We start from the raw sequence: 1,153,433 nt of genomic DNA on the forward strand, positions 1-1,153,433 counted from the left end.
CATTTGAAGGGCTTGTGAAAGCGGGTTGCTGGGTTCTACCTCCAGAGTTTTTGATTCAGGGACCTGAGAATTTGCATTTCTAACAAGTTCCCAAGGAATGCTGGTCCATGAACCACGCTTTGAAGAGACTCATGGAACAGTGTTCTCAATCACTGTCGTTCACTTCTATCTCCTAAATAGGTATTAAATCTCTCCTTTCCTCTCCATCACGTCTATTCGATGAAAAGATTTTTCAGAAATGCACATCTGTCTGTAACATGACAAGTTCTTAGAGCCGTCTGCCTACCTACAGATATGTTTCATCAACTTGAGTAAGTTATGGGTCCCAAGAAAATGACAACGATGACGACCACATAACATCAGTATGAGCTATTTCTATTTTGTGCCAAGCACTTCAGCATGAACTCACTGAATTCTCACAATGACCCAGTGTGGTAGGAACTTTGATGGTCCCCATTTTTCCAGATGAGCAAACTGAGTTTCGATGACAATGTCATACAGCAGGAAGGTGGTAGAATGAGAATTTGAACCCAAGCAGTCTGTCTGCAGAGCCCATGCTACACTGGGGCTCTCATAGCCCTACTCTCTCCACCACCCCCTCGCTGGTTGATTTTATTTTTATCATACATTACGTTAATACATACAATTGTAAACCTAGATATATTCTCCTGTGCAACTATAAAACCAAACCAGAGTGAATACAAAGATACAATTCTGATAAAATCTAAGTTCACATAAAATTGGTATGACACATGATTATACTAGGTATTAAATTGTCTCTTGCAACATGAATTGGTATTGGTTTGCCTTCTTTTGAGGTTCTTGTGAGTTTGGTCTGACTTGTGTAGCCTGAGGCAGTTTCTAGCTATTACACTTCTCTTTTTGAAACTCCTGTGAAACCTTCCTTTTTATACCTGAATGGGCCATACAAATATTAAGATGACCTCTTTTCCCCTCCTTAAACTCTTTCTAGATAGGATAACTTGCTACTAACACACTCGAAAGAAAAACATTGGTCCTGAGTTCCATAGGGACTCTGGGTTTTCAGGTGGTTAGCAGACCCCAACTGGAGGAACACTGTCCCCTAGGATGAAGTCTTATTCCTGTGCTGATGTTCAAGACCCTTCATGCCAGATCCCCACCTACCTCTCCTCTTTTCATCCCCTTCTATTTTCTCATACTTCACATTTCATCAATACTCAACTGCCTGTAAGTCCAGGTACTCAGTGAACTGTTTCGTTCCTTAGGCCTTTGTATGAAATTTTCCACCGAATGACTCACTCTTCCAATTCTCAAGTCCACCCCTCAAACCCACTCTACCCCAACTCCTATTCATCCTTTAAAACCCACTCCAGCATAGCCACCTCGTAAACCATCAATCTGATGTGTGTATAGGGAAACCAGCTCATGACTCATTGTGATGGCGGTCAAGGCCCTTGTGAGCTGCCTCTTCTCCTTCATCGTGCTTCAAGATGAATTCCACAATGTCCCCCAGTGTGGCTTCAGAAATAGACATTGTGGGGAAAGGTAGGACTTACGGAGTCGCAAGAGGAGGGGCCACATGGGATCCCGACCTCCCTCACCCACCCAGATGTGCTGTGGGTCACAGTTCTGTTCCAAATGCAGAGTGTTCTTCCCTGTTGTACTTCCTTTTCCAGAGGAAGCTGACAGACAACCTTCTCAGTGAAGAATAACCAGAAGAGCTGAGCACCAGGCAGACTGGATTTGGGGGCAGCAGCTATTCAGAGTGGTCTTGGAAAGCCAGCTGCCCACAGCCTGAAAACCCTAAAGCCCCAGGGAAGCTGCTTATCCCTCCTGTGTACAAGGAAGGGATGACAAGGTCAGGCCAGTGGTCTCACTGGAAGCTGATTTGGGGTGCACTCCCCTTCCTGGCACCAGGGGAGCTGGCTCAAGTTTCCAGGCAACTCAGAACAGGGCCTCAGGGTCCTTTTCAGATGTGTTTGCTCACAGTGTTTGGGTCCTGCTATGTCTTTAGGGGTTCATTAAGTTGAAAAATCAACTTTGGGAATTCTCTCAAGAAAAATGTACAAAAAGATCAAGTGAATGAGTATAGACTTGGGACACTTCCATTGACTGCCATTACAATCAACTCTACCACTGGGCAAATTTCCAAGTCAAGTGTCAAATAGGGATTCCCACTGGGATCAAAGTACTCACTGTGAGAGTACATACAGGTGCCTATTAAAGTGATCTGTGTTTGAGACAATTCATCCCTACTGAGTAAAATGCAATTCCCTATCTCTGGATAGGTTGCAGAGAAAATGGGGCTATGTATCTGTGTTGTAAGAACTATCAAATTACAATAATTTTGATGTGCTGCGTTAGCACTCAAAATCCAATCTCTTCAATGATGATTCACTGAAACAGTATAAAATGCATGTGTTACATGTGGGTGTTAGCCTTTTTTAAGATATAGCCTGATGATATTGTCTAGATGTGGAAAATCTAGGTTTTTGAGATCAAAAGAATTCATTTAATACACAACAAGAACAGAAGACACTTCAGAAACACATCTATAACAAATGATGCTAAACTTAGTTTAATCCATTTATAAGTCTGATAAGGCTTTTAACAAGTGAATCATTGTCAAAATACTTCCTATGTTAACTCCATTTGTGGCTACTTTCCATTTCTATGAAGCAAGAAATCAACACTTCATATTATATTTCCCTTTTGTCCAAGAAACGGAATGATTCTTAATAAGGATAGCCCTTTATTCACTCATGTAAATTTTGTTTTAAATGTCTTACATTAAATATACAATTAAAAGTGCAAATTTTTGCAATTTGCATATGTGAGTTTTTTAATAATATTATTTCCTGGGTTGTTTTAGAAATCTGATGAACTTTGTCATCTGTGTGAAGTATTGGAAAAGTGAAAATGTTGGAAAAATATGCTGATCTTAACAGGAGGTGCAAAGTACATGTTTAGAGGTTAGAATACATGATTTTTGCACAAATAAGAAATTTACTTAAACCAACTAAAATCATGCTTCACAATACTTAGAAATTTGAGTTTAACCCTTATTTTCTTTTGATTAAGTAATTATAATGTGTTCAAATGTTAAACATTTAGAGGATAGAGAAAAAAATATAAAGGAGAAGACAAATCACTCACAAAACATTCCAGCTTTCTAAAATATACACATACTTGTTAATGTATTCCTTCCTCTAAATTAGAATCATACTGCAAGTCAACAGTTCTCTAAGCAAGAACGTTGCCTGTCATTGAATATTCTTTGAAATTGTGATTTTAAAAAAATGTCTGCATAATATTCTATCATATAGAAGTAGAGTAACACAGAGGCTTTCCAGGCAGGGTGGGTGGGAACTACTCTCAGCCTCGGCTCTGAATTAATTCCTCCCACCTGGTCGGTAGCACAGGAACCCTCCACATGGTTCTGGCTTTTCTCAGGAAGCTGTCAGCCCTGCCCGCCCACCTCTCAGCTCCTGTGCTGTTGGCCACGCAGCTTCCAGGTGTCAGCTCCTCTGGTGAGATGGGGCTGGGAGATACTGTCCTCAGCTCCCTGCCTGGGTGGACAAGTCAGGCTCTAGGGCTGGCAGAAATCCTCGTTTGAGGGTCCCACCGAGTTCCCCGGTCAGAGTGCTGCAGCTGAGCGGAGCAGCTGCTTGGGACTACTGCTCAGGTGCTGCAGAAAGCCTTCTTGGAATATGACATGTTATCACTTTGGGACCATTGGCCAGCTGCTCCTGACTGGCCACATGAAGGCTCAGACTGTCCCAGTCTCTGAACTGAAGAGAACCAACACTATTAGCATATCTCTTACCACCATGAATGCAAGGTATTTCAATGAAGAGTATCAGGAGGACATCTACAAATCCCAGACTAGCATGTGCAAGTTCTGAGAAATGGAGGAATAACCTCATGTATCTGGGTGACCTTTGGAGACAGCTGAGACAGAGCTACAACAGGGCAGTGGCTGACACCCAACCCATAGACCATCTTCTCCAGCCATGTGGCTGACAGGGTCTTGGTGCTCTGGCCGGCTCTCAGGCCTGAGCCTCTGAGGTGCAAGAGCCAAATTCAGGACATTGGTAGACCAGAGACCTCCCAGACCCACGTTATGTCAATCGGTGAGAGCTCTCCGCGAGATCTCTATCTCAATGCTAAGACCCAGCTCCACTCAATGACAAGCAAGCTCCAGTACTGGACACCGCATGCCAAACAACTAGCAAGACAGGAACACAACCACAGCCATTAGCAGAGAGGCTGCCTAAAATCATACTAAGTTCACAGACACCCCAAAACACACCACCAGACATGGTCCTGCTCGCCAGAAAGACAAGATCCAGCCTCATCCAGCAGAACACAGGCACCAGTTTCCTCTACCAGGAAGCATACACAGCCAACTGAACCAACCTTACCCATGGGGGCAGACACCAAAAACAACGGAAACTATGAGCCTGCAGCCTGCAAAGAGGAGACCCTAAACACAGTAAGGTAAGCAAAAGGAGAAGACAGAGAAAAACACAGCAGATGAAGGAGCAAGGTAAAAACCCACCAGACCAAACAAATGAAGAGGAAATAGGCAGTCTACCTGAAAAAGAATTCAGAGTAATGATAGTAAAGATGATCCAAAATCTCGGAAATAGAATGGAGAAAATACAAGAAACGTTTAACAAGGTCCTAGAAGAACTAAAGAGCAAACAAAGAATGATGAACAACACAGTAAATGAAATTATAAATTCTCTAGAAGGAATCAATAGCAGTATAACTGAGGCAGAAGAATGGATAAATGACCTGGAAGATAAAATAGTGGAAATAACTACCACAGAGCAAATAAAGAAAAAAGAATGAAAAGAATTGAGCACAGTCTCAGAGACCTCTGGGACAACATTAAATGCACCAACATTCGAATTATAGGGGTCCCAGAAGAAGAAGAGAAAAAGAAAGGGACTGAGAAAATATCTGAAGAGATTATAGTTGAAAACTTCCCTAATATGGGAGAGGAAACAATCAATCAAGTCCAGGAAGCACAGAGAGTCCCATACAGGATAAATTCAAGGCGATACATGCCAAGACACATATTAATCAAACTATCAAAAATTAAATACAAAGAAAAAATATTAAAAGCAGCAAGGGAAAAGCAACAAATAGCATACAAGGGAATCCCCATAAGGTTAACAGCTGATCTTTCAGCAGAAACTCTGCAAGCCAGAAGGGAGTGGCAGAACATATTTAAAGTGATGAGAGGGAAAAAACTACAACCAAGATTACTGTACCCAGCAAGGATCTCATTTAGATTTGATGGAGAAATTAAAACCTTTACAGACAAGCAAAAGCTGAGATAATTCAGCACCACCAAACCAGCTTTACAACAAATGCTAAAGGAACTTCTCTAGGCATGAAACACAAGAGAAGGAAAAGACATACATTAACAAACCCAAAACAATTAAGGAAACGGTAATAGGAACATACATATCAATAATCACCTTACATGTAAATGGATTAAATACTCCAACCAAAAGACATAGATTGGCTGAATGGATACAAAAACAAAACCTGTATATATGCTGTCTGCAAGAGACCCACTTCAGATCTAGGGACACATACTGAAAGTGAGGGGATGGAAAAAGACATTCCATGCAAATGGATATCAAAAGAAAGCTGGAGTAGCAATTCCCATATCAAACAAAATAGACTTTAAAATAAAGACTATTACAGGAGACGAAAAAGGACACTATATAATGATCAAGGGATCAATCCAAGAAGATCTAACAATTAAATATTTAAGCACCCAACACAGGAGCACCTCAATACATAAGGCAAATGGTAAGAGCCATAAAAGGGGAAAAAGACAGTAACACAATAGTAGTAGGGGATTCTAACACCCCATTTTCACCAATGGACAGAACATCCAAAATGAAAATAAATAAGGAAACACAAGCTTTAAAAGACACATTGAACAAGATGGACTTAATTGATATTTATAGGACATTTCATCCCAAAACAACAGAATAAAGTTTCTTCTCAAGTGCTCATGGAACATTCTCCAAGATAGATCATATCTTGTGTCACAAATCAAGCCTTCGTAAATTTAAGAAAATTAAAATCGTACCAAGTATCTCTTCTGACCACAATGTTATAAGACTAGATATCGATTACAGGAAAAAAACTGCAAAAAATACAAACATATGGAGGTTAAACAATACACTACTAAATAACCAAGAAATCACTGAAGAAATCAAAGAGGAAATAAAAAATACCTAGAAATGAATGACAATGAAAACACAATGACCTAAAGCATATGGGATGCAGCAAAAGCCGTTCTAAGAGGGAACTTTATAGCAGTACAATCCTAATTCAATAAATAAGAAAAGTCTCAAATAAACAACCTAACCTTACACCTAAAGCAATTAGAGAAAGACAAACCAGAAAAACCCCAAAGTTAGCAGAAGGAAAGAAATCTTAAAGATCAGATCAGTAATAAATGAAAAAGAAATGAAAGAAACAATAGCAAAGATCAATAAAACTAAAAGCTGGTTCTTTGAGAAGATAAATAAAATTGATAAACCATTAGCCAGACTCATCAAGAAAAAAAGGGAGAAGACTCAAGTCAATAGAATTAGAAATGAAAAAGCAGAAGTAACAACTGACACTGCAGAAATGCAAAGGATCATGAGAGATTACTACAAACAACTATATGCCAATAAAATGGACAACCTGGAAGAAATGGACAAATTCTTAGAAAAACGCACCTTCTGAGACTGAACCAGGAAGAAATAGAAAATATAAACAGACCTATCACAAGCACTGAAATTGAAACTGTGATTAAAAATTTTCAAACAAACAAAAGCCCGGGACCAGATGGCTTCACAGGTGAATTCTACCAAACATTTAGAGAAGAGCTAATACCTATCCTTCTCAACTCTTCCAAAAGATACCAGAGGGAGGAACAACCCAAACTCATTCTATGAGGCCACCATCACCCTGATATCAAAACCAGACAGAGATGTCACAAGAAAAGAAAACTGCAGGCCAGTATCACTGATGAACATAGATGCAAAAATCCTCAACAAAATACTAGCAAACAATCCAACAGCACATTAAAAGGATCATACTCCGTGATCAAGTGGGATTTATCCCAGGGATGCAAGGATTCTTCAATATATGCAAATCAATCAATGTGATACACCATATTAACAAATTGAAGGATAAAAACCATATGATAATCTCAATAGATGCAGAATAAGCTTTTGACAAAATTCAACACCCGTTTATGATAAAAAACCTCCAGAAAGTAGGCATAGAGGTAACTTATCTCAACATAATAAAGGCTCTATGTATGGCAAACCCACAGGAAATATCAATCTCAATGGTGAAAAACTGAAAGCGTTTCGTCTAAGATCAGGAACAAGACAAGGATGTTCACTCTTGCCTCTATTATTCAACATAGTTTTGGAAGTTTTAGCCACAGCAGTCAGAGAAGAAAAAGAAAAGGAATTCTAATCGGAAAAGAATAAGTAAAAGTGTCACTGTTTGCAGGTGACATGATACTATACATAGAGAATCCTAAAGATGCTGCAGGAAAACTACTAGAGCTAATCCATGAATTTGGTAAAGTAGCAGGATACAAAATTAATGCACAGAAATCTCTTGCATTCTTATACACTAACGATGAAAAATCTGAAAGAGAAATTAAGGAAACACACCCATTTACCATTGCAACAAAAGGAATAAAACTACCTAAGGAAACAAAAGACCTGTATGCAGAAAACTATAAGACACTGATGAAAGAAATTGAAGATGATACAAACAGAAGGAGAGATATATCATGTTCTTGGATTGGAAGAATCAACATTGTGAAAATGACTATACAACCCAAAGCAATCTACAGATTCAATGCAATCCCTATCAAACTATCAATGGCATTTTTTACAGAACTAGAGCAAAAAATTTCACAATTTGTATGGAATCACAAAAGACCCTGAATAGCCAAAGCAATCTTGAGAACGAAAAATGGAGCTGGAGGAATCAGGCTTCCTGACTTCAGGCTATACTACAAAGCTACAGTAATCAAGACAGTATGTTACTGGCACAAAAACAGAAATATAGATCAATGGAACAGGATAGAAAGCCCACAGATAAACCCATGCACGTATAGTCACCTTATCTTTGATAAAGGAGGCAGGAATACACAATGGAGAAAAGACAGTCTTTTCAGTAAGTGGTGCTGGGAAAACTGGACAGCTACATGTAAAAGAATGAAATTAGAACACTTCCTAACACCATCCACAAAAATAAACTCAAAATGGATTAAAGACCTAAATGTAAAGCCAGACACTATCAAACTCTTAGAGGAAAACATAGGCAGAACACTCCATGACTTAAATCACAGCAAGATCATTTTTGACCTACCTCCTAGAGAAATGGAAATAAAAACCAAAATAAACAAATGGGACCTAATGTAACTTAAAACCTTTTGCACAGCAAAGGAAACCATAAACAAGACAAAAAGACAACCATCCGAATGGGAGAAAATATTTGCAAATGAAGCAACTGACAAAGGATTAATGTCCAAAGTATACAAGCAGCTCAGGCAGCCCAATATCCAAAAAACAAACAACCCAATCCAAAAATGGGCAGAAGATCTAAATAGGCATTTCTCCAAAGAAGATATACAGATTGCCAACAAACACATGAAAGGATTCTCACCATCACTAATCATTAGAGAAATGCCACTCCAAACTACAATGAGGTATCATCTCACACTGGTCAGAATGGCCATCATCAAAAAGTCTACAAACAGTGAGTGCTGGAGAGGGTGTGGAGAAAAGGGATTCCTCTTGCACTGTTAGTGGGAATGTTAGTTGATACAGCCACTATGGAGAACAGTATGGAGGTTCCTTTAAAAACGAAAAATAGAACTACCATACGACGCAGCAATCCCATACTCAGCATATATCCTGAGAAAATCATAATTCAGAAAGAGTCATGTAGCACAATGTTCATTGCAGCACTATTTACAATAGCCAGGACATGGAAGCAACTGAAGTGTCCATCGACAGATGAATGGATAAAGAGGATATGGCACATATATACAATGGAATATTACTCAGCCATAGAAAGAAATGAAATTGAGTTATTTGTAGTGAGGTGGATGGATCTAGAGTCTGTCATACAGTGTGAAGTAACTCAGAAAGAGAAAAACAAGTACCATGTGCTAACACATATATATGGAATCTAAAGAAAAAAAAAGGTTCTGAAGAACCTAAGAGCAGGACAAGAATAAAGACGCGGACATGGAAAGTGGACTTGAGGACACGGGGGGGGGGAGGGGTGGGCTGGGATGAGGTGAGAGAGTGGCATGGACATATATACACTACCAAATGTAAAATAGCTAGTGGGTAGCAGCTGCATAGCACAGGGAGATCAGCTCAGTGCTTTGTGTCCACCTAGAGGGGTGGGATAGGAAGGGTGGGAGGGAGATGCAAGAGGGAGGAGATATGGGGATATATGTATACATATGGCTGATTCACTTTGTTATCCAGCAGAAGCTAACGCACCATTGTAGAGCAAGTTTATGCCAATAAAAATGTCGGGAAAAAAAAGATGTACAGTAGCACATATTAACCATTCCTTTCTGTGGGCATAAAAATATTTCTAATTTTCATATTTCATAAATAAACAAGAAGCATAGGTGTGTTTATAGTGATTATTCCTTTAGGATGTCTTCTTAAAAATTGAACCCCTGGATCACTAAGTCAAAAAAGGAGCTTCCTTCATACTGATAGAATATTTTCCAGATAAGGTAGACAAATTTACATTGCTATCAGTGATGTACGGAAGAAGTACTTCTTTTACTTCTTCTTTGCCAGTATAAAATCTTTCATTTGGCAAACCATCTTTTGCCAACTGTTGTGAGATACTGTAATCCAGCAGTCCCCAACCTTTTTTGGCACCAGGAACCGTTTTTTTTGAAGACAATTTTTCCACGGACAGTGGGGGCAGGGGGGCAGGGGGGCAGGGGGAATGGTTCAGGCGGTAATATCAGCAATGGGGAGCAGCAGATGAAGCTTCGCTTGCTTGCCTGCCACTCAGATCCTGCTGTGTGGCCCGGTTCCTAGCAGCCCATGGACAGGTACCAGTCGACGGCCCGGGGGTTGGGGACCCCTGCTCTTATCTATTTCTGGTTTCTCTAATTGGTTCCATAGGTGTGTCTGTTGATTCATTAATTACTAAAACTTTATAATAATACTTTAATAATTGAGATTATCAGTCCCTCTTATTACTTTTTGTTGGTTTCAGCATTTTCCTGGCTATTCACACCTGCCTATTTTTTTCCTTATTTGAAAATCTGAATCAAATTTGAGTTACAATTATAGTTCAGGAAGAATTGTCATCATTGCAGTAATTAAATTTCCAACCCAGAATATATTTGTCTTTATATTCATCCCTGTGGTGGCCTATCAGTTTTTTGTTTTTCCTTTGAAACCTGTTGACTTTACCAAGAGAGCGATAGTGTTGATTATTTATTCCATATCACTCCCCCTGCCCCCCCCCACTATACCCTTTTCATTTCTTGGTTCAGACCTTCCCTTATTTCAGAAAAAAATTCCTTTGACTATTCCTCACTTTATTAAGGATATAATGTATGCATTTTTTATATAAACTTGATCTGACTTAGACATCAGTAATCTTTTTCTCCATTTTAATACCTTAATTTTATTTTGCTCAGTTTCTCTCAGCCTGTTTTTCAAGTTGCTGACTATTTTTTACTCTGCCTGTCTGGTTGATTTAGTGTGATTTCATTTCTGTAATAGTTTTATCTTTCACTTCCATTCTTTTCAGAGCTAGGCTAGCTAAATTTTCATCTCTTTCTATTGCCTCATGTTTTTTTTTGAAATCTTGCATTCCATCTCTGTATTCTTGTTTCAGAGAGTTCATTTGTTCTTTAACTGCTTTGAGATAATGAAGAGTTTTAGCTGAGATTTTCATTCTGCTTTGTGGGTTAAATTTCCATTGTTTACTTTTTCAGGGCAATTTATAGTCATGAAGCTTAATATATGGAAGAATATATATAAAAGATAATAAAATAGTGAATAAAATATTTGAAAATAGACCAAATAACAAATACAAATAAGTATTTCTTTACTATAGAAATATAAAAATTATACTCAATGACAAAATAATGAAGCAAACAATATAATGAAGTAATCAGCAATAAAGTAAAATTAAAATAATAAAATAATAAAAACTAGAGTAATCAATAATAAAATAATCCAAGAGCAAAATATATAATACATACAATAAAACCTCCATTATCCACACTCAGTTTAAGAAACAAAATGTTGTCATCACCTTTGAAGCCCTAGTGTACCTTTTTACTATCTCTGCCACTTTTTGTAACACAGCCTTAGCACTCCCTGAGATTTGTTAATTATTCCCTTGTTTTTTTGTATGTCAAAATAGTATATTGTGTATATGAGTATTTCACTTGTTTTATATATTCATCAACACTTTGTATTGCTAAACTTTATTTTACCACATTTACTTGGTGTGGAAAAATACCTCATGGCTTTAGTTGGCATTTACCTAGTTTACTAATGAGGTTGTGTATCTTTTCATGTTCAATGAACATTTGTGCTTTACCTTTTATGAAACACCTGTGATATTTTCTATTGATTTCTAAAATTTCTTCTATATCCTGTAGACTAATTCCTTATTAATGATATGTTTTATAAATATATACTCTCAGTTTTAAACATATCTTACTATCTTTGTGGTGTCTTTTGGTAACACAGCTTATTAATTTTAATACATTCTAATTTTATTTTATTTTATGACCTAACTCAAAGAAATGAAAGTATTTTATTTTCTTATAAACATCCTAGTTTTGCCTTTCACATCATTCATTTGGAACTGATTTCCCTAACCGGTGTGAGGTAGGGATCTATTTTATTTCCTAATATGGAAACCACTTGCTCCAACACTGTTTATTTCATAGTGTATCCTTATCTTAGTGATTAATATATTTTCTGTCATAAATAGAATTTCCATGCATGTGTGTCTTTCTGGGTCCTTACTTTTGTCTCTTTGTTTATAAGTTTATATCAGTACTGCTTTAATTACTATTCTTTTACACTGAATCTTGATTTCTTATAGGTTAAGCCTTCTACCTTGTACTTCTTTATTTATTTTTTCTTTTCTTTTTCTACTTTGTACTTTTTAGGAACATTTTGATTTCTCTTTCTCTGCTTTTCCTAATAATTTTCTGAAATAGCTCATCAAATTCTATGAAAAACTCCATAGGGATTTTGGTTGGAATAGTTTTGCCTATATGGATCAATCTTGAAAGACATAATTCATGAATATTGGTATTACTCATTTATTTGACTTCTTAATGTATTTCAAAAACGTTTATATTCTTCCTCATGGAAGTGACATAAATTCTGCTTGGCTTACTGTAGATACATTATTTTTATTAATGTTTTAGCAACAGTTTTTAAAAATATCACATTTTCTGCTTGTTCAGAGCATATAAATATGATTGATTTTTTTATATCCAGAGAAGTTTAGAAACTCATATTAATTTTAATAATTTTCAGCTTGGGATAATATTATATGTGATTCTTGTTCTTCTTCCATCATTTTTCCCTGCATGAATATGTTGGAAGAGGTGGAGAAGGGTGGATGAGTGCATCTTACTGCACTAAGACCTCTAGTAACATTTTCAACAGAACTCTGTTGTGTTTCTAACTTTAAAGGGAACATTTTAAATCAGTGAGTCAGAATTTTTTTATAAAAAAACCCTTATTAGGTTAAGGAAATTTGCTTATATTGTTCACTTTCTAAGGATTCTTATTATGGTAGCTGATTTTTATTCAATGTTTCTTTTCTTTTTTTTTAACATCTGTTAGGACAATAATGTAGTTTTCTTTTAAAATCTTTTGGTGTTGAACCAAATGGTCAATGTTCACCCTTTGCATTATTTTATCTATCAGCCTGTAAGTCGTTCAGGCTCTCTTTCTTGATACACTTCTCGTGTTTGGCTTTTTAGGCCCCCCTCACCACCACCTCTCTCCTGGGTTTCATCCTTACTCCATTTCAGGTAGCTTTCTAGTTCTTCTCTTTTATCTTTATCTCTATGTTTGTTCTTCTCAAAATTTATTTTCTTGGTGATCTCTGGGTTTATATGCCTACATCTCTAAATTTATATTTTCTGCCCTGACCCCTCTCGTAAAGGCCATATTTGGATATCCAGCTGCAACTTAGCCCCTCTACCTGGATGCCTAGCAGATATCTCAAATCTAACAGGTCTAAAACTGAGTTCTGATCTCTCTCCCCCACTCACCAGAGCTACTCCACACATGCATGGCTTCTTCACTTCTGCTGTTGGTGACTTTGTTCCTTGAAACAATCAAACAAAACCCTGGGAATTTTCTATTTACAGGAAGTTTGCAAAGATATTTCAGGGAGTTCCTATATATCTTTACAACAACTTGCCCTAATATTAATACTTTACATAACCATAGCACAGTTACCAAAACCAGGTAAATAACATTAAGCAGTACTATTAAGTAAATTTCAGACCTTGCTCAGATTCTATCAGTTGTCCTTTTGCTGTTACAGAGCACAACCCAGGATCCCACACTTCAATTCTGTTGACATGTGGACTTAGTCTCCTCCCATCTGTGACAGTCCTCAATCTTCCCTTAACACTTTTGAAGAGTACTAGTCAGTTATTTTCTAGAACATCTTTCAATCTGGAGCTGACAACTTGAGATTGGATTGAGGTTACCTATTTTGACTAGAATACCATAGAAGTGATGTGCCCGTTTTAGTGCATCATATCAGAGGTACATGATGCCAGTATATCTTATTACTGATGATGATGATGTTAACTTGGAGCATTAGGTTAGGTGGTGTCTGATGTGTTTCTCCATTATAAAGTTACACTTTTCCCTTTGTGATTAATGAGTAGCTTGGACTATGCAAATATCCTGTTTCTCCTCAAACTTTCAACCACTAATTTTAGCATCCATTTATTGATGGATCTTGCCTGAAAACCCTCATTATTAGAGTGTTTGCTTAATGGTGATTTTTCTATGTTTAGTAATTCAAAATTTTTCCTATAAGGAAGACCTGTCTTTCTGATTTATTTAATTCAATTATTATGGATTATATTCCAATCAAAATAAATTACAGTAACAATGTGACTGTTGTGAAGGAGAGAACCACAAACAGCTCAGAATCATGAAGTATATCCAACATTAATCAAATCTGAAATGTTTGAATCTGTGAACATATTACTTAGCAAGCATTTAACATTTAATTTTTAAACCCATAATACACTGGAGCTGCAGATCTTCTGAACTATACAAGCCTTATTTCTCAAACATCTCATGTAGTATAAACCAAAGTCTTAATTCTATTGCAATTTTTAAAATGTGTATCTTTAAGAATCCACTGCTGGAAGTTTTTAGCTTTGGGAAACATAAAACTAGCCAAGTTATATTTTATCAAAACACATTACTCATGAGAAAACAACATTTTCTCATGAATAGAAACAGTGCCAATTAGAAAAATGAAATTTAGAGAGTAGTATTTTATTTATCAAGTATTTATTGCTATGGGTTGATGTAAGAATTACAATGTATAATCTAATTCCCTGTCATAAGCATATTCAGAAGGAAAATTTACATAAATTTATCATAAAATAGTAAGTAGCAAGAGAAATATAATTTTATTAACCCTGAGGCTATCTGGGAATATTAATAAGAATATTTAGGGGGGCTTCCCTGGTGGCACAGTGGTTGAGAGTTTGCCTGCCAATGCAGGGGACACAGGTATGTGTCCCGGTCCAGGAGGATCCCACATGCCGTAGAGCGGCTGGGCCCGTGAAGCCGTGGCCACTGAGCCTGCGCTCCACAACGGGAGAGGCCACAACAGTGAGAGGACCGTGTACAGCCAAAAAAAAGCAATATTTAGGACTGAGAGCTAATTGTACAAATTGGAATGACAATATATGTCTCTACTAAATGCAAGTGCATTTGTTCTATCATATACCTTTCCTCTAATTTTATTAGCAGTGCCCTGAGTTGGAAGAATGTTTAATAGTTAGATGTGCTATGTAAAAGTAACACCTATACAATTTTTTGAAAGATGTTTGTTTCAGTTTAAAAGGAAACATTCCTTAGCTGCACAGTGATTCTTAGCACCCTCCTTTTAACCATTTATCTCAAAAAAGGATAAATACATTAAACTGGAAAGTTTTGATACATTTCCTTGCAATATCTGAAATTAGTCATAATAAATTTTATCTGATTTAGTCATTTTTTTCAAAGAAAGTAACTTTACTTTTTAAATATATAAATTCACATAATCTTTCTAAAATTCTAGAAAGACACAGAAAGTCCCAGGAACCTTTAAAAAGTGGAGTGCAGGGCTTCCCTAGTGGCGCAGTGGTTGAGAGTCCGCCTGCCGATGCAGGGGACAAGGGTTCGTGTCCTGGTCTGGGAAGATTCCACATGCGGTGGAACGGCTGGGCCCGTGAGCCATGGCCGCTGAGCCTGCGCATCCGGAGCCTGTGCTCCGCAACGGGAGAGGCCACAACAGTGAGAGGCTCGCATACCTCCCCCCACAAAAAAAAGTGGAGTGCAGATGTGGCTGAAATAAGATTTATTGAAAGTCTGTAAAAGGAACAATTACAATGACTTCAACCTCCCCTGCAATGACTTCAACCTCCCCTACAAAATCCTAAAGGTCCACTGGTAAAGATGTTGATCCAATGAGACCACAAGACTGCAGCCAAAATGCCAAGTACAGCTAGGGTTGAAAGAAGACTTATAGGTAGTGATGATTGAAGGCCTGTTAATGGGAAATCTACCTTTCTACAGGCCTCCAAGATGCATGTGGACTCTCTAATCAGCTTTTAAAGATATCATCAGTTTTTTCTTTTTATTTAATTTTCAAAATATATCATATACTAGGTATTTTTACAACACAGACACACATTCAGAATGAGAGGGAAAATGGCCCAATTTACCACCCAGACAGCCCCCTGCTGACATTAAAGGAAAATAAAAGTAGTATATGTGCAAGGTTTCAGAATGAGAACAGTAAAGAAAGGCACAAAATGAGTGCTTTGAGGCTATGTTGTGAGCTGCATACGCGTTTCGAATTGTTATTTTGTCCTGGTGAATGAAGTCTTTTATCATTTCGTAATAACTGCTCAAGTCAAACTTTTGTCTTTATGTCTCCCTTTGTCTATATTAATATAGCTAGACCAATTTTCTTTTTTTTCTGGTAGTTTCCTGGTATGTCTTTTCCCACCATTTTTAAAATGTTTAAGTGCTTTATGTGTGTCCCTCATAAATAGCACATAGTTGGATTTTGTTTTCAAAATTTTCTTCTTCCTGCCTGACATATTTCCTGCACGTTGCCCTTTTTGTTCTCTCTGTTTGCTTTCTTCTCTACTTTCCATTTTCAGTGCTTTCCTTGCATACATGGTAAAAGCCTTGACTGACTGTTTTATGAGTTATAGTGGGAAATAGGCAGACTGGAAGCTCTGAAAGCGTAGTTGGGCATATCAATAGGAAGGATTGCTTTAAGTCAGAAGTTCTCAATGCCAGCACTATTACATTTGGGGCCACATAATTCTTTGTCATCAGGCACTATCCTGTGTTTTGTAGGATGTTGAGCAGCATCCTTAGCCTCTACCCATCAAATGCCATTAGTATTCTCCGGTTGTGATAACCAGAAATACCTCCAGACTTGCCAAGTGTTCCCTGGAATGAAGGGTAGGGTGCAAAATCAACCTGGTTGAGAACCACTGCTGTAAGGTGATCTGCATGTACTGTTTATTGGGGAGCTCCTGGTGTCAGAATACTTGTGGTTCCTCTTTTTTTTTTTTTTTTTTTTTTTGCGGTATGCGGGCCTCTCACTGTTGTGGCCTCTCCCGTTGCAGAGCACAGGCTTCGGACACGCAGGCTCAGTAGTTGTGGCTCACGGGCCCAGTTGCTCTGTGGCATGTGGGATCCTCCCAGACCAGGGCTCGAACCCATGTCCCCTGCATTGGCAGGCAGACTCTCAACCACTGCGCCACCAGGGAAGCCCCTGCAAACAGACTTTTAAATATTATAAAGTGAAGTAATCAAGAAAGAGGGCAGAGCAGGAACACTATTGTTTTGACATTCTAATTATAAATACATTAGACGGTGAAGAAAATTATCAAACCATCAGTCTTGGCGATGGTTAAGTTAATTCACTTTTTGAATTTCAGTATTTCACCTGCGAAGTGTCAGCCACTGAGTCTTGTTAATTGTAAGCCTTTCATTCCTGTTAAATCAATTGTAAATAATAGAATCCCTCAGAGAAAAATGATGAAATAAATATTGATTTCCAAACTGGATGTCAGATATAGAGCATTAATAAAACACATCGCAAGCAAACAAGTACCTAATATACTCAGATCACTGAAATTGTAATCAGAGGGGAAAAAAATCAATGATCTTTGTGTAAGTTGCTAGTATTTTTACATTTCATTTATATCTGTATATCATCATATCAAATTTCTCATTTCAGGCCCTATGTGGCTATTTTTTATTATCCTTACCAGCAAAACCAGGCAGTTTTGTGTCCTGTTAGATTTGTTTCTCCCTTCTAAATAGGTGACAAGTGTCTGGTCACATAGTTTTTTAGTTGCCTGACACCAATGACTTTGTTGTGTTTAATGCGATACAATAATCATTTATAGCAAGTCACATAAAACACTGCAGAAAAATGTAACAGCTTTAATAAAACTTTTAAGGAAAATAAAGCTCTCTAGCAGGTGTCCATAAAAGTGCTTTATGCCCGCAAACTCTATTAAATGTTAGTGCTAGTGTCCTGTGAATACCACATATGGGGTCGGCTGAAAAGAAAATGTGTCCATGAGACAGTGTTGATTCTCCAGGAAAGGCGGGGGTGGAAGGGCAGTGCTGTGCTCTCCATCAGACTGAAATATGAACATGATCAGGGGCTCTACTCAGTGTACATTTTGTGAAGGACTAGTTTGAAGGAAAGTATGTAGATTTATTTTTTAAAGCCATACATGGACAAGGATGGAAATACCAAGGGCACAAATTTCAAAAGAGCATTCCCGGGCTTCCCTGGTGGCGCAGTGGTTGAGAGTCCGCCTGCCGATGCAGGGGACACGGGTTTGTGCCCCGGTTCAGGAAGATCCCACATGCCGCGGAGCGGCTGGGCCCGTGAGCCATGGCCGCTGAGCCTGCGCGTCCGGAGCCTGTGCTCCGCAACGGGAGAAGCCCGCGTACCACAAAAAAAAAAAAAAAAAAAAAAAAAAAAAGCATTCCCAAACTCTCCTAAATAATATAGCACAGTTCCCCCCCCTCCCCGCCCCCCGGGATGGTCTCTAAAGATAAAATAGCAGCAACATAGTGATAGTAGATTTGGCCTTGATTTTTCTGGTGTAGTGCTGGTTCCTCACATTTCATGACGAACTGCATTCTGACTCTCAGTCTCTATTGTGCTGTCATTTTTATTTCTATATTTCTTTATGAAGCCCCCTTGTGACGTTATTCAAATAGTTTGAACTGTTGTCAATGGTTATATACCATTGAGTGGGGTCTAACGTTGCCTTTGACCTCAATGACAGTCTGACTCTTTGTGGGAATCCCATTCTGAAGAGTAGATAGACCCAAATGGTCTATCTCTATTTCCGTGACCAAATGGTCACGGAAACGGAAGCTATTGCTCACAAGAAAGAAAATATTACAAGCTGAATGCAAGATGTTAAGTGTCTGTCAATGTAAAACAACACATTTACAGAGTACAGGAAACTTTGAGATCTGTCATCTTTTCCCCAAACCCACATAGAGACCAACTGCTTGTATTCAAAAGAGGAAAACAGGAAGGTTATAGAACTTATGCCGGGTGGACTATTTGAAGGACCTGGAAAAGTTTAGCTGGGAGGAAAGGAGACTCAGGTAGTCTACCAACTGGTCAAGACCTGTTATATTAGGATGACCATATAATTGATCTTCCAGGAGAGCACCTTTGTGAGTAAAAGGAAGGAAGTACTAATGATTGAGTGGGGACAGCCATCGTATACAAGGACTGCACTGAGCAAACAGACCATGCACTCATCCTAATTTTCAAAAAGAAGACTTTGACTGCTGGCCTCAAAGGGTTCAAGTAGGAGAGGGACAGACAGACCTTGGCTTGCTAGATAAGGAAGAAATTTGTAAGGAACTCTGTGTGCCTGAAAGGGGATGCCTGCCTTTGGGAACTGTCAGTTGGTCAATGGAGTTGCTCAAATAAGATTGTGAGGCCTTAGATCAGGGTCATTTTAGTGGGGATTTGAGGGTCAGAATTATGGTTGGACTGTATGAGCTTACTGTTGTTGCAAACCTTGAGTGGCTGTGGTTCTATTAAATGAAGAAGTTCCATGGAGAGCTGTGGATTCTAATGCAAGTTGTTTTAAAGATCTGGTCCTACAGTCGTACTCTAGAATGAATGCAGTCTTGCATGGCTTAGTGTAGTCTAAATCACTGACCTCAGAATGAGCTGGGCAGAAACCTCAGGATCCTAAATTTGGGTGACAGGACCTAGTGTTAGGACCACTAAACTAGAATTGGGCAAAATACCAAATTAAGATATAGGGAATTCCCTGGCAGTCCAGTGGTTAGGACGGCATGCTTTTGCTGCCGTGGCCCAGGTTTGATCCCTGGTCAGGGAACCAAGATCCCACAAGCCAAGCAGCCTAAATAAATAAATAAATAAATAAATAAGATGAAGGTATAGATTTGGAGACCTTGGGACATGGAGAAAAATTCTCTTTGAAGCCAAGTCGTCAATGCCTAGAATGCTCTTCTACTTGGACTTCTGAGAAGCCAGAACGATGTTGCAAATAACCAGTCTGAAATTCCTTACAGTGACGTTGTATCATGTGTACATTTAATGTAAGCAATTTGAGCTATATAGGTATACATTAAGTAGTGCTATAAAACTGTCCTCTATATTTGTACTTTATCGAGTGGTTTAGGGGCTTTTCAAGAGTGATCTTAGGGCTTCCCTGGTGGCGCAGTGGTTGAGAGTCCGCCTGCCGATGCAGGGGACACGGGTTCGTGCCCCGGTCCGGGAAGATCACATGCCGCGGAGCAACTAAGCCCGTGAGCCATGGCCGCTGAGCCTGTGCGTCCGGAGCGCCTGTGCTCTGCAACGGGAGAGGCCACAACAGTGAGAGGCCCGCGTATCGCAAAAAAAAAAAAAAAAAAAAAAAAAAAGAGTGATCTTAACTTCATGATTTTAGCCTCCTTTGCTGACATAGATTTGAGCTCCTGTGCTAGGGTACTGATGACTTTTATCTGGCCAGCAACTCCTTTTCTTCACAGTCAACTCAAGTCCCATGTTCTCTGTGAACCTTCCCTGCTAGCCACAGCTAAGGCGGGGCCACCCTATCTTAGCCTCTGGTGGGATTTCTTGTCTGCAAGGCAAATTTTAGCATCGAAATATCCCTAGCTTTATTGTCTTCTATTTGTAGCTTGGGTCCATCTGGCCTCTCTAATTAACACTGCTCATCCCTTGCCCAAGGGACTGAGTCACTCATCTCATTGGAGTCTTCTGAGTGTGGTACATCCCATGGATGGTTGTTTAGTTGAGATGGGCTCACCTGATCCTTAATTGAGAAGAGGGGCTTGCAGGAGCTTCATGTGATCTCCCAGGTAAGAGTGTCTGTAGATGAGTGTCCAGTCTTACATTTAGGTCTCTTGTCCATTTTGAGTTTATTTTTGTGTACGGTGTCAGGGAGTGTTCTAATTTCATTCTTTTACACATAGTTGCCCAGTTTTCCCAGCACCACTTATTGAAGAGACTGTCTTTTCTCCATTGTCTATCTTTGCCTCCTCTGTCATAGATTAGTTGACCATAGGTGCGTGGGTTTATCTCTGGGCTTTCTACCTTGTTCCATTGGTTTATATTTCTGTTTTTGTGCCAGTACCGTATTGTCTTGATTACTGTAGCTTTGTAGTATAGTCTGAAGTCAGGGAGTCTGATTCCTCCAGCTCCAATTTCTTTCCCTCAAGACTGCTTTGGATATTCAGGGTCTTTTGTGTCTTCATACAAATTTTAATATTTTTTGTCCTAGTTCTGTAAAAAATGCCATTGGTAGTTTGATAGGAATTGCATTGAATCTGTAGATTGCTTTGGGTAGTATAGTCATTTTCACAATGTTGATTCTTCCAATCCAAGAACATGATATATCTCTCCTTCTGTTTGTATCATCTTTAATTTCTTTCATCAGTGTCTTATAGTTTTCTGCATACAGGTCTTTTGTTTCCTTAGGTAGTTTTATTCCTAGGTATTTTATTTTTTGTTGCAATGGTAAATGGGAGTGTTTCCTTAATTTCTCTTTCAGATTTTTCATCATTAGTGTATAGGAATGCAAGAGATTTCTGTGTGTTAACTTTGTATCCTGCTACTTTACCAAATTCATTGATTAGCTCTAGTAGTTTTCTGGTGGTAACTTTAGGATTCTGTATGTATAGTATCATGTCATCTGCAAATATTGACAGCTTTACTTCTTCTTTCCCAATTTGTATTCCTTTTATTTATTTTTCTTCTCTGATTGCCGTGGCTAGGACTTCCAAAACTATGTTGAATAATAGTGGCAAGAGTGGACATCCTTGTCTTGTTCCTGATTTTAGAGGAAATGCTTTCAGTTTTTCACCATTGAGAATGATGTTTGCTGTGGGCTTGTCATATATGGCCTTTATTATGTTAAGGTAGGTTCCCTCTATGCCTACTTTCTGGAGAGTTTTTTATCATAAATGGGTGTTGAATTTTGTCAAAAGCTTTTTCTGCATCTATTGAGATGATCATATGGTTTTTCTTCTTCAGTTTGTTAATATGGTGTATGTATCACATTGATTGATTTGCGTATATTGAAGAATCCTTGCATCCCTGGGATAAATCCCACTTGATCACGGTGTATGATCCCTTTAATGTGCTGTTGGATTCTGTTTGCTAGTATTTTGTTGAGGATTTTTGCATCTGTATTCCATCAGTGGTATTGGTCTGTAATTTTATTTTTTTTGTAGTATCTTTGTCTGGTTTTGATATCAGGGTGATGGTGTCCTCATAGAATGAGTTTGGGAGTGTTCCTTCCTCTGCAATTTTTTGGAAGAGTTTGAGAGGATGGGTGTCAGCTCTTCTCTAAATGTTTGGTAGAATTCACCTGTGAAGCCCTCTGGTCCTGGACTTTTGTTTGTTGCAAGGTTTTTAATAACAGTTTCAATTTCATTACTTGTGATTGTTCATATTTTCTATTTCTTCCTGATTCAGTCTTGGAAGATTTTATGCAATGTTTTCCTTTGAGTCTTTGCCCTGTGACAGACCCCTGCTGCTTCCTGGGAGGAGGATGTCACTGACTTGTGCAACTGGGCAGGGTTTGTTCCTGCCAGCAGTGGACTGACCGTGGTGTTAGCCTAGCCCTCTTGGCCTGTAAGAGAATTCTGACTGCCTCGGGGGAGAGGGCAGTGCAGTGGGGAGTGAGGCAGCGTAACTCAGTGGGCTTATCTGGACTTTGACCCCTCGGTACTGTGTCACTGCCTGGCCCATCTTCATTGCTTGAGTGCCCATGGCATACAGGCATGTGCTGGATACTGTTATAATTATGTGACACTCAGCGACTAACCTGCCGTTGGTCTTCATTTTTGCGGATAAGAAATGTTTCCACCCTTGTTGCGTAGAAATACTAGAATAGTCAGGTATGACCCTTTCCACACATCCTGAAACCTGAAACATAGGCTGTTCTACATAAAATAAGAATTTCTTTTTTAAAGTATAATAACAATAACAAGGATAGCAAATACTTGGTAGTTTTCAGTACGTACTAAGCGAATGGTTCATATATATTAATTTGATAAACACTCACCACAACCCTATGAGGACTGAGGACAGAAAAGTAAAGTAACTTAAAACAGGTACTAGTGGTAGAGCTGGAATCTGAACCCAGGTAATCCCAACCTTTTTTTTTTTTTTTAACAACCATGCCTAGTGGCTAAAAGCTAAGGCCCTATGATCAAAGTTGGATTTAAGTTCTGGCAATCTAATACTTAACATGCATGCTTTTTAAAAAAAATTAATCTGTAAAATAAGGACAGTAATTAATAGGACCTAACCCGAACATTGTTTGGGAACTGTGGTATCTCTGGCATATACTAAGTGCTCAGTAGATGTTAGCCTCGTGTTATTTCTAACGATGGGAATAGCAGGGCTACCAACTGATGGGTAGAAAACAGTCTGGTATTTTGTATATTATGGGCACAGATGAGAGAGGGTTGTAGAATAAGAGAGGTGGAAGGTGCCCATATTCTTGTTTCAGCTTTTGTAGTTGAATCTGCTGTGTAGGGTTACTGTAGGAGGCCTGAAGTTCAACTTTCATTCCTAGCAAGTTCACCTCACTTTTCAGCTGACAGTCCTGGATCTTATTTAACTGGAAAACAGCAACTGTCAGACTAATTTCCTCTTGATAATATTGTGTATTTCCTTCTCTAATTGGATAATAGAATTATTGAGAATTTTGCAAATAGAAGCGGGGGATGATCTGCTGAGGGCAGGCTACAACAGCCACGTGCCGGATTCCGTGAGAGCTCACTGCACACGATCCAACCCACAAAATGTGGATTCATCACAATCCTCGGGCTGACATCCCTTTTTCTTTGTTTCTACTTCCTTTCTTTTTGCTGCTGATGTATGTGCTATCACCACAAACCATCATCACCTCTTTTAGGAGCCTTGCTTCCTTTGAGTAATTCTTCCTGGGCAGTTGAATCTCACTCATAGGAGAGTCAACTGCATGCATTCAAATCTAGGTTTTTTATTGGTGAAACAAAGCAGGAGAGACCGTCAAGATTTTTGGAAAAGCCATGTTTTTTCAACCTCCAATTACTGCAGTGTTTACATTTTTTATTACCTTATGTTTGTTAAAGGGGTGAAAATCAGTTCAAGAAATAACAGGAGCAAATCATAATTTTTACTATTTCCGAAGAAATTTTTATGTTGATGAAATTATATGGTACAGTTTGCAATTTTGGTGCTCCTGAAATCTTCATAGGAAACATTTGCTAAGAATATTTTTAAATTTTCAATATCTACTACTAGTGTTTGGGTTGTGTGTGTGTCTCTCTCTCCCCTCTCCAAATGCATTTAGTTACCTCTTAATATATATATGTATGTGTGTGTGTGTGTGTTTCTGCAATAAGGATACAAATTCTGATTTTTTGAGGGTTTTTTTTAAACATGTGGTCCAAGATATAAATGGATTCTGGAAATAGGAAAAGCTTCATATTATTAAAAGGGTTGTTGAGAATTTGGGGATACCATTCAAAGACATTACCTTCAGACTAAGAATGTAAGAAAAGAAGTATCTGAACTCAAAAGTGTATCTTGGATTGTTGTAAAAAAACCTTTAATAATAAATGTTTGTGTAGCCAATTCAATATTATTGTGTGATCAGTAGTACACACAGTAATTACGTTTATAACAATTCTGCATTACTAGATGACAGTAGTGAAGAATTAGGGTAACCTAGGTGTGATTATCATTTACCTCTGTCTTAACATGGATGCACTCTTTTCATTCCCGAGAGGTTATTATTCTTTTTTTGATGGGTGGAACTTATCTTTCAAAAAAATTTTTCTATTGAAGTATAGTTGATTTACAGTGTTGTGGTAGATTCAGGTGTAGAGCAAAGTGATTCAGTTACATATATGTGTGTGTGTATATATATATATATATATATATATAATTTTTCAGATTATTTTCCATCATAGGTTATTACAAAATAATGAGTATAGTTCCCTGTGCTATACAGTAGGTCCTTGTTGATTATCTATTTTATATATAGTGGTGTGTGTATGTCAATCTCAAATTCCTAATTTATCCCTCCTTCCCGCCTTTCCCCTTTGGTAACCATAAGTTTGTTTTTTATGTCTGTGAGTCTGTTTCTGTTACATAGATAAGTTCATTTGTGTCCTATTTTAGATTACACATATAAGTGATATCATATGATATTTGTGTTTCTCTGTCTGACTTCACTTAGCATGACAATCTCTAGGTCCATCCATGTTGCTGCAAATGGCATTATTTCATTCTTTTTTTATGGCTGGGTACTATTCCATTGTACATACGTACCACATCTTCTGTATCCATTCCTGTGGGTGGACTCTTAGGTTGTCATCACTCTTCTGTGGTCTACAGCACTGGCCTTGGCAGTGGCCTTGCGGGCGCTGAGCACAGCGGTTCAAGCAGAGAGTTGGTGACGCTTCCCTCTTCCCAGTTGGTGCTGAGCCTCTGCCTGCTCACGTTTCTCCCTTGTCAAATCCCTGACCGTGGCTGATGTTGAAGTTCCTTAGCTTAGTCTCTCACAGTTACGGAAGGGGAATTCCAGGAAACTCAAGACCCACTTTCGTTTCTTCCAGAAGCAAGGGAAAGCTTTATCCTTTGCTCAGAGCATGGAGAGGTGGCAGCCACGCTCTGGAGCACAGGCTCTCGCTGACAGGCCGTGGGCGGGGCTGCTTTCCAGGGATCTCGTCAGTGGGGAGGGGGGGACGGAGTTCTCGTGGGGCGTCGCGAGGCTGGCGCAGAGTCTCTGCACACGGCCCGCCGCCGCCATCTTGAATTGAGTGTGCTGCGCGGCTTCTGCACACAGTCCGGAGCTGAGGTGTCTGCACCGCTGTTTCGCAGTGGGAACGTTGGTCTGAAGGGCCGGGGGTGAGGCCTCTGCATGTGACCTCCTGTGAGCAAGTGAAAGTAAACTAAGCACCAAGGGAAAAAGAAGGTGAGACTTTACTGTATTACCCACATGCCCCTGGAATCGCTAGTGGGCTTTGCCGGTGAAAAATCCCTCCTGTGACTTTCGTCCAGCTCCTCATTCTTGAGGGTCGAAGGTCCGTCTTCCGAACTGCTTCCCGCCGATTTTGGTGTTCTTACCGCGGGGACAGGAGTGGAACTTCCCTCCAGCTGCCCTTAGATGTGCTTGACGGTCACCAGGCCTCAGCATTGACTGCTAGTGTCCCTGAGTGCCCACCATTTGTCTGAACTTTTAGAGACAAAGGACACCAGATAATTTAGGATGCATGGACCCAGTGTTAGCAAGAGTCATGGCCACATGTCAGATTTCTCCTAAAACTGAACGTATCTTTTGCCTGCGGGGAAGGGTGCCCTGACGCCGAGGCTCACTGCTGCGGCTTGAATGTTGCCAGTCACGTTTTGGTGGTTTTTTGGAAGAGAAGCTTCAGGTCAGAGAGGGGTTTGTGCGAATGGTCCAGGGGGCCATTGCCCAAGGTTGCATCTCTGGAAGTTGGGGCTCTGGGGCCTCTTCCCTCGAGTGTGCTGTCCCCACGGAGTGATCCCTGCAGCTTCATGGAAGGTGGATGGTTAGGGTCACCAGGTGGCGTCGGTCACACTCAGCAGTGAGCTGACCTTGCGGCTGCCATTTTCCAGGTTTTTAGGTTCACCTGGTCTCCTGGCCCAAAGAATGGGAAGAGCCAGGTGGGTGGATGCAGGTGGCAGCTGGTCACCGTATTCCATGAGGGCTCTCATGGTTTCTCCCACCTGGAGGGCACTCTTGAATTGTTCCATTTCAAGGGAGCTAAGGTGTCCCTTCTCTCGGGCTTGGGGAATGCGTTTACCATCCACGAGTTCAAACGCACTGAACTTCACATACCTCTTGGGGCTACTACATGTGGAGCAGGGCAATCCGAAGCAACATAACTTAGAGACCCAATGATGGGCCAACTTTCCCCATCTCCCAGGGCCAGGCTGTGTTACACAGGAAGATTACATGTTTGGGGGGTCAGGGAGCAGTACCCTAGAAACTTCCAGTGCTGCCGGATGCATCCTAATGAGCTGTCCTTCAGTATGGTGGACGTTTGGTTCTCAGTACCTTATACGTTCTGCTTTCAGGGTGTAGGGATTTGTTTCCAACTACTGAGGGGGTAGTTGTTGTGATTTGTTGGCACGCAGATGCCAAAAGATATGAGCCAAATAAGATTTCTGGTTCTGGAAATTTGGAACCATCACGAATCTCTTAATGAATTCCTCAAAAGACTCAAAAAGGAGGTGTCCAATGGGCTTAGACTCATATAACTGGGGGTCCCCCTTGAATTTGTAGTGACCCATGCTTTAGATAGTCCCTCCTGCATCAGAATATTCCACAGGAGATTGGAGGGGATGCCTCTGGGCCAGAGCAGCTTAGCAACGTTAGTTCTTGACTACTCTGGTCCTTTGGGGAGTGGCAGGATCTTCTCTTTCCTCCTTTCAACCAAAAAGGAGGAGTTTTCGGACATCCCACCAGGTGAGGGCTAAAAGTACGAGAGATCCCCATGGGGTACTCTCCAGATCACCACGGTGGCTGGTGTTCTGTGCTGATACCAGGAGGAGAGCCCCTGGGACCTTGGTCGAGGTCGATAGAGAATCACCCAGGATTCGCCTCACCAGTGGAGAGGGGCGGAGCAATAATGGGGTTCCTAGTCTCGCAAGCGGCTTGCAGGATCCCTCAGCCCACTTCAGAGAAGCCAGTGCTGACCGCAAGAGGTCAAGTCACCAGTCAAGTACCTACTCTGGGACTCTTTCACACTTGGGCATCCCTGGTGCCTGTTCTTGAACTCGGATCGATTTGTCAGTGGTCCTCGTTATCCACGGCTTTTCCCAGTCTTGCCTCTTGGCTCAAGGGTCTGGCCACTTTCCTTGACCAAATGGAAAATGACGATGGAGAATGCTGCTGTTGACCACTGGAGATTGGTGAGGAGGGGAGAAAGCCCTGGTGAGGCCGCTCTTGATTTGTACCAGGGTCAAGCGGTCAGCTCTACTGGTGAGACAGTGGGCAAGACTGCGTGGCTCCCTCTCGTCCACAGACCTGTCCCCAGGTGTCCAGTTCTGCAAGAAGGTCAGCCAGAGGCACACACAGGCGAGTTTCAGTCTCTGATCCCCAGCGATGCTGCCATGTGATCCCCTCATGGGGGCGTGGTCCACATTACCCCGGAGGCTATGTTGTATGTGCACCGCACCTGGGTATCAGTTGCTGGGCAGAGTTGCTCTTGTTATTGAACAAAAGTTCAGTTGTTTGTGTAGGTGCTTCCATACGCCTCTGTACTATTGCATGACAGATGCTGGGGCCTCTGGAGTTTGACAGATGTAGCTTGAGTTTGGGTTCACTTACAGCTGTGTGACCTTGGACACATTACTGAACCCTGCTGAGCCTCCATTTCTTCATCTGTAACATGGGGATAACAAGGGGGGTTTTGGGATGGAGGCCTATCAGCAGCCTTGGTAAACTATGGCTTAACCCTTGTGAGTAAAGTAGCACCAAGGTTAAAATGAACATGGAAAAACTCCGTGCATTTGAATCTGTTGGCAAAGTTGTGACCAATATAGCCTATAAAATTTGATTTTAAGCAAATGAAGTACTGCATGGAAAAAAGTAACCCTACCAAGGACTGTACGTTTTAATTTTCGATGATATTGCATGACATTTTACCTTTTAAGTCTCTGCATGTTTCTATCTTTGATTTTGACTGTCCTCAAAGCAAGGCTATGTTTCAGTCATGCTAGAGGTGGTCTGTGGTATGTATCTGTTCACACCATGGGTTCTGGAGCTTAGATGGCCTGCACTTAAATCTTGTCTGTCCACTTGCTGGCCGAGTGGTCTTGGGCGAGGTACTTAGCCTGGTTGTGCTTCAGTTTTCCCATCTGCCTGGTGAGAATTATAATATCACCTCCCTTATGGGTTAGTTGTGGGTATTATGAGATACCATTTTAAATGCTTTATATGCCTTTCTCAGCGTATGGTAAACATCCAGTAAATATTACCCACTCCTTTCCCATCCCCATTCCCATAAGCATATAGTTAATGCTAATGATCATTTGCCTTTATTAGAATTTCTCTTTATGGCTAATTAAACATTGGCTTTAATAGTGAAAAAAAGTCAGGCAACAGGAACAGATACAGGGGTATTAAAGAAAAGTCTAACCATTTTCTGGCCTATGAGAAATGCGGAAAAAACAGTCAAACATTCTAGAATAGGTGAGTAGAGAATAAGTAAAGACAGAGCCAGAGCTTCCACCTGTTGACCTACAGAGGATGGAGGGGAGCACCACCTACCAGACTGCTCACAGCTGGGTGCACACCTCTAGGGCTCAGGTTTCTTGAGTCACCCTTGATTCTGGAGATGTACTCATAGAAGTGGGTGTGATGGTGGCTGAGAGCTTGTCAGAGGGCATCACTAGCATGAGGGGGTAGAGACCTTCTGAGAAGACTGGTCCAGGCCCAGTGGCTGCCCAGCTAGACCTCTGAGGGAGTAAGAACTTGTGGGGAGACAGGTGGTGGGTTAAGCCATTCCCTGCACATCAGCAGGGGATGTTCCAGGGCCAGAAGTAGCCAGGTGGACTAGGACATGGTCCCCAAGGAGCTTGACTCATCCACACTGAGATAGGTAGAAAGTGACATACCTTCTCTAATTCACTTGAATGTCATCTTAGGAAAAAGAGGAATGTGGATGGCCTTCCCTAATCTTGCACCTGATGCTCTCCTAGGGAGAAAATAGGCTGGAGGTGGAAGACTGAGGATTCTCTTGAGAGATGGTATATTGTTATAAAGTGAAGCTGAATACGATCGCTAGGGACTGGTTAAAGATTACTCCAATTGGTGGTATAAACTGGTCAACTATTTCCCTCCACCAACCAAATGGAGGGGACTGACAGGAGGCTAGCTTAATTGAGGTTTAAGATATGTTCTCTGCATTTTTTTCAAGTTATACTTTGAATTAAACTTTGCAACATAAGCCAATAGGCAAAATGTGTGTTTTTCGTGAGTTTTTCAGTAAGCATTTTCCAGGGAGAATAACCAAAACACATTCATTGCCTTCTCAAAGAAATTGGTGACTCCCCAGATCAAGGGATTATGGCTTTGCCAAAGATTTAGAGAGAAAATTGCTGAAAGTGCTTTCTTATCTGTAAAAGGCAAGGGGCAATAGTACCTCTGTATTTTTTTTCCAGCATGGATTCATGTGTAATATATTCCATTAAAGAAATATAAAAGATGCACATCCAAAGCATGATGTTAAATTCAGTCGATGATCTAACATGATATGTAGTCAGATGTTAGAGATCGGAGACTTTCTCCAGATACTATGTTGTCAGTGATCTTGTGACGACTGCTTTTCATTCAGGATGCTGTTCTCTGAGTCTTCAGAGGGGCCACATTCATAGTAGCTTGATTCAACAGAGTTTTGTCTGTTTCCTGTACCACACACATACAGCACCAGGGTGACATTTAGTTATCAAGCCAGATTCCCTTCCACATCTGCCTAAACGGAGAGCCTTTGAGCTCCAGTAGTGGGACACCTGCTTACTGACAACTTGACAAAAGTTTCTCACCAATCACATGGGATTAATGTGCACCTGAATCATGTTAATTCATTTGCTGTCTTAACCTTGACCAACATTGGGGTGGTCCCTGGGAGAGTTTCGTTTCAGGAAGGACAACATTTACATATCGTTGGCCAGATTTGTTAAGTAAACACAATCTCAAAATAGAGGAATAAAAGAATGTTTAGAATAGATTGCCTAATATTCACCTAAACGTTCAAGAAATTATTCATAGCTTTAATTTTTTGACCACCCACTCTGTGCAAGGGATTATAAGACAGAGATGAATACAATAGGCCTTTTTACCCCAAATATCTTCCCCTAATGTAATAAAAATACCTGCGCACAAAAAATTGCTTTTATGCATGTAGTCATGTGCATTTTCTAGGAAGAATGTTTATAACACTTTCATTTGCTTTTCAAATAAACCAGTGACTTCAAAAGGGCAAGAACAAAGGTAGCTTTAGTCTACTAAATGTAAACCTGTGCTTTTCGGTGATAATTATTCAGAAAGTTCTATGTCTTAGCTAGTCAGTCTGCTTTTGGTTAGCAATGATAAAATTATATCAATAAGAAAGAGGATTCAATTATTTAGCATATTTGTAGAGTAACCACAATATATTGAGTGTGTCAGATGCTAGAGAAACGAAAATAAGGAAGATGTAGTCCTTGCCATTATGGAGGCCAGTAGCCAATGAGAACAAAACAAAATGGTACAAATTATAGGAGAGGTTTGAGCTAAGTGTGTGTGGGTTAAAGAGGAGAGTTGGTGAAGTTTCTCAAAGGACTGTCATTTAGACTGAGCTGAAGAACATATATAGAGAGGCTTTTCCTTCTGCCAGTGAGACATACAGGTATACCTTGCTTAATTGCCCTTTGCACATATTGTATTTTTCACAGATTGAAAGTTTGTGGAAATCCTGAGTCTTACCAGCACAGTTTTTCCAACAACATTTGCTCACTTGGTGTCTGTCACATTTTGATAATTCTTGTGATATTTCAAACCTTTCCATTATTATTGTATTTGTTATAGTGATCTATGATCAATGATCTTTGATGTTACTATTGTAATTGTTTTGAGGTGCCACAAACTGTACCCATGTAAGACAGCTAACTTAGTCATATGTTCTGTGTGTTCTGATTGCTCCACCGATGGGCCATTCTCCCATCTCTCTTCCTCCCTTCGGGCCTCCCTGTTCCCTGAGACACAACCATATTGAAATTAGGCCAATTAATAACCTTACAATGGCCTCTAAGCCAAGTGAAAGGAAGAGTTGTGTAATTCTCACTTTAAATCAGAAGCTAGAAATAATTACACGTAGTGTGAGGAAGGCATGTCAAAAGCTGAGACAGACTGAAAGCTAGGCCTCTTGCACCAAACAGTTAGCCATGTTGTGAATGCAAAGAATTATTTGATTTACCCAACCATTTATTTTTTTAATTAAAAAATTATTTTATTGAAGTATAGTTGATTTACAATGTTGTGTTAATTTCTGCTGTACAGCAAAATGATTCAGGTATTCATATATTGATATATACCTTTTTTTGGTATTCTTTTCCATTGTGGTTTATTACAGGATAGTGAATATAGTTCCCTGTGCTATACAGTAGGGTTATCCATTCTATATATAATAGTTTGCATCTGCTAATCCCAAACTCCAAATCCATCCCTCCCCCACCCCATCCCCCTTGGAAACCACAAGTCTGGTCTCTATGTCTGTGAGTTTGTTTCTCTTTCATAGATAAGTTTATTTGTGTCATATTTTAGGTTGTACATATAAGTGATATCATATGGTATTTGTATGTTTCTTTCTGACTTATTTCACTTAGTATGATAATCTCTAGTTGCATCCATATTGCTGCAAATGGTATTATTTCATTCTTTTTTATGGCTGAGTAATATTCCATTGTATATATGTACCACATCTTCTTTATCAGTTCATCTGTCCATGGACATTTAGGTTGTTTCCATGTCTTGGCTATTGTGAATAGTGCTGCTATGAACATAGGGGTGCATGTATCTTTTTGAATTATAGTTTTGTCTGGATATATGCCCAGGAATAGGATTGCTGGACCGTATACTCAATGATTTATGATAAAGGAACTGAGGCTCAGAATCTTGTGGACTAATATTACACAGCTAATTCATTAAATAGGTAGATTAAAAATTGATTTTATCAGTCTATTTAGATTATAGGCAGCTCCAAGTTACACTTGGATTGCATTTTTTACAAGCCGCTTCTTAGTAATCCTGAGCTCTAGATTAGTGGCTCCTAAGCTTTTGCACATCAGAATCACCTGGATGGCTCATATAAACAGACTGCTGGGTTCTACCCCCAAAGCTTCTGATTTACTAGGTCTGGGGTGGAGTCCTAGAACATGCATCCACAGACCACGCTTTGAGAACCAGTGCTACAGATTAAAAAAAGGCTTATTTATCTAAGTGTTAATGTTTAAAATGTGCTTATGGATTAATGGAAATTTACGTCTTTTTCTTTTTCCATATACCAATTATCTCTCTCCCATTTGCTCCCTACAATTGGGTCTTTTAAAGGAAACAGTGAAGCCTTTAGGATGACTATTGTAAAATACAGGTGTTGGTGAGAATGCAGAGAAATTGGTATCCTTGTTCGTTGCTGATGGGAGTATAAAATTGTGCATCTGCAGTGAAAGCCAGTCTGGTAGTTCAGCAAAAAATTTAAATATAGAATGAACATGTGATCCAACATTTCAACTCCTAGGTATATGCCCTAAATAAGTGAAATCAGGGATTCAAACAGATATTTGTTCATAAGAGCAATATTCACAATGGCCAAAAGGTGGAAACGATTAAAATATCCATGGATGGAAGAATGGCTGAACAAAATGTGTCATATAGATACAATGGAATATTATTCAGCCTTAAATGGGAATGAAATTCTGTAACACGCTACAGTGTGGATGTACCTGGAGAACATTATGCTAAGTGAAATAAGCCAGACTCAAGAGGAAAAATATTGTATGATTCTACTTATATGAGGTACCTAGGACAGTCAGATTCACAGAGACAGAGAGTAGAATAGTGGTTGCCAGGGCTGAGGGGAGGGACAAGTGGGGAGTTATAATTTAATGGGTAGAATTTAAGTTTAGGATGATAAAGTTCTGCAGATGGGTGGTAGCTATGGTTGTACAGCATGGTGAATGTGCTTAAGGTCACTGAAATGTACACTAAAAATCGTTAAAGTTATATATTTTGTTATGCACATTTTATTATAATAAAAAAGGACTTTAAAGAGTATAGTCCATACCCTCCCTCTTGCTTATCTCAGTATTTCTCCAAATCTTGCTAGAATAACCTAGACTTCTTTGAATGACTGATGAATTTAAAATGGGGCAATATTTACTCCTAGAGTGGAAAGATAAACCTCTATTTTAGATATGTCTCATGCCAGAATTTGAGCTGTTATAGAAACTGACCCAGAAAAATAACACATACGTTGAACTCACCCAGAAGTTAACACTTCACATCCAACCACTGTCCAGACTTCGAGGAAAATAACACGTCTCAATTTGTCTGAATGGGAAGCTGTTGTCTGTAAGTTGAGCTCGTGGAAAATGGCTGGGAGTCAGAGGCTGTCTGATTTGGCATCCCTGATGTCTGTCTCTGACACTTACGTCTAAATTAGACTGCTGCTAATTAAATAAACGTGTAAAGCCAGCATCATGCCCTATCTCTCCTCCTTCATAAAGCAGGGCATTGCCATTTGGGGTAGTTATTCTTATCCATCATTTCATAATTTCTAACCTTAGGCATAACTGTTTAACTCAGTTAAATGGGACCAAAGTGAACTTTGTTGAAAAACCTAATAGTAAAATAAATATATGGAGTAAAATGCTCAGGGTGATTTCTGCAACTCAAGTTAAGGCTGTTAATTTTGGGTAACATGTGTAGTTCTTGATCATGGCATTTTTCAAAAGAAATTTCTTTTGTCTGGAATTATGCTTTTGTAAAGGGGAAGAGTGCTCCTGGATTTAATACCCCACTTTTCTTTTTTTTTTTTTAAACATCTTTATTGGAGTATAATTGCTTTACAATGGTGTGTTAGTTTCTGCTTTATAACAAAGTGAATCAGTTATACATATACATATGTTCCCATATCTCTTCCCTTTTGCGTCTCCCTCCCTCCCACCCTCTCTATTCCACCCCTCTAGGTGGTCACAAACCACCTAGCTGATCTCCCTGTGCTATGCGGCTGCTTCCCACTATCTATTTTGAGTTTGGTAGTGTATATATGTCCATACCACTCTCTCACTTTGTCACAGCTTACCCTTCCCGCTCCCCATATCCTCAAGCCCATGCTCTAGTAGGTCTGTGTCTTTATTCCCGTCTTACCCTTAGGTTCTTCATGACCTTTTTTTTTTCTTAGATTCCATATATATGTGTTAGCATACGGTATTCATTTTTCTCTTTCTGACTTACTTCACTCTGTATGACAGACTCCAAGTCCATCCACCTCACTACAAATAACTCAATTTTGTTTCTTTTTATGGCTGAGTAATATTCCATTGTATATATGTGCCACATCTTCTTTATCCAGTCATCTGTTGATGGAAACTTAGGTTGCTTCCATGTCCTGGCTATTGTAAATAGAGCTGCAGTGAACATTGTGGTACATGACTCTTTTTGAATTATGGTTTTCTCAGAGTATATGCCCAGTAGTGGGATTGCTGGGTCGTATGGTAGTTCTGTTTGTAGTTTTTTAAGGAACCTCCATACTGTTCTCCATAGTGGCTGTATCAATTTACATTCCCACCAACAATACCAGAGGGTTCCCTTTTCTCCACACCCTCTCCAGCATTTATTGTTTCTAGATTTTTTGATGATGGCCATTCTGACTGCTGTGAGATGATATCTCATTGTAGTTTTGATTTGCATTTCTCTAATGATTAGTGATGTTGAGCATTCTTTCATGTGTTTGTTGGCAATCTGTATATCTTCTTTGGAGAAATGTCTATTTAGGTCTTCTGCCCAGTTTTGGATTGGGTTGTTTGTTTTTATGTTATTGAGCTGCATGAGTTGCTTGTAAATTTTGGAGATTAATCCTTTGTCAGTTGCTTCATTTGCAAATATTTTCTCCCATTCTGAGGGTTGTGTTTTGGTCTTGTTTATGGTATATTTTGCTGTGCAAAAGCTTTTAAGTTTCATTAGGTCCCATTTGTTTATTTTTGTTTTTATTTCCATTTCTCTAGGAGGTGGGTCAAAAAGGATCTTGCTGTGATTTATGTCATAGAGTGTTCTGCCTATATTTTCCTCTAAGAGTTTGATAGTGTCTGGCCTTACATGTAGGTCTTTAATCCATTTTGAGTTTATTTTTGTGTATGGTGTTAGGGAATGTTCCAATTTCATGCTTTTACATGTACCTGTCCAGTTTTCCCAGCACCACTTATTGAAGAGGCTGTCTTTTCTCCACTGTATATTCTTGCCTCCTTTATCAAAGATAAGGTGACCATATGTGCATGGGTTTATCTCTGGGCTTTCTATCCCACTTTTATTTTCATAAAAATTTCATGACATTGAGTGACCAAGTTTCTTAATCCTTACAAAGGCCATAATTATACAGTATAAAAGTATATTAAAAATATAAAACTATATTTAAAAACTATAAATTATATTTATTTTGATAAAATGTTTTGGGTACAAAATTAATACTTGATAACTTGATGTGGTCATTCCTTTTCTGGGTCTTCCATTTCTTTTACTCAATAAAATCTTAAAACCAGAAGGGGCTTCTATCCAGAAAATACCACAGCAGGTTCCATAGAACACCATGTGCTGAGAAATTTTGATGAGTTTTTTCCTTGAAGAAAGTCTTCTATGGTCAAATAACTTTGACTAATTTTGGTTTAAACAAAACTTAAAAAGAAAATAACTACAGGGCTTTTAAGAACCTTTACTTTATAATTTGCATTGTGAATTGCCAAGAAGAAATTTTGTAGAATTCAGACTTTCAGCACATACTCATTATGGAATCTCTTTATTTTCCCAGAGGCGTCTCTTAGAACTAGGGGAAAATGAAAAGTTAGTACAACTTCCTTCATTGGACAAATAGAGGAAATAAAGACTTTAGACCTCGTGTCTTATTTGGTGTTGTATGGCCTTGAAAAGAGATTATTTTTCCCTTTGGAGTGGACAGGTATGGGGTTAGGAGTCAAGCCCAGAGTTTGGGCACCTGCTCTGGTAGCTGGTGGGCTGGGCGCCCTTGGACGTTTCTGTAGCCTGATGCTTCATCACTGCACTGGGGCCTTGCTCCCTCTCATGCCCAACTCATAGAATTGTTGTCAGCAAGTGAGAAAGTGCTTGTGAAATAGCCTTGCAAATGGTGTAGCACAAACAATTTCAGAGCATTTTTATCATGAGAATGGTAAGTACAATTAGACAACAGCCTTGGTAATTACTATTTCTATGATTACATTAAGATACAAAATCTGGGGCTTCCCTGGTGGCGCAGTGGTTGAGAATCCACTTGCCGATGCAGGGGACACGGGTTTGTGCCCCGGTCCGGGAAGATCCCACATGCCGCGTAGTAGCTGGGCCCGTGAGCCATTTCCGCTGAGCCTGTGTGTCCGGAGCCTTTGCTCAGCAACGGGAAAGGCCACAACAGTGAGAGGCCCGCGTACCACAAAAAAAAAAAAAAAAAAAAAAAAAGATACAAAATCTCATATACAGTGGGATTATACAGTATATCACAGCAAGGTCCAAAAATAACCCTTTGTATAGAATGAAAGTATCAGAAGGCACAATGCACAATTGTTGACAGTGTTTTGTTTTGGTAAGGTTTGGGTTGAGTACTTTTTTACACGTTTGCGTTTTACATAATAATTGTAGTACACAGATTTCTTTTTCTGGTCAGCTCTATTTCCTAGGAATTCCTCCTTTCCCTAGGATAGAAATCTGCTCCAACATGTTCAGCTTTAACTGTTGTTGCAAGATGGCTGCTGTGCTACCAGGCCCTACCACTGCATTCCAAGCAGGAAGGACAGGGGGAACAGTGGAGAATCTATTTTTTGGAAGGGTTATGTGGGTGCAGGAAGGGAGGCCCTCCTTAGTAGAATTCTATTCACAATTCATTGGCCAGAATTATGTTTCATGACCATCTCTTTCTTGAGATGGCTTGGAAAATCAAATATTTAGCAATCTGACTTCTAGCAGTGGTTCTCAAAGTATAGTCCCCAGACCAGCAGCAGCAGCATCACCTGGATCTTGTTAGAAATGTCAGTTCTGCTGTACCTGTGAACTTCTGTCAGGACCAGGACTTAATTTGTAGGACTCATTGAAAAATGAAAATGTGGTGCCCTTAGTTCCAAACTTATTTAAAATTTCAAGACAAGAACAGAAGAGCCTTAAACCAAGCAGGAGGCCCTGTGTCAAAAGTTCCCATGACCATGAAGCTGGCCTTACCTACTGAAATGGAAAGAGTAACAAGCTTTCCAGATGCTTAGGTTTGAGAACCACTGAAGAAGATTTTGCAGCCTAGAATAGGTACTTTATTTCCCAGACCTTCCAGCCTCTTGAGAAACCTGCTGGGCTGTTTGTCGAAAGATCCAGTCACTGGTCAGTCATGTGAGAGGCAGAACATTGCCTGATTTTCTTTGTCATTGGTGAAAAGCATCTCTTGACATCTTCCTCTCCCCTTAATGGGGACAGAAGCCCAGTGGGATCTGAGTAGGACCCAGAGGAGCTTCTGCCAGCCAACAGCTGTGGCCGGGGATAAATTCCAGACTAATAGCCTGGGTAGTGTTGCTTCCTGATGAATGGTTGTTTCAAGGGGTAAAAAAAAATTGCAGATGAGCCTTAAATGAAAGTGAAATTAAAGTCATTTATCGCAGATCATTTGGAAATATCAACTCTTTTCTTAAAGAAGGAAAATATAATAAAGCTCCTTCATAAAGATATAAAATATTCAACGTGTGACTTCTGCTTTGTACAAACATTACCTCTTAATGGTTCCATTATTTTGTTATGTTTAACCTCAATGAAAAATTTAGGAGGAAGGGTGGGCAAATATTGAACCCAAATCAGGATTTTTTTTTTCCCTTAATCCTGTGATTACATCATTAGCACATTTATATTGCAAGACATTTTTACAATATAAGCATTTTTTCATTTGGACAGCAACCATAATAAATTGAGATAAAATTCAGTCTTGATTGATGTTGTAAGTGTCATGTACAGGGCAAGTACCATCTGTTAAGTGTGGCTTGCCAGGGCAGCAATAATAGTAGCATTTGAATGTTTTTCTTATTAAGGAGAAAAATGGACATGAACATTGGTTTGGTGGACTCCAAGGACGGCACTGAATGGAAAATGCCTGCAGCATGTGTGACTCCTTCCCTGGGTTTAGGGTGAAGGTGGTCCAAAGGCTGCAAGAATTGTTTTTCTTTTTTTAAAAATTAGGATTAACTATGACAGTTTGTGGAATGAAAGAGAGGGGCTGATTACAACATAATGGAGTGTACCATATTCATCTCTTTGAAATATGACCTCACCCGGCCTTTTCCATTTTACAATCGATTCTCTCATTCCCTTAATGAACCTTTGCATTCATGAGTCTTCCTTGGAAGTATGCACATGAAGTATTGCTGGAGCAAAGAATAATTGTCTGCCAAGTAAGTAAGAACAAAGTGCCTCTCTTGTCGTTCAGTTCAATAACATTAGAAACTGTTAATGCATCATGTTGAGCCCCATATTGTTTTGCTTAATAATTATCTAATTTGCCAAAGCTTGCTATAAAAAATATTTTTTGAAAACTGGTACAATAGAGTTGTTTGCCTGTTTCTCTAAAGATGAGATGAGAGGGCTGATGTAGATGCATTTCAGCACAATTTTAGTTCTTAAAAATGTTGCTAAGTGGGTCTAATTTGAGCGAAGTAGCACATGCAGTTTGAACAGCCATACTGTGAAAGTGATGGTGTAATAAAATTATAGGGAAAAGTTGAATGCTGATAACAGAAAGAATGCAAAACAATAAATAATATAACTCTCGAGTTTTAAAATAATAACCCATTTACATAATTTGGAATACATACATACAAGGTTCATTGATCCAATATTGGAAGACTAAAATATGATAGATTTCTCCATAATCCAAGACTTAAAATATTCATCTTATCTTTTGCTTTCTTCCCTCTACCAGTAGGAATTTATGTTCTGTTAAATATCTTAGGGATAAGACTCAGTGTAAATTGGTAAAAATCTTGGTGTGAATTGATGGCAGATGGCATGAAAAAGGAAAGAACAGGATCGTACCATGATTGTACATGTCATCCACAGAACAGTTTGAAAGGCCATGCCCTTTCCTGGTATGCTGGGGACTAGGATTGCCCATGTGTGATGGGATATTCAATTGAGCCCAGGAGCATGATGGGTAGACACAAACCAATGAAATTAAGAATATCTTCAGGGGACTTCCGTCATAGTCCAGTGGTTAAGACTTTGCCCTTCCAGTGCAAGGGGCACGGGTTGGATCCCTGGTTGGGGAACTAAGATCTCACGTGCCATGCAGTGCAGCCAAAAAAAGTATTTTGAAAGGCAATAAAAAGGATTGGGAAGTAGTGGGCATTATCATTGGGCCCTTATCTGAAAGAAAAAGAACAGAATGAGAAGAGAACAAAATCCAAAGTTATGGGGATTAAAAAAATAATAATAAAAGTAAGCACAATGTCACCAAAGCCTGTGGTAACCACCTCCTAAGACCATACATAAGAGATTTCAAATGCTTGCCCAGCATGTCTTTCAGCTCCTCTCTCTTGTCCTAAGTCTTCTGATGATGCCCAGGTCACCTTCCTTTGGGGAACCTCTTCTGACTGGCAGTGGGAGGGAGCAGTTCCTCTCCAAGTTGTCCCTTCTCTGGCAGCACTTTTAAACTGTATAGTCATTAGGTGTTTATGTGTGCCTTGCTGCTATTTTGTTGAGCATTTACCAGGTGCTAAGTGTTTATACATAAATCTTCATGTAACCCCTTAACTGTCCACATGAGATTGATGCTGTTCCTGAGATTCAGGAAAGTTAACACACCTCGTCCAAGTTCCTACAGCTGGCAAGTAGCCGATCTAGAATTTGATCAGATTTACCGGTTGGTCCCCAGAGACGATGAACACTGCTTCCAAAACACATCTTCTTTCTGTTAGGCTTTTTTTTTTTTTTTTTTTTTTTTAAATTTAGGCTGTGCTGGGTCTCAGTTGTGGCACTTGGGATCTTTGTTGTGGCATGCGGGCTTCTTAGTTGCGGCATGCATGTGGGATCTAGTTCCCCGACCAGGGATTGAACCCAGACCCCCTACATTGGGAGGGCAGAGTCTTACTCACTGGACCACCAGGGAAGCCCCTTTGTTAGGTTTTATGTGTGGGGTGTGCCTCTCTACCTAACCTGTAAACCCTCTGGAGAAAGTAAATGAATGGAGCAAAAGTGTGAGTTTCCAGGGAATTGTTTTCTAACCTCACATCCATCCTTAGTTGAAACCAGTTCTTCCCCAACTTTTTCCACTTTACAAAAGAAAGGAACACATCGCACCCTCCAGAATCCTGCCCGGGCTCATTGGTAGAGCTTTGAGATTCAGCCATATTCTGTTGAGGACAATCTGAGATGATAGAAATGGGTAAATGGGTTTGTGTCAAGAACTTCTGAATTTAAATATTTGTAGAGTCAAATGAGAATGAAGAGACTGTTCCGCAACCTCCCCTTTTCATCTGCTGACTTTCCGAGATGGCTTAACTCCCTGCCCATCCGCCTCTCTCTCAGAAATAGGGAGGGTTCTGGTCACATGAGGAATGTTTCTTGCTATGTTTATTTGAAATGAAAAATGATAAAGTAAGTCAGTCTCATCTGGCTGATTGGTTTGACAGTGACTTTGCCATTCTAGTTATATGGTAGCCATTTTACATACATTACAAGCACTAAATCTGTAGTTTAAAGGTTGGTTAGCACAAATACAAAGCACTTGATAAGATCAAAGTATTTTATCATCTTTATATTGGGAAAGGTGTTTTTAAGTTAATACTTGATTTTTCCAAATCTTTCAAAGTATGTTGATAAAAATGAGGTATCCCTGAGCAAAAGAGTAAGAGGCATAATTCATAGTCATTTGATAAGTCTTAGAAAAACCATCTGAGATGCTTCCAAAGTTGACTAAAAAGCTTAAAGCTCCATCTCACTAAAATAAAATTTTAATACAGTTTCTCCTTATGTATAATAGCTATAAGAATTTTTTTCTTTTTGGCCTTACAGCTTTCAGGATCTTAGTTCCCTGACCAGGGGTTGAACCCCGGCCCACTGCAGTGGAAGCACAGAGTCCTAACCACTGGACTGCCAGGGAATTTCCAAGAGTTTTTAATATTTAATTTCAAAAATACGATAATAACTAATGATAATTCAACCCAAAAGAATTTTTGTTTTCACAATAGGATAGCCTGTGGACCACAGGAAATAAAATTAAAATGCACTGTGGTGGAGAAGTAGCATAAGACCACAAACATAAAAATATATTAAGACAAAATTCTATGTGAACCAGGTTGCAGGAATGCAGTAGTCCAGGTCCGATGACCAAGAGCTTCTCTAAAATACTCAGTGTTTTGTGTAAATGATACATATGTCTAAAAGCATTCAGATGATGTGACATATAGTATAACTGTAAAGTTATAGGCAGATTTTCAACTGCGGGGTGGTGTGGGGGGTTGGTTGGCTCCTTAATCCCCGCATTGTTCCAGGGCCAGCTGTGTATGCTTCATCTTTGTTCAAAATCCTTCCGACGTTCTGGACAAGTGATATGATCAGGCTTTTCAGAAGGGGCCACCAAGGCCCAGGAACGCCCTGATTGACCGGAGGGATTTGCCCTGGGACTGAGCCCCAGACTGGAGGCAAAGGCTTAAACTCTGCCGGTCCTTCTCCAAGCCAAGATACCTTTGCTTATGAAACAGAAAAATAAAGGGGAAACTGAACCCAGAGTGACTTTTTAAAATGACATAGATTAAGTAACCATGAAAATTACCAATAATGACAAACACTTGAAAAAAAAAGTCAATATACTAATAAAATGTTAACAATGCAACTCTTAAGATGACAGAATTCTCTCTGTTCAGGGCCTTGATCTTCAAGTGGAATACATCATGTTTTCTGGTGAATTTTCAAGTCAGGGCCAGTGAAGGGAGCATATTTTGAGAAACATTTATATTTTGTGTCTGGTAACACGGAGGAACCATGCATTTTAAAAGGCTATTTTAACTTAATTGGAAAAAACATACATTTAACTGCTACATGTCAAATAGTGTTCGGGAGATGTCATGTTTTATAGTCTCTGTGGTACAAAGTTACTGGTCCTGGAAGTGAGAAGAGTGTTTCTGAAGGAATGCTACCACTCTGTCATTTGTTCCCCAGACCACAGTTGCAGTCTGATTGTGAAGCTGGCCTTGGTTTCCATGTGTGTCTCGTGGACTCTGTCTTTTTCCTTAAGGTGGAGAAAAATCAAATGTTAATTCAAAAAAAATACAGCAAGTCCACTACCTAGGAATGAGTTCGTAAATCCAATTTGTTCATAAATTCAACAAAGTTAGCCTAGGTACCCAACTAACAATCGGCTATATAGTACTGTACTGTAATAGATTTATAATACTTTTCACACAAATAATACATAAAAAACAAACAAATGCAAAAAATAAAGGAAACATTTTTAATCTTATAGTACAGTACCTTGAAGAGTACAGTAGTGCAGTACAACAGTTGGTACTTCTTAGCAGTACCAGCTACATCACTGCTGCTTTTACACTTGCTTCCAGACATCCTGGGCTTAAGATAAACATACTGTACTACTGTACTCTATACAGTACTGTACAGTAAAGTACACAAAAGCACAACCACTTGTAGAGGATGCACACACATGACAGTGTACGCCAGATACAGGAACTAACTTACCTGATTGGACATGCGAATCCACGTTCACATCTTTGAAAGTTCACAACTTGAAGGTTCATATGTAGGGACTTACTGTCATAAAAATAGTTGAACGCTTTACTCTGGCCCTAACTAGCTGAACGGGGGCCTATGGTTGAGCAAGTTCTTTAACTTTTCCTCGTCCCTGAAGTGCGAAAGGTGGCATTGACCTCCTAGGACTGTCTGAGGATTAAATAATGTAACGTGTGTTCTTCTGAGCCCTCTGAGAAGCAGACGCCAAGATGAGATTAAATGTGCAAGGATGTCATTGGGGAAAAAGCCTGTGAGAGACGGTGGGGAGGGAGCTTGGGAAGACGAAGAGGGCCAGAGACCAGGGGAGGACGGAGGGGACAAGACTGGGGAAGCGGTACCTCCAGGCCGTCTAAGAAAATCTCCACACAGCTGCGAGGTCCTGGCACCGGAACTGTCCCCATTGTTGGAGGTTGTGAGGTGAATCTGTGGCTGCCACAGTATGTGAAGATGTCTGGCACACAGCAGGTACTCTGCTCCAGTTTGTTTTTTGTACTTTTAGAGTCATGGCTCATTCTTTCTTGGCTACAGTTAATTTTCTTAAGCCATATTTCCCTTTACTTCTCTCTTTCTCTCTCTCCTTTTTTAAAAAAATTTAACCGAAGCTTCTACCACAGTGCTAACTTAGAGAACGGTGACTCTGTGATTTACTCATTTCACAAATGATAGCGTGAAAAGCTATCTCTTCCTACCCCGGACCCTTGGAAGTTCCCGATTTGGTAGTTTTGGATGTGATTAGAATTGTAGTGAAAATGAGCTTTCTAAAACACAAATCCAATTGTATATCTTCTTGTTTTTCTCATTGTCTAAGGCTGGGTTTAGCACAGTCTGAAAAACTCTCTGCTTACTTTATGCCTCTGAGCACATCTGTTCTCACTCTGCTCATCTTTCTGCTCTGGTGCTTGCAGTGATGGTACCCAGCAGTGACAGGCCGACTCACCTCTGACCACAGCCCCCTGCTCTTTGGGGATGCCCAGGCGACATGGTTCTGGCCAGTGCAACACTGGGTGAGATTACTAGAGTGGGGCTTTTGGACATGCCTTCTTTTCTCCATTTAAAAAGAAAAAAAGAGTTTGGGCTGGCAAGCATTTTGTCCTTTGCCCTTCTTTTCTTCCTCCCACTTGAAAGCTGGAGAAGCAGCAGTCATCTTGCGTGAGACAACAAAAGCAAGGAACAGTCCTGCACCACAAGGATGGTAAATCGTAGACCTTGCTAGAGCCTGGATCCTTGAAAGCATCACTGAGCCGTGGCATTAGCCAACTGATTAACATCTATTGATCAACATCTATTCATACCACTGAGTCATGTTTTCTGTTACAAGTGCACTCAGGACTATTTTACCATAGTTGTATTTCACTTGTCAAAGCACTTAAGGCCCGGTGTTTTAATTGTTGATTTCCTTGTCTTCCCTGGACAAGACAGTGAATGCTCTGGTGACTTTTTGTCTTCACTTAACTAGGCTTAAGTCATTGAGCTGAGCCCTGGGATATAGAAGGAAGCCCCCAGCCCCTCTCAGAGAATACACACATCTCAACAAAACTTAGACTGAAGGAATGAGTGTGGAGACAGCCTATCGAATGAGGATCTAATCTAGGCAGGGAGGAGGTCATGGATACCTGAGTATAAGAGTAGCCAGGTAGAGGGAGGGAGAGATGGTAGTAAAGAATAAGTGCAAAGTTCTGGAAATCACTGTATTCAAAGAATTGAAAGAAGGTCACTGTAGCCAATGGGTAGAGTTGGGAGAAAGCAGTGGTAATTGATGAAGAGGAACAGAAAAAAGGGGGCCTTGAAGCTCATGAGATGGAGTTTGGACCCAGTTTTATGCGCAGTGGTAAGTGTTGGTGAGTGTCCTGCAGAGATGAGATAAAGGAGGGGGTATTGTAGTCCTATCTCTGTGTGTTACAAATCTTGCCATGGCTAGTAGCTGGGCAATGGTGCCAGGGGTGGGTATCCAGTAGAGGGGATTTTGTCAGATTCCAGGGAGAGATACTGGAGTTTGGGGGTACAATTAAAAAAGTGGGTTTGGAGCATGGATGAGTACTAGTGTTTGGATTGACTGGATGTAAAAGATGCAGGCAGAAGGAAAATCTAGAATGTGTTACAGATTTTTGGTGAAAGTGGTATAACAGATAACCAGATTAAGGCATGCCATTGAAGACATTACAGTTCAGATTGTTGGATCAAAGATACCTGAGTGTGTATGGGAGTTCCAGCCTTTATAACCTTGTGATCTTGGTGAGGTTAACTCTCTGATCTTCAAGACTCCTTACCTGTAATGCTGCACTAACCATATACACCTCACAGGTAGTGTTGACAGGACTAAGTGAGACAATTCACAAGAAGCTTGGAGCATAGAAATAACATTTAGTGTTAATTATTATTATTGGGTCGTGTTAAGGGAAGGAAGAAAAAGAGGGCAGTTTTGTACATGGTGAATTTGAGAGGCCAATAGACCATCAAATGTAGATATCTGGTCAGAGTATTCAGGGCTGGCTAGAGGTGTAGACTGGAATTATATGTTCACTTAATCACCCAATATTTATGGAGCACCCACCATGCAATAAGTGTTATACTAGGTACTGGTGTGTTGATGGTATTTGAATCCAGGAGAAAAGGACAATTGGCAAGCCCCAGAAGAACCAGAATGAAGGGTAGAGTAAAAGTTCTCAAACTAGTATCAGAATCACCTGGAGGGCTTGTTAACCAGTTTCCAAGGCTCCAGCCAAGAGATCTGATGCAGTAGGGTCTGAAGTAAGGGCTGAGATTCTGCATTTCTGAAAATCCCCTAGGTTGCGATGCTGATGCTACTGGTCTAGGGCCCACTCTTGGGGGTACCAGACTAGAAAATAGACTTGGCTATAAGAAGACTGAGAGGGAAGAGATAAAGGGATATAAGGAGAGGCCAAGAAAACGAAAGTTTTGGAAAGGAAGCAATAGGTATATCTGCTGCATGTTGCTGAGTGTGCTAAAAAGTCAAACTGAGTCAAAAACATTCCCTGGATTTAGTACAACGGGCAAGAAGAGCTGAGCAGAAGCATGATAGCTGTGACTAGAGGAATAGAGGAATGTGAGTAGTAAGGGTACAGGATGATATGTAGAGTCAGCTTAAGAAATTTGCTTCTTTCCTAAATACACAGAGGCTTTGAACACACTTTTCCCAAAGTGCTTTGCTGGGGTAGAGAAACTATCTGAAAAGAAAGTTTCTTTAGGTAAATATCTGCTTAAACACTGTCTGAAATAAAGCTAAACATATTTGTTTTCAGCAACACTTCTTCATGCCTTTTATATGCAAATGAACTTTGCACATTGCCAGTAGAGGAATCCAGTAAGCAGTGTTTTCCAAAATTATCTTACAATGAAATAATCTTTTCTATGACTGTCTTGGGGACAGGTAGTCCAAGAACACCCCCTGGAAATCATCCCTCTATAATTCTAAACCTTAGGGATGAGTGATCCAAGGAACTCCCTTTGGAATTGGTCTCTGTGCAGTTCTAAACCTGACTGTGGTTTATGGGGGTCACTGGGGAAGAAGGTCTTGTGTCTTTATTAGCCTCCCAGAAAAGCTTGGGAATTGAATGGGATTCTTTTTCTGAACCTAGGACTGTGCATAAGTCCTGTGCAGTATTATAGCATATTCCAAGTCTTTGACTGATGGTCAGCTTGGAGATGAAGTACTGATTCTTGTCCAGGTATTTGGTCAAGTATACTTGGAGGTATACTTGGATTTTTATCAACAGAGTGATTGATACTTATGGTGTTTGCTCCCTTAAATTCTTCCTTTAAAAAATTGTCTAAAGTTAAAGATAACCTCTATGTAACATACAGTAGCTATATATATTAGTGTTACTTTTTTTTTTTTTGCAAACACCTCTTTTCTTTAAAATATGTAGCAGTAAAATCTATACTAGAAGAGACTGCAGTCACCATATGCTCTGCACATTGAAAGCCAATACATGCACAGCTTCAGTCAAGGAAAATCAATGAAGCAAAAACCCTAACAATTTGGATCTTCTCTTTGATAAGACCAATACAAGTGTGCAGCTTAGTTCAACATAATGAACAGAATTTAGCTGCTTTGGTTTGGAAATGCTTTCTTGAGCAGAAATAAGGTCAAATCAGAGACCTTAATGGGAGGAGGATAAATTGACTATATAAACACGAAGCTTTTTCTAGCTCTAAAATTCCGTAATTCTTGAGAAATAGTGAGTTCTGTGTTTTTTGGCTAACATGAAAGTTAATTCACATTGTAGAGAAGATATAGGGAAAAAAATAAAAAAGGAAGTGCATTGATGTGTACTGCCTCTTAGTAGACTAACTCCATCTTATGTTTCTAGTTTTAGGAGCTGTCAGCAGTAACCTACCAGCAGTAACCTACCAGCAGTAACCTGTCAGCAAAAACCTATCAGCAGTAACCTATCAATCTAGTTGACTATTTGGGTAAAATATGAATTTATTTTATTTCCATCTTCTGTAACCTCGACCCACACTCTGCTCTCTCAGATTCCTCAACTGTCCATGTCCAACTCCCCATCATGATTTAGCCGAATCCTCAGTTTTCCATGAAGTGTTCATTTGCTGAGCACTTCAACAGAGAAGCACGCTACTGGTAATAGTGGTAACTGATCATTTGTATAGTCCATCAGACACATCAAAGCGTGTCTACTCTTCAAGAAATCCTTCTTACTCTTCAAGCTAACCCTGGGAAGTAAGTTATTATCATGATGGACTGTTTAAGGAGGAAGAAACCAAGTCTCCAAGAGGTTAAATGCCAATAAGTTGTCGACTTGGACCCAAGTCATGATTTATGCTACAAATTTTATGCTCCATCCTCTTACTACTTGCCTGTCTTTCCCCCCATAGAACTGTTAGGCACTTATTTATCCATTTATTCATTCAATAAATATTCATTGATCCCCTACTCTTTTCTGCTGTAATACATGTTTCTGTAATACACATTGACACATACACAATTGGTAAATAGGAGAGTGATGTCAAAACATGGCGATCATGGTGAGGGGGAGATAAATTAGGAGTTTGGGATTAACATATAAACACTACTATATATAAAATAGGTAAACAGCAAGGATGTACTGTATAGCACAGTGAACTATACTAAACACCTTATAATAACCTATAGTGGAAAAGAATCTGAAAAAATGTATATATATATATATATATATACACATATATATCTGAATTACTATTAACTTTGCTGTATACTTGCTGTATACAGCAAGTATACAGCCGTGTACTTGAAACTAACACGACATTATAAATTAACGATACTTCAATAAAAGAATAGTAAAAAAAAAAAAACCATGGCGATCACATTGGTTTTTCCTGGCACATTAATGTTTAACATACTAAAGTTTACTAACACAGCTGAATGCAGTAAGCTATGAGGGAATGTGTTTGTGTGCATTGGCTCATTTCTACATGTGTTTTCCTGACTTGGTGTACCTACATGTTCCGTCTGGGAAGCATTTATTATGCTAGTCTTCATCTTTTGGCATTTTTACCTGGTCTCCAAGACTCAATTTTTAAAAGATTTTTTTGAAGTATGTTTGATTTACAATGTTGTGTTGATTTCTTCTGTACAACAAAGTGACTCAGTTATACATACGTATATATATATATATTCTTTTTCATATTTTCCATTAAGGTTTGTCACAGGATATTGAATATAGTTCCCTGTGCTATAGTGTAGGACCTTGTTGTTTATCCATCCTATATAAAATAGTTTGCATCAGCTAATCCCAAATTCCCAATCCTCCCCTCCCCCATCCTCCTCCTCCTTGGCAACCACCAGTCTATTCTCTATGTTTGTAATTCGGTTTCTGTTTCATAGATATGTTCATTTGTGTCACTTTCCCTTTCTCACTTACTTTGCTTAGTGTGATAATCTCTGAGTCCATCCATGTTGCTGCAAAATGCAGGAAGAAGACTCACTTTTAACTTTCTCTTAACCTAGTTCCATCAAGCTACCCCACACTTTTTGTTTGTTTGTAAATTAAAATCCTTTTATACACTGTAGTTTTATTTACTAAGGATTCATCATGTCTTTCGACTGTGCCAGAATTTTTATTAGGCTTGTTATTTTGTTTGTACTCTGATCACAAGGTACATACATTTAGAATGGTCTGCCCTGACCTATTTTTGTTCTATCACCTCTGACTTTTAATATGTAATTTTCCAGGGTATAAGGACTTTAATAATGTATATATTGCATGTTTACATAGATGCCTATACTTGCTGAGTAACTATTAATATTCATGTGTGTATATGTGTCTCTGTGTGTATTGTCTACCAAGTTTCTAACTTCAGCATATTTTCCCTGAAATATTTACGTCTAAAAAGTAAAGAAGAATGTCAGCTTTCAGTTATTCTAGGCAGGGATTATGGAAGAGCTACTATGTGCTAGGTGCTTGAATGTTTTATTTAATTCTCACAGCAAATGTAAATCTCTGTCTTCTAGCTGCATTTTTAGCAAAGGATAGGAACCTAGGGCGGTCTTACTCTATAACGCTTCCTGTTTTACTTTTTCATGTTGTTTTCATTTTTTGGAAAGCTAAATATTGAATTTCTTGTTTTAAATATTGTTCTACCTAAGCCTAGAAACTAGGGAGGAGGATGCTGGAAAAAAGTTAAATTGTTGGCCTTTTCTACCTTACCTTCAAAGGCTTTCAAGTAAGTTTTGTAGTTTTCTCCCTCAGGCCTAGTCCTTCTAACATTAATGTTTCACTCTTTTTACGCCGTCTAATAATGAAACTCCTTAGCAAAAACTCATTCAAAGCTAAATAAACACTAGTATAACCAGATGACATGTAATGGTAAATATAAAATATAGAGTAATGGTTTATCAATTTTGTTTGTCTTCTCAAAACACCAGCTTTTAGTTTTATTGATGTTTGCTATTGTGTCTTCATTTCTTTTTCATTTATTTCTAATCTGATTTTCATGATTTCTTTCCTTCTGAAAACTCTGGGGTTTTTTTTTTTTTTGTTCTTCTTTCTCTAATTGCTTTAGGTGTAAGGTTAGGTTGTTTATTTGAGATGTTTCTTGTTTCTTGAGGTAGGATTGTATTGCTATAAACTTCCCTCTTAGAACTGCTTTTGCTTCATCCCATAGGTTTTGGGTCGTCGTGTTTTCATTGTCATTTGTTTCTAGGTATTTTTGATTTCCTCTTTGATTTCTTCAGTGATCTCTTGGTTATTCATCAAGAAAAAAAGGGAAAAGACTCAAACAGAATTAGAAATGAAAAAGGAGAAGTAACAACTGACATGGAGAAATACAAAGGATCATGAGAGATTACTACAAACACCTATATGCCAATAAAATGGACAACCTGGAAGAAATGGACAAATTCTTAGAAAAGCACAATCTTCTGAGACTGAACCAGGAAGAAATAGAGAATATAAACAGACCAATCACAAGCACTGAAATTGAAACTGTGATTAAAAATCTTCCAGCAAACAAAAGCCCAGAACCACATGGCTTCACAGGTGAATTCTACCAAACATTTAGAGAAGAGCTAAGACCTATCCTTCTCAAACTCTTCCAAAATATAGCAGAGGGAGGAACACTCCCAAATTCATTCTCCGAGGCCACCATCACCTTGATACCAAAACCAGACAATGATGTCACAAAGAAAGAAAACTACAGGCCAATATCACTGATGAACATAGATATAAAAATCCTCAACAAAATACTAGCAAACAGAATCCAACAGCACATCAAAAGGATCATACACCATGATCAAGTGGGGTTTATCCCAGGAATGCAAGGATTCTTTAGTATACACAAATCAGTCAGTGTGACACACCATATTAACAAACTGAAGGAGAAAAACCACATGATAATCTCAGTAGATGCAAAGAAAGCTTTCGACAAAATTCAACACCAATTTATGATAAAAACCCTCCAGAAAGTAGGCATAGAGGGAACTTACCTCAACATAATAAAGGCCATATGTGACAAACACACAGCCAACATCGTTCTCAATGGTGAAAAATTGAAACCATTTCCTCTAAGATCAGGAACAAGACAAGGTTTTCCACTCTCACCACTATTATTCAACACAGTTTTGGAAGATTTAGGCACAGCAACAAGAGAAGAAAAAGAAATAAATGGAATTCAAATCGAAAAAGAAGAAGTTAAGGTGTCACTGTTTGCAGATGACATGATACTATACATAGAGAATCCTAAAGATGCTACCAGAAAACTACCATACCTAATCAATGAATTTGGTAAAGTAGCAGGAGACAAAATAAATGCACTGAAATCTCTTGCATTCCTATACCCTAATAATGAAAAATCTGCAAGTGAAATTAAGAAAGCATTCCCATTTAGCACTGCAAACAAAGAATAAAATATCTAGGAATAAACCTACCTAAGGAGACAAAAGACCTGTATGCAGAAAATTATAAGACACTGATGAAAGAATTTAAGATGATACAAACAGAAGGAGAGATATACCATGTTCTTGGATTGGAAGAATCAACATTGTGAAAATGACTCTACTACCCAAAGCAATCTACAGATTCAGTGCAATCCCGATCAAATTACCACTGGCATTTTTCACAGAACTAGAACAAAATATTTCACAATCTGTAGGGAAACACAAAAGGCCCCGAATAGCCAAAACAACCTTGAGAATGAAAAACGGAGCTGGAGGAATCAGGCTCCCTGACTTCAAACTATATTACAAAGCTACAATAATCAAGACAGTATGGGACTGGCACAAAAACAGAAACATAGATCAATGGAACAGGATGGAAAGCCCGGAGATAAACCCACGCACACATGGTCACCTTATCTTTGATAAAGGAGGCAAGAATATACAGTGGAGAAAAGACTGCCTCTTCAGTAAGTGGTGCTGGGAAAACTGGACAGGTACGTGTAAAAGAACGAAACCTAACACCATCCACAAAAATAAACTTAAAATGGATTAAAGACCTAAATGTAAAGCCAGACACTATCAAACTCTTAGAGGAAAACATAGGCAGAACACTCTATGACATAAATGACAGCAAGATCCTTTTTGACCCACCTCCTAGAGAAATGGAAATAAAAACAAAAATAAATAAATGGGACCTAATGAAACTTAAAAGCTTTTGCACAGCAAAGGAAACCATAAGCAATACAAAAAGACAACCCTCAGAATGGGAGAAAATATTTGCAAACGAAGCAACTGACAAAGGATTAATATCCAAAATATACAAGTAACTCATGCAGCTCAATATCAAAAAAGTGAACAACCCAATCCAAAACTGGGCAGAAGACCTAAAGAGACATTTCTCCAAAGAAGATATGCAGATTGCCAACAAACACATGAAAGGATGCTGAACATCACCAATCATTAGAGAAATGCAAATCAAAACTACACCAGTCAGAATGGCCATCATCAAAAAATCTACAAACTCGCCAAAAAAAAAAATCTACAAACAATAAATGCTGGAGAGGGTGTGGAGAAAAGGGAATCCTCTTGCACTTTTGGTGGAAATGTAAATTGATACAGACAGTATGGAGAACAATATGGAGGTTCCTTAGAAAACTAAAAATAGAACTACCATCCAACCCAGCAATCCCACTACTGGGCATATACCCTGAGAAAACCATAATTCAAAAAGTGTCATGTACCACAATTTTCACTGCAGCACTATTTACAATAGCCAGGACATGGAAACAACCTAAGTGTCCATCAACAGATGAATGGATAAAGAAGATATGGCACATATATACAATGGAATATTACTCAACCACAAAAAGAAACGAAACTGTGTTATTTGTAGTGAGGTGGATGGACCTAGAGTCTTTCATACAGAGTGAAGTAAGTCAGAAAGAAGAAAACAAATACCGTACGCTAACACATATATATGGAATCTAAAAAAAAAAAGTTCTGAAGAACCTAGGGGCAGGACAGGAATAAAGACGCAGATGTGGAGAATGGACTTGAGGACACAGGGAGAGGGAGAGGTGGGCTGGGATGAGGTGAGAGAGTGGCATGGACATATATATACTACCAAGTGTAAAATAGATAGCTAGTGGGAAGTAGCCGCATAGTGCGGGGAGATCAGCTTGGTGCTTTGTTACCACCTATATGGGTGGGATAGGGAGGGTGGGAGGGAGACGCAAGAGGGAGGAGATATGGGGATATGTGTATATGTATAGCTGATTCACTTTGTTATAAAGCAGAAACTGACACACCATTGTAAAGCAATTATACTCCAATAAAGATGTTAATTAATTAATAAAATATAGAGTAAATATATTAAGCTTTGTGATTTCTCAGGACCCATGGATATCTATGCTTATTAAAGGGAGCTGTGTTAGTTCAAATAATGCTAACTGCTATGACAGATACAACTTGGACCCCTCAAATCTCATGTAAGAGAGCTTTATTTGTCACTCACCTAAGAGTCTACCTCGAAGTCCTCCTGATCTTGCAGCTCTTCTCCAAGTTTAAATTTAAAGCCTCCATTTCCGTTTTGTAGCCTTACAATTTTCGATGTATGGGTCTCAGACTGGCCTGGGGCTTATCTCCATCACAGCTAACCAGAAGCAGAAAAGACTGGACAGTTACAAGGAAGGATTTTATATGCATACCCCCAAATGGCTGCTCCATTCCATTGGCCAGAACTCACTCATCTGGCTACTGTTAACCACAAAGAATATAGTCCAACTGTGTCCAAAAGGAAAGGAACTGCATTTTGTGAACAGCTAGCCAGTTTCTATCTACCACAGGGTGGACATAAGTTCTGTAACAGCTCAAGTTTTACATCTAAAATTATTGCTTCCAGCAGAGTAAATTTCTCTCGTTCAAGCTGTGATAAATGTTATGACTTTATATTTTATTTTATAGCACCTCTGCTTCATTCCTTCTAAATTGCCTTATTGCCTTTCATTATGGGCCCTAATGATGAATTAAGTTGGACTGCTTAATAATTAAAAGTATCTCTAGGATAAAACCATATTTTCTCTTGGAGGAAATTTTTTTGGCTTTGTTCACAGCTTCAATATATTGTGTAAGAGAATTTGAATTCTTAAGAAATAAATGAACAGACCTCTCAGTAAGTGACATCTTTGGAATTGTGCAGTTTATTCGATTGTAAAAGAAAAGAACTTGTACAAAATATAGAGAGGAACTTTTTACCAAGGTAACGTAAAAAGGAGTGGTACAGACTTCTGAGAATTACTTTGAGAACGCCAGCCCTTGAATGAGCTGATATGTCTGAAAGAAAACACTAGAAACAACCAATTTCTGATGCATATTTGGAGAAAGAGGCTAGGAAGAATAGATCCATGGAGTGGGATCAAGCATACGTGTTAACCTAATGTCAAACAAAGAGTTACTCAATTTTTATTTTTTGTTTTTTTCTGTAAAGTAGTATCATCTTAACACTGCAAAAATTTGAATAAACCTGGATCCTATGCTTCCTCCATGGATGGCAGTAGAGGATCTGTACATGTACCAATTCAGGTTAAAATGTGTGTCTTTGGGTGTCCAGGGTGCGGGTGTTGCCATCAGGCACCAGGGTTCAAAGCCCACTCTGCCACTATCTAGGATGTCTCCGATGGGATAGGGAACCTCACCATAGCTGCATTTGTTCCCCTATGGGAGGAAGATTCATGCACCTATTTCTTTGTATTGCTATGAAGAGTAAATTCATAATACATACAAATACTTAATATGGTGCCCAGTACACAGTAAAATCTCAGCAAGTGGTTAATATTTGGTGTCTTTAAACATGATATTTGTCAGGTGATAAGATGAATGAGGCTTACTATGGGTGGCCCTGTAGGGAGGATGGAAACGGAGTTATAGGAAGACACAGTTCAGCTTAACAGACAGAATCTTTTAATAATTATAGAAACAGATAAAAATAGAACCAGAGCACAGGGCAACAAGGTCTGTCACTGGGAGTATTTAAATAGAAGAAGCCACCACTTCTCTCAGGAAGAGAAAATCTTTCTATATGATTAAACTAAGTTGCATCTGACACCTTTTCTAAAATTAGTATTCCATGAGTATTTTCAATAACTACCCAATAGATTTGGTTGTTAGAAAGAACTTGAATCTAGTGATGATTTTGGTGGTGTTTTTCTACCTCTTGCCCCCAAGAGAACCATGTTTTCAAAGAGTAGCTCATTAAATTTCTCAACAGCAAGAGATTGGAAGATAGGAAAATGATCCCATACAGGTAGGTCTTTCTTCTTTCAAGAAAGCTTGACCCATGAGTATCTGAAGTGACAGTACACATTTAAGGTAGTTATTCTTTGCTTAACACAGGGTTTTTTCCTTTGGCTTTTACTTCAATTTAGGGACAACTCTGTAGGGACACAGCAAATGTAAGACTTTTTTCTTAAGTCAGAGATCATCTATACTACTGAATACAGAAATATAGCTAACACCTGTCTCTTAATGCATGGGAAGAATGAAAAATATACTTGTAGAAAGAATTTATGCATTAATTTCTTTCTAGAACAGCAAGGTTGAAATTAAATGAGGTGGGTGGACCTAGAGTCTGTCATACAGAGTGAAGTAAGTCAGAAAGAGAAAAACAAATACCGCATGCTAACACATATATATGGAATCTTAAAAAAAAAAGGTTCTGAAGAACCTAGGGGCAGGACAGGAATAAAGACACAGATGTAGAGAATGGACTTGAGGACATGGGGAGGGGGAAGGGTAAGCTGGGAGGAAATGAGAGAGTGGCGTGGACATTTATACACTACCAAATGTAAAATAGACAGTTAGTGGGAAGCAGCCACATAGCATAGGGAGACCAGTTCTGTGCTTTGTGTCCACCTCGAGGGGTGGGATAGGGAGGGTGGGAGGGAGATGCAAGAGGGAGGAGATATGTATATGTATAACTGATTCACTTTGTTATAAAGCAGAAACTAACACACCATTGTAAAGCAATTATACTCCAATAAAGATATTTTTTTTAAAAAGGCAAACAGGCAGTGCTCTGAAAAACTAACCCAACCCTAAACACAGGTTATCACTACAGAAATTTAAAGACTGTGGTGCCCTGAGAATAATCATAACAGCAATAAATCTCAAACCCAGCTGATCTCCCCAACCAGTAAGACAATGATTGCCAGACTGAATGAAAATGCAAGAGCCAAAACAATAAAAAAAAAAGAAATTAAATGACATAATATATTAGGAAGTGTTATTTACAGAAAGTATTGTAGCTTTCTACCTATGTCCCTATGTCTGTCACAACTATTGGACAACAATATGCCAGGAATTCCTTACGTCAAAATACAATCATATGCTTTAAAGTAGGATGATTCACAGTCTGGGTTTGTTCATAAGCTCGTCATGGACATTGGTCTTTATGCTCCCGTATTTTCAACTTTTTTTTGAGAAGTATCAACATTAATTTTAATGGTCGGGTCAATAGTTATAAATTTATAAATAAGCCTAGAAGTAATATAAGAGAACATTGGATGTCCAGTCTAACACAGTACTTCATCACTACCCACTAACAATCTGGGTTTACTCACTGTGTCTTAGCAATAGAATAATTTGTTTTGGAAATCAAACCAGCTCTGTAAAGCTCTTTGTAAAGCCAGCTTGTCTATTTCTATGCAGTGGAAATATGTACAAGTCATTCAGACGTGGAAGGTAGCTACAGGCACAGGGAGAAGATGGGTGTGGCTGAGACAGTGCCAACCACACATGAAATTGTGTAGTGCAGGACACTAGTTACGCAGCGTTAGAAAGAGAGGGATCAGAGATGCTATCCTTCCAAGTCCTACACCACCCCTCCCTCTCTATGCCCCAGCATGTTACCACTCAGGGATCAGAGGCAGGGAATGTGTAAATGAAGCAACATCCCTTAATAGCACAGGAAGGATCCAGACATGTGCACATCTCCTGAGCAGTAACCCTTTCCAGGGCTTTCCTGTGGCATCTCAGCGGTGGGGCAGGGGAGAGGTCTTGGATTCCTGGAGTATTGCCACTCTGAAGCTTCGAAGCTTTTCAAGGTCGGAGGGGATGCTCCAGGATTATGGAGGCAAGACATGCATTACTCCTTCTCAGATGGGCCTCACCCTGCTCATAAAAGGAGGCCTCTGTATATGGCACATATGACATCTTAGGCTGATTATGTTTAAAATACAGTGGTCAGGAGGATGTGGTCATCTCAGTACTAAAAGAGATGCTATTAGTGGGTCCTAACCACATGCATGTTACAAATATGCTTCTCTGTGATCTGTTTCTGTGACACTTGTCCTACCTTTGAAAGTGGATATAGCCCCTTGGCTTTGCATGGGAGACCCAGCTACCATGTGTAGCAGATGGAGATCCATACTGTTTGGCCTTAAAAATCAGACTTGAAAGATAGAAGTGATTGTTTAAAACTGTACTTAGTGGAGGAAAAAACCCTTTCTCTAAGAAACATTTCTGAAGCACTTATTCTGTTGACTTTAGATGAGAAATGTTCAAGGTGAAGTAAATAAGAACAAACTTTTGGGAAAGGAAGACCTTCCTTTAAAATGCCCTAGATCCATGCTGTCCGATGAAAATGTGATTAATGTCAAATATGGGATTTTAAGTTTTCTGATAGTCACATTGAGAAAGGTAAAGACACAGGAAAAATTTTAACAATTTTATTTAATTTTAGTATATCCAAAAATATTTCAATGTACAAAAAATGTTTTAAAATAATCAGCATATGGGCTTCCCTGGTGGCGCAGTGGTTGAGAGTCCACCCGCCGATGCAGGGGACACGGGTTCGTGCCCCGGTCCGGGTGGATCCCACATGCCGCGGAGCGGCTGGGCCCGTGAGCCATGGCCGCTGGGCCTGCACGTCTGGAGCCTATGCTCCGCAACGGGAGAGGCCACAACAGTGAGAGGCCCGTGTAACAAAATAAATAAATAAATAAATAAAAATAAAATAATCAGCATATTTTAGCATTGCTGTACTCTCTGTAACATGAGTGTGACTTTTACACTTAGAGCACATCTTCGTAGCACATGTGACTGGTGACTGCCATATTGGGCAGGGCAGCTCTAGACCAAAGTCCACATTCCTCAATTGCTGGGAAATCATGCCTGATCCATTGGAGAAGTTTCTGACTGGAGAATAAATGCCCCAATTTTTTTTTTCATGAAAGAGCTTTTTTTTTTCAATATTTTTTGTTTATTGAAGTATAGTTGATTTACAATGCTGTGTTAATTTCTGCTGCACTGCAAAGTGACTCAGTTTTATATACATACATATATATATATATACGCAATATATATATTCTTGTTTTAATATTCTTTTCCATTGTGGTTTATCACAGGATATTGAATATAATTCCCTGTGCTATACAGTAGGACCTTGTTGTGTATCCATTCTATATATACTAGTTTGCATCTACCAACCCCAAACTCCCACTCTAACCCTCCCCCAACCCCCTTCCCCTCAGCAACCACCAGTCTGTTCTCTATGTCCATGAGTCTGTTTCTGTTTTATAGATAGGTTCATTTGTGTCATATTTTAGATTCCACATATAAGTGATATCATATGGTATTTTTCTTTCTAACTTCACTTAGTATTATAATCTCTAGTTGCATCCATGTTGCTGAAAATGGCATTATTTCATTCTTTTTTGTGGGTGAGTAGTAGTCCATTGTATGTATGTACCACATCTTCTTTATCTTTTCATCTGTCAGCGGACATTTAGGTTGTTTCCATGTCTTGGCTCTTGTGAATAGTGCTGCTATGAACATGGGGGTGCATGTATTTTTTGAATTATAGTTTTGTCAGATATATGCTCGGGTGTAGGATTGCTGGATCATATGGTAACTCTGTTTTTATTTTTCTGAGGAGCCTCCATACTGTTTTCCACAGTGGTTGCACCAACTTTCATTCCCACCAACAGTGTAAGAGGATTCTCTTTTCTCCACACCCTTTCCAGCACTTGTTATTTGTAGACTTTTTGATGATGGCCATTGTGATTGGTGTGAGGTGGTACCTCATTGTAGTTTTGATTTGCATTTCCCTAATAATTAGCGATGTTGAGCATCTTTTCATGTGCCTGTTGGTCACCTGTAATGAAAGAGCTTCTTAAACTTCTCAGAAAAGGAAAAACATCTTCACACATTACATGTGTATTTGCCATGCAGCACTATCTGTGTGACATGTAACTTTGGATCTGCTCCAGCTGCCATGTGAGATGAGGTGACTTTCTCAGCTTCGGTGACTCACCAAACAGTATTCTTCTGGAAATATCATCAGTTGACTCTGGGTCTGTACAAATGCAGGTGAAGAGGTAAAGCATTAAATTGAATGATCAATCTGTAGAGATATCCTCCAGGAGAAGGAATGGGATTTCTGAAGTCAAGAAATTGGGACTTCCCTGGTGGCGCAGTGGTTAAGAATTTGCCTGCCAACACAGAGGACATGGGTCCGAGCCCTGGTCCAGGAAGATCCCACATGCCACGGAGCAACTAAGCCCATGCGCCACAACTACTGAGCCTGCACTCTAGAGCCCGCAAGCCACAACTACTGAGCCCATGTGCTGCAACTACTGAAGCTCGCGCGCCTAGAGCCAGTGCTCCACAACAAGAGAAGCCACCACAATGAGAAGCCCATGCACTGGAACGAAGAGTAGCCTCCTCTCGCCACAAATAGAGAAAGCCCGTGTGCAGCAACAAAGACCCAACACAGCCAAAAATAAATATAAAATAAATAAATTAATTAAAAAATAAAAGAAATGAAGCGCTTGATCAAGCTGGAAAAGCAAGCCCTAGTGCCTCCAGGTTGAGGCTGAAGGAAGCAGGCTTGGAGGAGGGGCAAGGAGAGGACAGCTTTGTGCAAAGGAAGCAGAGTGTTAACTACTGCAGGAGTAGAGAGCATTCAGAGCTTGAAGGATGTTTGTTGGCTAGTGGACATGGAGGATTGATGAAAAAAACCCCAGCCTGACCCTATCCGTTTATTTCCTTGTAAAGAGAGCACAAGTGTTTATGTCTGAGGAAGGAAGGGAGGGAGGGAGGAAGGAAGGGAGGAAGGGAGGAATGGGAGAGAGAGAAAAAAAAGAAAAAGGTGCTTTCACAGAAAGCAGTAGGACACAGTGAAGAGAGAGAGCTGCCTTCATGATTTGCAGGGAAGTGTGACATTCTCCTCCACTCAGTCACAGGGCCAAAGAAGACGAAAGAAAAAGTTGGAAAGACTCATAGGGACCACCAGTCTTGTTTCTCTTCTAACCTTGATTTTCCTAAGGCCCCACAGAAAAGCAGTAGGAGATGAAGACCAACATAGTCTTGTGTCTCTTGATCAGTGATGTTTTACTCCGGGGCTTTTTCTGCTGAATCTTAGTGTCCCCTAGACATCTGCGGCGGTCCTGGTGTCCTGTTTGCAAAATGGAAGCCTGGGCTGGCTGAATTGCTCACTCCCTCTAGAAATATTATAGACTATTCTTTCATCCTCTGTGACACCCATGATGTCTGATGTTCTAGGGAGTAGTATTCACTCCTGGAGAGTGGTATTTCCCAGAAAGTATGTTGGTGGCAATGTGGAACAATTAGTGGGAAATCTCCCATGTTGCTGCTGGGAGTGTAAAATGGTACAAAACCGCTTTGGAAAAAAGTCTTGCACTTTCTCATAAAATTAAATGCACATTTATTTTATGACCCATCGGTCTCATTCCTAAGTGTTTGCTGTGCAAAAAAAAAAGTGTACAAGAAGATACATAGCAGGTTTGTTGTACTGCTGCAAAATGGAAACAGCCCCGGTATCCATCCACAGGAGACTGCTTAAACAACCTTCAGTACATCCATTCAATGGAAGGAACACTTAGCAGCAACATATGTGAATCTCAGAAATACTTTGCTGAGTAAAAGAAGCATTACACAAGAGTTCCTACTATCTAATTCCATTTGTATGAAGTTTTTATGAAGTGGAAGGAGAGACAGAACTAATTTATGATAAAGGAAATCACAACAATGGCTGTTGGAGTTGGGGGCAATTGACTGGGAAGGGACATGAGAAAAATTGGGGGGATGATAAATATATTTTATATCTTGATAGTATTTGGGCTAAAACAGTATGCAAATTTTTCAAAAAGTGAGAAACAGTATGTAAATTTTTCAAATGGTATACCTAAAATTTGTGCATTTCACTATATGTATACTTGCCTTAAAAATAAAATAAAGAATTGAAAAACAATTTTAAACTTTAATAATATACATTTCAATTTATTTTGAAATGCATCAAAAAGTAAGATGATGGATGGATGAATAGATATGTGATAAAGTGAACACATCAAATGTTAACAATTATAGAATCTAACTGATCTATGGGTATTCACTGTGCAATCTTTCCAACTGCTCTGTATTTTGAAAATTTTCATAATAAAGTCTTGGGGGGAGAGGCACATGAAATTACAGGTTTCCCCTGCTCTCTGAAAGTTTGCAATACACCACTTCACTTTTACAAAAGGCCTACATCAGTAAATGTTTTTCCTAACTGAAAGAAACCTGAAGAGGATTTTAGTGTTTACCAAACAAAGCCATCTCATGCTAATGTAGGTCTTACTTAAAAACGAAATGGCATGTGGCAAACTTTCAGAATGTGGGGGTTACTTGTATCTGTAAACTCTGGTCCTTTAGTGGGCACAAATTAGTTTAGACTCTTAACCCATACCTTTCACAAAAATTAATTCAAATGGATCACAACCCTAAATATAAAAATAATACTATAAAATCTATTGAAAAACTTTGTGACCTTGGATTAAGCAGAGTTTTTAGATATAACACCAAAAGTATTCATGGAAAAACAATTGACAAATTGATAAATTGTTGAATTGATAAATTTAGCATTTTTAAAACTTTTGAACTTCATAAAACTTTAAGAAAGTGAAGACAAATCTCAGAGTAGTAGCAAATATTTCCAAATCATGTATTTAATAAAGAACTGTTTCCAGGATATATAAAACACCTCACAACTCAATATTGAGACAACCCAATTAAATATGGGCAAAAGATTTGAATAGTCACTTCACCCTGTGAAGCATACACAAGTATATTCAATGTTATTAGTTATTAGTCTTTAAGGAAGACCACAGATCACTTCACACCCACTCTGATGGTTATAATCAAAAAGACAAAGCAAGTATTGGCTAGGATGTGGAGAATCCAGAATCCTCATATGTTGCGGGTAGTAATGTAAAGGGTTGCAGGTACTTTGGAAAACAATTTGGCGGTTTTCTAAGAGGCTAAACATAAATTTACCATGGAATTCAGCAAGTCCACACGTGGGACATTACACAAGACAAATGAAGCCATAGGTTCATGTACAGGCAGACCTTGGAGATATTACAGGTTAGGTCCAGACCACCACAACAAAGCAAATATTGCAGTAAAGCAAGTCACATGAATTTTTTTATTTCCCAGTGCATATAAAAGTCATGTTACACTATATTGTAATCCATTAAGTGTGCAATAGCATTATGTCTAAAAAAGGTACATACCTTAATTTAAAAAATACTTTATTGCTAAAAAATGCTAACCATCACCCGAGCCTTCAATGAGTCCTAACCTCTTTGCTGGTGGAGGGTCTCGCCTCCATGTTGATGGCTGCTGACTGACCAGGGTCGTGGTTGCTGAAGATTGGGGGTGGGTGTGGCAAGTTCTTAAACTAAGACAGCAGTGAAGTTTGCTGCATTGATTGACTCTTCCTTTCAAGAACGATTGTCTCTGCAGCCCGCAGTGGTGTTTGATAGCATTTTACTTACCCAGGGTAGAGTTCTTTTAAAACTGAAGTCAATTCTCTCAAACCCTACTGTTGCTTTATCAACTAAGTTTATGTAATATTCTAAATCCTTTGTTGTCATTTCAACAATCTTCACACCATCTTCACCAGGAGTAGATTCCATCTCAAGAAATCTCTTTCCCTGCTCATCCATAAGAAGCAACTCCTCATCTGTTAACATTTTTCTCATGAGATTGCGGCAATTCAGTCACGTCCTCAGGCTCCACTGTTTTTTTTTTTTACATCTTTATTTGAGTATAACTGTTTTACAATAGTGTGTTAGTTTCTCCTTTACAACAAAGTGAATCAGTTATACATATGAAGAGATATGTTCCCATATCTCTTCCCTCTTGCATCACCCTCCCTCCCACCCTCCCTATCCCACCCCTCTAGGTGGTCACAAAGCACAGAGGTGAACTCCCTGTGCTATGCGGCAGCTTCCCACTAGCTATCTATTTTACATTTGGTAGTGTATATATGTCCATGCCACTCTCTCACATCGTCACCGCTTACCCTTCCCCCTCCCCCTATCCTCAAGTCCATGCTCTAGTAGGTCTGTGTTTTATTCCCGTCCTACCACTAATCTCTTCATGACATTTTTTTTTCCCTCTAATTCTAGTTCTCTTGCTGTTTCCACCACATCTGCAGTTACTTCCTCCACTGAGGTCTTGAACCCCTCAAAGTCATCCATGAGAGTTGGGATCAACTCCTTCCGAACTCCTATTACTGTTGATATTTTGACCTCTTCCCATGAATCACAAATGTTCTTAACAGCATCTAGAGTGGTAAATCCTTTCCAGAAGTTTTTCAATTTACTTTTCCAGATCCCATCAGAGGAATCACTAATCCTTGGTACCTATAGCCCTATGAAATGTATTTTTTAAAATAATAAGACTTGGAAGTTGAAATTACTTCTTGAACCATGGGCTACAGGATGGATGTTGTGTCAGCAGGCATGAGAACAACGTGAATCTCCTGTAGAACTCCCTCAGAGCTCTTGGGTGACTCAATGAGTAGTCATATTTTGAAATGATTCTTTTTTCTGAGCAGTAGTTCTTAACAGTGGGCTGGAAATACAAACCATGAAAATAAACCATGTTGTAAATAGATGTGCTGTCATCCAGGCTTTATTGTTCCATTTCTAGAGCACAAGCAGAGTAGATTTAGCATCATTCTTAAGGGCCCTAGGATTTCAGATGGTAAATGACCATTGGCTTCAACTTAGTCACCAGCTGCATTAGCCCCTAACAAGAGAGTCAGCCTGTCCTCTGAAGCTTTGAAGCCAGGCACGGACTTTTCCTCTTTAGCTATGAAAATCCTAGATGACATCTGCTTCTAATATAAGGCTGTTTCCTCTACAGTGAAAATCTGTTGTTTAGTGTAGCCACCTTCATGAATGATCTTAGGTCTTCTGGATAACTTGCTGCAGCTTCTCCACCAGCAATTGCTGCTTCACCTTGCACCTTTATGTTATGGAGATGGTTTCTTTAAAAGTTATGAACCAAGCTCTGCTTAAAACTTTTCTTCTGCAGCTTCCTCATCTCTCTCAACCCAGCAGTAAGGCTATTTCACTTTCTTATCATTCATGTTCACTGGAGTAGCACTTTTAATTTCCTTGGAGAGGTTTTCCTTTGCATTCACAGCTTGGCTAAACTGTTTGGTGCAAGAGGCCTAGCTTTCAGCCTATCTAAGCTTTTGACATGCTTTAGTCCTTTCTATCTTTTGATTGAAAGTGAGAGATGTATAACTCTTACTTTCACTTGAACACTTAGAGGTCATTGTAGGATTAGGCCTAATTTCAATATTATTGTATCTCAGGGAATAGGGATGCCCCAGGAGAGGGAGAGAGATGGGGGACTAGCCTGTCAGTGGAGCAGTCAGAACACATGCATTTATCAATTAAGTTTGCCGTTTTATATGGATGCGTTTCATGGCGCCCCAAAACAAATACAATAGTAACTTCAGAGATCACTGATCATAGATCACTATAACAAATGTAATAATAATGAAAAGGTTTGAAATATTGCAAGAGTTACAAAATGTGACACAGAGACACGAAATGAGCAAATGCTGTTGGAAAAACTGGCGCCAATAGACTTGTTGGTCACAGGGTTGCCACAAACCCTCAATGTGTGAAGAACACAGTATCTGTAAAGTGCAATAAAGTGAAGCACAATAAAATGAGGTATGATTGTAAAGACTTAAAAGGGGATGCTCAGTTCCATTTTTCATAGTCGCAAAAACTGGAAATAATCCAAACGTCCAGTTGGTGAAGGGCTAAACAAAATGCGGTTTATTCATACAATGGAATGTAACTCAGCAGTAAAAAGGAACAAACTTTGAATACGTGCCGTGACCTGCTTGAATCTCCTAAGCATTTTGCTAAATGAGTGAGTCCAGTTACCAAAAGATCTCATACTCTACGTTTCCATTTGTATGAAATGTCCAGAAAAGGCAAATCTATAGAGACAGAAAATAGGTAAATGACTGCCTAGGAAGAAACAGGTGTGGACTGCCAGTGACAAGAAGGCTATTTTTGGGGTGATGAAAATGTTCTAAAGCTGGATTATGGCTGTGGTTGCACATGTCTGTAAATTCACTGAAAATCACAGAATTGTACACTTAAAACAGAGGAATGATGTGTTAGTATCTCACATTTATTACAAATAGCGGTGAAACATAAAGACTGGCTGAACTAAAAAAAAACAGGGTTCTCTCTACAGTGATATGATGGTAGAGTTTTGTGGCTATGAGAATGGAATCTGGTATATGATTCCCTTCGTCCTTACTGTGTGACTTTTAGAAGTTAACGTCTCTATGATTTATTTTACTCCTCTGTAATACAGGAATAATAGTAGTATCTACTTCCTACTAATGTTAAGAAAATCAAATGAGATAAACAGTACTTTAGCACAGCATTTAGCACACTGAGAGCTTTAAATGTCAACCCTTATTACCATGATGATGATGATGTAGGGGAATTGGCTAGATTTTCACTGTTTCTTTTTGGCTCAGAGATCTTAATCTTGGATGAAAGTATTTGCTCCCAAGATAGGTACTGGATTTTGTCAATATCCTTCCTGAAAGAGCCTGAATGGTATATGCTTTTCTAGTTCCTTATCTGACTTCTAATTTTACTCTGTCTCCCTCTTGGCTGTGGTGCCTTTAATTTCTTCTCATCAGACTTTCCAGAGCAGTAAGGAGCAACTTCCCATTCTTCCTAGTTTGAGGCTTCCTGTGGTGCCGATGAACTCTGATCCGCTTTGATGCAAGAAGAGAAATCTAGCATAGCTCAAGGAGGGTCTTCAGTCTTTGCCTATGAAGTAAAATGGGTGGGTTTTCATATGTGCATTTTGTGATGACTTTGTTAGACACATATAGGCTTATTTTTGTAATGTAATTTTTGGTTTACATCATTTGAGGGCTAATCCTCAACTGAGAAAAATAGGGTATTCAAGTTTGCTGGGGTCAGTGGGTGTTGAAGAGAAGATAAGAATTAAATTTCTGTTTATAGAAGTTGGGTGAATGCCAGTCATACACAGTGAAGAGACTGAATTTAAGATTATTGGAAAATAAAAAGCAATTTTATTACTTTTCAAGAACACTAACAATGTGAAGTAGCTGTTAACCAGATGTTTCCATGAAGAGGTCCTGCTGGGGCTTCCTTCAGTTTGGCAATTAGCAGCACCATTTACATACAAATCAAGAATGTGCTGAGATCCTTAAACAGTCCCTCCCACCCCAGATTAAGGTCACAGTCCAAAAGAAATCTTATTAATCCTATTAATTTATGGAGCAAAAATTTCCTGCATATATAATAGCCTCACAACCAGCTCAGGAAGGATAATCAGAGATTTAAAATTGGAAAACTTGGAATCAACACGGGGAGGGGGAAGGGTAAGCTGGGACAAAGTGAGGGAGTGGTAGTGTATATATATGGACATATATACGCTACCAAGCGTAAAATAGATAGCTAGTGGGAAGCAGCCGCATTGCACAGGGAGATCAGCTCAGTGCTTTGTGACCACCCAGAGGGGTGGGGTAAGGAGGATAGGAGGGAGGGAGATGCAAGAGGGAAGAGATATGGGAACATATGTATATGTATAACTGATTCACTTTGTTATAAAGCAGAAACTAACACACCATTGTAGAGCAATTATACTCTAATAAAGATGTGGATTTTTTTTAAAAAGGCAGTATTCCCCATAGCCGTTGTCACTCTGATTTTCCAGGTCTCTCAAATATTGCAGCTTCAGCTGTTAGTTTCCATGTCCTTATGAAATTAAGTCAAGAACTAAGGAGAGGACGATGCAGCCGTGGGCAAGGTCACAACCCTTGTTGGCAGATGCACTGGAAGGGAACTCTTCTTTCCTGACTTACAGTTCCATTTTCTGTCCAATCCTTTGTGTTGAATTCTATTTCTGTTTATGCCACAACCTGTGTCCATTCTGTCTTCAACTCTATGGATCATAAACTCCCCCAGACAGCCTGCTCTCTGCCTGTGGCTCAGCGTTTATCAATCCCCATCAGTCTTGCTCACCTTTGCCAATCATCTTTTAACTGGGGGCTGCATTTATAGCACATCCCCAACAGGAGCAGAGTGAGACAGTTACTCCTGCTTAGGTGATACGCTTTGAGTGGCAAGTCAAAGTTTCTTTCACTCCCAAGTAGCTCTCTTAAACCTTCTATGACATCACTTTCCCTCCTGCGGTCTATAATTCCCACTATTATAGCCATGCCTTTAGGTCAGGGTTTGCTAGGACAGATGCCTCCAAACCCAAGCATGTGGAAACAGGTCAAAGGGCACCTGCCTGTTTTCTAAGGGAGCAGTTACTACTCAGCTCCGGCTAAGTGCTGCCAGTGTTGCCAGATTGCTCTGTTTTTCAAAAGAGATGGTAAATCCAGGTTTCTATGTAAAGTCTCTCAACAAATAAATGCTGGAAGATAATTCCCAATTTTTGAAACACTGAGCAATCCTGGCAATTTGTAGCCCATGAACCTATCAGTTCCTTGGGTCCATTATTTCATCCCAAATACAGATACTGAGATTCTGTTGCATGTCCAACTTTGTGCTACATACTTTTATTCTACAGCCAGTGAAAAGCCAAGGGGAAAAATATCGGTTCCCCCATGTAATGAACTTGTCTGCATCCCTCTGCTCCCTGAAGTCCATTCCAGCCTTTCCTCCAGTTTCCAACCTCACATGAGTTCAGCCCAGCTCCATACTCTGGAGCACTTACTGTCTTTGTTTAGATGAACATGAGGCATTCCTGATACTAGCATTTAGGTGACCTTACTGTCAACACAGCATTTCTAGTCCTGATGACCACGTGCCTGTGTTTACCAATGAATTTCCTACTTTGGTCTTCAGCTCAGCCTTTTTCCTCCTAGCACCCAATCATTGAGGAGGTCCATGCAGATCTTGCTCAAATCCCTGACACTAGTCATCCCCTCTTCACCCTTCTATGTAATCTAGCTCAGACTGTATCACCTTTCTCCAAAGAACTGTCCTGTCTTCAGCGATGCCCGCCACTGCCCCCATCCCCAGTTCCTCCTCACACTTTCCCACCCTGATCTCAGAACACTACCGCATATATTTTCGAAAGGAATTTAAGCATGGGCTATTATGGTTTATGGGTTTGGTGTTAACTAGCCCTTGACTTTTTCTGATGCTGAGACTTATTGAAATATTTCTGAACCTAGACCAGGAAGTAAAAATAGCAGAACGGTATTAATTTGTGTAGGATAACTCTGCAATTACTGACCCAGTGTAGCAATTCTTAGACAACAGTTGTAAGAAATGATGCATTTCAGATGCCCTGAGACTGGTGTCGATTGATGCATTTGCTGACTTGGAGATTTCAGATTGGATGCAGTCCTCTGTTTCCTGCCTGGCATTGCTGCTTTCCTCATAGGTCTGTTATCATATGGTATGTATCCCTAGGTCAGGAGATGCAGTTGAATCCCTAGTTCTGCATGCCATGGTCCCATAAGCTAAGGCAAGGTAATTTTGCTAAGATGCCATTTCCTCATAGAAAGTGAAGATACCACCTTCTTCATGAATGTTTTATAACTGAACTTGTAGGCACTAGAGTTCAACCACCTTGGTTCAAATCCTGGTTCTGCCATTGCTGTCTGGTTAAGCCTACGAAATGAAGATCTACATGGGTAAATGAATAGTTTGCTAAGTGCCTAACGTAATACTTGGTATTAGGGGAAGTGACTGCTGATGGTGTTGGTAATACTGGGCTTTTGCTGCTAACTGTCCTTCCTCTGCAGGGAACAGATAACAGTGAAAGCTAACTTGTATCATCAAACATGTACACTTTTCTAGGTACTGTGCCAGGCATTATTAAACCCTTCAATTTTCACACAGTCCTGTCCTGTAGGTATTTATAGGAGGTATTTATTATTCCCATTTCATAGATGAGGAAACTGAGTCTGATAGAAGTATTTTGTCCAGAGTTGCACACGGCTTGGGAGAGCCCAGACATACAGGCAAGGTGCCTACCTTCGATCTATTCTCTTTACTGCTGCACTAGGCTACATCATGGATGTTGGGAAAGGATGTAAAGAAGGTGGGTCACATTTGAAATACAGAGCCTTTCCTTCAGAAGAGAAAGATTAAATGCTCAATGCTGCAGCCAGCTGCTTCCAGCTGTGCTGAGAATCTCCTCCTGAGAGGGGGTGGGGGGCTGCTGTCTCAGGGTGTAAACCCTCAGGGTCTCCCTGGTCAGCTTGACTAGGAACACCCAAATCCTGGGACAACTGGACAAGGCTAAATGTATCAGAAAAATAACTGAGTAATTATAAATTAAAAATTCAACTGGCAAAGAGACTATATTTCTCGTTTGTTCTTGGGTTCTTTGTGGCAGGTTGTAAGAAGACACACAAACAATAGAAATGTTCAGACAAGGGTAAAAGGTCAAGATGCTGAGTATTTGAGCTATTATTCATTTAGCACGTTATTTTCCCAGCTGGGAAATCTACTGCAAAACTGAACTAAGATCAGAAAGGTGCTTCATAAATATATAGGTTCATCTTAGCGATATATTTGAAGTGCTTAGATAGCGGACCTCTCTCTATTTCATTATAATGGCCCAGCTTAATTTGTCATCTTTTTTCCCTCCTTTTAAAGCATTGCTGAGACTCTAAGATACTCATTGTGAATTAATTTGGGATTTGGCATAATAACATTAATCATGCTAAAAGAATTCATTTGACAGTAATGCAGTATAATTAGTGATGTACTAAATCCATTGAGATCTACCAATAATTATAGAATCGTTATTTTAAAACCTTATATAGGCATTCATTTTATCTTCCTTCTTCCTTTTCTATTTTGAATCTGCAGCATGTAGAGGCAAAGTCTCAGCTCTGACAGTTTGCTTTCTGAAATACTGGGCAAAGGTATCAAGAATAAACCCTAGTAGACTTAGCAGTAACCTTAAAGACCCTTCGCTCAGGGTAAGGTGTAAGAATCACCTTAAAGGAGACTGTTTAATCCTGAAGACAGATGGCTGAATCACATGGAATTATTAAGAAGGCTTGAGAAAACAAAGGGGACTGAACAGACCTAGAGTTTAGTAGCTGGCAAAGGTTAAAAATCTGGCAGAGAGTGAGGAAATACCTAGATATTCCTGTTCATAGGTTGTGGTGAATGTTTAATTTTTCTTAAGAGCACTTACAGTCTATTTGGAGTAGGAAGAGGTGAGGGGGGTGGTTTCTGTGTTTGTAGATTTTTAAAAATTTCAACAGAATGAGATCTTAGAAATCAGCATGCCAAGTTGTATCATTTTACATAATAACAACTGAAGCCCACTGAGGCTGTATGGCTTGTCAAGGGTAAAATCTGGTGACTCAGCCGGGTCTGGACTCCAACTGTCAGCATCCAGTAATCACAGTCTTATAGTCATAAACTCTCCATTTTTGTAGGAGTTTAGAATCAGCCGTTTTCAACAGGAGTCCTAGAAAGAACTAAGCCCCAATGTCCTAAGACATCCCCTGCATCTAGAATGGTAGTGACCTTGTAACGTCTTTGAGAACATTGTGAAAATAGTTATTCAGATGGATTTCTGCATCCTTTGGCTCCACTTAAGAAACACGTGAGAAAGCCTTAGACTCTAGAACAGGAGAGTCCAATAGAGCTTTCTGTGGTAACAGAAATGACCTCTGTCTGCACTGTCCAGTACGCCGGCCATATATGGCAACTGAACGCGAGAAATGGGACCAGTATCACTGAGGAAGTGAATTTTTAATTTCATTTAATTTTCATTTGAGACAATGTGGCTGGTGGATTCTGTACTGGGCAGCACACATCTGAATATTTTTGCTCCGTCAACGTATAAAGCTGCGTAACAACCCTGTGTTGTCAGAGATCTCATACTAGTGCATTTGAATATGTTCATGTTTTGGGAGGAACATAGCAGCGTTGTGCTTTATAAGACATGATCTACAGGGCCTGGATTAAGAACCTTGCACTAGCAGCTGGGTGTGATTCAGGCCAGGGTCTTAACTTCTTGCAGAGTAAGTTCCTTACCCCAGGAATGAGGTAAAGAATAAAGGAGTTAATAGTGTGCAAAGTGCTGGTGGAAGTGAATACTCCCTGTGCCAGATCCATGGTGGTGGACGCTACTCCTTGATTCAGGTGCCTCAGATATGGCTTTCTGAGTATTTAGAAAAGAACTGTGGCCTTGAATCGCACAGACTAGCAGTGTACTGAGGAGAAGAGACAGTGGCAAGGAGTATTTTATCACTGAAATTGTTTAGAATCGCTGAAGCTCGGAAATAGTAAAATGCAGACAAGCATTTTTTGGGTATTTTAAAAATATTTAAAAATTCTCTCCAGACAGTGCAATCCCTTCTCACCTGTTCCTGGGCTGAACACTAGCACCCTCCCCTGCACCCCTGCCCCAATATCCTTTTTGCACAGACAAGTACCTGGTAACAAGGGTCTAATCTTGTTATTGTCACCTTTCTTTCCCCAGCCCTCTGAGATGCATTAATTAATGAAACAAAAATTCTATCCCTATAACCTTACACTCTCCCTGGCCTACCCAAGGCATTCAAATACTTGTTAAATGCAAGAATATATTACTCTCACTTACTCATTTTCAATCTATTTTTTATCATAAAATGCTAATAGTCATATAAAAGCACAGAAAACATGGTGGACTCTACTTATAACTAGTTTTAAAAATTGTTAATTTTCTGCCATATTTGTTTTCGATGTCTCCTTTTAGAAAAAATCTCATGATGGTATATAGTTTTGAAAGCCCCCTCTACTCTTTTGGGAATGCAGTGAGTTGTAAATGGGAAGACACATCCTGGCATTTCATGTACTATAGGATCCCAGTCATGTTGAGTCTTTGAACAAAGAGAATGAAGCAAAAGCAGTAGGACATTTGGATATTAGGAATTAGGAGAAGAGGAGGATAATAGTATTGTTGAGCCAGATTGCAGTGAAGGACATATGAAATTGAAGCCTATTTGGGGGTATAGTTTACCCTAAGTGTCGGGAACCAAAGCATTGTTTCCCAGCAGCTCATTGCTCAGATCTGTGGTGCTTCAAATATAAATGCCACAGTCCTTGCCTTCAAATACAGGTTCAACTGGAGAGATAATACTGACCCACAAAAATATCTGAATTGAGAAAAGGAACAATTATCCATGGATCGTGCTAAAATATCACTGGAAAGCTAAGCAAGTCACCAGGACAAGAAGGATGAGTTAATGATGGCTTTAAAGTGTTTGAGCCTGATGGAGAAATGGGGTGGCTAAGGAAAGAGAGATTAAGAGCAATTTTTGTGGTAAAAATAAGGACTTTGTTTTTGGATCTATCAGGATAGAGAAGACAACAGGGCAAGCGTAAGTAAGTTTAAAGCATGCTTTTGAAAACCAAAGCCCCTGGATGCTATGTTCTAGGCTGCTGTAAGAACAAATTATCCTGTTCAAATAGTTTATTGTTAGATCAGCATAAATTACCCAAATGAGGCTTAATATGATACTCCCATCAGTACCCTATTTTCAAGCCAAATGTGCTTGGCTTAAGAAACGAAGTGAAAGGGCCAGTCTTAATGCTTTCTTGCCATAATTCAGCTGAACTTCCAAACAGGAACCATTGAAGGTTGATTCCATTAATTTAGAGTCACAGAAGACCCCTAAAGATGAGAAGAATGCACTTCTTCTGTCATCCTCCCGTTACTGTATCAGCAGGATAGATTGATCAGTGATGTTGTTATCCTAACCGCCCTCATCCTCAAATTACGTTTTTCTTGTAGAGCCATTTTTGTCCTTATATTATCAAATCAAATACTTCATTCAATGACTCTGATATTTAACTAAACTCTTGGATCTGTATAGAAAAAAAAAAATGAAACCTGGAAATTTTCATGAAGGAGCTTAGCTATAATTACATTTATTTATTGTTGTATAGGAATCACTTAACTTGTTCTGAGTTCCCCAGTTCTGAATCCCCAAGTAAGCTATGTACTCCATTGTTCCTAAAAGGATAGTAAAAGAATTGCATGTAATGGGCCTGTTTTTACATGAGGCAGCCCATGTGGCTTCTGCTCAGCAATGGGATACAGTGACCATGATCTTTGTCTTTGGTTGGGGATGTATTGAGTTGAAAACTGTGTAACATCTGCTTATTTATCATGTCTTAAATACTTGAGTGTCTGATATGAGCTGAAGACTATGGTCAAAACTCAGAAACATACAAAGGAACCTGTGGCTTGGAAAGCATTGCTTATACAGTGTTATAAATGAGGGGTTTAATTAACCCCTTACAAAAGTACCCCTGGTCTTAGTGGACAGGTTTCAAAAGAGCAAATGCTTTTTGTACCAAAAGTATAGTCCATCTATTACATATCAAGAGTGTAATACATGGGTTAAACTTTGGTACAAACATATATTTAGTAACTATACTTTAACAACTTTCATTATATCATTGAATATAAAGATGGAAAGACCTGAGGGCAACAGGTAGTCCTTAACTCTTGAAATTTTTTTATACGTAAGAGAATTTCTTCAATTTTAAAGGATTTTTCTTTCAGCCAAGTAATCCTTTTCTTCCCATAGTCTTAATTGTTTTTTAATTTAGACCCAGTCACTGAAAGTTCTTGTTTTGGGGTTCTGGTATTTCAGTGTTAACATTTTTTGCTGAGAAAGAAACATCTCACTGTCTGCTGATGCTTTTCGTGGTCTTTTTAAAATAATTAATTAATTTTTGGCTGCTTTGGGTCTTCGTTGCTGTGCGCAGGCTTTCTCTGTTTGCGGTGAGCAGGGGCTACTCTTCGTTGTGGTGCATGGGCTTCTCATTGCAGTGGCTTCTCTTGTTGCCGGGGCATGGGGTCTAGGCACGCGGGCTTCAGTAGTTGTGGCACGCGGGCTCAGTAGTTGTGGCTCGCGGATTCTGGAGTGCAGGCTCAGTAGTTGTGGTGCATGGGCTTAAGTTGCTCCATGGCGTGTGGGATCTTCCCGGACCAGGGCTTGAACCTGTGTCCCCTGCATTGGCAGGCAGATTCTTAACCACTGCGCCACCAGGGAAGTCCCTTTTTCGTGGTTTTTAGAGCCAAGTGAGATCTAATTGTTCCTCCCCAGATAGATACTTGCTGTTAATACACATTCTCAGCCACCAAATTCTCACTCAAACTCCCCCCAATTATTATAAGAGCACTCTTCTTCCATTTAGAGGTTCTCTCTTCTTATTTCGTAGAACACATGTAGTGCTTCTAAATAATCTGGTATAACAAATCATCTTTATTTTGCATTAGTAATTCCTAGAAACTGGGTTGTTTTTTAATACAGCAAACCTTGAAACAGAAAAAAGAATCTCACTACCCAGAAATGATCACACTATTAGTATATTGATCATGTTTTCTCCTAGTCTTTATTGTAAACAGTGAAATGCCTATTTTGTTTAGAAAAAGGGCTAAAAGCAATGATATGAATATTTTATATCATTGAATATTGAATGATATAATATTGGAAATATGAATGTTTTCCCACCTACTATTATGTCAAATTTACAGTATTCTTTGACAATAAGATACTGAATTTAATTAACAAACACATTTATAAATAGAAAGTATCCAAGAGAAGACAGAGTGAGAACAACAGGTTACTAATGGAATCTCTTAACAGATGAACCTGAGTACTAGCATTACTTAATATTTTAATAAATGATTTGGAAGTTAGAGTGCACAGTGAAATCTCTGCGTTTGCACATTGCACTAGCTATTCTTATGGATAAATTATAGGAAGATCTCACCATGCTCTTGAGAGTAAGCAGAAAAGTGACTGATGATATTCAATAAAAATGCATTTTAAGGGGAAAAATGTCCTGAGCTGTAGTTTATAATATGATGGTTTGGAACTATCACTTACAAAAGAGCAAAGAAGAGCAGTTTTATTCTGCTGTTTGAAAACATGATTTTAGACCAAAAAGCTAAAAAAACACTGGTCATCATTCATTCACTACACAAATAATTGTTGAATCCCCTTACATAATTGTAAACACCATGCTAGATTCTGAAGATGTAGGGTTAAAAAAACAGTAATTTATGGCTCATTTCTAGCAGCTAGATTGCTAAATGCTCCCTCCTTTCTTTCTTTTTATTCCATCTCTCAGCTCTGCTCCTTAGCACTTCTAGACGAACCAAAACTTCCAGACTCTACCTGATACCAATATTAACATAATCAGTATGGCCTACCTGTAATGCCTGGGCAGTGCTGCTACAGGGGTCAATGCTTCTTCTTTGGATTGACTCCTTAAGAAACATTTTCTTAATAAGTATGAAGGAGTAACTGTGAAAAATGTTTCTTAGTAATTATGAAGAATAACGTATATCTCACTCTACCTATTTTACTGTGGTTTTTCTCACCTTTTTTCATTTCTCACTGTGAATAATCTAGCACAGTATGATAGCTCAATAAGTTACAAGTCTAGGTATATTTTAAAAGGGATATTGACAGCATTCTGGAGTCTACTTTGATATAGAATATTTTAATTTGAATGAAAAAAATAGCAACAATTTTTTTTCTTTTTTATAGGTCATACTGCCAAAGAACATTCTAACACACTGAAAACAGAAACGGGTCTATTAAAACACAATATTGAGCTGCATGAACTGTTTGTATATTTTAGAGATTAATCCTTTGTCAGTTGCTTCATTTGCAAATATTTTCTCTCATTCTAAGGGTTGTCTTTTCATCTTGTTTATGGTTTCCTTTGCTGTGCAAAAGCTTTTAAGTTTCATTAGGTCCCATTTGTTTATTTTTATTTCCATTTCTGTAGGAGGTGGGTCAAAAGGATCTTTACAAACAATAAATGCTGGAGAGGGTGTGGAGAAAAGGGAACCCTCTTGCACTGTTGGTGGGAATGTGAATTGATATAGCCACTATGGAGAACAGTATGGAGGTTCCTTAAAAAACTAAAAATAGAACTACCATACGACCCAGCAATCCCACTACTGGACATATACCCTGAGAAAACCATAATTCAAAAAGAGACATGCACCACAATGTTCTTTGCAGCACTATTTACAATGGCCAGGACATGAAAGCAACCTAAGTGTCCAACAACAGATGAATGGGTAAAGAAGATATGGCACATATATACAATGGAATATTACTCAGCCATAAAAAGAAATGAAATTGAATTATTTGTAGTGAGGTGGATGGACCTATAGTCTGTTATACAGAGTGAAGTAAGTCAGAAAGACTTACTGTATGCTAACACAAAAACATGGAATCTAAAAAAAAAAAAAGGTTCTGAGGAACCTAGGGGCAGGACACGAATAAAGATGCAGACCTAGAGAATGGACTTGAGCACACGGGGAGGGGGAAGGGTAAGCTGGGACAAAGTAAGAGAGTGGCATGGACATATATACACTACCAAATGTAAAATAGATAGCTAGTGGGAAGTAGCTGCATAGCACAGGGAGATCAGCTCGGTGCTTTGTGCCCACCTAGAGGGGTGGGATAGGGAGGGTGGGAGGGAGACGCAAGAGGGAGGGGATATGGGGATACATGTATACACATAGCTGATTCACTTTGTTATACAGCAGAAACTAACACACCCTTGTAAAGCAATACTCCAATAAAGATGTTAAAAAAAACCCCCACAATTAATGACATGAGCAAGTATAAAGTACAATTATAACACAACAGTTGTCTGCATTTAGGCAGAGTGCAGAGTTTTCCTGTGAGGGTCGTGTGCTTGGGGGTCTTACCCTTTGTTGGTTTTGAGTGAAAGCGGGGTGGGATGCATTGATGGGCAGAACCTTTACCACCATTAACTTTGTGTCTATGAGTCCTGCTGGAATTGCAAAATATGGTTGTACTTACAGTCTTAAAATTCTCAACAATATTCCCCAAACGGAAGTAATTTTAATTCACAGCCATTAAAGGAGACCAGTGAAAGCCGTTCGATGGGGCATTGAATGTTGCTTTGCTGTAAATTCCATCAGAGCAGGTGCTGCTTTGTCATTTTCATCCTCACATCCCCAATGTCTGGTATCCAAAGTATGGTACATGGTAAGAGTTCAGTTAATACTTATTTATCGGGCTTCCCTGGTGGCTCAGTGGTTGAGAGTCCGCCTGCTGATGCAGGGGACACGGGTTTGTGCCCCGGTTCGGGAAGATCCCGCATGCCGCGGAGCGGCTAGGCCCATGAGCCATGGCCACTGAGCCTGCGCGTCCGGAGCCTGTGCTCCGCAATGGGAGAGGCCACAACAGTGAGAGGTCCGTGTACTGCAAAAAACAAAAACAAAAACTTACTTACCCATCACATGCTTATACACTGCCTACTCTCTGCCAGACATTACTCTAAGTGCACATATTAACTACTTAATCCTTAAGTCAATCCTTTGAGATATGCATCCCCATAAAGGTGAAGAAATACCCACAAGTTAAGTAATTTGCTCAAGATGACACAGTTTGTAGGTTAGAGGAGTTGGGAGTCTAACCCAGACAGTCCAGCTCCACAGTCCATGCTTTTAACCACTCGACTGTGCTTCACTGAACTGAAAGTAATTTGGGGAGAACCACTGATTCTTAGGATATATTTTTGAGCATAGACCCAATTATTCCTCCTTTCCTGCATGAAAATTCCCCCACCTTCTAATCACATAAGGAAGAACCTTACACTTCTTGGCATGTCATTTAAGACTTCTCTTAATTTGACCTTCTTTATTTTCCACCTTATTTATCTGCACTTCCCTTATGGCTAGAATACAAGAAGCGTAAAATATCCCAATGGCCTGACTAGGCTGTTTGGTTTTATACTTCAGTGATCTTGATTTCCCTTTGCCCCACCCCAGTTCTACAGAACTATCAAGGCCAGATTAAATGTCATCTGTTCTATGAAGTTTGCAGGGAGTTGTCTAATTTGTATACATAATCCAGGGTCTAGCACCACATCTGGTGCAAAGGACTGATGGGTACGGTCACAGAAGGATACACTGAAAATCTCCTGTAGGCTTCTCATGTGTCTTTGTAGGCATTCTCACACACATCTGCCTATGGTATTCCCATAGTCTGCAGTGTAAATGGTGACCCCAGGATTTGGGCAGTGCACACTGGCACAACAGTACAGGGCAGCCCTCTGGTAAATAGCAGGAACTCATTAAGGATTTGTTGACTGAGTTAGGCACTTGTTGCTATTGTGAGGCCAGAGAATGTCCAGTCTGGCTCTGTCTTCCTATTAGTTGTTTGGAGAGCAATTACAATTCTGTTGGTACCTGGACTTATGTTTCTAAATTTATATCTCCTTCCACAAAACTTTTGGGTAGAAAAATTGAGGCGATTCCAACTAAATGCCAAGCTATATCTTTGGATACCTTTGATTTCCACAATAAACAAAAATTCCCAAGTTTTGGAGACTGCTTGAAAGAAAAAGTTATTGTTTTTATTTTTTTTACCTATTCCATGTACCATATGCTCTGATGAGAAAGAAGTGATGCACCTTAGAGTGTGGCCCTCACCCAGGGGGATTAAGTGCACTTCTTGATCCACAAGACAAGCAGAGAAAAAGGGAAGGAAGGCAGTGACTCCCAGAAGGTCTCAAAGTCACAATTCTAAAATTGGACCAGCCTCTCCCCCACTCCCAATGCCCCAGCACCAGAATGAGGGCACAGAAACCTCAGCACTGACCCATGCATTTGTCTCATTGTATAGTGACTCCTACCTGCTAGAATTGTTGAAGGTGCTTATATATGTTTTCTTTTATCATTTTAATTGCCATTAAGTTCATATTCACTAGCACCTCTAAAGAGCTCATTAAACGTGCATTTTAATGTGTTCTAAGTAATACATATGCACACATTTTTTATACATATTCATAGATATATCTGTATGTTGAATATCTCTGTTGTAATTTTCCAGCAACCTCAAAGCCTTCTATATGTTTATCATGGGCTGAGTTTATCAGATTGATCTACTTTGTTATTTTTAGTAATTAAAAAAAAGTTATATGGGGACAAATTGTATTGTCTTCAGCAAGTTATTCAGAGAGACTGTTGGAGGTTTTGATACGTGACCAGAAAAATATTATTTACTAATGAAACAAGAAACATCTAGCAGGATCGAATCATAACTAATTGCTACTTCAGTTGGGAAAACTACCACTGGCTGACAGAACTCATAGAGGTGCTGATCTTTCTTCCACTTTTGTTTCTATCCCTGCTCAGAGAAAGTAATTAATCATTATGGAAGAGGGGAAGCCTATATAATTTGTTTACTGATAAAACATCCTTAAATGAGAGAACTAGAGGTGAAGAAATCTATCTTCTTTCAGAAAATTTCAATGAAGTATGATTCAGATTTGTTACTTTTCAAAGTGAAGCCGTAACGTCATAAATAAGGGAAAAATAATTTTTAGGAAGAAAGAAGGAGCATAATTGAAGAGCTAAACAATTTAAGGTTATTTCCCTGTATATGAATCTTTTTTTTTTACAAAGCAAGGGTAAAATATGTAGATTTTTTTTTTTTTTTTTTTTTTTTGTGGTACGCAGGCCTCTCACTGTTGCGGCCTCTCCTGTTGCGGAGCACAGGCTCCAGACGCTTAGGCTCAGTGGCCATGGCTCACGGGCCCAGCTGCTCCGCGGCACGTGGGATCCTCCCAGACCGGGGACCCGTGTCCCCTGCATCGGCAGGCGGACTCTCAACCACTGCACCACCAGGGAAGCCCTAAAATATGTAGAATTTTTGACTTTTGATTGAGGAAGACCAATAACAATAGTATTTCACTTCAGATTTTCTTTACAGATCTTCATGAAAGTAATGAATGTTTAAAATATGAATGTATTAGGAAAGAATATTTTACATGTTTTACATGGTTTTTCTAAGCTTTCAAAAAAAAATTCCTAAATGATGTTTTGAACACTGATAAGGAATTTTTCAGAAGCCAGTTTAAATAAAATTGAGTATTCAATCTTGGTAGTCTTGTTAGTTTCTTAGTGACACTGTCCTTTCACAGTCTTGTCTTTGAGTAGATTACCTCTTCCAGCCAGGAGCAGCAGTGTGGACTGGTGGTTAGAGCTAATTGGGACCACACCTATCATGTGTATCCATAGCCGAGCTTGTCAAGAGCAGGATGGTTCTAGAACACTCAGAGACATGAAAGCTGTAGAAGACGAGAAGCCTTACTTATACAATGGCCAGTTTAACACATTTTAAAATAATTTATTTGAAAAACTAAAACAAAATATCCATAAATAGGTTTATGACCACTTTTTTCACAATCCCTTTATTTTTTTGTTGTAGCATATAAAGACATAATCTAGTAAGAAAGCATCAGATAAAACATTAAAAAACAAAATGTTGCTGTTTTAAACTGAAGTACACATAAACATGTATATATCCATTTATATTTCTTTGTATTATCCAATAAGGTAATAAGCTACATACATTCTAAAGAAGAGACTAGAAAACTTTTTCAGTATCCTTGGAACCTTCAGAGAACGACGTTTTTGTCTTGTTAAGAGACTTCCCTGCTTCTCAGTGAAGTTCCCTTTGAAGGATATAATGATAAATAATGGAGCGATTTCAGTTGTTATTATGCCAAAAGGTATTGTCTGCTTTTTTGTGTTCATCATGACTTGTGAAATTGAGCTGTGTCCTTGGTCTTAGCTAGCCAGAGCAGGGAAAAGGCAAAGCCATTCCATTGTGGCTCTCTCCGGTGTGAAAAATCAGATGCCATGCATTAATGGTTGTCAGTCTGATGACTGCTCGCCTGCCATTCTGGCTGAGGGGTGGAAAAGTTACCCGCACATCTCAGCCTGAATCAACGTAACCCAGAGATAATCTGGAAGACCTTTCTGGTAAGAATAGGTCTTTTTAACATATTGTTTAGATAGACTTTGAAGATTTAAACTGCTTTGTCTTTCTTACTTACATGTCTGCTGAGGGAATATACCGTACACTCTGAATTTCTTACGTTTATTAAGTTGGATTTGATCTTGGTCTATAAACTGTGGTTGAATAAGCCAGACATCTCTGTTAATAGAAACTTCTGTCCTTTTGTACTCTAATGCATGAAACTAACAATTTCACACCTCTTAGGCTCTAGCTATACTGAGTTTTAGTAAGTTCTTTGGTTGCTTCCATAATCAAAATATAAATAATTTTCCTACCATAAATAATTATATCCATTTTAATGTCAAAGAAGAAAATGCCTGGCTGTATTCCTGTATTGTTAGGACCAAATCTCATTGAGGAATTTGCTGCACTGGAAAAAGTTTTTTTTTTTTTTTTTTTTTTTGTGGTACGCGGGCCTCGCACTGTTGTGGCCTCTCCCGTTGCAGAGCACAGGCCCTGGATGCGCAGGCTCAGCGGCCATGGCTCACGGGCCTAGCCGCTCCGCAGCATGTGGGCTCTTCCTGAACCGGGGCACGAACCCGTGTCCCCTTCATCGGCAGGCTGACTCTCAACCACTGCGCCACCAGGGAGGCCCTGGAAAAAGTTTTTAAGTGAGCTATCATAAGGTATAAAATGAATTTAGAGTCTGTGAATGACAAATAAGATTTATCAAGCAGCATAAAGCAAATTGGTACATTTAAAAGTTAATGGTATTTTGGAGTACCAAATTACAGTGGGGAGATGACAAAAATACTTTGCAGTTCCGAAAAGCACCCTAAAGACTTGAAGTGTTTAACAAACCATATCATATGGTATTATAATATTGGTTTCCATTCCTTTTGGTCTGTGACTGCATTAACTTATGTTTTCCAGAGGTAGGTGTTTTTGAAAGGTGGAAGTTTATTAATGTTTGTCATTTTCTTCACAAAGCTCAGTAATGAGCTGTAGCTGGCTAATTTAATCCATAAGGCATTTTCATACCCTGTTGCAGGTTTTAAGCAGAAGTCAAATTGCTTTGTTACATTTAGGTATAGAACAAAGGCATTATGTCATTCTATATGTATACATCCCACTGAGCTCCAATAGTTATCAAGAGAAAACCGCACTTCATTCCTTTCCATCTCTGGAAAGCCATAGGTGTATGACCTCCAAAGCAAACAAACAAAATTACCATGCCTTAAAGAAAAACAAAAACCCAAAACAAAACCTAAGGCAGTATGAAAGCCTGGAACTGACCTGTCCAAGCTCTCTGTGCCTTTTCAATTTTAATCGCCGCAACCTGTAACTCCAGTCTCCTCTGATTTCACAGACGTGAGTTGAGTTTTAAAGATCTGTTGTCAATGTGTGGAAATATCTACACCTCTAACTCTATAGGCAGATATTGGAAAATGACCAGGTTTTTGCTGATTTTTCATAATCCTCAGGAATTGGACTGCGCTGCCATTTGCTAGGGTCAGATGACTGACGATGGGAGATGGGCGGATGTCCTCAGGCAGGCCTGGTGGGATGAGCGGAACTTGTCTAGATTCAGAAACTGGATTGTTTTTACTTTCTTATGTGACGACGCTGATATGGCATAATACTGACTGAGCTGCGATGCAGGGCTGTCTGCTGGCTGATTTTTATTGCAGGCCCATTGACAGAGTCTCATTGTTTCTGCTCGGTGTTAATCTTCTTGATTTCATCACTGATGAATTGGCACAGAGTAGGTGAATTTTGTTCATATTTTAGGGGAATACACCAATTGAATAATTATTTGAGAGGATCTGGACGTCTTCTGGAGCTTAACTGTTTGGAAACAAACAGTGTGGTTTCTAAAGAGCCAAAATGTACCATTGAAAAAAAAATCCTCTTTGGGTCTCTAAATTATATTCTAGAATCACTCTTCTGAATTTTTCATTTCTGAATTGTATCACCCTGTCCATGCTTGTACCAGATATGGCATAGGTGTAAATTCTTCTTATTTAGCATCGTAATTTTGAGATGTGTGATGGTGATTGGGGTACAAAATTATTCTTGAGATTCTGTTTGTTTTATAAATTAATATACTGAGTGAAGACGTTTTCTTAATTTTATGTGTTGGGACCTCAGGTCACACAATAAAATAAAAATATCTCAAGACTGTAATCTACAACATAATATTTAACCTTCTCAGGATGCTCAACTTCAGATAATCTTGGTTAAAAAGTCAGGAAGTACTATCAAGAACAAGTCCAGAAAGGCATTTTTTTCACATCAGCTTAACCAAGACTCTTATCCGAGGCAGCTAACAATCAGCCCAAATGACTAATTTGATTTTCTACTTCTCTTCCTTTCCTTAATCAGAATTCTGATAGAGGGATTAATTAGCAATAAAGCAACATGAGGAAGATGGAAAGAAAATGAGGGCATAGATAATCCACAAACTATATATAATCATCCCTGCGTAATCAGAAGTTAACTATCATTAACATGACATTTGCTTTTAAAGCCAGGAAGAAAATTATGATTTTTGGCACTAACCTAATCTTTAATTATAGCACAGTACCATTCTTTCCTTGTGTTTGTTCAGATAGCTATAAATTATATTAGTCTAGGGCTTTTGTGTCATTTCCTTTCCTTTTCCATGATTTATATAGTCAGAATACTGACCTATAATTAAGTGTACTTGAGAATGGTCTCCAGTTAATTAAATGCTCTGGAGTGTGTAGGGTGTTCTTTGCCAAAATTCCAAGGGAAGAGGCCATCCCTGGGTTAAATATCTACAAGGAGTCTGGGTAAATCTTCAGTGCTAGTCTTCTATGACTGTTGAAGCTGTCATGAGAAGTAAAAATAAATCTTTCTTCACTATTGTCTATAAAAGAATGTAAGATTCATCTTTTCGTATAATTTAAGGATATCATTTTGAAAAGTAATTGTCTCATTTGAGGCATGCCTGGTTTTTAATAACTAGTAAAACAGATATATCATATGGAAATGAAAAATAAACTCTTGTCTTCCTTCCTCTCTTTATTTTTGTTGTTTTATCTTTCTCCATAACAATTCTCCATTCTCTGCCAGAAACAACTAGTGGCCACTCAATTTGATTCAATATATGGATGTGAATTCGCTTCTGTATGCAGTGCAGTAAGCTGAAGAGGGCCTATTAACACAAGTAACTCTTAGCCGAAGAGCCTACCCAGGTGCCAGAACTTGCCCTCACTCCAAGGGTGAGTTGAGACCCTCTCCCTCTTTATCTGGTTTTCCATCCTTACCTCACTTTGCCAGCAACACCTCGCCACCCAAATGCACATATGCCCTGGATGATATGGAACTTGTTTCCATTCCAAGATCCCAAGGCAAATCCTAGGACCCATATCAACTAAAGGGAATGAAGAAGGGAAGGTGGGGGGAGGGAGGGCAGGGGTAATGTGGAGGACGGGAAAGACTCTCATTCCTCTGTGGTTTCACGTAGAAAGGAAACTCTAAATCTGCTCGGGGGCTGCATCAAAACATTTATTCAGGCAATTGCTCACTGTAGTTGGGTCATCTGTATACAGCAGAGGGATATATACTGGCAGCTGGGTGGAGCGAGTTGGGTCTACAGATGTTTTATTTGGCATGCACAGTGTTTTAAAAAAATTGAGCCAACATTTAAAAAATTAACAGATTTCAATCCCAGTCCAGATTTCTGGCTTCTTTTGGGAAAATCAGAAGAGTGGCAACACTGCATCTGTAATCTCCAAACTAAACCTTGAGGTGACCGGAGGTGACAAGTGTGAGCATACTTACTGGTGATCACCGGGATCTGTTACATTACTGCCTGGCCCCTATGTAGATGGAGCTAACCGCCTCCCTCCCACCTTTCCCCTCGCACCCACACAGGCACACCGTTCATGATGTGCAGGTACAGGTGCTGTTTTGGAGGGAGAGGTAGACGGCTTGAGAGGTGATCAGATCAACGTTGGCTGGGCCAATATTAAGGTGAGGATAGGAAGAGAGGCAAGGCAGCCTCCCAGGTTTAATTGGAACCATATGAAATTTACCTTTTTATAGTTCAGAAGCATCCCATTGGCACTTTTATGTCTACAATCCACCTTCCCTCTCATTTTCAAAATTTCTGCTATAGCCCTAGAGTCTTCATTGCTCTATGGAGTTTGTTAAAGAATGGTATATTGTCCTTTTAGATCCCTAGGACTTCAGCGTTCCATGGTTGGATTTTAGGGAACAACTCGCCTTTTCATTCCTCCATAGATTTATTTTTTATTTTCAGCCCAGTAGATACTCTGTTTCTCTCCAATTAAAAGTAATAATTTACAGACAGAATCACTCACTGTCTTGTGATCCTAAGCTTTAATAACTCTGAACTCAGAAAGACTAATATATATATATATATATATATATTTGTGATAAAATACACATAAAATTTACCATTGTAACCATTTTTAGATGTACAACTGATAACACAAAGTGTATTCACAATATTGTACAACCATCACCCCTGTCCATTTCCAGAACTTTTCTATCATCCCAAACAAATTCTGTGCCAATTATATACTAATTCCCCATTCATCTTTCCCCAGCCCCAGGTAACCAACATTCTACTTTTCTTTCTTTGTGAGTTTGCTTGTTCTAGGTACTGCATACAAGTGGAATCACACAATATTTTTCCTTCTGTGTCTGCTTATTACACTAAGCATAATGTTTTCAAGGCTCACTCATGTTGTACTATGTATCAGAATTACATTCCTTTTTAAATTAAGGCTGCATAATATTCCATTGTGTGTATCTATCACATTTTGTTTATCTATTTATCTGTTGATGGACATTTGGCTACTGTAAATAATGCTGCAGTGACCACCGATGTACAAGTGTCTGAGTCCCTGCTTTCAATCCTTTTGGGTATATACCATGAAATGGAATTGCTGGATCATATGTTAATTTTATGTTTAACTTTTTGAAAAACTGCCAAACTGTTCTATAGTTTTACAGGGGTGACAAATGCAAACTGCCTTAAATCGTCCTTTTAAATTATGATAAAGCCAGGCTTTTTTTTCTCTTGCCATAGGAAATATTTATCAGGTCAGAGAAAAGGTAAATTCTTCCTAAATATTCTAATCAAAAAGAGTTTCATTAGGGTCCAATTTTGATGAACACTGTTTCTGGTTTTCAAGCTTATATGCAACTCTGGGTCCCCATTCTTTTAATCCTGGAAGTTAATTTGTTAGCACATTATTATCACACAGATGCCTTTATGTAATCATACATGAACACATGTGGTTTGAGTATGATAGTAACATACATGCACACATGTGCCGAGGAATGTTAAACACAGTGCAGTCTATACCCACCAGTAACAGTTTGTGCCATGCTTTTCCTTATAAGCAAATGGCACTCCTTTTAGATAAATTTTATGATTCTCATCAAAACAATTTTTCTCACTAATTTAAGCTCACTTTAACGTTATTATGTAAATGAACTTTGGGGTTGGCAGTGTAACAGTTAAAGTGAGCTCTGAAACACTCTCTCGCTGACTTCGGGAGACAAGAGAAGTCATCATTGGCAGTAATGTAGACAGACACGGCTCCTTTTAAATGGTGGCAGTGGTCTGTGTCTGCAATCAAAGCTGTAGCATGTGGGTTCATGTTTTCATAGTACAAAGGAGTTTCATTTGACAATTTCATACCAAATAGTCCCTTATGTTCAGCCGTGGAAATAATGGGAGTAGATCTGTGGGTGGGAGTGGCTACATTGGCTCAAAAAACTCTCAGGACTAAGATCCAGGTCTGTGATGTGACAGTGTGGAGAGGATATGCAGTGTGGAAAAGGAGGAGCTATGTCTTTTGTTTAAAGATCTCAATTAATCCCATTTTCCGTTATATTTTACAATGGGATAAGAGGATCAGAAGGATTTTATATTATTTTAGTTTTCAAAATAATCATTGAAATGAACTGCCTGGCTAAGTAACAACTCAGATTTCTTTTCCATCTAATTCCTTTCCTATGTTTTTTTTTTCCTTTTCTTGCTTCTCTATGGCAGTATCCTGCAGGGCACCCTCCTCTAGCTGGACCCAACTGAGTTCCTGCCTATGTGCATTCCCAGTATAAGCAGCCAATCTAACTTACCACATACTGGGGGAAAGGCATGGACCCAGGATTTCATTCTGCCACTCGACAGTGATGGGACCCAGGGACAGCATGGGCTCTGCAGTTACGAGGCTCTGGCTTTGGGGTCTGATTCTGTCCCTTACTGACTTTGTCAACTCTAGCAAGTTAGTCAACCTCTTGGAGCATTTAAGTTTCCTCATCTGATATATTCTTTTTGAGAAATGTAGGAATTTAGAGAGAAAATGAGGACTGGGAACCAGGTAGAGAAGGAGGACGGTGAAGAATGGAGTTGCCCAAAGGACTTTTAAGAACAAAGCCAGGCAACATTAAATTTTAAGTTGCTTATCATCCCATGCTGTAATGGAATCCCCTTCTTTTACTAACACCTTGTTTAAAAAAAAAAAAAAAATATATATATATATATATATATATATATATATATATAATTTATTTATTGCTGATACTTTAGAATGGAGATGAATTTAAGGGGGTTTCACTTCTGAGCTAATAGACCCTGGAAGAGAGAAAATCATAGGTGAAGCATACAGTATCCTATCATAAACAAAACTAGAATAAGTGATTATTAGGGGAAATGGAGCCTTCCTGGGCATTCCTGGAGATATTGGACTAACTTTGGATTGCCAAATTGTTTATTATGTCAAAGGATATTTTCAAAAAACCTCATTATTTCTTCAATGATTTTAATGTGAAAATGAAGAATCATAGAACAAAAGAAGTTCCTTTACGCTGAATATATATGGCCAGATGGAAATTTTGCTATATTGTTTTTATCTTTCCCTAATTTTCCTGTGGACCGTCAAATACTTCATTCCTAGACCATCATGTGAAAATGTTGAATCTAGCTTCCAACTCCTTTCAAAGCTGAGACTGACATTTACGTAAAGTAACTGCCCAGTTTACAGGGTTGGGAGGCCCAAACCTTTGGGGTAATTCCAGGTTTTGCATTTGTGGTTCTTTGTGTATTATCAAACATTCCCATGGGAAGAAAGTGTGGCTAATCAGGATCCCAGGCTGAAGGTTATAAATTTTTTTCCCCAAGGGAAGACAGAGATTTTGTACTACAGGAATGATTTGGTCGTATTGATGTGGAAGCTTTCTTAGATTCTTTTGGTCCTATAGCCTCATTTTACAGATGTTTTCATTTAAGTTTGGAAGCGTTAAGTGATTTATTCAAGCTCACACAGCTGTTTTGTGGTAAAAATGAGATTGAACCCAGGTTTCATAATTCCTGGTTCGCCTAGATATTCATCCATTTTAACACCTCCTGGGGGCCACTATTGCATGAGGTACTGAGAAATAATAATAAACCACACAGTTCTGTAGCTCTGTTTATCAAGTGTTGGGAAGATAACCACCTAGAAAGCAACAAATAGAGGCATCAAACCTTAAATTTGAAATGGATCTTAGTGTTTATTTACTCTAATTTGTATTTAAGATAATGAGGCCCTAATCTAATGAGGTAACTTGGGATGAACAGACAGATCTGAGTAATTCTGGTGTTAAGAGTCAACAAGACTTGATGGCTAGTTAACCATGGAGGCTGAAAGATAGAGAATTCAAAGATATACAAGGAATTAAGAATTTGGTAGCAGAATAGCATAGTCATTGAAAACACAAGCTGTGCATTTCTCTGCCATTACGATTTGAGGGACTTGAGATCAGGCGACCTCAGTTTACCCATCTGTGAAATCAAGATCGTTTCAACTTGAGGGGTTTTGTGAGGATCAAGTGGTATTACATTTGTTGCAGTCTATTGCCTGGCATGGGTAGGTGAGTATTATTATCAAGAGCATAGTAGTATTGATTTATGAGAAAAAATGAGGTGTGTTGGTTTAGGGAAATTCTTTCTTCATTAATTTACAGATTCAATTTTTGATTTATGAAGCCTCTAGAGCCTGGCTACATCAATTAGCCATACTTTTTCTTGTATCCGCCATCATCTCAGAGCTTTTTAACTACTAAAAATATTAAAGGAATGAGAGTAGACTTGGGCTACCAAGCTTTGGAACAAGAATTCAGTGAAACGTGAATAGGAAGACCATTGAGTGCAATCCAGGGAAAGAGTGATTGCTGTAGATCATACAGTGTTGGCTATGAACTCAGTGAATGATGCCAAGAGGATGTCTTGATTCAGATACTGTAAGCCGACTCTACACGGGAGAATTCTGATGAGGTGATCTTAGTTGGTAGCACTGGTTTGTAAAATATTCTGAGTTTAAGGGGAGCAATAGTAACCAAAAGCATCTCATAAAACAAACTTCTATTTCCTTTTATTGCACTTGGTGAAGGTTATTAAGAATGTAATTCTTTCTGCTTGCTATGTGATTAGCAGCCGAACCTTTTGGGGGTACATTTCCATTGCTACGCTCTTGTTATCGCAAATGGAATTTGCATGCCTAATTCCCTTCCCTCCATACTGAATCCATACCCCTTCAGGTCTAATGGCATGCTAAAAATGATTCCAAATCTCCGATGTTTATTGTGGGCCATATGTTAGCACTAATTATATAAATGAGGCTTGGTGGAAATGTGACATGCTAAGCGTTCTGAGCTTAAGGAATTACCAAAATGAATTCTAGCTTGAGTTACTGCTAGGAAGGACAAGGAAATGTGGGTGCAGGTTTTGAGCAGATGTCAACAGGTCTGCACGGCTCTTCACGGTCTTTATTTGTCTGATGATAAGGACTGCTGATGGAACATTGTGTCAGAATATTTTGAGGTGCCATTTTCCTGAAAACTGCATTTTGCACCTACAGATGGATCCATTTTCTGAAAAAGCAGAGTGGAATGACAGAATATCAAAGATCAGAATCTGCAGTCTTGCTGTGAGTTTGAAAACTTAGCATTCACTGGGGCCTGTTGCTGAGATCATTATGGCACTGAAGGATGTCAGTGCCATAATGTCTAGAAGGACATTTCATTTCAGTATCCAACATTCCTGAGTTTTACTTTTCAAAATAAAAGAGAGAGAGGAAAAGAATGGTTCTGGTTCAAAGCAAAAGTGAACTACAAAATTGAGACACATTTTCTCCTTGTGTGTAACAATTGAGGAAGCTCGTACCGTGGCATGTGTTGCTTGCAGAGGTTTGGGGAGTTTTGGGGCCTTAAATCGTGTCAGAGTGGGACTCCAGCTCACTCCCTTTTCCTGGAAATCATGAAGTTCCAAATGTGTCAATGATTAGCTGTTTCAGAACCCGTGGTAAACCTCACTTATATCCTTGTCTCTTTCCCTCACAGACTTCTCGAGATTGGACTGTATTGCCGTTTAAAATTGGCAAGAAAGCAGCTGATTGACAACCAATCCCCAGTCAATAAGTATATTTAGAGCATTTCTTTAGCGTGGCACTTACATCCCACTGTCGTGTCTTCTCATATGTTTTACACAGACTTTGATCCCCTTGAGGATGTAAACTCTGACTTTTCTTTCTGAGCCCCCAGCATAAAGTCTAGTGCTTGCCATGCAACAAATATTTGCTGAATGAGTGTTGCTGAAATCTCGTAGAAATAGCTAACATTATTGAGGACTTATCGTATTAAATATTAGACCAGCATCATCTCATTTTATCCATACTGTTGTATTCTTAGAAGGGCTGCTCTTGTGGCTTTGCAGATGAGGAAACTGAGGCTAAGAAAGAATAAATAGCTTGCCTAAAAATCACAAAAATACAAGTGATAGAGGTGGAATTTGAATCTAGAAATGTCTGACCCTGTGTCTGTCTGTAGGGTATGGATTCTGTCTTTTAGACACCTCTGAGCTAAGTTCATTGTTCTCAGATCTGCATCTCTGAGTATATTCTTGAGGGCTGGTGGGTTTCCTTGAGTGAGATGTTCTATGTTCTGTGTGTTTTTATTGCAGTGGTAATCTAAGTAGAATGGATCTGAGTGTATTCTTGATCATCTGGATGACCATATTGTAATGGTATTTACTATCAAGTTAGTGCTTTTTCAACTAGTATTACTTTAATTGTAGGACATTATTCAGGGAGCAACAGAGATAGACTAAATATGGAGATAATAATGTGTTTGTGCCAGTGACGTGTCTGTAACATTAAGGGTTGTAGAGTGGTTTAAATAGAGAACTAGAGTGAAAATAAATAAATTTCTACAGAGCACAAAGCAGTGGTGATGTGACAATACCATAGAAGCTGTGCCCTTCCAGTCAGACCACATTCACATGGGGAACAGTAATATGGTTTCAATAAACTAATATTAGCCATTATATTGAAGATAAGTGATTTATTAATTTCTTTTATAATCTTACATACTTGTTCTTCTTTATAACCTTATTTTGTTTATGGCTATAGAGCACTTCAGACATAAGGAGTTACAATTTCATGTTTATGCATATTTATGTAATAATAAACTGAATCTGTCAAGACTGGGGAGGGAGCCATAATATTTTTTGTTTTTTGTTTTTGTTTTTTTCCCTTTCAAAGGAATCTGTATACTCTTTGAGGGGTGAGTGCCTACATCAGCCTTTGGGCATCATATGATCCCCAGGGATAAAACTGAAATTAGATCAGGATAGTGTGTGTGTGTGTGTGTGTGTGTGTGTGTGTGTGTGTGTGTGTCACGCGCACTCCCTTATATCCATGAAACATAAGTGGTGGTAGTGGAAGTTTGGGGGGATGGTTGACTAGCATCTCCTGGGGCCCAACTGTTTAGTCTACATAAGCAACAGTTCCTGAAGAAGATTTCCTACCCCATGTGGTTTTCTGTGGGTGTCTTATGTACTCAATTCCTATTGCACTGAAGAAATGTGGCTTCTTTGAACCTGTATATTTCCAGAATCTTATTCTTGGTGACCCTCTTTTGCCAAGAAGTGAAAAGACATTCCTTTGGCACATTTGGCCACTGCAATATCTTTATATGCTGGTCTCCAGCCACCAGACTGCAAACCTACTCCATATAGAATGACGAGTACTGCCTTGTAGATGCATTTACTGTAGTCCAAATCAGACCCTGTGCCTCTTTTAGATCATGACTCAATGCTCATCTCTAGGGCCAGCTGACCTGAGGAATTGTGCTCAGATTATTAGAGATGATTGAAAAGGTCTTTGAGAAGGAAGCGTTAGCATCCCCAGGACTTAAATCTCCACGTACCCATTGGAGTAGCACCAGTTATAGAAGCAGACATCTCTGTCTACAGTGATGGAAAGTAAGGGCAGAAGGGGAATCAGAGGGAGATGGAGAAATAAATGCAGATAACACCAGAATTCTGGGTTCAAATCCTAGCTCCTCTGTCTTTAGCTGGGAGCATTGCATTCTTCATCAGCAGGATGTGGAAAATCAACCACAGGGAGTATAGATGAGAAGCAGCTGAAAAGATGTTTGTTTATTCCCATCCTTTCCATTGGGTCTCTTTTTCTTAGGCTAGGAAACCTCTAGGGCTTCTTTTCTATTTGCTTAATGAAGGCTGAAAAAAATTTAAGAGGAAAAAGTACTCTCGTGCTGTGACTCAGTGCTATTTCATGTTCCATCCATATAACCCCTATGATCACCTCCTTTACCTGTTCCCAGTTGGAAAATACTCTTAGTTGTCCTCAGTTTATAGAACAAGGTCAAGAGATACACGCTGATCCTGCTAAAGGATTGGAACCTTCCCAGACTCTGGTACCACTTGGCCCATGTCATTAGCCACCTACAAACTTTGGGAAGCTTCCCTGCAATTTCTCCACCTGGTCTCAGATCCACAGTTCTCAATGTCAAAGCAACAGAGCAACTCCCATTGGAGCTGCTATTTACCTCATTCTCCCAAAGTTAGGCTGCAGAAGGCACCGCTGAAGGGAGGTGTCACAGAACACACCCAAAGAACTCCCTCTAGGATATGGGGAAAATATAATTCTCTTTCTCCCCCAGAACAGATTGTGCAAATAGGTGGATCCCCAGCTCACCTACTTGGAAGAAGGTGCACAGTACAACTGAGGATCAAATTGGATGAAAGGCAAATTGTCAAAATAACTAATATAATAGCAATTTAAAGTTTGTAAAACAATTTCACATACGTTTATGCTTATGTAAGGAGACACGTTACATGAAAAAATTTAAAACAATATTACTATTAAATTTTAAAATGAGAATATATGCTTTTTGAGTCTTTGCATTTGATCTAAAATTTATTTAGATCTTTGTAAGCATTGCTGGAAATAACCTTTGTGTAGGACATTACACTAGAGTCTCTGGGATGGAATAAAGTGCTCTGCAGTTCCAAAAGCTGGATTATAAATTGCATGCTTTCTGAATGGAATGGATACAAGATGAATTTGATTTGTACCTTTAATTTTTCCACCAATATTCAGCAACTGGTTAGAAAATACCAGGCTTTGTTGGCACAGGTGTAGGGACAAGATTCACCAGCCAGCCATATCCTCCTCCCATTGGGAACCTCTGGAGATTAGAGAGCAGAGGGAAGGGGGACAGATTACTGCAGTCACAACAGTGTGTAACAAAAGTATTGTGCCCTTGAGATGCTAATATGGGTGAGCATCACATTGTGAAATTCACACGGTTAGGAGGCAGCCTAGCCACCTGAATCACATAGACTGATCTTTATGGGAGACCTCTTATTTTATTCTTTGCATATTTCATTTTCATCCTGTGTTTTCTCTGGAATTAATAGAGCCTCTTAAAAACTGCAGTCTATAAATTTTCTCTCCTGCATATGTCTCGAAACAGTTTTATTTCTTCATTTAAAACATTACAGCCATTTCAAAATGCTCTATTTTGTATTTAATTTCACCATCATATAAAATACATGTTCTTCACATAATTATGTAAAAATGGATTTGCAAATGCGTTAGAGATCCGTATGATGGGCACATTATAGGATTCTAAGTAATAATAACCTCCTGTTTACATGAGACCTGATTTTCATGCCAGTTTTTATACTTTAATAGAGCCAGAACACGGCTTTGCTCAAATATGCCAGTTTATTCTGGTCCATGAAATACACTTGAAATATCACAGATTAGTTTGCCTGGGAGAATGTGCAACTACATCCGATACTTTAGAGGTGAGCATAATGGAGCCAGAGATGGGAACCATTGTTGTCCAGTTTGCTGCGAGCAGAGTTAAACCAAGCCCAGCAGGATTACTGGAAGACCCAAGGCGTAGGCAGGAGAGGAGGAAACAGAAAAAGGAAAATATAAATTGAAAAAAGTAGGCAATTAGGCAAAAGGAAAAAAAAAGAAAAGGTATCGTGTTATATAAAGGAGGGCTCGAGCACACCAAGCTCGATTGATACAAAGAAAGCACAGTGGTTTTCAAGTGTGGTCCGGGGAAAGGCAGCATCAGCATCACCTGGAAACTTGTTAGAAATGCAAATGCTCGTGCCCTACCCTGTCCCCGTACTGAATCAATCCATGGGGATGAGACCCAGGAAGCTGAACAGATCTTCCAGGTGATTTTGATGTGCACTCAAGTTTGAGAACTCCCAGTCTCCTGAAAGGTTCCAACAGCCTCAGCACAGTGTGCTGAGTGTTTGAGAGGCTGTGCACCTGTGTGGAGTGACACCAAGCCCAGCTGCAGGAGGGGGAGAGTCAGGGACCCAAAGGACATGGGGATGGAGAGCAGAGCCTAGCTAGTAGAGATATACCGGGTAGTTATTCTCTCCAGAGCAAATGTTTTGAAAGCAGCACCTTTTCAGTGACTTCTAAGGTGACAATGTCATGACAGAGTTTAGACAGTTGGAGGAACCATGTGAAAGGCATGGAGAGAATCTTGTCCAAGGGTGGGGTTATGTGTTTGCTCTACCACTCAGCGGTCTCCTGATGTGTCACTGCCCAGGTTCAAGTGTATGGTGCTGGCCAAAGCTTTAGGAGGGGCAGCAGAAAGCAGGATCCAGGCAGAGGGGGGAAAACATTGTGCCCTGGGGGACTGGGCAGGAGTTAGGGCATCCAGAGCACAAAAGGCTGAGGGGGCGATGGCCAGAGACGTGGCCATCAGTGCAAGGCTTAGGAGTCATTGGACACCCAAGATAGAAAATGAACCCCACACTAAATGGGATCAATACTTTTCTTTTCTTTATAAGTTTATTTATTTATTTGTTTTTATTTTTGGCTGCGTTAGGTCTTCTTTGCTGTGCGTAGGCTTTCTCTAGTTGCGGCGAGTAGAGGCTACTCTTTGTTTTGGTGCATGGGCTTCTCCTTGCGGTGGCTTCTCTTGTTGCAGAGCATGGACTCTAGGTGCGTGGGCTCAGTAGTTGTGGCACATGGGCTCAGTAGTTGCGGCTCGCAGGCTCTAGGCGTGCATGCTCAGTGGTTGTGGCGCACGGGCTTAGCTGCTCCATGGCATGTGGGATCTTCCCGGACCAGGGCTCAAACCCGTGTCCCCTGCATTGGCAGGTGGATTCTTAACTACTGTGCCACCAGGGAAGCCCAGGATCAATACTTTCTTAAAGTCCCCTACTAGAGGCCCATCTCTGGTACACTCACTCTGGGACATCTGACTTCAACCTGGCCCAAAGCACTTGTCTGTGGATATCTGAGGGAACAAAAATCATCTAGTCAATAGGAAACAAATGCCAGTGATCCCCCAAAGAAGAAGAAGATGCAAGAGGAGAGAGGCTCTTCCTTAAGGCATTCCCTCCTCTCATTCACATTCATGAAAATATTCAGGGCAAACAATTTCTTATTTAACCTTAGAGATAAAGCCAAGTGGGATTTGACTCATGTTCGGTTTCCTATAGAGAAAAAATTTGAAATATGGGAAACATGGTGATACACTTTTGCTGTAGGCAGTGCATTGCAATTGACCTTGTATTTAGGGGTGATTATCAAAATATTTTATCATCTGTTTACCTAGACAGAAACAGCTAATTCAGCCTTGTCCATAACTTTCCTTTTAAAAAAGTAGCATTTGCTTCTTTCAGTGGTTTAAACCATGATTAGGGAAATGTACTGTAAATAATATTTTCATTATATATTAATTGGATGAGTTTTCCCCCAAGTTAACAGAATTAAATGCACACACATTTCCTGAGATTTTTAAACTTGTCTTTGAACCTCTTTCGAATGCTTTTCTAGGCTTTCTTTTTCCAAAATGCATCTCTCCTCCACTACCACCCAGTCCTAACTTCACTCTTTGAGTTCAAATGGCTTCCTCTCTAAGTCCCATAAGGGCAGGATGGTGTGGGCTTGGCTCTCCCTTGGCCTCTAGCCCAGTGCCTGGCACATTAGGTGCTCAATAAACATTAATTAAACCAATGAATGGCTACGGAAGACTGCTCTGTGTACCTGCTTTTGAAGAAGGTCTCTCTCCCATTGTCTCCTTTTACCCTCTTTTCTTCCCTCTCTTCCTGATGGGTTCATTACAAAGACATTAAACCCAGTCCTCAATTTCTCTAAATTGTTTATGCAACTCATTAAGTTATGTTAAAAGGTAATAAAGGCGCATAGTAAAACTATTTTGTTTGCATCAGAAGCTGTGTAATTTAGAGACATAACATAGCTCACAGTGCACATTATGGAAGAATATATAATATTGAAACTATGAATGGTGGCCAGAAAAAAAAATCTTTTTGATTGTTTAGTGTCCAGTGGACTCCGTTTTAGGGGTAGTCCCTTCCAGGGAGAGGCTCATAGAAAGGGTGAGTTGGGGTTTGAGAGCATTTAGATGCATGTAGATAAAAGATGTCATGGGCAGGGTTTCATGAAATTTGAATGTGAAGTGGTATTATGCATCTCTTTCATTTAAATAACCTAAAATGAGTAATTCACTCCCCAGAACATTTGATAAAAATCCTTGGAAGTTTGCCAGCAGGCACGGTGGAGGAAGCAATGCGTATTCAAAAGAGAAAACAGAGAGAGAGAGAGAAAATGAGGAAGCCAAACCTGCAGAAGCAATCTATACCTGATTTATTTTCTAAAATAAATGGAAACATCTTAGTAACAATTGCTTTGAAGAGCCAGGGCCTCACTTTACAATGCTAAGCAATACATTCTTTGGAAACGCTACCTTGGAAATGCCAGTGCATTTAAGAAAGGACCCCAGAACACTTCCTTTGCAATGTGTTCACCTCAGGTGACAGATCCCTGCTCTGGAAGCTAGGTTCTGGGGTGTCAAAACACCTCCGTGCAGTGGTGATCGTTGCCATAGAGATAACTAGATGATGGATAGCTAGATGATAGATAGGCACTGAAGAGATAGTAGATAAATGATCTCATATGTCAGAAGAGGCCTTTTGTGCCTAGGAAATTACAGATTTTTTTTTCAAAAACAATTCTTCTGTCAAAATCAAACATAGAACTCACTTTGCTTTACTCCCACTCTGTGCATTCCACTCCTCTTCCAAAGCTTTTTTCTTATTATCACATCTGTGATGTGTTCCGCCCATTCGATTCTTGCTTGACTTCTTGTCGAGGAGATTAACTTTCTTCAGAGGTTAAAAGCACTACCAGTGCTGGGGGAAGGACGTAGACAGCTGACCACTCAGGTTTCTTTATTTTACACTAAATTAGGGCTTCATCGGTTGTTTTGTCCTTTTTTGTACTCAGACCAGTTTCTTCCACTTTTTCTTCTTCCTTTCTTTTCTTTTTTTTTTTTTTTTTTTTTTTTTTTTTTTTTTTTTGTGCCATGGGGCATGCAGCAATGCAGCATCTTAGTTCCCGGACTAGGGCTCAAACCCACGTTTGATCACCTGCATTGGGAGCGACGTCTTAACCACTAAAGCACAGGGACATCCCTATTCTTCCTAACTTTCTACTTCTTTGTTTCTCCCTTTCCTTGTTTCTTCTTATCAACCCCTCCCCCATCTCTTGTTCCCATCTCCACGTACCCCTGACTTTCCTGCCTCACTGCTTTCTGTCCCTACTCTTTTTATATGGGCACCTCTGTGTATTTTTTAAATTCCAGATATTCTAACACACTGAGTCCACTTGATTCTTAAAATGACAATGGGCAATTTCAGCAGATATATCTACATATTTTATAAAATGATAATGAGATGGGACCTTGAAAACTCATCTTAAAATATGGCATGCGCCCACTGGTCTAGATTCCAGAAAGAACTCTGAAGAATAAATAGGTTCGAACGTGGGCTCAGAGCTATTATTTCCTGTGCAGTGTAACCTCTGACAGCCTGAAAACTCAGACCCCATATTATGGGCCATTAAACAGCAACGGAGTCCTAAATTGTGCTAGAAGCCACAGGAAATCACGAAGAAATCAGAAGTCAAGATGTGCTCCTTGGGGCAGCTTTAGAAAGTCATGGAACAAATTCAATTCCTTCATTTCACAGTGTGCAGAGAGGTTGTGATTTGCTCAAAATTTTATACCTATGACAACTCCAAGAATCTAGAACCTGGGGATGCTGACATGTTATCAAGTGACTTTTCCAGTCCACCACATTACAGAAAGGCCGTGTGAGAACGAAAGGAGAGAGAGCTGTTACTGCTAATGGAGCAGAATTTGGGGCCCTTCTCCAAGTCTGGGAGAAGTGGAAAAAGGAAATATTTTTAGGATAAAAGAGAGAGACATGTTTCTTTTGAAGAGGATGAGGGAAGAGGGAGGACGATGAAGATAATAATTAGAAACATCTTTGGATCTCAACTTTCTCATTTGTCAAATGGAGATAACAATATTTTTATCGTAAGTCCGTTTTCCTGATTAAATGGAAAAAAATGTAAAGGGCTTGACATACAGAAGGCACTCAGATAGTAACTGCTGGTGTTTTGGATTTGTGACTGAACCTTCTTTTTTTTGCGGAACGCAGGCCTCTCACTGTCGTGGCCTCTCCCGTTGCGGAGCACAGGCTCCGGACGCACAGGCTCAGCGGCCATGGCTCACGGGCCTAGCCGCTCCGCGGCATGTGGGATCTTCCCGGACTGGGGCACGAGCCCGTGTCCCCTGCATTAGCAGGTGGACTCTCAACCACTGCGCCACCAGGGAAGCCCTGAACCTTCTTTTTAACCACCTTCCTGTGAAGAAGAGTTAGCATTGATGTCTTAATGATCTGGAGTTCCTGAGGGTGCTTTTCAACAAGGTGAACACCAACTGCAAACTAATTCCACCTAGCTCTGAAACTAATCCCACCTAGCAAACTAAGTTGAAGTGCAAACTAATTGAAGCGCAAACAAATTCCACCTAGCTCTGAAACCAGAATCTGAAAACCTGGCGCCAAGCTGTTTGCTTCCCATTTTGTAATCCCAGCTATAATTCTTGGATTGCAACTGTACCCAGGGAAGAACACACAGACAGTACAACTGTTTGTCAAAAATTATTAACTGATGCCACATGCATGAAAATATCTGTAACTTGGTCCCAATTCTGATGAAGGCTGATCTGCTGGCTCTTCTTAACATTATAGTGACTGATCATGGTTACAGGGTCATACAACAATTTAGGAAGTGGACTTAGTCTTCTTCCCCAGGAAACAGACTATCCGCTGGATATTTACACACCGGAAGCTTATTGCAAAGTGCCCTTGGGATCTATACCTGTGACAGAATGAGGAAAGCTGGATCAGATAGGAGAAGGAATTCAATACAGTTGCAACAGCAGATGTGGTTCTCAGCCAAACTCTCAATGAGCTCTGCCATTGGGGTGGTTCTCTTGGCTTACCCAGAATTGAGGCCAAGGGGCTGGATCTTCATCCTCCACACCAATAGGCCGTTAGATGCTGGCTGCCCCTGTGGAGGAGGACCGACACATGAGCAGGTGTTTCTCTTCTGCTGAGAGAGATCGCCAGAGACACCTCAGCCAAGCCGACAGCAGACAGCACTTCAGGCAGCAGGGGTGGTGAGCGCCCCTCCTAAAGTGGGGTCTAGACAGAGCACTACAGAAACCAGCACGGAAGCCCACGCTACCTCCTACGCAGAGCACAGCACCTTTGGGAAGTGTTGGCTTGTGTTCTAGGGGACCCTGAATCATAGTGTTACCGAACACAAGTTTGTGTGTCCGACACACAGTGAGACCAAACAAACTGAAATGTCGGAATTTGGAGCAGAAAAAGGTTAATTGCAGGACAAAGCAAGGAAACAGGTGGCTTATGCTCCCCAAAATCCTGAACTCCCCGAAGGGTTTCAGCAAAGCATTTTAAAGGCCAGGTGAAGGAGGGGTGTGGTTGGTTGTTACCAACTTTTTGGTGCAGGAATCCTTTGTTCTTCAGCTGTCCATGTAGGCCAGGTCACGACGTTCCTGTAAACCTCCAACAAGACAGAAGTTATTCTCTGTTCTGCAACTTTTTATCTCTATATGAATGGAAAAGTGTTATCCCTTTAAAGAAGGGGCTTGAGGGCTCCCTTGGTGACGCAGTGGTTGAGAGTCTGCCTGCTGATGCAGGGGACACGGGTTCGTGCCCTGGTCCGGGAAGACCCCACATGCCGCGGAGCAGTTGGGCCTGTGAGCCATGGCCGCTGAGCCTGTGTGTCTGGAGCCTGTGCTCTGCAATGGGAGGCCACAACAGTGAGAGGCCCACGTACTGCAAAAAAAAAAAGGGGGGGGTGCTTGAGAAGGTGCTCTCCTGTATATTTCAGGTTCTAGGCAACATTCTTAATGGGAAGCAAGAGCAGTAGACTACAAATGCTGAGGTAAAAGAAACAGATCCAATATGGAGTCAGATTTAGTCTTCCCTATGACAATAGGAAAGGGACTCAATGCCCTGGAAACCCAAAGAAACATGTTATTTGCTCCTCCTTAAGAGGTCTAAAACCAGAGCTTCTTCCAGTTTTTACAAAACTGATTGTTTTATTAATATTACTGAGGAATCTTTGGCTGAAAACAGGTCCATCAAAGTTGTCAGCCTGTGGAACCAGAGAGAACACCTCAAATGTTCTCCCAGTTGGCGCCAGCATTCTACTGGAGAGTCAACAAATGGCCAAGAGGAAGGTTCGGTGTACACACCATAACTGTGAAGAAGAAAAGGTTGGTTCTAAGGAAAGCTATGATCACTCACAGGATAAGAGAAAACAGAATTGTTATCCAGATACTATGAGGCTAGAGGCACACCTCACACCTTGATTATTTGGAGCTTTCAAGCAAAACTGTTTGCTAATTGTTAGAATTTTCCAGATAATTTATTCAAATTTGGCCTCATTTTGTACATAGAGATGTAAGACCATCACTCTAGTTTTCTGGCTCTAAACTAAGCTATTTTCTTCTCACATGCTCACCAAAAGTTTATATCCCCTTAGGAGTTCTTTGTGTTTGGTCTCCATTGCTTTGCGTTAGCAATTTTCCCATCAGTTTTATTGGACTTCACCCAGCTCATTCACCCATCACATGAGCAAACTGAAATCAAGGTAAAGCCTTTGGTATGGACAAGTTAAAGCATGTATAAACTAATGTGCTGATCTCCAAACACAATTTGGATAATTCAGCCTTAACCCTGCTCTTGAGACTCAGTGTTGTTTTATTTTTACCAGAAATGTTATTAATAACATTTCTTTGCAATGTGACTGGTTTGCCCAAAACCACTCTCTTAGGAAGCCCCCAAACCACTCTCTTAGGAAGCGAAACTGAAGAGGGCTGAACCAGAGCTAACCTCTTCCTTCCTCTCCTCCCTGTCTGCTCATCTGCTCCTATGGCTGCTTGTGTCTGGCGGAAAGAAAATAGTACCATCTTTCACTCAGTTGCCAAAGCCAGAAATGTGGGAATCATATTAAATGTAATCTTCTCTTGCACCTTGTATATTTAATGTCACCAAGTACTGCCTGTTCTATCTTCTAAATGCCTCATCTGTGTCTTCTTCATAATTTCTGCTTCCACTGCCTCACTCTGGGTTCAGTTATCTCTTACCTGGTTACAATTATAGGGAAATCCCTAAACCTGGCTTGGCTCCTTCCAACCACCTTCCATACCACCGGCATAAGAATGATCTCAAATAAATCCTTCATTCTTTCCGTTTTCACACCCCAGGATAAATTTGAGATCCCTGTAAATGTCAGAGAAGACTCTTCATCTTCATTAGATTTCTCCCACTCTCGTGGAATCCTGTTCAACCTACCCCAAACTATTTCCCCTATTTTCCCATGACACTTTCCATGGCTGGACATGCCCTTCATTCCCAGGCCAACAATATTTATCACCTCCTCCATGAAGTGTTCCTCTAAGGACCCCCAGCCCACGCCCCTTCTGTGCCAGATTGCTTGCCCCCTCTGTGCTTCCATACATCTGTCAAGACATTCAATTTTTTTCAGAATACGATAGTCTGGGGCTTCCCTGGTGGCTCAGTGGTTGAGAGTCCGCCTGCCGATGCAGGGGACACGGGTTCGTGCCCCGGTCCGGAAGGATCCCACATGCCGCAGAGCGGCTGGACCCGTGAGCCATGGCCGCTGAGCCTGCGTGTCCGGAGCCTGTGCTCCGCAATGGGAGAGGCCACAACAGTGAGAGGCCCGTGTACCACAAAAAAAAAAAAAAAAAAGAAAGAAATATGATAGTCTGTATACATGTCTTTATCTCACATTAAAAGGGAAATAACTGGAAGGACAGAATGATCCTTTCCTCTCTACTTACAGTGTCTAGGACAGGGTTTGGCACTTAATATTGGTCCAGAAAGTGTTGTACGTTTAGCCTTTCAGAGGATGAGAATGTTATACATAATGCTTTTAGTTCTTAACAACAGAGAAATTTGGCTTTTAATAATAAAGTAATTCTTGAGTCGAATGAAACAAAGATAAAAATTACTTTTTGATCAGGTTAAGTGCTTGGAGTTCACAGCATTATAGTTTTTCCTTCTATGCCCTGCAGAAAGAATAATCCATCAGAATAATTCCATATTTGGTTCATTCTAGAATTTAATATAATTTAAAAATTTACTCTCTGGATGATTCTGTTAGGTTGGTTTTCCCCAAAAATCTTTTTTTAAATTAAATTTTTAAAAATTTTGTTATAGTTGATTTACAATGTCATGTTAGTTTCAGGTGTACAACAGTGATTCTGTTATACATATACATGTATTCATTCTTCTAGAGATCCTTTTCCCATATAGGTTATTACAGAATATTGAGTAGAGTTCCCTGTGCTCTACAGTAGGTCCTTCTTGGTTATCTATTTTATATACAGTAATATGTGTATGTTAATCCCAACTCCTAATTTATCCCTCTCCCCCCCCACCACCACATTTCCCCTTTGGTAACCATAAATTTGATGTAAATAGGTTCATTTATATCATTTTAAAAACAATTCGATTCGTTATATGAGTGATATCATATGGTATTTTTCTTTCTCTGACTTACTTCAATTAGTATGGTAATCTCTAGGTCCATCCTTGTTACTGCAAATGGCATTATTTCATTCTTTTTAATGGCTCATATTCCATTGTATATATGTACCACATCTTCTTTGTCCAGTCATCTGTTGATGGACATTTAGGTTGCTTCCACATCTTGGCTATCATAAACAACGCTGCAGTGAATGCGTGCATGTATCCTATGTATCCTATGAAACCATGGTTTTCTCCAGGACTGGGATGCTGGATCGTATGGTAGCTCTATTTTTAATTTTGTAAGGAACCTCCGTACTTTTCTCCATAGTGGCCGTACCAATTTACATTCCCACCAACAGTGAAGGAGAGTTCCCTTTTCTCCACACCCTCTCCAGCATTTGTTGTTTGTAGACGTTTTGATGATGGCCATTCTGACTGGTGTGAGGTGATACCTCATTGTAGTTTTGATTTGCATTTCTCTGATAATTAGTGATGTTGAGCATCTTTTCACGTGCTTTTTGTCTATCTGTATATCTTCTTTGGAGAAATGTCTATTTAGATCTTCTGCCCATTTTTTGATTGGGTCATTTGTTTTTTTGACATAGAGCTGCATGAGCTGTTTATATATTTTGGAGACTAATCCCTTGTCAGTCGCTTCATTTGCAAATATTTTCTTGCATTCTGTAGGTTGTCTTTTTGTTTGTTTATGATTTCCTTTGCTGTGCAAAAACTTTTTTTTTTTTTTGCCACACGCGGGCCTCTCACTGTTGTGGCCTCTCCCCGTTGCGGAGCACAGGCTCCAGACGCGCAGGCTCAGCGGCCATGGCTCATGGGCCTAGCTGCTCCGCGACATGTGGGATCTTCCCAGACCAGGGCACGAACCTGTGTCCCCTGCATAGGCAGGCGGGCCCTCAGCCACTGCGCCACCAGGGAAGCCCTGTGCAAAAACTTTTAAGTTTAATTCGGTCCCATTTGTTTATTTTTGGTTTTATTTTCATTACTTTAGGAGGTGGATCCAAAAAAGATATTGGTTTGATTTATGTCTTAGAGTGTTCTGCCTATGTTTTCTTTTAAGAGTTTTATAGTGTCTGGCCTTACATTTAGGTCTTTGATCCATTTTGAGTGTATTTTTGTGTATCATGTTAGAGAATGTTCTAATTTCATTCTTTTACATGTAGCTGGCTGTCCAGTTTTCCCAGCACTATTTATTGAAGAGACTATCTTTTCTTCATTGTATATTCTTGCTTTCTTTGTCATAGATTAATTGACCATAGGTTCATGGGTTTATTTCTGGGCTTTCTATCCTGTTCCATTGATCTATATTTCTGTTTTTGTGTCAGTACCATACTGTTTTGATTACCGTAGCTTTGTAGTATAGTCTGGAGCCAAGAAGCCCAATTCCTCCAGCTCTGCTTATCTTTCTCAGGATTGCTTTGGCTATTCATCCTCCAGAATCTTTACAGTCACTGCTTCAATTTGTATTTGCTTGTATGAAAAGGAAAGCCACTCAGGGTATCTCAGACAAAGGGTAGTTAATCACAGGAGTATGTGTGGGGAAGTTAGGGAGACAGGGACTTCAGAATAAGAGCCACTGTGCATTGCAGACTCAGGGAGTATAAAGCAGAGGACAGTTCTTGACCCAGGAAGCTGTCATGCTCTTCCAATAGCATAGCTCAGGGCTGTGGACCTCAATGGGTTGGCCCTCTGTCATCAGGTGCCCATCTGAAGTTCAATCAGCAATCTGGGGGAGGGTCCAGTTACAAGTAGACAAAACTGTGCTGCTTAGGCCACCCCTGATGTGGGCAGAGCAGACACCCTTAGAAAAGAGTGGGCAGGTAGGCAAGAAGTGACTCATGTCTCCAGCATAATGATAGAGTCTTTATGCCTTCATATACATTCACACCATACAGATAAAATATATGTAAATAAACCCAAGATATAGTAACGTATAACCAAAAGATTATCAAATGATGAATTTCGAGAACTTATTACCTTTGTCTTAATATAATTCTATTGTAAGTTTATATAATTTTTTGTTGGTGCTTGTGTTTAATAGTTGGGCCACCAAAATTCCTGAAAATGTAGCATTCTGCTCTCGTCAGCCAGGACCCTCCAGCTTCAGCATGCCATCAACAGGACTACAGCAGCTCTGGCTCTAAAGCTTTTGATAGTCAGATTTTTGACCTCTGGTGTTCACAGTAAAATGTATCAGGTGTTGGACTCATTAAAAACACACAGAATGGGAGGAGGACTTGTGCCTCCCCCAGACAGTTAGAAAGTTTCCTCAGCCATCAGGAAGCACTCAGTCAACTTGAGAATTAGTAATTTACTCACAACTCATTCTCCTTATATACCCTCTAGTAAAGGCAAAGAGAAAACTGCTCTTTCTGTTCTTAATTAGTTATTTGGTTCCCAGATATCTACCAAAGTGACCATAAAGGCAATTTAATTAAACAAAAAACAAAGTCATTAAAATTCTCTCACACCCTGATTTTTTTAAATGCATGCTGCTCCCTTTAGGTTTTTTTTTTTTTTTTCCATTGGTTGGAAGTTTTCCTGGTGTTTCTTCTAGAATGTCCATACTCAGGGTTATTTGCCGGACACAATGAGGGGTAAACCTCATGGAGACTGCCAGTCTGCAAAGACACCAAGCATGTGTTTAAGTTAAGAGAATTTACAGAGTCCTGAGTTCATAAAATTGAGACTTGTTAGTAACATGTTTCTTAATGCCTGGTGGGATAAGGTCTTTGGGCCATGAACCGCATATCGTCACTTCCTTGGACTTACACCGCAGTTTGCAATGAAGATTTTTCATGTATTTTCTAGGAGTATTTTAAGTCAAAAAGGTGGCTGGGATTAAAAAGAAAAACAGAATAATTTGACACTGAGCTCTTTGGTTTATGCTTATCAGAAAAAGGGAGGTGAGAAGCAAGGAACACGGGGACCAAGGCAGAGAGGAGAATGCACCATTATGTTCCAAGCCCTTTATTTCTATTTGTCTGTTTCATCCCCAGAAAACCCTATAAAATCAACATTATTATCTTTACTTTTACAGTTAAAAAACGGATGTTCAGAGAAGTTAGGACATGTATCCAAGATCAGGCAGTTGATAATTGGATTTGAGGTTTGGGTCATAGTCTGCCCATAGGTCCCAAGATAGTGGCAGAACCTCAAAAGCAGTGGTTCCCACACTGAGTGATCCATGGGTCACAGCAAGAGAAAGGCGGTACTAAGCACATAGAGGCTGTTTTCTCTAATTCATTATCCACCGTTTTTCCCTTTAAGGTTGTTCTGCACCTGAATACCTCCTGGTAGTTATAATGGCATTAGGACTTCCTATTTTGAGGGGAAAAACTCATCTAATACTTAAACTGGAATTTTTAGCACACCAATCTTTGAGCACCTGAAGGTTGCCTTCAAAATGTTATTGAGATGCCTCTTATGAAATTGATCTGTTCTAGGAATCTATCAGTGTTAGTACGATCTGCTAGGGTAAGTTACGCATCACAATGGCTTTCATAAATGTTGAGAGGTGTTCCTGGCAAAAACAGTTTGACTTCCACACACAAAATATTCCACTGAAAAGGTTTTCTCCCAATCTATGAAGCTCCATTCTTTCTTTTCAATTGACTAGACGTCCCATCAGAGAGTGTGTGTGTGCGTGCGTGCGTGCGTGTGTGCGTGTGTGCTCGCGCGCGTGCATGTGATGTGACCCCACACACATTTTATACGCATACTGAGCTCAGGTGCAGAGCAAGTCAGAAGGGGTGAGACAGAAAATTGTGGCTGCATTTTGGGGACGCTAAATTTGAATATGCAACCTCTTGTTCCTTATTGAAACAGACCCAAAATAAAATGCTGTGGATGAAATGATTTTTGACACTGTAGCTATAACCATAGACTGTAGAAAAGAATAGAAAATTGCAGCTTCCTGTTGAGCATTAGAGCTTTGAATTTTTTTTTTCACTTTGGTGTGTCACATAACACTTCTTGTTTCTACATATTTGGAGGCTAATGGTATAAAATTCTTATCAATTTGACTCTAATTTTTTATTAAAACATGGAACAAAATATGATTATAGGAGGAGTCTTCTTGACATCAACATAAAATATGTTGGTGGGATTGGAACGCTGAGCAGAAAAGGCAAAATGGGAAAGAAAGTGGGTTCTGGAATCTTGACAGTAGCAAGCGGAGGACCCTGGAGGGGGCAGGTAAGGGGGTAGGACTTAGCTTCTCTCATGTTTTCAATGCAATACATCTTGTTAAAACTATTAAATGGGGAGGGAACTGAAAAAGCATTTTTGAAGACTGTGAAGCAGTATTCCATGTTTAAAAGCTGCTTTTCTGTTATAAATTTTAATGATAAGTAGGAGCCGAGGGTTGCTGTTAAATAAATAAATATTTATTGAACATCTACTGTGCGAGCCACCCTGCTAGGATAGTTATACAACAGCTCTAATTTCCCCTTCTTTTTCTGGACCAAAAACAAACATTGTGCGGATATTGTGCCATGAATAACTTGGAAGTAATATATTCATGTTCTCGCAGAAATCATCCTAACAGGACTCACAGCTTCATTGCTCAGCTTTGTGGATATTAACTGATGATGAAACTGTTAACTTTGACTTCCACACACAAAATATTCCACTGAAAAGGTTTTCTCCCAATCTATGAAGAGCTCCATTCTTTCTTTTCAATTGACTAGACGTCCCGTCAGAGAGAGAGAGAGAGAGAGAGAGAGAGAGAGAGAGAGAGAGAGAGATAGAGTGTGTGTGTGTGTGTGTGTGTGTGTGTGTGTGTGTGTGTGCGCGCGTGTGCGTGTGTCCATTACAATTGGACATTTTCTGTATCTGAGAGAGTTTGTAAAAGTGGAATTGATTTTTTTAGGTCAAGCAGCCCTCTACTAATAAAGGTAGTAACTCATCATTTCTGTGGGACAAATCATCTGAGATTTTCAGGTCATTTGGAGAGAAGGATTCCGTGCAGCTTGCCACACTATGAGAAGGGGGGTGGGGGCACAGAGTCCCGATGATGCTCCAGGTGTCTCAGAGAGTGGGAAAGGAGGGATTGCCGCAGAGCACGGATGATGGGGGTGGTCAGGAAACTGGTGCTCCCAGAGGCCGTTTGACCACCAGCAAAACACACAACCGTCTCTGTCAAGTTAGAGGTACCTGATCTAGGCTTCAGAACACCATGCACTTACAGTGTCTACAAAAACAAAGAGTTTGGTTTTCTAAAAGTTAAGTGTATGTGTTTGTGAGAGAGAGACCTATAATGGGTTTGTGTTCCACATAGAGTCTTTTTTTTAATTTTTAGTTTTTTATTGATGTATAGTTGATTTATAACATTTCAGGTATACAGCAAAGTGACTCAGTTATACATATATATATATATATTCTTTTTCAGATTCTTTTCCATTATAGGTTATTATAAGATATTGAATATAATTCCCTAGGCGATACAGTAGGTCCTCGTTCATCTGTTTTATATATAGTAGTGTGTACATGTTAATCACCAATTCCAGCTTTATCCCTCGCCCTCCCTTCCCCTTTGGTAACCATAGTTTGTTTTCTATATCTGTGAGTATATTTCTGTTTTGTTAATAAGTTCATTTACATTATTTTTTAGAGTCCACATATAAGTGACATCATACGGTTATCTTTCTTTTCTCTGCCTGACTTACTTCACTTAGTATGATAATCTCTAGGTCCATCCATGTTGCTGCAAATGGCATTATTTCATCTGTAGTCTTTTAAAATATATCCTTAGGTCAGGGTGTTTCCTGACCTTGGCACCACTGACATTTGGGGCCGGATAACTGTTTATTGTCGTGGGGCTGTCCTGTGCATTGTAGGATATTTAACAACATTCCTGGCCTCTGCCCTCTAGACTCCAGTAGCACCCCCAGTCATGACAATCAAAAATGCCTCTAGATGTTGCCCAGTATCTGCTGGGGACAAAACACCCCTGGTTAAAAACCACCACCTTTGATGGTACTACCTGATATAATTGATCACGATTGTGTGTCAGGTACTCTTCTGAGCCCTTTACTTGTGTAACTCATTAATTCTCACAGCTGCTTTGTAAAGTGCATTCTGTTGTCATCCCCATTTCCAGATGAGAAACTGATTCACAGAAGGTTAAATAACGTGCAGTTATAATTTCACCCCCTCAGCCTGGCTGCTGAGCTCTACAACCTTCACCATCTATTCTTTTTTGTTCTGCATAAGTAATTTGTGCCTACTAATGAACCATGCATTTTAACACCCTGTGAATTTCTCTTCTAGGTACCTTAAATTTTGTTTTTTCCATTGTTCTTGTTTTTTTTTTTTTCTTTAATAGAGGCAAGTTATGTATTGTTCCACAGGGCCTAGTGGCTCTCTCCATGACCCCTTGGCTGTTTGAAATGAAGTAAGCTCTAGGCAAGTTCCTTTGCAACATCAAGCAAAGAAGCATGTTAATATAAACGCCAGTGAATTAATTAAGGAGGCTCTCACAGGGGCAAAGCACTGGGAACTCATCTATTTTTGTCCTTGGTCAGCTGTGCTGTATCCAAAGCATTAGGGCCTAATGGCTCCCCCTCCGTGTTGTCACGCTCATGGCTTCTTGATCTCATTTGCCTTCTCAGTGCCTGCTTTAGCCTGACTTTAGCCTCCTCTCAGAATGAGATTATTTTCCATTACACTATGACTATTATTTGCTTAATGAACCAAATTCAGGAAGCAGAATAACTTTTAGAACGAAACCCTCCAAATCCTGGAAAACGTAGTTGCCTTGGAGAATCAAGAAACCTGTCCAAAGCTACTGGTCTCAAGGATGAGAAACACTTCCTAACACCAAAGGAGAGGAGCTAGTCTGTGTGCAGGTGTGCTCCCCACCAGAGTGTGGTTCACAGTCTCAGTTACGGAAATGCACCTGGCAACGGTAGGAGTCTGGAATAAACGACCCTCTTCTTTTCACAAAACAACTTATTGAGGCTCAATCAGTATTTAATTAATCTTTAAAAGAGATTTCAGAGACAAGTCCAACTGCAGTTTTGGAGAAAAAAAAAAAAAATCTTTACTTTCTCTTTAAAAAGTCTTTTCTGGAGTTCTGGTAAAGGGTCTTGTGTACAATCTTGACCAGCAGAGGGCTTCCATACCTGACAAATGATGCCTGAACAGAGCAGAAGGGACCAGGAAAATTTCTTTAATAACATCTTCCTTTCTCCTTTTCGCTTTTGCTCCCACTGTTATCACCACAGTCCTTTCAAACTGAGTTTCTACTCAACTACAAAATGTTGATTTTTTTCCCCTGCATATTTTCTGCTTATTTGGTTAGATAAAGGCTGTGCCTAGAGTGATTGATATTTTAAAGAAATTTACAAATCAAATAGAATCAAGAGACTGTTCATTGCTAAATGTCATTAAGAGAAATAGCCTCTTTTTTCTGCATACGTCACATGAAACATTAGCTTTGGAATAACGTTATTATTTATCTCTTGCAACTGTTCTTGAATCTTCCTTTCGGTACCTGGCTGCCAGAGAAACTCTTTTATCAGACCACTGCTCTCAATCCCCATTTTACATTCTAGTCCTTTTTAACATTTAGAAAACTTTAGATTCTGAAAGCACACCCAAGACTGGTAAGGGCTGGCTTAGAGTATTCTGAACACGTGAAAGAGAGGAGCTGTAGATGGTATGTGCATACGTCGGTGCATGTGGATATGTTGGTGCTTGTGTATGCCCTCCCCACGAGATGGTGCCCACAAGCTGTTGAAGTTGAGAGTGATCACTGGCTAATCTGGTGAATTCTTCAGTGCAAATGTGGGGATGTGTAGAGGGGCACCCTAGCAATCTTCTCTCTGTCAGGTAGCCTGCACATTGTCACTGAAGTCCTCAAAGGTAATGCCGTCCCTTGGTATTCGAGAGAGTTCTGTAACAGCAGTACTTCGGGCACCCTTGGTCTAGTGGGGAAGTGGTGAGCAGTTTCCTTGCTAACAGCACATAGGTAGGTGCTCATTTGTACTGGTCTCACTTCTGAGCTGTTTGTAGTGATAGGAAGTATTACCAAGGAAAGGTATTTGTGAAGGTGCAGCCCTTTGATTCTAAGGGCAGAACTGGAATTAAGTTCTGATTTATAGAAACTGTGTCTCATGTAATGAATTATTCTCCTTTCCATGTTGGCTGCTCAACCTCTCGTGGCCATAATGACTAGACTCACCTCCAGTGAGGGTTCAGGTCTCATAACACCAATAAGTGTGCTCCCCTCATTTTTCCACTTTCATTTATTGAATTTATTTTTGTCAGGTATTTGCATTCTTTGGGGTGCCCAGGAGAATATTAAAATAAATATAGAAATCCCAAATCCTAGAGTAGAGTGGTCATGCCAAAGCATAACACAATTTCATAATGTTTGGAGCCAGAAATATTTTCACTGGAGTCATTTTGAGGAAGGCTAATGACCTATCCTCTCTCAATCTATGGAAAAAGTAGTAGGTTTTGTCTTTCAGGTTTGTGAGTGAAACAATTGGGGCAGAATTTTAAAAGTAGTAGATCTGGAATCAGGAAACTAGAGTTTGCCTTGTGGAGAGAGGCAATATTTTATGGCCATGGGGTGGGTGGGCTTTGGGCCAAATGGTTCACTTGAATTCTACTACCACCCCAAAGGTCACTGGATGACCTTGATTAGTTACTTTATTTCTCTGTACCTCAGTTGTGTCAACTGTGAAAAAGAGGACCATTTAGTCCCTGCCTCACTGGGTCACAAGGATTAATTGAAATAATACATGTCAAATGCTGAGAAGGTACGTGCTACATAGTAAAACCTCAGTAAATCCTTTTGTTACTGTGACAGTTATCTGGTTCTGTCGCTTTTATTGGAGTTGTCATGCCAGCTGAGTCGAGGCTTCCTCACTCTCCCCCCACCAATAATAATATCACCTTATAATCCTCTTGTGAAGATTAAGGAAGATAACTGTGAACGAATCTGTAGTTGCAGAGCCCTGAGGACAAGTAAAGTGATATTAGTGTTGCCTTCTTAGTGCATGTTTTAGTTTTGTGTTACAAAAAAATGCGAGGCTTAGCATTGAAAGACACTTAGGGCTGCTTGGCTTTATTACAGTGGGTGAGTTGGGAAACTTATTCAGAGATGTGAAAAATACAGCTAAAGTGATACCTCTGCCTTTCAATACTTTATTTGTTATTTTGTAATGTTATTCAAGTATTGTTCTTTGGCATTGACCTATGACATTTTTAATACTTCATTGCAGAGAACGGACATATGTCTTTGATCAAATTGGGGGATATCAGAAGGAGGAGGAGAGACTGTGTTAGGTCACCCAGGAGTGAGATTGAAGGTGACTGAGGTGGCGAATCTAACACTTAGGAGAAACAGTTTTGGAAAATGACAAAAAAGGAGGTGGGCGTTAGTTTAAGACTCAGGGATTTCTATTCATATGTGTCAGTATCGCAGGTACAGTATCAGCAGGTGGCTTGCATTTCTAACCAACCCTGCTCTCTCATTTCCCTGGTGATATGTTATGGTTTCCACACCTCGGTGTGTGTTTTTCTTAGCGCACTCCTTGGTCTGATTAAGAACAGGAATGTCAGGGGTCACTTTACCATCCTTTGCGTCTGACCTTGGTTTACGTTCGTCGCCTCTCCTCTCTCTGAAGTCTTAACAAAAAGCAGAGCAGGAAAGATATTGGGCAGATGCTTAACAGACCAGGGATGCTTAAAGTCAGAGCTACACTTTAAAGAACAATAACAACAAAATTCAAACTTAGCTTTTACTGTTTTTGTTATCAATGTTGAAAATATTTCTCAGATGACCTTAATGTGTCAATATAGCTCAGATGCTTGTTCCATTAATTAATCACACCCTGCACCCTTCAACTGTTTTGACCCACACTCTTCCCTGAACTCACTGTACTTTTTCATTCTTCCATACTTTGCTCATGAATTCTTTCTGTCATGAAGTGACAAACCAACTGCCTATTTTCAAGAGTAAATCCACTGATGTGGTTTATTTGCTTTGTGTAGTTTTTAAAAATTGAGTTAGTTGCAAATACTTCAGAAGCAAATGATTTTGCATATAGTTATGGATTTCCACATTATCTTGAAAAGTCAGAAGATCTGGTGATTCAGCTCATGATCCTCCGTAGCAGTGGACAGAACTACGTGGTGGCTGCCACCATTGGCAGGATATAAACCCTGTAGTTGGTCACGGTTGCCACCACGCCCATCTGCTTTTCTTTCCCTTGGCTGGATTCATTCCCTTAAAGTATCTGTCTCTATCCTGTAAGGTCTGATCGTAAGACCTTGGATTAGAGGTTGGATCAGAGGTTGGATCAGCCCTCAGTGCTTCCTGGGTCGGCTCAAGTCCCTATGTTTCCTGTAGTGAGTTGCTAGAACAGTATTTGATTTCCTTCTTGCTCTGAATTGTAAAGAGTTGCTTTGTAAATTTGTCCCTTCAACTCACACCGTCATCTTTTAAGGGCAAAATCTGGTCCCTTCCCATTTATCTCTGATCGCACCAAGTATACGGTTTCCTCCACTTAACACGTGTCTTTCAGCATATTTTCCTGGGTACAGAATGAACGGGCTGAGTGATAGTAGGAGCCTCGGAATGAGTTATTGCCCTATCACTGGCCTTTATGTTGTCCTCTGCAGTCATGTAATTAAGAAGGCATTCACAGTATGCTTTATAGCTCTATCAAAGTTTCCAAAATGAATAAAATAGCATCATCATTAATAATTTGAGTTCATCATCTTTGACTCAAAGGCATCCCATACTAGAGCCTGCAAATATTATTTTAAGCAGTTTAATGGATTACCGGGAGAGTAACTAATGGATTAACAGGTCAAATAAATTAATGGGTAAATTGATGTGAACATGTGGTTGAATGAGTTTCCAGTTGTAATTGTAACTGTAAAAGGCAGACACCCTGAGGGGGAATTAAGCAGTAGCAACAAACACTATTATCATTAGAATTTCCGGAAGCAAGCGTAACAGACAGGATGTTTTCTAATGAAACTGTAAAACAATTAGAATAGCTCTTTGGAGCTTTGGTGGCTTTTTTGTTTGGTTTGGGTTTTTTTCCTAGTGCATCCAAAGGAAGAAGCTGGGTTTAGAGTGTCAGCCAGTTAAAGTATCACAATTATTATAAGTAATCATCTATTTGAGAGGCAAAAAATGGACAGCAAAGTAGACAGTTAAACATGTGCTCCATAAATATGCATAAATCCAATACCATCTGCCACATTATCCAATTTGACTAGTTGTCTTTATATACTAACCACATAAATCAGATTAAAAGGGTTCCCTGAAGCAATGTTCCTGGTAATGACTGGGTAAAAGATCTTAATTCTTTCTCTAAGACTTTAGTTCTCATGTTTCTCGTGACAAAAATAACATATGTTCCTTTTGAGGGTAAAGAATCTGTTAATTTTGTTGTATAATAAACCACCTTAGAATGTAGTAACTTCAACTGGCGACTGTTCATTTAGCTCATGATTCTGCTGGACGAGTTTTTCTGGGCTCGGTTGTATATGGCTGATTTTAGATGGGCTGCCTCCTTCTCTGGTTAACTGACAGGTGGGGTGTGGTGGACAGGGCTGGCTAGGGCCTCACTCATGTATTGGGAGATTGGCTGGCTGTTGGTTTGGGCATGGGTGACGTATTTTCCATCGTTCCACAGGCTAAGCCTGGGCTTATTCACATGGGCTTCTAAGAACAGCAAGAGAGGGCAGGCGGCAGCGTGCAAGCACATTTGAAATTCTGCCTCACAATTACTATTGAACAACTGGCCAAAGCAGGTTTGCGGTTACTTTAAATATATTTGGCCACTTTTTTAAAAAAAATAAGACTTTCTATAATCAATAAATTACCTGTTTAGGCACAAGGAGAGAAAAAGTGGTTTGTAATTTCAATACAATATTCATTTTGAATAATATAGAAAATAATAAATGAACGATAAATAAGTCGTTTGAAGTTGTGTCAATCTATGTATTTTCTTTTTAATTAATTTATTTATTGATTTTTTTGGCTGCATTGGGTCTTCGTTGCTGCATGTGGGCTTTCTTTGGTTGTGGCGAGCGGGGACAACTCTTCGTTGCGGTGCACGGGCTTCTCAATGCGGTGGCTTCTCTTGTTGTGGAGCACAGGCTCTAGCTGTGTGGGCTTCAGTAGTTGCGGCATATGGGCTCAGGAGTGTGTCTCGCGGGCTCTAGAGTGCAGGCTCAGTAGTTGTGGTGCATGGTCTTGGTTGCTCTGAGGCATGTGGGATCTTCCCGGACCAGGGATGAAACCCGTGTCCCCTGCATTGGTAGGTGGATTCTTCACCACTGCACCACCAGGGAAGTCCTGAATTTTTATACATACAAATATTATACAGATATAAAAATGGGTGTCACATTTTTGCATGTTTATTTCCCTTGCATCATCAATTTCTCGTCTATAAAAGGAACGTGCTGAAAAGTACCTACCCCATAGAGCTGTTTGTCTGAATGTTGTCTGTGAGGGGTGATATGGAACAGCCAATGTGCTTCTGCTGCTGTCATTTTGGTTACACAGTAGTGATAACATCAATCACAGTATCTCCCTGAGAAATCAGATTTTCATCATACAAAACTGAACTTTGGAATTTCACAGACCAGTAAATTTAAATAAAAGTATTGAGGCAACACAATTTCTGATTAAAATAAATTCTAGTAAAGTCTTTTAAACACACATGCACATCTTCTTTGTCACCAACTACTTTAACATCTGTAAGAAAGGCATTTCATTTTAGTACTAGAGTAGAGAAGACTTAAAGGATAGTCCTTTGAGGTAGAAAAACAGACTTGTATGTGAAATGTAGTCTATATTTTCCTCATTGCTTATAAATACTTTGTCATGGAACAGTTGTGTTTCACAAGCCTATATTTCAGATGGTTCCATCAAGACTGCCATTTCACCTACTCTGTTTCCAAGTCAGTATAGGAACACTTTTCAGGAGCTTTGTGAGTTTAATGTAAGTTGAACTACTTTCCACTGGATGCCCAAACCATTTTCTCTAATGAGCACCTCCCTTTTCATAGACATGTACGAGAACTGCCCTTCTTTCACCTAACTGCTGGCTGCTTTCTTAAAGATGGTGATCGAATCTTATTAAAAATCCTGTGAGCTGAGCACTCATTAAGCTAAGTGATACAGGAGGAAACTGAGGCTCAGAGCATCTGAGGAATTTGCTTGAATTTTTTGCTTTATGTAACTCCCCAGCCTAAGCTGGGATTTGAACCCATGCCTCTGACACCAAGTGTGTTTCTTCTTTGTCTCCTGATGCTCTTGTTCTGGCAGCCCACAGCTGTGATGTCCCCATCAATGTGAGATTCAGTTCAGCGGGATACCTTCTGTTGTTCACCAGTTCTCCACCTGAGCACTCTCTGTACCCTTGGCTTTAGTGCCTCCTGGACTCTAGTATCTGGTGGTACCCAGTGCAGAGGGTGTCATTTCCAAGATGACAGCAGAACCTAACAGATGAGATTGTATAAATGACATCACTTCTGACATCTGCTGAGAACTTGTGATGTGCTAGGTACCATGCCAGTCATTTTCATGCATGATGTCACTTATTTTTCACAACAAATCTGTGAGGGGGATACAATTATTACTCTAATTCAGCAGATGAGAAAACTGAAGTTAGGAGTTTAGTCATTTAACCTTTATTTTTTTGCGGGGGACGGGCTTATCGTTTGGACTCTAGCCTGCCTTTATTTGAAAACAAAAAGGTGAGAAGCTAAATGTTGTTTGGGATGATAATGATCCTTAGCTTTTAACACATATATAACTCTAATAATAGATTTAGAATAACATTTGTGTTTTGAGTCAGAAATTCACTGATTTAATAATTCTTATGCATCTGATACAGTGGAGTTTTTCTTGTAAGTGATATTCATACATAATTAAAGCTTACTCTTTAAGTGCCAAAACCTAAATTAAAAAAAAAAATTTAAGTGCAGTTTTAGAAAGCTGTCTATGTAAAATTGGTAACACATACCTATCTAGGGAGGTTGCATTGTACATCAGATCTGGGCAGTGGCTTCCACAAGTGGGGAAATAAGGATATTAATCTTCTGACTTTTAATGAACTTTTAAAAACAGCATAAATTGGGCTTGGTACAGTTTGATTTTGGAGGTACAGAATACATTACTTTATCCCGTAAATTCTCTATGCAGAGGATCAAAAAATTTCGGGATTTCAAGTCAAGCATTGACGTATTTTTCAATACCGTGAAAAAATATTAACTTTGAGAAGTCCTGCCTTTGAAGAGAAGCCCACATGTGGAGTAGGAGTTCAGCACAGTGGCTGTTCCATGCATTTGTTTTTCACATCCCATCCTGTGCCCAGTTCTGTGACCTGACCTGACTCAGCACAGGCTCTGAAGGAAAGATGAAGAAATCTCCTTATTTTAGTCACCGTCACTTTCATCATCCCATTAAATAATGATGTTCCCTCCCAATATGACTGTCTGTGGAGTCATTAGGCTCCTGATTTCTGCAAGTTCATATACGCATAAACAACTATACAATATCCCTAAGTCTTCCTATAGAGAGAAACACATAAGAAATTGCAAGTAAGTATCTATCAGCCAATGTAACACTTAAAGCTTTTCTCAGGCACTGAAAGATGTAAGAGGAACACTTTCTCTCAACCATCCATATTTGGAAGAGGAGGAAGCTTTGGAGGGGTCCTTAGAGGCGGCTAGATGTGACTACACTCTAGTCAGCACTGTCTCATAGAGCTTTTTGTGGTGATGGAAATGGTCTATAATGTTTGTCTATCTTCTGGAGCTCACTGCCCACCATGGGAGCCACCAGTCACATATGGCATTGGATGGCCACTTCACATGGGGCTAGTGTGACTGAGGAAGTAAATCTTAAATTTTATTTAATTTTAACTAATCATTTGAGTTGAAATAAACTTCTGAAATGAATTAAGGATGCATTTGTACTTCATTCACAGTGAATAGCTTAAGGATTTGGGGTTAGAGTCTGATGAATATCAGTTGAACTACTGAGGTTAAAATGTGGCTTTCATGGTGAGAAGTGGCATGGGTTGATTATTCCAATTCTATACCCTTCATGTTAATTGCTTAATAAATATGCATTGCTATTATAATAGTATTGTTATTATTAAAATTAATATTTATTCAATAATTTTTGGAGCAGTTTCTACATGCCAGGCTTTGTTCTTGGCGTTGGGGACCCAACAGAGAAAATATCAGGTAAAATCCATACCTTCATGGAGCACACCTTCTAGTGATTAATTATTGAATTAAATTCTTTTTAAAAATAAATTTATTTATTTATTTAAAAAAAATTTTGGCTACATTAGGTCTTTGTTGCTGCGCACAGGCTTCCTCTAGTTGCGGCGAGTGGGGGCTACTCTTTGTTGTGGTGCGGGGGCTTCTCATCGCGGTGGCTTCCCTCGTTGCGGAGCATGGGCTCTAAGCACGCGGGTTCAGTAGTTGTAGCACGCGGGCTCAGTAGTTGTGGATCGTGGGCTCTAGAGCGCAGACTCAGTAGTTGTGGCGCATGGGCTTAGTTGCTCCGCAGCATGTGGGATCTTCCCGGACCAGGGCTCAAACCCATGTCCCCAGCATTGGCAGGCGGATTCTTAACCACTGCCCAGAGGGGAAGCCCTGAATTAAATTCTAACTAGATGATGTAATGAGATGGAAGTTTGCTCATGTTACACTGAAATGTACAAAGAGAATGTTTAAGTTTAATTTTTCTATCATTTGATCTTATGTCCCCCCATCCTACAGGACTTAATACTTAGTTAAATCCTGGGGGATTTAAATACTTAGTTTGGTTCTGTTCAGCAATTTTGTCTTAGTCCAGTGCAATAATGTAAATTTTGAGGGTTTTTGTGAAGGAGGGGGTAACAAACTGAAGCTCTTTAGGTACGAATGTTCAGAGATCTTGTACTTTTGTCCTTTTGCTCCTGAATTCTCTGAGATGGTATCCAGTTGTCTGGAGAGCAGTTTGGCCGATGTGACTTTAAGACACTGGGGAGCAGTAGGGAATCTTGGCTGTACCTTCATCATCCCCATGCTGTTCTCTGGCCCAAGCGGGCCTCTCTTGCAGGGGTGTCTCATGTCTGCCTACTCACTGCATGCCCTGCTGGCATGTGTGGCCAGACGACATCTATAGCTGGTGGGCCTGGTGGCCCGGGTGCTGTCTCAGCTTGGTCAGAGCCCAGCTGCTCTTTCTGCTGACGTGGTTCAACCTCTGCTTTCCCCAGTTTTATAACCTCCCTGAGATGAGCCGGGACTCCCACTCAGGTACACAGGGCCACTTTGTCCTCCTGATGATCCCTTCTTCCAGCCTAATTCTTCTCTTGGCCAATCTGTACATTCCCTCTCAGGCTCTCTTCCAAGCTACAGAGGAACCCAGGTTGCTTAGGAAAGCTCAACTCAGGTTGTTTTTCTGCCCACCCCCCTGAGCTGCTCATTAGCTTCGGGGCTGTCTTTGTCCAGGTGGGAATTGGGATGGGGTGGTCTGGGAGCACACCTCCTTTCATGGTCCTGGGTCCACTGGGTCCCTCTGTCTTTGCTTTCCTTTCTATTTATGTAATACTTTCTCCTCTGGGCAAAAAAGAATAGAAGACAGCTCAGAACACAAATGTTTTAACCCTTTTCTCCTCTTCCTGTAATTCCCTGGAGTTGTAGTAGTAGTTGTTCTTTTTAAAACTCCCTCCCTCTATCCAGCCCCAGCTTCTCCTCTGTCAGTGGCTCTTAATAGTAGTTATACCATCCCAGGGGTGGGAGTGGTTAGAAATGTGTTGGGGTATTTTGTGGTTTGGGCATCATAGTGTTTGGGGGACTCTAGAGCATTTAGTCCAGGGATGCTGAACATCCTTCAAAGCACGAGAGCCTCATCTAGCCACATATACATCCTGCGTCTGCATGGCCTTCAAGTGTTCTTCCAGAAATTGTCATAAGAAGCCTTTTTAAAATTATCTGAGCCTACATTATAACTCTTTCTTACACTTACACACATACACACACGTACGTTAAGTATCGCTATTGAATTGTCCAAGAATGTAACAAATGGAAATAATTTTTCTTTGTTTGTAAATTTGCACACATTGCCAATAGTAATGCCCCTGTTGGCATTTCATTTGCCAGTAAACACACAGGTGCTCATCAGAATTTGTAGCTGTCACCTTCCAGATGATATTGCATATCGATGTACACATCTGCCAACCTTGTTACACCTTCTAGTGGAATTGTATCTGACACTTCCGTATGAAAATGCATATTACATCTTTATCATTTGCTTTTCTTTTGTTTATCCTTTGTCCTACTGTTAGAGAACTATTATTGATTTTTAAACTTATGTTTGTAGATAGGTTATATTTTCTACGAATCTCACTTAAGGATATTTTGTAAATGTTTAAAAGAAAGTGTACCTTCAGTCTGTCCTGCTTCTCCTCCATGACCTCAGCCTCATGGCTAAAGCCTAATGTGTGGAAGAATGTGATTATCTTATGAAATATGGGGAGGGGGGTGGTCTTCACCTAAGTCTTCACATAAGATACTAAGGAACATGAAATATAACTCAAAACAGGATAAATGCAATTATAGGAAAAAAAAGACATGTAGAAATAGCCAGTGCAATAAAATAAACCAAATGAAAAGCACAAGTAATTTCCAATTAATTTTTACTTGGTTTTCATTTTTCATGATTCTCACTAACTCCAATTTAGGTTGTGATGGAACCATTCCGCTACTACTCTATTAGTATCATTATAGATTAATAAACTTATTTGGGAAAGTAATTTGGCTATATAATCCAGAGTCATTACAATGTGCATTCCAATTGATCTGGTAGTTCTTTCCTGAAAAATTAAACTGAGCCAAGCAAAAGGGAAGAAATAAACCAGACAGATGAAGGTGTTCGTTGCAGTGTAAAAGTAACCGGAGTAGCAAAGAACAGGTGGAAATGTTAGTAAATATGAAGCGATAACCACCTGGAAACAAGCATAAAACAATTATATATAGTATAGAAGTATGTTTGTGATCATTCACTCATTTGTTCACTTATTTAGCCAATATTTATTTAGTACATACTAGTGAGACGCATTGTATTAGGTCCTGGGAATATTACAAGGAAAATATAGGAGAAGGGAAAGGAAATAATACATGTGTCGGGGGGAGTGCATTTTTAAAAATTCACCTAACATCTTTAGCTCAGTCAAATGTGAGTTCACAAAGAATAACCTATAACCTGTTCTAATCTGAACTTTTCTGCCAACCACCTGGGCAAATGTTCTCATATGCGAAGTGGAGAGTTTGATTTTCTGAATTCACGGGGTCATCTCGTTCACTGATTCTGTAAATGCCTTAAATACATACTCGATTCTTTCTACTCCTTTACGTTGTAGATGGTCCTATCCAGTTAATCACCAACACTGCTAGTGTGGAAATGGTGAGGATTTTTTTTGGTTTGTTTTCTGTTTTTGTTTTTTTCCCCAAAAATATTAGTTAATATGTCTTCCACTTGCTCACATTCTAATTTAGTAGTTGATATTGATTATTACAGATTATTATATGTTATAACAGATCCTAAGAATTGGCCTTCCTCACCATGGAATTAAATGGGGCATTGAGATTGCAAAAAACCACAACTGGGCTACACTGTTTCCATCACTGCCATCGCATTTTGCTCATGGTTATTTTTGATGAGAATATTTCCCAACTGAACAATATTGTGTTTGTGTTATGCTAAGGAGACAGTTGATGTGACTTCTCTATTAAATCTAAAGGGATAAACAGCAGACAAACCTTTGCTTAGTTTGGGTAGTTTTTACACAGAGCAATTTTACTTTACACGTTTTCCGCATGGGAAAAAAACTAAACAAGGATCATGATTCAAAAACTACACAATACATGGCAAGGACTCTTTGGTTTGAACCTCTAGATTGGCAAAATATAAAGAGTTAATGTTTGCCTTTGGGAGAAGGGGGTGGTGTGGGCCTTTTGTTTCCAGAAATTTTGTTCATTTTTCCTCCATTTTACAAGCCATGCCTTTTCCAGGACAGTTCTACCCTTTTGTACTTCACACAGTAGCTACAGCAGCTGTGTTCATTAAATAGCTACGTCACAGCACTGAGGCCGGTGCTTGCCGCCACACTGACAGCCGGGAGCCTCCATGCATGGCAGTTGCTGCAGACAGAGCCGCACACTAGCGGAAGGGACAGGGCAGATGCAAAGAGGAAGATAAAAGGCTAACAACAGAGACGTAGCGCTCATCTGTGTCCATGTTAAATATACCATACAATATTTATGGGATTAAATACGAGCACACTTTTCTCCCCAGCCTTGGAATATTTGAATATAATTCTAAGAACCCTGGGTAAGATCACTTATAGTGGTGACAAGCTGATTTTAAGTGCTAGCCTATAAATTGTTTGATTCTGAGCCGTGTGCAGAGTACATTGACGCAGGAAATATTTATTGAATGTCTGGGTGTTCCTGCCCCGTGTTGGGTAGAACTTTAAAATTATACAGAGCATGTTCAATTCTAATAAATATTTCCAGTGTAGTAAAAATGCCAAATATATTGTGTGTATGTGAAATTATTCAATATAACTAACCATATGGGCAACTTCTACCTCCTCAACTTCAAGAGAAAATATTTACCATGCAGATAAAATCAAAGATCTAGAATATAAAAATTATTTTTGAAATATTGAAAAAATTCCAGTTCTGCAGTTCATTCTTGTCAGTTTTACTTTTTTTCCAGAATGAGTCTTGGCTGTTTGTTGATTACTTTGGGATTAATGTCCAAATGGTTTTTGTGGTTTTAGTTAAAGAAATATTAATAGTAGTTCAAGTTGTATTGCTGAAATTTAATTTATCTTCTCTGGATTCTGCTTGCATAATGCTATTTTTTGTTCTAATTGATTCATAAAGATCATTAAACAAGAATAAAAACAATGTGTAGTTAATTTCTGAAAGATTGCAGTGTGTGTGTTTTATGGTTTAAATAACAGATGTTATTTCAGAGAAGCTAAGCAGTACTGAAACTTCACTGGAAATCAGCATGGCAAGTCACATGGCAGCCCTCTCCTGGTACCTCCTGATAGCTGTGCTGTGAACTTCTGCCCCTTTGCCGAAAGAGTGGAAATGCACACCTCAACAGTTTCACCTCTCTGTGGGGCTTTATGCTTTAGTCTGGCTGAAGAAACCAAAAGTAGCCTATCAAAATCTCATGACTCTAGAACATTCAGAATTCAGCGGGGGTCATCTTTCCATTTTCAGAAATCTGATACTTATTCAGAAAAATGGAGGTTTGAAAACAAAATGTCTCTCTCCCAAGAAAATTCTAATATAACCCCCCAGCTTCTAGTGCTATAATTCTTATTAGCCTTCAGGGAGTTACTTGACCAAATCTTGGGCAATGAGTGGAATATATATTCATAGCACAAAATTCAGAAGTACTTACTCAAAAAATAACCCTTAGCAATCTGCTCTTTCTGTTGTGCTGCCACCTGTATCTCAAAATCAATCTCTGTTCCTTTAGTCTCCCTCGTTTTTTATTAAAACATTTCAAGGTAAAGACTCACCCCAACTAAAGCATTTCGGAAGGTGAACAGGATGGAAGTGTAACAGAAAAGTGATTTAGTGGCTGTGAAAAGGAGACCAGCAAGGAAGACAGGGTTTCAGAAGGAGAAATAATGCAGTGTGAAAAATGATGATCTTGGAGGGGCACATGGAATCCTTATCTTAAATATACACTGCAGGGGGGTCAGAGAAAGGAGGAGAGGGTTTCTCTGATGCAAAACCATCATAGTAGTCACTTGCCTTGGGGACACATACGAAATATATTCCATTTTTAAGACAAGAGACTTATAGCCCTCCTGAGGAAATGTTCTGCAGAGCTAAAGACCAGGTTTTGAGAGAAAAATATATAGAGAGATTATTTAGGTCTGGTGGAAAATGAGAAAGAATTTTCAAATTTGACTTCACATACTTTTGAGTGGGTGAGTTGAAAGTAAGGTAATAGATTTGAATTTTAGCCACACGGCTCTCTTTCGGTCCCCAATCTGGGCTCTCCTGCCCCCCAAACACATCCAGACCCAAAAGGTCACACACACACACAGACACACACACAGACACACACACAAAACCAAAACAAAATACAAATTACACCAACAAAAAAATATAGCCCTGACTTCTCTCCTTTTAAGAAATTTTGCTCCATTCCCCCCTAATTATCACTCTTACTTGTTATCGGAACATTTTACAGTAAATATTAGAGAACTTGTCTCTGTTTTGGAATGAACTTGGTTGAGATGCTGGTTGTAATTGTTCCGTAGAAAACCTTTAACCAAGACATTTCAAATGTGATACTGATTTCTGGATCACTCATGTCATGGTATTGTCCATGGTTACCATGTAAATATTATCTGTTGTTATATTTTAAGATTGTGATTAATAGGATTCTACTGGTTTACCATTTGGGATGATTGAATTTAAAATCAGTCATCCTTTTTAGCAGATGCAAACTATTTTATACAGAATGGATAAACAACAAGGTCTCACCGTGTAGCACAGGGAACTATATTCAATATCCTGTGATAAACCATCATGGGAAAGAATCTAAAAGGAATGTGTGTGTGTGTATATATATATATATATATATGTATATTGAATATATATATAACTGAATCACTTTGCTGTACAGCAGAAATTAACACAACATTGTAAAACAACTCGACTTGAGTAAAATAAATTTAAAAAATAAAATAAAATCAGCCATCCTTTGAGCTCAGGAGGTGTGACTAGTTATAGACATTGAGGCCCTGAAGTAGATCTCTCTGAGTCAAGGTAAAAAAATGCAAGGTTGCTCAGTCCTCATCTTTTTTTTTTTTTTATAGTTACCATATTTTTTAAATTATAAAATTTTCCAAATATACTAGAAAATATGAAGAAAAATTTAATACCATGTTCCTTTCTATAAGTCTTAATAAATGTTCATTGAAAACGTTAAACATTCCATGTGCACTTGAAGATTTGTTCGATCCCATCTCCTTCCTTTGCTCCAGAAGCAGGTAGTCACATTCCTGAAGTGGGCAAGTGTACTTCTAGCTCATCTGTTAATGCATTTGTACTGTGGTCATATACGGCTTGTTTCCTTAAACAATATGTACTTTTGGTCTTTCTCTTTGGACGTTTTACCTTAATACTGTCACAATGTACTTGCCTTTTACAACTTGATTTTTTAAAGTTTTGTTATATACTTAATATCAAATTATTGTTAGATGTAGATCTTGTCAATCAGTTTAACTGCTATGTAATAGTGATAGTTAAAATATTTAACAGTCTTTGCAGCATGAGTGCCAGCCCATCAGAATGGGATACTGAACGACAAGAGTAGATGCTGTGTCAGATGTGCCAGCTAAACAATAGCCCTGGGTCTAGAGTTCCTCCCAGGTAGATGCGTATAAGCATGAATGGTTGTGTCGTAGGGAAACACTCAGCTACTCAATTATAATTTGCTCTCCAACATTGTAGTATCAGTATTCTCCTACCACTGTTAGAGTTTCCACTTCCCTACATCCTCACCAATTCTTGATACTGCAAGATATTTTAATGGTTACCTGATGATGGGTTTGAAATATCATCTCTCCTTGATGTTTAATAGATAGTTTTCTGATTATCAGTGTGGTTGAACATCATTTCATATATTTATTAACCATTCGGGTTATCCAATCTGTGGCTTATTTTTATTATTTGTTCTTTTTCTATTTAAGCATTATTTTACTGTTGTGTTCAATATTAACTCTTTATGAATTATATGCAAAGCAAATATAGCTGCCCAGTCCACAGTTTGATTTCCAACTTTTATTATGTTGCTTATTGTCATATACAAGTTTTGTATTTCAATATAGTTGATTTTTAATATCCTGTTTTAAAAAATCTTACATAATCCAATATAGTAAATGTACTTAGTTATATGTCTAAAATTTTGAACTTTTGTTTTCATAGTTATTTTTAACCTATTGGAAATTTCAAGTATGATATCAGAGAGGAATCTGATTTGCTCTCTTTATGCAAACATAAGCCAAGTTTAAATACATACAATAGGACTTTTCTGCCCCCTATATTTTGCTCCATTTCATCTATTTGTCTAGCTTTATACTGGTACCACTGTCTTAAGTATTATTGATCTTACATTGCATCTTAATCTTTGTTCAGTTTATTGCCACTTCACTATTAACTCTTTTTTTAAATGAAATATAGTTGATTTACAATATTGTGTTAGCCATATCACTGTTAACTCTAATTCAGAGTTTTCTTACTTTTTCTTGGTACTTAACTCTTCTATATGAGTTTCAAATTAATTTGACAAGCATCCAGGAAATCGCTGATAGGATTTTGGTTTGGAACCATGTTGAATTCTAGACTAAAACTTGTATATAACCCCAGAGCCCTAACTATTCCAGGAGGAATGGAATCTTTGTCAGACAAGTTCAACTGTGCCATGCACTTTCCTACCTGACAAGTTTCTTTATATCCTCCTTTTCTGTTGTATTGATAAACAGCCTCTAATTTGATTTAGAATGGTATACTATATTAGAGATATTATAAGTCCTCTTATGTATTTGGTGAATGTTCATCACATGATGTGTGATTAAAGATATCTTGCATGATTGTGTAACCTCTTGTATACAGCCAGCCATGCTATACAAATTTACCATATGTAGCATGCATAAATGTCTTCCAAAGCCTGTTCTGCCCTATACTTTTGTATAAGTCATCTATTCCCAGGAGCCATCAGATTCTGCTGGTGTGCGTTGTCAAGGTGGAGAATTCTTCAAGTGACTTTTAGGACTGCAGTGAAGGAAACTTCTAATTTCCTGTAACCCCCATCCCATGAGCATGGTGCTGTGAGGCAGGTCCAGCTAAGGCATCAAAACTTACAGGTGTGTACCTAAGTACATGTCTGCTTAAACTTGTTTAAAGTCAGTAGTTGATGACATCAAATGGTCGGATACAGGCAGAGGAGAAAGAAACACGGGTGTTTCTTGGATTGCAGTATGCAAATTAAGGACCACCAAGAAAATGGCAAGACAAAGTTGCTAGTACTCAAGACTCTCTTGGTTATATGAACTCACGATACAGTTTACACTTACTGAAGCACAAAGGATTTTCTTAGCTCCTAGTTGAGCTCTAGAAGAGGTAGATGGGCTTCAGTCATGGCAGTATGCCTCTCTGTCACTCCATCTCTTGGGTCTGTTGTGTGAATTTTAATTTCAGGGAAATTCTCCTCACAAGTAGCAAAGGTGGCCCCAGAGAGCACGAGGATTACTTCTTCTTTAGAGCCTTGGAAGCAAGAAAAAGAGAGAAAGATGGACCCCTTTTCCCCAACAGGCACATTGATCCAAGAAGATATTTTGACTAGCTCTGCTCGGCTTGAATCTTGAACTCACTCCTGAGGTCTTTGGCGAGGGGAGACGGTCACATGGCCGTCAGGGTCGTGCACCCAGTTCAGTGGCAATGGAGATCAGGCTTCAAACACTAGTGACAGATGGGCAATTTATACAAGGAAAAAGGTCTTATATTTCCAGAAAAGAGACAGGATGCTGAGAAGTCAAAACAACAGATGTCAACTACAAAATTTCTACTTTCACATGGGTGCAATGACTTAGGGAGTCTGATAGTTTCATGAATTTAAGGTACTGGTGCTTTACTTATTTCTGGGATGTAAATTTTAGACCAGCCCCATGTAACCTAAATAAAAGTAACACAATTATTTTATAGACTTTGCAAATTCAGGGGAAAATAAAAAGTCAGGTCCAACAATACCATGGGAACTACCCAGATATGTTTATGTATTCACTTAATTATGAGCCATGATGATTTTGGCTCATTTCTTACTTATTTAAAGAGAGAAATCCTCCTTTTTTGCAGTTTCTTTTACCTGGCTTAGGGTTTTTTCTCTTACAGAAACCTTAAGTTCTCTCTTGACCTGCAAGACTGATTTTTAAAATCAAATTTCCCCTGGCTTTTTAAAAAAATCTTTTTGTTTTTCAACTGGCGGATGTAATTTATTTTGTACCCCTGGATTTTATTAAAAACTTACACTCTGGGTGAAATAATCCAACAAATGAAAAGCCACAGACTGGGAGAAAATATTTTCAAAAGAGACATCTGATAAAGGATGTTACTCAAAATATAAAAAGAACACTTAAAACTCAACAATAAGAAAACAAACAACTCAGTTAAAAATTGGCTAAAGACTGTAACAGACAATTCGCCAAAGAATATACACAGATGGCAAATAAGCATATGAAAAAATGCTGCACATTTCATGTCATCAGGAAATTCAAATTATAACAGTGATGCAATACTACTGCATACCTATCAGAATGTTGAAAATTCAAAACACTAATAATACTAGATGCTGGTGAGGGTGAGGGATAACAGGAACTCTTTCATTGCTGGTGGGAACGCAAAATTCTATTCTCATAAATGCTAGAGTTGGCACCACTATATAAAAGTACACCAAGGCTATAGATTTTATATACAGTTGACCCCTGAACAACATGGGTTTGAACTGCACAGGTCCACTTATATGCAGATTTTTTTAATAGTAAATGCTACAGTGCTACATCCTTCCTGGTTGGTTAAACTCATGGATTCCTAACCACAGATACCTCAGATATGGGGGAACCTCAGATATGGGGGAAACGTGTATACAGAGAGCTAGCTATAAAGTATACACAGATTTTCCACTGCGGGGAGGGTCAGCAGCCCTATCCCCTGCATTGTTCAAAGGTCAACTGTATATGTATTTGTTTATTGAAAGTATTTAGAAAAATTAAATTTGTTTTAAAGAGAAGAGCAGTTGTTTGAATTATATTAGTTTTCACATAGAAGCTGAGAGACTTGATTTTGAAATGAGCTTCCCCAAACAAAGTGTGTTTGCGAACAATTTCTAAATTTTCAGTAACAATGCTTTAAAACTTTGTGAGAATGGGGAGAGAAGGAGGTGAATAAGGGTCACATTCATCATCATAAGTAGATGACAGTTTTTCTACTAATACTGCTGAAAATAAACAAAGGCAAGTTGTAAAATGTTTCTAATTGAAGCACATAATACAAAACCAACTGTGGTTTTTATTTCTAAAGAAAAGCACTTGCCAACCACTAGAACTTTTTAGCAGTGGCCATATTTCATGGATGTGAAGACAGTCCACCTAGCTTCTCATTTGTTCAAAGGAACCAATGTCTTTCATAAGAAATTTTGATATGCCCTCAAACCACTCAGCAGAAGAGTAATGTGGATATTTTGGCCTTTATTCTCAACTGTCCCCTCTCCTTCAGGTGGAAAAGAAATAAGAGTTGTGGGAGAGGGCTCCTTCACACACTGATGATGGCAAACACCTCCGTGACGGACAGCAGGCCCAAATCCCCAGAATTAAGTAGAAAGATCAGCTCTTAGGCTCATGTCTCCACTTATGTAGATCCCAACTCGCTTGTGCAACTGGTAAGAAGAGAAATCAGTTCAGAATGTGTGGTCTGAGAAACACTGATAAGTATTGCTCCGTCTCATTTGTGGTAGATACAACTAATCTGAACAATTTCTTTCCTATCTCAAATCCCCTTCTTACTCGTAGCTCTTTTGATCACAAAAGTGTGTTCCCTGGATCCTGTGACTACCATCCATACATGAGATTCATGGGCAGTGGATTTAGGGAGGGAATTTTGGTTTAACTTCTGGCTTGTAAGCATAGAAGTGCTTACAAGTCTCTGGCTTCTGGCAGTAAACCATAGACTTACTGGCTTCTCAAGTTGAAATGTAGACCCTGCTTCATGCATCTCAGCCTTCAACCCAACATTTATCAGATGCCTTCTCCTGACAGTAATTGTGGCCAGGTGGGATAATTTGCATCTCACTGTGAAACTGAACCTTCCCATCATGAAATGTTTACAAATGTCCCTGTGTGCTTAGAATGGTACTTGATACAAAGGAGGTGCTCGTGAAGGAAGGAAAGAAGGAAGGAATCAATTAATGAGCATCATGCAGCCACACACTGAGCGTTGTTCAGACCGGGCTGCTGTGTAGAGTGGAATTCACTAGGTCTAGTGTGCATCCATCTCTTTATTGTTAGGTTAAAAATTAACATTATTTATTTATTTTTAACTATTTTTTAGATTATAAAAGCTTACTACAGAAAGTAGAATATTTTTGTTTTTTAAAAAAACATAGAACAGGAGAAATATTCTTCTCTATTTTAAACCAGTGTCACTTTGTTTCTTTAATAGACAAAAACTCTTTTAAAATAATTAATTAATTAATTTAATTTTGGCTGTGTTGGGTCTTAGTTGCTACACGTGGGCTTTCTCTGGCTGTGTCGAGCAGGGGCTACTCTTCATTGTGGTACACGGGCTTCTCATTGTGGTGGCTTCTCTTGTTGCAGAGCACGGTTTCTAGGTGTACGGGCTTCAGTAGTTGTGGCATGTGGGCTCAGTAGTTGTGGCTCGCGGGCTCTAGAGCGCAGGTCCAGTAATTGTGGCACACGGGCTTAGTTGCTCCATGGCATGTTGGATCTTCCAAGCCCAGGGCTTGAACCCGTGTCCCCTGCATTGGCATGTGGATTCTTAACCACTGCACCACCAGGGAAGTCCCCAATATTTTTTAAAATATAAAAAAGCTGAAAGTTTAGTATTTTGGCATGTTTTCCATCAGCTTTTTCTATGCTACATATATATTTGCAAATATATGTAAATGTAAATATGTACATATGTGCATACATAAAATATCTTTACATATACATATGTATGCATGTATCATATGTACACATTAGAGACAAAATTAGACTGTGTGTATAATACATAGGTAAACAGAGAGATTGAGAGTGTGTATTCTGCGTTTTTGTTTTGCACACTGGTTCCACAGTGTATCACCTCACCGTTGGACAAGTAACTAACCTCTTAATGCCTTGGTGTCATCTATAATATGGGAATAATGAGAATATCTGTCCCACAGCTGTTGGGAAAATCAGTTGAACATAATATTCAGATATATGTGTGTGTGTGTATGTGTATGTATATATACATACACATATACACACAAATACATATATATTGCATATATATATATAAAATGCTTAGGAAAGTATCTGGTAACTGTTATTAATGTTATAGAAGTATTCCTTATGATTATACTGTGATCACTTTAAATCAGTAAAAGATCCTTGTCCATAGACTTACTGGTTTTGCAATATTCTCTGAATTGGTGTAAAGTTCACTTCTCAGCTGTTGGATATTCAGCCATTCTGACCTCTCTGTAATGGTCTGACGGCCATCCTCCATCTCACCCCTCACAGCCTTTGCTTAGCATTGTTCCTTATTGTTTTCTAGCTCTGCTTGAATTGTTCTTCTAATACATGAACAATAAAAACATGCTATTGAGATGAAGTTCATTAGGAATAATTACAGGAAGGAAAAGCAGAACAGACATGAGATATAGTCAGACCAGCTTGGCAGGGAAGGCTCAGCTTATCAGGGCATACCTGAGACCAAAGGCAGGTTATTGTTGTGGCACTAAAGTTACAAAATGAAGTCTATGGTGAAATCAAAAATAACACTGGTACTGATGAGATGGTCTTCCCTCTTGTCTCTACTTTTGTCAGATATAGATTAGCACTGGTATACATTTTTGTCAGTTCCATAGATATTTCATATATTATGACAGAAATAGTACAGCTAAATGGTTTAATGGATAGAAATACAAATACTCATTAAAATGTTCACCAATTTATTTGGTACTCTCTGTGTGTTAGGCACTCACAGAAGCAGAAAATGAAGACAAAATCCTACCTTTAAGGGACTCATAATTAGTTATACCAAAATACGATCTTTCCTAGAATAAGAGTATTTTTTAAACAAAGTTTATGGGTTGAAGGAATAAGGATCCACTCCTTGTTTGGGGAGAGATAAGGAAGGATAGATGGATAAAAGCCAAAGAAAAGGCTCATGAAAGCTACCTTCCGTTTTCACTCATGGGATCTGTACTCCTGTAACCGTACAGTTTATAGAGCATATGGCAGCAGCTTCAGGCTACCTTTTGGCCACAAAATTAATCTGAGAAATCAGATGGGCCTCATCAGAGCCTGACAGTCATGCCTGGTAGCACAGGATATGTTTTGCTGTGATGACAGATAAACCCCAACTCTCAGTAGCTGAGCCTATAGAAAGTCCTCTCTCTCACACAAGGTCTAATACACATTCCTCCACATGGAGCTTCAGGAATCCCAGCTTCCTCTGTTTTAAGATGCTACCATTTCAACACATCACAGCAGTAAGGGAAGAGAGAGCATGAACCTGGCACTTGATGGTTCTAAGTTCAGGGCCATGTATGACTACATCCTTCACAGCCATATCTTATTGGCCAGAATGCAGTCACATACCCCAACCTAATACCTTGAGACCCTGGAAATACATTCTTTCTGTATGCCCCAAAACAGAAAAGTGTAATGGAATTTAGTGAAAACATAGCATTGTCATTAGATCCCCGTGCCATGGTCCAGCCTCCACTCACTCCCAGTAGAGAGCCTTTCTCAAATGTGATGTGTAAGGACTGAGACAGCTGAAAAGTTGAAGTAGTTTAAGTTGCAGTTTTCTGATGTTTATTAGATGTGAAAATCGACTATTCACATCATATTTTTAGAGTTTTATAAAATATAACTCCATCACTATGACTCTTCGAACAGTGATGGAGCAATTCTGTATGCTTGATTATTTTGAATTCTCATTCTCCACTCCTGTTCTTTTTGGCAGTTTTCCCTATTCAGCCAATGGAAATTCCACTCTGCTGATCATTCAGGTAAAAAATCTTAGAGTCATCCATGATTCCTTTCTTTTTTTCTCGTACCCCATATCAAATCTCTAAGCAAATTCTGTTGACCCTACTTTCCTAACATGTTCAGCATCAAACCACTTCTCCCCGCCTCTACTGCTACCAGTTCGTTCAGAACACTGGGTCACCTACATCACTGATACAGTCTACCATCTCCCTGCTTGCATCCTTGCCCTCCCTGTTTCTACCATTGTCTGTGTCGGTTACCTGTTACTGTATAACAAATAACCCCCAGACTTAGTGCTTTGAAACAAACATTTGTCATCTCACTCTCTCTGTGGGTTAGGAATTCGGGAGCAGCTAAGCTGGTGGCTCTGCCCCAGGGGCTGTCATGAGGTCACAGTCAAGTTGTGCACCAGGACTGTAAGGCTTATCTGGAGCTGGAGGATTGGCTTCCAAGGTGACTCACTCAAGTTAGTGCTGGCTGAGAAAGTTCCTGGCTACATGAGCCTCTCTGAAGGGCTAAGTATCCTCACAAGATGGTAGCTGGTTTTCCCAGAGCAAGTGATCCAAGAGAGAAGAAGATGGAAAACCACCGTGTCTTTTATGACCTATCCTTGGAAGTCACACGCCATCACCTCTGCAATATCCTATTGTTCACATGGGTCAGCCCACTTCATCGTGGGAGGGGACTATACAGTCGTCCCTGAGTATCCACTGGGGGAATGGGTTCCAGCACCCCCTCTCCGTACCAAAGTCCACAGATGTTCAAGTCTCACATAAAAAATGGCATAGTACCCTTGGCGTTCCATCTCCCTGGACCAATTTGATCCATGGTTGGTTGAGTCCCCAGATGTGGAACCCGTGGATATGGAGGGGCTGGCTCTGTGTACTTGAGGAGAGGAACACTGGGGCCACTTTGGGGGCTGGCCACTATGCTCCCTGTGGTCTATTCCCTACCTAGCAGTCAGAGCAGCCTTTGAAATATGTAAACCTGATTGTGTCATTTCTCTGTTGAAAACTTTTCAATGGTTTCCCATTTCTTTCAGCATAAAAGTCAAGGTTTGGAAGGCCCATTACCACCTCCCTGACTTCACCTCCCACTCTTTTCCCCTTTCTCATATACTGTAGCCACACTGGCTTCCTTCTTCCTAGAACAGGAAAGTGGCAGTCCCTCTGAAACTACACTCCTTCTGACCCACCCACACCTGAGATTTGGGAGTTGAACCCACAATCCTGACTAGGAGGGGACTCAAACCCACTGTCTTTTTTTAAAAAAATTATTTATTTATTTATTTAATTTATTTTTGACTGTGTTGGGTCTTTGTTGCTGCGCCTGGGCTTTCTCTCGTTGCAGAGAGCGGGGGCTACTCTTCATTGCGGTCCGCGGGCTTCTCACTGCGGTGGCTTCTCTTGTTGTGCAGCACGGGCTCTAGGTGTGCGGACTTCAGTAGCTGCGACATGCAGCCTCAATAGTTGTGGCTCATGGGCTCTAGAGCACAGGCTCAGTAGTTGTGGCACGTGGGCTTATTTGCTCCGCGGCATGTGGGATCTTCCTGGACCAGGGCTCGAACTTGTGTCCCCTGCAGTAGCAGGCACATTCTTAACCACTGCATCACCAGGGAAGTCCCTTCTTCAGTTTCTTGCCCATGGCCACTTAGCAAGTACGAATCAGAGATAGAATTAGAGCCCATTTCTGTTATGAAAAGTGTTCTAGGCAAGTGCAAGGTAAATTTTTTTTTTTTTTTTTTTGTGGTACACGGGCCTCTCACTGTTGTGACCTCTCCTGTTGTGGAGCACAGGCTCCGGACGCACAGGGTCAGTGGCCATGGCTCACGGGCCCAGGCGCTCCGCAGCATGTGGGATCTTCCCGGACTGGGACACGAACCCGTGTCCCCTGCATCGGCAGGCGGACTCTCAACCACTGCGCCACCAGGGCAGCCCGCAAGGTAAATTTAATAAGTAGCTTCAAGAGAAAACAATTACTAGAAAAATTTAAACCGTGCTTTTTTAGTAACATCACTGCACACATCCCTGATTGAGTTAAACATTTCTCTTAAATGATAGCATTGTTAGTTTGATGTTTCATCCCTTGTCGACAGTGAATTATTCTTTTCCCAACATTTTTGTTATGAAAAATTTCAAACACAGAAAAAGTCAAGAGAATTGCACAGCAAACCCTCATCTGTCTGGTTTTTCACTTCTTGGAGAATCCTTTATACTCTGCCTTCCATCTCCCAAATTTGCACACCACCCAAAGCCACCTGTTGAATCTTGAAACATCATACATAGAAACTTTTATTTGTAGCTCTTGTAAGAGGTCATCTAAACACAGATACCTTGGCCTACAGGCTGAAATATGGCTCATAAAATTTTGTTCGGCTAGTACAGAATTTTTAGGAAGTGTAAATTTTGAATGCCTTTGGGCGGACTGTACAAATCTCAGGGCTTGCAATGAACCGTATCATGACCCAAAACTTTGTTACTTTGTGGTAGAAGGCCACCTTAAGCCTGCCCCTGCCCCTTCCCGGTTCCTCCTCCACAGATCACCACCACCCTGAGATGTATCACCGCCGGTTCCTTTTGCCTGCCTTGCTGCAGGAGCTTGGTCTCTCAGGTCCTAGCTGTCTTGGCAGCTCTGAACTCTGGTTCAGTCTTGTGAGATAGGGAAAGCACTCCTCAGGTTGTATCTGTGGGTAGCTGCCGCCTTTTCATCTTTTCAGCTCCTCAAGGGTACTGTTTTAAGAGTCTTCAGATATCTTGAGGGGGAAATTGGTGCAGAATATTGGGCTTGCCTCGGTGCAGGTCCTTCTTTGTTCCTCAGGTCCTGGCTGCTGTGGTACTTCTCTAATGCCTTGTAAGTCTACCACTTCCAAAAGCAGTCCTATCTCTTTAACCCTGTCTGATTCACACAGGCACCAGCAGCCTGACCCTCAAGGCATTTGATACAGACACTCCCAGTTGAGTGTAATAGTTTGGTCATGTGAACAATGACATTGCTGCTTTAAATGCTTTTCAGATTTTATTTATCAAGTTCAGGTTTTCATTATATTGAACTTTTACTAGTAAAAGATATTACTGTTGAATCCTAATTGTAACAAGTAGTATCCTCTTAATTGTGTTTTTTAACTTCTGAAGATCTAATATTTCTAGTAATCTGAATTTGTTTCAGAGTTAAAAGCAATGAAATGAAATCTACTTGCCCAAAGAAGCAATGTGACTGTTAAGAAGTCCCTGATGCAAGGATCAGGAGATGAAATGTAGGCTTTGCCACAATCCGGCAGTGACCTTGAGCAAATCACTTAATTCTGGGTGTGTTTGTCTAACTATAGAATTATAGCTCTAAAATTCTGTGACTCTAAGAAAAAGACCATGGCTATGGGGGTTCGGAGTGGAAAGACTGACAGAAGATACTTATCTATAAGTATAGATACCTGGGTCTATGCTTTTGTGACTGAGTTCATGGAGCATTTTTCTTTTTTAAAATAATCATATATTTCATATTTTCACATTGAAAATATTCCATTCATCCAACATCCACAATCCTACTCAAAACCATTGTGATCTTGAGTCTCTCTCCTCTTACGCTGCAGTCCTCCTCACAAACAAAAGTAAGTAATTATCAGCGTAAAAAAATCAAACAGTGTGGCTCTAGTAAGCAGCTCTAACTTCAGAGGGTTATTTTCAGATCCCTAGCTTCAAGCCATCCCCTTAGGAATAGGAGTCTCCTGATTGGCAGGAGAAATGTCTCCACTCACTTTTCATGGGTTCATTAGAACTGTTAGGCACTCCACTGCTCGAGTCCCCAAGGGGTCCCAGCTCCGGCCCCACTGCAGCCGACCTTTCCTCTCTCTCTTGCCAGCTCTGGCACTGTGAGTTGGGATAAGCCTCATTCCAGAAGTCTTAGAAGGGTGGTGATAAATATGCTCATTGGCCGTGTTCTGTCTGGGAAGGTCAGAGTGGCGTGACCATTCTGTCAGGGTTAGGGGAAGCAGTGGAAGGGGGACAAGCAGGAAGGAAGGGATAATTTAACTGAACCCAATCTGAACCTTTAAGCAGTTCAGTTCAGGGACAGCACTGACGTCAAAGCTGTTTCTTATTTTAAAAAAGCCAGGCTGTCTGATTCAAGTAGCCCCTCTTACCTTCTGCCAGTCCAAAGGGCCAGGCCATGACCCCTTGGCAGATTGTGCTTTATAACCTCAACTCAGGTAGAGGTTTTCCTAGGCTACTCACCCCTTTCTTCCTCTTGTAAGATAGGGTTCCAATGCTGAGGGCCAAAGGACAGAGGAACTAAAGAAAACATTAAGATGCACATTGTAAGTTTTACAGTCTTACTCCATCAGATTCTGGATCTTAAATCACAGCCTCTCCCACAGTGATTCCAAGCCTTCCACAAACTTAAACTTTCCTTTTTCTGCCCTGTTTAAACTAACACAAATAATAAGGATTTTTTAAATTACTTAAATCTGATGTTAAAGAATTGCTGTGACAGTCAGTTTTATAGATGTGTTTGCACAAGATTTTTTTTTTAAAAAAACCTCTATCTATATAATTATAATATCCAGTGAACCTGATATATAAGTATCTCAGCTTTGAGAAGTGTGATCTTTTACTTTGCATGCAGACTTTTTATTGTGTAACATAATATTTCCACCATTTAAAATCTTTGTCCATCACTTCATTTGGCACCTTTGTTTTCAGAGCAACAAATTATTATAGGGATTCAGGTTCAGCTCACACTGGAGCATCTTTCATCTGGTTGCCCTGAGGTGGGCATGTTCATTGAACCCTCACAGTATCCCTGTGAGAAAGTTTGCCATGTTTTGTTCTTCTGGAAGAGCAAAAGGATGCTCAGGAGGTTTCGTGATTTGCCCAGAGTCACAGTTCTTCACGAACGTTCCCTGATCCTTCTCTGGTCAGGATTAAATCACTCCTTCCTTTAAACTCACACAAAATACTGCATGTGGTTCTTCTTGATATATTTGCAATCCTGCCTCATGTTATTTATGGTCTTCCTAACCATCTCACTCTCCAGACTTCTCTTTTTCTTAGCGTGTGACATCAAGACCAAGGCTTTGTACTGTTTCCACGTCCCCCTCAATGCCCAGTGCGCATGACACCTGTTTAGAATTGTGACTCTTTGTTTCTTGCATTGAATCAAGTTAATTTATGTCTATTCTGTTACTTTTTGTTGAGTCTTTCATTCAACAAGTATCTATTGAATGCCTGTAATGCGCCTGCCTAGGTGCTAGGGGTACAGAAGTAAGTCAGACAGAAGTCCCTGCCTGTATGTACGTACATCCTAGTGAAGGGAAAGAAGCAATAAGCACAAGAAACAAATCATAAAGAATCAGATGGGATATTGCTATGGAGAGAATGAGGAGGGAAAGGGGAAAGTTGGTGAGAGGCTACAGTTCTAAATGCGGTAGTCAGAGAAGATCCCACTGAGAAGGTGATGCTTGAACAAAAACTGAAGGAGGTTAGGGACTGGTCCGTGTATATGTACCACTGACATTTAAAAAAATTGACATGAACGTAAAACATATTTTTAACTGTGAAGCGAAACGTTGGGGTATTTCTCCTTCTGGTTTTAGATCCATTTTGTCAATATTAGACTAGAAGGGGCCTTAGAAATTATTTTGTCCTTCATCATTTTTTTCCATTTTGTGATGAGGAAACTGAGGCTCAAAGAGGTCAAGTGTACAACTTTCTTGACTTGGCCTTAGACTGACCAATGAAATTGTAGCAGCTTACTGAAAATCCAGTTGTGTTTTACAATCCAGGTCATTCTTTCATCCATCCATCCACTACCTATTCTGCGGTAGTGCTTCAAGCCTGAAAACAATGTCAAAGAAACAGGTGTGGGGACTTCGCTGGTGGTCCAGTGGTTAGGACTCCGCACTCCCAATGCAGGGGACCTCGGTTCGATCCCTGCTCGGGGAACAGATCCTGCATGCCACAACTAAAGATCCTATACACGCAACGAAGATCCCACATGCCGTAACTATGACCTGGTGCAGCCAAATAAATAATAAATATTTTTTGAAACAGAAAAGAAATGGGTGTGTTCTTTGTGGACTTTATAATCCACCTTGAAGACCAGCCCCACAGCTAGGAATCAGATTCTATCTAAGGCAAAATATAAGTAAGTGTATGAATTCAAATTAATAACATAATCACTAAGGCATGGAGTTGGTCAGGGAGTGGAGTCTTGATCCAATACCTAGAAAATGGTGAACCTCCTCATCATTTTGGGGCGAGAGAAAGTCATCCTTTCTCTCGCAGGAAAGCTACATTCTTTCTCACAGGAAGCTACAACGCTAATAGAGCAGGGAGCACAGACTTCACCCAAGCTGCCTTGGAATTCTCGTGCTGAGAAATAGTGACAAACAATCCCAATATACCATATAAATTTAATATCAGTGGAGAAAGTAGTAATTAAGCTTCATTTAGTTTCCAACTTGGGCAGAGTAAATGTCTGCATGTCTCATGGCTCTGGATTATATCAGCCCAGCTAAGCACTGACAGGAAATCGAAGGCACTTCAAACATGTCCTGACACATATGTTAAATATTCCAAGCTGATATTAGCATCCTAAAAGATTATTAATATGTAGGAAATCTACTTTGATTTTTAAAGCAGTTTCTTATGGATAAGAAAGCAGTTCACAAATCTAGCTGACCAGCTGGGTCACCTGGGAAGTGTTTAAAAAGCTATTCCTTGGTCCCACACGCAGATGTTTTGATTCAGAAGGTCTGGAGAAGGGCAGCAGAATGAATATTTTTAACAAGCTCCACATGAATTTAGATAGTCAGCCAGCTTCAGACATGCCCTGTATGGAGGGCTCAGCATTGCATAGGACTGTTAGCTGCTCTCATCGACATGTTAGAAACTTGCATGATATATGGATTTCAATTTCAACTGTCCTATCACACATAAAAGGCCTGAAGAGGAAAACATCCTGTATCATTGCTTCCACAGGTTGGCATATTTTGACTTTCTAATGAATGAACTTCTAAATGTTGTTTGAGGTGATTTAGATTTCTTTTCCCTTAGGTTTAGGAAAAGTGAGATGCTTTATCTTATTTCTAGGGGAGAAGTAATCTATACAAATAAAGAGATGTATGAAGACCATGCTCTTGAAATGGAATAATTGATTAATTTCTTCTTTGATTTCATTTTTGACCCATTGGTTTTTTAGTAGCATATTGTTTAGTCTCCATGTAATTGTTTTTTTCTTGTTTATTTTTCTGTGGTTGATTTCTAGTTTCATGCCATTGTGGTCAGAAAAGATGCTTGAAATAATTTCTGTCGTCTTCAATTTGTTGAGGCTTGTTTTGTGCCCTAGTATATGGTCAATCCTAGAGAATGTTCCATGGGCACTTGAAAAGAATGTGTTTTCTGCTTTTTTTTGGATGTAATATCCTAAAGATATCAATTAAGTCTAACTGTTCTATTGAATCATTTAGGATCTGTGTTGCATTATTGGTTTTCTGTCTTGAAGATCTGTCCCTTGATGTCAGTGGGGTGTTAAAATCTTCCATTATTGTATTCCTGTCAATTTCTCCATTTATGTCTGTTAGTATTTGTTTTATGTATTTGGGTGCTCCCATTTTGGGTGCATATATTTTGAAAAGTGTAAAATCGTTTTCTTGTATTGATCCTTTTATCATTATATAGTGTCCTTCTTTATCTTTCTTTATAGCTTTTGTTTTGAAGTCTATTTTGTCTGATACAAGTATTGCGACCCTTGCTTTCTTGTCAGAATAATTTGATTATTCCAATTTCGGAATGAACAAAAATGTACATGAACAATATGATGGGCACTCCTGAAAAATGGTGATAATGAGAAGGTCAGTTCCATAGATCAAACTGGTATAGCTTCTGGTATGTAGTAAATATTCCAAAGTAATAATAATAGCTACTATTATTATTTGTTTTATGAATCTCCTTTATGTCTTCCTTAGGTCAAACTATAAGTGGACTAAATACATAAAATAATTGGTATGTATGGAGGAAGCACAAGTGGGTGTGTAAGGGGTCTCAGTAAACTGTATCATCTGCTCAGACCTTTCTATTATTGCAAACCTGATTAGTTCTGCTCAAGTCCTAGTCCACTTGAGTCAACATAGACTCAGGCAGCATGTTGTAAACAGAGTTCCCTTGAGGAAATGACCAAGTGGTTACATTAGATCAAGAATCAAGTCAGGGTTTAAGAAAAACTTTGACATGAAGAGCAGAGTTTCATTCTGCTTAAGAATCTCAGAACTATCTCAGATCCTTAGGTCAATGTGAGAATCACTTTTGTCTCCCTGAAATGACCCAGATGAAATAGTCATCCAGTCCTATGCAGTTCCTTTCACATAGCTGACACACCCCTGGGCTATGTCTGCTGCCATCACATAGGTCTCTAGAACCTGCTTTGGTTTCAATGAATTCATTCTGAGCCATTGTCCTAATGTGTTCTCTTTTCCTCACTATCCCTGACCATCTCATCTTTTTTTTTTTTTTTTTTTGTGGTACACGGGCCTCTCACTGTTGTGGCCTCTCCCATTGCAGAGCACAGGCTCCAGAAGCACAGGCTCAGCGGTCATGGCTCACGGGCCCAGCCGCTCCGTGGCATGTGGGGTCTTCCCGGACCGGGGCACGAACCCGTGTCCCCTGCATCGGCAGGCGGACTCGCGACCACTGCGCCACCAGGGAAGCCCTCATCTCATCTTTTGACTTTTGTGATTAGTTTTCCTGTTTCTGTCCTTGCCCTGCCATGGAGACCATCGTGCTTGGTGTTGCTTCGTGAGCCCTGATCTCTGACTTGGGCCCTTAATCACATTCACCCTCATCTCATGACAAGATCAGAGTCAGCCACTGGGTCAACAAACACTCATCCAGTTCTAGTAGGAGAATCAAGCACTGTACAACCTAGAGCCTGAAGATGGCCTTGCTGAACAGTGCTGATGGAGAAGTAAGGGCTGCAAAAAAGAGGGACCAAGTGCTGGTCAGACAGCTTTCTCTCTTACCCAGAGCCCCAAGGTTCAGGTGGGGGAGCTGAGCTGGTTCCTCCTCTCTGTACAGACAGCCATCTGTGTCATTCAGGATTGTTTCCACTTGTAGTGTGACAACACAACTAAAACTGACAGAAAAGAATTTGTTGACTCTAAAAATTAGAAGGTCCAGGACAGTGTTATATTCAGGAATGGTCTTGTTCAGGTATGTAAATAATATTGTCAGGACTTTGTTGAACTTTCTGCCTCTCTCAGTTATGGGTTCTCTCCATTCTCAGGCAGGTCCCTACTCATGTGACAGATGGCATAGACATATATTTTATGCCATTACCACTTCGAGCAGAAACAGAACACTTTTTTCCTGGTTGCTATGTAGCTTAGGTCTTCATAGGCCATATTCCGTACCCCCCAAAGATGTCTTCTGATTCTAATGCTCTTTGGCATTGTAGCATTCTATAACAATATGACAAAATGTCTCTTCCCTCATCAAGAGATGGGGTCTCTTTCCCCACTCCTGGGGACAGGGCGGGTTGTTTTATTTTTTGGACCAACAGAATGTACCAGAGTTTTGCTGTGCCAGTTTTGGGCCCAGTTCTCAAGAGTCATGGAAGCTTCTGCTTTTATTCATTTTCTTTTTTTTTTAAAATCTTTATTAGAATATAATTGCTTTACAATGGTGTGTTAGTTTCTGCTTTGTAACAAAGTGAATCAGGTATACATACATGTGACCCCATATCTCTTCCCTCTTGAATCTCCCTCCCTCCCACCTTCCCTATCCCACTCCTCTAGGTGGTCACAAAGCACCGAGCTGATCTCCCTGTGCTGTGTTATTTTCTTCTTTGGATCTTCATGTCAGGAAGTTAAGGCTATCCTTGTGGAAAGAGAGGCCACCTAGAAGGAGAGGCCCTGGAGGAAGAGGGAATGCTAACCAAACAGTTTCAAGGAAGAGAACTGAGTTCCTCCAGCTGACAGCTGGCACCAGGGGCCCAGTTATGAGAGTGTCCAGTTAAGCCCAGATGCTAGCATGCAGCTGAATGAGTAAGTCCAGACAATGCCACATTAGTGGAGATGGTCCAACCCCAATGAGCCCCGCCCACATTCCTCATCCACAGGCTTGCAAGTAATAAAATAGTTCTTTTTTTTTTTTTTTTCCAGTACGTGGGCCTCTCACTGCTGTGGCCTCTCCCGTTGCGGAGCACAGGCTCCGGACACACAGGCCCAGCGGCCATGGCTCATGGGCCCAGCCTCTCCGCGGCATGTGGGATCCTCCCGGACCGGGGCATGAACCCGTGTCCCCCGCATCGGCAGGCAGACTCCCAACCATTGCGCCACCAGGGAAGCCCATAGTTATCAGTTTAAGCCACTAAGTTGCGGGGTAGTTTGTTATTCAGTAATAGAAATTGGAAGAGTCTTTTCACTTTTTATTTAAAAAATCTTATTGAGGTATAATTGACATAACATGTTAATTTCAGGTGTACAGTATAATGCTTCCATATTTGTGTACACTGTGAAACCATCTCCACAGTAAGTCTAGGTGCCATCATCACCAAACACGGTTTCAAACTTTGTTTTTGTACAGGGAGAACTTCCAAGATTGACATTCTTAGCAACTTTCAAATATTCAGTGCAATACTATTAACTATGGTCGCCATGATGTATGTCTCATCTGCATGATTGATTTATGTTATAACTGGAAGTTTGTACCTTTAGGCTCCCACACCTCCCCACCTCTGGCAACCACCAACCTGTTCTCTGTATCTATGAGCTTGGCATTTTTGTTTGTTTTTGTTTTTTGTTTTTTAAGATTCCACGTATAGGTGAAATATTGTCACTTATGTTGCTTTCATATCTTGACTATTGTAAATAATGTTGCAATGAACATAGGGGTGCATGCATCTTTTCGAATTAATGTTTTCATTTTCTTCAGATAAATACCCAGAAATGGATTGCTGGGTCATATGGTAGTTCTATTTTTAATTTTTTGAGGAACCTCCATACTGTTCTCCATAGTGGCTGCAGCAATTTACATTCCCACCAACACTGCACAAGGATCCCTTTTCTCCACATCCTTGCCAACACTTATTTCTTATTTTTTGATAATATCCATTGTAACAAGTATGAGGTAATATCTCACTGTGGTTTTGATTTGCATTTCCCTGATGATTAGTTTTATTGAGCATCTTTTCATGTGTCTGTTGGCCATCTCTATGTCTTCTTTGAAAAAACTGCCTGTTAAGTCCTCTGCCATTTTTTAATTTGATCATTTCCTTGCTGTCTGTTGAGTTGCATGAGTTCTTTATGTAGTTTTATATCAACCCCTTATCGGATGTTTGATTTGCAAATATTTTCTCCCATTCAGTAGGTTGCCTTTTCACTTTGTTGATGAATTCTATCGTTATGCAGAAACTTTTTAGTTTAATATAGTCTCATTTGTTTATTTTTGCTTTTGCTGCCTTTGCTTTTGGAGTCAGATCCAAAAATTCATTGCCAAGAGCAATATCAAGAAACTGACTGCCTTGCTTCTCGGCCTTTTGGCTAAGATCAAGAAACTGACTCCCTATATTTTCTTTTTTAAAAAATTAATTCATTTATTTATGGCTGCATTGGGTCTTCATGGCTGCATGTGGGCTTTCTCTAGTTGCAGTGAGCAGGGGCTACTCTTCATTGCAGTACATGGGCTTCTTGTTGCAGTGTCTCCTGTTGTGGAGCATGGGCTTTAGGCATGCGGGCTTCAGTAGTCGTGGCTCATGGACACTAGAGCATAGGCTCAGTAGTTGTGGCACATGGGCCACAGTAGTTGTTGCTCCACAGCATGTGGGATCTTCCCGGACCAGGGCTTGAACCCATGTCCCCTGCATTGGCAGGCGGATTCTTAACCCCTGCACCACCAGGGAAGCCCTGCCTATATTTTCTTATAGGACTTCTGTGGTTTCAAATCTTACATTCAGATCTTTAATCCATTTTGAGTTAATTTTTGTGTATGGTGTAATATGCATTCTAGTTTCAGTCTTTTGCATGTGGCTGTCCAGTTTTCGCAGCAGCATTCATTGAAGAGACTGTCCTTTCCCCGTCATATATTCTTGCCCCCTTTGTTATAGATTAATTGACTATAAATGTGTAGGTCTGTTCTGTTCCATTATTCTGTGTGTGTTTTATGCCAATACCATAATGTTTTGATTACTATAGCTTTGTAACATAGTTTGAAATCAGAGCGTGTGATGCCTCCAGCTCTGTTCTTTCTCAAGATTGCTTTGGCTCTTCATGGTCTTCTGTGATTCCATGAAAATTTTAATATTGTTAGTTCTATTTATGTGAAAACTGCCATTGTAATTTTGATAGGGATTGCACTGAATCTGCAGATTGCTTTGGGCAGCATAGACATTTTAACAATTCTTCTAATCTGTAAACACAGAATATCTTTCCATTTATTTGTGTCTTAATTTCTTTCATCGATATTTTACACTTTGCAGTGTAGTGGTCTTTCACCTCTTTGGAAAAACTTATTCTGAGGCATTTTATTCTTTTTGATGCAATTATAAATGAGAGTGTTTTCTTAATTTCTCTTTTTATAGTTGTTTATTGAATGCAACAGATTTTTGTGTATTGGTTTTTGTATCCTGCAACCTTACTGAATTTGTTTATTAACTCTATTATTTTTGGGTGGAGTCTTTAGGGTTTTCTATATATAAAATCATGTCATCTTCAAACAAGGTTAGTTTTACTTTTTCCTTTCTGATTTGGATTGCTTCTTTTTCTTTTTCTTGCCTTATTGCTGTGACTAGGACTTCCAATGGTATATTGAACAAAAGTGGCAAGAGGAACATCCTTGTCTTCTTCCGATCTTAATGGTGAAAAGCTGAAAGCTTTTCCTCTGAGTATGATGTTAGCTGTGGGCTTGTCATATATGGCCTTTATTATATTGAGGTGTGTTCCCTGTATATTTACTTTTCTGAGAGCTTTTGTCATAAATGGATGCTGAATTTTATCAAATACTTTTTTTGCATCTGTTGAGATCCTACTATTTTTATTCTGAATTTTGTTAATGTGGTGTATTGTGTTGATTGATTTGCAGATGTTAAATCATCCTTGCATCCCTGGAATAAATTCCACTTGGTCTTGGTATATGATCATTTTAATGCATCGCTGAATTCCATTTGCTAACATTTTGTTGAGCAGTTTTGCATCTTTGTTCATCAGGGATATGATGTAATTGGCTTGTAATCTTCTTGTAGCTCCCTTGTCTGCTTTTGGCATGGGGGTAATGCTAGCCTTATAAAATGAGTTTGGAAACATTCTCTTCACTTCATTTTTTGAGAGGAGTTTGAGAAGGATTGTCAGTAATTCTTCTTTGAATGTTTGGTAGAATTCATCAGTGAAACCATTTGTTCCTGTATTTTCCTTTTGTTAGGAGGTTTTTGATTACTGATTGAATCTTCTTACTAGTAATTGGTCTATTCAGGTTTTCTTTTCTTCAGGATTCAGTCTTTTAAGTTTGTATATTTCTAGGAATTTATCCATTTCTTCTAGGTTGTCTAATTTGTCAGTGTATAATTGTTCATAGTAGTCTCTTACGATCCTTTGTATTTCTGTGGTAGCAGTTGTGACTGCTCCTTTTTCATTTATGGTTTTAGTTATTTGAGCCCCCTCTTGTTTTCTTGATGACGCTAGTTAAAGTTTTGTCAATTTCATTGATCTTGTCAAAGAATCAGATCTTAGTTCCCTTGATCTTCTCTAGTCTTTTTAGACTCTATTGCATTTATTTCTGTTTCGATCTCTCTTATTTCCTTCCTTCTACTAACTTTGGGTTTCATTTGGTCTTCTCTTTCTAGTTCCTTTAGGTGTAAAGTTAGATTGTTTACTTGAGATTTTTCTTGTTTCTTTTTTTTTTTTTTTTTTTTTTTTGCGGTACGCGGGCCTCTCGCTGCTGTGGCCTCTCCCGTTGCGGAGCACAGGCTCCGGACGCGCAGGCCCAGCGGCCACGGCTCATGGGCCCAGCCGCTCCGCGGTACATGGGATCTTCCCGGACCGGGGCGCAAACCCGCGTCCCCTGCATCGGCAGGCGGACTCTCAACCACTGCGCCACCAGGGAAGCCCTCTTGTTTCTTGAAATAGGACTGTGTTGCTCTTAACTTCCCTCTTAGAGAACTGCTTTTGCTGCATCCCATACATTTTAGTATGTTGTGTTTCTGTTTTTGTTTGTCTCAAGATATTTTTTGATTTCTTCATTGACCCATTGGTTGTTTTTAGCATGTTATTTACTCTCCACATGTTTGTGTTTTTCCCAGTTTTCTTCTTGTAATTATTTCTAGTTTCAGGCCATTTCTGTAGGAAAAGATTGTTATGATTTCAATCTTAAATTTATTAAGACTTGAATTGTGGCCTAACATATGATCTATCCTGGAGAATGCTGCATGTGCACTTAAGAAGAATGTGTCTTCTGATCCTTTTGGATAGAATGTTTTATATATATATATATATTTTTAACCAGTTTATATATATATAAAACCAGTTCATCTGATATAATATGTCCTTTATGGCAGAGGCTTCCATGTTACTTTTCTTCTGAATGATTTATCCATTGAAGTAAGTGAGGTATTAAATTCCCTAGTATTATTGTATTGCTCTCTATCTCTCCCTTTAGGTCTGTTAGTATTTTCTTTATATATTTAGGTGCTCCTATGTTGGGTTGGATTGACCTTTATCATTATGTAATACCCTTCTTTGTCTTTTAATATGGTCTTTGTTTTTAAGTCTATTTTGTCTGATATGAGTATTGCTAACTCAGCTTTCTTTCAGTTTTCATTTGCATAGAACATCTTTTTTCATCCCTTCACTTTCAGTCTGTGTGTATCCTTACATCTGAAGAGAGTCTCGTGTAGTTAGCATATAGATGGGTCTTGCTTTTTAATCCATTCAGTCACTGAGTCTTTCCATTGAAGAAATTAGCTTGTTTGCATGTAAAGTAATTATTGATAGTTATATATATTGCTATTTTAATTGTTGTCGGGTTGTTTTGTACTTCCTCTCTGTTCCTTTTTTCTCTTTGTGTCTTCCTTTGTGCTTTGATGACTTTGTTATGTTTAGATTACATTTCTCTTTTTCTTTTGTGTATCTACTATAGGTTTTTGCTTTGTGGTTACCATGAAACTTACATATAACAATGTATATTTATAACAGCGTATTTTATGTTGATAACATTTTAAGTTTGAACACATTCTAAAACTCTGTATTTAACATCCTCCACGACCACCACCACATTTTATGTTTTTGACTAGGCTAGAATATTCTTCTACACATTCATAGATTAGGGGGATGAGATTAACCCTACTAGAAACATACTGAATGGGAGTAGGGTCTATGTGGGAAATCAGGATATTATTATAGGAATAATTATGCAGACAAAACTCTTATGTGTTCACCCCCATCTACTTTCGTTATATTTGCCTAACTTTGTCTATACAACTGTTTCCACATGTATTTATGTAGTACCTAAAGAATAAGACCATTTCTACTTCCTTTTTACATTTCCCTATGAGTGTGACACATTCAGGGGAAGAGTTTTGTTTATATACAAACAGATTTGAAGTGCTTATAATCAGGACCTTTCCACATTTTGTGTTCTGTTGTCTAGAAAAATCTGGCTTTGCATGTGTATATATAAGCAGATGGCTTCCTCCTATACATAGCATGCTGAAGAATTGCAGTTCTGCAAAAAAGGAAAAAAAAGCATACATATGAAGATGGGACTTTACCTCAAAAATACCCATTAATACCGATCAAAATAACTTAACATTAAATCACAAAGCACAGGAGAGAATGACAAATGCTTATAGGTTGGAATCTGTTAAACACAAGGAATTTAATATTCATATATTTTTAAGTTCATTCTAAATTTCTTATCATTACAGTGTGTTTCAAGGAGAGGTGTGAGAAATACTTTGTACTTTCCAAAAACTGAATCTTTCATGGGGAGAGAATACTTTCTTTACAATTTGTTAGAGCAACTGTGAAATAAACTGAATCTTTTTGTCTTCAGAGTGGAAGGGCTGGTTGACACCGTCCCTCATTTGTCTTAAGAATTTTTTTCTCCCTGAACCAGGCATATGGAAAATTTCTTAATAAGGTCTGTTGATAATTCCACTGATATGAAGAGTTCATCTACTCTAATCTTTAGACATTGCCAACAAAATGAGCCTGGTTCCCATAGCCTTCCTCTTGATGCAGTCTAAAATTTTTAAAAGCCATTTATTCCTCTGTACACTGTTGGTTATTCCAAGGAGGGAGATGTTTTCTCTTTCTGGTCATAGATGAAATAGACTTCATGCTTGTAGACTAAATGCACATGAATATGAACTGCAAGGCATTTCAAGAAGTCAGTGGACCAACACGTAGAGAGAGTGATAACAAATAGCAGATTGTAAATATTGTAAATGTTGATAAGCCTCTGAGGCTCTCTGACTCCCCATAAGTAAACCCAGCCATACCATGTTGGCTCTCCCACCACAGCTCAAGTGGCCCCAATGGATTATTCTTTCAGATTTTGCCTTAACTCTGTTTCTAGAAAGGCATTCTACCAAAATTCAGAATGTATTCATTTCTTCAATGATCTCCTCATAAAATCTTCAGATCTTTGCTAGAAAAATAGAAGTTTGCTATGTGTTGGTTGAACGAATAAGTGGAGAAGTGTTTGGAGCTGAACAAGGGCAAATTCAGTCTAGATGAGATGGGAGTCACCTACTTGTAGTTTGTAACAGTTTTTGGCAGTGCTAGTATTGTTGAGTAATATGTAGAGCACACTGTACTTACAAATTTGAATATGAAAGAAATGAAGCAGGAGTCTGGGATGAAGCTATTGCTTGGCTGTTTTTACTTGGTGCACGTAAGTCTCTCTTGCATTTTCATGTCCAAGGGTTGCTATTGGGGCATTAGGGTTAGTGCAGGGTTTCTCAACCTCAGTCGTATTGCCACTTTTTAGGCTGGATAATTCTTTGTTGTAGGAGGCTGCCCTGAGGATTGTAGCAGGTTTAGCAGCATCTCTGACCCTTGACCCACTAGGTGCCAGTAGCACCCCCCCATTATAACAGCCAATAATATCTTTGGACATTAACCAATTTCTGCTGGGGCAAGGAGGGAGAGAGGAATCATCACAGGTCAAGAACTGTTGGTTTAGAACATTCACAGATAGCAGGCTTGACGTTTTCAATCACCTGTCATGAAATACTCTAATTAGAACATCAGTAAAACCCATCATTTATTCTACAAGTTTGGGCTCAGAAAAATGTTAGTGTACTGAGCACAGTCATTTGACCATAGACTTAGGTGTGCTGAAAATACAAGTTTATTTGGGGGGACTTTCACTTAATTTCTATTGTGATGCTCCCTCCAATCCCATTCTACTGGAGTGGCAGAAATTTAATTATGGTCTGTATAGCATTTCTTTTCTTCAGAACATGCCAAGCCTCAGGGACCTAGTGCCCAGGAATCAAGCATGGATCCCAGCATCTTTTGCCTACACTTACATCCTCTGAGAGATTCATCATTCATTGCATCTGGACCTCAGCCACTGATGCACATGGCTCGGTGTAAATCGTTCCTCTCCCCATCCTCAAGTGTGCTCAAGATCCGGTAGCTCTCCCTTCTACCTCTGAGCTATTCTAGCTTCAAGGAAGTCTTTCTGCTGCTGCTGCGAGATGGGAAATCCCACAGGCTGTCTAAACAATTGGGAAGGTTGGAATAAAGGTGAACGGCATCTTAGATCATGATCAGGGGCCGTTTTTATCCTAGTACAACCCTTTGGTTCAAATAGATCAACATCATACTCTGTATGATTTTTTTTTTTTTTTCCCACACTGGGTTGTGTGTTGTTTTCACTTTGTGATCAGTTTCCATAGCAAGTGTCTTCAGTAAGTTACTCTCTCTGCTCCCTCTTGAGTGGAGCCTCGTTTAGTAATCCTTAAGTCTCATCTATAGTATTAATATTTGTGCCCCAGTCTTTTCCTCCCCCTTTTCCTTTCCTCTCCTGTCTCTTCCCTCTCCCTCCTCCTCCTACTCCTTCTCCGCCTCCCTTTCTTGAACTCTCTCTCCCTTTTGACATCTTGTCTATATCCTAAATTTCATCATTAGAACTATTCTTGCCACCTCCACTCTCCTTGGTGGCATTTACATGTAATAAATACTGATAATGGCTAGCCAGACACTAGTGTTTTACTATATTATCTCATTATATCCTCTAACATCTCTGGGTTCTGAGAAAGGGTTTCCATTTCAAAAGACCAAGGCAGAGGTTGCAAGGCTTTTCTGACCTAGCCTTAGGAGCCACATAGCATCACTTTCACTGCATTATTTTGGTTACAGGTGAGTCACTAACGCTAGCCAGGTTCAGGGAGAGGAGAGTTAGACTCCATGGCTTGCTGGGGAGTGGCAGGGTCACATTGCAGAAGAGCACATAGGATGATGATTATTGTTGCCACCTTCATTGGAAAATACAATTTACCATGTCCATGTTTAGATGCTGGACCTGTTGTTTACCAGTTGATTGGATTTTTTTTTCCCCTTTCAGGGTCTAAGCTCCCAAATCTCTAAGATGAGAATTAACTTCAGTTATGATTAATTTCTCTTCTGACTGTTAATAAAACGATCTTCTTTCCACATAGACCCCACATAACCCAGGCTATGTCTTCCCAAAGTTTAAACAAGTCATTCATTAGGGGAAAAAAAAAGGAAAGAAAAATTCTGCCATTTTGATAAATCTACCATCAACATTAATTCAAATATAAAATTTAAAAGGAATCTGAAGGTCAGGGTTCCCCTAGGGCATTGGCTTATCTGGAGCACTTTTCATATAATATTCTAAGAAAGCAGTGTACCTAATAACTAGCTTGAGTTCAGCTCTTTGATTGATCAAATACCTTTCTGTTGAAAGATGAGTATCTATGTGACAGGAGGTTAGATAGAAACAGGAAGACAGCTTGTTAATACTGTGTGAACTGTAATTCTTTTTCTGTTAAGGTAGAGTAAGAGGCACTTTTGATAAGTACTACTAAACTTACTGCCTCCGAATCAGGGCCAGTCATTTCCTTTTTAAATGAAAGATCACACAGAATAGTCTCAACCCTTAGTATGTAGGTAGATTTGAAGTTTTAGAAGGTCTGTTCTCCAGTGCCTAACTGGATGGATGACTTAATTACTGCAAGCACAGATGTATTTTAGTAGAACATATATATTGTACACAGAGCAAAGCAAGTACAGTCAAATTATATTTCCTGAACCTGCAGGCCATCAGAGGTAGGTAAGTGCATTGTTATACAAAATTAAGTATAGTAATTCATCCCATTCTGGTTTCTGCCATCCTGGAATTCCAGTTGTTGAACTGGTTATCATAGGCTGGAATCAAATATGGAGTTGCTGGGAAGAAAGACAAGTCAGTTTAGAAAGATTATTTTAGAAAACTGTCAAGAATTTTAATATCCTGACACTATGCCTCAAAGTCTTAATAATTGAAGGGTACCCCCTTTATCACACTGGTTCTGTCTTTGAAGCCCATCACTAATGATAGGCAATTGTGAAGACGAATATTCACTCCTTTATCTTGAAAGCTAGGACATATGAGCAAATCACATTCATTTAAAAAGTTAAGATGATGTTATTCCATGTAGTTAGAAAAGCCACTGTAAGTGAAGTCAGAAATTTTGGAAAGTCTGGCTTTGAGTCATGACTCACTCACCTTGGGTAAGCACCTGTCCTGCCCAGGCAGAAGTTTGCTAACAAGTAAAACCCAGTGATTCCTTCCAGCTCTTGAGTTCTTCTACCCCCATTAAATTGTCCAAATGTAGCAAGTTTTCTTGGTGATTGATGTTATAAGAGACTTTCACCAGTGCTAGAAGTGGGAGCACATATTTTTAAACTCTTGCATTTCAGCCATTTTCCCCTTACCATCCTAGCTCAGGGGTTGATGCACAAACCCATTAAAAAACCTAAAGATTTCAAATTAAACATATTCGCATTGATGACTGGCATAAAAGTACAGCCTATTGAAACCATGAAAAGAAGGAATAACAGAACTTGTTCAAATACAGAGCTACTCTGAAAATTAAATGCCTTCAACTAAGAGATGACTCTTGAGAAATCACCTTTTCATTACAGCCGTGGAGTTCCCGTGTCACACCTCCTTTGAACATTTCACTGTAGCATCCACTGCCCTGTACCGAGCAGAGAGAATTTTATGCCTAGTATTGTTGAGTAATTGTTATTTTTTTAAATGCCCTAAAAATGTTGAATCAGATTTAGAACTGTATTTGAGGTGTAATAGAAATTCAAGAAATAAAAATAAGGCAAAAAAGTCAGCATGATTGTTAGAGAAGCCCAAAAGAAAGAAGGAAAACAGAATGTGCTGTAGTACACAAAGGGTAGTGCAGAGGGAAGGAAGCCATGCAGTTGTGGATGTGCTGGCTAGTAACTGGCACACAAAATCCAGTTTGGATATAGGAGGATGCCAGTGATGCCAAATCCCCATCACTTTTTTCTTCATAGGTTTATAAGCTTCTAAAAATAATTCTTTGCAGCTCAAGGCTCAGAAAGCTTAATTTGCATTAATACTTAATGTGTGGTGAATGTGAATATCAGAGCTTTTTATCTGTGTCTCTGAGAGGGAAGCAGAGACAATAACCAAGCCTTGTAACTAGCTCAAAAGATAGACAGGTAGGGTGTTCATTTCCATTCCCTTTTGCTGCAGGGGAGGGGGCGGGGTGGAGGAGGCTGAGACACAGCATGATTATTCCCTTGCTTTTTAGGAAGATACCCAGCAAGGTACTCAAGGAGAATGACAGGAGAGTTTGGAGGGCAGCCCTATCCAGCCCAGGCCGGCCCATGCCGAATGGTTTGGGCTGCAGTTTGCCTCTGACTTGTGAAGTCTTCTGTGCTTTACAGGCAGCAGGGCAGAACTCAGAATTAGGACTTGGAGATTAAAGAGACTCCAGGTCACTGTAGATTCTGAGCAAGCTGCCCCAAAGGAGCTGTCTACCCATCTCTCAGCCCAACTCTCACCCCCTAAACCTTGGGGAACAGACTACCTTTTCCAACCTCCACAGGGCATGGAAACTTTCATACATGACTGAATAGAAGATGGAAATTTTACTCAAAGCAAGCCCTCAGAATAAAAGGTAGGAATTATACTCGAGTCTCTCTAAAGCATCTCATGTAGGGGACAGTGTCACAGTCCCTTTACTTTGAACAACCAAGAATCCTCCTTGGAGAAATGTATCCTCCATCATTGCTGGTTTTGAATACCTATAGGGTCACATGAAAAGAATCATTCTTTTAAAAAGAGACAAATTTAACATGGGGTTGGATTTCATTAGCTGAAAGGCTTTTGAAGATCCCTTTCAAAAGCAACAGAGCAAGTTCCTATGTTGTGGAGATCACAAACACTTATAGGATGAATAAATAAGTAATGAAACCCAAGGTTGTACAAACCTAAATTTTCCAGTGGCATCATTTTACATGGACTCAAAAAGTCAGCATCTCAAATGGAAATAAAATGATACTCTGGAAAATTCTTAGAAGATGAAACTATGGTTCTCTTGACGGTGAAGACAGATTTAAAAGATGCATGTGGAGTTTTAGTAACATTGTTTGAAACAGTGAGGAGTAGTATTTCTGAAAGTAATATATTACTAGTGTAATATAATTTTACATCCTAAAGTAAGAAATTAAATATCCTCAATCTATATTTAATCACTTAATCACCTTCCCTAAAAGTTTCTGTGTTCAAGTCAGTCAATAATTTTTCTAGACTGGAAAAGTAGCAAATCAACTTATTTATAATCTTGTCATTTGGAAACTGTAGTTTATTACTGATTCCTCCAAAAGTGCCCTAAGATGTCTTCTTTTTTTCTTTTTTTAAAAAAAAAAATTTATTTATTTGGTTGCACTGGGTCTTAGTTGAGGCAGGCAGGCTCCTTAGTTGTGGCATGCGAACTCTTAGTTGCAGCATGCATGTGGGATCTATTTCCCTGACCAGAGATCGAACCTGGGCCCCCTGCATTGGGAGCTCAGAGTCTTAACCACTGAGTCACCAGGGAAGTCCCTAAGATAGCTTCCTGTAAGTGAGCTAAGAACTTAAGCTTATAAGCTGTAAACTCACCAGAACAACCAGATGCTATGGTATCTGGACCCAAGAGGCAAGGAGAAGTGGGAAGTGGGGTCTGGCAGGGCTGTGATCTTAACAGTTTAGAAATGAGCATATACACTTAAGTTATTGCAATCAGGATGAGAGAAGTAAAACAGATTGATTCATCTTGTTGTTTTTTGGATCACTTGAGGGTATTGTACACTGGAAAGATACTAAATCCAATTTAATGTGCATTCAGTCTTCCATTCGCTCAACAAAAACAAGCACAAAAGACTGAGAACCTGTCATGTTCCAAATACTGTGCTAAGTTTCAGAGGAACAGTGGTCAACCAGACAGAGACCAGTCACTCCCTGCCTCAGCCCAATAGATGCCGGTCTTACAGACTGAGTACTGGCGCCCAGGTCCTTGGCTGCCCAGGTCCATGCTTCAGATTACTGAATCAGGATTGTATAATCAAATAATCAGAGATTGGGCTTCCCTGGTGGCTCAGTGGTTGAGAATCTGCCTGCTAATGCAGGGGACACGGGTTCGAGCCCTGGGCTGGGAGGATCCCACATGCCATGGAGCAACTAAGCCCGTGAGCCACGACTACTGAGTCTGCGCATCTGGAGCCTGTGCTCCACAACAGGAGAGGCCGCGACGGTGAGAGGCCCGTGCACCGCGATGAAGAGTGGCCCCGGCTCGCCGCAACTGGAGAAAGCCCTCGCACAGAAACGAAGACCCAACACAGCCAAAAATAAATAAATAAAGTTTTTTTAAAAATCAGAGATTGACATTGGTTTGTGAAAATGGGCATTTCTGCATTTGTCCTTTTTAATTTATCAAATATTTGATAAATAATAAGTGAGGCACTGGAGAGTAGTGATTATTAAAAACACTGGAACTTCAGTCAAGACGAGAGGACAACAGAGGCATTGATCAAGTAATGCCACAAATCAAGGGTAAAATTTTGAGAGACAGGTGCTACAAAGAATGAGTATCTGTTACTTCCGGAACCTAAATGGAGACTTTCTGTTATTTTTTATCAATGTGTATTATACATGCAGAAAATTGAACAAATCATAGATGTTCAGCTCAATGAATTTTCACAAAGAAACAGAATATAACCAGCGTCTCAAAAGCGTCCCTTGCCCCCGTTTGTCACCACTCACCCCAAGGGTGACCGATATCCTGACCTGTGAAACGTGACATATTTCTTCTATTTCTGAACTTTATATAAAAGGAATCACATTGCTTGTTCTTTTTGTGGGTTTCTTGTATCAACTTACTTTACTTAACATTACATATGTGAGATTCATCTATATAGTTGTGTATAAGTCATATAGTATCCCATTCTATGTGTACCCTTCAATGTATCCCTTCTGCTATTAGTGAGCAAAGGGAGCCATTTCTAAGTTTTGTCTGTCAAGAATAGTGCTACGACGGACTTTCTAGTCTGTGTCTTCTAATGAAAATATGTACACATTTTTGGTGGGCATATGAGATTGACAGGAATGGAATTATGGGATCAGAGGGTATATATGTTCATCAGTAGTAGAGGTGCCAAACTATTTTCCAAAGTGGCTGTACAATTTTGCCTTTCTTTTTTTTAAATTTTAGAATGTTTTTAAAAAATTCATTTGTATTGGAGTATAGTTGCTTTACAACGTTGTGTTAGTTTCCACTGTACAGCAAAGTGAATCAGTTATACATGTACATGTATCCCCTCTCTTTTAGATTCTATTCCATAGAGGTCATTACAGAGTATGGAGTAGAGTTCCCTGTGCTGTAGTAGGTCCTTATAAGTTTTCTGTTTTATATATAGTAGTGTGTATATATCAATCCCAATCTCCCAATTTATCCCTACCCTCCCTTTCCCCCTTGGTAATCCTAAGCTTGTTTTCTACATCTGTGACTCTATTTCTGTTTTGTAAATAAGTTCATTTGTATGATTTTTTAGATTCCATATATAGGTGATATCATATATCTGTCTTTGTCCGACTTCCTTCACTCAGTATGACCATCTCTAGGTCCATCCATGTTGCATTTCTAACCACAGTGTACAAGAGTTCCAGTTCTTCCTTATCCTTACTAGCTCTTAGTACTGTCAGTGGTAACACGTTGTCGTTTTGATTGCATTTCTAAAGAGGGAGGGCAGAACAGCTCCCCTGAAGAACTGACAATTGAGCTGAGGCTTGAAATGATGCACTGTGGTTAACTAGGGGAGTAGGGGAACAGATAGCATTCCATGGAAATGCCATGGAATTTCCATGGAAAGGGAACGGCACTGTGCAGAGATCCAGTGGCAGGAGGTGGTGTGGTCAGGAGGAGCTGGGGAAGGGAGTGGGTGTGGCTGGAGCAGAAGGAACAGGCAGTCAGGTGAGGTGAGGATGGCTGTGTCGGGGGCACCTGATGGAGCAGAACCTCGGCGGTTTATCTGTATACTCGAGGCAACAGAAAGTCCTCCTAAGACTCTAAACAGAGGAGATGATCACATTTGCTCAGATCATTCTAGCTGCTTCGTGGAAAACAAATTAGAGGGGCTGGATGAGTGGAGGGAGGGAGTTGGACCTGCAGAGGGGGCTAGTTTGTTGCCCAAGAGTACAGCTCCAGGTCTCCAAGAAAGAGGCTTCTTTCTGTGGCTTTGTGCTTTGTCTGGGTCTAGGAGCCCATAGTAGGCTTAATTTTCATGACAGCCTTCAGACCTTTTGGGATATGTGACCTCTTCCTCAAAACCACAGGTTACTCTCCATAGTAATGTGAGGAAATTCTGGCCACAAGCTTAGCACTGGTCTGGTTAATCAAGAAACCTATTTTGTAATTTCCAAGCACTTGAGTAGACTGATTGACTAACACTGTTAAAATGATAGGCAGTGTTGTCTTTTCTTCATTTACTGAAGCTGAGATGAAAGCTGGCTTTGCCTTTTTATTGATTAAATGAAGGCCTGGGACTCATAGCTCAGTGTGTGTTTATGGGCGATCACAGAATATACCGATTGCAGCCAAGGTTTCCTCCCACATAAAGGAAATGTAGGTGACATGGTTTTGTGACAAAGGGAGCTTATCCTTCTTGGGTTCCAGTCAAACTAGAATCTGGGTTTGCAGGCTCTGGATCGCTATTACTAGGGACTTGGGATGAATTTTTGCCACCCTGATTAGTCCTGAGAGTATGAAATATGAAAATGTGGTACATTGATATTTATATGCAATACAACTGGGAAAGAATAGAGCAGAATTACATGTGAGTTTCTCTAGTGAAGCCTCCGTAGGATAGACTAGCTATCTAAACTGTCATTAACATGGCAACATAATCATCTAGAGAAATTAATTTAGAGTAAATTAAAAAGTAATCTCTGTGGATGTGGATGGGGGGATGGAGAAGACATGAGTGTGACTGTGTGTGTGTGTGTGTGCGTGTGCGCGCGTGCGCGCTTGTATGTGAGTGTGGCATTATCATGGACTGAAGTTTACCATGAACTCATGTAAACAACTCACTACCTCTCTCTAGACATTGGTTTCTATGTCTGTGAAGTGAAGGAATTGGCCTTTGATAATCATTAAGGACTATTAAGCTCTAATGTCTGAATCTTTCATAATTAATCAACCATAGTAACATGCTCTCCAGTGAGCCCTCCTAACAGTCAAAACCCTTACTCTCAAATTAGAAAATTGGGATGATTAAAACAAATAGAAATGTGTAAGATTTTTGTAGATTTTTCATTGTAACCCTGAGCAAACTAGATAGTTCTTTTTTTTTTTATTAGTTATTGAAATGTTTGTGTGATTTAGTGGATACAGCCAAAATGCAACAATTTAGTTGATAATATTTACTGACTATTAGTCAAAAAAACTAGTAGAGAATACTTTGGAAATAGTTCTGAGTGTGAATTGTCCTAACTTTGAGATTCTGGGGATACACTGTGTTGTACTTTTTGATCCATATAAACAGACATGATTAAAAGTAATACCATTTGAGAGTAATTATAGAGACTATCATAAACATTAATTAAGCAACAAGTTGTGCTTTGTGATCAATTTTTATTTATCTTCTTTGCAGATAAGAAAATTCTCTTTGGCCTCTTTTCTTATCAATAAAGCAACCTAAAATAGGCCTTAAATATCAGAAGTGGGCTTCCCTGGTGGCGCAGTGGTTGAGAGTCTGCCTGCTGATGCAGGGGACATGGGTTCGTGCCCCCGTCCGGGAAGATCCCGCATGCCGCGGAGCGGCTGGGCCCGTGAGCTATGGCCGTGGGAAGATCCCACATGCCGCGGAGCGGCTGGGTCCATGAGCCACGGCCGCTGAGCCTGCGTGTCCAGAGCCTGTGCTCTGCAACGGGAGAGGCCACAACAGTGAGAGGCCCACGTACAGCAAAAAAAAAAAAAAGAAAAAAAATATCAGAAGTAACCTAACAGGCTAAAAAGCCATTAGACAGTGATTTCAGCTGCAGCAAGATAAGAAATTAAATGGAATCTTGAAATTAAAGAAACTAAAAATTGGTTAGAGAAAACCATATCTGCCAATAAAAGTTTTAAGCATCATATGAATAAAGACTTGCTATCCCTCCTTTGAGGTTGTCCTGAAATAAAGTAATTTCGGCATTTTCATTTATATGGCATTGCCAAGATGAACTTTTAAGTGCCATTTAATTGTATTCAGATGATAGCAAATACTCATGCGGGTTGTCAGCACATTACTTCATTAATAACTTTGGTACCAATTGGTTTAGGGTGTCAGAGCCCTTCTCCTTTTGACTTGTGCACATATATGAAGACATGTTTGTATCATGTCAAACTTAGCCCCAGAGGGCTGTGCTGAGACCAGGGAGCCTGCCTTTCTGGGCTTCACTCTTGACCCTAGTTGATCCGTTATCTCACTTTGTATGTATTGGACTGGTTGATAAGATGTGAGCCAGCCAAGGAAGTAGAAAGTTAGAGCAGGAACTGTATGTTTCATAGTTACCCACACAGATGTGCCTGAGACCAGGCAGGTGTCACAAATAACAATATGCTTGTGCAAGTGTCTGGAACAATCTCGAGAATATGCTCCACTTTGAGGGACTAGTTGTCAGGAGGGACACAGGTGCAGTTCTGCCTGACCATCCATACAACCAGGAGCCCAGAATCTCAAAATTCTCAGGGCAGTTGCTCAGTTTTTAAATGTTGGGAGTTAATTCAAATTGCAAATAAATACTTAGTGGAACAAACGATATTTGTCTGTGAATCTTATAAATCCTGGTTTAAAAATAAAAAATCTGAAGGCAGTTCCCAAGCTACATAGTCAAATTCTATGAAATTGAACCGTAGGACATTGCTATGTTTATAGCTTAAGAAATGGTCAAACATCAGCAGTTTCATGTAGTTCAGCCTAATAGTTTGCAATTTCAAACTGTTGAGAATGATAGTGTGTGTTTTCAGAACCGATGTGCAAGTTACATGAAATAGAAGAACAGCATAAAGTGAGTTTTAAGTTATTCTATGTAACCATCCCCACTCCCTCCTCTATGATAAATTTCTTTAAATCTTTGGACCTTCTGAGATACCTGAACTTTTGCATCAAGTTGTGAAATATGAGGGAAAGGGAATTATAAAACCTAGAAATCAAGGCTTCAAGTTAAGGCCCTGTGTGTGAGCAGGTCTAAATGCAGTGCTATATTAGTTTGCTCAGGCGACCATAGCAAATGCCAGACTATGTGGCTTAAATAGAAAATTTCTCACAGTCTGAGAGGCTAGAAGTGTAAGATCAAGGTGTTAGTAGATTTGGTTTCTTCTGAGGCTCCTTACCTTGGCTTGCAGACGGCTGCCTTCTTGCTGTGTCCTCACATGGTTTTTTTCTGGTGTGTGTTTGCATGCCCCTGGTGTCCTTTTATACATCCAGATTTCCTCTTATAAGAGCACCAGTCAGATTGATTAGGACCCACAAATACAACTTTTTAAAAAATCTGAATCACCTCTTTAAAGGCCTATTTCCAAATACAGTCACCATCTGAGGTTCTAGGGATTAGGGCTTCAGTTTGGGGCATGAAGGGAGCACAATTCAGCACACAAGTGGTGCGCTCAAAATTTTTTAACAAACATCTCTCTAGGGAGGAAAATCCTTACTTGCAGCATTTGCCAATTTCTGTGGTGTAAATATCCCCATCATGGCTGATTTCAGGTTGCCAACATGATGTCACTGAACACAGACTTCGGCCAATATGGATAAAAGTACATCATTCCATAGCAGTGCCACCATCTGCATCCAGTAGACATGAATAACCTCCAGACCATAAATAATAGTCAATGTAATAAAATAATGAATACGAGATGAGGGTTTAGTCTTTTGTTATCTTTGCTGTTGATATCATTTGCTTTTTGTAAGTTTATGTAATTTCATTCTTACTAACGGCTGTGCGTGTTTAACAGTTCGCCAGCCAAATGGCTGAAAATTTAACACTGGGTCTCAAGAGCCAATACCAACCATCTCCAGCACACCACTGAGTTATGTAGCTCTTAGGTAGAATTCTATAATCAGGAATGGGAAAGTAGGACAGCTTCGTCTGAAATTACAAAGGGAGGACCTATTGGACACAATGACTGACAGGATATGGGTGAAAATAAGAAGGAAAAATCCAAAATGAATGAATGAGTTTGGAAAGAGTTTGAAGGGAGAGCTAGGTTAGGTGGGCAATGAATTAGTGAGGATGATGGAAGAGCCATCTGGGGATTCAGTGACCTGAATTCCTACCCTGATCCCACATGAACAAGCCTGTTGATGGGGGGGGCCCTCTCTGAGCCTCAGTTTCCCCTCTCTAAAATACACCCCCCTCTGGACGACTTCTCAGGAGGCTCTCAACTCTAAAACTGTGGGATCCTATCACTTACTATATAACTGCCAAATCCTATGTCTATGTTTCTACAAGCCGAAAAAAAGAAAAAATCCAAAGGTCATGTGTGTGTCTGTCCCTTAATGATACGATCACCCCAGAAGATACATTTAATGGAAAGAAAGAACATAATTCTGTTGTCTCTAATAATTAGCAAGATTGTTATCAAAAAGATGTTTTTCAAAGACTTATTTCCTTACGAACCTCAGAGGCAATTACAAGTAACCCATTTAAAAGTGCATCTGGCTTAGAAGAGCAGGTATGTGAACTGTATCGGAAACACAAGCAACCTCAGAAGGGTTTTACTTTCAGTTCAGTAGTTAAGCCTCAGTATACACTTTATGTTTTGACTATATCACAGCAGGGCGCCTCGTTGCTGTACTCTTGAAAAAATCGTTTTAAAGAAAAACGGGGGTGGGGGGGTTGTGCATTTAAGACATTGAAAAAAATAGACATCTTCATTGGCTCATGAATTTTTCAAACTCTCCTGCAAATGTGCCTTCATAACCATTTCAGAACTGTCTTATAAATAACTATATGTTGACTTGAAATGAAAATAATCACCTTACAGTATGTCGATCAACCTCACTTACTTCATTTTGAGATGGGATCCTCACTCCAGTGGTTCTCCAAGTGTGGTCCCTGGGCCGGCAGCATCAGCATCACCTGGAAACGGGTTAGAAATGCAAATTCCCAGGCCTTCCCTCAGACCTAATGAACGAAGGTCTCTGAGGACAGCATCTGGCCTTTCCAAGTGCCTCTGACGCAGGCTCATTGATGGGATGCTATGCTATAGCACGCTCCAGGGAGTCAGGCTTTCTCCCCTTTGTTCATCACCAGCTTCATCTCTTTAGGCCAGTGATTCTGAAGGTCAGGTCCCTGAACTAGCAGTATCAACATCACTTGGGAACTTGCTAGAAATGCAAATTCCTGGGCCTCACTCAGACCTGTTCCATTAAGAGCTTGGGCTATGGGGCTCAGCAAGAGGAGGGAGCGTTGTTGCTAAAGTGTAATTTAAAATAATGGACTGGGGTGGCTCCACCGAGACTGCGGAGAGGAAGATATTAGCCTGGTAGAACATCAGTTTGGGAGACACAGTGGATTCAGAAGAGGAAGAAGGAACAGTGAGAAAGAATGCTTCTGTGGTCGGGTGTGTTAGAATAGTGGGTCGTTGGGAGAGAGGGAAGCTGGTTTAAGAGGAGAGCTGTTCACCCGGGAGAGCTGACTGCTCCCCCGCTCCACCTGCCAGACTCTGTTTCTCTGCTAGCTCTAGCCCCTTCCTGTCGCTGGCACAGAGGGGCCCAGACCTGTTCTCACCACCATCCCAGGGTTGTGGGTATTTCTCATTCCCTAAAGGATAGAAAGGCGTATCCTTGGACAGGTTTCCTGGCAAAATCCTAGCTGCTGTGTAGGGTCGTCTGCTTTAGGACTTCACTTCACTTTAGGACCTTTTTTTTTTTTAACATCTTTATTGGAGTATAATTGCTTTACGATGGTGTGTTAGTTTCTGCTTTACAACAAAGTGAATCAGTTACACATATACATATGTTCCCATATCTCTTCCCTCTTGCGTCTCCCTCCCACCCTCCCTGTCCCACCCCTCTAGGTGGTCACAAACTACCGAGCTGATCTCCCTGTGCCATGTGGCTGCTTCCCACTAGCTATCCACCCTACGTTTGGTAGTGTATATATGTCCATGCCACTCTCTCACTTTGTCACAGCTTACCCTTCCCCCTCCCCATATCCTCAAGTCCATGCTCTAGTAGGTCTGTGTTTTATTCCCTATTCCCGTCCTACCCCTAGGGTCTTCATGACATTTTTTTTTCTTAGATTCCATATATATGTGTTAGCATACGGTATTTGTTTTTATCCTTCTGACTTACTTCACTCTGTATGACAGACTCCAGGTCCGTCCACCTCAGTACAAATAACTCAATTTTGTTTCTTTTTTATGGCTGAGTAATATTCCATTGTATATATGTGCCACATCTTCTTTATCCATTCATCTGTCGATGGGCACTTAGGTTGCTTCCATGTCCTGGCTATTGTAAATAGAGCTGCAATGAACATTTTGGTACATTACTCTTTTTGAATTATGGTTTTCTCAGGGTATATGCCCAGTCGTGGGATTGCTGGGTCATATGGGATGATTTTAGTTCTAACTTTAGGACCTTTTTAATCAGACGGAGCTGGTTTGGGTGCTGACCGATTCTATTCTTATAAAGAGGGCATTTTTACAGAAGAGCAAGGCGTCTTGGTGAAGACCTGCTCGCAGTCTGAAAGCTGAGTCTGTCCTCCATGGCTTTTCCCCCTAATATCCCTCCCACCCTCATAAAACCTTAGGTCAGTGCTAAGGAACCCAAAAGTCAAAGGACTTTGTGTTTCCTTTTCTTAGAAAGCAAGAGCCTCTGGCAAAAAAAAAAAAAAAAAAAAAGTAAACTCCAAGGGTAAGAAATAAATTAAATGAATTGGTCTTGAGTTTGGCCCAACTCTGATTTGCGTAACTGCTTCAAAACTAGTGACCTGGGGATAAATTCCAAGTGGAAAGTATTTCCCGCTTCCGTTTATGGATAAATGGCCCAGGAGAGCCTTTTCTTGGTCTTCACTGGTGAGCCTTCTTAGCTTTTAAAAATGTGTGGCCAGTGGGGAGTTTCCTTTTCTCTGTGTGATTCTGACCCATTTCTCAACCACTTCCTCGACACCGCAAAGCACCATTTAGCACTCCAGGACACCTTGTGTGTTAAAGATAACCCTTAGAGAGCTCTGGGTCCATCAACCAGTGTTAAGTCCCTCGTGGCACAGCAGTGCTGCTCTTCATCTCAGGAGTGGGCAATAAGGGTCCTGCTACTTTTCAGCCAAATGGGAAAAGGAAATTAACATGGGATAGAGTAGAAGGCAGAAATCTTTTAGTTGCACTTCGCTGCTGTAGAACGCCAGGTCCAAGAAACCATACCAGAGCAAAAATATCTGCTTGATGATGTATGATAAAGGGCTTCTCTGAATTTGGGGATGCATAGAATATGGTGTCAGGCAAGACAAACCACATCCTTCAGTTATGGTGCAGCTAGAAAGCCCTTTATTCCTCTGAGAGACAGCTATCTCATGCCATTAAATTGAGCTTTCAGCACTAAGAATGGAGTCATGTGGGGTGATCAAGTAGATTGTATTGCTGGTCAATACCTTTTCTATTATTATGTTACTGGAAAATAATTATTATCTTCTGCTTGAGCCTGTGTGAGATTGAGAAAGATCAGGGAGAGGAAAAATATTGCATTGTTCAACTTGTACTTTATATTCAGCCCCTACACACAGCAGTGCTAGCCGAAGATTACTTTGTATTATTTTCTAAATCATCACCCTAGAGTAATTTCTTCTGCCTTTTTCTATGACCATTAAGCTAGGTTGGGAATGTGATTCTGAAATTTTTAATCAATAAAAAAGTGTTGGACAATACTTAATTCCATATTCTTCCACAGATTTGGCTTTGGTTAAAAACTTGATAGCTGTGGCCTTTTAATCAAAATAAAGTCAAATACGTTTAATAAATTTTTGAGGGAGGAAAACAGTATTGAGGTTTAATTTAGTAAATGTTTATAATTTGTATTATCTTATGCCTCCTCCTGAGCACTATTAAAATAAATAAACTGGGGCCTAGAAAAGTTCAGCTTTCTGCACTTGGAATGTCTAAGAGAACATTTGGTATTTTGTCCCATGACTTTGAGGAAGCCCTACAGCTTCCTGGAAAAGCTGTGGAGGAATCATTCCCATCCGAAGAGCTGTTTTTCACTGTGTCATATTCTAGAGCTCCCTTGGGTTTATCAAATATGTCTGTCTGGTCCCTGTAACCCTAAAGGTAAGTTCTTAAAGAGCAGAGGCCCTAGGGTATTTTTTTCTAGTTTGTCCTCAGTGCATTTTAGGTACTCAAATATATGTTGGTTAACTTAAAACAACAAACAAACAAAATTACCCTCTTCCCCCTTCAACAGGGACATACAGCAAAAAATCAGTCTCTGAGTATTCTCATCCCGAGATTTTATATTCTGGGGGTTTTTCCCAGTCTACTTCCATTGTAGGAATATGAAACCTTTGTTCTGATTGCGCTACTTAGGGTTTTTTGATTCAGCACTATTGAACTGGACATGATAATTTCTGTTGTGGGTGGCAGTCCTGTGTGCTATAGGATGTTTACCAGCGTTGCTGACCTCTCCTCACTAGGTGCCAGTCATACCCCCTCCCACCAAGCTGGGACAACCAAAATGTGTCCAGGTGTTGCCAGATGTGCACTGGGGGCTAGAATTTCTTCCCCCCCCCTCCACCACGTGGGGAGCCGCTGGGTACACTGAAGGTCTGTCCTCGAACTGAAACTCTCACGAAACCGACACACATGGGGCAGGTCCTAAGCTAGTTTTGTTGTCCCCTTCCCAGCCCGTAGGCTTTTCCTACAGATTCCCAAGGGAAGAGAGATGGTTGTTTTAATGAACAGGGATGTTATGATCCTCCCTGTCCCCCCCCCCCCGCCCATAGTAGAGACATTGTGCTGATATCTGGGGGAGGAACCTGGGGTGGGGAGCAGAAGGTCGGGAGAAGGTATGAGGGCAGGGAGAACACAGTGGAACCTGAACAGGTTCATGGGCATCCCTGCTCTGTTGGCCCCCAGCTTTCTCTTAGCTAAGGGGTTCTCTCCCACCTGGCTTCACTATGTAGCAAACACTTGGGGTCGAGCCCTGGAAGGAAACTGCCGCTGGACAGACTTGTTTCCATCAGCCATACCTGAGAACATCCAACTTCTTATCCTCTCTCTGTATGAAGTAAGAGCAACTGAAAAGGGCAGTTGTAAATAATTCCATGTCTTTATATACTTGTTCCAAGGTCTCATTCCAGTTTTAGGGAATTACACTAAAAATAAACCAAGAAACCTAAGGCTGGAATGAGTAGTATCCCTATCAGGAAAAATACAGTAAGAGAATTAATAAATTTTACTTTTCTTAACATTCTATTGTTATAGTTAATATTTTATTATTCCTGGGAGATTTTGTCCTGATTAAAGCCATTAGAAGGATTTTTTTCCCACTGAACATCCACACCCATTGACTAACCCTGTAATCAAGGCAGAGTATCAATTAAGCGAAAATTATTTTCTTTCCCAAGAAAACTATTAATGGGGCCATAATTCACAAATTCACTAATTGTTTTTTTCTGCTACCAACACTAGCCAATGTTGGCAACAGTAGCCACCATTGAAACTGCATTGTAAAGACATCCACAATCAGTGAGCTGCCTTATTTATTTTCATTAACCCAAAGTCTACATGATAGAGCCTGCCTGTCCACACCTTCCACTTACCTGGTGCAAGAATGGTAAAACAAAGACAGTAAAAGCTAATGTCCCTGTGGGCTAGGATAATTAGCTGCAACACTTATTTTTTCCCCCTCGAAGCCAGTTCCAGTCATTAGCTGAAGTGCTCCATAAATGCTGAGGATCCCTTATTGCTTTATGAAGTTAATCCATCCCAGGGTGAGCCTGGTTTATTGATGGATTATGTGGAGCTGAAAGGAAGCAGAGGTGAGAACTCCAGGCACCACTCAAATTCAAGAGCAGTATTCACTTTACACAATGAGATGCCGTTGCTGCCCTATCAGATCGGCAGAGGTAGAACAGCTTGATTGTATATCGCAGTGGTCGGGATGTGGGGGAAACAGGCACGTTTATACACTGTTGGTGAAAGTATCCATTGGTAGAACAGAGATGGTAGGTGGAGGGCGCTTCAGCAATGCCAGGCAGGCGGGGTGCCAGGGGCAGGAACTACAACCAAACCCACCCTTTGTTCTAACAACTTCTCACAGCTTCTGTGCATTTATCCTACAAACCTTCTCACAGATAAAAGGGCAAGGTTTGTGTTGTGGTCACATCGTTTACAATCATACAAAAGAAAACAAGTCAGTGATCAATTGTAGGCGACTGTATTACCTTGTGCAATGAATACAGCACTTTGCAACCCATAGGCAGTCAGTGAAACCTGTTAAGTTGAATTGAAAAGTCACTCAGCTTAAGTCATCTTTCTCTTCATACTCAAATAATTGTTAAACGTCTTCTGGTTGCCAGGCATTCACCTAGTCTTTTGCTACTAATAAAACTTGTGCTTCTGTTTTTCAAATAGAGAGACAGTTTGATGGTGTCGGTCCTATGAATGTTCCTATTTCTTTTATTTTGTCAGTATTGATTGAGTGGATATTATTAGGAGGCTCTGGAGCTTTAAGAAAGGAGTTTCGGTGTCCTGGTCCCCCACGGACCTATAGGCAGTGGGGTAGAGACAAAATAGCAATCACACATCTGTAGTAAATGATATCTGTATCAGTCAGGGTTCCATCAGGGAAGCAGAGTTCCATCAGGGAAGCAGAGTTCACCCTGAGTCTTGGGATAAGGAATTCATCATACGAGTCAGACCTTACTCAACTGTGGGAGGAGCTGGGAAGTCAAAGTCCGAAAGGGAGAATCAGAGAAGTCACCAGTCAGTAAATCTGAGACACAGGCACCTCCAGCCTGTGGAGGCACAGGCACCTCCTCCCCAGGCTGCAGCACAGGCTGCAGAGGGAATGGGGGTTGGAGAGTGTTCTTAGGGAGGCTGCATCTACATAGCCACCACTTGTGGGTGCACTGCCTGGCACCAGCCAGGAGCCTGAGGATCACTGGACAGCCAGGTCAGTGGTCAAGAAGAGCTGGACATGGACAGGAGTAAGAACAAGTCAGAACTGCCCCTAGGCACAAGGACACGAGACAGTAATGACCGCTGCTTCCAGACCTCAGGCAGATCACCCTTGACCCGTTCAGAGAAGGGGCTTCTGGGAAACAAATTTCAGCTTAACCAAGTTGGCTCAATGCAAAGCACCACAAGCACTATTTGTTAGCTTAAGCCTTCTATCTGACATCATTGAAAAACATATGTTCCGGAAAAGTACATGGGGGTCTCTCCCAGCCCTCATCTCGTAAGATAGTAAAGAGTAGACAATTTAAATATTGGTAAAATCTATGTCTCCAGATTAAGGATTGTTAAAATCTTCAAGTTGTTCTGAGGCTGTGAGATGCAGTCACCCCAGCAGAATGAGTATTGAACAGAGGGTGTTTCTCAGCCTCTGCTCACTTGCTCACCATGGGGGCCAAAAGTGGATGCTGGGATGTATCTCAAATCTCTTAGGTGTGTGTCAGGAGGACCAGAACATTGTGGTTCGTAGGATGTTCTGCAGCTTAGCTTAAAAACGCAGTGTCTTTCACATAGTAGGTGTAAAATAAATGCTTGAATGGGTGTGGGTAGGAAGTGTATGGACTGTGCTTTCTCTAGGTAGAGGAAGACAGATGCAAATTTTTGTTTGATATAACAAAAGTAGATGTGCTAAGAGCAAACCTTCAACCAAAATTGTTTTTAATGGCAGAACTAAGGTATTCCAGGTCAACTCCAACATGAACATAGGCCGTCTTCTATGCCAGGCACAAAGGTCCTTCCCCTTTGCTCCTCCTCCTCTCTCTTGTATGGAGACAAACGTCAAAAACAAAAACAAGACTACTGGTGGTGTTTTAGGCTTACAAAGTGATTTTAAACATTTTAAATTAGTTAACAGCATTTTAAAATGGGAGATTTTGCGTAAGTATCTCAATCTCCAGTGTCTCTTAGAAATTCTGAAAACCAGGACTTCCCTGGTGGCACAGTGGTTAAGAATCCGCCTGCCACTGCAGGGGACACGGGTTCGATCCCTGGTCCGGGAAGATCTCACATGCCGTGAAGTAGCTAAGCCTGTGTGCCATAGCTACTGAGCCTGCGCTCTAGAGTCCGCGAGCCACAACTACTGAAGCTCGCGTGCCACAACTACTGAAGCCCGTGTGCCTAGAGCCTGTGCTCTGCAACAACAGAAGCCACCGCAATGAGAAGCCCATGCACGAAAATGAAGAGTAGCCCCCGTTCACCGCAACTAGAGAAAGCCCGCGTGCAGCAATGAAGATGCAACACAGCCAAAAATTTAAAATAATAAAAGAAATTTTTTTAAGTTCCATTCCTTTAAAAAAAAAAAAAAAAGAAATTCCCAAAACCTGGAAAACCTGGTCTGACACTCCTAGGTGACATCTGTTGCTGGATCTCAGGGGCCACTGCCCCTTTTAGACAAGGGGCTTTCCTATGGCCATGGCCCCTAGCCCTCTGAATTATTCCCACACAAAGGCTGCTCTCCTTTTGCTTTACCATGTACTATCCCACATGTGATATGATATGCCTTGTAAGTCAGGAAATATTGATAGGTGATAATGATGAAACTGCTACAGCTAATTTAACTCTTAGGTGCCAGGCACTGTGCTAAATGCTTCAACACCTAATCATTATCCAATTCTTTCAGCCATACAGGCTAGCTATTATTTCCATCTTACGGATGAAGAACTGAGATTAAGGTTGTTAAGGACCTGAGCTGAATCAAAGGAAGGGATGTGCCATCATCTGGGTCCCAGAAAACGGAATCTAGCTTCAGAGCCCAGGTTCATAAAGTCAGCAGAAAAGAGCCAGATAGTAAACAGTTTAATTTCAGCTTTGTAGGTCCTACAGTCTCTGTTGTGACAACTCAGCTCTGCTCTGTAGTGTGAAAGTAGCCAGATGATAGGTGAAGGAATGGGTGTGGCGTGCTCTAACAGGACATATTTACAGAGACAGGCAGTGGCTGGATCCCACCCAGAGCCTCAGTGCCTGCATCCGCCAAGGGTGGTTATCCTTCAGGAACTGCCCAGAGGGCGGCGAATGCTGTAACGTGGTGCTTCCCACGGCCCTTCATAGGAGGTGGAACTGTGGGAAAGTGCATGTAGTTCTACTATTGCAATCTGGATGAGAATTGACTAGGGTTCACTTTTGGATTCTCCATTATTTCTGGTTCCAAATTTGAGTTGTTTCTGTCTCCTTTGTTTTTCAAACACTGTAAATGCCAGCCATGGGGACAAAAGAAAGGAGTGAGCTCCAGAGGAGGCCTGGCGTAGAAGGAGAACAGCATCTTTGCAGGACTGCAGGAGATCGACTTCCTGACCACCCCACTCCGTGGAGGGAACTGAGGTCCAGAGACCTTAGGAAACATGTACAGTCACATCACTTCTCCGTCCACAGGGTAGAATTTGAAGCCCCAAGTCTATGGCCCCAAAGCCCAAGGTGTCTCCATCTACTGTGTAAATATCAGGAGTTTCTATTCTGAATTCACCAATATTAAGTATATCCCTGTAAAGAAATGACTAGACTCATAGGTTTTCTTTTCCTTTAAGTATGCATTCCTTCAGCATTATTTATTGAGGGCCTACTGTGCACCAGACACTGAGGTTTTGAGGCTGAATAAGGCAGAAAGCCCAGAATCACATTTCATATGGAGAGAGATAGCAAACATTTCTATGTCACAAATCCACCAGCCGGCCACCTGGACCTCATGTGATGTGCTCACACCTGTACCTGCGTGTGGTACCAACAACATGAACTGTCTTTGTGTGGAGGCTGCTTTGGAGAATGTCAGGATCATGAGGATGTCAAAAAGGCATCACTACAGGCCACGCAGCCAGCTGACTTCCAAGTGTGCTTGTTTGTGTTCAGGCTGGGTTGAGGATATCTGGCCAGATTCTTTGGGGTCTTTGGTGTCTTGTCCAAGAGCTACATTTCTCTGTCTTATAAAACTGAGTATTGTCTTCAAACCTGTGGGACTTTCAAGGTCATATATGAGAGGTGTCGTGTATGCTCCAAGAAGTTGGGGATTTACAAAAGTCTGTGTGTGTCATGGTTTTATTTCCCCCCCTTTCAAAATTACTGCTGGCTCTAAAAGAGTCAAGAACTCAAACTTGCATGAACTCTTCAACACCTCTCCAAATTCAACAAAACTGACATTTATAGCTTTGTTGAAGCGGAGACATGGCATTTGGCTTCAGATTGTTTGGACTGTAGAGTGTCAGTATAAATAGCTTTGATTGACTTTTGTATCGTGCACATCTGGAAGCAATTTATGGCATTCCAGCTAGATTAAAGCGCGTTTTAAAGGAATTTCACCAGCTCTTTTTTTTTTTTTTTTTTTCCTGTTGGCCATGGTGAATAAAGTTTCAAAGAAGGTTTAGCTGTTGTTCTTAATGTAGACTGTGGTGAAGTCAAATTCAGGGCAAATGCTGGGTGGGGGGAGAAGGGAAGAGGGACGTTTGTTTTGCCAAAAGAGCTAAACACAGAACTGACTTTTCCTCAATTGTTTTGTTCACACGAAACGAGAGATAAAGCGTCAGACATCAGGAAGCTGCTATCAATACACAAAAACCGTGGACTAAGCCGTTTTTAGAGAGGAATGGACTGACCTGGGAGAGGTGCAAAGAGCTACATATGTGTCTCTTGGCTCAGCCACCAGAAGGGCTAAGAAGAAACATGAACATTGACTTTCATTTATGGAATATGTGTTTTGATTTTCATTTAGCAAATACTTACTAGTGCATAATAAGAACAGCTACTATGAGGTAGACGACAGAGTATGTGAGAGCAAGCAGAGGTGGAGGCTGACTTGCTGCCTTCATGGAGCTGATAATCTAGTGGAGCAGAGACTGCATAGCAAATTCCCCACACATCATTTAATTACCACTGTGACTAAATTATAATGGAGAAGTAAGTACAGGGTGTCCTGAGTGCCTGTGGACCTGAGGTAGTTGGAAGGATCCGCAAGGGCTTCCTGGGGTGATGTGAAATTTGACACAAGGCAGTAAGGGGAAAGCAAGCCCAAGGAGAGAAGAGGAATAACATTCCCGGAAGGGGGTAGGGGGGATTTTCATTGCAAACCCTTGGAGATGGGAAGGAACAGCCCAGCCAGGTAGGTATTTTCCCATTTAGACATGGGAAAAATGAGCCTCAGATTGGTAATAAACCTCTCCAATTTCACTAAGCTCTCAACTGTATAATCCACCTTAAGAGCTGTTGAATCCTGTAGCCCTGATGGTCTGCATGGGTGAAAGCAAGTCACATCCTATCTCTGGGCCCCAGTTTCCCCGTTTTTATGATGAGAGAATTTGATACATGCTCTGTATCAAATGGAGCTGTGTATAACCTATACATCATCATATATAGCACAATGAATGCAATGGATACACTGTGTATAACACATAGGTCATCATAGACAATGAAGCAATGGAAACATTGCTGTTCACAGCATTGAAAGATGAAAATTCTCTGATGGACAAACTGAGAGGAACAGTAAAATCCTTGGGGTAATGAGAATGTACCCTCTAGTTTCTCCAGCTTAGATAAGAAAATGAAATCTCCATTATTAAATGAGACTCATGCACTGGGAGAGTCCGGGCCCGTGCATTGTTAGAGCTGTAATATATAGGTCATTGTGGCCCTCCTTTTTCTTTTTGTTGCTGAAGGAAAGTGATGAAATGGTGCCAAGAAAGTGGCAAATTGCTCTAAAAATCACATAAAAGAGCAATTTAGTGCACACAGTTCTGCTGAAGAAAACCACCTTTGTTTCATTATTAGCTTCCCAGGGATTTCTTTCCTTGCTTGGCATTTAAGTGTGGAAACTTGTCCTTTTATTCTTAACATAATGAGACAGTTCTTATGTTTTAAGAACAATAGAAGAAAGCATGAAGAGTTATCGATACATTACCTGAGATTTATTAGCTACCGACTGGAGCCATATTGCTAACCTCCGGGTATGATTTGGAAAGGCAGGGAGGCATAAACCTCTGCTGTTTTACGTAAAAATAGAAAGAAATCAATCTCTGAGACCATAGGATGAAAAATGTTCTATTAGGGATTTGCTTTGCCTTTTCTCCCTCATTTCAGGCTTGGGATTTGACCTGCAGACAAAGAGTGGCTACTTTGTCTGCAAGGTTTAAAACTAGTAGGAAGGTAAACTCTGAAGTTATCTGCTGACATCATTTTGGGCAGTGTTTCCCAGCTTCTGTTTCAATTCTCTCCACTTGTCTGTACAGGCTTGACAAAAATACATCAAAATAAAGCTCATGTGCTGGCCTATCAAATTTCATGCACTCTGCCCTTGATTAAAGGGATGCATGTAAGACCAACTGGGGGGAGGCAGGGCAGAAATGACATGCTGAGAGTGTTGAGTCCTGTTGTAGTAGCAGGAATGGTTGGAGTTGAGACCAAACCTCAATGGAAAATGGGCTGTGAATTCAATAAGACGATGGGGAGACCAGCGAAGCCTTTTTATTTTGTTGATGAAAAATATGTTGTTCTGTGTAATCCTGGTTAGAGAGATTTTGCAGTTCAAATGATGTTCAGTGCTTGGCATAGACAATGAACTCAATACGTATCTGTTGAATTTGTGTAATAAAAGAAGTTAAAGGATGAAGGTGGTGGGCAATACAGATTATCGGTCTGTATTGCTATTAGATGTTATAAAACTTAAAAATCTGGGGAGGGCTCCCCTGGTGGCACAGTGGTTGAGAGTCCACCTGCCAATGCAGGGGACACGGGTTAGTGCCCCGGTCTGGGAAGATCCCACATGCCACAGAGCAGCTGGGCCCGTGAGCCATGGCCGCTGAGCCTGCGCGTCTGCCTGTGCTCCGCGACAGGAGAGGCCACAACAGTGAGAGGCCCACGTACCGCGAAAAAAACAAAAAAAAAAAAAAAAAAAAATCTGGGGATATTTAAATCTGAGATTGAGATCTGGCTGTTACTAATTGTCTCTAATTTGTTAATTCCTTTAATTCAACAAATATGTATTAAGTGCCTCCAATGTGGAAAGAATTATATCGGATGTTGGGGAACACGGCCATGAGGAGACAAATATGAATCTGGATATGTTCTAGGTGGAAATGGACATTAATTAACTAAACCCATAGTGGATTATGCTGTTAACAATTGTTTTGTGTATTACTGGATGCTGTGGAAAGCTAGGAGACCGTTTGGGGGTGAAAGCTGAGATCTAAAGGATAAGAAGCTGAATTCTTGGCTTCTGTCCTTATGGTTAATTTGGAGGCAGAACTTTGGACTGTAGGTGATTTTAGCTTCTTGAGTCTTGTCCCTGTTAGAAGTTCACCAGTCTGAAGAAGTGGCAAGAATGGACACAGGGCTGTCTTTGGAGAAAAGTGGAAGTGGAGAATCATTACGAGTTTTTGCAGAAAATTAGATGTGGCTGCTGGACTACTTAATTATATAGCATTTTTAGTTGGATGGTAGACAGACAGTCTGTAGATTGGGATAGAAAGCCAAGGAGAGACAACTCCTCGCGGAAGGGTTTTACTTTGTCTCAGAAAAGAGAAAGATGTTAACTAGAGAAAGTACACTTAATGGTACTTCCCCTGATGTCCTGAAGGCGAGCCCTGCTGGCCAGGCCAGGGGAACTTGGAAATGTGGGCTGCAGGTACATTTTTATTTTCTGGTCTGAAATGTTGTGGAAGCAGTGGAAAAAATTCTGTCAACAGAAACAAAATGAAGTGGAAAAAAGTGAAGCTCTTTGGGAAAGCAAATAATTCAGTTTGGATGTTCTGTAGGATGCAGCTGAGACATGATATTCAGTTCTCTGCATGGCCTTTTTTATAGAGTCAGTGGACTCACCATTCTTTCAACAGATTTGCACCAGGTTTGGGTTAAGGTGAAGCCAGTAGGCGATATTGTGTGGTTTATAGGAGGATGGAATCAATTACTAAGGTTTCTCTTACATCATGACTGGCCAAATGAGCTGAATCCCTCACTGAAGTGTTAGAATTTGCAACAAAAGTTTATAGACCCCTCTGATGTTACACAGCATTTTTGTGGTCGCTGTATCACTGGATAGCTCCAGAAGTCCTAGGAGGTAAATGGGCTATGGGTCTAAGGTCTGCCTAGTGGGCTATAAGCTGGGATTGGGTTCAAAGACAACTCAAGATTGGAATGTGAGCTCCAGGAGGGCTGAAACCTTTGGCTGTTCGGTTCATGGTGTATCACCAGCACCCAGAACAGTGCTTGGCATAGAGAATGAACTCAATACCTGTCTGTTGAATTTATTTAATAAAAGAAGTCAAAGGATGAGGGTGGTGAGCAGTGAGATAATTGGATGGTCTGTATTACTATTAGATAATTAAAAACAAAAAATATCTGGGGATATTTAAATCTGAGATTGAGATTCTGGCTGTTACTAATTGTCTCCAAGGCCTGAGGTATGTCACTTACCCAGTCCTAAGTTCCCCACCTATAAAATACAGTATCTGTTCCAGCTCTAACATTCTATGCTGGATTAATTTTTCTACTGATACATCTTCTCCACAAGTTTTGTTCAAGATCAACATTTAGCGTTTACATATTTAAATTCTTTGACACCATCCTTAAGAGCTTGCATTTGAAAAGTGTGCAGGGAAAGGCCCGTGGGTCTGGCTCTCAAATACATATTCTTTTCTTTGCCCCCCTAGCTCAAGTACCTTGCCCCATATCCTTAAAGAGGGGAAGAATACAGAGAACATAGTTGAGAGGGAAAACACAGGACAAATAAAAGATCTTGCCCTAGTCCTCCTACAAAATGTAGAAGATTAAAATTTATGGTTTTCCACATGACTCTCCAGCTAAGAATTTTTTAAAAAAATATTATTGAAGTATAGTTGATTTACATTGTTGTGTTAATTTCTTCTGTACAGCAAAGTGACTCAGGTATACATATATATATATATTTTTATATATATATACACACACATTCTTTTTCATATTCTTTTCCATTATGGCTTGTCACAGGTTATTGAATATAGTTCGCTGGGCTGTACAGTAGGACCTTGTTGTTTATTCATCCTATATGTAATAGTTTACATCTGCTAATCCCAAATTTCCAGTCCTTTCCCTACTCTCCCCACCTTGGCAACCACAAGTTTATTCTCTATGTCTGTGAGACTGTTTTTGTTTCATAGATATGTTGATTTGTATCAGATTTTAGATTCCACATATAAGTGATATCATATGGTATTTGTCTTTCTCTTTGCTATTTACTTTGCTTAGTATGCTAATCTCTAGGTCCACCCATGTTGCTGCATTATTTCATTATTTTTTATGGCTAAGAAGTATTCCATCGTGTGTGTGTGTGTATATATCTCACACACACACACACACACACACACACACACACACACACACACACCAACCACATCTTCTTTATGTCGATGGACATTTAGGTTGTTTCTGTGTCTTGGCTTTTGTGACTAATGCTGCTGTGAACATAGGCATGAATGTATCTTTTCAAATTATAGTTTTTTCTGGGTATGTGCCCAACAGTGGGATTGCTGGATCATTATGGTAGCTCTATTTTCAGTTTTTTGTTTGTTTGTTTTGCGGTACACGGGCCTCTCACTGCTGTGGCCTCTCCCGTTGTGGAGCACAGGCTCCGGACGCGCAGGCTCAGTGGCCATGGCTCACGGGCCCAGCCACTCCGCGGCATGTGGGATCCTCCCAGACCGGGGCACGAACCCATGTCCCCTGCATTGGCAGGCGGACTCCCAACCACTGCGCCACCAGGGAAGCCCTATTTTCAGTTTTTTGAAGACCCTCCATACTTCTCCATAGTGGCTGCACCAGTTTACATTCTCACCAACAGTATACAGCTAATAGTTTTTTAAATCGCTGCTACTCTCCACTCTGAGCTCCTCTTTTAGATTATGGATTGTGCCTTTTAGAACAGCGATTGTGCCTTATACATCTATTTGCTCACCCACAATCCCCAATCAGTATAAAATAATAGGTAAGTATCTATTGAAATAATAAATGTATAAATAGTTGAGGGTGGAGTTGGAACTGCCACAGAAATGCAGGAATTAATAAATAAAGGAGCTGAGTAAAGTAGAGGTAATAATATAGCATCCATGGAACAGAGGAGGGCAAAATGCTGAAAAGCGTGAATTGTCTAAATTAGTGATGCAGTTAAATCTTGAAATTTATAAAGCAGCTGCCTCCAAAGACAAGGTGTCTAAAGTCCGTGAGGTCCGCCTCCCACATCCCCCAAGGTGTGAAGACATCAGGAATGGAAGAGACTATGGTAAAGTGGGTGGCACATTTCCCGTTCTAGAGAGAAGCTGAAAGCTGCTGTGTTCCTGCTGAGTGAGGCTAAGATGGGAATATTGCCAGACCTTCCCATTCTTCAAAAAAATAGGGCTGGATATGTAGTTGTTTATGGAAAATCTGATTTTTTTTAAAGCTTTGGCAGTGATTTCTAATATTTTTAAAACATCGCATGGCTGAAGAAACCCTCCCAAGCCCTACATGTTTACCAAAAGATCTACTAATTAAAGAGATCTGATACTATAATATTTAGTGAAGGCATTAGGGATTTAGATTAAGTTCTGCAACTGTTTTCAGACCAAGACTAAGTAACTACTGTTTCACTCAAATATTCTAGATTGGTAACAGCATTCCAACACTGAGAATTTTTGGCTGCATCATGCTTTGCTTTGCATGATGCCTTAGTGTCTGCTCTGGACTCTCCCCTCTGCCAGTTGATCTGAGCCCATCCTTGTTATCCGATGCTACCACTCAATAGTCAGGCTAGAGAAATGACATGAAATTAACATCCAGATTTCTGATTGGATGAGACAGCTTGACATGGAAATGTCACTTTAAAAAACTCTGGTTTCAAACACTACCCACCATGATTATAACACTACAATGCACTGTACTGACTGTCCTGTCCCACTCTGAATGTGAGCCCCAAGATTGTGTCTGTCTCCTTCTCTGTCATGTCCCTGTTACCTGACGCCATTTTCTCAACTCCGATGTCAAGTTTTGCTGCCCTCTATAGACACAGCTTCAGGAGCCCTCATCCAATACCCATCCTCACAGACAGAACTGTTGAAAACATAAGAGCAGTTTTGTGAATCGGATGTGTCTTCATACTATAATGATGTGAAGGTACGGGAGTGGCCATCAAAGGTCGTCATGGGACTTCCCTGGTGGCGCAGTGGTTGAGAGTCCGCCTGCCGATGCAGGGGACACGGGTTCGTGCCCCGGTCTAGGAGGATCCCACATGCTGCGGAGTGGCTGGGCCCGTGAGCCATGGCCGCTGAGGCTGCGTGTCCAGAGCCTGTGCTCTGCAACGGGAGAGGCCACAACAGTGAGAGGCCCGCGTACCGCAAAAAAAAAAAAAAGGTCGTCATGGTAAGCTTAAGCTTCCACAGTCTCTTCCTAAAACCGAGACATTTTCTTTGTCCTCTTTTTATGACCTTAATTCACTAAAACCATGTTTTGATTAATACTCATTCTAACATTATTCAAATCCATTTCTTTCTTTAATGTTGAATTCACAAGCTGTATTTCTATGGCATAATTATTTAGCAGTCACATAAAACGTGTATCTGGTCATTCTTAACAGGCTCATTTATACATGGGCCACATAAAATTTGCATTCTTATGCCAGTGACTCATTTATTAATGGTAATAAATACACCCAGCAACAGGCCAAGCACACTTCAGAGGCTTGTAACTTGAGAATGGTCAGAGTAGATGTAAAATGTAATGTGTTTTTTTTCAAATAACTTTAGAAAAGAAAACCACTTTCAACAGAACTTGGAAGTGAAAAGAAAGAAATAGAGGAAGGGAGGGAGGGAAAGAGAGAGAGAGAAAGGAAGGGAGAAAGGGAAGGAAGGAAGGGAAAGAGAGAAAGAGGGAAGGAGGTAGAAAGAAGAGAAAAAAAGGAAAATTTCTAGTGATATGTTAATAGATTCAAAAGGAATGCCTTTCTACAGAAAGAAAGCTTATTCCTACCATTAAGTTCAGCAAGAGGGAAGGAAAAGCAGGCTTGCAGATCTTTCCTTTTCTTAAAAAAAATAAAAATAAAAAAGACTACTTATAATTACATCAGTACGATTTCTCTCTGCATAGCATATTCGACTTTATAACTGAGGCAGTCTTGAATGTTTTTATGACCCCCAGCATGCTCCCTAAGATGCAAAGAGGTCTGCCCATGGGTCAGAAAAGTATAGGAAACCTCGAGACCGTGGCAGGAGGTTAGACATATGCAATAAAAGGCAATCATTTTGTGAATATTGGTGAGAATTAATAGCACTTTATTTTGTGGCTCGCTGAGGAAACGTGTGCTTGATGCTGTACAGAAGTACTTCTCGGTGGTTTTAATAGAAACCATGTGTGTGTGTGTGTCAGGACTTGGAGCGCAAGCCATCCCAACTGGGGGCTGAGGCTCTGCAGACCTCTCAGGCTTTCCCATGTCTTTTAAAAAAATTAAGAGTTTCCATCTACATTCACAGCTTGTAGGGGAGTCATCAACTTCATAATCAAAGTCTCTCAACCATTTTTATTCTAGTTGTAGAATACCCAATGACAACATTCAAAACTCTTTAAGTCTAGTTTGGTGGTACCAAGAGGTCTGAGAAGAGAGGAAGAAAGATGTCAGGTCTGTTTCTAGGAAATCACTGGTGTAAAAGCTGGGATAAGCACAGGTATAGCACCTCTTGCAAAAGCAACTTTCCCAGATGATGGCTGAAAAAAAGACAGTCTTAAACCTCCAGTCTGGAAAGAGAGAGTGAGATGTACATTTATAGATAGGAAGCTTCCTTTTCTTCTCTCCCGTAGTTAACAGAGTTGAGGAAGATTGGGGTCCAGGATGGGGCAGGGGATGTCGATGAGGAGGCCTTTCCCAAAGAGAAAGTGAGGTGTGTTATCTGAGAGGTTTAAGTTAATGCACAGCCTGCTGGCCCCTTCTAGACATTCAAGGCCAGAGCTGCCTCCCCCAGGGAAGTATACTGTTTCTGTGTGTGCATTGTTTGGGGCCTCTGTTTGTGTTCAACTGTCAAAACGACTTCAGTGTAGCTACTTCTACTACACTGTGTGATTTGGTTTATCTATCAGAAGAATCAGACTTGACTGAACAGTTTTTTAAATTTGTTTTTTCTGACACCTGTGAAACTTTTAAGAAATGGGAACTGTGAATCTCTGAAATATAAAATTCATTGTCATGGACTTGAATCAATAATTACTTCAGTAAATTACAAGCTTATGACTAGGTTCGGCTGTATTTGTGAAGCTTCAGAAGTTCTTTAGGTTCAATATTTCTATTAGTCCTAAAATAACATTTTTGTAGCCTTTTTCTTAAAATGAATATGAACTATAGAGGACAGTTCTAGATACAGTTGAATTATGAACATGACTTAGTATTTTATGATACATTGGAAAATGGCTTGATCAGAGTTAATACTGATTAGACCTAGCTGTTCAATAGCTTGGATAAATACATGTTTCTTTTTATTGAAAATCTATCTTACCCAAGGCATAGGCCAACATATTAGCTTTCTAAATCATTTAGTCTGTGCAACCATCTAAACTCTAGACCAGAAAGAGGCTGTCATAAATCTACCACTCCTGGGGTTGGGTGGGAAATTAGGGGAAGAAGAAGGTCAGGAACCACATAGAGAGAAGATTCTTGTGCCTGTTTGTTTCTGACCCTCTCCTAGGAAATATCCTGGGATAGGCTGATGTACTCACAGGCTTTCATGAGTTTTCTTCACATTCCTTTTTAAAAAGGAGAAAAAAAATTAATATAGGCAGTCTACTAATCTATTCCCTAAGTAAATAGAGACTGACTACAAGCCAATCATAAACCAATTCTGGAACATATTGGAGACTTTGGTATTCTAGAAGGCAGCATTTTCCAAAATAGGCTACACTAACATTCCTTTGGGATATGGAAAAATATCATAATTTCTATTATTATTTAGGCTGTATCAAAATATTAAGCTTCACTAATAGTTAATCTATGGGTCAGCCATAGCAGTTGCATATAGTTTATTGATAAGTACACGTGTATCGGGAATGCTTGCTGAATTCTTTTTTAACTGCTCTCAGTCACTGCTGTTCTGTCTCAGAAACACTTACTTCCTAAAACCCAGCAGGGAGAATCTGCCTCATTAACTTATCCCATGCCCAGAGTCTGAACAGTTGTTTTTTCCAGAATTATTTGTGGTGCATCATCTGAACACCCTGGTCCCCGAGAACTCCAGTGTCTCATGCGGTGAATGATAGTCTTATTCTAAGTTCTCCTCCATTTTCAAAGACTTCTGGAGGAATTTCAGCCTTTAGTTTTACAGATTACTTACTGAGAAGAGCCCTGGAGTTACTGCTATCCATTGGGTAATTAGGTAGTTCCAAGGAAAATAATAAAACTGTTTTGTGCCTGGGAGATTAGAATGGCACACGGTGACACATATTAGTCAGCTGAGTAATTATGTAATTACAGAAGAAGGGGAAGAAAACCCTTCAGATTGTTTTTCCTAAGAGGCCCTTTTGGAAGCGCTCCAGCCCATCAGGTACTTATGTAATTAGGTTGGGGGCACAATCCATAGGAAAGGCTAGGGGCGGGGAGTTCATTTAAAGAATGTTTATGTAAAAGATCCTGGTGGAGGAAGAAAAGGGAGTGTTTAAAATATGCACCCAGACTCCACACCTACTAGATAGGACGCCATAAACATTAAGGAAGATGGTGTTTCATGGTAACTTGAGGCCGTGTGTCCATGGGTAGAATAGGACGAAGGGCCATGGCATATTTTGAATAATCATGACCATTTATTAAGCCTACGCTGGGGGCTTTCTTCCAGTCACTCAGTACAGTGGCCCTTGTGTTTCCCCTATTTCTGCAGAGAAATAAACGGAGAGCCTCAAAAAATTTGAACCTAGGTCCTTTGGGCTCCGACACCTGCTCTTCCCACTGCACCATGCTGCTGCCTACCAGCATTTCTGTACTGAATTACGCACGTTGTCCTGCTAGCATAGATTTCACCTCTTCACTTTGTATAAATCTTATCTACACAGTGAAAAGCACTGGATTGAAAAATTGTGAACTCGGTGATTTGGGCCATTCAAATTACCAATCTGTATTTCCTACATGGTTCAACTGAATGGCTCCGCCTTGCAGAATACTTCGTACATAGGAGCTCTACCCCTCAACATACGATATCCCAAATAAATGCATCCAACTTTCCCATGTTAATGTATGTCAGTAAAAACAGAATGTTGATATTTTGAAGTAATGTATTATGATGTTCAAGGGCTTATTTCATTGTCCAGGCTTTGCTTGTATATATTCACTACGGTTAAAAATGTTTATAACTGTATCTCAATTTCTGAGACATTCTGCATGTGTTGATTAAGCTTTATGGTAGCAGAAACCTAGTGGATTGACTGGTGAAAGACACTTGCTCTCAGATTTCTTTACTCTTTATCTGATTGTTTTGCTCTATACAGTGATGCTTTTATAGTTTTAGAGGATGAAAAAGATTTATCTGCAGAGGAAGAAATTAAGGTCACATCTCTCTTTAGTTCAGCAGTGATATAACTGTCCCTGTTACAGAAATGAAACCAGGCATAGTTATCAGCTGATCTGGAGAAGTCTTGTGGATCAGGCCAGGTTGAAGTAGCTCAGAATAAGCAGTGGGACTCTTCAGAGGTGCCTGTGGAAGGACTGACATCCCAGGAACTGGGAGAAAGGAGCCAGGTTTGGAAAGGCAGGCTGAGGCTCATCAGAAAGTTTTCTCTACCAGTTCTAGACAAATTTTGTCCTCTTCCACTACTGACTTTAGCATTCATGTGATTTGACTGAGAATTGTCAAAGGTCCACCAAATACTGATTTAGAGTTTCAAGAATTTCAGCATTGACTTTGGAATACGTATGATCTAGACCAGCAATTTTTCCTTGCTAATTTCCGTCATTCTGGCCATTCTTTTTCCAATTGAGATGCTTGTCGTGAAAAAGTTGGCAGACTTTCTGGGACAGGCTTTGAGGTTCATAAAGGCAAGAGGGCATACTTTGAACATGTAGTTCTGTGACATCTGTCTGTGCAAAATGCCTCTTATGTAGCATTGAGAATTAAAGCATGGGATTTTAGCTCTGCTTCTTCACATTGGTTGGACTTTTAGATATAAGTGGATGGTGGGGCTCTCAGTGATTTCCTGTAGAATTAATGAACATTTCAGGTATTTGATAAGAGCTGCCTAAGTTCCTGAATCTGTTCATTTGATAAATATTTTTGGCACTGTGAATAAGGTACAGTTCCCTCTCCCAAAGATCTCAAAGTCTAGTAAAGGGAAGACATGTAGAGAAGTAACTGGTTGTGAGTGACATGGTAAGTAGTAGAATCAAGCAGACAGGAAGAGGATCCTTAACTATTTGGGGAAGGAAAGCTTCATGGAAGAAAGAATATTTACTCTGGATTTTTAAGGATAATTAAGAGTTTTCTAAGCGGATGAGGAAGGGAATTTCAGAAAGATGGAAAAGCATATGCCAGGCTTACATAAGTGTGTCAAGTTTCTCGACTCATGGAGTTTCATGTGACAACACGCAGATGGTATGATGAGATGGCTGTGCAAGAATCAAACCTAGAAAGCTCTGCCTCAACCCACTCCAGACTGGCTGGGGAAAGGGTCCAGCAGGAGGCATGTTCACCACCACGGAGTTAGCCTTATTTGAGCACACGAGACACATTTCATTACCGTACGACCAAAGTTATCTGAAATGGCCAATATTTTACAAAAGGACCAATCCTAAAGATGAGACCCTTGAGCTAATATTTTTTAAAAATTTTATTGAAGTGTATAGCTGATTTACAATGTTGTGTTAGTTTCTGGTGTACAGCAAAGTGATTCAGTTATATATGTAATGTATTCTTTTTCATATTCTTTTCCATTATGGTTTATCACGGGATATTGAATATAGTTCCCTGTGCTATACAGTAGGACCTTGTTGTTTATCCCTCCTATATATACTAGTTTGCATCTGCTAACCCCAAACTTCCAATCCTTCCTTCTGCCACCCCCCTCCCCCTTGGCAACCACAAGTCTGTTCTCTATATCTGTGAGTCTGTTTCTGTTTCATAGATAAGTTCATTTGTGTCGTATTTTAGATTTCACATGTAAGTGATATCATAGAGTATTTGTCTTTCTCTTTGTGACTTACTTTGCTTAGTATGATAATCTGTAAGTCCATCCATGTTGCTGCAAATGGCATTATTTCATTCTTTTTCATGGCTGAGTAGTATTCCATTGTATATATGGAATGGAATACCATATACCACATCTTTTTTATCCATTCATCTGTCAGTGGACATTTAGGTTGCTTCCAGGTCTTGGCTATTGTGAACAGTGCTGCAGTGAACACAGGGGTGCATGTAACTTTTTGTATTACAGTTTTGTCAGGGTATATGCCCAAGGCTGGGATTGCTGGATCATATGGTAATTCTATTTTTAGTTTTCTGAGGAACCTCCATATCGTCTTCCGTAGCGGCTGCACCAATTTACATTCCCACCAGCAGTGTTCTCCCTTTCTCCATACGTATCTCTCCATCACTTGTTATTTGTCCTTCGAGCTGATACTTTCTAACAGAAGCTTTACTTCTCAGAAGGCTCATGATTTCAGAAATATTAAAATTATGTCCTGTTACACTTGAGTGAAGAGGTCTCTTTTTAGAGGGAAAGTATTACCTGTATTCGGTTTGAGAAGTCAAATAGTTCTACGTGGCTTATGACAAAGCAGCAATGCCCTGTTCCACCATTTTCCAGCAATGATTCCTGCTCCCTTGGGGCAACTGTCTTCAACTTTTTAGAAATTTTCTTTTATTCTATACTAATGTTTCTAATCTACTTTTCCACACTGTTTGTGATTATTCAGCCGTAGAAATGATTTACTGACATCCAATTATAGAAGATCAAAATTTAACTCTTTCATATTTACACTCATGTACTCAGTTCCAATCCCCATTTTCCAACATAGCTCTATCACAATTTTAATTCAGTCAATATTCAATATTATGCATATGATTGTATAAACATTGCTGTTAGACAAAAATGCCATATTCTATGATGACCTTTCCTTTTGTCATATAAACTGGCTTGGTTCTTGCTGACCATCCACTCCTCTTTGACTCAAGCTACAGTGTAAGTTTTAATTCTCTCTGGTCTGCGAAGTTTTCCGTATGCTTTCCAGATACTAAAATTTTGTTGATATCTTTCATCTGCTGTCATCTCCTCTCCCATTCTCTTTAACTTTGTGGATTTATGCCTTTAGGGAAGAAGTAGAGATAAATGTGTATCTTTGATATTCTGTGTTTAACATAGGTAGAATAGGCCTTTCTAGGTGGGACCATAGAAAAGGCAGAAGTGGAATTTTAAGTGAAAATGTTTAATCATCACAGAGGAAAAGCAGGTGTTGAGATAGAGCAGAGTTTCAACTACTTGTCAGGGATATTAAGAAACACAGATAAAGTACATGTACGGAGGAGGAGAATGTTCACAAGTATCATTGTGAGCATTCTATTTGTAAATGTAGGAGAGAGGGAGATTTTGCAGCAAGAAGACAGGTCTTGGCCTGAGGTTTATAAAGAAATGAAAAAAGGAAGCTTGCAAATACTTTTGAAGAACTGTCTAAAGATGCTTTGTACCTAAAAATCAAAGTAGAGTCTACTTAAAACTATGAGAAACATGAGAAGAGGATAGGGTATTTGGAAATATCAAGTCATAAATCTTTGAATTTGTACAGGAAGAAAATATATTGCTAATAGAGCTTTGTTCTGTCACTTACCTGTTTAAAAATAAGACCCCATATTCAATTCAATTGATTTTTGAGGATATGACTATTAATTCATTAGCAACTCTGTGTTATCAGACAACAGATACTTCAAAGAAGTTACAGTTAAGAAAAGTCAATGAGACAAAAGTACAACTAAAATAAGTCAAGGTGAACTAACTCATGGAAGAGAACATGAGTGAGCTGAGAGTTCATGCAGATGAGTAACTACTTTTATCTTGGAGGAGGTAACATCTTAAAAGGGCCCTGAAACAGGATTTTTCAGGCAAAAAAAAATGGTGAGAAATGTGTTCTCTGAAGAGGCAGAATGCACAATGACATAAGGGCATGGGAGGGCTAGGTGCACTTGGAGGACAACCCATAGTGAACTTGGGCAAGAACCTTCAGGTCAACATTTTGAAAGTTGGTTAAGAGACTTAAGATAAATTGATGCCAAGTTATAGAGGACTTTTATTGAGGTTTTTGAGGCATTAGCCATATTCCTTCACCTGTGGGTTCTGAACATTTTGACAGAAAGAAACAGGAGTCAGACACAAATTAAATAACCAGCAGAATTGACAATAAAGTTAGCACTGGGGATGTAGTTTGGAGTAGGAGCTTAGTCAGGCTTTCTAAATTTTGCATGTATTTGTCTACAGAGCATGTCGACAACCACAAGCCTCTAGACTCAAGGGTGGAGTCTGTGGAAAAGAGGGGACCGGGGATGTCTTATAACAGAAATCAGCCAAAGCTCGTCTACATCACGGGTACACAACGATCTTTACCTCAGTCTTACCAGACTGGGCAGAAATGAATGTTCTCTCTAACACTGCTCTCTCTTGAAGGAGGGACCAGAAGTGAAATTCCTTCTATAGAAATGTGGTGTGGAGAATGAGTGTTAGGTGTCTCCACCAACCACCAACAACCTTGACTGCCAGGTAGAAGAAGTTGTGTGGGCTTCAGTAGAGCAAGAGAGCTACTACAAACCTTGGAGTAAGGTGCTAGGGTAGAGCTGCTCTCTAGGAAGAAAAATCAGGCAGCTGTAGGCAAAATATCTTAGAACAGGATGGATATAAAGGTAGGGCAAGAAGGTGGGATGCTGTGATTTCAGGGGTAAGAGGAAGGAAAAAGCTAAAGCTGCTTATGGACAGTGAGTGTGGAAGGATGGGACAACTGTGAGGAAAGGAATGAAAAACACACTCTAGGACAGTCGGAAGAGGAGAGCAAAAGAGGCAAAAGGTCAGTGATTCAAATCTGGATAACTAGATTAATGATAATTCCATTCACAGAACTGGAGAAGTGATTAGAAGCAGAAACTGGAGAGGAATGAGTTGTTTGTGGACATAATGAGTTTGAGTTATCAAACCATAGGAAAATGTCCAAGAGAATACTGGAAATGGGGATAAGAAAAGAGCATCAGGGTCAAAAGAGAGGACCTGCAATGAAAATTAGGAAATCACTAAGTCCCCTGTTTAACTCAACTGACCCCTCCCCCCCCAGTTTAAAATTTTATCAACAAGGGAAGCCATGTGTTGGCTTACGCTGTGGTGATGCTCCCTGTCTCAACATCAGCTGTCCCTTTTAATGTCCTGACACCATTACCAGGCTTTTATAAGGGAGACTGTCAATAAATTCAGGTAAGTCGCTTCATTTCCTGGTGTTTTTCTCCTCATGGATAAAATGGGGTGGTAACAGCACCCATTGCAAAGGGTTGTGAGAACTTGATGAGTTAATATTCGTAAAGTGCTTAGAATAGTGTCTGGCATGTAGTGAGTCCAATAAAAGTGGTGTGGCTCTTAACTGTGTTTTTGTTTTGCTCTTGTTCATGAAGTACCCTGCCTGGAATCTTTTGAAATATAAATTTTGGAAAGGAAATCTAATGGAGCCACAGGGCACCATGACCCCGTTCATCCCACAGATATGGTTGAGCTCCTACTTTGGGCGTGGACCCCACTGTCCTTGCCCTTGAGGGGTCCTCAGTTTAATAGGGGCTGGATGGGGTTCCACAGGGACACAGAACCAGTACAACCCGATCAAGGCTGAGATCTGTGGATAAACAAAGGCTCTGAGGTGAGTTAGTGAAACTTGTGCTGGAGAAACTAAAGTCATTTCCTGGAGCTAAAACACAGAAAGCCTCTCTTAACCCACTGCTCATTAATTCATCCATTGGTTTATTTATTCATTTAGACTTTTTTAATATACAAGTTAAAACTTAATTTTTCTCCAATTTTAATTTTTTAAATTGAAGTAGAGTTGATTTACAATGTTGTATTAATTTCTGCTGTACAGCAAAGTGATTCAGTTATACATATATATACATTATTTTCTTTAATTTTTATTTTATATCGGCATATAGTTGATTAACAATGTTGTCTTAGTTTGTGTACAGCAAAGTGATTCAGTTCTACATACACATGTATCTATTCTTTTTCATATTCTGTTCCCATTCAGGTTATTACAGAATATTGAGCAGAGTTCCCTGTGTTATACAGTAGGTCCTTGTTGGTTATCTATATTATATATAGTGGTGTGTATATGTTAATCCCAAACTCCCGGTCTATCCCTCCCCCACAACCCTTTCCCTCTGGTAACCATAAATTCGTTCTCTAGGTCTGTGAGTCTATTTCTGTTTTGTAAATAAGTTCATTTGTATCATTTTTTTAATCCCACATATAAGCAATATCATGTGATATTTGTCTTTCTCTGAATTCAGGCTTTTTTGGAACAAGGAGCATAGCTAAGCATTACATGAAATATGTAGATAAATGGTTTGTTCTTTGTGACCTTGAGAAGCCAGTTGTCTAGTGGAGGAGAGAGGCGTGTGAAAACCTGTAAGCCAGTGGAGGAGCTGAAGGAGGGTGGGAGGGGTGCAGCGGAGCCCAGGGGGCCACATGTTCCCCCCTACCCCAGGCAGAGCTGCAGGGGCTCTGCGGAGATGGTGGTCTTTGATTTGACCCACCAGCTCACTTCTTGGTGCATTTGGATGTATAGGTAGAGGCACAGGATGAGCAAAGGGGCTCAAGATCCCAGGTGTGTGAATCACTTTTTCTTACCACTTGCCCTTGGCAGGAGAGAGGGGGCAGGGGTGACCACAGTATGAGAAGCCGGGGGACTGTGGATGCTGAACAGGCCATAAAGCAAAGGGCTGGGGCGTGGACAGCAAACCGTGTCTCCTTAGCTCTTTTGCCAAAAGCCAGCTCTGTTTAGGAATCTATAAAGAAAACTGAGATTATTTATGTGCTACCACCAGCAATACATTGGAGGCTAAGAGGAGTGAGAGTTATTGAGCTGGTTCAAAGCAATCTCGACTATTGAAAGTGAATGAAATTGAATTCCACTTCCTACAGAGTCATTTACTGAGAGACAAAAGCAATTAATATTGCAAATAAAATAATTGTGAACTTCTGAACTAAATTACCATGCAGATATAATGTACTGTCTCATCAGCCTTTAAATACTTCATGTATTAGAAAATCATAACACTCGTTTCTGAACCGGAGGCTACATCGTTAACGCTTATTCGTTCTGCTTTTGCCAAAAAGCAATTCTCAAGAGTAACAAATTAAAAGTCAGCGTTTCAGAAATATGATTCCAAAGTTAAAATTCACAACCATATTGAGGTTTGACATTTCAGTTTGTAAATTAATCCTGTCATTTGGTAAATTTAAAAAAAGAGAGAGACGAACTGGTAAGGTGTCCCATAGTTCCTTGACAGCAGCAGGAATTTTTGCACATTATTGCAAATTTAGCATGTCTTGGAAGTACCTGTTGCCAAGTACCAGGCATGCATTTGATGGATGATTCTGCTGTCAGCCTCAAGCATCCCTGTGGTAACTGATTTATGTACTGAGGGCCCTTGAGAATTCAAAGTGCATTGCATGTGCAGAGATAGTACAGAGATTGTAACTCACAGAAGTTCCAACTTGAGTCACCTTGTTTTATGGGAACACTACGGGGTCTCTAGAAGAGTCCTTTCCCATTTAGGTAATGAGCTATCTTAAGTAGATTTCCCAGAAGCAGAGCTTATGGTGAGGATTGGGGGAAAGTAAGAGGAAGAGCTGGGGAGGGGTAGGACAGGAAAGAGAAGGAGGCTAACAAAGGGGTCGTATCAAGAAAAGTGCGCTGGAAAGTAACTTAGGTCCTGTCCTGCTGGGGAGTTCTGGAACTAATGTAGGATGTACCCCGGAGTCACGGAACCATATTTATTACTCCTGTATCTAATGATCAGCCCACAAAGAGTCACAGGTGCTGGCTGTTTGGAATGAACACACCTGGGGAGCTGGTGTGTGCAAAGCTCTGAAAGGGATCTAGGAGGGTGTGGGCAGTGCTATGTCCAGTATTCCATGATTATCATTAAGTGCTATGGGAAGAAAGTTTAATTTTACCAGTCCATGGTGACAGTAAATAATCACTATCATCATCCTGGGAAACATGCCCAACTCTTGGCAGTTTTCTTGATTCAGAGCCCAATGTGCAGGAAGAGGTTTCAAAGGGGCCAAGAGATTTATTTCCTGCTGGCAACAAGCTGGTGGCAGAGGACTGACACATGCTAGGCACACTCCTAAGGTAGGAAAACAAACCATGAGAGGCGGGGTAGGCACTGTCAGTGTGACAAAGCTTCCAAACAGCTGGTATAGGCAGCCTGGGAGAGGGGAGCCTCTGAGAAGGCAAAGAGATAGACCCATCTAAAAGCACTGAAATTCAACCTTAAAGAGTACTGGCTCAAAAACATATCTGTGTGCACAATTTGACCTGTAGCTCACCAGTTTGCAACACCGAATGTCTAAAATAAAGAACCTTAATATGTGCAAAAATATGGTTTGGACATCGATAGAAAACTTTCCAGAATATAGAAAGCAGGTATAAAGGAAGAAGGTTGAACCTACTAGATTCTTGCCACCTGTTTAAAAGTTGGGACTCTGTCTCAGAGCAATAGATGCTCTTAGTAGCAGGGTGTTTTTAAAAAAATTTTATTGGAGCATAGTTGATTTACAATGTTGTATTAGTTTCAGGTGTACAGCAAAGTGAATCAGTTATACATACACCTGAATGCACTCTTTTTTAGATTCTTTTCCCATATGTGTCATTACAGAGTACTGAGAAGAGTTCCCTGTGCTATACAGTAGGTCCTTATTAGTTATCTATTTTATATATAGTAGTGTGTATTAGTTATCTATTTTATATATAGTAGTGTGTATATGTCAATCCCAATCTCCCAATTTATCCCCCCCTTCTCCCCTGGTACCAATAAGATTGTTTACTATCAATACATCTATGACTCTATTTCTGTTTTGTAGATAAGTTCATTTGTACCATTTTTTTAGATTCCACATATAAGTGATATACGATATTTGTCCTTCTCTGTCTGACTTAACTTCACTCAGTATGACAATCTGTAGGTCCATCCATGTTGCTTACTCAGCCGTAAAAAAGGACAAAATAATGCCATTTGTAGTATCGGGTTATATTGTGATGGAATTTCAGTATATGTCTAATACCTGTTGATTTGTTTAATACTTGTGTGCATCTCAGGGAAGATAATTAAACCCTTCTTTTGGCTGAGGATTTTGCCATCACCATTTTAAAAGGATAGAATTCTTGCAATTCTTCAACAAAATATAGTGTTATTTGTCTTTACATACAAAATAAAATACTCTCTCAGTGCAATTCTTCCTTTTGACCCTCCTCAGAATCCTGAGGGGAAAATCTCCTTGATGACCAATAACCAGCTAAAGTCCATGTAAATTGATTGTAGAACAAATTACTAAGCCTTGAAGTAACCATATCGGTAGTATCGGAGCCTTCATTGTTAGCTCTCCATGAAGCAGTATTTCATGGTGGCACTCCCCACCATTTAGCCCAAATACCAGGACATTGTTGCAGTTTCCACAGTGATTCACCACCGATGATCAGGTAGATCACTGAAACGTTAGCTTCTAACCTTGAAGCTTATGGGCTGAGTCGGAATGGTCCCACTGCTACATTTAAGCTTTATAAGACTTTCTGTTTTCCCTTTTCTCCATACCCTCTCCAGCATTTATTGTTTCTAGATTTTTTGATGATGGCCATTCTGACCAGTGTGAGATGATATCTCATTGTAGTTTTGATTTGCATTTCTCTAATGATTAATGATGTTGAGCATTCTTTCATGTGTTTGTTGGCAATCTGTATATCTTCTTTGGAGAAATGTCTGCTTAGGTCTTCTGCCCATTTTTGGATTGGGTTGTTTGTTTTTTTGTTATTGAGCTGCATGAGTTGCTTATAAATTTTGGAGATTAATCCTTTGTCAGTTGCTTCATTTACAACTATTTTCTCCCATTCTGAGGGTTGTCTTTTGGTCTTGTTTATGGTATCCTTTGCTGTGCAAAAGCTTTTAAGTTTCATTAGGTCCCATTTGTTTATTTTTGTTTTTATTTCCTTTTCTCTAGGAGGTGGGTCAAAAAGGATCTTGCTGTGATTTATGTCATAGAGTGTTCTGCCTATGTTTTCCTCTAAGAGTTTGATAGTGTCTGGCCTTACATTTAGGTCTTTAACCCATTTTGAGTTTATTTTTGTGTATGGTGTTAAGGAATGTTCTAATTTCATACTTTTACATGTTAGCTGTCCAGTTTCCCCAGCACCACTTACTGAAGAGGCTGTCTTTTCTCCACTGTATATTCTTGCCTCCTTTATCAAAGATAAGGTGACCATATGTGTGTGAGTTTATCTCTGGGCTTTCTATCCTGTTCCATTGATCTATATTTCTGTTTTTGTGCCAGTACCATACTCTCTTGATAAGGGAACACTCTTGCAGTGTTGGTGGGAATGTAAATTGATACAGCCACTATGGAGAACAGTATGGAGGTTCCTTAAAAAACTACAAATAGAACTACCATATGACCCAGCAATCCCACTACTGGGCATATACCCTGAGAAAACCATAATTCAAAAACAGTCATGTACCAAAATGTTCATTGCAGCTCTATTTACTATAGCCAGGACATGGAAGCAACCTAAGTGTCCATCAACAGATGAATGGATAAAGAAGATGTGGCACTTATATACAATGGAACATTACTCAGCCATAAAAAGAAACGAAATTGAGTTATTTGTAGTGAGGTGGATGGACCTGGAGTCTGTCATACAGAGTGAAGTAAGTCAAAAGGAGTAAAACAAATATCGTATGCTAACACATATATATGGAATCTAAGAAAAAAAAAAATGTCATGAACAGCCTAGGGGTAGGATGGGAATAAAACACAGACCTACTAGAGAATGGACTTGAGGATATGGGGAGGGGGAAGGGTAAGCTGTGACGACGTGAGAGAGTGGCATGGACATACATACACTACCAAACGTAGGGTGGATAGCTAGTGGGAAGCAGCGGCATAGCACAGGGAGATCAGCTCGGTAGTTTGTGACCACCTAGAGGGGTGGGATAGGGAGGGTGGGAGGGAGGGAGATGCAAGAGGGAGGAGATATGGGGATATATGTATATGTATAACTGATTCACTTTGTTGTAAAGCAGAAACTAACACACCATTGTAAAGCAATTATACTCCAATAAAGATGTTAAAAAAAGAAAAAAAAAGACTTTCTGCCGGAAACTTCCATGCTTGTTGCCTTCAACATGCAAACCAGTCCCACTGGCAGTTATAAACCAGTAGGGAAGAGACATTTTAGGGATCTTTTGCAATAAGCACTCTTGTGTACTGATTATGACTTAAAGTAAGATATTCCATTGTTAAGTGACTTGTGGTTGTCTCCGTAATTTTTCAAATTACATTTGAGAATCGGAGTTGGGTTTTGATCTCCTAGTTATTTTATAAGTTATAATTTAAAACAAAAATGCTTACTCTAGAGACTGAATTTTAAATCCCTAATCTCTTAGAAACATCATAAGCAAAAATTGGTACTTAAAATTGAGCCTCAATTAACCTAGGTTGGCTTTCCTCACTGACTGAATTTACCAGATAATTGAGTAACTTTCCCCTTCGATGTTTGTTTTGAACACTTGGTGTAGGAAAGGCTTCCCCATTCGTGGATCCTATGGTATTGAGAGCAGCTTCAAAGGAAAAATGAGAAGAACTTCTTTTGTTTCAGTTTCTTGGCCTTTAAATTATATTTGTGCTTGCTTTTATATTTCAAGAAGATGATGAGCTTTTATTCATTCCTACCTACTGGAGGAAGACTAGCCCAAACAATCGAGAAAGCTCAGCCATCAATTAGTTTTAAAGAAATAGAATATTTTTACTAAAGGCAGTGTATTCAGAGCTTGACAAATAAAGTCCTTTAGAAAAGCTCTCCGTGAAATTGAATTATTGCTTAGAAAAAAATGATTCACAAAGAGTTGTTTGAAAAACGTGTTGCTTACACTATTAATTTGCTGGAAGCCTGTCTTTATAGGTGATGTAAAGACAGTTCTGCAGCATTTTATACACACACACGTGCACGCGCACATAATATTTCCTGAATTAGACTCTCATCTCTAGACATGGCTGACCAATGTCTAATCATGCACTTCTATTCGCTCAGATTGCAACATTCTCAGTGTGAACTTTCTGCACTTTGACTTTCACCTAAATGGTACTGGGGTGCCTCTGGTTAATTATATTTGGAGTTCAAAGTTTTGATTATGACTGATTTATCAGATGTAATCTTTTAAAGGCATAGAATTAAATAATGGGCAGTGCAGGTAAAGAAGATTAACTTTCCCTAGATCATCAAGATTGATGGTCTTGGTGTCCATACATACACTGGAGGTTGATATAGTACACTCTGCTTTCATGTGGTTGGGTTCTGTAAGTTCAAAGAGGTTAATTGTGGGGAACATTTTGCCAAACTTGGGCCATTAGAGATTACAGGAACTGACCAACCAGTCTAATGACTTTTGATTTTAAGATGTTACAAAGCTTTAGTTGTTTTGTTCTTTTACCTAGTCTCGCTGAAGTATTTAATGAGATCATGATTCCTCCCCTCATGGAGCTTACAATTGAATCGGCAGGTGCATCAAAACCAAGTAAAAAGCAAATAAGTACAATGTTACAAGTTATTTTAAAAAGAGCTCAGAAATGAATGACCTACTGCCCTAAGAAAGAGAATGAGAGGGGAGTGAAGGGGTAGATGATCTGATGATCTTACTCTCCTCTTTCTTGCTCATTATCTTAATTTTAATTTTCTTCAATACAAATTTAAAAAATCAGTGATTGTGCATTAGATAAAAACTGTTTACTTAGATTCAGTTAAAATGATATGCTTCCTGAAGATTCTGTAAAGTTCTGATCATATGGGTAGGCATAATCTAGAGACTTTAAAGTTATGTTTATAACTATAATTTGCTGCCCCTAAATAATTCTTATGATAATATAATATGTGGTCAATGCAGAAAGATTGTAAATTTACCAAAAGATCCAAAAATTTACTATAATTCTTTCACCAAGTGGTAGCCAGTATTGACATTCTGGCTGGAATCCTCCCAGTTGCTTTCTGACATACATAAAAATCTTTACACATATACATTTTCACAAGAAATGGAATCCTATTTTATACATTATTTTACAGCCATTTTCTACTTTTTATAACCAACATTTCCCCATGATCTTTTATATTGTTTCTATATTATAATTTTAATGGCTGCATAGTACTTAATAACATTGTTGCATCTCAGTTGCCTTAAGCAAGCCACTGTTTACATATATTTGTTTTCTAGTTCTTCATTTTTATAAATAGTGGGATGCCTACCTTTTCCTTATTTTTAATTATTTGCTTAGGGCCCACTCATAAAAGTGAAATTTCTTGGCTAAACTCCTGAGGCTTTGGATATATGACTGAAAATATCCCCCCAGAAAACCATACTGATGTATTCTCCTCCACTAGCTGGGACTGTGTCCATCCTCTCCATAGGTCACTTTTACTGGGTACTTGTTTTGATTTTAACTTTCGTAATTTCGTCACAAAATGACTACAAAAATGTGTTCTGTACTTTATATTTGATGTAAAATTGGAATATATATTTAATAATGTTTTGAGACGTGTAATGTTGCTTTTAAAATAAAACTAAAAACAAAATCAAATTTAGAGGAAATGGGAACTTCTAGGATATGAGCATTCTGAAGACAAAAGTTCAGTGTCATGTTCTTTACAAAAGCAAGTTAACAAATTACAAATGCAAATGTAAGTCATAGAATGGGAACCAAAAAGATCATGTTTAGAGAAAACAAACTTAAAATAGGGGTAGAGAACCTTTGTCCCCAAGAATCACAATTGGCTGTGCTCTCTGATGAGAAATTAATTTTAGACTGAGTTATAAATACGGTGGTATCTTAGAATTCCTGTGACTATTCTCGTGAAAGAGATTCTAGTGAAATGGTCTGAGAAGAGTGAGTTGTCTGTGAAGGTTACTTCTAATAAAAATGACAAATGGAAAATTTTAAATTATAGGCTTCCCCTGCAAACATCTTTCCCTATGATTGGTAGTTATCAAAATTAAATGATCCTAGGAAATTGGGCGGCTGCATTAAATACAGTGGCGGGGGGTTAGAATTATAAGGAATTTGAAAGATTGCCTAACCCAGCTCCTCATTTTACAGATAAAATAGAGCCCTACAGAGATGAAGGGAACTGCCTGAGGACCCACACCTGGTGAGTAAAGAAAGAAGAAATAAAGAAATTCAGATAAGCAGATATTGAAGTAATTTAAATATTTAAAATATCATGAAAGTTTCCCTATGTAATCTGATGCCTCAGGTATAACCACAGTTTGGCATATGAACTTTGCAAGTATTTATATGTATACATAGAAGCGAATGTTAACTTTTTTCCAAAAACAGAGTCATACTATATGTGTGTGTATATATATATATATATATATATATATATATATATATATATAAGTCTTTCTGCAAATTGTTCTTTTACATACATCTTGTACAGATAGTCTTATTTTCTCTCAGCTAACATGTAGATGGAATAGGGCAGAGGCTGGCAAACCTTTTCTGGAAAGGGCCAAATAATAAACATTTTAGACTCTGTGGACCCACAGTCTCTGTCCCAGCTACTCAGCTTTGCTGTTGTGTCAAAAAAGCAGCCACAGACAATATGTAAACATGTGGGTGTGTATTCCAATAAAACTTTGTAAAGACAACAGCAGGGAACATTTGTGCTACAGGTTATAATTTTCTAACTCCTGAAATACAGAAAGAAGAAGAGTGATTTTTGGAAAACCATGATGTCTGAGGAGGAAGCATGATGAATGGGTATAGAGAGGAAGGTATAGAGGTATAGAGAGGAAGGGGACTGAGGAAGGTATAGCCCTGGGTATAGAGAGGAAGGAGACTGAGCTTGAGTTTCCATTATTAGATGTGATCTTGGGTGATGCATGTAGGCTCACTGGCCTCTTGAGTAAAGTGTGGGTACTAATACCCAGACTGCAGGGTTATTCTGAAAACTAAATGAAATAATCTATGTAATTCAGTGGTTAGTACATGGGAAAATTCTCTTTCCCCCGGGATGGGGATTAATGCAGAATTTTGGTACTCATGTAGGTGAAGCACTTGAGCAAGGAAGAATTGCCCAAATTTACTGATATCTCTGCAAGTCCAAGACTTGTGTAGATCCTCTTAAAAATCATGTTCTCAAACTGTTGGCAAAGTTTGGGTAAACACAACTCTACCAGAATCATCCTGAGATTTCCTGAGAAAGGATTAGCATGCTTTGCTTGGAATTTTGCAATAAAGGAAACACTATAGTTTAATTCACAGTGATTTAAGAAGATGGACGATTTCTGAGAGGGGAAATCTAATTATAGTGAAAATAAAATTTCATTTACCCATCACTTCCCTCATTATTCATTATTTTTTATTGGGAAGATAAGTATGTACAAAGAATAGGAAAGAAAAACATATTAACGTGTACTAGGAAAAAATAAGGAATTAATGTAATGCTACTTAACTATAAATTTCTCATAATCACATTTTAATTTATCTTCAAGTGAACCTATTGGGTAGGTTCAATTGGTTACTTTAAAACAGAATTCCTATAGCCGTTCCAAATAACTCTATTTCTTTTTCTAATTCATTTCCAATTTAATGTATTTTTAATGACATGATAAATTTGTTTTTTTTTCTCTGCTGGGGTAGTTTCATTCAACTGAATATTTTAAGATTGAAGACAACATTCTTCTGCTTTGTGTTTTTGTTGTTGCTTTTTCTTAACTCAGAGCTAGCTCTTTTTGTCCACATTTAAATGTAAACTGGAATAATTCTATTAATTTATTGTTGCAGTTTATATTCTGGAGAACAAAGTATTTTATATTATTAAGTATTACTAATAATGACTATGGCATAAAACTTAGGGGAAAAAAACGTTAAGTGATTCAAGTTGATCTAGTGTTCATTTTTGAGAATAAGCATGTGAATATAGTCAAGATATTTTGACAACTGCAGAATTGCCCAACCTGATCTGGCAGTTGAGTCTGAAATGTAACACAGTCTTTTCATAGTCACAGAAGTTATCCCAGCAATGGGATCTACATCAGTGGTGGTACCAGTGATGATTTAAGTCATATTAAATCTTATAGTGAGGAAAGTATTTTATTCTCCTTTCACGTCTCCTCCAAAACTTTTGATTCTCTTGGCAAGAACGGCTATGTGGTGATATTCCATCTTCTGTAGCTGTTTTTAACAAAGAGATCAGTCCTGAGACTTACAGCTATCCTTAGGCCACAGCGTCTAACCAGGACTCAATTGCACTGGGTTTTTTTTCCCAATCCTTCTTATTTTTACAGCTTACCTTATATTTGTGGTAAGTGAAGCTGATTTATCACTTATAGGAGTGTTATAACTTGTCCATCTTAAACATCTTTATTCAGGTAAAAAACAAACAAACAAAGAAGTGTGCTGACCTAAATAAAACTAATACATGAAGAATGAAAGTTGCTTGCCAAGAAGGCAAAATTCATGCCAGTGGAATCTGAATAACAGAAGTTTAAGAAACAACTTAAAGACTATAGCAGTCATAAAATTTTGGCTCTCAAAGGGATCTATAGACTATGTACTAGTTGAAGACACTTGTTGTGCAAATAAAGAAGCATAGACCCTGTGAGGTTGGGGCCTTGCACAGGGTTACATTCAGGCTCAGTTTCAAGATAAGAGAAGCAGTGGTAAATAAATCTTTTTACTTCACGTGCCTGAGGGGTCTCGGAGGGTGTGGTCTGGGTGATCTGAACCAGAATTAACAACTCCTGTGTGACTTAGTAAGACTCAATTAGCGAAAACAGTGATTACCAAATGTCTGGTTGCAGTTGGGTGTTCTTGAACTTTTGTTGTCAAGGGCATCATCGAGCTAGAGGGAGGGGATTATGAAAAGGCAGGAGGGAAGAGTAGACCCATCTTGCCTTTTTGTAAATGCCAAAGCTAATTTCAATGATTGCTTTAGCGATATAACGGTAACCAAGATTAAAGCAAGCAGGCATCCACTTCAGGATATGAGAGCTGGAATTTTAGATTTCATTATAAGATTGCCATTTCAACACAATAGTAATATAATGGCAATGTATTTCCATTTTTTCTCCATTTCTGTTGAAATATTATCTCATAAATATACTTTGATACAAAAGAGATCTCTCAATTTCACGAGAGCTCCAGAGCTCTGCTTTATTCTTTTACTGACTTATCCCCAAAATATCTTTTTGATGTACAGCTTCAATATTCTTGCCAATGCCCATGACATCAGCAATCAAAAGTGGCATTATTTTTAGGTTTGTTTTTTTTTTCACGTATAGTTGTAGGCTATCCAAAAAAGGGGTCCTGCTTTTAGTGCTTACTGAAATGTTCTTATAGTATCATCAAGGGATGTTTGTGACTCATGCAGCTAATCGTTCCAATACAGGAAACATAGAGCATCTATGAAAGGAGATAACTTTACCCAGTGCTAACCTAAAATGTATGTGAAGCACTTAGGAAGGGAACTAACACCTTTATATATTAGGATTTCTTGTACTAGAAGAAAGCATTGTTTTCCCAAATTATATTTTAGGAAACTGAGTTTCTGAGACCACATAGCTGAAAAGTGTCAGAGCTCTGCATCTCTCTACTCCACTGCACTTGCAGGTCCACGAATTGAACTGCAGATCACTTACATGTGGATCAGTCTTCCCAAAACTCAGAAGTGAAATGTTTCACCCACTGAAGCTCTGAGTTAAAAGTAGTGGTCAAATGTCATAATCAGTGAGGTTCATTTAGTTGAAGAACATAAGAAAAGCATAAATTGGTTAAGTACACTTGATTTTAGGCATTATTCTAGAACCACCTTTTTTTTCAGTTCTGGAGTCACTCCTATGTTATTGTAAAGTCTTTTTTTATTATTTTAGTTATTAAAACCCTTGCAGAGAATCTAAGATTCATTTGGTTTGCATAAAATTTATTTCTACATCATAGAGTGCTTTAGTGAAACTTGAGCTCTCTGAAATATTGGTGTTAAAGAACTAGTTATTGGGTTAATAACTATGTTTTTCCTCTAGATGGTCCATTTAAAAAGAAAACTGAATATATTTTAATATTCAGAAAATGATGTTAAACTGCTGCAATAAAATAAGCAAAACTTTGCAGTACACAAGCGGCATTGACTACGAGTAGTACTGATATTGTTAACCTGACTCAAGCATTATAGAAGTACTTTCACTAGATGTGCCACGTATTGGACTAATTTTTCCGTTATACTCCTAGTGATTTAACAAACATAACCAAGATATAGACATGAGCATGATTGTTCCCCCCAAAGCATGACCAGAATTCATGGCTGCTTTCCTTATCACAGTGGGCAGAGGCTAAAAAGTTCCGCAAATAAATGTGTAGTTAGGTAATACTTGGTACCATATCCGAGAATCTAGGGTGTGAATTCCCTACACGAATCCAGCTCACGGGCCAAACACATGAGGAATAACGTCAGAGGGCTGACTCAGGGCTGGAAGGCATGGGAACCACTGGCTCTGTTGCCTGACATACCTGATGGCTTCACCACTTTGATGGCCCTTGAGATTGCTTCATAGAATCACTCTTTTTTTTTCCTGACACACCTGATGGCTTTAACACTTTGATGGCCCTTGAGATTGCTTTGTAGAATCACTCGTTTTTTTCCTGACACACCTGATGGCTTTACCACTTTGATGGCCCTTGAGACTGCTTCGTAGAACCACTCTTTTTTTTTACCAATGAAGGAAGAATTTTTTTAAAGGAAGAAAGTGGTACTCCTTTCTTCTATGATCCATTAACTAGTGCAGAAATATGCCCTTCCCACCCCACCCCCTAGGGGAACACAGGAGAGAAGAAGTCAGACAGTGCCAGCATATAGAATAAACAGGGTTTTTTTCAATGACCCAAGGTTCCCTTATTACTGTAATGTTTAAAGAAGCTGCTGCCTTTTCATTTTAATGTGAGATGTAATTTTCCTGTTGTTTTCCAAGGCTGTCAGATAACAGACAAATTGCCTTTGATAAAACATGCTTTCAATTTCTCCAATGTAATATTCAATTTTCATTTTCATAAGCGGTTGCTTATTTTGATGGCTTGAAGGGCTTGACTAGGATGTCAGTGTCTACTCATCAAAGATTGTAGTCTGAGTTAGAATGCAGGAGAGCATATGTTACTATCAAATTTATTATCTAAAAATACTCTTTTTGTGTTTAATTCTTGAAAATCAGGAGTGACAGGCCATTTGAGTAAATAATTTCTCTTTGTCCTATTTCTCCCTAAAAGTCACTTAGAAACAAAGGCAGTTTGGGCAACTACTTATTGAAGAATTTGGACAATACTTTTATTGAAGAAAAACATGTTCTAACTCCTTGGATTCCAGCACCTAGGATTTCTGCTAGTAATTCACATTCCTTTTTCATTTCACTACCCTGACTGTGTGTGTGTGTGTATCACACAGACATACTTTTCTCTCTTTTGCCCTATTAATACATAGAGCAGACCTCAAAAGAAATTTTAAAAAATCCCCAATTGGGACTTCTCTGGGCGGGGGAAGGGGCGGCGGTCCAATGATTAAGACTCTATGCCTCCACTACAGGGGGCACAGGTTCAGTCCCTGGTCAGGAAACTAAGATCCCACATGCCGTGTGGTGCAGCCAAAAAAAAAAAAAAATTATAAAAACCAATTATAAAAGTAGTATATATACATTGCAGAAAACTCTGATTATACAAAAATAACAGAAAAAATAAAATAAAAATCAGCCATGTTAAATCCCATGTATACATTTTGTCCTCCTTTTAAGAGATTATAATTAAGATGTTATCGTCTGAAAAGTTGTTCCCGTAGTGAGCTATCTTAGCTCATTTGCCAAGGCAGAATGACCCAGCAGCACCCCAGTATGTGGAATGGTGCAATGCCTTCTGCCCCCAAGCCCTGCCCTAATTCCAGTCAATTCCAGCTGAACAAACTGTGAACCCAAACCATGTGCCAGACACCTTGTCAAACACTGAACGCACACAGCTGAATAACGCACGGGTCCTCACTGGCAGGTACAGACAGACACAGACTTACTGAGGAAGTGCCCAGCAAGGGTGCAGCTAACTCTACACGGGCACCTGGGAGAGGCAAGCATTCCACCTGGGTTGTAGAGGGAGAATTCTGCCTGGAGCGATCATTTGAGTGTTCTTGGCACCCTGAGGGTAACTGAAGGCAGAGGGTGAATGGTATTGCCTAGGAGAGTACAAAGAAGGGAAGTAAGCACAGGACCAAACCTTGGAGAAGTCGCCGCATTTTATGGTTGGCAAGAGGAGATGATGTTGCAAAAGAGATTAAAAAGAAACAGAGATGTAGTTGGAAAACCAAAGAATGTGGTATGCAGTAGACCCAAGAAGAGAGTGTTTCAAGATGGAGGAAGGGGTCCATTGGGTCAAAAAGTATTTGTTACAATAAGATCTGAAAGATACTCATTGGGTTTAACAACACAGATGTTATTGGTGACATTGACTTTTTTGTTCTTTGGTTTTTTTTGTTGTTGTTGTTTTGTTCTTGTTGTTTTGTGATGTGATGTAAGAAAGAAACCAGACAGGGGTGGATACAGAGGTGTTGGCAACATCTCTAAATGCCTTTTATCACATTATAACATTGAATGTAATTATTTGGTTACAGGTCTGACGTTTTCTTTTTCTTTTTTATAAATTTATTTATTTATTTTTGACTGTGTTGGGTCTTTGTTGCTGTGTGGGGGCTTTCTTTAGTTGCAGTAAGGAGGGGCTACTCTTCGTTGTGGTGCACGGGCTTCTCATTGCGGTGGCTTCTCTTGTTGCGGAGCACGGGCTCTAGGCACAGTCTCAGTCATTGCGGCTCACGGGCTTCAGTAGTTGTGGCTCGCAGGCTCTAGAGCACAGGCTCAATAGTTGTGGTACACGGGCTTTGTTGCTCTGTGGCATGTGGGATCTTCCCGGACCAGGTCTCGAACCCGTGTCCCTTGCATTGGCAGGTGGATTCTTAACCACTGCGCCACCAGGGAAGCCCAGTTCATTACTTAAAGTGGGGGGTCCTTATGTGCATTGACTGTCTTAGCTCTGATAACCTGAGTCATAGTGTCATACCTACCCTATAAAGTGTTCAGTGAATATTTGAATGATGGATAATGCTTTTTTGGCAAACCTGCTTCTCCTCCTCTGCTTGCATTGGTCTTTGATTCCTCCCTTCCCCTTGCTCACCACACCTGTTAGGCTGCCAGGTGGTCTCCATCCGCTCTTTTGTGATATCTCTCATGTCTTGGGTTTTGGCAAGTGACAAATTAACTCCCCTTCCTCCAGGAAATTAAGTCTCCAGTTAAGATTTAGGTGTTAGCCTTCCTAAAATCCCTCCTCCTCTCCTCCTTCCCCCTCCCTCCCTCTGTCTCTCCTTCCCCCTCTTCTTTTCAACCTCTCTTCCCCTCCCCTCCCAACCTCCCCTCCACCGGCCATCCTCTCTCCCATTTTTGCCTTTCACTGAGAATTCAAGTGTCATTTTGACCCAGAAATTACAAGTTGTAGAAGTTGGGAAGAATTGCTCATCACCACATTTGTCCCATGAAGAGATGTATGAAAGATAGCTTAAGGAGGATAAAACAGATTGACATGAAACCTAAGAACAAATATTAAAGGGTTAACTCTGAGGAAAACTTCGATTGAATAAAAAGGGCTTGAATTACTGAATGATCAATACGCTGTGAGTCTGACCTCTGGGCAAAAGACGCCAAAAGAGAACGAACACAAGTTAGGAGATGGGGTGCTAGCTACCGCGTTCTCCTTCCCGCCGGTGATGATGTTTGAATCCTCCGACGCCCATTAATGAAAGGACATGGCTGAGCTTGTGTGTCCTGTGGGGCAGTCCCTCAGTGCAGGGCAGTGCCTGGGCCACTGAAGAATGAATCTGATTGAGGCGAGAAGCGCCATCCATAACGGAGGCCTCCTGTAAGGCAGCCGCCCTTCCCTCTTGAGATGCTTGGGGGAGGAGTGGCTTATCTTCGGGATGGCCAATCCTTTATCGTTAGTATCAGAAATGAGCCCATCAGTCAGCCACAGGAGACTTTTAAAGGGGCACCAGGGCCATAAACTTTATGAAAAAGGCTAGAGATTGTATTCAGCCCTCAAGCAGACACACAATTACCCTAAGCCCAGTTCAGGGCAGGGAGACTAAATCTTAAAAAAATAACTAAATGAAGTGAAGACCCCACACTCACCATAGCTGTTAGAAGCTAAGAGATAGGAGATAGCAGCTGTCAGACAAACCTTTCCTCCTATTACCATGCAAAGACTAGGAGAAGAACAAGAAGGGGAAGGAAGAAGGAAAGAAATCATAGAAAGACAGAAAGGAAACAAGAAATTAGGCTGGAATGGGAGGGGGAGAAAAAAGAAATACTGGAGATAATTTTTTAGCGTCTGTAAATACTTGCCTGCTTATCAGATAAACTCATTGATATTGAGGGGACTTGAGAATACCATTGATTTATTCACTGTAGGCAGAAGTTAGAGAAAATCTCCTCTTCATGAACTTTACTTCCTATCACTCGGTTCCCTGGTTACACAAAAGGTAAACCTTTTCTAAGGACTTTCTTAGACAATTTGACATGTTGTTGAATTAACTGGCATATATTGCACCAAATTTTTATGCTGCATCTTTCCACCCAAGCAAGGAATGATTTTATGTTGAATAGAGTTCTTAGGGCACCAAGAGAACCCTGGAAACTTCTTAGGGTAATCTCACTTCTAAAATCTGCCTCGAAAATCTCCCCAAGTCTCCTACCTGGACATAAATGCTAAGGGCATTCTAAATCTCCATGGGATTGTTCTCTGACACCCTTGATCTGTCCCCTGTGGCTTCCTAAGTGTATGCTGTCAGAATGTTTTATCTGGCAGACTTAAAGAACATCTGAACTATTGGGGAAAAGGTATAAGGAGGGAAACTTAGATGAATAAGGCATCCTTCTCCTAGGACAACTGAGTCTGTTTTGACCTGTTAGTGACACATATTCTATGTATAAATGTTGAGCCACAAAATAAACCGTGCGTCTTGTGGTGAGGAAGCCCGTGCCGCACAACTACTGATATGAATGACTCAGGGAGGAGACCCTAGTCTCCTGGGGCTGCTGTAACGAAGTTTCACAAGCTGGGTGGCTTCAAGCAATGTAAATTTATCAGTTCACAGTTCTGGAGGCCAGACATCTGAAATCAGGGTGTCAGCAGGGCCAGGCTGAACCCTGGAGGGTAGAATCCTCCCTTGTGTCTTCCTAGCTTCTGGTCGTTTGCCAGCAATCTTTGGCATTCCTCAGCTTGCAGCTCCCTAAGTCCAGTCTCTGCTTTGACCATCACCTGGTCTTCTCCCTGTGTCTGTCTGTCTCCACATGGCTGTCTTCTTAGAAGACACCAGGCATATGGATTAGGGGCTCATCCTATTCCACTGTGATCTTAACTAATTACATCTGTGGTAACCCTGTTTCCAATTAAGGTCATATTCAGAAATTAAGACTTCAATATATCTTCCTTTTTTTTTTTTTTTTTTTTTTTGAGAGGGCTTGGGGCCACAATTTAACCCATAACAGTGACTCTGGGAGATGTTAGTTTGAAGTCTTAACTGAATAGACCTAAAGACATTTCTTTTCTTTTCTTTTCTTTTCTTTTCTAAAATATGTTTATTTATTTTTGGCTGCGTTGGGTCTTCATTGCTGCACGTGGGCTTTCTCTAGTGCGGGGAGCAGGGGCTACTCTTTGTTGCAGTGCATGGGCTTCTGACTGCAGTGGTTTCTCTTGTTGTGGCTTGCAGGCTCTAGGCGCGCAGGCTTCAGTATTTGTGGCGCACGGGCTTAGTTGCTCCGCAGCATGTGGGATCTTCCTGGACCAGGGATTGAACCCGTGTCCCCTGCATTGGCAGGTGGATTCTTAACCACTGTGCCACCAGGGAGGCCCTAAAGACATTTGTAATTCAATTCAGTACACGCTTAGCTAGAAACCCTTGGTATTAAAGACAGTAGATGCTGTTTGAGTTACATGAGATTACCAGAATAAGACTCAACCTCCAGGTACCTCGAGGTACCTGGATACAACAGTATCCCATTATTAAAGACATTTGAGATAGAGACATAATTGTATAAAATGTTTAGGACTTACAACATACAGGACAAGAGGACACAATGAGGACACAGTGATTAATAATACTAGTAGCACAAAAATATTTGCTGGGCACAATTCTGAGTCCTATACATTCATTTAACCCTCACAGCAGTCCTGTGTGGTAAGCACAAGGGCACAGATCAAGCCCCTTCCTATGGAGGGAAAGGTTTGTTCTTTGAGTCCCTGGGGGCCTGACTTGTTTCTTCTGTAGCACGAGATGCAGGAACTCCATGGTTGTCTCGTACTTTCGAATGTCCAACGCACTAGAACTCTTGTCTCCATTGCCTCGTTGCTATAGTCTGGGGAAGATGCAAGCACCAGGGACTTTTGGCAGTCAGAACATAGCTAGAATAAATTTGTTAAGATCTTCCCTTGCCGTGGGCTGCTGACATTCACCAGTCTCAGTCCACCGTGTTTCCTCCAAGTCTTGAATGCCACTGACAAGTACAAAGTGGAGTCACTAAAATGTAGGAATTGGGCTTCCCTGGTGGCACAGTGGTTAAGAGTCGGCCTGCCAATGCAGGGGACACGGGTTTGAGCCCTGGTCCGAGAAGATCCCACATGCCGCGGAGGAAAGAAGCCCGTGTGCCACAGCTACTGAGCCTGTGCTCTAGAGCCTGCGAGCCACAACTACTGAGCCCGTGCGCCACAACTACTGCCACCCGCGCTCCTAGAGCCTGTGCTCTGCAACAAGAGAAGCCACTACAATGAGAAGCCCATGCAATGCAACAAAGAGTAGCGCCCCCTTGCTGCAGCTGGAGAAAGCCCACACTCAGCAACCAAGACCCAATGCAGCCCAAAATTATTTAGTTAATTTATAAAAGTTTAAAAATAAATAAAAATAAAATGTAGGAGTTATGACTATTCAAAAATAAGCTCCATGCAAGCTAGAATTTTTACCTGGTCACTTCTATTTCTCTAGTACGCAAAAGAGTAGCCAGTCCATTAGGAGAGGCTCATTAAGTATTCGTAGAATGAATGGTTGACAGTAGTTAGCAGGCAGTTCAAACCCAAGGCCTGAATCAAGTCAGGGAAAACAGAGGTTGTTACTGGCTTTTGGTAGTCATAAACAATATATTTTGGCTATAAAATTAAAAATGTATATCTTGTTACTTCAGATACACTGATTTGGGATTTTGCTGAAAGAGACATGCTAGAAGGTCCAGCATTATGCCTTTCCCTCCACACCCAAACCAACATTTACTAAGCCAAATGCATGTCTGCCCCGAGTGGGTGGTTTGTGTTTGTGGCATTCCTGCTTCAAACTCCTTCAGCCAGCGGAGGAAAACACAAACAGGAAGCTCCTTCTCTACAACCTTAATTCTTTCACTTCCTGTCCAGACCCCTCAGGTTACATCCTTTTTGGTGACAGTACAGTCAGTTCACTTAGAAGGATGATAGTAACGAGTTATGAGATGCTGACATATGACATGATTAAAAAGGCAAAAGTTGCAAATTGGAAAATATTTAGAGAAGACAAACCCTGATTTTATAGTCTAGGGAGAGACACTGCCGAAATATACTTTTTAGCCTGAGGTAATGAAAAAGAAACTATATGTGGGACATTTTGGTAAAAACAAAAAGAAACCAAAAAATCACCTTCCTAGCTTGATGTCTCAAAGGCTTTTGGAATCTACTCTCTTTAAGGAAATGGTGGTATGAGTGGCATATGCTACTTGGAGGGCACAAGTAGAGCACAGACAAAACAAGCCATCTCTCACTTTGCCCTGTTGATGCTCGCCTCGCAGAGGTCTGGTTTCTGTGTTGGTCTTCCTTGCTACAAGGCTGTGTCATGGTTATGTACCAAATGCCCCTTGTGGTTTTTGCATCTTCCCCAATATGTTCCCCACCATGGCCTCAAAAGTTTGCAAAGTAAAATATGTTCCCTTTTAAAATTTAGAAAAAATAAATTATTTTCAGTAACTAAGACACTTTTAATCACATATTGGGCAGTTTAGCGTATCACCACAAAAGAGTAAGCAGGATGTTTTTGAAAAGGAGAAATAAGGACCCATTCTGGAGGGCCAAGAGCTTCCTTTGGAAGGCCATCTGCTTGCTGTATAGACCCAGTGCTGTTTGTTGGTAAATATGAGAGTTCAGTCCACAACTCCATGGACCCCAGTAGAGCAGCCAGTCATTGGAGTATGAGCCTAAAAAGATATGAAATGAAATAAGAAATGATCCCATTCATAAATAAGGCTCCATTTCTATGGAGCACAAGTGAAACACTTCATAATGGTGTTTTGTAACATCCCAAGATTCCTGTATTACTTTGAGGGTTATAGATTTGCAGATGCAGGAAATGGGACAAATACCATTTGGAGGCCAAGATGCTGACATATGCTCCTTCTTATTGCTTCCTTGAAGTTCAACAGACATAGCAATTACTACTAGTAGCTTAAAAGGGGATTCATCTTATACTGACTTTCCTCTCTTTTTTTTTTGTGGTACGCGGGCCTCTCACTGTTGTGGCCTTTCCTGTTGCGGAGCACAGGCTCCGGACGTGCAGGCTCAGCGGCCATGGCTCACGGACCCAGCCGCTCCGCTGCATCTGGGATCCTCCCAGACCGGGGCACGAACCCGTGTCCCCTGCATCGGCAGGCGGACTCTCAACCACTGCGCCACCAGGGAAGCCCTCTCTTCTCTTTTTTTTTGGCCTTTGAATACTGGTATTCCTTTTTCTTCTAAGCATAGTAGGAACAACTAAATGATTAAGATACCCCAGGGCAAGAATTACAGAGTCAAATACCTACAGGGACCAGGCAAGTGAAGTACATGCCTGAAATGGTCTGGGAGTAATATGGGAATGCCAGCACCATAATGAATCAGAGAAACTATGCCCACTGAAAAGAGGTGGGGGTGGGAGGCTGATGCTAGGAGGGACTAGGGTCCCAGTGTTGCCAGGTGTGCTGACATCTCTCCTCTCTCTCAGTGTGTACTGTCACTCAAGGATAAAATACCATGGGCTTAGCAGCTTGTAATCTCTACCTTAGGATCTTGTCCCAAGGTTGCACCTCAGAACACTAACTAGTTCTGAAAGAGTGAAAGCCATTCAGAATAGCCTCCATGGTCATAACAGTTAGAAAAACACTAGGTTAAACCAGAGTTCATTGGGCTTCTTTACTGCACGGCTCCTCAGAAACTTAAGTGTGTTATGTACAAAGTGAACCTCCAAGAGTAGGCTCAGGGTATGAAGCATTTCGCAAACTCATCTGACCCTTAGACCCCCTTTCTGTGGATACTTCATCAAAGTACTTTCGAAGACCATGAAGCAATTTACTTTGCAGTGTGATTCCTGTAAGTGAAAATCCAGGGGGAACAGTAGATGCTGAAAACAACCTAAAATAAGGATGCCTGTAAGTGACCTTGGCAAGTTAGAAACCATGATTTCAATATATGGAGTAAAAGTGGGAAACAATTGTGATTTTTTTTATCATCAACTACATGGTGAATTAGACATTCTTATCATTCATGGAGTGTTTAGATTTTCAAGTTTTAAGTTGAGAGTGAAACTAGGTAAAGGAAACCTATTCTACAGAATAATCTATTCTTCAGTACATGACAGTATCTTGACTATTGATATTCATTCAACAAATATTTCTCACATACCTACTATGTGCCAGGCACTATGTCAGGCACTGAGTAGAGTCTAGGATTAAATTACTAGTGTAGCTAATGCCAGTTACAGCCTAAACCCAGGGATCAAATAAAAATGTGTATTTTCAAATCATAAGTTGTCATAATGGAAAATTGCTAATACAACCTTCTCTATGAGGGTTTTTCTGACATTTTGAAAAGGAATATCATGGTCTACAACCATTTACTGAGTCATAATGTGACCTGAGTTGGTTTGTAGTTGCAGAGGTAGCTACACACAGAATTTGCTTTCCCATCAGATACTGAAAGTCAGAATACTAAGAGTGTGTTCATTTCAGCCTGGACAGTAGCTGCTGACTATTAAGAATACCACTGCTATTTCCTGTTCAAGCTAAGAATTCTCCATTTCTCTTGTCATACTGTTCTTTGTTCTTCCTCAGTGTCATTCTGAACCTCCAAACATTTATAAATATTGATGCCCGAATTGCATGCCACCTCTCCATAATGTCATCTTTGACCCTTCCAGCCAGAAGTAAACTTCACCCTTGGAAGCCCACTGCTCACATCTGTAACTTTCTAATGGCTGTTACTACTTCCCCCTTAAATAAGAAATAATTTTTCAGTAATTTATTCAATAAATATATGTTAAGGAGTTATTATGTATACTGACAGTTGGAGATTAAGTAGATGCTTGTAACCTAGTATATATTTGAATGTCTTTCCTCTGCTTAATTTAAGCTATAGGATCATTGAATTCAGGATCCTATCTTATATATATGGAGTGCAGTGGCTTGTACATATTTGCCAAATAGTTCACTAAACATGGGTTGTTTTTCCCCATATTTCACAGTCTTAGTTTTCAATCCTATCTCTTGATGATGCTTCAGCAAAGAGGGTTCATTTTCCTGAAAAGAATATGTCCGTTCCATTCAGAAACACTGTTGACTTCCTCTCTTCATTGCTCTAATTTCAGTTCTATTTACAGGTAAAAAATTTCCTTCATTCTTAACCATTGGGCACAGAAAGCATGTAAGACAGTCTCAGCTGCAGATGTGGGGTTCTTCCAAGAATTCAGCTGGAGCCTGCCACTTGACAAGAAAATTACAACTCAATTAGAGTGTGTCTCCTCACGTTTTCTCCGAAGTTGCTAAGCTTGCTCTCCCGTGCAGATCCAGCTCTCCTCTCCTGTATATATCCCATCTTTCTCTGTTAATGAAAATTGTCCTTCAATCTCTGTTTATCCTTTAGCCAACAAATGAGTTTCAGTGGCAGCATTATGGTTACAGCCCACAGAAACCTTTTCTGTGCAGTAATTTAGCTGTCAGTCTGGAAGTGGTAAAGCAGCAGGAAGATCGATGCTGAGCCCGGGGCATGCCTGAGCAGGTATCCTGCATGTCCTTACTTGGATGTGCACTTACTAAAGTAGATAGAAAAATGTGTGCCCCGATTTCTCTTGGCCATTACTGAATTATAGCTAGGGAAAACTATTTTTATTGGAACTCTGCTAATTGCTAAGAACCCTCTTATTATCTGTAGAGAGGATTGGGATGGAGGGTGAAGAACATTTAGTGAAAGAATTGTCCTCAGATAAAAACTGGAAAAGCAAATGACTGTGACATTTGTTGCAGGTCCCCTGATATGATATTATATCAGCACGCTGTTTTGGAATGATTTGGCAGGGGTGAGAAAGTATGAATGTGGGAGCTTCCTGTTGAAGAGCTGGTATGCAAAATAACAATTTCAGGCCCATCTGCTGACTGATAACCATGAGCAATCAACAAATTGATAAATTACCTCTCCTGACACTTTGGTTTGTAGACCAACAAATTGTTTATTTGACTGTGCCTTTAGATGTGAGAAAGAGGGTACTGGAAAACTCACAGTCAGCATCTGATCATCAAACTCAATTTAAAAAAATTAATTCAGATATAGTTTATTGCTTTGTATTCTCAACAGACTTTGTTAGGATGAAGGAGTCTATTCAAGGATTTAAGTCCTCAGTTAAATTAGCAAGCTCATAAATTGAACATTCAGTAATATACATGATATATATATATATGCCTTATACATTATATATATATTATACATGCCTTATACATTTTCTATATAATGTCAATTTATATATATAGTCAATTTATATGTGTATATATAATGGCTATATATATATATATATATATATATATATATATATATATATATATATAAAATGGCAGTTACTAGAGGTCTGTAACTATTTTAGACATGGATTTGCCCACATGTAGTTTTCTTCTCTTGAGCATTCAAGTGATCACTGGAATTTACTCTGTCCTGATATTCCCAAAGTGTGTGTTCCATGGAACTCCTTATTGCTGAGATTTTCAGTGAATAAATGACTCCATGCTCAAATTGGTTTATAAAGTTTTCTCAGTGTAGTCCCATTCTGAAGAGTCACGCTGAACATTTGCATATTAAGGATTTTGAGGAGGTCTTGCAATAAATTAAAACTTCTAAGGTGTTTTTTAAAAATAAAGCAAAGTATCTCCCAACCTACTTAGCCACTGAAGTCTTTATTCAAATCAATTACATGTAGAAGAACAAGAGATTCTCAATCTGCTTTGACAAACATGGAGTTACCTTAGTTACCTTATGAACCACAGTGCTTCCCATGAGACAGAGGTCCAGAGGGTGGAATTTCCAAGAAAAATTTGGTCCAATGTGATGGGAACTATAAGTGGACTCTTGGTAACCAAGGGCACCAGATCTCTGCTTTTCCTAGTCTTTTAGATCTTTGTTGGCATATAATTGTTCCTAGAAGTCTTTTATGATCCTTTGTGTTTCTGTGATACCAGTTGTAACATTTCTTTCATTTCTGATTTTGAGTCCTCTCTCTGTTTTGCATGGTGAGTCTAGCTGAAGGTTTGTCTGTTTTATTTATCTTTTCAGAAAACTAGCTCTTAGTTTTATTGACATTTTTCATTGTCGTTGTAGTCTCTGTTTCATTTATTTCTGTTCTGATATTTGTTATTTCCATCTTTAGACTAACTTCAGACTTAGTTTGTGCTTCTTTTCGAGTTCCTTGAGGTATAAAGTTAAGTCATTTCAGATCCTTCTTGTTTCTTAATGTAGGTATTTATTGCTATGCATTTCCCTCATAGAACTGATTTTGCTGCATCTCGTAAGTTTTGGTATGTTGTATTTCCACTTTTATTTGTCTCAAAATATTTTGAAAATTTTTATTTCTTCTTTGATGCATTGATTCCTCAGTATCATGTTGTTTCATGTCCACATATTTGTGAATTTTCCAGTTATCTTTTTATTGTGGATTTCTAGTTTCATGTTATTGTGGTTGGAAAAGATGCTTGATATGATTTTAGTCTTCTTAAATTTATTTAGACTTGTCTCGTGGCCTAACATGTGATCTATCCTGGACAATATTCCATGTATGCTTGAGAAGAATGCGTATTCTGTTGCTTTTGAATGGAATGTTCTATAAATGTCTGTTAAGTCCATCTGGTTTAATGTGTCATTTAAGTCTAGTGTTTCCTTATTTTTTGTCTATATGACCTATCCATTATTAAAAGTAGGATATTGAGATCCTATACGATTATTATATTGCTGTCTATTTTTCCCTTTAGATCTGTTAATATTTGCTCTATTTATTTAGGTGTTCCTATATTGGGCTCATAAATATTTACAAATGTTATATTCTCTGGTTGGATTGACCCCATTATCATTACCTAATTACCTTCTTTGTCTTGTATTACAGTCTTTGTCTTAAAGTCTATTTTGTCTGATATAAGTATTGCTGCCCCAGCTTTCTTTTGTTTTCCATTTATGTGGAGTATTTCTATCCTGTTACTTTCAGTCTGTGTGTTTCCTTAAAGCTGAAGTGAGTCTCTTGTAGGCAGTATATAGTTAGATCTTGGGGTTTTTTGTTGTTTGTTTGTTTGTTTGTTTAATATACTCAGCCACTCTGTCTTTTGATTGGAGAACTTAGTCCATTTAACACGTACAGTAATTATTGATTGCTATGGCCTTACTGCCATTTTGTTAATTGTTTTTTCTGTCTGCTTTGTAATTCCTTTGATCCTCTCTTTTCCTTGATTTTTTTTTGTGATTTAATGACTTTCTTGCTTAAATTTCTTTCTCTTTCTTGTTTGTGTATCTACTATAGGCTTGCTTTGTGGTTACCATAAGGCTTACATGAAACATCTTATAACAGTCTGTTTTAAGTTAATAACAACTTAAGTTCAAACATATTAAAGCTCTACATTTTTATCCTGCCCTTCCGTGTTTTACGTTTCTGATGTCACAATTATTTTTGCCTTGTGTATCCATTAAAATATGATACTTACAGTTATTTTTACTACTTTTGTCTTTTAACTTTAAATACTAGATTTATAAGTGATTACCTATCACCATTAGAATATTAAATTATTCTGAATTCAACTGTACATGTTGTATATACTGTATATATACTTTCACCCATGAGATTTATACTTTCAGCTGTATATATACTTTCACCCATGAGATTTATACTTTCAGATGTTATTCTTTTACCAGTTGGTGCCCTTTTGCTTCAGCTTACCAAGTCCCTTTAACATTTCTTGTGAGGCCAGTCTAGTGGTGCTTCAGCTTTTGCTTATCTGGAAAACTCCTTGTCTGTCCTTCAATTCTGAAGGACAACTTCACTGAGTAGAATATTCTTGATTGGCAATTTTTTTCTTTCATCACTTTGAAAATACTGTGCCACTTCCTTCTGGCCTGCACAGTTTCTGCTGAAAAATCTGCTTGTAGTCTTATTGGGGTTCCCTTGTAAGTAGCAAGTTGCTTTTCTCTTGCTGCCTTTAAGGTTCTCTCTTTGTCTTTAACCTAGGACTATTTAATTATAATCTGTACTGTTGTGGGTCTCTTTGGATTATCTAATCTGGATCTTTATGACTTCCTGTACCTGGATGTCTGCTTCCTTCCTCGGGTTAGGGAAGTTTCCAACCTTTATTTCCTCATGTAAGTTTTCTGCCCCTTTTTTTTTCTCTTTTCCTTCTGAGACTCCTCTAATGTGAATCTGCTTGATGTTGTCCCGTACGTTCCTTAAACAATCTTCGCTTTTTATTCTTCTTTTTTTTTTTTTTTCGGCTTCTCTGATTGGATGAATTCCACTGCTCTGTCTTTGAGTTGGCTGATTCTTTCTTCCACGTCATCTAGTCTGCAGTTGAACCCCTTTATTGAACATTTTAATTCAGTTATTGTATTCTTCAGCTCTGTGATTTCTCTTTGATACTTTCTTATATTTTCTATCTTTGTTGATGAAACTTTCACTTTGTTCATGCATTGTTCTCCTGACTTTGGTGAGAATCTTTGTGACTGTTATTTTGAACTCTTTATCAAGTAGGTCATTTACCTCCATTTTATTAAAATAGGTCTTTTTCTGAGGTTTTATCTTGTTCTTTTGTTTGGAACATATTCATCTGTTTCTTTATTTTTCTTGACTCTCTGTGTTGGTTTCCATGTATTAGATAAAACAGCCACCTCTCCCAGTCTTGAAGGAATGTTCTCATGTAGGAGATAAGACTTATCATTCAACCCTGCCCTAACTCTTGATTTTCTTTTTAAACCTTTATGATTGTCCAAGCAGCCTTCTTCGTTCTTAGTGGCTCCCAGAATTTAAGGATGTGCCAACACCTGTCAATATCCCAAAGCAGAAGATCACAACCAGCATCTAGATGCAGGCTGATGGGAAGCTGGACCCTTAAGCAGCAGCTTTCAAAGTGTGCACCTCTTTCAGGGGAAGACTGGGAGGTGGGTGTTTCTGTCTGCTCCCTCTGCTCAGAGCCCTGCAGGCATAGTCACTTAAGAACTGGTTCTTTCTTTGCTACTATCCCATTGAACCTGTGAACACAGGCCCACTGGTCACCAAAGCCAGGCTATCAAGGGATGCATCCTCTGGGCATTAGCCACAAAAGCTTTGGCACCAGATATGTGCACAAGCTCCTTTCTCAGATACAATGGCAGCCTGGGACATGGCAGAGGGTAAATGTGAAGATTGTGCAAGCTGGCATCCCCCATCTCTGAAAATGATTGCAGCTGGCCCCTGGATGTGGGTTAAATTAGAAATCTGCCCCCAGGACACAGCTTTTAAGATAAGCAAATTGGCCTCTTTCAGGGAAAGACAACCAGGCCTTTCTGTCTGCTGTCTCTACACTGTGCCCTAGAGGAATGGTGGTTAGGAACTCTTTCTCTATTTGTTTACAGTTCTGTAGCACCCACAGACATAAGCCCCACAGAGCACCAGAGCCACATGATCAAGGGGGGAGGGGGTCCTATGGGTGGCAGCTGCAAAAACTAGAGCACTGGACATGTGCACAAGCTTCTTTTTGGGAGATATCAACAACCTGGCAGGAGGCCGAGGGAGAACAAGAAGGTGGCATATGCCTGCCTCTGCAGTCTCTGGAGAGAATTGCATTCAGCCTTTAGGTGTGTGTTAAATTAGGAGTCTGCTCCTCAGACCAAAGCTTTTAAGATAAACAAATGGGCCTCTTTTACTGTAAGATTGGGTGTGTTTTAGTCTGCTGCCTCTGCACTGGGTTCTGGGGGCTTTTGAAACTGAGCAGGACCCTGTGGGTCTCCTGGGCATGGAAGCCTTTCTGTGTCCCCTGTTTCTTGCTTGTAGGGAATAGGCCTCAGCCTCCATGACCTTCCCTGAGTTCCAAGGGAAAGTTCAAACAGCTGTTGATCAGGGAAGGCAGGGGATGCAGAGACACGGAGGAGCAGTCAAGAAACAATAGTGCAGCCCTGGGGCAGGACCCTGGTTCCCTCTCAAGGGATACACATAACAATATCTTTGAGTTCTTCTGTAGAACTAAACCCCCAACAAATGGAAGATGTTAACTACTTGATGAAGCATTCTTTATTCCAGCAAGAAGCTCATCAGGAGACCACCTGAGGCCAGATTAAAGGAGTGCAGGCCCTGCACCCAGCAACTCAGGTTGCTGATCCTTATCAGCAACCCTGCCCTTGAACAATTGCTATAAAACTCCTCACCAAATCCTCCTTGGATGGACACACAGGTTTTAAAGGGTGTGAGCCTCCTGTGTCCCCCTTTGCCTGGCAAAGCAATAAAGCTAATCTTTTCTACTTAACCCAAAACTCTGTCTCCAAGATTCGATTTAACACCTGTGCACAGAGGCAGAGTTTCCAGCATCATTTTGCCACAATGAGTCCATGAAAGCCATTTAGGAACTGTTTCTTAGTTCAACTGTAGCCTTGTGGGTGTTGTGGATACAAGTCCTATTGGCTTTTGGGCTTCCCTGGTGGCGCAGTGGTTGGGAGTCCGCCTGCCAATGCAGGGGACACGGGTTCGTGCCCCGGTCTGGGAAGATCCCACATCCCACATGCCACGGAGCGGCTGGGCCCGTGAGCCATGGCCGTTGAGCCTGCGTGTCCGGAGCCTGTGCTCCGCAATGGGAGAGGCCGCAACAGTGAGAGGCCCGCGTACTGCAAAAAAACCAAAAAAAACCAAGTCCTATTGGCTTTCAAAGCTAGGTGTTTTAGGAGCCTGTCTCTCAGGTGAAAGTCTTAAAAGTTGGGCACCAGATATGGAGTACAAACCTTTCATTCCTCAGGGAGAAGCTGGGAGTTGCATGTCACTGCAACTCCCAGGTTTATGAGGTTTATGGCAAGATTATGTCTCAGGCTCTCCTACCTATTTCAATATGGGTTTTTTCTTGTTTTCACAATGCATAGAAGTTACTCCATTTCTGAATTTCTTTCAGAGGGAATTGTCTTGTATGTAGCAGTAGATTTGGTGTGTCTTTGGGAAGTGGTGAGTTCAGGAGCTTCCTACATCTTCATCTTGATCTGGAATCTCATGAATTTACTCTTTATCATTATGAATTATCCCTCTCTACCCCTGGTAATACTCTTTTGTCTTGAAGCTTTACTTTGCTGATATTTATGTACCCACTCCAGCTTTCTTTAGATACCTGTTTCTATGGTATATATTTTTCAATCTTTTTTTTTAATCTATGTCTTTATATTTAAAATGTAAATATAAAGACCATATAAAATATAAAGGTAAGGAGCATAGAAGTGGGAACAGCTTTTTTCTGAATCCAGTCAGACAGTTAATTCTTTTCAGTTATTTAGTCTGTACACATTTAATGTAATTATGATATGGTTGAGTTTATGTATAACATCTTTCTTATATTTCTCCCATTTTATCTTTATAACTATTTTTCTTCCTCTCCTACCTTTTTTTTAGATTATTTGAGAGTTTTTTTTAGCATTCTGTTTTATCTCCTCTATATGTTCATTAGCTATATTTCTTATAATTATATTTTGTATTTGCTTTAGATATTATATGCATCTTTAACTTATTCTAGTCTGCTTTGATTTAATGTTATATCTCTTCAAGTATAATGTCAAAAATCTTACATATCTTTCTACTTATCCCCTCCTGTCCTCTGTGTTACTTCTCTTGTATCTTTTTTATGTATTTTATGAACCCCAAAGCACAAGTCATTATTTTTCTTTAAGCAATCATTTGTCTTTTAACAAATTAAGAAAAAAGATTATTTATGTTTAACATGTAGTCATCTTTTCAAGAGCTCTTCAAGTAGACTTGAATTTTCCCTTATAGTATTTCACTTCAACCTGGAAAACTTTCTATGACATTTATTATAATGCAAGTGCTCTAGTACCAAAGTCTTGAAACTTTTGTTAATCTGAAATGTTTTTGTACTGCCTTTGTTTTTGGAGAATATTTTTGTCAGCTACAGAATTCTAGCTTGTCTAGTTTTGCTTTTTGATTTCAGTACTTTACAGATGTTGCTCCATTGCTTTCTGACCTGCATTGTGTCTGATATAAAAACAGCAGTTACTCTTACTATTGTTTTTCTCTATGTAACGTCTTTTACCCTGTGGCTGCTTTTAAGACTTTTATCTTCTGTTTTCAACATTTTTAATATGATGTGCTTAAGGTTTGCTTTTTCTTATAATTATTTTGTATGGGATTCATTAAGCTCCTGGGATCTTGATAGTTAAAAAATATTTTGGAACAATAATACGGGACATTATTAATCATTTTTGTTCAAATGTATTTCTTTTGCCCCAGTTTGTCTCTTTTCTCTTTTGGGGACTCTGGTTACATGTATTTTATATATATATATGTGTGTGTGTTTTATATATATGTGTGTGTGTTTGTGTGTGTGTGTGTGTGTGTGTGTGTGTGTGTGTATTTATTTATCTATCTATCTATCTGCCTCAGGTCTTAGTTGCAGCTTGAAGGATCTTCGTTGCTGCATGTAGGGTCTTCGTTTCTGAGGGATGGATCTTTAGTTGGGGCATGTGAACTCTTTAGTTGCAGCAGGCATGTGGGATCTAGTTCCCTGACCAGGGATTGAACCTGGGCCCCCTGCATTAGGAGCTCAGAGTCTTAGCCACTGGAATACCAGGGAAGTCCCCATGTATGATAAACCATTTTATGTTGTCCCATAGATCACTGAGGGTCTAGTCATTTTTATCTTTTAATCTTCTCTGTGCTTCACTTTTAGACAGCTTCTATTGACCCTTCTTGAAGTTCACTGGTCTTTTCTCTTGCCATTTCCAATCTGCTATTGATCTCATCAATGAAATTATTTCCTTTCAGACTGTGTTCTTCAACTTTGGAAACTTTACTTGGATCTTTTATAATTTGCATTTCTGTGTTGTGATATGCCTCTTGTTCCCTCATTATGTCCATCTTTTATTTAAATCATTTTAATTTTAACTATAATAACTTTAAAAAATTCTTATTTGCTAATTCTAACATCTGTGTCATATCTGGGTTTCTATATTTTATCTCTCATGGTTATTTCTTTTCCTGCTTCTTTTATTGTCTGTTAATTACTAAATGTATGCTAGACGTGGTAAATTCTGTGTTGTTGGCTGTCTGGGTTAAATTATCATTCTTTAAAGATATCTGAGTTTTGTTTTAGTTGGCTTTTAAGTAGCTAGAGTCTCAGGTTGGTCTTAGGTTTTTTGGGGAAAAATCTAAAATAGCTTTGATTGTAGGCCTAGAGTTGCCATGCTTCTAAGGTATAACGTTTATAAAGTGTCACCTGAATTTTCTGGATATTCCACAAAGTCTGTCCACTTTGAGTAGAATTGAAATGTCTTTCAATGCTGTGTTACCTTTGGAAGCTTCATTCATCTCCCCACTGTCAGTAGCTATTCTCCGCCAGACCTCAGTGAGTTACACCCTCTGGATGAAAATAGCATTTGGCTAATGATTCAATAATTAATCTTCCTGTAGAGAACAAACTATTTCAGAGTTTTTTATGACTAGAAAATTATTGGCATTTGGGGAGGGGTTTATTAAATACTATTTAAAAGAGATGTGTAAGCTGTTCTTTTAGGATTCATCAGAAAATGCAAAGGGACATTTTTGCTATTATTTCCTCTGGTTTTAATTATATTGCTCTTGTATTTCCCTCCTTTTTGTATTCCATCTGTTTGGGTTTTTTAAACATTTCTTTCCAGCTCTTTGAATTTTATCTCTATTTTTAATATGTATATTTATTTTAATCTAAAATTTTAATTAGATTTTAAAGTCAATTTTGAGTACTTTATAAAAAAGAGCATTTGCCAACTTGCATAGACCCCACTATAAATCAATGTAATCTCCTAAATATTTCCATTTTTTCCACCACTTCACTGAATGCTACACTTTTATGCAAGAATCATGACAAACAAGAAATCGTCTGTGTAATATTCTTTCCATGTAAAATTACAAGGCAGAGCTTCCAGTGCTTTTAGTTGAATAAACTACAGATTAATAGAATCCATTATTTTGAAGATATCCTAAGTCATGCATCATTCCAAAAGCAGAATACCAAGAGGTAATCACTTATAGATGTGCCACCTGAAGTTCAAACATACTGGATTATTTTATCATTTGGAATTTATTCTTTGGCAAGCAACAGTGTCATCTGTTCGTGTGAAAGTGAAGCAGAATTTCTTTTAAAAATGTAGCAAAAGCCATAGAAAACAGAATGATCAGGCATCCTACCGAGGAGCATGAGATAATTATTCTCAGGTTAACTTGGTTTCAAATTTTATTATTTTTAAATGATGAATCTACTTTTATCCATCGTGTCACAGAATGGGAAAAATCTGAATAAATCATTCTTCATGGATGTTCCAGATTTTGGTAAGAAGTATGTTTGAGGGGATTATTGGGGTTTTTGTTGTTCATTTTACTGCTTTCACATTTCTGTCTTCTCTCCTTCCCTTCTTCATTCCCATAGATTTTCCTTGTTAGAGTCTCTTTTCTGCCCCCTGCTAAATTTTCTTTACGACTTTTACCGATTTATTGGGTCGGCCAAGAAGTTAGTTTGAGTTTTTCCATAAGAAAGTTCATTAAGAAACCCGAAAGTTCATTCCCAACAGAACTTTTTGTCTAACCCAATAGTTCATTTCCTTTATTCTTTCCTGAACACAAAACTGAAGATAAACACTCTCAATTTAAAGAATCTAATTTCTTAGTCTTAGTCAGGGCCCACTTCCTCCCAGAGGATGAAATTAGGAACTCTTGGCTTCATCATCTTCTTTCTGTCTTGCTTGTTCCTGCCCCAGACCCCTCACAATTGTCCTGATTTGTTCCAAGCTCCTTCTCATGCTCTTCACCTTGACTAGTCTAATGAAATCATCTAAACTGAAAGTAGCTGAATTTGCATTTTTATTGCATGAATCTTGGTAGGCTAAACTGTAACAAATAGACCAAAATCTGTAACACTTAAACGTAGCAAAAGTTTATTTCTTATTTATAAAACAACCTACTGTGGGTGTTTAGGCAGCTCTCCTCTATATAAATGATTCAGGGACTTGGGCTCCTGCTGTCCTGTGGCTTTGCCATCCCCTGCACCCTTGATTAAGAAGCATGGTCATGACAGATTTACCACAGCCAGGGCTCTTGGTGGAAGAGAACAGAATGTAACAGAGGGTCACTCACCTCTTAATGGTCTGGATGCAGAAATGGCCCACATCCTACCCACTCACATTACACTCTAGCTGTGGGAGTGATGGATTCTACTTAGACCTGAATGATACCCACCACTCGTCCAGCTCCTAGCAGAAGAGCATGGAATGGGTGATCCACAGGAAAGAGCAGTTTTGTTATTAAACAAAGCGATAGTGGGCAAGATAACTTTAGATGTTCCATCCATTTTAGAAGAGTTCCTTTCCATATTTGTGTACTATAACATTTGAGTTGATGCTCACGACTTGGTAAGGTAAGCAGATGAGTGGGGCAAGTAAGACATCTGTCTTCAGGAAAATTGTTACCATATTGAAGATTTTGAAACAATTTTGAGTGATGTAAAGAAGACATGTTTTTTAATTTTTTCTCCTCAATGTGAGTTTAGGTGTAGTGGCTAAGGTCATACACTCAAGAAGTCATACTTCCTGGGTTCTAAGCCAGGACCCTCCACATCTTAGCTGTGTAACTTCCTAACCATGCAACCTCAGGCCAGCTGGCCTCTTGATGCGCCAGGGTCTTCTTTTATAAAATGGAGAGGATCATAGTAAATATTTCATAGCTTTGATCTCGAGAATAAATGAGGTAATGCACATACATTGCTTTGAAGAATACCTGGCACATAGTAAATGCTCAGTAAATGTTATACTAGTAATGGCGATTGTTATTAGATTTATTATTCATTCTCTCACCCAAGTACATACATGCCTTCCAGGTGTGGGCAATTTCTAGCTCTGAAAGAGAAAGCGCTTGACAAATGTTAGACCTCAGGATTAAAAAAGAAAGAAAGAAAAAAAAAAAACACCTAGAAAATGAGACCATTATTTATTTAATTTCATGCCTTCTGAGCTGGCTTTGCCTCCTGATGGTATTTCTATTTGTTTTCACAAAAGTCAATATTTTTCTGTTTCTCCAGATATATTTTTATGTGGGGCATGTAAACAGTATATGAAACTACTGAAATTACGTTCTTCCAAGTGTAGGATCAAAACAGAAAGGAAGGTATGAGCCTGCAACCGTGCTTCACAGGAAGGTTGTAAAAGCCGATAATTTTGCTTCCACAGAAACCAAAAATAAGTAGGGACGGAGAGAGGGAGAGCATGTTTGATAATTAGAGATTTCACAGTAGGGATCTCAGGCAGGGGGTCAAATTCATTTGGATAAATGCATTATTTGGCTAAACTTTCTGTGATCAAGGAGGAGCTTCGTCTGATTTTATACCAGTGTATAGTGTATAGAAGTGTATTCACACTTTTCCTTGCTGTTTCTCAATCAATCCTCCAGTGACTTGATTCACCATGTCCAATTCTTCATAAATCAGCTAAACTTTAGAGTGATATTGACAGTGGCTTTGCCGACCCCATTGTTTTCTGTCAAGAGTTTTATTCGGCTTCAAAACAGTTTGCCGTGAACGCCCTTGTTTGCTTGCCACACGGGTCTTTGTTTGGGCTGAATACTGTGATTTATAGCTGCAAATAATTGATGGCTGTGGGGTAGAGGGATCATAGCTCATGCTCCTCCTCTTTTAATCTAACTTTGCCCAGAAATCCATATAGTGGAGCATTCTCAAGGGAACAGGGCTGGGAAGTTTTCCATATACCCAATGGGAGGCCATTCATCATGGTGAGGAGTGTGTTTGTGAAAGTAAAGAAAACAAAAGTCAGACCACCTCAAGATGGCTTATCAAAAGAATAGACGTTAAAGCTGATGTATTCATTGTGGGACATTTATAAAGAAAAACCAAGCTATCTGGTGAACCAGATATACTCGCTACTCCGAAAGTGAAATTTGATATTAATATTTCAAATTATTAATATTGAAAAACCTCTTCAGAGTCCCTGACAAGTTGCTCAGTTGTTGACTGGGGAGCAGTTGAAAGCTCTTTTTAAATGGCACAGTCTTTTTTACTTACAATGAAAAAGGCGAAAAGATACAGATTTTTTGTTTATTTTTGGCAGCCTCATCACAATATAGCTTGGGGTACCTGTCATTCTAGTACATGCTGAATTTAAGACCATGTTCCCTCCTCACGCTTTAGGTTTTACTAACTCGAAAAGAATCAGTGAAATTTTCTAAGTTGCACATTTCTTTAGGGTGCAAAAAAATTGATACTAAGTTTCTGAAAGTAATTCGAGATTCTTCCCAAGGGTTGGAAAGAATAGCATGAGCCAGTTTTCTTTCATATTCATTGTGAAGATATCAGACTTTATAATTTATTTTTAGTTTATTTTGGTTTTTCTCCATAAAAATTACCTTGCCAGCTAAGGATATTTCATGATATTTCAATAGCCTACTCAGAAAAAAAATTACATACACATTTTTACAAGTGAATTATAATGCCAATATTAGAGTATTTCATCACTAGATACAGTAAATTTTAGGTGGTTTATTTACACAAAGTATTTTAGTGATTGAGAATGTTGATCCTTCAGGGAAAAATAAAGGAAGTAACAAAGAAAATCAAATTGTAAGCACTGATGGGAACTGGATCATATCCTACAAAAATATCCCAAATTATGACAAGAGCTATGCTGAAATACTGCTTAATATCAATTCACTCTATTTACTAAGTAAACAGCTCTTACCATTGAAGTGGAAGTTAAAATGGTCTGAGGCAAGCACATCGTGGTTCATTTTTTCATGTACCTATTGATGTAGGCATTATTTGAAGTTATTTGTTTTATTTTGCATTGTTTTATCTCAGTGATATTCAGCAATAGCCTTCCTCTCCTTGGAAGACAAACCAAGAACATTTTCAATTCATTTCCTCCTCTTTAGAGGGGTTTGAACTGATAAATAGTTTCCATGTGAATGATGGTAAAGTCAAAATGGAAATAATGCTTTTCATAGATTGTATTTCTTGTTAAATCAGAACTCTTTGACATGAGGAGAAAGACAGTTCCCAGATGTTGGTACCATGGGACTCAGAGTCCCGATTCAATGACACGAGAATCGATGGGTCTTGGAGAAGAATCCCGTATCATTGACCAGATGTGGGATGTAACTTCAGTCCAGGTCTACCAATGTGACTTATCAGAAACATATTCATTAACCAAATGACAGGAAGCAGTAATTAAAATCCATAGTTAATCTGAATGAAAGCACAAAATAAACACAGACATAGGGCAACTCTGAAGGATTAAAAATCCATTTCCTTGAAAGGGATGAGAAACAAATTCTGCGCTAGCTTATCAGAAAGAACTTCATTCAAAATAAACCCCCTATAGAGATGAGAAGCATGCATGGCAGTGTTTTTTAGTTCTTTCTTGGGAAAAAAATAAGTATTTGAGTAAAGATTCTAATAGAGGATATTTCAAGCCTCCCCAAACTGCTGATATTTGTTCTTGTTCTAATAGCTCTTCATTTCAAAACCAACATCTAGGGCTTCCCTGGTGGCACAGTGGTTGAGAATCCGCCTGCCAGTGCAGGGGACACGGGTTCGAGCCCTGGTCCGGGAAGATCCCACATGCCGCGGAGCAACTGGGCCCGTGAGCCACAGCTGCTGAGCCTGCGCTCTAGAGCCCATGAGCCACAGCTGCTGAATCCCGCGTGCCTGGTGCCCATGCTCTACAACAAGAGAAGCCACCAAAACAACAAAGAGTAGCCCCCCTCGCCACATCTAGAGAAAGCCCATGCACAGCAACGAAGATGCAATGCAGCCAAAAATAATAAAAAAAAAAATTTTTTTTAATTAAAAAAAAAACCAACATTTACTTGTTTTGTACGTGTTCTTTTTTCTTTAATTAAAAAAAATTTTATTGGTGTATAGTTGATTTACAATGTTGGGTTACTCTCTGCTGTACAGCAAAGTGAATTAGTTATACATATACATATATCCACTCTTTTTTTAGATTCTGTTCCCATACAGGTCATTACATAATATTGAGTAGAGTTCCCTGTGCTGTACAGTAGGTCCTTACTGGTTTTCTATTTTATACATAGTAGTGTGTATATGTCAATCCCAATCTCCCAATTTATCCCTCCCCTGCCCTTCTGCCTGGTAACCATAAGTTCATTTTCTACATCTGTGACTATTTTCTGTTTTGTAAAGTTCATTTGTATGTACAAGTGTTCTAATTTTAAGAACTATTTCACTATCTATGTTCAATATGTAACTTCCCTCCTTTAAAAAAAAAAAAGTCCCCTGTCACTTTACTTACAATCCCCTGTGTTTTTAAGAAGTTAAAGCTTCAGACAACATATCATTCTGGACATTTTCCATTCAACCACCTTCCTATTGTCTGATGCTCTCATATAATGCAGATGTTTTTGCCTTGGGGAACAAGATTTTTTGTTGGACTTTGGGGGTACAGCTCCTTAATATAGAGTTGATGAATCTCCTCTCACTTTCTGTATAAACAGTTTAAATTAGGCCAAAATAAAATATTCATGGTACTAAGGAAACAGAAATGCCCCCCAAATAAAGTATAACATTTTAACCATAAGCAGAGAAGGATTTCAGAAACAACCAATATGCACTTAAAAGAATAATTGCTCTATAGTGTAACAAGCATCTCTTGTTCAAACTCACACTCCATTTTTCATGTGGGGGAAAGAGATGAGTTCCTTCAAGAAATGTCTAAAATAATCCATGATCCCGAAAGTACTACATACATATTATTAAAATAAAACATGAAGCCTGTTGGCTGTGTTCCAGAAAAGCAGAACTGGGTTAAAGGACATAATGAACAGTCATAGCTTTGCATGCAATTATTTAATTGGGGAATAGATTTTTCTACTACTGTCCCTAGCAGTAGCAGCCATTTGATCCCGAGGCTTGGATTAGATGTTTCATCAGTAGTGCCTATTTAAGGATCTTTGTGGAACAACAAGTCGGTCCCCTGGGCAAGCCCATGTCAACTGCAATAAAGAGATCCACGCAAGTGAGTGAGAGGTAGTTTTTTGCAAGATGTACAGAGCATTGAACGTGCATGGTGCTTCCCGGATGCTTTCTGAGCTTTGAGGGTGCATGGTCTCTTGATGGCAAAGGCTGGAAGCTGAACTCGGTGTGTCCATGGGTTTTATGGTTTCCTTAGGAAAATGAATTCTCAAGCTCCGGCGTTCTTTCCAAGCACAGGTAAGTCCTTGGAGAGCAGGAAAAGTGCACGGAAACTGTGATGAGCCATTCTTATCTAGGAAATATCTGCTACCAAACCAAACCTTACACTGGACAGCTCGTGGCTTTATGCCTACTACAGAACCCACCATCTGCTTCATATGGGGTAGATATAAATTTTATAGACTTCACAATTATCTGTTAGTTGTTTTTAGTTTGGTTAGGTTTTTTTCCCCTGTGTATTCTCCGAGCGGTTGTAGACAGAATGCCCGTAGCTAAGGATGACTGGAATATTTGGAAAGTGGGCACTAAAAGGCACGTGTCACATTAAAACAGTTGAATACATTTAAAGGCATCCTGGAAATTGAAATCTGAACATCTGTACAAAAAAAGGCAAAAAAATAGAATCTGTTGTTGCTACTCTCAATAGCATGTAAAAAGCCATGTAAAAAGGATTAATTTGGGGTTTATTTTTCCCTTTGTGATACTGTGATCATATTGGTATGGTCTGCATATTCTGCAAGTTATGTCAAAATTGATAAAAATGTGTCCTGCAATGCGGTTGAATCAGAAGTTGTTGTGTGGAGATTTATTTTCAGGATCTGGGGATATGTTTGGGCATGCTGTTTCACTCAAATTAAGAAACCAGTTGCAGCGCAATGTTCTTTTATAGCCTTCTGGTACTTGGATAATTGAATGGCTATGCTGTTTCTCACTGTAGCTTAAGAGGCATCTTTCCGAGATTGAGGAAAAGTAGAAACAAGTGCTTTTACAGCCAGACTCCAGGAATCTGCTGACTAGGCACTTAGGGAAGAGGAGGCGGTCCTGTCGGTTGCTTTAAAATGTTCACGAAGTCTTTCCCCTCTGTTAAGTGGTGGGGAAAAACGTATCCAACCGAAAAGGTTGCAAGCTATGGTGATGTCAGGATCACAAAGCAAGTACTCCAAATGCCTTTTTCTCCTTGTTTCATGTAGGATTTTTTGTTTGTTTGCCCAAGATCTTTTTTTTTTTTTAAAGACTGTTCATCTCTATGTTGCTAATTTGTAAGCAGGCATTCCTCCAGAATTTAGAGAAAATTGAAGTAAAAACTATTTGTCTCACTTTTATTTCGATGTTTCTAATCCCACCTTTCCCCATGTCCTGGGAAGAGATGCAACCTCTGTGCTCTGTAGCCCACCATGCGCCACTAAGAGCAGGGTGTTACCTGGAAATTGGAATCTTTGACTCAGATTACAGGCTTCCTCCTTTTATTTTTCCAGAAAAGAATGCAAGACGACATTTACAATTGTGCAGAAGTTTTGTGAATGTCAGAAACATGCCTCTGAGAAGTTTGTGGTCCTGCTATGTAATTGCTCTTGGTTATCAGGACATGTTTTTCACTGGATGGATTCCCAGACAGTAATGTCACCTGAATATGAGTTCTAGCAAAGGTCATTGTTCCTGGTGCCCCTGCTCAGCCTCTAATGTTAGTTTAGGAGGTAGGGCACGGGGCGGGGGGGACTGAGCCTACAGCTCAGAGCGACTGAGCCATTCCCCAGAGCATTACAGAGGTGAGGCAGAAAGGGGACTTAAAGTGACAGTATTCCACTCACCGTGTTCGTCTAGCTGGCATCCATCCTCGCTGGGAGCACAAGTGTCACTCGCGGTGGCACTGACTCGGGATCAGCGCCCTGTTGCGGTTTCCCTTGCTCTGTTGTAGGTGGTGAATGAGAATTCTCTTGCTCGCGGTGGACGTTCTCTTCTACACGATTTGGCTTCCTTCTCCACTAGAAGATTAGCTTTGAGTTGTTTCATTTTTCGTTACGTGATCCAGCACTACTTAAAGCTCTGGCTTTTCTCCTTTTATACAAGTATCTGGGTTGGGATTGTCCTGTTGTTGTTGTTGCTGACTTTAATTTTTATTGATCAAAGTAAGGAGTGATACTCCTCAGGAACTCTTGTGAACACAGCGCTTGGAATTCAACACCAACATATATATATCATTCCACACTGAAATCTGGGACTTTTCCTGTGACCGGCGTTATGCTGGCACTGCAGCGTCTTCAGAGCGCTGCCCTCCTGCTTGCTAACGTGTGCTGCATCGTTCCCCTCACTCTCGATCTCGCCCGGTGACTACCGTGTGTCTCTCGTGGGGTGCACGTATGTTTAGGGCAGATCTTCTCAGACTCCAGTGTGCGTGCACATCACCCGAGCGGCTGGTTACAGTGCGGTCTGTGATGCAGCCAGTCATCAGGGGGCCTGCGATTCTCTAATCCTGGAAGGCACCCCCTGGGATGTCAGTGCTCCTGGGCTGGGGGTGGCAAAGGTGCAGGACACCCTCTGTGAACTACAGTGGAGCAGATTATGTGTCAACCCACGCAGATCACGGGACAGACAGTGAGGAGGGGGACATTTAGCTGACACGGTCACCCATTCCACGCAAGTCACATGCTATGCTAAATAACTGTGGACTGTCCCTGATCTTTACAGTACCCTCTACCTGGTTTGAAAGATAGGCATAGAAACTGTTAATTGCGACAAAGTGAGTTAAACAGAGCTTCATGCCAAGATGGCACCCAGGGGAGGGAGCGGCTTTGTACCTCTGGGTCACGGAGCCACCACAGAAGTGACCTTGTTCATCTGAGTCTTGAAGGGGAAGAGGTTTCCCAGCTGATGAGGTAGGAAGCTATCTGTTCAAAGGTAAAGAGGCATGATGTAGCATCAAGTGTTTGAGGGAGCATCCGGTTCCTGGGGCAGGGGCTGCACATGTACGAGGATCAGGAAATGCAGTTCATACTTCTTAAAAGTGTCTGTCATATGCCAGGCATTTCACATTTATTAATTCTAGTCTTACAACAAACCTGAAAGGAGTTAGTATTTTCCCATTTTGCAGGTAAACTGAGGTTCAGGGAGATTATGGAACTCTTTGGCAGGTGCATAGCCTTTTGGAGGCTGGACTGGATTTCAAGCCCAAATCTCCATGACACCAAAGCCCTGGCTATTTCCTCTTCCAAGGTATTGGGGGGAAGTCAGCAGAGGCCAGATCACAAAGAACCTTATGAACTCGCTAAGAAGGGTAAGCTGGACCCTTTGAACAGTGGGAAAACTTGGAAGACTTTTAAGTAGAGAGATGACATTTGGATTTTTGAAAGATTATTCTGGAAGCTATATGAAGGGTAAATTAGAAGAAGGCCTTATGGAAATAAATGAGACATTGATGACTATTAAGCACCCAGAATTGTGAGCTCATGGGTGCTCTAGGAAAACATGAACTCATGAAAGTCAAGGACTTGCAGTCTAGCCCAGGAGGAAAACTTACATACATGAAATAAAATGCCAGATACAAAATCTGAAAGTACCCCCAAGTTCAGGCCAACCACCGGTACATAGGGTGTCAGAGAGCAAACCTGCTGGTAAATGGGTCTTGTCCGGAAGCAGGAGGAAAGGATGATGGAAATCTGTAATTCTAAGGACCTGAATCCTTAAGACCCAGCCGTTGAGTTACTTAAACCACACACCCACAATTGTCTATTGTCTGCTTATGGACTGTCCATTGGATGCTGTTTTACAGACTTTTCACTGTTTATCTCACTAACCTCTGTTTGAAATTCTTCCCAAGAGTCTGCCTTTTGCATATTTAGGGATAACGGCATGTGTAGTATGTATACCAATCAAGTAACACTCATTTCCGGAGCACCCATTTCAACCTGGGCGAAGAGCAAGATTGCTCTGGAGGAACCCCATGAGCAAGGTAATCTCGTTCTCTTTTTACAAAGGAGGGAAGTGCAACACAAAGCAGTTAAATTAACTTGGTCACAGAGCTGGTAAGACTCAGTATGCTGACCCAGGTCTCCCTGACGGCAAAGCCTCTGCATCTTACCCTGGCAGCACCACCTCCTTTGCTTCCTAAGTTTCAAAACTATTTTACTTGTTTGATGTATTTTTCCTGCTACTGATGCTTGAGAGGAAAGTAAAGAGCTAGTCGTATCGTTGGACAGATGAGAAAAGACAGACTAGGGAGACAGGGATCATCCCACGATCAAGGGCTGCTCTTCCTCCCTCTTCTGGCCTCTGGTCCTTCTCTTTGTCTCCATGCCTTATCCCAAACTTGACTGTATATTGCAGTCTCCTGGAGAGCTCTGAAAGGTACTGACGCCTGGCTTAGAAAAATATGGGTGCCTGTGTAGACATTGTACTTTACCTGGTATAAAATGCATTGGAATTTTCAAAGCTCTTTAGGTGATTCTGGGATGTAGTAGAGTTTGGGAACTACTGTCCTAGTTTTTGAGATAGTAGGTATCTACTATCAGATATATATTCCATACCAGATATGTATATCAGAAACTCTGAGGGTGGAATCCAAAAATCTGTGTTTTAACAAGCTTTCCAAGTGGTTTTGATGCAAGCCAACCCCCTTGGCCATACCTTCTCCCAACGGGTTTCTAGTGTGGAGCGTGGTGACCCGCCGTCTGCTATTTTTACTGAGGCCAGAGCTCAGGGGGAAATATATTTAACCCCAAATGACAGTACAGGGCATTCAGATTTGTATTAAAGATGGATTTCCAGGTAGCGTAGCTTGCCAACTGCAGGAATAAAAACTGAGGGAGGATTTTGGAATCTTTCTGCTGGTGGCCAGAGTACTGCGCCATCAAAAAGCAAAAAAAGAAAAGGAAGAAATTGTCCTCTGGAGAAAAATGAAAGCAGTGAGTACTGTCATCTGACTTCACTTCAGTCGTTTGTGGTCCTTCCTTCCTGTGCTTTGAAGTCAGTGGTGATGTCTTCTTAAGGGGCAGAAATCTCAGAGCAGTTGAAATCTACATCTTCCCAGAAGTTCCATGATGATGGCAGAAAGCAGGCACTCACTGCCTGAGAAGGGAAGGGCTGGGTCACGGCAGCAAAGTGACTTCTCCCCTGCCTCTGTCCCATTACTGGGATACTTAATTGGCATAATTTCCCTACTACTGCAGTTATTTTCTTCTCAGTGTATTAGCCAATTTCCCTAATGCCCTTTGTTGCATGTTCATTCAGTGTGGCTGGTTTTCGACATATTTTTCAAGTATTTTCCTCTGGACTTCGCTCAGTAGCTGCTTGGGTTAGGTTTTATTTTATTTTATTTTATTTATTTTTTATTTTTTATTTTTTTTGCGGTATGCGGGCCTCTCACTGTTGTGGCCTCTCCCATTGCGGAGCACAGGCTCCGGACGCGCAGGCCTAGCGGCCATGGCTCACGGGCTTAGTTGCTCCGCGGCATGTGGGATCTTCCCGGACCAGGGCACGAACCCGTGTCTCCTGCATCGGCAGGCGGATTCTCAACCACTGCGCCACCAGGGAAGCCCTTGGGTTAGGTTTTACTGGTTCTTAGGACAATAGTTTGTGAAAGAATTAAGAGTCCAGCATGTTGGGGTGAGAGAAGTGTTAATGGGATATGATTGTTTAAACTGAGGACTCCTTTGAAGCCCCAGGAGGGGAGGAGGGAGTGGAAATATTCATGCAAGGCTGGACGCCATTGGAAGAATTAGGGGAAATCGTGTCTACATTTACTGTACAGATTCAAACAATCCAGCTGTTTGACATTAGTCATTAGTCACCAATACTAAGATGCTTTATAATATATGCAAAATATGCCCCTGTGTTTTAGTGAATTATTTATTTTTAGTTGTACCATTTTCAACCAGAAACTGACTTTGAGTTTTGACTGGGACATCATTTGACTTTTTCTGTTTCCATCATGTCATGAGGAACCTATGTCTAACAATGTAGTGAAAATGCTGAGGAAAAGAGGAAGAGGGGGTGGGGAAAAGGGCAGCTTAGCTGCTTTTACCTGGCTGGGTGGGTGTTTCACCTCTTAGTATCTCAAGATGATTAATCCGGGGGTGGACCCTGCCTCTTAATCAACTGGCAGCTGAGGATCCTGGGAAGACTAATCTATTCATAGAAAAGATGTTGTCAGAAGAAAATAGACCCCTCAGTAGGAAAATGGCTTGGTTATAGTTTCATCAGCTAAGAAGTGATATGGGATATGAAATGATGCTTTATTTCAAGTTACCTGAAACCTCTGAGATAAAGTCTTGCCCAGCCTCTGGGACTGGATAAGGAGACACAGACAAGCCTTTATTACTAGCAGCCCAGAATGACAGCAGCATCACAGCACATTTCAGTAACCTTGCTCTGGGAGTTGTTTCTTCCAGTTCTTTGGAGTGATTTAGTGAAAAGGGTGCAAGTGATTTGAAAAGCAGATGAAGAGCAAACAATTAGTGACAATGCAGTGAAGATTCTGTCCATCATGTTTCCGTATTTGTACCATTAGTCAAAGACCACCTAGAACAAGACAATACATGGCTTGATAGACAACATACTGAGACTTTATGGAGATCCACCAAAGGCCACCCTCCACGATTTAAGGCAGAGAAACTGAAGGAGAAGCTACAAATGAAAGGACAAGAAGATAGGTTAAAATAGAAATCTAGCCCAAACGTATCCCCAGGTACTAAAAAAGAGAATAACACGAAAACATGCAGGGTGTTACATGAATGTTTTTGCAAGATAGTAGTACAACTTCAACGGGGGAATCAATTTCAGTAAAATTGCATATGAAAATATCTGCAGTCAAAAATAATTTCCAACTCTGCATGACAAGTTATTGAGTGGAGGGCAGTGCCACCAATAAAGTGACAGCACACTCCTGGGGACCCCCCCCACCAAGCCAAGCCCCATTCCGCTGTGCTCACCTCCTCATGGTGCCCCCGTTTCAGCCTCAGCTTCACGCTCAAGCTCGGGTCATAGATGATTCCCCCTCTAGGGAGTATATTTTCCCCACCCCTTGCTCCTCCACATCTTACCCCTACTCATGAGCTCACGAGTGCTGAGCGCACCCCGAGTGCCAGCCCTGGGCTAACTCCAGACAAAGAGGTGAAACGGCACTCCCTGTGTTTGGGTTGCTCACAGCCCTTTGGAGATTCAGATGTGGAAATAACCAGTCCATGGTACCATGGAAGTATTGCCGATTTTTGTCTGTTGGTTTTCCTTTTAATGAAGTATAATACACATGCAGGAAAGTGCACACGTGGTGCTGTGGGCTTTCACCATGGGCAGCGGGAGCCCTGCAGAGGGAGCCCCTGAGTGTACCTGAGGGCCCTGGGGAGGCTTCCCGAAGCAAGGGAAGCGGAGGTGAGACCTGAGCAGAGATAGGGATTTACAGGCAGGTGAGGCAGGTAGGGGAGGAGAGGGTAGGAATTCCAAGGCAGAAATCCTTCCAGCCCACCTTCTCCAGGAAGATTTCCATAACTACTCCAGCTCTCCCCTATCAACTTCTTTTAATCACAGCAAGTCACCCAAATCGTAGGACTTATCTTCGAAATCAGACGTCTCCATCACTCAATCTCCCCAGGCTGGTTTTTCTCCATGTTTGTCCTAGCCACCAACTAGATGAAATGAGGAATGCAGAGTGAGTTAGAGCAATCCTACCTGTCTGTGTTGGGCAAAGGATTTTACCCAGGAGACGTTCAGTTTCTTCATCATAAAGGATTGCTGGGAAAAGATGAGCACTGGTCAGGGTTGGCAAACTATGCCTGTGTGCCAAATCCAGCCTGCCATCCAGTCTCATGAATAAAGTTTTATTGGGACACAGCCATGGCCCTGTATCGTCCATGGCTGATTTGGTGCCACATGGAAAATTGCAACAGAGACTATCTGATCTACAAAGTTGAAAATATTTACTCTCTTGTTCTTGATGGAAAAAAGTTTACTGACCACTGAGCTGTACATTTAGCATGCATTTATTATTTTTGTTGTTGTTAACCTGGATAAGTCTATTTTTAATGAATCCATTAATGCTTCCATTTTTAATTTTTATCCTCCTCCTCAACACCAACGACCTACCCCTGCATCCAACTTAAATTATAAAGCTTCCTCATTTTATTAGACTTATTATTTGAGGAATTTTTTTAAAATGTTTTCCTCTAAGATACTTCACAAGCTACAAACCTGTGACACCCCTACTTTGAGTAACTAGAATGTCAGCTCCATGTAAGCAGGAGCTGAGGTCCATTCGCTGTTGCAACCTCAGCGCTTGGCTGTGTGTCTCGCACAGTGGAGGCATGCAAGAATGACTCTCTGCAGGTGAACTGATTAAGTAGTCATCATGACCTGAGCCAGTGGGTATAAAAAGAAAGATGGTAGCACAACAGGTGGCCACTCCTCAAACCCCTTGGCTTTAAAAAAAAAAAAGGAGTTCAATTGTCAGGGACCCCAAGGAAAATTGCCCCTACCCTGCTCACATTTTCTGCACCCTTGGCCAAGGTCAGTGTTGCCTGTCCAGCCTTGTTTCAGGGGAGACATAGACCTACTGCAGACAATAGGTTTCTCATGTGGCATTGGGTAAAGAGGAGGGCTAGATTGCCAGGACACGCTTTCAAAGGAAAAATATTAATCTAACAGAATATGAATGGGCTGAGTGAAGCATTTATTTATAATGTCTTAGAAAGAAAAGAAAAACTTAGCAGGGGAAAAGTTCATCTGAAAAATACCAAGATTAAGATGCATATATATCATTGAATCAGATTATCTCTTCATAGATATTATTATACTATTAACATGTTTCCATTACTGTCAGTTTTCCTCTAACTTTCTCGAGTGCTTTCAGAATTAAAAAGAAAAAAAAGCTTTCATTATGCAGTAGACGATGTCTAAACATTTGTGTAAAGATTTTATTTGTGTGAGTCTGTCTGTGGAAGGACATCAGAGTCCTACATTTGGGCGTTTGCTGTCTTTATTTCAGTTCTCCAGTGCTCAGTACTCGTGAACAGATTTGAACATGGTGCATCTGAGAAGTACTTCTGGAGAGCTTGGAGTACCTCTACTCTGTTTGCAAGTGTAGTCCCCTGACTCCGATGCGCAGGAAAGCTTTGAGAAGACATTGGAGGCTATTAGGAAACACTTTTCCTTAATGGACCACCTCGGCTCCTTTAACCTCCATGCTTTAGTCAGTTAAAAAAATTATTTCCTGGTTTCACTGGCCTTTTGCCTACTACACAAAAGGGATATCTGCTTTGCCTTTTTCACCAACAAAGCATCTGGCTACCCTTCTAGGGGGTGAGAGGTGACAGAAAGCACTCATTCATTCACTGATTTTTTAATCCAGTGGTTACCAAATACTTACCATGTGCCAGAGAATATACTGATAATCAAAACAGACAACATTTCTGTTTTTACATACTGGGGGATGGGGAATAAACCAACAATACTTGAATAAATAGCAAGTAAAGGAAATAAATGACGATAAGGAATATACAGGAAATTTACATGTGACGGTGCCTCATTAGAGGAACCAATCTAGGTGCCTTTACGCTTGATCAAGACAGCAAGAAGCAGCCTGCCTTGCAAACATCAGGGAGAAGAGTGTTCTACGTATAAGATTTAGCGAAAGGATGGAGTGTACTTAGATTTTTTTTTCATGTTGGAAAATAAATGGTTTAGAAAAAGCGGAGAAGATTTAACTCAAAATAATAAAGCCTGGAGGGTAACCAGACATCTGATTCTTAAGGATACATCTGTCCACTGGTAGTTTGACCAACCATATTGTTTTATATTCTTTTTATATGTTTCTACTGGACAGAATGAGTAGTGTTAAACTTGGTGTGTATGGCCTGACAATGAAAGGTGATGCTGCTCTTTCCTGTCGTCCTTCTAATCCAATTGCAATACCAGAGAAGTTTAGAGCAGAGTTAAGATCTTTCAAGTGGATTTGAAGGGGTCCATAGAAATTCTCATCCTGTGATTACTGTTCCATCAAACAAGAAGATCCAGGTCACCACTCAGGAAGTGTTGGGCAGGACAGCACACAGGTTATCCTATACCAAGATATAAGCCATCTCTCACATGCTGGGTGAAGTGGGGAAATGGGAAGTGGAAGACCTGGGATCATTACCACTGGGTTGAGATTCAATGTCACTCACCCATCACAGACTCCCGCTGGCTCTGAGCACCACCAGAGCTGAAGCACAGACCATGCAGTCGGATCACAAAGGCAAAAATGCAGTTAACATGGCTCACATAGGACACATTGAAGAGGTAGTTAGAGGTGATTATTGGCTTTATTTTGCAGAAAGTCAACTCTAGAATTCCATGATGTCATTTAGGGATTTTATATTACTGTAGGTCTTGTGTCTATATGTAAGGGTCAGTGGAGGTCAAGTTTAACCAGAAAGTCGTGGGGGTCTTTGGTGCCTGGAGGCTTCCCTTTATGGCACTTCTAGTCTCAGGAAAGATGCTCAGTGACTTGTACTGTAACTGAGCCTGTGAAGACTCCACAAACTTCCCGAGGACCAACAATAAGAGCAGAACACGCATGTGGGAAAGAAAAAAGTTAAAAACATATACAATGAAAGGTGAAAGCCTTCTTCCTTTGTTCTCATGCCCAATCATCACCACCTGTCATTTTCCATAAAAATATGTGTAAGGAAAATTTTTCTTATCTAGAAAATAAGCATATCCTTAGATATTATAAAAACCATATTATATATAATTTCATATATTTCTCATATGTTATGTGTGTTCTTCTGCAAGTTACTTGTTTCATTTAAATATTTACCTTTCCATATTGTTACACATAGGTCTACCTCATTTCCACTTTCTTAAAGGCTGCATTGTATTATTTTGTGTGGTTATACCAAAATTTATGTTACCAGTCTTTTATTGATAAACCTTTATTTTATATTTTTCTGTTATACTCAATATGGCATGTCCTTGGCATACTGTTTTGACTCTTTCCACAGGATACTTTGCAGTAGGATTGCTGGATCAAAGTGTACATGCATTTTAAATTCTCTAGGAAAATTGCAAATAGCTTCTCAAAAAGTGTGAACCAATATACATTCCCACCAGTTGTGTGTGGGGGTCCCTGCTCCCCCATGTCTTCTTCTACCCTGGGTACTTTCAGATGTTTACATTTTGGCTTCTCTGTTAGGTGAAAGCCTGTGTCTCTCTGTTTTGAGTTGCCTCTCTTTAAAATAATCCAGGTTAAAGGGAAAACACTCAGAGGACAGGAGTTTGAGAACAAGACCTGTTGCAACCCTGGTCCAGTTCCTTTATCCAACACTCCTGGGGACAGAGTTATTTCACAATTCAAAATGTTTTGGATTTTGAAGGATAGCATACATAGATGCCATGAATTAGTACCACTCCCAGCCCAGTTTGGCCCAGCAGAGAGGGAGAATTCTCCACCTGCCTGTGAGGGCAGGCCGAGGGCCTTGGAACCATGCAAAGGTAGCTAAAAGGAGCGGCTGAGAGTCTGATCATTTCTGTTTTTTCTTTGAGCCGGAGCACTTTGCCCCATCTTGGCCAATGGTTGACATCATTGTTGATCATGAAACAGTCAGGAGATCTGCTTAAGGTGGTGTGAGTGAATGAATACTTCCCAAAATGCCAGAGGTGATATGCACCATCGCAAGTGTCGGGGACACAACCTAGATCCTTCTCATAATTCTATCACTGAACACCCGCCACCTCCTTTTTCATGGTTTTAGATGATGACTTAAATGCCCCAAATGTAAGTATCTTGCTTTAGACAAAAGTTGAGAAGGACCTTGCTCTCTCTCTCTCTCTTTTGGTTAAAAATTGCAGTATAGTTTATTTACAATGTTGTGCTAATTTCTGCTGTACAGCAAAGTGACTCAGTTATACACATATATACATTGTTTTTTTATATTCTTTTCCATTATGGTTTATCCCAGGAGACTGGATGTAGTTCCCTGTGCTGTACAGTAGGACTTTGTTATTTATCCATTCTATATATAATAGTTTTCATCTACTAACTCCAAACTCCCACTCCATCCCTACCCAGCCCTCCTCCCCCTTGGCAACCACCAGTCTGTTCTCTATGTCTTTGAGTCTGTTTCTGTTTCCTAGGTATGTTCATTTGTGTCATATTTTAGATTCCTCATGTAAGGGACATCATATGGTATTTGTCTTTCTCTTCCTGACTGACTTCACTTAGTATGATAATCTCTAGGTCCATCCATGTTACCGCAAATGGCATTATTTCATTCTTTTTATGGCTGAGTAATATTCCATTGTATATATGTACCACGTCTTCTTTATCCAGACCTTGCTCTCTTAATGACTCATAGTCGGCCTAAAATTCTACCATCTTCAGCAGGTTTGTAAGAAGCATATTAGTTCAAGAGCAGATAGATTAGCAGAAGTAGTAAAAGATTTGTCCCTAGGAGAAAGAAAGCTGTCCTTAAAAAAAGGGAAGGAGAGGGCTTCCCTGGTGGCGCAGTGGTTGAGAGTCCGCCTGCCGATGCAGGGGACACAGGTTCGTGTCCTGTGCCAGGAGGATCCCACATGCCGCAGAGCGGCTGGGCCCATGAGCCATGGCCGCTGAGCCTGCACGTCCGGAGCCTGTGCTCCGTAATGGGAGAGACCACAACAGTGAGAGGCCCGCATAGTGAAAAAAGGGAAGGAGAATAGAACTGCAACTAATGCAAATATTTTTTAGTTAATCCTCACAATAACACTTTCTAGAGATGAATTAACTTGCCAGTGTCACTCAATTCAATGAATTGAATATTACTGCTATACAAACATTGCTACTATAAAGCCAAACAAACCACTTTATAAAGTCAGTATCATGAACAGGGACCTTCTTTTCTGCTACAGTGAATGGCAGTTCTGAAACTTAAACCCAGGGCAGTCTCCCTTAGCCTTTTCCACTATTCCTACCTCTCTGCTTTTGATAAGTTTCATCTGGTCAACATGATTCCTCTGGTTAGTTTATTCTGTTTGCTTGGAAATGACTATGTAAGGAATTGTATTGGGAAAGATTCTGAGGCTGAATCCAGATCCAGTGATCACTTTGCAGTGTTCTCCTCCAGAGATACAGGCAGGGGGTCAGTGGGGGCAGATGTGCTACACATTTGCTATCCTTGGATGGTCTGTCTTTGAGATCCCTTACGGTCTCAGGATTCTGTACAATACACATTTATTTTAAAATGTATCAAAAAGTCTCATTCTGTTTAACATCATTAGTTAGTCAGCAGGAAAATGCAAATTAATGTCATAGCATGAATACATCCCACAACTACCTGGATGGCTAAAATGGAAAACACAGATATTACCAAGTTTTTGTGACTATTCGGAGCAGCCAGAACTCCCATACATTGCTGGTAGAAGTATAAATTGGTGCAGCCACTTTGGAAAACCATTAGTATCTGATAAATCTGAACATGCTCATATCTTATGACCCATTGGTTATATGCCTCAGTGAAAGCCTGATAAAAAGCAGTAGCATATGTTCACCAAAACACCTATGCAACAAGCTGGTGCTACTATTATTCCCAATAGCTGACAACTGGAAAATACCCAAAGGTCTATCAATATCAGAATGGAAACACAACAACGGGATGTCATACATCAATGAGAATAAACAGTTAAAACTGTGTGCAACAATATGGATGAATCTTATATCTTGTAGTACCGTACTGTCGGCTTCCAGTGTGTAGATACACAGATGCAGAGTTCATCTTCAATACCCCAGTAATTTCCCTGGCAGGGGGTAGTGGAGGGAAAGACTGAGAGCGAGCTTCTATTTGTGGGTCAAGTTCTATTTCTTAATCTGAATGCTGGTCACACATGTGTTTGGTAAAAATTCAGTGAGCCTCACACTTAAAATTTGTGCACTTTTCTGTGGTTTAGCAAAAAGTTAAAATATTTAAAAAACTCTTGTTGAAGGAAAAGTCACTCTAATTCAAGCATTTTAACTCTAGAGGTAAAATATTTTCACAATTTTATTCTTTTTAGTGTTAGAGAATTTTTATTTTGGTTCCCTGCAGTTTACACCACATACAAATATCTTGAGTCCCCACAGAGAATCAATGTGTGGCTGGATGTTATTCCTCTCCTACCTAATGAGCTTTAGGATGTGCCCTCAGGCTTCTCTGAGACCTACTGAAAGAGAAAAAAAAAGAAAAAGATAGTAAAATAAGTGCTTCAATAGCACTTAAAAAAATTCATAACAGGTATAAAAAGAAATGACAGTTGTTCAGTATATCCATGTGCAAAAAAACCAAAACAAAACAAAAGATTTGTGGTGCCGTAAAGGATATCAGTCATATGTTTTGCCAAGTAAGACCGCACTGCTTCTGATATAATGGTCTAGGTTCCTTGCTTGGCCTTTATCTTGTGAATAATGGGTTTGGCTGTTTATAGGCCTCCATGCATTTGGAGGGGAAGATTGAAAGAGCACGATCACCAAATTTCCACTCTCCTGAAATTCCCCTCATAGGTAGAGAAAGCAGCTTCTATTATCTGCCTTACAGTTGGGATTGTTTCCCATTCCCAGTGTTTTTATTAATACTTGTCAGCCTATTTTTTTCCTTAGGCTGGATGCCCTAATTCATAAATGTACATTTGGTGGTACAAGCACTGCTATTATAAAGCAAATCATACCCACTGTGTAAGTCAGTATCATGAACAGACATCTTCTTTTCCATTATGAATTTTAACCTAAGAGGAAAATTAAAGCATGCATTTCCCAAGTATAGAAATCCAAAGTAATCTAAATGTAACCCCTAGGTCAATTGCACAGTAATTTTTGGTGGTACAGCTATTACTAATCCCAGTAGAAGAGCCGCACAGCTGAGTTACATGGTTCACACTAGATGCCCCAGAAAGACAGCAGTGGAACGATAACCAACAAGGTGTGGGAGTGACTCACATCAGAATAGGTTGTTGCCCATGACCTGGGAATGCAGTAAAAGAGACTGTTCCTGATAGTCTGCATTGTATCAAATCTAACCCCACCTGAGTTCCCATCAGGATTTAGAGTTGTGTTGTTTCAAAGGATGGTTTCTCAGATAAATAAATGCATAGTAATGTACCACCATTTAGAAATTTGCTGTTCCACAAGCACATTTTCCAGCTAACTAAAGCACCACATCCCTTAGATACCAGGGGGTTTTTTTGTTTGTTTTTTTTAAAAAAACTATTTATTTATTTTTGGCTCTGTTGTGTTTTTGTTGCTGCATTCAGGCATTCTCTAGGTAAGACAAGCGGGGGCTACTCCTTGTTGCAGTGCATGGGCTTCTCATTGCAGTGGCTTCTCGTTGTGGAGCATGGTCTCTAGGCACGCAGGCTCAGTAGTTGTGGCTCTAGGGCACAGCCTCAGTAGTTGTGGCACATGGACTTAGTTGCTCCACAGCATGTGCACTCTTCCCAGACCAGGGCTCAAACCCATGTCCCCTGCATTGGCAGGCGGATTCTTAATGACTGTGCCACCAGGGAGGTCCCAAGATTATTTTCTTTTTTCTTTTTTTCAATATGTACCATGCCAGTTGGAAAATATTCACAGGCATATTGTAACACACTTCTGCTTTCTTAAGCAGGATTTAGGGAATGCGGCTTAACTTTTTGATAACTTAGTCATCATTGTAAACGTCAGCTATTGAAAGGAGCAATCATACTGTGATTTCCTCAAAGGCTTTACAGATTGGTGGAGTTATGGCCCTACACCAAATGGTCCCAGGTTGCATTTTTTCTCACATGGTTTGTATGTTCCTTCTGCCTCTTCCTTTGCTGTCAGTTCTTGCTTCTATCGGGGATCTTATTCACAGATAAATCTTTTTATTCTAGTTTTCTTCTTCAGTCTAATCTGAACTGTAAGAACACTTAACTGGGATCCTCTATGCCATGTGCAAAGTATGGAGAGGTTCTGAGTGCAGGCCTGACAAGGTCTTTCATAATCCTAACACTTCAGTAAGAGCTTAATAAATATGAGCTATCAGCATTATTTTTAGTATTGTTGTTAGTCTGATTCTTAAAAAACATGTGTATATTCATTAAGAATAAATTAAGGAGTGGAAACAAATACATGCAAACATAAAATGATTCAGTCTTGGCAGAAGTTTCTTCTTCACATACAGAAAAGCCCAGAAGAGGGGTGGAGGTCACCATGAGGTGATTTACCTATCCAGGCATCCTCCGACTTGAGTTTTTTCCATTTCCTAGAGTCCCGATGTCATCTGCATCCACCCAGAAAGAAAGGGAGGAGATGAAGGCATGATGGTGGCAGGTTTTAGGGGCCAGATCAGCAAGGACCGCACAGCCCCCTCTCTCAGTCCTATTGGCTTGGACCCAGTCATGGGGCCAGACCTACCTGCAAGGATGCCTGGGTAATGTAGTCTAATTCAGTGCCTAGGAAGAGAGAGAGAGAGAATGGATTTTGATGGATGGATGCTAGTCTCTGCTCAATATTTTTTTGTATAGAGATTTTGTGACATTCATTTAGCCAATTCTGTAGCCATTTTTTCTTCTCTGTAGTTTTTACAATGTTCAAATTGTACAAGGTTTTAAAATTAAAACTATGTGTGAGTTGACTTTAATTTTTTTACAATAAAGCTACGTTTTATCTTTATTTAGTTGGTTAGTTAGTTATTATGGCTGCACTGCGGATCTTAGTTCCCCAAGCAGGAATCGAACCTGCACCCTCGGCAGTAAAAGCACAGAGTCCTAACCACTGGAATCCAGGGAATTCCCAATAAAGCTACATTTTAAACTTACTTTGCTAAAACTGATATCACTTAAAAATTAGCCTCACCATGGCAGCAGTATTTTTTTATCTTTTTACTTATGCAAATATTCTCTGCCAGTTTCCAAGTGGGCCCCTCCATACAAAATTAATCTTTATATGGAAACAGGGAGATACAGAGCAAAGATTTTGAGCTTTGGAGTCATCCAGACCAAATTCTAGCCCTGCATTGACACACCAATGGTAGAATCTTGGCTATGATGCTTAATCTTTTGAAGTTGGCATTTCATAATAATGGCTCTGGAAGATAGCAAATTATCAATGATGTAAGATATGTGAATCATCTCACTCAGTGTTTGCCATTATGATAAGCATTCAACTGGTAGGTACAGTAACCTAAAAAATATGATATTATTAAAATAGTATAGTAATTTATACTATATAAACAAATATATGAGTATATTGGTAATATCCTAATGCTGATGATATTTCCTTTGAGTGTGGATATGATTAAAGATGTTACTCCACCCAAACTTTGCATCCTTTGAGTTGTAACACCTGATAAAGGGTGAGTTTTTGTGTTTCTTGGCTTTATTTCCTGAGGGGAATATAATGTTTGGAGGATGTTCCATCCACAGCATCTTCAGAAGAATCAGTGGCACTTGGAATTGTGATCTGGGGGATCAGACTCAAATGTGATAACCGGGAATGGTAGGAACTGTGGTTAACTGGTGAATGCATGCCCAGACCCAAAATACTAAAATTAAGATGTCTTTCGAAACATTTTCCCAAAAAGCAAAATGTCTTAAATCTGGATATGCTGGTTTCTAAGATGTGGTTTCTCAGGGTCAAGTGTACCCTTCTACTCTCTGCTTACAATGCAACCACATTTCATCACATCCAGCTGGATCCCTGTTCACCTCCAACAGAGATGCTAGAGGGTCACTGGGAGGTAGGACAAGGATAAAGGAGCAGGTTTGCTTCCCTTTCTTGTGAGCCCTTCCGCATCCACGCCTCTTCACCCAGGCAGTGACAGTTTCCTTCGATGGCTTACCTTGATTCCAGTTTGTAGTTTTTCCAACACTCCCAGAGCCAGTTTCAGAGTCCCCAGCATGCGCTAGGTGGAGTCCGCTCAGAGGTCTGATCCCTCCTTTGAGCCTTAAGCTGTGACAGTTCCTGCCTCTTCTCTTTGTTTCCCCAGCCTGTGACTAAGAGTTGCTTCCTGCAATTTATTGCCGTATAATACTTGTATTCCCTTTTTGCCTTTTCACATCTCCAATATCTGGTTAACAATTCTTGACAATAAATCCTGTCTGATACTGTTTCCGTCTCCTGACTGATTCAGAAATTCATGCCAGGAGTGGTCCCAGAAACAAACCCCTAAAAATAGGATACGGGGGTTGGCTATGCTCATAAATTGACAGCTTACCATGTCGAGGCTAAATATATGTCAACTTGTCTTACTTTATGGTTGCTGCTGCCACTACCTAAAATAACATAAAACTACCATAGCATTCTAGAGTTTCCAAAGGGCATGCATATATGTTATCTTAGGATAATCCTTAGGAAGGATTAGATATCCTTCTTTCATGTCTCTGAGAAGGTTTACAAAAGAAGAGACTCAACCTCTGAGATGCTTGAAATCACAGCGTTAGTAAGTGAAAGAGCCAAGAACTCAGATTCAGATATTTTACTTCTCTATACTACAGCTACCTTTTCGAAATGTTTTAAAAGCACCAATTGCTTCATTTAGAGCAAATTTTGTTTTAAATATTAAGACTTCTTCTAACAAGAGAATAAAGTGCAAGTTGACATGGTGAAAGGGAAAGGTAATCCAATAAATTGGCTTAATCATGTAACTGCAGCTTTAGAAGGCTATAATTATATCTTATTCTAAAGAGAAATAATTTTTGGCTTTTCCCATTTTAAAAGATATGAAATTTCAAAATCTCAGGAAGAAGGAGTATTTGGTGTATTGTAACAGTTTAAACTGATCAAGCATTAGTAGTAAGAATCTGTTCTTAATTCCCCAACTCAAATTGAATAATCTCAGCCTTGCCCCAGGCATCAAAATATCTCATCCTTTTTTTCTCAAGAGAACAATGGGCTGCATTGTGTGAAAGACACAGAAAGCTCCACATTCCAGTTTGCTTTGACGTAAATACAGTACACTTTTACAAATGTGCAGGGATTATATACATTTTTATGAGTTTGACAGAAAGAACAGTGGGAATGGGGAGATATTTCTCACATCTTGGCTCTTTCCAGACCCTGGGGTGTTTCTAAAACTTGGCAGGATTATTTTCATACCAGTTAAATGCTTGTAGGGCCATGGCAGCAAGGAACTCTAGAATTCCTAACAAATGCATCTTGTTTTCTCAGATGCAAGTAATCAATCCTAATACTGTTTTGATTTCATTTACTGAGATATGTATTTTATAAAGATTTGGAGGAAAAGTTAGTTGCATAAATCTAGGAAGTGCTTCAATTATATTTGAGAATCACAAGTATATTTATTTAATTTTAGTTGTTAATGACTGACAGCTATTCTTGAGTTCCCCACCACCTTTTTTTAAAAAAATAAAGATTGTGTATATTTAAGGTGTACTATGTGATTGTATGATATGCACATACGTAGTGAAATGATTATTACAGTCAAGCTAATTAACAATCTCATCTCCTCACATAGCCGTGTTTGTGTATGGTGAGAGCACCTGAAATCTATTCTTATCAAATTTCCAGTATTCAACACAGTGTTATTACCTGTAATCATCGTGCTGCAGGTTAGATCTCTGGGCTCATTTGTTCTATAGAGCTATCACTTTGTGCCCTTTTATCAACATCTCTCCATCTCCACCCCTTCCCTGCCCCTGGTAACTACCACTCCACCCTCTGCCTCTATGTAGTCAACACTTTCAGATTCCACATGTAAGTAATACCATGCAGTGTCTGTCCTTCTGTTTGTGGCTAATTTCACTTAGCATAATGTCCTCTAGGTTCATCCATGATGTTGCAAAAGGCAGGATCTCCTTTTTTTAAAGGCTGAATAATATTCCATTTTATATTATATATATATATATATATATATATATATATATATATACACCACGATTTCTTTATCTGTTCATCATTCAATAGACACTAAAGTTGTTCCCATATCTTTTTCTTTTAATTAATTTGTTTTATTTATTTTTGGCTGCACTGGGTCTTCATTGCTGCATGTGGGCTTTTCCCTAAGAGTTACGGCGAGCAGGGACTACTCTTTGTTGTGCGTGGCCTTATTGCTGTGGCTTCCGTTGTTGTGGAGCACGGGCTCTAGGCACGCAGGCTTCAGTAGTTGTGGCACGTGGGCTCAGTAGTTGTGGCTCACAGGCTCTAGAGTGCAGGCTCAGTAGTCGTGGCGCACGGGCTTAGTTGCTCCATGGCATGTGGAATCTTCCCAGACCAGGGCTCAAACCCATGTCCCCAGCGTTGGCAGGCGGATTCTTAGCCACTGCACCACCAGGGAAGCTCTCCATATCTTAACTATTGTGAATAATGCCAATGAAGATAAGAGTGCAGATACCTGTTCAAGGTATTGATTTCATCTCCTTTGAATATATACTCAGAAGGACTGCTGGATCATATGGTAGTTCCATTTCTGGTGGGGTTTTTCTTTGGGGGGACACCTCTGTACTGTTTTCCATAATGCCTATACCAGCTTACATTCCCACCAACAGTGTACACGGGTTCCCTTTGCTCTACATCCTTGCCAGCACTTTTATTTTTTTGATAATTGCCATTCTAACAGGTGTGAGATGATATCTCCTTGTAGTTTCCATTGCATTTCCCTGACCACTATGCATGAGTCTCTGTTTTAATGGCCAAGAACGCTCTTGACACTGGCAGCCCTGTTTGTTATTGTGCTCATAGAGGAGCTCTCTCCCCTGCAGCCTGGACAACTGCTTTTTTCATATTTTCTGACATGTTGTGCCCTTTCATAGGAATTGTCCAAAAGAAACCTGACAGCTCTATAAATTTACAATTTAAATTTCCTAAGCTAAATTATCTCAGTTTCCATCAAATTTTATATTTATTTTTCTTTCACTTTGAAAACAGATTAAACCTTTGATTTAGATGTGATGTGAAGATACGCATTTGCTTTGGTGTTGCTGTTTTGCTTTGGAATGTCACATTCACACCCACACAATGTTGTTGTGCTGTAAACTCCTCAGGACAGAAGTCTGTATTTTCATTTATAACCTAACCTACAACTACACAGATATTAGGCAGCTGTTCAGGTTTTTCATTATAATGATGACTTTAAATAAAAGAGAGAGCAGGCTCTTATAAACATTAACAGTTACTTGGACATAGGTGCTCTTAAACCAAAATCCATAATTAAGACCAGAGATTGTTCTGAACGAGAATTTGGTCATCCTTCCAGTCCACGTATCATGAGTGAAAGACCCCACCGGAAACAGAGGTCACGTGGGGAGTCTTGCTGCTCAAATCATGGTCCACAGCAGCACTTAGAAATTCATTAAGATGCAGATTCTGGGTCCTCTGTTTAGACAAACTGAGTCAGACTCATGATCCTCAGGTGATTTGTATGCATGGGAAAACTTGAGGGTCACTAATGTAGAAGACATATTGGCCTAAAGGCATTTTAATGATATTTATAGATTCCCAACATCAGCATCAAGTAACCATCCTGTTTTAAAACGCAATCCACTGGAACACTTATGCTACAACACTAAAAAAGAATTCTCAAAACCTTATAACTTGACCCTTCATTTAAAATTTGATATAAAAATTAAAGAGAGACATTTCCTTGCATTATACACTAGTTTTCCTAACTGTATTATAGGGTATTATAAAAATAACATTTTCCTATAAAAAATTGGTTTTTCTAACCCTGATGTATGGGAAATTAATATTCAATATATTATTTTTTATGCAGAGTCATGTCAGCCTAACAGTATAAACTTTATAGGGACTGTAAAGTCTTCTGGGTTCCCTCTTAGATACATCCTCAGATTTTTTCTGAATATTGAAATATTTTTCTTTTTATCTAGTAAATATCTATTTTTTGTGCTGTTCTTGATAGGTCTTCAGCACACTGAGAGCCAGATTTTTTCATGTGGTTTTGTCCTGACCTGCCATTGATTTTAAAACACATCACATCATAAAGTGATCTGCCATTCTGGTTTATTTTTGTTCTGTTCTTTTTCTGCTTCTTCCTCTTTCTCACTGAGAATTCCCTGTTTTTGCCCCTTTGTATTTGTATTATCTGAACTGGCTCGGTCTGGTACTCATGGTTGCAATTAGCTTCTTTCCTGCAGTCTCTTCAGGATTTCTTCTTGGGCTTGGGCACATTTTGTTCCCAGTTTCTCTTGGGAAAGACTGATAAGGAAATTAAATTACCACTGGGTACAGTACATTTCAGCATCACTATAAATTTCCTACAAGTCTAAATTTTCATATCCTGTTTATTTTGACAACCCTAAGACCAAGCCTTTCTTAATTTAACAATAAATGTGCAGTGGAAATATTTTCGGCTTGTTTGTTTTCTTACTTGAAGAATAAAGTCCTCTTCCAAAGACAAGGCCTAAGAAAAAAGATAATTGCTTTATTTAGTAGAAAGAGAATAACTTGCATTATTATTCTTTTCTGTACAACTTCCTGCTAATAATCAAGCTGCTACTTAATTCTCCTGTGTATTAGCTTCATCAAATTCTGATAATCTCCACCAAGTGCTAGTTTCAGGTCTTTGGAAACTTTTCGGCTAGAGGCTGGTCCAGGGTTTCACAGACAGTCTTGCCACCCAGCTGGGATGCAGACAATAGATTTAGGAAAGAATCTTGAATTGAAGGGTGATAAGTGGAACACTGGCCACAAAAATCCCCAGCAACAAGTGGTGGCCACCGAGGCAGGAAGAAAGGGCCCTGAGTGGAGAACAGGGAAGTTTGGTTGCACTGGCAGCACCCTATCTTCCTTGGAAGGCAGGGGACCTCTCAGGATAGTAAAGTCTATCCTGTTCCCCTGGAAATTTTCTGTATCATCTCCAGACTTTATGCAGGAAAGAGCTTGTGGCTTAACCCAAAAAGTTTGAGAGATTTACAGATGGTGTATTAAAAATATTTTGTCAGCCTACACACCTATTTAGTATGTTTCTCGGTTATTTCACTGAATGCAGCTTGTATCATCATTCTTTGTAAGGAGACGGGGAGGGGAGGTAAACCAATGATGTGTTTAAGCCAGGTATGTTTCACATCTACTATAGTCTACCCATTCCATCTCTATGGAGTAGGAGAAATGGGAAATATAACCCTTCATGAAAGTTCTGCCTCCTCTGGATCAGGACAGCTTGCAGTAAAATCCTTTTACTAAAGAAGAACCATGTGCCCAAACCAACCAGCTGCAATAGTGTTGCTTTGGGTTGATTATTCTACAACTAAACTACTCTAATTGCAAGTAACACAGAGTTTTAACTAGTTTGAAAATGCTCTAAAGTATCCTTGAGTTAAAATACTTGTTTTCACAGAAGTAAAAATGATCGAGCCTGTCTTACAGGGATTTTACTTTATATTTTGGGGTGAGTATCCATTGTATTTCATTGATTCTAAGGTACACTTCCCCCCAACACACACACATTTTCTTATCTCTAAAATCAGGATGCCACTTATGGTTTATGGCATCTTGCAGTCACTGCTGGCAGCACCCATGACCCAATTGCTGTTCTTTGCATGCGTGGGCATGGTTGTTATTTCTAGTTGCACGGCTAGACAACCATAACTTCTTGACATTTAAAACAGACATTTAAGGGCCATTTGAGGAAGGAGGATTAGGTTATTGTCTGACCATGTTCTGTTGACACCTTCTGGTAAGATCAAGAAAGCTCTAGTGTGAGAACTTTCCAAATGATGGCTGGCAGCTTAGAGACAATGGTGAAGCACTTTTTAAAGAAATGCTTCTCTTTTTTACAAAAAGCATAGTTATCAAAGACTGAATGGAAAAGTGATTTGAAAGGGTTGGACTCTGAATATAGAGATGTTTTAGGAATACCTTAATATATTTATCTCAGATTTCCCTTTTTATGCATAAAAATGAGAAGTGCTAAATATCTGTCTACCTAAATCTAAAAGAAGCCATTTCAAGAAGTAGAAAATTAAAAATAAAGGGTAAGAAAGCCTTGTACTATAATTTAATTGGCAGTACTTTTTAAAAAAAATAGTACATAAATTGTGCTTTACTGTTCATGACATTTTAAATCTATAAAAGCAGTGAGAAAGGGGCAGAGAATACCTTGGTGAGTGTGGATGCATGTGTATATGTAAAGATGATTAGTTCACTGAGCTGAATCTATGTGCAGAAGAAGTCAGCATTTCTAATTATGCTTATATTCTTCAGTTTTTCATTTTGGAAGATAGTTTGCATTTGTGTTTAAAGGGTGACTTGCTTCTCTCCCACAGAGGTCATTTCAAGAAGGTTTCCCTTTCCTTTCTCTGTAACAGTCTGTACCTTAGACCACCCATGTGTTTGAACTTGACCAAGTGGGCTTGCTCTATTTGTTCAGATTCCCTTCGTTGCAGATAACAGAAGTCAGTATATAAGAGCACAGAGCATCTCACAGAACCCAGGGCCTGAGATATAGCTGAGTCTGAGAAATTGAGTACCATAGCAACCCAGAAGTCCCCTCTCCATTCGCAAGTACAGTAGACACTTGAACAACGTGGGTTTGAAATATGTGGGTCTACTTACACGTGGAATTTTTTCAGTAGTAAATACTAGTCCTATGTGGTTCACGGTTAGTTGAATCTGCAAATGTCAAACCACATATATGGAGGAACCCTGAGTATGGAGGGCTGACTATAAATTACATGAGTGTTTTCAACTGCATGGAGGGTCAGTGCCCCAACCCTGCCTTGTTCAAGAGTGAACTGGAACTGAGAGTTTTAACTGGTTGGAAATGCTCTACAGGCATTGTTGAGTTAAAATATTTGCTTTAGCAGAAGTAAGAATCATCATTTTGTCTGAATTTCATGAAAGCTATAACCTGCATGATCCTCATATGCATTAGATAGGAATATCTCTTTAGAATTTATGAATGAGCAGGAGTCAAGAATGCAGGAAATAAAGGAAGTGAAGCCAAGTATCTGTTGGTCCATCCTAGATCTAGGTCTACTTGCATACTTTCAGCCCAAGAATAGGAGTCTGATATTATATTGTCTTGCCTTGTAGTATGTGTGGAAAAGGTAACAGCACAACTTATTTTCACCAAAAAGGTAGAAACCATCGTTGTCATGAGTTAGTTGCATTGCATTGGCTTTGCAAGGGAATGAGGTGACAGTGATTTTGGCAAGTACATGAAATCTCTAAATTACATGGTAATCATCCCTCTTCTCTGTTTTCTTTCAAGCAGACAACCAAAGCCTCCCTTTAAGTCTAGCTAACAGAGTTTTCCTTGACAAGTGGAAAGATCTCTGAAGATTAACTTCGTCTTTTATTGCTGCATTACCTGGGTGATTTATGGCAACCAAATAAGGAATCAACCCAGGAATGATATGGCTTGTGTGAATTCTCCTCTATTTTAAGGTTGAAAATATTAGAAGATAGAAAAGGAACAAGCAAATGTAATGACATTTTTACATAAAAATAAGAGCCACCTTGCAGGTTGTTTCATTAAATTTGTGGGTCCACTAAAGATATACTAGCCAGGAATCTTCTATCAGCTGTTCCTAATTTCTGGTGCTTTATGAGTGATGATATGATGGTGATTTATCTCATTCAGTCATTCAATTGATGTTTATTACATTTCTATATTGTTCCAGGCACTAGGGCTGGAGCAGTGAGCAAAAATGCATTCCTGTCCTGTTGTGTAGCAGGGAAAACAGACAATCCAATCAGTAATTCTGATCAAGTACAATAATCTGTACTTCCCAAATAATAACTGCTTCTATAGGCATATAACAGGAATGTGTAACCCAATCTAAGATGCCAGGAAAGCCTGCCCCCGAAAAGGAACATTTAAACTGAGAGGTGTGGGCTTCCCTGGTGGTGCAGTGGTTGAGAGTCCGCCTGCCGATGCAGGAGACACGGGTTCGTGCCTCGGTCCAGGAGGATCCCACATGCGGAGGAGGGGCTGGGCCTATGAGCGATGGCTGCTGAGACTGCACGTCCGGAGCCTGTGCTCTGCAACGGGAGAGGCCACAACAGTGAGACGCCTGCGTACTGCAAAAAAAAAAATAAAATAAATAATAATAATAATAAATAAATAAAATAAACTGAGAGGTGAATAAAAGAGAGATGGGGTATAAAATAGGAGCATCCCAGGCAGAGGAAAACGGTGTGTGCAAATGTCCAAAAGACAGAGAGAGGGGGAACCGTACTTTTGAGGAAGTAGGAGATGGTCGATGGGTTAGATCAAAAGTGCTCATTCCAGGTTTTCCAGGGACTTGAAAAGTCTTCTAGAGAGTCTGGACCATATCCTAAGGCCAAAGGGAAGCCAAACTAGGGTTTCCAGCATGGCTGACACTTAGAGGATAGGTTGGATAAGGGAATGAATTAGACATGAGAGAGGAAAACCAGTTCAGTTACTGTCATGGCCCAGAAGAGAGAGATGCTGTTGGCCTTGACTGAGGTAGTGACAGTGGAGTTGTAAGTGGATGAATCTGAAGCAGAGTCAGGTGTGGGCATGAGGAAGAAGGAGGAGTCAAGGATGACTTTCAGGGCTTTACTTGTAGTGACAGGATCATCAGCGGAACCAGTCACCAGGGGGAAAAAACACCAAAGAGAATAACTGCTTATTTCTACCATTCTTTGTCAAAAATCTTACTACTATATGTTACTAAAATCTGTTCTGTATAACAAGAGAAAATAAAATAAATAGATGAAGGAAAGCACAAATGATCATGGAAGATTGAGACAGAGTCAGGTGACCTCCTTTGGAGAGAAGGACCACACGTTTGGCACCAAGCCTTTCAGAAGCCAGTAGAGGAGGCAAACATGATCTATGGAGTTCATCAGTTAAATGCAGTCAGTTGCTTGGAGAAGTTCCATCCTGCCTGCTATTGAGACCAAAGAAAAATTTCGCCAATAAGTCTTTCTAGAGTGACACCATATAGTGTCAGGAACAACATCCATATCGGATAACCTTCGTCAGCTCTTCCCTATACAGTCCCTCATTACAGACCACAGCGTCTGTTGTCACAAAAGTAATTGAAAGTCAACTCTGTAAAAGAAGACAGTGTTTCCAACAGATTCGACCTTTTGTGGTTGATTTTCAGTTTCTGATGGTCTGCCATCCACCGGGGATGGAATGTGGACTATCTTTTTCTTACCTTGTGTTTGTGAAGTCCCTGAACTTGTATTTTTTTAAAAAAGAGTGGATATACATACATGCTACATATTTTTTTTTGGATGTCAAAATAGGAAAGAACCTAATTTCTTCACTGTTTCTGAGGTATAGGCATAGCTTTGGGAAAATCCTCCCATACATACATCTTCTCTCAGCCAAGTTTTAAAAAGATATTGCAGAATTAATAATGAGGTTAAAGTTATATTCCTGGAAAAGTACATGGAGGACAGCTGCTCTGTTGTATCAGGAAGTGCAAAGCCGTGTACTTTTTCAGCCAGGCTTGGGGTAGAATTAATACTCTCCTGTGAAGTCAGGGTGTTTTAAGAATGCGCTGTGCCTCAGCAGAAGTGTACCTGGTTTTGCTTAGCAATAAGTCATAGGAATAGTCCCAGGCAACCCAAGATCCTCCCCAGAAAGTCATTTTGAGTCCATTATAACACAGACAGATGGGAAATGGAGGTCCCAGAGTTCCCCGTTTTAAGGTACAACTTTAATCTTTATCTCAGAAAAATTTTAAAGCAGCTGTAACCAAATGCCCACTTTGGTCATAAAAAATAAAAATTTCAGCAAATAGAGTATCTAGAGAATATCAAGCTTGAGCAGTGTCATTCCCAGTGTAGGCTGAAAAAATATTATGCAATTTTTTTAAGCTTCCATTAAAATTGTTACCAATGTCCCAGGTTCTTTAAGCCTAGGAATAGTAAATCTGCATTATTTTTTTCATTACTAAACAAGAATATGGGTAATTCTGGAATGCAACATTATTACAATTAGATTGAAGTATGATGGCTGAATTAGTAGACCTCTGGCAATACCTTGGATTTGAACTTGTTTGGACAAGAGGCTTGGTTCTGCTGTATGGTCATCTACCAAGAATGAGGGAGGGGGCCCTGGGGGCCTCAGTGGTCAGGAGAACATGATTTGAAATCTCATTTCCTGGGTTCAAATTCGTGATCCTCCATTTGACCTTGGCAAACTACCTGTTTGTATCACAGTTTCCTCAGCTATAAAATGAATATAATAGTGTATACTCCATAGGTGTCTTGGGAGGATTAAACAGAATAACATATGTAAGAGATCTTAGGACACACAGCACTCAATAAGCATTGGCTGCTATTACTAGTCTTAGTTGAGCTAGGTGCACTGACCCAATGCATCCATATCACAAATGCAAGCTGCAGGACACAAGGCAGACCAGACAAATAGGTATAACTCAGCCCAGCTCCATGACTGATGCAGCCATCACAAGGGCACATGCTCTGCTGCTAATAGCAAGGGACTTACCTTCATATTTGAAGACCTACTTATTCACTCAGGTTAGCAAGTAGCTACTATGAACATTCAGAGAGACTCTCAACTAGAGCTCAAGATGCTTATTAGCTGGTGCTTGTATTTTATCACTGAAAAGTAAATAAGCATTTGCATTTTAAAAAAGAACGATCTAATTAGATAAATGAGATAACCTCTGAGACTGTGGACAATCAAAATGTCAAACCAGGACTGGAGAAGTGATGGTTTGATTAGTACAGAGTAAGCAGAGAATTTCATGTCCCTCCCTCCCAACTTCAAGGTATGCGGTTATAGAATTGATTCATCACAGAAATTGGTGTGCCTACCTTGGGTGTGCAGGAAAGGAGTAAAAGTTGATGGGTGCAAGAAAAGTGAAAACTTGTGGTCTCAAATTACCCAGGAATTCTTAATACCTATATTAAGAGTTGCAAACTCAGATGACGACAGGAACCAGACAGGTAATAAAAGAAAGAGGCGGGGCAGGTGATAAATGGTAATGACCCTCAGACTCTGAGAGCAATAGAGAGTAGTGGTGACTAGGGAAAACTGGAGGTTATTTGCTCCTTTAAAGGCAGCTAAAGAGAAAAACAAATACTGTATATTAACGCATATATGTGGAATCTAGAAAATGGTACAGATACACCTATTGGCAGGGCAGGAATAGAGACGCAGACGTAGAGAACAAACGTGTGGACCTGGGGGTCGGCGCGGGTGGGATGAACTGCGAGATTGGGACTGACATATATGCACTACCTTGTGTAAAATAGATAGCTAGTGGGAACCTGCTGTGTAGTGCTGGGAGCTCAGCTCAGGGCTCTGTGGTGACCTAGATGGGTGGGATGGGATGGGGGTGTAGTGGGAAGGAGGTCCAAGAGGGAGGGGATATAGGTATACATGTAGCTGATTCACTTCATTGTACAGCAGAAACTAACACAACATTGTAAAGCAACTGTACCCCAAATGAAAAAAAAAAAAAAGGCAGCTACTATTCACATCCAACTGACTGTCACCATGGTGGAAGGTAGATGGAATAGGGCCATGGCTTCCAGTTTGTCATGAAAAGTAGGAAACATGTTTTTAAATTTTTAAGATCTCTATTTTAAAAGATCAACAACCAATTGAAATATAAGACATTACATGGGTAAACATTAGAGGTCAAATAAAACACAACTGTGTGCCCGGCTGAGTGTGATGTCTTGAACATCTGGTCTGCTCACATCCTATTGGATGTGAGCTATATATTGTAAACGAAAGCCCTGACCAAAATTTTCCAGTCAAAAATGGATCCTGTTGTTCAGGTAGCCCCACAGAATTTTGGGAAATGGCCAGGGAGGATATTCCATGCATATTCCATGAAGATAAATGACCTAGGAAACTTCATAAGCAATATGGGACTTCTTGTCTTGAAGAGTTAGGTTTCCCTTTGACCATATCTGGCCTACAGCAGAAGTTTCACTGAAACCTGGCCACACCCATCATTTGCGTGTTGTTTTGGCCACTTTCCCTTGGCAATGACAGAATTCAGTGGTTGCAACAGAGATCCTATAGGCCACAAAGCCTAAAACTTTTACTACAAGGTCCTTTGCAGAAAAAGTTGACCAACCCCTAATCTAAATAAATGCACCAACCAAAAATGATTATGTAATTTGAAAAGTACTGTAACAGAAGTGTGTGTATATAAATTCATGTGCTTGTGGATAAAGTGCTGGGAGAGCTTGAAGGAGGGAGGGATCATTAATACTCGGAGGTGGTGTGGAAGGCTGCACGGAAAAGGTAATATTCGACTTGGATCTTGAAGGACAGGGAAGAATTTCCAAGTGCAGAAGGGAGAACTTTCAGGCATGGCGTGTTGGGATAACAGCTAATGATTTCAGCTTGCTAAAGACAGGAGGCAAAGGAGGGCTGAAAACTCCCAGGAGTAAATCAGGGAAGCAAGGAAGATCTTGGTTCAGCTCTCAGAAGAGCAAGGTCCATATTTAAGTTATTTAAAGAGTAGCTCCTTTGACTCAACTTTTTAAAACAGAACACAGCTAGCTGATGTATAAACTACCCAGTCGAGATAGACAATGAATATGGTCCATAAGAAAAATGTCTGAGCACACTAACATTTTTTTCTCGGGGGGTGATGTTGCAAACAGTGGACATTTGATTTTTGGCTTAGCAAAGTGTCAGAATCCAATCTGTCAAAGGAATAAGTAATGTGGATTTGCTTATCTTAAGAATAGTTTGCAAAGAATATATTTTATGTGGAGTGATACTGTATATGTTTTATTTATTTTAATATCTGGCAGTAATGTATACATAGTAAGTGCTTAGTAAATACTTTCTGAATTAATGAATAAGCTAGTCAAAATAATTTATATGTATTCATTTCCTACTCTTTCTTCAAGATTTATCTATTGAACATTCCAGAATTATTGTTTGAGAAGAGGACCAGGGATGACAGCAGTAGAGTTACTTGGAGGCTGTTTGGCTGGGGGGTGCCTCGTGCTTGTTGGAGGGTTATGTCCCGAGAGTACTGGTCGGGTTATTCCAAGTTCTTCCTCCTACATTTCAGTTCAGCCTTAAGCAAGGCACTAGTGAGCCAGGGAAACCTATGCCTCATTCTAATTCAGCGTGACAGTTTCTTACGTTTCTTTGAAGGACATCCAAGAGTTCAGTTAATACATTAGTTAGGGTAATGCTAATTGTTGCAACAAACTAACCCAACAAGCAAATAAGATAGATCACTTTCAACATCAGATCTTACACTATGTTCCTTTCAATGACATCATATCTTTGTGAAGCTGGTTTTTCAGAACTTGTGATTTTAAAAACAAATATTGTGCCCAAATCAACATTGCATAGGAAATAAAGTTGGCATTTGAGAAGTTGTACAAAGCTCAACAGATGCACAAATCTCATTAGTAAGCAATGATGGTTATGTAAGAATATTTCTCTCTCAACTTTATATGTATTATTTTTTCAAACAACTACTAGACTACCATTAGGACATACATATGTAACTTTTTTGAACCTAACTTCTTTGAAATGGAATCATGAGATACTTCTTTTGGCCAAAGGGCACTGTGAAAAGATGAGGAAATTTGGAAGCCTCTGCCCTGGGGCTTTCTTGCGTGCAGATGCACGGTTCAAGGTAAAGCTAGGTTTAATTGCTAGCTTTAACCTGCAAGCACAGGTGTGTCCATGCTCATGCTTATGGCAGGAGAAAGGAGAGCATGAGAGAGGTAAGCCTCTTCTCTCCAAGGACCCTCCCTGGTACTCTTATCACTTTACTCATGTTCTATCAGCAAGATCTTAGTTAAATGGTCAAAAGTACTGGCAGCTGTGGCTAGGAAGTGTAACGTAGCTAGCAGATCATGGCCCAGGCAGCTCCAGAGGAAGAGAGAAAGAATTTGGTGAACAGCCAAGTCTCTGTACTGTCCACCCCCTAGCCGCTTAGAGAGTGCTTCCCCCTTTCCCAAGGGAAGAAACCAGAAGTACGCAACCTGTTACTGCTTCAGGGTCAAATCCAGGATCTCTGCTGATGCTCAGTTATTTCCATTAGATCTGGAATTTGTTCCTCCTGGTCTGGGCATCTGTGTACTAAAAGACAAATTGTTTATACTAGTCCCCCCAAAACACACAACACATTCATACAACCACCATGGTACCTGAAGGACAGTATAACTGCATTTAAAAACTGCGTTTTAGAGAAAGAATTGGTCAGTAGCAAAAATAGAACCCTCCTGCAAGAGCACTTTGGAATGCTCTTTGACCTGGCAGTGGGAGGCTGTTTCTGCTTTCTAAGTAAAAACTCTCTTGCCCACTATCTTCTGTGGCTTCTGGTACTCTTATCACTTTACTCATGACCATCCACTGACAGGTCGTTTCTTGGCTGGCTGTTATCCTCTGTTGTGTTATCTGAGGTAGACGCTGGGACATCTGTTTCACAATCCAGTTTCTGCTGGCATCACTTTGGGGGAGCTGAGAGTCCATTCAGGGCTTGAATCATCACAGGCTTTTTTGCAGGCTAGTCCTGTGGTTTCTTTGGCAACATAATTTCCTCAGAATCATAGCAAGCTTCTCACCCGTTTGAGTCCCATCACGTCTTATGATACTGATGACACAGAGATACACTCCTCTACTTCCTTATGTCTTTATTTCCTTGCTGTACCATGTCTCTTTCACATGAATGGTGGCTCTGTTGAGACCACTTGAAATGTCAGGCTGGGGAGGGACCCCTTCTCGGTCATGTGAGCCCAGCCAGCATTCAGCTGCCGGACTACCTTCATTCCTTCCTGTCTCTGCTTGCAAACCAGCAACTCCTCTCTGCTCATCTCTTTCTTGTAATATCTCATAAAAAGTAGCAAAGAGCAAGTCAACACCCACCGCTGTTCTGGCTCTTTTAACCCACTCCTCTTACAACAGGCTCAGTGTTTGTAAATTCATCTGTTCAACCATATCATCCAGGATTTGTTTTTTCATCTCTCTCCTCTACCATCCATGATATTGACTTAGTGTTGTTTTGTTTTTTGTTTTTTGTTTGTTTGTTTTGCGGTACGCGGGCCTCTCCCTGTTGTGGCCTCTCCCGTTGCAGAGCACAGGCTCCGGACACACAGGCTCAGTGGCCATGGCTCACGGGCCCAGCCGCTCCACGGCACGTGGGATCTTCCCGGACCGGGGCACGAACCCATGTCCCCTGCATCGGCAGGCGGACTCTCAACCACTGCGCCACCAAGGAAGCCCCTTGACCTAGTTTTAAGTTTGCTTCTTTACAGGGCTGTGTGTGAGGTGTGCTTCCTGGGGCTTTCTCCAGAACTTTCCAAAAAGCTGATAGCAAACATCTTCTCATGTCTTCTTGGCCAGACATCTCAGTCCTGAACCAGTCAGTACCAAGGATAACTTGAATAATCCAACTGTACATCCCCTTGAGTGGGGGTAAACTCCTCAAAATGGGTAACCAGAACTCAGTCAGGGAGAAGTGGGATGAATGTTCAGAACCAAGTCCATTACAGTCTCCATGACGGACAAGACTTGAGCAAGCGAATGAGCCCCAGTCCCAGACCTCTGACTGTTCAGCAGTAAAATTTGTGAAAAGCTAGGGAATATAAGCAACTGTAATTAAGCTTCCCTTTTTATCCTGAATGCATTCAGTGCCCACCCCCCCCCCCCTTTTGAAATCAGTACACTAAGCTTCTTCCAGTAATCTTGGCAGGCAAGTACATGAAACTGATGAATAAAAGACAAACTATTTTCTGCCCCAATTTTACCATTATCAGTTAATCTATGACCTCTGGTGGTATTAACGATTGTGTGTGGTGCCCTATGTTTCTCTACTTCCCAGATTTTCTCTAATGACCTTTATTACTTTTATAAAGAAAAAGTACATTTAGCAAATTAATAGATATTTGATCCCATACTGGGAATGGAATGCACGTTTGTGTCTCTCTTCAAAACCTTTGCAGCCATACTAGATTTGGGGTTCCAAATCGACTGTAGTAGATTTCTGCCCACCTTGGAAGCCTAATTGACTATTTCAGAAATTTTTCTAAATATTTCTCCCTAGTTCTCTGCCTTGTTCCCTGTGGACCTGATAAGCATGTGCACCAAAATTTAGCTTTGAGGTTTTGGCCTGGAGACAAGTTTAGGTTGAGGTATTTACTTTCTCTTTCCACTTGATGGATGTTCCTTATTTGTGGCCCCTCAGCTTCATCTACCTCCTGTTTATGGTCAGCCCAGCTGCAGTGGTCCTGTTATCCAGGTACAAACTGGGGACATTCCACTGGGTTACCTGTGTCTATGTTCCTTACGTTTTTTCTAAGTAGATTGATCTTTTTGGATGTCTTCTTTGAAATCTGTCATTCATTTGGATAATACAGTAAACGACAAATAGTTTTAATGGGAATTTTGGCACTAATAACTTAAACATTGGGCTTGATTATTTAGCTTTTAGTTAATGATGAAAATCCTTGAGTAAGGTCATGTTGCTTACAACTGGCTTCCACATGCAGATTTAAGTGAGAAAAATCAGAAATTAAATAAAGCAATAAAAAGGTTCTAGTATCCGTGACTGTTGGATGATTAGGACAGCTGAGATTTAGAATCAGAGCCCTCAAAAGAACATACTGGATTGGCCAAAGATTCATTCAGTTTTTTCCCTAAGATAACTGTAGTAGCACTTAGTTGTCTTTAACTTCATTCGAAACAATTTTGTTAGATTTTATGTCACAGCTGTCATATCAGCATGCATTTAAAAACGACTTATCAAAATTGTTGAATTTTTGTGTAGTCATTTTAATATTGAAGATGGAAGAAAAAAAGCAACATTTTTGGCATATTATGCTTTATTATTTCAAGAAAGGTAAAAACGCAACTGAAACGCACCGAAAGATTTGTGCAGTATATGGAGAAGGTGCTGTAGCTGATCGAATGTGTCAGAAGTGGTTTGCAAAGTTTCATGCTGAGATTTCTTGCTGGACGACAGGTAGACCAGTTGAAGTTGATAGCAATCAAATGGAAACAATAATTGAGAATAATCAGTGTTACACCATATGGGAGATAGCCAACATACTCAAAATATCAAAATCAAGCTTTGAAAATCGTTTGCACCAGCTTGGTTATGTGAATCACTCTGATGTTTGGGTTCCACATAAGTTAAGTGAAAAAAACCTTCTTGACCATATTTCCACATGTGATTCTCTCCTGAAACGTAATGAAAACGTTCTGTTTTTAAAACAAATTGTGACGAGCAATGAAAAGTGGATACCATACAATAAGGTGGAATGGGAGAGACCATGGGGCAAGTGAAATGAACCACCAAGAACCACACCAAAGGCCAGTCTTCATCCAGAGAAAGTGATGTTGTGTATATGATGGGATTGGAAGGGAGTCATCTATTATGAGCTCCTTCTGGAAAACCAAATGATTAATTCCAACAAGTACTGCTCCCAATTAGACCAAGTGAAAGCAGCACTTGACGAAAAGCGTCCCGAATTAGTCAACAGAAAATGCATAATCTTCCATCAGGATAATGCAAGACGCATGTTTTTTTGATGACCAGGCAAACACTGTTACAGCTTGGCTGGGAAGTTCTGATTCATCCGCCGTATTCACCAGACATTGCACCTTTGGATTTCCATTTATTTCAGTCTTTACAAAATTCTCTTAATGGAAAAAATTTCAGTTCCCTGGAAGACTATAACAGGCACCTGGAACAGTTCTTTGCTCAAAAAGATAAAAAGTTTGAGGAAGATGGAATTATGAAGTTGCCTGGAAAATGGCAGAAGGTAGTGGAACAAAATGGGGAATACGCTGTTCAATAAAGTTCTCAGTGAAAATGAAAAATGTGTCTTTTATTTTTACTTAAAAAAGCCCCAGGCACTTTTTGGCCCACCCAATATTTATTCTCTTCTAGACAGACATACTCTACCCAGCACACATAGTGTTTTAAGTGAATAGGCAGATGAATCGGAAGCTTAAAGAAAGATGTGTTTTAATCAGTGCATATGAAATGAGCAGGAGGTAATCAGTGGAGCAGAGAAGAGATTTTGAGTTTGTTAACACTCGTGCATTCATTCAACAAATATTTACTGTTGTCCTGAAAGGTGTTCCGCTAGCCGCTTATATTCATTGGAGAGAAAATCAGACCAGCTCCTGTCCTCATGAGAAGTGATCTAACGGGAAGACAGAGCGAAGACAAAGCTACACACAAAAAATTAGAGCGTGTACTAGTGCTATGAAAGGAAAGAACTAGGTTATATGGGAGGGAAAGTCCACATTCAATTGGATGGGCAGGAAAGATCTTCTGAGGGGGCTCATTTAGGCAGTATCACTAGACTTGGATATTTTTTAAAAGGGGGGAAAGAAGATACAATAAATTTAATACTCCAAAGAGGGATTAAGTCTCCATAGTTGTGAGCGCTTTAAGTTTTAGGGAATGTCTCTCCTTTTGTCTTTGAAATTGTCAATGTGGAAACTTCTCAATCAGCAACTTTCAGTAGCTCTATATGCACATAATTCAAAAGCGCCTAAGTGTTATGAGTGTTCAATAAATACTTGTTGACTTGAATTGAACTTTGATTCTCTCCAAACTTTGATTAATAACTTCTGTGCAAGCCAATACAGAAATACCAGCACCACTTCTGGAAAACATCTTGATTTCGTTTTTCAACAGATGGCTTTCGCATTCAGTTTTTAGGTGATATCTCCAGGAAGGAAACCCAGATTTTGAGGGAAGTGCATTTCATCGAGGTTCCCCTGAACTCAAGGAAGAAATGAGCTATATATAAATGGTTGCATTCTCAGTAGATTCACTGCCGGTTGAAAATGTAGTTGAGTACATAGATTTTTATTATAATGTTTTGCTGCTCTTGTGTGTATGATATATTGCAGCATTGGCTTCTTTGCCTTTTTTTCATTAGAAACATCATAAAACATTTAGGAGTCTGCACAGAAATTGCTGTGACCCCTATTTATAATTGAAGAAAGTAATGTTTCCTTTAAAATATCACTGGAGAGCAGTATTCCTGACCACAAGGCCCTGAAGTCTGCTAACCAGATTTGTGCAGATTTCCATTCTCATGTGTGTAATCACTAAAATGATGAAAAAATAAGACCATTGCAAAGGGGAAGAAATCTGGTAAGTAGGGGGATTTGAAGTAAGCTTATTGGAGCTGGTTTTATGTTTTATTTTGGTATTTTTGGTTGTTGTACCAGGTCAAGAAATTTCTACTTTTTAAGGTTGCTAATACCAAATAAGCATGGGGCCTTTGTTTATTTCTTAAAATAAAGGCGTGGCCTTATTACTGAACCAAACCTGGGTCTGATCATCCGAGCACAATAAAGCCGCTCTACTGACACCGGGTTGCATTAAAGGAAAGTGCAGCATTTATTGCAGATGCCAAGCAAGGAGTCCAGGCAGCTAGTGCTTAAAAGGCCCAAACCTGTTTCAGCAAAGCATTTCTAAAGGCCAGGTGAGGGAGGGGTGTCGCAGGGTATGTAAGCAGCTCATGCACAATTCTCTGATTGGTTAATGGTGAGGTAACAGGCGATGTCACAGGGGCCAACATTATCAATCCTCAGGTTCTTGGGACTTCCCTGGTGGTCCAGTGGTTAAGACTTCACCTTCCAGTGCAGGGGGTGCGGGTTCCATCCCTGGTCAGGGAGCTAAGATCCCACATGACTTACAGCCAAAAAACCAAAACAACATAAAAACAGAAGCAATATTGTAACAAATTCAATAAAGACTTGTAAAAAAAAAAATGTCCACATCAAAGAAAAATAAATAAATCCTCAGGTTCCAGGGGGCTATATGCTGAAGGTCATCAAGTAGTTAGTGAATGTTTGGTCGGGGTTTTAGCATCTGTAAAACAACTCAGGAATTGTGTATCAGATACTGATGCTGAATCTGGCCTCTGTACACGGACACCAAATTGAATCTCAGAGACAGAGGTTTGGGTGAAGTGGAAAAGAATAGCTCTGTTGCTTTGCCAGGCAAAGAGGGCCACAGCACCTTCAAAACTGTGTGTCCCAACCTGGAGGGGATAGTGAGGAGTTTTATAGTAATCGTTCAAGGAGGGTGTGGTCAGCTAGTGGACACTCTTCTGATTGGTTGGCGGGGAGGTAAGCAGGAGTCAGCATCATCAACCATCCGGTTCTAACTGGTCTGGGGTCTATATGCTTGTGGGCAGCAGACAGTTAACTTCTCCCACCTGTTAGGGGTTTCAGTGTCTGCCAACAGCTCAAAGATATTGTGATGTGTATCCCTTGAGGGGGAACCAGCACCCTGCCCCAAAGCTGCACTATTGGCTGCTCTTCCTTTGTCTCTGCATCCCCTCCCTTCCCTGGTTAGCAACTGTTTGAACCTGCCTGTTGGATCTCAGGGAAGGTCATGGAGCCTGAATGAAGCCTATTTCCTGTAATCAAAGAAATGGAGGACACAGAAAGGCTTTTGTGCCTAGGAGCCCACAGGGTACAGCTCAGTTTTAATACTGTTATCCAGGTACTTCAGAGATGAGCTAAAGCAGAGGATATGGGGGAGGGGTCTGTCCCTGGAAGGCCCCAGAGGGTCCTGCTCGATTGCAGCTTCCAATCAGCCAGAACCTCTCTGAGCCACTGCATCTCCAGCCTTTGTGTGGACACCAGCCCCCTGGGGATTCAGTTACAGAGCAGACTGACTCAGCAGGTCTGGAGTGGGGATGGAGACTCTGCGTTTCTAACCAGGTAATTCAGTGCTGCTGCCCCAGACCACACTTTAAGTAGCAAGGCTCTAAGAGATAAGTTGCATCTCCTGAACAGTAGACTCCCTCATCAGTCATTGGAATATAGCTTTGTGTTTATGATCTGACTGGTTTTTGGATAACTTTCGAGATCTCTCAGCTGAGCTACTCAGCAATTGCTTCTTTCATCTGAGAATTCGTCCTAAAGACCCACTTAAAAGGTGAGGCAAACCCTGAGTCCTTGTCAGTGGTGTGTCCTTTGCTCACAATTTCAGCACATCCACTCCTGTCACCTGTACCTTCACAGACACCCCATGTCCATCCTGTGCTCTCCATCTCCACCACACCAGCCCCATCAGATCCTTCAGTGCCTCTTGCCCCAGCTCTTAAGAGTCCCCAAACTCACCATCCTGCTTCTCCTCTTGCCCGACAGCTGCTAAGTGATTGTCCAAGAGTAGACATCAAACGACATGGCTCCTTGCTTCATATCCTCCAGTAGCTTCCCCTGTGCTCAGAATAAAGCCCAACCCATGACCACGGCAGATAAGAGCTACCTGATCTGACCCCACAGACCTCGCTCTCCTCTTCCAGGCCCCTCTCCCCAGGGAGCCTCGCTCCAGCCCTTCTGTTTGCTCTTTGCACACCACAGACCAGTCAACTTCCTACCTCTGAGCTTTGCAGTGGCGTGTGTCTCCATCTGAAAGGCTATTCCCAGGGTGCTGGGCTGGTGCTGGTGGCTGCTCATCCTTTGGGTCGCCTCCTGGGAGTGGCAGAACCTCAAGACCCTATTTAAATCAGCCATGCCCCATTCTATATTTTATCTGCCTGCTTTATTTTTTTCACCGTCTGAAAGTATAACTTTTTTTGTATCTGTTATTTGTTTGTCTTCTGGCTTCACAACAATACACTAGAATATAAGCTCTTTGAGGGTCTGGCATTTCACAGGTAGTTGGGGTGGTGGTGAGGGGGGTGGAAGAAAGTGAAGAAGGAAGACAAGGAAGGGAGGAAAGAAGGAAGGGAGGGAGGAAGGGAGCGAGGAAGGAAAGGAGGAAGGAAGGAAAGGAGGGAGGGAGGAAAGGAAGGAGGGAGGAAGGAAGGAAGGAAGGAAAGAAAGGGATGGAGGAAGGAAAGGAAGGAAGGAACGAAGGAAGGGAAGGGAGGGAGGAAGGGAGGGAGGGAGGGTGGGGGTGGGAGTGGAGGGCAAAGAAAGAAAGGAGCCAAGAAGAAAGAGAGAGAGAAAGAGAAAGAAAGAAAGAAGGAAAGAAAGAAAGAGGGAGAGAGAGAGGAAGGGAGGATGGAAGGAAGGAAGGAAGGAAAGAAAGAAAAAAAGAAGGAAGGAAAACAATCCCAAAACCTTTGATTAAAATGTTCCACATTTTTCAGTTTGGTACTGAGTACTGTTAGAAATTACCTTTCTCTCATATTCTAGGAGAAACAGAAATTACCACATATAATTTAAAGGCTTAAACATTTTTTTTATAAAGAGTAGTTCATTTCTATGCTGAGTTTTAGTAACATCATTAACTTTTATTTCCAGAAACTCAAATGAGTTGGAAAAAGGCACCATTTGGGAAAATTTACATAAGAACAACACTCCTAATGAAGGTTCTCCACTCTAGATAATGTATTTGTGCTGATAGAGCTCTAGGCCTGCTGTCTGGGGACCCAGAGCAAACATTTGCTAAATGGTCAACTAAGGCTGGGTTGGCCAGGGTCCTGGGGCCAGATGAATTGCCCTGGATCACTTTGGTGTTTCATCCCTCCCCTTGAATCCACGCCTGGGTGGTGCAAAGAAAGTGTGCTTTGGAGTCCACTGAGTCTACTTTCAAATCTTGGCTCCATGCTTCTTAGTCATGTGACTCTGAGAAAGTGCCGAAACCTTTCCGAGCCTCCTTATGCCACCTGTTACATGAAAATAGAAGTCTGTTGTGATGAGATTTTCAAATCATTTATGTAAAGTACCTAGGCTTATATTTCTGGGGACTACACAATTCCAAGAGTCAGCCTTTGCTTTGCAACCCATGTAGATGGCATGACCGTTTACATTTTATCTATGTAAATGGTTTCCAGGAGCACCAATTCAGTGTATAATTTTACATAGAATAGGCTATAGATGGCAGTCCTGGATTTATTTCAGGAAGCAGGCCCTGGTGAACTAGATACCCAGAACAGTCCTGTCATTGAAAGCAACTAAACATGGCTCAGAGAATTCTAGGTCAATCGCTGAAAACAGAATAACAGACTTGAGGAAATTTTAAGAGAGATTTAGGAAAAAATGTCAAAGGTTTTAATAATTAAAAATAAAAATTCAACAGATGAGGTAACCTGCTGAAAAAAGAGAAGAACCTGCAAATTAGAACCTGCTGGAAGAATTAGTTAATGAGAAGCCAGATATAAAGAAATTATATAATTAGCTGAGAAGACAAAATGATAGAATACAAAACAAATTAAAAGACATGGAGAAGAGGGTAAGAAGGTCCAACACAGGTTCTAATGAGGAAGAGGCAATATTTGCAAAAGATAGTGTTTAACTCAACATATAAATCCAGTGAATTAGTTTGGCCTTTTTGTAAATCTTTTTTTTCCTCCTTTTAGTATTGTACTAGACATATTTCTGGCTGTTTTATTAGTTGTAGGTAATAAACTATTAAAGCAGCAGACAAGTTTAGTGGAAAAGGATTATACCGATTCTTCTACATTTTAAATCAATTTATTTTCCTGTGTGTAAATATTAGAACCTCTGATTTCAATTTTTGAGTTTTTGCACAAAAGTAGATTTTTTTAAAAAAATCATCTTCTATATATATTTTAATACATCAGTAGAGTATCTTTTCATAGAGAAATGGTTTAAGGATTCTTGATCTTTCATTTGTTTAAAACAAAGTCTGGAATATAAATATGTAACAGGCACATTTAGAAAGAGATTATGTAGGTTCTATTTGTATTAAAAGAACTGATCTCAAGCCCCGGTGAAGTAGATTCAGTAGTCCTGGTCTTTGCATTTAAATTTACTCTTACTTTAACCCTTCAGTTTGTCCAGATTATAGGCCAGAAGATATTTAATTGTAAATAAAAGAGCAGAGCTAAGATTAACCCTTAGCATATATCTGGTATTTAGTAAGTACTTCTTAGATGACTGAATTAATGACTATTATAAATTATTTTCAAATTTTAGGAGATTAAAAGAAAAAAATTTTAAGTCAAAGTACCTTTTTACATTTGTTTGGATTTGCTATTTTCTTAAATGTTGTAGCCATCATTTATCATCATTTTTGGTGTTAATTACACAGTCTTTTGGTGCATAGTGATAGAGGAAGAAAGTGATTAGAAATTGTTTAGCAATATTCCTGCCCATTAAAAATCTATCTTTACATGGTTTTATCTCAGAGTCTCTCCTTTATGTGGCCTTTCCTTCACTGAACTCTCTCCAATCCACATAAGCAAATCTTTGGATTTGAAAACCCATCTTAGAACATCTGCAGGAAGACCCAGGTAAAGACCTTGTTGAGACTTGACCAACCTCCTATGGGAATCTGTAGGCAAAAACATTCTTTGTGTCCAGGATATAACTGCAGCATAGGACTAACAGGCCCACGGCAGGCCAACTGAGCATCTGGTCCATTCTGTCCTCATGTGGAGGGGCAGGGATGGGTAAAGCAGTACTTCCACAACAGCTCCAGTCTTTGGGAGCGCTTGCACTGTCTTGGAATGCTCTCCCCCCAGCAGAACCTGCCAAAGCCGGGCTAAAACCGCCTGCAGCATGCAGCTTTGCTGGAACAATTTTAGCTGAACTCCTATTAGAAAATGTGCTCTGTTGGGTAAAATAACAACCTCTGTGAACAACCTTGACAAGCAGAGGCTAAGGAATTGTTCTAAGGTACTGTGTTCCTGCACAACTTTTCTGGCAAGACTGAGAATGTTGTGGTATACCACCTCACATTTATTAATATTTTTCTACCTGCCTACCTCACTACTTTTTTTTTCTGTCTCACTCTTGCTGCCTGGGTATTAAATCTCCTATTAAGCCTTAGTGTATTTTTTTTTTAAAGTAAGCAGGACATTTGCTTTTTCTGCTCAAAATCAACACTGAATGTTGTCACCTATTTTAGTTACTGTTATAAATGTCTTGACTTTCTTGCAGTAATTCTAAGAAGCCAGAGGCCTGTCTCACTCTTCTTATGGTCCCTCACAATCCCATCTTTGCATGCAGAATCTGCTCGACTGGAAATTTTGAATGAACAGATTGTCCATCCCTGCTTCTACTTCATATACCGTAACAATGTGTCCCAACAGACTTGGAGATATTTATCGTTAATTCTTTCCAACCTCTCCATTGATTTGTGTGAACTCAATGGAGTTTGTCTTCTACAAAGCAAGCCTGAAGGGAAAGTCAGTTGGAGGTCTTAGGACAAGCACAGAAATTAGACTGCAAAGTGATGCAAGGTGAGGTGCCTATAGAAACAGCCAAGTTTCAAAAAAGGTTCACAAGCTTAGTGCCAAGGATAACAAGAGCCATGCCTTCCCCCTGGGCTCCTAATCATTTTGTGTTTAGCTTGAGTCCTTCACTCTTTAACATCAAGCTCTTCAGTGACTTGGCTCCTTCTACAGATATCACACTCAAAATAATAGACCTTGGGAAAAAAATCTTGGCACAGACCTGTTCCTTTTTAAACATTTTTGATCAGATGTAGGATTTTATAGTCATATTGTTTGTGAAATGCCTTTTCTGTACATTTTTATCATGGCAGTGTTTATGTTGCCTGTCTAATTAGCTTCAACATACCAGATGAATTGTTTAAACCCGTCTGGCGTGCTATAATTTTTCAAAGTTCCTCATCTGCTAAGGAAAAATATATATTTGTAAAGGCTTTAGATTTCAGGAATCACAAGTCTATGATGGATCCTATTCACCATAAGAAACATTTCAAGGGGGACAGAGGGTAGAGCCATTTGCCAGGATAGCCAGTGGGAGAGAATACGAGGTCCCAGAACATTTACAATTCTAACTTGAGAATTGGTGCCAAAATCAGCACTTCTTCCCCCTCCTACTCCCACACCCTCCCGCAAATTAAAGGAAACAAAATATCGAGCTGAGAAGTTTCTCATCATTGCCAGCACTAGATATATTGGGGACAAAGAAAGTCAGAGGGAACTGTGGGCTCCTGGGAGAAAGGATAGGAAGCAGGATTAGGGTGAAAAGATGATGAGGTTGGAGAAGAGGAGGGATTGAAGCCAAGAAAGTGAAAAGCAGGGGGGTCTAAAGGCTGGGGCCCCACCAGGAGTCAAGTACAGTTGGCATCTTGAGTTCTGCATCTCGGGGTTCCACCAAATGCAGATCAAAAGTATTCAGGGAAAAATATTCCAGAAAATTCTAAAAAGCAAAACTTGAATTTGCATTGTACCAGCAACTATTGACATAGCACGTACATTGTATTAGGTACTATAAGTAATCTAGAGATGATTTAAACTGTACGGAGGATGTGTAGGTTGTATGCAAATAGTACATCATTTTATGTAAGAGACTTGCGCTTCAGGGATTCGGTGTCCCCGGCAGTGCTGAAACTGATCCCCTGCAGACACCAAGAGATGTCTATGCTACACATTCCTCAGTTTGACACAGTCCTCCATCCCGACTTATTACACTATCTCAACACATTAAACCTTATTGATTCTCAATTTCAAAAAATCCTGCCTGTGGAAGGCATTTTAAAGATGGCCCAACACAGGTTCTCCTTTTTCACTCCCCAGAAAAGGCTTCACTCTTTTTCTTCTGTCAACCTCTGCTTGAACCCAAGTGGTAAATCCTTCTGTACCAAGGTACTCTTAACCATGGGAGACAGTATTCTTGTTCTTTAATAGCACCAATTGCTACTATAATTATAAACAATAATAGCATATCTGTATAGTAGTTTACCATTTTGTGTTTTCATAATATAATTGCATTTGAACATCACAGCAGCCCTAAGTGATCAGACAGGAAATTTTAGACTCAACTTGACAATTAAGAAAATTCATCATCCAAGAATCATGTGACTTGCCCATATTAACACATAATAATAGCAGGGACTGCCATTTATGGAGTCTTTATTATGTGTGAGGCACTGTGCTAAGATGCTTTCTCTGCCTTATTCCATTTAATCCTTGCAAAAATACTTGATAAGAACTTTTATATCCTCAGATGAAAGATGTTGAAATTAAAAATCAGAGATGTAAAGAAATTCATCCAAGGACTCATAGGTAATAAGAAGTAGAAGACTGAGTACTTAGTTATTCCAGCTTTTGTCTGACTGGTGTTCTAAACCACCATGTTATGGTATTTCATCAAATCTAAGATGGTATCACAGAAAGACACACCATTATTTTATGTACCGCTAAGAAAGAAAAAATACTGGCAAATAAACTGTGGCACTATGCTTGCTTATCACTTAGAATTTTTGTTGTTAACTTACTGAAAGAATTATTTTAGACTTAATTTAGACACAGATTCTTATCATACATCACTCTTAACCACATGTAAAATGGAAAGGATAAGTGAAATAAATTGGTTAAAATGTTTCTGAACGTCTCCACTCTTAGAGTCAGACTTTTCTCAATCACTTTTCAGCTCAGAATCACCATTTGTCTCCCCAAGAGCATCAATAACAATGGTGATATTAATCCTATAGGTCACATCATTTGCAAATATTTTCTCCCATTCAGTAGGTTGTCTTTTCATTTTGTTGATGGTTTCCTTTGTTGTGCAAAAGCTTTTAAGTTTAATTAGGTCCCATTTGTTTATTTTTGCTTTTATTTCTAGGAGGCAGATGCTGTGATTTATGTCAAAGAGCGTCTTGCCTATGTTTTCCTCTAGGAGTTTTATAGTGTCCAATCTTACATTTAGGTCTTTAATTCATTTTGAGTTAATTTTTTTGTATGATGTTAGAGAATGTTCTAATTTCATTCTTTCACATGTAGCTGTCCAGTTTTCCCAACACCACTTACTGAAGAGACTGTCTTTTCTCCATTGTGTATTCTTGCTTCCTTTGTCATAGATTAATTGAACACAAGTGTGTGGGGTTTTGGGGGGGGCTCTCTATCCTGTTCCATTGATCTATGTGTTTGTTTTTGTGCCAGTACCATACTGTTTTCATAACTGTAGCTTTGTAGTATAGTCTGAAGTCAGGGAGCCTGATTCCTCCAGCTCCATTCTTCTTTCTCAAGATTGTTTTGGCTCTTTGGGGTCTTTGGGGTTTCCATACAAATTTTAAAAGTATTTGTTCTAGTTCTTTGAAAAATGTCATTGGTATTTTGATAGGGATTGCATTGAACCTGTAGATTGCCTTCAACCTGTAAATTGCCTTGGATAGTATGGTCATTTTAACAATACTGCTTCTTCCAATCCAAGAATATGATATATCTTTCCATCTGTTAGTGTCATCTTCAATTTCTTTCATCAGTGTCTTACAGCTTTTGGTGTACAGGTCTTTTGCCTCTTTAGATAGGTTTATTCTTAGGTATTTTATCCTTTTTGATGCTATGGTAAATGGGATTGTTTCCTTAATTTCTCTTTCTGATACTTGTTATTGTATATAAATGCAACAGATTTTTATATATTAATTTTGGATACTGCAACTTTATTATGAGCTCTAGTAGTTTTCTGGTAGCCTCTTTAGCATTTTCTATGTACAGTATCATGTCAACTGCAAACAGTGACAGATTTACTTCTTCTTTTCCAATTTGGATTCCTTTTATTTCTTTTTCTTCTCTGACTGCTGTGGCTAGGACTGCCAAAACTATGTTGAATAAAATTGGTGAGAGTGGACATCCTTGTCTTGTTCCTGATCTTAGAGGAAATGCTTTCCGGTTTTCACCGATGAGTATGATGTTGACTGTGGGTTTGTCATATATGGCCTGTATTATGTTGAGGTATGTTCTCTCTAGGCCCACTTTCTGGAGAGTTGTTATCATAAATGGATGTTAAATTTTAACAAAAGCTTTTTCTGGGCTTCCCTGGTGGCGCAGTGGTTGAGAATCTGCCTGCCAATGCAGGGGACGTGGGTTCGTGCCCTGGTCTGGGAGGATCCCACATGCCGCGGAGCGGCTAGTCCTGTGAGCCCTGGCCGCTGAGCCTGCGCGTCTGGAGCCTGTGCTCTACAACGGGAGAGGCCACAGCAGTGAGAGGCCCGCGTACCGCAAAAAAAAAAAAAAAAAAAAAAAAAAAAGCTTTTTCTGCATCTACTGAGATGATCATATGGTATCTATTCCTCAGTTTGTTAATGTGGTGTATCAACATTGATTTATTTTCAGTCATTGAAAACTCCTTGCATCCCTGGAATAAATTCCACTTGATCATGGTGTATGATCTTTTTCATGTATTGTTGGATTCTGTTCGGTCGGTAGTATTTTGTTGAGCATTTTTACATCTATGTTCATCAGTGATATTGGTCTGTAATTTTTAAAAAGTAAAACAGTGTATACCTAGAAGAAGCCCGCTGCTAAGAAGCACCAGGGCTCCTGGCTTTGCCCACCATGAGATTAAAAGAAACAAAAACAAAAAAACAGTGGCAACAGAACATATCTCAAATGGTGCTACATTGTTTCTGTCGGATTTTTTTCCAGGCTTCTGGTACTCACTCTGCAAGTTCTGAGGTAACACAATGATAGCAACATCACAGCAGCATGTTGAGGATGGGAATTATAAGCAGAAATAATGAAAAGGGGCGAAGTATGTGGTTTAGGACCAATGACATCTAGTTTACTGCCTCCTTGCTTTAAAGGCAGACCTGAGAATAAATTCTAGGTCTCCATCATGTTTTTTAAGTTATCCAAAAAAGTTCACTCTAAGTATAAAAGTCGGCCTTTCTTTTTTTCACTTAGACCCATTTTTAAGATCTTGTTTTCTGTGACTATGCTAACTATAATTTACAACAGTTAGTGTAGTTACAGAAAATTAACTATAATTTATAGTTTTTCATTTTTGTTTTTTTCTGCACAGCAGCCTTTTAAGGATTCAAAGAAAGCCATCATGAAGATATGATAAAGAGATTTTTTGACAAAGATACACATGCACACACACATTTCCAAGTCAAAAGCTGATTAACACTGATGAAAAAAAAGTATATGTGTGTGTGTGAGAGAGAGAGAGAGGGAGAGAGAGAGAGAGAGAATTGGGAGGAGCGAGGGGAGGGAAGGGCTGGTGGGGAGATCATTTCCACTGAAACATTTAAGAATAATGAATATAAAATGTCATTGATATGTTGATCCAGCTGTGAAGTTAATTAAATATTACAGTCCTGGTTGAACAAAAACAAAAACTGAGGTTTCCTGGGGAATACTGTTTTTGCTAGGAAAAAAAAAAAGATGTTTTGCCATCATTTAAGAGAACATTCCTTTCTTGTAGCAATTCCTGTCAATACTGCTTTTTAGTCTTTGTTTTCATATTTTCTGTCTACTTCCAGAGGTGGAGGAGGAAACCAATTGCCTAACTTTTGGTTTACCAAACCTCTTTGGTCACCAGCACTGCTTAGTGAAAACTCTTGCTCAGAATGAAAATCAGGAGATCTGGCAGTATCTGAATTCTTTTCTGAGCCAGTGAAGAATTAGTAAATGACACTTAGTAGAGTTTAGAACTGTATATTATGAAATTTTTTAACTGGTCAACAATGCAAAAGTTCATCTGTGATTTATGGGCCATAGTAGGTAAATGGTGAAGGCACAGATTCTAGAGTCAGCCTGCCTGGGTTAAGTACAGGTTTGGCTACTTATGAGCTGTCACCTGGGTTACTTCCTGGGTTAGCTTTTCTGTCCCTCTGCTCTTCAAGGATAATCCAAGTACCTTCCTAACAAGTTCGTTTAAGAATCAAATGAGCTGATACATGTAAAGTGCAGGCACCTGGTAATCACTCAAAGTATTGGCTTGTATGATAATGTATATGTGGTTTCTGTCTGTCAACTAAAATATTTTATTTCCTTGAAAACTTGATTCTCTGTTCTTTCTGATAACAGAATTTTCTACTTTCCGGGGGGGAAAAGGCTGTGGATCCACATTGGATTAGTATTGAGTGATTTCTTTTTACTGGATTTATGCTTTCTTACAGTCATGATATCCATCGTAGAAGAATCAGAGTGTAGCTAGGGATGGATTTAGCCTGAACCATCACCACCTCTCCCTGAGTCTGAATTATAAAACCACCCTCACATCTGAAGCTTTCTTGCTGTTACACAGATTTTTTTCCCCACAAGTGGATTTTCACCCTTTGAACTTTAAAGTTACTATATGAAGATTAAACTCTACTTTAGGATGCCATGGCTTAAAAATAAGGTAGTGAAAATTTGGGACAGGCATGATAAGTGTCCTTCAGAGCCCATCATTCTTTTTCCTATTACTAGTCTAAGTTTTATAGGCCTGGAAACATGATTCTCCTCATCCTCTAAAGCAGCATTGTCTAGCAAAACTGTCATGATGTAAATGATTTTTGCACCATCTGATATAGTAGCCGCTAACTATGTATAGCTCCTGAGCTGAGCAATCAAAATATAGCTAGTGCAACTGAATTTTTAATTTTAATTAGCTTTAATTTAAATAGATACCTATGGTTAGTGGCTACCATATTGAACAGCTCAGTTCTGAAGCATCCTTCTTCATGTCATTTCTGTTTTCTTTGGAACCATAGAAATAATCCCACCTATCCAGACATCTGAGTTTTAAGGAAAGTAAACATCCATCCACTAGCTGAAAAACCAGAGGTAAGTAGGAAAAGCCTAGAATGAGAAATATCAGCCTGTGCTACAAATGATTCTTGGTGACGTTAACACTTTGAGGATAGGCTGAGCCACATTGCCACTTTCACCTAAACTGTGCATGAAATAAGACAGCCAGGAAAGCCAGATTACACTGATGTCAGTGAGATGATATAGCTAAATGATAGAAAAAGGAAGGCAACGACTTTTTTTTAAAGGAAGTACTGTATTATGTCATTTTTTTGAGGCAGAGAGTGTATGAAGCACAAATAAAAATGAAATAAAATTTTTAAAAGTTAGACAGAAGAACTATAAGGACATATCAGTCTCAGGCTATTTACCGAAAAGAAAAGCTCAATTTAGGGCAGACTCCAGAGACTGTCACGGTATGTGTTGTGACAGGAAGCTTTATCCAAAAGGCTTATTGGAGGCTCTATTGACTATAGGGGCTGGTTGAACTGCAGAATTAATACTTACCAAAAGCTAGGGCTGGGACACATGTGTATAAGCTGTTGTCTTTTTTCACACTTTTATACAAAATTAAATTTCCTTAGTTTTCAATTAAGAGATGGTCATATAAAAATTCATATGTGGTCCCTCTTTGTATGGGTTTATGACTTATTGTGAAAACTTTGCTTGATATTTAACCTTAATTAGGGCATTGATTATATATTGGGAAACATAACCCATTGAGCATGTTGGTTTGTTTCATAAATAGCTAGCTTTCTAGATTATTAGATTACTGCATGAAAATATAACACATGACTAATTAATTGACAGTGACTGAAATGGGCATGGAAGACCACAATAGAAGAACCAGCATAAAGCTGGATATAGTATGTGTCTCCTACCTCCAATTAACAGTACACACAATGGCCAGTGACCTGACCTGGGAAGAGATGATTGTTTAATAGATGTGATTTCAGTATAGGATTTCAGTACTGAAGGGTGGGGAGTGTTTGGGATGAAGAGAGAGGGCTTCATGGGCTATGAATTTGGGTTCAGGGACTATTGGGGGAGTGGTGGGTGGTATCTTTAGTAGATAGTTCAATGGCCAGGTAGAGAGATATACTTTGGGTAAGTTAGGTTGGGCCGACATTGTTAATGGTATTGAATACCAAGCAGATTTGTCAAGATCACAGAAGAGTCAGCGGTTTCATTGAGCCTAAAGTGTTGATAAAGAAAAAAAAAGTGTTAAGCAAGGAACAGCAGATGGATGTCAAACTCTGTAGTCACTGAGGTGCTCAAACATTGCTTTCAGATGAAGGTACATTAATCTCAGCCCTTTTACTATAGACCAAAAGCCCTATTATTTAGCCTAGGCTAGCACTAAATGTTTCTGTCATTTAAAAGAATATTTCACTATGACTGAGTAGTATTTGAAAGAATGAGATTATACAGCCAAAGAAAACAAACTTTAAGAACTTAAAATTTAAGGAATTTTGAATGCAGCTGGCATGCCTATAATTTCTCATTTCCCACATAGGATAAAGTTTGATATTTTAAGATATGTTTTCTGTTTCAACAGTGAAATGGGATTTCAATGAAGAACATGATTTCTTTCACCTTCTCTGTACCTTTAAAAAGCTTGTTAATGTTGAAATTCAGGAATAATGGGTCATATATACTGTAGGGTTTGAGATTTGGTTTTGTTTGTTTATCACTATTTTGCAGTGACTTACAAAAAAAAAAAAGCAGTGAAATCAATTTGGTCAGAGATGAAGAAAACAAAGTTCAGTTTCAGTAGAAAATTTTCTTCTTTTCCATGTGGATGTTGAAGTTTGAGGAGCTTTATAAATTGTAAACACATTCTTGTTGCGTTTTACTGAGATTCCATATTTCCAGCAGAAATTAATACCTTAGAGCAAGATTTACCAGACCTGTGAGTGCCTCTTAGCTGCAGCTTTGTTTATTGCCATTTAAATGACTGTGTAATAAGAAGCCATGTACTCAAGTTAAGGTCCCACTGGCATTTTTTAAAGAATGTTGACCAAAGAGGCCTCCCTCCTCATTCCCAATTACCCCTGTCTTTTCAACCTTCAGCCATGACTAGGAGGCAGAACCATTTTGTAAGATCCAAAGGCAAGGGTTTGTTGAGTTTAAAAGAAGCATCTGCTTTTGAAAGACTAGAGCTCTCTGAAATAGCCATTGTCCACATAGGAGTAAAGGTACTCAAAACATCCTTTTCACTTAAGATCAAATTTGAGATCTCAGTCAGGAGAGACATGGTCAGGCAACCAAGAGATAAAAGATTGGCAGAACGAGTCAAGAAGGATTTGTTTTGACTTCAGATGAGAGACCTTAGGGTTAGAGGGAATTCCAATCTTCAGGGAGCCACAAGCCTGCCTTTCAAGCTATTCCCCAACATCTGGCGTGGCCAAGAGTCAGGAGGTGACTAGAGACTGTTGGGGATACTCGAATTACGCTTGTGCAGAGATGAAAGCAGACGCGTCCGTGAAGAAATTACTAAAAGTTAGCTGCTTCTATCTGGCCCCCAGGCTATGATACATCCATTTAAAAGCAGCACCATAACTAAGATTTTTTTAAAAAAGGAAAATTCTTCTGGTTTCTAGGTTGATCATTGGTTCAAACAGGTTACTCACTCAGTCCCATCCATCACCTGTTGTACCAAGGTGCACAGGATGAAGCAAAATGGATAAATATTCAATGTGCATTACTTCTGTTTCTACTTAAACTTTAAGCCCAGTGTTCTAATTAGCAGTGTGAGTCCTCATTTTTGATAGACTTAAGCATGAAGGGACACAATATTAGTTTCTGAGAAAAGAAAATTGAGGTAGATGTTCAAGATCATTTTGTATTATTATAGTTATCAATTATCCGTTGAAAAATTAACACAGGTAATGTTTCTACATAGATTACTATTTTTAACTGAGGCCACATATAAGCAAAAAAAAGGAACCATTAGTTTCAACCTTAACTTGACTAAATTAGTATTAGAATTACTAACTGATAAGAATTCTATACTCAAAAAACATGTCTTTTATCATTTGATCCTCTATAAGATATGGTTCTTTAAGAGAGGGTTCAGGGGCTTCCCTGGTGGCACAGTGGTTAAGAATCCGCCTGCCAATGCAGGGCACATGGGTTCAAGCCCTGGTCCGGGAAGATCCCATATGCTGCGGAGCAGCTAAGCCTGTGTGCCACAACTACTGAGCCTGCGCTCTGGAGCCCACAGGCCACAACTACTGAAGCCCGTGCGCCTAGAGCCCGTGCTCCGCAACTGGAGAAGCCACCGCAGTGAGAAGCTCGCACACCGCAGTGAAGAGTAGTCCCCTCAGCTAGAGAAAGCCAGCATGCAGCAACAAAGACCCAAAGCAGCCAAAAAAAAGAATAAATAAAATAAATAATTTTTTTTTTAAAAAAGAGAGAGAGAGAGAGAGAGAGAGGGTTCAGAAACACTGTAGTTTAAAGCCCTTAGTACCAGGAAACTGATGCATGTTCTCAAAAGATATTTGGGGCTTCCCTGGTGGCGCAGTGGTTGAGAATCCGCCTGCCGATGCAGGGGTCACGGGTTCGTGCCCTGGTCCGGGAAGATCCCACATGCCGCGGAGCAACTAAGCCCGTGAGCCATGGCCGCTAGGCCTGCACATCCGAAGCCTGTGCTCCGCAACGGGAGAGGCCACAGCAGTGAGAGGCCCGCATACCGCAAAAAAAAAAAAAAAAAGATATTTGTCTTTCCCTGGATAACTTTTGACACTGACAAATATACATTCTGCCAGTGTCTGAATTTAATATACTAGATGTGTAAGGATGGTGCAAATAAAATCCACTCTAGGTTTCTTTGGCTTCTTAGCATAACATTATATCTCTAGTGGTTTTCTGAGAAGTACCTGACCTATTTGTACTGACCCAATTCATTCACTGCCCAGGTGGCCACTCATAGGTGGAATGATCTGACAATTTCAGAGACTGTTTAGAGGGCTAGCATCCGTTGAAACCCTGCTGCCCATTTTCTGGGAGCAGCTAAAACCCTGAGGACTGTGACAGATTTAGCCATTCAAATGGAAAGTCCAAGGGCTTTCATTGCAGTCCTGTGGTGTTAACTTCTTTCCACCATGTCCCAATTTAGATGTCTATACCAGGTTAATCATGAATGGTTTCCTATGCTTCTATATTCAAAGTACAGCTTTTCGAAGTAAATCATTATTTAGCTAGTAGGGGAGCATTCTACATCTAGGAATGCTCAAGTGAGTTCTTTTTTTAAAATTTTATTGGAGTATAGTTGATTTACAACGTTGTGTTTCAGGTATACAGCAAAGTGATTCAGTTATACATATACATATATTCATTTTTTTCAGATTCTTTTCCCATTTAGGTTATTACAGAATATTGAGCCGAGTTCCCTGTGTTACACAGTAGGTCCTTGTTGGTTATCTATCTTATACATAGTAGTGTGTACATGTTAATCCCAAGCTCTTGATTTATCCCCCCAACACACGTTTCCCCTTTGACAACCGTAATTTTGTTTTTGAAATCTGTAAGTCTGTTTCTGTGTTGTAAATAAGTTCATTTGTATCATTTTTAAAAATTAGATTCCACATATGAGTGCTATCATATGATATTTGTTTTTCTCTGTCTGACTTATTTCACTTAGTATGATCATCTCTAAGTCTGTCCATGAAGTGAGTTCTTTTTTAAGTGGCATAAAATCAGTTTGGTAAATCCAGATTTTTGTAAAATGAAGTTACTTTTATAAATAATGAAGTGTCGTTTTCACCTTTTGCAGGCAGCATAGAGACGTGGAAATCAGGCGAGTAGAGGGTACATGTGTGACAGATTTGTGGGTTGTAAGATTTTTCATTGGAAATACTGGTGCTTCTGATGACGTCCAATGTGGACTTCTCTTAGTGTTGTTACTCCAATATGGCCTGAAGACCAGGAACATCAGCCTCACCTGGGGGCTTGGTAGGAAAGCAGAATCGCTGGGTCCAGAATGCCTGGACCAGAACCTGAATTTTAACAAGATCCGCGAGTTTGAGAAGCTCTGCCCTGCGGCTTTATGATCCTTTACAGTAGTACTTGAGTAAAAACTGTGATCTCTCTGCCCTTCCTTCTCTCACCAGAATTCTCTTCCAGTGCAGGAAATCATTGCCAGTATTTTTTTTAAAGCCCATCAATGGCATGTTTGAGTACATGGTCATTTGCCATCATCATCAGCTTTGGGGAAAGATAATTTGTGGTTAACAGACAGATGATGTATCTACTTTCTGAGGAGGGAATGCTGCCTCACAGAAAGCCTCCAGAACCACGAGCAAAGCATGAGAGCCAGTGAGCGGGCTGCAATCCATAGCTGGCTGGTTTGTGCTTTAACTCAGAACCGGTGGTCAAGACGAGGGAGAAAATGGGGCCGCTGCAGAATTGTACAGACAATTGTAGACGATTAGTTAGACAAAACAAGAACTATCTCTGTGTCTAAGTCTTTGCTGTAAGGGTGGATACACCTCAGAGATAGTGATACTGACATGAAATATAATGATTTTTTTAAAAAATATCATGCCAGTGATACAAATCTTCTGGACAGTTTCTGAAAGAGGAGCTGAATCCTGGTGCAGGCAGGTAAGTTGAGCTTTTAGCTGAGGGCCATTTGTCCTGAGCAGAAGTTAGCCTGGAGTATCCACTGACAAGAGGTAAATCGTCTCTTGCCCATGAATTCCGTGCTCATCTTGCCATTCTGAAGTCTGCACTTCAGAATGGCAAGGCACTCTCCCCACTCGCCTAGCAGTGTCTTGGTGCTGTAATTTAGAGAGCGGCTGCAGATGCATTGAGGCAAAGTGAAGGAGGTGACAGTGAGGGGTGAGGAGGGCAGAGGAGGTGCTAGGGATTTCCTGTGTAAATCCCAACTAGACCGACCATTTGTGTGCCTTTTTTTCCCTCTAACATTGATAAAAAACCCCTCTTGTATGAAACTTAGCCAAGCTGTGTAATTTCATTTGTCCTAGTCTTTAGACTTAGATCAGGGACACCTAATCTGATCCCTATCCGTCATAACGCAGCCTCCAGGGACCGGCTCGCACAAGTGTGTCACAGCTCAGGTTAGAGTCAGGTCACCTGGGCACTCCACCATCCTCACCAGGGCACTGTGCTCCCTGGCCCTCCTCCTTAACACAGGGCTGCCCACAGAATGCCTTGTTAGCCTCAGTAGGTCTTTATCGTCCCTCCATTATAACCCTGAAACTGAGCGACCCAGAGCTGTTCCACTTTCAGACCTAGAAGCAGGATAACTCGGTGCTGCCCTTGCATGCTTTGGGACTAGACTGCCTGGGATGAAAGCTGCCCTGGCCCTTGGAATTGTATGAATTTAAGCATCCAGTGGCCCAGTTTTGTTTTTCCATTTGACTGGGAAAGGGATTCTGCCAGATATAGAGCAAGATGTGAATGTATCCTTAGAAGAGGGAGCATCCTCTGTTTGCGTCTTTGCCTTTCTGAGGCTCTGTGGTGCTAGGATGTACACCTCCCTTTCTCCCCAGCCTCCATCCTCCAAATCTGCACTTTCTAGATTGTAACAGCAGCTCTAAAGCCTTAGGTTCTTGCTTATAATCACATTTGTGACCTCACTTGGAAATCATTCAGTTGAGCGATGTCCTCTCCCTGGGAATGTATAGGTGAAGACAGGCCAACAGTCCTTTCCTGGAATCTTGAGAGAGAGGAGCCCTGTGGAAGAGGTTCTAGAGTGGGGCTGGGGGTGGGCATTACAAGGAAGGCTGTTCCCAAAGTGTGGAGTGGGGAGTGAGGAGGAGAGGGTCAGCATGAGCCAGACACCAAATTTCCTTGGTTAAAGGATTCAGATCAAATCGGCATTGAACGTTCAAAAAGAAAAAGCGGTGGTGCAAGAACACACAAAAAAAGTTTCACTGACTGCACTGAACACTCTTCAAATAATCTGGTATAGTTCCAGAGGCTAAACAGTCTGTCTTAAGTGATGGGAACATTAGGTGGACCTCGCTTGGCTCTCCCATTGGGGAATAACATCATTGTTGGCCCTGTATTCTCAATGTCTGGTAAGAACTGGTAACAATAAAGCTAGAATAGGATATGGCCAGTATGAGTGCGTGGCCAGGCAACTCAAGGCTATGCAGGCCAACGAACAATAAATGAAACCAATGGAGGGACCTGGGTGGGTAATGTGACTCAGCACGCTGCTCACCCTTCATGTAACTTGTCTGATGAGCACTTTGGCATACAGTGTGCCTAACTTCAGGGCTATAAAATGTGGGACTAAGTAATTAGAGAAACACAGAGCCCTTTTGTGGCTTTGTCGTTTCACCTGAGATGGTGAGGGCTCTGTTGTCAGTGCAGGTGATCCAGAAGCTCCACCCCCTCCAAAGGACTTTGTGGGGCTGGGTTATCTCAGCATATAATGTACATGTTTCCATTGCCTTATTGACTCCCTGTAAAGCAAAACGTTGACAATAAAATGGGTATTTTTGTCTCACCAGCCACTGCCTGGTCTTTGTTCCTCAGCGTTTAATGGCTACATGTTCTTCTCTTCCAACTGCTTCACTGATCCTCTGACAAGCAGCCACAAATGGGGATTCCAGAGGAATGTCCAGTCTTTAACAGCAGACTATTATGCTGATGACCCTGTGGAAAACTAGGAACCTATTGAATATATCACGGGACAGATTAAGGGTGTGAGGCTTAATGCAGCCAAGGAAGTGATTGTCGTGCCATATGTCTGGGAGCCTTGAGTGATGCTCAGGACTCCAGCTTAAAGAGTTAGTCATATTGAACATGGTACATTGCAAAAAGAAAAAGAAATTGTACAGTTCAGCACTCATCATTTTTCAAGTTTGATAAAAAAAAATGAATCCTTTCCAGGCTGACTGTTCAGTGGACATGAGGTTCAAGGGAACAGACAGGGGTGGCTTAGATTGTTCAGACATCTGTCTTCATGACTCGCCATTGCTCTTCCTATATCTTGTCACAAAAGTCATGTCTAAGAGACATACTAATTACATTTAAAAGGGACATCCTGAGGTCCTGGAGTCAGACAGCCTGCATTCAAATCCTGGCCTCATCCTTTGTTAGTGCTATGACCTTAGATACGTTTCTCAACCTCTCAGATCTTCGGTTTCCTTATTGGTAAAGTGAGAATAAAGGTGGTAGATGCAGGGCACTCAGAACCATATCTTATATATAATCTGAGCTTAGTGTTATGATTATAATTTTTTAACTGCCCTTAATCCAAATGTTCGGTGAGTAGAGATTGGTAAAGTTGGTAAAGAGACAGAGAGTGAATATATGGGGCTCGTGGGCCATAGTGATCTCTGTTGCAGCTGTTCAGCTCTGCTGTGATAGGTAAGGCAGAGGGCAGCCACAGAAAATGGGTAAAGAACTGGCATGGCTGTGTTCCAATAAAACTTTATTTACGAAGCAGACAGGATATGGCCTGTAGGCCATAGTTTGAGCCCTGAAGTAATGCCTTTGGCTGAATTAAGTCTTTCTCTAAGCTGCCACATTTACATAACGGGTTTCCACGCCAAAGCTCGTGCCTTTGTCAGATCTGCACAGCAGAGTTGCCATAGATGTTTAAAAAAACAAATGCTGGGCTGTATGCTCTGTTATTCTGGTTGAGGGTGAGGCTCCGACCATTGGTGTTTTAATACAAGCTCTCCAGATGGTTCTACTGAGCAGCAAGGATGAGGACCACTGATGATAAAATTAACCGGGGGGCACTTGTTAGAAAAAAGAAAGCAGATTTCCAGACCTCTGCCTGCAAATTCTGATTCGATTTTGGCTTCAGGCCCAGGAATCTATATTTTTAACCAGCTCACCAAATGATTCTTATCTTTAGACAAGTTTGGGAAACTCACCCTTCCCTTTTCTATTCCTTCTATTAAGTATTACTTGATCTGCAGCTTCTTCCCAACACCTAGACTAGGAGATCCAAGTCAGGGCAGCCCATTGTTGTAATGGGCCATGGCCATATTGCTGGAGAAGCCACATATCGGACAAAGGAGTTACTTGCAGAGTCGAATTTTGAGGTTTGTTCCAGTCTAGAGGGTACGGCCACCATGTGACATGGATTTTCCTGGATGATTGAGTTGAAGTGGTATGTCTCATTTCCAGAGTAAGAGTCCCGGTTTTATACTAAAGAAAAATAGTTCTGGCGACTTCCCTGACAGTCCAGTGGTTAAGACTCCACGCTTCCACTGCAGGGGGCAAGGGTTTGATCCCTGGTCAGGGAACTAAGATCTGGAATGCCATGTGGCACAACCCAAAAAAATTTTTTAATAAGTAAATAAATTAAAATTTTTTTAAAAAAGAAAAAGAAAAATAGTTCTGCACCAAGTGAGGAGATAGTTGAGGACCAAAAAGTCTTTCCATTTTTTTTGTTGTGTATAGAGGATACATAGAAATTATACAAGACCTGACACTTGTTTATAAGCGACATAACTGTAAACTGGTAGGAGGAATACCCAGGCATCCTATGAGGGCAAAGGAAGTCTTTGGAAAGTAGTGTTCGTTTGAAATTAGTACTGTTTGGTTATTTCTTGCCTCTCATCCAAAATCTAAAAACAAATAGTAAAGGGAGGAGTATAGGTATGAGACTCAAACCAGCTTTTAAAATTCTTATACAATAGAAATAAAGCAGGTAATATGTATGTCGATATCTGGTACCAAAATAATGTTGTAGCATTAATAGTCTGAAACAAAATCCTTTTTCACAGTCACTGCATTAGTGAGGCAGGTGCTGCTGAATGCCAACAGCCATGTCAACCCTCTTCTCCCCTATTGGCTTCCACCAAAGAGACTAGAAAATCTTTTCACTTTCCCAGCTGACCTTGCAGCATGGGCTGGACAGGTGACAGCTCTGGCCACTGAGACTTGAGCAGAAGTCTGAAGAATCCTTCTGAGAGAGCTCTGGTTATCCTGGCAAAATGTATACATGCCCCTTCCCACCCTCCCACCCTGCCTCCTGCACTGACCAAGCCAGCACATCAATGGAGGTGGAAAGAAGATAGGGGACGGAGCTCTTTGGTGATTTCTTTGACCTATGCTCCTTTTCTGGTTCGCTGTTTACATGACACACTCAAATACCTTCACTGCTTAAGCCACTCAGAAATTCTGTTACATGCAGCCAAAAGAATTCCTAACTGCGGTATGTAAGTTACATTTTTCTCTGTAACAGAGTATGCGATGGTTAAGAGACATGAGCACCCTAATAAAGTGATGTGAGCCTTCTTACATCATCTTACATCATGAATGAGCCAGCAAGCCAGGAAGGCCCTTTTCTGACAGGTTTTTTAAAAAAGCACACACTGTTCTATCTACTGGTCAGAGGCAAGGTTGCTTCTATTAATCATGGGCAGAAATTTTAAAAGAAAACGTAATTATCAGCTAACATGGTAGCTACTTGACGAAAACAGTTTTTAAATGCTCTTACAAATGATAATCTTGATACAAAATCATTGGATCAGTAGATCCCAGTGAGGCTGGGTCAGAAGAGGTGGCTCTTCCAAGATTTTCATGGCTCTCTGTACTGGATCTTCTTTTTTTCTCTTTTCTTTTCTTTTTTTTTTTTTTGTATCATTCATATTTATTTAACTCAATATAACGTAACTTTCTGATTCCTCATAATTTTTGAAACATCCTGGTAATGCTTTAACTGCTATTTATTAGTTTTATCATAATGTAATAGTGGATAATATTTATTATCTCCTCCATATAAACTCTTCAAACATCCACTTAGTTCTTACCATCTTGTAATTCAACATACTCATATTCATCTACTCTTATTTTCTGATCTCCTAATTATTCTGGATCTTCTTTTAGTTCGACTTGCAAGGACCATTCTTATAGTTACTGGATGATCATAATTACTAACTAATAACTATGGCTGTTCTTTAATGGAAGCAGCTGGTACAGTGGAAAATGCAAGTTCAGACCCTGATTAAAACCTTCTACCTTTGCAGACTTGAGTGTATTATGTAATATCTCTGTGTCTCAGTTTCCTCATGTGTAAAGTATGGACAATAATTCATTGGCTCTCAGCGTTACTGAAAGGACTGAACTAAATTATTGTATGAAAGAATGCCAACCACAGATCCTTTAACCTAGTAAGTAGTTGCTAAATTTCCCCTTTCCGTTTTTAAAGCTGCAGCTTGGATGCCTATCCTCACACAGCTCAGCCTCTGAAAGTAAGGGCCTGGGAGCTGCTTCCTTTTTCATTATGTGTCCATAATCTTAGCTCACTTTGAACATTTCTCCCTGTGTCTGGTCTATCTTCACAGCTGCCGAGCAGCAGAAAGACACAAGCTAGGGATAAAAAATTTGTTTTATTCTGGTATGTTATGGAAATGGACCAAAAACCACCCAGCTACATGGCCATCCCATTACCTTCTCTGAACTTCATCCAGAAATAACACCCTGAGTGAGAGAGAAAAATCAATGACCACCTGTAGACATTTGGGAGCGAGAAAGGAGATGGGGGTGTGTGGAGGATGATTTGGTCTGTAGGAATTATATATAGTGGCATTATGGTGACTTTTCCATTAGGAATGGGTTCTCAGATCTGTGAAAAATGCCTCTATTGGCATTTGGGTATTGTCAGAAGTAGCCTAGAACATTAAAATTACCCACATGGAGGACCATTCACATGTGATTTGGCCTCTACAATCCTGTGCAGTAATGCATGCATGTGAATGTATAACCTAGAGAATGGTATGTAGTGTATACTAGAGAGCACATATGCTGATCACAGTTTTATCAGAAAATGTGACTGTGGACAGGTCGCTTCTCTGGGCCATTTCGGTTACCTGCTTAAGCAGGTGGCGCTAATACACACACCATGAGAACTCTCTGGGAGAGGGGCCAGCTGAAGACCCTCACGTTCGAGACCCCGTTGAATGTCGCTGCTGGAGCACAGACTCAGAAGGAGGGTGACAGTCACTGCGTAGTGCTCAACACTGACTGCTGCTGTCTTCTACTCGCCTCCCATGCCTGCGGCCCATACAATCTCACTGCCCATGAATGAATGCACGCACAGTGCAACATGCCTCTCTCCATTTGTGTATGCCATTCTTTGCCTGCGACTCTGTCATTCACCTCGAAAGAGTACGTAAAAAACGCAAGGCTACACTATGGAGAACAGTATGGAGGTTCCTTAAAGAACTAAAAATGGAGCTACTATATGACCCAGCAGTCCCACTCCTGGGCATATATCTGGAAAAGATGAAAACTCTAATTCAAAAAGAGACATGCACCCCAGTGGTCATAGCAGCACTATTCACAATAGCCAGGACATGGAAGCAACCTAAGTGTCCATCGACAGAGGAATGGATAAAGAAGATGTGGTACATGTCTAAGATGGAATATTACTCAGCCATAAAAAAGAATGAAATAATTCCATTTGCAGCAACATGGATGGGCCTAGAGATTATCATACTAAGCAAAGTAAGTCAGACAAAGACAAATACCATATGGTATCACTTATATGTGAAATCTAAAAAAATGATGCAGTGAAATTATTTACAAAACAGAAATAGACTCACAGACGTAGAAAACAAATTTATGGTTACCAAAGCAGAAGGGGGTTGGGAATAAATTAGGAATTTGGGATTAACAGATACACACTACCATACATAAAATAGATAAATAACAAGGACTTACTGTATAGCATAGGAAATCATATTCAATATTTTGTAATAACCTATATGGGAAAAGAATCTGAAAAAGAATATATGCACATATGTAGATACGTATGTATATTCTTTGATGTACACCTGAAACTAACACAACATTGTAAATCAACTATACTTCAATTTAAAACAACATAGATAGACAGATAGGTACATACATACATACATACATACATTAAAAAAAGAATGCTGTTTATAAACTTAATGAAATTTTAACAACATTGCTCGTATTCATGACATCAGAACCATTCGCCAAGAATCTTAAATTTCAGACCTGAAAAATTGAATGCATAACACAGTAAAACAGAGGTGGGTTCATCCGACAGACAGAAGAACAAGTCTGGAGCAGGTTTCTGGAAGAAGAGAGGCCTCCCCGGGGAGAGCAGCCCATGTTTGCAGCACTGTCTTCCAGCATGGACTCCTGGAGCCCTTCGTGGGAGCCAGAGCCTAGGAGGCCCCGTTCGGCCTGTGCTCTGCGTGTAAAGACAATGGAGAAGGCCAGTCCTTTAGTTTCTCTTGCCTTAGGCGGGGAGGGGCTCATGTACAAACTCCTGGACACTCAGAAAGGCAAATGCAAAGGAATCGTGCCTATCCTGAATTGTGGTAAACCCCAGACAAGTAAGAAGTTCCTTCCTTTACCCTCTGAAGAAATCCAGCCCAGCTTTCTTAGGTATACACAGAGTACAGTCATTTGAGAGAATGGTCACAGGTTAAACATTAGTGCACTAACTATCCATTCAAAATGATCTTTTAAAACAGAATTTCACAAGACAGGAAAGAACTTTGCTGACTTTCAAGCGAGTAGACCAGTGTGTTGCAAAACCAATCAGAAATGCTCAAAGAATCAAGCCTTCTAGTAGTTTAAGAGTCTCACCAGAGGCAGGACCCCAGTGACAGCTCTCTCTAAGAAAGATAGCCATAGAACTGTTTACATGGGAATAGGATTGTACAAATGCAACATCCACTACCCAAAAGGAATTTCCTTTTTGTTGAAAAGGCCAGTATGTGGTATATATTGGGTGGGGAACTGAGCTACATGATATTTTTTCGTTTACAGACAGTGGGCGATTGGCTCAGAGGCTCAGTGAATATACTCGGATCTCTTTTGACTAGATTAGCCTGGAAAAACCATTTTGTGTCTTCCCTCTTATGGAGATACAGCTGGTCACATCACCCATTTTGTCCCACTGCTTCTAATTTGGCGAACACCAAATGCAGGTGCTGCATCTCTAAAGCGTTGATTTGGTTGAAGGTGGAGGATGGCACCTCCCGGAAATGTTTAAAGTTAAAGTTTGAGGGAGTATTTTTGTCGGGCACAATTATTTTGTTTTGACCAGTTTTCTTTACATTTCCCTAAGGCAAATGACAAGACTACCTTTAACAGCTAGCCAGCTTTGAAAATTTTTTCCTACCTTTTCTTTAATCAGTCACAAAGGAGAAAGGTCCCTGCTGCCAGGCAGAGAAGGGAAAGAAATGGTTTCACTTCACCAAAAAGAAATCCTCCAACATCTTGCAATACTTTTCCTTTAAGAGCCTCATTTCTCTTTCTGCAGCTGCTTTCATCTCTTTGATACATAAGGGTACACTAAGTTGAATCTATAAACAGAACCCACTAATTAAAAGTAATTGCTTCGGAGATTGGTCCAGACGATTCAGCTTTATATGCTTGTTCGTCTCAGATATCCATTAACTGCTAATAAGATACTACAGATGTGCCAGTCTGTTTCCTGTTTCCGTCTATTGTACCTTTATTGCCATATATGGACCAATCGGATGGGCGGAACAATAAGTGGATGTCCTTTTGCTCCCTGAGCATGTCTCAAAGGAATGTTTGTTATTAGATTGCTTTTTCTGTTTAGTTTCACATCAGTATGTTAATACAGAAAACATAACAGTGAGAAAGTTTTCTGTTGCTTTTCTTTTCTTCACTTCTGCAACCTAACTGGTTTAGTGTTTCATTAAATCCCTTTGTATAGATTTTTTTAAAAGGACGACGTAGTGCAAATATGCCTGAGCACAGCGAGCAGAGGGAAAGTGACATTCTTCCTCCTGCTCTCTTGAAAAGAAGTTTCCATCTAAATGTTTTTAAGTACTTAGAAATTCAGCATGAATATCATGTTGCTATATTTGACTGATTTACACTTGAGACTGGGTAAAAAGCCTATGAATTATTCATTCCCAAGTGATTCTATAAGCCAGAACACCAGAAATCACATTCCCCATTGAATTTTATAAAGTGAAATAGTTTAAATACTCTCTAGACATGTGGATATCTATAGAGTTGGTTTTTTGAACTGCTGTGCTTTCAACTCACTTGCCTTTTTATTTTAGGATAATTTAGCTAAAGATCTTACCCTTTTCATGCAGTAAACCTGGTTAACATTTTTAAGTTGGTCCAAAATATTATGCTATGAAGTACATTAGAAATTGGTACATTTTGTTCCTCTTATATAAAAAGATATTTTGTAGTGAATATAAAACAACAGAGGGGAAAATAATTATTGGCTTTTTCTTTTATTTCTATGGAACTAAAAGTGAGAAGAAGTAAATTACAATTTATTGGACAGAATTAACTGCTATACCTAGCGAAGGAAACAAATACAATATTCCATGAAACTATATGTGTATTTTTCATTTTATAATTATGTACATAATATGTAATATGTATACACACACAGGCAGGTGTACATGCAGTAATACCAACCAGGCTGGTGCATTAAAACTAGTTGTAATATTAAAAGATTCTGTATAGTCACTGTATTCTGGAGTCCACAGATTTGAGTCTTGGCAGCTAACTTTTTATGGGAGTACATTAAAATCATTTAAAATGTTACTTAGGGCAGTAACGTTTTGACCTGTGTGCTCATAAGAATTCATAAACTGAATAAGGTCTGATGGGTTCACTAGCTGGATGACATTTCCCAAGAATATCTAAAGCCTCTAAAAATATGTGGGCAAGCCATTTGAGGCAAGAGGAGGAGTAAAATTCCTCAGGGGAAAAGTACAGAAGAGTTTTTAATCTGTTGGTTAGGTACCATTCGTTCCTGCATTCATGGAATTTATCACTTGTTCTGCATCATGATCCAGACCACCCAAATAATAGCCATGGGTGTGTGTGTGTGTGAGTGTTCAGTAGGGGAGAGGCATCCTGAGTTATCTTTCTCCAGGAAACGTGCTCAGCAATTCTGCATACACAGAGGCATAAGCAGAGACACCTCTGGTTTTGTGCACATCATTCCCAGACCCTTAACGAGACAATTCTAAGTCAGGTTAGTCATCAAAATATCACTAATATTGGGATTAGCATAAACACACTACTGTATCTAAAACAGATCACCAACAAGGTCCTACTGTATAGCACAGGGAACTCTACTCAATATTTTGTAATAACCTATAAGAGAAAAGGATCCAAAAAATATACATAACTGAATCACTTTGCTGTGCCTTGGAAACTAACACGACATTGTAAATCAACTAAACTCCAATAAAAAAAAGATAACAGTTCAAAAAGGAAATATCACTAATGAGCAGTGTGTCCTCTAAAAGGTGGCTCAAAATTTCATTCCCTAGTAAGAACACACAGAGACGATTTCTTCACTGAGTATAAAGTACCCTTACTCAAATCCATTTGTACAACTTCTGCCTTCACCAAAGAAATGGTCAGAAGGTGACAGTTCAATTAGGTTAGGGTTGGAAAGTCATGCTTTGAATTTCTGTGGGCACTGGGCTGATATAAAACAGTAATGAGAACACATGTATGGCAGTAATTAAGCAATCTTCTAACTTGTTTTGGTAAATGTAGTTGTTAAGACTCTTCTATTTCTCGGGCTTCCCTGGTGGCGCAGTGGTTGAGAGTCCGCCTGCCGATGCAGGGGACACGGGTTTGTGCCCTGGTCCGGGAAGATCCCACATGCCGCGGAGCGGCTGGGCCTGTGAGCCATGGCCGCTGAGCCTGCGCGTCCGGAGCCTGGGCTCCGCGACGGGAAAGGCCACAACAGTGAGAGGCCCGCGTACTGCAAAAAAAAAAAAAAAAAAATCAAAATTGCGAATTCCCTGACTGTTCAGTAGTTAGGACTCCTTGCTTTCACTGCCAAGGGCCCAGGTTCGACCCCTTGGGGAATTAAGATCTCACAAGCCACACGGCATGGCCAAAAAATCAAAATTAATGCAAAAAATCCACAATGAAAAAATACCAAAAATTGAATAAGATCAGCTCAGTATTGTCATCTACTGTTCACTTTGTTCATTGTTCATCACCAGGCAGATTTTATTGTGTGTTCTGGTGATGCATATCTGTGTCACATCAACCACATGGATAATGTCTGGGACATCAGGGACAAGGCTGTGTCTGTTTTGAGATTCCTCATTTCACCCCGTGTTGTACATTGTACATAGCAGTTACTCACTAAGTGCTTACAAATCAGAGAGCTCGGCAAATTAGAGCCCAGAACCTGTTGGCATTCACTGAGCCTTCTGAAGACCATGTCTCTAAAGAGATACTTAAAAGAACGTAGAGAATCCATACTACAGGAAAGCCTTTTGCATTGGAGGGTTTATCTTTGTATACCTTTCCCTTTTATTACATTCATTCTAAATCACTCTGTTCTGTGATCTTACTGATTTGTAAGGAGCCAGCCATGTTGGGGTGCACGATTAGAGGTACCTTGTTTTATTCCATTTTCTATAGGATTGTGACTTGTTTTAACATCAGTTTGTGCCCGTGAACATCTCAGCTGGTATGCACCGTAGACACTTCAAATTAACTCATCCAAAGTAGCATTCCTCCTCCTTGAAACCTGTTGCTCCTTCTCTGTCCCCATCTTGATGAAGGGCACCATCATTTGCTTAGTTTCTAAAACCAGAATTCTGGAGTGGACCTTGATTCTTTACTCTGCTTTAATCCCCGGTGTCCAGTCCAGGTCTTATTCTATCTATGTTATACCCCATTAATATCCTTTGGGTTTACCAAGGCCATGGACCATGTCTCAGGGCGACCATGGCCATTGTCTCTTGTCAAATTGTCCAGCCTTCAGTCTTTGCCATCAGTCCATTCTCATTCTCCACACAGCTGTCCAGGTGCCCTTTGTACAATGCAAGTCTGATAATGTCACTCCCCTTCTTCAAACCTACTAAAGACTCACTGGCCATTACCCTTAGGAGAACAGTCCAGTCTCCAGAACAGTGTGTTCAGGGGCTTCTCCATCTAGTTCCTTCCTTTCCTGCCTCATGGGACACGATGCCCTGGCTGATACCCTGCATTCTCCCTCTTCTGTGCAGAAGACCCTTCCTCCAGCTCAGTTCTCACCCTTCCTCCACCAGCCCTGGGTTGCTTTAGGTGCCCATCTCTGTGCTCTCATAATATGAGGCACATGACTCTGTCAGAGGATGGAACAAACCCTTATGGGTGGTCTTTTCCCCCACTAGGCTGTGAGCTACTTTGGGGGTATGTGTGGCCTGAGTGTGTCTTTTCTTTTCATGTCCTAGCATCCACTGTAGGACCTGTCACATAAGCAGTCATTCATGAAACTTGCCCAATTCATCCAATCACTTGTTAAATTATCTCTTTCTCGCAGTCACTCCCCTTCTACCCATTCTCATTGCCATCTTCTAGTTTAGATTCACATCACTGTGTTCTCCCTATACTCCCCAAATATATGTGTCATCCCCTCATCTCTATCCGCCCAATTCCTTCTTGTATCTTTCATATTCATCATCCATGGTCTCTGCTCCATCAAGTCCTTTCTGCTTTCCTACCCATGAAAGTAACCCCCCCTTCTCTGACCGGTTTCTTCCGTCCCATCCCCACGCCCATGCCGCACGCATGTGCTTGATTTGCATTCTATTGCTATAATTCACGTATCGGTGGTCACCACTCCCCATTTAGATTGTGGGCAGGGATTGTTCCTCCCTCACTCTGTTCCCCCACAGGTCTAGCTCACTGCTTTGGTCATAGAAGGGGCTCAGAATTGATTTGGAACTGAACGGAATTGAATAAACTATCCATTTATGAAATAATTTGCTTTAGAGTTGCCAGAATTAAATGGCCGCTCCAGTGGCAATATTACTCTAACTCATTCACTAATATCATTTGGCCCACTGAGGAGCTAGTTAATTAAGTAGGTGGATTAAAAATATAATCTGCTAGAGGAAGACTGTTTTGGCAGTGACCCATACGCTTTTTTTTTTTTTTTTTTTTTGGAAAGCATAATGATTTTTTCAGCTCTAATTTCTCTCACTTTCCACCCCAAATATCAATAGGACTCTTTGCACATGACTGTTGATGGCTGGCTTTCGAATCCAGGGCCATACACCTGTGTGCCAGATGTGCTCTGCAGGCTGTGTGCTAGCCCAGTCCATCTGCAATGCATGCCCCGTGCTGGCTCCTTTCTATAGGAAAGGGGGCTCGGGTCCCCAGCCTTTTTACATGACAGCTTCTCTGGTGCTTGCCTGTCTTCCTGAACTTAAAACCCCCTTCATTGAATTTCAGTGTCCTGGGTGACCTTTGCCAACACAGGAGGCCTTAGTGCATTTGCTTATCCGTGAATCTGCTTTTTCTCTACGTGTTTGATTTTTGCCTGGTGTTTTTTTTGACTTGCATCACCACTTGCAGGAGTGCTGTTTGGTCTTCTGTAGACAAACCAGCCACATCAGCATCAGTAGTGGTTAATAGGTGATCCAGTCCTCAGGATTTCCATGTGGTGCCTGAAGAGGGTCATATGATATTGAATGTAGCTTGAGCTTGAATGAATGGGATTCGATAACAAATGGGTCTGTATTGATGGGCACTGGAGACAGGATAGCTTTGTGCTCTTTGTTTCTGTAAGAATGCCTCTGCAACTGAATCCGGCCCATTGCTATGCCAGTGTGCTAATAGTTGTGGAATCTCATTCATCTCAACGGAGGCCTGTTAGCCCTGGAATCCCATCTGTTTGAGTGGATGCAGTAAAATGTCATGGAAATGTGGCCATTCATTCACATCACCAGCGAGAGCTTTCTCGCTCTTAATTTTCTTTCCTTTTAAGAGACTCCCTCAATTGCACAGATTCTTGCACCAACTGGAAAAAAAAAGGCGTTTGGAGTTTTCACTTAATTTTTCATTTTGATTTTAAAGTGCTTGTTCACGATGAGAGAATTAAACAGTTATAGAAATACACACAGAGTCTAAATGGAGATGCTCTCATCCCTACAGACAGATTCAAAAAATGCTGCAGCCAGATTTTTCAAGTCCCTCTTAGCATAATGCCCAAGGCTGTGTTTTGGCCTAGAGGAATTTTTAGGCTGAATTTTTTTTTCCTCCTGAAAATAGAGTTTAAGCAATGGAAAAACAGAATGAGTCTTAAGGAGAACAGGGGTAAAAAGAGGTGCTTTCTCTCACAGGCAGCTGGACGGACACAATAGTTAAGAATGTGGCAGGCACTTGTAAAGTTAGTCAGTAGGAAATAATGACCATTTTCATACATTTGTCATTTCCTTAAGAAATTTCCTAAATTGACTTTTAAGAAACTTGACTTTTAAAAAAGAATGTATATATGTACATTTATGTATTTAAACACACATCTGATATAAATAGATAGATGGAGAAATAACATAGAAGAAAAGATTATTGGTTGAAAATAAATAATGTAGGGGTGGGATAGGGAGGGTGGGAGGGAGGGAGAGGCAAGAGGGAAGAGATATGGGAACATATGTATATGTATAACTGATTCACTTTGTTATAACGCAGAAACTAACACACCATTGTAAAGCAATTATACTCCAATAAAGATGTTAAAAATAAAATAAAATAAAATATATAATGAGGAAAAAGTGTATTTTGCTCTGTTCTGGCTTAATCGATCAAATATGCTTAAAGCTATCAGCCATTTTCATGGTCTCAACACTATTAAGAATAACTAGTGTTTCCTAGATGCCTGGCACGGTTTTAAGAACTTTATGTGCATTGATTCATTTATTCCATGTTACAAATTTGTGAGCTCAGTACTGTTGTTGTTGCCATTTTGTAAATCAGGAAACTGAGACTCAGTGACATTGAGACCTCACCCTTTGCCTCATACAATAGCTTTTTCATCCTTGTTTCCTAGATTAAGATTCACCTGTTTATTTGCAAGGTATGAATTCACAAAGCAGTGCACCTACCAGGTTTAATCACACATGCTAGAACTAATGCAGCAGACTCTTGTTGATCTACAACGTCTGTAATTTGACACATTCTGAATTTAAAAATTTTCCAAAATGTGGATATCTTGATTTTGAAAGAATGTAACAATTGATAAATGGCATTTTACCCCCATCGTGTGATTTTTGTACAAGTGAAATTAAATACTTTAAACATAATTTCCTCCCCAAATAAATAAACAGCTAAGAAACATTACAGCTCATGCATTACCAGCCAACCAGCAAGATAATACTGCTATATTTTCTTACAAACTTCCCTTCTCCTAACTCTGTCCTGGGGACTAGGCTACTATGATTTCACCTGGAGATCACACCATCACTTTGTACCATACATAAAACAGAGTCATGCTTTGATTATTAGAATGCTGTGATTATTAAAGTGGTAATGGTTTTAAAATATCCTTTTATAATAATCCCATGGCTCAAATTCTTACTATGTTACAATGCCTTGTAAAGTCTGTTCTGTATTCAAATGAGTGCTGCTGGTTTCAAAGATGATCCTTGGAGAAGCTGTAGACCTACTCCAGTGGTGCTACAGGTGATTACAGTGTCTTCGGAATTCTTCATTTTAATTGCCTCTGTAGCAAGCATTAGTTTACTTAGGAAGGTGACCACTCTTCACCCTTAGGATAGATTTGCTTTAAAAATACAATTTCAAAAGAAATTCCCAAGGTCAGTGCCTTAATACAGTACCATTTTATTTCTTACTGATGTCACAATCAGATACAGGTCAGTAGGTCTGGGACCTAGGCTCCTGACATGTGGTGGCTCTGTTCTCTCCTAGGCTGTCAGAGTTCTCACTGGACCCTCTGCATGCAGCCAGCAGGTGAGAGAAGAGAACAAGAAGGAGGTTTGGGGACCAGGCCCAGAGGTGGCACACGTCATGTCCACCCCCACTGCATGGCCAGAGCTCAGTCTCACGCCTGCACTGAATTGCAGGGGATGTTAGGAAATATTGTCTGGTTGTGGGACTAGAAAGAAAAGGAAATGGGGTTTGGCAAGAACATAGCAACGTCTCTGCTGTGTTAACTCTAGGGGTGTTCTCTCCCAAAAAGGCATTCCAAAAGTATCTTGAATAATAGCAACATAATCTTCATTTTTTAATTGAAGTATAGTTGATTTACAATATCGTGTTAGTTTCAAGTCTACAGGGATATATATATATATATGTATGTGTGTGTGTGTGTCTGTATATATGTATATATATATATATATATAGAGAGAGAGAGAGATGTATATATCCATTCTTCTTCAGATTCTCTTCCCTTAAAGGTTATTACAAAATATTGAGTATAGTTCCCTGTGCTATACAGTAGGACCTTGTTGGTTATATATTTTACGTACAGTAGTGTGTATATGTTAATCCCAACCTCCTAATTTATCCCTCCCCCCACCCCTCTTTCCCCTTTGGTAACCATAAGTTTGTTTTCTATGTCTGTGAGTCTCTTTAGACATTTCTCCAAAAAAGACATACAGATGGCTCAAAGGCACATGAAAAGATGTTCAACATAACTAATTATTAGAGAAATGTAAATCAAAACTGCAGTGAGCTGTCATACCTCACACCAGTCAGAATGGCCATCACCAAAAAATCTACAAACAGTAAATGCTGGAGAGGGTGTGGAGAAAAGGGAACCCTCCTACAGTGTTGGTGGGAATGTAAATTGGTACAACCATTGTGGAAAACACTATGGAGATTCCTTAAAAAAATAAAAATAGAGCTACCACATGATCCTGCAGTCCCACTCCTGGGCATATATCAGGAGAAAACCGTAATTCAAAATGATACATGCACCCCAATATTCACTGCAGCACTATTTACAATAGCCAAGACATGGAAGCAATTAAATGTCTATCTACAGAAGAATGGATAAAAAAGACGTGGTACAGGGGCTTCCCTGGTGGCGCAGTGGTTGCGAGTCCGCCTGCCGATGCAGGGCACACGGGTTCGTGCCCTGGTCTAGGAAGATCCCACATGCCACAGAGTGGCTAGGCCTGTGAGCCATGGGCACTGAGCCTGTGTGTCCGGAGCCTGTGCTCTGCAATGGGAGAGGCCACAACAGTGAGAGGCCCACGTACCACAAAAAAAAAAAAAAAAAAAAAGTGGTACATAAGTGGTACATATATGCAATGGAATATTACACAGCCATAAAAAGGAATGAAATAATGCCATTTGCAGCAACATGGATGGGCCTGGAGATTGTCGTAGTAAGTAAGCCAGAACAGAGAAAGACAAATATCAGATGATATCACTTATATGTGGAATTGAAAAAAAAGAAGTACAAATAAACTTATTTTCAAAACAGAAAGAGACTCACAGATATAGAATAGCATCATAATCTGAGTAAGTTGCTGAATCACTTACTGTAACTGCCTCAAAGGAAAAGTGCTCTTGGAGGCACATTCTTGTAGATTTCTTCTACTGGTTTTACATTTTATCCACGTTGCATACATGATTCCATTCAGATGACAGTAGCAAAGCAGTTTCAAGACTTGTTGGTTTTTGTCTGCCAAGCCTCTCTTATGGGTTTCTCTGACAAATAGATGGAGAGGCAGACGCAGGGTCCTGTGATGGGATTGGAGGCTGTGCAACAAAACTGCCAACCTTTGGGAGAAGAAAGCCTTGGGATGATTTAAAAAGTAAATAAGCCATTTCCTAATGTGGAAGACCAAACTTTAACCTTCAAGGGAGTTTAAATGTTTCATTTTTCTTTTAGGTACTATCTTTTTTTTTTCTCTTGCAAAAAGAATAAAAGGAGATATTTCAGATATGTCTTTATTTACAAGAAATAGATTGCCACCTTTTCTTTCCTCTACTCCCAAGTCTCTTGAGAACCATAGATAAGGTAATTAAGTTAGTCATGGAAATTCTTACTAAAAAAGGAAACCAAAAAAAAAATTTCAAAATAAAACACTGAAATTTACTATTTTTGTTACAGACACTCTCTAGAGACACACACATGCACACATGAATCCTCTGACTCCTTCCTTTACCTGCCTCCATTCTGTCCATTTCAGGTTAAATAGCTCTATCACATGCGTCCAGACTCTGGCCATTTTCCGAGATGCTCTGAGGCTGCAGATAAATAAGTGACCATACACGATTTTTACATGACATGGCAGGAAGGCAAAAGAGTCAAACATTTTAAACAGGTGTTCGGGAGTGGTTGTACATTCTTAATAAATATACCACACTCTTACCTCTTCTTTTGTGTGGTTTTTTTGTTGTTGGGCGGGGGGGGGGGGGGCGGGTTACCACACTGTGTGGCTTATGGGATCTTAGTTCCCCGACCAGCGATTAAACCTATGCCCCCTCCAGTGTAAGTGTGGAGTCGTAACCACTGGACTTCCAGGCAGTCCCTCTGCCTCTTCTCTTGGCATTACTCTGGCCCTTGGCCTCTTCTAGAGCCCCCGTCTTCTCTAGAACTGGCATGGCTGGGAATCCTCTCTGCTTCCCTGGTGTAGGGCACTTTAGTAGCCAGTGGTGAGCATCAAGTTTCTCTCCTGGACTAACACCACACATTGGCTTTTTCCTCCATGGGGAAAATTCTATTTTGGCAAAACTGATAAGCTGGTTACTGGCTCCAGGATAAGGAATATATCAGTGTTTGTGGTTTGTGTTCTTGACCAGATACTTTCAGGCTCAGAGTGGACTGGTGTATTAGTTTCCTGTCGTCACTATAACAATTGACCACAAATGTTGTGGTTATAAAACCACACAGGGGCTTCTCTGGTGGCACAGTGGTTAAGAACCCACCTGCCAATGCAGGGGACACGGGTTCGAGCCCTGGTCCTGGAAGATCCCACATGCCACGGAGCAACTAAGCCCGTGCACCACAACTATTGAGCCTGCACTCTAGAGCCCGCGAGCCACAACTACTGAGCCCGCGCACCACAACTACTGAAGCCCACGTGCCACAGCTACTGAAGACCGCGTGCCTAGAGCCTGTGCTCCACAGCAAGAGAAGCCACTGCAATGAGAAGCCCACGCACCACAACAAAGAGTAGCCCCTGCTCGCTGTAACTAGAGGAAGCCCACACACAGCAACAGAGACCCAATGCAGCCAAAAATAAATTAACTAACTTTTTTAAAATGACACACACAAATACACACAAATTTATTTTCTTACAGCTCTGGGGCTTACAAGTCCGAAATCAGTCTCACTGGGCTAAAATCAAGGTGTCAACAGGGTTAGTTCCCTCTGGAGGCTCTGAGGAGAGAATCCGTTTCCTTGCCTTTTTCAGCTTCTAGTGGCCACCTGCATTCCTTGGCTTTTGACTCCTTCCAGCATCTCAGCAAGTCGCTCCAGATTCTTCTTCCATCATCATATCATCCCTTCTCGTCTTCTGTAGTTAAATCTCCCATTGCCTTCCTCCTGGAAGGAACCCTATGATTACATTAGGCTACCAGATAATCCAGGATAATCTTCTCATTTCAAGGTCCTTACTTTTTAAAAATTTATTATTTTTTTAATTTTATTGAATTATAGTTGATTTACAATGTGTTAAATTTCTTCTGTACAGTGAAGTGACTCAGTTATATATATATTCTTTTTCATAATCTTTTCCATTATTTTTTGTCACAGAATATTGAATATAGTTCCCTGTGCTATACAGTAGGACCTTGTTTATCCATTCTCTATATAATAGTTTGCATCTGCTAATCCCAACCTCCCAATCCATCCCTCCCCCACCCCTCCCTCTTGGCAACCACAAGTCTGTTCTCTAGGTCTGTGATTCCGTTTCTGTTTCATAGATATGTTTATTTGTGTCATATTTTAGATTCCACATGTAAGGGCTAACATATTGTGTTTGTATTTTTCTCTCTGACTTTGCTAGGTCCATCCATGTTGCTTTAAATGGCATTGTTTTGTTTTGTTTATGGCTGAGTAATATTCCATTGTATACATGTACCACATCTTCTTTATCCATCATCTGTCAATGGACATTTAGGTTTCTTCCATGTCTTGGCTCTTGTGAATAGTGCTGCTATGAACATAGGGGTGCATGTATCAAGATCCTTTCTTTTAATTACATCCTCAAAATCCCTTTTGCCATATAAGATACTATTCCCAGGTTCCAGGGATTAGAACATAGATACCTTTGGGGGCCATTGTTCAGTCCACCATAGCTGGCTCAATGCAGCCATTCTGCAGAGGCCTAAGTCCATGCCTTCTATGGTCTGAATGGTTGTGTTCCCCTCAAATCCACATGTTGAAATTCTAACCCCTGAAGTAATGGCATTAGGAGGTGGAGCCTTTGGGAGGTGATCAGAATGAGAGAGCAGAGCCCTCATGGTTGGGATTAGCACCCTTATAACAGAGACCCTAGAGATGTAGCTTGCTGCTTCCACCCTGTGAGGATACTGCAAGAAGGCACAGGCTATGAACCAGGAAGATGAGGGCTCTCCCCAGGACAGGACTGTTGATCAAGGCTGGCACCTTGCTCTTAGACTTTCCAGACCTCCAGAACTATGAGAAATAAATTTCGATTGTCCATTAACTACCAGAATATGGTGTATTGTTTCAGCAGCCCAAACTGACTAAGGTAATGTCCTCTTCACGGTAATGCAAGACTGTAAGTCAGCAACACTCCTACTTCTCCAGACTTCCTTCGTGGTCCCCCAGCTCAAAAATGTCAAACTCTCCTCATTCTCTTCCATCCTTTTCCCCGTTTCACTTTTCTCAGTGCATGTTCTTGTGCGTGCCTCTTTGCTGAGCTAGTTTCGTGTGTATAAGTATCTTGGTTACTTCTTTTTTCAAAAGGTTGAATATTTTAAGTAGCAAATGTAAGTTTATTGACAAAGTCCCTTCCAAGGGGGGGAAATCAAAATAGATAAGAATATTAAAAGTACTGAATTTAAGAATTTAAGGAAATGCATGAGAAGCAAAGAAGAGAAGGAAGTTCTCTAAATATGCATAGAGGACAAGAGTCCAAGGCCTATGAGTGCTCAGGACTCAGACTTGATCCTGACAGAGACCCCCGGAGGTGGGGCCTTCCAAGAGAAATGGCTACAGGGTGCCATGGGAAGGCTAGACCCTGTGTTCATGGACAGAGGCCAAGAAAGCCAGACATACAGGTCAACCTAGGCTCCGACCTTGGGCATAGATCAGCAGAACCTGTGTGGACTGAGTCTACCACCATTGGTTGGTTGGTTGGTTGGTTGATTGGTTGGTTGATTGGTTGGTTGGTTTATGTACCTATTTCTCTTTTTTAATTATCAAGATGTAATTCACAAAACATATATGTACCCTATTAAGTTGTAATAAAATTTCCAATTCAGTGGTTCTTGATACGTTCACAGAGTTGCTTCATCATCATCACTATGTAATTCCAGAACATTTTCATATCTCTAAAAAGAAACATCATGCCCTTTAAGAGTTATTCCCTAGTCCTCCTTCTCCCAACCCCCGGCAACCATTAATCCACTCTCTGTCTAAGGGTTTGCATATTCTGGACATTTCATATAAATGGAATTTTATATTATGTAGCCTTTTATCTTTGACTTCTTCCCCTTAGCACAATATTTTCTAGATTCCTCTGTGTTGTAGCATGTATCAGTACTTCATTCCTTTTTTTTTTTTTTTTTTTTCGGTACGTGCGCGTCTCACTGCTGCAGCCCCTCCCCCTGTGGAGCACAGGCTCCGGATGCACAGGCTCAATGGCCATGGCTCACGGGCCCAGCCGCTCTGCGGCATGTGGGATCATCCCGGACTGGGGCACTAACCCGTGTCCCCTGCATCGGCAGGTGGAATCTCAACCATTGCACCACCAGGGAAGCCTTCATTCCTTTTTATGACCAAAAAATATTTCGTTTAATGGAGAGGCCACTTACTGTCTATCCATTCATGAAATGATAGAGTCTTGGATTGTTTCCACTTTTAGGCTGTTGTGAACAATGCTTCTATGAATATTTTGGCACAAATTTTTACTTAGACATATATTTTCAGTTATCTTGTGCATATACCCAGGAGTGGAATTCCCAGGTCATATGTTAGCTCTGCTTGGCATTTTGAGGCAACTGTCAAACTGTTTTCCAAAGTGGCTTGATGTTGATGTTCTTGCCAGAAATGTTGAAGGGTTCCAATTTCTACACATCCTCTACGACACTTGTTATTGTTATTCTCATAACCCGCCCCCAAAATTTTGATTGCATGATATCCCAGGTACTTTGTATAACCCAGGAAGAAGGAGAAAACCCTAACAACAATAGACTGAATTCCTTAATATCAGGAGGTATAGGGATTTAGAGTCGAATCAAATCTAAAGAAAGTAAGCATTCTTCCACACCTATAAAAATGTAAATAGGGGCTTCCCTGGTGGCGCAGTGGTTGAGAATCCGCCTGCCAATGCAGGGGACACAGGTTCATGCCCCGGTCCGGGAAGATCCCGCATGCCGCGGAGCGGCTGGGCCCGTGAGCTATGGCCGTGGGAAGATCCCACATGCTGCAGAGCGGCTGGGCCCGTGAGCCACAGTCGCTGAGCCTGCGCGTCCGGAGCCTGTGCTCCGCAACGGGAGAGGCCACAACAGTGAGAGGACCACGTACCACAAAAAAAAAAAAAAAAAAAATAGATAAATATTTGTTTATTTGGTCTGTTCTTTTCTCTGAAGTATCATGAGTCTAATATGGTGCTTCCCAACTTTTTTCCACATTATGCTACACACGGGTTGATAACATTTGCATGATAGAAATAAAAACAAAAATAAACAAATGGAACCTAATCAAACTTACAAGCTTTTGTACAGCAAAGGAAACCATTAAAAAAATGAAAAGACAACCTATGGAATGGGAGAAAATATTTGCAAATGATGCAACAGGCAAGGGCTTAATCTCTAAAATATACAAACAGCTCACACAGCTCAATAACAACCACAACAAAAATAACCCAATCGAAACATGGGCAGAAGACCTAAATAGACATTTCTCCAAGAAGACATACAAATGGACAAAAAGCACATGAAAAGATGCTAAATATCACTAATTATTAGAGAAATGCAAATCAGAACTACAATGAGGTACCACCTCACACCGTTCAGAATGACCATCATTTAAAAGTGTATAAATAACAAATTCTGGAGAGAATGTGGAGAAAAGGGAACCCTCCTACACTGTTGGTGGGAATGTAAGTTGGTACAGTTACTATGGAGAACAGTATGAGGTTCCTCAGAAAACTAAAAATAGAATTACCACATGACCCAGCAATCCCACTCCTGGGCATATACCCTGAGAAAACCATAATTCAAAAAAGATACATGCACCCCAGTGTTCATTGCAGCACTATTTACAATAGCCAAGACATGGAAACAATCTAAATATCCAGTGACAGAGGAATGGATAAAGAAGATGTGGTATATATATACAATATATACATACAATATATATATACAATGGAAAACTACTCAGCCATAAAGAAGAATGAAATAATGCCATTTGAAGCAACATGGATGCAACTAGAGATTATCATACTAAGTGAAGTAAGAGAAAGACAAATACCATATGATATCACTTATGTGTGGAATTTAAAATATGGCACAAATGAAGCTATCTACAAAATAGAAACAGACTCACAGACATAGAGATCAGACTTGTGGTTGCCAGGGAGGAAGCGGGGAGGGAGAGGGATGGACTGGGATTTTGGGATTAGCAGATGCATACAATGGATAAACAACAAGGTCCTACTGTATATAACACAGGGAACTATATTCGATATCCTTGGATTAACCATAATGGAAAAGCATATAAGAAAGAAGAATGTCTCTATATGGATAACTGAGTCACTTTGCTGTACATGTACATTTACATGTACATGTACATTTACATGTACATGTACATTTACATAGCCCTTGGTAGCAAGCAAAGGAGTCTGCTAATGGATGAATGCATTGAGTCAGGACCTCTGTTGCACCTCCCCCACCATCAGGCCCTGCCAAGCCACCAGAGCCTGAGGAGAATCAAAGACACAGGCATATTTCTAACCCATTTTTAGGAAGCTAACTGGAAAGCTCTATTCTATTGAATATAGCTGTGATGTTTCTTTTGACCTCAAGAGGTAAAGGTAGCCTGAAATGAAAAGAATATTGGACAGGATGTAAGACCTGAGCTATGGTAACTTATCTAGCCATGGAGCTTTTTCTCAAGGAAGCTAACAGCATGACAACTGTGTCCAAAAATGGGCACTGATCCTTCTCCAAGAGGATCCAGTGTGAATGGAGTATGAACCAAGCTACAGTGACTGCAGACAGAGGTAGATCATGGTTATGCAGTGATAGTTTCAGATTGTCTGTCCTTATTGACATGAGCACAATGCTCGCACCCAGATGCAAGGGGACAAGATCCAGCCATTGAGGAGGGGGCAGTTGGCATGAGCTAGGTAGAGAATCTGGACTTCAGCCAGAGGGTGCTGGGGAGTGGAGGGGGAGTTGATCAGTGACAAGGATCCTGTCTCAACTGAGAAACTGATGAGAATGAGGGCTTACCTCCTGTAGCCCAGTGGCAATTGAACTGCAAGATTCATTCAAGACCCTGCTTGCCATCACAAAAAGCACCAAAGTTGCCTTAACCTGCTTCATCCAAGACTGGAGGCTAACCTTAGTGCCAGAACCTGAGCAGATGTAGAGTGGACACTGGTAACTCCTGTGTACAGTGCCCAGATGTTCTGTAGCAGCTCTGACATTCTCCATTCCTTATTAAGGTGGAAACCATGTGACCATTTCATTTTTTAGGCAACCCAAATAATTCAATGTGCCTTAAAAATTCTTGCTCTTTCGTTGTCTTGATTTTGTAAATTTGTTAATACATTTACAGCTAGGCCTCACTTTCTACAGTAGATAAACCCCCTAAAAGTTATAAGCATGTTATAATATTTAAATATTAATAAATATTAAATACATATTATTTACATTCACTACTTTGGGGACTCTATTATTATCTCTGTTATATGAATTTTCAGGGTTTTTTGAAAGAATAAATATGCAATGAATTTATTTTCATATGACAATGTATATGCATCCAGACTGAGTATGATTATGGCAAGGTAACTATGCCTTTATTTAAAATCTCCATATTATTATAAACAGCAAGGGTCCAGGGACCTCAAAGTGTCGCTTACTTTAGCACTTTTCCAGCACTGTGCCATTCATGAAATCCTACTTGGTAACATTATATCATCTTAATCTCAACATGCAAGTTGACGTTACATCAATAGTCAATTATCACAGTCAGCTGAAGCCTGGCCACATCTTTCAAAAAGGGAAGAGTTAAGTACTAGGCTAGTAAGATTCTTCTGGGGTCTAAGATCAAGATATACAATTTGAGTTTTTGTTGTATGAAAGAGTGAACAAAAATACAAAACAGTGGAACAGTTAAAGACTCAGGACTCACCAAAATTGGAATGCTGTTCTTAACACTAAAGATAACTTTATTTCTGTGAAAAATGTCATGACTATTTTAATAGGAATTGCATTAAGTCTGTATACTGCTTTGGGTAGTATGGAAATTTTAACAATATTAATTCTTCCAATCCATCAGCATGGGATATCTTTCCATTTATTTGTATCATCTTTGATTTCCTTCATCAATGTCCTGTAGTTTTCAGAGTATAGGTCTTTCTTCTCCTTGGTTAAATTTATTCCAAGTATTTTATTCTTTTTGATTCAATTGTAAATGAGATTGTTTTCTTAATTTCTGTTTCTAACACTTCATTATTAGTATATAGGAATGCAACAGATTTCTGTATATTCATCTTGTATCCTGAAACTTTGCTGAATTCATTTATTCTATTAATTTTTCTGATGGAGTCTTTAGAGTTTTCTACATGTGGTATCATGTCATCTGCAAATAGCTTTACTTCTTCCCTTCTAATTTGGATGCCCTTTATTTTTTTCTTGCCTAATTGCTGTGGCTAGGATTTTCAATACTATGTTGAATAGAAGTAGCAAGAGTGGCCATCCTTGTCCTGTTCCTGATTTTAGAAGAAAAGGTTTCAGCTTTTCACCATTGAGTATGATATTTGCTGTGGGTTTGTCATATGTGGCATTTATTATGTTGAGGTATGCTGAAGAAATAATTCTAAAATTTGTTCAGAACCACAAAAACCCCAATTACCCAAAACAATCTTGAGAAAAGAAGAACAAAGCTGGACGTATCATACTTCCTGACTTCAGACTATACTACAATTACAGTAATGAAAACAGAATGTACTGGCACAAAAACAGACACATGGATCAATGGAACAGAATAGAGAGCCCAGGAATAAACCCCCATGCATATGGTCAACTAATCTACAAGGTTAAGGAGGCAAGAATATACAATGGAGAAAAGACAGTCTGTTCAGTAAGTGGTGTTGGAAAAACTGGACAGCTACATGTAAAAGAATAAAACTAGAACATTTTCTCACACCATATACAAAAATAAACTCTAAATGGATTAAAGAACCGTATGTGATACTGAAACCATAAAATGCCTAGAAGAATACGTAACAGTACTCTCTTTGATATTGGTCTTAGCAATATTTTTTTTTTGTATATGTCTCCTCAGGCAAAGGAAACAAAAGTAAACATAAACAAATGGTACCTAATCAAACTTAAAAGATTTTTCACAGCAAAGGAAACCATCAACAAAAATGAAAAGTCAATCTACTGAATGAAGAAGATTTTTGCAAATCAGGGGTTGATAACCAAATATATAAAGAACTCAATAGCAAGAAACAAACAGTATTATTAAAAAATGGGCAGAGGACCTGAATAGGCATTTTCCCAAAGGAAACATACAGATAATCAACAGGCCCATGAAAAGATGCTCAACATCACTAATCATCAGGGAAATGCAAATCAAAACCACAATGATATATCACCTCGCACCTATAAGAATGGCTATCATCAAAAAGATAAGAAATAATAAGCATTGGTGAGGAGAAAAGGAACCCTCGTACACTGTTGGTGGGGATGTAAATTGGTGCAGCCACTATGGCAAAGAGTGTGGAGGTTCCTCCAAAAAATTAAAAATAGAACTATCATATGACTCATCAGTTCCACTCCTGGTATTTATTCAAAGAAAACAAAAACACTAATTTGAAAAGATTCATGAACCCCAGTGTTCATAGCAGCGTTATTTACAATAGCCAAGATATTGAAGCTACCAAAGTATCCATCAATACATGAATGGATAAAGGAGATGTGATATATATACAATGGAATATTACTCAGCCATAAAAAAATGAAATGTTGCCATTTGCAACAACATGGATTGACATGGAGGATATTATGTTTAGTGAAATAAGGCAGACAAAGAAGGACAAATACTGTATGTTTTCACTTATATATAGACTCTAAAGAATAAAACAAATGAACAAATATAACAAAACAGAAACAGACTGAAAGATACAGTGAACAAACTAGTGGCTACCGGAGGGGAGAGGGTTGCAGAGAGGGGCAAAATAGATGAAGGGGATTAAAAGGTACAAACTACTAGGTATAAAAATAAATAAGTTACAAGGATGTAATGTAGAACAGAGGGAATGTGGTCAATATTTTATCATAACTTTGTATGGAGTCTAGTCTATAAAAATATCAAATTACAGTGCTATACATCTGAAAATAATGTAATGTTGTAAGTCAACTCTAGTTCAGTTTTTTAAAAGATAACTTTAGGGCTTCCCTGGTGGTGCAGTGGTTGAGAGTTCGCCTGCTGATGCAGGGAACACGGGTTTGTGCCCCGGTCCTGGAAGATCCCACATGCCGTGGAGCGGCTAGGCCCGTGAGCCATGGCTGCTGAGCCTGCTTATCTGGAGCCTGTGCTCCGCAACGGGAAAGGCCACAGCAGTGTGAGGCCCGCGTACCGCAAAAAAAAAAAAAAAAAAAAAAAAAAAAAGGTAACTTTAGAAGCACAATTATAGCTATTACAACTCATTTTATCTCTTCTCTGCCTCATGTTTTTTTCTGACTTGTGGTTTCTCTAGCCTCATGATTTCTGCCAACTTATTTTCCATTTCTGTGCCAGTCTTCTCTCTGTGTCATTCTTGGTGTGTTGAACATTCAAAACAAATCAATACTAATACTCTAATGGGACAGGTGAGTCACCCTCCAGTGTAGAGACAGACTACTTCTAGGTCACCTCATAAGCTGCTAAGCAGCCTGTAGATAGCTCACTGTCCCTTGATAATCTATGGCTGACTCTCCCTTGAGAACCAAACCCTAGTCCACTCATTCTGCTTGCTTTGGCAGAATTCCATGATACAAAGCATGGAAACCATTGTACGAGGAGTAGCCTGCTGCCACTTTTCTCAAAAACGAGCAATGGCACCACATTTGGGCCTATACATACTTTTACCTTATGTTTTGGAATCTATGTGAAAAGGCCTTAGGTGAAAGCTCTCTCTTCAGGAAGTATGTGCAAGGGTAGCTTAGGTAACAACTTTGGGTTGAGTGTTGACACCCTAAAATCCATATTTACACTACTGTTCCCATAATTTAAGAGATTAAAATCTTAGAGTTTTATACATTCTAACATATGTACATTTCTGCTTATTTTCTGAAAGTCATATTTCTTTAGCAGATGGGATCTTATAAACGTGCCCTGAAAGGGAATACAGGGACATTTTGTATATGCTTTTTAAAAATGGATATTCAGCATGCCAAACGACCACTTCCTGATGCAGACAGGGATTCAGATTTCACTTTCTGCTCACTTGGTGTTCTAAGGGACTCCTCTGACTGCACTATTCCCTCTAAAAGACTCTGTTGTATCTCTTTCATTCCCAAATTAAATCAAAAGGAAGTAAGAAATAATCTCTTTTGGCCAAATTCAAGTTACTCATTGTGGCTTCCCTTTGATTTAAGCTGAACATAATTTCATCAGTAATATTTATACTGAAGATGGTAGATATCAGAAAAGCTACAAAACTACCACGCATGTAAAATTGACTTCTTTACAGCCATGTTTCTTTTCTATCAAAACAGCAGCAAAAGCAATTCACAGGATTTGTGCTGAGTTTAGCATTTTTGCTGAAAACAGGTACATGGCTGAATGCATTTGAGAAATTTTAAGTGGCATTACCCGGAACCAATGTTTTAAATAAACAGGGAGGTTTGAGCTAAAATACACTAGGAAAAGAAGCCATATGCATGTGGTGTCTGTCAAAGCAAAGATTTCCCCCACAAGAAATTCTAAATCAGCTAAAGAAATACAGGAGAGTTTTCTGTTCTCCATTACAAGAAATTTAAAATCCATCTTTTGTTCACTTCTGCCTATATATTTTTTTATGTTAGCCACATCCGCTGTGGTGCCATTAAATTTCAGTAGGAGGAAGTGGATACAATGTTTTCTCCAAAAATCTTGTCTGTTTTGTTGCATCGATCACACTTGAAGGCAGTACCATGTAAAATTAACACTCCTTGCCACATTAAAGTGTTTGGCTTCTATGTTTTAAGGTGGACTCTACCAAGAGTTCAGTCTCCAACTTGGAGTCATCAAGAAAGCACGTATTGGGGCTTCCCTGGTGGCGCGGTGGTTGAGAGTCCGCCTGCCGATGCAGGGGGCGCGTGTTCGTGCCCCGGTCCGGGAGGATCCCACATGCCGTGGAGCCTGCGCGTCTGGAGCCTGTGCTCCGCAGTGGGAGAGGCCACGGCGGTGAGAGGCCCGCGTAACGCAAAAAAAAAAAAACAAGCACGTATCAAGTCATCAATACATTAACTAGCATTTTTAATGATCCAATGTGCCTGTAGGTGCATGGCTAAGGCAGGTCAAATCCCATCTTCATTTTATGTATTTATTAGTAGAAGGCATTTGACATAGTCCCAGGGCATGTCCATGATGGAAGGTCAAATCTCACTTCTTTTGTTCAATTTCAGATTGAGACCATTACTGACTTTCTCTTGCCATATAGGAATAACAGTTTAGATGCTGAATTAACCTTATCTCAGCTGAGGTCTCGAGTGAACCCTTTTATCTTAGATTGTTCTTTAACTCCCTTTTCATAGAAGGAATTTCAAGCTGAAAAGAGTAAGGAATCACCCATTCAAACTTTCCCAAACTTATTTGAACACGACTACTTTTTTTCTAATTTAGTGAATTTCTAGTGAACTATAATATACTAACAACATGCCTTTGTTCCTACTCTTTCCCATATCTTTACTAAAATGATAGTCAGGGATGTAAAAAGTATAAGCCATTAAAGTGAGCAAGAATACGAGTGATGCTAACTGCAGACAAGAAATGGCAGCAAGTTTTTTGAAGATGGAAAGTAGATAGGCAGTAGTGAATAAATTAGCAAAGGATAGAAAGCAGACTGCTAAGTGCCTAAAGAAGGAGATGCAAAGAAGAAGCAAGGAGATATAAGCTGTAGGTTTTTGGACAGTCCCAGAGTATAGAGGCACCAGATACCTGGAAAGATGAAAGTGATGACTGAATACAAAGATAGGTTGAACTTCTGAACAAGGGGCAGTTAAATCTACTCCTCTACCTTTTACATCCTGGTGATTACTTTAACCTAATCTTGGTGGGAAAGGTAAGTCTATTCTTTGAAGAAAATAGAACTAGAGAGGTTACTGTGTTCTGGATACCAGGCATAAATGTGGAGTGGAGAGGTGCTATTAGGCTGAAAACAGGAGGAAGAAGTGAAAGACCATATCAGCAGCCCTGGCTTCTTTTCTCCATGCAACTACCAGGTAGCTTTTCAGTAAGGCTTTTCCTTTCCTCTCCATCCTGGGCACAATTTAGAGGATTTCTCAATGAAGTTACCAAAGAGCCTCTAGGGGAGGAAAAATACTTTTTCCTCTACCCTTCTGAGTTCTTGGCTCAGACCCCTGTAATAAATGACAGATTAACAAGAGAAAACCAACAAAAGTTTATTAACATGTGTACCTCACGGGAGATAGCCAGAGGAAAAACTGAGTAACGTTCTGAGGTGGCTTAGAATTCAGGACTAAACACCATCTTAATAGGGGAAGGGGGAGGGGTGCCTCTTATGGGACAATAAATGACCTTTAAGAACAATGAACAAGCCCTTAGCAGAATAATGGCAGGTATGATAGTCTGTGACAAAGTGTGTCTGGGTGTGGTATTGACTCCTCTCTCCTCTCCTGTGATAAGAGTCAATCCTTGATGGCTGATGAAACTCCCAGGGAGGGGATTTATGACATTCATTTTCCTTTTGAAGGATCTGTCTTTAGGCAGATAAGGAGGGTTCAGCGAAAGCCTCTCCTGATTTTACTGTTTTTCTAGTGTCTGCAACTCAAAGTAATCAATATACCAAAGCAGCTTATTTTGGGGTGACATGCCCTGAACTCCTACAATCATATTTTGAAGTGGCGTATTTTGCAACCTTTCAAGCCCCCAATAAAAGGCCTATAAACGTAACATTTGGGAAGTCCCACAAAGAAATGTCCCAGTTTGATCACTTTTTCATGAAACTCACCCATTTGGCTCATGAAAATGGACCTTGCAATAAGTTTTCCCTTTTAGATATAAGTGGACAGTGCTAGAATTGGGCAGACAATACAACTGAGAAATGCATGTCATATTAAAAAAAAAAATCACAATGGGAAAAAATGAAAAGAAACATAGTCGATGTAGAGAGCAGAATAAAACAATAAAAAGAACTATTCTTAATACTGTAAAAGGTACTTAGAAAAGATAAGACATTCATGTCAAAAAAAATCCTAGAATGTATAAAGAAGAAAAAACACAAAAAATTCTTGGATGTTAAAAATATGGTAGTATAAATATAAAATTCAGTAGAACAGTTGGAAGTCTACAGTGAGGATATCTTGCAGAAAGTAGAACAAGTGGATGAAGAAGTAGAATATGAAAGAAAAGAAAATTAGAGAATTAATTCAGAAGGCCTACTATCTAAATAATAAGACTTCCAAATGGAGAGGAAAAAAAATATATCAAAGAAGATATTATGAAAGGAAGCATAAAATAAACTTTTCCCTAACATAAGAACATGGATCATGAGATTAAAGACCTCTACCAAATGCCTAGCACAATGTAGGAAAAAAGATCCTTTGGGGATAAAAAGAAGATTATAAAGGCTTCTAAAAAGGAAATATGTCACATATAAAAGATCTGAAATCAGGAGAGTATTAGAAATTTCCAAAGCAATGTAAAAAGCTTGAAAACTAGTGCAATACGTTTTCTTTTTAAGAAATTAAGCTCTAATTTAAAAAGTTATTTCCAATGCACAATTTTATACCTAGCCAGACTATCAAATAAATGTGAAGTATAGCATCAAAATATTTTAATACATGCAAAGACTGAAAACATTTACATCTCATGCACCATTTCTCAGAAATATCTTGGGGCAAAAGCCACCCAGATGAAGACGTAAACCAAGAAAGAGGAAGACACGAGCTCTAAGAAATAGGTGTTCCAAAAAAAAAAAAAAATAGGAAAGTGATAATAGAAAGTCCTAGTTACATCAATGTCTGAGGCTAGGAAAGCAGCCAGTCAGCCCTGGAACAGGAGAAATGTCTCCAACAGTGGAACCCATATGTCATATGACATGTCTGACAAAATTGTCTGAGAATTGGGAAAGAATTCATAGATACAAAGAAAAGTAATCAAATTATGTAAATAAAGCAAAGGAAAGTACTGTAAGTATAGTACATTATGTGGCTCAGCTGTAACAATATAATCTAGTCATAGTAATGTAAACAATATTCATTTCTAGAACTGTGATGAAATTATTTTAAGAGTAAGAGAGGAGGGAGAGTTTTGTATGTGTGGGCAGTAGCCTAAGAGAGCAAAATCATATGTATTGTAGTAACCCATAGATAATAAAGAAAATTTTACAAAATTACAAAAAACTAGTCTAAGTACATTATCTAGAAATGTAAGTAACAGGAAAAAGCCCAGCTAAAATAGTTTCGAGCAGTTGTTTGTTACGGATGGGAGTTTAAGTATGGAGAAAATGGGCTGCTCTTTCTCTTTATTAATCTAAAGCAGCGGTCAGCAAGCTGTGGCCCATGGGCCAAATTCAGCCGGCTGCCTATTTTGGTAAATAATGATTTACTGGAACACAGCCACGCCCATTTGTTTATGGATTGTCTGTGGCTGCTTTTGTGCCACAAGAAGTCAGTACAAAAGCAGAGCTGAGTGGTTGTGACAGAGACTGTATAGCCTGCAATCTAAAATATTTACTTTCTTTACACAAGAAATTGGCCAACCTCATGTCTAGAGCAGTGGTTTTCAGATTTTAGCTGCATCAGAATCATCTGGAGGGCTTGTTAGGATACAGAAAGCACCTCAGACTTTCTGACTCTGTAGATGTTGGGTGGGACCTGGAAAATCTGCATTTCCTGTAAGTGTCTGGGTGATGCTGATGTGCTGGTTTAGGGACTATGCTTTGAGAACCACTGGTCTAGAAGAACTATCTGACTTTTAAAAGTCATGTATAAGTATCATGTTTATATAAAATAACTTTTAAATGTTCAGAAATATAAGCTTGGAAGCTTGTGTGCAAATTTAAGCTTAAATACATACAAAAGCAACCTCCAGTAAATTGTGTGACAAGAAATGATTGAAATGTAATTTTTTAAAAACTTTTTAGCTGAACACAAACAGTAACAAATTACACCAAAGCAAATATAGTGTGTTGTATTAATAATAATATCTCACAGATACAGACATAAAGATTAACTGTCCCCAGGACCCCTGCCCCTTCCTGGCACGTGTCATCCCAGTGGCTGGTGGGTAGACCTTTCATGATACCTCCTGCCATTCCACTATTTATCAGAGACGGATTATTGCATAACAACGTCAATGATGCAGACAGTTATCTAAAGTCCTGTCTTTTTAATTTTCTCCTCTAAAATATCATTTTCACCTTTTCTGTTTTATTTAATATCTTCATGTAAAACATTTGTTTTCTGGACAACACAATTTAAGAAATGTGATTTAGAACCTACTTCTCTTCTCTTGACCCCTTTCACAGATGATGAAACTGACACCCAGGGAATCTCATGGGTTTTAGATCCAAGACCCCCTGATGCAGTCCCCACTTCCTTCCGCTCTGCCACCCCAGCTCCTCCTGTTTGCTTTGCCTCAGGTGGTGTGAAAAAAAAAACCCAAATGAGCCCAAACTCAAATCAGGCATGAAGAAAAAAAGCACTGCTAATACCAGTGACCATCTTTTTCCTAAAAGCTTGAAACAAAGGAAATTCTCTGCTTCCAGGAATAGCCTTAATCAGTCACATATGTGAACACAGACCCAGTGACTGTTCAGACAATTTTCCACCAACAGGATTTTCCTGGCACATTGATCTTTTTTCTTCTTAGTATAAGTAGGTTTTTATTTTTATTTTTTTATTTTTTAAGATGCTAAGCATAATACCTGACCTTTTTCAACCAGAGAGACAGGATACCGAAAATCTGTGGTGTTTGAAAGCAAAGAGAAATGAAGGATTATTAAGGATAGAAATAGTCCCTGGTTGGTAAAACAAACAAACAGCTTTAAAAATCTAAGGATTGTGCCCTGGGGGGGCAGGTTTGCTGAACTGTCAGCTTCACCAGTTAATGAGGTAGTTTGTCTAATGGAAATAGAAAAGACCATTTATAACAATGCTGGGCTTTGTCTGTGTGATTTAAAAATCAAATTGAGTGGAAACAGCAAATACTCAATGCTGTTGTTTATTTTCTAATTAATTTACTACAAACTACAAAATAAAGTGTTCAACATATTAGATGGTCTGTGATTTTTAGAAGAGAAAGCACTGAAAACAATCACCTCTCATAGTCCATTTACTTTCTTTTCATCAGAGAAACAAGTTGCCTTTTGAGTTTGAAAAGGACATTGATATTTTGAGGGACATCACTTTTGGAGTTTAGTGTGTGATATAAGCCAGCCGGGAACGCGGTCTCCTTTGAAAGACTCAGGGTAGTCCAGGGGAGCCTGGGACCACAGCGTCTCCCTGTTGACGATGTTCAGGTTTAATATGAACACTCCAGGCATCAAGGGGAGAAGGTCATCTGACTGAGGACAACCACTCCCATCACAACTGCACATGGACTTTTTGTTCTGTAGGGACAGTTAGAACAATGCAAGCACTCAGTATCTGTAAGCACAGCATGGCCGAGAAGAAATAGCAGAGATGGTAGAACCATCCAGATCCTGGTGCACATTCTGTCTTAGCCACAGGCTGATCCTGTGACATTAGGAGTAAGTCACGTAAACTCACTGAGACTTAGTTTTCTCATCTGGAAAATACGGATCATAACAACTGCCTCCTAGGGCTATTCTACGGGCTAGAACTTAGAGCTCACAAGTGAAGTGACTGACCCATGGTAAACAAATAAATGGAAGTTATTATTGATCAGAACATTTTTGGGTTTGCAGAAACCGAACTGAGAAGTCAGTAAGCCTTAACGAGTCTTTGTCCTCAGCTTCACCCACATCCTGCCTTTGCTCCTTTATTTCCATGACAAATGTTTTAGGCCTAATGTTCTTTTCCCAGGACTACTGTGATGTGGTCTCCTCCCTGTCCTGTCCCCAAAGCCACTAGTTCATTCCAGCAAACTGGGTTTTCAGAAACATATTATTTGATGGGCCGACACACACAGTAAGGGCAAACTTGCCTAATGTCTACTATTTACCTGGTATTTACTCTGTACCAGGCACTGTTCTTCTCTTGGTATTACCTCATTATCTCATTTAATCCTCACAACACCCCTCTGAAATAAATTCTACTATTATCCCCATTTTACAATAAAAACTATTGAGGGGTAAGATAATTGCCCAAGGGGGTGGAAACATGATTTGCACCTAGGCCCTCTGGCTCTGGTGTCATGCTCTTAACCACCACTCTGTGCTGGCCTTGAGATCTTGTTCTTGTTTCATGCCAGATGGGTTAACATTCAGAGCTTGCCATTCAATGAGCACCAGAGTTTGGGAATTCTAGTGAATATTGGTCCACTGTCAGCCTGCCCTAGAATCTATTTCAGTGTCAAGGAATTCTAAGTGCTGAGTATCCCTGGAACGTCTTTCCTGGGCAACAGAGCAGTTGAACCCTCCTTAACAATATGACCTCATTTAGGAGCTGTTAAAACTAGAAACTTCATGAGGGCAGGAACCACAGTATCATTGTCCCACACTGTGTACCTCCAGTGCCCTATATCAGCACCTGGACATAATGGCACGTTAGGATTTGATGGATGTATGGATGATTGAACGGAGACCAAAGGATGGATGGTGCTCTTACAAGAAGGGGGTATACCGTTTGACAGTAAGGAGTTGATATAAAGTATTTCACTGACCTGTAATGGCTGTGTCTCTTCCCTACCTTTCATTAGGTTATAATTTTCCCTCACAATTACATTTATCTTGTTGAGTGGGTCATTCCAAACAGCTGCATAAAATCCGAAGTTGGAAAGTCCAAAGTCTTGTAAGCACATAGGTTACGACAACATTAAACGATACATTTCTCTAAAAGAAGCAATAAACAAATTTCATTCATTCATTCATTCAACAAATATTTATTGAGATTCTGTTGCCGGTTAGGTACTCTTATAGGAGCTTAAAACATAGCTGTTTACAAAACAGAGAAAAGCTGTGCCCTCCTGGTAAGCACATTCTAATGGGGGAGATGTAAATAAACAAACACTCCCGTGTGTAATGGATGGAGTTAAGTGCCTGGAGAAAAGTGAAGTGGGGGAGGAATATGGGGAATGAGGGGGTTGGGGGAGGGGTGTTATTTAATCAGACAGGGTTATTTTGAAATTGTTTAGAAGTTTTATTCTATATTAGGATGTGAGAATTTAAGAAAATTAAGGTAGTGAGTGTAGGGGAACAACTGGGAATTAGGAGTCCCAGATTAATATTAGAGATTTTTCAGATAATAACTTGATAAAGAAGAAAATATTTTTGGACCTGTGAGATATATGTGTGTATATTTTTTTCTTACAGGATTAGCAGCTCTGGACTTTTAAAGTGATAGCATTTCCCAGCCTTCAACTGAGAAGCTGAACAAAAAAGCCACCCCTCCTGTCATCAGCACAGCACAATGAGAGGTGGAAAAACCAGACTGGGAAGAAGCAAGGGCATCTGATGAGCCTTCTTGCCTTTGGCCCAGAACACAGCTCAGACTCCACTCTCTCTCTGAACTGACCTACCCCACTTTGGTGCAAGGCCTGGAGTGATGTGTTTCTGCCCCAGAGCACCTTTCATTCTGTGAAGCCCAAAACATGACCACCAGCAGCCACGCATGTCACGTCCCGGCGGTGAATGGGCACATGACTCACTATCCCGCTGCACCCTACCCATTACTCTTCCCACCGGTCATTGGAGGACTTTCCCTGCCTCCCCCCCATGGCCTCCACAGCCATCCTCCTCCAAGTGGATGTAGCACCCCATCACCTGCAAGTAAGTACCATTTGAATTTTCTCTCTTGCTTGATTGGCTTAATGGACCTGAGAAAACACAATGGTTCATATCCTGGGTGAGTTCTCATTTCGTTGGGTGCCGGTTTCTCTTGGTCTAGAACTGTACCTTTGGTTCTATCAGCAGAAAGGTAATTTGAAACCAGATAAATGGTGACTTTGAGAATTTGGTCTGTGCAAAACCACATTGGTAATTTGTTCTGTTAGATAAAATATAAACACAAATATTAATCAGCAGATGTGACCAATATACCTGAAGAAATTGTCCACTTGATAAATAACATGAGCAATGAATTAAATGTTACTCTAAAAATTAGATGTTACTATTACTAATGATAATCCTGAATTTAACATCGATTTTGGTTGTGAGGTCTTCTTTTGAATCTCTTACGCATTTCCTGGATACAGATAGAATCTGTAATTGTTTTCAACTTCCCAGGGATCTTTGCTACCAATTCATACCACATAAGCTTTTTAAATGTCCTTGAACACTTTTGGCTCCTTCAGCCATTTCTACCTCCAGTCTTCTCTAAAATATTTGGTACTATAAGATTAAAAGTATTTCGAGTTAGAATTCTTTAAGACCGATATGACTCATTCATAGAAAGCACCCATATTATGGGATTTTTTAAAAAAACAGTTCTGCCTATTTAAGGACAGATGGTAGCCAGCACGCTCTTCCACCTTTTAGAAACTGGTTTCCTGGTTTGGCATCTGAAGGTAAAAGGCATGTGGATGCAGCATCAGGGCATCTGCAGCATCTTTTTTTATTTTTAATTAATTAATTAATTTATTTTTATTTTTGGCTGTGTTGGGTCTTCGTTGGTGCGTGGGGGCTTTCTCTAGTTGTGGCGAGTGGAGGCTACTCTTCTCTTTGTTGCAGTGCGTGGTCTTATTGCGGTGGCTTGTTGCAGAGCACAAGCTCTAGGTGCGTGGGCTTCCGTAGTTGCAGCATGCAGCCTCAGTAGTTGTGGCACACAGGCTTCAGTACTTGCGGCGCATGGGCTCAGTAGTGGTGGCTCGCAGGCTCTAGAGTGCAAGCTCAGTTGTGGCACACGGGCTTAGTTGCTCCGCGACATATGGTATCTTCCCAGACCTGGGCTTGAACCCGTGTCCCCTGCATTGGCAGGCAGATTCTTAACCACTGAGCCACCAGGGAAGTCCCAGCATCTTCTCTAAGTTCTTTCAGGTTCATAACTTGACACAAGCTCTTCAGAGTTCTTCCTGCTGATTATTTCTCATTTTGCTGCTTTTTTAGGTGTTCCTCCAAATATTGGCTTGGTCTTAGAAGCTTGTCCTTTAAATTACTTCCTTCACTTTTCTGTATTGTGGTCTTTGCTCCTTAACTTCTCCTTCCTCCTGCCTCCTTAGCTCACTGGGATCAGAGAGCTTGCTCTGCTTAACTGGGATCCCTCAACTCTTGGTATAGTGCCTTCAAAATTAGTAGGAGATGGATTTCTGGATGCCTGGGTATTTGGATAGATGGACGGATGAATGGATGGGATGAACAAACAGATGGACAGACTCTCTCTGCAGGCATGTTGATTGCAATCACAGTATTATCATGCCTGATATTTAGTGATTTGTTTTTCTTCTTGGAACGACCTGATTATAATTCTTCCCTTCTGTGTTTTGCATTTCTGGCCTGAGCATGTGACCAATAAAGTCTTTTAAATTGCTTAATAACATTTTCCCATGCTTCTCAAGTTGAAATCGAAAGTAGATGTAGCCAAAGTAGCTTCTTGGCTATCAGGAGAGATGGAAAAAAAAACCTGTATTCAAACTATCTTGTTGACCCAGGTGCCAATTCACACCCTATTCACCCAACAAATGCAAATGATATAATGAGGTTACTTTCAGCTAACACATGAATGGGCCTGACTAAATGATGGTTAAAACTATTAAAATTTCCCCCAAGAGCTAATTCTATAGCTCAGCCAGCCTAAAGGACAGCACATTCTAACACATTTCTATCCTCAGATTGGAAGTATATTTTGTAGATGCAGCCAAAGAGTTAAGACGAGTATTAGTCCCAACCTGAATTATCTAATCTTGCAGGTTGAAAATTCTTAGGTGGCTGCAACCCCTAGATGCCCGCCAGCAAATCCCAGCAACTTTGGGCTTTTTTGGCTACTGATTTAAAGGAGAATGCAGAGCATAGTAAATGGAAGGGCCGGTGAGATCTTCATGCTGGATGAGCATCCCTGAACTCTTGATCAGGCTCTCAGTATACAAATCCCTCACCCATCTGTTTGCAGATATTTTTAGAATTCCAAGAATTCTATAGAGCAGTGCTTGGCAAACTACAGCCTGCAGGGCAAAGCCAGCCCACCACCTGTTTCTGTAAATAAAGTTTTATTGCAACTCAGCCACACTCATTTGTTTACATACTGTCTGTGGTTCCTTTCATGTTACAATAATAGAGCATATAGCCCACAAATCCTAAAATATCTGCTATCTTGCTCTTTGCAGCAGAAGTTTGCTGACTCCTATTATGGAGATAAGAGCATTGGGAAAGGAATCAAATCATCCCAAATCTAATCAGACTCTGTCTCTAACAGGCGATGTTAGCTCTTCTAATTCCTTTGACCCTGAAGGAGCTGGGCTAGATTGTACCCAAGGTCACCTCTAAACAGAAGGCTGTTCTTTTCATTCGACAATTACTGGTAAAGTACAAGATACCATCACTACTAAGTTGACCCATCACGCAACTGCTATTTTTCAATATCAAAATTGGTCAGTATTTGCAATTTCATATAACTCAACCTGTAGAAGGAGAGTATATGCAGTTCCAAAAAAAGAGGGTAAATAATTAATTACTGGGTTTTTTTTTTTCTGAGGGCTTTGGTGAGAGGGTGCTGAGTAACTACACCTTGGAAGATATCACTGGAGGGTGTCTGGAGAAGGGGCAGAAAAAGGACAAAGTACAGAAAGTTCAGGTTGGAAACTCTGAAGTTGGCTGACTTCATACTCTGGCTAATACCTTGTTTAATTATTTCTTACTACAGAGACAAAGCACATGAAAGAAGATCATTAAAAGAAGCCACTGTTACTCTGTGGTCTTTTAGATGACCCTCCAAGAGGGAGTTGTCTTTATTAAAGCCTGTGGTTTAGAAAGACTGGGAAACAAGGGTCGGGTCCTAAAAGTTACATACAGATTTTCTCTTGCTAAAGTTAAACTTGAAGTTTTATTCTTGTACTGAGGTTAGTTAGAGAGGTAGCCAAATTTCATCATCTTTACAAATAGCAAAACACATGCTTGGGTGGAAAGCTGGGTACTGTGGGGCTCCGAAGGGAACAAACATGGTGGTGATGAGTCCATCAATGGAGTCTTGTCCCTGTGTGATGGGATCTGCTGATGTTTCTTTCATAAACTGTACACACCTTGACTCTGCAGCTCAACCAGAAGAGAAATTCTCCTGCCTCCTAACAAGGTTCTTTCAGCACCGTATTATTTATAGGCTCCAGAACCTTCTGCCTCAAAAGCAAGTGAAGACAATTTCCATAGCGGCTACTGATGTTACACCTGCTCCTTACTCTTCTTCCCTCCACTTCAGACTCCCTGGGCAGCCAGACCCTGGCCAGTTCCTAGACCAGAACGGGAACCCTGTCTTCCTACAGCACACACATCCCCGTGTGAGACAGTCCTTGACCCGACATCTTATTTACAGTCATTCAACCTCCCTGAATTTCTCTTCCATAAACTAGAAGATATTTTTATTTAAAGAATAGTCTTTGATAACAATCATATTCAAGTCTTTTCAGGATGAAGGTGGGGTATAAATTAGAAAGAAGAGCTGTATTACAAAGGGATGAAATCAGGGCATCTCGAGGGCCCTTTCAATTCTAGCAGGCAGTGATTCTCTATGTTATAGCTCAGATTTTCTCCTGGTCTCCACGCCGTTTGCAGGCAGACAGCCCATCATTCCTTGGTTTGTGCCAGTGGTGGATCCTCCTCTCCTGTAGCAAGGAGTACTTGGCTATTGGTGTGACCGTTTGCAACCACGCACAACTCAGAGGGAATTCCACTGTGGCCACGTTTCAGAAATTCTGTTCTCCAGAACCTTCTAACTGAAAGGAGAAAAATATTTGCAGGAGAGAGGTAAACTTGAAGCATCTTCCATGTGGGATGCCCTTGTCTTTGCATTATGACTTAATTCTTACATCATGGAGTCTCTATAAGCTTAGAAATGAAGAAATACATAAAAGAGAGAGTTAAAATAAGTAATAAGAAAAAGTACCCATGAGGCTTAGAGAAAGTAAAGAGCTTAAGCAGCTAGTTAATTTGGAGCCAGATCCCAAGCTCAGGTCTTGGGACCCCAGAGTGCGTGTCCTTCCCAATGTGTTGGGCAAGGGGGCCAACTCAACCCCTCAGATAATCCCCCAGCTGCACTGCGGGTATCTTTCCCACGGTGGTTCATGGAGTCCTTGGAGAGGTAAGACATTTATAGGAGCTCACAACCTCTCTGGTTTCACCAGCTACTGTGGGAGCAGCTATCATTTTTCATCAGGGGAGCTTGAGGGTGGACCCCATAGACAGGCAGTCACTGTGATGTTTCCACTCATCTGTCTCCTGTGGGCGGCAAGCTTGTCACCTCCAGCAAACACGAGACAGGAAGGACGCCTGATGCTCTGTGCCAGGGAACACCCAAAATTTAATGTTCCAGAGCTCGCTGTGAAAGTTGGACCACTGTTCGCCTGTCTCTCTTTATGATCCTTTCATGGCTGCTTGTTCTGTCTTATGGCTGCACATGTGCTTTTTTATAGGTTGTTGTAAGCTGGAAAATATTAAGAGTTTTGGTTTCAGAGCCTCTCTCAAAATGATCGCCATTTAATGCCAGCATCTTAAAATGAGAGTTCTTTCCCCTGCTTCTTTACCGATCAGAAAGTGCTGTCAAAATCACAAAATTGGGTATTTGCTTAAGAAAATCCCAACCTTCTAGAGAGACAGACTGTGAATCTCAGAATTACCAATGACAGGGCATAAAATGGGTCTTATTTCTATATCTTGTCGTATGTAAAGTAAGAGGAGCCTTGTTTACCCAGCTTGTCTAAAGCAGGGTGTGTGGCCAAATTGGAATTTCTTATTGTGTGTGAAGGAAAATGAGCCCGGAGGTGTTGATCCTGTTTTAAATGCATGCAGATTAATGATAACTAAAACAACCCATTAATCTGTATTATCCATCATCCTATGCGCTGTAGTCTTATCTTCTTTCTACTGTGAGTTACATTTGTTCTTAAACAAACACAATGACCCCATTGGAGAGGGATCACATCTAATTTTAATATGTCTGGGACTTAATATATTGCTGGTATTTAGTGAATGTCAAACATAATAGTATGGTTCATATGTATGTATCCTTAACGATTTTTAAGCCAAATAAAAACAAGGTAAAACGGACTAAAAGAAACTTGTTAGGGATTTGAATAAACTCAATTAAAACACTTTAGCCCATTTCATCTGCCTTTGGTCATTTGGTTTCTCTAAAGTTCTGAGTCTTAGAGATGTCAAAAGCCTTTACCTGAATGTTTTAGAAATAGAGTTTAAGCTTTTAGCATGATTGAACAGTTTTAGTGTCTTGCACAGGCCTAGGGCCATGTGTGTATTATATTAAGAGACCATTTCTTTCTTTCTTTTTTTTTTTTTTTTTTTTTTTTTTTTGCGGTACGTGGGCCTCTCACTGTTGTGGCCTCTCCCATTGTGGAGCACAGGCTCCAGACGCGCAGGCTCAGCGGCCATGGATCACGGGCCAGCCGCTCCGTGGCATGTGGGATCTTCCCGGACTGGGGTACGAACCCGTGTCCCCTGCATAGGCAGGCAGACTCTCAACCACTGCGCCACCAGGGAAGCCCAAGAGACCGTTTCTTAAAGGGGCAGAGTACTGATTACTTCAGTGAAGTACCTCTTTTCTCCAATAATAAAGAAATCTCTGTGTCATCTCCTCGACATCTGTACTATTTCCCCAGACTTTGATTGAGTACAACATGTAATCCTCTGAATAGTTCTAATGAGGAGCTGGGTTCATTCTGTTTGTTGAACTTTACCCCAAGAGGATCAGGAATATGTGAACATGAATTAGAAACAAAAAGATTATTGTTCAAGTTCATCAAATTAACTATACTGCCCAAAGGATAATCATAACTCTAGAAGTGTGGGTTGTTTTTTTTTCAAAAGTAGTTTTTGCTTTTTGTTTTTGTTTTTTTAATATCTTTATTGGAGTATAACTGCTTTACAATACTGTATTAGTTTCTGCTGTATAACAAAGTGAATCAACTATACATATACATATAACCCCATATCTCTTCCCTCTTGCATCTCCCTCCCACCCTCCCTATCCCACCCTCCCTATCCTACCCCTCTAGGTGATCACAAAGCACAGAGCTGATCTCCCTATGCTATGCAGCTGCTTCCCACTAGCTATCTGTTTTACATTTGGCAGTGTATATATGTCAGTGCCACTCTCTCACTTCATCCCAACTTACCCTTCCCCCTCCCTGTGTCCTCAAGTCCATTCTTTACATCTGTGTCTTTATTCCTGTCCTGCCACTAGGTTCATCAGAACCAAGATGTGGCATATATATACAATGGAATATTACTCAGCCATAAAAAGAAATGAAATTGAGTTATTTGTAGTGAGGTGGATGGACCTAGAGTCTGTCATACAGAGTGAAGTAAGTCAAAAAGAGATAAACAAATACTGTATACTAACACATATATATGAAATCTAAAAAAAAGAAGTGTGTTTTTGAATAGAAAAATAGGCTTTGAGTCCACAGAGGTGATTGTAAAAACAGGACTGAATTTTCCTCTAAGTTTCTTCCTATGATTATTCCTAGGGAGAGCATGTTTGGAAGAATATATACCAAAAAAGACCAAGAATGGAGAAAAGAAAGGGATTCTTTAGAGTTTAGATTTGTCAAATAAATTAAACGGAGACATTTAAAAAGAGCATTTTTGACCTCATGAAAATTGAACCTCTGAAAACTGGAATGACAGCAGCTCTGAGTTGGCTGAGTTGGCCGTGAGATGTGAGACCTTTCATGGGTTCCACATTTCTGTCTTGATGAATTCATCAATCTACAACTCCTACACATTTCAGATGGGTTATTTTGCTTCTAATGATGATAAACCCATTCAGATGACTTTGAGTGATGGGAGACTAACCTCCATACACATCCATGTAGGTGGACACGAGGACAGGTAGAATTGCCACCAGGTGGCTGCCTTCTGGGCCATCTTCAGGTTGGAGTTCGGGTGGTCCCACAGAAGCTCTGATGATTTATGCTATGCCATTAAATTGATACAACTTCCTATTTTGTCTTTGCTTCTCTGTTTTTCTGCTTTGGTTCCCTCTGACATTTGAATGATTCTTGGTATTTTAAGTGGGAAAAAGAGGGGGAGGAAAGGAGGGAGAGAGAGAGAGGGAGGGAGGGATGGAGGCAAGGAAGTAGGGAAAGAGAGAGAGGTAGGAAAAAGACAGAGAGAGACTATAATTAACTGTGTCATTGAGCTGCAGGCCACCTCCAAGAGTTTGAGACCATCAGACCAGACAATGGTACCAGCCAGGTGGTACTGTCAGCTCGCTTGTTTTTTCACTTTGCCATAAGAATAAGTGTTAAAAGTAGCTGCCATTTATTTAGTGTGCTGCATATATTACCTCTGTTTGCCAAATGGAAAAGAAAAGAAACAAAGAGTAAGGTAACCAACTTTCATAAGTTTGCTCCAACCAAAACTGTAGGACTGGGTTTGAACTCCTCTTGTTCTGACCAAAGCCAGTCTCATTTCATACCCCATGTTAGCCATGGATATCAAGGTGATGCAGAGATTTTTAGAACACTGTATCTTGCACTCCTACTGGGTAGTCATAATCACCGAAAATCATTTAGATCTAAAACTCTGATTGATTGCTCTTTGCCCTTGAAGACCTTGAATTTTTAAAGCTTGTAACATCCCTTTCCACCCATGCGCCTATTGTGCATACTTTTTTATTTTATGATACATGTCCTATTCTGCTGTTTTTAGTTGTTTTCATAGCTTTACCTCCTGTGTGCAACTGTTAACCTGAATGCCTGGCACATAGTGGAAACTCATTTAAGGTTTGTGGAATGACCGAATCAATGGTTCTTGCCAGTAGAGGATTTTAGAAATTTGTGGATGTGCTTCTTGATATCACAATTATTGGCATCACTGTAAGCGTTTGGTGGGCAAGGGCTTGGGGTATGGGCCGTGTGCAGTTGTTGCAAATCATAAAGAATTCCCTGATAGCCTCATGACTTCTGAGTGTCCCACCAGTCATATCAACCCCCCCCAAATAAATTATGATTAACTGAAGCTAAACTGTAATTCCACTTTAAATATAAGTGCAAAATATTGTATGCTCTTATTGTATCTTACTTAGGGCTATAATTGCTGTGTAAATCAAGAATAGGTTAATCTTTGGTGTTTTGGGAATGTGTCTAAGAGTCTTTCAACTTTTTAGGAAATCGTGTCACTGATGACAGTGTTATTCTTGGTATTTGGGTCACCAATACCACACATTTTTAACAACCTGCATTTGCAGTTAAAACATTCATTGCAATTCTGCACAGAGGGACAAGCATCTTACCACTTCTTTATGCCCGAGCATTTACACATTGAAATAACTATTATTTTATTATAAATGATTTTCTTTGAATTTACCCTTGATATTGCAATCAGGGCATTATGTTATGTTCTTTCAAACTACATGTGTAGGTGGGCTGTATTATCTATGATGTTCATTTTGATATGGTAAAGCAGGTGTTATAAAATATGTTGCTAAAAGAAGTGTTACATCCAAAATGTTGAAGATTACCGGAATGAATGGATGGATGGATGAATCCATGAATGAATCAGTGAAAAATAACAGACAATGTCAAATAAACTGCTTAGAAAGTAAATGTTCTAGCTGTTGAGAGGAGAGGGGGGAACTTTATTAGTGCAATGGAAAGGGAAAGGTTTGCAACCAAATCCAGTGATTGTACCAGGCATGGGACAGTGGCATGGCACTGGGAAAAGCCATATGCGGAAGACCCAGGGAAAGAAGGAAGGTGTTTTAAGTTTCTATCTTGGATGGTGTGTGGGGTTGACAAGGGAACATCCAGCCTTTGTCTCCGTTTCCTGATGTGTAACCAGAGTCCCCAAGGTGTACAAAAGGGATTCAAATGTACTGTTATTCATGAATTCACTCTTCCAGTATTTACTTAACACACATGTGTTAGGTATTGCAGTCGGCACTTCTGAGTCTCTCTGATAGTATTCTGGGTTAACCCATCCGAACAGTTGGTTCTCATTTGTGTGTCCTGTCAGATTCTACCTCCAATGAGACATCATTTTAGGATCTACCAGGAAAAATTTATGGGACTGTTAGGGGTTGAATTGTGTCTCCCCAAAAGATGTTGAACTCCTAACCCCCAGGATCTATGAATTGAATGTAACTTTACTTAGAAATAAGATCTTCTCAAATGATAGAGTTAAAATGAGGTCATTAGGGTGGATCCTAATCCAATATGACAGTGTCCTACAGTGGGGGGGAATGTGGACACAGAGACAAAGATACAGGGAGAAGTTTGGGAATTTTGGAGTTATGCTGGCACAAGATAAGGAACACCAAAATGTAAAATGCCCTTACATTTCAGCCCAAGTAGCACATTCCTTCAATTTTCCTTCTTCTATCTCCATGAAGAAATCAAATTTCCCTACCATAACCTAGCACCCTATGGAGCTTACCTTTTTAAAACAGTCACAGTTCTAACTTTACAGTTGAAATGTGGCTATGTCTTGAAAGTTTAGCTTTCTCTTTGGACTATAAATTCCACATGTACAAGAGAATGTTTTGTTCTTTCTACCATGCTGCATGACTAAAATATAGCCACCCAGATATTTTTTAAATATATGAGTGAATCATCTGGAGAGACAGCATAATAGCGGATTTGAGTGTGTCAGATGTGGCCAACTCACAAACTTGTGCAAGGTAATCTCTGTTTCTGTTTCTCAGAAAATAACATTTATTCCTATTTCTTTACATAGATTTTTATCCCATATAGCTTTCATTGACTAATTATATATTTTTCAATAAAAAGGAAGATAGAACTACTAAATAAACAAAGAAAGCCCACTTTTAAGTTCATTATGGTCTTTTTTTATTGTAGCAGTTGGATTCTATCAACCTGAAACTTATTACCCCTCAGAATTTTGCAAAATTATGTTTATTAGAAGTGATCTAAACACCTGTGTAGGGACTTCCCTGGTGGTGCAGTGGTTAAGAGCCTGCCTGCCAATGCAGGGGACACGGGTTTAAGCCCTGGTCCAGGAAGGTCCCACATGCCACGGAGCAACTAAGCCCGTGTGCCACTACTACTGAGCCTGTGCTCTAGAGCCCTCGAGCCCCAACTACTGAAGCCTGCGCACCTAGAGCCCGTGCTCCGCAACAAGAGAAGCCACCACAGTGAGAAGCCTGGGCACCGCAATGAAGAGCAGCCCCTGCTCGCCGCAGCTAGAGAAAGCCAACGCGCAGTAACGAAAACCCAACGCAGCCAAAAATAAATTAATAAATTTATTTTAAAAATAAATTAATAAATTTATTTTAAAAATAAATTAATAAAAATCTGTGTAAGTCTCTCTAGACCCCAAGGACACTTTATATTTTCCTCTTATTACGAAGCCTAGAATATAAAGAAACCAGAACTCAAACCTACTAAGCAACAAAATTGACTTATCTTTTTTTTCAATTAAAAACATATATATATTGCCAATAAACCACCAGAAGCTCGGGGGAAGGCATGGAAGAGATTCTCCCTAACAGCCTTCAGAAGGAAGCAACTCTGCTGGCACCTTGATTTTGGACTTCTAGCCTCCAGAACTGTTTATGGCTCTTTGTTACAGCAGCCGTAGGAAACTACTGGGAACACTCCTAACTGTGCCTTCCTACCACCGAAGAAGGAAAAACTATGCTTTTGATTTCCAACCCCCTCTAAAAATGTCTAGTAATTCAGCTATTTTCTCATAATTTTATCCTCACAATGACTTTCTTTTCCTGCATTATATGGCTCCGTTGACTTGAACTAATGAATACTATTTTAGGCAAGTATTTATTTTTCCCTTCATAGCCAATCTCTCTTGATTCTGGCAGCTACAAGTCCATGGTCTTGAGGCACAATGTTTTCAATGAATTTCTCTCTACGCCTTTTTGCTCTCTTTCGGTCTTTTCCTCAGATGCCAAACCCGCACCCTCTTTTATAACCCCCATGAGTCTTCCTTAATATTCATTTTGCTCTTACTTTTAAAGCCTTTCCCTCAAAACTCTGCCCATCATGGTCATATTGGAGTCTGTGAGAGTCTCCAGAAAAGTCATTCTTATTTCAAGACCGTATTTCAAGTTCCAGTCATTGGGAGGCTACTGGTAGCAGTGATCTTATCATTATCATGATTGGTTCTTTATTATATTGAACATCACTTTGTTGGCCATCTGGCAGTCTCTCTTCAGGATTTGTGAGCTGTAAATCGAATTGACTTTGTCTAAACTTCTGGAATTCTTAGTGGCTTCTCCCTCTTTGAACAGGAAAATTTGAGTGACTTCCTGTCCAACCCCTGGCACCCTTCCTTCAATAATACACTCCTTTTTTATCCTTGGAGCTAGTTTTGTCATACAATTAGTTCTGTACTCTGTACATCTACCTCTATTCGTTCTCCACATCTGAGATTTTTTTAGTTTCTTGTAGCCAAAAACCTTTCTAAATTGGTTTGAGACCACCTAAAGCTACTTCACGTGTAAGCTTTACTTAAGGCTTCCAGACCTCACAAAACTCTTCCCTGGTAAACTTTGCCTTCGGTGAAGTGGGTACCTGGGTCTCTGTCTTTTTGTGTCATAAGATGAGTCAAATTTAATAATATGAAAATCTGTACATATAGAGGTTTTTTTGTTTCAGTTTGTTGCCAAAATCTAAATAAAGCCATTGTACTGTTTGATGGGAATGACCACTTTCCAATGAGAATGCATCCTGTTAATTTAATGTTAGGATTTTTGCCCAATGCCCATAAGCTGGGTATTTTGGGGACAAGGACAGTGCCCTGTGGGTACTGATGACAGCAGTAAGTTATGTAGCCATTACTTTTTGATGAATCGCATGTCACAGTGTGTACTGTTCAGAGACTTCCCCTTACTTCTAGGGGCAACAGTCGAAGACAAAACTACGGATTAGGAAAGGTTCATCTTGTTGAACTAAAAATGGTATTAATGCAGATAATTGGGGGGATGGTACAGGAGAGTAGTAGAAATGGAGCTAGAGAGTTGGTTATTTCCAGACCCCACCTGTGTCCTTGAACAGGTTTTTTAACCTGTGTTTCAGCTTCCTGGTCTGTAAAATCAGGATAATAACAGTTCCTTCAAAGGGATGTGATGAGATTGTCATCAACTGATACATGTAAACTACTTATAACAGTGCTAGAACAGTAAAAACTCAGTAAATAATAACAGTCATTATCCTTACCTGTGGTCTGCAATCAGATTCTGTCCACTTATAAGCAAAATCCTTTGTTGTCTCAGGACTGTCATGTCATCAACTGTCATTTAAGAATTGCTTCCTAAATGCAAAGGTTGTTTTCACATACACATGTACTTTTCCATATTCTTTACAATCCATATTAGGCATGTGGAAGTTTTCACTTCACAGAGTTTATACCTTGCCAAGATTTTCCTTTAAATTTCAGAATTCTCCAGGAGGTGGTCTTGAGTTTGGGTATGGGAAAGGACTCTTTCTCATGAGTAACCATGGCCTGCGGAGTAATGTGTATTTATCACAAAGAGTTCACATCTGAGAAACGCATGTGCATCTGAGGTTGAAGGCTGAGCCCTCCTCTCCTCCAGGGACTGCAGGCTCTGCAGGTCACTCTGTCTCTATAAACAATCTCTAATAATGCTTGATTTAATTTCTGTGATGTTGATAATAACGTACATTTCTCAGCCATGATGGTTTTGCTTCTGTTAATACCAAGTTACTCTAATGTTACTTGCTTAATGGTTATGAAGTTGACCAATCCAACGTAAGATACCTAAAGAAAAAAATTAATCTTGACATTTTACACAAGTATAGCACGTCATGATGCCCACATGCTTAAAAAGAAAGTTACCCTTCCCATACTTAGTAAACCTCTTTTATCAGAATGGCTTGATGGAATATTTGACAAAACAGGGATTTCCTTGGGTTCTGATGGCAGTCTTTGAGACATGAAGGGACTTCACACCATCCCTGTCCTGACCTAGAGGCAATTCCAGTATTTGTCTTTCATTTCTTCTTCACAAGAAGTCTTATTCCAGAACCAAAGCCAAGTAACAAAGTATGCATGTACCACTATTAATATTGTGTTGTTCGATTCTGAATTCCCCTGGTAAGTTTAAGTAAATGTACATTAAATAAATACGGCTGCAAAGGTTAACATCTCTTTAGCACCTGTCACAACTTTTTTGAGAATGGAAAACAGAGAAGTGTGTCCAGAAGTGGGCAAACAGAGAAGTGCTGTGGAGGAATGGAAAAGATGAGGCTTGTTGCTGGGGATCCAGCACTCCAGTTGCAAACACAACCAGCAGAGACAGAATATACAAAGAATATGGAAAGACCTTGTACATCGAAAGAAAAGGACAAATAATCCAAACCAGACATAGTCAGTAAACTTTATTTTTACTAAAAAAAATAATTCAAATGACCCATATCAATCTCACTTTGGTAATTAAGAAAATGCAAATCAAGACCATTTTGCAAGGTGATTTTATATCCTTTAAGCTGCAAAAATTAAGAAGTGTGATGACAATACCAAGTGTTAGGTAGAATGTCAATCAGCAGATACTCTGAGATATGTTGCTGGTGAGAGTCTAAATTAGTGTAATTATCTTGAAAATGGCTTAGTGCTATCCTATAAAATGTAATATTCAGATTTCCTATGACCAAGCAGTTTGTCTCTAGGTACTATCCTAGAGAAGCTCTTTAACAGAAATACCAGGATTCATGTTTAAGAATGGTCATTGTAGCACTGTTCATAAATTGTAAAAATTGGATACCATCCAAATATCTATGAGCAGACAAATGCATATTTCACTAAATTCAATAGTTTTCATCAATGAAAATGAAGTTATAGGCAACAACACGGATAGATCATAGAAACAATATTAAGTAAAAAAGCAAATTCTTCAAGGCTACATACAGGATGCTAACATTTTTATAAATCTAAAAGAAACATTGTTTAGAAAAACTATATGTTTGTAATAAAACTGTACATTAAGAAATCAAGAGAATAATAAAGACCAAATTCAAGATAACAGATTTCTCCTGGTGTTAAATGGCATAGGCAAGTGGACGGGGTAGGCAAGGACCACGTGGTGGATGCAACTGAAGTGATAGAGTTCTAATTCCTAAATATTCATTTTACTAATATGCTTTATACAATATACATATATGTTACATTTATTTTTGTAGTTATTAAGTGTACATTAAAAAGATAAAAGCTATGACTATATCCTTCATGTGTTAGAAACAGACAGGAGAAAGGAAAAGTGAAGAAAAATGGCAGTAGCCTTGAGCAGAAAATTCACATGTTACCAAAAAAGGTAAATAGCCAATAATAATATTTTAAAATTTTCAGTCTTCAAAGTAATTGTATGAATGCAAATTTTTAAAGAAATGCAAATTAAGATTTTATTTCTTGTTATGAGAAGGCAAAGATTTAAAAGAAAGATTCTCTTTGTTACTCAGGCTATAGAGAAATGAATACTTATATATAGCCTTGATGGTGAGAATGAAAATTGATATATCTTTTTTATGGAATAATTTTGCAGTAAATGACAAGGTCCTTAAAATATTCATACCAATGGCTTTGCGTTTTTGCTGCTGTGAATTTATTCATAAGAAATAAATGTTTCAGTGTGCTTGGGAGAACACAGATATTAGCACAGACTTGTTTATAATTTAAAAAAAAACTGGCACAATCTTCATGGCTAATAAAAAGTGACATTAAAATATAGAGAGAATAAAAATAAGCAGCCCTTTTAAATGTTGATGGAGAAATTAATATATTGACATGAAAATGTTCAATGGGGAAGACAAATTACAGACTTAATAGAATTGTTTTAAATATTAATACTTAATATTCTTCTACTTTTTAACAGGTATATATTGTGTATATATATATGAAGGTATCTATGTGAGTTCAGGACAAAGTCTGGGGAGCATATTTATAGTATTTATTGCTGGTCATGGGATTATCTGTGATGTTTTCTTTAACTTTATTCAGGGTCAGGACTGTCTTGATTACTATCATATCCTCACTGCTAAGTCCTTGACACATAGTAAGTACCCACTAAATGTTGGTTGTGTGAATGAATGCATTAAATGACAACTTGTGGAATTAATTAAAATAAAAGAAAGGAGACCTTCTATTGAGCTACTTCAATTGTACTCAACTGAAACAAATCTCCCACCTAAACTACCATCCTTTTCCTTGCAGAACTGAGTATCACATTAAAGATATTCATGCCTGATTCCATTTCCAAGGAATTAACCCTTCACAGGGACGTTTGCAGTTTGAAATAGTAACTTTTCATTTAAGATCCTAACTTAGCAGTGGTAGAATTTCCAAAAAGATATTTTGGAATAGGAAAGTTATTCTATCAGCTTCTTCAAAGCTTTATCATACGGTAGCCGTGTACTCCATCGATGCAGAAGGCCACTTCTGTTTTCATAGACTCCAGATATATTGTAATTGTTATCAGCCTTGCTGTCTTATAGAATCTTATAAAATCATAATTATCACCTATGTAAGAAACTATAAATGTTATCTTATTTTTTCAACAACAAATGTGAGGTATTTTAAAATTAATTTATTTACATATGTCCTATTTCATTGAGGAAAATAAATTTTATAACTTACAAAAAAGCATACACACCACTTTTTAGAATTGTAAAGGAGTACATTTGGGGAAAGAGAAAATAAGTATGAGGGAAATGGGTTGAAACCAATTTGAGGCCAGTGCATTAAAGTGCATCCTACAAGGCAGATAATAAATGTTGCCCAGATGACCTAAAAGCCTGTCCCAAGAAGACTGTCCACACAGTCACATGGCTGATAGGTTCGTAACATGAAGTTACCCAGCCACCCAGAGAATACGCACAACTGTACTGCCAGCTCAGGCCAACGACACAGTTAATCTGACTGTTTGTGTGTGTTTGTGTTTTTAATAACATCCCTCAGTGCAGGCCAAATTAATCATTCCAAAGTTCAGTCTGTGAAAGCGGTTCCCTGCGGGGGTCCCAAGAAAAGTCTCCAGGTACATATAGATCTCTCTCAATCTGAACTTAATCCAAAAATAAATATTAGCGTGTCAAGATTTTTAAAAAAATGGTCTTCATAGCCTTCAGGCAATTCTCCATAAAAAGTATTTTCTTCCTCCAAGGATTTTTGTAAGCCTTGAGAAGCCATGAATTTGAGGTTATACTCTCCTGACAAAGACCCAAGGAGCCAAAGGAACAGGATTTTCCCTCACGGACTAATTTTGAGTCAGTGCCAACAGACACCAGGTTATAGAAAAATGTAGAGCAGCATAGTTAAAAGTGTAGACTTTGGAGCCAGAAAAACCTCCACTGGGACCCAGCTGTGTAACTCTTGGCTAAATCCCCTCTCCTCTCCCTGTTCTCTTGGCATGGCTCTGCCCAGCTTATCTGCCAGGAAGTAGGGCCAGCGTGAGGACTGAGCAGAAGCTTGCATGGAAGGTTCATTGCATGGAGCCTCAGTCAGGCTCAGTTTCTCCCTCATTGTAGGTCAGTTGATTGATAGGGAGGCAAGGGGTTGGGGGAAGAGGAGGAGTATGAAGAACTTAAGGAAAAAGTGGAAATGGAAAATAATAATATCTAGAACTAAGACTGTTCTTCATGGAAGAAAAACTACCTCAGCAGAAGCAAATGGATTTATGGCTGTGTTTCCCTCAGTTGGATTAATTTTCTTTGGATAAAGGAAGTGATAATCAATACATATACTCCCACACCCCCTTGCCCTCCCCTTCCAATACCATCCCCCAGACCCACACATTCAACAAAAACACAATGGGAGGAGATGCTTTACGTTTTCAAATGATATTGCCTTCTTTTGTGTGGTCATCAAGGTACTGATATTTGCTACATAATGTCAGTGGTGGTGGTTTTTTTGGGGGGTGGGAAATATGAAGTGTTTCCTAATCTTATTATGGGTCTTGCATTACATAGCACAGCAGGAGATGTTTAACTGGCAAGTTCTCTCTGAGGTCAGAGTGTGCCACATTTTTTCACAGAAAGCTTCAACTGCTCAACTAAGGAATGTGTTTCTTTAACAGGCAAATGAAAAAGAGACTGCCGGGTGATTCCTTGAAGTATGCTTAATTAATTCCAATCTGTTAATGATGGCCATTTTCTAGCTTCAGATGATAAATGATGGCCCTTCCTGAGAAGCATCTCAAAGTGAAAAGGACCTTATCCCCACCCCCAGGCTTTTTTTTTTTCCTTTGTCCTTGTCTACTTCTGTCACTCACTGCTCAGAATGAGCTCACATCAGTAATAGTTATAAATAATTTACAGAAGTGATTCCTGTCTAATCACTTGGGACTTGGAGTTTTTACGATGTTGCCAGATGTGCCATCAAAAAAACAAACAAAAAAACATCCGGTTCAGAAACATGTGATACATGGAGTCAGAATCAATTAATTCCCTGGAGACAACTGGTTGGTTTGAGTGGACTTGTTTTGGGGTCCTTGTCCATCTCCCCCCCTTTTCTTTCTCTCCCCACATCCGAGCTTACAGTAGACAAGACGAATTCTGTAAGTGTTAGGTTACTGGGAGGTTGTGGGCATGTATTTGATACTGTAGCATAACTTTTACTTCTCTCTCTCATGAGTTAAAGGGGCATTTTAGTCCAGTGAATGAGTCAAAGGGGAGAATTTGAAAAGCTCCAGACAGTCTTATTTCTCATAGACTCTGTCACTCACAGTGCTGGTGCCAACATGGTAATAAATACCCAGACATTGCTTGTGGGAGAATACTCTCCTCTTTTCAATGAAAATTCCCCTCAGAATTCATCTTTACTTCCTCTGGACTCTCACCACATGAGTTTTATGTCTCTAATGAAGAATTTTGGTTGTTTACCCTTATAATGTGGTCAGTGGTTTAAACATTTATTTCCTCCCACGAAATTGTCAGCTTGTTGAGAGTAAGACCTACATTGCTGCCAGCTTCACTTGGATGATGCCTTTTACCAGGGAGATTCTCCCTGATTTTGTTGAATGAAGGAAAGAATCCAAAATTGGATGACTATGAATTTTTATTCCAAAGCGCATGGGGGAATAAAGGAAAAGATCCATATTGAGCTTTTAAACCACTTTGCTGGATCGTGTTACAGTAACTGAAGCTGAGCAGTAACTAAGTAACTTGCATTGGGAAGACACTTTAACTAAGTTTATACCATCTATTGCAAGGACTTGAAACCATACCTCCTGAACCAGGAATTTTGTGTTCCTAAATTACAGTCTCTCAGTGGAGATTAAAATATTTATAATCCAGGGTAACAAGGCACAGTAGTGCACTTTGACGACAAATTAAACCTTTGGGGAAAAAGTTTCCCATGTTGTCTCTGATTGCATGGTCAAGGAATCCTGTGAATTTGCTGATGTATAGGTTTTCCTTTAATGTAAAGCAGGCAAGGAAGGGAGGGGATGTGGAGAAAAAGAAGGTGGGGGGAGAATGTGGAGACTCTTAGGGAAAGAGATTGAGTGTTGACACACTAGAGTCACAGCACTTATTCTGGAAGAGCAGGAATGACGGTGAACTTTGAATGCTCCAAATCTAATATTTACATAATTCTTCATCTTTGGATCTTATGGAACATAAAGGTAGTATCTTTGCCCAATGACTTGGTAAATATCAGAACATGAATTAGAAAAAGTTTTCGTATGATGCTTTAAGTACAACTGAATAAACCTCTCATAGTAAAATAACTTATAGACCAAACAAGTGAAGCACTGTAGCCTCTTGGGGCTCCTCCTAAGCTAATTATTCTCCAGATTTCCTGCCACCTTTTTAAAAGATTTTGATTGGTAGAAATCAATGTGATTGTTTAAAAACTATTGGTCAATGATTTTATGGAGTAAGCTATGTTTTCAGGGACTAGTTTTACAATAAATATAGTTAGATATTAGCCATTATGACTTAGATTATTTTCTCATGTTTATTATTAGATACAATAGCCTGCAATTTACTTTAATGAATGCATTTATAGAATAGAAATAGTTCATAAATGTCCCAATATTGAGACATCAGAATGTATCAGAATGTAATTTATCTAAATATAACTCTAGAAAATTAAACTATAGTTATTTTCCTCACTTTTATTTTGGTCTTAGTCCATATGCATACATAATTTTATATAATTGTAGTCATAAAGCAAAATCAATTCTTTTATTGAAGTATAGTTGATTTACAATGTTGTGTTAATTACTGCTGTATAGCAAAGTGATTCAGTTACACATATATATACATTCTTTTTCATATTCTTTTCCGGATATTGAATATAGTTCCCTGTGCTGTACAGTAGGACCTTGTTGTATATCCATTCTATATATAAAAGCTTACATCTGCTAACCCCAACCTCCCACTCCAGCCCTCCCCACACCCTCTCCCCCTTGACAACCACCAGTCTGTTCACTATGTCTGTGAATCTGTTTCTGTTTTGTAGATAGTTTCATTTGTGTCATATTTTCAATTCCACATATAGTGATGTCATATGGTATTTGCCTTTCTCTTTCTGACTTACTTCACTTAGTATGATAATCTCTAGTTGCATCCATGTTGCTGCAAATGGCGTTATTTCCTTCTCTTTATGGCTGAGTAATATTCCATTGTATGTGTATACCACATCTTCTTTATTCATTCATCTGTCAAAGGACATTTAGGTTGTTCCCATGTCTTGGCTATTGTGAATACTGCTGCTATGAATGTAGGGATGCACGTATCTTTTTGAATTATAGTTTTTTCTGGATATATGCCCAGGAATAAGTTTGCTGGATCATGTGTTTGTTCTATTTTTAGTTTTCTGAGGAACCTCCATACTGTTCTCCATGGTGGCTGCACCAACTTTCATTCCCACCAACAGTGCAAGAGGGTTCCCTTTTCTCCACACCCTCTCCAGCATTTGTTATTTGTGGATATTTTAATGATGCCCATTCTCACCGGTGTGAGGTGATACCTCACTGTAGTTTTGATTTGCGTTTCTCTAGTTTCTCTAGTAATTAGTGATGTTGAGCATCTTTGCATATGTCTGTTGCCGTCTGTATGTCTGCTTTGGAGAAATGTCTATTTAGGTCTTCTGCCCATTTTTTCAATTGGGTTGTTTGTTTTGTTGTTGTGTTGCAAAAACGATTTTTAATTATGGTCTCTGGTTTTCTTTACAAAAGGATGCTGTTGTTTGTTGCTCTGTTGGGTGTCGCTGAGGATAGTGCTTGCTCTATTCCACAGTGTTCCTTTATGAGCCATCCCAGGGAAATATGTTTTCTGATTTCTACATCCCAAATAATGTTCCTAGTGAGAAAAAAAAAAGTTTTTTATCTTACGGCCATGGAGACTTATTTGATGATCACATCTCCCTTTTTGCATTGGATCCTGGAAGGCTTAGAGTACCTTTGTAGTCTGCTTGAAATACAGGATTTACAATGAACATTTTCCACACATACCTCTCTTCCTGCATTGTGTTTTCTTTCTCTCATCCAACTCTACTTTCTTCAAACAGTTTTCTGTTTTCTTTCACTTCACTTTATGTTATATAAAGCACTTAAAATTCTTTCTACAAGAATTTTTTTCTTTTACTATTACAATGTGTCCTTCATAATTATCATTTTAATTTCTGTGTAATATTTTTAAAGTGTAGAGGTAAACCATCATATGCATGTAGGTGGTTTTTATTTTTTTCTACCAGTGCAGAAAATAATAAACAACTTTTACATCCAAGGAATTTTTTCCCCATTAAAAAAAAATTACTTTCTTTGGATAAATTTTCAAGAATGAAGTGACGTGCAGAAGTTCTGCACTGACAACCAGTCTCAATCCAATTTTGCCCTTTTTTGAAGGAAGAGTGTTACTCCATGGTTAATCTATATTATATTTACAGGTAGACTAAAGGATATAATTACTAGCGGAAATTTACTTCTCAGAAGAAATCATTGAAACTGTGTTCTATTCAATGAATATAACACTTCTAGGCAGAGTTAGGCCAAAAGGAATGTGAGCTTCAAAAGTCTGAAAATAATGTAAATATTTTCCCTGATTAATGAAAGAGAAATTATTGAAAATAAGATATATCTGCTCAATAAAATACCACATAGACACTAAAAGTGAACTTTTTATATGCCTGTAGTAAGAGTTAATAATTTTTTATGAATAACCTATTATGCTTTTTAGTAATTTAATAGTTAGTAACTCTCTTTACCAATCTATTTATTTTTAATATTTATTTATTTATTTGGTTGCACCAGGTCTTAGTTGCATCACTCGAGATCTTTCTTGCAGCATGTGGGGTCTTTAGTTGTGGCATGGGGGAATCCTTTTTTTTTTTTAGTTGCAGCACACATGTGGGATTTAGTTCCCTGACCAGGGATCAAACCCAGGGCCCCTGCACTGGGAGTGTGGAGTCTTATCCACTGGACCACCAGAGAAGTCCCTACCCATCTATTGTCTTATCAGTGGTTCTCAACTAAGGGGTAGAACTCTTCCCCAGAAAGCATTTGGAAATATGTAGGAATTTTTTGGTTTGTCGTTTATAACTGAGGGCTGCCATTGGCAAGTAATGGGTACCAGCCAAGGATGTTCAACATCTGTATTGCACCAGACAATCCTGTACCGCCCCCCCCACACACACAATCATTCTGCTCAAAATGCCAGTAGCCCCCACTGAGAAACACACGTGTCTCTAGACCTGATCTTAGTGAACGTGGAGAGTAAGTAATTGACTGGGTGCCTGGTGCATTGTACACAAACATTTACTGAGCACCTACTGTGTGCCAGGCACTCTTCTAGGTACTTAGAATATACTTCTGTGAATGAAACAAAAAGACAGTTTCTCATGAAACTTACCTTCCAGAAAAAGCCTGTTAATAAATATTGCTGGGCTTCCCTGGTGGTGCAGTGGTTGAGAGTCCGCCTGCTGATGCAGGGGACACGGGTTCGTGCCCCGGTCTGGGAAGATCCCACATGCCACGGAGCGGCTGGGCCCGTGAGCCATGGCCGCTGAGCCTGCGCATCTGGAGCCTGTGCTCCGCAAAGGGAGAGGCCACAACAGTGAGAGACCCGCGAACCACAATATATAAATAAATAAATATTGCTTCAGGCCATGTTAGAAAAGAAAGTGATAAAGTGGAAAGCTTAATTTGCCATTTACCTGAATAAATATGCAAAAGAAAACTTTGAATTACAAGAATAGGGGCCTCATGTGGTACCTCACATTCTAAGTAATGGGAAAACATTATAGCACTTGTTCCATTAACCTCCTTTTGACCGTGACCCTTTTAGCTTAGTTGTATATCTCTATTTTCCACTGATCCCAACTTCTCCAAACCCTTGATTTTACATTCCTCCTAATCCAAAGAAAATTTCTCATAGAATGGAAACCAATTTCCCTTGAGCGTTCTTCAAAGATTGTTCCAGTATAGTAAGAAGTCTTTTAAATTTTAACTTTAAAGCAAAAATAAATCTGTTTGCTCTGGAGTAAAAAGATAGAAACATTAAAACATTATGACCCTAGAAAGTTTAGAAATCACTTCTCCATTCCATCAAACCACAAACTGATTGTGCTTTTGTATGTTTCAATTAACTCAATTATAATTGCTTGTCAGCATTTCATTCTCAGCAAAGGTGTGGTGGAAAAGGAAACTAATTTATAGTAAAAGGCAAATGATTAATATAGCTTACTAGCTTACACCTCCTGTGGATATTTTATTTTAACAGAACAAAAGTTTTAAACAAAAAGATTAAAATGTGACTCTAAAAGAATGTTTAACGTCAGTCAGTATTTGGAAGATGAGGGATATTTCTTGATACAAAAGTCTCTATGGTTCTCTATGGTTCCCATGAAATCAAGTCATATAAACTGTTGACTGTTCTCCCTATAGCTCTTGATATGGAAATTTCTTTTCCATAGATTCACCTGCAGATATTTATTTCTTTGGAGTCTGCTAATTCCTCACCAACACAGGCCTTATTCTTGAAATCAGATCACTTAAAAGTATACAGGGTCTTATATGCTCACTTTCTGACACAGTAATTGGTAAAAAGCTTTGTTATAGTTATTCATGGGCTAAGGGAATAGGTATCAATGTCACTGGATTTGGTCAGGTGGGTTTCAGTAGTAACACACTAAAGTAATATTTCTTAATATGATTTAAGCATTTAAAAAAAGTAGTTGTGACATTAGCTTGGTTATCCTTAATATCATATTTAGTTTCTGAATTTATCCCAGGTAAATTCATCAAATCTCATTTCTATTACTGCTTTCTCCATCTTTACCCAATTCCCAGGCATTTTCTTAGCACGTTATCAGAATCAGTGAGTTTAAAATGCTTTTTATGGAACAAGGGTGCATTAAAAATTTAACTTCGTAGTGAATTTCAGTTTAGTGGGATGTGTGTTTTACAATTGACTTACTGTAAAATTATAATAACTTCATTCCCAGGATGAAAAAAATGGGTGTTAAATCTAAATTAAAATTACAAGTAGGAGGAGCAGCCAAGATGGTGGAGTAGGAAGACCCTGAGCTCACCTTCCTCCATGGGCACAATCAAAATTACAACTATTTACAGAGCAGCTCTTGATGAGAACACCTGAAGACTAGCAAAAAAAGAGGATAATTACAATTTCAGAGATTCTCTCCGAGGAGCAAGGGGTCTGAGCCCCAAATCGGCTCCACAGTGCTGGGGTCTTCCACTGTGAGAAGATGAGCCACTAGAATGTCTGGCTTTGAAGGTCAGTGGGGCTTGCATACAAGAGAGCTGGAGAGCTGTGGGATACAGACTCCAGTCCAAAAGGGCACATGCAAAATCCCACATGCTGAGTCCCAGTGCAGAGGCATAAATTTGAAAGGAGTCTGGGTCAGACCCACTTGCTGATCTTGGAGAGTCTCCCAGAGAGGCAGGGGGCAACAGGGACTCCTGCTGGGGACACACATCCTGAAGACAGGCATTTTGGGGAGCACCTTCTACTGCACAAGGACAATAGTGCTGGTGAGCTTCATTTTGGAATCCTCTCTCTAACCTGTAAATGGAGACTTACCTCCCCACCAGCCAGTCAACATCAGCCAGGACACTCAAAGCCAAGCAGCCAGCCACCCTGGGACCAGTCCCCACCCACCAGTGGGAAAACCCATACACTATAACACCCCAGCTTCCCAGCCAGCTACCCTGTGACCTGGCCCCGACCACCAGTAGGTTGCCACCAGACCCAGGACAAGGTCTTGCCCACCAGCAGCCAGCAGCCTCCACACAAGGCACGGCCTGGCAACTAAACAGGCTAAGGGAGGGCCCTACATACTAGCATGCCCACAGTAGTCAGCCCCACCACAACAAAAGGACCCACACAGCCCATGTCGGGGACACCCCCAGAGCATATAGCTCAGGTGACAAGAAGGGAGTGCACTGCTGGGCCCCATCCTCTATAAAAGGCCACTTCTCCAGTATTGAGAAATGTAACCAACCTACCTAATACATAGAAATAAAAACAGGGAAAAGACAGAGAATTAGGTAAAATGAGGCAGCAAAGGTATATGTTCCAAATTAAGGAAGAAAATAAAACCCCAGAAGAAGAAGTAAGCAAAGTGGAGATAAGCAATCTACCCAATAAATATTTAAAGTTAATGATCATAGAGATAACTCAAGAAACTAGGGAGAAGAATGGATGAAAACAGTGAGAAGTTTACAAAAGAGTTAGAAAATGTAAAGAAGAACCAAACAGAGTTAAAGAATATAATAAGAAATGAAAAGTATACTAGAGGGAAGCAACAGTAGATTAGAGATACAGAAGAACACATTAGCAAACTGGAAGACAGAGTAGTGGAAATCACCCACACTGAACAGAAAAAAGAAAAAAGAATTTTAAAAAATGAGGACAGTTGGAGACAACATCAAGAATACTAACATTCACATTATAGGGGTCCCAGGAGAAGAGAGAGAGAAAAGGAGCAGGTAATTTATTTAAAGAAATAATAATTGAAAACACCCTAACCTGGGAAAGGAAACAGACATCCAGGTCCATGAAACACAAAGAGTCCCAGTAAGGATCAACCCAAAGAGGACCAAGACACACTGTAATTAAAAGGGCAAAACTTAAAGATAAAGAGAGAATATTAGAAGCAGCAAATGGAAAGCAATTAGTTACATACAAGGTAACTCCCTTATTAAGATTATCAGCTGACTTTTCAGCAGAAACTTTGGAGGCCAGAAGGGAAATGATATTTTATGTTCAACATGCTAAAAGTATTCTACACCAAGAATACTTTACCCAGCAAGGCTATGATTCAGCAATGAAGGAGAGATAAAGAGTTTTACAAGCAAAAGTTAAGAATTCAGCACCACTAAACTGGCTTTACAAGAAATGTTAAAGGAACTTCTCCAAGCAGAAAAGAAAAGGCCACAATTAGAAATACGAAAATTATGAAAGAAAAAAGGAAAATATACAATAAAGGTAGTAGATCAAACACTTATAAAGCTAGTAGGAGGGTGAAAAAACAAAAGTAGTAAAATCATCTATATCTACCATAAGTAGTTAAGGGATACAAAATCAAAATGATGTAAAATATGATTTTAAAAACAGCAATTGGGGGATGGTGTAAAAATGCAGAATTGTTAGAATGCTTTTGAGCTTAAGATAACATCAACTTAAAATAATCATGTGTATATATAGATTGCTATATATAAACCTCATTGTAACCACAAACCAAAAACCTATAATATACACACAGACAAAAAGAAAATAATTTAAATAGAACACTAAGATAGTCATCAAATCACAAGGGAAGAGAGCAAAAGAAGAAGAAAGGAGTAAAAAGAACTGCAAAAACAAGAAAACAGTTGACAAAGTGACAGTAAATACACACCTATCAATAGTTACTTTAAATGTAAATGAACTAAATGCTCCACTCAGAATGCATAGAGTGTCTGAATGGATTAAAAAACAAAACCCATATATATACTGCCTATAGGAGACTCACTTCACATCTAAAGACAAAAACAGTAAAAGTGAGGGGATGGAAAAATGTATTCCACACAAATGGAAATCAAAAGAAAGCTGGGATAACAATACTTATATCAGGCAAAATAGATTTTAAAATAAAGACTGTAACAAGAGACAAAGAAAGACAATACATAATGATAAAGAGGTCAATCCAAGATGAAGATAGAACAATTGTAAATATGTATGCACCCAACATAGGACCACCTAAATGCATAAAGCAAATATTAACAGACATAGAGGGAGAAATTGACAGCAACACTATAATAGTAGGGGACATTAAAACCCCACTTACATCAGTGGGCATCCAGACAGAAAGTCAATAAGGAAACACAGGTATTAAACAACATATTAGACCCTATGAACTTAATAGATATATATAGAACATTCCATCCTAATGTAACAAAATACAGATTCTTTTCAAGTGGCACATGGAACATTCTCCGGAATAGATCACATACCAGGACACAAAACAAGTCTCAGTAAATTTAAGAGATGGAAATCATATCAAGCATCTTTTCTGACTACAATGCTATGAGACAAGAAATCAACTACAAAAAAAAAAAAACTGCAAAAAACACAACCACATGGAGGCTAAACAACATGCTACTAAACAACCAATGGATCACTCAAGAAATTAAAGAGGAAATAAAGAAAAATACCTGGAGACAAATGAAAATGGAAACACAATGATCCAAAATCAATGGGACCCAGAAAAAACTGTTCTGAAAGGGAAGTTTACTGTGAGTCAAGCTTACCTCAGGAAGCAAGAAAAACCTCAAATGAATAATGTAAACATGCATCCAAAGGAGCAAAACAAAACAAAACAAAATCCAAAGTTAGTAGAAGGTAAAGAAATCATAAAGATCAGAGCAGAAATAAATGATATAGAGACTAAATAAACAATAGAAAAGATCAATGAAACTAAGAGCTGGTTCTTTGAAAAGGTAAACAAAATTGATAAACCTTTAGCCAGGGTCATTACCAAAAAAAGGGTGAGAGAAGGCCCAAATAAATAAAATCAGACATGATAAAAGAAAAGTTACAACCAACAACAGAAATACAAAACATCGTAAGAGATAACTATGAACAATTGTACACCAATAAAATGGACAAGCTAGAAGAAATGGTTAAATTCCTAGACATGTACAGTCTCTCAAGGTTGAATCAAGAAGAAACAGATAATAGGACAGATGATTTCCAGTAATGAAATTAAATCAGTGATTAAAAAAAAAAAACTCCCAACAAACAAAAGTCCAGCACCAAACAGCTTCACAGATAAAATTCTACAAATATGTAAGGAAAAGTTAACCCCTAGTCTTTTCAAACTTTTCCAAAAAATTAAAGAGAAAGAAATGCTTCCAAACTCATTCTACAAGGTTAGCATAACCCTGATATCGAAACAAGACAAAGTCATCACAAAAAAGAAAAATTACAAGCCAACATCCCTGATGAACATACATGCAAAAATTCTCAGCAACATATTAGCTGACTGATTTCAACAGTACGTTAAAAGGTTCATGCACCATAATCAAGTGGGATTTACCCTACTGATGAAAGGATACTTCAGTACCCACAAATTAATCAGTGTGATACACCACTTTAACAAACTGGAGAATAAAAATCATATGATCATCTCAATAGATGCAGAAAAAATGTTTGGCAAAACTCAACATCCCTTTATGATTAAAAACTCCCAACAAAATGAGTATAGAGGGAACATATCTTGACATAATAAAGACCATATAGGAGAAGCCCACAGCTAACATCATGTTCAATGGTGAAAAACTGAAAGCATTTCTTCTAAGATCAGAAACAAGAGAAGGATGTGCACTCTAACCACTTTTATTCAACAGAGTATTGGAAGCCCTATCCATAGTAATCAGACAAGAAAAAATAGGAATCTGAGTTGGAGAGAAATAAGTAAAACCATCACTGTTTGCAGGTGACATGGTACTATAAATAGAAAATCCTAGAAACACCACCAAAAAAACTGCTACAACTCATCAGTGAATTTGGTAAAGTTGCAGGATACAAAATTAACAACAGAAGTCTGTTGCATTTCTATACACTAACAATGAACTATCAGAAAGAGAAATTAAGAAAACAATCCCATTTACCATCTCATTTAAAAGAACAAAATAGCTAGGAATAAATCTAACTAAGGAAGGAAAAGACCTGTACTCAGAAAACTGTAAGACACTGATGAAAGAAATTGTTGATGACACAAACAGATGGAAAGATATACTGTGTTCATGAATTGAAAAAATTAATATTGTTTAAATGACGATACTACCTAAGGCAATCTACAGATTCAATGCAATTTCTATCAAAATACCAATGGCATTTTTCTAGAACAAATACTTCTAAAATTTGTATGAAAACACAAAAGACCCCAAATAGCCAAATCAATCTTGAGAAAGAAGGACAAAGCTGGAAGTATCATGCTCCCTGATTTCAAACAGACAAAGCTACAATAATCAAAACAGTATGGTCCTATACTGAAAACAGATATACAGATCAATGGAACAGAATAGAGAGCTCACAAATAAACCCAATTCATATGGTCAATTATTCTATGACAAAAGAGACAAGACTATACAGTGAGGAAAAGACAGCTTCTTCAATAAATGGTGTTAGGAAAACTTGACAGATACATGCAAAAAAATCAATCTGGACCACTTTCTCACACCATTTACAAAAATAATCTAAAAATGGATTAAAAACTTAAATGTAAGACGTGAAACCATAAAACTTCTAGAAGGAAATAGGCAGTATGCTTTTTGACATTGGTCTTAGGAATGTATGTTTGGATATGTCTCCTCAGGCAAAGGGAACAGAAGCAAACATAAACAAATGAGGTTAGATTAACTAAAAAGCTTTTGCACAGCACAGGAAGTCATCAACAAAATGAAAAGGCTGCCTACTGAATGGGAGAAGATATTTGCAATGATATATCTGATAAGAGATTAATACCAAAAATTTGCAAAGAACTCATACAAGTCAGTATCAAAAAAACAACCTGGTTAAAAAAATGGGCAGAGAACCTAAATAGACATTTTTCCAATGAAGTCATACAGATGGCCAACAGACATGAAAAAAATGCTCAACATCACTAATCATCAGGGAAATGCAAATCAAAACCATGTGAGTTATTACATCACACCCATCAGAATAGCTGTCATCAAAAAAACACCAAATAAAAGTGTTGGCAAGGATGTGGAGAAAAATGAGCCCTCATGCACTGCTGGTGGCAATGTAAATAGGTACACAAGAAAATATTATGGATGTCCCTCAAAAAACTAAAAATAGAACTACCATATTATCCAGCAATTCCACTTCTGGGTATTTTTGTGAAGAAAATCAAAACACTAGATTTGAAAAGATACATGTACCCCTGTTTTCATTGCAGCATTATTTACATTATTTACAATAATGCTGCCAAAATAAGCAACTGGTGTGTTCATCAATAGATGAATGGATAAAGAAGATGTGTATGTTTATATATATATATATATATATATACATATATATATATATCCACAATGGAGTATTACTCAGCCATAAAAAAGAATGAAATCTTGCCATTTTTGACAACATGGATGAACCTAGAGGGTATTATGCTAAGTGAAATAGGTCAAAGAATACAAATACCATATGATTTCACTTATATGTGTAATCTAAAAAACCAAACAAATGAACAAACATGACAAAACACAAACAGACTGATAGATACAGAGAACAAACAGGTGGTTGCCAGAGGGGAAGGGGTTTAGGGTACAAGTGAGATAGGTGAGGGAGATTAAGGGGTACAAACTTCCAGTTACAAAGTGAATGAGTCATGGGGGTGAAATGTGCAGCACAATAATATTGTTGATATCTTTGTATAGTGGGAAAAACTTTAAAAATAAAGTAAAAATAAAATAAAATTACATGTGGAAATTTTGTGAATATAAACATATTTAAAGGAAAAACTATAATGTTTTGATAAAACATTGGTAGTGATATAGTTTCAAAATGTACACAACTTCCATAAAATGCCCAAAGCTATATATCTCTCAATTATACATGATCTGTTAATTTCCTAGAATCAGTATTCGTGGCTCTTTTAAATTAATTGTTTGGTTAGTGAACTATTGCAAGCAAGGCTCTTGGGGAATTCTGTGGTTGTATTTGCATTGTTTTCTTGTTCACTTCAAGTCATTTAAAAATTCTTCATCATGGTCAACCTCTAACTGTAGAGTAGGTTATCAGGTGTACCACTGACAGAATTTCAAATTTTCAAAATCTCTTGTATCTATATATAAAATGATAAAATTTTCTACTTGGTGCCTGACTTTCAAGTGGGACAGGCTTATGCCTTACTGTTACTATATCACTCAAGGGGAGCTATTACAGACCAGAAAAAAGATAAGCATTCCAGATGCATCTATCATTTTCTCAGTTTGGGTTCCCTTAGAAACAGACAACAACAAAGAATTGAGTGCAAATTGTTTTATTAGGAGGTGCTGGAAATTGGGGGAGTGGGGAGTAAGACACATTAGAGAAGGAAGCGATACAGTGTATAGCATCACACAAATTACCATGTGGGCAACTGACACTTGGTCCCAAAGGTTGACAGTGTAGAACCTGCACTGAACTATAGTTACCCCAACCAAGGGTCAAACAGCTTGGTTATTTATCTACCAACCCACTGACTGAGGTTCTTCAGGAAGGATGCTAATTTCTAGCACTTTCTGCTGTCACACCACAATGAGAGTGGGCTCAGTTGGCCAAAGAAAGCCCTCTCGAAAAGAGATGCAAATACTGGCAGTTAGGATGCTCTGAAAAGATCAGTGCCCAGGAGATGTGGGCTGGTCTCCCCCAATGACAGCATCTGCTACAGTGGATACTAATTCGTGGCCACCTAGCCTTTTGATCATCAGAGAAATAATCACAATGCCATTTCCCTGTAAGATGGAATGGACAATCAACTCACCACAAATACTTTTAAAGCAGGATAGGTACTACCTTCCCTCAGGTGCCTTTTCTAGCATATCTCATTACCTAAATATGTATACTCTACTAAAAATCCTAATATTATAGCTAAATGTTTGCCCAACATCAATTTACCAGCCCTGGAAATATTCCATCTTGGACACCCTCCATCCTTGGGTCTGTTTGCCCATGCAGTCAGTATAAGGCCTCCCTCTAGAATTTAGATAGCTGGTGTCCTTTCCTTATTAAGTTGATATTTTAAGCCTTCTTCATGTGAAATTTCTAATTCTGAAGAGGAAGTCTCTATTGCTTGCTCAAATTTTTACACCTAAATTATTCAGGTCACATTTTAACATTCAGGTAAAAAGTGTATAAATCGCTGATGCTTTACATTGAAGATTTTGCCTGTTGGTCAGGGAATAATGAGGTCATTTGCCTGGGGATATAGTTCCAGCTCAGGGCTCCTAAGTTCGTTTTCATCTATCCACTGCAGATAACTTTTCTTTCTAAGCTTCCTGTGTGCTTAAGAAACCACTTAGGGGACTTCCCTGGTAGTCCAGTGGTTACGAATCCACCTTCCAAAGCAGGGCATGTCAGTTCAATCCCTGGTCAGGGAACTAAGATCCCACATGCTGCGGGGCAACTAAGCCCATGGGCTGCACTACTGAGCCCGAGCACTCTGGAGCCCAAGCACCACAACTACAGAGAAACCCACACACTGCAACGAAGAGCCTGCATGCCAAAATGAAGATCCTGAGTGCCACAACTAAGACCTGACACAGACAAATAAATAAGAATAAATAAAATTTTAAAAAAGAAACCATTTAAAGGAAAGGAAATGAATAGTGTTTGGATGCCACACAATAGCTCAGTGAGACATGCAAAAATTATGCTGGGATTCATTGTAGATTGGAGGTACCCTAGAACTACCTCAGTTATTCTTCCTGAAAAAGCTATGTTAGGGTGAACACTGCCACTGCACAGTGCCCCTGTGCTGTGGATGCCCAGTCATGCCTGATAGCTTCCAGGAGAATCCCCAAACCCTGGCTTTACTTTTCCTTACCCGCATTTACCACTTACCTAGGCTGACCCTGAGTGCTGGAATCAATGTTTAGTGACTTTGCAGTAGTCAGTCCCAGGCGTGTGTCATGGGCAGTTCCTGCAGTAAAAGCTACTTGACCAAGTCAAATTGGATTAGTGAATTTGAGGAAAAGGATTTGCCCCCAACACCTTTCTTTTCATGTTGTTGACTACTCTCTGAATACAGTAAGCTTTCATTCTTAGAATCACAGAATCATGAGGTTAAGAAGAGAAGGAGTCTTAGAAATAAATTATCGAGTTCAGTGCCCTTATCCTACCAGATGAGTCACTTGAGATTGTGAGGAGTCGAGTGCTTTGCCCAAGGAAACATAGCGGATCTGGGATATGTATTCACATGTCCTTTCTCCTCTTTCCTGGTTCCATGTTCTTCTTGCATATTCTGCATAATACTAGGCAAAGCACGTATCAAACACATAAAAAAGCAACTATTCATTTTTGACAAGCAATAACTAGTCAAATTACAAAACAAAAATAAATAAAAATGGTAATATTCCTTTTTCCTCCTGCTTCATTTTTTCTGTGCTACGTAAACCTTTTAATATATTAAATCATTTACTCATTTATTTTGTCTCTCCTTCTTTACTAGAATGGAAAGTCTAAATGAGTAAGGATTTTCATCTGTTGTATTCCCTGAGGCACTCCAAGCCCTGAGAACAGCTTCAGGGTGCTCAGTCATTATTTCTTGAATAAATGAATGAATGCAATCCAAATTCTTCATAGGGAGAGCATGCGTGTTTTATAGTTTTGAATTAGACCCTAAGGATCTAAAGATTTGTGTTTCTATTAGAGGAAACTAATTTTAGAATAGGAGAAAGCTCCAACTGATCTGAAATTCTTAATTATCAGACTATCAGAATAAATTTCCTTTGGAGATCAGGATTCATCAAAAGGCTCATTCACATATTGGCAGTTAAATACTAATTGCTCAGCTTTATTCCAGTGACTTAGTTAGATTTCTACTGTTGATTTTTCTGGCAAGTCATTTGCTCTCACTTTGCATTTCTTTTCTACATTTAAAAATTAAACACATAATGCCCGCCTTATGAGCACTACCACCCCTCAATCTGTGATGTAGTCTTGTCCTAAATATCAGCACCATTTTGTCGTTTTTTTAATAGTCACCATGCTATCCATTATATCCCCAGGACTTGTTTATAACTAGAAGTTTGTATCTTTTGACTTACACCTCTTCACCCATTTCACCCACCCCCTGCCTCTGGCAACTATCATTCTGTTCTCTGTTTCTATGAATTGGGGTTTTTGGTTTTTTGGTTATTTTAGAGTCCACATACAAGTGAAATCACACAGTATTTGATTTATTTCACTTAGCGTAATACCCTCAAGTTCCATCCATGTTTTTGCAAATGGCAGGATTTCCTTCTTTTCTATGGCTGAGTCATATTCCATTTTGTATATGTACCATATCTTTATCCATTAATCCATCGACGGACACAGATTGTTTCCATGTCTTGGCTGTTGTAAATAATGCTGCAGTGAACATGGGGGTGTAGATATCTTTTCAAGTAAGTGATTTTGTTTCCTTCGGATAAATACCCAGGAGTGGAATTGCTAGATAATATGATGTTCTTTTTTTTTTTTTTCTGAGGAACCTCCACACTGTTTTCCATAGTGGCTGCACCAATCTACATTCCCACCAACAATGCAGGAGGGTTCCCTTTTCTCCACACCCTCTCCAGCATTTGTTATTTGTCTTTTTTTTTTTTTTTTTTTTTGCGTTATGCGGGCCTCTCACTGTTGTGGCCTCTCCCGTTGCGGAGCACAGGCTCCAGACGCGCAGGCCCAGTGGCCATGGCTCACGGGCTTAGTTGCTCCGCGGCATGTGGGATCTTCCCGGACCAGGGCACGAACCCGTGTCTCCTGCATCGGCAGGCGGATTCTCAACCACTGCGCCACCAGGGAAGCCCCTATTTGTCTTTTTGATGATGGCCATTCTGATGGGTGTGAAGTGCTATCTCATTGTGGTTTTGATTTGCATTTCTCTGATGATTAGTGATGTTGAGCATCTTTTCATGTGCCTATTGGCCATCTGTAGGTCTTCTGTGGACTATTCAGATACTCTACTCCCTTCTTAATTGAATTTTTTTTTTTTTTTTGGTGGTACGCGGGCCTCTCACTGTTGCCCTCTCACTGTTCTATTCAAAAAATTGAATTTTTTTTAGTTGCATGAGTTCTTTATATATTTTGGATGTTAACCCCTTATCAGATATATGATTTGCAAATATTTTCTCCAATCCCTAGATTGCCTTTTCATTTTGTTGGTTTCCTTTGCTGTCTATACAGTACCATTCTGTCTTGGAAATACGTTATTCCCTCTCATTCTTTTTAATTGTTTTGTTCTTCTTTTTTCTTAGAAAAGAGACAAAATGCCCCACTGCGCCATGCATTTGACCTACCTCTCTGACCGGACATTTTTATATTCTTTTCCTCATTTGTTTTACAGAAGCAGTGTATTTCCTTTCTCAAACAAAGCCATGGGATCACACAGAGCCCTTCAGATTTGGCTGCAAATGCCCCAAGCCACTTAGCTTGTACCTTCTCTTAACCAGAAAGAGAAGGTGACCGGGACGCAGGGCCAGTCATTCTCCCGGGAAGCCCCCAACTACTTTATTGTCCTTGGAGTTCATGAAAAGGTCCTTCCTCTTAAGGAGGAGCTCTTCACTTGCTAAAGTGCCTGCACGCACAATATGCGTAAGCAGTGTAGTGCCCTGGGTTCAGTCTAATGTTTGAAAACAAACATGAATCATAGCTCCCTGTGGTGAGAAGAGGCTTTCAGTTAAAAGGGAAACAGGAGGCTGAGGATGTTTCACCTATTCTCACTGTCATTGTGACAAGTGGCCACAAATATGTGTGTCCACAGACCAGTTCAGTGTATACTCAGCTTCAGCTGGAGCTCCACCTGCAGGCAGCAGACACAGGCTGGTGACGCCACGATCGCTGGCCCCAGAGGAAGTTGTTGACTCCTCCGTCTGGTGTTTCCGACCTTACCATCACTTCATTTAACCTCTGTTTGGAAGCACGAGTGTCTTCTTGGCCGTGCAGTCATGCTGTGGGTGGGTGTGGAAGACACTTGGAAGTCGATCCCTGACAGGCATGTATATAGATGTGATGAGGACCCGTCTTCACGTGGGCTAGGATGAGACCATGCTTCATGTCTGTGCAGTCATAATTAACGCAGAGATTTGCAAAATTCAGTTCTTTACAGGACTGTGGATAAACCATGGTTGCCTGGGCGAGAACTGGGAAAGAAAAGACCCTGGAGGCAGGTGGATCCGAGGCTGCATGGTTTGGAGAGTGCATTCCAGCCCCTTTATGCCCCCTTAGCTCAGCGCCCTTCTGCTGGGAGCAGCATGAGCACTGGTGCAGAGTGGACCTGGGATCTTATTTCCCACCTCCAGCCCTGGCTCTCCTGTTCCCACTCACATCCCACTGGAAATCTAAAAGCAGCTGAGTTCTCAGATTTACAGTGCAGCCCCGTTCAAAACAAACTGAAAACAGCCTCTCCCTCCCGTGTTGGAAGACGGTGAGTTTGTCTTCAGAATGTATTTGGGGCCCTATGGTGTGACCAAAAATACTGCCAGGAAGTTTTCGTCTGCCATCTTCCCACAGTCCAGTTTGATTTCAAAGTTAAAATCCAGAAACTGTAATAAATAAGGTAAATTTGATAATCCCATTTATGACATATCACCATAGTCCACATGTTCTTGAAATTAACCCACCGGGCTCTCTTGGGTATCTTTTCCCAACATTTTCCTCCAGGGCTGGTTCTACTTTCTATAAATTTCTTTATTAATTATTTTTTTTATTTTTGGCTGTGTTGGGTCTTTGTTGTTGCGCACAGGCTTTCTCTGGTTGTGGCGAGCGGGTGCTACTCTTCCTTGCGGTGTGTGGGCTTTTCATTGTGGTGGCTTCTCTTGTTGCAGAGCATGAGCTCTAGGCATGCGGGCTTCAGTAGTTGTGGCACACGGGCTCAGTAGTTGTGGCTCACAGGCTCTAGAGCGCAGGCTCAGTAGTTGCAGTGCAGAGGCTTAGTTGCTCCTTGGCATGTGGGATCTTCCCAGACCAGGGCTCGAACCCGTGTCCCCTGCATTGACAGGCGGATTCTTAACCACTGTGCCACCAGGGAAGTCCCTGGTTCTACTTTCTAGAGATGAGATTTCAGAATAGGCTCCATAACTTCTCAGGTTATCAGTTTGGGTTGGATCATAATAGAATTAGATCCTAGCTGGCAGGTAAGTTTTGTGTGTCAGTTGATTCTAGAGAGAGTTATGTTCGCACCTTTCCTCATTCCCATCCAACACACCCACACAGTGATAGGTACACAGAATAATACCATTTGTAGGTTAGCAGGTTTGTCTAGACCAAGGGTTGGCAAATTACAGCTCTGGGCAAAATCTAGTCTGCAGCCTGCTTTTGTAAACAAGATTTCATTGGAACACAGCCATGCCCACTTGCTTATATATTGTCCACGAAAGCAGTCATGCTTTCTTACTACAAGGTCAGAAGTTGCAGAGAGACCTTATCTGACTCACAAAGCCAAAAATATTTACTATCTGGCCCTTTATAAAAAAGTTTGCAGACTCTTGCACTAGATCTATCCCATAAAAGACCACTCAATACATACTATTTTTTTTAAACATACTATTTTAAAATATCGATATGAATTCAGTTTCTGGTCCAGACCCCAGTTGTGTAATTTTGGGTAAATTACCTTTTTGCACTAGTTTCCTCATCCTGTCAAAGTGAAGGTAACATTACCTCTCTGACATAGTTGTAATGATTAATTTAGTTAATAAATGAAAAGCACTCAGAGATAGGCCTGGTACATAGCTAACACTCAGCAAATGTTAGTCGTATTCATCAAATCAATTGATTTTATTGGTCCTGAGGTTATGGCCCTATTACCAAGGACCAAGACATGTTCAAGGCACTAGACTACTTTATTTTAGCATGGAACATGAAACAGGACAGGATCCTGAAGCTGCGTTGACAACAGAGTGAGTACTGAGCAGAGGGGAGGAATTTTTATAAGCCTTCTTCTTGGTTAGCATAAATTTGAGCCATTTCTACAAAAATGTGACAAAGAAGGTTTTCTGAACATATATCATCACAGTGCCTTGGTGATTCATGTCAAAAGCAGTGGAAGGCACACTGCCCTGAATGTAGTATACTTTGCAATATATTATAGAAGCCCTTGTGGTCTAGTGGAAATTTTTAATAATTATCAATAACATAGGGAAAGATAGCATGAGAACTCAAGCGTCAAGGGATAAAATATCTGCCTGGTTTATTTCCCCATGGTTCAAATCTGAAATCTGAAATGTAAATGTAAATTTTGTCATTTAAACCAGGGGTTGGCAAACTTTTTCTGTGAAGGGCCAGATAGAAAATATTTTTGGCTTTGGGTATCATATAGTCTCTGCTGCAACTATTCAGCTCTGCTGTTGTAGCACAGAAGTGGTCGTAAACAATCCATAAATGAGTGAGTATGGCTGTGTTCCAAAAAATGTTTATTTATAAAAACAGGTGGTGGCCAGATTTGCCCCAGAGGCCATAATTTGCAGACCCAGGATTAAACAATTACAAGGTATATTTTCTTTTTTTTTTTTTTTTTTTTTTGCGGTACTCGGGCCTCTCACTGTTGGCGGCCTCTCCCGTTGCGGAGCACAGGCTCCGGACGCGCAGGCTCTGCGGCCGTGGCTCACGGGCCCAGACGCTCCACGGCACGTGAGATCTTCCCGGACCGGGGCACGAGCCGGTGTCCTCTGCATCGGCAGGAGGACTCTCAACCACTGTGCCACCAGGGAAGCCCCAAGGTATATTTTCTTTCTCTTTTTTCTCTCTCTCTCATTCTTGTGTATACTACCTGTTTCCCCCATAAAATATTCTCATTGGTAAAGCAGAATCACTAAAGCAAACACTGGTTCAGCTCCCTTTTGCCAGGAGCATAAGGTCTATCTGAAGAAAAAGAGGTATATTGTGCTACCTAAATTTCAATATGTTTTGTCAAGTATTTCTATTTAATTGGGGGATGGGGGATGAATATTGCCATGTTCTTCTAATAAGTTGAAATGAGATTGTGAAACGCTAATGGACAAAGGGCCAATAATGGACTGAAGTTAAAGAGTTTATCTGAACTCCATTTCTTATTCGCATACTTTGGAATAAAACTGAAAGGAAAATGGATACATTACCTAAGTAAGTAATCACAATGCAAAAATTTAATTCAATAATATAGACCGTTTATGCTTAATTGAGCATTAATAATTCTGACAACTTGCTGTTTAACACTTCCTGTGGTATATAAATGGATGTGTATTTTCAAACAATTTCCTTGTGTTATCTTTGACATAAATTTTATATATTTATGGTGTACAACTTGATGTTCTCCCATATTCTTTGTGAAAAGATTACAATCAAGCTAAATGACTTATTCACCACCTACATAGTTACCAGTGTGTGTGTGTATATATGTGTGTGTGTGTGTGTGCGTGTGTGTGGTGAGATTTGACTTAAAATCTGTCTTTTTAGAAAATCTTAAGTATACAATCTAATATTGTTAACGCTTGTCACCATGCAGTACATTAGAATCACAAACTGTATTCATTCTGCATAACTGATCCTTTGTACTCTTTGACCAACATCTCCCCATTGCCCCCACCCCCAGCCCCTGTCAACCACCATTCTACTCTCTGCTTTTATGAGTTCTGCTTTCTTAGATTGTACATATAAGTGAATCATGTGGTATTCATCTTTCTGTGTCTGGCCTATTCCACTTACCATAACATCCTCCAGCCTCATCCATTTTGTTACAAATGGCAGGATTTTCTTCTTCTTTAGGGCTGAATAATATTCCACTGTTTATATATACCACCTTTTTAAATTTATTCCTCTGTCTATATGGACATTTAGGTTGTTTCCATAACTCACCTGTTGTGAATAGTGTGCAGTGAACATGGGCATGCAGAAGTCCCTTCGAGATGCTGATTTCATTTCTAAAGAAATGAGTATCTTGTTAAATGTGAAACAGTGTGCTCTCCAGAACATTATGTTACTAAATCTTCATATCATCTGTCGAATCACATGTTAGTCTGATGCTATTTCCATGAACATGCCAATTATTTTTTTTCCCACTTTTTTTATGAATACGGAAGAAAAAGCATATTGAAGACCTCTGAAGCCCATATCCACATGAACTGCAACACCAAGCCATTTAACTAAGGAAACTCCAGGCAGAGCTATATAAAGTCTTAATTACAAGAGATTATTTACTGGGGAACCTAAACTAGGGCACAGGAAGGAAGGAAGGGACATCCCTGAGCATCATAACAGCTAATCCTCTTGTTCTTGGCTGCAAAGCGAACCTCTCCAGCTTTCCCCAGAGTTCACATAGTCTTAACTTAAATTGAATGCTTTGCTTTATTTTTCCTTGCTCACCATAGCTTTTTATTTTTAACTTCTTGTGGAAGCATGATACGCATACAGAAAATTATCTATACTCTAAGTAGACAGCTCAGTGAATTCACAGAACCCAGGTGAGAACCAGAGACCCATACCTGATCCTTTCTCCTTCCTGCTGCCATCAATACCCTGCAAGGGTCACACTGTCCTGATTTCCCCTGATGTACATTTGTGGGGCTGTTCTTGCACTCTGCCTGCTACATCCCACAGTCTGGATTCTTCGTGTCTGGCTGCCTCTACTCAATATGTTTGTGGGGGGACTTCCGTGGTGGTCCAGTTGGTAAGACTCCCTGCTCCCAATGCAGGGGGCCTGAGTTTGATCCCTGGTTGGGGAACTAGACCCCACATGCATGCCGCAACTAAGAAGTCTGCATGCCACACACAAAAAAAAACCCAAAAGATCCCGCATGCCACAATGAAGATTCTGCATGCCTCAACAAGACCTGGCACAGCCCAAATAAATAAATAAATTAATTAAAAATTTAAAAATATATATGCTTGTGGGGTCATCCGTATTGTCCCGTGGAGCTTCTGTTGGTTCTTTTTCATTTTCATGCAGTATTCCATTGTGTAAATATACACCACATTTTATTGATCCATTCTAGGGTCGATGGGCCTTTGGGTAGTCTCCAATTTGGGACTATTGCAAACATGGCAGCTGTGAGCTCCCTGATGCGTGTGTTTTGGGGACCATACTTGCACATTCGCACTGGGCGTGGGTTACAGGGTCTGAGGACGCTTGGCTTCAATATTTTCTACCAAACAGTTTCCCGAAGCTCCAGCAGTTTTTTGTTTTGGGGTTTTGTTTTGTTTTTTCCTTTTGGCCGTGCAGCGTGGCATGTGGGATATTTGTTCCCCGACCAGGGATCAAACCTGCGCCCCCTGCAGTGGAAGTGTGGAGTCCTAACTACTGGACCACCAGGGAAGCCCCTCCCAGCAGTTTTTGAACAACAAGTTAAAAGCGGGCCCTGCTAAAGGCAGGCATGCAGGTGGTGACTGATGAGTGCTGGCATGACCCATAAGAATGTGACGTTGGACCAGGGTCTCGTCAGCGCAGGAGCTGGACCATGGCAGAGCGGCTGCAATTATCTCAGCTGTGTAGACCTTGACTCGCCAAGAATGTCAGACTTCTGTTTAAAATGGAGAGGGAGGACACCTTCGATAATGTCTGCATCATTTTTCAAGTCTCCACCCTGACATTGATAAACTTCTCTTTTTGAAAAAGTCCTTTTTTCATCCCCCCATTGCCCTGCATGATTCATTCATTCTTTTGGTGGATAAATTAATAACTTCTGTGATATATTTCTAGACTGTTGGCTTATCAGACCATAGAAATACTAGTAAACATCATGGCTGCTGACTAATCCAATGGAGCCAACTCACCGAAACTATGCATACAGAGTGTTTCATGTATTTCTCTGAAGTTGCAATATTTCCATTATAATTTCATAGTCAGAATAGAAGACCTTGAGGTCAAATGTCAAGTGTGGGTTGTCCCAGCATAACAGACGTTCAGAAGTTTGGAACTCGGGCCTGAAGGCACGGGCTGTGACTCGTGGGGGAAGCTGCCTGATGGGGCCCTACCCTTGGCTTCTTGGCTCTCCCTCCCTCTGTACTCGCAGAGCTCTTGTTGACTTCAGGGCAGAGTCCTGGCCAGGTGAAAGGAGGGCTCCCCCAGGAATTACGGCAAGGTGCAAATGGGCTGTGCTGGAGCGTTTCCCACCAGGAGGGGCCTTGCTAAGTCGGAAGAGGACCGGTGAGATAATATGTATGTCAGCCACACACAGGGAGACTGAGACTGAGGTGATGGAGTTCAGTGGTTTTTATTTTTTTTCCCCATTTAAAGTAATATATAAGTAGACATGAATTTAAATATAAATATGTGATACAAATATTCATGTAGGTAAGTCATATATCTTTCACACTGAATGATGGGACTGCAGAAGACATATCCCAACTGTAAGATTCCTGAGCATGTGGACGGTGTCACAAAATGCAACTGAAAGGGCTGCAGAGCCTCCGTGGGTCTGGCATGAGTCACATGGCTCCCGAGGCAACGATGAGTCAGAGCCCTAGGTTTTGTGCTCTGACTAGAGGCCAGGTTCTTCCTCAATCTGTGTGTTTCTCATCTGCACAGTAACTTTCAAAGGATCACATAGCTCTTCCTATTTTCTATATGCAAAACAGAGGCCAAGAGAGACTTAAGAGGTCACTCACTTCCCAGTGCCAGGTCAGCAGGTAGTGGAGCTCTGACTTTCATCAGTTCCCTTTCATTACCCGCTGTTACCTCAGGGAGAGTTAGCAGAGATTCCTCCCGGGGATGCATGTAAACCACACACACTACAATAGGTGTGTCTGGGGAAGGAGAGGATGGTGGTCAGAGCATACGTACAGTGAATACTGAACGGGAAATCTGCAAAGAAAAACACCTGTCAAGTGCAGCTGATTGATTTCACCTAAACTTGTAAAGACCCAGCCAGTGGGTCTCAATCCCAGCCACACACAGAATCACCTGGGGCCCAGGCTTTAGTACCTGAGTGTCTGGTTTCGTTTAGGATGAAGGCCCAGCCACAGTGTATTTGAAACATTTCTGCAGCCAAGGTTGAAAACCACAGATTGAGATTAAACGCCTTTGTAGACTAAGCAGTTAAATCTAAATCAAAAATGTAATTTTTAAAGAAAGCATGAAAATAAACGCATGTATGTGAAAGAGATTGACAACCTGCAAACTGTTCTACATATAGCACTTTCACGAAGAGATAAATGGAGAAGAAAATTTAGTAGCGTAATTGGACACCTGGTCCACTGTAAAAGCGGAGGAGAGGAGGGAGGAGAGACAGAGCATGTTGAAGGCTACTACAAAGGAGAGGGCTTTCTTGGTGCTGTGATTTGAAGCCAGCCTTTCCTGGTCACTGGTCCATCACATGACCTCTGGCCTCCAGGCTCTGGAAAGGAAACTAAGAGTGAAGAGAGGCCAGCAGGATATGAAGGTGGAGACAGGACAGGCTGCCTGGGTTTCCGAGTCGGCAGAACTAGAATTATTCCCTGGACTGTTCTGCAAAAGGAATGGCTCTATGATTTAAGGAAGTAATTCCCAACATACTTTGGTCTGAGACTCTAGTATTTGTCAAACCGAACTGGAATTCAAAATTTATAAAGAGGACAGAACTTAGAATTTTTGTTTTCAATAAGCCAGGTTTTTAAAGGAATTCTCCCCAGAAGTGCGTTTCACACTCAGAGACAGGGACTCTTCCAGAGCTCAGAGCCCTAAACCACCACATGGGAATACATGCTTGAAGCAAGTCGGAGAGGAGCAACCATACACACACACATAGACACATAACCACGTGCACACAGAGCGCATACACACACACACACATACACATACATACACATATACACATACATATTACAACACACACATACCTACATATACACACATACACGTGTACACAAATACACACACATACACACAGATACACACATATTTGCATAACACAGTTATATAAAAGCCTGTTATTGTGAAAGTAACACAAATGCATAGCTTAGTTAATAAAGGAGGACACCTTGTAGCCACCAGCCATGGAAGGAGCCAGACTTTGCAAAGCGCCCCTGGAGCCCTCCACCTGTCTCTTTCCAAACACAACCCTCTCCCCTACCTACAAGAGGAACCACTACCCCGACTATCATGGTAATCAACTTTTTACTTTTCTTTATACTTTTCTCACCCAAACACCAGAGTTATCATTGCCTGTTTTTATTTTTTTTTTATATGATTTAGATCTCTTTTCCTCTATAATTCTGTTCCTTCATTTTGTCTTACTCCATTGCTACTTATTTGTTGGAGAAACCAGGTCATCTCTTGTGGAGTTTGCCTCAGCCTGTGTTCACCTTTTTTCACCATGTGCTTTCACGTCTGAGTTTGGCATCTGTGTTTCCAGCAAACTGGCTGTTGACTCCAGAGGCTTAATCACATTCAGATGTGATTGTTTGGGAGAAGACGTCTTCTTAGGTGGTGATGTGTTCTTCATCAGGAGGTGTTAATACATTCTATCTCATTTTCTCTCTTTTTGTCTTGGAAATAGCCACTGATTCTCAGTACCTACATCCCTAATCCATTAGGAGTGAATGGTGATATTCTAATTCTTTCATTCTTTCTTCATTTATTTGTTGAAATATTTCTATACAAAGACCCTTCCCCTTTTCTATGATTTGGTTGTCTGGTGGCACAGTTTATAGAAGAAAAGCAGGATAAATGCTTAGGTATTTCATTTTGTTTACCAATGTTCAAAATAAAGATGATGCCTAAGCATTCTTCCAAAAACTGGCCAGTTAATGTCTTAAATCATTAGGAACTCATGAATATAAATGTATTTGGTTTGTTTCAATCTATCATAGTTCTGATTTATAATCTCTATTAGGAGAATGTTTTCCTGGCTACAAGTTGTTCAAAGATTCAGGCCCATTAGTGCATGTAGTTATTTTTTTTTTCCCACTACTCTTTTTTGTCTTCTTCTAAAGGAACTTCTCATTATCACCATTCAATAAAATGTATTTTCATTCTGTTTGTTTTCTCTTTTTTCTAAGTATTTATTTATTTATTTGGCTGCGCCAGGTCTTAGTTGCAACATATGGACTCTTAGTCGTGGGATGCATGCGGGATCTATTTCCCTGACCAGGGATCGAAGTTGGGCCTCCTGCACTGGGAGCACAGAGTCTCACCCACTAGACCACCAGGGAAGTCCCTATGTTTGTTTTATGGAAAAGTTAACTGGTCATTCCTAGAAGTTTTTTTTTTAATTAACACAGCAACCAACTTCTCCAGCTTTTGAAAAGGATGGTCTTAGCTACAGCACTGTGGGCCTCCCGGGAAGAAGACAGGCACCCACACTTTTATCTAGTTGGAAGGACTCCAACTTCCAGGGAGGGCAGTTTTCTCTGGCTTCATTTCAGAAACGCTGTGACAGTTGTGAGCTCTGCACCCTCACCCAACACACACACACACACACACACACACACACACACATCCCTCCTCTCATATTGCTTTTCGGTTACCCGTCAAGGCTCCTGTAATTACCCAGTGTGCTGTTCTACATTTCCCCCAGATTGTTCCTTTTCACTTGTGTAGCTCAGACAGCTTAAAAATTGCCATTTATTTTCAAAGAAAATGAAATTTTCTCCAGGAAAGCTGTAGCTGAAACCAGATGCTGCTAGGTAAATCCCGACCAGTGGTTTACCCAGGCTGGATGCTCTCTATCCACCTGTAGGAAAGGAGGATTCTGGGCACTCTGCCACAGTGACGTAAAACTTTATCCAACACCACGTTGTTAATCAACTATGCTCCAATATAAAATAAAGGTTTTTTTAAAAATAAAACTTTATCAACACTTAGATGTTTGTTCATAAAAGAAGTAGGAAGTTGTTGTGAAGGCCTGACATCGCTGTAGGGTTTGACTATGTCTATGCAGAAACGGTCAAGTGCACGCTTGCCTCTGACCCCGAGGAAGGCTGGGGACATACTTCCACTCCCATTTTATAAAGTAGAAAACTGAGCTCAGAGAGGTGACTCAGGGTCGCTGAGCTGCTAGAGCAGAACTACCACTCCACTGCCCTCACTCCTTGGTCTTCCTGCCGCCGCACCCCGGGCCTTCATTTATTTCAGGGAAACATGAGTTCCTACCTTCACACACTCCTTGCTCCCCTGTGGGAAGCTCCTGGCCTCTGCACTTGAACTTCCAGCTGATGCAAACACTTGAATCCTATCACTTTCCCTTTCAGCCAGCCCTAAGCCAACCCTATTCATTCAACTCTAAGTATTTTTTCAGCAACTACAATGTGTCAAGCACTGGGCCCCTGGTTGTAGGGAACAAAACAGTCTCAAGGTGCTTATAGTCAAGTGGAAGAATGATTTATACATAGTAATATAATATAATATGTTTATGTCTGACATTTGCTATTAAAATCAACTTTTAACGATCTTCTCTTCTGAAAGGAAATTGATAAAACTATTGTCTCCAGGTTAAAAAAATCAATGTGGGGCTTCCCTGGTGGCACAGTGGTTGAGAGTCCGCCTGCCGATGCAGGGGACACGGGTTCGTGCCCCGGTCCGGGAAGATCCCACATGCCGCGGAGCTGCTGGGCCCGTGAGCCATGGCCGCTGAACCTGCGTGTCCGGAGCCTGTGCTCCGCAACGGGAGAGGCCACAACAGTGAGAGGCCCGCGAACCACAAAAATAAATAAATAAATAAATAAATAAATAAATAAATAAAAATAAAAAATCAGTGTGTATCCATTCATCATGTAAAGAGTGAGGAAGTCTCAAGCTACCTACTTGTCATATTCAGCTACTACCGTAAGAAAAAGAAGAGAGAGTCTAGGCACAAAGTTGGAGTTGGGCCTGAGCCATTTTGTCTTTACACTTTGAAGTAGCACTAATGTGTTGTTTGGGGTATAAAATCAACAATTTACTGTAGAGAACCTAATGCGTCCCTTGGTGCCCAGACAAGGATCTGCAGGGGTTTGTTGCTTTGTTGTTGTTTTCTGCTCACACTTGCCAGCCAGCTGCACTCTGCCCTCCCCACCTCCCACACCCAAAACCCATTTTATCAGAATCTTCAAATAAAGCATGTTTTTGTTTTCGAAAATGGTATGTTCTGGACAGTTGAGTCAGATCATGATCCACAACTTCAAGGCTTCAGGAAGTCCTGTTCAGTTTGTCAAATGCTATACTCCTGAATGGTTTTGGAATGCAGGCTCTTACACGCTCACCCTGCCAGCTCATCCACAGTCTTTAGATTCCTACAAAGAGAGTCAAGTGTGATCCACGAAATGGAAAAAACTAATTTAGGATCAAAAATAGAAGTAAATCTATATAATGTGGCACACATACCTCATCTTAAAACGATTGTTAGTATGCTCAGAGGAAGACATTTGAGAAAAGTGTTGATTTGAATTCGTCTTTTTTTCTGTAGACAGTTTTGAGTAGGGATATAGGATTATCTTAAAGAAGGTATCTGTATCATCTTACATAACAAGAAACCCACCATTTAACACGTTTTGTAAAACCCTCGTGTGCAGTCATTGATTAAATACTGTAATTGAACCGCCTTCGGACTCCTTCACTGTCACTGTCTCCACCAGTCAGTTTGACAGCTGTATCTCCCAAATTGCATGGTTCAACAGACACCAACCAATAGACAGTTGTCTTCTGTGTATAAGAATGCATTTTGCAGTAGCTGAGCTGCTGTATTTCTAACCACTGTCCAACAGTTATCAAAAGTCTTTTGATCAGTGTTGTGGTTCTTTTGAAGAAAGCACTATACACGAGGAAGAGAACTAACTCATCTTGAGGTTACAAGGCCCAGGTTCGAAAACTAACTCCACCATTTATTCCTTATGTAATAGTGGACACTCACCTCTCTCTCTTTTTAAAAATGTATTTATTTATTTATTTATTTTTGGCTGTGTTGGGTCTTCATTGCTGCGTGCGGGCTTTCTCTAGTTGCGGCGAGCGGGGGCTACTCTTGTGGTGTGCGGGCTTCTCATTGCGGTGGCTTCTCTTGTTGCGGAGCACAGGCTCTGGATGTGAGGGCTTCAGTAGTTGTGGCTCACGCACGGGCTTATTTGCTCCATGGCATGTGAGATCTTCCCGGACCAGGGCTCAAACGCGTGTCCCCTGCATTGTCAGGTGGATTCTTAACCACTGCGCCACCACAGAAGCCCCATGGGCACTCATCTCTTAAATGGAGATGGTCATTCGTGTCTTGGCTATCTAATGGGATCACTGATGCCAGTCAAGTGAGATGAAAAAATAGCGCTTGCAAGAGTGTAAAGCAATGACTAATGCAAGAGGGTATCTTTCTTTAGGTTTTGTTTTTCCGCTTCTCACACACATACATACACAAACACTCAACGGCTTTGCAAATCTACTCTTTTTTTGTTGTAATTTATGCTCCACTTGCCCCCAGCATTTTTGAAGTGTCTGTATGATACAAGACACAGATATAATAGAATCAAACAAACAAGGACACATGAACAGCAGCAACCAGATAACAAGGCAAGAGAAATTAGAAGGAACTACTAACATTAAAATTTCCTAAACTTCCTAGCAGTCAGGACAAACACCCTATTTACATGGTTTTCCCAGTCTGATTGAGAGAACCCTTTTTATCCTTGCAGTATACCTTACTTAAAATAGGCTTCATAGATCATTACCAAATGCTTTTTTAGGAAACTATAATCTTTGTTATCAAAGTGCCTCATTTCAAGTGTTGTTGCTGCACATAAAACTGATTAATTCTTTGTGACTCAGTCTTGCTCAAAGCTATTTTAGAATATTGTGAAATAAAAGCCACCTTTCTAGTGCTCTGTCCACACTTTGAGTGCATGGAAAAATATCCTTAGGGTTTCACTCCTGTGTTTCCCTAGCATTGTTATATCATGTGAGGTGCACACATATGCCTGCCATGTCTGTATTTGTATATCCAGAAATCACCCTATCTGTGAGTTGTGTTAATAGCTTTTTAACTTTTTGCCTGGATCCTTTAGCAATATCTGGACCTCAGAGGTGATAGAGGAAATGGAAAAATGAATTAGATTATTACCAAATTCAAATATATACTTGGGTTCAAGATGGGGAGGAAAGTTTGCTCTATAAACCTATGAAGTCGTAGAGGCTGCATCCTTCAGCCTTGTTTTCTAGTCACATAGACAGGAGTTTATTTCCAAGCTTTGCATTTATTGGGTGACCTTAGTAAGGTCACTTGGTATATCTGATCCTTAGCTTCTCTGTTTGCAAAATATGAGTCCACCAAATCCAACTTGCAGAATTGCTCTACTCTTAGAGGTACATTACCTGCCATACAGATGGCAGTCAATACACAGCAGTTATTACAGTTCGACCCCATATCTGCAATTCCAAACCCCCAAATTTCCAGAGCCTAAAAACATTTTTCATAACTCATCTGACAGCAAAATCTTACCTAAAACTCGAGCATAATCTGACCTGAACCGATGTGAGGCTGTTTAGAGTCTTTTGACTGTTAAGTGGAATTTTAAAGCAAAAGCAGAAATATTTATGCATTTGGCTATGGAGTGCAGCCCCAGACAATGCTGGGGATCCTGCATTGTATACAAATGGTATATACACTAAATTGTCTTTCTAAAACTCTGAAAAATTCTGAATTCAAACACATCCAGCCCCAGTGGTTTTATATAAGGAATTGATGACCTATTTTATCACCAGGGTTACAAATTTCCTTAATATTTAGCTTCTCAGAACATGTACTGAAAAGGGAAATCTCTTCTACTGCAACCCTAATTCACAACAACCTCCCAGGCCCTGCCCATTTGTTCTGAGGTCTTTGGGTTTGGGGGAGGTTGATACTTTGGTAGCAGCCTGGTTCCCCTCTGATAGATCTGATAGTTACAAAGTCCTTGTTTACACTGAACCGAAACCTGCCTCCTTGTACTCTCCTACTCGTCCATCTTCCTTAGAGCTGTGAGAACAGAGGATAAGCCAGCTCCCTTTTCCAGGTGACTTTCTCAAATATTTGAGAAAAGATATACTCTTTCTTAAGTCTACTTCTATTCAGTCAAACGGTAAAAGCCAGTAGCCAGTCTTTAGCTCACCCATTTCCAGGCCTCTTCTAATTGGTCTTTACTGTGTCAGTTTTCCACTTAATATGTGTGATCTAGAATCAGAAGTATTGTGGTCTTTGTCTTAAAAACTATTTCCAACTCTTGATGAACAGTTCATCTTCTCTGGCCCCAAACAGTATCTTCACAGGGACTGAAGTTTTGTATAGTGGATGGTTCAGAGCTAGTCAGATTCTGAGCCATCCATTTACTAGACCTTAGGTGAGTTGTATAAACTCTCAGGCCCTCAATCTCCTTATCTGTAAAACAGGGATGATAATGTGAGCTTCGTTGCTATAAGGTCTAGTAGCCTACCTGACACAAAGTAGGCAGGTAAGAAGCGGTAATGATTATTATTAGAAGTTTAATAAATAATCCTCCTCTTCTACTTTATCAGCATGTTTCCATTGCTTTCTTAGGTTGATACTGGTGCTATCAAAATTCCACACAAGCCTCAGACATTGGTGGGTTTATTGTTAGATCTAGTCCATATGAAAGTAGTCTGTCATTGTGAAGATGCAATTTGTGTAATAAAAAGTTTCTGCCAGCCATTAAAGGGAAATCATAGTACTTCTTCTGCCTCCTCCACTTCTTTCGAACCAAACGCAGCCTCCTCCGGGACAACTTGACTGACAAAAGCACTCAAATCTGTATCTTTCAGGCATCTCTTGAGAGATCTACAGTAGAAATTTCATTTTTCCAGCCTCAAAACCAAGTAGATTCCAGGGTGTCTCATTTCTCATTTTGAGACTGTGTGAATGTTTCCAAGTATACAGAGTAGAGCCATAAATTATATTTTGATCAGTGCCAAAAACTTGGTGCCAAAGAACATCTTGACATTGCTATTAGTTTATGTTGTATCCTGTAATTAAGTAGAATCGACTTGTAGATGAGATCTTCTGAAGACAGGGCCCTTCTTTCATGGGAGCATAATCAGAATGAGCTATTGCTCTCATTAAGTTACTTGGCAATACATCACCAGTGTGACCTGTCATTCTAATGATGCATTAGTGTAATTCATCAACAGGGTGAATCCCACTAGTAAGGTGTTACTCCAGAAGCAGGCCTGTCCGATGCAGAAAGCATCCAGGGGCAGATGTGGGCTGACTGCAACCCAGGGTCCAAGAAGCTCTGTGTAACGGATTTCCCCTACCCTTCGTACTCTTTGAAGTTTAGCTACTTTTAAGTTATCCAAATCAGTGCTCATCTGTCCCCAGACTGTTCTCATTTTTCCTTTCTGACTCACACAGAGTCCTTTAGCTGGTCCAGAAACATCTAACTTTCATTCCTTTGGGTGTGTGATTGATCCATTTGGTTTTTTCCTGAGTCACACTTAGAGAAAATTTAATTTCATAGCTGACATTGTCAAAGCACTTCTGGATTTCTATAAGATTCATACCTTACATGATTGTAAAGTGGATACGGTTTTTTTTAAAGACTCATTCAGTAATGCCACTCCAGTAAAAAGAAGATAGGAGATAATGATCCTAAAAATCAACGTTTTGCAACTAGTAGATAAATAAGTCCTGAAGATCTAATACTCAGTACAGGCATTACAGAGAACAAACTGTATTATAAACATTCAACCTGCTAAGAGACTAGATCTTAATTGTTCTCACCACTAGAGGAAATGATGATTATGTGATGCAGTAGAGGTGTTGACTATTGCTATGTGGGCAACCACACTGCAGTATAAATCCATCAAACCAATATGTTGTTCATCTGAAATTTACACAATGCCAATCGTACCTCCAAAAAGAAAGTACAAGATTCTCTACCCCAAAAAAAAAAAAAAAAAAAGAAAGAAAGAAATCAAGGCTAACATAGCTGGTGCATTTGAATATTATATTTATCTCTGAGCTTACTGGCAGGACAACCAAAATGGGATGATGGATTGAAAGAATGAAAACTATTTTGTTTGGAAATTTTCTTTCTCATATTAAATTTTAAGAATTTACGAATTTACTTTGGATGTGTATCTAAGGAACCTTAAAGAATTTAATCGACTTTGCCTTTAGTGGTAATATCATTGAAAATTTTTCATAGTGATTTCTTATTCTCATCCTTTGATAAAGTCAAGGATATATTATAATTAAAACATATCCATTTAAGGCATTTTCTGTGAAAAGCAAAGCTAATGTGGTGCAGGTATATAATTTTCTTTGGGTTAGAAAATCTGTGGGAATGAATGGGACCATTTCTTTCTACTATTTCGCTCTAAAATCACTTCTCTCCTCTGAACAGTTTTTAAAGAGGTGGGTAACAATTTATGATTTTTTTAGCTTTATGGAGGTATAATTTGCAACCAATAATATTTACCCTTTGTAAGCATACATTGAGATGAATTTTGTTAACTGTAAATAATCATGTGACTACCATCACAATCAAGACATTGAAGAGTTTTATCATGCTGAAAAGTCTCTCAGGCTCCTGTGCAGTGGGTCTCCTCTCCCGACAACCCCCTTAGGCGACCACTGGTCTCCTTTCTGTCACTCCATATAAATTATAAATTATAATTATAATTATAAATCCATATAAATCAAATATACATGTTGTCTTTTGTGTTTGACTTCTTTTATTCCACCTCTATGTTGTTGTATATATTCGTGTTTTGTTCATTTTTATTGCTGAGTAGTATTTCATTTGGATTTATTTTTGTAAGAAAAAAGCTTAAAAGATATTAAGAATAGTTGCTAGAAAGAATATCCATTTGAATTTAATAAGAAGCATAGAGGTGGCAATGTGTATTCTTGATTGAGTAGAGAGCCAATGCCTTCTATTTCAGTAAATCCTTTAGTACTTTACCAGGGCGAGCTTGAAAGCTAAGTGATAGAATCCTGTTCTCCAGCTCACCATTATATCATATCTGCAGGATCTAGCCCAGTGCCTGCTTTTCCTAGGTGCTTAATAAGTCATTGTTAAATAAGTAAGTGAAGACATTAATAGATGCGCATCATCTATCTACAACAGTCAGGTGAAGAGAGCAGTCCCTCAAGATCAGGAGCAGTCAGACTTAACGGGGAAAGTTATGTCATTACTATGCACTGAGCACTTAGCATAGAAGTGCTTGTAAAGTGACTGGATGTTCTGGACATATTTCAGGTTCCTTATGGACTCATTTTTAGCTCTATCACCTGTGCATTTTAAAAACCTTTGGTATCCTATGTATTTTATCCTGAACTCTCAACTTTGGGATAATCAACTGAGGACATTTACTATGCCCTGTCCTTTTATTTGCCCTAAAAATATTTCTAAATATTTAGTAATTTTCTGAATCATGTACTACCTTCACTTCTAAGAGTTTTTCTAAATATATAAAAGTATAACCAAGGAATGATACATTTAGAAACAGAGCACCATAGAATGTTAACACTTAAAGATGGTTGAGTCTAATGTCCTAATTTGAAAAGAGGAGGAAACTGACTCTCTAAAATGAGTTGCCCCTGTTCACACATTTGGTGGCAAGTGTTGTGCAATTGAAGATAAATGTGTTAATAGCCTGTTAATCCCAGTCAGCAAGCAGTTAGTTGGCAGAACTGAACTGAAAGCAAAAGGGAGATCTTTTAGTTTGCTTACCTGTCCATATTCAAACTTTACTCAGGAGAGGGACTTCCCTGGTCCAGTGGTTAAGGCTCTGCACTTCCACTGCAGGGGGCACGAGTTCCACCCCTGGTCGGGGAACTAAGATCCTGCATGCTGTGCAGCGCAGCCAGAAAAAAAGAAAATAAAAATAAAACCTATCCTAAAAAAAAAAATTTACTCAGGAAAATTGGGAGTGTGCAGTCTCTATTACATTGAGTGGTAGTTTGGAGCATGTCAAGGGAAAAATAACTTTCACAAGGAGTAGCTACATAGCTTGAATTAGAATCCATGTCAAAGCAAGAAAAACAAATAAAAGAAGGCAAAGTTCTATACTGGAGCAGATGGACATCAACTCAACTCAACCGGACATCTCAGCAGATGGCAAAATCTATTAATTATATGCCTTAAAACAAACCTTTGGGCTTCCCTGGTGGCGCAGTGGTTGAGAATCCGCCTGCCGATGCAGGGGATACGGGTTCGTGCCCCGGTCCGGGAAGATCCCACATGCCGCGGAGCGGCTGGGCCCGTGAGCCGTGGCCGCTGAGCCTGCGCGTCCGGAGCCTGTGCCCCGCAACGGGAGAGGCCACAACAGTGAGAGGCCCACGTACCACAAAAAAAAAAAAAAAAAAAAAAAAAAAAAAAAAACCTTTATTTGGTCTTTAAAGTGTACTCTCTATGTCAAATCACTAAATAGTCCAGAAATTAGGCTTTCTGGTAGAATGTTCATCTGAAATCATAATAGGTTAATTCTGGCTCTTGTCACATACCCTATCTATAAACTTTGACATGGATTTGGATTCAGCAGATAAAAAACCTTCAGATGCAGGCCTCTGCAATATCCTGAATTTTATAGATCTAATGAACCATTAAGATACAACAGAATTGTGTTGTTTTATAAATCCATCAAAGTGATACCTGAACCAACACTTTAGACGTCCCCTTGCCACTAGATAAAACTCTGGCTTGCTCCATCTATCCATCCATCCACTAATGCAAAAATTATTTATCAAGTGCTTGTGAAGTGATTAAGTGCTATAACACAGGAATGAGTAAATACTCTGATAGGGCAAAGGGAAGAACAGAGGATCTCAGTGTGGGGAGGGAATTAAGGAAGACTTCAAAAGAAGGTGGCTTTTGAGATGGATCTTATATGAAAAGCATTTTAGTCGGGTAAGAAGATGAAGGTAATTCCTGGAGCTGCAAAGGAAATCTGTGAAAAAGGAAATAGCAGGGTGTCTTCTCCCTGGGTTCACTTTGGAAGGACGTAATGCTTCCAAAGGGAGATACACATCAGGAGGCCAAATAACTTGGTTATATTTCAACACCAAATAGATGGAACTCAGCATTATTTAAGACCCCATGCTTTCTGGAATCCTTAAATTTCCAATAATATGCCATAAAAAAAAGTTGAAATCTCTCAAAATGGGATATTGATAATACAGAAAGTCATGATTTGACTTTTAAAAAAGCATTACCTGGAACTTTAAAATGTTCAATTAAAAATAAGAAACAATTTGCAACAGCACAACTCGACACAGATGATATAAACATAGACACACACACACACATGATGGAGACAACCACACCAAAATTTTCAAATGGTCATTTCTAATCAATAGGTTATTTTAATTTGCTTCAATAGTGTGATGGTATTTTTGATTGAAATTTTAAAAAAGAAAAGTAAGATTTGAACAACCTAGCACCCGTCACAGATTTTTGTATTGCAAAGTTCTTTGGTCATCTTCCAAATAAAGATGCGTTTATTACCCATAAAACCAGGGAATATATAATAAAAGTAATTTAAGTCCCTGGTGGTTTAAATGTTTGCAAGATAACTTAATCAAGACAACGGTAGCCTTTTTAGGCAAACTGCCCATAGGAACACCCAACTTTATACGTAAGGGAGGAGGTTCACTTTTCTAAAAGTTTTGCCATCAGACTTTTTTTACATTTTATTTTTAGTTTTTAATTTTGTTTATTTATTTATTTTGGCTGCGTTGGGTCTTCGTTGCTCTGCGTGGGTTTTCTCTAGTTGCGGCGAGTGGGGGCTACTCTTTGTTTTGGTGCGTGGGCTTCTCATTGTGGTGGCTTCTCTTGTTGCAGAGCACAGGCTCTAGGCATGTGGGCTTCAGTAGTTGTGGCACGTGGGCTCAGTAGTTGTGGCTCGCAGGCTCTAGGGCACAGGCTCCGTAGTTGTGGTGCAGGGGATCAGTAATTGTGGCTTGCAGGCTCCAGAGCACAGGCTCAGTAGTTGTGGTGCAGGGGCTTAGTTGTTCCTTGGCATGTGGGATCTTCCCAAACCAGAGCTCAAACCCATGACCCCTGCATTGGCAGGCAGATTCTCAACCACTGCACCACCAGGGAAGTCCAGATTATTTTTAATGTTTGCATGTTTTCCTTGTTCACTTAGATAATCAGTAGAGTTACAAATATCTTCAATTAAAGTTCATGTTTACTCTATAAAAGTTAGGCACTTCTATTACATTATCAAAGTTTATTTTGGTTGGTAGTAAAAGAGCCTTTATTAAACAAACAATGGCGCTAGATCATAATGACTTTTAAATAGCAGTGAAGTTCTCTGACTTCAGGATAATTTAGTTTTTCCCCCAAAATAGTCCGTTACAATATTTCTCCTAGGAAGAAAAGTACTAGGGTCAATCTCTTTTGAAAGGGAACTTAAAATCGGCTTTATGATGAATTTCCCAAGCATTTTATGGAGATCTTTACACAGTTTTCTTATCTTCTCAGAAGAAAACCTGAAAACCTGCCAATCCTTATGTTTTAATATCATCTAGACTATATCTATGACAGGTAAACAAGGACAACATCTGCTGAAGGACATGAATTGGATTTGGCATTCAGCTTGTCTCCAAGCAGGTTGGCTGCTGTCTGAATTGCTAGTGGTACTCAATCAAAAAAAGTGTCTCCCTTCACTTCTCTGGCAGGTTACCCCAAGCTCCATGACCCTGCCTATCAGACTGCTCTGTAAATCAAACACAATGAGACACAGTTGAAACTGGTCAGGATGTGACAGGTTCAGGAAGGGTGAGTGCAGGGGCTTTGGAGGGACCCACAGTTATCCATAATTGCACCTCAGGAAGACTTAACACCATGATTTTTCTCATGAGTCAGACCATGTCACACTGTGGGAAACCTATATATGATAGCCCACATTCAACCTAAGCGTGATTTTTGTTGACTGATTTGATTAGGTGTTTTGCTTTTCTTGACGAGCCCAATTAGTCTACTTACTTTTTCAAGCTTTAGTTTTTATTCCAGAAGCTGATGTTTGGACACTGTAAAGATATTGCTTAAAGAGAGTCACAGAACTGAGAGAGCAGGTGTGCAGTTTTAAAAAGATGGTCATTGGATAGGTTCATGAGCTCACTGGTCAGCTCTATTTGTGTGCTGAAACTATATTTAAAAATTAAAGACTTGAGAGAAATAAATACAAGTCTGAGTATTTTACCTTGAATTAAAACAAAAGAAGTGTTTTCAGAAGGGAAAGTTATACAATAAAATAACTCAAATCATCAGCATGACAATTTAACTAAGCATGGAAGCTGTAACATTTATCCATTCAAAATGGAGATTTATTTGATATTAATTATAAAAGCACTGCAGAAGTTTCCTACTGTTCATAAGGGTAAATCAAAGGTGCCTTTTCTTGCCAGCCCTACTCCCCACCCCCCAAAGTTCACAATTAGGATCATACTACATATATACTTCTGTGACTATTTTTCTCACTTCACATAATGCAAATACAGTTAACCTTTCAACAACTCAGGTTTGAACTGCTCAGGTCCACTTACAGGTGGATAGTTTTCAGTAGCAAATACTACAGCACAGCACAGACTGCAGTTGTTTGAATCTCTGCATGCGGGGGAACCGCAGATACGGAGGACTGACTGTAAATTGTGTTCAGGGTCTAACTGTATACGCCAAGCTGTTATATGGAAATAACCTCATGAAGTCATCTTTGAATCCTGCATGGAAGATAAAGAAAGTGGCTCACTTATATTTCTTCCCATGCCCATCACAGCCATATTTTGTTTACTGTATTATATAGATTTGCATTGTAAACATTTGTAGCATTTACATTCTCTCAGTAATCATAATTTCCATAATGGTTTATCGTTAAGTTTCTTCTTAATTCACACGGCATCTGTTCTCATGGACCATCCCGTCATTTTGTAGTTTTCTCTCCCTGAGTTGCACGTCCTCTTCACTCATTTCTTGATGGACGACATTCTGTTATCAACTAGATTCTTCCAATAGTTCACTTTTGTTTAGAATGACTTTCTTTGTCTTTAAAAGTGACTGAGATCTGGGATAAGTGTATTAGTTGTGTTTTTCTTTTAAAACTCAGTAGACATTGCTTCTGTGCCTTCTGAGAGCATGTGTTGCTATGGAGAAGTCTGAGGCTAGCCTGATTTTTATGTCTTACAGGTGATTTAATACTTTGTCTCAACACTCTCAGGTTTCCTTCTTTATCCTTGCAGTTCAAAAACCTCACCAGAACATGTCATGTTACTGATTATTCTATAATTATTTTTATAAAAACTTGCTGTGCTATTGGATCTAGAACTTCCTTTCTCATGGGAAATTTTTCTTCTGTTATGTCTTTGAGAGTTTTCTTTTGTTTGTTTTATTGGTTGTTCATTCGTTCAGTTCTCTATTTTAAGGATATTCTACTGTTCCATACCTAAAATAACTTTCATGGATTTTTAGTTTTCCTTTGCATTTAGAGTTGACCCTTGGTGGACAACACAGATTTGAACTGCATGGCTCCACTTATATGTGAATTTTTTCAATAAAAAAGGTGAAACAATTTTTGGAGATTTGCCACAATTTGAAAAAAAACTCACAGACCAACCACATAGCCTAGAAGTAGCAAAAAATTAAGAAAAAGTTAGGTATGTCATTAATTCATAAAATATATGTAGATACTAGTCTTTTTTATTATCTGTTACCATAAAATGTACACAAATCTATCATAAAAAAGTTAAAATTTATCAAACGTATGCACACACTTTCATGGCCCCATTCACAGTCAAGAGGAATGTAAACAGATGTAAAAATGCAGTATTAAATCAAATCATGACTGCATAAAATTAACTGTAGTACATCTTTTACTGCTGTAGTAACTTCAGAGCCACCTCCTGTTGCTATTGTGGTGAGCACAGTGCTGCCAGTATCCATGTGATACTCACCTCTGCATGTGAGCAGTTCATCTCACCAGGAAACTGTATATTTATCAAAGTAGAAAATGATCTCTTGTGGTTCTCCCATATTTTTTTTTTATCGTGTTTAGTGCAATACTGTAAACCTTAAATAACACCATGGGACCCACCAAGTGCCACTAGTGATGCTGGAAGTGCTCCCAAGAAGCAGAGAAAAGTCATAACATGACAAGAAAATGTTAAATTGCTTGATGTGTGCTGTAGATTGAGGCCTGTAGCTGTGGTTGCCACCATTTCAAGATAAATGAATCCAGTGTAAGAACCACTAAAAAAAGAAGAGGAAATTGGTGAAGCCATCACCACAAATACACCAGCAGATGCGAAAACCTTGCACTTCTTGTGAAATACTTTTTGATCTCATACTGAAAATGCAACTTTTATGTGGGTGCGGATTGCCATAAGAAAGTCATAACTATAGACTCTAATATGATTTTGAGAAGAAGCAGAGTCATTATATGACAACCAAAAGCAAAAGGAAGGTGAAGGATCTAAAGCTGGAGAGTTGAAAGCCAGCATAGGATGATTTGATAATTTTAGAAAGAGGTTTGGCTTTAAAAATGTCAAGATAACAGGAGAAGCAGCTTCTGCTCACCAAGAGGTAGCAGACAGGTTCCCAGACGCCATTAAGAAAATCACTGAGGACAAAGGATATCTGTCTGAACAGATTTTTTAATGCAGATTAAAAAAAAAAAAAGCCACAAAGGATATTCAGTAGTAAGGAAGAGAAGCAAGCACCAGGATTTAAGCCTGGAGGGATGGGCTAACTCTATTGTTTTGTGCAAATGCAGGTGGATTAATGACCAGGACTCTGCCCTTATCTGTAAAACTGCTGACCCCCAAGCCTTGAAGGGAAAAGATAAACAGCAGCTGCCAGTCTTTTGGTTGTACAAGAAGGTCTAGACAACAGGAACCCTTCTCCTGTATTAGTTCAATCCGTGCTTTGTCCCTGAAGTCAGAAGTACCTTGCCAGTAACGGACTGCATTTTAAAGTTCTTTTGATATTGGACAATGCCCCTGGCCACCCAGAACCCCATGAGTTTGCCACTGAAGGCGTCAAAATGGTCTGCTTGCGCCCAAACACAGCACCTCTAATTCTGCCTCCAGATCAGTGCCAGAGGACAAAATGACATCAGACAATCCGGCAGAAGGGTTTCGATTATTCAGGACTGCTTCTGACATGGACCCTTCTGTGATATGAGCACTGAAACTAAAGCAAACGGTGGCATTAGGATTGGTACCATGTAGAAACATTTTTAGTGAAATGAAAAAGCAAAAAAGTCAGACAGATGACAGTGTCTTTCTGTAAAGGTCACCAAGTGTGCTTCCTCTCCTGCTTCCCCTTCACCTCCTTCACCTTTTCTGTCTCTGCCACGCCTGAGACTGCAAGACCAACCCTCCTCTCCCATCTCCTCCTCAGCCTACTCAACGTGAACACAAGGAGGAAGGCCTTTATGGTGATCCACTTCCACTTAATGAATAACCATCCTGCCCTACAGGAAATCAACTTATCTGTTGGGTAGGTGTGTAAGTGTCTTCGTGTGAAATCTATTAACTGTAGTGCAAGGAGTGTTCGTGTAGAACACCGTGTGCAAGGCTTGTGTTGAGTAGCCTATCCTTACACAGGTACAAGGTGAGTGATATTTAATGTAACATTAATAATGTGTTTGTTTTCTTGCTGTTTTATAACTTTACTTTGAAAGAATTATAGTACTGTGCAGTATGCCTCTCTCTTGTAATTGGAGAAACTGTGTATCAACGTATCATCACAAGGAAATGGATTTTTTTTAATGTAACAGTGTTTCAGTGTTTCCAATACTGTATTATTAATATGACTGTAATACTGTATGCCATAAAAATTTTATAATGATTCATTCATTAGTGTACAGACTAGGCTATCATGAAGCAAATGTATGGATTACACTAAACTACCATAAAGCAATCATATTGCTGCTTTTTTGTTAATGTATGAGTCAGTACACCTATAAATAATATGAATTTCTTTTTCACATTATCTTTTCTTTTTTGATGTTTAGCGTTAGTAACATGTATAACAACTACAGTGTTTTGTATCATATAAGACAATATTGATGTAGATAATGACAGACAGATGATTCATCTTGTAAACAGATGACTTATACTTAAGGTATCAGTAAATACAGTATTGTGAATGTATTTTCTCTTCCTTATGATTTTCTTAATGACATTTACTTTTCTCTAGCTTAATTTATTATAGGAATACAGTATATAATACATATAACATACAAAATATGTGTTAATCAACTGTTTATTTTTTTAAATTTTTTAAACATTTATTTATTTTATTTATTTATTTTTGGCTGCGTTGGGTCTTCGTTGCTGCGCGCGGACTTTCTCTAGTTGCGGCGAGTGGGGTCTACTCTGTTGCGGTGCACGAGCTTCTCATTGCTGTGGCTTCTCGTTGCAGAGCACGGGCTCTAGGCACACGGGCTTCAGTAGCTGTGGCATGCGGGTTCAGTAGTTGTGGCTCGCAGGCTTAGTTGCTTCATGGCATGTGGGATCTTCCTGGACCGTATCCCCTGGCAGGCAGATTCTTAACCACTGTGCCACCAGGGAAGCCCTCAATTGTTCATGTTATTGGTAAGGCTTCCAGTCAACAGTAGGCTATTAGTAATTAAGTTTTGAGGGAATCAAGAGTCACATGCAAATTTTTGACTGCGCAGGGGGTTGGTGCCCCTCACCCCTACACTGTTCAAGGGTCACCTGTATGTTATTTTGTTATGCTTATCCTCCATGTGATTGCCTCTATTTTTAGCAGTATCCATTCTACTTCTGGCTCTTTCTGATGTGGTTTCCTTTTATTTAGTAATGGTTTATTGCTTCCTTTAATTTCTTTCCTAAGCTTGGCCAGAGTACCTTTCATCTCTTTAATTATTTCATCTCTCGTATTGCTCCTTTGATATTCTCCCCTCCTGCCAAAGATTCCAAGGATCCTTCCATTTTTCTTAAGAGTATAGAGGACTATTCATAGTCTTCCTTGTTTCCAAAGCCCTGAAATGCATTGATTGCTTCTTATGTACTTTCTTGGCCTTTTTGTGGGGGAGACGGGAGTGTCATGGTATCCACATACAGATGCCCCATGTTGGATTCTTGTTGGATACCAGTCATCTGGGTGTGACTGTGCGCTCACCACTGCTGTAAGTAAAAGCACGCATGTAAGGGAGTGGGTTGAGACTAGCAAGAACACTCTCTCACGAATGCACCTTCTGCACTGGAAGAATATTTCTCTTCTGTGAGAGCAAATCACTGAGGCAGACATTAGGGCAATTCATAGTGAAGTTTCCTCACCAAATTGCAATTTGTCTCTCTCCTTTTTTCCTCATTTGTTCTTTGTTCACCTCATCTCCAGTAAGTATTGATATCTCAGCGTTGCAAAGAGCCAGAAGTTTGCAAGGAGGTTTCTTTGTCCTTGATACCCTGTCCACTACGCCAGTCCTCACTCCTCTAGGGGAGGTACTGTTACCCACTAACTCATCTTCAAAATATGTGTGCCCTGCTAGAGAATTTTGCAAGGATCTGTTGGCTTAATTTTTTTACTTAATTTGGAACAAATGTCACTGTCTTAGGCAAACTATCTTCATAGTCTGTGATTTGTGGCTGTATTTTTTTTCTAATTTAATTATGAGCTCTATCTTTGTACCCAATTTTTTTATTCCTTTTTTTTGGTTCCATGAATTTCAGGAAAAAGGGCGCACAGAACTTTACCTCATTTTTTCTGTATGAGTTTCCTGTGGCTTCTCTTTTTAAAACAAAATTTATTTATTTATGTATTTATTTTTGTCTGCATTGGGTCTTCGTTGCTGCGTGCGAGCTTTCTCTAGTTGTGGAGAGCAGAGGCTACTCTTCGTTGTGGTGCACCGGCTTCTCACTTCTCATTGTCGTGGCTTCTCTTGTTGTGGAGCTTGGGCAGCTCTAGGTGCACAGGCTTCAGTAGTTGTGGCTCACGGGCTCTAGAAAGCAGGCTCAGTAGTTGTGGCACACGGACTTAGTTGCTCTGCGGCCTGCGTGATCTTCCCAGACCAGGGCTTGAACCCGTGTCCCCTGCATTGGCAGGCAGATTTTTTTTTTTTTTTTTTTTTTTTTTTTTTAGCGGTATGAGGGCTTCTCACTGTTGTGGCCTCTCCCGTTGCGGAGCGCAGGCTCCGGACGCGCAGGCTCAGCAGCCATGGCTCACGAGCCCAACCGCTCTGCGGCATGTGGGATCCTCCCAGACTGGGGCACGAACCCGTGTCCCCTGCATCGGCAGGCGGACTCTCAACCACTGCGCCACCAGGGAAGCCCGGCAGGCAGATTTTTAACCACTGCACTACCAGGGAAGTCCTCATGTGACTTCTTAAAAGTGTACAAAATGCAAAGACTCCTAAATTGATTTTGATAAATGTAATAAAGTTGTAAATTCATCTCTCAAATCTCAAATCGGTAGAAAATTATAATTCTCCATAAATTACCATCATTTTCAATGACTGTCTAAAAATTGGTGTGTTTTACAGAGACATGTCCACCTTAATAAGTAAGCAAGCATCCTACCCCAGTAATCACTGGCTGTTCTGTATAATGGTAAAGAGATGTGTGGACCTTTAGTTACTATTTTCTTATCAAAGATAAAGTGATAGATGTATATGTCAGTGAAATTAAGTTCTGTGTTTTAAATGGGTGCATTTAAAAAAAATGCAACAGACGTTTTTTTTCCCCCAGCAGTCATTGTTAGAAAGCATTAAATTGAGCATTCAAGATTAATTCTCTGTCAGGTCAAGAGGAGAACAGCATGTAGCCAGTCCTACCTAGTGTTCCTTCTTAATGGCTCCAGCACAGTGTGAAAAAGTAAACAGTTGTGACAAGAGATGTAATGGATGAGTTGGGTGTGACAGGTCACCCCAACTGAAGTTCATCCTCTCTTTAAGTATAGTCTGTAATGAAGTGGACTATAGCTTTTCAGATCATCAAAGGCTTGTATTATAAACCGTATTTCTGGAGTGGGGAAGGATCTTGAGTATATTATGAATGATGGTGCCTAGTGACACCAAAGGAATACAGATCATGAATAAAGTATGCTTATCCTGAAGTGTTAGCCTAGGAACACCCAGTACTATCCCCTTCTCTCTTCTACATCTCTAATGCCATTTTCTCTTACATACAAATGTTCTGTTTAAAATGCTTTAATTTCTTAATAAGTATTTGGAGAAGAGTGATTTTGTAATTATCAAGAACAGTAAGCTTATAGCAATTTATTTTTTCCCAAAACCCAGCACACCTTATTCCTTTTCACACAGTGGGAACACACAAATACATAGAAAGGAAGTGAGATATTGGTCCACCTCTCCTTCCCATTCCATGAAATTATAGCTACAAATGGGACACTTTTTCCTTCTCCCACTAAGCCCCAAATCTCAGGGAGATAGATTGATAGGAAGAAGTCAAAATAATGCCTTATTCACTAACATAAATAGTTATTCAAGCCTGTAGTAAACAATTTCAAAGAAAAGTTAAATTCCTCAGTTAAATTATATTTGCCTCGTGGTTAGTTTCTAACAATAATTATCATTATAGATTATCTTATCATTAATGTGATAAAAAATTGAATTTTAAATTTTATTTAAATTTAAATAGCCACATAGGGCTACCATATTAGACCACACATATCTAGCTGTCTTCTCTAAGATTCTTTGTGTGTGTGTGTGTTATGCAGCAGTAGGTAATCAATGAACTGAACAATAACTATGCTGTCTCTAAAACTCTTGTATCTAAACTCTTATGAAAATAAGAAAAATCTTATACAAATATGGAAAGCACCTTATAAGTTTGTTTGGCTCTGAGCTTCTAGCAATACCCTGTCCTTAAACAAACAAATATTTAACACCCAGTGTCCAAGAAAAAATTAACAATTTGCTGTTAACATTTTAAGGGTCATTCCAGAGAGACATTTGAAAGCAAGAACTCAGTACTTATAGCATGTTTAACTAAAAGACTGTTCATAAATATACAGGAGAGCAAAGCAATGCCTGCTTTTCTCAGGAAATAGAAGAATTCCCACCTTCTTTAAAGTTAGCTTATTTAACTTATGACCACGTAGGTCCTTCTAGTTTAGAATCACCATAGGCAAGGTGTTTTCCAGTACCAAGTCTCTTCTAGCTCATCTGAAGTCAAACCCCAAAATCCTTGTAGAGCTTTAATTTTCCTGTCAGGCAAGCAACACTTAGAAAGCAGTCAGTACCCTGAGACCTTTTACGTTATTCCTCTGAGAAGTCACAGCTATAGCTATCAATGTGTGAGAGTTCTAGTTGTCCTACATATTTTATCAGCCCCTGGTAATGTCTTTTTTTTTTTTTTTTTAATATTAGCCATTCTAGTGTGTAACAGTATCATGTGTGGTCTAGATTTGCATTTTTCTAATGACAAGTGAAGTTGAGCATCTTTTCACGCATTTACTTATCCATATATCTTATTGAAGGATCATTTCAACTTTTTTGTGCATTTTTAAATCGGGTTGTTTGCTCTCTTATTGTTGAATTTTAAGAGTTCTTTATATATTCTGCTTATAAGGCCTTGGTTGGAGATATGATTTGCAAGTATTTTCTTTCAGTCTGTGACTGGTCTTTTCTTTCTCTTAACACTGTCTTTCACAGAGAAAAACTTCTTAATTTTGATGAAACCCAATTTATCCATTTTTTTTCTTTTGGTATCATATCCAAGGTCTCATTTCCCAAAAAAAGTTGCAAAGATTTTCTTCTATATTTTCTTCTAAAAGTCATACAGCTATATGTTTACCATTTAGATCTATGAGTTATTGTTTGAGATTTATTTTTCTTTTGCATATAGATATCAAATTTCCCATGGACCATTTGTTGTAAAGACTGTCAATTCTTCATTTAACCACCTTTGTTAAAACTTAATTGACCATATTGTGTGGCTCTACTTCTGGACTCTATTCTCTTCCACTAATCTATGTGCTTATCCTTTTACCAATACCACACTGTGTTTATTTCTGTAGCTTTATCATAAGTCTCAAAATTGGAGAGTATGGTTGCTCCAGTTTTGTTCTTTTTCAAAAATTGTTTTGGCAGTTTTAGTTCCTTTGATGTTTCCAAATAAGTGTTAGAATCAGCTTTTTGGTGTCTACAAGATGATGCTCAATGTGATTCCATTGGACCTGTAGGTCTATTTGGGAAGAACTGGCATCTTGACAATATCAAGTCTTCTCATCCATGCACATAGTATATCTCTTCATTTATTTAGGTTTTCTTTGAATTTTTTTGACCAGTGTCTCATAATTTTCAGCATACACATCCTGCGAGTATTTTTAAGATTTATGTCTAAGTATTTATTGATGCTGTCATAAATGGTACTTCATAAAATTTTGATTCCCAAATATAGGAATACAATTGATTTTTGTATGTATTGACCTGGTATCCTATGATCTTGCTAATATCACTTATTAGTACTAGAAGGTGTGTGTGTGTGTGTGTGTGTGTGTGTGTGTGTGTGTGTGTGCATGTTTATAAATTCCGTGGGATTTTTCATGTAGGCAATAATCTCTTATTTGAATAGAGACAGTTTTATTTCTTCCCTTCTAATCTGTATGCCTTTTATTTCTTTTACTTGCTTTACCACACTGACTAGGACTTCCAGAGCAATGTTGAATGAGAATAGTGAAGACAGACATACTTGTCCCGGTCCCAATATTAGGATGAAAGCATTAAATCTTTCATCCTAAAATATAATGTAAGCTGTAAGTTTTTTAGATACCCTTTATCAGGGTAAGGGCATTATTTTTATTCCTGATTTGCTGAGAGGTTTCTTTATGAATGGTTGTTGAATTTTGTCAAATGATTTTTCTGTATCTATTAAGAGGATCACATGTTTCTGCTTTAACCTGTTAATACCACGATTAGATTGTTGTTGTTTTTTTTTTTTTTTCTTTTTGGCCACTCCTCGAGGCATGTGGAACCTCCCCAATCAGGAATCAAACCTGTGCCCCCCCGCAGTGGAAGTGCAGAGTCCTAGCCACTGGACCACCAGGAAAGTCCTAGATTGATTTTGAAAGTTGAGCCAGCCTTGTTTCCCTAGGATAAACCCCTTTGTTGTGATGTATTATTCTTTTTATATTGTTCTATATCCAATTTGTTAATATTTTGTTGAGGATTTTGAGGTCTGTTCATAGGGTTATCGGTCTATAGTTTTCTTGTAATGTCTTTGTCTGGTTTTGCTATCTGGGTGATTCTGGTTTTATAGTATGAGTTGTAAAATATTACTTCCTCTTCTATTTTCTGGAAGAGACTGTGTAAAATTTCTACTATTTCTTTCTTAAATATTTGTTAGAATTCACCAGGGAAACCATCTGGGTTTGGAATTTTCTTTGTTAGAAGGTTTTTATATTACAAATTCAATTTCTTTAATATCTATAGGCTATCCAGCTTATATATATCTTCTCTTCTGTTGTTTTTTAATTATTTATTTATTTTGGCTGCATCGGGTCTTTGTTGCTGTGCGCAGGCTTTCTCTAGTTGAGGTGAGTGGGGGCTACTCTTTGTTGCGATGCGCAGTCTTCTCATTGAGATGGCTTCTCTTGTTGTGGAGCACGGGCTCTAGGTTTGCAGGTTTCAGTAGTCGCAGCACACGGGCTCAGTAGTTGTGGCTCACTGGCTCTAGAGCGCAGGCTCAGTAATTGTGGCACACGGGCTTAGTTCCTCCGCAGCATGTGAGATCTTCCCGGACCAGGGCTCAAACCCATGTCCCCTTCATTGGCAGGCAGATTCTTAACCACTGTGCCCCCAGGGAAGTCCCAAGTTTCGATAATCTGTCTTTAAAAGAATCGATGCATTTCATATCAGTTTTGGGTCTTTAGGAACCATAGTGATATCCCCTCTTTCATTCTTAATATTGGTAATTAGTGTTTCTTCTCTCTTTTTGTTGCTTAGTCTGACTAGATACTTATCACTTTTATTAATCTTTACTAAGAATCAGCTTTTGTCTTTATTAATTTCCTCTATAGATTTTCTGTTTTCAATTTCATCCTATTCTGCTCCTATCTTTACTATTTCTTTCTGTGCATAGGGGAAGAAAAAATTCTTTTTCCTACGAACATCCTAGATTCTCTGGCTGAGGCCCTGATAATTGAACTGACCAAAGACAGATTAACAAGAGATAAGCATAAAAATTTATTTAATGTAAGTTTTACATGACACAGGAGCCTTCATAATAAAAGTAATACCTGAGGAAATGGTTAAATCTGAGTCTCTTTATTCTAGGTTTGATGAAAAGTGGAAAGTCAGGGGAAAGCATGACAGGACAAAAGCGTTGGTCTAAGCACAGTAAACTGGAGAAACTTACCAAGGCCTGTTCACTTGGACTGTTCTCTGCACCCCTCCATCTCCAGAGATAAAGATGCTCCTTTCCTTCAGATACAAAGAAGGCACCTCTCACAAGAGGGTGTTATGACCTGCTTCAGGGCAGAAGGGAGAGGTCAGAGAGTCCTTCCAGAACTTTCTATTTCTATGACCTGCTTCAGGGAAGAAAGGGGAGATCAGAGAGTCCTTCTTCCATTTGCCAATTCTCAAATTGATTAAGCCTAAAATAGTCAACACACCAAGGGGCCATATTTGGAAGTAGCATGTTCTTAACCTGTTATTTCCACCTGTTCCATGTCTGCATGGCTTGGGGGGGGGGGAGCCTGGCACTTGTATCTGTTTATAATGTAGAATTAGAAGACCTCCTTCTCAGTCTTCTCTTCCCTGGGATTTTCCCACACTCTCTGGTTCCAGAGGGACCCATTTTCTTGGTTCCTCTGGCCAGAAAGATGGGTTTCTCCTCATAAAATCTTGGACATTTCTGAGTGACTGCATCTGCCCTTGGGGTAAGTCAACAGGAGAAAAGAGGGAGGAAAAAATTACAGGAATTCCTCCCGCACACTTTGGACCTCAGGGGCCTCTTTTTCTGGTACCTTTGGCCAGAGATGCAGTTTTTCTTCTTGGAGTCTTGTGTACCCATGCCACTGTGGCCACTGTTACATCTTCATTGCATCAGCACGGCTTCATGGCTGGCACTGTCCACAGAGCAGTCCTGGGTGAGAAGAAAAAAGCTCCAGGTATTCTCCCTGTAACTTCTAGCTCAGAGGAGCCCCTTTTTCTGGTCAGCAAGAGGGTTTCTCTCCATATTCATTTCTCGTGCCTGTTGCATAGCTTTGCAGCTCAGGCTGTTGGTCCCATACCAGTAGATTCAGTGGTCATTCTTCAAGTCTTAGCTTTCCTCATGCTCTGCTTGCAGAGTGTTTACTTTTCAGGCCCTCAGATAGTTGCTACATACTATCTGCACTCTCTTGTTACGATATGTGGAGACAGAGTCTCAGGCACACTAGCTGCGTCTTGGTGAGTACTGCACAATCTCACCATCAAATATTACAAGCAAGATTTTACTCAGAAGACCAGAGAAGGTTCTGGAAATTGGGCTTACAGTGACAGTCGATTCAGAAGTTTAGAGACATTTGAGGTGAGTTAGGATTCTGAACTACAAAAGCAGCATCTTTCTCCTCACCAAAAGAGGTTGGATATGTTTTCAGGGTCCCAGCAAAGCTGAAGGGTATTCACTCTTCATTGTGATTGAAGTTCAACTGCCTTTTTCCTCTGTGTCTGTAATAGTCATCATGCTTTTTACTCACTTAAATCACAGACAAAACTTTCCATAGATGTAATAAGCAAGTCTGCTCTTTCATGTGGTCAGCCACATGAAAGTAATTTTCTATTACTTATTATAGCTCTTAGGTAAGGTTACAAGACAGTAGGGCAGAGTGAAGAAACACACACAGGTATACACATGAGGTGGAAATGTTTTGTTACAAGAGCCCTTCTTTGACTATTATTCACTTTTTTATTTGTGCATTAAAATGTAAAATAGAAATCTCATTATTTTCCCCACAGTACTTGTATCTGTGAACAAACAATGCCCGAAAGTGATCCAGTACTTATTCAGACACAAGAGACATTCATCACCTCTGTTTTTCACATTAACATCAACTCTGGGGTCATGAATCAAACATGTCTAGATGCCTTATAAGATCCTGAACCTCAGGTATAAGTAGCCTGAGAAAAGAGTCCGTGTGAACTTTTCAGGGGATCTTAGTTTTTTACTCAATCTTCTTTGGACTTCCTAGATACCCTCTTTGTGTAGTCCTCAGAAATATTCATTTCTGATTTTTATTCATGATGTGGTAATCTCATTATATAAAGGATTGCCTTATGTATGTAGCTATATGCCTTGCTACATTCATTCAACAAGCATTAATTGTGCCAAGGAAAAATAGAATTAAGCAGTAAATAAAAACGATAGATGTGGTGACCAGGTGGATACCCCACTTTATGTTACTCAATAGTGTTTAAGCTCCAGATAATTTCAAAGACAATGATATATTGTTTATTGTTACCTCAAAATAACAGATGGATAATTCCTTGCTTTACATGTCTCTGGCCAAATATTTATTCCACTGTCTTTCTTCTTCTAAAAACTCCTGAACCCTTGAAGCAAAAGCCATGAACAGTATCTAAATGGCCATTATGTTACTAACAAAAGATAACGGAAGGAAAGGATGGAGCGTAAGAGCCAGTGAAGGAGGGAAGGAAGGAGGAAAGAAAGAGAAGGAGGAGGAGGGAAGGAGGGAGAAGAGGATTGTTTTCCCCTCACTGTGCACTTTAATCAACATGGAAGAGCTGGTGCCACAAACTATTAATATTAATACATGAGTATAATAGAGAAAACAAATGCTGACTATTCCATCAGTATCCTTTTGCTGCTGTTTCCATGAAGTAGCATTTCATGTGGAATTTACTATTTGGTAGAGGGTATAAGAAAGAGCAGAGTTCATCCTCACTCAATGTATTTTATAAAAACTGCTAGGACCACTTTTTAATTTAGATATTGTTATTTATATAGAAGACCTTCTATCAATCCTTATGGTTAATATACTTTTTTAGTATTATAATTTTCATTTAAAACCTCAGAGATAACATTTATCTGATAATTGTCTGCTCTCTTATCCTTCTGTTGCTCTACCTAAGCACTCCTCTAAGCATAAGCTGTAAGCCTTCCAGTATTGAGCTAATCAGACTGTGCACTTTCCACACGTGATATTTTTCTGTACTTTTGGTATCACTCGAAAGAGAATATCTCATGCTATTATCATAATTGCCATCTTTCCATTTAATAAAGTTCTCTTTTTATCTGAAAAGATTTCCTTTAACAGTTAAAAGCTTTCCTGAATTAATACCTCGCAACAGAACGACTCTGTATCAAACAATATTCAGTATACTTTGAGCAATCTATTTAGAGAATTTGGTTACTAAAGAACTAAAATTTCATAATAATTTGATGTCATTTATTAGATAATCTCTCAGGGTAGCTTTCCCAAACAGCATTATAAAATGATTTTAAAGTAACCAGAATATTATTTTAATAAATATCCTGTTTCTTTTCCCTTTTTTTTTTTTTTTTTTTTTGTGGTATACGAGCCTCTCACTGTTGTGGCCTCTCCCGTTGCGGAGCACAGGCTCCGGACACGCAGGCTCAGCGGTCATGGCTCACGGGTCCAACCGCTCCGCGGCATGTGGAATCTTCCCGGACCGGGGCACAAACCCGTGTTCCCTGCATCTGCAGGCGGACTCTCAATCACTGCGCCACCAGGGAAGCCCTCTTTTCCCTTTTGACACTTATTTTCCTCTTTTCACTTCAACATTTCAAATACCAAATGGCATTTTCCTATAGTACAGTGGATGAAAGACTATACTCTAAACAGTTCTTTGTTTTACATAGGCTGGTAATCTTTGTTTAAAAATTATACTCCAAAAATTTAGTGATGTATAAACTTTTGGTCAGTAACTCAGATAAACTCTTTTTAAATTCACAGCTTTGGGAATTCCCTGGTGGTCCAGTGGTTAGGACTCTGTGCTTTCACTGCTAAGGGTGCAGGGTCGATCCCTGGTCAGGGAATTAAGATCCCAAGATCCTGCAAGCCACGTGGCACAGCCAAAAAATAAATAAATAAATATTTTAAAAATAAATTTTAAAATAAGTTAAATAAAATAACAGCTTTATTGAGGTATAATTCACATATCATACATTTTAAAGTCTGCTATACAGTGGGTTTTAGTATATCCACAGAGTTGTACAACCATCACCTATACCTAATTCCAGAACATTTTTATCACCCCAAAAAGAAACCCCATAACCATTAGCAGTCACGCTGCATTCCACCTCCCCTCAGTCCCTGGCAATCACTATTCTACTTTCTATCTCTATGGATTTGCCTGTTCATATGCCTGTTCATATGCCTGTTCATATGCCTGCTCATACAACATGTAATCTTTTGTGACTCATTTGTTTTTTTTTTTTTACTTACAGTAATGTATTCAATGTTCATTCATGTGGTAGCATGTATCAGTACTTCATTCCATATAATGACCAAATAATATTCCATTGTACAGATACAAAGTTTTGTGTATCCATTCTTCAGTTGATGGATATTTGGATTGTTTCCATTTGCTGGCTGTTATGAATAAAGCTGCCATAAATATTCATGTACAGGTTTTTGTGTGGACACTTATTTTCAGCTCTTTTGGGATTCTAACCTAGGATTAGAATTGTTGGGTCATATCATAGCTCTGTGCTTCACTGTTTGAGGGACAAACTTTCCTAAAGCAGCTGCACAATTTTACATTCCCACTAGCCATATATGCTAGGATAACATATTCTAAGGTAAAGTGCTGTGAAATCAGTTAACAACTCGTTCAGTTGGTTGCCATATCATCATGAGACATATAATGACTCACAGCAAAATGGAGTATGATATTAAAAATTTGTTAGGGTCTTCTGATCATTATCCAAAGGAGAGAGATGTGTGTACCTGGTACAGGTCATCAAAGGTATGCCCTTAGTAAGCTGCAGAGGTGTGGAGAAAAGGGAACCCTCCTACACTGTTGGTGCGAATGTAAGTTGTTGCAGCCACTGTGGAGAACAGTACAGAGATTCCTTAAAAATCTAAAAATAGAGTTATCATATGATCCAGCAATCCCACACCTGGACATATATCCAGAGAAAACCATAATTTGAAAAGATACATGCACCGCTATGTTCATAGCAGCACTATTTATAACACTGAAGACATAGAAGCAGCCTAAATGTCCATTGACAGAGGAATGGATAAAGAAGATGTGAGATACACACACACACACACACACAATGGAACACTACTCAGCCATAAAAAAAGAATGAAATAATGCCATTTGCAGCAACATGGATGGACCTAGAGATTATCATACTAAGTGAAGTAAGTCAGACAGAGAAAGACAAATATCACATGATATCACTTATATGTGGAATCTAAAAAAATGATACAAGTGAACTTATTTTCAGAAAAGAAATAGACTCACAGACATAGAAAACAAACTTATGGTTACCAAAGGAGGAATTGGGGGGAGGGATAAATTAGGAGTTTGGGATTAGCAGATACACACTACTGTATAGAGAATAGATAATCAACAAGGACCTACTGTATAGCACAAGGAACTATAACTTGTAATAACCTGTAATGGAAGAGAACATGAAAAAGAATATGTGTATGTGTATATACATATATATATAACTGAATCACTTTGCTGTACACATGAAACTAACAGAATATTGTAAATCAACTATACTTTAATAAATAAAAAGATACACACTTATTGTGGAATGAAAATAGTTCATCACACCTTTCTACAGCCTGGATGATTGACTTCAGGAGTACTTCCTCTCCTCTTTGATTTCTCTGGTACCCTGTACTGAGAAGCAGTTCCACGGAGAACAAGATTAACAACTCAGGACATAGGTAGCTTATGTTAGTAAATGGGCCTCTGTGTCAGTAATCAGTTTTTTTTTTTTTTTTTTTTGCAAGTTTGGTGAATATTAGTCACCTACAGCCTGATCATCTCTGAATGAACTAATGACATCCTATTTCTACTTTTACAAAAATGCTGAGAAACTGATTGAGGATAATCACACTGGAATAACGCCATCCTTGAGCATCAACCTTAGCAGCCAGCTGGATGCTCCTTCTCTGACAGCTTTCCTGAAATGCATCACCTGAAAGAGGGGCATTGAAAATGTGCTTAAAATGCTTTCCTTCAAGGCAAGGTCTTGTGGGGGTGGGTGGGAGGGTGCTGGATGGCCAAGTGGCTTAGGCACTGGGTGGCTGGGTGAAGAGAGGGAGAATACAAAAAAGGGAGGACTTCCCTGCTGGTCCAGTGGGTAAGATTCCGTGCTCCCAATGCTGGGGGCCCGGGTTCGATCCCTGGCCGGGGAACTAGATCCCATATGCGTTCCGCAACTAAGAGTCCACATGCTACAACGAAGATCCCGCATTCCGCAGCTAAGACCTGGTGCAGCCAAACTAAAAAACAAATCTTTTTTTAAAAAAAGTGAGATGGAAGGAAGCAGAAGACAGTGTGGTGGTGTTTGGAGAGATTCTTGGCTCTGCCACTAACGGATTTTGTGGCCTTGGGCAGTTTGCATGTTTCCGTCACGCTTGGTGCTCTCGTTTGTAAACTGGACATGTTAGTCACCACTTGAAGTGGTTGACGTGGAACTTTTTAGGAACATCCGACACCGCACCTGATACCTAGTACATTCTCAGCGAATACTAGCACCCTTCTAGTTCTCTGTTGGTCTGACCAGGGGCTGCCCTCAATATTGGTCAAGAGGTCAAGTTTGCTGGCCATTTTACATTTGGACTTCACTTTGGATAACAGCTTCACATTCCTATCACCAGACGTGGGCACCCAGTGAAAGCCTGGTGAGTTTTCTCAAAGAACTTCACCCCCACCTTCGCAGGCACAGTGCATCAAGAAAAATATGAATTTTCTGTGGGGATCAGGACCTGGATATTTAACTTGTTATCAGAACACAGTGTGCATCCTAAGATCTACAGCCCTCTCTGTGGTAGCTAGCAGTGGGCGATCAGAGATCATTCTTTGTGACTAAAACAATTTCTTTCCCTCATACCTTAAACATCATTATGGATTCTTCATGGGACCCTGTTATTATCTACTTTGTGTCACTTTTGTGAGTTTCCTCCTCTGCCTTCCTCATCCCTCAGAAAGGGTGCAATTACAAATTCACAAAACAATTGAACTGTGAGTTTGAAGCAGCGTTTCACCCTTGGCAACCAGAATCCTTAATCATTATGCACCTTGTGAGTGAAAAAATAAAAGCTACTATTTTATCTTGATGAATAAGAGTCAGTACTCACCATTTAGGGCTCTCACGGAGCTGATAATATGGGTGAAAAAACTGTAATTATAAATTCTGTTTGCAGATAGATTTTATGTATATTAGAGTAGTTTATGCAACACGATTTTATTTATTTATCAGTTGAGCTGCTAAAGTCCAAAGACAACTGGAACCTGGTCTATTAAATATATAACTATTGACAAAAATAAATTTTAAATGATTATTTTATATCTTTGGTCTGCTGGACAAGTAAAGGCCACTGTGTGTGTTTCTTTGTAAATTCATTTATAACATTTGTTTCACAAGATTTACTGACTTTCAGTGAGATTTCCTAAAGGTGAATTTTTCCTTCTAAACTCTGATTTATTTGTGACTATCTTCTGATCTATCGTGTAAATGTATGTCTATAAATATATCTGTGAGGAATGGTGTTATACATTGGACTAATCTCCAGGACTTTAATTGCTTCAACCAGTGGGTGAAAGTATGTATGCATTTAAACATCAAACTGTGTAGTTGTCGTTGTTATTTATTAAAAAATATTCGTGGATACTTGGGTACTTGCCACTCTGCTGTGATAGAAGCAGAAGAACCAATATTCTGCAGAAAACATGTGGCCCCTTCCTAAATGCCAGTCTACTTGGGAGATGTGAATGAAACATACATACATGAACAATCTGCAGAATATGCTGTTATCTTTACTTACCTGTCTTTTCTCGTATTGTTCCCTCAGTCTAGAAAATCCATCTCTCTTTGTTGTTCCACTCTTATTGACATAATCTCCTCGAATGCAAGAGCAAAGACAATGAGTAAAACTTGTCTAATTATTAAAGGAGGAATGAAAGGAGTTAAGAAGAAATTGATTAAAGAGGTATATCCCATCAAGGGGGTGTGGTCCATGTTTTCTTAAAATTTATACAGAAAAAGACCCCAAACGTTGTACTGGGAAGTAGCTCATGATCAGACATATAACCATGACCTCAGAATCTTTAAATATTTGAGCAAACGTTAATTAAAATTTATGAACAGCAACTCAAAGGACAGTATTCTCACAAAGGACAGGAGGGGGTCAGAAATAACATTCTGACCATGTCATCAGTGGAGCAGAAAAGAGAAAGGAAACTGAAGAAACTAATTTGGCCACCTATGGAGTTTTCTGATTAACCCAGATATTAAAACGGAAGACGTTAAAATGTGGGGAAAGATAGGAATATCCAAGGATGAAAATAAAGAGTGACACAGCCTATTTTTGAGAGGTCTTGGGTGGCAATTTATGGAGTTCTATCTTAGCTTTGTCTCATTATACACCATGATCAAGAACTTAGAGGAGGGCTTTGACTTCATGCTTATAAATTGTCCAAGACATTATAAAAGAATTCCAAAAGCTCTTGACAGCCTGGAAAAACGGACCAAATCTTACCAAGGGAAATGTAAATTGATCAAAGGAAGATTATACACTCACATTCAAAAAACATCTGCCCTAAGTGGGCTAGAGAATGAGCTTAGCAGCAGCCCTGGTAGTGGCTGACAGGAAGTTGAGCGTGACTCAGCCATGTGGTATGTCTGGTTGATAACATCATTTGATGCTCCAGTGCAGATCAAAAGTTGGGCTGGTGAACCACACTTGGAAGAGCCTGTTCTGTCTGGGGACCACATTTCAAGGGAAAAGTTGACCAGCTGGAATATGTCCTGCATAGGGGACTGTTAATGACGATGAAAAGGTGGTTAAAACCATCCGCACAGGAAAACACATATGAAGAGGGCTTTTATCCTGGAGAAGGGGAGACCCTCGTGGAGACCTATGAAAACTGACTTGAGGTTCTGGAAGGGCTGACCTGTGGAAAGGTGATTATGCTTGACCTGCGTGTCCAGGTGAGTAGAACAGGGCAGAAGGGTAGGAACCAAAGTGAAGCAGGTTTGGGCTGAGAAGACCTTGATGGCATCTCAAGTTGTCCAGATAGGAAACTGGCTTCCTCAGGACATCTGCCTATGAGAGATGCTTAAACTGAAGGCTCTGGCCCCAAGCATGGACTCGCTTCCTCCACCTCGTCCCAGACCCTTCCCGCCCGCTTCTGTTCATCCGTTCCTCTTCCTTCCCTCTTTCCCAAGCCCTCATTCCTTCCTAAATCTCGTAGGCCCCTCCATCCCCCGGTCCCTTACAATAATTATAGTCCACCCACCCCCTCCAAGCCATGTCTGATGCTACCCCTGCTACCACTCGAGCTTCTCAGTCTGGAAAACTCAACCTTTCCACCAAAGCACACGTCAGCTGTCTGCTCCTGAAGCTCATTCAGTCTATTCCTCATTTGTATACACGCTCCCCCACTCCGTGTGGAGCCACTGAGGTTTCAGGTTTACCTGTTACAGCATCTATTGTTATCTTAACTGACCCATGAGTCTTCCAGTAAATGATTCAGTCAGGATGACTTCTCCATACAAAGAATACAGAAGATGGCAAAGCAGTTCTGATTATTTTCTTTCTAAGCAAAACCTATTTTTATTTTATGCATGAATCAAAGCTGTCTGTCTCCTTTCTCAATAGAGTCAGACCTCTTAGCCTTTGTCATTGTTTTCCAGCCAAGTCAGGAGATGGGGGCTCCTCTCCTGGGCAAGTGGAGGGGAGCTTTTCTTTCTCAGGCTTTGTCTCTCACACATCCATGTGGGAGCCAGTCAGTGTGGAGCCAGCTTCTCAGCCTGCCTTTTTCTCTCTTGGGTTTGTTTCTGGAACTCTTTCCCCTTTCTCCTTCCCCCATGGTGTGAGTTCGTGTGTGGCTGGTTTTCTTGGGCACAGGCCCAGCTGAGTCTCAGCTTTGTTTGTTGTTTGTACTGACTGAGATCAGCCTCTGATACCCAGTGGTCAGAGTTCCCTGGGATAGGGGACCCCAGCTGCATTCTTTCAGGCCTGGACAGAAGACAGCAAATGCAAGAACACCAGAGCTTTGCAAGTCTTGGTTCACAGAGAAGAAAGCTGCAGTATTTTGTGTAGAATAAGAAATACATAGGGCTTCCCTGGTGGCGCAGTGGTTGGGAATCCGCCTGCCGATGCAGGGGACGTGGGTTCGTGCCCCGGTCCGGGAGAATCCCACATGCCGCGGAGCGGCTGGGCCCGTGAGCCATGGCCGCTGGGCCTGCGCGTCGGGAGCCTGTGCTCCGCAACGGGAGAGGCCACAGCAGTGAGAGAGGCCCGCGTACCACAAAAAAAAAAAAAAAAAAAAAAAAAAGAAATACATAAATATTTGTTTCGGGGGCTTTTATTTTTATATTTTTTAATTGAAGTAGAGTTGATTTACAATGTGTTAATTACTGCTATACAGCAAAGTGATTCAGTTATTCACATATATATACACACATTCTTTTTTTAATATTGTTTTCCATTATGGCTTATCATAGGATATTGAATATCATTCTCTGTGCTATACAGTAGGACCTTGTTGTTTATCCATGCTGTATATAAAAGCTTACATCTACTAACCCCAAACTCCCAGTCCATCCCTCCTCCACCTCCCCTTCTCCTTGGCAGCCACAAGTCTGTTTTCTATGTCTGTGAGTCTGTTTCTGTTTCATAGATAAGTTCATTTGTGTCATATTTTAGATTCCACATATGAGTGACATCATATGATATTTATCTTTCTCTGTCTGACTTACTTCACTTAATATGTTAATCTCTAGTTGCATCTATGTTGCTGCAAATGGCATTATTTCATTCTTTTTGACAGCTGAGTACTATTCCATTATATATGTGTGCCACATCTTCTTTATCTCTTCATCTGTCGATGGACATTTAGGTTGCTTCCATGTCTTGGCTATTGTGAATAGTGATGCTATGAACATTGGGGTGCATGTCATAGATATGTTTTTGGAACCTCTGTGTTCTGTTTTAAGCCAATAAAGAATTCCTATTTTAAAGGAGATTTGTCCCAGTTATTGGCCTACCATTTATACAGAAACTGAACAGACCAAAAAGTTCAGTGTTGGGATTTGTTCACACTCCTTTCAGTAGGAGAAAAGAGTAGCAGACCTCCAAAGGGTGGGGCAGGGCCTCCCACGATGCCGCACGAGACAGAGACTTGCCAGGCTCTCAAGCAGAAGTCAAGAGGCCACACCCAAGGGGTAAGAACAAACCAGAATGGAACCAAGTCTTAAAAATGGCTACCTGCGCCTAACCCAGCTTAATACTTGATTAGATTGAAGCAGCCCTTCACCTCATCTGCCAGCCAGAGGAAAGGGGAGCTTATGTCTTGTGGGAGATGTCATCTAGAGCTTCTCCTTCAAGTTACTGGTGCCCATTCATTCAGCCTGATCTCACCTGTCCAGACCCACGGTGAGGCTGGCTGACCTTGAGCAAGTTGGGAAACCTTGATAATCCTTGATTGCCTGATCTCTGCAATTAGGATGATGGCGGAACCTACTCACTGGCTTATGTGTCCTTGAAAATCAAGTGAGATGGAGGCAGCAGAGCTTAACGATAAGAACCTGGCCTCTAGGGAATTCCCCAGTGGTCCAGGGGTTAGGACTCGGCACTTTCACTGCTGTGGCCCAGGTTCAATCCCTAGTTGGGGAACTAAGCTCCCACAAGCCGCATGGTGTGGCCATAGCCTCTAGAGAGTCATCACTTACTGAGTAATTTGTGGCAAGTTAACCTCTGTAACTATTTCTTTACCTATAAAATGGGAGTAATAATAGTGTCTACCTCATAGGATTGTTATAGGAATGAAATGAGTTAAAACTTATAAAGCACTTAGATTAGTTTCTGGTAGGAAGTATGTGCTCTGTATGTATTGGTTAAATAAATCATTGTACTTGGCTCAAAAGGAATGCTCAAGAAGTGCTAGTTTCTCTTGTCCTTATAATTTGATGATGATGACCTCCACCACCATCATCACCATCCAGTTACTACCTTCCTAAACCCTGCTCCATTTGACTCTATGCCGCCTTCCCTTCGTGAAACTCTCTATTCCCTTGGCTCCTGGGCCACCACTCATGCTACTTCTCCAGGCTGTTCCCTGCTCATTGCTCCTCCATCTTTTTCATGGACCTCTTACATGCTCTGGTCCGCTATCCACAGCCCCCTGTTCTTCTCATTCGTGAGTGATGTCATCCAGTTTTACTATTTAAATTATCCCCCACATGCTGATGGCAACTCCTATTTCCAGATGTCAAACCCATCTCAGCAGTCCTGACCCGCATAGGTTCCAGAGGTACCCATGTGGCTGTCCACTTTGTGTCTCCATTTGGTGACCCCAGATCATTCAAAAAGAAACTCATCGTCTTCCCTCTAAATCAACTTCTCCTCCTCCTCCGTCATGTGAGGGCACCTTTACCTCCTGTCACCCAAGCTAGAAATGCAGAGTTGGTTCTAATTCCATCTTCATCCTCGTGCCTCACTTCCAAACTATTCTGCTGGCCAGTATTTCCCAAATTGGTACTTTCCTTCTCTTCTGACTCCCCGCTGCCTTAATTCTGACTCCTCCACCTCTCACTTGGACCTCGTATGTGGTCTCCTCTCTCTTGGCCTACCCTCTTCAAGCTTGCTACCCCAGTAATTTTCCAAAACACAAAAATGACCCTGTTATTCCCTGGATTAAAGCCCCTCCAAGGCCCTTTCTCTCATAGTCTGAAGATGATGACTCCCTATTACGGAAGCCATAATGTCTATCCAGACTCATTTTCAAACATTCCGCTCCTCAAGCTTTGTTCACTGGATCAGTGAAACTAGTCTTCATCCAAAGTGCCCAAAGTCCCCTCACCACAGGTGTCCACTGGTCATCCTCTGACGCTCAGCTCAGCTGTGACCCCCCCCAGAAACTCCCCATCTCTATCACCCCTCTCTCTTTCCACGTACAAGTTGGATCCTACCTCTGTATCAGTTTTCTAACAAAGTACCACAAATGTAGTGTTGTAAACAATACAGATTTATTCTCTCACAGCTCAGTAGGTCTGAAGTCTGATACGGGTCTCATGGACTAAAGTCACAGCTTCAGCAGGGCTCATCCCTCTCTGTAGGCTTCGGGGAACATCTGTTTCCTTGCCTTTCTCAGGTGCTACACGGCAGCTGCATTCCTTGGCTCGTGGTCCCTCCCTTCAGCTTCAAATCCAGCGATGGCTGGTTGACTTGTCCTCCCGTCACATCCCTCTGACTTGCTCTGCTGCTTCCCTCTCCCACTTTTAAGGACCTTCTGTTTACTTTGGACCCACTCAGAAAATTCAAAATAATCCCCCTATTTTAATGTCAGCTGTTTAACAACCTTAATTCCTCTTTGACATATATGTAACATATTTATAGGTTCTGGGGGTGAGAACACGGACATCTTTGGACAGGCTATTATTCTGCCTAGCACATGCCCATTTCTGTGTTCCCACAGAACTCTGTCATTCCACGCGATAAATACCATCATAGCATTCTGTGGTGTTGTTTTTTTGATTGAGATATAACCGACATATAACATTGTGTAAATTTAAGGTACAACATGTTAATTTGATACATTTATATATTGCTGTAGCAGTTGTATATTTGTCAGTTTCCCTGACTTAACTTTGACCTTCTTTAGCATCTATTCATTTTTGAATCCCTACATTAAGAACAAATAATAGACCCTCAGTAAACATTTCTGATCATTCGAATACCTAGGGATAACCTAAATTCCCTGTAAGGATCAGCACAGAAGAGGGATCAACCTGTGCCCAATAATTACAGTTATTCATATCAATAATTCCATTTCTCTGAAAACTGGTCAACCAGTCTGTGATGTTAAGAATATAAATTGCATTACTCATTGCTATACTGTCATTTACTTTATTGTTATTATATATTAGACATTGCTCTTAGTGCTTTTCATGTGTTAATTCATTTAGTTTTTACAACAATCTTCTGATGTAGGTACAATTTCTACTACCCATTTCATGAATGTGGAAACTGAAGCATGAGACATTAAATAGCTTGCGTGATGTCAGCCAGCTTAACACACAGTAACACTGAGTGATCCCCTTTATTCTTTCAACCCAAACAATCCCTTCTGTGGTCAGTCTACATAAATGGGAGGTTGCTGTAGTTAATTCGAAATTTTGTTTATTTCTCATGAAACCCAATAGCCTTTAGCCTCATGGGTTTAAGGAAAACACTGAGTGAATTAGCTCCATCTGAGATTTTTCAGCCAGGCAACTTCTAAGACATATACACTATGGGCCTCAAGTGTAAAAACGAGCCATGGATTATCTTTCAAAGCCACCTTGGTCTTTGGGAAAATCCTTGGGCCTCACTGTGAGTCCACACATGATCATTTTGTCAGTTTGATGAGAGTCAGTCCCAGGGGAAGGCCAGTGTGCCCGGGAGGAGAGACGGAAGGAAGGAGTACATTAAATCTGCGGTTGCTCACAGCATCTGCCTTTCATGCTGCCTCTGGGGGACACGCTGTCACCTCCTCTCAGTCAGAAATTCTGTGTTTTCTTGCTAGTTCTTGGGGGGCATTTGCTCTGGCACGCTTATTTCTCTTAGGCCCCTGGAAAAAAATAGACGCCATCAAAGGCAAGGGGCATCAGGAGCTTGTTTTGTGCAAGGGCAACAGAATTCATAAGTTTTCAGGCAACCCCCTCACTTATTGCAGCAGTTCAGTTAGTGGCAGAGCAAACTAGTAATATGTATTTGTTAGCTTGGGTACAATTTTTTTGGAGGGTGATTCTGTTTTGTGGCAAACAACTTGTTTACAAAGCTGATGATATTTTTCACTGAATTCAAAGCTCTTGCTAAACAGTAACCTGATTGATTTAGAATCTGAGGAAGTGGAGGAGGAAACTTAAAGGACTTTAAGGGGACAGCATCATCCCAGGATGCCTCCGAGAGCCCTCAGGGGTAAAGGGAAGCTGTTCTTCCTACACTCTATAACCATGGTGGGCAAGAACCACTATCCTATTTCTCATGAGGGGGAACGGCTAAGGCAGGACTTCTTGCCAAAGCTCGAATGATGCCTTGTGGACTCAGTCTTCCTCTTGGTCTTCTGTGGCTGGCATCCTCAAAAAGTCTGCGAGGGCTTCCCTGGTGGCGCAGTGGTTGAGAATCCGCCTGCCGATGCAGGAGACACGGGTTCGTGCCCTGGTCCGGGAAGATCCCACATGCCGCGGAGCAACTAAGCCCGTGAGCCTGTGCTCCGCAACGGGAGAGGCCACAACAGTGAGAGGCCCGCATACCGCAAAAAAAAAAAAAAAAAAAAAAAAAAAAGTCTGCGAGACCTGATTGAATAACTTATCCACGATGAACTTAGCAAACTTATATATTGCTTTATTCTCGTGCAATCCAATGTAAGTGTTTTTTTAATGGAAAACTAACATGTTTATTAATTTTTATAAATTTAAGCATTACAAAAACCATATAATTATGTTAGAAACTGGTATTCTCCCATTCTCCCACCTCAAGATAGAGGACTGATTTGACCTTGATTCAGTATTGATTAAGCACCTGCATTTTCCTCTTACTTTATTTATAGAGTACATCACATTAATTTTGAGCAGCTATGGTATATTAGACATTGTAGGGAAACTGTGGGAGCCCAGCCTTCTAACTGTTCAAGTGCTAAAGGCCTCTCTTTTGAGATCAAACAGCGGCCATGAGGCCCATCCTGGCCTCTAGCGAGGCCCCTGCTCCCCCTCCGAATTCTCTACACAGGTGATTTCATTGTTTTCATTTTTTTCTTTTTTGAGAATGTGAACATTTTCTTTTTTTGATTTTTATTGGAGTAGAGATGATTTACAATGTTGCATTCATTTCAGATATACAGCAAAGTGTATCAGTTATACATGTGCATCTATCTACTCTTTTTTCACATTGTTTTCCCATATAGGTGATTACAGAGTATTGAGTAGAGCTCCCTGTGCTACACAGCAGGTCCTTATTAGTTATCTATTTTATATATTGTAGCGTGTATATAACTATTTCCTAACTCTCCTACCTACTTCTCTGATCTGTCTTCATTTTATCACGTCTTGTTCATTTTCTTCTTGTTGTTAGGAATAAAATGCCATCCTTGACAGTGGAGTTTGGAGGCTGGAATCCTACAGAACACTTACCTTTTCCACATTTGACTGAGGTTATTTTTATTCTGTAGAAAATGTGACAGACTCCTTTTGAAAAGAGATTTTTTTTTTTTTTTTGCAGTACATGGGCCTGTCACTGTTGTGGCCTCTCCCGTTGCAGAGCACACGCTCTGGACGCGCAGGCTCAGTGGCCATGGCTCACGGAACTAGCCGCTCCGCGGCATGTGGGATCTTCCCGGACCGGGGCACGAACCCGTGTCGCCTGCATCGGCAGGCAGATTCTCAACCACTGCACCACCAGGGAAGCCCTGAAAAGAGATTTTTAATGTTTGGGTATTATTCTGAAATACCATTATTCCACATTTGGGAGTTATCTGGGTGGGAGTTCATTCTGTAAGAACTGAAGGGCTATATAATTTGTGGTTATTCCAGTATCTGGTTAAATATATATTAAAAATCAGACCTTTATATATAATAATGGCATGGAATTAAGTACTCTCATTTTCCAGTGTTTATGGATTGAGATATTCAGAATTAACTATAGAAATCCAATATGGAAAATTGACAAATGTGTACACATAATGCTGAAACTAATATATTTTCTTAATTTTGATACTGTCTCAAGGTTTTTGTCAAATTCTAGAAAGGTTATATTTTTCCTAAATTATCTGTGATTCTAATGTCAAATTTCTTGGAGCATATTATTGAATGGTAAACTTTTTAACAAAATTTTACAATAAAAAAGTCTGTACACGAATGAGCTCTCACACATGAATCATCCTCTTTTATTATTTATGTATTTTTAAATTTTATTTATTTTTTGGCTGCACTGGGTCTTCATTGCTGCATGCAGGTTTTCTCTAGTTGTGGTGAGCGGGGACTGCTCTTCATCGTGGTGCACAAGCTTCTCATTGTGGTGGCTTCTCTTGTTGCAGAGCACTGGCTCTAGGCACACGGGCTTCAGTAGTTGTGGCACACGGGCTCAGTAGTTGTGGCTTGCAGGCTCTAGAGTGCAGGCTCACTAGTTGTGGCGCACGGGCTTAATTACTCCATGGAATGTGGGATCTTCCTGGACCAGGGGTCGAGCCCGTGTCCCCTGCATTGGCAGGCGGATTCTTAACCACGGTGCCACCAGGGAAGTCCAATCATCCTCTTTTAATCTTTTAACGTTTATGGACTTCTTTTCCCCTTCTCCATTAGAGAGGATTTGGTGACCATCATTGGTTTTTAGAAAGAGTAAATGTATACAACATTGAAGAGTTCATCATTTGATTTAGAAGAAATGAACCTTAATATCCTGATTGGTATTTACATGTGCACATCAATGCCCTAGGAAATGCCTTACCCCCTGGGGAATTCTTTTTTGTTCAGACATTTCTGATTCACGGTCCTGCAGGAAATGGAAAAATAATCCAGTGCTGTTTGCTCTTCAAAGGCAAATCTATCGTTTCCATGTCATTTTCCCAGCTCAGATCTTAGATGTGGTATATTTCAGCTCTAGTCCCCAGCTGGGTCACTGCCATTTGATAAACTCCAGTGTTACCATGAAGAATTCAAGAAACAGCAGAGATGGGCTTCCCTGGTGGTGCAGTGGTTAAGAATCTGCCTGCCAATGCAGGGGACACAGGTTCGAGCCCTGGTCCGGGAAGATCCCACATGCCACGGAGCAACTAAGCCCGTGCACCACAACTACTGAGCCTGCGCTCTAGAGCCCACAAGCCACAACTACTGATCCCACGTGCCACAACTACTGAAAGCCCATGCGCCTAGAGCCTGTGCTCTGCAAGAAGAGAAGCCACTGCAATGAGAAGCCTGTGCACTGCAACGAAGAGTAGTCCCCGCTTGCCGCAACTAGAGAAAGCCGGCGTGCAGCAACGAAGACCCAAATGCAGCCAAAAATAAATAAATAGAAAAAAGAAACAGCAGAGTTAATGAATTTTAGCCCCCTCTTCATTCTGTTCCACCCACCTTTCCTTCCTCGTTGTGATACACGTATTCCAGGGATGTTCTTGCCTCAGGGCCTTTGCACTGGTTGTTCCCTTTGTCTGAGATGCTCTCTACCAATTGTTCATTTTCTTGTGTCATTCTGCTCTCTCTCAAATGTCATCTTATCATAGAAGCCTTCCCTGACAGCCCTGTCTAATATGTCAGACCCTTTTCACACTTTAGGGCCCCGCCTCATCTTACCTGCTTTATTCTTCTTCCTGGTCCCCACCATTACTTGATGTTGAAGTTTTTATGCAATTGCATGTTCCCTGCCCATCATACCTGCCTCACCACCAGTTAGAGCAAAGCTTTGTCTGTTTGTATACCTGAATCTGGAATAGTACCATGCACATGAGGGGCCCTCAATAAAGATTTGTAGAATAAATGGGTGAAATGCAAATTTTCTCCTCCAGTATGTAAGGATGCTGAATACCAAAAGTGATTATGACTCACCTTGGTCCCTCGAGTAAATTCAAGCCAAGACAGTATGGTGTTATGGAATATATTTTTTCAGGTATGTTCCAAAATATGTCTCATCTTTGAGCTATTAAATAATAGCAAACTATAATCATATTGCTGGATCACTTCAGAAGAACACAGAATAGTCATAGAAATGAGTCCATGAATCTCCTTAAGTATTCTGAAATGAAAGACCACGAGCAATAACCTGTTAGTTATTGTTCCTCTAACATGGATATCCCGTAAGGTCAGTGGATCATTGACCAGCAGCCATCACTGAGAGGCAGTAACACATTGTGGTGAGAACAAAGAATTTGTACCTGACTGCCTGGCTTCAAATCCCACTTCTTTCACTTAATAGCTGCATGGCTTTTGGGCAAGCTGGTTAGCCCCTTTATGCCTCCGTTTCCCCAACTGTAAAATGGTAATACTAACAAGACATGCTTTGTAGAGTAGGTGTGAAGATCCAGTAAGTCAACACATGCACACCATGCCTAGAACAGGGCTAGTATTCAATCATTTTAAATTAAATAGCAAAAATGATAAGTTATTAAAATAATAGTGATTATAATAACAATGTGGAGTCACTTAACAGTGACTTTTAAGGACATTATGACTTTGTTGTTAGATCCTAAAACATTTTTTAACAAAATAGATATACTCTCATTGACATTAAGAATGTCATGCTTAAATGGGCAATGGACTTGAATAAAAATTTCTGCAAAGAAAATATGCAATGGCAATAAGTATGTGAAAATATGTTCAGCATCACTAATCATTAGGGAAATGCAAATCAAAACCAAGTGACACACCCCTTCATACCCGTTCAAATGGCTATTATTCAAAAATAAACAAAGAACAGAGAATAAGTGTTTGTGAATAGGTAGAGAAATTGGAATCTTTGTGCATTGCTAGTGGGAATGTTAAATGGTGCAGCCACTGTGGAAAACAATGTGTCAGCTCCTCAAAAAATTAAAAATACAATTACCATATGATCTGGCCATTCCACTTCTAAGTATAAACCCAAGGAACTGAAAGCAGGGACTCCAACAGACATTAGTTCACACATGTTCATAGCAACATTATTTACAATAGTCAAAAGGCAGAAACAAGCCAAAATGTCTATCACAAAACCAGGTTACATGCGGGTCTTGCTGGGAAAGAACAGGCCATGTTATCACTCCCTGATAATTCACACCTACATAACACTCTCAGTTTACGAAACATATAAGAATGCATCACCTTGTGATGTCCTCACAGACCCCCTTGAGGTAATATTGTTCTTATCCTTATTATGCAGGTAAGAAAAGTGGATCTCAGGAAAATTAAGTGGCATAGTACCCAAGGTTACATTACTGGCAAGTTTGGCATCAGGTCCTCAGCCTTCAGGCACATTCTCCCATGCTCTCTCTAAATCATCCCAGCCTTTGACCAGATCTTCTTTTCCTCTACTTGTCAGTGAAATAGAAGTAATGCTCATACCCGGGCAGGCAAAGAACCAGAGGTCTCTCATAACCTCTGTTTTACAATTTGTAAAATGAAATTGGTAGAGATACTGCAATCCCCAAGGATGAAGGACTATGAATTAAGTTTATGATCCCTCCATTTTCATTAGGGTAAATCAAGAAAAACTGTCAAGCATTTACAAATGAGATAAAATATCAAGATAGAGGTGGCAGGGGGTTGCATTTCTATGGGCATGATATGGTTTTTCCATGAAAATTAAAGTGCTAACCAAAACAACTCACTGTTGCAATGTCATATAGGCTAAGCTACCAACATCCCAAGAATCTCATCTCAAATGCGTGGCCTAAGAGAGTGTCTGTTTCCTGAACTGAAAGACGTGATCAGAAAAGTTTAGTCATGTTCCTTGGCCAGAGGCCTGCCTCTGCATTAGGCGAGTTTGGTACTTTTTGTGTTTCTGGGAGAATAAGTTGATATTGGCATTCAAGTAACTTGGTTTTGGAAGAGTTGCCAGAGAAAGGTTGTCATTAGATGAAACGATAGCTCCATCTATGATATGATTCTTTCAAGCATTTGAGAGCAAGGCAGTTGCTCTGAGACCCTTGCTATGCCTCAAACTCATTCTCATCATATACTTTAACATGCCGAGGCAGGAGTTTTCTCATACAATTCAGTAAATCTTGCTTATAAAGGAAAACCAAAAACACAAATCACTTTTTAAAAAATCAGTGTTACCTGTGCCTTTATTGTCACAAACCACTGTCTGCTAAGGTATTTTTTTTAATGTTCAGTCTTGCTAAGCAAGCTAATGACATGTATAGCATGAATCAGCAACATCACAGTTTAAAGTTAAAATATTTATAAAATTTATAAATTATAAAATATTTATAAAATATTTATCTTTGTCCTCTACAAATTTTCTGTCATCTACCTGGTTGGGACAGTTCATTGTCCAATAGTGGTCACTAGCCATGTGTGTCTATTTAAATTGAAATATAAAATAAAGTGAAATAAGAGTTAAAATTCAGTTTCTTAGTTATGCTTGAAACATTTTGACTACGCTGTAGCCATGTGTGGCTGGTAGCAGCATCTTAGACAGTGCAGAGAACACTGCATCTTTGCAGAAAGTTCTATGGACTGTTCTATGCTTTGCTTTAAAGACTTGTTCATCTTGGGCTGTGTGCCATCTAGTACCACGGAGGGGCTGGTGGGAGAATTCACCACTGCACCAACTGAAACAAAGCTGGCATCAGCCAGTCAGGGCTCGTAGGTGTGCCACGATCTCCTTCTCTGGGCACCAGTGAGGTGATTTTGCAACTCACCAGTGTCTGTTAACAAAAAAGTCTTGAGGTCAAGATAATATTGCTAATTTGATCTCCTCCTCCTCTATAACAGAGGCCTCTGTTGGGCATGGCAGTCATCTCCAGCAGGTGATGCCCTGCCTTTGAAAACTGGGTTTTCTCCAAGATCACTCAAATTCTCTGCTAGGCAGCAATTCTCAACTACAGATTGGAATCACCTGGAGAGCTTTTAAAAATGCACACACCTAGGTCCCATCCTCAGAGAGCCTTAATTACTCTGATTTTCAGCCAGGATTCTTTAAAAATTCCTCCAGATAATCAACTATGCACCCAGGGCTGAGAACCATGGCCCTAAGACCTGTTCCTATTACCTCAAGTAGTTTTAGTCCAAGGCATCTCAGCCCCTGGCTCAGCCACAGGTAGCACTAAACGGGTACACAGGAACCCAGGTTCAGTTTCCAGCCCCCCTTCTGACTGGCTGTGGACCTTGCATGAGTCGCTGTCTGCCTGGGCCCCGGGATCTTCCCCTTGTTCAGTGAGAGGGATGGTCTACTTCACGTCCAGCTTCTGTCAGCCTAGGAAATACCAGTTCCTACTAATGTGATCAAATAGAACTCTTCATATTAAATTGTGGGGAGAAATCTTTTCTCCTTTGACATCGCAGTTAATTCCTATGCATTTTATATCCACTGTAAGCTGATGCTGTGCAAGCCTCAGATAGCCCCAAGCTTACCCAGATAGCCCCCGCTGTCTCCGTGTACTAGGGGGACGGGCCACCAACACAGAGCATTGCTATCCACTGTGTAAAGTCCAGCTGAGGGTTCCGTGGCTTCCCACGTGTTGTATCAAGTACAGAATCATCACTGATGTTTGGACATCTAACAAGGGGCTCTAGCTGGCCTCGGCTATTGTGCATGACAAGCTAATGTTTCTTTTTATGTCCCAAGTCTTTCCTGGTCCTCACTTGTGCAATCATTTCATTTCCTTCTCCAGAAGTATCCACAACTAGCCTTTAAAATCATCACCTAATGGGCACTGAGGTGAAAGGTATATTTACATGACATTCTGATCTGGTTATGACTTGAGTTTCTTCCCTCTTGCTTTTCGCCAAAGCAGGCTGGCTTCTTAGAGGCTGCCTAATCCATCTTTGAACGGCCCCATCTCTCATGGGCTGTTAGAAGTGACATCTCCCAGCTCATCTCGTCAGAGACAGTGATGGGATAGCACCTTTCAAGGTGACAGTGTGTGTGATGGCAGGCAGAGGGGAGTACGTGCTCACTGGCAAATATAAGGGATGGGTGATCATTTAGGCTATATGTTGCATCCCTGTAAAAGCTTATGGCTTCAAATTGCCCATGAATCAACCTGTAAGTGCCTCAGAATAGGAAAGCGGTTGCCAGCCGGCTCTTGACTCGCCTATTACAAATATTTCACTTCCTTAGTATCTGCCCGTCTCCTCTTATAATCTTCCACTGAATGTCCTGCTTTAAGAAAGATTCTTTTCAAGCACCTCTGAGAGATGGCTGCAGCCCTAAGCATGGCTTTCCTGCCTCTGTGCCACGCTCAGTGAATCCTCCACCCTACCTCCCGGACTCTGTGAGCCCGAGCAAGCTATGTGCTCAGGCTGACCCTCCCCGCCCACCCGGATGTCTCTCACTCTTTGGTCACATTTTGTTGGCCTGAAAAACCCCACAGCCCAGAGCTGCCCGCTAGACACACACCCTGAGCCACCAAGGTATCGTTAAACTTTCTCATCACCACGTTAAAAAAAGTAAGAAGCAGGAGAAATTCATGTCAACAATATATTTTATTTAAACCAGCATGTTCAAAGTACTATTTCAACATGTAGCCAATATACAAATCATGAATGAAATTGTTTACATTCCGTTTTTCAGACTAAGTCTTCAAAATCCAGTGTGTATTTTGCACTATAAGACATCTCAGTTTGGACTAGACCCATTTCAAGTGCTCGCACGTGGCTGATGGCTATAGGCTGCTCTACTGGACAGGGCAGTTCTACTCCTTCCCACCCCGTTCACCAGGCTTATCCAGCTCACCTTGGAGGACCCAGATCAGGCACTGCCTTTAGAAAGCCATCGCTGACCTCAGCCCCTGCACCCCATTGCTCAGTGGTTCTCAACCTTTGCTGCACGTGAGAATCTTCTGGGCAGTTTTTTAAAAGCCTAAAGCCCTCTCCACAGATCAGTTTGACCAGGATCTTACTGGGATTCAGGCTTTAGTTTGGGGGCTGAGAGGGGGCTTGTTCAGTTAACTCCAGGTGATTCCAGCGTGCTGCTGTGGCTGGGGACCACTCTAGACCTAGTCACTCAGTTACTCACCATACAAAGTAATGTCAGCAGGGGAAGAGGCAGGAAGTAAACAAATGCATCTTGTGTAAAATGGTTCTCTGTACTGTAAGGAAAAGTAAAGAGTGACTTGCCAGTGGGGGACTGCCCCTTTATACAGGGTGAGACAGGGATGCTCCGACAGTGGGGAAGCAAGGACAAATTTCTGGACCCTGGCTGTCTGAAAATGGGACCTAAGCCAATCCTGGTGTGTATTTGCTATAGCAATGCTGTGAAACCAGCAACCCCCAAGTCTCAGTGGTTTATAACAATAGGATATTTTCTGTAGTGGGCCAGCCTCTGCAGGGTCTCGGAGAGCATGGTGGGATTGGGGCTAGGCCCAGGGTGCAGGTTGAGTTCCTCTCTGCTCCTCATTGGCCAGCAGCTGCGTCTTTATACGTTCTTCCCGCGATGGTAGCAGAAGTACAGAGGGGACAAGAAGAAACACTTAAGGTGTCTTAAGGCCGAGGCTTGGGACAGGCATACTGTCAGCTCTCCCCACATTCCATTGGCCAAAGCAAGTCAGTGAGCAAGCCCGACAGCAAGGGGGTGAGGAAGTGTACTGCACCCACACTGACCATGGCAGGGCAGGCAGGGCAGAGAAGGTGTGAGCCAATACTCAACCCCATGTGCCATCTTAGGATAATTAGCAGGTCAGCTTTAGCTTAGAAGCTTAGGAGTGTTTTTTTCTAAATAAGACCTAAAGCCTCCCCTGGCCCTGTGCTCTCCTGTGCTCCTTCACTGCCCTCGGGTCCTGCACCTTCTCAACCGTTGTGCTCACAGGCCCTCCATGCCACACCCTTAAGAGCTCAGAGTCCTAACTCATTCAGTTCTGGATTTTTTAGCACCTGGCTCACTGCCTGTAACATCCAGAAGCTCCCCTCTTATACTGTCAGCCACAGGAGGACGCTATGCTCTGCTGCCTTTGATAATATGTACCACCCTCAGGATCATGTGTGTTCAATGTTTTTAATGCCCTATTGCTTCAGAGCCCCAGGAGGACAGTGATTAAGTCCACTTTGTTCATGGCTGAATCTCCAGTGCCAAGCTCAGGGACTGGCATCATCATGTTTGCTTGATGGAATGAAATTATCCTAAAAGAGGCAGCAAAGTCGGAGCCACATAGAGGGTCTCGTATGAAACGAGGGCATCCCTAGGTCATTCAGTTTCCTTTTCTGTAAAGTGAGGTTGTAATAGGAAATTTACATCATGGGGTTGATGTAAAGATTAAATAATTCATGTAAAAGCCCTAAAATACATGTGCCTCATAAAAACTCGATAAATAAATTGGTAATCTGTGGAATGGGAATATAAGAAACCAAATGAAGTGAAATATAATAGAGGGGATTTCACTAGACTCATTCCACACCTCATTTTCCCTCTATTAATGACTGTGGAACCAGTCAAAGTAATCCCCAGACCATGAGCTGCTACTCATAAAGTTTGGGGCAAAAGAAGATATTGGCCGTCTAATTTCAAAGAGTGATCATAGAAATGATGGGCTGAACACCTAGCATGGGAAAGGCCTAGGGAAAACAAAGCCAGCTGAAAATCCATTTGCAGCTACCTGGACGAGAGCAGGGTCCTTGGTAGCAAGCCCAATGGCTACATGAATACCCAGTTTTCCACACCAGTCTCCATTCCCCATATGACTGGTTGACAGGTCTGGGGATCAGAGAACTTGACCAGTACAGTATATCTTGACTGCAGTTTGTATAATAGACATTTCATAAACTGGAAACTTATGTCCTAGATCCAGCACTGGTCATCTTTTCTGGTTGGTTTAGACAGGAAAAGAGAAGAGAGGGGGGAAAAATGAATGAATGGATAAATGAATGAATATTTGCATAGTTGAAAGACTAGATAAAGGGTATTACTATTCAAGGCCAATAATAATAACAACAGCAAAGCCTATATCCTTGTGTTACCAGGTAATTTCTGGAAGTTAGCTGAATGCCTGTTTTTTCAAAGAGCAGAGCAGAAGCTCAAAGCTGCAAGGCATAGTTTAAGGTGGAGCTGGTGAGGAAGAATTCAGGCAAATAACAGAGAATTGGCTGTGACTGTGCTGTGGAGGCCAGTGTAGGTGGAGGGTGGGCAGACTGGAACCGGCTGGTCCACCTAGGAGAGCAGCCTGGGGCATGGGGTCCAGGACTTTCTCAGCCACCCAAAAGCCACCCTACTCCGCTCACTCAGAGAGCCCCAGTGGGTCATGATTAAGTTAAGCTTCTTACTTGCAGGAGAAATAAAGGAAAAAGATATGCATGAAATCTATGGATCAGAAACCACAAGGAGAGCTCCTGCCCAACTGGTTTTTCTCCAGATTCCAAAGAGCAGTGGCTCTCAAATAACAAAAGTCTGTGAACCGGGGTTGACCTCGGAAGTGAACACACAGGTAACCGGAACCTAGGTCAAGAAACAGAACATGTCTTGTGCCTCCAAAGATCCCTCCATTCTCCTGCTCCGTCACCACCATCCCCCCAAGCATATCCACTCTCTGACTTCTCTGACAGCTGGCTTTTGAAATTTGCACAAATGGAATCATACAGTATTTTCTCTCTTGTGTCTGCCATCTTTTACACATAGGATGTTTGAGAGACTCATCCTTTTGTGCAGCGGGTCCCAGTTGGTTGGTTCTCATTGCTGTGAGGATAGTGCTACACTCGTGTGTGTTTCTGCATCCTGAGGATAGACATTTAGGTTGTATCGTTCTGGGCCATTGTGAACATTGTAGCTACTACCCATCTTGTACGTGCCTTTGGGGGCACATGTGAACACATTTCTGTGGGGTTAAAGGCACATGTGAACACATTTCTGTGGGGTTACCTTTCCAGGCATCTGTTTCACTAGAGCTAGGAAATGAAATCAGTGATATCAGCCTCAAAGGTTTATTGTAACAATTAAATGAGATAATGTATGTGAACCTTCTGCAAACTTTAAATGTGATGCAAATATAAGAGTTGCCACTTTGAGGGAGACCCTAGTCTAACCGTTTTTGTTGTACCCATCAAAAAGTCCAACATCTTTCTTGAAGCATTCTCTAACCACTCTCAGGCCTTCCAAACCCATATATTACATAGGGTTTGCAGGAGCAGTTCTCGACTCTAGGCCAACATACATGGGTACACCAGTGTCTCTACTTGGGGGCTCTGCCGAATATCTGTTGATACGTAGATTTTATTTCCACCACAGCTGAAACTCCAGTAGGTCATAATACCCTCTATCAAAGAGGTACTGAGCAGGTCGTATAAACAGGTGGAAACCAACATATAGCTTATTCAAAGTAAGGGGAAAGAGAGAGAAAAATATCAGGCCAGCCACAAAGGAAATTTCTGTATTTACCAGACTCTGTGTGAACTTGGCCTTACGATCATATGTGAGAACAGAGTTGGGGCCGTAACATTCTGCTCAATCAGAAGCACTAAAGGGGACTACGTGTGAGAGCTAAGAATGTTTTTGTAGATTTAGGAGGATTCTGAGGTATGTGGCTGTGGTTCATTGGGATGATCCTTGATTTGTTTAGTGTTTAGTTTCTTTTAGTCCCGCCAAGCATGACACCAACATTTTAACATTTGAACCCAAAAGATGACTCACCAGTGAGGAGGTGCACTTGTAGCCAGTTAGCCAGTTATTATGTGTTCCTTCTCACACGGTGATCACAGCAGTGCTGTGCACTCATACCAGGCTTTAGGATTTCCATTACCCTTCTACACACAGCATTCCCTTTTCTCCTCACAGCCACCCTGAGAATGAGGCAGGGAAGGGAATGTTTGTATCCCTGTTTTACCTAAAACTCAGAAAGGTTGCCTGTCCTGTCCATGTGTGCAGCATAATCAAGTAGGGGAACCAAACCTGGATCTCATGCCTTCCAACTTCCTCCCACTCACCACGTGCCTCTTGGGTGTGTACTCACCTGCCCTGCTATACTATACACGCCCTAAAAGCAGAGGGCGCCCCTCATCCCGTGCCGTTTCTCTTCTGCACCCACTCCTGTATCTTAAACCGAGTGGGTGCTAAAAGTGCTTTCTTTCCAGGCCAGTTGCAGTTTAAACAGTTTTGCTCTAAGAGCTCAGAATAGCTTGTAGAGAATGAAAGGCATTCTTTTTTATTTTTTTAAAGATTTAATTTTATTTATTTATGGCTGTGTTGGGTCTTTGTTGCTGCATACGGGCTTTCACTAGTTGCAGCGAGCTGGGGCTACTCCTTGTTGCGGTGCATGGGCCCCTCATTGCGGTAGCTTCTCTTGCTGTGGAGCATGGCTCTAGGCACGCAGGCTTCAGTAGTTGTGGCTCGTGGGCTCTAGAGCACAGACTCAGTAGTTGTGGCACACGGGCTTAGTTGCTCTGCGGCATGTGGGATCTTCCCCAACCAGGGCTTGAACCCGTGTCCCCTGCATTGGCAGGCAGATTCTTATCCACTGCGCCAGCAGGGAAGCCCCTGAAAGGCATTCTTGATGGAGACAAGACCCCAAGGAAGCTTTTGTCTCTGCCAAGATAGATCCCAAAGCAAATGTAGAGAAAAGACAGATTATTACTGAGCTATGGAACAAGCATTTTTTCCTGGCAAATTGAGAGGAAGGTTGGGACCAGAAGGGAGGAGATGGGAGAGATTAGTGTGGCTCTGTAAAAGACAGTGGGTGGCCAGAGCCCAGAAGGAAATATGGCTAGTGATCCATTCTCTGTGGTGAGGATGGTGGAGTGCTTGTGATAGCTAACATTTACCACCAGGCATCCCTTGTTCCACTCTGTGTTATAGTACCCCTCTGGACGATTTTGCCCAGAACTCCAGTAAAATCAGATTACACATCCTGTGTCAGTGGTTCTTTAGGAAACAGAGGAAGAGGAGTTAGGTTGGTCTTTGGTCTAAATAAGGAAGACAAGAGGGAGGTCAAGCTCCCCAGGAGGCAAGACAGGAAGAGAAGGTTGAGAGCTGAGTCAAGAGCAGGAGCTGAGTGGAAGTAACCTGGATGTAAGCCTCCTCAGGAACACTTGGGAATGTTGGGAAGGCCACAAGACACTGCAGAACATGGGCTTTTGGGGGTCAAGTCATTTTAGTTGATATTGAAAAAAAACAATGTCCCCGGAAAGCTGGAAGTCTTTTTTTCCATAAGTATTTTAATTAATTTATTTTATAAATTTTGTGGTCATTAAATTAAAAGAAAATAATGTAAATAATAATGTAATGTTTAAAATTACCTCATTTAAAGTAGACAATTTGGGAATTCCCTGGTGACCCAGTGGTTAGGACTCCAGGGAAAGCTGGATGGCTTGAAGACAAAGAGGTTACATCAATAGTTATTGAACTTTTCAAACCACAATTTGGGTGCTCCAATCTTTGAGAGTTTTATTTTGTATTTTTTCACCTTCCATTTTATTCTTGCTGTTACCCTTTGTTCTTCTTGTACCGGGAGATGACCAGATTTAACATTCTTTGCCTAATTGTCTGCTTGCTTAACAAACCAAGGACATGTGCAAAGCCAAGAATCCTAGTGGTGTGGGATCTTTCTATACTCTGTCCCACCCAGGCTCTCAGAGTTGTGTGTGTGTGTGTGCGTGTCGTGTAACAGAGAGAACAAGCAGGGTCACAAAAAAGAAGGAAGATTACTTACCAGCTTAGGGATAAACTTGTTTACTCTTAAATATATATTGTTTTCAGAGTCAGCAAAAGCCAGAGCCATCACGCCTGTGAAGCTGCATTTGCATTTATATACAAATAAGAAAAAAGAATTCTAGCCAGAGCATGTCCTCAAAGAGATTATAAATCCACTCTCTTGACTGTAGTACTGGGCAGTACTTTGCTCTGTGTGTGAGGCTGTGCATTGCAATGGTAAGGTAAGGTGAGTGAGAAACAGGAAAGGAGCCAGTGGGGATGTCTCACCCTGGAAACAGTATAGTCACAGAGAGCCATCTCTTCTGTTGAAAACTGCTTATACCTGCTACCTTTGTAGACATTTATTCCTCAATCAAGTTTGGCTTATGGTGGGTTAATAATTAGATACTCTTTGTGTGTAGTTCAAGGGAAGGCCACTAGCTATGACTTCACTTTGGCTGGGGTTTCCCTGTAATCCATTTAGCAAATTAAAGAGATTACTTTGATTGGTACCATTATCTCCTCTTCTCTTGCGGGTGAACCACTTAACCTGTGCCTAATTGAAAGAGATAGAGAGGGTACAGTAACAAATACAATCAAAAGGAAGGGGCAATAGGATCTGTAGGCCAAACAAATGATGGCACTGGGCTAACAATAGCAGATAAGAGGTGAGATCAATTAATTACAAGCTATTGTAGGCGTTGGGTGGTTGCCAAGGTTTCTAATAGCCTAAGCCATCATGCCAGCTCTGTTTCGGAGGATTTTAATAACTAGCAGTTGATGTGGCTATTTCAATAATTACTTGCTTTTATAATTACTTCATTAGAATACTAAATGTATCCCTTCAATGAGAAAGACCTTTATCCCCCACACATCCAGCCATATTGGAGGCTACATCTTCCCACAGAGAAGCCTCCTGTTTGGAAGAGGCAGTGGTTTGGAAATAGCTGTGCTTGCATTGTGTTCAATATTCTATGTGAAGAGCCTGCCCTGTAAGGCCCTAGGCTAGTGCTTGGAGTACAAAGATCATGAGGCCATGGCTTCAGGGTGGGTGCAAATATAGTTTCAATGTGATTGAATAAAGGTTAGAATAAAATTGTGCAAAGGGTCTGCTTTGATCAGTGTCATAGAGGAAAGAGAGGTCATTCTAGTTGTTTCAAGCAGAAAGGGATTTAATGTAGGGAATTAAGTTCCAGATCTGGCTTCATCTCCTTCTACCCTCTTCCTCCTTGGCCAGCTTCAACCATACTGGACTCCTCCCTCCTCCTTGAATTCCCCAGTCACATGCTCACCAAGACGCCTTTGTGCTGACAATACCTTCTGTCTAGAATGTTCTTCCATCAGCTACTACAAGGCCAGCTCCCTCTTCCTTCATTTATTTCCTCAAATGCCACCTTTTCAATGAGGTTTACCCCAGCTGCCAGATTTAAAATTCTTACTCACTCTCACTTCCAGCATTTCTAATTCCCTTTACACTGTAATATCCACAGATAGGATTCTATGTCTCTTGAACACTGATGAGCCCCAACGGCCTTCATCAGTCCCTGGAATATAGATGGAATATTTGGTGACTGAGTTAGGTGCCTGTAGCCTGGCTGGAAGAGCTGGTGGAGAGGGAGCCAGGGTGCTGCCTGAGGTGGGGGGGAGGGGCAGTCACACCATGGTAGCTTCAATCCATAGCTCAGCCAGATGTTTTTGATGTAGGGCTGGGAGGGCTCGCCACCGCACCACACCATGCACATCTTTGGGAGCTTCCTTGACAGCCTTCCCTGCCATGGGAGGATGGCCTCTGCTTCCCTTCCTCCTTCAAACCCCTAGGAAGACAATCTGGCAAATGTAGTATTTACATTTTCAACGTCTTCATGTAGAAGGAGGTGTAATGGAGCCTTCGGAAGCCAACCCAACTATCTGCCATAGGACTTTAAGGACACATGGAGGAGACCACTGTGCCACCTCTTGAATGGGCAGCCTGAGACTCAGGGCTGCGTGATGTGCTGTAGGTCTCACAACAAGTACATCTCGGAGCCAGGCTTACCCCAAACATCTCTTCATTCAGAAGCCCTTGCTTCCTATATGCCAATAAAATGGACAACCTGGAAGAAATAGACAAATTCTTACAAAAGCACAACCTTCCGAGACTGAACCAGGAAGAAACAGAAAATACAAACACACCAATCTCAAGAACTGAAATTGAGACTGTGATTAAAACTCTTCCAACAAACAAAAGCCCAGGACCAGATGGCTTCACAGGCAAATTCTATCAAACATTTAGAGAAGAGCTAACACATGTCCTTCTCAAACTCTTCCAAAATATAGCAGAGGGAGGAACACTCCCAAACTCATTCTACAAGGCCACCATCACGCTGATACCAAAACCAGACAAAGATGTCACAAAAAAAGAAAACTACAGGCCAACATCACTGATGAACATACATGCAAAAATCCTCAATAGAATACTAGCAAACGGAATCCAACAGCACATTAGAAGGATCATACACCATGATCAAGTGGAGTTTATCCCAGGAATGCAAGGATTCTTCAATATATGCAAAACAATCAATGTGATACACCATTTTAACAAACTGAAGGATAAAAATCATATGGTATTCTCAATAGATGCAGAAAAACTTTTGACAAAATTCAACACCCATTTATGATAAAAATTTCCAGAAAGTAGGCATAGAGGGAACTTACCTCAACATAATAAAGGCCATATATGACAAACGCATAGCCAACATAATTCTCAATGGTGAAAAACGGAAACCATTTCCTTTAAAATCAGGAACAAGACACGGTTTTCCACTCTCACCGCTATTATTCAACATAGTTTTGAATGGCCACATCAATCAGTGAAGAAAAAGAAATAAAAAGAATCCAAATCAGAAAAGAAGAAGTAAAGCTGTCACTGTTTGCAGATGACGTGATACTTTACACAGAAAATCCTAAAGATGCTACCAGAAAACTACTAGAGCTAATCAATGATTCTGGTAAAGTATCAGGATACAAAATTAACACACAGAAATCTCTTGCATTCCTATACACTAATGATGAAAAATCTGAAAGAGGAATTAAGGAAACACTCCCATTTACCATTGCAACAAAAAGAATAAAATACCTAGGAATAAACCTACCTAAGGAGACAAAAGACCTGTATGCAGAAAACTATAAGACACTGATGAAAGAAATTAAAGATGATGCAAACAGATGGAGAGATATACCATGTTCTTGGATTGGAAGAATCAACATTGTGAAAATGACTCTACTACCCAAAGCAATCTACAGATTCAATGCAATCACTATCAAACTAACAATGGCATTTTTCCAGAACTAGAAGAAAAAATTTCACAATTTGTATGGAAACACACAAGACCCCGAATAGCCAAAGCAATCTTGAGAAAGAAAAACGGAGCTGGAGGAATCAGGCTCCTGGACTTAGACTATACTCTAAAGCTACAGTAATCAAGACAGGATGGTACTGGCACAAAAACAGAAATATAGACCAATGGAACAGGATAGGAAGCCCAGAGATAAACTCACGCACATATGGTCACCTTATTTTTGATAAAGCAGGCAAGAATATACACAACAGAGAAAAGGCAGCTGCTTCAATAAGTGGTGCTGGGAAGACTGGAGAGCTACATGTAAAAGAATGAAATTAGAACACTCCCTAACACCATACACAAAAATAAACTCAGGGGCTTCCCTGGTGGCGCAGTGGTTGAGAGTCCGCCTGCCAATGTAGGAAACACGGGTTCGTGCCCCGGTCCGGGAAGATCCCACATGCCACGGAGCGGCTGGGCCCATGAGCCATGGCCACTGAGCCTGCATGTCCGGGGCCTGTGCTCCACAACGGGAGAGGCCACAAGAGTGAGAGTCCCGCGTACCACAAAAAAAAAAAAAAAAAAAAAAAAAAACTCAGAATGGATTAAAGACCTAAATGTAAGACCAGACACTATCAAACTCTTAGAGGAAAACATAGGCAGAACACTCTATGACATAAATCACAGCAAGATCCTTTTTGACCCACCTCCTAGAGAAAAGGAAATAAAAACAAAAATAAACAAACGCAACCTAATGAAACTTCAAAGCTTTTGCGCAGCAAAGGAAACCATAAACAAGATGAAAAGACAACCCTGAGAATGGGAGAAAATATTTGCAAACGAAGCAACTGACAGAGGATTAATCTCCAAAATTTACAAGCAGCTCATGCAGCTCAATATCAAAAAAACAAACAACCCAATCCAAAAATAGGCAGAAGATCTAAATAGACATTTCTCCAAAGAAGATATACAGATTGCCAACAAACACATGAAAGAATGCTCAGCATCACTAATCATTAGAGAAATGCAAATCAAAACTACAATGAGGTATCACCTCACACCAGTCAGAATGGCCATCATCAAAAAATCGACAAACAATAAATGCTGGAGGGTGTGTGGAGAAAGGGGAACCCTCTTGCACTGTTGGTGTGAATGTAAATTGATACAGCCACTATGGAGAACAGTATGGAGGTTCCTTAAAAAACTAAAAATAGAACTACCATATGACCCAGCAATCCCACTACTGGGCATATACCCTGAGAAAACCATAATTCAAAAAGAGTCATGTACCAAAATGTTCATTGCAGCTCTATTTACAATAGCCAGGACATGGAAGCAACCTAAGTGTCCATCAACAAATGAATGGATAAAGAAAATGTGGCACATATATACAATGGCATATTACTCAGCCTGAAAAAGAATCGAAATTGAGTTATTTGTAGTGAGGTGGATGGACCTAGAGTCTGTCATACAGAGTGAAGTAAGTCAGAAAGGGAAAAACAAATAGCGTATGCTAACACATATATATGGAATCTAAAAAAAATAAAATTGTTCTGAAGAACCTAGGGGCAGGACAGGAGTAAAGACGCAGATGTAGAGAATGGACTTGAGGGCACGGGGAGGGGGAAGGGTAAGCTGGGACGAAGTGAAGAGAGTGGCATGGACACATACACACTACCAAATGTAAAACCAATAGCTAGTGGGAAGCAGCTGCATAGTGCAGGGAGATCAGCTCGGTGATTTGTGACCACCTAGAGGGGTGAGATAGGGAGGGTGGGAGGGAGACGCAAGAGGGAGGAGATATGGGGATATATGTATAGCTGATTCACTTTGTTATGAAGCAGAAACTAACACACCATTGTCAAGTAATTATACTCCAATAAAGATTTTTTAAAAAAAAGAAGACGAAGCCCTTGCTTCACTCCATGTCATCTCTGTTGGCTACTCACAGCATGGTACTAATAAGACCCAAATCAGGAGTTTCAATCCCCAGGGAGGCTTTGCCCTCTCCTAGAATTATGGCAGCAACCCTAACTTTTGCCAATGTTGGACCAGAGCAGAAAGCAGAGTTAGGCTTATAGAAACCAGTCAGAACCTGAGAATAGTGACTCAAAGCACTACCTTTTCTGTGGCAGATTCTTTGTTTTTATTACCCAGTCCACTTAGGTTGAAGAACATTAAGAGACTTCCTTCTATTTTGGGCTTGACCCCAAGTACAAATTCTTTGGTCCCTCTGTATCTCAACACTGGTGTCACATCAATCTGACAGGAGGCCACATAATTGCTGAAATTAAAGCGTAATACCTGACACCTTAGAGGTGGCTCACCGGAGTCTGTGAATATTTATTTAATGGAAATGGAGTAAGCGTGACCTTGCTGGGTCAAACTGACTGTTTCTCTCCCTGACACACCTTGTGAAGAAACAGAGAAATTTTCAGCTGTAGATCAATAAGGTCATCTGCTGCGGGGCTGCTGTTCTGAGCAGGATTATTCCATCATCGGGAGCAAACACAAGCATTTCTAAGGACCCAGTGTGTGCACTGGGTTAGGGTCCAGTCGGACAGGATCACAGTCTGGTTGCTAAGTAACCATATCCTTTGGGCATTTGCATGAGTGGGGCAGGTAGCCCTAAAATGACTCTTAATGATCCCCACCTCCTGGTATTCACTCCCTTCTTTAACCCTTTCCTTTTGTGTGTGCACAGTGGTCCCGGTGACTTGCTTCTAAACGATATATGGCAAAATGGATGGGATGTCATTTCCACGGTGAGGTTATAAAAGACATGACTTCCCTTTCTCTTGCTGGCCATCTCTCTCTCTCCTTTCTTCCTCAGCATCATGCTTCTTTCGACAAAGCAAGCCGCCATGTTGGGAGGGCCTACGTGGCAACAAACTGAGGGTGGCCTTCATCCAGTTTCCTTATAGGAACTGAAGGCCTCCATCTAACATCTCTCGAGGAACTGAATTCTGAAAAAATAGGCATGGCCTTGAAGGTGGATCTTTCCCCAGTTGGGCCTAAGATAGCTATAACACAGTCAATGCCTTGGTTGCAGCCAGTAAGAGACCCTGAAGTAAAGCACCCAGCGAAGCTGTGCCCAGATTCCTGACCAAAAGAAACTGTAAGATTATAAACGTTGTTGCTTTGCACCATTAAGCTATGAGTAATTTTTTACACAGCAGTAGATAATATAAAAAGGGCAGCAGAATTCTAAAATATGGGTACTCAGCACTCCGTAGATTCCTGGAAGGTGAAAGGAGGGTCTCAAATGCTTAGTAAAACCATTCAGGTGGGCAATTGGGGAATATTCAGAATTATAAATCAAACCTTGGCACATGTTGGAATACAAATTACTCTTCCTAAGAGATGTCCTTAGAGCATCTCTGTGAGATCGGTGCCCCAGGACCCACTTACTCCTGTCTTCGTTTGTGTATTCACTCCTTTTTTCCCTCAGGCATCCACCAGTGCATCTCCAGGTACTGGGTAAGGGGCACGGAGCTGCCGGTTTACGATCACAACCATGAAGATATCATTAAAACCTGAGATGTCTCCCAAAGTGACAAAGCTTTCTCCAAACAAAGCGTGTGGTCAGGGCAGGCTTCCCTGGGGAAGTGACATGGTAAAGACTGAAGGATGGGTTAACTAGGTGAATGGGGCAAGGAGAAGTGTTCCCGCCAGAGGGAAGAGGACAGACGGAGGCCATGTGCTGGGAAGGCCCATCGTTTGATGCCCTCCAGAGTGAGGAGGAAAGATAGGACATGTCAGTGGGGACCAGGCTCTGTAGGGGGTTGTAGGAAACACGATAGAAGCCATTTCAAGAGGGCGCTTGGTGGTGACGTGGTCAGATGGGCACTTTGGAAATGTCACTCTGGCTACTGTGTGGACAACCAGGTGGAGGGGAAGCCGAGTTGATCCTGGGACACTAGGTAAGATGCACTTGCAGTCACCCATGGGAGAGAGGATGGTGCCTGACACCAGGGTGGTGCTGAGAGCTGGGGAGCATTTTGAGAGAGATGTCTCAGGTGAGGTCGATAGGGTGAGTGATGAATTTTGGAGGTGATGCAGAGGAAGTTTCGTGTCTACTTCCCTCTTGCAGATGATGCCTCGAGCTTAGAGAGGGTGACAACTTGCCCAAAGTCAACGGCAGAGCCAAAGAAAGGAGAAAGATTATGGATGCCAAATTCCATCTTAGACAACTGAGCTTGAGACTAGTCTTCCTCTTTCTTCTGTGTCCATCCCTGTGTATCACTGATGCACACGTACAGATACATCTGCACATGCTCAGGCAGGCTTTGTAACATTGATGTCCACACAGCTGCACATGCATGTACTCCTGTGCACACACCCTGTGCACACACAAGCTCAAAAATATTTTAAAACCCACTTTTTCTGCCCTCCCTATTTTGGTTCCTTTAGCCCCACTGTCTCGACCAAGCACCCTTCTCCAGCTGCCCAACCCCGTTCGGTTCATTCCTAACTCCTGACCCTTCTCTGGCAATCTCTTTGGAATACAGCACTGGATCTATTCCCTCTCTACTGCCAGCCCTCTAACATTTTTTCAGTAACAGTGTCATGTTTCTCCTCCTCCCCAGCCTCTTCCTTCCCCAATGTGTCCTCTGCCGCATTGCCGGACGGACTTTCTTCAGCCACCTCTTTCGTCATAACACGCCCTATTCAGAAGCTTCAGGTGTCCCCAGTACCTAAGCTTAAAGCCCCACCTCCTCGCTGTCTCCCTTTCACCCTCCAGATGCAACTCCCCAGTGATTTTTCTGTGATTCTTGGTTCCGCCGCATTTGCTGAATCTTCACCCACACCTAACCGGCCATTTGAACATTTTAATGGCACCTAAGGATGGACAGAGCTCTTTCTCATGTTCAGAACAACCCTACAAGGTTAGCATTTTCACATTTCACAGGGGAGTAAGTCAAGACTCCAAGAGATTAGTCGCTCCTGCTAAGTGGCACCTGTAGTATTACTCTCTCAATATGTCTCTTTAAATAAACCTATTTTTTTACTTAAATGCATTTGTTTTATAAGAAACTTTATATATCATGGCCACACGGGAAAAAACCCTATCACTTGTGATACTTTCTCTCTTTGTTGAGGAGAGATCAGCGAGGTAAAGACACATTGCAACTATGAAGACTTTCTCCTGGCTGGACTCAGAGCACTGGAAGAGGCCATTCGTTTCTCACTGGGTGACTGTTTTCCCATTTCTATTTATGTGCCTCATAAATTCAGTCACATCCTAACAGTGACGCAGGTCTCACATCTTGGGCAGAACTGCACATCACCTCGAGCAGAGCTAAGTGCCCAAGGTGCTCTCCTATAGATCCTGGCGTTCTTCTCTTCCAACCAACGTGAAATCCATCCTCCTTGCTCCACCCAAGGCTCATTCCTGGCATGGCTTTGTTTTTTCCATGTACTCTGTATTCCAAACCACATTTCTTCCTATGTTTCCACTTATAAGAAAAAAAGAGAGAAGCCAAATTTTTGGAATAAGCAATTTCTCTACAGAGATTCCCAAGGCTGCACTCATATCAAAGCTAAATAACCTCTCATTCTAAGGGATGTTTGTCCCTCAGGCCAGGGCTGAGGTCATTAGCAGGGCAGAAGGGGGAAACGTGGATGGGAAATGCCTTCATCCATCCTGGTCCACACACAGATAGACCCCTCAGCTTCCCTTAGTATCAGGCGAGCAGGCTTCCCCAGTATCAGGAGTCACTGCAAATTCCAGCTCCTTTGGTATGAGTTCAAAATTTTTAAAGGGTCTTCCCCTTTGTCAGCTAATGAAATGCACAGAAAACGGTTTGTAAATCACAGAGTTTTCTACATAAATAGAATGTCTGCTGTATTTCATATTTTTCACTCTTCAGTTTATTTTGGAAACTAAATTCAGGACGGATGCAAATAGACATTGTGAGAAATGATTGTAGTTCTGGGGGAGCCATTTCTCTCCATTTGTTCTCAGCCATCTTCACCTAGAGCTCAATAAAAGCAGATCAGCTATGATCCCAAACATTCAGGCAGTGCATGTAGGATCACAGATTTATTCATTCAATGTGTACAAAAGGGGGGGAGGGGAAGAAATTTTTCACTATTAAATTATCCACAAAGCTCGTGACTTTTAAAAATAAAAATCTATATTCAATAAAAATTAAATAGTGTGTTTATCCAGCTAAGAGTATCAAATTTAACGTTAAAAGTAAGTGGCAAAATATAGTAAAACATTGTCAAAGAAATTGAAGCTGCAAATATATAAAGCAATTACAGGGAATCATCCACATGGTTTACAGGCAATACTGCACCTAGCAGTCAATTATGTTTTTACTGTAGCTTCAGCTTAGAGAGAAAGGAGGGAAACAGCTTAGATGTCTGGAATGTAAAAATAAATAGCTAGCAAAAAGATAAATGATCTAGAGAGACTTTGGAACTGAGTTCCAATGCAGACTATAGAGCAGCTGATCAGTACTTCTCCACCTGATCACGTCGGGCTGGCAGTGGGAATGACTGGAAGACTTCCTAAGCTAATGGAAGCAGAGAGGACACAGTCAGTGTGCTATTTTCTTTAGTTCAAGTCTTCAGTGCAAAGTATTCTCCATATTTGTGCGGCCACTTGACATCAAATCCCATTTCTGTTCATTCAGATAACCCATGAGCTCAGGAGGTTTTGAGGGCCAGTTTGTGTGTGTGAGGGACTGCACCCCAGGTGGTGTCCATTTGGTGAATGATTACCTGGTCACAGACGGCCTTTATCCCCTGGAGATACTTCCATTCCTGACCATCGGCAGAGCTCCCTACATCAGAGACAGTGAAAGACAGTCATCCCAGAGCTGCCATCTTTACAGAGAATTTGTCCTGCTTTGGAGCTGTGCTTTTTCTCCTAAAGATTAAATTTCTGCTTTCAGTGGTTCCTGTAGAAGTTTGAGACACTGATCTTTACCCCACCTGTCCTCTTCTCCTTAACTCTCTCTTTTATGCAAGTTCCCATTCGATGGCCATTTTCCACCAGGCAGAGGACCAGAACCCTCTATTACTCCTCATTCCTTGTACTTCACCTATATTTGGAGGCCTGAACTTTTAGAATAATAATCCTGTGAGCCAAAGATGATGTTAACTCAGTTATAACGTTCCACCACTGAGGCCTTGTTTCATGGTGTCAAAGTACATGTAGATGCCTGGACCAGCAGAGAAGCCTGTTCAGATGTGCCCGGTAGTAGGTTAGAGACCAGGTTTAGAGCCGAAGCTGAATTCAAATACTAGCTCTACTTCCCACACACTGTGGAATCCTAGTCATGTTCCTTAGTGTGTCTGACCCTACTTCCTCATTCACCAAAAATGGTAAAGAAGACTTTTCTCACATGGATACTGTGAGGTTGAAATAAGTGTATAAAGTACCGGGCATGAGACTTCCCTGGCATCCCAGCGGTTAGGACGCTGTGCTTCCACTGCAGGGGCCCCGGGTGTGATCCCTGGTCGGGGAAGTAAGATCCCGCATGCCATGTGGTGTGACCAAAAAAATTGAAGTACTGGGCACAGTGGTGGACTCTTGGCAAGCGCTTGATGAGACAGCTTCATAAACTATGGATTATCAAAGAGATGACGTATCCATGTTCCCATGACCACCAGCCACCTCTCAACCACAAAGAGTTACCTTTCCAAAAGGCCACAGTTGTCCACAGATGTCTTTATCATGCATTTGTGTATGTAGTCTGACAAAACTGAGCTGCAAGGAGGTTTAGATCAACAGAATGGTATGTCGTTATTTACTAAACTTCAGCAAAAAAGGATTCTGTCCGCCATAACTCACATCCACTTGAAATAATCTCACTTGACTTCATTAAGCTTGAAGAATTGCACCTCTCCTTCACCCCCTGTTCCTCAGACTTAGTTAGCCTTTACAGCTCAAAAGATAATTGCTCTATTAACAAATGTTTGTAGCATAATAAAGGAGTAGGAGGGAGGAACAGGATTTCTTTTTTTTTTTCCTCTGGGCCATTCCCTTCAGTTTCTTGGAAGTATGGGAGAGCAAGGGAATAAGCCATAAATTATTTTTGGAATGGAACCAAAGGATTCATTTTTCAACCACTAGCAAACAGTTCTTAGCCAAAAGACTCCAAGACCTTGTGGGGAACGAGACTACCAGGAATTCCTAGTGGCTGAAAGGATGTCACCACAGCTCTGAGCTGTGAAGAAATCCTGGCTTTACTGGAAATCAGGAAAAGGCTCTGGCAGGTACTGGTAGGGCCTGTGGAAATTCCCTCTGGGGCCTGGTTTTGGGGGATTGAGGACAGCCTTCTGCAGAATGCCTCCTTCTTCTTCAGGCTGGTGAAGGGTTGAATTCTTCCAATAAAAATCTCTTGTAACTGTGAGTTATGGGCTGGATTGTGTCTGCCCAAGACTCAGATGTTGAAGTCAAATACCCTAGTACCTAGCCATGGGACTGTCTTTGGAGAGAGAGCCTTTAAAGGGATCATCAAGGCTGAATAAAGTCATCAGGGTGGGCCCTACTCCAATCTGACCGGTGTCCTTTATGAGGTTAGGACACACACGCACGGGGAGAAGACCATGTCGAGGAACCCAGAGAAGACAGCCATCAATGGGCCAAGGAGATGGGGCTTAGAAGAAATGATGCCCCAACACCTCGTTCTTGGACTCCCAGCCTCCAGACTGCTGTTCAAGCCGCCAAGTCTGTGGCATTTTGTTAGCAGCCTGAGCTGACTAATACACGTGTTAAAGGACACAGACCGCACCCCTCAAGACCAGGGAGGAAGGTTCCTTCATGGTCTTCCCCAGACACTCAGAAGGCTTTACAAGGAGTTCCCCTGATCCAGGAGGCTCCAAGTGGGCACATGGTTTAGGTTCAGAGTCAGAAGTGCCCCCACCCATGCCTTCTGCCTCCTTTAAGAGATGGTGCGTCATCAGTTGATACCAGCCTCTTGGGCTGCGTTGACCTCTTTCTCGGACGTCGTTCCCTGTATAAGGGCCGTTGACAGTGAAGCATGTCCTTAGCTTCCTGCTCACCCCTCTGTTTCTCCTCTCGCCAGCCCTCTTCTCTCCCTCTCCCCCAGAACATAAATTGTGGACTGTCTTTGACCCAGTGATAATGCTTTCCTTGAGAATTGCATGTGAAATTACCCCATCATCAATATGCAAGCCCTCTCCCCACCTCTGACCCTGGAATTTTCTATGGCCCACTCACAAGGTAGGGGGATGATGGCAAGAGTATTGGCAGAGACAGCTCTGCTCTGGCACAAACCACACCCGTGTCATGCTGGGCAAATCCCCTCCTTTCCCCGTCTGAGAAGCAGAGAGACGAGGCAAGATTATCTTTAAGATCCCTCCAGAATTAACATGCAGTGATGCCAATCCACCTGCTCAACACAGATATGCACAACGACACACTGAGACACACCTATGTCTCTGCCATGGGACCATGAGGGCACAGCCATCCTCGAAGATAGAGTGCCAACATTGAACGCAGTGCGTTCTGCAAAATTTTAAGCAATGAGCTGCACTTATAGAAACCAGCCATTAATGGTCCCAAATAGGACAATGAACTTTTCTCTATACTCATGTTTATAAGGGTTATAAGAATGCTTGCCCCTGAGTCTTGCATATAAGTCATCATTTCAGAGAGATGTGTGAAAATGCTTGAGCCAGATGTTTATTTTTTTTAACACACACAGCTTGTTTGCACCCTGCCTTTTACCGGGTGCTGTGTTTGAGGGTAACTAAGAAAAACCTCTGAGATTGTCGGAGGGGAGCTTCACCTGCCAGTCTGGGCTGCAGGATCTCTATAGCAACCAAACATAAATCAAGGAAATGGCCCCTTTTGTAAGTTGCTTAATAGGCACAACATGCTTCTTTAGAAAATCCAACCATTCTTTCAATAGACTTTGATTGAAAGTCAGCCTTTTCTTCAGACGCATTCCCATTCACATCTAGTAGCAGCTTGTATGGCTGTCCACAGGCTAATTTATTACCCTTTAAAGATCTGGCAAAGAAAAAATGGCTCTCAGAACAATGTTTACATTCAGAGGTATAAGCACAGAACCACAAAAGAGCATCCTTTTGTTCTGAACTTGGAATATTAATCTTTAACCTGGAATTTTAACTTTCCCCCTCTTAGGAGGTTCCTCTCATTAAAATTTTACCAATTTAATACGACTTTGTTTCTAATACGTGGGAAGAGGAGGGTAAGCCTTCCTCCCATTGTTTGGCCAAACCTTGATAGAGACTAATTGTTTTTCAGACTCCGCACTCTTTGCTTGCAGAATACTCTGCTTCAGGGATTGTTGAGGATGGAAGTTGGCTCTCTCGTCCCTAAGAGGGAATTTGGCTAATTAATAAGGCTACAAGGGATGCTCCTCACCCCTCTTTGTGAAGCTAGGGAAGGGCCACCAGTTGGTGAGTTGACCCTCTCACACCCCCATCCCACCAAAATGGAATTTGGAAATGTATCCAAGGAATGCCCGCCTTGGGCCAGTCCTTCCCAATGTCCAGAGTGTAAAGGCAAAATGGCGACACACCAAGCCCTCTCCTATGTGGGCTGGGTCACGTCACCACGTCTGTGAACATTTTCTCTTAAGGAGGGGAGCCAAACACCAGGCCCTGTCTTCCTTTGAGGGAGGGAAAGGAGATGGGGAAAAGCCTGTAGACACAGACCTTTGTAGTTTTATACAGTAGATTATGAGACAAAAAAGTCCGTCTAAAACAAGAGGGAGCTGGCATTGCTCTGTCGAGCTTCACATCACAGATGGAGTTGGGCAGGAGAAGATTTAGATTAATCCCTCCCTCCTTAGCTTTCTCAAATCCTCAGAAACCAAAGTCTTCAGAAACCAGACTCTTCAGGCACTCCCTTCCCTTTGATATGGTCAGCTGTCCCCACTGGCAAGAGGGGGATGAAGGGTTGGTTTCAAAATATGCTTGTTTAAACTTGCCCTTTATTTTAGTGGTAGGACTGGGTTATGAGAAAAAGTGGTCCTCACTATTCAGGGCTGGTCACTTAGAAATAACTTTTGCCTTAGCATTAGCCTGAAAATGCCTTCAGGGTCCATGAAACTGAAGGACCCCCCCAAAATGTAACACAAAATAAGCACAGTGTGTGAGAGGCTCCCTCAAGAACAGAAAAAGATCCCAGATGGTCAGTAAAGGGAGTTGGCCTGCTTGTCACATGGGACCAAAAGGCTGTGTGGTCACGGCCAGGTCAGATGGTACACGTGTGATTTTCCAACATACGCCTATGTCCAAGTTGAGACGCATCTTGGAGAGTGAGTATGCCATCAGACTTGTGGGTAAAGGCACTGACCTGTCAGGGTTCAAACCCCAGATCTGCTCTTGCTGCCTCTGTCCCTTTGGGCAAGTGACTTTACCTCCTCATGCTCAGTTTCCTCATCGTAAGATAAAGTTAACAACAGTACCTCCTTCATCAAGCTGTTAAGAGGATCAGTGTGTTATAATAAACCACTGGAAATAGAGCCTGGCCTATCGTAAGCCCTCAAAGGTTAGTTGCTATTAACATTTTTAATGTTTCTGTTGCAGTTGATGTGATGGTATGGATACTGGTGTCTACAGGAGGAATGCACATTAACCAACACACAACAAGACATTTTCCAAGTTTAGAAAACACTTTGCAGAACTCTGGACAAAACGAAAATTATTTCCCAGGGCTGGAGTAACTCCATTAAGAAAATCCAGAGATAGACAACAGCTTGTGTGTGTCTATGGCAATAACTCATCCCATTAACCCATCATCACCTGGTATGTCCATCCCTGTTCACAGTCCTATTTGTATATGATGAAAACATCTCAGGCTTAGGAGTTCTGGCTTAAGAAACTCTGTGTGTGTGTGTGTGTGTGTGTGTGTGTGTGTGTCCCCTTCTCCTGTCTGTTCTCTGCCACCAAAATGAAGAACTGGTTCTCCTCACTACCCTTTCCAGTCTCACAGGGCCACAACCTAGTTGCATTTTTGCAATTCAAGCAGAGAACCCTGGGGCCCAGTTTCACATGTGTCACAACCAGAAGTGGCTAATCAGGACTCCATCCTGACCCCAATCATTTATTTGAAGGACTTCGTTTTCTGCAATAAGTCTCCTCACCTTTGGTGATAATATGAGTGTCAAGCAACAATAAATTCAGAGGACGTAAGAAGAGATGCTCACCGAAGAATTCATCAAGGAAAATGCAGCCTGTTTGCCAGGGAAGAGCCCTGCATCTGTAAGAATTTCACGAGCAAATTGGAACTTGCCAAAAGAGTCAGTAGAATTAAAAAACTGTAAGCATGCCATGAAATACAGAAACTGTAAAGGCAAATACTGATAAGTTTGAGTACCTAAAAATTTTAAATTTCTGTACAATAGTGAATGTATTTAAAAGGCAAAACAAACTAATAAAAATAATTTCAACGTAAAGAAAAGAAAATAAAAAACTGAAGATTAAGATTTTTTTTAAATTCCAATTCTTATTTTTTAATAAATTTATTTATTTATTTATTTTTGGCTGCGTTGGGTCTTCATTGCTGGGCCTGGGCTTTCTCTAGGTGTGGCGAGTGAGGGCTGCTCTTGTGGTACGCGGACTTCTTATTACAGTGGCTTTTCTTGTTGCAGAGCATGGGCTCTAGGCACACGGGCTTTAGTAGTCGTGGCATGCAGGCTTTGTTGCTCCATGGCATGTGAGATCCTCCCAGACCAGGGCTCGAACCCACATCCCCTGCATTGGCAGGCAGATTCTTAACCACTGCATCACCAGGGAAGTCCTAAGATGTTTTTAAAATATATTTTGGTTATTTTGTCATTGGCTAAGAATGAAACTTTGAACTTTGGGTCCTCACTGAGGAGGAACATTTCTAACGGGAAAGGTTTAGGTTTTGGAGAGAGACATTTGGACCACCAGAACTTAACTTCAGTACTTACTATGTGACCTTAGGCAAGTGTTAGTCTTGAATTCTTTCCAGCTGTCCATCGGTCAGCATCCAGTAAGGACAAACAAACACCATTCCAGTTATTTCTCACAGAAGGAATTTAATGTAGGGAATTGGTTGTACAGCTGATAGAAGAGACGAAAGAGGAACCTCGGAGCTGGGCAACCCAGATGTCAGCTTCCACAGGGGGCTAAAGGGACAATGGGGGGTGCTTCAAAGCCTTGGGACTGGGGCAGATGGTGAGAGCCAAACCCCAGAGGAGGTTCTGTCACCCAGGAGAAGCACCTAAGGCAGAGGGTTCTCCCCACGCCTGCCCCTGCTGGCGGAAACTTCCTGGAAGCCAGTTGGCAATGTATTCCACCTTTCCCAGTCTTTTCCCCTCCTGCTCCTGTAAAAAGAGAAGAAAAATTCATAAGCTTTGCAGATTATCTCCCAGATTCATTCCCCACTCTCTCCCTGCTCTACTCTTTATTACAGGGTTCCATGGCATAGAGGTCGGTAACACAAGGCCCTGTTAGCCCGGTGCTTCATGATCAGTTGTGTACTATAACCTCATGGGACACCAGAAAGTATTTCTATGAGTTTTCCTCTGAAGACATTCTTAATCTGTTCATTTTCCCCAAAGAACCATCTATAACCCTAAGCAGTAGATCTATATGTTACCATTTACCGTGAAGCTCTCTTATGCTAGAGGCAGCGTGGGTAGTGTAGTGGTTAAGAACCAGAGCTGTGAAGCCCTTGGATTCAAATTCTGGCTGTACCTGCTGTGTGATGTTGGGTGATTTAACTTCTCTGTTCCTCACTTTTTTCATTGTAAAGTAAGATTAAGAAGAGTCCCAATCTTACAGCATTTTTTCAGTTTGATCTGGCTAATGATGCAGAGCTGTGTTCTCCTAAGTTGTAACTGATAATTTTCTCAGGCCCTGCCCAAAGTTCTGACATCTCAGTGGCCCACCTTTATTGCTATGGTAAGATGGTAAAATGGGACTTTTTCTGCCTCCGTGTTGACTAAGGTACCAGTGCTGATGTTGGATCCAACCTACAGGTGAGGCAGATCATCAGAAGCAGAAAGGGCTATGCTGAGAACAGCTTCCATGACCCTCCTCGCCATCACCCCCAGCAACCACCGGAGGGTTCAGAAGTATCAGGAGGTGGAGAGGCATGTGTGGAGGATCCAGAGGAAGGGGAGCTTTGCCTCATACACTAGGGGGTTCTCAAAAGCTTGTCTTGTGGACCAATTCAGTAAATATCCATGGCTATTTTTTTTACCTAGCACTTTTTTTTTATTGGAGTATAGTTGATTTACAATATCATGTTAGTTTCAAGTATACAGCAAAGTGATTCAGTTATATATATATGTGTGTGTGTATATATATATATGTATTTATGTATATTCCTTTCCAGATTCTTTTCCCTTATAGGTTATTATAAAATATTGAGTAGAGTTCCCTGTGCTATACAGTAGGTTCTTGTTGCTTATCTATTTTATATATATAGTAATGTGTATCTGTTAATCCCAAACTCCTAATTTATCCCTCCCCACCTTTCCGCTTTGGTAATGATAAGTTTGTTTTCTATGTCTGTGAGTCTCTCTGTTTTGTAAATAAGTTCATTTGTATCATATTTTAGATTCCACATATAAGTGATATCATGTTATTTGTCCTCGTCTGACTTACTTCACTTAGTATGATAATCTCTAGATCCATCCATGTTGCTGCAAATGGCATTATTTCATTCTTTTTTATGACTGAGTAGTATTCTGTTATATATATGTACCATATCTTCTTTATCCATTCCTCTGTTGATGGACATTTAGGTTGCTTCTATGTTGGCTGTTGTAAGTAGTGCTGCAATGAACGTTGGGGTGCATGTGTCTTTTCTGTCTATATTTATAGTTTTCTCTGGATATATGCCCAGGAATGGGGTTGCAGGATCATATGGTAGCTCTATTTTTAGTTTTATTAAGAAATCTCCATACTGTTCTCCATAGTAGCTGCACCAATTTACATTCTGGCCAACCATGTAGGAGAGTTCCTTTTTCTCCACACCCTCTCCAGCATTTATTATTTTGTAGGCTTTTTGATGATGGCCATTCTGACCAGTGAGAGGGTGATTTGATTTGCATTTCTCTACTAATTAATGACATCGAGCGTCTTTTCATGTGCCTTTTGACCATCTGTATGTCTTATTTGGAGAAATGTGTCCATGGCTATTGACTGTCCAATAAAAGTGCATTCAAGGATGCGTAATCCAACATAACATAATAAACGCTGGGACAGTCACATACCCAAAGAGGCAAAACTTGAAGTGAGCCTTGAAAGAAGAAACTTAGACAAGGATTAAAAGATTAAAACATCATGAAATGTCCAAAGAAAAGAACGAAAGAAAAATCCTCTCACCCACAGCAGAAAATCTGAAGGGCAAGCAGCCCTGGAACATCCAGAAAGACCCTTTCTGTACCAAGGAAGCTGGGAATGAGGGTTTTGCTAGAAGCTACCGCTTAAAGGAAAACTGAGATCACCACATCCATGAGAAAAGGTGGATGGCAAATAACTTCACCATTTTCTAGCTTTGGGGCCTCAGGTAAATTATGTCCCTGTGCCTCTGTGTCATCATCTATAAAATTCTGATTTTAACGGTACTTCCTTCTTGACATTGATATGACGTTAAAATGAGTTTGTATGTGAAAGTGCTTAACATGGTACCTGGCGGGTAGTAAATATCCAAAATTCTTAGTTCATTTATTTTAATTATTTGGTGGTAAAGGTTTAGTAAATTATTCAAGGAAGAGAAGGATAGGAATGATCTGGGTCACTGGGGGAAAAAAACCTTACTCTACCTGGGAGTATCAACTGATTCCCTGTCCAAATTGTTTTACTATTTAATTCAGTGATTCTCAGGGTGGATCTCCAGCCTGACCCATGAACTGGTCCATGTCATTGTTACTGGTTTTAATTTGGAAGTCCTATGGCTCTTGTTGTCTGGCCTGAATCCGTACGATTGGTTAAGTGAACCAGCCATCTCTTCAGTATGCCATCCGCAGCAGTGCTTTACTTCCCACCTGATCTGGAGAGGATGTTTCACACAGACAAGGAGATAGTTCTTGGAATATCATGGAAGGAGGTCCCTAAGGCCCGTGGACCCAGATGGTTCCCGGGAGACTTTGCGTTTGGTATAGGGCTCTCCTTTCCCAAGTGTCTGTGATCTACAGAAAAAGTTAAGTGGACAGTAAAATCAGCTAAAGACCCAGGCCCTTCATCTGACTTCTCTGGACTTCTGAGACTTCTGAGGATAGAGACTATAGGACACTCATGCCCCTGTGTGTTGGGTGGCATGATTGTATGTGCCTGTGTACATCTTTCTTACAAGAAAATTCATTGCTTTCTTCATATTCTCAAATGGTTAAAAATAATAACTGGTTTAGGATACAGTAGGGGAATTAAGGTCTAGGTTCCCCACCAGCAGGATAATCAGACCAATACCTGAAATGTGGTACCCTAGAGAAAGAAAGGAGATTGTAATCAGTGCACATAACCCAGCAACCTCCCTGTCCCTGTCCCCATCCCCAACATCACGGAGTTGGAAAAAGCAGAGAATCCAAAAGCCGCTTTTCTCTTTCCCAACTTACAGTTTACTTTTAATTTTATTTTGGATTTAGACTGGTCAAAGGCTTTCCTGCCTTCTCTACAGAGATGTAATGTAATATGAACTCATAAGCATCATGGTTTGTTTGTTTTCTTGTAATCTGAAGCAGCTTTTATCAGAAACCTAATTCATGAGGAGAAGATAATCATGGGTAGGGAAAAGCAGATCTTCCTGAGGTTTTGTTTTTTTTCCCTTTCCTAAGATATCAGGACTATAAAGTATTACTTCTTTCCTTTTGTCTTGTCCCCTGTTAAAAGCAAGAGTTGATCCAGTTTCTTTTTTCCTCGTCCTTCAGTCTAATCTCACGCATGGGATTAATTAGACAAGGACATCTATCTTTATCCAGGAGACTGTTTTCAGAATTTTTTGATGTTGTCCTAGCGTATCTAGTTTTTTAGCGGCTTTTTGTAATGATGGATGGGTTCGACTGTTTTTAATGCCTGGTGAGGCAAGCGTTCACTTCTGTGTTGTGTATACATACATATGAGAAACATTAATTTTTAATTTACTCTGTTTTCCTTGAGAAACTGCCAGTGGATGATTCAGATATTCCAGAGAAAGGGGCTTTTCTTTTGTAACATAGGACAGAGGACAGCTAAGCACGTGTTCCTTCTTCAAAGCAGAGGGTCAGACTGAGGCGGCAGTAGTATTTATTTGTCCAGCTTACAAAAGAGCTATTTTGATTATGTAAACATTCATATAATTTTATTAAGAGTTGCTACCACGTCTTTTCCTCTAGTGAATGCTTAAAAACTAGGCTTAGATACAGTGATAAAGAACCAGCAAGGGCTGTTCCCACGTTCTCTTAACTCAACAACTCGTGTGTCTGTGTTTGAGAATCAAATCTCAGGCCAGTGATTTGGGCAGTGATGAGTTCAGGCTGGTCTCTAATTTCCTATCCCAGGTGTGACACCACATTGGGAATATCCTCAGTCCTCACCTGTCTTGGACTTGGGTGGACCAGGAGGCTGGATGCATGGGGTCTGCAGGTTCCAAGAAGGAGCAGAAATTCCCTGCTTCCCTGGGAGGGCTCAGGGATGAAAACTGGAGAATTCCATTGGGCTTTCCAATAACCGCTATGGGCAACCTGATTCAGGAGGTCGGAGACCTCTTCAACCCTCCCCAGATCATCCAAATAAACAGGGATTTACTCAGACGGAAGAGGTCAGTCCTGATTCCAAATGCCGGGAGGGAACTGGAGCATCTGAGCAAGAACTAATGTTGCAGCCATACAAGACCTCATGGCAAGGCTGCCCTGTCTGGTTGTGCTGACATGCACTGCACAAGGGCAGAACCATTCACGTTGGGGATATCATTGACTTGTGCAGTTATTAAAACTGTTTCCTGGAGGATGGCATTAAGTGACTTACTCTAACACAATCAGTGTATTAGCTCAGTTTTAGGTGACATGAAAACACTTGTTATTATTCACGCAGCTTTTGTTTGTACAACAAATAATTAACATTTAGGGAACATTTCCTGGAGAGTGATGGTTGTTTTCTTTAATGTGCGATTTGGGCGGTGGGGGGCATGTGAGATCCTAGTTCCCCCGCAAGGGATCGAACCTGCACCCCCTGCAGTGGAAATGCAGAGTCTTAACCATTGGACTGCCAGGGAAGTCCTGATGGTTAATTGCTTTTGGTCTCTCCCCTCAGGACAGACTTCTTAACATAGATTCAGAGGATCCGTCAGCGTTGATAGGGGGAAAAAAAAGTTGTATCTTTATTATCACTCACTCCTAACTGAAATTTAGGATTTTGAATGGAGGGAACCAACCATAATAGTACTGGCGGCACCTGTGACTTTTCTTATATCACATTTAAATTGTTGCAATATCTCAAAATATTACTCATGCTCATCACTATTTCAAAGTTATGCTAGTTGTTAACACCTGCCACTAATATGTTATTTAATGAGTTAATAAAGAAGAACGTCTATTACTCTATCATAAATTTTAAAATGTATATTTAACTGTCTTTTAATAAAACTAGTTTCTTTTGTAATACTGTATAGTTTATCTTATGAAACCCTATTTTGAGAAGGGGTTCACAAGCCTCAAAAGCCAACTGAAGGGTCAGTGGCACAAAAATCAGGTTAAGAGATTTTGCTTAGCGAGTTCACGACTAGGAAATATTAATTCCTTTCTCTCTCCTTTTTGAGAATCATTCGCCCCCCTCCCCCACTCCAACTGACTGTGGAAAAGTCATAATAATTGTGTGAATCCCCCTGAAGAGTTTGCCTCTGTGTCTAATTGCCGTGCAACATAATTACAACTATGCATGGCATTAAATGTATGTCAAATCGATATTTAGTTCATTGGCTTCGATTTCAACACCAAACTCTGTTCATTTCAGCAGGCTTCATAGTGTCATAGTTTCTGCCCCAGTGAGAATGTGGTTGAGGAGAAGATGGTGCGTGAAGTCAAGTGTGGCTCTAAATTTAACCTGTGCTTCCATTAGCACTTCTGCGGTGTATCTGATAAACACTCTTGTGGGACAGAAGATGACACTGTTTTCTACATGATCATGTTCTTGTGTGATCATTTGTTCAGCACAGACATGTGCTCCTCCATGTGGAAAAGGATTAAGATGCTGTAAACTTCTAGATGGCGCTTTTGCAGGGGCAGGAGGCTGACGGCCTGGTGACACTGCTTTCCACGGGGTGCAGGACGCTGTCCTGTGCGCACGCAACCTCCTCATCCCATGTGGCCTCCTGGTCTCACTGTTAGCAGAATGACTGAGTCTCAGGGTCATTCCCTCCAGAATCTAGAAGGAGGAATATGACTGTCCAGTCTGATGTACTCTGGGCTCATTCAGGAAGCCAAGGGGACAAGGTCTTATGGTGCAACCATCCTGCAGGGACCCCATACGTGGAGGGCGGTTCTCTGAGAAGAATCAAGGGAGGCAAAGCTTTCTGTAATGGGCTCATAAAGGCTGAAAACGGAGGGAACATAATGATTCTCGAGGAAGCCCCCCACCTGTGAGGGTTGACAGGACATCCCCTTGGTGGCTGGTACAGAGACCGGGGCATGAAGACCAAGCTAGCTGTTCTTTGTATTTTCAGATACATATTCAGGGAACATAGGAGGGCCTTTTACATGACTGACTCTGTGTTAGGCGGTTTTTGTTAATTGGAGTATGTATAGCTGATGTACAGTGTTGTGTTAGTTTCAGGTGCACAGCACAGTGATTCAGTTATACATTTATATATATATATATATATATATATATATTTTTTTTTTCAGATTCTGTTCCCTTACAGGTTACTATGAAATACTGAGTAGAACTCGCTGTGCTGTACAGGAGGTCCTTGTTGGTTACTTATTTTATATATAGTAGTGTGTGTATCTGTTAATCCCAAACTCCTCATTTATCCCAACCCCCCATTTCCCCTTTGGTATATGTTAGGAAATTTTTGTGTACATCATCTCATTTAATCCTCAGATTTCCTCAAGCTCCACCTGCCAAGACTTCTCTGATGTCAGTCTCCTTTATAGGATTCTTTCTAGTCCTCCCCTTCAATGCCAACTTTTTTCAGGAGTCCCCAGCTTCACACACGTAAGTTTCCTGGCATCTGTGGATGTCTCACATGTACTCACCAACTTTGCCCATGTGGGTCATTTTCCTTCTCTTCTACTTGGCCCTCTTAGATCATGGCTGAGCCCTCTAATGTTTCTGGGGCTTCTGGAAGGTGTTTCTCCACCTGCATGATTGCAGGGCTGATGCCCATGGTGCTAACACCTGTGCCAAAGATACCTTCTCTAGCCTGACACTGGTACCGCCTCCACTGTGGCTGAAGCCATTGACAGTGGGGACAATGTTAAAGACTCAACAGCTAAGCTGAACAGCATACTGGACTCCAGTGCAGAATAAATCCCTGAGCTAGAAGATAAACAATGAGATGGAAAGTATTTTTTTATAAAAAGGTTAAGAAACCTGAGGACCGATCCAGAACTTCCAACATCCAACTAGTAAATGGCACAAAAAGAGAAAACAGAAAGCATGAAAAAGAAAAGAAATAGTGGCCATGAATTTTTTAGGACATGAGTCCTCAGATGAAGTTCACTCAAAAGCCAAGCTGAATAAATAAAAGTGAGTCATAATCACAGTGAGATCGTACTTCACGGTCACTAAGATGGCTAAAACCAAAAAGTCAACAATAACAAGTGTAAGCGAAGATGTGGAGACACTGAGACCCTTGCACATGGCAGTGGGAATTTTATTTTACGTTATTTTAAAAAATATTTATTTATTTATTTATTTATTTTTGGCTGTGTTGGGTCTTCGTTGCTGCGTGCGGGCTTTCTCTAGTTGCAGCGAGCAGGGGCTACTCTTCGTTGTGGTGCGCAGGCTTCTCATTTCGGTGGCTTCTCTTGTTGCGCAGTGCAGACTCTAGGCACACGGGCCTCAGTAGTTGTGGCTCACGGACTCTAGAGCGCAGGCTCAGTAGTTGTGGTGCACAGGCTTAGTTGCTCCGTGGCATGTGGGATCTTCCTAGACCAGGACTCGAACCTGTGTCCCCTGCATTGGCAGGCGGATTCTTAACCACTGTGCCAGCAGGGAAGCCCTTGCAGTGGAAATTTTAGACGGTGCAATAGCTTTGGAAAATAGTCTGGTGGTTCTCAAGAGATTATGACGACATAGCCAAGAGAACTGAAAACGTGTTCACACAAAAGCTTGAACATGAGAGTTTATGCAGCGTTATTCATCGTAGCCAAAAATTAGAAACAACTCAAATGTTTATCACTTGCAAATGGAAAAATGAATGTGGATGAATGGATGAACATAAAATGGAATATTATTCTGCCATAAAAAATAAAGTGCTGACACATGCTACAACATAGATGAACCTCGAAAACATTAAGTGAAAGAAGCCACATATTATATGATCCCATTTAGATGAAGTGTCCAAAATAAACAGATGTGACAAAAAGTAGATGCGTGGTTGCCAGGGGCTGTGACAGGGCAAAACAGGGAGTTACTGAGTTTTCTTTGAGGGACGATGATAAAGTTCCCAAATGAGATAATTGTGATGGTTGCACACCCTTGTGAATATACTCACAACCACTGAATTGTATACCTTAAAAGGGTGAACTTTACGTTATGTGAATTATATCTCAATTAAACTGTTAGAACAAAAAAGTGAGTCCTCACCAAAGCTAGGCAGAGGTTACACTAGGTCCCGTGAGAACAATTCCTCTCATCCCTCACTTGAGTGTTTTGGGTCTAAGGTGTACTGTTCTCCAGTCACAGAACGTGTGTGGATGTGAGAGAGAGAAAAGTTTGTTAAGCATTTGTTTGCATCCTCCAGCCTCAGTTTCTAAGAGGCTGGCCTGGAAGATAATCCGAAGAACAGGCTGGATGCCCTCCTCAGGACGGCTCCAACCTCCATGCCCATCAGAGCCTGTGTTCATTCCCTGGGGCTCTGTGGTCCCTTCCACGTACAGCCCCCTGGCACACACAGCGGTCCAGCCCCGGAGCCTTGTTCACTCAAAACAACTTGGGGAGGTATCAGTATCTGCATTTGCACATGAGAAAAACCGAGTTCAGAGAGATGGTGGCTCAAGAAGCAAAGAAAACGGACACTGATTTTATCCTCATGAGTTTGCCAACCCCCTTTAATCTGATTCTTCGAAGTGCTCTTATTACTCAGCCATTAAAAAGAATGAAATAATGCCGTTTGCAGCAACATGGATGGACCTGGAGATTATCATACTACGTGAAGTCAGACAGAGAAAGACAAATACCATATGATATCGCTTATGTGGGGAATCTAAAATATGACACAAATGAACTTATCTACAAAGCAGAAACAGACTCACAGACACAGAGAACAGGCTTGTGGTTGCCAAGGGGGAGGGGGTTTGTGGGGAGGGATGGAGTGGGAGTTTGGGATTAGCAGATGCAAACTATTATATTTATGATGGATAAACAACAAGGTCCTACTGTACAGCACAGGGAACTATGTTCAATATCCTGTGATAAACCATAATGGAAAAAATATGAAAAAGAATGTATATATATATAGCTGAGTCACTTTGCTGTACAGCAGAAATTAAGCACGACATTGCAAATCGACTATATACCTCAATCAATTTTTAAAAAAACAGTGAACCTTGCTGACTAACTTGGTCACAGGCCTCTGGGTTCAGTAACAACTACAACTGAGCTAAAACATGATCATTGACAATGATAGCAAAGCTGAGCTTCAGTTAATTTTTTGTTCCAACCCAAAGAGTAAGTAAACCAACGGCTCTGATGAGTAAGAGCCCCCAGGGAAGCCCGAGTCCTGTCTGACTTCTGGTTTTCTCTCTCATCCCCCATGACCTCAGCTGGGCAGACACCACAGGCGCCCACCGCACGGCTGAAACCTCATCAAGTACAGAAGATGGTGTTCATCATCTCTCTCCCTGTGATAAACGGTTGTTTAGATGCTCAGGTTTCCCTCTTTGTGAAACTCAGATACAATAACAACTTACCACAATCACTGGCAGAATTTCAGTAGAGCTACTTTTGAGCCCCATAGAGCCACTGCCAGTCTGGCAGAATGTTTTTATTTTGTTTTGTTTGGTCTTGGTTTGTTTCTTGATTACAGACTGCAGTGTCCAGGATTCAAGGATGAATTATAGCCGTGGGTGGCCCACTGGTTTACCAAGGCTTGTGAATACTGCCAGGCCATAGCCAAGACAGTCCTGAGGCTTGGGGGTACCTGGTATGGAAAAGAGCACAGAGCAGCTCCAAAGTTCCAGAAAAACTGGAAACATGGTAGTTCCTCCTAGGTCCATCTCACTTCCCCCACAGGCACCTGGAGACCTGACAGAAGACACATTTAACCCCCTTGACCACAGTAATATGGGTACATGCATACCTTTCCTTTGCTAACCTTAAAAATAAAATATCCTTCTTAGCAGTATTTTTTTGGAAATACAAATACAGATAATACAAGTACAAAGGAAATAAAAGCAAAAATAAACAAATGGGACCTAGCTAAACTTAAAATCTTTGGCACAGAAAAGGAAACCACCAACAAAACAAAAAGACAACCTACTGAATAGGAGAAAATGGTTCCAAATTATATGATTGATAAGGAGTTAATATCCAAAATGTATAAACACCTCATACAACTCAATATTTTTAAAAAAACCTGATTGGGCAGAATTTCTGAATAGACATTTTTCCTAAGAAGACATACAGATGGCCACCGGGCACATGAAAAATCCTCAGTGTCACTAATCATCAGGGAAGTGCAAATCTAAACCATAGTGAGATATCACCTCATACCTGTCAGAACAGCTACCTTCAAAAAGACAACAAAGAACAAATGTTGGTGAGGATGTAGAGAGAAGGGAACCCTCATGCACTGTTGGTGGGAATGTAAATTGGTGCAGCCACTGTGGAAAACAGTATGGAGGTTCCTCAAAAAACGAAGAATAAGAATACTATATGATCCAGCAGTTTCACTCATAGGTACCTAAAGAAAACAAAAACACTAGTTTAAAATGACACATGTACCCCAAAGTTCACAGCCTCATTATTTACAATTGCCAAGATATGGAAGCAACCTAAGTGCCCATCAACAGATGAATGGATAAAGATGATGTGGTACATATATACAATGGAATACTACTCAGCCATAAAAAAGAATGAAATTCTGCCATTTGTAGCAACATGGATAGACCTCAAGGGTAGTACTATGCTTAGTAAAATAAGTCAGACAGAGAAGACAAATACTGTATGTTATCACTTATATGTGAAATCTTAAAAATAAGGTGACTGAATATAACAAAACAGAAATAGACTCACAGATACAGAGAACAAACTAGTGGTTACCAGTGGGGAGAGGGAATGGGGGAGGGGCAAGATAGGGGTATGGGATTAAGTGGTACAAACTATTATGTATAAAATAAATAAGCTATTTATTGTACAGCACAGGGAATATAGCCAATATTTTAGAATAACTATAAATGGAGTATAATCTATAAAAATATTGAATCACTACATTGTATACCTGAAACTAATATAATATTGTAAATCAACTATACTTCAATTTAAAAGAAACAAAAGATGGAGCCCATAGGCCTTGTGGAAGAATTAGATATTGGGAATAAAAGAAGAAAAGAGTCAAAGATTATTCCAAAGATGGACTGACCAGCTGGAATGGATCAAGGTCAAAGAAAATGTCCAGAAGAGTGAATATGAGCACCAAGCTGAGTAAGGAAGAAAGAAATCATCCTGGGGGCCTGAGGGAGCAATACTAGAGCAACGTAGTTACAACGGATGGAGCACAGAGGCGGGTGGCTTTGGGGTCATGGGCAAGTGGAGAGGATTTAAAGGACATTCAAGGCAGGAGAAAACGCTTGCACAAAGCTGTGGGAATAGAACAAACATTGAGTGTCAGGGGAAGAGGAGACCCACAGAATTGGGTAAGGCAGCTTTGCTAGGAAGCAGTGAAAGTGAGGCGGAGAAGTCAGGTGCAGTGGGGATTTGGGAGGCTTGACTCCCTGCCCGGTAATGCACTGCGAGTCTAGACACCTGGCTTCTAGGTTCAGCCATGATCTGTGCATCACATAAGAGGCCACTTCCTTTTGTGAACATCAGGAAAGTTGTAAAAATACTACCAGAGATATGGTATGAAAACTCTCAGAACTAAAATTAGCAGTGGGCCATCCAAAATTTAAAGATTAATCATTTATATGAACACTACTTTAACTCCACATGTGGATAGTGGAACTTATCTTTCTGTGCATTTTAATAACCTGAATGAAACTCAATGTGTGCTTTTGGTTATGTAATTTATATAGCAGAACTCTATTGTGCACATGTACCATTTACTATATGCTCTACATTTCTGGGTGCACTAAGCATCTACACTTAATATCAACTGTTCAGGGCTACAGGCACAAAGCGACTTATGCTCTACTTCATGGGCAGTTAAAGGATTTATCAAGAGTAACTTTTTCTACTCTCAATTTTTGCCTTGGGTATTAGAACGTAAGCCTTGAATGAGATGCAAGTTTGCTCCAAGCACTGGTTCACAGTATTGGCTGCACACTGGAATTGCCAGGGAGCTTTAAAAACTGGTGATACCTGGGTCCTTTCCCTTGATATTCTGACTTAATTGATCTGGGGTGAGGCCTGGGTGTCAGAATCATTAAAATCTCCTGGGGTGGTTGTAATGTGCAGCAGAGTTTGAGAACTGCTGCTTTAAGTTTATTTTGATTGTTTTAAGATATATATATATATATATATATATATATATATATATATATTTTATGGACGTATAGTTGATTTATAATATTATATTAGTTTCAGGTGTACAACAGTGATTCGATATTTGTATAGATTATACTCCATTTATAGTTATTATAAAATATTGGCTACATTCCCTGTACTGTACAATAATATATCCTTGTAGATATTATATATATTATTACATATAATATATATAATATATATTATATTATATATATTATTACATATAATATATATAATATATATAATATTATATATAATATATACAATATATACATTATATATTATATATGTAATGTATATATTATATATTATTATATATTATATATTATTATATATTATTTATTTTATACATAGTAGTTTGTACCTCTTAATCCCCTATCCCTGTCTTCCCCTCCCCTCTTGCCTCTCCCCAGTGGTAACCACCAGTTTGTTCTCTATATCTGTTAGCCTGTTTCTGTTTTGTTATATTCATTCATTTGTTTTATTTTTTAGTTTCCACATGTAAGTGATAACATACAGTATTTGTCTTTCTCTAATTTATTACACTAAGCATAACAACCTCTAGGTCCATCGCAAATGGCAGAATTTCATTCTTTTGTGTGTCTGAGTAATATTCCATTGTATACATGTATCACATCTTCTTTATCCATTCATCTATTGATGGACACTTAGGTTGCTTCCATGTCTTGGCAGTTGTAGATAGTGCTGCTATGAACATTGGGGTGCATATATCTTTTCAAATTAGTGTTTTTGTTTTCTTAAAATATGTACCCAGAAGTGGAATTGCAGAATCATATGGTAGTTCTGTTTTTAGTTTTGGGGGAAACTCCATACTGTTTTCCACAGTAGCTGCACCATTTTACATTCCCCCCCAACAGTGTACGATGGGCCCCTTTCCTCCACATTTTCGCCAGCATTTATTATTTGTAGACTTTTTGATGATGGCCATTCTGACCAGTGTGAGGTGATGCCTCGTTGTGGTTTTGATTTGCACCTATGGGCTCCATCTTGAAAGTCCTCTAGAATCTCCCCACTGCTTACCACCCGAGTGCAAGGCACCATTTGACTCCACCTTGGTTATTGTAATAATCACCCAGTAAGTCTTCCTGCTTCCACTTCTGCCCTTACAGACTGGCTTCCAGAGTGATCCTTTTAGATTGTAATTCCAGGCATGTCCCTCCCCTATTCAAGGTCCTTCAATGGCTCCCACCACCCTTAGGATGAAACTGAAAATTCACCAAGATCTTCTAAGACACATGAGCAATTAAAACTTTCTTCACAGAGTTTGACTGTCCATATCAGCTGGCATTGAAAAAGTGTTTACACGAGGCACTGCTCTAAGCCTTTTACATATTTTACCTGGTAAGAAACAGAGGCACAAAGAGGTCAGGAGACTTTCCCCAAGTACACCGGCAGTAAGCCATGAGCTAGGATTTGAACCCATACCAGCCTCTGGACCACCGCCCCTGCCGCTAGACATAGGCCATATACTAAGATGCGCTGCAATCCACACTGTCAGACCCTCATTGTAATTTCAAATATTTCCTTAAGGAGCCCGACACTGTTTGTTTTCTTACATTTGCAAATGCATCAATGTGTGACTTTGTAGGTGGAAAGATTTTAAGGAAGGGGAAAGAGAAAAAACTGGAGTCTGAATTAATTAGTCAAGCCCAATCCCTCAGACAGCAATGCCCCAGAGCCAAGCCGGGAGCCAAGAAATTTGTTTTAAAAATATGATCTCTCCCAAGCCGCAGATTACGTCAAATATATGGTGATATACCACCCAAAAGGCAAAACCGCAGCTTGCTTGTTTAAAGGCTGCTTTAGGTTAGCTTAGCTGCTCAGCTGCACCACAAGCCATGGGCTGCAGTTTCTAGGCAAGGGTTGAAAAGTCATCTGGAGAAGAGGCCCCGTGGTCCTGCCCTCCCAGAGGCTCTGCATCTTTGGAAGGAGTGCCCTGGGCTGCTGACGTCAGGCAGGCCGGTGGGCCACTGACTTTCACCATAGCCACTGCCAGCCAGAAGTGTCCACCACACTCCCTACCCCATAAGGAGGGAACAGCCCTGTTTGTTGAGTAGCACAAAGAGCTTGGGCTTTGACCAGCATTCCCTCAGAAAGAGGAAGATGTCCCCCGGTGGTGTGAACAACAGGGATGGGGAAGGGTCTGAGGCATCCTGGGAGCAGGGTCACTGCAGAGTCAGGAGAGGAAGGCAGGTGGCCGGTTGTTTGAAACGGTCACGCAGTTCAGGCGATTAACCCACCGGGTCCCCGTCTTATCCCGAGGGCCCAAGCTCTTCTGTTGATTCTGCTTCATGAGTGACACGTGGGTACCCTACCTGGAGCCTGGTCGCATTTGGGGGGAAGGGTTTAGGAGGTTTAGCCTGGCCCTCCCTGATGTATCATACAGTTGTCATTTGAAACCATGGAGAACACAGGGAAGGAAAGGCCGTTACATCCCAGGAGGGGCCGTGCCCGTTTTTGGCAGGGGGGAGTGAGTGAGCTGGCATTGGATTTCTTGATCAGGTCTCCATGGCAGGCCGGCGGCCCCCCAGCAAGGCCTGGTACCCCTGTCCTCTGCGTGAACCTGCCTGAAAGGGATCCAGGAGTTATTGGGTAATCAGGATTTGTCAGCACCTCGGTTATGCAGGATGGTTCAACCCGATAATGTGAATGGAACCTGTAATAGCACTGATGAAAAGCTCTCCAGTTTCAAAAGGGCCTTGAATGATTTTTTGTTCATTTTCTGTTTACATGTAATGTGTTATTGATGTCATTACCTTATAATACAGCAGCTTGTTTCATAGAAAAAACAGGAATTATTCATTCTTTAAAAAAAAAAAGACTAAGAAGAAGAAAGAAGGGAAGAAAGAAACCCTGTTACGTGAGGAAAATTGCATTCGAATGCTGCAACTGAAACATATTGATTTTTCTGGCACCAGACTTTTTAGATTAAAAATGCCAATACTAAATCCTTTCATGACCCATAGTTCATATGAAGTTCGCATGTCATTTACTATTATTCTGTGGGAAAAAAAAAGAAGCTGAATCTTTAATGAAAACAGAGTTGGAAAGAATGTCTGCCATTTCTACAATTTGCATACCATTATAATAATGCTTGCTTATGCATGCTGAGTGGGATGGGTTGAACATTTTTGTTAGTTCAGATCAAAAACCATGTGTCTGTGTTAATTGTCTGCCTGGCTTGGCCTCACCCTGGGTAAAGACCATGGATGGACCACTTTCATCGTCCAAGTCATTCAGGGCAGCATGTCATGCTGCCCCGTGGTAAGACATGTTCCTTCACGTTCTTTGAGGGTCAGAGACCTACGTTTGGTCTCACCGTGGTCCAGAAAACATCAATGGTACCTATTCGTTGTTAAGAACAATAACAGAACCACAGAAGTTCCTGGCATAGTCCTGATTTTGTTGCATAGTTACTGCTGATCTCAGACGTTCCTGGGCCAACACAGCAAAGCCTCCACAGCACCTCTGGTTGCACTTCTGTTTTCTTACAATGTGCCATGAGTTAGATTTTAAAGTCAAGCAAAAACATCTTTCCTAAAAACCCATGTCCTTTTTCTCTATTCTTCCATGTTTTCAAGCCACTATCACAAACTTGTGTGCCTTTTTCAGAGCTCACTCTACCTCTTGCTAAGCCAGGGACTATTGGGGTTTCCTTGTCTTTGGACAGAGATGAGCTCATTCTCTAACTTTTCAGTCTTTATTCCTAGAAGGAGGATGATACACTCAGAGAGTGTAGATTTCTTGGATAAGCAGCTCCTCTAACCAGAATCCTGCTTGGCATCCACAGCAGGGGTTGACAAGATCCACAAACCAAATCTTAACCTGATACCTGCTTTTGTAAATAAAGTTTTATTGGAACACAACCACGTCTATGTGTTTACATATTGTCTATCACTCTGCAATAGCAGAGTTGAGTAGTTGCCATTCAGAATGCGTGGCCAGCAAAGCCTGAAGTATTTGCTATCTGGTCCTTCCTGGAAAAAATGTGCTCATCCCTGGCCTATAGAGCTGTATTTCTCTAAAGTCTCCTACGTTATGATGTCCAAGAGTAGATACAGCTGCTTCTCAAAGCTTCACTATGAACGCGAACATAAGAGTAAGTTAAATCATGAATTTAAAATCATGGCCTTTCGAGTGAGGTGTGGAATCTTACAAATCACCTTGTCCTACTTCCCCTCTGACTGATGTTTGATTACCATCAACATATTCCAGTATTGGGACAACTATTAAATCCCCAACTCTTCCTTGAATCAAGGAAAAAATCTATCTCCTTATTGGTTCTTTCCATTTGTATGTATGTTTTGCAGGCATATAAACAAGTATGAACCCTCCTCAATGCAATGATCATTCAGGTATTAAAAACTGTTATTTTCTCCCTGAGTGTTTTCTTCTTCAAGTTAGATATTCCAGTTTACTTTCTTGGTTCCTTTTATGTTTGAGTACTGAGGCCTTTACCAATCCAGTCACACTCCCCTGAATGCCTTAATCCATCACCAGGAACTAGGCAATATTCCAGGTTGTGGTTCCACCAATGTGTACTTACACAGAGCCATCACCTCTATCATTCTAGAATTAATATTTCTGTTATTGTAAGCTAAAATTGAATTTGCCTTTGGGGAGACCACATCTCACTGTTGATTCTGACCATGAATGAAATCCACTATCTCAGTCAGCTCTGGCTGCTACGACAAAATACCATAGACTGGGTGGTTCAAACAGTAAACATGTGTTTCTCACGGTTCTGGAGGCTGGGAATTGTAATACCAAGGTGTCGGCATATTTGGCTCCTGTGAGAGCCCGCTTCCTGGTTTGTAGATGGCCACCTTCTCACCGTATGCTTGCAGTTCCTTTCCTGGGTTGTGTGCACGTGAAGAGAGAGGTCTCTCTGTCTCTTCTTGTAAGAACACTAATCCAACGACATGGCTTCATCTAAACCTAATCACCTCCCAAAGGCCCCGCTTCTTAATACCATCACATTGGGAGTTAGGGCTCCACCCTGTGAATTTTGCAAACATTCAGTCCATAGCATCAACTAAAACCCCTTTTGGGATATATAGAAAGTTATCTTGTTCTTTTTCCTACCTTTGTCCTTTTTCCACCGACCTACCCCCAACCATCATACCTGCCTCTGATTTTACAAGGGAACCTGATCCCTTAACATCTGATAGTTGCTTCTTAACTGGGAAGGAATAAAACAAAGGTCTCTAATCCTTTCTCCCTTCATCCATCCATGTGAAACATGGCTTCTTCCAAACTATTGACTCTTCTCCCACCTGCTTTATCCACCTACAACAGAAAGAAAGTGGCTAAAAGCAAAGACTCTCCACCTTTTGGTAACATGATAGGATTGCCCATGCTGGCTTTCTGTGGCTGAGCAGACCATATGATGAAATCTGGCCAATGAATCACAAGTGTGAAAATGATGTGCATCACTTCCAGATCAAGCATGTAACTGCCAGTTCAAAACGCTGGATCTCTCTCCTCTCTGTTTCTCTCTCAGTTTCTCTCTCTCTCTCTCTCTCTCTCTGGCATGGTGCTCAGCAGCATTCAAGACTGTGGCCATCGTATGAGTCTGGGTCTCAGAATATGGTGGCAGAGAGCAGATCCCCTGCTAAGTCAGGGTGGACATGGAGACTGTGTGAAAAATATTCCTTTGTTTCTATAAGTGGCTAAGATTTGGGGGTCGTTTTTGCAACGTAGCCTGGCCTATCTGACTTATATTCACATTTTCTGGACACTCATTCATTCAACATCAGGTAACTCTTTGTTTAGTGGCTACTGTGTGAAAGCACTTGGGCTGTCACAGTGAACAAAACAAAAATCTCTACCCTTGTGGAAATAAAAGGGTTTAACATTTTTTTTTAATTAATTAATTAATTTATTTTTGGCTGTGTTGGGTCTTTGTTTCTGTGTGAGAGCTTTCTCTAGTTGTGGCAAGTGGGGGCCACTCTTCATCGCGGTGCGCGGGCCTCTCACTATTGTGGCCTCTCTTGTTGCGGAGCACAGGCTCCAGACGCACAGGCTCAACAGTTGTGGCTCACGGGCCTAGTTGCTCTGCGGCATGTGGGATTTTCCCAGACCAGGGCTTGAACCCGTGTCCCCTCCATTGGCAGGCAGATTCCCAACCACTACGCCACCAGGGAAGCCCCAGGGTTTAACATTTAATGTAATGGCCACCTCACACCTGGACCCTTCCAAATACAGTGTGGCAGACAGAAGGTAACACATTCAGGCTGAGTATCTTTAGATGTGCGATTGTCCGTGAATACATTAGAGATCATCCAGACTGGGTGTCAGAGTGCCAGGGTCCAAGTGCTAGTGTTGCCACTTAGCTGCTGTATGACTAGGCTGACCACTCTACTTGTCTGGACCTCTCTTTCCTTTACCCCTTTCCATTCATGCTTGATTCCATTCCATGCCATTCATAACCAGTGGTTGTCCAGCCTCTACTTGAATACTTCCGGAAACAGTATCCTCACCACTTCCCAAGGCAGTGTTACATTTCTGAGCACCTGTGTCTGCTTGAATGTTTTTCCTCTGAAGCTCCTACACTCCAGAAGCCTGGAGATGCAGCAAATTACATTTTGTGGTGAAATCCCCAAGGCCAGAATTTGCAGGTAAATCAATTTTTTACTGAGTTCCTATTTTGTGCCAAGCACTGCCTTGGACTGGAAGCTCTGGAGCTTAGAGGAGAAGCTTGCACAATGGCCCTGAACTTCACGTTCAAGTAGACGGATTAAGAGCAGCAGGTAGGCATTCTTTAAATAGTTATAATAATACTGACTGATTCATTGGAGAGTTGTGGGAATTAAATGAGAAAATACAAGTAAAATGTTCAAAATGCCCAGAGTAGAGTTAGTAAACTTTTAATAAAGATAAGTAATATTTCTATTATAGCTAATACATATTATATCATTTTTCTTTTAACTTCTATTTCTTTTTAAACCCCTTTAATTTGTTTCACACTGGTATTTAACCAGTTATTCTTTGAGAGTCAGGTAGGTCCCAGAAGTGTTTGAATGCCTCATTTCAGGGTGCAATCAGTCCCATGGTTTCATCCCTGCCCTCTGAAAGACTACTCCAGAGTGGAAAAAAAATGTTGGTTATGTACCTGGCTTTTGTGTTTAAAAAAAAAAAAAATAGCCCTCTGAAGGGAATTATGACAGTGACTGCAAAAAAAAAGAAAGTGGCAGGTAGGCACCAGGGCATGACCTATTATACTAACTTGTGTTTCAGAGTCAGGGGAAAGGGAGGGGTGGTGGGGCTGAGGGTGACCAAGGAGGGCTTCATGGAGAGCACTGGCCTTGTGTCCAGCTTGGAAGGATTGTAGACTCCAGGTAGGGGGAGGGCATCAGGGAGCACCCTATCAGACAGGGAGAGCCCCCTTAGGGAAGGCGAGGACAGAGAGTGTGGTGTCCTGTGGAAGCAGGACGGGCCCCCCCCGGTAAGAATGGAGAGCAGGACTGAGGAGCAGATTCTGGCCAGCGCTGTGTGGACAGCGACCACAAGAGCCCACTGGTAGGGTTGTGAAAGACAGAATACCAGCCGTCCATACTGCCTAGATGTGTAGTAAAGGATTTCTTCATTTTCTTTTCAATCGAAAAGTTCTCCCATAGCTAACAAAAAGAACTTTGCCTATCTGGGACTTTTCCTTTTTTCACAGATTCTCTGTTCGTTTAATTTTCATCTAATTAACAATAGCTATCAAACTTTCAAATTACAGATGTTCCTCCCTGGACATCCCTTGTGTTGATGGCAGATTCTCCACATCAGTGTAAATGGGTCAGTTGAAGTCTTCCATGGGGAGGCAGGGGGGAGCTTAAGCCTGTCCTCACGCTGTAACAAGACATGTTGGTGGGAATAGAAATTGGTGCAGCCACTAGGGAGAACAGTATGCAGGTTCCTTAGAAAACTAAACATAGAGCTATCATATGACCCAGCAATCCCACTCCTGGGCATATATCCAGAGAAAACCATAATTCAAAAAGGCACATGCACCCCAATGTTCATAGAAGCTGTATTTACAATAGCCAAGACATGGAAACAACTTAAATATCCATCAACAGAGGAATGGATAAAGAAGATGTGGTACATATATACAATGGAATATTACTCTGCCAGAAAAAGGAAGGAAATAATGCCATTTGCAACAACATGGATGGACCTAGAGATTGTCATACTAAGACGAGTAAGTCAGACATAGAAAGACAAATATCATATGATATCACTTATATGTGGAATCTAAAGAAAAAAAAGATACACATGAACTTATTTACAAAACCGAAACAGACACACAGATTTAGAGAACAAACATGGTTACCAGGGGGTAAGGCTGGGAGTGGGAGGGATAGACTGGGAGTTTGGCATTGACATGTACACACTGCTATATTTAAAATAAAATGCCTTTCCATGAAAAAAAAAAAAAAAGACATTTGGAGAAGGGAAATATGGAAAGGAACACAGTTGCCAAATGGGCTCCATCCTTCATCTAAGTGATGGTTTTATTTAGGCTTTCAATGAGAATGGCTTTCCCCAGGGCACATATGGTACATAGACAGTTCAGGCTCATGACACAAACTCTCAAAAAACCCAGGGAATGACGTGGGGGCTGTGGAGACACACACTGCAGCTGCCCCTCTTTGCCTCTCAGCTGACCTCCTGGGTGTTTCTGTCTCCTTGTTCAAGTAAGTGAGTTCCAGGTCTCCACAGAAAAATTCAAGTGAGAACCAAGTTCCTTAATGTTGTACTCAGTTAAAAAGAAAAAAGTAAGAAGATGGGTGAAAAAAGAAATCCTGTGTTCCAAATGGAAGTTATTTGGGGAGCAGATGAGTTGTTTCCTGTGGTATGAGGGGAAGTGGTTAATGAACTTACTGAATCCAAGGCAGTCATTTTGAAATGCCAAGGAGGGCGAGGGAGAGTCAGAGACGGAAGAAAAATTAGTGTGTTATTTCTATAAATGGAAAGGTGGAATTTGGGCTAATTACTTTTTGGAAAGTTCAGGTTATCATTAAAAATAATGCACTGACTTTTCTGTAGATCTTGATAGTTTTCAAAACACGTCCAGATCCAGTATTTTATTTGATTCCCCCAGCAACCCTGGGAGGTAGGCAGAGTGGATTTGTGTGTGTGTGTGTGTGTGTGTGTGTGTGTGTGTGTGTGTGTGTTCATTTGACAGATGAGAAGTTAGAGGATTCCCTCAAGATTACACAGCTAATGAACAGTAAAGTCAGGCCTTTAGAAACTCAGTCCTAACTCTGGTCTGGTCAAGTATGGAGGAAAAGCAAAACCTGGGAGTTAACAGTGGGTTCATAAAATGCAATCCACTTAAGAGAGAAGGTGTGGCAATGTAAATAGTTTAGTAGGCAAGGGCTCACTCTGGAGCAGAAATTGCAAGTAGAGATCATAATCTACTAGAAGATGACCTTGCACAATCATGGCCCAAACAATGTTGACAAAGTTTTTTCAATTTTTAACAAGATTTAAAATTCAGGACAATTCACAATGAAATCTAGGTTTCTCATCTCTTAAAATCAGCATGTCTGGTTCCGCTGTCTGGTCCCACGTGGCCACAACCAGCAGAAGCTTAGGAGCAGTGTCCTTCTTTGATAGACATGAATGCTCTAGTTTGCCACAGTCCTCACCATTCCCTATCGTCCCCATCCCTGAAGACCAGGGGTCAGTTGATATTTCCATCGCACCCCTGCTGTTATTTTTCTCCTACTCATCTGCACCATTCATTGGATTCTGCAGGCATTTGAACTTGTGCCTCCTGGCTCTGTCAATTTCTGGCTATGTGAACATGGCAGTCTACTTTCACTCTCAAGGTTTCCACTTCTATTTCCATTCTATAAAATAGGGATGATAATGGTAGCACTATAGTGAGTATTTTGGATTATTTTTTTACTTTTTCTTTCTTTTTCTTTTTTTTTTTTTTACATTGAAGTATAGTTGATTTACAATGTTTTAGGTGTATAGCAAAGTGATTCAGTTATATATATATATATATATATATATATTCTTTTTCACATTGTTTTCCATTATGGTTTATTATAAGATATTTAATATAGTTCCCTGTGCCATATAGTAGGTCCTTGTTGGTTATCTATTTTAGATATAGTATTGTGTATCTGTTAATGCCAAACTCCTAATTCATCCTCCCCCCCTTTCTGCTTTGGTAACCATAAGTTTGTTTTCAATGTCTGTGAGTCTATTTTTGTTTTGTAAATAAGTTCATTTGTACCGTTTTTAGATATAAATGGTATCATATGATATTTGTCTTTCTCTTTCTGACTTGCTTCACTTAGTATGATAATCTCTAGATTCATCCATGTTGCTGCAAATGGCATTATTTTGTTCTTTTTATGGCTGAGTAATATTCCCGTGTATGTACATACCACATCTTCTTTATCCATCCCTCCATCAGTGAATATTTAGGTTGCTTCCATGTCCTGGCTATTGTAAATAATGCTGCTGTGAACATTGGATATTTGGGATTTTTTTTTCTTTCAACATTCTTTCTTTCTTTAGAAGTTCCCATCTTATGGGGATAAGGAGATTTACATGTTTCCCAAGACTCCCTAGCACCTAGGGCAGTACTGGGCGTCCCTGGCTCCTCCAGTCAAATACAGATGAACCAGACTTAGATCTGACAGCTAGTGACCCACAGGAACACACACGTGCATGGTGCGTCTTGAAAGAGCTACATTGCGTCTGTGGAAACAGCCATGGCAGGTGCGTCAGTGGTACCATTCAACACCCAGCATCAGTGGGTTGGCAATTTGAGCCAGTATAGGACACGTCTGGGCTCCCTCCATCCCCTGCATGGAGTGAGCCATCATCGCTGGTTGCCTAACTCCCAAGCCCTGTCTGTTCTCTGGCCTTCCCAGAGGAACCGTGAGCTCCTTAAGTTCCTGCCGTGCTTGTCTTTTGCCTGTTGGGTCTCGGCTCCCTTCCCCACCCTTCCCCTCATCTACTCTATGTTGTACAGGGCAACCACCATAAAATATACTTCCCAAGCTCCTGTGTCAGGAGGTTTGTAAAGTTCATGCAGTTTGGGGGCCCTCTTTTTTAAAAAATAATTCAAAATTATAAAAACAAAATTATGTAAAAAAGGGAATATTTAATGAGAAAAATCACAACAAATTACAGATCTTAAAAATTTTACCTACAATGAGAAAATAAAAGAACAAATAAAAAGCTGGAAACATAAGATCATATTTTTCTTGAACTGTGGCAGATGTCTCTCTCCTACTTTTTTCCTAGAATTTTAGACTTTATACCCTTGGATTTTCTCTTCCTATGACAATAATTTTCTATAGAGAAAAGCAGAAATATCATTCAGTCTTTCCTCAGTATGCTGACTGGATTTCACTTTTTTATTATTGACAATTTAGAAGAGTTTCCATTATCAACTCATTATTAATGCAGTTATGTAAAATTTTAGGATCATTGTCAATTGTGGGCAAGCCTCTATCAGCTTGCTTTCATGGTAGAGCTGTGCGATTTTTAAGGTAGTTTAAGTTTCTTATGTTGCAACCAAATGGTTTGTTATCATGTCCTCATGTTAAGGCATCCGAGGTGAAAGCCAGGTGAAATGGCACAGCAGACAGTCGTGTTTTACTGCAGGCTCTTCTGACACCAGGAAAAACCTTTTTCCCCTATCTGAATGTCTGATGGGACATGCAAAATGCATGTAAGATGCAGAAAATTCTCAGGGGTGTGGGACAGTCTGATGTCTGCAGGGTATCTATGTACTAAGTGGTGCTAGCAACCCTCAATCCTATGACAGCAACCAGATTCCCTGTTCATTTATCTCAGAAATAAATGTGAACCACAGACATACACCCCACTAGACACCAACTAAATCACCTTCCCCTAGCCAGCCCCTAAAGAGGCCCCAGGCCATTTGAATGACAAATTTGAGAGGAAATGTGAGACGGGGTGTGCATAGAGAATTCAAAGAGACAGCAGTTAGAGCCATGAGTTCAAATAGCATATTTTTCAAATTGCATACATAGGACCCTTGTACACAAGTTGCTAGGGACTTGTAAGGGGTCTTCATGGTGAGAGGCCCTTCAGCCTAGGCCTCACTAACTTCCCTCTCAATCCACTTCTGCCAGCCTGGCCTGGTCAGAAGGAGGCACTGGCAAGGGTTGGGGGTTGGGGGGCTCCTGCCTTTTGTTCACCCCGCGTCTTCCCTTTCTCCCTCCAGCTTCCTGCCTGTGTTAATTTCTATCAGCACCCCTTTCAATTTCCAGCTCTAACAGAACATGTGTGACTAGTTACTGTATTAAATTCATTCTACTGGATCACCTAGAATGGGGTTGTTTTTCTAACTGGACTCTGATCCATACTCTTTTTTTCTGCTTAAAAAAAATAAGCTTAGAAATTTTTATATGTTTCTGAATTTAGCCTAAAGATTTTGTATAAATAGATCCCTATTATCTTCAGTAAACTTCTTATATGTGGCACCAGGCTGAGCCCACAGGTTAATCTGAGGGCCATTATATCCATATATCTTTTTTATATATTTATATAATTTCTAGTCTATCTACTTATTGAGAGACAGAGAGTGTCATTTTTCTCCACAATTGCAAACATATGAAAGGTGGCATATTCTATTAAGAGAAAGCCTTAAATATGGGTGAGTGTCATCCAGAACTCCCTTGAAGTACCTTATATAATACATGTAACAGGACCAAGTTATAAAAATGCCACAGAATCTAGTGGGATTAGAACTAGGAACAGAAAATGAAATTTTATTTCATTTGGAAAAACATGCCTGGGGGAAATAATATATAATTCAGATCTATCAATAGAGTAATAAAACCGGGATGGTGCTGAGACCGAAAGAGGATTAGAATAGTAGTGACAACAAACTTGGGGTCAGCACCATAGTCAGATGGTAAAAACTTTAAGAGCATAAACTGGACTGCAAGTTGAGGAGAAAATAGCAAGTTTGTTAGTGTGAATGGTAGAAAGAAAAGACCAAAAACTACAAAATGGCATTGCAGAGGACTAACAAATATGACAATGGTGACATTTTGTATTTCTATATTTTGTCATTTTTTTAATATTGGAGACATTTTCATAAATGGGACAGGTTACGATAAGGGACAGCAAAAAGTATTCTAATCCTAGAATTTGAGAAGGGATCCTAGAAACTACCTGGTTGCCCCGTCATTGTACAGATGAAGAAATGCGAGAATAAATAATTCACATCAAGGGATCGGTTAAACAAGGTCCTCCCTTTCCCCTCAGAATCTCCCTTGTGTGTCAACTTACAATTCCGTGTATGTTGACTTAGAGAAAATGCAAAAGTAACCATAAGTATTTGATGATTAGAAATGGTGTAAAAAAACACAGCACATTTGCATAGGTAAAAGAATAACGTAATCATTGAACCTATCTTGTTACAAGGATAGCTGCTCTGTCTGGTCCTTTGTTGCATCCTTAGTGCTCACCTCATGTCCGACACAGAGTTGTTGGATCATTGATTGGTGAGTGGATGCTTGGATGCTTGGATGATGGAAAAGAGGGAGGGAGACAGTGAGGAAGAGAAGGAGGTTGGGTGGAAAGACAGGTGACTGACCTCCAAGGGGAAATTTGATCTGATCTCCAACTTCCTGAGGAAGAACTGACCTTGGCAATTCTAGGCCATGCTATCTTATATTTAACACAGCAAGGACTTAATTTCAGGTAATGTAAAAATCCAGTCTCATTTTCATGATCAGTAGACTTGAGTTTGCCAAGAGAGGTGTCCAGGAGCGTCAGTGGCAGGGCTAGGAGTCAATTGCCTGAAATTAGCAGCAAGACCTGACTATGGGTGAGTGGAGGAACACCAAATGAGTGAAGGATCTGAACTGCAGAACACAATTGCGTTGCTTTTAGGTACCTACAGGAAAAATGGAGTAGGCTAATAAAATATTATCTAAAAACGATCAGTGGGGAAAGCTCTTTTCATTCATCGATAAGAATGTGTATTCATCCTCTCAGTTATGAGTAATAGGATGCCTCCTACAAAATTTCAGGATGGTTTTAGATGGTGGTCTGGTATGAAAACATTCTCCTGGCACTTCTTTCACATTATTAATTACATGTGCACACCTTTTTCTCCACACCACCCAACCTCTGTCTGCCTTTTCACAAATGAGTAATTAAGGGAAGTCTGAATTGATGAGTGATGAGGTATTTCAGGCACCACAATGTAGGAAGCAGCAGACACCCCGTTAAATGGCCAACTGGAGATCTTGAACACGTGTCACCGAGAAAAGGTTTTGTTTGAGTCCCTTCCCACAGCAAAGTTTGTCTCTCTTGCTGATTGTGTCATTATCAATCTTATGCATTTTTTAAACTAATGAACAGAAAATGTGAGGAAAGTCTGCCATTTCTTTCCCTCTCTTTTCCCTCTTTCTGTGCAGCTGAGTTCAGTCCCCATCAGCACTCGATTCCATTCAGAGTTCACAGCCATCACAATAGCTGGTGCAGTTTTAGGTTAAGCATATTTTATCCATAAATTGCCATATTTGGTTCTCGAGTTATTATTGCAGTTCCTTGGGGTACATTTAAATCCACCTTATTGTAATAGATTATGGAATATAGGGGCTAATGTGTCTAATGTAAAATAAATGACTCTAATGATTTATGACGTGACACTTCAGTTTTATTGAACATAAGGATCATTGTACTGAAATGGATGGTGTATTGCTGGTTTAGCATAAAATACTGAATAACATATTCAGGAAAATGAATGGCTCGGCCAGTTCATAATATTCTGCCCCTTCAGCTGAGAGGTCTTTAATAAGCAAGAGTGTCATTACACTTGAAAATGTATGTATAGGTAATCCATTATCTAGAACAATGACAGGGGTCTGCTCAAGTCCTTATTAAAGAAGAGGCTCTTTAGGAGAAAATGCAGAGTTCTCTGGTCTTCCTGAAAGGATGATTTCCACCCAAGCACGCAGGCGACTCTTAACAATGCCTAGCAGGATTGTAAGTGGCCCCCACGTTTAAACATTATCACCTTGAGACTCTCATGACCTACTAGACAGGGGAATTTCAGGAAGGTTTTGATTTTTCAGCATTGTCCTCGGACAGTATCCTTGATATCGTTTCCTCTCTGTGTCCATTCACCAACATTCATTTTAACGCTCGCAGGGCCCAGCACTCATAGTAACTCATGATGTGTCTTTCCCCCGAACTCCGTGTCTGTGTTTGATTACCGAATAACAAGGTAGAATTAAGAAGATCTAAAAAAAAAAGAATGTATATATGGGTATAACTGAGTCACTTTGCTGTATAGCCCAACATTGTAAATCAACTATACTTCAATAAAAAAAATTTTTTTTACGTATAGAAAGAGAAGATGGAGAATAAATACCAAAAACATTTCTTAAAAAAAAAAAAAAGATCTGATTTAGCTGTTAATTTTTATTAACTACAATATGAATGATGGTTTCCAATGATCTATTGGGTCGATACATTTGTGTTCTCGGGCCTGGGAGATGAAAGGAAATTCTTTTATGACAGATGACAGGTTTAAATGAATGCTGCAGTTCTGTCTTCCAAAAAGGGTGGGGGGAGGACAGGAGGGATAAGGGACTTGACATGAGTATCTCTGACCCTCTCACCCCTGCAGTCCTGTGATCGTGGCCATCACAGCCCCATGGTCCTCCTGGGATATGGTTTGATGACATAGGCAATTCCCACCTAATAACTAAATCCCCGTGGAATCCTCTTGATAGCATCCATCTCATTCATGGGGAGGATAACTAGTTTTTCTCTTGTGGAGGGTCATGCTGTCCTCAGGGGTGAGTGAACCTGAGTCTTTTGAACCCAGCTGCTGCATCATGTGTGGGACTCTCATAAACCCATCACCCTATTTCCCCTCTCCATGTTCTGAGTCTACACCCGTTTTCCAGCCCTCAGCCCAGACAAGCTCATCGACCAACCAAAACTGAGGAGTGGTCACGTTCCACCCAAACCGGTGACTGAGGGCCTTTTCCTTACAATCCCGAGAACCCAGTTCAACATCACGCCATGCATACATGGCGGTTTTGATTTCCTTCTCCTCAACAGCAGGTTTCACCGCCGCCTGAAGAGGGCTGGGTCCTGATGAGAAAGTAATCTGACGACCAAGAGAACATTGTGTTCATGGAGGGGAGGAGGTTTACATTCCAGAACAGAAAAATCATGTTTACGGTAGAATCTGCACCATGCACATTTCAGACATTTATTTATTCAGGATATACTCTTGGGCCATTTTTTTAAATTATTATTGTTTTGAAAAGGTGATACAACTTGGAAGTATTCACTGCAGAAAGTCACTAGAGATATCTTGATATCCTAACTTAATTTGGGAGGTCAAAGACTTGTTGTATATCAGGCTATTTCTGGAACAGTGTGGATATGTTCCCCATAATCAGCAACTAAAAATGAAAGTGATAAGGACCATCTTTTTGCTGATGGGTATGTTGCTTTTGGATCTCTTGATACATCAATCTGGGAGAGACCAAGGCAAGGGGTGCTGACCTCCTCAAAGGTTCCCTGACCTCTACAAACTGCCCACCACCAGCTCCTAAATTTTAGGATTCCTTTCCACAATAAATTCTATGCAGTCATCAAAGATGGTCAGGATGTTTTCATAAAGAATATTAGGGCGGGCTTCCCTGGTGGCACAGAGGTTAAGAATCCGCCTGCCAATGCAGGGGACACGGGTTCGAGCCCTGGTCCGGGAAGATCCCACATGCCGTGGAGCAACTAAGCCCGTGCACCACAACTACCGAGCCTGCGCTGTAGAGCCCGTGAGCCACAACTCCTGAGCCCACGCTCTAGAACCTGTGCCTCGCAACAAGAGAAGCCACCACAATGAGAAGCCCATGCACCATCTTGTTTTTTCTTCACGACTTCACTGTTTTCCCTCAAAATATTGTAGTAAGTATAAATGGTTCATAAGACGTTACCACTGCCCCACACGTGCTTGTTTTCTCTGCATTATGCTCTCACACCAGCTTCAGTTTGAATCCCTATCTGATCATCTTTGGGAAGTGATCCCCACCGTATCATGATGGCAGAAGAGAAGCTTACCAGGGCCAAAACACACAATCTGAACCTCGGCCACTGAGAGGCCTTTTGCTGTGATTCCATTACCAATTCACTAACCCCCCACCATTATCGTTCTCCCAGTGCCACTTCCCCATACTGTGCTACCCCCGTATACTTGGGCTTTAAATTCTTCATTGTGTCAGATAGCTACCTGACTTCTAAATTCTTATGTCTTACGTCTAACACCAAAGTAATATTCAGAATCCAGGCTTCCGTTTATGTGGATCCACAGGTAGAATTACTGATGTTAACATGTCTCTCAAAAAAGTGCTAAAAAACAGGCTTTTTCTGAAACCAAGGATTTACATACATATTTATACCAGAGATATTATTTGGCTTCTTTCCCAGTGAATTCATCTAACTGTTTCTTCTTTCAATCTTGAAGCATCTAGTGAAATCCCAGGTAAAGCCTCAATGTTCATCACTTAATTCCTTCAAAACACTTTGATTTACAGATTTGATTTACTTGTACCTGGGAAATTTTGAGGCACCCACCAACACTGATATTTAAAAGTATTTTTCCTCTGTCTCCTCCTTCAAATTATAAGCTGTATAAGCCCATCAGAGGAGCTTGGGGTTTCTCTCTGGGAGCCCTGTTTTTCTAAGTGTTGGTGTCTTTGTGGAAATCAGCCTCGATTTAACAGGCAGACCTTCCCGTGTTGGACACGGTGAACCAGGATGAATTGGGAAACCACCGAGTTGATCAAGGGCAATTATCCCTGAGCTGAACAGGACCGATGCCGTATCTGAAGTTCTGTGTGTCACATTGAGACTTTGAGAACTTGACTAAAATGACTTTGAAACATATGGGGGAAAGTCATGGGTGTACTTGCACACCGCAGTAATGTATCTGCTTCCTCCAAGCCAGAGGTAACTGAATATTTGTATTGTATACTATCTTTTTGACCAAAAAAAAGTTAAAATATCTAGAGATAAACTCAACAGAGACAAGTAAAGAAAAAATTTTAAATCTTCCATCAGCCACTGTGCTTCTTGAATAACTGCAAAGATACCTTGTTCTTGGGTAGGAGAGCTCAGTGTTATAAAGTCATAACTTCTCTGCAGAATGCACTGTGAGTTCAGTGGTACGACTTCCAAACTAAAAAAGATGTCTGGGGAGTTTGTGAAGGCAGGCAGTCGGACGATGGATGCTAACTTGATATGGTTCTTAAGTTTATCTCGAAAAATTAAAAGATAGTAATAAGGGAAAAAGATGTTTGTAAAAAGAGACAAAGAAGAGAGGACTTCCTTTCCATATATTGAAATGCATAATAAGCAAGTGATGAAGACAGAGCTACTGATGTAAGAGTAGCAAGATGGGTGGGGCAGCATTCGTGGCGAGGTCATCCCAAGTACACAGGGAAAGTCAGCAGATGAGGTGGCCTTCACATCAGTGGTGGAAAGGTGTGCAGTTTAATAAATGATGGGAGGAAAATAAAGCAGGCTTCCTACTTCACTTCTTCCACCAAAAATTTTAAACAATTCTGAGAACCCATAGAGGGATAAATGATTACAATGGGGGGAAAAAAAGTTGATACCACAAAGTTGTAAAAGAAATCCTGGGTGTATTTTATGCTAAAGAAGGGAGGAGCTTTCTAGGAGTGACGTGAAAGGCAGAATATCTTATAGTGTAAGATATTGATATATCTGACATAAAACAAAACTAGGCTCTCCTCAAAAGTCAAAAGACAAACAACAAACCAGTATAAGATATTTCCAATACATATTTCAAAGGTCTGATTTTCTTACTGAGCAAAGTGATTCACTCATATATGAATATAAATGTATACCTAAAGATACACGTATATAAACATACGTATACCATTTTAATTTCTCCAGCTAGATTCTTAATACTTATGTGCCCTCGGAGGTACACACCAACATTTTTGCCATGCCTTTAGGACAATCTTTTACTTAATTTTCTCATCTTATTTTTATAAAAGTACAAGCATGTATTATTTTTATAAACAAAAACTAAAAGCTGTGTTGATACTGTGTTTAACTTTGAATGACCCGTAAATCAGTGGTTCTTGGTCATTTCGGAGACAAAGACTTTTTTGTTTGTTCTTTTTTTTTTTTTTTTTTTTTTTTTTTTTGCGGTACGTGGGCCTCTCACTGTTGTGGCCTCTCCCATCGCGGAGCACAGGCTCCGGACTCTCAGACTCAGCGGCCATGGCTCACGGGCCCAGCCGCTCCGCGGCATGTGGGATCTTCCCGGACTGGGGCACGAACCCGCGTCCCCTGCATCGGCAGGCAGGCTCTCAACCACTGCGCCACCAGGGAAGCCCCGGAGACAAAGACTTTTTTAAGAATCAGGTGAAAGTTGTGGACTCCATCCCTTGACAAGTGTCTAGAAGTACAGACACCCAAATGCTACATGAGTTGAGTCCCTGAATGGTTCTTCTAAAGGCACACTTATCCAGTACTGCATAACCTCCCCCAAATGCAGTGACTTTAAAACACAAAGCATTGGATTCTTCGTGATCCTGTGGGTCAGACATTCAGGCGGGACTCGGCAGGCACAGCTCCTCTCTGCTTCAAGTGTGGTCGCATGCACATGACTAGGGTTGCAAGACGCAGGAGGACCTCACTTCCACGTCTGCGGGCTGGGGATCTCGGTACCCCCTGTGAGGCCTCTCTCGGCAGGGCAGCAGCCATGCAACCTGGCAGCCGCACAGTGTCACTGTCACCACCTTCTGTTCCTCAGAGCAAGCCACAGGGCCAGCCCAGATCCAAGGTGAGGGGAAACAGACTCACAGTGGGCAGGATGGCATAGGACCCGTGGGTTGGTGGGGGAGGGGGTTGCATCTACCACGGTGTGACTCTAAAAATGTGCCACTTTTAGCCAGCAGATGAATTAGTCCATTTGTGTCCCAACATGCGTGTTCAACATAAGTAATCTAGGAGGGGCCGTAAGGTATAATAGTCATCTACTCAATGTAAATACCCAAGGTTTTTTCAGTATCCCCCCAAATAAGAACTATGGCTATGTGTGTATGCATGGAATACATGGGGAAAGTAGATGCCATGACTTTGGCTGATATACTGTATTTCACGCATTTTGAAATAAAATCTTTTGCCCATTACTGAAAGGATCTAGTTTGGAAACTCTTCAGAACACCCACTATCCTGGATAATGAAGGGACACACATTTTGATGCTGGACCTCCAGGCCCACACGAAGAAGAACTGCAGAAAAAGACACAAGGCATGACCCTAAAGTGGGTTAATGTGGTGATAAGATTTAAAAATTACAGTTAATTGATGATCCCAAAGCCCGAGACCTTTCAGTTAAATGAGATAAACTTAACCATAAGTTTATCTCCCTTCTAAAACACCACTCAGACACTAGTCCCTAACTCTTAAATGACAGCAGGTTATCAAGAATTCCCAAGCATAGGAAGGATGCTTCCGATGTAAAATAATAAACAAAGCAAAAGTAAGCAAACAAAAGAGGAACCTAGAAAACAGAGATAATAAAGGAAATGGAAGAAAATTACTAATTTGTGGTCTCAGATAAATTTGAAGATACTGTATGTTAATAAAGAGCAGAAAACTGAAAAGAAGAAACAAAAAGAACTCTTGGAAATAAAAAGAAAATTGCTAGAGTGAAGCAAAAGGTTAAATGCAGATTTTCTTGCTGTTTCAGTTTTAAGTAGATCCAAGATGAGCAGACTGCAGATAACCTATTTGGTCCACATAAGAGAACGTGAGATGGATTTGCATCCCATGTTGTCACACATCTTAAGCATATATGAGAGAATGAGATTTATGGAGGGAGAGCAGTAGTGAGAGCTTCTTTAGAGAGAGGTACCAGTGCTTTCTACATTGCTCATTTCCCCCTAGGGAAAGGAAATTCACTTTTGAAAAAACACTGAAAGATGTTGCCATATGTCTCCGTAAAATTCCAGGGGACAGAATGGTTGGTACCTAACGGCCCCAGCAGGAGAACAAGGAGAAAGGACTGTGGTGAAAGCCCACTGCATACAACTGGCGGTGGAACAAATCTTTGTGCTTCCCATGGGTCATGTGTGGAAACTATGGAAAGTAGCAGAAATTGCATCACCCTGGAAGAGACCCCTAGACAAGCAAGATGTCCCAAATTGTCTCTTGAGACAATTGTCTAATTGAGACTATTTTTAATACCTGGAAGTGACCCAAGTTTCTTTCAAGGGCAGGAAGAAAATATTCAAAATAATATGGTTGACAGACTATGGTATTAAAAAAAATGATTTCCTGACTTCAGCCTAACAAGTCCAACTTTTTTCCAACAGCCTAGCTCCATTTGTGGTTTCATCTTCTTTTAGCATCTCCTTAGTAGGTCTGTAAGTTTTGTTGTCAGCCTCGGGAGCCTCTGCTGATACTCTGAGACAATCTGAAAAGTCACAATTAACATCTTTTTATAGAAATGAAAATATTTAATAGGTAACTAAATGAGAATATCAAAAACCTTTCCCAAAATGTAGAATAAAAAGACAAAGGGAATGTAAAATAAGAGGGAGAAAAAAAGATTTAGATCAACACAGAAGGTTAACATTTGACTACCAGTAATTCTGGAAAGAGAGAAAAGACAAAATGGATGGAAGGAAATTTTGAAAAATACAGAATAAAATATAAAGGACAATTTCCAAGATCTGAAGGACATACAATTCCAGAAAGAAACAGATGCTTAGGTACAGTAATTGAAAAATCAGTAAAGGGCTTCCCTGGTGGCACAGTGGTTAAGAATCTGCCTGCCAATGCAGGGGACATGGGTTCGAGCCCTGGTCCAGGAAGATCCCACATGCCACGGAGCAACTAAGCCCGTGCACCACAACTACTGAGCCTGCGAGCCACAACTACTGAGCCCGTGAGCCACAACTATGGAAGCCCGCGCGCCTAGAGCCTGTGCTCCGCAACAAGAGAAGTCACCACAATGAGAAGCCCAATGAAGAGTAGCCCCTGCTTGCCACAGCTAGAGAAAGCCCATGTGCAGCAACAAAGACCTAATATAGCCAAAAATAAATAAATAAATAAAATAAATTTATAAAAAAGAAAAATCAGTAAATAAAAAGATCCACACCAAGGAACACTACTGGGATATTTCAATAACAGATAAAGACTCAGAAAGCATTCCAAAAAGGGGAGCAAGTCATACTCAAAGTAACAGGAACCAAAAAGACATCAGACTTTTTAATAGCCACAATTAGAAGAGAGAGAAACACAAAAGCAGTATTTTTACAATTTTAAGAGGAAAAGGTTTTCAACCTAGAATTTTACACCTGCCTAAATTTTTAATCCAGTGTGAGCGCAGAATAAAGCATCTTCAGATATGTGGGGTCTCAGAATATTTCTCTTCCCTGCACGATTTCCTAACCTGATCCTCGAGGTTTGGCTTTAGCCAAATTAGGCAATTAATTCTGAAGTAGAAAGGATCCATAAAATAGAGGATCCAAGACAGAAAATCAGAAAAGTAAAGGAATATCCAGATCATGGGAAAGGTAAAGTCCCAGATGACAAACTGTGCCATTAGCCTAGAGGGAAAGGAGTTCAGGTTAAAGCAAGAGAATGAAGCGTTCTGGGAAGGAGTTCTCCAGCGTGGTGGGAGGGTGAAGGAATTGGTATATTATCCGGCCAACTTGACTATTGGAATGTATAATGGTTGATAAAAAATTAAAGATAGATATATGGAAAACTAAGCAAATTTAATAAAAGATGCAATTATGAGGTCATTTGTACAAGAAATGAAAAATACACTGATGATTTAACAAGAACTTTATTAGGAATTATAGATATTCCTAGTATATCATTAGAAATATATATTCTTAAATGGGGTGAGAAGGAGAATGATGTAAAAGCTAGATCCTCATGTCTCATAAAGGATATCTATATACATAGTATAAAATTAATATACTGAGAAATATCTATATAAGAAATTTGGCAATCTGGAGATCAGAATAAATTGCTAAAGGAGATGTAAAAGAAAGAGGTGGGGGACTTCCCTGGTGGTCCAGTGGTTAAGAATCCACCTCCCCAATGTAGGGAACACAGATTCTATCCCTGGTCTGGGAATTAAGATCCCACATGCCCCAGGGCAACTAAACCCGTGGGCTGCAACTACTGAGCACATGGGCCGCAACTAAGGAGCCCACGTGCCACAACTACAGAGCTCATGTACTCTGGAGCCCGCATGCCACAACTAGAGAGAAGCCCATGCCCCACAAGGAGGAGACCGAGCGCCACAGCAGATGATCCCACATGCCGCAGGGAAGCTCCTACCTACTGCAAGTAAGACCCCACGAAGCCAAAAATAAAAGGAGGAAGGAAAGAAGGGAGGGGAGGGGAGGGAAGGAAGGAAGAGAAAAAGAGGTGGGAGTTGGGGGCATGCAGCGGGGAGGGGTGTTTAATTGTTACATTTCTTTTGTCACTATTTTATTTTTCTTAATGATGTATGTTACTCTGACAAAGAAATTAAAAGGAAACAAAAATAAGGATACCCAACATGGTTTGATTCAATTCAAGCCAACGTTATTTGTTGGTCACCTTCTTTTTCCAAATCAGTGTGAGTCATGGCAGATGTGAAGATAAGGCACAGCCATGTCCCTTGTGGGGTTACTTAGGGATGGAGAAAGATAGGGCACTGGAGTAGTGAAGGGAAGCAGCTCAAGGTCAACTTTCCACCCACCCTGGATGGCTGACTCTGGGCAACCCCTTGTGCCTCTGTTTCCTCATCTGTAACATGGAAATGGTGATAGAACAAGCATATTGTGTAGGTTTGTTGGGAGGATTAAGTGAGTGGATGCATATAGAGCATTTCAGTGCTAGCACATACTCAACGCTCAATAAGCAGCAATTACCACTGTATTTTAGCTGATAACATACACATCATGAAACAGTAAGTGGAAGTGCTAATAAGGTGTCCAAAATGCTTAGGAAGCAAAGCCATGGATTTTTAAAAAATAATTTCCTTATAAAAATAATTGTTAGTTACAGGGTTCTGATTATGAATGGAAAAGCTTTGCAAAAGCAATCCACCATTTGACAGACTTCCCAAGCCCAGCGAGTGGATGTGTGTTTGCTTGGCTTCTGTCTCCTGCATTCTGCATGTCAGGCCAGGTTTGGCACTTCATTCCTTTCTCTCGGCTCCACCAATTCCATCAGTACAGTCAGTCACCTCTTACGGTTTCTGCTCCGGCGTAACTGCTGACAGCATCGCCTATCTTCTGGCTGTCAACCCAAAGGCCACTGAGAGTTTACTTCCTGAGGGAACCCTGCTGGAGAGCAGAGAGCCCAGTCAGACAGCCAGAATCCCACATGGTCACTTTTTGCAAGGGCAGACAAGTAAATACTGAGCTTCTGCCTCTGAAGGCCTTATCTGTATGTTCTCTGCTATATTCTTTTCTTGAAATGATAATTTGTCACCTATACGACCAGGGAACAGACCAAAGCAAAGCGCAGTAGACAGTGTGAAGCATCCAAATACAGAAATTTTGTTGGAGTATGTAGTAATATGGCATACATAAAATTTCAGCCTAGTTAATAAACCATTTATTTGATTATTATTTCACCAATAAGCAGAGAGTTTTAAAACATGCAGAACATGCTTTGATTTTGAGAGGAAAATAGGAAATAAAATTATGTATCCCATATGATCTTATCTATATAAGAAGAAGGAAAAAAAACACAACTGGAAGAAAATAAACCAAAATATTAAGAGAGGTCTTTCTGGATTCAAAGATTATGTATAGTTTTCATTTCCTTCCTTACTCCTCTCTTCTTTTTGTTTTTATTTAGGAAGTCTATTTTATCATGAGGGAAAAAAAATATATGATTTAAAAATTAGTAGTAATAACCTCAAGATACATAACACAAATTTATTTATAAGTACTCAAGAACATTTGAGTACTTATTTTCCAATACCATGTTAGATGCTTTTAGAATTCAGTGCACTTTGGTAATGAAATTTATTTTATTCATTTAGAATTTAGTTTAATGGTATCTTATTATTACCATTTCCCTCAGTAGATTTTGAACCTCTTGTAGGAAGGAACCAGCAGTTAGACGTCTCTGTAACACTGTTACCAACCAGAGTTCTTGACAATCTTAATCAATAGAAATTGACTGGAGGCCAGACAAGAAATCCAGACAAGGCTTTACTGGGGCCCCTGCTGCAGCAGAGGTGTGTGAGCAAACAACAGGTTCCCTCACTCACTGCCCTAGCGGGGCGAGCTTGTTCCTTATATGGGGTGAGGGGAGAGGTGTGTCCAGGGGTCAGGCCAGAGGTGTGGCTTAGGTGGTATGCCCACCCCCTTTGGTGGTGTCGTGTGCAGGTGGCATGCGCAGTGCCCCGCTTTTGCTCCCAGCTCTTCAGAAGTGGCAGTTGGGGTTTTGGTCTTTTTGTATCTTATTGTCCATAATTTGCCCCAACTGTGCATGCATGCAGCTATTTTTAGTCCCTTATAGTTTCTTTGTATTTTGTTGCTGGAGGAGACGTTTGTCCAGGTGCAAGCACTGCAGCACAGACAGGTCCCAGCCTGTCTCACCACTAGTGCCCAGCTCTCTTCTGATGTTAAGTGCTTATAAATATCCCAGCTTTGAAGAGGGGGTGTGATGCTACCACCAATTTAGGATCCTTAGAACAACCCTCCACAATGACAGGAACCATTTGGACAAACACGGTCCCCTCTCTCATCACCCAGAAGTCCTCTGAACTGTTCCTAAGTTTAGTGCTATTACCTGAACCAGGTGTATGGGGGGCTCCCATGGAATGGCCCATTGGACATTAGGTTCCGGATGAGGGGGCATGATTGGAAGACCAGAGTGCCCTGTGGTGCTCCTCTCAGACTGGTGTGCTGCCCTGTGAGGCTTAACGGAGGCGACAGCAATGACAAGGAAGAGATGAACCTGGGCAGAGTGTGTCCAGGTGTTCAGCGACTATCTGAGAACCACCATGGATGCCATGAACAAACCCCTGCCCTCGTGGAAACTAAATTCTACTAGAAAAACTCCATCAGGTCCCAGTGAGTTGGAACAGGGTATCACTGAATGGTGAGTGTGTGAAAAGAGAGAGCTCTGGGGCCATGTGTTAAATCAGAAAAGGCAGGAATGGGCTTCCCTGGTGGCGCAGTGGTTGAGAATCCGCCTGCCAATGCAGGAGACACGGGTTCGTGCCCTGGTCCGGGAAGATCCCACATGCCGCGGAGCAACTAAGCCCGTGAGCCATGGCCGCTGAGCCTGCGCGTCCGGAGCCTGTGCTCCGCAACGGGAGAGGCCACAACAGTGAGAGGCCCGCGTACCGCAAAAAAAAAAAAAAAAAAAAAGAAAAGGCAGGAATTAGAAATGTACATTTTGTCCTGTTTTGTATTTAGCCTTAGTCTAGATATGTCAGCCACTAAACCACCATCCTGCCCCTCCTCTCCCCCACAAAAAATGGAAAAATTAGAACACGTTTGCTATAGAATCACATGGGAAACCATACCAGGTAACAACAATAATAAAGTTTTTGTTTTAGGAGCATGACCGTACAATTCAGTCTCCTCATCACCACCACTGGAGCTATTTTGGGAAGGATTCAGTTCTTCGGAGGGAACTTACAGCATTGATTTGAAAAGTCCCTTCCATCTGCCTGCCAGAAGGCTGAGACTTATCAAGAGTGACATTAGCCTTCTCTCCTACACTTGCACCCTTGTTCAGGCCACTCCAGACATTTGGCATCCTTTTTTTAAATTTTTTTTAAATTTTATATTGGAGTATAGTTGATTTACAATGTTGTGTTAGTTTCAGGTGTACAGCAAAGTGATTCAGTTATATATATCCATTCTTTTTCAAATTCTTTTCCCATTTAGGTTATTACAGAATATTCTGTAGACTTCCTTGTGCTGTACAGTAGGTCCTTGTTATCTATTTTAAATATAGTAGTGTGTGTGTGTCAATCCCAAACTCCCAATTTATCCCCCCTACCACCACCTTTCCCTTTTGGTAACCATAAGTTTGTTTTCTAAGTCTGTGAGTCTGTTTCTGTTCTGTAAATAAGTTCATTTGTACCATTTTTTTAGATTCAGCATATAAGTGCTATCATATGGTATTTTTCTTTCTCTGTCTGACTTCACTTAGTATGATAATCTCAAGATCCATCCATGTTGCTGCAAATGGCATTATTTCTTTCTTTTTATGGCTGAGTAATATTCCATTGTGTATATGTACCACATCTTCTTTATCCATTCCTCTGTTGATGGACATTTAGGTTGCTTCCATTGTAAACAGTGCTGCAATGAACATTGGGGTGCATGCATCTTTTCTTTTTTTTTTTTCATCTTTTGTTTTTCCATCTTTTCTAATTATGGTTTTCTCTGGATATTTGCCCAGGAATGGGATTGCTGTGTCACATGGTAGCTCTATTTTTAGTTTTCTAAGGAACCTGCATACTGCTCTCCATAGTAGCTGTACTAATTTACATTCCCACCAACAGTGTAGGAGGGTTCCCTTTTCTCCACACCCTCTCCAGCATTTGATATTTGTAGATTTTCTGATGATGCCTATTCTAACTGGTGTGAGCTGATACCCCATTGTATCTTTGATTTGTATTTCTCTAATAATTAGTGATGTGTTGAGCATCTTTTCATGTGACTCTTGGTCATCTGTATATCTTCTCTGGGGAAATGTCTATTTAGGTCTTCTGTTCATTTTTGATTGGGTTGTTTGTTTTCTTGATATTGAGCTGCATGAGCTGTTTATAAATTTTGGAGATTAATCCCTTGTCAGTAGCATTGTTTGCAAATATCTTCTCCCTGGGCATCTTGATGTGACTTGAACACACCAGGATCATTCCACCTCAAGGCTTTTGCTTTGATGGTCCTCTCTGCCTGGAATGGTCTTCTTTCAAATATTTAGAGGTCTCTCCCCTTACTTGTTCAGAGGTCATCTCCTTACAAAGGCCTTCCCTGACCATCCACCCACCACTTATCCTGCTTAATTTTTCTTTTGAGTACTTACTAGTCCCTGAAATTGTAAGACAAATATTTACTTGTTTGTTTATCTGGCTTTTTTCCCTAAAAGGTGACTTCCACGAGTATAGATTTCTATACTACTTCTCTTCCCTTCTACATCCTTGGAGCCTAAAAAAAGTAGATGATGCAGAATGGAGACAATACTGGTTGAATAAATAAATGAATAAATTTAATTTAATCGAGTTTACCTAGAGATAATAAGTTGAAAGCTCCAGAAAATTACATCTAACAATTGTAAGTTACCTCTACAAATAATTAATGCTCTGTGTTTCATTGAATCATTGGCTTTAGAATGAAATCACCATTACTTAGCATGCATACACACACACACACACACATACACACACAGAATAAAACTTTTCTGGGGCCCAGGTTCTACATTTGGGTCCCAGAGGTGATAAGCCATAATTTCTAAACCCACCCAATTCTGAGGTTCAACCTTCGTTCTTTGCAGCAGGCGTCCCCTGGAAGAGCTGAGCTGGAGACGGCAGCTGGAGGCTGTGTTTACCAAAGGGATGCTCTGGGCTGAGGGCCCCTGGCTATTGCCACACTGTTTGTTTTTCGTGATTGGAATGTGTGGCATTATTTGGAGGTGGGCTAGTGTCTAAATTGAATGGGTGAAGAGAAACAGACATTCTCTTTGCCACCTTTGTAGAAAGGCGGCTGGGGAATCAATGTCCCAAATTACCTGCTGTCAATTATTGATAGCTTTGGGGGGAATTATTTACCTTCTCCAGTTACTTTGACATATAGCCAAAAGGCAGTGGCCAGCCTGTTCGGTTCTTCATCAGCCTCTTATCAATAGGAAAGTTCCCAGGAAAAGACTGAATTTATCCTTCGAAGCTTCTGGAGATTTCTGGAGAACTCAGGAGGACCTGATTCTTCCTTGAGGATAAGTCATTCATCTATTCATTCATCTAATTTTATTCATGAAAGTAAGGCTGATATTCAGCAGTTTGCACCAATACAGCTATACTGGGTATTAAAATTGTGAAATACAGTTGGCCGTTGAACAATGCAGGGTCTTAGGGGCCCTGACCCTGTGCAGTCGAAAATCCACATCTAACTAACAGTTGGCCCTCTGTATCTGCAATTCCACATCTGTGGTTTCAGCCAACTGCAGATCACATGGTTGTGTAGTATTTACTGTTTGAAAAAACTCCATGTATAAGTGGACCCCAGCAGTGTTGTTCAAGGGTCCACTATCCTGAGCCTCCTGCAGCACCAGTGTCACCTGGATTGTTCCACCAGAACCCCCTCACTAGCCCTTCCCAAAATCACCACCCAACAGTCATTGCCTGACACAGCAGGGAGCCTCCTGGAACAGGTCCATTCTGAGTAGCAGAGCCCTTACCTTCCATATGATAAATATTTAAATATCAGGCTGCCTGAGACCGTAAGAGCAATGAAACTTGTACTTGAAAGTTCTGTGTCCTTTACTTCATAACAGAGATGGAACTCACATAAGGTGAAAATATTAAGCTGTTTAGAAACATCCTAAAGAAGAAGTCCCCCAGGATCTACTTCCATTGCCTTGCCCTTACCGAAACAAGCCTCACACCCTTTGCCTAATTTGCAAGAATTTCCAAAGAAAGGATGTTCTGGTTTTAACACATACGCCCACAAAGGAACAGCCGCTCCTGCACGGCTGCATCAGCTGGGATATATGAGTCAACCGTATTCCATTCCCAGAGAAGGTCCAAGGACTGCGTCCAACTAATAACATGTACTGCAATGCTTGGCAACCTGCTCATCTCCTGGAAAAGAACTTTGTCCTTGGCAGTCTCCACATAACTCTGGCCACGGTTTCTGTGCTATGATTTAGACAATTTCTCAAAAGTAAACTATTAAGCGCCCCACCGTGGAGATGACCGCAAGCTTAAGGCATGCGGAGGGCCTGAGTGGGGGGCACATGAAAAAGAAGACCTTCAGTGCACTAACCATGGGTAACGGGTGGTTAAAGTGAGAGGGAACACTCAGGGCAAAGATCATTGATGTTAAATGGAGAGACATGCTACCATTTTCCTTCCTCTGAAGAAAAGGGAAGGTGGAGCCATCCTCCTCAGTCTCGATGCCAGGCTGACCCCAGAGGCACCTGAAGGGCCCGTGGAAGGAAGGAGAGACTTTGGGTCCCACTGTATTTACCCCATTGCACTGTTCTAGTGAACTTTTTCCCTTTAGGGGGCTCTCCTGGTGAGTTACTTTTACCTCCACAGGATAATAGTTTAATCTCCCAATTACCTGAGTTTGAGATTTAACTATCCCTCCATTCTGAGCCCCATTTACTTTAAAATCTCAAGTCCACTTTCAGTACATGAGAAATGAGCCACCACCATCAAGCTCCCTTTCACAGAAAAAAGAAAAAAGAAATGTATGTTGTTATCAGTTTTTATGCCTCTGGTTTTATTTTATAAGCAGCCTAGACATGTGAATCATTTTGTGGTTCTGACCAAACAAAACATGACTTAGAAAGCACAAGGGTACCTTTTTTTTCACTCAAAGTATCTGGCTCCACAAAGCAGGAAAGAAATACTTTTCCTCCATTCGGTTTTGCTGTCCTTGGCAGTTGACTTGGCCAGACAGGTGATAGACAAGAGAGATTTTAGGGGCAAGCTCTGTCTTGGGGAGATGGGCCAAGAAGGAAGTAGGTCAAAAGCCAGGCAGAGGATTTGAGGAGAGATCTCCCTTTGGGGAAGCCATCAACAGAGCTTGAAGCAAATGAAAACCAAGTTTTAATTGATTCAGCAAATAATTAGGAAGAATGGAGCCTTAGTGGAACGGCCACTTCAGTTACAGGTTGTCTGAGTGAGTGCAGAATCGTTGTCATTCGTCATTTGCTACCAGAGTTACCGTCAGTCAGTCTTCTGCGGATATTCTCCCTTCACCATCATAGGTGCTGAATTATGAACCAGATAGGCATTGCCTTTGCTTCTCAATCTGTTTTCATTTGAAGGAACACTCGAGCAGCAGAAAGTACCTGGTTGCACACTGAAGGGTTGCCTGTCCTGCTCCTGGGGGAGCAGGAGAGGGAGTTCTCAGAGAGCATACAGCTCTTTGCTTATCATAGTCCTACCGTAGCATCTAAGACGACCCTGCACAAAGCAGGCCCTCAAGGCCAGGCTGTGGAGAGGCCAGAAGAAAGGAAGCAATACACAGGGTGCCATAGAGTCTGGATGCAGAGGTGGATGTGCATGAGGTCCTCTAGATCATCTTCAATTGGTGGAAAAGTGGAATAGTACCATCTCTGCTTCCAGACCTCAGGGCACCCTGCAGTTGGTCAAACAGTGAGTAGAAAAAGGTCATAACTCAGAGAACAAACTTAGGGTTACCAGGAGAGAAGGGGAGGGGGAGGGACAGATTGGGAGTTTGGGATTGACATGTATTCACCGCTACATTTAAAATGGATAACCACAAGGACCTACCGTACAGCACAGGGAACTTTGCTGAATATTCTATAACAACCTATATGGGAAAAGAATCTGAAAAAGAATGGATATAAGTATATGTATAACTGAATCACTTTGCTGTACACCTGAAACTAACACACCATTGTTAATCAACTATATTCCAATATAAAATAATTTTTTTTAAAAGAAAAAGGTCATAAGATGCACTGTTTATTCAGGATGTGAACAGAGGGAATTTTGTACCTATTTTGCAATTATTCAACACACTTCTAGAAGAAGTGATTTTTAAAGGTCTTCAAATAAAGCAAGAGGGCTTTAAAAATTTACCAAGGAAAGAGGGCTGGATGAAAGATGAACCTCTCCCTTTTGGTGTGATTGAATCCCCTATTCATCTTTCAAGTCTTTGTATAAGTCAGTGGTTCTGAACTGGGGACAGTTTTGCCCCCCAGGGCATATTTGTCAATGTCGAGAGCTATTTTTGGTTGTCATGACTGGGAGGGGAGAGCTATTGGCATTTAGTGGGAAGAGGCTAGGTATTCTGCTAAACACCCTGAAATGCACAGGCTGGCCAGTCACAACCAAGAATTCTCTACCCCAAAATGTCAGTAGTACCAAAGCTTAGAAACTGTGGTTTCAGCGTACCTTGGGGAAGCTTCCCCTGCCAGTCCTCATGCTACACTAACTCCCTATATCCTCATCTCACTTTGTACTTCCCCTCCATAGTATTTGTCACAATTATGAGTAAATACTTAATATTTATCTCTTCCATTAAAAATCAAACCTCCTAGGGCTTCCCTGGTGGCGCAGTGGTTGAGAATCTGCCTGCTAATGCAGGAGACACGGGTTCGAGCCCTGGTCTGGGAGGATCCCACATGCCACAGAGCAACTGGGCCCATGAGCCACAACTAGTGAGCCTGCGCGTCTGGAGCCTGTGCTCCACAACAAGAGAGGCCGCGACAGTGAGAGGCCCGCACACCGTGATGAAGAGTGGCCCCAGCTTACCACAATTAGAGAAAGCCCTGGCACAGAAACGAAGACCCAACACAGCAAAAATAAATTAATTAATAAACTCCTACCCCCAATATCTTTAAAAAAAGAAAAAACTCAAACCTCCTAGAAGAAGAAATTGTGTGTATCTCATTCACCACTATATCCTAGCACCTAACACAATGCCTGGCACGTTGTAGAACCTAAATAAATGTCTGTTGAATGGATGAATCAACACATGACTAATATTAGGAAATAAGCCAAATAAGATGATCAGGTAGAGTTATAGTTTCCACAAGCAACTGAAATTTGTCAGGGGGTCTTGGATTGCTCTCTATTTCAGTTCAAGAAAGTGATGAGTTAAAAAAAAAAAGAAGGGTGGGCGGGGGGTGGGGGGGACGTCCCTTGTGGTCCAGTGGTTAGGACTCCACTCTTCCACTGCAGGGACCTGGGCTTAACATCTCATCTAAAGCACCAAGTAAATAAAAGAATCTGATGTGATGAGGCTGTGGCACTGAAAGATTAATGGGGAGTCCAGTCCACGCAGCAGAGAGTACAACAAAAGAGGGCACATGGTTAAAGAGAAAAAAAAACAAATACTCGTGATACAAAGTGTACCTAGCTGATTTGCCATTTACATTTTGCCCTCTGGGGCGGCAGGGGATGGCGGAGGGAGTGACTGATTAGAAGATGAGAATTTCAGGTGCAGATTGAAAGGTTCTGCGTGGAGGGAAAGACTATAGCATAAAGTGGCTGTCCTACAAAATGTGTACATCCACCTGCTTCTGCTTGTCTAGTTTTCCCCACTACACTGTGAGAATCTTGAACATGAGGCCCATGTCCCCCTTTTTTTTTTTTTAACATCTTTATTGGAGTCTAATTGCTCTGCAGTGGTGTGTTAGTTGCTGCTGTATAACAAAGCGAATCAGCTATACATACACATGTCCCCATATCCCCTTTGCATCTCCCTCCCTCCCTCCCTATCCCACCCCTCTAGGAGGTCACAAAGCACCGAGCTGATCTCCCTGTGCTATGCGGCTGCTTCCCACTAGCTATTTATTTTACATTTGGTAGTGTATATATGTCCATGACACTCTCTCACTTCATCCCAGCTTACCCTTCCCCCTCCCCATGTCCTCAAGTCCACTCTCTACATCTGCGTCTTTATTCCTGTCCTGTCCCTAGATTCTTCAGAACCATTTTTTTCCCTTATTTTTAGACTCCATATATATGTGTTAGCATATGGTATTTGTTTTTCTCTTTCTGACTTATTTCACGCTGTATGACAGACTGTAGGTAAATCCACCTCACTACAAATAACTCAATTTCATTTCTTTTTATGGCAGAGTAATATTCCGTTGTATATATGTGCCACATCTTCTTTATCCATTCATTTGTCAGTGGATACTTAGGTTGCTTCCATGTTCTGGCTATTGTAAATAGAGCTGCAATGAACATTGTGATACCTGACACTTTGAATTATGGTTTTCTCAGAGTAGATGCCAGTAGTGGGATTCCTGGGTCATATGGTAGTTCTATTTTTAGTTTTTTGAGGAACCTCCATACTGTTCTCCATAGTGGCTGTATCAATTTACATTTCCACCAACAGTGCAAGAGGGTGCCCTTTTCTCCAACTCTCTCCAGCATTTATTGGTTTTGTTTTGTTTTGTTTTGTTTTGTTTTTGCGGTATGCGGGCCTCTCACTGTTGTGGCCTCTCCCGTTGCGGAGCACAGGCTCCGGACGCACAGGCTCAGCGGCCATGGCTCACGGGCTTAGTTGCTCCGCGGCATGTGGGATCTTCCCAGACCAGGGCACGAACCCGTGTCTCCTGCATCGGCAGGCGGATTCTCAACCACTGCGCCACCAGGGAAGCCCCAGCATTTATTGTTTGTTGATTTTTTGATGATGGCCATTTTGACTCGTGTGAGGTGATACCTCATTGTAGTTTTGATTTACATTTCTCTAATGATTAATGATGTTGACAATTCTTTCATGTGTTTGTTGGCAATCTGTATATCTTCTTTGGAGAAATGTCTATTTAGGTCTTCTGCCCATTTTTGGATTGGGTTGTTTGTTCTTTTGGTATGGAGCTGCATGAGCTGCTTGTAAATTTTGGAGATTAATCCTTTGTCAGTTGCTTCGTTTGCAAATATTTTCTCCCATTCCAAGGGTTGTCTTTTTGTCTTGTTTATGGTTTCCTTTGCTGTGCAAAAGCTTTGAAGTTTCATTAGGTCCCATTTGTTTATTCTTGTTTTTATTTCCTTTTCTCTAGGAGGTGGGTCAAAAAGGATCTTGCTATGATTTATGTCAGAGTGTTCTGCCTATGTTTTCCTCTAAGAGTTTGATAGTGTCTGGCCTTACATTTAGGTCTTTAATCCATTCTGAGTTTATTTTTGTGTGTGGTGTTAGGGAGTATTCTAATTTCATTCTTTTACATGTAGCTCTCCAGTTTTCCCAGCACCACTTATTAAAGAGACTGCCTTTTCTCCATTGTGTATATTCTTGCCTGCTTTATCAAAAATAAGGTGACCATACGTGCGTGGATTTATCTCTGGGCTTTCTATCCTGTTCCATTGATGTATATTTCTGTTTTTGTGCCAGTACCATCCTGTCTTGATTACTGTAGCTTTGGAGTATAGTCTGAAGTCTGGGAGCCTGATTCTTCCAGCTTCATTTTTCTTTCTCAAGATTGCTTTGGTTATTCGGGGTCTTGTGTGTTTCCACAAAAATTGTGAAATTTTTTGTTCTAGTTCTGTGAAAAATGCCATTGGTAGTTTGATAGGGATCGGAATGAATCTGTAGATTGCTTTGGGTAGTATCGTCATTTTTACAATATTGATTCCTCCAATCCAAGAACGTGGTATATCTCTCAGTCTCTTTGTATCATCTTTAATTTCTTTCATCAGTGTCTTATAGTTTTCTGCATACAGGTCTTTTGTCTCCTTAGGTAGGTTTATTCCTAGGTATTTTATTCTTTTTGTTGCAATGGTAAATGGGAGTGTTTCCTTACTTTCTCCTTCTGATTTTTCATCATTAGTGTATAGGAATGCAAGAGATTTCTGTGCATTAATTTTGTATCCTGCTACTTTACCAAATTCATTGATTAGCTCTAGTAGTTGTCTGGTAGCATCTTTAGAATTCTCTATGTATAGTATCATGTCATCTGTAAACAATGACAGCTTTACTTCTTCTTTTCTGATTTGGATTCCTTTTATTTCTTTTTCTTCTCTGATTGCTGTGGCTAAAACTTCTAAAACTATGTTGAATAATAGTGGTGAGAATGTACAAGCTTGTGTTGTTCCTGATCTTAGAGGAAATTATCTCAGTTTTTCACCATTGAGAATGATGTTGCCTGTGTGTTTGTCATATATGACCTTTATTATGTTGAGGTAAGCTCCCTCTATGCCTAGTTTCTGGAATTTTTTTTTATCATAACTGGGTGTTGAATTTTGTTGAAAGCTTTTTCTGCATCTGTTGAGATGATAATACGGTTTTTCTCCTTCAATTTGTTAATATGGTTTATCATATTGATTGATTTGAGTATACTGAAGAATCCTTGCATTCCTGGGATAAACCCCACTTGATCATGGTGTATGATCCTTTCAGGGTGCTGTTGGATTCTGTTTACTAGTATTTTGTTGAGGAATTTTGCATCTATGTTCATTAGTGATATTGGCCTGTAGCTTTCTTTCTTTATGACATCTTTTTCTGGTTTTGGTTTCAGGGTGATGGTGGCTTCATAGAATGAGTTTGGGAGTGATCCTCCCTCTGCTATCTTTTGGAAGAGTTTAAGAGGGATATGTGTTAGCTCTTCTGTAAATGTTCGATAGAATTCACCTGTGAAGCCATCTGTTCCTGGGCTTTTGTTCCTTGGAAGACTTAATCACAGTTTCAATTTCAATGCTTGTGATTGGTCTGTTCATATTTTCTATTTCTTCCTGGTTCAGACTTGGAAGTTTATACCTTTCTAAGCATTTGTCCATTTCTTCCAGGTTGTCCATTTTATTGACATAGAGTAGTTTGTAGTAATCTCTCATGACCCTTTGTATTTCTTCAGTGTCAGTTGTTACTTCTTTTTCATTTCTAATTCTATTGATTTGAGTCTTCTCCCTTTTTTCTTGATGAGTCTGGCTAATGGTTTACCAATTTTGTTTATCTTCTCAAAGAACCAGCTTTTAGTTTTTTGACCTTTGCAAATGTTTCCTTCATTTCTTTTTCATTTATTTCTGATCTGATCTTTATGATTTCTTTCCTTCTGCTAACGTTGGGGGCTTTTTTGTTCTTCTTTCTCTAGTGCTTTAGGTGTAAGGCTAGGTTGTTTATTTGAGACGTTCCTTGTCTCTTGAGGTAGGATTGTATTGGTATAAACTTCCCTCTTAGAACTGCTTTTGCTGCATCCCTTATATTTTGGGTCGTCATGTTTTCATTGTCATTTGTTTCTAGGTATTTTTGATTTCCTCTTTGATTTCTTCAGTGATCTATTGGTTATTTAGTAGTGTATTGTTTAGCCTCCATGTGTTTGTATTTTTTACAGAATTTTTCCTGTAATTAATATCTAGTCTCATAGCATTGTGGCTGGAAAAGATACTTGATATGATTTCAATTTTCCTAAATTTACCAAGGCTTGATTTGTGACCCAAGGTATAATCTATCCTGGAGAATATTCCATGAGCACTTGAGAAGAAAGTGTATTCTTTTGTTTTTGAATGGAATGTCCTATAAATATCAATTAAATCCATCTTGTTTAATGTATCATTTAAAGCTTGTGTTTTCGTATTTATTTTCATTTTGGATGATCTGTCCATTGGTGAAAGTGGGGTGTAAAAGTCCCCTACTATTATTGTGTTACTCTCAGTTTCCCCTTTTATGGCTGTTAGCATTTGCCTTATGTATTGAGGTGCTCCAAGTTGGGTGCATAAATATTTACAATTGCTATATCTTCTTCTTGGATTGATCCCTTGATCATTATGTAGTGTCCTTCTTTGTCTCTTGTAATAGTCTTTATTTTAAAGTCTATTTTGTCTGATATGAGAATTGCTACACCAACTTTCTTTTGATTTCAATTTGCATGGAATATCTTTTTCCATCCCCTCACTTTTAGTCTGTATGTGTGCCTAGGTCTGAAGTGGGTCTCTTGTAGACAGCCTATATACAGGTCTTGTTCTTGTATCCATTCAGCCAGTCTGTGTCTTCTGGTTGGAGCATTTAATCCATTTACATTTAAGGTAATTATCCATATGTATGTTCCTATTACCATTTTCTTAATTGTTTTGGTTTGTTATTATAGATCTTTTCCTTCTCTTGTGTTTCCTGCCTAGAAAAGTTCCTTTAACATTTGTTGTAGAGCTGGTTTGTGGTGCTGAATTCTCTTAGCTTTTGCTTGTCTGTAAAGGTTTTAATTTCTTCATCAAATATGAATGAGATCCTTGCTGGGTAGAGTAATTTTGGTTGTAGGTTTTTCCTTTTCATTACTTTAAATATGTTCTGCTACTCGCTTGCAGAGTTTCTGCTGAAAGATCAGCTGTTAACCTTGTGGAGATTCCCTTGTACATTAATTGTTGCTTTTCTCTTGCTGCTTTTAATATTTTTTCCTTGTATTTAATTTTTGATAGTTTGATTAATATGTGTCTTGGTATGTTTCTCCTGAGATTTAACCTGTATGGGATTCTCTGCAATTCCTGGACTTGATTAACAATTTCCTGTCCCATATTAGGGAAGTTTTCAACTATAATCTCTTCAGATATTTTCTTGGTCCCTTCTTTCTCTTCTTCTTCTGGGACCCCTATAATTCGAATGTTGCTGTGTTTAATGTTGTCCCAGAAGTCTCTGAGACTGTTCTCAATTCTTTTCATTCTTTTTTCTTTGTTTTGCTCTGTGGTAGTTATTTCCATTATTTTATCTTCCAGGTCACTTATCCATTCTTTTGCCTCAGTTATTCTGCCATTGATTCCCTTCCCTCTAGAGAATTTTTAATTTGTTTTATTGTGTTGTTCATCATTGTTTGTTTGCTCTTTAGTTCTTCTAGGTCCTTGTTAAAAGTTTCTTGTACTTTTCTCCATTCTATTTCCAAGATTTTGGATCATCTTTACTACCATTACTCTGAATTATTTTTCAGGTAGACTGCCTATTTCCTCTTCATTTCTTTGGTCTGGTGGGTTTTTACCTTGCTCCTTCATCTGTTGTGTGTTTCTCTGTCTTCTCATTTTGCTTAACTTACTGTGTTTAGTGTCTCCTTTTATCAGGCTGCAGGTTCGTAGTTCCCATTGTTTTGGTGTCTACCCCCAATGGGTAAGGTTGGTTCAGTGGGTTGTGTAGGCTTCCTGGTGGAGGGGAATGGTGCCTGTGTTCTGGTGGATGAGGTTGGATATTGTCTTTCTGGTGGGCAGGACTGCGTCTGGTGGTGTGTTTTGGGGTGTCTCTGATCTTATTATGATTTTAGGCAGCCTCTCTGCTAATGGGTGGGCTTGTGTTCCTGTCTTCATAGTTGTTTGGCATGGTGTGTCCAACACTGGAGCTTGCTGGTCCTTGAGTGGAGCTGGGTCTTAGCATTGAGATGGAGATCTCTGGGAGAGCTTTCACAGTTTGATATCATGTGGAACCAGGAGGTCTCTGGTGGACCAGTATCCTGACCTCGGTTCGTCCACATCAGAGGCCTGACACCTGGCTGGAGCACCAAGACCCTGTCAGCCACATGGCTCAGAAGAAAAGGGAGAAAAAAAGAAAGAAAGAAAAAAGGAAGGAAGGAAGGGAGGGAGGAAGGAAGAATATAAAGTTATTAAAATAAAAAATTTGGGGGCTTCCCTGGTGGCGTAGTGGTTGAGAGTCTGCCTGCCGATGCAGGGGGCATGGGTTCGTGCCCCGGTCCAGGAAGATCCCACATGCCACGGAGCAGCTAGGCCCATGAGCCTAGCCTAAAAATAAAAAGAAATTTAATTATTAAAAATTTAAAAATTTTAAAAAGTAATGAAAAGAAATAAAAAGAAAGAAGAGAGCAACCAAACCAAAATACAAATCCACCAGTGATTACAAGTGCTAAAAACTATACATAAAAAAAAAACAAACAGACAGACCAAACCCTAGGACACATGGTAGAAACAAAGCTATACAGACAAAAATCACACAAAGAAGCATACACATACACACTCAGAAGAGAAAAAAGAAAGAAAATATATATCTATATATTAAAAGAAAGGAAGTGAGCAACCAAATCAATAAATCTACCAATGATAATAAACTCTGTAAATACTAAACTAGATAAACATAAAACCAGAAACAAATTAGATGCAGAAAGCAAACCCCAAATCTACGGTTGCTTCCAAAGTCCACCACCTCAATTTGGGATGATTCATTGTCTATTCAGGTATTCCACAGATGCAGGGTACATCAAGTTGATTGTGGAGATTTAATCTGCTGCTCCTGAGGTTGCTGGGAGAGATTTCCCTTTCTCTTCTTTGTTTGCACAGCTCCTTGGGTTCAGCTTTCGGTTTGGCCCCGCCTCTGCATGTAGGTCTCTTGAGGGTGTCTGTTCCCCGCTCAGACAGGACAGGGTTAAAGGAGCAGCTGATTAGGGGGCTCTGGCTCACTCAGGCAGGGGAGAGGGAGGGGTACGGAATGCGGGGTGAACCTGCAGCTGCAGAGGCCAGTGTAACGTTGCACCAGCCTGAGGCGCGCCATATGTTCTCCTGAGGAAGTTGTCCCTGGATCACGGGACCCTAGCAGTGGCAGGGTGCAGAGGCTCCCGGGAGGGGAGGTGTGGTTAGTGACCTGTGCTTGCACACAGGCTTCTTAGTGGCTACAGCAGCAAGCTTAGCATCTCATGCCCGTCTCCTAGGTCCGCGCTAATAGCTGCGGCTCACACCCATCTCTGGAGCTCATTTAGGCAATGCTCTGAATCCCCTCTTCTCATGCACCCCGAAACAATGGTCTTTTGCCTCTTGGTCAGGTCCAGACTTTTTCTTGGACTCCCTCCCGGCTAGCTATAGTGCACTGGCCCCCTTCAGGCTGTGTTCACTCAGCCAATCCCTGCTCTCTCCCTGGGGTCTGACCTCCAAAACCTGAGCCTCAGCTCCCAGCCCTTGCCTGCCCCGGCGGGTGAGCAGACAAGCCTCTGGGCTGGTGAGTGCTAGTCAGCACCGATCGTCTGTGTGGGAATCTCTCCACTTTGCCCTCTGCACCCCTGTTGCTGTGCTCTCCTCCATGGCTCCGAAGCTTCCCAACCCACCATCTCCACAGTGAAGGGGCTTCCTAGTGTGTGGAAACTTTTCCTCTTCACAGCTCCCTCCCTGAGGTTCAGGTACCGTCCCTATTCTTTTGTCTGTTTTTTCTTTTATCTTTCGCCCTACCCAGGTACGTGGGGGAGTTTCTTATCTTTTGAGAATTCTGAGGTCTTCTGCCAGCGTTCAGTAGGTGTTCTGCATGGGTAGTTCCACATGTAGATGTATTTCTGATGTATTTGTGGGGAGGAAGGTGATCTCCATGTCTTAGCCCTCCGCCATCTTGAAGGTCTCCTTGAGACCCATGTCCTCTTGCTGTCAGTTTCTCTGGTCCCAGCAGAGTGCCATGCCTATAGGACATTCTCAGTCAGTGTTCTCCCAATTGCACACTTATAGTTTTTCTCTTTTTTGGTCTCTAAATTACATAATTGTGAAAGAAAGAGAAGTAATGAAAGTCTGGAGGAGGAGATTAATCTCATTTTCCCCCCTCATCTCTGCTTTTTCATCTCAAGCAATAATTACTATAGTTTGAATAGAAGAAGAAACTCTGAACTAGGGAAAATTCTGAAAAAAAGAAAAAAGCTTTATTCAAGAAAAGAATATTTTGAATTTTGAAAAAGAAATTTTCCCACACCCAGTTCTATTTTTTTTTATTAAAGTATAATTACTTACAGTACTCTTTTAGTTTCAGATGTATAACAAGAACCCACTTCTTTATTTTTTTATAGCTTTATTTATTTATTTTTGGCTGCATTGGGTCTTTGCTGCTGCGCAGGCTTTCTTTAGTTGTGGCAAGCGGGGTCTACTCTTCATTGTGGTGTGCAGGCTTCTCATTACGGTGGCTTCTCTTACTGTAGAGCACAGACTCTAGGCACATGGGCTTCAGTTGTGGCACACAAGGTCGGTAGTTGTGGTTCATGGGCTCTCGAGCACAGGCTCAGTAGTTGTGGTTCACAGGCTTAGTTGCTCTGTGGCATGTGGGATCTTCCCGGACCAGGGCTCGAACCCATGTCCCCAGCATTGGCAGGTAGATTCTTAACCACTGAACCACCAGGGAAGTCCAAACCCAGTTCTTTAAATAAGTAGCTTAGAAAATACTGGGTTAAACAGTCACTGCCTTTGACATGCCAGTGTGTGCTGTGTCATCCTGAGACAGTTTGCTACTCTTCAAAACCCTATTTAGAGCAGAAGCAAGAAGAACTACAATCCTGCTGCCTCTGGAACAAAAACCACATTCACAGAAAGATAGACAAGATGAAAAGGCAGAGGGCTATGTACCAGATAAAGGAACAAGATAAAACCCCATAAAAATAACTAAATGAAGTGGAGATAGACAGCCTTCCAGAAAAAGAGTTCAGAATACTGATAATGAAGATGATCCAGCACCTCGGAAAAAGAATGGAGGCAAAGATCGAGAAGATGCAAGAAATGTTTAGCGAGATCTAGAAGAATTAAAGAACAAATAAACAGAGATGAGCAATACAATAACTGAAATGAAAAATATACTAGAAGGAATCAGTAGCAGAATAACTGAGGCATAAGAATGGATAGGTGACCTGGAGGACAGAATGGTGGAATCACTGCTGCAGAACAGAATAAAGAAAAAAGAATGAAAAGAAATGAAGACAACCTAAGAGACCTCTGGGGCAATATTAAATGCAACAACATTCTCATTATGGGGTCCCAGAAGGAGAAGAGAGAGAGAGAAAGGAGCTGAGAAAATATTTGAAGAGATTATAGTTGAAAACTTCCCTAACATGGGAAAGGAAATAGCCACCCAAGTCCAGGAAGTTCAGAGAGTCCCATACAGGATAAACCCGAGGAGAAACATGCCAAGACACATAGTAATCAAACTGGCAAAAATTAAAGACAAAGAAAAATTATTGAAAGCAGCAAGGGAAAAATGACAAATAACATACAAGGGAACTCCCATAAGGTTAACAGCTGATTTCTCAGCAGAAACTCTACAAGCCAGAAGGGAGTGGCATGATATACTTAAAGTGATGAAAGGGAAGAACCTACAGCCAAGATTACTCTACCCAGCAAAGATCTCATTCAGATTCAATGGAGAAGTCAAAAGCTTTACAGACAAGCAAAAGCTAAGAGAATTCAGCACCACCAACTCTACAACAAATACTAAAGGAACTTCTCTAAGTGGGAAACACAAGAGAAGAAAAGGACCTACAAAAACAAACTCAAAACAATTAAGAGAATGGTAATAGGAACATACATATTGCTAATTACCTTAAACATGAATGGATTAAATGATCCAACCAAAAGACACAGGCTTGCTGAATAGATACAAAAACAAGGCCCATGTATATGCTGTCTACAAGAGACCCACTTCAGACCTAGGGACACATACAGACTGAAAGTGAGGGGATGGAAAAAGATATTCCATGCCAATGGAAATCAAAAGAAAGCTGGAGTAGCAATACTCATATCAGATAAAATGAATTTTAAAATAAAGAATGTTACAAGAGACAGGAAGGACACTATATAATGATCAAGGGATCAATCCAAGAAGAAGATATAACAATTATAAATATATATGCACCCAACATAGGGGCGCTTCAATACATAAAGCAACTGCTAACAGCTGTAGAAGAGGAAATCAATAGTAACACAATAATAGTGGGGGAGTTTAACACCTCACTTACACCAATGGACAGATCATACAAACAGAAAATTAATAAGGAAACAGAAGCTTTAAATGACACAGTAGACCAGATAGATTTAATTGATATTTATAGGACATTCCATCGGAAAACAGCAGATTAAACTTTCTTCTCAAGTGCACACGGAATATTCTCCAGCATAGATCACATCTTGGGTCACAAATCAAGCCTCAGTAAATTTAAGATAAATGAAATCATATGAAGCATCTTTTCTGACCACAACACTATGAGATTAGAAATCAATTACAGGGAAAAAACGTAAGAAACACAAACACATGGAGGCTAAACAATACGTTACTAAATAACCAAGAGATCACTGAACAAATCAAAGAGGAAATCAAAAAATACCTAGAGAGACATGACAATGAAAACAAGATGATTAAAAGCCTATGGGATGTGGCAAAAGCAGTTCTAAGAGGGAAGTTTATAGCAATACAAGCCTACATCAAGAAACAGGAAAAATCTCAACTAAACAATCTAACCTTACACCTAAAGGAACTAGAGAAAGAAGAACAAACAAAACCCAAAGTTAGCAGAAGGAATGAAATCATCAAGATCAGAGCAGAAATAAATGAAATAGAAACAAAGAAAACAATAGCAAAGATCAATAAAACTAAAAGTGGTTCATTGAGAAGAGAAACGAAATTGATAAACCATTAGCCAGACTCATCAAGAAAAATAGGGATAGGACTCATATCAATAAAATTAGAAATGGAAAAGGAGAAGTTACAACTGACACTGCAGAAATACAAAGCATCCTAAGAGACAGTACTACAAGCAACTCTATACCAATAAAATGGACAACCTGGAAGAAATGGACAAATGCTTAAAAAGGTATAACCTTCCAAGACTGAACCAGGAAGAAATAGAAAATATGAACAGACCAATCACCAGTAATGAAATTGAAACTGTGATTAAAAATCTTCCAGCAAACAAAAGTCCAGGACCAGATGGCTTCACAGGTGAATTCAATCAAACATTTAGAGAAGAGCTAACACCCCTCCTTCTCAAACTCTTCCAAAAAACTGCAGAGAAAAGAACACTCCCAAACTCATTCTATGAAGCCACCATCACCCTGATACCAAAACCAGACAGAGATACTACAAAAAAAGCAAATTACAGACCAATATCACTGATGCATATAGATGCAAAAATCCTCAACAAGATACTAGCAAACAGGATCCAACAACACATTAAAAGGATCATACACAATGATCAAGTGGGATTTATCCCAGGGATGCAAGGATTCTTCAATATATGCAAATCAATCAATGTAATACACCATATTAACAAATTGAAGAATAAAAACCATATGATCATCTCAATAGATGCAGGAAAAGCTTTTGACAAAATTCAACACCATTTATGATAAAAACTCTCCAGAAAGTGGGCATAGAGGGAAACTACCTCAGCTTAATAAAGGCCATATATGACAAACCCACAGCAAACATCATTCTCAATGGTGAAAAACTGAAAGCATTTCCTCTAAGATCAGTAACAAGACAAGGATGTTCACTCTCACCACTATTATTCAACACAGTTTTGGAAGTCCTAGCCATAGCAATCAGAGAAGGAAAAGATATAAAAGGAATACAAATTGGAAAAGGAGGAGTAAAACTGTCACTGTTTGCAGATGACATGATACTATACATAGAGAATTCTAAAGATGCCACCAGAAAACTACTAGAGCTAATCAATGAATTTGGTAAAGTAGCAGGATACAAAATTAATGCACAAAAAACTCTTGCATTTCTATACACTAATGATGAAAAATCTGAAAGAGAGGGCTTCCCTGGTGGCACAGTGGTTGAGAGTCTGCCTGCCAATGCAGGGGACACGGGTTCGTGCCCCAGCCCGGGAAGATCCCACATGCCGCAGAGCGGCTAGGCCCGTGAACCATGGCCCCTGAGCCTGTGCATCTGGAGCCTGTGCTCCACAACGGGAGAGGCCACAACAGTGAGAGAGGCCCACGTACTGCAAAAAAAAAAAAAAAAAAAAATCTGAAAGAGAAATTAAGGAAATACTCCCGTTTACCATTGCAATGAAAAGAATAAAATACCTAGGAATAAACCTACCTAGGGAGACAAAAGACCTATATGCAGAAAGCTGTAAGACACTAATGAAAGAAATTAAATATGATACCAACAGATGGAGAGATATACCATGTTCTTGGATTGGAAGAATCAATATTATGAAAATGACTATACTACCCAAAGCAATCTACAGGTTCAATGCAATCCCTATCAAATTACCAATGGCAGTTTTTACGGAACTAGAACAAAAAATCTTAAAATTTGTATGGAGACAAAAAAGACCCCGAGTAGCCAAAGCAGTCATGAGGGAAAAAGCAGAGCTGGAGGAATCAGACTCCCTGATTTCAGACTATACTAGAAAGCTACAGTAATCAAGACAATATGGTACTGGTACAAAAACAGAAATATAGATCAATGGAACATGGTAGAAATCCCAGAGATAAACCCATGCACCTATGGTCAACTAATCTATGACAAAGGAGGCAAGGATATACAATGGAGAAAAGGTAGTCTCTTCTATAAGTGGTGCTGGGAAAACTGGACAGCTACATGTAAAAGAATGAAATTAGAACACTCCCTAACACCATACACAAAAATAAACTCAAAATGGATTAGAGACCTAAATGTAAGACTGGACACTATAAAACTCTTAGAGGAAAACATAGGCAGAACACTCTGACATAAATCACAGCAAGATCTTTTTTGATCCACCTCCTAGAGCAATGGAAATAAAAACCAAAATAAATAAATGGGACCTAATGAAACTTAAAAGCTTTTGCACAACAAAAGAAACCATAAACAAGATGAAAAGACAACCCTCAAAATGCGAGAAGATATTTGCAAATGAACCAACGGACAAAGGATTAACCTCCAAAATATATAAACATCTCATGCAGCTCAATATTAAAAAAACAAACAACCCAATCCAAAAATGGGCAGAAGACCTAAATAGACATTTCTCCAAAGAAGACATACAGATGGCCAAGAAGCACATGAAAAGATGCTCAACATCACTAATTATTAGAGAAATGCAAATCAAAACTACAATGAGGTATCACCTCACACTGGTTAGAATGGGCATCATCAGAAAATCTACAAACAAACAACAAATGCTGGAGAGGGTGTGGAGCAAAGGGAACCCTCTTGCATGTTGGTGGGAATGTAAATTGATACAGCCACTATGGAGAACAGTATGGAGGTTCCTTAAAAAACTAAAAATAGAATTACCATATGACCCAGCAATCCCACTACTGGGCATATACCCAGAGAAAACCATAGTTCAGAAAGACACATGCACCCCAGTGTTGATTGCAGTACTATTTACAATAGCCAGTCATGGAAGCAACCTAAATGCCCATTGACAGATGAATGGATAAAGAAGATGTGGTACATATATACAGTGGAATATTACTCAGCCAGTAAAATGAACGAAATTGGGTCATTTGTAGAGATGTGGGTGGATCTAGAGACTGTCATACAGAGTGAAGTAAGTCAGAAAGAGAAAAACAAATATCGTATATTAACACATATATGTGGAACCTAGAAAAATGGTACAGATGAACCAGTTTGCAGGGCAGAAATTGAGATACAGATGTAGAGAACAAACATATGGACACCAAGGGGGTAAAGCGGCAGGGGGTGCAGGTGGTGGTGTGATGAATTGGGAGATTGGGATTGACATGTATACACTGATATGTATAAAATGGATGACTAATAAGAACATGCTGTATGAAAAAATTAAAAAAAATAAATTTAAAAATTAAAAAAATAAAAACCCTATTGAATAATGCAACGCAAAAAAAATGTTCCAGGGGAAAAAATCATGGGATAATGATTACCCAATCATTTTCTCACTCATGGTAAAGTTGGCGAACTGCTGTTTTACATCATAAGGCTTATAAAGAGCAAAATAAAGAGAGCATAGAGGAAGAAAGGATTCAAAGGACAGAAGAAGGCATTTTGTAAAATGAGAAACTCAAGCAGACAGAAAAACAGCAGTTATGAGAGGAAAGCTTGGGTTTCGTGCCTACCATGACAGTCCCTAAATGTGTGGTTTAGCATGGAGACGAAAGACAGCACACTAGCAAAGTTTAAAACTTCTCAGCCTAAAGCTAAGAATCAGGAGCCTGGTATTATATTCCAGAAACTTCCTCTGTGACTTGGATCACTTCTCTGAACTGAGTGCCCCAGAGGTAATGGGATAATTGAACCCTTCATTTCTTCTTTCATAAAATCATGTTGGAAATAAGCTAGAAGCTCATGTTGGTAGAGAACTTTTGAGTTATTTCAAGAAGAGTGAAATAACATGAAAAGACTTGGTACTCTGTGAAAAAACAGTTATGTTTATTCATTTCAGTCTGAGGTTCTGAGCATCTTGGGCACGTTTTCACATTAACAAGTCCAGCACAATTAATTTCTGAGTAATGTTTATATCATTGAGACTTACACGTGATTGGATCAATTAACAAAGAAATGAAGTAACTTATCAAAATGCATCTGCCAGCACCCCAGCTTGGGGTGTCTGACCATCACTGTCAGAGTAGTTAACTGAGTCAGAACTGGGCCCACCATTTGTGTTTCAGAAGTGTGCAGTTTGATATCTTGTTACAAATTTTAAAGTTCAAATAAACAAACACGTGGTTTTTCCTTTGACTGAATTTGAAAGCGTCAAGATGGGAATCCCAACGCCATGAACATTTACACAGCTTAGCAAGCTCCTCATTATGTAAATACTTTGTGAAAACAACGTTGGTCCATAAAGTATTAATGCTATTTGATAAAACTTAGTTTTTGTTTGGTGTGTCTTTTGAAGCTAGTGTAACTCCTGGTCATTCTATATGATATAAGAGCTCTTTGGAATCAAATCCTAATCCCAGCATGTTTTTCTTGTTCATTTAAACCTCTTATATACATGTTGGAGCCAGAGAGAGTGGAAAGCTTTTAGGGCTTAAGCGTGAATTGTTTGTCATTCTCATGCATGCTCTCTGAAAAGTATTTGGCGTGCTTGTGTTTGTAAGTTAAAATATACATTTGTGTTCTTAAGCATTTTCTTTCTTTTTCCCTTTATGCTTGTTCATTTGGTTTACAGAGACCATCTTACTGCAGGAGAGCAGACATACTGAAGTTGGATTGTTTGACTTACCACCTTGTAAAAAATATCTGTGGGTGTTGATTTGCTAGGTTTGCCCCTGACTCAAGCTTCTAAAGAGAAAAAAATTTTCTCAACCCAAACTCAATAGTATTAATACCCCCCCAGAAGCATAAAAAACCTAAACAAACACAACTCACCAAAGCTGTCTGTCTAGAGCTGTAGGAGTCCAATTTAACCTCTGGAGTATTTCTTTGTTTTGGTTTTGTAGTGAAAAAGAAGCAACAGAGGTTGCTGAGCAGAAATTCGTGGTACTTTATTTTACCCCTATGGATATTACATTCCAATAGCCGACAGGGTTAAGCTGCACAAAATTCATCAAGGATGAAACTGAAACGGACTCAGGAAAAGCTTAAAAAGATTTATCCATGTGGCAAAGCTGCAGATTGGAGCAAACAAGTATTTGTTTCTCAAGAGGTGATTATGTGTGAAATGAAATATAGTTGACCTTCGAACAATGCTGGGGGTTAGGGGTGCGAACCCCTGCACAGTTGAAAATCCACGTATAACTTTACAGCCAGCCCTGCTCCAAATCTACCCATCCTCATCCAGGGACTCAACCAACTGCAGATCTGGAGTATGTGTTAAGTGAAAAAAATCCATGTAAAGTGGACCCATGTAGCTCAAACTGTGTTGTTCAAAGTCAGGGTATATCGATTAGCTTTTGATGTGTAAGGAGCTCCTCCACAACTAACCATCATTTAACTAGCTCGTGACTCTACAAGTCTGCCCTTTGGGTTGGGCTCTGAGAAGTGTTTCTTCTGATCTGGAGTTGACCCACCTCAGTGGAGTTCATTTTTGCATCCGTGGTCAGCTGCTGGTTTAGTTGAGGACTGTCTGGTCAGGGGAGGCCAAAGCAAAGACACCTGTGGCCTCTCTCATGGGGCCTTTCAGCCTGGTCCCTTATTCGAATCAAACTTCAATACCTTTTCCATTTATTTTTTCATCTGGCCATGTCTCTAAATTCCTTTTGTAATTTCTTTAATCTGTGTCATATTAGAATATTCCTAAGGGCAACATCCTCTCCTGGTTGCGTGGATTTTCTTGAGACAGGGAGTGGAGAGAAAGCCAACATTTCTTCTGAATTTTCGTTAACTTTTAGGGTTATTTTATTTGTGTCTTTTATTGTCATCAGCCCCAAATGCTTTCAGGAAGGAGCCACAGTCCAAACAGAACTAATTGATTCATTAATTAGATGGTCAAATGATTAAAAATTGATGGCTAAATGAATTAGCATTTTTATTGAATTTATTGCCTTTAATTTCCACTTCCCGTTTCCTGTACGTCTCAGAGAAGCTCACCAGTCTCTGGCAGTTTTGCCCTTAGAGACTTCATCCCGAGGTCAACATGGACACCACTTACCACCTCCATAGGCACTGCAGACTGTGCCCCAGTTATTCCTCACCAGTTAATCAGGAAGCTCGAAGGGACTGATTACAGCTCCATCAATACAGGATGTTTTGACACAGCTGTTTGGACAAGGCTGTTAGAGACCCCCTCCAAGGCTCACTGGTATTTGGAGGGGGACAGGGCCCAAGGGTCAAGGTTTGAAAGCAACCACTCATCTCTCCTGAGCAGTAAATATTCAAATGCATATTAGAGCAGATACCCCAGGTGAAACCCTCTGGGGGAGTCTATGTGAGCAACATTGATGCTGGCTCAGCCCACATGAGGCTCGAGTCAAGTTGGTAAGAGAACTGTTAATTATTAATCTTCCACATTGGTCAATACAAGCTATCATGAGTATTCTGAAGAGGAAGCATTGAGAATATAGGTTTGAGGACAGGAAAGAAGGTTTATAATTGTGGTTGAGAATGGAGAAGCCGCTGGACCAGGAAAACATACCAGATTACCAGGCTCTAAAACGGGCACCATGAATTTACTGTAGATTCTCCTCCTGCAGGTCTCAGCCACCCAGATACAGAGCCTAACAAGAAGTATCATTGCATGTAGCCAGGGCCAGGTTCATGCAATTTGGAGCTGTTGATATTACCAGGTACCAGGTACCAGGAGTTGAAAGCATGTGCAGGAAAGTTCTGAAAGGGTGAGCTGTGGGATGCACCCTTAATAGTATAAGTGGAAAATGCATGTGCCTCCAGACTGGGTGGCACTCTGGAGCCTGTGAGCTGGCCATCTCTCCCGATCTACAGGGTACCCCACCTGAAGGCAGTCCCTGCCACCCACTTGAAAATGATACTTGATAAGAATGTTCTAAGAAGGGACTTCCCTGGTGGTCCAGTGGTTAAGAATCCGCCTTCCAATGCAGGGGATGCAGGTTCAATCCATGGTCGGGGAACTAAGATCCCACACACCATGGGACAACTAAGCCTGCGTGCTCTAGAGCCCGCATGCCACAACTAGAGAGAAGCCCACACGCCCCAACCAAAGATCCCGCATGACGCAACGAAGATCCCACGTATCACAACTAAGACCCGATGCAGCCAAATAAATAAATAAACAAATAAAAGAATGTTTTAAGAAAATCATCAATGATAGGTCACAAAGAATACTGTCTTTAGGTACACTTAGATTTTTAAATGAAGTTTTATTTTCTCTATATCATTTATTATTACTTTTTCATGAAATTCACTTTGGTGAAACTTATTTTTCCAGGCACAGTGACCAGGGAGTCTAAATTAGCCACCAAAAGCAGTGAAAAGATGTGGTAATAATAGAAACTTCAGGGTTAGACATTTTGTAAAAACAGCGAAAGGCCTGAAAGCCCACTTAATAATCCACACCATCCCAAGATTTGTAACTTGTGAAGAAGGGAATCTGTGAGACGCTGTGAAAAAATTATACAGTGACTACTCCAATCATTCACAATGGTTCATTCACTGCCTGCAAAACACATGGCAAATCCCATTAGCCAGGTGATATCACTGGTGATAGCATAGGAAACCCTTCTCAGGAACGTTCCACCTTCTCTGGATGTACTGTCAACTAGTCCAGATTCTTTGAGGACACTCTAGCCCTGTCTTCTGAGAATTCCTGCAAGCTCTGTGAGGAACACAAATCTCCAAGCTGGATCCAGTCTTGTTCAGCCCACCTGTATCTCCCATCGTCACCTTCACAGGCTTCGTAAGCTAAAAAGCCACACGTAGGCTGTCAGTCACCTGATAGCAATAGGTTATGGGCTCCAACAGATAGATGCTCCAGAGTTTAAATCTTTCCCTTAGATTTTTGATGTATTTATGTAACTAGGTAAGCCTCAGTTTCCTCATCTGTGAAATGGAGTTGTTTGATGTAGTACTGATTTGAAATAGATAAAAATCACATCTTATATATAAAAATACACGAAATTCCAAGTGTGACTGTGTCTGTGGAGCAATTTCTGCTAATTTTATGGCATTCATCCTGTCAAGTTTAACCATTTGGGGTATTCCATATTTATATACCAGACACAGGTACCCATGTGTCACCATTCCCAAACTGTTTCTTTTCTTTTTTTTCTTTTTCACTGCTAGTCCTGGTTCTCTTTATTTTTCTTCTACACATCATACTGTATTCCTATCTTACTGTTTTTGGCAAACACTAAATAGACAATTTTCTTCCTTTCTAAGCTTCTGAATAGTCTAAAAGAAGTATTTGTTCAATGTTTCATGGTGTATGTGGTGTGAGAAAAATCTATAATTTTTTTTTTTTTTTTTTTGGCCGCTGTACGTGGGCCTCTCACGTTGCGGGGCACAGGCTCCGGACGCACAGGCTCAGCGGCCATGGCTCACGGGCCCAGCCGCTCCGTGGCATGTGGGATCTTCCCGGACCGGGGCATGAACCCGTATCCCCTGCATCCGCAGGCGGACTCTCAACCACTGCACCACCAAGGAAGCCCTATAATTGTTCTTGATTTGGACATTGCTCAAGGCAATCAAACCCCAGAGAGTTTAATCCAAGATAAATGATAGCACGTTCTCCCAAACTGTTTCTATTCTTTTTGATACCTTCCACTTACCCTGGATAAGAAACATAACTTGCCTATACTATCTTCAGAATTTATTGTGCATACCTGTACACCTGCTATGAAGAATTCTGTTTAAAAGAGTGCAGTAGGGTTTCCCTGGTGGCGCAGTGATTGGGAGTCCGCCTGCCGATGCAGGGGACACGGGTTCATGCCCCGGTCCGGGAGGATCCCGCATGCCGCGGAGCGGCTGGGCCCGTGAGCCATGGCCGCTGAGCTTGCGTGTCCGGAGCCTGTGCTCCGCAATGGGAGAGGCCGCAGGGGTGAGAGGCCCGCGTACCGCAAAAAGAAAAGAGCCAATAGAGTATGTCAGTATATCCTATCAATAAAAGGTATTTTAGACTGAGTCTCTGAGATACGCACAGGATGTATACAAATGTACTCTGTGCTAATATATTTTTACATTCTCAGACCATATAAAATAGATATTTTAAGGAATGACATTAGGCAAACCAAACATCTTAAATATTTTAAATTTCATTATATTAAATAAAATTTTATTTGGGTACTCAGATATTATTTTCAACAATATTTATAGTGGGGACAATGTCATGGCTCGTAAAAGTGTGAGCAGATCGTGAGAGTGTGACCTCTGCCTGTTTTCTTATTTGCTTCAGCTTGGCAGTTTCTTTGCAGGAATCCTTTAAGCCACTTGGCCATTTGAAACAGGTTAGTGAAATTAAAACTAGGTAATATAATTTGTAAATCTGCCAATGGGCATAAGAGTAATATTTTTAAATTGACTGAAAATGAATGAAGGAGTAGTGATAATAATCTCAAATCCTTTGGGTTGTGGAGAATGTCTTATCCCATATAACACAAGGTAAGAATCAAATGAGAACAGGAGAGTCGGTTGCATGTAAATGTTAATAATGCTTCATGTTTCTCCTTTTAAAATTACAAACAAATATAAATAGAAGTTTTAGGGGTTTATTTCCAGAATTTCAATACCTGAGTGTGCATCAAAAAGCACCTGGCAGGCATGTTAAATACTGGGCCCCCCTCCCAGAATCTCTGATTCAGTCAATCTTGGGTGGGGCCCAAGACTTTGCATTTCTAACAAGTTCCCCAGTGTTGCTGATGCTACTGGTCTTAGGACCACACCTTGAGAACCTCTGCAATAGATCATCTTGATGACCCTTTGGGTTGTATCCTCTTGTGACCTTTGACGTATGTGACACAAATGTAGTTAAGATCAATGCCCTCAAGAAGTGATGTTCCCACTATATATTGGTTTATAGCACCCGTTCATGTCCTAAATGTCCTCCCACCCACTCCTCATCTGCTGCCCTTCCCCGGCGATGGAGGTGGAAAGGGCCAGAGAACAGGGGAAGGATGGTGCATCCTCTCTGAGAACCCAGCTGACATTTTGCAGCACCCGGTAAAAGCATGGCCTCAGCATGTTTCCCCAGGGTGAATTAATTGCTTTGCTTTTCCTTTTCCTTTGCATAAAGCTAGGCAGATTTGTCCCCTGTTTGGACAAGACTTTGTTGCCAGCACTTTCCGAGGATAGCCAGAAACTGGCTGCTGTCTGAGGTTGATAGTGTTGTCAGGAATTCCAGGGCGGGGTATTGTCACTTGAGTTGGGAAATGCTAACTGAGGTCAACTCTAGTTCAGCTTCCTACCTACAGAATTATGGCAGGACGGAAGTTTGGCCCTCGTGAGATGAATAGGTCAGCAGAAACGTATTCTTGTCTTCCTAATAGCAGACATCTCTATTTTTAAGCTTTAGGTCAGAACATATTTTTCCCCTATTTGAGATCTAGTAATTTATGTCCTCAAATGAGGAGGTATTTTAAAATCAAAGGCAAAGACAGCAAAACCAAAAAAAAAAAAAAAAAAAAGTCTAAACCCCACCACAAATTTTCCAAGCCAAAATTGTGCATAAAAGGTTATTATGTTAGTACCTGAAATTGAATGTCAGTGTTTTGGTTAACTACTGCTGAATAATAAAACTACCCAGCAAATGCAGTGGTTTAAAACATCAACCATTCTATTTCTTTGCTCCTGATTCTGCAGTGTGAGCGGCTCTGGGTGGAGCTGATCTGAGGGAGATGGCAGTGAGTTGTTCTGAAGCAGGATCTTAGTTACCTACCCAGGAATTGAACCTGGGTAGCCTGGGTGAAAACCAGGAATCCTAACCATTAGACCAGCAAGGGCTAGAGGCTAGAAGAAAAGTTGCCTTGGCTCTTGCCCCATTTGAAAGCAAGAATGTTTCAAGGAGGCAAAAACTGGAAAAACAGGTACAAAGTTTATTATTAGAGACACAGCACAACAAGTGGGAGAGCACAGAGAGAAGCTGTTTAGTTAAGACAGAAGTAAGGCAGAGATGCACACCGGAGAGAAAAGGTGTGGACAACCTCCCTAATGAGGAGGACCCCAGTAAATGGGTGATTTAATCACATATGCAGGGCAGCTCTTTCGGGTCTTTGTTGACTTTGGACAATTATCTCACTTCTTTTTCCACACCTGACCTGCCCTAGGACCCTCCCCGACATGCATGTGCATCTTTTAGCCCAGATGGATTCTAGTGCAGAGGACTATGGGAAGGTTGACATCACCTACTATGGGGTGGCAGCCCCTCCCTTTTGACCTCCCAGGAGCCTTTCTGCACATGTGTAGTCGGCAAGGTCTCCTTGACCTCGAGAATCAGAAATATGTGGTCTCTTTATCTTCTATGCAAGCAGGGCTCAGCTCCTCCTTGCTCCTGTCATTGTCTTATCTTGGAGTATCTGTCCACAAGGGACAGACTTCAGCTGCTCAGCCTGGGGCCTGTCTGTCTCCTGCCTCAGAGCAGCTTGCCCTCCTGCATGCAGGGTCACCTAAGCTGGCTCGGCTGGGGCAGGAGGATCTACCCACCTCTCCTGGGGCCTGGATTTTCCTCTCTGGGTCTCCCCATAAGACTAGCTTGGGCTTCTCACAGCAGGTTGGGCTCAGGATAGGGCCCAGGGTGCAAAAGCAGAAACTACCAGGGCTTCTTAAGGGTTCAGGTTAAAAGGAGCTGCCAGGCCAGGCCACACTCAAGAGGACAGTCTATACAGGGCGTAAACCCCAGGACGTGTGGGGCATTGGGGCCACCACAGCCAGAGTCCACCACAGTCAGAGTCCATACTGCTTGAGAGCACCTTGCCTCCACACCAGTCAGTTGGGCTCTGAGTCTATCTCAGGATGGACATCAGAGCCTCCCAAACATGCAAAAATGGCTTTGACTATATCTGACAGAGAACTTTCAGAAGACGAGGATGTGTATCTGTTGCAGGGCATCTCTGTTTCTTTTGTTTTATTTTATATTGGATATAGTTGATTTAAAATGTTGTGTTAGTTTCAGGTGTATAGCAAAGTGATTAAGTTATACATATACATGTATCTATTCTTTTTCAAATTCTTTTCCCATTTAGGTTATTACACAATATTGAGCAGAGTTCCCTGTGCTATACAGTGGGTCCTTGTTGGTTATCCATTTTACATATAATAGTGGGTATATATGTTAATCCCAAATTCCCAGTTTATCCCTCCCTGTCCCTTTCCCCTTTGGTAACTATAAGTTTGTTTCCTATGTCTGTGAGTCTTTTCCTGTTTTGTAAATAAGTTCATTTGCACCATTGTTTTTTAGATTCCACATATAAATGATATCATATGATATTTGTCTTTCTCTATCTGACTTCACTTAGTATGATAATCACTAGGTCCGTCCGTGTTGCTGCAAATGGCATTATTTCATTCTTTTTTATGGCTGAATAATATTCCATTGTATATATGTGCCACATCTTCTTTATCATTCATCTGTTGATGGACACGTAGGTTGCTTCCATGTCCTGGCTATTGTAAATAGTACTGCCATGAACATTGGGGTGCATGTATCCTTTCAAATTATGGTTTTCTCTGGATATATGCCCAGGAGTGGGATTGCTGGATCATATAGCACCTATATTTTTAGTTTTTTAAGGAACCTCCATACTGGGGTCTCTGTTTAACTTCCTGCTGATTATGCTCTCCCCTTACCCTGCTCTTTTTCTCCTTCTGAGCACTCACCACTGCCTAACACTGTGTTAAGTGTTGTCTCCGTGGTCATTGCCTGTCTCCCCACAATGTAAATGTTCATCAAATGTAAAACGCCCCGGGGAAGGCACTCAGTTCCTGTGCTCTCTGCTGCACGCTCAGCACCAACAGCAGTGCCTGGCACACAGAGCCTCTGCAAAGATAGTTATTGAAGGAATGAAAACAGAAATGTCAAGTTTGAGGATATGCTTCCGAGGCAGACGTGGCAACTCCAAAGTACGTTGTCCTGATGTAGGGCTGTGACTGCGTTGGGGTCTCCTCTGCAGGCCCTGGGCAGGGCACCCCCTTGTCACGGATGCTGTGTCCCCTCTGCCGGTTCCCATGGTGTCATTGTCCCAAAGTGTCAATGGACATCAATCATGGGCTTAGAGGGTTTTCTGTGGAGCCTCCAGCTCCTTTATTTGGCCAATTAGGCTTTGTGCTCCTGTTTCCAAATACAGAAGTGGGAGAAACATGAACCTGGCTTTATTGAATGCCTTAGTTTTAAGGAACGGCTTCTGGTGCAATGCTAGATTATTTCCAGTTAAACCTCGGATATCCTCACCCTTGCTAAAACTGGTTAGTGAGCCTGAGCTATTCATTCCTAAAAAGAGGCTTAACCAGATAGCTTTTCATTCTGTTCTGCTTTTCATTGCAATGTTGCCGGAGGGGGGGGCGGGGGGGGGGGGGCTTGCTGTCTTCCTTTCTTCTTCTTTTCTTTCTCTCCCTTTTTTTTGCTGTCTACCAATCTACATTTTTTTCTTTCTTTGCTTTTTTCCTATAGCATTGCCTTGAAACCTTGGCGTTATAGGTTAGAATCCTCATTTGTGCTCACCCTCCTGTCCATTTGCTCTTTTGATTGTTTATTGATCACAGAAAAACAAATCCGATTTCCTTAATGAATTTTATGTGCTTGCATCGGATTTGGTTACAGGTCACCTAGATCTGTCGTTTGGGGGGCCTCTCATCTGGGTGCCCAGGCTAGTCCTTACCCATTAAGGATCTTCGTCTGAATCCTTTCCTCCTGGGCTTTGTGCACCTGCCTGCATGCCTGCATGGAGTGGTCCTCAGTGCTGTGCTTTGCAGCCTTTCTCCCAGCCCAGAGGCATCTGTGTCCTTTCAAATAAGGTTAAGAAATTGCTTTGAGAAATCATCGTGAATGTTTCTCTTGGACCGAGTCCTGGCTGTTTTCCTCCACGTGTTTTTGTTTACCCTCGTTCCAGCTGCCACCCTCAGCCCCATTCCCGTCTCTGCTTGTATCACCAGAGTGTGGTGACTCTCTCCACGGGGGCCTCAGCCCAGTCTGGCTGCCAAAAGAGGGCATCTGGCTGCGATGTTCTTCAAAAGCACTCATGGGAGAGTTGTTTCTCTGATGACCTTAACCAAGTTCTAAAGACCTGCTAGAGCTCGATTAGAGTTTTCCGAGTCATTTCAGACACTGGGCCTAGAGTTCCAAAAATACAATGTATGTTTTAAATCAAATAAGAGACAATTCATGTCCTGTGGAGTATGCAAACACCACCCCACACCACTTACTGAAAAACATTCCAGTTTGTAAATCTGGAATTTGGCAATGAAGTGATCCAGTTGAGCTCCTAAAAGCAAACCAAGTCCAAGGCAAGTCCATGGGCATGGCAGGACCTCAACATAAGAGAATTTGAGCACCTATCCCCTTGGGAATCATCCCAGTTTCCTTTCTCTCTCTCTCTCCATCTGAATATCCATCTTTCCTGATGTGAACGTGTCCCTAACTCTCCAAAACTAGGAGAAGAAAACAAGACCAGACTGTCTCGAATTTGACAATGGCCTTGAAGCCTTGATAACAGAACTCTACTGGGTTAAAACCACGTGTTATTTATCTTTTCACCTCACCTGTAGCAAGCAAGTATGTCTGTAGCTTTGCTCGCGTCTGATTTCTGCAGGTTTAGCCTGTCCCAGTTTCTAAGGAACTTAATGTTTTCCTTTACTGTCGTTTCCTTTCTCTCCCACCTGATTCCAGTCCAGTCACTATTTAGCTTACTGCTCATTCCTCTCAAATCCGGCCCATTTAATGTCAGCAGGACAAAATTATCAGGCAGCTCTGAACAGGACTAAGTCTAGCTTTACAGACTCTCATCTTCCGCGATGTACTGCATCCATCTCAGGAGTCTATAAAAAATCACTCACCTCCCTGTTGGGCTATAGTGGGAAGAATCCTGGACTGAGAGCTGAAAAGTCCTGGATTCTAGACATGGAGCTGCAGGTATGAACTGTGCTACCTTTGGACATTTGCTTACGTTCTTTAAGACTGAGTTTTTTCCATCTTCATAATAGGACTGATCATGACCACCCTGCCTGTTATGGAGTCACTGAGCAACGAAGTGAGAAGCAAAAGCTTTCATCTACTCAGCACAGAGCTAACTGAGCACTTACCATGTAACACAAGGCAGTTAGAGCACAGATTTATTTTTAATTGAAGTACAGTTGATTTACAATGTTGGGTTAATTACTGCTTTACAGGAAACTGATTCAGTTATGCCTATATATACATTCTTTTTTTAATATATTATTTTCCATTATGGTTTATCATAGGATATTGAATATAGCTCTCTGTGCTATACAGTACTACTTTGTGTTTATCCATTCTCTATATAATAGTTTGCATCTGCTAATCTGAAGCTCCCACTTCAGCCCTCCCCCAACCCCCTCCCCCTTGGCCACCACCAGTCTGTTTGCAATGTCTGTGATTCTGTGTCTGTTTCATAGATAGGTTCATTTGTGTCATATTTTAGATTCCACATATAAGTGATACCATATAGTATTTGTCTTTCTCTTTCTGTCTTACTTCACTTAGTATGACAATCTCTAGGTCCATCCGTGTTGCTGCCCATGGCATTATTTTGTTCTTTTTTATGGCTGGGTGGTATTCTGTTGTACATATGTACATCTTCTTTATCCATTCATCTGTCGATGGACATTTAGGTTGTTTCCATGTCTTGGCTATTGTGCATAGTGCTGCAGTGAACATAGGGGTGCATGTGTCTTTTTGAATTAGAGTTTTGTCCAGATATATACCCAGGAGTGGGATTGCTGGGTGATATGGTAGTTCTATTTTTAGTTTTCTTTTTTAAATATTTATTTATTTATTTGCCTGTGCCAGGTCTTAGTTGCAGCATGCGGGTTCTTAGTTGCTACATGCAAACTCTTAGTTTATCACAGAGTTTTAGCCCCCAGACCACCAGGGAAGTCCCAGTAGTTCTGTTTTTAGTTTTCTGAGGAACCTCCATACTGTTCTCCATAGTAATTGTACCAACTTACATTTCTACCAACAGTGTAGGAGGGTTCCCTATTCTCCACACCCTCTGCAGCATTTGTTATTTATAGACTTTTTGAGGATGGCCATTCTGACCAGAGTGAGGAGATACCTCTCTGTAGTTTTGATTTTCCTTTCTCTAGGAATTAGCAATAGAACACGGCTTTAAAGGAAGGCTGCTGCTGCCCTTTGGAGGTGGTTCATCATCATCATCACCGTCATCATGCAGCCTCACCTGTAGTGTTCAGACCTGGGATCCCATGGAGCTCACAGTTAGCTCCTGGGCTCGCCCATCTCTTTCACCGATCCATGAAGGTGTTGGTACCCACAGCTCTGAGCTCCCTCACTGCTGGACAGGATCCGCTGAGTCAGTGGAGTATCCCCATACCATGGAATCTGCCACATCGCAGAGTCTCAATGGAAACTTGCTTAAATTAATTCACGAATAAATCATGCATGAGTGAATGTATGATGATGATTTGTTTCCCGTGCTCAGCCCTATCAATAGGGCTTCTTGTGAAGGTCTTATTTTCTATTTGTCCTGTTTTATCTGATTCCAGTTAGTTTTCACTGGAAACTGATTTCCTCTTAACTCATTAAACTTAACTGTAAGATTGATGTTCTTTGGAGAAAAACAACTGCTGAGATTTTTTTTTGTCTTACCCCAAGTAGATTCAGTGGTATTTGTGAGAAAAAAAAGGAAAAGTAACTGAACCCAAAATTCAGATTATTCCTTGCCTGTCTCATAACTCTTAACTGTAGCTGGGTGTTTGTTTCCCTGCTTCCTGTCCCAGGTGGCTTTAGGGAGAGCAGAGGGCTGCCAGAGTTAAGCACATTGGTCTTGACCCAGTTGCAGCAGTAAGCCCAGCCCTCAAGCAGTTCTATTCTAGCATCTTAAGATGTCTAGGGAATTCCATTGGGACCCTAATGTATAACATGGTTTCTAACTACAGGGAGTTCAGAGGTTTATGAACCCCGTGAAATAAAGAATAAAGCACAGCATAGTATGCCAATATGCCCAGGCATTTTCTTGGGGTGCACTCATACTCCCCAGCTTTCCTCAGATTCTCAGATACTCTCAAAGGGATCCAGGATCTTTCCCACTTCCACCACCACCAAAAAAAAAAGGTTAAGAACACTTGATTGAAAGATTCTAGCCCACTTAAAGAATGTGCTTTCTTATGACTAACATATTTTACTTTTCCCAGAACTGCTATGTAGCAGTAATAAATATGTAACCCTCCAAACTGCCTGGCAGCAGACTTCAAATTAGACAAGTCTATGGTGTGACTCATGGAACTTTCTCATGCTTTTGCATTCATTAATCAGGAAAATCCCGTGTAACTGCTTCATGCTTCTGAAGACAGTAATCAGGAAGATCCTGGAGGAGACTGTGGTTTTAAAGGATGCTAAATCAGGTTACGATCATGTGTACCCTGATAGTATGTTTTTCCTCTCTGGAATTTCCTCCTGGGGGTGGTCTGTGCTTCTCGCTTCCAAAATTTATATCAACATCCTCTTGGACCTGGGAGTATAAGCCACTAATTTTTATTTTATGTCATTTTGTACAAAGGAGAAAAGGAACCATCATAAGCCATGGAAAATCTTTCCGGAGTATAAGCAGGACCAGATTTTTAGTTCTCACCTTGTGCTGTAAACCTGGAAACTAAACTCACTGGTTTCCCCTCAGTGCCTGCCTTTCAGATGCTCAGTGTAAACTCAACTATGCTTCCCAGCTGCCTATCCCAAGTTAGATGGCCAAGGTAGTTTGTTTTGCGGGTAGTTTGTTTTGCCGTGGTTGGGTTTGATTTATTGGTAACAGAGTTGCACACACTTAGGCAACGGTGGAGGTGCTTAAAATACTTTTTTAATACTTAAAGAACAGCCTGTGCTTTGCTAAGCTGTGGCAGGACAAAGGATGCTCCCTAAAGTTTCGTGAAATGGGAAAAGTAGGAGTTGCTGAATCATATAAATTCATCTGCAATGTCTTTTTTCCATTTCCTTGCAACATAGCACGGTGACCATTCTGGATTCCGAATGTCTGGGTTTGAACCCCAGCCCTGCCACTTAGGAGTTACGCAACTTTGGGCAAATTTTAGGATGTCTGCCATCCTCACCTAGAGTAGAGGTACTAACACTGTGAACCTCCCAGGGTTTACAGGAAGATGAAATATTTGCAAAGTTCTTAGAAGACCGCCTGACATGGACAAATTGTAACATAAGTATTCTTAAAGTAAATCTGATTTTGGAGGGTAATATTGCCGTTTGCATGGATACATCCAACCAGGGTCAAGCCTGAGAAGCCGATTATCACCATTGGACCAGTTGGTGGTGGCAAGTTTTTGTTGCTTTGCTATTTGGGTTTTGGTTTTTTTTAATCTTTTCCATCCATCTCTTCTGAGGGCAAGGTTTTCCTTGGCTGGCCTCCCCGTGCTCCAAGGGCTTTCAGATCTGAGATAATCTGAAGGAATCTCTGTATTTTAACCCCTTTGTCACACAATGAGTCAATTCAATCAAAGCCAGGCGTTTCTTTGGCTGGAGGGGGTTTTGTTTGTTTGCCCTGCCGCCACCTGTGGTTGACTTCCACTCCCAAACACTCAGCCATATCTGACCTTGTTCTTTTAATTATCATGATTCCACAGGCAGCATCCGCAAGTCATTTTTGAGAAGAGCCATTCGTATGTCCCTATAATGCTCCTGGTTAAAAATAACTTGAACAAAAAAGAAAGCAAGATATTGTGGACACAATACTTTTCACCCTCATTAATTAGATAAAATAGTTCTAATGTAAGAATCCCAAGATTTCAGTTTAGTCATGCAGATTGTGTCCTAGAAGCTCATGAAATACTCTTGCGCCAGAACACAGAGAGTGATTTTGTTTGCATTGTGATTAGGTCTCTTTTTTATGGGATGCATCTATAGTAGACTTAGCTATTATTAATTGGGAAAAAATGTAAGCAGGAACTCAGAAAAAGACTCTTTTTAATCAATCCTTACATAGAAAATGGTCAGTATCATTCTTGGAAATGTCTTTTTATTTAAAAAAATATATTCTCTATTTGCAAGCTAATAGAAAGGAGTTGTAGTAAAGATTACTGACTGCAAGATTTATTTCTCCCTGATTATTTATTCTGATCACATCTAGTTTTAAGCAGAATAAATGGTGTGTCTCCAGAAATGTTAGTGATTGAACAGAGCCATTCTGAGTTTTTCAAAAAGAAGTATTTGAAGAATTTTAGAATTGTCTAACCCAATTTCTTTATCTTTCGGGTGAGAAACTTGAGACCCACAGAGCTTAGTAATTGCACCCAGCTAAGTGAAGGCAGAGTACAAAAGCTAATTTTCAAGGAAACTACAAGAGGAGAATTTCTTAGTTTACATTTTGCCTTTTGACATTTTTTTTCTGCTTTGTTTACAATAAGTATGCAGAGTGGGGTTTTTTATTGAGGTTTAATTGACATATAACATTATATTGGTTTCAGGTGTACAAATCATGATTCTATATTGATGTACATGGTGAAATGATCACCACAATAAGTCTAATTACCATGTGTCACCATATAAAGTTAGCTTTCAGGACTTATCCTCTTGGCAACTTTCAAGTATGCGCTACAATATTATCGACTGTAGTCACCGTGCTGTATGTTACATCCCCATGGCTTTTCTATTTTATAAATGTAAGTTTGCACCTCTTGACCCCCTTTACCCATTTCGCCCACTTTCTTCCCTCTTCCCCTCTGGCAACCACCATTCTGTTCTTTTTTTTTTTTTTTTTTTTTTTTTTTTTGCGGTATGCGGGCCTCTCACTGCTGTGGCCTCTCCCGTTGCAGAGCACAGGCTCCGGACGCACAGGCCCAGCGGCCATGGCTCACGGGCCCAGCCGCTCCACGGCATGTGGGATCTTCCCGGACCAGGGCACGAACCCGTGTCTCCTGCATCGGCAGGCGGATTCTCAACCACTGCGCCACCAGGGAAGCCCAACCATTCTGTTCTTTGCATCTATGATTTTTGTTTTGTTTTGGTTTGTTCATTTTTTAGATTTGTTTTTTAGATTCCATATGTAAGTGAAATCGTACACTATTTTGTCTTTTTTCTGACTTACTTCACTTAGCATAATTCCCTCAAGTTCTATCCATATTGTTACAAATGGCAAAAGATTTCATTCTTTTTTATGGGTGAGTAGTATTCCATTGAGTATATGTACCACATCTTCTTTATGCATTCATCCATTGATGGGCACTTAGGTTGTTTCCATATCTTAGTTATTATAAATAATGCAGCACTAAACATAGGGGTACATCTTTTCAATTTGGTGGCTTTGTTTTCTTTGGGTAAATACCCAGGAGTGGAAATCTGGGTCAGATGGTAGTTCTCATTTTAATTTTTTGAGGAATTTCCATACTGTTCTCCATAATAGCTGCACCAATCTACACCCCACCAGGAGTGCACGAGGATTCCCTTTTCTCCGCATCCTCACCAATACTTATTTCTTGTCTTTTCAATGATGGCCAGTCTGACAGGTGTGAGGTGGTGTCTCATTGTGGTTTTGATTTGCATTTCCCTGATGATTAGCATCTTTTCAAGTGACTGTTTTAAAAATAACCTATTTTAAAGAAAAAATGGGTTGGATATGATTTACATTAAGGAGAAGATGAAAACAGAGCCTGGATTTGATGGCAAATGTTGATGAGTAATGAGAAAAGAAATAAAAATTATTACATTCAATTCATCTACAGGTCATAGCAATTGAAATATGAAGGCCTAATGATGAGCTTAAACCAATATTTTGGGGAGGCAAAACAGGAAGATACAGAGTTGGATAGGATACAATTGGGGAACTTTTATTGTCCAGTGACGAGAATGAGGAAAGTAGGCAGAAAACTATAGTACTATGAAAGATGTAAAAATTTTCACTAGGGAAGTACAGCAAAATGTTTTCGGGGATCAGAGAAGGGATGAAGGCTGTTGGGGACGGCTCTCCTGAATACCTGAAATTGATGGCTCCCAAACGTTTATCCCCAGCTGAACCTTTCCCTGGAACCCCTGACTCATGCAGCTGCCAACTGGATGGCTCCACATAGAATCCAAATCAGCGTATCCAAAGCTGAATTCCCAGCTAGCCCCCAGCACCTCCATGCCTCCAGCCTTCCCCATCTTGGTGGATGGAACCACATGTCCAGTCGTCCAGGCCACTGATCTCGGCATTGTCCTTGTGAGGAAGTCCTATCAGCTCTGCCTTAGATACACCCAGAATCGGACAACCTCCCCACTCCTGTCACCTGCTCCATCACCGCTTTTCACTTAGATGGTCAACGCAGCCCGCTGGCTTTTGTCCTTGACTTCATCCTCTCCATACCATACAGCTTTTCCTCAACACAATACGGATCAGACTCCATCATTCATTCCTCAGAATCCTCCTCTGCTCTCACGTCTCTCAAAGTCCCACACGATTGGCAAAGCCTCTCAGCTTCATCTCCCACTACTCTCTCCTTCTGTGACTTTGCTTCCGCCATACGGGCTCCCTCACTGCTCCTCTCACCTGCAAGTCAGACTCCCACCTCCAGGCCTTTACACTGGCTTCCCCCCAATCTGGAATGCTTTTCTCTCAGATACCCACATAGATCGCTCCTTCACCATCTTCCAACAATTTGCTCAAGTGTCATCTTCCTAACAGGGCTTATCTGACCGTTTTATTGAAAATTGAGTTTCTCCCCACTAGCACTTCTGATTCTCCTTACAGGTTCTAATTTTTCCTTAGAACCGATCTTCTAGCATACTATATGATTTCTATATCCAGTTTTTCTTTGTTATGTGATTTATTGTCTCTATCCTTCTGCTGGAATATTACAGTTCCCAGAAATTCCAAGAAGGTAGCATCCCTGTTTGTTTTGTTCACTGCTGCATCCCAAGTGCTTGAAACAGTGCCTGGCACGTAGTGGGCACTCAGTAAACATTTGCCAATAAGCAAATAAGCAGATTCATAGGGAAATGAGGGTTATTCTGAAAAAAGGGAAAGATTGAGTCGTTTTTAAACAACCTTGACTCAGAACCCTCTCTGTAAGTCTGGTGAATCCTATGGACCTCTTCCCAGAATGACGCGCATATGCAAATTTACACAAAATCCTGCATTCTCTTCTGGGAGGCTCACGCCCATCCTGAGACCCATCCAAGAAACCAAGATCAAGGAGCTGCGTCTTAGGCAGAAAGGATCGCATAGACAAAGGCTCAGAGGCAGAAATGTGTGCTCCTGTCGGAGGCTCACCAGGAATCATTCGTCTTGAGTGTATAATGAAGCAGCAGAGTAACGGGTGACAAGTACGGGGCTGTAGTGTGTACGGCCCAGAACTCCAGAGAAAGGTTATTTCTGTTTGATGAGGAGAGGATGGGGAGCCATGAGGAGCTGCGCCTGGTAATTTTGCCCTATGTTCACCTCCCGTTCATTGTGAAACTTTGCACAATGTACTTCTGTCTTCATTTGCCTTTAAACAAGAGAAACTAATAGAATTTTCAAAAGACTTTTATAAGCTTCCCTCCTATTGTAAAAGATAGATGAGTACTTCATCATTATGCTAATTAAAATGCATCCATGCCCCTATTAAAACTACTGTAGTTTATCCAATTTATATTACACTTCTGAGACCGTCTCAGTTGCCTCATTCTCCTACTATCTGATTATTAATGCTGTCATTTGATTCAGTGAGAACTATGTTTTCAAATTGATATTGTCCGTCTCATGCTTTGTTTGGGGGGGTTGCTTTTTGTTGTTGTTGTTGTTTTCTTGATCCTCCCTCCTTCCCTGCAACAAAGCATCCCAACTTCTTCTTTGCTGGAGCTTAGTACTCTGCTATGGCCCTTATTCGGGGGATAGGTATCTAGAAGTTTCTCATTACTCAAAGACCCTAAGAAAATGCTCTGAATGTGCGAACACATAAAATGAGGCCATCTGGGCTCTTAGTTCCTTGACAAGAATGCCCTCGGTACCTTAAAGAGGGTAATTAGCCATCCAAGTTAGCAATCTCCCTGAATTGAAAACACGTTCTATGTTTTAGTTACAACTGCTGTGTAGCAAACCACCCCAAAACTCAGTGGCATAAAGCCTCCATTTCTTCTGCTCACAGACTCTGAGTTAAGAGTATGGGCAGGGCACAACAGCAATGGCTGAGACGGCTCCACGATGCCTGGCATCTTGCTAAAAATACCTGAAGATGAGGAGTAAACTGAAGGCTGGAGATTGAAATCACACGGAGGATTACTCACTTACACATGTGACACCTGGGCTGGGGTTGTGAGATTTGGGCTTCCTCGCAGCATGGAGACCTCAGGGTAATCAAATTTGTTATGTGGCGACTCCAACAAAACTGCACAAGGTGGAAGCAGCATAGCTTTGTATGAACTACCTTGGGAACCACATGGCAACACTTCTGCCCTATGCTTTATTTATTTACTTTTTGGCCGCACCCTGGGGCGTATGGCATCCTAGTTCCCCAACCAGGGATCGAACCTGCACCCCCTGCAGTGGGAGCATGGAGTCTCAACTGCTGGACCGCCAGGGAAGTCCCCTGCCATATGCTTTAATCACACCAAGCCTCTGTTCAAGGAGAGGGGACAGAGAACCACTGCTCTATGGGAAGGCGTGAAAGAATGTTGTGGCTATTTCTTTTAAACACCACACTCCTAGAAATGTAAGCATCCTCGTGGAGACTGTAGGACAGATTGCATACCACTAACTTTCGCCCTGTAGGTGTGAGACACAGCTAGATTCACCATTTATTCAGCGCCTGTGCAAAAAGGCAACTGGATTCTAATTATGTGAAACAAATGACCAGATTAACAGAAACAACCTGTGTTTTGAGGAGCCGTAGAATTTATGTAGAAAGCACTCAGATTCCTAGAAAACTGATGGAATCTTTGAAAATGGAGTGAGGTTAGGCATGAGCTGGACAACTAAATAGAAATGAAATAATTTACAGAGCACAAATTATTTATGACTCATGGTTTCTAAGCACCTGTCAGCCACTCTGCAAAAGTTTACCTTTGTGAGGGGGACTTGTTTTTATTCATCTACATTGAGTTATTATGGAAAAGAATCTATATATTGTGGAAAAAATATATATATATATATGCACATATAATATGTACATATATATGTATATATATAAATGAATCACTTTACACCTGAAACTAACACACTGTAAATCAACTGTACTTCAATTTTAAAAAAGAAGCGTTATTATGTTGTCTACACATGTTGGCCATCTGTGACTGCAAATGAACTCTCTGTGGGGCAGAGAAAATAGGTTATTTCAAGTGTCTTGGGTGAGAGCATTTGCTCAGTTTTATCCTTGAACTTGGAATAGTTCATGGGCTATACTTTACCGCATGAGATAAGCAGATCATTCCCAGAGTGGTGAACATATAGTGAGGCCCAAACTTAGCCATTTTTCTTTTTCTGCAGTGGAAGCCTCAGGATTATAGCAACAGACGGAATGTCATTTTAAGATTGAGAGAGAGGAAGGAGAGGCGGACCCTTATATAAGCAAATCTGTCTTGAACCTTCTTTATGCCAAGAGTTCATGCTCCATCATTATCTTTTTTAAAATTTTATTGAAGTATAGTTGATTTACAATGTTGTGTTAATTTCTTCTGTACAGCAGACTGACTCAGTTATACTTATATATGCATTCTTGTTCATTTTCTTTTCCAATATGGTTTGTCACAGAATATTGAATATAGTTCCCTGTGCTATACAGTAGGACCTTGTTGTTTATCCATTCCATATGTAATAGCTTACATCTGCTAATCACAAACCCCCAGTCCTTCCCTCCCCCACCCCCCTTCCCCTTGGCAACCACAAGTCTGTTCTCTTATGTCTGTGAGTCTGTTTCTGTTTTGTAGATAAGTTCATTTGTGTCACACTTTAGATTCCACATATAAGCAATATCATATGGTATCTGTCTTCCTCTGTCTGACTTACTTCACTTAGTGTGATAATCTCTAGGCCCATCCATGTTGCTGCACATGGCATTATTTCATTCTTTTTTGTGGCTGAGTAATGTTCCATTGTGTATATCTCCATCATGATCTTCCTGTCAATCTAAACATGTGAAACTAGAGCTCTAAAAAGACTCTCCAGCATTTCCTCAAGTTGGAATAACCAACAGGAAAAGCAAAAGACAGACATGCTTATTAATGTTGACTTGAAAATTGGGTTTTCAACATTGGCAGAGAGGATTATTTGAGAAGGAAGTTCCAGCTGTGGTAGCATTTGAGCAATCTCCTTTGACACCCAGCATAACGGCTTCAGTCACATTTTGTCTTAAGAATTTTTTTCCTATGCTCTGGTTTTTGCCAGAAACCCCTCCCCATGAGTGCACATTTACTTACAGGGCAGCATGTCCACTTTTGTATCCTTTGGCAAAGCACCTCCCTCAGGGCTGAGCACATAGTAGGCCCTTAGTAAACGCTGGTGGAATTGCATCAACCTGTTTGCCCAGCCAAACTGTGACTATCATGGATTTCATAGGAAAATTCCAGAAGAATCAAGGGAGTGTTGAAGCAGCCAGGCTGGAAAGGTGGTTTCCGAGCAGTGCTTCTTGCACTGGGGCTTGTAGGCAATCAAGTTTTCAGTGCTCCTCTGTGAAATAAGAAAATGTAGGGAAATCTTTTTGTAAACCTAAAATTTTTTATAAATCTGCTTTCTTCAAGCTGAAAGACTTCTCTTTGTTCTGAGAATAATCTTCTGACTTTGGGGGAGCATGGGGGCCATAAAAATCTTTCCTTTTATGAAGTGATTGCAGTAAATTATAGTTGTTTTTCTTTCTGAGTGTCCTTCCTTGGCAAAAACGAAAAGTTGGCAAGCTATAGCAGACCCTAAATTTGTTTACTGGTTTGCTCTTTTAACCATCCTCTGAAATGTGACGATCTGGGAACTTCTAGACTAGTAGTTGAGAATTTTTCTCTTGCGTTTTAGAGAAACTAAAGAATTATTTAAACAGTGCATTTGGCAACAAACTTGGTAATAAATAGCTCTACCACCTTATTTGAGAAAAAGTTTAGTATTTATCATTCATGTGTGACATAATTAGGATGTATACAGCACTGATACGCAAGCAGACACTATCAAAGATGTTCATTGTAATACACTGTTTAAATATATACACACTGTCTTTCACACAGCTCAAGACCAAAAAAATATCTCTACACAAATGCAAGAGGTGGCAATGCACGTATAAGGAATTGTATGTGTTTTCACTGAAAACCCACATCATCACAAGCCACTCCTGTTGCCTGAGCTGCTGACAAACAGACCTGGCCTTGATGGATGAGTTCATTATCTCTTTCTAATTGCAAGCAGCAGGTGTGTTCATCACATGTTAAATGAAATCTGCCTAATGTTATGTGGTGCCAGCTCAGAGGTCTGTCAGGAGGGCCCATTGCTCCTTTCCCTTTTCTGGCTTCTAGGTCTTAACCTGTAAATTGTAACAGATCACCTGGACCTCTTTGAGTCATTCTCCACTGTACGACCAACTGACCTCAGGCATCGCTGAGCCACATCATGCGTTTGATTTTGTGCTCGTAAGAGAGCACATAATTATATATTTAAATACTGGATGTGTGAAATCGCTGATTATAATCATTTTCAGCTGGGCAGGGGAGTAGGTAGGGAACATAATTTCCACTTTTTAGCTACTTAGCACCTAGAAGGTCATCTCAGAGAACTGAAAAGCAGGATACAGAGGTATCGTTCTGAGAATATATTTTCATTAACTCAACAATAAAGAATTTTTGAGTGCTTGTTTTGTATGAGACCCTCGTAGGCACTGGGCGTACGAGAAGGAGCTAGCCACTAACTCTGCCCAGAGAAGCTTGCATTCTACTAAAATGGAGAAATTGCCATCCATTCTACAGATGTTTGTTGAATACCTGCTGTGTTCCAGGAGCTATTCTAGGGAGACGGGCATAAAACAAGAACAGACGAGGTGCTGGTCCTCACGATGCTTCCATTCCATGGATAGCTCAGCTCAAAACCATAAAGCAGGCAATCCCATTCCAGTCCTGTAGGGAAGAAACACTTGGCAGCATTCGCTAAAATTAAAAATGGGCGACCACTCCAGCAATCTGCTTTATAGCCACTGTCAGGAGTGGCCAGAGGGACACTTTAGCTTCATCAACAGTGCTCTTTTTTTTTTTATTTTGGCTGTGTTGGGTCTTCGTTGCTGTGTGGGCTTTCTCTAGTTGCAGTGAGCGGGGTCTCCTCTTGGTTGCAGTGCACAGGTTTCTCATTGAGGTGGCTTCTCTCATTGTGGAGCATGGGCTCTAGGCATGCGGGCTTCAGTAGTTGCAGCTTGCAGGCTCAGTAGTTGTGACGCGTGGGCTTCAGTAGTTGCAGTGCGTGTGCTCAGTAGTTGTGGCTCATGGGCTCAGTAGTTGTGGCTCACGGGCTCTAGAGCGCAGGCTCAGTAGCTGTGGCTTAGTTGCTCCGCAGCATGTGGGATCTTCCCGGACCAGCGATCGAACCTGTGTTCACTGCATCGGCAGGCGGATTCTTAACCATTGCGCCACCAGGGAAGTCCCTCGACAGTGCTCTTCTTAAATGCAACTGTATTCATGAAGTGCTTTATAATTAAAATTCGTTAATACAAGTCCATCATCAAAATACAGTAGCACAAAAATTAGCGTTACAATAAAGATACGTACTCCAAGCTATGGCAATTCCATAAGGGACTAATTGTCACCACAGCACAGTAAGGTACCTGCAGGCATGCCTTAAGATGAGAAACCAGGGAAATAGAAAGCAGGCCTTGAAATACGAGTGGAAGTTATCTGGCTTCACTAGGATGGGAAGTAGCTGGAGGAACAGGGCAGACTAAAGGAGCAGCTGAAGCATTAAAGGTGAGTTTTTAGAGAATGTAAATAATCCCATTTGACTCAAGCACAGCTTGTGTGGTGAGAAAAGCCTGGCGTGTAGAAAGCACTTACAGAACCCGGAGAAGAGACAGAAAAGCAGGCAGAGGCCAACGCCAGGAGGTCCCCAAGTGACCCGTGGAGGAACCAGCTGTGTATGGTGTAGGCACTCATGTTAGGTTCCTGTGGCTACCATAATATATTACCCAAAACTTGCTGGCTTAAAGCAACCGAAATTTATTCTCTTGCAGTTCTGAAGGCCAGCAGGGTCGTGGTCCCTCTGGGGGCCCAGAGGAGAAGCCTTCCTTGCGTCTTCCAGCTTTTGATGGCTCCAGGCCTTGCGTGGCTTGTAGCTGCCTGATTCCGACCTCTGCCCCCATCTTCCCAGGCTGCTTCTCTTCTGTCCATGCCTCTCCTCTACGTGTCTCTTATAAGGACACTAAGTCATTGGATTTAGGGCCCACCTGGCTAATCCAGGATGATTTCTTCTGGAGATCTTTCACTTGACGGTATCTGTAAAGCCCCTTTTTCCAAATAAGGTCATATTCACAGGTTCTCAGGGTTAGGAAATGGACAAATCCTTTTCAGAGGGTGGAGTGGGTCTGGGGGACATCATCCAGCCCACCATTAATGCTGATGGGGCAAAGCATAGAGAAGGAAACGATCATATTAGATTCCTTGGACAGTGATATTGGCAAGTCACGACCAAGGGTGTCTCAAGGACTAGACACATTTCTCTGTCATTGTTAAGACCAAAGCCCCTTCCATGGTTTCTGACATGTTGCCTATTGAAATAATGCACAAATGAATGAATCTGCAAGCGAACCAGTACGGAAAAGATGGCAAATAGTCAGAGGTGAGGAGAGTTCCTGTCCTGTGGGAGGTGTTCATTAAGTGTTTTTGGAACAAATATTGGTCCTAGAACAAATATCATTCTTTTTTTTTTTTTTTTTTCCGGTACGCGGGCCTCTCACTGCTGCGGCCTCTCCCGTTGCGAAGCACAGGCTCCGGATGCGCAGGCTCAGCGGCCATGGCTCACGGGCCCAGCCGCTCCGCGGCATGTGGGATCTTCCCGGACCGGGGCACGAACCCGTGTCCCCTGCATGGGCAGGCGGACTCTCAACCACTGCGCCACCAGGGAAGCCCACAAATATCATTCTTGAGGATGCATGGCATGGTCTGATGTCCATTTAGATCAGGGTTTCTCAGCCTCAGCACTGTTGGCATTTGGGGCCAGACAATTCTTTGTTTGGGGTGGACAGGGTGCGCTGTGCATAGGAAGAGGTTTAGCAGCATTCCTGGCTAGAACCACTCTCCCCAGCTGTGACAACCAACAGTATCTCCAGACATTGCCAAACATCCTCTGGGGTACAAAACACCCCCAGATGAAAACAACTGGGTTAAATAAAGCACTCTCTGCCTACTATGAGGAGAGTTTTTGGTAGGAGAGGTAATAGTAGAAAGCAAGAGGCCAGTTAGGGGGCTGTGCTGTGCTCCAGGCAAGAGGACATGGTGGTCTCTAGTTGCAGAGAGACAGACATGAGTGAATTTGGAATATGTGTTGGGGGTGGAATCACAGGATTTACTGATGGGTTAGAAGTATGGATGTAAGAGAAAGAGAATAATCAAAGAAGGTTAGTGGCCTGAGCAACTGGTAATTCATGGCATCTCTTACTGACACGGGGAAAGATGCAGGAGCAGGGTTCGGGGGAGGGCAGGGCGAGGAGAAAGGGCACATGTTCTGATGTGGTGTGTTTGTTGAAATCTCTAGAGACATCCATGGAGCAAAGAGGTCCAGCAGGCTTTTAGCTATACAGTCTGGAGCCCCGGAGAGCGGTCAGGCTAGAGGTACAGTTTTTGAATCGTTGGCATGCAACTGTTTTTGAAAGCTTGGTCAAGATGAGATTTCTGAGGGAGAGAAGGACGGAGGGAGGGACAGAAGAGAGAGAATAGGAGAGCAGGACTGAGAATAGGACCCCAGGACTGAGCTTGGGGTCCACATGCTGGGAGTTCTGTCCGAAGAGACGTCAACAGAAGAAACCAAGAAAGAGGGCCCGGTGAATGAGGAGGGCCCAGAAAAACAGTGAAGGACATTAGAAGACACAGGAAAGACCTTGCTTTTGTTGTGCTGGAAAGACAAGGAATGAAAAGCAGCTCCCAGAGGTCAGAATAAACGATCTTACTAGTGTTGATAGATACTAAATGTTTCCTTTCCTCTAATCACTTCTAGCTAGAAAGTCCACTCTGCAGGCCAGGTGCCCAATATTCTAAAGCACTTAACTAATTGCTTCATGATCTTAAGATCTGCATTTTGGTACAAATCAAAACCACAGGAGATATCACCTTGCACCTGTCAGAATGGCTGTCATCACAAAGAACACAAATAACAAGTTCTGGAGAGGGTGTGGAGAAAAGAGAGCCCTCCTACATGGTTGGTGGGAATGTAAATTGGTGTAGCCACTATGGAGAACTGGTGTGGAGGCTCCTTACAAAACTAAAAATAGAGCTATCATATGACCCAGCAATACCACTCCTGGGCATATATCCAAAGAAAACAAAAACACTAATTAGAAAAGATACATGCACCCCAGTGCTCATAGCAGCATTATTTACAATTGCCAATATACAGAAGCAGCCTGTGTCCATCAACAGATGAATGGATAAAGACATTTTAGATAGACAGATAGATAGATAGACAGATAGATAGATAGATAGAAAATGGAATACTACTCAGCCATTAAAAAGAACAAATTTTTGCCATTGCAGCAACATGGTTGGACTTGGAGAGGATTATGCTAAGTGAAATAAGTCAGACAGAAAAAGACAAATGCTGCATGATATCATGTATATGTAGAACCTAAAAAATACAACAAACTAGTGAATATAACAAAAAAGAAGCAGACTCACAGATATAGAGAACAAACTAGTGGTTACCAGTAGGGAGAGGGAAGTGGGGAGGGGCAATATAGGGAGAGGGTACAAACTATTAGATCTAAAATAAGCTACAAGGATATATTGTACAACACAGGGAATTTAGCCAATATTTTATAATAACTATAAATGGAGTATAACTTTTAAAAATTGTGAATCACTATATTGTACTCTGGTAACTTATATAATGTTGTACAGCAACTATACTTTAGGTAAAAAAAAAGTCCAAGATCTGCATTCTGGGTCTTGTTCTCTTCTGGTAATTGAACAAGGGGGCTGTGGACCCCCTTCTTCTCCCAGGGCAGGGAGTGGGCCATGAAAACTCTCACCATTCTTTCTAACATTGTGCTGATACCCGCCCGTGACTGGAACCATGTCCAGACTGAGGAGCCATTTTCCTTGGTCGTAGCTTGACATCCTGCCCCAGGCAGTGGACAGACAGGAAAAGAATGAGCTCACAGATGAGAAGCCAGGGCAATACCTGACTGGATAGAGTACGTGGTTAGGAAACCGTGATAAAATAAATTACAAAAAACGTAAAGCAGACTTGTGATCGCATTAAGTCCTCAGGTATGTTTTGAAATGTTGAGCCACTGGCAAACGAAGTTCAGTTCAAATGGAAATCCTCCTTAGCCTTCCGAGGCCCCAGCAGGGGTCTGGGCGAGGTGCATGGTTGGAGGAGGAGGGCGGGGGACCTGGTCAGCACCTGGAGAGCACAGTCACACACAAAGACCCGTCCACGGTGCCGTGCACACCCTGTGCACCAAGGTACAGGGCAAACGGGAAGTGAGGTCTGAGGCCTGGGCACAGGGGGACAGGTCTCAGGACCAGTGGTCCCAGGACAGGACTTTGCATCAGGTTAAGTTCCCAGCAGGAAAGAGTTTGGCTAGTTGAGGAGAATCTAAAGGTGTGAGCAGGGTGAAGAGTTGCAGAAGCATCCTGGTGCTGAGGAAGATCAGGGCTTCCTTCTCGTGCCCAGACTGAAGCGGGAGGGGAGAAAAGTGGAGGGGAAGGAGGCAGCTGCTGACATGGAGCTGACAGCAAAGGCTGCTCCACGGGAACTGGGGCCTCCCTCACAAAGCCCCCAACCTGCTGCCCCAACGGGGAGGGAACTGGGGGTACCCCTTCCACCTTCTAATTGTTCTCCAACCAGAAGCCAGAGCAGATGTAGCCTCCTGGGGCACAAAGAGTGGGGAGAAGGCCCATAGGGGCAACTAGAGACCATCCCCACAGACCCCCTCTCTGGAATGAATGGGTCCAGCCTAACAGGTATGTTCTCTCCTCAAACTGCACGAGGTGTCTCTCTTCAGGTATGAATGACTTTAGCAGAAATTTAGCTACACGCAGCACTTCTAACCTTGACTTTGCCTAGACAAGAACTACAGAACCACACCCAGAAAAAGTCCACAGGGAAGACCCAAAGATTATTTTATGTTTCTTCTTTTTTCCTGGTATCTTTTCTGAAACCCATACTTTTTATTTAGTGCAGGAAGCGCTAATGATCTGGCAGGCTGGGAATAGACTTTCCTGAAAACTTAGAGCAGAGAGAAATAAACCAGGTTGTCAAAAAGCAAAGAAAAATCATTACTCCAAGGTGCTAGGCACCAAAACCATTACAGGGTATCTGCCAAGGAGAAAATAAAGCCTGGAAAATGACCCTCCATCAGCATATCCCACCTCTGAAAAATCATTAGCTTCAAACAAGGCAGTAAATAGAGGACACTACGTATAGTAGGTGAACCAGCGCCTTCTCAGTGATAACGATGTATCTCCACCACCCTGTCATTGGAGCTGAATTACCTCCTAGTGATAATCTGTTTTCTGTCTAGAGAACCATGGGTGTTGTAGGCAGCATCACAGCCATCCATCCTTAACTGTGAGATTTCCTGTACCAATGCCCTGTTTTCATACCAGTGGTTACCACCTTACTTGGAAGCTCTGCAGTTATACGGTGATCGTCAAGTCAAGCAAGGTGGTCAGTTTCTTGGGCCCTTTGGCTCTTACGACTAATTGTTGAGGTTCAAGAAGTACCATTTTACACTTTTGAGTTAAATAATGAACACATTTATTGGGCGCAAACTTGGATCCTTTGGGGGCCTACATTTTGTTATCCATCAGTTAACAGATGATCACCACCTATTGGGTGAGAGAATCTGAGAATTTCTACAATCCCTTATACCTACCTCTGAACTCTCTGACTCTGTGTGAATATACACATGTATGCTGGGACACATGTACCACGATCAGAATTGAGGTTCTGTTTGTGATCAGCCTCAGTCATTTAGCCATACCATTTTTTTGAGTGAGAATGATTAAAAGCATGGACTCTAAAGTTAGATACCCAGGATTCAGGTCTCCACCAACCACTTACTAGCTATGTGGCCTTGAAAGACATTACGGAAACTCCCCGTGGGTCAAGTTCTCATCTATGAAACGGGTACATGTTACATCTACCTCTCTGGAATTAAGGAGGAGCAAATGAGTTAATCCATGTAAAGCCCTTAAAACCCCACCTTTATTTTTTTTGCAGATCTAATGTATTGCACTGTTTAAGAAAACCGCCTAGACAAGCTGGTATGATTTACTTGTGTAGAATCAGCCACATCAAATGGCATTTTTCTCATCTCACTTTGGAGATCTTACCATTCCTCTACGCACCACAAAACAACCTCCCTCCCTCCCTCCCTTCAGGCTTGTGTCAACCACCCAGAAAAGTGTCTGGTGCGTAACACAAGGGCAGGGACTCCTCAAATGTTTGCGGGCTACATATGTAGTCAGATAAGACACAATTCCAATTTGTCTCAAAATGTTATCTTTTGTTATTGTGGAGAATACTGAAGAAAAAGAAATTTTTGCCTCTGTGAGTAATTACCAGCCTTTATGGCACCAGATACAACCACGTCTTTAAATTTTTATTTTATATTGGGATACAGTTGATTTACAATGTCGTGTTAGTTTCAGGTGTACAGCAAAGTGATTCAGTTATACATAATCTATTCTTTTTCAAATCTTTTTCCCATTTAGGTTATTACAAACTATTTAGTAGAGTTCCCTGTGCTAAATAGTAGGTCCTTGTTGGTTAGTAGGTCTATTTTATATACAATAGTGTATATATGTCAATCCCAAACTCCCAGTTTATCCCTCCCCACACATTTCCCCATTGGTAATCATAAGTTTGTTTTCTAAGTCTGTGAGTCTGTTTCTGTTTCGTAAAGAAGCTCATTTGTATGATTTTTTTTTTGCTGCGGAATCTACAACCATGTCTTTATGTCACCTTGTAATCCATGCCTTGCCCTGAAACTGAAGTCCTCCTGGGAGGGTCAACAATACACCTGCTGTTCCTGAGTAGTGGATTTTTTAATTTGGAAACAGGCTTTTGCCGACAGATGTGTAAAAGTGCACCTACCTATGCAATTCCCCATCACCTCGACAGCTGTGGGTGGCCAAGAACCCACATGCTCTCTTTTCACTTGGCATTAATGGACGCTCGGATTTTTCTCCCCGGGTCTACCTGTGTCTGATGCTGTCAGGTGTCCCAAGACCGTTTGGCTCATTGCATCCATGTGGGTTCCCACACCCCTGGTGGAAGCAATTCCAACACAAATATTGAAGACATGCACATCTGAACTTCCATTTCCTTCTGGAGGAAATGAGAGCTACCAGGGTGTCCTTCGTTAGGCACTGGTCCTGTTTCCAACTTCTCATGGCCCCCAGAGCTCACCAAGTATATACCACATGGTACGTGGGTGGGCTCATTTCACAATAATGAAAAATGCCTTGTTTTTCTTCTGTGTAATCTTCTTTCAATCCATTATGTTAGCTCTTTTTTTTTTTTTTTTTTTTCAGTGTTGCTTGAGAAATACTGGGTAAGTGATTAATAACCCGTCTTGCTTTTGCTTTTGCTCTCACTGGCTTGAACAGAAATTATGTAACCTGCAGATGTTTGGACAAATAGTACATTGTGTTAATGACAGATTCTGCTCAGACATGCCCCACGCAACTGAGCTTATCAGCACTCAAAGAACAGGTATTCCTGGACTTTGTCTAATTGTCCTTTCTTTGCTTTTCTCGTCAGACTAAACACCAACCATATCAAAAAGGTGACTGGACAAAACAGTGTTCAGAGCTGTGTACTGCTTTTGTCCTCTGCAAGGCAGACAGAGGGAGAAACGTGCAGATAGGCCTATGTGGAGGTGGTATCAACAATCCTAACAGAATAGAAGCTTTCTTACATACAAGGCATGTGGATGGCACTGTGTAGGTCAGATATCTCTTAAGATAAATTGCTTTTTAATTTTTACTTAAAGTATGGTAATAGGAAGTAAGGTTTCTTAAGAAGATAAGAATTACCAGCCAGAGTTAATTAAGTCATCTTTTATAATATGTGGTTTCATTAAAATCGGTGATTAATGATAACTGAAACTCCCTGGGCTGGTTTATATAAAACTTTAGTTGGGATTGTAAAGGAAAAGGAAGGGGACATAATTTCCAAATTGTGTCATGTTCCCTAGATAAGAAAATTCAAACAAGGTTAGAATTAGCTATGAGAGGAATATGGTTAAAATATAGAACCCACATTTTAGAACCGGTAGGGACCTTTGAGTCATTTAATCAACATACCCATTTTATAAAAGGGGAAAAAGAAGTCTGGGGATTCAGTCACAGGGCTCTTCAATAGCCGAGCAATAGCCAGAACCCACTTTTTAATCTGAGTTTCGTATTTTTTTCCCACCACCTCTTCCTAGTCACAGTTAAAAAAAAAAAAAAAATTGTTAAGCACATACTAGATGTAGGGACTAGTTCAGGTGAGAAGACAGAACATGAGACTTCATCACGTCCACCATCAAAGTTATGTTTTCAACTTTGCAAAAGAGAGACAGCTGCAAAGCATTTGATCTTAACAATGACAATTAAAAGGAACCTTATTGGAAGTTGCAAAATCACCACATTGCATTAGCACAAGACGCCGGTATGCACGCACGAGGGCCCTTTGCAGATGGCTTGCAGAAACTTCGTTTATGTAGGCACTTGAGGGAACAGATGGGACCCGCTGCGTCCCAGGGCAAATGTGGATTTACAGCATCTTCCTCACAAGCCAGAAAGGCTCTCTCTACCTGACGGAAGCCACCTGATGCCTCTGGACTGTGAGTCCCCAAAGAAAACCTGTCCCCAGTGGACCCCTGCAATGCATTGTAAATGGTGTTTGATGTCAACAAAAGATCCATTGTATTTAAACTTCATAAAGGAAAAATAAGCATCACCCAGAAGGCTAGAAAGCTAAAGGGAAAACCCACATTTATCTAAATATTCTCTGCTGTTGTCATAAACCCATTGTAGACAGTTTTTATTTTTCCTCCAACTTCTGTGATTAGTATGTATGGTACCTACCCCCCCCTGATTTAGCGATCCCCCAAATATTTTAAGTTCTTGCCATTAGAGAATTAAAGGAAAATGCATATAAAGCTTAGCTTCATGAAGACTCTGCTAATAGGTAACTTCAGGGTCTTTAGTCTGTAAAACACTGATAAGAATGTGTGTCTTGGTTCCTCATAAGGTCGCATTTCTGCATCTCATAAAGAAGCTATCAGAGAAGATAGCTGCTTGGGAGAATAAAATCCACAGGTACTATCAAACAAAAGCAATCAATGAGATGAATGCTGAGGCTATTACATGAATGTAGAATATCCGCTCTATGATGGCGTCTTCTCTAATTATTTAAGATCACTTGTAAAATTGACTTTGTGAAAACACAACCCTCAGCACTGCTTGCCCCTCGCAGGCAGCACAAGTTGTTGGGGATTTACTGACCTGTCGCTCCCCTGTGTTAACTTCACTACCACTTAACGGTCTGTTTAGACAGTTACGGTGTGTACAAACTCCCTACCAGCAGCTCCCAGCACCACGCATTGACAGGTACCTGCCACGGAGATAAAATAAGGCGCCTCTTGCCAGAGCACACGGGGGCACAGAAACGGCCCTCGTTCTCTAATCAAAGGCAGGGTTTTCCTCAGGAGCCGGGATGGGAAGTGAGGAATCTATACTTTCCACTATTTCCTGAGCATGGAAAGCAAAAGCTATACTCAGATGTGGCTCCAAGTCCTAGTTTCCACTCTTACTGGTGACTTGACCACGGGTGTATCAGATCACATCCCTGAGCCTCAGGCTGGTCGCATGTAAGACAGGAAAATTCAGTATCTGCGGTTCCTGAATTTCTTGGGAAAACTTAAGTACAAAATGGGTATGCAAATTTTATAGTATAGCATACAAATGCTAGCTGTGCAGATATTCATGATCAAACTCTCCTCTCTCTCTCTCTCCCTCTCTCTCAGTTCAATCAAAATTGTTAGCGAGCTAGCTTGGGAAATACAAAAAGCTATCCTCTGCCTTGCGCGTGAACTAAGAGAAAAGGGTCTGAGGCACAGTCCTACTAGCAGAGAGCTCACCATCCTGCAGAGGCGATGCCACATTACATGGACTCTAAGTTTTTATTTGATGTGGTAACATCTCTGGACTGGAGATACATCTCACAACCAATGACGCAGCATGAATTGGCAGATTCTTCTTTCTTAGTGGCATATGAAATAACGGTGCCTGGTTCTTACACTCAGAGGTGTCTTGGATTCAAGGAAGTATAGTACTATGGCCTCACAGATATCTCTCGTCCAGGATGGAAGGGGCTGAGGGAGGAAGGAGACGGATCCCCTGAGGACAGATGCTGAAAGACTTTGCAGGAAAAGTGACTTTGTAAGCTTGCGTGGCTGGGAAATTATGCTGAACTGGATAGGAACTAGTTTTGGAGGAAAGATAAATTTTGCAAGCATTCCATTTTAAAATTCAAGAGTTTCCTATTACACCAAAAGAGAAATGTAAAGAGAGGAATCTGACTGCTAGTAGGGAAAAGGTGAATAAAAGGCAACACTCCTCCCCTTCCCTCCCTCCCCCCATTCTTTACCCAAGTAATGGAACAACCACCTTCCGGAGAGGCTCCAGAGTGGGGATGCTCCCATGCAGGACTCAGGCCCTCAGACGAGAGCTGACCTCAGCCGTATTCTTCCCCGCACTGTACCCCTTGGGTGAACCCGGCTCTAATCTAAAACAGAACGTTCAGAGTCTCAGGCTCTGAGACTGGCCTCTGGAGTGACCCCAACTCGATCCCAGGGCAGAGCAAACAGCCTTCATGCAGGTTTAGTTTCTCGTAGGCCTTTGCTCTTAGGAATGCAGCTATGTGGCCATTTCCCTGACCTGGACCCTGTCATAATGAATCCTTCCTTCCCGTTGAATTATTTTCCCCTCTCTTTCCTCTAAAAGATTTATCCCATATGCCAACCTTTAGTGAAACTTCTTTTGCTAAAGAAAAAATAAACAAGCAACCAGAACTTGAGTGGCCAGAGTTGGGACGAAATCAAATGGCGTTTCCTGTATTTAAAAGATTGCAAAATATGCTAAGGATAAAGAAGAATGTTGACATAGCGTAAATGCCCAAATATAACAGGAGTTTGAAACCCAGTTTATGGCATCACTTGTCTCCTCCCCCTCCTGATCTCCCGTCCTCCTTGTTTCCTGTGTTCTCTCCTCTTTACTGGATTTACTCTGAGCTTTTAAATTTCTATTTTCTCAGTGTGACAGCTGCACACTTCAACTTTTCTATCATGTATGTTTAATTCTCAGGACTGTTTCTCCTGTAGAATCCTGATTTCCCATGTTTGATCTACCTCAACCTTTCCATCTGGTTATTTTCACCCTTCTTCCTCTTGCTTTATTATTTTCTCTTTCCTGTTTATTATTTATCTTCCTTCACTCAGGTTTCCCTTTTTCTATTCGTGAAGTCATTCTACATCACTTGTAGAATAATTATTGAATCCAGGATACTCCCAAAATGTCAGGGTATCTGCAAATGAGAAGCTGTGCTCTGTTGCAGTTACGGGGTATAAAAATAAACTTGACCAAGGCTACCATCTGACAGTCTTGAGGCTGTTAGGATTGCATTCATGGATGCTCCCAAGTGCCCTCTTAAAGGAATGTTGTCATTTGCCCAGGACAAGGACAAAATTTAGAAAGAAAGGGGGTGGGAGGGAGAGACAGTGTGAATAGGGGTCACAGCCTCTGGTGCCAAAATTCCTGTGTTCAGACCCCCAACTCTACTTCCAGCTTTAGCTGTGTAACCTTAGGAAAGTTACTTCTTTGGGGTACGTTTGCCAAATACAGATGATCATATACTTCCCCTCTTATACAATTTTCATGAGAATTAAATGAGTTAATACATTTAGCACTTAAAATTGTGCCTGTAACACAGTAAAGCTATGTATTAACTATTATGATTTGCGTAAGTCACTTGAGTTGGTATCAGGTACAAGAAAATATGCATTTTGGGAAATACACCTCCTCTTGCATGTGTCCATCTGTGTTCAAGTTTGAGAAGGCTTGAAAGTAGTGATTGTCAAAGTTTAAGCCTTTGGACCAGCAGCAGCATCATGGAACCTGTCAGAAAGGCAGATTCTCAAGCCTGACCTCTGACCCACTCCCGGCCAACTGAATCAGAACCTCTGAGTGTGAGGCCAGGCAATTCAAGTTTTAACAAGCCCTTCAAGTGATTCTGGTGATGCTAAAGTTTGCATGAGAACCACGGCCCTATGGTGGATATTCTCTCTACTCCAAAGGTGTGTCCAGAATACAAAATAGAGCTGTACCCACCGCACCCACCGCCACTACCACCAGCAACATGGTGAACCTCCGTGTGCTACATGGTCATGCTCTTTGGAGCAACTTGGTTAGGAAGCAAGCTGTGGGTGCAGGGTAGCAATATTCTACCTAAGGAATATTAGCATCACCTCTTCCATTGGCCCACAGTGGTGAATTTGGTGAGGAGTTTTATAGCCATGGTTCAAGGGCGGGCTTGCTGATAAGGATCAAGGTGTGTTCAGGGCCTGCGCTTCTCTAAGCTGGCCTCAGGTGGTCTCCTGTGGAATGAAGAATGCCAACATCTTCCATTCGTTGGGTGTTTTAGTTAGTGACCGCTGGGTCCAGCAGATTTTCTACTGCAGCTCCAGCCTCTTCTCTCAGTCTTAAATACCAGTGCCTTTCACCTCTCAAAACAATCAAGTCACCTAGCAGTACACATACCGTGACCTCTACTTAATGTTTCTAAGTTGTCCTCTTTGGGGTATGTTTGGGACCTTATGAAGTTGATACTTTAAGGCAAATCACGATGGTTTCCTTCTGGAGCTCCTTGGTGGTTGGAGAAGGTGTGTTTTAGGGATGTGTGGACTATGCAGCCCTGTCCATAGTATGACCCATGTGCATTGCTCTGTCCTGTCAGGCCCGGGTGACCTGCCTGCACCTGTGAGACTCTATCAAAGGTGGGCGAGGGTTGGGCACACCTCTCTTGTTGATTGCAAAAAGAAATCACAGCTGACCGCTGCTGCTGGTGACGACATCCCAAAGAGGTTGTGGCTCAGAGGCCACAACCTCCCCCAAGGCAGACTTCCCAGAAGTCCTCATAGAAGAACCAGACAGTGAGCACCTCGGTAGAAGCCTCACTGCCCACACTATGACCTTAGAGCCGTCATTCCCAAAGACGTGCTACTGATGCAGTCTCCGTGCAAGTCCTGGGTTGGCCAAAAAGTTCGTTCGGGATTTTCTGTAAGATGCTACAGAACAAAGTTTTTGGCCAACGCAATACAAATTTCTGTGTTTAGGGAGGAGGTTACACCTTTATATTCACTTAACCACAGCCACATTGGTTTATCTTCAGTTCATTGATGCAGAAGCTGAGGTTCAAAGAGGCTGTAAGAACGAAAGGCACAGAACTAGTCCAGGAGCTGAGGTGAGAGCCCAGGTCCTCTGACCCCAATCCAGTCATTTTCTCCTTCACCACGCAGTTTCTCTCTGCAGCCAATGACCTGAACGGCAGGTCTTCTGCTTGGAGAGGACGTGGGTTCTCAGCAGGAAGGCCCTTTCTGAACCTAAGAAATGAAAAGGCAATTTGCTGACTGGATTCGGTAGCCCCTGTGCTGATAGCCGCTGCTATTCTCCAGTAATTTTCCCAGACATCCACTTGGTAGAACCCAGGGCTCGCCCACGCAAGAGAGGGTGACGACCACTAGCTTAGAGCAGCCCAGTGCCATAGCCCCAACCACCTCTGTGCTTAGGGAAATGCTTTGTGTCTATAGCACCCAAGATGGTAGAGGAGGAACTAAATGTTTCATTTCATTTCATTTTTATCATTATAAACTTTAAAAGTCACCTGTAGCAGTGGCTACCATATTAGACCACACAGGTTCATAAGGTCATTTTTTAGTTGGCTGTTAGGATAGATTCTCCAAAAATATTATTTAATGGTACAGATGAACTTATTTGCAAAGCAAAAATAGAGTCACAGATGTAGAAAACAAATGCATGGTTGTCAAGGGGGTAGGGAGGGGCAGGGATGGATTGGGAGATTTGGACTGACATATACACACTGCAATGTCTAAAATAGATAACTAATGAGCACCTAAAAAATAAAATAAAATAAAATACCTTGTAAATCATTGAAAAAATGCAGAACAGCAACCACCAAAATATCATTTAACTTCTGTCCCTTCAACCTCTGTAAACAAACAACAAAATCCACGTTGACCCCAAATATGCAGCATGTCTATCTGACATCTGTGTGCCCCCCAGCAGAGCCCCCATCACCTCCCGGCACTTGTTAAATTGTCTGATTGTTTTCTGAAAAGTCAGCACAGGGGCTCCCTCTCTGAACTCAAGCTTTATTTATTGTTGTTATTTCCTATGAACCAACTGGGTGGGGTGAGAGTCAGCGGATGGCCCAACAATGAGAGATTTGTCCTCTGTGTGGGCAGAGCCTTGTGTGAAGAATTATAAATTGCCTCTCAACTCCTGCCTGTAGAAGTGAAAAAGCATAGGTGATGAGGGTCCTACACAGTTGTTTGATGACAGGCTGTTAGAAATTGGGGCAGGGACCTGCTCCTCAGCTTTCTCTCTTCTTTGAAGCCTCAGACCCCGGGCTCTGTAATCACAGCCACCCCCGAGGACAGGCCCCCCTTTCTCCAGAATGAGGCTGACCCGAGGCTCCTCACCTGAGGCTGTTCTCTTGTCAGCCAGGAGCTCGCAGTGGCAGGAGGGGCTGGTGCGTGATATGCTCACACCAGTGCGTTGCACGTGATGTCACCTGTCGGCGTCCTCTCCAGAAAAGAGCAGTTCCTGACAGTGCAGCCTTCTTTGTGCTCTTAAGGAGAGAAGACCAGCTAGCTCAATTCTTTTCATTCAGAAAGCTGAAAGGGGAATAAGAAATACATTGTTTTCCCAATCAAGTGCACCTCTTCCCTGCATCTGCTGATAGTAAAAAAACGTGTGCAGTGAGCTTGATCCAAATTATTACATAGTGCATAGCATGTACAATCTGTGTTGCTTATACATCATAAACTTTTACCTAGGACGTCATCTGTGGTATCCATGGCCCTAAGGGATACTTGTAGGCAGAATAAGGCACACACCCTTACCCCTATGCTTGTCTGCTATGTACCTTCTCAGCCTTGGGGTTTGCCAGGAACCCCAGACACATGCTGCCCTGGCCACACATAAATCCTGGACATTTCTGGGATGTGCCTTCTCTCCTCCTACAGCAGACGCAGACTGGTCCCTTTGTCTCCAGTGCCTTGTCCTGACTTCTCCCTTTGCCAAAGATTTGAAGAAAGAGAGCCAGGCTCCAAATACCTACTCATTGGTTCACACTTATGGCGCCGCTGTATGAAGTGTCAGCCACTAAACAAGACACAGACAATGAAAAGGTGACAGGCAAGGTTTCCCGTGTCCAAATCGGGCTCTGCCGGCTTCTAGCCGGATAACTGTGAGGGTTAATCAGCCTCACGCGGGAGACCACAGGGGTGCCTCATCCCCTGCAGGTGTGCGCAGTGGGAAACAGGCGACAGCCCCGGCCTCGCTGCCAGGCCAGCACCTGGCAGGTCACAAAGCTGCTTCCGTCCCCTTTAAAGCTGTCCCTGAATCCCACCTGTTCCGGGGACACATCCTGAGCATATGTAGCTGGAATTCACCTCTTCCTCCCCATCATGCCCAGAGCACGTTGTCTGAACCGAAGGAGCACATACTTCTCTGTGTTGTGTTTCGTGCCAGTTACTCACATGAACTTACGCCTCCCTAGCAAGATTTTGAGTTTTACAGGAAATGGTTCGGGTGTCTGTCCTCTCTGTAACCCCCAAATCACTTCTATTCAGTTCAGCTGGTCATTTTCAACTGCCTTCTGCCTGCCAAGCACTGAGTTAGAAACAGGTCAATAAGCCATGTCTCCTGTCCCCATGAAAGTCACAGCATGACCAGGAGAATGTGTGGGTGTGACTGGTTTTATCCGCTTAGCACCTCTTCCTTCTTTAGGAAATGACCTCACCCTTCCTTTGAAAAATCATTGGGCTCATTGGGTGGAAGGAAGAGCGTGGCACAGGACACACAGAGGGGGAATCATTGGGATCCCTGGACTCTCCGTCCTCACCCCCCACCCCATATCCTTGCCCTTTGCCTTGTGACTTTGCCATGCTTCCCAACCAGAGGCTCGTTGCCCATCCCCAGGCCTGGACTTGGTGCTCAGCCAGACAGAACAGTCTAGAATTCAGTGTGCCACTTCCAAGCCTGGGCCCTGAGATCCACCAAGGACCTCCATTCCCCTCTGCACCCCTGTCACTGCCCTAAGGAGAACTGCCCCGTCAGCCTGGGCACCAGAATGAGGCACGTCGACAGAGCAGGCCTGAATTTAACAAGGAGCCTGGCTCAGCCTGACCTGCAGTGCAAAGCAGAGCCGTCAGCGCTACATTGGTCAACCACCAGCCAACCTGCAGTGGCACAAAAAATAAATACTTATTGACCTTCCCCACTGAGGTTTTGTGCTTGTGGGTTTTACAACAAGAGATGATCCATGTGTTGGAGCCTGCCCTTCCCCTCCTTTTGTCCTCTGCCAGGCTCTTCCCTCCACCCAAGAGCTTGATATGGGATCTGGATGAGATTGCCATCTTCCTATAATACATCCTCCCTAAGCCAGAGCCATCATTAGTGGTCTTGGGGCAAGCAGGTTGCTCCAAGAAGGAGCAACCAGAATTCTTGCTGCAGACCTTTCACATTAGAACCAGGGAGAATGCAAGCTTAAGCCCCTTCTGGCAAAGGACAACAGATCATCGACAGAAAAGAGAAAAGAGAGAGAGACTGAGACAGACGGAGGCAGGGAGGAAAAACATAGGGACAGGGCCTTCCCTGGTGGGCCAGCGGTTAAGACTCCATGCTCCCAATGCAGGGGGCCTGGGTATGATCCCTGGTCGGGGAACTAGGTCCCTCATGCCGCAACTAAAATATCCCGCACTCGGCAACGAAGATCCCGTGTGCCGCAACTGAGACCCGGCACAGCCAAATAAATAAATAAATAAATAAATATTTTAAAGAAAAAAAAAAAAGAAACATAGGGGCAAACCAAGACCAGTGTTCAAGGCCCTAATGTAGAATCTGGGGGTCTGGGAGGGACCCTAATTCTGCTCTCCTCGAGCTTGGTTGTTCAGCGTTTCCTTCAGTTTTGTGAGTTAATCCAGGGTCCAGCGAATTTCCTTTTCAGCTTAAGTTGATTCAAGTTTCTGCAACCTTGCAAACTCCAGAGACAAAATGTGAAGAGGGAATGGAGTCTGATAAAGCTATCCCAGAGACACGAAGGGAGCACAAAGAGGAGGGTCACCAACCCAGTTCAGAGAGTTAGAGAAGGATTTGGGGGCAGGCAACAACTCAGCTGACACCTAAAGGATCAGCGGGAGATGGCCAGAAGAGAGACCAAAGATGGAAGAGCCTCTGCAAGGCCTGGAGAAATGCGTTTGGGACGTGAACAAGGGCCAGTGTGGAAGGCCTTGTAGATCAGCCTAAAGTGGTAGGGCTTCTGATGGCAGGTGGGGGCCCCTGATGGACTGTAGCGTGTAGCAGCCTTTGAGAAGGCTTCTCTTCTGGCCGCGGGCAGAGAGTGAAGTCAAGAAGCCAGTTAGGAGGCTGTGAGAAGCCTCCAGACGTGAGAGGAAGATCTCTCTCCTGGATTCGGGTGGAGGCCTTTCACACTGGGCTTCCTCAGAGTCCCTGTGTGCTATTTGCCTGCTGAATTGAAAATTCAGAGCCACTTTCTCCAGTTCCCTTTCAGGGGCTGTACCTTCCACGTGAGCTCACACGGAGCCCTGCTTTGATGAGGGGACCATAGTCAGGCCACTCGCTGCTACTTCTCCTCCGAGGGGACTCTTCTGAACACGCACCACTTGGAATGTCTCCGTCCTCAGTCCACCAACTCAGCCTCGCTGTGCAAGATGTGCTGTGTTGCATTTCCCCAGAATAAAATGATTGTCATTTACTTACCTAGCAGCTGTCAAAGCCTGAGATTTCATTCTGTAGGCGTAAGCAGTTTTTCCCCGGTAAATGTGGCTTCATCTCGAGTTTGTTATCTGCCGGCAACAGTGAACAGAGATGCTGTCGTTGCTCTTCCTTTCTCGTATGAGTGACAGTTAGGGACCAGTTCTGCCTGAGCACAAATGTTTCTGTGAGTGATTGACACCCTTGAGTCACGTGCTCAGGAGCTGCAATAGATTTTCCAGAAGACCTTCAGATGAACAAACGGCTTGGGGATACACCACGGAACCCCAGCGGGAGAAAATGGTGGCTTCCCTCCTTTTGGAACTGGTGGGGAAGAATAATTCTGTTTCCTGGGCCAACAAGGGGACACTGGCTTGGGGAGAACTCAGGACCCAACTCTTTATCAAGGAAGGTGAATTCAAAAGGACGATATAAGGAAAAGTGCTTCGATGAGCAAAATTGTATTTCCCTCTGGTGGTTGGCCTCATTCCTGTGGCACCTACGGATGCAAAACACATCTCATCTGGGCTGTGCTCAGAGAGCTACAGTGGGAGGAGGTGAATCAAGGAGGAAAAAAGAGTTGGTCTCTGGATTGTATAGGTGATCATCTGGTTTTTATAGGATTCCCCTCTCGCTGTTGTGTCTCTAGGCATCTCCCTCCAGGCCAGTGTAGGCGGGAACCAGATGTGGCCCTGGACACCTCCCAGCCAGCCTCCTGGCCACAGGAGGGCTTTGGCTTTGACGTCCGCCCGCAGCAGTCCCTGGGGGAGCAGGGCTCACCACTGGGGCTTCTTCCCGGGCCCGTGGGTCTCTTGCCCACACACATAATGAGGTTGCACTTCAGCAATGCCTTTGTTAGACCCCAGTGATGTCCCCACCCTCCTGACAAAGCAGCTTTTGTGTCTTACGTCAAAATAATCACTTACCCAAAATGATGGCCAGGCTCAGAAATAGCCTTGCTTTATCCTTAGGGAATAGGAACAAAAGAAAAAGAGAGAGAGTGTTAAATGTTTAACCTGGATTGATGAGTTTTGCTGAAACTATTGGATAAAATGAAAACTTTCTTAGAGGCATAAATCACGGGGGAGATTTCCCCCCTCTCATTGATTTTTGGATTCGGTTAATGATTCCAGCACTGAGAACATAAGGCTAGGTGGAAGTTAAAGGAAAGGAAAGGCCACATTAACCTCTAAATTTTACCTCTATGTTGATTTTTGACAGTGAAATACTATAATTAACCCAGACTGTTTTCCCAAGATTTAATTTTTTGCTGATGTTCAAAAGTATTGCAGAAAAGCTGATTCCTAATTATTATATACAGCACTGCATAAATTTCTTCCTAATTAAAAAACCTCTAAATTCTAAATAATCAACTTACAAAGACATATGGTTTTGAAATATTAGGCATTTAATTTCTAAAGATTTATTAGTAATTTGTATTATAGCTAATTAATTATGGTTATAATACTACTGCAGTCAGGGTAGAGATTGATGTAATGATACAATTGCAGATTTATTTTGATATGCCTTCTTTAATATCAGCGTATTACAATATACTTAGTTTTCTAGCCCCTTCTTAATTATGTCTGAAAGCATTAGTTTAATGAAAGATAAGAGTGCTTGATAAGGGTACCATCAGATTTTACTTGAAAAACCATTTTCAACATAACAAATTGTTATAACAGTATTGTTACTGTTGAAATAACAAATTTCAACAAACAAATTTTTTTTGCCCTGGCAAAATGAAATTTGCAGTTGGTAATGTGTTAGCAGACAGAAATGCCTTAAAATTAAATAGTATTTGACACAGAATATCCCATTAACCATTGTGACAATTCACAGAGAGCTTGGCATGTTGAGAAAGTAGTTAAACTGTACAAAGGAAGCCAGCTGACAAAAAGGAATAGAACTCAACATAAACAATGATGGAGCTGTAAATATTCACAAACACAGGAGATAGGTGGGGAGCGTTTTTTTCCTATTTCCTTTGTCATGTGAATTTCTAGGCATTAAAAAAAAATCTAGAAAGTGCTTTGGGTATTAGCAGGTTTGTCTTTGAAGTTGGAGGAGGAGAAAGATTTTTTTGATTTAGCGGTAGAAAATGCCACTGATCTGTTTCACTGAATAGAAACACATGATGTTTCTGAATAAACTGGGGGACAAACATCTTGCCAGTTGCAAGAAGAAAGGAAAGGGAAGAGCATGAAAGTAGCTTAGTAGAATGTGGGGAGCATGGCAGGCGACGCTCAGAGTGCAGCAGCATGCCGGACTCGGGTTAGCAGGAGGATGCCCGTCCCCGTGGAGGGCCCCAGGAAAGGTTCCAGGGTTGGTGGCAGAAATCCTCCCTCCAGACATCTTCCTGACGAAATCCCAGCGTTCAGAGTTGACTGGGCGATGGATCAAGTCTGGCTGCCCTGCTTTCCTTGTTTTACATGGTGACACACTTGGATCTTTTGTTCTGTGGCTTCTTCCGTGACATCCTTGGCTTGGATTGTTTTTGTTACCGCTGTGGCTTCTGCCACTTGTTTCATGTTTCTTCCCCTAGTCTTTCCACAGCACAGCCATTGGGCCTCGCTGTGTGACTTGGAGAAAGTCACTAAACATCTCATAAGGCTCAGTTTCCCCTTCAGTAAAAGGGTGCCAGTAATAGAATCAGCTGCAGCGTGTTGTGGTGATGGCTGCTAGCCTGTGCTCTGCATGCACCTAGAGGAGAGGACAAGTGCAGAGGACCAGGTGTCGGGTCTATGGTGGGGGACCGTTTTCATTCATTCATGTTACAAATATTTACTGTCCACCCACTCTGTTTTCAGGGGGGCTTCCTTGCTATGGACACACAAATAAATAGAATGCAGGGTGTGTGCCCTCTCAGAATTCACATCTAATTAATGGAAAAGAAAATGGTGCCTATAGAAATAATTGAAATAATAGTGTCAAGTGACAAAAATAATACAATTTAGGGCTTCCCTGGTGGCGCAGTGGTTAAGAGTCTGCCTGCCAATACAGGGGACATGGGTTCGTGCCCCGGTCTGGGAAGATCCCATATGCCGCGGAGCGGCAGGGCCCGTGAGCCATGGCCGCTGAGCCTGGGCGTCCGGAGCCTGTGCTCTGCAATGGGAGAGGCCACGACAGTGAGAGGCCCGCGTACCACACACACACACACACACACACACACACACACACACACACACTACAATTTAGTAACAAGTTTGATGTCATTTGTTCAAAGGAAAACAGTCCATGGAAGGGCACACACACACACACACACACACACACACACACTACAATTTAGTAACAAGTTTGATGTCATTTGTTCAAAGGAAAACAGTCCATGGAAGGGGCAGGACAGAGCCTCACAGACAGTGGAGCGCCCTTCCCCAGGGCTCTGGGGCACGAATGAGTTTTTTCAGGAGTTGGAAGAGGCAAGGGGGGAACAGGAGGTCAGGGACTCCCCTGTAAGGCTGGCAGGTCCTGTCTTCTAGGATAAGGTGGGCCAGCTAATAGAGCTGAGTTGGAGGGTTGTCATTGGTGTATGTTAGCATTGCTTGGCAGGTGTTTCCTGTAAGTACAGGGGCAATTCGGTTTAGATTCGTGACGTGGGCCAGGCCGCAAGGGTGGCCTCCATTCTGTGAGTCCCAACATTTGCATTAACTTTGTCAATAGTAGTGATGTTTGGGTTGCACGGGGACCCAGAGAGAAGAGTCTTAGGTAGGGTGTAACGTCTAAAAGAGAAGATGATAAATATTTGAGTCTTCTTTTCTCTCTTAAAGTAAAATCTTTATGGTGATATAATTCACATACCAAACAATTCACCCACTTAAAGTGTACAATTGAATTATTATCAGCATATATATTTTTATTGAAGTAGAGTTGATTTATAAAGTTGTGTTAATTTCTGCTGTATAGCAATATGACTCAATTATACATATATACATTCTTTTTTAATATTCTTTTCCATTACGGTTTATCGTAGGATAGTGAACCTAGTTCTCTATGCTGTACAGTAGGACCTGAGTCTTGCACGAAAGCAAATCAGGTGCGGGAGAGGACTGAAGCGGGTAGGAAAGCAAGACCAAAGGTGCCAAGACAGGCATTAAGGAAATACGTAGAGACTTGAGTTGGTTGTGGCTGACGAGGTCAAGTGAGGCTGGTGAGAGAAGTGTTCGAAGGCTAAGGCCAGGACCAGGGCTGTGTATCGGGGGAAAAGACAACCTGGGGGTGTAAACATGCCAGCGCACCTGTGTGACTGTTAGCAGACACATTCATTTTTCCTCTTCAGAAACTAGCGCAGGTTTTTAAATACATAGTGGAAATCTACGCCAGACAGAATAACCAAGGGCATATCCTATCATTTGTATCAAGGCTGGGGTTCAGAATAGTAAAAAGTCATCATCAAAGGAAAAAATAAATAGCCTAAAAATTACCCTTTTGGGGTATTTCATTTCATTCCATGTATGATAAGCTTTTAACAAGCTTCCTTCAGTCAACAAATGTAAACTTTTAACACGCGTCCTTCAGTCAACAAATGTAAACTTTTAACACGCGTCCTTCAGTCAACAAATGTTTATTCAATTCTTATTATGTGCTGGGTGGACATCCCACCAAGCCTCGTTGACTATATGAGTTTGACTTTTCCTAGTACAGTAAAACATGAATAAATTTGATAACTTTTATATTAGGTTAGCTCCATTCTTAATACTTAAGCCCTCGAATATTGAATTTATTTTAAAAGTATTTATTGAGCATCCCTTCTGTCCCAAAGAAGCATATATATTTTTGTTCAGCAATCAAGTGTCACATAATCGTAATATTTTCTGTATCCATAGTCAGGGATTAGAATTAACTGACTTTGGGTAAACAATTTAACCTCAGTGGGCCTCATTTTCCTCATCTATAAAATGAGTCCATTACATAGATCTTTTCCAGCTCAAAAGTTGTGTGAGTTTATAAAATAAGCAGGCTTTTTTCTATTAGGAAAAATATATTTCCTGTCTAGTTCTCAAAGGTTGTTGTATATAACATTTAACTGAAAGTTATAGCTTTCTTCTTTTTTTTATTGAAGGATAGTTGATTTATAGCGTTGGGCCAATATCTGCTGTACAGCAGAGTGACTCCATTATGTACATATACAGACATTCTTTTTTTTTTTTTTTTTTTTGCGATACGCAGGGCTCTCACTGTTGTGGCCTCTCCCGTTGCAGGGCACAGGCTCAGTGGCCAAGGCTCACGGGCCCAGCCGCTCCGCGGCACGTGGGATCTTCCCAGACCGGGGCACGAACCCGCGTCCCCTGCATCGGCAGGCGGATTCTCAACCACTGTGCCACCAGGGAAGCCCCAGACATTCTTTTTTAATATTCTTTTTCATTATGGTTTATCACAGGATACTGAATATAGTTCCCTGTGCGATACAGTAGGACCTCGTTGTTTATTGAAGGTTATAACTTTCATATACTCTTTAACTGAAATTCAGGATTATATCAGAATAAATCTTTGGGGTGAAAGTTCTCCTAATGTTGGATTTTGGATATCATACAATTTTATATGAAATTTGTTGTCATTCCATCTCACTTAATTCACGTGTCCATGCACTGGTTTCTGCCAAAATAAAAGGTAGAAAAGCTCCAAATGTGGGGGCCAGCTGAAAGGCACCTTCCATCCACCCCACCATGAGAGCTTAAATAATTGAGACAGGATCCTGAACTCCAGGCCGTGGCTTCCAGCCTGGTCCATCACCATTAACTACAGAAGCCACATAACCCCCAGATGCTCCAGCATAACTCCCATTATGATCCATGAAAGTTACAGTCCTATACCAAGGGGAGAGAAAGGCCACAAAAAGCCTTTTAAAAAGCTATTTAATAAATCAGCTTTCACAAAGATAGACGGCATCACTAAGACCAAACGAGAAAAGATGTGCCCAACATCACAAGGTATTGGCACTGTTAATCATATTTTGAAATATTGCTGGCATATATCTTAGAAAACACAGCACTGTTCTCATATTTCCAGGGGGAGAGATGACAGTTTTAATGTTGAGATACACTGATAATTCCAAGCCCTCTTTCCCCCCCCAGTATAGAATAAACCCAAGAAGTAGATTAAGCAACCCGGTGCAGTCTAGAAGCTTAAGTACTAATACTGAACTTGTAAATTCTGCCACATTCCATTACAAGGATATTGCAAAATTTCATTAACAAACAGCCGCATACGTATGTGTATGTGTAGGCTATAATGTGATAAAATTATCTACATCAACATACACTTTACATGTACAAAATGTTAAAATGTTATAAATGTATATACCTATGTAATTTTAGAAGGACTTTTAAAAGTTTATGGAAATAATTAGCTAGTTTCTATTTATACTTCTCCATTTCTAATTTTTAAAAGTCATAAGAGACAAGTAAAATGTTCAGATCAGTAGACTACAAAACTTCTCCACATTCGTTATTTTGATCTTTCCAATTCTTTGGAGTGGGTAGGACTATTTTCCTGATAAGTACTGTGAAAATACGTTGCCCAAAGTCTCCCAGATTATATGTGGCAAAAGCAGGGTGTTCTTCTGCCTCTAAGTTCAGTGCTCTTCTCACCACACCGTCACAGTTGTACAACAGGTGATCACTTACAGGAAGGTGGGACCAGGGCTCTGATCCAGAAGGATGCTGATCTCTTACTCAAGCTTCCACACGTAACTGTGATGCTCACTGAGAAATCTAGCCTCCCGGGCTTGCTGGTCCTTGATGAAGTGCCCTCCGCTGACCTCAGTTAAAACTTTAATAACTATGGCAGGCACTGTAGGTTGCTATTGTTCTTTCTTCCTTACTGAAAGAATCTTGATGTTCTTCACTGTAGCAATGTACCCATCTCCCAGACTCCTTGGGGTGACGGTGTGACAGAGTCCTGGCCAGCTGGATGTATAGAGAATCCCTGGATGGGGCTTCTGAGAAAGCTATTTATTTACTTGTTTGTTTGTTTGTTTAACTGAAATATAGTTGACAGAGTTGGGCCAATCTCTGCTGTATAGCAAGGTGACTCAGTTATACACATACATACATTCTTTTTTTGTATTCTTTTCAATTATGGTTTATCCCAGGAGATTGGATAAAGTTCCCTGTGCTATACAGTAGGACCTTGTTATTTATCCATTCTATATATAATAACTTGCCTCTGCTAATCCCAAACTCCCACTCCATCCCTCCCCCAATGCCCCATCCCCCTTGGCAACCACAAGTATGTTCTCTGCCTGTGAGTCTGTTTCTGTTTGATAGATAAGTTCATTTGTGTCATATTTTAGATTCCACATATAAGTGATATCGTATGATATTTGTCTTTCTCTTTCTGACTTACTTCACTCAGATGATAATCTCTAGTTCCATCCATGTTGCTGCAAGTGGCATTATTTCGTTCTTTTTTATGGTCGAATAGTATTCCATTGTATATAGGTACCACATCTTCTTTATGCATTCCTCTGTGGGTGGACATTAGGTTGCTTCCATGTCTTGGCTATTGTACATAGTGCTGCTATGAACATTGGAGTGCATGTATCCTTTCAAATTATAGTTTTGTCTGGGTATATGCCCAGGAGTGGAATTGCTGGATCATATGGTAGCTCTATTTTTAGTTTTCTGAGGAACCTCCATACTGTTCTCCACAATGGCTGCGCCAACTTACATTCCCACCAACAGTGTAGGAGGGTTGGGAAAGTTATTTAAATGGGAACAGAATTGTTAGCTTTACTCTTTATCTGATCTGCTTTATCCTTCTTCCCGCCTGAAATACACACAGTGCTGAAGAGGGAGTAACCAGCTTGCAAGCATGAGGATGAAAGTTACAAATTTAATTAACAGAATCAACACACAGAAAGAGCCTGAACCCTCAGGGCATTAGGGAACCACAGTAAGGAACCTGACTATAAGGAACCCACCTCCAGACCCCTTGTTCCAGGAAAAACAGAGGCCCCTGGCTGGTTAAGCCAGTGTAGCTGCTCTGACTGCACTCAGTCCTGATTGATAGAGTAAAACAAACTAGAAATGAGGGGGAAAAAAATGGTAGATGGAACCAGAAGAAAATGGCAAGGTTTGTCTCTCAGGCAGAGACTGTTGTATATAATCAGCAAGTCTCCCCCCAACTCTCCACCACCGGCTAGGGTCCATCACCAGGAATTACTCAGATTAGGACGAGGGTCCACCACCATGAATGGGGTCTCGAGTTACGGTCTCAGCTGCTTTTTCCAGAGAAGAGAGCATTAGGGTTGGGTTTTATAACTTTGCCACTCTCTGCCTCTGTTTCTTTATTTGCGAAATGGGGGCAATAATAAAACCTACCTCTTAGAATTGTTCTAAAGATTTAATGAGATAATACATGTAATATGCTTAGAATAATTCCAGGCATACTGGGAAACAATTTATAAATGCTACTCTATTATCACTATGGGCTGGAATCATTACTGATGCTGCACAGACCAGAAGAACCAGCTCCCAGCACAGTCTCAGCACTCCTCCCCTTGCCATAAACAGGGTCATTGCCTTACCCAATTCTTTCCCATGCAAAACACACTGGAAGTGGGACTTCCCTGGTGGTTCAGTGATTAGGACTCGGTACTTTCGCTGCCGGGGCTGGGGTTTGATCCCTGGTCAGGGAACTAAGATCCCACAAGCCGAGTGGCACAGCCAAAAGCAAAAAAACCAAAACACGCTGGAAGTATGGGAGTTTGCCCACTGAGTGATTATAGTGAAAAAAGTAAGCCAGAAATACATGTTGGGTGATTTGGAGGTTCTAGCAGAAGTAGCAGACCTAGTTCTTCTCTTCAAGGGAGCTCCCAGTCTCGTGCGGGGAGGGGGCAGAGCCCGGTGCGTTAACTGCCTCAGGCCTTGTGACACGTCAATCTGCTCCGTGAGGTGCTGATAAGTAGCGTGAGGTTCTCAGAGAAAGAAGATCTTAATATTTGCCTGAGTCTTTTAGCCAATGTTCACTGGGGGTCTTGAGCTAAAATACTAACAGCAAAAAAAGCGGAGGGAAAATGGAATGGAATCAAGTTCACCTTAGAAGAAGCCTGATAGGATGTGAATGCCCCCAGGGTCAGGATATTATCTTATTCATGTAAAAACCCCAGTACAAGTACACTTTCTGGCACATGGAAGGAATTTTCCCAGCTGAGTTCTTGATAGTTTTCTGTCTCTGGGATTTTGCTTTTGCAAAAACCACAGTTATTCAACACTTCTACTCCTGGCTCTGGTGAAGCAGCTTTTTAGCAGACCAATGATCCCAGGAAGAACCCGTAGAAAAGCCAGAGAAAATGAAAATGAAAACCTGTTTGAAGGCATCAGAGATCTGCCAAGGCTTGAGGGGCCAGGCCCTCTGAGAAAGGAAGGCCCCATGCTCTTTCCCCCTCAGTAAGTTTTTCATTCTTAATTGCATAAGGCAAAGGTTAAGAAGTCAAGCAAAGGAAAAGCTGCTAAAAAGCAGAGTGAGGGGCTTCCCTAGTGGCTCAGTGGTTAAGAATCCACCTGTCAATGAGGGGACATGGGTTCGAGCCCTGGTCCGGGAAGGTCCCACGTGCCGCGGAGCAACTGAGCCCGTGCGCCACAACTACTGAGCCTGCGCTCTAGAGCCCGCGCGCCACAACTGCTGAAGCCCATGTGCCTAGAGCCCATGCTCTGCAGCAAGAGAAGCCACCACAGTGAGAAGCCTGCTCACAGCAGCAAAGAGTAGCCCCCGCTCACCGCAACTATAGAAACCCACACGCAGCAACGAAGACCCAACGCAGCCCAAAATTAATTAATTAATTAACTAATTAATTATTTTTAAAAAGCAGAGTGAGGTTTTCAGAATCTCATGGTGCTGGAAAGGCAAAAAAGAGAATTCTGGGGAGAGGCTCTCATAAACAAAGCTCTTCTTGGGACCTCTAGGAAGCAACACCCTAGGGATGGGTGAACTCAAGGTAGACCCAGCCTGAGAAAGGTAAAACTTTCTCTCAGGTCAACTGAGCCCTTGCTTAGACTGAGGTTAGCTCCCCCTGATCTAGATGTTGAGATTTACCTTTTACCTTCAGAGAGGGTTGACTTGCTAAAGGAAGATAACATCATCCAGAGCCTCTAAAATTTTCATACACAATGTTCTTCATTCCATCAAAACTTAATAAAAAAGTAAGAAACTAAGAAATAGGACCAAGAAGAAACAGATAATAGAAACAGGCCCGTAGGTGATCGAGATACTACACTTATCTCTAAAGGTAAGTACAATCTTTATTTTTTAAATGAATGTCATTAGTACATTCAAGAAATAAATGGTAGGATGGAGAATTTCACCAGGAAACTAGACCCTATTAAAAAAGAATCAGTATAGCACAGGGAACTCTACTCAATGCTCTGCGGTGACCTAAATGGTAAGGAAGTCCAAAAAAGGGGGGGATATATGTATACGTATGGCTGATTCACTTTGCTGCACAGCAGACACTAACACAACATTGTAAAGCAACTATACGCCAATAAAAATTTTTTAAATAAACAAATTTTTAAATTTTTAAAAATTTTTTAAAAGAATCAAATGGAAATTCTGAATGAAAAATATACTGACTGAAATGAAGATCTACAACATTGTAAATCAACTATACTCCAATAAAAATTTTTTTTTTAAATGAAGATCTCATTAGGTAAGTTTAATAGCAGCTTGGACGCCGCTGAAGAGAGGATAAGTGACCTGTCAGATAGGTCAGGGAAAAACATTCAGACTGAAGGAGGGAGAAGATTTCATTGGATGGAAAATACAGAAAAGAGACATAGGACACATATCAAAAAGTTTTAACATATATATTTGCATTCCCAGGAGAGAAGAGAGAGAATGGGACAAAGGAATTTTATAGACAAAAAAAGGCCATGAATTTTCCAAAATTGGTGGAAGACATCACAGTAGTTTAAAGAACATAATTTGAATCCCAAGTTGGATAAAACCCAATTACTCAAAGCCAGTTTCTTTCAACACTTGATTTGTTCACGGTTTAGAAGTAAAACCATGAGAAGCTTCATTGAGTACATGTGATTGAGGCTGGAGAATGAGACACTATTGTTCAACTTGACCTCAACTTTGCCTTTAAACCAGAGTAAACCTAGGCAGATCAGGCTAAGATAAAGTTACCCTGGCTTAACTTTAGAACCAGAACAAAAATAAAAACATCAGCTCTGTGATTTTATTATTATTTTTTTAATCTGCTCTGAAGTAAGGAGAGACTATGTCTCAAACAATACTGCCATCCTAATAACATTTTCAGTTTTTTGATCACTGATATCTTCCTGGAAAATCTTGTCTTCTTTGACATTTGAGTGCTGGTATTTAGCACTTTTATTTCCATTTCTTTTTCTTTTATGAAATCAGTCATCTTTATTTTTTTTAAGATGCTAAGTTTTACAAGCTGTGAATCCTTTTTCTTAAAAAAAAACAAAACAAAACCAAAAAAAACTAGGTATTTTTTCCCCAGAAGCTTATAGTTGAAGGGCAAAGCCTCCCTAATAACACTGTACTGAATATTTCAGGGTTTCTGTTTTTTTTTTTTTTTTTTTTTTCCTGGACAGCACCCACCTGCAGCCTGTCAGAGGCTGCTGATAAGGCAGGGAAGAGCCCGGTCTTGAACTGTGTAAACCCGATCTGGAAACTGCTCATGCTTGTACTGCCTGATTCTGACTTGAGGAAAGCGGGGAGGAGTGAGACTTGTCCACATGTCATTGGAGTCTCAGCGTGTTTGACACTCTCCTGGCCAGTCCCTTACTGCTTCATTCTCTGCACTGATTAGCAGAGCTGGCACAGCCCGGCGGGCTTCCCTCCACGTTCACAAGGTGGTGGCTGTACTCCGACTAACATCCCTGCAGGGTTAGCTTAGCTGGCCTGGAGCTCTGTGTAGCCAGCAGAAACGCGCTCCCTGGTAGGAAGCTGACTTGCTAACGTTTACCCCCTTTAAATCCCTGGAGGACTGTTTTTTTCCCAACTGTTACTGCCTCTTAGACTAAAGGAAGACCTGCTTCCTTACTATCCCCCATTTTTTGGAAGGATAGGGTTCTAGGGACTGGAGACTTGGCCCCGTGTAGAGAGAGGAAGCATAGATATTCCTCAACAGGCTCTCCTGTTCATTCTCCAGCAGATACTTTCTGAGCACCTACTATGGGCAAGGTCCCCAGAGTCGGGGGTGGAGATGGGACGGGCAAAGGAACGTGATCAGTTAGGCGTGGCCTCTGTATTTCAAGCACTGCCCACAGAGAAAGACCCTCTTTGATGGTGGGTCATCATTGTGACAGTTTCAGTTACATGAAACAAGTAAAGTTTTTCAAAGTCTCTGACCTGGAAGACCATCCCGCACTCCTCTTATACTCCCACCTTCCAGCTGGTGATGGCTTCTCAAAAAACATAATTCACTCACTGCATTTTGTCAGGGATCCTAAAAGGTCTCATGCCCTGCCAACACTTATTCCATATTTCTTCAGTCTGTGGGAAAGAAAATTGATTCTGTAGGACCCGAGAGAAAAGTACAAGGAGGGCAATCCTATATCCCACAAGGTAGACTGCAGGCCTGCCTAAATGGCATTTGCCCATCTGAGAGGTGAGCCTAGATTTGCTTCTCTGCCCTCTCCGTGAGACCTGAGCCCTTAGAGGCCAAGGCTATGTTTTAGCCATCTTTCGTTTCCCCAGAAAGTGGAGCAGAGACCTGGCAGCTGGTGGAACTCATGAAAGTCATTAAAAGTTTTTCCTTTTGAGCCACAGGATTGACAAGTAATCTACTAGATCTATGACCTGAGACAAAATGGCGACCGGGCTCTTGTGGTGTGCTCACAAACGTGTTATAAGAATCTCTGTGTACCAGGCACTGGGCTTGGTGATGTGGGGATACAAAGTTACTTAAGAGAGAGAACCCCTGCTCTTACCTGGCTCACTACGTGGATGGAGAACGGAGGCACGTGTGAAATGCCAGGACGGGCACGGTAAGCACCAGAAAATGTTAGCCATTAGCAGCATGTGGCTATTTACATTAAAATGGAATTAAATTTTCTGTTCTTCAGTCACACCAGCTGCACGTCCAGTACTCCATATCCACATGTGCCTAATGCCTTCAGTACTGTAGAGCACAGATGTATTTCCGTCACAGAGAGATGAGAAAGCATTATGTGTTCTGTTGGTCACGGGAGGTTTCATAGCAGATGTGAGATAAGAGCTAGCCCTTGGTGTTGATGAGAAAGGGGTAGACTGTCCAGAGGAATGGCATAAGCCAAGGGAACCCTTGGAGCCTGTTTGGTGGCAGCATTAGTAGCAACGATGCCATGGTCACTCTTCTGAGGGTATTCCTGCTCTTCCTTCTTTGGTCGGCTTCCACCATCTGACCATGAGGGGTAGCGTCCTTGGCCCTCCCTCCTCTTTCATAGGACTGCCATCTATTCCCACGACTCTAACCTTCACCAGCACGCTCAGGCATCCTTCCCTATCCAGAGCTGGCCACACTCAGGTCACAGAGGCACATGACCACCTACTGGACATGCTTAAACCCTTCTTTGGAAGTTCCACTAAAGAGATAGCTGTGCGTTGGAAGAGCTGTCTTCCTGTCTGTGGGAAGGCACGTGTTCTGAGGAAGCACAAAGCCTTCGTCAGGGATTGTGCTGGTCTGCGAGGGCTGCCATAACAAAATACCATAGACTGGCTGGCTTACACAGCAGTCATTTATTATCTCACAGTGCAGAGGCTGGAAGTCCTGGATCAAGGTGCCCTCAGGGCTGGATCCCTCCGAGGCCTCTCTCCTTGACTTGCGGTCAGCCACCCTCTCACATGGTCACCCCTCTGTGCACGTGTGCCCCCTGGGGTGTCTGCCTCTTACTGAGATACCAGGCATGTTGGGTCAGGGCTTCGCCCTAACAACCTGATTTCCACAACTTCAGTCACCTCTCTAAAGACCTTACCTCCCAATCTGGGCACATTCTGGGGCCCTGTGGGTTGAGACTCCAACACATGAATTGGGGGAGAACAAAATTCAGCCCATAACAGGGATGGCTCAAGACAGGATCATCTGCCTTGCAGCCACATCAGCCACAGCAATGAGCAGGGTGACAGAGGCCCTAGCCACGACCGTGATGTCAGACCCTTTCTCTCCAGGACTTTGCGTTGCCCGCTTCAGGGTGACGGGCTGGGCTCGCTGGCACTCGCGCCAGGGCACCCTGATGGCAGCTCGTTGTCCCCACTCCACCCTTGGTGGAGGAACCTGTGTTGCCCTCTTTCTGTCTTTACTGGGGAGCGACCTCTCCCCTTTTTCTCAAGTAAGCACTGTCTTTCACAACTATCTTCTTTCCTCTTTCTGCCAGCCACCTTCTTTGACAGTTCCCTAACCGCTGCCTCCACCGCGATCTTTGCAGGCTACCTTTGACGGCCACGGCGTGTGCCGTCTTTGTGCTCCTTAAATAAAATGCCTTCAGTGATTCCCTGCTGCCTGTAGTCCAATATTCGCGGTGTTCCCCAACAGAACCTAACTTTCTCACTACACATCAACAGGTGGGCATACCAGGCAGTGTAGGAGTCCGAAGAGTACAGTATTCTGAGTAAAACAGGCTTGGATTCAAATGAAAATTACTCATTGGCATTTGAGACTCGTTAAGTGAAACTCATCTGTAATATGAGAACAGTGACACTTAACTTGAACGTTGCTGGAGAGACAGTTTATAATGTATCCAAGGTGCCTAATTGGACCATAGTATGTTCTCAGTTAAAGGCATAATAATTGTTATCATCCCTGACTCTACTTTGCATTTCCTCTTTCTGTACCTTTGAGCACTATTCCACCAGCTGGCTGAGACCTCGCCCTTTTTCATGCCTATCTTAGTTCCGTTCTCCAAGGTCCATCTTTTGGCATATCTGTGCGCGCGCGCGCACACGCGCACGCACACACACTGGCAGGAGACTTACAAGCCCGGTTCATATCCTTCACCCTCCTCTCTGCACAAACCAGAGGCTGCTTACGTAAGTACCTGCGGTTCTCTGCCTGCAGGCGTGTTTCCTGGCCAGCAGAGCATTCTCAGCTCTCAGGTCGCGCAAGCTGGAAGTGTCAGAAAACTAAACAGCTCTCAACAAGAGCCAGTGGGAAGTTGGTGGATAAATCCTCCAGCCTTCTTGCTCTTTTGGGAGGATAACGAACTCTCAGGTGTGTTCTACACTCCCCCCTAAGGCCCCCAGCAGGAAAGAACTTCAGCTTCCCACAGCGGCTTCTCAGTGACACGGCCTGTCCCTTCACCATCTCACTTCCCCACCTGCGGCCGCTGCTTCCTGAGATGCCCCATATACACTACATGCACTCAAAACCTTTTCTCAGTATCTGTTTCTGTGGGAACCCAACCTGAGGCGCAAACATAACGCGTGTCATCTTTCATCAACTGCACAGGACACACTCCCTCACTCACTTCTTGATTCCTCAGTAACACCTGACCTAATGGGTGTGAATCCATCGGTGCTCACTCCAGACACCTGTCAGGATGTTATGACTCCTGCAGTGTCTCCAATGCTACCAGAAGTTCTTTTCCATGAAAGAATGGTTAGGGATGATTTGCCTGGCCCCAGGCAGCAAGCAAAGCAAATGCCACCACGGCGTATAAAACATAACAACAACAACGGCAACGACTATGCTATTAAATGCTCGAGAATGCAAGCCCCCCAGTGCAGCAGGTCCTTTGTGATTCTGTCTGACTCTCTGACCACCGTGGCCTAAGCCCACCACCATGAGCTCTCTGTCCCTCCTTCCTCAACACCGGAAGAAAATGTATAGCTCATGAATTTCTTCTACTGACACACCAGAAAAATTCTTTCACCTTTATTTTCTGGTGGTTTTCCCAGGAGACCGTACAACTGACTTTGCTTTTGTCATTAAGCATCTGCTCGGAACCTGCTTTCCCCCCATCAGATCACGCACCATATGCCATCATCTGCTGGGATTGCACATTTTCTTGGTTGACAGTCACTGTAAACTTTCATGTGTCTGGAACACATTCATCATAGACTCGAGACTTTATTCAAAACTGTGTGAACTCTGCAGTGCCATGGAGTACAAGGATCTTCTATGAACAGCGTGAATATTTGGGATTCACAGGGAATGCAAAGTCCCCAAGTAACACTGGTCATTGGAATCTCCAGATGTGGGACTATGCTTGAAATTTCTGAAGATCTGAAAGCACTAAAGAAGGATGCAGAGGGCAAACTGTACAAAATTTAGCTTTCATCATTACAAAGGACTCTGGTGGTATCCCCTCTAATATCAATAATACGCAAAAGTTAAAGTAGCCAGTAGAACCCGGGGTCCATCCAAGCCAGCTGAGCAATTCCCTGACGTCTGCTTTCCAGAAATTTCACTGTTAATATCCCCATGGGTATAGCAGGTACTTTAATGGCTTTTTTTTTTTTACAACAGGGCGTTATTTTCAAATCCCAGGAACTCTTCAGTGTTCTTTATTGGGGAGTTGTAGAAACAATGAACATATAACTAATTTGGGACTTCCCTGGTAGTCCAGTGGTTAGGTCTTGGTGCTTTCACTAAGGAGGCCCAGGTTCAAGCCCTGGTCAGGGAACCAAGATCCCACAAGCTGCTCAGCGTGGTCAGAAAAAAGAAGAAAAAAAAAAAGAAGGAAAATATGGCTAATTTTGGTCCTGGACAAATTCAAAATCAGACATGCGTGTATTGACATCAGACAGTTTCCCACTGGATATTTATTTATTTATTTATTTATGGCTGCGTTGGGTCTTCATTGCTGTGTTTGGGCTTTCTCTAGTTGCGACGAGCAGGGGCTACTCTTTGTTGCAGTGCATGGGCTTCTCGTTGCGGTGGCTTCTCTTGTTGCACAGCACGGGCTCTAGGTGCACGGGCTCAGTAGTTGTGGCACATGAGCTTAGTTGCGTTGCGGCACGTGGGATCTTCCCGGACCAGGGCTCAAACCTGTGTCCCCTGCATTGGCAGGCAGATTCTTAACTACTGTGCCACCGGAGAAGTCCCTCCCATTGGATCTTGATCCCTTTTCCATGTTCGAGCATCATTTACACCAATCCAGTTCTTAATTTCATCCTTCTCTTCGCTGATAATTCATCCACCATTCATTCCTCTTGTACTCTGGCCAGACACACCGCGTGGATCCCCCAGTCCTGAAAATGGTAACACAAGAGCTGAGCGTGAGTTACCCTATCACTCAAGCACTCACAAGAAGCTAAGATACCACCAAGTAGGGCCAGCCTCCTGTCCGTGGATTTCCACTGGCTGGCTGACCAAATGGTCCTTTCCCAGGTGCTGCCCTGAAACAGTTTCACAAATCTGTCTCTAGAGTTTTCTCTAAAACCAGGGGCAGAATAAACACGAGAAACATATTGCAGTGTCCTCTAGTTCTCATCTGAACAAGGCAGTTCTTTTTATCCTGGAATTTTAACTGACATCAGCTGACTACATAGAGAACTCTTTCATTCATGCCTGTCTGCATTCCCTTTGAATCTGAGCCTTGTAGTATCTATGTTACTTGTACAAAGTTGTGACTTTTTTCATTTATTTAGTCTTCGCTTAATTTACTTTATGATCCCTGAGCCCTGGTAGACAAAACCTAGAAAAAAATGGGGTGGTGTCTAAGCAGAAAATTGATGACCTAGGGGTCTTCAGGTCCCCTTGCTTGTATAAGTTACAGGAGCTCATATTTTGTATATCTACCCAACCCTCAGTCCAGTGATGTCATGTTAGATGATTCTTGAACTTGGCCATGATCGGAGTATTTACACGGTGGAAGTCAGCAAATACTGTGAATCAGGGCTTCTCCCCAACAGAGAGCCAGTTGTTAAATACTTACCAGCACACCACTGGGCAAAGGTCAGCTTATATTTGGCATAAGAAGACAAGATCTTACAAAAGCATTTGAAAAATGTTCAGAGGAATTGGAGCTGTTTCTGTAAATCTGTGGATCCCAGCCCTTTGAAACTTCATATCTCCATTATATACTAAATATTTTAGAAAACATCCTATTCCATTCTGAAATGAATTTCATAGATGATATAATCTACCTGCACAAAACCTTTAAAAAAATCAGCATAATATCCCAATGATAATATAAAGGAAAAATGAAATCAAAGTTATTTATAATAGATGAATATATATTTTAATATATAAATGTTTGGTCATGTCTCCACTAGAAGACAAGATAAGGTAGCCTAATGTTCATACCTTTATTTAGAACCACAGAGAAAGCAGCAGCTACAATGCAGATGGATAGAGGTGAGGTTTCAGCGAATTAGTGTAATGTTCTGAAATGATGAACAACTCTTAGTAAAGTTCTGCACAATGTAAAATACACTCTTCCCTCAACCCACAAGGTAATTGCATCTTGAAAGGTCCAGTGCATATTTAAAACCATGCAAAAAATAGTTTGTGTGTTTGTATAAGAAGAAATTTGTTTCTAGGTTCAGGTTATGTACCTGCGTGGATTACCTGCCTTCTAAAGTCACATGGGACATGGGTAGTGCTTCCTTGTACAGAACGACTGACATCTCTAGCACCACCCACTAAATGCCAGGAGTGCCCTCAGTCAAAGAGGCAACCAAAATATCTCCTAAAGACTCACAAAGCAACCTAGGAATAGTACTGCCTGAGATAAGAACCAGTACTCTACATCAAGGCCAAGGAATGTCCTTCAGAGCCTGGCCTGTACCCCTTTGTCTTCATGAGCTACTATCAAAAAGGAGAATTGATTGGCTGAAAAGACAGTGATCCCTGGGCATCCAGAGAGGATGCAAGCCGAACTCTAAGCAAATCCAAAAGATGCAGGGACAGCTGGAGAGACAGCAGGGGACTCTGAGGAAGAGGGAGAGTACAGGAAAGACTCCTTGCCAGCAGGGGCAGTGCAGCGGGAGGTTAGGAACTGGGTGAGGACAGTGTGGAAGCAGCTGACTTTGGGGAAATGGCCAACTGCAAATGGAATCGCCATCCGGCTTAAACAGTTGTCTGTCATCCAGGAATTGTGGGAGACATGAGGGACAGTCCTCACGGGGCATCACAGAGCTGGGCCCCCCTGGAAATGAGTCTGTAAGTTATCTAATCACTCTTGGCTTCTACTATTACATTGTGGTCAAGGTGCTTCTTGGTGGGAAATTGATAGCAAACTATTATCTAGAGGAAAATGGATATTTTATTTTTCTTTTGTCCTCTGTCCCTCATTCCCTTCTTTCTCCTGTGTTTAATTTCTTAGATATTTATTTAAAAGATAAAAATTACATGCAGATAGGAAGGTATTTCTTTCCTTCAACGCTGTGATCCAACATGTGACAAATCTGTACTATACACTATGTAAATGGCTAACAAGTCAATTGCAAACCAACTGAATGTACAAACTTTAGTGCTGGTGCTGAAATCTCTTCAGAATCATCATCATGATCTCAAAGTTTGTTTGAAAATTTGAAAGCATCAAGTGTCAGTCAAAACTGAAGATGAAACACTAATGAATATTGAATTCTCATGCATTAGGTATACTTCCTTTTTAGACTTTTTGGTTCTCCACTGTTCTTACCGTACTATTTCATTTAAATGTCCTACACGCTAACTTGGTTTGATTGAAATAAAATAGCAGTATATACATATAAAAATTATATCCTGATATATTAAGGCTTTGGTGTTTCTTCATTAGATGTTGGTATGAAATAAGAGACCTGATTATGTAGATGCTGACATGAGGTTTCATCAAGATGCTTTTTGTACTTAGAGTTAAACATTCAAGGCTGGTTCTGTAGTGACTCCCCGGCTCCCTGGGTCACCGGCTCCCTTTCTCTCCCAGTGCTTGACATGCTTGTGGTGAGAGCACCTCACCTTCTCAAGATTGTTTACCGGAGTAGTTGTTCTCAAACTTTTTCAATCCAAGGACCAATTGAGAAGAGTTAAAGAAAAAAAAAAATCTGTCAGTCATCTGTCCCATCCACACTTTATTTTTAAGTAAATGCTTTATTGAAATACAAATAGAAGTAAAGCGGGAAAATCGTAAGGATACAGTTTGGAATTCTTTTACAACTGACCATACACATGTCGCCAACACACAGATCAAGAAACAGAACACCAAAACCCCTTTCTACCTCCTTCTGGTCTCTGATCCTGACCCAAGGGTAACAGGCATCCAAACTTGTAACAGCATAGATTAATTAGGTCTGTTTTTGAACTTTATAAAAATAGAATCATGGAATTGTACTTTTTTGCGTGTTTCTGGCTTCTTTCACTCAATATTATGATTGTAGCATTCATCCACGCCTCTGCCTATAGTTGAAGTTCATTCTCTCACATTGCCTAATAGTATGTAATGGTCGAATATATCATATTTTATTTATTCCTTCTACTACTGATGGATGTTTGGTTAGTTTTCCGTTTGGTGCTGTTATGATTAGTGCTGCTATGGCTATTTTTTACATGTCTTTTATATGAACATATGTATGCATCTCTGTTGGGTACATCCCCATCTCTATTGGGTATATCCCCATCTCTACTGGGTACATACATAGGAACGCAATCCCCATGTACTAGAGGTTGAAATATATCAGATTTCAGTAGATATTGGCAAATGGTTTTCCAAGATAGTTGTACAAATTTTGATTTCCATTGGCAATGTATGTAAAGTCAGATTTCTCCACATCTTTGCACACCCTTTGTATCATTCCTTGTTTGATTGTTTTAATTTTAGCCATGTTGGTAGGTATGCAGTGCTATTATTACATTGTAGTCTTAAATTTCGTTCCTGGAAAACCAGTTGAGCACCTTTGCAACCAAGGCTGGTTGGTATTCAGCTGTCACATACTGACATGGCCAGCATTTCTCCTCAAGGGTCAGTGCCTGTACTATACTGAGTGCTAATTTTCGAGGACAGCTTTATTGAGGTGTGATTGACATACATTAAACTGCACATATTTAAAGTGTAAAATTGGATAAGTTTTGACATACACCTGTGAAATCATCACCACAATCAAAATAATATCCATAGCAAAGGAAACCATTAACAAAATGAAAAGGCAACCTATGGAATGGGAGAAAGTATTTGCAAATCACAAATCTGATAAGGGGTTAATATGCAAAATATGTACAGAATACATATAACCCAATAGCAAAAAAAAAAAAAAAATCTGATTGATAAATGGGTGGAGGATCTGAATAAACATTTTTCCAAAGACGACATACAGATAGACGGCCAACAAGTACATGAAAAGGTGTTCAACATCACTAATCATCAGAGAAATACAAATCAAAACCACGATGAGATATCACCTCACACCTGTTAGAATAGCTGTCATCAAAAAGATAAGAAATAACAAGTGTTGGTGAGGATGAGGAGAAAAGGGAATCCTTATGCACTGTTGGTGGGAATGTAAATTGGTGCAGCCGCTATGGAAAACAGTATAGAGGTTCCTATTAAAATTTAAAAAAATTAAATTTTTTTAAAATTAAAATTAAAAATAGAACTACCACGTGATCCAGAAATCCCACTTCTTAGTAATTATTCAAAGAAAATGAAAACACTGACTTGAAAAGATATCTGCATCCCCATGTTCAATGCAGAATTATTTACAATAGCTAAGAAATGAAAACAATCTAAGTGTCCATCAATGGATGAATTGGTTTTTTAAATGTGATATATATTTATTATTTAGCCATAAACAAGAAGGAAATCCTGCCGTTTGTGACAACATGGATGGATGTTGAGGGCATCATGCTAAGTGACACAAGTCAGAAAAAAACAAATACCATACAATCTCACTTATATGTGGAATCTAAAAAACAAAAATGAAAAAACTGAACTCATAGATACAGAGAACAGATTGGTGGTTTCCAGAGGCGGGGGCAGGGGGTGGGGTGAGGTGCCGGCAAAATGAGTGAAGGTCCTCAAAAGGTACAACCGTCCAGTTATAAAATAAATAAGTCTTGGGGATGTAATGTACAGCTTGGTGACAATAGCTGATAATACTGCATTGCACATTTTGAGTTTCTAAGAGAGCAAAATTTAGAAGTTCTCACCACAAGAAAAAACGAGTCTGTAACTATGTATGATGATGAATATTAGCTAGGTTTACTATAGTGATCATTTTGCAATATATACAAATATTGAAGCATCATTATGTTGTATCCCTGAAACTGATATAAAGTTGTACGTCAACTATATCTCAATAATAATAATAGTGAATATGCCTACCAGCACCCCCAGAAGTATTTCCCCATGTACTTTTCTACTCTTGTCCTCTGGCCCTTCCCTATTCCTCCAGACCTTGTCTTCGGGCAACCAGGGATCTGCTTCCTCTACCGTATATCAGTTTGCGTTTCCTAGAATATCCTTACATAAATGTAACCATACATTAAATACCAGTTTGCATTTGTCTTCTTTCGCTCAGCATACTTATTAGGATGTTCATTTATGTCGTATCATGTATCAGTAGTTCATTCCTTTTCATTGCCAAGAGCTTTCCACTGTATGGATACACCAGAGTTCATCAGTTCACCGGTTGGTGAAGAGTTGGATTATTTTCAATTTTGGCTATTACAAATAAAGCTGCTATGAACATTCATGTTATTGAGTAAAAATACGGTTTAGTGTCTCTTAAATGAGTAAATACCTAGGAGTAGAGTGGCTAGATGATTTGAAAGGTACATATTTAACTTTTCAAGAAATTTCCAAACTCTTTTCAAAGTGGTTGTATGGTCTTGCACTTCTAGCAGTAGCGTATGAGAGTTCCAGTTTCTCCATGGCCACAGCAACATTTGGTTTGGCAGGTTTTTGTTTTTTTTTTTTTTTAAATTTTATAGGTTTTTGTAGGTGTGTCATGGTAGCTCATTGTGGTTTTAATTTGCACTTCCCTAATAACTAATGATGTCGTGCATCTTTTCATGTGTTTGTTTGCCAAGATATTATGTCTTTGGTGACATTTCTGTTCAAATAATTTACCCACTAGGGGTGAGGATGGGGTGCTTGCTTTGTTATTATTGAATTTTGAAATTTCTTTATGTGTTCTGGATACATATTAATTTTCTTTTAGCAGAGTCTTTCAGAGGAAAGAAGTTTTTAATTGTGATGAAATCTAAATTATCAGTTCATATTTTTATGTGTCATACTTTGGTGTCACATCTAAAAAAAACCCGTGCACAACCCAAGGTCACAAGATCTCCTATTTTATTTGTCTAAAAGTTGACAGCATTATGTTTTACATTTAGGCCCATGGCCCATGTTGAGTTAAGTTTTGTATATGCTGTGAACTATGGATCATTGTTTTTTGTTCGTTTGATTTTTTCAGTGGATATCTAATTGTTCCAGTGCTGTATTTCAGAGAGACTGTCCTTTCTCCTGGTCTGCGTATGGGTTCAATGTTTTATCAGTAAATTAAAAGCACAAGGCTAATGCCATAGATTTCACTTTTAAAATGATGTTTTTATTTTATTTTTTAAATTTTACATTGGAGCACAGTTGAATAACAATGTTGTGTTAGTTTCACGTGTATAGCAAAGTGATTAAGTTGTACATACACATGTATGTATTCTTTTTCAAATTCTTTTCCCATTTAGATTATTACAGAATACTGAGCAGAGTTCCCTGTACTATACAGTAGTTTCTTGTTGGTTATCTATTTTATTTTTAACATCTTTATTGGAGTATAATTGCTTTACAATGGTGTGTTAGTTTCTGCTTTATAACAAAGTGAATCAGCTATACATATACATATATCCCCATATCCCCTTCCTCTTGCGTCTCCATCCCACCCGCTGTATTCCACCCCTCTATGTGGTCACAAAGCACTGAGCTGATCTCCCTGTGCTATGTGGCTGCTTCCCACTTGCTATCTATTTTACATTTGGTAGTGTATATATGTCAGTGCCACTCTCTCACTTTGTCCCAGTTTACCCTTCCCCCACCCCATGTCCTCAAGTCCGTTCTCTACATCTGTGTCTTTATTCCTGTCCTGCCCCTAGGTTCTTCAGAACCTTTTTTTTTTTTTTTTTAGATTCCATATACATGTGTTAGCATATGGTATTTGTTTTTCTCTTTCTGACTTACTTCACGCTGTATGATAGTCTCTAGGTCCATCCACCTCACTACAAATAACTCAACTTCATTTCTTTGTATGGCTGAGTAATGTGTGCCACATCTTCTTTATCCATTCATAAGTGTTGATGGACACTTAGGTTGCTTCCATGTCCTGGCTATTGTAAATAGAGCTGCAGTGAACACTGTCTTACATGACTCTTTTTGAATTATAGTTTTCTCAGGGTATATGCCCAGTAGTGGGATTGCTGGGTCATATGGTAGTTCTATTTTTAGTTTTTTAAGGAACCTCCATACTGTTCTCCATAGTGGCTGTAACAATTTACATTCTCACCAACAGTTCAGGAGGGTTCCCTTTTCTCCACACCCTCTCCAGCATTTATTGTTTACAGATTTTTTTGATGATGGCCATTCTGACTGGTGTGAGGTGATATCTCAATGTAGTTTTGATTTGCATTTCTCTAATGATTAGTGATGTTGAGCATTCTTTCATGTGTTTGTTGGCAATCTGTATATCTTCTTTGGAGAAATGTCTGTTTAGGTCTTTTGCCCATCTTTGGATTGGGTTGTTTGTTTTTTTGGTATTGAGCTGTATGAGCTGCTTGTAAATTTTGGAGATTAATCCTCTGTCAGTTGCTTTGTTTGCAAATATTTTCTCGCATGCTGAGGGCTGTCTTTTCGTCTTGTTTATGGTTTCCTTTGCTGTGCAAAAGCTTTTATTTTTGTTTTTATTTCCATTTCTCTAGGAGGTGGGTCAAAAAGTATCTTGCTGTGATTTATGTCATAGAGTGTTCTGCCTATGTTTTCCTCTAAGTGTTTTATAGTGTCTGGCCTTACATTTAGGTCTTTAATCCATTTTGAGTTTATTTTTGTGTATGGTGTTAGGGAGTATTCTAATTTCATTCTTTTCCATGTAGCTATCCCGTTTTCCCAGCACCACTTATTGAAGAGGCTGTCTTTTCTCCACTGTATATTCTTGCCTCCTTTATCAATGATAGGTGACCATATGTACATGGGTTTATCTCTGGGCTCTCTATCCTGTTCCATTGATCTGTATTTCTGTTTTTGTGCCAGTACCATACTGCGTTGATTACTGTAGCTTTGTAATATAGTCTGAAGTCCAGGAGCCTGATTCCTCCAGCTCTGTTTTTCTTTCTCGACATTGCTTTGGCTATTCGGGGTCTTTTGTGTTTCCATACAAATGGGTATATAGTCATTTTCCCAATGTTGATTCTTCCAATTCAAGAACATGTTATTTCTCTCCCTCTGTATCACCTTTAATTTCTTTCATCAGTGTTGTATAGTTTTCTACATACAGGTCTTTTGTTTCCTTAGGTAGGTTTATTTCTAGGTATTTTATTCTTTTTGTTGCAATGGTAAATGAGAGTGTTTCCTTAATTTCTCTTTCAGATTGTTCATCATTAGTGTATAGGAAGGCAAGAGATTTCTGTGCATTAATTTTGTATCCTGCTACTCTACCAAATTCACTGATTAGCTCTAGTAATTTTCTGATAGCGTCTATAGGATTCTCTAAGTATGATATCATGTCATCTGCAGTGACAGTTTTACTTATTCTTTTCTGATTTGGATTCCTTTTATTTCTTTTTCTTCTCTGATTGCTGTCTCTAAAACTTCCAAAACTATGTTGAATAATAGTGGTGAGAGTGGGCACCCTTGCTTGTTACTGATCTTAGAGGAAATGGTTTCAGTTTTCACCATTGAGAACGATGTTGGCTGTGGGTTTGTCATATATGGCCTTTATTATGTTGAGGTACGTTCCCTCTATGCCTACTTTCTGGAGAGTTTTTATCATAAATGGGTGTTGAATTTTGTTGACAGTTTTTTCTGCATCTATTGAGATTATCATATGGTTTTTATCCTTCAATTTGTTAATATGGTGTATCACATTGATTGATTTTCATTTATTGAAGAATCCTTGCATTCCTGGGATAAACCCCACTTGATCATGGTGTATGATCCTTTTAATGTACTGTTGGATTCTGTTCGCTTGTATTTGTTGAGGATGTTTGCATCTATGTTCATCAGTGATATTGGTCTGTAGTTTTCTTTTTTTGTGACAGCTTTGTCTGGTTTTGGTGTCAGGGTGATGGTGGCCTTGTAGAATGAGTTTGGGAGTGTTCCCCCCTCTGCTATACTTTGGAAGAGTTTGAGAAGGATAGGTGTTAGCTCTTTTCTAAATGTTTGATAGAATTCGCCTATGAAGCATGTGGTCCTGGGCTTTTGTTTGTTGGAAGATTTTAAATCACAGTTTCAATTTCAGTGCTTGTGATTGGTCTGTTCATATTTTCTATTTCTTCCTGGTTCAGTCTTTGAAGGTTGTGCTTTTCTAAACATTTGTCCATTTCTTCCAGGTTGTCCATTTTATTAGCATATAGTTGCTTGTAGTAATCTCTCATGATCCTTTGTATTTCTGCAGTGTCAGTTGTTATTTCTCCTTTTTCATTTATGATTCTGTTGAATCTGAGTCTTCTCCCTTTTTTCTTGATGAATCTGGCTAATGGTTTATCAATTTTGTCTACCTTCTCAAAGAATCACCTTTTAGTTTTATTGATCTTTGCAAATGTTTCCTTCATTTCTTTTTCATTTATTTCTGATCTCCTCTTTATGATTTCATTCCTTCTGCTAACTTTGGGGTTTTTTTGTTCCTCTTTCCCTTTAAGTATAAGGTTAGTTTGTTTATTTGAGATTTTTCTTGAGGTAGGATTGTATTGCTATAAATGTCCCTCTTAGAACTGCTTTTGGTGCATCCCATAGATTTTGGGTTGTCGTGTTTTTATTGTCATTTGTTTCTATGTATTTTTTAATTTCCTCTTTGATTTCTTCAGTGATCTCTTCGTTATTTAGTAGCTTATTGTTTAGCGTTGTGGTCTGAAAAAATACTTGATACAATTTCAATTTTCTTAAATTTACCAAGGTTTGATTTGTAACCCAAGATATGATCTATCCTGGGGTGGTGGAGAAGGCAAGAGTCCGGGGTGGTGGAGAAGGCAAGATGGTGGTGCCCGTGGAGGTGGCCGTGTGTACGAACTCAGCAGCCCAGCTGCGGAGCTGCATCATGTGAGCACTTAAGAAGAAAGTGTATTCTGCCATGTCTTGGCTGTTGTAAACAGTGCTGCAATGAACACTGGGGTGCATGTATCCTTTCAAACCATGTTTTTCTCCGGATATATGCCCAGGAGTGGGATTGTTGGTTCATATGGTAGTTCTATTTTTAGTTTTTTAAGGAACCTCCATACTGTACTCCATATCATACTGTATCCTGTATCAATTTACATTCCCACCAACAGTGTAGGAGGGTTCCCTTTTCTCAACACCCTCTCCAGCATTTATTTTTTTGTAGATATTTTTGCTGATGGACATTCTCCGAGGTGTGAGGTGATATTGTGATTTTGCTTTGCATGTCTGTAATAATTGAGGACCTTTACATGTGCCCGTTTGCCATCTGTATGTCTTCTTTGGAAAAATATGTCTATTCAGGTCTTCCGCACATTGTTTAATGGGTTGTGAGGTTTTTTTTTTTTTTTTTTAAATTGTGCTATTTATTGTTGTTTTTTAATGAGATAGTTCTGTATGCACTATTTATTACTAAATAGAAAAATGTCACAGAACAGTATGCATTATTTTATTACATTTGTATAAAAGCAACAAACAATCCCCCCAGAAGATACAGGGATATATGCCTGGCACAGGGATACAGGGATATATGCCTGGCACCTGGCACAGGGCTCAGCATTTGAGGAGTAAACACATGGAGAGTTTACACATTACTTTTTCACTTTTTGATCTCCTGGACTCTGAGTGTTTATGAACATGCACTACCTCAAAAAAAAATCTAAATTAAAACAGGGAAAAATAAACAAGAGGAAATAGCCACAGGTAGGCCTCCGGGCTCCCGCACACAAGCCGGTGCCAGCAGGGGTGGCCAGGGGGCTGAGGACCCGCTGGAACCCGTTGCTGGCACTGCGGGGGTGGGGGGTGGGGGTCAGGTGGAGGCAGGAGTTTGGTCTCCAGGTGGGACTGGCAGGAACCCGAGGGCAGGAGCCATGCACAGCAAACGCGGGGAAGCACCCAGGAGGCCACTCGGGTCTGGAAAGGGAGGGGGGCGGTGGCCCCGTCCTGGGGACATTGTCCGCAAGTAACGGGTGGGAAGACTTCGTCCAGGAAACTGGGAAAAGCAGGAGGCTACAGAAGAAGGAGCCAAGGGAAGGAAGAACGCAGCGGCCAGCCCTGGAGGTGGAGAGACGTTTCTGAGGAAGAACACATGTTTCCTGGGCTCTGAGAAGACCCGGTGTCTGTGGGGATGCAGGCTCACGTCTCGGATGCAGCTTGCTGTCTGTGGGCCTGAGAATCACGGACACCACCAGTCCTGGCCCCAGACGGACAGGCCAGGGTGCTTTCTGCTGTTAGTCAGTGTTAGGACTTCCCCTGCTCCCAGCACGGGAAGCGGCTAAGCCAGGGGGTGCAGAAGCCCCGGGAACAGCTCAGCACTTGCCCTGTGCCGGCAACACATGCCCGCCCGTGCTGCCCTGCCGAAACCCACACTCCCCTCCGTGCTGCCATTTGCTTTTTCCGCAAAAGTGTGGCAAGAGGGGTTTACATGAGACTAACAGTAAAAAAAAAAAAAAAAAAAAAAAAAAAAAAAAAAAAAAAAAAAAGTAAAATAAATAAAAATAAACAAAAACAAAACCATGAAAGAGACAGGTGTGTCTTCTTAAAATACGATCCGTGTCCGCCGCTCTCTGCCCCACCTCCATGTGGCCAGCACTTTGCGTGACTTGAGCCTAGGGTGGATGTCAGCGCCTGTGAGAATCTTTTTATTTAGACATCACGAGGCATGTGAGCAGTTTTGAACACGGCCGGCTGCAGTGCTGGTGCACAGAGACGCCTGCTCTTTCTTCACCAAACTCTCCAGTTCAAACATGTCTGCAGAGCATGATTCATGGTGTTTCTTTCTGGATTGTCCAGTGGGTAATTGCTGTACAGAAACCAGAGAAACAGATGTAGACCCTGAACCCTGGCTATAAATTTTTGTTTTATGATTATGGGTTTCAAATGTGCTGTGTCACACTGACAAATACACAGTTACACTGAAACAAAATGAATTTGGGGCTCAAACTTTTGCTTTTTTGTTTGTGGTTGGAAATACTTTTATTAGAGTTCCTTTTATCATTGATCAGGCATAAAGAAAACAGGGGCAATGATACATATCAGAATGTCATTTTATGCCTTACTAAGAGGATATTTGGGAAACGGTTCTTCCAAATGGTTTTTCATTAATGTTTAAAATAGGTGTCGATAATTTAAACTTCATTATCCACAAATCAACTAGGCCATTTTTCACCTTCTACCTGTTAATTAATCTTTATGGTGCATGGATATGTATTAAGAAACTGGGGCTTATTTGTGTATTTTTCCCTTATCTTTTTTTAAGATGAAGAAGGTAGAAGAAGAATCACGTTTTCAAGAAGTATAAGAATTAGATTTACTGACGAAGAAATAAGAAACGTGTGGCTAAATTTGGGGGCTTCTTTGTAAGTTAACACTTGGATTAAATAATAACCCTAATAGTTGCTATCCACATAATCGATTCATGATGAGAAATCATGAACTGACTAGTGAATACTGTCGCACAGTAAAACACCCATAATGTTCCACTCACAAGGATTTAAGCCCTGATCCTTCATTTCAAGGCTCAAGTTTATTTCTCTACAGTTAAGAGAACTGTGTTCCTAGGTGAATAGAAATGTAAAATTTTCTTGTGCAAAGAAACAAAACACCAATCTCTGAACCCCTACCACACAAAGACACACACACACACACACATACCCCTCTGTTATTGTTTTTGTGCCATGACAGAGTATTGAGGAAAGAAATTTGGGAGCCACTGTCTCCCTTAAGAACTGAGAGTAAACAGAATTTGGGGGACCCCATCCACATGTTCACTTCCTTGTGACCAGTGCACCCTACCCTTTGGAAAGATGTTGAGTGAGAAAGTAAGTGCCATGGGTAACCCGTACACACACACACCTGGCCACGGTGCCATGTTTCTCATCTCTTAGTTCCTCCTGCTGTACTTTAAATATAGCTCCTTCCTCTCCTTCCTCAAAGAACTTTTCACCCACCTCCATGATCCTGTACAAAACGAGCCTAGTTTCCAAGGCACTCTAAGGGCCTTAAATAAGCATTTGGACCTATAAGTCCCATGTACCACGTGCAGCAATTGGCAATGTGGTGCTTTGTGTATCTTTACAACTATCTTAATGACAGAGTGTTAAATGTTTTGTAAATTCCTCTGCGCTCCTTGTTTAAAATGTGTTTTCATTGTAGTTAAAGGATTTCTTATAATAAAGCTCTGTTACCAAATGATGACCATATAAAAGAGAGAGAGAGGAGAAAACAAACACATAGTTTCAGCAAAAGCTTTTCACCCCTTTATCGCCCTGGACTTTGCAATCGCAAGAACTGAGCTTTCTGGGCTGCAAATTGTTTGCCTACACCTTCCTGAAAGAGTCTTTGACTTGGTAAGTGTGTGCCATGCATACTTTTCATGTTACACCATGAGTGCCACTTAGCAACTCTGCTAGCCGAGCAGCACGGGGCGAGTGCCCGACAGGCTTTTAGAAGGCTTGGATGCCAGGGCACATTCCAGCCCATTCACAGAAAGGAGACTGCAGCGCGCCCTTCCCTGCGAGGGGCAAGGAAGCCGTCCCCCGTGCCCGCCCACTCGCCCTCCCTGCTTTGTGGGAGAATTATTAGTCAACGGTGGAGGGGCAGTGGAGGACTTAACGTGTTTTAATCCCTCCCCTGGAGCTTCCTTTCTTTGATGTACGTTGCATCCTTTAAGCAAGTGGTGCAAAATGGCTGCAGGGTGGATTGGCTCTCCCGTTCACAGCTTTCTGCCTGGGTTGATTTGTAAACTCTGCATCTGTCCTTCTCAGGGATGGCTGAAAAGCTTCAGTGTGAGAGGTACAAAAAATTAGTCCCTTTTCCTTAAAATTACTGTCTTCTAATAAATAGCCAGGTTTGAGCAGGGTCTAGTATGGGTGAAAAGTGGCCCTTGGAAATACAGAACTTTCACACTTAACCAGTTCTCAAATCTGTGTTAGTTATGTGGGGGTGGGGTGGGGTGGGGATGTGATGAGAGGGCTCATCCGCGCTCGTCCACAACAGAAAAGTTATTTCCACGTTGGGCTGGGTTTCCAGGGAGCTGGGTCCTAGCCATGATTCTGAGCTGTGGGACCTCAAGCAGCTCTCAGCCTCCCTGGGCTTCTGTTTCCCCAGTTAAAAATAAGAGGATGAGTCACAGCTAACTGGTCTAGGGTGTGTGCTGAGTGCCATGCAAGCAGTGTTTCTTTTTGTCCTCACAGCAATCTGTTGAGGTGGCCAGTAGCATGCTCCCATTTTTCAGATGAGGAAACTGAGGCTTGGGGAGGTTAGGTACTTGTCCCAGATCCCATAGCTGCTCAGTGGTTGGAATCTAGTTCAGTTTGACTTCCACATCCACACTGTTGACCACTGTATTATATTATGAGGTCCTGCATATCTGTGTGATTGTCTGTGTGTGTCTGGGGCAGGAGGAGCTACCGATAATTCTCGATTCCTTCGTAGGCTGCGTGTAGACTTGGGAGAATTTTAAGAAGTAAATGAATCCAGAAAGCTGGATTTTTTTTTTTTTTTTTTACTCCCGAGCCAACGCAGTCCCTTCGGGCGGCAAGAGGGACAGACTGAAAGACTTGTCAAATGTAAAGTTTCTGGACCCCAGGCTTCCCCAGGGGCGGCTCTTCTCCGTGCTCCGGTTTAGGGCTTGCTGTGCTTTTGCAGGAGTGGAAAAACACACGCGTTACAAGGCATTTAACAGACAGACAGGCGCACAGAGGAATGTAAAGGCTGGGCCGGGGGCGGGCGAGGGGGGCGCGCGGCCGAGCGAAGCCCCGCGAACTGGGGAGCGAAGGGCGGGAGCTGGCGAGCGGCGTCCCGGCCCCGCGCGCTCCTCCCGGCGGCTCCGGACAGCGCGCACTCCTCCTCCCTGTGGCTCCGGGCGCCCCGGGCCCCGCGCGCTCAGAGCGGAGACGCGGGGCGGGAGGTGCGCGCGCCCGGGCCGCGGGCCGCCCGCGCGGCGGGGCTGCTGGGAGTGCTCGGCTCTGTGAGAATCCTGGGAGCTGGTGATGTCAGACTCGCTGGGTCATTTGAAGGTTAGCAGCCCGGGAAGGGTTCACCGAAAGTTCACTCGCATATATTAGGCAATTCAATCTTTCATTCTGTGTGACAGAAGTAGTAGGAAGTGAGCTGTTCAGAGGCAGGAGGGTCTATTCTTTGCCAAAGGGGGGACCAGAGTCCCCGCGCGAGCCGCCTGAGGACGGGGATGCCGAGGACGCGCGCGAGCCGGGCAGGGCTGGTCTGGGCACCGTCCGGGTAGGATCCGCACCGCATTCCGAAGGCTTTTTGCAGGCGTCTGCCTAGAAGGAGAACTTGGGCTCTTTCTGGGAACCCCCCGCCCCGGCTGGATTGGCCGAGCAAGCCTGGAAAATGGTAAATGATCATTTGGATCAATTACAGGCTTTTAGCTGGCTTGTCTGTCATAATTCATGATTCGAGGCTGGGAAAAAGACCAACAGCCTACGTGCCAAAAAGGGGGCAGAGTTTGATGGAGTTGGGTGGACTTTTCTATGCCATTTGCCTCCACACCTAGAGGATAAGCACTTTTGCAGACATTCGGTGCAGGGGAGATCATGTTTGACTGTATGGATGTCCTGTCAGTGAGTCCTGGGCAAATCCTGGATTTCTACACTGCGAGCCCGTCTTCCTGCATGCTCCAGGAGAAAGCTCTCAAAGCATGCTTCAGTGGATTGACCCAAACCGAATGGCAGCATCGGCACACTGCGCAATGTAGGTTTATTTTTTCCCTTCTTCTACCAAGAAAAAAATATGAATTGTCTCGCTTGCATGCAATGAAGACATTGGAAACAAATTGCACTGGTAGCCAGACAAAGGATTTAATGCTGAAAGGGTGTGCTATGCTGGTGTGCATATTGATTCCCTCTGCTGAAAATTTCCTGTTAGGTGTTTTCTTCCCAAACAACCCCTGCCGACCCCTGCTTCTCTCCTTACCGAGCCTACAGTCCCTTGAAAACAGTTTTAGAAAATGTGCATGGGGGGGGGGGGAGTAGAGTGACCACAGGACTTTGAAACATTCTTCAAGTGAGGCAATTTGACAACGTTTGTACAGTTTTAACTAAGATATATGCAGAGGGGAATTTAACTTTGCTGTTCTTTGGATTAGCTACTAGTTATATGTATACCCCCCCTTGTGTGTTTCAACAGTCCAAAGTAATTAAAATATGACATCTTCCTTGCAAGGAATTTAGCCTAATTAAGGTTGCTGCTGCTCCTGAAGTTCATAAACCACCAGTTAAAGCTGCCGCCGCCAATGTTTTCCTTGCGGGGGAAAGGCAATATTTCTTAGCATTGACCCTGCTGCCACCTTTCCGAGTCACTTTGTTGCTCTAAGAAGTTGCTGTTTTGCTAGAAAACTACTGGCAATGAACACCCCTTGGGCTGAGCCATCCATTATTTCCATATCTTGCAATTCAGCCGGGAACCTGGACGTCGGTTAAAGGAAAGGAAACATAAGTGGGGGAGCCCAGTTTTTTAAAAAAATATTGACTATTTGGTTATCTGATTCTGAGAGGCACGCACTGGTCAACAGTAGCCTGGCTACAGGCTTGAGAAATGACCAGCAGTCCCAGAAAATCCCACCTTCACGGGTGGCTGTAGTGGGAGCCTGCTGGACGCATCGCTGCCCTGACAGTGATTTAGATAAATGGCTCAGCTATCTATCAAAATGTTTTTAGTACTTTATTTGACAATTCATTGGAGCATTAGCCTGAAAATGACATTTTAAATCTTTGTTTTCAAAGAGGTCAAAGTTTAACTGGAAGAAATTGAGTTTTCCTAATAACATGATGACTTATCTAGAGAGAGGGAAGAAAAAAGAGAGAGGGGACAATGACAAGATTTAAATCGTCCTCTTCTGAAACTTTTTCTTAAGAATAAAGACTTGCTTCAGGGGTCCAGGAAATCAACAGGTTTGTAGCTGAAAAGTCAATAACCATCTGATGCCAACAGTCTAGCTGTCTGACTTAGCATTTCGTACGTAGAGCCATAACCAGGGTAAAAAGAATATCATTTTTGGAAGGCGTCCTCATTTTCAGCTGCTTCTCAAATGCTTTTTCTTTCCTGCTGCCTATTTTCTTTCTGGAGAGCTCAAAGAAGCTGTTAGAAAATAATTTTCCAACCCACGAACAGATCTTTTAGACCCTACCCTCCTCCTCTCTGTAGCAATTAAAACAGTATGAACAATTTCATTTGGAATCTTAGGGAACTAGGGCTCCCTCAAACTTGTGAAAGTTTTAATGAAACGTTTTTTAACAAAGGAAAGAAGAATGCTCAGGACCCTGGCGTCAAGCTATTAGACCTAGTAGAGGTTTTACAAGTAGACATTCTTCCTTTTGTAATTAACTCTCCAAAAGTGCCTATTAAGTTGCAGGAGTTTGGGGGGGAACTTTGTTTGTTCTTGAACAAGTTAAACAAGGGATTTGCCTTATCTGGGGAGAGGCTAGTGGTGAATGTGTCATTCACCTAGGGCCAGCTGATAAGCAAGAAGTGTTGATAACAGCAAAGTTCAGCTAATCAAAGAAGCTTGCATTAGACAAAGTAAATAAAGGCAAATGACAAAGGGATTTCAGAAATTTCAGTGTCTTATTTTTGTAAGCAGGGCAATTAGTGCTCACTGTGGTCTATTTCACAAGGGTTTGGATCCCACCCCCGGACTCCAGGTTAAATGAATAGAGTGTAAATATCGCTCAGGCCCCTGCAGAGTCGTACAAACCGCTTTAGGACAGGTCAGTTTAGTTGTTCAAGTGGTTTAAGTTTTTAAGCATAAATAAAAGTTCTGACACAGCTCTGCCACGCGGTGTTTGCCTCAGGGTGGCACAGCCAGTTAGGGCTTTTGAAGTTAACGCATATTAGGGCCCTGTTTGTATAAGTACAAACATAAAAACCGCAACCTTTTCCATTTTACTCAATGACTGTTTTGACAAGAAGCAGATCTGTTTGTGCTCTTAACACAGAGGAAACAGTGGGCCAGAAGGGAAAAAATAGTACTAAATTCTAACCAAAACTATTTTCTGCTTTGAGAGCCTACTTATTTTTTTATGGTGTGTCTGTGTAGGAATTGGAGTAAACGCTTTGAATGTACAACACACCAGAAGCATTCTTTGAAAGGTGTTAGAATATTCTCTTTATTTTCCCTTTTAATTTTAAGACAGAAAAATGATATGCCAACCAGCTGTCGGTTGGAGTAGGGCCTGTGAATTGCCTCTAAAAATTCGAAGTCAGGAGTAGTGAGTTACTAAGGGAACATGGTGTAAATAATATGATTTAAGACGGCCCCTGGAGGTGTCAGAGTCACTAGGTCTCTCTTCAGGTGCCTCGTGGATTACCTTGGGTTTAGGCTGCTCCAGATGTTTTCAGCATTAATTGCTCAGTGAGCATAAGATAAAGCCTAATATTTGTGGTCTAAATATAGTAGTTGCTTTCAGTGAAATCATGAGTGTGACAACTTCTTGGCCCTTTTCCCTGTCTTCTCCCTGCTCATAACACATCAAAAGAAAAAAGGAAAAACAGATTTTCTTTTCTAACAAGGAGAAATAATCTGTTTTTAAAAACAAACAGTATCGATGTTATGATTTAGGAAGGAAAGATGTCTCCTTTCCAAAGCACTGGGACCTGAATTTTAAGTATTAAACAGTATCTAAATCCTCTCCTAGTGAGATATAAATTGGGGTCAAAGTGGCAAAATCAAAGATACCCTCTGAAAGAGAGACTAAATAAAGGCTGACAGCCACCGTATGAACTGAATGGGGTTTTGAATAAATATTTCATTGAAAAGGCTCAATTGTTTTTCTAAAGTAGGACATAATTTTCTGCTTCTCGGCCACATGACAGTGGTAACTAACACCATCAGAAAGAAGAAAAGAAAAGGGAATTCTACTTAAATCTCAGGGAGTGCAGGATCACAAAGTTTTCCTTCTCTGTAGGAAAAAATAATTACTAAAATTTTTTCAGTACCCAGGTAACTCGGCACTTTGGGTAGGGAAGCACTGATGTGCAACTTACAAGAAAAAATGCAGAAGTTTAAATTTTATCACCAGAAAAGGATAGACTCCCCAAAAAATAGATCAGAATGCTAGGAGAGGTAGTCATGTGTCCCTTAAGCTTAGGCTCTTGGTAGCATTTGATTTCCCAGCCCAAATGCAAAGCCCTCACATCGGAACTAGGCCTTTCTTCTCTTAGTAGATAAATGACCAGCAGCACAATTTCTGATAGGTTCGCTGACCTGAACCAGAAGTTTTCTTCTCATTTTTGGAAGCCCGGGGCTCTGACCATATATAACCAGTCGGTATTGTCATGAACTTTGCTTTAAAGCACAAAAGAAAGTTCTTCTGGATATCAGGTGCTTATAATTTCCCTTCAACATGTTAAGCCCCAGAGATGGCTAAAAAAAAGAAAGAAAACCTTACCGTTTTCTCCTTTCTACATTCTTGTGAAATGTAATGCATAGATAATCTCAGAAGGGAAATATGTGATAAATGATGAAGATTATAAATTCTGCTGTCAAGGAATTTAGAATTTTTTAAATCGAAAAAAATTTTTTAAAGGCTGGGATTTTTTAACTAGAAAGTTACTCTCTGCGAGGAAGATGAAGATGCAAAACCAAGTTGCAAAATAGAAACCTCTTCGAGTCGAACAGGACTTACGAAACAGTGAATGCACTGTTCATTTTAGAACATCTTAAAAAGAATTTTCTATAGAGTTTGAGTTACATGTAAGTGCCAATAAATTTCTCCCTAAATGACATTTTTATACTTTAAATGTTCTAATATAAATTCAGTTAACTATCAATTAACTAGATTATCTCGGAAATGGGAGTTTTTTGGTGAAGGTTAATCAGAAAAATCTGGGCTAAAAACCTTTCCAAAAGATATTAATGTAGAATCTTGCCTTTCAAATTACAGGGTAGTTATGTCAGTCATACATCTCAGATTTTCTAGAATAACCCACTTTCAAATATACTGCCACAACTCCCACATAAGCCATTGAAATATGCCAGATATTTCAATATTATGACATCTCCTAGGGTTGCTCCTTGCACCCAGGAGTGGCACAGAAAGCCTTTGTTTGGACTTGATGGTCAGTATAACTGGAGCACTCACAGCTTAATTTTTCTGTCATGACTGAAGATCGCCTTGTGCTTCTGGGTCATTCTTCTGAACACAGATTCCTTTTGTGGCAAAATGTAGATCTGTAAATAGAAGGCGTCCCTTGCAATATGGATTTAAGTATTATGACCGTGGCTCTGATGCCAGCGTGTGTGTGTGTGTATTGGGAGAGGGGAGGGGTGGAATTATACGTTGAATCACTATGAACAAATCTGTATCAGTTCTTGGCCAGCTTCTTCGTAAAAAGTTGGAGTTGGAGGTGATGGAGAAAGGAGAGTTAACTCCAGTTTCAGATTTATCAGTATCCTGTCTGTAAGTGGCTTGGCCCAAGCACCTCTTGTTAAATAGGAGATGAGATAACCTGCCCATCTGTAAGATCTAATAACACAATCTAATCACTCAATATGTCGCCCTGAATGCTCTTTTCCTTCCCGCCTCCTTTGCTTCATCACTAAGATGCATGATTCCCATCCCATCCCAGCCCCTAAACCCCTTCCGATGAATAAAAAATAAAGTTGCAAAAGTTCTCTCCACCTAGGCAGCCGTAGAGGGTGAGCCTGCAAGTATTCTATTATTTATCTGGAGCTTTCAGAGCTTCTTAGATGGGAATTCAGACAGGCAGTGGAACCGCTGACTTGCTTTTTCTCTGGCCTTGCAGGATGGGGAGCTGAAAGGGGGGCCATTCAGTAAGATAAGACTCCTGGTCCCCAGCACGATAAGGCAGGATAACAGGAACTGACGTCAGGAGGTGACCCAGCCTTGCTGAGTGTTTCCTCTCTCAGAGCACTGACTCCCCGGCAGCTGATGAAGCAAACTGGGACGGGGCGGGAGGGGAGCTGATTTTAACAAGGCTGATCGTGGGTGACAATGTCCCTCATTCCTGAAAGGAAATTTCTCTAAATGGAACAAAGACTGACTTGGGTGTGGTTTTAATAAAAGCAGATTCTGAGATTATAACTGCAATTTTAGGTTGTCATGTACTAGATCTTTGTTTCGCAGCTGTCAACAGTTTCCCTCTGATGTCTCAGAAGACAGTCTATCCAGCAGTCAAATATCATCCCCCGTGAACCCTGCTGACTCTCCACACAGAACCAGATGGGCGGAATTCACATTGTCAGAGTTAATCCCTGGGACTCCTGTTTACTTTTCTAAACACCGCGTTCCCACCCCATTGGCATCATCTGACAGCAGGTGAAAGCCACTGCATTTGCCACCAGCCCTGAAACTGCCTGGCAGTTTTTCCTTTCCTCTTCCCTTCTTCCTTTTGTCTTAAACTCAGATTTAAAAAAATTTTTTTTACTATTTCTTACCTTTACAAGTGTCACCAATTTGAGGTCTGGAGAAGGAGAAATTCTAATGAAAGGGTCCTATTTTATTTTTTCAAGTTCATGTCTTCACAGTCTACTCTTAAAGATTGCTCTTTGTTTTGTTTTTTTTAACTTTGAGTATTGAATAAGGAGTTATTCTCCTGATTCGACTCAGATATAGTGAAATGTTTGTTTTTGTTGTTGATATTGATCAATTACTCTTCACCACTGATTAAATGTTATCAAATCAGGAAAAAAAAATAGCTAAATTCAAAATACTGTGGTAGAAATGATGCAGGTAAGACCAGATAAGATGAGTGTATCAGCTAACCTGAAAACGAAGCTTTGGATCACATTTATCCTAATACTTCCCTAATTTTCAGAGCAAACGAAGACCTCAGTAACAAATACCTCTTCTCAAAAATATTAAAGCTTTGGGGGCTACAGTACCTTTGTCTTATCAGAGTTCATGATTATAAAAAGGCTGATGATCTGAAGGCTGTTTCAGCTTCAAAAGATTTTTTAGGGTCTGGCCTATTGGAAACCTTAGGGGTATAATTAACTAAAATGGAAATGGAGGCAAGCGAAATTTAGTTCCTGATGTTTTAATTTAGCTCAGTACTGCCATGTGTTGTTGAAGAGAATTCTTAAAGGCAAACATAATTATTTCATTATGGTCCTCAGAATGCTTTCATTGGCTTTAATGACAAGAAGCTGTGTAAAAAGGCATACATTTTAATTAGTCCTTATATTTACATCAGATAAATAACAAATAATTGATGAAAAACAAGTCTTTGGGATGGATGATTTCACATAGTGCGATGGTTACAGTTTAATGATGAAACATTTCTCTGTTGCTTTGCATTTTAATTATCTAGACATTACAGTAGTGGTGCTGTGGAGCTAAAATACCGTTGTTGCCATTTTATTACCAAAAAAATCACAATTAATGCCTGTGAATCAGAAGTGGGAAAAGGTAGCTAGAAGCGTATCTCAGAGGAAGTAAATTGCCAGTCCCATTAATTTAACTACGTGTGTTAGCATTCATTTTGATCACTTTTATCTTTTACCCTTCATCTTTTTGGATTAAGACAGTCAGGGGTTTCACATGCGTTTTGATGATTACATCTCCTAAATACCGTTCTTTCTGTCTCGCTGGCTGTGTTGAAGACTTGCCTGAAAGTACCTTGCCAAGTGTGTCCTGGAAACTCAGAGAGCCTTCTCCCACGTGATAGGCACACTTTACCTTTGATCTTATATGAAAACCCATTTCACATGATTCATCTGTTTTGGTGTACAGAACACTAATTGTTATTATTGATTTTAAATTCCGTGACCATTACAAGTAACCCGGATGACTGGCAGATAAAGGGTAATAATCCATGGAGTTCTGGAACTGTTTCATGTTTGTCTGGAGTACTTTATGTGATCAATATTAACTGCCCCATTGAAACTAACTGCTGTATCAAATAACAGTCAATCAAATGAATGTGCTTAGAGATTATTTATTGAAAGCTTTAATTGTTCACTGGGGCCCTGCTTATCAGAGGAAACAATAGGAACTAGAGACAGGATGAACGGGTTTGGATTTGCTGAGAAAGTCGGAGGATGCAGATGAAGGCTGTCTTTCTGCTTCCTGGGCCAGAGTTTCCAGAAACCCGTGTTGGGTTTCTAGCGGCACAAGTCCTAAACGGGCTCACAGAGGTTATCCTGCCACCTGTACAAGGAGAGCGCTCTAGAGAGGTAGGGGTAGTGAGTTCCTTGCCCTCAGCCCAGAGGCTGTGGAGTTGTCACTCTGAGAGTTTTACGGCGGCCTCTCTGCCCGCTCACGCACATGCATTACCCTGCGAGCATCTCTCCATCTGTGGTCCACGCGCTGCCCATGGGCTGAGAAACAGCCTGCCTTGACATGGGATCGATGTCTACGGCCATGACTTGGGACACTGCAGGATTTGTAATATAATAGCTAACGTAAATGAGGATTCTACTCTGCCCAGAAAACACACAGAGGTCCCTGAGTAGAGCTTCTCTGGTTTCAGCCTGACACTGAGGCTTGCATGCCTTCACTGACAGCGACCGTGTTTGTCGAGTTGGCGTCTCTTTCCTCTGTGAAATGGTTCCTCTGACTGTGGCCCATCACCCGGGGGACCATCCTTCCTATTTGTCACAGTGGGACAGCACTGTGGTCCTGGATGCAGTGGCATCCATTTGGAACAAATAATTGGCTTTTACACCTGAGCATTGTCACCTTCCAGGTGGTCACGGTACACTTTGCCCAGAGATGCTGTCAGGGGCCAGTACATTTCGATTACTCACTGATGGATTCCATCTTGCAGAGTCCTGTTCAACAAATGGCTCTTGGATGTCTGCTGTGTGCCAGGCTCCCTGATGTGTTCAGGGGTTGGTGGGAGGCAGGGGAACGGGACGGACACACCAAGATGAAGCCCATGTGGTCCCTGCTCTCTGGACTCACAATGTACAGGAGACGCTTGTATACATGTCACTGTGACACAGCCCCCTGTAACACAAACACAATCTCCTCAGGACTTTGAACCTGAGTTTGATTACAGAAAGAACTAAAACCCACTGAGAACCAGAGCTGGTGCGTAAGAGGAGGATCACATAGGTTACGCATTTTTGTCATAAGGAGCAGGAAAGAAGTTTTTCTGGGGGTAGGCTGCAGAGGTACATTCTAAGTGCAGTTTATGATGCGGAATTTTAAGCTACGCAGTGGAATAAGTGCATACCTTCTGAACTTGCTTCTTGAAGACTCATATGGATGTTTCGAGTGTCTGTTAAATAATGTTCTTTGGGGGTTAGGTCTATTAGATTATATATATTTTTAAATCAGTTAAAAATTTTATTGGAGTATAGTTGATTTACAGTGTTGTGTTAGTTTCAGGTGTCCAGCTAAGTGATTCAGTTATACGTATACACATATCCATTCTTTTTCAGATTCTTTTCCCATATATGTTATTACAGGATATTGAATAGAGTTCCGTGTGCTATACAGTAGGTCCTTGCTGGTTACCTATTTTATATAGTAGTGTGCATATGTTAATCCCAAGCTCCTAATTTATCCCTCCCCGCCACGTTTTCCCTTTGGTAACCATAAGTTTGTTTTTGAAATCTGTGAGTCTGTTTCTGATTTGTAAATAAGTTCATTTATGTAATTTTTTAAAACTTAGATTCCACATACAAGTGATATCATATGGTATTTGTCTTTCTCTTTCTGACTTAACTTCACTTAGTATGATAATCTCTAGGTCCATCCATGTTGCTGCATTATTTCCTTTTTGTGGCTGAGTAATATTCCACTGTGTATATATGTACCACATCTTCTTTATCCATTTGTTTGTTGATGGACATTTAAGTTGCTTCCATGTCTTGGCTGTTGTATCACTTCTTTCTTTATGATTGTTTTTGTGACATCTTGCTGTGTAAAAAACTGCCCCCAAACGTAGTGACCTAACAATGTATTATCTCATTATTCTGTGGGTGGACTGGGCTCAGCTGGGCAGATCTTCTGCTCCACATGATGTCAGATGAGGCTACAGCTCCCAGGGCTAAAATGGGCTGGAAGTCTGTCACTGCTGGTGCCCAGGACTGGCAGTGGATGTTGGTTGGTGGCAGAGAGCTCAGCCGGGCTGTCACCTGAGGTAGCTGCGTGTGCCTTGCGCTTCTCTCTGCATAGTGGCAATATTCCGAGAGGGGGGGTGTGGAAGCTCCCAGGCCTCGGAAAGGCTGGGGCAGAGCTGGCGTGCCATCACTGTCACCACCTGCTGTCGGGGGAGCGGCACGGGCCAGCTCGCCTTCAGTACGGCTACGTGTCCATGGGGAGGGACCAAAAACACGCAGCCATCTTTGGTCCCCATGGTCATCACAACCATGCCCTAGAACACGAAAGAAATGATTGTCTTCTGATATTAGAGACCAACTTAAAGAGCTGTGGTGGGGTGTTTAGTTTGCTTTCTGGGCTGGTTAAATTTTTAACAAGATTCTACTCTAATGACTGTACCTACCTCATTATCACAAGCAATCCTGTGAAGCAGGTACAATTTGCCTCTTTTTACGGAAGAGGAACTTGAGGCTCAGAGAAGGTGAGTTTGACAGCAGTTTGACCCTGTCACCTGAGAGCCGAGTGAAGACTTCCTGGAAGATAGTTATGCCCCAGTAATACCAAGAAGGAACCATGGAGTGCTTTGGTTTTGGGAAAAGGTGGAAAAGAGAGAGAGAGGTGAAGAACTGTCCCACAGAATTTCCTCTGATGACATTATTTCTTTCATAGAAGCCACAGCCTTTTAAATTGTGGAAGAAACCAGGAGGCTATTTACTCTTGTGTTCCATCCTGTTTGTAGTTAGTGTCTGTGCTGGCCTGGTCCCTCTATGGCTCACAGGAGGCGGGGTCGGGATCAGTCTTGGGTTTGCTGAAGAATTGCAGGGAGGTGAGAGATGAGAAAGAAGGTTTTCTTGTTCTTCTGGTTCACTCAGAACTCTTGTCTGGAGATGGGTACCGGTGGTGGTACCTCCTAGTCAGCCAGCACTATTGCATCTTCCATTACTGGAAAAACAGGAAGAAAAAAAAAAACAGAAAAGTTTCCAGGAGACACTGAAAAATTGATATTTTGGTATTTGCCACGTAGTTTGTTTAGACGGTCCCAAACCTATGAAAACTGACTATTTAATGAAGTTTATGTGGATCAAGATGATGATGACTAGCCTCTCACATAATGCTCTTAGTTCAGTGGTTTGAAACACAGTTTGCTCTTCATATCTACAGGTTCCACATCTGCGGATTTGACCAATCTCAGATGGAAAATATTCAGAAAAAAAATTCCAGAAAGTTCCAAAAAGCAAAACTTGAATTTGCTGCACAGCTGGCAACTATTTACACAGTATTTACATTGTATTTGCAACTATTTACATAGCGCCTACATTGTATTAGGCATTGTAAGTCATCTAGAGACGTATATGGTGGATGTGTAGGTTATACGCAAATAGTACGCCATTTTATATGAGGGACTTAAGCATCCAGAGATTTTGTTGTCCATGGGGATCCTGAAACCAATGCCCCAAAGATATGAAGGGGTGACTGCTATTTTAAGTGCAATATATTGTTCTGTACTTGGGATTTTTACATACCGTGTTCTACCTGTTTCTTTTGTTTGAAATCTAGTTGTTGAATTATGGATTTTGAGGAGACAGATGGGCTAACTGAAGTGACTGTCTGCGGGTCATGTACTGGGTTCTAGGTGGATGCTCCACGCGTTCCTCTGTGTATAGCGTGGTACAGTGGAGCTGGCACTCTTCATGCACTGCCTTTGCTGTTGCCTCAGTGGTTTTCATCTGTACCATTGATCCATAACACTTACCTTGCAAGCTTACCATAGACTTAAATAAGAGAGTTTCTTTAAAGTACTGAGACCTAATACTCAGTAAATAATTTTCCCCCAATACTTTACTATGAAAAAATGTTTAAATGCAGGAAAGTTGAAAGAATTTTACAGGGAACCCTTGGATACTTACTACCATATTGACCATTAAAGTTACCAGGTTTGTTTTCTGTTTCTTCTCATTTCTCCTTTTTAGTGTGTGTTGTTTTATAGACTGGGTTCCCTTACTAACCTGGGAAGTCTCTTGAGGTCAGATACGGTGTCCTTTACCTCTGTCTTCCCAATATGGTCGCATGCTATTAGTACAGCTAGTAAATACCTGGTCAGCACTCAGTTAATCATGGTTGAGTCCATGGATATAGCTGTTCAAGCACACCACCCCTTAAGGTCCCAGATACCGGCACTCTACAGTAGAACTTTCTGCAAGGACGGGAACCATCGGTAATTCTGTGTTGTCCAGTACGGTGATGGCTGGTCATGTGGACCTATTGAGCGCCTGAAATGTGGCCAGTATGTCTGAGGAACTGAATTTTTTATTCTATTTAATTCTAGTTCATTTAACTTTCAATAGCCACATGTGGCTAGTGACTACTGCATTGAACAACATAGCTCTATATACTCAGCTATTAATATTTTTTCAGTATTTGTGCATTCTCTTTATTTCCCTTTTCCTTTAGTCTCTATTATTCTCTCCTCTACTGCTGTTCAGGAGCTCTAATTATCTCTTTATGTAGAGGGTAAATAGACTGCAGGAGAATGTAAACAGAATGCTGGAGGGTAGTGATTTCAGTCATTGTTTAACTTGTTTTCCTTCTGGGAGGAACCCTTTTTTCTGGGGCTTGCCAAATACTTAGCACTTATTTTGCTTACACTTATTTTGCAGAGCTCAACCAGGATTTTCCCAGAATCCCAGTGGGCTGGACTTGAGGTCTGTTTCTTGCAGCAGTTCTATTGTGGGAGAATACAAATCCTAGTCCTGTGCTCCACACCTGCGTGGTTTTCAAATGGATATAGAGTATCTCCCAACCTTTTCCAGCTACTTTCAACTCTACTTAAACATTTTAAACTGCAGGGAGGCAGAGAGGAACAGACCATACTCTGTGGAAGCCTCAGTGTGTGTTCTCGAAAATGCCACGCTTTCTCTCCCCCGAGCACCTTCTGCTCGTATATGTGTGTTCTGCTTAGTAACCCAGTGCCGGGCGCACAGTAGGTGCTCAGGAGATATCTCAGTATAGTTCAGTGAACACGAACTTGAAATTCAGAACATCTCAAGTGGTCTCTGCTCTTGCTTATTTGTATATTTTGGGGTCACTCAAAACACCTGAAGTAAACTGTAGGGAGTGGTTAGAACTTGGGAGGCCCACGTTGGCCGTGATGGCAAGCCCTTACAAACGTGTCAGCTGAAAAATTGGCCTGAAAATATGAGAACGTGGTATTTCCTTGGGCTTCTGGCACTCGCTTTGATATCCTTGGAATAGAATCTCCGATGGTACTTCCCGTTCACATTACCACTCCTCCCTTCCTTCTTTTTTTTGTCCATCCCTAGAAATGGGATGAAGAAATTAAATAGAAATAGGACCAAATTAACAATCAAGAGAAACTTTTTAAAAAAATTTATTGAAGTATAGTTGATTTACAATGTTGTGTTAGTTTCTGGTGTACAGCAGAGTGACTCAGTTATACATATATATATTCTTTTTCATATTCTTTTCCATTATGTTTTATCACAGGTTACTGAATATAGTTCCCTGTGCTGTACAGTAGGACCTTGTTGTTTATCCATTCTCTATGTAATAGTTTGCATCTGATCACCCCAAACTCCCGATCCTTCCCTCCCCCACCCTTCCTCCCCCTTGGCAACCACAAGTCTATTCAGTCAGAAGAAAGTTTTGAACCAAGGTTTTTTTCCCTCCTGAATAGTTTCAAGTTGTGACTGATTTCTATTAAAATGAAACAACCGCCATCATCCTAATTAATATTTATTAAGTACATATTATCTGCATATTGTACCAAGTGCATAAAGTGAATTCTGTCACCTCATTGTCACAGCAGCCTGAAAAGAAAGGCACTGTTATTGCTCCATTTTACAGATGAGAATGCCCAGATACAGAGCAGTTCAGGCGCCCAGATCCATGAAGTAGGAGAAAGCGGGTCAAAGTTCCCCTCTCAGCTTTGTGTGACGTGGGTTTCCTTTCTTCTGCCAACTCTGCAAAGTAAACTCCCATGTCCTTTGCAGGGAGGGGGAATGAGGAAGGTTGGAAGCCCCAGAACCCGCAGTCTAATAAAAGGGTTTCCAAGTGAAAGCTGGAAACAATACATTTTTAACAAAATGGGCATTTACTCTAATTGCTGTGCCCCTACTGTTCAATTCCTTTTTATGTCCTAATTCATTAAATTATGTGCACACACAGGCTTATTATTTACAGATGTATGCACTTTAAACAGGCTCATGTGAAACAGATGTTTCTCAAAAGGTAACTGAGAGCTAGTGATCGAAACCCTCCTTTAGTGGGTATCAAGTGAGTATTCCTAACCATTACTTGCAGGGTTGTTGCTATTATTTTGAATTGCAGTGTCCAGTATGGGGAGGGGAAGTCAATCCATCCTCTGGAGGAACAAATAAAAACACAACGACCCAATAAGCAGACATCTGCATCTCAAAATAAAAGAGGGCACGTGTGCAGGTGACAGGCAGGTGGGCTCAGGGGGATATGAATGAGTTTTATAAGCAATTTGAAGAAAAAAGACCCATTGCGTTATAGGAGACTTTTTAATTTTTTAAGAGCCTTATTCTGTTATAGTATATCTTAATCATCACAGTCTTTGAATTCATAGCTGAGCAACTATCATGCTCCTTTTTATCCAGAATTTCTTAGTTAATGTTTTTTTTTTTTTCCTGGCCATGCCGCATGGCTTGCGGGATCTAAATTCCCTGACCAGGGAACCCAGGGCCCCAGCAGTAGAAGGCCAAGTCCTAACCACTGGACTGACAGGGAATTCCCTAGTTGCTTATTTTTAGATGGAATTACTCCATTGCTCTTGTAACTGGCAGAAATGCGTGCAGAGCTTGGACCGTGAAAGTGATGTCAAATTACTGTCTCCCAGGTTCTAAAAGAGTCAGGGTGGACTCTTTCCACAGGTTCTTCATGGCTCCAGATAAATCATCTTCAATTAATGATAACTATAGAATCAATTTCAGTTATGTATTGCTATGGAACAGAGCAACCCAAAACTTAGTGGCTTAAAACACAATTTATTATTCACTTTCAAGTTTCTGTCTCACTTGGGATCTTTCATGTGGCTGCAGTCAGATGGTTCCGGGGCTGAACTCCTCTTAGGGCCAGACAAGGCCGATGTTCACCATGGCTCCTGATTCCATGTCCAGTTCCTCGGCTGAGGTTTCTGGAGCAGCTGGAGGCTGCGTGGACCTCTCTCTCTCCGTGGCCTCCTCTTGTGACATGGGCTTCCTTACAGGATGGTGGTCCCTGAGCTCTTCACATGGCTTCCCCCAGAATGAGCATTCCAAGAAACCCAGATGGGAGCTGCAAGGCCTCTTAGGATCTAGTCCCGTGTGTAACAGTGTTATTTTTACCACGTCCTTTTGATCAAAAAGCAATCCCAGTAGCAGCCCAGGTTGAAGGGGAAGGGCCTACACAATGGTGTGGCTCCCTGGAGGTGTGTGGGTCACTGGGCAAGCCATCTTTGGAAACCAGCTACATGCTAACTAGAAATACATGCACACCTCTTCTTCGATACAAAGTTAACATGGCCTAATCAATTCACAGTGCCATAAACTGGGTGGCATGTGTCAGCGAACACATTTCAATACATATTCAGAATGTCAGGGAGCAATAATCATCACCCCTCAAAGTCCACAGGGAGATTTCTTGTCTATGAATTGTCAGGAGTTCTCTAAACAACAACAACAAAAAACTGGAGCAAAAAGATGGCTGAAATGATGTCATTTTGCACGTTGAGAGCTGGAAACCGTCACAAGTGAAAAATAAAATGGGACATGAAATATTAAGTGGCATATCAGGTTTATTGCATATGTGACCATGAGAGTGCTTTTTATTTTGTCTTATGGAGCTCTGAAAGAATCCATGTAATGGATTAAAGGTATTAAAACTCCCATATTCTCCCTGGCTCTAGGCCAGGGAACAGGGCATGAAAAATAATCCCAATAGACGGAATATGTAGGAAGGAATTTTAAAATGTATTTACGATAGACATAGTGACCTCCCTAACTAATAAAAATGTGTACATGAGGTTAGTTTTGAGGGAAATGTGCAGACCTTACACATTTATAGTGTATATAAATACTGTATACACTGTAGTACTTAGCATCCTTAAACTATTTCCCTCATCTCTGTAACATACGGCTATCATATTCTGTCTTTGCCCTAGAAGCAAAGAAAAGCATGGATTTTATAGTACATGTGCAGTTACTCTAAGAAGGAATAGTTTTAATTTCCTTTATCTTAAAGCAAGGAAGCAAGGTCAGGAAACTGAGCCATATCTGGTCTGCAGCCTGTTTTTTTGTAAATAAAGTTTTATTGGAACATGTGACGCCCACTCATTTATGTCGTGTATGTAGCTGCTCCCCCTCCCGCAGCAGAGTTGAGTGGCTGTGACAGAGACCATATGGCTCACAAAGCCTAAAATATTTACTGTCTAGTCCTTTACAGAAAGAGTTTACTGATCTTGTCTTAAAACGTTAAAAAATCAGTAGGACGGCTTCAAATAGAAATGAGTGCTTTGTTTCTCGGTTATAATAATGTAGGTGGATTCAGGAGGCCAGTTCTGGATCAAGCTGTGTCCGAACTCTGTGACCTTGGCCAAGTCCTTTAACTTCTCTAAGCTTCAGTTTCCTCCTATAAATAATGAAGAGTAAAAATTAGACAATGATAATAATCCCTGCTCTTCTTCACACTTTTGCCCTGAGGGAGCAAGTGAGGGAATGGGACGAAAACACACCTGGAATCCTCCAGTACCAGGTAATGTGTGCTGTTGGCAGATCTGCTGAATTGGCTGAAACGGTCATCATGTATTTGATAATGCCTAGGATAACTATGCAAGGATTTCTATGCAGATTTCATTCTTTCACTCATTTTTCAACCAACATTTATTAAGCACCTGCTGTGTACTTTTACGCACTGAGTATTTAAAGGCAAGTCAGCCGAAGCCTTTGTGTGCTCGTGACATGCCCGGTCATGGCAGCCTAGGGCACCATCGGATCCCAGCCTCCAGCTGGGACCATCTTTACTGTCTGGTATTTTTAGTTGTCAGTTTGTGTGGGCGAAGAATGGTGTCTTCTAACTTCTTTTTAACCCAGCATTTAGCACGGTGTCTGGCCTTGCCAGGTGCTCAATAAATACATGTCAGCAGTTGGATGTTGCTGGCTAATAATCCTGGCCCCATCCACGCGGCCCCCCATCGGTCCATGCAAAGGTTTGCGACTTTGGGTTCCAGCAGCTGTGGAAGGCTCCCAAAGGGGAGATCGCCGTGAGAAGGAGGAGTTTCAAGAAGCTGTTTCTGAGGAGTCTATGCACATGGATTGGGGATGGGCCACGAGGAGAGGGCTGTGGTGGTCCTTTGGGTGATGCGCAGAGGCTGGGAGGGACGCGACCGCTGAGTGGGAGTGTGCGGGAGCAGAGCTGACACAAAGTGCTCTGCTCACATTTGCTTGTGGGGGAATCTTCTCAGCAGGGACAAGTAGTGTTTTGAGAGGGAAAATGGAAGCAAAAGTCAGCAAATCAAGACTTGAGACTACTGCTTAGGAGGAAGATGGGAGGTGAATCGTGTCGAGATTCGTCAGCACAGGCACTACCCCTGATTCTGCGATGATGGTAACTCTGCTTGTGCCCCCTGTGCGACAGGCAGTGGGCCCAGTGCTTTACAGTGATTCATCATTTAATGCTCACGATGATCCAGTGCTGGATAGGATGTCATTTTGTACAAGGAGAAATGGAGACTCAGAGACACTAAGTAACTTGCCCAAAGCCACACAGCTAGTAGGTAGGGGAGTTAGGATTTGAACCCAGGAAGGCAGGCCCCAGAGTTCACACTTCCAACCACATGCTTCAGCTTGTCTTTAAAGATGGGAAGTTCCCTGAAGGAAGGAATATCCAAAAAGACCTGAGCCTTGGGGCCTGCTGACAGGTGGTAAAAATGTCTTTGAATTATTTTTTCAAGGTTTCCTTAGCAATTTCTTTTTTTCTTTTATATAATTTATATATCATTCAGTTCACCCTTATAAAGTGTACAATTTAGTGGGTTTTAGTGTATTCACAGAGTTGTGGGACCACTACCACTATCTAATTTCAGAACACTTTCATCCCCCCAAAAAGAAACTTGTAATGGTGAATTTTATGTATCAACTTGTCTGGGCCACGGGGTGCCCGGATATTTGGTCAAACATTATCCTGAGTGTTTCTGTGAGGGTGTTTTGTTTTGTTTTATTTGTTTGTTTTTTATTTTATTGGAGTATAGTTGATTTACAATGTTGCGTTTGTTTCAGGTGTACAGCAAAGTGAATCAGTTATTCATGTACATCTGTCCACTGTTTTTTAGATTCTTTTCCCATTTAGGTTATTACAGAGTATTGAATATAGTTCCCTGTGCTATACAGTAGGCTCCTGTTGGTTATCTATTTTATATATAGTCGTGTGGGTGTGTTCATCCCAAGCTCCTGATTTATCCCTCCCACCAGCGTTTCACCCTTTGGTAACCATCAGTTTGCTTAGCAATTTCTTTTCTAAGAACTAAAATGAAAGCACTTTGACAAGATCAACCTTCTCACATCAAGAAATAGTGAGAAATCACTGTTATGAAGGAAGAAAAAAAAAAATCAACCATGTTAGAGCGTTTCTGTCTGTAATCTGAACAATTCCATGTAGAAAATTAAGAATCTTTTAAACTAAGATATCCCCAGTGGGTCCTTTTGAGCTGGTGTGTGATGCTCATCTCCAGCACTAACAGAGCCGTCATGTTAGTCCGCTAGAAGGTTCGGTGGGGATGCTTCTGGTCGCCCCCCATACCCTGGTCCTCTTGGGAGGGAGTGATCCAGGTCTTCCTGAGGCATCCCAACCCTGCAGACGGGGACAGAAGAGCCAGTGCACAACTTCGGGTTGCATTCTTGTGCCAGGTACATTCTGGTTGAGGGAGTGTAAGTGGCCCACTGGTGAAAGCTGGAGAAGCAGCCCAGGGACGGGGACCTGAGCTCTCCTCTCGCCGCCCAGCAAAGCCCCGAAGCTGGCGGTGGAGCGGGCCACATGTGGCCTGAGTTACCCGTGCCGGACAGCGTGGAGTTACACGCCCTTGGACTGCCGCCAGAGGCCCTTGGAACCTGGTCTGAGCTGCTGCCACCCGGCTCGCTGGGGCTGCCTTCTTGGCAGGGAAGGTGTGGGAGGGCTTCGTGGGCCCGGGATGTGTGCCTCCTCATTCCTGTGTTTGCCTCTGGGGACTTTCCTACTTTATTGCTTTGACTGGAAAGAAGAAAGGGCATTCTTTCTGTCCCTTTAGCTTCTTTCCTTTTTAGTTTTCCAGTTTTACTTTTGCTCCTTATGCCAGGATGACTGCATGGGTCTGCTTGACGTGGTCTGTATTTTCTCAGACTTGCTGCCAGGGACTCTACCAGCCTCTTGCCAAAGAAGTTGTGCACGATCACAAGACAGGATGTCACCCCCGGGGTCACACCCATTCTCTTGAGCCCAAGACCACTTGCGTGCCAATTCCTGCTTATCTGCTCCCCTCTGGATGGCCTCGAGCCAGTTCCCTCACCAGCCTGTGCCTCCAGTTTCTTGCCTGGAAGTATTTTTTAGAGATACTAAGACGAGGTCTCTCATAGAGCTGTTATGGGGACCAAATGAATTAATATATGTCAAATCCTTAGAACAGAATGGGGCTGGCAGCTAGCCCGCGGTAGATGCCCCATGACGGTCGCTGTTAATACTGTTGTCGTATTCTTCTTCTTTTTAAAAATATTTATTTATTTATTTTTGGCTGCGTTGGGTCTTCGTTGCTGTGTGCGGGCTTTCTCTAGTTGCAGTGGGCAGGGGCTGCTCTTTGTTGCGGTGCGCAGGCTTCTCATTGCGGTGGCTTCTCTTGTTGTGGAGCACGGGCTCTAGGCACGTGGGCTTCAGTAGTTATGGCACGCGGGCTCAGTAGTTGTGGCACACGGGCTTAGTTGCTCCGCGGCATGTGGGATCTTCCGGGACCAGAGCTCGAACCCGTGTCCCCTGCATGGGAAGGCAGATTCTTAACCACTGAGCCGCCAGGGAAGTCCCTGTCGTATTGCTTTTGTTTGACTTGACTCTGTAGAATTTCCCATCATCTTCTAAGGCATTAGTCACATCACGATTTGGCTCGCCCACCTGTTCCCAAATATTCTAACAAACAAGTCCTCGAATATAGAGTTGTGTCGTTTACAATGTGTAAACGCTGCAGTGCGGTACACACACTTGTCATCCCCATTTCTCAGGTTAGGAAACTGAGGCTCAGGAAGGTGAAGTGACCGTAGTAAGAGGCAGTGTCAGGCACTGAGCTCCCACCTCTGTCTCTGTGCTCCAAGAGGCTGGGTTTTTTTGTCCTAAAGTCTTCCCATAAGTAGTCTCCTTACCCTAGAGCAGGGTTTTTCAACCTCAGCACTGTTTCTAATCTGGGCCAGACAGTTCATTGTTGTTGTCTGGGGAGGGGGAGGGAGCTGTCCTGTGCACTGTGGCATGTTTTTTGTTTGTTTTTGCTTAATTTTTATTGGAGTATAGTTGATTTACAGTGTTGTTAGTTTCAGGTGTACAGCAAAGTGAATCAGTTTTACATACACATATATCTGTTCTTTACCATATTCTTTTCCATTATGGTTTATTACAGGATATTGAATATAGTCCCCTGTGCTATACAGGACAAACTTGTTGTTTATTTTATATTATTTTGTTTTATTTTTAAATTTTTATTGGCATATAGTTGATTTACAATGTTGTGGTAGTTTCAGGTGTACAGCAAAATGAATCAGTTATACATATAACCATTTTTTTTTCCTTTTTAAAGTCTTTATTGAATTTGTTACAATATTGCTTCTGTTTTATGTTTTGATTTTTTGGCCATGAGGCATGTGGGATCTTAGCTCCTCGACCAGGGATTGAACCCACACCCCCTACCTGAGAAGGCAAAGTCTTAACCACTGGACCGCCAGGGAAGTCCCCATATGTCCATTCTTTTTCAGATTCTTTTCCCATATAGGTCATTATAGAGTATTGAGTAGATTTCCCTGTGCTACATAGTAGGTCCTTATTAATTATCTGTTTTATATATAGTAGTGTGTATATGTCAATCCCAATCTCCCAGTTTATCCCTCCAGCCCTTTCCCCCTTGGTAACCATAAGTTTGTTTTCTACATCTGTGACTCTCTCTGTTTTGTAAATAAGTTCATTTGTACCATTTTTTTAGATTTCACATGTATGTCATACAAAATTTCTCTTTCTCTGTCTAACTTACTTCACTCTGTATGACAGTCTCTAGATGCATCCACGTCTCTACAAATGACCCAAGTTCGTTTCTTTTTATGGCTGAGTAGTATTCCATTGTATATATGTACCAGATCTTCTTTATCCATTCATCTGTTGATGGCCATTTAGATTGCTTCCGTGTCCTGGCTACTGTGAATAGTGCTTGCAACGAACATTGGGGTACTCTGTGGGATGTTTAGTAGCATCGCTGGCCTCTACCCACTAAATGTCAGTAGTCGCCCCCAGTTATGACAGCCAGAATCTCTCCGGACATTGCCAAATGTCTCTTGGGGGGCAAAATCAGTGTTGGTTAAGAGCCACTGTCCAAGATTAAGGAAGGTGGAAGGGAAATGTGGGAGGATGGGGGGGGGTCTGGGTTGACCATCACTTATGAAACATCGTGTGCCAGGCAAGTTGCAAACAGTGTCTCTCGTTCACCAACAGGAATTCTAGGATCGTCTGCATTGTCCTAGGAAACACTTAGGACTCAGAGAAGGAACAAAAACTCTATGGTCACTAACTTAGTAAGTGTCAGAAGAGGGATTCAAATCCACGTCCGTCTGGAGCAAAACCCATGCCCTCCCATCACTTCCTCACACAGTTTTCTGCAGGTTCAGGGCATTTTAGTTTTTAGGAACAAAGGAAACTCACATGATGAGGATTAAATTGGTTTCAGAGCTTTCTGAGTCCACTAGTGTGTCTACCTATAAAATATCAACCAAATAAAACAAAAAACACTTCTCTGCAGCAAAGTATAACCGAGTAAGTACATTACTTTGTTGCAAAAGAGGTTACATTCTGGTGTCTTTACCCTTGAGCTTTCTCAGATCTCAGAAGAATGGCAAAAATTCCCATGTGACAGAGTAATTTCATCATCATCTTTTAAAAATATTCCACCACAGTTTCCCCCCTGTTTTCTGTAAGGAATGGTACCAATGTGATTTTCAAATATATATACAGTATATAAGCAAAGAATTGTGTATCTGAGATGATAAACATTTTAGTGCTCCTGTTTTAATCCACTATGGGTGCAGGAAATTTGAACAGATAATGGAATGTCATTTGTTAGTGCAACAATTGCTTTTTAAGAGTTATGGAAATCCTGATTGGAAGTGGAATATGGGACTGAATCATTTGGTGTGGAGATAAGCTCTTCAGGGACCTTGGTATTGCGATGTAATTAGCTTCATCTACACGCGACTCCTGAGGCGGGTTACAGCATTTGTTCACTTAATGCCTTCCATTTCGGATGTCTCTCAGTTCACATCATTAATAAGTAGTTAGATATGTCGGCCCGTTAAGTGATTTTAAGGGAGAATTTATTTGAACCTGTCATAAGCTATCTTAGTATGTCCTGGAAAATCGTGATCTAAAGCACTGTCTGTTACAAACGTCACCTAAAACAACCTATGACATAATTTTCGACCATGTTCCTTGGAGCAAGAAAGCATATTATAAAAATGAAATGTAGGTGTTGAAGGTGTCATAGTCCCTTAGGAAAATATGACATTACTTCCTATGGTAAAAGTCGGTCTCAGGAATAATTTCTGCTGCTGGCTGAGAGCCCAGACAGGTGTAGCTGCAATACAGAGTGATTAGGCGGTCCTCAACCTCCCTGTCTCTTTTTTTAAGGCCCAAACTATCTTGTCAAATTTAACCATGTCTTGAATCAAATCAGTGTTTGGAAAATTATAACTGTGAATTAAAAGAAAGGGAGGTACACAATCCTGCAGTTTTCAATTATGAGTAAACAGGCCCAACCCGGACCACACCCAGTGATTTACTTCCTAAGGAGGTGGAAGATGAGAAGTTAAAAAGCTGTGGTTTTGAGTGAAGTAAGAGTAATATCTATTCAGCCATTTAAATCTCTTTTGTAATAAAACAGACCACTAATAAGAGCCTACTGTATAGCACAGGGAACTCCACTTCGCTGGAACGGTGGAAACTAACACAACATTGTAAAACAACGCCACCCCAGTTAAAAAATAAATAAATCTCTTCCGTAAAGGCTGCGAGTAGTGTGTTGTTTAAATTTCCCCATTCTAAGGTGCGGGCTTCTCCGGCCCTGCTGTCCCCTTGGGTTCTGGGGAAGAGTCAGTGAGTTCACGGTGTCAATACGAAGCCTTCGGCGCAGCCCTGGACACTTAATAAGTGCTCGGTAAGTGGTAGGTGCTGTTAGTTCAGCTCTTCCGGTGCAACTCTGACCCCTTCTGCCAACTAAAATCCACTGCCGAAATGCCGTGGGAGCGGACGCAGGCTTCTGGGGAGCATAAACACCACGCAGCCTGGAGCTCTTAAGGTATTAAGTGCTCAACAAGGATCGCATTTAGTAAGGACCTGAGCAAAAGGGGAGCCGACAGAGTCAACGGTGCCAAATTGACTCAGCAGATTGGGGTCCCGGGGAGGTTAGGAGAGCAGCAAGACGTTTTTATGTCAGGGTGTCTCGAATGTTGCTAGCGTGCGTGGGAATTATCAGGGGATTTTGTTAAAATGCCTGTTGGGATTCGGCGGGCATTTCTGGGGGGGTGGAGGGTGGAGGGGAGTGGGAGCCTGCGTTTGACCCGGTTCCCAGGTGGTGCTGATGGTGCGAGCCGGGGACCGCACTTTGGAAAGCAAGGCTTTCTTGAAGGACTTAAAAAGCAGTCTTCGCGGCCCTTCTTTTGTCCCCTGCCTGTCCTCAGCACCTGTTGCATGTGTGGTCAGAATAGCAGGGATTCTCATAACCCGGCCCCAGCCCTCGGCCAGGATCCCGGGTGACCCGGGCAAACACACACTCCTTCAGGGTCACGGGCAGGTTACTGAGTCAAGACTGCCAAAGCCCGCCACGCCGTTTTCCTCCCCTCCTCTCCCCTCCCCTCCCCCAGACCCGGGACGGATCTTGGAGCTTCTCAGCAATAACAAAGCCAGCAGCAGAGTGAGTCAAGACCATTTCAAAGCAGAGTTTTTCTTGTTTGGCAATTACCTAATTTCAAAATGCGATTCACAGATTTGCAAAATCCCCTGTGTGTGGAAACAAACCGCGTCTCCTGAAAGATGATTAAAAGCAAGATCGGCCCCCTCCCAAAACACACACACACACACACACACACACACACACACACACTGAAGGCGATTGGAAAATTAAATGAGCACACACACACACACACACACTGAAGGCGACTGGAAAATTAAATGAGCGGCAGTACGGAGGTCCCCAGTCCCACGCTCACGGTTGGAGGCATGTAAATGATATTTCAGTAAAGGCCCACGGGCGCGCGCGCGCATGCGCACACGCCCGCAGCGGAGAATCTGGTTCTAATTACTTGTACTTTGGTTGAACTTTGGCGTTTCCTTTGACTTTCTCCCTAATGTATGAGAGCTCTGGGCCTTGCGATCCTGCAGAAAAAGAGGGGGAAAAAATCCAGACCGGCTCTCCTCCGTGCCAACAAAAATGAAACCCAACTAAATGTTGTGACCAAATGCAACACTTTGCTAGTCTCCGTTAATTAGCTGAAATTACTCCCTCCCACCGGGTCCCGGAGCTCAGGGCTCAAAATTCCCCCGGGGCCGTGCAGGAAATGCCTTTTGCTTTACAACTCCTTTTTCTTTTAAGGCTCTGCTACCCAGAGAGTGCATTAAAATGCTGCCTTAATCATCGAAAGTTCTAGCGAAAAGGCAGGGCTTTCATTATGCAGGATGCCTGCCTGACCGACTCTAAAATCCTGAAGTCTGTCAGCATGGCTTAGCCCGCCATAAATTAGTTCTCACAAAGAAAAACATAGTATACTGGGCCTTCTCTTAAAAATGTTATCTGCTACTTAATCTAACCTTTAGAAAAATGCCAAGCATGTTAGGAATTGTGAAGGGCGCTATTGTTAGAGGCTTTCCGTGTGTTTAAATGACACTCAGGTGTGTTGTAACAACAAGGACATTTATACTGTGTTTTCTCAGGTGAGTTGATGTGCAAGTGCCAAGTCCTCTTAACAGGCAACATTATTATTATTATTATTATTATTTTGCTTTTATTTGGGGAGTGAATTAGACCCCCAGAGTTGTGGCAGTGTTTAAGAAGGTTGTGTCACTTGGGAGTGCCGGTATTCTGCTTTTCTGCGGTGTCTCGGTCGGTGGAGAGTTCGTTTGGTCTGCTTTTGTTTTGTCTGCAAACAGCCTCTGAGTTTATAGAGTCCTTCAGAGCAGTGCTTCTCAAAGTGGCAGCTGCGGCCCACTGCCAGTACTCGAGGAGATAGGGCAGCCGTGAGAGCAAATGCTTAGAAACTTGTACAGAAATTTGGCAGAGGAATTTTACGTCTAAAAGATCCTTTTTTTCCCTGCTTGTGTTTTGAGCATCTTTTTCTTAATTACTTTTTTCTGGAGTTTCATTTTGTGTGTCTTTTTTTCCATTAGGGATTTGTTTTTATTGATTTTATCAATCTATGAGAGAAAAAAAAAAAAGGTCCTTTGCCATAGATAGTCTCAAAACCACTAATTTAAACCACTAGGCTTCCTCCCTACCCCCGGAATTCTGCTGCTGGTTGCTCTTCTGGACCACACTTTGAGGAGCATTAGTTTAAAGGCAAACGAGACCTGTAATGAACTTTTCGGCAAGGAAGGTGATTCTAGCTTTGGGTGCCCTAGTGACAGCCACCTTTGAGTTGCGGGGTTGGAGAGGTTTAAAATATGGGCTGGAAGCTTCTGTCAGTGCAGGTTTTGGATCACTGTCTCCTTTGGCCAGTGGGCAGCCCAGAGAAGCCCCCTCAGCGCTTTTGGTGCTGACTCTCCTCTGGGCAGGGACCCATGGGGCCAAACATCCATCTTGCCGGAGCAACAGAAGTTCCTGTCTTGGCCATTCCCTAACAAACGAGGCAGCGCATCTGGTTAGCAGTTTGGATGCCACCTTGGAGGTTGCTGCTTGTTGGGGATGCAGTCACTAAACAAAACTCAATAAGACAATAAGTAAGCAAGGAAATAAAGCAGGAGGCGAAAAGCAGATCTGAATTAGTCCTCAAAGACTGCTTTTACCTGAACTGAAATCACGACAGGATGGCTGGAGTGTGGTTGTTTTCTTAAATGACACAAGCCTCTTTTCCCCCCTGGGAAGTCTAAAAACTGCTTTTTTGGCCTGCTTGAGATCGCTGAATGAACTAATACAGGACACATTGTCTGCTGGGCCTGCAGAGTTTTTGAGCAAAAAATTCATCATTCCGTAGACTGATTGTGCTTGCCTGGAATAAGGCACAAAATGTTTGACGTCTCTCAAGGGCATTTGATGAATCTAACTCTCATTTAAAGGGACTAATAGATTATTGATTTAAGCAGGACGACAGAGAACAGATCAACAGCAGGCACTCTGTAGCTGTCTTTAATGCCAGAACTGACTCTGAAGGGGGCCCTGGGCTATCCCCCTGCCTTGTTTCCCACTGTCTTTGGGGGGGCAGTGACTGGGGGTGGGCACCACAGGACAAGAGGAGCACTAATGAACTTGGCCAAAGTATGTTTTTGCTATATTACCAAAAAGGCCAGAGGTTGCATTGAAGTTCAAATCTGCTTTTGTACTGATACCATATCCTGGTTGTAATCCTAGAACTTGCGTTGGCATGTTTGCTTAAAGCTAGCTTTGGCAATCTGACGGTACCACAGAGATTTTTCTTGTTTGCTTTGCATTGTTCTCAGCATCACAGGCCACACAGAGGAAATGAAGGATCAACCATGATATATTTTTAGGGGATATTTGAATATATATAGTCAAATAGTTAATGCTTTACCACCAATAAGAAAATTTTTACAAAGATGATTATTTCTTGTCATATATGTTTTTTCTATATATGTTTGTCTGGGATGCACATGTGGCATTTGTAGGATTCACGTTACAAACCACAATAGATGGAATCAATTCATCCTTCAAAACACAGCCTGGTCATCTCCTCTGGGAAGCCTCCCTTGATTTCTCTGAGCTGAATAAGGCTTATAGCCCTCTCTGTCATATCATATCATATCATATCCATGTTTCCCAAACTGCTGCAATTTCGATTCACCTGGGTATACTTTTTATAAAACACTGATGCCTGGCTCCCACTCCCAGGCATTCTGCCATAATAGGTCTAAGATACAATCTAAGCATTAGGATGTTTAAAAGCTCCCCAGGTAGTTCTAACATACAGCCAAGTTTGAGAACCAGTGTACTGTATTCTAATTGTTGGTTTACTCTCTATTAGGCCAAACTTGACAAGGCTAAGGGTATATACCATGTACTGTCCATAGCATGTAACACACACTTGGTATGTTATAGTCAGGGAATTAAATGTTTGAACACACCAGGCTTCCCTGGTGGCGCAGTGGTTAAGAATCTGCCTGCCAATGCAGGGGACACGGGTCCGAGCCCTGGTCCGGGAAGATCCCACATGCCATGGAGCAAATAAGCCCGTGCGCCATGACTACTGAGCCTGTGCTCTAGAGCCCGCGAGCCACAACTACTGAGCCTGCGTGCCACAACTACTGAAGGCCATGCACCTAGAGCCCATGCTCCGCAACAAGAGAAGCCACCGCAATGAGAAGCCCGTGCACCGCAGCAAAGAGTAACCCCTGCTCCCCGCAACTAGAGAAAGCCTGCATGCAGCAATGAAGACCAACGCAGCCAAAATAAATACATAAGTTTATGGAAAAAAAAAAAAAGATTGAACACACCAACATCTTTTGTACAAATACGGGGAAAGCACTACTAGTGAAATAACCACAGCCTTAATAAAAGTCCAGAGCCCTTGCTATTGATTGCTTCCAAATAAAACATTTTCATCCGTACACCTGTTGAGGGAAAGTTTTCTGATTCACTCCTTGGTTATAAGTGACTCTCATCTATTGAAAAAGGCTTTCAATTCTGAGGTCTCCCGGCTTGCATGTGCTTTGCCTGAGTTTCTTGGGGATTAGATTGCCTGCAGTTCAGCTTCCTCTCTTTGGGAGGGGGAGATGCTGGACCCCCTCAGTACATGGATTTGAAGCTGCATATTTATGGAAATTACCACCCACGTTTGAAATTCAGGGCATAGCTCTGACAGCTGAATCCAGACCTAATAGAATTCTATTTACAACCTTCCTGGACAAGCCAGATTAGCTGTTCTGCACAAGCCAGTAGAACATGAAAATACACTCTCCCCACATTGCACACAATGAGGGATTGCTCCTTGTGGTGACAACACACCTTGGTCCCTAGGGGGGGAAGTAGAGGCACACAAATAAAACCAATCAGAAAGTTCTGGGAGGCGTTTAGGGGAGGACTCACTTATGCTGATATTAAGAGCGTAAATTGATACAGCCTTTCTAGAACTCACAATGTATTCTTAAATAGCCATAACTTTTGAACTAATAATTCCACTTCTAAGAAATTAGCCAAAGGAAACAGTCAGAGATGTGCTGAGATTAGCTACAAAGATATTCATCATAATGGAATGTTTTGCGGGAAAAATATTTATTGACAAGGAAACAAACTCATGACACAGTAAGTTCAACAAAGTCCCAAACAGAATCTACAGTATAATTCCACTTTTTAAGGTAAACAAACCGACCAAAAACATTTATATGCATAGTAAAATGTTTTGAAGGGTAGATGCCAAGATAACAGTAATTTTCTCTGAATGAAAGGATTGTGAGTAAGTCTGTGTGTGTTCTCTTGGGTTTTTTTTTTTTTTTCAGGGCTCCAGAAGCATTTAATTTTTTAACATCTCTGAAATCAGGATGTGTCTCACAAGCATTGATCGGTCATAATTTAATTGGCAGTACTTTTTGTCTTTCTTAATGATACATAGAATAACATGCATTTTATAATCTGTGGTGACTCAGGATCAGTGACACCCAGTAATAACAGTAGTAACAACAGCAGGAGCAGCATCATAGATTTTTTTAATTGCAATATAGTTGATGTACAATATTATATAAGTTACAGGCGACAATATAGTGCTTTACAATTTTTAAAGGTTATACTCCATTTATAGTTATTATAAAATATTGGCTCTATTCCCCGTGTTGTATCCTTGTAGCTTATTTTATATTGTTTTCTTGGGTTTTTAACAAAGAGTGATGTATTATTTTGTACTGCTTTCTTGTCGATGCCATTATTACTCATTTGCTTTCAGTGAAGCTGATTGGTTTAGGGGGAGGCATGCTTTTGCTTTTGTAGCTTGATAGCTGATCTGATGAGCTCTCGTGACATCTTCGATGCCCACCTTTCTGTACAGCCCTTGCCACAATTGTGCTGAGCTACCCAGTAAAGACAGTACTAGATTTATCTACTAGAACTGCCCAACTCTAATGAATTCATTCCAGGATTCTTCTGAATTATGACAATACTATAATTATAGTTGATTCTATTCCAAAGGGATAATTAATTAATTTTAAAGGAAGCCAATGAGTATGTGAAAGCTACTTGGTTTCTAATTTTACCATTTAACAACTTAGAAGGGCACTTAGGGCTTGGAATGTAGACAAATAAGGAAAAGGGGGAAATTAATTAATTAATTAATTAAAATTAATTAATTAATTCAACAAATATCTATTGATTCTCCACCTACTATGTGCCAGCGCCTCTTCTAGGCCTGGAACAGAGTTGTAAACAATTCATCTGAGTTCCTTGGTTTCACAAGACCCATACTTGGGGGAGAGTAGCACAGGTAGAATATAAAATTGTACACAAACAGAATTTCTAAATTTAGACACTAGTTAGGGTATTATAGAAAATAAAATAAAATGAGAGATAGTGACCAGAAGTGGGAAGGGGCCTTTTATGTAGAAAAGTCACCCGTGAGGAGGTGACATTTGCTCTAAGATCTAAGAGAGAAAAGGGACTAGACGTGTGAAAGTCTGAGTATTTCCAGGTAGGGAGAATGGTAAGCTCAATACCCGTAAGTTGGTACAAGAGCTTGGCCTTTTCAAGAGATGGAACAGAAACCAAGTGTTTAGAAGTCAATAAATGAGGAGAGTCATTGGATTCAGTGATGTTACTGAAGGCCCATATCATGAAGAGCCTTGTGGGGCACAGCAAGGAGACTAACTTTGCTCTCATTGGTGATGGTTGGAGCATGTGAGGGCTCTCGGCAGGTAAGGGAGACAGAGCGATTTTAACTTGGGAACAGATACCTGACTGTGCGTGTGCAGGGGGGACCCTAGGCCAGAAGGGTGGGCACCAGGAGACCAGTGCAGAAGCTTCTGCAGTAACTGAGGTGAGAGGTGCTGCCGGGTCGCTGGGTTGGCCTGGCAGCAAGATCTCAGACAAGGATGGATTAACAGTATGTGTAGGGGGCAGAGGTGACTTGCTGAAAGTTTGGCTATCGGACAATCCAGTGGGTAGAGTAGCTAATCTGGGAGATGGTGAACAGTGGAACAACTGGAAATTTTATACTCTGGGAAATGTACTGTGTATTGTAAAGTGATTGGAGGTTGCAAGATTCTGGAACATTATTTGACCACTTTCAGCCCCTCACTTCCCCACTTCCTCATCCTCTATGAGCAGTTTTGCCTGTAATAGGAACAGGGCCAGGTCTTGCTTTGACATTGAGCATAAATCTGGAGAGTAGGGATGGGAGAATACCTGGACCTTAAGTTCTTTAAATTCCTATTCCTCATAGATTTGGGGTGGTTAAGTAATGAGATGCGGGATCGCGTATGTGTAAGTCTAGAATGAAAAGCAACGTCCGGCTGTGCCATCATTAATGTAATGCAATGCTTTTCAAACATTAACTGTACGTTCAGTCACCTGGGGGTTTGGTTAAGATGTAGATCTGGCTCCTTGGACTTGAGCTGGGGCCTGATACCGCGTTTTCTAATAAGCTCTGACGTGGTGCTGACGCTCCTGGTCCAAGGAGAACTCTGAGTAGCAAAGGTCTCGCCTCCACTGCTGTTAGTGAAGCTCTGGCCCGGTGCTGACGGCCCTTTCCGTGTCCTTGTTGAATGGCTGCTTTGGGCATTTTCTTCCTTTGTCCTAAGGAAAGTTCCTTTTGGTTAAGTGAGAAACAGGGTCAAGCAGGTCATTTCAGAGACTCTAACTGAACTGGAAGCTAGAGGGAACAAGAGTCGAAAGAGCCCTGGGTGTGCAGTGAACATCTGACTTTGTGTCTTGGCTTTACCACTGCCCAGTTGGTCTTGGACAAGTCACTGCACTCCTTGAGTTTCTGTTTCTCTTGAGGGTAAAATGGTGATAACATCATCTCCCTCACAGTGCCACGGTGCTGTGCAAATGAGAGAGGCGTATGGGATTGCTTTGTAAACTGTCAATACCACGTTAGAGTCAGGATTGCCCTGCAATGCCTACACTGGCAGCTCTTTTTGTGGGCCTATCCTTGCTATGTTATTGCTGAATTGGGGGCAGAGGCCTCTGAACTCACTGGTGAAAAAGCAATGAACTGAAATACGCTTTCTCTTTTTTTCTCCCCCTTCTCACCTCCACCGTAGCGATTGAAACACAGAGCACCAGCTCCGAGGAACTGGTCCCGAGCCCTCCGTCTCCACTTCCTCCCCCGCGAGTGTACAAGCCCTGCTTCGTCTGCCAGGACAAGTCATCGGGGTACCACTATGGAGTCAGCGCCTGCGAGGGGTGTAAGGTGAGTGCCCAGCTCCAGGGCTGGGCTGCTTTGATATCTTGTCACGTCACCTCCAATCGGTGTGGTGCTCTGGGTTGTGTGTGATGGTTTCATTTCTTCCTTAGAGCTCATCAGTTAATTCAGAAACTTCTGCAAATGTCTGACGGGAGCCAAATGTTCTAGGGCCCTTAAAATAACCCGTAACAGTTCTTTTCAGGTCGCAAGAGCCTTTTGAAGGCGTCCTGAAAAGCATCCCCTATTTCTCTTTAGAACATGCCGTCTGGTGTCTTTGTAGTTTTATTTCATTTTTAAATATGACTGACAATCCCCTGAATCAACTTGCAGAGAATCCAAGGTTGAAATGGGGATTTATCTTCTGGCTGTTTCCTCAGCCCTGTGGCCTTTGAATTACAGTTTGATTTTCAGCCTGTGGGGACTTGCTACTGTGTGTGTGTGCATCATAAATTCAGGGGAGCTGGATTTAAAATTCCAGCCTACAGAGTCATGGAGGCTGAACATGTGTCAGAGAGTCTATGTGGCTGCTTTGAATCAAACTAGACAATCATAATCGAGTCCAACAGGCTTAATTAAGTGAAAGAGCTTCTTATTTTTTTAAAGAGAGAAAAGAAACAAAGAATGACTTCACAGGCAAATCCAACTCATCCACAAACAGTCTTTCAAAGGATCTGTGGCTCTCTTGAGCCAGCCCTTCCCTAGATAACACGGCTTCTCTCTGTTCCCGGCAGTTCAGGTGTGCTGTGTTTGTTTGTTTTGTTTTGTTTTTTTCAGGTGTGCTATTTATGCATCAAAACTGCATGATGCATTGATCACTGCAGACATGTTGGAGCATTACAGCCCCCTTCCCCGCCCCCAGATGCTCCAAGGCATTTTGTATTTAGCTGAGCAGACTGCGTGCATGGGTCAGGAGCTAGTTAGTCTGTGACAAACCATGCTCAGAAGGAATGGCTTGAAACCACAGCCTTTTTATTTATTTATTTTTAACTTTTTATTTTATATCGGAGTACAGTTGATTCACAGCGTCGTGTTCGTTTCAGGTGTGCAGCAAAGTGGTTCAGTTATACGTATACACACATCTATTCTTTCTCAGATTCTTTTCCTATTTAGGTGGTTACATCATATTGAGCAGAGTTCCCTGTGCTGTACCGGAGGTCCTTGTTGTTGAAACCACAACTGTTAATTTGGCTTACGACTCATGGGCCGGTGCTCTCGGCCAGGTTCCTCTGGGGGTTTCATGTGGTCCTAGCCGTGCTCCACACGGACCAGGTCCCCCGCAGGTTAGCTGGTGGGCTCTGCTTCTGAGGGTGCTGCCGGTTGGTGGGGGACTTCTCATCTCGTCAGGCTGGCCCCAGTTATTTTCAGGCAGGGTTCTAAAAGAGAGAGTCGGGCTACTCCTCCGGAGGCTCGGAAGGGACACACTCGTGCTTCTCACACATTCCAGAGCAGGTCAGAAGGCCAGTCCGTACTCAACAGGTAAGAACATAAACTCAACTTCTTAGCAGGAGGAGCTGCTAAGTCACAAGATAAGAGGCGGGAATACAGGGGGAGGACAGCTGGGGCCGTTTTTGCATTCGGTCTCCCGCCCAGCACATCTGATGGCCTGGGAACACAGAGTGAACCAGGACCTGGGACCCGGGACTCTAGCTGCACCTCACACACAGCCTGGCACATCCTAGGTGCTGAAAGATACAGCTTGAAGAAACGTCTGAGTGTCAGCCCCTCAAAGAAATTATGTGAGGTTTCCTTCCTTTCTGAACCATTTGAATAAACATGAATTTGTTTACAGGGTGAGGCCGGTTTGGAGTTCATTACAGCCTTAGGAATATCTCTTCCTCTGGGGTTGTGTTGGTTTGAAAGGAATGCCCCTTCTTCCAGTAGCATCAGATATGGTGGTCAAGGAAGAGAACGCGGCAACCAGTTGGCAGCTGGATAAAAAGCAAAGCATCTGTGCATCTAATTACTGCTTTATTATTGGTAACCCCTCACTGAACCTACTTAAATTTATCCTGAGATCTGGGAAGGTTTCAGCAGAATCCCAGTTCACTCCGTCCATTTGTTGTGCAATCTATAAATAAATCATTTTCTAGTGCTCATTTGGAAGTTAAATGAAAAGACACTCCTTTATTTAAAAAAACTTTGTCATCTCATGACCAGAAACCTTAATGAGGGACGTTATAACTCAGTTTACCTGCTCCTTTTATGTCCTGGGAAAAGAAATTATCCAGCGTGTCTTCTCGTGCCAGATCCCAAGCCCTACCTACATATTAAGCAGTTTCACACTCTGTAAAGTACAAACTGTTTTAGTCACCTCTTAGTCAGCTAATTCCCTGACCTCTTGTTTTAATTTGGGATTCTGTCTCTTTTTAGGAAAAACCCCAACAAAAACAAAACCCGGAGCAGCACAAGCAACTTTGATGAACTTGGTAAAGCTGTTCAGAGTCCTATTGGGGTGTACCTTTTTTTTTTTTTTTTTTTTTGTGGTACGCGGGCCTCTCACTGCTGTGGCCTCTCCCGTTGCGGAGCACAGGCTCCGGACGCGCAGGCTCAGCGGCCATGGCTCACGGGCCCAGCTGCTCCGCGGCATGTGGGATCCTCCCGGACCGGGGCACGAACCCACGTCCCCTGCATCGGCAAGCGGACCCTCAACCACTGCGCCACCAGGGAAGCCCCAGGGGTGTACCTTTTTAATAAAGAACTATAAGCCCAATAAAGTCAGATGAGCTTGCCAACCAGTTGTCCGACTAAAGGGTTTTCGAACTATGGGTGGGTCTCTGAAAATGTGGACTGCCTTTCCCCCTCGTTGTTGAGAAAGACTGGTCTGCATTTTGGCTTGCTGGGAAAACGTGACAAAATTCATAGAACTGAAAAACATGAGAAAGCAAACTATAATGTGATAGCCAAAGGAAAAAATACATAACTTTTAAAAAAATTAAATATACCTTTTGTTATCATTTTAAAACTTACCAACACAATGCAGAATTTATTGTATAAAAAATAGAACATTAAAATAACCATAGTTCTAGCCTGGGAGAAAAACCCCTGTTAAACCTTTCTATTAGTATATGCATATTGTTATTTTTGGTGGTTTTTTACAAGGATATAATTTTATGTTGTATAGTGGTTTTAACTTTCTTTTTAAATTTAATAATCTTTCATGACCAAAATTTAAACAACTGCATAGTTTTTATGGCTATGCCATTAATGTTGTGGTTTACGGTTATATCATAATATATTTCATGAATCCCCTGTTGTACAATTGAGGTGTTCTCAATGTTTCTCTACTATAAATAATGCTTTAATAAATAGCCTTTATGTTTATCTCTGATAATTTACTTAGGATAAATTAGTAGAAGTGGAATTTCTAAGTCAATGGCTCTGTACATTTTTAAGGCTTAAACAAATTGCCAAGATGCCCTCTAAAAGAGGTATAATAATGTAAGCTCTGTTAGTCTGTAAAGAGTTAGTATTATTGAAGACTATCTGTTAGAACTCTCTCCCTGTGATTATGAGGTAATGAATCAAGAAACAACTTCTCTTCAGGAATTCTGCCTGTCTTTAGTTTGATTGTTTATAATGGGCCCCAGGCATGATACCATTTTGGGCTACCAGCGGATACACCATGGGCCCCCAGTTGACCTATAAGGTCTGGCCCATCCTTTGGCTGGAGATCAAAGATCACTTCTCTGGGCTGGGAGCCCCTGCTGTAAAGTAGGATTCCCAAACAGAACCCAATTTACATCTTTAAAAAGGAGTATCCACAGAAGCTTCCGCCTGTCATGACCAGAATGACCGTATTGACTATTGTTTGGGGAAGAGAACATTCTGTTTCCCTAGGGACCAAGCGGCAGTATCAACCTCAGAATTTAATGAATGGATTGTGGGCTACCTCTGGGAACGGCCAGTGGCTGCTGTGTTGACACAGCATCACCATGGCATCGTAACCACTAGCTGTACCATAGTGATGTCCTGTTAGGGCATTTCCAGCTAAACAGGACAAATGGCAAATTTTTATAGGGGACAAAGGGTACTTAAAATGAACACGTGGTGTAGTTAGCTAAGAAGGTTTAATGATATAAAGTAATAAAGCTGATTTTCAGGTGTCTTTAAGAGATAGTCTCATTGCTCATAGCTAGAATTTATGCACAGTTTTGGCCTTTATCCTATTTACATTTCCATTTTTGTAGCTTTCAAAGAGTGTGGAATCTAGAGTGAGAATATCAGGATTTGAATCCTAGCTAGGCTACTTGCTAGTTTTGTGACCTTGGGCAAGCATCTTTCATTCTCTGTGTCGCTCTCTTTTCTCAATTGGAAGAATGGAGATAGTAATACCACCTACCATCTAATATTGTTGTGAGGATAAAATGAGTTACTATAGAGCATATACTTGGCACATAGCAAGTGGTATATCTGCTTAGTTATTGTTTGTACTGTCATGAACTTATTATAATTACTTTTGCACACAGTCATGTAACATTGGTTATAATCTCAGTATTCCTTCTTGTAATGTTCTTTCAGCAATTCCCTATTCCTTTGTGCCCAAATCAACACTGCCTCTTTCCTTCAAGCCTCAGGTCAAGACCCAGCCATTGCTTGGAACCTCCCCTGATTACCTAGTACAGGAGTTGTTACAAATTGATTCTGTAAAGAGCCAGACAGTAAATAGTTTAGGCTTCAAAGGCCATATGGTTTCTGTTACAGCTACTCAACTCTGCCATTGCTGCATGAAAGGAGCCATAGACAATATGTAAATGAATAGGCATGGCTATGTTCCAATTAAACTTTATTTATAAAAACAAGCAGTGGACCATGTTTGGCCCTTGGGCCTAGTTTCCTGACCTCTGCAAAAGTACATGGTGATATGTCCTGTTTTTAGTTTCTAAAACTCAGAAGCTGATGGCCCAAAGCATTCATGCCAAAGGTGGCAGCAGATGTTTCTGGTGGACTGTGGGCCTAAGACGGCTGCTTCCCATCCCTGCCTGCCTGGGCTCCATGGCAACAGCTTCAGGACCACTCTCCCTATCAGTTGTTCCTCCACCTCTCATTCCTGCTCAGCTCCCACCTCCTACCGTCCAAAGCCAGAAATTAGCAATTTCCTTATAAGTGAGCTACTTCCAGAAACACCTGGCTCCTTACTTTGGAGAGATTTGTGGGGTGTATTTTATGATCTTCCATATCAGCTTTTCCTGCCTAACAAAAAGCTCTAATGCTTGTTGGCTTAAAACAAATGACACTTACTATTTGTTACAATTCTGCGCAGAGCTTCTTGTCCGGGCTGGCTTGGCTTCGGCCAGGTGGGCCTAGGATGGCCTCACACGCATGACCAGGGCCCTGACAGGATGACTGGACCCTCTCCTCATGTTGCTGCTCCTAGCCTGTGAACCTAGCCTGCATTTGTTCATGTGGTGGTGGGCAGGTTCCCATCAGTAAGACAGGACAGGCACCAGTGTGCAAACCTCTGGTTACATCACATTTGCTAATGTCCCATTGGCCCAGCGTGGTTAAGCCTGGATTCAGTGGGTAGAGAAGGAACACCACCTCTTATGGGGAAAAGTGGCAGAGTCACCCTGCAAAAGGGTGAGGATGCCAGAGCCGACATTTGATGACATACCTTCTTGTATTATGCCCTGATTTTGTGCAGAATTCTCTTCTAACAACTGTATTCCAGGGCCACAGTGCTGGGTGCCAGAGATACAGCAGTGGATGTGACAGACAGGTTCCTTCTGGAACAAGGGCAGAAGACAGGCAAACAATTTAGGGTTGGAAGAAAATGAATAGGATGGTCTGGTAAAGAATAACAGAGGTGGACCTGATTTGATAGGGAGGCAGGAGAGAGAGCTCATGGCTGCAAAGAAGCTGGCTGTGTAATGGGGTATTTTAGGTCAGAAACTGAACTTGGATTCTAGAGCTGTTTCTTCCCTTCTTTGTTGTGTCCAACTTCTCTGGGCTTCAACAAATCTGTGAAACTAAAACAAATCCACAAGTTTTTAGGGTTTTTTTTAACATCTTTATTGGAGTATAACTGTTTTACAACAGTGTGTTAGTTTCTCCTTTACAACAAAGTGAATCAGTTATACATATACATATGTTCCCATATCTCTTCCCTCTTGCATCACCCTCCCACCCTCCTTATCCCACCCCTCTAGGTGGTCACAGAGCACAGAGGTGATCCCTCTGTGCTATGCGGCAGCTTCCCACTAGCTATCTAATTTACATTTGGTAGTGTGAATATGTCCCTGCCACTCTCTCACTTTCTCACAGCTTACCCTTCCCCCTCCCCGTATCCTCAAGTCCATGCTCTAGTAGGTCTGTGTTTTATTCCCGTCCTACCACTAATCTCTTCATGACATTTTTTTTCTTAGATTCCATATATATGTGTTAGCATACGGTATTTGTTTTTCAGATCCACAAGTTTGAACCCTGTCCTACGCCAAATGCAATCACTACAACAGTGAACCCACTAAGTGCACTGATTTCTTGTTAGGAATAGCTTGTGTGGAGTGGGAGTCCCTGGTGTTTACAAGTCTGGAGTGAGTTGGGGGGGAGGAAAAAACGCTCTTGTTGGATACCTTCTCTGTACCAGGCATGGGGACATTTTATACTCATATTTCATTTAATTCTCACAACAGCCCTCCAGGGGGTTAGGCTTTATGATCACCATTTTAAACATGAGAAAACTGAGGTTCAGAGAGGTTAAGGAACTTGGCCAAGGTCACACAGCTGGATTTCAATCCTCCTCTGTTTGGAAAATTCCTCACTGCTTCAGCCACACTGAAACAGTGGATAGGAAGCAGTGGTGTGTTGTGTTCCCGTTTGGGGGTTTCATGGGGCAACAGATGAAAAACAAAAACAGGTGGGAGCATACTTCAGAAGAGAAACAACCCTATTGTCTTGATCATTTCATAAAAGAAATGACATCTTACATCAATAAGTAAAAGAAGGAAGAGCTTGCAAGGCAGTCTTCCCCAAGGTGGGACAGTTAACACATGGGCTCCACCCATGGGCACACTCCCAAATGGTGCTGAGTCCTTGTTCTCTCCGCTTTGCCCTTGGTGGGTGGAAACTTCCCATCTCTGAGCCAGCGCCCAGCCCACGTGGGAAGCCCATGAGGCACAGCGGGATGCTTGACTGTGGTCACGCTGGTAGCCTGCTATTTAAAGCAGCCTTGAAGAGTGTAAACTCCACCAGCCCCCTCAGTCCCTCAGGGCTCATTTCATCCATTTTCTTATCTGCCTTTGTTTTCCTTGCCTCTGAAGAAGGAGGCTCTCATCTCCAGGACAGCGTTCGGCCGCTGGGCTGGTTTGGGGTTTTTTTCCTGGCAGACAGCAAGTAGTATGCTCAGTACAAAGAGTTTTGCAATCAGGAAGATGGATGTCTGCACTTAATTTTAGAACCCCTATTAAATACTATAAACGTGCTTGGTGATTTTATTTGACCGAGACCATTTAAGATGACATTGTTTTTTTGTTTTTAATCAGCATCCATAAACATGAACATTATGCTCTGTTTGGAGTTGCTTCTGCTTAGGGGTTTGCTGCAAGATCCAATCCCAAGAACAATATAACACACTAAAGACAGTAACAAAAACAAGACAATGTCTGCATGCTGTAGTAGCTAAAGCTGAATTATGAAGCCTGCCATCTAGTTCATTATTTCAGTCCTTGAACCAAAAAGAGTAGGTCCCCTCATAGGCCCAAAGAACTGTCCTCCTTTATAAAACTGGCCAACAATGGAGAACTTATTTATTCTCTCATTGATCAGACATTTACTAAACACCTTCAATGAGACAGGCTCTAGGTACAGAAATTAAAAGTTTTTATGTATTTTGTTCACAGTGTTGTGTCCCAGTGTTTAGAAAGTACATAGAACAGTGCCTGTTAAATAATAGGTACATAGTAGATATTTACTGAATGAGAATCCTCTCATTCAGTGAGTGTAAGTACAGGCAAGGAGAAAACAGTGCATGTGCCATGTGCTGGGATACTTGAAGTTGCAGGGCTTGATGGGTGCAAAGAAGGAGACTCTCATCCCTCTGACACTTCCAGGGAAGGCTTTACAGAAGAGGTGGTTTTATGGATGTGTGAGCATTTTCCAGATGAGGCAGAGGAGAGGAGGGTTCCAGGAAAAAATTAAAGACTAATCTGAAAACAAGGGAAGTTGGGATAGTCCCCGTGAAGAATTGCATGGAAATATGGAAACTTACCCCTTCTCTTAAGGTTGGTTTTGCACAGCCCTGTGTAGGCATCAGGGGATCAGCGGGCATTAAGGATGCTCAGAAGGACTCACTGCTGTGTTTCCTCAGAGCAGCCTTCTTTGGCACCCTCATTAGGTCCTTCTCTTTCACGTGTTCTCTTGTTCGCCTTTGTAGCACTTAACCCAGCTGTAATGAACTTTTTTTTTTTTTTTGCGCTACGCGCAGCCTCAGCAGCCATGGCTCACGGGCCCAGCCGCTCCGCGGTGTGTGGGATCTTCCCGGACCGGGGCACGAACCCGTGTCCCCTGCATCGGCAGGCGGACTCTCAACCACTGCGCCACCAGGGAAGCCCTAACTTATTTTAAAATTAATTTTTATTGGAGTGTAGTTGATTTACAGTGTTGTATTAGTTTCTGCTGTACAGCAAAGTGAATCAGTTATACATATACACATATCTGCTCTTTTTTAGATTCTTTCCCCATAGAGGCCATTACAGAATACTGAGTAGGGTTCCCTGTGCTATACAGTAGGTCCTTGTTAGTTATCTATTTTATACATAGTAGTGTGTATATGTCAGTCCCAATCTCCCAATTTACCCCTCCCCTCCCTTGCTTCTTGGTGACCATAAGTTTGTTTTTTACATCTCTGACTCTGTTTCTGTTTTGTTTTTGGGGGGGTTAAATAAATTTATTTATTTACTTATTTATTTTTGGCTGTGTTGGGTCTCCGTTTCTGTGCGAGGGCTTTCTCTAGTTGCGACGAGAGGGGGCCCCTCTTCATCACAGTGCGCGGGCCTCTCACTGTCACGGCCTCTCCCGTTGCAGAGCACAGGCTCCAGACGCGTAGGCTCAGTAGTTGTGGCTCGCGGGCTTAGTTGCTCTGCGGCATGTGGGATCTTCCTAGACCAGGGCTCGAACACGTGTCCCCTGCATTGGCAGGTAGATTCTTAACCACTGCGCCACCAGGGAAGCCTCTCTGCTTTTGTTTTGTAAATAAGTTCACTTGTATCATTTTTTTTAGGTTCCACATAAAATCGATATCATATGATATCTGTCTTTCTCTGACTGACTTCACTCAGTATGACAGTCTCTAGGTCCATCCATATCACTGCAAATGGCATTATTTTGTTCTTTTTTGTGGCTGAGTCATGTGATTAAGTTATTATTATGGAGCTGTTTGTTTACTCCCAGCCTCCTCTGTCGCACTGTAAACTGCAGGAAGACTGGGGCTGGTCTCTTGTCTGAGCTTTATTACCAATGCCTAGCATAGTGCTCTGTGCATAGTAGGGCCTGAATAAGTGTTTTTAATCATAAATTGATCTAATTCTATAGTAATTAATATAGTAATAAGTGATATGTAATAAATCAGATTTAATTCTACGGTAATGCACATAGTGGTATAATTTTATATATTCTAATTATATACTGAATTGCATCTAAATATATAGGGTTTGTGATTATATATTCATGGACATTTTTATGAAATTTGTAAACAGGACAAGGCCTTGGGTGGCCAAAATCCAGCTCATTTCCTTAGTAATTTCTGCTTTTCACCTCAAGGTTAGCCCTTCACTGCAAATGATATGTTCTTTTTGATACCGTCTTTAAGCGAACTCTTAAGGATTAGCAACTAGATCGATATACTCAGAAATACTGTGGGCTCTTAGTGCTTTAAAAGAAATAAGAATCTCAACATCTAGAATCTACCTTCATATCTGGAAACATCAAGACAGCTGAAATGACAGTCTGGCTATTTCTAGTTTTAGTTCCTACAGAAGGAGAAAACACTTCTGCTGCTGGACAAATGTTGTTCTAACTTGAGAAATCATTTTGGATTGAAAAAGCAGGAAAAATCTGTCTTTTTTTTCCTTCTGATATAGGAGTAAACAGGAAGTGGAGGGTGAATTCTGAATTCTCCTGCAGTCCTGTATTTTTTCTCCCATGTTGGCTGATTGAGAATAGTTTATTTAATTTGGTGGTTTTACGTGATTTATAAATTTTTTAACAGTTACAAGTTCATAAATGCTTGTTTAAATTACTTTGCCTGCTTGTTCTTTAAAAATATCTAGAACACTCTCATTTGCTGTTTTTTTTAAACAAGCTTCAAGTCTGTAATTTTTGGTAAAGCTTTCTGCGTTTGTCATACAGTAGAGAAACAAGCTCCGATATTCATAATTAACCTGTTGACTTGATAATGGCTTACTCCCAATGATATCCCAAGTGTATGTTTCAAGGAGTTTTGGTCAATGAAAAAAATTAGCAAAAAATCAACAATGTTTCTGACTTAAAGCAAGTGTGGAGCCACCAGGGTTTGGGGGGGATGCGAAATAAGTTACTTTTACAAAATTCCTAGAGACCATCATCTAAAAATGAATTGTGACAATGTATTACAATTTCACCAAACAAAAACAAGAATGTATTTTTGTCAGAGAAATAAAAGTATATGGTTTGGGGTTTCCTGAGAGTGATAGAAATTATGACAGAAAATCATTTCTGTTTAAATAGATTTTACACCATCGTAAGTTATGATTTAGTTACTTTGGGGAGATGAGTGTTTCCACCATCTCCCTAAACCTTTTACTGGAGAGGTTAAATAGGGAGCTTTCAATTCTATATTCCCTTCTCCTGGTTGAAGTATTGGAAAGAAGTCATGAGGAGTGGAATCACCTGGCAAGGGCAGTCCTGTTTTGTTTTGTTTTTTAATTTAATTTTTATTTTATATTGGGGTATAGTTGATTTACAGTGTTGTGTTGGTTTCAGGTGTACAGCAGAGTCATTCAGTTATACATATACAAGTATCTATTCTTTTTCAGATTCATTTCCCATATAAATTATTACAGAGTACTGAGCAGAGTTCCCTGGCCTCTATAGCAGGTCCTTGCTGGTTATCTATATATCGTAGTGTGTGTATGTTAATCCCCAACTCCTATTTTATCCCCTCTCCACCTTTCCCCTTTGGTAACAAGGGCGCTCCTGTTTCGCCAGCCCCTGTATTGCTCTTCCCGAGGGCAAGGCTGTGCATCCCTTGTCTGCCCTCTCTGTATGGTTGCCTCTCTCCTCACCTGCAGACCTGTATAAAACTACAGAAACAGGAAAAATACATCACACTTATACTGCCTCTAAGGGTTTCTAAAGCACTTGGACTTTATGGAATTCAATTCAGCTGAGCTTTGCTGCAGTTAGGAAAAAGCCCTCCAAAATGTGCCATGTTCGGTACAGAATTTCTTCGTCAGGTAACCGTTCAAGGCCTGTGCCCCCCGCTGGTCCCTCCTCTCTCGCACACCGTGAGTAGGAAGGCAGGCTGCTCCCTGTGTGCTACAACTCAGCATCCACTAGGCCCTTAGCTGCATCTGATTCCTGCTGGCAGACTGGGAAGGAGAACACAGGGGAGGGGAAAGCCAGTCCTGTGGGGCACAGAGCACTGTCAGGACCCGGTCGCAGCACCAAGCCAGCTGCAGGAGATGGAGTCTAGCCATGAGCTTGGGGACAGACCAATGGTTAGCGATAGGAAAGCAATCGTGAATTTAGTGGAGAGCTGAGGGTTCCTGCCTTAGGTGTTTCATTTGATCCTCATAAAAATTAGAGAAGTAGGTGGAAGAGGTTTTTTTTTTACTTCCATGTCACGGGTGAGAAAAACGCACCAATCTACCATTCACATCCTCGATTTGGAATCTGTTGCTGATCCTGACACGGTTACTGTGGAAACCAGCAAGGGTACATTATACTATTGTTCCCGTAATTTTCCCTGAATCTCATCAAACTATCTTTTCAAGTCTATTATCCTAAACATCTTCATTCCCTAGTATGTTCGGTTTTGACGTTTTGAGAGACTGGGAAGGCCTTCCCCAGTAGAGGGAGGCCTTTATCAGGGGTTCGACTGCAGTATCAGCCCACAAGCCAGAAATCACATGTAGCCAGAATGACCCCAGAAAACCCCTTCGGCAAGCAGACGGCTGGAGATGGACACACGGCTCCCATGAAGGCAGAAAAGCCACTTCTTCCTCCAGCTTTGGAAGATTGCTAGCCCTTCTGTGGAGTGTGAGATAGTTGTTTTCTGTTTTCGTGTTGTACCAAAAATATGCGTCCTTAAGCACAAGAGTTATACGAGCACAACACAACGCTCGCAGCACGGAAATCACACATCTCGCTAGCCATTTCCTTGTTTTTTTTTTTTTGGTTCAGTATTTTTCTGCTTCAGAAAGGTGGCTAGATATGTCCAATGGATAAGCAATGCCAGAATGGGGGAAAGTTATGTTCCCTGGACCCTAGAACTCATCCCTGAAAAATATCTAGAAAGGGGGATAAAAATCTGCGTGCATCTCCTGCCCGCACAATGCTCGCATTGTCTGGGGTGCAGGGGAAAGGCTGGGTTCTGGCAGCCCTGCCCCATTAGAGCCTTGTTCCTTGTTGCATATTGAAAAGATGACATTCCTTTGCTAGCAATGTCCTGCCCGGATTTCTGGCACCAGTTCTGTGGCCGGCACTGTCGCCTGGGGCATTTTTGTTTGGGTTGGTTTTGTTTTATTTCAAAAGCAGCAAAGTGCAGGCTGCATAAGTGTACAAGGTGGAACTGTTTTTATAGAGCTTGTCGTCAGACTTCTCAGTACAGTCAAGGTGGCCTGTCTGCCAGGGTGTCTGCTTCCTATTCACTCGTGTCAAAATGTGAGAAGGCACATACAGTAAATTTAACTTATTGGCTTGTTCTCAGGTGTTGCTGAGACAGCCCTTGGGTTTTAATGTGGGCCCCCTTCTCCCTCTCAGGATTTCATGTAATGCTCCATTTATAAAAGAGATCAGTGGATTTGCAGAGTAAATATTCCAATAAGGAAAAGCAAAATCTTCAGTGACCCTCTCAGTTCTGCTTCCATGGAGGCTTTTTCTGTGACTGGAAAAAAAAAAAAAAACCTTTATATTGGCTGCAGCTCTGAACTGGAGCATGTAAAATGTACTTCTCAGGGTCTGTGAGCCTTAAAATAATGAGCGATGGAAAAATGTGAGGTAGGTCAGTGAGGGGGAGAAAACTTTGGTTTTATAAAGGATTTTCATGGTTAAACAAATTTGGAGAAACTAGAATGATCAAACAACGTGAGTTCTCCTCTGTGCTTTTGAATCTGAAAATAGCAGCATTCTCAGTACACAACACCACCATTCATACGGGCTGGAAAGTCCCCAAATCATGAAAATTATCCTGATTAGTCAAACCCAGCGGGGATCATCTGACTGCTCCTTAGGGAAATGAGAATTTCAGCGTGGATCTCACTTCTGCATTTTGTACTCAAACTGTAGACAAGCTCTGCTGCATCTGGGGACTTTGGAGTGTGGGCACACTTTCAGCCAAGAAATACTTTTGAAGGCTGCTGCCCTTGTTTACATTACTCCTCATTAACATAAAGAATTAGTCTCAGAATAATAGAATTTTGAGGAGGGCATTTTTTTTTCATATTTATTGGTTTCCACAGGCATGTCCTGCTGTTTTAGATGCTCCTTCAACTGGTTGGTCCCCTAAGTTAGAAAATGTATAGACCCAGTCAGTACTCCATGAGGTGTCTTTTGATGGCTTCTATTCCACTTGAATGCACAATATATCATGTTTATGATCTCATCAAAAACACTATGCTAAAATGCTTGAATAGCTCTTAGTACATTTGTTGAATTGAACTGTGATAGAAAAACTATGACAGTTATTAGTCCAATGCCAGAAGTTATGGGAGAGGGTATTAGAAATCGATTCCACTAATTCTGGTTTTTTGCCCCCAAATGGAATCAAATGTAAAATTCCTCATGCATTTGTATTTTGGTCTTAAATTATTTCCTGCTTTAAGAGTTAGGTGGGAAATATGTTCTATTTAAGTGAGTATTTGGTGCTAATTCTTGCCTGTTGACCGAAAATTTGAGCCTCATGTATATATTATACATACAGATATAGAACTTATTTCTGTAAATATTTGTGGCAGGTAGGATTCTGCACAAAATTGTGAATTATATCAAAGCTTAAAAGGGTCTAATTGTCACCACTAGATATATTTGGTTTTATACCCAAATAATGAAGTTATTTCTTTCACTGCACCCACGTGTGGGATGTTTGCACAGGGTTAATATCATGAAACCGGTGTTTTAAGAAACCTAAAAGAGTTTTTTTTGTTGTTGTTGTTTGTTTGTTTGTTTGTTTTTTTGTAGTACGCGGGCCTCTCACTGCTGTGACCTCTCCCGCTGTGGAGCACAGGCTCCGGACGCGCAGGCCCAGCGGCCATGGCCCACGGGCCCAGCCGCTCTACGGCACGTGGGATCCTCCCAGACCGGGGCACGAACCCATGCCCCCTGCATCGGCAGGCGGACTCCCAACCACTGTGCCACCAGGGAAGCCCAAGAGTATTTTTTAATTAGTAAATCTAGATCAGCATTCCTTTACTCTTTGATTCTGTACCATCCATCTTATTCTTTATGAGCCCTGGGCCGCAGAAATAGTATTTCTGGGACTTCCCTGGTGGTGCAGTGGTTAGGACTCTGCGCTTCCACTGCAGAGGGCCCGGGTTTGATCCCTGGTTGGGGAACTAAGATCCTGCAAGCCACATGGCACAGCCAGAAAAAAAGAAGAAAGAAAGAAATAGTATTCCTGTTCTGTACAATGCACACTATTAGAAATAAGAGTATTGGAGGAGAGATGAGGATGGTGACCTCGGAGGAGCTCACCTGTGCCTCTGTTACATCCAGGTGGGTGGGCCACTGTCAGTTACTTTAGCCACGCCCCCGCAACACAGGTGGAAACTAGAGGAGAGTGATGTTTACGTATTTTAGCAACTTATTTTATTTTACGTATTTATTTTTAAATATTTTTAATTAATTTATTTCTTTTGGCTGTGTTGGGTCTTCATTGCTGCGTGCGGGCTTTCTCTAGTTCCGGCGAGCGGGGCTACTCTTTGTTGCGGTGCACGGGCTTCTCATTGTGGTGGCTTCTCTTGTTTCAGAGCACGGGCTCTAGGCGCACAGGATTCAGTAGCTGCAGCACGCGGGCTCAGTAGTTGTGGCTCGCGGGCTCTAGAGCGCAGGCTCAGTAGTTGTGGCGCACGGGCTTAGTTGCTCCGCGGCATGTGGGATCTTCCCGGACCAGGGCTCGAACCCGTGTCCCCTGCGTTGGCAGGCGGATTCTTAACCACTGCGCCACCAGGGAAGCCCCTAGAAACTTATTTTAAAATATTAAAGCTGAAATTCCTACAAGGACATATAAAAATAATGTAAATAAAACAGAAAAAAATGATTTAGGTACATTTGTGAAACTCCCTATATTTGTAACACTTGTTTCTTTTTCTTCATGCTGCCTGGGAGCAGGAAGTGTTGTGGGTAGATGTGGTTCTGAGGCCCTGCTGGGATGCAGGCCACCTGTCTTCTCCCATCACGAAGGTCCTCTGTCTTATGGCCCTACCGAATCCAGTGGAAGGAAATGCAGCCCTATTATGTGTCCAGGAGAAGGAGGGTGGGTAGTGTTGGTAGCATCGCTAGTGTTCACCCCTCGGCTTTGAGAACTGCCACCACCGTTTCTTTTCCATAGTCGTGCGGTTCTCAGTGTGGTTGCCTCATACATATGGTTGGTATGTCTGGCTGTGTTCCCACGCAGTGGAGGATGTGTTCCCTGCCCATCTGTATCACACACTACTGGGCCCTTGGGAAGGGGTTTGTGTAAAACCCCTTGGGTAAAAACACTCCATCTTGTCTGTGCCTTCTATTTTTTTAATGCCCTTCTTCTCTGCCAAAAATGTTTCCAAGTCCCTTAAGCGTACTTCCCAGGATAGATTTAGGAACAAATTTACGTCACACCCAAAGTTGCCTCTCTCTGGACTGAATTTGGTTTTACCATATCTGTCATTTTACTTTTCAGTAATCTCCCTGCCTCTCTGGGAAACTCCCCACATTGAAGGGCAGATGCTCTCCCTGTCTTTATATGAGAGACCCAGTCCTGGACCTACAGCTGTCCCTTTCTGTGAAATCACCACGTCTTCAGTGTGGCCTGTTGAGTCTTGGTTGAATTGAAGCAACGGCAGCCATCCTGACGTGCCAGGGTTGCTGTAGTGGAGCAGAACTCCCTCTGTGGCACTTACTACTATTTGAGATCATTTCATTAATTGTCCACTTATTCACTGGTCTTCTCTTCCATTACTGTATGAATACCCTGAGATAGGGACTTCGTAAGTCTTGTCCTCTCCTGTATTTCCAGTGCCTACGACAGAGCTCGGCATGATGTAGGCACTCTGTAGATGTTCGTTGAACGATTCTATAATAAACAAAATTGGAAGCGAGAAAGAAAAACCAACCAGGATTAGAGTACAGTTGTGCCCCGTGGTTGTGTTAGCCCCTGCCCTGTAATAACTTGGACCGAAGGGGCAGAGGAACAGAGGTTTCAGGTAATGCTGACTGAGTGTGTCCTAGCAGACAGGAAAGGAAGAGTGACAGTTTTAGGAGGCATCCTCACCCATTGCGTTTTCATTTTCGGGAGGAGCGTTCTCCCCTGAGCACTAGGACCATGCAGGGGTGTCCACCCCCCTGTCCTGCTGTCTCTGCCTTGCCACCCTCTACCACACTGCTCCTGGCCTGGAACAGATGATGTAAGAGCAACACCTGGGCTCAGATTCCCACCTCATGAGATAGATGGTGTGTTCATATCTGCCAAGGGTGACTGTTTTCTTATCAATTATTAAGGTCGCTTCTTAGCCTCACATTGAACTGGTTTTGAATTTCAAATATTGGTCATTTCCCGTTCGTCATATACACCAGTGAGATAACAGATGCCTTCGTTGCATTATGAAAAATCCTGTGATTACTAACAAGTACGGGGCATACCACAGTGAGGATTTATGAATACAGTATCTCCTTCCTTTATATAACACATTTATTGTGTAGGTAAGACAGAGAGGGGAGAATCCCTTCTTCCTTAGGGTTTAATTTCTAAAATAAGTGCATGCAGTTAAAATTGCATAGGGTTAAAGTGACACTTAATCATCCAAACAGTGTGTTCCAGTTACCAGTGCTGCATAGCAAGCCATTGCAAATGTTAGAGGCATAAAACGACATTTCTTGTTTTGCTCACAGACTTTGTGGATCAGGAATGTAGCCAGGACACGGTGGGGATGGCTTGTCTGGGCCTCCACTGAGAAGACAGCGTCTTCAGTGCCTGAGGTCTAGGAGCTGGAACCCTTTGAAGGCAGCTTCAGTTTTGCATCTGGTGATTGGTGCTGCTTGTTGCCTAGGACCTTGGCCGGGGCTCTGGCGCAGAGCCCTGACACAGAACTTCTTAGTGCGGCTTGAGCTTCCTCACAAGAAGGTGATCTCAGAGTAATCAGACGTATTACATGGTGGCTCAGAGGTCCCGAAGACAAGGGGGAAGCCCGGCGTCCTCTTATTCCTACTCTTGGAAGTCCCAAGTGTCCCTTCTGTCAAATTCTGCTGGTTATAGCAGTCACAAACTCACCCAGATTCAGGGGAGGGGACATAACACCCTCCTCTCGTGGCGGTAGAGCCCAGGTCAGTTGAGAAGAGCATCTGGGATGGAGGTCTCCCCTGTGACTATCCTGGGGAAATCCAGCCTGCTGCAACCTGGGGTCTGGTCTGAACCACAGTTAGATGGCTCTCTCTCCAGTTGAAGAAGCCAGGTGAAGTAGGTGGCTTGTTCTTAGGAGCCTGTTGTCGGAAAAGGATGCATCTTTATGCACTAAGAAGACTCATGGCTGACTTTGAAAAAGGGGACCCCAGAGAGGCTAGGGCCCCGTGGGTTCCATCACCAATCTTGCACTTCAGGGCATGCACCCCCTGAGCTCAACGGCAGGTTGGTGTTTGGCTGCCACCCACCTTGAAGCTGCTGTGAGCGGGTTCGTACTTCACAGGTAACTAAGAAAAATTATGTATACTTAGGGTGTACATAATGTCTGTGTCAACAGAGAGACGAAAAAAAGTAATCCAGAAGGTCCAAGTGAGACCCAGCTCCGCCAGCTTCCTAGAAACAGGCTGCCTGCTCACCGCCCTGCCCTCCCGGGCTGTGTCAAGTCGTACGATTATTATCTTATTGATTCTAGGCGACTGAATGAATTTTGCTTTTATAAGTGTGGGCTCTAATGTGAGATGTTCTCGTCCCTGCGCTTCCCGAGCTCCCTGCCAAGAGAGTTATTTATTCCTCGCTGGGCGTGCTATGCCTGTGCATGGTCAGGGTGCTGAACTCCCATTGACTTCAGCTGAAATCCTCTTGGCCTCAGTTTGGAAGTTGTCTGTGGGCCTTTAATTACACCCTCTGGCAAATGAGAAGGAGCACTTGAAACATGCATAAATTCTGTACATATTTCCAAGGCTGGGCTGTTTAAAAAATGCTGTCTGTCTTTCTTCTTCTTCTTTTTTTTTTTTTTTTTTTTCTTCTTTGAACTTGGACATGAATTTTTTGTAAAGTACAGCATGTCAAGGGAAGGGCAGTGAGAAAATATGCAGGGGTATTTACTTAAAAATTACTCAGCGTGTCCATCATGGTGTGTTCACTGGTTTTAGGGTGGTATACCGTATAATGAGATGAGAGGGGTTTTACTTTATGTTAAATGGCTGCTTTAAAAGAATCTCAACTTTGCTGTGCATAGTCTTATGCAATCCATGCCCCTCTCTGACCATAGTTTTTATTTTCCTTTTTTACATTTCCCAATAGATTACATTTGTTCCTATTTCAAATTTAAACACGAAACTGTGAAATATGCTGAATTTTGTTTGAATCCTTATAAGTAACTGAGTTCTCACAGTGACTTTTTCAAGTATCAAATGTCATGGGTTTTAAGGAGATCTGTAGAGTGCTGAACGGTTTCTGATGGCTTTTAACTGTGAAGCAGAATTGTGAGATCTTGGAAATCTGCAGGTCCCTTACTTGGCTTCATGGGGTTACCGCCTACCAAGCCTGAGCTACCTCTGTAAAGGAGGCTGGACTACCCTGACTGCAGAATTCGCAGGCTGTGTTAATTGCAGTGTATGTTTCCACCCCTCCACTGCTGGACATTTTAAAGAAGCCACATGGAAGTGACATAGACTGATCTGACTTCCTCTCCCTACCCCCTTCATGCATTACCAGCAGTGCAGCGACCAGGGAGCTGGTAAAGAACTTTAATGGCCCACATACTGACCATATTCCTGAATCGCAAATGGTTGGTTGTATTCTTTGGAAAAGAGAGATTTGTATACTTCGCAGCAAGCTCAGTCTTGGTGAGATGGAATATTGCAGTCCTGTGGTTCCTGCATCCCCTCAGCCTGAGCTAGTGATTTCCTCTGGCCTGGGAGTCATATCACCCAATTTGCAGGTTCATCTTTTGTAGAAAAAGGAAAATAACATCTGAGTGTTAGGATTATTTGAGAAACATACACTATCGTGTGTACCCAGTGTTTCTTTTTTTTTTTTTTTTCTTGTGGTACGCGGGCCTCTCACTGTCGTGGCCTCTCCCGTTGCGGAGCACAGGCTCCGGACGTGCAGGCTCAGCGGCCGTGGCTCATGGGCCCAGCCGTTCCGCGGCATTTGGGATCCCCCCGGACCGGGGCACGAGCCCGCGTCACCTGCATCAGCAGGCGGACTCTCAACCACTGCGCCACCAGGGAAGCCCCCCAGTGTTTCTTTAGTGAGAAAAGCACTTATGTGCTGGACACATATTTTAACTCAGCTAACCCTCACCACGGCTCTATGAAGAAGCTATAACTGCTCACCTTTGCAGGTGAGGCCCCAGCTTGCTTCACTTTCTCTTTACCTCTGATTCTTCACCAGTGACACGAGCCAGGTTAGATCCAAATGGGAGTTGAGGTCACTGACTTTCATCTTGAATATTTTCTGATTCATATTCCTTGAGAGGCAAGGATGCTTTTTGGTCATGTTTTGTATAATTCTAGAGGTAAAAGTCACTACATATTCCACTCTGTTTCACTGAGTTTAGGGTAAAAGGATGCCAGATCATTTTCTGCAAAAATTAACCCCATTAAGAAATTGTATGTACTTTTTCTTACTGGAGTTCGTCTTACTATTGGAGTTGAGAATTTGGATGCCTTATGGGGAGAGCCAGGCAAGGAAGTGAATGATGCAGAGTAATTTGGGACAATAGAGAGTGGTGGGGAGACAACAGCTGTCTTCTCATTGACTGCTCCCCTGTATCAATGGTGTTCGAGCTGTAGCATGGACCGGACGGCTTGTTAATCCATAGATCGCTGGGTCCTGCCCCCAGAGTCTCAGATTCAGGAGGTCTGGGTGGCCCTGAGAGTCTGCATTTCTAACACGCTCCTGAGTCATGTAGGGTGCTGGTCCAGGGACCACATTTTGGGAGTCACTGCCCTATGGGAATGGGGGACTAGCATTGCCTGGTGTTCTAGTATTTCAAGTGACTCTCTCTATTCCTTGAGGATTGTGGCTTTTTCAAGGTCTTTTCTGGTTCTCCTGACATTTCGCTACTGAAAAAAACGCTCAGACCAGACGAGGATTAGGCAAGAAGATATTAGGCAGAAACATCAAATCAATCTCTTTTGTAATTGAAATCTCCCACTTTTTAAATGTTGGCAACGAATTTAAAAGTTTTTAAACGACTGTGCTGGCCACCACTGAGCCAAAATAAACATATCTGTTGGCTCAATTCAGTGTACAGATGAGTAGTTTGCAACTTCTGCTTTAGATGCTAAGAAGATAAAATGGATGAGAAAGAAAGAATTCAGGTTTTTGAATGTCTTCTCTGCAGTTAAAAATATCATGAAAAACTTCAGCAGAAGAAAAGAAAAACTAGTCCAGAAACCTACTTTTATAACTGGAAGGGGACATGCATAAGCTGTTAAAATTATCAGATAGTTCCCTTGGTTAGGTGGGTGCAGCCTGTGAACCGTGGTCCCCGTTGAAGCCTATGGGCCAGGGACGGGCCTAGTTCCTGTGAAAGATCCTAGCGAGGCAATGTTGCTCTCATCCTTACCTCATCGTACCTGTGGTACCTCGCAGGCTTTTTTCTGCATCTCTCCACCTACATCCAACTTACTTTCCTTCCTGGCCTCGCCTCACTTTTTGTTTCGGCTTCACTTGCACCTTTTGCCACTTCCAGTTGCATTGTGAAATAATAATAATAGTAGCTACGGGCTCCCCTGGTGGCGCAGTGGTTAAGAATCCACCTGCCAATGCAGGGGACACAGGTTCGATCCCTGGCCCGGGAGGATCCCACATGCTGCAGAGCAACTAAGCCCGTGTGCCACAACTACTGAGCCTGCACTCTAGAGCCCGCAAGCCACAACTACTGAAGCCTGCACCCCTGGAGCCCGTGGTCCGCAACAAGAGAAGCCACCGCAATGAGAAGCCCACGCACTGCAACGAAGAGTAGCCCCCGCTCACTGCAACTAGAGAAATCCTGCGTGCAGCAACAAAGACCCAACGCAGCCTAAATAAATAAATAAATTTATTTTTTAAAAAATATATAATAATCATAGCAGCTAATGTTTTTAAGCATTCATGCTGTTTTAGGCTCTTAACATATATTAGCTCATTCATTTTCCTAGCAACCCCATGAGATAGAAAACATTACTATCCCCATTGTAAGATAAGAAAACATGGCACAGAGAGGTTGTGACTTGTCCAAGATGAACCACACAGTTACTATCAGGCAGAGATGGGACTTGAACCCAGGGCGCTCAGCAACAAGACCCAAGCCCACAACCACTAGACTGACTCTACGCTAAAGCTCCCAAGCCCTCTTGCTCCCTGTGGGACTTGGTCCAATGGGGAGGCTGAGCCCTACAACTCACAGAATCATTTCCACTTGCCATCTATCTCCACGTGAACGTGTGGCTCATCAAACTTTTATCTCAATACAAATATGATTATGCACGGCACGAGGCCAGGTTTACTGCTCTTTGAAAGGTCTGGAGTTGCCTGATGGGCCTCCTGCAGGATTGGTTAGATCAAAAGCTTTACTTGGTACAGTCTTTTAATAATAATCATTTTGGTCAATCACAGAGCATGTACTCAACCAAAAATCCCAGGCGTCATTGTATTCAGGACTTATTGGGTGGGACAAAAAGTGCCTTCGGTTTTTTAAGTAAGAATAAAAGACACATTTTTCATTTTCTCCAAGAACTTTAGTGAACAACATATTCACCCTTTTGTTCCATTACCTTCTGCCATTTTTCAGGCAACTTCATAATTCCATCTTCCCAAAACTTTTAATCTTTTTGAGCAAATAACTGTTCCAAGTGCCTTTTACAGTCTTCCGGGGAATTGAAATTTTTTCCATTAAGAGAATTTTGTAAAGACTGAAATCAATGGAAATCCGAAGGTGCAATATCTGGTGAATATGGAGGATGAATCAGAACTTCCCAGCCAAGCTGTATCAGTGTTTGCCTGGTCATCAAAGAAACATGCAGTCTTGCATTATCCTGATGGAAGATTATGCATTTTCTGTTGACTAATCTGGGACACTTTTCATCGAGTGCTGCTTTCAGTTGGTCTAATTCGGAGCAGTACTTGTTGGAATTAATCAGTTGGTTTTCCGGAAGGAGCTCATTGTAGAGGACTCCCTTCCAATCCCACCATATACTCAACATCACCTTCTTTGGATGAAGACTGGCCTTTGGTGTGGTTGGTGGTGGTTCATTTCGCTTGCCCCACGATCCCTTCCTTTCCACATTATTGTACAGTATCCACTTTTCATCGCCCATCACAATTTGTTTTATTATTATTATTTTTTAATGAAATAATTTTATTTTTGGCTGTGTTGGGTCTTCGTTGCTGTGCACGGGCTTTCTCTAGTTGCAGCAAGCGGGGGCTACTCTTCGTTGTGATGCACAGGCTTCTCACTGTGGTGGCTTCTCTTGCTGTGGAGCACGGGCTCTAGGCACATGGGCTTCAGTAGTTGTGGCGCACGGGCTTAGTTGTTCCGCAGCACGTGGGATCTTCCCAGACCAGGGATCAAACCCATGTCCCTTGCATTGGCAGGTGGATTCTTAACCACTGTGCCACCAGGGAAGTCCCCACAATTTGTTTTAAATATGGTATGTTTTCATTATGTTTCAGTAGAGAATCGCATGCGGAAATACGGTCAAGAAGGTTTTTTTCGCTTAACTTATGTGGAACCCAAACATCAAAGCGATTAACATAACCAAGCGGGTGCAAATGATTTTCACCTCTTGATTTGGATATTTTGAGTATGTCATCTATCTCCCGCGTGGTATAACATTGATTCTTCTCAATTAATGTCTCGATTTTATCGCTATTGATTTCAACTGGTCTGCCTGACCGTGGAGCATCGTCCAGCAAGAAATCTCCAGCATGAAACTTCACAAACCACTTTTGACACATTCGATCAGTCACAGCACCTTTTCCATACACTGCATAAATCTTTCTGTGCATTTCAGTTGCATTTTTACTTTCTTGAAATAATAAAGCATAATATGCCAAAAAATTTGCTTTTTTCTTCCATCTTCAATATTAAAATGGCTACGCAAAAATTCACCAATTTTGATAAGTCGTTTTTAAAATGCACGCTGATATGACAGCTGTCACATACAGTCTAACAAAATTGTTTTGAATGAATTTAAAGACAACTAAGTGGTACTAGAGCCATCTTATGGAAAAAACTGAACGAACATTTTGGCCAACCCAATGCTAGACAAGTGCCATCCGATAAGAATATGATGCTAACCACAATTTGAGCTAGATGTGTCACGTAAAGTGTCCTGGTAGCCACGTTTTCAAAAAGTAAAAAGAAGCAAGTGAAGCTAATTTCAAGAATATATGCTATGTAACTCCGTATCCAAAATATTATCATTTCAAAAGAACCATTGAGAGACTTTACATTATTTTTCATACTTAAGTCTTCCAAACTTGAAGTTACTTTAACACTTAGAACAATCTCAATTTGGACCAGCCACATTTCAAGTGCTTGGTAGCCACATGCAGCCAGTGGCTTCGGTGGTAGATAGGACAGCACTGGACCAAAGAGGTGTGGGAGCTACACACAAAGCCAGAAACCGTATGAGAAAACCCTGAAATGCCAAGTGCAGATGGGGGAGGGGCACAAGGCAGAAAAGAGTCAAGCAAGCATCTGGATACAGTTATTTTAAAGAAGTGATTTTGAAGGAAGATAATGGGAAACTTTGGAGAAATTTTACTAATTGGTGGAAAGTCTAGTTGAGAAAAAAATATGCCTATATTTCCACTCTTTACTAATTTATTTAATGAAGTTCATTTTTATTTGAATCTAGGAAAAAAATTGCACATACCACAGCTGAGGATGTCAGATCATAATGAGAAAGAACTTCGAAAAGAATTATTTGAGGACCAGAGTTATTCCATTTGAGTGACTTAAAACTTCTTGACCTCTAGACCCCTTTTGGTTTTCTAGATCAGAGGAGCATAAGAAATTTTAAAATCCTATTTCTTTCTTTTCTCCTAGCAAAAGAGCATGGCTTCAGCTCTCATAAAGGTTCGGACAGTGCAAAGGAAGCATTGCCTTTCTGAGGCTTGTTTTGGCAGCATGGGAAAAAAAACCCTAAACCCAGAGATAAGGGCCAGAGAGACTGGAGGATGTGATTACAAGTAAAACTTCTCTGGATACATCATGTCAGCAACACAAACTGTTTTCATTCTCCGTGTTAGTTAATGGCTAATCTAGAGATTGTACTGCCATTTGCTGATAGAGCACAGTTTAAAATATTTTATCATTAATGTGACAGGGAGTTGGATAAAGAAAATGAAGCGTGATTATAAAATGCTAATTATCATTCTCAAGTGCATATTGGGTACTCACGAATATTTGCAGCATAATTTGCTTTATTTATTATTTCAGTTTGGTTATAAATGTTAATTCAATTGCAGATGGTATGTTGGCAATTTACAGAGCCATAAAGTTATTTGGAAATCCTAATATTTTCAACCAAAATGTTCTGTTAGTGATTGATGGGCTAAATTAAAAAGCCTCTGCTCTTTAGAGTTAAATACATTAATTGTCAAGTAGGCTGTAGGGATTTCCAGATTCATGCTAGCTCCATTAACTCCTTCAAGGAGTAGAGGGCACGATTTGTAATTTAGGGTGGGAATTTTCGTTATGAGAAAGGACGGGAGGAAGGAGGTCTCTTTTACCTACCACCCTCGTAATGTTTCTTCAAGGCTGAGATATTTTTCACGTCTAGTTCATAGCACTAAAGACACATGCTTGAAGTCATATTTTCCCTGTACCACATCCGTGGTTTCAGAGATCCTGGTGTCGATAATTAGGTGGATTTGTGTGTGACTCTCTATTCGTGTGCGTCTGTGTGTGAGAGAGAGAGATTGCATTTTCTCAGACCTCACTGATTACTTAAAAATAGATGTTACTTTTAGACCAGAGGTTGTCAAACTATAGGCCACAGGCTAAATCTTGTCCACTGCCTGTTTTGGTACAGCTGAGAGCTAAGAATAGCTTTTGCATTTGAAAAGCTTGAAAAAAATTGTAAAAGAATATTTTATGACACATGAAAATGATATGAAATTCAGATTCAGTGTTCATGAATAAAGTTTTCTCGGAACACAGCTGAGCTGGCTCATTTATGAATTGTTTGTGCTGCTTTCAGTCAGCCGTGACTGGAGTGAGTTTTTGTAGCAGACACTGTATGGTTCACAGGCTAAAAACGTTTACATCTGGCCCTTTATGGAAGGACTCTGCCAACCCCTAGATTAGACTATCTAAGGGGTAGTTTCCAAAATAAAGCCTTAACCTTTAAAAAAAAAAAAACAAAAAAACTCGGTTACAGAATTTATGGAACCATAAGAACTTTAGGTAGCAAATAGTTTCAAAACACAACTCTTCATTTTTGAAAGCTGGAGATCCTAAATACGAGCCCCAGTTTCCTTCTTCTGTCTTGATGTTGGTAATTAAAAGAAGTGACATTATATTACTAACGTGAATAATTTTGTGCTTTACATATACACAGTATGCTCAAAACATTCTCTTTGCCCTCCAAATAAGGATAAAAGTAAAAATTGTTTTCTTTTATTACCAAATTAAAAACATAAACTAAGCCATGTTCCTGGATCATTCTATTTTTGTTAACAATTCAGGATGGCACATGGAAGCACAGTAATATCAGGAAATATGGTTCCCTTATATTACTCGTTTGGGGAAATGTCATTCTTTACTAAGAAATACTGTGCTTAATTAATTCTTGCTCCTAGGAGGTCAGCTTGGGGCACTCATTATGCCCTTAATTGGTGGTATAAATCCTGAGAGCCCGGAGGAAAACACATTGTGTCGTGAGCGGTCTCTGGCCCTTCGGCGAGCATGCACCAGTGCCGGCCCATCTCGGAGAGCGACAGCTTCTGGTTTGATGGCTTCGGGTCTGGCTGCACTGATATTAGGTTGAAAGGCGAACGTGCAATAAGAAAAGAAATGCAATGACTTGTCCTGGTGTTTTGCATTACACGGGAGACAACCCACTTTCTGACTTGGAAAAATGTGTTTCTTTGAACTCGGGTTTTTCGTATTAAATTATAGTCATTATACGGCCCATCTGGAATCTCCTGCCAGGCCAAAAAATCATCTTACAGACATTAGCAAAAGGAAGTTAAATGTGATTTTTTAAATTGTCTACTTTTAATTTAATTGTCTACTTTTCATTTCCATTTATTTTTTCCCTTTTATTGGAGAAACCAGATGGAAAGGAAGGCAGGAGCCTCTCCCTCTCCTGGTCCCTTTGGGGGCAGAGGTAGAGCATTCCTGGCCTCTCTGCTCCCCTGGCACGCTGACTCGAGGTGATGATGGGCTGTCGAGATTCCAGGGGTAACTGCTGGGAATGGGAAAGGCAAGAGCGCAATTCTGCAGTTCCCACCGGATTGGAGCTGTGGGTTTGGAGGGTATGAACCGTGTGGGGCCGGCTTCGGGCTTTCACTGAAGTGGTTCTGTTTGACAGTGCGGACATGAAACTCACCAGCATCACACATGCTGCAGCTCATTTTTGCATCCTGCTGTGGACTTGGTTAACTTTCTGGGAGTTGTCTTTTTTGCTGGATATTGACTTAGTGCGAAAAGGACCCATGTCTGGGAGATGCTGGATCTCTTCATGTCTTTGCATCTTACCAAACCAGACCCCTCCCACTAAAGGCATGGACCTCAGCTCATACAGGGGGACTCTCGGACGTGTGTTTCCTCGTTCAGACTCCTGGAAATCTCAAACATCAGCGCTGGAAGACGCGTAGAGATGATTTCAAATGTGTGAAGTGGAACCGCAAGAGTCATTCAGCAGTTTGCTCGGGTCCCAAAGTCAGTGAGAGGCAAAGTGGAAACTCCTCATAGCCTTCCTCCTGGTGCTTTTTCTCTCGGCCATCCCTCTGCTCCGGCAGAGGTCATTTTGTTACCTACCAGGGTTCTTGGCCTCCTTAATCAGTAGAACTTGACTAGAGGCCAGACAAGAAATTCAGGCAAGGCTTTACTGGGGCCCCTGCTGCAGCAGAGGGGAGCGCGAACTAACAACAGATTCCCTTGCTTGCTCCCTGAGGGGGGGAGCTGGTGTCCCCCCACTATGGGGTGAGGGAGGGGCATGTCCAGGGGTGGGGCCGGAGGTGTGGCTTAGGTGGTCTGCCTGCCCCTTAGGTGGTGTCAGTGTCGTGTGCAGGGGGCATGCGCAGTGCCCTGCTTTTGCTCCCAGCTCTTCAGAAGTGGCAGTTGGGTTTTTGGTCTTTTTGTATCTTGTCCATAATTTGCCCCCACTGTGCATGCACAGTTATTTTTAGTCCCTTATGGTTTCTTTGTGTTTTGTTTCTCAAGGAGACGTTTGTCCAGGTGCAAGCACTGCAGCAGAGGGTCCCAGGTCCTGGCTGGTCTCAGTTTGGTAAACTGAGTCATTGACCCCATGCAACCCTGCATTCATCCAGATGAGCAAATGTTTCCCAGAAGCCAGGTCAGGCACTGGATGGGGTGCTGAGGATACACAAGAGTTATAACAAGTCTTTGACTTAATAAACAACATCGGAATGATTCTATAGTCATTATCTGTGGATTCGCCCAAACGAATTCCTTAGTTTCTGTGTTTGGAAGAGATATGTTGAATTCAGATAACGGTGAGACACTTTTTGACCATATACCGATGTATCCAGTACCCGTGGGCATTTCCTGATGATGGTCTTGGGGGTCGAAAGGGAGGAGAGGGATTAGGGCTCATTTTGAGTGTCTAGTAATAAATCCTTGTGTCCTGTGTGCAATCTTATTTCGATCAGGTTCCAGTCACAGATTTGTAAGTTTATTATCTAAATATAGTTTCGTTGCTCTAACTATTTTCTTCAGGTTAGGACAAGGTCTTCAAGCATACCTAGTGATGATCTCATCTGATGCTTCTCATCTTAGGTCACACCTGAGGTTTGGTGGAGGAGGTAGGGGAATGGCTGGGCCCCTTCTCACTCACATGCGATGGCTGCCTATGTGTGGTTGGTGGCATGTCACTGGTTCCCCGAGCTGAGAGCTTCTTTAAGGAACCGGGCTCTGTCCTGCTCTCATTAATGTCCGACACAGTAATAGACGCACATTACAGACGAAAAGAGCTACTCCAGGTTGCCCATCCTTAGCAACATGTTAAACGTATCTTAAACGTACGTCCACTAAGTGGGTTATCTTGGTAGACCTCATTGTCTCTCTGGTCCTCGGCGTGAGAGACGGTGTCACCTACCACTCTCCACTTTCAACCGAGCAGATGAGGTATCAGCACGATTAAAAGTGAAAAATAATCGGTCTGCTTTGCCGGTAGTGAATGCTTACAGAACACACACTGATACAATAGATTTTAAATAATTCACGTTCGGCACTTTTTTCCAAACGTGTAAATGAGGACACCTAATGAGGAAGGGTGGCAGGACACTCTATCCTCCCCCCGTTAAGATAACAAGACGAGGGGCCATGATTCAGGTCGAGATGTTTGTGGAACATTGTACGGATACAAATTAAAAGAGATGACACTCTGAAATGCTTTGGGTAAGCAAACTAGTTAAAAGCCACTTGGAAACCTGAAATTACAGATTAACTCAGAATCTCCTTCTGAGTGGTTCCTATAAGTCCTCTCCGTTTTTCTGGCAGGATGAAAGCACCACTTTTGTGCCGCTGCCTGGTGTTTTCACAAGGTCTGTTCTAATGCCCACCAAGGTGTAATGCACATTCCTAATGTGCCTCTCCAAGCTTTGGGTGAACCAAGCAAACTTCAGGTGATATTAAAACAAATAGGTGGACTTCCCTGGTGGTCCAGTGGTTAAGAACCTGCCTTCCAGTGCAAGGGATGTGGGTTTGATCCCTGGTCGGGGAACTAAGATCCCACATGCCGCGGGGCACTAAGCTGCACGCCGCAACTACTGAGCCCACGTGGGAGCCTACGTGCCACAACTAGAGAAGCCTGCATGCCTCAGCACAAAGATCCCACGTGCCACAACTAAGACGCGATGCAGCCAAATAAATAAAGTAAAAAATTAAAGAAATAAAAAGAAATAGGAATTACTATATAATGTCTTATCGTCTTGCCCCCATAGACATGTTAAATGTCAAATTGCCAGGATCACGTGATTCACAGCAGCTTTTCCAGCCCTGAGGGGTGGCTGGTCCAATCCTGAAGGATTTCTCCCATAGCTCTGACTCCTACTTCCCCACAAATCCCTGAAGTCTAGCGGCAGTGCAGTCCCGCAGAAACAGAACTGCTAAACTGTTAACAAAAAGTCATTCAGTCCTTCGGTGGTTACAGGTCAGTTGGTCATGATTTATGGGCGCCCAGCTCTTTTTCCTACTCCTGCCTGTGTACGTCTCCTAATTATTCATTTGAGAAAACTCTGGATAAAAATATCAATACTGAGAACGTGTGTGTTCCAGGGAAGAAGGCCAGCCGTGGCCAAGGGAATGCTCAGTCCTGTTAGATCTAAGGAAAAGAATTCCCAAATTCTGTATAGAGGCAGCTGCTTAAGAGAGACTGGAGTTCTTTCAGATGAGCTCCAAATAAACACACCCATCCAAGTTATCTTCTTTGTCCTCCTGGAAGAAATTGGGAGGGTAAATGAAATTCCACCGAATGATCATCCAAAGAGAGCAAAGCTGGGTGAAGCACCCCAGAGCTCCCAGGGATGCCTCGCTGGCGGGGAGCATGGGACCCAACACCCATCCCCTGGGGTAGAGATCGTGCCACAAGCCCGTCCCAGGCAGCAGAGCATTGGGAGGCCAAGCGGGAAGTAGCCACTGAAGAGAAAAATGTCATTTTGATACAGGATATAGGAGAACATACAGCTTTCCACTCAAGCTGTGTGTTTCTTCAGTCTAAAGCCAGCAATTTTGGAAAATGAAGCTAAGAGCTTAAAAATAAGGGCTCTGACAGGAAAATATAAAATGTGTCCCCCTACATCCATTAGCTGCCTTTAATTGAAAACTGGAGAACAGATGAACTAATTGGCAGCTACCTCTTCTCTGACTGGGACTGATTTTCCCCTTCTCCCCCGTGTAGTCAGAAGGCTGCCCCTCCGTTTGTCAACTCAGGTCAGGGATGAGACGGAATAGCAGAGAAGTAACACTTAAAAAGTGAATCCATGGGCTTCCCTGGTGGCGCAGTGGTTGGGAGTCCGCCTGCCGGTGCAGGGGACGCGGATTCGTGCCCCGGTCCTGGAGGATCCCGCAGGCCGCGGAGCGGCAGGACCCGTGAGCCATGGCCGCTGAGCCTGCGCGTCCGGAGCCTGTGCGCCGCAATGGGAGAGGCCACATCAGTGAGAGGCCCGCGTACCGCAAAAAAAAAAAAAAAAAAAAAAAAGTGAATCGTGTGTATTTTGCCGAAGTCCCCTCATCAGATAGCCACAGAACGCACACAAGTTAGGGCTCCGAGAGCAGCCGCTTCAGAAGCATGCTTTTATAATGCGGGGCGCTTGGGTGGGAGCTGTAATGTGCTGGTTGCAGGCAAGTTCATGCCGTTGAAGAGACCTTTACCTATTGCACTGGGGACCTGCTCAATTTCAGATCTTGGCACCGTGCTGACAAAATATTGCAACTTTAGTTTTAAAGATCAAGAAAGAGGAGCTGGGGGTGAAATTTGAGCTGCTTTCTTACTAATTTGGAATAAGAAGGAAAGGAGGTTGGGATAAATCGTGAAGTTGGTATTGCTGTCTGAATTTATGATCCTGGAGTTTCACTGTTGAAAACATACCATCCTTTAGGGGCTTCCCTGGTGGCGCAGTGGTTGAGAGTCCGCCTGCCGCTGCAGAGGACACGAGTTTGTGCCCTGGTCCGGGAAGATCCCACATGCCGCGGAGTGGCTGGGCCCGTGAGCCATGGCCGTTGAGCCTGCGCATCCAGAGCCTGTGCTCCGCAACGGGCGAGGCCACAACAGTGAGAGGCCCGTGTACCGCACAAAAAAAATAAATAAATAAAAATAAAAATAAATATGTATATATATAAAACATACTTTTTCCTTTTCCTTATGCTTAAAAAGTTTTGATGGTTGTTATATTTATTGAATTTAAGTTTCCATGCTGATCTTTCTTTTCCTCCCTTTCCTTCTACATGGAATTGCCATAAGATACATGAAAAGCAAAATAACTTGCACCATGTTATTTTTTTATTGAAGTAGAGTTGATTTACAATGTTGGGCTAATTTCTGCTGTACACCATAGTGACTCAGTTATACATATATATGCATTTTTTTATATTCTTTTCCATTGTGGTTTAATCCCAGGATATTGGGTATAGTTCCGTGTGCTATACAGTAGGACCTTGTTGTTTATCCATCCTTTACATAACCGTTTGTATCTACTAACGCCAAACTCCCAGTCCATCCCTCCTCCTTGGCAGCCACAAGTCTGTTCTCTATGTCTGTGGGTCTGTTTCTTTTTCACAGGTAAGTTCATTTGTGTGTCATATTTTAGATTCCACATATAAGTGATATCATATGGTCTTTGCTTTTCTCTGTCTGACTTACTTTACCTAGTATGATAATCTCTAGTTGCACCGTGTTGCTGCAAATGGCGTTATTTCATTCTTTTTTATGGCTGAGTAATATCCCGTTGTATACATGTGCCACATCTTCTTTATCCATTCCTCTGTCGATGGCCATTTAGGTTGTTTCCATGTCCTGGCTATTGTAAATAGATCTGCTATGAACATTGGGTGCACCACATTATTTTTTAATTAGAAAAGTTGCTTATGCTCCATCACAAAGTTAATTAAGATACTGCCTGCAAAGGATTCCTGTTTTGAGGAAGAAAGACATGAAGATCCATCACTGCAGTACTGTGGAGTGAGTGTTGCCATAGGGTGTGCTGCTGTGTAGTAGGGGATTCCTAGGTGCCTGACCCTCTCGGGGGCTGTATCATGAACTAAAGGGCAAAGCAGGGAAAGGACTTTTGAGTCCTAGGAACAGCATGAGTGAAGGCTTGGAGGAGAAAGAGGATGGTCTAGGTGTGGAGACCTGGACAAAGGACACAGGCAACTTTGGGGGGCAGGCAGGCTCCAGACCGTTTCACTGATGAGCTCAGAGTTGAGAGGGTGGATTTGGGATAAGGTGTGTATCAGGCCTCAGCCTAGAGTCACCATGGCTTTTCTATATAAGGACAGAATCCATTCTGAGAGCTGGAGATTAAGCAGTATTTTCTTCCCACCCTGTTAGTGAAATCATTGCTCTGTCAGAGCGGCGTCTGTGGTGAAGAGAAGCACAAGGTTACAGCCAATAAATGCCTGTTATTTTAACAGTTATCAGACTCTTGATGACTCACACGTGAAGGCCTGACCGACTTCCCTTCTCCCGCTTCCACGTCCTCTGTGATGTCTTCCTTTTCACGTCAGACTCAGGACATAACCACATACATAAGTGAGAAAAATTCCAAAATTCCAGTAGAAGATCCCTGAATGGCCCTGAAAATTAAATTAACTTGGAAAAAGTACAAAAAATTTTGGTCTAGCATCTGTTTTCTTTTCTAATTTGGGTCCCTCTTCGCATCACAGAACAATACCCGTATGTTCGAATTATTGGCATCTTGTGAAAGGCCTTTGAATTCGGTGATACACCGAGTTGCTGTGAGATGTACGTTGTCATCAGCCAGCATGTCGTGAAGGAGCGAGTCCTGGCTTTGTCGATGGTGACATGTTGCATACCAGACTTCTAAAAGCGATTTTAAAAATTCACACTCCTCTGCAAAGAGTTTAAATATATTTGAGCGTGTTTTGGCTCTGTCTCCTTCTGCTCCCTTTCCCCCCTCTTCAGTACAGATCAAGATCTTGAATGTGAGTCCAGATGAGATTTAGAAATTAATGTGCAAAGCAGCTGGGGTCTGCTAACTCCCAGGATATAGCTGAGGAGCTATTTTGGTGCATTTTTCTCAGTGAAAGAATTGAGAATTTAAAAACTTAAAATGCATTGGCTTCTTGCCCTGTTATATTTAGAGTAATCCTGATGATAAATCGGTAACTATGGGTTTCATGGTGGAAGGGCACGAAATAACTGACCCAAGTAATCTAGAAAACAGATGTCTTTGGTTGGTTTAATGTAAATTCTCAGAACCAGATTTAAAGAAAGCTATGTGGAGCCCAGTGAAATCGTCCATTTTAGAGGGTTTTTTTCTCTCTTTCAGACTTTCTTTCTACCCTGTCTCAACTCAGATTCTTGAGAAGCAGGGAGGTGGTCCCCAGGATACTATATTTGTGATATTTATCCTGCTATACAGAAATTCTTTGGGTAGCAGATTAACTGTTTGACCTCATATTCCTCACCTTCTTTCTACTTTACTCTTTATTTTGGTGGCTCCCAAGGGGGAGTGAGAGACATCTAGGATACATATGGCTGAGCTTCTGGATTCCCTCCTGAGATTGCACCTAAATATATGTGCTATTTGGAAGGAAATTTTATCCAATTATGGAAAAGTTCTTGGTATTCTTCCTACTCCTCCCAGCGCCCTCCAAAGTCCCTTATCCAAGTGGGACATAAAGCCCATTGTAGAACATCAAATACGTCCCGAATGGTTTTCCCTTCTGGCTCTTTCTGGAACCATCGAATTGCTCAAAACATCCCGAGGAGATCCTGGGGATACTAAGTGTGATGGTGGTGGACTTGCTTAATTCCGTCTGACCAGCAATCTTACAACTAGCCTTCAGGTCAGCTAGAGGAAAAGAGAGGCTACCTAAGACTTCCAGGTCCTCACGGAGGAAGAAGTTTGGAAACCTTTGCTGGAGACGGTATTCTGGAGCCAGAGCTGGCTGCTTCATTTGCAGGACCCAGTACAAAACGAAAACGCTCACCTCTTGTTCAACAGTGATTCAGAATTTCAAGACAATGACAGCAGGGCAGTAAACCTAGTACCCTTTTAGAACCGGGCTCTGTGTGACTACCCAGGCCACACGCTTGGGAAGCCAGCCCAGAACAGATCCCTTCGCTTTTGGAAAAACAGCCAGTTTAACCGGTAGTGTTTACTTGCCTTGTGAAACTCTCTCCTCCCAAATTTTGTCTGTGATTATTGGCCCCCAAACCTGATTGATCGGCTGCCTGCCAGTCAGAATGGGGTTATAATCATCAGTCAGAGCTATATGATAGCTGGGCACTTTCAAAAACTCTTATTTTATCCAAGGTCATGTTTTGGAAATATAAAAAGCCAGTTTTTCACCTAAATCAAAAGACATTTGTACCAATTAATCTCTTCTTACCTTTTGGTTCCCAGTTTATATTACCTAGTGGCATTTCTTCCCCAGATCATGTTCCTCTAAAATAAAGAACACTGTGGACTGAATGCAGTGGCCCCATGCCCTTCCTGGGACATGGAAGACTTTGGAGATTTAAACCTTGATCTTTGGTGTTGTGAGTTCAGGTTCACAGTTAAGAACCCGGGCTGCCTTTGCCTTGGTATTCCCGGGGAGTTTTAATTAACTGGGGATTAGAAGGATTGAGAGCATTGGCCTCTGGGTCTAGCAGGGGTTGAGCCCTCAGGGGTTCACCTGACAAAGTCCAGGAAAAGACCTTAATCACCCTCTTCTGGAAAGACTCGTTCCCACAGAGATGATATTTTTGCTAAATCTGTAGTCTTCGCCTTCTTTAGAGACGAACCATCTTTCTAGGCATCTCCCAAAATAAAGGTTCGCCTTTCTAACATGGGCAAGAGTAAATGTGCTCAGGAAACTTCCAGTCCCGGGGAGTTGAAAGGAGAGAGTTAGGGCTGAAATGCATGGTCAGGTGGAAGGACAGAAGGGACCCTTTCCCAGGGAGCAGGTGAGAGGCGCCGGGGAATAAGTGACCTTATAGAAGCCGAGGCTATCAGACCTTGACGCTCTCCACCTTCACCACTGTCACCCCATTCATCTTGACTAAACTCCCAAAAGTGGGACCTTCCCCTGGTGGGGATTTTTTTTTTTTTTTTTTTTTTTTTTTTAACAAAAAATAACTCTAAGCCTCTACCCCTTGGGACAACTTGACTTTCTTGTTTGGAGTAGGAATCTTACGTTGTTTTCCCTTCGTGGCTCAGAGTGGCCCCCCCCCAGCTCTACTGTCCAGTGTTCTCCATGTCACATGCATGCCCACCCTCCTTGCTGGGGAGGAAGCTCTCTGTTTGTCATCAAAATAGTGGGCTGTTTTTTTACTTTCTCCCTCCCTCTCACCATTGTCTTTCAGTGGGGTGAAAAGGTCTTCCCTTTTCTCTTTCTCCCCCCAAATCTGGCTATTAATAACTTTTCAGACATTGTCACGCATAGACTTCCACTCACTCTGGAGGGTGTTTTTTGTTTGTTTAAGGCAACGTGTTTCCTGGTCTGAAAGCCGTGTTTCCCAAAGTTGCTGTGATGGGATTATTCCACACTCACCTCCTCCTACTGGCAGCATCTCTGCTTCTGGCTGGAAATGGGAATTGCAGCTCTGCACTGGCCTGGCCAGGACCTCGCCATGCCGGCCTGGCTGGCCCGGGGCATACCTCCCTGGGGTGGCCACCTGCGTGTTATTCTTTGATTGAGATGGGGTTGAGATATAGTCTTCTTAATGATCGAGGAAAAACGACTAAGTAACACTCCTCACTTTTCTCTCTCTTCTCTTACTCAGGAAGGAGAAATTACCCTTTTGAACTTTGCGTGGGATAGAAATTAGCTCTGCAAAAGCCCAGTGCAAACAGATGTGCTTCCCACACTAGTTTTGGGGTGAATTTCTCCTGACCTGATGCTTTTCATGACAAATAAAGGGCCAAGTTGCCTTTTTTAAAAAAGGAAAAAAGTTTTAACTTAGTGCCTTTCTTCAAAGGATCTTGATGGTTTCTGAACTTGTTCAGCCCGATGTAAATGGCTCTAAGGCAGCAAAGCAACTTCCATCCAAAACACCGTGGTGTGAATTCTCAGAAGCAACTTTAGAATTACACACGAGTCAGCCAATTGCACTGTCATTTCAGAAATCAAGGATTCTTGGGCTCCATTCCTGCTCAGGCCTGAGGGCAGGCTCTGGGTTTTAGGGATCTGTGTTGATACCCAGAGCTCACTGTCTGCTTCAGTATGCATGCAATTAATGCACGATGAAATCAGTGATGCACAGCTTCCTGAACCATCTGGGCTGAGTATACCGCCCACCCTAGTGCTCTCCTGCACAGAGGAGCGAGTACTTTCCCAGCAAGCGCCTGGTGTGGCCTTCTTGATCTTCCCCCGTCTGCACATCAGCCTCTGTCCCAGCTGTGTCTCACACACACACATCCATCACTCATGACTCTACCGGCCTGGACCACTGGCCCTTCCCTGTCCTTCCTAACCCCAGCCTCTGCTCACCCATAATGCTCCTTGGGGGGAAATATTTTTTTTTTAAATTTTATTGGAGTATAATTGACGTACAATGTTGTGTTTCAGATGTACAGCAAAGTGATTCAGTTATACATCTACATCTATCCATTCTTTTTCAGATTCTTTTCTCATATAGGTTATTACAGAGTATTGAGTACAGTTCCCTGTGCTATACAGTAGGCCCTTGTTGGTTGTCTTGCTGTTCAAATCCTACCCCTTCATTAGAGCTGGGATCAAGTGTTGACTCCTTTCTGACTCCTTTGAATACCTATGGCCTTTACTCAGTAAATAACTGCCGTGTGCCTACTTTGTGCCAGGCACCGTACTGGGCCCTTTTCAGTTGCTGCTTCCACACTGCTGGGTCCACTTGACTTTAGTGCTCCTGGTAGATTGAGGAGGGGCAGGACCAGGCCTTATCCATCTTTGTACGCCCCGGGAGAGCCCACCGCAGTTAATTGGCATTGAGTGAATGGATCAATATATGAATGAGTCTTTGGAATCATGAGGCTGTCTGCCCACAATAGCCCATGTTGTTCAGAGTTTCAGAACAGTGTTCTGTCCTAGCTGGGAATCTTTATTTTAAACACAAAATGTATATTGGAAATTATCCAGAAGAAAGCTTTGGAAAAAGAGGTTTTGCCAGTAACTAAAGCTGCCATTCATGGGGCCTTTGCTATGTGCTGGTCATTGTGCTGACACCTTATATGTGTTCCCTGATTGGGTGCACTGAGCGATCCTATTAAGTAGGTACTTTATTATCGCCATTTTACGGATGAGAAAACTGAGGCATTAATGTAACTTGCTCAATATCACATAGTTAAGTGGCCGAGTCAGTGTTTAAATTCACGTGTACCCGAGCTACAGCCTAATCTTTTTTTTTTTTATACAACAGACATTTATTTCTCACAGTTCAGGAGGCTGCGAAGTCCAAGATCAAGGCACTTGGCAGATTCAGAGTTTTGTGAAGGCCTGCTTCCTGGACATCTGTCTTTTCCCTTTACCTTCACATGGGGGAGGAAGGGCCAAGCTAGCTCTCTGGGGTCTCTTTTATAAGGGCTCCACCCTCATAACCCAAGTGCTTCCCAAAGGCCCCACCTCCTCATACCATCACATTGGGCAGTAGGCTTCAATGTAGGAATTTCAGGGGATACATTCAGTCTACAGCGGGGGGAATTGCTCTGCATTGTAGGATATCTAACACCATCTCCAGCCTCTGTTCAGTAGGTGCCAGCAGCATACAGTATGATGTAAATATCACCTAGGGGGCAAAATCAGAACCCGAAACAGTGTATTCCTACCTTACCAATTAGGGAACCCTCCTACACTGTGGGTGAGGTCTAAGTTGGTACAGCCACTAAGGAGAACAGTATGAAGGTTCCTTTAAAAACTAAAAATAGAGCTACCATATGATCCAGCAATCCCACTCCTGGGCATATATCCAGAGAAAACCATAACTCAAAAAGATACATGCACTCCTATGTTCACAGCAGCACTATTTACAATAGCCAAGACATGGAAGCAACCAAAATGTCCATTGACAGATGAATGGATAAAGAAAATGTGGTACATATATACAGTGGAATATTACTCAGCCATAAAAAAGAATGAAATAATGCCATCTGTAGCCACTTGGATGGACCTAGAGATTATCATACTACGTGAAGTAAATCAGACAGAGAAAGACAAATATCATATAATATTTATATGTGGAATCTAAAAAAAGGATACAAATGAACTTATTTGCAAAACAGAAATAGAGTCACAGATATAGAAAACAAACTTATGGTTACCAGTGGGGAAAGGGGTGGGAGAGATAAATTGGGAGATTGGGATTGACATATACACACTACTATATATAAAATAGATAACTAATAAGGACCTACTGTATAACACAGGGAACTCTACTCAATACTCTGTAATAACATATACGGGAAAAGAATCTAAAAAAGAGTGAATATATGTATATGTATAACTGATTCACTTTGCTGTACACCTGAAACTAACACAACATTGTAAATCAACTATACTCCAATAAAAATTAACTTAAAAAATCTCAGCCCCACTCCATTTCTGTAAGGCAAGATATTATATATAATTATACATAATACACAAACTACAGGCAAGTTTTTTGTTTTGGAGGGTTTTTTTACCGTGCGGCTTGAAGGATCTTGGTTCCCTGACCGGGGATCAGACCTGTGCCCCCTGCAGTGGAAGCACAGAGTCTTAACCTCTGGATCACCAGAGAAGTCCCCAGGCAATTATTTTTCACAAAAATATTTTAAAGCCTAATTCTTCACCACTAGCCCACTATCTGAACCAACAAAAAAATCACCCCCTTTGGGAGAGGGTGAAAGATATATGTGATGATATCTGAAAACTAGAAGGTGAAACAGGGCCCATGAATGGGGGAAAAAATGATGAGAATTGGAGCAATGATTTGAGAGTATGAGAGGAGAGAAGGAGGCCCAACTTAATGTCATATCAAAATATGAAGAGGGAATGAGATGAGTCACTTTTCTCCATGTCCTGTTTAGATTTGGGACATCTGACTAGTCCATCAAGGGAATTACGAATTGTAAGTAGTTAGGTATAGGAGGATATTTAGGTTTACAAGAGACAGATACCGTTCCTTCTGATTTAGGATTGTTTCTGTCCCGTAGATAGTACATTAGTTAAAACAATGGCACCTCATATCCCCAAGGGGAGACAGAAGAAATCTGAGCAGGATGTGGGCATTCCATGGTTATTGCTATGATGCGAAGCAAATGGCTCGCAAATGGCTCTAAGGCCTGTGTGGCCTTCTCCACCAAGTGAGTATGTTTTTTTCTTTTTGGTTGGATCCCAGTTCTTTGATAGCAAGAGTAGAAGAGCCTGTGAGGTAAGAAAGGTTGAAAAATCCGTGGTTAGAAAACACTTGACCCAGTTTGTGATGCAGGTCTAGCTTCTTGATCTAGGTAATTAGAGCATTAATTGTGTCACTTACTTTGGCGATCTCAAACGATAGAAGTCATGCTTAAGCCATGCTTAAGTCATGCAGAAGCCATGATTAGACAGCAGAAGGCAGGTTTCACCAAGTTAGCAGTTAACAAACAAAAGTTAATTAACAGATTAACCAACACAAATCATGGCTAACCAACCGAAGTTCTGATTGACTAACCTGATTACAACTCAAATCAGTGGGCCTTCTACTAACCTCAGGGAAATCTGGATGCTTCCTTCCCTAAGTACAGATAATATCATCCTCAAGGAACCTTATCATTGAGGAATATTTTGTGGAATTAAGGTATAGTTCATCCAGGACTATCACTCTGGCTCTCTTTATAGCTGAGGATGTCCATTGTTCATTCGTTCAATGGACAGCTGTTTGTTGGATATCTGCCATGGGTCAGGTTCTGTCCTGGTCCTGGGGATATGCAGTTGATTTGTACCAATCCATTTGTACTAGGTGTTGAAATATTGAACTACGTTCCTACCAGTAGTTTACTAACCATCAGCTTCAGTCTTTGTTTCCTTCCACCCAAGTCCACTGTGGTGAGTCCAGGGAAGACACATGAAGTCACCGTGGAGTCCCCATCTTGTCCACCCTAGTTCTATGGAGACGGCCCCCATGCCCCTCCTGTCCCCTGTCAGGGAGGCTGGAATCCCAGCAAGAAAGATGTCACACTTGGTGGTGCTTCTGTGACACCCAGTGGTGGAAATCTCTGAAGCCCATGGGACTCCTGAGGCTGTGACTGCTGGCCACAGCCTGGACTTCCCCCACGATGGCCATGTAACCTCTGAAGTAGATGGTACTATTGATTGATATTTTAAATATCATACTCAGATAGGTGTGATGTAGAAGGCAAAGCAAAAGCCCAAGGTTATCTAGAGGAGGAAACATTCATGTGTGCCTGGATCAGTCAGAGAAGGCTTCCTGGGTGAGGTGACATAACACCTTCAAGACCTGATAGAAGTTTTCTGTGTTTACTGGGAAAAAGGATGTTTCTGGAAAGTGAAAGAGGAAACTCGTGGCACCAGCAACCCTAGACTTGGTGTCAGAAAAACAGGCCCTCAGACTTCCTGATGACCAGCAACCATGAGCCAGGATTGACACTCCAGCCTCCATCAGGTCACAGACACCTGCCCCAGGTCCCCACAGAGGTGTGGTGAGGTCTCTGCTCCAAGATAAAGGTGACACCATCTGAAAGCCCTCTTGTTGGTGTCTTTTAAGCCCCAGGCTAGTCCCAACAAATCGCAGTTGTTTTTGTTTTTTTTAATTTTTTTATTGAAGTAGAGTTGATTTACAATGTTGTGTGTTAATTTCTGCTGTACAGCAAAGTGACTCAGTTATACATATATATACGTTCTTTTTCATATTCCTTTCCACGATGGTTTATCCCAGGAGACTGAATACAGCTCACGGTGCTCTACAGTAGGACCTTGTTGTTTATCCAGTCCGTACATAATAGCTTGCATCTGCTAATCCTCAGCCTCCCACTCCATCCCTCCCCCAGCCCCCTCCCCCTTGGCAACCGCCAGCCCGATCTCTGTCTGTGAGTGAAGAAATCGCAGTTGTCACCCCTACAGGTGGATGGTCTCTCCTTCCTTGTCCTCAAACCTCCTCCTTGGCCATTTTCTTTGCCCACAGAAGCCCCCTCATCCTCACTCTCAAGCCATCCCAACTTGTCACTCCCTGGTGCGAGGACACACTTGGAGTCCCAGAAAGGTACAGCTGGGAAGGGTCTTGGAAGTAAGCCTCCAGCCCCTCCCTCAGGAGATAGTGCGTGAGTGCGCCTAGCCCTGAGGCTGTGACTCTCCCAGCCTGACCCTCCCCTTCCCTGCCGGGACTCTCTCACTGCACCTCCTGTCCCCTCTCTCCCAGGGCGCGCTCCTCCAAAGAGGACCAAACCCTTCATCTGTACTTGCTCAGCTTTTCAGTCTTTCCTCCTGCAGATGTGTCTCTACCCATCTCCTGGCTGCAAGAACTATCACACTTGAACTCGGTACTTTGCTTTGATGGAAACCTTTTTTTTTTTTCCCCCCGCTTAAAAATTTTATTTAACTTAATTTTTATTTTATATTGGAGTTAGTTTCAGGTGTACAGCGCAGTGATTCAGTTATACATATACATCTATCCATTCTTTTTCAGATTGTGTTCCCATGTGGGTCATTACAGAATATTGAGTAGAGTTCCCTGTGCTCTACAGTAGGTCCTTGTTGGTTATCTATTTTATATATAGTAGCGTGTGTATGTTAATCCCAAACTCCCAATTTATCCCTCCCTCCCTCCCCTCTTTCCCCTTTGGTAACCAGAAGTTTATTTTCAAGGTCTGTGAGTCTGCTTCCGTTTGAACTCAGTACGTCTAAAGCTCATTTTACATGTAACAACTTTGGGATACAGTTTTGATTCCCAAATTATGAGACTCCCAATTTTAGGTGGGACAGATTCATGGCGTTAAACCTCATTGAATCACATAGTGAGAAACATGTTTATTTTCTCCGAATTCCTCAAGAGAAGCCTCAAGTCAGTGCTGATCTGTACCTAAGCCTTGCTCCATTCCCGTTCAGCCAGGAGTGAGGTTTAGCAGAACCAGAAGCCAGCGAGAATGAAAGCGCATCTGATTATTGTTTTGTTCAACTTCATTTTATTTATTTTATGAATGCCTTCTCATATTGACAGTTGGTGCTGGTATTCAAATTGAGCCAGAGGTTAAAGGTTTCCATTTTAAATAATGTTAAAAATAAAGGAAGAGGGACTTCCCTGGCGGTCCAGTGGTTGGGACTTTGCCTTCCATTGTAGCGGGTGCGGGTTCGATTCCTGGTCGGGGAGCTAGGATCCCACATGCCTCGGGGCCAAAAAACCAAAACATAAAACTGAAGCAGTGTTGTAACAGATTCAACAAAGACTTTTAAAAAAATGGTCCACATCCAAACAAATCTTTAAAAAAAATAAAGAAGAATCAACCTAAATAAAACATTAAGTAGATAAAATTTTGGTGACACGGGCTATGGTGCCGCACGCACGCACACACAAGGTCCTCCAAGCAGTGGAAATGAGGTTTACCGAACGGTATCCACAGTATCTACTGTGGAGGAGGGGGGTTTGGACAATGCAAACCTCTCTTTGGCCTCAGAGGGCATTTCTGTTTACCCAGCCCATGAATAAAAATACCTCACAGCATACATTTTAATCAGCAAGTATTCTACCCTGGTGGAAATGATTTACTGAAACTTAGACCTCCTACTGAAATCCAGCCCAAACTCTGATTTGGAAAACCAAGAAGTCCTATTTAGTTTCTGCTGTCATTGTTCCTGAACCACGCTGACTGCATAATTAGTGACATATAAAGTTCTTAATTCTCTCTTCTTTTTTCATCTGGGTGTCAGGAGATTGGTTTCCGCTCCTTTGTGCTCACTCACTAAGAATTTGCTGAACTGATTATTCAGTTTGTAATAAGTGGAGGAGGTCACCTTGGTCCATACCTCACTTGCTTCACACGTGCAAAAAGACCGGATTTTCCATGTGTCAGTGTGACTTGACGGGAGAGCAGTGAAGTTTCTGTCAATTGAGTTTGTACATCTGGCAGCCAAGAGTGTCCTGTAGGTATTCTCTGCAGGAAAAAACATGTTTGAGGTGACCACAGTGCACAGATTCTCTTAGAGCTTCAGAGTATTTATAACCTGTTATTTTAGATTCTGAGCATATTTGTAGCTCCAGAGGTACAAAAATAAACTACGTTTTCTTAGAAAATGTGTGTGTCTGGGATGTGAGAGGAGTTGCAACCTTAAACAAGATTTCCAGGCGTTTACAGTCGAACCATGCCAGTAAAAATATGGTTTTTTAGATGTTAAAATCCTAGGGTGCCCACGTAAATATCCTAAACAATGTGTGTTATGTGAGCTTCCTTTGCTAATGTGCTTTAGCTTTGAAGGTCTTTAGTTCTGGCTCCTGGGGTGTTAATGTACTACAGGGAAAGTTGAACTCAGATGGCAAGTCTTGTTTGCTGTTCAACACAGTGGATGGTGTGCTTCCCACATTCAAGAGAATTGTTACTAACGGAGGTAAAAGTCACATCACAATTGATAAGGTAAAACTCCTTGCTTGTAATACTCCTAGCAGCGTAGAGGTTTTTGTTGGGCGATTAGAAAAGTCAGCAGGTTTATCCGTCACTCACTGTTCAATCATCTCTGTCTTAACAAGCACCACTTAATTTTCCGTTCTCTGCAAAGCTGTGTGGGGAGATGGGTACGCAGAGAGGAGAAGCTGGGGGGAGACCCTGTGCTCATGGAGCCTGAAGTGTGATTTGTTTCATCAGTGTTTCCAAAAAAATCAGGATAAATTGCTTCTTCAGTCAAAATATAACTTTCCAAAAGTTAAAAAATAAGACTTATTCAAATATGCAGTAAGCACATGTTGAAGACTTATTTCACTCATTAATGATGGAAACAGTCAGATGACAAAGCTGGTTCAAAGAAGGATATGAAAAAAATAGGGAGGGAGGGAGGTAGGCAGACAGACAGATAGGGTGGTTGGAAAAAAGAATGCTGAAATAAGGTGGCAAAGTTAGACCCAACTGCTTAATGTCCTACAAGGCAATAAAACAATAATCTTTGGTTATATTTCAACCAGGTAGGAATCTTTGCACCTACAGTAGGCACATATGATTTATAAACCAGTCTTCTACAGTCTTTACAGAGTCAAGGTCCAGTCAATAATAAACAGTAAGTCAAAGGAAGTTACATTTCCCGAGACCGTTAGATAACTCGGGTACGTTTGTCAGTCAGTGCGGCGTATGCATTGCCTGAGGGAACTTCCTGCAAGGATGGAAATATTCTGTACATGTGCTGCCCAGGGTGGTAGCCCCTGCATATGTGTGGCTATTAGCAGTTGAAGGGATTAATCTCCAGAATTTACAAGCAGCTCATGAAGGTCAATATTTAAAAAAAAAAAAAAAAAAAAAAATCAAACCACAAACAACCCAACCAAAAAGTGCGCACCATTTTCAAGCAATTATACTCCAATAAAGATGTTTAAAAAAAAAAAAAGAGGGCTTCCCTGGTGGCACAGTGGTTGAGAGTCCGCCTGCCGATTCAGGGGATACGGGTTCATGCCCCGGTCCGGGAAGATCCCACATACTGTGGAGCGGCTGGGCCTGTGAGCCATGGCCGCTGAGCCTGCGCATCCAGAGCCTGTGCTCTGCGACGGGCGAGGCCACAACAGTGAGAGGCCCGCGTACAGCAAAAAAAAAGAAAAAGAAAAAAAGAAAAAGTGGGCAGAAGACCTACATAGACATTTCTCCAAAGAAGACATACAGATGGCCAAAGAGGCACATGAAAAGATGCTCAACATCACTAGTTATTAGAGAAATGCAAATCAAACTACAATGAGGTATCACCTCACATGGGTCAGAATGGCCATCATCAAAAAATCTACCAATAGTAAACGCTGCAGAGGGTGTGGAGAAAAGGGAACCCTCCTGCACTGTTGGTGGGAATGTAAATTGGTACAGCCACTATGGGAAACAGTATGGAGCTGCCTTAAAAAAAAACCCCTAAAAATAGAGCTTCCGTATGATCCAGCAATCCCACTCCTGGGCGTATATCTGGAGAAAAACATGGTTTGAAAGGATGCGTGCACCCCAGTGTTCATTGCAGCACTGTTTACAGTAGCCAAGACTTGGAAGCAACCTAAATGTCCATCCACAGGTGAATGGATAAAGACGATATGGTACATACATACAGTGCAATATTAGCCATTAAAAAGAATGAAATAATGCCATTTGCAGCAACATGGATGGACCTGGAGATTATCATACTAATTTTATTTAATTTTCATTAATTTTGATTTAAATAGCCACACGTGATTCGTAGGTACCATATTGGACATCACAGCTCTCACATGCCATTAAATGAGCAGACAATCATTTTTCTGCCTTGTTTCCAATCTTGGATAATATTTTTCTAAACACTTCACAAATTAAATCGTGTTTTAAATATTATCACGAGAGCTAAATATGTAAAAGCATTTGGAGAAGACTCCTTTGGAGAGACCTAATTCTTTCACAAAGCATATAATTTCTTCTGCAAATGGAATGCTTCTTCTGTTGGCTTTCTTGACAGTGGACTCACCTGATATCATTCTGGCCAGCAAGGGAGCCACTTAGGAAGTTAAGCCTGTTTGGAGTGAACCCAACTCTGCATTATGTTTTCCAAATGAATTCGCTTGGTATTCATTTTCTTTTAGCAAGATAATAACGGTCAAGTCCAGTTTTGATTAAAAGGGGCTTTCTGGTTTGCAGCAAAGGGAGAGAACTGACTATTCATATTTCACAAGGATTTTAAGGCTTAAATAAGTTAACTTTTCTGCTGCCATCACTTCATTACTCAGAACGAGCAGTCAATGCATTGATAAGGTTGGCTTTGCTTTCTCATGCAGCTCAGTAGTTTTGCTTAATTTTCTCATCTTCTTGGTTGCTTGCAGGGGTTTTTCCGCAGAAGTATTCAGAAGAACATGATTTACACTTGTCACCGAGATAAGAACTGTGTTATTAATAAAGTCACCAGGAATCGATGCCAGTACTGTCGACTCCAGAAGTGCTTTGAAGTGGGAATGTCCAAAGAATGTAAGTGGAGTCTCAAAAAAATTTTTTTCTCTTTGCCTTATCTATAAATATGATTGCTCAGCCTCCGAAATCAAGTCGTGGAGGACGTCAGCGTGTGGAATTCAGACATGACATGAATGATAGTTTGCCGAGGGTAGGTGTCAACAGAGATGACATGGAAATAGAACAACTGTGGTGATTTTCAGATACAATCTGAGTGGCAGTTGGTGAAAAGGCAGGCGCTGGGTGTCGTGGACAGCAGGCTGGTATTCCAGAGTGGTTACTAACTCTGTCTCTGAGCCACTGGTATCTGGTCCTATAGCCACATGGAGACTCTGTTTCCCCATCTCGACAGTAGAAATAAAGAGCTTTGTCTGTGTTGATGAGAATAAAACGAGGCGAGAGGCATGTGGTAATAATGGACCCTTTTTCAGAGGGGAGGGAGTGTAAAACTTTTGCTGTCGAAGAAACATTTAGAAACTTGGCACGTTGGCATTTTTCCAAACTCGATTCAGCCCCACTCCTCCAAACAATTATACACTTGATTAATTCAGAAGAGAACATTTGAATAGATTAAAAATGAGTGGTCCATAATCATCTGCTTGTGGGGCTTTGAATTATACATGCAGAGTACATATACAGGCAGAGTACATACAGCGCCGAAAAATCACGAAGGGAACAAGAACGTGCCAGGCGCGTGGCCGGGCTCAGGCAGGTGTAAGGAAGACGCAGGGATGTGTGCCTGGTTGGGCGCTCAGTGGAATCGCTGCCCACCTGCCCCCTCTGCGTCCCGACACTTGAGCATCTGAGTGAGGCACTGGGTGGGGTGCTCTGAGGGACCCTGGAGATGCTAAGCCACGCCCACTGACCCCTACGAGAGTGGGACGAAAAGCCACAATCGGACAGCAGGGTTTGAAGGCTTTATGTCGATCAGAAGCTCTTGGATTTTGGAACTGGGACGTGTGGCCATGGGAGCGAGGCCCCTGGAGGTGGGCAGGGCTTCCCTGAGAGTGCGCAGCTGGCCCACGGGAGCTCTGCTGGGAGCTCTGACTTGGGATGTTTCTTGGTGGCCTGCCCAGTGTCTTTCCTAACTCTGCCCAGGGTTTACATAGGCTTTTCTACATCTTGGGTTTCTACTCCTCAGGGAAGACATCAGGGTTGGATCCATTCATTTGACTCAAGCCAATCAGTATAACCTGCCCCAGCCACAGTCATGGTTCATGGCGAACATGTAACCTAGGCTGGTCCAGTGAGAATGCATTCAAGACTCATACTCATGACCCATAAAAGGAAAAAGAATGGTAAATCAGACTTCATCAAAATGAGAAAATGTCTGCTGTTCAAATGACTGTGAAATTAATGACAAGCCAAGCCACAGACAAGGAGAAAATATTCACAAATCACATATCTACTAAGGACTTAAATGTAGAATATGGAAAACCTCTGAAAATTCAATGATAAGAAAGGAAATAACCCAATTAAAAAAACAAAACTAAACTAAAATTCAAAATTGCCAAGATTATGAAAGACAGACAAACTGAGACATGACAGCTAAGTGCAAGGTACGATCCTGATGATCCTGCAGTGGAGGAAAGCTACCTATAAAGGGCATTATTGGCACAGTTATTGAAATTCGAATATAGGTTGTCAGTTAGAATATCACATTGAATCAACTTTGCATGTCCTGACTTTGATCACTGTGCTATTGTTACGTAAGAGAATGTTCTTATTCTTGATATATTCCACTAACTCTCCATGGTCCAAAAGGGCTGTGTGTGTGTGTGTGTGTGTGTGTGTGTGTGTGTGGAGAGAGAGAGAGAGAATGAAAGAGAGGAAGAAAATGTGGCAGGATATTAAGACTTATGAATCTGAGTGAAGGGATACAGAGTGAAGGAGTTCCTTGTACTATTCTTGCAGCTTTTGAGCAAATTTGAAATTGTATCAAAATAAAATTACTAAAACAAAAGACTCATGCTTAGAATATTGGGGCAGAAGTGTCCTGCCTTATGACACATGTGAACAAGGAGACTCAAGTGTTCTCCAGCTCCAGGGGAGGTCAGCTGTAGGACAGAGCAGGCTCTGTGGATGGAAGTGTGGAAAGACAGACAGAACTTGGGCCCCGACTGGCATCCCTGAGTTGCTGAACCAACCACCCCTGGAACCTCTGCCTCCGGATTGTTTGCTTCTCTCTGCCAAGGACTCACGAAGGCAGTTGAGGCTGGGGTCTTATTCATAATTAAGGTCCCGATGAGCAAGCATGGGGTCACCAGACAGGGATGCATGCTGGGTATGCCGTCTCTTCTGGGAAGGTCACCTCCCCCAGGTGGCTCTGTTGCCCACATCTCAGTCAGTTCCTTTGATCCCCTCCAGACTGTAGAGCTATTGAATGATTTTTTTCCTTCCAGATTGAGTTGGTGTAGTACATTCTTGGTTATAAAAGTACTATAGCTTTGGGACTTTGAAATGGTAAATATTCATGGTGTGTGAAAAAGCATGATACCTAACTTTATGATCTTAATTACATAAAAATGGATGCTTAGTTGTGTAAATACAGAAACGAGACCCAGAAGGACACATCAGATGGTAAAGTGCTCCGGGTTACGGCTGCCGTTGTTTTTTGCTTCTTGTGTTTTTTGGTTTCCTATTATGCACATGTTAACCTTTAAGAAAGAAATGTTATTTTAAAAACCTTTAAAAAAACATCAATGAATGTGAAGCTTTGAAGCGAATCTTTACTTAGCTCAGGCCCCAAACCCTAGCACTAATGAGAAAAGCATGATATTGCCCTGAAATAGGCAAATTATTTATATGTATAAGCGAGACTCACAGGATGATCCCCCTAACTCCTCATTTTTGGTCTGACATTCTGTAGATGTGGATGTTACACTGCAGTTCTGTGGGAGAATTTCAGTTCAGGCTAAAATTATAAATGAGTAAGCCAGATGTGGATTCAGGGTAAATCAGTACTTTTGCATTTATTTTGTGTGGGCTGGAGACCCATTTCCTGCTTACATGACTTAAAACCCATATCCTTGCTTCTCTGTAAAAACTGGAAGCTTGGTTGCCAATTTAAAAAAATAATGTTTACACCCACAGGAGAACTCTAGTTTCAACGCTCAAGGAACTTATCACCTTAATTAGATTTTAAAATATAGAAATGGGAAGAAAATGGGATCATTATGCCCAAGTAAACAAAAATAAATATATTTTCTGCAGAAGGAAATTGAAGGGGAAGAAATACACACTTGGAGTATAGTGACTGAGAGTCTAATAGAAAATTTTAGAAGTTGAAACAGAAGGAAGCAGGAAAATATGAGAATCACTAATCAATTATACCACAGTACCCACCACTGAAACAAACCCAGCAATAACAGAGACTCATAGGATGGTGGAGCTGAAAACGGATCTTAGAGATTGATTTTCACTCACCTCTATCCTTTGACATATGAGTACACCAGGACCCAGAAAGATGAAACGCTTTTCCCAGCAAATCCCCAACTGGCTAAAGACAGAACCAAGCTTACAGTTCACGTCTGCCACCTCTGCTTGCCATGCTTCCTTTGCAGCACCAAGATTAGCAAGGTTTGCATTCCACTGGGGCCAGAGGTCATGTCACTTCACAAGTATGTATCAGAACCCTTTGGACGCAAGGGACAGAAAACGCAGCTCCAACCTGACATAAGCTAAAAAATCAACACATGTAACTGGATTACACGACTGGATCCAAAGGCTCACATTTGTTTTGGGGGCATTCTCATCGTTCCTCTTCATTTCTCACAGCTGGGTTTTTTTTTGTTTTTGTTTTTGTTTTGCTGTGTTGGTTTTGTTTCTGGGAAGATTTTCCAAATGGCTAATAAAGATGGTCAACCAATAGCCTACCCAGCAGGAAGAGAGAGGCTCAGATCCTCTGTGAATGCAGGACTTTGGGGTGTTGGGGGCTGAATACGGTGATTGGCTAGTTTTGGATCGTGTGCCCAGCACAGGACCCACCCAAACCACAAGAGCCAAGGGTGTGGAAGAAGTGTTTCTTGGTGGGAAACCAGAAAGTCAGGAGGCAGAAACGACTTCATGTTCCCCACGAAATATCAGCGCTGTTCCCAGTACGTTCTTATTCTTTATGCTGCGGGGGAAAAGAAAGAAAGAAACCTGAGAATCATCCCATGGTAGCAGCTAACATAGACGCGGTGTTTTCTATGGGCCAGGCACTGCATTAACCTCTTGTAATACTTCATACCATTTGATCCTCATAACAACACTGTAAGGTAGGTTAGTTATAATTCCTCTCTCCCTCCTTTCCAGCAAGATGTGGAAGCTGAGGCACAGAGAGGTTAACTTACTCAAGGTAACATGGTTGGTAAGGTGCAGCCTTGGGATCTGGACCCAGGGAGCAATATATACTGCATGCTGTAAAAAGCAGCCTTGAAAACTCTGGGTTTTATTGCAAGTGGTTAATAAAACAATAATTACACTCCTTGCTGCATATTAGAGATGTACGCCCTGGAAAATCATGTGCAAATTTAATTTTCATAGATCAAATTTGGTTTTAAAAGTATAAGGGAATGTACTGGTAAAAGAAATCCTTTATTGTGTGTCCCATCAGCAACGCATGATTATTTCTTCATTTTTCTGTTCTATAAATGCTGGTGGGTATGCCTTATATTTTCCAAGGGCTTTGTACAGTAGGGAAACCTTTTTTGTGGAGGAGTAGCTCTTTGTCAGACCATGGGATTTGAAAGCGGTAACAGTAAGGGGAAAAAATTCGATTTTCAGCTGCGTTCTAAAAGCAGTACAAAAATTTATGAAGAACTTGGGGAGGAAGCAAAGGAAGTAACACGACTCCCAAGTTGAGTGATGAGCTTCTGCTGGCGGGTGGGAGGCTTGTAACGGTGTCAGGCAAGGAAAGCATGTAGCAAAGCCCTAAAATAGGAACAAGGAAAAAAGTATCAACAGTAAATGAAGACACAAAATTTGGGATTGTCAATGAGCTATGCAGACAAGCTTATGTCCGTGATGGGGAGGGAGCCGTTTGAGACCACGCTGCTTGGAGACCACAGGAGCTGACCACACGCATTTGAGTCAGTTATGGAAATCCCAGTGATAGTTCAAGTCTTTCAGCCAGCAATCCTCAGACTTTTAAAAAAGGGTCAAATAGAAAATGTTTCGGCTTTGTGGGCCGTATGATCTCTGTCTCAGTTCCTTATCTCTGCCATGGTAGCACAAACGCAGCAATAGAAAATACATGGGCAAAGAGGATCTGGCTGTGTCCCAGTACATCTTTATTTACAAAAGCAGGTGTAGGGCTGGGTTTGGCCCGAGGCTTGCAGGGGCTCCCCCAGTGGTGACCTCACCCCCAGCTCGCCCCCGCCCACCGTTCCCTGCTTTCCTCCGATGGACCGTCATCCAGCTTCCGGCTGCCCTGGAGCGTGAGGACCCGAGAGCCTCACACCTGCACGCTCAGGCAAAGGCTGTGCCCTGGGGTTGGGTTTCCACTCGTTTGTCCGAGGAACTGCAGGAGCCTGCTGAGATGCCATTTGCTCTTGGAAGCCGCCCCCGGACCCCACCCCACACTCCCGGCAGAGTTATGCACTCTTCCCCCTGCGTTCCCGCGGGGCTCTGGACATACATCCAGGAACCACAAGCTTATAGCGCGAGGCTCCCTGGCTTGATTATAAACTCCTGAACGGCAAGCATCCTGTCTTCCTCACCTTGTAGGCTGAGAAGCTAACACGATGCTTTCCTCAGCGAAGTCAGAGTGGTCAAGTGGTTTGTTTACTGATTTATTTATTTTTTTACTGGAGAATGATTGATTTACCATGTTGTGTGAGTTTCAGGTGTACAGCAAAGTGACTCAGTTATACATATACACATGTCCACTCTTCTTTTTGTTTTTTTTGTTTGTTTGTTTTTGCTTTTGTTTTTGTTTTTGCAATACGCGGGCCTCTCACCGTTGTGGCCTCTCCCGTTGCGGAGCACAGGCTCCGGACGCCCAGGCTCAGCGGCCATGGCTCACGGGCCCTGCCGCTCCGCGGCATGTGGGATCTTCCCAGACCGGGGCATGAACCCGTGTCCCCTGCATCGGCAGGAGGACTCTCAACCACTGTGCCACCAGGGAAGCCCTGTCCACTCTTTTTAAGACTCTTTTCCCATATGGACCATTACAGAGTGGAGTATTGGTTCCCTGTGCTCTACAGCAGATCTTTATTATCTATTTTATATATAGTAGTGTGTATATGTCAGTCCCAGTCTCCCAATTTATCCCTCCCCTGACACTTACCCTGCCCCCCCGTAACCATAAGTTTATTTTCTACATCTGTCACTCTATTTCTGTTATGTAAATAAGTTCATTTGTACCGTTTTTTAGATTCCATATATAAGGGATGGGTGGTATTTGTCTTTCTCTGTCTGACTGACTTCACTCAGTGTGATAATCTCTAGGTCCTTCCATGTCACTGCAGATGGCATTATTTCATTCTTTTTTATGGCTGAGTAAGATTCCAGTGTATATATGTACCACATCCTCTTTATCCATTCCTCTGTGGATGGACATTTAGGTTGCTTCCATGTCTTGGCTATTGTAAACAGTGCTGCAGTGAACATTGGGGTGCATGTATATTTTCGAATTATAGTTTTGTCTGGATATATGCCCAGTAGTGGGATTGCTGGATCATATGGTAGCTCTATTTTCAGTTTTTTAAGGAACCTCCGTACTGCTTTCCATAGTGGCTGCACCAATTTACATTCCCACCAAAAGTTTACGAGGGTACCCTTTTCTCCACACACTCACCAGCATTTACTGTTTGTAGACTTTTTGATGGTGGCCATTCTGACCGGTGGGAGGTGAGACACCTCATTGTAGTTTTGATTTGTATTTCTCTAATACTTAGTGATATGGCTGCATTAAGAGATGACCAAACCCAGCAAATCCCTAGCTTTATATCCTGAAAAGCTGTCAGTCACAGAGCCTTTCTGGGTATAGCTATTCAGCTGTCACTCGCTCACTTCTCTGCTCCGGGCCCAGAACAAGTTATGCACCTCCTCTGGGGCTGTGTTTTTTACCTGGATGCGAGGAGCATTACTGTTGACTGACAGCCTGGGCGTGATGTGAGAATTGATGCTTTTCATCCTGTTTAGACAAGAGTGTTTTGTCAGTCAGCTGCCTCTTGCCAGTCGCCGCTCCTGGAAGATATCAGATCTTCTAGTGTGTTTGCTGGGCAGACTGTTGCGCTGAGCAGGCATCCTGTGTGACTGTGCACGAAAGGCCCAGTGAAGGTGGAGAGACTGAGATGGACAAAGGGTGGCCATGGGACTGCGGCTCCCTTTTGCCAAACCTTGGTAATACTGACCAAGGTTCTTGGCCTCCTCAATCAGTAGAAATTTACTGGAGGCCAGACAAGAAATCCAGGCGAGGCTTTACTGGGGCCCCTGCTGCAGCAGAGGGGAGCGAGAACAAGTAACAGGTTCCCTCACTCACTTGCCCCCTGAGTGGGGGGCGAGCTGGTTCCTTATATGGGGTGAGGGTAGGGGTGGGGCCAGAGGTGTGGCTTAGGTGGTCTGCCCACCCCTTTGGTGGTGCTGAGTGCAGGGGGCATGCACAGTGCCCTGCTTTCGCTCCCTGCTCTTCAGAAGTGACAGCTGGGTTTTTGGTCTTTTAGTATCTTGTTGTGTATAATTTTGACCCAGCTGTGCATGCACGCAGCTATTTTTAGTCCCTTATAGTTTCTTTGTATTTTGTTGCTGGAGCAGAGTTTGTCCAGGTGCAAGCACTGCAGCAAAGGGTCCCAGGTCCCAGGTCCCAGCCTGTCTCATTGTCAGTGAAGTTGCTCACAGACAAAAGGCAGAGGTGCAGGGACAGGCTGGACTTGGGGGAGGAGAGTGGAAGATGAGAACTAGCCTGAACCAAGACTCCTGATCTGAGATGAAGGGGGAATTGTGGCCCCTGGTGCCTCTAACGTGTGCCAGGTTCCGTGAGCCTCTGGCCTTCAGGTTGGACGCCCTCCACCCTCATCTGTAACAAAAGATGTTAGGGAAGGTATTGAGGCTGTCACCCCCTTCTATTTCTTCTTTCCTTTCTCAAAATCACTGGCTTTTAATTTACAAAGGGCCCTCTTTACATTCTCTTTGAGCTTATATTTATGTAGTCCATGCCTTTGAGGGGTAGGCAAAACATGTCTTTGATTTTGTGTGAGAATGCTGTTTGGTGTTTATTTCACAGCATTTTTTTTTTTTTTTTTTACTATGACAGTTTCATAAGTGTTTTTGTAGAATAGAGCAATTGAATAATCTCTGAATTTAAGAGTCCCTAAGCACTCATTGACAACTTCTCATCTGGGGCATATTGAGCTTAAAAACAGCTTTTTATAAAGTCTCTAAATTCCGATTTATACTTTAGATGTGAATGTCCCCGTGGGTGGATTGGATGCCATAAATGTGCTTTGTACGTACACTTAGATACTTCCAGGAGAGGCTTTTGTTGTTCTCTATTTCTCTCATTTTCCCTTTAGTGTTAAACTTACATTAAAACAAACCTTTTGGATTAAAGGCACTTAACCTCAGTTAAAATCACTTTTCTTGGTGCACAAATTATATTGATGTGCTCGTTGGTTCTATGGCTGGATTTTACTGGCTTAATAACGAGGAGATTCATATTGTCGGTTGCCTTGTGTAGTTGGAAAATTACATAAAAATCATCATCAGGTCACATAACGTCTTTCTAATTTCAGTTTATTTCTTCATTTGTTACCATGTCATAGCCCATTACTGTGTTTCTGAGGTTCACTGTGATCATTTTGCTCTGTTCAGCGGAGATGCAGCATTAACCCTGCCTTCTCCCCGCCGCACACAAATCTCCCAAAAGCCCCTCCCCCTCAGCCCCGAATTAAATGAAAGACTAGAAACTTTATATTTTTATACCTAAAAACGTCATGGAAGCTGGAAAATAAAAATCTGCTGCCCTATTCCACTGACTACATGTTCATGTTTTCCCGTATCTGTCCAAGAGATTAAAAACAAACCAACCCCCCACCAACAACAGATTGCCTTTGGGCACCTGCAGGCGGTGATGTCCGTGCCAGACGCGGGGCTTGCAGCCCCTTAGCACTCAGGCTGCAAAGGAAGTATTCAGAGTCCTGCAGCTTTACAAACACATCACCTCCCCACAGCCTGGAAGGGGGACTCTGGGCACGTTCTCCCCTTAGAAAAAGGAGACATTTCGATGACGCAGCAGGACAGAGCAGAGGAAGGAACAAAAGGTTTTGAAGGGAGCCTGAGCTGGGTTCGAATCCAGCCCTGCTCTCGAGCTGTCTCGTCTTGGGCAGGACGCATATGCTTCTGCTGCAGGGCCTGAGCTGAGCCCCAGCGTGGGCAGCCTTGCTGGCGGGTCTCGTGCCTCGGACCCTGCCTGGCACATGGTCGGTTCTACATAAAGGACACCTGTTCTCTCAGGTTCTTCCTCTGCTGCTGACACAGGCTCTGTTCTCTGCTGTCGCTGCCACAGCTGGTTGTTTTTTGTTTGTTTGTTTGTTTTGTTTTTTTGCGGTACGCGGGCCTCTCACTGTTGTGGTCTCTCGCGTTGCTGCGGAGCACAGGCTCCGGACGCGCAAGCTCAGCGGCCATGGCTCACGGGCCCAGCCGCTCCGCGGCACGTGGGATCTTCCCAGACCGGGGCACGAACCCGTGTCCCCTGCATTGGCAGGCGGACTCTCAACCACTGCGCCACCAGGGAAGCCCCGCTGGTTGTTATTTTAATAACTACCGCCTTGGTCCTCCTTCAAGAGGCAAGTGAAGGGTGGAGGCTCTGTTCGTGTTGAATTGTTTATGAGGCTGCAGTTTAGATGTACAGCCCCGAATATTATGTCACAGCATTAAGAAGAAAGCTTGCAGACATAGTTTCTAAAATAAATATCCGCCTTCCTTGGCTACTGTAAACTTCAAGGCAGGTGGCTCATCTGCCCGGAGATGCTGGGACGTGTAATCAGAGAACGGGACAGGATCCTGGTGTCATGGAACCATACTCCATGGGGAAAGCTGAACTAGGGTGTTGGAAAGGATGCCTTCCTGCATCGTCAGCTCAAGGTGAGGCCTTGGGGTCTCTCGGGAGGTGCCAAACCCAAGCCAAATTGCCCCCGAGGCAAAGGCCCCTCCCTCCCAGCATCCTCCTTTTTTTTGCCCACGTGGTACCTTCCATCTCTCTGCATTCTTTTTTTAAAGATTTTTTTGATGTGGACCATTTTTAAAGTCTTCATTGAATTTGTTACAATATTGCTTCTGTTTTATGTTTTGGGTTTTTGGCCGCCACAAGGCATGTGGGTTCTTAGCTCCCTGATCAGGGATCAAACCCGCACCCCCTGCATTGGAAGGTGAAGTCTTAACCACTGGACCGCCAAGGAAGTCCCTCTCCAAATCCTCTGTTTGGGACTCTGTGGCCTTCCTTTCCCCTGGATCCATCATCTCCTTTCTCCCAACCAAATCTTATCACCTTTCAGCCTCTACCTCGGCACTGCCTTTGCCGTCAGCCATGTGGGTGATATGAGCACAAAGTGCTTTACCAACAGCAGGGTCTCCCAAGACTTAGGGTCACCCCGTGCGCTGAGTGGGGGCAGAAATAGTATTCCGACCCCCAGTGTCCTGAGATTCAGAGAGGCTGATCCCTGCCTAAGTCACGGTGCTGGCTTCAGCCCATGGATCCAGTTCCAGTCCCTGGATCTTTTCAAGCTTCACTTCGCTTCTCTAACAGTAAAGTTCTTACGTACATTTTATGTTACAACGTTTTCTGTATCTTCACCCATCTTTGTTCCCAAGGCACACATTCTATCGTTTACGTGTATGATTTGATTTGATGTATGTACTAGTTTAATACAGTATTTCCCCTAGTGTAAACTCTGCCCACAGTGATGTGAATCATAATTTAAGGAGTGCTGAATAATATCAAATCATACGGTGGTAAAGTTATTCCCTTTTCAGTCAATATTCATTCAGTCTTTTTATTGCCAGGGAGAAAATCCGAGTTTGTTGCTGGTACACCCTTAATTAATACCTCATGAACCTTTGCTCCCCACTGTTTTTAACAGAGAGGACAGGCAACTGTCCCTAGTGAGAAGTATTTATTTCAGAGGTGTGCAAACTTTCTTATGTGTCCATATAGGACATATTTCAGGCTCTGCAGGCCACTGGGTATTAGTTGCCCCAATTGCAGCGTGGAAGTTTTATGAAGGAACATGGCTTTGTTCCATTAAAACTTTATTTAGTGAAACTTTATTTACAAACAGAGGGAGTTGACCTGAAAATGCTGTCTGTGTTTTACTCTTACCTCCTATTTATGGCCAGTGCTACTAGTTTCCCCTGTGTAGTAGTAAAATCAAGTTCTCTAAAATTTATCTAACCAAAAAATTAGTTTAGGCAGAAATCATCAGAGGGTACTGGCCTGTGAGCATGTGAAAAACCGTGAAGGTAGGTGTGGACTGAAGTTGGAGAAACGGTGGTTTTCTGTGTCAGCTGGTCAAGTGTTCTTGCACCTCGACAGGAACAGGACAGCATCTGGGCAGCTTTGGCCCCTCCAGGGCCCTGGGCCTTGCTAGTTGGTCTGGATCCCCCTGACCTGCCTCTGTCCAGCCCTCTGCCACCCCGAGCTGGCCCCCCCTAGTGGAGGGTATGGACCCTGCTTTGCTTGCATCCTTGGGTTCATCCTGTCCTGGTGCAAGGAGGGGTCGGTAATGGGTGGATCCGTGGGGGTGGGATTTCAAGCATCCAGACCACCTGGAGCGGGAGACCCCAGGGAGGCCTCCAGGGCGGTTTACTTGTGTCCCTGCCTCTGAAGAGCAGCGTCGTGGCTGGAGAACTGACCCGAGGGGCAGCTGGGGTGTAAGCCTTAGCCCAGCCCTTGCTTAGCTCTGTGCCATCTCGGGCAGGTTATCTTACATCTCTGTGCCTGCGCTTCCCGGTCTGTAACACAGAGACAATCATAGTACCTCCCTCAGATGTCTACTGTGAGAACAAATGGATTAATCTGTGGCCAGGACTAAAGACATTCCTCAGCTAAGTGTTGGCCCTTGGTACTCCCACCCTGCTACGATAACGACCCAGCCCGGCCTACGGAGAGCAGCCTGTGTGATCATCAGTACGGCCCTCAGTGTCTGTACAGGACAGCTGATGCCCCCCCAGTCCAGCGGTTCATTTACTCAAAGCAAGGGGCACCCTTCAATGTGACATCTGTCCTTGCCGCTCAGAGCCAGCCGCCATAAAGCAGGGCGCTGGCACAGAGCCCGGTGATCCTGTGCCGGGAGCCATGGCCCTCCACCACCTGCAGAATCAGCTCCATGTGAATCGGCGTGGGTGACACTGTACACACAGCCACTCAGCCTGCCCGCCCGCCCCGTGCTGGCCTCTTGTCCTGCTCCCCAAAGACCCCCACGTGAGCTGCCTTGGGCGGTACCGTCCCAGCCTTCCTCCCCCTCTGTGCTAACCCACCTCCCTCCTAAGTGTGCCCGTACGCTCCTCCAACAGCAGGGGCAGGTGGGGGGCATTCTCACCTCCCCACAGTGTGACATGCTGGCGGCACCTCTGTGGTGTGACTTTCAATGTCAAACTTGTTTTGAGTTCAGGAGGTGGGTTGTGTGTGTGTGTGTGTGTGTGTGTGTGTGTTTGTGAGAGAGAGAGAGAGAGAGAGAGAGAGAGAGAGAGAGAAGGAAAGAGAGAACAACAGGTGTTCCCTACATGGGCTGGGAGCATCCTGAGGACAGGCGCAGAGTCTTACTCTTATTTGGGTCCTCAACTTAATGCCTTGTATTTAATAGCTAGTTCTGGAATGGATTAGAAGCAAAGGGTACTTGAGAAGTGGAGATTCTGAATCAGGAACTTTGATCTTCCCAAGAGCTAGAGATTTGAATCAATATACAGATATATCGAGCCTGGTTTCCCTTTTTGTTTTGCCCCCTCCCCTAATTCGCACCCCATAAATACTAGCCTACTGGCCCTTTCATGACACAAAGTCTTGATATCATATGTTCCACGGTGGATGCAACCAGATAGAATTTGTAAATAGGTCCTAACAGAGAAGATTTGCTTTCTCTCAAAACTGTACACACCTAGACACCATATTTCATCCAATCTATAATTTGTTAAGATGAACTATAATTTTATGTACCGCTAAAAGGAAAATAGTGCTAATTAAACTAAAAGACACAGCAAAGATTGTAAGACAGGTGGCAATTTCAGAGAGAGAGAGAGAGAGAGGGAGAAACCAGATCTCAGCCTTGTAAGAAAAGGAAGAGTCTCACATTCTAGGCTGGAAATATCCTATGTTTTCATCTGGAGCTATTTTTCATTCTGCTTTAAATAGACATTGATGGTAAAACCTCAGTGCCCAAAGACAATCCCCAGCACAGAGAGCTGGCTGAGTAAATATGCAAGTACTTCTAAAATAGCCAGCAGAGAGCCCTTTGTTTGGAAACAAATGTCTCTGTGAAAATAGCAACCCGATTCGCCTGCAGCCCTTGTGTTCTGGGTGATGAGCGTGGCCCTTTAAGTGTCCTCTCCCCTGACAGCAATTCTCTGGAGGGTGGCCATCTAAATTCCTCCATAAATCCACGAACACAGTTCAGTCTGGAATTTGCTCTTCCTGGAGTGGGATTGAGCACTTCAACCAGTCTGCCATCGCAGAATATTAACTATCACAGTTAGGTTATTTCTTCCTTTAATACTGGAAAACAAAGAGTTGCTTTGATCTGATTGACTGGATTGATAGAGACAGGTGTCTTTTTAGTGCTGGCACCAAGGAGAGAGCACTCTGTTTTCTTAGAGAAGGGATGTCTTTGCCCCAGATTCACACTTGACTGTTCTAACACTTCACTTCACCAATATAACGTACCTCCATGATTTAAAAAAAAATTCTGATTGTTTTATTTTCAAATTGACTTTAGGACAGAAATGTCCTGCTTTGACGTTGGAGGATGCAAGTCCCCCCTTTTTCTTGGCTTGTTTCTTTTGGAGGTGTTCAATAACATCGCTGGGTCAGACTTATAAACAGTATTCTGATTCAGCAACATAGTTTAAATCTTAAAATAGAACAGAGGAATTTCACTGGTGTTTCAAAATAGACATACTCAGGAGGCAGTCATGATACAGTGCTTCCAAAGGAAAAGATAAAAGTTGCTCCTAGGGCTTCCCTGGTGGCACAGTGGTTAAGAATCCACCTGCCAATGCAAGGGACATGGGTTCAAGCCCTGGCCCGGGAAGATCCCACATGCCGCGGAGCAACTAAGCCCGTGCGCCACAACTACTGAGCCTGCACTCTAGAGCACGTGAGCCATAACTACTGAGCCTGCGAGCCACAGCTACTATGCCCGCGAGCCACAGCTACTGAGCCCACGAGCCACAACTACTAAAGCCCACGCACCTAGAACCCGTGCTCCGCAACAAGGGAAGCCACCGCGGTCAGAAGCGCACGCGCCACAACGAAGAGTAGCCCCCGCTCGCCGCGACTAGAGAAAGCCCGCGTGTGGCAACGAAGACCCAACACAGCCAAAAATAAATAAATTAAATGAATAAATTTTTTTTTTTTAAGTTGCTTCTAGTAAATGCTGTCAACTCTGGGATTTGATGAGGACAGGCAGAGAATCAAGTGCAAACTGTATTGCTTGAAGGATTCCCACTTTGTGTCCTGGAAGTGGGGGGACAAAGCACTGGAGCAACTTCGAATGGAAACTTAGCTGTGGCATCCTTGGACTTTGAGCTTTCAGAGATGTGAAAATACGCAGCTCCGAGTGTGCTCCTGCCCCCAGGAAGGGGACATCAGGACCTCCTCCTGTCTCCTGGGCCTGAGCCAGCACTTGGAGATGGCCTTACCCATGTCCCCAGGTTGATGACGGGATCTGGGGCTACAGAACGCAAACCCCAGTGTGTTTGTGCAAATAGTGCCTTTTTTTGTGTGTGTGGTACACAGGCCTCTCACTGTTGTGGCCTCTCCCGTTACGGAGCACAGGCTCCAGACGCGCAGGCTTAGCGGCCATGGCTCATGGGCCCAGCCGCTCTGCGGCATGTGGGATCCTCCCGGACCGGGGCACGAACCCATGTCCCCTGCATCGGCAGGCGGACTCTCAACCACTGCGCCACCAGCGAAGCCCGCAAATAGTGCTTTTTTTGTGGCTCTGTGTTCCCGAATAATAGAATTTTATGTCCATCAAATTGAACAGTGGTGCTTTACTCCACCAGGAAGGCTTGCACTCCAATGTTCATTGCAGCACTGTTTACAATAGCCAAGACATGGAAGCAACTTAAATATCCACCGACAGATGAATGTATAAAGAAGATGTGGTACATATATACAATGGTATACTATTCGGCCATTCAAAAGAATGAAATAATGCCATTTGCAGCAACATGGATGGACCTAGAGATTGTCATACGGAGTGAAGTAAGCTGGACAGAGAAAGACAAATATCATATATTGCATATATGTGGAATGTAAAAAATGGTACAAATGAACTTATTTACATAACAGAAATAGAGTGACAGATGTAGAAAATAAACTTATGGTTACCGGGGTGGGTAAGAGTGGGGGAGGGATAAATTGGGAGATTGGGACTGACATATACACATCACTATATATAAAATAGGTAACTAATAAGGACCTACTGTAGAGCACAGGGAACTCTACTCAATACTCTGTAATGACCTATATGAGAAAAGAATCTAAAGAAAAGAGTGGATAGATGTATATGTGTAACTGAGTCACTTTGCTGTACACCTGAAATGAACACATTGTAAATCAACTCTACTCCAATGGTAATAATAAAAATAAATTAATAAAAAGGATTAACAATACCAAGTATTGGCGAGATGTGGAGCAGCTGAACTCTCATATGGGGCTGGTGGAAGTAAAAGTCAAGCCAAAGTTTGGAAAACTGTCAGTATCTACTAATGGTAAACATACCGGTGTGACCCAGGGATCCCCCTCCTGGAAAGAGCCTCAGGAGAAGTGAGTGCACAGCCTCCCAAAACACACATACGAATGTTCACAGCGGCTTCATGCATGAGAGCCCCAAGCTGGAAACAGCCCCTGTGTTCGTCAGCAGTAGAATGTGTAAATAAATTGTGACCTATTCAAATAACGGAAGATGCATAGCAATAAAAAAAGGAACTAATAACTAGTAAATGAGACAGCATGGGTGAATCTCACGGACACAATGTTGAATAAAAGAACTCAGAATCAAAGAATATTCTGGATAATTCCATTTGGATAAAGATTTTTAATGAACAAAATTAATCCAGGTGCTAGAGATGACAGTGGTGGTTACCCCAGGACTCTTGTGGATGCTTGATGTCCTAAACATTGATTGGGTGTGTACATAGCTGTACGTGTATGTTTTACCTCCATCACAGAGAAAAAAAGACTGAAATGTGGAAGTAGGGTTGGAGAGGGCCCTGGATGGCCAATCCTTTCTGTGCATAGAGACATCATTGCAGATGACATGTGTCACGTCCTCTTCTTAGAAGCAACCTACGTGTCCATCGACAAAGGAGTGGATAAAGAAGATGTGGTATCGATACATATACACAATGGAATATTACTCAGCCATAAAAAGAATGAAATAATGCCATTTACAGCAACATGGATGAACCTAGAGACTCTCATACTGAGTGAAGTAAGTCAGAGAAAGACAAATATCATATGATATCACTTACGTGGAATCTAATTTTGTAAAAATGACATAAATGAACTTATTTACAAAACAGAAACAGACTCACAGATTTCAAAAACAAACTTATGGTTACCAAAGGGGAAACGTGGTAGGGGGAGGGGTAAATTAGGAATTTGGGATTAACATATACACAGTAGTAAATATAAAATAGATAACCAACAAGGACCTACTGTATAGCACAGGGAACTCTGCTCGATATTCTGTATTAACCTATATGGGGAAAGAATCTGAAAAAGAATGGATATATGTATATGTATAACTGAATCACTTATCTGTACACCTGAAACTAACACAACATTATAAATCAACTCCAAGATGAAATAAAAAACAAGGAGAAGAAGAATCCTCCGCCCTGTAAGACACTAACGTTTCTTCAGGAGTTGTTTAGGCCTCTCTGCCTTTGCCTTTTCCTCCGATTTGGGACCTTTTTCACCTGCAGCTCTGAACACTTCTGGAGCACCAGATGTGGGATGCTATCCCTGATTTAGTCTCAGTCCTCTGAGGATGGTTATGTAACACCTCTAATCTCATCAACCCAACTAACCAGCTTTTCCCCTTGGTGCCATGCACTGCAAATTAATAGCCCATGGATCCATTTACAGCTTGTTGTGTTTTGGAAAACTATTTCAGCCATCAGATAATAAACAGCTTAAGAAGAATTGTTATTTTTTTAATGTTAAATTATCAGTAGTGTCCAGTAAATTCCTCTCAGGAATGTAATGTAATCCAAATGTGATTTATGAACCAGTGTTGATTCAGTTTAATAATTAGTTGCTATCCCTTTTTTCCATGATAAAAAAAAAAATCAAAAGATGTCTTTTCATTTTGATGCATCCACTGAAGGCAAATGGGACTTTAAATGTGTAAGTGATCAGATTGACATTGGTTTACAGGAGTTAACAAGAAGGTGTGGCTGGTAGAATAGACAACCTACAGGGTTTTTTTATGGCTACCAGAGTAATTTCTCTGTGAGGCTGTTCACCTTTAAAGAAAAAGTTCTGGATTTACAGAAAGCGCATCTTAATTTCCTTCTCCTTTTTATTATTTTTTAAAAAATGTTTAATATATATTAATGACAGAAGAGAAAATAGCAAAAATGGCAAATCCTGTCCTAATACCAGTTGGCAGAATATGAAGAATTAACTCAGCCTCTGAAATTTAAACATAAAGAGATAGAGTTTGTGGTCTAGTATGTTGGCGTATTAAAAATTTGATTTAGGATATGGAATATCACATATCAAAACCAATGGAAGTTTTATGTCACCCCAACCCTTTTTATAGAGATATACTTCTCTCTCAATGCCATCTTCAAAGAATGCAAGGGAGTTTACAAAAGTATTGTTTAAAAAAATTACAACTCAGCAGTAAAAAGACAATGTAATTGAAAAGAGGACAATGGATTTGAATAGACGGTTCACCAAAGAAGATACACAAATGGCCAATAAGCACACAAAATGACACTCAGTATGTTTATTAGTCATCTGGGAAATGCAAATCAAAATCAGTGAGTTACCACTTCACACCCACATCAAAACGATAAGCAGTAACAAGCGCTGGCAAAGATATGCAGAAATGTGAACCTTTACACACGGCTGGTGGGACTGTAAAATGATGCAGCCACTTTGCAAAGTAGTTTGGTAGTTCTCAAAAAGTTAAACGTAGAGTTACTGTGTCACCCATCATTTCTATTCCAGGTGTGTACTTGGGTAAAATGAAAACATGTGCCCCACAAAGACTTGACAGAAATGTTCACTGCAGCATTATTCATAAGAGCCCCAAAGTGAAAACAACCCAAATGTCTGCCAATTGATGAAGAGACAAAAAAAATGTGGTCTCTGCATACAATGGAACGTTAATCAGCCATACAATGCAATGAAGTACTGACACATGGTACAACGTGGGTGGCCCTTGGAAATACTATGCTAAGTGAAAGAAGCCAGACACAAAGGCTACATAATGTATGAATTCACCTAGGTAAAATGTCCAGAATAGGAAATCCATAGAGACAGGAGGAAAGAATAGATATTTGTATAACTGAATCACTTGCTGTACATCTGAAACTATTATAACATAACACTGTAAATCAACTATACTTGAATTTTTAAAAAGTTTTTAAATTAAAAATCGAAACAGAGAGACAGAAGGTATATGAGGAGTGGCCAGAGGCTGGAGCGATGGAGGAATGGAGAGTGGGTGCCAATGGGTTTCTTTTTAGGGTTGGTGGTATTACAACTTGGTGGATATATCAAAAACCACTGAATCACACACTTTAAAAAGTCAGTTTTCTAGTATGTGAATTATATATCAATTTTTTTAAATGAAAGGATTTTTTAAACGTTACACAGACTGACTTAAGGGAAAATAGGAGAAACCTTGGAGTCAAGATTAGTGCAGTGAGGTGTGTGCAGCCTAGACAAGGGTCCCGGTGACCCTAGTTCTGGTGACACTAGTGGAGCGATAAAGGGATGCAGTCAGTGGCAGGATCCTTGGCATCCACGAGATGAAAACAGCCTCATTGTTCAGCAGAATCTCAGGTTTTCCAGATATTGATGTTGGAGATGAATGTCTCCCAGGGGTTCTTCTAAAGAGGGTCCTGGGAGGTGTCATTTAGGATGTCCTTGACATTTTTCATTGTTCTTCCTTGGGACATCCCTCCATGTAGTTAAAGCTCATCTGTTTTCCAAATTGGAATCAAAAGGGCATAGAAGAGCAAGGCAATCTTTATGACCCTAGACCCCCAAAGAAATAACTGGACACGAAATTGAAGGGAGCAAGATAAAGACTATCACACAGAACACAAAGCAAGGGTGAGCTCCTCCCCTCGTTCCCTGTCAGACTTTATCATTTAAAACTCTCTCCTTCAAATCCTGCCTTTCTGGATGTCTCCACAGTTTTGTTTGACTTCCCTTTCTCAGGAGAAAAATCAACTATATTTTAGAATGTTTTTCTCTTTATTAAGGTATAATATACATATCTTAATGGTACAGGTGTTATGTACTATGTAATAAGTTTTGATAAAGGTAAACATCCTTCTAGCCACCTTCCGAGTCAAGATGTTGGAAAGGGACTGTGTGAACCTTCTGGGGTTGGAACATTCCATATCTTGATCTGGGTGCTGGTTACACCTAACGTAACTGTTCTGACGTCTGTCACCAGAGGTGAGTTTTGCCTGTTGAACTTCCTATGCGTGGAATCATACAGTCTGCACTCTTCATGTCTGGTGTCCTTCATTCATCATTATGTTTGCAGGATTTTTCCATGTTGGTGCGTGTGTTGGTTATTTGCTCCTTAGTTTGCTGAGTGGGATTCCATTTGCTAGATTGGCAGTTCTCACCTTAATAGGTATTTGGGTTGCTTCCAGTTTGGGGCTACTATGAATAAAACTGCCATGAGCATCCTTGTACATGCTTTGTGGGGGACATAGACACTTACTTCTGTTAGGTAAATACTCAAGAGTAGAATTAGTGGGTCATAAGGATACATGTGTTTAATTTTGTAAAAAGTGGCCAGTTTTCCAAGGTGGTTTTACCTACAATTTCACACTCCATCAGCGTTGTATTCTTACCAAACCTTGATATTTCAGTCTTTTTAATTTTAGACACTACTGGGTATGAAGTGATATTTCATTGTGGTTTTAGTTTGCATTTTCATGATCACTAATGATATTACATTGCTTTTTAATTTAATAAAAGCTCAATCTGTTGTTGTTTTTTTAATTTTTAAAATTTATTTATTTATTATTCTTGGCTACATTAGGTCTTCGTTGCCATGCATGGGCTTCTCATTGTGGTGGCTTCTCTTGTGGAGCACAGGCTCTAAGCACGCGGGCTTCAGTAGTTGTGGCACATGGGCTCAGTAGTTGTGGCTCACAGGCTCTAGAGCGCAGGCTCAGTACTTGTGGCACACGGGCTTAGCTGCTTTGCAGTATGTGGGACCTTCCCAGACCAGGGCTTGAACCTGTGTCCCCTGCATTGACAGGTGGGTTCTTAACCACTGTGCCACCAGGGAAGTCCCAATCTGTTGTTAAGTTATAAAATATAAAACAAAATTACGCACATTTTGATCTCGTATTTGTTAAAACAAAGTTTGGAAGATATTGCTCAAAATGTTAAAAGCTATTGTTATATTCTTGTTTGAACTTATCTGTAGTTTTATTTTATTGTGTAATGTCAGTGTACATCTGTTAGTCATGTGATAGGAAAAGAAGAAAAGCTTGTTTTTTAAATTCTTATTTTATATCAGAGCATAATTGATTAACAATGTGTTAGTTTCAGATGTACAGCTAAGTGATTCAGTTATACATATACATGTATCTATTCTTTTTCAAATTCTTTTCCCATTTCGGTTATTAACAAAATACTGAGCAGAGTTCCCTGTGCTATACTGTAGGTCCTTGTTAGTTATCTATTTTAGAAGAAAGGCTTTTCTTTGAAAAAAAAAGAAGAGGTTAATTCTTTGACTGAGGTAGAACTTCCATTTTCCTAATTGTCTAATACTTCAGGCAAAGTAACATTGGATATTGACAATGCTTTAGGTGGAAATGGTTGAGAAGATAGATGCTAATACAGTTTTGCACTTGTCTGTTTCCCCAGGGAGAAATAAACCCATTCCTAGACATTTAGACATCTTGATATCTAAGAATTACATCCATATTTCCCTCAGTTTAATAGACCACAAACCTAGGGGTCAGCAAACTTAAGCCTGTGAGTCAGATCTGGCCTGCTGCCTGTTTTCATCAATAAAGTTTTATTGGAACACAGCCACATATATTCATTTACGTATCATCTACAGCTTCTTCCTTGCTGTAACAGCAGAGTTGAGTAGTTGCGATGGAGATCATGTAGCCCATGAAGCCTAAAGTATATACTGTCTGGCCCTTTATGGAAGGAGTTTGCAAGCCCCTGCCATAATCCATTCACTCTTCCTATGTTTTCTATTTTAATTCAAACACTAGTCATGAGAGTTTAGTTCCATGCCAAACATATGTGCAATTTGTAACTGCACCTTCATTTCTATCCAATTCGTGTAAGCTACTCAGCAGTTATGTGCCTTACAATCATGTCTTCATAATTCAATAAGGACCCCATCTAATTTCAACTTCAGACTGAAAATTCATAAACAAATCCTCTCCCAGCAACACCCTGAAAATCCTTTCATGTTAGGTGCAGGAAAAATACAAGGGTTTTGTCCTGGATAGAAATGCAGCTGACTATAAAGTTGTGTAATTTTTTTTAAGCACACACAGATGAGAATGTTAGCATCCAACTGATAACTCTTCTTTATCTAAAAGAGAATTATTCAAAAGAAGTAGTGACTGTGAATAATGAATGAGCTTGGTTTTCTTGTCTAGGAATTGGCTCTGAAAGCAGTTCTAGAAGAAGAGAGAGAAAATGGTTGTAAGTAGTGGCTCCAAAGCTGGAATGGGTAGCATGCTGGGATTACTGCTCTTTGTCTGAATGGTCACATGTTGTATTAAACCTCATACATTATAAAGAGTGAAATGCTTTAACATTTACATCAACTCAAGACAAACTTATTACCCTTCACCGTTTATAAACCACCAAAGAGGAACTTAAAACAAATACAGGTCAATAAACTAGCGTGCTGTCCTGGACCATTTTAAAGATGCACCCAAGGCAGAAGAACACCACTGCGTCTATTTTTGTATCTCGTAATATGAAGATATTCATTCCTATTCTTTCCATGTCAAAGAGAGTTTGTGAGACCAAAATATCGGGAGTACGAAAAAACTGTAAAAGTGCCTTGACAAACCAAAATGCTTGAGAAGCAGAAGATATAAGTGTGGTTAATTTTACTGGCCCGAGGCTGCAGAAGAACCTTTGTCTGGGACTCTCCGCATTAGGGGATAGGGCATTACGTTTCTCCTGGATTCCACATCTCCCACGACACTCCATCTACACAACGCACAGCCCGCCTCCTGCGGAGAAATGACCTCTGTGTGTATTCCTGTCCCAGAAGAACTTCCCCAATCTACTGTGCTATCAGACTTTGCTCCTCTGAAAGATACAACCATCTTCCTCAGAGTTTCCTCCTGGAATCGAATTATAAAAACCCAGGGGTGCACCAAACCTCCCCTCACCTGCAGACTCATCACCGAGCTTCGTGCGTCAGGGGTGGATCTGCACGTGCACTTTGCAGGGAGCTGATGCTGCTTCTCCATTATTCCTGGTGCCTCTGACAGTTTCTAGGATGTCTGAGGGAAAAAAAAAAAAAAAAAAAAAAAAAGAAATGAGAGCCACGGGGGCTTTGGTTCTGCTGGACTATAGTTCATGAATGAATGGAGAAGAGAGCCACGCAGCAGGCCTGCCTCTGGGCTCCCTGGTCGAGTGTAATAGCCGTCTGTTAACACACTCAGAATCCCATAGGTAAGACCTAGGGGCCGGGCGCGCTCCTCACTAGGTGGGAGACCTGAGCAACTCACCTGCCCTCTCTGGGTGTCACACATCCGCCAAACGTGGAAGCAGTAATTAGTAGCATCCCTTCCAGGCATGCCACGAGCTGAGACAATAGGCTTGTAACATGCCTTTCGTTAGAGTCGGCAAGACCTTGTCGTGGAAAATCATATTCGCTTCCAGGACACAATTACAGTGAACCCTCATTCGGACTGTGCTCTGCTCCTAATAAAGTAGACAGACAGTTGTTAAAGTGGTTTAATGACATGCCGGGATTGACCTTTCTCTCTGCAATTTCTTCGTATGTCACGTTTCTGGGGGGATCTCTGAACGTTCCTATCATGGCATGTTCTGAAAGCCTCTCATCATTGGAGAGATGGACTCCCTAGACACAAAGAGGTTAATTACCTTGTCTAAGAAAATACGCCATACAAAATACTTCAAGCAGAAGTGGTCCAGAGAAGGAGCTGTCCGCTTGGCGTGGGAATTGAGAGAAGTGAAGCTGTAACTGTGCCCTCCTCAATCTCTAGGGATCTAGCATGAACGTGTAGATTTCAAAATCCATGAGAGGATGTGTACTTGCTCCATCCCTACCCGTCCCTAGACTGTAGGTGGGAGGGGAGAAACAGAGAGAACGGGGGGCAAACAAGCCCCCGGTGGAGACAGGGAGCCCGGCACATCTGTGAGTGGGTGCCCTGCTCACCCATCTCTACACCCCAAGTCCCACTCAAGCAAAGCCCGCTCCTCACTGACTTCCCAGCCTTACACGTAAGGGGTTCTTCACTTCACTGTAAGGTTTTCTTTATAGTCCCATGAATATAGGAGTTCCCCGGGAAAGGTGGCATTTTAAATCACTTTTTGATACTTCTGAGGAAGTAAGTGTTGGCTCCCGTCACTTGGCAAAAGAAGGTGTGTGGGCGCTTTGGGGCAGGAACGAAGGTGGAGAGCTCTGGGAGGATCTGGCCCAGCATCAGCCGTGGCACAGAATTCCCGTCTGGAAAGGCAGCCCTGGGGAAGTGAGAGGTCTGCAGTCCTCCCAGAGACCCCCACCCCAGCGTTTTAGTTTCCGAGGCGCCCCTGTCCTGACCCTGTCACCCACGCCTGTAGGGGACTCTGAGATGCGTAAGGTATTATGGGTTATGGCCCTAGATTCTGGGCTCCACCTCTGTCCATAGAGCAGGGGACCCAAGCTGGTTGGTCTCCAAGTTCCCATCCAGGGCACAGCCCCAGTAAGCCCTGGGTTAGGAACCCATGAACACGTGATCAGAATCCAGTTGACATGTTCTACATTTTTATGGTGGTGTCTAGAAAGTTCTCATGTTCACCAGAGCTCACATTTAAGACAGGAAATGTTTCAGTTGCTGACAGCTTTGCTCAAAAGTCCAGTACGTAACACAGGGGTATCACAATAAACATGTACCTGAGGGCTTCCCTGGTGGCGCAGTGGTTGAGAGTCCGCCTGCCACTGCAGGGGACACGGATTCTTGCCCCGGTCTGGGAAGATCCCACATGCCGCGGAGCGGCTGGGCCCGTGAGCCATGGCCGCTGAGCCTGTGCGTCCACAACAGGAGAGGCCGCGACGGTGAGAGGCCTGCGTACCGAAAAAAAAAAACCACAAAAACTTGTACCTGAATGTATTGAGAATAGTTTCCAGTTGGTACTGCAGATGTATCAGAAGCATTATCTCTTTACATATAAGAAGTTAAGGGAATGTCTGCATAAGGGCATTGTCCTTGTTTCTACTTGATTTCTGGCCTCTTGCAGGATAAGTCCTTATACATAGGAAGACTTTTTTCCCCCAGATGTAGAGTGGGGTAATCACTGTTTAAATGAAGTGTGGGGTAAGTTTTTTTGTAAAGTGAATGATCCTTTTACAACACAAGCAATCACCTTCAGGTAGTTGGATCTTGGCAAGTTTCATGTGAAACGGTAAGGGAGAGACCGAAAGCTCCTGTTTAATGACTCAGGAATATAAGACTTGTAGAACTGAAATGACTTGTCCAATGTCAATGGCTAATCATGGTTGCGCCAGAAGTAGAACCCAGGAGTCCTGATTCTGAGGGGAGGGCCCTTATTACCATAGCATCCTTCTCTTGGGAGAGCATTTTCACCAGTTGAGCTGAGCAAACTACAGATTAGGAGCTTCTAGAAGTCAGGGGCCATGTCTACCCCATGCATAGTATGTAATGCCCTCAAAAAATGCTTAACAAGTGCTTTTGGAAAATGATGAGAAAACAGCTTACCTATCACTTCCCTATTTGAATAGAGCATCAGCCCTCACTCACTTTCATAATTAAAAGGGGGAAAGAATAACACTAAAACTTCTGCAGTGATTTTTACAAACTCTTTTTCTTTTGTACAGGACCTATTAGTAACATTGAATAATTTTTAAAATGAGCCGTTTTTAGCAATAGCAGTTGGGGGGAAGAAAATGTCTTATTTCCATTCCCATAAAATGTACAATTTGAAAACTGCCTCTTAAAGAGTTCTAGCATTCCATCCTACTGGCAGTGCCTAAGGCTGGTGCGCATTTAATATTCTGTGGGGTTTTGTTGCTGTGCCCTCAATACAGAAGACGTCGTTCATTGCACCTAGGAGGGAATGTGTTTAAAAAGTCAAGGGAAGTCTTTTGAGGCATCTGAGAAGCAACTTGCAGTCAGAGCTAAACTGCCAACTTTCCCTTCTCACTGCGCGGCTGATGCGAACACTGCTTTCGGGCGAGTGGGAGGTGGGATGCTCGCCTGACTTTTCTGCTAGAGTCAGATGCACAACCAAAGCAAGGTGACCTACTTCTGTTACCACGGTACCCAGCACAAACGCTCATTTTAAAGGAGCTCCTTGAAAAAGCAGGTTGCACAAAAGATAAAGTGCGTTCGTAGTTTTAAGGTCTCTTTAGTCAAGGTGTTGGCCCGAAAAAGAACATCAAAGGATAATTTAATCAGAACCTTTTTCCGGTAGGAATTAGGGTTAGATTTGAAACGTACCAGCAGCCACGTGCTGTTTCCACCATATTTTCCATCTTGGTTGGAATAAAGATGAGTCTCCTAAGGAATGTAGTACAAGCCTTTTTCATCTCATAAAAGTAAAGCTTAAACCCACAGACTAACAAATACCTTCAAAAGAAGGCTTTTCTCTCTCTGTCTCTCTCTCCATTTTGAAAAGGTTTGCTTTTATAGCTCTGGGAATACAATCGGAAATTATACTTAATGTGGAAGGTTTTTTAATTTTCAGTTTATATCACAACTTGATAAAGTGTTCTGACAAAGCGCTACAAAATTTTACACACATACTTGCAGTGTTAAATGGATGGGGGAACAAAGGAGGGAAAAAACCACTCAAAGATCTTTCTATCGTGAGAATAAATTTCCCATTATGCTGGGTTATCCTGTTCGCCTTGGAGCAAAACGCCCAATACTCACTTGAAGGCAAGAGCAAGATAAACACAATTAAAGCCTCGTTTCATTTTGAGGTGTGAGGCAGAGGACAGAAAGGGCAGAGAGCTGGTGTGGAGGTGGAGAGAGGATGCAGATTGGATGTTAAGTGTCACCAGGCTGCCCTGTCCGGTGTCCTCAGTAGCAAGATCCTTGAGGTCGGGAATTTTACCTTCACTGCATTCATAGACCCCTCAGTAAGTACAGTTTCTGGTTCGTGCCTTCATGAGTTCACTCAGTTATTCATGTATTTCCTGAATATTCACCATTTGGTCTTTCAACAACAAATACTTATTGCGTGCCTACCATCTGCCAGATGCGGTTTCGGGCACCGAGTGTCCACACTGAGGACAGTCCCTGACGTCATGGAGTGTTCTTTGGTGGAGACGGGGAGAGGGTAGACAGAAGTAAGTGATTAGCAGGTTGATGGAATGTGCCGGGTGGTCCCCACTGCTTAGAACTCTGTTGTGTGATACATATGGCTGCCGAGCACTTGAAATGTAAAGGAAAGACATAAAGCAGAGGGTTATGACTGTCCTTTGATAAAGGACAGTCAGGGAACGTCTGTGTGGCAAGAGAACGTTTGGGCAGGGATGTAAAGGAAGTAAGAAAGTGAGGCAGGTGGATGTCAGGGCAGGACTGTTTCAGGCTCTGTGCTACCTGCTGAGAGTTGAGTGGTAAACGAAACACAGTCATGGGCCATGCTCTTAGAGCTTTCAGTCTACGGGTCAGGTAGACATGAAACTAGGTAGCCAAAAATGCATATATATAGTTGAAAATCAAGCTATGATAGAAAATAAGTAGAAGGGCCTTAGAATTGGCTGATGAGAGAAGAGCTCAGTGAGGAGGTGTGAAGTCTGAGAAGGAGCTGACCGTGCATATGGCGGGCAGGATGGGGGGTGGTACAGACTGTGGGAACAGTCTGTACTGTGGGAGAAGCGCTCGAGGCTGGAATAAGTCTGTCTTCTGGGAACCCAGACGACCGCTGGGGCTGGGTGTAGCGATTAAGGGGAGGAGTGGTCCAACATGCCATCCGAGAGGAAGCCAGGGGCCAGATTGGCAGGCTCTTGTGACCCACCTGAGGGAGTTTGATTTCGTTCTCAGTGTCCTGAGGCCCCACTGGCAAGTGATCAACATGGAATGACATGGTCACATTTCTGGTTTTAAAATATCGACTGCTTGGTCTCCTGTGTGGGAACTGGGTTGGGAGGGGCTGGGAAGGAAAGTGAGGAGACTAGCTAAGCATAGGTGAGAGAGGATGATTTGGAATGAGATGGTGGCAGTGGAGATAAAAGTGAAAAATAAAATTTGAAATTAAAGGAAAGTGTGTGGATTTTGAACCAACATGACAGCCCATAAAAGGCACATGGGGAATGTTAGATGAACTGGACAGTGGGTGGATGGCTGGCTGGCTGGCTGGCTGGCTGGATGGATGGATGGAGGCTGGATGGATGGATAGGTGAGGGGGTGGGTGGAAGCATTGGGGGGGGGATAGATGGATGGAATGCTAATTCTCTGGCCTTCAGTACAGTTCTGGCAGACCAATCTCAACCTTTAACAGGGTGATATCTAAGCTGGTTCCTAGAAATGTTCTCCTTCCTCAGGTGGGTCCCTAGTTTCCTATGATTCCTCACTCATGCTTTTAGTGATGGAGTTCTGCTGGTGAAGGAATTGCATCATTGATCAATGATCTTATCAGAAAACCCTGTTTGTGGTTAAGCAGGCAACTGGTGGTGGTCCTGTGTGTGTAATAACCTGGGAGCAAGGTGTGGAGGCTTGCACTGAGCCAGGCGGTGTGCCGATGTTTTCATACGATACTTCAGTTAGTCCTCAGGACTGCCCTATGAGGGTGACACCACCCAGCCCCCTGTACAGACGGACTTGGAACCTAAAGCTTAGAGAAGGCAGGTCACTTGCTTGAAGTCACAGGGGGTCAGTGGCAGGGAGGATTTCCTCCCAGACGCAGATGTGCAGTTGAGAATGTCCAGGTCTGTTCCAACCAGCCAGCCCTCCAAATTCTGGGTCTCTGTGATAAGGTGGTGGCCACAGTTTTGCACCTCAGCTCTAAACACTCACTAGTCGAGCATCATTCCTCAGTGAGGCAAAGGCTCTGGAGATTCCCTGGGAGGTACCTGCCTGTGTAAACCCAGTGGTGGACCCTTGGCTGTGACTTGATTTCCTCCCAGGAAGACTAGCTGGGAAGACTTTGAGAAGCACTGAAAACGGTAGTGAAAAATCAGTGTGTTTCAAATAAACCAGTTCCCTTTACGATGGAGGTCAGCCGTGGGCTCCATTCCAACTCCAGGCTGTCTGTGGACTGGAGTTTCCTTAAGTACAACGTGAAGCTAAGGCGACCTCAGGGGTGTGTACTGAGAGGGTTAGCTTGTACAGGAAGCATTTAGTCCAGAACCTTGCAAGCCAGGTAAGTGGAACAAAGGACAACCCTGTTGCCAACCAGGGTTCTTGGCCTCCTTAATCCATAGAAATTGACTAGAGGTCAGGGCAAGAAATCCAGGCAAGGCTTTACTGGGGCCCCTGCTGCAGCAGAGGGGAGCGAGAACAAGTAACAGGTTCCCTTGCTCACTGCCCTAGTGAGGTGAGCTGGTTCCTTATATGGGGTGAGGGGAGGGGCGTGTCCAGGGGTGGGGCCAGAGGTGTGGCTTAGGTGGTCTGCCCGCCCCTTTGGTGGTGTCGTGTGCAGGGGGCATGCGCAGTGCCCTGCTTTTGCTCCCGGCTCTTCAGAAGTGGCAGTTGGGCTCTTTGGTCTTTTTGTATCTTGTTGTCCATAATTTTGCTCCAACTAGACATGCACACAGTTATTTTTAGTCCCTTATAGTTTCTTTGTATTCTGTAGCTGGAGGAGATGTTTGTCCAGGTGCAAGCCCTGCAGCAAAGGAGCCCAGATCCCAGGTCCCAGCCTGTCTCATTACCCTTATGTCTCAAGGCAAGGGGTGCTTTTTTGAAGGTAGCTAGATGTTCTTGGCATTCCCTGAACAAACCAAAATGTGATGATTGCTCCTTGAGGGAGTAAAAATTAACTGCAGGTCATTAGCTTGGCCTCCACAGAACTTCAAAGGAAAAACAACCAGTTCATAAACCTCAGGAGAAAAGCCTTTCCCCCCAGATTTCTCGCTTTTGTTTCCTTCCCTCCATCTTCCCCATTCAAAGCCTCGTGCACGCTGCCACAGCTGCAGCTCCAAGTCCCCTCACCAAGGCAGGCGGGAGGCCTGCAGAGGAGATGACCACGGGCTGAGCCAGAAGCCTCAGGAAAATGCTTGCCAAACACTGAAGTTTGGGGGCTTCCCTGGTGGCGTAGTGGTTAAGAATCCGCCTGCCAATGCAGGGGACACGGGTTCAAGCCCTGGTCTGGGAAGATCCCACATGCCATGGAGCAGCTAAGCCCATGCGCCACAACTACTGAGCCTGTGCTCTAGAGCCCGCAAGCCCCACAACTACTGAGCCCACACGCCACAGTTACTGAAGCCCGCGTGCCTAGGGCCCGTGCTCCGCAACAAGAGAAGCCACCGCAATGAGAAGTGCGCGCAGCAACAAAGACCCAATGCAGCCAAAAATAAATACATTAATAAATTAATTTTTTTTTTTAAAATGAATGGGCTGCTGAGCTTATTGCAAATTCTAAAAATTAAAAAAAAAATAAAAACACTGATGTTTGACTAATCGGTCACGTCCAGGGCATTGGCACCAGGAGAGAAGAAAGTAAAGAGGCTGGTGAATGTGGAGAAAGGAGGGAATGGGCCTGAGCGAGGCATCGAGGTCCTGGAGGAAGGACCTGGCTGACGTGGGGCTCAGGGTGTTGGTCAGATTGCTTTGAACTGGTCCACCTGTACCCCGAGGTCGAGGGGGCCGTGCCTGTGTCCCGGAGTCAGCTTGGCGTGGGGTGGGGACTGGACTGCAAGGCAGGCTCCTTCCAGCTTAGTTTTGTCTGGAGAAGGACTGGGGGAGGGGAGGGCTGGCTCCCTGCCCCATGGTTCCGCCCTAGCCACCCCAGTCCATCAGACAGACCTGTCTCCCTGTCCTCCAGTGAGCGCCCCTCACCTCTGGGCCTTCATCTCCCCCTGCTGGGGAGGCGGGGGTCCTGCCACGTAGAATAACCTAGCCCAACCCCTCCCAAAGGGAGCCAGCAACTCTTAGAAGGTAGGCTTTCTTCTTAAAATGGACACTTGAAGACACCCCTCATTAGCAATGATCTAATCTCTTCACCGTAGGGTCTTCTGTCCTTCACGTTTGTCAGCCGCGTCGTTCTCTCGTATTTTCTCTTGGTCACCGTGGTCCTTCTGAAGCCAAAAAACAAGTCAATCATGACTCTCCTGCTGAAAATGGTGCCACAGGATGATGAGATGAGAAGTAATTGGAATATTATTCACAGGAGGGGGACAGGCTGCAACACACTTAAAAATGAATTTAGCATTATTTGGTTAAGTGGCATCTGCTTAATCACAGGTTAATGATATTGGGATATCTGAGACCCAGTAACAATTCTCTCTCTCTTTCTCTCTCTCTCTCGCTCTGTATGTATGTAAATACCTAATGTGTGTATATATATATTTCCTACTACAAAAATGTGTACAAGAATGTTCTTAGCAACGCTATTCAAAATAGCAAGATGGGTGGGGAGGGATAAATTTAGAGTTTGGGGTTAACATACACACACTACTATATATAAAATACATAAACAACAAGTTCCTACTGTGTAGCACAGGGAATTACACTCAATATCTTGTAATAACCTATAAGGGAAGAGAATCTGAAGAAGATATGTATGTACGTGTGTATATATAGAGAGAGATATAGATATAAAACTGAATCACTTTGCTGTATACCTGAAACATGATATTGTCAATCAGCTGTACATCAATAGATAATAATAGCAAAATGCTGGAAACAATTCAGATTTCAACAACAGTAGAACACATAATTAACAGCAATGAAATTGTCTAGTTGAGAATACAGATGCATCTCAGGTTTCATCCTCACATAGGATTAAGTCACCAAAAATATGAACGTTTTCATTTTGTACATTTCAAAACATGCAAGACAAAACAACCTTTTCTTTATGGATGGAAATGGGGTAAAATTTAAAAAGAAACCAAGGAAATGATAAACACACAATGTAGAGTAGGGTTATTTCTGAAGGATGAGGAGATGGGAACGGAATGGGGAGGGGCACCCGAGAGGCTCCCAGGGTGTCCTTGAGCTTAGAAGTACGTGATGGAAATTTGGGGGGAGGACGGTGGAGCTATTCTACATCTTGATCTTAGATGGTGTTTACATGACTACGCATTTGTGTAAAAATGTGTAGTCGTTCATGTAAAACAAAACGGTGAATTTTGGAGTATATAAATTATAGCTCAATCAAAAACCACTTGTTAAAAAAAGTGTACAGTAGGCACACAGGTGTGTTTATTATATTGTGATTTCTTCATACTTTATATGTAATTCGCTTCCTTTCTTAGCTACTCAGGCTACTGAAAAAAGCAGTTTTTAAAACCCCTGAGTGGTTTGCCATTCTCCTCGGGTGAGCGTCAGACTGTCCATGGGACGACGGCGCTTCATGCGCTTCATGCGCTGACCCCTGCCTGCCCCTCCTGTCCTGGGCTCATGGCCCCTGCTGCCTGCCCTCCCCCCCCACATGCTGGCCTTGCTGAACTGTGGTCATCTGTGGGCTGCTCTGTGCCACCCTGGGCTGGAAGCGGCCTATGTTCCAACACGTGGTCTGGTACTTAATAGAAGTTCAGCAGAGATTTGTGCAGTTTTGTTGAGGTACGGGCATCCTCTTTGATTCTGTAGGAGGAAGAGTAATGGGGAGAAATGCACTGGGGATGAAGTTCCCTCAAAAAATGCCCTGGAGGGCTTCCCTGGTGGCGCAGTGGTTGAGAGTCCGCCTGCCGATGCAGGGGACACGGGTTCGTGCCCCGGTCTGGGAAGATCCCACATGCTGCGGAGCGGCTGGGCCCGTGAGCCATGGCCGCTGAGCCTGCGCGTCCGGAGCCTGTGCTCCGCAACGGGAGAGGCCACAGCAGTGAGAGGCCCGCGTGCTGCAAAAAAAAAAAAAAAAAAAAAAAAAAATTGCCCTGGAGGCTCGATGTCTGAAATGGGTCTCGCTGGGCTCCAGTCAGGGTGCTTGGCGGGGCTTTCTCCTTCTGCAGTCTCTGCGAGAGAATACATTTCCCAGTTGTTTCCAGCTCCGAGAGGCTGCCTGCATTCCTTGACTCCTGGCCCTTTTCTGTCTTCAAAGCCAGCAGTGGTTGGTCGTGTCTTTCTCATATCGTCCCTGTGATTCTAGCTATTCTGCCCCCTCTTCCTCATTTAAAGGACCCTGGTGATCACATTGGTCCACCTGGATAATCCAGGCTAGTCTCAGTGTTTGAAGGTCAGTTGATTAGCAGCCTGAATTGCCCCGTGTAATTTAACATATTCACACATTCTGGGGATTAGCATGTAGACATTTTGGGGAGGTGGGTCAGGGGCATGATTCTTCCTACCACACAGGGCAAAGAATGAATAAAATTCTCCACTGCAGTTTAACAGAATGACAGCAAATGCTTCCTCCTGTTTTCAGGATCTCATCAGGTGGACTGTTGTCTTCGTTTGTGCACAGACCCTGACATGAGTCGCATGAGAAGCAGACCCTGACTTAAGTGCATACCGTTTTTTTGTTTTTTTGGATAATCTCTGGAAACACCGGCAGGAAGTGGAGGGAGATAGGGAAGAGAAAAACAGCAATAAGAGCATTTCATCAAGGTAGCTGCCCTGTGTGCCGGTGGAATCCATGCTGGGGACTAGAAAACATGAACCTCAGAGTTCTCTCCCGACAAGTGTTAGTCTTAGAGTGAGGGTTGCCCTTGGGGGAACTTAATTCCCAGGACCTGTGTACACGTGCACTCCGGGGCCAAGGAAAGCCGTCATTCGGAGAGATGCAAGTGTTGGCAGTTGGAGGTTGGGTCAGAATACACTGAAAAAGTCAAGGCCAAGGGGGTACATATACATACATGGGGCACCAACAGTTGTCGGTTATAACTTGCGTTGGTTTCTGGAAATCTGAATGTAGTGAAGTCATGGTACTGAGTAACTAAACGGGGTCCTTTCGTGATAGTTCAGGAACTTTCCAACGTGTGTTTTCTGAAGGATTCTACAGAGAAACCCCAAGGCTCCTTGCAGGAAAGTCCCCATCCATCCCTACTTCAACCAGACTCACTCAACTTTCTGTTTTAGATTTTGATAGATTTTTATAAGAAGAAGAAAAAGGTACAGACACAAAGAAAAATAGAAAACCACTTTCTTGACCTACAAATTATAAAAATTGTATGTCAGGAATCTTCTGCCAGGTAGGAATTCGAGAGAACAGAGGAGAGCTCAGTGTCCTTTCCCTCAGGGTCTGGCCGGAGGGACTGGAGCAAAATCTGGATTTAGTGTTGTTGGTAAAAACAATCTTCCCACCCAGAAAAGTGTAGAAAGCTACATTGTTCGGGAGCTTTGGACTTAAATTCGTTTCCACACAGGCTGGAAGGTAGGAGTGGGGAGGGGAGATTTTGAGCTGTTTCGTTTTAATGAAGTGTTTAAGGCTGAAATAATGGTTCTATATAGCTTTTGACATAATTTATTCTATTTTGTGTCAATTTGCCTGAAGAGTGTAATGCTGTTTGCAGGGAGAGCAGCAAAGGGCTCTCACCGAGGCGTGGATTGTAATTTACATCTAGAAAGTCTACATATTCCATAATTTTGGTGTGCTATGAATTAATGGAGTAATATTGAATATCTCCAAACCCCTTATTATGGCTTCTCACTTGAAATATGTTTTCAATATACATTTATTCAGCAGTGCTTAAACATGGCAAGTCATAAACACATGCTTTTTAAATCATGTGGCTTCATTTTCTTCCTGCTTAAATGTCAGATCAGATGGTTATTAACAGCAGAGGCAGGGGTGCGGTGGGTAACAAGGAGAGAGGAGCTGTTCAAAAACAAGTAGTATTTTTTATTTTAAAAGAAATGTCCTCTATTTATGATACTGTTTCCCTAAAGTGAAAGAGGAGAGAGCACTTAGAGGCTTGTGGTAGTTTCTCTGGTGACAATTTATTTTATGTGTGTAGCACATTGCCTCCCAAGAGCAATGTGTGTTTGAAATCTGCCATATACTACGTGAATACACTTGACCAACTTATTTGGTTAGTAGATGCTCTTAGGCTAAGATCCAGCTCTCAGATAATTAAGAACATGGTTCAAATGGCTGGAGCCCTAAGAGACTTCCTATAACTGTCTCCAAAGTGAGAATTTACCTTCGTTCTTGGTGGCAAGTGGCCCAGGCACTGAGCCACAAGATGAGGGAATTTCTCCCAGGGAATGTGATGAAGTGTTTTGCAAAGAGAAGCTTTGCTCTCCAGGACACTTAAAGTTCACTCTCAAGGCCAGCCTCTCCATGTCTAGTGCTGAACCTTCCTGAGTCCTGTGCTTGCAACTCTGCAACAAGAGAAGCCACCACAATAAGAAGCCCATGCACCGCAATGAAGAGTAGCCCCCGCTCACCACAACTCGAGAAAGCTGGCACATAGCAATGAAGATCCAATGCGGCTGAAAATAAACAAATAAATAAATTAAAATATTTATTTTTAAAAAAGGACATGGAATGCAGGGTAATGTTTGGATATGTTTTATTGGTGAGCAGGGGGAGGGGAGAGTGCATTTTATTTGCCAGCAAATAAAGCAAGTACTTCCTTTGCAAATGATATATCTAGGTTTCTCCTTTGTTGGTTTGATTCTGCTCACTCATTAGCAGAAATCATAAAATGATCTGATAGAAGGAGCAAAAAGTAACCCATAGGACTCTAGTAGACAGTGCTAAATGAATAAGAACACCAGTTACAAAGTTTGAGTTAAAAGCAGGAACTGTCTAATTTGAAAGTTATTAAGTTATATAATTGAGAGCACGACTTAAAGAAATATGAACTCCTGGGCAAAATTAAATGCCCTACTTTCTAACACTTTACCTCTTCTGAATTTATCTCAAATTAAACCCTGGCTTCCTCTCTCATGGTGGTGACACTGACTCTGCTGAGTCCTCTGTGCTCTTCTGGGGCTTCTCAGAATTCCTCCATGGAATCAAACTTAAGCCCTCCTCGTGTCTCCCGTGTATCCAAATTTAATAAATGCTTTCACTGTGTGCCACCTGAAGAAACCCCCAGATTATGTTTCATTAACTCAGCTCTAACTTCTTACAGTATTAAGGGTTCAGTTTATCCTTTCATAACCAATCGTCAAAAAGAAAGATTCAGGGCTTCCCTGGTGGCACAATGGTTGAGAATCTGCCTGCCAATGCAGGGGACATGGGTTCGAGCCCTGGTCTGGGAAGATCCCACATGCCGCGGAGCAACTGGGCCCGTGAGCCACAACTACTGAGCCTGCACATCTGGAGCCCATGCTCCACAACAAGAGAGGCCGAGATAGAGAGAGGTCCACGCACCGCAATGAAGAGTGGCCCCCACTTGCCGCAACTAGAGAAAGCCCTCACACAGAAACGAAGACCCAACACAACCAAAAATTAATTAATTAATTAATTAATTTTAAAAAAAAGATTCAGTCCATGTGAGGTGGAAACCCAGCTTCACCATTTGCTGGCCATGAAACCTTGAGCATTTGTAAAATTAGAGTACAATAATACCGACCTTGAAGGTCAAGAAGGATGGATGGGAATCTCTGTGCAGCACTTAGCTTCTGTGTACCTGGTTCATTGTAAGTAGTCAACTCAATAAATGTTAGTTATTATCAATAGCACTATTATTATTAATAATGGGTCTTCAGTTACCCTTTCTAAATCTGAGGAGTACTCAGGTTCTTAAACTTGGGTTTTTTTCTCTCTTTTTTTAACTGAAGTATAGTTGATTTACAGCATTTCAGGTGTACAACAAAGTGATTCATTTATATATATATTCATTTCATTATTGTTTATTACAAGATATGGAATATAGTTCCCTGTGCTATACAGTAGGTCCTTGTTGCTTATCTTTTTTTTTTTTTTTTTTTTTTTTTTTGCGGTGCACGGGCCTCACACTGTTGTGGCCTCTCTCATTGCGGAGCCACGGCTCAAGGGCCCAGCTGCTCCACGGCATGTGGGATCTTCCCAGACCAGGGCACGAACCCGTGTCCCCTGCATCGGCAGGCAGACTCTCAACCACTGCGCCACCAGGGAAGCCCGTTGCTTAGCTATTTTATATATAGTAGTGTGTATCTGTTAATCCCAAACTCCTAGTTTATCCTCCCCCTTTCCCTTTTGGTAACCATAAGTTTGTTTTCAATGTCTGTAAGTCTATTTCTGTTTTGAAAATAAGTTCATTTGTATTATTTTTTGAGATTCCACATACAAGTGATATATGGTATTTGTGTTTCTCTGAATTACTTCACTTAGCATGATAATCTCTAGGTCCATCCATGTTGCTGCAAATGGCATTATTTCATTCTTTTTATGGCTGAGTAATATTCCATTGTATATATGTACCACATCTTCTTCATCCATTCCTCTGTGGATAGACATTTAGGTTGCTTCCATGTCTTGGCTATTGTAAATAGTGCTGCAGTAAACATAGGGGTGCATGTATCTTTTTGAATTAGAGTTTTCTCTAATATATTTGCCCAGGAGTGGGGTTGCAGGATCATATAGTAACTCTATTTTTAGTTCTTTAAGGATCTTATACTTGTTTTTATACTGTAAGTAAAAGCAGAGAAAGGTCCCTGCTTCACAGATCCTATGGGGACACCACACTTTCCTTCCACTCAGTGCCTGGGTGTCAGCACACAACCAGGGGCCCTTAGCAGTGGCTTTCCTGGGCCCCCTTGGCACGGTGTTTGCTGAGCACACCTGCTTGGATGCAGACTTTTTCTTGTCAGAGACCATATTTCTTTCCAAAGAAAATGTTATAAACAAACACGTTAACCGTGGTTCAGGTTTGTGTTTTGTTTTCTGTGAAGAGTCCTTACGTGAAGAGGTTCCTGCTTCTGTCTCTGGGCAGGGTCTGGGGTGCCCAGTTAGTCCTGCAAAGACTCCTCCTTCAGGATGCAGCACCGTTCCTCGGAAGCCTAAGCCATCTTCTGAACGCTTGCCAAAAACATAGAAGAAACGGCCCAGCATCCAAGTGGCTCTGGAAGCTTGGGGTGATGGCAGAGAGGTTGCCATTGTCTGCTGTGAGGACAGCCTCTGGCTGTGACCTTGGGCAAATAATCTCTCCATGCCTCTGCATGCTTGTCTGTAAAGTGGGAGAATAGGAATTCTGACCTCACTAGGTTGCTGTGCAAAAGAAATGAGTTATGTATAGAAGTCCTTAAAGAGTGCGGGGCACCGGAGCAGCTGGCTGGCAATGTCAGCCAAGGGAGAAGGCTGCTGAAAACGCTGACAGGGACCCCACGGCTCCGCTCCCCACTCATGACACAAAACTATCTTTTTCTCCTACCTGCTGTTTCACCCAAGTGTTAGGGTTGATGCGAGCACGAAAAAGCATCTAATCTCATTTTAGAGTGGTTGTGTCTTTGCTGCAGTCACACAACTGCTCAGGACAAAAGCAGGCCAGCAGCTGTGGCTGCAGAATCCAGGTCTAGAGCTCCTGACACCTGCCCTGCGACATCCCCGGGGAATAGGGAATTCTAAAGTTTAAATGCCCAGGACGGCTTGGCGGGTCCAGTCCCTTCCACCTGGGAGCTTCAGTGGAAGTTAGATGATGCCAATTCATTCCAACACACGGCCAGTTTATAGCAAAGCCCACGACGGGGTAAAAGTCTGGAATTGAGACATTTGGAGGATGGAAAAATGTTCCAAGTCAAACCCTTCCTCACAAAGGCGAGTGCAAAACTAGTTAATAACATTTGTGATTTCAAAACAAAAATAATCAAAAGTTTTTTTATCTCTGGGCTCTGGCCCAGCGTATGGGGAATTTAGTTTGGTATAGCTAAACTGCAAAGAAAAATAAAATGCAGAAGTGTTGCTGTTCTGAACAAACGTGGCTGGGTATTTCGGGAAGAAATAGTATCTCCGAAACTGATTGGTGGATGAGGTGTAAGGGGTGAGGTTTGTGAGGTAATGGTGGGGAGTTACCATCCGAGTTTTATGAGCCGCTGGGAGGGAGGGGAAGAGCATGGCCATGAAACAAGAACTTTAGAAGCCCTAGAAAAAGAAAGTTGGGGAGTTTTACAGTGAAATTTTGGATTGAGAAAGAACATAAACCCATGTTGTACTGAACAAGATGGCAGATCCAGTTCAGAAAATTGAGTAAGAGACTACGTTCCCAGAATCAAGAGAAAAATTCCTCAAGGGCTTCCCCAGGGAGTCCCCAGAGGGGGGCGGTGGCTGACTCAGGACCCTCTGCAGCCTGCTGGGGAGGGGCTAATGCCATTGGAGGTTGGAGGGGCAGCCTGGAACCAAGTCAGGAAGAGACCCCCAAACCCTCAGGGACAGAGGGAGTGGAGTGTGCGGCTTGGCCCTAGTGAGAAGGAGAGAGGCCTGTTAACAGAAGAGCAGCTGAAAGCAAGAAGCATCTGGAAAGGCCATTGAGTGCTTTAAACTCATGCCAAGCTAATTGAGTAATGTGACTGTATGTTCTTGTAAATTATTTCAACTGTGTGTAGTTCTTCTCCTGAGATCAGCTTCCCCTGCAGGTCAAGTTTGGTCGTGTGCGTGCAGAGGCTCTGAGTGGGCTGGAACTCTGTGTGTGTGTGTGTGTGTGTGTGTGTGTGTGTGTGTGTGTGTGTGTGTGTGTGTGTGTGTGTGTGGCGGGGGGTGGGGGGGTGCGTGTGAGCACACACGTGCATTATTGATCACAGTCTGCATTCCCAGTACCATGCGTGGACTGATCCGATGTTCACAGTTTATTCCTTTACGTGGCAGATGTTATAATCCCGTATTGCAGATGTAGACACGAGGCTCTTTTGGGTTGTTTGGCTGTAGCGCTGTTCATTCCTAACCTCATGCTACCATGTCATGCGGATGCTCATGAATGAGAGGACTGTGGGCCAGTGTGTGTCTCTGAGCTCTTTTTTTTGAGCTATAACTCCCCATCCTCTGCATTTATTTATTTATTTATTTGGCCACAGGGCATGCGGGGTCTTAGTTCCCCGACCAGGGATCAAACCCATGCCCCTTTCTGTTGAAGCTCAGAGTCTTAACTCCTGGGCTGTCAGGGAAGTCCCTGTTTCTGAGCTCTTTTATCAAGAGGGCCTCTTCTGTTGGCCCAGGCTTGAATGGTGATGTCATTTGACTTCTGAACCCCTTCTTGAAACCCTAGAACACACCCTTTCAGCCCACGAAGTGGGGATGAAAGTCATAACCATGATCAGAAGGAACCCTCTTGCACTTCTTCGAGCAGGACTTGCCCCCAACCCTGGTCTCCCACCCCTTCGCTCTCATGGACGGCTCCCGAGATTGCAACTCTCCAATTCTGTTTCTGCATGAAAGTCAGAGAATCTAGGTCAGTTTATCCAAGTAGAAAGTGTTGTTTTATTGAGTTAACTCTGTGCAAACTGCTGCCTCAGTGCTTTATAGAAACAAAGTCCCTTGTGTCTGGGGCATGTTCTCAGACGGTTTTCAGGAGCCTCCAGGTAATCACTTAGATTGAAAATCAGCAATGAAAACCCTTCTTTTTTTTTTTTTTTTTTTTTTTTCAGAAATGGTGGTTCCCGGTAGAAAGTGTCTGTCCTTTTAACTGTTTTGTCAGACACTAAATGAATCCAGCCCCTTTGATCGTGAAAGGACTTGAAGTGAGATTGCAGTGCTGCTGCATCAACGTCCAGGAAAGCTGGAGTGTGCCTGACAGAAAGGGGGGCCCTAGACCCCCTTCCTGATTGCAGAATTTCCTTATTATTCCCATCATCTGACCCAGTAAAGATCATCAAACCCAAACTGATTATCAAAAGAGAAAGGGATCCATTTGGTCGCTAAACACCATTATCTTCTCATCAAGGTTTTAGACGTGTTATCATTGTGATGCTTTAATGTTTTCACATTACAGTAATGCTGCTTTAGAATAATACTTTTTAACATTTTAGAGTTACTCAAAGTCTGGTCTGTGGACCAGAGCTGGCCGATGAACTGTTACCAGATGGGAAAGGTAGGTATGGACAGAAGTGAGGAACAGACTGTAAAGCACAGGGAACTATATTCAATATCCTGGGATAAACCATAATGGAAAAGAATATAAAAAGGAATGTGTGTATATATATAACTGAATCACTTTGCTGTACAGCAGAGATTAACACAACATTGTAAATCAACTCTACTTCAATAAAATTAGAGCGAGGAACAGACATTGAGAAACTCTGAGCAATTTGATACTGCTGTAACATCCAAGCAGCATTTCATTTTTCTAGTGATTCATCTGTATTTTATTTTATACAAGTATTTGTCTATTATGGATTAGAAGTGGACAAAACAAACAAAAATCCTGGTCCTTTCCCACAGATAGGTTGGGAAAAACTGTTGTTACAGCATCCATCATCCCATTTCATGCTGCGCCCAGTTTTGTGAGGGACACAATTATGTATTAAGCCCCATTTTACAGGTAAATACACCCAGGCTCAGAGAGGTAAAGACATCTGGCCTGTCACCTGTGTCTCCATCTAGTGCTTCTTACCCGAAGCCAGCCGTTTTCTAAGATACCACTCTGCTAATCACAGAGCAAGCTCAGCTGCAGATATTCTTGCCTAAGGTTTTTTTTTTTTTTTTTTTAAAGGAAGGATCTCTGTGGACAATAAACCTTGAATGATCTATGAACAGATGCCCTTTGATAACATCTGAGTTCTCCTAATTCAGAAAACCATTGAGACCCCAACAGACGGGCCAGTTCCCTGTGTTTTCCAAAGCAATTGAAGGATCATAGCTGCCCAGAAGCTTAAGGTTTGGAAGAGACCCCACGGGGCCGTGTAGCCCTTGGCATTGACCTTCCCAGTGGGCAGCCCACCTACCGTGGGAGGGATACATCGTGGCGGACAGCATTCTGTATGGGAGTCAGCAGCGACCGTTAGAAAGTCCTTCTTTTTTTTTTTTTTTTTTTTTTTGCGGTATGCGGGCCTCTCACTGTTGTGGCCTCTCCCATTGCGGAGCACAGGCTCCGGACGCGCAGGCCTAGCGGCCATGGCTCACGGGCTTAGTTGCTCCGCGGCATGTGGGATCTTCCCGGACCAGGGCACGAACCCGTGTCTCCTGCATCGGCAGGCGGACTCTCAACCACTGCGCCACCAGGGAAGCCCTAGAAAGTCCTTCTTTATGTTGGGCCCACCTCTCCCTCGCGAAGTCTTACCTGTTGGCCTCAGGTCTACCTCTTCATCATACTAAGTCCCAGGATTTGGTCATAGGCACTGTGCCACTTCTGAACCTTCTTCCTGGTGTGTGGCTTCCATACCCCACCCTCAATCTTCCTGTCCTGCTCACCTCCACTCTCTTCATTCTTTAGTCAGTGTCCCCCCAAAACGATCCTGGCACTGCAGAAGTGGTCTGTCCAGGATATAGGAAAATGACCATCTCCCTCAGTCCACACACTCTATTTCTTATCATGCCAACTAAGACCGTATTACTGATTTTGTGGCCATATCTCATCGCTTTCTTGTACTAGATAAAAATGCTACGTCTCTTTAATGTGAACACCTTCATTTGGGAAGCTGTTCTATATATTGACCCACTAATTTATTCATCGACTGATTCCTTCTTTCACCCACCATCCAACCAAGCATCCAGCCAGCCAGCCAGGGGAATTCTGTCCTAGCTGCTTCAGGATGTTAATCCTGTCATTTATTTCAGAAGAAATCATACTCAGTGGAAGGAAAGCGGTTTAGGCCTTTTCATCATCCCAGTTAATTTGCTCTGGAGGTTCAGTGTCTGGGCACCAGCTCTCCGGTCCACACCTCAGGGTAAGGTTAGCCAGTTAACCAAGTCCCAGCTAGCTGGGGACTGGAGAATCAGAGGATATCAGCGAGCTCCCCAGGTGGACGCTTTGTTGGTTTTAGCTGCGTCCCTAATCCTCCTTCCCTGTAAGAAGTGTTGATCAAGGAGGTCTCTTTGCTGTGACCTTTGTGACATCGGTTTCCATGCCGCGCAGATGGCACATCTGATTATCCCCACATCCCAGCCTCTGACGGCGTGGCCACTGCGTCCTAGGACCACAGCAGACATCGTATGAGGGTAGCCACAGAGGGCCGGGATGGACGTGGAGTGGGGGACAGTCATTCACATGATCGGTTCACATGTGATGATAAACACATCTGCATGTCTGAGATTAAGAGCAGTAGTAATAGAAAAGATTAAAGAGAGAAGAAAGAAATCACCCCTCCTCATATGTTGGCTGGAGTTGAGTTCCTCGTGGAACCCACCTCTTCTGGGGATGCCTGACTTACGACCCCCTCACTTCCGGACGCCTCGCATCCTGGCCTCTCCCCCAGCCACCCTACAGACAGAAGAAAAACCTCTTCTTCCAGGTTGATGAATGACCTGATTCAGAGGTCAGCAAACTGCAGCCAGTGGGCCAAATCCAGCGGATCACCTGGATTTATACATTAAGTTTTATTGGAACAGCTGCACCCATTTGTTTCTGCTGATTGTCTGTGGCTGTTTTCCCAAATCAACCACAGACTTGAGTCATTGTGACAGAGACTAGGTGGCCCCAAACCCTGAAATATTTACCCTCTGGTTCTTTACAGAAATCAGTTTGCTGACCCTGCCCTGTGTTAATAAATCCATGGATCCGGCCCCCGCTGGGCCTGAATCCCTGCCCATTCTCCTCACCTCTCGGCCGCCTCCAGCTCTCACGACCACCCTTTGTGGCAATGTCTTCCCTCACCCCGTACAGCGAATCCTCTCCTGCTCTCTCTGGCTACAATTCCAGCTTCCATGCTGACCCCACTGCAACTGGAAACATGCACAGGGGCGTAGGTTTCCATCTTTTGGGTCACTGCTGTCCCCACAGTGCCTAGAACAGTGCCTGGCACATGTGTGGTGATGCATGAGCGCATCTAGCTCTGTCTAGGGGCACATTCGACCAGAGCTCACCTTGCGGAAAAGTCCTATTTGGACCTCACAGGTGAACAGGTGGATCCCAGAGGCAGTCACGGAGGAAGGCTTAGCTTGGAATCACCAACATGTCCCCTTACACGGCTGAGACCCTGGAACTTTAGGGAGTTGCTCTCCATTTCATTGGCCCCAAACCTGAGCCCTTATTCTTACTGTGGCTGTGATGCTTCTGTAAATCTCCTGTACTCATCTAATTTGGCCCAGTCTCCTGGACCACACAAAGGACAGTAGCTGAGACCCTGGTAAGGGTCACAGGAAGAGTGTGGAACAAACGAGGAGGCCACAAAATGGTTGTCTGGCCCCTTCCTCCACAGATGCCTGGACCCCTCTTTGTCCAGCGCCGGGTACCAGACAGGGGCTCTGCCGTGCGCTTGGGGAAAGGTGGCAGTTTCTCCTCCAGTCTTTTCGTTTCTGACTTAGCTCTTGTCTGTCAAATAAATTATCATCTGAAGAAGGAAGGAAGAAAGAAAGGGAGGGAGGGAGGGAAGGAAGGAAAAGAAAGAAGTATAACTTAAGCCTTTTATCACCAAGGTCAGGGTTGGCAAGGAGGTTTTATTTTCTATGCTAAGGCGTGATCAGTAGGCAGTGGCTGCTGGGATCTGCTTGGATCACTGGGTTGAGAAGGATTCTGAGGCCGTATTCAGGTTCAGTTCAGGGAGAAAAAGAGCCATAATCCATTAGCGACATCTGCCGTGGGCGTGAAAGAAGAGGGTTGTGTCTTGCCGGCCGTGTTTCCATCTCACTTTTAGAATATTCAAACAATGGCTACAAAACCTTTTTCAAACTCATTACGTGGACGGGACATTGGGCTGCCTGCTTTGCTGCCACCATCTTCCTTTTTGTAGCGTCGTTGAAGCCTGCGGCCTTCTTTAAGCTACCAGGATTTGGTCTTTAATCTGTGGAACAAAGCATTTTGCCGCAGGAACTGAGGGTATTTACAATGGCCAAAGATATACGTGGTCTTCGACTAGCTACTGGGAATCTTTAATCATTAAGCTACATTCACTGAATACACGGGCATAAAATGCCAAAACAAGGGGTTTTGTGTTGGGGCCAAAGAAATAGAAGACGTTTCTCTAAGAGAGTCTTAGCTGGTACAGGGTGAAACTTCCATGCTTCCAAGCTAGACACGTGCTTTTGACGTGGGCTGGACCCAGATGTGCACCTGTGAAGTCAAAGCAGGGCTTTTCTGATGGTACCTGATGCCTCTCTGCAAGGTAGCACGTAAGGAACCTTTTATCCAGATTCAGCCAGATTCACTCGTTTATTCATTCCACAAGCATTTGTTAGCTGCCTGCTGTGTGCCACACAACTTTCTAGGCACTGGGCATCCAGACAGAAATCTCTGCCCTCAGAGAGATGGCATTCTAGTGGGAGGAGACAGACAATACATAGATAAATAAAGTCCATGCTAAATAAATTAATGAGAAATGCTAGTGAGGAAAATCAAAGAGGCACAGGAGAAAGGGAACCTCGAGCAGGCACTGGGGTTGGAGTGTTTGCTGTTTTATGTGGCGTACGGAGGAGAGTAACGGCCTGCCAATATCTTCAGAAAGGGCGTCCCAGGTGTGAGAACCTGCAAGTGCGAAGGCCCCGTTGTGGTCAGGGACCAGCAAAGAGGCCAGTGCATCTGGAACAGGGTGAGTCACAGGGACAGGGGCAGGGAGGAGACGGGGTCAGAGACGTAACAGGAGGACAGAGAGGACAAAGATGCTGCTGAAATCATTACATTTCTGTTCCTGAGCTGAGAAAAAATATATATAATATTGGAAATTTTGACCATCTGTCCGTTGACTGGAAACTTAATCTTTAGAGAGACAACAAATGTCACCATCGATGGAGAGAATAGTGATGGCTGTTCTGGATGAGCAGATGCCTGCATTCCGTGAGCGTGGGGTTTGAGATGACACGTAAGCAATAACAGGAGTTTTCTTTATAATTCTTTTTCTCTCCCATCTTCTGTTTGCATTTAGACCAGCTAAGAATGGCTCTCCTGTTTTTCCCTAACTCTTTCACCTTGACTATTTCCCCAGTTTTCTTTTTTTCTCCCCAGAATTTTCTGCAGGTATCCATCAGTCAGGGTTGTTTGGTTACAAGAAACCGACTTGGCCAACTTAAGTAAAGAGGAATTAATTAGAAACCTACTGTGGGCCCCCAGAATAGACTGGAGGCTGGAGAACCAGGTTCGGAAAAGATTCGGAACCGAGGGGCCCTGGGAGGCTGGAAGGAGGCCTCCTTGTGGACCGTTTGCCCAGAGAGCCACCGTTAGAAAGACCGAATCCTGGTCAGGAAACTAGATCCCACATGCATGCCACAACTGAGGAGCCCGCCTGCCGCAACTAAGACCCGGCACAACCTAATTAATTAATTAATTAATTAACTTTAAATGTCTTAAAAAATAGATATAAAAAAGTAATTCACACCCATAGGCAGGAACATTATGCCGCCATTGAAAGCAGTTTTTTCACGATGCAGGGAAATATCCACACTGTTAAATATAAATGAAAAACAAGATTAGAAAATTTGGATATTCTATGATCTATAATATATATATATATATATAAAAATGCATGAAAAGGAGCAGAGAAAAGTAAAATATTAACAGGGCTTGTTTCTGGGACATGGGTTAATTATAATTTGTATTTTCTTCTTTGCAGAATCCGTTATTTTCCAAATTCTGTGCAGTGAGCCTATGTGGCTTTTTTTTTTTTAAAGATACTCTTTTTTTTTTTCTTTCAAAAGAAAGTAGCTTTAAAAAAAAAGAATGTAGCTTTTTCTCTTTATTAAGATTCTCATATTTTATGGACACTCTGGGAAACTAGTTGACCAATACCTAATTTAGCAGCTGTCTTCACCGAAAACCAATCGTTACCTGGAAGATTAAGGAAGTTAGTTACTCTACTGCCTTAGGCTCCTGTTCACACTAAGAGATGTTTAGTTGAAAACCAAAGAGCTCTCCCCTCCCCCTTCCCCTCCCCCTCCCCACTCCCCCTCCTCCCTCCTCCCTCCCCCTCCTCTCCCTTCCCCTCCTGGTAAATTGCATAAGTGCTACCTAGAATTTGGGAAGCAAAGGAAGTTAGTTGCCTGACTTGTTTGATGTGATCATCCCCAAACTGCTGCTTCAGTGATTATACATTTCGGGCAGTGTCTCCAAAGGGCTGCTGCCTTGCCTGAGCATTGCCAAATGCCATTCTTTATGGCCTCTCTCTGCAATATGTAGATTTTTGTCCTAAACTGAACAGCAGCCTGTGGCAGAATCTGCGGTTGTCATAGCTGTTTTCAATTCACCTGAACTGCTGGTTTCAAGAACTAGGGTCTGAGAGTTTAGGAAATTCTTCTAATTCTCTGTACATCTCCCAGCGGACATACCTCCACACTTTTCCTCTTAAGGAGGAACGCAGGGATGGCTCCAAGGGAGCCATCCGTTGGGACAAGGCACCAAGGGAGCCTTCTTTTGTCTGCTTAGTCCCCGTCACCTCTAAAGATGCCCCAAGAGGCTTGGCCTCTGCTAGGGCCAGGCCTCTTCCCTGCCATGGTTTGCTCTTGTGTCCTTTCCCAAAGCAGATGCTGCAGGAGAACAGGGTTAAGGGGGGTTTAACACCCTGTGATTGGAATGCACGATTCTCCGCAGACCCAGCCAGTGATCAGATGCTCACACGGCCTCACCCTCAGCCTCCTGGGCCTGTGCACATTTGGCATCGTTCCAAGTAGCTGGTGAAGATGGGGAAGCAGTGCGGCCCTGGGGTCAGGGCTTTCTTGTTGGACAGGTGCCACTCCAACCCCTCACCGCTAGCACAGCTCCAACACAGGTATCTGTGAGCCCACCTACCGGGGGCAGTGCCTGTCACCCCTGCCCAGCACTCAGCCTCCCTTCCAGAACCTTCATCAGCAACAAAGACTTGTCCCAGGCCCTGTATGCCCTGGCACTGTTCTGGGTGCTGGTGATTGCATGTGAAGAATTCCTAAAATCCCTGCCCTCCAGGAGTTTACATTCTTTGGGGAGAGAAAGATAATTAAAAAGACAAATAAAGAGACTGAACTGGGACGGGGACTAGGACTGTTGGAGATCAGGGCTGCAGTTTTTGATGAAGTAGTCAGAGCAGGCCTCGTGAGAACATGACATTTCAATAAAGACTGGAAGGAGGTGAGGGAGAGAGAGCAGCCAGGGTATCTGGAGGAGAGGGTCCAGGCGGAGGGAACAGATCATGCAAAGGTCCTGAGGTGGAGGCATTCCCCAGTGTGTTTGAGTGCCAAGAAGGAAGCCAGTTGTCAAGAGGGGCATAAATAGGGACTTCCCTGGAAGTCCAGTGGTTAAGACTCCATGTTTCCAATGCACAGGGTACAGGTTCAATCCCTGGTCAGGGAACTAACATTCCACATGCGACACAGCACGGCCAAGATATAAAGAAAAAAAAATTTTTTTAACAGCTTTATTGGAGTATAATTGCTTTACAATGGTGTGTTAGTTTCTGCTTTATAACAAAGTGAATCAGTTATACATATGTTCCCATATCTCTTCCCTCTTGCGTCTCCCTCCCTCCCACCCTCCCTATCCCACCTCTAGGTGGTCACAAAGCACCGAGCTGATCTCCCTGTGCAATGCGGCTGCTTCCCACAAGCTATCTATTTTACGTTTGGTAGTGTATATATGTCGATGCCACTCTCTCACTTTGTCACAGCTTACCCTTCCCCCTCCCCATATCCTCAAGTCCCTTCTCTAGTAGGTCTGTGTCTTTATTCCCATCTTACCCCTAGGTTCTTCATGACCTTTTTTTTTTCTTCTTAGATTCCATATATATGTGTTAGCATATGGTATTTGTTTTTCTCTTTCTGACTTACTTCACTCTGTATGACAGACTCTAGGTCCATCCACCTCACTACAAATAGCTCAATTTTGTTTCTTTTTGTGGCTGAGTAATATTCCATTGTATATATGTGCCACATCTTCTTTATCCATTCATCCAATGAGGGACACTTAGGTTGCTTCCATCTCCTGGCTATTGTAAATAGAGCTGCAATGAACATTTTGGTACATGACTCTTGTTGAATTATGGTTTTGTCAGGGTATATGCCCAGTAGTGGGATTGCTGGGTCATACAGTAGTTCTATTTGTAGTTTTTTAAGGAATATCCATACTGTTCTACATAGTGGCTGTATCAATTTACATTCCCATCAGCTGTGCAAGAGTGTTCCATTTTCTCCACACCCTCTCCAGCATTTATTGTTTGTAGATGTTTTGATGATGGCCATTCTGACCAGTGTAAGATGATATCTCATTGTAGTTTTGATTTGCATTTCTCTGATGATTAATGATGTTGAGCATTCTTTAATGTGTTTGTTGGCAATCTGTATATCTTCTTTGGAGAAATGTCTCTTTAGGTCTTTGGCCCATTTTTGGATTGGGTTGTTTGTTTTTTTGTTATTGAGCTGCATGAGCTGCTTGTAAATTTTGGAGATTAATCCTTTGTCAGTTGCTTCATATGCAAATATTTTCTCCCATTCTGAGGGTTGTCTTTTGGTCTTGTTTATGCTTTCCTTTGCTGTGCAAAAGTTTTTAAGTTTCATTAGGTCCCATTTGTTTGTTTTTGTTTTTATTTCCATTTCTCCAGGAGGTGGGTCAAAAAGGATCTTGCTGTGATTTATGTCATAGAACGTTCTGCCCATGTTTTCCTCTAAGAGTTTGATAGCTTCTGGCCTTATATTTAGATCTTTAATCCATTTTGAGCTTACTTTTGTGTATGGTGTTAGGGAGTGTTCTAATTTCATACTTTTACATGTACCTGTCCAGTTTTCCCAGCACCACTTATTGAAGAGGCTGTCTTTTCTCCACTGTATATTCTTGCCTCCTTTATCAAAGATAAGGTGACCATATGTGCGTGGGTTTATCTCTAGGCTTTCTATCCTGTTCCATTGATCTATATTTCTGTTTTTGTGCCAGTACCATACTTTCTTGATTACTGTAGCTTTGTAGTATAGTCTGAAGTCAGGGAGCCTGTTTCCTCCAGCTCCATTTTTCGTTCTCAAGATTGCTTTGGCTATTCAGGGTCTTTTGTGTTTCCATACAAATTGTGAAAGTTTTTGTTCCAGTTCTGTGAAAAATGCCATTGGTAGTTTGATAGGGATTACATTGAATCTGTAGATTGCTTTGGGTAGTAGAGTCATTTTCACAATGTTGATTCTTCCAATCCAAGAACATGGTATATCTCTCCATTTATTTGTATCATCTTTAATGTCTTTCATCAGTGTCTTATAATTTTCTGCATACAGGTCTTTTGTCTCCTTAGGTAGGTTTATTCCTAGATATTTTATTCTTTTTGTTGCAGAGGTAAATGGGAGTGTTTTCTTAATTTCATTTTCAGATTTTTCATCATTAGTTTATAGGAATGCCAGAGATTTCTGTGCATTAATTTTGTATCCTGCTACTTTACCAAATTCATTGATTAGCTCTAGTAGTTTTCTGTTAGCATCTTTGGGATTCTCTATGTATAGTATCATGTCATCTGCAAACAGTGACAGCTTTACTTCTTCTTTTCCAATTTGGATTCCTTTTATTTCTTTTTCTTCTCTGATTGCTGTGGCTAAAACTTCCAAAACTATGTTGAATAAGCGTGGTGAGAGTGAGCAGCCTTGTTTTGTTCCTGATCTTAGTGGAAATGGTTTCAGCTTTTCACCATTGAAGATGATGTTGGCTGTGGGTTTCTCATATATGGCCTTTATTATGTTGAGGAAAGTTCCCTCTATGCCTACTTTCTTGAGGGTGTTTATCATAAATGGGTGTTGAATTTTGTCGAAAACTTTCTCTGCATCTCTTGAGATGATCAAATGGTTTTTCTCCTTCATTTGTTAATATGGTGTATCACGTTGATTGATTTGCATATATTGAAGAATCCTTGCATTCCTGGAATAATCCCCACTTGATCATGGTGTATTATCCTTTTAATGTGCTGTTGGATTCTGTTTGCTAGTATTTTGTTGAGGATTTTTGCATCTATGTTCATCAGTGATATTGGCCTGTAGTTTTCTTTCTTTGTGACATCTTTGTCTGGTTTTGGTATCAGGGTGATGGTGGCCTCATAGAATGAGTTTGGGAGTGTTCCTCCCTCTGCTATCTTTTGGAAGAGTTTGAGAAGGATAGGTGTCAGCTCTTCTCTAAATGTTTGATAGAATTCGCCTGTGAAGCCATCTGGTCCTGGGCTTTTGTTTGTTGGAAGATTTTTAATCACAGTCTCAATTTCAGTGCTGTGATTGGTCTGTTCATATTTTCTATTTCTTCCTGGTTGAGTCTCGGCAGGTTGTGCATTTCTAAGAATTTGTCCATTTCTTCCAGGTTGTCCATTTTATTGGCATAGAGTTGCTTGTAGCAATCTCTCTTGATCTATTGTATTTCTGCAGTGTCGGTTGTTACTTCTTCTTTTTCATTTCTAATTCTATTGATTTGAGTCTTCTCCCTTTTATTCTTGATGAGTCTGGCTAATGGTTTATCAATTTTGTTTATCTTCTCAAACAACCAGCTTTTAGTTTAGTTTTGTTTTGTTTTGTTTTTTGTGGTACATGGGCCTCTCACTGTTGTGCTCTCTCCCATTGCGGAGCACAGGCTCCAGACGCACAGGCTCAGTGGCCCAGCCACTCCGCGGCATGTGGGATCTTCCCGGACCGGGGCACGAACCCGTGTCCCCTGCATTGGCAAGCGGATTCTCAACCACTGTGCCACCAGGGAAGCCCTCAACTTTTAGTTTTATTGATCTTTGCTATCATTTCCTTCCTTTCTTTTTCATTTATTTCTGATCTGATCTTTATGATTTCTTTCCTTCTGCTAACTGTGGGGGTTTTTTGTTCTTCTTTCTCTAATTGCTTTAAGTGCGAGGTTAGGTTGTTTATTTGAGGTGTTTCCTGTTCCTTAAGGTAGGATTGTATTGCTATAAACTTCCCTCTTAGAACTGCTTTTGCTGCATCCCATAGGTTTTGGGTTACTGTGTCTCCATTGTCATTTGTTTCTAGGTATTTTTTGATTTCCTCTTTGATTTGACTCCGTATTTGCAATGCACAGGCTGCGGGTTCAGTCCCTGGTCAGGGAACTAACATTCTACATGCCACACAGCACAGCCAAGAAATAAAGAAATTTTTAAAAAATTAAAAAGAGGGGCATAATCAAGCAGGCATAAGAGAGGAGATGGAATCAGAGAGGCCCCGGGGCTTTGTCCAGACTTCTGCTCTCACTCCAAGTTTGATAGGAGGCTGTCAAGTGTTCGGGCAGAAAGGGGACATACTTGGGTTTTAATAGGTCCAAGATGGTTGTTATGTTCAGACTATACTATCAGGGGTCAGGGCAGAAGCAGAGCGAGCTCAGGAGGCCACAGAAGGGAACCAGGTGAGAGACAGTAGCGCTCTGACCGGTGGGAGCAGTGAGGCAGTGCTAGCGGTGATGGGAGTTTGCAGCAATCAGTTGAGAAGTAGCTGCAGGAATTAGAAGAAGATCACCATGTCAGTAACATGTTCTGAGAGTTGCCTTACAGTCCAAGAACCTTCTTAGTGTTAGGGAAAAGCTACTTTCCTTTGAAAAGAAGAAACAGAACAACTACATTTTAAAAAATAATGGAAGCAACAGTAGCTAATTGAAGATGATTTGGAAAGGACTGAAATTTATAAAGAAGATCTAAATCACAATGAATCTCATGTCCCAGATATAAGTCCTATGAATATTTTGATTTATTTTATTCTGCTCTTTTTTCAATATGGGTGTATTCCAGTTTTTCTGACTTTCTTTCTTTAGTTAAGTTTACCATCGTGAATATTTTAGCATGTCATTAAATAGTCTTTGAAGAGATGCTTTTTGACAGCAGTGTGATGTCCTTTCCTACGGGTATGAATTAATTTTTAGAGCCATTTGCTTATTGGAAGATGCAACTTGCTGTGTGCACCCTCGTTGGTTCATGGCTTCCTGAACTTCACCCCCGAATCACATGAGCTTCCCTGCCGTGTCCCAGGCAGCATTGATACACAAAGTCCTCCTCCCAGGCAGAGCCCGCCCCTGGGAGCTTCCATGGTGTGGAGAGCAGGGCAGGTGCCCTTTTCTGCAGCGAGGTGGGGAGGCGGGCAGAGGCAGAGAAGGCCCAGAAGGGCTTCTGCTCCGAAGACACACTAAGGTCCCTCCTCCTGGGAAAACAAGAAGGAGACGTGGGGAGAAAACCGAGGGTCACTGCCCAGCCACCTGCTCAGGAAACCCAGGGCCCGGGAGCAGAGGGGCCCCCACCCCTGAGGATTTAGGGAGTGATGGATGTCAAGTTCTGCGTCATGGCAAACGCTCAATAAATGTCATCTTCCCCCTTCCCCTACCATTTCCAGGAAAATACCAATATTCTGTGAAGTCAGTATTCACGTGTGCCATTCTTGGGGGCCAAGCTGAGTTAGTGAACAGTCACTCCACAGTACGGAATGTCGGGTCAGCTCAGGAAGTTCCGCTTAGATGTCACCTCCATAGCCCTCGTCCTCACCTTGTACCATGTGAATGTCCTCAAGAGAGAAAGAGTCCCTAGCCGGCCAGTCACCTGGCAACCTCATTTGGAATTCAGTGATTGTCGATTGATGGACCAATGCGTAATGAGATGGGTGGATGGAAGAAAGGAAAGAAAGAGGGACTGCGGGGAGGGTGGAAGGAAGGGTAAATTAACAGTTGTACCTTTTTTTTTTTCTTTCTCTGAAAAGATGTGAGCAGAATCATGTTTTTTACATAAGCCAGAATCTTTTCCTCTTTTTTCTCAGGTGAAATAAAAACCCAATATGGAGATTGCTAACTTCCGTTGGAAGGAAGTAAAGAGCCACATGTGATCTAAGTAGCATATTTTCTCTGTCTGAGCTGAAGATGGGTGATTTTCTAGCTTGAGTGACATAGATCTGTGCCCCGCCCCTGGAAATACGTTGCCCTTGCTGCGATTCATTTAGCTTTTTTTTAAAGTGGACTCTGGTTTGTGTACAGTGGATGAAGTAATTGGAGTGAGTGCTCCTCCCAAGAGACCGAATCAATCAGTGTCGTAGAATATGGTGACATTTTAGAAAGAAACTCTGAGGAAAATGTCATGCTTAAAAAATTAAACACACTGACTCCAGATTGATTTTTATTACACTCAGATGGATACCCTGATTGACTATCAGTCTTACAAATGTTTAGCACAGTTCTCACTTCTCTGATAATCAGAATAATCTAATTTTCAATGTCATTTAATGTACTCTATTCAAGGTTATAATAGATCATATTTCTAATAAAACCCAGCAATTATGGAATGAATAATACAGGAAGACTGGCATTCAGATTCCCTGGATTATAAGCAGCACCGAGAGAAAGTCTTAGGCACGCCCATTCCTTTATTTTTTATTTTTTGATTTAATAGGAAAACATTTTTTTATTGTAAATGGGATCTTTTTTGAAAATTCATTTTTATTGGAGTATAGTTGATTTACGATGTTGTGTTAGTTTCAGGTGTACAGCAAAGTGATTCGGTTATACATATACATCTATCCACTCTTCTTTAGATTCTTTTCCCATATAGGTCGTTACAGAATATTGAGTAGGGTTCCCTGTGCTGTACAGTAGGTCCTTGTTGGCTATCTGTTTTATACATAGTAGTCTGTATATGTCAATCCCAATCTCCCAATTTATCCCTCCCCCCCTTTCCCCCTTGGTAACTATAAGTTTGTTTTCTACATCTGTGAAGCCCATTCCTTTAAATGTGAGGTACACTCTGAATCACTGACTGCATTATATAGGTTATTTTTTTCCTGCCCATGATCTGAATGGAACTTCACCAGACTTGGCCAGAAAAAAAAAAAAAAGGAAAATCCTTGGGAGGAAACAGCAAGATTTGAATCCTTCTAATATATGTTATTAGTGTACCTGGAGAAAAGTGACAGGTAGCCAAGTTATTTATTTAGTTTCTCTAGTAATTGCTGCTTTCTCTCCATTTTTGATATACACCCCCTGGAGAAATACCATATTTTAGTTGTAAATATTTTTCCAATATCCACTGAAGCAGCAGCTGACATTATGGATGTTTCAGGGTGAGCCACAGGGTATCTAATTTGGAGGAGTTTTGACTCTGTATTTAGAGCCTAATACTTACCTGTGTTTCCTTTGGTTTCTTTCTCTTTCTTTCTTTCCTTCTTTCTTTCTTTCTTTCTTTTTCTTTCTTTCTTTCTTTCTTTCTTTCTTTCTTTCTTTCTTTCTTTCTTTCTCTTTCTTTCTTTCTTTCTTTCTTTCTTTCTTTCTTTCTTTCTTTCTTTCTTTCTTTCTTTCTTTCTTTCTTTCTTTCTTTCTTTCTTTCTTTCTTTCTTTCTTTCTTTCTTTCTTTTCTTTCTTTTTAAGGCCTACTCACTTCTTTAGGAATAAGTTGTGCTGTTTATCTTTGTGGCTTCTAACCAACTGCAGTCATGTTGGCATCTGGGTAAGGATGGTGGGTCCCTCTGCTATGGCTTGGGGTTTAGTTGGATGGCCTGGCATGTGTGACGCGCTGTAACACCTGGCCACCCAACAAGCAGTGGCACCTCTGGGGTCTCCCCTTTCATGCTGGGCTCTCTGTGAGGGGTCCCAGGTAGGGCAGAGGAGACCACAGGGGCTGTCAGGCTTCAAGAAATTTAAACTAAAGGGAGAGGCCTTAGACAGAAGGCTCCCCCCTCCTAAAATTGGCCCTGGAGGTGAATCTGGCAGAATGAGAACTTCAGGAGGGCTGAGGCTTCCTGCAGATCCTCAATAGCGCAAATGATGGGTGGGTCCAGATGAGATGCCCTCCACAGAGGTGAGGCATCCTGAGGCAGAGCCGTGAGGTCACAGGGCCGTGAGGTCGCAGCGGGAGGATGGCTGGGCAGACAGCGCAGAGGGGCGAAGGCCACAGGCACGCCTTCCTCCTGAGATCTCGGGTGAATCAGATCCCGGAGGACCACCAGAGCTGTCTGTGTTTGTGGCTGGTCAGAGCACATCTTGGAACATGATTGTTTTTTGTTCTGCGCACCTCATTTTCAGAGGGAAGTAATCTAGAACAGAACATTATCCAAAGCCGGTTGAGAGAGATGATGTGGAATCCAGCTGTCCCACTGTGAGATATGACGGAACACAGCTGAAATTCAGAGGGTGGAGAAATTCAGCTGTAGGAAGATAATTGCTCTGAACTGTGTGAGGGGCCATGAGCGAAAAAGAAAGTCACAAAGTGTCCTGCCGTTAATCGAGCGCTGAACCTTTTCATAGCCTCTGTTAGATGAGTACCTTTCCTTACTGGTCATGGTAACTTGACACTGAGAGGGGCCAGGGAAATTGCCCGAATTTACGCAACTCCTGAGCCAGAGTCAAGATGTAACCCAGGTCTCCCCCGGCGCTTGTGACCTATGCCATAAGCAAGAGCTCCAGAGACTGATTGTAGGTGATCAGTAAGGTCCCTTTGCAGCTGTGAACCTCCTAGGTCTCCATTCAGGATGCATGTTCAAAGTCATTTCCTGATATTCGGAAATACTCTAGGCATAGGGAGGGGGTCCTGTCTCACAGTACCCAAAATAAGGTAGGGTTAGTCTGGGAACACTTGCTGCTTAAATCAGGTGGTTTGAAAGACTGAGGGCCCCTTTGCAGTTAAGGTCGTTGGCAGTAAAAGCTGTCTACACGTTGAAAATGGCTGGCTTACCATCCTGCACTTTCCTGGAGCCTCAGGAAAGGGAGTGAGAGTATGTGCGTATGTTGTGTGTGTATGTGTCTGTCTGTGTGTCTGTCTTGGGGGGTTGAGGAGGTCATGGCCTGAAAAATTAATGAGAAAAATCATCATTGAAGGCTTTAGGGACAGGATCTTAGCAGGGTACTGAGGATGAAAGGAGAGACCTTCAATGATGTGCAGTAGTGAGAACCTAAGGTTCCCTGAGCGCTTCACTGAATGTTTTACCCAGCGAGAGAGAGAGTGAGTCAGGAGACCTCTGTGGAAACAGCCTGTTTTAGCTCTAACAGTGCTATTTCTACTTTACCTTTTATTGTATTATAGTGTATTTGCCTACCTTTCGCAGAAGAGCCATTGTCTGCAAAACGTCATTCCCAGAGAGGATGCAGGCAGACAGAGCTGACCTTGGCAGCTACACAGGATGAGGGAGAGAGGACAGGTCTGCCTCTGTCACTGGGAGAGGGCCCCTGGATGGGTGGTGGGTCCAGTCGCTGAGCTGGCAGCACTAGAGGGAAGGAGCCGTGTAAGGGCAGCTGTAGGGGCCCCTCTTAGGAGAGGGTCAGTGTGAGGGGTGGAGAGGTGTCTCGTGGGCAGTGAGGTGTGCACATCTGATGCTTAGGGGAAGTCAGGGCCAGAGGTGGGAACTTGAGCCTCCTGGATGTATGTACTTGGTGGTGGAGGGCTTGGGCCTGGATTTCAGGAGATGTGAAGACTGAGAAGGCGGCTAGGGATGCTCCCCAGGGGTAGGGAGTCCTTTAAATGGGCTGCCAGAGAGACCTCGTGGGGATCCCAGGATGCAGCTGCCTCAAGTTCAAACAGGCCCTCCATCTCCTCATTATAAATCTGGGAGTCGGCAGTAGTTCTCAGGGAAGAGAAGCCCAGTCCACGTTCACCAGCATTTCTCTTTTTGAAGTTAGTTAGCTCAAGGCACTTTTTAATACCAGGTTTCATAATTGTTGCTATTTTTTTTTTAAGTCCAGACACATCTTAAGAAAGTGCCATAACTTACTGACCTTTCCCTGTTTTCAAATAAAGTGGCTACCAGCGAGAGCCCTGGGATGAGAGGGTCAAGCTGACAATCATAGGTGACCAAGGGCCCCTGTGCAGTTCAGGTACCTGGTAGCAAAAAGTCCATGTGATTAAAAATGGCAGTTCCTGGAGCAGCCCAAACATTGTGCAATTTCCTGAACTCAGTCAAAAGATGACGGCACAAGTGGAGGAACAGGCCGGGCAGGGGATCCGGTGGAATTAATAAGAAGAATATGACTTTAGAGTCCAGCATTTCTTTCCAGCTTAGGGTCCAGCCCACCTCATCTGTGTGCAAAGTTATGCCACATGTGTCTCAAGACAATGGAAATGTCTGGGGTTGGGGCGTGGCTTAGGTGGGAGGGCTGCCGGCCCCTGCTGGAAGGGACCTGGTCGTCAGTGGAAAGGAGGAGGGGGCATCCTCGTCTAGGTGGCTGGTTAGAGCTGGTTAAGCCAGGGTGACCGCCCTGCTCGTGTTCTGGACGTTTCCAGGGCGTTTGGCTCTGCTTTGAGTACAGGAGGGTCACCGTCTCGCTCAGTGTGGTCCAGCTAACAGGTTTTCAGGTCTCTTCTCACCCTTGACTTCTCTCCCTACTAAAATCTGCAAGAAGGAGACAGAACCTCGCCCCTTTACCCTGAAGCAAGGGTGTGAGAAAAAGTTATGGAAAAAAGGAGCTGGTAATATTTACAGATGGAAGAATGCGACTCCCTTTTTGACACCTTCCGAAGAAGCAGCGGGGAATGCAATGACTTTGGAGAAACTTTGAATACATATGTATTAAGGAAGAATAAGGACTTTGGAAGGAGAACCCCTCTTCCCCCACTGCCCCCCAAAGTCATCCACGGGTTGCTTCACCAGATCCTAAAGCAGCGAATACACCACGTTTATCACATCTCGTGTGTCCGTGCTTCCTCTCCCGGCAAACGTCTGCGTCCAGAGGCCTTTGCAGCACTGCCTGTTGAATGCACTTCTAGGCATGGTTGTTGGCTGTCACTACACCCCAGCGGGTTTCCAGGCCAAGATGTCTTTGTTAAGATGTCTTGTGACAAGTGGAACTCTCATCACATACCTGCAACACCTCAGAGCACCATGACCTCGAGTCCCTGAGTCTTTCTGCCCCCAAGATCTTGGCTCACGCTTCCCCAAAGCCTGGGCTACCCACTCAGATGTCCCTTCCCCTGGGAGGGTTTTCCCTGGCCGCCTTCCCACCCCCGCTCTGCTCCACTCTCCCCCGCTGCTCTCGGGGTGACGACCCTTTATTCTGTGTGCGCTCTAGGAGACCCTCTAGCTCTCCACCAGGGTCTGGACGTACTGCAGGCCACAGTCAGGGGCAGGGGTGGAGGAGTCCCCAGAAGAAAATCTGTTTGTGGGGGGCAGGGCTTTGGTGCTGGGCAGAAAAAAACAATTGACGTCCACTCTGTTGCCTGATCACTGAAATAAAAGGGAAGAACAAACACAGGAGAGCGGGTGTTAAGTCCTTTCTTTTTTGTTAAAAATACTTTCTTCCTGGGAATTCCCTGGTGGTCCAGTGGTTAGGACCTGGCGCTTTCACTGCCGAGGGTCTGGGTTCAATCCCTGGTTGGGGAACTGGGATCCCGCAAGCCGTGCAGCGCGGCCAAAAAAACCCCAAAAACCAACCAAAAAATACTTTCTTCCCTAATTTGGATTTACTCTACAAACAACTTCTTACAGATCAAGGACATTTTTTAGAGTACAAGTCTGCAGACTATAGCCTGTGGGCCAAGTCCAGACACAGCCTGTTTTGGTGAAGTTCTATTGGAACACAGCCATGCCCTTCCGTGCACAGAGCCTCTCTTGCCCCGCGATGGCACAGTGGTGGCCACGGAGACTGTGAGTCCTGCAAAATCTACGGTATTTACTGTCTGGCGTTTTGCGAGTGAGTCAGCATATAGCTCATCTAGCTTGTGTCTTTAATTTAGGAGAAGCTCTTTTGCCCCAATATATGCTATCCTTTCTGCCCCCAGTTCTTTAGAGGACCTGCTCCATCACCGCTTCCAGCTCCCTCCCCCAAATCCCCCCATCACAGAGACCTTGCTGCATCCCCGGTGCCCTGCCTGCCGCTCCTCTCCCCACCGCATGCCCTTTCTCATAACACCGTCATTATCCGATGGTACACTGTACATGAATTTGGTCATTGTCCACCTTCCCCAAGAAGAAAAGAAACTTCCAGAAGCCGGGGACATCGCTTTACACACTGTTACCTCCCCAGCACCTAGAACAGTGCCCGCGACAGAATGGGAGCTCAGGACGGGCTCTAAAATTCAAGATCACCTTTCGGGTTGCTCGCAGGCAGCCGCAGCTTCCCTGCATGTCCTCTGATGTTTCCTGGACGTCTGAGTTGGGACCCTGCACCGCTTTCTCTTCCAGGCCCTCCTTTCCTCTCCCCCCCAGGTCCCGAGGCTGCTGCCTCTACCCAGAAAGCATTCTCGGATGGCTTTTTTATGAAAAGGAGAGGAAAGCACGCTGTTGGGTGTGGGTTTAGAGGAGAGAGAAGAGGGCAGAGAGAGCAGAGTGGGGCGGCAGGAACAGCGTGTGTTACTTGTTGGGCTTGTTGCGGCTGAAGCTTCCCGGGGTTAGAAACTCAGTTCTCTGTTTGCGTCAAACGTCGAGTATGTGGCCCTGAGCCGTGCAGGGAATGGTGACGATGCCTTGCTTTCTTTTCCAGATGAGTCTCTGCAGAAATAAATACCTGAGAATTAAAGTGTTGTAGGCCAAGAGGAGGATTTTTGTGAACTCAGTTGGATTTCAGCAGTCCTTCCCAGACAAGACAATTGGGGCTGATCTGTTTGTACTGAGACACTGTTCACTCGGGGAGGGTGAAGTTGGCCACAGTTCCGCCCACCACTTCACACACTGAGGGGGACGAGGCAGGCAGGGGGGGGTTAGTTCTGCTGTTTCATTTTTCACGTTTTCTTTTAATCACACGTGTGGCCTGAGAGTCACCCCTCGATGGCATTCAGGGAAGCCAAGGCCAGGGAGAAAAAAATCCTTAATTCTAGTTCTCGTTGCATTCTTGTTATTAACACTACTCTTTTCTTTAAAGGAAACACTTTCGAGAATTCTTTGATGAGCAGCGTGTGGTTTGGAGCTAGAACTGGGTTTGAGTTCTGGCAGCTACGTGGCATTTAGCCTCTGTTTCCTCCTGTGCAGATTGAGGACTCATAGTATCTCTTTCCAGTTGGGGTGAGACATAATGCATGTCTAGCACTTGACATAGCCAAGGGAAGACACCCTCCCTCCCCGAAGAGATGGGGCTGGCCGTGACCGTGATAGTTCCTGTTAAAGAGAAGAGACCAGCTCACAGGCTGCGAGCCCCGATTTGGGAAGCTGGTCTGTGACCGGAAGATTTTGAGTTGGAATTTTCACACTGGGTTGGAATTTCTCCCAACTTTGCATTTCAAAGCCAAGGGCAAGGAGCAGTGGATATTTTCTCACTGAGCATTTCTGATACCCAGGGTCCTCTGGTCATGATTCGGGCGCGTCCCGGGAAGGCGTACAGGGTGGGGTCTGCAGTACACGTGTGGAGTCGGTTCCCCCCTGTGTCCTTTGCCTCCCTCACCGTGGTCTTGCGCCCTCACCCAACTATCCCGTGGGCTTGGGGACTCTGGTTCCCTGTGGCATCCCCGGTACCTGGATCAGGGCCTGACACCCAGAGCTGGTGGTCATGGCTCAGGAACTGTCCGTAGCAGGAGTCCGGATGAGTCGAGTTCCAGATTGCTGCGTCTGCTTCAGATTCAGCTGATTCCTAGAAGTCGGGAAGGGGAAGAAACAAGCCCAGAGGGGTAAGGGGCTCGCCGTCCCCTCCCATGGCCGCCATTCCCATCAGCAGACTTTCCGTGAGAGCCTGTCTCCAGACAGCCACGTCTCCTGAGCCGGGACCCAGAGAGCCAGCTGCCCACTGCACACACTGGACCGTACCCTGGGGGTCACAGGCCCTCCCCCTCGCGCAGCTCGGCTGCCCGCTGCCTGGCGCCCTGGACCCTTCACATGGGCCCTCCCCACGGCCCCTCCTCTCTCGCTGGGAACTCCTAGCAACCACATGCATGATGTCCCCACCCAATCATCTCTTCACCTTCTAAAAGGCAGCTCTGGTCCTGTTGCTGCCACTGTGCCCCCAGTGACCCTAAACCCCAAGTCTCCTTGGCGAGGTTCACCGGCCACAGGAGCTGCGGTCCGGCCTGAGCCCGGAACTCAGCCCCGGCCCTATTCTCTGCAGAACTTCAAAGCTGCCCTGTTGCTTCCACCCAGGCTTTCAAACCTGCCCTGTCTTCTGCTGGGAAAGCCCTCCCCGCTTCCCACCTGTGGCCACCTAAAGCCTCTCCCTGCGCCTAGCTTTGGGTCTCCACGTAGACAGTTCCTACGTGAGTGTGTTAACCTGCCGGGGAGCCCTCGACAAGTGGCGGCTGCAGACTCTGGGAAATCCACGCAGCCTTTTCCTGTTTGTAAACATGGGTGTTTCCCGGGTGTCTCTAACACGTTTGATTCTAGAAAGACAAGTTTACCAGTGCCTGGACCCAAGTTTATTTCCTTGGTTGGTTTTTTGTTTTTTTTGGGTTTTTTTGTTTTTTTTTCAGTACGCGGGCCTCTCACTGCTGCGGCCTCTCCCGTTGCAGAGCACAGGCTCCGGACGCGCAGGCTCAGCGGCCACGGCTCACGGGCCCAGCTGCTCCGCGGCATGTGGGATCTTCCGGGACCGGGGCACGAACCCGTATCCCCTGCATCGGCAGGCGGACTCTCAACCACTGCGCCACCAGGGAAGCCCCCTGGGTTGGTTTTTGAAGGGCTTTCCCTGTCCGCCTCTTAAGCCTCCCCGCCTTCTGGCCGGGCTTCCATCCTATGTTGCTCTGCTATAAATGTTCTCTTGAAAGTCACCACTACCTCGGTCGCCAGACCGTGAGCCTTGCTCCCTCTCCGTTCTTGCTGACTTTCGGCGCCACTGGACACTCGGCCAGGCTTCTGCTTCTCCGAATCCTTGTCCCCGTTGCTCACTGTGGTTTTGCATCACCCCAGCTTTCCTGCCCTCTGTCCCTCTCCATCACAGCCTCCTGCTCCCCTTCCCACCAGCTACAGGCCACACCCAGAGAGCAGTTCCGGCTCCACTTCTTCTCTCCTCTCTCACCCCCCGGCCCCCCCGCGTCCTGGCTCCTGACCCCGACAGGCATCTGGGAGGTTCTGATTCCTGAGCCTCTGCAGCCTCTGGGACGGCTGCCTGATTCCTCACTCGCCTCCCCTTAAGCCAAGCTCATCATCTTCCTGCCGTGCTCGATTCCCTATTGCATCCAAGCTACCTTAATTCTCTCCTCTTTGCCATACCGTCGTCATGCGGGTGCCACAGTGAAAATCTCCCCGTGACCTCTAGGAGTCTCCTCCCCATCCTCCAGCCATTACCAGGTCCTGCGATTTCCCTCCTGGAGCCCCCCTGCACATCCCGCCTTCTTTCTCTTTCCATGTATCAATCCAGTCTTTCCTCCCCACCTGTCCCCAGTCTCCAGTTTTCCCTCTAGTCCCACCAGACGCCCTGCTCTCCTACGGACATGAGGTGGTCATTCCTGGAAGGATGTCCTCCTGTCCCCCACATTAAGAAGGTTCTTCCCACCCTTTAAAGGCCATTGCAGAGCTAACTTCCTTCGTGTGGCTGTGTCGTGTCCAACCCTGAGGCCTTGGTCCACACCGTTCTCTTCATCTGGATTGTCTCCCTAACCTTCCAAGTCCCGTCCATATGAACTATTTGCTGAGCATTCCTTCTGGAGGCTCTGTGCACTGGACACCCAGGTGACTGAGCCTCACTCACACTCCTGGAGGGCGCGCAGCTCCAGAACCCTCCCTGGAGGGGTTGTCATGACGCCAACACGTTGAGCCGTCAGCTCCTGCATCTGTGGGACTAAGTACTGACTTAAAACCTACTCCTTAGATTTTGTATTCCTGTTGTTTAAACATCTCTCTTCTGGCATCTAGTTCACTGAATGATAGTTTTTGTTTAGGTGACTGTATCTTTTACTAGAATGTGAGTCTTTTGAAATGATACCCTTTCACTCTTGTTTCTTGAACATCTAGCACAGTGTCAGGTACCGTGTAAGTACTCAATAACTATTTGAACAGATAGAGAAATAAATGAATGGATGGGTGGACAGATAAATAGATGGACAGATGGATGAATGGACAGATAAATTGATGAAATAATAGACAGATGTACAAATGGATGGATAGGCCAATGGACAGATCAATGGAGGAAAGATGGGACATATGGATGGATGGATAGAAGGGTGGACAGATGGATAGATGTAGAAAAAAACCTGCCGTTAAGACTGAAATGGTTATCCTCACACCCATTATAACAATTCCTTTAAAAATAACCTTGAGAGCTAAGCCAGCCTTTAAAACACTGACAGTAAGTTTAAATTTATCCATAATTATTAGGAAAGGAGGTTATGGTTAATTGGCTAATCATATCCAATAGTGGGCCAGCATACATCTTATACACGGACCGCTGATTCTCTAAAAGTTAAAATTAATGGAATGCATTGAGAACAAAAGCAGTACTGAACACTGCACTTCCTTTGTGATTCTGAAAACCCTTAGAAACCTTAGTGTTTGCAGGACCCCAGTGCGAGTCACTGAGGGGAGTACAGGCTGACATAAACCGTTTAAAGGCCTTAAAGTCTGAGTTTTTCATTTAAACTAATATGTAAAATCAACACCCACACATTCACATGTAGACCATTTCTGTAATGATTTGGATTTCTTTCTTTTTTTTTTTTTAATTATTTTATTTTTTTTCGGTATGCTGGCCTCTCACTGTTGTGACCTCTCCCGTTGCGGAGCACAGGCTCCGGACGCGCAGGCTCAGCGGCCATGGCTCACGGACCCAGCCGCTCCGCGGCATGTGGGATCTTCCCGGACCGGGGCACGAACCCACATCCCCTGCATCGGCAGGCGGACTCTCAACCACTGCGCCACCAGGGAAGCCCTGATTTGGATTTTTAAAATGTATTTGACAATGTGCAGGAGCTTCTCTACATTAATATCGTAAATATGGTATTTGGCCAACATCAGGCAGACTCACAGACCATTTGTCTGTCTCTCAGACAAGATTCATCGAGTGTGGCAAGCAATATCTAAAAAGTTGGATCCCAAGGAAGTGAACATGGTCATGTCTGTTTGCTAAGCCAACTTCACGTGGAAAGTCCTGCCATAAGAAATGAAACCACTGAATGTTTAACAACTGTCCAGTTTACCTCTCTCCATTTTCCCCTAATCTCTAGTGATGTAGCTCCAGGTGGAGCACTGATCTTGCCGTGGATAAAAATTCTTTCTTCTCCCTCATTTTCTCCCTCCTTCCTCTACTTTTTTCTTTCTTTACTTTATTCCTGTCTACTTATCCTGCTGTCTTAGCATTTCACATTTCAAAGCAGTCCATGTACAGCAAACCCTTAGAGTCTACATTACCTATCATGTACATTTTATTTATTGAGGGAGGAACCATGCTTTATTTGACTCAGAATCTTCAGTAGCTACAGGACTCAATAAATGTTTGGTGAATAAGCAAATCGGTGTAGGACTCCCACTGGTTTCGTACCATTACACTGTGTTGCACTTATTTACATGTCTAAATATATATTACAAATCCTGTGTATGATGGAAAAATTCATTTCTCCGTTTTTCAGATGGGAAACTGAGGCTCAGGAAGATTAAGAGACCACCCTGAGTTTGCACAGTTAGTAAACGATGTGCTGAAATTTGAGCCTTTGGAATTTTACCCCAATGTCATCCCACTCTTCCAGGGTACCTTTCATGTTATTTAAGACCCGTGGGGAACATGGGTCTTCATTAATTCCATACTTTATGTGTGTTGTTAATAGCCAAGCCATGGAAACAACCTAAGTGTCCATCAACAGAGGAATGGATAAAGAAGATGTGGCACATATATACAATGGAATGTTACTCAGCCATAAAAAAGAATGAAATAATGCCATGTGCAGCAACATGGATGGACCTAGAGATTATCATACTAAGTGAAGTAAGTCACACAGAGAAAGACAAATACCATATGACATATGTGGAATCTAAAATGTGATACAAATGAACCTATCTGTGAAATGGAAACAGAATCATGGACACAGAGAACAGACCTGTGGTTGCTAAGGCAGAGGGGGCGTGGGGGAGGGATAGATTGGGAGCTTGGGATTAGCAGATGCAAACTATTATATATAGGATGGATAAACAACAAGGTCCTACTGTATAGCACAGGGAACTATATTCAGTATCCTGGGATAAACCATAATGGAAAAGAATATTTTTAAAAAGACAAAATATATATATATATATATATATATATATATATATATATAACTGAATCACTTTGCTGTATAGCAGTAATTAACACATTTTAAATCAACTATACTTCAATTAAAAAATACATAAATGATTTGTTTAAAAAAAGAAATTACAATCTTATAAAGGTTTAGTGCAGTATCAAGAATATCCACAATTATTTGCTAAGTCTATTAAAATACACCTCCCTTTTCTTTCATATATTCCAGGAAAAGAACATATTACAAGAGACGAAATGCAGAGGCAGATACAAAAACCTAGCTGACTTCTAGTAAACTAGAAATTAGGGAGAAAAATAAATTATGTGTGTTGTAACAGATGCGGGCAGGATTTTGAACCTTGAATTGAAGGAATGACAAATTGTTTCCTTTTTTGCCTTAATTGCTGAATAAACACAACCACTGATTTGGATATATCATGCGTGAAAGAGCATGTGGGCGTGTGCTACTGCTGTGTAATCCATCCTTTACACAGACTGTATCTGTTAGCTATCGCTGTGTAACAAATCGCCCCAAAGCTCAGTGGCTTGAAACAGTAAGCATTTATTATTGCTCACAAGACCATGGATCAGCAGGGTGGAACTTCTGGGCTCACTGGGCGCTCTCATAAGTCTGTGGTCAGCTGCAGCATGGGTGGCAGTACTGCCCATCTTGCCTGAGTGCTCTCCCAGGTTCAGGGCTAGGCTGGCTCTAGGTTGATCTAGGAACATCTTGGCTGGGCTGCTGGTCTCTTCTCCAGCAGGCTAGCCCAGGCTTATTCCCACACAGGGGTGATGCTCTAAGAGGGACCAGCACAGGATCTCTCTGGGCCTAGGCTGGCACAACATGACTACCACTGGTTTCTGTCGGTGAGAGTGCATCACAGGCCAGCCCAGATAAAGGGGTTGGGGAGCAGTCTCCACCTTTGGATGGAGGAGCTGGGGCATCATTTTTTTTTAACATCTTTATTGGAGTGTAATTGATTGACAATGGTGTGTTAGTTTCTGCTTTATAACAAAGTTAATCAGTTATACATATACATATATCCCCATATCTCCTCCCTCTTGCGTCTCCCTCCCACCCTCCCTATCCCACCCCTCTAGATGGTCACAAAGCACCGAGCTGATCTCCCTGTGCTATGTGGCTGCTTACCACTAGCTATCTATTTTACATTTGGTAGTATATATATGTCCATGCCACTCTCTCACTTCGTCCCAGCTTACCCTTCCTCCTCCCTGTGTCCTCAAGTCCATTCTCTACATCTGTGTCTTTATTCCTGTCCTGCCCCTAGGTTCTTCAGAACCATTTTTTTTTATTCCATATGTATGTGTTAGCATATGGTATTTGCTTTTCTCTTTCTGTCTTACTTCACTCTGTATGACAGACTCTAGGTCCATCCACCTCACTACAAATAACTCAATTTCAGTTCTTTTTATGGCTGAGTAATATTCCATTGTATATATGTGCCACATCTTCTTTATCCATTCATCTGTTGATGGACACTTAGGTTGCTTCCATGTCCTGGCTATTGTAAATAGAGCTGCAATGAACATGTGGTACATGACTCTTTTTGAATTATGGTTTTCTCAGGGTATATGCCCAGTAGTGGGATTACCAGGTCATATGGTAGTTCTATTTTTAGTTTTTTAAGGAACCTCCATACTGTTCTCCATAGTGGCTGCATCAATTTACATTCCCACCAATAGGGCAAGAGGGCTCCCTTTTCTCCACACCCTCTCCACACTGGGGCATCTTTAGGTGAGCAGCCCTTCCTGGCACTGCACTCCTGCTACCTGGTTCTGAGGGCTTGTCGAGGGGTCCTGTGTCTCCAGGGGAATCACTAAGGCCGTGTCTCAGAACTTTCTCCAAGCTAAGTGCCTCATTTCTATTTTTTTAAATTAATTAATTAATTAGTTTATTTATTTATTTTTGGCCACATTGGGTCTTTGCTGCTGTGTGCGGGCTTTCTCTAGTTGTGGCGAGCGGGGGCTACTCTTCGTTGCAGTGCACGGGCTTCTCATTGCAGTGGCTTCTCTTGTTGCAGAGCACAGGCTCTAGGCGTGTGGGCTTCGGTAGTTGTGGCATGTGGGCTCAGTAGTTGTGGCTCGCAGGCTCTAGAGCACAGGCTCAGTAGTTGTGGCGCACCAGCTTAGTTGCTCAGCGGCATGTGGGATCTTCCCAGACCAGGGCTCAAACCTGTGTCCCCTGCATTGGCAGGCAGATTCTTAACCACTGCACCACCAGAGAAGTCCCCTCATTCCGATTTTAAGAAATGTTTTAAAAGGAAAAATAGGAGAATGTCAACGAGAACTGCAATTCATTTTCTGAAAATTAATTGGGTTTAGAGGACCATAGGACTGAAAACTTTGGCTGCTAGAATTGATTTTTTTTTTCCATTGGAGTATAGTTGATTTACAGTATTGTGTTAGTTTCTGCTCTACAGCAAAGTGAATCTGTTATACATATACATATATCCACTCTTTTTAAGATTCTATTCCCATATAGGTCATTACATAGTATTGAGTAGAGTTCCCTGTGCTGTACAGTAGGTCCTTATTAGTTATCTGTTTTATATATAGTAGTGTGTATATGTCAATCCCAGTCTCCCAATTTATCCCTCCCCCTCCCTTATCCCCTGGTAACCATAAGTTTGTTTTCTACATCTGTGACTCTGTTTCTGTTTTGTAAATAAGTTCATTTGTACCCTTTTTTTAGATTGCACATATAAGCGATATCATATGATACTTTTCTTTCTGTGTCTGACTTACTTCACTTAGTATGACAATCTCTAGGTCCATCCATGTTGCTGCAAATGGCATTATTTCATTCTTTTTTATGGCTGAGTATTATTCCATTGTATATATGTACCACATCTTCTTTATCCATTCCTCTGTGGATGGACATTTAGGTTGCTTCCATGTCCTGGCTATTGTAAATAGTGCTGCAGTGAACATTGGGGTGCGTGTATTTTTTTCAGTTATGGTTTTCTCTGTGTATATGCCCCTGAGTGGGATTGCTGGATCATATGGTAGTTCTATTTTTAGTTTTTAAAGGAACCTCCATACTCTTCTCCATAGTGGCTGCACCAATTTACATTCCCACCAACAGTGTAGGAGGGTTCCCTTTTCTCCACACCCTCTGCAGCATTTATTGTTTGTAGATTTTTTTGATGATGGCCATTCTGACCCATGTGAGGTGATACCTCATTGTAGTTTTGATTTGCATTTCTGTAATAATTAGTGATGTTGAGCATCTTTCATGTGCTTTTTGGCCATTTGTATGTCTTCTTTGGAGAAATGTCTATTCAGATCTTCCACCCATTTTTTGATTGGATTATTTGTTTTGTTTTGTTTTTGATATTGAGCTGCATGAGCTGTTAGTATATTTTTATATTTTGGAGATTAATCCCTTGTCAATTGCTTCATTTGCATATATTTTCTCCCATTCTGAGGGTTGTCTTTTTATTTTGTTTATGGTTTCCTTTGCTGTGCAAAAGATTTTAAGTTTAATTAGATCCCATTTGTTTATTTTTGTTTTTATTTTCATTACTCTAGGAGATGGGTCAAAAAAGATATTGCTGCAATTTATGTCAAAGAGTGTTCTGCCTATGTTTTTCTCTTAGAGTTTTATAGTATCCAGCCTTTCATTTAGGTCTTTAATCCATTTTGAGTTTGTTTTTGTGTATCGTGTTAGGGAGTGTTCTAATTTCATTCTTTTAAATGTAGCTGTCCAGTTTTCCCAGCACCACTTACTGAAGGGACTGTCTTTCCTCCATTGTATACTCTTTCCTCCTTTATCAAAGATAAGGTGACCATAGGTGCTTGGGTTTATCTCTGGGCTTTCTATTCTGTCCCATTGATCTACATTTCTGTTTTTGTGGCAGTACCATACTGTCTTGATTACTGTAGCTTTGTAGTATAGTCTGAAGTCCCGGAGTCTGATTCTTCCAGCTCCATTTTTCTTTCTCAAGATTGCTTTGGCTCTTCGGGTCTTATGTGTTTCCATACAAATCTTGATGGAAATTGTTGATTAAGATATGACAGCCTGTAACTTGCTGGGAAGAATGTATGTGACACAGAGCAGGATACAGGCTCATCTGAAACAGTCTGCTGGGAAATTTCTTTTTGTTATTTGGAGCCCCCCGCCCCACCTCACCATCAGATACTGCTTTGAATGAAGTCTTTGTCTTCATGAAAATAATCTAAAGGGTTATACCAACACCTGTGCTCAGTCATGTCACTCTGGATACATGGCCCTTATTTTAAGACTCTAGATTCCTGACTGTCAGACTGCCTGCAGTTTTACCGAGTCAAAAAGACCCACTGAACAGCCCGCTAAACAGCCTCTCCGACACACGAGGGCAGGTTGAGCTCTGCAGAGCGAACTTCAGCTTATATAATAAAGCATGTCCTGCCCATGAAAATGGTTTATGGCAGTGGGGACTGAAGTGTCCTTTTCTAAGCTGGCAGTTTTTACAGACGAGGTGAGTTGATCATGCAGTGGGTGTGAGTTTACTACTGATTAAAAGGCAAATGGGGGACTTCCCTGGTGGCACAGTGGTTAAGGCTCCACAATCCCAATGCAGGGGGCCCAGGTTCGATCCCTGGTCAGGGAACTAGATCCTACATGCATGCCGCAACTAAGGAGCCAGTGAGCCACAACTAAGGAGCCTACTGGCTGCAACTAAGAAGAACACCTGCTACAACCAAGACCTGGTGAAACCAAATAAATAAAATTTAAAAATATCAAAACAAAAAGGCAAAGGACCACAGCCTCAGTGTCTTCAGTTTCCATTTTTGAGCATCTAGTTTTATAGCATCAGTAAAGTCCTTCATCTCAGCCCTGATCATGCTGGATGACTCTGCCACAGACAGAGCCAGGGAAACACCACCACCAGTGGACAGATTTCATGAGAGCCATACTTTGCAAGGGCCCCTTGCTGCCAGAGGCAAGGGCAGAGAAGGGCCATGGGTGGTGGAGGAAGGCATCTAACAGGCCGCCTGCACTTTTCTCGACTGCTCATGACCAAGTGCTTTTATGCATTAGGCAGGAGTGTTTGTCTCCAGAGTTAAACTTAGGATATTTCCTATAGTTCATCCAAGACTCCTCCAAAGGAAAGGATTTGCCCCTTATAGCAGAGCCTCTAAACTCCAAGTCTTCCTGAAAGAATGCCCACCACCCTGGGCCTGCTGAAGATAAACATGGCTGCATCAGGCTGCCCGCGCCAGCGCCGACAGAGGAGGAAAGTGTTTGGGATTATGCGACAGAAGGAACACAGTTCCCTCGAGAGGAGATCACATCTCCATAAGTAAAAGCAACCAGTGAGAGGAAAGTGTGTTTAAAATCATTTGGAATGTTTTGTTAGTAGAATATACCACTTTAACTAAAAGAAGTATTTGGCCTTTGTACATTCTGATATTTGGGGATTTTCTGTAAGTGCTTGGAATAACTTGAAGAAGCTGAGTTAGGCTGGTCGATCCTAGTTAAACTCTCAGCATGCTGCGTCCAGACTATTCCCCCAAGACTTGCATATTTAATATTCTCTAAAAATTCTAAGTATGCTCCCTTGCTTGGTCACCACGAGCGCCATGCCGTTCCTTACACTTTGCATTTGCGCTGGGCCCACATCACCCTCTGAAATCCCTGCAGATAGGCTGCCACGTGGCAGACTAGAGCAGTCCCTGGAGGATGCTGTTTTGACCTCCATTTCAAAACCTCAAAATCAGGGTCCAAGCACAGGGGCTGAATTCATTTAACAGACTCTCATGGGTGCCCTGCCCTCAGCCTGGTCTAGAAGGCGTGTGTCTTGGTAGCTGTGGAGAAAATTTAGCTGCAACCTCACTCACTAACCTCCTTTCTCTGTGTATTTGTTCAAATTTCTACAAGCGCTTCCGTGGCTATTGCTGAATCGGGAGAAAGACGTAGTCTCCACTGCGCAGGGGATTCTGACATTAGGGCTGTTTCACTCACCCCAACCCAGGCAAGGTCACAGTGGGACCTGCTCTGTTAATTGCTTGAGTCCCAACCGCAAATCCTGAAATTATGGGAAAGTATTTCTCTACTAGTTACAGATCCACCTGCCTTCAAGTTCACGTATATAATTAGTTCAGGAAATAATGTTTAAACTAAGATGAAACTACATCTGTATGTTAGTTAGAGACCCTCCCCTACTCACAGCAAGCAGATAGCTCTCATCACCGACTGTGGTCCATTATTCTTACAGTTAGTAAGGAGGTGAAAAGTCAAGTTGAAGGAATTCCAGACTTTAATATTCAAACAAGAATAAATAGACCATTATGCTTCCTTTGCTAGACTGACTATAGAGAATTTTAATGGACAAAATCACTGTTGATTGTATTTTCCTTTCCTTTTTTTTTTTTTGATGTGAAAGAATTTTTAGTGAAGCGTTGTTTCATCTCTTCCTGAATCCAAGTGAAGTTTCTGAATTCCGCATGTTTCCTGCATTACATTTTTATTGTGTGCATAGGAATCAATATTCCAGATATGTGCACAAGCGCACACATTGAGATGAACATGACTTCATTTATTTTCATGATTAGACATTCCAAAAAAAGTGCTTGGGTGTCTGCTTTCATATTCATAGGTCGAGATCTGTACATCAGAGGTATTTGTATAAGTGACACTTTTATTACGTTCATTTCATTTGCAATATGATAGTGGATCATAAATATGTTACTTTTATGCCACCAAATCTGATTTGTGGCACTTAGCCCTCACAGGAGAATACTTGATATCTTCTGAAGCATCTTTCGTCCAAGAAGCGCTTTGCAGACACGGGGCCGGGCTCTACCAGGTGTGTCAATCACACTCGTGAGCCTTTGCATGCCTTCCGCTTTATCGGCTGCACTGTTGGGGCCGAGAGTGGCCATGAGTCCCTTGCAGGCCCGGAGCTGATGATGAGACCTTTAATTTCTGGAAGAAAGAGGCTCAGGTGAGCTCTGCATTGCTGCACCCAGGCCCTGATGGCCGACAGAGCTCCACATCTGCCACATGCTCACCCTTCACCATGGGCCAGATGATGTATCAAGCCCTGGGGACGCAGACACAAGTAAAATATGGCCCTTGCCTTCCTGACGCTCACAGACTAGGAGGGGAGAGCTATGTGGAAGAGTAATTGCCCCCCTACACTGTGATGGGGCGCTGATGCAGAGGTGACAGTAGGTGCCCTCCTCCTGCCCCCGCCCTGGCCCTCCCAGCGAGGCACCGTGTCTGAAAGCCGTTGTCAAACCCCCAGGCACGTTGCAGGACTGGGCACATGCCAGCCAGTTGGAATCGGGCTGAAAGAAGAGACCACCCCTGACACATTGCAGGTGGCCTTCAGGGCTGAGCACCTCCCACCCCAGACTTGCAGAGAAGAGCATTGAGGGCTCCCCACCTACCAGCCCATCCCTCCATCCCTCCCTCCTCCCCCACCTCCCCTTTCTCCAGCATCAGTTCCCGATCCTGGACCACCCGCCGCCCCCTAAACACACAACACACACACACACACACGTGCGTGCACACACGCAGTGCTCCTGCAGCCTCCTTCACGACACTCACCACATCGTGGTGTCACATATGAGTGCGACAGATATGGCTGAGGGCCCCGGAGCCAGGTTTTCTGAGTTCAGGGTTCAAGCCACATCACTTAACAGGAGGGGGCAGGTTACTTACTTTTCTGTGCCTCAGTTTTCTCATGTACAAAATGGGCATAATAATGATACTTCCCTGTCAGGCGGCTGTGAGCGTTGAATGACCTAATATGAATAAATGGCTTCACTGAGAGCCCAGAGCTGCTGGGAAGCTGTATTAGCCTTTTCAGTCTTATCATAATTAACACTTCAGGGACTTCCCTGGAGGTCCAGTGGTTAGGATGCAGAGCTTTCACTGCCATGGCACAGATTCAATCCCTGGTTGGGAAAGTAAGATCCAGCAGGCCGTGCAGCGTGGTCAAAACAAAACAAAACAAAGAACCCACAAAAAACAAAAAACCACTCTAGTACTAGAGTCTCAGTACCTGTAGTAATAGTGAGGCCAACAGTCCTATCACTGTCACTGCTATCACATGATTCATGTCTGTCTCCCACCATGAGTGAGCCCCGAGGCAGCAGGAGCCAGCTGTGCGGTCTCCACTCCATCCCCACGGCAGATGGCACAGAGTAGGGGCTCACAAAACATTTGGTGAATGAATGAACGGACAAAGCAGTGGTGCACCTGCTCATGTGGTGCCTCTACCAGATCCCCGAGCCCTGCAGCAACTGTGGGTGGCCCCCTGCCCCGCACTGGAGCCCTGCACAGGGGCGAGCTCCTGGCCTGCCCTGGCAGCTGCTGACAAGAGTCCCCCGAGACAGGACGGAGACGCCTCCCCAGCCCTGCACCGCTTCATCCCTGGCACAGGGAGGGCCCTGTGATGGTCTCCTCTCTGACCTGGATGCCACAGCCCAGCAGGCAGGCAGCAGAGCCACTACCCAGGAGCTTGGCCTGGCCTCACCGTTGCAGCTCCAGGCTCACCCCTGCCCTTCCTTTGCCATGCTGAGTAGTACAGTGATCAAGCCTCCATGTGCCAGGGTCCCATCCCGGCTCCATCCTTTCTGTTTGTGTGACCTTGGGCAGGTTCTTAACCATTTTGTGACTCAGTGTTCTCATCTGTACAATGGGGATAATGGTACCTGCCCCATAGGTTCTTCATGAGGGTCAAATGAGTTTATTTATAAAAAAGCATTTAGAATAGTGACTGGATATAGAAGGCATCCCTTATTCTGGACGTTCTGGCAGCCGTCCGCCCGCCTGGCCCAGATAACCACATCTGTGCTCCACAGCAGTTCAAAACCATTGAGCAAAGCAAAATGCTGAAGCCAACGTTTAGAGAATCCATCCATCAACTTAGGAGCCTCTACATAATTGGGGTGTTATCACCCACAGGGTGGCTGCAATTTGCAGTTGCTGAGGAGTCTGCGATAGTCCCAGGAATCCTTTGGTGGTGGACAGAGCTGGGGGCTGGGGACTGTGGGAGGGCAGGAGCCGTCTGGAAGGGAGCATGAGGTTATGCACTAGTCCTCTGGCAACCAGTCAGCCTCTGAGAGTCCCCAGGCTTGGGCCTCGGAGCACAACAGATGGAGGTCTCTGGCTTTGCAAATGAGGAATGCCCCCGACCCGGTGCCCTGTGGCACTCACCGAGGTCCCCTTCCCACCTCACCTCTGCTTTCTGTGTGGGTGCAGATGCCCAGTGGTGGCAGCTCACAGAGCATAACCCTCTAGAGCTGTGGTTGCTCCTCTGAGTTTAATTTTCCAGGGGGCCATGGGTGGGCCGGGCGGCAGTGGATGATGCTTAGGCGTGCTGGGGACGGACTGCAGGTACTGTGTGTGCCCCCTGTCTTTGCTTTTGTGGGTCTTCCACTGAAATCTTGATGAGTTTCAAACAGCGTGATCTTGGGCCTCGGGTTTCTAGAGTGTAGACATGGAATTAATAATGCCCACCACTCCTGGTTCACCGTGGAATTTAGTGAGCAAGGATTCTTCAGTTACGCAAAGGAGGGGCTGGCCCTCGCTGAGAGGTCAGTGAGCAGCGTTGGCTGCCGCGGGTGAGTCAAGCGGTCCAGGCGCCATCGTGGTCAAAGCAGGTCCAAGTGTTGGTGTGGCCTCCCCCCGGGGCTTTGAGTTTTTGTGGTTGTTCTTGTTGTTTTAAGATACAATTCACATAGCATAATATTAATCCCTGTAAAGTATACAGTCCAGTGGTTTGTAATATATTCACACGGTTGTACGGCCATTACCACTGTCTAATTCCGGAATATTTTCATCTCCCCACAAGGAACCCTGGGCCCAACTGGAGTCACTTTCCATCCCCTCACTCCCACCCCAGCCTTTGGCAACCACCGACCTGCTTTCTGTCTATGAATTAGCTTATCGTGAACATCTCATAAGAATAGAACCATACAATACGTGGCCTTTTGTGACTTGCTTTTTTCACTGACATCATGTTTTCAAGGTTCATCCATGTTGTAACATGTATCTGAATTTCATTCCTTTTTGTGGCCAATAATATTCCACTGTCTGGATAGACCAGTTTTGTTCCTCTCTTCATCAGTGGATGGGCACATGGGCTGTTTCCAGTTCTGGGCTGTTCGGAATCACGCTGCTCTGAACGTTTGTGTGCAGGTTTGCATGGATCGTACGCTTAAGTTTGTGAGGACCTGCCAAACTGTTCTCAGGGCTCTGTTTCAGAAGGACCATCTTTCTCAGACAGGACTTTAGTGTTAGCTGAAGGAGAGGGTTCTCGGCAGGGCCAGGAGGGGGCAGTGGGGCAGGGGTGCTGATAACCTGCCCTCAGAGCCACAGTGCTCATAATGCCTCGGGCCACGACCTCCCCGTTGAATGCAGATGCCCACTGCCTTGGGCTTGTCTCCCCTGTGCTGACCGTGTTCTCTGCGTTCTCCCCACTTTATTTTTTTTTTATTTATCTTATTGAAGTATAGGTGATTTACACTGTTGTTACTTTCTGCTGTACAGCAAAGTGATTCATATATATATATATATATATATATATGTATATATATATATATATTCTTTTTTATATTCTTTTCCATTATGGTTTATCACAGGATATTGAATATAGTTCCCTGTGCTATACAGTAGGATCTTGTTGTTTATCCATTCACTGTATAATAGTTTGCATCTGCTAATCCCAACCTCCCAGTCCTTCCCTCCCCTAACCCCCTCCTCCTTGGCAACCACCAGTCTGTTCCCTATGTCCATGAGTCCACTTTTGTTGTGTAGATAGGTTCATTTGTGTCATATTTTAGATTCCACATATAAGTGATATCATATGGTATTTGTCTTTCTCTGACTTACTTCACTTAGTATGATAATCTCTAAGTCCATCCATGTTGCTGCAAATGGCATTATTTCTTTTTATGGCTGAGTAATATTCCATTGTATATATGTGCCACATCTTCTTTACCCATTCCTCTGTTGATGGACATTTAGGTTGCTTCCATGTCTTGGCTATTGTACATAGTGCTTCTGTGAACATAGGGGTGCATGTATCTTTTCGAACTAGTTTTCTCCGAATATATTCACAGGAGTAGGATTGTTGGATCATATGGCAACACTATTTTTAGTTTTTTGAGGAACCTCCATCCTGTTTTCCATGGTGGCTGTACGACTTTACATTCCCGCCAACAGCGTTAGAGGGTTCTCTTTTCTCCACACCCTCTCCAGCATTTCTTATTTGTAGACTTTTTGATGATGTATAAGTCTGATTAGGTCCCATTTGTTTATTTTTGCTTTTATTTCTATTGCCTTGGAAGACTGAACTAAGAAAACATTGGTATGGTTTATGTCAGAGAATATTTTGCCTATGTTTTCTTCTAGGAGTTTTATGATGTCCTGTCTGATGTTTAAGTCTTTAAGCCATTTTTTATTTTTTGCAATATATGTTTTATTTATTTATTTTTGGCTGCATTGGATGGATCTTCATTGCTCTGTGCAGGCTTTCTCTAGTCGCAGTGAGTGGGGTCTACTCTTCATTGCAATATGCAGGCTTCTCATTGAGGTGGCTTCTCTTGTTATGGAGCACAGGCTCTAGGCGCACAGGCTTCAGTAGTTACGGTGCATGAGCTTAGTTGCTCTGCGGCATGTGGGATCTTCCTGGACCTGGGCTCGAATCCATGTCCCCTGCATTGGCACATGGATTCTTAACCACTGTGCCACCAAGGAAGTCCCCTTTAAGCCATTTTGAGTTTATTTTCATGTATGGTGTGAGGGTGTCTTCTAACTTCATTGATTTACATGCGGCTGTCCAACTTTCCCAGCACCACTTGCTGAAGAGACTGTCTTTTCTCCACTGTACATTAGTGCCTTCTTTGTTGAAGATTAATTGTCCATAGGTGTGTGGGTTTATTTCTGGGTTGTCCATTCTGTTCCATTGATCCATATATCCGTTTTTGTGCCAGTACCACACTGTTTTGATTAATGGAACTTTGTAGTATTGTCTGAAGTCTGGGAGGGTTATGCCTCCTGCTTTGTTCTTTTTCCTCAGGACTGCGTTGGCGATTCTGGGTCTTCTGTGGCTCCATATAAATTTTAGGATTATTCTCGTTCTGTGAAAAAGGTCATGGGTAATTTGATAGGGATCACATTAAGTCTGTAGATTGCTTTGGGTGGTATGGTCATTTTAACAATATTAATTCTTCCAATCCAAGAGCATGGGATATATTTCCATTTCTTTGAATCATCTTCAATTTCCTTTATTAATGTTTTATAGTTCTCAGCATATAAGTCTTTCACCACCTTGGTCAGGTTTATTCCTGAGTATTTTTTTTTAGTTTTTTTGATGCTATTTCAAAAGGGACTTTTTTTTTTTTTTTTTTTTTAACCTTTGCATTCTCTCTGCTTTAAACCATGCTCCCCTCACCTGTGTCCTGCACCTGTGGGAGTGGTTTGGGCACACAGCTAGCCTTCCTGTGAGGCTGAGATACTGTCTTTATGCACTCGTCCTAGTCCTGGAAATGTTCTGAGCCAAAGAACAGTGTCATTTCAGAGTCCTGGAGAAGAAAATCACCTGCACAGGTTTTCTTCTCAAATGCATCCACTTGCTTACAAACAAGCAAGTGGATGTGAGGAAGAGTCGTGCCAGCTGTGTAGTCATGGGCACATCTCTTAGCCTGTCTGAGGCTTCGTTTCTTTGTCTGTAAAATGGGTTTAAAATCGCCTATCTGGGAAGGGGATGAAGTGAGGCACTGTAGACACGGCTCCCAGTACGATGCTGAAGATACTCAGAAATACCCTCCCCACTGCAGGTGTGAGGCACTTATACGGACCACGGGGTTTTTCAGTACCACTCACCCCCCTCTCTTTTCCCTCCCTCCCCATCTCTTTCCTTTCACCTTTTCTTCTCTCCCTGCACCTGTGCCTTGCTTTTACTCTGCCTTCAGCTCCTGCCCCAGGCGGCCTTGTGGTCCTCACGGTGTGGACCTAGACCCAGGAACCTGCTAGCTCTCAGATCGCCTGGGACTCTCAGGAAGGACCAGGCCGAATCCTCTTAGAGCAGATCAGAGCATGCCCTGGGTTGTTTGCAGCACTGACTCCCAGGTCAGGGTGGTGGCAGACACAGCAGGCAGTGTCCAGCCTGGCAACCCTGGGTCCCCAGGCAGTGTGGGTTGCATGACCTAGTTTTATCTGTCACCTTCCCTGGGTCCCAGGTTCCTTCCCCAGGAGGCCCTTGCCAGAGCCAGAGCTCTCAGTGCCCCTCGAATATGGGTCATCTGAGAGGCTGTGCTGTGGGACGACCACCCAGCATGGAGGCCAAGACCATGCCCATGAGGTCCAGGGCCAGACAAAGTGTGGAGATAAGGGCTGCGGGCAGATAAAGGATGAATGAATGGACAGCTTTCCAGGCTGAGGGCTCATGATGCATAGATTATTACTTTTTAAAACTATAAGTAATAAAAGACTGTATGACTAATATAGAAAGTTTAGGAAGCAGAAAAACATGAAGGGACAACACCCCAAATCCCGTCCCCTTGGAGATGAATTTCTTTGAAACTGCCAGTTAAGGGAATTCCCTGGCGGTCCAGTGATTAGGACTCTGTCCTCTTACTGCTGAGGGCCCAGGTTCGATCCCTGGTGGGGGAACTAAGATCCCACAAGCTGTGGCCAAAAAAAAAAAAAAAAAAAAAAAAAGGTGCCAGTTAATTCAGAAAACTGAAAAGCAAAGAAATGAACCAAAAGGCCCAGCTAGGAATCCCTGGCTCCATTCTGGGACATGTCTCCCAGGAAAAAGGGGTTTCCCTGGAGCACCTTTCAGGCCATCCCCTCTGGAACTGTGGGGAACCTGCCCGGAAAAATTCTTCCAGGAACGAGTCCAGATAGGAAGTTCCCTCCGAACAAACAGGCTCTAGGCCCTCTGGGTGAGCTGAGCTCTCCTTAGGAACCAGCTGGCGGCTGCAGCGCAGACAAGTACCCCCGCAGCCACCCCCTCGCCTTGGGAGATGTGCTGGTCGGATCTCCTCCCCCCCGACCCCCATCCCTTCCCAGGCAGCATCGGGTAGCGCAGCCCTGGCCACGAGTGACCCTGGTCTGTCTGCTCTCTCGTCTGCAGCGGTCAGGAATGACAGAAACAAGAAAAAGAAGGAGCCTTCGAAGCAGGAATGCACGGAGAGCTACGAAATGACGGCCGAGCTGGACGATCTCACGGAGAAGATCCGGAAAGCCCACCAGGAAACCTTCCCCTCGCTCTGCCAGCTGGGCAAGTACACAACGGTGAGAGGCCCCGCCCACCCCGCCGCGCACGCGCACTCGCGCACACTCGCACGCAGACGCACGTGCGCACGCTTCCCGCCCCAAGCCTCGCAGGCCCTGGCGGAGGAAGGAGACACCGCGGCCGGTGCTCCATGCTGGGGTCGCAGCAGCCGCTGAGTAGGGTGGGCGATTCCTCCCGCTCGGTCAGGACGCACAGGTTGGGCACGTGCGAGGCTCCGGGCCAGGGTGAGTGAGACGTGGCTGCTGCTCGCGGGGACCCACAGCCGCGTGAAGGGGCCGAGGAGGGCCAGGGAGGCGGCCGGGAGTCCCGGCGGCGGACGCCGGTGCAGAGCCCAGCGGGGACGGAGGGCCGGACTGATCCTTTCACGGTCCCCGCTCCAGCTGGAAGAGCCCACCCGGGATACTGGGGCCTCCCCCGCCCAGGGTCTGGCCCCACAGAAGGTCTGGTGGGTGGGGCTGGGAAAGCGAAGGGGGACCGACCTGAGAGGCCCCCTCGGTGCTCCCCTGGGAATGGCTTCGCTGAGGCAGAAGTGAAGAGAAGCGGGTGGGGACAGGTGAGGTCAGAAGGCAGGAGGCCTTGTCGACTGGTCTGGATGTGCTGGTGGAGATGTCTTTAGGTACTTGAATTTTTTAATGGCTTTTGCATGAGTTTTGTGCGCTGACGTGTATTCGCAGCACGTGGCACGTAATCGGCGCTCAATAATATTTGTCGACTGAATGAGTGAGTGCAACTAGAATGTTGTTCTGGCCTCTTCAGTGGCTCACGTTGCCCGCCTAAGATGCTGGTAGACGCGCTTTTTAAAAATCCAAGTATTGCAGCGTTTGCTGGTATGATTGACTGAGACGTGCTAGAAAAAGAATAGTAGGGAAGGTCATGGGGATAAAAAGGTGAAATGATGATGAAGGCGGGGGCAAAGAACAGCAAGTGGGGCACCGAGGCTGCACGGTGGGTGGCACCAGCTTCTAAAGAGCTGGCGCTGGACTTAGCCACAAGTCCCCTGGCTGAGCTGCCCGGAGAAGAAGAACCTAGAGCTTGCTCCTCAGTCCTCCGCCAGCTTACAAAGCACCTGGCAGCTATTAAAAATGCAGGTTCTGATTCGGCAGGTGTGGGCGGGCGTTGCTCACAGGCTCCCAGGTGCTGCTGGTCTGCAGACCGCACTCTGAGTAGCAAAGGCCACGAGCGAACTTCGAGTAGCAAGGCCCAGGACGATTTTCTGGGCCCCCAGGCCCTGGTGTCAGGGACAAGGAGAGACGCTGGCCAGTCCGTGAAGCTGCTGACCTGGCCTGTTGTTGACTCAGCGGACGAGTCCCCCTTGTGCGCAGAAGCACCATCCAGCCCAGAGCAGACACAGGACGGGGCGGCATCAGGAGCCTTGAGGTCAGCCTGCGAGGGAAGGCAGGCCTGGAGACCTGGGTGGCAGGTGATGCCATGAGTCAGGAGCAGGGGTGCTAGGAATGAACGTGGTTTAAATCCTGCTCTGCCGCCAAGCAGTCGTGCGACCGTGTGCACGTTATTTCACTTCCCTCAGCCTCGTTTTTGAATTTCAGTCTGAAGTGGTGGAGAGAAGTCGACAGTTTGTGATCAGGAGTCTTTATTGTTGTTACGGTCATCATTATTACAGCCAGTACTCACTGAGCATTTCCTCTGTTCCAGGGGCCATGCTAAGTACCCTCGCTGTGTGAATTCTTTTACTCCTTACGGAGCCTACGCGAGGCGGACACAGCACCCCGTATGACAGAGGAATAAGTCACTTTCCCCACGCCCCGTAGCCCGCGGGTGTCCTTGGACATGGGCAGTCTGACTCCGGGGCAGCTCTTCTAACCCCACATGGCACACTGTGTCTCAGGAGGGTGGGTGACAAGGCAGGGTAGAGACGGGGGACACCAGGCGTCTAGCTAGGAGGATGGGGCTGTTACCCAGGGATAAATCATCTTTCCCTCCAGAAGACAGAGTAAAAGAGAACAGTCTCAGCAAGGAGGGCTTCCTGGAGGTGGAAACTTGTAAACCAGGTCCCACAGTGAGAGACAACCCGTGGGGTCATTTGCTGCCCCCTTGGGGCCCCAGCCCTCTTCTCCGGATTGGGATGTCAGGGTGGCCTCGTCTGTGCCCCAGAGAGTCTGCCTCACCTGGTCACCAGGTGAAGTGGCCGCCACTCTGGTCTGGAGGAGGGCAGGGCAAACACAAGTACACATGCCCTGGTACGGCCTGGGACCAAAGCGGCCCCTCGGGACCGTCGTCCCTCTGTGGGTCAGCACGGCCAGGGACTCTGGTCGGCCTCTCTGGGCCCTTCCCCACCTTCCCTCCCCCAGGCCTCCTGGCGGAATCCGAGAGCCTCTCCTTCTGTATTCTCTTTGTGCCCGAGGTCTGCTTTCACCTGCTTCCAGGCCAGTGGGGCCACTGCCCTGCCTCTGTCAGGGCCCTGCCGGCATCCCGCATCCCTGTGGCTCAATCTGCAGCCCCATGACGCTGCTCGAGGCTTTTTGTGCCTGTGGGGCAGCGCACTTCACAAGGGGGCGGAGGGGGGCGGGCCCGACAAGGTGGAGCCCCGGTGGTGCCCGGGACCTTCCCCACTCCTCTCCCAGTGTTTCCCCGGATCTCTGCCCACATAAGCTGCTTGCGTTGGAATCCTAGTCTCAGGGTCTGCTCCCAGCCCCAGGCAGGGGCTTCCCCGAGAGCCACCAGCGCCCCTCCCTGCCCCCTCAGTCCCCAGTGAGGGCCCTTAGTCCTGAGCGCTTTGCAGGGACTTTCTGCGCCTCTTTGGATCCAGCAGGGAAAGTGGCCGTGCATGCCCCACCTCCAGGGGACGGTCCCTAACCCCGGGGCAGCCTGATGCCCTGTGGGCGCTGCTGCTCCCTCCAGCCCTCCTCTCTGCGCACAGATCTAGCTCTGGTTTTATTGTGAGCAACTTGCAGTCCTTTTGGGAAGTAGGTGCAGGTGTAAATAAAGAGCAGCAGCCATGACGCATCCTTTGCAGGCACTTGGCCATGGGGCGAGCCGCTTTCCATAAGGAGCTTGTCGACGGGCAGCTGCTTCCACTGCGAGGGGACTTCGGTGCCTTTGCCCGGCTGGCATCCCTGTCAGGTGGCTTTGGAATAAGTGGGCAGGGAGGAATTAGAAAGGCAGCTAGCTGCCCGCCTACAGATCCTTGAAAGAGTAGCTCCTTTTTCTTCCTGATTAGGGTCGATTTGGGACCCTGGTCAGGACCCAGGAATGGGAGGGGAGGGCAGGAAGCTAGCACCCACCCTCCACACCTGGGCCTGGACAGCGTGCTCACCTGCAGGCTCAGCGCCGGGCTCCTTGGTGAGGCTTCTGACCAGTGACTTTCCTGAAAGCAAAGGGGCAAGGGGGACTCTGGGGACCAGGGTGGGGCTGTGGACGACGCACTCTCCAAAGAGTACAAAGCCCAGCTCTGGGGGTGTTTGCTTCCTCAGCGACCGTGACCCTGGCATTCAGGCTTTAGGGCTTCCTAGGCCCGGGTTCACATCTTGCCTGTGCTGCTTGGGAGCTCCGTGACCTTGGAGTCGTCGTTGGAGCCCGGCTCCTCATCTGTGTAATGGGAGTCGGAGCTGTGACTCCCTCGTGGGGCTGCCGGGGAGGGTAGATGAGGGAAGCATACCGGCGCGCCTTGTACTGTTTCTGGCCCAGAGACATACAGAACAGAAAGGTCTCCTCTTCCTGATTCTGCATGAATGCTTTGTCACTTTTTGGAGCCACGTGCCCAGTCCTGACAGCGTAAGTGTGGCTGGGACAACAAGGCAGTCTCCCGGGGCCCCAGCCCAGACGGTGCCGTCTGCTCCCGCGTCCTGCCATGTGCAGCTCTTCACCCCCTCGCAGGCCTTGCGGGACACGGGCTGCCCTCCAAGGGCTCGGGAGGTGGGGCTGTGGAGACGTGAGGAGCCCTTAATCCACCAGGAGAATGACCACCCACAGGATCACGAAGCCACCCCGAGTCTAGCATGTGGAACGCTGGAACACCCTCCATCTTGCAGCTGGTGCCCCCAGGCCACACCCTGCCCTCCACCAAGGCCCCTGCATTCTGAGACCACCCAGCTGTCCAGAGGGGCCCCTCCAGCTCCTGTCCCGGCCTAGGCATATTAGACGGAGGGGTGGGGTCCAGGAGCACCCCTGAAACATTAGCTTCAGGGAAGTCCTGCACCGTCTCCCTCGCTTCTAGCCAGATGTCCAGGAAACACCTGGGGACCCTCAGAGCCCGGCCCCCTGCCCCATCCCTGTCTCTCCCCACTCAGTGGCAGGGCGGTTGCCACATGGTTAGAGGCGTCCGGGTCTCAGTACCTCGTGGCATGTGTGTCGTCCTCCTGCGGATGGACATGCCCAGCTGGTAGTTGGCATGTGTCTGTGGACCGAGGATGCCGGCCCGCGCATCACGTCCTCATCCTGGCGATGCCGAGCATCTTTCAGCCTCGGGGGTTTCTCACCAGGGGACAGGCTTCTGGAGACAAAGTTCAGGCTGTGCGGTGCCCCGAGCGGGTGGGCCCAGGGCTGCAGCACGAGCTGCCTCTGCACTGGTCGGTGGGCAGTGACGCAGCTGCCAGGTGGGGGTGTCCGTTGAGAACTAGAGGGTGTTCATCATAAAGCACTTAGAACAGGGCCTGGCTCCCGGTGAGCCCCGGAGGGGGGCTTGTTCCATGAGAAGCCTGCCCTGTGGAGAATTAGGCCCTGGATGCTGGGAGCATCCTACAGCTGGAGCTTGGAAGGACATCAGCTTCTCAGGACGGGCGGTGGGGGGCAGAGACTCTGGACCCGGGCCCCCGGGTGTTCCAACCACCCCTGGGAACCTTAGCTCCTTGTTCCTTTTAAGACTTTTCTGTGTTTCCTCCTTGGCTGAGAAGGAGGACAAGCAGCGCTGGCTGAAGCAGTGTAGTGCCTGCAGCTGCCACAGACGGGCTTAAAGACACCGCGATTCCGCCTCCATTTACGGGCCTCGTTCTGAAAGTGCTGCCAGTCAGAGAAGCAGCAGAGAAGCGCACGGCAGCGGGAAGGGGTCCGTTTGCTTGACCAAAATGGCCCTGTAACTGGGTCTCGTGGTGGGGTTGGGCTTCACTGCTGCTCAGGGGGGCCGGGGGGCAGCGGCTGCCTCTGTCCCCTGCTGTGGTTCCTCTCCCCTGAGCTGCTGGCGAGGCCTCTCCCAGCCCGGGCCTTTCCCTTTCTCCCCCTCCCCTGGTTTTGGGATCGGCCCCCACCCAGGGCCCCCCTAACCACCTTGACTCCCCTCAGACGGGCCGGGCTCAACACTGTCTGCGCTGGAGGATAGCGTGTAAGCCATTTTAAAGCTCATGCCGTGTGAGTCCAGCAACCGGAACGATAAGACGCCAGGTTTTTCTGTGTTTTCTCAATTGCCTCTTCCCTTCAGTTTGTGTGGTGGTGAGTTAGATTCACATGCCGTTAAGACAGCTGTGCATTACTTTTGATAGAATGATGGCGGGCCCGGTGCGTGATGAGGTCTCCTCGTACGGGGCTGATGGAGGCTCCGTTCACACGTGCTGGGCCGGGCAGTGGATGGGCGCTGCGGTGAGATGACTTCCTGCTGTCCGCTCACCTCTGTGCCCCTCCCCTCCCACGTCATCTTCCCACAAACCAGGCGAGCCAATGATTACATTGAATTACAGACCCAGTGGCCACACGCTTGGGCTCAAGCTCCTCTGGGTGTGCCGTGTCCCCAGGTCCTTGGGGATGGATGGGGTGAAGTGGCGGGCAGGACGCTGGCCCTTCCCGCAGGAGCGCCATGGGGGCGGCCAGCCTCCACCTGTTTTAGAGCCTCTGTGCCACCCCATATGCAAACGTCCCTTTCCAGCTTCCCTGCCAACCTTAAAAACACAGCTCATTTTGTAGACTCCCTGGATGTGTCCCCGGGTATCAGGGGCCCAAGCGCCGGCCTTGACCTTGCCAGTCGCTGCACGTCTGGTGCCCCCCGAGGCCACCAGAGGCTGCGGCCCAGGGCAGCCTCGTCCTCGCATGGTGGTTGCCCTGAGACATCCTACATGAGCGTGGACTCGCGGAAGCCTCATTCACTCACTCATTCAGTCAACAAACGTTTTGAGCCCCTGCTGTGTACCAGGCGCTGTTCTGGACACAGAGGATGAGGCAGTGACGGTGAGGCAGGAAGTAAACGAGAGTGTGCGTCGGGGGCTGGGGGCTGGGACCGCAGAGCAGGTATGGAGTCCACAGAGTAGTCGGGTGGGGGCTCAAGTTTGCCCAGCCGGAAAGGAATGAGGGGTGTGTCTGTGGGCAGAGCAGGCCGGGGTGATGGGCGTGCCCGCTGGTCCAGGGACAGCAGGGCCCTGAGGGCCAGGGGAGACGCGAGAGAGCGGGCTGGCCTTGCAGGCTGTGGAGAGGACTTTGCCTTTCCGTCTGAATGAGGTGAGAGATCACTGCAGATTTGGGGCAGCACAGCGACCTGCTGTGACTTGTGTATTTAAAGGTCCCTTTATTGCTCTGGTGAAAGAACAGACCCTGCGGAGGTCAGCGTAGAGTGAGGGAGACCCATGAGGAGCTGTGGCAGTAATCCAGGTGGGAGGCGTTGGTGGCCATGGAGTGGGCCCCCTTCTCTATGTCATGACCGTTCTTCGGGTGGAGAACGTGAAGCTCTCACACCTAAACCATGCCAGGCTGTAACTGAATGTTAGTTAGAATTCTTCCTGTTGCAGGTGATAGAAACCAAACTCAAACCGACTTAGACTAAAAAATAAAATCCTGGTGTGGGTCAGGCGTGGCTGGACCCAACATGTCAGGAAGAGCCTCTCTTCCCACGGTTCATCTCAGCTTTCCTTAGTTGGGTAGAGCCACTAGTCCACCAAGGTTACAAAGTGGTGGCTCCTCCTCCTACCGTTTACTTCATTTACTAGCTGGAGGGATTGCTGAAGAGAGATTCCCACATCTGTTCGTTGATTATCCAGTGGTACAGGGATAAGATTTTGAGCATTTTTAAAAAATGACACTAAGCTAAAAGGTCAACTCTCCCCCACCTTCCGGAGGCTCCCTGTGAAGAGTGAACTGTCAGCGCGTTTGATGGGAAAAGTGTTCGGTTCCCTGCCTTCCGCTTGGCTTCCCACAGCTCCCCCTGACGGTGTTTTCTCTCCTTCGTAGAATTCCAGTGCAGACCATCGAGTCCGACTGGATCTGGGCCTCTGGGACAAATTCAGTGAACTGGCTACCAAGTGCATTATTAAGATCGTGGAGTTTGCTAAACGTCTGCCAGGCTTCACCGGCTTGACCATCGCAGACCAAATCACCCTGCTGAAGGCGGCCTGTTTGGACATCCTGGTATGTGGCCTGAGCCCGCCATCGGGGTGAGCAGGGAGGAGGGGGTGAGGCACTCTGGATCCCTAGCCTCTCCTTCCTCTGCCCGATGGCCAGAGGCTTCCCCAGAGCTGGACAGAAGCTTCGTATTCTCTCCGCAGCGTGGGCTCCCCTCTGCGTGGCCTGGGAAAGGGCCCCAGAGCCCTTCAGTGCCACACTGTGGCTCCAGGGCCCTGGAGGGGTGAGGCCTGTCCCGGCCTGGCCTCTGCAGGCCTTGGCCCCAGTGCCGGTGTCGTCGGGCCGGGAAGCACTAGAGGTGGCAGGGGCGTGTCCCGCCTGGGAAAGTGTGTGCTAGGCCTCTGGAGGAGGTGGGGGGCAGACCCCAGGGATGCGTCAGAACGTAGGGCAGGTAAGATGAGCTTTTGAGGTGCTTTAAAAGAGTAGGTTTTTCTTTTTATTACGTGTTTCATAGCTTGGGGTATAAACAGTTCTGCAAAGCAAATACAGTAACTGTAATTAGAGACATGCACACACGCCTCCCACAGTCCCTCTCTGGAGGAGAGGGGGCTCAGGATGGGACAGTTGTGCAGGAAGGTCGAATGTTTGTGTGTCTTTTCACCGGGAGCCGGATATTAGGAGGAGTGGTAACGGTTACTCTGTAACCTACAGGGGCCGGGGGTCACGAGAGTATCTATGATACTTTTCTTCTCATGAAATCAGAGGGTCTTGGATGGACCTAGGAACATTCAGAAAAAATGAAACATCAGAGCAGCATTAATTTGTCACATTACTGAGACTTCCCTGGTGGTCCAGTGGTTAGGACCCTGTGCTTCAACTGCAGGGGGCATGGGTTCCATCCCTGCTTGGGGCAGCTAAGATCCTGCAAGCCACACAGCCAAAAGAAAAAACCAGAAAAACAAAATCTGTCACATACCAACACGCTGTCAAGTTTGTAAACCTCAGCTCATCTGAGCTGCACGTGACAGAGTGGGCCGGGGGTGGAGACCCAGCCCGTTTTGCAGGAGGAGCTGCTGACCAGGTGAGTCATCTGAGTGCTGGGTCGCACGCCAGTGGTGTGAGAGGCATTGCAGCTCTGAGGCCCTAGAAGCACAGGTGGGGGCTGGGCATGGGGACGGAGCCCGCCCGGCCCCCAGGGTGAGGGGCAGCTTGCCTGTGGGTCACGAAGTAGGGATGAGTTCTGGGAGCAGTGAACAACGGGGCACCGGTGTGTCCTCACGAGTGCCAAGCACAAGGCGCTCAGCCCAGTTTCACCTGAGCCGCTGGACGCTGCCACGCGGCGGCACCACGACCATGGGGTCCTGACTCTGTGCCACGTGGCCACCGCAGGGCCTGGGACCTCCCGACGCTCTGGCCTGTGCCTGCTTCTCGGTCCTCCTTTTGTCTGGTTGCCAGGTGGCGGCAGTTTGTGATTCCCTCCTCTGCCGCCTTTCGGGAAAGGACAGGTGAGAGGATGCTCTGAGGTCCTCGGGGTGGGGAGGGCCTTGTTGCCACAGCGGCAGGTGCTCAGGGATCAGGGCCCCACCCAGGCCCCAGCAGCGTCTCCCCGCGTCTCACGCTGACTCGGAACCCGGCAGCTCTCCTCCCTTTGCCCTTGGGGGACTTGGGAAGGACAGGAGCCACTTTCCGTGACCCCTCCTGGCCTCAGTGTTCTCGTGTGTAAGATAGGAATGCGAGTCAACCAGGGGAGGCCCTTCTGCGGGCTCACGCGGCCCTGGTGGAGGGTGGATCAGGTGGGGGACTCGGCAGTGAGAGCAGGGACGGGGTCGGCAGGGCACGCAGCACGGAGTCCAGGCTCTGGGCCGGGAGTTGGGAGACCTTTCCTCTGCTCCCACTGGCCTCTCGGGCTGCAGTGTGGGGTTGGCGTGCAGAGGGGAGAAGCCCTTGCAGGGGCAGGGCAGGATCTCCAGTCAGATGAGACAAGCAGAGGAATACTTATTTGGCCCCAGACAAGTTCATGTCCAAAAATTTGTAGCAGAGGCACGAGATCCTGAAAAATGCACGTCAAAGAGCATGTCTTGAGTGAGGATATCAACTGCCTGACGGTAGAGGCGGCTTCTCAGCGAAGCCACGGGCGTGTGGTGGGAGTGGGCCCGTGAGGCGCAAGGATGGGCACATGCGGGCTGCAGCTGTTCTCAGCCCCTAGGAAGGAGAGTCCCGGGGCACCAGGCCTGGCCGCGTACTGCCCCCGTGGCCACCAGTGCCTGTGCTGTGTCTCCTGCAGGACAGGCCGAGGAGGCCTGGGCAGGGGCAGGTCTGGTTGACAGTCCCGAGGGGTCCGCCCGCCCTCCCCTCCACCATCCACCGGCACCTCGCTCCTGGCCACGCAGCGGTGATTGCCCTGCCTGGCTTCCGGCACCATCTGTGGCTCTGGGGCCCTGCCAGGGAGGGCTGTTCCTGCGTGAACCTGTCCTCCCAGGGACTCAATGGAGACAGGACCCCGGCCTGAGAGGGACCAGCTCTGCTCTCGGAGGCCCAGCCGCCTGTGCCGTTGCAGGTTCCAGGGTCCCTGTGAGAAAAGCCACAGCCTGCCAGCCTCAGGGTACTGAGCGGTCCCTGTGAGGTGGGCGTGATGGGACCGGACTCCAGGGCTCACACCCTGGCTCTGCCCCTCCGAACAGCCCCGCTGAAGTGGGTGTGATGGTAGCTCCTCCCCAGTGAGGGACAACGGATGGGTTTAGTGCACGGGAAGCACTTGGCTCAGTACCTGGCACTTAGGAAGAGCTCCTTTACCGTAGCCATCATCCTCCTCACCACCACCACCATCGCCGCTAAGCCCAGAGCGTCTCAGTGCACGTTCATGGACACGCGTGTCTGCACGTGTAGGTGTGTACACAGACGCCCACACGCCGCTGTCTGGAGCTGTGCTGGAGTGCAGCCAGTCTGAGTGCTGTGGTGTTAAAGGAAGTACATGGTTTCAGACTTCGTGTTTAATAATACGAAATATCTCCGTGATGATTCTTTATGTTCTTAAAACAGTAGGTTGGATCTGTTAGGTTAACTAAAATATATTATTAAATTTTTTTTTTATTGGAGTACAGTTGATTTACCATGTGTTAGTTTCAGGTGTACAGCATAGTGAGTCAGTTGTACATATACATATATCCACTCTTTCTCAGATTCTTTTCCCATATAGGTCATTACAGAATATTGAGTAGAATTCCCTGTGCTATACAGCAGGTCCTTGTTGATTATCTGTTTTATATATAGTAGTGTGTATATGTTAATCCCAAACTCCTACTAATTTATCCTTTCCCCCACCTTTCCCCTTTGGTAACCATAAGTTTGTTTTCGAAGTCTGTGAGTCTTGTTTCTGTTTTGTAAATAGGTTCATTTATATCATTTTTTTAAGATTCCACATATAAGTGATAACATATGATATTTTTCTTTCTCTGTGTGACTTGCTTCATTTAGTAAGTATAGTCTGTAATCTCTAGGTGCATCATGTTGCTGCAAAAGGCATTATTTCCTTTTTCTGCTGAGTAATATTCCATTGTATGTATGTACCACATCTTCTTTATCCATTTCTCTGTCGATGGACATTTAGGTTGTTTCCATGTGTTGGCTATTATAAATGGTGCTGCTATGAACATAGGGGCACGTGCATCTTTTTGAACAATAGTTTTCTGAGGATATATACCTAGGAGTAGGGTTGCTGGATCATATGGCAGCTCTATTTTTAGTTTTTTAAGGAACCTCCATACTGTTCTCCATAGTGGCTGTATCAGTTTACATTCCCACCAACAGTGCAAGAGGGTTCCCTTTTCTCCACACCCTCTCCAGCATTTATTGTCTGTAGATTTTTTGATGATGGCCATTCTGACTGGTGTGAGGTGATACCTCAATTGTAATTTGATGTGCATTTCTCTAATAATTAGCGATGTTGAGCATCTTTTCATGTGCTTTTTGGCCATCTGTATGTCTTTTTGAAGAAATATCTATTTAGGTTTTCTCATTTTTTTACTCTGTTGTTGTTTTTTTGATATTGAGCTATATGTGCTGTTTGTATATTTCGCAGATTAACCCCTTGTCACTCACTTTGATTGCAAATATTTTCTCCCATTCTGTGGGAGAAAATGATTTTTGTTTTGTTTTGTTTATGGTTTCCTTTGCTGTGCAAAAGCTTTTAAATTTAGTTAGGTCCCATTTGTTTATTTTTGTTTTTATTTTCATTACACTAGGAAGTGGATCCAAAAAGATATTGCTGTGATTTATGTCCAAGCGTGTTCTTCCTATGTTTTCCTCTAAGAGTTTTATAGTATCTGGCCTTACATTTAGGTCTTTAATCCATTTTGAGTTTACTTTTGTTTAGGGTGTTAAGGAGTGTTCTAATTTCATTCTTTGACATGTAGCTGTCCAGTTTTCCCAGCACCACATATTGAAGAGGCTGTCTTTTCTCCATTGTATATTCTTGCCTCCTTTGTCATAGATTAATTGACCCTATATAGGAGCATGGATTGATTTCTGTGCTTTCTATCCTGTTCCATTGATCTATATTGCTGTTTTTGTGCCATTACCATATTGTCTTAATTACTGTGGCTTTGTAGTACAGTCTGGGAGCCTGATTCTTCCAGCTCCATTTTTCTTTCTCAGGATTGCTTTGGCCATTCGGGGTCTTACGTGTTTCCATACAAATTTTAAGAATTTTTTTTGTTGTTCTAGTTGTGTGAAACATGCCATTGGTAATTTAATAGGGATTGGGTTGAATCTGTAGATTGCCTTGGGTAGTATATTCATTTTGACAATATTGATTCTTCCAATCCAAGAACATGGTGTATCTTTCCACCTGTTTGTGTCATCTTCAGTTTTGTTCATCTGTGTCTTATAGTTTTCAGGGTACAGGTCTTTTGCCTCCTTAGGTAGGTTTATTCCTAGGTATTTTATTCTTTTTTATTGCAATGATAAGTGGGATTGTTTCCTTAATTTCTCTTTCTGATCTTACATTCTAAAGAAATGCAAGAGATTTCTGTGTACTAATTTTCTATCCTGCAACTTTACCTGATTCATTGATGGGGCTCTAGGAGTTTTCTGCTAACCTCCTTAGGATTTTTTATGTATAGTATCATGTCATCAGCAAGCAGTGACAGTTTAACTTTCTTTTCCAATATGGATTCCTTTTATTTCTTTTTCTTCTCTGATAGCCGTGGCTAGGACTTCCAAAACTGTGTTGAATAAAAGTGGTGAGAGTGGACAGCCTTGTCTTGTTCCTGATCTTAGAGGAAATGCTGTCAACTTTTCACCACTGAGAGTGATGTTTGCTGTGGTTTTGTCATATATGGCCTTTATTATGTTGAGGTAGGCTTCCTCTCTGCCCACTTTCTGGAGAGTTTTTTATTATAAATGCGTGTTGAATTTTGTCAAAAAGCTTTTTCTGAATCTGTTAAGATGATCGTATGGATTTTATTCTTCAGTTTGTTTTTATGGTGTATCACACTGATTGATTTGCAGATATTGAAGAATCCTTGCATCCTTGGGATAAATCCCACTTGATCATGGTGTATGGTTTGCTAGTATTTTGTTGAGGTTTTTTTTTTTTTTTTTTTCAGTACGTGGGCCTCTCACTGTTGTGGCCTCTCCCGTTGTGGAGCACAGGCTCCGGACGCTCAGGCTCAGCAGCCATGGCTCACGGGCCCAGCCACTCTGTGGCATGTGGGATCTTCCCGGACCAGGGCATGAACCCGTGTCCCCTGCATTGGCAGGCAGACTCTCAACCACTGTGCCACCAGGGGAGCCCTTGTTGAGGATTTTTGCATCTATGTCTATCCATGATGCTGGCCTGTAATTTTCTTCTTTTGGTGGTATCTTTGTCTGGTTTTGGTATCAGGGTGATGGTGGCCTCATAGAATGAGTTGGGGAGTATTCCTTCCTCTGCAATTTTTTGGAACAGTTTCAGAAGAATAGGTGTTAACTCTGCACTGAATGTTTGGTAGAATTCACTATGCAGCCATCTGGTCCTGGACTTTTGTTTGTTGGGAGTTTTTTAATCACAGTTTCAATTTCAGTACTTTTGATTGGTCTGTTCATATTTTCTATTTCTTCCTGGTTCAGTCTTGGGAGATTGAACCTTTCTAAGAATTTGTCCATTTCTTCCAGGTTGTCCACTTTATTGGCATACAGTTGGCTTGCAGTAGTCTCTTATGATCCTTTGTATTTCTGTGGTGTCCATTGTAACTTCTCCTTTTTCATTTCTAATTTTATTGATTTGAACCCTCTCCCTTTTTGATGAGACTGGCTAAAGGTTTATCAATTTTGTTTATCTTTTCAGATAACCAGCTTTTAGCTTCATTGATCTTTTCTGTTGTTTTCTTCATCTCTATTTCATTTATTTCTGCTCTGATCTTTATGATTTCTTTCCGTCTACTAACTTTGGGTTTTGTTTGCTCTTTATTTGCTCTTATTGCTTTAGGTATAGGGTTACGTTTTTATTTGAAATTTTTATTTCCTGAGGTAAGATTGTATTGCTGTAAAATTCCCTCTTAGAACTGCTTTTGTTACATCCCATAGGTTTTGGATTGTTGTGCTTTTGTTTTCATTTGTCTCTAGATATTTTTGATTTTCTCTTTCATTTCTTCAGTGATCCATTGGTTGTTTAATAGCATATTGTTTAGTCTTCATGTGTTTGTGTTTTTTACAGTTTTTTTTCTTGGAGTTGATTTCTAATCTCATAGCATTGTGCTCGGAAAAGATGCTTTATACAATTTCAGTTATCTTAAATTCACCAAGGCTTGCTTTGTGGTCCAGCGTGTGGTCAGTCCTGGAGAATGTTCCATACGCACATGAGAAAAATGTGTATTCTTCTTTTGGATGGAATGCTCTCTAAATATCAGTTAAGTCCATCTGGTCTAATGTGTCATTTAAGGCCTGTATTTCCTTATTGCTTTTCTGTCTAGATGATCTGTCCATTGCTGAAACTGGGGTGTTAAGGTCTCCCACTATTATTGGGTTACTGTCAATTTCTCCCTTTATGGCTGTTAGCCTTATATATTGAGGTGCTCTTATGTTTGGTGCATATATATTTACAATTGTTATATCGTCTTTTCGGATTGATCCCTTGATCATTACGTAGTGTCCTTTTTTGTCTCTTGTAACATTCTTCTTTTTATATAAATTTATTTTATTTATTTTTGGCTGCGTTGGGTCTTTGTTGCGCTCAGGCTTTCTCTACTTGTGGCGAGTAGGGGCTACTCTTCGTTGTGGTGTGCAGGCTTCTCATTGTGGTGGCTTTGTCTTGTTGCAGAGCACAGGCTCTAGGCACACAGGCTTCAGTAGTTGCAGCAGGTGGGTTAGTAGTTGTGGCTCGAGGTATCTAGAGTGCAGGCTCAATAGTTGTGGTGCACAGGATTAGTTGCTCCATGGCATGTGGGATCTTCCCAGACCAGGGCTCGAACCCGTGTCCCCTGCATCGCCAAGTGGACTCTTAACCACTGCGCCACACCACTGCACCACCAGGGAAGTCCCTCTCATAACAGTCTTTATTTTAAAGTCTGTTTTATCTGATACGAGTATTGCTACTCCAGCTTTCTTTTGATTTCCATTTTCATGGAATACCTTTTTCCATTTCCTCACTTACAGTCTGTATGTGTCCCTAGATCTGAAGTGGGCCTTTTGTAGACAGCATATATATGGGTCTTATTTTTGTAACCATTCAGCCAGTCTGTGTCTTTTGGTGGGAACATTTAATCCATTTATGTGTAAGGTAATTAACAATATGTATGTTCTTTTTGCTACTTTTTTTTTTTTTTTTTTTTTTTTTTTTTTTTGCGGTATGCGGGCCTCTCACCGTTGTGGCCTCTCCCGTTGCGGAGCACAGGCTCCGGACGCACAGGCTCAGCGGCCATGGCTCACGGGCTTACCTGCTCCGCGGCATGTGGGATCCTCCCGGACCAGGGCACGAACCCGCGTCTCCTGCATCGGCAGGCGGACTCTCAACCACTGCGCCACCAGGGAAGCCCCTTTTTGCTACTTTGTTACTTGTTTTGGATTTGTTTTTGTACATCTTCTTTTCTTCTTCTTTGTTCTCTTGTGATTTGATGACTAACTTTAGTGTTGTGTTCGGATTCATTTTTCTTTTTTGTGTGTGTATCTATTGTAGATTTTCAGTTTGAAGTTACCATGAGGTTTTTTGTTTTTGTTTTTGTTTAATATTTATTTATTTATTTTTGGCTGCACTGGGTCTTCGTTGCTGCACACAGGCTTTCTCTAGTTGTGGGAATAGGGGGCTACTCTTCACTGTGGTGCACGGGCTTCTTATTGCGGTGGCTTCCCTTGTTGCAGAGTACGAGCTCTAGGCACGCAGGCTTGAGTAGTTGTGGCACTCAGGTTTGGTAGTTGTGGCACTCAGGCTCAGTATTTGTGGCTCACAGGCTCTAGAGCACAGGCTCAGTAGTTGTGGCGCATGGGCTTAGTTGCTCCGCGGCATGTGGGATCTTCCCAGACCAGGACTCAAACCCGTGTCCCCTGCATTGGCAGGTGGATTCTTAACCACTGCGCCACCAGGGAAGCCCCATGAGCTTTTAATATAGCAGTCTATATATAAACAAGACTGTTCTAAGTTGCTGGTCTTTTCATTTCAGTGCATTTCCAATATCCTGCATTTGTGCTCTCCTCTTCTCACGATTGCTGGTTTTGATATCATATTTGTGTGCGCATGATTTCCTAACTTTACTCTATGTTTGCCTTTACAAAGGTGAGCTTTTCCATTCATAATTTTCTTGTTTCTAGTTGTGGTCTTTTCCACCTAGAGAAGTTCCTTCAGCATTTGTTGCATTGCTGGTCTGGTAGTGCTGAGTTCTCTTAGCTTTTGCCTGTCTGTAAAGCTTTTGACTTCTCCATCAAATCTGAATGAGAGCCTTGCTGGGTAAAGTATTCTTGATTGTAGGTTTTTCCCTTTCATCACTTTAAATATATCGTGGCCCCCTGCGCCCCTTGTGCCCTTCACAGTTTCTGCTGGAAAGTCAGGTGATAACCTTGTGGGGATTCCCTTGTATGTTATTTGTTGCTTTTCCCTTGTTGCTTTTAATGTTTTCTCTTTGTCTTTAATTTTTGTCAGTTTGATTAGTATGTGTCTCGGTGTGTTCCTCCTTGAGTTCATCCTGCTTGGGACTCTCTGTGCTTCTTGGACTTGAGTGAGTGTTTCCTTTCTCATGTTAGGGAAGTTTTCAGGTATTATATCTTCAAATTTTTTTCAGACCCTTCTCTCTCTCTTCTCCTTCTGAGACCCCTATAATGTGAATGTTGGCACATTTAAAGTTGTCCCAGAGGTCACTTAAACTATCCTCATTTCTTTGCATTTTTTTTCTTTATTCTGTTCCACAGCAGTGATTTCCACCATTCTGTCTTCCAGGTCACTTATTCATTCTCCTGCTTCAGTTATTCTGCTATTGGTTCATCTCAGTGTATTTTTCATTTCAGTATTGTACTGTTCATCTTTGTTTTTTAAATTTTCTGGTTCTTTGTAAACATTTCTTGTATCTCACCAGTCTGTGTCTCCATTTTTTTTCTGAGATCTTGGATCATCTTTTCTGTAATTTCTCTGAATTCTTTTTCAGGAAGATTGGCTATCTCTACTTCACTTAGTTATTCTTCTGGGGTTTTATCTTGTTCCCTCATCTGGGACATATTCCTCTGCCATCTCATTTTGTCTAACTTTCTGTGTTTGTTCTCTCTTTCTCAGGCTGCAGGATAGTAGTTCCTCCTGCTTCTAGTGTCTGCCCCCTGGTGGGTAAGGTTGGTCCAGGGGCTTGTGCAGGCTTCCTGGTTGGAGGGACTGGTGCCTGCACTCTGGTGGGTGGGGCTGGGTCTTGTCCCTCTGGTGGGCAGGGTTGTGTCAAGGGGCATGTCTAGAGGCGTCTGTGGGCTTACAATGACTTTAGGCAGCCTATCTGCTGATGGGGTGGGGCTGTGTTCCTGTTTTGCTTGTTGTTTGGCCTGAGGCGTCCCAGCACTGGAGCCTGCAGGCTGTTGGGTGGGGCCAGGTCTCTGCCAAAATGGCGGCCTCCAGGAGAGCTCACGCTGATGAATATTCCCAGTACCTCTGTCACCAGTGTCCTTTTCCCCACATTGAGCCACACCCAACCCCCTCCTCCCCGAGAGACCCTCCCAAACCTGCAGGTTGGTCTGATCCAGGCTCTTATGGAGGCACTGCTTTGCCCTGGGTCCTAGTGCATGTGAAGCTTTGTGTGTGCTCTCCAAGAGTGGAGTCACTGTTTCCCCCAGTCCTATGGAACTCCTGCACTCAAGCCCTGCTGGCCTTCAAAGCCAGATGCTCTGGGGGCTCCTCCTCCTGATATGAGACCCCCAGGCTGGGGAGCTTGACTGGGGCTCAGAACTCTCACTCCTCTGGGAGAACCTCTGCGAAATAATTATTTTCCGGTTTGTGTGTCGCCCCCTCAGCAGTTATGGGAGTTGATTATATTGTGAAAGTGCCCCTCCTACTGTCTCGTTGTGGCTTCTTCTGTCTCTGAGTGTAGAATACCTGTTTTTGGTAGTTTCCAGTCTGTTTGGTCAATGGGTTTGTAACTGGTTGTTCAGCAGTTAGTTGTGATTTTGGAGTTTTCGTGAGAGGAGGTGAGCGCAGGTCCTGCTACTCCACCATCTTGTCTCCAGCCAACTCTTAAATAACTGCTCAGGCACCTGGGGGCAGGCGGAGAGCCACAGGGCCAAGCCAGTGGCCAGGAACCTGGGCTCCAGCAGTGTATTTATTATTAAATTTAAGTCAGCATACTTCCCATAACATTTAAGCAGTGGCTTCCTGAGCAGTGATCTCAGAAGCCACACAGCGAGGAGACTTGTGCTCCCAGAACATGGGTTTCCTTCTCAGGAATGGCAGGCTGGTGGCATGTCCCCTGGGGAGACCCTTTGTTCCCATGTGGTCATCACTGCAGGTACACGTACTGCCAGGGAAGACGACCAGGCACAGCTCTGTGTATGTATTTGTTATTATTATGGCACATCAACATTTCCACAAGCTCTGGAGGATAAACAGTCAAATCAGATCAGGACCTGCCCCCAAATTGCCAAACACAATTAGTAAAGAGAACAAGATTGGTGAGCAACTGGAGGTTTCTCCTTTGCTGAAAAATTTAGAAATCCCTGTATTTTGTAAGCCCCTTTCAGGGTAGTTCCTTAATAACTGGATAAGTATTCATTCATCATCTGCTGTGGCCCACCCTGCCTTAGGTGCCAAGGAAACAGCAAGGGGCAGGACAGATAAAGAGCAGTGTCCTACGAGAAGCTCATCTCCTGGGGTGGGGAGGGGGGGTCAGTAAGCTCAGAGAGCAAAGCTGCTATGAAGAAGGTAAAGCAGGGCAAGGGGTCGGTTGTGGAATATCACACAGCAGTGAAAAAGGTGCCTGCCCCACGAGCTAGCACAGGGAATCTCCCAGCCTCCACGTGGAGGGAACAGAAGCCAGGCTAGACTGTGATTCCATTCATCCAAGGTTCAAATTCAGGCGGAACTAATTGATAGGAACATAAGTCAAGATAATGGTGCCTCTTGGGGAGGAGGGTTCATTGGGAAAGGCCAAGGGTGCCTGTGGACGCCAGAACCGTGGGTGCCGTGTTCTGGTGGTGCTCACGCAGGCACCCACTTGGGGAATGCATCCAGCTGTATGTGCGTCAGGCTGTGCACATGACCCACAGCAAGTATGTTGTGTTAGTGACCTATTGCCGTGTAGCAGGCTGTCCCAAACTGAGCCACTTAAAACAATAAGTGTTACACAGTCCCTGCTGGCCACGAGCCGGGTGGGTCTGCCAGGGGCTTTCTGAGGTTGCCGTGGCGACATTGCAGGCTGCCTCATCTGAAGGCCTGACTGGGGCTAGATGGGCCGCTTCTGGGTGTGCTGAGCACACCTGCCTGGCAGGCTGGTGCCACTGTTGACCGGAGGGCAAGGCTCCTGGCCGCATGGACCTCCCCAGGGGCTACATGCATGTCCCGGTGACACGTCAGCCAGCATCCCCAGGACAGGAGATTGGGGAGAGCAGGCACAGGGGGCCATGCCTCCCGTGGTCTGGTGACATGCCCTCACTGCGCCTGCGAGTCAAATGCTGGTCCAGCCCCTTCTCCAGGGGAGGGGACTGAAGCTCTGCTCCCCAGAGGGGGTAGGAGCAGAGAATGTTTTAAAACCACCACGCGCGTTGTGCGTCAATTTATAAACCAGTGTATTTCCTATTTCGAAAAAAATGGGGTGTAGTGATTGATACAAAGTAATGGTTTTTAGGACACGTGTTCCCTGCTCCCTGACGAGGTGACGTTGAGCTGAGCCCTGAATAGAAGAGTCCCCTGCGTGTAGGCCAGCGGAGAAGCGTGAAAGGCGAGGGAGCAGCCCACGCACAGGCTTCGGTGCGGGCGGGGCCGCGGGGAGAAGGGGCGGTCCCGGAGCCTAGAGAGGACCGCACGCCCGGGGCATGGCTGCGAGGCCCGGGCGCCCTGATGACCGTGCCGAGCAGTGGGTCCGGCTGCAGAAGGGGAAGGACAGAAGCGGACGGGGCCACTGCGCCCCGCGCTCAGACCCGCGGCCCCGGCAGGCAGTGGGCGGCCCTCGGCATCTCTGGGGGCGGGGGAGGGGCGTCGTGCCCCGAGGAGGGTCAGCCTTGCCCATCAGTGGGCTCTGTGTGTCCGCCACGCCCCTCCTTTGGACAGTCGACCTGGCTGGGCCTGTTTTTACGCATCTCGTGGGGCCCGCATGCTCCACCTCCCAGACCAAACCCCCTCCTTTCAAACGAAGGGTGATTTTTCCTGGGGCAGCGCTTGGCGGCGGCGGCTGCTGGCGTTTGCCTTTAGTGTGACAAGCCGGAGCTCCGGGGTTTGTCTCCGGGGCGGCCTGGCCCAGCCCCAGGCCTTCCCCGCTGGACGTCCGTTTATGCTTCATTTCGGCTTTGAACTTCGTAGGGCGAGGGGCAACAGGATGGGGTTTCACTGCTTCATCAGAGTCCATGTATTTTGCAGCTTGTGAGGAGGAAAGTCCTGCCATGTGGAATGGGTGCCACGTGCGCTGCCGTCTGGGCTTGGGTTTGGGGGGAGCCGCGGGCGGCCCCCAGACCGAGCTCTTCCACCCCGGCGGGCGCGGCGCTCATGCGCGAAACTGCAGAGGCTTGCTGCCTGTTTGATCCAGCCTGGAAGCGTTCCGAGCCCCTAAACACCGAGCACGCGGTGACTCCCGCCAAGGCCATGCTCTTGGCGCCTCTCCAGGAGCTGAGGGACCTTGGGCCAGGGGTTGGGGGTCTGCCGGCAGCGTCACGCGTGTGCTCTTGGGCCTCCAAGGGAGCGAAGGCTCGTGCCCGACGACGTTCGGGTGCCTGTGCTGCCCTCACGCTGGCGTGGCTTCAGGCCCCGTCGGCCGCCAAGGTGAAGGGCCACAGGCCGGCCAGAGGGACCCAGAGGAAACGGCTGAGCCCGGGGTGGGGGCGTCCCTGGAGAAGTGTCCGAGAGGTGCAGGTGGTCCCCTCCAGGGAAGGAGTCTCTGTGGTGCTTTGATAACCACGGCGCATTCACGCCCCGGCTGGAGGCTGCAGAAGGCCCTTGGCAGGGCCAGCGGTCACCTCCCTGAGAGGGGCACCTGGGCCTGGGTGGTGGCCTGAGAAGCCCCGAGGCTGGCTGCCGGGAGCGGAGGTGGAGAGCACAGGCCCGAAGCAAGCGATGCCTCCTGGGACTCACGTGACCCAGGACAAGCTGCTGGGGTTTGTGCCCTGCCTGTAGGATGGGGTGACAGTAGCGTCTGCCTCGTGGGTTGATACAGAAGTTAAGGCGTGGTTAGAAGCACTGGGCACAGGCCCGTGTGGTCGGCGACCCGCCCTGTATCAGCTGTTGCTGCACTAGGTGGGGCGTGCTCTTGGCCACCTGCTGCTCTCAGACGTCTTCTGACCGGGAAGGCGGCGGCAGCAGACCGTCTCATCAGCAGGGCCGCCGCAGCCTCCCTCCACTGGGTGTCCACGCTGGAGTCCCGTGTGTCTGCATCTTCCTGGGGAACGGCGTGGGAGCATCTGGCCCTTCCCTGCAGCGGCCTGGCCCCTCCCTGGTTGCCGTGGTCCAGTGGCTGTGAGGCTCCTGCACCCACACTGCCCATCAGATTGGAAGGGCTTCCCCACCGGAAGCGTCCTTTCCCCAAACCCACGGCACTTCCCTGAGACGATGCAAGATTCGGCAGTTCTTCTTTCGGGAGCCCTGGTGGGATCACGGGGAGCGGGCACGGGCTTTTTCTCAGGGGGCCAGCCCTCTGACACGTCATGGGACAGGAAGGGCCCAGGACCCCCTGGTGGCAGTGTCCTCTAGGCTGACGTTCGTGGGGACCACACCCAGTCACATGAGCATCTGGGAGAAATCCCCAGCTCCCCTAGCCTGCTGGGTCTAGGCGGGGTTAACTTATCCAGCAGCTCGGAGGCCTCCTCCGAGGGAGAGTCCAGTGTGGAGGCCCGGTTGGTGCAGTGCTGCAGCTCTGGGCGGATCAGCGCTGCGGGTGCACAGAGCCCTGACGGGTACTGGGGGTTGAGCGCGGGCCACAGGGTTACAGACCGAGGGCGTGTCGGGTGGGGCTGGCAGATGTGGCAGGAGACCCAGGCCGCTTTTCCAGAGAAACCCACCAGACTTCCGGGCTGAGCTGACAGGCCACCTCCTGTCCGTGGACCTGCCCGTGGCTTCCTGCCAGCCGTGCCCGAGCTTCCCCTCTGCCAGCGCCCTGGCACCTTGCTTGTTCCGCTCCCGTTCCGTGGGTCACGGTCGTCTGGGGCTGCGTGAGCAGGGCATCCCAGCGGGAGTTCCACTTGGAATACCTCAGAGCCAGCCACATCTCAGCTGTGTGGTGCTGACCACCCAGCTTAGCCTTTCTGAGCCTCTGGCCCTTCATCTATAAAATAAGAAACATATTCAGCTCACCGAGTTCTTCACAAGGTTGAATGGAGAGCACGTGTAACACTTGATATACACCAGGCATTTAATAAGTGGTAAATAGTGGCCTTTTTTGGTAGACTGTAAGCTCTTAAAAAAAAAAAAAAAAAAAAAAAAACCATCTTCTTTTCATAAGCACCTGGCACAGTGCCTGGGACATAAGTAGGTACTCAGTAAATGTTTATTTGAGTCAGATGAATTACTTTTAGCATAAACAGATATTTCTCAAATTCTGTGTCCTATTTATTATTCCCTAAAGAACTTTAGCCATGTTTTGACTTCTGTGGTCTTTTGAGGGAAGAGCTGGAACAGACGCTCACCCCCGAAGGGGGGTGGGCAGAGACTCATGTGCTGCCAGAGCTCCTCGGAAGCCTTCCTGTGATTTCCTGCCCTGATCTGATGGAGGCTGCTGGGCCAGGCTCACTTTGATGATGCAAACGTGGTGGTTTTCTTCCAGATTCTGAGAATCTGCACCAGGTATACTCCAGAGCAAGACACCATGACGTTTTCGGATGGCCTGACCCTGAATCGAACCCAGATGCACAACGCCGGGTTTGGCCCCCTGACCGACCTCGTGTTCACCTTCGCCGGCCAGCTTCTGCCTCTGGAGATGGATGACACGGAGACAGGCCTTCTCAGCGCCATCTGCTTGATCTGTGGAGGTACCACCACCTAGAAAACCCTCGTCAGAGTCCGTGAAGAGCAACTCACACTTGTAATTTATGGGAAATTCCTCATCTCCACTTTGGAGTTATTTTGCATGGAAAAGGACATGTGGATAAAGCCAGGCATGCATGCTTAGAGTTTGTTGCATTTTTCCATATTTTTATAAGTTAAATAAAGGCATTTGGGGTTTTCCTGCTCTGAAATCCCAAAATGCTGTTTCTCCAGTTACCACAGGTGCTTTTTTAAAGGTAGGATCAGACTGTTGTAACATAAATGGCCCCGGGACATTTTTAGGTTGAGCCAAAGAACCTGCATGTGCTGTTTGCTCTTCAGGGGCTGAGATTACAAGTCATTGTGTTGGCTCCCTAACATCCTTGGGAGGTCTGGGGTGAAATATGGTTCTTCTTTGTAGTGACCCCTCCTGGCTCACGGGAGGCCGAATCATGCGTGGTTAATGAGTTACTGGCATCAGTTAGGGGGCTGATTGACCTTGCCTCTTTAACCATCCTGCTCTAGGTTTCCTTTAATTCAGTTTAGTAGTGACACCTCGTGGTCATGAGAAGTAATTCTCTGCCGGGGACAAAAGCAACCAGCCTTCAAAATGTGGACAGTCATTTTCAAGTATCACTGCTTAAGGCAGTTGCACACATCTTCAGATTTGTTTATGTGATTGAATCATCAAATTAATAAGGTTACGATATAGTGGAACCAAGGAGGGAGGGGAACTGGGCAGAAACTCTAGCCTGCAAATGAGTAACTCTTTCTGTCCTGATACTATTTAATACCTTACTCCTGGAATCTAGACCGTCAGGACCTTGAGGAACCAACAAAAGTAGATAAGCTACAAGAACCATTGCTGGAAGCACTAAAAATTTATATCAGAAAGAGACGACCCAGCAAGCCTCACATGTTTCCAAAGATCCTCATGAAAATCACAGATCTCCGCAGCATCAGTGCTAAAGGTATGTCCGCCACGCTGCACTCACCCACCAGGTGGACTTGCGGTCCTGACCACATTATATTGCTTTTTAAAACCCCGTGTTTTAATTGAGGATGTTTGATAGTAGCTGCCTTTTTGCTATTATTCTGGAATTCATTTCTCATTGGAATCGAAAGGAATTAAAGAGTACCTGCCTTTAAAAACAGTAAAACCTCAAGTCTTACCCTACTCAATGATCTCAGTAGATTAGGAGAGCTTTAAAATTCAGATGACTGAGTGATTAGAAAAACTGTTTCCAAGAGAGCATACTATATGACCGGCATTTTAATTTTCTCGTTTTGTACATTTCATTCCAGCTTTCCATACGTGCTCTGGTTTGTGTAAACTTGATTTCAGTTTTTCCTGAACACCCAAACCGGAAGTTTTTCAGGTTCACTAATTTTTTATTAGTGCTTAGGGTGACCGTGACTGGTTATGCATCTCTCTCCATCAGTCTAGCCGTTGTTCTCTCAGTGTGTAGGCAGATTTAACTTCTGCACCTCTAAGCAAAGGGATTCTTGCCTTCCAGAGAGGTGTAACTATTTTTTGCCTAGTGATTTCCAGTTAATATGGCAACTGGAGCAATTACAGAAGTGCCTGGAGCCACATGGCAGCTGAGTGTGAGAGCAGGTCTTTCCTACCGAGAAGGCTCAGCAGCGTCCCTGGAACAGACGTGCTGTTGTTGTCACTCCCCTTCCCTGAAGGCCTGGTGAGCCAGGGAACAAACGCGACATTTCAGAAAGTGCCTAGAAGCACAGCGAACGTGTTTGACAAGGAGTTTCCTTGTAAGAGTCAGTGAGACCCTGAGTTCATCCCTAGCCTGGGATTAAGTGTAGAAGTCACCAGTCTTGACCACTGTCAGTCACTGCGATGTCTCTGATTTTATTTTTTAACATCTTTATTGGAGTATAATTGCTTTACAATGGTGTGTTAGTTGCTGCTGTATAACAGTGAATCAGCTCTACGTATACATACATCCCCTTATCCCCTCCGTCTCTGATTTTAAATCTGCGAGGCTGTGGAACTTCATACCGCCCCTGCCTGTACCTAGCTGGACGGTGCTGACGGAGCGGACACATTCTGTAACCTGCATCGTCCGGTGGCCACCAGCCACACGTGGCTCTCAGGCCCTTGAGATGGGGCTGATGTGGCCAAGGCACGCTTGTCCGTCGGGAGTTAACCTAGCAGGTGTAAACACTCGCGTGTACTTAGCGGCCACCATCCTGGGCAGCACGGTGCTACGTCGAGCGGGTGATCTCGTTCGCCACACGTCTGTTTCTCAAGTCCCTGCCTGCAGTGGTGGGGAACTGCTCTCCTTTCACTGTCTCTCTTCAAGATACACTCTTTCTGGTCTCTTACCAGGAGCTTCTCTTTGCAAATTTGTCGAGTAAATATATACTGGTACTGTTTCCTAAAACTGACAGAGGTGTGGAGTTGTCACATTTAAGTATGTCACCCTATCTCTGCTGCTCTTCTACAGCTGAAGTGGAAATGTTTTAATGGTGTCAAATTAGGAGAGCCTCGGGGAGTCCCTGGTAGCACGGTTCTCACCCACCCTTGTTAAAGTAGATGAAAGTTGATTCCTGGTGATCACCTTGACTCCGTATCTCTACCAGATTTCTCTGATCTCTTTTGAAAAGGTGCAGAACGTGTAATTACCTTGAAAATGGAAATTCCTGGCTCGATGCCCCCTCTCATTCAGGAAATGCTGGAGAATTCTGAAGGACATGAACCCTTGACCCCAAGCTCGAGTGGGAACACAGCAGAGCACAGTCCCAGCACCTCGCCCAGCTCCGTGGAGAACAGCGGTATCGGTCAGTCACCACTGCTGCAATAAGACACTTTCTAGCCACTTCCAACATTCCCCAGTACCTTCACTCCTGGGATTTAAAATGCAAGGAAAAAACATTTTTACTGCTGCTTAGTTTTTGGACTGAAAATATATTCAAACTCAAGAAGGACCAAGAAGTTTTCATATGTATCAATATATACCCCTCACTGTCTAACTGAAGTACAAACTTTTTGAATTCTAAAAATCAATCAGACATTTCATGCAACCGAAAACCAGTTAAAAGCTTCTATTCTCCTCTGTGAACACTGAAGATTGCATGGCAAAGACCCAGTCAAAATGATTTACCCCTGGTTAAGTTCCTGAAGACTCTGTACATACAGAAGTATGGCTCTATTCTTTCTCTCCTATACGTTTGGTGCTTTCCTTTTGTCTTGCATACTCCAAATAACCAAGACACCAAGGTTATGGAACGGATTATACTGTTACATGTCCAGTTAAGAAAGGGTCAAAAAGATAACTGTCTTGCCTTCACAGATCAAGACATCGAGGTAAGGAAATGGGACTGTCGTACAGTGTGGCAAGATAAGGCTGAAGGTGTTCTACTTTAGTTAGTGTAGAAGCTTGTCCTTGCTCTCTGGATGCGCTCAGACCGCATCTTTTCTGTCATGTTGCCCAGTGAAGTATACAACAAATTCACTGCACTAGCAGAAGAGAATTCTGTATCATCAGTGTAACTGCCAGTTCAGGTATCAAATGTCATTTTGTTCAATTGTGGATGTCACTTTAAATTAAAAGTGGTTTATTACTTGTTTAATGACATAACTACACAATTTTTTTAAAAAGATACATTTTTACAGTAATGATAGCCTCCAAGGCAGAAACACTTTTCAGTGTTAATAAGTTTTTGTTTACCTGTTCACAAGCCATTAGGGAGGTTTCATGGGATAATGACGGGCTGGTCTCTCACCTGCACCGTGTAACTAACTCTGTATCCTTCCTGATTCCCGCTTGATACTGGGGGGATTTGCGTTGCCTCCCAAAGTCACCGGCAGAGAATCCGCATCCTCTGGCCTGGTTCAGTCACTACGAACAGGGTGGAGGCTGGGGTGGAGTGGTTAACAGACCCAAGTGTCTGTCAGTTTCTTAGTTCTCATTTAAGCACTAGTGGAAATTTTTTTTTTTTTTGATATATTAGCAAGTCTGTGATGTACTTTCACTGGCTCTGTTTGTACATTGAAATTGTTTAACAATGCTTCTTTCTATGTTCATATACTGTTTACCTTTTTCCATGGAGTCTCCTGGCAAAGAATAAAATATATTTATTTTAAAGGTGTATGAGAGCTTTTACTGCACATTCATCTTCAGTAAAGAGACGGAGAACACAGTTCCATTTTTAATGTTTAAATTTCATTTCAAAAAGCAGGTCTGTAGTCTGCAATCAATCATGACAATTAAAATCTGTGCTAATGCACAAGTCTATAACAATTCTACAAGCCAATCAGACAGTACATGACATTTCAATGAGTAAAAAAGAGCATAAAACTGTATGTGTAAGAACAAAATGTTAAAAGGCCTACCACAATAATAAAAAACCATCAATTACATCGTCACATTAAAATAAGCCAGATGTACAAAAGTCTGAGACAGAAAAGACAAAAGGGACAACACAAGTTATCTGCTGAAAATTGTTTTCTGTGCTCTGTGGGCACCTAATTAAACATCGCAAAATCGACATCTTCTTCTTCATCCGACTCTGCAAAATATTTTACTTCTTTCCTAGCCCGACCAGTCCGCGGCAGAGAAGGTGGTTCAGAAGTGAAGTCTGATGGGAAGATGTCCACATCTGAATCCTGATCAAAAGATGTTTTCTTCGGTTTCTAGACATTTTTTTAAAAAAGAGATTTAAAACCCCAAAGTTAGGAAAAAAAAAAAAAAAAGACTAGTGTTAAAAAGAATTATTCCTTACACTTCACTTATATTTGGGAAATACTACCAACAGTGGTTCTTTTAAAAGCAGAACTGTAATGCTAACTTAAGTGTGAAGCCAGTTACCTAATCATTTTCATGAAGGGAAGAGGAGGATTAAGTATAATTTGCCACCTTGGTGATCTCATAATACCACCATTACTTATTTCTTTCTAAACTTATGTTACCCAGCAAATCTGCACAATGCACAGATGAGTTAAAATTCAAGTTGTCTCATTGGTAAGTACCTATCAATTCATAAGAGGAAAATAAGACTTATGGACAGTATGTAGTGCATGCAGTAAGCGTTTATAAAAGGCAGAGGAGAGTCACGAGGATGGGCCACCGTCAGCAGATGACTGGATGGAAAAGGTCAGCGTGGAGAGCACCACGGAGCTAAAGTCATCTGTTTGTGTTTTTTAAGTTTTAAAAGGAAGTGGGGAGAGAGAGAAAAGGGTGGCATTTGATGTTGTTAATTTACCTTAAAGAGACAGTGTACTGCTGGAGAAGGGTCAGACGAATTGGGAAAATTAGCCACAGTCAAATGAATTCAGGTTAAAAAGAATCAAATCAGTCCGGGTCAAATAAATTCAAGTTCAAAAGAAATAGCCTTTATTTGGTCTGGAAAGTAATATTTTAGGGTAGCATGTAACTTCTGCCACTGCAGGACGTGGAAGACTCTAACAGGCTAATTTATGCCGCCCTTTATCCAAGAGGTGGTCCCGATTATATAAATTTTACACGTGGATAATTTTTTAACCATATACAAGCCCCCTATGGATAAGAGATGCTAGGTTTAAATGTTACAAGACATTACAGTAACAAGCGAACTAAGCCAGTTACATAACATTCTTAAAACTGTGTATTAAAAAGATGCTCCTGATTACCTTGCTTGTTGTTCTAGAGGTTTTCCTGCCAGGGTTATAATCACCTTCGTTTTCAGAGCCAGATGCTTTCCTCTTCTTTGCCCCTCGGCCTTTACCTTAAAATGATACAAAGGGGTTTTTCCTCCCAAGGTTAATAAGTGCAATATAAAAAGTGTCAAAGCATTATACTTTTACTTCTTTGGCATGCCCGGTTGGTACTGCAATCCTGATCTCTTACTATGATCAACATAGAAACAGTGTGTCAGCACCATTTCAGTTCTGGGGTTGACATGACTAAGGAGTATTTCACCAATACATTTAAATTAGTTGGAAAGTGCTGGTGACAAACTTTAATGACCAAACCCCTAATGCATAAAAGAAACCTTTGCATTTTGCACAGGTGGTACTTGGCCTGAAAAGAAAATCTCTTAGAAGAGAATTTGTTACATTGTATGCGATGAAAAAAATTAGTTTCTAATTTGTCATAGACCAATACTTCTAAAAATATAGCATGAATTAATAGAAAAGCAACACATACTTTCTTATTAGCACAGATTGTAAAGGTTTGGATGCTTACTGTAACTTCTCCTGCCACACAGCAGTAAGAGCCAGTTGCATATCCTATTTTAAGTAGCACAGCCCTAAACTAAATTCCCCAGTATTAATCATGAGATCATCTGTCAAATCCATATTCCTTCTCAGACTAGAATCACCCCATGCAGCCTATTTTTTTTTTCATCTACCTAATCTCGCATGCTCATCATTGGAGGAGGAAGGGGAGAAGGTAACATGTAAATGGTCACCAAACGTTCTCCATCCTACAATGATGCCAGAGAAAGAGAAAAAGGAAGTAAATGGCAATTCTAAATTTTTTAAACTTTAAGAGCTATGACTGATTGTACTAGTAAAAGATAGCCTAAATGGTCTTGGGATGTCATACTTGATCAAATGAATCAATGGGATGGCACTATTGAATTTACAAAGGTTTCAAACCATGCACAGCCTAAGTACCAACCTCGCTAGTCACTATGTTTCTTTTCTGCCCCTTCGGTTCCCTGTAGGTCTGTATCTCCTTATCCCAACCACCGCTTTAAGAAATAAACACGTTGATAGTATCTATCAGTTGGACGAAAGACTGAACAGCTACCCTTAGTGAAATCATGTCTTACATATTTTAAGCGTCTTTAAGGACTTCGTAGATTCTGGAGGCAAAGAGGAGACAGCAGGGAGAGGAACTAGTGCTGTGCCCTTGCGGGGGCCCTGAGAACAGCTGTTTCAGCTCCCAGATGAGGACAAGGCTCTGGTCTAAGAGTCCCCACTCCAGCCTCCGCCAAGGAGTCTCACACTTCAATGAGGACCCCCCCACTGCCTTTTATAACCACTTCCAGGGAGTCCACTGCAGGGGGTCTCTGAACCATTCTTTGGTACACAAGTTGCTGACTTACTTGACCTCTCTGAGTCTCAGTTTCTCGATTTGTAAACAAAGTGGACTAAATCGCTGTATTTCCTTTGTACTCTCATCCAGCACTGATTCTTAGAACATTACTTACTGAGGAGTGAAGCAATTAAAATAAAATAGGTACCCAGTCTCTCTAAATTCAGTGAGTAGAAGAGACTAAACACTTGCCACATGGAATATGCTAGAGGGTTATACAAAGATAATCCTCACCTTTGGGTGCTGTTGTCTTCTTTGGAACGCCAAATTCGGAATCCGAGTCAGAGTTTACAGTCTCTACTTTCTTCTGTTTGGGGGTTCTCTTGGCCTTAGGGGCTGTATCTAAAGATGGTTTTCCTATTAAGCAAATTTCCATTTTATAGATCAATGTAATATTCTTACCAACAATTCAAGCTGGAGGGAGTCCTATAACGATGGAATTTCTTACTGCTGATATAAAGTTGAGTAGCCTTAAATGATAAAATGATTTCTCTCCGTTTGGTTGCCAGTGTAAAGGCAAACAACTGCTCATGGGTGACAAAATGCTTTTTACTTAATTTTGCATAATTTGCCTTTTGATAATTCAATTGAGATATTTTAAATTAACAAGGGCCATTAAAATGAATTAAGCAATAACTTTTAAAAAGCAGTAGTAAAAAGACATTAATGATAACGCAAGTATAACCACATGTTAAGTTCTAACTTTTAAAATGTTTTAGAGAAAAAAAAAATTACTGGACCCTCAAATACCATGAATAGAAACTTCACTTCCATTCAGAGGTTGAAAGCCAGACTTGGTACTTTTATGTGAAAAGAAATATGAAAATTCTAGGTAAGTGGATAATAGATCCAAAGGCCTTTATTTTGATGAACTTTGTTTTTAAAGACCTTGCTTCATTTACAGTCTATGAAAATTGATAAATCAGCCTTTACTTGTGTGATTAGTAAAACCTAATTTGAAAAAAAAGAATGTACTGAATTAACCACACACTTTTCTATTAAAGAAAAACACTCACGCTCCTTCTGTGGAGAACGTGATCGCGATCCAATACACGGTGCTCGAGGTGAGGCCCCTTGTTGGAACAGGAGAGGCCCGCACGTTCTGTGGGCTTTCCTACCGCTAGAGCCACGGGGCAGCCCCCAAGCAGGAGTGCGGGCTCCACACGGTGGGGTGGTGCAGTGACTACCCTTTCTCCTGGGATGTTTCCAGGCCTGCAGTGTTAGGTGGCACTGGCGACGCTACCGGGCGGGTGTAGGTCGGGTATGCGAGTCCTCTGAGCCCGTCTGCTCTGAAGCACTGGAGCCACAGGACAGGAGTGGCTGTGCATGCTGGCCTTTCAGTTAATGCTAAGCTAACGCGTTAGGTCGAATGGGGGTGAACAGCCTGATGAAGGAAACGGGCTGACATGTTCAGAGAGGGAAAGGGCTCCCCAGTTTTCAGGGTGGTTGTAAGATGCTCATATCAAGATAAAAGATGCTTAAAGGGAAATTACAGGGCCCGTCTCAGTTTGCGTTTTCCAGAAGCAGACCCCACCTGATCCTAACGCAAAGAGTTGAGTTAGGAGTGCCCATTTGGGAGGTACAGGAAGGCAGTGCAGAATGAGACAGTGAAGAGAGGGCCAGGTAATGGGAGGGTGTGGAGCTGTCGTCACTACGGAAGCTTCAGCGCGTTAGGAAGCGGAGAGCTGGCATGAAACCCGAGCGAGCTAACCTGAGGGGCACGAACCCTGAGAGACGTGCAGACCCGCTTTCCTCAGTCACAGGTAAGGGGTGGCGGGCACAGCAACAGAGAAAGTCCTCAGTAGAGAAAGACCATGGCCAGGGCGGGGCTAGAGGGCCAACCAATTTCTCACCACCGCCCCAGTGTGTTCAGAATAGCAGGGGCTTTTCACTGTTGTTCTGCTGCATCTAGAACGTGTGTCTACAATGGTGGTGTCTGTTGTGCGCTTCTAAGATCCTGAAGGGACATTCCATACTGTTTATTTACTTTCTGGGTAAGTGGTGATTATCTTTTAAACACAAAGTACTAACACCGACCTCCTTCAAGGTATGTGCCTCAGTACCAGCAACAGATTCATGAATCAACTCCAATCACTTATTCATAAACAATCTAAGGTTAGGGAAAAGAAAGCTGCATGACTCACAAACGAGGCCCAGACTGAGCCGAGCGATGGCTCCCAGGAGGAGTTAAGGCGTGGCCTACACAGCTGAGGCAGGCAACTGCTCTCAGCACAAACTCTCAGCCTACTTCACAACCCAACAACTAACTACAGCACAGCTTTACCAGAAAGCTGTCTTTCCATATCAATGCATGGGATTATTTTATAATTACAACAGCTTTAAAATGAGGTCTTACAGACATCTGAATCATTACCTCACATGGTTAGAAAATGAGGGATTTTCCTCATACACATTTATACTTTATACCTATTTTCTATTGAAGTCCTAGTGCAAAGAGTTTCCAATTACATTAAATTTCCTTTAACCATCTCGATACGTTTTATGCGATGCTTAACAAAATCAAATGTAAGTACATACCCTTTTTAGCAGCTACTGTTTTACTTGGAACTTTTTCTGTTTGTTTCAGACCAAATGATGGTGAAAAGACAGAAGCGGAATCTTCTTCATTACTGTCAAATTTAGCTGAATCTAAAAATTACAGTTTTTTTTTTCAGTAAAGAGATTCTATAAGGACCACTTAGTAGTTAAACTGATTCTTTTTACTGATGACATCTCTTTAGCTAGATAATAGATCTTGTAAGTTCCTATTTTGTGATCATATAATCCACAGTATACAAACAGCAGAAAATAAAAAATATAACAATGTTATATTTCAAAAAAGTTAACTCTGTTGTAGAACAACATAGAAATGCATACAGTAATAAAAATTCCTAATAGTCCCAAACGCTAATCATTTAAAACATAACTGACCAATTCAAAAACACTGACGACTTATTTTAAAATGAGACATTAAAAAGTTCTCACTGTGATTTATTTTAGCATTTACACATCTCATTAACCATTTCAGGAATATCAGTAATAACATTCATCAACCTTACGTGATTAAAGGTTAATTGAAAAGGCATGTAGGCTTACCTTCAGTTTACTTTTACACTCAATTTAATTAATTTATCAATTCCTCCCTCCATCCTTCCCCCACTCAAACCAAAACAGGGACTCTTAAAATGGCAACTTGGATGTGAAAGTTTTATATAGCTGTTTTGACATGCTTTCAAAAATGCCTATCTATCAATACATATAGAACCTGTACCAGATCTGTGTGGCTATCTACATTTATGTGTGTATTTAAAAAATGGAAAACAGTAACTCAAATGTAACTAGGTTGTTCTGACCTTAGAAATTCCACACACAGAAATGTAGGCAATAAAAAAGTATGCACACTGATTAAATTTGCTTCTATGAAGGTTCTAGTCTTTTAGCTACTAGGGTTCAATAAAACAAGTGCATATTGGTACACTTGTAGCTTTAAAAAAAAAAAAAAGCTGTCATATATCTATTCACATTGCCATGAAAATTAAACTTTGATCTTCCAGAATTTCTGTCTATACTTTTTTCTCGCCTTAAAACACTCACACTCCCCCCGCCACTACACACACACACACGCACACACACACAGGTTTGCATCTGCTTCTCCACCTAAATGCTTCCATAATGCTGATTTTGACCAATCAGTTGGGAATCACCTCAGGAAAACTAAATAAACCTTATTACATTGGGGAAAATGTAAAAAGAAGGTAAGTTTTTTACGCATAAAAAAAAATCCATAGCTATAATATGTAAGTAACCAACAAAAAGACTAAATGAGCATACCATCTTCTGACTTCTGAGAGTATGAAGGAAATGAGAAGAGATTCCCGTAATCCTGACCTTTCTTGTCATGGGAAGACTTTCTAATAGAAAAATTAAACACAACAATATAATGTAAATATCTGGTTTCAACTTTGACAATTTATATATAATATGTACTGCAGGATTATAATTACAGAACAAAATTTTAGTTCTCTCATTTGTTTCCTTTTGCTAAAGACAGGGCAACCAAACTCCTTCCTTCTCTCTCATAAGCATAAGTGTGCATGCATACACACAGAGACACCAGACAAACCACTGATTTAACAGAAGAGCAAAACTTTAAAGTTATTCAAAATATCACTAAATTTTATGGTTGACAGAACCTCTTCAGAATTTAACATCAGCAAATTACTGGCAAAAATCCAAGAAAGAATCTCCATCAGAAGAGGCAAGAATCTGACTTCTAATACTTGACTGCTTGTGGTTAAAATACTTCCTTAAAAATCTGAAATAGTTCACAGACTTCACATCCTACATGTTACATGTTCACACTCACCACAGGCAAGAAAAAAATCAAGGCCAAAGCTAGGGAGGAAAATTAAACCTCTCAATTCTAAAGATTTAATAACTTTTCTCTGAACCAGGGGTTGTCAAGCTATGTCCTGTATGCCTGCTGCCTAATTTTGTAAACAACATTTTACTGGAACACAGCTACGCTCGTTCATTTACATATCATTTATGGCTGCTTTCCTGCTACAAGGGCAGCACTGAGTAGTTGCAACAGAGACCATATGGCCTGCAAAGCCTAAAATATTTACTATCCAGCCTTTTATGGAAAAAATCTGCCAACCCGTGCTCTAAACTATAGCAACGGTTATATAAACAGCTGCAATGTTCAGCAGATATATTACTTCATGAGAAGGACCTGACCTAGGATGGAGCTTACTGTAAGATTGCTGCAGATGCCCAGACACCTAGCTGCACCATATAGCTGAAAAGCAGTTGCTGTGTTACTTACTCTGGACTAGCTTTGGATTTGCCTGGTGAAAACGTATATTCATCTTTATCTAGGCCATCTGAAGGGACAAATTCATCTTCTCCATCATTTGTTATGGGAGATGCTTTAACTTTCAATTCCTCTAAATCATTGTTGTCATCGTCATCATCGGCGTCATCGTCCTCTTCTTCTGAGAAATCAAATGTGTACTTAGGCCTTTCAGCTAGGACAAAAATAAAAGTGAGTGTTAAACTCAAACCCAGCTTTATCAACATGAAATACTATTCCAAACACTGCACTTGAAAAATATTCCAGCTGTCTCTTAAAATATACAAGAAAAAAAAGAAAAAGACAAGCATTAGAGAACCAAAGTCGACCACTCTGCCTCAGTTACTCGGATGGTGCTGACATCTGTCCTGTACTCCCTGGAGGCTCTGGGGCAACGCTGCATGTCTCGGGAGAGGGTAAGCTGATGAGGCCACTAGGACACGCTCGTCATGCTTAAATCTTACTCAAAACAGTGAGGAAAGCAGTCATTATGGCCACCGTGAAAGCGACTGCTAATATATGAGATTTCCCATTTCTGCAATTACGAAAGACAACTCTTACAGGTCTTTAGAAAGTGCTGCACTTTCTTTTAACCTCTTCCATAAAAACTCCTATCGTCTCTTCACAGTAGTTTTACTATGAAATAAGAGAAACAGTCATTTTTCAGATGAATAGTAAAAATAGAGGTAAGACCTCAATATATTAGCAAAACAATATAATGCATAAAAAGGTACCAACTATGGAGAAAGGCACACTGGTATAATGCAAGTAAGTTTTACTATAATTTCTAGCATATACTATGGAAGAAAGTTTTAAAGTCATTTGGATGCTATGCAATTTTACACTTCACTTTAGATGTATGGAAAAAGCCTAAATACAATTTTAAAGCATTTAATAAATTAATTTTCATTTAACTTGTTACTGTGTTAAAAATTCGCCTCTAAACTACTGCAACATTATAAATCAACTATAATAAAAAAATTTTTTTAAATTCACCTCTATTATACGACCTATGCACAGTAGGAAAAGAAATTCAATCACTTAGTGACTGAAGGCCTGAGATATAATTTTAAAAGTATCTCCCAAAGATAAAACAATCATAATATTTTATTATTCATTTTATGTAAATTAGGACTTAACACGATTTGAGAAGAATCTATAAAATAGGACACATCAGTTTTTAATTATTTGAAGACTTCAAATTAATGATTCAGAAAGGATCAAATCACATGCTTAACAGCAATATATATTAGCAAAATAGGATTCTGCAGCCTAACTCTAACACTGTAATTGTCTAAATTATGCTGTGTGCATATGGAACCAGACCCCTAATGTAGGGGAAATTCTTCATGATACAAGGGGTAGAAAACAAAAAGAACACTACATAGCACTTCTATGGATCCATCACTGCTGGTATACTACACCAAGGTACGTTTTTTTTACCAAACATCTTCCAACTATGGAGGGAATACAACCCAAACTTTGTAACAAAAATCAATAAGAAAACATGACTCACTTTAGAGAAATTTAGTCCAACTTTGCTAGAAAATAGCATTCTGTAAAGGTTTTTCTGTCTTCATGAACTATAACTTCTGAAATACTAAAGGTTTCATACTTCAGAAACACTGATGATACCAATAACACCAACTTATGAGTAATACTAACTTTGTCAAACCATAATATATAATAAAATATAAAATATATCAGAATACCAGCCGCTCTCCTAAGTAAAGAATCTCGTGGAATAACCACAGGTTCTGTTTCTTCCAAGTCACTTTCTGACTTGGATTCATCGTCTGACCAAGGATTCCGTTTCTTCACTTTCTTTGCGCTGGGTTTACCAGATGATGAAGGTGCTTTTCTCACCCTGGTACCTAAAAACAAATGAGCAACAATAAGATATGTATCAATACTTATCCAAACGTCATTAGTGAAAATAAAACTACTGTAATGAAAACTTCATAATAAAATAAGAAATGTTTGTGAAAACTGGAGACATTACTTCGACTACTAGAAAAAAAGTACAATCAAAAGAATCTGGTAACATCCGGGACATGCAGATTTTCTGACACACACACGCTAGCAGCCCCTCACCAGGACCCTTTTTCTCCCCTCTGGGCCTGGGGCCTTTATCTACAGGAGCTGCCGGGGTCGCCGCCTCCTCTCCTGCACCGTCTACTTGTGCTCCACTGAATTCTTCATCGAATTCCACTTTCACTACTGTGGCATCGAGGTCACCCTACATATTGAAAAGAAAACCAAACCGTAAGTAAAAATAAAAGTTAAATTAACACCATATACTTTAGAGATATACTTCCAGCCAAGAGATCGCGTTTTCATATCAGATGAGTAAAAAAACAATATAAAGTGTGATTCTATTGAGGTCCTAAGAAATTACTTCAATCAGACCCTGTTTTACTTTATTTCATGCAGCTGTAGAAGATGACACTGCTTATCACTCTAATCTTGTAGTACCTTCTGTGAGATGACAGCTACTTAAAACCAACTATGAAAAATAAGAAGGCAGCTTTTGATTATCAGAGGGACTTTCAGACTCACAGCTAAATATACCAAAAGGTACCTGAAAAAATACATTCCCATAGCTCACGCCTCTATGTACTAGAAAAAAATCTTCAGATTACTGAATGAAAATAAGTAACCCATGTCTTATAATGCCTAGCAGTACATAATGAAGTCCCGTGACCCTGAGACAGAGGGAGGGAGGCCCAGGGCAGGGTCAGAGCAGAGAAGGAGCCTTTCCGACTGGGCGACTGGGCTTCAAAGAATCAGGTAGATTCACCAGGTGAGGAGAAGGAAGGAGGGAAGCGCGCCCCAGGCACAAGATAAAGACTGCTGTCTGCTAGGACTCAATGAAAGGTGAGGGGGAAGGGCAGCCAGATGGAAGCAGGCGTGCACCAGGAATCACCGTATAACAACAGGCTCATTGTCTGGAGACATCACTCTGGTGGTGAGAGACAAGACTGAGAGGACTGAAGTGAAGAAGGCAGAAGTCGTGACTGGATGACTAGAGACAGGATCACTAGAGCCACACGGCTTTAAATTATCTCAGAGAAAATACCGAATTCTAAGACAGTGTCGGTGTGGACCAAGGTAAGAGGGGTGGTATTTGAAACTTTCATAGACAGTCAGTAGGACTGAGTTACAGACTCAAAGAGAAAACTCCCAAGTTTTCGGCCTATGTTAGTGACAGCTGGTAGTGCCAGGAACTGAGATCAGGCACAGAGGTGGGAGGGCAATTTTGAAACCCAGATAATGGGTCCCTGCAAGTGTGCTGAGTCTGCGGGGCGTGGGATATTCTGGTGGCTGTATTAGCATGGCCCTCCTGGAAACATTACAGCTTCAGGGCATCGATTAAAGAGTCACCAGTGTAAGTGATAAAAGCTCTGGGCACAAACGAGGTCACTTGGGGAGACCACGAAAGGTGAAGAGAAGTGTGCTGAGAACGGATCCTGGCTAAGACCTTCGGAAAAGGAAAGAAACATTTTCCTGAGGAGAGAGCAAGTTCTATATGCAGGTGAACCTGTGAGACCTCCGTTTATCAGAACCGTGGAAGAGAGGGATCTCCCTGGTAGCACAGTGCCCCCAGGCTTCAACTCTTTGTAAGGAGAACTCTCCGATCTCACCACAGCTCTCAGGTTCACCTCCCAAGCTCTATTTAGACTGTGGGATGCATCTACCTATATATCCCCTGGGTTCTAAATCAACCTGCCTAGAAAAATCAAACTCTCTCCTTGAGACCGTCAGGCCCCTGCTTCTCAGCTCTGAGCAGCCTTCTCGACACTTCCTTCCTCTGGCTAACTGTTCCATCCTGCTGGAGGGTATGGAGATCTCACGCTTTTAAATCCCCTCTAACTCTCATCAATGCCAATGATATATGCTGTGTTTGATGACTTTTTAACTAAAGGTAAAAACAAATAAATAGTAAAAGTTGACAGCTTACTTTGAAAGCCAAACAGACTCTTTTCATAAGACTTCCTTAATTGGTCATGATATAGAACTAAAGTTTATATTTTAAAGTTGATAAACTTTTTGTTGTTGTTCCATGATTTTAATTTAGAATGCTGAGTAGAGTATTTCTCTCTCTCATTTTAGAAATGGAATCAAGTGAGTAGGTCTTTACACATATTTGGGTCCTTGACTAATATGTCTTCATTCTATGTATGGATCAACTGTTCTCAGAACAAGTGATTTCCAATCACAGTGAAACATATTAGAAACAAAAAAAAAAACATGACTGAAGTACACAGTAAAATTAAAATACCTACATACATCATTATGGAGGTGGAGTCCACCAATGAGCTAAAACAAGAGACATGTACCTTTTTCTTCTTCAGCAACTTCTTACTGGCATCTGCCTTCATGGCAGTAATTTCAGGAACTATTCTTCTCCCGAAAGGCGAGGGCATTGTCTCTTCCAGTTGAAGCTTCTTCACCTTAGGTTTGCCAACTTTCCCTTTTATTGCTTTTCCAGCCATCCCAGCCAGAACATCTTCTCGTTCTTGCACTTCCACTTTCTGGAGTGTAATGATTAAGGATGGGGAACAGGGCGGGGGCATAAACAACTCATTAGAAAAGAGAGTTACCTACTGCATAAGAAGTCAAATCTAACTTTATTCATTCAGTAAGGAACAAAGCTTTCCTTTCAGGTGATCTAATCTAAGAAAAAAACAAATAATTCTAAGTCAGAAGACCTGGGCTGGGGACTTCCCTGGTAGTCAAGTGGTTAAGAATCCGCCTTCCAATGCAGGGGACATGGGTTTGATACCTGGTCAGGAAACTAAGATCCCACATGCCGTGGGGCAACTAAGCCCACGCGCTGCAACTACTGAGCCCGCATGCTCTGGAGCCCGTGCACCACAACTAGAGAGAAGCCCGCGTGCCACACCTAAGGCCCAACACAGCCAAATAAATAAATATTTTAAAAAAAAAAAAAAAAAGAGAGACCTGGGCTGTAGTCCCAGTTCTATCTAACTAGCTTCTCATTTGCAATACAAGGGGGTAGTAACTAAATGACCTATATGGTCCTTTCCAATTCTAGGATCCTACAATGTATTATGGGATCAAGACTTCTGATGACCTGGTATCATCAGAATCCCACCAAATCACATAAAAAAGGCAGTTCTGTTAACAAATATGAAGCTATTCTTTACTATTGTATTAGTTTGCTTCATTTTTAATGGATATTAATTTTTAAATGTGTAAGTCAGCAGTAAAAAAAAAAGGGTCTGCAATTTTTTAAAAATCTAACTCATAACAATATAAGAAAAGTATAAATCAAGGCATAATTATATTGTGGCACTTGAAAGATCATTAAGGGAACCCAGAACAATAGGACTAAACAATTCCAGAAATTTTATTAGGCAACTAATACACCACATTCATTCTTCAGAGTTCGAATTCTGACTTGGGCCATAAAAATAAAATTAGAACATGTGGACAGTAAATCAATGAAACAACTAAAAAGTAATAAATATAAGTAATATATGAATAATAATAAATAGTAATTTACCTTGTGCTACTCAAAATCAGATGATCATACTGCTACTGTGAATTTAATTCTAAGATTTTAAGTGAGCTAACTGCTTAAAAACAAATTAGGCAATTTTAGAAAAAGTTTATATTTTACATCTTTCTCTACATTTTTCTTTTATTTTTAAAATTGGAATTCTACCTGGAGAAAACTAAGCTATAACAAAAAATATTAAAATTTCTCGATTAAAAGTCTAAGGAGACTATCATTCTACTTATTAAAAATCAAAGTACCTATATTCAATCATATATATTGCTCTTACCTCTTTGGGGAAAAACATTAAAATTGAATCAATAAGTTAATTTGAAGTCAGTTAAGAAATTTTAACTAGCACAGAGTATTAGAATTTAACTTATTCTAAATTTCAACTCCATAGCTTTTATTCATCTGCATCAGACATAACTTTTCTTTATGGTTTCACAGAACTAGAAGCTTAATCCTCTGCAGCTTATAAACATATTAACTTTTGCAGAGTTAAAGGAAACCCTGAGGTAATTTAATTTTTTAAATGTTCATTCTTGTTTCATAAACATTACTTTTCCAAATATATTTTAATGGAGACTTAACCTACATCCAGTTCTTCAACAAAAGCTGCTAAATCTTCTTTCCAAAGATCTGAAGGAGATTTTCTTTTAAGATCACAAACCTCTCGCCCCTATAATAAAAAAGTAGTACGATTTAAACATTCAATTTTAAATGTGTAATTTTCAAATGTATACATAAAGTCTAAATAAAACTATTTTTGGAAAAGAAAAATAAAGATATGGATAGCACTTAAAGTTTCAAATTATTTAACCCACAAAAGTTCATACTTTTGCATCTCTCTGTTTAATCAGTTCTTCAACTTTTTCTTTAGTAAGAGACCATAGAGACATATTTAAAATATAATTAAAATCAGGGCCTGAAGGAGTTCCTGAATCAGAGGAACTATCATCATGCTGGTTTTGTGTTTCTTCCTCTTCTGCTGCCTGTAAAAAATAATAAACTTTATATTAAAGTCCTATATAATATCAAATCAATGTTGAATTTTATTGAATACTGAGTTTAAAATTCCATACATGCTATACTCTTAAAGCTACATCTTCAGGGTGGTGGGTTTATTTTAGATTATCTGCAAGATTATCTATGAAAGTATATTTCCTATAAAAAGTTTAAATTTTCTAAAAATGCACAATAAAATCATCAAAAGGAATGGTATATTCAGCCTCTATCCAGGAATCTGGCAAAAAATTAACTGCTTGAGAAGACACCACATCTTAAAATTAATAGAGCAGAACTAATGTTTTATCACGCATCGTGTTAGATCTTTATATTGGTGAGTGAACAATCTGAAACCTAAAATAAATAACACTTATGAAGAATGTTTTACAGTTATAATAAATATGCTAAGGTAGTCAGTCACTACAGATGTTTTCTTGATAAAGATTCCCTCAAGCAAGAACATTCATGCAAGGACTAAGCTGAAGCTCACTCCAGCATTTAACAGCTGGTGAGTCAGAGTCACAAGGGCTATTCTAAAAGTTTATCTATAAGGCCTTCTTTCATAGGAGCAGTTGCAATAAAAAATCTTAGGTTAATATTAAATTTCAAAGTCCAATGAATTTAATAGAAGTTATTATAGGTGACATCATCTTTAAAATTTTTAAAATAACAACAGCTGTTAAATAAAATTGCATCTCAATTTTTAAAGGCACTCAGATAATTAAAAATGACTGAGTTAGCCATGATACTCCATAAAACAAAAGTTCACTTCTAGCAATCAAAAGAGAAAAAAAAAAAAAGCTTTACAATTTAATTTAAAATTTTCGGTAAAATAATGTGCATATACAAAGTAAATGTTAGGTGTATTTTAGAAGTAAAGGAATAAAAATAAAAATTGCAAAGCAAGATGCTTCATTACATAAACAAAAGTATAAACTCAATTAAGTAACATTAGCCAAATAAAGAATGCTGTTGTTGAGTTGATATAGATTATTAAGTACCTAGATAATTTATGACAAATTAATACAGTCTACAGTTTTAAAAATTTCTTCATGAAATAGTGTGTTGCTATGGAATTTTAGGTTGCTACACTACTATTAAAATATTATTAAGGTGTCATAAAATCCTATTTAGACCCACACTTTAGAAGTCTATTTGCTCTAGGTTTTGATGACACACCAAGTATTGTTAATGGGTGCTCCATGAATATGTGTATCTATCATTGTTATCATGAAGATGACTAAGGATACTTTCAGGGGAAAAAAAAACGAAAACCAAGAAACTTCTCAAGTTCCAATGACAATTCTACCATGTTTTTGATCTTCTAATTATCGGCTTTATAATTCTCTCTTCTCCAACTCTACACAACAGGACACTCTTGTAGTTCTTTTTGTTTCTTGAACCCCCAAAGTGAACACATGGCCAAGATGCTGGGAACATTTTGAGGGTAACAAATGAAATTATGGAAACCAAGCACTAGCTTTTACCCATGAAGTCTACTTCTGCCAGAAGGGCATTCTCAAACCCTAAACACCTTTATTTTTTAAAACTAAACATTAAATTGATGAGCTTACTAGCTAATATTTTTTTAAAGATATAATTTAAACCAACAATGATACAAAAGGGCAAGTAGTGTATAAACCATAATTTGGGGTTTAAGAATGCAACAAAACACATTGAAAGGAACACAACATGCTTGAGTCATCTTAATTTTGAATACTCCCCCAATTTGTCCTACCCCATTTTCCTCAAATGAATAAACCTATTCTCTTAACATGTAATTGCTAAATATGTAATTTATTCTAATTTTACTTACTCTAACATATGGCAATCTATTGACAGTTCAAAATTTTTAAAAAAACCAATGTAAATGAAAACACTATTTCAATGGAATTTGATGAAAAATATGAGAAACATTATGGTTGAGAACTCATGAATGTTGGGAAGTTTAAAGTTTCAGTTCAAATTACATCACATAATCATAACTATTTTTTAAAGATGTGAACTTTCAGTATTACATATATATACAATATTCTAATTAAGTATCTGAAAATTAATCATTTCCTACTTTCTTCCTTTTGTACATTTGTGTTCTCAATCACAATGCTGTAATGCCTTTTCAAAATTTTTTTTAATTGTCCACAACATCAAGAAGCTAATTCTTGAGAAGAATCTCAACGTTTCAATATCCCATTTACTGAATTAATATTAGTATTCTATGATCTAAAATGGACAATTTAATAAAACATCAGACTTTTAACCTGAAGTTCCAGGGCTTAAGATCTCCAGCTAAAGACCTAAGCATAGGTCAGAGCACATACTTGGTGCTCAATAAATACTGATAAATATTGACCATTCTGTCTCTAGTCTCCCCAGTGTACACCAAAACCAGATCAAGTTGAGTGGTGAGTGGATTCCACATTGTGGCCACAAACTGCCCAGGGGGGAAATGATTTCTGTACTACCAGTATAGTTCCCAGATAGTGACATGCACCTCACAAAACCACCACCACCACCATCCTTTAATGGCAGGCTCAGAAAGAAGGCTGAGGAGACTAAGCGACCTCCAACCGGAATCATTTCTCCAGGCCCTGGCTGAGCCACACTGGCAAAGTGCTTGGTGGTGGGTGTGCACTGCCAAGTTCCTGCACCCTATCTGTTTTGTGGATACACAGAAGACTTCAGTCTCCAAACAGACTACTCAGCACCTTTAGCAGTACTAAATTCAAAATTTAGGGGTTGGGGTTTTTGTTTGCTTTGGAAGTTGCTTTTAAAAGCTTCTCTGAATGTCTCATTCTGCAAATGATTACCTTTTCTTGTGCTTCTTTCCAGGCTTTCACTGGGTCAGATTCATAACCTCTCTGGACTAACATTTGAATCAAATCTTTCTTTGACCTATTCTCTATGTGAGGGAAAAATAAAGTTAGGATCAAGAAAAGAGAGTCAATTTGTATTTGTTTATATTCTGATAAAAACGTCTTCTATTAATAAAGTTTTTTTTTCCATTTTAACTAATGTTCAAATTTTTAAAGGTTGCATCTTACCTATAGTAATCTTCCCTTGTATCTTCTCTAAAATGAAACGGGCTTGATTGTTAAGCTTTGTAGATTCTGCTCCCAGCATTCCTACAAGCCACTCCTTACGTAAACCATAATAGCTTAATCGTAAATCAAAGAATTCTTTCAAAATGTCTTGCACAGTTTCATACTTCTTCAGACATCCCATATGATCAAAGAGTACCTAAGCAAAACACAAAGTTTTTGAAGATTATATAAATTTGTGTTGGTATTTTTAACTTGTACACTACAGTATTTAAAATAACCATAATACACGTATATGAATACACACCACCCCTAAAAGCCAGAACAAAATTATTAATATTCCTTTGGTGGCTCCAAGAAACTGATAAAATTCTATTCTCAAAACTATGAAAATATTTAAAATTGGAATAACTCTGAAAGATAAAAATAGGTCTTTAAATAAAGGTTCTTACTTAAAACTATATAAACTATGGCTATAAAGCCACCTAATAATTTTTTTTCAAACTAAAAACAAGCAAATTCTATCTGTAATCTGTTAAATATTAAAGTTCTCTCTCTCCCATATACTCAATGGACATGTATTTGCCTCTCTGTTGCTTTTTATGAATGGGCTATAATTCACTCAAACTTCAACTTAGAGGAAAATTTTACTTCTTCTCTTTCTCCTTTTTCTATCAGCCTTGCTTGGCAGATTATGGCACTTTTTCTCAGTCACTGTGCTATTGATGGATTTTTTTCTTTTACTCTTTCTCAAGTCTAAAAAGCTAATTTGGAATGGAACAGGGTAATCATACATGTTCACTTTTTATCTTCCTCCCCAATTATCTAAAGTTTAATAAAGCAGATTAGAGTCATGAGGAGATAAGAACTCCACACGAAAATGCTAATAGAGACAGGCATGAGGCACAAGGAGACCCTGCCAACAATCACTCTCAGAACTTCCAGTCAGTATGTGTGAGGGTATGTGTATCCTGTGTTCAAGCCCAGATGCACAAATGCAGGGTTGGGGTTAAGAGCAGAGGATAACATTAGAGGAAAAGGAATGTGCCTCTACATTCTTTAGCAAACATAAAGGGGGAAACGCATTCAGACTTACTATAGCTACTCCCATCATGAAGCCAATTACAAAAATCCAACTTACAGAATGCAAGGTTACATTCATAGTAAATCAAGTCAATTACCATGGAATTACAAGTAAGAGTAGTTTGAAGTTTAAAAACTTTGTGCAATCCAGCAGCTTCTGCTTGTGCTAGTTTCTCTTCAGTCATTTTCACCACAAATTTCACAGTTGTATCAGTATGGTATTCTTTATAATCAGAAATTAATGCTGGTGTTTTATCTGTTCCATTTAGCATAGGTTCTAAAACCTGTTCTTTGTATACCTATAAAAGATTTAAAAATAAGTAATTCCTTCATGACATACATTCATGTTCTTATTCTCCAAGTCATGCAATCCTTAAAACCTCTCAATTGCAGTGGGGAAAAAGGGGAAACCTCATCTCTATCACCTCCTGCCCAGTCACTACAGCTGACAGTACGTGGGGTGGTCTCAATGGAGAAAGACGATACACAAGGCACTGGTTCTGATCTGCTCATATACACAAGGCAAGAAGAGGCTGAGAGGACAAAGCAGAGGGCGTCAACTAGCACTGACGAGGTGACGCGCATACTTTTAGATCCAATACTGAATGACATGAGTTTATTGACCATATTTATAAGGGTTCAAAACACGATTTGTTACATACTATTTTGTCATTGCAACGTAAACAAAGATAATAGTCTTTTTAAAAGCTAGCTAAGTCAATCTACATTTAGATAAGTTAACTTTTAAATTACCATTGGAATATTCCAATGAATGTGTCAAAAGTGTATACATGAATGTTTAAACACTCTACAGATACAGGGAAAACAATCATATTCTCACCAGAAAAGACTGCCTAACACAACTGCCACACGCAGCGTACAGGCAGCTCACGTCTTATACCAACCTGTGTCCAAGTTCTTACGGGAAGCTCTGTAATCTCCACTGTGTTTCTATCCACCACAAATATCTCACCACTGACTGCATATTGGTTTTGACCAAGTTCTTGGATTGTTCCTTTAAAGTTTTTGTAGTTTGGAAGCTGTAGAGAAAAATAAAAACACCTAAAGGCCACAACTTCTCACTTGAGTGCCAGTGCCACCTTTGAATGCCCCTTAGTCGATGACTTATTGCTACCGACAGGTTCACACAACTGAAACTAAATTCCACTCATCAGCAATAGGCCCTCTCCAAATAATCACTCAATCTTGAATTCACAGCTTCTGTTAATATACTCTCAACAGGCCCCCAAATCTCAAAACCTCAGCACCACCTTTCCTGATCTTCCAAGAATATCGCTTTTTTCCAGCTTATTACCCCTCCATCCTTCCTTCTCCCCTAGATTAAAAATCCTTTAAATCCAAACTCCTCAGACATTACGCTACAAGCCAAGCTAATCTAACTTTTCTCCAGTGATTTGCCTTCCAGATCACTACTCTTCTTCCACGTTCCTCTTGAATATTTTGAATATTCTCACTTTCACTCACTCTATCCACCAGGCCTAGCGGTTATTCAGCTCTCCACACCCCATTCATCTATATAAATCTTACTTAGCCTTCTCAGCCTAATTACAAGTGATCGCTCCCTCTTCTAAAATTCCTATTTGTTATCATCACTAAGAAATCAGGCATATAGCATAGGACACTTCTGCTCCCTGAGCAACTATTAATACCTTTTGTCACTGTAAACTTCATGCCCAGAGGTCTCGCCTTGACAACAGATTAACTTTTTGAAGACAGAGATCATGGTTCTTTATCTTACCACCTAGCACAGTATCATATATAGAATATATATATATATATATATATATATATATATAAAACAAGTATTGATCAAATACACTGAGACAATAAGTACTCTAAATATATCTGAAATAAAATGCTATAATCATTAAAAGTAATTTGATACTTCTGTTAGAAATATTTTAAAGTACTTTAAAGTATTTAGGAGAAAAAAGATGTTAAATCATCCCCATAAGCTAATTTTCTTTTAAAAATACAAATATGAAATCAAACTTGGAGAGAAATACTTAAAAATATTAACAGTTTGTTTCTATATACATGGAGTATTTTTTCCTCTTTGCTTATTTATATTTTCTACAATGAGCACTATCATTTTTGTAATAAAAATATTCTTCTGTTTAAGTGTATCATGATAAAGGGAAATTTCTAGATGATTTTAAATCATGTAGAAGAGTGTAAGACACTTTTTTGAGGGTTTTTCTTGGAGGGAGTTTGGGGGAAGAACTGAACATGATGAATATCTAAGGTAAGTGCAAAAATGAAAAATATGGGGATTATTAAAATATATACAAGGTGTGTTTAAGCATCCTTAATGACTCTAATATGACTTAGTAGTTTAAGAACAATAACATAAAGTTGCATATAACTTTGTCATAAAAACGTTATTCTCTATATAAGTTAGATATTTGAAAGCCTGAACCACAGGGTACTTTAAAATTTTAATAAACAGTTTGTCCCATAAACCTTATATCCAGGCTTTTTCCAAATTCTATATCTTTTTTTTTCTCTTCCTTCCTTCCTTATTTATTTATTTATTTATTGCTTGCTGCGTTGGTTTTTCATTGCTGCGCACGGGCTTTCTCTAGTTGCAGCGAGTGGGGGCTACTCTTCGTTGCGGTGCATGGTCTTCTCATTGCGGTGGCTTCTCTGCATGGGCTCTAGGCACACGGGCTTCAGTAGTTGTGGCTCGTGGGCTCTAGAGTGCAGGCTCAGTAGTTGTGCTGCACAGGCTTAGTTGCTCCGCGGCATGTGGGATCTTCCCAGACCAGGGCTCAAACCCGTGTCCCCTGCATTGGCAGGCAGATTCTTAACCACTGTGCCACCCGGGAAGTCCCCCAAATTCTGTATCTTTTACAGTAAGCACACAAGTTACACACTAATAGGGTCCTTACTGTCTACAATACGTTCTAAAATGAAAATGGTTCCATTACTTTTCTAAAATGACTGGCCTTTGTTGTTTACACATTATCATTTGTTAAAACAACATAAGCAATAAGTTCTACGTAATCACCATGGGATGAGGATCCAAGCCTTCCAGCATCCGTCTGACGTTGTTCACAATCTCCCTAGCATCATAGTTGGGTAGTTTACAAGCCCATCCTGTGCCGATGCCCTCAGCACCATTTATTAAAACCATGGGGATTATGGGAATATACCACTCAGGCTCTACACGTTGATTATCATCATAAAGGAATTTAAGCAGGTTGTCATCCACAGCAGGGAAAAGCAGTCTTGCTAAAGAGCTAATAAAAGGAAAAAGAAAGACATGGAGCAATATCATGGTTTTAGAAAATAAAACTTCATACATAATTAAAGACTACATTTCAAAAAATATTTTAAAAAGAATGCACTTGTTAAGAATTTTGGTGCTTAATTTAAATTTAACAATAAAATTTACCTAACCTTATTACCAAATATATTTCTCTCAGGCACAAAGCCAGAATAAGACAGTCTTGTTTTACTTAAGTTATTGACTAACTTACCTGCCTAAATTCTTAGTATTGATAATAACCTTTTAAGGATTTCCTCTTATTCTGACTAAACCACAAAACCCATCTTCAGCCTAAAAAGTAAAGCTGGATCAGAAAAAATCCTTATGTTCATTAGGACTGGTTCCACCAATAATTCATAAAAACTGAGATCAACAAATTTCATTCTTATGTGATCAAATAATTTGGAACATTCACCCTCAACATAATACCCAATCACCTCTCTCCGTAGTTATAATTCTATCACACATTTAGTTAGTTCCAATAAACTTCAAATAGAGCTTTATACCATTATATCAGCAAATTATTACCTTAACATTGTGAAAATGTAACGAGGACTTGCAGCATCTTTGCCTCCGTGAAGCCGAGTTCCAAACTGACCAATGGGCTGAAGCAAGTTAATGTTGTTACTCCCCACAAAGTTCTGAGCCAAGTTCACTATAGTCATCATCAGTGCTTGCTGCAGAACAGAAACAGACAGAATACAACATTCACATTCCCAATTTTCTAAATGGATTTCCTAATTTTTATTAAAACCCAAACTCTCAACTCTTTTACATTTCCAAAGAACTTAAAAAAGAAAAAACCACTTTATTATGCTGAATTATCCATCTACTACCCTCCTTCATGACCATAAGTATAGTTCTCAATTAATTCCAATCTCCATGCTTACTTCTCCATGATGATAAGCAGACATCTCAGCAACAGATCCAGCCAACTGTGCAACTTTTACTTCGCGTTTATCATTCCTCTTGAAACAGGTAAATAAAACTTTTCGTTGGCCTGGTTTAAAGCCTATTTTTAAAAACAACAACCCTCTTTTAAAAATATTGCTCGGGATATAGTTGTAATGTTTCTTTTAGTGACAACAATGTTTTATATATTCAAGAGAAAAAAGCAAAGATATAGTTTGCTTCCAAAAAATAAGTAAAATTGTTTACTTGAGATTCTATAACAAAATGAGTACATACTAACACATCTTATACCATCTCAATCTATTCCAAAGTGAAGAACCAATAGAAAGACACCCTCTGATCTTAAAGAACTGCTCAGTGGCACCAAATTCCTTTCACAGGAGTTCCCAAACATTCATGTGCCCAAAATGCCAGTTGTGATTAAAGTACCAGCAAGCCATCAATGAGCCTGAAAACTTATTAGAATATCCTAAATCAGGAAAGCTCTTATAAAGAAGAGATGTGTTCTGGTAGTTAAGAATGCAGGCTTTAGAATCTCACTAATCTGGATACTCTTCTCAACTTGGCCATGTGACTTTCCACAACTTATTAAACCATTAAGTCTCAGTGTCCTCATCAGTGTTAACAGAAATAATTACCTTCCTAATAGGGTGATCATAAGGATTACATGAGATAATGCAAGCAAAGCACTCTGCCTCCTGATCACTCTTCTTGCTCTAGGCCAATGAGCATAGTAATAAACTTTTCAGTATATGCTAGCTATCATCATCATCATCGTGGGCCCAGAGCATGGCAGAAGCAAAAGGATGATAAAATATGGCCACTTTCCTTGAGAATTTTACAATCTAATTGAGGAGGAAAATTAACACAAGTAAAATAAGAGGCATACAATTATTGGCATAGACGTTTATAGGCATCTGAGACCAATTTAGACGGCAATTATTAGGGAAGACATCAGAGAACGGATGTAACTTAAAGCTAGAACTACATGGATTAGTAGAACCATCTGTTATTAGCTGAAATACCAAGGAACATGAAGATCAACTAACTTGCTATAAGTTATAAAAATCAAAATGCTCTAGATAGAAGACTAAATCTGCTCTAAGTACTGGGTAGCAGTTTAACTTTTTTGTCAAGTTAAATAAGTTAAAAGCATTAGGTTTTGGGTATTGAGGAGTAAAGGTGTTTTTAAAATTCAGTCTCCAATAAACACTTTAGAACTTATCAAAATCACATTTTACTTTTTATTTTAAAAAGTCTCCAACAACTTGGGGCAAAAGCTTTAAAATTTTGCAAGTTAATTTTCTTTAAAAGTTCAAAACGGGTTTGAAAGATTCAAATAAAGAATATAAAATTTCAGAACTACTAAAACATCTCAAGAGCAACTTCAGAATTTTTAAATTTATTATAAGGATGGGTTAAAGTACATGAAATTAAAATATACTCAATGACATACAAAAATGAAAAAGATTGTTAAACAAAAGCTACTTACCATCAACAAGAGATGGTATAGATCTTTCATTGTCTGAGTTTGAGAAAAGAATCAATTCCTTGTTGATGAAATCATTGTAAGTCAAATGCTTTGTTGCTGTACCATATAAAAATTGCTAAGAGAAAAGTTATACAGCAATTATGTCATGATTACTGCATGAATTTTAGCCTTTTTCTCTTTCTTCCCCCAGATCACCACTCTTTATGACTAACCTCTGGTAAGCCATGTAACCTACGCTGTCTCCGATCTTCCATAAAATTTGTTAACCATTCTTTTCTGTCATCAATCTTCTTCTTACTGAAAGCCTGAAGGATTCCAGGTAACAATGTCATACGTTAAAAATAAAAAGAATTTCATTATAAAATTAAAATTTATAAAGGCAAATAACTATTAATTTCTGGGAAATTAACTTTTTTCCAATATGCTTTTATCAAAAATACACTTGAACAGTGGTGTCTGAATTAAAGAACTATGAAAGCAGGGCATAATCTGCCGTGATGGGGAATGACACCAAGATTAACTAGGTTGGGCTTAGAATTCTAAAGAGACTTATCACAGAAAACCAAGATTGGGAAGAAAAGTATGGCAGAAAGAGGGAATAGATATTAGGAGAGACTTTTTAAAATGAACTTTGTTACCAAGGTAATGGCAGCATCATCTTCCGGACCAGCATATCTAAATAAGATGCGGTGCCTTTCCATATCCGCAAAATATTCCTTGGCTTCCTTAGCTGTACTGGTACCCAACCCTGCACAATTTTAAAAATAAAAGTGGAAACAAGCCAGACAAATACTGTATGATCTTACTTATATGTGGAATCTAAAAAAAAAAAAAAAATCTATGTCAAACTCATAGTAACAGAGCGTAAAACGGTGGTTGCCAGGGGCTGGGGGGAGAGGGAAATGGGGAGATGTCAGTCAAAGGATGACTTTCAGTTTAAGATGAGTAAGTTCTGGGGAATCTAATGTACAGCATAATGCCTATAGTCAATAATACTGTATTGTATACTTGAAAATTGTTGAGAGGGACTTCCCTGGTGGCACAGTGGATAAGACTCCGTGCTCCCATTGCAGGGGGCCCGGGTTCCATCCCTGGTCAGGGAGCTAGATCCCACATGCATGCTGCAACTAAGAGTTCACATGCCGCAACTAAGAAGCCCGTGAGCCACAACTAAGGAGCCCACCTGCCACAACTAAGGAGCCGGCAAGCCACAACTAAGGAGCCGCGAGTCACAACCAAGGAGCCCGCAAGTCACAACTAAGTAGCCCACCTGCCACAACTAAGACCTGGTGCAACCAAATAAATTAATTAATTAAAGAAAATTGCTAAGAGAGAAGATCTTAAAATGTTCTCTCCACAAGAAAAAATATATATATATAGGGATAATGAGCAATATCCAGAATATGGGAAATTACACAGGACAAACAATCCAACTTTTTGAACAAATAAATTACAAGAAAAAATATGAAAAGAGAAATAATATATTAAGATTAAATAGACTTATCAACCAAATGCAATATGTGGGCCTTGTTTGGATACTGATTCAAAAAAAAATAAAAACTATAAAAATGAACATTTTTAACACAATCAGGAGAATTTTAACCTGGATTGAATATATAAGGTTATTAAAGAAAGGTATGATAATGGTATTATGTACAATAAAAAAAATTCTCTTGGAGATACATACTAAAGCAGTATAGAAATAATTAATGCCTGGAATTTATGTCAAACTAATGGGGTAGCAATGACAAGAGTTCAGATGAAACAAGATTGGCTGCAAAACGATGACTGTTTAAGAACACAGGAAGCCCATTATACTACTCTCTCTACTTATATAAAATTTTTCCCTAACAATTCTTTAAAAATTAGCCATAGCTCTTTCTGAAAGCTAAAAGAGACAAACTTTCAAAATATTTTACAATGCTCTTATAAAAATAAATTTACGTCAGTAGTAACTTCACAAAATTTAAGTGTTTTAGAATACAAACCTTTGTAGTATTTTATTTTCCAGGCTTTCTGGTTTTCTATATGTTTTTTCCACTCATCAAATTCAGGAATACTATAGAAGGAAAGTTCCTGCTTATTTTTGCTAGCCTTAAATGAATAATAAAAAAAAAATTAGTTTTTCTGCTACTGTTTAAGACAACAGTATAAAAATATATTAATGTAAATAGTACCTTTACAATAGGAGTAATGAACTCTTCAAGAAAACCATGCTTCAAAAGTGATGGCCAATTGTGATGGATGAAATTAATAAGCAGGCCTTTTATGTGAGAACCATCTTGATCCTAAATAAATGTTAGTAAAGAGTGCTATAATAATTCATGAAATATAATTACTTACAAAACCAAATTTTTAGATGTATGAATGCAGCAATGAGGCAAAATTCCATTCAAATTTTACAACTGTGCTTTACAAAACATTCTTTGGATGATCACAGTAATGAATTTTTTTTCTTAAAATTCAAATAAAGAATATAGCTAAGTGACAGACTAAATCTTTCTGTCATTAAATATGCTACCATTATCTTTTTATACAGTTTGCCCAGATTTCACTAAAAGAATGATTTAAAGATGGAAATTAATGAAACAGGGTTATAATGCTACTTCACTGGAAGGAGAAATCCATGGAGTATAGGTATTCACAAGTCTTCTCAACATAAAAACTGATAAATTTCTGCTTAAAACTATACAGCAGCTTCTCATTGAATATTTTATCTAGAAATCCTTTCAATTAGAGGATGTAAGAGACAAGCAGTTGGATGCATGTGTAATTCTTCCTTTTCAATTTTCTACTTCTTTCCTAATTACTGCCATTTCACTATTCAGGTCCTCCAATTTTTTTGTGCATCCCAAATTATGCCATCATATACAAATATTAGCCATTATCCTATTGATTAATCTTTCTTGTAAATTTCACCATTTCCTTCCTGCTTATAGATAGGTGGGCTTCAACCCCATAATACTACAGTGTGTTCTACTCTTCCCATACTTGTTGCATTTAAAAATATTTTTTAAATACCTAACCAAAGAGGTGGTTACCATAAATTAGATCATGTAGAATGTACTTCACACAAACTGTGCCATTAAACAATATCCTCCCCCGGATGTAAATACAATCACTTCCACGTCTACTATCTTGGGACAAATCTCATGAAACAAATATCAAAAGGACATTCTGAAAAAGATATGTTTTAATATGTGCCAACTTTTAAACCAACCTGATCAGTCATAATCATAATCTTCCCATAGCGTAAGGTTTTCAGTGATTCTGCATCATCATAACTTTTCTTGTATTGTAGACCAACTATCTTAATGATATTGTTTATTTCTGCATTCTCCATGATCTGTGCAAACATGAAAAGGATGCAAAGTGTTTTAGAGCATCTCCAGAGACAAAAGGTGAGTCGCAGGGATGCATAAAGCTCACAGTGCTAGCAAGGCACTCAAGTGCCACGCGCACAGACGCAGATACGCACCTGCTTGTGAGAGGCCTCCCGCACGTTGAGGATCTTGCCCCTGAGGGGGAAGACCCCGTACCTGTCCCTCCCAATCACGCCCAGTCCGGACACGGCCAGCGACTTAGCAGAGTCCCCTTCAGTCAGTATCAGCGTGCACTCCAGGGAGTGCCTGCCACCTGGGGGCAGAGGACACACATTCCAAAGTTCTCAAGTCCACACATGAGAGCATGGAGCCAAGAGACTGATGATCGCAGTGACCACGGAGCACTGTAAGAGCATCTTACACCATGCTCAGGGTACTTAAAAATTAAGTGCATTTTATGGAACTCCTGCCCCCCCAAAATTAGTAATCTGTGGTAAATATGGCAATTTTAGTGAAGTAAAACCATACTCTGAACATAGAACCCTATGCTCTATATGTGGAAAGTTAAAACAGTCTCTAACTGAATAAACACAAACTTAAAATCTAAAAAAAAAATCTGAACCTTACCAGCATCATTAGCATCATCCAGTTTGGGAATACCTTTGATTTTACTGTATTTTACTGATGAACACTTCTTGTTCAGCTGCGTCTGAGCCTTAAATTTCACCCAGTTCAGGATACTTTCCACAATGCCACAGTTAGAGGCCTAAAAATCAAAGAGTAATAATATACAAGCAAGCCAGAAGTTTATACACTTAGCTAAAATTAGTGTAATACTTGGAATCTGTGCAGTTATAAGGCAAAACAATAGTAGTGATGATAATAACTGTGAGATATGCTGGTAAATATTATTCTAAATACAGTAAAACTAACTCAGGCAGCTATTCACAGTGACCTATTGTACTGAAATGTAAACACATGAAAAAAGGTCGACTTTACTACATATGAAAAAAGTTCTATTACAATAAACTCCATAAGAAATATACATAGCTTTTGTTACAAGTTAGTTTTGTGAAAATTAACACAGTAAAAGCTGATCCACCTATGAATTTACTACCTGGGAAATTTTAGACACTGACATTTTTGATGTCCCTCAACACAAAAATGTGAATCTTGAATTCCCTATGACAAAGAAATATTAACATGAAGGGAACATTAGGATAAACTCAATATCTTATGGGAAATTCCCTGGTGGTCCAGTGGTTGGGACTCTGTGCTTCCACTGCAGGGTTCAGTCTCTGGTCGGGGAACTAAGATCCCGCGTGCCTCATGAAGTGGCCAAAAAAACAAAAACAAAACAAAACAAAAAAACCTTATGAATAGTCCTTATTTTTTAAAAGTTTGGTACTGAGGATTTCAACATTACATATATGTCATTCTGCAGTGAATTAACGTGTGACAAGATGTCAAAACCTTCCCCCAACCTCCCCGCAAGAAAAAGTAAAGCGTCTCCAAACAAAAGTTGGAGTTATTTATTTTTCATCAACCTGCGTAGTTTGATTTTAGGTGTATAAAATAATTATCTGGAATGTTTCAGATATAAAAAGAAGTGAACTATGTTGTCGAATCTAAACTTTCTCTGCCAAAAATGAAAATGTGTAAAATTTAAAATCAAATTACAACTGTTAATGAGGGCAGAAATTTGGGCTATCATTAACATTGGGTCATCTATATTCAGAATTCATTATGATTAGACGCAGCAGTACTATTCTATAGGCCTTTAACTAAAACCTAAAAAACAACTTTTGTTTTTGTTTGTAAGACCCCACCTTCGAAATTCCAATACCAGAATTTGATAAAAATATTACTTCTACTGCAATTACATGCTACTCCTCCAAAAAACTATAAACTTCCAAAGAGGAGGGGCTGTAATTTATTCATCTTTACATTCCCAGGGCAAACATATTTAAAGGCACTTCAGATATGATCATTTAATATATGTTTGATGGTCCTGGTGAACAAGAGAACTGAGGCAAATCTTGCTGATACATAAGAGGGTATGAGAAATTATTAGCAGCCACAAGACTCAGTTATAAATAGAAGATTTATTATTTATTTATACTCTCACCTTCTTTCAGAAAAGTTAAGGCAGCCTAAATAAATATGTACAAAGTAAAATGAAATTTTAAAATATGTAGAATATGGTAAATTTTATGTTATGCATATGTTAACAATTTTTTTAAAAACTACATAAAGGTAAAAATCAGTATATGAATTTGAAATAAGTAGAAAAGATGAAATCAGGAGTCCTATAAGGACCTGTACACTTTATAGAGGCAAATCTGTCTTTATAAAGGACAATGAAAAGCTAAAAACACAATTAGTTACATGAGTCCCCACTTTAATGCTTGGCAAAATAATCAACTGCTTTATGAAACAGTGTCTATCTACCCTTTGAAGCTTTCAGAATCAAGCATATTAGTTTTTAGTATAAATATGCCTGTAACCACAATTAATATAAGAAAGAAACTAATCCGAATAATTAGAATGATTTAGAATAATTAGAATAAATACATCAAGAAAACTACTTAATCAACTCTCAATAAAAAACAAAACAGAAAACACTGAAAAATAATACAGATTTTACTCACTGCTTTAAAAAACTTTTCTGACAGTTGGCATTTGGATCCAAAACTTTTGGGCTGCAAAGTCATGTTTTCCTTAGTCTGAGAATCAAAAGTTGGATTTTCGATAAGGCAGTTAATAAAAACCCATATATGGTTTTTTACCTGTTGAAAACATATCAAAAAAGGTCAATATCAGAACTGATATTATTTAATAATTCAACAGAATATATAAAAACATCACTTACTTGAAATGGTTTCACTGACACACCAGCTTTGTTCTTTTTCTTAACTACTTCAATCAGTTTACCAACAACTTGGTCTACTACATAATCCACATGCCGTCCACCCTAAAGAAGGAAAAAAAATAGAATCCAAAATCTTCTATAGTTAAGGTAGCAAAATAGTTACATATTCATTTTTTTCTAGAATGAGCATTTAATCTTCACCACAACTTTGTGAATTCAGTACGACTATATTATTAACGCTATTTTCCAAAGAGTTAAGATGAGTCTCAGAATGCCAGAGGTGGGATTTAAAAAATAGTCTTTTTGGCCATAGAGCCAATTAGCAACTCCATAAAACTCCATACAAGATGAAAGCAATTGAATAAAAAGAAACATGGAAGTGAGAATGAACACTGGCCTGGTGGTGGCAGTGATACAAGAATGACACTTAGGAACTGTGGCAGCCATTGACAGTTGTCCATTCAATATCCATTCTCTCCTTTTACCTTACTGACAAACCCAAATTTGTTTGTTTTTAACTGGCAACATACCCAATTAAAAATATTCACCAATCTAGACTCCCTTGCAGCTTGAGGTAGCCACTTGACCCAGTTCTAGCCAGAGATGCTAGCAGAGGTCTACTGGATGGGGCTTCCAGAAAAACTATTGCATTCTTGATCAAAGGTGAGAGGCTCTATCTAGTTGGCATATGCATTTGCCCAAACTCATTCTCTCTCCCTAGAACTTGGAAGGGTGCAGCATGAGAACGAAAGCCAAATGCTAAGGGTGGCAGAAGAGAAAGCCAGGAAGAGCATAGGTCCCTGATGACACTCTGGAGTCACAGAATCAGACTAACACTGCCTACCACCAGTCCATAGTCATATGAGGAAGAATAAAACCTTTACATGTTTACAAACCACTGTATACTAGGTTTCTGTTACACATAACAAAATGCAATCATATCTGATACAGATTTCTGTTGACTAGAGAAAGTGATGCTAGATTATAAAAAAATAGAAAACAATTTAAAAAATAAGTTCAAACTTGAGCAAGAGTGACAAAGTGACAGATCACTGCTTTAGCTTATTCTAAAATACACACTTGTAGTGTGTAGTGCCTAATATTTTACTATGTAGTGCCTAATATTTTACTATGGTCAATGGATAAATGCTTATAGATGAGAAGAATTTCATTTGATGTGGAAATGTAAAAGCCTACAGAAAAGGGTTCAAACTCCTCAGAATGGCAGATGGCAGATAACGCATTTCACAATCTGACACCAAAACAGACTCATCCCCTATTATTTGTTCTTTTTTTTTTTTTTTTTTTTTTTTTTTTTTTTTTTTTTTTTTTTTTTTGCGGTATGCGGGCCCCTCACCGCTGCGGCCCCTCCCGCCGCGGGGCACAGGCTCCGGACGCACAGGCCCAGCGGCCATGGCTCACGGGCCCAGCCGCTCCGCGTCATGTGGGATCCTCCCGGACCAGGGCACGAACCCGCGTCTCACGCATCGGCAGGCGGACCCCCAACCACTGCGCCACCAGAGAAGCCCTATTATTTGTTCTTTTACACTCAAAACTCAGAGAATACAGAATAAGGAATTTGTTATCATCTAAATGTCATAAAATATAAATGTATTCAATTATAAACACTAATCATATAAACTTATTTCTCAATGGATGTTTAAATTGTAAGACAGCTATTTCATAGAAAATAAGCTTTCCTTTTCATAAGTCAATTTTGATTTCACAAAAGCAGATTTGGGTTTCTTGTTTATTTTATTATCTTTTTTTTTTTTTTTTTTTTTGGCGGTACGCGGGGCTCTCACTGTTGTGGCCTCTCCCGTTGCGGAGCACAGGCTCCGGACGCGCAGGCTCAGCGGCCATGGCCCACGGGCCCAGCCGCTCCGCGGCATGTGGGATCTTCCCAGACCGGGGCACGAACCCATGTCCCCAGCATCTGCAGGCGAACTCTCAATCACTGCGCCACCAGGGAAGCCCTATTTTATTGTCTTTAATGAAGCACTGTTATACTACTGACTTGGAAACAAAGAATTAGTGTACTTACTTTTGTTGTTGCAATGCTATTTACAAAGCTGATTTGCTGGAATCCTTTTTCACTCAGTGTGAGACAAACATCCCATCTTTCATTTGCAAGTTCATGAATAACTTTTAGGGCGACTCCAGTTTCATCCAACTTGTCTTTCACATAAAGATCTACATAGCTGCGAAATCCACTTACCTAATAATTTGGAAAACAGAAGCAAGAAACAGTTTCTCTCCTACTGGCAGCTGAACTAGGTGAATGCCACTCATACTCTCATTTCCCCTCATTCACAACACCTCTCAATCTGCAGATCCCAACCTTATTCTACTCCTTGATTTCTGCCCTTTAAAAAGGAATTCATTTCCATAGGTACTTGACAAAGAGAGGTTATGAAGGGACAGCTGGAGAGTTAAATTATAAAATCTTTCAAAAGTTTAAATTTTTAAAATGACCAAGTACACCTCCAGTTTGAGTTGACATGTAGAGGACAAAGAAGAAGTTTTCTTCTCCCTTACAAGAAAACAGCTGGTCAGGTGACAAATTTTTTATGTATCTTCAAAAGTTTGAGATCACAGGACAGCTGGCCATCCTAAGTCTGAAGAGAGACAGGTATCTGTAGGGAGACACAGAACCTAAGCTTTTTGCTTAACTGGGACAGGAGCTACTTGGTTATATAAGTCCATAGGAGCCTTAAGCCAGAGCTTCTGACAAACTGCTACAGGACACATGTGGACTGGTGTGGGTGTGTGAAGAACTTGAGGGCTGTGGTCAAAGGGTTCCTTACTCTTTTCCAGGAACCGTAGAGCAGGTTTTCACAGGGCAGATCAGAGAGAATCCAGAACAAGTTCCCCCCATGGGGCCAGCTGGGGGAGAAGAGCAGCCACTGGGAATCCCACCCAGACCCCCAGACCCATCTCCCTTATCAACAAGAAAAACAAACAACAACAGCAGCAAAAAACCCCTTAATCCACAGGGGGAAGGGCACTGCCGGAAAGCCGTGGTGAAGTATCTCTGCAGCTGGCATGAAGTAATTCTGCCCCGGGCCACCCCACCTCACCCCCATCTCATTTAAGTTTACATTTTTAAAAGGCTTATTCTGCAGGGCAGGGAGCCTAAAGGATACCGAATCAGAACACTGGCGGTTACCTGCTGCAACTAGGGCAAGAGAACAGAGGACAAAGGGACAATCCCCACCTCCAGCAGAGGGGCAGACACTCTTGTGAATGCCAGACCCCTGAGACACGGGTTCACTGTACGCTCTGAAGCCAGAGACTTAGTCAGACGTGGGGGTCTCCACAACCTACAACCGGGCTAGCAGGCCTCTGATAACAACAGTGGTTCTCAGCTGGGAGAGCTACACAAGACAGACCCTCCTTGAGGGGCAGCTCCAAGGGAAGACCCAAAGAGAAGAGAAGGGACAAAAAACAATCTGAAGTATCTGGTGCCCATAGCAAAAACAGACTGCAAATACGGCCCAGTCCCTGTCCAGATTAACATAAACTCTCACACTAAAGCCTAGGTGCTCCATATCTACTACCCTATACAACATAGCTGATTTTCAGCAGAATCTTACAAGGCATGCCAAAAGGCAAGAAAAAACACAGTCGGGAAAGACAAAGCAATCATCAGAACCAGACTTCGATGTGTCACAGATGTTTTAACTATAAGATAAGACATTCAAAATAACTATGGCTAATCTGTTAGTCTCTAGAGGAAAAGGCAGACAATATGCAACTTCAGCAGAGAGACAGAAGCTTTAAGAATGAATCAGCTGGAAATCCTAGAAATCAAACACAGTAGAAGAAGAATGCCTTTAGCAGGCTCAGCAAAAGACTTGAAACAGTAGAGGAAAGAGATCAATGAACTTGAAAATACAGCAATAGAAATTAAACTAAAACACAAAGAAAAAACAGAGTGAATAAAGCAGAGCAAAACGACCAAGAGCTTGGGACCCTACAATATATGCATAATTGGAACACCAAAAGGAAAATAAAGAAAAGCATGTAAGAAATATTTGAAGAAATAACAACCAAAATTTTTCCAAAATTAGTGACAGACACCAAACAATAGATCCAAGAAGCTCAGAAAACACCAAAGTACCAAGAAAACCAAAAAACACCACCAAAAAAACCAACCAACCAACAACAAAAAAACCCATATATATACCTAAGCATAGCATACTCAAAAACCAAAGACAAATAGAAAATCTTCGAGGCAGCCAGAGGAAAAACACTTTACCAACAGAAAAAGAAGGATATGAACTACAGTAGAAACCATGCAAGCAAGAAGACAACAGAGTGACATTTTTAAAGTATTGAAAAAATTAAACTGTCAACCCATAATTCTACATTCAGTGAAACCCTGTATCCTTTGGAGTGAAGGAAAAGAAGGACTCTCTCAAACATAAACTGAGGGAATCTATTGCCAGCAGACCTATGCTACAGAAAATAAATATTAAAGGAAAATCTCCAGGCAGAAGGAATATGATTAAGATCAAAAACTTAGATCCACAGAGAAATTAACAGCATTGGAAATGGAATAAATGAAGGCAAAATATAATTCTTTATTGTATTTTTAATTGCTCTAAAAGATAACTGACTGCTTAAAGCATTAACAACAACATCACTAGTTATGGAAACATTTCTGCCATCATTTTTTCAAATATTTCTTCCACCTCATTCTCTTTCTTCTTCTGTTGTTTATAGCACATGTAAAAGTGAAATGTATAATGTACTGTTATAAAGTCCTTCCACTACACATGGGATACATGCACCCCTATGTTCACAGCAGCACTATTCACAACAGCAAGACATGGAAACAAGTCCATCGACAGGTGAATGGATAAAGATGTGGTACATGTATACAACAGAATACTACTCAGCCATAAGAAATAATGAAATAATGCCATTTGCAGCAAAGTGGATGACCCTAGAGATTATCATAAAAGTGAAGTCAGACAGAAAAAGACAAATATCATATCATATCACTTATATGTGGAATCTAAAGAGATGATACAAACGAACATATTTACAAAACAGAAATAGACTCAAAGACTTAGAGAACGAACTTGTGGTTACCAGAAGGGGAAAGGTGGAGGGAGGGATAGTTAGGGAGTTTGGGATTGATGTGTACACACTTCTATATTTACAATAAAATGCCTTTCCATGAAAAAGTAAAGTCCTTTCATTACACATGAAGTGATAAATTATTTGAAGGTGGACTCAAATCATTTACAAATGTGTATTATAAACCCTAAGGCAACCATTAAAAATGTTTTAAAAACAGGTATAATAACAAGTAAATAAAGGAGATAAAATGGAATCATAAAAAAAAGCTCAATTAAAACCAGAGAAGGCAGGATTACAGGGAAATAAGAAACAAACAACAAATACAATGAATAAATAGCAAGATGGTAAATTTTAATCCAAATGTACCAATAATCACTTTAAATGTGAATCATCTCAACACACTGGTTAAAAGAGATTAACAGATTAGATTTGAAAAGCAAGATCTAACTATAAGCTGTCTACGAATTAACAAAGCATTAACTATTTTAGAAGACACTTACAGGCAATTTCTTTCCATTAAACATAACCTTGACTCCTTTGCATGAACCAGCCAAATCGTAAGCTCTTCTGGTCATGAGAGCCACAATGTCCTTGTCAAGTTTCTCCATCTTAAACTTGGACAGATCTGGTTGGAATGTTATGCATGTGTAATCTTCACCATCAAAATGTTTAATTTTGGCTTCAGAAGTCTTCATCATATTATTCATCCATGTCTTTAAAAGAAAAAATATTCAAACATTTCTATAATGCTTCTATATTTGATAATACATAAAGACTCAGCTAATGAGATAACACTCATTTACCACAACTATATCTGTTTTCCAGCTTCACAACAAACCAAATTCTTAAAACTGATATTATAAATGAAAAAATTGTAAATACTACTATTATAACTTCATGCTGAAAATAAGCAAAATAAACTGCACAACTTTATACATTGTTAAACATCTTTCAAATTCTTCAACATGACCATACAAAATTTTACAAAAATAAAAAGGTATGATGCTTTTCCTGACAAAATTATTTTAGCCTTTGTAAAATTTCAAACTATTTTCAAAGGTCTACAAAAGGGAAATATAAAATTTTGAAGTGTAAATTTGATGAATCAACAAGGAATCTTTCAAACATGCTAAGCGGATGTATTTCAATCTGCCTATGAGGGTCAGGACATTTTCCCTATTGCTTAAATAGGTTAAAGGAAAAGTCTGTTAAGTAAAGCATTTGTTTTAAAGGAATAGGAGAAAGATAGGTTTATGTAAAATATCCCAGGCATTCTGAAGTCTTTTTACTCTGATTACTTGCTTAATGCTTTAAAAAATGTTATATAGATTATCATTGCAATTTACCTAAGGTCTATTATCTTTGCAAAGCAACAAACATGATTATTTTAAAAAAAAGAATTAGGCACATTTCTATCATACCTGCTTAAAACTATGTTTGTATTCTTTGCAAGCAGTTTCTACTGTAAACTTTGTACTGAAAATATTACAAAGTTTTGCACCATAACCATTGCGACCACCTGTAAAAACAATTAAATGTGAAAGGTTTAATGAAAATGATTTTAAAGAAACTTTGTTAACTCACCTACCATACAGCAGGTCTGTTGCAAAACAGTTTCCACTTACTGAAATAAGCAATTGATGATAATGCAAAGTATATTTAGATTTTTCATTTAAAGAAAAATACAATTAAGATTTAGCACATATAGTAAAATTAAAATATGCATTTTTTAGATTCATTATCTTCATCACAACTTCAAAAACATTCTTTGTATCTCCTATAATTCAGTAAGTCTATGTATGAAATCTGAGCTTTCTATCAAAGTTACTTCTCTATTACAAAATTTTAATCTATATAACTTCCTAGAGCCTTGGTTTTGGAAAAAAAAATATTAATCTACTTAGGAAATGTAAATAAGAAAAACATCTGGTTTTGGTCAAAGCACTTTCAACTATATTCAGAGTCTAGACTTTCAATCTTGACCCTCTTAAAGAAATCAGTTTAAAAGCAATTTAATTGATACCAAAAGACATGGTGCTTATGTAAAAACAAATTCACATAAACAGGAATCATACACATCTTATTTTCATCAGGACTCTAATTCAAAACCCAAACTGTTAGCCAGGTTAGAGCTCCAGGAGTTCTAGCAGAAGTCAGCGTACTATGAGAGTTAAGTCTCTATCAGACTATAACCAAGAAAACAATTAAACATGATAGTTTTTAATATATTAATTCTGAAAAGGATTTTCTAATAAAACTATACAGATTTCCTTTTCTGTAATATTTTATATAGAAATAGTAAGAGAGGGCAATATTTTTCAATAAAAATTCTGATCAGCCTAAATCAGACTTTACCTGTTACTTTTTTCTCATCATCGTCATAGTTACTGGATGTTAAAAGCTGTCCAAAAATTAATGCAGGAACATAAACTTTCTCAACTTTGTGTTCTACGACCGGAATGCCTTTCCCATTATTCCAGATGCTTATAATGTTAGATTCACTGTAAATAAACAAGCAGAGTTTAGAGCTTAAAATAGTTACAGCTATATCAAAATTAATTTACATCCAAAGTAATGTAACCCAGAAAAAACCTGAGTTTGCCAGCCATTACCAATTGGGAGACACTCACTCGTCTTCCAAGCAAATACTTGCTGAGGACACACATTTCTATCCCTGAGTCAACTCAAATTAGGATCACTAAGATCTGCAGGTAATACTGCAAAATTTCTCAGGAAAAGAAACTCTTCTCAGTAGTAAAAGCAGTGAACCTTTTATAAGAAGCCAGCTATCAATTTCATTTTCTTTTCATACATATTAGCCATGATCTTCCTGCTTCACCCTGCCAGTCAACCACCTGTGAACCCAGGCTCTGCAGGGCCAGTGGCCACGGCCATTTTTATTTCCTACCTGACTGCTGAGCAGGGCAGACAGAAAAGGAAAAACAGCCTGAAATGTACTCCATTCTCCACCTAAATGTTAGAGGGTTGTTTGTATTGTGGCAGTCATTGTTATAAACTAACTTTAATGGTTTTAAAATATGTTAAGTATTACCTATTTTAGCTCTTCTAGGTTTTCAATCACAAAACCATCCATCTTAGTCCTAAATGGCATGGATAGTTCTAAATGGCATGGAGTAGAAGTTCCTACAGTTAACAGCAACTTGACATAGGCCATAGTCCTGATGGAAAATTTTGCCTACCCTATTGCTTCAGGGTAGTATATATTACGATGCCTTTACCCACTTAGCCAAATGTGCAAAGAAACACAGCTTCACTGAGAATTACCTTAAAAAGCTACCATTTGCCAATCTGATTCACAATTATTCTTAGACACACTGTTTCACTCACACATACATAGCTTAATCTCTCTAGAGTTACTAAAAGTAGTTATTACAACTAAAAAAAAATGTTATAAAAGCCAAAATGAAAATCAAAGATCCAGGAGGAAATTAATTAGATTTTTTAAAGTTTAAGAAAAAGAAACTAAAAAATAACTTAACACATCATCTTCTTTCCCTCACTCTACAATATAGGTTCAACTCTCTGAATCGTGGAGACTCAAATTTTGATATCATTTTTATTCATATCTCTTGATCATTCTCTAAAGTCGTTTAGTCAAGACATTAATTGGTCCTATTAGATTTGTTTCAGCAGTATCCAACCTTTCTTCATTCCAAATGCCAGTATAGGAGTCTAAATTAGCATCACCTTAAATACTGTTACTGCAACACTGCTAAAAAACAGAGCTAGCCACTCCCCTTAACTATATTCTGATACCACAGCTCTCCTCACACTACTGTTTGCTCCAGGACACATCAGTAGTTTAAGTGTCTTCTATTGCATGATCCAGGACCATTATCCAAATCATTACTTAGAGTCAAACTGAACTACCACTATTCTGCAACATGCACCCTATTTTCCTGCAGGTCAGTTTTATTACTTGTCCATGTTCATTCCCAATTCTTCCATTTCTTTGTTTATTGGTCTTTCCCTTGCCTATACTACCTTTTCTCTCTTTGTCTAGCCAAATTTTACCTTAACTTCAAGGATCAATTTACGACTTCAGTTCTCCCACAAGCCTTTTACCCAGCCTAAAACAATGTTTCCCAACCTTCCTTATATTGAAACTTGCAAAAAAATCTGAAGTATTTACGGGGGACCTCAGGACATAATTAGTTTAGCTCACTTGTGGGTAAACACTCTCTACAGAATACACAGCTGAATATTTAAGTATGTAATGGTTTCAAATTAGCTACTGTACTTTACCTTGTGTGTCCTAAATGCAGATGTCAAAATAGTGGGCCTTAGAAACAAGGGCCATGTATTGCATTACTTTTTTAGACTTCCAAATAGTTCCTAGCATGGGCTTAAAACCCTGTAACTTATTAAGCACCTTTTTTTTTTTTTTTTTTAACAAGACACTTCATGGAGTTTAAAACTATAGAGAAGAATTCTGAAGGAAATGAAGAAAGGCAATGAATGGAAAATTACAAATATTAAACATCTCAGAATGACACAAAAAGTCAACACACTCATGAGAAAACCCTTAACATTTCTTCATCCTACTTAGTATATGTGGTACTATAATTAAAATAAGGCACTTTGTAAATGCATTATCTTCATCACAGTTTCAAAAAATGAGGCTTGATATCAAGTACATTCTATAAGCCTGTATGAGTATGAAAATGAAATTTTCTATCAAAGTTACCTATTACAAAATTTCAATCTATTTCACTTCCTAGATCTGGTACTTATTTCTATAATCTCTAAACAATGATTCAGAATTCTATTAACTATATTCTTTGCTCCATCAATAATCTTCACAGAAGTATTAAGAATGATGTCCTTGAATAAGCTATAAATAAAGTTTTGAAATAATTAAAGCTAATGCAAAACATGGAAAACAATCTAAACATCCAATATTCATTAGCTGGAAAGAGGTTAAACAATGATGACATCCTGACATAATAAAATACTTAGGAACATTAAAAAGAATTAAGTAGATCTACATAAGTTAATAAAGAAGGCTGCCCACATATGTCAAATAAAAATTGAAAGATACAAAATAGTATACAGAAGGCGATATTTAAAAAATGTATACATATATGTACATATATTTCAGTATGAGTGTGTATTATTTTTTGAAAGCTACAGCTTTAAGAGTTTCAACCCTGAATAAATAAGAATATTTAAGCTAGAGAAACAGAACTCTGGTTAATGTGCTTTCCACAGTTATTTGATTTTAATCAAATAGATGCCAACAAATAAGCTGTTTCAATAACAACTAACCATTATGTTATACTATTTAATGGGTTTTAAGCTCCCCTGTAAGAAGTTGCTTCAAATTCTCTTTCTAGAATTGCTGTCCAAATTCTGCATGGCATCCCTTGCTAATCTATTCCTACTTTTTTGTTTGTCTTTTTGTTTTGTTTTGTTTTACAACCATGGCTGTTTACTTAAATTTTATTCCCACGTCACGGAGTATTATCAAAAGAGGAATAAGAGCTAAACTGTGCTGTGTATCCTCTACACTTAATCCATTAACTATCAAAATTTAACCTCTCTTTTACACAGAGTTCACGGACACACATGCACAAAGAAAAATAAAATCTGCTATACAAAAATGTTAAAAAGAATGAAACCCAACGAATATAAAAAATGGACAGCAGAGAAAAATGGGTCAATAAAATAAACAGCCTAACAGCACTTTTTCCCATCTGAATTCTGCTTTAAAATGACTTCTTAATTTAGAAATCTAACTTTTGCAAAAATTGCATCTCTGAAATAAAATTTATTTTAATAAAAGTAGCATGAATTCTGTAATATATGTAGTAAATGGAAAACATAAGGAATGAGTTTATGGGAGAATATTCACAAAAGTCAAAATGTTATTGTTGGGCTTCCCTGTGGCGCAGTGGTTGAGAGTCCGCCTGCCAATGCAGAGGATACGGGTTCGTGCCCCGGTCCGGGAAGATCGCACATGCCAAGGAGCGGCTGGGCCCGTGAGCCATGGCCGCTGAGCCTGCACGTCCGGAGCCTGTGCTCCGCAACGGGAGAGGCCACAACAGTGAGAGGCCCGCGTACCGCAAAAAAAAATACTATTGTTAAAATTAACAAATAAAATATAAATAAATAATAAAATATAAGGATCAGCAACATGCCCCCAAAATGGTTGTCTGTTGCCAATTTTAAATATGTGTGTGTATAAAATATATATTTTAATTAGAAGCAGGAGAAAGATTCAAGAGTCTCTCATCAATAATTTATAAACAAAAGTAAAATAGGAAAGGAGAGGTGAAAAATATACTACCTTCACCCTTTTTTCCTTGGAATAGTCAACTATGAATTTGTTTTATATACATATTTTATATGAAATAAAAGAATTTTCCAGCAGAAGCAGTTAAAATGACTTAGAGATAAATAAGAAAAAAACCTGTTATCTGATTGCCATTAAGAACCAAATAAATTTAGTTATAATTCTATGACACTCTTATACTCACACAAAAATGTCTGCTGAATGAAAAGGGAGTTAGAAAGAGTGCAATAAAGGCACTAGTTACATAGAATTACTTTGTCCCAAATCTGTAATAAACGTAAAGTAAAGCCTACCACCAAGAGTCATTATTTGGTCTACAGAGCTGTTTTATAGCTCACTTCTTGATCACTTTGTTATGATGGGGTTCTACCTAATCTTTTTTTTTAAGGCCACATTGTTGGATCAATGTGGTCAAAACAATTAAGATAAAAGAACCAAATATCATAACCATGTTCACCATGAATATATTTAAGAAAAGGCCTTCTTCCTTAGTTTTCAGAGTCTTTCAGTTCTGATTTTTAAAAAAGCTTAAAGATATCAAAAATTCAACATCTATTACTCCTTACTAGCTCTCCTAAAACATAATAAATGATACCATTTTTAACTGATAATTTCCTAAATATGGAAGAAAAGAAATCCTGGCAGCCAAAATTTCCTTTTAAATGTCAGCCTATGTTGCAACTTGTAAGTGTCCTGTGCATCTTACCATACAGATTCTCAAGAATTTATTTGTTATAGAAATGATGCAAATGAAAAACAAATAAAAAAAGAAAGGAAGGAAAAGAAAAATCAAGAACTTCAACAGTATAGTTATGTGGTAATAGTTTCATATAAGATACAGTCAACTTCATGGTATAACCAAATATAAATTATATTTTTATTGTATCATTTATCTTAACCATGTCCTTAAAATTAGATTACTGACAGTAAGGCTATAACTGAATTATTAAATTTTCATGTTAAAGAAAATTTTCATGTTAAAATCATACTAAATCACTAATTATAAAGGATAAATGTAACATAATATTTCACAAAAGCAGGAAAATAGGATAAAGTTTTAAGTTAGAAATACTTTATTATTTTCACTCCCCCTCAGTCCTCCAAAAAAAAAATCACTGTAGTTATCAGCTGAATACCTGGTACATATAGTCTATGATACCAGCAGTTCCCAATTTACAAATGTTATAAATGGAAAAGTCCAAATGTTGGTTATGAAAAAGTAAATTTAACCCATAATATAACTGGAATAGTACTAACAATAGCCCATAGCCTTGAGTACCAAAGCAAAAATAAGAAAAGACTGATTATTCTAGCAGCTGAAACAGTATCCACAGCATCAAAGAGGGAGAAAAATGGTCTCCAAGCACTCCCATAAAGAAGTACTGAATACTTTGGAGAAAAAGATCATGAATGATAGAGGAAACTATAAGAGGGTAGCATTCTGGCCAAAAGAGGCAAAAATAACAAGGTCTCAAGCAACAAGAAACTCAAGAGTACTAACTGTATGCATTATTCCTTTGAGGAATGTTTGAAGTTGAACATCTGAATAAAACAACTTAGCATAAAAAAAATTAAACTTGAAATATACTTACGGATCAATAGAAACTTTAATACAGGTCATGTTCTTATCCCTCTGTTTATTGTCAGCTGCATTAACTACAAAATTAAATATTTTGGTAAGTAATAAAATATATAAAAAGTTATAATAAATAAACATACAATGACATACATAAACATACAGCTACATGTGCATCACTACTTAATATAAACATTTACATATGGTAATAGTTAATGAAAATAATACTAACTTCTAATACAAAATCTTATTTTCCAAATAATATTCTTAAATTTTACATCACACCAAATTACGGTTATGTCTTCTACCACAAAACAAGGGGGGGATGATTCTATGGTATATAAAAACAAATTAAGTAAAAACAAACATCTGCAGTTTACAATCCCCTATCCAGGTCTAAAAGTAAAATATCAGGTTTAATTATATTTTATCTTGGCAACACATAACTACTTTCTCTTGCTCTCCTTCAATAAACTAGTGATTTTATAAACAGATTGAGCCGAAACCAGTTATTTTTGAATTAGAAAAGCACTCTTTAGCATCTTTAGAAATCAAAATTTTAAATTCTATGAACTATAACTGATAATACTTGCATACATTAACCACAGCTTCAGTGGTTAGCTAGCTGTCAAACTGAACTTCAATCACAGAAGGAATATGCTCCTGATAAACACTGTGTAACCTAAAAGTAAAACTGGAAGATAGTTGGCAGACAAGAGTGAAAAGTACAAAATGTTAAGTAACCAGTTTTACTCTTCTATCCTTTTCCCAAAGACCATAAGAAGCTTCAAGAGACCCAAACAACCCTGGTAGGAAACCTCAAGTGGCACTGATGAGTCTCTATAGAGAATCCTTGGCTAAAGTTTCCAAAGTGCAAGCCTGCCTTAGGAGTCAATTAGGTATCCACACTTTATTGTGATTTAACTAATCATGTGATTTGGAAAGGACAGAGGTATTTGGAACAATGGTCGTTAAACCTGGTTGCCCAACAGAAATACCTAATGTGTTGGTGAAAAACCCATTTTTCTGTGTCTCAACTCAAACCTGATCTGCAAGGATCAGGTCCTGGAATCTATATTTTTAACGTGCCCTCCCTGTTGACTGGAATGTGAGGAGCCCCAAGATGACTGCACATACAGGACCATACAATGACCCTGGGATTACTGATCAAATACAGCACATGCATTTTACAGATGAACAAACCGAAACATAAAGACATGACGTCCAGAGATATAAACATATTACAGCAGGTAATACAGATTTTCTGAAGAACATTTACACTCAGCATAAAAACCAGAGATATGCCTTTAAAATTTATAAGTCTGGCTTTACATATATAGGGACATTATAATGATATCAACAGAAACAGATGCATTAAACCTTAAGCAAGTACTCACCCAAAATTTCATCGAAGATCTTGTATAAGCCCGGCACAAAGGTAACTTCTCTGCAATTCATTCCTACATCTTCATCATACACCCACATGAGCTGCATTGAGAGAAAAGTTCAAAAGAACTTATGGAGTAAAAAATATTTAATATCAATTTTACAAAGCATAAACCCATATTTGTCATTTAGTCTGTAAATACTTAGATCTTCAAAGCAGAAAAACATACTACTTCAGCTGCAATCAACCTCGTTGTATTCACCTTCAATTCAAATAGCCTCAAAATAGAGAAATTGTTCATTTTGTATCAAGTCTGTGTTCTTACTCATACATAAAGTCAGCTTTAATATAAGGCACCAAAAATTGTTAGAAACAGTATTTAAATAAAATAGGAAAAAAATTACATTTACTTTACACTTTTACTTCACACATTATATTTTTCTGTAGTATAAGTAGCACAGAGTAAAACAGTATGAATGCAGCATGATTTTGGAGTCAAAGACACCTAGCTTTGAATCCCAGCTCTCACTAGTTGAGAGGTCTGAGCAAGTTACTTAAATTTATTTAAACTTCAGTGTCCTCAATTATAAAATGGAGATAATAGTACCTACTTCACAAAACTGCTAGAAAAAAATTGCTATGTGTAAACCAAGTCCATAGTAAGAATTAAACGATAGTCATCAATGTGTATATATAAATTCTAGAATTTAAAATAAACCACAGCATGAACTTCAGAACTTTTAAAAAGTTCACATAGCACCATTTTACTGTATACTTCTCAGATAGTTTTTAGCTCCCAGTTTTTTCAATTTCTAGTGAAAAATTAAGACATTTCTACCTCTTAGATCTCTCTCCCTACTTTCTGTTATTACCAGAGACATGAAATTGTGTACTCACAGAGCATATACTTACAAAATTTTATTAAAAAGTAGATACACATCTAATTTCAGTAAAATTTAATAATTACCTGTGTCAATGGCTCCACCGACCCAATGTACGTATCAGGACGAAGGAGAATATGTTCAAGTTGTGTCTTTTTCTGATACACTCTCTCGACAGACAACTTCTTTGAAGAATCATTTTTGTTTGCAGTTTCTGACTCTTCTTTTTTTGCAGCATTGTTCTGATCAAAAAGAGTCTAAAATTAACCAAAAAATCAAATTTAAATAACCTACCAAGGGGTAAACTAAAATGTATATGGACACATAACATAGGTTTTCTCTTTAACAACAAAATTACCTTTCAGGCTCTGATTTTTAAGTTCTAAAGAGAACACAGGTCTATTTACTGAAAATCTAGTACCTTTTATAATACAGTGTGAAACTGCAGTTTTGACTGAGCCCAAAAAGTAGGTATACATAGTCACCAGAATAGCTAAAACAACCTACAACTATTCAATCAAGAAATAAATATTGGAAGAGCTTCAAGAAGGCAGAAGAGTAAGACGTGGAGATCATCTTCCTCCCGACAAATACATCAGAAATACATCTACACGTGGAACAACTCCTACAGAACACCTACTGAACGCTGGCAGAAGACCTCAGACCTCCCAAAAGGCAAGAAACTCCCCACATACCTGGGTAGGGCAAAAGAAAAAAGAAAAAACAGAGACAAACGAATAAGGACAGGACCCGCACATCTGGGAGGGAGCTGTGAACGAGGAAAGGTTTCCACACACTAAGAAGCCCCTTAGAGGGCGGAGACTGCGGGTGGCGGAGGGGGCAGCTTCGGAGCCACGGAGGAGAGCGCAGCAACAGGGTGTGGAGGGCAAAGTGGAGATTCCCACAGAGGATCGGTGCCAACCAGCACTCACCAGCCCGAGAGGCTTGTCTGTCACCCGCCGGAGAGGGCGGGGGCTGGGAGCTGAGGCTCGGGCTTCAGAGGGCACATCCCAGAGAGAGGACTGGGGCTGGTGGCGTGAACACAGGCTGAAGGGGGCTAGCGCGCCACAGCTAGCCGGGAGGGAGTCGGGGAAAAAGTCTGGAGCTGCCGAAGAGGCAAGAGACCATTGTTCTTGGGTGCGCGAGGAGAGGGGATTCCGAGCACTGCCTAAACCAACTCCAGAGACGGGGGCAAGCCGCGGCTATCAGCGCAGACCCCAGAGACGGGCATGAGACGCTATGGCTGCTGCTGCCGCCACCAAGAAGCCTGTGTGCAAGCACAGGCCACTATCCACACCTCCCCTCCCAGGAGCCTGTGCAGCCTGCCACCGCCAGGGTCCCATGATCCAGGGACAACTTCCCCGGAAGAACGCACGGCGCACCTCAGGCTGGTGCAACGTCACGCCAGCCTCTGAGGCCACAGGTTCACCCCACATCTGTACCCCTCCCTCCCCGCGGCCTGAGTGAGCCAGAGCCCCAAAATCAGCTGCTCCTTTAACCCCGTCCTGTCTGGGTGAAGAACAGACTGCCCTCAGGTGACCTACACGCAGAGGCGGAGCCAAATCCAAAGCTGAACCCCGGGAGCTGTGTGAACAAAGAAGAGAAAGGGAAATCTCTCCCAGCAGCCTCAGGAACAGCGGATTAAAACTCCACAATCAACTTGATGTGCCCTCCATCTGTGGAATACCTGAATAGACAACGAATCATCCCAAATTGAGGACGTGGACTTTGGGAGCAACAATACATATATATTTCTTTTCTTTCCCTCTTCTGTGAGTGTGTATGTGTCTGCCTTCTGTATGTGATTTTGTCTCTATAAGCTTTGCTTTTACCATCTGTCCTAGGGTTCTGTCTGTCGGGGGGTTTTTTTTGTTTTTTTTTTAGTATAGTTTTAAGTGCTTATCATTGGTGAATTTGTTTTTTGGTTTGGTTGCTCTCCTTTCTTTTTTTTATTACTTTAAAAATTTTTTTATTTTTACTAATTATTTTTTATTTTAATAACTTTATTTTTTTCTTTCTTTTTTTCTCCCTTTTATTCTGAGCTGTGTGGATGACAGGGTCTTGGTGCTCTGGCCAGGAGTCAGGCCTCTGTCTCTGAGGTGGGAGAGCTGAGTTCAGGACATTGGTCCACCAGAGACCTCCCAGCTCCACATAATATCAAATGGCAAAAATCTCACAGAGATCTCCATCTCAACACCAAGAACCAGCTCCACTCAACGATCAGCAAACTACAGTGCTGGACACCCTATGCCAAACACCTAGCAAGACAGGAACACAACACCACCCATTAGCAGAGGCTGCCTATAATCATAATAAGGTCACAGACACCACAAACACACCACTGGACGCAGACCTGCCCACCAGAAAGACAAGATCCAGCCTCATCCACCAGAACACAGGCACTAGCCCCCTCCACCAGCAAGCCTACACAACCCACTGAACCAACAAACACTAGGGGCAGACACAAAAAACAATGAGAACTACTAACCTGCAGCATGTGAAAAGGAGATCCCAAACACAGTAAGTTAAGCAAAAGGAGAAGACAGAGAAACACACAGCAGATGAAGGAGCAAGGTAAAAACCCACCAGACCAAACAAATGAAGAGGAAATAGGCAGTCTACCTGGAAAAGAATTCAGAATAATAGTAAAGATGATCCAAAATCTTGGAAATAGAAGGGAGAAAAAACAAGAAACATTTAACAAGGACCCAGAAGAACTAAATAGCAAACAATGATGAACAACACAATAAATGAAATTTAAAATTCTCTAGAGGAATCAATAGCAGAATAACTGAGGCAGAAGAACAGATAAGTGACCTGGAAGATAAAATAGTGGAAATAACTACTGCACAGCAGAAAAAAGAAAAAAGAATGAAAAGAATTAAGGACAGTCTCGGAGACCTCTGGGACAACATTCAACACACCAACATTTGAATTATACGGATCCCAAAAGAAGAAAAAAAGAAAGGGACTGAGAAAATATTTGAAGAGATTATAGTTGAGAACTACCCTAATACGGGAAAAGAAATAGTTACTCAATTCCAGGAAACGCAGAGAGTCCCATACAGGATAAATCGAAGGAGAAACACTCCAAGACACATATTAATCAAACCACCAGAAATCAAATACAAAGAAAAAACATTAAAAGCAGCAAGAGAAAAAAAACAAATAACAAACAGAGGAATCCCCATAAGGTTAACAGCTGATCTTTCAGCAGAAACTCTGCAAGCCTGAAGGGAGTGGCAGGACATATTTAAAGTGATGAAAGGGAAAAACCTTCAACCAAGACCACTTTACCCAGCAAGGACCTCATTCAGGTTCGACGGAGAAATTAAAAGCTTTACAGACAAGCAAAAGCTAAGATAATTCAGCACCACCAAACCAACTCTACAACAAACGTTAAAGGAACTTCTCTAGGCAAGAAACACAAGAGAAGGAAAAGACCTACAAGAACAAACCCAAAACAATTAAGAAAATAGTAATTGGAACATACATATCAAAAATTACCTTAAAAGTAAATGGATTAAATGCTCCAACCAGAAGACACATACTGGATGAATGGATACAAAAACAAGACCCATATATATGCTGTCTACAAGAGACCCACTTCAGACCTAGGGACACATACAGACTGAAAGTGAGGGGATGGAAAAAGATATTCCATGCAAATGGAAATCAAAAGAAAGCTGGAGTAGCAATTCTCATATCAGACAAAACAGACTTTAAAACAAACACTGTTACAAGAGACAAAGAAGGACACTACATTATGATCAAGGGATCAATCCAATAAGATATAACAATTGTAGATATTTATGCACCCAACATAGGAGCACCTCAATACATAAGGCAAATGCTAACAGCCATAAAAGGGGAAATGGACAGTAACACAATCATAGTAGGGGACTTTAACACCCCACTTTCACCAATGGACAGATGAGTTCATCCAAAATGAAAATAAATAAGGAAACAGAAGCTTTAAATGATACATTAAACAACATGGACTTAACTGATATTTATAGGACTTTCCATCCAAAAACAACAGAATACACTTTCTTCTCAAGTGCTCATGGAACACTCTCCAGGATATATCATATCTTGGGTCACAAATCAAGCCTTGGTAAATTTAAGAAAATTGAAATCATATCAAGTATCTTTTATGACCACAATGCTATGAGACTAGATATCAATTAAAGGAAAAAATCTGGAAAAAATAGAAACACATGGAGGCTAAACAATACATTACTTAATAACCAAAAGATCACTGAAGAAATCAAAGAGGAAATTTAAAAATACATAGAAACAAATGACAATGAAAACACGATGACCCAAAACCTATGGGATGCAGCAAAAGCACTTCTAAGGGGGAAGTTTATAGCAATACAATCCTACCTTAAGAAACAAGAAACATCTCAAATAAACAACCTAACCTTACACCTAAAGCAGTCAGAGAAAGAAGAACAAAAAAACCCCAAAATTAGCAGAAGGAAAGGAATCATAAAATCAGATCAGAAATAAATGAAAAAGAAATGAAGGAAACAATAGCAAAGATCAATAAAACTAAAAGCTGGTTCTTTGAGAAGGTAAACAAAATTGATAAACCATTAGCCAGACTCATCAAGAAAAAAAAGGGAGGGCTTCCCTGGTGGCGCAGTGGTTGAGAGTACACCTGCCAATGCAGGGGACATGGGTTTGTGCCCCGGTCCAGGAAGATCCCACATGCCGCGGAGCGGCTGGGCCCGTAAGCCATGGTCGCTGAGCCTGCGCATCTGGAGCCTGTGCTTTGCAACAGGAGAGGCCACAACAGTGAGAGGCCCGCGTACCACAAAAAAAAAGAAAAAGAAAAAAAGGGAGAAGACTCAAATCAACGAATCAGAAATGAAAAAGGACAAGTAACAACTGACACTGCAGAAGTACAAAGGATCGTGAGAGATTACTACAAGCAACTATATGCCAATAAAATGGACAACCTGGAAGAAATGGACAAATTCTTAGAAAAGCACAACCTTCTGAAACTGAACCAGGAAGAAATAGAAAACATAAACAGACCAATCACAAGCACTGAAATTGAAACTGTGATTAAAAATCTTCCAACAAACAAAAGCCCAGGACCAGATGGCTTCACAGGCGAATTCTATCAAACATTTAGAGAAAAGCTAAGACATGTCCTTCTCAAACACTTCCGAAATATAGCAGAGGGAGGAACACTCCCAAACTCATTCTACGAAGCCACCATCACCCTGATACCAAAACCAGACAGAGATGTCACAAAGAAAGAAAACTACAGGACAATATCACTGATGAACACAGATGCAAAAATCCTCAACAAAATACCAGCAAACAGAATCCAACAGCACATTAAAAGGATCATAGGGCTTCCCTGGTGGCGCAGTGGTTGAGAGCCCGCCTGCCGATGCAGGGGACACGGGTTTGTGCCCCAGTCCGGGAAGATCCCACGTGCCGCGGAGCGGCTGGGCCCGTGAGCCATGGCTGCTGGGCCTGCGCGTCTGGAGCCTGTGCTCCGCAACGGGAGAGGCCACAGCAGTGAGAGGCCCGCATACCACAAAAGAAAAAATAAATAAATAAATAAAAATAAAAGGATCATACACCATGATCAAATGGGGTTTATCCCAGGAATGTAAAGATTCTTCAATATATGCAAATCAATCAATATGATACACCATATTAACAAGTTGAAGAATAAAAACCATATGAAACATCTTAACAGATGCAGGAAAAGCTTTCAACAAAATTCAACACCCATTTACGATAAACACCCTCAAGAAAGTAGTCATAGAGGGAACTTTCCTCAACATAATAAAGGCCATATATGACAAACCCACAGCCAACATTGTTCTCAAAGGTGAAAAACTAAAACCATTTCCACTAATATCAGGAACAAGACAAGGTTGCCCACTCTCACCACTATTATTCAACATTGTTTTGGAAGTTTTCGCTACAGCAATCAGAGAAGAAAAAGAAATAAAAGGAATCCAAATCAGAAAACAAGAAGTAAAGCTGTCACTGCTTGTAGATGACATGATACTATATGTAGAGAATCCTAAAGATGCTACCAGAAAACTCCTAGAGCTAATCAAAGAATTTGGTAAAGCAGCAGGATACAAAATTAATGCACAGAAATCTCTTGTACTCCTATATACTAATGATGAAAAATCTGAAAGTGAAGTTAAGGAAACACTCCCATTTACCATTACAAAAAGAAGAATAAAACACCTAGGAGTAAACCTACCCAAGGAGACAAAAGACCTGTATGCAGAAAACTATAAGACACTGATGAAAGAAATTAAAGATGATACCAAGAGATGGATTCAATGAAATCCCTATGAAACTATCACTGGCATTTTTCACAGAACTTGAACAAAAAATTTCACAATTTTTATGGAAACACAAAAGACCCCAAATAGCCAAAGCAATCTTGAGAAAGAGAGCTGGAGGAATCAGGCTCCTGGACTTCAGACTATACTACAAAGCTACAGTAATCAAGACAGTATGGTAGTGGCACAAAAACAGAAATATAGATCAATGGAACAGGATAGAAAGCCCAGAGATAAACCCACACACATATGGTCACCTTATCTTTGATAAAGGAGGCAAGAATATGCAATGGAGAAAAGGCAGCCTCTTCAATAAGTGGTGCTGGGAAAACTGGACAGCTACATGTAAAAGAATGAAATTAGAACACTCCCTAACACCATACACAAAAATATACTCAAAATGGATTAAAGACTTAAATGTAAGGCCAGACACTATAAATAATCTCTTAGAGGAAAACATAGGCAGAACACTATGACATAAATCACAGCAAGCTCCTTTTTGACCCAGCTCCTAGAGAAATGGAAATAAAAACAAAAATAAACAAATGGAACCTAATGACACTTAAAAGCTTTTGCACAGCAAAGGATACCATAAACATGACGAAAAGACAACCCTTGGAATGGGAGAAAATATTTGCAAATGAAGCAACTGACAAAGGATTAATATCCAAAATTTATAAGCAGCTCATGCAGCTCAGTATCAAAAAAACAAACAACCCAATCCAAAAATGGACAGAAGACCTAAATAGACATTTCTCCAAAGAAGACATACAGATTGCCAACAAACACATGAAAGAATGCTCAACATCATTAATCATCAGAGAAATGCAAATCAAAACTACAATGCGGTACCACCTCACACCAGTCAGAATGGCCATCATCAAAAAATCTACAAACAATAAATGCTGGAGAGGGTGTGGAGAAAAGGGAACCCTCTTGCACTGTTGGTGGGAATGGAAATGGATACAGCCACTATGGAGAACAGTATGGATGTTCCTTAAAAAACTAAAAACAGTGCTACCATATACCATACGACCCAGCAATCCCACTACTGGGCATATACCCTGAGAAAACCATAATTCAAAAAGAATCATGCACCACAATGTTCACTGCAGCACTAGTTACAATAGCCAGGACATGGAAGCAACCTAAGTGTCCATCAACAGATGAATGGATAAAGAAGCTGTGGCACATATATACAATGGAATATTACTCAGCCATAAAAAGAAACGAAATTGAGTTCTTTGTAGTGAGGTGGATGGACCTAGAGTCTGTCATACAGAATGAAATAAGTCAGAAAAACAAATACCGTATGCTAACACATATATATGGAATCTAAAAAAAAAAGGTCATGAAGAACCTAGGGGCAGGACAGGAATAAAGATGCAGACCTACTAGAGAATGGACTTGAGGACACAGGGAGGGGGAAGGGTTAGCTGGGACAAAGTGAGAGAGTGGCATGTACATATATACACAACCAAATGAAAAACAGATAGCTAGTATGAAGCAGCCGCATAGCACAGGGAGATCAGCTTGGTGCTTTGTGACCACCTAGAGGGGTGGGACAGGGAGGGTGGGAGGGAGGGAGACGCAAGAGGGAAGAGATATGGCGATATACATGTATGTATAGCTGATTCACTTGGTTATAAAGCAGAAACTAACACACCATTGTAAAGCAGTTATACTCCAATAAAGATGTTAAAAAAGTGTATACGGTTCAGAAACTATTCTCATTTTAACAGTAGATCTCATAATGGAAATAAATATTTGCAATGAAAAAAAAATAAAGAAATATTTGGCAATTCTGTAAGATATCAGGTTCATTTTTGTAGTCTTCAAAACTTTCCAAGGAATGTGAATTCTTATCAGGTTATAGGTTGACAACGACTGAACCTGGCCGGCTGCAGGGCTCCCCCAAACTTCCAGATGTAAGCCTTTGCCATTAAGCTACTGAAGACTATAGTAAAGAGTGGGCAAAAATAACCTGCACAAAATAGTAACCTATGTAGTTAGCATATACTGACAGGGCTGAGAATACCAAGCATGGTTTTATGACATCTCAAACTTCACACTTTTGTAGGCCATGCCAATAATTCCTTACATACCAGCACTAATGCCCCATTTCTGAGGCACCCTATAATTCCAGTTTCTCTGCTAATTACAAGGAGGCAGAAGTTGTGATCCTAATTCTAACTCCTACAGAGATAAGGATCCCAAACAAAAATTCCCAGAGTCTGGAGACTTCCCTGTCTTCTTAATAGCAACAGAGAACACATCTCTCTCCTTCTGGGATTCCCTAATGCTGACAACTAAGACATACCACTAAGAGAAAGTTATTATGATGGCCGTTTTCTCAGAGCCCAAAAATAACTCAAATATAAGACACAGCAAGATATTTTCATAGGTATTTGAATTTTAGGAGAAATGAAACAATCAGAAGACAAACAATGGGGGGCAGAGAGATTTTGTGCATTTGAACAAGTAACATACCACTTCAAGACCTAGGCATAGCCATACCATCATCTTTAAAGTTATTATTTTCAAAAACATGTCAAATGTATGTTTAAAAAAAATCAAAATACTTAACTTCTGAGTAGTCTAAAGCAAGACAAGAATTTTAACAGATAAAACCTATGGAAATTAAAACATCAATTACAATCTTCCAATGCCATAAATTTTACATAAAATTAAAGAGATTTTCTTATACATTCTTTCATTTATAAGGTTACCCATTAACACTGCTCAATTAAAAATAGCTTTGGACATAAGAAAATTGTTTCATAAAGTCTTCATATTCTATTTCTGTCAAGCTAATTTCATGATGAACCTGCTGGCCAGAAAAATGAACTGTATTTTTAAAATGCCAGATAGTCTCCAAATTTCTAATCATGTCCCTTGCTTTCCGAGATGAGATAATTTATAGAAACAAATCTAATAATAAAAACATAACTGATTTTTTAAATGGGTCCTCAGAATAATTAGAACAACGATTATAATGACCAAGATCTCATTCTTTAAGAAAGTGCTTAAGGATGATAAATGCTATGCATTCAAAGGTGGATAACAGTAACCTCTCACCATTAACTTAGAACTTTGCAATTTTGGCATAAAGCTCAGGAACTTATAACAACCATGTGAGTAAAGGCTTTCCTATCCCAGGCTACTCCTCCAAAACAAAGCTCACCACAAAGAAAACATTTTTAATATTAGACTCCAACAGAGACTTCTGCATTTAGCCCTGATGAGTTAACACTGAGCTAAAGTGGCACACTGGTATGGAAAACAGGGTAGAGCCCCACCTCACTCCTTTTTCGAGGATTTATAACTTTTCCCACATCCCCTTACAACCAGTCACCATCTCTTCCTCCCAAATCAGTACATGAGAATAGGGAATGTTTGGTCTCCACCTGCCAGATCCTTATCCAGTTCAAAAAGTTGTCATTCTTGCTAGAATAATGTCTCAAAAATCAAAGACTATGTAATATGTAGTCAGCTTTGTCAGATTACTATCTGTAATCTTTTCCAGGAATATAATAATACATAAATACTTAAAAAATAAGTGTGACAATATACTTAAAACATTTAATGCCAAAATATTTCTTCCTACATGTCATATGACAGGTGTTGAGGAAAGAAAAAAAGGTACCATTCTATTTAAAGTAATGAAAAGCTTAAGGACTAAGCACTGTTTATAGAATACCAAAATAAAACAGATGATCTGTATATATTTCAAATCAACTCTCCATGATGATATTAAATAATTTCTAAAACTTCACATAAACCTTTAAACCTGGATATTTAATTGAGTAAATATTTTTAATTACCTATACCAAAAAATAGGTGTGTTGGGCTTCCCTGGTGGCGCAGTGGTTGGGAGTCCGCCTGCTGATGCAGGGGACACTGATTCGTGCCCCGGTCCGGGAAGATCCCACATGCTGCGGAGCGGCTGGGCCCGTGAGCCATGGCCGCTGAGCCTGCGCGTCCGGAGCCTGTGCTCCGCAGCGGGGGGAGGCCACAGCAGTGAGAGGCCCAAGTACCACAAAAAAAAAAAAAAAAAAAAAAAAAAAAAGGTGTGTTAATTAGAAACTTCTCTTACTATAACTTTTATATAAAATTATATATAATCAAGTATTTTTAAATTAGGTTAAAACTATACTGTTCAGTGAACGAAGTTACAAAAGGATTTAAAAAAATATGAGCCCATTTTCATTAGAAAAAAATTAAACAATACATACATGCCTAGGAAAAAATATGAAATGCTGTTTACCCAACAGAATATAAATAAGAATTGTGAGAAGTAGAAATATTTTTCATGTTCTTTTCTGATAGACATTTTCTAACTTTCTACAATGAACATATATTAAAATATTTTAAAAGCTTATTAATCCATATATATGAGAACATAAGCTAGAATAAAACTGAAGGTTTCTTTTTTAAGAGACACTGTTTGTACCTACTTATTACTTCTGCAGTCCCAACTTTCTCACTAGAATCTAGGCAAAAAGGTTCAGCGAAACCAAAACAAGCCAGCAGTCCTGGCAGCGTAGAAGGAAGGAAGTGCACGTTCCTACTCTCAACTAGGGGCAGCCTGCACCACGCACTGACTGAGGGCAGCAAACACAGAAGGGTCTCCACTGAGAGGTCTGTCAGCTTTTCTGACAGAAGCCTGGATTAATGGTCTCTTGCAGCTCCTGTTTATTAGCAGAAAGTGTCCCCCTGAATATTGTCCAGGCCACTAAAACTCAAAATCTGAAGGTAAGGGCTTCCCTGGTGACACAGTGGTTGAGAGTCCGCCTGTCGATGCAGGGGATACGGGTTCGTGCCCCATTCCGGGAAGATCCCACATGCCGCGGAGCGGCTGGACGCATGAGCCATGGCCGCTGAGTCTTCACGTCCAGAGCCTGTGCTCCACAGCGGCAGAGGCCACAACAGTGAGAGGCCCGCGTACAGCAAAAAAATATATATATATATATGAAGGTAAGGGGAGAGAGGACAACTCCCCCTGCTTCAATGGGATGGCCCCATCCCTAGAACAAACAGGTGTGAAAACAAACATCCTTGGCCTGACAACAGAGAAACTAAATGAGAAAAGTTCACTGATCACCTTCACCACAGCTATTATTACCACTATCTCTAGCTCTTGAAAATAAAGTCACTCTGAGTAGAAATTCAGTTCAATCAGTGTTGCTGATAATATTCAGAAAAGAGATCAAGAAATTAGCTTCTATAAAAACAGTCCAGCAAACTCATATCTACACATTTATAAAAGCACTCTCAAGCCCACAGATGAAAAGGAGAGTGATAGACATTTGATACCTATAGGCTAACAGAAGTATGCTCATTTTCAACGATGAAAACAAGGGGTCTTCTGATAAAAAAAAAAAATTTAACCTTTTCTTATCTTGTATCTTCATAGTAATACAGTATCTTGTACTATAGTAATTGCACTAAGTATTCCACATTGAATAAAAATTAACAGTATGCCGTTGAAAATAATCAACTACAAAGAGCATTCTGAATAAATTTTCGTTAAGGTCTGATAGAATTGAAATCTTATGAGTTAAGTTTATTTGTAATTTATTTTATTTGTTTTTGTGCGGACAAAGCACCAAACTATTTATAGTAATAAATAACGCCAGCACCCAATTATACTGGAATCTAAGCACTCAGGGCACATTTTCATCCCCACATAAAACTAAAGACAATGAAAATGCAAAATAAACCCATATTAAGATAAATATCCTCCATGTATCTAAAAAAAATTTTAATTCTATCATTTGTGATTTATACATATGATGATGCCATAATTGACTCTTTCTAAAGTTCAAAAGCTGGCTGCCATGTTAAACAATGCATTATTGAGAATTCTTAAATTATAACAAAAATGTCAAAATAATACATAAAATCTATTTTAAAATATTAATCTATTTTACAGCACTTTTTGCAATATTGCTAACTTCTAATAAAAGAATATGGATTTAATATTTATCAAAGACTCAACCTTTATCAAGAATACTTCAACAACCAGAAAAGGAAAAAAAAATTCCAATAAAACAAACTCCTAATTTCACAAAGAGTATGTACCAAGATCATTCTGTAAAAAGATTCTTCCATTCACAGTGGTCACCTGATATACAGCAATTTGAGACAATCGCTCATAGTTTGTTTTTCTGTGGAAGAATGAATTGCTGCCAACGAGGGGAAAGGAGATGGTTTGCCAGTTGGTTCAAAAAAGGAACTGAGCCACTCATCCACACAACAGGCACAGAAATCTCACCATCACCAAGCCAACAAAAGTGGGACCAGCAAAAGCTTAACAAGCCTCTTTTCCAATCTTCTATAAAGACTGCCTCAGACTCCACATTACCCTTTTATAATATCTCCTCCTCTTCTTTTCTCCCTCAAGGCTGCCATGCTTTGATATTCATTTCAGCCACATTTCACCCATATAACCACAGAGAGGGCCATGTTATCTACCCACCATTAATGTACCTCCAGAAATGCCCTCCCAAACCAAGGGACAAGGAGAGAGGTAGAAGATGAGGGATACTTAGTAACATAAGAAATGCTTAAATGTCCATAGTGAAAATAAAAAATATACTTTCTCTAAAAGGCATCCAAATCATAAAGAAAGAAGTAAAATTGTCACTAATTGTAGAGAAAATGATATTATGTAAAGAAAACCCTACAGACTCCACCATAAAAGTATTAGAATAAACACATTTAGTAAAGTTGCAGGATACAAAATCAATATATGAAAATCTATTGTGTTTCTATAAACTAACAATGAACTATCAGAAAGAGAAACTAAGAAACTCCCACTTACAATTGCAACAAAAACAATAAAAATACCTAGGAATACATTTTTTTGGCCACACGGTGCATGCAGCATGGTAGTTCCCCAACCAGGGATGGGACCCGTGCCCCGTGCAGTAGGAGCATGAAGTCTTAACCACTGGACCACCAGGGAAGTCCCTACCTAGGAATAAATTTAACCAAAGAGGTAAAAGAACGATATACTGAAAACTGTAAGACATTGATTAAAGAAATTGAAGACAAAAATAAATGGAAAAAAATTCGATGTGCATGAATTAAAAGAATATTGCTAAAATGTCCATACTTCCCAAAGCAATCTGCAGACTCAATGCAATCCCTATCAAAATTCCAACATTTTTCACAGAAATAGAAAAATCTTAAAATTTATATGGAACCACAAAAGACCCTGAATTACCAAAGCAGTTTTGAGAAAGAAGAACAAAGCTGGATGCATAATGTAAAACTATATTACAGGGACTTCCCTGGCGGTCCAGTGGTTAAGACTCCATTCTCCCAATGCAGGGGAACTAAGATCCCACATGCCGCATGGCATGGCCAAAACAAACAAACAAACAAAAAAAACCTATATTACAAAGTAATATAGTAATCAAAACTGTTAACCTCATTTAAAGAAGACACATGGATCAATGGAACAGAACAGAGAGCACAGAAATAAACCCATGCGTACATGGTCAATTACTTAATGACAAAGGATGCAGGAATATACAAGGGGAAAAGGACAATCTCTTCATAAGTGGTGTTGAGAAAACTAGACAGCCACATGCAACAGAATGAAACTGGACCCCTATTTACACCATACACAAAAATTAACTCAAAATGATTAAAGACTTGAATGTAAGACCTGAAACTGTAAAACTCCTAGAAGAAAACATAAGCAGTACATGCCTTGACATCAGTCTTTGCGATGATTTTTTTTTTAACTTGATCCCCAAAGCAAAAATAAACAAGTGGGACTACAACAAACTAAAAAGCTCTGCACAGCAAAGGAAACCATCAACAAAATTAAAAGGTAACCTAGCAAATGGGAGAAAATATTTGTAAATCATATACCTAATAAGGGGTAATATCCAAAATATATACAGAACTCATACAAGTCAACAGCAAAACAACAACAAAAAACAACAATACACACACACACACAAAAAAAAACCAAACACCAATTCATTAAAAAAATGGGCAGAGGATCTAAATTGACATTTTTCCAAAGAAGACATACAGATGGCCAACAGGTATATGAAAAGGTGCTCACCATAACTAATCTCAGGGAAATGCAAATCAAAACCAAAATGAGATATCACCTCACACCTGTTAGAATAGTTATTATTGAAATAACAAGAATTGGCAGAATGTGGAGAAAAGGAACCCTTGTATACGTTGGTGGGACTGGAAATTGGTGCAGTCCAGACATAGAGAAAAACGTATGGACACAAAGCGGGGAAAGCCACGGGGGGGGGGGGTTGGGGTGGTGGTGTGATGAACTGGGCGATTGGGATTGACATGTATACACTGATGTGTATAAAACTGATGACTAATAACCTGCTGTATAAAAAAATAAATAAAATTTAATTTAAAAATTTTAAAAAAGAAACTACTGACTTGTATGCATGTTATAAACAGGAGAATTTTATGGTATGTAAATTGTATCTCAATAAAGCTGGTTAAAAATTTTTTTCTTAAAATAAATTGGCGCAGTCAATATTTAAAACAGTATGAAAGTCCCACAAAAAAGTTTTGTTTTGTTTTTTTTTGGCGGCACACGGGCCTCTCACTGTTGTGGAGCACAGGCTCCGGACGCGCAGCTCAGCGGCCATGGCTCACGAGCCTAGCCGCTCCGCGGCATGTGGGATCTTCCTAGGCCAGGGCACGAACCCGCGTCCCCTGCATCGGCAGGCGGACTCTCAACCACTGCGCCACCAGGGAAGCCCCAGATCCATTGATTTTTTAAAAATGAAGAGGGGGAAGACAAGCGTGCGTGTGTACACTCTTCTAAGAGCTTACCGTGGGCAAAGCATTTTGGGAATTATGTGAGTACTCTCATTCCTCATAAAAGCTCCATGAAGTAGACACCATTACTGATGACTCCCTTTTTACAGCAAGGAAACTGAAGTCTGAAGAATGTAAGCTAACAAAGCTAGTATTGAAGAAGCTGAGTTATGAAACCAGGTGATGTGATTTCGTAGCCCATACTCTTAAAAGGCATCACACTTAAAACATTATTCAAAATACATACACCCTGAAAGAGAAGTGTACTCCATAGCTTTTTGTGTGAAAGTAAAAAAAAGGTTAGTGGAAAGGTATCACGGTATAAAAGACAAACAGTTTTGGTTGCTACTGTCTTTAAGTCAGGGGAATGTGTAAATGATGGTTAGGTACATAGGCCTGGTTTTAATCGCACCTTTGCCTTAGTCACGTGATTAACAGTTTGTTACCTAATCTGTAAGCCCCTGTTTCCTTCTCTGCAAATGGGAATAATTATACCGATCTCACCTATTCTTTAAAACTGAGTCCTATTTGTATTAAGATTTTTTTAAATACAAAAGAGGCTTATTATTTTTTTAACGTACTTAGTAAAATGCAACTGTTGCTACCACCCAAGTTTTAAACATATCTGAAACTAACGATGGACACACCCACTTCTATTCAGAAAAGTTAGCACAGTTTCTAAAAATTGTTCTCATTGTAACTGCAATTAGTTACTTGAGAATATATCTAAAGAACATTGTTATGTAACCACTTGTCCCAAGAATGACAGAAGACTTTTGAGGAAGTTAGTATGTCAACTGTCTAACTGGTTAACAATAACTGAGGTTGGATTATGTATCCAGCTCTTTGCTAAAAACTATAAAGGATACATGGTCTCTGACTCCAGGAGTTGATAATCTAATTGTTAAAACAAAAGTATCACACATGAAAGTTACATTAAAAGTAAAGATATTTATGTTTCATGATCCATAGGGTGACAGAAAAAGATGAGTATAAACTGGATGATAAACGTTTGGTGAGACCCTGAGCTAGCCTTGAAGAGTAATTAAGATTTAGACTGGAAAAGAGAAAGAGGCTTTCTGTTTAAATATAAGCATGCAAAGTGACAAAAACAAACATGATGCCCAGGGGACAAGTGAAGAGGTAAATCTATGAGGACTATATGGAATAAATTTCAATTGGCACATAGTTTATAAAAGAAGTGGCTTGAAAGTCTGGTTGAGGAGTTTAGACTTGCAATAAGAAGCCACTATAACAAAGTTTTTAATACAAATCTTTAAATAATATTTAAATATACACTCATTTTTCCTAAATTAAAAATATTCAGTCAAAACAAAGTATGTTTTATATTTCATTAAATTTTACTTTAAAAACTCCTATATATATATATATATATATATATATATATTTTTTTTTTTTTTTTTTTTTTTTTTTTTTTTTTTTTTGCGGTACGCGGGCCTCTCACTGCTGTGGCCTCTCCCTTGCGGAGCACAGGCTCCGGACGCACAGGCTCAGAGGCCATGGCTCACGGGCCTAGCCGCTTCGCTGCATGTGGGATCTTCCCGAACCCGGGCACGAACCCGTATCCCCTGCATCGGCAGGTGGACTCTCAACCACCGTGCCACCAGGGAAGCCCCTAGTAGTTTTATATTTAAGAAATTTACATTTTAGAGGTGAATACTGAAATATCTACAGATAAAGTGGATTTGCTTTGCTTCAAGATAATGAGAGGGGAAAGGTGGGTGACCTTGAGCTGTAACTGCTGAAGCTTGATGATAGAGGGAGTGTCCTTATACCATTCTGGCTACCATAATTTTATAGGCTTAATATTTTCCATTACAGTGGGTTTTTTTTTTCTTAATCTACTAAATTAGAGTAGTACTGGGAAAAGATCAATATTCACAGTGATTAACTGTATTCTAATAAAACAATTTGTTTTCTGTAACCACTTAAACATGATAAAATACTGACTGAATGAAACAGATTATTAGGGTCTACAAATCAAAGCTTTACAAACCAGGAACTCCCCCGGTGGTCCAGTGGGTAAGACTCCGCGTTCCCAGTGCTGTGGGGGGGGCGGGTTCTGGGAAAGATCACTGGTCAAGGAACCAGATCCCACGCGCTGCAACTAAGACCCGGCACGGCCAAAATAAATAAATTATATAAACAAATATTTTTTAAGAAAAGCTTTACAAACTAAAAGTTAATTCAAGAAACTCTGCTTGCTTCAGAGAAGCTTTCATAGCTGTTGTCAATTTTAACTCAAAATAGTTTTACTATAGTACTTATATTTTTCACTTTTTAATTTTTTAAAGTATCTTAAGATATTGCAAATCAAACACAAACCCAATACACTATAGTAAGAAATTAAAAATCTTAAACCACTTTGCTTTGTGGTTTCAGAAATGTAAACTTCTGTGCAGTGACAATGTTAACACTACCCTGTAGCACACATCCCAACACAAGTTACTACCAGCAACACATGGCATTACCCACCCCCACCCGCTAAAAAGAAGAACGATAGCAGGGACTGATTCAATTTTTATTTCTTCCTGTTACCCACAAACAATTAGCAGTATGACATGTTTCAATAACGCAGGCAAAATTAACGCTCTTCAGAAACAGATGATCTCCGCGACAAACTCCTGAACTCTTGCAAAGGAATAATCCGCTTTCACTCTGGCTCAAAGATATTTTATGTAAAAGCAACTTTATTCTTCTCAGTGTGTATTTCTTGAATTTCACCGATAAAGACAAACATTTATTAAGCCCAGCAATATGCTATGTATATTATTCATTTAATTATCAATGCAACCTTATCTTACAGATGAAGAAACAGGCTTAGAAAGATTAGGTCCCTTTGTGCAAAGTCCCAGTGATTACATGTCAGGCAGGATCAGAATCTATATCAATGATACCAAAGTCTATGCTCATAACCACCTCCCTATATTGCCCCCCCCACATAAAATTAAACTATGGTCAATGGTGTATATTATGGACATAAAGATGCTCATATAACCTGACAAATTTAAAGCAAGCATCAAATCTTAAAGTGGACTTACAGAGTGATTATCTTTGTGATAAATTTCTAATTCAACAAGGATATAATTTATAAATAAAAGATTAAGTGATTTTTATTTCTTATTTTACTATATTTCCCATATAGGTTTACAGTAAGAAAATATTGAATCAGTAAGTCAATTTTAGTTTCAAATGAATTTTTCTGATATTGAATGACACCCTTTAAGTTTCACGAAATTTCTTCTGTAAATGAAAGGAAAATTTCCTATTGAAAGAAAAAGTGGTCATTTCATTATCTACAAAGTCAAGGAACAGTAAACAAAAACATTGCTTTTAAATGTTAAAGTTAACCAATTCAATTTTGGAGCAAAATGTTTACCATTACGGAGAATCAGAGATCCTCAGAGGAAACACTGATGAGGCCTCAACACTTTCAAACAGTGAATGAGAACCATCTGGCTAACTCCATTTTCCGAAGTTGTTTGATTTTAGTAAGGAGGGTAAAGGCCTTCTTTTGCATTTATGCAAACCTCCCCCTCCTCCCCCCTGCCCGCCCCCCCATGTTCACATGGACGGCTAGCTTATTATCTGACGTTTTCTCTCTCCTGGCTCTAATCTGTTCATACTTACATTATTGAAGTAATACACAAAATTTGGACAGATCCAACAATGACACTCTGGCGCAAGTTAGTCTGCAAAGCATCTTGGCATGCAAACACAAATGGTTAAAATATTTTCCTGTTAGCGGTAACACTTTTTTTTTTTTAATGGGGAATACTTGTCAATACAGCGGAACTGCTACCCAACTCACCTAAACCTCACCCAAACAAAGAGAAAATGAAGAACTTAATAAAAAATGCCCATATGAAAGTCTCCTTGGGTGTTTTGGAAAAGGGAGGGTGCATCCAAAGTCCCCTGGGATAATGTAAGGCTTTTTATTTTTCTCCTGGATGCCTAGTCAGTTGGCTGAGCCGGGCTGTGTGTGTGTGTGTAGGAAGTGACCCTGGCCTGAACTCCCTGCTGAGCCAGTGAAATGCGGGTGAATTATCGATCCGCCGTGGGAATCGGATCTCTCTAGGTCTTCCCTCCTCTACTAATTGCCAGCAGCAGGAACCGAGCGCCGAAATGCTCTGACTCTAGGACAAATCACTTGGGTCACCTCGGCGACACTGTCTACGCAGCCCCCCGCCCGTTTCGCCTGCGAAGCTGACGCAGGTAAGCGCTTTTAGTAATCCCCCTGTGACAGACAGACCAGCTACAGGGTATTCAATGCTGTGAAAGAGCCATCCAGAGCGCGCTTCCAGCCGAACGAGACCCTCGGCACTGAAGTGCACACAGCTGCAGCCGCATCCCTCACCAAATCCATTCTTCCCTGAGACGCGAGAGCGTCACACATGGTGGCACTTACAACACACGCACACGGGCGCGCACCTCTCTCCCGGCTTCTCTTAAGACACGTTTGGAGCAACCGCTGACCCACACGGACACACACGCACTCCTGCCATCCCCTCCATCTCCTGCCCCACCGCCCTGCAAAGCCTGCGCAACAGCAAAGAAGATAAAGCGGGGGGCCCCCCGTCCTGCTCACGGTCTGTCCCCCAAAGTTTCAAGTGCACGCTGCGCGTCCGCAGCCCGAGCCCCTGCCGAGGCGGAGAAGAAAGAAAAGGGGCGGGTGCGGGGTTCCGCCTGCAGGCGCCCCGACGGGGCGCGCCTCTGGGGGACCGGATTTCCCCCTGTCCTCCCCCACCCCCAGCAGGATCCGCCGGGCGGAGCCCCCCACCGCAGCCCGGGAACAATGCCCCGGCCCGGATCCCCGCCCCGCCGCCCCCACTCACCACCCAGGTCAGCGCCCCGAGGCTGCCGGCTCCCACGCCGCTGCCGCCGCCGCCGCCGCCTGCCTTGGCCATGGCACGCTCCTCCGCTCCCGGCCCGAGGCCGCCGCTCCGCCTCCCGCGGGCCGCCCGGCCCCGCCGCTCCGCACCGACCGCGCGCCCGCCGCGCTCCTAGCGGCGCCGCCCCCCGTGCCCCATCGCCGACCCCGGGGCGGACGCCCGGCCGAGCCCGCCGAGGAGGCCTCGCCGCCCGCCGCCCTCAAACTCGAGGCGCGCGGCCGCGGCGCCCGGGCCTGCGCGGCCGCTGAGGAGGCGGCGCCGGAGCAGGAAGCGCGGAGGCCGGCGGTGGGCGGCGGCGCTGCTTCCTCCCCGCCGGGCCGGCCGAGGCCCCAAGCGCAGGCGTCCGGACGCAGCGGAGACGCAGCGGTTCCCTGTCCTTCCTCAGGCTCCGCGGAGGCCGCCCTCGGGGAGCAGGAGTGGGGTCGCCGCCGCCGGCGCCTAAGCCGCTTATGTCGGCCGCGCCGCAGCCCGACTTCCTCACATCCACTCGCCGAGAGGGACAATAAGCGGAGCCGCCGCGACCGCGGTCGCCTCCCTCCTGTCCGGCATAACACCGCACACACTCACACCCCGGAGAGGGCTGGGGAGGCCCGGGGGAGGGCGGGCGGGAGCGGCGGCCGCCCCGCTGTCACTCACGCCGCGGCGCCCAATCGGCGCTCCGTCGGCCAACCTCTCGGCCAATTCCAAATTCCCAAGCCCCCGGAGGGGCGGGACCCGAGCGGGAAACGTCATTGCGGGTAGCAACCGAAGGGAAGACTTGGGGTTTTTTGTTTGCGTGTGTGTCTGAGGGTTTTCCGTTTGAAGGCAGAGCAGGGGTTGCAGTCAAGGGTCGTTTGAGGGCGGCAAAGGGAAAAGGTCGACTTGGCCTTGGGTCGATTTTAATCCGCCGAGCGTGCCGTTTACTCCAGCCTTGAGGGCGAAGCCCAGGCCCTTCCTTGCCCAGGGCCGTGGGAGGGGGCGGGGAGGGGACAGGAAGCAGCCGGGAGCCGCCGTCCCAAAGGGAAAGTATTTTTAAAGAGCGGTTGTAAACCGCAGGCGGGACGTTGCAGATCACTGATGCAAGAAGGGCCCCGTGACCCCGGCCTCCCGAGGCCCCGAGTGGACGCTGCTGTGGAAGAATCCTCTGCCCAGACCTCCCCTCCTCCACCTCCTCCCTCCCTCTCCTCCCCTCACCGCGAAAGACACCCGGAGTATTTCAAGAAAACTGCTTTTAAAGAACTTAAATGATACGGGACGCACAGGGAACGTTCCCGGGAAAGAATGCCCGGTGGGCCGAGGGTTCCGAGTCTACTCTTTGTTGACCTTCTCTCTTTTCTGAACATTGAGGACATGTCACTGTCCGGTTTAATTCTCTTCTGTCCAGAACTGTGCCTGTCTCTAAGAGTACGTTTAATTCTTTACTGTCCCAGTGCACACACCAAGGAATCATGTCATTCACATCAAAGCTTTCTAAGGAAGAAAATTACCCACACAGCCGCAGCACGGTCTGGCAGAGGAAGATGGCTTGACTTTGTCCTGCTTTTGGATGGAAATCCATGCCACACTCCGCCACCCTGTACCAGGCTCTGCCGTGGGCTCAAAATAAAACTGGGGCCCCTGATTTCAAGTCACTGATAGCCTGGCTTGTGAGACAGGCTAAAAGGGAGTTAACTATCACCAACATGCGTACTTGAGGGCATGAAGTGCCACCAAATCGTTGGGACAAGAGAGCTTTTTAAAAAGATGAAAACCTTATTGCTGCCTCTTGCAAAGGTGTTTTTGTGAACTTCCAACTGTGCATTTCCTCTCGAGGGAAAACAAAAATGTCTCGGGTCACAGCTTTCAACTGACTTCTGAATCTAAAGAGAAGAACTCTGAAACATGGAAATAATTTAGACATAGTTTTTCTTAATTAGCTCTCTAGCGGCCATATAATTTTGGCATATTTGGGACCTTAGTTCAGAACAGTGAAGTCTTTCTTTACCTTGAACTTGAGGTGCCAGCTTGTAAATCAGACAGACCAGGGTCTAATCTGGGCTCTGAACCTGGTCAGCTAAGTATTCCTGCCTTGTTATTTAACTTCACTGACCTCTGTTTGCTCCTCTTTATTTATTTATTTATTTTTTTTTTTTGCGGTATGCGGGCCTATCACTGTTGTGGCCTCTCCCGTTGCGGAGCACAGGCTCCGGACGCGCAGGCCTAGCGGCCATGGCTCACGGGCTCAGTCGCTCCGCGGCATGTGGGATCCTCCCGGACCAGGGCACGAACCCGTGTCTCCTGCCTCGGCAGGCGGACTCTCAACCACTGCGCCACCAGGGAAGCCCTGCTCCTCTTTAAATTGAGGATTTTTGCTCTTGTACTTACTCTGTCTTTACATCTTCAAAGTACACATATATTCTACAAGTTTGAAAAGGGGTAAATAATTTTAAGGGCTCTGAGGGTTTTTTTTTTAATAAAGATATATGTGTTAAACAGAAGCCAAGCTATAAAATATATAGCCATCTCTTTTTTTTAAACTTCAGTTTTCAAAGCTCTTCAGTCACAAATTTTCAAATGAATAAAACCACATATTCAAAAGTCAGATGGGTTAACTAATGGAAATCCACGTTCATCTTTTCACTTGCCTTGTACATAAGGCACTGAGGTCTTTAGCCTTCTAAGTATGAAGACCCTCTAGTAAACGTAACTTGATTTATTCTTATGAAAATACTGACTTACCTAAAAGAATCACAAATAAAGGAGCTGTTGAATATAAATGCAAATCAACAGTTTAAAGCAGAGGTTCACCATGAATGGGAAAATGTACATAGATCACAAGCATCTCAGCTCCTGAAGACACGTTGACCTGTTTAACCTCCTACAGCATATATTTATGATAAAAGTGATTGTGTTGAACTTCAGTGCAGCTTTCCCTTCTGGGATTTTGTCAAATAACTTCCATTTACAGAGTAATTATTGCAATAATTGCCATATTAAAAAGCTTCTATGACAGATCATAGGCAAAACATTCTCTGACATAAATCGTACCAATGTTTTCTTACGTCAGTCTCCCAAGACAATAGAAATACCAATGAAAATAAACAAATGAGGCCTAATCAAACTTACAAACTTTTGCACAGCAAAAACAAACAAACATGAAAAGACAACCTACAGAATGGAAGAAAATATTTGCAAAAGATGTGACCAGCAAGGGCTTAATTTCCAAAATACACAAACAGCTCATACAACTCCACAACGACAAAAATAAACAACCCAATTGAAAAATGGGCAGAAGACCTAAATAGACACTTCTCCAAAGAAGAAATACAAATGGCCAATAAGCACATGAAAAGATGCTCAACATTGCTAATTATTAGAGAAATGCAAATCAAAACTACAATGAGGTACCACCTCACACCAGTTAGAATGGCCATCATTAAAAACTGTACAGATAAATGCTGGAGAGGATGTGGAAAAAAGGGAGCCCTTCTACACTGTTGGTGGGAATGTAAGTTGGTACAGCCACTATAGAAAACAGTATGGAGGTTCCTCAGAAAACTAAAAATAGAATTACCATATGATCCATCAATCCCACTCCTGAGCATGTAGCCAGACAAAACTATAATTCAAAAAGATACATGTACCCCTGTGTTCACAGCAGCACCATTTACAAGATCCAAGACATGGAAACAACCTAGATGTCCATCAACAGATGAATAAAGATGTGGTACAGGGACTGCCCTGGTGGTGCAGTGCCTCTGGTGGCGCAGTGGCTGAGAATCCACCTGCCAATGCAGGGGACACAGGTTCAATCCCTGGTCCAGGAAGATCCCACATGCAGCAGAGCAAATAAGCCCGTGTGCCACAACTACTGAGCCTGCACTCTAAGCCCACGAGCCACAACTACTGAGCCCACATGCCACAACTGCTGAAGCCTGTGTGCCTAGAGCCTGTGCTCCACAACAAGAGAAGTCACTGCAATGAGAAGCCCACGCACCACAACAAAGAGTAGCCTACGCTTGCAGCAACTAGAGAAAGCCCACATGTAGCAACAAAAGACCCAATGCAGCCAAAAATGAATAAATTTTTTAAAAAAACAATGTGCTACATATATATAATGGAATATTACTCAGCCATACAAAAGAATGGAATAATGCCATTTGCAGGACATGGATGCAATTAGAGATTATCATACTAAGTGAAGTAAGTCAGAAAAAGAAAGACAAATACCATATAATATCACTTATATGTGGAAGCTAAAATATGATACAAATGAACCTATCTACAAAACAGAAGCGGACTCATGGACATAGAGAACAGACTGGTGGTTGCCAAGGGGAAGGAGGTTGGGGGAGGGATGGATTAGGAGGTTAGGGTTAGCAGATGTAAGCTTGTATATATAGAATGGATAAACAAGGTCCTACTGTATAGCACAGAGAACTGTATTCAGTATCCTGTGATAAACCATAATGGGAAAGAATATGAAAAAAAGCATGTGTATATATATGTAAAACAATCACTTCACTGTACAGCAGTAATTAACACAACATTGTAAATCAACTATACTTCAATTTAAAAAAAGCTTCTATGTCAAGGTTTGTCTCGTTTGTAATATTACTTTATTCATGCATTTATTACATTTAAAGACTTAATTTCCACCCCATGGCAGGCACCAGCCAAAATGAAAAATTGTAGAAATCAAAGTCAATTCCATTAACTGTCAAAATAAAGGCCTTTATTTAATCAAGCTTTCTGAATAGCTTCCATGGGAATTTATCCTAACTACTTTAGAATTTTTATTCTTAGATCTTATGTTTCCCTATTACAGCAATCAAAAAAATATTAAATGCCTGCTATGTGTTAGGTATCCAAGACCTAAGAATTCAAGAAGGTTATGAGGATGTAGTCTCTGCCTTGAGTTTACACCTTGTGCAGTATAGTTTTGAGCTAAGCTGTTCAGTAAAAAAGCAATTTATATGCATCCCTTTGCTATTTAATAAACAGTTTACCTGATGTGTCACACCTTTCATTGCGCTTAAACACAGCAGGTATTTTAATCAATAAATGATTGATTTAACTAAGAAGATAGAAACTCAAAACTATACTTCTAGATACCTGACAAAGTTTCAATAGAGTTTCCACTTAAATCATGTCTTGTTCCAACACTGAGGTTCAGTTGGGAGGTGAGGGGAGAGGTGCTAATCTTTAACCCAGTGAGCATTTAAAGAAGTTAATATTTGAATTCAAGATTCAGTGTCTGCAATTTTACCTCTCCCTTCCTTATTGTGTTAGCTTTTATGGATCATAAATATATACAAAGTTGCTAGGCAAAGAATAAGAAGAAAAATTCAGTAAACTCAATAAATGGTTTTCCAAATAATGACTATTAAATGTTTTCAATGTAATTTACTTTGCTATATCAATATTTCTTTGGAAGTATATGCTCAAGTTAGGGAAGAAAGCTACCATCAATGTAGCCTGTTGGGTTTCAGCATTTCTATAGTAAATATCATAAGATTATTAACTCTGCTTTTTGAGACTAATTGCTCCAAATATTTTCTAAGTATATTTTTACTTTTAAAAATATACCTAAGCACCAAAAGTAACAGGTGTTTATTGATGGCAGAAGACATTAATGACCGCCACATTGCTGAGTATTATCACCACTGAGAAGACAGATAAAGGCTAAAGGTCTTCAACTTCTACCTATAATAATTATAGCAAGTTCATCTTGTTTGCCTTGATTTGGAAGAGTTTATTTTGATTGGTTTTGGCGAAGCAAGCTATGCTGATACTCTGGTGATGTCTCTAGTTACTTGTACAGATAGAAGGGACATTTTCCCTTATTTTAGGTGATATAGACCATGCCTCTCAACTACTCTACTAAATTATGTAATATGGAAAGCATAATTAGCATATGATTGGCATATAGTTAAAAATGCTGTACTTGGGCTTTGAAAGGGTGTACCATTAGGTTTGGGCTTTCAAACAAGCATCTTGTTCTAAGCAAACTCCATCTTGGGGGAGCATTAGATGCCGTCATTCTCCTGATCTTCACCCACAGAATGTGATGTGATCCTAGCACGCGTATGGCTACGTTGTGTTAGATGTCTCTTTAGAGTCATTGGATCGAGTGACTCAGCGAGTTTATAAGATTCAGACCTAAAGAAATAAGATAGCAGTGGCTTTCCTAACTCCACTATTTGCATTTCAGAAGAGCTAGGAACTGGGATGGTACGGGGCTGGAAGTACGAGAAATACCTACACCAGAAAAATCTAAGATGGAAAGCCTTCAGGTTACAGAGGTTTCAAAAAAGATACCTGTAGGTTACCCAAGGTGATAATTAAAAATCAGAACTTTCAAAATATTCCATTTTTTAGTGTGCCAACTAACAAAAAGCAACCGTTCCCTACTTAAGAACAGCTAAGCACACATTAGCCCAGATATCTTATGTAACTGATATCTTTGTCTGATAGCTTTCTTCTTTACTTCGAGAGTGCTGTTTGACTGTGGAAATATCCAGAAGCGGGCCTAAGATGCTGACTCTTTAAGGAATGTATTTCCGATTTAAATGTTGTTTGGGAAAAGTAAAAGAACAAGACCAGTCTGTTCAGTAAATGGTACACTACCTAGTGCTATCCAGTCCTAGAAAGTCTGGCACATAGTAGGTATTCAGTAAATAAATTCTCAAAGAATGAACTTGAGGCATATCAAAAAGTTCCTCGAAGCAAAACATCTCACCCATCACCGTGATGGTACTGAAACTTGACCAGGATCCTTAAGTCTTATTTTTTCAAGTGTTTTTGGTTGAATACCAAAGAGGGTAAAGTACCTTAAACTTTATCCGTTAACAGATTATCAAGAATTAGTTAAAGCATTGTTCTTTAGGAATGAAAAGCAGGATGATATGAGGAGGGAAAGAGGAGAGATTATGGTACCAGGGAAAAGAACTGGGGGAGGGACAAGAGGGATAACAAAAGCATCCAACTGAGTGAAACTGAGCAGAGAAAGGGAACACGTTCTGTCTATGGAAGTCGATGAGCTGTAGCCCAGCCAATGCTTATGCTTCATTTTATGAAGAAGGAATAACCCCATTTATCGAGAACCCTGCTATCTGTTTAGTATAGTACTGGGCAGGCACTTTCACACATATAAGCTTAATTAACTTTCAACAACCCTACGAGGGAGGTATTATCATTCCTATTTCACAGCCAAGGAAATTGTCATAGAAAGCCAGAGCTGAACAAGTGGTGGAACTGAAATTCAAGCCCAAGCCTCTCTTTGTCCAAACCACACCCTTCTGTCAGAGTGCCAGGTTGGCTGCCATACTTGGCAGTGGAGCATCTTCGGCAATGTGCTAGGAAGCTGGCAATACTAGTGAATAAATCTGGCCCTTGGTAAAACCCTTCGGTTGTTACATTTTATCATTGAACTAGGGTGACAAGTATCCACAATTTGTAGGACTGACTAGCACTTCTCTTGGACACTAGCCTGAATCTGCTTTATCCTGCCTTGTTACAAAATAAGTTGCTTTTTGGAGTCAATCCAAAGGATCAAAGACTACCTGAGGTGCAAAACCCTGTGGGTCCAGGGACATCTCTCCATGTGCATGATTTTAAACCGTATAATATAAATCCAGTATTATGATCATAGAAGACACTCAAATAGCTAACTTTCAAATGTAGCAGGGAGAATACAGAAGTACCAAGGGACTGGACTCTTGGATTCACATTTTGGAGAGCTTCAAATTCATAGTAAAAGATACTTAAAGCAGCATTAGAAATTCTGAGTGTGCAGTCATACAGGGAAGACTTGTTTCTGGACACTCCACCTATGATAAGAATTATTTGCCTTTTTGTAACCTATTTTTATGTATTATATTTTTTTCATCTCCCATTCCAGCATTTTGCAAATAATGTTTCTCAGTATACTAGCTCCTTGAGGCATAAACAGAGATTTTGGAAATTATAAATCCCTGAAACCATGCACACTATTGTGTAGTACCCAAGCATAAGAGATTCATCAGATAACATTAACATTTTGGTCTCAGAGCAATGCTGCCATGAACAAGTTAAACTTACTTAGCCTTGAAACTATTAGCAGGAATATCTATTAACATTGTTGAATTTTTGTTTCAATGAAAAGACTTTGGGAAATGCAGCTACTTTTTATATTATTTCTGTTATTATAACATGTTTGTTTTACGAGTTTAGAAAGTGTAAATACAAAGCAAACAACATATGTTCCCATATCTCTTCCCTCGTGCATCTCCCTCCCTCCCACCCTCCCTATCCCACCCCTCTAGGTGGTCACAAAGCACCGAGCTGATCTCCCTGTGCCATGCGGCTGCTTCCCACTAGCTGTCTATTTTACATTTGGTAGTGTATATATGTCCATGCCACTCTCTCGTATAACTGATTCACTTTGTTGTAAAGCAATTATACTCCAATAAAGATGTTAAAAAGAAAAAAACAACAACAAAAAACAAACAAAATGACCCCATAATTCTATCACTCACACAAAATTCTACTCCTAGGTATATACAAAAAGAAATGCATACTTATATGGACCAAAAGACACACACAAAAATGAACATAGCAACACTATTCAGAGTAACCCCAAACCAGAAGCAATCCCTGAGTCAATCAGTGTTAGGACGGATGTAACATTTGCATGCCATGGAAAACCATCCAGCAATGACAGTGAGTGACCACTGCTCCACCTACCAGGAATGAGTTTCACAAATGTAATGTTAACCTAAAGAAGTCAAACAGCAAAGAATATATACTATATGACTCCATTTATATAAAATTTAGCAACAGGCAACACTAACCTATGATGGTAGAAGTCAGGATGTGGATACCTGTGGGAGGATTCTGGGTACTGGTAATTTCTATTTTTTGAACTAGATGGTGAATATATGATTCTGTTCATGTTGAAAGTTCATCCAGCTGTACATATTGAATTACTTTTCTAAATGAACATTATGCTTTAATTAAAAAGTTTACTTTAGGCTTCCCTGATGGCGCAGTGCTTAAGAATCCACCTGCAAATGCAGGGGACACGGGTTCGAGCCCTGGTCCGGGAAGATCCCACTCGCTGCGGAGCAACTAATCCCGTGCGCCACAACGACTGAGCCTGCACCTAGAGCCCGTGCTCCACAACAAGAGAAGCCACCGCAATAAGAAACCTAAGCCTGCGCACAGCAATGAAGAGTAGCCCCCGCTCACCGCAACTAGAGAAAGCCTGCGCGTGCAGCAATGAAGACCCAACGCAACCAAAAATAAATTAAATAAATAAAAATTTTTTAGGGCTTCCCTGGTGGCGCAGTGGTTGAGAGTCCGCCTGCCAACGCAGGGGATACGGGTTCGTGCCCCGGTCCGGGAAGATCCCACATGCCGCGGAGCGGCTGGGCCCGTGAGCCATGGCTGCTGAGCCTGCGCGTCCGAAGCCTGTGCTCCACAACGGGAGAGGCCACAACAGGGAGAGGCCCACGTACCGCAAAAAAAAAAAAAAAAAAAAAAAAAAAAAATTTAAAATTACATTAATAGGAACAGTTTACTTTGGGGAATTCCCTGACAGTCCAGTGGTTAGGACTCCACGTTTTCACTGCCAAGGGTGAGGGTGCCCTGGCCAGGGAACTAAGATCACACCAGCTGTGCCGTGAGGAAAAAAAAAAAAACAATTTACTTTAAAAATGTTGTATCACCAACACTTGATAGAAATAAGGGTGAGGGTGTGTGGAAAGACAGGCTCACTGATGCCTCTGAGTTGATCACTGATTTAGAAGATTTGTATCCTGAATGTGAAGTGGTAGGAATACCCTTACCAATTTATTTTATATGTGTTTTCCCTTTTTATGTGTGCCGCCCCCGCAATAAAATGATGTAAGATTGAACAGTTCTTTCAATAAGCACAAAAGGAAACTTATGTGATTAAGACTGCTGCCATATCTGAAACTCCACAAATCATTAATGAAATCTTTTAATTAACATATTCACTTGCATACCTTCACTTCCTAAACTCCCTCGATTTTCAAGAAAGAAATAACATTGTCCTAATAATAACTATAACTATTATTTATTGGCACTTACTATATATTGGCACTGTACTAACATTTTACTTTAATTCTTACAGGAACAGTATAAGTTAGGAATTTTCAGAATTATAAAGGTAATAGCTTCTGGATTGTAAAAACCCAGTAAAAAGTATGTCCAATAAGAAATGCAGACACTCCTTAGCATGTCTTTTCCCCATAGATATCAGTGATTAACACGTTGGTATGTGTCCTTCCAGATCTTTCATATGTATGTGGAAACACACACATGCACACAGCAGAGAGGTAGTAATAAATGAGATATTATAAATATATCCCTGTGAGCTGCTTTACTTAGTGTCTCCTGGAAATCTTTCTACGTCTGTGCATAGACTTCTCTCATTCTTTGAACGACAGCAGTGATTATTCAACCATTTCACCATAAGCAGGCACTATGGGCTTTTTGGACTGGATGATTTTTTAAAGACCTGTCCCGCCTCTCCCCTTCCAAGATGGCCCACACTCCGTCTGTGGAGTGTATATCTCCCTGGGCCCCTCTTACTTTCCCAGATGCCCCCATGCCCTGGGGCTGCTCTCACTCTCTGAGCTGGACCGCATTCTGTCTATGGAGTATGTATCGCTCTAAATAAATCCACTTCTGGGGACTTCCCTGGTGGCGCAGTGGTTAAGAATCTGCCTGCCAATGCAGGGGGCACGGGTTCGAGCCCTGGGCCTGGAAGATCCCACATGCCACGGAGCAACTAAGCCCGTGTGCCACAGCTACTGAGCCTGCGTGCAACAACTACTGAAGGCCGTATGCCTAGAGCCCATGCTCTGGAACAAGAGAAGCCACCGCAATGGGAAGCCCGTGTGCCACAACGAAGAGCAGCCCCCTCTCGACGCAACTAGAGAAAGCCCACGTGCAGCAATGAAGACCTAACGCAGCCATCACTCAATCAATACACTTCTTACCTATTAGTCTCTTAGTGAATTCTTTCTGTGACAAGACACAAAGAACCTGAGCTTCATTAAGTCCTGAGACCAGGAGTGTAATTTTAAAAGACAATAGATTCAAATCCCAGTCTGGATTTTGGCTGGGTTCAAGTCCCATCTGAGTTGTGCAGCTTCAACTCCACCCTAGAAACAGATGCCTGATGCTGGTTGTAATAAGCTCCCTTCCAGCGCTGCCCTCACTTTGGAGTGGGCAGGGGGGTATGGATTTCAACAGTCCTTCTGTAACCCAGCAGGACCCCCTGGGGCCTTCCCGGGGGGGCAGACCCCTCCCCCGTATCCTCTGCTTTAGCTCCTCTCTGAAGTACCTGGATAACAGCATCTGATGCACTTTTCCTGAATTGTTTCACAGATGTGAAAATCCCCCCCTCACCAAATGGAAGAAGGTAACTACTGATACTTGATGACCAGGAGCACTAGCCCCCAGGCCTATGGGAGGCTGAGGATTGATAATGTTAGCCCCTGGGACACTGCCCTGAGACCTCAGCATCAGCCAACCAGAGAACTGTGCACAGGCTGATAACATATCCTGTGATGCCCACTCCCTCACCTGGCCTTTAAAAATGCTTTGCTGAAACTCATCAGAGAGTTTGGGCTTTTTGACCACTAGCTGTCCTGGACTACTTGTATGGCCTTACAATAAATGCTGCACTTTCCTTCACCACACACACACACACAAAATAATAATAATAAAATAATAAAGACCTATCCTATGCATTGTGGGATGTTACCAGCATTCCTGCCCTCCGCCCACTGGAGGCCAGTAGCAAACCACCTCTCCTCCACCAACCCACCCCCAGTGTGACCAAAAGACACCTCCAGATATATTGTCTCCTGAGAGACAAAACTTCCCTCCCACCACCAATGAGAATCACTGGTAGAGAAGGATATTTATGTTGTTATTTTCAACAATGTGAAAGGAATTCGCTGAACATCTTGGTATTATTTATCACAAACCACTTTTTTACAGTTGAGAAGACTGAGGTTCCACTGCTATAAATAGTAAAGGGGAGATAGGAACCCGGTTCTATTCTTGTCTCCAGAGTTCATTATTTTAACCTTCAGTTCCACTGTAATTTGACTATCCAGAGGTTGTTTGAGAAGCCACTCTAAAAAGAGACTATCTGAACAGTGACTATCACTACCTGTTGACAGTAAATAAATATTAAAGCTATCTCAGCTTCTTCTGACAGAACCAGGAGGTAGAATTTTTCAGCTTTCTAAAGGTGTCCATAGCAGAACAAGTCATCTGTAATAAACATTTAAACAGAAGACTTGATGAATTTTTAGAACATATAGCTAATGTAGTATCACCACAAGTTAACATACCCAACTATGATGAAGCACCCTGAAAGCTAACCTAGTTTATACCCGGCAGCAGGTCCAAGGGCAGGGTCCTAGAGCTCTCATTAGCAGCACTGAGCGTCGACATGTATGAAGCTCCTACTGCATATACAGCAGCACACTGCTCGGCCCCAGAGCTGGGCAGGGTCTTGTAACCCTGAGCAATCAAAAACAAGGCAGATCAAACAACAGACGGAGGGCTTCCCTGGTGGTGCAGTGGTTGGGAGTCCGCCTGCCGATGAAGAGGACACGGGTTCGTGCCCCGGTCCGGGAAGATCCCACATGCCGTGGAGCAGCTAGGCCCGTGAGCCGTGGCCGCTGAGCCTGCGCGTCCGGAGCCTGTGCTCCGCAACGGGAGAGGCCACAACAGTGAGAGGCCTGCGTAAAGCAAGCAAGCAAACAAACAAACAAACCAAGAAAACAGACGGAGAGTGAAACAAATTCAGAATTAATCTAGCTGTCAATATTGATTGAGTGCTAACTCTGTACCACGTATTTCAATCAGCTCTTATCTCATTCCCTTCCACAAATATTTAAGCAGCTCCTATGCGCCAGATGGGCCACCAGGTGCTACAGATATAAGAGTAAACCAGAGGCACAAAGCACACCTCTAGAAAAGCAAGTGAAAGACATTCAGTAACTAGTTGCTTAAATAACTGTGATCCATTGGGGCGGGGTGGGAGGAGAAATGTATAATAACAAGGTAGGGGATGGAAGAGGCTTTCTTAAAAAGTACATTGAGCTCTGAGGATGGAGTATGAATTAACATTCAACAGCACGGGTTGAACCCTCAGGCGGAATGGGTCACAGTGTAGCTGAGGACGTGGGAGAAGACAACCAGGGCCAGGTTAGATCAAGCAGAGCATGTGGGGTCATGTTACGGATTTTTATCTTTGCTCCTAAAAAGTCCAAGGAAAAACCAATGGAGGTTTTGTAAGCAGTGGAGTCTCCTGATTCCATTTGGAGCTTCCTAGTCTTTTTGCTCTAGTATTATTACTGTTATCTTAACAGAAAAGAGAATCAGACACCAAGTCTTAGAGATTAGACTAACTTGCCTACTACAACCTATTCTTTCCCCGCTAAAAAAATAAGAGGGGAACGACCCTAAGCCACTTTATTAACAAGTAATGGCTCCTTCCCAGTATTGGCCTTAAAATTTTCCCCTCACTGGGGATTTTGGGACCTCTGGTTAAACAATGAACCAAGGCATTCGAAAGCTTAACGGAGCATATGTTGCTACTGATTCTCTGCTTCTATTTTGCTCTTTAGTTTTCATACCTGTAAAAGGAGAATATTCCTCCTGATGAGTCATCTGATGGAGAATACTATGATGAATAAAGACTGATAGTTAATATATTTCTAAGAACAAAAAATTCTCAGGGATTCTAAGTTAAGTCCAGGCAACCACCACTTATGGGCTGTTATTTTAAAATCTGCCTCCCTAAACATCATCTGTAAATTCACTGCTTTCTTATTTTACTGCTGACGAAGTTGTCTCCACAGCATCTGAGCTGACCCTTTCCAGAGGGTCTGTGACAACAACCGAATGATTGCTTCACCTGATTGTGGGCACCTGAAGATACAGGACAGTAAAAGTCTGAAATGTTTTGCCATTACCTTGGTCATAAATTTCTCTCAGGAGCTGATCATATTGCACAATTCTTGCTTTTTAATTAAGCTATCACCCATCTTCACTCGTTCATGTTACATTTCTTGTTTCTTCAATGGTCTCCAGGAACTAACTGCAAATGATGTTTTTCACAGCTGTTTTTAATTCCCTGGCCTCAACTTTACAGGTTTTATTGGTTAAATCATTTGTTTCAAAGTATAATTTCTCTGGGTTTCTAGTTTCTTCATCTGTAAAATGTAAAGAAGTTGGATTTGATACTCCCTTCTAACCAAATATTTCTATAATTTCTTTTAGTCTTCCCATTATTCAAACATAAGAGTAATTTGAGAAATATGACCAATGAGTTGCATTTACCCCTTCACAGCTTTAGAGAACACTTTTTTTTCCTGTAATTTGATACCAAACATTACAAATTTTGCCCACACTGTTGGCTTTTGAAAGAATGAATACAGTCAGGCTTCTTTCAGCAGCACTGAAGGAGAACATCCATTGTTTACCAGTGGGGCTCAAAAAATCAAATATTCTAGTTTAACAGGAGAGGGACATGTGACTAAGTCCATTTTGTGCTCGGTTTTGGTAATGTCAAAAATGCATTTTGCCAATAACTGCTGGAGAGGGTGTGGAGGAAAGGGAACCTTCCTGCACCGTTAGTGGGAATGTAAGTTGGTGCAGCCACTATGGAGAACAGTATAGAGGTTACCTAAAAAAACTAAAAATAGAGCTACCATATGATCCAGCAATCCCACTCCTGGATATATATCCAGAGAAAACCATAATTTGAAAAGAGACATGCACCCCGATGTTCATTGCAGCACTATTCACAATAGCCAAGACATGGAAGCAACCTAAATGTCTATTAATGGATGAATGGATAAAGATGTGGTATGTATATACAATGGACTATTACTCAGCCATAAAAAAGAATGAAATAATGCCATTTGCAGCAACATGGATGGACCTAGAGATTATCATACTAAGTGAAGTAAGACAGAGACAAATATCATGATATCACTTATATGTGGAATCTAATTTTTAAAAATGATACAAATGAATTTATTTACAAAACAGAAACAGACTTACAGATATCAAAAACAAACATGGTTACCTAAGGGGAAACGTGGCATGGTGGGGAGGGATAAATCAGGAGCTTGGGATTAACATACACACACTACTATATGTAAGATAGATAACCAACAGGGACCTACTGTATAGCACAGGGAACTCTACTCAATATTCTGTGATAACCCATATGAGAAAAGAATCTGGAAAAGAATGAATATATGTATATGAAAAACTGAATCACTTGGCTGTACACCTAAAAACAAAACATTGTAAATAAACTATCTCCAATAAATGTTTTTAAAAATGAGTTTTGCTGTTAAAATATTATTTTGCTTTTTTTTTTTTTTTTTTTTTTTTTTGCGGTACACGGGCCTCTCACTGTTGTGGCCTCTCCCGTTGCAGAGCACAGGCTCCAGATGCGCAGGCTCAGCGGCCATGGCTCATGGGCCCAGCCGCTTCGCTGCATGTGGGATCTTCCCGGACCGAGGCACGAACCCGTGTCCCCTGTATCGGCAGGCGGACTCTCAACCACTGCGCCACCAGGGAAGCCCTATCTTTTCCTTTTATTAGAATGTCTTCTTCAAAGGTCATAGGGGGAAAAAGTCATGCTTCTGGGAAAACTGTAGATTCACCTAATCTCACGATCCAGGCTCTTCCACTGGACAGGGCTGAACAGTGAGTCCCAACCAGAGAGATGCCTGAGCTCAGGGCTGTTGAGGTCCTCGATGAACTCACTATTCATTCCACTTCCACCGAGGAAGAGCCATCTAGACTTTCCCTTATCCCTTAAAGACCTCTACATGGACTGGGTGAATTTTTACCGAATTGATTTGTTTTCATTTCTGAAGTTCCCCTGTTCTGCCCCTTGAGTGACTTTTTACATTAAATTTTAATCAGCTTAAAACGAGTCACACAATTGTTTGCTAACAAACTTAAATTGTAGCAAAGTCAAGAATTAGAAAAACAAAAACAGAAAACAATGCCATAGTCCCCAGTAACTTGCTGTCATTTTATTTTCATGCCAACAGTTATGTTTGGAGAGTTGTTATCTCCAGTACAAGAAATCCTTTTGGAGGTTGTAATAACCAAGACTATCACCCACATTGTTATGCTTTATCGTTGGGCCTGAATTCTGTTGATATTTTCCATCTGTCTATTCAGTCTCCTTGTAACTAGCTATTCTCTTTTCTCCTCCACACCAACTTCCTAGGACCAGATGTAAAGCCAAAAAGGCATCAAAACCCCAAAGTTAATGCTTTCCTTCCCCAGAAAATTGGTGATTTATGATAGAACCCAGGAGAAGAGGTATAATAGAACTGATCATCAAGGAGGCATAATAAAACCAGAAGAATTAGGAAAGGATCATCTATTCAAAATAGAATTCCATACCTTCTCACTGCCTTTCATGACAAAGTTTCAAAATTTACCTAGAAACAATGCCTTTCAGTCCATATTTAGAGAAAACAGGAAAATTGCAAAATATCACTGCTACAGGTAACTTGTTGACTCAGTTTTACTTTACATTATACTGCTGTTCGAATGTTTATATCCCCCCCAAATATGATACTGAAATCCTAATGCCCAGTGTGATGGAATTAGGAGGTGGAGCCTTTGGGAGATTTTAAGTCCTGAGGGCCCACCCTCAGGAATGAGATTAAGGCCCTTATAAAAAAAAGGCCTGACAAACTGAATATGATATGGCCTTGTCCTTAAAGAAATCACAAACCAGAGAGAACAATCTACGAAGCTAATCATAATATTAATATATGTTTATTAATAAAAAGAAAATAGGACTTCCCTGGTGGCGCAGTGGTTGAGAGTCCGCCTGCCGATGCAGGGGACATGGGTTCGTGCCCCGGTCCAGGAAGATCCCACATGCCACGGAGTGGCTGGGCCCATGAGCCATGGCCGTTGAGCCTGCGTGTCCGGAGCCTGTGCTCCGCAACAGGAGAGGCCACAACAGTGAAAGGCCCGCGTACCGCAAATAAATAAATAAATAAATAAGAAAATATACAAATTTCCTTGTACCTTCCATTAGTACAGTATATCAGGCATTTGAAACTATGGAAGACTAAGTACAAACACAATGAGATTGGGTGGTTATTGCCAAGGTGCATTGACGCTGCTCAGAAATAAACTAGATACTAAAGGAAATTAACAAGGGGTGGGGGGAGGCCTGACACAGAGCCCCCTGGCCCCTTAGACCACGTGAGGACACAGCAACCCAGAAGAGGGCCGTGACTAGACACCAAATCTGGCAGTGCCGTTATCCTGGATTTACCAGCTTCCAGAACTGTAAGAAACAAATGTTTCTTGTTTATAAGTCACCCAGTCTCTGGCATTTTGTTACAGGAGCTCAGACAGCCTAACACATTACTTTTCCAGAAAGTTGGTTTTGTCAGGACAGACTGGTATTCCAGAGAGAAGGAGGGAATGAGTTATAGGGAAGGAAGATGGAAAAAAAGAGTTGGAGGGAACACTGGACATAAATTGCCTGATTCGAAGCTGGCCTGCAGCTTAGAGTGCAGTTATAGGTGGAATGCTCGAGTCCACTCTTGAAACAAGGCCCTATACTTGTCCAAGAATTCAATCCCCAGTGTTCCTTCAAATCAGACACAAATCTGAAGGATACAGGTAAAACATATGTAAAATGGAATTTTATATATATTATATATCCCTACTTTAGGGAACAAAGCCATTTTACACTTGAGTTATGTACGTACCATGCTATGCAATTTATAAAGTGATATAGCTAACAAGACCATTTTTAAGTGATAAAACTGAGATTCAGGGAGGCCATTACACATGTTCACTATCACTCAAGTGAAACACACAAAGAGCTAAGATTCAAATGTGAGCATGTCCAACTTCCAAGGCCACATTGTCTTTTTATACCTTACTTTCCTAACCTTAAAACTGTGTATGCTTATTCATCTAATAGTTCCCCAAGGTCCCTTTCTCCAGTCTTGAATACACTGCTCTTACCATTATACAGTATTGATATACACATTTAGGATACTTAATCCAAGGGAAAAATTCAACAAAAGGCAGTATTTTACAGGCTGAATTTAAGTGTCACTTTCAAAAAGAAATATTTTCACTGGCACTTAGAATGCATTTTATAATATTATGACCAACCATTAATAATGTCTACTCTAGGCAAAATTATGAAGTAGCTTAACTTTGTCTTTCAAGACATTGGCCACATAAATTCTGTGCCTTATCACATCTTAAGGATATGAAAATCATTCAAGATTAAGTATTTCAAAATAGATGAAAGGCTTTGCTTTCTGTGGGATTTAAGGTGCTGCCTGACTTCTCAGATTCTTCTGTATGTTTACAAAGATCAGGAAGCTTTAAGACAGGAAACATCTTCCAAAATTATTTGACACAGAATACTTTTTTCCCCACATAGAATCTCAAGGAATCCATTTTAGAAAATTCTGGCTCACAGGAGAGCAGCCAAGTTTTCCCTGCAACTGTAACAGTTGAATTTTCCTCTATGTATCCCTAATGAGTAAGAACTATAAATGAATGATCCAAAATGAAATCAACAATTCCATAAAATACTTGGGAATAAATTTAACCAAAGAAGTACCAACTTAGACTCTGAAAACTACAAATCATTGTTGAAAGAAATCAAATAAGATCTAAATAAACGGAAAGGCATCTCTTGTTCATGGATTAGAAGACAATGTTGTTAAAACAACAATAATCCACAAATTGATCTATAGAGTCAATGCAATCCTTAGCCGAATCCCAGCTGGCTTCTTTGTAGAAACTGACAAGCTGATCCTAAAATTCATATGAAACTCAAGGGACTTAGAACAGCTAAAATGGTCTTGAAACAGAAGAACAAAATTGGAAGACCCCCAAATCCCAATTTCAAAACTTACTACAAACCGACACTAATCAAGACAATGAGGAACTGGCATAAGGTTAAACATATTGGTCAATGGAATAGAGTTGACAGTCCAGAAATAAATCCTTGTATCTATAATCGATTGATTTTCAACAAGGGTACCGAGATCATTTAGTAGGGAAAGAATAGCCTTGTCAACAAATGGTACTGGAACACTGGATAGCCACATGCACAAGACTGAAATTGGACCCTTACTTTACACCATGTAGAAAAATTAACTTTAAAAAATGGATCAAAGACCTACATGGAAGGGTCAAAACTATAAAATTATTAGAGAAAAACATAGGGGTGAATCTTCATGACCTTGGATTTGGAATGAATTCTTAAATATAACACCAACAGCATGAGCATCAACAAAAAATAGACAAATTAGGCTTCATCAAAATTAACAGCTTTTGTGCGACAGTGAAAAGACAAGCCACAGAATAGGAAAAAATATTTGCAAATCATATCTAATATGGAACTTGTTGTCAGAATATATGAAGAACTTTTATAATTCCCAATAATAAAAAAGATAACCCAATTTTAGAAAGGGCAAAAAAAATCTGAATTGACATTTTCCCAAAGAACATAAACAAATGGCTAATGAGTGCCATGTAAAGATACCTGACATCGTTAGTCATTAGGGAAATGCAAACGAAAATCACAGTACCACGTTGCACCCAGTAGGATGGCTATAATAAAAAAGTCAAATAATAATAAGTGCTGGCAGAATATGGAGAAATCAGAATCCTCACACTCAGCTATAGGAACATAAAATAGGGGAGCCACTTTTTGGAAAACAATCTGACAGTTTCTCAACATTTAAACATTGCCATTTGACTCAGCAATTCCACCCCTAATTATATACCCAAGAGAACTGAAAACATATTCACACAAAAGCTTGCATATGAATGTTCACAGCAGCATTATTTATAACATCCAAAAGGCAGAAACTATCCATATGTCCATCAATTGATAAATGAAAAAGCAAAAAAAATCTATACAATGGAATGTTATTCGATCATGAAAGGAATGAAGTACTAATACATGCTACAGCATGGATAAACTTTAAAAATATTGTCCTAAGTGAAAGAAGCCAGTCACAAAAATCACATATTACGTGATTCCATTTATACGAAATATCCAGAACAGGAAAGTATTGATATATAGTGACAGAAACTCGGTTAGTGATCAGCTGGGAGGAGGAGAGTTGGAAGAGCTGGTGGGTGATAGCTAAAGGAGTATTGAGTTTCTTTTTGAGGTGATGAAAATGTCCTAAAAATCGATTATGGTAAAGGCTGCAAACTCCAAGTATGCTTTCTGTGTACTTAAATGAATTTTATGGTGTATGATTATATCTCAATAAAGCTTTTCCCACAACATAATCTGTAGCACAGATACTCAAAATGTGGTTAGTGAGATTGTGCCTTCCATGAACTGTTTATTGTTAGTCTATGAAGAGTTGAGGAGCTTGCACCAAAATATGAAACTGTAGCAAGACTTTCCCCAAAAGGAAACTGTGCATTAATTATACAAGCATAAGTTTCTTATCTCATAAATAAGCTCTTTTGAGTAGCACTGATCTACAGCACCTCACACTTGAAACACAATGATTTCCAGTGTCTTTGGTGACTGCATCCCCTGAGACTGAAATGAGGAGGGCTAGTGATTCTGTAAGAGGGACTACTGCAAAGTTTCTGTACTGGGTGATGGATCATGGGGGCCATGAAGGACAGAAGAGACCCTTGAGGGAGGTGCCAGAGTGGGAGCAGGGGTAGGGTACGGAAGGGATCAGCAAAAAGGGAAGAATAGGAACAGAAATGTAAAGATATTGTGAGAGGGAAAGTTGAACAAGAAAACCAGAGTTAAGACAACAGCAGGGCTTCCCCGGTGGCGCAGTGGTTGAGAATCCGCCTGCTGATGCAGGGGACACGGGTTCGTGCCCCAGTCCGGGAGGATCCCACATGCCGCGGAGCAGCTGGGCCCGTGAGCCATGGCCACGGAGCCTGAGCGTCCGGAGCCTGTGCTCCGCAACGGGAGAGGCCACAACAGTGAGAGGCCCGCGTACCACACACACACACACACACACACACACACACACACACACACACAAATAAAATATTTAAAAAAATAAAATAAAATAAAAAAAATAAAAAAGACAACAGCAATAACAATTTATCCAAGTTTAGCTTCTTTACGAAGCATATGGAAACCTTAAAGATGCTGGTGTCAACGTGCTGCCCCCTGCCCTGGTTGGAATACAGAAGGACTGAGATGAAAGTCAGGAATCTATTACAACAAGCACCCCAGACATTTCCAACCACGCTGAAACAGCAAACCAGGGGAAGAAGCAGAAAATAAATGCACATGGCAGTAGAGGAACAATTTACGGGATTTTATGGAATCTGTAGTAGTTACAAGAGTACTCCGAAATTTGAAGCAGAGTCCTTTTTTTTTTTCCTTACAAGAGAAATCTGTGCTTAAACATTCTGCAATATCAGCTTTTGAGTGATTCTTACTCTAATTAAAAATCAGGGCTTTAAACAAGTTCCTATTTTTAATTTGAAGAGTAAAAATAGCAGGTAGTAATAAAAGATGTTAGGATGTAATAATAAAATTAAGTAAAAGCTATAGCTTAAATGATTTTCAGCTTCTCTCAATTTAAAGTTTGCCAGGTGTACTTCATCAATAATGTGTTACAATTTAGCTTAATTTCAATTAAGCTAAATATTGGATTAGAGTTTAAAAAGCTACCAGTTAGGGCTCAAGGTTAAAGACAGCAACAAACATAGGGAAGCTAGGCCTAAAAAGTCAACCAATCTACGAGCACTGAACACCAACCACGTAACCATCATTACATGGGCACCATGGAAAAGACGACAAATTTAAAACACTGGCTCCAAGTATACTATAAATGTGAAGACAAGGCATTTTATAATAAATGAGAGTCATTTATTCGTTCAGCAAACATTTACTGAGTACCTACTGGTATAACTGTTCTTTCATACTCGCGAGAATTTATTTTGCATATTATTCTCTGTGCCTTTCTGTATGCCTGAAATAGTTTGTGATACATGATTTTCAAGCAGTAATTAAATTGTTCAGGTTTTTTGTGTGTGTGCTAGGCGGGCCTCTCATTGTTGTGGCCTCTCCCATTGCGGAGCACAGGCTCCGGACGCGCAGGCTCAGCGGCCATGGCTCACGGGCCCAACCGCTCCGCGGTATGTGGGCTCTTCCCCGACCGGGGCACAAACCCGTGTCCCCTGCATCGGCAGGCGGATTCTCGACCACTGCGCCACCAGGGAAGCCCAAATTGTTCAGTTTTAGTGTTGGTTGGTAACTAACAACTGCTAATAATATTGATTTCAGGTTTTGAAACCGAGATCTAGCAATCAAGGCAGAATAAGGATTAATGCTAATTGGAAATTATACCTTCAAATTGATCTTAAAGCCAGAAACATCTGGTAACTGCTTTTTGTTTTGAATTACTTGGACTTACCTTTCAAGGTGCCTTTAGTACGAATTCATGTTTTTCATCTGGTACTTAATAAACATACTGCCTGGTGCTGTTTGTAAGACTTTTACACACGTGTATCTTAGTCTCCGAATAGAACCAAGGGGAGGGGACCTACCTCGGGGTAGGTATTCTCATCATGCAGCACCATGTCCTAAAGATTGTTAATAATGATTCCTTCAAATATAAAAGATGCTTGTTATATAAACATTATAATTGGGAATGTAAGTTGGTGCAGCCACTATGGAAAACAGTATGGAGGTTCCTCAGAAAACTAAAAATACAACTACCATATGACCCAGTAATCCCACTCCTGGGCATATATCCAGACAAAACTGTAATTCAAAAAGATACATGCACTCTTATGTTCACAGCAGCACTATTCACAATAGCCAAGACATGGAAACAACCTAAATGTCCATCAACAGATGAATGGATAAAGAATATGTGGTACATATATAAAATGGAATGTTACTCAGCCATAAAAAAGAATGAAATAATGCCATTTGTAGCAACATGGATGGACACAGATTATCACATTAAGTCAGAAAGAGAAAGACAAATACCATATAATATCACTTATATGTGGAAGCTAAATTATGACACAAGTGAATTTATCTATGAAACAGAAGCAGACTCAGACATAGAGAACAGACTGGTGGTTGCCCAGGGGGTGAGGACAGCAAGGGATGATTGGGAGGCTGGGGTTAGCAGATGCAAACTGTTATATGTAGGATGGATAAACAATAAGGTCCTACTGTACAGCACAGGGAATTATATTCAATCTCCTGGGATAAACCATAATGGAAAAGAATATTTAAAAAAAGAATGTGTAGGGCTTCCCTGGTGGCGCAGTGGTTGAGAGTCCGCCTGCCGGTGCAGGGGACGCGGGTTCGTGCCCCGGTCCGGGAGGATCCCGCGTGCTGCGGGGCGGCTGGGCCCGTGGGCCATGGCCGCTGGGCCTGCGCGTCCGGAGCCTGCGCTCCGCAATGTGAGAGGCCGCGACGGTGAGAGGGCCCGCGTACCACAAAAAAAAAAAAAAAAAAAAAAAAAAAAAGAATGTGTATATGTGTATAACTGAATCACTTTGCTGTACAGCAGAAATTAACTCAACATTGTAAATCACCTATAATTCAATAATTTTTTTTAAAAAAACAGTGTAATTGGACAGTGTAATTATTAGAATATGGGCTTGCCACATAATTCAGTCTTTTACTGAACAGAGTTGTGTTTCTAAGAACGTGGGTGATGCCCGACTCCAAAGAAAAATAACAAATAATGGAAGGATGATGGTAACAGGTTTTCCTGATAAACAATGACTAGAGTCATGGATCACTTAAGTACATGTACTCGCCCAGAAGAAAAGTTTCAATACTTTTTAAAAAAAAACTTTATTTATTTAGTTTTTGGCCGTGCCCAGTGGCTTGCGGGATCTTAGTCCCCCCACCAGGGACTGAACCCGGCCACCACAGTGAAAGCGTGGAGTCCTAACTACTGGACCGCCAGGGAATTCCCTCGATATGTTGACCAGCCAAGCTCCCTGTGTAATGTAGGGCTGTATACATGTTAACCCCAAAGTAAAATCTCTGCCCAGTGGAAATTTAAAATCCAGAGCACAGATAACAGGGGGAAAAAAAGAGACGTTTAATTAAAAAGAAAGAGGATAAGAATTTTAAGGCACTTAGCTTAACTTGAGTGTGTTTAGAAAGTACTATACACTGGCCGTGGGTAATGTTTTTCCTTCCACATTTCACGTTATGCCAGTACTGGGGAGCTGCATTTACATCCCAGCCCCCAGAACCCGCATCCGTGTCTGCCTCGGTCCTGCTGCGGGCGTCTGACAGCGCGCACTTACCTTTCGTTCTGAGTCCTCCACTCCTGCCCTTCAGATGCTTCCTTCCATCTTGTTCGCGTCCTCCTCCAGCGCCATCTGACCGAAGCCTCCTGCTTCAGCCAAGCTTTTCAAGCTGGTCTCCTTCCCTTCCCCCTTTTCCTTCTATTGAGCCCACCTGGCAACACCCCAGCCCTGCCTCCCGCGCTCCCCCGTCTCCGCTCTGTCCGCAGGACCACTGGGTGCTGCCCGAGAAAATCCCCAAACACCTTCCACACAGAGACCCGCAGCATCGGTGTCACCAGGACTTTGTGGGGCTGCAGACCTCTACCCGCCTCATGCCCACTGAGCCCGAATTCATGGCTTAGCAAGATCCCCAGGTGGTCCCCATGCACCTGAAAATTGGCGAGCTAAACGCAAAACACCAGGGTTGCTCCAGGAGCCGTGGTCTGCAGTCACAGTTGGCCTCGGCCGCCTCTGGGCACCCATGACATCACATTCCCAAACTGGATATTGTCTTTGGAAATCCATCCGTTACTTCTCCCCGCTTGTCAGCCAACAGCATGACCTCTTCCCCCTCATTATTTGGTGGGGGGCGGATAGCAGGCTTCAGGCATGAAGTCCTCCACTGCTGCCCCCCGCCCCCTCCCTAAATCCCATCGGGTTCCGTTCGGCTTCCCGCCTGTACCTAGGCTGTCGCTCTCTCCTCAACCACAGGCAAGGTGGCTTCCCCACAGGTCCTCATCTGTGGCCTCAGGTCCGTCCTCTCCCTCACCGTCTTCCTTTACAAAGGCTTCTGGTACTCCTCAACGAACTCTGTTCTTTCCACCGCCAGCTTCTACCCTTACCATCTCATTCTTGATTCAGTCCTCAGCTCTTTGCCACCTGGCTTCTCCCTTCACCCTGTCGGGGACCCTGCCCTAAAGGACCTGGGCTCACTCCGCAGAATTTGACAGTATGTCCTTGTCTCAGGGTCCCCCTGTACTTTGCCCCCGGGATACTCCCCCCTGGTTGTTTTCTACCCTCTCACTACTCCTTCTGAGTCTTCCTTCATAGATCTGTTCCCTGCCATCCACACCTCAAGGCTGGTGTCCCCAGGATGCAGGCCCGGCTCTCCGGTCTTCTCACTCCTCACTGCCTTACTGCAACCCCACCTGCTGTGCCAGATGCCAATGACGCCCAGTCTGTCACCCAGGTCTCTCTGTTGAACCTGCAGTATTCAACTGCTTGTGTGTGGCTCCACTTAGATGGAATTGAGACACGTCTAATTCTGCAAGTCTCAAACACATTTGTTCATTCAATATGGTTTATTGGGGGAAAAGGGGGGAGGGATAAATTGGGAGGTTGGGATTGATGTATACACACTACTATATATAGAATAGATAACTAAGAAGGACCTCCTGTATAGCACAGGGAACTCTACTCAATATTCTGTAATGAGCTATATGGGAATAGAATCTAAAAAAGAGTGTATATATGTATATGTATAACTGATTCACTTTGCGGTACACCTGAAACTAACACATTATAAATCAACTATACTCCAATAAAAATGAATTTTAAAAATAAAATAAAATGCAAAAAACTCCCCCAAAACAGTTCATTGAGCATCTACCATGGGCCAATTCTAGGTGCTGGTGATACTGTGATAATTAAGCATACCCTCTCCCCTGCATCTGAAGTTCACATGAGGAGGGCAGACAGACAATAAACGAACAAATGGACATTGGGTATTGGTAAGGGCATGAGAAAAAGAAAGGCAGGTAAGGGAAAGAAAGGGGGCTGGAGCCAAGGGAGGGGGACAGGGTGTGTTCCTGAATTTGTCTTGGTTAGTTTCGGTCCCTCTTATAAACTGGCAGTTGAGTAGAAACCTGAAGAAAGTGAAGCCATGAGCCGCAGCGGGGGACAATTCCAGGCCGAGGGGAAGCAAGTGCACAGGCCTGGAGGTTGAAGTGCGTTGGTGGATCCCAGAGCTGGGCAGGCCGAGGCCAGGGTGAGAGGGAGGGAGGGAGGGAGAAGGTGAATCTGGAGAAGCAGCAGGGTCAGAGGGTGCAGGGCCCAGTAGGCAATGGGAAAGGCTCCACATTTATACCCAGTGAAGAGGGAGCCACTTGAGTTTTGAGCAAAAGAGTGGCTTGTTCTGACTTAATTCGCAGCCACCCAGACTCCACCCTCCCTGTTCTCCACCTCAGTGAAAGACCCTTCCCCTATCCTGACTCTTACAAACCCCTTCTCTTCTTGAGGTTCAAAGACGCCCCCCCACGCCCCAATACAACACTCCAGTTTCAAATACACCATTATTCTGTATCAAGGGTCCTGGTGACTAAGAGCTCACAGTCTATAATGCTGTAACCATAGTTTTAAAATTAACTTTTCAATAATGGCAAACAAATATCCAGGTGCTTGCTTGCCATCTGTATATCATCTTCAATAATATGTTTGCTCATTTTCTTAAAAAAATAAATAAATAAATGACAATTAAAAAATAAAATTAACTTTTCAAATCCAACAAGTAATAAAAGTCCTTCAAATCCAAGGATCGCTTTTAAAAAAGAAAATACAGGAATTGTCTTAGAATCAAAATAACAGAGGTCTTAAGATATTCGGTCTTCCTGTGTTGTAGGAACGTATTTATCACAGAGCGTGACTTTCCTGAGTGCTCTGTTAGAGATCCAAGATGACTTTACATGAAGTACAAAAAGCATTGTTTAACAGGAGATGAAACCGAAGCCTGGAAAAGAGTGACCTGGTTCAGATGACACAGCTCAGAGGAACACGAGCTCTCTCCTGGCTCTTTGCTCTTTCTACTTGAACATATCCCTGCAGAAAAGCCAAACCTCAACAGCTACACCTTTATTTTCTGACCATCTTTGTTCGGTTGAAGAAGTAAAAACCAACACATCATGTTCTTTTGAGAGAGGACAGATGGCCCCTGGCACCTGCCCCTCAGCTCAAACCTTCCCAAACAGCTCAGCCCTGCAGGCAAGGTTTAATTACTCCTAATCCTATAGTCCTTTCCTGGCGGAGGCATACGATTTTTTCCTTTTCAATGTGACGTTGGTTTTATATCAATCCCAGAGGAAATCCACGGTCTTCTCTGTGACCCCTTTCAAAAGGCATACATTGGGCTTCCCTGGTGGCGCAGTGGTTGAGAGTCTGCCTGCCGATGCAGGGGACACGAGTTCTTGCCCCGATCCGGGAAGATCCACATGCCGTGGAGCGGCTGGGCCCGTGAGCCATGGCCGCTGAGCCTGCGCGTCCGAAGCCTGTGCTCCCCAATGGGAGAGGCCACAAGTGAGAGGCCCGCGTACCGCACAAAAAAAAAAAAAAAAAAAAGGCATACATTGAGATAATGCTCTAAATGCCAGTTCCTCCCACGGAAGGATGGGTGGGCAGTGCATAGACATTTAGAAGGAGCGCACATATCCCAGGGAAACTGGTTATTCAAGAAATGTTTACAATATCACAGTGCATATAAAGACAACAGCACACCCAGGCATAATTTATCTAAAGAACTCTTCTTATTCCAGGCCCATATCTGGCATCATTGCTGATGCCATAAACAAATCAACATGTCCCATCCTGAAGCCTTGACCTTCTGCAACACAATGCCTTAGACCATCAGTCTCCTGAGGAGCAGGAGACAAGGGCAGTCTGACTTTCGATGCACTAGGCTCTAAATAGCTTTGGATGAGAGGAGGAAGCAAAGGACTCCAGGTTCCTGGCTTTTGGTTTCTTCGCTTTCTTTTTCCCCCTCCAAGGATCCTAGGGTCTTGACAATCATCGAAGGAGATGCCGATTTGAGAGGGAAGTAGGTGAACTCCACCTGGGACATCTAAGTGAATGTCTCCACTAAGTGGGAGGAGATGGGCCTGGAACTCGGGATGGAGATCTGGGCTGCAGACAAAAGTTTGCAAAATGCCAGCACAGGTTTGCGAAACGCGGCTAGGTGAAGCCGCGGAGCATGGGCCCAGGAAGAGCGTGCGAAGTGGGAAGAGGCCGTAGAGCAGGATGGTCCACCTGACAAATCGCACGCGGGTGATGCTGGGGGAATGAACCATCGAGGGATGAGGGTTGGTGGTGTGTGTGAGACAGAAGCTGAAATGCGTTGGCCCAGAGGCTAGGCTGGGTGGGAAGGGAAGCAAAGCCATGAGCAGGGTGAGTGTCTTGGAGAACAGGAAGTCAAAGGACTTACCAGCTGTGGACCCTCGATCCTGTCACTTGACGTCCTTCCAAAAAACTTGCCTATTTCCTGTGCAGCAGTGCCAAGGCTCTAGCCGCTACTGTTTCAGATCCGGATATCCACCAAGGTGCATGGTTCCTTTTCTATCATGTCCTACACAAAACCTAGGAGTTGGAAGATAAACGTTTCTGGCAGCAGAAGCAAAGAGAGAGCCCCCTCCCACACTCCCATAAGCTTGACATTCTTCTTCCAGCTGCATGCCAGACCAACACTAAGCAACTATACGACTCCCTCAGGACAGGCAGGAATGGGAAAATAGAACAGGACTGAAATCTATTAAGATTCATATCCATAGAAGTTTGATGAAGCTAACAAAGGACATTAGGATAAAACTAACTGTAGTACAACCCCCGGTCTTTAAATGGCATAGAGGTTGAATCAAAGTGCTTGAGTTAATGAGAATTTCCTTTTTGGGCAAGAGAACACTGGTCAACAAAGCTATTAGCTGTTTAGATATTGGAAGAGAAACCCAGTAATATGGAGAAAAGTAATAAAACCCACTCATGATCTGAATCTTGAAAACCTCAATACCTCAATTTATTTAATCAGGGATTCTATTCTTAAAATGTTGGGAACACCGCAAAAGGGGGAAAAAAGTAAAGCCATACTCCTGCTCTTGAAATCTAAACAAACATCTATCCTAATATTTGTCTGTGCTTGTTTCATCCTTGTGTTGCAGATCTCCCAAACTGGGATGAGGGTTTTCCTGTGTTTTTTGTTTTGTTTTAAGTTTGAAACACTCGTAAATCAACTACACTTCAAAAAAAAAAAATGTAAAAAGTAGAAAAAAAAAACCCACACAACACTTAAGTAACCTTTTTATTTTTTTTTAAGATTTTTTTTTTTTTTGATGTGGACCATTTTTAAAGTCTTGATTGAATTTGTTACAATATTGCTTCTGTTTTTTATGTTTTGGGTTTTTTGGCCATGAGGCATGGGAGATCCTAGCTCCCTGACCAGGGATTGAACCCTCAACCCCTGCATTGGAAGGTGAACTCCTAACCACTGGACAGCCAGGGAAGCCCCCACAAAAAGCCTTTTTAAAGAGAACAATAATCATAGAATGTTACTGAATTGTAGAAGATAAGACACATTAACTTCTAGTGCTTCAAGAGGTACCCAACCGACAGTTCGTCAGTTGTCAACTCTTATGTAGTTAATAACACCAGTACCAAAATCTGAGTGATGCAGACTCTCTGGAATTTACACCACCTCTCTGTCTTGTTGTAATAAGAAAACTCTCTGGTTCTAAGACCTTCCAGGAAACGAGAGCTCTGGTAGAGGAAGTGCTATGGTCTGTTTGTGCCCCCCTCCCCAATTAATTTGTTGAAATCTTAATGTCTGATGTGATGGTTTTAGTAGGTGGGGCCTTTGGGAAGTGCTTCAATCACGAGGATGGAGCCCTCATGGATGGGCTTAGTGCACCTATACAAGAGGCTCCAGAGAGCTCGCTGGCCCCTCTCCCACGTGAGGACCACCAGACACCTGCAGCCCAGAGGGCGCCTCACCTGGCCCAGCTGCACTGACTTCCAGCCTCCAGGATGGTGAGGAATAATTGTCTGTTGTTTATAAGCCACCCGGTTTATGGTGTTTTGTTATACAAGCAAATGGACGAAGATAGGGAGGGAGCCTTACTTGGTCCCAACAGAGAGAACAGTTGAAAGCCTGGAGAGGAAGGCTTACATTGTGTGGGGATGTTGGGAGTAGGGGGCAGGGGAAGGTGCATGGGTTGCCATCTGCCCACTATTGGCACACACTCTGCAAATGTTTCCATAAACGGAATGAACTAATTCTAGTTCCCACTTTGCTGTTAACTTGTGTGACTTCAGGCAAGTGATTGTGCTTGACCCTCAGTTTCTTCATCTGTCAAGTTGGGCTGACCTCTGAGGTGACCCCCATGAACGCATCTATGAACCCTGAAGCTCTGGGCATGTGAAAAGTTGAAGAGTAAGAGTTGTCTCTGTTCTGGGACTTCCCTGGTTGTCCAGTGGTTAAGACTCCGCGCTTCCACTGCAGGGGGCACGGGTTCCATCCCTGGTTGGGAACTAAGATCCGACATGCCTCGCAGTGTGGCAAAAAAAAAAGAAAAAAAAGTTGTCTCTGTTTTGCTTCTTCTCAAATACTGGCAGATATCAAATTTTCAGGTCAGAAAACACTGCCAGTATTTTCAGTGGCTTTCTTCTAATCAACAGGCTTTTTAGCTTGTTAAAACTATGTGTTCTTCCCCCAAAGGCTGATTTCATTATAAGATTTTTAAACGTAGGTCTGAAATGTCTTTGTGTTTGGGAATCGAACCTTATTTTAAGAAGAAAATCTTATTCACTTTATTTTTAAATAAGATGGGATTTCTAGGCTGTGCCACAAAATCCCATTTTAATGCCCAAAGTGTGTAGTAACCTACATTCCTGCTATTAATTCTAAGTTCTGACAACAACTGCAGATACATCTACTACTGCTAATTTATTACTGTAATTAATTGAATACTTACTATGTCTCAAGTACTATGCTTTGCATTTTATATATATTCCCTTTAAGCTTTATAACATCTCAGTAAGGAAGATATTATTCCTTTACCACACATATAAAAAGAGGCTCTGAAAGGTTAAGGGACTTTATCCAGCTAAGAAATAATAGAACCAAGTTTTAACCAGGTCTGGCCTATTTAAAAGTCCTTGGTCTTTCCACTATGACAAGTAACTGTTTAAAACAGACTTATGGAACACAAGTCAACAGTAAACTAATATCTGTATTTATGAATATCAGAAACATTGATTTATTTTTTTTAAAAAGATAAAAAAAACCTTGTAATATGTATTTTTTCCAAAGATGTCTTCAAAAAATGCCTCAAATTACCACACCTAAGGCTTTTCATTGTTTGGTACAAACTTAATCAAATCAACAATTTATATACTCTTTTGACATTTTCTAATTCAAATAAGAAAACAGCCTTGATAATACTAAAATGAACATTAAAAAAGCCCTCTGAAGGAAACAATGCTCCGCATGTTAAAATAACTCTTAAAGATTTAAAAAATAATGGCCACTATCAGGCATACAAAGGAAGTCCTTGCATTTTTCACGTTTTATGTTATGTATTCTTGCTGATTTCCACTTCAGCAGGGACTAACTTGTTTTGTGGTAGCTGTTGGGTCTTTGCAGATTCTGCTACAGGTGTTGCCTTGTACTGAAGAATAGGTAACTTCTAGTATTACCATACTGGCTGCAGGCAAGATGTCAAGAAACATTCAGTAGACGTTGGCTTGAAGCCCTTTGCACATATAATTACTCTCTGAAGTTCCAATCTACACAATAGCAGTTTATAGTAGCAACATCATTCCAGCACATTGAGAGAAAAGTTAAATTTAGCTTATTGGCAAGAATAGTCTACCACAGCTTAAAAGAGTCATACAGGTTTTAAATAACTTTGAAACATGAGAGAACTGCCCACATTCTTCCCAGTCTGCTTGGAACATGGGCAACTTGACACTCAGCCTACAATTAGAAGGTGTACAGTGTGCAATCCGAGGAGCTAAAAGACCTTCCCACGATGACCAAAAGAAATATGCAGATTACAGTCAATCATTCAGGAGTTAATTATTCAGATTCATCCAGTATCAGCCAGAGTAGACCTAGCTAATCTACCTTGTATCACTCATTTTCATTTCATTTCATTTCAGTGACTGAAAATGATAATCTGCACTTATCAGCAAGTTGTGCATCTTTCAGGAGGACTTATAAAAATTAAGCTGAGAGAAAAAAGCACACTCTCCTATCAGCTGATATTTTGGGCTCTAAAACCCAGCTCCGCTAAAGAACTGGGGTACCTGAGGGGAGATGATACGCCAGAATCACCCTAGGAACTGTTTCAACAGACTCATTGGTTTTGTTCAATCTGTGAACTTGGATTATATGTATCCTTTTGAGATGGGCTCGATGATTCATCTGAAGTTCTTCTTAAACCTTGCTTAAAGTTAAATCTTCACAACTTTTGCAGATCCTAGATGGGGGGATGGGGAAGACGAGGAAGCACTTCCACTCCAAATGCAAACACTGAGCATTTCATGTAGAACTTCTCTTCCACGTGCAACCACCATTCAACTCCACATGCTCAGTGAATTCAGCTGATTTACAAACATTTATGCAGAAGCCAAAACCCCTAACCCTACAGTCCTGTTTAGTGATGGTCTTGCTTATGAGCGGCTCACAGATGATTGGCAGTTTGGCTGGGTCTAAAAATAAAAGAACGGGAAGAAAGGTTGAGCATACCCAGCGATGGAGAAAATAATGGGGATGATTTGCAAGTGAGGATTATGAAAATCAGTATCTTCACCTCAAGACACACATTGTGAATGATCTGAGTTTTAGTGACGGGCAAGTGAGATTGTGACTCCAAATTATTTCACAAGGTAGCAGTGTCCTTAAAGCTTTCATCGCCTTAGTTTATTTCACTGTCAACAATTGTTTTACAATGCCTCATTTAATATTTGTGAGTGAAAATAACCTAAAAGAAGTATAGTTCCGTAATTACGAATTCAAGCTTAGTGAATCACATGTTTAAGCTAAACAAAACTGAAACCTCACATTTTGGAAACCAATCATTGAGTTCCTTCCACAGTTCTTTTTTTTAATATATATATATAATTTTATTTATTTAGCTTTTTAAATATAATTTTATTTATTTGTACTTATTTATTTGGCTGAGTGGGGTCTCAGTTGCGGCATGTAGCCCCCGGGCTCAGTAACTGTGGTGCATGGGCTTAGTTGCCCCATGGAATGTGGGATCTTAGTTGCCTGACCAGGGATTGAACCTGTGCCCCCTGCATGGGAAGGTGGATTCTTAACCACTGGACCACCAGGGAAGTCCCCTTTCAACACTTCTTAAAAACTTACTATGTGTCAGGAATTAAATCTGTGGGGAATCAAGGGCAACTTTGAACTGGGGATTGATCTGATGATATGTTTTAGAAAGATAAAGGGAGAGAAAAGGGAGAGACCAGAGGCACAGAAACCAGTTAGGAAGGGATGAGGGCCTGAGTCCTGTTGTGGGATTAGAAACAAATGAGTGAAAGAGAGAAATATTTTAAATATTTTAAACATCTTAAAAATGATCAACAAGAAGGACTTGATAAAGTTTTGTGATAAAGTGGCATTATTGACAGAAATAGGAGAGATGGGAAAGGGAATCACCTGGAGATGAGGAGTTGGATTTGGGGTCGAGACAGAGTACCTTCAGTTTAAGATGATGGTGGCTCATCTATGTGACTGCCGCATGGATTTGATTAACTATAAGAATCCGAAGTATGTGTACTTTCTTCCCAATGGTGCCTACCATAATTTATGCAGTGATTAGTTTTGAAAGAAGTAATCTGTGAGTTACATTTTTCCACATTTACCTTCTGTTAATGAATACTGGTCAGAGAGAACAAGAGCTGTATCTTTGAAATCTTACTTTCTTCTACAAAGAACTTGTCTACGTCTTATCAATTTACAGTCAATAGGTTCAACCTTGGCCCATGTGGGCAGCTTGTCAGGAGATTGGGGGCCACACCTGAGTTAATCCTAGCCTGCCATTCTCTTTAAAACAGCTCACAGAGGCCAGTGTATTCAGCTCAATGTGGACCTCAGAATTCTAAGAACGGGAGTATCCACGTCTATGCTTTGTTGTAGACAGGCCACAGCTCCAGGACCACCAGGCCTGTACTCAGCCATCAGCCTCTATTTTATTTTATTTTATTTTTTGTGGTCTTAAAAAAAATGTTTTAAATTAATTAATCCATGGCTTGAAGGATTTTAGTTCCCCGATCAGAGATTGAACCCAGGCCGGCAGTGAAAATGTGCCAAGTCCTAACCACTGGACCACCAGGGAATTCCCCAGTCTCTATTTTAATCTCACTTCCTCTTCAAAATGACTGTCATCCAGCAATGCCAAATATATCTGCCACAGACCACGGAAGTCCTTTATAATTCTTATGATGTTCAGTTCATCTTTATTTACATGAGAATCAGCAATAAAATTGCATCTTGTCTTTTAAGTACATGATAAGTAAGTGGGAAACAAGAAGACTAGGAAATGGTATGTTTGATGTTCTATGTTTAGATAGGTAATAAATTTGAGATTCGAATTTAAAGAACATCTCTGTACCAGTGACATATGTGTCACAAAATCTGGCTGATTTAATTTATACAAGACTAAATAAAAAATGTCTTTTTAAAACCATGCTTAAATATCGTGTCCCCAAAACTATTAGTCCTGTGCTGAGGAGCTCAGCAGCTTCTTGAAGGCTGTGCTGGTGCCTCAGGTCCCACTCTAGCACTTGGTATGTAGGGTGGAAGGGAGGGATTCAGTGCCTTGTAATGGTCACCATGAATTGGTTACATCACTAAGATGTTACTAAAAGTCTGGGAAACTAGATTGATCTGTATCATCTCAGGACATGTTATAGGTATTTTGATTTTGGGGGGAAATCTTTGCTACGAGCTGCCTTTTCTTTTCATGAACCTCTTTCTCTTAAAAAAGCTGACAAGAATCAAAACCAAACAACAAATTAATCACACTATTAAAAATCCAACAAGAGATTGATGTACTTCAAATGACAAAGCATTTGTACAGTTGATTACTATGCAATTATAAAAAATAAAGAAAAGCACATTATGATTCACAAACATTCAAAATATAAAACATGATGTATAGTGAAATTCTGTTTTTGAAAAAAAAGAGATACATGAACTTTAAAATATGTATCCTTATTTATATAAAGACAAATACCAAAATCTAAAAAGTGGTTATCTCTGAGCAATGGGGTTATAGGCAAATTTTGATTTTTGTTTATCTGTATTTTAATTTTTTCCATTTGAATGTATAATAAGAAAAAGTTATAGGGAAAAACATCCCCAATTTTAATTGCTTTCTAGTTAATTAAATATTACTGCATTCTATTAAGTTTCTTCAACATCTCTGATTTTCTTGCTACATTTTTGAAAATAACTGCAAGTTTACAGAAGATGATAAACATGAAGCAAAATCATGAATGAGGAGAAAGGTATCTAAACAGGAGTGGCCAAGGCCAAAATTCTGGAAGAAGACACAGTTGGGCCAGGGAGAGGGGAGATCAATTACAATGACCACTAGCATGCATCAAGTCCTATTATATCCAAGTGTCAATGCCAATGCTTTATAGGAAACATCTCCAATTCTCACGTTCTTGAAACGTTGGAATTCTCTCTATGTATCACACAATAACGCAGACTCAGGAGGAACTTAGTTAAAGCTATATGACTATGTGATAAAGTGGGTGCTCTAGAGCTGACAAGATCTTGGTGAGGCCAAAGCACAGGAGCAAATCTGGTCCAAGGAAAGATGGAGAGGTGCTGATAAGCACCGTGTTGCTGCCCTGTTTCTCCCAATCAATGTTCGATCCTGTACCACTCAGCCAACGGTTGGTCCTTCAACATGTGGAGCCACAGTTAACATCACTCACACGGCAGGTGGGAGAGTGAGGTCTTCTGTACAGAGAAAAGGTGCATCAGGCTTATCCCGAGGACACACAGATGTGGGGGGATGTTTGCAGCCAGCTCAAGGAATTGTGCAAAATCTAAGTTATTCAACCCTTACAGTGAGAGATGGTAGTGTGTCCTCTTTGTAACCGCCATCTGTCAGACAGAGGTGCGGATAGTCAGTAAAGCCACGCCAAATTGCCATTCTGCTCAGAGGCTGGGCAGTCAGTTAGGTTCATTATAAGCAAGTCACTCGTGGTTCACCAGCTTAATATTGTGTACTGGTAAAATAATATTATTTTTCTTTGGAATTTATCACTATTTAAATATCTATTTCTCTGCATATCCCTATCTAAATATGTGTGTGTATCTTGCTTAAAAATCATCTCCCTCCCTATAATACAAACGCCATGAAGCCAGAGAGTTTTGTCTGTGTTATTTGTTGCTGTAGTCCCCATACCTAAAATAATTCCTAATACAGAGTAGGCTGTCAGTAATATTTATCGAAGGCCTGAATCAACTATGTCACAGACATCAACATGGCTCATACCCAGCATCTAAGAAGATTCCCACTGTAGAGACGGCTGTGTTTGAGGATGGTGGTGGGATGGCTGCATGGAAAGGAACTCGGGCATCTCTGAGGTGTCAGCATGAGGTCCAGCTCTGGGAGTCAGCTATGTCTCGGTCGGTCAGGGAAACTATGAGATCTGCTCAATTCTAGAAGAGCAATAGTGAAATTAGAAAGAAGACTCAAAATGGAGCTTGGATAAAGGATCTCTTTGGTAAAAGAGAACTGAAAGATGGGTAAGAATTGACCACGACACACACACACACACAAATTGTAGGATGTGGTATGTGCCACTAGCTGTCAGACTGTCCCAGTGATTACTTCAACCACAGGTTTTAATTTAAATAATAATAATACCCATTTGGATAGATGAGCACTTGTTGGACTGATTAGGGTAACAGGAAGCCAATTAGGCTTATGCTGATAGATCCAATCAGAAAAGGAACGAGAATGTGGCTTGAGAGAGAGCAAGTCCTGGTGACTACGGGAGAACGTATGGAGACCGCTACCCACAGGGAAAGATAAAGAAAAGCCGAGAAGCAGATCTTCCATGAATCCACAGCACAGGGGGTGCAAAATGTTGACAAATGTGTCCTGGGGCAAAACCACCAGGACACATTTATATATTTATAATAACTATATCCGCAGAGTAGCAGCTCCCTGAAGAGGCAGGGAGTCCACTTGGGGCTCTTCTACTCTGGAGTTTATCTGCTTATCCTTTGCTGCCTCTTACAATATACCGCTTCTGGGTGCCGTGCTACATACAGTAAGGGTAACAAAATAAAATGGCACATGGTTCCTGGAATTAAGGGGCTTGCCATTTTGTGTTTTCAGCAAAGGTGAGGGGTAAAACTGCAGTGGGTTCAAAGTGAAAGAGGATGCAAAGAAGTAGGCTCAGTTAATCTAGAGCACCATTTTTTTTTTCTTTCTCTCTCTTTTCTCCCCCCTCTCCCTTTGGAGGTAACCTTGGTCTTCTCTAAGAATTGAGAGAAGAGAACCAGAAGAGAAAAATTCCTTTTCTATTAATTTTTTTTTAAAAAAGCAGCTAGCACATAATGACACAAGGGAAAGAACAAAATGGAATAACTCCACGTTAGTAAAACCTTGGTAAAAATGAGAATGAGACAGGTTAGCAATAGTTAGAGGCTTCCGAATACTAGGCAGTGGGCAAAGAATTCCTAACTTGCTGTGTGGCCTTGGACCAATATCTTAAGCTCCCTGACCTTCAATTTCCTCGTCATAAAAATGAGAGCATTATGTTAGAACAGCAGATCTCAAATGTTTGTCCATTTAAGAGTCAGGGACTTGTGAATAAACCAAATTTTCTAGCCTCAACGCTAGGATTTTGACTTAATATCGCCTGCATGAGGCCCAGGAATCTGTATTTAAGTGACCCCCCACCCCCACCCCCACACACACACATCGCCCCCAGATGTGTGATACAACCCTCACTCTGGGGCCACTGCCTGAAAGATCCTATGTTCTGTGAGAGGCATCACCCTTACAAAAGGGAAATAGCAGAAACATTAAACACGCAAATTGCCATTTCTTTTCTTCCTGTTTCCATTTATATATTCCCGTTGTAATACATCACAAATAGTTTAAAGTAGGAATTATTTCATAAACAGTATAATTTAATCTGTATGCAATTCCTTCTTCAGTGAAATCAAAATTATACTATTTTTTCAGAAAATGAGGCTTAAACACAACACTGCATTCAAACTAAGAAAAATAATCAACTTGTATTCACAAATCAAAATGAAAAGTTTCCCCAAAATACCATGATTTATGAATTATGCTGTGGAGAGTCTGAGAAATCAAATGCAGACTGTTTCCATTCTCTTACTGAAAACATATTTTAAAAGTAGTGATTGTTTAATATGCAGGCCTACTTGTTAGCAAGGCATCCCTGCAGCTCCTGGTGATGTGGGACTGGATATTAGTACCCTACACAGCAGTGGGAGGAGGGCAGGAGGGACAGCACCTGCCCCTTGCTGGCAAGTGGGGCAGCACGGCAACCTGGCAACACCTCAGTGTAGACGCGCATTCCCATTCATGTGGACAGGAAAAAGTGGTACTTAGGTTTGCACTGTGCCTTTTGGACAGCTCCTCTGCCACCTGGCATTTTCAGGATATAGTATTTGATTAATAAAAATACCTTAATTTTCCCTAGTGGCAAAGGTACATGACTTGATTGCACGACCATTCGGTACTGACACTCCTTATCCTATGAGATGATTTGAATCCAACTGAAATTACAGCACTCATTTCTTCAGCCATGAATTTTTTTTTGTGATTCAACTGCTTCATGATTCACTTTAACAAAGTTTTCCTGCCATCATTCTGCCTTAGCATTTAATCTGTTTCAAATTTAAGTTTACAAGAAGTACAAGAGCTTTGATGGCTCCATATTTATTCAGTGAAGATCAAAGGCCTTCTTTGCTTTTCTTCGTCTTTTACATCTGCAAAGGATAACATAATATTTCAGATGACAGGTTTTCTTTCCACCAAAGAATTTAGCATGAGAATGCCTTCATTTTCAAGCATTTATTTTTCTCTAAGCCTAAACGTTCTCCAAATTATAAGCATGCTGCCATCACACATGGAATTTCATTCAGTGTTATGTTTCAAGAACACCAGGGATCTAACACACCATTCTTAATTGCCACCAGATACAGCTTTGTCCCTGTTCTTCCCACAAAGCTCTTTTCCTAGTAAGACTGGCTTTAGGGCTTATAAAATGGTATAAGTCAAAGGTTGTTATCTTCCTAAACAGATCTTAGAGAAGATGGCTCTTTGTTGTGTTGTTTCCGTCTGGCAAAGGATCATTGACATACTTAAAAGATGGAACACATATGGAGAAAAATATAAAACAGACAAAAGATTACTGTCCCAGTATATAAAGAACTAAAAATCAGTAAGAAAAGGACAAAAGAATCCAATAGAAAAGGAGGCAAAATATACAAACAGGCAATTGCAGAGCAGGGAACTCAAAAGATCAATAAATGTAAAAGGACACTCCAACTGACCAGTAATCAGAAAAATACAAAGTAAAGCAACAAAATACTATTTCACACAGATCATAATGGCAAAAGTTATAAAGTTTAGCTGATGGGAATGTAAGTCACTATGGACAACAATATGGAGGTTCCTTCAAAAACTAAAAATGGAGCTACGATATTATCCAGCAATCCCACTCCTGAGCATATATCTGAAAAAGACAAAAACTCTAATTCAAAAAGATACATGCACCCCAGTGTTCATAGCAGCACTATTTACAATAGCCAAGACATGGAAGCAACGTAAATTTCCATCAACAGATGAAATGGATAAAGAAGATGTGGTACATATACACAATGGAATATTACTCAGCCATAAAGAAGAATGAAATAATGCCATTTGCAGCAACATGGATGGACCTAGAGATTATCATACCAGTGAAGTTAAGTCAGATAGAGAAAGACAAACATGATATAATATTACTTACATATGGAATCTAAAAAAATGATACAAATGAACTTATTTATAAAATAGAAACAGACTCACAGACAGAGAAAACAAACTCATGGTTACTAAAGGGGAAAAGGGGGGAGGGATAAATTAGGAGTTTGGGATTAACAGATACACACTACTATATATAATATAAAATAAAAAACAACAACCTACTGTATAGCACAAGGAACTATATTCAATATCTTGTAATAACCTATAATGGAAAAGAATCTGAAAAATAATATATAAAGGTATACACACACACACATATCTGAATCACTTTGCTGTATACCCGAAACTATCACAACACTGTATATCAACTATACTTCAGAAAAAAGAATATTGTTATAAAGTTTAACAATATTGTGTGTAGGCCAGGATGAAGACAAGCAGGAACTGGGATAAACTGCCAATAGTACTGTAAGTTGGCATAAACATCTTGGAGAAAACCTGGCAATAAATGTGAAAATATACATAGACTGTGAGTCAGCAACTCTATATCTAGGAATATATGCTAGAGAAACTATACTTACCCACAAGGAGAAACAGGTAGCACTGGTTATAAATACTGCTTGTAATAAACACCAAGAACAAGACAAACACCCATCAGGTTGGTAAGGGAGAAATAAATTGTGATACTGTTAAACGATGGAATGGATTCAGCAGTTAAGATAGTTAAGATCTATATGTTTCAACATGGACATGGAAGATGACTGAAAAAGCGAATTAGTGAACATTATGTACTATTTATAATACTATTTATGTAGATTTAAAACTCTACAATTAATATTATATATTATTAAATATATGCATATAGTAAAAGTTTAAAAATCACGCAATAAATAAACTCTAAATTCCTGATTCCAGTTGCCTGTGGGGAAGGGAGAGAGGGAGTAGAGAGGACCCACAAGGCCTTCAACTGATTAAGTGCTGTTCAGATGTTCATTAGAAGATGAAGCAAATAAAACCAAATGCTAATAGCACAGGGAGATCAGCTCGGTGCTTTGTGTCCACCTAGAGGGGTGGGATAGGGAGGGTGGGAGGGAGACGCAAAAGGGAGGGGATATGGGGATATATGTATATGTATAGATGATTCACTTTGTTATACAGCAGAAACTAGCACACCATTGTGAAGCAATTATACTCCAATAAAGATGTTAAAAAAAACAACAAGAAAAACCAAATGCTAATGTATTTCACTTTCGAGTGGAGAGGACACTGGGTTTTGTTATATCATTCTTTCTACTTCTGTTTATTTAAAAATATTTTTAAACTGACGTATTAACAAGTAACAGTGTGGGATACCTGGAAAAAAATCTCTGGATGCTCACGATGATCCTTTTAAACGGTGAGGGTCAGCCGTTCTGTGGGGCCAGACACTCTGTGGCGCTAGTTCCTCCCAATGCAGTGACGATACTTATAAAGCATTCTGAAAATTATTCAGTACAAGGGTTCTTGTCAAAGACAGTCTTGAGAACTGAGCTTTGTCTCACAGAACACTGACTGAAGTCGGGGATTATAGAAATAAAGATATAAAAATTAGGCTTCCTGGTAGCACAGTGGTTAAGAATCCTCCTGCCAATGCAGGGGACACGGGTTCGAGCCCTGGTCCAGGAAGATCCCACATGCCGCGGAGCAAGTAAGCCTGTGCGCCACAACTACTGAGCCTGTGCTCTAGAGCCTGCGAGCCACAGCTACTGAGCCCACGTGCCACAACTACTGAAGCCCACACACCTGGAGCCTGTGCTCCGCAACAAGAGAAGCCACCCCAATGAGAAGCCCACGCACCGCAACGAAGAGTAGACTCCGCTCACTGCAACTAGAGAAAGCCCGCGCACAGCAATGAAGACCCAACACAGCCAAAAATAAATAAACAAATAAATTTATTTTTTAAAAAGATATAAAAATTAAGTTTTGTATCTGACATCAGAAATGACTCCTACCATCTTAGCTGACTTCCTGATGGATCCTAAGTTCCTGAACATTCAAAGACAACAACCTCTCCTAAAGCTATTCAACGTATCAAATTACTTTGCTTTAAGCAACTTGTACTATTAAGCAATTACCTTAAACTTGAGTAAAATACGCACAAATAAAATAGTACATTCCTTTAGGGCCGGCACGAACTTCAACACGCACACTGGCAGATAACTTCTATGAGTAAACTGACTGTAGGTAAAAGTGAATTAGTGAATAAATAAAACCATATGCAATCCATGTAGTCTATCTTTGATTTTACAATCTTGGTAGACGGGAACAGGGGATTATTTCTCTAAGAAAAAAAGTATTGCAAGTATTACAGCATAAGGTGACTGACTGACCCCAGGCTTCAGCATCAGAGCTGGTCAGGGATGTGGGCTTATGGTTCCTATGGCCCTTATCATGGGGATACAGGTCCTGCCTTAAAGAAAGCGCAGCTGCTGCCATTGTGCATGCAGTGTTGTCACAGCACCTAACTTTCGGATGTAAACTGAAATCCAGATTTTATGGTATATATAACATAATTTCAAATTGTTGGTTGAATAAGACTGGGGACAGCCCAAACCATGAGCTATGGTGCACTGAAAGAAATATTATGCACTTGTAGAAAGGATAAGGAAGCTTTTAAAATACTCACACAGATGGGATTAACATACACACGCTACAATATATAAAACAGGTAATCAACAAGGACCTACCGTGTAGCACAGGGAACTCAATATTCTGTTATAACCTATATGGGAAAAGAATGTCTAACTAAATCACTTTGCTGTACACCTGCAACTAACACAACATTGTAAATCAACTCTACTCCAATATAAAAAAAATACAGAGTGAGTGCCACAATATACCAAGTGAAAAAGGTGAGGTTCAAAACAGAATCTATAGCATAGTACAGTGTCTGAAGTGATGGAAAGGGGGGGAAATGTTTTTCCTGCTTATATTTTCAAAAAGAAAAAAATAGAATAAACCATGAGATCATAAAGGGAAAAGAAAATGCCTGAAACAAATGAATACTGAGCAGGGAGGGATGGGGTGAGGCTCGCTGGGGACTGGCCATGCCCACCATTTACACGGTCTGCTGTGCAGTCAGCCTCCCAACCAAGGGAAAGGCCTGCCAATCAGCAGCCTCCCTGAGTGAGGAAACCTAGGCCTGCCACCTGGTAGATATCAGCTTAGTCCTTAGTCATAAATACAGTCCATCAAACATTTACAAAAAACCAACCACATGGAACAGAAAACAAGATGAACAATGTGATATGATCCAGAAGAAAGTGGAGATAATTCTTTAACAGAACAGACCTCTGGGAAAGTTATAATTAGGAATCCTGATAATGTCCCAGGTATTAAACAAGCACAAACCGATTCGGAGGAGAGAGATCAGGAAGAGTCAGGGACTAAAGGTGATTATCAAACAAAGAGCCCACCCAACAGGCAAACACAGTCACCCTTCGTACCCTCTGGTTCCGCAGCTGTGGACTCAAACAACTGTGAGCCAAAAATATTCAGAAAAACCCTCCTCACTGTCAGTGGGAATGTAAATGGGTGCAGCCACTGTGGAGAAGTGTGGAGGGAGGGTCCTCAGAAAACTAAAAACAGAGGTGCCCTATGAGCCAGCAATCCCACTCCGGGGTATGTATCTGAAGAAAACAACAACACTAACTTGAAAAGGGACATGCACCCCAGTGTTCATTGCAGCTCTATTTACAATAACCAAGACATGGAAGCAACTGAAGTATCCATCGACAGATGAATGGATAAAGAAGATGTGGCACATATATACAATGGAATATTACTCAGCCATAAAAAAGAATGAAATAATGCCATTTGCAGAACCATGGATGGACTTGGAGGATATTATATTAAGTGAAATAGACAGAAAGACAAATAGTGTGTGATATCATTTATATGTGGAAACTAAAAAATACAGCAAACTAGTGTATAAAACCAAAAAAAGAAGCAGGCTCACAGAGATACAGAGAACAAACTACTGGTTACCAGTGGGGAGAAGGAAGTGGGGAGGGGCAATAAAGGGGTAGGGGATAAAAAAAAGGGTTATTATGGGGTTATATGAAATCATGTGTGAGACTTTTGAGAACTGTAAAGTACTATAGAATTTAAAGACTCCTTCATTCAATAAAAGCAGTAAATTTAAAAAATAAAAATCATTTCTTCGAAAAAAAATATTCAGAAAAAAAAATTCCAGGAAGTCCCAAAAAACAAAGCTGGAATTTGCCTCACACTGGCAACTGTTTACATAGCATTTTTACATTGTATTAGGCATTATAAACAGTCTAGAGATGATTTAAAGTACACAGGATATGCACAGGTTATGTGCAAATACCATGGAATTTTATAAAAGGGACTTGAGCATCCTTGGATTTTGGTACCTGTGGAGGGTCCTGGAACCAAACCCCTGTGGATACCGAGGGATGACTATATATAGAACATTTAGATAAGAAACAAAACTGGCTAATGAACATGATAAATTTTAATCTCATAACAATCAAGGAAATGGAAGTTAAAACTAGGTATTTTTCATCCATCGGATCAGCAAAAAGAGCAACGCTGTTTTAATTAACTGTACTAGTTTGGGCTGCAGTAACAAATTACAAAGACTAGGGGGCTTAAACCACAAACATTTATTTCTCACAGCTGTGGAAGCGCTAAGCCCGAGATCAGGCTGGGCTCCCCGCGAAGGCCCTCCCCTCTTCCTGGTTTAAGGATGGCCTCTTCCTGGGTTCTCACAGCTGGAGAGCAGAGAGGAAGCAAGCTCTCTTCTCTCCTCCCAAAGGCACAAATCCCATTCATGAAGGCTCCACCCTCATGACCTAATTATCTCCCAAAGGCCCCACCTCCTAACACCCTCACACAGATCACACTGCAGGGGGTGGGGGTGGGGAGAGGGTTAGGATTTCAGCATATGAATTGGAGTGGGAGGAGGGTACACCAACATTCAGTCCCAGACAGTAATCTCATGCTGTATCAACAAACCACTCACTAGCTCTCCTGGTTTCTGTGCACTAGGAATTAATTAGTGGTTTGGCTGGGCAGGTCCAACTTGCGTGACTCCTTCTCACGAGGCTACAGTCATTGAAGGCTTGATGGGGCTGGAGGAGAGGCTTCTATTGCTGTGGGTTCCTCTCCAGACCTGCTCGAGGCCTCCTGGAGTGGCCACAGGCCTCCTCCGGAACAAGCGGTCCAGGAAAGCAAGGCTTTTCATGACATACCCCCCCCCCCACACACACGGTCACTTATATTCTACTGGGCACAGACCAGCTCTAATTTAGTGTGGAAGGGACAACACGAAGACGTGGAAGTCAGGAGGTGAGGATCGTTGGAGGCTGGCTACCACAACTGCCATATTCAGTTTGGGGGAGAATGGGAGGGAACGGGTGCCCTGATAGACCACTGTGGGGCGTGTAACTGGTGTACCTCATTTAGAGGGCATTTTTTTTTTTTTTTTGGTATGCGGGCCTCTCACTGTCATGGCCTCCCCCGCTGCGGAGGGCAGGCTCCGGACGCGCAGGCTCCGCGGCCACGGCCCACTGGCCCAGCCGCTCCGCGGCACGCGGGATCCTCCCGGACCGGGGCACGAACCCGCGTTCCCCGCATCGGCAGGCAGACTCTCAACCACTGCACCACCAGGGAGGCCCTAGAGGGCATTTTGATAGTGGGTGGGTGGTAAGATTTAAAATGCAATATATCTTTGCAGGTATTCTATGTGAAGGACGTACGTGCAAGGAAGTTCAGTGCAGTATTTGCAATAACAAGAAAAAGGGGGAAAACCTAAATTAGGTAAATTAGGGAATGCATAAATTAAGGAATACTATGGAGCAGTTAAAAAGAATGTGGCAGATCTATGACTGACCATGGAAAGATTTCTAAGGCACACCGTTAAAAATACAAGAATACTCTTCCATTTACATAAAAAAACCAAATATCAATACACGAATACTGATTTTCTGTGGGTGCATATATATCTTTGAATGTCAAAATCTACAGAAAAGCTCTGGAAAGACACATGTAAAAATTTTGGTGGTTACTTCTGAAAATGGTACAAGAGGAGTGGGGCGTGAAGGCAGCACTTTTAATTCATAATACTGTCTTGTTTGAATTTTTAACAAAAATATATAATCTAAACATTTAAAACTGGAAAACAAGACTGAGTGACAACCCAAAGTGCCCTCTTACAGTGAAGAATTTGAGCTTTCGTGGCTAGACTTTATTTTAGCTCTTCGGAGACCCTTTATGGCTGACTTATGGATTTCTAGTTGCTACTACAATTTTGTTGATCTCAGATCAAGTCTTTAGAAAATTAAAGAAATAGAGTAAGGTCTCAACTTCTGAGTCTGCTTTCACTTGTTGGGGTGTAATGAATGGGAAACGGCTGTTAAGACAGTCTGGTATTAAAGTACCTGACTCTCCGCCTCTCAGTTTCATCAGCTATAAAATGGGGACAAGATATACTACCTACTATACAGTGCCACTATGATCCAATGAGACACCAAAGTGACTTGTACCTAGTAGACACTCAAAAGGTGGCCACTATCAGTGTAGGTCCATTCTAAATCTCTGATCAGAAATAAAGCACTGGTTTGATCAATATAAAGGATGTAACTGAATACATCCTAAGGGGAATAAAACCAATCATGACTTGTGTGGTTTACCCTTATTCTTCCCATGAGTACTTTAGGAAGGAATACCACCTTGATCGCAGCTTATAAAAGTGTATTTGCTTACTTCACTCTGTATGACAGACCATATATACACTCTCAAATGTAAAATAGCTAGTGGGAAGCAGCCGCATAAGCACAGGGAGATCAGCTCGGTGTTTTGTGACCACCTAGAGGGGTAGGATAGGGAGGGTCGGAGGGAGAGAGATGCAAGAGGGAGGAGATATGGGGATATATGTATACCTATAGCTGATTCACTTTGTTATACATCAGAAACTAACACACCATTGTAACACAATTATACTCCAATAAAGATGTTTAAAAAAAAGGGTATTTGCTTTACCATATGCTATCACTTATATGTGGAATCTAAAATATGACACAAATGAACCTATCCATGAAACAAATACAGACTCACAGAGAACAGACTGGTGGTTGCCAAGGAGGGAGAGGGATGGATTTGGAGTTTGGGATTAGCAGATGCAAACTATTCTATATTGTATGGATAAACAACAAGGTCCTACTGTACAGCACAGGGAACTATATTCACTATCCTGTGACAAACCATAATGGAAAAGAATATGAAAAAGAAGGTGTGGGTGTGTGCATATATATACACACACACACACACATATATATAAATATATAAAACTGAGCCACTGTTGTACAGCAGTAATTAACATAACATTGCAACTCAACTATACTTCAATAAAAATTTTTAAAGTGTATTTGCTTGAACTATAAAATCAAAACAGAATTTATTGTGTTGTAGAGAAAAAAATACCAAAGCATATATATCTATAGTAATCTATTATCAAATTATAATACATTTAGTCTCCAGGAAAGCTTAACTATAGTTAGAAAAATAACTGGCTCTAACATCAGTTTTAGTATCTCCTCAACTTGAACATTCCTACCAAAGTTATCTGTATTCATGAAACATGTAATACAACAGCAGCCCACACACAGGACTAGAATTCTATAGAATTACAACCCTGCAACTCGGTAGAAGGGAACACTGAGTGTACAAGTCGATCTTGCCTGTGTTACTAATCCACTGCATTGTTTAGACAGGCCCTTCTCCGGGCTTGAGCTTTCTCAGGGAGAAGTGAGGAGTGTGGATTAAATGATCTCTAACAACCCCGCTACCCTCGAATTCATGACACCGTGTTCTCTAGCCCTCCCTTAATCCGAGGCACTTCTTTTCCTTCTTAAGTGATCGAAACATCAGATGTAACTTCTTGTTCATCTTGAGAATGTGATTTCCAGCAAAGGACCTGCTTTAGAAAAACAACACTGCAACAGAAAGCAGACGGTCTGTAAAGTTGCTCAGGACGCCAAGGTATAAAGCCTGTTAGATGGTGAGCAAGGCCAGCCGGTGGTTCTGCAGCCTGGCACAGGTACCCCGAGCGCTTTGCGCTCACCCTGGAGTCACTGCAGACTGAGAGCTCTTACAATAAGATCCCAGGATCACTTGGAGGTTTGTTTCTGATCCAGTAAGTCTGAGGTGGGGACTGAGAATTTAAATTTCTAACAGTCTCTAGGTGATACTGATGCCACTGGTTCACAGATAATGAACACTTTTGAAACCACTGCCCTAAGCATTTGAATTTTAGATTTGTATCTTGTACAGGTTTTAAGAGAGAGAGGCTTATTATTAATTTTTACAAAATATAAATGGTCTAGTTTTGGTATCATATATTTGGATTCTGAAATTTGTTTTGATCAAGATAAATTAAAAACCCTGCAAATTGATTACCATTTTTCAGCTGGAAATAAAATTAAAAAAGATCTCCGATGACTGCTTTACAAAGGGCAGCTAATATGAGGGCCAGTTTATTCAGGGGGTTTGTACTATCAGCCTGTCTCTGCCTCAGTTACTTTGGCCTTACTTGTTTACTCACTACGCCGTACACATTACTGAGAATTGCTTTGTCTCATACCTTCTGTACTACTGCCAAACTTGTCTGTATCATAAAATATCTATTAACGTGTGTCAGGTACCCTGAGGTTGAAACTCTCAAGGAACACACTTAAGAAAAGTATGCAACTGCTTTTCTCTTCAGTAGTTCAACTCTGTAAAAATACAGGACATTTGAACTTTCTGCTTAGAGCCACAGTAAAACTTAGAATGTTTCCTTTTCACAGATAAAGTACATTCAGTTTATCTCTATTGCCATCTTTAACAGGACTGCTTGTCAAGCTCCAGTTTTTCTCATGAAGTGTTGTTCCACTTATCATCCAAATACTCACCGTGCCAAAACCAGACACTTAAGACAGGTAGGAGACAAGGCTGTCCAATTTCATGTATTTGGCCACTCTACGATGCTATGATTAACTTAAGAGTTTCAGAATTCCAGAAAATTTTCTAATATTCGAGACGTATTAATAAATTTAGATGCACAATCTACCTTTAAGTGTAACTTTTTAGCAAGAAGGTGATCCTCAGCAGAGTTGGACTACGATTAAAAGAAAACATAAGACCTTTGTTTCAGAATTCCAGTACATATTTCACAACGCATGTAAAGATGCTAGTGAGTTGCACAGGGTGAGAATGTCTGAGAACGTACTTTTCTGGCTGGGAGAGCTGGGAACTCGCTCTGCAGAACGTGACAAAAGGCATTTAGGGAGCGGGGCCGTGGTCGTCTTCGTGACCGCATCCCTCGCGGTACACACAAACACTTCATAAATGTTCACTAAGTTTAACTGGAGAGGTTACATGGAACACACACACAAAACTCTTGATACAGTATATACACACTGAATAATCCCAGTTACACAGTTTCAAAGTCAAGAATAAACATTTTATTCAATGAGGTAGATAAAAATACTCAAAAGTAAACTCAAAAGTAAAGCATTTTCAGAAGTGTCCACATGTTATGGATTTATAATGTATCTTTGAATTTATGCAGTGTTAACCGTTTTCATAATTCTTGTCTATTCAAGTGGTTTTCAATGTTTAGCATACTTATGATTTTTATTTAGCCAAAGTAATCACTAAAAAGATATAACGCAAAATAATTCATTTTATTTTTTAAATGCCTACGTATTTACAATCATAAAAATTTTCATGCTCTATAACTTATGAAATACTACACTTTCACGTTTATTAAAAATTAAAAAATCTTAGGAAATCTATTTCAATTACTTATGGAGAAATTAATGCCTGATCAGAAACTGTCAAATTACTATTATTAGCTTAAGATTTCATCATAATCATGAATAGCATTTAATCACAAACACCTTCATTTTACTTTTAAAACCATACTTACAATTTTTAGGTTAAAATCTCATAGTGGGGCAGTTAAGACTTCACTCCAAATCAGTCACATATGGAAGGAAGCTTTTAATTCAAGGTTTCATTAGGGTCCACAGTAAAAAGATACATTTTCATGAGGGTTAACACATGGATAGCCAACAAGGAAATATGCTAGCAGGGGGTAGAACACTGCTATCTAAGCATGCACGGAACCAACAGACTACTTTAGAACATGCTATGTCCTTGATTATTGCCAGCTTTTCTATAATGTTCAGGTTTTCAAAGGTCACTGAATTTTATAATTATCTCCAAACAATCTTCTTCAGGGTCATTTAAGCTTTGTCTAAACAGCTGGGTGTGTTGCCAAGCAACAACACCATCTCCTCTGCTTAATTCTGCTTCCAAAATAACTTCAGTGGCACCAGAAAAATCATGATAGGAGCGAAGAATTTTATCTGTTGGAGGAAAAAGAAAAATTAACACTTTGCTTTTGGTAAGAACATAAAGAGGTAGTTTCGGAATGCATTTGATATACCTGCCTTATAGGTAAAAATCAACCCTTAAAAAATAAATACAAATTATTCCTTATGGAGGAAATGTGTCCTCTGAAAAATGAAACAATGTTTTCTCCTTCCATTTGTGTTTCACAATAAAAAACATCAGCCCTACTATTAATAATGAGGTTAAACTACAGGTTTTAACTTAATTTTTTTTTTTTACTGCAACAGTATGAATAACTCTAGGCTAAGGAAAACTCTTAACTACATCTCAGATAAGCACACTCACTCTTCAGAGTGCTGAACACACACTTCACGATTACTTCTCCAGTCAAATGCTTACCGCCCGCCAGCTCTACTTGTGCTGTATCAGATCTCAATTTCCACTGTACTGTTCCTGTCTCAAAAGTCTGGCTACTTGTCTTAATGGAAATGCTATCTACGTTGAGGCCAACTGACCCACATTCAAACTTCCAGGAAATGTAAGCATAAGACGATCCTTCCTTTCGGGTTAAATACACCTATAAAGTAGGAGGGAGAAAAGGAACTGTCAGAGATAATCAAACAGTGTAGAAAAACACATATAGTCAAAGTCTTACTGCTACGGGAACTATGCACGAATGGCAATTTAAAACATAACTTTTCCCCAATGAAAAGATTTTTACTGCTAACGATTTTTCATTTTATTAGCAATCTTTGCTATAGCATCTTTTGCTATGGATGAAAGGTATTATTTGAATACAGGTGCCTCAGTAAGTACAGCCCTAAGGCTGCATGCTAACCAAATTTTGGTAAATAGTATTCTCTTTTAAATTACCAACTCCATCTATTTATTTTTTATTTATTTATTTGTTTATTTATTTTTGGCTGCATTGGGTCTTTGTTGCTGCACGTGGGTTTTCTGTGGCTGCGTCCAGTGGGGGCTACTCTTTGTTGCGGTGTGCGGGCTTCTCATTGTGGTGGCTTCTCATTGCGGAACACGGGCTCTAGGCGCGCGAGCTTCAGCAGTTGCAGCACGCGGGCTCAGTAGCTGTAGCTCACAGGCTCTAAAGCACAGGCTCAGTAGTTGTGGCTCACGGGCCTAGTTGCTCCGTGGCATGTGGGATCTTCCCGGACCAGGGCTCGAACCCGTGTCCCCTGCATTGGCAGGCGTATTCTTAACCACTTCACCACCAAGGAAGTCCCCAGTCCAGCTATTTAAAATGAACTTTATGATGAATCCTGCTGAAAATGAAGAGTCCTTTTACATGCAATTATTCCTTAGTGTATCTTCTTTTCTAAGCCTGGATTTTCAGCTTTCCTAGAATGAGATGGGCCATATCCTCTAAATCAAGCAAATACCTCAGTCACTGCTAAGCAATGGGAATGGTTTACAAGGCTAAAAGTCCATGCTCCCTGCAAGCCTCTCTAAACAGGATGCTCCCCAGGCCTTCACCATCAATGCTGTGACCACAGTCAATGATCTCTCTAAGACGTCCAGACCAACCGCTGCCTCCAGTCCAGCTCCCTTCACAGTTTCATCCACACTCTTCACATATGCTGAAACGAAAACTGAACGTCCACAGCCCTGGCTCCCTCATCCAGGCTTTAACCCCTGAGAACCTGACTCTTTACTCATTTATCCTGAATGTCCAAACTCCCACAATAATCCATGCATTTGTTTGAAATAAGTCTTGGAAAAACAAACAAACAAACAAAACCCTTTCCTCACGGATACCGCACGTATCACTTCGGTCATGACGTTACACTCATCTTCCTGCAACTGCCTAATTAATGTTTTTAACATCTCACTGCCTCCTACTGTTTGCTGGTCTAGAACATACAGCAAGTGCCTGCCTCTTGCATGACATCCAAACTCGCAGTTTTCATGGTCCTCCACAAGTGCACCCCGCCTTGAACTGCCAATACTCCGTGACCCAAATATAACTGTTTTATTTCAGGTGTACTTATATTATCTTACTTAACCAAATCAGAAATGCTCTGGGGGCACAGGCTCTGGATTTATGGGGTTTAATAAACAGTATTTAAGTACTAGAAACCTGCGCATACACACACATACATTCTTTCAGAAACAGCTAATCTACTTCCATGGGGCAAATAGCTGGCAGTACCACATGAAACACACCTGCCATGGAAATGTCCAATTCCTTACTATTCTAGTCCTCAGCCATCAGGTCAAACGTCAGTCACTGCTAGCATGCTATTGATATGCTATTCTACTCGGCAACCTCTAGCTAGTTTTCTTCCAGGTTAAATATGCTGGCTAATTTGAGTTTTTAGAATCAGTGAGCTGGAGACAGTGAAACCGTTAAACAATCACTCTCCAAGGAAGATGACTTAAAACTCCTTAGACCAGAAACACATAAACCGCCTGCTGCTGTTTTGCACAGCCATCCCAGCTGTCTGCACTGTTGCCTGCCCCACTCGGGTCCCGGGTACCTCACTCTAGCACCTCGGATGCGTGTGTGCTTACTGTGCGCTCCCCCGAGAGCTCTGTGCATGGAGAGAGCCTGGGCTCAGGGCTGCAGCAAAGCTGCCGGGGAGCTGTTAGTCTCACCAAACACTAAACTCCTGGGCACTTAGGGATTATCCATAATGTAATTACTCCTCCAAAGGAGAGGCTAGTAAAGGGGACTACCTGGAAAAGAAGAGCCAAACAGAGAGGTCACTGGAAGAAAGGTGGTGGGAAGAAACTGAAAGACAGGGGGCAAATATATTTATGTCTCAATACATGTCTTCTGTGTCTTGTGTGTTTTCAGAGCTCAGTGGCTTCAAATGCCCCTCTAAAAGTGTGGGCATATAAAACATGATAGGCTGAAGTCAAGCTAACTTCAAAGTTCTAGTTTATCCCCAAGTGAGGGGTAATTATATATCATGTGAGTCTGGGCCAATTTTTTTTTTTTCCTTCTTCTTTCTTTTCTTTCTTTCTTTCTTTCTTTTTTTTTTTTGGTGGTACATGGGCCTCTCACTGTTGTGGCCTCTCCCGTTGCGGAGCACAGGCTCCGAATGCACAGGCTCAGCGGCCATGGCTCAAGGGCCCAGCTGCTCCGTGGCATGTGGGATCTTCCCGGACCAGGGCACGAACCCATGTCCTCTGCATCGGCAGGCGGACTCTCAACCACTGCGCCACCAGGGAAGCCCTCTTCTTCTTTCTTAAAGCTTCTAATTTTGAGACATGACAGAAAAGCCTTACAGGTACACATGAAAAAGTAATACCTGATCACAGCTGAAAGTGAAGACAATCTAATTAGAACTGTTTTTAACTGTCACAGAAGGCTTATAATGGCTGTTGAACATATCTGAAAATTGCTTTTTCTAAGACTTACATCAGTTTTTATAACTCTAAAACGTTAAAGGATAAGGTGGAATTCATCATTGAATTCTTAGATGCTTAAATAAACCTTTAAACACACTGAGCAAATAAAAGTTCTCTTAGGCTAAATAAACAGTGTATGGAGATAAAGTAGACCCTATTTATATTGAAAATTCATGTCATCTTTTGGACGCAACATATTCTGTCTGTAGCACTTTAACCAACTTATTTAACTCAGCATTTTTAGAGACTGTAGGATGTTACTATGGTACTGAGTACACTATGTATACCCAGTTCCATAGAATACTATGTATACTCAGTTTGGCACTTTGAAATGTACCAAAACAACAGGATTTACATAAACCTCCAACTGTGGTCCTGTCTAGGTGTAAAACCAATAGAACCGGTAATTATCATTTATTTAGGAGAAAAAAATATTTTATAACCTCTCAAACAGGCAACTGTTTGTTCTAAAGGGGAAAACAAAGCATTTTTGTAACTGTCGATCGCTCCAAACTTCTTGATTTACCTTCAACAAATGTTTTGCCTGTTGGCTTTTAAAATTTGTACGTGATCCACCCTGGCCCGTCTGGCACCTGTAGACAATGAAAGCACATCACGCACAACCTGTGGGGAGGAACGAGACAGGTGCATCTGTGGCTTCAGATCTAAGTGATACTGCTTGCCATATGCACCCTGCTGAGACTGCTCCTGCGGGCTGTGGCTGCGACCACTGCTCTCAAGACTGTGAACAATCTGCACATCAGCTTCTTTCTGTATTTCACATTCTTGGGAAGATCTGCACTTAAAGATTTTCTCATTACATGAGAAACATGCCAGGCTGGTCAGCCGGCTGTTACAGTTTCCTGGAGGTTCAGTTCGCACTGTGCTGTTTGAAGGTGCTCTTTAGTACACGTTTAAAATCATCATTCTGCCGCGGCTGCTAAGATGAACTCTGAGCTCCCGGTGCAGTCAGTCATTCCTACAGATCTCTCGCAGAGCAGCTGTATTTCAAGAAACCCTCATCGAATGCCAGTAAGCTGCTCTTGTTCATGAATCTTATTTTTGGTTATTCCAATTTTTCAACTGAGGCCCAATGTGAACACTGTCAGTTCCCACTGTATTTACATCTTTCCAGATTATGCTTCCTACTTATCCCATCTGCAGCCTCTGGATGGTCAGTGTGATGATGGTCCTCCTTTGCCTGAACTCCTGCAAGGTTTCCTATTGCATAAGTGCAAGGTCATCGAGGTCCCTGGGGCCTGACAACCGCTCCCCCCTCCAGCTGTACTCCCCGTGTCCCGACCGCTTCCTCTTCCCTGCAGGTGCGGGTGTTTCTTGCTTCCGTGTGTGTGAACACTGTTTCTCATGCCTCTGTCTGAGAAACTCCCCTCTGCCGCCCCCTTGGATATCACTTCTTCTGCAAGGCTCCGGCGTGAGGTGCAGCGGCTCTTCCTCGTGTGTCACACACGGGTCCACGTCCTTCCAGCGCCCACCTTGCTAACCGAAACAGCTGGCCCACGTGTCTTCCTCCTACACAGGCCTTGCTCACCTTGGGTGCTCCTCCTAACGCACCACTAGGCCCTAGGTGCCGAGCACTGAGTATGGCAGGGCTCACGTCTGCCGAACGGCTGAGGGGGTCAATTCCTGACATCACGTCGTGCACCCGAAAGGGCTAACGTGACTCTCGTGGCATTGAGAATGACAAAACTGCTCAAAACTGCAAAGTACTGAGGAACATCCAAGGGGCACAGTCGGAATGAACACAGCTCCTGTGGTGCTCGACGTGGCCTTCGGGTGCCGCAGAATTTATGCCGTACACACTCAAGCGCTCTTTCTCACATCCACTGTCTTTCTCACATCCACTGTCTTTATTATTAAACATTTGTTACGTATCAGGCACTATGCTAGACATGTGAATACAGAGAGCACAGAAGTGAGTAGGAAAAGACAAGTCTCTGCCCGGGCAATGTTTACAGTCTGGTAGGAGAGAGACAATCTGTTCTCACACACGTGCGTAGTAGAATAAACTTCAGGAAGGGGAGGGGCATGACGCCACGAGTCAATACAGGGTAAAAGGAACCAGCTGGCCGGGACTGGGCAGAATGAGGCTTACGCAGGTCCTAAGGGTGAGAATAAGTTAGTCCCACAGAAAGGAAAGAAACGAGGTTCCGCGGGGAGGGGGGCAGGGAGAGCCAGAGGGCAGCCTGGTGGTGCAAGGCAAGGGCCAGACTCAAGAGACCGGAGCTGCTTCTCACACTGAGAGCACTCAGTAACGAAAGGGGTTCTGAAAACGTTCTCCATGCTGTAGCCAGAAAAACATCTTTGAAGGGACCAAGGCAATGCAGGGAGATTAGTCAGGAAGCCACTAACATCACTTTTATCAGGGTGTTATTACTTGCCTCCTAAAAAGCAGACTCTCGATTGAGCTTTTTATGTTCCCTTCAAATCCAGACACCACTGAACAGTGTCTTTGCTAAGGAGTAAAATTCAGAGTCTCTGTGCTCCTGGGAGGCTGCCACTGTGAGAGCGTAAGGTTCTGTTCTAATCACCCACAGACGGGCTGCACGGGACCTGCCGTGGCTCCAGCGCGGCGATTACTGAGTGGAATAAGCCTCTAGTTTTAGCCGAGTTAGAGAATTCCTAGCTGGGGGCGCCCTCAAACAGAACGACAGAGGTTGATTTAGGCGAAAAATTCACTTTTTAATGGCGACATATGACTTCGGAGTGATTAGTCTCTACAAGCGCAGTTACAATTCCAGCATTCTTCTTCATTTAGTAATAAGTATTTTAACCGGAAATGGATTCTTTCAGCTTTTTGAAAAATGGCGCCCATCGTAAAAGCACACGAAGGCACAAACTTTGCTTCAGTAGGCTCTTGTTTCGTACTTAATGGCCCTCACACCTCACTTGCCTTACGTAAAGCCTTCTCACACAACACCCCGGCTCCGGCCACGACCGTCTACTCAGCGGTCTGGAAGTGGGCTCTGCCCTGCATTCTCCGGCCCTGCCTCGAGAGCACCTACTCCGCTTTCCACGCGCAGCCCCAGCGGCACCCGCGCTGTGGCGCTCAGCCAACCCTCCTGCAGTCCCCATGGCAATGCCCTGGCGTCCTTGTTACAGCGCCCTGCGTCGTGGCTGCTCAAGCTTCCTGGACTGTGAGAGCCGACACCGGTGGCACCTTCACCTGCGCGTCCTCGCGGTGAGAGCCGTGCCAGGTACAGCAGGCGCTCGGTGCGTGTGTGCCGATGAGCAAACGCGGGAGCAGGACGGGAGCATGCCACACACTAGCCCTGCTCCTCGGCACTGTGCTGTCTTCTCCACCAGGCCTGTGGTCAGGGCGGGAGGCACGCCTTGTCTCCAGTTCAGCACACGCTAGTCCTTGGGTAAACGTCATGTCTGTCCTCTCCTGCTTTCTGTTCAGAGCAATTCTTCAGGTAAGGATGGTTTTCCAGAAGAAGCTCATCCTCTCTCATCAGCGAGAAGAGTCAATTACAGATACACATATCTTGAAGTTTTAAATTTTATCTTGTACTATATTTTATGCCCTTCCTTAACTAAAGAAGAGAATTCCTCCATCTACAATCTCAATGAGCCTACAAATCATTCTTGGCTTAATACAAAAAAGATGGTCAAAATAAGCACCAAGGTTAAGTTTAGAACAAAAACCTATGGGGAGGGTGGGGGGGGGTAGAAGGAAGCAGGGACCTTATCTTTGTATGTCCTCTGTACTCTGATTAATGGTTGGTACAGTGATAAGCATGTAGTAGATGCTCATAAACACCAGGAGCTGTTCATCTGTGACTCATCTGCTAAGACTCACTATGTCTTACAAGTGAACAGCTTCTCACTCTTTAGGTGGCAAGTTAAAGCTGCCTATAAGCTCATTCACTCCAGTGAAACCTATCAATAATATGCTCAGACCTACGGAGGTCATGTGAGTTGCTCTGAGCTTATTTTTGGTGTGTGCCTAAGGGGGAGGGCAGTCTAAAAAGCAAAGCCTCTTATTCCAGACAACAAGTAACAACAATGTACAAGTTGGTATAATGAACTACTACAGTCCCACCAACCATTTCTCCCTTTATTTTTAGGAAACAGAGAAGAAATAACCAATATCGCTGCTCAATCATCCACATTCTTATGAAACAGAAGCATGTTAGATGGTTACCTCTTGGGACTTTAGACTAAATGGATTACAGTCCCTAAGAGCTTGCCCGTAGCAGGCAATCAATACACATCTGTGAAGGAAGTGGATAACAACATACTCTACATAGTCATGCAAAAACTAGTCACATGAGTTGGTCATACACTTGATTATTTTTCCCCATGAAAGAATTAAATTCGGCCTCTGATGAAAATGGATACTTTCTTGATATAAACACACAGGTTTCGAATGGACATTTCATTAAACACTGAGAGCAGGATCTTCTTTTACAACTTTAAGGATTACTAAAAGTAATTTTGATATCCATTTTCACATTATGCACAGCTGAAAAATGAAGCTAATCTATATTTTTTTAAACAACGATTGAAGTTTTAAACAGCTTCATGCATTACGTTACCATGTTCCAGTCTGTTTCAACTTTTCTGAATATGGATTCCATTCTCCACACACCATTCTCCCATCCAGAAATGGTTTGGTTATTACTTGAAATGCGGACATAATGATTTTTTACTATATTATAGCAAAGGTGGAGCTGTTTAGAAATCTTCTCGTTTTCAGAGGGGATGAACAGGGTTTCTTTACTCTTAAAAAGAAAGCAGAATTAGTTTTTCAACATAATAGAAAACAGATCCATAGAGAGGTACTGCTATGGATAGTGGTTAAGAGATTCCTTCAACTTGAAAATGAAAAACTGGTGCCATTGGAAAATCTGGAAAATATGTTACAGATTAAATATGAACAGTATGATGCTGACGTAGCACCAAACATTACTAGACAGAAAACAAGAAATATAAACTGTAGCTGACTTTTTGGATTTTGTGTCAACATGACTTCATTTCCACCACCACCATGTCTTAACTAGATGCTGCAATCCTCTCCTACAGCTGATTTCCCAGCTTTCAACTCTTAACCTCTCCACACAGTCATCAACGTGATAGTTAAAAATGTAAATTGGGACATATCACTTTCTTTTTTTTTTTTGGCTGCACCACGTGGCATGGGGGATCTCAGTTCCCCGACCAGGGATCAAACCCACGGCCCCTGCAGTGGAAGTGCGGAGCCTCAACCACTGGACCCTCCAGGAAGTCCCTCACCATCCTGCTTAACTGGCCCCACTGGCCTCTCACTGCACAGTAACACCACGCTTCTACCAAGGCTACCAGGGCCCACATGGCTTGTCCTCTGCCCCTTCTCCAACCAGATCCCATGGCAGCCTTCTGTGTGGTCTCTTCACCCCCACCATGTTACTTCTTCTTTAGTTCCTCACAAAGGCCCAGCTGCTTCCTGCCACGGGGCCGTGACACATGCTGTTCCCTCCGTCTGGAATGCTGTTCCTTCTACTCTCCAGCTACATGATTCTTTCTCACCCTTCAGGCCTCAGCCTAAAGCCGGTTCACCAGGGTCCTTTCCTGATGCTTGAAGCAAGGACAGCGCCTGGGAGGTATAGCTGGAAACAACCTTCCACACATGTGAAATTGCTACAAAAACTCTCGTTTCACCTTAAAATTCCAGGTGAATTTTGCATTCTATTACAAAATAAATGTTTATTTTAATGTAAAACAGTCGCCTGAAATCACCGGTTGAATCTCAGGTTTGAGGAAGATGATGTATTTGTCCCGTGCCTGTCTGTGGCACCGACACAACGTCCCCTCCCCCTCAGACATGAGCACAGCAGCGTGTGGTGTGCGGGGCTGGGCTGCCCTGTGCACTGCAGGTTGCTCGGCAGCATCCCTGGCCTCACCCACCAGAGGCCAGTGGTACTGCCCCTCACAGCTGGAACCCCCAATATGTCCCCAGACATTACAAATGTCTCCTGGAAGGCAATCATCCACCATTGAGAACCACTGCTCTAGTCTATTTCAACGTCTTGCTTCTAACTAATCAATCAAGATAGTAGGTGATGCTTTCCTGTTAAACATTGGGAACTAGGTAGTATACAATGTAAAAACTTCAAATGTACAATGATCATTAAGTAGAATATAAAACATCTTAGAGATGGAAAGAGAAAAATATTTATAAATGTATAAACAAGAAGATAATTCCCTAGCAGAACCTGGATAAGGTAAAAAAAAGGCAGTTTATTATTTTTAGAAGGTGATTTTCTAACTATGAATTAGTATACTACACTTTAAAACAAGCATGTAACAATACTTCTCAATTCTTTTCTTCTCTATCAAAGATATTTCAGACTGCTGACACAAACCAGATGGAATTAAAATATTAAAGTAGCATTGTCTACTATTTTACCAAGGATAACTAATTACCAAAGGGAAAAGAAAAATATATGTTACTGAATATATCATTAATATTTCATAATTTCTTTAAACTATAAGATTAAGACAAAACTTCTCTTTATGAAAATATCACCAATGCTTCCTTCTCTTTCCAACCGATTTCAAGATACAGTTCTCTAATTTTTTAGGACTTTTAAAACAAACATCTATTTGTAAAGAGGAAAATGATTTTTTAAATCCACAGCCCTAATATGGTCTCCAATAATTGAGAAATCTAAAAAATGTTCATCAGGGAAAACAATCCGGGCGTAGGACCCAATTCATATTTTTAAAGTTTAATCAATGTATATGCCATGCAAGAGGAAGCGCACTCATCTACAAAAAGAAAAAGAAGTGAAGATCTAAATACCCCCATTTTAAACTGAACACAGCTGTGAATTACATTAGCTCTTTTCAATTGGCTTTATTTAGATATAGACTTGTAACTTGCACTGCATCAGTAGTGATCTGCATTATTTGTTGAAATTAGACCTTGTAATTCTATGGCTGAACCAACACTTCTAACTGCCAGCTAAAGATGATGGGATAAATTTAAAAGTAAACAAAGTTTATTAGAGATAATTCTCCCCTTCGGGACATATTCCTTTATTAGAGAAATGAGGTGTAACAATGGCAAATTTAGAAAAAGTAGATATAAAACTTTGTGTGGAACTGTTTGATACTGCTACTGTGATGGATTATTTTCCTTTCAAGCATTTTTCATTGCTTATCTTCTTAGATGTTTATATTAAATACTTTCTAGTGAGTCAACTTTAAGCTCCCTAAGAGCAAAGGACAGTCTATTGTACTTAATGTCCATTACAGAGCACACAGCTTTAATGCTAGCCCCTAACTCTAGAAATTACATTTCCATCGTTCATTATTTAATTTTGGGAGATTAATCAAGTGATAATGTCTTCAAATAAGTTTGATTATATAATAGTACTCAGAGCAACAACAATTTCTAGCCAAAACCAGATGCAGGTAAGTATATAATAAGAAATAAACACTTTCATCCACTGAATTACCCAGATTCTATTATTTTTCCCACTTTATAAAGTTTTCATAGCACTGAACAGGACTTCACAAAAGAGGATATCCAAAATTTTAAAGAATGGGACTTCCCTGGTGGTCCAGTGGTTAAGAATCCACCTTCCAATGCAGAGGACGTGGGTTTGGTCCCTGGTTGGGGAACTAAGATCCCACATGCCGCGGGACAACTAAGCCCGTGCGCCGCAACTACTGAGCCCGTGCACTTCAACAAGAGCCCGCGTGCTGCAAACTACAGAGCTCACGTGCTCTGGAGCCCACGCGCCGCAATAGAGAGAGAAAACCCACACGCCACAACTAGAGAAGCCCACGCACTGCAACGAAGAGCCTGTGTGCCGCAACAGAAAGATCCCGCATGCCGCAACCGAAGACCTGACGCAGCCAGAAATAAAAATAAATAAATAAACGAAAGTTTAAAGAACAGACATTCAACTTCATCATTCAGCACCAAAGTGCAAATTTAAAATCGGGAAAAAAAAAGATATATATGTACATATAACTGAATCACTTTTCTGTACACCTGAAACACAACATTGTAAATCAATTATACTTCAATAAAAAATAAATTTAAAAAAACCTATGTTTTCCAGGAAAAAAAGTAATTTCGGGGCTCCCCTGGTGGCACAGTGGTTGACAATCTGCCTGCTAATGCAGGGGACATGGGTTCGAGCCCTGGTCTGGGAAGATCCCACATGCCACGGAGCAACTAGGCCCGTGAGCCACAACTACTGAGCCTGCGCGTCTGGAGCCTGTGCTCCGCAACAAGAGAGGCAGTGATAGTGAGAGGCCCGCATGCCACGATGAAGAGCGGCCCCTGCTTGCCACAACTAGAAAAAGCCCTCGTATAGAAACGAAGATCCAACACAGCCAAAAAATAAATAAATTAATTAAAAAAGTAATTTCTTACTAAAAAAAAAATAAAACCACAATATAATACTATCACTACTATATATCACCAGAAATGCTAACATGAAAAAGACAGACAGGCAACTATAGGCAGAGCTGTAGAAAAGTCTCATTTACTGCTGGGGCGGGTGTAAACCGGCACAACCGCTCTGGGCAACTGCTCGGTGGTGTCCGCTAAAGCCGAACATCCTCACACTACCGCTGCGATCCAGCTATTCTGCTTCCAGGTAGGCACCCATCTGAAACACATACACATTCACTGAAAACATGTCTGTGTATGCTCACAGCAGTGTTAAGTTTTAAAAACCTGAAGTACAGTTGATACACAATATTGCATTAATTTCAACTGTACAGCAAAGTGGTTCAGTTATTTCTATATATATTTTTTCAGGTTATTTTCCATTACAGGTTATTACAAGATACTGATATAGTTTTCTGTGCTCTACAGTGAACCCTTGTTGTTTATCTCTTTTATACATGGTAATGTGCATCTCTTAATCCCATACTAATTTATAACCCACCCCTCTCCCCTTTGGGCAACCATAAGTCTGTTTTCTATGTCTGTGGAGTCTGCTTCTGTTTTGTAAATAGATTCATTTGTATTATGTTTTAGATTCCACATACAAGTGACATCATATAATATTTGTCTTTGTCTGACTTACTTCACTTAGTATGATAATCTCTAGGTCCATCCATGTTGCTGCAAATGGCATTACTTCATTCTTTCGTATGGCTGAATAGTATCCCCTTGTATATATGTACCACATCTTCTTTATACATTCATCTGTTGATGGACATTTAGGTTGTTTCCATGTCTTGGCTATTGTAAATAGCACAGCAGCACAATTTTAAGCCAAAATCGAGAAACAATCCAAATACCCAATAGTGATGTGGATAAATTATACTATATTCACACGGTGGAACATTATACCACAATATGAAAATACATGTACTATAAACACGCAGCAACAAGTATGAATCTCACTATATAATGTTGAGACAGAAATCGTCCACAAAAGAGTATATCCTATATGATTCCATTTACATAAAGCACAATAACAGGCAAAACTAGTCCATGATATTAGAAACCAGGAAAAAGGTCACTCTTAAGGGTGAAAGGCAGTGGCTGGAAGGGAACTCAGGTCGTTCAGACATCTGCTTGTCTAACTTGTTATTCTGGTTAGTGGTTACATGGGGAACCACAATTTGTGAAAATCTGTTAAGCTGTACACTTATAATTAATACGTTTTTATGTACTTTAGTCATAACTGCCCTAGAAATGTACGTAAGGTAACAACAGAAAAATCCCATTTTAACTGCTTTGCTAACTCTTGTATATAATTGTACTACATCAATCAATTATTGGTTCTCTTCAAATGTTTACATTTTTTCATAATTACTCTGCAAAGATCATTGAAAGGTCGTGGCCGACGTGTTTTTCTGTATGTAAAGGGCACAGGACAGGAAGTGAAAGTGAGAAGGTTATCAGGCTGTAATGAAGTAAATACCTCTGGACCGGTTTCACCTCGGGCTACTCTCCACGCCAAGGACCCAGATATCCTTCCTCCAAGTTCTCCAGGCTTAGGGCTCTTGGGAGATATAAATTCAACAAGCTCTACAATGATCCTCTGGAGAAGTTCTTTTCTTCTGTTTTCTGACAAAGATATCTGCCTCTGTAATGCACGTTTAAAAAAACGTCATTAACGATTAGGGGAATGCAGAGGTCCATCTCTAAGTATGAATATAATTAAGACATTTGTATTTTAACAGGGTCTTGGAAAGAAGTAACCAACTTTGTTTTCATACATGTAATTTTGGAAAATAGAAAGGACACTGTGGAAACAAAATACTTTTACAAATTTTATGTTAAGAAATCACTGAACACCCATATCCAACTTCCCATGCCCTTTACTGGCTTAAGTTTTAAACAGAGGCAGCAGCTTCTGTTTCTGGCTGTGACAGACTAGCCTGAGTCAGACCAACTGTCCTGCTGAGAAAGGCGAGGACAGCCAACACACAACACACACACACACACACACACCCCGCCCCCCCACACACACACCCCGCAACAGCTGTCTGAATGCACCTCAACAGCTGTCTGAATGCAACACAAAGCTACCAAGGTAGCCCGACCTGAAGAAGCTAAGATCCCAAGGGAAGAAACAAACTGAGGCGAACTGAACTGCACCTCTTCTCCCTTCCAGGCATTTGCCAATCATCAAGTGGCCCAAGGAGCCGAGCTCAAAACAGGTGAACATGCTGAAACATTGAATCTCAACCACTGTAAGATGATCTGCCCTATCGTAATTGCCTGCCAGCAGCAAAATTAGCTGTTTTTTAAATCATGAAAAAATAATATGCATATATATATATAGTAAAAAAAATTTCAGTACTACCAAAGGGTATAAACTCAAAGCTGAAACTTCCCTCTTGGATCCCCCAGTCCTCCTCCCAGAAATACTCATTGTTAACAACTTCCCGTGCCTTGTTCCAGAAATTTCCCTATGTGGGCAAGTGTGTGGGTAATTATATTCAAGACACAATTACTTCGAAAAATAAGGCAACATATTTTTTATGTCAACTAGTATATATATGGAAATTTTATTCCACTGAACTTTGAGATGTGACAATTTAAGGCAAAAAAAACCCCCACCTCACAATACTTAAAACAAGTCCTCAAAAATTTTAATTTAAATATTTAAATATTTTTCATTGTAAAATAATGCTACTACTTGAAGAACTTCACTGCGTTAAAAATTGGCTATTCTTGATTATATAATAATTCAAATGTCCTCTGAAAAATGACAAATGCCCATCACATACCTGCTTATTAAGTGTATTAATAGTTTCTCGAAGTAACTCTTCTTTAATTTCAGTTCTTCTGGAGATTACCTCTTCATGTTTACAAGAATATCGCCAAGTGACATCAACCACCTTGAATTATAGGACACAAATATTTAACAAGATTACAACCATCAACATTAATTTGCTAAATACCTAGAATGCATGTAATTCTTAAATAGCATTTTTTAAATGCTGTCCTTTGTTTAACATTTTAAAACCTGTGGGAAAAAAATCAAAGAGAATATGCTTTTTATTCATTTTCTAGTTGGTACACTTCCAAGAAAGACTGTGATTAGGAGATAAAATTTTCAGAACATTTAGCTGTTTATAACTTATCTACAAAGCCAATTTCACAAAATTCAACAAATAAACACTCCATTTTTATTGTACTGAATATATAAATTATATATATTATAGAACTGATTTTCGACAAAGGTACAAGGCCAATTCAGTGGAAAAGGATAACTTTTTCAACAAACGGTGCTAGAACAATTCATTATCCATATGCAAAATAATGAATTTCAATTCACACCTTGGGCTATCTACAAAAATTAGCCCAAAATGGATCACAGACACAAGTGTAAAACTAAAAGTAGGGCTTCCCTGGTGGCGCGCAGTGGTTGAGAGTCCGCCTGCCGATGCAGGGGACATGGGTTCGTGCCCCGGTCCGGGAAGATCCCACATGCCGTGGAGCAGCTAGGCCTGTGAGCCAGGGCCGCTGAGCCTGTGCATCCGGAGCCTGTGCTCCGCAACGGGAGAGGCCACAACAGTGAGAGGCCAGAGTACTGCAAAAACAAACAAACAAACAAAAAACTAAAAGTATAAAACTTCTAAAAGAAAATGTAAGAGGAAATCCTTGTGGCTCAGGCTAGGCAAACATCTCTTAGACATAACATCAAAAAGCAAGATCCACAAAAGAACAAATTGATAAACTGGACTTCATCAATTTCTTCTCTTCAAAAGTCACTGAGAGAATAAAAAGACAAGCCAGAGAGGGAGAAAATCCTTGCAAAGCACGTACCTGAAAAAGGACTTGTATTCAGAATATATGAAGAACTCTCAAAACTCAAGAATAAGAAAATGAATAACCCAATTTAAAAAAGAAAGGGCAAAGAAGAGAAATGGATGACAAACAAGCCCATAAAAAAGATGCTCAGTGTTGGTCCTCAGGGAAATGCAAATGAAACCACAATATGACACCACCGCACGTCTACTAAAAAGGGCCAAAATGAAAAAGTCAGACCATACTGTTAGCAAGAATATGGAGAAACTGGGAATTCGCACATATTGCTGATGAGAATGCAAAACAGAATCATCGCTTTGGAAAACAGTTGAGCCAGTTTTTTAAAAAGTTAAACAATCACCTACCATACGATTTGGTCATTCCACTAGCAGGCATTTACCAAAGAGAAAAGAAAGTATATGCCCATATAAAGACTTGTGCGGCTGTATTTTAAATAGTAAAAAGCTGCAAACTATCCAAATGTCCATCAACAGGCAAATGGATAAACCATGGTACATTCATACGATGGAATATTGCTCAGCAATAAAAGAATAAATTATTGATACTTGCAAACACATGGAGGAACCTCAAAATAACTATGATGAGTAAAATACCCTCCCCCCCATCAAAAAGAGTATATATGATTCCGTTTACATACAACTCTAGAAATGCACATTAGTGTATAGTCTCAGAGAGTAGGTCTGTGGTTGCCTGGAGAGGGGCAAGAAGGAGCGAGAACAAACACAAGGAAACTCCCGGGATAATGGATGTGTTCACCACCTTGACTGCAAAGGTCATCTCTCAGGCATATACAAATGACAACACTTAATAAATTGTACGTTTTAAACATGTGCTGCTTACTTTATGTCAATTATACCTTCAAAGGCTGTCAAAAAAGAAAAAATAAATTTTATTCTTAGAATGCATTTTTTCTCTTCCGTCCTACCTCATCTTTAGAAAATGCGATGATGTAGGACAGCTTCTTGCCCCAGCCGATCTCATAGAGGAGGGGCTTGTCACAGACGTCTTCACACGCGTCACAGTGTAGCCACCGCTGCTGAGAAGGGGAGTACACTTCTGTCCAGACGTGGTCTACACAAGTGACAGACGAAGATGCGACAGAAGGAGAAAACAAAAGCTAAGTTTATAAAACCAAGACTTCCAATAACTATATACAAACGCCTAAGATGAGAACCACATGATCATATGCAAGATTCTAAATTTTAATTAACAAGTGAGCATTTTGTGGCACACAAGACTCTAGAACACCTGCTTTAATTTCTCTTTCTCTTAATAGGAGCAATTCTTGATGACTTTTTTTTTTTACTTTTTATTTTTATTTTCTGTCCGCACCGTGCGGCATGTGAGATCCTAGTTCCCCAACCAGGGACCAAACCTGTGCCCCCTGCAGTGGAAGCATGGAGTCTTAACCACTGGACCGCCAAGGAAGTCCCTCTCTCTCTCTCTTTGAAATCCTTGCAACTGTTTTGGAAAATCTTCTTTAACATAGTCAGTTTTAGGCTTAATTAAAAATAACGTTGAGCTATAACTCTGAAAAGGGCAAACACACTGAACGGCAGCACGTAAACCATAGGACTAATGCACACAGTTTGCTAATGTGAAGGAGTTAATTCCACTTTGGAACTGTAGACCAGCAGAGGTCTAACAGAGGATGTCTGGTTACTGATGGTCTCTATTTGACTCTAAGAGAACAATATTAAGTGAAGGTTTCATTTTACTAAGAAAATAACAGAAACACAAGTGAAAAAAATCTAAGAAGAAAAACTTTTCAACATGTGACACAAGTTACAACTAAATAAGGACAATATAAATCTCACATGGCTTTTATTATATTTTATTGTATATTAAGATTACTAAATCTTTTACACTAATCTCTACAAATTTGAAGATTTTTACAGAACATTATTACACATGTTCTTATCCACAGAGAAACAGCAGTACTAAAAACGTCATGATAAATTGTTAATAAAAAATGTTTATAGTGTAAAGTACCAGGCAAAATGCTAGGGGTACTAAAAAAAATCCTGTGATCCCCATTAAAAAAAAAACAAAAACAAAAAAACCCACGAGGCTGGGATTACTGCTATTTACAGAAGGCAAATGGAAACACAGACTGACAAGGCGGGACTGTACACCCCATCCCGAAGTCAGCAAGACCACCCTGGCCTCTGCCCACACGGCGTCCGCACCTGTGTAATCCCAGACGTAGCGGGCTTCAAAGCCCAGGGCTCTGCAGCACAGTGTGAAACAATTGGCCCACTCCCCGCAACGTCCACATCTTGTTTCCAGAAGTTTCTCGGGATTATTATACCTGGTTTAAAATAACAACAACAAAAAGCTTCGATTCATTATAGAAATCAAGCATTCTAAAGAATTTACATTACCTTAACTTCATATTCTTAAATAACAATTAAAGAACCTAGAATATGTGAGGCATTGTGCTAGAATCCTGGGTGGTAAATGATTAAACAGTGGTACAGCCTTCAAGCTTACAGTCCTGAGAGGGAAGGAGAGAACACAAATCATTTAAATACACGGCAAAATGTGATACCAACCCTACAACAGGTCAGAATTAGTGTCATGGGGGAGGGGTCGGGGAGGAGGGCTTGATCCTGAACTGGGCCTTGAAGGACAGGCAGGATCTGGACAGGCAGATTCTCTAGGAAATCTGCATTAAGCATTAGTGTTACTCTAACAAGTGGTATAATTTAGCTCATTGTACTTCAAAGGTAAACAACTTAAACTACTCAAGAAAGATTTTTAAAGCTTAGCTGAACTCAATTTTACTTAAAATACTATTCTTCTTTCTAACAATCATTTGGATTGAAATTTTATTCTGCCGAACTACTTAAAGGTGCTTGCTAAGTTGCAAGTTGTTTTTTGAAATGTGTTGGCAACATTCTTTTAAAAAGTTACTCCAAAAAAAAAAAAAGTTACTCCAGTTATAATATTATCATAAAGCTGAAGAACATCAAAATTTGCATATTGTGTTGAGAAGGATTTTGAGCTAATAAAGCTACTCAGGAAAAGTGCCCAGCTGAGCAGTGATGTCAGCTGTGAATGAACCGTATCTGCAATGACAAGCTGTCTGTCTTCAATCAAGCAGATGCTCTTGCTTGAGCTAAGTTAAATGAATTTATGGTTTAGGTAATGTAGTTGCTGGAAAAAGTTGCGTATTAACATGAAGTAACAGCAGCAGGATTAGAGCATCCTACCCCTCCATCTTCTAAACGCCACTTGTGCCAACTTGAAAGGCTGCTTGGTCTCTAATTAATAGTGTTCATCCTCCCAGCCCTACCCAGAGAACAGCTAACAGTAAGACAAGCACACGGTTAGGAGGGAAAAGGACAACGCTCGGCACAGACACCTTTGTTAGCCTCTGTCTCCCTGTGCACGCACTATCAGTCTACACCCAACTGCTTAGACTTTATGAGGATAGGATTTAATCACAGACATCTTTTATCTTCAAATCTTTGCAAAGTACCTGTGCACACATATGCTGAATGAAAAAAATAACCTGTGCTTATTTTAGATCATTTTTGGACAGTGGATTCTGTTTATCTTAGACTCTGTATATCACAGAACTGATTCCACATTAGGAGAGAACTGAGTCCCTAAGCCCCCCAAATCAGGTATTTCAAAAACTTGATATCTTTTCTTGCCTGATGATACAACCAAACTTTCCAAGTATTGTCAATTAAGAACATCTGATAAGAGAGTTATAAATTAAAGAATGGAAAAAGTGAACAGAAAAGTTCCAGTACCCTTAGTTTAAATTTAGATCTATGAGGGTAGGTTAGGTTGGTAGCAGAGGCCCCTAATTAAACTTCTGTCATTCAAGATAAAATACGATGAGGGGACTTCCCTGGCGGTCCAGTGGTTAGGACTCGGCGCTTCCACTGCAGGGGGTGCGGGTTCGATCCCTGGTCAGGGAACTAAGATCCCGTGTGCCACACAGAACAGCCAAAAAAAATAGATGGTCCTATACTATACTTTCACCTTCCATATTTCCATCTGATGATTTTGAGTACAGCATTGTAGTTACTATCACAATGATCAGTATTATTCTAAGGTTTTAGCATTATTTTATGTGTTATCAGTATTATTACTAAAGTTATCAGAAAGTTAAAATTTATGTATTAAAAGAATAAAAATACAAGATTTACAGCATTAAGTTGCTAGGACTACACTCAATTTACATTCAAGAGTCAACAAACATTTCCTATATAAAGCCAGACAGTAGATGTTTTAGACTGTGCAGACCATCTGGTCTCTGTTGCCAGTATTCAACTCTTGACGTTGTAATGTGAAAAAAGTTACAGACCATAAGCTATTGAAGCAGCATGGATGTGTCCCAATAAAACTTTATTTACAAAAATAGGATGTGGGCTGGATTGAGCCTGTCAGCCATAGCTTGCTGACCCCTGTCCTAGAGGAATATACTTTTAATAATTAAAATGAAGATTAAAAGTTGATTTAGGGCTTCCCTGGTGGCGCAGTGGTTGAGAGTCCGCCTGCCGATGCAGGGGACACGGGTTCGTGCCCTGGTCCGGGAAGATCCCACATGCCGCGGAGCAGCTGAGCCCGTGAGCCATGGCCGCTGAGCCTGTGCGTCCGGAGCCTGTGCTCCGCAACGGGAGAGGCCACAACAGTGAGAGGCCCGCATACCGCAAAAAAAAAAAAAAAAAAAAAAAAAAAAAAAAGTTGATTTAATAAAATTCTCTTCTAACCATCCCAATAAGAGATTATTCTGACTTTACTGTCCAGGGGATGCTCACCTTGGAAATCGATTGCTGAACTGGCAGGCATCACAGTAATGATCTTCCACTCTGTTTGCACCCCATTTCCGCTCATCATCACTGGGGAACAATGATTCACCTCTAGACTTAGTCTGGCCACCACATTTGCTGCACAAAATGTCATCCACCCAGTGAAAAAATTCTTCCTTAAACCAGTGTAAAAGCTCCAGCAAAAGAAAGTCCTCTTCACTTACGTTAGTACCTGAGAAGTTATAACAGAACAAAGTAAGATTTAAAGCAGAAAAAACTAAAAACATCCACGTGTATTTTATCCTCAAATATGAAGCTGAAATATATGAAAACAGAAGATGATCTAAAAGGTCTTCAGAAATAGGATGCAGACAGAATTGTCAGTGTATTGTGAAGCAGGCTGAAATACAATGACGTAATCCACTGCACATTCAAAGCAGTGGGACTTTACTGCATCCTCTGACCGACACCATGCTAAATACAACCACCTCTCAGGGAACTACTGACAGTTTGGAATTGATCCTGAAGCACCTGGAAGGTGACAAAGTAAGTCTGATTTTGAAAAACATTTTTAAATGACTGCATTATATTTGTTATCAGATATATTCACAAGTAAATATGAAACAATCACAGTATTACAGGCAGAAATCACAGAATTCTGGACACCTTAAATATCATCCTATTAGCTTTTCTATTAGTGCTTCAACTGTACAATATAATTCACCATCATTCAATATAATTGACAAAACACATAAAAACACAACCATGTGTACTATCTATCTGTCTATCTATCTATCACAACCCTAGTAAGTAAGCATGACATATATTATTATATCCACTTTATCAAATAAAAAGCTCTCTCTATCGACCATATTCAAGACAGTGGTATCTCTGGGAAGGAGAGGGAAAAACAATCTTGGGGACATATAGGGGGATTCTCATTTCTATCTTTAATATTTTATTATTAAAAATAATAAAACATATATGAAAGAGATATATGGCACAATATTAAGATCTAATAAAGTCTGATGCTGGGCATAGGTGTTTGATCTGTTATATGCTATTCTTGTATTTATGTTTGATACGTTTCAAAATAAAAAACTATAGAAGAAAAAAAAACTACAGAGAATATTAAAAGGCCAAAATATATTATGTTCTTGAATGGGAAAACTCAAAGTTGTTAACTCTCCGCAAATTAACCTGTACTTTAATGCAATCTCAACTGAAATTACAAAATAATTTTTCATGACCTTTGACAAGCTAACTGCAAAATTCATGTGAAAGGAGAAAGGCACAAAATAGTCAACACAACTTTGACTAAGAATGAGATAAATCTGCCTACAGCCCATCAAAACACATTACAAAATTCTAATAATTAAAATATTGTGATACTGGTAAAGAATAGACAAAGAGATGAATGAAACAAAACAGAGTCCTGAAAGACAGATTTCTAAGTGATACACAGTATTTAATAAAGTTAGCCTTTAAAGTAGTTCTAAGGGGATGGATTGTTCAACAAATGGTATTGGGACGAGTAGCTATCCAAATATCAGATCCCTCCTATATTCATTCTAATACATATATATAAACACTATACACAGAGAGGGAATATTATAAAAGTAACAGTAGAAGTTTACGTTTATGAAGCATGTTACGTTTACGTTTCTTTGGTGTAGAAAACAAAACACAACTGTAAAAACAAAAATGGAAAAAATAATTTTCTTATATTAAAATTTATAACTTTTGAATTTCAAGATACACTGAATGAAATTAAAGAATACTGAGAGAAAAATGTAATGAGTCTACAAAGAAAAGTATCCAGCATATATTAAGAACATCTATAAGTCAGTAAGAATATTAACAAAACCCATTAGAAAAATTAGTAAAGTCCATAAAAGAAGTTCAATAATTTCATTAAGTTGAAACAAATACTCCCAGACAACTTCTGGTATAAACTGGAAGGCAATCTGTTTGGCAGGGGTCCACCATAGTATAAAAGTATCACACACCCTTGATACTTTTATATCTAACCCAGTGAAACATTCCTTCATGTAGGCAGGCATGCTTTACAAGGATCTTCACTGCAGCAGCCTTCAGAACAGGGAAATCTTGGTGTCCATCAGTGGGGAACTGTATAAATAACAGTGCATGCACACTACAGAGCACTAGGGGGAGGGAAAATGACTTCCAAGACGTGTCAATAAATGAAAATCACCAAGGAGCTGAATATATGAGAGATGATATACTTTATTAAACCCATGCAACTTTATTTATTTTTATAGATAACTATTTATGGGTATAAATACACAGGAAAAGATATGAAAAGGAACACATCATGTGATAATAGCTGTTACCTGCAGAAGAGGAGGTGGAGGACTGACTGGCAGGGAGAGTTCAGCTTTTCCTGTACAACATGAAAGTTTCTCAACAAGGAGATATTCATGAATGCTGGACTAAAAGTGAACTTTCAGAAAAACAGCACTCTCATCCTGCTTTCTCCAACAAGTCCCTACAGCAGAGTGATCTTTTTAAGAATGCAAGGTAGGCTGAGTCTACTGAAACCCTCCAATGGGTTTACACCTCATTCAGAATACAACCCAAAGTTTCCACTCTCGTTCTTTCAGCTGACCCCTGTGGTAGGCTGAAAAATGGCTCCCCAAAACATATCCACATTCTAACCCCTGGAGCCTGTGAATCCCACCAAAGAAGGCAAAAAAAAAAACCAACAAAAAAAAACAGCCTCTGCAGATACGATGCAGTTACGGATTCTGAGACAGGGAGATCATCCTATGTACTCAATGGGGGCCCTAAATACAATCACATGTGTCCTTTCAAGAGGGAAGTGGTGGGAGACTTTACAGAGGAGAAGGTGATGCAAGTGGTGGAGGAGCAGGACGTGAAGATGGTCTTCAGGACTGGAGTGGTGCAGCCACAAGCCAGACTGCAGGCAGCCCCCAGAAGCGGACAGAGGCAGGGAGAGATTCTCCCCTTTAGCCCTCACACACCTTGATTTTGGCCCAGGGGTACTGATTATGGACTTCTGGCTTCCGGAGCTGTGAGACAGCACACTCCTGCTGTTTCAAGGAGCCAGGTTTGTGGCAATTTGCTACAGCAGCACAGGAAACTAATGTACCCCCTTTGCCTCTCTCAGCTTTCTGTCTTGCTCTTTCTGCTACACCACACGCCGTCCTTCCATCCCCTAAACATGCCAAGCTCACTCCCACCCACGGAGTCTTTGCAGTTGCCAATGCCTCTACCAGAAAAGAAAATCACTGCTTCAAGAGACGCCTTTCCTGACAACCCTCCACCAAACAGCACCCTCCCTAATCACGCTCTATCCCGTTATCCTGACTTGTCTTCCCAGCATGTATCACTACCTGCCAGATCTGAGGATTTGTTTTTGGCTGTCTCACCCATGATAGCAGGGACTTTGTTTTGTTCGCTGCTGTATCTCCAAGACCTAGAGCTGTGCTTGCTACACAGCAGGTGCTCAGTAAATAGCAGAATAAATGATAGAAGAACGGAGCAAACAAACAGGCCTCATAATGTTAACTTAGACTCATTACTTACTGTAAGTACCCACATGTGGCTAGTGCTGCCCTGCTTTCTAGAACCTTTGCAATCCTTCCCCCACCCCGCCATCTTCAGTCTGGGCAATCTCACTTACTTGCATGGCTTTACCTATCACCATGAAGTGTATGTTAAGGCTTGACCTCCAAACAAAGCTCCAGGCCTCCATTTTCACCTGGCAGTCCAGATGATGTCCAGCAGGTGTCCGAAAGCAGACTCTTCATTTCCCTTCAAAGCCTGTTCCTACTGATGCTGATGCAAAACAAGGCGGTCCTCTTTGACATTCTCCTTATGCACACCTGACTCCACACCCTGCCAACCGTATACCATCAATGCAAATACCCCATATTCTGTCACCTCAACTCTCATATCCACCTCCTCTGTTGCAGTCACAATACCTGTTTGCCTTCTTATTCCTCTTAGGTGAATTCTATTACTACTGTGTTTGAACTCTTCTCTCCTTGTACTCTCTTGATTCTGTTCATTTTATAAGTTATTGCTGGATTGATCTTCCTGAAGTGCACCTCTACCTTTCATTCGCTTAAAGCTTCAATGCTTAACCCTGCTGAATTAAGTCATCAAGAACACTTGACTTCCCTGAGAAATCATTTTATTTCTTCCTACCTAATGAACAGGCTATATAATACTTCTGCTATATATTCAATCCTACTAACACTATAGCATCAGCCTCCTGACTAAGATACATTCATCCTTCAAATTTCTTTGGTTCTATTTTCTACTTCAAAACCTCGTTACAAGTATCCTTTGCTTCATTTTGCCGCTAATTCTTTTTCGAAAGATTAAAAAGCATAAAAATAAACTCAGTATGCTTTGCTCTGCCTGAAATTCAATGTCAACGAAGATACGGTCTCGGCCCTTGTGATGTTCCCCTCCCAACGCTACATGAGCCAGACCGTGTTGGGCACTGCTCCCCGGAGACGGCCTGTGCCCTTCTGCTTCCATGCAGTGGTCAACACACCTTCAAGAAAATCCCTGGCACCTGCCTTTGTGTGTCCTCTGGCATCTCAGGTTATAAATCCAACATATCCTTCACGAACTTTAAAAAAAAAAAAAGCCCCATCTTTCGCTGATTTTCACAATACCATGCACACAACCTGATGTGTTCCTTCTTTCCTACTTACATTAAAACGCCATTATACTGCCCTTATATTTTCAAGTGTGAAAGGATATACAGTTGACCCTTGATCAATGCAGGGGTTAGGGGTGCTGATCTCCCCCCCCATGCAGTGGAAAATCCACGTATAACTTTACAGTCAGCCCTCTGCGGTTCCACATCCATGGATTCAACCAACCTTGGACCATGTAGTATTGTAGTATGTATTCAGAGAAAAAAAAATCTGCATGTGGGCTTCCCTGGTGGCGCAGTGGTTGAGAGTCCGCCTGCCGATGCAGGGAACACGGGTTCGTGCCCCGGTCCGGGAAGATCCCACATGCCACGGAGCAGTTGGGCCTATGAGCCATGGCCGCTGAGCCAGCGCGTCCGGAGCCTGTGCTCCACAACGGGAGAGGCCACAACGGTGAGAGGCCCGCGTACCGAAAAAAAAAAAAAAAAAAATCTGCATGTAAGCGGGCCTGCACAGTTCAAACTGTGTTGTTCAAGGGTCAACTGTATACACAATCTTAGAAGTTGCATTCTGATGTGATGAAATTATGGATGGCTTATCTTGCCCCTATTTTCTGAATTTTCTACATAAAACAGGTATTACTTTTATAATTAGAGGGAAACAATGCCAAGGCAAACGTCAGCAGGGACATTGCTAACTATGTCTCCTCTGCAGGGCTCAGTACACACAGAACATGACAGTAAGTACCTGCTAAATAGGCATGTATGGCAGGCATCATGTACAGGACCACAGTACGTTGAAATGGACAGAGTCTCTGTGACCACATACTGATAAGCATCTTTGTTTTATAAACAGAAAAAAACCCCCAAAACCCTGTTAATTCAAGGAGAGGAAGAACTGTTTCAAGGTCTCACAACAAACCTGTAGCTTAAGTAAGTTTGGGGAAAGGGCGCTTCCCTGACTCTAGGCCCCTCTGGCCTTCCTGTCTCACCTATGGGGGGTGGGTCACAGGCCCGAGCATAAGTCCCCCTAAAACACTGAGATTTAACCCTAAGATTACAGAATGCTCCTCTCCCACACCTCACCACCACACCAACAGGACTCCGGTACAACAACAGGGGATGATTACTACTAAACCATCTGCAGGATGCAGACTTGAGCTAAGGAGGGGTCCTTAGGGAAGCCCACAGACAACAGAGGGACCCCAAGAACACCAGAGGAACCCAAAGCCCCTGACACTTACAGCAAACATTAAACACAATGTCGTTAATGGTGTCCAATTCCTAGTAACATGGACATTTACACCTTTCACAAAAGGCCTGTTCACCTCAGTTCCTATTACCCAATACATCATATCCGACATTTAACAAAAAATTACGAGGCATGCTAAAAGGCAAGGAAAAACCTGAAGGCAAGAAAAAAGTCTGAAGAGATAAAGCAAGCATCAGAACCACTCATATATGGCACAAATTTTGGAATTAGGGAAGTTAAAATTACTATGATTAATATGTTTGGGGCGCTAATGAGAAAGGTAGACAACATGTAAGAACAATGTAAGCAGAAGGATGGAAACTCTAAAAAAATTGCTAGAAACCAAAAGCACTCTAACAGAGATAAAGAATGCCTTTCACGGGCTCATCAGTAGACTGGACACAGCCAAGGAAACAATCACTGAGCCTGAAGACAGGTCAACAGAAACATCCCAAACTGAAAATCAAAGAGGAAAAAAGAGAATAAAAACAAACAAAGGAACAAAACACATAGAACGTCCAATTATGGTGGGAGAATTTTAAAAATGGACCAGAACATCTAACAATGGTGGGAAACAGTTGATAAATAAAGGTAGAATAGGATACCCTATTTTGGAATATCAGAAGGAAAAGAAAGAGAGAAAGAAGCAGAAGAGACATCTGAAGTAATAATGGTCGAGAATGTTCCAAAATTAATGAGGCACCAAACCACAGATCTGGGACGCTCAGAAAACACCAACCAGGATAGGTACCAAAAAACTACACATGTGCACGTCATATTCAAACTGAAGAAAACTAAAAACAAAGAGAAAATCCTGAGTGAAGCTGGGGATGGAGGGGGAGGTGAGGGGCTTAGGTGGGAGAAACCTAAAGAAGAATAAAGAGAAATTACGGTAGACTTCTCATCATAAACAAGCAGGCAACAGAGTGAATAGAAATTTAAAGTGTCATTGACAGAAAAAAAACCCCACCAACCTAGAATTCTACATCCCAGTGATATTATCCTTCAACAGTGAAGGAGAAATAAAGACTTTCCGAGGCAGAGAAAAACTGAGGGACTTCACCTCTATTATACCTGCCCTGAAAGAAACAGTAAAAGAAGTTCTTCAGGAAGGAGAAAAGTGATGGTCATAAACTCCAGCCTGCATACAGGAAGAGCATCAGGGGAAGAATGAATGAAGGTAACATAAAATCTGTTATTTTTCTCATTCTGACTTAGTCTAAAAAGTAATGGCTTAAATAATAACAATAGCAATGTACTGAGTGATTACAGTGTCTGGGTAAGTGAAATGAATGACAGCAGAGTCTCAAGGGATGGGAAGGAAGAATTGAGACCTTCTGTTAAAACGTACCTGCACTACGCACGAAGTAGTATAGTGCTTTTGAGGAGGGGGGAGGGATAAATTAGGAGTCTGGGATTAACATATACATACTACTATATATATAATAGATAAACAACAAGGACCTACTGTATAGCACAGGGAACTCTACTCAATACTCGACAACAAGCTGCATGGGAAAAGAATCTGAAAAAGAATAGATATATGTATCTGTATAACTAAATCAATTTGATGTACACCTGAAACTAACACAACATTATCAATCAACTATACTCGAATATAAGATAAATTTTTTTTAATTGGAAAAAGACTGTTTATTGTAAACTAGGGCAACCACCAAAAAAAAAATACTACAGAACCCCCTAGAAAGGACAGTATTAAGAAATGACTTAACAGATAAAAACCAATTACATAAAAACTCAAAGTAAAAAATGCTGAAGTTGGAAAAATTTAACAACTAAAATCCTAAGACTATTAATGAAAACAACAAATAATTATTGCTTGATGAATGTGGCAGGCACTGTTCTGAGCCATTTACATGTACTATCTCAGTTATCTCTTAAAATTATCGTTCCTATTTTCAAATGAAGAAACTGAGGTATGGAGATTACTTGCTCAGTGATGTACAGCAAGAGTCAGAGCTGAATTTATACCCAGGTAGCTGGCTTCTATATCCACACTCTTTACCAGTAACTGTCTATTAAAGGGAGTCAGTGGTCTAATCACATGAATTAATTTTGAGTAAGGTTTTTCTCCGATTCCCATTAAAATCTTCTAATAATGCCATCATATATTCCATGGACTAAAGTTCTACTACATCTGAAAAAAAATCACATACCAATGATTAAACTGCAAATACACATTCCAGTGTGCATGAGGTGTATGCAATAAAAAATCATACTATTGTTGTACTTCTTAAAAATCCAAATAGAACTGGGTTACGTATTTACAAGGTAAACAGCAAAAGGCACCATTTCAGCGTTCCCATTTATTTAGCAATGATGCATATTTAGCAATGAATGGTTATGTAAAGCCACTACCTTTATCCAATTTTCTAGCTCTAGATAACTTTTCTTGTGATCTCCTTTTTAGTTCTTGGACTGGAATACAAGCCAGCACTTTCTCCTGGACAGCAAGGTTCTCATAGACCAGTACATGCTGAATGTTGGACTGAAGAGCTTTTAGAATGATTGAATCACCAGTAACCTAACAGAAAGAAAATAATGAAATTAGCTTTTCTCCATATGCTATAAAAATAATAACACTGGTTCTATGTTAAACATAATAAAAAAAAAAGGGTTCTATGATTTCATAGATAAAGAATGTATGGATTCATTGAAATATAATAATTATACCCAAAACCTTTACAAAATTAGTATTAGGAGACAGCCATATCTGTATCACAGTCTAAGACATGTCTATATTTTCATCTGAAAGTATGTTATTGAGGATATAAATATTTAGGCAGGGTTATGTTGAACACTTGACCACACACCTGGAACAAGACAGCACTCTAAGCAATGCATCTGACAGCTGTTTCCACTTCAAGTTCCTGTAAATGACAATTTTTTTAAAACTTTATACCGCATTAGCTAACGAGGCCTACTCTCAAGGGACCAGGAATTTTGAAATTCCTGAGAGGAAAGGCAGATGCAAATGGACTCAAGGAAGAAACAATGGCAATATGCCCTCTAGAGAAAGTGGTTATTAAAAACTAAGAAAAAGTTCTCAAAATAATCCCAAGGAGAGAGGAGCCTGAGGACCCGCAGAGCAGGAAGGGGCCTTGGAGTGAGTGTGAGGAAGGCTGCTGGGCTCCATGGGAGGAACAGCTAGACATTTTGGTCACCACTGTCAACAAAAAAGTGTGTCCCTGAGCAGTGAGAGCGGACACTTAGACTTCTAAAAGGAAAGAGGAGTGCCCCGGTGCAGAAGAGGTGCTGCTCGGGCAGCGCCCACCTGGCGGCATGTCCTGCCCCTCCCCACAGTGGCTGAAACCACATGCGGTATTCACAGATAGGCTAGCAGGGACTCAGACCCCTGTGAATCTACAGCAACCCATACTGTTGAGAAGATGCACTAGAATCAACAGAAGAAGGAACCCTGTGGCAATGGCAGCAAATACAGAAAAAGACTAAAAAAAGGTCTATCTTTAGAAATGCAAGAGTACACTGGAGTCAGAAAAAGAAGACTATGGATCTTGGAAATTAAAAATGTAAACACTGAAATGAAGAAGCACAGATGGTGTGTCAAACAGCAGAACAAACACAGCTAACTGATCAATCAGTTAGAAGATTGAGACATTTTCTGAGGATGCAGTACAAAAGAACAAATAGACAATGAGGATAAACCCCAAACTTCCCAAGTCCAGCTAACAGGAAGTCTAGAAAGTAGAGTAGAAAAAAATGGAAGAAAAAACTTCTCAAAGAAATAATGGAAAATTTCTGAGAGTTGACGAAAGAGACAGTGTGAATGGAAAAACAAAAACTATACCAGGTATGTAATAGTGACATTTCACAACAGTAAGGATTAAAAACAAAATACTAAAAGCTAAAAGCCTTCAATGATATCAGACATCTCACTGGAAACAACGGAGCAAAATCTCTGAAATACTGAGGGAAAATGAGAACATACAACACATATCCAGGCAAACTAATTACATACAAGGGCAAAATAAACTCATTTTCTGATATGTAACAATGCAGAAAATATATCACTCCCAAATCCTATTTTTAAAAATTATTAGAAACGTTATTGTCCCCCCCAAATATAATATAGCCAAAGTAAATGATTACAACACCAAGGAGTAGAACCTGGGATAAAAGAGCAGGAGCGAGTTAAATAAAAACCAAACAAACTAGTTAAACTTAAGTTCCGATTGTTATAAATAAATAATAATAATTGAAAAGCAAAATCTCCTAAGAAAGGTGGCAGGGAAAGAAGAGTAAATCCTTTCTGAGGTTCCTGTCTTGTTGTAAGATGTTGGTAGAAAAATATAAAGTAAATACCTGCATTAGAAATTTAAAGAGAATAATTAGAAGACTAAAAGGAGGATACTTAACCTCCTAATTTTTAGAGGGAAAATAATGGAGGAAAACTTGATCAATCTAAGCAAAAATAGAAAAAGAAAAAAAAACAAGAAGGACACAGACAACACAAAATAAGATGTCAGAAGTAAGTTCAAACATATTAGAATTACAGTAAATAGGAGTGGATTAACCTGTTTATTAAAAGGCAGAGATAGATTAATTAAAAAAATAAAAACCATTACCAAATACTTACTGTAATGTCAGGCACTGTATTAAGCACTGGGCATGGGTACACAAAACAGACATAATCACTTTACAGTCTGAAGGAGAAGGCATTAAACAAGAAACAACAGAATCTTCACATGAAGTTGACAAATGTTTGTGTGTAAATGTGTGTGTGCATATGTGTTAGATGATGGAAAAATAATGGAGACCAAACCAGACAAGGACATTATCCTCACAGAGTAAGGAGTCTGTGGACACAGAAACAAATATTGCTACAATGATGCTAACTTACTCAAATATTTAAGGAGCCTTTATTACCTGTTAGGTATGGGGGATATAACAGTTAGACAGTTTATTCATATGTACGGTAAGAGTTATAAAGCAAACACAGAGGAGAGTGTAACTGTACAACTAGAATTCCCTGGAGAAATGATATTTGCAGTAAAATATGAAGGATGAGAAGCAGCTGGTAACCAGGGAAGGGAGAAGACCATTCCTGTCACAGGGAGCAACGTGTAGGTAGCTGGGGAGTCTGCACAGAGGGATACACTTAACATGCTGTGAAGGATCAGAGAGAAAGTCAGTGTGTCTGGAGCACAGAGCACCCAGGGGAAATGATGGAGCAAGACAGCTGAGCAAGAAGTTGGGCTGGGGAAGAATCTAGATCTTCCCTGTCTCTTTCCACTGTAATGGGAAGCTGTTAAAGAGACTGAAGCAAGGGAGTAAAATGATCAGATTTGTGTTCTCTGAGTCTGACACCAGCTGTAGGCGGGGGAGAAAGGAGGCCTCAGAAGACTCACTGGGGGACCACTGCCGAACTCTGAGGGAGCAGAGGCTTAAACCAGGGTGGGGACAGAGGTGGTAGTATAGTGAATGGATGTGAAAAACATGTAGGAAGTAGAATCCACAAATCCTAGTGACTGAACCGTGGTGTCAGGGGGCAGTTAGGAAAGTACAAAAATATGTGGGAATGATCCACATATGAGCAACTGGGTCGATGGCTGAACCACTTATAATAGGAGAAAAACCAGGAAATGGTCAACTGAGCTAAAAACTACAAATGGTCAAATAAAAATGAACTGAAAAAAGTCCATTAAATGTAGCAGCATGGAGATCACCGATGATCTCAGTAATACGTTGTGTAACAGTGTTAATAAGGAAAGCAAGTTTTAAGAGACTCAGTGGTATAAGTGGTGTCCCGAAGTGGGCCAGGTGCCCCAAAGGAGCTGTACAAAGTGGTCCACTGGGATAGGGATGGAAAATATTACAACTTCTATGTATATTTTTTTTGTCCAAAGAATAAAGCAATTAAGTTATTATAATATTTAATATTTGGATCAACAGTGGCTCCCTCCCAGGCTACAGAGGCCATCCTGAGGGAAGAAAGCCCCACGAAGTGGCTGGTTCACAGTGGCACGCTCACTCCTACCTTCTGCTCCCATGATGCTACAAACGTCTGCACTTCAAATGTGCCTGGTTCAGCAGATTTACAGATTACACTACGCGGTTTTAACTAATTTAACCTTCAACCTGGCTTAAAAAAGATTTCAAAGACCTCTCAGCACCTAGGCTAATACTTACAATGTAAGCACATGTGGAGTGTTACAAGAAGAAAATGGCAGGGCTAACCCATCTACTTTTTTTAGTATGAGCCCCTTCAACAGCCATAGTTTAATGCCAAAAAAAAAAAAAAAAAAAAATCACAATCTCCTGAGATCTGACAAACAAAATGATCAAGAGTATTTAAAATAAGACTTATGTCTACGTTCTTGAAATGATATAATGTTATACATTTTTTAAATTAAAAATGTTACTTATTTTCTAGCTCCTCTTTACATTGTTTTATAATGTATCGAGTACACTGGCATACTAGTATATGTATATAATTTATAAACAAATAAATACACATTGAGAGGACATGCTCAGAAATGTTTTACTGACGGGGCACACGTTAGAATGAGGAGAACTGCAAGACAAGTACATGAGGAGTACAGATGCAGGAATGCATACTGGGGATTCTCCCTGAAACTTGCCGTGAAGAGGAAGTGAGAAATGAGCGATCCAGGGATACTTGTGCTCTGGCTTGTTTCTAAGAGCTACATGAGAGGTTCATAAACGTTAACCTGCTTGCGAAGAATGCAGGTTTCCAAGCTCCCCCCTCTCTTTCTGGCTCAGCCTGTCTGGGGTTTGTCCAGGAAGCTGCGTGTCCAGGTTATTCTGATGCCAATGGTCCAACCTTAGATGAAAACTGGCCTAAAGCAAGGTTTCAATGCCACTGAGAAGAATCTCCAAGAAAAGGGGCAGGTCAAGACTGCACAGTCCACCTGCGATCCCACAGTGAACAGAGGAGACGAACACAAGTACAGAGGATGGGCTGGCCTTTAGTAGGTGCAGCCACATTTACTCTACTAACAGATGACAGAAGAGATGGGGCAGGCCTGAAGGTGGGAAACCCAGGGCATCCACAGCAGGAAGGAGTGTGCTTTTTACCAGAATTGATACAGAAACAAACAAACAAGCAAACAGGATGTCTCCATTTTTACTTGAAAGAATTCCTATAAAGAGGAGACCCTTACAGTTGTTTTTATTTATTTATACACACAGATTTTCATTTACTGAGAGGGTAAGAACTCATCCAAAGAATTTTTTTCATTTTTCACTCTGGAAATTACCTCCTTCACTGTGGTTTTTAATGGCACTCAAACAATCTTGAAGAATAAAGTTTATTTCCTTTGCATTATTTCTTTAAATACTCATTGGCACAGTGCCAAAAAAACTAATTCATAAAAACAGAAGTTTGCTGATTGCATGGTCATTATAGCAGCTGGGTAACCATGTAGATGAGGCAATAGTTAATTGCTTAAGAGTTAAAAGTTATTTGGAATACAAATGGGAGTTTAAAATGTGAAATCTGTTTTAGAGGAAAAAAGATTTTTTTCTTCACTAATCATACCTGGATTCCAATTATTTGGTTTCTAATGTGAGATATTTAAGACTCTTTATAAGAAAACAAGTACAATGTGTATTTTTGTCAAATCACACAAAATAGAAGCAGTGATAGAAGCAGTGGAATTTGGATCAGCAAATTTACTTCTTTAGTAAACGACAAGGCTTCTCAAGCCCACCAGCCCTCTTTCTACCTTTTTACAACCCTTTGCTTCAGTGGCTTTTAAATTTAGAACCTGTTTTCTTAACATAAAAGTTATGTTTAATAAATTTTTAATAATAGTTTTAATCAACTTTTGACTTCAATAAACATTTCTTACAAAAACCGCTTTATTCCATTTGTAACAGTAATAAATGCTGCAGAAAGTTTTCAGGAAATACTGAATGGTATAAATAATATGAAATCATTATAATTTCACCACTCAGAGAAAATTATAGCTAAGATATCTGTGTACAGCTTTCCAGACCTTTTAAAAATGAACATATTTATGTATGCGTGTTTTTAATAAGAAAAATGGAAATACACACATACACACAACATATGTTGTTTAATTTTGGAATTCTTAGTTTACCTTTTTTTCACCACATAATAATTGTCTTCATGTCAAAATATACCACATCATCATTTCTAAAGGATATTAAGAATGCCAATTTAAATATGTGTCATAATTGCCTGTTGAAAGTATGTAAATATATGTTACTTTTAAGAATGGTTCATGAACAAGAAATTGAACATTTAAATCTTGTGTCCAACGGAGACAAGGAGGAGATTTCTTCTCTTACAAAGTTTGCATATAGATCCAGACTAAGAAGTTGTCTTATGAGATTTAAATAGTTTAAAAATCGACTAACTCAGAGGTGCACAGCCAGGGGAAGAAGACGCCATGGCAGTCAGGAGACCGAACCTCAGTGCTCTTCATGATGGGCTCCTACCGTTTTAAGTCTACATTTGAAGATTCTGCAATTCTGACTTAACTCTTTAACATCTTCAAGATGGAACAAATTTGACTTTGATGTGGAGACTAGAGAAGGGCTTTGCATATAATAAGCAGAACTGGTGTCAATTTAAAATTATAAACAGAACAGAGAGGAGACAAGATGGTGGAGTAGAAGGACCTGAGCTCACCTCCTCTACGGAAAACACCAAAATCACAACTAACTGCTGAACAACCATGGATGAAAAAGACTGGAACCTACCAAGAAAGATATTCTACATCCAAAGACAAAGAATTAGCCACAGTGAGACGGTAGGAGGGGCGCTTTCGCTGTGTAACTGAATCCCATATCCACCAGGTGGGCAACCCACAAACTGGAAAATAATTATTTCTCAGAGGTTCTCCCACAGGAGTGAGACTTCTGAGCCCCATGTCAGGCTCTCCAGCCTGGGAGTCTCACATCAGGAGGAGGAGCCCCCAGAGCATTTGGCTTTGAAGGCCAGCAGGGCTTAAGCACAGGAGCTCCACAGGACTGGGGGAAACAAAGAATCTGCTCTTGGAGGGTACACACAAGGTTTCACATGCACTGGGACCCAGGGCAAAGCAGTGACTTCATATCAGCCTGGGCCAGACCTACCTGTGGGTCTAGGAGGGTCTCCTGGAGAGGTGGGGGTCAGGTGTGGCTCATGTAGGCTCCAGTGCTGGGACACCTCAGTCCAAGCAACCAACAGGGTGGGAACACAACCCCACCCATGAGCAGACAGGATGCCTAAAGACGTCCTGAGCACACAGACACCTCTAAACACACCCCTTGACACGGCCCTGCCCATCAGAGGCACAAGACCCAGCTCCACCAGTCTGGCCAGGCACCAGTCCCTCCCACCAGGAAGCCTGCACAAGCCCCTGGACCAACCTTACCCACCAGGGGGCAGACACCACAACCAAGAAGAATTACAGTCCTGCAGCCTGAGAAACAGAGACCACAAACACAGAAAGTTAAGACAAAATGTAATGGCAGAGAAATATGTTTCAGAGAAGGAACAAGATAAAACACCAGAAGAACAACTAAGTGAGGTGGAAATACACAATCTGCCTGAAAAAGAATTCAGAGTAATGGTAAAGATGACCCAAGATCTTGGAAAAAGAATGGAGGCACAGACTGAGATGATACAAGAAATATTTAACAAAGAGCTAGAAGATTTAAAGAACAGAGATGAATAATACAATAACTGAAGTGAAAAATACACTAAAAGGAATCAATAGCAGAATAAATGAGGCAAAAGAACGAATAAATTAGATGGAAGACAAACTGGTGGAAATCACTGCTGTGGAACAGAATAAAGAAAAAAGAATGAAAAAAAATGAAGACAGTCTTGGAGACCTCTGGGACAACATTAAACACAGCAACATTCACATTATAGGGGTCCCAGAAGGAGAAGAAAGAGAGAAAAAGCCTGATAAAATATATGAAGAGATTATAGCCAAAAACTTCCCTAACGTGAGAAAGGGAACACTCACTCAAGTCCAGGAAGCGCAGAGAGTTCCATACAGGATAAACTCAAGGAGGAACACGCTGAAACACATATTAATCAAACTTACAAAAATTAAAGACAAAGAAAAAATATTACAAGCAACAAGGAAAAAGCAACAAGTAACATACAAGGGAATCCCCATAAAGTTATCAGCTGATTTTTTTTCAGCAGAAACTCTGCAGGCCAGAAGGAAATGGCATGATATATTTAAAGTGAGGAAAGGAAAAAACCTACAACCAAGAATACTCTACCCATCAAGTCTCTCATTTAGATTCAATGAAGAAAGCAAAAGCTTTACAGACAAGCAAAAGCTAAGAGAATTCAGCAGCACCAAAACAGCTTTACACAAAATCTTGAAAAAACTACTCTAGGCAGAAAAGAAAAGACCACAACTAGAATCAAGAAAATTACGTATGGGAAAGCTCACCATTAAAGGCAAACATAGAGTAAAGGTAGGAAATCATCCACACACAAATATGATATCAAAATCAGCAATTGTGAGAATAGGGGAGTACATGCAGGATACTGGAAATGCACTGGAAATTAAAAGACCAGCGACTTAAAACAATCTTGTTTGTATATAGACTGCTATATCAAAACCTCATGGTAACAGCAAACTAAAAATCTACAATAGATAGATACACACACAAAAAAGAAAAAGCAATCCAAAATAACACTAATGACAGGCATCAAATCACAAGAGAAGCGAACAAAAGAGGAAGGGAAGAAAAAAAACCTACAAAAACAAATCCAAAACAATTAACAAGATGGCAATAAGAACATACATATTGATAATTACCTTAAATGTAAATGCATTAAATGCTCCAACCAAAAAACAGACTGGCTGAATGGATATAAAAACAAAACCCATATATATGCTGTCTACAAGAGACCCAACTTCAGAGCTAGGGACACATACAGACTGAAAGTGAGGAGATGGAAAAAGATATTCCATGCAAATGGAAATCAAAAGAAAGCTGGAGTAGCAATACTCATATCAGACAAAATAGACTTTAAAATAAAGACTGTTACAAGAGATAAGGAAGGACACTACATAATGATCAAGGGATCAATCCAAGAAGAAGATAACAATCGTAAACATATACACACCCAACACAGGAGCACCTCAATACATAAGGCAAATCCTAACAGCCATAAAAGGAGAAATCAACAGCAACACAATAATAGTGGGGGACTTTAACACCCCTCTTACATCAATGGACATCCAGACAGAAAATAAGGAAACACAGGCCTTAAATGACACATTAGACCAATGGACTTAATTGATACTTATAGAGCATTCCATTCAAAAGCAGCAGAATACACATTCTTCTCAAATGCACATGGAACATTCTCCAGGATAGATCACATGCTGGGTCACAAAGCACACCTCGGCAAATTTAAGAAAACTGAAATCATATCAAGCTTCTTTTCTGACCACAACACTCTGAGATTAGAAAGCAACTACAAGAAAAATAAAAAAACACATACACGTGGAAGCTAAACAATATGTGCCTAAACAACCAATGGATCAATGAAGAAATCAGAGGAAATCGAAAAATAACATGATGATACAAAACCTATGAGACCTGGCAAAAGCAGTTCTAAGAGGGAAGTTTACAGCAATACAATCTTACCTCAGGAAACAAGAAAAATCTCAAAGAAACAACCTAACCTTACACCTAAAGCAACCAGAGAAAGAACAAACAAAACCCAAAGTTAATAGAAGAAAAGAAACCATAAAGTTCAGAGAAGAAATTAATGAAATAGAGATGAAGAAAACAACATAAAATGTCAATGAAAGTAACAGCTGGTTCTTTGAAAAGATAAACAGAATCGATAAACCTTTAGCCAGACTCGTGAAGGAAAAAAAGGGAAAGGGCTCAATCAGCAAAATTAGAAATGAAAAAGAAGTTACAACTGACACCACAGAAATACAAAGGATCAAAAGAGACTACTACAAGCACTCTACGCCAATAAAATGGAAAACCTAGAAGAAATGGACAAATTCTTAGACAGGAACAATCTTCCAAGACTGAACCAGGAAGAAACAGAAAATATGAACTGACCAATCACAAGCACTGAAATTGAAATTGTGATTTAAAAACTTCCAACAAACAAAAGTCCAGTACCAGATGGCTTCACAGGCAAATTCTATCAAACATTTAGAGAAGAGTTAACACCTGTCCTTCTGAAACTATTCCAAAAAATTGCAGAGGAAGGAACACTCCCAAACTCATTCTATGAGGCCATCATCACCCTGATACCCAAACCAGACAAAGACACCACCAGAAAAATTAAATTACAGGCCAGCATCTCTGATTAACATAGATGCAAAAATTCTCAACAAAATACTAGCAAACCAAATCCAACAATACATTAAAAGAAGCATACACCATGATCAAGTGTGATTTATCCCAGGAATGCAAGGATTCTTCAATATCTGCAAACCAATCAGTGTGATATACCATATCAACAAATTGAAGAATAAAATCCAAATGATCATCTCAATAGACGCAGAAAAAGCTTTTGACATAATTCAACACCCATTTATGATAAAAACTATCCAGAAAGTAGGCACAGAGGGAAACTACCTCAACATAATAAAGGCCATATATGACAAACCTACAGCTAACATCATACTCAATGGTGAAAGGCTGAAAGCATTTACTCTAAGATCAGGAACGAGACAAGGATGTCCACTCTTGCCACTGTTATTTAACATACTTTTGGAAGTCCTAGCCACAGCAATCAGAGAAAAAAAAAGAAATAACAGGAATCCAAATTGGAAAAGAAGAAGTAAAACTGTCACTGTTTGAAGATGACAAGATAGTATACATAGAAAATCCTAAAGATGCCACCTCATCAATTAATTCAGTAAAGTTGCATGATACAAAGTTAATACACAGAAATCTGTTGTTTCTATACACTAACAGTGAAAGATCAGAAAGAGCAACAAACAATCCCATTTACCATCACATCAAAAAGAATAAAATACCTAGGAATAAACTTAACGTAAGGAGGCAAAAGACCTATACTCAGAAAACTATAATAAGATACTGATGAAAGAAGTTGAAGATGACACAAACAGATAGAAAGATATACTATGTTCTTGGATTGGAAAAGTCAAAATTGTCAAAGTGACTATACTAACCAAGGCAATCTATAGATTCAATGCAATCCCTATCAAACTATCAATGGCATTTTTCATAGAACTAGAACAAAAAAAAATCTTAAAATTTGTATGGAGACACAAAGACCCCGAATAGCCAAAGCAATCCTGAGAAAGAAAAACAAAGCTGGAGGAATCAGGCTCCCTAACTTCAGACTATACTACAAAGCTCCAGTCATCAAAACAGTGTAGTACTGGCACAAAAACAGAAATATAGATCAATGGAACAGGATCGAAAGCCCAGAAATAAACCCATGCACCTATGGTCAAGTAATCTATGACAAGGGAGGCAAGAAAATACAATGGAGAAAAGAGAGCCTCTTCAACAAGTTGTGCTGGGAAAACTGGAGAGCTACATGTAAAAGAATGAAATTACAACATTCTTTAACATCATACACAAAGGTAATGTTAAAATGGATTGAAGGCCTAAATGTAAGACCGGATACTATAAAACTCGTAGAGGAAAACACAGGCAGAATGTTGTCTGATATAAATTGCAGAAATATCTTTTTAGATCTGTCTCCTAGAGTAACGAAAATAAAAAGAAAATAAACAAATTGGACCTAATTAAACTTAAAAGCTTTTGCACAGCAAAGGAAACCATAAACAAAATTAAAAGACAATCCACAGAATGGGAGAAAATATTTGCAAATGAAGCAGCTGACAAGGGATTAGTCTCCAAAATACACAAATAGCTCATGCAGCTCAATATCAAAAAGAAAAAACCAGAAAAACCCACCACAATCAAAAAATGTGCAGAAGCCCTAAATAGACAGTTCTCTAATGAAGACATACAGATGGCCAAAAAGCACATGGAAAGATGCCCAACATCATTATTAGAGGAATGCAAATCAAAACTACAACGAGGTATCACTTCACACAGATCAGAATGGCCATCATCAAAAAGTCTACAAATAATAAATGCTGGAGAGGGTGTGGAGAAAAGAGAACCCTCCTACACTGTTGGTGGGAATGTAAATTGGTACAATTACTATGGAGAACAGAATGGAGGTTCCTTAAAAAACTAAAAATAGAACTAACATATGACCCAGCAATCCCACATCCTGGGCATATATCCAGAGAGAACCATAACTCGAAAAGATACATGCACCCCAATGTTCACTGCAGCACTGTTTACAATTCACAGGACATGGAAACACCCAATATATCCATCGACAGATGAATGATGTGATGTGTATACACACACACACACACACACAATGGAATACCACTCAGCCACAATAAAGAATGAAATAATGCCATTTGCAGCAACATGGATGGACCTAGAGATGATCAAGTAAGTCAGACAGAGAAAGACAAATATCATATATCACTTCTATGTGGAATCTAAAAAGATGATACAAATGAACTTATTTACAAAACAGAAACAGACTCACAGACTTCAAAAACAAACATGGTTACCAAAGGGGAAAGGTCTAGGAGAGGGATAAATTAGGAGTTTGGGATTAACATACACACGCTACTATATAAAACAGGTAAACAACAAGGATCTACTGTATAGCACAGGGAACTCTACTCAATGCTCTGTAATAACCTATATGGGAAAAGAACCTAAAAAAGAATTGATACATGCATACGTATAACTGAACCACTTTGCTACACACCTGAAACTAACACAACACTGTAAATCAACTATACGCCAATATAAAATAAAAGTTAAATTTAAAAAAATAAAAAATAAAATCTTCATTTTAAAAAAATCAACTAATTTTGTTATTTATCATTATCTAATATTATTTTTATAATTTCAATAATATAATCTCAAATGATAATTCTTTTAAACAGATACATATATAGTCATACACACAATGGGCAATAATTTCTAGCATGTTGATGCAAAGTCCTCAACAACTTCAAACACATTCTAAAAGCAGTCACATATCAAATAAAAGCATACATTTAGACTATCTGTGCAATAACTGCCAAAGACTTATTTTAAGCAAATCATACTTCAGAGTCACATGCTTTCAACCTAGATAAAGTTGCAAAATTGGAAACAATGCTTCTAACATTCTGAGGCTCAGTCTTTGAAAAACTGTCTTTGCTGTTTTGAACCTGCTTTTGTAAGGCAAAGGGCATAAAAATATATAAAGGGTTATCGGAAGTTATTTCATATAAGAACACTAAATACTCAGCATGTATAAACAGCAAATTTAAGAAATCAGTTTGGTCATTAGGAAAACACAAATTAAAGCCACAATGAGATACTACTTAACATCGACTAAACTGGCTATAATAAAAAAGACATTAACAATTATCAATGAGAATATTGAGAAATCGGAACCTTCACACTCTGCTGGTTAGAATATAAAAAGGTGCAACAGCTCTGGAAAACAGCTTGCAATTTCTTAAAGCAATAAACATAAACCTGTCATACAACCCAGTGGTTCCACTTCTAGGAATCTACCCAAGAGAAATGAAAACATCTGCCCACAAAAAGCCTGGTATGTGGACATTCACAGCAGCATTGTCCATAACAGGCAAACATGGCAAACCCAAATGTCTGCCATGGAATGCTATTCAGCAATAAAAAGGAAAAAAATACGAATACATCCTGCAATATGGATAAACCTCAAAAAACATACAAAGTAAAAGAAGCCAGAAGCAAAAGACTAGTAGTGTATCATTCATTTACATAAAATATCCAGAAAAAGCAGCAAAATAAATTTCTAACTACATCACCGTTTATTGAGCACTGGTATATTCCAGTACTTTATATCTTAAGGGAAAAACTTACCGGCAACTTCAACATCAATGACTATCACCTTGTCTTATATTTCCAAATTTTACTTGATACAGTTTCAACCAAAGAAATATATTAGTTGTGACACTCAACAGTGCTCAGGATTTGTCTAGTTTATATGTAGTTACATGCTTTGTTAATCTCTCTCCTGCTGCTTTACTTGGCCCATTTTAATTCTCAGTTAGTATCACCACTCAAAATGAGAAAGGGAGAACATAATTGTCAAACTCTGTAATACAGCAATTAATGGTGATAAAAGCTTAAATAACAAAATACTGTTTAAAAATGTGTACTTCAGTGATCCACGGAACCAGGATTTGGCTATAAAAAACAAGATTCGTTCTAATTTCTCCCAACTCCCTTAAGTAATACAGAAAAAGATACTTTGTCCCAGGGACTCGAGAAGCAAGAGTTAATACACAGTAGCCTTCTAAGAGCATATGTGTTTGCGAAAGTTTGTTTTCTTCTAAACTCTAAATTCATTTTGACAATAGAAAGACAATTTGTTTTTAGTGTAGTATCCAGGCCCTTTCTGGTAAGTAATTAAAGACCTCAAACTATAACTGAGGGGCTTCCCTGGTGGTGCAGTGGTTAAGAATCCACCTGCCAACGCAGGGGACATGGGTTTCAGCCCTGGTCTGGGAAGATCTCACATGCCACAGAGCAACTAAGCCGGTGCGCCACAACTACTGAGCCTGCGCTCTAGAGCCCATGAGCCACAACTAATGAGCCCACGTGCCACAACTACTGAAGCCCACACACTTAGAGCTCATGCTCCACAATGAGAAGCCACCTCAATGAGAAGCCCACGCACTGCAAAGAAGAGCATGCCCCACTCACAACTAGAGAAAGCCCATATGCAGCAACGAAGACCCAACGCAGCCAAAAATAAATTAATTAATTAAAAAAAATTAAAACAAAATCTATAACTGAATTGCAAGGTTAGGAATTAAATTTTTTTTAAAAAAAAGGAAAGAGGTTAAAGAAAATTCAGAAAATCTGAATGGATTTTCTGAGCCAGAACACTAAAAAAAATTCTACTTAGTCCAGCAAAGAGCTATTTTGTAAAATAAAATGGTTTCCTGCATTATGCTTTTCCGTAAGACTGGTTAGTACTGTGCATTTTAAACTGTAACATTGAGATTCAACAAAAGATAAAGCAAGGAATCTTAAAAGGTATATTCTAACACTTTAATTAGAAGACTCATAAGAAAAGGTGCTAAAAATCAAGAAAGAGGTTCAATATGCTTCTCTATCTGTATCAGCCTTTTTAAAATAAATTATTTATTTTACTTATTTTTGGCTGCGTTGGGTCTTCGTTGCTGCACACGGGCTATCTCTAGCTGGGGTGAGTGGGGACTACTCTTTGTTGTGGCGTGTGGGCTTCTCATTGTGGTGGCTTCTCTTGCTGCGGAGCACGGGCTCTAGGTGCATGGGCTTCAGCAGCTGTGGCATGTGGGTTTCTGTAGGTGTGGATTGCAGGCTCAGTAGTTGTGGCTCGTGGGCTCCAGAGGACAGGCTCAGTAGTTGTGGCGCACGGGCTTAGTTGCTACACGGCATGTGGGATCTTCCCAGACCAGGGCTTGAACCCGTGTCCCCTGCATTGGCAGGCGGATTCTTAACCACTGCACCACCAGGGAAGCTCCTGTATCAGCCTTAACTGCAAAACTGATGAAGACCTGTTACCCTGAGCTGTAATGACATGCTTTAATCCTGTATACATGAGTCCTGTATAAGGTATGTTAACACATACTCATAGAAGTATGTAACTCATAAGTAAATAGACACTTATTGGGTTATGCATTCAACATTTTATCACTGGTAAGATGTACAATCAAAAAAGAGTGGAAACCAGTGTCCTAAGGACCGGACTGGCTAGGGTTACTATTCTGTCCCAACAGAGTTAAGTAGTCCCACTTTTCTGTTACTCTGTGGTAACTTTGTTCTGAATGAAGCAGATGAGATACTTTACAGAAAGAATTACTGTTACCAAGAGCAAACCTTTAAGTCCTTTACAGTTTATTAAGCTTTCACATATGCTCTTATCTGATGCCCATGGCCACTTAATATCGTTACTAGTTGATCCAATAGTATCCAGTAACAGTTTCTTGGAAGCATTCATAAACAATAGCTGTATTTATTATTAGTATAAACAAACATTAGCTGTGAAGCTAATCAGAGGAGAAATATTTTAAAGACTTAAAGGTTAACCTAAGTCAACTGAAGCACAAAAAAATATGTTTTAGAAGAGTTAACCCTCCACAAAAAAAGTTGGGAAACCACTCATCAAGAATTATTATTCAGGGGCTTCCCTGCACTCTAGAGCCCACGAGCCACAACTACTGAAGCCTGCGTGCCACAACTACTGAAGTCCACGTGCCATAACTACTTAAGCCCTCAAGCCACAACTACTGAAGCCTGCGTGCCACAACTACTGAAGCCTGTGCTCCACAACAAGAGAAGCCACCACAATGAGAAGCCTCTGCACCACAAGTAAGAGTAGCCCCCGTTCTCCACAACTAGAGAAAGCCCGCGTGCAGCAATGAAGACCCAATGCAGCCAATAAGTAAATGAATGAGTAAATAAATAAATAAGAATTATTACTCAAAAGGACAGTAACTCTCTTCCCCTGCCAGCCCCTACCACCTTCAATTCTTTATTTTTTAAAGACAAGCTTAGGGTATTCTCAGCCTACACTAAGGAATGACTGACCATCATCTGACTACCAGGGAGGTTAGGTTAAAGACTCTCCAATTATTCAGCTGGAGAAAATTAAGGGTAGATGTAACAACTGACTCTAGATGTAGAGTTCCAGTGTATGGAGGAGAGCAACAGGTGTTTCACCAAAATTAAAAGAGGATATGAGTTTAAGGTGCCTACTGATAAAATTACTATAGAAAAACCATGAAAATTTTTCTGACAGTGAAAATTTAGAAGTAAAATGCTTAAGGACCTTTATTAAAAGGGATTTTTTTTGTAAACAGGATGATTTCCTATTAAATAAGTATAATTTAAGTATATATCATTTAAGTATTTAAGTATACTGAGAATGCCTGTAAGACATCAGTAATTTGACTTCAGTTCTTCAGAAGTATATATGTGTATGCTAGCACCACTATCAGTAAATTAATGATTATTTACCTTAAGCCTAAAGAAGCCGATTTTTTATTGAATTGAGGTGTTGATGAATTAATAATTCCATGGTAGACAGCAGCAGGTATTACATCAGAAGTGTCAAAGCAATAGAGGAAATCTTACTTGATGGCCACATATCTGTCTAGCAAGTCCTTTACTTTTTCTAGGTTAAAGACATACGCTAATCTGTGCAACTGGTTTAAGTGCCACGGCAACAGGTATTTACAAATGATAAATTAAATAAAACCCCGGCTGCCTCAGAAACAATAAGCCACAAGTTAAGATTTAGAAGTCCAAATAAAAGACAGCCATTTCCCCACTTTTGTTACAGATCTGACAATTTTTTAAAAGAGCTCAGGAAATTTGAACGTATTAGAACTATAAGAACCAAGAATGACTGAGACAAATTCTGGAATAAGTCCTATTTTAAAGCTTTTGCTATATCAACACTGAAAGGAGCAGTCAAGGAAGGTTTAATTCTAACATTACCATTGGAGCAGATGGTGGATTTGCTGACTGCCCTTCACTGTTCCCCGGATGCTGGGTTAACCCATTAGGACTGGAAGGCTGTGCCGTAGGAAGCTGGGTGCTGGCTGCAAGTTGCTGAGATAATTCTGCTTTGTGGCTCTTATCTGATCCATCCAATCTGCTACTTCTCTCTATGGCAATCAGGTCACGAATTTTTTGCAGCTGCTCCACTGAAGCTTTTTTAGGAAAGATAAGATGGGTTTCTCCCTGGAATTTATAAAATTAGGGAAAATTTTAACCTTTGCTTTATACTGACAGTCATTCTTACACAGTATATATAAAATGGAGCCAATACTACAGAACACATCATATTTTAACAATCTTTTTCTTTTCTTACCGTTTTGGCACTTTAAAAAAAATACAGGCAGAAGTATACCAGAAAATTAAGAAAATACGTCTCCTTGTTAGCATAAAATGTTTAGCCTGTTTTACTGGTTCAAAAGACCTTCAGAAAAATACTTTATCTTTTAGAAATACTGTAATGAGTCAGAAAGCCTCCTAAGAGATGCAAAAATGCACATTCCTATCTTCTCTGCAATAGTATATGATACAATTACTCTCCACGAAATTCCCTATGAAATCATGATACTATAGATACAGCCATTCAAAATGATCACTGGTCACATAAAACCAGTAAAAAGTTATATAACAACCTTTGAATCTTCTAAATTCAAGTCTTTAAGAATAGCTACATGGGGCTTCCCTGGTGGCAGAGTGGTTGAGAATCCGCCTGCCGATGCAGGGGTCACGGGTTCGTGCCCTGGTCCGGGAAGATCCCACATGCCGCGGAGCGGCTGGGCTCGTGAGCCATGGCCGCTGAGCCTGCGCGTCCGGAGCCTGTGCTCCGCAACGGGAGAGGCCACGACAGTGAGAGGCCCGTGTACCACAAAAAAAAAAAAAAAAAAAAAAAAAAAAGAATAGCTACATGATTAGAAGTCTGTGTATGGAGTTCACTAATTCTTCCAAGATAACAAAAATTACATCCTGAGGGTCAATTCAAAACTATGGATTGCTATTTAGTAATACAAAGGTGGTCCAAACAAAAACAAAACCATCAAACAATAAAAATCTGATTCTTTAAGAAGTGATTCATTTAATGAATTCACATAATATAATCAGAGTGCACTGAGGCACCATAAACATTACAACAAAGCTCACAGTGTAAAATAATAGTAAATTACAAAACAAACAAAAAAGTGAAATGAAAATATATTCCATCAAGGTTTAAGGTGTTGAGAAGCAACAGTGTTAAAACAGTAATTCCACCAACTGCAAATGAGATAACACAGTTGTTATAATATGCAGTGGACCAACCTGTAGATTGTGAGCATTTCAATTCAACTCCACAAATAAGAATGACCTTATTTCCCTGGTGAGGGCAGATCTACAGGAAACAACTGACCAAGACATTATTCCACAATGACATGAAAATCAATTACACGTGAATCCTTTTGAAAACGCTGGGAGAGGCCAGCAATCTCCATGTATTACTCAAAACAGCTGTAAAAAAGACTACTACCATTTACTGCATGTATGTGTTTCTAGGTACTGTGCTAAAAAGCACTTTACCCACATTATCTGAAGAGTTCTTACAACCATCTTGAAAGGTAGGTATTGGGTTTATCCCCACTTTTCATACGGAAACATGAAGGCTCAGAGAAGTTAAATAACCTGCCTTACATTACCAACGTCAGAGCAAGGATTCAAACTGCATGACCTTAATCGCTATGCTATAACTGATTCCACCTGAGACTGAACGGAGATCAAAACCCACAAGCCTGTACAAATAGCTTGAAGGGTTGAGCAAAAAGCATTTCTACAGTTGTGATGATTACATACATGATGATTGGCACAAAGTGGAACACAGTGAATTTTCCAACAGGAGAAAAGGAACCACCTCCTATCTATGACGAGCTCTGGGAAGAGAAACCAGACTCCTGGTTTAAAACCAAGCATGGAGGCCTCTGATCTCACACTGTGGGTGGAGCAGCACTGAGGAAGGCACACGACACCATGGCCAGAGATGGGAGAGCCTGACAGCCATGTGGATCTGTCTGGTCCACACCTCAGAGAGGGCCCCGGTGAGACAGAGGCTGCTGCCTTCCCTTCCATCTTTTCAGGACCAGTCCTAAAAGGATGTATGATTATGATTGAAGTTTCTGTATGAAAAAGTTTAATCGACAGCACTGTATTTTCATAAGAGGACAAAACTACAGGCTTAAGGTACTAGACCCAATAACATTTTAAGAAACCAACAAGGATTCTAGTATTTAACAAAATCTATGCTTCTCAACGCATTCTTGGTAAGACAATTCTCATTGCCAGATGTGAGTCAACCCCGTCCCTGCTCGCTAAATGCTGGTGACATCTTCCAGTCACCAAGACAACCAAAACTACGGCCCTCGATGCCCCATCCTCCTCGAGGGTGGGTGCAGCTCCCAGCAAGAACTACTCCACTAAGCCAGCCTAATGGGTCACACGACCATTTGAATCCCAATCTTTCTCAACCTCCTCCTCAGAATTTTCATAAACAAGAATGCAGCCTCAGGGACAAGTGGGCACAAATGTGTCCAGGATTTTAATGTGCAACTGCAAACTTCAGGATAGGTCTCGGATTCCTGCTTTATCTCAAAGCCCACCAAGTTTCTTTCCAGTGGTAGCGTTCAGTCTCAGCTCTGTTGGCTAACACTGATAAAACATTTACTTCCTACAGTGTGAAGTCCAAAGCCAGCTAGAAACTCTAAGTATAAATTAGTCTTAAAGCATGATCATCTTTTCTGAAATTGTGACTCTACTTGCATCAAATACTACTGCAAGTCTCAATCTGGTTTGTTACCTGGCACTGGCATGACCAGCTTACAAGTTTGCCTGGGACTGAGGGGTTTTCTGCGGGGCTGGACTTTCACTGTTAAAACCAGGACAGTCCCCGGCAAACTAGAGAGGTTGGTCATCCCTCTTGGCACTCAAGTTTTGCTGAATGAAAGATAAATATGATTCCACTGAATCTGTGCCACTTCAACAATGAGAAACTGAAACACTTCAACAGTCTCCAGTTGTCATTTACTTAATCTTCCTGTCATCTGACTCTCAAAAATCTGCATTTCCTTGAACAAATTCATCAATGTTCTCAATTTTCCCCATCTATAGTTTTAAATTCTTTATGTTCAGATGTCTGTGAGCAACTACAAGCAGATGACACCATAATTTATACCTCCACCCTGGCCTCTCCTTTTGAATCATCAAAGACTCATATATCCAACTCTCTACTTGACACCTCTACCTGAATATTTAACAGTATATCAGTTATAATTATCCAAAAGACGGGCCATTTTTTCTCCCCTGATACCTGCTACTCTCCAAGATTTTTCAACCTTGATGAATGGAACTCCCATCCACTCAGCTGCTCAAAGCAAAACCCAGACGTCACCCTGATTCCTTCCTTTCCCTTCCATTCCACATCGAGTTCATCGGCAAGTCCCACAGACTGCTTCAAAAAGGAATCCTGGACCCCACTACTCCCCCATCGCCACTGCTGTCGGTCTTTAATTCCACAAATATTTACTGGGTGCCTGCCTGCTCTGCTCCTTTCCCAGCAGCCAGCACACAGGGAGCAACACACACGAAGCCTGTCCTCACGGCACCTAGACAAACCACTCCCATTTCTCATTGAGACTAACGTGATAAGCTTTATAACTGGCCTCCCTGCTTTACCCCTTGCCTCCATCCAGAACATCCAGAACATTCTCTTTACAACAGCTAGAGTGATCTTCAAAAATACTCTTCCCTGCTTAGAGCCTTTCAGTGGCTTCCCATCCCACTTGTCATAAAGTCCAATCTTTGCCACAGTTCCCAAAACCCCAGGCCTGGCTCCGTGGCCACTTTCTGGGCCAAGGCTACTCCTGCTAGAGATCCTCCACACGTGTGGATCTTTGTGCCTGAAAACCCCTCACCTGAGAGCGTCAGGTATTTGAATGGCTTCTCATCACTCAGGTCCCAGTTCAAGCATGGTCTCCTCGGGGGCCTCCCCCGAGCGCTCGTCCTTACGTAGCCGCCCATCACTACAGTTGCTTATGAGGTTCTTCCCAGGCCTTATTTTCTTCTTTGTGCTCATCTTCGTTTTCACACCTACTGTCTGTCTAACCTACAGGAATGCAAGCTCCACGTGAGATGGGATCTCTTACCTAACTATTTAACCACTACATTCCCAAGGCCCGAAACAGCATCAGGGGAGGGAAGCGGAGAGGCAGGGAAGAAAGTACGTCCCAGAGCAACTCAGCATATATCCTTAACAGCTGCTACGGTCTTGCCAGTTGACTGCTACTGACTGCTAGGCCTCTAGAACCTGCCTGGACTTCTCTCGGTATTCCATAAACTAGAAATGGTTAAGCATATATGCATAAAGAAAACTCATCATCTTGAAAGCTACTTTCATTGTGTCATAAAATTAAACTATGCCACAAGATTCCACAACGGAAACACCAAGCTTTTCTTTTGACCTAAAAACAAAAAAACCCACTGAGATTCTTTTCTCCTGTCACAGAAGGGAACCCTTATGTATGGCAACTAAACTCAACTTTTCTGTTTTTACTCTTTTCATTTCTTACTGGAGACAGGTGGTTGGACCCCCATCAGCAATTCATGTTTGCTCACATCGCAGGTTTTTGCTAAAAGTCTAAAGTGAACCACAATTTAGTCCTTGGGTTGCATGTCTGACCTCCCTATTCTAAAGGACTGAGATTGTAAGAATTCTCCCTGTGGCAGAGTTGTTATATTTTACTGTGAATTTAAAGCATATTGACTGTGACTTTTCAATGTAGAGTAAGTGAAGAAATACCTAGTTGCATAGTTTTCCAAAATAAATCAATCAATAAAAATATTCTTATTTAGAAATTATCTATCAACACTATAATGAATGCTCTGTACATGAACTGCAGAGAAGAAAACCGTGAATATACTTACCTCTTCAAAGCCCATTTCAAATAAACATTCAACAGCTCCTCTGACAGGCAAGAGTCTAGTAGAAAAAGTTGTGTTTCCAATCCGGATAGATCTATATTTATCATCATTAGGGTTTCTGATTAAAAAAAAAAAAAGTCTGATTATATATAACAATTTACATTTTTCACCATGTTTTTGCATTCTTTTTCACATTTTATACTGGCTATACGCCTACGAGGTAGCAGAGTTCCCAGCTTTAAAGAAAGAGGATGCACAGTCTGGAAAGACAGACTGATTTTGTGATTTTTACCTCGTACACACTTACTGCAACATTATTGTTTAACTTCACAGCTGATAATATCAATGCTGCCATAAGGGAAACCCATGCGACATTCTATTTCTGTGCTGTTAAAACTAGAGACCTTTATGAGTTTTTAGGTTGCTAAGAAAAAATTCCATGCAAGCTCCAGACAGGGGCAGAAGGTTTTGCCTGTTTTCTTCTGATGGATCTCAGTCATCGAGAATAGCGCCTGATGGACATGTAGATGGTGGTTAATAAATATTTGTGAAACGAATGAATAAAAGAAACTAAGAAGCTATATACAAATGAATCACAGCTCCTTAAAGACTTTACTTCGACAAACATGAACCTAGGTACATGTTTACGGTCACCTGATTTTTCTTTCTTCCCGAGACCAATGGTTGTTTTTACTATAATCTCTGTTTCAGCTAAAGATGTATTTTTGTCACAAGCAACTATGGTAATAAAATACAATGAAGATATGAATTTCTTTTACGATGATTAAGATTTTGAATAGTACACATGAGATGAGACCAGCGCATGAAAAATCTTTGATTTGAGATTTGTAATAATGTTGATAAATCAGAAAGGCTGTAAAAAAAAAAATCAGAAAGAAAATAAAAGGTTAAAGATAATCAAGGTATTATACTCAAAAGGCCTTCTGAACTTAATTCAGGATTATAAGCAGGTTTCATATCTGATACTGACGCCCTTAAAATGGCAGTGGCTTCCATCAGTATGGCATTAAGAAAGACTGAGGCTGTCTCAGGGGTCCACAGAAGCAGTGCTGAGGCTATCAGCCTGGGGTCTGGGATGATGGGGTGGCCAAGTGCTGGCAAATGACCAAACACCTTTGTCCTAAACTTACACATGTTCTCTAGATATTGTGATATAAAAACCAAAACAGGGATTGTTAACTGTGGAAGGTTCAACAAATTTCACATTTGTTTTCCATCAAGCAGTTCCTGTTGCCAAACTGTCATAAAAACTACATAAAACTTTTTTAAACCTCTTTTCTTTAATTTCAAAAATTACACAAGTTTATTACAGAATATTCAGAGACAAAAGCTTCAAAATAGTGTTACTTAAAATGTCCAGATTGGTGCTGATCTGTAAACTCTTTGCTTTTCATCCATGAGGAGTACAGAAATTGAAAGTACTCAGTAATTATTACAGCAATTTGACACTGCCATGAAATTTTCATTGCATTTTACAAAAGTTATAGGTTCACAAAGGACTGGAAATTTAAAATACTGTTCTTTACTGCAGTTCATTTGAAAATCACAGATAACTGAGAAACACAAAGAGAAATAGATGCCTTACTCTTTTATTCTGTGTATCAGATCAGGGTTTCTAAACCTTGGCAATACTGACCTTTGGCTTTTGCTGTGAGGGCTGCCCTGGGCACAGTGAAATGTTTACGTCCCTGGCTTCTATACCACACTACATCATAAACGTGCCCCTCTTTCTTACCACTTAAACATTAAACAGTGAACAATCCTATCTTTACCAAAGCTAGTTACAGGTAAATGAGGCATCTTTTCGCGACACCCAACACACTCCACAGGGTGATAAACACATCAGTACCACCAAGATGGTATATCCCACTGGTGCAGAACTGCTTGAGCTATCTTAGTCTGTTTTTTCCCAAGAGTTTCCAGATTTCTACATAATCAAAGTCTTTCACTGGGCTTAATTTTCTAATTTTTCATCCCTTTTTCACACTAAAAAATTCTTATAAAACTTACATGAGCTGTTCTGATATAGCTTATTATTTTGAGACATGTTTCAAAGGATTGAAGCAGCTTCTCTGCTACAGGTTTTGTATAGCTTAGATTTTCCTCTCTAGTTTCTAATGAACAATGTTCTATCTTTGTACAACATCCATAGACCTCACATATCATTTATGTGTTTTTCTCACTCAACGTATATTGCAAATAAAAATTTGAAAAATGGCAGTAACATCCAGGTACCCAAATCCCAGCTTCCTCTTTTTTTTTTTTCCTCTTTTTAAATGTGCTGAGCAGGACTTCCCTGGTGGCGCAGTGGTTAAGAATCCACCTGCCATTGCAGGGGACATGGGTTCGAGCCCTGGTCCAGGAAGATCCCACATGCCGCAGAGCAACTAAGCCCGTGCGCCACAACTACTGAGCCTGCGCTCCAGAGCCCGTGAGCCACAACTACTGAGCCCATGTGCCACAACTACTGAAGCCCACGTGCCTAGAGCCCGTGCTCTGCAACAAGAGAAGCCACCGCAGTGAGAAGCCTGCGCACCGCAATGAAGAGCAGCCCCCGCCCGCTGCAGCTAGAGAAAGCCCGCGCACAACAACAAAGACCCAATGCAGCCATAAATAAATGAATGAATGAGTGAATGAATGAGTTGAGCAGACCAGCCATAGTCTTGAGCACAGACTGATGTGAAAGTCAGCCCCTGAAGCCCTCAAAGGCTTACAGAAGTTGGCCCCAGGGCCATCAGACCTCGGATCCATCAGCTCCCATTTCCTGCCTGCCCTTGGAGAAGTGCCATACAAACACTCCTGAACCTCTCGCTTCACAGCATCAGCCTGGAGTGGCCACTCTCCTCGAGCCCATTACTACTCTAAGTATCCTGCGGCGTCTGAAGTACCCCTATGGACCTTTAGTTGAGTTTAGGTTTTTTTGTTTGTTTGTTTTTGCGGTACGCGGGCCTCTCACTGTTGTGGCCTCTCCCGTTGCGGAGCACAGGCTCTGGACGCGCAGGCTCAGCGGCCATGGCTCACGGGCCCAGCCGCTCCCCGGCATGTGGGATCTTCCCGGACCGGTGCACGAACCTGTGTCCCCTGCATTGGCCGGCAGACTCTCAACCACTGCGCCACCAGGGAAGCCCCTGGACCTTTAGTTTTGATCTTCTTCTTCCACTAATTTAATTTTCTCTGCAGACTTTTCTCAAATATTTTTTGCTATAACTCTGATTTTTTTTTTCCTATCTCTGGTGACAATTAACTATTTCTACGACTTTATTTATTATTTATCTTGCTTGTTAGCAATTATCTTGCACCTGAGCTTGAGATTTCTTTTTCTGGTGGTTGGATGATGATGTTGAATGAATGAGGTTTGAAAGGGCAGCAAAACTTCCTAAACCTCACTCAACCATCACTTTGAACACTTTGGTGCCTTCCCAGGTGTCTTACCCACAGATAGACAAACTGTTTCATTTACAAAAAATTAGCCTGTGTATTTACAACTGAATAGTAGGAAAAACTCCCGCTTTGCACCTCAAAAGTCATAATTTACCATATTTCTAAGATTTTACATGTTAATAATAAGCCTCCCACTGAATCACAGCACTCCTTTTCTCAGAAAAGGAAAGCTTAAATGTTTCTATTTCAGTAATGCTGGGAATTAAATATATCTGAGCATTCACTAGCTCTCTTCCTCTTTAGAATGCATAATCCCAGAAAGAGTTCTCACAAATGGAAATTTAGTACATGAGTGCATCCTATAACCTTGCATTGTTATTACTGATAACAAAAGTTGGTTTGTAGGTCATCTGAAAAACGATTTCTAGTCCTTCTGAAAATTTGTTAGTGTGACTTACACGCAAAATTTTCAAAAACATCTCTCTGCCTTTAGAACATCTGGGAAGCATCTCTGGCTCTAATTCCACCATTCTCTGCAGCTGACAACAAGGGAAACATGTGCACGTAACTTAGCTTAACATGAAAAACTGAATGAGACTAACAAACAACACATGTGCCATGTTCTTTATTTCTTTCTATCTTTTGCAACAATCTTATAATGTAGGTATTGTTCGTTCCTTTTAAAAATGAGGAAACTGAAGCCCAGTTTACATACACTCTTAGGAAATGGTTGACTGGGACTTAAACCCACTGGTTCGATTACAAATACTCTCCACCATACAAGTTGTCAACAAACTCACCCATCCTCAGTTGACCACCTTGCTCAGTTTCTCCAGGTGTCAGTAGTAACCCAGATGAGCAATCTCAAGTTATTTCAGGTACAGTATTTTGTCTCCTCCCGTTACCAGCTCTACCTCTGGCACTCAGTCATCAAGGACTGCCATTCCCTGACTACAGTTCTTCTCTCTGTTCCATCCACAGTTATGCTTATGTTCTGCAGTAGCTTCATAAATGAAACCCATGCCTTGTGTCTTCTCGCATCATTATTCCACGTGAATCTCTCATTATGATTCTTTTTTTTTTTTTTTTTTGCGGTACGCGGCCTCTCACTGTTGTGGCCTCTCCCGTTGCGGAGCACAGGCTCCGGACGTGCAGGCTCAGCGGCCATGGCTCACGGGCCCAGCCACTCCATGGCATGTGGGATCTTCCCGGACCGGGGCACGAACCCGTGTCCCCTGTATCGGCAGGCGGACTCGCAACCACTGCGCCACCAGGGAAGCCCTAAGCTTCTCTTTTGAGTCTAGAAACTACAATCACTTTCTGTTGCCTATCATGTCAAATATATGTTCTCTTACCAAACCTTTGTTCTCAGAACTGTTCCACACTAGGTCATCCAGCTATCTCCTCACATAAACACGTAAGTGCTTAAAGATCGTCTTGGAATTAATTGTTCTCTAGGTTTTATGCTGTGGCTATTTCCCATACCTGTGTCCTTCTGCCAGACATATTTATTTTCTTTGAAGGAAGAAACCACTTTCCATTTTTGGCCCTTCCCAATCACACCCAGCGCAGTTCATAACCAGTAACTGTGTGCAGTTTGCAAAGGAAATTAGTGGGAAATCAAATATTGTTTTTTAAAGAATGAATGAAGCACGTTTTCTAGGGAACCCACATGGAATTCCAGTAAAACTACTGCAGATTTTTGAAAGGTAGATGCTGAGGACAGCTGATTTTTATCTAAAAGTCAGTGAACTGAAAAAAGGGTTCAAACCCATGGTATATTGTGCCTGCAAATTAGTATATACTTCATTCTATAATTTCATTAGCTTTATGAGCCTTAGTTGGGGAATAGGATCAACATCATCTGAAGCAGAAATTTCAAACTTAACCCAAGGTATTATTTTCACCAGTGTATGGTGACAAATACCGCTGTTAACAACAACAATAAAAAAACTGCAAATGAAATTCTCATTTCGGCACTCACCCTATAAAATACTATGTCAGATCCTGAGGTAGGAGCAAAGGATATCAAGACAACATCCCTTATCTCTCATGCTAAAGGAGTTCCTAAAACAGCAAAAGAAACTATGGTTTCCTCTATTCTCAAATAAGTTAGATTAGCCTGTCTATAATGCAGTGTAGCTACGGGATCAAGAAGAGGTCTGGGGGCGTTTCCGTTAAGAGGCAAGCAAATCACTGGACTGGGGTGAGGTTTTTTTTCCCCCCTCTGAAGACCAAATGAATTTGAACTGTAAGAATGAGGGCAAGAACTAATACTAATACTTAAGACAAACTAAAAAGGGTAGTTTTTCATACCATCTCCACGTATATGAGTTCCAGACTCCTAATTCCCTTTTTGGATAAAAAAACTTTTTAGGATAAGAAACATAAGACATAGTAGAGACTATAACATACACTGACAGCATGCCAGGTTTCTTCTATGAGTTTGGTAAACACTCATAATGATGATTATGATGCAAAAGACTTCCTTCCTAAAAATACCTTGATCTCAGCATTAGTGGTTTCCCTGGATTGAAAGCAGAAGTGAATCCTCATTACAAGGGCAACTCCCTTTTCTGAAGAATGGGGTTTTAAATAGTTTTGGTGGCTTTCCAGATGGGAGGTGCTAGCTGACGGCCTCTGGAGAACTCTGCCTCCGAGTTCACTGTACAGAATCCTCTGGCGTCCTTGCGCTCTGAAGAGCTGTCAGACCTCCCAGGGCTGAGAAGGTGAGCTGAGAGGGTGTCACAGAGGAGGAAGGCAGCCCCCATATAGGTCTCAACTGTGCAGCTGTGCACAGTGCACAAGCTGCATCCCTCTCTGCATCTGGCACACAACAAAGGCTCAATATGTTCTTCTTTCAATTCACTTTTGAAATCATTAATGTTGCCTATATGAGCCATATTAAAACTGCCATGGGTTAAGACACTGCACTTGTAACTAATGTCTCCAAAACTGGCTCACGTGAAATCTATGACCTTGACACTGAGAAGTATCTCCTTTTAGACTTCAGGCCAATACATCCACCCCTTAGAAAAGCAAGCGCACCAGGGTCTGGGGGGCGGGGGTCATAGCCTATATGATCACGGCGCCCTGATAAACGAGCTAACAGCACTAAGGCGGCGGCACATGGGGCTCCTTTTCCCTCCCCCCCACATCCCGTCCCTCAGGACACCACATCATTTTATCTAAGAGTGGAGGGACGTAATGCTTCAAAATGACTAATCAAACTTACTCCCCAATTCCCGAAATCTGTAAGGTTCCTTAGAGGTCTAGAAGTGTGCTCAGAGGAAAAGGAAACAAACTACTCTTAGCCAAGGTTATCCTCACGAACACCACGGTAGTGTTAGGCTCTCGTATTAGGATATTCACAAAACGCTGGGAAGAAAACATCTTGTCCGTGGCTAACTTCTGAGAAGCCCTATGGCAACTGAAGGCACCTGGTGGGTAAAACGCACGCATTGGGGATGAAACGCTGTAGCCGCTCCTGTCCTGACACGTAAGACGGTTCAACCGCCTGACCGAGGCCAGAGCCCGGGGCGCGCCTTCCCCTCCTCCGCCCCGCGCGTCCCGGGACCCGGCTCGCCCTGGGCTCCGCAACAGCAGGTGTCAGGTCACAGGTGCAGAAACTCCCTCCGCTCCGGCGGGGCTGGGCCGGGCGGGTCTCCAGGCCCCTGGCGGGCGGCCCCAGCTCCCCCCACCCCCGCCCCCCCGAGCGGGAGCCAGGCCCGGGGCCCTCCCGGCCTCCGCGCCCCCGGGGCCGGCCGGGCGCCCCCAAACACGGCCTCGCGGGCGCCGCGCCCCGCCCACGGCCCCGCACCTGAGGATGTTGTCCGCGTAGGTGAGCAGCAGCTTGGAGGCCTCCAGGAAGGTCTCCGGGGTGTTCTGACAGAGCTCGGCCACCGCCGGGGACGCGGACCCACAGGAACTGCCCAGAGCCGCCGCCGCCATGCTCGAGCGCGCGGCCGTGCCCCCCCCCCGCCACCGCACCGCGTGCGCTCTGAGCAGGCGCCTCAGCTAGCCGCGCTCTGCGGCCGGCCGTGGGGCGGGGGCTGGCCTCCAGGGGCGGGGGCCCGGCCAAGAGGGAAGGGGCTGGTCTCCAGCGGCCAGGGCCCGGCCGAGAGGGAAGGGGCTGGTCTCCAGGGGCGGGGCCCGGCCGAGAGGGAGGGGACTGGTCTCCAGGGGCGGGGCCCGGCCGAGAGGGAAGGGGGCTGGTCTCCAGGGGCGGGGGCTAGTTTCCAGGGTAGGGGGGCAGGGCTCGTTGGGCGGGGTGTGGTCTCCAGTGGACGTGGGGGTTTCCAAGGGGGGCGGGGTCTGGTACCCTGGGCTGGGGACTCGGCGCGGGGGGAGGGCGGGGGCTGGCCTCCAGGGGGCGGGGACTAGTATCCGGGACCGGTGAGGTTCGTCTGGGAGGAGCTGGGGGCTGTTTGGGGCCGTTGGGGGCTTGGGCCGACAGGGGCCTGGGTGTCAGGGCCTGGGGGCTTCGATCAGGCGGGGGTGTGTCTTGGTCGTCCGGACCGAGGGGCTTTGCCTATGTGTGTCTGGTGGTCGGGGCCGCGGGGTGAGGTGGAGGGGCGGGGGTTTCGCGCAGGGGTAGGGGTTGCTGGCTGGTGCATTGCAGGAACCCAGGTTCCTCGGCGCCCCGGGGCCGGCCTCAATAGATCCAGCCAGACAGTGGGGAAATCCCCTATATTCCAACCACCCCTTTGCCCCCAGATGTAACTATTATACAGCTTCCTTCTCGCAGATGGTCAGGCCTTCCTAAGTAAATGTGGATGAAAGGCCCCAGAGGGAAGCAGAAAACCACGTTCAAAACCAAACACATAAACTCTGCTGGGTTTCTCCTATATGGATTTTTTTGGTATTAGATAAATGATTGAAAATCTTTTGCATAAGTCCCAGCTCAGAGAATATGATGCCTCTGTAAAGAAGTTTTTTTTCAAAACTGCAGTTTGCAACATACTGGGTTGTGGACTCTACTGACCAAAGTAAAACACATATCCAATAACGACAAAGTAGAATGGAATGGAGGGGAAAGGAAAGACAGCAAAATTATGCATCCCATATAGTAAGTGTACGTATTAATTTGTGACTGTTTTGCAGGTAGATTCTGTGATCAGTGTCCTTTATTCCTCTTAAAAGAAGAATCCTAACCTCTTTAATCCATCATCTACCTCTCCATGACCTTGAAAGTGTACTTTACCAATGCCTTCTTTCTTTTCCAAACGTCAACAAGTTTTTCTTGACACTATATATTTTTAAAAGTTGTTTGCCTAAGTAGCTTCTTTGAATGTTCTTGATGCTTTATCTTCAGTTTGCTTTTTAAATTTGAAATTTTCTTCCAACATCTCTGAGCAAGACCCTGAGCAATAACTACCCACTTCAGTTACCATTCACTTGCCAGATATATGTGAGAAGTTTTTAATAAATATGTAGGTTTTTTGACCAGCTTCCAAGAATAATGCGTTTAACTGATAGTGTGTTGCTAGCTGCTGTAACTGAAATTTTCAGTGACTTAACATGAGAAATTTCTTTCTTGTTTATACAAGAGGTATCATTTGTCAGTGAGCAGCTTTCCTCCAGATAATGATTCAGGGCCCCAGGCTCCTTTCATCCCATAGAATAGAGGTCAACAAACATTTTCTATAAAGAGCCAAATATTAAATGTTTAAGGGTTTGTGGCCATAGGGTCTCTGGTTCAACTATTTAACTCTGCCTTTGCAGTTGTAGTTCCATAGGCAATACGGTTTGCCCTTGAACAACGTGAGCACCAACCCTCCAAGCATTCAAATTCTGTGTATAACTTCCTCTGTATATCTGAGGTTCCACTGTATCTGTGGCTCTGAATCTGAGGTTGCAACTCACAGTGGACTGTGTAGCACTGTAGCATTTACTGTTGAAAAAAAATCCACATATAAGTGGACCCATGCAGTTCAAACCCGTGTTGTTCAAGAGTCAACTGTACTTAAATATGAATGTGTATGGGTATGTCCAATGAAACTATTTACAAAAACAAGCAGCCTTCTGGATTTAGCATGTGGTTTGCTAACTACTGCTATATGGCCACAGACTTACGCATTTAGTTAGTGGTTGGGCAAAAAGACGGCATACCTGCCTCTTTACCACATGGGCCTATAAATGACAAACAGCGTTTTCTCTGCTGTATCATTACTGAAAATGAAGCCCCATCTAGATGAAAAGGGGGTTGGAGACTGGGAAATGTAGTCCTTAGCTGGACAGGCACCACCCACAACTCTGGGAATTGTGGGATGGGAGGTAGGAGGCCTGGGATGTAACTAGCTGTCTGTATCACAAACAGTTCCCCTTGAGTTTCTTCTTTCCATCAGCACACTCATTTATTCTTATAATAATTGTATAATGTTATCATATACTATCTAGTATTGATGACTTTTTTAAGGGTACAGAACAATTTTTTTTCTTTTTTTTTCAAATAAACCCTTAGGAGGAAACCCAGTATATACAAAACACCAAAGTGGAGGTGCTCTAGAACTGAAGCAGGAGTGCTTGTGTGGTGGGGGAGGAATAGAATGTTATCAACTTAGCTTTCCCCTTGAGGAGATAATGGCTTTAAGGTACTTTTGTGAGGGACATGCAACCACAGTGTGAAAACCAATGCCATAAAATTAATGCTGTTACAATAACGTACAGTCCATAAAATCATAGAAATCCTCATTTCAATGGTAATTCACTAAATTATTGTTTATTTTAAGTCATCTGAAATTTAAATCCTTCCCAATTACTTTTTTAAAAAAAATTTATTTATTTTGGCTGAGTTGGATCTTCCTTGCTGCCCACGGGCTTTCTTTTTAGTTGCAGCGAGTGGAGGCTACTCTTCGTTGTGGTGCACGGGCTTCTCTTGTTCCAGAGCACAGGCTCTAGGTGTGCGGGCTTCAGTAGCTGTGGCGCACAGGCTCAGTAGTCGTGGCTTGCGGGCTCTAGAGCGCAGGCTCAGTAGTTGTGGCCCTGGGCTTAGTTGCTCTGCAGCATGTGGGATCTTCCCTGATGAGGGCTCAAACCCGTGTCCCCTGCATCGGCAGGTGGAATCTTAAGCACTGCACCACCAGGGAAGCCCTCCAATTACTCTTTAATTTGAGCAACTACTCTCTCTCTTGGATACCACCATCTATGAAGCTATTAAGGGAACTTATTATAACAAGGGACTTGACTCATTCTTTTCCCTGTCTGCTTCTTCCACTTAAGTCAAGTTGAAAATATTTTGATTCTTCAGTTTCCTTTAGAAAAGTTAAAAGTTTTAAGCTAGTCAATCTCTTTATACCCACCATTGCTCCAAACACATAAAAGGATGTTCTAGTATTAAATCAGCTTTGAACTTCCTGTTCATTCACTTTGGATGTTTTTTCTTTTTGCTTCAAAACAATGAATTTCTTTTTAGGATTCCAGCTTTGTTAAGAACATCATCTTTAGAGTTGACATACTATTCTTAATGAAATAAAGATATAACTCACTGAAATTTCCCCAGGATAGGCTTTGTCATAAAAAAGAAAATGTTGGGACTTCCCTTGTGGCGCAGTGGTTAAGAATCTGCCTGCCAATGCAGGGGACATGGATTCAAGCCCTGGTCCGGGAAGATCCCGCATGCCACGGAGCAACTAAGCCCATGTGTCACGACAACTGAGCCTGTGCTCTAGAGCCCACAAGCCACAACTACTGAGCCCGTGAGCCACAACTACTGAAGCCAGCATGCCTAGATCCCATGCTCTGCAACAAGAGAAGCCACCGCAATGAGAAGCCTGCACACCGCAATGAAGAGTAGCCCCCACTCGTTGCAATTAGAGAAAGCCTGTGTGCAGCAACGAAGGCCCAACTCAGCCAAATATAAATAAATAAATAAATTTAAAAAAAATGTTGACCTCAATAAAGGTTATTGGCAAGGAGAGGGGTTGAAGCCTCTCAGGAATTGATGTGGTAGCTCACTACTGTGTGACTGTATTAAGTAATTAAGCAACTACTATCTATTGAGCACATGCTGTATGCAAAGCAGTCTGAGATGGATGACATAAGAAACTTTTAATCTAGTAGGAAGGACAAAATGAATAATAATACCTTACATATAGTTAGCCCTTGAGTTGATGGAACAGTTACTGTGAAAAAAAATCATTTGGTAAGAAATGCACAAAGTGGTATATGCATAAGGGTATGTGTTTATTAATTCATTCCGTAATTCATTCATTCACCAAATAGTTATGAAACCAAGGGCCGTGTGCCACACACTGTGAAGCAGGGGAGGAGATGAGCACAGGCCCTGCCTTCATAAGAGTCATCGAGTTTGAGCACTGGTGAGACCAGCAGTATCAGCATCACCAGGGAATTGTCAGGATATTCTCAAGCCCCACCATTAAAGATGAGGCCCAGCAATGTGTGTGCATGGCAAATTTGGAGAACTATTAGTTTAGAAGAAGGAAAATTCCACTGTGGTTGCCGTTTCATGGAAGAAGAATTTGAAGAGAACCCTTAAATTGGGAGGTTAATGAGATGAGGAAGGGGAGGACTTCCCAGCTCTGGGAGGAAATGCCCCCAACACACACTTAATTAAGGACAGCATCCTAGCACTCTCTCCTCCGTGCCACTGCCTTAGTTCAGGGCTTCACCAGTCTTTTTTTTTTTTTTTTCTTTTTTAAAAAAATATTTATTGGAGCATAGTTGCTTTACAATGTTGTGTTAGTTTCTGCTGTACAGCAAAGTGAATCAGCCATATGTATACATATATCCCCTTTTTTTGGATTTCCTTCCCGTTTAGGTCACCACAGAGCATTGAGTCCCCTGTGCTATATAGTAGGTTCTTATTATTATCTATTTTATACATAGTAGTGTACATATGTCAATCCCAAGCCCCCAATTCATCCTCCCCGCAGAGCCTCACCAGTCTTAACTCTCTTCCCCATGTCCACTCCCACATTCCCCAATCCCCCTGCACATGCTGCAACGATGATCTTTCTAAACCACGCATCTGATCATGTTGTTCTTCTGCTGAAACGTTTTCTATGGCTACCCCTTGCCCACATGTAACTGAGCAGGACCCTAGGAGGCCTTCCCAGAATAGACCTCCACCCACATCCTACACCTGCCTTTTGTCTGTAGAAAAACTTTAGTTGAAGAATAATCAGAGAAGAGAGAAAATGCAGAAAGAAAGGAAGACAATCAAGCAAGACAAAATAATAATACTTTAGCCATTAAACAGAGTCGAGGACCTTTAGTTCTTCCTCCAGGACTATAGAGAATATTCTGAGCCACATCCTTTGAGCTGTTTAACAGGTACTGAAAACCCCACCAGGTGGAGGAAGTTAACTGTCTGCTGCCCACAGGCATGTAGACCTCAGACCGGTTGGAACCACAAGGTAGACATGCCGACTCCCCATTACCTCACCACCAACCAATCGGGAGAATGTCCTCTGGCTGACCACGCCCTGCTCCTTGAACACCGTAAGACTCCTAACTACCCCCTCCAGGGCGGGGCACACAGTCTTGAGGGCATTAGCCCACTGTGGCCCCCTTTCCCTGGCAAAGCAATTAAGCCATTTCTTTCTACTTCACCCAAAACTCTGTCTCCCAGATTTAATCTGGCACCAGTGTAGAGGCCAGGCCAGATTTCAGCAACACACACTCTACCGTCAAATGATGTCACGAGTCAGGCAAGAAACTTGAATGTACTAAGTGGCTTTGTTCAAGACAAAAGAAATAGCAGAGAGTCCGGTGAAGGGAGAGAGTTTACCATTTCCTTCCTAGAGGAATTTACATTCAATAAAACAATGTTGCAGTCCATGTTAGACCAGGGCTGCCTGCATATCATTTCTGACCTACAGGATCAAATCCAAAGTCTTCTGCACAATATCCAAGACTTTTTCAGATCAGCCTCTGCTTCACTCTCATGCTTTCACTGTTGCTTTGTCCCACACCTCACATCCAGCATTGGCCACATTGAACTACTACTAGCAGTTTGTGGACGATATCAGGTATCCAGGCCTTTGTTCTACTCTGTCAGGATGCCCTTTCCCACCAAATTTACTAGACAAACATGTACTCACTTTCAAGATGCAGTTCAAAGGTCAACTTTTTTGAAGGTTTTCCTGACTTTGGAAGGTAGTATTGACTCAGTTGTCTCCTTCGTATTATTATAATTCTGTCATATTCTTCTATTACAGCACCTGTTTCAGTGGTTTGCACATATTTGTCTCCATGGCTGTTTCCTTAGACTATGAACCTCCTGAAAGCAAGAACCATACCCTATGCATTTTCATATGCCAGCTTCTAGCACAGCTTAGGAGGAAAATGAATGTTGAAGAAAAGAAAGTACAGGCAAAGATACAAAGATGAAAAAAGAAAAGCTGAAGTCAATCTAGAGATAAGATCACTTCTGCTGGGAGTTGGACTGCACCCTGAAGGCCTGCAAGCCCTGGGCTTACCCAGCTTCTTCAAGGCAAAAGAAAGAGCCCAGAGTCAGTGACAGAGACACCAGTGGCTTAATGGATGGGGGATCTTACATGTCTGAAGCAAGGTCGCGGAGTGACACCCCACCATCTGCAGCAGACGGTGGGCAGGACATGGCAGCAGTCTTTGCTCCAGGGGGAGGGGGAAGTTACCAGTTATAGGGGAATTGATGTCAGGTTGGCTCATCAGTTACCAGCAGTGAGGCACGCCCCTCACTGCTTCTTTGATAAACTCTCACTTTACAGAGGTTCTGATCTAAAGATTAGAACAGTCACCAGCTGGGGCTGGGGGCAAGTCTGTAGGAAGGTCAGTCACGTGAGTAGGGTGTAGGTGAAGCAGGCACTAGTCAGGCAGGCGATGCACAGAAAGCAAGAGAACAGCCATCTTGGGTGGAAATCTATTTAGTTATAGAGAATGGGAACTATATCTGGAAAGATAGTTTTGAATCACATTACAAAAAATTTAAGTAAACATATGTCTGAACAAGAGGCTATGGCAAGTGGAGCCTTTTTGAAGATTCTGGTACTTTAGCTAAAACACCATGGTATTTTAACAAGGAATATGGTACTAAATAATACAGTATAGCTATTAGAATATCATAAAATCTCTCACCCCTTTCCAGACCAAAGGAAAGATCAGAGGTAGAAATAAAAATGAAAAGTCTTTTGGTGGCTTTACTTTCCTACAATTTTTTTTTCTGTTTTTTGGCCGCACTGCACAGCTTGCAGGATCTTAGTTCCCCAACCAGCGGAAGCGGGGAGTCCTAACCACTGGTCTGCCAGAGAATTCCCTCTACAATATTTTAATTGACTTGTCACTTCTTATCCAAGATAATTTTGTGATGTTACAAAAGAAAAAAGAACAGCATGTTAAAACTGTGTTTCATATGAGTTTGGCTTCAAAAAATATTTTAGGACTTTTCACACTATGATTTTAAAATATTATAGAGCCATGAAGAGAGGAGAGAGCAAGTTTGGGTACCTCTCACTCCTTAACTTTTAGTTGTATTTTAGAACCACTTTTGTTTTAATTCCTCTTAAAGTAACTCTATCGTCATTGAAAGAAGGTCATCCTAAGAAGTGACTGAATAGGCCTTGGATCAAGGATGACTCAAGGTCATACTAGGGAACTACTTTAGAAAAAGTCTATTTCCAGACACATTTAAATCCAGTTAGACTAATCAGGAAAAGCTAAGCTTCTCCCAAATTCTTCCCTAGATCTGGGAAAGAAAACAAAGCACTCTACTTGGAAGCCATCAAGAGGCACACTGTCCAGAAAGAAACAAATATGCTGAGAGGTTCAGATGCAGGTTATATGGTCAATCCTTTATCTACAGAAGAAAGGAGGACACAAAACACACCTGGGTCAGCATGTGAGCAACAGATGGTCATCTAAACAAATACTACCTTGCTGATTTCTTGCTTTTTTATATTTTCATGTTATTTTTCCCTTGAGAGATTCACAGTGAGCTCTGAGCAAATAAAAGTAATTGAATTTTTCGAACACTTAGAAATAAATGTCTACATTCTTCTCTATTCTATTCTTTTCTCCATTCTTAGACACTGGCTGTGATATTTTGAGCACTGCCCAGGAGCTGAAAATAAGTTTTAAAAAGTAAAAGTAACTTTATTATTACAAAATCATTGTTTGTATACTATAGAGAAGATGAAAAATAAAGCTAAGCAAAAATAAGGGGGAAAGGGAATCTCCTGGCAGTCCAGTGTTTAGGACTCCAGGCTTCCACTGCATGGGGCCTGGGTTCCATCTCTCGTCGGGGAACTAAGATCCTGCACACCACAAGGAGTGGCCAAAAAATTTAAAAAATTAAAAAATAAAATAAGGGAAAAACACCGCAATCATTATACTTGCTTGCAGACCAGACCCCGCCCCCAAGAAAACCCTTTTTAAAAAAAGAAAAAATACAAGTTACAACTTGGATCTTCTAAGAAATTACCAACATCTTTCCACATTAATAAATATTCACTTATAAGATTATTTTAAATGTCTGCACATTATTTCGATGTACCACAAAATAGACAACTGATTTCCTGCTGTTGGGCATTTCGGTGAGTCCTACTTTGCTATTATAAACAGCTCTGGGCGATACAAAGATCACTGTAAGGATACGGTAACTTCTTTAATTCTTCCCTAGCATTCCGAGCGAATATGACGGAGTCTCTCTTCCCACAACAGGGGAATATTTGGGATTATCAGTAAAAGAAAAAAAAAGAGATCCCTTTTTGATAAGCAAAAATGCTATCTCCCCTCGTTACGTGCTCGTTCCCAAGTTATGCTGGAGTCGGTGAGGTGGCGCCCGGACCCTCCCCTCACCGTCTGACCTCCGCCAAGGTGACGCGGGGGAAGGGCGCCCGGCCCACAGGGCGCGCACGCCGGGCGTGCGCGTGCGCGCCTCTGCGGACGTGCGTGTGCGCGGACGTGCGTGTGCGCGGACGTGCTGTGCGCGTGCACACTCCCGCGTCGCGCGTGGGACTGCGGCTGCGCTGGCCGCTGGAGGCCCCGTGCAGGTAGTGACTGCTCGCTCCACTTTTCCTTCCGCTCTCCAGCTCCGAGTCGGGTCGGCGCTGCGTGGGGAGAGGGGTGTGGAGGACCCGGGTCAGGTGTCTTTTCTTCTCGCCACGCTTTCCTCCTTGGGTGTCTGGGGCGGTGCGGGGAATTGGCCACACCCCCTTCCCTTCCCCCCCCCTCGCCCTTGACCTTCGCGGTCCCCGAAACCCTGATCGAAAAAGTTCTCTCACGGCCACCCCAAAGAATAGGCCCTGAAGTGTGTTTTGTGCCACCAGCACGTGAACTGTCTTTTGTAATAAGGCCTCGGTAATCCTGAAAATGGATGCTTTCTGCAGCCTATATCCGGCCAGGAGTGCCTGTATATTTTTCCTTGTGAAGTTCTGTTGTGAATCGAATGAGTCGTCTTTTCAGCTCTTTATCTTGGAATGGCTGAGGGTACTGAGAGTCTAAAAAGAGTTGAGTCCAGACAGGTGGTTTGATAAGTAAAAGTGATGTAACATTATTTTCTCTGCGCTCCTTAACAGCTCATACCAAGCACCCGAGAAAAACCACCTTGTATGTTGTTTCTTAGGCCTTTAAGGTATTTCAACAACAGTCAATATCTGCTGGGCGTGTCGTGGTCTGCTACGGGAACGTCTCTGATCCTCTGAGTCTCAACCATGCTGTCAAACGGCTTGCAAAGTTTCCTAAAAGTTACAAGCCCTCATCTAATACACACAAGGTTGTGCCAGCGATTGATAAGTGAAAGGAGGTTTTTCGGAACTGTGCCAGCACCCAGATTGCGTAGGCGGGTTGTCGTTACAGGCATTGGCTTCGTGACTCCACTGGGTGTTGGCACTCAGCTGGTGTGGGATCGTCTTATCCAGGGAGAGAGTGGAATTGTTTCACTGGTCGGTGAAGAGTATAAGAGTGTCCCTTGCAGTGTTGCTGCTTATGTGCCAAAAGGTTGTGATGAAGGTCAATTCAACACACAAAACTTTGTGCCCAAATCAGATATCAAGTCCATGTCTTCTCCCACCGTTATGGCCATTGGGGCTGCTGAGTTAGCCTTGAAAGATTCCGGCTGGCATCCTCAGTCAGAAGCTGACCAAGCAGCTACTGGTGTTGCAATTGGCATGGGAATGGTTCCACTTGAAGTGATTTCTGAAACCGCTTTGATGTTTCAGACGAAAGGTTACAGTAAAGTCAGCCCATTCTTTGTCCCTAAGATTCTGGTCAGTATGGCCGCAGGCCAGGTCAGCATTCGCTATAAACTCAAGGGCCCCAATCATGCAGTGTCCACAGCCTGTACCACGGGAGCTCATGCTGTGGGAGACTCTCTGAGGTTCATAGCCCACGGCGATGCTGATGTGATGGTGACTGGAGGTGCCGACTCTTGCATCAGCCCTTTGTCGCTTGCTGCGTTTTCCAGAGCCCGGGCTCTGAGCACAAACTCTGATCCGAAGTCGGCATGTCGCCCATTCCATCCCAAGAGAGATGGTTTTGTGATGGGAGAAGGTGCAGCTGTGCTGGTGCTAGAAGAACACGAGCATGCTGTTCAAAGAGGGGCTCGGATCTATGCAGAGATTTTGGGCTACGGACTCTCAGGTGATGCCAGTCACATAACCGCCCCTGAACCTGGAGGAGAAGGTGCCTTAAGGTAAAGACGTTGTTTGTTCACATTTCTTCAGGTAAGACTCTTTATTGGAGTCTCAACTTAGGGGAAACTAGTATCTGGCCTTGGTGTACTGTATCTCTGTTGTGTTCCCATTTTAGACTAACTAGTGTTTTTGAATTCTTTGCTTTACCACGTTTGAAATATTTGAAAACATGTGATCATCCTTACAAAAATCTGGATTTTTAGCGAAGGCCACTAACGTTGTGAAGAAGGCCGTGTGTGACTTTGCCACATTTTCATCCTTTCAGTTGTGCTTAACAGCCGTCAGGGTCAGGAGGCTCCCTTCTGCAGACCTCCATCAGACCTGGACAGTACAATTAGCACTTTGTCCTATGTGTACCTGGGCTCTGCTCCATTTCAGTAGGGTTCTGCTGCGACTTCTAATCACCCAGGGATCTTACTAAAATGCAGATTCTGACTCCATAGGTCAAGGTGTGGTGCTCGAGATGCTGCGTTTCTAACCAGCTCCTAGGTGGTGCTGATACTGCTGGTCTGAGGACCGCACTTGGAAAAGCAAGTTGCTTTTATTGTGGAAGAGGTAGTGAGTTAAGTTAAAAAAACCCACAAAACAAAAGACCCCTCTGACACTAACATATGTGTCAGTATGTTTTTTCATAGGTTAGCCTGCTTAGATCATATTATGGTTTTTTATGTTTTTAGTGGTTTTTTTTTTTTTTTTTTTTTTTTTTTTGTGGTACGCGGGCCTCTCACTGCCATGGCCTCTCCCGTTGCGGAGCACAGGCTCCGGACGCGCAGGCTCAGCGGCCATGGCTCACGGGCCCAGCCGCTCCGCAGCATGTGGGATCTTCCCGGACCGGGGCACGAACCCGTGTCCCCTGCATCGGCAGGCGGACTCTCAACCACTGCGCCACCAGGGAAGCCCCCTTTTTATATTTTAACCAGTTAAATTAGCGAGGGGGTGGCAAGCCTTTTCTGTAAAGGAACAAATAATACTTTTGGCTTTGTGGGCCCCAAATATTATCCCAGCTACAAGGGTCTTTATCACAGCTACTCAGACTCTGCTTTGTAACTGAGAGTAGCCATGGACAGTACGAAAATGAATGGGTGTGTTCCAGTGAAACAACAGTTGACCCTTGAACAACACGGGTTTGAACTACACGTTTCCACTTAAACGCGGATCTTTTTCTCTAAGTACATACATACTACAGTGCTACAGGATCCGCGGTTGGTTGAATCTGCGGATGTGGAATTGGGGGTATGGATGGCCAACGGTAAAGTTATAGGGGCATTTAACACTGTGTGACGGGTCAGCACCCCTAACCCCCAGTTTGTTCAGGGGCCAACTGTGTTTACAAAAACAGCATCTGGCCAGGGTCATAGTTCACCGACCCCTGAATTATATTTCTGAGTTTTAGTGAGTAGTTGCTGGTGCTGGAAATGTCAAGCCTAGTAGTCAGCTAGATGAGGAAATAGTTATGTTTAGGTGAAACCTTCCAGCACCCTTCAGGTTATTCTCTGAGTTGCCTCTTAAGGAAATGTATGCAGCCCAGAGATCAACAACTAAAAAAAAGGGTGTTAACATCCATGAGATTTTCAGAGGTTTTTCCCAGAGAAGTGTTTTATTTTTGGATTTGTTTCTCTTGGGGTTTGGCTTTGTATTTCTTCATTTATTTAGAATTCTCATAGCCTGAATAGACAATTTATGAAAGGATATTTGAGCCTTAAAGTAATAGGACATTTTTTAGATTATTGGGACATATTCCAAGTTTTACATTTAAATGTGAAAGAAAACATTAAAGCATAGTTATACATTTTTTTCTCCACATTTTAACTCTACAACACACCCCACTGAGAAGAAATTCCTAGAAGAGAAATTATTCTAGGCCTGAGTCTATGTGGCTTTTTCCTCAAGGAAGAAAGGACAATTCAAATAAAATGGAAATACATTTTATTAGAGATTGTAAAATCCATAGGTTTTGTATGTTCATGTCATGGTGATGAATCAGTCCAGGGTACTGGGGGTGCCTTGTTATTCCCATGCAGACAGCATTCCAACTGTCATTAGAGCATAAAGGGTTCTTTTCATCCAGTGTACTTGGATATTTGTTTTTCGTAAGCCATACAGACAGTGAATTTTAGCCTTGCTAAACTTAGATGTCGTTCCGATAAGTTCAGTTGCTTTTCTCATTTTATTAGATGTATGGCTGCTGCTATAAAAGATGCAGGTGTACAGCCTGAAGAGATATCCTATATCAACGCACATGCTACTTCCACACCATTGGGAGATGCTGCTGAAAACAAAGCCATCAAACATCTTTTCAAAGAGCACGCCCACGCCCTTGCCGTTTCCTCCACCAAGGGAGCCACGGGACACCTGCTGGGTGCTGCTGGGGCCGCTGAGGCAGCTTTTACCTCCCTGGCTTGTTATCATCGAAAACTGCCACCTACTTTAAACCTGGACTGTACAGAACCAGAATTTGATCTCAATTATGTTCCACTCAAGGCACAGGAATGGAAAACTGAGAAAAGATGTATTGCACTCACCAATTCCTTTGGTTTTGGTGGTACAAATGCAACACTTTGTATTGCTGGCATGTAGGACAAATCATTTGTCATTAAATATTGATTTTTTTTTTTTACCTGTTATAAACTGCATTGAGAAATAATATGTTTATGTAAGTGCATATTTTTATATATCAGTATCCAGATATGCTTTATCTTTGTCAGAGTTTCTCAGCCTTGGACTGCTGACGTTTTGTGCAAGGTAATTCTTTGTTGGGGAGAGGGGAGCTGTCCTATGCGTCGTGGGATGCTTTATAGCGTCCTAGTCTCTACCCGCTAGATTCTGGTAGCACCTCCTTCCCCAGTGGTGACAACTAAAAATGTCTCTAGACATTTCCCCCTGTTTCCTGGAGAGGGGGGACAAAAGTGAGAAGGGAACAGCCTTCCCCATGTGTTAATGGGCTGCTCGTATTACCTTTGCTGCAGCACTTTATCCCCTATATGCGTAAGTCTCCAGTCATGTTCATTCAGTGGTAATCAGTCTTAATTCTCACTGGCGTATGGTTTGTTCATTTGAAATTTATTGGGTGCCAGCTGTGGACCTGGTTGTGTACTGGCCACCAGCAATAAAGTGATATGTCAGGAAAGCCTTCCTAAGGGTGAAAAGGTCTCAGCCAGGTTACAGGGGAAGGAAGGAAGTATTCCAGCCAGGAGGCATAGTGTGGAACAGCTAGGAAATTTAGAGAAAACCTCAGGACCAAATGTAAATATTTCAGTACTTACAGCCTGAGATGGGAGTAGGAGATAAAGCCAGAAGACCTGGTGGAAATCAGGTCACAAAGAACCTTATAAGTTCTGTTAAGGCAGTGAGAGTAATGGAAGCCATCTAAGGTTTGATGTGTTAACGATGGTTTTGTAACATGTCAAGTTGGCTAGGCCGAACCGCATTTCCCAGAATTCGCTCTACTGTATGTTTTTTGGGTAGGGCTGGCCATGAGAGAGTCTTGTAGGAGATATGCAGGGTGACGTGAAGCAGCAACCATTTTGTAGCTCGTGTGTTGTGGCTTTGCTGGCTGACTTCTTGAGGTGAGGCAGTGGCTGAGCCTGTAACTGCTCCACCCGCCCCTGGATCCTCCCCCAATTTCCCTGACTCCTGGGCCACACGAATGGCCCAGCTTCCACCCCATGACGCCAAGGTCAGAGGAAGCAAGAACTGACAGGGTGAGGTTCGTTCCTGTGGCTGTGCGTTCCAGCTGGTTGTTGGAACTTTACATCCATCTTCCCTTCCCAGTCGCCTGCCCCAGCGGACTTGAGTCTCCAGCAGCGGAGGAGAATAGGTAGACCTAACAGCCCTACAGAGACTGTTTAGCCGGTTCTTGTAACCGTGTAGGTCAGATCCCTGTAATAAGTATCTACATCTGTATCTCTCTTAGCCGTTCTCTTTCTCTGATTGAACCCTGACTGATACATGTGAAGAAGAATGGGAGTTGTTGGGAGTAACATAATCACATTTCCTTTTAGAAACATGACTCCAGCAGCAGAGCAAAGAACAGATTGGAGGGATGCTGGATTCCTATAAGTGAATCCAGTCAGAAGGGGAAAGCAAAATCCAGGTAAGAAAAGATGGCAGCCTGGATGAAGCAGGATATTTTGACCCAAGGTTATTTTAAAGTTGAAAATCACGTTTGTTTTTTTTTGGTCAGTTTTACTAAGGCACAATTTACATGCTGTAAATTACACCCATTTCAAGTGTATGGTTAAATGAGTTTTAATAAAGATGTTATACACACTCGAGGAACTACTACCTCAATCAGAATATAGAGCATTTCCATCTCTGCAGAAATTTCCTTGTGCCCCTTTGCAGTCAATCTCCCCAGCTGCAGAAGAACTTTCTGTCACTATAGATACGATTTGCCTTTTCTAGAGTTTTATATAAGTGGAGTCATACAGAATACTCCTTGGTTCCTGGCTTCTTTCTCTCAATTTTTTTGAGATTTATCCATATTATTGAGTGTATCAGTAATTCTTTCCTCTTTTGTTACTGATTTTTAAAAATTCTTAATAGATAAAGATACTTTTGGCTTTTAATCTTTCCCTAATCCCTACTCAGCTTATTTTATAACATTTTACTTAATCTCACTGTTATTTTTTAGATGGATATGTATTGCCTTTTGCACGGAAGACAAGGATTTAAAATTTTTTCTAAAACTGATAGCTTCTGTATTGCCTTTTGCACGGAAGACAAGGATTTAAAATTTTTTCTAAAACTGATAGCTTCTGAAGTGAAGAATCCTTCCTTTGAAAATTACAAATATACAAGGATACAGTTGTATAAAGGATATACAGTTGACCCTTGAACGACATGGGTTTAAACTGATACCTGGATTACAGGTCCACTTATGCAAGGATTTTTTTTCAATAGTAAAGCCTGCAGTACTACACGATCCACAGGTTGGTGGAATCCACAGATGCAGAACGAGCGATACGGAGGGCCAACTGTAAAGTTATACACAGATTTTTGATTGCACACTAGGGAAGGGGGGTCAGCACCCCCCATAGCCACATTGTTCTAGGCTCAACTGTGTATATATGTGTATGTGGTGTATGTAGATAGACGTGTACATCTGTATATACACACATTACTGAGAATATTGAACTGGTAGACATTTGACAATTCTTTTTGTGGTCTAGTGCCAAGAGGATATGACTCTTTTTGGACCCAAAGACCCTCCTCCCCTGGGTCTTTATGTTTAAGGAAAAGAGTAGACCACTGAGGGTAATCAGAGTAATAACAGTTAGCTTTAATTTTAATTCAGGTCCCCTGAGAAGCAGACACCAGGAGAGGACTTCCTGTGCAGGAAGTCTTCTGGGGGAAAGGCCTGTGAAGGATGAAGGGTGAGTGGAGAGGGCGCAAGAGAAGACGGGGGCCCCTCCGACCGTGGTGAGAGTCTGACACCCGCCAGCGGGGCACAGGGATGAAGGGGGCGGTAGGAAGGTCTCAGATGGAGGTCCCACCCTAAGAGAGTTTTGGCCAGGCCGACGGGCTAAATCGACCGAGAATCTCATGTTGAAGGAGTTCCAGGACCCTCAGGAGTGCACCTGCATTAGTGCCCCCACTGTGGTCGGCGGCAGTGCTACTAGGGCACAGCCGGAGACCTGAGCTGTGCGTTTTTCGTGGCCAGTATGCTGCACCCCTTGCACCACAGCGATCTACTTCTGCAAGCAAGTTTAGGGGGCAGGTCCTCCGTGAGTTCTGTGGGCCTCTTTTTCTGAGGAAGAATTTAGAAGAGGGAAGTGAGTGGTGCAAGCAATAGCCCCTGATCCTGCATTGGTTTCAGGTGCATGCTGGTTGGTACCCATCCTCTCCCTAAGCCACTGTTCGTTCCAAATTCCCCTCACCCTCAGTGATTATCTTGGCAGGCTTTGGCGGCTTCCCTGGTGATGTGGCTCAGAACCTTTAGTCCTGAAAGGCTGAGCCCTTGGCAGTCATACCACACTCTCTTCGGACAGCGGTTGGAGCTGTGTCCGAGGCACGGGTCAGGAAGCCAGCGGATACCAGGAGGCACCCAAGCAGACCACCGGGATTCCATACACATGCTACCTTCCCTGGCTGGTCAGGGTCACATTCCACAGCCGGCATGCTGACGTTCTGGTCCCTGGGCACAGGGAGGCCAAGGTGTCCTGGCTGTAATGAGACACTTGCTGTGGCCCCTGACAAGAGTGTGCATACCCTCTGGAGATCAGAACTTTTAACACTGCAGAGCTCAGAGTGGCAAGGATGGAGAGCATGAAATTCCTCACTGTGACTGGATCACTGGGAGTGATGGTAAGTGGGGCCACTTCTGTTCCCCACCCCACTTTGTTTCTGGACCCGTGTGTTGTTCTTACTGGGGACTTAGCCCCGTACAGAAGTCTTTGATTTAAGCATATACTGCATCCCGAGGATGGCCCCACACCCATTCAGGAGGTTGCCTCTCAGCTGGTCATTCAGGGGTGCCTTTGGAAGGCAGTTCATCCTTCCAGGAGGCTGGCTGCTTCTGCATGGTATGGTGGGTCATACAACCCAGGGATCCTGTGTCATTGGCCTATGCCCACGGCCTATCTTTGCTGTGAAGTAGGTCCCCTGCTCAGTGTTGGAGGAAGTCATCAGGAGGGTGTATATCACAGCAATAACCATTTCCTTGCCAATTGCATTATAATGAGCTCTCATCAGATCTTGAACCTTGACCATTTTAAAGTCTTCTGTCATTTACAGACTTTTGTCATGCTCTGATGCTTTTGCAAAAGTGTTCCTGTAAGAGTGCCTCATCTTCAAGATTTGTGGAAGAGTATAGCTTTCTGATTACTAAGATCATACTACTAAACTGAATAAGACTTTGCAGAACTCTAATGGAAAAACTGATGAGGATGACTATAATTTTTATGATTTTTTAAGTTGGAAACATTGTTGATCCTTTTATGTTTTGTTTTTCCAGGTTTAAGAGAAACAATTTTCTTTTCTCTTAAGCTATCAGCAATTTACTAACACGTACCATTGTGAACAAAGAGGAAACGTTCATCTTTTCCTCCCAACCTGACCCCTCCAGAATTCAGAAAGTCTTAGAATGAGCATTCTTATTTTCATGGCAATATAGTTATTTGCATAAGTTCAACAAGAATCTGTTCATCTTGTAACAGGAATGAATTGCAGCAGCCAGGGGTTTGGACTCAGCATTTGGCTGGTGACCACTCATGAGCCTCGGCCGTTAACCCTTTGCCATGACAGTTGCGCTGATCTAAAGGGATTAACCCTGTGGATTGAACAGCGGAGAGTTGGGAGGTGGATGTTCATGAATAAACCCTCGCTGGGGCAGGATGTGTGGAGAGACGTTTCGGTTCACCTGCAAGAGGCTGAGGCCGTCCTCACTGGCTTCCACCTCCTGGCTCATGAGGCGCTGACACCCCCTGGCATTCAGGAGGCTGATGTCCTAGCTCGGGTACCAGCCTTGGTAACGGACCCTTTGGTAGATTCATCAGTAGATGGGGTGCATAGGAAGGGCAGCCACCGTAGCACCAGGGTGGGATGGCGTCTTGCCAAGACCCTGGATTGCCCTTGAAATACAGTGAGTTGGTTCATGCAGCAACAGTGTGTCCTGTGTGTTCTAAACGGTGCCCAGGGCAGCTACCAGAGGAGTCTGGGGCCACCCCTTGGAGTTCCCTGCCAGCGAGGGGTTGGCAAATTGATCGTATTGGCCCCTTCCCTCTGAGTGAGGGTTCTAAATATGCCTTGGTTCCTGTGGACACTGTATCTGGCCTAACCCAAGCTTTCCCCTGTGGCTACACGAACCAGGGGCTGCCACCCTTAGGTGATTAGAGAAGCTGAGTGCCCTGTACTGATACCCTCGTCAAATAATGATCGGAGATCCCATTTCAAGGGCCATGCTGTGCAAGACTAGGCGGAGGAACATGACGTTGAATAGAGGGTTCATCTCCCCTATAACCTGCAAGCAGCAGATTAAATTACTAACAGGTCAAACCACCTTGGCTGGGTGGACTAAGCCACTGTCCTAGACTTTAAACATTTGAGTGATGAACCAGTAGGGACTGTGGCCCCATGTGCCAGTCTGGGGCCCCCTGCCGAGACCCTCAACACCATAAAGTATGGAAGTGTTGTGTGGTAGCAGTGCCCTGACACCATGGATCAACGTGGTGTGCTGCTGAGAAACCCCGGCCCCCTCAAGCCCGGGACAGGCGTCGTGTGCTGGAATTTGCAGTGGGACGTCCAACCAGGAGAGGAGAGTTGCTCCCTGCCCCTGCGGGAGGGGGTCTCCACCGGGACCCCATTGTCCTGCTGCCAGCTGTGCCCGGATTGGAGCATGCACCATTGGGCGGGGGGGCGTCCTGCTTTGACATAGCCCACCCCTGGTCCGTCCCTCACTCCTGACACTGCTGCCTTCCCAGCCAACATGTATGGCCAGCACAACTGGGTCAAGGTCCTAAAGCTGCCCACCTCCCTCTGCTGGAGGCCAGGCGGGCCCATTCTCTTTTCCACTGGTACCATCATGTGGCTGCCATCTTAGTTCCTCCATTGGCCTGGAGGTTATTCTAGCTCACACACAAGCCCTCACCACGTTCACCCAGCAAGCCTTAAATGATAGCTGGCAAAGCCTGCCCCTACCGCACCCTGAACTGTCTCTAGTGAGAAAAGCCATCCTCCAAAATAAAATGGCCTCGGACGTTACCACTGCCTCACAAGGAGGCCCCTGTGTGTTATCCAGACAGAATGCTGTGTGTTCACACCTGATGGTCTGTTAACGTGTCTTCTTTATTAAAGCACATGGGGATTCAAGCGAGTGCTCTGAGTGATCCACTGTCCCCAGCCTAGGACATTTAGTGAATCAGTGGTTTGGATCATGGGGCTCTTGGTGGGCAAAGTTGTTACTTATTTTGGGAGTCATTATGTTGATCTCTGTTTTCTCTTGCCTGTGCCTATGTTGCTACAGTGTAGCCAGACAGCTGCCAAACAGGCCATCTCGATGCTAGTGAAACCTCTTGCGGACCTCTCAGAGCCATTGTGGACGGGCTGGGGGGTGGTGAGAGACTGTAGGAGCCGAGGGACCAGGAGGGCTGGAGTGTCCGGGGAGGTCATTGAGAGGTTGCGACCGCTGGTTGACCCTGGAGCTGGCCCCCGGCAATGGGAGGCTCCACAAATCCTCACCAGTCCTTGAAATGTACTTTCCGCCCACTGCTCCCGCTCCTGCAGTGGGAGTTGTTTGCAAGGATGCAGCCTTGAGAGAGCGGTGTGGTGTTGAGGCCATCTGGACTGAACACATGACTGAACCCAGTGAAGTTCTCTGTATGAACTTTTAAGATTTGGTGGGTAGAGAGGTCTCCTCCTCTCTGGCGCCCAAGACAAGCCACCTGTGTAAGTTTCCTTGCTTATTATACCTGCCACCTACCTGCCTCTTTCTTTGGTCCCTCCTTGTCCTCTGTTTGTGGGGGCCAGGTTTAGATTTCTCCCGGGAAGCTCCTGAATTTTTGAGCCAACACTCAGAAGTTGTGTTGAAGGGAATCCATGCCTGTGGACCTGCAGACAGTGGTGCCGGCTGAGGCTCGAGGGCAGAAATGGCAAACCCACACCTGAAATTGGAACCTACACCTGCGAGGATGAACCACAGGTCCTCCTTTTGGAGCATGGTTGGATGTGCAGAGGCAGCGGTAGCTAGATCCATCCTGGTAAGTAGGGGTCTGCAGTGTTGGGCCCATAGGTGGCCTTCATCTCTGCCACTGTGACTTCTTTCACAAGCCTTCTGTGTAAGTTCTGGGTGGCCAATGACAAAGGCTGATAGTGTCAACTGGCAGAGTCGTTTTGTCTATGTGGTCGTTCAGTGCCTCTACCATGTGAGTGTTTTCTGGTGGGTGTGAATGTGTGATACAAAAATCTGTACTCTCCATGGAGTGTCTGGGTGTTCGTTGGCGTGCTTTTACTCCAGACCGTCTCATCTCTGGCCTTCCAGTTGTTTTCTTTCCAGACCCCTGCCTAAAGGCCAGACCTTTGGCCACTGTCCAGAAATATTGATGTATTCTCACTTCTTGGACAATTTCTCCTGTACAAAGTGGATGACCAGATGCATTGCTTGCAGCTCTGCCCATTGGAAAGATTTCCCCTGACCAGTGTCTTTCAAGTGAACTTGTTGAAAGATAAACTGAGGCATAGTAAACATTTTAAGAGTTTATTTGAACGTTTTTTGATTCGAATGGGCCAAACCGTGAGTGTTTAGGTGGCTTCACCAGCAGGAGCTCAGGGACCAACTTGTAGAGAAAAGGAAGCAAAGCAAAGCAAGGACATATTGATTGCCTACAGGTTAAAGCCTAGTTGGCTGTTTGTGATTTGTTGTCCTTAGTTTCAATTTAATAACCTTGAGGCATTTCGGGCTTAGATGTTGTTTTGGTGACTTAGGCTGCCAGGACATGGGGGCCGCCTCAGTCTAACAGCCTCCTGTTTGATTAATTTAACACCCTGAATATGACTTTAATGCAGCTGCCACCTGTTTTCAACTTGAACTACTGCAAGGGATATTTAGGAGACAGAATCAGAGGATTTAGTAAATGATTCCCCTTGTCTTCCTTCCCAAATTCTTTCCTTCTCTCATAATCCTCTGTATTTTCTATCCCCTGCTAGAATATAAATTCCACCAGAGTAGGGATTTTTTTTTTTTTTTTTGGCCATGTGGCATGGCCTGTGGGATCTTAGTTCCCCAACCAGGTGTTGAACCCAGGCCCCAGCTGTGAAAGCACTGAGTCCTAACCACTGGACCACCAGAAAGTCCCCAGAGTAGAGATTTCTGCTGCTTATTTCTCTGCTATAGTTCCTGGCACCTAGAACAGTACCTGCACAAAGTGTGTCCCCAATAAACATTTGTTGGATGAACAAATGAGCGAATCTCAGAAAATTGCTCCACCAACCACAAGGCTAGTGGGAGGCAATTTGATTCCTGCCCTCCCCACTTTCCCCCATCTCCTTCTTCCAAAACGCCACCAGATTGTATCGCCAAAATATCCCTTGCACAGTGCTGCCCTTCACCTCCACTGCTGCTGTCGATCTCCCCAAGTTCCCACAAGAGCCAACTATTTGCTCTTCCTGTGCCCACTTTCCATTGCCTCCTGAGCACCATTCATTTTGTTAGGGAGCCGCTGACTGAAACCACCCGCCTAGGCCAGGCATGATGATGACCGCTTGCCTGAGTTGTGTCACAACAGGAGGTCCCAATAAGGAACGTGGTGCTGCCACTGAAAACTAACTGAGAGAATTCAGGAGGGGCTGAGAACAGGAGGGAGGAGATGCCAGCCCATAATATGTCTGGCCAACCTCCCAGAAACCCTCATGTTGGAATCCATCTTGGCTGAGAGATGGGTGCACCACCCGGGAGGACCCTGAGTGATACCAAATATGGGCCAAGCAAGATGACTGGCCAGAAGCAACGCGGAAACTAACCCATCACCATAAAACCCGAGACGGCGAGCCACGTGGCAGAGCAGTTCTCCTGGGTTCCTTTACCCTGCTGCTCTCCGCCCGGGTGCCGCTTTCCAATAAAGTCTCTTGCTTTGTCAGCACGTGTGTCTCCTCGGACAATTCATTTCCGAGGGTTAGAGAAGAGCCCGCTCTCGAGCCCTGGAAGGGGTCCCCCTTCCTGCAACAGTTTTAGTCATAGCTGTCAAGTTGATCTTTTTATGATGTAAATGAGATCGTGCCCCTTCTCTGCTGGAAAGCTTCCAATGGCTGCCCTGTTTCACAGTAGATGAAAGGCAAACTCCTTACCACAGCATGTGATCTGGCCCTGACCCCCCTCCAATCCCACCTCATACTGCTTGCATTCAAGCCATACTGTGGTCTTTTTCTTCCTCAGATATACCAAGCTCCTTTCTGCCTCTGTCTTTGCTCTTCTCTTGTCCTTTTTCATTTATGTGCAAATTGGCTTGCTTCTGTTATTCAGGTCTCAGCACAACTGCCTCTTCTTGGGGGAGCCTCCAATCTAAAGGAACCCCCTCTCTCCTTCCTAATCTCTCTCCATCCCAGAACCCTGTTTTGTTTGTTTACATCTATCACTATCAGAAATGATGTCCTTTTTAAAATTATTTATTTATTTATTTATTTATTTATTTATTTATTTTGGCTGCACTGGGTCTTCACTGTGGCGCTCAGGTTCTTCGTTGTGGTGTGTGGGCTTCTCTAGTTGCGGTATGGGGGGGGGGTCTTAGCTCCCCGACCAGGGACCGAACCCCGGGCCCCCTGCATTGGGAGTGCAGAGTCTTAACCACTGGACCACCAGGGAAGACCCAATGATGTCATTTTAAAAATATTTTTTTCCGGGCTTTTTATTCCTCTGTTAGAATGTACACTTTATGAGAAGAGAAATCTTAATGATCTTGGGAAGAAAAATCGTATTCCCAGAATCCAGCAAAGCGTGTGGCACGCACATGTGTGCACACACACACCAACACAAAGAGAAGAATGCTAGTGCTAACAGTGACTGAAAATATCTGTTTCAGGAAGATGGTGAGGAAGACCAGTTCGTTCATGGTCGTAGAAAACCGAGAGGGTTGTCATTACCGTCTCGAGGAAGTTCAGGGGATGGCCCTCTCGGCTGTGTTGAGTGAGGGCTGCAGTGCTTTTCTCTGTCTAGTTACTAGAGGCTCAGCTTTGGTCTTTGAAACCAAGGAGGAAGGGTCATTGTTATCTTGGTAGTTTCTTTAGAATTGCTTAAAAGCAGTGTACCTTGAATTACAAAAGCCTACTTATGTTGTTTGAACAAAAATGCCTTTAGCTCAGGGTTCAGCCAGTTTTTTTTTCTGTAAAGGGCTGGAGAGTTAATATTTTTGGCTTTACGGGCCACACGGTCTCAGTTGCTGCTTCTCAGTCGTGCAGCTAGTAGTGCAAGGCAGCCATGAGCAATACTTAGACAAGTGACAAGCGCGCAGGATTCCACCTGGAGGGGGCGCTGGAGGTGGGAGACAGATTTGGCCAATGGGCTGTAGTTTCGTGACTCCTGCTTTAAGTCTTCAAGGAAGCTCATTCTCTGAAGTGTTTAGCCAGCTAGCCTTTCTGTGCCCGTGGGGCGTCTAGAAATTCTGCAGCGTAAAATTAGAAAGCTGGATTTCCATCCTGGAATAATAACAATAATTATCATAGCAATAGCTAATGCTTATGTAGTATGTCAGGCAATATTTCAACTACCTTTCTTAACGTTTTGCATTTAATCCTCACGATGTTACTAAACCGAACTTGGGTCCACTAGCCCATGCACAGTAAAGCCCATCTACTGACACCGAGTTGTGGTGAAAGAAAGTGCAATGTTTATTTCAGGGCACCAAGCGAGCAGTCCAGGGCAGCTAGTGCTCAAAACACCTGAACTCCCCAATGGGTTTCAGCAAAGTATTTTTAAAGACCAAGTGAGGGGGTGTGCAGGTTGCAGGGTATGTGATCAGCTAGTGCACAATTCTCTGATTGGCTGATGGTGAGGTCACAGGGCAGGATCACAGGGGTTAATATTATCAGTCCTTAGGCTCCAGTAGGCCTGGGGGCTGTGGGCTCAAGGTCATCAAGTAGGTAGCATCTTCCATTCGGTGGGGGATTTTGACATCAATGAAACAACTCAGGAAGTGTGCATCACATACTGTTATCCAGGTACTTCAGAGAGGGGCTAAAGCAGAGGATACGGGGGAGGGGTCTGTCCCGGGAAGGCCCCATTGGATCCTGCTTGGTTACAACTATATAATTTAGGTAACATCATTGTCCCTATTTTATGGATAAGGAATTTGAAATTTAGTGAAGTTAAAAAGCTGGTCTGAAGTCACACAGTCAAAAAATGGCACAGTGGGGACTCAAGAGTGTCTTCTGACTCTAAAGAGCAAACTTTTACCCTCATGAATATACCACCTGCCCAAAGAGCAAGGATTGAGGCTCTACCAAGGGAAATCTTATAGGCAGGGGCAGAGCCAGCTCTTTTGGACCTTGTTCTGAATTGGGAGGAGGAATAATGCAGTTTCCTGAACATCTCCTTTTGTTTCTTTGGAAAGATGGCACCTGTTTTGTTTTTGCAGGTACTGACACATTAAATTAGAATATATAAAGATGGATAACCAAACCCCAACTTGAAAATCAAAATGATCCTTCCCTAAGTATATATGTTCTACTCTTTCCAGGTTTAATATTAGTGTATCTTTATAATTTAAAAAAGTCATCATAGTATCTTAAGGGAAGGACCTATTAATTTATTGGTTAAAAACACTGATGTTATATTTTTCATATACCATCAGATGGTATGTGATATATGCTCATTTAAAAAAAATTAAAGCAGAGCAGAAGAATATATGTCAGCCCATTGCCACACCCCCTCACCACTGGCTAATAACATTTTATAACCTCAAAGTAACTGACACATGTATTGCCATTTTGATCTGGCCTAACTTTAGCAAACAGCACATGAGGATTTCCTTTATCCTTTTGTTACCAAGCAAGGGCTCTTATGCCCTGGGGCAGAAAGCCAAACTCTGACAGTGTGTGTTTGCAGTAAAGTAATGGTTTGTTTGCAGGCATCACTCAGGGAGACCGGGCAGCTAATGCTCAAAAGACCCTGAACTCCCTGATGGCTTTCAGGCAAGGGTTTTTAAAGACAGTGTGAGGGGAGAGGGTCCTAGGTTGCATGATCAGCTCATGAACCTTCTTCTGATTGGTTGGTGATGAGGTAACAGGTGAAATTTCTGGAATCTCAACCTTCTGGTTCCAACCAGTCTGGGGTCTGTGTGCTTGTGGTCATCCTGTAGTCACCATCCTCCCGTTGGACGGCTGAGAGGGATCATAGTTCTGCAGAACAACTCACAGATATGCACCAGATCGTTATCTGTGTCCTTTCAGGAGGAACTAGGAGTCCTGTGACTCTACTGTCCTGATTATTAACTGCTTGAGTCTGCTCTTTGGAACTCGGGGAAGGCCCAGGAGATGGAAACCTTTTTCCTACAAATGAGAAACGGGGGGTATGGGAAGGCTTCTGTGTCTGGGAGGGCCATACAGGGGCCTCAGTTTCAATCCTCTCTTTTCTTCGATCTCCCTCAATCTTGAGGGGACCAGGGTGGGACAAGAAAGGGAATAAAGTTTTGGAAAGAGAGGTTAATCATAAACTCAGCAGGGGTACTCGCCTTTAGGAGGACTTGGTTTCACTTTCACTGCTTAATTCCATCCTAGCCAAGCTTTGTTAAAGATGGGCTGGTGGTGAATAAGCCACCTGAGATTTCCTTGCTTTCCAGAGTGATGTTAGGGGAAGAGTGGGAGCTTTAGACCCAGTAGACCTAGGTTTAAATCACTATCACTGGGCCTCCTTTTTCTCATCTGTAAATGGAGTTGTTACTGGACCAAACCTGGGTCCACTTGCCCACCTTGCAGCAAAGCCAATTTACTGACACCAGGTTGTGGTGAAGGAAAGTACAACATTTATTTCAGGGCACCCAGCAAGGAGAATGGGTGACTCCTGTGCTCAGAAGACCCAAGCTCCCCAATGGTCTTCAGGGAAGAGTTTTCAAAGGCAGCATCTGGGGGGAAGGCTGCAGGGTGCATGGCTTTCTTCTGATTGGTTGGAGGTAAGGTAATAGGGTGGCGTTTCAGGAATCTCAGTCATCAGCCTCTGATTCCAACCAGCCTGGGATCTAGTGCTCGTGCTTAGCCTATAGTTACCATCCTCCACCTGGGTGGCAGGAGGGTCTTAGTTTCTGCAGAACAAGTCAACAACCTATGCATCAGGTTGTTATGTATATTCCTTGAGGAGGAACTAGGACTGTTTTATCACTGTACTCTTGTCATTACTTTTCTTGTTCAACTGCTTTTCCTTTGTATCTGCATTCCCTCTCTTCCCTAATTAGTAAGGGCATGTGCCTTCTCTTCGGAACTCAGGGAAGGCCTAGGAGAATAAAGCCTTTTTCTACAAACAAGAAATGGGGATACAGAGGGGCTTTTGTCCTCAGGTAGACCCCATGGTATACTGCTCTGTTTCAGAGTTAATAATGTTATCCATGCAACAATGGTTTTGAGCCTCAAATGAGGTTATCAATACTGTACAGAGAATACTAAGTGTATCCTCTGTGCAGAGAGCGGCTATTTTGTTAAGAGCTGAGTGTGGGCTTTTCCATATGTATGTATTCTCTAGGACCTTTGTTGCTAAGTCTAGAAAATTCAATTGGTTTGGAATTTATTATTATTTTCATATTTCTATATCTATGTAGATTTATTATTATTATAGCATCATCCATGTGACCTGTCATTCATAGGAGAAAAGCTTTGTCAAGGTAAAAAGCACCATATCCAGACTTTAGGATTTTCCCCTAAAATAAGCAGTGTGAAGCATAGAAACATTAACAAAGCAGCTTATGACATTCCTTCTGAAGAGATGAAAGATGAGAAAGCTGCTGCTCTTGGCTGGCTCAGCCCACCCCTTCCTAGCAGCAGCAGGGGATCAGATGACCTCTCAAGGTTCCTTGTTGCTGCTGGTTTTGTTTTTTGATGTCTGTTTAAAGATTATGCTAATAGTGCTGATGTAAAATCCTTTGTACACAGTGATGGTTAAAAATACTGGCTCCTGACCTGAATCTATGCCTGCCTGGTTAAAATCGTATACTTGAGATTAACAGGATTCAAATGCTCATGTCTTATATAAGCCATTGGGTCTTTTTTTTCCCCTCAAAAAGATTTCTTGTTATTGTATTTTGGACTAAAGCAAGAGGGAGAAGGTTGATTAAAAAATGTATTTAAATACAGAAGGATTTAGATTATTTTAATAACTAAGCTTAGTTTTTATATTGTGGATGAGAAAGAGGAATGAATAATAATGTAGAATGCAAAGACCTAGGAGGTGACTCCCCCAGAAAGCTATCACTGGAGCAGCATATTAACTAGGAAAGAGTCTTTGTAGCAGAGAACTGAGAGTTCCGAGATCTGTAAAGCACCACTATCTAATAAGTAACTTGTGTAGTACTGTGGGAGAATGGGCTCTGGAGCCAGCCTATGGGCGTTTGGATAGTGGTTCTGAGCTTTTATGGGCTCTGTGATCATAGCAATGCATTCTCCTACTTGTGCCTCATGGTTCTCATCTGTAAAATGGGAATAATAATAGTTACCTACTTCTTAGGGTTGCTGGGAAGATTAAATGAGTTAATAAATATAAAGTGGTTAGCATGGTGCCTGGAATACAATGTGTTCAATAATAGCAATTAATTCCAAATCTTAAGTATTATTGTGTTTTATTTTGTTTCCCTTTTGTTTTCACTTCTTTACTTTTAATGACGGAAAATTTTTTAATTTTTAAAAATAGAGAGGGGTTATTATACCTCTCTCTTGTTTTACCTAAATGCCCATTCACTTCCCCTACTTTTACCTGCTTATTTTGAAACAGATTGCATCCATACTATATTTCATTTTTAAATCTTCCAGTATGTATCTCTAAAATAAAGGTAGCAAATTATGGCCCAAACTCTGTTTTATGAATAAAGTTTTATTGGAACACAGTGAAGGGGTCCACAGTATGCCATTGATACATAAAAATTATTTTGAACTGAAGTCATTTGAGGATAGGTTTTTTTTTCTGAACTCTTTTATCTGCCTAAGAGCAGATCCTCCTAGAAGAACTCAGTTGTGATGAAACTTCCCAGGAATGCTCAACCAGGGAAGATTGTCTCTTATCACAGATATGAGAAGTTGGAACCACATCTAACCAGACATTGTCACAAAAATATACCTGTCATCTATTCTCCTGAGGGCCAGTTTATCTTTCCTAAAAGGCGTTTGTTTTTCCATAAGTGTCCTTTCTTCCCCTCCACTTCCCCTATTAAGATAATTTGTAGGTCCCAAATTACAAAGATAAGACACCTTTTTGAGTCATGTTTTTCTGTGAACTCTTGTGTATGTGCATGAATAAAAATCTGTCTTTTCTCTTCCTAATCTGTTTTTTTTATTTCTAAATTTTAATTTTATTGGAGTATAGTTGATTTGCAATGTTGTGTTAGTTTCAGGTGTACAGCAAAGTGAATCAGTTATACATATACATATATTCATTCATTTTCAGTTTCTTTTCTCGTATAGGTTATCACAGAATACTGAGTAGAGTTCCCTGTGCTATACAGTGGGTCATTGTTGGTTTTCTATCTTATATACAGTAGTGAGTGTATGTTTTCCCAAGGTCCTGATTTATCCCTCCCCCTTTCCCCTTTGATAACCATACGTTTGTTTTCAATATCTGTAAGTCTGTTTCTGTTTTGGAAATAATTTCATTTGTTTCATTTTTTAAAACATTAGATTCCACATATGAATGATATATGATATTTGTCTTTCTCAATCTGACTTACTTCACTTAGTATGGTCATCTCTCAGTCCATCCATGCTGCTGCAAATGGCATTATTTCATTCTTTTTATGGCTGAGTCGTATTCCATTGTGTATATGTACCACATCTTCTTTATCCATTCATCTGTCAATGGACTTTTAGGTTGTTTCCATGTCTCGGCTATTGTGAATAGTGCTGCTATGAACATTGGGATGCATGTATTCCTAATCTGTTTTTTAATCAGTTTAATTCACAGACCCCAATATCTGAACCTAAGAGGGTAGAGGAAAAGTTTTCTTTCTCCACACCAGTGATGCCCATTCATGTACTTACTGTGTGTGACTGCTTTTGTGCTGCGATGGTGGAGTTGGGTAGTTGTGACAGACTTATGGTCCACAAGCTTAAAATATTTACTATCTGGTCTTTTACAGAAAATGTTCACCAACTCCTGCTCTCAAAGACAAACAGACTCTCTTTCTTTTTAAAAAAACATAACCAGAATTCATTTTCACACCTAATAATTTTCACACCTAATTTCACACCTAATGCATTAATAATAATGCATTAATATTATCAAATATCCAATTGGTATTCAGATTTCCCCATATATCTCATAAATTTAAAAAAATATGGATATATTAAAAACAAGGATCCAAATGAGGTCAACACATTGTTGTTTTTAATCTAAAGGAGGCAGTCCTCTTTTCTCTTTTTTCCCCTTGCAGTTTAGCTGTTAAAGAAACAGATCATTTGTCCTGTAGCGTTTCCCACATCTATATTTTGCTAGTTGAAGTCTATGGTATCATTTAACATATTCCTCTGTCCTCTGTATTGCCTAGCAATTGGTGGTTAGAACTGGAGACTTGACCCAAGTTTACAAGAACAAGCACTGTTCAAGGGTGGTATGTGCCTTCATGACATAGTACACAATGACTATCATTTTGTGATGTTAGCAGATAGGCTGTTTTTTTTAACATCTTTATTGGAGTATAATTGCTTTACAATGTTGTGTTAGTTTCTGCTGTATAGCAAAGTGAATCAGCTATATGCATACATATATCCCCATATCTCCTCCCTCTTGTGTCTCCCTCCCACCCTCCCTATCCCACCCCTCTAGGTGGTCACAAAGCACCGAGCTGATCTCCCTGTGCTATGAGGCTGCTTTCCACTAGCTATCTGTTTTACATTTGATAGTGTATGTATGTCCATGCCACTCTCTCACTTCATCCCAGCTTACCCTTCCCCCTCCCCGTGTTCTCAAGCCCATTCTCTACGTCTGCATCTTTATTCCTGTCCTGCCCCTAGGTTCTTCATGAGAAAATTTTTTTTTTAGATTCCATATATATGTGTTAGCATACGGTATTTGTTTTTCTCTTTCTGACTTACTTCACTCTGTATGACAGACTCTAGGTCCATCCACCTCACTACAAATAACTCAATTTCTTTTCTTTTTATAGCGAGTAATATTCCATTGTATATATAAGATAAGCTGAATTTTACAAATTGCTAATTCTGTATAAAAAATCAGCACTGGAGGAGATGCCTCTCTGAATACAGGAAGGTCCACCCACGACAATATTGTGAAATTATTCAAATGTATCCTTATTGACTGGGCATCACGGCAGCTATAAAAAGGTAGAGATGAGCAGACCTTCCCTGGGGGCACACCTCTGACTTTACGCATTCTGATAACTTAAAATATACGGTAAGTCCTCTACATGCAAATGAGTTCCATTCTGTGAGCACGTTAAGTCCAATTTGTTCATAAGTCCAACAAAGTTAGTCTAGGTACCCAACTAGCACAATCGGCTATACGGTACTGTACTGTAATAAGCTGTAATACTTTTCAAACAAATAATATATAAAACACAAACACAAAAAATAAAGAAAACATTTTAAATCTTAACAGTGCAGTACCTTGCAAAGAACAGTAGTGCAGTACAGCAGCTGGCATCCAGGGGCTGGCATCGAGGGAACAGGCAGGAAGAGTTACTGGCTGGAGGAGGAGGGGAGGTGCGAGATGGCAGAGCTGAAGGATCGTCAGCAATAGGGGGCGGAGGGCAAGCTGCAGTGTCACTCACGCCTGACATTGACGGCTCAGGCCCTGGGTCCTTGCTGGATTCAATTCTATCTACCCTCTTGAAAAAACGATCCAGTGATGTCTGGGTAGTAGCTTTTTTTTTTCTCATCATAGGTGACATGGTAGCCCTGGGTTGCATTCTGAGCAGCTGCTGCAGCCTTCGTGTACCGTTCTACGTTCAGGTCCTGTACCTCAAAAACTAACAGTGCCGCCTCAAATAAAGAAAATCCCCTGCCATTTCCTGCATCGTGAATCCCTTCGGTTCTTCAGTTACTACTTCTTCCTCTTGTCTCTCTTCATCCTTTCGCTGGATGAAGATCCCATTGCATCAGGTCTTCATTAGTAAGCTCCTCGTGTTGCATGTCAAGGAGTTCAATGTTATAAGAATGAGCGACGTCTACCATCTTTTTGCTCGCTCCACTCTTTCAATTATTTTCACTTTTGTTTCCATTGTTATTGCTTGGCACTTCCTAGCAGTACCAGCAACATCACCGCTGCTTTTATGCTTGCTTCCGTACATCCTGGGCTTGAAATAAAGATACTGTACTGCTGTACTATATACAGTGCTAAACAGTAAAATACACAAAAGCACAACCACTTGTAGAGGATGCACGCACGTGACAATGTACGCCAGACACGTGAACTAACTTATGTGATTGGACATGCGAACCCACGTTCGCATCTTTGAAAGTTCTCAACTTGAAGGTTTATATGTAGGGGACCTACTGTATCTGGAATCTACCCACTTCCTGTCATCTCCCAGGCTCCTGATACCCTGGTCCACGTCACCACCCTCTCCCGTCTACATCACTGTAGTAGCCTTTTAGTCAGTCTCCCTGACTCTGTACTTGCTTCCCTACCACCTGTTCTCAACCCAACAGCCAGAATAATCCCTTTAAAACCAAATCCATGGCACAACTCCTTTGCTCAAAACCTTTCAGAATAAGTTTTGAAGTCTTTACAGTGGTTAGCAAGCTTCTAAAGAATCTACACCACTTCTGCTAACTGCTCCAGCCTTGCTTATCTCTTTGTAGTTCTTTGAGTGCACCTGTCATATCCCTTCATAGGGCCTCTGCACTGGCTGTTCTTTTTACCGTTAGTGCTCTTCTCCCAGATGCACGACCAATTCTCTCACCTTCTTCAAGCCTTTGCTCAAATGTCACCTTCTCAAGAATCCCCAGCCTAATCACTCTTTAAATATTGCATTCTGAGTATTGAGCAGCGTTCCCTGTGCTATACCGTAGATCCTTGTTGCTTATCCATTTTAAATATAGTGGGGTATACATGTTGATCCCAATCTCTCAATGTATCCCCTGACCCCCAGCTCCCCACCCCTGGGAACCCTAGTTCGTTCTCCAAGTCTGTGAGTCTGTTTCTGTTTTGTAGATAAGTTCATTTGTATCACTGCTTTAGATTCCACACGTAAGCGATGTCATGTGATCTTTGTCTGTCTGACTTGCCTCTCAGTATTCATCGACTATACTCCAGTAGAACATAAAAATTTTTAAAAATGCATTCTGCTTCCTACTTCCACATTACTGATCCACACTGCTACTCATCCTGCTCAACTTCTTAATTTTCCAAGGTATTAGTCACCGCCTAACATACCTTATAATTTACTTAGTTGTCTGGTACTTACATGTTATTTCCTGACAGAAGGGAAGTTTCCTGATGGTAGGGTGCTTTGGGTTTTTTATTCTTATAGATTTTATTTTTGGCTGCATTGGGTCTTCATTGCTGCGCGCGGGCTTTTTCTAGTTGTGGCGAGCGGGGGCTTCTCTTCATGGCAGTGCAGAGGCTTCTCATTGTGGTGGTTTCTCTTGTTGCAGAGCACTTGCTCTAGGTGCATGGGCTTCAGTAGTTTGGCACACAGGCTCAGTCGTTGTGGCTCGTGGGCTCTAGAGCACAGGCTCAGTAGTTGTGGCACACAGGCTCAGTAGTTGTGGCGCATGGGCTTAGTTGCTCTGCAACACGTGGGATCTTCCCAGACCAGGGCTCAAACCTGTTTCCCCTGCATTGGCAGGCGGATTCTTAACCACTGCACCACCAGGGAAGCCCTAGGGTGCTTTGTTTTGTTCACTGAAGCATCCCATGTGCCTGCATCAGTGTCTGGCTCAGAGAAAGTGCCTAAAACATATTGATACTTGCTGAATGAATGACTGAATTTCTGTCACTTATCCCTGTAAACAGAACACAAATGCATCCCATGAGCCAAAAGGCCTCTGGCTCACGTGACTACCCCCTCACCCAATTTTTTGTTTTTCTTCCTCTTGGCAATTAGTCTGTGTGCCAGACACTGTGTTAAATGTTTTCCAGTATTATCTCATTTAATCCTTCAAACAACCTTTAAGGAAAAAAGTGTTATTATTATATCCATTTTCAGATAATGAAACTCAGGCCTGGGAAAACTTAACTCCTGGCTAAGCTCACATAATAAGATGCAGATCGAGAACTGGAACTCAAATCTATCAAATACCTAAATCACTGCTTGAAACCACTAAGTCGATTACTTCCTCAGTGGGTGGAACTGCTCTAAGTTTAGTCATTTATGGCAGTTTCTCCATTCGTTCATTCAACAGATATTTATTGAGCACTGACTATGTGCCAGGTCCTTGGGACATACCAGTGAACCAAACAAGAATTCTTGCCCTCTGACCTTTCATTATATCTCCCTCTTTTCAGAGCTGTGATTCAAGGCTAATGTTGAAGGGGGATCAGGCAGGGCCCTAGGGGCTATGGTCTTTGGTCATAGAGAACATCCCTCACATAAAATCACTCTTCTTTTGTGGTACATGTATACAATGGAATACTACTCAGCCATCAAAAAGAATGAAATAATGCCATTTGCAGCAACATAGATGGACCTGGAGATTATCATACTAAGCAAAGAAAGTCAGAAAGAGAAAGACAAATATCATATGATATCACTTATATGTGGAATCTGAAATATGATACAAATCAACATATCTACAAAACAAATACAGACTCACAGATATAGATAGGGAACAGACTTGTGATTGCCAAAGGGGAAGGGGTGGGGGAGGGAAGGATTGGGAGTTTGGGGTTAGCAGATGCAAACTTATATAGAGAATGGATAAACAAGGTCCTACTGTACAGCACAGGGAACTATTCAACATACTGTGACAAACCATAATGGAAAAGAATATGAAAAAGAATATATGTATGTATAACTGAATCACTTTGCTGTACAGAAGAAATTAACACATTGTAAATCAACTATACCTCAATAAAATTTTAAAAACTCACTCTTCTTCACCCCAACTTGTTGTGATATTCTATCTAAAGTACCTGGATTAATGATAATTTTGGTGAACTATAGAAGGCCTACTCTAAAGTACTTTTTTTTTTTTCTGTTTAGATTTGTCCCCACTTTATAGATGAGAAAACAAAGGCTTAGATGATCCTGAGACATTCTCAAAGTCAGTGAGTAAATGGCAGAGCTGGGATTTCTGGCTTCAAACTTTATGCTCAGGATACCCTAGTAAACACCAGAGAGGCATGTGGTGATCTGAGTGGGACCTGGTGGGGGTCAGGGGTGGAGGTGTTCTGTCCCATAGATAAGAGGAAAATTGGACAAGAAAATTAAGGGATCCTGGAAACCCAGACTTACCCATGTATTTTCCTGCAGCAAGGAACAGGGCATCTTTGTAGAACAGGGGTACAAGGGCAGGTCATTACTTTCACAGGGCGGTAGAGCAATGAGAAGAACTAGGGCAGGGGTAAAGTTGGGAGCCCTACTGGGTGGACTCTTTGCTTGGAAGCACCAGGATACCTTTCTCTGATATTCGGAGAGCACAGCCTCAGAGGCATGAAAGAGAGGGGCAGAGAAAGTCATGTGATCTAGGCCACACCTCTCCACCTCACCTCGCAGGACGGTCAGCCCAACTCAGGATGCAGCAGGTAACATCTCTACCGGGTTGAGACCAGAAATGTCTAAAGAGCAGGGATTCCGTTCGTTTCCATTCTGTTCTTCGTGTCTACACTGGACATGTAATAGAAAGAGACTAGGCTTTGGGTTCAGAAAAGGTTTTTATTTTACACTGTGGCTCTGTCATTTACCACCCAAGTTATTTAAGTTTCCTATCTGTAAGAAGGAGTTAAGGGGCTAATAGTACTTATAAACATTCATTCATTTATTAAGCACATGTGTGTTGGCATCTATTATATATAAAGAACTGGACATGATTGATATCAGGATAAGCTAATTTATATAAAGTTCCTGACACATACTTGTTGCTCAATAAGTAGTGGTTGTTATTATTGTTATTATTATTACTGGTGTGCAGGCGTAAACCAGCAATAAGTCTTCTGGAATGGTAGTAGTACAAACAGCACATCAGTTAGCGGGCCAGCTAACTAACCAGAGGCTCTAGTGCCCTTGTGAAGCTTTATCTGCTGGGGGATGATTGTTTTCCTCCCTAACTGGAAGTGCCATGTCTTTCTGCCATGGCTAGGTGACTTCTGACACCCCTAGTCAGCCGTGTCCCAAAAGGAAATTATGCTGCTTGCCTTGAATATCGTTCTGTTTCACAATGCTTGATAGGGATTTGCTAATAATTTCGACCTGGTAAAGAGTCAGTCGGTAGAAAATGAGAAATTTTAATGAGGATTCTCATTAGCTGTTCCTCGCAAATAATGGAGCTATAATCTAACTCAAGATTCTTGGCAAAGCAATTCTCATTTCAATTCTCACAAGTAATTATTATTTAGTGTTTATACCACTTTGTGTTTCCGTACATTTTTTTCAGTTATCTTTTCCGTTATTCTTCAGGGAAAGAAAATCCCAGAAAACAAAACCCTTTGAGGCATCTTAACATATTAATCTCCATTTCACAGATGGGGGAATATGGGACATTTCTTTAGCAAACACCAATGTATCCTATTATGCTTACAAAAATAATACAAAGTTTTCTCTTAATGATTAGCCACAACCAGTGCCTACCATTAAACGAGAAATACACATACACACACACACACGCAGAGATAGAAAAGATGCTCTTGGATTCATGCTTGTAACATTCAATGAGTAAAAACGACTCTGCATGATTTCTCTCAGAAAATTCATGTGTTGAATAAACCTGTATTAAAGATGATGATTCCATCACCTCTTTTCTGGTTTCCTGCCTTCAGAATTCCTGTTCTCCTTGCCTCTTCATCCACTCCTTTTTTTTTAATCAAAAAAGGCAAATTTAACAATGGTGAGTCTTGGGACTTCCCTGGTGGCGCAGTGGTTAAGAAGCCACCTGCCAATGCAGGGGACACAGGTTCAAGCCCTGGTCTGGGAAGATCCCACATGTGGCAGAGCAACTAAGCCCGTGTGCCACAGCTACTGAGCCTGCACTCTGGAGCCTGCCAGCCACAACTACTGAAGCCCACGTGCCACAACTAATGAAGCCTGTGCGCCTAGAGCTCGTGCTTCGCAACAAGAGAAGCCACTGCAATAAGCCCACACAGCACAATGAAGAGTAGCCCCTGCACGCAGCAATGAAGACCGAATGCAGACAAAAATAAATAAATAAATAATGGTGAGTCTTTTCATGAAGGTGGTAGCTGCAAACTATTACATTTAGAAATGGATAAACAACAAGGTCCTACTGTAGAGCGCAGGGAATTATATCCAGTCTCCTCAGATAAACCATAATGGAAAAGAATATATAAAAAAAGAATGAGGTCTTCCCTGGTGGCGCAGTGGTTGAGAGTCCGCCTGCTGATGCGGGGGACACGGGTTCGTGCCCCGGTCGGGGAAGATCCCACATGCCACGGAGCGGCTGGGCCCGTGAGCCATGGCTGCTTTGCCTGCGTGTCCAGAGCCTGTGCTCCGCAAAGGGAGAGGCCACAACAGTGAGAGGCCCACGTACCGAAAAAAAAAAAAAAAAAAAAAAGGAATGTGTATATGTGGATAAGTGAGGCACTTTGCTGTACAGCAGAGACTGGCACAACATTGTAAATCAACTTCATCTACTCTATCAAGAATTCAGTCAATTTCAGTTGCATACAACTGCAAGCATTTATTTTTGGCTCATGTACTCTGGGGTATCTGGGCTGGTTTGCTCTGTGCTGAAGGGGCAGTGTGTTCCCAGGCTATGTTTTTCTCATGGCAGTGGCCCAAGTGCAATAGCGTAAGCTTAATGCATAAGCACAGTTTAAATCTTTGCTGGTGGTACGTCTCATCAGCCAAAGCAAGGCACGTGGCTGTCCCACAGGTGCAGGGCAGGGGAGCTTACTTCTCCCACTGAGAGGCCAGAGCATGGGTTTGGGTGTATTATTGGTGGGAGTCGAGAGACAGTAAAGCCCTGTGGACACAGGTAGTGTCTTCCTCTCCCCCTTTGGCCCTGTCTCCTCCGACTTGCCCTTTAGAGAGTAATGGCAACTGCAAGACAGGGTCACAGTAAGATAAAGTCTCAGCAAGAACAGTTTCCCAGGGATGTGCCTGGTAGAAATGTAACACCTAAGTAGACTAGCCAGCGGTTTCCTAGGGATGTTAGACTTATGGCCAAGACACTTGAATAATTCTCTGTCCTTGTATTTTAGCCCTTTGCCATGTGACGTTGAAGACCTTCTCATCAAGAGGTTGAGTCCATTTCCCTGTCCCTTGAATCTGGGCTGGCTGGTGACTTGCTTTGTCCAATCCCAGTCATCAAGGGCTTTGCACACTTCTGTTCTCTCCTTGCCAGCAGCATGAGAACAAGCCCAGGCTAGCTGGCTGAAAGATAAGACCATGTGGAGGAGCATCTCTGCTGGAGCCACTGCTGATTGCCCAGTGCACAGCTGACCAGCCCGCTGCCTACAGACTGGAGTGTGCTCACATCAACAAACTGCCTGGCTGACCCATACATGTGTGGGGAATAATACATGGATGCTGGTTTTTTTTTTTTTTAATTGAAGTATAATTGATTTACAATGTTGTGTTACTTTCTGCTGTACAGCAAAGTGATTCAGATACATATGTATATATATATATATATATATATATATATATATATACATATATATATAATATATATCTATTCTTTTAAAAATATTCTTTTCCATTATGGTTTATCATAGGATACTGAATATAGTTTCCTGTTCTCTACGGTAGGACCTTGCTGTTATGGCTGCTGTTTTGAGGCATCAAGTTTTGGGTGGCTTATTAGGCAGAAGTACTGACTTAAACACCCTGAAACCTCCCATCTTGGGCTGTCTGGTACCATAGCATCACTTTCCCAGATCCTCCATATTCTTGGGACAAGCAAGAGGTGATAAAACATTCCCTGATACCTTCTCTCACTGCCCAAACCTGCATCCCTCCAGTTCAGGAGATTTTTGTGACTGACTTTTGCACAGTAAGTATGTATCATGGGTAGGTATTTCTTTAGGAAGATTATAGTATACAAATTGGTTTTGGAGAATGTTATTACTGATATGATAAAAAAGGAAAGCAGAGCACACTGTGTTTTCTGTTCCAGCTGTCAGATGCATTCTGATTTCTGTTACAATGATAATTAATTTTAGCTGTGTAGAACACCCATTTTCTTTGAGGAATCAGTGAACTGTAGAGAAATTTGTTAGTAACTGTTGTCTGGAATTTTAGTCTCCATGTAGGAGTGCAATAATTTTACAATGACCGCTAATATACAGAAAAACCAACCCAAGATAACGAAAGCTATTTGGCGTTATTGTGTATTTCTAGAAATATGAGATTGAAATCAAATGAAAAGGTAAGAGGCCTGATATCAAAGCTCTACTTTTTTCTCCCCTATTTTACTTTATCAGCACTAAAATACAATATAAAAAGAGAAATGTGAAGATACATGTGGTGACTTACAGTTCAAACTTTTACAATTATCTTTGGAATTTGAGGAAAATACACTTTATGGAAGTGTCAAAGAAACACTCCATTTTTGCAGTTAATTGATAATTCCACTGTATATTTTCTGTGGTTTAGTGTTTTGTTGTCAATATTTTTCTGCTCATAACTGAACTCTACTAGACTAACCTTCACTTTTGTGGGCATGTGTCACTAGTTAATTTTTTTGGTCTTCAGACTCTAATGCTGGTTTTAATCAGTCTATCCAAGCAATGGGGAATGTATCACAAGTGAAATCTATACAAAATAAGAGATACAACAGCATGTTTCACACTGTTTTTATTTACACAGATAAACCTAGTAATCTACTTGGGAAAATTTTCTCGGATGTGGTGGTGGATTTGCACTGTTCCATTCACACTTCACCTCCTCTCCCTACTGGAGGACAGAGATGTTATTCCTCTTTGTGATATCAGGGTCTAGCATATATAAGCACTGAATACCTGCATAAGTCATTTCGGGTTGCCAGGGGGTCATCCCAGCAAGCCTCTCCGTAGGGTCAGTGGGAACATATAGGATCCAGGCCTTCTTTGCCTGTTGACACTTACTCGTAAGTTTCACCAACAGAAGGCCTTTGCCTTAAAGTATTTCATGTGATGTCTTGGGATTCTTCCTGAGCCCTGGAGCTTCATCACTAAAGGACTCGATTTGCATGATAGTCTCTTTTTAAATGACTCATTAAGAAGAGAAAATAAATATTTCTACCAAGGAACTTCCCTGGTGGTGCAGTGGTTAAGAATCCTCCTGCCAATGCAGGGGACACGGGTTCAAGCCCTGGTCTGGGAAGATCCCACATGCTGTGGAGCAACCAAGCCTGTGTGCCACAACTACTGAGCCTACACTCTAGAGCCTGCAAGCCGCAACTACTGAGCCTGCATGCCACAACTATTGAAGCCCACGCACCTAGAGCCCGTGCTCTGCAACAAGAGAAGCCACCGCAATGAGAAGCACGCGAAGAGTAGCCCACACTCGCTGCAACTAGTGAAAAACCGTGCGCAGAAACGAAGACCCCAATGCAGCCAAAAAAATAAATAAATAAGTGAATTTAAAAAAAAATGTCTACCAAGAATGTGAGTACAGCAATTTTTGCGTTTTCTTCATTACTTTATCTCCAGCACGTAGAACAGTACCTGACACATAGCAGGATCTCAGTAAACATCTGTTCAATTAATGAAAAGAAATTTGCAGAGGATAGAGACTAAGAGATCTAGGGGAATTCTCACACCAGCTGAAGAAACACCGAACCACTACTTCTCCCTTAGATTCCCTGGCAGGAGACGGCTGCCTTGGGAGAAAGCCTTACATATCAATTATAAAGATACATATCGTATATTAACGCATATATGTGGAATCTGAAAAACTTGGTATAGATGATCTTATTTTCAAAGCAGAAACAGGGACACAGATGTAGAGAACAAACGTATGGGTACCAAGGCGGAAAGGGGGGGATGGGATGAATTGGGAGATTGGGATTGACATATACACACTACTATGTATAAAATAGATAACGAATGAGAACCTACTGTATAGCACAGGGAACTCTATTCAATGCTCTGTGGTGACCTAAATGGGAAGGAAATCCAAAAAAGGGGGGATATATGTATATGTATAGCTGATTGGGATATATGTATATGTATAGCTGATTCACTTTGCTGTATAGTAGAAACTAACACAACATTGTAAAGCAACTATACTCCAATAAAAATTTTTTTAAAATTAAAAAAAAAGATAAATGTGCTTTACACGTTCTTTCCCTTTTCCTTTATCTGAATCCCCGCCCTCCTCATTTTCATAGGCTCAGGTCAAGTTCAACCCCAGCTCCAAGGTGAGGTCTTTTATGATTACTCCTCTCTCATGATCTCCCCCTTATCTGAACACATGGGATCAGATTTGTCTGTGGGATCATACTAAATTTAAAAAAAATTATGTATTTATTTATTTGGTTGCACCGGGTCTCAGTTGCGGCAGGTGGGCTCCTTTAGTTGCAGCTTGAGGGCTCCTTAGTTGCGGCTCGCTGGCTACTTAGTTGTGGCAGGCAGGCTCTTTTAGTTGCAGCTCTAGGGCTCCTTAGTTGCGGCTCACCGGCTCCTTAGTTGCAGCACACAGGCTCCTTAGTTGCGTCAGGTGGGCTCCTTAGTTGTGGCATGTGAACTCCTACTTGTGGCATGCATGTGGGATCTAGTTCCCTGGCCAGGGATCGAACCTGGGCCCCCTGCATTGGGAGCACGGAGTCTTAACCACTGCACCACCAGGGAAGTCTCCTGTCGGCAATTTTATAGATTTGCAAGGAGCTCAGACAAGAGAGCCAGGCTGGAGATACACGTTTGAGTCATTGGTATATGGCTAGTGATGAAAGTCATAATAGTGGATGAGATCACTCATGGAGAAGTTTGTAGAATAAGAAGAGACCAGGGGAAAGCAGCACTTCTGAAACTTGAATGTGCACATAAATCACCTGGGAATCTTGTTAAAATGCAGATTCTGATTCAGAAGCCCTGGGGCAAGGCCCAAGATTCTGAATTTCCATCAAGCTCCAGATGATGACGATGCTACTGGTTCACAGACCACACTTGGAAAACCAAGGAGGTAGACGACTGAAACTTAAGGAACAATATTTAAATGATAGGCAGAGAGGGAAAAAAAAGCGGTAAAGAGATTGTGAAGACTAGCCAGAAATGGAAGAAATTAGGAGAGTGATTGTGTCATGGAGTGAATGGTGGAAAGATTTTCAAGACAGAGAGCATGTTCAACTTGGTCAAATGCTGCTGAGAAACAACAGCAAAGACAGAACAGACTCTTGGGTTTTCCAGGAAGAGGCATCTGATGATCTTAGGGCAGTTTTTGTGGAGTAAGGAGGATAGATTGCTTTGAAAGGATGCAGAGAAAGCAAGCAATAGCAATAATTGGATGGATATAATTTTCAATACAATAGAAATTTGAGCAGGTTTATATGCTGAAGAGAGGAGAAAGCAGAGAAGAAAGGCAGAATGTGCAAGTAGATGGAGCGAGCCCAGAAGAAGGTGGGAGGTGACAGGAGCTAGACAAGAGGCAGAAAAGGATGGATAAAGGCTGAAGTTAGAAGGAGGAAACAAGTGTAGGGAAATGGAATTCTTACATGAGGCTTCCATTTCTCTATGAAGGACGGTTAGGGTTGTGCATGGAAAACTGACAGAAGAAGGGGCTATGCCGAGGTAAGGGGCTTAAGGAAAATGGTGAAGGTGTGAAATAGCTGTGGAGGACTGAGTTTCTATCTGAGGTTTAAAGCCTTGAATTTGTAATGGTACCAGTGCTCCAAGTTATGTAATTTTTCTACAAGAGAGTTGCTCAACAACCTGGGTGCAAGCACAGGATAGATGATCTATGGTCATATTTTCACCGAGCAGGTGTCCACATGAGGTGTTTCAGATTCTCGGCTCACATACTTGGGTGTATCCACACCCACATGGAATCTTGAATTTGCCATTGAAAATACCCAGGATGGGGACTTCCCTGGTGATCCAGTGGTTAAGAATCTGCACTTCCACTACAGGGGGCAAGGGTTTGAGCCCTGGGTGGGGAACTAAGATCCTGCATGCTGTGCAGTACAGCCAAAAACAAACAAACAAACAAAACAACCCAACCAACCAACCAACAAAAAATCCACAAAAAACAAAAAAATTACCCAGGATGGAATTTCTACATATTGTGCTGGTAAATGAAGCTTTGGATCTAGGGGAATCACTGTTTCCCAGCTCAAAGAGTTATTAGGGAGCTGCCAGCAAAAGTTAAAAACTAGGATATCTTATTCTCTAGAGCTTCACTATCCAATATGGTAGCCACCAGCCACATGTGTTTATTGAGCACATAGAATACTGCTAGTCTGGATTGAGATGAGCTGTAAGTATAAAATACAGGATTTCAAGACTTACCACTAAAAGAAGAAAGCAAAATGTCTCACTAATAATTTAAAAATATCAATTGCAAGTCGAAATAAGATTTGGCTCTATAAAATAAAAGAAATTGTTTAAATTATTTTCACCTTTTACTTTCAGAAACATAGCTACTAGAGGATTTAAAATTACATGCATGGCTTACATGAAGTTTCTGTTGGGTAGTGCTGCTCTAGATTCTTCTCTTCTCTGGATCAATTAATCTTTACTCTTAGTTACTCTCTATTTCTGCTTCTCATGTTAATCACTGTGTCCAGTGGTATAGCTAAGTCAAGTCTTTTCTGAGTTCACACGGCAGCTGACTTTGCCACCCACTTTTGGCTGACTACTATTTGGAGGAGCAATTAAGTCACATGTCTGAATTAACCAGAGAATTTTCGTCAGAAGTCATTTCGATTGGCAACCCGCCCATATGCAGAAGCTAAAAGCCTCACCCAAACAATGAAACTAGTTTTTCCTATGTGCCAGCTGAGTCTCTCTTATTGGAGATGGACTTTTACTAACATTCATACAGTGAACCCAGGGAAGGATTCTGATTGGCCATATGTGCACATCCCTGAACCAATCACTGGGGTCAGGAGGGTGTTGCCCTTGACCGACCCTGTTTGGGTCACGTGCCCAAGCCTGTGACTGGTGGGGAGAGTTTGTTACTATAAGAAAGGAGAGAGGAAAGTGTGTATGTGGAGCAGACAAAATAGTAGTTCCTACGGTCTACTATTATTAGCAAGACGTCTTCAAGTTCAAGCCTCTTTCATGAAGGGCAGGTTGAGCAGTGCTTCTGCTTGATAGAGCTTAAGCAGGCTGGAGTTTTCCCACACAAATGTGTGCAACTAAAAGCAAAAATCATTCTGAATCAGACACTAGGTGACATGTACATACAACACTTATGCTTTCTTTGAATCATTTGCTTGCCTTACAGTCCTATAGTATTTTCATGGTTTTATTTGGCAAAAGCATAGAAAAGACTTAGCTGTAAATGCTGAGTAATTATTTTTTTGAGTGTATTTTTTTAAAGATTTATTTATTATTTATTTATTTAATTTATTTTTGGCTGTGTTGGGTCTTCGTTGTGGCACTCGGGATCTTTGTTGAAGCACGTGGGATCTTTCACTGTGGTGTGCGGGCTCTTGGTTGTGGTGCGTGGGCTTCTCTCTAGTTGTGGCGTGCGGGTTTCCTCTTCTCTAGTTGTGGTGTGCAGGCTCCAGAGCGTGTGGACTCTAGTTTGCAGCACATGGGCTCTAGTTGAGGCCCACAAGCTCAGTAGTTGTGGCAAGCGGGCTTAGTTGCTCTGCAGCATGTGGGATCTTAGTTCCCTGACCAGGGATCGAACCCGTGTCCCCTGCATTGGAAGGTGGATTCTTTACCACTGGACCACCAGGGAAGTCCTAACTGCTGAGTAATTATATGCTGTTCTAAGTGACTGGGCCATTACCCACAGTGAGTTAGTGTGCAACCTGCACAGAAAAACAGCCCTTGGGTTTGTCCTGTAATTAGTCCATATTTGTGATAACTACATTCCAGAAAAATGTTCCTTGGCCCACTTTCAACATATTTTAAGAAAACTAAAATCAGTATTATTTAAAATCATGGTATCGTGTTGCATAAAAAACACTAATTCTTGGAGTTGGTAAAGTGAGTCTTTGGGAATTCTCTTTGGAAGGAATATAATCTGGAGATATGAGAAAATTAATTGCTGCTGTTCGTCAGCAGATTGTGATTTTGTTTCTATGGTATGCTTTTCTTTACCTGTTGATTTTGGGATTTGAGGACATGATCTGTCAACAATCATTGACAAAGTGTGAGGATATCTACAGCTTCAACCTGTAATTAAATTAATTTTCATAGCCACTCATTATACCATTCCTGTGAGGAAGGCAGTGATAGAGAAATGGAGAATCAGAGATATTAAGAAGTCTTTCTAAGGTCATACAGATAGTAAGTGGCAGAGCTGGGGCTTAAACCTATGTCTTCTATATCAGATAGGATGCTTTTGGCTACATGTGGCAGGGTACCTGGCTAATATAGGCTTAAACACAAAAGACCATTAACAATCTCACATGAACAGAAGACTGGAAGCAAGTGGTTCCAGGTTAGTTCAAGGAGCTAGGCTTGTGTCTCTTTGATTCTCTTGACCTTCCCCTTAAGGCCACAAGATAATTGCAACAGCTCCAACCATCACATCTTCCCATTACAGAATCAACCCAAAGCAGGAAGAGAGAGATAGGATAGCTCTCTCTCCTTCTCCCTCTCCTCCTCCCTCTTCCTTTTTCCCTTCCTCGTTTCCTTCCCACCTCTTCCACTCTGTTTCTCTCTCTCCCCCTCCCTCTTTCTTCCTTGACTTTGTCTACTTCTCTCTCCCTCCCTCCCTCCCTCTCCATCTCTTATCTCTTCTCTCTCTCACTTTCACATTCTTTCCTTCTCCCCCTCTTTAATTAGGGGGTACATCTTTCCAAGAATTAATTCTCCAAAGATTTCTCCAGGTATCAGTGTGGCTAGAAGTTGGTTACACTATTATTCCGAATTGCAAGGAGGTCAGGAAGAGTGAGTATCTGGCATTTTTAGTCTCCATCACTGGAGGCAGGTTTTGCTGTAATGGAGGACAGTATTGCAAAGTGAATGTGGAGTCGATAGCCAACGGTGTCTACTATATCTCTGTACTGAAAGTCCAGTGCTCTTATCTCATCAGATTTGTTTTTATAGCTCAGAATTAGAAACAGAATTAGAATTTATTCATTAAAAAAATCCATTTATTGAGAGTCTGCTTTTTACCAGACAGTGTAGTAGGTGGTCTGGGGCTTCAGTGATGAATAGGTGCTGTTCTTGCCTTAAGGGATAAACAGTCAGTGAAGGAAGGCAGGACCTAGATGAAAATGCCTTAAATGTACATCGACACATAAGTGCAATTGTACTGGAAAAATAAACTACAAGAGTTTGAAGAAACAAATATTACCTCTAGCAGGTAGTTGGTATTTAAGAACTAAAATGAATGTATCACCATTTCAGTCCTCTACTGGGAAGTATGGCTGCAGTATGTTGCTTGGCAATGAGGCAAAGCTCTTGCAGTGTATGTTAACATAGAGATAGCTGAATCCCCATTTTTGTTAGAAAGTGGAGGACAGTGATTTGACAATGTCACAGCTGCATCTGTGTGCACAGTCATACTAAGCCAAGACCGAGGTATGTACATTAGACTCTTTTGACAGCAAACCATTCTCTTTTAACAACAAACAAACTACTTTAAGTAGTCTTGGAGAACAGTCACCTTAGGACACTGGCCAACTTTGGATTGCTGTGCTAAGCAATATCACTGTTTAATATCACTGTTTTTGTTCTTTTTCTCTAATACATATTCCATTTGGTACCCTGTGGCCAAGATGCTTGTAATTGGGGCTTAAAGTTGGCTATTGACTGTCTATAGTTTTTGGAGCAAAGTTTCAAGCCAATAGAAGCATGGGCGTAGAACACCTATACTAATATGAGAGTCTCATAGATGAGATGAATCTTCTCCATGAAATCTAGCTTTGACATTTAGATTATTTAATTTATTTTTATTTATTTATTTTGGCCATGCCACGTGGCTTGTGGGATTTTAGTTCCCTGACCAGAATTGAACCCAGGCCCTTGGCAGTGAGAGTGTGGAGTCCTAACCAGTGGACTGCTAGGGAATTCCCTAGATAATTTTTTTTTTCCTATGCTGTGTGGCATGTGGGGTCTTACTTCCCTGACCAGGAACTGAACCCACGCCTGCTGCAGTGAAAGCAGAGTGTTAACCACTGGACCACCAGGAAAGTCCTCCCCAGATCATTTTAGAGGCAGAAATTCTATGTATCATATCCTACTTAGGGACTGTTCTTCAAAATATGAAGATTTGGCTCTTTAAAAGCAACCTAAGTGTCCATAGATGAATGGGTAAAGAAGATGTGGCACATATATACAATGGAATATTACTCAGCCATAAAAAGAAATGAAACTGAGTTGTTTGTAATGAGGTAGATAGACCTGGAGTCTGTCATACAGAGTGAAGTAAGTCAGAAGGAGAAAAACAAATACCGTATGCTAACAAATATATATGGAATCAAAAAAAAAAATGTCATGAAGAGATTAGTGATAGGACGGGAATAAAACACAGACCTACTAGAGCATGGACTTGAGGATAGGGGGAGGGGGAAGGGTAAGATGTGATGAAGTGAGAGAGTGGCAGGGACATATATACACTATCAAATGTAAATTAGATAGCTAGTGGGAAGCTGCCGCATAGCACAGGGAGATCAACTCTGTGCTTTGTGACCACCTAGAGGGGTGAGATAGGGAGGGTGGGAGGGAGGGTGACGCAAGAGGGAAGAGATATGGGAACATGTATATGTATAACTGATTCACTTTGTTGTAAAGGAGAAACTAACACACTATTGTAAAACAGTTATACTCCAATAAAGATGTTAAAAAAAAAAAAAGTCGACTGTTCGTCATGTACTTAAAAAAAACCCCTCGGTGGCCCTTGATATAGTCCATTGTATATAGTAGGAGTTCCATAAATGATAGCTTTATTAAATGATGATTACTTCTTAGAGGCTTTGAGCAAATTATTAAAAATAGTCTCAAATTTGAAAATTTTCCTTATAGGACATTAAGAGACTCAGAACTAATAAAAATTGCATTTGTAGATGCAAGAGGGAGGGGATATGAGGATATATGTATACATATAGCTGATTCACTTTGTTATAAAGCAGAAACTAACAACATTGTAAAGCAATTATACTCCAATAAAGATGTTTAAAAAATTGCATTTGTAATAAAGTACACTGAGTAGTGAAAAAGGTTTTGTTTTTTAAAATTTTGAAAATATTTATTATGAAATAAATAAGACACACAAAAAGTATAAAACATAACATAACAAACACCTTTGTACTTCCCTCCCAAGTTTAATAAAAAAATGAAATGTTTTTAAATGAGTAGTTACTCTTTTCTCGTGCAGAAAAACTGGGACTTCCAGTATAAATCTTGACAATGAGTCAGAAATTAAATTAAGAGCAAAGGTCTATTTTCTCCTATGTTTAATTTTTAATAAAATCAAGGTATAGTTGATGTACAATATTATGTAAGTTTTAGGCATACAACACAGTCACAATTTTTAAAGGTTATACTACATTTATAGTTATTATAAATTATTGGCTACATTCCCTGTGTTGTACAATATATCCTTGTAGCTTATTTTATACATACTAGTTGGTACCTCTTACTGTTCTATCCCTGTGTTGCCCCTCCTGCTTCATTCTCCCTGTTGGTAACCACTAGTTTGTTCTCTATACCTGTGAGTCAGCTTTTTTTGTTATATTTACTAGCTTGCTATATTTTTTAGATTCCACATGTAAGTGATATCATACAGTATTTGTCTTTCTCAGTCTGATTTATTTCACTTAACATAATACACTCTGGGTCCATCCATGTTGTTCCAAATGGCAAACATTCATTCTTTTTATGGCTGAGTAGTATTCCATTATATATATGTACTACATCATCTTTATCCATTCCTCTGTTCCCCTATATTTAATTTTAAAGATGAGTAATTTACTTATCTTTTGAGCATGTTACTGCTTCTGTAAAAATAATACTTGTACACTTTTTTTTTTTTTTTTGTGGTACGTGGGCCTCTTACTGCTGTGGCCTCTCCCGTTGCGGAGCACAGGCTCCGGACGCACAGGCTCAGCGGCCATGGCTCACGGGCCCAGCCGCTCCGCGGCATGTGGGATCTTCCCGGACCGGGGCACGAACCCGTGTGCCCTGCATCGGCAGGCGGATTCTCAACCACTGCGCCACCAGGGAAGCCCCACTTGTACACTTTTAAAGTCAAATGATACAGAGAAAAACAAGCACCTAGAACTCAACAATTGCAAGAAAACCTCAGATGACATTGTTTCAGATATTTCTCATGCGTGTAACGTGGAAATATGTACACATTTTACATGAATGGGTTCATATCAGTCATTCTATTCTCTAAGTTGTTTTTATCCTTCTTGCTCTATAATATGTAGTGGGCATCTTCCCATTTAAAGAAGAAAAGGGTCTACTTCAATTTTTATAGCTGATAAGTTTTCATTTTCTTGTATCATGATGTGTTTAAAAAGGCCCCTATTCGGGGGTATTTAGGTTTCTAGTTTTTCCATATAGTAATCAGTATGTTGCTGAACATTCTTGTACATAATTTTGTTTTTATCTTTTTAAAACATTTCCTTGGATAAATTCTTAGAAGTGGGTATGGTGGATTGTGCCACAGGCTGCATTTCCCCCTCCTCGTATTTGTGCCCTTTGCCATGTAACCTTTCAGCTCTCTCCCACTGTGGGCAGAGTGTAATATCACCCCTGGGCTCAGATGGCTGGCTTTGGCCAATGAGGTGTTAGAAATGGGATGCAAGGAGAGTCTTGAAAAGTGATTTTGCAATTGAACTTGGGCCACTGCCATAGGACATTCCTAGCTAGCCTGCTGGTTCCAGAAGGACTGTGAAAGCAGAACAGGCCCAGTTAGGCTGACTCAATAAAGTTCTGAGTAAATCAGAGCTGCCCACCCAACCCACAGAAACTTGAGTGAACCCAGCAAGATCAGCAGAACCACACAGCAAGCCCACAGATATGTGAACACTAAATGCTGGGTTTTGTATGCCAGTGAGGATTTGTGGTTGTTTGGTACTCAGCATGAATGTGGCAACAGACAACTGATACAGTGGGATTTGGCTGTTTATTTTTTATTAGTACATATATTAATTGGTAGTTTTTTGGGTTTTTTTTTTGCGGTACGCGGGCCTCTCACTGCTGTGGCCTCTCCCGTTGCGGAGCACAGGCTCCGGACGCACAGGCTCAGTGGCCATGGCTCACGGACCCAGATGCTCCGTGTCATGGGGATCCTCCCGGACCGGGGCACGAACCCGTGTCCCCTGCGTCGGCAGGCGGACCCTCAAACACTGCGCCACCAGGGAAGCCCTAATTGGTAGTTTTTTAAGCCTTAACATATTTTCCTGGAATTTTTTCAAGGTAATAAATGCAGTTCAGCTGAAGTGGTAATGTCCATCCATTATAATTAGATACAAGTAAAAGAACAAAACAAAGAAACAAGCAAAAACCTCCTTGGTAGTTTCTAGACTGCATTCCTATCTTGGCCTTTTGCATTTATCTAATTTCATATATATGAAAATATTTTCAATAGTAAAAAGAATAATGACTAATTGGTTGTTCAATTACAGAAAGAAAATGGGAAAGTTAAATTACTAACAACAAGGAAAAATGGCCATATTGGTGAATCGAATTTACTTTTAAAGTTGGCTTAAAAGATTGCTAATTTACTTATATTTTTATGAGTCTTGTCAACCCTTACATTGCTGTGTGATTAGTTTCTGACCACAGTGAACATTATCCTAAGTAAATTTAGGGCCATGAATCTGGCCTTCTTTCTCTAGCCCTGTGCAATATTTATGCTGAACTAATAGAAAGTTTTTGTCCTGTCTTGCTTTAGGCTTTGAAATGAGATCATCAGTTCCTGTAAGTTAAGCAGGATTGAATTTCATTGCCTATTATCTTTAAAATCTGCAGATAATCTCCAAACCTCAATTGAATGTTTAGCATACATGGATTCCGTAACAAGCCTTCCACTCAGAAATGTAATGAAGGAGCGAGATGGACATTTTATTTTATTTTTTCATTTTTGGCTGCACCATGTGACACGTGGGATCTTAGTTCCTCCACCAGGGATCAAGCCCGTGCCCCCTCAAGCCCGTGCCCCCTGCAGTGGAAGCACAGAGTCCTAACCACTGGACCACCAGGGAAGTCCCGAGATGGACATTTTAGGGTTCCACCTCCTTGCTCCTTCTCACAAGCATCTCTTTTTGACTTTTATTTATTTATTTATTTTTGCTGCATTGGGTCTTCGTTGCTGTGAGCAGGCTTTTGCGGCGAGCGGGGGCTACTCTTAATTGCAGTGCGCGGGCTTCTCATCGCGGTGGCTTCTCTTGTTGCAGAGCACAGGCTCTAGGCACGGGGGCTTCAGTAGTTGTGGTGCATGGGCTCAGTAGTTGTGGCTCGTGGGCTCTAGAGCGCAGACTCAGTAGTTGTGGCGCACGGACTTAGTTGCTCCGCAGCATGTGGGATCTTCCTGGACCAGGGCTCGAACCCATGGCTCCTGCATCGGCAGGCGGATTCTTAACCACTGCGCCACCAGGGAATTCCCTTTTTGACTGTCTTGATTCTTTCAAACTGTGGGTCCTGCCTCTTGACTTCTTTACCTTCCCATCCAGTATGAGTCCCATGATGCATCCCTTCCACCACAACCCTCACATCACCAGGGCCGCCATCTGTTTATGTTCCCACTGCACCTACCATGCCAACCCCACTCAGAGCAACCCAGCCCTGAGCACTTCAAGGAAGCACATCCACCATTCCCTGTGGGCCCTGGCTCCACTACTATGCCCAGCATTGTTGGCATACGACCAGTTTTGGGGAGAAAATGGCCATAATCAGAGTGGGTATTCCTCCACTTTCTTTGTTCCTAATCGCCATGGCTCTAGACGTTTTTCTTCTCATCTACCTTCTATACTCTGCCCTTAGTTGTTTTTCTCAAATATGATCACATTGTTCCCCTGATTAAAAACACCCAGTGGATCTCTTCTGCCTATAACTTTTGGCATGGCATCCAAGGGCTTTCAGTCTGTTGGCCACATATTTTCCAGGTTCATTTTCTGGCTCTAGCTCTGGGGAAGAGAGGAGATGAAGAGGGAGGGGCAGGTGACTGGGAGCTAAAAGGGCCTGAGGGGCAGCCAGGGTAGAACTGGTTGTCAGTCAAGACCAGGTGAGTGTGACGATTTGTGAGCTTCCAGGCAGGCACCACGTTCTAGGAGGCTCCACTCTGGAGGAGTAGGATTTGAAAGTGGAGGGAGGTGTCTTAGGCTGGATTTCTCCTAAATTGGAACTTGAGATATCAGTTTGTGCAGAGTCAGCTTATTAAAAAATATGATCCCAGGGAGCAAGGGTGCAGGATGCAGGAATGAAGCAGGAAAGGAGGGAAGGCAGTACAAGGATGCATTGTTGAGCTGGACCAGTGCTAGAGGCATCTTGTGTTGGATCCAGTGAGACTTCATGGGGAGCCTTAGGAAATGCATCCAGGAATTGTTTTCTTGGGTAGGGGGTGGAGAATGCAAGGGAGGAGCATTTACTAATCAACATCTGTCCCCCATGGTCAAGGGTGGTCTCACTGATGTTAGCTTCCCTGTAATCTGGTGGAAGCACTCTTCCACGATGAGTGTTAGATGCCTACAGGTCTACTCTTCCTTGTCGTCTTTGTTCACAAGTCACTCTCCCAGAGAGGCTTAGCCTGATCACCTGTTAGAAATGTCGCCCTCTTACACTCCTAATGCTCCTTTCCTTTCCTTTTCCCCGTAGCACTTCATCACCTTCTGACACACTGTAAAAGACTTCCTTCCTTGTTAAGTTTATCATTTATTTTTCTCTCTCCTTCTACAGAAGGCAAGCTCCACAAGGGCTGGTATCTTTGACCGGTTTGTTGGTGATTGTATTCCAAGTACCTAAAACAGTGACTGGCACGTAATAGGTACTCAGAAAATGTTTAACTTTTAAAATAAATTTATTTATTTTATTTATTTTGGCTGTGTTGGGTCTTCGTTGCTGTGCGCGGGCTTTCTCTAGTTGTGGTGAGTGGGGGCTACTCTTCGTTGCGGTGCACAGGCTTCTCATTGTGGTGGCTTCTCTTGTTGCAGAGCATGGGCTCTAGGCATGCAGGCTTCAGTAGTTGTGGCACATAGGGTGGGTAGTTGTGGCGCCCGGGCTTAGTTGCTTCACGACATGTGGGATCTTCCTGGGCCAGGGCTCAAACCCATGTCCCCTGCATTGGCAGGTGGATTCTTAACCACTGTGCCGTGAGGAAAGCCCCGAAAGTGTTTAATTTTTGAATAAGAAAATAAAACAGCAACACGCTCCAGTGGGAACTCTGAAGTGAGCTCTGCCCTTTGGGAAGGGCTCACAGCTCTCCCTTCCTCTGCATCTGTGGCCCCTACAGTTTGTAATCTAGTCGGTAGGAAAATCAGCTGCCTGCTTCTCACTGGAGCAGGGGTAGAGATGGGCTACAATTTCAACCTTGACCTTCCTAATATTAAAATGCAAGCAGAGCAGTGCTCAAAATGAAGTAATTTGTCATCTTAACAGATTTACAAATGATTAGCCACAGCTGAGAGACTTTGAAAGGAAGGCAAAATCTGTCCCAGAAAGGAAAATAATCATGATTGTGATATACTTGGTCTTGACGTAGTTATACGATGTTTTAACTTACAGTGTGTCATCTCAAAATTATAACAATCATTTGCAGTGGGTAGAGATGAAAATCCCTACCTTAGACAGAAATGTTTATTGATATATTTGTACTTTTTAAAAAACACTGAGGTAAAATTTACATAATGTAAACTTAACCATTTAAAGAGTACAACTCATTTAGTATATTCACAAATATTGTACAGCCATTGCTTCTATCTAGTTCCAAAAGATTTTCATCATCCCATAAGGAAACCCCATACTCATTACACAGTTGATTTCTATCACCCCCTCCCCCCTGTCCCTGGCACGAATTTGCTTCTGTCTCTATGGATTTACTTATTCTCAATATTTCATATAAATGGAATCACATGATTTGAGAACTTTTGTGTTTGGCTTCTTTTTACATAGTATAATATTTTCCAGGTTCATTATGTATCACTATTTCACTCCTAGTACTATTCCAATGTGTGGTATGCCACATTTTGTCATTTTTTTAATTTAATTTTTTATTTTATATTGGAGTATAGTTGATTTACAATGTTGTGTGTGTTTCAGGTGTACAGCAAAGTGGTTCAGTTATACATATACACAGCTCCATTTTTTTCTAGATTCTTTTCGCATTTAGGTTATTACAGAATATTGAGTAGAGTTCCCTGTGCTATACAGTAGGTCCTTGTTGATTACCTATTTTATATATAGTGGTGTGTCTATGTTAATCCCCAATTCATAATTTATCCCTCCCCACCCCACCTTTCCCCTTTGGTAACCATAAGTTTTTTTCTATGTCTGTTAGTTTGTTTTGTAAATAAGTTCATTTGTATCATTTTTTTAGATTCCACATATAAGTGATATCATATGATATTTGTCTTTGTCTGGGTTACTTCGCTTAGTATGATCATCTCTAGTATATATTCATCATTTGATGGACATTTGACTTGATTCCTCCTTTTGGCTCTTGTGAATAGGGCTGTATGAACATTTGCATACAAGTTTCTATTTGAAGACCTGGGTTCAATCCTTCTGGGTATATACCTGAGTGAAATGTACATTTATTTTTATCCACTTTATTTATATTTCATGTAAGACACAAACTTTTTTTTTTTTTTTTTTTTTTTTTTTTTGTGGTATGCGGGCCTCTCACTGCCGCGGCCTCTCCCGTTGCGGAGCACAGGCTCCGGACGCGCAGGCCCAGCGGCCGTGGCCCACGGGCCCAGCCGCCCCGCGGCACGTGGGACCCTCCCGGACCAGGGCACGAACCCGTGACCCCTGCACCGGCAGGCGGACCCCCAACCACTGCGCCACCAGGGAAGCCCAGACACAAACTTTTTTGAGGTGGTATTTGATATATTAGCTCAGTTGGATATTAGATAACATTAAGAAATTTAGAATGATGATATGAGAAAGCAAAAATTGGAAATGAAAATATGTGAACCACAGGTTGCACATGGTTGCTACAATTAGACTGAGAATTTGACTTCTAGGGACCTGGCAGGTGTCAAATGCTTTTCTAAGTAAGAAATGAAACCCAGAAGTAAAACATTCACATAAGTCATGAAACTTAAAAGACTGGTTTGACTACATAGAAATGAAGAATTTTCATGTAATAAAAGGGAAACAAAGTTAAAAGATAACTAGGAAATTGAAGGGAACTATTTCCAATATTGGTAACAAAAGGTCAATATCTGTAATATGTAAACAGTATTCACAAATCATTAAAACAAATGACAGGGACTTCCCTGGCGGTCCAGTGGTAAAGAATCTGCCTTCCAGTGCAGGGGACGTGTGTTCAATCCCTGGTCAGGGAACTAAGATCCCACATGCTGTGGGACAACTAAGCCCATGTGCCACAACTACTGAGCTCTTGCACCTCAACTAGAGAGCACATGTGCTGCAAATTACAGAGCTCACATGCCCTGGAGCCTGTGCACCACAACTAGAGAGAGAAAACCTGCACACCACAACTAGAGAGAAACGCGCATGCCGCAACGAAGATCCTGCACACTGCAGTGAAATATCCTGCATGCCTCAGTGAAGATCCCACATGCTGCAGCTAAGGCTCAACACAGCCAAAAATAAATAAAATTTAAAAATAAAATAAATTAAAAAAATAAAACAAATGACACAATATATTAGGCGTTTTGAAAAAGTAAAGATTTGGGATGGGGAGAAGAGTCTGGTAGATTGGAAAAAAATTTTAAAAACATAACATTCATTATTGATGGGAATATGGAGAAAAGGTAAAACAGTGCTATTGGGAGTGCATATTGGGAAACCTTTCTTTCAGGACATGCTGTTAGCATGGTACTGGTGACAGACACGTAGGTTCATTTAGATCAATGACACAGATTAAGGAGCCAGAAACAGACCCTCATAGGTTTTTGACAAAGGATCAAAGGCAATTCAATAGAGAAAGGAAAATCTTTTCAACAAATGGTGCCGGAGCAATTGGAAGGCCAGAAGCAAAAAATGAACCTATTGTACAAACCTATCACTTATATGTGGAGTCTAAAAAAGTCAAAACTAGTAAAAAACAGAGTGTAAAATGGTGGTTATCAGAAGATGAGGGCTGGGGGGATAAGACTGATGGTGTTTAAGGGTATGAACTTGTAATGAGTAGTAAATAAGCCATAAAGGTCTAATATACAATATAATGAAAGTAGACAATAATATTGTACTATAACTATATAATACTGATAAACATCGCTACAACAGTCATATTACAATATTTAAATGTATCAAAGTAATACACTGTACACCTTAAATTTATACAGTGTTACATGTCAAGTTTATTCAATTACAATCTTTTTCTTTTAAAGTTAAAAAAAAGAATGAACCTAGACACAGACTTTACACCTGTCACAAAAATTAACACCTTGGAGTGAAACTTTGAAACACTCGAGATAAAAAGAAAGTCCTGAAGGATAAAAACCAAATTACCTACAGAGGAAAGAAAATCAGAATGATATCAGACTTTTCATCAGCAATACTTGATGCATAAAACCAGCGTGCGGTAGGTTCAGAATCAATGCAAGAGCTCTGTGGACAGAAAGAAATGGACACCAATAGAACTTACATGCACCATTTGGCTATTAGGAGAGGTATCGCCTCCTGAAGCTTATACGTCTAGACTTTAACTGAGACAGAAAACTAAGCATTCAACCTAAGCCTGGAGATGGGAGCACAGTAAACTTGTAAGAAATGGAAGTGGAAATAGTGAATTCAGTCTTGGCTGAGCTAATTAAATACTATGAATCTGGACACCTATGATTTTCCTCAGCTGTGTATTTATTCTCTTTATATCACCTATGCAGAGTAGTTATCAAAGCTATTCATTTAATCCCTGTTCCACACTGTACTTGCTATAGAGCCTCTAGCAGACAACAGCATTTTCTTTGGGGAGAGCCTTCTGGTCAGTGTGATGGCTCAGCTCATGACAGCTCCTCCTACCATAAGACGTGATTTCAGTGGAAAGGCTTTTGCTCAAAAACAATGTAGTTTAGCCTCATCGGTTCATCAGAAAGTAAAATGCCAGGAGGTGTTCTCATGTGGAGAACTTTTGATGCATTCTCTCAGCTACTTCCCAAATTCAGTCTTGTAATTAAAATCACGCTTATAGCACCAGATGGAATTTTATGCAAGCACACACATATGTGTTCCAGGATGGTGAGAGGAGCTTCAAAGCACAGCTGCCAGCTCTGTGGAACAGGGGACGGGAAGAACCAAATCCCCCAGTGGGTGCTTGTGAGTACTCGACAGCAGACCTCTCAGTTTCCCCATCAGGTAAATGAAACGTGAAGAATGATTTGCGTCAGGCACAGTGTTGGGTGAAAGCCCTGCTGTTTAAAGCCCTATCCTGGGTCTAGAATGTTTTAAAAGTTTTTTGCTTCCTTTCCAATTTTGTTTTGATTTGATTTTTCTGATTTGTGGAGAAGTTCTCTCAAGCAGCTGTGGGCATGCAGAGTTTTGTTACATTGATAACCGTCGTAAGGACAGAAAATCAACAGGAACACTGGAATTTTAATCACTCACTTGCTATGTTTTTAAGGGCAATAGGCGGGAGTCCTCAAGAATCGGTTAAATGAGTTTTAAAGCTTTTTGTTTTCTGGTTCCTTGAAGTCAAGTCAAATCCCAGAATGTTCCAGGTGATCATGGAACATTTCATTGGCACTGTGAGAAAATGCCCTATATTTGTGTCCAGAAGTTATCTTGGGGCCCCCATGCATTGAAAAAGAGTAATTTTTTATGGCAGAAGAGGCATATAAATTTGAGAGAAGGGGACAAGTGAAGAAAAGAATTTTGAGCGCAGTCGTCAGGGATGAAGGGGAAGTGAGAGTAGTAGGGGCTCTCAGTGCTTAGTGTATTATTCTGGGAAGTCTCCAGAGTTCAGAGGAGGCTTCCTCTTTTTTTTTTGCGGTACGCGGGCCTCTCACTGTTGTGGCCTCTCCCGTGGCGGAGCACAGGCTCCGGACGCGCAGGCTCAGCGGCCATGGCTCATGGGCCCAGCCGCTCTGCGGCATGTGGGATCTTGGGGCACGAACCCGTGTCCCCTGCATCTGGCAGGGGGACCCTCAACCACTGCGCCACCAGGGAAGCCCGAGGCTTCCTCTCTTACCCAGGATGCTGCAGCCCCTCCCCGCCTCTGCCCTCCCCCTCCCCCCACAGTGTCAATCACACAAGCTCAGTTTTAGATACTGGGCTTTTTCCTGCTCAAGGTTTCATTTGGAGAAAGAGCTGCTTGCCTAGAGTGTGTGATCACCACTGCCCAGACTGAGAAAGACTTAGGAACCGTCGTTCAGGGACCACATACTGACTTACTTGATTTTGCAAAACTGTTTTGTTTTCAAATACGAGTAATTTTATGGTTCCCTATTCTCTTTTCCCAGCTGTTTAGCAGTAAAATTCCCCTGAACTGCAGTCATGTTTAACAGTTCCTCTTGGGGTATAGAGGAGGAAACATAAGGAATAGAATGGGTAAGCAGTTATTAAACTACTAGAAACAGTAAGATAATTCACTGAGTCCAGTTATAAATTAATATCTGAAAATCAGCAGATTTCTTATGTAAAAACATGGACAAGTTTTATATGAGCTGTATAGAAATTTATATAGGAAATATAATGGAAGAATATATTCCATTCATATTGGCATCATGAAACAGAAAATATCCAGAAATAAATCTAATGAAAAATGTAAAGGATCTTTTGGAAGAAAACTGTAAAACTCCATTGTGGAGCCATAAGGAAATTTTTTTTTCTTTTTCCTCTCTCTTTTAAAGTTCTTTTTTAAAATTAATTTTAATTGGAGTATAGTTGCTTTACAACGTTGTGTTAGTTTCTACTGTACAGCAAAGTGAATCAGCTATACATATACATACATCCCCTCTCTTTTGGATTTCCTTCCCATTTAGGTCACCACAGTGCATTGAGTACAGTTCCCTGTGCTATACAGTAGGTTCTCATTAGTTATCTATTTTATACATAGTATCAATAGTGTATATATGTCAATCCCAATCTCCCAATTCCTCCCACCTCCCCCTCTTTCCCCCTTGGTATCCATACATTTGTTCTCTATGTCTGTGTCTCTATTTCTGCTTTGCAAATAAGATCATCTATACCATTTTTATAGATTCCACATATATGTGTTAATATATGATATTTATTTTTCTCTTTCTGACTTACTTCACTCTGCATGACACTCTCTAGGTCCATCCACATCGCTACAAGTGACCCAATTTCATTCTTTTTTATGACTGAGTACTATTCCATTGTATATATATACCACATCTTCTTTATCCATTCCTCTGTTGATGGACATTTTGGTTGCTTCCATGTCCTGGCTATTGTAAATAGTGGTGCTATGAACATTGGGGTGCATGTGTCTTTTTGAATTATGTTTTTCTCTGGGTATAAAGAAGTCTTGAAGAGATAAATTACATACTTTATCTTGAGATGAAACTTTCAATATTTATCATGCTTTTGTCATTTAAATACAAATCATGGAGCTTTTTCTAAGACAGAAGATGAGTTACAACAGTGCTTTTTAATCAGTTGCATAGATCCTTACGGAATGGCTATACCCTGCCTATGGTGAATATAGTCCAGTTTTTCTGTATTGGAAACAATGTTTCAAGAACTTGCTAATACTTAAAAAATAATTTGTAGGTGCTGTTTATATATTATGGACATTGACCTTTTGTTACCTATGCTGCAAATAACTCCCTCCAGTTTCCTAGTTATTTTTAAACTTTTCTTCCCTTTCATTGTACAGCAGTTCTTCATTTTTATGTGCATAATCAAAACCTGTTTTTAGGTTTCATGGCTTGGGTAAATGTTTTACTTTTGGTTTCCATTTCTTGCTCAGAAAAGCCATTGACACCTGCCAGGTGCCTAGGAGTCAAATTCTCAATCTAATTGTAGCCACCATGTGGAACCTGTGGCTGCCAAGTTATGACTCCAGTGGCTTCTGCTGACCTTGGCTGTGACCCTCAGGGTCACATCTCAGGGTGCTCTTTGCCCTGACACCTCAGTTCTCTGACAGGTCCAAGAAAAGTCTCTGATTTTCAGTTTGTTCAGCTTTTTCTTTTTGTAAGAAGGGAGTGATGCCTCCCAATCTTTTCACAGATTGGGGCTAACACCAGAAGACTTTCACTGTAAATTCCTTTTATTTAGGTGCTACATGGGTGTATGTAGATGTAATTTAGTAAGGTGAGGACTCCTGGGTGAGGAGCTGGTCTTGGGGGCGACATGTCAGGAATCAGTCACTTCTGAAAGAGCTTTTAGACAGTGAAGGGAAGGTGTGCAGTGGTTGGATGCATAGTTTGAGTCAGGGAAAGCATTGGGGCTGGTCTGTTATTTAAGGTCTCTGGTAATTTCCTGTCTTCCTCAGCTAAAGTCCTTCCTACCTCCTATAAGACTCTCAGTGATGTCTTGTTATTTCCCTGACCTTCACTTCCCGCCTCTTCCTGTTCACTGAGGCTAAGCCACTCTGGCCTCTGGAGACTTCTTAAATAAGTGAGAGCTGCTCCCGCCTTACAGCCTTCGCCCTTGCTATTTCCTCTGCCTCAAATGGTTTTTCTGGGTGGCTTCCCTCACTTTCTTTAGGACTCAAAAATCACCTACTCAATGAGGCCTTGTCTAGAATTGCTTATCTCCAATTCACCCACCTGTCCTGGCTCTTCCTATCCCCCCCCCCCAGGACGTGTCACCCCCTTACCTGTTCTGTCTCATATTCTGTGTTGTCTACCTCCCACTTCTCATATGAGATTGGGAGAAATGCCACAGGGAAAGGCACTTTTCTTGCTTGCTTTACTATATCCCCAGGTTCTAGGTCCACCTTATAAAAGTAAAAAGAAACAGGTGAAAGTAAGTTTAATAATATACTGTATTATAAGAAGACTCACAGATATAGAGAACAAACTAGTGGTTACCAGTGGGATTAGGGGGAGGTACAAACTGTTGGGTGTAAGATAAGCTCAAGAATGTATTATACAACACGGGGAACATAACCAGTATTTTATCATAACTGTAAAGGGAAAGTAACCTTTAAAAACTGTATAAAATAGGGACTTCCCTGGTGGTGCAGTGGTTAGGAATCCGCCTGCCAATGCAGGGGACACGGGTTCGAGCCCTGGGCCGGTAAGATCCCACATGCCACGGAGCAACTAAGCCCGTGCGCCACAACTACTGAGCCTGCGCTCTAGAGCCTGCGAGCCACAACTACTGAGCCCGCGTGCCACAGCTACTGAAGCCTGCGCGCCTAGAGCCCGTGCTCTGCAGCAAGAGAAGACACCGCAATGAGCAAGCCTGCACACCGCAATGAAGAGTAGCCCCCGCTCACCGGAACTAGAGAAAGCCTGCATGCAGCAACGAAGACCCAACGCAGCCAAAAATAAATAAATAAATAAATTTTTAAAAATTGTATAAAATAAAAAAAAAAATTTTAAACCCTGCATTTAACCCCTTATATCCAAAGTATTATCAGTTTACTCTAAAATTATTAATGAGATAATTTACATACTTTTTTATGTTTGAAGTCTTCAAATTCTGGGGTGTAGTTTACACTCACAGCACATTTCATCTCCACAAGCCACCTTTCAAGTGGCTGGAGGCTCCTCTGTTGGACAGAGCTGGGTGGCCTGCAAGGCTGAGTTAGAATTGGGACATTTTTCTTGGGAGAAGTAGGACATTATTGAAGAGTTTTAGGTAGAGTTTGAGTGACAGGATCCGTCTTGTTTTCACTGTGGCAGCAGAGTGGAGAACGGAGGAAGGGTATCGAGCGGGAAATTGCTTCAGGAGCCTAGGAGAGAGATCTGCTGAGGACAGATGGGAGGGCCTGGACTCGGGTGGTGGCAGTGGGAAAAGACAGGAGAGAGAAGATGCAGGGGATATCTAGCCAGTAAACTCCACAAGGCTTGACAACAATTGGATTCAAAATAGGCAAGCCACCATTATACGTCAGATAATAATTTGATTATAATAATCTTTTGTCCCTTGTCAGAGAACCAGAGAACAGGTTGGACTGAAACACTGTTTTGAAGAGTTCCTTCTCTATTTCCAGATATCGGTTATGATCTGCGTGGAGTTGCCATATTGGTTATGGCAGCACTTACTTTAGTTTTTAGTGGATAAATCTAAACGGCCACATGATGGTGCCAAAGCATTGGTAGTTAATATGGCTTTTCCGACCAGCTTGCAAATTCCTTCTTGTATAGAAACGTGGCCACCGTGGCTTCAGTTATTTTATTTAAAAAAGCAAAGTCATGGAACATAAATAATATTTTTTTTTGTAGCTTCAAAGTAATGTTTTATTTCTAATCAGTTTCTTAAGTCAACAGGTAGACCTGACTTAGTTCTCATGATGTTTTATTTGTAAAACTGGCGTTTTCTAATCCAGAGGAGTGCATTCTCAGAGTTGTGCTGAAGAGGGAAACGATTATATATTTTTTAAATTTAAGAATGAGACCAGTAGGGTCTGTATCTAATAGTATTCCCATTTCTTAGGGAATGCAGAAATTTCTCCATAGTACTTTGGGAGATATACTAAGCTTCAGTAAAAGGTATTTATAAAGCTGATGAACCCAAGATACCTGAATGCAACATTCAAAATGATTAGGGGAGGTTCTGTGCTCTATACATGGTAGATTCTAAATTAATATTTGCTGATACAATGACTACAAATATGAATTAATGAAAACCAGAACCACCTATTGGCCAAAGTCTGTCACTTTTTCCAAATTTAATAGCTGGTTTTTATTGAATTAAAAGCATGGAGTGTAGAAATTTGTAAATATTAGGGCCATAATTTTTATTTTATTTTATTTTATTTTATTTTGCTATGATGGTTCTTAACATTTTTTTCAATTTAATTTTTATTTTATATTGGAGTATAGTTGATTTACAATGTTGTGTTAGTTTCAGGTGTATGGCAAAGTGATTCGGTTATACATATACATGTATCCATTTTTTTTCAGGTTCTTTTCCAATATAGGTTATTACAGAATATTGAGTAGAGTTCCCTGTCCTTTGCTGATTATCTATTCTATATATAGTAATGTGTATATCTTAACCCCAAACTCCTAATTTATTCCCCCCCACCTTTCCCCTTTGGTAACCACAAGTTTGTTTTCTATGTCTGTGAGTCTATTCTGTTTTGTAAATAAGTTCCTTTGTATTATTTTTTTAGATTCCACATGTAAATGATATCATATGGTATTTGTCTTTCTCTGTCTGACTTACTCCACTTAGCATGATAATAGAGATATAATTTTTAGCACACTTTGGAGACCCAGGAAGGAGTCATGTATTCACTGAACATTCTCTGAGAGTTTACTATCAGGGCTATGAGTTTAGGATTGGCAAATAACCATTGATGCCATTAAATAACCACCTTCTAGAAATGTAAATGCCAGCAATATTCACAGCCACAAGAATTACCAAGCGTGAAACCTCAAGTGCTATCAAGATCTAGAATCATAAGTTCCACCAAGTCCCAAGAGGCCTTCACCAAGTGCTGGCTCCACAAAGTGCCAGAAAACACCAAAACCTAGAATAGTATGTGCCATTAAAGTGTGAAAACGTGCCACAAAGTGCCAAGATACTACTAGTGTCACTGATATCTAGAAGTGCAAGTTCTCTCAACTTCTAGACCAGAAGTCAGAGAACTATGGCCTGCAGGCCTGCTACCTGGTTTAGTAAATAAAGTTTTGTTAGAACATAACCACACCTATTCATTTACACACTGTCTATGGCTGCTTGTGTGCTATCACAGCAGAGTTGACTAGTTATGACAGAGACCTACAAAACCTAAAATCTTTCCCATCTGACTATTTAAAGAAAATGTTTGCTGACATCTGTTCTAAACTCCCAATTTCCCCCAACCTATAACTACAGGTGTCATTAATTCCTAGAACCAGATTTGCCTCAAATACTTTATCTTTTAAAAAAATATTATTTTTTTTATTTGGTGGTGCTGGGTCTTAGTTGTGGCAGGCGGGCTCCTTAATTGTGGCTCAAGATCTCCTTAGTTGTGGCTTGAAGGCTCCTTAGTTGCAGCATGTGGGCTCCTTAGTTGTGGCATGTGAACTCTTAGTTGTGGCATGTGAACTCTTAGTTGTGGCATGCATGTGGGATCTAGTTCCCTGAGCAGGGATTGAACCCAGGCCCTCTGGATTGGGAGCACGGAGTCTTAACCACTGTGCCATGAGGGAAGTCCCTCAAATACATTATTTATTTATTTATTTATTTTTGGTTGTGTTGGGTCTTTGTTGCTGTGTGCGGGCTTTCTCTAGTTGCGGCAAGCGGGGGCTACTCTTTGTTGCAGTGTGGGGGCTTCCCATTGTGGTGGCTTCTCTTGTTGCAGAGCAAGGGCTCTAGGTGCGCGGGCTTCAGTAGTTGTGGCTCACAGGCTTTAGAGCACAGGCTCAGTAGTTGTGGAGCACGGGCTTAGTTGCCCCGCGGCATGTGGGATCTTCCGGGACCGGGGCTCGAACCCGTGTCCCTTGCATTGGCAGGAGGATTCTTAACCACTGCGCCACCAGGGAAGTCCCCCTCAAGTACTTTAAATCAAAGTTGTTACCAAGTGCAACCAACAGTGAGAAACACAACTACGTCAATGAGTAAACTTACAGAAAACATCCTGGGAGGAGTGATTAAGCGCTGACAGAAGTGGCCAAGGAAGTTCCTAGACTCCGTCTTTGCATCTCATTCAGAATATTATATAGACAAAGATTACAGTTTTTGTCACCATTCTCATGTTATTAACTCTACAGTTTTGAAGTTTCTTAGGGATATTTTTGTAAAAGAAGGAAAAAAAGGGGAAGTAATAAATTTTTTTGATGTATAAACTCTTCTTGGATATTAATTCTCAGTTTCAGGAATACAAATGTCATTAACCTTGAAATATCAGAGTGTCAATAAAGCGTTAGGAATATAAATGAACTCACAGTTAGGACTTGTTGACATCTACTTTAAATAGCAAATACTGTCAGAAGGGAAGGGACTGTTGCAGCAAGTTTGGTGACTAGGCTGATGTAAAGGCACAAATGTTATGCCACATAATGCTCATTTGTTACTTGTTTAATTTTAAAAATAAAAAGGCAGAAAAGCCTCACCTCTGGATTTGTGTAGCAGATTAGAGATGGACCAGTAGGGTCCTCAGTTCCAGAAGGAACAGATTGGCTGATAACTGGGACTTAGAAGTCAGTCTGCAAATGAAACGCCCCTGAGAGCGAACAAGAAATCAAAACTACTTATATATTCAAAATCGCCAGAGATCCCTGGGTGCCGTCCAAAAGAAACAGCAAAAGGCATGAGCTAGAGTCTGAAGTGCTATTCCCCAATTGTGTGGCATTGGGTGGAGACACTTAAGTCTTAAATTCAGTTCTTCATAAATAAACTGAAGCTCATCAGCATAATCAGCACCTTCATTATTATCATTATCATCACTGTCACCATCATTACACCATCTTCACTAGTATGGGAAGTTACTTATTATGAGTCACCTTTACATAGATTATCTCTTTTAATCCTCACTGAGAGCATAGATTATTATTTTATTTTATTTTTTTCTTTTGACATCTTTATTGGAGTATAACTGTTTTACAATAGTGTGGTAGTTTCTCCTTTACATCAAAGTGAATCAGTTATACATATACATATGTTCCCATATCTCTTCCCTCTTGCGTCACCCTCTCTCCCACCCTCCCTATCCCACCCCTCTAGGTGGTCACAAAGCACAGAGGTGATCTCTCTGTGCTATAGAGAGCATAGATTATTTCCCTCCTTTGACAGATGGGGAAATTGAAGCTTAAAGAATAAGAGACTTTCCCAAGGACACACAGGAGTCAGTGACGGAACTGGGCTTCTCCATGACCCATTGTTTTAAACCTATGCTAATAAAAATTCTGCTTTGGTAAAAGTTTTTTGAAAGAAATTTCCAAAGTTTATGAATAATTAAAGAGTGTTACTCTCCTTTTATCTGGTAATCTCACTTCTGAGGATATCATAAGAAAATACTCCTATAAAAGTAAAGTGGAAAAAGACATTCATTACAGCATTATTTATCATAGTAAGTCATTGGAAACTTCCTAAATGTCCACCAAGTGAGAAAAGATTAAGTAAATAATGATAAAGTACAAAAGAATCTTAAACTTTCACCATGAGGCTTATTTAGTAATGCAGTATAATGTATAGATTCATTATGTGAAAAACTGGAATTTACTATTTTATCAATATTATGGTGCCAATTAGGTAAAATATTGCATGTGAAAAAAGAGTAGAGAAATATAAAGAAAAACATCAAATATTTTTTCCTGAGTTTCTGATTTTTTGGGTGAATTTTTCATCTGTTATTGTGATTATAATCTGTATGAAAATGAACAAATTTGAAATGCCATATATATATATATATATATATATATATATATATATATATATATATACCTGCCCTGTGTAACTCATAGAACATGATAAAGATCAAACAAGAGAATATGAGTAAACTAGATAAACTAGATAAACTGTAGGACAATTCAAATACTGCCATTAAAAAGTCAGGCTGGGGAATTCCCTGGTGGTCCAGTGGTCAGGACTGTGTTCACTGCTGGGGCCTGGGTTCAATCCCTGATCAGGGAATTAAGATCCCACAAGCCGTGCAGCAGGGCAAAAAAAAAAAAAAAAAGAAAGAAAATGAAAAACATTGGGCTGGAAAAAGCACATGATAAGAAGATGCTCAACATTGCAACTTAAGTGGTTCCAAAAAAAAAAATCAAAGAAAGTTATTATTTCATGACACATGAAAATGTTATGAAATTTGACTTTCAGTGTCCATAGTAATGCCTGTATTATTGGCACAGAGTAATGCCTATTTATTTACATATCCCCTAGGGCTGCTTTCCTGAGGCAATAGCAGAGGTGACTTGCTGCATAGAGACCAATGGCTCACAAAGCTTAAAATATTTACTCTCTTGTCTTTTACCAAAAGAATTTCCTCACCTTTGATTTAGACCAGCTCAGTTCTCTGAATCTTGTCCTGGCCTCGTAAGAACATTATTTAATAGATATTTCTCAATTGCCCTTAAATGGTTAGAAAGGCTGCCTTTTCTTTTTTTTTTTTAACATCTTTAGTTGAGTATAACTGTTTTACAATAGTGTGTTAGTTTCTCCTTTACATCAAAGTGAATCAGTTATACATATACATATGTTCCCATATCTCTTCCCTCTTCTGTCACCCTACCTCCCACCCTCCCTATCCCACCCCTCTAGGTGGTCACAAAGCACAGAGGTGAACTCCCTATTCTATGCGGCAGCTTCCCACTAGCTATATATGTCCCTGCCACTCTCTCACATCGTCACCGCTTACCCTTCCCCTCCCCATATCCTCAAGTCCATGCTCTAGTAGGTCTGTGTTTTATTCCCGTCCTACCACTAATCTCTTCATGACATTTTTTTTTCTTAGATTCCATATATATGTGTTAGCATACGGTATTTGTTTTTCTCCTTCTGACTTACTTCACTCTGTATGACAGACTCCAGGTCTATCCACCTCATTATAGATAACTCAGTTTCATTTCTTTTTATGGCTGAGTAATATTCCACATCTTCTTTATCCATTCATCTGTTGATGGACACTTAGGTTGCTTCCATGTCCTGGCTATCGTAAATAGAGCTGCAATAAACATTTTGGTACATGACTCTTTTTGAATTATGGTTAGAAAGGCTGCCTTTTCTTAATATTTAGATTTTTTTAATGTTTTCAAAACATTAGGGATGGGGCTTCCCTGGTGGCACAGTGGTTGAGAGTCCGCCTGCCGATGCAGGGGACGCGGGTTCGTGCCCCGGTCTGGGAGGATCCCACGTGCTGCGGAGCGGCTGGGCCCGTGAGCCATGGCCGCTGAGCCTGCGCATCCGGAGCCTGTGCTCTGCAACGGGAGAGGCCACAACAGTGAGAGGCCCGCGTACTGCAAAAAAAACCAAAAAAACAAAGTTAGGGATGGGGGTCACTGAATGGCCATGACATTTACCAATGGCAGTGTTTGTTAATCTGCAAACACATGTTCTGATGGCCACTCCGTAGATGGCATATAAGACCCATATTGGGTATTGGGGAGATGCAATCTTTGATCTGTTCAAAGTGTGACCACCTGCCCCTCACCTATAATAAGGAAGCCACTGTTTGATTCCTGAGGCCCCTTCCAGCTTTACATTTCTACAGTGATGCCTCATTTAAAAAGTTGGTGGTTCTTCATGGCATTATCAGTGTTTCTGTTCCTTTTATGGTCTTCCTGACTCTGGGGAAAGTAACCCATCAGGTTTAAGGCCAGGAATCAGAACTTAAATGCCTACGTGGCCCAAACAGGTCAACTAAATGAGAGAACCCACCTGAGTTCATACATGGGTCATGTGAAGTGGGGAAGCAATCTGAGTGCTTCCCGATCTGGAGGGAGCAGCTGTCACTAGCCTCACACTGACTATTAGGTATTGCTAGATCTTTCACATTTTCAAGAGATCATAGAAAGTATGGATTCTAATGTTTGAATGCAGGAAACTAATTTAAAAATGTAAAAATAAAATGTAACCCATCCCCGCCCCCAACCCCTAAATACAGGATGGGCCTCTGGGTTGTCATTTTATGAGTTGCCAGGTCTTCTCCCTACGAGGATGTACAGCAGTTTCTCCAGGAACATCTGTCTATTGAAAAAATCCTTTCTTTAGAGTATGGCATCATGCCAAGGTGACTGAACACGTGTCTCCAAGTGGACTTGGGCCTTACGGTCACTTGGAACTTGAAGGATTTAAAACGGCTTTTAGTATCATGGCTCTGATTCTCAACAATACTATTTCTCAAGCTTTTCAGACAAGGAATCCTGCCCATCCTTTGTATTCCCTTTGGAACTGATCTTTTCTTTGTTTGGTTTTATGATGTTACTAGAACAGCCTATTTAGCTCGCTTAGAAGGGGAGTGAAAAGCCAGGGCCTGCCATGTAAACAACTTCTGCACACACTAAGTTTTTATTTCTTCTTTCTTCTGGGTCATGGGGACATGGGATGGATTTATTTATGGAACAGATGTCTACTGAGTGCCTGTTATTTGTAGGAATTGCTGCAGGTGCTGGAGACACAGCAGTGACTTAAATAAAATTTCACTTTCATAGGACTTAGGTTCTAGGGTGGGAGCTAGAAAATAGATAAATACATGTAATGTCAGATAGTGACAAGTGCTAGGAGAAGAAAATGAAGCCAAATAAGGGGAGAGTACTATTTTCGATGGTATTGTTGTGGAGAGCCTCTCGGAAGAGGTGACATTTGAGCAGAGACCCAAATGAAGTGAGTAGCAGTTAGAACACTTCTCGGCAGAGAGAACAGCAAGTACAAAGGCCCTGTGGTAGATTTCCTGTTGTGTTTGAGGAATGTCAAGGGTGCAAGTCTAGACGCAGAGCAGTCAGCCAGGGGAAGAGTAGAAGAAGAAATGAAATCCAGCAGGACCCAGATACCAGATCATATGGGTTCTTACAGACGTAATGAAGACTCCTTTTTTTTTTTTTTTTTTGCGGTACGCAGGCTTCTCACTGTTGTGGCCTCTCGCGTTGCGGAGCACAGGCTCTAGACGTGCAGGCTTAGTGGCCATGGCTCACGGGCCCAGCCGCTCTGCGGCATGTGGGATCTTCCCGGACCAGGGCACGAACCCGTGTCCCCTGCATCGGCAGGCGGACTCTCAACCACTGCACCACCAGGGAAGCCTGAAGATTCTTATTTTAAAAATGTAGGACAGCCATGAGAGGGGTGACATCTTTTTGTTTTTATCCATTTTTAAAGATTAATTAATTAACTAATTAATTATTGTCTGTGTTGGGTCTTTGTTGCTGCACATGGGCTTTCTCTAGTTGCAGTGAGCGGGGGCTACCCTTCATTGCGGTGCGTGGGCTTCTCATTGGGGTGGCTTCTCTTGTTGCACATCACGGGCTCTAGGTGCATGGGCTTCAGTAATTGTGGCACATGGGCACAGTAGTTGTGGCTTGCGGCTCTAGAGCTCAGGCTCAGTAGTTGTGGCACACGGGCTTAGTTGCTCTGTGGCAAGTGAGACCTTCCTGGACCAGAGATTGAACCCGTGTCCCCTGGCAGGCGAATTCTTAAGCACTGCACCAACCACAAGGGAAGTCCCGGGTGACATCTGTTTTTTTTTTTTTTTTTTTTTTTTTTTACGGTACGCAGGCTATACGGTACTGTACTGTAATAGGCTGTAATACCTTTCAAACAAATAATACATAAAACACAAACACAAAAAATAAAGAAAACATTTTAAATCTTAACAGTGCAGTACCTTGCAAAGAACAGTAGTGCAGTACAGCAGCTGGCATCCAGGGGCTGGCATCGAGGGAACAGGCAGGAAGAGTTACTGGCTGGAGGAGGAGGAGGTGCGAGATGGCAGAGCTGAAGGATCGTCAGCAATAGGGGGTGGAGGGCAAGCTGCAGTGTCACTCACGCCTGACGCTGATGGCTCAGGCCCTGGGTCCTTGCTGGATTCAGTTCTATCTACCCTCTTGAAAAAACGATCTAGTGATGTCTGGGTGGTACTGTAACAGCTACATCACCACTGCTTTTGTGCTTGTTTCTGGACATTCTGGGCTTGAAATAAGATACTGTACTACTGAACTCTGTACAGTAAAGTACACAAAAGCACAACCACTTGTAGGGTATGCATGTACATGACAATGTATGCCAGACAGTGAACTAACTTACGTGGTTGGACATGTGAACCCACGTTTGCATCTTTGAAAGCTTGCAACTTGAAGGTTCTCATGTAGTGGACTTATTATATTTCTTTCTAGTGCTTGGCACGATGCTTGTCCATAATTGATATTTAATGACTATCTGTCGCATACACACACACACACACACACACACACACACACACACACACACACATATATATATATATAAACTAAGAGGAAATACTGTTGTGAAGAAGGAAATTGATAGGAAATAAGCTGAATTGAGCGTCCTACCATCAGTGGTTTGTGATTTTGGTGGAGCGCATTTGTGGACCTCTAAGACATTCCATTTCCTTGGTGGTCAGGCTTTTCTTGGTGGTCTTCTTGTATCTCAATCAAATAGGTTGATTGAAAACCTCTTTTCAGTTAAACAGAATCTCAAGACACATTCTGTGTGTATGACTCCATGAAATAGCAAATTACTGAATAGGCAACTTCTGAAATTTCGTAAAAAATACTTAAAATTTTTCTCTACCTTTGAGAACAGAAAGTAATTTGAAGCTTACTGAAGGTGGAGGGATAATTATAGACATGCCATTGTCTCAGATCCTCTGAAACCAAAGCATTTAAAAAATATGCTATATGTTTATACAGCCCCACATCCTATGTGTCAAGTTTTCCTCTCCTTTGGATATAAGATATAGAATGAAAAAGTGTCAAAGATGATCTTACTGGAGAAATGCTTTGCTTGTTGTTAATTTTCATGTTGTAATACCAAGAAAGGAATGACGTGAGTATGCTTTTGAAATGAAAAAGGGAAGAATAAGGTGAGCCGATTTGAGTCAAGGGGTGGGCAGGCAGGGGCCAGGCTCCTCTTACGGCTTTACTCCTTACTGCTGGCTTGCTCTCTGGATCTGACCAGGGAATGTGAGGTAGAATAATAGGAAGAACTACCATTCAGATAAAGAAGATGTGGTACATATATACAATGGAATATTGTTCAGCTGTAAAAAAATGAAATAATGCCATTTGCAGCCACATGGATGCAACTAGAGATGCTCATACTAAGTGAAGTGAGTCAGACAGAGAAAGACAAATACCACATGATGTCGCTTTATGTGGAATCTAAAATATGGCACAAATGAACCTATCTATGAAACAGAAACAGACTCGCAGACATAGAGAACAGACTTGTGGTTGCCAAGTGGGAGCGGGGAGAAAAAGGGGTGGACTGGGAGTTTGGGGTTGGTAGATGCAAACTATTATATATAGAATGGATAAACAACAAGGTCCTACTGTGTAGCACAGGGAACTGTATTCAGTATCCTGTGATAAACCATAAAGGAAAATATAAAAAAAGGCTATATATGTGTATGATTGAATCACTTTGCTGTACAGCAGAAATTAACACGACATTGTAAGTCAACTTTACTTCAATAAAAAAATAGAGAAAAAAACCCCTACCATTCATTTGCTGGTTTAGTCAATCAATAAATTAACAAACAATGGCTGAGACTTGGTATTTTCATCAGGCACCAGTAAGTGCCAACTGAGGGGATAATGGAAAACCCAAATAGGGGTTACTTTTCTCACACAGCGAGAAGGCCAGTGACAGGCAATCCCAGGCAGTAGTTGCTGCTACATGGAGGCTATTTCTGGCTCTCTCTTCTGCCCCCCTTTGACTGTCGCTTTCATTTTCATGGTTGCCAAGAGGGCTGCTTCACGTCCAGTACTAGGTCTACATTCCAGTCATTTTTCATGTATCCTCTGCTAAGCACAGTGCCCAGCTCATGGAAGCCATTCAAATATTTATTGAATAAGTGAGTACATGGCAATTCAGCGAAAGCATCTGAAGTACAGATGGGTACAAAAGCAAAAGCCAAGTATTCCAAATGATTCAATGGCCAACCATTGTCAGATGATCTGAGCAATTTATTTTTGCATTGCTGCCGGTTGCATTCTCTGGAAGTAGACATAGAGATGTCGTTTATGGAACAAGATACTTAATCGGGATCAGTACATGTTTAAGGCAAGGGGTGGGAAACAGAGTTAACCAGAGGAAAGAGCTGCCAGGCAGTGGAGGCCAGCGAGGCTGTAGAACAAGCCTTGCCTGTTGTCTTACACTGGGTTGAAATGGCTGGGTCTCCGTATCCCACCCGCTCCCTCCCCCCCACCCCGCCGCAGTCACCTGATGCAGGGCTGTGGGAAGGCATAGACTTGAGTGAGGTGCTCTCTGTAGCCAAGACTGTGGAGGGGCTGCCAGCTGCACCTGACCGGGGGAGTGCATTCTCCACAGCTGGCGTCCAACCCTTTCTTGAAGAATGGCTCTGGTGCCCTAGTTCCATATCTGCTACAGCATAACATCTCACTTTTCTCGTCATAACATAAAAAGAAAACAACAAGATCTAAGAAACAACAAGAAAGAGGGAAAGGGATACCGACAGCAGAAAGCTTGGCTTGAGAAAAGAAAGTGATGGCTGTTGATGCTGAAATTTATCAATAGCTCTTAAAATTCAAGTAGAGTTGATTTACAATGTTGTGTTAACTTCTGCGTACAGCAAAGTGATTCATTTATACCTATATATACATTCTTGTTTAAAAATATTCTTTTCCATTATGGTTTATCACAGGATGTTGAATGTAGTTCTCTGTAGGACCTTGTTGTGTATCCATTCTATATATACTAATTTGCATCTTCTAACCCCAAACTCCCACTCCAGCCCTCCCCCAACTCCCTCCGCCTTAACAACCACCAGTCTGTTTTCTATGTCCATGATTCTGGTTCTGTTTCATAGATAGGTTCATTTGTGTCATATTTTAGATTCCACATGTAAGTGGTATCATATGGTATTTGTCTTTCTCTGACTTACATCACTTAGTATGATAATCTCTAGGTGCATCCATGTTGCTGCAAATGGATGTTGAAATTCAGAGGTGACTTTGCCCAGAAACGTGCAGCATCAGTAATGAAGGATTCTCAATGGACAGAAGTCTAATGTTTCATTAGCTGCAAGTTCTATTTAAAGCTGAATTGAACTGGAAGAGCATGGTTTATAGATGGGATTTCTAATGCAAGGTCCCCACTGTTTCAGCTCTGAGTTTGGAAACTGAGCTTGGAGATCCCAAAGAGAGCGCCATCTTGTGGTGAGAAGAGGAAGTAGCTCATTTCAGGACAGAGGTTTGCTTTCCATTCCTTAAAGGATGGAAGAAAGTGGACGCTGCCTTGGTTTAAAAAGTACCTCATTTTTTCCCCCTGGGATTTAATGATTGTATCTGTCATCTATGTACGGATAACTAGCAGTGCTTGCATTTATGATCCTTTCACTTTGCCTTTTGCTTCCCATATTCCTTCCTGCATATATGTCCTTGTACACAGTCCCCTACTTGGTTCATTCTTTCTGGCCACTTTCTTACCCTCAGGTGACCTCACCGAATCAAGGACTGAGCTGAATTTGGTTTAGGGAGTATTTGCTTGTAAATAATGAAAGATTCTTCGTAAGGCAAATGCTTTCAGGACTCGGGATGACTTGACAGCGGTGTACTTTGGCCACTTTGGCATGAAGTGAGAGAAATATTTGGGAAGGAGAGAGAAGTAGAGAGAGAGGGGCCAGCCTTGCTTAAACTCAATTTATGGTATGTTTATAGAAAATCAAAAAATATGTTAAAACGTTATAAGCATATAGTCTGTTTTGTTTTGCTTTTGAACAGTGCAGATAGGACATTTCCTCACCCACCAATCACACTCTTCTTAGCAGACAGACCTTGAGTACTGTTAGAGGGACCCAAACATGACCATGAAGGCACCACGAAGGGAGGAAAATAAGATCATTTTGGTGTCAGCATTCCCAAATCAAAACTATTATTAAAGAAATTTCCGGGCTTCCCTGGTGGCGCAGTGGTTGAGAATCCGCCTGCCGATGCAGGAGACACGGGTTCGTGCCCTGGTCTGGGAAGATCCCACATGCCGCGGAGCAACTAAGCCCGTGAGCCATGGCCGCTGAGCCTGTGCGTCCGGAGCCTGTGCTCCGCAACGGGAGAGGCCACAACAGTGAGAGGCCCGCATACCGCAAAAAAAAAAAAAAAAAAAAAAAAAAAAAAAAAAAAAAAAAAAAAAAAAGAAATTTCCTTCCAATGAGAGCCTAAACATTTTTTTTTCTTGGCCATGCCACGTGGCTTATGGGATCTTAGTTCCCCGACCAGGGATCAACCCCTGCCCCCTGCAGTGGAAGTGTGGAGTCTTAACCACTGGACCACCAGAGCCTAGACATTTGTAAGAGGAATCCCTTGTTCTTAATGAGATGACCTTGTTTTGATTTTGTGTTTTATGCTTTTAATTATATGTTTTATGCTGTTGTTATTGTCTGTATTATTGCTTTTGAAGATTCTGAATAACGTCTTAATTATTTTGGTAGGAAACCATCATCAAAAGCAAATTACTCTTATTAGAAATGTACTGTTGTGTTTTGCTTTGTGAAGGAATATTTAAAGGCTCCGCAAATTTGTAGAGAAGACAGAGTTTACTTGCAGCCATCCAAGATGTGCTGTCACTTTTGTGACCTCCTCGGACAGGATTGAAAACTGTTTGAATCCATCCTTCACACAGATGAGATGGACAGAACTGTTGCCTCCCTCTTTGATTGAAAAATGATTGTTTTCTGACTATAAAAATAATGCACCTTTATTATGGAAACTGTGAAAAATAGAGAACAACATATACAAAGTAAAAATCTCCTGTAACCCTACTACCCAGAAAGAGCCATTGTTAATATTTTGGTGTATATCTGATGAATATTTAAAAAGTATCTATATGTCTATAATTTATAGATATCTATATATCTATAATTTATAGATAATTTACACATAATAATGTATCTAATATTGTATAGATAAGTTTAGACAACCTCATAATTTGCCTTTTTCACTTAATTATTCAGAACATTACTATTCTGTTCTAGCATACAATTTAGTGGTTGCAAAGAATTTTAACCTGTGGATGGATCAACATTCTTTAAGCAGTTGCTATCATTGGAAATTTAGTCATTTTCAGTTTTTATAGATACTTTTGTATAAACATATTGCCATTTAATCTTTGAGGTCTAGTTTTTGTCTTAGAATACATTCCTAGAAGTGCAAGTTTTGGGTCAAAGGTAGTCAGATGTCTGAATTTTTGATAAGATTGACTAATTATGTTACAGAAAATGTGTAACATTCTAAACACTCATTTGCAATATTTAAGAAAGCACACTTCACAATAACATACACAACCCTGGATATTGTCATTAAAAAGAGAGAAAGAGAAAAGCTGCAATTGGATAGACAAATAGCAGGACTACTAGTAAAGACTGACATTTTTTCATAAGTTTATTTGTCCAATGCACTTCTCTTCTTGTTTGCCCTTTTTCTTTTTTTCATTATGGTTTATTACAAAATATTGAATATAGTTCCCTGTGCTATACAGTAGGACCTTGTTGTTTATCTGTTTTATAGTTTCCTGTGCTATACAGTAGGACCTTGTTGTTTATCTGTTTTATATATCATAGTTTGTATCTACTATATATAAAATCTCAACCTCCTAATTTATCCCTTCCCCAGCTTTTCCCCTTTGTAACCATAAGTTTGTTTTCTATGCCTGTGAGTCTCTTTCTGTTTTGTAAATAAGTTCATTTGTATCATATTTTAGATTCCACATATAAGTGCTATCATATAGTATTTGTCTTTCTCTGTCTGACTTACTTCACTTGGTATGGTAATCTCTAGGTCCATCCATGTTGCACATGGCATTATTTCATTCTTTTTGATGGCTGAGTAGTATTCCATTGTATATGTTATCAAAAGTGGGGTCCAGCAGCTCACCACTCAAAAGCCAATGAAGAGCCAAGATTGGTGGAAAGGAAAGTTTGCTTCATTCTGGAGGCCAGCAACTGGGGAGGAGGGCAGACTCCTGTTTGAAGGCCAACTCCCCCCACTGACAATCAGGGGGCAAAAGCTTTTATAGACAGAGGGAGGGGGCTACATGCAGAAAAGGTGCAGGCAGCTCTGATGGTCACCTTGAAATTAGTCATGCGGTGGTCTGATCAGTGTCATCTTGATTGTTTTAAGTATAGTTAGTCTTCATTTCCAGGGTCAGTTTGTTCCCATTTCCTTGAGGCCAGCTCTCAGAATTGTGGTTTATGTCATGGCTACAGCCTGGTCATCATGTAGTTAACTTCTTCCACCTGATGGGGGTTTCAGTATCTACAAGACAGCTCACAGGAGAGGGCTCAGAATATTACCTATAGCCCTTGAGGAGGAACTAAAGGTCCTTGACTTTGCTTAATGACTAAACTATTATTATTTGGTCTCCTTTGACTGTTTTCCTTTGTTTCTGCATTTTCTCACTTCTTTGATTAAAGTTATTCCTTGGCTAAAGTTTTTCCACAGACAAAAGAAAGGCTGAGAACATGGAGGGGAAGAACCAAAGGGTCCTGCTATGTTTCATATACATGTACCACATCTTCTTTATCCATTCTCTGTCCAGAGGCATTTTGGTTGTGCCCTTTTCCTGTTGAGGCTTTTACTCTTCTTATTGTATGAGGTATTAAGAATAGTAACTGTTGGGACTTCCCTGGTGGTCCAGTGGTTAAGACACCATGCTTCCAATGCAGGGGGCATGGGTTTGATTCCTGGTGGGGGAACTAAGATCCCACATGCTGCACAGTGTGGCCAAAAAAAAAAAAAATTAGTAATTGTCATATATTTTACAAGTATGATTTCCAGTTTAACCTTATTTTTGGTATTATTTGCCTACAAGTCACTTTTAATTTTTCTGTAATATTATGTATCAATTTTTTTCTTCAACAATTTCTTCTTTGTTTTGGGGTTTGAAGATTTTCATTTTACCTGAGACCAAAATTTTCTTGTTGAAAATTTTAGACCCTAGCCAGTAAATAGGGCAGCATTTTTTGGGTACAAATGTAGGTGGGTAGAGAAACTTGTTTACCTTTTTTTGGTATCATACTCTGGTTCCAAATGGGTTATTGTTTCATCTTCATTCTTTTAAGGAGTATTTTTTAAAAAATTCTTTCTTTCTTTCTTCCTGCCTGGTCTTAGTTGTGGCACAGAGGATCTTTGCTGCCACATTCAGGATCTTCATCGTGGTATGCAGACTCTTAGTTGCAGCATGCAGGATGTAGTTCCCTGACCAGGGATTGAACCCAGGCCCCCTGCATTGGGAGAGCAGAGTTTTAACTACTGGACCACCAGGGAAGTCCCTTTTATGTAGTATTAAAAAATTTATTACCCCTTGTTTTTTCATTAAGCTGTTTTAATGCTCCCTGATGTTGATAACATTTGCTTCCTGAGGTACTCGTGATGGATCAAGTGTGTTTTTCCTTCTTCCTTTCCTACCTTCCTTCTCTTTCCATTGCTTCTCTTCCTCCCCTCCTTCCCTCTCACATTTCCCCCTCCTCCTCTCTCTCTCTATTTCAGTTGCATTAGTAAATGAGTAAATAACACTTGAGACTTAGAAATTATTCAATAAATAATAGTTCCCATAATTTTTTAGGTCATAGGAATATCTCGGGTCTTTATCTAGTGGAAACTCTGTTCAGTGCATCCAAGATTATGTTCCTTTGATTTCTTAGAATCAATGATTTGGATACTTTGGATTTACTTTGTCTGAGTTTATTACCTTCCCCTTATGTTGTTGAACGCAAGTCCCTGTGCCTGATGCACATTGAGGGCAAGCAAACTGAAATGTCAGAGTTTGGAGCAGAGAAAGGTTTATTGAAGGGCCAAGCAAGGAGGACAGGTGGCTCATGCTCAGAAGACCCAAACTTCCTGATGGTTTTCAGGGGAAAATTTTTATAAGCGAAATTTGGGGTGAGGGCTACAGGGTTCATGATGTTCTTCTGATGTGTTCTCAGTGAGATAGCAAGAATCTTGTGCTCAGCCTGAAATTACCATCCTCCACCTGGGTGGGGGCCTTAGTTCCTGTAGAAGAACTCAAAGACATTGTTATGTACATTCCTTGAGGAGGAACCAGGACCCTGCCCTATGGCTACACTATTGTTTCTTTCTGCATTCCCTCACTTCCCTGATTAGCAACTGCTTGAATCTGCCTTTTGGAACTCAGGGAATGTCTAGGAGGTTGAAGCCTTTTCTTTGGAAACAGGAAAAGGGGCACAAGGAAAGATTTTGTACCCAGGAGAGCCCCACAAGATCCTGTTCAGTTTCACTTACACTCATTGAAGTCCATCTGTTGGCATTTTATCCATATCACCTAGGCTTACTTATACTCCAAAGATCTGTGTTTATCTGCAAATGTGAGGTTTGGGGTTTGTTTGTTTGTTTTGAGCATTCTCTCTTTAAATAATTTATTAAAATGTTAAATTCAGAAACTACCATGCAGACTGGAGAGATGTGTTTAGGTATTTATCCAGGACAGCTATTGTTTTCTCTAAACTAAACAAATGGAGTAGTATCTGAGTCACTTCCTGGGGCATCTTCTCAACTCACAAGGTCCTGGTGTAAGCAGATAGGGAAGGGGGTCACCAGAGTAAGAGAACCAGGCATGGCTTTCTTGACATAAGACAAGCCATTTTGGCCTAAGCCATTTTGTGATGCTTGCCCTTGAACAGGTCTCAGTAATTAATAATCTTAAGGGAACAAAAGAATGCAGGAACAGAGAAAAGGCAGACAATAGTGTATAAGAGCAGAGTCCTAGTTCCTCCTCACGGGATATCCATAATATATCTTTGAGTCTTGGGACTTCCCTGGTGGTCCAGTGGGTAAGACTCCATGCTCCCAGTGCAGGGGGCCTGGGATAGATCCCTGGTCAGGTAACTAGATCCCACATGCATGCCACCACTAAGAGTTCGCATGCTGCCACTAAGAAGCCTGCATGCTGTAACTAAGAGTGCACATGCTGCAACTAAGAAGTCTGCATGCTGCATCTAAAAAGATCCCTTGTGCCGCAACTAAGACCTGGTGCAGCCTAAATAAATAAATGTATATATACATATATATATAAAAGTGAACATTCTTGTTAAAAAACGTATATATATTTTATATATATATATATATATATATATATATATATATATATATATATATATATATATATATCTTTGAGTCCTGCAGGAACTAAGGCCCCCACCCAATTGAAGGATGGAGTGATGATGTTGACCCTCCTGACTTCAATCAACTAAACTCTATGCTAGATTCTCCTCTGCTCAAGCCCCTTCATGAATATGCATGTTCCCATAGCTTAAAACTTCCCCAATTTTGCTGTCTGGGGAGACATTGCTTTGGGAGAGATCTCCAGTATTCTCCTTACTTGCTGCAAGTAATAAATTCTTCCTCATCCTGATCTTTGGTTTGGCTGTGTCTGTTGGCTTGACACCCACCAAGAGGTGAACACAGTTTTCTAGTAACATTGGCACCATGTTTGCACTATAGGATCCCTGCCTTCTGGGCCATTGCTGATTGCAACAGAGTGGGTCAACCAGGCAATGTCTCCTGGAGCTAAAAACTGGAACCTAAAGGATTCTAGCTTCCTCTAGTCTGGCCTTTCAGACGGACGGAGAGTAAACTCAGGTGAAGTGGCCATTATGCACAACTGTGTGGCTGAAGAAATAGTAAAATGGGAATGCTCGTGAGAGAGAGAGAAGGCCAGGCCCTGCAAAGAGCAACCGTGGGAGCTATGAGGCCTTGGTGTGAGTCGCTTCTGGAGGCCAGTGTGCATTTCTGCACTTGGAGTTCCTGAGCTATCTCTTCATCTCTGTCAACAAAAAATTAATCAGTCAATCTAAGAAAGAAATGGAAAATTTTATTCGAGCCAAACTTGAGGGTTATAACCCAGGAAGAGCATCTCAGAAAGCTCTGAGTACTCTTCTGCCCGTTAGAAGTCAAGGCACAATTATATAAGCTTTTTGAGACAGAGGGCTGTACATCAAATGATGTATTATTGACAGCTTATATGATCCAGATCTAAGCGTCATCCTGGTGGGTCACGTGACTCCTTACAGGATCAAGAAGGAATGCTATCTTCTCAGGAGTGGTCTTGTCGATGCTGGGAGAATGTTGCTCTTTATGGTTGAGCAGGTATTTCTGCAATGGGGGAGGTTTGGTTCATGCATAATGCAGATACAGAATGCACAATGCAGGGAGAGAGAGGGGAAGCCAAAGGGCAGAGAAGAATTTTTTGTTTAAATATTTCTTGTCTTGCCATAAAATATGAATTTTATTTCACATCATTATGATACATTTGTATTTTTCTTAATCTAGCTTTAATTAGCTTCCTTCACATGCAGGTAAAGAGACCTTTATCTTTTTGTCTTTTAGCTCAAATATGTACTATTTGGTTAGCCGTTATCGAAGTCTTCTGTTAGCTCTCCACATTTTGATTCCCAAATGGAATTTCTCTTTCTCATTTCCTACAAACTGCTCTCTCCATTTACAATGGTTTTCTAAAACCAAATAGAACCATTTGTACACACAAAAAACACGTCCAACCTGGGTTTGCCTCCCATGAATATTAATCTCAATGACATCCTATCTGTATAAAGCTGAATGGAACTTGAAGCATCCTACGACTTTGCCCCTCTGATCACAGCTTGTTAGACCAATGGACTCTTGACTCAAGTTGGGGCACTTGGGTTTTCTCTCCCAGAGGTTTAAAATGGTAACCCAGGGATGTTAGTTAGTTAGCTGGAGCTCTGCAGCTGGGGTGGCCATGATGCACCAGCATCTGGAAGCCAGGAATGCCTGTGTGCAGAGAAAGAATATAAAAAAAGACTGCACAGAGAGAATCTGAGATGAGCTTTGATGTATAATGAAGAATTCGTCTGATCTTTGTTCTAAGTTCCTTGCACAGAGCTTCTAAAACTCTTGGAATTTCCCAAGTGATAGAAATTATCTTTGTTATTCATGAGACCCTTGGATCATGGCTGAATTTATGCTAATGAGATGCCTCAAGGTCAGTCTCTAAATAGCTTCAAGGTGGGGGCTGGCTACCAGAAAGACCACCTATGTGATTGCACGGTTGAGACTTTGAGCCTGTCTGACCTCTAGGAAGAAGACAAGGGCTGGACCTGGAGTTCAGACAGATTGACTGATAATCTCATCAATACCAGGCCATAGTGAAACCCAGCAAACACTCAGGACACAGGGGCTCAGTGGCGCTTTCCTGGTAGATGCACAGTTTATGTACCAGAGGAGTGGCATGTCCTGATTCCAAGAGTGCATGGAAGCTCTGTGTTCAGGACCCTCCTAGACCTTGGCCTTTGTGTCTATTCCTTTGACTCATCTTGATCTGTATCCTTCACAGTAAGACTGTAATCATAAGTATAGTGCTTCCTGAGTTCTGTGAATCAGTCTAGCAAATTAGCAAACCTGAAGGTAGTCTTGTGGAGGACCGAGGCCTTAACTTGTGGGGTCTGTGCCTATTCCAGATAGTTAGTGATGCTGAAAACTTGGCCTCTGTGCACCAGTGCCAAGTTGAATCTCAGAGACAGAGTTTTTGGTGAAGCAGAAAAGAATAGCTTTATTGTTTTGCCAGGCAAAGGGGGAACACCGCAGTCTAATCTCAAAACTGTAGTCCCTTGAGGGGAACCAGCACCCTCCTGCCCCAAGGCTGCACTATTGTATCTTTGCTTCTCCTCTTGTCTCTGCATCCCCTCTCTTCCTTGATAAGCAACTGTTTGAACCTGCCCTTTGGAACTCAGTGAAGGCCATGGAGGCTGAAGCCTATTCCCTACAAGCAAGAAACTGGGGACACAGAAAGGCTTCCATGCCCAGGAGCCCTGCAGGGTCCTGCTCGGTTACATTAGTGCCAGACTTAAATTGCAGTTTATCAGTTGGTGTCAGAATAAGCTCTAATACAGCCCTGAGAATCAAGAGTAACCTTGGTCATGATGTTCCCTTTTTCAGCACCTTCTGAGAGTTGGCTCTTCTTCTTGCCCTGGGTTTCCATATGAGCTGCTGGTATTTTTCTAACAGATTCCAAGTTTCATTTAAGCTGTTTGGGGCAGGCTCGTATATCAATAACCTCTTACAAAGAGTTAAAATAGAAATTTGAAGGAATGGAACATGATGTATTAAACAGTCACTTTCTAATTCTTCTTAAAGTTCATATCAATATTAACATTTTTCTTCTGTCTGTATCTCGAGAAATTAGTTTCTACAGCAAACCCCCCCAAATGGAGATTTTGAGGAAAGCAGGATTTTACTCCTCTCTGAAATGGCACAGTGTAATCTACCATGGCAAGTAGAATTTATAGGTGTTTAATTTTTCTCCAATGGAGTATTTTAACTTTGAAGCTTTCGTGGCTCCTTGCCTAAGTCCAAAGTGTTATAAACTTTTAGGATATAAACGCAGAAATGGAACAGAGGGAGAAGCGAGGTGTCTAGCTCCAGGTTACATCACTTATGACTGTCGGAGTCTGGATTTGAATGATTTCATATGTTCTGAGTCACTTGGCAGTGAAAAACCTGTTTACTAAGGATTTAATTATCATTTTTCCAGAGCCATAAATGAGTGTAAATATTTCTGTTATACATTTTTCAAAGATGGCTGTGGCTGGGGGTGGATCCTGAATCTCACAGGGAAGCTTCTTCCCTGTGAGGCTGCCCGACCCACACCTGCTTTGGGGGCTTGGTGCTCAGGCAGACCTTCACCGACTTAAATAACTAAACCCTTCATGGGACTTGAATTGAGTTCTTTTCCATGTCTTTGCTTGTTGGGTGAGTTTATTTCTTGGCGAATCTTTGCAAAAATTCTTTTTCTCTGAATAAAAATGTCTCTTTTGTTCTGTTTTCCATCTGTGGATACCCTGAAAGAGAGGAGACTGAATTATTTTTTAAGTGTCAGGCACTGAGGTATAATCTACATAGAATAAGATTCATCCTTTTACAGGAAAATGCACACTTTAACAAATTTTGACAAAACACAGTTTTGTAATCCCACAACAATCAAGTTATAGAATATTTTCATCACCCCAAAAAGTTCCCTCATAGGCTTTGTAGTTAATACCTTCTTTCCACCCCAATATTCAGGTAAACCAAAACAGAGTCTACTAGCAACATTACAAGAGGAATGTCTGAAGACATAGTTCAGAAATTAAGAAGTAGCTAAGATAACATTATTGCTTTTATTTTAAGTTTTCTTAATAATTTGAAACATACAGTTTATAAGCTCCGATCTTTAGGTTGTAAAATTTTCTTTTCTTTTTTTAAAATTTTGATTGGAGTATAGTTGATTTACAATGTTGTGTTAGTTTCTGCTATACAGCACAGAGAATCAGTTATACATGTAACCACTTTTCTTTTTTAAAAAAAAATTATTTATTTATTTATTTATTTTTGGCTGTGTTGGGTCTTCGTTTCTGTGCAAGGGCTTTCTCTAGTTGTGGCAAGCGGGGGTCACTCTTCTTCGCGGTGTGCGGGCCTCTCACTATCGTGACCTCTCTTGTTGCGGAGCACAGGCTCCAGACGCGCAGGCTCAGTAATTGTGGCTCACGGGCTTGGTTGCTCCGCGGCATGTGGGATCTTCCCAGACCAGGGCATGAACCCGTGTCCCCTGCATTGGCAGGCAGATTCTCAACCACTGTGCCACCAGGGAAGACCTTCCACTTTTCTTAAAATTCTTTTCCCATACAGGTCATTACAGAGTAGTGAGTAGAGTTCCCAATGTGTAAAGTTTTCTAATATATTTTTTTCTTATTTGCTCTCTTTTATGGTTGTTCATTTCCTTATGTAATTTGCAATTAAAAAATTATTTTGTTTATTTATCTTTAGTTACATTGGGTCTTCGTTGCTGTGCGCGGGCTTTCTCTAGTTGCAGCGCGCAGGCGCTACTCTTCTTTGCGGTGCACAGTTTTCTCATTGCAGTGGCTTCTCTTGCGTGCAGAGCATGGACCCTAGGCGTGTGGGCTTCAGTAGTTGTAGCACACTGACTCAGTAGTTGTGGCTTGCGGGCTCTAGAGCACAGGCTCAGTAGTGTGGCGCACAGGCTTAGTTGCTCTGCGGCATGTGGGATCTTCCCTGGACCAGGGCTCGAACCCATGTCCCCTGCATTGGCAGGTAGATTCTTAACCACTGCACCACCAGGGAAGCCCTGCAATTTTTTAAATTGAAATATAGTTGTCGTACACTATTATGTTCATTTCAGGCATGCTACACAGTGATTTGACATTTGCATACATTATGAAATGATCACCACAATAAGTCTAGTAACCATCTGTCACCATACAAAGATATTACAGTCTTATTGACTATATTCCTTATGCTGTATGTTACATCCCGATTACTTATTATATAACTGGAGATTTGTACTTCAATCCCTTTCACCTATTTCACCCCCACCACTATAATTTTTTAAATTAATTTTTATTGAAGTATAGTTGCTTTATAATGTTGTGTTAGTTTCTACCATACAGCAAAATGAATCAGCTATACATACACAGATATCCCCTCTTTTTTGGATTTCCTTCCCATTTAAGTCACCACAGTGCTTTAAGTAGAGTTCTCTTTGCTATACAGTATGTTCTCATTAGTTGTCTATTTTATATGTAATTTTTTAAATTGTGAGTTTATCTTTAGTTTATATTGAGCTGCCAGTGTGTGAGTTACAGTGAGTTGGAAACATCTCTTCAAAGTAATTTTGTTTGCTTCTGTCAAAGCTTCAGGTGTTTTATCAGTTTCAGACCAGTGTTAATTTCTTTACTCGAAATTCCTGCCCCATGAAGGAAGTATAAAATCATTCTTATAACTCCAGATACTGATTACCTTTTTCTCTATAACAAGCTATCCCCAGACCTATAGCTAAGACAACCATTTGTTACTATCTCTCACATATGACTATCTCCTGACTCTACCCCTTCATGTAGAGCAAGCCTGAGTTGTCACATTTTTTTCAGGAGATTTTCTTTTTCTTCCCATCCAGAAGGCAAGTTTCCTTGACACTTTGCATCCCATGGGGACAGTCTCTCTAGTTTCTATTTTGTGGACTGGATGCCTGGGACTTGTTTCTGGTTTTCTGGATGCATCCTATTTCTTATTTACTTGTTTGTTTATTTATTTATTTAATTTATTTATTTTGGCTGTGCCATGCATCTTGCAGGATCTTAGTTACCTGACCAGGAATCAAACCTGGGCCACAGCAGTGAAGCATGAAAGTACCAAGTCCTAAGCACTGGACCACCAGGGAGTTCCCTGGATGCATCCCACTTCTAGCATCACTCTTCCCCATCCTGAACTCCATTCAGGCCAGTCATCTCCTAGAGCCAATATTTGAGTCCAATACTGAAGCTGTACAACTCAGATTGGGACTTGAACCCACTGTCTTTTTTTTTTTTGCAGTACGCAGGCCTCTCACTGCTGTGGCCTCTCCTGTTGCAGAGCGCAGGCTCCGGACGCGTAGGCTCAGAGGCCATGGCTCATGGGCCCAGCTGCTCCGCGGCATGTGGGATCTTCCCGGACCGGGGCACGAACCCGTGTGCCCTGCACCGGCAGGCGGACTCTCAACCACTGCGCCACCAGGGAAGCCCCAAACCCACTGTCTTTTAATTGAGATCACACACTTGGTCTCAGGACTTAATGAAACTCTGGTTCTTGATGTCTCATCACAGAAAGAATTTGGTGAGAGACAAAGTGATAGGTAAAAAGTGGTTTTATTTAGAGAGAAACACACTCCACAGACAAGAGTGTGGGCCATCTCAGAAGCCGAGAGACCCTGAAATGTGAGGTGGTTAGTTTTTATGGGCTGGGAAATTTCATAGGCTAATGAGTGGGAGGTTTATTCCAACTATTTTAGAGAGGGGGCAGAGATTTCCAGGAATTGGGACACCACCCACTTTTTGGCCATTTATAGTCAGTCTTGGAACTGTCATGGCACCTGTGGGTGTGTCATTGAATGCTGATGTATTACAATGAACGTGTGATTAGGCTCAAGGTCCACTGGAAGTCCAATCTTCTACCATTTTGGACGTAACTGGTTCTAACCAGTTTATGTCGTATCCACGGATATGTCATTCTTAAAGGGTTGTGCCCTGCACCCTTCCCTCCTGTTTCTTTTTTTTTTTTCTGTGAAAGAGGATGTTGACATTCTTTCTAGCCCTTAACATTTATGATTCTGTGAGAGTTGCATTTGCATTATTTTCTGTTTTGAGTTATTTATAATGTTCCCCGTTACATTCTCTCAGGAAGCTGAATGGGTTTAGATTTAAATGGAGTTAGGTTTCTTCTTTTATTTAATAAGTATTTTTTGAGTATCTGAGCATCTCCTTTGTGCCAGGAACTGTTGTAAGCACTGAGACTATAGCAGTGAACAAAAGAACAAAAATTCTTGCCTTCCTGGAGCTTATATTCTAGGTGAATTAAATAAGGAATAAAAGGATAATGTATTAGGTAGTAATTGCTAAAGAGAAAATAGGAAGTATCAGAAGTGCAGGGTTGCAGTTTTAGATACAGTGGTCGGAGAAGACCACCTAAGGTGGCATTTGAGTCAAGAGGGAAGTGTGTTTATTTTATTTATTTATTTATTTATTTTTAAAATTTAATTTTTTTTTTCATACAGCAGGTTCTTGTTAGTCATCCATTTTATACACATCAGTGTATACATGTCGATCCCCATCTCCCAATTCATCACACCACCACCGCCACCCCTTGCCGCTTTCCCCCCTTGGTGTCCATACGTTTGTTCTCTACATCTGTGTCTCTATTTCTGCTCTGCAAACCGGTTCATCTGTACCATTTTCTAGGTTCCACATATATGCGTTAATATACGATATTTGTTTTTCTCTTTCTGACTTACTTCACTCTGTATGACAGTCTCTAGATGCATCCACGTCTCTACAAACAACCCAGGGTTGTTCCTTTTTATGGCTGAGTAATATTCCATGGTATATATGTACCACATCTTCTTTATCCATTCATCTGTCGATGGACACTTAGGTTGCTTCCATGACATGGCTATTGTAAATAGTGCTGCAATGAACATAGGGCTGCATGTGTTTTTTGAATTGTTTTTCTCTGGGTATATGACCAGTAGTGGGATTGCTGGGTCATATGGTAGTTCTATTTGTAGTTTTTTAAGGAACCTCCATACTGTTCTCCATAGTGGCTGTATGAATTTACATTCCCACCAACAGTGCAAGAGAGTTCCCTTTTCTCCACACCCTCTCTAGCATTTGTTGTTTGTAGATTTTCTGATGATGCCCATTCTAACTGGTGTGAGGTGATACCTCATTGTAGTTTTGATTTGCATTTCTCTAACAATTAATGATGTTGAGCAGCTTTTCATGTGCCTCTTGGCCATCTGTATGTCTTCTTTGGAGAAATGTGTATTTAGGTCTTCTGCCCATTTTTGGATTGAGCTGTTTGTTTTTTTAATATTGAGCTACATGAGCTGTTTATGTATTTTGGAGATTAATCCTTTGTCCATTGATTCGTTTGAAAACATTTTCTCCCATTCTGAGGGTTGTCTTTTCATCTTGTTTATGGTTTCCTTTGCTGTGCAAAAACTTTGAAGCTTCATTAGGTCCCATTTGTTTATTTTTGTTGTTTCCATTACTCTAGGAGATGGATCAAAAAATATCTTGCTGTGATTTATGTCAGAGTGTTCTTCCTATATATTCTCTAAGAGTTTTATAGTGCACAGTCTTACATTTAAGATTAGGTCTCTAATCCATTTTGAGTTTATTTTTGTGAATGGTGTTAGGAAGTGTTCTAATTTCATTCTTTTACATGTAGCTGTCTAGTTTTCCCAGCACCACTTATTGAAGAGACTGTCTTTTCTCCATTGTATATCCTTGCCTCCTTTGTCATAGATTAGTTGACCATAGGTGTGTGGGTTTATCTCTGGGCTTTCTATCCTGTTCCATTGATGTATATTTCTGTTTATGTGCCAGTACCATATTGTCTTGATTACTGTAGCTTTGTAGTATAGTCTGAAGTCAGGGAGTCTGATTCCTCCAGCTCTGTTTTTTTTCCCTTCAAGACTGATTTGGCTATTGGGGTCTTTTGTGTCTCCATACAAATTTTAAGGTTGTTTTTTCTAGTTCCATAAAAAATGCCTTTGGTGATTTGATAGGCATTGCATTGAATCTGTAGATTGCTTTGGGTAGTACAGTCACTTTCACAATATTGATTCTTCCAATCCAATAACATGATATATCTCTCAATCTGTTGGTATCATCTTTAATTTATTTCATCAGTGTCTTATAGTTTTCTGCATACAGGTCTTTTGTCTCCCTAGGTAGGTTTATTCCTAGGTATTTTATTCTTTTTGTTGCAGTGGTAAAGGGGAGTGTTTCCTTAATTTCTCTTTCAGATTTTTCATCATTACTGTATAGGAATGCTAGAAATTTCTGTGCATTAATTTTGTATCCTGCAACTTTACCAAATTCATTGATTAACTCTAGTAGTATTCTGGTGGCACATTTAGGATTCTCTATGTATAGTATCATGTTATCTGCAAACAGTGACAGTTTTACTTCTTCTTTTCCAATTTGCATTCCTTTTATTTATTATTCTTCTCTGATTGCCATGGTTAGGACTTCCAAAACTGTGTTGAATAATAGTGGTGAGAGTGGACATCCTTTTCTTGTTCCTGGTCTTAGAGGAAAAGCTTTCAGTTTTTCACCATTGAGAATGATGTTTGCTGTGGGTTTGTCATATATGGCCTTTATTATGTTGAGGTAGGTCCCTCTATGCCCACTTTCTGGAGAGTTTTTATCATAAATGGGTGTTGACTTTTGTCAAAAGCTTTGTCTGCATCTATTGAGATGATCATATGGTTTTTATTCTTCAGTTTGTTAATATGGTGTATCACATTGATTGATTTGAATATATTGAAGAATCCTTGCATCCCTGGGTTAAATTCCACTTGATCATGGTGTATGATCCTTTTAATGTGTTGTTGGATTCTGTTTGCTAGTATTTTGTTGAGGATTTTTGCATGTATATTCATCAGTGATATTGGTCTGTAAGGTTTTTTTTTTGTAGTATATTTGTCTGGTTTGGGTATCAGGGTGATGATGGTGGCCTCATAGAATGAGTTTGGGCATTTTCCTTCCTCTGCAAATTTTTGGAAGACTTTGAGAAGGATGGGTGTTAGCTCTTATCTAAATGTTTAATAGAATTCACCCGTGAAGCCCTCTGGTCCTGGACTTTCGTTTGTTGGAAAATTTTTAATCACAGTTTGAATTTCATTACTTGTGATTGGTCTGTTTGTATTTTCTATTTCTTCCTGGTTCAGTCTTGGAAGGTTATACCTTTCTAAGAATTTGTCCATTTCTTCCAGGTTGTCCATTTTATTGGCATAGAGTTGCTTATAGTAGTCTCTTAGGATGCTTTGTATTTCTACAGTGTCTGTTGTAACTTCTCCATTTTCATTTCTAATTTTTTTTTTTTTTTTTTTTTGCGGTACGCGGGCCTGTCACTGCTGTGGCCTCTCCCGTTGCGGAGCACAGGCTCCGGACGCGCAGGCTCAGCGGCCATGGCTCACGGGCCCAGCCGCTCCGCGGCATGTGGGATCTTCCCGGACCGGGGCACGAACACGCGTCCCCTGCATCGGCAGGCGGGCTCTCAACCACTGCGCCACCAGGGAAGCCCTCATTTCTAATTTTATTGATTTGAGTCCTCTCCCTCTTTTTCTTCATCAGTCTGGCTAAAGGTTTATCAATTTTGTTTATCTTCTCAAAGAACCAGCTTTTACTTTAATTGATCTTTACTATTGTTTTCTTTGTTTCTTTTTCATTTATTTCTGCTCTGATCTTTATGATTTCTTTCCTTCTGCTAACTTTGGGTTTTGTTTGTTCTTCTTTCTCTAGTTCCTTTAGGTGTAATGCTAGATTGTTTATTTGAGATTTTTCTTGTTTCTCGAGGTGGGCTTGTATAGCTATAAACATCCCTCTTAGAACTGCTTTTGCTGCATCCCATAGGTTTTGGATCATCGTGTTTTCATTGTCATTTGTCTCTAGGTATTTTTTGATTTCCTCACTCATCTCTTTGTTATTTAGTAACGTATTGTTTAGCCTCCATGTGTTTGTGTTTTTTACCTTTTTCCCCCTGTAATTGACTTCTAATCTTATAGCATTGTGGTCAGAAAAGATGCTTGATACGATTTCAGTTTTCTTAAATTTACTGAGGCTTGATTTGTGACCCAAGATATGATCTATCTTGGAGAATGTTCCGTGTGCACTTGAGAAGAAAGTATAATCTGCTTGTTTGGGATGGAATGTATTATAAATATCAATTAACTCTATCTGGTCTATTGTGTTATTTAAAGCTTGTGTTTCCTTATTAATTTTCTGTTCAGATGATCTGTCCATTGGTGTAAGTGAGGTGTTAAAGTCCCTCACTGTTATTGTGTTACTGTTGATTTCCTCTTTTAGAGCCGTTAGCAGTTGCCTTATGTATTGAGGTGCTCCTGTGTTGGGTTCATATATATTTATAATTGTTATATCTTCTTCTTGGATTGATCCCTTGATCCTTATGTAGTGTCCTCCCTTGTCTCTTGTAACATTCTTCATTTTAAAGTCTATTTTATCTGATATGAATATTGCTACTCCAGCTTTCTTCTGACTTCCATTTGCATGGAATATCTTTTTCCATCCCCTCACTTTCAGTCTGTATGTGTCCCTAGGTCTGAAGTGTGTCTCTTGTAGACAGCATATATACGGGTCTTGTTTTTGTATCCATTCAGCAAGTCTGTGTCTTTCGGTTGGAGCATTTAATCCATTCACATTTAAGGTAATTATTGACATGTATGTTCCTATGACCATTTTCTTAATTGTTTTGGGTTTGTTTTTATAGGTACTTTTCTTCTCTTGTGTTTCCCACTTAGAGAAGTTCCTTTAGCATTTGTTGTAGAGCTGGTTTGGTGGTGCTGAATTCTCTTAGCTTTTGCTTGTCTGTAAAGCTTTTGATTTCTCCATCAAATCTGAATGAGATCCTTGCTGGGTAGAGTAATCTTGACTGTAGGTTCTTCCCTTTCATGACTTTAAGTATATCATGCCACTCCTTTCTGGCTTGTAGAGTTTCTGCTGAGAAATCAGCTGTTAACCTTATGGGAGTTCCCTTGTGTGTTACTTGTCTTTTTTCCCTTGCTGCTTTCAATAATTTTTCTTTGTCTTTAATTTTTGCCAATTTGATTACTATGTGTCTAGGTGTGTTTCTCCTTGGGTTTATCCGTATGGGACTCTTTGTGCTTCCTGGACTTGGGTGGCTATTTCCTTTCCCATGTTAGGGAAGTTTTCGACTATAATCTTTTCAAATATTTTCTTGGTCCTTTCTCTCTCTCTTCGCCTTCTGGGACCCCTATAACATGAATGTTGTTGCGTTTAATGTTGTCCCAGAAGTCTCTTAGGCTGTCTTCATTTCTTTTCATTCTTTTTCCTTTATTCTGTTCCGCAGCAGTGAATTCAACCATTCTGTCTTCCAGGTCACTTATCTGTTTTTCTGCCTCATTTATTCTGCTATTGATTCCTTCTAGTGTGGTTTTCATTTCAGTTATTGTATTGTTCATCTCTGTTTGTTTGTTCTTTAATTCTCCTATATCTTTGTTAAACATTTCTTCCATCTTCTCGATCATTGCCTCCGTTCTTTTTCCGAGGTCCTGGATCATCTTCACTATCATTATTCTGAATTCTCTTTCTGGAAGATTGCCTATTTCCATTTCATTTAGTTCTTTTTCTGGGATTTTTTCTTGTTCCTTCATCTGGTACATAGCCCTCTGCCTTTTCATCTTGTCTATCTTTCTGTGAATGTGGTTTTTGTTCCACAGGCTGCAGGACTGTAGTTCTTCTTGCTTCTGCTGTCTGCCCTCTGGTGGATGAGGCTATCTAAGAGGCTTTTGCCCCTGCTGTTTCAATACCATTCTTGGCTGCTGGAGTGTCAGATCCAGCTAACAATTTTTTACCCATGCCCTGAACTTTCGTAGTTCTTTTTACCAAACCAAACTTTGGCATGCACGCTCGTGCAGTAAAGCTAATCTACTGACACCAGTTTGTCGTGAAGGGAATTGCAACATTTATTGTAAGGTACCAGACAAGGAGTCTGAGGCAACTAATGCTCAAAACCCCCAAAGTCTCCAGTGGTATTTTTGGAACAGTTTTCATAGGCAAAATTTCGGGGGCAGGGCTTCAAAGTGTGTGACCTTTCTCTGATTGGTTGGTAGGGAGGTAACAGGGTGGTGCTCAGTTATCAGCCTTCCAACCAGTTTGAGATCCACGTGTTTGTGCTCAGCCTGAAGTGACCATCCTCCATCTGGCAGTGACGTTGATTCCTGGAGAAGGACTCAGAGCTGTGTATCAGATTGTTATGTGTGTCCCCTGAGGAGGAATCAGGACCCTGCCCATCAGTGCATTAGTGTTTCTTGACTGCCTTTCCTTTCTTTCTGCATTTCCTTACTCCTTTAATTAGTAACTGTTTGCATCTGCTCTTTGGAACACAGGGTAGGTCTAGGAGGCTGACCTTCTTCCTGCAAGCAAGAAATGGGGGACACGGAAAGGCTTTTGTATTGCAGAGGGCCTCACAGGGTCCTGCTCAGTTTTATCCTGCAATGGGAAAGTGGTCCATATCAGCTCAGTCTACCATGTATCTAGACATGTCTCTGATAAGTTTTCTTCAATGGATCTTATTTCCTAAATGGCTTTTCCCAATTTTTCAAACATCTTACTTTTTCTTTCATTCATATTTATTTGATTATCTATATCAAACAATCTGCTGTCTTCACTTGGATTTTTATTTGTCTTTGGGTTGATGAACAATTCTGGCTGATTAGTTATCAGTGACAGAGAGTTTTAATTTCTTCCTACTTTCATTTAGATTATAAAAAGGTTAGAACTAATACTGTGTTCCTTTATCTTACATTTTAAAAATTATATCTATTTGCGAGGGACTCTCTTTGGCTCTTTCTGCTTGCTTCTTCCCTTCCTGCTTGCTTATGCTAAGATTTATATTACCCCCAGTAAAATGTGTTCCTCCAGAATTATTGCTGAAGTTAATTTGTGCTTTGTCATTACTTAATCTTCAGCATAGTTTGTGTGCTCTATGATTTACCATCTTCTGCATTCTATTGTTGCATCTTCATTACGCTTGCAAATGCTTTTATAATTTCAGTATGTTAGAGGTTGTAGACTAATTTTTTATTTACCTCTTAGTGTTTCCATAAGGTTGTCATACTGTAGAATGAAACTCAATTCTTTGCTTAATTCCAGCTGTCAGTTGGGAACCAGGAAAAAAACACATTACTGAAAGAGAATTAGAACCATTGGCCTAGAGTTAAGGTCCCTTTGTTAATGGAAGTCACCACCACAAAGTCTTTTTAGTAGGTAGAAATTACAAGCTGTATTGCAGACCATTTATATTTCCATCTTGTGTTGCATGTAAAATATGAAGCAAAATTGGCAGGGAGTTATAAGTCCACATTAATGGCCTATCTTTGGCAAAAGGCCACCAAAACCCCCCTAATAGTCAGCACTGTTATTCTAGGGCTACTTTTCCTCTCTGTACTGAGAGTGACTATGTTTTCCAAACAAAACTGAGGATACACTGGCTGGTAGAATTGTAGTTTTGAGGGTGTTGCCGAAATTCGGCCTCTGTACACCGGTGCCAGATTAAATCTCGGAGTCTGAGTTTTGGGTGAAGTAGAAAGAAATAGCTTGATTGCTTTGCCAGGCAAAAGGGGACACAGTAGGCTAATGCCCTCAAAACTCTGTGTCCTGCCCTGGAGGGGGTCGTGAGGAGTGTTACAGTGTTCAAGGAGTAGGGCGTGGTCAGCCAGAGGACATTCTTCTGATTGGTTGATGGTGAGGTAATGGGGAGTCGGCATCATCAACCTTCTGGTTCCAACCATCTGGGGTCTACATGCTTATGGGCAGCAGACAGCTAACTTCCTCCACCTGGTGGGGTTTTCAGTATCTGAAAAACACTCAAAGGATATGGCTCAGAATATTCTCTATAGTCCTGGGGGAGGAACTAATGGTCCTTGACTTTGTTTAATGGCTAAACTATTATTATTTTGTCTTGCTTGATTGTCTTCCTTTCCTTCTGCATTTTCTCACTTCTCTGATTAAATTTATTCTTTGACTAAAGTTTTTCTACAGACAAAAGGCAGGTGGAGGACATGGGTCGGGGTCTATTCTGGGAAGACCTCCTAGGGCCCTGCTCGGTTACAAGAACAAGGAGAAAACTTGTCAAAAAAAATTCCAGATTATGTGGTCTCTGTACTTTTTTTTTTTTTTTTTTTGCGGTACGCAGGCCTCTCACTGCTGTGGCCTCCACGTTGCAGAGCACAGGCTCTGGACGCGCAGGCTCAGCGGCCATGGCTCACGGGCCCAGCCGCTCTGCGGCATGTGGGATCTTCCCGGACTGGGGCACGAACCCGTGTCCCCTGCAACGGCAGGCGGACTCTCAACTACTGCACCACCAGAGAAGCCCGTCTGTACTTTTTAAAATGACCCTTTCTATTCTTTCCACTCCCCATTCTGTTTTAGTGCATGACGCTGCTAGTATCTGAGTTAAATGGTCACCTGTTTACCTGTAAGGCTAGCTGTTTACCAGATCGGTGAAGTCGTGAGTTAAATAAAGTAGAACCTAGGTCATTTAAGAAAAACTTAACTTTCCTGAAAAGCTAAATCATAGAGAAACTGCCATATATAAAAACAGAGATGAGCTCTACATTAAAAAAAAACGAATTCTAATGGAAACATATCTGATGAAAACAGAGCAATAATTCCAACCTTTTTGATTCTAGAATTAGTACTATTATTTCTAATGTTAAGGAGCAAAGTAGGGGAAGGAAGCAAACCTAAGCTGACCTCTCTGAGCCTCAGTTTCTTTTTCTATAAAGTGAAGATAACAACTCCTCATAGAATTGATTTAGGGATTAAATTAGATAACATATGTAAAGCAATGTATACACAAGGACAATCTATAAAAGTTTCCTTTGTCCTCCTTCCATCTAGCCCAAACCTTCACGGGAGGTGACTGAATATTTAGATTTCAAAGAACTTAGTTGTGATGTTTGACAATTATAATTAGACAGATTGAATTTCCAGATGTGCCCAAATGTCAGTGAAGCCAGTATTTAAACAGAGCCCCAAGGACTGACCTGTGACTCCATAAGCCTCGGATAATTGAAAATTGACTTTATACTGAGAATCACTCTCTGTTCTGCATCATGTCCCTGCATTAAGAGGGACCGAACGATTGAAAGTCTGGAGGTAAGTGAAATAGCTTATCGCCTGTAATATTTCAGGAAGAAATGCAACAAAGTAACCAGCAGCACAGTCACTGGTATTAATTTTTTGAGACACATCAGATATATCTCTCTGGAAAACTCCCCCGTGCGAATGCTAATGATCACCAGAGTGTGGATTCTCTAAGTTGTTCAGAAATCTCTCAGTTATCTCCAGCACTCACTCTCCATCCTGGCCTTTTAATATAGGCTGTTTCACATTTTCAATTGTTCCAGGCTCTAGCCAAATACTCCAGTATGTGCAGCAATGGGCATTATGGAGACAGTGCAAATCAAACTCCCCAGATAACCCCAAATCTCATTTTCACTTTCAAATTCTTCCTCCACCAAACTTTTCATTAGAACATCAAAAGAGGTGGGATGGGGGAGATGGAGTGAGCTTCAGAGTCTGCTAGAGGTGATCATTGTAAATGACATGGCCCCAATATCACCAGCTAGAGATGGAGTCATTTTCAAAATCATCCCTGAAACTCCAACAACTGATTATCTATTGCTACATCGCAATGTATGTCTTAAAGCTACAATTTATTCTCTCTCACAGATTTGTGGCTTGACTGGGCTCAGCTTTAGGTCTCTCATGCAGCTGAAGTTAGATAGAGGCTAAGGCTGCACCGATCTGAAGCTTCCGTTGAGTTGGGACGTCCCCTGGCTGGCCACTGATGCTGACTGCTGGGAGTCCGCCACGGCCTCCCCCACCCCCCTGCCCCCGAATGCTACCCATGGCCTTTCCATGTGGCTTAGAGCTCTCCTAGCAGAGAGTGGGTCTCAGAGGGAGCAGTCCAAGAGCGACTTGTGACTTTCTAAGAAGTCCTGGTGGAAGCTGCAAGGTTTCTTATGATCCTCTCTCAAAAGTTCCAGAGTGTCACTCCTGCCACATTTATTTTACAGGTGAAGGAAGCCACTCAGGTAGGGTATTGAGACTTGACTTCTAGGTGGGGAAATGTCAAGGTCACACTACAGAAGAGCAAGTTCATTGGGAGATGCTGTCATGACCAACTTTGGAAAATGCAATCTGCCAAACCCAGCTCACCTACTCCTGTTCCAGCTGTCAGGAGAATTCACCTGTACCTGCAAGGGTCCTGGGCTCCAGCTAGTTTAATTATTTTCTTCATTTACCTGTGAACTCAGAACGATTTACAGTTAGTAAAATGCATAAAGGAAGTCAGAGAATATGGGTTTCAGAAATCAGTCATGTTTATTTCACAAATCAGACTCTTGCATTCTTATTCTTGGTGCCCATGTCTTGAGCAATGTGACATTCAGAATTCTATATTTGTATCTACCTTGGTCATTTAAATCCTGTTGTCCTCCTTACCTCTCCTTTGACCTTTTTGTGTTTCCAATGCTTGACTTGCTCCACATAACCAAGACTCGTCACCTCTGTCTTCCAAGTTTGGCTTTCAGACCTGTGGATGATGCCTGACAACAGCTAGCTTAGGTTATGTAGCTTCTGCCTTTACCTCCTGGCTTACAGATACTTGCCTTTGATGTAGTGGAAACCTTACTATTCAGCTTTCCTATCTCAGCCCTGTTTTTACCTAGGCCTCTTCAGGTTTTGAATTTTATAAGCCTGGTCCGATTGGTGTCTACCTCCATCAGGGTGGAGGAAGATTTATGCTTACAACCTGATTTTTTTCCCTTCAGTGGAAAAAAAAAGGTTTCCACACAATCTTTAGTATCAGTACCTCCAGACTTCCCAGTGCCTTCAATCTTTGACATCCCCTATATTATTAGGCTGTTATTCTCTCTGGATATTGGATATCCCTGTGCTTGACTCAGGAGATGTATTTGCTCCAGTCTCCATCATTGAGTGTGTTTTGGCAAGGATTGAGCGAAAGCTTCTGTTACACCCTTAATGTATTGAAGGAAATACTTTTCAGAAGGGAGGTAGGGGAAACCCCAAGGGTTTGAATAAGTGTTTTAATGGACTGAAAATAATGGAGGCACGTGGAACATAATTAGATAAACAGCCAGAAGTTATCATCTGTACTGACTCCTCATGGATCTCCAACCTTGGGATGGGATGATAGTTAAAATCCATTGGTAATTGGAAACTAAATTTCCCCCCCTCCCTGGAAATTTTCCCTTTGGTGGTTTCTTATTAAATTCCTTACACTTATATAATCTAAAGTCTCTATTTTGTAGACATAGAAATAATTGCATAGAATATATTGCATAGAATATAGAATATGTCTTTTCCAATTTGGGAAAGCAGGAAACCTTCTAATTTAATAGGTAGCATTTTCCTTGACTTTCTTTCAACTCCTAAATTGAATGTGAAAGTTTTTTATTGATTATCCATTGTATTTTTAGGCCACTGTAGGTGTCTATGAACATGTGGGTGAGGGACATCATCAAGATAAACAATCCTTGCCCTCAGTGATTTTTATGTGTTGGAAGAGATAACATGCTCACCCAAATACTGGGATACAAACACTGTGTGGTGCTTGTTATTGAGAAGTATAATTTTTGTTAGGTACCATTTGTGATGTGCCTTGAGAAATAGGCTGTAATTTTCCAGGAATGGCTGGGAAGTAAGTGGGGCATTCCAAGTGGAAAAACACCTGGAATAAAGGTTCACGCAGGGTCCTTTAGAGAAAGGGTAGTTAGAGGAGTTTTGACAAGATAAAAGGTATATTTAGGGAAGTAATGGGCTGTGAGACTAGAGAGGTACGTTTAAGCCTTTTGGGAATGGCTTACATGCTTTGGGAGTGTCTATGTTATTCTGTAGGCCATAATGGCTACTGAAAATTTTGTGCCATGGTAGGCCTGTTGTCTAATTAACTCGAATTGGGAAGGGTGTTCTCAGTACACGTGGTGGGGTGTTCAGGAGTTCCAGTTAGAGACAAGAATAGTGCAGAATTGCCTTGCTGTTTTCACATGTATGGTTTGAGCTTGAAGGATGCTGGGTCAGTAGGAAAGGGTAAGAAGTGGGAGAAGGAGACAGCCTAGGTCTAAGTGAACTAGTGTTGAAATAAAGTTGCCCTTGAGAGAATCTCAGCAGTCAAAGGGAAGTGGCCAATGCATGTCTTATTTGCATTTCTTGGTCCTCGAGAGCCTTAGTTCTAGAAAACTTCAGGCAGCAGGAAAACTGGATCAGTTGGGAGGAACTACCTTGTTTCTGGAAGGTTATCCAACTTGAAATAAGACCCCAGCCTGAGGCTGGAGGTGCAGGATCTGTCTTCAAGCAGGGGAGGAGGGTTCTAGCAAGGATTAGTTCATTGAAGGGTTCTAATCAAAAGGATAGAGTTCAGGGACCACATAGCATGGTGGTTAAGTGATGTGATTTTGCAGTCAGGTGACCTAGGTTCAAATCTTAATTGAGCCGTTTTTTTTTTTAGCTATGTAACCTTGAATGTATTCCTTCACTGTTTTGAATTTTCTTTCTCCTTCGACTCATGGAAAAAGTGCCCATGTCATAGAATTATTGTGAGGATTAAATGATATAATTTAGCAAGGTGCCTGGTACTTTCCAAGCTTTCCGTAAATGGTTAGTGTGCTGGCTTGTCTGCTGTCAAAGAAACATCAGTACTCCCCGCCTTGAGGTCTCTGCCTGTCAGAGGAGAGGCTGGGCTGCACTTCATTTCCTCACCTTCTCTGTCTAGATCTGGGTGAGATTTGGAAGCTATGAGAAGGAGGCCCTATTCTTTAGAGGCAGTTGCAGTGGAACACATGGACAGAGAGCTTCCCAGGGCTTCCCAGGGAGCCCCCAAGAATCAACCACATCAGTGCTTCAGGCCAAGACGGCTGGTGGGGATTTCCCAATCCTCTCTCCCCGGGCTCTTCCAACAGGTATGGAAACCTCTAAATCCTTGTATTAAAATACTTCTTCCTGGATACACAGAGTAGCTTCTCTTTTCCTGACTCAACCTCGGCAGGTATGAGTAACTATTGTTATTATTATTCATTTTGCAAGGCAGGGCTTTTACTCCAGAAAGGGAAATTGGAGAGCAAATTAGTAAACCTGAATGGAAGCTTGGTCACAGGTCAGAGGCTCGGGTCACGGGCCTAATTTCTGGTGGACAGGGAGGTCCTCGGTGTTCACCTCTGCCCAGCACCCTCCTACAAACTCACCACAGTCTGGCTGCTTGGTGAGAGGCTAGAGCCTGGGAAGGACTGGAGTCGGGTGTCCAAAGCGTGGAGGGAAATTTTACCCACCAGAATGCAGGCAGGAGTAACCAGTCCTAGAGGAGCCTCCCTGTGAAGTGTCAACGTTGGGTGAAGACTCAGAAATGTTACAGTTGGAGCAAGGCTGGGACCCTCCGTGGTTAGGAGGGTAAAGCTAGAAAACAGCCAACGATGCAGCACGCACGTTCTTGCTCATGGCGCCGGTGGGGTTTCCATATATGGTCAGCATAGGGAACAGCTGCACTTTAGGGACACAGCACAGACTGGACCGGAAAGCCAGATTGTTTAGGGCCGTAAGGTGAAGCTTAGAGTCCATGGGGCGATGATTCTTAGACTAGTCATACACTGGACACTTGGTTACAATTGACTCAGGGCTGGGCAGGGTTTGAAGAGCCCCAGTACCTGTATGGCACCAGGTAAGGCACGGACCTGCACCCAGCAGATCCCAGGCTCAGGCTTTGAGCAGCCACTTAGGTGTTCTTTCTGTAGCTCCACAGATGTTGGAACACATTTTCAAGGACAAAGAGTGATTTCTATAAAAGAGATATAAAATAAAACCTTGAAATTATGTAATGATACTTGTCAGTGTTTATAGCTGGCTGCACAAATTTACTGAGTACATTTCTAAGAAAATAGTACTTGTTTTGTGCCTTGCCTCAGCATTTTCTAGCTGATGCTCAGAGAGTCATCCATAGACATTTTTCACCGAAGACAGACTATTAATTTATTACAAAATTTTATTTATTATTATTTAAAAAATGACACTTGGCCCAAAAGTCTTCACCATTTTTATTGCTACTACTTGTGAATTTAAGAGTTCTGCTTTCTTCAAACCAACTGACTTTTAGTCAATTAGCTTTCCTTTGGCATTTTCTGGTAATAATTATTGAAAAAATATTTTTATTAGAAAATATTCAAATATATTTACAATTACATAACAAAGAGGTTTGCATCAACAACTCAGTTCTAGTAAATATCTTCCACATTTACTTTAGTTCTTTTTCTTTTCTTTTTTTTTTTTTTTGGTACGTGGGCTTCTCACTGTCGTGGCCTCTCCCATTGCGGAGCACAGGCTCCGGACGCGCAGGCCCAGCGGCCACGGCCCACGGGCCCAGCCGCTCCGCGGCATGTGGGATCCTCCCGGACCGGGGCACGAACCCGTGTCCCCCGCATCGGCAGGCGGACTCCCAACCACTGCGCCACCAGGGAAGCCCAGTTCTTTTTCTTTAATACATGTTGCACCTCTTCTTAATGCTGTCACTCTCTTCCCCTCCCCAGAGATAACACTCTACTCTTACGTTCATCATTAGCTTTTATGCAACTTTCATTAAAAATATGTCTCCTGGGAATTCCCTGGTGGTCTGGTGGTTAGGATTCCATACTTTAACTTCAGGGGGCACAGATTCCATCCCTGATCAGGGAACTAAGATCCCACATACTGTGCAGTGTGGCCAAAAACAAACAAACAAACAAACAAGCAAAATCCCCAAAACAAATATGTCTCCTTACAAATACTACTATTTTGTTTGTTTTTAAATATATGAGGTTGAACTGTATGTGTAATTCTACAACTAAATTTCTTTCTCTCAACTTTATTTTCCAGATTTATACATTACAATACTCTTAGCTCTTGTTTATCCACTTAGACTGTTCTACAGTGTTCCATATTATTACTAAACAATGCCTTATTTGTCCATTTTTCAATTATGGATATTTAGATTGTTTCTGTCTTAAATTTTTTTTCTATTACAAGTTGTAATGCAATGAATGGCTATGTACACATGTGTACACACACACACACACACGCACACACACACACACACACACACCTATCCTTCTATCTCTTCTTTTGCATATATACAAAATTTTCAATGCCTCTGTGTAGGGATGCTTGATAAGGATGATCACATCTTCAGTGTTACTAGATGTTGCCAAATTACTTTTCAAGTCACTGCACTATTTTTCCCTCTACCAGCTGTGTGTTTGAGAATTCCTGGTTTTCCTCTTGATCTCCAACACCTGGTATTTCTAGACTTGTCACTTTCTGCTAGTTTCATGGGTGTGAGATGGTCTCGGTTTTGCTTTGTATTACCTTCACTATCCATGAGCCTGAGCATCCTTTCAAATATGTGGTTCTTTGTAAATTATCTGTTTATATTCTTTGTCACTGGGTGGTTTGTCTCTTTCTTATTGATTTGGAGGACTTCCTTTGATACTCTGGATATTGAGCTTTTATTGGTTCCATGTTATCTTCTCCCAGTCTATGTCTCAAATTTTAACTTTTTAAAAGGATGCTGCTTGAGACATAGACACTTTAAGTTTTTTTTTTTTTTTTTTTTTTTTGGTGGTACGCGGGCCTCTCACTGTCGCAGCCTCTCCCGTTGCGGAGCACAGGCTCCGGATGCGCAGGCCCAGTGGCCATGGCTCACGGGCCCAGCCGCTCTGCGGCACGCGGGATCCTCCCGGACCGGGGCACGAACCTGTGTCCCCTGCATCAGCAGGCGGACTCTTAACCACTGCGCCACCAGGGAAGCCCAACACTTTAAGTTTTAACTTGGAATTTTTAAATTAATTTTATCCCCAGGGGTTTATACTCTATCTGAAATTATAAAAATATCCTTCTGAAAGTTTTAATGTTAAAATCATTTCCCTTTTTTGATGTTTAATGCACCTGAAATGTATTTTGTGTATGACATAAGGTAAGGGTCGCATTTATCCCATATGATTAACTATTTGTTTCCATGGTTATTGTCCCAGAACATTTATTAATTAGCCTGTCCTTTCTCTATTGATTTATAGGGACATCTCTGTTTCAATATATTGATGTGTCTGTTTCATACATTTTTCCATTCCTGCATGAACACCGCACCATTTTAATTACTAAAGCTTAATAATAGTTTTTATATTAACTTATCATTTCATATAAGAGAATTTATTCCTTGAACATGAGGTAAATGTACCTGTAAAATTGTGGGGAATTGGGGTCCTCTTTTGGTAAAGATTTTAAAAGATTAATTCACTTTCGTTAATGGCTGTTTATTCTAGAATTCCATTTTTTTCTTAAGTCAAATTTGATATTTTTACGCTGCTCTAGAAAATCATCTATTTTATCTAACTTTTTAAAATTCATTGGCATTTTATTGTTTCTATTCTTGTCAATTCTGGAAAATTTGAGCACTTATCTTTGAAAATATTACTTCCCTGCCATCCGTCTCCTTTATTCTATTCTTACAGCGCTAATATGAGATGTTTCTTGAGTTTCTCTCTGTTTCTTTCTCTTTTTCTCTCTCCCTATCCATATAGATGTAGCTATCTTTAAAATCTTTTTGTCTCTCTGTGCTGCATTCTGAGTGCATTCTTTAGATTGCTTTCCAAGGTACTAATTCCTTTTTCTCTTTGGGTCCAAACAGACCTTTATCTTGTCTATTTATTGAGTTTTAATTTCAATGCTCATAGGTTTAATTCTACTAATTTGTATTTGCCATCAACTATTCTTGTTTTACTGTTAACTGTTTTGGATTTCTTGTTTCTTTCTATGAGTATTATTCCTTTATTTATCTCTTTGAGCGTACCAAACAATTTGATTAGCACCAATTCACGTTCTGATTTATGTGTTATCTCTCTTAGCCATAGTTTTATTTATATATTTTGGTATTTTGCAGGCTCATCTCATGTTAAAGGTTGTTATCTTTTTCTCTGACTTCCTTCTCCCTGTTTAGTCGTTTTGAAGTTGCATCCACCTGACCACCCTGGGGTTCTGATCCAGAACCATGTCTCCTATTGGTGGTTCCCAGCTCTTGTCCCTCAGTGATGATGGGGCTGGCTTGGCTCAGTATCTTGTTGCCAGGTGACGTGAGTGTTCATCTGCCTCTCTAGGCATGAGGCTCATATAAGTAGCAGCCACAGGTGATGGGCGACAGCATCTATTTCCCCTCCTTTCCAGAGTGCAGTGATCCCACGCCAACCTGTTCTCCATCAGGACCCAGATTCCCAGAATCCTCCGCCTGCGTGTGTATGCAGAGAACCATAGGCACTCAGATGTCCTGCACATTATGGAAAGTTTTTATTTGCTCCTTGGAGTGGTTTATCTCAGTTTTGAATATGTCATATTTTTAAATGCTCTTTTAAAATATTTTGCTTATGGTCGTTATATGTTTGAAACCAAAAAGTCCTCAAAACATAAACATAAGGAGAACAAACTAATTTTAAAAACTAAAATCCTTCTAAAACTGTTTAAAGTTAACTCACACTTATTTCGAATAGCAGATTTTCAACCTTTCTCTCTTGTTTGTCTCTTAGTGGTGATTAAGGGGTTGACTTGTCTTATATCTACTTATTCCTTTCTATCTCTGTGTTTGAACTTCACTGGCTCATATAATGTAATGTTGTCGGACAGTTCAAATGTGTAATTTAAGCTCAAGAATCATTTAAACATTATAATTCTAGTCCCAGGGAAATTATTGCTAGTTTCATCCAGAAAAAAATATTGTGAGGGACTATTTTAAGATAAACTGGAACCTGTTATTTCTTGGACTTTGTAGTTCTGATTTATGTATTGGAGGATTAGAAAAATATAAGTTGTTGACAGGTGTTCTCTGGAGTATTATTAGGCCAGGTGTTTGTGGTTTTGAACTGATTTGAAAATACAAATCTTATTTAGCCTTTCCAAGTCAGAAGGTGTAGGGTGTATTGATTATTCAAGTGAAGGTGTTCTGGTTAAGTCAATACTAACTGGAAGCAGCCTACTAGAACTCTCAGTAAGAGGGGATATTCTTACCGGTGCCAACGTCTCTGATCCTCAGAACTTCGTGAGGAAAATGTGATAATAATAGCATCAATTTCATAGGACGGCTACTGTGAGACCTAAATGAAATTGTGTATGTGAAGAGCCCTTTGTAAATTACAAGGTACCAAATAGTATCTATAAGTATTTCTATTTCAAAACCAGTACTATTACTTCTAGCAGATACTTATGATGCACTGTGCCACATCCTGCTAGCTCACCTGATTTAAATGCAGCTGCAGGAGGAATTTCCAGAGTTACCAGCATCCCTTCTCAAGGGGAGGAAGCTGTGTCTCTCTACTTTGAAGCCACAGAAGGCTGATCAGCCACATACAGACATGGTCCAGGAGAGGGGGGGCGGAATTAGTGCCCCATGGTTGATGGGAGTCAGTGTACAGAGGTCCTGGGCTGCTTGTCCTCTGGTGAGACAAGGCTGACGTGTGGGCCACACATTTCTGCACAGGCTCCTCAACAGACATGAGCTCTGGCTGCCCACAGAGGGAACCAGCACACCATCTTACTGTTTTTTCTCACTCTCCTGTCTTGCATTTCCCACTGCTTCAATTCTGCTTTCTTTTCCCATAGAATCATCTGCACCCCAGCCCTTGCTCTCTGGAGATATCACCATAACCTAACTTCCTCTAAGACATTTTAGTGTCACGCTAAAGGAAAAAAGACACCAAACTACTACAAAAGGAAATATTTCTGTCTATTAATGTAATTAGTAATATGATCATCTCCATATATGAAGAAAGCAATACGTATATAAAAGAAAGCAATATATATAATTTTATTTGTTCATTCACCTATTGATGGATGTTAATTTATCTAGATTTCACATTGAGTTGTACAAAGCAGTCTCTTAGGATTTGTTTAAATTAACTTTCTTCTGATGATTATATCTCCCATGTGATTGCTAATTTTGTGTATTTTGTTCTTCTTCTCTTTATTTTTGTTCAGTTTTGTTAATGGTTTCCTCTTTTGGTGTTTTTCTGCTTCTCTTGACTTTTCTTATTCTAACTTCTTCATTTCTGTTTTCACCTTTATTAAATACTTGTTCTTAAAAAAAAATAAAAAAGGATATTTCAGCAAGCACCCTATGGAGAAAATTGCTGGCAGTTTTACCATAATGGAGGGATTAAGAGGCTGCCATGAGGATAGTCAAGGTACTCAGAACTGCTAAAGCTTCAGAGCTGTTGTTTTCAGTGTTTTTTCCAATCCTTTAATTATAGAAAAAAGTCCCGCACAGGGGGAATGGGAGCTCAGTCGGTCCTTTATGAGTCATTGAAGAATGCAGGTGAAGTACTGCTGCTCTAAAGCCCTGCGAATGGTGACTAGGGAAGGAAGAACAGAATGAGAGAGGAGGAGAAAGGAGGAATACCATGCATCATTGACTTCCCAAACTTTCCTTTGCCCTATGCTTGAGGCTTCCTCCTAACTGAGCATTTATCTTGCAACTGCTGGGTGGTAAGTTCCTCCAGGGCCAGGAACTCTCCACACAACATCTGGAACGTAGCAGCTGCTCCATACCAAGTTTTGGAATAAATGAATAAACTCACTGATTGAACTTTTCCCTTAGGAGTGTGATGAGAGGGAGAGCCCTGGATCAGAAGGTGGCAGAACTGATTCAGGCCGAAATCTGTCATTAACCCAGGACACGGTTTCATCTTGGCAGCTCAGCTGAGCATGCTGGTCCTGGCTGCCTGACACAAACTAAGGCCTTTGCTTGGTCTCAGAGTTGTAAGGACCATGTTAAGGGCCTGGGCTTTGGAGTCAGGCTGAGGTGGATGGGAACCTGGCACATTGAAGACATGTTTACTGTTCTAATCCTACAGTTTTAAATTTGTGTAATGGTGTAGAGACTGGACTTGAGGACATAGGGAGGGGGAAGAGTAAGCTGGGGTGAAGTGAGAGAGTGGCATGGACATATATACACTACCAAATGTAAAATAGATAGCTAGTGGGAAGCAGCCGCATAGCACAGGGAGATCAGCTTGGTGCTTTGTGACCACCTAGAGGGGTGGGAGAGGGAGGGTGGGAGGGAGACGCAAGAGGGAAGAGATATGGGGATATATGTATACGAATAGCTGATTCACTTCATTGTACAGCAGAAACTAACACACCATTGTAAAGCAATTATACTCCAATAAAGATGTGAAAAAATAATTGTCTAAGGGTTATAATGATGCCTTCCTCTCTGCGTTGGTAGGATGCTAACACTTACAAAGTTTCTCTTCTATAGTAGCCAATAATTTCAATTATTCCCTGTTATCTTCTTCCATTAGTGTTTTTGTACATCTGCATTTACCTGACAAAGTACCCTAGGCTGAAGGAAATGGGAAAGGGGGAAAACAAGGGAACTGGATAACCCACAGCTTGGGAGTAAACCCTTTAAATATCAAGGAGCTGTTTATGTTTGTTGCTCTCTTTCCAAACATCACAGGCATGCCATCAGGGAAACTGGCACGCCTGCTAGTGATTCATTTTCCAGAAAGACTAGTATTTTTGAAGCTTGTTAAAACTCGAGGCATTTTATTTTTGGTCCTCCAGATTGCTGTCGCCTCTGTTTTCTCATCTTCTCTGCTTTGGTTTTCACGGCTCTGCTGCTTCCCCCCGCAAGGGGTCTCCCCTTTCCTCCTCCTTTGGCCTCCCTGGGAGTTGGCGGAAACTTGGCGAGGATTCTGGTGAGTTTGTTCTTCTTCTGGCCTTTTCTGCCAGTCCCTCTACTCTCCAGTTCCCTCTGTGAGAAGGAGCCAAGCATTCATCTGTCCACCAAGCATTTTATTTTTGTAGTTCCTGAAACTTCCAGTTCAGTGGATGCCTTCCAGGCCAGAGGCTGCCTAAATTACTTTTCAATAAACACTGTCCTCCACACTCTCCTTCCTGGGTGTGAACTGAAAGATGGTTTCATGGAGTGGGAGTGTCTAGCAGCAGAACTCAGAGGGGAAAACCAGTGATTTGGGTCAACTGCGTGCTGCTTTACCTGGTGAATATGCTTAGATTTGTACCAACCTTTTAGTGTTGGAAAGAATTCTTCCCCTCATCCCAAATTACACTCCCTACAGAGAAACATTTTTCGCTTAGAAGGGTTACTGGTTTCTGTGGCAGACTGCAAATATAGCCAGCACTCCTGACCTCTCCCTTTGCAATGGGAGACTTGGCAGCTTCTCCCATAAATAGGCAAAATCCATTTTGCCAAACCTTGAACCTGGGCTGTGCTTGTGACTTTCCTTGGCAAATAGAATGCAACAAAGTAACTGTGTGTGAGTTAAGAGCCTGGCCTCAGGAGACCTTGTGTGCTTCCCCTCTTTCTCTTGGGACACTGCCAGCCATTGTGGGAGCAGGCCTGGACAGCCAGGTGAAGGATGGATGCTGTGTGGGCCAGAGCAGAGCCATCCCAGTTTCCCAAGCAACATCTCAGACATGTGTTAGCCAAGACCAGTCAAGCTTGGCCCAGGCCAGTAGAATCACCTAGATGACTGTAGATTCATGAGTCCTAATAAAGGGTAATATATATATTGGCTGCACCGCACAGTTTGTGGGATCTCAGTTCCCTGGGCAGGGACTGAAACCGGTCCATGGCAGTGAAAGCCCGGAATTCTAACCACTAGGCACCAGGGAACTCCCAAGAGTTAGTTTAAAATACTAAATTTTGGGATACTTTGTTATGCAGCAAAAGCTAACTGATTTGGGGTTTCATAAACCCATCAATACACAGGATGTCGAATTGATCATTTAGAGTCTAGGAAACAATGACAAGCATGGATAATAATGGTCAACAGAGCAGAGATGAGAACAGCAAGCAAGATTCCAGCATGCAAGGATGTTTTGTTTTGTTTTATTTTGTTTGGCTGCATTGGGTCTTCATTGCTGCGCACGGGCTTTCTCTAGTTGCGGCGAGCGAGGGCTACTCTTTGTTGTGGTGTGTGGGCTTCTCATTGCGGTGTCTTCTCTCTGTTGCGGAGCACGGGCTCTAGGCGCGTGAGCTTCAGTAGTTGTGGCTCGTGGGCTCTAGAGCGCAGGCTCAGTAGTTGTGGTGCACGGGCTTAATTGCCCCACGGCATGTGGGATTTTTCCAGACTAGGGCTTGAACCCGTGTCCCCTGCATTGGCAGGCAGATTCTTAACCACTGCGCCACCAGGGAAGCCCTGCAAGGATGTTTTTTCAATGTTGTTACCTGATCCCAATGACAGGCACATCTTTGAGGACTCACATTATTTAGTGGCTTTCATAATACAAAGCTCTTGGAATGTCATCAACTACTAATCCAGTTGCGGAGGTCAAAATCTAGGCTTCCACTCTCTTTTTCTAGGACTTCTGTGTGTCCTGGGGGTATTGTGAAAGATGGGCACACAGGACAGATCAGAGGAAGACCGAGCTAGTCTTGGGGCACTGTTGTTGGATGGCCAAGGTCTATGAAAAGTTTATTGGAAACAGGCTATATCTTATGTATCACTTTAAATGGTGTGGCTTTAATGAATTACTTTTCACAAAGTCATCTTTGCTTCCACACAACTGAAAGGCATACATAAGAGATGGAAATGCATCGTTTAGATCTTGTTCACTCAGCGTTTAATGTTGTGCTCATTGGCCCATACATGACACCAAAATGTCTTTACCATTGACTCAAAAAACAGTTTAAACATATTTCTTTAAACATTTTTTTTTTTGGCCTGCAGGGTGGCTGGCAGGATCTTAGTTCACCAACCAGGGATTGAATACGGGCCACGGCAGTGACAGCACCGAATTCTAACCACTGACCACCAGGGACCTCCCTAAACACATTTCATGTAGTAATTTCTTTCCTGAAATTTCATCTCTTATTTAGCAAATTATTTTCTCACCACAGAAAGTGAAAGCTATAACCAAGGCCCTCTCTAATTTGAAAAGCTTGGAGGAAGTGTTTTCCTTTATTGGGTGACCACACCCAGATTTTATTGGCTTTATCTGAAAGAAGCACTTTCTCATCACTAGCCAAACTCAAAATACTCAGCATAAAATTTGATAAAGTCAAGCAGAAGTGGTCTCCAGATAAAGACATTTCAACGTTTATATGTTTTTCCTTCAGAAAAGTATGACTAATGAAAATTCATATATTTTTGATCTAAAGTGACTAGCATTCCCATTTTTTTTTTTTTTTTTTTTTTTGCGGTATGCGGGCCTCTCACTGCTGTGGCCTCTCCCGTTGCGGAGCACAGGCTCCGGACGCGCAGGCTCAGCGGCCATGGCTCACGGGCCCAGCCGCTCCGCGGCATGTGGGATCTTCCCTGACCGGGGCACGAACCCGTGTCCCCTGCATCGGCAGGCGGGTTCTCGACCACTGCGCCACCAGGGAAGCCCTAGCATTCCCATTTTTTAACAGGACTGCTAAATATTCCTTACTTAAGAAAAGATATCTGAGATTCAAGAGATTAAAAGCTAGATAAACACTGTGTGAATAATAAACTTTCAAAAACAAAAATGTTCAGATTACCACAGAGTTGCATACTGTTTGGCTGGTCAGCTGTGCCGAGATAAGTTTGGGAACTTTGCCCATCAGATTCCTTGGCTTCAATGAGCAGTCTGGCTTGTACCAATGCTGCAATAAAATTCTTGCTATTCCTTTATGACATAAATCAACACAGAGGTGCACATTCTAGGCCTAGAGAATCAAAGAGAAAATCAGTCCTGACAAATTGCTAACACTAAAACTTTACTTAGAAGTCCATGTTGAAGACTCTTTCCAGATAGAGGCATATGGACACATTGCCCAGTGATGATTACATCAAAAGTCTGGTGCCCTGACTGGGTAGAACCAGGAGCCGTCTCCCCCACCTTCTTGCTGAATGCCATCTCCTGTTGGCTTATTTCTGCTGAGGTGTGCTAAATTATGCTTATCTTCTAGGTGGAGAGGGTGAAGCAATGTAAGGCTTGCCTTTTGGAGGCTGTATTTGTATCTAGAGACAGATAACACTGCCTCAGGAAAGATCTGTTGCTTCCAGACCCTGAGCAGTCCCTGGCATCGTGTTCATCCAGAGTGCCATTTCTTTTCTGTTTCTTTTGAAAATTTAATTTTTATTTTATATTGGCGTATACTTGATTTACAATGCTGTGTTAGTTGCAGGTGTACAGCAAAGTTGATTCAGTTATACATATACATACATCTATTCTTTTTCAAATTCATTTCCCATTTAGTTTATCACGGAATATTGAGCAGAGTTCCCTGTGCTCTACAGTAGGTCCTTGTTGGTTATATGTATTTTAAATATAGCAGTGTGTGCATGTCAATCCCAAACTCTCACTCTATCCCTCCCTCTACCCTTCCCCCCTGGTGACCACAAGTGTGTTCTGTAAGCCTGTGAGTCTGTTTCTGTCCAAACTCCTAATTTATCCCTCCCCACTATCTTTCCCCTTTGGTAACCATAAGTTTGTTTCTTGTGTCTGTGATTCTGTTTCTGTTTTGTAAATAAGTTCATTTGTGTCATATTTTAGATTCTACATATAAGTGATATCATATGATGTTTGTCTTTCTCTGTCTGACTGACTTTGCTTAGTATGATCAACTCTAGGTCCATCCATGTTGCTGCAAGTGGCATTATTTCATTATTTGTTGTGGATGAGTAATACTTCATTTTATATATATATATATATACCACATCTTCTTTATCCATTCATCTGTTGATGGACATTTAAGTTGCTTCCATGTCTTGGCTATTGTAGATAGTGCTGCTATGAACTTTGGGGTGCATGACTCCTTTTGAATTATGATTTTCTCTGGGTATATACCCGGAGTGGGATTGCTGGATCATATGGTAGTTCTATTTTTAGTTTTCTAAGGAACCTCCATACTGTTCTCCATAGTCGCTGTACCAGTTTACGTGGCACTCATCTGAAATGGCCATAGTGCCATTTCTTTACAGAGGATGGTTATCCTCCATTCTCAGATGGGTCACTTCTGATTTCTTTTGTAGTCCCTGGTCACTGCTTTCCAGGTTTGACTTTAATAAATCTCCTTCTACATCAGGCTTGAAGTCATTGGTTCTTAATTTTGCATCCACAGAATGATTCGTGGGGGGTCTGTGAAACTCGTCAAAGTATACTCAGACCTTAGTGTGATGTTTGTAAGTGCATTTTTTCTGAGGAGAAATTACAAATCTGTCATTAGAGTCTCACAGGGATGCACTGTTTCTCAAAGTTATAACACCAGCACTTAAACTGGACATTGGGATGAAAGATTCTCCATTCACTATGACTCATGGCTCCTTCCCCAAGGAATTGGCATAAAGGAACTCACTGTCTAACAGCTTATAATTACCACCCAGAACACAGTGACCAAAAGATTTCTAAGCAGATGGTACTGACCCTAAGTGGTGGAGCTTTTTGGAGGATATCAGACTTTGAATCTTTAACAATCCCAATTCATAGCTAGGAATTCTTGAGTGTTGTGAGGACAATACATTATAAACCAATTTTACATAGTATTGAAGTAAAAATTGTTTTATATCAGTTAGGGGCATTTTTTGGTTGTGTTTACCAACTACCTAGTTAATAATGCCTTAAATAATAAATGCATTTTGTTATCTCATATAACAAATAGTAGAGGTAGATATTTCCAGAGTTCTGTCAGTGGTTCAATCACATCAGAACTTGTTTTGGACTGAATGTTTGTGTCTCCTCAAAATCCATTTGATGAAGCCCTCACCCCAAATATGATGGTATTTGGAGATGGAACCTTTGGGAGCTAATTAGGATTAGAGGAGGTCATGAGGGTGGGGCACTCATGATAGGATTAGTGCCCTTGTAAGAAGAGACATCAGAGAGCTCCTTGTCTCTCTCTCCTGGTGTGAGAACAAGAAAGAGGTTACAGGAGTACACAGTAAGATGATGGCCACCTTCAAGCCCAGAGAAGAGGCCTCAGAATGAAACCTACCTAGCTGGCACCTTGATCTGTTAAGCCACTCAGTCTTTGGTATTTTGTTATGGCAGCCAGAGCTGACTAATACAGAGTTCTCTGTTGACATTTCCATAATTCTTTTGTCTTTCCCATCAAGGTTGTAAAATGGCTGCCAAACACTGGACATCACACCACAGAAGTGATTTTAACAAAGGGCAACAAGCTGAGTGATAGCCAGAATGGTGAATATGATTTCTTTTCTAAAAATCTTTCCAGAAAATGTTTGTTTACATCTCAAAGGCCAGAACTGGGTCACATGGCCATTCCTAGAAGCAGTGAGTATGGAAAGTGAGTCCTTTAGTTTTTCAGCCTTTTCAAAGGGAAGAGGGAACTGGTTAAGTGGGTCAGGAATGGCTACTGGGCAGCAACAATGATGTGGTTGCCAAAATTTTAAAAACTGAGAGATTTTCTATAAAAATCTGAATGATATCATCTCTCAAAAAAATGAGAAAATCTGGAAATGCTGACCATGCTTGCGAGGAAACGATAAGCCAGTGCTCAGCAGCAGCTGCTCTGTTAGGATGGGGCATGAAAATGCCTTTTGCACAGGCCTCCTTGTTCCCCATTTCTTCCCATCACTGGACTCTGGCCTTTGCCATTCTTCGTTGAGTTTGCCTTGTTTTTGTAATGTGAGGAATCTCTCATTCATTCACATTACATGGTTTACTTTTGTAGGCATTTCAATTGAATTGAATTAAACAGTAGGACTAAGAGAAAAACAGCATTCTAGAGGGATTTGTTTTTGGGGCCCCATTGTATAGCACAGTTTTGCTTGTAAAGAAGAAAAAAATCTTATTTTTAAACAGATTGTTTAGAGTCTTAAGGTGTTGGATCATGTAAAGGGAGTACTTTTGACTGGAGATACCAACCTGTCATGTCCAGCAGGACAAGCTGAAGAGGACAGAGAAACTGACTTGCATCTTCTTAGCAGGTGATCAGATTTGGAGCAAAAATAACACAGCTTTTACAGTATGATACTGGCACAAAAACAGAAATTTAGATCAATAGAACGGGATAGAAAGCCCAGAGATAAACCCACACACATATAGTCACCTTATCTTTGATAAAGGAGGCAAGAATACACAATGGAGAAAAGACAGCCTCTTCAATAAGTGGTGCTGGGAAAACTGGACAGCTACATGGAAAAGAATGAAATTAGGACACTCCCTAACACCATACACAAAAATAAACTCAAAATGGGTTAAATACCTAAATGTAAGGCCAGAAACTATCAAACTCTTAGAGGAAAACATAGGCAGAACACTCTATGACAAAAATCAAAGCAAGATCCTTTTTGACCCACCTCCTAGAGAAATGGAAATAAAAACAAAAATAAACAAATGGGACCTAATGAAACTTTAAAGCTTTTGTACAGCAAAGGAAACTATAAACAAGACAAAAAGACAACACTCAGAATGGGAGAAAATATTTGCAAATGAAGCAACTGACAAACGATTAATCTCCAAAATATACAAGCAGCTGATGCAGGTCAATATCAAAAAAACAAACAACCCAATCCAAAAATGGGCAGAAGACCTAAATAGACATTTCTCTAAGGAAGATATACAGATTGCCAACAAACACATGAAAAGATGATCAATATCACTAATCATTAGAGAAATGCAAATCAAAACTATGAGATATCACCTCACACCAGTCAGAATGGCCATCATCAAAAAATCTACAAACAATCAATGCTGGAGAGGATGTGGAGAAAAGGGAACCCTCCTGCACTGTTGGTGGGAGTGTAAATTGATACAACCACTATGGAGAACAGTATGGAGGTTCCTTAAAGAACTAAAAATAGAACTACCATACTTCCTAGCAATCCCACTACTGGGCATATACCCTGAGAAAACCATAATTCAAAAAGACACATGTACCACAATGTTCACTGCAGCACTATTTACAATAGCCAGGACATGGAAGCAACCCAAGTGTCCATCGACAGATGAATGGATAAAGAAGATGTGGCACATATATATAATGAAATATTACTCAGCCATAAAAAGAAATGAAATTGAGTTACTTGTAGTGAGGTGGATGGACCTAGAGCCTGTCATACAGAGTCAAGGAAGTCAGAAAGAGAAAAACAAATACCATATGCGAACACATATATATGGAATCTTAAAAAAAAAAGTGGTTCTGAAGAACCTAGGGGCAGGACAGGAATAAAGATGCAGACATAGAGAATGGACTTGAGGACATGGGGAGGGGGAAGGGTAAGCTGGGACGAAGTGAGAGAGTGGCATGGACATATATACACTACCAAATGTAAAATAGATAGCTAGTGGGAAGCAGCCGCATAGCACAAGGAGATCAGCTCGGTGCTTTGTGACCACCTAGACGGCTGGGATAGGGAGGGTGGGAGGGAGATGCAAGAGGGAGGGGATATGGGGATATATGTATACGTATACCTGATTCACTTTGTTATAAAGCAGAAACTAACACACCATTGTAAAGCAATTATACTCCAATAAAGATATGTTAAAAAATATAAACAGCTTTTGAAACAAAATAAAACCCCATCAAATTTCTTTTAAAAAAGAGTTAGCAAGCTTTTTCATGGATTTCCACATGAAAACCTTATTAAAGAATTTAGAAAACAAAATCATAGGGGAGATTTTACTTGCACCCTTGTTTGCCTGTGTCTAACTGATTTTCATTTACATATTGACTTCAGGAACCCAGAGTATCAAAATGATACCATTCAATACAGACCACATGGCAGGACCCGTGCTTCCTAACTCTTCAACGTGAAGAATGAGCACAGGTTAAAAACTCACAAGTGTTTAGGGATCAGGCCATTACAGGCACAGGGGTCTCTGCTTCTATCAGATTGTCTCTCTCCTCATACGGCTCCAACAGTCCGTTCATTTATATGCATTAAATCTTTTTCCCCCCATACTATTACATCAGGTTTTATGAAATCCATTTCATTTAAAAATGTGTCTTGGGCTTCCCTGGTGGCGCAGTGGTTAAGAGTCCGCCTGCCGATGCAGGGGACACGGGTTCGTGCCCGGGTCTGGGAAGATCCCACATGCCACGGAGCCGTTGCGCCCGGGAGCCATGGCCGCTGAGCCTGCGCATCCGGAGCCTGTGCTCCGCAACGGGAGAGGCCACAGCAGTGAGATGCCCGCGTACCGCAAAAAAAAAAAAAAAAAAAAAAAAAAGTGTCTTTAAACATAATTCCTCAGGGAATATATGAACAGTAAATTTCAACATTACAATATAAAATGGAAAAATAAACCAGCATTCAGTGAAATATAAAATTACAGTCTTGGAGTGCCAACTAACTGAAAGAAGGCCATTTGAACATTTTAGGCTTTGGACTGGTAATTTTAAGTGTACAAGAGAATCACTAATAAATGTCATTTCCAAGAGGCCTTTTCTAGGATTCTGATTTCCTGTAATATTTCTAGAGAAAAGGTAAAAATATTTCCCAAAGTTGTTTAAAATTCCATTAACATATACAAGTAATCTGCCTTTACTAGGGAAAGAAGAACAGTGTTGAACTATTTGTGTCTCCCAAATACTGAAACAGGAATTTCTGTGCTCTGCCATCTGAGGAAGTGACATGTTCCCTAAATATCAACGTTTTACATCAAAGGTTATCCCAGTTTGGAATTACAGAAGTCTCCCTGAGGCATGGAATATTTCATTAAAAAATTTATACTCATTCAATCTTATCTCATCTGTTCAGCTCATAAGGTTTGAGTCCAGCTAGCTGCTCTCACACTTTCTTCCATATTCTCTACTAATTACTTTCACTCCAGAAAGATTAATTTACTGACTGTTCAGGCACATCCTGGCTGTCTTTTCCCCTGTTCTATCTCACTCTATTTCTTTCCTTTGTCTGGAAAGCCAGTTGTTTCACACACAACTCCTGTCCAGGTCAAAACAAATGTTCAAGGTCCATCTGCAGACTTAACCTCCCCCAGGAAGCTTACCTCGTCTTGGGCATCATTAATACTCTTTTTCAACTTACTTGCAACATTCATGTATGCAGCCATGCAGAGCACATTATAGCTCTATGAATGGAGATGATGTATTCACCAAGGACAAGAATAGAACACTTTATTTCTCTCGTAGCCTTCACGCTCACTGCCCATCAGAGCACCGAGTACAGAGTGGGAACCCGTTAAGTCTGCTGAGTGATACTTCCCTTGACATCTTCAAGCTGAGTTCAGTGCTTCCTTTTTTCTTGTTTTATGAAGACTTGTTCAGAGCTCTACTAGAGCAGCAGGCTATAAATACCTGTTTATAACCTGTTTCCCATACTAGACAGTAAATCCCTGGTGATCCATAAGTATAGTCTTGTCATCCTCAAATCTCCGGCATCTTTTACATTGCTAAGCACATAGTAGGCTCTTAAGAAATATTTGTTGACAAACGTGTGTACTACTTGTTTTTCAGGTTAGGTGAACTAGGATAATGGAAGACAATTCACTTAATAAAGTGACATCTGCAATGCTAGAGGCTGAGGATGTAGAAGTGTATACGACATTGAAAATTCTGATAATAAGAGAAGTTTGCTGTATTGAAAAGGGAGAAACTGTCAGGATAAATAATATATTTGGAAACGTTGCCTTGTAAGAGTTTTTAGGTGTGGTCTTGCAGGGTTGGGAATATTATGCATGTTGTATTTTGTTTGTAGAAATAATGAATAAATTGGACATTCATAACTTGGTCTGTAAAATGCTTAGAAATAAAGCCATGATCACAATGAAGAGATTTTCTTTGGACCGACTATCTTTTGGAATTTACTTTATGCAATTTTGGAAAATGTTATTTTAAAAATATATAGTTGGGACTTCCCTGGTGGCACAGTTAAGAATCCGCCTGTCAATGCAGGGGACACGGGTTTGTGCCCTGGTCCAGGAAGATCCCACATGCCACAGAGCAACTAAGTCCATGTGCCACGACAACTGAGCCTGTGCTCTAGAGCCCACGAGCCACAACTACTGAAACCCATGTTCCTAGAGCCCGTGCTCCACAACAAGAGAAGCCACCGCAATGAGAAGCCTGCACACCGCAATGAAGAGTAGCCCCTGCGCACCTCAACTAGAGAAAGCCCACGTGCAGCAATGAAGACCCAACACAGCCAAAAATAAATAAATAAATTTATTAAAAAATATATAGTTGATTTACAGTGTTGTATTAATTTCTGCTGTATAGCAGACTGATTCAGTTGTACATATATGTATTCTTTTTCATATTCTTTTCCACTGTGGTTTATTACAGGATACTGAATATAGTTCCGTGTGCTATACAGTAGGACCTTGTTGTTTATCCATTCTATATATAATAGTTTACATCTACTAATCCCAAACTCCCACTCCTTCCCTCCCCGACTCCCCCCCTGTCCTTGGCAACCACAAGTCTGTTCTCTGTATCTGTGAGTCTGTTTCTGTTTCATAGATAGGTTCATTTGTGTTGTATTTTAGATTCCACATGTAAGTGATATGTTATGGTATTTGTCTTTCTCCTTCTGACTTACTTCACTTAGTATGATAATCTCTAGGTCCATCCATGTTGCTGCAAATGGCATTATTTCATTCATTTTGATGGCTGCATAATATTCCATTGTATATATATATATATATATATATATATATATATATCACAGCTTCCTTATCTGTTCATCTGTTGATGGACATTTAGGTTGTTTCCATGTCTTAGCTATTGTGAATATTCATGCTATGAACATATGAACATAGGGGTGCATGTATCTTTTTGAATTAGAGTTTTGTTTGGATATATGCCCAGGTATGGTGTTGCTGGATCATATGGTAGCTCTATTTTTAATTTTGTAAGGAACCTCCGTACTTTTCTCCATAGTGGCTGTACCAATTTACATTCCCACCAACACTGCAAGAGGGTTCCCTTTTCTCCACACCCTCTCCAGCATTTACTATTTGTGGACTTTTTAATGAAGGCCATTCTGACTGGTGTAAGGTGATACCGCATTGTAGTTTTGATCTGCATTTCTCTAATAATTAGTGATGTCAAGCATCTTTTCATATGCCTATTGGCCATCTATATGTCTTCTGCCCATTTTTTGATTTTTTTTTTTTTTTTTTTTTTTTGGTTATTGAATTGTATGAGGTGTCTGTATATTTTGGAAATTAAGCCCTTGTCAGTCACATCATTTGCAAATATTTTCTCTCAGTCCATAGGTTGTCTTTTTGTTTTGTTTATGGTTTCCTTTGCTGTGCAAAAGTTTATAAGTTTGATTAGGTCCTACTTGTTATTTTTGCTTTTATTTCTTTTGCCTTGGGAGATTGACCTAAGAAACATTGGTATGATCTTGTCAGAGATTGTTTTGCCTATGTCCTCTTCTAGGAGTTTTATGGTATCTTGTCTTAGATTTAGGTCTTTAAGCCATTTTGAGTTTACTTTTGTGTATGGTAGGAGGGAGTGTTCTAACTTCATTGATTTGCATGTGGCTGTCAAACTTTCCCAGCACCATTTTCTGAAGAGACTCTCTTTTCTCCATTGTATATTCTTGCTTCTTTTGTCAGATTAATTGAGTGTAGATGTGTGGATTTTGTTTTGGGCTCTCTATTCTGTTAAAAAGGAGAGATTATTGAATTCTTACCTTACTGTAATCAAAGAGAGAGGGTGGAATTAGGGGGTGTTTGGGGGGAAGTTATAGAGTGGGAAACTGAGACTGTAAGAGAAAGGACTCAGTAATGAATAAAAAGGGACAAAAGAGAGTGCACGGAACCTCTTGCCTGTTATTTTATCTGCTGGGATGATCTTAACCAAAGCAAGTAAACCCAGGATGGTTGGGTCCACGTGCTGTCCACCAACATCTGTTGTCTGTTTATATAGCAATTGGATTTTGGCCAGACATATTGGATGGACTACGTTCCCAGCTGCTCTTGTGAAGTGTCTGTGGAACTAAATGCGCGTGATGTATGCTACGTCTGTGCCTGGGCTTTTAAGAAAGTGTGTCAGCCTCCTCCTCACTCTTATTTCTTTCCGACAGATGGATGTCAATGATAATGAGGCTATAGGTATTCTAGAGCCATAAGTTAGAAGGAGCCTGGGTCCCCAAATCACTCTGAGAAGAGAGTCATAGCCAATCAAGAACACCTTCCTTGAACTGTTTTGTGACTGAAAAATAAACTTCAGTTTTCTTTGTACCACTTAACATTTTTGGATGTATTGGTCGCAGCTGTTTAGCCTAACCTAACTAATACCCTAATGTTTCCAAATGGATATAATTTTGGCTCTCTTTTTGATTGGTGCTGCCACAAGAGAAAAATCCTATGGCTGCTTTCCTGAGTTGACTTGGGTTGCTAGTGATTAGGGCCACTGCCCTATTACTTGCACAAAGAAAGGAAGGTGAGGCCTCTCAAGGGAAGTGCAGGTAGAATGACTAGAATAAGGGTTATCCGACAAAGACATTGGCACCACTACTGAGCTCCTGAGGTCTCTGTTTACAATAAATCCATTGTGTAGTTGAAGAAATATGATATTCACAAGTGCAAAGTAAATTAATAGACTACAAACACATGCCAAATGAATGGATAATATGTGTTTTGGGGGTTCATAAATGTGTTCCTATTCTAGGCTGTTGCTCAATGGAAACATTATGCAGAAGCAGGAACCTGGAAAGAGTGGTGACTAGGTCAGTCCCAGGTTAGCCCCTGGGACTCCATGGAAACTTTCAGGAGAACTTTAGACTCTGTGGGTCACAGTGTAGGGACTGAATGTCATATTACCTAAATCTTAAGGGACTAGGAGTCCCCAGCTAATAAGTGCATTGAATTTGTATCTCTTTATCAGTACTGTACATCATTCTCACTCATATTTATATCCCTATAACCTAGCCCAGAATGCAGCATGTAGTAAGAGCACAGTATATTTGTTGAGTAATTGTTTTTACTTTTTTACTTTCTCATTGTGTTCTTACTCCTCTTAAATGATGTTCCAGAGAACTGTAGGATCCCAGGATTTTCTTCAAAAATGTTTGAAGCACACCGATTGCTCCCAAACCCACAACAGCATCTGGATCCAGCTGCCTACTGGATATCGCCAACAAGATGTCCCATGGTCCATCAACTTCATCCCACACAGAAGGTCCAGGTCCATGTGGCCACTTTATAAAGAGCAAAGAAGAAGAGAGAGTCTCTTGATCCCAGAAACTGTATCAACCTTGAAAAAGGGAACAGTCCCAAAGTGTCCTTGGATCCATTCTATGCCTAGAGAGATGGAGTAATCTAATTGGTTCACATGGGTCGTGTGAACTGCTCCGGGGGAAGGTAAGGCAAGCCCCCTGATTGACAGCCCCATCAGAGGCTCACATCAATAAGGGGAGAGGCATTCCCCGAGGGAAATAAAGTGGGGCAGATAAAATAACAGAGGCTACCTATGGTAGAAACCCAATAAATGCTTGTTAGGTTGAATTGTCTGAGAATCTTCACAACCAAAACTTGTTCTGAAGTTTACAGAAATAATTTTTTGGTCTACTGTCAGTATGAACCTACTTCTTGTTGAGCCACCTTGCTCATCCTTGAGAAAATTCGTGGTCCAGAAGCTCTCATGCCAAGTTTTAGCTCAGACTCTCTTAGGCAGGTTTATAAGCTCCTGTGGTGCTAGCTAGCATTATGATGAAAATGCTGACAGCCTCAGAGTTTTGCTGGCAGGAATGGAACAGCTGTGATAAAACTAGAAGATAAATGGAAATATGGTGCCTCATCCTTGTGGAGTTGTAGTGAGTTTAGGTCAGAGAGAAACAAGTCCTCAATTAGTTCATGGCTCGAAGAGAGGCTCTCCAACATCTGAGTCCTAAGTTGGTTTGAATTCAATTGCCTGGATATTTTTCCAAGCCATTTTATTTTATTTTTTATTTTTTTAATTTCAAAAATATTTATTTGTGTTTATGCTAACAATAAAAATACAAAAGCTACTTTACAAGCTACTTAACTCAAGGAAAAACATAAACACATTAATATAGCATTTTTCATTTTCTGAGGAGCTTTGTGTATGATATATATTATAGTTTATTTATATTCTGCAAACATTTTAATATGGGATTTAGAACAAGGAAATTAGAATAACTGTAAAAATCCAGAAAAGAAATTCAGATGCTCAAAGATGATAACCATACAGTATCTTCAGGTAGAGAAAACAAACCTACATCTGAGGGATTTTAATAAGAATATAATTTTAATGTCTTGGCATTTTCCTAAAAGAACACTGATTTCAGAATGAAACACTACAGGATTTTTTTAGGTTCATCCAGGCCACTTTATTTTATTTTTTAATTTTTAAAATTTATTTTATTTTATTTTTCAGTTATCTACTTTATTTTATTTTATTTTATTTCTGGAGTATAGTTGATTTACAATACTGTGTTAGTTTCAGGTGTACAGCAAAGTGAATCAGTTATACATATACATATATCCACTCTGTTTTTTAGATTCTTTTTCCATATAGCAGGCCATTTTTTTTTTTTTTTTTTTTTTTTTTTTTGCGGTATGCGGGCCTCTCACTGCCGCGGCCTCTCCCGCCACGGAGCACAGGCTCCGGACGCGCAGGCCTGGCTCACGGGCTTAGTCGCTCCGCGACATGTGGGATCCTCCCGGACCGGGGCACGAACCCGCGTCCCCTGCATCGGCAGGCGGACCCTCAACCACTGCGCCACCAGGGAAGCCCAGCAGGCCATTTTAAAACAAGCCTGAAAGAGTTGGAAGATAGATTGGTATTTTAAGAAAAATTTCACTTTTGGCGTCATCATTTAAATCAGGGTCAGCAAATGAGAACTCACCCACCACAGTTTTTTGTAAATGAAGTTTTTTTAGAACACAACTGTGTTCATTTATTTATATACTGTCCATGGCTACTTTTATACTATGGCAGAGTTGAGTAGTTGCAACAACGATGATATGGCCTGCAAAGCCTAAAAACTTACCATCTGGTCTGTTACGGAGAAAGTTTGCCAACCTCTGATTTAAAGACATGATTCCCAAGATTTTTCATTGTTTATCTGATTTCATCATATCATACATTACCTCCTTGCCTTATCCATACATCTTTCTAATGATGCTAAGAACATGTTGTTATGTATTAAAAAATAAAGTGAAGCAGACTTGCTTAGAAAATTCCATTATAGTCCTTGGGATAACTGGAGACACATGGGGTTCTCAACTTTGTGATTGCAGCATAAGTTTGCTAGTAAAAGTGCTGGATGAATTTCAGCAAAGGTGAAAGAACCAAAAAAAAAGTTCTTCAGAGCTCTTATCTTCTAGGGAACATAAGACCAGGCATAAAAGTGGAAAGAATTGCAGTCAGATAGATTTGAATCATTTAACAGTGTGGAGCTGCTAAGGAAAGTAGATTAAGGCTCTTTCTTACAGTTTTAATTTTCTTTGTTCATTCCACATGGGAGTAAAATGACACTTAGAAATTCCACATATATTGATGGAACTCCTATTGTTGTTGGAAATCATGGTGGGCATTTTCTCTTAATTTGTATGCCATTCAATTCTGGCTCCTGTAACTGTTGTTAGAATTAAATGTGTACCCTTGGAGGTACGGAGGTACAGAGGATCAGAGATATAAAATAATTTTCCCAAGGCTACCTCGCTATCAAGTGATGGTATTAGAATACAAATTCAGATATTCTGATTCTGTCTTGAATTCCTAGAAATCAGGGCTTAAATTTACAATATGATATCTTAATAGTTGGTATGATAAACAGCAGGTGGAATCTTTCTCTTAACACAGAGGCAAGCCCAGTGTAGGACAGTGGTTCTCAAAGTGTGGACCATCTCCAAGTGTATGTGAGATCAGAACTATTTTCCTGATAATACCAGGACATTATTTGACTTTTTCACTCTAATTCTCTCACATGTACACAGTGGAGTTTTCTGGAGGCTACATGATATGTGATGACACTGATTTGAGGCCTAGTGGAATGTGTGGTTGTGTGCTCTTAGATGAAAAAATTTTGGTTTAAATATAATACTGTAAATATTGGTAGACATAGCCCACACAAACAAAACTCTTTAAAGCCTTCAATAATTTTTAAGAGTAGGAGAAAGAGGTTCTAACCAAAGGATTTGGGAACCATTCATGAAGTGATTAAGATATCCCCCACTAGGAATGTAAGTTGGTGCAACCACTATGGAAAACAGTATGGAACTATAAAACTCTTAGAGGAAAACATAGGCAGAACACTCTATGACATAAATGACAGCAAGATACTTTTTGACCCACCTCCTAAAGCAATGGAAATAAAAACAAAAATAAACAAATGGGACCTAATGAAACTTAAAAGCTTTTGCACAGCAAAGGAAACCATAAACAAGACAAAAAGACAACCCTCAGAATGGGAGAAAATATTTGCAAATGAAGCAGCTGACAAAGGCTTAATCTCCAAAATTTACAAGCAGCTGATGCAGCTCAATATCAAAAAAACAAACAACCCAGTCCAAAAATGGGCAGAAGACCTAAATAGACATTGCTCCAAAGAAGATACACAGATTGCCAATAAACACATGAAAGAATGCTCAACATCATTAATCATTAGAGAAATGCAAATCAAAACTACAATGAGGTATCACCTCACACCAGTCAGAATGGCCATCATCAAAAAATCTACAAGCAAACAAGCAAACAAACAAAATCTACAAACAATAAATGCTGGAGATGGTGTGGAGAAAAGGGAACCCTCTTGCCTTGTTGGTGGGATTGTAAATTGATACAGCCACTATGGAGAACAGTATGGAGGTTCCTTAAAAAACTAAAAATAGAACTACCATATGACCCATCAATCCCACTATTGGGCATATACCCTGAGAAAACCATAATTCAAAAGGAGTCATGTACCACAGTGTTCACTGCAGCACTAGTTACAATAGCCAGGACATGGAAGCAACCTAAGTGTCCATCAACAGATGAATGGATAAAGAAGATGTGGCACATATATACAATGGAATATTACTCAGCCTGAAAACGGACCGAAATTGAGTTATTTGTAGTGAGGTGGATGGACCTAGAGCCTGTCATACAGAGTGAAGTAAGTCAGAAAGAGAAAAACAAATACCATATGCTAACACATATATATGGCATCTAAAAAAAAAAAAAAAAAGAAAGGTCATGAAGAACCTAGGGGCAGGATGGGAATAAAGATGCAGACCTACTAGAGAATGGACTTGAGGACATGGGGAGGGGGAAGGGTAAGCTGGAATGAAGTGAGAGAGTGGCATGTACATATATACACTACCAAATGTAAAATAGATAGCTCGTGGGAAGCAGCTGCATAGCACAGGGAGATCAGCTTGGTGCTTTGTGACCACCTAGAGGGGTGGGATAGGGAGGGTGGGAGGGAGACACAAGAGGGAGGAGATATGGGGATATATGTATATGTATAGCTGATTCACTTTGTTAAAAAGCAGAAACTAACACACCATTGTAAAGCAATTATACTCCAATAAAGATGTGAAAAAAAAATGAGAAAGAAAACAGTGTGAAGTTTCCTTAAAAAGCTAAAAATAGAGCTACTATATGATCCTGAAATCCCACTGCTGGGTATACATCTGTAGAAAACAAAAATACTAATTCAAAAAGATACATGCACCCCAGTGATCATAGTGGCACTATTTACAATAGCCAAGACATGGAAGCAACCTAAATGTCCATTGACAGATGAGTAGTTTAAGATGTGTTGTATATGTATACACTGGAATATTACTCAGCCATAAAAAGAATGAAATAGTGTCATTTGCAGCAACATGGATGGACCTAGAGAATATCATACTAAATTATGTAAGTCAAAGACAAATATTATATGATATCACTTATATGTGAAATCTAAAAAATAATACAAAGGAATCCATATACAAATCAGAAACAAACTCACAGACATAGCAAACACACTTATGGTTACCAAAAGGGAAAGGGAGGGGAGAGGAATAAATTAGAATTATGGCATTAACAGATACACACTACTGTAAAACTGCTATACATAAATGGATAAGTAACGAGTACTTACTATATAGCACAGGGAATTAAATTCAATATCTTGTAATAACCTATAATGGAAAATAATTTTTAAAAAAATGTCCCCCACTCAGCATCCCAAACCAGACCACCTGGATTGAAAACTCAGCTCTACCACTCACTGTGTTGGGCAAGTTATTTTACTTATCCAGTCCTTGGTTTCTCAACAAAGTAAGGACCACACTAGCACCTACTTTACAGGGTGGTTTAAATGCATTGATGTTAGAGGGAAGAGATATGGGAACAGATGTATATGTATAACTGATTCACTTTGTTGTAAAGCAGAAACTAACACACCATTGTAAAGCAATTATACTCCAATAAAGATGTTAAAAAAATAATAAAAGAAAAAAGAAAAATAATAATACATCTTTGTTAAATAAAATAATAAGAACTTCAATTTCAGGATCTGAGACAGTGTTTAATTTACAAAGAGTTATCACCTCCTCTTCCTGCCCTCTTGACTATAAATAAATTAGCTTTTTATAATTCACAATTATGGAATACAATTGTCCTAAACTTTAGTTTACTTAAAAAACTTATTACAGAATAATATGTGTATAATGAAGTATATTAATCATTACTAAACAGCTTATTTATTACAAAATTAGTCCATTAATCCAACCACCTCATGTCAAGAAATTGGACATTGCCCAAACTCTTACTCAAGGAGAAGCACTATCCTGACTGCTCACATTGTAGACTAATTTTGCCTGTTTATGAACTTCATATCTGATTTTGTATCTGGCTTCTCTCACTCTTTATTCTGTTTTTAAGGTTTCCCGATGTTGTTATATATAGTTCGTAAGTAGTACTTTATCGTTGTTGATAGTCTTCCATTGTATAAATATACATAATATATTTATTCATCCTACTCGGTAGATATTTGAGTCATTTTCAGATTTTTGTTATTATGAAGAGTGCTGCTATGAACATTCTTGTTCACATCTCGACAAATTTTCTGTTGGAGTGATTCTTAGGAGTGAAATTGTTGGGCTATAGGGATTACATGTTGCTGTGCCACAAGTGTGCCTATTGTCAGGTCCTGGAGGGTATGTATGTTCAGCTTTCCAACAGTTTCCCAAGTGGTTGTATCAACTTACACCCTCACCAGCAGAGTATGAGAGGCCAGTTGCCAACATTTTGGCATTTATTTGTATATTTAATTTCAGTTTTTCTTGTTGACATGCATAGGTATCTCACTGTGTCTTGAATTTGCATTTCCCTTACTGACTAGTGAAGTTGAGTATCTATTCATATGTTATTTGGACAACATATGACGTACCTTCTGTAACGTACCTGTTCAAATCATTTGCATTTTTTTTTCTTTTGGGTTGTCTCTTTTTTCTTCTTGATTTCAAGAAGTTATTAATATGTCCTACATGTGTATACTTTGATTGTTTTAGGAAATTTTAAGGGTCCTTTAGAGAGTCTTTTTAGCATTCTGCAACCTCAATTATTTAAAGTGTAAAATAGCAAAAGAGCTTTGTTAGTACAGTATCTAATCTCAAATCCATCGTCATAGGCTTTACTAATATTGAAGACATTCAAGTATAAGTGTTGAGAGGATGAAAATTTTAAAAAATTTGTTTCTGTAAGTTAGCATTTACATTTCAGCTGCTCTGTTTTCACACCATTCAACATGTACTTCAGCATGTGGTAGAATAAGAAAGACAATAATACTGTACTCAGAACTCATCCAGAAGCCTGGCACCATGGCACTTCACAAATGACCAGCCATCAGCTCTGAGCTGGTGGACTCAGAGACTGAGCAGAGACCACCCAGATTTATAGATATGAACCCACCGTTGTAAGGGTTGAATTATGGAGAAATGTTCAAACTAACTTCCTGAGCCAGCACTGCAGTTTTTATTGTGGATGGCAGTGATATATAGTCTATTCGCAAATGGGCCTCTCATTCTCTGGTCAGGAACTTCCACCTACAGAAGAGTCATCAAACAGTTCTTGACTTTGTCTTTGAATGGTCTTTCCAAAACTTCCCATCCTGTTCTAAACAATGGCTTCACATAAAATTAACCTGAGGGGGCTTCCCTGGTGGCGCAGTGGTTGAGAATCCACCTGCCGATGCAGGAGACACGGGTTCGTGCCCGGGTCCGGGAAGATCCCACATGCCGCGGAGCGGCTGGGCCCGTGAGCCATGGCCTCTGAGCCTGTGCGTCGGGAGCCTGTGCTCCGCAACGGGAGAGGCCACAACAGTGAGAGGCCCGCGTACCACACACACACAAAAAAATAATAACCTGAGGAACAATATTGGTACCCAATTATGAGCCTGGGAATCAGGGGGTTTTTTTCTTTCTTTTTTTTTAAACTCCCTAGATGATTCTGATTGCAGCCAGGGTTGAGAACCACTGCTCTGCAGTGTCCAGTGTGGGAACTGGTGTGTTTTGGGAAAGAATTCAGAAAGAGAGTCTGTAACCTATTTGCTCCACTCCCTGGCTCCCTGGGTGGAAGTGGGGTCTGAGTGCCTACTCTTAGGGCATCTTACTGTTCACCTTTTCAAAGTGAAATAAGGACCTGCCACTTCTGGTCCTCTCTAGGCTCTTTCCCTTTTCTCCCAGCCTTTGGTCATTTAAAATCTCTTTGCTTCCTTCCCCTCTTTCCTCCTTCCATATCTCCTGTTCAAGAACCTACTTTTTCTTTTTTCTTTTTTTTTTTTTTTTTTGCGGTACGCGGGCCTCTCACCGTTGCGGCCTCTCCTGTTGCGGAGCATAGGCTCCGGACGCGCAGGGTCAGCGGCCACGGCTCACGGGCCCAGCCGCTCCACGGCACGTGGGATCTTCCCGGACCGGGGCACGAACCCGTGTCCCCCGCATCGGCAGGCGGATTCTCAACCACTGCGCCACCAGGGAAGCCCAGAACCTACTTTTACTTGTGTCTAACCTCTCATGAAAGTTTTGGCGATTATTCTAGATTCAGTTCTGCTGCTGGGAGTGTCACAGGGCTCTGGGTACTGGGGCTGGATTGGAGGAGAATAGGAAAGATCAGGCCTTCAACATGACCCACCCTTACGATGGAGTATAAGAAAGGCCCCTCACATGCCAGAATTAGCTTACGGCCAATGTCTCTTCTGCACATTATTATGATGAAGGAGGTTCTGGCCTTTTTTCCCTATGATTACCAAAGACCCCTTTTGTTATGCTGGTTTTGGTGTGTTCCTGGTCCCAGGAAAGTTTTGCATATGGAGGGTGTGGGTAGATACATTCCTTGCCAAAAAACAAAATTAAATTAAACTAAGAAAAGCAAACTAAAGCAATAATGAGATACTCCTCCTTTTTGTATATTAGATTAACAAAATAGTGGGTTTTCCCCCTGTGAGAATACCCAGTATTTATTGCTACAACGCACTTTTGAGGAAAGAATTTGGCAATTTGTATTTGGAGCCACGAAAGGGGTTAATCATTCTTTTCATAATTTATCAAGGGAAATAATCTAAAATGCATAAATGACTTCATTTATAAAGGTGTTCAACGTAGCTTTACCTACTAATACTGAAAAATTGATAATAGCCTGAGAGTTAAACATTCAGAGAATGATGAAGCTATTATGGACCATCCTTCTGAAGGAATAGTATGTTGTGTTAAAAAATGACATTTACCAACTTCTGGTTTAAAAATGTATCTGACTAGTGGCCCTTAAAACATCTTTTCTCACTAAAATATCTGTAATGATCTCTCCCAGAAACCAAAACCAACAGAAAAATGGATGCTGGAAGTTTTAATCTCTTCCAACCAGAAAAAATCTGTTCAAGTTTGGCTTCATGATTTAGAACCCAAGTGGAAAAAAAGGGCCCACTCCCCTCACTACTGTCTGCTTTGACTCATAGGCATCTTACTAATCAGAGAAAAGGACATACATCCCTCTACTGCTATGGATCTCAGTGTAGGGTCCTCAGGCCTGTAGCATCAGCATTACTTGGAAACTTGTTAGAAATGCAAATTCTCATGTCTCATCTCAGAGCTACTGAATTAAACACTCAGGGTGAAGGCCCAGAATCACCTGCACATAACTGAGGCAGCTAAAATTTCAGAGCCTCTCCCCCTTCCCTCATCAACTTTATTTGAAAGGTCAGAGGTAGCCACTCTTAGAAACTAATGGCAAAGTTCAGGGTATTTGGTAGTGGCCAAGGGCATCCTGGGAGATGTGGTCTCCAGAAAGAAAGTGCTCAAGACAGCAGGAAGGTGAAAGGTCTTGGCAGTGCAGTCTGTAAATGGTACTTGCACTTGGACTGGAATTTGATGGCTACTTAAGTGGTCATGGGGGAGCAATATTTCCTCACCAAGGATGAAGAGAGAGCAAAAGTCAAACCCACAACCAACATGGAGCTAATGGACAAACGACAGAGATTAAGGGAAGAGAATAGACTCGAAGACTTTGAAGAAAACCACATCTCTAAAAATGACCTACTGTAGATGTAGAATAAACTATAAAGGAACAGATACTCTCAATAGGATGAAAGGAGGCATAGCCCCTATGGAATAGCAGCCAAAATTTATAAATGCTCTGATGAAAAGACAAGGGGTTGAATGAAAATAGAGACGGATAATATTAAAAAGGATTGCGAGTACATTAAATGTTAAATAGTAGAATTAAAGTCTATATTGAAGGCAAAAAAGTGATGAGTTAGCATTACAGAAAATCACATCAATGAAGACACACTCTCCCAGAATGTAGAAATAAAAGATAAATTTGACTAAAATGATGAGAAAAAAGATAATGTAAGAAAGACAGAATAAAGACTCAGCAAATGGCTATTTGTGTTCATGAGAGGAATATTGGAACAAAGAAATAAACATAAATGTAATAAATGAGATAATATGTAATATGTAATAAATGAGATTAAAAGGCTAGTTTATGAATATTGAAATATTCCATTATGATCCTGGAGAAATAATTGAAAAGAGAGCCATATTCAAATTATCCAGATAAAAATACTGAACTAAATGACAAGGGAAAACAATCTTATAAGCATCTAGCCAGCGAGGAAAGAAATCCACCAAGGGATAAACGTTAGATGGCCCGATGACTGGAGCTGCAGTGTGACTGCTTGGAAGATAGAGCTTGGAGCTCAAGGATGAGGATTCTGTGTGAAGGAGGACTGCAGTGTAGCTGCAACTAGCTTAACAAGACCCATCCAACAAACTACCGTAAATCTTCCACGTGACGGAATACTTGTGTTAAGTTAGCTTTTTGAAAAACGTGTAGGGCAAAAACAAGACTTCAGTGTAACAAGCTTACTATTTTATATATCTATTATGAATAAGTAATACATTTAATCACAGATTAATAAATGATAGTGTAATAACAATATAGCTTAGAGTTTATTAGTAGATTACAGTAATGATTGAGAAGCAGTGCTGAAGGAGCAGTTTGGGGTAAAGAGAACCCCCCATGCCCTGTGCAAGAGGAAATTAAAAACATCTTCTTTTTTGTTTGTTTGTTTTGTTTTTTATATATTTTGATTGCAGTATAGTTGAAGTACAATGTGTTAATTTCTGCTGTACAGCGAAGTGACTCAGTTATACATATATATATTCTTTTTCATATTCTTTTCCATTGTGGTTTATCACAGGATACTGAATATAGTTCCCTGTGCTATAGAGTAGGAACTTGTTGTTTATCCATTCTCTGTATAATTGCCTCTGCTAATCCCAAACTCCCCATCCATACCTCTCCCACCCCCCTCCCCCTTGGCAACCACCAGTCTGTTCTCTATGTGTCTGTGTCTGTTTCTGTTACGTAGATAAGTTCATCTGTGTCATATTTTAGATTCCACATATAAGTGATAGCATATGCTATTTGTCTTTCTCTTTCTGACTTACTTCAAAAGGACATTCTTTTTTTTTTTTTTTGGCTGCACCACACAGCTTCTGGGATCTTATTTCCCTGACCAGGGATTGAACCCAGTCCGTTGGCAGTGAGAGTGTGGAATCCTAAATACTGGACCACCAGGGAATTCCAAAAAGATATTCTTTTTGAATGTAAATCCAAGGATGATTTTGGAAAAAAATTTAAGGTAGTTACTAACAAAATTAAAAATAGGACATATGCGTTTGATACACTAGAGTATAGGAAAGTAAAGAAAATATAAAAAGGAAAACATAAAGAATGTAAAATATAAAAAGAACATATAAAAAGAAAAAAAGGAAACAACAAAGCTTAAAAAATTAAGCAAAAAACATATCAACAAAATAAACCAAATGTATCAGTTAAACTAATAAATAAAGTGTATTAAAATCTTTGTGAAATGGTTAAAAAACATGAATCATTAGCATGGGAATCCATCCTTTTCTATCACTTGCTGGTTTCAGTTTCTTAGCATCGTTACCTAACTCCATTAAGCTTAGGTTTTCTAACCTGCTAAATGAGGATAGTAAGGCCTACTTCTCAGAGTTTCAGAAGACTGAGACTTTATATAACAAGTTAATAGATATTATTCACTGTCTGGCATACTGAGGAAATGGCAGTCTCTGGGTTCAGAGCCTGGATTCTGATGTCTACTAGATTTCGTTCCTGGCTCTGTTACTTACCAGTCTTATTTACCAAACTTGAGGCAAGTCACTGAGCTCACCAAGCTTTGGTTCACTCATCTGTAAAATGGGGATAAAATAGTACCTCCCACATAACACTGTCATGAGAATTAAAAGAAATAATACGTGTAAAATACTTGGGACAACTCCTGGCACAGATAGCTCAGTTATATTCATTATAATTATTATAGCAAACTAGTAGCTTTAAATCTGAAACGTTAAAATGTACATGAATACAACTAGCATTATTAGTGAAAGAGCAGTAGTAACATTTAAAAATATTAGACTGGATTAAAAACCTAAACATGGAACAACAGTAAAGGATTTCATAAACACATTTGGTAGATTCCTATGATCAAAGACTGCACAGCCATTACATTGTGTGAGACAGTTAGTATGGTAAAACTTTATAATACACATCTGGAATAGTTACATCCAAGTATTAACAGGAATTAACCCTTAGGAAATATAACATTTTCTTCTCTATGTTTTTCTGATAGTTTCCAAGTATTCTATAATAAACATATTACTTTAAAATCAATAAAAAGATAATGTATTATAAAAGGTATGTTTCAACAAATGTTTGATTACACTGGTAAAAATTGTTTTTTTAAATTGAAGTATAGTTGATTTACACTATTATGTTACTTTCAGATGTACAGCATAGTGAGTCAATATTTTTACAGGTTATACTCCATTAAAAGTTATTACAAGATAATGGCTATAACTCCCTGGGCTATAAAATGTATCCTTATTACTTATCTATTTTATACATAGTCGTTCATATGGTCCCAGACCCCTATTTTGCCCCTCTAGTTTGGTAACCACTAGTTTGTTTTCTATATCTGTGAGTCAGTTTCTGTTTTCCATATACATTTATTTGTATTATTTTTTAGATTCCTCTATAAATGATATCATACAGTATTTGTCTTTCTCTTACTTAGTTCATTAAAGATAATATTCTCTAGGTACATCCATGTTGCTGAGTAATAGTCCATTGTATATATATTACATCTTCTTTATCCATTCATCTGTCAATGGGCATTTAGGCTGCTTCCATATCTTGGCTATTATAAATAGTGCTGCTATGAACATAGGGGTGCATGTCTCTTTTTGAATTAGTGTTTTCATTTTTTCCTGATGTATACCCAGGAGTGGAATTGCTGGGTCATATGGCAACTCTATTTTTAGTTTTTTGAGGAACTTCCACACTGTTCTCCATAGTGGCTGCACCAATTTACATTCCCACCAACAGTGTACAAGGGTTCCATTTCTCCACACCCTCTCCAACATTTGTTTTTTGTAGACTTTTTCATGACAGCTGTTCTACAGGTGTGAGGTGATATCTCACTCTTTGTTTTGATTTACAATTATCTATTAAGTAGAGGTGATGAGCATCTTTTCACATACCTGTTAGCCATCTGTATATCTTCTTTGAAAAAATGTCTATTCAGGTCTTCTGCCCACTTCTTTTTGATTTTTTTTTTATATTGAGTTGTATAAGTTGTTTGTATATTTTGGATATTAACCCTTTGTCGATTGCATCATTTGCAAATATTTTCTACCATTCCATAGGTTGTCTTTTTATTTTGCTGATGGCTTCCTTTGCTGTAAAAAAGCTTTTAAGTTTAAATAGGTCACATTTGTTTATTTTTGCTTTTATTTCTCTTGCCTTAGGAGACAGATCCAAAAAAAATTGCTGTGACTTCTGTCAAAGAGTGTTTCTCTTCTAGAAGTTTTATGGTTTCAGGTCTTTCATTTAGGACTTTAATCCCTTTTGATTTTATTTTCATATATGGTGTGAGGAAATGTTCTAATTTCATTCTTTTACATGTAGCTGCCCAGTTTTCCCAGCACCGCTTATTGAAGAGACTGTCTTTTCTCCATTGTATATTCTTGCCTCCTTTGTCATACATTACTTGACCATAGTACATGGGCTTATTTCTGGCCTCTGTATTCTGTTCTATTGATTTATGTCTTGTGTGTGTGTGTGTGTGTGTGTGTGTGTGTGTGTGTGTGTGTGTGTGTGAATACCATGCTATTTTCGTTACTGTAGCTTTGTAGTAGAGTCTGAAGTCTGATACCTCCAGCTTGTTCTTTCTTTTTTCCTCAAGATTGTTGTGGCAATTTGGGGTCTATGTGGTTCCATATGGATTTTAGGATTATTTGTTCTAGTTATGTGAAAAATGTCATGCATATTTTGATAGGGATTGCATTAAATCTGTAGATTGCTTTGGGTACTTATGACCATTTAAAAAATATTAATTCTTCCAATCAAAGAGCATGAGATACCTTTCCATTTTTTGGTATCATCTCCAATTTCCTTCATCAATGTTTTATATCAATAGTTTTCAGAGATAAATCTTTCACCTTCTTGGTTAAGTTTATTCTTAGCTATTTTATTCTTTTTGATGCAATTTTAAGCAGGATTGTATTTTTACTTTCTTTTCTGATAGTTCATTATTAGTGTATAGAACACTAAATGTTTGATTACATTGAGAAAATAATGTTTACGTGATTTTAAATGTTTGCTTATAATAAACTTTTCAATTAAATTGGGAAAGTTCTTTATATAATATCAAGAGAAAACAGATACAAAATTTTATATGCAAAATTTTATAAATTTGTAAAAATTTACTCGGAAAATATTAACCATATTGTTAGCATTGTTGTTTCTGAGTGGTAGGATTATTATTTATTTTTTCTTCTTCATACTTTGTGTCTATTTTTCCAACTGTTGTATGGTACTTGGAAAATGATAATATAATTGGAAAGTGAAAAGTAAAAGCAATAGGAATAAAATACTCCTTCATAAACAAGCCCTTATCTCAGATGTTGGCAGGGGGAGTTTCATGGAGCTGAAAGAAAGCTTGGGGAAAAATGTTCTTAGTCCCTCCTTTTCCTGGTGAGAAAGTGAGGCCAAGAAACATTTAGTCGTTTGCTGGAAGTCATGGTGAGTGAGTGAAAGAACCAGGTAGAGAGCTCAGATCCATCCATATGGGTTGTCCACTAAATTATGTGCCTTTTCAATTAGTGCAAAATTTGTGAAAAATTTACATAGTTTAATGTATATACCTAAATCCAAGCAAGGCATAGGAGCTTCTTAATTCATCCTTAGCTTCAGGAATGTTTACTTACAATACAGAAATATCTTTCAGAAGAGTAACAGTTTGTAGAGAACAGTGGCAAACAAATAGCATTATGCTCTTGAAAGTGGCTCTAAGTATCCTATATATGTTGAAGTTATCTATATGTTCTCCTCCACACATTTACATTTTCCCACATTCTCCTGAATACCTTGATCCATGTAGGTGGCTGGAAGTCAACAAAGCGGGCCCCAATAGGTTTTAGGATCCAATCCAATTCCAGGCAGATGGACTTTGTTGCCTGAAGAGGTTCCCTGATTTTCTGCAGTAGTTCCCAAATGCAGGTTCTTGGAAGTTCAGAGCTGAGCTGAAGTTTTCACCATCTGACTAAAATTTACCCACTTGAAGCAATGTAATAATAGTAAGGAAATATAATGTGTTATTTATAAAGCTGAGTTTATTCACTCTTTTGGTGTTAAAATGTTCTTTTATGAAATGATGGTGACAGGTGTGTGTGTGTGTGTGTGTGTGTGTGTGTGTGTGTGTGTGTGTTTAACGTCCTTACCTAGAAAAAAATAGAGTTGGCAATCTTATGTTGACCTTCAAAATGTTTTTGAAAATTTATTGGTCTGTGGAATTTCAAAGTCTGGGACCTAGTGACTTAGTATTAGACACGGGAGATTGGAATTAGAAGAATCAGAGTTCAAATACTGGGCTGCCACATATTTTGAGAAACTTTTAAATTTCTTGGAATCTTCCTTTCTACAGCTGTAAAGTAGAGAAGGTAATATTTCTCCCAGGAAGATCAATTACTCTCATAAAGCATCCAGACATGGCTGGCACATAGTTTCCTCCAGAGATGCCTGCTACAAAGGGCAAAATTGAAGACAGTAATCATTTGGACATTGTGTAAGACACAAATCAATAAGTTGGTTGATCACTGGTTCCATTTCCCTTTATTATTACTTAGCACCATATAGTCATTAAAAAGTGTCCATTAGATAAAGTGAAGAAAATGATGTTATCATTTCTATAATTTTTCTCACTACAATCACATATCTTTTAAAACTTAGGTCTGAAAGCTTTCACTGTGGGTTACTAGTAGCAATTTTCTAATTGCTTACACTCTGAGAACTTTAGGTTTACACCAAAAGGTTTGTTGTCTAAGTCATGATCATATTCTACTCTATTATAGCTTGACTTTGTGCGAGATGTTTTTGGAGCAAACAAAGGGAGATGCATGTCCTAATTAATAGAAGAGCAGAAAGCAGAAGCTGGTGACAATGTCCCCGTGTTTGTGGAATGACTATGGGGACCACTCACCTATGTTCCCACTTGGTAGATGTCACTCATGGTGCCCTGGCTTCCTTGTCTCTGACTCTGCCTTTGTTCTCTCTCCCTCCTCAGCTCTGTCCAGGCTCCATCACTTTCCTTAATGGTTCAGCCCCTGGGGTGCCTTGCTGTCTTGATTCGACGCCATCCTTTCAGCTTCTAGGCCTTTGAAATAACCTCCATAAGTCTTTGCCAATCTTTCTTTTCTAACAAAAAAACTCTGAAACCTTATTTACCCAAGAACACACCCCTGACAGACAGCATGTCAAGTTAGGATTTTTCTTAATGTAAGAAATTTATACCTAAGCCCGTCAATTAGGAGCAAATATTTATTTTACCATAGTCCAGAAACATCCATGTTTTTGGAGGTTGTTGTGGATGGTGCAGTTATGATTTTTTAAAATATTTATCCCCATTTTTCCTTAATTTTCTCCTGGGGAAGAATTTGCATGGGAATCATCATGTGCTAGTTTGATGTGTAAATAGAACATGAATATACACTTAATTAACTACTCCCTTCTGTGATGATGGGGGGGAAGCCAGGATTTTTCCAACAAGTATTTATAAGCATCTGTAATATGTAGAACACAATGGTAGAAAGAGTTGAATTCAGCAACTTGCAATGTCAACCAATAAGTAAGACAATAAGCATAGATACTGGCTTCAAAAAGCATTGGGTTTGTTGTGTTTTTTTTCATTCGTTAGGACACAAATCCCACATAGTTTGTAATACTAGCCAACTGATTGAGTGGTAGTCAGCTGATAACGAAGAGATAGTATCCAGGTGGGGAAGAGCTAACTAGTAACATGCACTGGATGTAAGTAGTAGCTAAGGTCATGGGGTCAGGGAATGGGAGATGTGTGTCTTTGGGCGAATGTTTGAGGGTCATCTTGGAAAAAAGTGTGCAAGAAAAGGTTGAGGAATCAATCAATATATTAAGCACCTAATAGGTTTGAGGCATTTTGCTGCATTGTGAATATGTAAAATGAATGAAATAAGCTCCATCTCTTGGACAGATTGGTGTTTAAAGGAAGAAAGATAAGTGTAAACAAGTAGTTGAAGAACTATGAGAATTTGTATAGTAGATGTCTTTATTCATAGCATGTTCTTATCTAAAAGCTGTCATGTTCTGAGATGATTTTATTGAAAAGAATCTTTCCAGACACCTGTTTTTTCCCTAGGGGTTTTGGATTCCTTAAACCTGATACTTTGGGTATACTTTTGGTTTTTTTTTTTTTTTTTTTTTTTTTTTTTTTTTTGCGGTATGCGGACCTCTCACTGCTGTGGCCTCTCCCGTTGAGGAGCACAGGCTCCGGACGTGCAGGCTCAGCGGCCATGGCTCACGGGCCCAGCCACTCTGTGGCATGTGGGATCTTCCTGGACCGGGGCACGAACCCGCGTCCCCTGCATCAGCAGGTGGACTCTCAACCACTGCGCCACTAGGGAAGCCCTATACTTTTGGTTTTATTGTTTGATTTTTTTCCAAACCTGATAAATCATGTGTTTTCCACTGACATAGGCCTAAAACCATGTCCCTGGGTACGGCATGAAACTTAGCACTTCCCATGGAGCCAGTGGACGAAGCCTAGAATGCCAGGAGGCATCAGGTAAAATTTCATTCTCCGCCAGGTGGTCCAGTGCTTGTGTACCATAGGTGTCACCAATTCCAGATGCCCAAATCAAAGGAGCAGGACTGTATTCTTTGTTTCAAAGTGGGTGGGCAATTTGTTCAATCCCAAGGGCCTTTGGACTGTGAGAGGTAGGCTGAGGAAGCCAGTTACTGGAAATGAAGGTGGCTGGCCCAGACCAGCTGAGGGCGCAGCAGGGAACGGAGAGAAGGAAGAGAAAGCCTTGCAAGAAGAAGCTGAAAACTCACCTAGTTATTTTGATGGCACACTCGGCTGCATTTCACCAGCGGGCCAAGTCCAGGCTCCCTGACAGGAAACGGAAACACCCACCGCCAAGGACTTCAAGTTTGGAGATTTTTCAAGTGTTTTCTTTCCTTCTTTTTTTTTTTTCTTTTTGTAGTAAGGATGCCCTGCTCCATCAAGGATTATCTGCCCTCAAGCTGCTGAAAACAGCAATGGTAATTCAGCTGATTTGTGTTGAGTCAGTGAGTGCAGAGCGAGTGCACAAGCAGAGGGTGAGAGGCAAGGCCATCTGTCTGCCATGCACCACTCTCTTCAGGATCCGGAGAGCCTATGGGGACACATGGGGAGGAGTGTGGGTAGAGTGTGGGGGGCTGAAGAAACAGAGGCAGGTGCAGCCCTGCCTCAGTATATTTTGGGCTCTCTGCCAATAGCACACACCCTCCACTCTGGTGATGAGAGCTGGGTTTTATCCTAACTCTCTCTCTCCATCTTTCTTTTTTCTTTTCTTTTTAAAAATTTATTTATTTATTTATTTTGGCCGCGTTGGGTCTTCATTGCTGCGCGTGGGCTTTCTTTAGTTGCGGTGAGTGGGAGCTACTCTTTGTTCTGGTGCGCGGGCTTCTCATTGCGGTGGCTTCTCTTGTTGCGGAATACGGGCTCTAGGTGCGCGGGCTTCAGTAGTTGTGGCCCGCGGGCTCTAGAGCGTAAGCTGAGTAGTTGTTGTGCACGGGCTTAGTTGCTCCACGGCATGTGGGATCTTCCCGGACCAGGGTTCCAACCCGTGTCTCCTGCATTGGCAGGCGGATTCTTAACCACTGTGCCACCAGGGAAGTCCCTCCATATTTCTTTTAGACCAGTTCTTGGGCTTGTAGGTCAAACTGTAGTGTAAGATTTATCACCGGTGGCACTATTGACATTTGGGGCCAGACAATTCTTTCCCGGAATGCAGTGGGTTTAGCAGCATCTCTGGCTTCTACCCGTTAGATGAATAGCCCCTGTTCCCTACTCCCCCACCAAGCCGCTGATTTTTTTTTTAATTGAAGTTTAGTTGATTCACAATGTTGTGCCAATCTCTGCTGTATAGCAAAGTGGCTCAGTTTTACACACAGAGACGTTCTTTTTAAAAAAATATTCTTTTCCATTATGGTTTATCCCAGGAGATTGGATATAGTTCCCTGTGCTATACAGTAGGACCTTGTTATTTATCCATTCTAAGTGTAATAGTTTGCATATACCAGCCCCAAACTCCCACTCCATTCCTCTCCCACCCCCCTCCCCCTTGGCAACCACAAGTCTGTTCTCTATGTCTGTGAGTCTGTTTCTGTTTTGTAGATAAGTTCATTTGTGTCATATTTTAGATTCCACATGTAAGTGATAACATACGGTATTTGTCTTTCTCTGTCTGACTTACGTTGCTTACCATGATAATCTCTAGGTCCATCCATGTTGCTGCAAATGGCATTATTTCTTTCTTTCTTTATGGCTGAGTAATATTCCATTGTATACAATGTACCACATCTTCTGTATCCACTCCTCTGTTGATGGGCATTTAGATTGTTCACATGTTTTGGCCTAAGCCCCTGATTTGTGATAACAAAAAATGTCTCAAGGAATTAATAAACATCTCCAAGGGTGCAAATCACCCTCTTTTGAGAACCATTGCTAAAGAAACAGTGCATCCTTCCCAAATACTCTGACCATGGAACTTTACCTGCTTAATCTGGAGCAGAAAACCCTCCACGTCCTTTCTTCAGACCCCTGTGTCATTTACATGCAGAAATGCTCAGAATACAGAAATGTTCTAAAGACACTTCATTATTTAGCATTGTTACTAAGGTCTCAATAAGAAATATACACACATAACTTGGAGATGACATTCTTAATAGCATATTGATTCGGAATAATTTACCAGGTTATTTATTTTGACTCATCTATAGAATCTATGAAAATAAATTAAGGGAAATAAGACTGGAGAGTCAGGTTGGTGCTGGACTATGAAGAGTCTTGGCTATTAGGCTCAGAGGACTTTATTCTTTAGATGTTGGGAGACGTATTGAAGGATTCTGTACACCCTTCTTTTGCTACCATTACCCTGCACAAACTTTTACTCTGGCCAAATGGATCCACTCAAAGATATTTGATTAAACTGTGTTTATGTCTACTTGGTAGAGGTTTAATAACCCATTTGGCTCACTGCCCAAATCTCTTGATCCTTTGGCCTCAATTGTTGTTTCAAAGCCCTCTTCAGATATAATAAAGATGTTTAATTGAAAAGGATGGCCCTTGTAGAGGGTTGAGCCAAGCTCCATGGAGAATGGTGGATAGGCGAGCAACCCAGAGGTTATGGAATCAAAAGCAAATGAAGGAATATTCCCCACCCTAGGGTCCTGACCCCTCACACCTTCCCAGTTGGATTTCCGGATTGCAATGGACTGGAGAATGCCATGTGCTCCAATTTTTCCCCTTTCTAAAAGAAAAAAAGGTTTATTTCTGAATGAAATGTTTTTTATGATTGTCTCACTCTTGTTCAACTGCTGTATGTTGGGTGTGTGGAGGGGCAGAAATTTGTCCTTTTAGCACCTGAGTCTCTGGATCAAGAGGTGTCACATCTGGATATCAGGTAAAGGTGCTATGCATCAGCTAGAGGCTCTGGACTTGGAACTCCAAACCTTTCTTTCCTCCCTCCCTCCTTCCCTTCCTTCCACTCTCTCCCTCTCCCCCTTTTTCATTCTTCCCATTTCTTCATTCCTTCTTTCCTCTTACTTTGACTTTTTTTCTGTTTCTAGCCTGTTGATAAGATTCTGATGATTTGTCAACCTCCTATTTAGTGTGTGCAACCCTGACCAGAGTTTCTCTTTACTCAGATATAGTACTAATTAATTCTTCTTGACTTTATTTTTTAATTTAATTTTTATTTTATATTAGAGTATAGTTGACTTACAATGTTGTTTTGGTTTCAGGTGTACAGCAAAGAGATTCAGTCATACATATACATATATCCATTCTTTTTCAGATTCTTTTCCCAGTAGGTCCTTGTTGGTTATTTATTTTATATATAGTAGTGTGTATCTGCTAATCCCAAACTCCTAATTTATCTCTCCCCCCACCTTTCCCCTTTGGTAACCATAAGTTTGTTTTTGAAGTCTGTGAGTCTTTGACTTTATTTTCTTTAACCACACATCTACTTACTTATTTTTCCTGAAATAGATTTTTGGAGCTTGGAATTGTGTCTCCACCACTTTTCTGTGGGTTTGCAGGTTGGGAGATGGGAAGAACCATACATAGGAAAAACAAGTTCTGGTCTCCTGATAATTTTATTAAACAACCACACCTCCTCTTGAGGATGCATATTCAGATTATTCTCCAAATTCAGCTTGCAGCTATTTCCCATTTAGAATTTTGTGACATTAAATTGTGACACCCCCCCCTTTTTTTTTTGGATTTCTGCTGGTGAATTTTTTGGAGGAGTCTGGGTTCTATTGCCTGTTGTTAAATTTGTTGGTATTAGAGATGGGCGCCTCTGTGATAGAGCTTCATTTCATCACCTTTCCTGAAAAAGCCAACTCTTAAAATGTCCTCATTTGTTATTTCAAATGTAATTGAAATGGAACATACTTTTAGAAAAGTGCACAAGTCATGTGTACAGCTTGATGATTTTTCTGAATATGAACCCACTCACTATTGAGAAATTGAACCCTGGAGCACTCCCCTAAGCCCACGTCATGGCAGTTCTCGCCACCAATCACTTTCAAGTTAACTGATTTATAACACCGTAGACTACTTGAGCCTAGTTTTGAACTTTATAGGAATGGAATCATACTGTGTATTTCCTTTTGTTTCTGGAATTTCCCTCAACATTAAGTTGTGAAATTCATTCGTGCTGTCGTATGCAGTGGCAGTTAGTTCAGTCTCCTTGCTCTACAGTAATCAGTTTGGGGAATATGCCACATTTTCTGTATCCATTTTACTGTTTACCGGCATTTGTGTACTTTGCAGTTTTTGCCCACTTTAAATTGTGCTGCTATGAACATTTTTGTACCTACCTTTTGGTGACTATATATACAGGTATCTTTTGGGGGTAATGGTCCCCAGTGATAGAGTACTCACAGGTTTGGAGGCAGTGAGTACTTCAGGTTTCCCAAAGTGGTTCTACCCATTTATCTCTCACCAGCAGAGGATGAGAATCCTGATTGTCCCATATTCTTGTCAACGTTTAGCTTTCTCACTGTAGCCATTATAATGTTTATGTTTTGGGATGCCATTGTGGTGAGATGACTCACCCTGATGACTACTGAAGCTGACCATCGTTATATCCCCTGCGGTGAAGTGCCTCTTTTCATCTTCCTTTTTTTTCAGGTTTATTGAGGTATAATTGACAGAAAAATGGTAAGCTATTTAAAGTGTACAAAATGGCGATTTGATACATGCATACATTGTGAAAGGAGTCCCGTCACTGAGTTAATTAATTAACACATCTGTCGTCTCACCTATTTCCTTTATTTCTTTGGGGAGAACACAAGCTCTGTTCTCAGCAAATTTAAATGATAGAATTCAGTACGATCGGCTACGGTCACCATATTCTATGTTAGATCCTCAGACCTTATTCATCTTGTAACTGAAAGTTTGTTCCATTTTACCAGTCTCTCTCTCTTTCTCCCAATCCCCAGCCCGTGGCAATCACCATTCTGTTTCCTGCTCCTGTGAGTTCAACTTTTTTTTTTTTTTTTTTAGATTCCACATATTGTTTTAGGGGCTGAGCGCAAAGCCGTTATCGCGAGACCCCGAGCGCGGTTAGGGGCCCAGCTCCTCCCACAGTCAGGCTCCCAGGGGGCCTCGCGGCAGAGAACGCGGTGGGGAGGCGTGGGCAGCCTTCTCTCTGGGCTCTCCGGGACCTCTGGGGAGCTGGGGGCCCAGGGACAGGCTGGGGGCTGTGTCCCGCGGAGCCCCAGAGCCCACGCCGCGGCCGCATTGCTGGCCGGACCCAGGCCTGGAAGCAGCGCGAACCTCTCCCGCTCGATGACCTGATGGCGGTGGTCTCCGTGGGTCCCTCTGTCCACGGAGGCCTCAGCACCTGGCGTGTATGGACACTGCCATTCAGGTACCAGCTTCCACCAGCTTCAGTCTCTCCATTCAGGTTTCAAAACTGGGTCCAGCTTAGGTCAGTTGTCTCCCCCTAGGAGGTGGCGGAGGTCAGGGTTAAGTTGCCAGGACACTGCACATCGTTACTTCAGGCCCACCTCTGTGATGCGGCTGTCCTCAAAGGAGGGCAGTTGTCGTGCGCTGGGAATTCACCTGATGGGTGTTTGCTACAGCAGGTACTCCTGTTGATCCGATACAAATGATTTTCTCCAGTTTAAACGAAAGGCCTGAAGGCCGGCGGGGCCCTGGGCGCCTGGCTCCCTCAGTAAGGACGGCTGGGCAGGCCATGGGGACCTGGCCCTGAGGGCGCCGCCAGCTGAGATCTGCCTCTTTAGCCCGGCCTGAGCACTGGCGGGAGGACCCAGACTGGCTGCTGGACAGACGCTCCCGGGCAGGGTAACTGGCCAGACTGGGACCCCCTCCTCTTAGCCAGGGCTTGGGCCTCGGAGGGTGAAAGTGCCCTTTCGGTCAGAGCAGAGAATAATCATTGTTTTGGTGGAGATTTACAGGAACGTTGTGACCTGACCGTGATTTGACCTCAAGAACAAAAGATCTGACGCCAAGAAGTTTGCAACAACTAACCATGCCCCTCCCTCACCTTTCCTGTAAAAGGGCTTTGCTGAAAGCTCTCAGGGAGTTCAGGGTTTTTTAAGGCATGAGCCAGCCGTCTCCTTGCATGGCCCTGTAATAAACCTTTTTCTGCTCCAAACGCAGACGTTTTGGTATTGTTTGGCCTCACTGTGCGTGGGGCACACTAACTTGCGTTCAATAACAATATAAGTGACATCATGTAGTATTTGCTTTTTTCTGTCTGGTTTATTCCACGTACCATAATACCTTCCAAGTTCATCCATATCACAAATGGCAGGTTTCCCTTCATTTTAAAGGCTGAATAATATTCTGCATATATATTTTTTTAATCCGTTATAGATTATCACTACAGATATATCGCATTTACTATCCTTTATTATTCTATTATATATAATATCCCATATCATATAATATTCCATATCATATAATATTCCATATTATATAATATTCCATATTATATAATATTCCATATTATATAATATTCCATATTATATAATATTTCATATTATATAAATAGTATACAATCATCTATCTGTTTACCTATCATCTATCTATCCATACACACACACACACACACACACACACACACACACACACACACACACACACACACACACACTACATTTTCTTTATTCATTCATCCATCAACAGACACTTAGGTTGTTTCCGTACCTTGGTTATTGTGAGTAATGCCACAATGAACAGGGAGTGCAGATTTTTTTTAAGATAGTGATTTTATTTCCTTTGGATATAAACTCAGAAGTGGGATTTCTGGATCATACGGTAGTTCTAGTTTTAATTTTTTGAGGATCCTTTTCCATAGTGGCTGCACCAATTTACATTCCCACCAACAGTGCAGAAGCATTCCCTTTTCTCCACATCTCACAAGCACTTGTTATTTCTTGCCATTTTGATGAGAGCCATTCTGACAGGTTTGAGGTGAATCTCACTGTGGTTTTGATTTGATGATAAGGATCTTGAGCATCTTTTTATGTAGCTGTTGGCCACTTGTATGTCTTCTTTGGAAAAATGTCTGTTCAGGTTTTTTGCCCATTTTTTAATTGAATTATTTGTTTTTTGCTATTTCATTATACTAGTTCCTTGAATATTTCAGATATTAACTCCTTATCGGATATGTGGTTTGCAAATATTATCTCCCTTTCCACAGATTACCTTTTCATTTTGCTGCTGTTTGCTTTGCAGAAGCTTTTAAGTTTAATGTAGCCCTACTGGTTTAGTTTTGTTTTTATTCCTTCACTTTTAGTGTCAAATAAAAAAATTATTGCCAAGTCCAATGTCAAGGAGATTTTTTTTCCCTGTTTTCTTCTACGAGTTTTATGGTTTCAGGTCTTATGTTCGAGCCTTTAATGCATTTTGAGTTGATTTTTGTGTATGGTGTAAGATAGAGGTCCAGTTTTATTCTTTTGCATTGGAAATTGGTTTTCTCCAACATCATTTATCAAAGAGACTATTCTTTTCCCATTGTGTATTCTTGGCTCCTCTATAAAAAATTAATTGATTGCATACGCATGGGGTTATTTCTGGGCTCTTGACTCTGTTGCATTGATCTATGTCTGTTTTTGTGCCAATTCCATACTGTTTTGATTACTAAAGTCATACTTTGAAGGTATTATGGGTTCCGATCCAGACCAACACAATAAAGCAAGTATCACAATATTGCAATTCATAGGAATTTTAGTTTTCTAGTACATATTAAAGCTATGTTTACACTATGCTGTGGTCTGTTAAGTGTGCAGTAGCATTATGTCTAAAAAATGTATATACCCTAATTAAAAATTCTTTATTGCTAAAAAATGCTAACCATCACCCAAGCCTTCAATGAGTCCTAACCTCTTTACTGGTGGAGGGTCTCACCTCTGTGTTGATGCCTGCTGACTGACCAGGGTCGTGGTTGCTGAAGGTTGGGGGTGGGCGTGGCAAGTTCTTAAAATAAGACAGCATTGAAGTTTGCTGCATTGATTGACTCTTTCTTTCAAGAATTTCTCTGTAGCCGGCAGTGCTGTTTGATAGCGTTTTATCCACAGTAGAATTTATTTCAAAACTGGAGTCAATCTTCTCAAACCTTGCCCCTTCTTTATCAACTAAGTTTATGTAATATTCTAAATTCTTTGTTGTCATTTCAACAGTCTTCACAGCATCTTCACCAGGAGTAGATTCCATCTCATGATTCCTTTGCTCATCTGTAAGAAGTAAATCTTCATCTGTTAACATTTTATCATGAGATTGCAGCAATTCAGGCACATCTTTGGGCCCCACTTCTAATTCTAACTTGATTGCTCTTTTTACCACATCTATAATTACTTCCTTCACTGAAATGTTGAACCCCTCAAAATCATCCATGGGGGTTGGAATCAACTTCTTCAAAACTCCTGTTAATGTTGATATTCTGACCTCTTCCTCTGAATCATGAATGTTCTTAACAGCATCTAGAATAGTGAATCTTTCCAGAAGGTTTTCAGTTGACTTAGTCCAGATCTATCAGAGGAATCAGTATCTATGGCAGCTATAGCCTTATGAAATGTATTTCTTAAATAAGACTTGAAAGTCAAAATTACTCCTTGATCCATGGGCTGCAGAATGGATGTTGTGTTAGCAGGCATGAAAACCACATGAATTTCTTTGTACATCTCCCTCAGAGCTCTTACGAGACCAGCATTGTCAGTGAGCAGTCAAGTTTTGAAAGGGATCTTTTTTTCTGAGCAGTAGCCTCAGCAATGGGCTTAAAATATTTAGTAAACCATGTTGTAAACAGATGTGCTGTCATCCAGGCTTTGTTGTTCCATCTGTAGAACACAGAGTAGATTTAGCATCACTCTTAAGGGCCCTTGGACTTGCAGAAGGTAAATGAGCATTGGTTTCAACTTAAAGTCACCAGCTGCATTAGCCCCTAACGAGAGAGTCAGCCCGTCCTTTGATACTTTGAAGCCAGGCATTGACTTCTCCTCTCTAGCTATGAAAGTCCTAGATGACATCTGCTTCCAGTAGAAGGCTATGATATCTACATTAACAATCTGTTCTTTAGTGTAGCCACCTTCATGAATTATGTTGGCTAGATCTTCTGGATAACTTGCTGCAGATTCTGCATCAGCACTTGCTGCTTCACCTTGCATTTTTATATTATAGAGATGCCTTCTTTCCCTAAACCTCATGAACCAACCTCTGCTACTTTCAAACTTTTCTTCTACAGTTTCCACACCTTACTTTGTCTTCAAAGAATTGAAGAGAGTTAGGTCCTTGCTCTGGATTAGGCTTTGGTTTAAGGGAATGTTGTGGCTGGTTTGATCTTCTATCCAGACCACTAAAATGTACTCCACCTCAGCAATAAGGCTATTTCACTTTCTTATTCATGTTCACTGGAGTAGCACTTTTAATTTCCTTCAAGCACTTTTACTTTGCATTTACAATTTGGCTAACTGTTTGGTACAAGAGACCTATCTTTCAGCCTATCTCCTCACTAAACTTAATTATTTCTAGCTTTTGATTTAAAGTGAGAGATGTGCAACTCTTCCTTTCATTTGAACACTTAGAAGCCATTGTAGGATTATTAACTGGCCTAATTTCAATATTGTTGTGTCCCAGGGAATAGGGATGCCTGAGGAGACAGAGAGAAATGAGGGAATGGCTGGTGGGTAGAGTAGTCAGAACACATATAACATTTATCCATTAAGTTTGCCATCTTATGTGGGTGCAGTTCATGGCACGGCAAAACAGTTACAGTAGTAAAGTCAAAGGTCACTGATAAAAGACCATCATAACAAATATATTATTAATGAAAAAGTTTGAAATATTGCGAGAATTACCAAAATGTGACAGAGACATGAAGGGAGCAAATATTGTTGGAAAAATTGCTTGAATAGATGTGCTCAATGCAGGGTTGCCACCAAACTTTCAGTTTGTGAAAAACACAATCAATCTGTGAAACACAATAAAGCAAAGCACAAAAAAACAAGGTATGCCTATATAGCTTTGTAATCAGGAAGTATGATGCTTCCAGGTTTGTTCTTCTTTTTCAACATTAGTTTGGCTATTCAGGGTGTTTTGTGATTCCATATGAATATTAAGATTTTTTTTCTATTTATTTGAAAAATGCCATTGGAATTTAGTAAGGATTGCACTGACTGTGTAGATTGCTTTGAGTAGTATGGATGTTTTAACAACATTAATTCTTTCAATCCATGAACATTGATATCTTTCCATTTATTTTTGTCTTCTTTAATTTCTTTCATCAATGTTTTATAGTTTTCAGTGTATAGATCTTTTACCTCCTTGGTTAAATTTATTCTTAAGTACTTTTTTTGATGCTATTGTAAATTGGATTATTTTCTTAATTTCTCTTTGATAGTTTGTTATTAGTTTATATAAATGCAACTGATTTTTACATATTGGTTTTGTGTCCTGCCATTTTACTGAATTCATTGTGTAGTTCTGACAATTTTTTGTGGAGCCTTTAGAGTTTTCTATATTTAATATCATGTCATCTGCAAACTGAGACAATTTAACTTCTTTCTTTCCAGTTTAGGTGTGTTTTATTTGTTTTTCTTGCTTAATTGTGCTGCCTAGGACTTCCAGTACTATGTTGAATTAAAGTAGCGAGAGTGTGCATCTTTTTCTTGATCTTAGAGGAAAAGCTTTCAGCTTTTCACCATTGAGGACAATGTTAGTTGTGGGCTTCTCATAAATGGTCTTTATTTTGTTGAAGTATATTCGTTCTATACCCAATTTGTTGATAGTTTTTTAACATATAAGAACATTGAATTTTGTCAAATGTTTTTTTCTGCATCCATTGAGATGATCATATGATTTTTACCCTTCATTTTTTAATTTTATTTTTTATTTTTCTTGATTTGTTCTTTTTTCATTTTAAAAAAGTTACGCCTGATGAATATACTGTTAGTACCCACAAGCCAGCTGGCAGATGTGTTTTTTTTAATTAAATTTAATTTTTTATACACCAGGTTCTTATTAGTCATCAGTTTTATACACATCAGTGTATACATGTTAATCCCAGTGACCCAATTCATCACACCACCATACCCACCCCCCTGCGGCTTTTCCCCCTTGGTGTCCATATGTTTGTTCTCTACATCAGTGTCTCAACTTCTGCCCTGCAAACCGGTTCATCTGTATTATTTTTCTAGGTTCCACATATATGTGTTAATATGCGATATTTGTTTTTCTCTTTCTGAATTAACTTCACTCTGTATGACAGTCTCTAGATCCATCCACGTCACGACAAATGACCCAATTTCGTTCCTTTTTATGGCTGAGTAATATTCCATTGTGTATATGTACCACATCTTCTTTATCCATCCATCTGTCGATGGGCATTTAGGTTGCTTCCATGACCTGGCTATTGTAAATAGTGCTGCACTGAACATTGGGGTGCATATGTCTTTTTGAATTATGGTTTTCTCTAGGTATAGGTCCAGTAGTGGGATTGCTGGGTCATATGGTAATTCAATTTTTAGTTTTTTAAGGAATCTCCATACTGTTCTCCATAGTGGCTGTATCAATTTACATTCCCACCAACAGTGCAAGATGGTTCCTTTTCTCAACACCCTCTCCAGCATTTGTTGTTCATAGATTTTCTGATGATGCCCATTTTAACAGGTGTGAGGTGATACCTCATTGTAGTTTTGATTTGCATTTCTCTAATTATTAGTGATGTTGAGCAGCTTTTCATGTGCTTCTTGGCTATCTGTATGTCTTCTTTGGAGAAATGTCTATTTAGGTCTTCTGCCCATTTTTGGATTGGGTTTTTTTTTTAATATTGAGCTGCATAAGCTGTTTATATATTTTAGAGATTAATCCTTTGTCCGTTGATGCAAATATCTTCTCCCATTCTGAGGGTTGTCTTTTCATCTTGTTTAAGGTTTCCTTTGCTGTGCAAAAGCTTTTAAGTTTCATTAGGTCCCATTTGTTTATTTTTGCTTTTATTTCCATTACTCTAGGAGGTGGATCAAAAAAGATCTTGCTGTGATTTACATCAAAGAATGTTCTTCCTATGTTTTCCTCTAAGAGTTTTATAGTGTCTGGTCTTACATTTAGGTCTCTAATCCATTTTGAGTTTATTTTTATGAATGGTGTTAGGGAGTGTTCTAATTTCATTCTTTTACATGTAGCTGTCCAGTTTTCCCAGCACCACTTATTGAAGAGACTGTCTTTTCTCCATTGCATATCCTCGCCTCCTTTGTCATAGATTAGTTGACCATAGGTGCGTGGATTTATCTCTGGGCTTTCTATCTTGTTCCATTGATCTATGTTTCTGTTTATGTGCCAGTACCATATTGTCTTGATTACTGTAGCTTTGTAGTATAGTCTGAAATCAGGGAGTCTGATTCCTCCAGCTCCGTTTTTTTCCCCTCAAGACTGCTTTGGCTATTCGGTGTCTTTTGTGTCTCCAAACAAATTTTAAGATTTATTAGTTTTAGTTCAGTAAAAAATGCCATTGGTAATTTGATAGGGATTGCATTGAATCTGTAGATTGTTTTGGGTTGTATACACATTTTCACAATATTGATTCTTCCAATCCAAGAACATGGCATATCTCTCCATCTGTTGGTATCATCTTTGATTTCTTTCATCAGTGTCTTATAGTTTTCTGCATACAAGTCTTTTGTCTCCCTAGGTGGGTTTATTCCTAGGTATTTTATTCTTTTTGTTGCAGTGGTAAATGGGAGTGTTTCCTTAATTTCTCTTCCAGATTTTTCATCATTAGGGTATAGGAATGCAAGAGATTTCTGTGCGTTAATTTTGTATCCTGCAACTTTACCACATTCATTGATTAGCTGAAGTAGTTTTCTGGTGGCATCTTTAGGATTCTCTATGTATAGTATCATGTTATCTGCAAACAGTGACAGTTTTACTTCTTCTTTTCCAATTTGTATTCGTTTTATTTCTTTTCCTTCTCTGATTGCTGTGGCTAGGACTTCCAAAACTATGTTGAATACTAGTGGTGAGAGTGGACATCCTTGTCTTGTTCCTGATCTTAGAGGAAATGGTTTCAGTTTTTCACCACTGAGAATGATGTTTCTTGTGGGTTTGTCATATATGGCCTTTATTATGTTGAGGTAGGTTCCCTCTATGCCCACTTTCTGGAGAGTTTTTATCATAAATCGGTGTTGAATTTTGTCAAAAGCTCTTTCTGCATCTATTGAGATCATATGGTTTTTATTCTTCAATTTATTAATATGGTATATCACATTGTTTGATTGGCATATATTGAAGATCCTTGCCCTGGCTGCTTTCAATAATTTCTGTGTCTTTAATTTTTGCTAATTTGATTACTATGTGTCTCGGTGTGTTTCTCCTTGGGTTTATCCTGTATGGGACTCGCTGCGCTTCCTGGACTTGTGTGGCTATTTCCTTTCCCATGTTAGGGAAGTTTTTGACTATAATTTCTTCACATATTTTCTCTGGTCCTTTGTCTCTCTCTTCTCCTCCTAGGACCCCTATAATGCGAATGTTGTTGTGTTTAACGTTGTCCCAGAGGTCTCTTAGGCTGTCTTCATTTCTTTTTATTCTTTTTACTTTATTCTGTTCTGCAGCAGTGAATTCCACCATTCTGTCTTCCAGGTCACTTATCTATTCTTCTGCCTCACTTATTCTGCTATTGATTCCTTCTAGTGTAGTTTTCATTTCAGTTATTATATTGTTCATCTCTGTTTTATTGTTCTTTAATTCTTCTAGGTCTTTGTTAAACATTTCTTGCATCTTTTTATCTTTGTCTCCATTCTTTTTCCGAGGTCCTGGATCATCTTCACTGTCATTTTTCTGAATTCTTTTTCTGGAAGGTTGCCTATCTCTACTTCATTTAGTTGTTTTTCTGGGGTTTTTTCTTGTTCCTTCATCTAGTACATAGTCCTCTGCCTTTTCATCTTGTCTGTCTTTCTGTGAATATGCGTTTTGTTCCACAGGCTGCAGGATTGTAGTTCTTGCTTCTGCTGTCTGCCCTCTGGTGGATGAGGCTACCTAAGAGGCTTGTGCAAGTTTCATGGATCTGTTTTGCCTCTTTATGATGTTTCACCTTATCTTGCAAATCATACTGGCCAAGTTCTTTATAGCTGATTCCAAGCCACCAAGGAAGTCCTTGTTTATCCTTTACTGCATAATGAAGGACTCCATAGGTCGGTAGAGTTTCTACTATTTTCATATACTGAACCACAGGTTGACCCCGAGTCAGACCTTTGATTTTCAAATAATGCTCAATTACCCTGTCCTCACAGTAGGCAAGGTAGGGGTGCTCCTGCAGAGTTTTGGTTGGAAAGGCTGGTACTGTCTTTAAGTCTTTCCTGGCATTTTCATCACCAGGGGTCCCTCAGGGAGCCCTGAGGCGCTAGATCGAGAGGACCAGTGGCTGCTTGACTGGTTCTCTGGACTCCTACCCTTCTTTTTTTTAATGTGATGTATCACATTGATTGATTTACATATGTTGAAGTATCCTTGCATCCCAGGAATAAGTCTTGCTTGATCATGGCTGAAATGAAGGGAGAAGAACAGATTTTTTTGTTATAACATGAATTATCAGCAGTAGTATTTGCTACCAATTATTGAAGAATTATTATGTGCTCGGCATCTTCAAGATTCTCTTGACATTACCCATTTGCCCTTGTCATTATTCTTACCTTTGGGAAAATAGAAAAATACTGCATATATTTTATGATTCAGTCATCATGACCATATGGTATTATTGTTTCAATTTCACAGAGTAAGACACAGAGTCTCAGAGAATCTTTTTATCAAACATTTATCAAACCACTTAAAACATTTATTAATAAATTTACCGTAAGATACCATGTTAGTGAGTGGAGGGGCTCAAATCTGAACCCAGATTATCTAATTCCAGAGTCCAACTCTTTCTCAAGCATTAACCCCACTGTATGAGTTTCAGCAACAAAGCTAACTACAGAGACACCACCTTTCTTTTCACGTTAGACTCTAAAATGTATGTCAACAATTTTCTGTGGGATGTTACAACTTTAGTAACATGTTTCATAAAAATTATGTGATTTTTAAATGACGAGATGGTGGACTAGGTAAGACAGGAATTATTAATCCCCAATGTCCAATAAAGAGAATAAAGCTCCAAAGGCATAGGTAACTTCTCAAGGCCCCTCTAGTAGGTGGCAGACTCATACAGGACTTCAATGGCTGTGTCTCCATGCCTTACACTGCTGTACTTTGCTACCCTTCCTTGTATGGCATCTGTAACAGGAACAATTTTAATTTGTTTTGTTTCTGAGAGTATGACTGATGGTAGTGATGTTAACATAGTCCTTTCAGCTTGATTGTGCAGAATTATGCTATTTGGAGGGTAAAATATGTACAATCTGTGCTAATAAATCAGAAAAAAGGGGAAAAGACAGGAATACAAATAAGCCTATGAAATAGGGAGTAATTTGATTATTACAAAAATAATAAGGCCTGTAGGAAATGTTTTAGCTCTACAAACAATTTATCATCTTCAAAGCACTACAAAATCAGAATCAATAAAAATGTGGTTCCTCCAAAAAAAGGTGTGAATGATGGAAATTCACTGAGTTCAGTTATATTTCATGTGAAATAAGTGAAATAAATGGCACTTTTGTATCACAGTGAGAGCTGTGAACACGTAGTAATTAGTCAAGAATTTGATGATACATTGGCCTCTGACACGTTATTCTGTGAGTTATAGAATGGTGTGCTGTGGATTCTTTTTGAATTTGACTTAGGAGTCATGAAGTTTTAAATTTGTTAAATGGTTTTTGGTTATTCTTAAACTTTATGACTGAATTTGTCTTAATCTTAGTTTAGAATTTTTTTTGTTTGTTTTTGGTTACTCTGTGTGGCTTGTGAGATCTTAGTTCCCTGATCTGGGATTGAACCCAGGGCATGGCAGTGAAAATGCTGAATCCTAACTGCTGGACTGCCAGGGAACTCCCTAGAACTTTTAATTTATTTTAAATTTATCTCTGTCTCTCTCTTCCCTGTCTCCCTCCCTCCCTCCCTTCTTCCATTCTTCATCCCTCCTTTCCTCTTCCTTCCTTCCTTCCTTTCTTTCTTTCTCTCTTTCTCTTTCACTCTTTCCCCTTCCTCCCTCCCTCCTTCCTTTCCTCCCTCCTTCCTTCCCTCCCTCCTTCCCTTCCTTCTGTTCTCCCTATAGTTCCTCTGTCTGAGCCCTCTTTTTGGATGTGAGGTAATTTATGGGCAAGCAATCATCTTTGTCTTCCCCCAGTTTTCAGCCCTCCCTGTGGTACAGTACTTGGGAGTCACATCTCTTGGGCACACATCTAGTGGGGGATTAACTTACCCATAACAAATTATGCTGGACTGCCTGTCCTTTCTTCTCTCTTACCCTACACTCAGCTGTCAATCACTTAATATGTGATTGTCCTCTGCCAGAACTACCTTCAAGATTCTCTTGCTACTACCCCATTCCTATTATTCTTCCTTTTCCTTGGAAGATAGAAAAAGGACACTCCTGTCCTCTTCCTTGGTAGGTCACATTCTACCACCCCCTTTTAGAGAACTACCCCCAAATTGAGAGTAGTTAATTTGATCGCCCAGAGTCCAATTGCTTGACCAATAAAACATGGTGGAATTGAGCAGCTTCCAGGCCCATGCCTTAAAGATTGTCAACTACAGCTTCCAATCTCTTAGAAAACTCACCCTTGAAACCCAGCTGTCATGCTGTAATGAAGCTCACACAACCCCCAGGAGACGCCTACAGGGAGAGGAACTGAGTCCCCAGGCCAGTAGCTCTGGCTGAACTCCCAGCTGACGGCCAAGACCAACTTGCCACTTGTGAGTGAAGCAACTGGGAAGTATATTCTCTGTCTCAGATGATTCCATGTTGAGCAGAGACATGTTGTCCTTGCTGGGCTGTGCCCAACTTGCACATTAGTGGGTGAAATAAATGATAGCTGTTAATCAACAAAGCTCTCAATACCCAACATTCAATCAGTGACTGGTACACAAAGCTGATTAATCCTCTATCCTGTGTGCTCCCAAGTTGCTGCTTTCTGGTCATGTTTACTTTACTTAGGAAAAAATGGGATGTGCTCCCACTAAGCCTTCCTTAACTCTGTGGCCTGAGTGGTTAACACTCAGGCTGTAGTTGGGCCCACTTCCTATGGGGGAAAAGTCTATGGGGCATTTCTAACTTGACTGTTGACATAGGCTTGTGGGAAGCCATGCCTGCTACGGAGAGCCAGCAGGTCACATGCGAAGCTCCCTTGTTGCACCATGGAGTGGGGTGGGGGACTTCTTTTCTCTTAGTGTTGCCACACTCTTTTCTTTCTCCCTCTATAGTGTTTTATTTACTGGCCAGATGTCATTTCTATTTGTACTCCCATCTTCTCCCTCTTTCCCCAGCCTTTCTCCACAGTCCAACTACATAAACACAGGACTGTTCTCCACCAGCAGCTCATGACCCAAGGTGCGTATTAGGATGACCTATGGATCTTAAAATACAGGTACTTAGGATCTACACTTAGGAGATTCTAAATCCAAACATCCAGGTATTTGGCTTAGGCATATGTGTTTTTAAAGAAATGTCATAAGTGATTCTTTGAAGGTCACTGTCTGAGACACCCTGCAAATATACCCTTGGATTAAGCTTTATGTGCCTTGTACTTTGTAGACATTTGACTTGACTTAAGGGCCAATGTTGCTCATTCCTTTGCTGTATAATGAAAAATTTTAAATGTTATCCTTGCTCAAGTTTTTACTTTCTAGCACATGAGTTTCATTTAGGATTTCCCTCTAACTTCTCGCATTGTCTGCTGCTTTCAGAGCCAAGAGCTGTTCATTTTCCGTGAGAGTTTAATCAGATCTGTGTACAATGAGATGATTAATGCCTGCAGATACAAAGATACTAGGATAAAAGTGATGCCTTCCCCCTTAAATAACAGCTCCATGGAACAGGCCATTTCCTGGGACCCATGCTGTCACCATCTCCCATTTCCCTCTTCTCGGCGTGTTCACACTCATGCCCTTTTCTTTGCATGTTCTTGGGAACTCTGTTCTTCCCTACCAAGTCATAGTATCTTCTTTAAGAAGGTTTGAAAGGCCATTCCCCACAAAGTCTCTGCTGGATGCTACAGGGTTGCTCTGCCTGTAACCCCCTGGCATTCACCTTCCCAGTTCCTGCAGATGACATCCTAATGCCAGCACCTTCGACTCTACAGAGGACTTCCTCTTGCCCCCGTGCAAGGAAGGCTGGAAGTGCTGTGGAATTAACACCTTCTGCCTTCCTTAGCCAAAGACAGATGGGCGTGAGTGAGGCAGCTTTGCCTGCGTATTTTGTTTTTGTTTTTCTTGGTTCTTTATTTTTAAATTTAATTTTTATTTTATATTGGGGTATAGTTGATTTACAAGGTTGTGTTATTTTCAGGTGTACAGCTGAATGAATTCAGTTATACATATACATATATCCACTCTTTTTCAGATTCTGGTTATTACAGAGCACTGAGTAGAGTTCCTTGTGCTATACTGTAGGTCCTTCTTGGTTATATCTTATATATAGTAGTGTGTGTATGTTAATCCCAAATTCCTAATTTATCCTTCCCTGACATCTTTCCTCTTTGGTAACCATAAGTTTGTTTTCTAAGTCTGTAAATCTGTTTCTGTTTTGTAAATAAATTTATTTGTATCATTTTTTTTAGATTCCACATATGAGTGATATCATATGATATTTGTCTTTCTGTGTCTGACTTACTTCACTCAGTATGACAATCTCTAGGTCCATCCATGTTGCTGCAAATGGCATTATTTCATTCTTTTTATGGCTGAGTAATATTCCACTGTGTGTATTTGTATATATATACCACATCTTCTTTATCCATTCATCCATCAATGGACATTTAGGTTATTTCCATGTCCTGGCTATTGTATACAGTGCAGCAGTAAACATTGGGGTGCAGGTATCTTTTCAAATTATGGTTTTCTCTGGATATATGCCCAGGAGTGGGATTGCTGGATGATATGGTAGCTCTATTTTTGGAATAAGGACCCTCCATATTGTTTTCCAATAGTGACTGCACCAATTTACATTCTCACCAACAGTGAAGGAGGGTTCCTTTTCTCCACACCCTCTCCAGCATTTATTGTCTGTAGACTTTGTGATGATGGCCATTCTGACCAGTGTGACGTGGTACTTGTGATGTCTCCCAGAGTTCCCAACCAGGAAGGAGCAAGTCAGTTGCCCATGATGGTAAGCTTTTATCATGCTTTCCTTTTCTCACACTTCCCTGTTGACCTGGTATGCTTCCTGGGTTGCTGCCCAAATAATTACTTCCACTCAAAACTTTGTCTTTGGTTATCCTTTTCAAGAAATCATTTAAGACACTGACCATCTTCCCACTGCTGGCACTTAGCTGAAAAACTTGATTCTCTGTGGTTTTCTCTATGTGCATTTTGTTTTCCCCATCAGATCATGATGATTGTCAGAGCCGGAGCTGGGCCTCATAACTCCTCAGAGTTAACCTGCAGAGCCTTGCATGTTGCAGAACCCACAGACTTACCTCTAACTGTGTGGGATGTGTGATGTGGGGCAAACTTACAGAATGGGCACACATCATTATTAAGCTCTTGATACATGGATCCTGAAAAGAAAACTAGAACAGGAAATAAAATTCTTTGGGGATTGCTTTAAAAAGTGAATTGAAGGACTTCCCTGGTGGCGCAGTGGTTGAGAGTCCGCCTGCCGATGCGGGGGATACGGGTTCGTTCCCCGGTCTGGGAAGATCCCACGGAGCAGCTGGGCCCGTGAGCTGTGGCTGCTGAGCCTGCGCGTCCAGAGCCTGTGCTCCGCAACAGGAGAGGCCACAACAGTGAGAGGCCCGCGTACTGAAAAAAAAAAAAAAAATAAAAAATAAAAAAAAAAAAAAATAGTGAATTGAAGATTTCAAGGAGAAAGAATAGTCCTGGCAGGTCTCACCTTGTTCCGTAGGAGCAGGGAGGAGGGACAGAGGAGCATGCATTTCAAGGTAACCTGTAGTATATTTGATGAAGAAAGAGCACCTCTGAGTACATCAAAAAGAAGATGTTCTTATAACTCTGAAGTGGAAGTGCATGACAAATTGCTTGGGGTTTCAAAGGAAAGGAAATGCACATTTATCTTAGTCTTCCTTGCAAGCCTGAAAATTACTTAGAAAAGTGGGTAATTTTCAGCAAGTTACTGTGTAAGATATATTAGGGAGATAGCAACTAATGTGACCTTTTCAGTAGGGCAACTTCAGGAAGGAAGGAAGCTATTCTAGGTTGTCTTGTTCTACAGGTAAGAAGAAAACTAGGCAGTGCTTAGGATAGGCTGTCAGTTTTACCTGGTTCATCCAAGGACATTATGGTAAGTGTAGGCAACCTAGTTTACATGCCAATATCATCATATTGAACAAAGTCTGATCAGCATGCTGCCTAATTGCAGTTGCCAATTGTTTCTCCATTATGTTGAAGGTATGCTCCTGACCATTTAAATTAATTTTGTAGTTGGAGTGTAAGCAAATTCTGAATCTCCACAACCCACCTATAAGAAAGAGACTGAAACTTTGTCACATGAATTTACCCTCATTTTTCATGGGACATATTGACATACAATAAAAATTACCCATTATAAGTGTACAGTACAATGATTTTTGGGAAATACATCATCCTTATAGTACAGCTTTGGGACATTTCCATCACTGGAAAACACTCTGCTGGGCTCATTCGCAGTCAATCTTTGGGACCACTCCCAGCTCCAGGCAACCACTAATCTGCTTCCTGTCCCTATAAATTGGTATTTGCTGAACATTTCATAAAAATGGAATCATATACAATATGTAATTTTCACATATGGTTTCTTTTACTTAGCATATTTTTAAAAATTTTATTGGAGTATAGTTGATTTACAATGTTGTGTGAGTTTCAGGTGTCCAGCAAGGTGATTCAGTTATACATATACATATATTCATTCTTTTTCAGATCCTTTTCCCATATAGTTCATTACAGAATATTGAGCAGAGTTCCTTGTGCTATACAGTAGGACCTTGTTGGTTATCTATTTTATATACAGTAGTGTGTGTATGTTAATCCCAACCTCGTAATTTATCCCTCCCCCTCACCTTTCCCCTATGGTAACCATAAGATTGTTTTCAAAATCTGTGAGTCTGTTTCTGTTTTCTAAGTTCATTTAAATCATTTTAAATTAGATTCCATATATGAGTGATATCGTATGATATTTGTCTTTCTCTGTCTGACTTACTCCACTCAGTATGATAATCTCTAGGTCCATCCATGTTGCCACAAATGGCATTATTTCATTCTTTTTTATGGTCAAGTAGTATTCCATTTTATATATATACCACATCTTCTTTATCCATTCATCTGTCAGTGGACATTTAGGTTGTTTCCATGTCTTAGCTATTGTAAATAATGCTCTTATAAACATTGGGGTGCATATCTTTTTGAAGTATGTTTTTCTCCAGATATATGCCCAGGAGTAGGATTGCTGGATGATATGGTAGTTCTATTTTTAGTTTTTTAAGGAACCTCCACACTGTTCTCCATAGCAGTTGTACCAATTTACATTCCCTTACCAGATCTTCTCTGGTGTTGGTTTCATAGGATGAGCTGGAAGTGTTTCCTCCACCTTTAATTCCTGAAAGAGTTTATGAAATATTGGTATTATTTCTTCATTACATATTTGATAGAATTCACAAATAAAGACTTCTGGCCCTGGGCTTTTTTTGTGGGAATAGTTTTAATTATTAATTCAATTTTTAACTTGTAAGTCTACTAAGATCCTCTATGGTTAGTTTTGAGAAGGATTTGCCAATCTTTTTGATCTTTTCAGAGAACACATTTTTAATCTCATTGATTTTCTCTGTTTTGTTTTCTAGTTCATTGATTTCCACTAAGATCTTACTATTTCCTTTCTTCACGTGCATTAGTTTAGTTTGTTCTTCTATTTCTAGTTTAAAGTGGACTATTAGGTTACTAATTGAGATATTTTTCTTTGATAAATACTTTAAGGTATAAATTCCCCCTCAAAGCACTACATTAACTCCCACAAATTTTGATATGTTGTGTTTTTGTTTTCATTCAGCTTAAGGTATTCTTAAAACTTTCCTTTGACTCATGGATTATTTGGAAGCTTTTTGTTTAATTTTCAACTGTTACGGGTTTTTCGAGATTTCTTTCCATTATGGACCTTTAAGTTAATTCTATTATGGAGAGGGAACACCCTAATATAATTTCAGTCCTTTGAAATTTATTGAGACTTGTTTCATGGCACAGCATGTGGTATCCCCTGGAGAATATTTCACGTCGCTTGTTCAGGGGTTTTGCTCTTTTTTGTTACTGGGTTTTGTACCAGTTTCAGTCCTGACAATAAAAAAGTACATTCCTCAAATGGGTAATGAGCAGATAAAGGGAATGTTTACAAAGAAGTGGACAAGGTAAATAGAAACCAATGAAAGATGGCACAGCATCCTAGGACCAGCAGTAGTTAAGATGCTGAATCTTACACTTGAAGGGGTGAGGAGTGGAAGCAGTTGCTGGACCTGGAGTGAAAGTTATGCTGTGGGAAGGGGCTGCCTCCAGGAGCTTTGATTTTGATGGAAAAAATGCAGCTAAGTGACAGCAACCCAGCAGAATAAGTGCTGGAAGATTAAACACCCTGACCTTACTCTTCCCCTTCCATTCTGATTTTCTGTCACTGACTCCTCTTGGTCAAACTTAATGAGAAGCCAGAGGGCAAGAGATACCATTAATGCTTTAATGACAGTTGCCCCTGATCCAGCACAGGATAAGGTAGAGTAGATTAAAGAGCAGATTCAAGAGGGAAATAAATACTCTCTGGCTCCTGCCCCTAACATCAACCACTATTCTTTGAGTAAAAAAAAATATGTGTTTTCTACCAGGAGGGAAAGAAAATCCTATCAGATACATATTATAGGTTAATGTCCATTCAGCTGCCCTTCCACCTAAAATCTAAAATATTAACCATGACTTTCATATAAGGTAGCAGGGAAAGTACTTAATATACACATAGCCACCACATCTTCTGAGTCTGGCCATGACGTCTAATTTGATAATCATAGCTCCCTTCCTCCATACTCCATTCCTGTTCTACTAATCTTCTGCCAGTACCTTGGCTAGCCTCTGTTCTTTCCTAGTGGGCCATTCAAGGGATTTGAGCCCTTGGTGGTTCTCTTTGTATTTGCTTGCTGAAGTTTTCTAAGGAGAAGTAGCATTAGTCAAGGGAATACTAAGGGCCACCCTAGGGAATCACCTGGGTTCCAAACAGTCCTCTTTGCTCCTGTTTTGTAGTGGCACCCCAGTTTCACCTTAGGAATTGGAACCAACCACCTCAGCCTATAGACTGATCCCTTCTCTGCCAGTTGGTTCAGGGCTATATGGCTTTTCATCACTAGGAGTATTAATAGAAGGACCACTCAGAACATGGATAATGTGGTACAGTAACACTGCGTGATGGCTTTATGGACACTTTCCATTAATAAAGGGCTCCATAAGAAGATGAGTGGTAACCTTCTGTGAAGATGCCTCCTGGAAACCACGAGACACTCTTTTTTTTTTTTTTTTTTTTTTGCAGTACGCGGGCCTCTCACTGTTGTGGCCTCTCCCGTTGCAGAGCACAAGCTCCGGACGCGCAGGCTCAGCAGCCATGGCTCACGGACCTAGCCGCTCCACAGCATGTGGGATCTTCCCGAACCGGGGCACGAACCCATGTCCCCTGCATCGGCAGGCGGACTCAACCACTGTGCCACCAGGGAAGCCCCACGAGACACTCTTGAGAGGAAATTCTGCAGGGGTGTGGGATACTGAATTATGCGGATGGTAGAAAGTCCCAATAAAATGAATTTTATTATTATTACTGTGACTACATTTGCACCAATGGTATGGTGACATCTTGGCAATCTCTGAGTAATGCCATGATATAGGAGATCATTCTCTCACATCTTCTAACTTACAGATTAAGGGAGAATTAGGTAGGAGTGGCAAGCATTTATAACCATGCTGTCAGAAATTAATTAATCATGGAATAAATGATGCTGTACCAAGTCAGGCATTCAATTTGGAGTGCAACACCAATTTATGATCCTAAAGACCCACCTAGGGCAGGTGAAAAGGAAACTCTGGTTTGTTCTTTGCCCTCAATCCAACTCATGCCATGTGCCCATAGGTATAAAATCTAGGTATACCTTCATCACTATGTCACTTAAGGGCATGACCTTTTAGGATGCACAAACTCTGCTGCTGTTTGTGCCCAGCTCTTCCTATATCTTTGGTGGGATGGGTTGTTGGCTGCTTGTTATGAAAGTGACTCCATGCATTAAATAACTTCAGGGCTACTTATTTATTTTTATTTTTAAAGGGAGATTAAAGCTCTGGTCTTGGTTACTACATATCCTGAGTTTGATGGGATAAAATTTGAGTAGTGATACATCTCAGTAATTTTCCAGTCTTCTTCATGCGGCATGGGTGATGCTAATGGCACCTAAATTCTCTGACTTTCTCGGGCTTTGCTTTTGACTTGACAGACAGATTTTTTCTGTGGCTGAATTCTCAGTGTCTCCTATTTAGTAGGTGGACTGGACTATGATCACAGTGATCACCACCCATTTAAATGATAGTTACTTGAATGTAGCTGAGACAGCTTGAATGTTAACAAAGCCATATGTCTCCCTAAAATAGTTCTGTGTTTCTTAGACCAAGACACAGATTCCTTATTTTCTCTTTGATCCCTTTATTATTGGTCATACAACCACTGCTATACTGTCATTCTGTGTTCATTTTGAAGAGTTTTGGCACCTTAATGAGGTTGAAAATAATTGTAGATAAGTGTTACTGAAGTAATATGTAATTTCCTTCTTATGAATTATTCATATCAACACTTATTTCTGTGGTACTCACTGGTGCTGTATAAAATATTACATGTGGTGTACTTATATGTCTTTATCATATTTTACTTCTAATTGCATTAGAAGTTATTTGGCAAAAATAAAAATTCCATCCTAAAACAAAAATCTCTTTATTCTCATATAAAGACGTTCACTTTCAAAAAATTAGTCATTTGAACAACATGTATCTATTTTTCATGCTTCTTTCATAATTTTACCATTTTGAGCCATCATTAAATGTGTTAACACCAAATTAATTTTCTTCCCCCCACCTACTTTTTTTTCAATGAATTATTGAAAGATTGTTGCTGCTGTTTCCAACTGATACATTGCATTTATTATTAAATTTCTTAGGAATACTGTGTTAGATATACAAAGTAGTACAGTCCCTGGGACTGTCCTAAATTCATTTAATTATAAGAAGACCCTCAACTTTGCTTACTATTTTCTCTGTATTATTTTTGCTATTCTTGGGGCATAATGGGAATAATAGGACTCTTAGGTTAAGAAGTTGTGAGTTTGGATCCAGGATCTGCCCTTTACTAACTTTTTTTCCTGAGATCCCAGTAGTGCTGTGGGACCTAACACCAAATCTATAGGACAAAAGCCATGATGGTCAATAGTAGAGAAAATGGAATAAGAAAGGCATTGCAAGAGAGAGTGTATCTACTTCTAACTCAGTTCCAGACCCTGTGTGGCCAATTCCAAGGGAGCTCGAGTTTGCTGACTGCTTCAGCTGTACGGGTGCAAGACTAAGAAGAGGAAGAAGGAAGAGAAGGAACATGGTCCTCTTAGCACCTGTATCCTCAGTTGAACCACTTAGAAAACACAACCCTGAATGCTTCAGAAAGGCTGATACTCCTCTTTGGGGGTGTTGCTTGATTTCTTTGCAGGCAGGGTCTCTCCGTGTATCTGCTAAGAAGGCCGCTAGTGTCTGTAACTTCATCCTGTCATTTCAGCAAAGCAGTGGATAAGGAATTTCCTCTTTCAGAGTCATTATTATTTTAACTTCAGTAAAAACTCTGGCTGGCCCTGCTTGTGTCACCTGCTGGTCTTTGTTGGAGGGTGACCAGTCATCATGGTAGAAAGCTCCTTCATGGACACATAGAATAAAGGAGGGTGAATTGCTCAAAGAAGTAAGTAATTCAAAGAAAAAGAATACGCATCTGTTGACACCTTTGTGAGGCAAGTATTATTATTTCTATTTTCCATGTAATAGCATAGGTTGAAAAAGGTTAAGCCACTTATCCTAGATCACATAGCTCAAGAGAACTGGGTTTTATAGTTAAGTCCCCTACATGTGAACAAGTTCTGTTGTGAGAATATGTTTGTAAGTCCAATTTGTTCATAAGTCCAACAAAGTTAGTCTAGGTACTATGAATAACATAATCATCATTCCTTGGTGCTTCTTAGCAGTACCAGCTATGTCAGCTGCTTTTACGCTTGCTTCCAGACATCCTGGGTTTGAAAAAATACTGTACTACTGTATACAGTACTGTACAGTAAAGTACACTAAAGCACAACCACTTGTAGAGGATGCATGCACGTGACAGTGTACACCAGACATGTGAACTAACTTACATGATTGGACAGGTGAACGCACGTTGCATCTTTGAAAGTTCGCAGCTTGATGGTTCATATGTAGGGGGTTTACTGTAAATGTTACTCACAGTTTTTCCTGTGTAAAACTGCACTGAAAAATTTTATGGGGATTCACCTTTCCACTATCTATCTTTGCTACAACCTTGATAAAATTTTACTAATGTTATATAATGTCTGGGATACTTTGTACTTGCAAATATATTTTCAAAAGAGCTCTGATGTCTGGTAGCTCCCTGGTGCCTTGGAGTTGCGTGTTCCACAGTGCTCCCCAGAATCCCAGTGGCACTGAGTCAGTGTTACCCATGGAGGTCACCTGCTCAGAAACGCACTGAGTTACCTTCTTCCCCTTTCCTGCCTCCTGGGAGCACTTCCCTTCCAGTGCTTCCTGAGATCACTTCCCAAACAGGCTGTTCCCTCTCACAGCCTGGTCCCAGCATCTGCTTCTGGGGAAACCCATCCCAAGATAAGAGACACTCGAAAAGCAGATATGTGGATAACTCTGTCTATTTCAGTCAGCTTATCTTCCAAGTCTGTTTATTTTAATATGTTCATTAGCTAGAGTGGTGAAATACTACAAACTAACTTCTGATATCTATTTTCAGATAAAAATTAAATTTCTTCCAAATTAATAAAATTAACATTGTTATGGCAACTGCTTTGTCTTAACATGGATTCTGGAGGTTGGTGGTCTGGGTTTGAATCTTTTCTAGTTGTAGTCCTTGGGCAAGCCTCAGGCTCACAATGCCTCAGACTCCTCTCTGAGGTAGATGGTCTATACCTCAGTATTTGCTTAGAGCATGAAATAAATTAAAGTTTGTAATGTGCTCAGAAGAATATATAAATTATTATTATATAATAATTGCCATGTAAACATTGGTTAAATGCTTGAATAAAAAAATGAGGTTGATCATGGTAAAAGTTAAGACCATACTTTCCCAAGTAGGCCACAGACTAAACATTGCATGAACATATTTTTTATTTTAATAATACATTCTTTTCCATATTAATTATACATTTTAAACCAAAGCACAATTACGTTTTAGCTTCATGAGCTGTTCATCTTTAATGAGTACTGAGTTAATTAGCAAGACCTGTCTTTTTGGGCATTGCATCTGTTCTGCACCATTCAGTTCAATGTTCATTATTTTAAGATAGCAATTCTCTTTTTCAAAAATATTTGGAGGGGGAAATGAATAATTGCTACACTACATCGCTGAGTTTCAAAACACAAAAAATTGGAAAATATACATGTGGGCATGGATATACTTGGGAATTGACTCCATATTTTATTATGCATAAGAAATACTTTCTTGCTTATTGAATTGGTACAGTTCATAATTTCTCCTAAGAAGTATTCTTAGTCTTTTTTCAGAATTCTGTCTTCCTTTTGTCCCCTGAATGTCAGTCTAATTCTACTCTTGTGAAGCAGTGAATCCAGATTTTCTTCCATTCTCAGAGCTACCAGTCCTCAGTATATGAATTAGGTCATCATTGGTGAAAGAATTATAACTTCTCCAATGATTCCACATCTTCTTTTCACTCCTATATTTTTAGCTGTCAATAGCAGTGGTTCTAAATAATGGTCTACAGACTATCTGTATCAGCACCTAAGAAATCCACATGTGCACACACACACCTATCACAAAAACATCCACATACATAGACACAAAATACACACATACTAATATGCTCCACTTCTAGAGATTCTGATTCAATGGTTATGGGCTAGGACTTAGAAGTTAGTATTTTTTGGAATTTCCTTAGGCAATCCTGTCCCAAGAACAGCCAGGTTTGGGACCCCCTGGATGATGGCTTATCCAATGGCCCACTGCCATTTCAAACTAATCCTGTAACTTTGACAAACGGATTTTCCTCACTTCCATTTGTGTAATTACAATTCTTCTGGAACTTTAGGCTTAAAGTTTTAGAATAGTGTTTGGTTCCACCTGCTGCTTTATTTCCATCAGTCAGTCTACCACCCCGGAGCCTCTTTCTCTCACCTTCTCTTCCTTTCTGACACCTCATATTCTACCTGTATTAGAGTTGTTCAAGCATATGTTTTATTTGCTATATTTGATTATAAACACCTGGAGACAGAAACCTGCCTTATTCATGCTTATATATGCCTCAGTCGTGGCGTCCAGCCCAGTATCTTGCAAGGAATAGGCATTTAATAAACACTTGATGAATATCATTTCACAGTCAGTCTCCCTGTACCCAAGTTTATCTTTCCTTTTTTCCAACATGGCCCTGTTTTCCCAAAACCCCTGCACCTTCTACTTTAGCCTCTGTTCTCACTCTTCATCCTAGCTGGAACAGATTTTCTTTTTCTTTCCTTAAGAAACATTGTATAGTTTCTTTAAGAACTAGTTTTTCAGGCTCACTGTGGAATAATGTATTAAGTACTAAGCTATGAAGAAATGAGATAAGACTTTACTGGTTGATACTTTACAAAGGTTTAAGTCGGCCCGTGGAGTACATGAGTATTAACAATGGCCCCACGTGCTATGGTATCCTAGTCACATGGGTCTTGCATTCTAGTCACATGATGAATTTAGATCATGAAATCATTTGTGGCTTATTTCAATACTTATTCAACTATTCATTAGACAAATATATATTGAGTGACTATTGGCTGCTACATATCCTTTCAGGCAATGGAATACAGCAATAAGTGAAAACAGAGATCCTTACTCTCCTAGAGTTTAAGAGGTGATAGAAAATAAATGTGTGAATATAGATTATGTTAGATGTTGATAACTACCTTGTGAGAAAATACAGCTGAGTAAGGGAAACAGGGAAATTGGTCTATTATATTGGATGCCAGGGGAAGTCTCAGTGGGACAGGGGGAACAGTTAGGAGGGTATAAAACAGTCTTCAGATGAGATGCTGTTGGCTTAGATGAGGGGAGAAATGTGGAGATGGTGAGAAAGGGCAAGAGTTTGGATACATTCTGAAGGTGTAGTTCGTGGGATTTGCTGATGAATAAGGTGGCTCTGATGCTTGAACAGATGGAAGGATGGGGTTGCATTTACTGAGATGGGGGAGTCTAGGAGGAAGAGCTTGAAAGGTGGGTGGGGAGGATTTAGTGATTTCATTTTGCATGAGCTAAATTTGAGGAGCCTAGTATACCTCCAAATGTGTTGACTAGACAGATATATTAGGCACCCTGTAGTTTGCAGGAGAGGTTGGGCTGGAGAAAAATAAAATTTAAAGACAGGTGGGATGAAGTCACTGAAGTAGACAAAGGTAGAGGTCTGAGAACTGAATCTTTTTTTTCCCCCTCCCTTCCTCCCCCCCTCCCTCCCTCTCTCTGTCTCTCTCTCTGTCTCTCTCTTTCTCTCTCCTCTCTCTCCTCTCTCTCTCTCTCTCTCTCTCTCTCTCTCTCTCTCTCTTCTCTCTTTCTTTCTTTCACCACACAGCATGTGGGATCTTAGTTCCCTAACCAGGAATCCAGCCTGGGCCCCCTGCTGTGGAAGTGAGGAATCTTAACCACCCTACCACCAGGGAAGTCCCGTGAGAACTAAGTCTTAAGGCATTCCAACATTAGACAGGCGGTGGCCAGCAAAGACTATTGGAGAAGAGTAGTCAGTGAGGTAGCAAATAACCAAGAGAAAGTGTTGCCCTGGAGACAAGGGAAGAAAGTGGTCCAAGAAGAATGGAGTCATCAAATGTGTGATGCTACTGATGAGTCATGTAGGAGATGACTGAGAAGTGACCATTGGACTACCTATTGGGAGGTCATTAGTAACCTCAGTAATGGTTTTTTTGGTTAAGTGTTAGAGAAGGCACTTTAATTGGAGTGTTATCTGGAGAGGGTTTTAGGAAATGTTAGAAAAGCATGGGAGACAGAATAGACCACAGTTTGGAGGGCTTTTGCTTTAAAGTGGAACAGAGAAATGGGGCAGCTGCTGGAGGATGATGTGAAGAAATAGAAGATTTTTGATTGGAGCTTTTCTAGCATGTTTGCAAGCTAACAGATATGATCCAGTAGAGAGAGAAAAAAAATGATAACACAGAGGTGAAAGTGATTAATTGTTAGAGGGATATTCTTTCATAGGTGAGGGAATCTGCGGACAAGTGATGGGATTTGCCTTAGAAAAGAGCCAGATGGTGCATCATGGTTACGGGGTGGGGGTGGGAGTGCTGGAACAGAGTAAGGGCACAGATGGAGGAGAGTGAGGGTATATTAGGAGGGCCTGGCATCATGCTTGGGTGGGGTAACTGAGGAGAGGTTAATAAAGTCATTACTTACAGAGGAGTGGATACTCAGGGGCAACTAACAGGAGCTAGTGGGTGAAGCACCTCATGTGAGTCATGGCTGGGAGCTGTCAGCACCCTAGGCTCGAAGAGTCCAGGGGCAGGGCTGCTGTTGGAACCCAGTGGAACTCCCGCTGTGTGTAACTTTAGGAGAGCCATGTGATGGGGGCTGGGACCTTACAAAAGAAATGCAGTCACTGTCAATCTATAGACCAGAAGGGAGGGAGTCCAGGGGATAAAGTCCAGCCCCCCCATTTCTGACCTCCATTCTCTGGTTCTCTCATTGGCTGAATCAACCAGTGCTCAAGGGCAGTAAAGCTGGTGCAGTCCAGAGAGGTCTGACTCCTGGGCCCAGAAAAGGAGGGGAGGGTGGAGGGTGGATCTGAAGGGGAAACTGAAAAGTCCAGGGTATCGATGGTGGAAATGTTGTCTTCTGATCACTTCCGTTTTCCTATGAAATAGGAAGGGTCATTCCCAGCAGAGAATAAGTATTACAGAGGAGGTGTTGGAAGTTTGAGGTAAGGAAAGGTATAAAATAGTTACTGAATAGAGGAGGAGAGTTAAAGGAGTTGGGAAAGAGAATATGGTTATTGGGTCCACTTGCGCTTTCGTAGGTTAGTGGTTATAAATGTAAAGTGAGGTATATCAGCCTGATTTTGAAGTTTTCTCCAGCTATATTCAGCTGTGTGGAGGAAAGTACAGAATGGGCCGAGTTGGATTTCACCAGGGTTGGGTTTTGCCAGGCGAGTAAAGTTAAGAGTGAAGGCACAAAGGAGTTGAAGTTGTATGGAAGGAAAAGACGGAATAACAGACTGTGGTCTTTAGGTTAATACTATGCAGGGAAGTCTGGATGTGAGGCTAGTGAATGGATGGGTCGTAGGATCAGTGTACTGAGAGAACTTGCAGGGCAAATCTGTTGGTGTCAGGACCAATGAAGGTGTCATCGGTGGAATGGCAATTCCTCAATTCTTGTCCCCTCAAGGGAAAGAATTCAATCGAGAGACATAGAGCAGTTTCCAGCATCAGGAGTTTTATTAAGCAAAGCAAAAGTACACTCTTGAGAAGGGAGGAGGGTGGGCTGTCTGGGAACCAGAAGCAGCCTTGCTATGGGGTTGGGTTTGGTTTTGTAGAGTGGTGGTCCCTCCCTATGTCTTGCATCATTTGACTGGCAAGTTGATTGACACCTTCAGGTTATATCACTTTTCTCCTAGTGTGCAGGCGCTTACCCATAAGCACCCAAGTGAAACCCACGGGGGTGGGGAGGCAAAACCCTGACGCTAATTTATTATAAATAGGGCATAATGAACTCCGGGTTATTTAGGGTCACCTCTTAGGTCTCCATATGTCTGTGCCAACCTGTGCTGGTGGTTTTATCTTGCTTGGTCCTGTTAGGGCTGAAAACTTAGTGGTCCTTAACCACAAAAGGGAGGATCTCTGGATGTGTTCCAGTCACCAGTGTCCAGGTAGGGGAGGGAAAGATGACCCCATCAGGATGGGGCAGGACCCACTCATGTCTGACTAACTATCTAACAAAGGGACTGAGCTGAGGGATTGTAGGCAATGGTCAGAGGATGAGACCATGGGAAGGGGATGGATTTATTGGCAGTGGCAAGGTCTGTGTACTGTATAACCAAGGCAGTAAGTTGTTGAGTTAAAGCTAAGGAGAAACTGAAGGTGAAGTGAGCAGGAAAGTAAGAAGCAAGGGAGTTGAAAGGGTAATCCCCAAAGACATTGAAATCACCAAAAGGTATGATAACAGCAGAGCAACAGTAATAATGATGCAGGAGTTGAAGTCCTCAGAGGAGTGAGCAAGGTGATCGGGTGTCTGGTGATGGTAGTATGGTTTGATGCATGGACCTCAGAGTTGGAGAGGGTAGTTGGGAGGTGGGAAGGTTGATGGTTCAGAAGGGGTAACATGGAACAAGAAGCACCTTCATTCAACCTTTGGTCACATTAGCATGAGGGGGATGGAGAGAAAGATACCTTTGGTAGAGCTTTAAGGAAAGCAGGGTCTCAGAGAGCCAGGGCTTACTGGGAGCAGGAAAGATGGGGGAGGGGTTGGAACTTACAGAGCACTTACTATGTGCCAGGAACTCTTCCATGGTGCTTTATACATTAAGTTAATCCTCAAAACAAAATCTCTCTTAAGCCTGATTTTACAGATGGAGAAATTAGCATAGACAGGTAGGGTGTCTTGCTCAGGATCAGGGGTTGTAAGTTGCGAGGCTGGGACTGAAGCTCAGGTGGCCCACCTGTGACCTGAGTGTGCACAGCACTGTGCTCTACTCCCCAGCAGCACACATCTGGAGAAGGGGATTTTGCTGATGCTGCATCAGGAGTTCCACCAAAGGGTTGTGGGAGGGGTAGACAGGTTAGATTAGGGACTGTGCATAGCTGTAAGGGCTATGGGCCTTCCTGATTTGGAGGCATATGGAATTGGTGCTCATGGTCTCCAAGGCAGATAGTGGTGGCGAAGCTGTGAGTGTTGGGGTGATGGTGCCGAGGGTAGGATAGAGGTGTTTCCAAGGACACAAGCTCAGCTCCGCATCTTCAGTCAAGCTGATGGAGGGTAGAGGCTGGGAAGACGCAGTATTACTTGGAGTATAAGGAACTTTGGACCTCCACTTCACTTAGCCCACCACCATTACCCATTTATTAAAAAAAAAATTACTGCTGACATCCAGGAAGTTTCTGGACATGAACAATAATATTAAAATCATCTGCATTTTCCATTTTATGAATTCTTTGAAATATGAATGCACTCCTGAATTTATGAAAGGGATTCTATCACTTTTACAAGATGGTAACCCTTTTGAATCTTTGTAGTTTATAACATACTTTTACATACATGATTTCATTATACACTCTACCAAGTACCAGCTTAGTTTCTGTCATATTTTTGGCACTAAAAGTTTACTTATCTAGAAGGTGGATAAAATGAAATACTGAGTTTGGAGTAAGGGCAGAAAATAAAAATGTGAAATATCTGGGAATATTCATACTTAATTTTCATTAATCTTTCTTTCCCTGAGTTTTTAGAAAAGGAAATATTCTTATATTCTTCAGAAGGTAGAACAGAGAAAAATTAGCATAATTTTTGCTGGCAGCTTTTCAATTTATGACATAAATCTGTTGCATTTTAAGTGGAATGGCTTAGACACTTAGCCTTGCACTTGGGAAACATATGGTGATAATGGAAAGTGTCCAGTATGATAAATCAGCAAAAAGATCATTTTATACATCAAAGATATTTATTAAATGTAGAACTGTTTGTGCGATGGATTTATGCTGTTAGTGGAAACCATCAGGAGTTGTAGTGATTTTTCTTTTGTTAAAGAGAACAGAAGGTCATGAAGAAACCAGTTAGAGAAAGAGGTAATGGCTTTCTCTTGTGAATATAAGGCTCCTACTTCTTACACACTCATGATGGTTTCTTCCAAGTGGTCTGGTGTGACACTTCTGACCCTTTGCTCTGCTGTTTTTGTTGTTGTTATTGTTTGTTTGTTTTGTTATGACTGATTTGCTTGATTGGTAAAATTGGAAATAATAGCCAGGCATGTCTAACTCAGCTCTGTCCTTCTTGCTTAACCTGTTCCAATACCACCTGGCCTGGCTGTGTATTTAATTCAGGTCCTTTTGGCTTTCATGCTAACTTATATCCTCTAATTAAGGCTCTATCAATAAAATATGAGATTTTGTCTCCTCTCCCACTTCACTGATTTATATCTTAAATTGTACAAAAACTGGGGCATGATGGTGCTGTTTCTTGGGATCAAATTGTAGGATGCCCAGGTAGCCGTCTCAGACCTTCTACCCTTGGTTAGATGCCTCTCCTGTGTGCTTGCATAGCACCTTGTATTTCCCCTTTTATAGCCCTTAATACACTTACTATTGGTGTAATCCCTGCTTCTTTGCTAGAATATGAACTCCGGGTAGTGACCAAGTGTTGGTGTCACTAGGACCTAACATGGTGCCTGACAAAGTAGTACCCAGTTTGTTGAGTGAATGATTGAATGAGCTACTGCTTGAGAAAAGATTAAGTTCCTACTTTATGTAGTGAATGAAGAAAATGGACAGTGAATTCAAAACACTCCATGCAAAAAGTACAAATAGATTGTAGGGGCTATTGTCCTTCCATACTTCAGTGTTGAACAAGTTAAATTAAATCTATGAAAATGAGTACCTTCTTCCATGAGTAATGCCTGAACTGAGCTAGGAAACTGTGTTTAACTTGGAAAACTTCCTTTTTAAAATAAGAATCAGCATTTTACTGATGTACAACCCTCATTCCTGTATATTATCAGCTCAACCTTCTAGACGATATTCATTTTCATCCTCCAGAATTTTGCATATGAAAATACAGAGATGAGAGTCCATCATTCAGAAAATGCTTGATGTGATCCATTGCTCATTAATAATAACATTAAAGCAACATTTTAAAATATTTTAAAGGACAAATAGGTAGATATAACTGCTCTAGGAAGATTTAGCTATTTCTTCATAAAGAAAATTAGGGAGGAGTGAAAAAAATAGATCATTGCAAACATTATTTTTAATGTCTTTAGTGGAGTATAATTGTTTTACAATGCTGTGTTAGTTTCTGCTGTATAACAAAGTGAATCAGCTATACATATACATATATCCCCATTACCCTCCCTCTTGTGTCTCCCTCCCACCCTCCCTATCCCAGCCCTCAAGGTGTTCACAAAGCACCGAGCTTATCTCTCTGTGCTATGCGGCTGCTTCCCACTAGCTATCTATTTTACTAGCTATCTGTTTTACATTTGGTAATGTATATATGTCCATTATGTCTATGCCACTCTCTCACTTCGTCCCAGCTTACCCTTCACCCCTCCCCGTGTCCTCAAATCCATTCTCTACATCTGCGTCTTTATTCCTGTCCTGCTCCTAGGTTCATCAGAACCTTTTTTTTTAGATTCCATTTTTATGTGTTAGCAGATGGTATTTGGTATTTGTTTTTCTCTTTCTGACTTACTTCACTCTGTATGACAGTCTCTAGGTCCACCAACCTCACTACCAATAACTCAATTTCATTTCTTTTTATGGCTGAATCATATTCCATTGTATATATGTGCCACATCTTCTTTATCCATTCATCTGTCAATGGACACTTAGTTTGCTTCCATGTCCTGGCTATTGTAAGTAGTGCTGCAATGAATATTGTGGTACGTGACTCTTTTTGAATTATGGTTTTCTCAAGGTATATGCCTAGTTGTGGGATTGCTGGGAAGTATGGTAGTTCTATTTTTAGTTTTTTAAGGAACCTCCATACTCTTCTCTATAGTGGCTATATCAGTTTACATTACCACCAACAGTGCAAGAGTGTTCCCCTTTTTCCACACCCTCTCCAGCATTTATTGTTTGTAGATTATTTGATGGTGGCCATTAGGACTGACCGGTGTGAGGTGATACCTCATTGTAGTTTTGATTTGCATTTCTCTAATGATTAGTGGTGTTGAGCATTGTTTCATGTGTTTGTTGGCAATCTGTATATCTTCTTTGGAGAAATGTCTATTTAGATCTTCTGCCCATTTTTGGATTGGGTTGTTTGTTTTTTTTGTTATTGAGCTGCATGAGCTGCTTGTAAATTTTGGAGATTAATCCTTTGTCAGTTGCTTCATTTGCAAATATTTTCTCCCATTCTGAGGGTTGTCTTTTGGTCTTGTTTATGCTTCCCTTTGCTGTGCAAAAGCTTTTAAGTTTCATTACGTCCCATTTGTTTATTTTTGTTTTTATTTCCATTTCTCTAGGAGGTGGGTCAAAAAGGATCTTGCTGTGATTTATGTCATAGAGTGTTCTGCCCATGTTTTCCTCTAAGAGTTTGATAGCTTCTGGCTTTACATTTAGATCTTTAATCCATTTTGAGCTTATTTGTGTGTATGGTGTTAGTGAGTGTTCTAATTTCATACTTTTACATGTACCTGTCCAGTTTTCCCAGCACCACTTATTGAAGAGGCTGTCTTTTCTCCACTGTATATTCTTGCCTCCTTTATCAAAGATAAGGTGACCATATGTGCGTGGGTTTATCTCTGGGCTTTCTGTCCTGTTCCATTGATCTGTGTTTCTGTTTTTGTGCCAGTACCATACTGTCTTGATTACTGTAGCTTTGTAGTATAGTCTGAAGTCAGGGTGCCTGATTCCTCCAGCTCCGTTTTTCTTCTCAAGATTGCTTTGGCTATTCGGGGTCTTTTGTGTCTCCATACAAATTGTGAAATTTTTTCTTCTAGTTCTGTGAAAAATGCCATTGGTAGTTTGATAGGGGTTGCATTGAATCTGTAGATTGCTTTAGGTAGTATAGTCATTTTCACAATGTTGATTCTTCCAATCCAAGAACATGGTATATCTCTCCATCTGTTTGTATTGTCTTTAATTTCCTTCATCAGTGTCTTATAGTTTTCTGCATATAGGTCTCTTTTCTCCTTAGGTAGGTTTATTCCTAGGTATTTTATTCTTTTTGTTGAAGTGGTAAATGGGAGTGTTTCCTTCATTCCTCTTTCAGATTTTTTATCATTAGTATACATGAAAACAAGAGATTTCTGTGCATTAATTTTGTATCCTGGTACTCTACCAGATTTATTGATTAGCTCTAGTAGTTTTCTGGTAGCATCTTTAGGATTCTCTATGTATAGTATCATCTTATCTGCAAACAGTGACAGTTTTATTTCTTCTTTTCCAATTTGGGTTCCTTTTATTTCTTTTTCTTCTCTGATTGCTGTGGCTAAAGCTTCTAAAACCATGTTGAATAATAGTGGTGAGAGTGGACATCCTTGTCTTGTTCCTGATCTTAGAGGAAATGCTTTCAGTGTTTCACCATTGAGAACAATGTTTGTTGTGGGTTTGTCACATATGGCCTTTTTTATGTTGAGGTAGCTTCCCTCTATTCCCACTTTTTGGAGAGTTTTTATCATAAATCGGTGTTGAATTTTGTCAAAAGCTTTTTCTGCATCTATTGAGATGATTATGGTTTTTCTCCTTCAGTTTGTTAATATCGTGTATCATATTGATTGATTTGCATATTTTGAAGAATCCTTGCATTCCTGGGATAAACCCCACTTGATCATGGTGTATGATCCTTTCAATGTGCTGTTGGATTCTGTTTGCTAGTATTTTGTAGAGGATCTTTGCATCTTATGTTCATCAGTGATATTGGCCTGTAGTTTTCTTTTTTTGTGACATCTTTGTCTGGTTTTGGTATCAAGGTGATGGTGGTCTGATAGAATGAGTTTGGGAAAGTTCCTCCCTCTGCTATGTTTTGGAAGAGTTTGAGGATAGGTGTTAGCTCTTCTCTAAATGTTTGATAGAATTCTCCTGTGAAGCCATCTGGTCCTGGGTTTTTGTTTGTTGCAAGATTTTTAATCACAGTCTCAATTTCAGTGCTTGTGACTGGTCTGTTTATATTTTCTATTTCTTCCTGGTTCAGTCTTGGAAGGTTGTGCTTCTCTAAGAATGTGTCCATTTCTTCCAGGTTGTCCATTTTATTGGCATATAGTTGCTTGTACTAATCTCTCATGATCCTTTGTATTTCTCCGGTGTCAGTTGTTACTTCTCCTTTTTCATTTCTAATTCTATTGATTTGAGTCTTCTCCCTTTTTTTCTTGATGAGTCTGGCTAATGCTTTATCAATTTTGTTTATCTTCTCAAAGAACCAGCTTTTAATTTTATTGATCTTTGCAATTGTTTCCTTCATTTGTTTTTCATTTATTTCTGATCTGATCATTATGATTTCTTTCCTTTGGCTAACTTTGTGGTTTTTTTGTTGTTGTTCTTCTTTCTGTAATTGCTTTAGGCGTAAGGTTAGGTTGTTTATTTGAGATTTTTCTTAAGTTTCTTGAGATAGGATTTTATTGCTATAAAATTCCCTCTTCGGAGATATGGGAACATATGTATATGTATAACTGATTCACTTTGTTGTAAGGCAGAAACTAACACCCCATTGTAAAGCAATTATACTCCAGTAAAGATGTTCAAATGAAATAAAATAAAATAAAATAAAATTCCCTCTTAGAACTGCTTTTGCTGCATCCCATAGGTTTCTGGTTTCATGTTTTCATTGTCATTTTTTCTGGGTGTTTTTTGATTTCCTCTTTGATTTCTTCAGTGATCTCTTGGTTATTTAGTTGTGTATTGTTTAGCCTCCATGTATTTGTATTACAGTTTTTTTGCTATAATTGTTATCTAGTCTCATACCGTTGTGGTCAGAAAAGATACTTGATACGATTTCAATTTTCTTAAATTTACCAAGGCTTGATTTGTGAACCAAGATATGGTCTGTCCTGGAGAATGTTCGATAAGCACTTGAGAAGAAAGTGTATTCTGTTGTTTTTGGATGGAATGTCCTATGAATATCAATTAAGTCCATCTTGTTTAATGTGTCATTTAAAGCTTGTGTTTCCCTGTTTATTTTCATTTGGATGATCTGTCCGTTGGTGAAAATGGGGTGTTAAAGTCCCCTGCTATGATTGTGTGACTGTTGATTTCCCCTTTTATGGCTGTTAGCCTTTGCCTTATGTATTAAGGTCCTCCTATGTTGGGTGCATAAATATTTACAATTTTTATGTCTTCTTCTTGGATTGATCCCTGGATCCTTATGTAGTGTCCTTCTTTGCCTCTTGTAATAGTCTTTATTTTAAAGTCTATTTTGCCTGATATGAGAATTGCTACTCCAGCTTTCTTTTGATTTCCATTTGCATGGAATATTTTTTTCCATACCCTCACTTTCAGTCTGTATGTGTCTCTAGGTCTGAAGTGGGTCTCTTTTAGACAGCATATGTATGGTTCTTGTTTTTATATCCATTCAGCCAGTGTGTCTTTTGGTTGGAGCATTTAGTCCATTTACATTTAAGGTAATTATCCATATGTATATTCCTGTTACCATTTTCTTAATTTTGTGTTTGTTTTTGCAGGTGTTCTCCTTGTCTTGTGTTTCCTGCCTAGAGAAGTTCCATTAGCATTTGTTGTAAATCTGGTTTGGTGGTGCTGAATTCTCTTACCTTTGCTTTTCTGTAAAGGTTTTAATTTCTCCATCAAATCTGGATGAGATCCTTTCTGGGTACAGTAATCTTGGTTGTAGTTTTTTCCCTTTCATCACTTTAAATATGTCCTGCCACTCCTTTGTGGCTTGCATAGTTTCTGCTGACAGATCAGCTCTTAACCTTATGGGGATTCCCTTGTATTTTTTTGTTGCTTTTCCTTTGCTGCTTTTAATATTTTTTCTTTGTATTTAATTTTTCATAGTTTGATTAATATGTGTCTTGGCATGTTTCTCCTTGGATTTATCCTGTTATGGGACTTTCTGTGCTTCCTGGATGTGATTGACTATTTCCTTTCCCATGTTAGGGAAGTTTTCAACTATATTCTCTTCAAATATTTTCTCAGACTGTTTCTTTTTCTCCTCTTCTTCTGGGACCCCTATAATTCGAATGTCGGTGCATTTAATGCTGTCCCAGAGGTCTCTGAGACTGTCCTCAATTCTTTTCATTCTTTTTTCTTTATTCTGCTCTGTGGTAGTTATTTCCACTATTTTATCTTCCATGTCACTTATCCATTTTTTCTGCACAGTTACTCTGCTATTGATTCCTTCTAGAGAATTTTTAATTTCATTTATTGTGTTGTTCATCATTGTTTGTTTGCTCTTTAGTTCTTGTAGGTCCTTGTTAAACGTTTCTTATATTTTCTCCATTCTTTTTCCAAGATTTTGTATCATCTTTACGATCATTACACTGAATTATTTTTCATGTAGACAGCCTATTTCCTCTTCATTTGTTTGCTCTGATTGGTTTTTACGTTGTTCCTTCATGTGCTGCATATTTCTCTGTCTTCTCATTTTATTTAACTTAAAGTGTTTGGGGTTTCCTTTTCGCTGGCTGAAATTTCATAGTTCACATTGTGTTTATGTCTGTTCCCAGTGGGTGAGCTTGGTTCAGTGGCTTGTGTAGGCTTCCCGGTGAAGGTGACTGGTGCCTGTGTTCTGATGGGTGGGGATGGATCTTATCTTTCTGATGGGCAGGGCAGCATCCGGTCATGTGTTTTGGGGTGTCTGTGAACTTTGTATGATTTTAGGCAGCCTCTCTGCTAATGGGTGCGGTTGTGTTCCTGTCTTGCTAGTTGTTTATCATGGGGCATCCAGCACTGGAGCTTGCTGGCTTTTGGGTGGAGCTGTGTCTTAGCATTGAGACAGAGATCTCTGGGCGAGCTCTCGCTGATTGATATTATGTGGGGTTGGGAGGTCTCTGGTGGTCCAACGTCCTGAACTCGGCTCTCCCACCTCAGAGGCTCACGCCTGCCACCAGGCTGGAGCCCCAAAACCCTGTCAGCCACATGGCTCAGAAGAAAAGGGAGAGAAAATGAAGGAAAAAATAATTTTTTAAAATTATTAAAGTGAAAAAATAAAAATAATAATAATAAAAAAAGAATAGAGCAACGAAACCAATAAACAAATCCACCAGTGATAACCAGTGCTAAAAACTATACTGAGATAAACATAAAAGTCAGAAACAAATCAGTTGCAGACAGCAGACCCCAATTTGACAGTTGCTCCCAAAGTCGACGGCTTCAGTTTGGGGATGATTCATTGTCTGTTTCGGTATTCCACAGATGCAGGGTACATCAAATTTATTGTGGGGATTTAATCCGCTGCTCCTGAGGCTGCATGGAGAAATTTCCCTTTCTCTTCTTTGTTTGCACAGCTCCTGGGGTTCATCTTTGGTTTTGTCCCTGCCTCTGTGGGTAGGTTGCCCTTGGGCATCTGTTCCTGCCCAGACAGGATGGGGTTAAAAGAGCGGCTGATTAGGGGGCTCTGGCTCACTCAGGCCAGTGGGAGGGAGGGGTTTGTAATGCGGGGTGAGCCTGTGGCAGCAGAGGCCAGCGTGACGTTGCACCAGACTGAGGCGCGCCTTGTGTTCTCCCGGCTAAGTTGTCCCTGGATCCTGGGACCCTGGCAGTGGCGGACTGCACAGGCTTCCAGAAGGGGAGGTGTGGACAGTGACCTGTGTTGCACACAGGATTCTTGGTGGTTGCAGCAGCCACATTAGTGTTTCATGCCCGTCTCTGGTGTCTAAGGGGATAGCCGCGCCTCATGCCCATCTCTGAAGCTCATTTAGGCGGTGCTCTGCCTTCTGTGGGCAGAAAGGGAAGGAATCTCCTCTCCCTGCAAACCCCAAAACAATAGTCTCTTGCCTTTTAGGCAGGTCTTGACTTTTTCCAGGGCTCCCTCCCCGCTAACTGTGGCACACTAGCCCCGTTCAGGCTGTGTTCTTGCATCCAACCCCAGTCCTCTCCCTGGGATCTGACCTCCGAAGCCCGAGCCTTAGCTCTCAGCCCCCACCCACCCCGGTGGGTGAGCAGACAAGCCTCTCAGGCTAGTGAGTGCTGGTCGGCACTGATGCTCTGTGTGGGAATCTCTGCTTTGCCCTCTGTACCCCTGTTGCTGTGCTCTCCTCCATGGCTCTGAAGCTTCCCTCCCACCTACCCCCTGTCTCCACCAGTGAAGGGGCTCCTAGTGTGTGGAAACATTTCCTCCTTTACAGCTCCCTCCCAGAGGGACAGGTCCCTTCCCTATTCTTTTGTCTTTGTTTTTTCTCTTTTCTTTTGTCCTACACAGGTATGTGGGGGATTTTCTTGCCTTTGGGGAAGTCTGAGGTCTTCTGCCAGTGTTCAGTATGTGTTCTGTAGGAGTTGTTCCACATGTAGATGTATTTTTTATGTATTTGTGGGGAGGAAGGTGATCTCCACGTCTTACTCCTCTGCCATCTTGAAGGTCCCCCAGCAATTATTATTTTTAAAGAAAGTAATAGAATGAATTTCTATCTAGAACACATTGGATTGATCTGAAGTAAAGCTTGTAGAATTGGAACCTCCATTTTAAGTTCATCTCTCTAATAACACATAAAGCAGGAGTAGAAAGAAAGCCTGTTTCCAGGTTTGCAGTTAAGCATACCTATTAATAAATGGAAGGACATGCTGTTGAGGTTCTCAGGATCTGAATCTTGAAGGGCTCAGATGATGGTTCTTGCTTAGTGTCTCATTCGGATGCAGTCAAGTGCTGGCTGAGGATGGAGTCATATGAAGGCTTCTTTGCATATATCTGGTGCCTGGGCTGGGGTGGCTGGAGTAGCTGTAGGTAGGTGGGTTTTTGTGTGTCTCTCTGTCCTGCTGGACTATCCAGAGCCTGTCTCGAGCTTCCTCATTGCATGGTGGTCTCAGGGGTGCTGGACCTCTTATATGGATCCTGGCTTCTGTTGGGGGAGGTCATCAAGAGGCCATGACCACTGGTTGACCCTCCAGCTGACCCTGGGCAATTGGAGGCTCCTCACCCCTGTCCTGTCCTTGGAATATACACTCCACCCCACCATTCCCACAGTGGGAGGTGTTTCAAGGACATAGCCTTGAGAGAGTCAGGCGGTGTTGGGACCATCTGGACTGAATACGTGATTGAAACAATTAAGGGCTCTGTGTAAACTTTTAAGATTCGGCACGTCGGTGAGGAGATGTATTCACCTTGTGATCATCCAAGATAAGCCTTATAAGTTCCCCTGCTTATTAAACCTGCCACCTACCAGTCTGGAGGGTCTGCCTCTTTCTTTGGTCCCTCCTTGCCCTCCATGTATGGGTCCAGTTTCAGATTTCATCCGGGGAGCACCTGAGTTTGCAAGCCAACAGGTTTTGCAAAAGTGTTCCAAGAGAAAGGAGGTGGAGGCTGCCAGCGTCTTACAACCTGGGCTCAGACAAGGGAGCAGTGTTTCTACTGTATTCCCTGTGAGAAAACTGTCCTAGACCCCATCCATTTTCAAAAGGAGAGGACATAGGCTCCACCTCTTGATGGGAAGAATGTCAAAGTGGCTTTCCTTTACCTGTGACATGTGCTAATGCCTCCTCACCTGAAAGTCGTTCTCACAGGCATCGTTTGGTTATAATAGAATAAATGGGAGGTGTTAGCACAAGATTAGTTTTATGTTATTTACTGATAAAATAAAAAGTATTCAATTTGAAATACCTGTGTATATTATTTTTATAGTGTTCATTGATTCTTGTAACCTATTCAAAAGTAAGAAAAAGAATTAAAGGCAGAATAGATGAGGTCTAGTTTTTCTTTCTGTCAGTTTAGGAAATTAATATGTGTTTTAAGGCCATCATGACTGGTGAAGTGAATGCATGTAATGCCTTTGAAGAATTATTTTCCCCATTTAGATCTTAATATTATCTACAAGCAAATGATTTTGGTGCCCTCAATGTTTTTTTTTTCGTCTTTAGAGGAAATAAACTTATATATATGGTTCATTCCTCTCTCAATTACAGATATTTAGACAATTAAAGGAGGGATTTTCAAAGCTCAAAGCAAAATTAATTTTGGCTTTGGGGAAAAAATGTTGAAATGAACTTGTGCTTTTTTTAATCTTCCCATTTAAAACCCAAGAAACTAATATTTGGTGTATGTTTTCCCCTGTAGGCATAACTTGGATTCTGTAGCTGTACAGAATCCCAGCTCTTCTGGTCGTATGATTCATTGTCAATGCTGTGGTTCCATTGCAAATATCCTGTTAGTAATAATAATAATAATTTAATAATAACTAATACTTGTTGAGCACAAACTATGTGCCAGGTACTGTGCTAAGTGCTTATATTCTTCCATCTCAACTAATAGTTTCAGTAGCTCTATGAGGTAAGTACTAATATTATCCTCGTTTTCCAGATGAGGAAATGGAGGTGCTGAGATATTACATCATTTGCCTCAGTTCACATAACTAGCAGGTGGTGGTCTGGGAATTCATACCTGAGTGTGTCTGATTATGGAGACTGAGTTCTTAATCACCTGATCACACACTCTCCAAAGACATTCAGTCACCCCAAGATCGGTTAATCTTACCCATTTTTGACTGTGTCTAATGTAGACTGGGGAAAAACTGTAGAGGCCCATTTAGTAGACTCACTCTTCTTTTGAAAAAGACTTTCTAATAAGAGTTGGAGAGAAACAAAAGTTAAAAGTAGTGATTTACTTGCTATTACAGTAATGTGTTTAATTTAGGAGAGGAATTTAAACCTACATACATGTAATTTTTTTATTACATACTACTATCCTGTAACTGAAATATAACAGTAATTTTACCACATTTACCCTGGTAATATATTATTTAAATAACGCAAATTCATAGGCAGTGTCTCACTAATAAAATATCTCCCACTACAAAAGCAAAATTGTGAGGATTTTATGCATACCTGCTTTAGCCACAAAGTTTAGCCAATTCATATTTGTGTCTCAATACAAAGCTCTTAAAGTGTCTTTATTGGGAGACTGTGGGTCAAAATATGCTGTTGCTGAATATATTTTTTTGTGAGGCATGTAAGGTTAATCAAATAAAAATGAATTAAATCATAATGATGTAGCTAAACTAACTGCAATTGATAAATAAAAAGCAAGAAATGTAATAAATGAAAACCATGACCAAGGTAACCCACATTATTTTAAGAAAGAGGACTTTCTGAACATTGGAAGATAAGTAAGGAAAAAATGCTTCAGTTTTTCTAGAAAAAGATCTTGAAATATACCTATGAATAAAAAAAAATTTCCTGCCCTTTTGGTGCTTACATTTTAGTGGGAGATTCAGATAATAAACAATAAATAAGTAAATTCGATTACATAGTCAGTAGGTGACAGTTGCTATGTAAGAAGAAAACTGGAAATCCAAATAAAGATGATTGGGAGTATTAGGTGTAGGGAATCAGTTACAATTTTGAATATAGGGCGATAAGAGCCAGCCACATCGACAAGGAGACATTTAGGAATAGACTTCAAGCAGGTGAATTAGCCAAGAAGATTTCTAACAGAAGAGCCATCTACAGAGGGGGATCAGCCAGTGCAAAGCTCAAAGGCAGGAGAGTGCCTGATGGAGGGAAAGCAAGGCATCCAGTGTGGTCAGAGCAGAGTGAGCAAAGGGGACACATGATGTTAGAAAGGTGGAGTGAGTGAACTGGGAAGCTGTCGAAGGGTTTTGAGCAGGTGTTGTGACTTACAGTCAGGCTGCTATGTTGAGAACAGATTGTAGGAAGGCAGGAATGCAAGCAAGGATCCAGTTAGGAGTCTGTTGCAGTGATGCTGGCAAGGGCTGATGGTGGCTCATGCTAGGGTATCAGCAGTGAAAGTGTTAAGGAGCGGTCACACAGTGGGTGTGTTTTGAAGTGGAGCCTAAAGGATTTCCTAATGGACTTTATGTAGCAGGTGAAAGCAAGGGAAAAGTCAGGATGACGCCAAGGGTTTTGGCCTGAACAAGTAGAAGGATGAAGTTCTCATCATCTGAAGATGTGAGGATCAGAGTTTTGGGGAAAGATCAGGAGTTCTGTTCGGTTCATATTAAGTTTCAGGTGTCTCCCATAGAGAATAGTATGGACGTTTCTTAAAAAACTAAAAATAGATCTACCATATGATCCAGCAATCCCATTCCTGGGCATATAACTGGAGAAAACCATAATTTGAAAAGTTACATGCACCCCAGTGTTCATAGCAGCACTATTCACAATAGCCAAGACATGGAAACAACCTAAATGTCCATCAACAGATGAATGGATAAAGAAGATGTGGTATATATATACAATTGGAATATTACTCAGCCATAAAAAAGAACAAAATAATGCCATTTGCAGCAACATGGATGGACCTAGAGATTATCATACTAAGTGAAGTAAGTCAGACAAAGACAAATACCATATGATGTCACTTATATGTGGAATCTAAAATATGACACAAATGAACTTATTTACAAAACAGAAACAGACTCACAGACATAGAAAACAAACTTGTGGTTACCAAAGGGGAAAGCAGGGGAGGGATAAATTAGGAGTTTGGGATTAATATAAACACACTACTCTATATTGTATAAAATAGATAACCAACAAGGACCTACAGTATAGCACAGGGAACTCTACTCAATATTTTGTGATAACCTATAAGGGAAAAGAATATGAAAAAAAAGTGTAACTGAATCACTTTGCTGTACACCTGAAACTAACACAACATTTTTAAAAATTATTTTAATTTAATTTATTTTTTTATACAGCGGGTTCTTATTAGTCATCAATTTTATACACATCAGTGTATACATGTCAATCCCAATCGCCCAATTCAGCACACCACCATCTCCACCTTCCCACGGCTTTCCCCCCCTTGGTATCCATACATTTGTTCTCTACATCTGTGTCTCTACTTGTGCCCTGCAAACTGGTTCATCTGTACCATTTTTCTAGGTTCACATACATGCATTAATATACGATATTTGTTTTTCTCTTTCTGACTTACTTCACTCTGTATGACAGTCTCTAGATCCATCCACATCTCAGCAAATGACTCAATTTCGTTCCTTTTTATGGCTGAGTAATATTCCATTGTATATATATACCACATCTTCTTTATCCATTCGTCTGTTGATGGGCATTTAGGTTGCTTCCATGACCTGGCTATTGTAAATAGTGCTGCAATGAACATTGGGGTGCATATGTCTTTTTGAATTATGGTTTTCTTGGGTATATGCCCAGTAGTGGGATTTCTGGATCATATGGTAATTCAATTTTTAGTTTTTTAAGGAATCTCCATACTGTTCTCCATAGTGGCTGTATCAATTTACATTCCCACCAACAGTACAAGAGGGTTCCCTTTTCTCCACACTCTCTCCAGCATTTGTTGTTTGTAGATTTTCTGATGATGCCCATTCTAACTGGTGTGAGGTGATACCTCATTGTCTTTTTGATTTGCATTTCTCTAATAATTAGTGATATTGAGCAGCTTTTCATGTGCTTCTTGGCCATCTGTATGTCTTCTTTGGAGAAGTGTCTATTTAGGTCTTCTGCCCATTTTTGGATTGGGTTGTTTGTTTCTTTAATATTGAGCTGCATGAGCTGTTTGTATATTTTGGAGATTAATCCTTTGTCCGTTGATTCGTTTGCAAATATTTTCTCCCATTCTGATGGTTGTCTTTTCGTCTTGTTTATGGTTTCCTTTACTGTGCAAAAGCTTTTAAGTTTCATTAGGTCCCATTTGTTTATTTTTGTTTTTATTTCCATTACTCTAGGCAGTGGGTCAAAAACGATCTTGCATTAACACAACATTTTATTTTATTTTATTTGCAGTATGTGGGCCTCTCACTGTTGTGGCCTCTCCCGTTGCGGAGCACAGGCTCCGGATGCACAGGCTCAGCGGCCATGGCTCATGGGCCCAGCCGCTCCATGGCATGTGGGATCCTCCCAGACCGGGACACAAACCCACGTCCCCTGCATCAGCAGGCGGACCCTCAACCATTGCTCCACCAGGGAAGCCCTGTAATACAACATTTTAAATAAACTACATCTCAATAAAAAAAGAGGTTCAGGTGTCTGTTAAGTATATAAGTGAAGACATTAAAGTAGTCAGTTGGTATAAGAGTTTGGAGTTCAGGAGAGAGAAGGCTGGGCTAGAGTTCTACATTTGAGAGTTATTGGCATGGAAATGGATGGTATTTAAAGTTCTGAGAATGGCTTGTTTAACCAAGAGGGTGTGTGGTTATAGGTAAGAAAGGAGGGAGAAATGCTGCACCCTGGTACCTTCTAGAATTATTAGACCTATAAAAGGGGGAACCAGCCAAGGAGACCACGAAGCAATGGCTGACAATACTCATTTCAGAGAGCCTGGTATTCTGGGAGCCAAGAAGAGAATGTGTACTGAAGAGGAAGCCTTGGTCAAATACTACTGATGGGTCAAGACCATGACGCTGAGAAGTGAGCACTGGGTTTATCTAATTTAGGAAACTCAGGTGCTTCCTGTGCTCTGTTCAGTAGGAGGTTTGTGATGTCACCTGGTAGACAGCAGCCTATGAGAACAGTGAATGAGAGTCCTTAGTAAACTTCAGTCTAGTGCGAATTTTTGTTTGTAAATGCCCAAGTTCAACCCTGCTCCACAGCTTACGAAGAAGCAGGTGGCACAGAGTTCTAGCCAGAAGGCCTGGGTTCAGACTAGTTCCATTGGTTACTGAGCAGGTGACCTTGGGCAGTATACTGTACCTCGGTGTGCCCCTGCTTCCCCACCTGTAAGTAGGGAGAACAGAGTACCTATTCCCTAGGTTGGGTGTGAAGAATGAGTTAACTACTGTATAGCACAGGGAACTATGCTCAGTATTTTGTAATAACTTCTGTGGGTAAAGAATCTGAAAAAGAATATATATATATAAAATATATAATATACATATTATATATAAAATATATAATATACATATTATATATAAAAATGTATAATATACATATATATTAAATATATATAACATATACATATATGTATAACTGAATCACTTTGCTGTACACCTGAAACTAACACATTGTAAATCAACTATACTCCAATAAAAAAATTAATTAATTAAAAAATAGACAATGCGTTCATAACTATGCAGTAAAAATTCCATGTCCCACCCCCTCAAAGAATAATCAACAGGAAGAAATGTGAATAAAAATTTTTAAAAGAATGAGCTAACTAATGTGAAATAGTTATTAGAGTATCTAGTGCGTATTCAACAATAAACACTCAACAAATGCTGGCCATTATCACTTCTATTATTAACATGTTGCTAGAAAAAGTAATGAAGTCTGTGGACTACACTATGGGGCATTACTCACCTGTAAGAACCACAGAACTTTCAGTTTTGATCACTGGGTGCCTCTGAGAAGAACCCCTGTAGACCACTGCTGACATGTGGACCATACTGTGAATTTCCTTAGATCAAATGAGTGAATTGGGGGTGCTGTCAGAGTTCACTCTTGTTTGGGGTTTAGGGTTTGAAAGGGGAAGAGAAATTCCTGAAATCATTTTTTAAAAAATTGACCATGTTTCCTGCTCGCTCATTCCACAAACAGCTTTCCACTCCTGTACTCTGGGCTTTTGGGAAAGAACAATAGGAGCAAAAACCAGAGGAAAAAAAGAAAGTTCATGAATAAGAAGGAAAAAGTAGGAAGGAAATGCAGGAAGAACATTTTGGAGACATTCACTTTGATTTATTTGTGAATGGGGAGAATAAAAGGAAATCAGATTTTTAGTTTGACCCCTTTGTTGCCAAACAGTAAAAAGAAACAGAATGTCAGTGCTATGGATTGAAAAGAAATATTTTGATCTTTATAAATTTAGATGTAGGGATGCTTAGACAATCTGATACGGACCAGGGTTCTTGGCCTCCTTAATCAATAGAAATTGATCACAGGCCAGACAAGAAATCCAGACAATGGTTTATTGGGGTTCCGGTGGCTGCCAGAGGGAGTAAGAACAAGCAACAGCTTCCCTTGCTCCCTTCCTTGGGATGGGGGTGGGGGCAGTGAGCTTGTTCCTTACATGGGGGTGAGGGTAGGGGTTTGGCCAGGGGTCAGGTCGGAGGGGTGCCTTAGGTGGTCTGCCCACCCCTTTGGTGGTGTCGTGTGCAGGGGGCATGCGCAGTGCCCCGCTTTTGCTCCCGGCTCTTCAGAAGTGACAGCTGGGTTTTTGGTCTTTTTGTATCTTGTTGTCCATAATTTGCCCCAACTGTGCATGCACGCAGCTATTTTTAGTCCCTCATGGTTTCTTTGTGTTCTGTAGCTGGAGGAGCTATTTGTCCAGGTGCAAGCACTGCAGCAAAGGGGCCCAGGTCCAGCCTTTCACAGTTTGAGGTCAAACAGTTCGCCTTTGAGTGGAAATGACTCAAATGTGAGCTTCTGTGACTTCCAACTTTGGGGTACCTATCTGTTTTTCTTCCCAATCTGCATCTAGAGACAGAGTCCAAATAACATCTAGTCATAAGCCCACACATTGACCAGCCTTCACGTCACCCTCTGTCCCTGAAGGCAAGTAATTGGGAAGCTAGTAGAAGAAAATTCACCTTTTCCACCTTTTGTGCTCCCAACTGGCATAATGACTTATATACTCAGTAATGCTCAATGGATGAATTAATGTGGAAAAATAAATTAAAGTCACATGAGATATGAGGTGATTGGGCAACACCCATTCATTGCCAAGATTCGATTAACTAAATTTAGCTTCTTAGGATTTTTTATATGTGATGAGTGGGTAGGAATAGCCTGCGCCACAGAAACGAGGTGTGCAGGAAATGTAGCTTTCTCCATGTTTTTATACCTCAGCTGAATCTCTTTTTCAAATCCCTGTTCTGTCAATGGCGTAAAAATAAGTCTTAACACATTCTGAAAAACCTAATGTATAAGATGCTCTTATGCCCCAAATTGCACCTCTTTGCCTCACTTCCAGTTTCAGCCTTGGCTTTGTGCACATTCTGTGTCAGCCTCTGGCTGAGGTCTACGGGCTGAGTCTTTGCTTTTTGGCCCAGGGGTTCCTCTAAACTCACGAATGTTGGCAGACACTCACTTGGAAGAGCAGAAAAATGAACACCTCGGTGGGATGGTTGATTTTATGCGTCAACCTGACCGGGCCGCAGGGTGCCCAGATAATTCTGCATTATTCGGGGGGTGGATTGTGAGGGAGTTTTGGGGTGAGATTTATGTTTAAGTTGGTAGACTAAGCAAAGTAGATTGCCCTGGATAAAGTAGGTGGACCCTATCCAATCAGTTGAAGGTCTGAATAGAACTAAAAGGCTGACTCTCCCTGAGGAAGAGAGAACTCTTCCTGCCTGATGGCCTATGAACTGGTACATTGTCTTTTTCCTGCCTTCAGACTCGAACTGAAGCATGGCTCTTCCTGGGCCTTGAGCCTGCCCTCCTTGGAGCTGGACCAGCCCCATCATCTCTCCTGGTTCTCCAGCTTCTAAACTCTCCCTGCAGACCTCGGGACTTGTCAGCTTCTGCAATCATGGGAGCCAATTCCTTATAATTAATCTGTACGCACACGCGCGCACACACACACACACACACATCATTGGTTCCGCTTTTTTGGGGGAGCCTGACTAATACAGAGAGCATCCCTTGACCACTGGGAAACAGGAGCCAGTGGGTAAATGCCTCAGCCTTCCATCCTTCAGGTGGGTGATTCTCTACGACTCTCAAAATGTTCCAACGGAACTGAGTTCCTACCGCCAGGTGGATCCCTCTGTAATACCCCATATCCTGGCTTTGCCTTCGTCCCTGTTTCCCTCTTCCAGTTCCCCCTCCTGTTCTCTGGAATCACCTTCCAGACACCTACACTCAAATCCTTGTCCCAGGCTCTCATTTTGAGGAAACCCAATCTAAATCATGTAGAAATTTTAGATTTAACTTCAGTCAATTTGGATATTTTTTCCATATATTTAAAAAATTTTTTATTTTATATTGAAGCATAGTTGATTAATTATGTTGTGTTAGTTTCAGGCATACAGCAAAGTGATTCAGTGGAATCTAAAAAAAAAAGTGATACAAATGAACTTATTTACAAAACAGAGACAGACTCAACAGACTTAGAGAACAATCTTATGGATGTTTTCCCTCCCTGAAGAAACATCTAGGATGTCAGGGATTGACATGTGTTGTGGCTCTCAAGGGGGAATCTGGAACATTGTTGGTAACTTGTGTTTTGCTGCGTCTGCTGTCCTGGTCTCAGCTGCACTCTTCTACACCATCACTGTCCTTCCACCCTGAGTGCTGCTGAAATGTTCACACTCCCACTGACTTTGTCAGTTCTCAAACTCTGCTTCTTTCTCATCATGACCTTGAGCCTCTTCTTATCCATTCATCTAGCCTTCTTGTATTTTTATGTTTCCTGAGATCACCCTCCCTGACATCATCTTTATATTTGTGTTAGTGGTCCAAGCTAGCAAGCTGTGGGGGAACTCATGGATCCTGTTTGCTTTTTTTTTTTTTTTTTTTTGCTGTGCTGCACGGCTCGTGGGATCTTAGTTCCCCCAACAGAGATCAAACCCAGCCCCCCTCAGTGAAAGTGCGGAGTCCTAACCATTGGGCCACCAGGGAAGTCCTCCACTTGCTTTCAAGTGCCCTGCCAGAAATTTGAACACGGGTCCTTTCTGCCTTTAGATCTCAAAACGTATATGGGGGTTTCAGACATTCTTCCCCATGCTGGACATGACCAGTGGAGGGCAATGAGTAGAAGGGGCAGAGGCCGTTCTCAAAAAGTCACATAGTGTCTCATGGCCTGACTTCCCTTCTCCCTCTGTCTTTGTTGCGTTCTCTTCACCCCTTGAGCATATTACAGCAGGGACTGTTGGCACCCTTCCCTGTATTGTCTCATCCCCTCACCCACCTGAGCTGCAGCTATTGATCCTTCCCACACTCTGCGGGTTCCCACCTAAAGTGCCGATGCTTGTCTCTGGTTGTTTCTCTGCTTGAGGGCTTTGTCTGGTATCATGGGAGCTTGCTTGGCTGTGCAGGTGCAGACCAGAATTACACAGTATCAACATCCTAGTGGGCAGCCGTTGGCCAGCAGCCTCCTTGTCTCTCAGAAGGAAGGTTCTGAGGGGTGCTTCACACTGTTTCTCAGAGGATCCCTCATAAGTCTTAGCCCCGGTTGCCCACAGTGGTAACCAGCTCATCGACACACTGTTCACTGGCTTTCCCTCGTTTTTGGTTTCACTTCCTGCTGTGCTTCCTGGAATCACCTCCTAAGTAAACAACCTACACCCAAGTCATTGTCTCGGACAATAACTTATGTCTTTGAAACCTTCCTATAATAGGTAGACTGTGGCTTTTGAGTCTAAAATCTAGGGATTTTCCCTTTTTCTTCTCTGTTCTTTCTCTTTTTAAATTTAATTTTTATTTGGAGTATAGTTGATTTACAATGTTGTGTTAGTTTTACGTGTACAGCAAAGTGAATCAGTTATACATATACATCTATCCATTCTTTTTCAGATTCTTTTCCCATATAGGTTATTATAGAAAATTGAGCAGAGTTCCCTGTGCTCTACAGTAGGTCCTTCTTGGTTATCTGTTTTATGTATAGTAGTGTGTGTATGTTAATCCCAGACTCTTAATTTATCATTTCCCCCCATGTTTCCCCTTAGGTGACCATAAGTTTCTCTGTTCTTTTTTGACAACTCAAATGGATCCAAATGGTCAAGAACCACAGGTTAATTGGAAGTACGGAAGACCCAAACCAAACATTCCCCATACTACCTACATCTGTCAACTAGGACAATTTTCCTAGGTAAAGAAGTGCTAGCTGTTCTTGGTTAAATGTGTTTGTGTTGTCCTCCCCCACCTGGAACCACCACTCCTGGTGTAGAACCAAGCCCTCTGGAGGTCTCTAGCTCATCTGTCACCCCTTACCATGAGGAGTTATTCTCCAGTCACATCTGCACATGCAAATAGGCCAATAGCAGGTGTCTCCAAGGTGTATGGGGACCATCTCCCTGGACGCTGCCGAGGACAGCTGCGGGCACTTGAGCCGCCCGAGAGTTGCTGTCAGCAGGTGCCAGACACAGCTGTTCAGGGAAGATTGCTTTTATTGTCTGCTGGGTTTATGACAGAGGAATGTGCTTCACCAGCCTGCTTTTGATGAAGTCAAAGAGAAGAGCTAAGGATGTTTTCTTGTTAACCGGGTGAGCCCTTCTGATAAACAGTAAGCATTGTGGTGGAGGAATCAGCACATTCTGTGAACAGTCTGCACCTTGAGGCATCAGCATGTGTCGAGGTCATGCACGACTACTTCAGATAACTTCTTGGTGGAGAAAGATAGTGGAAATTGCAATAAAAGGGAGGCCTGGAGATATAGGTCATTCCTTAAAAAAAAAAAAAGTCTATTTTTATCATGTAGAGAAAATGAGTAAAGAGACTTCGGGGAATATTTTCGGCTGGTTCTCCCAGGAGCAGTCCTGAGATGAGGATGTGAATGCACATGGCTTACTTCAGAAGCACAGGTGGGGCCTGGGGGACGTTGGAAGGGGAAGGGAAGAGATCAAGTAAACGGTGTGGTGTTGGGCAGGTGTTGAGTTTCGGAGATCATGGGAGACAGGGCAGAATCTGTGTGGGGTTATCTCCCTGCCAGCCACAGTCTCATGAGGTGAGGAAGCTGGGTTATTTATTCTCCACCCCTGCTGAGTCATCAGCTGAGACTACTCGCTGGGGTCATCACGAGGTGTGACCCAGAGCTCCCATTAGGGAAAGACTTGCTGCCCAGCTTCTGGGTGTTTGTCCGTGGGCACCCTTCCACTGCCAGCCCATTCAGTACTTGCCTCAGCTGCAGAGAGTCACTTTGCCAAGGTCACGCACTTCCGTGGTGGCCCACAGCCAATGCCTGGTTGCTGTGGGCATATACAGGACTGAGCGTTTAAGCTCAACTTGGGACAGTTCTGACTTAGCTCCAGGGCTCCCCATAGGTTGGCTGAGGCTGTCACTGGCATCGTAAGTGACTCCTTCCTCTTCCCATTCCCAGTTCTTTCCCTCTCTCCGTGGTTCCCATCCCAGGGGAACTCCTTAACAAACATCCTGCACACTAAGCTCCAGAGTTGGAGTCTGCTACCTGTAGAACCCACCTGGGGATGGGCATTACTTCCCTCGTGTTTTGATTTCACTAGGAGGATATGGGCATGAGCTGAGGGCAGGGCATGCCATGTCTGCTAGAAGGGTGGTAGGATGAAGGTTTGCTTTGTTTCCATTGATCAAGGAAGGTGGGGTCACGTGAGAGCAGTGGGAACCACAGGTGTAATGAATGACTGGAGAACTAGGAAGGGGAGCCATGACATATGATTTTGTGTCCAGTAGGATGGTGGTGGACTCAGAGCCCCAGTGTATGAGTGGAAGGGCAGGAGGGCTAGGGGTGCAGAGGGGAGGTGGAAAAAGAAATGGAGATAGTCCATCCTAGTGGAAAGTGAGACAGTGAATTAGCAGTCCTTCTATGTATTAGCTATTACTATTATTATTACTACTATGATGGGCTGAAATGCATGTTCCTCAAATTAACATATTGAAGCCCTGATCCCTAGAACCTCAGACTGTGACTGTATTTGGAGATAGGACCTTGAAAGAAGTAATTAAGGTAAAATGTGGTAGTTAAGGTGTGTCCTAATCCAGCCTGCCTGGTGTCCTTATAAAAAGAGGAAATTGGGGCACACAGGAACACTAGGAATGGTGGGCACAGAGGAAAGACCATGTGAAGACACAGCGAGAATGCAGCCAGCTGCAAGCCAAAGAGAGAAGAAACCAAACCTGCTCACACCTTGATCTTGAACTTCTAGCCTCCAGAGCTATGAGGAAACACGTTTCTATTGTTCAAGCCACCCAGCTGGTGGTATTTGGTTATCATAGTCCTACCAAACTAACACAACTACTATTAAAATGCTTTTTCTCTCTCTTCCTATTAAATCACTTAGCAAATCTTGGTAATTCTGTCTTCTGAGTGTCCTGAAACCTGTCCAGCTTTCTCTCTCCCTGTAGTTATCACTCTGATTTAGACCTCTTTCATTTTCCTTTCTGGATCCCCATAGTAGGTGGGTCTCATTTGGGGCTTATCCTTCCGACATCAGACAAAACTACCATTTTGCTTAAGTGTATATTTGATTCTAATAGTTCTGCTTGCTTATGAAATCTTCCCTAATTCTCCATTGTTCCTGGAATAAGGCCCAAACTTGTCACCATGGCACCCGGGCGCTTCTGCCCTTCTCCACTGTTGCCGTCATCTTCCGCCACACTACTCTAGCCTCAGTCCCGTGCTTTCTCCAACCTCCACATCTTTGCGCACATTGCTGTTCCTTCAAAATACTTTTTGTGCCCATCTTTCAGGGTTTGTTTCCCTGTCTGCCACCCACAACGGGCCCCTGCTGCTTCATACCTGGAGTAACTACCAAGTTTTAGAACTCGCAGAGGGCTGAGAGCTACCCCGATCTACCCTTTCATCTTCTTCTTTTTTAAAAAATAAATTTATTTATTTTTGGCTGTGTTGGGTCTTCGTTTCTGTGCGAGGGATTTCTCTAGTTGCGGCGAGCAGGGGCCACTCTTCATTGCGGTGCGCGGGCCTCTCACTGTCGTGGCCTCACGTTGCAGAGCCCAGGCTCCAGACGCGCAGGCTCAGTAGTTGTGGCTCACAGGCCCAGTTGCTCTGTGGCATGTGGGATTCTCCCAGACCAGGGCTCGAACCCGTGTCCCCTGCATTGGCAGGCAGACTCTTAACCACTGCACCACCAGGGAAGCCCCCCATTTCATCTTCTTAAAGAAGAAACCAAGACCCAGAAGGGCAAAATGTGCATCGAAGGTCAGAGCATCTGTGACACATTGTTTCAGGTTACTCCTCTTCTCCAAAAGTCACCATGGCTCCCTATAGTTTCTCATATCAAGTCTAGAATATGATAGCTTCCAGGACCCTCCATAGTCAGTCTTGGCCTTACCATTTATTTCCTAACAGACATTGTTTATGGGGGTCAGACAAGTCATTTCTACACTGGTACTTTATTTCATCAAATCTAAGGTGCCATCAAGTGTCAAATGGACTGCCATTTTATTTCCTAAGGTAGAAGAAATGATGCCAATTAAGCTAAAATGCATCATTGATTAAAAGTGGGTTCCAATTTTAGAGATGTTAAAATCTGAAAATATGTAAGTTTTAGGATCAATGCAATAAGATACATTTAAAAACTCTTGCTTGCCTCAAACTCTACCTACTACCTGAAGCTCTCCTTGCTAATTTTGGACATATTTCCTGAATTCCTGCAGAACTTATTATTGGATATTTACCCATTTCCTAACTTTTCTAATTTGCTTCCCTCTTCCTCCTTTTCCTGGGTGATGATTCGGTGTCTCTGTGTGCCTGGCAGTGGGCATGCAGTGATGCAGCGTGTCTAGCTCCCGCCCTCGTGGTCTTTCTGTAAGGAAGAAAGGAAATATATAAGTAGGTGATTACAACCCACAAAATGCTATGAAGAAACAATGCAGCAAATAGAGAATAAAGGCCCAATGGCAGAGAGAAATCTATGTAGGTAGAATTTCTTCCAGCTGACTTCACTGTCCTTCTACATGTCTATCTCTTTTCTGAAACCCAGTTCAAAAGTGTCATCTTCCCTCGAATACTTATTTGTTCCACATATTATCGTGCTTTACAGCCTCAAGAAATCCCCTCCTCTTCTAACCTTGAATCTGCTCTCCCTTTGCGGGTACCAGGATAGCATGTGTAGACAGCACAGATCCTTGGAGTCAGTCTCCCTGGGTTCAAGTCCCAGCATTGTCATTTATTGGCTGTATGGCTTTTGATAAAGGTCTGTGGCTCAGTTTCTCCACCCTAAAATGAAGATAATACTAAGACCTATATTATGGCATGGCTGTGGGGATTAAATAAATTAAAACAAGTAAAGTGTTTAGAACCATGTTGGATATAGAGAAATCATTTTAAGTATGCTCATGCCTGCCCTGATTATACTTGCTTTTATCCATGTTTTATCTCATACCGTTAAGAGCAAGGGATTTGGGGTCAATAGAAGAAAATAAAATTCTGGTTGAACAACTTTTTCATATGCATGAACTTGGATACAATCCCTTGACCTTTCTGAACCTCATTTTCTCTACCATTTTAATAATGATAGCAATACCTACACTTAGGGATTGTTGAGCAGAATAAATAAGATAAATACCCCAAATGCCTACAGGGACAGCTCTCAATGGAGACTGCTGTCATTCTCACCTTGATTCAGGAAAGGGGTCCTTATTATTAGTCTTGGTGTCCTTTCATCCCTCAGCAGAACTCACTGCTCATGAGGTCAATGATATTAGTTAAGTGTTTGAGAAATCACTGTATAGAAGAGTAAGCAAGTGAGCAAAGAGCAGTGTCTGCTCAGACCTGATCATGGGGGTTGGTATACTAGCCACACTCCCACTTCTGCTTCTTTGTTTTCTGGGGACAAATGGCACATGGCGTGGGGTTTCCTTGGAGAGGGAATCTTGTCCTCCTCCCCCATTTCCTTCCAGGTGCCCTCAAATTGCACATCGTCCAATATGCTGATTCTGCTTCCCCACATGCAGATTCACCAGGTCATGCTGTCCTGTTACTATTCTGTTCTGGAAATGAATGAGGTTTCGGTACGGGCTTGGAAAACTGACGTTCTTTTCTTACAGAACGAATTTGAAACTTCCACTGGAGAAAGCAGTTATAAAGATCCAGCAAACTATGTGCTTCCAGCTTTGGTTTTCAAGCTGGAACTCCATGAAGTTCTGTGGAATACCATATTTCATGATTATAAGCCTTGGAAATTCTTACTCTCAATAAAGAAGGCGTCTGCAGCCCTGACGATTCACAAAACTTGTATTAGCAAATACAACATTTAATTCACAGGCCCCTCAGCTCCTTTGTGTCACTGTTCTCACACCACTTTGTGACTCCCTATTAAACCTGACATCTGGCTTTTTGTCTTTTATTAGGTATTAATTTATTTTGGACAGTTTTCAGGGCTAATCAACCAAAAGCCATGTTTGTATGGCTCTGGAAAAACTTGTCTCTCCTCAGTATATTGCCCGCAGTATATCGTTTAGAGTAAAATGCTTCATTAAACTGGATATCGGTGTTAGACTTATGTCACAAGTTATTCCATCTTGCAGTGCTCTCAAGAGAGCAGTGTAAAATCAGACTGAAGCTAAAATAAAAATGGGTCAGTTTTGGCAATAAGTAAAATTCAAATGTATAGCATGCTGTTCCTTTTTTAAAAAAATTTATTTATTAATTAATCCACCTGCATTGGCAGGTGGATTCTTAACCATTGCACCACCAGGGAAGTCCCGGCATGCTGTTCCTTAGATGATGTTTTCTCTCTCTAGTCATTCTGTTTGATAACAAACATTTCTTTCTTTGATTTAGGGCCCCACTGAAAAGCAGAAGAGGAAATATTACACTAAATACTTGACTGCTTCTCCCCCCGACCCCGTTCTCCACTCGGTATGACTTAATTAAGCCCACGTCGTCTTCCCTGGCACCTAGATGTCTCCCCATCCTCACAGGCTCCACTGGGTTCCGGCTACCATTTTCTCACCTGGGTAATTAATGCTGATCTTGTAACGTAAGTTTGGAAGTGTTTCTTCCTCTTCAATTTTTTTGGGAAGAGTTTAAGAAGGATAGGCATTCATTCTTCTTTCCATGTTTGGTAGAATTCACCAGTGAAGCTGTTTGGTCCTGGGCTTTTCTTTTTTGGGAGACTTTTGATTACTAATTCAATCTCCTTAATCATTGTTTTTTTTTCAGATTTTCTATTTATTCATGATTCAGTCGTGGTAGGTTAGATGTTTCTAGGCATTTATCCATTTCTTCTAGGTTATCCAATTTGTTGGTATATAATTGTTCATTATTGAATTATCTGTTTTTTCCTGCAGATCTTTTAATAATTGTTTAAAATATTTGGGTGCTCATATGTTGGGTACATATAAATTTATGATTATTATATATTCTTGATGAATTGACCCCTTTTTCATCATATAATGGCCCACTTTATTTCTTGTTACAGTTTTTGAGTTAAAGTCTGTTTTTTCTGATAATAAGTTTAGCTACTTCTGCTCTCTTTTGGTTTCCACTTGCATGGAATATCTTTTTTCCGTCTCTTCATTTTGAGCCTGTGTGCTTCCATGGAGCTGAAATGAGTCTCTTGTAGGCAGGATATAGCTAGGTATTTTTTTAAAAATCCATTCTTTGCCTTTTGATTAGAGGATTTAATTTATATTTAAAGTAATTATTGATAGGTAAGGAATTACTAATGGCATCTTATTAATTGTTTTCTGGGTCTCTTGTGGTTCCCATATTTCCTTTTTTTTCCCTCTTTCTGTCTTCCTTTGTGAATTGATGATTTTCCATAGCAGTACCCTTTGATTCCCTTCTCTTTGTGTTTTGTGTATTTACTCTAGGTTTTTGCTTTGTAGTTATCCTGAAGCCTATATAAAACATCTTATAGATATAACTGTATGTTTTATGCTGGTAAACTTAACTTTGATTGCATACAATACCTCTACTCTTACCCCCTCTTTTATGTTTTTGATGTCACAATTTAGCTCTTTTTATATTCTGTATTCATTAACAAATTACTGCAGCAATAGTTTTTTTAAACACCTTATTCTTTAACCTATATTAAGGCAATTTCCTTAATCAGTTTATCATAAACTTATCATATGCTCAACTATTCCACTCCTAGGAATCTACATAAAAGAAATGAAAATATGTCTATATACAGACTTGTTCATGAATATTTATAGCACCATTATTCACAATAACCCAATACTGAATAATCCAAAAGTCTACCAAATGGTGAATGGATAAATAAAATGTGATATTTGTAAAGAATGGAGTGCTATTCACCAATCAAAAAGGAATGGGTTAGTGATACATGCTACAACATAAATGAACCTCAAAATATTTTGTCAAGATAAAGAATCCAGACACAAAATACCACATATTATGTGGTTTTATTTATATGAAATGTCCAGAAAATGAAAATCTATACAGATGGATAGTGGTTGCCTGGGGCTGGAGGTGGGAATTGAGAGTGATTGCAGATGGGTATGAGGAGTCTTTTGGGGTGATGGAAATGCTATAAAATTGGATTGTATTGACAGTTGCACAATTCTGTAAGTTTTCTAACCTCATTGAATTGTATGCCAAAAAGGGTGAATTTAATGGTCTATAGGTTATACCTCAGTAAAGCTGTCAAAAATAATAAGAAAAACAGAATAATTAAAACATTTCTCCAGTTTTTTAACAGAAAAATATAAGGAGATACACCGTTAATGAGAATTTGTAAAAATAAAACAAAATGAAACATCTTACCAGGAGAAAACTCCTTTGTCTGTTTGGCCTTCCACTCCTTCCTTCTTGTAATTGATGCAGGCTTGATGCCTGGAGGTGTTGCACCTATTTTGTATTCTCATGGGAATAAAAGCCACGTACCATGGACAAAGTAGGAGGAAGATAGAAGGACACTGGGTGCTTGGTGACTTCTTTGAGTTACCTCGGTCCAGAATTGTCTTCCTCGAGACTTCTGTACCTTGAGGATAAGAAACTTCTGTTTATTTCATTATTAGTTGGATTTCTATCATTTGTAGAAGGAAACATTGTTTTACCTTCAAACGCTTTTTACTGCTTATAAGTAAATTTATAACTCATTAACTAGACCTTAACGAGCTGGCCTTTGCCGGTATCTCCATGAGGTTTAAGGCCACTGAGCCATTGGTAGAAATAGATCTCTCTCCCTCAGTCTACATCTCTCTCATTCTTCTGCTGGTGTCCTGCTCCACTAAGAACTGAGCCAGTCTGGTCCTCAGGTTTGACCCACTTCCATGACGTGCTCACCAAGAAATAACAATCATCCTATAGAGGACTTAAGTATCTAGTCTTCCATGGCCTCTAGCCATCAGGTCAGCACAGCTCACCTGGATTCTTTCTTATTCCAAACCCTAGAATATATATATTTTGGAGGGGGTGGATGAGGGAGTGTTCTGCTAGCCCCTGCTTAGCTCTAATTTCCTATTTCCAAGGACGTAAGGAAATTCCAGATGTTCTCCTGTGTGGGCACCCATGAAAAAGTCAGGGTTGTCACCTAACACCCACCTTTCCCACAGACACCCCTCCCAGCCATCCCTGCTGTGTTGATCCCATGCAATGGTTTTATGAAGGACATCAGCAAGGCAGCCCAGTCACCATGTTTCAGAAAGGACAGGTGAGGCACAGGTCTCTCAGTCTGGTATCCCTCAAACCCATCTAGAAGGCTTCATCACCTTTCCCTTCTACCACCTCTAGGACTTGGGGAATGATGGACCAACATCTAAACTTTCTCCTCTCTTGTTATAGTCCTCAGCTCAAATAGTTGGGGGCACAGACCCATTTTGTCTGATAACACATCTGTGACATTCATTTTAGTCTTGTACTTGCACTGTTTTTTAAATATTTAAAGATAAAGCATTGGGTGTATTGTTATCTTGTCTAATTTGAGAACCTTTTATTCCTGGGGGAATAAGAAAGAGGTGGTAAGATCACTCCTAAAGGGAATAAAGAATACAAGATACAGGAGCTAGTTCTTCACAATATTATTCTGTCACACTTGGAGTCTGGCTCACACTCTTGCTTTTCTGTGTCCTGCTTTAATGGAACTCTTGTAAAGTCCCATTCTGGCAACCGGCATTGACAAGAGCTCTAGTCTGCCCTCCCAAATGGCATATTCTATTCCTACCTATCCTCAGTGATAAATCTAGTTTGATTTTGCTATGTCTCTGTTCAAATTTGGACTGGTTTTGGATCATCTCCTTCTTGGAGCTGCACTTTTGTTTATTCCAGAAACCCCATGAGCCCCTGTTTGTCCCTGCTGTTCGTCCCAACAGCCATGCAGCTGGTGCAGCTGGGAGATCTGTACCATCCTCCTGCTGAGGGATAATTACAGCAATTAAAGCCTAGACTGGTATTTCAAAGGAGTAGTATTCCAACATCCTTGTTAAAACGGGTTCAATTTGCCATATGATTTGAGTGGTAAACACTTTTCCCAATATTGTGAATTTCACAACATTCTATCAGTGCTACAGAAATCTGAAAAATGTATAATGTATTTGGCAAGGGTACAAACACCCGGAAAAATTCTGGTTTACTGTATAAATATTATAGAATGATTCAGCTGTCTTAGGAAGAGGATTTGGTAATTTGAGCTGAGGAATAAGAAATACTCCTTCATCAGGTCTGTTAAAAAGAACAAATGTAATGGGATAAAAATTGGAAAGAAAAATAGTAACAGGCAAACCATGGTAATTTCTTTCAAATGACTTAAAGGCAATCAAGATCAAATAGGAGTCTTTCATTCTGACATAATTCAGTCCACCAAAGGTTGAATTTTTTTATATTACATGTGAAACATTCATGGACTACATTTCCCATCAACTGACTCCTTTCCTTTCTCCTCCCTGTGATCACAAATATAATGGAAAAAAAAAAAACAACTTAGCTAACAGAGTCACCCTGCACTCTGATGGCCTCCAGCTAATTATGGTCCCAAAGAGCCAGTGAGTTCCTCAAAAACATCAAACTTACGAGCCACGGTAATGGGAAAGGGAGAACTAAGCAATGTTTTTTTTTTTCCCTATTGATTTTATACTAACCAGACCAATAGAAACCCTAGTAAAAGTAATTTTGTATGAGAGAAGAGGATTTTCTTTTAAATAGCTTCATATATTTCTATAACTTATTAAGGTAAGTGATAAACTGGAATCCACTTTCTCTGCTGTAACTTGTTGAGGGTGTTAGCAAGCCACTAATAACAGCATCTAAAAATTTCAGAATTTAGGAAAATTGATCAAATTATTTCATATTGCCAGAAAAAATTTATCTGTGTACTTTTTTCTTTACTTGAGCTAATGTTTAGACTTGGGGTTTATTACTTAACCAGACAGTTCTTCAGCAGGAAGCTTCCCATCCCTCTTTCCTGAACACAGCCGTGTCAGTCAACTGTCGTCATAGCATGTGACAACAACAACAACAAAATCACAAGGTCTCAGAGGCACGTATGACTAAGCATCTATTTGGCTCATGATTCGGTGGATAGTCTGGGGGTCGGCTGATCAAGACTGGGCTTGACCATGTGTTGAGCCCGACATCTCTCATCCTCTTCCGGGGATGAGCAGACTAGTTTGATCGAATTCTTCTCATAGCAGTGGCATAATTGCAAGACAATGTGAGTGAAAACACTGGAGGCCTCTTAAACCTAGGCTTGTAACTGACACTCTGCCTTATTCTGTTAGCCAAAGTATTACGTAGCTAAACCCAATGTCAAGAGATAGGAAAATGTATTTTACTTCTTTAATGTGAAAAATGACTACGTCACATGGGAAAAGGCAAGAAAACAGGAAAAGGTGAAAATGTTGGGGTGCATTGCACCATCAAACACACAGCTGTTGTGTCATTCAAGTACCAAAGAGGAAGGAAGGAGACTTGATAAATATCAAGGACATAAAATGGAGAAAAATATATTTATTGATTGATTTATCTATTCATTTACTGTGCTAGTTATTGCTGCATAACAATTTACCCCAAAACTTAGCAGCTCAAAAAGTACACATTTATAATCTCCCAGTTTCTACAGGTCAGGAATCACATTTTGCTGAATCCCCTGGCTCTGACTATCTTCCAAGGCTACAGTCACACAAGGCTGGACTGGGGAGAATCTACTTCCAAGCTCACTCACATGGTTGTTGGTAGGACTTAATTCCTGTGGTCCATTAAACTGAGGCTTTAGTTCCTCATGAGTTGTTGGCTGTTGGTCTCTTGCAGTTCCTTGCCATGTGGCTCTATACATAGAACATCTTACAGAATGGTAACAAGCAAGCAAGAAGGCAAGGGTGAATTCCAGCAAGAGAGTAAGAAAAGTAATGTGGAAGTCGCAGTCTTCTGTAGCCTAACCACGGAATGGCAGTCTACACTGTATTCCATTTGTTAGGAGTAAGTCATTAGGTCCAGCCCATGCTTAAAGGGAGGGGATTATACAAAAGGCATGAAGACCAAGAGGGCAGAGATCATTGGGAACCATTTCAAAAGCCACTAATTCATTGAATCATTCTTCATTTTATGGAGCCTCTGCTATGTGCAGACTCTTGGGCTTGGAATGTGTGCAATTTCAGAGATGAAGAAGTTACAAACCCTGACTTTGAACAAACAGTCCTAGTAGATTCAGTGACATAATTCTAAAAAAATCTGTTCAGGCCCTAATACTTCATGCCTGAATTACCATGCCGTAATAGCATTTTCAAATTTTTATTCTATTTAGAATCCTTCATTGTCCTTACAACATTCAGGATAAAATTCAAGTTCTTTAGCATTTATCTATAACTTATCTATTTATCTAGCATTTAGTTCCAGATTTTTTCCATCTCTATTCCCTAGCTTACCTATTCTATGAGCTGTTAATAGGATTTCATATTAAGTTTGGTAAATCTATTCGGAGTCTAGTCAAACTCAATACCATAGAGTTTCTTAGAACTTTCAGTATGCTAAAATGTGAATGTAATCTGCTAACTTTCTCCAACATATTACACATTTAACCATCGAATCCTTTTGCCATGGAGCAAATCAGGGGACTCAATTATGATGAATATCCTTTGGGAAAGTACTTTCAATTCAACTTTTGTGACTTTGCCTCTTCTATCCTCTGATCCACCTTCTCTGAAATTGCCATGCTGTTACTGTTTTTCCCGGTGCCCTGACATTCTGATCTCTTGGCCTAGAACGTTCTTTTCCCTCCCATCATCTGCTTGGTTTGAACTAGATCCTTAAAAACTCAGCTCAGAAATCACCTCTTCCAAAAATCTTACCATGATTTCCCCTTCCCTGTGCTTTAAACAGTAACCCCTGTCTTATGCTTATTATATAATGCTCTTAATTGTTTGATTCTTTTCTTACCATCTGCATTTTCCTGAATTGTAACCTCCTTGAGGAAAGGCCTATGGCTAGCTCAAGTTCAGAGCCCTGGGGCATGCAAAGTGTCAGACACAGTACCAGCTAGTAAAGAAAACAATGCTTTTGAAGTCTAGAACAAATGAATAATACCTGGGTCTTTTCTACTTGCAATTGGTGTTCCTTCTGCATCCCCAGGCTTGCTAGCAGTTAGGCTGAGGACACATGAATTGTTCAGGCCAAAGGGCTATGGAGGTTATAGGTTGAGATCATGGAACCACCATTGTGAGCATACTGGGTTCCTATGTCACTGCATGGAATAGAGCTGACTTATATAAACATTAGATGAATGAAATAGACATGAAAGGAGCCTTTGTTGCATTAAGTCAGTCACTAAGATTTCAGAGTTTATCCTATCTTGACTAAGGTATTACACCAAGGCTAGCAGAAGTTTGATGCAGGCAGGAGTGTGTAACTTGAAGACTTAAAAAAAAAAAAGAAAACATTCAAGAGACCCAGATAAGTGCTAAGAGGTTGCTTTGGAGTTGCCTGAATTCTACCTAATTTTGGTCACTGAGAAGCTGCTGGATGCATCTTTTTAGTAAAGATGCCTGACAAAAACTTACAGACATGCTAGCAATTACTACTAGATTTTAAATAGAACTGCCTAATTTGAGTTATTTTATGCAGAAAAAAATGAAGTATGTGGAAAAGATGGCAGAATATCTAAGAAATATACAATGGTTTTATGAAAAAGAAGTATCTGATGTAGTGAATGAGAGCCTTGCTGCTTGTACTGAACAAATTCAGTGGTGAATTACTCAACTTAGCCGTGTTTTGCCTAGACAGCCTAAACTTGAATCTCCAAGAAATTCCTCTTGGATTGATTTAATTATAGCTTGGGTGCCAAGCCTATAATTCTAAAAAGGAGGAAACTTCTTGCTTCATTTATGGAGAAGTTGGGAATTTTTTCCAGCTTTATTGAGATATGATTGACATATAACATTGTGTAAATTTAAGGTGTACAATGTAATGATTTGCCATCTGTATATATTGCAAAATGATTATCACAGAAAGGTCAGTTAAAATATCTATCACTTCACGTAGTTACAAAGTGTTTTTTGTGGTGAGAACTTTTAGAATCTACTCTCTTAGCAGATTTCAAATATACAATGTAGTATTGCTAACTGTAGCCACCGTACTGTACATTACATCCCCCAAACTCATTCATCTTATAACTGGAAGTTTGTACCCTTTGACCACCTTCACCTATTTTCCCTGCTCCCCACCACCAGCCCCTGACAACCACCAGTGTGTTCTCTGTTGCTATGAGTCTGATTTTTTTAGATTCCACATATAAGTGAGGTCACACAGTACTTGTCTTTCTCTGTCTTAACATAACGCCCTCCAGTCTCATCCATGTTGTTGGAACTGCAGGATTTTGAGAAGTTGGGAATTTAGGGCTTTGTTTCATAAGGAAAGTGACTGAGCAGAAATCCCAAGGACTTTGTTTTTTCAGTCTTGATTATTCATTTCAAGTAGCAGAAACTGCCTGTGAGCTGAAAAGAATTTATTGGAAGGAAACTGCAGCCCACAGAATCAGTGGGAAGGCTGTAGAATCAGGCTCCAGGATGACTGGGAGACTGGGGGAACAGTTTGTAAGGATGCCTTGTCACCGTGTGCTGCTGCAAATCCAGATCCAGAAAGAGCGATTATTCCAGTGAGGAAAAATCAAAGTCCTCACCCTGATAGAAGGGGCCTAAAGCAAGCAGCCTGTTACAAGCTAGCTACCTGGTTGCTTTGACCCCGTCCAAGGCAATGGTTTTATATCTCTGAGCTTAGGGTTGGTTCCTGCTGCTGCTGGCAGTTGGGGCACTCCTCAGAGAAAACGACCAGTTGGTCTTCTTGGGGTTATTTCTCTGTCCCTGTTGTCACAGTCGCTTAGTTCAGGAGTTCACTGGCTGAAGATAGAGGCTGATTGACATACACTAGATGTATGACATATATCTACATCTGATTATTAAGAGTTTCCTCCGTGGTGGGACTCTCTGGTGAGGAATCACATGGGACATAAATATCTTCCTACCCTGGGTCCACTTGGAGAAGTCTCCACACATACTTCCTCTTCAAGCCTTCTTGTACCATGTCTCTATCCATGATGCAGCTAAACTGTCAGCCACTCCCCATCAGTTGGTCTTCCTTTAAAAAATAATTTTTATTGGAGTATAGTTGATTTACAATGTTCTGTGAGTTTCTGCTGTATAGCAAAGTGAATCAGTTATACATATACATATATCCATTCTTTTTCAGATTCTTTTCCATATAGCAAATATACAATATTGACTAGAGTTGCCTGTGCTATACAGTAGGTCCTTGTTGGTTATCTGTTTTATATATATTAGTGTGTATACATCAATCACAAACTCCCAGTTTATCACTTCCCCCCACATTTCCGCTTTGGTAAACCCAAGTTTGATTTCGAGATCTGTGAGTGTGTTTCTGTTTTGTAAAAAAGTTCGTTTGTGTCATTTTTAAATTAGATTCCCCCATTAGTTGGTCTTGAACCATATCTTAAACAGTCTTTCCAGTAAAAGTGAATAATGATATGTACTGCATGTGGTAGATTATACTATTTTCCCTAGCTATTCACACCCTCTTCCTATTAAAGGATTATATAGCCTACTCATTGTCAGTGACTGTAAAGATAGGTTAAGCTTTGCCATATGACATATTTTGACCAATGGAATGTGACCAGACACAACACCTAGTATGTTCAGATAAAGCATCAGGATGCCATTGTGAGCTTTGACATGGTCTCTTTTCCTCTGACACAAGAATGCAAAACCATAACTGGGGGCTGTGCTTTCATTTTGGTTATAAGACTGAGCAAGCATGCAGAGCAAAGCTACATGCTCTGTTCACCCAGAGCCAACATTCCAGAGAGTGAGAAACAATCTTTACTGTAAGCACTCGTGTTTAGCGGTTGTTACCACAACTTACTGAGAGAGAAAGAAAACTATCCTGTTCAGTCTTCTACCCATGGGGAGAACCTCCCTCCACCACCTTTCATGGTCACCCACAAGGAGGGTGATGAGTCTCTCCACAGTCCGCTTCTAGCTGCCAACATCACTGTGGTGAAGAACCATCTGTAAGTCAGGCTTACATCTTTCCGTCCTCAGAGGAAACTCCCCAGAGGCCATCAGCGAGGGTTGAGGAAGAAGTGGCAGGAGGAGGCCCAAGTGAGTCCTCAGCGAGTGCAAACTGCTCCCGCAGTCAGGTCAGTGCCTGTAAGATCTGTCTCAGTTGGTTCTCTCTCACTGTCTCTCTCAATATTTATAAAGATAAATGTGTCTATATTTGATTTCTGTCAGTATATCGATGTATACCAATCATTTGATTACAGTTTGTTGAATATGCCTGAGTTTATGGCGATGCCACTGATTAGACAACACTTAATGTGTAATGTTACAGGGAGAAGTTACATGATCAATGGGTGTCCCATGGTGAGGTACTGAATCTTCACTGGGCCCAAGAGCAAACCAAGAGATGTTTTTCAAAAGGACAATAGCTTGAAAAGGGCATGTTTGTCCCCCAGACCTAGAGGTTACCACTTGAATGTTACAGAAGTCCCCACAGAGTAATAATCTGTCACAGGCCCATCAAGTTCCATTGCATCTGCGAGATCATAAGAGTCAAGGTTTAGGGCTGCCTGCAACATGGCCTGGACCAGCTGGAGAACCTCCACTTGCCCTTAGCCTCACTTAAGTTGACAGCCATTGGAGTCAACAGGAAATGGGTTTGATAAGTGCACGAAAATGTGGTGGATGCGCCTCTAAAATCCCAAGAGGGCCACTAAACATTGTGACTTTTTCTTAATGGTAGGGGGCTCAAGGCGCAGCAAGTTTCTGCCACTCGGAGGGAATGTCTCGTTCTGCCCCAGAGACTAGTTCCCAGAACCTTCCCTGGAGAGCCAGCCCCTGCCTGTCCATGAAATTTCCTGTCCTCAGTCTCAAATGCGTGTGTCTGAGGAATCTAGGACACTTGCTACTTTCTGTTCTCCAGGCCCCCATAGAGTGAACCAGAGGCTTATCATTTTTTTAAATAATTTTTAGTGAAATTTTTGGTAGATGTTTTGCTATTATCCAATGGCTCTGATGGTTATAAAATACTATTTAGGGGGTGTAGGCTTCATTTGTAATTTTCTTTAAGCCATGTATGATTTCTCATAGACATGAAATAAGAAAAATGAAAGAGAGGTGTTCAGTGTGCAGCTTGACTAAGAAGTCAGGAAGAAGACAGGTAAGTTATGTGTGGCTCTGACAGGATTAGTAGCTTTTCTAAAGAAGCAGTCTTAAGTATATGTGCTTATGGCTTGGGCTGTCAAAACACAAAATCCAAGTAGACTATTTAATCTGTGACTGTTATCTCAACTTTTGGGGGGTTCTTGGAATCCTATACAAATCTAATTAAATCTGTAAGCCCTCTACCCAGAAATTTTACAAACTTCAAACTCTTTAAACAAATATAAGGATTTAATCAATTTACTAAAGGTCTTCATAGAGGTCTGAGGATCCAAATTAGGATCCAAATTAGAATCCATGTTCCATGAGGCTGACAGAGGTACCTATTTGAATGGGAAAGGCTGTGGGTGGCTTTATAAAGCTTGGCTTAGGAGGCTAGAAATCTTTCATTCTCTTGATGATTAAGTGTGCTTATTTCTCTCAGTGGTATTACTTTTTATCACTGTCAACATTTTGCTCATGGGTCCTTCTTTCTTTCCTTAAATTTGATTATTGTAATTTTTCATTATGTATACACTCTTTGGGAACCAAATACCTTAGGTTAATTCTTTAAATGAAGCCAGATACTTTTTATTTAGAACCTGACAGATAAAAAACTTTAGTTCAATTATGGAAAAATAAAAGATTTATTTCCCTTTTGGCTAGTTAATATTGAGTACACAAAGTCATTGTGATTTCTGGAAGCCAAGCTGGGTGGTATGATACCAATATTGCTCACAAAAATTTTGAGAAAATTTGGTATGGCTAAAACTGGGTTGGAATTCATCCTAAAGGGACAAAGTGAATAAGTTTTCTCTTCTTTTGCCAATAGTCACATATACAATCCCTGGAAAATCACAATATTTTAACATTTCATTTATTAATGGGGATAGGCTGGTTATTCAAATAATTTAATTTCAATAAATATTGACTAAAAACTTATTATAAGGTTTATGGTTCAAGTAAGTCTATCAGAATCTTGATGAAAGGCAAAATTGACTTTTCAACAACACAAGGAAGTTGTGGTCACATAAGCAGCAAAGTGAAATGTATCAGGGTTTGAGCAATTAGGGCATGAGGGAAGGAGAAGGAAGGACAGAAAACTTGGTTGACCTTGTCACTAGGAGCTTTGCTCTTGAAGTGGCACAGAGATAATTATGTTGTAATCTCAGGAAAGAAAATTTTGTCATAGTTTGCTACCTAGCTATGCTATGAACAATTGAGTAATAGTAATGGAAATATTGTCTGTTGGTTTTCAACACTGAGAGTTAACCTATAGACTAAGTGCAAAAATATAAATTTTCAGGGCAGAATATAAATATTGTCAACGTTGACGGTGGAAAAGTCAAAATATTCCTAATTGTAGTTGAGGAAAAAGAAAGAGGGAGAAAATGTGGAAGGAAGATAGGGTTGCTAAGATCCATAGCTTACAAATGTAGGGAGTAAAGAGATTCTAGTTGGTGGAAAAAGAGCTATATTTTATTAATGAGCTAAACTTATAAAGGTAACCCAGTAAAAACACAAAAAATAATGACATAAGCATCAACAGTTTTGAGGTTTGGGGTCAAATAATAAAATAACTCCTCATCTATCATTGCAGTAAGGAAATGATATCTAGATTTGATAAATGAAGATTTAGTGATATCAATATATTATTTTAAATGTGGAGACAATCTTTAGAAGAACTCAAAACATAAACTGTTGAAAGTAGTTCACTCTGTCGAGTGGGGCAGTAGACTACTGCTTTTTTGGTCATTAATATTTGGGGTATTTAACTTTGTGCATGCTTTAATTTGATGAAAAGGTAGAATATTTTTTAAATAAATAGTGAGGAGAGATCTGAACTAGGTTATTATTATTTAAAATATTGATTGTAATCCCTGGAGCAACCACTAGGAAAATAAAAATATATTGTAGGGACTTCCCTGGTGACACAATGGTTAAGGCTCCACGCTCCCAATGCAGGGGGCCCGGATTCAATTCCTGGTCAGGGAACTAGATCCCACATGTATGCTACAACTGAAAGTTTGCATGCCACAACTAAGGAGCCCACGTGCCACAACTAAGACCAGTGCAACCAAATAAATAAATAAATATTTAAAAAATATATTGTAGAAGAAACAACAAGGGTATTAAAATGGTACACTAGAAAATATCTATTTAACACTAAATGAGACAGTAATAGAGGAATAGAGGAACAAAACAGACATAATACATATAGAAAACAAATAACAAAACAGCAGATATGAATTCTACCTTATTAATAATTAAATATAAATGGATTAAACACTCCAATCAAAAGGCAGAGTGTGACAGAATGGATAAAAAAATGATCCATTGGCTGAGTATCTGCGTCGAGAGGGAGGAGTTTTCATGTCTTGGTGCCTCTGGGTCTGCGTTTTAATTCTACCTCAGAAACTAAGCGAAGAGGATTCACTGATGGTCTATTATGATTTTTTTTTTTTTTTTTAAGATAGCAGAATATTCTTGCCTCAAACAGAATTGTCAGGAAGGAATACTCAGACCACAGTGTTCACCTCTTACCTCTCTTCCCTGGTTTAGCTCTTCTATTTGCGTTTATTGTTTGACTCAAAGTAGGGGTTCTTTGTTGTTGATATTTGCCCTATTTACTCTCCTATATTGCTTTTTCATAAAACCCAAGGAATGGCATTTAAGTTGCTGTGTTCTTTCGTATTAAAATACTCTCCCTACAGAGGCACAGAAGTACCTATAGAAATGCTGAACTCAAATTCATAGATTATCTGGGAGAGAAATGCCTTGTGATTTAATTGTTGAGTATAATTAATTCACTGAATAGACAATAGTTGCTGGTAAAAGCACATTTTCACAAAGGAAAATTACAGGTAGAAGCTATTATGAAATTTTTAAAAGGGATTTGATATTATATTATAGAACTGAAGTTGAGACAACAGAAATGGTGGACCATTAATATTTGCACAGATTAATCCTTATAAAATACTGCTTCCTTTTTTTATTTATAGAGCCACAAAAAATCATTTCGCTATTGACTAATAATTCAGGAGAAGCCATGCAAACTGTTTTACATCTGCAATGATCTCTGTAGATCTAAGAAGAAACAAATTTGAAATGCCCTGGTCGAATGGAAATAAATATTAGTGAATGTATAGCAAGCATTTCTTGCCACACACTCAATTTACCCTCATTTAGCACATGAGTGGTACCCAGAGTCTCCTGAACAGATGCGGAGCTGCTACTTCTTTTAATCAGTTATATGAGAAGGGGCTGAAGAAAGCTGATCATTTTTACTTGTTGCTTGCGAGTTAAAGTTAATGAAGCAGTGTAGAAAGGTCAGAAGGAATCATTTTTACTTTTTGCCACTGAGCAGGATAATTTAGAGGCTCCATAACGGTGCCATTGCCTCTGTGTTGTAGCAAGAACGAACTGCCCAGCTCTGAAGAGATCCTGTCGCTTTTACGAAGCACCATTTGATAACAAGGGTTATATAACTTCTAATTTGCCTTTCTTTATATTCAGTTTCTCTCACACATATTGTACTGAGACATAAAGAAATGTTTCGACAAATAATGTGTGGCAGTGATTTCCCACCTATCCACAACGTGCAATGCAAAATTAGCTTGATTCCAGGAGCTTGGGGTTTTTTCTTTCTTTCTTTCTTTTTTTTACATCTAATTTTTTCTAAAGTTTAAATAATTTTTAATTGTTTTGAATTTGTCTCTCATAGGCATTATAAAGTTATATAACTTCTTGGGGAGAAATGTATTTAGGCCTCAGTGCCTTATTCCTACCTCCCCCACCTAAATCTTTAAATTAAGAACTGTCACTTTTAAGCAGAATTTAGAGGAATATGTAAAACTTCTGTTAACTGTTTATTTTCGATCTGGTACCCTTAGCAATGCTTTTGTTATTTATTTTTAACCCTTTCATAAGAGTTGAATATTGCAACTAGAATAAAGAGCGGATCAGAATAACATAAACACTTAGATTTAAGAATCATTTTTCACTAAACACTTAATGACAACATCTTATATCAAAGCTAATTTTAAAGACTCCAAAATTTTAAACAAGTGCAGTATTTAAGGGAAACATCCATAAGCACAACTGCTTGTAATATTGTTTATCTAGTCCATTGATAAGTGTGTTAAGCAGATTATAATTATATACATGTATGTATATATATGTGTAACACCGTACATGAGTAGATAGCCAATTAAGCAGAACTTAGCACTAAATGAGTCATCTCTCATACTCCCTGTATACTATAGGCAGTCTTGAATAAATAACTCTATGCTGCTATAAATAGGCTCCTTGAAATAAGAAAAAAAAAAAAAAAAGAAAGAAAAAAAAAGAAAAAAAAAAGATCCATTATATTCTATCTACAAGAGACATGCTTCATATTCAAAGACACAAATAGGTTGAAAGTAGAAGGATAGATAAAGGTATATCATGCAAACAATACGCAAAATAGAGCTAGGATAGTCATGCTATTATTAGAAAAAAACAGACTTTAAGACAAAAATTGTTACTAGAGAAAAAGTAATGTATTTTAAAAGATACAAGATCTATCCGTCAAGAGAAGATAACAATTATAAGCATGTATTCACATAACAAAAAAGCCCCAAAACACATGAAACAAAAACTGACAGAATTGTAGGAAGAAATAGACAATTTAAAAGTAATAGTTGGAAAATTCAAGATCCCATTTTCAATAATGGATAGAACAACTAGACTTATAAGATTAACAAGGAAATAGAAGGCTTGAACAATACAATAAACCAACTAGTCCTAATAGAAATGAATAGACCACTGCACTAAACAATAGTATACACATCCTTCTCAAGTGCACATGGGACATTCTCTAGGATAGACCATATGTTGGATCATAAAAAATAATGACTCAATAGATCTAAAGAGGTTGAAGTCATGCAGTGTATGTTCTTTGAACACAATGGAATAAAATTAGAACTCAGTAACAGAAGGAAATTTGGGAAATTCACAAATATGTGGAAGTCAAACACACACTCCTGAACAACCAATGGATCAAAGAAGAAATCAAAAGGAAATTAGAAAATAAGATGAGTGCAAATGAAAACACAAAATACTAAAAGTTTTGGGATAGAGCTTAGCAGTGGTGCTTAGAGAGAAATTTATAGCTGTAAATGTTTATATTAAATAAAGAAGAAAGATCTCAAATTAGTAATCTGATCCTTTACTTTAGGAAACTAGAAAAAAGAAGAGCAAACTAAACCCAAAGTAAGCAGTAGAAAGGAAATAATACAGATTAGAGAAAAGATAAATGAAATAGGTAATAGAAATACAATGGAGAAAACCAAAAGTTGATCCTTTGTAAAGATCAACACAATTGTTAAAACTTTAGCTAGACTGACAAAGAAAAAAGAGAGAAGATTCAAATTAGTAAAGTCAGGAGTAAAAGAGGCAACATCCCAGAAACAAAAAGGCCTAAAAGTAAATACTGTGAACAATTGTATGCCAAAAAATTAGATAATCTAGATAAAATGGACAAATTCCTGGAAAGTCACATCTATCAAAACTGATTTAAGAAGACAGAAAAACTGTACGCAGAAAAACTGTTTGGGCCTATAATGAGTAAAGAAATTGAATTAGTAATAAAAAAACTACACACAAAGAAAAGATCAGGATTAGATGGTGAATTTGCTAGAGAATTCTACCAAATGTTTAAAGAAAAATTAACACCTATCTTTCACAGACTCTTCCAAAAAATAGAAGGGGAGGGAACATTTCCCAAATCACCTCTATAAGGTCACTATTACTTTCATACCAAAACCAGACTAAGACATCACAAGGAAAAAAAAAACTATATTATGAATATAGAAAGTATATAAATTACAAATTTAGAAGCAAAAATCCTCAACAAAGTACCAGAAAACCAAATCCAACAAGATATAAAAAGAATCTTTCATCATGACAAAGTGGGTTATTCCAGGAATGCAAGCTTGTTTGAAGATATAAAAAATCAATCAGTGTAACACACCAATTAATAAGGATAAAAATAATATGAGCTTCTCAACTGATACAAAAAAAGTATTAATATTTAACAAAATCCAACACCATGTTATGATAAAAACATTCAACCAGCTAGTAGAAGGAAACATCCTCAACTGATAAAGTGCACCTCTGAAAAACGCACTGCTAACATCATACTTAAACGTGAAAGATTGAAAGCTTTTCTGCTAAGTTTAGGAAGAAGGCAAGGATGTCTACTCTCACCTCTTTTATTCAGTATTGTACTGGAGGTTCTGGCCAGGGCAATTGGGCAAGAAAAAGAAATAAAACCATTCATATCAGAGAAGAAGAATTAAAACTATCTTTGTTCACAGATGACATGATTTTGCATATAGAAAATCCTGAGGAATTCACAGACAAAAAAACTGTTACAGCTAATAAACAGTACAGCAAAGTTGCAGAATACATGATCAGTATACAAAAATCAGTTATATTTCTATACAATAGCAATGAACAACCCCAAACAATAATTACAAAAATAATTCCTTATATAAAAAAACCCATTTAGGAATAAATTTAATAAAATAACTGTAAGACTTGTACACCAAAAACAACAACACATCTTTGAAAGAAATTTAAAACTACCTAAATAGGAACTTCCCTGGTGGTGCACTGGTTAAGAATCTGCCTGTTGGGACTCCCCTGATGATGCAGTGGTTAAGAATCTGCCTGCCAGTGCAGAGGACATGGGTTTGAGCCATAGTCTGTGAAGATCCCACATGCCATGGAGCAACTAAGCCTGTGCACCACAACTACTGAGCCTGTGCTCTAGAGCATGTGAGCCACAACTACTGAAGCCCATGTGCCACAACTACTGAAGCCTGTGTGCCTAGAGCCCATGCTCTGCAACAAGAGAAGCCACCACAATGAGAAGTCCATGCACTGCAATGAAGAGTAGCCCCTGCTCGCTGCAACTAGAGAAAACCCATGCACAGCAACAAAGACCCAATGCAGCCAAAAATAAAAAATAGTAAATAAAGTCTCTGTAAAACAAAAAAAGAAGAATTCACCTGCCAATGCAGGGGACACCGGTTTGATCCCTTGTCCGGGAAGATCCCACATGCTGCGGAGCAACTAAGCCTGTGTGCCACAAGTACTGAGCCTGTGCTCTACAGCCTGCAAGCCACAACTGCAGAGCCCACATGCCACAACTATCGAAGCCCACGTGCCTAGAGCCTGTGCTCCAAAAGAAGAGAAGCCACAGAAATGAGAAGCCCACACACCGCATCGAAGAGTAGCCCCCGCTTGCTGCAACTAGAGAAAGCCTGCATACAGCAATGAAGACCCAATGCAGCCAAAAATAAATAAATTAATAAATTAAAAATAAATAAATAAAAATACCTAAATAAATGGAAATAATATACATCCCGATTTCATGGTTTGAAAGATTTAATATGGTTAAAATGCAATAATCCCCGAATTCGTCTATGGATTCAATATGGATCCATTGCAATCCCTTTTAAAATCATAGCTGCTTTTTTTTTTTTTTTCCAGAAATGGGTAAGCTGGCCATAAAATTCATCTGGAAATGCATGGGACCCAGATTAGACAAAACACTCTTGAACAACAATAAAGTTGGAGGACCCACACTTCCCACTTTCAAAACTTACTGCAAAGCTACAATATCAAGATTGTGTGGTATTGGCATAAAGATAGACATATAGATCAATTGACTAGAATTATGAGTGCATAAGCAAACCCCTTACATTTTATGACCATTTGGATTTTGACAGTGGTGCCAAGACAATTCAGTGGGAGAATGAATAGTCTGCAATAAATGATGATAACTGAATATTGACCTGCAAAATAGTGAAGTTGGACACTTAGCAAACATCATACACAAAAATTAGCTCAAAATGGACCAAAGACCTAAATGTAAAAGGTAAAAATAAAAATTGTGGAAGAAAACATAGGTAAAAATCTTTGCATCCTTGAATGAGGCAACAGTTTCTTAGATATGATATCAAAAACACATGCAGCTAAAGAACAAAAAATCTGCAAGTTTGACTTCACCATAATTAAAAACGTTTGTGCTTCAAAGGACAATATCAAGAAAGTGGAAAGTTAATCCACAGAATGGGAGAAAATACCTGCAAATTATTTAACTATGAGGGACTAACATTCAAAATATATAAATAACTCTTGCAACTCAACAATAAAAGGACAAAAAATCCAGTTAAAAAATCTGGGCAAATGATTTAAATTGATATTTATCTATAGAAGATCTAGAAGAGGCCATTAAGCACATGGAAAGTAGCTCAGCGTCATTTATCATTAAAGAAATGCAAATGAAAACAAAAATGAGATGCTGCTTCACATCTACTCAGATGGCTATAATTTAAAAAGATGGAACAATAGCAAGTGTTGGTGAGGATGTGAAGCCACCATTGGTGCCAGGGTTAGTGGATTGATTAGAATTTATTTTCTTTCCTTTCTTTCTTTTTTGTTTTTTTGTTCATGGCATTGTAAGGAGGACCAGTCCCCTTTGGGTACTAAGACAATTCTGGATGGTGATGGGAGACCTAAGAAAGGAATGTATACTTCCTGATAAAGCAGGTGAGGGTTTGACTGATTATTTGAAGGAACCCAAGATGTCCTAATTGTACTCCAAGTTGATGAATAGGGTCAAGGTGATTGCAGGGAGTAGAATTGGAACATTAAAAGATGGTGTTAGAACATTAATAAATCCTCTGCTCAGAAAACTGCAACAAAGATGCACAAGATACATGGTATTACCAAATGGCACAAGATACACGGTGTTAAATGGCCTAATACCCTATTTTCATGTAAATTAGTTTCTTTGTCGTGATGATTTATTCAAACTAGTTAAAGTGGCGATAGAGGATTTTGGTATAGAAGCTGGTGAGGGCGTCATTTCTGGTCTAACACCCATGTAGTTCGCCGTCAGTCTGGTACCAGACTGTTCCCTTTATTTTTCATAATGTCAGAGCCAGATATACCATTTGAGTGCACGTGTAAACATACATAGAAACCACTTCCGCTGGCAAAGGTATGATGAATCAGATGGCATTAATAGTTTGGGAGAGTATTCTTTTCTTTTTCTACCTATGTCCTTCTTTTTGAGAAACTGCAGACAATTTTGAAATCAGAGACTGTCACACAACCCAGCAGCTTCAGCACCTTTTCCTCTTTTCCTGGCAGAAAAACCTCAGAGCTCTGGGGGCACCTGCTTTTGTGTTGCCAATTGCAATTACAGCAGACACATCAAATGCAGAAGGAAATGCCTGACCTTGAACAAAGACCTCTGATTGTGTGGTAAAAACAAGGCTGCAATTTTATCTTTCCTAAAAGCCAGTGATAGGGTCTTTTGTTCTTTTGTTGTTTCTAGAGATTTTCTGGGAGGAGAATTTATGGCAAATGCTACCGAGGATAATAGGACATTTTAAGGACACAGTGATTTTCACATAGGCTTGTAAATAGGTGGTGAAATTTTTGCAGAGATCTTTTCACATACTTATAACTAATTTTTTTTAGTCCATTTTCAATACTGACTTACCTTGGCTCTTTCTCAAATCTAGTATCTACAGTGAAGTTTTTTACATAATTAAACATTGGGAGAGCTTGAAACAGGTTGATTAAAGTGGATTGATCAGTGGATTTTCTAACCATTATTCAACTGATTTTAATATCTATAACTTTTGTAAAAACTGTTTCATGTTTTCCTTTGTGGAAAGCTGCAGTAGCTGAATTCTCTGACGTCATGTCCCATAGTAGGAACTTGGAGTGGGGCTTTGCCCTATATCAGGATTGGTGGACCCAGCCTGTCACAAAACACGCCAGTTTATTTTATCTATTTAATATTTATTTATTTATTTGGTTGCACTGGGTCTTCATTGCAGCAGTGGGCTCCTTAGTTGCAGCTCGAGGTCTCCTTAGTTGCGGCATGCATGTGGGATCTAGTTCCCCAATGAGGGATCGAACGCGGGGCCCCCCTTCATCGGGAGCTCAGAGTCTTATCCACTGCTCCACCAGGGAAATCCCATCATATCAGTTTAGAATAGTTCTCCTTAAAGGCTGTCCAAATGGGAGACTGAGAGCTCAACTTAAAGGAATAGTAAGCGCTTTTTCCCCTCACCCTTTCTTTGTTACTCTGACAATCTTCGCCACTGTAGCATTGTTTTTTTTGAATCTCATTCTATAAATTGATGCCTTGCAGCTGCCTTTATCTCCTTCATGTCATTTGTAGAAAAGACAAGCAGTAGATTTTTGCACAGAGGAGTAATCAGCATGGCTATTACGGATGTTTTTGTAGTTTGTCCTTCCTATGGCCCCAAATAAATAATGCACACAGGCAAAACCCAGCTTCAACACCTATCCTTCAAGCTGAGGCATCTCTCAAAGTGCTCCTTAGCTTCTGTTGACAAGGATGCTTACGTGTGTAGCTGTTAGATATCAACTAGAGTGTTCCTCCTTCAGATCTAGGAGAGATTGGTCCAGCTCTTAAATAGCTTATCCTACGGCAGTCTACAAGGTTCCTGCAGATCTCCAGGTCTTTCACTCTGTAAAAATCCTGACTTTGAGCGTCTCTGACCCTCTCTCTGTGGACAGTGTGCTATCCCACAGGTGCCTCCCTGTTTACTACATGTGGACCCAGGCACGGATCTCTCTGCTTGTCTTGATTTCCACAAAAGCTTCTTTCCACGAAGCAATTTCTGTGCCCAGTAGACTTAAGTGAGGCTTGGAGAGTGGGAATGGTCATGGGGATTCGGAATTGGGATACATGTCTCAGCAACACAGCTTCCAGTACAGTGTTACCTGCTAGCTTTCCTCCTCCTCCTCCTCCTCCTCCTCCTCCTCCTCCTCCTCCTCCTCCTCCTCCTCCTCCTCCTCCTCGCTCCCTCCCTCCCGCCTCTGTCCCCTCCAGGCAGGAGCAAAACCAGTTTCTTCCTGTTTTTAAACATTCATAGCTTTAGGTGTCACCTACTTCTCCAAGTGGCATGTTGCAAATAAAGACACTTTCCTACTTGAAAGAAGTTTTTGTATCAACTGTTTAGATAAGACATGGTTTTCCAGATTTCACCCAAACAACCAGGTTTTCCTTGGAGGTAATTATTAGGAGGGTAAAACACTCTGAGTGGTGACTGTGTAACTTTGGTGAACATCAGAATCCCTTGGGGAGGTTGTCAAACATACAGACGCCCAACTCCTGGTAACAACCAGACATAACCAGCATCGTTTCTGAACATGATATGCAATATAATTTCACTGAAGGTCAAGTGCCAGTGAACCCACTATGATATCTTTCTGCTCACTTTTTGTTTCTTCCCAATAACAGGAAATTATCTGAGAATTAATCTTCTGGTTGATCAATTTCTTGGATTTTTCCCCCTGTGAAACATATTCTGTCTAAAAAGTGACCTCACACAGGTATTTGCATCTTACATCTTTTGACTCAATGGGTTAAAGTCCCATTTTCCCCCCACAGTCAGGTAAAGGGATTTCTAGGCATTAAGAAGAAGATGGAGAAATAGAAATTAACTTATTAATGGGCAGTTTGAAATCATAACAGACCTACTCTCTTGGCCTTGAAAATAAACTTTATGTGTATATTTACATATACATATTTTATTAGGTGGTTGGGCAAAGAAATAACTACTGAGATAGTCCCAGGTCTGTAAATTCTGGGAAGGCCGCAGGGCTTAGTCCCTGAATATAAAGAAGGAACTGGCATTCATTGGTAACCAGGTTCTTTCAGGAGCCAGAGCTGATCTTGCTCTAGGACGGGTCTAGCTGGGTATCACCTCAAGATCCTCTCCACACCCTGCCCACTGTTAATTTATCCCAGAGTTCCCAAATTATATTGACTGGCATAGTTATCAGCCTTTAAATTAATATGATGATGCTTTATATGGTAACCTACCCACGTCCCCTTACAGTCTAGAATATATTTGGTATCTCTAATGAAGAGCTTATAAAAGGGCACACTGCATGGGGTTGACCTAAGACTTTTTTGTTAATGATCTTATGAAATAAACCATATATTTACTGAGCTTTTATTTTGCAGGGACTGTGCTACATGCTACGTTTTTTTAGAGAAGTTTTAGATTCATAGCAAAACTGAGGGGAAAGTAGAGAGAGTTTCTGTCTATCCCTTTCCTCACACAGGCAGAGCCTCACTGACCATCAGCAGCTGGCACATCTGTTATAATTGCTGAACCTACACTGACATGTCATTATCACTCAAAGCCCATAGTTTACATTAGGGTTTACTTTTAGTGTACATTGGTTGGTTTTGATAAACGTACAATAACATGTATTCACCGTTATAGTATCATGCAGAATAGTTCCACTGCTCTAAAAGGCCCCCAAGTTCTGCCTTTTCATCCCTCCCTCCTCCCAAACATGACAACCACTCATCTTTCTACCCTCTCCATAGTTCTGCTTTTTCCACAGTGGCATATAGTTGGAATCATACAGTATGTAGCTTTTACAGACTAACTTCTCTCACTTAGTAATATACATTTAATATGCATTTAAGTTTCCTGTGTGTCTTTTTGTGGCCTGATACTTCATTTGTTTTTGCTCCAAATAGTACTGTATGGATGTACTACTGTTTACTTATTTATCCACTCACTGAATGAGAAGGCGATTCACCTATGGAAGGCATTTTGGTTGCTTCCAAGTTTTGGCAATTTTGAATAAAGCTGCTCTAAACAACTATGTGCAGGTTTTTGTGTGGACATAAGTTTTTAATTTCTTTGGGTAAATACCAAGGGGTGTTGATCATTATTAGTTTTCTGTGTCATACTTAAGAAAACTTAATCTACCCCAGGCAAATATTCTCCCGTGTAATCTAGAATTTTCATAGTTTTAGCTTTTACATTTAGGCTTATGATCAATTCTGAGTCAATTTTTAGTATAGGGTGAGGTAGAGATTAAGGTTTATTTTTTCCATATGGCTATCTAGCTGTGGAAAAATTTTCCTACCTTCATTATATTGATTAGGTGCACTTGTGAAAAATTAAATGACAGTATACTTGTGAGGTTTGTCTAGGCTCTCAATTCTGTTTTATTAATCTATTTGTCTATCTTGATGCCAGTTCCACACAGTTTGAAAACTGTAATTTCAGAATAAATCTGGAAGGCAGGTAGTGTAAGTATAAGTGTTTTTCCTTTTCAAATTGTTTTTAGATATTCTAGGTCATTTGCAGTTCTACCTAAATTTTAGAATCAACTTCTCAATTTCAACAGAAAAGCTGCTGCCTTGTGATTTGGGCTGTATTGGATACATAGATTGATTACTTGTAAGGCAGAGGCAACTGACTTTTCCATTCCATCATGTTATGTAGCTCACTGTTTACAATGTTGCATAGTTTCAGCATAGAGGTCTTACATGTCTTTGGTTAACTTTATTCCTAAGTATATTATGTTTTTTGATAGTATTGCAGAAAAAAAATTTTTTTAATTTCATTTTCCCATTTTTGATGCTAGCATATATAATTTGACTGTTAACCTTGTATGTCGTAGCATTGATCAATTCAGTTATTAGTTTTTCTAGTAATTTTATTGACTCTTTAGGAATTGCTATATAAAAATTCACGTCATATGCAAAGAGACAATTTTACCTCTTCCTTTCTGATCCTTATGCCTTTTATTTCTTTTTCTTGACTTTTTGCACTGAAGATCTCATCTTAAAATGCAGAGCTGATAGCATCATTTTTTTTAACATCTTTATTGGAGTATAACTGTGTTACAATGGTGTGTTAGTTTCTGCTTTACAACAAAGTGAATCAGTTATACATATACATATGTTCCCATATCTCTTCCCTCTTGCGTCTCCCTCCCTCCCTATCCCACCCCTCTAGGTGGTCACAACCCACCTAGCTGATCACCCTGTGCCATGCAGCTGCTTCTCACTAGCTATCTATTTTACAGTTGGTAGTGTATATAAGTCAATGCTAGTCACTCACTTCGTCCCAGCTTACCCTCCCCCTCCCCATATCCTCAAATCCATGCTCTAGTAGGTCTGTGTTTTATTCCCATCATACCCCTAGTCTCTTCATGACATTTTTTTTTCTTAGATTCCATATATAAGTGTTAGCATACAATATTTATTTTTCTCCTTCTGACTTACTTCACTCTGTGTGACAGACTCCAGGTCCATCTACCTCACTACAAGTAACTCCATTTCATTTCTTTTTATGGCTGAGTAATATTCCATTGTATATATGTGCCACATCTTCTTTATCCATTCATCTGTTGATGGACACTTAGGTTGCTTCCATGTCCTGGCTATTGTAAATAGAGCTGCAATGAACATTTTGGTACATGAAGCTTTTTTTTTTTTTTTTTTTTTTTTTTTTTTTTTTTTTTTTTTTTTGCGGTATGCGGGCCTCTCACTGTTGTGGCCTCTCCCGTTGCGGAGCACAGGCTCCGGGGGCCATGGTTCACGGGCTTAGTTGCTCCGCGGCATGTGGGATCTTCCCGGACCAGGGCACGAACCCGTGTCTCCTGCATCGGCAGGCGGATTCTCAACCACTGCGCCACCAGGGAAGCCCACATGAAGCTTTTTGAATTATGGTTTTCTCAGGGTATATGCCCAGTAGTGGGATTGCTGGGTCGTATGGTAGTTCTATTTGTAGTATTTTAAGGAACCTCCATACTGTTCTCTATAGTGCCTGTATCAATTTACATTACCACCAGCAGTGCAAGAGTGTTCCCTTTTCTCCACACCCTCTCCAGCGTTTATTGTTTCTAGATTTTTTGATGATGGCCATTCTGACCGGTGTGAGATGATATCTCATTGTAGTTTTGATTTGCATTTCTCTAATGATTAATGTTGAGCATTCGTTCATGTGTTTGTTGCCATTCTGTATATCTTCTTTGGAGAAATGTCTGTTTAGGTGTTCTGCCCATTTTTGGATTGGATTGTTTGTTATTTTCTTATTGAGATGCATGAGCTGCTTATAAATTTTGGAGATTAATCCTTTGTCAGTTGCTTCATTTGCAATTATTTTCTCCCATTCTGAGGGTTATCTTTTGGTGTTGTTTATGGTATCCTTTGCTGTGCAAAAGCTTTTAAGTTTCATTAGTTTTCATTTGTTTATTTTTGTTTTTATTTCCATTTCTGTAGGAGGTGGGTCAAAAAGGATCTTGCTGTGATTTATGTCATAGAGTGTTCTGCCTATGTTTTCCCCTAAGAGTTTGATAGTGTCTGGCCTTACATGTAGGTCTTTAACCCATTTTGAGTTTAGTTTTGTTTATGGTGTTAGGGAGTATTCTAATTTCATACTTTTACATGTAGCTGTCCAGTTTTCCCAGCACCACTTATTGAAGAGGCTGTCTTTTCTTCACTGTATATTCTTGCCACTTTTTTCAAAAATAAGGTGACCATATGTGCGTGGGTTTATCTCTGGGATTTCTATCCTGTTCCATTGATCTATATTTCTGTTTTTGTGCTGGTACTATACTGTCTTGATTACTGTAGCTTTGTAGTAGAGTCTGAAGTTAGGGAGCCTGATTCCTCCAGCTCCATTTTTCGTTCTCAAGGTTGTGTTGGCTATTCGGGGTCTTTTGTGTCTCCATACAAATTGTGAAATTTTTTGTTCTAGTTCTATGACCAATGCCAGTGGTAGTTTGATAGGGATTGCACTGAATCTGTAGATTGCTTTGGGTAGTAGAGTCATTTTCACAATGTTGATTCTTCCAATCCAAGAACATGGTATATCACTCCATCTATTTCTATCATCTTTAATTTCTTTCATCAGTGTCTTATAAATTTCTGCATACAGGTCTTTTGTCTCCTTAGGTAGGTTTATTCGTAGATATTTTATTCTTTATGTTGCAGTGGTAAATGGGAGTGTTTTCTTAATTTCACTCTCAGATTTTTCATCATTAGTGTATAAGAATGCCAGAGTTTTCTGTCCATTAATTTTGTATCCTGCTACTTTACCAAATTCATTGATTAGCTCTAGTAGTTTTCTGGTAGCATCATTAGGATTCTTTATGTATAGTATCATGTCATGTGCAAACAGTGACAGCTTACTTCTTTTCCTATTTGGATTCCTTTTATTTTTTTCTCTTCTCTGATTGCTGTGGTTAGAACTTCCAAAACTATGTTGAATAAGAGTAGTGAGGGCTTCCCTGGTGGCACAGTGGTTGAGAGTCCGCCTGCCGATGCAGGGGACATGGGTTTGTGTCCCGGTCCGGGAAGATCCCACATGCCGCGGAACGGCTGCTCCCGTGAGCCATGGCCACTGAGCCTGCGTGTCCAGAGCCTGTGCTCTGCAACAGGAGAGGCCACAACAGTGAGAGGCCCGCGTACCGTAAAAAAAAAAAAAAAAAGAGTAGTGAGAGTGGGCAACCTTGTCTTGTTCCTGATCTTAGTGGAAATGGTTTCAGCTTTTCACCATTGAGGACGATGTTGGCTGTGGGTTTGTCATATATGGCCTTTATTATGTTGAGGAAAGTTCCCTCTATGCCTACTTTTGCAGGGTTTTTATCAAAAATGGGTGTTGAATTTTGTCAAAAGCTTTCTCTGCATCTATTGAGATGATCATATGGTTCTTCTCCTTCAGTTTGTTGATATGGTGTATCATGTTGATTGATTTGTGTATATTGAAGAATCCTTGCATTCCTGGAATAAACTCCACTTGATCATGGTGTATGATCCTTTTAATGTGCTGTTGGATTCTGTTTGCTAGTATTTTGTTGAGGATTTTTGCATCTATGTTCATCAGTGATATTGGCCTGTAGTTTTCTTTCTTTGTGACGTCTTTGTCTGGTTTTGGTATCAGGGTGATAGTGGCCTCATAGAATGAGTTTGGGAGTGTTCCTCTCTCTGCTATCTTTTGGAAGAGTTTGAGAAGGATAGGTGTTAGCTCTTCTCTAAATGTTTGATAGAATTCACCTGTGAAGCCATCTGGTCTCGGGCTTTTGTTTGTTGGAAGATATTTAATCACGGTTTCAATTTCAGTGCTTATGATCGGTCTGTTCATATTTTCTGTTTCTTCCTGGTTCAGTCTCAGCAGGTTGTGCATTTCTAAGAATTTGTCCATTTCTTCCAGGTTGTCCATTTTATTGGCATAGAGTTGCTTGTAGTAATCTCTCATGATCCTTTGTATTTCTGCAGTGTCAGTTGTTACTTCTCCTTTTTCACTTCTAATTCTATTGATTTGCGTCTTCTCCCTTTTTTTCTTGATGTGTTCTCCCTTTTTTTCTTGATGGTTTATCAATTTTGTTTATCTTCTCAAGGAACCAGCTTTTAGTTTTATTGATCTTTGTTATCATTTCCTTCATTTCTTTTTCATTTATTTCTGATCTGATCTTTGTGATTTCTTTCCTTCTGCTAAATTTGGGGTTTTTTGTTCTTCTTTCTCTAATTACTTTAGGTGCAAAGTTAGGTTGTTTATTTGAGAAGTTTCCTGTTTCTTAAGGTAGGATTGTATTGCTATAAACTGCCCTCTTAGAACTGCTTTTGCTGCATCCCATAGGTTTTGGGTCATTGTGTCTCCATTGTCCTTTGTTTCTAAGTATTTTTGGATTTCCTCTTTGATTAGTTCAGTGATCACTTCGTTATTAAGTAGTGTATTGTTTAGCTTCCATGTGTTTGTATTTTTTCCAGATCTTTTCCTATAATTGATATCTCATCTCATAGCGTTGTGGTTGGAAAAGCTACTTGATACAATTTCAGTTTTCTTAAATTTACCAAAGCTAGATTTGTGACGCAGGATATGATCTATCCTGGAGAATGTT

At 41.2% G+C, this 1,153,433-nt stretch overlaps 4 protein-coding genes across 14 annotated transcripts; 2 read left to right on the forward strand and 2 right to left on the reverse strand.

The window, feature by feature from the left end:
- The first annotated feature begins 320,108 nt into the window (after nt 1-320,108).
- RARB (retinoic acid receptor beta) lies at nt 320,109-752,985 on the forward strand. 4 transcript variants are annotated; one of them, XM_067033889.1, is made up of 8 exons: nt 320,109-320,564; nt 599,515-599,663; nt 646,041-646,182; nt 725,897-726,057; nt 733,163-733,339; nt 748,672-748,876; nt 749,684-749,842; nt 751,500-752,982. In XM_067033889.1, exons 1-8 carry the CDS (start codon nt 320,387-320,389, stop codon nt 751,694-751,696), a joined length of 1,368 nt encoding a protein of 455 aa, XP_066889990.1. In that variant the 5' UTR covers nt 320,109-320,386; the 3' UTR covers nt 751,697-752,982. The 4 variants fall into 4 exon arrangements, with proteins under 4 accessions (XP_066889990.1, XP_058921561.1, XP_058921563.1 ...); XM_059065578.2 differs by lacking the exon at nt 320,109-320,564 and adding an exon at nt 567,671-568,501 and having other exon boundaries at nt 751,500-752,985; XM_059065580.2 differs by lacking the exon at nt 320,109-320,564 and adding an exon at nt 567,695-567,807 and having other exon boundaries at nt 751,500-752,984.
- A 46-nt stretch (nt 752,986-753,031) lies between these two features.
- On the reverse strand, nt 753,032-818,704 carry TOP2B (DNA topoisomerase II beta). Of its 3 annotated transcripts, none has more exons than XM_059065568.2 (36): nt 818,579-818,704; nt 798,657-798,827; nt 797,700-797,790; nt 796,319-796,382; nt 790,766-790,911; nt 789,832-789,929; nt 788,911-789,123; nt 785,364-785,537; nt 783,320-783,421; nt 783,099-783,236; nt 781,075-781,213; nt 780,603-780,760; nt 780,345-780,470; nt 779,302-779,412; nt 779,113-779,218; nt 777,763-777,872; nt 777,337-777,429; nt 777,125-777,239; nt 775,611-775,732; nt 775,249-775,397; nt 774,460-774,691; nt 772,334-772,468; nt 771,527-771,727; nt 770,349-770,544; nt 770,115-770,206; nt 767,136-767,291; nt 766,895-766,978; nt 765,113-765,307; nt 762,867-763,011; nt 762,485-762,646; nt 760,746-760,947; nt 759,749-759,828; nt 758,456-758,566; nt 756,152-756,274; nt 754,504-754,598; nt 753,032-753,528 (listed from the first exon to the last, which is right to left on the reverse strand). In XM_059065568.2, the coding sequence occupies exons 1-36, from the start codon at nt 818,648-818,650 to the stop codon at nt 753,361-753,363; spliced, it is 4,875 nt and encodes a 1,624-aa protein (XP_058921551.1). In that variant the 5' UTR covers nt 818,651-818,704; the 3' UTR covers nt 753,032-753,360. The 3 variants fall into 3 exon arrangements, with proteins under 3 accessions (XP_058921551.1, XP_058921553.1, XP_058921552.1); XM_059065570.2 differs by having other exon boundaries at nt 756,152-756,259; nt 818,579-818,703; XM_059065569.2 differs by having other exon boundaries at nt 798,657-798,812; nt 818,579-818,702.
- A 49,451-nt stretch (nt 818,705-868,155) lies between these two features.
- Nucleotides 868,156-927,492, reverse strand: NGLY1 (N-glycanase 1). 3 transcript variants are annotated; one of them, XM_059065574.2, is made up of 12 exons: nt 927,166-927,492; nt 919,947-920,061; nt 914,949-915,194; nt 897,765-897,930; nt 889,489-889,711; nt 886,900-887,021; nt 885,636-885,781; nt 883,666-883,776; nt 882,351-882,515; nt 877,011-877,196; nt 869,479-869,656; nt 868,156-869,093 (listed from the first exon to the last, which is right to left on the reverse strand). In XM_059065574.2, exons 1-12 carry the CDS (start codon nt 927,294-927,296, stop codon nt 868,918-868,920), a joined length of 1,965 nt encoding a protein of 654 aa, XP_058921557.1. In that variant the 5' UTR covers nt 927,297-927,492; the 3' UTR covers nt 868,156-868,917. The 3 variants fall into 3 exon arrangements, with proteins under 3 accessions (XP_058921557.1, XP_066889992.1, XP_058921558.1); XM_067033891.1 differs by lacking the exon at nt 877,011-877,196 and having other exon boundaries at nt 868,165-869,093; XM_059065575.2 differs by lacking the exon at nt 869,479-869,656 and having other exon boundaries at nt 868,928-869,093.
- Nucleotides 927,493-936,224: 8,732 nt separating this feature from the next.
- OXSM (3-oxoacyl-ACP synthase, mitochondrial) lies at nt 936,225-948,604 on the forward strand. 4 transcript variants are annotated; one of them, XR_010840644.1, is made up of 6 exons: nt 936,225-936,337; nt 936,910-937,977; nt 940,153-940,720; nt 941,980-942,071; nt 943,879-944,284; nt 947,444-948,604. XR_010840644.1 is itself a non-coding variant. In XM_067033892.1 (3 exons), the coding sequence occupies exons 2-3, from the start codon at nt 936,998-937,000 to the stop codon at nt 940,553-940,555; spliced, it is 1,383 nt and encodes a 460-aa protein (XP_066889993.1). In that variant the 5' UTR covers nt 936,225-936,337; nt 936,910-936,997; the 3' UTR covers nt 940,556-942,265. The 4 variants fall into 4 exon arrangements, 2 of the variants coding, with proteins under 2 accessions (XP_066889993.1, XP_058921560.1); XR_010840643.1 differs by lacking the exons at nt 943,879-944,284; nt 947,444-948,604 and adding an exon at nt 943,275-943,300 and having other exon boundaries at nt 940,153-942,071; XM_067033892.1 differs by lacking the exons at nt 943,879-944,284; nt 947,444-948,604 and having other exon boundaries at nt 940,153-942,265.
- Nucleotides 948,605-1,153,433: the final 204,829 nt, after the last annotated feature.

This window comes from Kogia breviceps, chromosome 5 (genome assembly GCF_026419965.1).
Source record: "Kogia breviceps isolate mKogBre1 chromosome 5, mKogBre1 haplotype 1, whole genome shotgun sequence".
Classification (NCBI taxonomy): domain Eukaryota; kingdom Metazoa; phylum Chordata; class Mammalia; order Artiodactyla; family Physeteridae; genus Kogia; species Kogia breviceps.

Coding starts and splice junctions, on each gene's coding strand:
- OXSM (XM_067033892.1), top strand. CDS start 936,998: ATGCTGTCAAACGGCTTGCAAAGTTTCCTAAAAGTTACAAGCCCTCAT. Junction 937,978..940,152: donor GGAGGAGAAGGTGCCTTAAG/GTAAAGACGTTG, acceptor TCATTTTATTAG/ATGTATGGCTGCTGCTATAA.
- RARB (XM_067033889.1), top strand. CDS start 320,387: ATGACCACCAGCAGCCACGCATGTCACGTCCCGGCGGTGAATGGGCAC. Junction 646,183..725,896: donor AGTGGGAATGTCCAAAGAAT/GTAAGTGGAGTC, acceptor TCTCGTCTGCAG/CGGTCAGGAATGACAGAAAC. Junction 726,058..733,162: donor AGCTGGGCAAGTACACAACG/GTGAGAGGCCCC, acceptor TCTCCTTCGTAG/AATTCCAGTGCAGACCATCG.
- NGLY1 (XM_059065574.2), bottom strand. CDS start 927,296: ATGGCGGCGGCGGCTCTGGGCAGTTCCTGTGGGTCCGCGTCCCCGGCG. Junction 920,062..927,165: donor TACGCGGACAACATCCTCAG/GTGCGGGGCCGT, acceptor TTTTTTAATCAG/AAACCCTAATGATGATAAAT. Junction 885,782..886,899: donor CTACGTCTGGGATTACACAG/GTGCGGACGCCG, acceptor TCACTTGTGTAG/ACCACGTCTGGACAGAAGTG.
- TOP2B (XM_059065568.2), bottom strand. CDS start 818,650: ATGGCCAAGGCAGGCGGCGGCGGCGGCGGCAGCGGCGTGGGAGCCGGC. Junction 789,930..790,765: donor TGATGAGAAAAAAGTAACAG/GTAAAGTCTGAT, acceptor TTGTTTTTACAG/GTGGTCGCAATGGTTATGGT. Junction 781,214..783,098: donor CAGAAAAGTTTTTTAAAGCA/GTGAGTAAAATC, acceptor TTTGATTTTTAG/GCCTCTAACTGTGGCATTGT.